The 1,153,433-nt window shown below is 38.2% G+C and overlaps 7 protein-coding genes, 3 long non-coding RNA genes, 1 other non-coding gene and 6 pseudogenes across 60 annotated transcripts in view, besides 52 other annotated features; 11 read left to right on the forward strand and 6 right to left on the reverse strand.

Annotated features, from left to right (window-relative positions):
- Positions 1–36,214: 36,214 nt before the first annotated feature.
- Positions 36,215–38,036, reverse strand: RCC2P7 (regulator of chromosome condensation 2 pseudogene 7; annotated as a pseudogene).
- On the reverse strand, positions 62,481–559,315 carry DST (dystonin). 11 transcript variants are annotated; one of them, NM_001374736.1, is made up of 104 exons: positions 558,892–559,315; positions 558,270–558,304; positions 504,906–505,106; positions 455,882–456,089; positions 339,713–339,774; positions 308,765–308,854; positions 308,133–308,231; positions 306,373–306,450; positions 304,138–304,230; positions 275,126–275,292; positions 255,617–255,729; positions 255,411–255,517; positions 253,055–253,174; positions 250,572–250,667; positions 250,351–250,478; positions 246,895–246,988; positions 246,432–246,586; positions 244,628–245,090; positions 244,414–244,542; positions 244,181–244,258; positions 243,935–244,096; positions 243,744–243,848; positions 241,042–241,137; positions 240,074–240,199; positions 239,286–239,438; positions 238,947–239,101; positions 238,617–238,743; positions 237,339–237,522; positions 236,368–236,525; positions 235,696–235,874; positions 234,730–234,868; positions 233,735–233,928; positions 232,484–232,646; positions 231,689–231,772; positions 229,642–229,749; positions 229,015–229,113; positions 218,841–218,969; positions 215,993–216,081; positions 214,912–215,047; positions 208,322–213,829; positions 208,049–208,198; positions 207,690–207,905; positions 207,367–207,516; positions 205,928–206,161; positions 204,554–204,706; positions 202,961–203,194; positions 202,225–202,491; positions 198,148–198,678; positions 196,667–196,843; positions 183,299–183,422; positions 178,164–178,372; positions 177,232–177,549; positions 176,585–176,751; positions 174,341–174,497; positions 172,954–173,080; positions 166,623–166,685; positions 165,793–166,034; positions 164,779–164,908; positions 161,804–162,003; positions 159,830–160,325; positions 156,669–158,140; positions 141,264–141,425; positions 139,607–139,777; positions 136,829–136,995; positions 134,459–134,618; positions 133,933–134,259; positions 133,326–133,410; positions 131,978–132,219; positions 130,846–131,052; positions 121,986–122,105; positions 121,683–121,790; positions 119,935–120,153; positions 115,682–115,885; positions 114,127–114,358; positions 113,014–113,240; positions 111,152–111,274; positions 110,928–111,029; positions 108,482–108,583; positions 106,005–106,178; positions 105,565–105,720; positions 102,341–102,538; positions 101,864–101,992; positions 98,495–98,665; positions 97,419–97,574; positions 96,712–96,918; positions 93,975–94,094; positions 91,589–91,758; positions 89,797–89,956; positions 87,168–87,362; positions 86,535–86,663; positions 81,830–81,973; positions 80,634–80,822; positions 78,358–78,487; positions 76,544–76,707; positions 75,591–75,753; positions 74,613–74,767; positions 74,368–74,442; positions 73,467–73,484; positions 70,563–70,680; positions 69,170–69,241; positions 68,050–68,249; positions 67,531–67,641; positions 64,616–64,739; positions 62,481–63,752 (listed from the first exon to the last, which is right to left on the reverse strand). In NM_001374736.1, the coding sequence occupies exons 1-104, from the start codon at positions 559,070–559,072 to the stop codon at positions 63,490–63,492; spliced, it is 23,457 nt and encodes a 7,818-aa protein (NP_001361665.1). In that variant the 5' UTR covers positions 559,073–559,315; the 3' UTR covers positions 62,481–63,489. The 11 variants fall into 11 exon arrangements, with proteins under 11 accessions (NP_001361665.1, NP_001361651.1, NP_001361663.1 ...); NM_001374722.1 differs by lacking the exon at positions 69,170–69,241; NM_001374734.1 differs by lacking the exon at positions 69,170–69,241 and having other exon boundaries at positions 558,243–558,304.
- Positions 139,214–139,715: an enhancer, noted in NCBI's record as "H3K4me1 hESC enhancer chr6:56399527-56400028 (GRCh37/hg19 assembly coordinates)". NCBI's record gives its function as "activates a minimal SCP1, AML or CMV promoter by ChIP-STARR-seq in naive H9 embryonic stem cells {active_cell/tissue: H9 hESC(naive)}" and the evidence as "EXISTENCE:reporter gene assay evidence [ECO:0000049][PMID:30033119]".
- Positions 139,716–140,215: an enhancer, noted in NCBI's record as "H3K4me1 hESC enhancer chr6:56400029-56400528 (GRCh37/hg19 assembly coordinates)". NCBI's record gives its function as "activates a minimal SCP1, AML or CMV promoter by ChIP-STARR-seq in naive H9 embryonic stem cells {active_cell/tissue: H9 hESC(naive)}" and the evidence as "EXISTENCE:reporter gene assay evidence [ECO:0000049][PMID:30033119]".
- Positions 146,676–147,441: an enhancer, noted in NCBI's record as "OCT4-NANOG-H3K27ac-H3K4me1 hESC enhancer chr6:56406989-56407754 (GRCh37/hg19 assembly coordinates)". NCBI's record gives its function as "activates a minimal SCP1, AML or CMV promoter by ChIP-STARR-seq in naive H9 embryonic stem cells {active_cell/tissue: H9 hESC(naive)}" and the evidence as "EXISTENCE:reporter gene assay evidence [ECO:0000049][PMID:30033119]".
- Positions 146,676–147,565: a biological region, named in NCBI's record as "OCT4-NANOG-H3K27ac-H3K4me1 hESC enhancer GRCh37_chr6:56406989-56407754".
- Positions 147,146–147,565: an enhancer, noted in NCBI's record as "active region_24701". NCBI's record gives its function as "activates an Ori minimal core promoter by ATAC-STARR-seq in GM12878 lymphoblastoid cells {active_cell/tissue: GM12878}" and the evidence as "EXISTENCE:reporter gene assay evidence [ECO:0000049][PMID:35858748]".
- Positions 165,803–166,003: a silencer, noted in NCBI's record as "peak5860 fragment used in MPRA reporter construct". NCBI's record gives its function as "represses an SCP1 promoter by STARR-seq MPRAs in K562 erythroleukemia cells {active_cell/tissue: K562}" and the evidence as "EXISTENCE:reporter gene assay evidence [ECO:0000049][PMID:32103011]".
- Positions 198,376–198,635: an enhancer, noted in NCBI's record as "active region_24702". NCBI's record gives its function as "activates an Ori minimal core promoter by ATAC-STARR-seq in GM12878 lymphoblastoid cells {active_cell/tissue: GM12878}" and the evidence as "EXISTENCE:reporter gene assay evidence [ECO:0000049][PMID:35858748]".
- Positions 318,906–318,955: an enhancer, noted in NCBI's record as "active region_24703". NCBI's record gives its function as "activates an Ori minimal core promoter by ATAC-STARR-seq in GM12878 lymphoblastoid cells {active_cell/tissue: GM12878}" and the evidence as "EXISTENCE:reporter gene assay evidence [ECO:0000049][PMID:35858748]".
- Positions 319,121–319,681: an enhancer, noted in NCBI's record as "NANOG-H3K27ac hESC enhancer chr6:56579434-56579994 (GRCh37/hg19 assembly coordinates)". NCBI's record gives its function as "activates a minimal SCP1, AML or CMV promoter by ChIP-STARR-seq in primed H9 embryonic stem cells {active_cell/tissue: H9 hESC(primed)}" and the evidence as "EXISTENCE:reporter gene assay evidence [ECO:0000049][PMID:30033119]".
- Positions 319,682–320,243: an enhancer, noted in NCBI's record as "NANOG-H3K27ac hESC enhancer chr6:56579995-56580556 (GRCh37/hg19 assembly coordinates)". NCBI's record gives its function as "activates a minimal SCP1, AML or CMV promoter by ChIP-STARR-seq in naive and primed H9 embryonic stem cells {active_cell/tissue: H9 hESC(naive and primed)}" and the evidence as "EXISTENCE:reporter gene assay evidence [ECO:0000049][PMID:30033119]".
- Positions 321,446–321,986: an enhancer, noted in NCBI's record as "H3K4me1 hESC enhancer chr6:56581759-56582299 (GRCh37/hg19 assembly coordinates)". NCBI's record gives its function as "activates a minimal SCP1, AML or CMV promoter by ChIP-STARR-seq in naive H9 embryonic stem cells {active_cell/tissue: H9 hESC(naive)}" and the evidence as "EXISTENCE:reporter gene assay evidence [ECO:0000049][PMID:30033119]".
- Positions 356,371–356,954: an enhancer, noted in NCBI's record as "NANOG hESC enhancer chr6:56616684-56617267 (GRCh37/hg19 assembly coordinates)". NCBI's record gives its function as "activates a minimal SCP1, AML or CMV promoter by ChIP-STARR-seq in naive H9 embryonic stem cells {active_cell/tissue: H9 hESC(naive)}" and the evidence as "EXISTENCE:reporter gene assay evidence [ECO:0000049][PMID:30033119]".
- Positions 362,232–362,281: a silencer, noted in NCBI's record as "silent region_17296". NCBI's record gives its function as "represses an Ori minimal core promoter by ATAC-STARR-seq in GM12878 lymphoblastoid cells {active_cell/tissue: GM12878}" and the evidence as "EXISTENCE:reporter gene assay evidence [ECO:0000049][PMID:35858748]".
- Positions 363,963–364,519: an enhancer, noted in NCBI's record as "NANOG hESC enhancer chr6:56624276-56624832 (GRCh37/hg19 assembly coordinates)". NCBI's record gives its function as "activates a minimal SCP1, AML or CMV promoter by ChIP-STARR-seq in naive H9 embryonic stem cells {active_cell/tissue: H9 hESC(naive)}" and the evidence as "EXISTENCE:reporter gene assay evidence [ECO:0000049][PMID:30033119]".
- Positions 371,521–371,640: an enhancer, noted in NCBI's record as "active region_24704". NCBI's record gives its function as "activates an Ori minimal core promoter by ATAC-STARR-seq in GM12878 lymphoblastoid cells {active_cell/tissue: GM12878}" and the evidence as "EXISTENCE:reporter gene assay evidence [ECO:0000049][PMID:35858748]".
- Positions 379,887–380,732: an enhancer, noted in NCBI's record as "OCT4-NANOG hESC enhancer chr6:56640200-56641045 (GRCh37/hg19 assembly coordinates)". NCBI's record gives its function as "activates a minimal SCP1, AML or CMV promoter by ChIP-STARR-seq in primed H9 embryonic stem cells {active_cell/tissue: H9 hESC(primed)}" and the evidence as "EXISTENCE:reporter gene assay evidence [ECO:0000049][PMID:30033119]".
- Positions 425,482–425,682: a silencer, noted in NCBI's record as "peak5861 fragment used in MPRA reporter construct". NCBI's record gives its function as "represses an SCP1 promoter by STARR-seq MPRAs in K562 erythroleukemia cells {active_cell/tissue: K562}" and the evidence as "EXISTENCE:reporter gene assay evidence [ECO:0000049][PMID:32103011]".
- Positions 447,044–447,912: an enhancer, noted in NCBI's record as "H3K27ac hESC enhancer chr6:56707357-56708225 (GRCh37/hg19 assembly coordinates)". NCBI's record gives its function as "activates a minimal SCP1, AML or CMV promoter by ChIP-STARR-seq in primed H9 embryonic stem cells {active_cell/tissue: H9 hESC(primed)}" and the evidence as "EXISTENCE:reporter gene assay evidence [ECO:0000049][PMID:30033119]".
- Positions 447,864–448,123: a silencer, noted in NCBI's record as "silent region_17297". NCBI's record gives its function as "represses an Ori minimal core promoter by ATAC-STARR-seq in GM12878 lymphoblastoid cells {active_cell/tissue: GM12878}" and the evidence as "EXISTENCE:reporter gene assay evidence [ECO:0000049][PMID:35858748]".
- Positions 447,864–448,893: a biological region, named in NCBI's record as "NANOG-H3K27ac hESC enhancer GRCh37_chr6:56708226-56709093".
- Positions 447,913–448,780: an enhancer, noted in NCBI's record as "NANOG-H3K27ac hESC enhancer chr6:56708226-56709093 (GRCh37/hg19 assembly coordinates)". NCBI's record gives its function as "activates a minimal SCP1, AML or CMV promoter by ChIP-STARR-seq in primed H9 embryonic stem cells {active_cell/tissue: H9 hESC(primed)}" and the evidence as "EXISTENCE:reporter gene assay evidence [ECO:0000049][PMID:30033119]".
- Positions 448,214–448,413: a silencer, noted in NCBI's record as "silent region_17298". NCBI's record gives its function as "represses an Ori minimal core promoter by ATAC-STARR-seq in GM12878 lymphoblastoid cells {active_cell/tissue: GM12878}" and the evidence as "EXISTENCE:reporter gene assay evidence [ECO:0000049][PMID:35858748]".
- Positions 448,471–468,823, forward strand: DST-AS1 (DST antisense RNA 1). Its single transcript, NR_125866.1, has 4 exons — positions 448,471–448,551; positions 466,313–466,400; positions 467,556–467,729; positions 468,340–468,823. It is a non-coding gene; the product is annotated as a DST antisense RNA 1 (long non-coding RNA).
- Positions 448,754–448,893: a silencer, noted in NCBI's record as "silent region_17299". NCBI's record gives its function as "represses an Ori minimal core promoter by ATAC-STARR-seq in GM12878 lymphoblastoid cells {active_cell/tissue: GM12878}" and the evidence as "EXISTENCE:reporter gene assay evidence [ECO:0000049][PMID:35858748]".
- Positions 456,276–456,570: a silencer, noted in NCBI's record as "tiled region #11401; K562 Repressive non-DNase unmatched - State 12:CtcfO". NCBI's record gives its function as "represses a minimal TATA promoter and a strong SV40 promoter by Sharpr-MPRA in K562 cells {active_cell/tissue: K562}" and the evidence as "EXISTENCE:reporter gene assay evidence [ECO:0000049][PMID:27701403]".
- Positions 467,085–467,134: an enhancer, noted in NCBI's record as "active region_24705". NCBI's record gives its function as "activates an Ori minimal core promoter by ATAC-STARR-seq in GM12878 lymphoblastoid cells {active_cell/tissue: GM12878}" and the evidence as "EXISTENCE:reporter gene assay evidence [ECO:0000049][PMID:35858748]".
- On the forward strand, positions 475,656–476,268 carry RPL17P26 (ribosomal protein L17 pseudogene 26; annotated as a pseudogene).
- Positions 492,033–492,202: an enhancer, noted in NCBI's record as "experimental_92361 CRE fragment used in MPRA reporter constructs". NCBI's record gives its function as "activates a minimal promoter by MPRAs in K562 erythroleukemia cells, with activity observed for the introgressed 6:56752431 or rs34714091 variant allele {active_cell/tissue: K562}" and the evidence as "EXISTENCE:reporter gene assay evidence [ECO:0000049][PMID:34662402]".
- Position 492,118: a transcriptional cis regulatory region, noted in NCBI's record as "Neanderthal adaptively introgressed variant 6:56752431 (GRCh37/hg19 assembly coordinates) or rs34714091 in the experimental_92361 CRE". NCBI's record gives its function as "modulates activity of the experimental_92361 enhancer by MPRAs in K562 erythroleukemia cells {active_cell/tissue: K562}" and the evidence as "EXISTENCE:reporter gene assay evidence [ECO:0000049][PMID:34662402]".
- Positions 495,185–495,244: an enhancer, noted in NCBI's record as "active region_24706". NCBI's record gives its function as "activates an Ori minimal core promoter by ATAC-STARR-seq in GM12878 lymphoblastoid cells {active_cell/tissue: GM12878}" and the evidence as "EXISTENCE:reporter gene assay evidence [ECO:0000049][PMID:35858748]".
- Positions 516,587–516,756: an enhancer, noted in NCBI's record as "experimental_92363 CRE fragment used in MPRA reporter constructs". NCBI's record gives its function as "activates a minimal promoter by MPRAs in K562 erythroleukemia cells, with activity observed for the introgressed 6:56776985 variant allele {active_cell/tissue: K562}" and the evidence as "EXISTENCE:reporter gene assay evidence [ECO:0000049][PMID:34662402]".
- Positions 519,874–520,043: an enhancer, noted in NCBI's record as "experimental_92364 CRE fragment used in MPRA reporter constructs". NCBI's record gives its function as "activates a minimal promoter by MPRAs in K562 erythroleukemia cells, with activity observed for both the introgressed and non-introgressed 6:56780272 variant alleles {active_cell/tissue: K562}" and the evidence as "EXISTENCE:reporter gene assay evidence [ECO:0000049][PMID:34662402]".
- Positions 532,701–532,750: an enhancer, noted in NCBI's record as "active region_24707". NCBI's record gives its function as "activates an Ori minimal core promoter by ATAC-STARR-seq in GM12878 lymphoblastoid cells {active_cell/tissue: GM12878}" and the evidence as "EXISTENCE:reporter gene assay evidence [ECO:0000049][PMID:35858748]".
- Positions 542,884–544,083: an enhancer, noted in NCBI's record as "P300/CBP strongly-dependent group 1 enhancer chr6:56803197-56804396 (GRCh37/hg19 assembly coordinates)". NCBI's record gives its function as "activates an origin of replication core promoter dependent on BRD2, BRD4, P300/CBP, MED14 and CDK7 cofactors, with strong dependence on P300/CBP, by STARR-seq in HCT116 cells {active_cell/tissue: HCT116}" and the evidence as "EXISTENCE:reporter gene assay evidence [ECO:0000049][PMID:35650434]".
- Positions 550,215–550,327, forward strand: RNU6-626P (RNA, U6 small nuclear 626, pseudogene; annotated as a pseudogene).
- Positions 558,298–558,929: an enhancer, noted in NCBI's record as "H3K27ac hESC enhancer chr6:56818611-56819242 (GRCh37/hg19 assembly coordinates)". NCBI's record gives its function as "activates a minimal SCP1, AML or CMV promoter by ChIP-STARR-seq in naive H9 embryonic stem cells {active_cell/tissue: H9 hESC(naive)}" and the evidence as "EXISTENCE:reporter gene assay evidence [ECO:0000049][PMID:30033119]".
- Positions 559,091–559,780: a silencer, noted in NCBI's record as "silent region_17300". NCBI's record gives its function as "represses an Ori minimal core promoter by ATAC-STARR-seq in GM12878 lymphoblastoid cells {active_cell/tissue: GM12878}" and the evidence as "EXISTENCE:reporter gene assay evidence [ECO:0000049][PMID:35858748]".
- Positions 559,592–631,831, forward strand: BEND6 (BEN domain containing 6). Of its 10 annotated transcripts, NM_152731.3 has the most exons (7): positions 559,592–559,945; positions 586,196–586,415; positions 596,863–597,040; positions 619,618–619,838; positions 621,692–621,884; positions 622,906–623,042; positions 630,567–631,831. In NM_152731.3, exons 2-6 carry the CDS (start codon positions 586,296–586,298, stop codon positions 623,031–623,033), a joined length of 840 nt encoding a protein of 279 aa, NP_689944.2. In that variant the 5' UTR covers positions 559,592–559,945; positions 586,196–586,295; the 3' UTR covers positions 623,034–623,042; positions 630,567–631,831. The 10 variants fall into 10 exon arrangements, with proteins under 10 accessions (NP_689944.2, NP_001305468.1, XP_016865895.1 ...); XM_017010406.2 differs by lacking the exons at positions 559,592–559,945; positions 630,567–631,831 and adding an exon at positions 568,604–568,641 and having other exon boundaries at positions 622,906–623,039; XM_017010407.3 differs by lacking the exons at positions 559,592–559,945; positions 630,567–631,831 and adding an exon at positions 585,557–585,576 and having other exon boundaries at positions 622,906–623,039.
- Positions 579,892–580,604, reverse strand: OSTCP6 (oligosaccharyltransferase complex subunit pseudogene 6; annotated as a pseudogene).
- Positions 608,833–609,287, forward strand: FTH1P15 (ferritin heavy chain 1 pseudogene 15; annotated as a pseudogene).
- MRPL30P1 (mitochondrial ribosomal protein L30 pseudogene 1) lies at positions 633,922–634,551 on the forward strand (annotated as a pseudogene).
- Positions 634,752–635,252: an enhancer, noted in NCBI's record as "H3K4me1 hESC enhancer chr6:56895065-56895565 (GRCh37/hg19 assembly coordinates)". NCBI's record gives its function as "activates a minimal SCP1, AML or CMV promoter by ChIP-STARR-seq in primed H9 embryonic stem cells {active_cell/tissue: H9 hESC(primed)}" and the evidence as "EXISTENCE:reporter gene assay evidence [ECO:0000049][PMID:30033119]".
- Positions 649,936–650,230: a silencer, noted in NCBI's record as "tiled region #7771; HepG2 Repressive non-DNase unmatched - State 21:Repr". NCBI's record gives its function as "represses a minimal TATA promoter and a strong SV40 promoter by Sharpr-MPRA in HepG2 cells {active_cell/tissue: HepG2}" and the evidence as "EXISTENCE:reporter gene assay evidence [ECO:0000049][PMID:27701403]".
- Positions 650,860–650,949: an enhancer, noted in NCBI's record as "active region_24708". NCBI's record gives its function as "activates an Ori minimal core promoter by ATAC-STARR-seq in GM12878 lymphoblastoid cells {active_cell/tissue: GM12878}" and the evidence as "EXISTENCE:reporter gene assay evidence [ECO:0000049][PMID:35858748]".
- Positions 651,178–671,383, forward strand: KIAA1586. Of its 7 annotated transcripts, XR_007059283.1 has the most exons (7): positions 651,178–651,261; positions 651,798–651,881; positions 655,259–655,339; positions 657,171–657,453; positions 660,170–660,282; positions 663,783–663,862; positions 671,131–671,383. XR_007059283.1 is itself a non-coding variant. In XM_011514767.3 (5 exons), exons 1-5 carry the CDS (start codon positions 651,241–651,243, stop codon positions 660,178–660,180), a joined length of 480 nt encoding a protein of 159 aa, XP_011513069.1. In that variant the 5' UTR covers positions 651,178–651,240; the 3' UTR covers positions 660,181–663,529. The 7 variants fall into 7 exon arrangements, 5 of the variants coding, with proteins under 5 accessions (XP_011513069.1, NP_001273205.1, NP_065982.1 ...); XR_007059284.1 differs by lacking the exon at positions 663,783–663,862; XM_011514767.3 differs by lacking the exons at positions 663,783–663,862; positions 671,131–671,383 and having other exon boundaries at positions 660,170–663,529.
- Positions 651,766–652,643: an enhancer, noted in NCBI's record as "H3K27ac hESC enhancer chr6:56912079-56912956 (GRCh37/hg19 assembly coordinates)". NCBI's record gives its function as "activates a minimal SCP1, AML or CMV promoter by ChIP-STARR-seq in naive H9 embryonic stem cells {active_cell/tissue: H9 hESC(naive)}" and the evidence as "EXISTENCE:reporter gene assay evidence [ECO:0000049][PMID:30033119]".
- Positions 694,342–694,491: an enhancer, noted in NCBI's record as "active region_24709". NCBI's record gives its function as "activates an Ori minimal core promoter by ATAC-STARR-seq in GM12878 lymphoblastoid cells {active_cell/tissue: GM12878}" and the evidence as "EXISTENCE:reporter gene assay evidence [ECO:0000049][PMID:35858748]".
- Positions 694,342–695,241: a biological region, named in NCBI's record as "H3K27ac hESC enhancer GRCh37_chr6:56954672-56955554".
- Positions 694,359–695,241: an enhancer, noted in NCBI's record as "H3K27ac hESC enhancer chr6:56954672-56955554 (GRCh37/hg19 assembly coordinates)". NCBI's record gives its function as "activates a minimal SCP1, AML or CMV promoter by ChIP-STARR-seq in naive H9 embryonic stem cells {active_cell/tissue: H9 hESC(naive)}" and the evidence as "EXISTENCE:reporter gene assay evidence [ECO:0000049][PMID:30033119]".
- Positions 694,662–694,731: a silencer, noted in NCBI's record as "silent region_17301". NCBI's record gives its function as "represses an Ori minimal core promoter by ATAC-STARR-seq in GM12878 lymphoblastoid cells {active_cell/tissue: GM12878}" and the evidence as "EXISTENCE:reporter gene assay evidence [ECO:0000049][PMID:35858748]".
- Positions 694,673–774,790, forward strand: ZNF451 (zinc finger protein 451). 9 transcript variants are annotated; one of them, XR_007059234.1, is made up of 15 exons: positions 694,673–694,759; positions 695,296–695,379; positions 703,546–703,626; positions 729,219–729,344; positions 733,214–733,325; positions 737,527–737,677; positions 739,229–739,355; positions 745,787–745,940; positions 746,433–746,580; positions 751,575–753,178; positions 755,204–755,347; positions 756,706–756,836; positions 758,346–758,532; positions 763,005–763,159; positions 765,569–765,596. XR_007059234.1 is itself a non-coding variant. In NM_001031623.3 (15 exons), exons 1-15 carry the CDS (start codon positions 694,739–694,741, stop codon positions 772,952–772,954), a joined length of 3,186 nt encoding a protein of 1,061 aa, NP_001026794.1. In that variant the 5' UTR covers positions 694,673–694,738; the 3' UTR covers positions 772,955–774,790. The 9 variants fall into 9 exon arrangements, 8 of the variants coding, with proteins under 8 accessions (NP_001026794.1, NP_056370.2, XP_011512762.1 ...); NM_001031623.3 differs by lacking the exon at positions 763,005–763,159 and adding an exon at positions 772,908–774,790 and having other exon boundaries at positions 765,569–765,637; NM_015555.3 differs by lacking the exons at positions 755,204–755,347; positions 763,005–763,159 and adding an exon at positions 772,908–774,790 and having other exon boundaries at positions 765,569–765,637.
- Positions 719,396–776,698, reverse strand: ZNF451-AS1 (ZNF451 regulatory antisense RNA 1). Its single transcript, NR_110742.1, has 4 exons — positions 776,559–776,698; positions 775,490–775,583; positions 719,941–720,048; positions 719,396–719,743 (listed from the first exon to the last, which is right to left on the reverse strand). It is a non-coding gene; the product is annotated as a ZNF451 regulatory antisense RNA 1 (long non-coding RNA).
- Positions 776,811–794,318, forward strand: BAG2 (BAG cochaperone 2). 3 transcript variants are annotated; one of them, XM_005249490.5, is made up of 4 exons: positions 777,355–777,946; positions 778,688–778,880; positions 786,517–786,626; positions 788,263–794,318. In XM_005249490.5, exons 2-4 carry the CDS (start codon positions 778,867–778,869, stop codon positions 788,673–788,675), a joined length of 537 nt encoding a protein of 178 aa, XP_005249547.1. In that variant the 5' UTR covers positions 777,355–777,946; positions 778,688–778,866; the 3' UTR covers positions 788,676–794,318. The 3 variants fall into 3 exon arrangements, with proteins under 3 accessions (NP_004273.1, XP_005249547.1, XP_011513301.1); XM_011514999.4 differs by having other exon boundaries at positions 778,776–778,880; NM_004282.4 differs by lacking the exons at positions 777,355–777,946; positions 778,688–778,880 and adding an exon at positions 776,811–777,295.
- Positions 776,824–776,903: a silencer, noted in NCBI's record as "silent region_17302". NCBI's record gives its function as "represses an Ori minimal core promoter by ATAC-STARR-seq in GM12878 lymphoblastoid cells {active_cell/tissue: GM12878}" and the evidence as "EXISTENCE:reporter gene assay evidence [ECO:0000049][PMID:35858748]".
- Positions 776,954–777,223: a silencer, noted in NCBI's record as "silent region_17303". NCBI's record gives its function as "represses an Ori minimal core promoter by ATAC-STARR-seq in GM12878 lymphoblastoid cells {active_cell/tissue: GM12878}" and the evidence as "EXISTENCE:reporter gene assay evidence [ECO:0000049][PMID:35858748]".
- Positions 776,954–777,715: a biological region, named in NCBI's record as "H3K27ac hESC enhancer GRCh37_chr6:57037271-57038028".
- Positions 776,958–777,715: an enhancer, noted in NCBI's record as "H3K27ac hESC enhancer chr6:57037271-57038028 (GRCh37/hg19 assembly coordinates)". NCBI's record gives its function as "activates a minimal SCP1, AML or CMV promoter by ChIP-STARR-seq in primed H9 embryonic stem cells {active_cell/tissue: H9 hESC(primed)}" and the evidence as "EXISTENCE:reporter gene assay evidence [ECO:0000049][PMID:30033119]".
- On the reverse strand, positions 791,477–826,792 carry RAB23 (RAB23, member RAS oncogene family). 6 transcript variants are annotated; one of them, NM_001278666.2, is made up of 7 exons: positions 826,680–826,792; positions 814,711–814,930; positions 812,113–812,198; positions 800,935–801,091; positions 799,255–799,337; positions 798,327–798,419; positions 791,477–795,085 (listed from the first exon to the last, which is right to left on the reverse strand). In NM_001278666.2, the coding sequence occupies exons 2-7, from the start codon at positions 814,863–814,865 to the stop codon at positions 794,946–794,948; spliced, it is 714 nt and encodes a 237-aa protein (NP_001265595.1). In that variant the 5' UTR covers positions 814,866–814,930; positions 826,680–826,792; the 3' UTR covers positions 791,477–794,945. The 6 variants fall into 6 exon arrangements, 5 of the variants coding, with proteins under 5 accessions (NP_001265595.1, NP_001265596.1, NP_057361.3 ...); NM_001278667.2 differs by having other exon boundaries at positions 826,508–826,792; NM_016277.5 differs by having other exon boundaries at positions 826,211–826,792.
- PRIM2 (DNA primase subunit 2) overlaps positions 826,025–1,153,433 on the forward strand; it is a 425,311-nt gene continuing 97,902 nt past the window's right edge. For 3 of the 10 annotated variants that reach the window (NM_000947.5, XM_047418988.1, XM_047418990.1), the window contains exons 1-10: positions 922,115–922,186; positions 922,922–923,084; positions 924,942–925,045; positions 928,686–928,765; positions 930,410–930,530; positions 984,386–984,481; positions 986,516–986,653; positions 1,111,872–1,111,939; positions 1,136,896–1,136,968; positions 1,141,925–1,142,110. In NM_000947.5, the coding sequence (NP_000938.2) occupies positions 922,931–923,084; positions 924,942–925,045; positions 928,686–928,765; positions 930,410–930,530; positions 984,386–984,481; positions 986,516–986,653; positions 1,111,872–1,111,939; positions 1,136,896–1,136,968; positions 1,141,925–1,142,110 (1,020 nt within the window). In that variant the 5' untranslated portion in view covers positions 922,115–922,186; positions 922,922–922,930. Of the gene's footprint in view, positions 826,203–919,289; positions 919,406–922,114; positions 922,187–922,921; positions 923,085–924,941; positions 925,046–928,685; positions 928,766–930,409; positions 930,853–984,385; positions 984,482–986,515; positions 986,654–1,002,489; positions 1,012,747–1,092,034; positions 1,093,264–1,111,871; positions 1,111,940–1,136,895; positions 1,136,969–1,141,924; positions 1,142,111–1,148,514 lie in introns of those variants that run through there. The other 7 variants (XM_047418989.1, XM_047418987.1, XM_047418992.1 and 4 more) reach the window with 7 other exon arrangements.
- Positions 826,146–826,495: a silencer, noted in NCBI's record as "silent region_17304". NCBI's record gives its function as "represses an Ori minimal core promoter by ATAC-STARR-seq in GM12878 lymphoblastoid cells {active_cell/tissue: GM12878}" and the evidence as "EXISTENCE:reporter gene assay evidence [ECO:0000049][PMID:35858748]".
- LINC03001 (long intergenic non-protein coding RNA 3001) lies at positions 865,009–867,831 on the reverse strand. The gene is made up of 3 exons (NR_109774.1): positions 867,788–867,831; positions 866,931–867,152; positions 865,009–866,202 (listed from the first exon to the last, which is right to left on the reverse strand). It is a non-coding gene; the product is annotated as a long intergenic non-protein coding RNA 3001 (long non-coding RNA).
- Positions 921,200–921,249: a silencer, noted in NCBI's record as "silent region_17305". NCBI's record gives its function as "represses an Ori minimal core promoter by ATAC-STARR-seq in GM12878 lymphoblastoid cells {active_cell/tissue: GM12878}" and the evidence as "EXISTENCE:reporter gene assay evidence [ECO:0000049][PMID:35858748]".
- Positions 951,440–951,940: an enhancer, noted in NCBI's record as "H3K4me1 hESC enhancer chr6:57211753-57212253 (GRCh37/hg19 assembly coordinates)". NCBI's record gives its function as "activates a minimal SCP1, AML or CMV promoter by ChIP-STARR-seq in naive H9 embryonic stem cells {active_cell/tissue: H9 hESC(naive)}" and the evidence as "EXISTENCE:reporter gene assay evidence [ECO:0000049][PMID:30033119]".
- MIR548U (microRNA 548u) lies at positions 994,617–994,697 on the forward strand. Its single transcript, NR_036097.1, has one exon. It is a non-coding gene; the product is annotated as a microRNA 548u (primary transcript).
- Positions 1,027,763–1,028,297: an enhancer, noted in NCBI's record as "OCT4-NANOG-H3K27ac hESC enhancer chr6:57288076-57288610 (GRCh37/hg19 assembly coordinates)". NCBI's record gives its function as "activates a minimal SCP1, AML or CMV promoter by ChIP-STARR-seq in naive and primed H9 embryonic stem cells {active_cell/tissue: H9 hESC(naive and primed)}" and the evidence as "EXISTENCE:reporter gene assay evidence [ECO:0000049][PMID:30033119]".
- Positions 1,028,298–1,028,831: an enhancer, noted in NCBI's record as "OCT4-NANOG-H3K27ac hESC enhancer chr6:57288611-57289144 (GRCh37/hg19 assembly coordinates)". NCBI's record gives its function as "activates a minimal SCP1, AML or CMV promoter by ChIP-STARR-seq in naive and primed H9 embryonic stem cells {active_cell/tissue: H9 hESC(naive and primed)}" and the evidence as "EXISTENCE:reporter gene assay evidence [ECO:0000049][PMID:30033119]".
- Positions 1,038,460–1,038,634: a silencer, noted in NCBI's record as "fragment chr6:57298773-57298947 (GRCh37/hg19 assembly coordinates)". NCBI's record gives its function as "represses an EF-1alpha promoter that drives an FKBP-Casp9 reporter gene in an ReSE screen in HepG2 liver carcinoma cells {active_cell/tissue: HepG2}" and the evidence as "EXISTENCE:reporter gene assay evidence [ECO:0000049][PMID:32094911]".

Here is a 1,153,433-nt window from a genome sequence, read left to right on the forward strand (position 1 = left end):
ACAAGTGCCTGTCTGATTGGACTAGCTGGAACACTGGATTAGGAGTGAGTCTCAGAGCTGGATCACTTCCCTGCTGGCCCAGTAGGGGAGCTGAAGTGGCTCCCACCCTTCCCCCTGATGAGACCTCAGTATGTTTTACTGAGCCCCCAGCCACCTCTGTCAAGGCTGGGACCTCTGCCCACCACTGGGCATTGCATTTATCTATCTGCTTTAGCCACAACAAGTTTCTATCCAGGGGCACCTTATGTACTGGCCTGAAACCTGAATTATTCAACTTAGTAAATAAAATACTGGGGAAAAATTAAAGAGATAAATCTCACAGAGAATAAGATAAACTTCAGGAAACCTCTACCATTCCAACTCCATAGGAGACAGTGCACTTGCTCACACACCAAGCACGTTGCTACTAAAATCAACATCTGACAAAGCCATAATACAAAGATTCATACAAAAAACCAAGGAACTCATACAAATTCTTCACCTCTGAAAGCACCAAAGGCCAAATTAGGTTACAAAGAACTATAAACATTAAAGTAATATCCTAAAGGGAAAAAGGAAATTTAAAAAATAAACACAGTTAAATCACATATAAACCAAGAACAAACAGAAGAAGTAGCCTACCCAAATGAGAAGGAACCAGAAAAATAATTCTGACAATATGACAAAACAAGGTTCTATAACACACCCAAAAGATCACATTATTCCCCAGCACTGGATCCAAACCGAGATGAAATCTTTGAAATAACAGATAATAAATTCAAAAGACTGATGATGAAGCTACTCAAGGAGATACAAGTGAAAGGTGAAAACCAACATAAACCAACATAAAAAAGTGTTCAAGAAATATGGATTATGTAAAACGACCAAACCTAAGAATAGTTGGTGATCCTGAGGGAGAAAAGAAAGCAAAAAGTTTGGAAAACTAGAAAACTTCCTTGGCCTTGCTAGAGAATTAGATATCCAAATAGAAGAAGCTCAAAGAACATCTGGGAGCTTCATTGCAAAAAGGACATCGCCAAGGTATATAGCCATGAGGCTATCTAAAGTTAATGTAGAAAAGAATTCCAAGAGCAGTGAGACTAAAGCATCCACTAACCCATAAGATTAACAGCAGACTTCTCAGCAGAAACTTTACATGCCAAAAGGGATTGAGGTCGTATTTTCAACCTCCTTAAACAGAACAACTGTTGGCTAAGAATTATTTTACAAAACTAAGTTTCATAAATCAAGGGGAAATAAAGTCTTTTTCAGACAAACAAATGCTGAGAGAATTGTCACTACCAGACAAGTCCTACAAGAAATGCTAAAAAGAGTTATAAATCCTGAAATAAAAGGTCCATATGTACCAGAATAGAACCTCTTGAAGCCATAAAACCCACAGGGCCTATATAACAAAAACACAGTGAAGAAAAGAAAGTATCTAGGTAACAATCCACATGATGACTGGAGTAGTACCTCACATCTCAATATTAATATTGCATAAATGGCCTACTTAAAAGATACAGATTGGCAGAATGGATAAAAATCATAAACCAAATATCTATTGTTTTTAAGAGACTCACCTAACATGTAATGATTCATATAAACTCAAGGTAAAGGGATGGAGAAAGATATCCCATGCAAATAGAAGCCAAAAGCAAGCAGTAGTAGCTATTCTTATGTCAGATAAAACAGACTTTAAAAAAAAACAGTAAAAAAAATAGACAAAGTCATTGTATATAATAGAAGGATCAATCCAAAAAGAAGATATTACAACCTTAAATATATGCACACCTAACTCTAAAGCTGCCAGATTCATAAAACAATTACTACTAGACTTAAGAAATGAGATAAAAAGCAACACAATAATACTAGGGGACTTCAACACTCCACTGACAACTCTAGACAGATCATCAAGTCAAAAAGCCAACAAAGAAATAATAGACTTAAACTATATTCTAGAACAAATGAACCTAACAGATATTTACAATTCTACCCAAGACCTGCAGAATATACATTTTTCTCATCAGCATGTGTAACATTTCTCAAGATAGACCATATGATAGGCCACAAAACAAGTTTAATAATTTTTTAAAACTCAAAATCACATCAGGTATCTTCTCAGGCCACAGTGAATAAAACCATAAATCATCTTTAAAAGGAACCTTTAAAACTATACAAATATATGGACATCAAACAATCTGCTTCCAAATGATTTGGGGCTTAACAATAAAATGAAGATGAAAATTTAAAAATTATTTGAAATAAGTGATAATAGCAACACAAATTATCAATAACCCTGGGATACAGCAAAAGCAGTGCTAAGAGGAAAGTTTATAGTGCTAAATGCCTACATCAAAAAGCCTGAAAAATCACAAATTGACAACCTAACATCACACCTTAAGGAACTAGAGAAACAAGAACAAACAAAACCCAAAGCTAGCAGAAGAAAAGAAACAACAAAGATCAGAGAAGAACTGAATGAAGTTAAAACAAAAAAATTCAAAAGATCAATGAAACAAAAAATTGATTCTTTGAAAAGATAAACAAAATTGATAGAGCATTAGCTAGATTAACCAAGAAAAAAAGAGAGAGGATTTAAATAAGCTCAATTAGAAATAAAAATGGAGACATTATAACCAAAACCATAGAAATACAAGAGATCATTCATGACTAGTATGAACACCTCTATAAACACAAACTAGAAAATCTAGAGGAAATGGATAAATTCCTGAAAAAATAAAACTCTTCTAGATTAAATCAGGAAGAAACAGAAATCTTGAACAGACTAATAACAATCAGTGAGATTGAATCAATAAAAAAAAATTGCCAACAAAAATAAAGCCCAGGGCCACATGGATTCACAGTAGAAATCACGCCCCTGCACCCCAACCTGGGTGACAGGGTAAGACCCCATCTCACAAAAAAAAAAAAAAAAAAAAAAAAAAAAAAGAATGAATCTAATTCAGAGAATGAAGTAAATGATATGATCCCAATAAGCACCTACTTTTTAAAATTAAAAGTGATAATTTTATTATGTGTGTTGATCCTAAATAAATGCAATTTGACAGTGCTATGTTGACGTGATTATAAAACTACTTTGTTTTTTGAAAGATTGAGGAATCCTTTGGTTTTATTATCATTGTCATTAAAATAGCAAAATAATTGAAACATTTTGCCTTTCATAGCTAAAACACCTTTCATTTTCTTGAGGGCTTTTTTCCCCTTCATTCATAACTGTTCATCATTTCTTTTTCTTAGCTTAATCTTCTTTGAGGCACACATTCCATTTAACCATTAAGTGGAATTACCATCCTACCAAATAATTTCTGTCCTCTCAATCTTGTTCTTAACAAGATATAAAATGTACATTTTTCTAGAACCCAACCTGATCATGAGATTATTGTTACTGAGGGCTCACAGGAAGGTCATAGTAAAGGCCAATTAAATGTTGATCTGTGAGGTTTGTGGGGAAAGGGATTCCAAGTTATGTCTTCTTCCCCCTGACTTTGTTTCTCCTAGCTCATATTCCTAGGACATTTTTTACTCTAATGGGCCTCGTCCTGTTGATGTCTTCCCCAGTTCCTAAACCCAATCATAAAGGAGCAAGCAAACATTGTAGCTTCAGATTCTCCCCTTCTTTCCACTCACCAATTCCTCTTTCCAGGATATTAGGGAATTGTAAAATGTTCCTCTCTGTCTCTAGCAACATTTTTTGCTTAAAGTCTATTTCATTTCATCTTTGTATAGATACTTGAGCTCTCTTATGATACTTGAGCTCTCTTATGATACTTCAGCTTTTATGTTTGCATGGTGTGTGTGTGTGTGTGTGTGTGTATTTATCTGTAGTATAATAAAAAATAAATACTTGATCTTTGATCCTCTACTCTTGGCACAAATCTCCTAAAACCTTTGGAATTTACTGGCTTTGCATCTGGATAAGATGACTCATGGTAGTGGGCAGCAGTGGGCTGCGTAGATATTCAGGTTAGGGGCTGGTCACCAGATAAACCAATCATGTAATTAGAGGGTTGCAACTTGCAGCCCCACCCCCTGACCTCCAGTGCTGGGATTCACTCAGGATGCTGGCAGAAATATTAAAGGGAAATATTAGGGAAAGTTATAGGGAATAGTCACAAACCTTTTTGGAAGGCCGAAAGGTTACATAGCTTGTAATAACTGAACAGGCTGAAGGCAGCTGGTTCTTACCTTAGAGCATTATGTCATAGGGTAAATACTAGAGATAACAGAGTCTTCCCCAGTTAATTTTGTTTACTCTACCTCCATTAACTAACCTTTGAGCCAGATAGCCCTCTCGGGGTGGGGGGTGGGGGAGGTCGACCAGGGATATTGCCCCCTAATGGTATTTACTTTAGACTGCGGTACCTGAACTTTAATCATTCATAAAACTACTCTCTTAACCATGTTAATTATTCACAAGAGTGTTGACTCAGAGCTTCTGTTGTTAATTCTATACTAAATAAATGCCTGGAGTGCAAGCTGCTCAGGGCCGGCCGCAGTGACAAACCTCTCTTGGTGTGCAGGCGGTCGGACACTCAGCAGGACTGGCAAAACAGAATATCTGTGTGTCAGTGTACGTTTTATTCATCTGTCGTTGGGTCAGGGTCTGAAGGCAGACCCCCGCAGCTAATGCCCTTTTGTGGGGAGCAATGTCTCACTCCAGGGAAGACAGAGGGACTAGAGACTGAATTCAATCACCAATGGCCAATGATTTCATCAATCATGACTATGAATGAAACCTCCAAAAAAGAAAAAAAAAACAAAACCCCTAGATGATGAAGTTCAGAGAGCTTCCAAGTTTGAATACATCTGCATGCTAGAAGGGTGATGCACCCTGACTCCATGAGGGCAGTGGCTCCTGTGCAGGGATATCATCCTGAAGTACCTGGGCAGCCCACTCCTGCCCACTACCATGAGTCATCTTATTCGGACACAAAGCCAGTAATAGTAAGTAGAGTGCTTTTCTGAGTCCTGAAGGCTGTTCTAGCAAATAATTGAACCTGAGAGACGGTGGGAAGCCCCAAACTTGTCAACTGGGAAGGAGTTTCAGTGACCTGAGAATCCCACTCGCAGCTGGCATCTAAACTGAAAGTGATCTTCCGGGACTAAGTCCTTTAACTTGTGGGATCTGACACTAACTCCAGGTAGATAGTATCAGAATAGGATCGAATTTTGGGGCACCCAGTTGGCGTCAGAGAGTTGGAGAATTGATGTGGGGAAATGATACATATGCAGTGCTGGGGAAAAAAAACAAACTATACACCATCCTTTAATTTTCAACCTATTTTTAGATTGGAATCTAAAGTGTTTCTTACAGACAGCAAAGAGTTGGATCTTGTTTTTTTGTCATTATGACAATCTCTACCTTTTGATTGGATTGTTTCATTCCTTCACATTTAATATTATTATTGATATAGTTGGATTTGCATCCCATTTTACTTTTTAGTTTGTCTCATGTCTTTTTTGTTTCTCTATTTTTTATTTACTGTGTTCTTTTTGTATTAAGTGGGTAATTTTTCTGGTGTATTATTTTAATTTCTTTAATGACTTTTAGATTATATTTTTGAGTTATTTTATTAGCATTCACTAGAGGAATTACAATATATACCTTAATTTATTAGATTCTACTTTAGATTATTACTGTCCTCTTCTTTTCTTTCTCTGGATTTGAGTTACCATAATGCCATTTTCTTACTCCAGTATAGTTTCTTTCTCTCCTTGTGTCAAATATATTGTCAAATATATTATGCCTCTATATGTTATAGGACCAACAATATAATTTCATAGATCTTATGAAATTATATTGCAACTTTTAAATCAGTTAGAGAAAAAAAGAAGAAATATGTAATTATACTTTTTTATAGCTACCTATATAATTACATTTACCAGTCCTTGAGTTTTTCATGTGAATTCAAATTACTCTCCAATTTAATCTTCTTTCAGCCTCAAAAACTTCCTTGTAGGTCTTGGAAGTATTTCTGCTATAAATAAATTTTCTCTGTTTCTGTTAATCTGGGGATTTGTTTCATTTTTAAAAGATAGTTTTGGTTTTTTTTTTGCTTCAGCAGATTGAATATGTTACCCCCTTCTCTTCTGAAATTCACTGTTTCTGACAAAAAGTCAGCTGTTAATCTTATCACTTGTATGTGATAAGTCATTTTTCTTTTGCTACTTTTAATATTATCTCTTTCTCTTTGTTTCACTATGATGTGTCAGAATGTGAATCTCTTTGTGTTTATCCTTCTTGGGGTTCATTGAGCTTCTTAAAGGGTAGTTTAATGTTTTTTCATTAGATTTGGAAAGTTTCCAGCCATTACTTCTTTGAATACAGATGCTCCTAAACTTACACTTTGAATACAGATGCTCCTAAACTTACAATTGGGTTTCATCCTGATAAACCCATTGTAAGTTGAAAATCTAGGTTGAAAATGCACTTAATACACCTAACCTACTGAACATCATAGCTTAGCGTCATCTACCTTAAACATGCTTGGAACATTTACATTAGCCTACAGTTGGGCAAAATCATCTAACACAAAGCTTATATTATAATGAAGTTATTATGAAGAATTTTAAAATTCAAAGTACAATTTCTACTGAATGTGTATTGCTTTCTCTACATTGTAAAATCAAAAAGTTGTTAAGTTAAACCATAGTATACTGGGGACTGCCTGCATTTTTTTTGCCTCCTCTCTCTTCTCCTTCCGGCACTCCCATTACACACATTTTGGTGCACTTAAGGCTGCTCCACATTTCTCTGAGGCCCTTCATTTTTCTTCATTATTTTCTATTCTTCAAATTGTGTGATCTCTATTGAACTATCTTTAAGTCTGCTGATTCTTTCTTCTGCCAGAAAAAGTACCCATTTGAATCCTTCTAGTGGATTCCCATAGAAGTACCTCTTGGCATTTCTTCTGGGTAATTCCTTTTTCTAAACCCACCAATTCCATTCTGCCTTCCAGAGATGATGCAAGCCTTACCCCCAATTACTCCCTCTTGGGGAATTTCTAGACCTTGTCTCTGCCAACTTTCATGGCAGATTGGTCATTATTATCAGATAGCAGATTCTTGCTACAATCCTCTATTCTCTGCAAGGCAACTATCATCACTCCTGTTTTAAATAAATGAGTGTTGGTGTTTGGTGTCCCTGTAAGAGGAGCGCTGCTGCAAATGAGAAACTTTTTTTTTTTTTAAGAGACGGAGTCTTCCTCTGTCGCCCAGGCTGGAGTGCAGTGGCGCGATCTCGGCTCACTGCAACCTCCGCCTCCCGGGTTCAATCAATTCTCCTGCCTCAGCCTCCCAAATAGCTGGGACTACAGACGCATGCCGCCGCACCCAGCTAATTTTTTGTGTTTTAGTAGAGACAGAGTTTCACCATGTGAAAATGTAAACCCAGAATTGAGTAGTAATTTGTCCAGAAATTGAAGGACTAGAACACGGGTCTCTGGAATTTTAACCAGAGTAGTTATTGCATATAAGAATCACCTGAGATTTATTTAAAAGATGTGATGATTATCCAAACCTATAGTGAACATGCAACAAAGAGTTATTTAACTTATTAATGAGGAAATCAGCTGGATAGCAATGGCAATTCAAGGTAGTATGGGAGAGACCGACACCCATAGTAAATGAAAGAAAGTGCTGGAATAAGAATGCCAAATTATTTACAAAGGTGCCAAATATCCTGTAGAGTAATAAAACTTAACATGTGTAATTACCTTTTCTATAACAATTATTTGGATGTCTATCACCCAAAAATTATTTTAAATACATTAATCTCCTACAAGTTACCATCTAATGTCATACAATCTGGGTCTGAATCAATAGTAAATAGAAAGTCAAAAACACAGTCCTGGAAAATTAGATAAACCTTGGATGGACCTGCTAGACAATGCTTCATCATGAAAAGACATGCAGTCATCATTTCATGTTATTTCCAAGTTTTGGATTTTTAAAAAATACACATAAAGTGTTTAGCCCAGATCCTGCCACATAATAAATGCTTGACATATTATAGCATCTTTGTTATTTCTATCTTTGTAATCCTGGCTCAGTCACAACTAGTTGGGTGATGTTGGTCAGTGTACTCTCTTTGTTTTCCTTTTCTCATCTGTAAAGTGGTGATAATGATGGTTTCTATCTTACTATTATGAAGATTAAGGATTTAATATACACAAGGCACTTAGTATCTGGCACAGAATAATCACAAAATAAGTAAAAGTGAATGCTGTCATTCCTCACAGCATTTGGTGTCTCACTACAGTTGACATTTTTACAATATAAGGAAATGAAGCAGTGGGAGGGAACCATTGCTGCCATGGCAAGATGGTGTGTACAGCTAGTCAATGGATGCCTGAAGAACTTTTGCAGCTTGTACTCAAACTGAAGAGCAAGCTATTTATATCTGGGCTGGGAAACTAGCTCAGCGTTGCCTCAAATATTATTAAAATGGACATATTCCAGGGTTCTGAAAGCAAAGATAAATTTTATACTCTTGTTTGTCTGCTTTTTGCCTTCATCCTGACACAGTAATAACATGCAACACACTTTCACAGATTACTGCAAGAACTGCCTGAGGTTTTTCAACCAAATCCAGGCCTATCGTGTCCATGACATATTTCCCTGGGGATGAAAATTTTAACTATTTTCTACTAAGAGCAGCTTCCTCAACATGTTTGACTGCCTTATTTGATGTGGAAATAGAAAGCAAACGTCATTACCAACCAACCTCTCCATATAATCGCAGCACAAATAGCCTACAAGATATTGCTATTTTCATAATCCCATTTTCTCCTACATACAAGGAACATCTGAAATGTGTATAGAGAAAACTAATAACTATCTTTCCAGCAACGCTCTCTTGGCATTGGTATATTGGGAAACACATTTTAGATCAATGGTCAGCTTATGCTGGCATTAATAAGACATCCTTTTGAGCTTTGTAGAAATCTCTTTTCAATGACTCATTATATGAAGGACACGGAAGATAATTATAAAGACTCAAAACTCAGAGACAGCCTGGTAATTTTGTTTCAAAACACAATTAGTATTGGTGAAAATAGGTTTGATGACAATTCCGGTAGAGACGAGTTACTGGGCAGCCATCTGGGGTCATGACTCTTTCTTCTCAGGCTGTGTCTCCTAAGTTGAGAATGCAGCTTCTATGAAAGCAGAGAACTTAGCACACTGTCACAGAAGGTGTGCGTTTTCTTTAATAGGTATATTTCAAGAATGAGATGGGCTATAATGTGTCACTTGTATAAACAGGTGATTAGTGTTGAAAGGCTTTCATGACCTTTCTCAGAAGTGATTCATCCTTCCCTATTTATTTATTCAGCTATTCATTTATTTATTTCTCCTTTAATGATAGAAGTAATAAATGTATTACCAATTGCAGATAATGCATATGTCATTTAAAAAAAGCACAAAGGAATAGACAAAAATTCTCCATAATTTGTAGGTAGCAGTAATCCTACCTACACATTTTGTTTTGTGTAATTCTAGTGTCTTTTCATGATTTACACATAGAGGGAGTAGGGGGAGAGAGAGATCATACATATGGTTTGTAACTTGCCTGGCAGATAAGGGCTTGTTTGAGTTACTTAAGTGTGCATAAGAAAGTACCTCAAAATTTAGTGGCCTTAAAAACAACATTGATTTTGCTCACAAATCTGCAATCTGAGCAGGGCTTGATGGGGGCAGCTTATGTTTGTTGCACTTCATGTCCAGTGAGGTGGCTCAAGAGCTGGGGCTGGTGTTATCTGAGGGCTCTCTCACTTGCCTGCCTGATGCCCAGGCTGGGAGACCCAAACAGCTGGGGCTGGAACAACTGTGCTTCCTCAGGCATCCTTTGCTCTCTGTGTAGCCTCTTCTCATGGTGTATCCCGTGTGGAAGCTTCAGAAGATCCAGACTTCTTATACGTGAACTTAAGGTTCCCAAGGCTTGTGGCTGGCAAAGAGCAGGGATGGGGAGGGAGAGAGGAAACTGTATCACCTTTCATGACAGCCTTAGAAGTACACAGAGTCACTAGCCAGTCCATTTTTACAGGGGGTGGCGGAGGACTAGAATCCATTCACCTTGTTGGAGGGAGTGTGAGTCAAAGAGGTTCTGAATATTTTTTAAAACTACCAGGGGACCTAACAAACTAAACAGTTAGCAACTGAATAGTTGAATAAATAAATAGGGAAGGGCAAATCACTCTTAGAAAGGTCATAAAAATCTATTAATACTAATCGCTTGTTTCCACAGTGTCACATTACAGACCTATCTCATTCTTGAAATATGCCTAGTAAAGAAAATGCATACGTTCTTTGTGTTCAGTAAATGTTTATTGGCTGAATGAGTTTAGCAAGTCATGAATATTTTCCTACATCCATGAATATTTTATAGCATATATTTAAAGGATTGCATTGGGGTTATATAATTATTTATTTAACCAATCTCTAGTTACTCATTATTAGATATTTAGATTATTAATTTTGCTGTGTAGATAATTCTAAGATTAACATCCTAGAACAGAAATCTCTATTTTCTTTCAATCAATTTGGACATAAAATTTCTGGATGAAAGGGCTATATATTTTTAAGGTTTTTGGATAGCTACTGCAAAAATGCCCTACATTTTTTATGTCCTTGTTGCCTACTGCAAAAACATCTGTCAATTAGCCTGGTAAGCCAAGATATAAATACAGGGTGGAATATCAATATAAGTCTGGAAGCAAATACATAATAAATTGTTATTGATGTTGTATTACATGATAGAATAATATTACTGATGTTTTCAGATTTTATAGGCATCCTGTTCATTTAGAGGAAAAAATGGAAGTAGAAATAGAATTCATTCAAGAAAAGAAAGCCATGAAATCCTATTTGCTTATTAGTGTTGGGCTACCAAGTTGACTCAATATTTCCAGGCAGGGTGACAACTGAAAGAGAAAATAACAAGTAATAACAGAATTGAAATGTATTTAAGGTAAAAGCAAACTGGTTGCTCACCAGAAGCATGGTTATTTTTGCTCCTAATTCTAGTGAGAAACTTCTTTGAGAAAGGACACTGTAAAAGTAATGCAGGGAATCCTTACTGGCTCTTACTTAGCCACTGTGTCTTATCTGTAAAACTGGGGTGATAGCAAGACTGTGATAAAAACTACATGCATTAGTACATGTAAGGTGATTGGAACAATTCATGGCACATAAATACTCTCTATATGCTAGCTGTTGCATCAAGAACTGACAGTAGAGCAGCAGTTAAGAGACCAGGTCTGTAGTTAGACCACCTGGGTTCAAATCCTAGATCCACCACGTACTAGCTGGTCATTGGTGTTCATGAAATATTAGCTATGGCGATTATTAAAAGTCCTATAGTAAGCCTATTAGCAGGTTACCCCAGGGCCACCTTGTAACAGATTCCTGATGTAAACAGACACCACACCAAGTTTCAATTCAGTAAAATCAATTATGCAGAAGATACAACTGTGTGGCTCAGTTACAGAGCTCTCTGTAGCTTTAAGAATAAAGGGGTTAAAAGTTGTAAGAATTGCCCATACATTATTTTTTCAATCCAGCATTAAACTGAAACCCATACCTAATTTGCTTATGACCATAATACTATCATTTTTAGCTGCTAAAAGTACAAATTTAACCACTGAAGGACTTCTATCATAGAACCCAAAACAAGGCTACCGTGTTTCAAAAAAGAGATTCTGGTTCTGTTTCTCAACATGCTGTTGGGTGAGATTTAAATTTTTAATTATTGTTTTCTGAAACACCAATTCACAGTAGTGAATTCACCATGTCACTTTTTCTCAAGTAATGTTAATTTTAATAGCTTCACCATACTTCTTAATATAAAAAAAGAAAGATAAAAAAGCACTATGAATCTTGTATATATCTGAAAATATTAAACATATAATATATAAATATAATATAAATAATATGTAGAATTCTGCAGCATTTTGAATAGACATAATTAAATATCTAGAATATATTAAAAGATAGACTCTACAACAATGAAGTCCCTGCCTTCATATGTCCAATAGGAGCAATTCAGTCTACACAGTTTCAGCTCTTCATCTAGGAGGTCAAAAATATGTTCCTATTCACTTGTTTTCTTGAATAATGATTCAAAGCTGATATCCAATGCAAAGGCTACTGAAAATGTGGCTGAAAAATAACTTAGAAACACAGAACTGTGTAAAACAAAATGATATTTGTTTGGATAGTGTTTCATATCAGTTGTGTGTCTCGATCTAGCATTATTTAATTCCTTTCCCTATTAACTGCTTTGCTATGGCCATTTTTTAAAATTTGCATAATAATTTCTCTTAAATTGAATGATTAACAAATATATAGGACTTCATTGTCTCTTAATCTGTTTCTGTTCTTTGAAATGAATTCCTTTCTATTGATCTATTTCTGAATTTCTTTAAAATTATGGCCTATGCTTAATATGCTGTGTAAATGTTTTTCATGTTGGAACTGGAAATTGTGCTACCCAATCCCAGCTTTCCTCTAGCTCTGCTTTTAATTAAAGTTCAATTTTACCCTGTTGTTGGTCATATTATGAGAAGCATTATATAAAATCCAATTTGCATATACTGAAACATTAGAAGCATACCAGAGGCACTTTTTAGTTATTTAAATTCTAAAATTATTCCCTTATCCCACATCTGGTGAAATCATGTAATGTTCACTTTTCCTATCCTTTGAAACTCCCCTGTGAGCTGTTAGCATCAGATGAAATCATCCTCAAAGGCTCTGAAAAGAACTTAACTAAACATTTGTACCTCTCACATCATGCGTTCTTGTTTTATTCACATATAAAAACTACAAATTCACCTTAACAATTTAGTTTTACTTATTTCTAAAAGCACAATGGCATTATATTCATACTTAGGAAAATAAGCAAAATTGATTATTTCTTTGGAATTCTTTCTCCCACACACACATACACACACCTCTAAACACACATTCTAGACCTTGTATATACTCTACTTTGGTTATGACCCCTGTGATTTTATATAGCAGAAACCCAACACAACTAATTTAAACAAGAAAAAATTATTTAAAAATTCACATTACCCAAAAGTGCAAGTGTACATTTTTCAGACTTTGATATACCCAGGAGCTTTAGCAGCAAGCAACATCATCAGGTCTCAATCTCAATCTCTCTCTCTCTCTCTTCCCCCTCCCTCTCCTACATCCCCCCCCCCCGCCCCGGCCCCTTCACGGCCTCCCCTGCTTTTCTTTATTCTTACATAGGCATTTACCTACATGCACATAGAGCATTTACCAGTAGCTTTGGCTTACAGCCTGCCATCTCAGTGACCACAGTGAAAAATATCATTTCTTCTTGCAGAGTTCCAACGACAGTCTCAGACTGTGCTGCCTTGAATTGAACTGATATGTATCAGGTGCTCATGCCTGAACCAAACACTGTGGCCAGAGGGTGAAAGCTACTCATTGAACAGGCCAGGTCCTGTGTATCCCCCAAATCCAGGAGTAGAGTCAGGCCCACCCAAAACACTTGCACAGAGAGTGGAGATAGAGAGTAGTTCCCAGTAAAACAAATAAAACCTATTGCCAGAAAATGGTGGACTATTCTGGGAAGGTACATAAAATAAGTGTTCAATACCCTTCATGGATAGTTTGAGAAATCCAGTATCCCTCCAACCTGGATGTGACACTTGGCCTTCTCACTCAACTACTGTGCTTAAACAAACCAAACAGTCTGTAAATCAGGTCACTGAAAAATATCTGAAAACAGGTATTGTGTTGAAATATAGACTTCAAGTATTTCTCTTCTCAAACAGTTGAGTTATCCCCCTATACACATAGCCCCTGACAACCAATGCAGTAGCTTGTTATAGTCAACAGAAACTCACCACCAGTAAAAAATAAGAAACTCAACACCAGTAAAAAAGAGGGGTAAATAATTCAAGTTAAAATAACATTTATATCACCTATACTCCAAAAACTCGTTCAAATTATAGTAAAAATAATTCTTCACGTAATCCCATGGCACAAAGTATCATAGAAGAGATGACAGTAAAAATATTTTGGAAGCTGAAAACAGATGGAAAAGAACTGTGAAAGCTGAAAACCAAGCCAGTATGGAATCTGAGTCCCAGAAGCAAGCCAGATGAAAGCAGAAGGGCCTAAGAGTTAGGGCATCAAGTAGAGTTCAGGTGAGTCTGAAAACAGAAGAATTAGAAGGAGAGTAGATAGATATCCAGACCTGCTTCCTGATCCAGAGAAGCCTGGGACTGGCATCACAGCATTCAGGTATAGTTTCTGGGGAGGTTGGATGAGGGAGACTCTGTGCATGGCATACCATGCATGCTTGAGTGTAAAGACACAATTCTGAAAACACAGTTCTGAAAAGTGAGTCCCAAGCCCTCTTTCCCTCTCAGGAGTCTGAGAATTCTAAATTTGAGTATGGCTTTCCAAGTGATTAAAAAGGTGTAGTCCTCCTGGTAGAAGGATAGAATATATGTAAAAGTTGTGACTTATCATTTTTGTGTTTCATCATTTTTGTGTTTTTGTTTATCATTCTTGGCTGTCTGCAAGAACACCAACTTTGTAAGAGATTCCACATGCTGTCATTGGCATCACCTTCCACAGTCTCCAGAAGGTAGGACTGAAGGGGGTCCCATGGAGCTGTGTGCTCATGGCAGGACCTCTCAGCCTTGCACCTTAGTGGCTAGAGAAGATCAAGACCAGAATCTCAGCCGGATGGTTCAATATACCCTTAAATGGCCCAATCATATTCTGTTCCCTAGCCCTAAATCACCACTGTGACCTCTGGAATATAGGGTCAGACACAAACTCAAGCACTGACAAAACCCCTACATCCTCGTCTTCTTTTCCAGAAATTCCCTTCACTTATGGTCCTCAAAGAGACATGGCTTCTCCTGAAGCTACAGTTTTCTGTGTTCCCTATTCAAGTAGTGTCTGTTTATCTCCCAATCCCACACACCAGAAGGCCTGGAAGAAAGGAAGGCCAACCCTCTGCTCCTCATTGCCATTTCCATTTCCATTTCCATCTATCCCTCCTCCCTCACCCCGCTCAGTTCTTCTGAAGCTCAGGTATTCACAGTCTATTATCCACCTCTGTTTATTAGATTCTTCTCCATCTCTGGGTCACTTCTCATATCATGAAGATTTTAGCTCCTAGCTTATGTGACCACTTTCTCCAACTCTACCCCAGTCATAACACTTCGTTATTTCAATTTGTACCTAATCTATCCCATCCTCTGGCTGCTCAGCTCCTTGAGCTCCTCCCCTCCAGTGATCCTTTCTTCAGCTCACCTACCCTCAGAATCCTTCTTTATTCCCTTGCATCCATGCTCAGCTCTCTCACTTTGTCATACTCTCTTAGCCAAACACCAGCTCTGCCTGCTCCCTCCTCACCGCCCCCCCCCCCCACCCCACACACACATATGCAGCTGAATGTGGCTGGAAAAACATCAGGCCACCATGCTGACTGGCCTTACTCTAAGTTTGTGCTCAATAACTTCACCTTGGCCTTTAGGACTGATCTCTAGCATCATAACACTTCCTTGTTTTGTTTTCAGTCCCATTTTTCTAGATTAACATTTCATATCTTCTCCTTTCTCCTCAAACCTCCAACATTTCCATGCCCATTCCCATCCTTCTCCTCAAATGATGCCCTTCCTTCTTATTTCATCAAGTCAATAGACACAATTAGAAGAGAGGATCTATGCGCTACTACCAACAAATTTCCTAACCTACCTGCATCTGTATCCTCGTACTCTGCCTTTATTACCATTAAAAATGGATGTGTGGGCTGGGCATGGTGGCTCATGCCTGTAATCCCAGCACTTTGGGAGGCCGAGGTGGGCTGATCACTTGAGGTCAGGAGTTTGAGACCCAGCCTAGCCAACACGGCGAAAACCCTGTCTCTACTAAAAATACAAAAATTAGCCAGGCATGGTGATGCACATCTGTAATCCCAGCCACTTGGGAGGCTGAGGCAGGAGAATCACCTGAACCCGGAAGGCAGAAGCTGCAGTGAGATGAGACTGGGCCACTGCACTCCAGCCTGAGTGACAGAGACTGACTCTGCCTCAAAAAGAAAAAAAAAAAAAGATGAGTGGTCCCAGCTCCAATCTAAGGCCAACTCCTTCAACACTTACTGGATTCCACACGTCCCCCACCCAAACCTACTCAAGAACAAGGGGTCCAGCAAATGTCTTGTCCCTATACTGAATTATCCATTTTCTCCTCTCAACTAGATTATCACTATTGGCACTTCCTAAAAGGAGGAGAAGGGCCGGGCATTGTGGCTCACGCCTGTAATCCCAGCATTTTGGGAGGCCAAGGCGGGCAGTTCCCTTAAGACCAGAAGTTTGAGACCAGCCTGGCCAACATGGTGAAACCCTGTCTCTACTAAAAATACAAAAATTAGCCAGGTATGGCAGTGCATGCCTGTAGTCCCAGCTACTCGGGAGGCTGAGGCACAAGAATCACTTGAACTCCAGAGGCAGAGGTTGCAGTGAGCCGAGATCGCACCACTGCACTCCAGCATGGGCAACAGAGCGAGACTCTGTCTCAAAATGAAAAAAGGTGGGGGGGAGGGGAGAAGGAGGAAGAAACAAGGAGGAAGAGAAGGAAAAGGAGACACCGTTAAATTCATATCCATCCAGCTCTCACTGCATCATTCTGCCACCCTTTCAGCAAAAGCCTCAAAAGATTATCTAACTGTTTGTATCAAATTTTTCGCCTTCATTCCTTCTTGAATCCACAGCAGTTAGACTTTGGCCCTTGTCAATCAGAACAGATTTTTCTCTTGTCAGTGCAATGATTAATCCTCAGTCCTCATTTTATTCAATCTGGCGGCCAAATTTGATAGTTATTCAGTCCCTTTCTCCTAAAACACTCCCTCCTCTTGGTTTCTAAGATATCACTCTCAGTTTTCCTTCTACCTTGCTGAGTATTCCTCATCTGCCTTCTTGGCTGGTTTCTCCTCACCTTCCCAGTCTCTGACTTGGGACTGACATTAGGACATTCCTTAGCATGCAGTCCTTCTGCAAGTCTTCTGCTTCCTTGTTCTTGCTGTGTATGTTGAATATAACCCTTGAAAAAGATTTGTGGATACCACTCAATACTGAAAATTATACATTTATCTGCTTACCAAATAAAATAGTGGAAAACAATTTAATGAGGTACATGGTCATACTTAAAAGGCTTTAATAAAACCAGAGACTGGTAGGAGGTCATTTTAAGAAGTCCTCTGGATTCTGATACTAGGTAATTTTAAAACCATAATTACAGCAAACTCATTAAATGCCATTTTTATTTTATAATCTTTTTCTAAAATGTTTATTTCTAGAAAGTTAATATTGGTTACACTGTGCTACAGAAAAAAACTCAAAATAGCCTGTTTGCTCCAATTTTTGGATTTCGAATAAGATTTTTACCCACAAAATGAGAGTCACTAAGACTATATTTTATTAATTAAATTTGAAAATAATGTTCTCTCTTTTTAAAGACAATTTTAAAAGCCTTAATAGACTGTCCAAAAACCATTTTAAGGATCAGCCTCAGTAATACATGTCAGGTTCATTTGGGGATGGAGTCTTTGAGATGCCAGACCTGGGTTCCCCTGTGGCTTTACCCAAATGGGAGCCCTAGAACCTCCCTGAACTTTCTGACTCTAACCATCTCTTTATTGGATAGTTTTCTGTCTGATGGAATGTCATTACTAATCACAGCTGTGTTGTGTTTAGATTTCATCCACTGTCATCCTTTGTGATTACCTTCATTTTGAGTAATACAAACTTTTCAGCAATTTGTACAAGAATAAAATGTATTTTAAATCAATGCCAGATGAAACTAATGATAAATCTGTGCCAAAGGTCAAAGCTATTCATTGTCACCCATTGTGTGCAAAATTTGGCCTTTATACTCACTTTTTCTTTTTCAATGTCTTTTACTTTAATACATTAATACGAAATTGATGTTCCAACTGTTTGCTTTTACTGACACTTTGAAGTTTAGACTCCAAATATTAATCTATTAAAGAGAACTGATGGGAGTAAAGACAGCAGAAAGTGTTGGTTTATTTGTGTTTTGATTTTCCTCAGTGGAAGGTATAGAAGTTGAAAAGAAGATTAAGGAGGAGGTGGGGTTTCTATTTGGCCAAAACCAAAAAATAATAAAATAACAAATTAAAAATATTACTTATAAAGATGTAATACTTCAAAAAATACTTTAAGCTTCTCACTAATACTGCACCTTACCATAGAATAACTACTAATGGTCACATGTTATATGGTTTGCTTTTAAAGTACTTTTTAAATTATTTACCTTTAATAACTCTATTAATATGTTACAGTTGAGTTATTATGCACATTTTTATCAAGAGAAAGTGTTCTATATTTCAGTGCATTATATAGAAGTTCTGTTATTTTAATTGTGAATTATACCAGAGAAAACTGTTTTTAAAAGTCTATTTGTGGCCAGGCGCGGTGGCTCATGCCTGTAATCCAAGCACTTTGGGAAGTTGAGGTGGACAGATCACGAGGTCAAGAGATCAAGACCATGCTGGCCAACATGGTTAAACCCTGTCTCTACTAAAAATACAAAAATTAGCTGGGCATGGTGGCACGCACCTGTAGTCCCAGCTACTTGGGAGGCTGAGGCAGGAGAATCGCTTGAACCCAGAAGGCAGAGGTTGAAGTGAGCCGAGATCACGCCACTGCACTCCAGCCTGGCGACAGAGCAAGACTCCGTCTAAGAAAATAAAAATAAATTAAAAAAAAACCTACTTGTAAATTACCACTACAAACTAATCCCTGTGGTGTTTGAGTAAAATTATCACTTGGCAGAAGTTAACATTTAATAATATTTATGTGATATGCTTTTTATGTCAGTTTTTGTTTTGCTGCCCAGATTTGACAGTATGCTTTTGCTAATAATATTTTATTTTATTTTGCCAAGAGATAATTAATCTCTACTTTTAAAAATGTATTTTGAAAACACTTATTTTACACAACAATTTTATAAGCACCAAACTTTTTATCAATAAAATGCTATTGTTTGGATATTTTCAAAACTTCTGAGAGAAAATAATTTTCAATCCACAATTCTATAAGAAGCCAAACTCTCAAACAATTGTGAGGGTAGGACTAAGACATTTTCAAACATGCAGACTTTCAAAACATCTGTTACCCATGCAGCCTTCCTTTGGACGTTTTCAGAGAATATATTCTAATAAAATGAATGTGCAAACCAATACAGAGGAAGGCATGAGTCCATCAAGCAGGGGATCCAATCACAGGAAGGAAGGAGTCCAGGGGTGATGATAAAAGCAAATCCAGGGACAACAGGCACAGGCAACAGCCACAAGGACAGAAGTCTCCAGAAGCTGTTCTCCAAGAAATAATGCTGGTGATGGACAGCCTGGTAGAGCAGAACATTATATATATATCTGGAGGAGAGTTGGGGGATAAATTAAAAAAAAACACCAAAAATTATTTCGGGTTGTCATTTTAGGACACCAAAAAATATATATTAGATTATTAGATCCTAAAGAAACAAAGTTATATAAAATAAATCTATTCATAGCATAAACTATGTGATCTAACTACAAATAAAGTTTACACAGGAATAATAATGTAAGCAGTGAAGGTTGAGCTAGCCAAATATTATTATTTAAATATGTTAGAAAAATGGAGGAAGGAAAATTGTGTGAGTGTGTGTACATGCTTGCATAAGTATCTGCAATATCTTAGGCCTTTATGGGAGGAAACGAAGAGAGCTCTACCCTCACTTTCCTTAAATGGTACATCAGTGGATAACAGCTAACACTGCAAAAGCCAACAATAGCAAAATAATCATATTATTTAGAAATAATGGCAGTAAACTCCAAAAGAAATAGTTATAAAAGTTGAAACTGGTCACTTATATGAAGCAGAAATGAGATGTGGGAGTGCTATACTTTTACAGTAAACAAAATGAAACTGTTTAACTATGAAAATATGTACAACTTTAATTTAAAAAATAAAACTTTCTTAAAGGAGAGAAATATAAGAAAAAATACATTCAGAACTCACTTACTCATCCTCACTATTTAGTATTCAGCTCTACACAGGAGAGAGAAATCTTACAAAAGGGGTTCAAAATATCTTGAATATATAAGTCTTTAGGAAGTGGTAATGAAGTTTTGTGGATGATCATCAATGACTCTTCAGAATCAGATGTAGATTAAGGTGTCTTTCCAAGAAAAATGGATTCAGAACTCCACAGTGTTCCACAGACTTCCCAAAACCCATTCACAGATGCTTTGGACATCCACATATCATAATTTAAAAACCCTTGTTTTGGAGAAGATAAGAAATATGCAGATATAATGTGAAAGCCTTGAAGTGGCCCACCTGAAAAGGGTTTCTTTACTCATCTGAGTGAGGTTCATAAAGCTGGCTGTGATCATGCAGCAAGGGGATGAGCCATGACATCTTTTCCTACAAGTCTACTGTTCCCAGTAGATCTCAGATAAAGCCAGATTCTGAGCCTCTGAAATTATTTCCTGCTCTCAGTGGTATTAAGACCAGAGGACAGTGTTTCCCTCAAGTATTAAATAGAGCTCTGTGCCAAGAGTTAAAGAAGGCAAACATTGGAAACTTGATGGTACAGGGTCTCCACACATTTTCTCTCCATTGGCAATACTTTGTTTAGTTAGAAAATGTAGGTCCACAGTTTCATCTTCTGGACCCGATTTGGCCATAAAAGATTAAAGAAACCAAAACCAGATTCTTTTCACATTACAAATGATGAAGGCCCCATGGAATTTGGTGTACGAATGTTTGCAGTTAACATAGAAAGTCTTCAAAACACTACTGAGGCAAACCAGAATTGGCCAGGAAAACATATTTTCCAGATTTTGAGTCATTTGTGGGGGTCCATTTTGAGGTTTTTCAGACATATTATAAAAGACATGCAAAGAAAAGAACTATATTAAGAAGCATTAGGTAAAGTGCTGGTATGGAGTGGCTTTGAACCAGTGAGCTTTCACAGTTGTACAATGACTATCTGTTGAGTAAGACTTTATACCAATCACTCCCTTCAGTAATCTGTAATTCATACACAGCCTGCTGCCAGATTAAAGCATGCCAAATAACATTAGTTACAAGAAGCAGAAGAAAATTTGTCTATCTTTTTGTTATACTGGCAGCCCTCCCTATCTAAAAGAAAAAAAATTAAGATTTTGCCAGACACATAAAAGAAAAGAAACTTCATTTATTTTTCAGTCTTTTAAGAACTGGTCAATTACAAAGCTGTCCTTCCTCCAAATGACTTTTTTAAATATAAAAAGCTACAAAAGTACCAATTTTCCATATTTGGGCCTGTATTCAATTGAATTTCACTACAACCCCCCTTAGTTCCTTGGCGGTTTCCAAAAAAGGCCCTTGTGAACAGGAATATTTAATGAAATTATTTTTCACTACCAGTTTAGAGGCTTCCCACACTAAACAAAACAAAAAAAGAATCCCAACGGAATTTAGTAAGAAGAATTAAGAATAAACTCTGACAAATTATATATTGATTAATCACATGTAATGAAATTGTAGGGATATAATAAAAAAAACAAGCCAAATTCTTTACCACTTAAGAGGCACCTCCTCTAATAGCAGTGCAGAGGAGAAGGCTTTCAACCAGTCTCCATAACTGTACTCACTATGCCCTTCAGAATTATGGCATAGTACCCAGTCATTCCATCTTTCTGGCCCACCTCTCCAGCCCACCTCTCCAGCCCACTTCCCTGTAATCAGAGGCCAAACTGCTTTGGATATCCATTTTAAATTCTATCAGCTACATTTTAACTAATCTACCTCAGTACCCATAATGGGAAAATTTGCAAGTGGGTGTTTAACAGTACTTTTAAATAGTGGGGAATGGTGACAGGAACAATAAATGAACTCTTTGTAACTCAGAAGCTCTGTTTTCACTGAGGTCATTAGTGTCCCCTAACCACCAAAGCTTTTCCCCCGCTTTCTTATTTACTGCTTGCTAACTGTAAGGTGGATAAGGACTGTCAAATCTTTTAGAGTTAGAACTCTCTCTGGCATGGCATGATCAAGAATACAAATTTATTTTAGCTCTGTAACCCTAATGCTTTAGTGTCTTGCCTAATTCCTCTTTACTTCAAGTATTTGAAAGATTGCCTTGTGCTTCTGGACCCATCTACAGACACTTGGAACAAGTCAAAAACCCAGTCTACATTTCTTGTTTTTCCAAAGTCTCCCCTTGATCATCCTCCAAGAGTACAGCTGAAGCTCTTGGTTGCCTACACTAAAGCCATTGCTCTTGCTGCCCCTGATTTCATCTAGATAACCTGCTCCCTCAAAAAGCAGCAAATGTCACCAACGTATCACGCCAATCCCATCCAGCTTGCTATTGACTGGTTTAGGAATAGTCCTGGCTGCAACTTTGCCACTCACTCATCAAGAAAGGTCTGGTAGGAGTTCATAGGAAAGACATGCCCTTAAAAACAAAGGATTGGAAAGCCACCTACTGGGTATTATGTGCACTATTTGTGTGACAGGTTCACTAGAAGCCCAAATCTCAGCATCATGCAAAATATCCATGTAATGAACCTGGACATGTACCCCCTGAATCTAAAATTTTAAACAAAGACACACACTGTCTCTGGGGACACTCTCATGTCTGGGGATAATGCCTGGGATTGTTGCAGCCTCTCATTACCAGCCCAAGGATAAAGCCAATACTCAGAGGATGACTGGGCCAAGGAATCACAGAGAAGGACAAACAGAGTCTGACACATTGTGCCTGGAACCTGCTCTGCTTCAAGATGTCTGACAATGTGAAATAATGAATCCCCTTATTGTCCAAGATAGTTTGGGCTGAGTTTTCTAAGCCTTTTTGCAGACAGAGGGTAAATTCCTAGGACCTTCTCTTTGGTCTCTGCTCCGTTTGTTGTTAGCATTCTCACAATCCCCATCCCAGAGTGCCAATAAGCAGTGAAATAAACCAAAGGGGAAAGACCCATAGGCCAGAATATTCATGACATTTCCCATAATGTCATCTGAAAGAGGCCAGATTTCTTGAAACATCTCAAGATGTATCTTCAGATAATTCTTGGAAACTAAGTTATAGTAATTCATAATGAAACAGAGTAGCACCCCTACAGAGTGAGTATAGAGTGAACTTGTGGGCAATAACCAGTCGATCAATTATTGTCATTTGTGTTGGAGGGTTTAAAGAAAAAAAGTGACAATTTATAAAACAAACAAACAAAAAGAACTCTTCCTAAATCATAGAGATAAGGATAAAGTAGGGGGCTATAAATTGAAAAAGAAAAGAAAAGGAATTATAACACAAAGATAATTCTCCCCAATCAAGGGACCTTATGTAGTTTTCTTGAGAGATTTCACTTCTAAGTCAATCATATGTTAAAATCACCAACACATAAGGGTAATAAACAGCTTTCTTACCAGCAGTATATTCTCAGCATTAAAGTCTACAATTCATATGCCTGTAAGTGGACTACTGCACATTGTAGGGGTGTCTACAGAGGGCTAGGTTTCCTCAATTTACATTAAAACAAGGTTTCTAACATGAACTAAATACACAGTATGGGCCCAGCAGTCAGAGGCAGTATTGGGTTGCTGTGGGCTTTAGCTCTTTGCTAGAATAACCCTCAACACAAGTTAGGAGCAGAGGACAGTGATCCCACCAGCTCCCTACACTTTGCCTGGAACATCTGAGAGGATGTTATTCTGCTTCCTCCTTTCTTTCCAACAGACAAAATTGACTCTTCAGATGGAATTGATAGAAAGTGAACCACCGAGTCTAATGTGGTAAGGAGCTGTAAAAAGATTAGTAATGGCTTTTGGTGGAAAAACAATTATGCTGAATTACAAACACATCTGCCACACACTCAGCAAACTATCAGAGAAGCCAGATTTTCCTCACATTTTACTTCTTGGACCATTTTCAATTTTCAAATAGAAGATAGTGCTCTAGTTATTGCTAACATGCATTTTCTTTAAATAAATTCAGAATAAAAGTTAGAAAGCCTGATACTATTTCCCATAGAACTTGTTTTTTTCCCCTCCACTTACCCAACAGGAAATAAAAATAACAACCTCTATTTCTATAGTACTTTACAATTTCAAAATTCTTTTATAGGTGTTCATTTGATAAAGAACATTCATTAATCCATTTGCATTAATTCATCTGATAAAGAACAATAAACTTACCCTCTTTGTAGCTCTGCTTAGAGTAATTCCATAAAGATATGAGTGTGCACTCATGCCTGCTGCCTCATTCATTCAATAAATACTTATGGCCTAATCTGAGGCAGGCACAGTTCTAAAGTCTGAGAATACAGCAGTGGGAAAAAGAAACAGACAAAATCCTGTCCTCATGGTGTTTACGTCCTCAGGAACACAATAGAATTGTCTGACATATATCAATTTAGTTGTGAGTCCATGAATACCAAATAGCTTAGTTTTTCTGTACTGTGTTAAGTAGAGAAGGAGGTTTAAATAATTATTATAAGCAGGAAGACCCAAAAACTAATAAATTGAGGTAGGTTACTGCCTAATAGTATGGGGAAAGTTTATTAATTCACCATAAGAAAAAACACACTCCTTTGAAGTATTTCTCAAGTAAGAAAATGGATCTTTCCATTTACCATAAATCCAGCACAGAATAATGAACAGCATGGTACTTCTCACATCCATTCATCACTCACAGATTCATTATCAGTGGAGCATATTACATTTGTTTTCACTTGAATGCTTGCATCAACTTTCAGGAGATAGTAAAATTATCCAAATTTTCCAGATTAAAACACACACACACACACACACAGACACACAAACTCAGAGAGGTAAGGTAATGTGCCCAGAGTCACAAATTTTTGGCCTCTATAGTCTCAGACCCAGATTTTTCCACTTGATCTTTCTATTTCTGAGGACCCATGACTCATACGAACTTAAACTTCTCATTTTGAAGAGATTCCAGGACGAATGCCTTTTCCATTGAACTTCTAAAACATGTTTTCTGTGTACCTCCTGTGACATTTATCATCCCAATCGTCTATTAGGTTTATTGCATTCTTGTCCTACACCTTCCTTTGGACTAGAAGGACCTTATGGTCATGCAGTCTGGTTGGTTAAATGAATATGTGACTGTGTTTGCTTGTTTGTTTATTAAATAGAACAGTGGATTCTACTATGCAGCTCCTCTCATCAAAGGGGAGCTGAAATTGCCCAAGCAATAGATTATCAGAGCAGAACCTTCAGTAGGGCAGTTCTTTCAGGAAGACAGATCAACAATATTATTATTGAGTACCCACTGCACATCAGGCACAGTTTTGGGTGTTTTTCATGTATTACATGGCAGAAAGTCAGCATTGAGGATTGGTATGTGTAGCAGTCAAGCACATGAGTTCCAGAACCAGATCACCTTTGTTTGATGACCAGCTCTGCCACCTGCTAGCTGAGTGGCTTTTGGCAAGTATGTAACCTTTCTGTGCCTCAGTTACATTTTCTCATTAAGTGTATTGTGAGGCTTCAATAAATTAGTTAATATGACATGCTTAAAACAGTGCCTGGTTTCATTCTTCTTTCTACCTGTGGCTTGCACATGGTGCTGGTGGTTTCCCAGCACCATTTATTGAATAGGGCATCCTTTTCCCAATTTATGTTTTTATATGTTTTGTCAAAACTCAATTGGCTGTAAGTATTTGGCTTTATTTTTGGGTTCTCTATTCTGTTCCATTAGTCTACATGCCTATTTTTATACCAGTACCATGCTGTTTTGGTAACTGCAGACTTGTAGTATAATTTGAAGTTGGTTAATGTGATGCCTCCAGATTTGTTCTTTTTGCTCAGGACTTTGGCTCTTGCTTATTGCTTATGGCTTGGTGCTTATTGCTTTGGTTATGTGGGCTCTTTTTTGGTACAATATGAATTTTAGGATTTTTTTTTCTAGTTCTGTGAAGAATGATGATGATAGTTTGATGGGAATTGCATTGAATCTGCGGATTGCTTTGAATAGCACGGTCATTTTCACAATATTGATTCTTCCCACTCATGAGCATGGGCTGTGTCTCCAGTTGTTTGTGACATCTATGATTTCTTTAGGCAGTGTTTCATAGTTTTCCTTTTAGCAGTCTTTCACATCCTTGGTTATCTCTCACTATACAAAAATCAACTCAAGATATAGCAAAGACTTAAATCTAAGACCTAAAACCATAAAAATCCTAGAAGGTAACATCAGAAAAAGTCTTCTGGACATTGGGTTTGGCAAAGAATTCATGACTAAGACCCCAAAAGCAAATGCAACAGGAACAAAAGTAAATAAATAAATGGGACCTAACTAAACTAAAAAGCTTCTGCACAGCAAAAGCAATAATCAACAAAGTAAATAGACAACCCATAGAGTGGGAGAAAATATTCGCAAACTATGCACCTGACAAAGGACTAAGATCCAGAATCTACAAGGAACTCAAACTAATCAACAAGAAAAAAAAAATAATCCCATTAAAAAGTGGGCAAAGGACATGAATAGATATTTCCCAAAAGAAGATATAATGAATAGCCAACAAACATATGAAAAAATGCTCAACATATGTAATCATCAGAAAAATACAAATTAAAGCCACAATGAGATACCACCTTACTCCTATAAAAATGGCCATTATTAAAAAGTCGAAAAACAATAGGTGTTGGCATGCATGTGGTGAAAAAGGAACACTTTTACACTGCTGGTGGGAATGTAAATTAGTACAACCACTATGGAATACAGTGTAGAGATTTCTTAAAGGACTAAAACTAGATCTACCATTCAATTCAGCAATCCCACTACTGGGTATCTACTCACAGGAAAAGAAGTCATTATATGAAAAACACATGCACACACACTTATAGCAGTACAATTCACAATTGCAAAGATACGGAACCAACCTAAGTGCCCACCAACCAACCAGTGGATAAAAAAAATGTGGTATATATACACCATGGAACACTACTCAGCCATAAAAAGGAATGAGATAATGTCCTTTGCAGCAACTTGGATGGACCAGGAGTCCATTATTCTAAGTGAAGTAAATTCAGGAATGGAAAACAAAAAAACCATATGTTTTCACTTATAACTGGGAGCTAAGCTATGGAAACGCAAAGGTATGGAGAGTGGTATAATGGACTTTGAGGACTCGGGGGTGGGAAACGTTGGGAGGGAGGTGAGGGATAAAAGACTACATATTGGGTACGGTGTACCCTGCTCAGGTGACAGATGCACTAAAATCTCAGAAATCACGACTATAGATCTCAACCATGTAACCAAAAACCACCTGTACCCCAAAACCTACTGAAATTAAAAAATTTTTAAAAAGCCTGGAAAATAAGCATTCAATAAATGCTATGTGTTACTATTATTTCACCAAATTTAAAGATGAGAAAACAGAAGCTGGTAGAGGTAACTTGTGCAAGATTACCAAGCTGGTGAGTAACTATCCTCAGAGGGACTGAAGAGGGGCCTGGGCCTGATCTTCCCCCTCTAGAAGTCTATCATATCCAGCCTATCCTGCATATGGTGGAATTAGCCACTGCTAGAGTACTGTCTACATAATATGTTAAAGTACACTTAACTTGGGTAAGAAAAATGAGTAGGCGGCCGAGCACCCACTAGTTATAAGCCTATCTACTTGCTACTTTAGAAATGGGTAAAAAGGGTTTTAAAAATATTAGACACAGAATGTTTCTCTTATGAGGAAGGGACAAGGTATCAGTGACAGACAGGCCTGGGTAGGGTGAAATTCCACCCACGCCCCATCAGGACTAGGTTTAGGGCACCAGGGGTTAGGAAACACCAAAGATAAATAGGTCAATTTTGTCATTTTCCTGGGTTTTTGCTCTTCATCCCTTACCAGACATACTTCTGGGGCAATAGAGACAAGGACAAGGACAGGGAAAACCTTGGAGCTGCGTAACTCCTGATGGTTCTGTCCCCTTCCTTGGGCACAGTTCATTGAAACCTACTTGTGGAGAGGTCTATGGTGATGGGACACAGTTGAGGCAGAGAGAGTAAAGAAGCAAAATAAGAGTCCTCCCTTTGAGAGGAAAAATTGTCCCTATCCAAGTCAGTTCAAATTAGTAATCTAAAAGAAAAAGAAAACTAATTGAGTTTAACACCCTCATCACTCCTCATATGCCTTTACAGGGCAAAACTGTCTTGTCAAAATTTTTGTATGGTTTTCATTCTCTGAGGTTTGCTTTAATTACTAAAACATTTACCCAATGTAATAGCGTCCTGAGTAGCTGGCATTAAGGTCTTTACTTCTTTAGACTGGACCTGTTAGATAACATAAGGAAGCTTTCTTGGATGATTTGAGTCTAAAGGCATCTCTATCAAGACTCAGTGCTAGGGTTTTCCTGGGATACTCAGGAACAGAGCATGTTCACCTTTGCAGAAGCCCTCTGTGCTACACCATCCCCTCCAAAAGTCCTGGCAGAAGAGTGCTCTCCTGTTCTGTTTGTAGCTGGCTGGGGTTACAGATGGAAATGAGCAGAAACTGAGCAGTGCCTTGCTACCTCCTGGGGGGCTGCCAGAACCCGTTCACACTAGAGGGGCTGTTGGAGCCATCCTCCTCAGAGCACTAAAGGCTCAGGCCCTTTCCTACTTTTGGGACCTGTAGACTGTTTTCCATTTCCCCATGAAAGCTGGAATGCTAGATAAGTGCTGGCTTTAGTTACAAAACCTAAGGGATCCTAGAAAGCCAAGTATGTGTGCCAAGCAGCTCTGACCTGCAGTATCCATCAAGGACCTGGTTGCAACTGCAGTTCTTACAGTTTTAGAAGGGAATCCTGCTCAGAGGCCAGAAAGAATCATTTGGTGTCACACAGGATCAATTTATTGGTTTAAAAAAAGGCCAATGATAACCGAAGAATTGTGAAATTTTCTTAGTTGTTATTTAAAAAATCCAAGTATTTGGCATCCTTCAAATGATAAAAGCATGTAGCAAAGTTTAAAAGACTATTGTCCTTTGTAAGCCTATCCACAAGGCCAAGAAGGCCTTTGAACTCTTGAGAGGACTGTACTTGGCTGATAATTCTTTGGAGATATGAGCTGATGGATGTGCTGAAACCTCCTCAAGAACCATTTCCCTCCACCAGCCAGGAGTCAGGGAATAGTAGAGCTGAGCAAGGCAACCTTGGCAAAGACAGGAAAGTCACCCTGGATGCTCAGTTCAAGAGGAGGTCAAGAGCTGTGCAGCGAACACCACTCCATTATAATCTATTTGTGGAAAGCATAATGTGTATTTTTGTTAAAGGACAATCATACACTGAGGAGAATTAAGTTGGCAGTCTGGTGTTTAAAGGATCAGTATGATAGACAAATAGAGTAAGTGTGAGGGGAAATTTTCAGCAACAAAAAAAAATGACTTGGGAGAAGATGTGCTGAGATGACAGTTACTATATGAACCATTTACTTAGGTCAAAGCGCCCGAGATGACAGAAAAGTCACTTAGCTTTCTTAAACAGACAAGCCCTGAAAAACGGCATCCTGCTCAAGCAGTTCATTTACTACCCAGTCAACCACAGACTTACCCAGGAGGGCATGAAATTGTGTCTGGAGCAAACTGTGGCCAAGCCCATGAAGACAAATCATTACTTTCTGGAGTGGCTTTTAAAAATTAAAAATAGGAAAGATATTCCATGAGAAACTATATTCTTTATTGGATAAGTCTAACTGGACCAAGAAAATAGCACGTTTAACTCTCTATTTAAAGGGCAAGAATCAAAATGAGGATAGTTTTAAAGGACCTCCAAAAATAAATGAGTTAAGACTATCTTTTACCTTATGTTTTCAGATTGTGGCAGCAAGGGGTTAGCTTGGTAAGTGGGTGAAGCATTGTGAGGCTATGTTTCTGTGCTTCCTAAAGAAGAATTATTAATATCACCAATCATAGAATTACCTCTGCTTCCTCACAGCATCTAATCCAGAATAAAATCCTACTTCCTTGAACTCTTACCAAAATCACCCAAATCCTATAATAAGTCTTTTCTAACACCCCCTTTTCAAGACACCCCACAATTTCCCACGGAGTGAGATTATCTTCACTGCAACAAATGGATAAACCCAAACTTTCTTACATTTACAGGCAGATTCATGATTGTCTTTGACCAGAGAGCACTGACAATGTAATAATGGACAGAAGTGTTGGTAAAATTCCGCAGTTCAAACTGAGACAGCTCCCTTAGGCTGTGTCCACATGCATTAAAAAACTTGTCATTCAGTGAATTCAGTCAGACTCTTGCAAGAACCACTTCTATTCATTCATTAAAACAGGGTCCAAAATCATTAGTCAATGCGTATTTGTAGCCTCTTTCCCTGTTTCTGCCTTTAATAAGACTCCTAGACCGTTCTTCCTCACTCCTTACCCCATATTCCTAAGAAGGAAAGATCCTGACTGGCTTAGTCAACCCTGGGCCATTGATTGTACAAAATCTAGGGACTGGGAGAACCAGTAGTAACTGAGAGACAGGAAAGGTGAACTCAATCCGTGCAATAAAGAATTGAGCTAGGGTGGGTGGGGAGAAAAAAGAAAGACTGAAGCATCGGGTTTAGAGGAGCCAAATTGGTGAGGATGTGGGAATCTGGGAAGAGAGACACTAAAGCACCTGCAGGAGCTGAGACAGTGGATGTGAAATACAATGAGGAAAAAGAATTTTAAAGAAGTTTCCCTGTGCTTTATGAAAGCGCCGTATACCCCCCAGCCCTCTCTCATGTTCACAGCCTTCTTTACATAAAAGCAAAAACAAAATAACTTGGTATTTTGGAGATTGATTTAAGGCTTAAATGCAAAGCCTGAAACCTTAAAAATTCTTGAAGAAAACCTAGGAAAAACTTTTCTGAACATTGGCCTAGGAAAAGAATTCATGATTCAGGCCTCAAAAGTAAATGCAACAAAAACAAAAATAGGCAAATGGGATTTAATTAAACTAAAAAGCTTCTGCACAGCAAAAGAAATAATCAACAGAATGAAAGACAATCTACAGAATGGGAGAAAATATTGGCAAACTCTGCATCCAACAAAGGACTAATACCTAGAATCTACAGGGAACTCAAACAATTCAACAAGAGAAAAACCAAATAACCCCATTACACAGTAGGCAAAAGACAAGAACACACACTGTTCAAAAGAAGACATACAAATGGCCAATAAGTATAAGAAAAAAATGTTCAATGCCACTGATCATCAGAGAAGTGCAAATTAAAACCACAATGAGATACTATATTATATCAGTCAGAATGGCTATTATTAAAAAGTCAAAAAATAATAGATGTTGGTGAGGATGCAGAGAAAAGAGAATGCTTATACACTGTTGGTGGAAATGTAAATTCATACAATCTTTATGGAAAACAGTGTGGAGCTTTCTCAAAGCACTACAAATAGAACCACCCTGTAATCCAGAAATCCCAATACTGAGTATCTACCCAAAGGAAAAAAATTATTGTATCAAAAAGATAACCTGCACTCACATGTTTAGCACAACGCTATTTACAATAGCAAAATCATGAAATTAACCTGTGTCCATAAATGAATAATTAAAGCAAATGTGATATATATGTACATATATATATGCATACATATATACACACACACACACACACACATATATATATACACACACACACATACATACACCATGGAATACTACTTAGTCATGAAAAAGAATGAAATCATGTGTTTTTTTGCAGCAACATGGATGGAATTGGAGGCCATGATCTTAAGCGAAATAACTCAGAAAGTCAAATATTCCATGTTCTCACTTATAAATATAGACTAGATCCTACTTGTTTTATCCTCAGTATGCAACACAGTGCCTGGCATGGGGCAGTTACTTGACATACTTTGTTTCATCAAATAAGTGTTATCTGGCTTCTTGTTCTAGTCATCACCACCATGCTTTGTCACTGGCAAAGCATTGTAAGGTACCTGTCTCTGTTCAACCAGCATAGGCAAATATCCTAGTACTTCTGCTTTTTCCCTCCTTTTCTTTCCCAATTCAGGCTGTCTTTCAGGATAATAATAATGATAAATCCTGTGTATGGGCATTGTACTAAACTCTTCCTTTTCATTATTTCTACTAATCCTCACAACAATTCTGGAGGTAAACATTGCCCACTTTAAGGTTAGAAATCTGAGGCTTGGAGAGGTTTCATAACATGTCTAGGACATAGCTACTAAGTAAGGAAACAGCAATGCAAAGCCCAGCCCCACTAAATTTCAGACTTTACAAAACCCTTCAGTCAATCCCTAACTTGTGTCGTCAGACCTATTTCTCATCATCTTCCTAAATTCCAGCTCAATAGGACCACCAGAAATTCTCCTCATGTATCCTCACAACTTTGCTTCTATTGTTGCCTCCTCCAGATGCCCCCCTCACATGCCCTGCGCAAAGCCCAACTCAAACATTTCCTCTGTCATGAGGCTATCTCTGCTTTCTCTACCCCTCCATTGGCTACAATCTTGCTTCTTTGTCATATTTAGCTTGAACTTCTCTTACAACAGGTATTATATTCTGCCCCGAATTAGAGCTATTCTGATGCACATCTTTTACTTTATCCTTCTTTACCTTCTCAACTAGGTATAATAACAGCAAACACATATACTGCTTACTAGGTGTCTGAGAACAGTCTAAGCACTTAACATATACTAAGTTACTGAATTCTTATAATAACTCTCTAAGGCATGTACAATGCATATGCATCCTCTCTGTTTTGCCGATGAGGAAACTAAGGCACAAAAAGTTCAGTAAACTTGCCTGGGGTCATAAAACCAATGAGTAGCAATAACAGAGCTTGCACCCAGGTAATACAGCACCAGCACCCATGCCATGAACCATTAGGCCAGGTTGCTCACGTGTAGCAAGATCTGCTGAGCCAAAGAATAAATGAATATACAAATGAATGAATGTAAGCCAGCAAATTCAGTGTAAAATTAAACAAGCCAGTCACATTATTTGGTTTATATGACATCAAGTTACCCTAAATTTGTGGCATTAAAAATAATTTTTATGTGTTAATCATTCACTTTAAAAAATTCCTTCAATAAATATTTTCTGAAGACATTATGCCTGGCCCAGGGCTAGAAGCTGGCTAAGTTTGTGCTGTAAGATCTCACAATCATCCAGGGTGGAGCTTGCAGGTGTCTGCCATTTGCACTGGAGTTGGTTGTGTAGATATTTAATAACTGAGACTTTATGACTGTACTTAATTTTCTTCCTATTATGAACCATGAACTAAAGCAGTGGTTCTTCCCTCCTCATTTGACATTGTCTGAAGACATTTTTGGCGTCACAACTGAAGGTGCAGATGTTACTGGTATCAGGTGGTTAAAATCCAAGAATGCCACCAAGCATTCCAAAATGCACAGGACAGCCGCCATGACAAAGATATATATGGCCCAAAATGTCAATAGTGCCCAGACCGAGAAACCCTACAGCAAAAATATAAAGAAAAATTCCTATGCCAAAAACCAAAGATGAACAAGAAGCTCTCACTGAGAGGGAACCTCTCAGACTCCTTGGAGGAAAGGCCAGTGTAAAATTGAGAAAAATTAATTAAACCATGGCAGTAATAAAGAAATAAACAAAGCATACCCAGCAAAATAAAATCAAGTCTAAAATACTCCTTGAATCTGCAGTAGCATTTAGTAAATTAATCTAATTACTGGGATTTTTGCAAATGCTGCCAGTGGTACGGTTGTTCTGCAAGGAGGAAGATTCAATTGCCAGCCTCCCCAGAAATTCACTTAGGAAAATTTATTATTTAGTTATCCTTGTGTGCTACAGGGTTGAGGTTCTAGAATGAGCAATTGCTTCATCTAAGACAAAACATCTAAACTCAGTGTGTGCAGACGCCTGGCTCAGGAATACCCCCTCTATTTTAGAGGTTAAATATGGACCCAGAGACCACATCCTGCAGATCAGCCCTCAGAGCGGAAGGTAAGATGGCTTCTCCTTTACTGACTACATAGGAAAATTTGGGCTTCCTTGAAGCTCCAAAGAGGGGTCCCTAAGGGATCCTGAGGGGAAAATCACCCCATTCTCCTTTTCCCAAATTATTTTTTTTAGTAGACAATGATGTCGTTTATTTAAAATGTTTACTCCAAGAAATATATATGTATTTATGTATGTATATGACAATTACAGCACTAAACCAGGCACCTTCGACCAAATCACAACCTCCTCTTTGATTCCCCTTCACTCTAAGCCTCTTTCAAATTCTTTCTCCTGAGCTGGGAGACCAGTGAGTTGCCTGCGGAGTCAGCGCCAAACACGTTCACAGCAGGGCAACTGTGTACCTCTCTCTAGGAGTGCACGACGCCCTTCTCCCCAACTCCTTGTTTTAAAGGATTTAACCCATTAGGAAGTTCATTTTGCAATCTAAGCCAAAAGGAGGTATGGGACAAGGCAGTCTTCACTTCGAAGGCCCCTTTCCTGCTCCAGACCCTGGCTAGGGTTCTAGAAGGGGCTGGCCACCGGAAGATCTAAGTCTAGCTCCTGCAAAGGCTGGGACCTCGAGTGTTGCTTCCTCAACTCTCTCGGTGACCACGACTCAAAGGGAGACCTCAAGGGTGCCAGAAGCACAGGTGCCTGGGCTGCGTTCCAGGAAAGAGAACTGTCCAGGGAAACAGATTAGGTTATCGCATGGAAGCCTGAGTCAGAAATGGTGGTTTTGGGGTGATTTGGACAAATTAGGTTAGTTTAGCAAAGCTCTGAAGTGGCAGAAGCTTCTCCCCTGGACTACTGATTGAACACAGAACAAGAGATGCGCGGGGCCTCAGACTAAGTCTTAGAGAGATGCAGGCCAGTCTCCTCCCACAGGGCCTTGGGACTGGCGCGACAGACACTGCTATGTGGCCTCCAAGGGCAGGAGTCACGGTAAGGAGAGACTGGGGTGGAGCAACAACACCTAGATCATTTTTGGCATTTTAACATGGAGACAGTGACAAGCGGTAACAATAGCAAAGCAAAAAAAAAAAACACATTTGAAGAGACCAAAATTTAACTTTCCCATCCACCCAAGTCTCACACTCACTTAAGTTCTATTCCCATCTCCCTCATAAGCACCACTGAACTAAATATCTATTTTAAAGCGCCCAAACCAGTCCAGACCCTCTGGAAACCAAGAGCCCCAGCCAGAGCTGTCCCCCGTTTTGCGTCCAGGCGAGAAGAGCGTTCCGGGAAAGGCACCTCATAACTCACTCAGCACAGCGCACACGCAGAGAGCTCGGGCACTTGATGGGGACACGGGTGGCAGCCACAGCATCAGTGCTGATGCGCAAGGAAGGGAACTCTTCAGTAATCCCAACTATTTAGTACCAGAGCCAACCAAACGTGACTAAAGGGAGCTGAGCCAGCAGAACGGTACCCCGAGTCTCAGCAACAGGATGGCCAGTGCGAGGCAGGATGCAGGTAGGGTAGAAAAGGAGACCAAAGCACAAGGTGATCAAGGCTGGTATGGAAAGGGCTGATCCTTCTTGCAAGGACTAGATCTCTAATTGGCGAGTGCGTGTAACAAGGCTCAGCCAGGGCTCCACAGGAAGCCACTAAGCCGACTCAGCTGATACAAATGTTTCCACCTCTGCCCCACCCCCAAGTCCCCATGGTTCTACCACCAACTGATTTTCATTTGGACTTCTTTAACAGCTGAGGTAGATATAAATGGCTAAACACAGACCCCCCTCCCCCACCAGGGGAGCCAGGGCAGATTCTCTATGTTGCAGCCAGAAGGCTGTGGGCGTACAGGCCGCCAAGGGGAGAAACAGAACCGACGCCGGCCTAGGCGGATCTGCAAAAAAAAGCGGGAAAGGAGTGACCCGTATGCTTCCGAAGCACGCGACCGTGATTTTGGATGGAGGCGGGCGGGCAGGGACTGACTTTGCCTAGCTGCTGCCGGTTCCTGTAAAGGACTATTTTTTCTGAGTAAATGGTGATTCCTCTTCCATGTAGCATCTGCTTGGATCACGGATGCTAATTATAACTGGAAAGGGGGTGTTTTGGGGAGTGTATTCAGGAAAGGAAAAAAGAAAAAACTTAAAAAAAAAAAAACTCTAGATTGCTCAAAGTTTCTACCTCTTCTGTAGGAATGGTAAGTCAACTATGAGCAAGTATTTTAATTCGACATTAAGGGGAAAAACGTACTTTGGAAAGCATAGAAAAAAAGGTGGTTAACGTTGGATCACTTGTAAAACGGAACCTCAAGGAGTCTAAACAAAAATGCACCTTTGGTCGACTTTCACTTTTTTAAATTCCTCATTTCACTTCACGAAGTCCCAGTGCACATGGAAATGACAGCTGCCGCCAGAGGTATGGAGTCGGAGGAGTCTCCGGAAGCATGGGAGGGTTCGGGGTTGTATTCTGGCAGTTTCTTGATCTCTTTCTCGGTCTCACTTTCGTCTCTTGCTATCACCAAGGAGTGTGAGTAGCCCATGGCGACCTTCTCTGAGAAAATGAAGACTGTGGATGCAGAGTCTTCACCTCCTGGGCTGCAGTGGAAGACTTGGGCTTGTGGTCCCCCTAGCCCAGTTCCCCGAAGGTCGGTGATAGGCCCCAGCTGATGGCGCTCTCGTCGGCGGCCACAATGATACTGCTCTTCCCACAAGCCAGGCTCTGGATTCTCCAGCCACAGAGGTCCTGCACTGCTTTCGGGTACATGGCAGATTCACGGGAGGTAGTGGTGGCCCTCCGGAAAAACAGACCACCCACTTCACTGACGGCCAAGGAGCAGGTGTAACCAGCATAGATCTGGGACGCACCACGCCAAGGGAAGTCAAACAGCTTCACCAGGCGGCGGACCATCTCGTCCTTCTGCTCTGCGTGGCCGAGCCGGCCATAGCCACCGAAGCCCCAGGAGAAGACTCGCTTCTGGGAGTCCAGGACCACGTGTGGTTAGCACCACAGGCCACGTCTCACACAACCACGTTTGGTACAGGCAGAATCTGTCCGTCTTTCGTCTTCTCAATGAATATGGCCAGTCGCGGGGGAACCAGTTCGCAGTCGTACTCTATCCGCCGTGCCCCAAAGATGAACTTCCCATCCGAGTTGTGTCCCAGCTGGCCATATTCAGGGCACCCAAAGGAATAGAGGTTTCCTTTTCAGTCCATTATCATACTGAATTCAGCCCCACAGGCCATTTTGGTAATTGGCTGGCCGTTATACATTATCCGCGCGGGGCTGCACAGCGTCTGTCTGGTTGGCAAGGCCCAGCTGCCCCATCTTGTTCTCCCCAAACGCAAACACAGAGCCCGTTTTCGTCAAGGCCAAGGTGTGGTTCCACCCACATGCTGCAGACATGGTCACTTCATGGCAGAGACCCTCGATGAATCTGGGGGCCTCTACTCTCTTGGTGTCGCCATGTCCCAGCTGCCCCTTCTCATTTCGACCCCAACTCCACAGCTTCCCTTCCATGGTGATGAGGAGGCTGTGTGCAGCACAGGAACCTGAGATCACTGTCCGTATCCGGACCCCCGCCAGACAGCCATACCTGTGGGGACCCCACAAATTCTGACCGAGATCGCGGTAAGCAGTTTGCTGTTTAGGCACTTCTTTTCGACCAATCATGTCCCAGTTAGTTGCCCCCAAAATCAAAAGCTGCCCATTGCACTTTGACCCTTTAAGTTTGACGCGCTCCTTGGCGCCCCGCGCGCTTGTCCCCGCACGGGTCCCAGTCGAGCTCCACGCGGTCCTAGTCACCACTGCAGCCGCAGCCGCGGCTGCTGCTGCAGCGTTCGGGCCGCTCGCCCTTCCTGCCCGCCGGACCTCCGAGCTTCCTGGGCCCGGCGCGGGCAGTGCCGTTGTCCGAGCTCGGCTCCTCCCAGGCCGCCTCCGCCGCCGCCTTCTTCCTGGGCTAGTTGGAGTGATGAGAAATAGGAGAGAAAAAAACGAAGAGAAGCAATTAAAAGACGGATCGGAGGGCTTTTTTTTTTCCCCGGCCCAGAGAGGGATCCAGCCCACTCACCAGGTACACTTCCCAAAGTACTTCTATCCAACCCTAAATCCTAGTAAGAAAAGAAGTGCACGCTCTCAAAGAGGGCTAAAGGAAATAAAAACATGGGATAGCGCCAGAACCCTGGGTTCAAATCCCAGCTGTAGCACTTACTAGCTGGGATGACCTTTGATAAAGTGATAGGCTTCTCAGTGCCTCGGTTTTGTCGTCTGTAAAATGGGAGATAATAACTCACCTCACGGGGTTCTTGGGGGAATTAATACAAATAAAGCATTTGAAATAGTTCCTCGCACACAAAAAGTGCTGTGTAAACCTTGGTTATTATTATTATTAAAGTATGAGTTCATTGAAGGAAAATGCTGTACCTCATTTTTATGGATTTCCCTAGGCTTAACGTAGTGCCTATGTTACTCCCAGAATATATTATCATAATTCAATTTTCAGGTGACTATATTTTGGTTTCATATCAATACTTTAGTCAAAGTGCCCTCTCATCATCTAAGGCTGATATAATTTTGGGGTTTTGCCAGGTCTGATTGAAAAAGAATATATGCTGCAGTTTTGGGATACTGCCTTTTTGTCTTCTTATTTTATCAGCTACAGAGAGGTATTTTTAAATCTACATGTATGATTGTGAATTTTTCTAGTTTAAACAATTTTTGTTTTATATATTTTAAAGATACATTATTAGATGCATATACATTTAGAATTGTGTTTTCCTGCTGAATTGACCCTTTTTATCATGAAATGTCACTCTATATATCTAGTATTATTCTTTGTCTTAAAGTATACTTTGTTTGTAACATAGCTGTGCCAGCTTTCCTTTGGTTAGTGTTTGCATGGTATACATTTACCATCCTTTGACTTTCACCCTATCTGCGTCCTTATATTTAATGTGTATCCTACAAACAGGAATTATTTGGGATAATTAAAAATTATTCTTTCAACCCAGAGAACTTACTTCAGTAATTCTTGTATTGCAGGTCTGCTAATGACAGCTTTGTTCAACTTCTAATTGACTGAAAATGTCTGGTTTGCTATAATTTTTGAAAATTCTTTTAGAATACAGAATTCTAGACTAGCAGGTTTGTTTTCGTTAGCACTTAAAAATATCATTCCATTAACTTCTGCTTTCATAATTCTTGTTGAAAAGTTTGCTATTTATCTTAGGGTTGCTCTTTGAAGAAGATTAGTCTGAAGCACATGTTTCTTATATGTCTATATTTTACAACTTCCTCCATCATGTTATGTAAGCTACTTAGTGGCAGGGATCATGTGCGACTTGTTCATCAGCAGCATCTGGAATTGTGCCTGGCACATCTATATTCAAGGCATATTTTTTAAAGCATTTATAAATAAATGAATGAATTGTACATCATGAGCACAAGGCAATGAGCACAAAGTAGCCACTCACCAAAGAGTGAATAAATTAAGTCATTGTTCCTGGACAAGATCTCTACTGTTATTTCTAAGTTCACAATACCATTCAGACTGTCGCATAGACCTGTAGCTTAAATTAAATTTGACCACTGCATAAACATTTTCTTGACCACTTATAGTAGTTTTGAAAAATTCTACTTACTTGTATATTAAATATCTTGATAACATCTGAAAATATGACGTTAGTGATTCTTTTTAGGTTATTTATTACATTGAAGATGAGCCAAGCCAAAATGTGTTCTTTTGGAATTAGCTTTCAAACAAATGTACTTCATAATGTAATCTCCAAAGAATGAAACTCTTTTAGACACAGATATTAAAAGAAGTTTCAGGTGATTTTAATGAAATAAATTTGGTGGTCATCCCCGCATCAGTTTTAACAACCATAAGAGCCAGACTTACAGATAGCTGACATTTCTTCTCCTTGTCAAAGGGAAGGAAGACCCTGTATTTTAAAACAGATCTGTCTTGCAGTTTACTCTCAGCTACTTTTTGCAGCCTCAGGACATTTCATCATCTTGTTGGTTTATAAATGTTACAGAATAACCTTAAGTTGCACCTAAGTGGTTACTTTACAATGCAAGAAGCGAGCCATTGAAGTTCAAATGTTTATTCAACCTCTAGTTCTTTGATGACATGATGAAAAAGAGATATGCTATGCATTAGTTGGAGAGGACTACTGATGTGCCATATCTGATAAAGGGTGTAGAAAATTATGGAGAAATGAAAAACCTGACCATTTCTTTCTGAGTCATAATTTAAAATGTAGCTTCATCTTTTGAATTCCTAAAACAGCAACCATTTTCAAACATAAGCATGAAGGGTGCTATAGAGTTCACCACGTAGTCTTTGGATAATCCACATCCTGGAACTTATCTAACACTGAAAAGACCTGACACTTGGCTATCTTAGTATTTTGAAGCATTCGTCTGAAACCAAGTTGTCTTAAAAGCAGGAACAGAAATGAATACCTTATTTGTTTATTCAGCAAATATTTGTTGGTCACCTATTATGCGCTTAGGTTCTTGGGATGGAGTGGTGAATAAAATAGTCAAAATCAAAATGGTCAAGCAACTCACATTCAGTGGGAAAGCCTGAGAAGAGGGACAGAGCGTAGGCAGTGTGCCATGATCAGGAAAGTGCCCTGAACAGGAAAGGGCAGGTTACAAAGCTGGCAAGAATGGAATGTACAGGAGTCAGCCAGATGATGGTAGGGCAGAGACTGTGGGGTAGGGATGGAGAAGGTGGGGTGGAGATGAGGAACATTCACAATGAGGCAAGTGATTTTATAGGAACTAGGAGCATGGAGATAGCAAAACTTTTTAACTATGAACACATTCCCCACTGTAATGGATGCCATCTGAGGCAGACAAGAACCCATAAAGAGAACAGTTCTAGCTCTGTGGAAATTCCTGTCTGTGGAAATTCCCATGGACCTGTTGTTACTGATACTTATTTCTTATAAGTGTCTATTAATATGGTAATACCAGCAACTATTTGTTGCATGATTGCTGTATCAAAGACATTACCCTGAGGGTTGTGGAGACCAACTCATCTCATCCTCTACTAACCTAATGAGGTGAGCACTTTCTTTCCATATAATAGATATGGCCAAAAAGCCTTAGGCAGGGTAATTTGCTCAAGTTCACAGAACTAATAAATTGTGGAGCCAAGGTATTAACCTGGTTCTGCCAGATAGCAGAACTATTGTATTTGGTAGAGGTCAAAATATGTGACTAAGTATACAGAATTATTCAACAATTATTTATCCAGTATCTACCATGGCCAGGAACTACACTAAAATCATAGATCCAAGGAAACGTTAAACAATTTCTGGCCCCATCCTCTCATTTTAGGTGTGAGAAAACTGAGGCTCACAGGAGCTCACAGGAGCTGAAGACTTAATAATATGCCATACTATCTGTGTCAACCATGAATGGGAGAGAAAACATAAAAAGAACAGAAGAAATAATGGAACTGTGGATTTTAATTTTAAAACATTTAAAAGATTGAGGGTGTAAATATTCCCTCAAAGTTGCCCCTCTTTTCTTCAGTTAGTCACCCAGAATGAAAATGCATTAGAGGAAAGTTTAAATCAAAATCAGTTAAATGACATCAACTTTTCTCTCCAAAAATGCTTTTAAGGTGAAGATCGTAGCTTGTATGTCTTTGTGTTTTTGCATTTTTACAATATGCTCTTAGGTACCCTTCCTGGAGTAATCCTTCGATGTGTTTATAATGACTTCTATAGACTGGCTGGAGATTGGTCTACTTAAAAATGGCAACCGAAAGAAGCAAGACCTTCCCAACAAACGACTCTTGGCTTTTCACTGGAGTCAGGAAGACTTTAAACATTCCCCACACTGGTCCACCAAACACTGGAATTTGCCATTACCATGGCATCACATGAGATGCATTCACTAAATTAACATCTGGGTATGATTATCAGTTTCTTTTCATCTGGAGTATTCATTTTTAAAGTTTGACCCATACTTCCCATTTACTTTCCAGAAGGTAAATAAGATTCCAAATGTTTTAAGCAACCTGTGGCACAGGCACCAACCTGGCTCCATTCTTGGAAACCACGCACGAGAGGAAAACCTCTATAAGCTAAGTTACACCCAAGTAATTTGGGCAAATTGCAGTGGGGAAGGAGATCAGGGCATATTAATTACTTGGCAAGGGTGTTCTTTATATAAACCACAAAGGTAAACCTTAATCCAGTTCCAGGAATGTCTGACTAATAGGCCATGATTTATGGGAAGTTCTTGGCCATGATAATTCTTGTCTTTGGCCAGTAAGAAATCAATGATCCAGAGCAACTATTTTCAAAGTATGTTCCCTAGAAAGTTGACAGAAAATTAATGTGGAAAAAAAAAATAACCTTAAACAAATGTGTTGCAAGCAAATAGGTTTGGTGAAATCTAAGGCCAAGGAGTTTTTCTACTGACAATAGTTTAGAATGGTCAACGATCTATGGTGTATTGAGCCTCTCCAAACTTATTTAAAGACAGCCTTTCTTTTGCAGGGTAATCTCACCTTTATCTTTCCCTTGCTGTAGGTCCTCATGTCCTAGGCCCAGTCCCTAACCACTCTAACATTTACCTCTCTCCTTTAAAAAATAGAATAACACTTCATATCATGGGGTTAATATGAGGATTAAGTGTACTTTATATACATCTGTAGTTGCCCTGTAAATGATAAAGTATTAGAAAAATGTCTGTGTTTTTAGGCAGGGCCATAACCCTGGTGGTGAATTAAAATATATGTCTCTTCACACTTTTTAGCTCTATTTAGACATGTATATAGTCCTTTATGGCTTAAAAATGTGTCTTTCTTGAGCAACTTCATCCCTGCTTAAGCTACTTTGGCCTCTGTTTCTTAAAATTCTGCCCATGGCCTCATTGTTGCATTTGCCCTGCCTGTTGCAGTACACACATGTACACAGCATTTTTCCAAGGTGTAAAATTTTGAGGAAAAATGGGATTAAACAATGTTCAACAAATGTCACATGTGTTGGTTCAGCCGGACGTCTCAGAGCCTTCATTACACATAGCATTATGAGACTCTAACAGGGAAATATAACTTGCAGCATATACTTGCATAACATGCAGGGAAATATAACTTGTAGCATCTTTTCCAAATTTATTTTACAATGGAATTCCTTTTGTCCTGTGATATCTATGAGTACCAGTGGTTTGCAGAACACACCTTTGGAAAAGCTGCTGTATAGGCTTGGTAGAAATCAAATGGCTTCGCTGAGAAGGAACATCTCAGAGACTATATCTCCAGTAATCTCACATTATTCCTTGATATTGATCTATAGTTTAAGTATGACACTTAAACCTAAGTATGAAATTATGGAAGTAAAATGTACAAATTGCAACCAGTTTAGTTACATATCATAAAAAGGTTTTGACAATGTCATAGCTAAACAACTTCACAGATAACATCTTGGGTAACTTAAGTTTGCAGAGTATAAAGTAACTGAATAAGTTGAGTTTTCTGATTAACTTAGATAAAATATTGGGCTAGACATGTCTGTAAAATTCTATAAGTATACTTTTTAGGCTTTGTCAACTCAGTAAATAAACATATTTGAAGCATATTTTGATGATTCAGGATCTTTATCTGTGCAGGATGTTCATTTTATTCAGTGACTATTAGGTAGTCCTACAGAAGTAGAGGGTTCTGGGAGTTTGCCTAGAATATGTACTGATCCACAACATATGTTAGAAGCTTTTTAAAAAAAAATTAACAAAAGCTTATTTTCTATGTATTTGTATAATATAACACCTCATGGGTTTAGGCAAGCCAGTAATTATTATCTCTTCTATATCCCACTATCAGTGAACCTACGACACTGATAGTCTTTGGCTGGTGCAGCTCTCTGTACCACATGACTTGCCTCCTCCCTACTCAACCCCAAAACCCCAGTTATTTTCAGTTATAGATGATTAGACCAGGCTAGATACTTGACCTGAGCTTGAGCAATCAGATTCCTTCTCATCAGAATTTGGAAATGAAGACTAAATGTTTGGGTCAGTTGGACAATGATGAGTGTTTGTGATATTGATTTGGGGACAAGAGAGGGCAAAGCTACCCAAGCCCCTGAGAGTAAATGATTCATCTGTTAGCACACAGATTCAACCACTGTATTAAAGACAAAATAAAATGCCTCAAAAAAGGTAGGAGATATTGTTTTTCTCGAACCCAGACTTGAGATAGCAATTTCCCATTGCTGGGGACCTAGACTTCTGGCCTACTCATTGTTAGGGTGGCTCAGTCCAAAATAGCTTACTACTATACTTATGTCGCAGTCAAAAGGATGCAGAAAGGAGGCTGTCCTCTCCTATGACGACAAAGTTACATATGCCACGTGTACATGAATCCAGAACTTGATTGAGTGGCCACACCTAGCTGCAAGGGAGTCCAGAAAATATAACGTTTACCAAGGAGGCCATGTGTCCAACTAAACAAAAGGGCTCTATTGTTAAAGGAAGAAAAAAAGAATGGATATTGAAGAACAACTAGCAGTCTACCACAGGATGTGAATAAGCTGAGAAAAAAGGTACTCAGAGAATCAGTAGAGAGAAGTCAACAGGCAGCAAGAAGCAGAAATGACAGAGAGACAGAGTCAGAATCAGAGAGTCAGGGAGTGGTTGTCTGTGACTTCCCATTTCCTGGACATCCATCTGTCCTTACTACATAGAAACTGGCTTCTGTGAAATTTATCATCTGTAGCCTTTCAACAAGCCCCACTGTTTCTTGAACTAAACTGAGTATGTTTATCTTTTTTGCAACTGAAATAATGCAGATAACATGTATTGTATTTATTGAGCACTTAAAATATGTTAGGCATTGTGGTAAGTGCTTTCCATGGACTGTTTTGTTTAAACCTCATAGCAATTCCATGAGGTAATTTCTGTTCATTCTCAATTTTTGTGCCTGAGAAAAATGAGGCTTGGAAAAGCCTCACTGTTAGCAGGTAGCAGAGCATAATTTGAACCTGAACTCTAAAGTCTTGCTCCACATTGATGATCTTTACCACCACTGAAGTCAGGCATGAGCTTGCAGACCTATGGTAGGATGAGGCCAGGCAAGGCTGGGGCCTGAGACCAGGCTGACTCATTAAAATGAGGTAGGTACTGAGGAACAACACACAGTGATATGTCCTGGCAAGAAGCCCAGTTGGAGGCAGGAACTCGATGTCTGGGGCCACACAGGTAGGCTGTTGAGCGTATCTAACCTGCAGAGTTGGGGTTGTCCATTAGGCATAGTGATGATCAATTCATGAGTAGACAGGAAGGCTGGCAGGTGGACATCAGTGGATAAGCTTATCAACGGGATTCTTGGAAAACGACTCAATATGTTGTTGAAAGTCATCCAATTATTCTACTATCAAGAGTTAAACAGTAAACTGATAAGGTTAGGTAACTAAGAGGTTAGGGCACTAAGAAAAGCCTCACAAAGGCATGGCAGGGTCTGTGAACTAGGCAGGTTATGATAATCCTTTGCTCCTTCCAGGAAGTTGAAGGGCTCCAGTTATAGCAGGTTAATTGCACTTGAATAATTTTAGTTTATACCAAATCATGTTGACTTCTGACTCCTTGGTAAGGTCTAGCCCTATGACTTCTTGCTTAGAGGCTTGTCTGTTACCACACCTCCTGTCTTTGTATGACCCAAACAACATGAAGCAGTCCCACTGTTGGAACTTAAGACAATTTTCACCAAGCAGCTCATAGGACTACAGATTGAAGTCATTGGAGAAAAGGTCTTTCTCCTAAGCAGATCTACACAAACCCTAACTGGTATCAAGGGAAAATGTTTACTATGTTTACCTCTTCATAGTAGAATAATTGGATGACTTTCAATAATTGGATGAGTTTAAGGAATGAGAATTCCAACAGTCACAGATTCTAGAAGTGGTACATAGTGAGAGTGATTCCATAAGTTGACCTAAGAGCAAAGGGTTCTGAAGTTTCCAAAGAGAGATAAATTGACTTAGTTTCTACGCATTTTAAATTGCTAATCTTCCCCACTATTGTTTCTACTCATTTTGCTGCTAGTCTCATAATTATCTTGCCTCTCCAGCTGCATATGTATCTTTAACATAGCATTCACCAGCTGGCATATCTTCAGATAATTTTTAGTAGAATTCTAGAACTACAGAAATCAGCCTCCAAAGGTTTTCCAACAAGCCTTGAACCAAATATTTGCCAATATGTGTTCCTGCTTGTAGAAGGCGTTTGAGGGTGAAGTAGGAAAGATATTTTCTTCTACCCTGTTCCTGACAGGCTAGAGAAATATGAAGGGTAAAAAGAGAGACACATTGCTTTCACAGCTGTAAGAAGGAAAGGGGATTTGTGATTGGATCAGAGAGCCTGAAGTGCAAATAATAATTAACAGAGGATAAAACCTTAGAGAACTAACTGTGGTGATTACCCCAGAGATAGCCCAATCTAGGATACTATTGAGACAAGCCTTTTAAGTTATAATAGAGAGTGAATAAGATGTATTAATAACATTCATTAATAAGATTAATTTTTCCAAAAATTTAGGTCAGTAGTTCTCAACACTGGCTGCACATTAGAATCCCCATGCTCTGGCTACAGTTAAATCAATTAAGTAAAAGCCTCTGGGGGTGAGGCCTAGACATCAGTCTTTTAAAAAATCTACCCAGCCAATGCCAATCTACAGCCAAAGTTGAGAACCACTGATTTAGGGATATTGGGAAAGGAAGATAGAAAAGGTGAGCACAAATTAACTGGAGCCTGATTAGGTAGTTTCAGAATTCAAGAGTTGGCAAAAGTGGAAGTATTGATCATCTACAAGGGAATATCCAATAAACATCCTCCAGTGGAAGATGCAGGTGAAGCCTGGCAGAGGAGAAGCAGAAGGATAACAAAAGATCTAGGCCTGATTAGCGAACCTTTCATTGACAGGGTTTGTTTAAACAATGGATGTCTTTAGGAGACCCAGAACTTTCTGACTTGTCTCTCCCTCTCTAGGGTACCCACATAAGGCAGAATCTGGAGGACTGTGTCAGACAGAAAGTAAAGAGAGTTAAGGTAGTAAAGACACCATGATTCAGCAGTGTCTTTACAGCTTGTAGAAATGGCAAGAACTAACCTCAGAAGCAGATGACGATTTTACACATTCAGCAGAAAGAAGTAGGGAAATGAAATATTACTGATATATTCCCCTATTACAAATAGACATGTGGCCTAAAGAAGGGGGGCCAAATGTTTCTGTTACTGCCGAAGCTGGCAAGGTATTCAAGGTCTGTAATAGGCAAAGGCTAAGGACAAAATGGTCAACAAGCACATGAAAAGATTCTTAATATCAGCCATTTCTAGAGAAAGGCAAATCAAACCCACAATGAAACCTCACACCCGTTAGGATGGCTACTATCAAAAATGAAACAAATCAAACAAAAAATCCAGAAAATAACTAGTGCTATTTTTGGAAACTTGTGCACCATTGGCGGGAATATAAAATGATACAGCCACCACTATGGAAAACAGTGTGGAGGTTCTTTAAAACATTTAAAAAAGATTTATCATATAAGCTAACAATTCTACTTCTGAGTAGATATCCAAAAGAACTCAAAGAAAGGTTTCAGAAATATCTGTGTACCCATGTTTATATCAGCATTATTCATAATAGCCAAGAGGTGGAAGCAACCCAAATATCTATTGATAGATGAATAGATAAAGAAAGTGTGGCCTTATACATACAACAGAATATTCAACCTTAAAAAGAAAGAAAATTCTGACAGGTGCTGTAACATGGATGAGTCTCAAGTACTTTATGCTAAGCCAATAGCAAAAAGACAGATACTGTATGATCCTACTTATATATGTACTTACAGGAGTCAAACTGATAGAGATAGAAAGTAAATGGTGGTTGCCAGGGCTTGTGAGGAGGAGAACATGTGGAGTTATTGTTTAATGGGTACAGAGTTTCAGTTTTGCAAGATGGAAGAGTTACGAAGATAAATGGTGATGATGGTTGCACAACCACGTGGATGGATTTAATACCACTGAGCTGTACCTTTAAAAATGATTAATTTGGTACATTTTATGTTCTGTGTATTTACCACAATTAAAATTTTAAAAATATATATGACCAGATATTTTTAAGTGCAAAAAACCAAGGTGGAGTATAGTTTATATCATAGTCAAACACTTTGGGGGTAAGAAAGGGGGATAAAATTTAGCATAATCTGTGTTATGACTTACTTTATTTGTATGTATACACACACTACACACACATTCATATCAAGAACCATTAGAAGAACAGAAAATGAATAAAATGAGAGAGGCGGAACTAAGACTTCTCAGGTACACATTACTTACAGTATTGACTTTTGAATCATGTAAATGAATTGCTTATTAACAATAATATTAAGACATTTTTAAAAAGTTGAGAAGAGGCAACGTTCGAGGAGAAGCTGGTGAAGCAAGAGCCTCCCTGGGCCTCTTGGGGGCCTTAGGATTTAATGGACATATGAGCAGTGGCTTCATTCCAGGTGTTTGCAGCTCCCATTTGTATCTGGCTGAGACGAATGTGAACTAAAAAGAAAAACACTCCTGGGCAAGACGGTGCAAGGGCCTAAGAATTCCCGAGCGGGAGGGGGTGGAGCAGCTACCTTGGTATAGGACTAACAGGGCCCAGCATCTTGCTGAGGATGGAAGAGTACAGAGGACTGGAGGGGTGGGAGTGTGCTTGGAGAACTGCCTGCCATATATGAAGGAAGCCATGGTCCCAAGAGGGAGTGAAGGCCACATCATCCTGGAGGAGCAGGGAACATGGGGCTCAAAGGGGAAAGAGCAAAACATAAAGGAAGAATCCTAGAGTGTCACAAATGCCACTCTTTCCAAGAGGATTCAGTGTGATAGGGATCCCCTCCCTCTATATGGAAATACAGTGTCCCCTGTAATCCCAGCACTTTGGGAGGCCGAAGCGGGCGGATCACGAGGTCAGGAGATCGAGACCATCCTGGCTAACATGGTGAAACCCTGTCTCTACTAAAAATACAAAAAATTAGCCGGGCATGGTGGCGGGCACCTGTAGTCCCAGCTACCCGGGAGGCTGAGGCAGGAGAATGGCGTGAACCCAGGAGGCGGAGCTTGCAGTGAGCCGAGATTACGCCACTGCACTCCAGTCTGGGCAACAGAGCGAGACTCCATCTCAAAAAAAAAAAAAAAAAAAAAAAAGGAAAAGGAAAAAGGAAATACAGTGTCCCAAGTAACTTCTAGACCAGCTCTCTGTATGGAATTAAGTTCACAAACTGCATACTTGCTCTAGACTCCAGCTCAGGTTGACCAGCAACCTGGCCGGCTTGAAACCAAGGACATCGTCCTTGTGCTCTGCATTTCCTTCTATTTCTTCCCCAAGGCAATGTTATTTTACCACTTGGGGCTTTGGTTGGCAAAGCAACGTGGGTCTGATGAGGAGAATATATTTTTCCAGGAAAATTGTTCTAGGTTAGCGCACATTCTTGTTGGGTACATTTCCAGAAGCAGTATTGCCAGGTCAAAAGGTATGTGCACTTAAAGCTCTGATAAACATTGTCAAATTGTCTCCTAAAAAGGCCACTTCAACTTGCACTTCTGGCAACAGCATAGGAGGCCTGCACCCACTTGTTCTCACCAATGTGATGTGTACAGCCAAACTTTTCTACATTTGCCAAACTACTAGGGGAGAAATGTGGTCTTATAACTCTTAAATTTCAGTAGCAAGAGCCATTTATACTACTTAATATAAATTGTATTTTTGTGTCAATTAGGAAAATTTTTCCCTTTGCTATTATAATGCAACTATTTCCCCCAGTTTGTCTTTTGACTTTGTGGCATTTTTGGTGGGCAGACATTTATCCATCTTTCCTTCATGGTTCCTGGATTTTGCATCTTGCTTAGAAAAGCTTTCCCTGCTGGCCAGATATGGTGGCTCAGGCCTGTAATCCCAACACTTTGGGAGGCTGAGGCAGGTGGATTGCCTGAGCTCAGGAGTTCAAACCAGCTTGGGCAACATGGCAAAACCATGTCTCTACTAAAAATACAAAAAATTAGCTGAGCATGGTGGTGCATGCCTGTAGTTCCAGCTACTTGGGAGGCTGAGGCAGGAGAATCACTTGAGCCTGGGAGGCAGAGGTTGCAGTGAGCTGACATTGTGCCACTGCACTCCAGCCTGGGTGACAGGGTAAGACCCTGTCTAAAAAAAAAAAAAAAGAAAAGCTTTCTCCACTGTAAGACTGTATTTTTAAAAATTCTCTCTTGTATTGTCAGACTCTTACAGTCTTATTTTGAGGGAAGGCAGGTTTCCACCAGTTAAAATAACGAAAGCATTTCATAAAATCGGGTATTTTACTTACATATTGGTTTTGCAAAAATATCATAGTTTTGGTCTCCGCTTCTACTGGAACGTTTTCAAGCATTTCTCACAATTGTAACCTAGAAATATGTCTACAGACACATAATTACATGAAACACATGCGGGACTGATTCTTCAGGCCCTGGGCAGCCTGTGTTCCGTTCCGGCACCCAGACGGGAATTGTATTTACAGTCTTCACAACAGTCTCCAGTAAACAGATCACACTGTGTGGGAGAACCACATTTGAAAGGGGCCTCAGCTGAACTTTCATTATTTGTCAATTTTCAGCATGAAGCCACTTCTTAATGAATTTCATGGGACAGGTCGTTAATACCATGTGCTATAAGATATCCACTAAAGAAGAATTTTCCTAAAGTGTTTTATTCAGAAACTTTAAGAAATATTTCCAGAGCGATGGTTTTATCAACTTCAAAATAGGGCCAACTTTTAACTTGTCTTGTGTGAGTTGGAGGATATTGCAGAAGCTGTCATAAATCCCATCTCTAAGAAAAACACTCCCATTGCCTTATTCTTTTGGGACAAAACACAAAATATATTTAACATGCTGCATCTTGGGGGTTAAAAATTCTAGAATTCTTGACAGAAACACAATCCTTTATAGAGATGTGTTTCCAAGGATCCCCACCAACATAGTTCAAGAAACCTTCATAAGGAGTAATTTGTTGTTCTCTTTTGTACCCTCCACTGTCCCATGTACCTACCAGAAGCTGGTGAGCAGTGAGGTGATCCTGCCAAAGGAATAAAAAACAAGGAATGGAAAGAAAACTTTAAAGAGCTGCTGTTCCTTAAAGCCAAGAACTGTAGAGTCATTCATTTTCCCCCTACACCTAGCCCAGCTCTGGACTCAAAGGAGACAGCCATGAAGATGATGAAATCACAACCCCTCTCAGATCCTCAATACCACATCTCCATGGGAGCACTGATATTTTCGATTACCAGCACCTGGAAATACAATCGTTCTCAAGGAGGATTGATTGACAGATTTAGCAAATAAAAATACAAATTGACTGGGTATGGTGGTTCACGCCTGTAATCCCAGCACTTTGGGAGGCCGAGGCAGGTGGATCATTTGAGGTCAAGGGTTTGATGCCATTCTGGCCAACATGGTATTTTAGTCTCTACTAAAAATACAAAAATTAGCTGGACGTGAGAGCATGTGCCTGTAATCCCAGCTACTCGAGAAGCTGAGGCAGGAGAATCGTTTGAATCCGGGAGGTGGAGGTTGCAGTGAGCCGAGCCGAGATCGGCCACTGCACTCCAGTCTGGGTGTAAGGGCAAGACACTGTCTCCAAAAAAAAAAAAAAAAAAAAAAAGTAGAATGCCTAATCTTAAATTTCATATAAGCAATAAATAATATTTAGCATAGGAATTCCCTATGCAGTATGTGGGACATATACTTTAAAAGTTTTTTTAGTGTTTATCTGAAATTCAAATTTACCTGGGTGTCCTGTACATTATCTGGCAAGGCAGATACTTTCAAGGCAGCCATCTTAAGAACAGATGTAATGAATAAAAAATTCTTCCTTATGATGAAATAAAACCTTGTCTTCTACCCATTGGTGGTCCTTCAAATATTCAGAAAGCTACAGAGTCATTAAAGTCAGAGAGACTTGGGTTTGGTTCTGTTACTATGTGACCTTGGGCAGTTTATTTAACCTCTCTTTTTTCTGGTCTCTAAAATGGGCTATAATACCTGCATTACAGGAAAACCATGATTATTATAAGCTCAAATGATCTTATTCAGCCCAGGTAAAATAATTGTAATCAGTCACAATTGTGAATGTTAATCGAAATCTAGAAAAGACTGTTCTCTTAAGGGTGAACCGCTGAGCCGACCATTATCCCTTTCTTGGGGGATGGGGAGAAATATGAGAGAAATAGAGAATGGCTACCCTCTGATTACCACGGAATTTAAGTTAACTGTGTACATATTCTCTATCTGGTTATTGTCAGGTTCCTAAATCTGTTGCCTAAAAAGTACAAAGAGTGTTCCTACAATACATGGAGGTTTTAATATTTTCCAAGTGTACTAACAATAATTTTGAGACTATGTTTATTTGTTATAAAAAATGAATATTAGTTGTAAAGTAATTCTTGTTAACTCACTTAAAGGTTAAATAAATTTATTCACCAAAGTTGTGATAATTAACATGTTAACCGGATTTCCCTGATCTGTTATAATTAACATGCGCAGTATATAAACTTTGTAGATTCCTTTGCAAAACAGATTTCCTTGCAATAATTAAATTGCAGTTGTTTATACTAAAAATTACATAAAATATTATTTTTCCACATTATGTCCATTTCCAATATGGTTTTGAGTTGCTTCCTGGTCCCTTGCCTGTAGAAGCTGGCCAGTTGCCCATATCTTATAATGAGGTACCACAGTGGAACAGAACTTCCTTCCCCACACCCCCTGCTGAGCACTATATTTCCATTAATGCAGCTCAAAATCATTTGATAGCCACATCACCAACTCACTTCACTTGAGCTGTCAACTATAACTCCTTTTCTTTTCTTACCTATGCTGTGGATAAATTTATCTTATATCCTGCATTTCATTTTCCTATTCCCAAATATATACGACTTAGTAAATTTTACTTTTTATTTGTAGGTTAACAATCTAGCATGTCCAGATCATTTTTGCATGTTTCTAAATCTTCATCTGTCATCTGATTATTTTAAAAACACTTCTTAATATAGAAACTCAAGCTTTGAGACAGGATGACTGAGGAATCTTAGGTTTAAAAACTAAAAGAGAGCACTGTGTAGAGTTGCATTGGGATAAGGTGGTTTTTCTTACCAGCAATTGTTTGGTAACCATCATTCGGGTCCATCAATAAACAACAGGAGTGACCAGTGAGTCAATCGCTGTAGTGCATCTGCTTCCCAGGGAGGCCATAGAGGGAAGGCAATTGACAAAGATGATAGGAGGTTTCTGCAGTATTATGAGCCCAGCAGAAAAATAGATAAGATTTATTTTACATTGTCAAACATATGTTCAAGAATGTGAACTACAATCAGATGATCATTCTTCCCTACTATTTTTTCACCAGCCTGTTGGTAAGTGCACATCATATACTGTTATAGCTCTGGCACTTGTAGTCATAAATATGGTTTTGGAACAGCTTTCTAACTGGCAGCCGGGAAGAAAAAGGCACTTTCCTCCAAAGGCCATCCTTGGTCTTAAGAGACTCAAGTACCACATATCAAAGAGATAAGAGGCAACTATCAGCCAACATCACCAACTCTTGGCACAGAGGATGGACTCCTCCATCCTGTTGAAAACATAATTCAGCCTAATCCTAAACAGTGTTTTCATATTATCCTCTAAAGCCAAAAATTTTCCTGCAAAGCTGAGCATAAATCAATTGTGCATTTTGAATTTACATCAGGTCAAAGACCCACATTTCTTGTTGCTTCCCAGTAGCTATTTTAAATCCTTCTACCTTTCTCTTTTTCTTTGCAAAAGAATTTTTTCTGCTTTTCTCTTTCTAATCTTTCCCCACATTTAGCTGTCAGGGAGGTACTCTTTGCATAAACTAGGTGAATTCCATGTTTAAAAAATATGTGCTTGGCCGGGCGCGGTGGCTCACGCCTGTAATCCCAGCACTTTGGGAGGCCGAGGTGGGCGGATCGCAAGGTCAGGAGATCGAGACCATCCTGGCTAACACGGTGAAACCCCGTCTCTACTAAAAATACAAAAAATTAGCCGGGCACGGTGGCGGGCGCCTGTAGTCCCAGCTACTCGGGGAGGCTGAGGCAGGAGAATGGCGTGAACCTGGGCGGCGGAGCTTGCAGTGAGCCAAGATTGAGCCACTGCACTCCAGCCTGGGTGGCAGAGCGAGACTCTGTCTCAAAAAAAATAAAAAATAAAAAATATGTGCTTTGTTGCTTTCCTTTTTTTGTTGTTGTTGGTGGTGGTGGGGAAGCAGGATAAGGAAGAATATATTTTTAGTGTCTGTTAAATTGCTAAAGCACTCACATTAGGAACAAACAGGCAAGAAACTAATCAATAAGATACGGGCCAGGACAGAAAATAAATCTAAAAAATAGCCACTCAGAAAGTAGCATGGTACAGTAGAAAGACTGAGGGCTTTCAGTTCAGCCAGAAACATGGAGTCCTCTACTTCTTGTGTAGCCTTCGGCATGTAATTCTCAAAGCCTTTTTACTTACCAGCAATCTGGGGTAACTCTTAACTCAAAATGTCGATTGAGAATTAAGAAAACATAGGTCCTACCACAGAAAGACCTGCAAAATCCTAATTCCTTTCAGTACCTACCAATAGTATGTGTAGGTGAGGGGAAGCAGGGAAGGTAGAGAGGAAGGAGTCAATCTGTCCAAAACGACTTCTGGATTCTTTTGGCTTTTCTCCAGAAGCAATAAAAACTGGAAATTAGCTCTGTCCCCTAAAAGCTGGTGTATGTACATGGTATGAAAAGCACTATCTCCATTGTTCATAGATTAACAATAATTCATAGGCAAGTTGGCTGATGACTCCTGCAAAATCTCTAAGCAGTGTGGCTTCATTATACATAAAATCTCGTGGATAAACTTCATTTTGAGGGCCCTGCTCATGAGGTGTTTTGTGCAGTACAGTTTTTTTAAGAGAACATTGTGAAGCAGTCCCTTTGAATATAAAAGGAATCTCACTGGCACAAACCAAATGTCCAACCATGACTGAAACATGCAGACAGGAAGGAGAGGCCACAGGGGCATGTTTTATCTGCTGCCATGCTTATTTCCTTTGCTTCACGAAGGAGTATGGATCTTTTAAGATGCATGTGCTGCAAATGTGGGATTCCTTGGAGGAAAATTTGAATTAGATATTAACGCTGACCAGCTAGTTAATTCCTGGGAGCTCCTAGGCCAGCAGAGAAGTACTTAGGTGCCAATGACAGCAAGCATATATTCCCGACTGTGGGAATTACGTATTCCCTGTGGAGAGAATCTACTATCTCCAAGTGACAGCAACCTAGAGCCTCCAGGGTAACAAAACAAGGGTGTTAAGAGAAGGGGAATGAGGTAAAACAACATTTCACCAAGGATGAGGTAGCATCCAGTGAGTTCCAACCTAAACAGTATTTATCCCATCAATCCTCACAACCATATTTGAAGAATGTTCAGTAACTTCCCAGTGCCTCTCTCCCCACTGACCCTGTTAGGGAGTCACTGATGCCCATTTGGACTCTAACCTTGTTTGTTGTTCTGAATGACAGACAAACTCCTGTGGCTTGGGATAGACAATCTTTGCTTGGATGTTTGTGCTACTCATTTCCAAACATTTTAAGTAAACTTCTGTGGTAAAGTGAAGTATTTAAGAAAGACTGCTCTTCTAATCTAGATTGTGTTAAACCAGAAATTGAATTTTGATGTGTCATGCTTTAAACCATATAATGATGGAAAGAACTATAGAAATTTTTCAAAAGCGATTTTTAAACCAGTCTCTTCATTACATAAAGAATTCAAGGGATTAGAGTCCAGCTTTTCTGATTTAGCACTGTGGCAGACAGTTTTCAAAGACAGCCCTCAGTGATCCCTGCCTCCTGGTAATCAGGCCCTTCTGTAATCCCCTACCCTTGAATGTGGACAGACCTAGTGATTTGCTTCTAATAGAACATGGCAAAAGTGATAGGAGGTCACTTCTATACTTAGGTTATGAAAAACTTCATCCTGCCTTCTTGGTTTGCACACTTTGATGAAACAAGCTTCCCTGTTGAAGGGCCCCATATTGGCAAAGAACTGAGGATGGCCTCCAGCCAACAGCCAGCAAGAACTGAGCCCTTACTCCAACAGCCTATGAGAAACAAAATCTTGGCACCAACCAACCAACGAGCTCAAAAATGGATCTGGCTCCAGAAAAGCCTGAGATAAGCCTGCTCAGATTCCACACCACAGAAAACTGTGAGATAACTGGTTCGAAGTCAGTTTTATGACAATTTGTTGTCCAGCAATAGATCACAAGTATCACCTTATTTCCAACTTTAAATAGTAATTACCAATACCTTATAGTGTCTTTGGTCTATTTTAGTTTAAAAACATAATTGGGAATACCAAAATGAAAGTACATTATGACATCAAAAACTTAAAATAACAATCACCCCACAAATTTATCTGTGACTCATCCTGAGTATTGGGGTGATCCATGTTTTTATTTTCTTCTTAGTACTTTTATGTATTTTCTAAATTGTCTACAATTAACAGGCATAGTTTTAGAATCAAAAACTGACAATAAATGTATCACTGAACGTATAAAATATCCCACTCTCAAAATGCAGTCAATAAAAATCAAATAAATGCACTAAATACAAATTCTTCACAGAATTAACTACCTTTCAAACATCGTTTCACAAAAGCAAATGATCCTTCTAATACTGATACATTAAACTGATACTTAAAAGATACATTTCTAGAGTAAGAGTGAGAAAAAGAACACATGCTTGAAAGTACTAACATAATCTGAAATATATTTGAGTGACAGAATCAGGATAAACGGCCAGGACCACCTTATCTTAAAGCACTGTACTCAAGCTGACTAAAAATGAAGTAAGAAAATCTGAGTGTATATCACTCTTTATATCTTTTAATTAGAACCTTTTTTTGTTAGGTTACATTGTATATGTCTCCACACTTCAAATATATTTTTGGGGAATAACTTGATTTAAAAATGACACACCAAGCTGGGCACAGCGGCTCACGCCTGTAATCCCAGCAATTTGGGAGGCCAAGGTGGGTGGATCACAAGGTCAGGAGTTCGGGACCAGCCTGGCCAATATGGTGAAACCCTGTCTCCACTAAAAATACAAAAATTAGCCAGGTGTGGTGGTGGGCGCCTGTAGTCCCAGCTACTCAGGAGGCTGAGGCTGGAGAATCATTGGAACCAGGGAGGCGGAGGTTGCAGTGAGCCGAGATCGCACCACTGCACTCCAGCCTGGGTGACAGAGCGAGACTCTGTCTCCAAAAAAAAAAAAGAAAAAAAAAAGACACACCAAAATATAGTCAAAATATAGTCAATGAAGAGTTCCAACACTTATTTATATACATTGTCAATGAACTTAAGCAGAAGGTAGAATATTCAAAATCTGACTCAAGTAAGTCATTTGGGATGCCTATTTGGCAAAGGGAGGAATCGGGACTCTGGTCGCTAAATGATGAAACAACTTTGCAGGGGAACTCAACATGCATTTTGTTATTGTTGAAGTAGAAAAGGATATTAGATATTTAGCTACCTCAAATCAGATCTGAGTTAGCAAATCGGTTTTACTGACTTGTTTGGAATGAGATCAGGTTGAGACATGAAACAATCGAAAATCTGTCTAGTTATGGAACATAAGACATATCCAATGCTCCAAAGAAGAGCTTACAACTATCTTAATATGAATTTTGCTACTCTGGAAAATCCAGATGTGGTATAGCTTCCTGAAAGAGGCCATGAACATGTCTTCCTTATGAAGTTACCATCTTTTTAGAAAAGAATGCATAAGCCCTGGTATAAGGGTGAGGGGCAGTGGAATGATCATTGGTCTCAGCCTGAAAAGATCTATCTACTCAGTCATTTTCTAGCTGTGTGATCCTGGACAAATAAAAACCTCTCTAGCTTCATTAAAATTATTTATACAATTCAAGTGATATTTATTTACTATTTCATTGGCTGGTTGAAAACCTTGTATGAGAATTAGAGCTTTATAAACCAAAATTGACACATAAATGTAGGGCTTCAAAAAATCACTATGAGCATAATGAAGTGGCTAAGACACAAAAGGTTGCCCAAGAGAAACAACTCAAAATTAATCCATGATCAGATATGGCACTGTAAAGTCTAAGAAAACATTGCTCCAAGCCTATTATATTCCTCTGAATTCACTGGTCCATTCTCAAGCAAGTATGCTGTGACGAGACTACTGACCGGGACATATGTCCATTGGCTGGTTATTTTTGAAACAAATTTTCCTACACTGGATAATTAAAAACACAGCTATGTACATTTGTCTTCCTGGTTGGCCCTCCTTTCAGAAATGGTCTTTATGTTAATTCATTTTTAACTCATGCCCAGAGACATTTCTGAAAGTATATACCAAAACACTATATTTCTGCCTCCTTGAAAAGCCAGAGCTACACACACACATACCGCTAAGCCTACTTGGGGCTTTGAAGCACAACCAACTGCAGCTGAAAGGCAGGCTCTTGTACTCTCTCCCTCACTCTAGGGACTATTATTGCTTTCTCCATGCAGATTCTGCTATAAGCACAATAAAAATCAATGAAGACTTGGAACAGCTAAGACTAATATTTAAAAAAACGCTGAGGCTCCCGAAGTTCACATTCTTGCAAATTTTAGATAATGCCCCAAATATAAGTCACTCTTGATCATATACACACTCCTGTGTGTGCAAGCATAGTGTTCTAGCTTTCTACCACTCTGACCCAAATACTCACCCACGGTGTGCCTTCCTCCCAAATCCTTTCCTCTGGGTACCCTAAAACCTGCTTCTGAGGTAAAAGCCCATCCTAGAGCCCCCGCTTCCTTCCATTGCTCTGTTGAGCCTGACTGAAGAAACCAACTGTAGATCAATGAACTTTCTGTCACCTCTCTTCCTAAACCAGGCCATACACTGGAGGCCAGGATAACTATCAGTCCAGGGCCTTGGCTACTTCTAACCTTCTCTGGTCAAGTCAAAAATCTGTCTTCCAATTTACTGAGATAAATAAAGAGTGCAGGGTAACTCCCTCAATGTCTCTTCTCCCATTTCAATCTCCCTTTCCTCCAGTCCTTCATATCAAAAGGCACGTCCTTCCCCATAAGACCAGTTCCTCCAAGCTGATGTCTAGAGGAGAAGACATTGAAAATGAGGAAATCAACAGATGGTCGTTGTAGTAATACAAGTGAGAGGTAACAAGGGCTGGAACTAGAACTGAGGCTTCAAGAATGTTAGTATGTCCCCTCAGCCTCCCTCAACTGGAATTTTCAGAGAACCGGCAATCAGTGATATAACCACTAGCACAGGTGTGCATGCCCTTGCAAAACTAGTATCAGAGGAGAAAGGAAGAAACTTTACAGCATACTTCCATTCTCTGGAAAAAGATGGTTGAGAAGAGGCAGAAAGAAGAAAATAGTATAGAACAATGATCCCTAAAATTAGATTATGTAAAGTAACTTCATAGAATGTTGGAAGAAAATGTCTATTTATATTTACATTTCATCTTAAAAGAGGAGGAAATTACCTTTACTAACATTTACTACAGACTGACACTGCTACCATCTCTCCAGTGACATCGACATCGTTTGCATCTTCTCACGATCTGTAGCTTAGGTGACCCAAGGGCAGAGTGGAAGTCCCAACAGTTCCCACACTCTTTGGGTTGCTTTTAGCATGCAGCAAACCGAAGTTTATTTATGTCAAGTTGGGTGAATGTACAGATTTTTATTAACTCTTCTGAATTAAATAATCTTTACAAAAAAAAAAAAGGCTTAAACAGATCCCTGCAACAGAACCGTGGATTTAAGATGTTTATAATGCAAGAAACAAACAAGCAATAAGAAAAATGGCAGAGACAACGCTTCTCCTAGAACAAAGGAGTTAAATATCAGGCGTTAAACCAGAGAGAATCTCATCTGATTTGGCAAAACTCAGCCACACCAGGAGTTAAACCAGAAAGAGTCTCATCTGATTTGGCAAAAACTTGGCCAAAATAATTATGAAGACTATTTGAACTAAGGATGTACACCAATGTTGTTAGGATAAATTTTAAGATTAGAGTGAGCCCTGAGAAATTAGCTAATGATAAAATATGTGCAAATAATATCTTGGGATAAATTAATATATATATATATGGGGGTGTTTGCACAGAAAAACTTTTACTGATAAGAAGATGCCAACCAAGAAGTCTAGAGGCCATTGGCATAGAAGTTGGAGTCTAAGGCTGTGGGAACTACATTTCCTAGTCTTTGCGCTGGGGCAAAAATAACTGTACTTTAAGATTAGTAACATTCTAAAAGAATGTTTTATTTTTATTTGGGGGAAATTGTTGAAAACTTCTTAACCTCTATTTTATTTTCTTCTCTGTTAAAGTCTTTTAATTTGCAATAATGAAGTATGATAAAAATGTGGGTAAACTAATATTATTCCCTTAACACACTTTGCTTTACATATATTCTTAACTTAGCACATGAGAAGTAGTAGCAAGAAAAAAAAGAAACCTATTTTTGTTATACTTCACCCTAGCTAGACACTCAACATCTACATAGACGTTAAGAGTTACATAAAATCAACCAAAGTTGCAGAGTTTGGTAGGTTAAGTCAGATATTTCAAATAGTCATACAAACTATTTCCTGCCCAAACACCTTGTCCTTTACTCTACTGACTTCCAAGCAGATTTTGGTAACTGACAAGTCCATCCTCAACATGCCTGAAAGGACCTTAGTTACTAAAGTATTATACTAAAAGACAAAGCTCAAGTGTCTTTGCCTTCTTTGTGGGACCCCAGTGGCAGTGGCATCAGACATACACAGACAAGCAGGCATGGCAAATGTACTGTTTGGTGGTATCAGATCACCATTTAACAATAAAAACACACATTTCAAAGCACCTTGTCAAAAAGGAATAGATAACTGTATCTCATTACAATTTCCCTTACTACAAATACGGAAAGCAACTTTTAAAATGATCCAAAAAAGGAAACAAGATCCTTTCTTCTCCTCCGCCTCCTTTTCATTTTACAGGTCAATCCCGGACAGCCATGGGGGCACTTCCCAAACTCTCCCACCTATATCCGAGACTTGGCCAGGCCCATCTACTTCTGCACGGATGTCAAAGAGGACAGTCCACTATTTCCAAAGAAGGTAGCAGTACATGCGAATTAGGAGCTTTGATTTTTAAAACAAAAAAAGTCCACGATTCAACTTCCCTAATGCTTAAGATTCAATTTTTCCAATTAAGATTTTTAGAGTTGAGATTCACTGTAGTGTTCTTTTTTTTAAAGAAAAAAAAAAAAAAAAAAACGAAAAAAAGAAAGAGAAAAAGAAAAGAGAAGGAATGTGTGTAGGGTGGGGAAGAGGTTTCTGTTACATTAACTGAAACTTACAGGACACTAGAGAAGTCAGCCTGAGGCTCTAGGACTATTAGCACAAGAGGAAAGAAATGAGTAGGCATCATGTCAAAGTTTGAAAAGCTCACCTGGGGCAAATACTGACAACTGGGAGCAGTTCCTTAAGACTTCTCTTATTTTAAACCACTTATCTTTTCCAAAAAGCTTATTTTACTACTTAAAAAGAAAAACCCCTAGCTCTTTCGGAGGGGTAGCATAGAAACAGACTGAGATAAAAATCATTGCCTTAAATTTGTCTTTGAAGTGGAAATGTGATCATATGCAAAGCACTAAAGGAATAAAAACAATTTCAATTGCCTTCTAAGATGACATGTTAATAATCAAATGCATGAACTAAATAGCATGTGATCTCATAGGTTAGAATTCCCCTTCTCATCAAGGGCTCCCACCTGAGACCCATGCCTGGACAAAGAAGGGATTACTATTGCTTAAAAATAGCACCTAATTTATGCCAATAGAAACTCCAGGCTCTTCAGTGTTGGCCTCCACTGAAAAGGCCAAGAAAGAAAAATGTAATAATGTTCCCTTGAATCTGAACACCATCAGTGACATTTGCTACAGCAAATCCACAAAGTTATGCAGAATGTTGGGACCCTCATACCTAAAGTTACAACCTGCCATCCTTCTGAGGATATCTGATACTATTTTCATATTCAGGAAAATTTTACAATTTGACTTTTAAATGTACAGAGGCCAGAAGAATACTACTATATTACCTTAATTAAATCTGTAATCCTGCCACACATCCCTTGCTTTTTAGTGACTTATTAACTGATTCCCTCTTGAAGAGGGGAGGGCAGGAACCTTATAGTTTCATGTCACTTACAATGGCTGGTGCATGGCTAATACTTATTAGAAATATTTGTTGAAAGAGTGGTTAACATTATTATAACTCCCTGTTTTTGATGTCCCCCAAATTTACCCTATTTGTTTCTTAGTAAACATATATCATACATATAACCTTTATTTAAAACAAATAATAGAAGAAGTTCACTTTAAATAATCAGGTATTCCATATATTCAAGTGAATATGTTTTATTAAATGCATACTAATATCTTTCTATAGTATGTGAGTACACATAATAAATTAAAATGTATATATTTATTAAATATAGATAGATATAATACCAGAACATGATTATTTCAGATGAGAAATCAAAATAAACCCATTTTTAAGTATCTTTTGGTCACTCCAAATTGATATTGCTCATAAAAAAATACACTAGTTTTCCCTGGGGAAAAAAAATTAATTCCATAGCAATGCAGTTAAGGGACGTGTTTTATTTCATAGCTTTCTGCAAGCAAAATTGCTCTGATACAAAATGAGTTCAATGATACAGGTGCTACTGTCCACTCAAGCAAAAGAAAACCTCACATGTATATGAACGCACTTTATACTTATATTCTTACAGTATAATAGGTCTAATATCCAGGATGCCTCTGGCCTCATTGAAAGCAATGGCAGAGAAATGCTGCAAGGTACTTGAATATCATAGTACTGGCAAGTGCTTGAAGTAACTTCCTGTGAGTTCTCTGTCAGATACTGCAAAGACTGCGTGTGGGTGTGTTTGTCTTTTTGTCTTCCATCTTTTGGTTTACATTTAAATCATCTCAAAAAATATCCCCTGCATGTATCATTCAGCTTCTCAGAGTTTCCATAAAAACAGGAAAATGTCATGAGGTATCCCTAACGTCAGGGATTGATGTAGTGCTGTGGCTGTCAGAGAGGATGTAGACTTACCTGTAGGTACAGTAACTGAGTTTAGTGTGTGCCCGGCACGTTACAGTGCAGAAATGTTAGTTCATGTTAAACTTTTCCTCCTCACATATGATGTGACTTTAACCCCAGAATATCTGACAAAAAAAATTATACAGATAAAATAAAAAGACAAATACACAAATAAGGCCATCTGCAGAATTTTAAACTCGCCTCTTGCAATATTTCACAAGAATTTCTACACCATATTTTACATCGTTCAAACTTAAATAATAAATGCTCAAGGAAGGGCCTTGGTAGAACCAATTGCACTATCTCTTTGAGGACTTGTCCAATTTGCTGGCAGGTGATTTCCTCTGGGGCGTGGGGATTTTTGAAGGCTTCGCTGTGGATGGCCGAGAACCTGCTCGGGGTGTAGGTCTGTGTGTCTGGGGGACAGTTTCCACATCTGAGCACACGGACTGGATTTCTGAAATGTCAAAGTCTGATGCATCACTGCCTCGGCGGCTGCTGGCCCTGCTGCCAGCTTTGCTTCCAGCTCGACTTCCTGGTCGGCTGGGAGTCTTCTTGGAATCTGAGGAAAGAAGGTAGAGACAGCTCACCCTTATTATTGGGTCCATCTGCAACTAATTTTTGAAACCCGATGCCACCTTTAATCTTAACTTTTTTTCCTGGTGTGTAGTAGGCACTCAGAAAACAGTTGTGGATTCACAGCCTTTCTCTATTACACAAGGGTATGCAGGCTTACTCTAAGTAGACATAATATAGAAAAGGCTAGATTTCCAACTACAAGGTAAGTTTCGGCTTCCCCTACTTAAAACAGGATTCCATTTATTGCAAACAGACATAAGGAATATACCTATCCTTTAAGATTGTGCTTTCTAAAGTTTAAATTATGCCTCCAGGGATGCGTGTGATGCAAACATAGAACAAACAAGACAGGTTTAAGTCTTGCCCAAGAATAGGTAACTCCAAGAATGTAGGAATTCAACAGATGAGATTGGAAACTTTAAAGAGGCTTCTTGCTTGCTGAGCTCAGAACCCAGAGATTAGTAGGTTCATTATTTTGCGAAGCAATGTGAGCTACACTGGTGTGAGGCTCAGTGTGGCTGGGTTCTTCCAACCACCCCAAAACAGGGCCCTGTGCAATCGCTGAGCTGGCAGAAGAGCCAAAATCTTTCAGCTTGAAGGGGTAGAATACCACTGTATATTTTCCTCTGTTGTACAGTAATTCTTTCATCTTTCTTGGACACTTTTAGACACTTGCACCCATGACTCACTTTATCCCCAACTTTTGGAGGACTGGGGCTACATATCATTTTAAGACTACCTCAGGGTCAATTTGTAATTTCTTCCCCAATGAGGAGGAAAAGGGACTTTAATCCTCAGATGACCATGCTGCAAAAGCCATTGAAAAAAGAAAGGCACCACACTCACCAGCAAACTGTGTTCGGACTCTGGCAGCTGCAGTTGTTATCAAGCCACTGTCCTCCCCAGAGTGGAAGCCTTTCCCTGATAAATATCCTGGAAGTCGAAGCTTGCTTCCTTGTATTGGCGTTCCCTGTATTTAACCAGCAACAAGACATTTCAAAATATTGCTCCTGTACCATGATATTCCACTGACACCACTTCTTTACATATGGGTGGAAACTCTCTACTATTCCTCTTTAGGAGGTGAAGGGGGAGAAACTCTTCAATTAAATAAGGCATGGGGTTCTCACTTGATTTTCTCTTCTAATTTCTCATTCTCTCTCAGAATTCAAAGAAACTTTCTAAACAATATGAATTCATGGTTGAAGAGAAAACAAAATGGAGACCCCCAAAACTGAGCATAAAAGTGATGGCAAGGAGAAATAAATGGTGAGTATGTTAGTATCTTTCAGACTGTCAGTGAATATTCCAGAGTTAATGGTGTATTGCTAAAAAGATGGTGACTGCATGCATAGAGGGGGCATGGAGCAGAGAAAAACTGTGTCTGGATATTCTGCTGCCTCCATTGCTTTTATGGAGCCAGGCAGAGACAGACACAGAATGATAAGTAAATAAATAATGGATACAGACATCATTTAAATAAACTTAACTGCAAAAAGAAAAAAAGTGATTTTTAAATAACTTGCTACCACATCACTTCACTTCCTGGCTCTATCACTTCTACAGTCTTTACAGACAAAATACATAGGCAACATTTGGAGAAGTTTTTTTTTTACAATCTTTATATGAGTTTGTAGAGAATGTCTAAAACAATCATAAGTATGAGATTTTATTATACAATCATTGCACTTTTTCCAGATCACAACATTTAAAAAATTCTCCCAAAGTTAAAAAAAATAAACAAGTATCTTGAGGAACATAGGGAATGTAATATAATATTCCTCAATGAAAACACAGCCAGAGAACTATTTGGAGGAAATGCATTGAAACAAATTACATGTATATTTTTAAACAACTGATTTTCCCTTTATTAGCTTAAAATGTTATAATCATCTGATACATGAGTTACTCTTATTAATATTAATAGTCATTTATCTACATATGTGTATACTATACATACACTTAAGTGTAGTATCTATATGTGATTTGTATACATAGAATGTTCAAGTTTTCAAAATACTTTTACACACATAACCACAATTAATCCTCACACTCACCTAATCATAACCTTGAAAATGTGAAAAATCAAGAGCCTGAGGAGGCACATGATTTGCCCAAGATCTGACAATGCTGATCTAGCTAAATTCCTAACTTAAACAGAATCTCAACAACACGAGGGAGTGAGAAGCCACAAATTATGAAACATACCACTCAAGGTGGCAGAATTCATAACCGTGAAAGACCAAAATCATTCTTCTCAGAATGCCTTGATTGTTTTGATTTTATTTCACAGTCCCTCCCATAGAAACATGTTGTTTTTTGGTTTTTTGTTTCATCACGTTATTTGAAATGAAACACAGTTTTGCACTAGTCAAAATAACTACTTAGACTTTGAGAGAGTTTCCACTTAAAAAAAATTTTGAACACAGCATCATAGCCTTCAATATTTAAAGCAAATGTTAATATGTCCCTTGAGGTTGTTTGAACCTTTCTCTGTTTTTGCTATAATAGATCCATAATAATTGACAGACATCTCTAGAGGTAATATATAATACTAACATCACCCAGTTGGTGGGAAGGGGTGGAAATGAGGGGCTTGGGAAAATGAGGAGGAAGAAATGAGGAAACGCTAAAGAATGGGTTGTTTTTGTTCCAATTCTCCCACTTCTCAGCAATGAGATTGCCATGGAGTCATGAAGGTAACACATTTTTTCTCTGCCTGTCACTTATTATTAATGTGAGGATTAAGTAACAGACAAGAAAGTGTTTTGAAAAGCATAAGAGGGCTTTTAAAAGTTATTATATTACTTTTATTTGAGGATCCTGGCCTTTAAGTTACGTCCTTTATCATTAAGGTGAAATACCTTCTTCAATTTCAAGAAAAGGTATTTAGGGATTTTTCCCCACTAATTATTGGGATTCTAATAAAATATCTGATTATTTTGTACCTATGTCTGTTGTTTCACAGTGAAATTTCTTAAAAAGATATACAGCTGATTTTCAATTGAATGTAAATGACCTGATACATGAGTTCATCTTGGCAAATTTTATATCACCTAAATATCTTCTCCCCATATATCATGCCGTATTAAAAAGTTAGAGCATGCTTAAATTAGTTATTAAAATCTTTAAAAAAAACCCATACATTTATTACCTGTTGAAAATGACAAATAACTTTCTGCATACCTAAGCCTACCCCTCTGACCCCCCTGCACTGATACTGAGAGCTTATGTCACACCTGCCCAAAGTTTTGGGGCAGGTATAAATGTAACAGACATCCAGAAGGACCATGCCCACAGTGAACATTCAGTAAACATTCTTTTCAGTGATGCTCTTGCAAATCATACTGCCTTTTACTCCCATTTGAAGGGAATGTGTTGCACTTCTTGCCCATATTATATCTAGTATATTTAGTAGCTTTAAAAGAAATTTTACTTAAGTCTGGCTATAACCTACTCTATGTTACTCTCCCAAGAGATAACAGTGGAACTAAGTACGAATGAGAACAAAAAGGAGGTAGTCTGCAGGAGTGACTGGGTCAAATTGACACTGTTTAAAGAGCTGCAGACTATCTTTTCTGTTAACCCCTTACTCTCACATCTTCCAAGAACTGCTCGGTTGATACTTATCTTATAGAAGTGTATAAAAAGACATAGGGTTAGCAAAGTACATATATTTAGGGAGTGGTGCAACGATGTTAGTGAGTGATAGCTTCAGTTAAAGGAGAATGTTAAGACTGGACTCTGGGGCCTTACAATACCTCTGCAGATGGCACGGGAAAGTCTGAGCACTCTGCTGCTTTACAAGGAGTTGACATTTTGCTGTTTGTCAACCATGGTTTACCATAATTGCGTGTTAAAGGATGGAGAATCTGTATGGAACAATGGCAAATCAAATGAAAAGGATAGCAGATAAAAAAAACAAAGCCACAGAAAGAGATATTCATAGCAAAGAGTCACATTTCACAGTAAGAATAATAATTTAAAATAAGTGAAAAGATCCAATGGCAAATCATACACACCAAAAAAATGAATGAAGCTTTAAAAAGAAAAATCAATCTGGAAGATCACAAAGGCTTCCTAAATAGATCATCTCTATGTGGGCCACTAGGCAAAAGCATACATTCAAAAAAAAATTCCTGTATTTCCCACAGTATGAGAAGGTGCACAAATGGAGATAGCTGGTCCTACAAATTCTAGGGCCCTAAATAGAACATTCAAAAGTCTACTTGGGACATTGATTGCAAAGGTGGAGGAAAAGTCTTCATCCTGAGTCTTACCTTGGGTGTGGTGGTGGCAGGGACCTGTGGGGAGGCCGCCTGCGCAGCCTGACTGGACACAGAAGTGGATCTGTTGGGTGAAGCGCCTCGTGATGATGGCCGGGATCTTCGGCCTCGGGGTCGGAAAGCAGCCATACCCTGGCTGGCACCATCTGCTAAAATGAACTTCTCACGCAGTTCCATGTTTGTCCTTCCTTTGGCTGGGTTATACACACACAACAATGCACACAAAGAAAAGACGGAAAAGAAGAGGCGCTCAATCGTTAATGGGAAGAACGGCCACCTGGCACCAGAGATCACGTTGAGAATTTCAAGAACATCTTTTTGCCATGCCAACTCCAACTCAGCATAACAAAAAGTTAAATGCATTCCTTTACAATGCATTCCTTTTGGATACAGGTGAGTTCGGGGAGGAAAAAATAAAGTGTGCTTATTCTAACACTAGACACCAGCAAGAATAACCACTATTAAAGAAAGTGTCAGCATGAAAATGGAAAGCTCATGCTAAAATATCATTAATCCACCAGCTACAGATGCCCACATGGTTTCATTACCCTCTCATCACACTGAGAAGACAGACCAGTAAGGCAGGGACTGTGTCTTTTGCATGTACTATTGAGGTAAAGAGAATGCCAGTATTTCAACATGGGGATAAATTAAAGAATATAATTACACACAATGATTGATGGCTTGTTAGTCATGATGACAACATATAAACTTCTGGATTTTTCACTTAAATGAGGCAGCTAGTATTTTTATTTTATGCCTTGAAAAACTGTTTTACCAACATGCAATAACAAACACCAGACCCAAGGATCTGTGAGGTAGTCAGTGATGCAGCACTCATACAAACACATACGCACACGGAGAACACTCCACAAGAACCCGGTGAGCAACGTGTTAGCATGTGTTTGATCACTTATAACACCTGCATGTGTAACACAACCAAAGTCATCAAATTTTCAGAATTTAAATTTGGAAGCACCAGCTCAGCTGGATATGAGTTAAGCCATACGCGATGGATGAAGCATGTTATTTTAAAACAAATGACTGAAGCAAGAATGGAAAAGTAGGAAAGAGAAAAGGAAAGAGGGGAGAGGCAAAGAGAGAGGTTGCCAACCTATAGTAGGCTGAGTAGTAGTAATTGAAGAGTTTGATTCCGAACGTAACATTTTACTCCCATGATGATGAACTAGAAAAAATGACACAGGATACCAATCACATTAAAGAATACTGTTAGCAGAAGAAGAAACAAAGTACAGTAGTTGAATATGCAAAGGGTGCTCACATCTGGCCTTTAGCACACATTTTAGAAGAAAAGTTGCATCAGGAAAAGAAGCACTCAAGGGATTGGCTCAATAAGAAAAATGTATTTGGAAGACTGTGCCACAGCCATGCTAACCTTCCTAAGCAACCCAACAGAACACTATGTATTCTGATTTCTTCATAAATGGAGTTGCATTTTACCTTAGGCTACATTATTTTCAAAATATAAAACAAACAGGAGCTTTTGTTCTTGTTTTACTTCTCTCGCAGGTGTGTCTTTGGCCAGGAGAGAGCAGGGCTACTGTATAACATGTATAACAATCCATGGTGGCCTTGGTGGAGAAGCCTGATGACTGATATGTCTATGTGTACCAGATGGTGACACCATCACCAAAACCAAGAGGCCCTACAGGAGGAAACCTGGGATCCCACTTGGTAGCTGAAGGAGACAGCACTGACGTGAACATTTGTTGTTTGCTAAAAAGGATTACAGTGAGCTCACAGGTAAAAGAAAATTATAACAATTTTATTGTTTTTTTCTTGGGGGGGAAGAAAAATGGGCCTACTGAGTAATTGGTACCTAATTAGAAATTGCAATCAAATGACCACGTGTAACGTAAATTGGTTGAGAACTTAAAAATTGACAGAAGGATCTCAAAACAGAAAAATTAAAAGCTAACTTAGGACTTGGGCTGGAAGATATGTAGAGAGCTATAGTATTATATGTTTATATTTTTAATGTTCTAATCTGCAACTTCAAAGAGTCAAGTTAGCATTGGATTATTATTTAAAAATTTTTTAATTATGGCTTTCCTCACCTGCTCTTCATTTCATAAAAACTTTGACCTTTAAACTTTTATTATCCAGTATTTTCGGTCTTCATCACCTCAATTTTCTTTTCTCTTACTTTGCTATGTCATAACAGACAAAATCCTTTCCTTGGTTGGTATAATTGTTTGGAAAATCGTAGATGTAAAAGTCTCCTAAAGAAAATGGATTCTAGTATTTCCCGCCCACCATATTTATCCAGAAAAAGTAAAAAAAAAAAAAAAAAAGAAAGAAAAAAATGAGAAGAATATGGTTTACATGACTGCCACAGGTTCTTTGGGAACTTTAGGCTGACAGACCAATGTGAAACATTCACTATTGGAATAAATGACCAAAATTATGCCCAGTATGTTTTGGTGCTGGATATAATATAAAATTGAAATACTTTCATGATGTTATCATGATAAGCATCTCCTTACCCCTGCAAGGATCATTTTTCACTAAGAACTCATCAAGTGCCATCCATCCACCTCCAACACGAACCATCACAGTACTCCGCAGGATCCGGACCAGTCGCAGTTGCTGGGAGTCTCCAAACTGTTCAGTGAAGAAAGAAAGAACCTCTAGTTGTCAATAATAATTCTAAACTACAGGATGATGTGCAATTTGCAGTAGCTAAAGCAACCGACTTTAATTTCTTGCTTAGTTCATAGCGATTAGTAAAATCTCAGAAAAGGGGGTTTGTAATGATTTGTGTTAGACGGCTGCATGCTGATTTAGCCCAAAGGAAACAGTTTGAAAAAAAAAAGATTACAAAGGTTATCAAGTATACTACCAAAGCTTTGGTCTAAAAATTATTTTTCTTTCTTATGACAGAAACAATATTAGTAAGGCAGTAATTTTAAAATGTTTCTAGGAATTAAACATAGCCATGAAAGTAAGCACTGGCCCACTTGCCCAGGGCTTATCCAAAATAAAATGATTCTAAGAAAAATTTAATAAGCTTTGATTCTTCTTCATTAAACTCTCTCTTACAGTAAAACCGTTTTCCACTGAACTCTGTGAGAAATCTTTATAAACTCATTTTCTTTTCTGTAAGGGCAGTTTTCACTTAAAAAGAATAAAGTAAATGAGTATGACTCATATAAATTTCACAGTCAACTAAAATTTCTGCATCCCTAATGATCTGGTAAACCAATTTGTTAAAGGCTGGATTAATATGCCATTTTAGATTACTGTAATATTAGAATAGCCAATGACACATTATTAATGATACAGCTGCCAAATCTAAAAGGTTTCTCTCATAGTTGTCTGTACCATAACTGTTGATACTAACAGGCAATCATCTTTTTCTTGCCCTTTCAATAGATCTCCAATAATGTAGATATGCTACAAATTCTGCAAGTCCTGAATAAATTTCTAGATTCCAGGTTTCTGATCACAGGTTTATGTTTTGAAAGCCTGTGAGAAATGATTTTATACTTTAAATCATTTCTAATAGGTTCATGTCCAACTCATAAAAACTACCAGACTGAATTTCACGGTTGTCATCCCAGCAGACAAGAAAGCAAAATGAACAGTCAATTAAACATAAATGGCTTCTTTGTAAAGCAGGTAACATACAATTGTGACTTTATTTGGGCTCATGATGGATAAACAGAAAACTCTAGGTAGAAAAAAATCTGCTACTTTTCAGTGTTTTAATACTGAGTTTCAAGAAGAAAACCCAAAAACAATACCAACCAAATCCCTCAGGATCCTAAAACTCAGAAGGACCTAGAAAGCATGTAAAATGCACCAGCAGGAACTCATGTGTTTTTCCATCAAACTTTTAAAAACCACTATTTCTAAATCTTTTTTCCTTAAACATTGAGACTTAAACTTTCCTATAATTCTTCCTGAAATGTTAATTAAAATTTAAAAATAAAAGTGTAAATTTATTTTGTTAGAAAAAAATTGGTGCCGCTAATAAGCAAAGGGAAAGGAGGGGATTTAAAGAAAATTACCCTTAAGGAACCAGATAATGGGACTAGATGATTTTGGTTCAAGATTATACTCAAAACAAAAGTTATAAGGAAATAACTAAAAGTTCCTTATAGAGATGATATTTCAAGTGTAATGAATACAAATAATTTTCTGTTTTAATTAGGCATTCTCCAGACAACTAACATCATCTTCAGAATTTCTCTAAATATTCCCAGTAACCAAATCACAAGACAAGAGAAAATAGACTAATGTTGCTGACTGTGCTTTCAGTGAGTAAAACCTTTTGAGGTATTTCTCTCATTCTCTCTGCAAATAAAAGATGCTCTCCCATTTGCTGACTCCGAAAATAGCAAGAATGGAAAAGTAACATTTCAGTATTATAGTATAACTAATGGAAGTTTTAAAAATCTATTCCAAGTAACTATTTCTATTTTAAATAAATTATTTGCTTGCAATAAATAAAGGTAATAGATAATTTGAAGCTTGAGATGTAATATGGCTTTAAAATGGAGTGGCAGAGTCATATCTAATGTAATATGGTCAGATACTATAGATAGCATGGTTCTTTCCAAAGTAAAATAAAATAAAATAAAATAAAAGCTTCATGAACATGTTTAAATCAAAACAGAGTATCTCCTTAGTTTCAAAATTCTGATCATGATGTAGTGCCACTACACAGGTTATACTGACTTAAATGTCAACATAAACATTTTATATTGACTTAAGTGCCAATAATATAAATATTCGATCAAGATGGCATAAAATGTGACTTTAAGATTCTGCATATATTATAGCGATAACTTTCCTCAAAAGGAATATTACTTAAAGCCTACTGAGTTAACATTTCTACTCAGAGATGCCAAGCCCCAAAATTGGTGATTTTGAACAAATGGCAAATAGCTTCTTTGGAGAGAACTTGTTACTTGTGGCTGAGTGCCAAGGAGACCTCTTGGCTCTCTGTCTTCCTGTGTCACTGCCTGAGGCTGATCCTTCTCAGCTACTGTAGACCGTATGTCCTAAACAGTTAAACACCAATGAGCCTAACACAGAGATGTGTGGAGAATCAAATTTGTGTTCCAATGAGTACTAGCATAAAATATATGCTCATATTATAAAAAATGGGAATTAAAAATTGCATTCGTAACATTGTAGCAAGCCAAGCTACAATTCATTATCTGGTTTGCTTAAAAGTAATCTCCTCATCTGAGAGACACAAGGCAAAAAGGAATCCTGGATCAAGGACCCTTATAGCGTTTACAGAAACACCACGCCAACCAACAATGTAGTAGCTAGGGAGACAGCATGGGAAAGATTGGCCATGGCAAGCTTTAATGACTATGAATTAAAGTTAAAAAAAAATCATCAGGAACTTGAGAATACATTCCACTGGTTTATACCTGATTTCCCAGGAAGAACTGATAAAAATGAAAAATGGAAGAAAGACACAATTAGTTCAACAGGAAACTTTCTGTATGACTCTAGAACATACACACATACTCACACTCTGTGCTTCTGGATGTAGTATCTAGTTTAGAGATGTGCAGGCACCCAGTTGTCCCAATTTCAAACCAAATAATCAGACTATTTTCTGTACACATATTTTTGAAAATCTTAGGATTTCAAATTTAAGTTAAAATTTTGAATACATTGATGATTATTTTTTTAAGTATAAAAATAAAAATAATATTTCATTTAGAAGTAGCACACTGTATTGGGGAAACTCAGCACATTTCTTATCTAGCTACTACATATAAGAGATGTTCCAAAAGAGAAAAAAAAAAATAGAGAAAGAGTAATGAAGTCACACTGTTCTTCTGTTTTGAAGAGAGTGAACCGAGTTAATTGAGATTTTGAATAAAAGCAAAAATTACTGCACAAGTGGAGAAGACATTATCCTCTCTTTTCATATTTATTAAAATGAGTCCATATTTTTAACTTTGTGGTTCTGGATTAGAGTAGCTTTCTTGTTTGAAATCTGAAAACTTACCTCTAATCATAACAAAATATAAAATAATATGAAGCAACCTAAATATATGAGATTTGAGTATTTTCTTGTGAATTTTTCTTTAAAGGTAATGTGCATGATGTAGATGTCAAAGATATTTCCTAATATGCAAAATGCAGGCTGCCGTTATACAAATTAAAATGTTAAATGTAAGAGTTTCATATACCATTAAATTTTGACATGAGGTAAAAAAGTAAATAAATAAGACTCCTGGAAAACAATGGAGATCAAATTGTATACAGATTTCAATTTATGTCCTTTAAAGGAACTACAACATTACTTTGAAAACTTACCCTGTATTTATTATCACCAATCTGCTCAACTTGAAATCGCTTTGCACATTTACACTTAGCTACCTGCCTTGTCACCTGCCAAAAACAATGATGAAATATTTACTTTAATGTCAATATTACATAGTACAATCCTTAAAACTTTGACACAACAATTAGAGTGAAAATAAAATGGTTGTATGAATTGTGCATGATATCGTGGCAGAACATACTATCAGTGTTGTACGCAATGGGAAGATAATGAGTACCTCATCTTCGATTTTGTCGGCATCTGTGATAGGTTTATATGCATCTTTATTTGGGTGAAGGGCTGCTACAAATTCATAGTAGTCAATATATCCATCGCCATCTCTGTCAAAGATGTCTGCAACTGCGCTCATCTCCAAGCGACTGGTTGGAAACTCTAAAATTTTGAAAACAATGGTAAGTAGTGACTTGTTAGTTCTTTCTCAAGACATTCTCAATTGCACATTTCAATCTCAGTGTAGCTGGTTAAATCATCAGTGATCAAATATATTAAAATCCTTTTTTAAAAAACTGATTTACATCACAGCAAATGAAGAGTTATATATAATCTTAATTTATCTTTAATTACTATTTAGGTGAATCATATAAAATGCTGTTTTTTTAGGTTGAAAATGTTTAACACTGGCAATTTTATATGGGTCAATTGCTAGTCAAAGAATAAATTATATGAAATTTACCTTAAGAATGACATCTAGTAACATCTGTCAGGGAAATCACATACAAATGATTGGGCCATCAAACAAAAAGGTGATAAGTATCTTAAGAAGTTTTATAGAGTTCTAATTTCCTACTAATGACAAAGTTAGATCAGAATGTGAATTAGAATGAAAAAGGGACTTGAATTTATTGACTTCCTATTACACATATGCCAGGCAACACACACACACACACACACACACACACACACACACACACACAGAAAACACCTTAAGAATCATATATTATTAACTTTATTATTCTAACAAGTTCTCAGCCTCAGTGGAGGGAACAACATATCTGTGATTACACAGTTAGTGAGTGTTCCTGACTCCAGAGCCACAAATTTTACCAAAAAAACATTTTTTTAAGGGTCGTGACTTCCTAGGCAACTTATAAGACAATGCTTTATTGTAACACAAGTTTACCAGACCCACACTTTTAAAATGTGCTTATTTCCTTTAAAAATTGTATCAGTCATAGTCATCTGTCTTGGAACTTACTTGAGGAAAGAATTCCATCAATAAATTCCTGCCGCGTTATTTTCCCATCCTGGTCTTTATCAATTCTCCTGAAGAAGTCCATCACTCGAGATTTCTTGTGATTCATCCATCGCATGTATTTTTTGCGCCAGATATCAAAATCAAAGTTAGCAAATTCCCTCAGCTAAAAGGACAAAAAGTATTTTGATTGAGTTAATGCTGTACTAAAATTGTAGACTATACTATATGAATAACTTTTGAAATGATTCTCTAGGTAGTACACATATCCTTCCCATTTCAAAAAGAGGTATGATCTTGCAAAGGGGACTTAGAAACATTTTGCCTTTAAAATGTATTCCATTGCTGTCACTGATTTTTCTTTACAAATAAAATTCCTAAAAACTTAAGCTGTAAATTTCTGATTAATGCCAAAGTCATAAAGGTGGTCCGGCTCTAAGTACCACCACTAGTCATGCTCACTGGGATAGCAGGTCCAGATCAACAGCACTTACCTAACCCTTCAATCTCTCTCCCTCTGCACTATTAGCCACTCTCTTAACTCCCCAGGGCTTCTAAAAATTTCCCAATTGCAGAATCTAAAACTTGAAATCTTAGGTAATCAAATACACACAATCAAAAGATCTGAAATATAAAAGATTATATTTTCCAGGCAGCATCACCAGCAAACATTATGTCAAGTTAGATTTTATTCTTAAGGAATCAGCTTCTGATTGTTAAAACATAATCATTTTTTTTACTTCATTGATTCCCTAAATCCAAATCCCATATATCAATATTTCACAAAATCACACATACTTGTGGTATTTATTTTGGAAATTTAAAAATGTACTCAAATAGCAAGAGTTTGCTTATTATCAGAAAAGTTAAAAAATACCAAGATTTTGGCAATGGCAATGTGTTATGAGGAATGAGGGCAAATGACAATGTGGTGTTGAGGGTATGAATTTCCAAACCTCCTCTAGTCTGTCCAAGGCATCATTGAGTTTCCTCCTTCTTTCCAACGCCAGGAGCCAGACTTGCTGCCATTTGCTCACCAGTAAGTTTACCCTAGGATTTTTGGTTTCAATTTGTGTCTGTGACCCAGAGGGATACAAGCTTGATGCTGGAAAGCGTTTTCCTGTGAAGGTATAACTTCGGTTAGGATGGCAGTTTCCAGGGTGCTGAAATGTGTTAAGGCTTGACCTTTTTTGCTTCTAGCTAAGACTGCATCAACTTAATTACGTGTTTACGCAAGTAAAAGTATCCTAATTTAGATGATGTATAATGTCAAGGCCCAAATCTGTTTTCCTTATTAAGGATCACACACTGTTCATGCAATTTAAAGAAATATCTCTGGACAGGGGCATTTAAATACTGGAAACCTCTCTCAATGAATTATGCTTAAAACATCTTCCAGCTTAAAATTCATGCCATTTCAATGACAACGAAGCATGCTGTGATCCTCCACTTTGTTAAAGGAAATCTCCCAGGCCAGTGAGACTACCTTACAATGACTTACATCAAACCCAGCTGTCCTTCCTAGAGAATAAGGCAGAAAGGGAGAGCAGATGAGGGCAGCAGGCACTGGGCAGTCACAAGAGTCAAAGCAAGACACTTCACAAATGCCAATAAAATATGGCAGCATGTGTATGGGACCCCAGCCTTCGCCCACATCCATTTTCCACTGAGATTGCATGTTTCCTGTGCATAGTCTCAAACCCAAGTTTACTGCCTTACTAAACTTTCCTCCTGCTTTCTGGCTGTTTTCCACAAGTCTCAACAACTTCACAAAACAATGACCTTAACAAATTTTTCTCATCTTACTAAATGGCTAAATACGGCCTAGAAACATTACTAGCCTAGGGTCATATAGAATGTTAAGTGTCCCAGCTAGGATTTATAGTACAACAAATACTTGAGCATTTAACTATATGCCTGGAAGTAGGTTAAGCATTTTGTATGTACTAGCTCATTTAATTCTCACTGCAGTCCAATGAAGTTATAATTATACCCTTCTACAGATGAGGAAACTGAGGTTCAGAATGAGTTTAAGTAACTTGTCCAGGGTTATGTTTCTCAGTTTGGTAAGTGTTGGAGACAGCCAAGGAGTCTGGCTATAGGGCTCTTAATAGTTTACCTTGTCTCCTTGTGTAGTAAGTAATTACAATAGCTCCGACATCATTTCTTTTTAATTAAAAAATTAAGTAATACGCAAAATGCATTTCTATTCAGAAACGCATAAAACATATAACACAAATTGTGTTTCTTTTTAAATCTTCTCCAAGCTAACTATGATTGTTTTCAATGTCATGTCATGTTGTTAAAGTAGCTCAAGAAGTATATAGAGCCTGAAGTCACATGAACATGGGCAAAAGCTATGAGATTGCTGGTCACCAATGAACAACTAAGTCATGAAGATTATCCACGTCATGGTCATTTTTGTTATGTTCAGCTTTAATGTTATATATATAATGGAAGACAAATGAGACAATGCAAAGGGTGTGATGATTTCCATTCTTACTGTAAATTTTTTCAATTTTCTTCTAGCTAATATGAAAGATACACTTCAAGACAATAAAGTTACGTATAGAAACCTGGGTATATTTTTTCTTTATTTTTAAATAAGTTTCTACAATACTTGAGCACACGTATTCCTTCTAGAAAGTATTTCATGATATCAAGTGCTCATGTAAAATCACCAATTGCCCCCAAATTTCAAATAATTCAAAATAAAAGAAAATTAGCTCCCTTATTTATTGACATTTTAAAGAAATTGATCACTGCTTACTTCCTGCTCGTCCCTTATCCAAGACTGGAATATGGGATTGTAATGAGGAAGGATCAGCAGCTCTCCTCTTATAGGTCTTCGTTACTTTATCAACATCAGGCTGTTTTCTGGTCATTTCCTCCATGAAGGTCTGAAATGAAAGAAATGATGTCAATCAAATAAGAGTTACTACAGAAAACCGTCTTTAGAAATGAACTAAAAGCAGAAGGATAAAAGAACCATGTTATTATTTCTGAAGAAGAATAAATCATATGCTTTATCTTTAGGGTAAAAAAAATCTAAACCATCATACTGCAGGCATTTACTAATTTCTAAAGAATATAAAATGTGGCCAGGTGCAGTGGCTCATGCCTGTAATCCCAGCACTTTGGGAGGCCAAGGCAGGTGGATCACCTGAGGTCAGGAGTTTGAGACCAGCCTGACCAATATGGTGAAACCCCATTTCTACTAAAATTACAAAAATTAACCAGGCATGGTGGTGCACGCCTGTAGTCCCAGCTACTTGGGAGGCTGAGGCAGGAGAATCGCTTGAACCTGGGAGGCAGAGGTTGCAGTGAGCCGAGATTGTGCCACTGCACTCCAGCCTAGGCAACAGAGTGAGACTCTGCTCCGTCTCAAAAATAAATAAATAAATAAATAAAATGTTAATGCTTGTAAAGAGAGTAAATTGAAAATAAAAATAATTTGTTTTAGTGGAATAACCTGCATGGACACATGGGAGAAGTCATGTGAATAAAATAACCTGTCTGTGCATCAACCAAACTCAAGTTTCCAAGCTCCTCAGAAGAATCTTTAGTAAGCATCTGTCTACAAACAAACTAGGTAGCTGGGATGTTTCCAAGAACTTTTCTGTGGCACATTTCACCTACATATTTGAAATATTTAAGATGGCTTTGATTAGGCAACATAGTGAAACCCTGTCTCTACAAAAAATTCAAAAATTAGGCCAGGTGGCATGTGCCTGTAGTCCCAGCTACACAGGAGGCTGAGGTGGGAGGATCACTTGAGCCTAGGAGCTTGAGGCTGCAGTGAGCCACGACTGTGCCATTGCATTCCAGCCTGGGCAACAGAGTGAGACCCTGCCTCTCAAAAAAAAAAAAAAAAAAAAAAAAAAGATGGCTCTTTGATATATTATGACATAATACATCCACATTTAATGTGGACATATCAAAATATTCATAAATAGGCTATTCCAAGGGTGGTAAAAACTATTTGGGTTAAAGTATACTACCATTGTATTTAAAAGGTTTAACTATCTTGCCACTGCTTATCTCATCTCCTTGGGCTTATTATTATTATTTACTAGGTATCCCTCTATTTGGAATATGCAGCAAAGGCTGTGGAAAGGCAGAGACTGTGAAAAGTGATGGGGAAAAGGAGACCCAGACAAAAGGGAAAAGTGAAGTAACACCTTTCTGGAATATTTGTCACACTGAAGAACTCTAATACCTCTGATCACAGGAAACATGACCTGGTACACTTAGAGCCATTATAGACATTGATGTCTTATTAGGCTTTTAAAACACACACACACACACACACACACACACACACACACACACAAAATAATGGCAACATTAATTGCTTAACCAACTGAGCTAACACTTAATATTTCTCTTTGTAAATGCATATTAAACAAACTGTGAGCAATCAAGTAAATCAAAGTGAGTGTGACACCCATCATTTGAGTTTAAAACAAGAAGGATATATAGGAAGGCTGCTTTTCCTAAGAAAGACAACACGTTCCCTTTTTCATATGATGTATTTCAAGTGATGACAGTCATCTTCACAGACATAAAAATGCAGAGCAATCAAACCTTGTTTGATTAATGCAATGTGAACATAATGCATCCACATTTAATGTGGATACCTTAATGTGGGTACCTTGTACCCACTGAAGCCAGGGAGGTGGAGGTGGGTGAGATCACCAAAAGAGGGAACAGAGTGAGAGAAATAGAGAGCTGAGGATAACACCTAAGGAGTAAGGAGAGCTGACATTTAGAAGGCAAAAGGGAGGGCAGGAGTGAACGTGAGACAATACCACGAGTGTAACCCCACAGAGGACAAAGAAGGAAAGTTTTGCAAAGGTCACAGAGGGTTCCTGTAAAGAGAGGTTTTAGGGCAGTTGCAGAGTTGGAAACACAGTTGTAAGGAGCTGAGGAGTCTGAAGAAGTGAAAATAACGAGAACAAAGCAATGTTTTGAGAAGTACAGCAGTGAAAGAAAGAAAATATCTGAGATAATGGTTAACAGGAGTTAGGATTATATTTATTTTACCTGGTGTTCTGCAATGAGTGCTTTCACCTCTTCGATCTCCTGGGGGATGACTTCTTTATCCTTATCAGTAAGTGTAGTTTCAGCCCATTGCAACCAAGCCAGCAAAGCTTCCAACAATTCCTGTTTGGCAATAAGCCCAGCCAGAGCACTTGCTAATCTCTGCTGATGTTGCTTTGCCCAGGCCAGCACCTGTCAGAGAAACAGAAATTTCTCTGAATTTCCTCCAACTTAGTAAAATAATTGCAGTGATGTAAAATAAATAAATTTTAAATGAAAATTAGGATCATCCTGAGCTAGACCCATAATGCTTCTGGTCTTTTTAGATTCCATTAGTGGCATCAAGATCTGGCTTGAGGAGGACATGAGAGCCCACGATGATGTTCATCATCTTCAGAATTTAAAGATGCATGTCAATCACTCAGGCTTCCTTTTGCTTTCTAATTTGAGTTCAAATATGCATTCTCTGAAGGATCAGGTAAGCTTACTCCATGTGGCACAGAGTAGAAATGTAAAAAGCTAAGATACTGGCAGGGCGTGGTGGCTCACGCCTGTAATCCCAGCACTTTGGGAGGCCGAGGTGGGCGGATCACGAGGTCAGTTCAAGATCAGCCTGACCAACCTGGTGAAACCATCTCTACTAAAAATACAAAAAAATTAGCTGGGCATGGTGGCACGCGCCTGTAATCCCAGCTACTCGGGAGGCTGAGGCAGAGGAACTGCTTGAACCTAGGAGGCAGAGGTTGCAGTGAGCCGAGATCCAGCTACTGCACTCCAGCCTGGGCAATAAATCGAGACTCCGTCAAAAGAAAGAAAAAAAAAAGCTAAGATATTAAATACAGAATTAATTCACTTTATGTATACCAATTCACTCCACCAGTATATACTGCTCCGAAACACCATCCAACTGCTGGATTATTCAACAGAAACAATGTGGAAGGAGGCCAAAATGTTATACAGTGTACTAAATATTTGCCTTCTAATTTTCCAGGGACATAGCTGCAAAATTTCTTTGAGCTTTTAAAGAAAAGTGAATTGCAGAGATTGTAATGCATACAAGAAGCGTATTTAAAAGAACGTTTTCTATGTAGAGGTCTCATTTTCCCATGGCCATAAGTGCATCTTAATTCCTGAAATTTCCCACACCCCTCAACTCTCAAAGCTATTGCTACTCTGAAGATTATCTGAGACACACTGACCTCCTCAAACCTCGCCCGGATGATTGTTATCCAGTGCTTAATGGTAGTGATGGAGTCGGGGTGGCAGATAGCCAAAACGGTGTCGCCCATAGTGGTGGCTTTATTTAGTTCAGCTCTCTTTTCTTCCAGTTTCTTCATGAATTCCTACAGCAGAAACAAAGACTTCAATTAACTGTTGGCATTGGCTGAAAACAAAACTCTGGTGGCATTTGTTTGACTGCCAGAATTAAACAAATAAACAAAAACTTCAATTGGTTTATTCACAGTGAAAATCATCTACTAATTGGGGAGGAAAAGGGGACAAAATAGAAAACAAAGTACTTTCTAACATGTACTTCAAAATACAAGTACAGTCATCCCTTGGAATCCAAGGGGAGTTGGTTCCAGGATACCGTGCATAATAAAATCCAATGATGCTCAAGTCCCTGATATAAAATGATGTAGTATTTGCATATGACCTAAGTACATCCTCCCCATATGCTTCATATCATCTCTAGATTACTAATAATACCTAATACAATGTAAATTGTTGTAAATAGTTGTTATACTGTATTGTTTAGGTAATAATGACAAGGAAAAAAGTATGTATATCTTCAGTACAGATGCAACCATCCATTTTATTTTTGAATATTTTTAACCATTTTATTTTTGAATATCTGGATACAGAGGGCCAACTTTATAGGATATTTCATGCTTCAAAAACTGTATTATACAAAAAAATAACTCTCCCAAATTTAGATATAATTATGTTATTAATGGAGAATAGCATTGGGAGAGACAGTATTGCTAGAGATAGAAACAATACTGATTGACCAAAAATAAGTTCTAACAAATAAGGTAAGGAGGTTAATATTTAAAATAGCATTAACTATGCCAGGAAATATGGCAGCATGAATAAAAAAGTACAAAGTAGAGAGAAGCCTGGGTAAGGAAAGATAAATGTTTGGGGGTATGGGAGAGAGGGCCCAAAGTGTCTATGCAGTAAAAAGTGAAGGGGAGGTTGGAAGAGTGAGCCTGACAGCAGGTCAGCCCATGTGAGAACTGTCCCTTTAAAATGCCAGTAAGAGCCACTCTCCTCTGTTCTGGCAGTTCTAGCCAGTCTCTGCCAGCAAGCGGAATGAACAAAGCCTTGACATCCTCAAGGATGATCTTTCAAATAAATGTTTTACAAATGTCTCACATACTTAATTGTACTTTCTACCATCAGAACTATATCCATAGATAAGACAGATCATAGAACTCTGAAAATGTGATTACAAAATGAGAATCTTTGCCCTTAAAAATGTGACACGCTTCCAAAATCTCATATAGAATGTTAGAGATCTGCAAACACCCCAGTCTCTCTGGACCCCTGCACCAAGAGCGATTACTTGATTACACAATGAGTGCCAGAGGCCGCAGAGATCGATGATGCCCATGCTACTCACACTATGTGAACAGGGGTGTTCACTTTGAAATATAGGTGTTTTACTATACAAGAAAACCTAAAAAAACTCTTCTGGACATCGGCCTAGGCAAAGAATTTATGACAAAGATCCCAAAAGCAAATGTGACAAAAACAAATATAGACAAATGGGACTTAATTAAATAAAAAAGCTTCTGCACAACAAAAGATAGAATCAACAGAGTAAACAGTTAACCTACAGAATGGGAGAAAATATTTGCAAATCATGCCTCTGAAAAAAGACTAATATCCAGAATCTGCAAGGAACTCAAACAACTCAACAAGAAAACAACAAACAACTCCATTGAAAACTGGGAAAAACACATGAACAGACATTTCTCAAAAGAAGAAATACAAGCATACAAGCAGCCAACAAACACATGAAAAATGCTCAACATCACTAATTATCAGAGATACACAAATTAAAGCCACCCTGAGATATCATATTACACAAGTCAGGATGACTATTACTAAAAAGTGAAAAAACAACAAATGATGTGGATGCTGAGAAAAGGGCGTGCTTATACACTGTTGGTGGGAATATAAATTAGTTCGATGCCTATGAAAAACAGTATGAAAATATTTCAAAAAACTAAAATTAGAACTACCATTTGACCCAGCAATTCCACTACTCGGTATCTACCCAAAGGAAAAGAAATCATTATATCAAAAAGACAACAGCACTCATATGTTCATTCCAGCACTATTCACAATACCAAAGTCATAGAACCAATATAAGTGTCCATCAACAGTTGATTGGATTAAAAAAAAATGTGGTACATATATACCATGGAATACTATGCAGCCATAAAAAAGAATGAAATCATGTACTTTGCAGCAACATGCATAGAGCTGGAAGGCATTACCCTAAGTGAAGTAACTCAAACAGAAAATCAAATATCACACGTTCTCATGTATAAATGGGAGCCAAACAATGGGCGCACATGGACATAAAGATGGAAATAATAGACACTGAAGACTCCAAAAAGCACGGAGGATCACAGGGGCCTGAGAGTTGAAACATTACCTATTGGGTACCGTGTTTAACATTTGGATGACTGGTATAAAACAAGTCCAGTCCCTACTATTACTCAATATACTCATATAGCAAACGTGTACATGTACTCTCTGAATTTAAATTTATATGATATGTTTATATGTTTTATTCTAATTTAAGTGGCCTTTTGTCTTTAACCTCTGTGAAGCAGCTCTGTGACATACCTCCTACTCTGGCATTTTGCTATGTTAGACTGTTCGGTCCACAAGATTAAAAGACTGTGTTTTATTCATTTTTGTGTTCCCGGTAGTTGGTTCAAAAGAGTTGTGATTTACTGAATAAATGCTTTTTAGACCTTTTATTTACAAGTTTACTATAATGGAGTCAACGTTCAATTGACAGCACACTCTGATAACACCTACTTTTTAAATATCATAACTTAAATTATCATTTTCCCAATACAGGATCCTCCTAAATGAAAAAAATTTAAAACTCCAACATTATAAGGAAGAGAAAAAAATAGGTTAATCTAACATCTGTGTTTCCCCTGGAGAACAGCTGATACAAATAATGTACTTTCAATCACTTCTACACCTAGAGGAGCCAAGGTTATACCTAGAATTTGGTGGACTGGACTGTCAACATTCCACTGAATTCTATGCCCTTCCAACCTAGTCTGAACCTTACCTTACTGGTTTGTTCTCATGTGGGAAAGCTTGCCATTTTTAGAAACTGGATATGCTAAGAAGTCTCCAGTTCTGGTGTTAAGAAATTAAATATTCTGTTTTTCTTTGAATGGTGAATGGTGAATGTATGAAGGGAAGCAGAGGAGATGGAAAAGAATGAATAGTGTTACTGCAAAATATTATTAAGAAATGTTTTATAAAATTACAGGTAATTTTATGCTATTTAAAAATAATTTGTTGTAAAAACCACTACCCCTGCTCTGGATACGTGCCTTCTGGAGGTTTCCTGGTCCTGGTGTGAGAGTGGTGATACCACAAATAGGCTCCTTTCTGTAGGGTGTTAGATATGCACAATGGGCTTTAAGTGGTGTCCAGCAAATATTTATTGCTACTCTGAGACCCAAACCTAAGTATGTTAATGGAACTCAATGCTGGCTGATGGTAAGCCCACAGTAATATAATATAAACTACATTTTCAAAATATTGAACTGACTCAAAAATTTATAATACATTTGATGTAACTGTCTTCTTCTTATATTCTAGCTTCAAATTTAAACGGTGTATATAATATATAGCATTTCATTCTTCCAGAAAATGCTATGCAAGCTTGTACCACTTTTTAAATGACATGGCAATATTTCATCGCTATAGATTCAGCAACCCATCTTTGATAGAGGGTGTTAATTAACATAACAAGTCTCCACACATGATGTAATCCATGCTACACTAGAATTAATGATGTATTTCCAGCCTGACTTCAAAAGACAAAATTATTTACTGGTGTTTAAAAGATCCTTTAAAGTTAATAGGAAATGCTGACATCAACACTACATTGAGCGTTACCATTTCAAATTCTTGACTTTTTGAGTCAAAGGTTAAAAAACATTTGTTAAGAGATATTTGGATTACTCTCTGAAGGGTTTTGGCAAGTTTCATGCATTGCCGCAGGAAAGATCTTGATTTGAAAACTCAATAGCCAGATTTAGACTTGGTTAGTTATTCAATAGAATATTGGCTTATGAAATTCATTTTTAAAGTTTTTAATGTATACTATAGGTTTCTTCTAAAAAGGATTTAAAAGGCTCTTGATTAAAAACAGAAGCAGCAGAGGCTTAAAAATAGATTCAAAGATGAGTTATTAAATTACCTGTGTGTCTTGTTTACAAAGGGCAAAATTACTAATTTACAATCCTACGGGTATAATTTTATAAATGCCAAACTGCTCGTTAAAGAGGTTTTATTTTTGAAATCCACATGATAACTGCAACAATCTTGACCAATTTTGGTCAAAAGCCAAAAAGCCTAGATAAATCAATATGCTTCCTTGAGATAGGAAACAGAGTAACTACCTTCCCTGAAAAGGAAACATCAAAAGACAGGTACACATACATGTGTGTGGGTGCATGGGGACATACATATGTAAGCAATGTGGACAGAAGTACACTCTCAAATGTATCAGGTGTTTAAGTATTTCTCAGGAAGGAAAATATTCATGCAGTTGATATTTGTAATCCCGAGTCTATTTTCCCTGCTTTGATTTTCTAATTTAGCTTTACATAGCATTTATATATTACTCACTTTATGCTGATCAATGAGAGTCCGGAGAGCATCCTCATCATCTGGGAGGACACCATGGAAACGCAGGGTTTGCTCCGCCTCAGCCAGCCACTCCAAGAGGGCATGTACCACCGAGTGGAATTCCTCTGCCTAAGAGTTCACACACACACACACCCCAAACAAAATTCCCAAATATGCCTGTTAGCACAATTTACAAAACTGTATAGTGGATTCATCCCTTCAATGAAAAAAAAAAAGTTTTAAATTTAATTGCTTCATTACTCCCATTAAGAAGATAGAGATACACATATTTTACAAGAAAACACTTAATATATTAAAAAAAAAGCCTATATGAAGAAAAATTTACCACTTTAACAACTTGATTTTAGATGAATGGCAGTCCATCATACTTCCAAGCTGAGACATTACTCACGCAGCACTTGTATGTGAAGATTAGAATGCCTCCCTCTAGCAGTAATTTAAATTCATGAGGGAGGGTGGGAGAAGGATCAAGGCAATGTTGCTATTAGAATTTCCTTCTTCAGACTGTCCTGATTGAGACACGAGGGCCTCACAATTTTTTACTAGAATAGTTCTTGTTGAGGTTTCAATACTTTTCCCATTACACCCAGCTCTCATTTACATGGTTTTTACCTGACGCAGGGCTGCTTCTAACCGTGTTTGCTTTGATATAGAAAGTGCACACACGGTCTCCCAGCGTGTGCTTAATTCCTGCATCTGGACCTTGACCCAGGAGGAGTCATCCCGACTGCCTTCTATGAGTTCTCGGGCTGAGCGCTTCAGGGCCTGCACACTGCTGGTCCTCTTCCCCAACTCTTTTTGGAAGGCCTAAGAAGACCATATTTTGAAAAATTAATTTTAATTACAAAACCAAAACAGCAACACATACTGTTTGAGATATATATGTGCACATAACATCATGTAAAGATATCTAAGACCTACAGTTTAATAACCATATTTCTGGCAGCATCTTCAGAAGATAAATGACACACTGCTCCTATTTGAGCACCATCAAGAAGAGTCTTGTATAAATTTGTTCAGTCCTGTCACATTCTCATGAGAAAACAAGATAAGATTATCTTATTTTAAAATGACATATTGGATTTAAATAATGGCAGCCAGCCTTCATTATTTCAATTTCATAAAACAATGCAACAAATTCCTTTTCTTAATGATTCTTTAATATGGTGTCCCAATTTCTCTCAAATCACTAGTGTGAATGTCAAGTGGATGCTGGCTTTGGCACTACTCTAAGAGATGTATCTAAGAACCTAACAGAGGACTAAGCAATCTTGATGTGTGTACCACGGATGTCTTAGAGATAATGGCAGGGAATTCCATAGGAAGTTGGCAGATGGTCTTTTATTCCTATAACACTCCTTGGTCTTTCATAATATCTTAGGTACTAACTCATAATGTCAAATTTTAGAGGCTTAAATCCTTGTCTTTCACCTTAGAGGAAAAGCTTCTGGGTTTGCTTTTTTTTTTTTTTTTTTTTTTTTTTTTTTCCTGCCTAATTTTGACAAACTGATGTGCCAGGAATTAAATTCATTTATTTTGGCCACAGACTGATCTAAGAAGTGAGCCCAGAGCTCTTTATTTTTGATCCAAGAGTCTGTGTATGCAACTAGATCTTTCAAACATTAATAACCAACATTCTGTCACAATAAAATTAATGTGTTTTTAAAAAAATCATCATAAATGAATATTACCATTTGGCCATATCTATAGGTTTCTATTCTGATACTCAGATCATTCACAAAAGTGAGCCTATCACAAAAGTGATTATTTGACTGATTCAACTCTAACAGTTAAAATGAGATGTGCCTGCAGAAAGACACAAACACACACGTATACACCAATACACACATTCACACACACACAAGCACACATGCAAATGGTACAGTATCTAAATATCCCATTTATGATAGGACTAGTCCAATAGTTTTCAGAAGACTTTCCAAAGCATTTTTACATACTTGAACTTCTTGAGCCTTCCAGTTGTATTACTAATGCTAAATGATTAATTCATTCTTGATGACCTTTAATATATAAAAGATCTGGCAATTACCTAGAGTAGTAAATATTTAGACAGTGAGTTTACAGAAATGGCATTTATGTAAAAAGTAACATTACGCTATTCATTACTCATTGAATAAATGCCAGGAAATAGAGAAGTTTGTATTAACCATACACAAAACATTTATTTCAATATAAGCAAAGCCATGTGATTTTTAAATTTTTAACTTTTGTAGACTTGACCAATGTTCTTTATTTATTCTTTTATTTTATTTTAATTTAGTTTGTTTCACTTTTCAGGTGTAACAAACTCTCTTATGGGTATAATGATAGAATAGAAAGAAAAAAGGAAAAATAAATATGTAATAAGACTTTTAAAAAGAATGGTAAGATCAAAATAGCATAACCAATATAAAGAGAACATTATAAATGGAATAAGTTTTCTGAACTCAGATACTAGAGAGAAGAAATACAAGATGAATTTAAGTAGAGTGATGTAAGACATTTTTATATAAAGTCAACTCCAATACAACTATTCTACATTAGTACTATGCTTCATATTGTTTCCAAGGCTAAGTTGCTTTATATCATTTGGTCATTATTTTGGACCTTACACTTAGTTGGACACCTTGAATATTACCTTTGATTTACATGACATGACAGTTTTACATGCATATCAGGAGATTTCAAGGAAGCCAGTTTTCTCGAAGTAAATAATAATCAAATCCCTTATAGCATAAGCTGCTGACTCATAAACTGCTATAATTCAAGGGGCAAGGTTAAAACAGTTTTGGTTCGGTATTTTTAAAAGCAGTTGGTCATGACCACCATGGGTCATGTCACAAATCTACATACTTATGCAATGACTTAGTGTCAGGTCACTGAATGAATGATTTTAAATTTTATTACATAATTGTTTAAGTGCATAACTAAAGATAGTAAAACATTCTTGAAATCTGTTTTAAAGCACCAGAGAATGAAATCACTTTCCAAGTTCTAAAAAGGTTTTAGATCTGGTAATTAAAAGCAAAAGTATTTCACTGACACTAAATAATACTTCCCCATCACTTTTAAAGTTTGCTTCCAGGTTCTGCTCAAACGGACACATATTTCAACAATAAAGACTGTTATGTAGTATGATCTATAGTCTTCTGATTTTAAAAGGCTAATTTAAATGGTTTACATTTCCTGTACACTCAGAATAATCAAACAAGATAAAATAAAATGTCCCAGATAACAATACCTTGTGATTATCGATCAGATTCATCACCAAATCAATGTCTCCATGAACAGGCTGGTCTTCTGCCAGCTGGGGTTCAACTCTATATAACCAATCAATGAGAGCCTGTAGGGCATCTGTGAATTGTCCAGAAAATAACAGGGCTTCCTCCAATTTGTTTTGTCTAGGGAAAAAGGTAGAAAAATTGATCCTTGCAACAAAAAACGTCACTCATATATCTGAACATCTAAAATTAATTGATGAAGGTTGAGTGGTACTCAAGGGGAAGAGCAGTATGTTGGTATTCATTGTTGTTTCTTTGCTCTTCTTAGGAAAAAGACAAAACTTTTCTAAACTTTCTTTCTTATTCCTTAAATACATGGCATCTGTTCCAGGAAAATTCCCACCTTTGGAAACCATGGACCCTTCATGTTTCTTCATAAAAATAAGCCTTTTAAACTGTTTAAATATTTTTAAAATTTTGTTTTAGATTATCAGGCAGTAAACTTGACATTTTTTGGTATACACTTCTATACATTTTAACACATGTATAGATTCACGTAATCATCACCACAATCAAGATCCAGAACAGTTCAACCATCCCAAAAATCTTCCTCGTGCTGTCTCTTTATAGACACGCCCTGCCCCCGCCTTCAAACCCCTAGCATTCATTGATCCGTTTGTCAGGACTTTATTTTTTTGTCTTTTCAAAAATCTTGTAAATAAAACCATGCATACAACACTGGAAAAGGTATGTAACATGCTGTGGCTGAGGAATTTAAGATTTTTTCAAGGGCCAGGCGCAGTGGCTCACGCCTGTAATCCCAGCACTTTGGGAGGCCGAGGCGGGCGGATCACGAGGTCAGGAGATCGAGACCATCCCGGCTAAAACGGTGAAACCCCGTCTCTACTAAAAATACAAAAAATTAGCCGGGCGTAGTGGCGGACGCCTGTGGTCCCAGCTGCTTGGGAGGCTGAGGCAGGAGAATGGCGTGAACCCGGGAGGCAGAGCTCGCAGTGAGCCGAGATCCCGCCACTGCACTCCAGCCTGGGTGACAGAGCGAGACTCCGTCTCAAAAAAAAAAAAAAAAAAAAAAAAAGGATTTTTTCAAAACTAACATGACAAAAACTTACTGTGAGTTCCCCAGAACTGAATATAATCTATTTAATCTTGATACTGACAAAAATCATTAAGATTAAGGATCAGCGGGAAAATTTGGAAACATGTACAATATATTTGAACTCTACTACTATTGTACTCAATTAAATACTTAAAATTTTTGAAATATGTCTTGGGTTTTCATGGAAATGTAATGAGAAAGAGGGAGATCAGAAAGGGGTAGATGGAGTTGGAAAGAAATGCTGGGGCCAGATCAGTGGTACCTTGCACGTCACATTAAGAAGCCTGTGTTTCAATGCATGCCCAGTAGTAAGTCACCAAAGGGTGTGAAGGAGGGGAATGACAAGATTCCATTTACATTTTTAAAAGACTATCCAGTAGTTATGTAGAAATTAAGTCAAAGAAGTGATAAAAGTGGACATGGGAAGACGAGTCAGAAGCAGTGGGTGTAGTCAAGTCTGAGATGGCAGAAGCTTGGACAATGATATCACTTTTTATTGTAATGAGTAGTTAAAAATTAATGAACAGCAAAGACTTCTCAATGCAAGTGCTATGTGTGTGGGATACTTAGGACAAGCAGAAGTTCCTCAGGCAAAGGAAATATTTAAGGTTCCCGAAATGTCCCCGCAAAGCACCATTACTGTGTATTTGAAAGAGGTCTACAGAGTAACCAAACTGTCTTAAAGAACATTTTACCTTTCCACAGATTTTCCACATATGGTATCCCATTTGTCTCTGAGTTCACTCAGCATGTCATCCAGTTTCAGGTTGTCATCAGCCAGGGAGGTTTTCTCCTTCAGAGAACGTCCAGTCCTGTTGGTGGTGTCGTAGACAGAATGCTTGGCTCCGAGTGATTTCTGAAACTCCTAAATATTTAACAAGAAAAAAATGCGAATTTCTTCTTGGGACTAATAAACAGGTAAGAGGCATTAACAGAGGCATCCCTAATAAATGGAGATGAATTATAGATGCTTTCTGACTTATAATGACTTGACTTAGGATTTTTTGACTTTACCATGGTACGAAAGCCATAGGGATTCAGTAGAAACCATACTTCAGTCACCTATTCAATAAAGTACCTAAGATATTCAACACTTTATTATAGAAACAGGTTTTGGGTTAGATGATCTTGTCCTATTGTAAGCTAATGTTAGGTGTATTAAATGCATTTTTTATTTACCGTATTTTCAACTTACAGAGGGTTTATGGGGATAAAAACCCATCGTAAGTTGAGGAGCATCTGTATAGTCTTTCTACACAACTCAATCATAAGCTTTTATAGAGCAGGGACATTGTCTTTGTAGGCCTCTCATTATCATCTTACACCTAGTAGATGTTTATAAATATTCAATAGGAAGAGTAGAAAGAATGAGATAACTGTTACTGAATATACAATAGCAGGAATGAGAACAAAGAAAGGTCAACTTAATGGGAAGCTTACAAACTCACAAAATATAATGGAAACATTAATACAGTGATTCTCAATCCTTGTAGCAAATTAAAATTACCCTAGATAGTAAAATGCTATGCAAATGTACACTTTTCTAAAATAATCTCAAGGTTATAATTACCTAAGAAGTTTTTACGGCCTTTAAAAGCTACATACTTTAAAGTGTTTTAATATGACTAAATTATTTAATTTGTCATGGGTAATAGGCAACTACATCTGGAAATTTCTAAGTAATAGACAACACAATTACAATCACATTATTTCTACAGTTATCCATAAATTTTTTTTCATATTATGCTAAACAGAATGCCAGTGTTATAGAATCATGGTATTGACAGAGATTTTCTTCACAAAGCAGATATACAAAAAATGTTATGGTTGAATACAGGTCACTGTTGCCAAATAGAGACTTTAAAAAGGTAGATATTCTTATTTATAGGACTCTCTAACTTTAATATGTAATATACTTTCATAAGACTACACGATACAACATCCACATTCAAGTTCAAATAAAGCATTCTGTTTTGAGAAGGAAGCTCTCATTTCGCCATCAGAGGGGAAGGAAGGAAGGTGCTGTTCACTGTCACTGTGCTCCCAATATTGAATGTGGCAGCTCACAGGCAAAGGGTGCCAGCAGAGCAAGCCATTCATTAGCCCTCATCTGGCCAGGGAACAGATGCTCAATATGTTTCCTCCCATCCCTCTAATCATGACCTCCTAAGGTTAGACCCACTGATGGAAGCAGCCAACCTATGTGAAGATGATGGCCAGGATTTCCTCCTGATGATGACAAATTTTATATCACCCCAATTTTTCCAGCCTTTAAAAATTATGTTTCAAGCGATAATTTATATGTACGTGCCTAAAATTGTAAAACCCTTTGCAAGAATCACTCTCCTTTTACCCACATCCTCATCCTGATGGCTGGTGGGGTCAACTTTATAAATAGAATTACATAAAAATCCAAATTCAAAAGAGCTGGGGAGGGTGGGAGGGAATGCTCTTTGAATGTCATGTGGAAGATATAAAATATGATAGGCATAGAAAAGGTAGAAAATATTTAAAAAACAATGTTTCTACATGCTTTTCTAGTCTATATAAACATGTCTTTGGGTACCTTTGAGGTTGGGTGGAATTTTATACGTGCACAAACACAATAAAATATTAATTTACAATTTAGGTACAAGCATCCAATTTTTCTCACTCTATTGTTTAAAAGAATCCATACCGCAAAATATCTATTACTTTTTACTACAGAATTACCTTCAAGGTGCTATTTTGTCTGTCAAAGAAAGTACAGGAAAAGACAGCTATCATGAAAAACTGAAATGCCAATGTTTAAAACCACTACAAATCCTTTATATGTTTTAGATTGTAGAGGATTTCCATTTTTATTTTGTATGTTTTTCTTTTTAACAATTAACCTGGGAATCATTAGTGAAATGGTCACTGAAGAGTGAAGATATTGCAACATAAGCAACATGAAGAGCAATAGCTTTTAAATTTAATACAGGTTCACACTGGACCTACATTTTTTCTTTAGTGATGAATAAACACGTGATGAAGTAAGGATTTTAAAGTGATCTTGAACTATATAATGAGACAATATGCTCTTCTTAATTATGGACCCACCTTATGTTGTGCAAGTTGTGTTTTTATTTTGTCTGGATCATTTGCGATTTCCAGTTCAGAATCCAAAGACTTTTCTGACTCTTCTAGCCACTCCATAAGTTTACTCCAAGCTTCATGGAACTAGAAAGAAATTCACACCTTTGTCTGAAAATTTTTCAAGCATATTATACTTGAGATCTAGCACAGTTTTAAGACAGAGATTAATAGTGATGAAAATCCTGAAAATTATTATTTCAAAATTTCCACTGAAGAAGAAAAAAGTAATGCTTTCATCAGCAAATTACAAAAAAAGTCTTGATAATGCTTAGCATTTGTGGCTGTGCCCCACTGTCACTTTGTTTTAATTCATTCAACATATCAGCTCTAAAAGAGCCTAGAAAAAAGTTAGGAAGCTACAGAAAGAACTTCTTCCTTATACTTTCTTCTTGTTCAATAATTAACATAAACTCTCAGAAAATGTTTTGTATTTTTGTTGTTGCTGTTGTTTACTGCTGTCTGTTGACAGATCTGGGTTTACTTCTAGGGAATTTAATCCCTATGTTAAGAAAGAGGAACAAAAATGGGGAGGGGTAAGTATAAAGCTTGTAAATTGATTTTTTAAAGTAGCAAAAACAAAAAAGAGGCCATTGCATTCCTATTTAATGCAAAGATAGTTCAACATCTTTATTGCTGCTATCAATATCCTCAAATCAATGCCTGTGCCTCACATATTGGTTTTATATGACTGAGCAGCCACAATATTTGGGTTCTAACACAATGTTATTCTCTTTGGCATCTATAACCTTGCAAACATTCTGGTACTATATATATTTGATTTTGAGCACAGTTTCTTTTCGGTTTGTCATCAAGAACCAGCAGGTACTATTTTCTGATACAATTGTGAAATTGGTTATAAATTATTTGTCACAATAAGCTTAAGTGAACAGATACCTAACAAAAAATTTAGTAATCAAAATTAAATCTATTGTATACCAAAGCACATGAATAATGAAATAACAACAAGATATTTAACAATAAGAGCAGAGTAAGGACACAGACTCACAAAACTGTAAGGGCTCTCTGGAGATCATCTCATTACAAACCTTCATATCCCTCTCACAACTTTAATCAATTAAAACATGGAAAAATGGAAACTAGAATAGACACATGAATTGTGAAAGTCAGAGAAGTATGATCAATATCTGAGCCAAAAACTGAGATATTAGAAGAAGAAGAAATAAATAGTAGAAACAGCTAGTCAAGGTGTTAGGTAGTTTGACTCCAAATAATACAGGCTATAACAGTTGGATGGTAAGGTCAATGATACAAACGCACAAGTTCTGAGGCTGGTTCTGCTTTCAAAACTATTTTTAAGCCATATAAATAGAGGAAATGCTATACATTTGCACTAAAAACAGTAGCAAATATTTATAAAGTTAATTAGACAAAATGAGAAAATAAAATTGATTAAATCGAGAAAGGAGGAAAAAGATGAGCAACTGGCTACTGATATCCAAGAAACATTTATAAACTGATGTTCATAACTCAAGAAATGCCGGCACTACACATGTTATTGCACCACATAATGTGGAGAGAAAACTGTCAGGCTGAGAATTAATACTGTCTTAAAGAAACATTAGAGATGGAGTATATCCCAGTGACTCATTTGTAACACTGAACATTTCACACCTCCCATTCAAAATGGGGTCTATGGTGTGTAATGCTATAACAATGCAATTTGTCATTTCTCAAGCCTTCAAACATTTGTACTGTTAGCATTAAACATTGAAACACCTGACTCCCGTGACATCTTTTTGCATCACCCAACTGAGCTTAACTCCTCAAAACAATGGGGTACAACACTAAGGCTAGAAAATTGCAGCTGACTGAGGCAAAAAGTAATTGTAAAATCCTCCTACAATATTACACTAAATTTCTAGTAAAAATCAAATGTTTAAAAATATATATATTTGTCAAGCGAGGTAGGTACACCTCTCTCTTCCATGGAGTACAAAGACACACAGAGATGCATAACTTTACCTCTTTGTGTTTAGTCTAGAATGGAATGTTAACAACAGGTAAAGGGAGTAAGGAGAGGAGAGTTCTCTGTGAAATTTGTGAAAATCTCTAGATTAAAATTTTAAAGTGGCCCCAAAAGATTCAAAAAAATTAATTTCAAAGTGAGATGGAGCTCTATTATCTGCTCAAAATATTAGAGAAGAAATGAAGGTCTGTCAACAAGTGTTCAAAGAGGTGGGGAGTGCCGACCAACTCAGACAGAGAATATGCCCCTTCAGAAAGCTGTCGGGAGGGCTACATGTCTGGCTCTCAGCACTGATAGCTTGTGAAGAAAGTCTGGCTTAGGAACTAAACAAAAGGTAGCAATACAATGAAGTATGATGTCTCACTCTGATTATGAGAACAGAGGTCAAAAGGACAAAGAAAAAGAAAACAAACCCAATAAAAAAAAATTCTGAGCTTCTTTCTGGGCCTCAATGATAATAGCCTGTCTATGAAGTCAAGCTATAATCAGTCTTCTTAAGATTAGTCCCCAGGGGCTGAAATTGCTGCCAGGTCAAAAAGTGATGTCAGCATCCAAACTGAGGCCACAGCCCTTTTAGGAAAGAACCACCATGGCACCATGCCATGATTGTTATGCCTAATACAGCCTGTGATAAAAGTACATCCATAACATATATTTCAACAGCAAGAAGTGGTTTATTGACAAGTTCAGAGAATTTTTCTAAAGGGTTATTACCTGCTTGGCTCTCTTCCTTGCATCATCCAAAGATCTTCCTCTCTCTACCAACCGTTGAACCACTTTTTCCCATCGACTTTGTACACTGATAAGTAGATTCTTGATTAGAACAACATCTTGTTTCTGACTAAAATATTTTAGGTGGGTTCCAGTTTTGTCCAGCTCTATTATCTGCTCACGATGAGAATTTACTTCATTGGCAAAAACCTTTCCCAGAAAAAAAGGAAATAAGTAGAAACAAATGAAAATCAGATCAATCTTAAAAATGCTTCTGGTGTCATAAACCTGAAATTATTTTAAAGGACAAACGAAAGCTTTCGAAATACCAAATGCATGCTTTTGACTTTAAAAAGGCCTGCTGTCAGCCGGGTGCAGTGGCTCACGCCTGTGATCAGCACTTTTGGAGGCTGAGGTGGGTGGATCACTTGAGGTCAGGAGTTCAAGACTAGCCTGGCAAACATGCTGAAACCCCATCTCTACTAAAAATACAAAAATTAGCCAGGCATGCTGGTGGGCACCTATAATCCTAGCTACCTGTGGGGAGGCTGAGGCACAAGAATCGCTTGAACCGGGAGGCAGAGGTTGAAGTAAGCCAAGATCACACCACCACAGTCCTGGACGACAGAGGAGTGAGACTCAGTCTCAAAAAAAAAAAAAAAAGCCTGGTGTCTGAAAAGAGAATCCTATCTATTTGACTCACTACATACCTTGTGTTCGTCAATTTGAAATAAGACTGTGTCCAAGATGAGACTTGGCCGAGAAGCTACATTTAGGGTCTGTTCAGCCTGAGTAAGCCAGTTGATGAAGTCTTGGAGAGAATTGTGGAACTCCATTGCCAAGTTGAGAGCCTCTTCCAGTTTAGTCTGCAAGGACAGATTGTTTAGTATGTGATGTTTAAGGGCCTTGGTTATTTTGTTTGTTTCAGTTTAAATATTCTCTGGCAGATTCCTTTCCTATCCCCACTTTATTTATGCATATCTATTAATATATTAACTAAATATCTTATAAATGTAATGGGCCTCACTAAAATACTGGCAAACCAAAACCCTTTAAGCCTAGTAAGCAGCATCTCACTGTAACTAAAAAAAAATTAATATACGCTAAAGCATGTTTTTTGGAAATTAACCAAAGAACACAATTACTAAATATAATCTGTAAAAAGAAAAGTTGACATTCATACAATTAATTTGGGGACTCAAAATATTATGAAATACATACTTTATGCTCCATCAGTGATGGCATATAATCTTGTATTTCTTGCCTATTGTTTTTTTCATGCAATATTGAGATTTCTTAGATTGTCAGTTTTGCGGTTTTAAAAAAGTAACAAAGACATATTCATAATTTAATATACATTTTAATCCATTCTCATGAATTTTTAAATGTAAGTACTTAAAAGAATATACACAATCATCTCACTCTCTTGCTTTCCCTCTCTCCCTCACCCATATATATAGTCTTTTGTTTAATTAGATTAAAATAGAATTAATTATTTAATGACCCAGAATTTGAGTAGTTCTTAACATTTAAAAATATAACTAAGTAACATTTGATCTATATATTTATCTATTTTTGAATATATCCCACCCCTTTAAATATGTTCTCATGTTAAAACAGAATATTATTTTCAACTACCCCATGAAATCTCCAAATATATACAAAAAATGTTTAAACATAAATCATTGAAAGTTCTACTCCTGATAGCTCTACTCAGAAATAAGGCCAAGTCCAAGACATGAAACAACTAAAACACTGATTCTATTATATTAATCAAAGCACATACTTTCCTTTCATTGAGTTTGGTTTCCACCGATTCCCATTTTTCTTTCAAGTTATTTATGTCTTGGTCAATATTTGTCTCTGCAGATTTTGGGCATCTTGCAAGCATCTGCTGGCCTTTCTGCATCAGACTCTTATATGTTTCTTCTTTAGCTTCAAAGGCAGCACAGACTTCCTAAATTGAGATACCCTCAAGTTATATCACTTTAAGAAAGTAAAATTTAAGAGTTCTATTTTTCTAGGTCATCAGTCCCAAGCTCCTCATCATATATTCATCTCTGTTTGCTCTCTCAGGGCAACCTTGACGCATTTATACTTTTCACTACATTGAAACAACAATTAAACCTACAGTCATACCCTGTCTACTGGGAAATCTAAAAAATGGTGTTATCATTATCAGCCCATTCTGGCATGCTAAGATTTGAAGCAACAGTTTAAATGCTGTCAAGAAAGCTTTCACTGTACAGTAACTAATTAGTTCTGTGAGTTTGGGCAAGTAATTTCATCTCTCTGAGCCTCAATTCCTTCCTCTGTAAAATGAGAGGCTCTCGTAGATCCCTCCTTGTACTATGATACAATGAATGTAGTATTTCATTGGTACGATTTAATTCTGCACTCAGAAAACATGCAATGGATAGAAAGTAAATAACCAGCACAGTAATATATTTAAGTTGATTATTCAGAATTATAAGAATCAAACTTGTGGTACTATGAATATTATTCTCATTTAGAACATTTCTAAAGCTTCTAACTAGAATGTTGTATGTATCTTCTATACAGGACATAAAATATTGCTTAAACAAATTCAAAGTTTAAGACCAACAAAACAACAGTTACTTCTCATTTAAAAAATTAAGACTAGTTCTATTTTATTTATTCAACTATAATGTGGGTTAAATCATAGTTCTCACTGAAAGATTATATATTTTATGTCTCACATTTTCAACTTTATACGTTTTAAAACTTGCAATATAACTCATATAATATAAAATACACTATTATAAGTATACAATTCAGTGTTTTTAAAATTATATTCACAAGGTTTTGTAATCACCACTAACTCCAGAACATTTTCATCACCTCAAAAATTTATTTCTTAAGCTTTAAAAAAAGCCCTATATAAATATATTTACAATATCATCTACTAAAAGCTTTAAATCCTAAAGCAAAACTTTCAGATATAGCTAAAAACTCAGGAAACTAATATTGTAAGTTTTGTACTTTTCTTCATTTCTAGCACAACAAAATCAAAAGAACTTTATTGAAATGATATTACAAATATCAACAACTCTTTAGAATGCTTTAAATCACAAATTTAAACTTATTTAAACAGATTTCTATGATTTATTATATAGGGTTACAAAAGATTCATTTTAAATACCCCGCCCAAACTCAGTTCGCTGAAATGGAATATTTTCTAAAAGTAAAGTATTCTTAAAGGTAGGTTCTTTGCTTTCAAGTTCTTATATTCTTCTAAGTTAACATTTTAAAAATATTTATATTATTAGAAAATAATCCCAAGCATCTATCTGTTCATGAGTTCATTAAACTTATAATTAATGGACACTGTCAAAGCTGTGCAAGTACTTTCCAGGAAAGTAAGGAGCTATCTGGAAGTTTCTCAGGTTTTTTTTCAAAAAGGAAGATAAGCACTTACAAGTTTAGTCTATTACTTTTCCAGTGAAACAAATAGGTCTCCTGTGGCACTAAAAACCAATAACGACAACAACAAAAACCACATACATAACTTTCTAAAACAATAAGTATACCATAAAGATTTCTAGAAAATTCTACACCGAATTAGTAGGACTTACTTAAACTACTGATGGTGATTGTGAAATAAATATGATGCTACCTACTGTCATAATCTGTTTTATTTCTTTACAACATCTACATGATGGTTACGCCCTCCTCAAATCACTAAATTCAAAATTATTTCCAAATAAGAGCAGTTTTATTAAGATCTTACAACAACATTATATCTCTATTAAAGAGTGTAGATATTGATGTACACTGATCTATTTCTTTTGCCAAATTTCTAAGTACTTCTACTTTTATCTCCCAAGATAATAATCATCAGTATTTGAATATTTTAAAAAATTTCTGATGTAAATTCACAAAAGTAAAAAATTAGGGGACTCTTTCAAAATCTGAAACACTGTTTCCTCTCAGAACTTCTAGTGCTGAATTACAATGGAATATGAATTTAAAATGTCAATAAATCCAAAGTAGCCTAAATTTAATTTCACAGTCCCCATTTCTATGAAAGAAAGCCCACATTTCAAGTCTCATCATTTTTTCCTCATCTTTCTTAGGAGCCAACTGTGTCACATGATCTAGGTAGGAACAGCGCACAGGTACAACACTCCAGACTGGACAGTTAAACAGAAGCCTCCTCTTTGTGTCTGTATTTGGTGTAAGTATGAAGTTGAAGATAAAGCTCTATCACCATTAAAACAAACAAGGAAGTTTTTTTTTTTTAACGGAACAAGAGTATATTTTCTAACCTTCCATGAAACCAAATGAGACAATCATGCTTATAACAATAATTTTAAGTCATTCTGATTATTTTGGAGGTTTTTCTTTACACTTCAAGGCACAATAATTTAATAATTTACACTGTGTTATATTACCACCACCCATACAGGCTTATTTTGTGGGGGAAGGTTTGTGTCTAAAAAGTGTCTAGAATTCTAAAACATACTGACACACTAACCTTTGTGGCACTGTTCACAATAGCAAAGACTTGGAACCAACCCAAATGTCCAACAATGATAGACTGGATTAAGAAAATGTGGCACATATACACCATGGAATACTATGCAGCCATAAAAAATGATGAGTTCATGTCCTTTGTAGGGACATGGATGAAATTGGAAATCATCATTCTCAGTAAACTATCGCAAGAACAAAAACCCAAACACTGCATATTCTCACTCATAGGTGGGAACTGAACAATGAGAACACATGGACACAGGAAGGGGAACATCACACTCTGGGGACTGTTGTGGGGTCAGGGGAGGGGGGACAGATAGCATTAGGAGATACACCTAATGCTAAATGACGAGTTAATGGGTGCAGGACACCAGCATGGCACATGTATACATATGTAACTAACCTGCACATTGTGCACATGTACCCTAAAACTTAAAGTATAATAATAATAAAATTAAAAAAAGAAAGAAATAAAGAATGGGTTCTGACTTTAAAATTTTAATCAATAAATGGTGTGTTTCTAACATGTATACACAGTGATTTCTGCCATAAACTATATCTTTAAAGCCTTCTCCCACGATTTATGTATCGCCAGGGCCCATATAACATGGTCAGTTTGTTATTCTGAGGCTAAAGCTGTAGGAAATACTTTGCTTACCATATGGACATTAAGCTGCTCCTTGGCTGTTTCCGGTAAACCTCCCAGCGGTTTAGATGCCAACAGATGACGCTCCGTGTCAGTCAGCCACTGCTGCAAATCCTCAATTTCGCCATGGAACCCTTTGGCCTGAAGTAATAGGCAGTTTTAAGTTGGGGCCATAAACACTGTCAGTTTCAAGCAGGAAATAAGCTTCAAACAATCCCAGCCTGCTAAGCCTCTCTATGCATTCTTAAGAACAGCCAGGTACCATTAGATTTGCCTTTCTTCATCAGGAGAGCTCTAGTAGATAAGAGTATTATGCTAAGAACTAGAAAGCTGTGTTCTCTTCTGCTGTTCTGTTCTTTATTTCACTTATTTTTACTCCTCTCCTTAAGGTATAAAAATTAAACAGGAGTCTGTGAACTAATAAAAGAATTCCATGCTATTTTGGTCTTGAATGCTATAAAAACTTTCAGAATTTATTCTCTTACTCACCTGGCGCAAGGCACCATCCAGCTGCTGCTTCCTTTGTTCTGTTTTTTCCAAAACATTTTGCCAGCGTTGATTTAAAACCTCTAGCTTGTTCTGAAGGTTGCTTGCTTCTTCTCCTGCACTTGATTCAATTAGATCATTTCCTGCTTTATTAACGGCTTCCACTGTGGACTGATGGGCTAATACATCATTTTGGAGCACCTGAAAATATAAAGATAACACCATGTTTGCTAGTTTGTAACATGTTAATATCATCTTTAATGCAATTGTTTTCCTTTCTGGTTATGAAACATCCTCAAACAAAAACGTTATATGTGTAGAATTTTAATTTTTTTTAAAGAGATGGGGTCTTACTCTGTGGCCCAGGCTGCAGTGTAGTGGTTCTATTAGAGCTCACTGCAACCTCAACACCTGGGCTCAAGCAATCGTCCCATTTCAGCCTCTCAAATAGCTGGGACTACAGGCACACACTGCCATGGTTGGCTAATTTTGTTTTATTTTTTATACAGATGTAGTCTCACTATGTTGCCCAGGCTGGCTAATATTAAGTTTTTAAATGATGAACTTCTTTTCCCCTAAATTTGCAACCTTCCTGGATGTACCTTTACTCTATCAATGTCCCCTGAAATGACTGTGTGAGAACAGTTTGCTAGTTATTCCCACTGGAATGACCTTGCAATTGATGACACTAAATATCTAGAGATTATAATTAAAAGGTTCTAAAATTTCTCACTTGGTTCAAGCCAATTTTAGTTTAATTCTCATGTCAAGTAACCAAAATATATATTTTACTCCTATATATTCATTTTCAAATATAAAATTATCATGTCTAAGGCATACAGTACCATATTTTACAATCAGCATTCTGAAAGAGAAAAAAAATTCCAGAATATTCCTTTATCTTCTCTCATACGAGGGGTCCTGGAATTGACTGCTAAGTTGAAATATTGGAAGGCCCTAAAACTAACACTCTATGTCAGAGATACTTAAACCCAGTATTCCAAAATTCAGTTGTTCTTCAAGTAGAAAACATATATAATAAAAAGCTTACTACAGAACCCAGCAAATAATGCCTTCCTTTTATACAGTGGAAATATATGAATAGGTTAATAACGCTTAAATGCACTAAAATGGGGTAAGTGCAGAAAGCAACCCTAAGGTTTAAAAATATCAATTTCTTTTACTGAATGAGTATAGCCTTAGTAATATTAATAGTTTCCTTTCAAGGAGGCTATGCTTACATTTTTGGAAAGCAGAAGAAACCTCCCTCTAATGTTGGTAAAAGTTGATCCTACTCTTTACTCATTGACTCAGTGTTGGCAATAGTAAAGAAAAAGAACATTATCTCCCATCCTATGTAACACATCACACATCTGGAAAGAAATTCAGACCAGGGTGGATTTTCAGTGAAGATCAGTAACCCTCTGACATCACTGTTTCTCTGACTGTTTTCACTCATATTCTGAGGCATCTGGTTAGGGAGTGTTTTTAAAAGCCAACAAAACCAACTGAGTAAGAAGTTATCTTTATAGAAAGCACTCACTTTGGTATGTTAAGAGTAGGATCACTCTCAGAATCAAAAAGTTAAATGTTTTCATGGCCAAAATATAAAAGAGAGTTCTATAAAATTCATTCTTCTGAATGGTCTGAGTCCTGCTACAAAGTCAGAGCTTAGGAGTAGGAGAAGAAAGCAGGAAAGGAACGGAAACATTCGCCCCTTCCTCCAGCAATTCTGCTGGGAATTTTATGTCCTCTAATTTTGATCTTTGAGGAATGGAAAGAAAAGAGAGAAGAGAAAAGGGGCCATTTCAAAGTACTTAAAATTAGACAAACAGAAGTAAGAGGTCTTTACCTATCCCCCACCAAAATAACTGGATCAGGGTGCCTCATTTTTCCACCTCTACCATATTATACAAAGTTCCTATCCTGATGTATGTTACCTTTAAGACAGTTGATAGGTTTATAAAAATGTAAATGCAGCTATAAACTCACACCATGAGAATAAACATATTTTGTTGCTAGGCAGTTGGTCTCACCAGTCATTAGGGCTTTAAGCAAATGTATAATGTAGACATTAAATAATGAAACAAGCTTCTATGTCAACATTAAGTGTGCAAAATAAATCCAAATTGTTTAATCAAATGTGGCTGGGCAATGACTATCAATGTAGATAGACAAGGTAATAGAAAAATAAAATTTTAAACTAGGAAACAATTACTGTGGGGAACTATGAAAGAAGAAGAACAAAAGCAAGAATAGTCAAAAACTGTACAGCATACAGTGCTAAAAACCTACCTTTTTAAAAAATGTGAATCAATATGTAAAATAATCAAACATTTCCTATTTGATAGTTAAGGAAAATTTATTTTAGTTTAGGATTTAGGACTCTGAAGATATCACTATTAATGTGAATGTCAAAGTCTATGAAAGATTGTTGAATGCCAGGATAAACTCTACTGTGCATAATCTTTTATCCATTAAGTCTAGTGACTGAAGGGATAGGGAATGATCTATTAAGAAGTGTCACAAAGGTGACAACAATATAAGATTGCTTTGCATATATCTCTTAAGACAAAATTTTTTCAACTTACTAGCTTTAAATCAAGTGCAGGACATATAACAACTTTTTAAAACGTAATAAATACTTTAAAAAATCCAGAAAGGAGTAAGACACAAAAATCCAGTCAAAGACAAGAGTGACATGGAGACAAAGGGATAAGCCCCAACATAAGAAGAGATGTACAGACAGATAAAAATATGTCAGAAATGACAAACAAGCTGCAAATGAAAGAGACATGGAAATATGGATGACCAGAGTGAAAATATACATAAAACCTGCAGTAGGACATTTTCAGCCTATGATTTTTTAGGCTATCCCTAACAACTTTAAAAAATAGGTGACATTATCACAATGACAGGTATAATTAAGGATTTAAATCTTTAGTGTTTGCCATGCAGCTCTAATAAACTTTAGTACAAATTGCTCATCCTTGTTTTGTTTGATAAAAATTGCCTTGAATGAGAAAAATATTTTGACCATAATCTTTTAAGAAAAACATTTTGACTATAATGTTTTAAGTAGTTAACCTTTAGTTATAAATGTCAAATATGAACTTGTGTCAAAATCATAAACTTGAAACACGCATAAAGAAGAAATATATCCAAGAAATCTGATGACACTAGAAATGGACAGAGAAGAAACATAACATGCATTAACAGCTACGTACATGATGCTTGGCAAGTTCAATTTCAATGGCTTTAGGGTCTCCTCCAACAGGTTTCTGCTCACTTAGCAAGCCCTCGGTGTGTGTCAGCCATGCCAGGAGCTCATCCAGGGCATGTTGGAACTGACCCAAGGCTAATAGAGCACCCTCCAGTTTATGCTACAGAAAAAGTGGAAAGAAAATCCATTTATAAATTTGATATTATGAATGACATGTCTATAAAACAAGGACAAAAATAATTGTTTCATGTTGTATAAGTCCATAAACGTATCCAGTGAAGCCTAATCATCATATCCTTCTATGTTTTAAGTTTGACGCTCCTCATGGTTAAAATAGAATATATGAGAAGCAGAAATAATTCTAATTTTATCTTTAATAATTATTTTACATTAATATCTGAAATTGAAAATTTATAATTTCTTAAGAAAAGTCTTGGTATTTACCTGTCTGTTGATGATTCTCTCCTCCAGGCTATCCCATATCAATTTCAGTTCCATTAATGGGTCTTGAACAGTGTGTTTGTCACTCTCTTCTGTTACTTTCTTTAGCAAAAGCTCTGCTTGATGATTCAGTCTTTCCATTTCTATCTGCTGTTGATAGGCCTCAGACTTAAATTGCTATTTTAAAAGAGATATACAAAGAAAATATTGTTAAAAATCACTAACTCCAAACAAAGAAATCTATTGGTTATATCATTATTCTAATTCACACTACTTACTGAGGGGAGGTGACGCAAAGTAAAAATCTCACATGAGGCTTACCAATGGAAGAATTATAGGCAAAAAAAATAAGGAAAATATTTTCTCTTTATTCAATATTTTTGGATGGATAGATGTTTCTATTTATAATTTTGACATTTCATTTCATTTTGTTCTCTACAATAAAAAAATAAATTTCAAGGCTGAACTTATTCCAATATATGCATTTGAAAAATGAGTTTTAAAATTATACAAAAGAAAATGAAACATATGTTGACACATATGAAAGCCAAAAAAGTCTTAAGAAACTCAAATTAGTATTTCCTGCTCTGAAACACACACACATCTTGTATCCCCTGATAATTTTATGTTTTCTGTAGCTGTGCTGTGTTCATTAATATTCCTATGCCTCACCCACTGCTGACACAGAATGCTATTCTCTCTCCTTCTACTTTCTAAGTCACTGACATAGTTAATCATCTTGGCTTTGCCAACCAACAGGTTAGCAAACAGTTGCTTGTAATAGGTAACTGTCCTTTCATAAAATATTTATTTTAATATGTAACAGTACAAAATTCATGGCTAGAAGTCCCTTAACTTTGTTCAAAAATACATGAATAATAATTTGAAAATAATAACAAAGGTATAGTAAGCACTTGGTATGTTCAAGTTACTTTCAACCCACTTATTGGGGAAATAATTTTATCCTTAATGTAAGCTAAAGACATAGGAGTAAAACCAGTTAGTAAGACCAGTAAGACCACTGAGGCCATATGCCCTAAGTGGGTGAACCTGGACCTAAACTCAGATAACCTGATTTCAGAGTGAGCACTTCTAACCAGGCTGCTATATAAAAATCACTGACCTATACGAAAATAACCAAAATAAATTATCCACACCCATAATTGTACATAAAGTATATCATATGTTTGCCACATGAACAAATTAAAGTTAAACAAAATTTCAATTTAGTGGTAAGGATAAAATTCTCAAAAAGAAAATTTGTTTCTAAATGAAATATTCTATGTCACACTTAGATATGAAAATGCTACAATTTTAAAGCCAGATAATATTTTCACATAAAATCTAGCAAAGTTCATTGCAAACAGTGTGATGTCTCTGCATATGGAGAGTTAAAATTGGGAAGGAAATAGCTGATCCCATTTTGATAAATGATTATTGGTATAGAGGAATTCAAAGAGGAAACAGTTCAGCCACTTTCACATCTGCAGATCAAGAATTACAAAAGCAAAAACTACAGAGAACAGCAATGGAAAACAACAAACATTTACAAAACAAACCTTTTGGGAAACATTCTTATATCATGGATGTGTTTTTAACCTGTTGAGACTAAATTAATTACTCAGAACATTCTAAAGAAAATAAAAATGTTGGGTTAATGGGTATAAAAAAATAGAAAGAATGAATAAGACCCTGTATTTGCTAGCACACCAAGGTCACTATAGTCAAAAATAATTTTTGTACAATTAAAAATAACTAAAAGAGTATAATTGGATTATTTGCAACACAAAGGATAAATGCTTGAGGTGATGGGTACCTCCATTTTCCCTGATGTAGTTATTATATATTTCATGCCTGTATCAAAATATGTCATGTAACCCATAGATATATACCCCTACAATGTACCCACGAAAATTAAAAATTAAAATTAAAAATATCAGGAAAAGAAAAATGATGCTGTAGTGTATTGACAACATACTAGTGTAGTGACAACAATATACTACTGAATAAACAAGTTAAACAAGTTATAAAAATCCTTACACTATTATCTAAATACATCTCTCTCTCTACCTATACATACACACACACACACACACACACACACACACACACCCCATGTCCCTAACATGAAGATATCAGAAAGGCTATAAATCAAATCTAAGAAAGGTGATCTCTAGGTATATAACATTTTGGGTGACTTGAAATAATTTGTTTTTCTCCTTTTTATTTGCATTTTCTGATTTTTCTATACGAACAGTTATTAATTGACTATAAAAAGAAAACTATTAATAGTATTTCTTTCCTTTATTTAAAGAACACTTATATATTGCTTAGCATGTGAAAGCACTATGTACATTAAACTAGCTTTATAATTAAGCTGTCATACTTACATTAGGTAAAATAAATTTATGTACAAAATTATGTGAATCAAGGACTTAAAACTGCAAGGGAGTCTTCGATAAATTAGCCCCCACACATACCTTTAGCTCTTCAATCTGCTGCTTGACAGTTTCGAGATCTGTTCCAATTGGAGACATTGAAGCTAATTTACCACCTGCAATATCTACCCAGTCAAATACCGCCTGAAAGACACATTCGCCCACGTGTTGTTACAACAGTACATTTGAAATTGCTACAGTATTTCAAGTACTACAGAAAAATACAATCATAAATCTAAAAGATATTATAGAATTAGACTATTTTATAAAAAATTAACATGGTTCACCTAAATTAGTAAAAGCAGTAATATACCAAAATGGTTGTCCCAAATATGAAATAGATACATACAAGTTTGCAAAAGAAATTGTTTATTCAATAGATTCTTGATATATTATGAACTTCTAAAAAAATCATTTGAAAACATTTATAGAATCCAATCACATGGAATTCTTCATTACATGTGCTTAAAAGGCAGCTTGTATAAATATACTGAAAGGAAAAGATTCAAATCTATTTGTTCATTCAAATAAGCAAGAAATTACTGTTTAGAACTTAGGCAAAATATTTGACTCAAACCCTTACATATTATTTAGATTAGCATTAAGATCCTGCACATATAAATTATTAGCATTAAGACCATTATTCTGAATTATAACAGGTTTCAGACTCTCCTGCATTTCTTATTTATTTAGGTAATAAAAATAGTCTAAAAAGGCTCAAGTCACATTTTTTTTAGGTACTGAATACAAAATAAAATCATTTTGCCATTACTCTGTCACCCAAGCTGGAGTGCAGTGGCACAATCAAATAGCTCACTGTAACCTCAAACTCCTGGGCTCAAGCAATCCTCCTACCTCAGCCTTCCAAGTAGCTCAGACTATAGGCACATGCCACCATGGCTGGCTAATAAAAAAAGAAAAAAAAATTGTAGATGGGGTACTTCAGCTCTTGTTTTGACAGGATCTTGCTATGTTTCCCAGGCTGATCTTGAACTCCTGGCCTCAAGTGATCCTCCCACCTCAGCCTCCCAAAGCACTGGGATATTTTGCACTTTAATGAAGTTTACAAACCATATAGTAGGGCGATAAATCTTGGATTTTTAAGTTATCATTAGCCAACCCTGACTAAGTACTTAAGCAGCAACCTGGGAAATAAAACGTATTTTACTTTACAATCAAATCTTGAAAATTAGCATCCAGAGCTTTGACATCTAGCTACAGCTAGCTGTACTGTAGCTACTTAATAAATCAATCTGCCCTTTGCTAGCACAGGTGATGCTACTAATACATGATCAACAGGACTTATGACAGGCCTTACTTTTCTGGTAGTGATAAAGAGACTATACAAGCCATGGTGGCTTGCGTGTGACCTCCTAAATGGCTGCATGTGGTGGCATTGCCACCTCTAGCCATGGAAGAGATTACAACTCAATGATTTAACAATGACCTAGCCTCACAGACTGGAGCCCGAATTAGTTACTTGTCATTGATACCTAATAGAGTAAATTATCACTTAGGTTACAAAAGAAAAAAAAAAAAAGAAGAGGGAGGGAGAATATAATAAAGTGTTATTTGTAGTAAAATCTTTCATATATTTCCAAAGTTCAAAAAACTTCTCAGCTGGCATAAAGCCTAGCTGTGACATTTATTTTTACAAATATAGAAATGGAATGGCATAATAAAAAAGGAAAAGATGTTCTCATCTGGGCTTTAAAAATAATATTCACTTAGTGTTATGGAAATACTTAAGCTTTTTCCATATGGTAAGAAGGATGAAAGATTAAACTCCTGCCAGTCTGTTAGGAAACGGAGCAAGGTTAAGGGAGGTAGGGAGAGAAATATACCCGAGTTGGCCTCAACTGACAAGATAATTTTTAATATTAAAAAAAAACCTTATAAATGGTTAATGAACTGAATGAAAACCCTTAAGTGAAAAACAACTATTAAAAGAAATTATATACATGGAAAAGAAGAAAACACTTTTTACACACCAGATTATGACCTAATAGAAATCTATTTTTGTACATGGAGAACACTGGCTTCAAATCAAATTTCTTTACTTCTGACTTTAGTTAAACTTGGTGATATTTTTAGATAGTGTTTACTCCTTTCATCTTATTCCACTCAGAACAGAATTCACATTTAGTTCCATTTCACTGTCTGGTGCTGAGCCATTTATAAAAAACACTGTGTGAGAACATTTACTTTCACTTAAAAAAAATCAAAATATTTCTTTTCAAAGTAAATTTCACTGAATGTGTATACAGAAATGTGTTTAGATGTGTATATAAATCTACACATATCTGAAAGGTCAGAAATATCTTCTAAAAGACAAAACATGAAATGAGATACACAGGCAACTGCAGGAATAATTTGCCCACAATTGCATATGCACTGGCAGATCTTGAGGTGGTGCCAATATGTAGACATCAATTAGTACGATTCCTCCTTCCAGCTAAGACCAGCACATACACTGTAATCCCCTTACCTGCAGTCCATCCTGGTACTGAACGGCAGCCTGCATTGCCTCCTCAAGTTTGTCAATCCGGTCTTTCCAAGCTTTATTTAGAGAATCCCATGCTGAATTTAACTACAAGATGTATGTTAGAATTCTTTTAGTGCCATATTTTAAACTTTCAACTACTGTTAACAAAATATTTTAGTTAACTAAAAACTTTTTAAAAGCCATTCTGATAAGTAAGCCAGTTGTACCTCATCTATACTCTTCTTGACAATGGGTTTATCAGGCTCCCCACATGCCGCAATGAGTTCAGAACCTAGGTTAATAACTATATCCAGCTCCTCCTGTAGTCCATCTATTTCTTCCCTTATGGTCTAGAATAAGAAAATGACAGCCTTAGAATTTTAAGCAAAACCACATCAAAACTTTAAAAAGTACACAACAATATCAATGGTAGTTATTTCTAGAAGGTGGCATTCTAATCATTTTTCTGTTTTCTAAGTTTCTGCAATAAATTTTTTCAACAAGAAATATTTTAAAAGAAAAACAGCACCCTTTTAGTAACAAATGTCAAATGTTTATTATAAAGATATTTAAGAAATGATAAATAAGAAATACCTTAACAAATACCAAAACAAATTTTTAAAAATATCAACAATACTGTAAGGCTTAGAAAGACATTTTGGTTTCCAAACCAATATACATTTAACATAGACAAGTAAAATATAAATCCAAAAACAATACAAATTAATATATTTGTTAGTAGATTTAGAATAATCTAGCTTTGGATTTACATTTTATGTCATTACCCTAGGCAGGACCAGGTAGGACCTGTAAGGTACAAAGATACCACAACAGAAAGGCAGTATCCTACTTTTGCTTTCATCTTCTTGGTTAAATACATTCATTCATTCAACAAACACTGAATAACCATAAACCAAGCCCTAAACCAGGCACTGGGGATACAAAGAAAAATAGATATGGCTATTCCCCTCAAGGGGCCCACACTACAGCAGGAAAGACAGAGGCATAAGCAACAGTAAACCATACTATGTGCAGAGTCCTTTGCATGAATAAAGTATTACGGGAACACAGATGCACTAACTCTGCTAAGTATACAAGAAAAGGTTTTACATGGGGGTAATGATCCAACTGAACCCTGAGTGGACTTTGCCAGTAGAGTGGCAGGAAGGACATTCTAGAGTGAGGAAATAAGATGCGCAAAGGCACTGACGCTAGAAAGAGCAAAACAGTTTGTTTTGGGAAACGCCCTTTCTAATCAGTAGCAGGGAGGGAGTTTGGTAAAGGAGCAAGAGAAAAACATAACTTTGGAAACATAGGCATGAGCTAGGCTGGCATGCAAAAAGCTGCATGCCCTGCTCTAGGGAGTTTGGGCTTGATCCAGATGGCAGGGGATGCCTCTGACGGGGTTTAGGCAGCAACACAGTAAGAGCAGATCTAGAGAGAAGACTGGCAGCAAGGTCAGAGGCCTAGCAAGGAAAAGACAGTCTGCACTTTGGATTACTTTGGAAGCCAAAAAGAAAGAGAGAGATAATAAGGCCCTGAAATAAGGCAAAAACAGTGAGGATAAAGAGAAATTTTTTGTTGTTGTTGTTTTGTGTTTTTGTTTGTCTTCTGAGACAGGGGCTCACTCTGTCGCCCAGGTTAGAGTATAGTGGCACGATCTTGGCTGACTGTAACCTCCACCTCCCAGGTTCAAGTGATTCTCATGCTTCACCCTCGAACTAGCTGGTACTACAGGTGTGTACCACCACGCTTAACTAATTTTTGTACTTTTAGTAGAGACAGGGTTTCGTCATGTTGGCCAAGCTGGTCTCAAACTCCTGGCCTCAAGTGATCCGCCCACCTCGGCCTCCCAAAGTTCTGGGAATACAGGCATGAGCCACCACGCAGGCCTGAGAAATTGTTTTAAACATACAATCTCAAAGTGAAATTTGTGGGTATACTCTATCTCCTACTGTATCACTGCACATTCCATTTTCAGAACCAAATATAAATGTTAACAGAGTAACTCCTAACATTTACCCAAGGAATCTGGATTTCATTATGCCACAACTTATTTTTCTAACTTTAAATGAGATTTTCTGCTTACCTCTGCTGCTTCTTGCTGTTGTTTTACTACTGAAGGATCAATTCCAGGATCTTCCAGGTCCCGGATGAAATCTTGAGTATCTTTAATGGTAACTATCAATGACATGTGATCACACCAGAACTTTTCTGCTAGCTCCATCACATCCAGTAGTTTGGCTTCCCTCTCTTCCACCAGTGTGTGTATGTTCTCCCAAATGAAAACCATTTGGTCAAGCTTATCCTGAACAGCTATGAAGCAAAACAATATCCACAAGGCGACTGGTTAGCCCCACGTAACCAACAAAGCAGAATGTTATAGTTCACACAGAAAGTAGTGATCCAATTTGCTAAGTATCTAAAACTGGACCAAGTTTTGAATGACCCCAGTCCAGTGGATATCAGTGGGTCCAAGAGTCTATGCCAAATAACATAATATCTCTGGGTCTGCTATTCTTGCCAAACCAAGGTTCTTCCTGACAAAAGTGAGCTCAGAGTAGAACCAAGTTTATCAAGTTTCAAGTTCATTAAGGCTATCCTTAATCCCAAAGGGAGTGAAATAATCACCTAGGTACACTTTTATGCTCCCCAAATCAAGAGTAAAATTGTCCGTTCAGTCCCAGGAATGTAACAATGTATGGTATGTACTTTGGGCTTGCTTCTAGAGTACTCTCATTGTGAATTTCCACTACGCACATGCTCTCCCTTTTGACCCTCAGCTCGTATCTCAAAGATGGCTGGCTGTGGTAGTGGTTCCCATTTTTGTGGCTATGTGATGCAGGATCCATGCTATGTAAGGTAGCAGAGTCAGTAATGAGGAAAAAACCCCAGATATGGCCTTATTAGCAATATGCTTCAACCTACTGATTTAAAAGGCCTGAATACACATGGTCTTTGAACATATGGTCTTTATACATGGTCTATGTATAATGGCACGCTTTGTATTCAACCAAATAATTTCACAAACACAGGAAGACATTAACAAGGGATTTGCATACACAGCCCTTCAACCCTAAACACATCACATTTGTAGTATCTTTTTTAAGATGCGGCATTTTGTTATCCAATTGGACGGTGAGTAAACCGCATAAACATTTAGAATGCTTTAAAATTTGTTTCCCTATTCCAAAAGTATTACCTTTGGCAGATATGTCTTTATCAGTCCCCCCAGATCTAGCAATCATTTCCTCTCCCCTCTGTTTAAGAGTTTCATACAACGGCTGTAGCTTTTCCATGTCTACTGACACATTCTTATTTTCACTGATCTGTTCCTTGATCTTCTCAACCTCTGCAGAGATAGAGGGTGGCTGCCTCAGACGTTCCACGATGCGTTCCAGGCTCTCAAGGATCTGATCTATCTTGTCATGGAACTAGGGGCAAAACAAAGAGATCTTTTATGGAAAAAAGATCTGTAATACCAAGTGTGAAATTTAAATGAAAAAACATTTTTTACAATTTAATGTCAGAATTAAGAATAAATCTTAGCCTCTTTATCAACAGACCCATTCAAAAGTTACATCCACCTGGTGTGTGAAGACATGCCTAAAATCATGAAGTATATGCACCTCTGTCACACTACCTATGTACAATAGACTTAGTTTCTTATGAATATTTGAGTGTATCCATTAAGAAATGGTATATATTAATATGTAATTGGACCAGGACGACATGGCAGCAATGTCTCTTTACCTGCTGCTTCATCCTGTTATCATAATTCAAATTAATTTTAAAAATCAAGTTCAATAAGCTGAGTATTTGTCTATTACAATGGATTGTTTACTTCATTTTTAATGAACTATTATGGCATCCTGAAAAGTTATATTATTTAATGTGAAATTCATGGGAAGTTTTGATTAGATTCCAGGGAATCCTTAAGTTATGCATTTCCTGAATTGAAAAATGTTAAAAAAAATTTTAACAAAAAACCTCCCCAATGTTGTAACTTCTGATATAACAGAAGTTACAAGTGTCAGAAGTTTTTATTTACTTCATGGTTAAACACATAATCAGACACATGAGAGAATGTAAAATTTTTATTTGTAAAGGTTCCATAGACAATTAAGCAAAGCTATAAAAACTTGTTCATTCACATCTATGAATGAACTTTGTTCTATACTATCTCAAAGTTAAAGGAATAATCACACAGGATTGTGACACTGGCCCACTCTAATGTGCCATATCTAATAATGAAAACCAAATCTTGAAAATGGAAAATCTTTGGGTATTTCAAAATTCAACTTCTTGAAAAAAGATATTTTCAGAAAAGAAAAAACCATCAATATCCAACTTTATATTCTTTTTCTTTTCATTTAGCCTATCATTCTTTCTTCTCATTGCCTTCTTGAGAGTACTTTATTAATAATTATAACACTTTCCTTTATCTCCCCCAATGGCAAATATTACATTCTACTCAGGATGGACACTGAATTAAATATTCAGACAATGATGACAACTGCACGTTTCTTAAGTCATTGAAAATTATTTGTATTATATCTATAAGCAGGCAGAGAAAGATAAGGAGATAAAGGCTGGATGCAAGCAAACATCACCTCTGAGGGACACAGACATCAATACTCAAGAGTGAATGTGGTGAAATAATTTTAGTTAAAATTTAATCAGGAAATCCAGGAAAATGTCTTTCTGTGCTCTGTTGTCTGCAAGAACCCAATTCTATATCTAGTGTAAACAATTACCTGAGTTGATTGAGAAATGGCTTCATCCAGTGCCACAGCACGCTTTTTGACATCTTCTTTAATTTGACTGTAAAGGGTGTCGGCTGCCACATACTTCTCTTGGATAGAAAAGCCTTCCCCAGGGCTCAATTCCAGTAACTGTGGCCCAGTTTTGTTCATCTTATCTATATGAGGCTTGTGTTCAGCTATCAACTCACGCAGTTGCTATAACAAACCAAACAGCTTTTCAGTATCTCAGGGTCACACCTCCATATTACAGCTGTCTACACCTGCAATGCATCCAGCTGGCAAGAAACTCCAAACAAACCCCTCCCCATCACAAGGCATTTAACACATGATGGCTCATACAGCTCTTTGCCAGGAAGAGAAGGTCCTGACACAAAGATTAAACAACAGTCTGGTCACACCAAAGACCCTTTAGGGTACAAAGATGCTGGTTCAGTGAAATAATGAATCCCAGTTTATTATGCATCTCATACCAAGAGTAGCACATTTTGACAAGAGCATTAGCCTAGGGTCATATTATATAAAAGTATTCTGAACTCGCTATGTCCCCAACCTACAGACACCAAGTCATATCTGATGGTGTTCCTTTCTGCACACTCATGATATATACAAAAATAGAAGAAAGAAAAAGAGAGAGAGAGAGAGACAAGACGGGGGGAAGGAGGGAGAAGGGAAGGAAGAAAAAAGAATAGAAAGAAGCTCAATATAAGTTAGATGCAATGCTGAGACAAAACCTCAAGATAAGGAATGTTAGGGTGATGTAAGCCCACAAGGCATTGCATTTATATATGCGGACTGATATAAAATGAATGAACATGTATTACATTTTATATTTATGTATGAATCTATTCTATATATATATGATATATAGACACACATATGAATGAATCTATATTCATTATTTTAAAATATTAAAGGCTGCAAGGGCAATCTATCAATACACAGCTATATACTGAGCATTGTTTGTAAGGTATATTTAAGGAAAAACACATGTCATATGAATGTGCATAATTTTGCTAGCTAATCAAGAAATACAATGATATTTATACTAGTGCGTGGGTGTAGAATTCAAGTGGATCCCCATTCCCTTTAATAGAGAAGATGTGTTGGAAGCCTGAATAAAGCTAGAATACATACACCTCATGGATCCCATGGATTTCAATGAGCAGTTTTTCATGGGTCAAAACCAAAGCCACCCCCAGGGGGAAGATCTGCCTTTGCTTGCAGGTTTTTCTGAGGCTGGCCTCTGTGCAGCATTGAGGGGTCTTTCATTTGCACCACATTATTGATTAGGTTCCCTCATCAGCAGCTCTTTGTCCTCACCAGAATGTGTATCTCCAAACTCCAGCCCCTCACAAAAGCTTCTCTGGGGAATCTTACTTTCAGGAAAGATGGTCTAGAGATAAGCTACCAATCTTTTCCTGCAAACTCTAATTTCTATCAGTCACCAGGATGGCCACATACCTAGATTTTTATTGAAAGTGTCTACTAAAATCAATTATGAGCATTATTTTGAGAACCTGTTGAGGAATTACATCATTAACTATCACCAATGTAATAAAATGTTTTTGAAGGTTTTCAAAAGACTGCCTCAAAATAGTTTTAGAAAGGGCTAAATAAAGATGAATTCAATTTTAAAAGAAGGAAGAGTCTAATATAGCATGCTGCACATAAGAATGTGGGAGGGCCATGTTTGCAATCTAGCTCCTGGGCGTCCCAGGCCAAGTTTTTATTTTTATTTGGCATAATTAGGTATCTTCATGCTGCTTTACCGAATGGAGGTGGTGATGGTATATCAGCTATAGATAATCTCATGGAAAAGGAAAACTGAAGATGTTACATACGTTCTCCTGTCAATGTTCTTTCAGGAATGCTTGGAAAACAAGCTTTCACTCAAGAGTTATCAAGAGACTCTCAAATAAAATGCTACATCTCTGCTGATATTTCTGGAGTTCCTTTGGGTCTAGGTAGATCTCACCTGTATAGCATCACTATAAGGCAACTTGGCTTGGCAAGTAGTGAGAGGAGCCTTTTTTTTTTTTTTTAAGACAGAGTTTTGCTCTTGTTGCCCAGGCTGGAGTGCCGTGGCACGATCTTGGCTCACCACAACCTCCGCCTCCCAGGTTCAAGTGATTCTCCTGCCTCAGCATGCCAAGTAGCTGGGATTATAGGTATGCACCACCATGCCCAACTGATTTTGTATTTTTAGTAGAGATGGGGTTTCTCCATGTTGGTCAGGCTGGTCTCGAATTCCTGACCTCAGGTGGTCCACCTGCCTCGGCCTCCCAAACTGCTGGGATTACAGGCGTGAGTCACCACATCTGACTAATTTTGTATTTTTAGTAGAGGCAGGGTTTCTCCATGTTGGTCAGGCTGGTCTCAAACTCCCGACCTCAGGTGATCCACCTGCCTCGGCCTCCCAAAGTGCTGGGATTACAGGCATGAGCCACTGTGCCTGGCCGAGGAGCCTTTTTTAAACCCTTCTTAAACCATTCCATGACAGGCAAGAGAACACCTACCAGCCATCTACTCAGGTATGTGTGTGTATCAGAAAAGGGCCCAAAAGGAGATGCCTTTTGCCTTATATGTGACAAAATGATTCTTGGCACATGCTGTCATAGGAGTCCAGTCATGCTGGAGCTATCTGGTGTGACTTGATATCTATCATGTGGTAACATGGCCCTTGGAGCCATTTTTCATTCCTGGCTAGAATGAACTAGATTTTCCCCCAAAATACATGGAGAAGATGCTGTAGAGCTGGAAAAGAAATGCCATCCTAGGAGGCTACAAATATTCTGCAACAGCAAAGCTTTTAGTTTAAACAATTTGAAGATGTGGCTACAAAGTTTTGTACCTCCCTTTATACAGACAATCACAAATTTGTTTTGAGAGCTTAAAGATTATGCAAAAAGGCAAAAAAACTCAATTTTTAAAATTTCAGCTCAATAATGAGCCTTTCCATACTATTTGATGCTATGCTAAAAATGTGGCTATTCAAATCACCTCAGCATAGAAATCCATGAAACATTTTTCATTTAAAATAATTCAGTAAGTAGATATCAGATTTCTGCCACAAATAAATCTTTATACAAAAATTGAATTCTACATACTTGTCTTTCTCCTGCTGAATCATTTAGATAGAACTCCATAAGATTCCTGTTCTATATTAAATAAAGTTAAAGTGTGGTCTCTAAAACTCTCTTTTAAATAAATACTTCAGTATAGTCTTCAATGCCAATTCATTAAAAAGGTAAACAAACAAGATTAACAAGATGTCACATATTCCAAACAATGATGTAATAAACCCTGAATTGAACTTTTCCCTCCCTTTCTCTCTCTCCCTCTCTCCCTCCTTCTCTCTTGGGCACAGGCGTATACACACACACACACACACACACACACACACACACCCCCTCATGCGCATACACACACACATGCACACCATGATTAGTCTCAGAGTACATTCTGTACAGATCTGGAAGAGCAACTAGGTTCACAAGTCCATAAATAGCAAGAAATCTAGTTTTTTTCTGACAGTCTGGAATGCTCTCTCACATAAACCCTTACAAAATTTTAAGCCATATTAACAATTAAGTGACTGCTGAAAAGAGGGCTTTATGTGCCATTTCATACATGTTTAAAATGTGATGTAACTGTAGTTGTAAATGTGCTCCTCCTACTTTACCCATTTACACTTACAGGAACAAGAACTTCAAAGGAGTTCCATGTACCTAAGGTGAACAAAATAATCTGTCTTTATACTTCATCATTTTTCCTTTTCATAGCTTTCATAATATTGCTATTTTGACACATTCATTATATTACACATTTTCTCCAAACTCAATGGCCTTGTCTGTATAATGGTTCTCCCATATATTTCCACTCTGCATTTACATTCTAAATGTATAAATTTAAAACAATTCAATGTGTGTAAATTGAAAGCACTTCAAAAGCTTAATCCTATAACATTTTTAAATGGGAATTTTTTCTATCTAGATGATTTATACTGCATATTTTATAAAAGTTGTGATGTAATTAATGACATATACAACAAGTATATCCACATGAGTCTTCTCACTATAACCCTGTATAAGAAGCAATTATGAGGTAAGCAAATTACACAGACCAGAACACGGTATTCTAAAATGCCTTAATCATGTAAGTGTTTAACTGTACTAAAAACCACCATAAAAATCATGATTCTCTTTTAATGGGGAATACAATATTCTCTTTCACACCAGGCTTACCCGATGTTCTTCCTGCTGCTGCCTTAGAGTTTCATATTCAAGGGCTGGGGCGGGAAGCTGAGAGATGATTGATTGTGTTTCTGTCAGCCATGGCCAAAGTTCTTCATATGTTTCCCAGAATTGGTTAACCAGGGACTGTGCCCGTTCCAGCTGCAGATACCTTTCTGAATTAATCTGGCAGATGGTATCATAGTTCTTCAGTACCTTGTCCAGTTTTTTCTAGAAAATAAAAGGATGAAATGTTTAACTGGTCAGGCCAACGAGCACACACACTCCAGAGTGCTCTGTCCAGCACAGTACACCTGGACAGAGTGGGCGTTTGACAAATATATGTTAAATGAATACATCAGTAAAAGCTATTCAGATTTTAATGGTTTATACGTACAAAAGTTCACTTTAAATTAAAGTGCCTCAAGTTTTTATGAATAAGACACTGAGATCTCCAAAAACAATACACACAATTCTCCAGTCATTCTTACAATGGCTTCAAGATTAGAAAACAAGTCCCATATGATTCTGGCAACATATATTTTGCAGAAAAAAAATAAAGACCACTTTTTGCAAATGAAATTGTCAAAATTTTTAGTTAACAAAATTTAATTATATATATACACACACACATATATATGTGTATATGTGTATATATATGTGTGTGTGTATATATATATAGAAAGAGAGAGAGGGAGAGAGAGAGAGAGAAAGAGAAAGAGAGAAAGAGAAAGAGAAAGAAAGAGAAAGAGAAAGAGAAGGAGAAAGAGAAAGAGGAATCAAAGCAGAACATTTGCCATTGTGCTATACACGGATTTAATGGGGTAGTCACAGTGATCTAGATTATGGTATAAACTCATAGCAAAAACTAATAGCAGAAGAAGATAAAGCACAATCATAACTCAATAAACCACAGAATAACAAAGAAATTATTTCATAACAATCTGTATTTTTCACATCAGAGTCTTTATAAAAATAATATTCAATTATAAACAAGCAAATTGCCATTGTAGAGTATAAATAAATAAAAGAGTGCATATCATTACATTGTGCATCCTATTATTTTATCTGTGGTCTACCTTAAAAGCAATGCATACTCTTTAAAATATGATTTTAGGCATAGAGATTCCTATTTTTTTTGCCATGCATGGGATATCTTTCCTACCAGAAGCATGAATATGCATCAATTTCTTCAGGCTGCTTAGATGTCTGAATATGAATTGAACATTTTTATTTGTGGCTGGTTTTCTGCCAAATTAAAGGATAATTAAAACTACACAAGCTGAATGCTTCCTTAATTACTCAGATCATATTTTCCCTATATAGCTTACTGTAACTTTATACAAAATGGATTTCAGCATTAGAGAGAGCCACATATTTTGGTTTTTATTAAGAGGCCCAAATGTCTCTGAAGCACATAAACAATAGTTGATACATATAAAAAACAATAATTTATACTGATAATAATGGTAATAATACAGCTAACATTAACTGAATGCTTAATGCGTGCCAGTTAACCAAGGTCTCAAACCTTAATAGCCTTTGTGCCTATTCAAAAAGATTGTCCTCATAGTGATTCTCTTAAGAAATATTCCTTTCACTGTTATTCTATAAACTTGAAAAATGCCTTATTTAAACTAATTATTTTTGCTGCTTAAATGGCAGCTGTGGATAACGGAGAAGTGTTTTTCTAGGACTGAAAGCTCAACACCTGCTGTTTTTTCAAGAGTCCCACTACCAGTCCACAGACAAGATTATACCTTCATTGATTGCTTTTCCTCTTCACTGCATGCGGTCATGATTTTATGCCCAGATTTAACAAGGTCATCAATAATATCCTTGTGTCTCAAAATCTCCATGGTGAATGTCTGTGATTTACCAAAATAAAGACAAAAAATAAAACAAGAAATTGTATGACTAAAATGAAAACAATTAGGCTAAGTAGTTAAAAATATCACGTTACACTAGAGGGGTCTTAAAAAGTAAATCATACAAGCACATTTTATAGAGTTGGAGCACACCAGCAAATAATTCATATGGCAATTGGAAATGTATTTCTTCACCTTTTGAACTTGAAGCTGAGCAGAAGTCTGGTCTTGCTCAAGCCTGATGTCACCCAGAGACATCAATTTTTTTTCTGTTTCAGTAATCCAGGATAACTCAGCATCAGCTGCTTGGTCAAACTAAACAAAAGATAAATAATTAGGTCAGCACGTTCCCGTTCCTGATGCCAGAAAATACCTATCTACAGTTCTTTGAAATATCCTTATTACACAAGTGGAAAATCCGAGCTTGTCTCCTCATGGCATCCTAAAATAATTCGTGATAATGACTAAATTTTAAAGAAAGGAGAACTTTCCACAGAGTAATTAAACACAAGCTCTTAAAACATGCTGGATTTATAGCACTGCATTAATGATTTTAGGACAGCTAGCACTATTGCCTTCTTTTCAGGCAGTCTTAATAATTTGCACCTTAGGAGTACTGTCCAAATCTAACAGTTATGAAAGCCAACAGCCAGGTACCATCTTTTAATCATTTCACCCATCACTTCAACTCCTATGATATGCAACTAACATTCTGCTATCAAAGTACATAGTTCCAAGCAAAAAGAATAGAATATCCCCATTTATTTATTATACTATTATGTTTATAAATGCATGTGTAAATATACATCTCTATATATGCAGAGTATACCCCTAAATGATTCATGTATAATTTTTAAGCATCTCATTTAATAATGGCAGAAAACATTTTTAAGAGCATTCTTAAATATTTTAATAAATGTTATTTTCCTGATCATAACAGTAATTAAAACAGTAATTTATAAGCACAGTACAAATTCATAAAGCAGAGAAAAACATACAGAAGAAAATTAAAACCTAGATTTAACACTGCTGGTATTGTAGTGAATTTTCTTCCACAAATCAAGAGAGAAAGATTTGTAAAAAAAATGTCTGGGATGACACTGTATAAACAGCTTCATATCCTGCTTTTTCATTTAGTATGAACATTTCCCATGTCATACTCCTTTAAATGTGATTTTCAAATAATACCATTATATTCTAGCATACCTGGATTTTCGTTTAAGCTTTCTGCATTTTTGTTATTATACAAACAACCCTATAATGAATATATTTGTATATAAATTTCTGTTGGCATCTCTAGTTAGTTCCTTAGTGTAGATTCCTAGAAGTGACTATCAAGTCAAAGAGCACGAACATTTTCAATGTCTTCCATCGGATAAACCCCAGTGCCTCCCATGAATAAAATGGGCCTGTGACACCACAGTACCAACCATAAATGATCACTGAAATGACCTCAGTTGGAAGAATTAATGAGGAATGAACATTTTGGCTATTCAAGTCCAGTACTGCCAGATCTTCTAACTTTTCAAAGGAATCTGGAAATCCAGATGAGGTGGGAGAACAGGTAGGTGGGGAGAAAGATGGGTGGAGATAAGAAACTAGATTTTTAAAAATTCATACTTTAAAAACTCTGCAACACTATGCCAACTCATGGGAAGATGGAGTACATTAGCTTTTCTCTGTTCTTCGTGGTAAGTACACCTACAAATCCCAGGCATTATATATAAAACATACATAAGAAGATTCCACAAAGGGGAGAGAAGAGGACAGAACTACCATGGACCTTGGGCCACAAGGAAGAACACAGTGGTGAGTTCTCTGGGATTTTCTTTTTGCCTCACGTATCTAAGACTAAATACTGGAAAAACTAGCAACCACACAACACTAAACGGGTACAAAGTCCCAAAACAAGCCTGCTCTCTCTAGCCAAAGAACCAGGAAAGGAGTAGTTTAGCAAAACAGACAACTTTTAAACAATAACCACTCTATTCCAACCAAACACTACAGAAAAAATGGTTGCTCCACTCACACTCATGCCAAGAAAGGACAAATGGGGGGCCTACACTTCTATCCTTGCAATGCCATGACAAGGTCCCCAACACTCTTGCCGGGAGATGTTAGAGAATGCCAAGTAGGGAGCCAGAATTTTCATCCCCAGATCATCCTGTCAGTTGAGACCATGTGGGGAGGCTGGGCTTCCACCCCCACTAAGCAATAACGAACTGCCCCTCCCTCCACTCCTCTGGGGTGATATCAGAGAAGGCCTAGTGGAGAGTCAGGATCTTCATCATCACTCAGTGTGTCACCATCACAGCCACCTGCACTGTGGTACCAGTAGAGACCACATAGGGAGCTGGAACTCCCACTCCCACTCAGCAGAAATGACGAGCCATCTCCTAGGTGTCAACAGAGGTGGAATTGGGAACCTGGACTTCTATCTTCACCTGGTAGCACCCCCACCTTCTGCCAGAGTGGTAAGAGGAAGGCAGCTAAAACAGAAAGCTTAAGCTCTAACACTCATAAGATCATATAAGAGCCAGGAAAATCTCAAACTGAATTAAAGAAGATAATCAAATAGATGCCAATACCCAGATGGCAGACATGTTAGAATTACCTGACAATGATTTTAAAGCAGCCATGATAAAAATGCTTCAATGAGTACTTCTGAATGTTCACAGTTGAAACAAATGAGAAATTAGAAGGCTTCATCAACAACACAGAACATCTCAGCAAAGAAAAAGAATATACAGTATAAAGAAGAACCAAATGAAAATGTAGAACTGAAAAATGTAACTGAAATAAAAATCTCAGTGGATGAGCTCAATGAAGGGGACAGAAGAAAGAATCAGTGAAGGAAAAGAAATTACCACTTAGAAATAGAAATGGAAATTACCCAAACTGAATAATAGAAAATAACTTAAAAAATAATCAGAACTGCAGGTACCTGTGGAACTACAACAAAAGTCCTAATATTCATGTTATCAGAGTCCCAGAAGGAGAAGAGAAAGAGATTGTGACTGAAAAAATACTTGAACATTCTTGAAATAACATTATAGAAATGGAGAATAGCTTTGTGGTTGACAAAAGTTACGGAGGGTAGGGTGGGATGGAATGGGTATGGCTCACAGAGCAGCATGAAGAATTCTTGTGGTGAGGGGAATATTCTGTATCTTGACTGTATCAATGTCAATATGCTGCTTGTGATATTTTACTATAAAGATGTTACCACTGGGGAAAACTGAGTAGAGGATACAATGGGATCTCTCTGTATTGTTTCTACAGCTGCAGGTGAACTTAGAATTATCTTAAAACAAGTTTAATTTTAATAAGACATTGTATACGTGTATCAAAATAACTTATGTACCTCATAAATATACACATCTACTATGTGTCCATAAAAATTAAAAATTAAAAGAAAATATATTAAATAAAAAAAATTTTAAAAGAAAGAAAACCAACTCTGTGGGTAACGTCTCACCTATCAGTTCCTATTTGTGTTTTCTCTCTTCGATATAATACTGCCCAATTGCCCTTCAGGTAGAATGTGCTAATGTACACTCCCACAAGCAGTGTTTTGCTATAACTTCATAAACGTGGGGTATAATTTATTTTTTGATATTGAAAATTTAATATCGTCAAGTTTATAGGTAGACTTTCTGTAATTATAAGGAAACCAAGAAACCACTTAAAATAATCTATCTTAAGCTGGTTCAATAATTTCTGTGATATTATTTAATTTCAAATGAAGTTATTCATGAGCAATTATTGATCAATATGAAAACAAAAGAAAAACATTTCATCAACTAATTCAGCAGCTTCAGGTGTGGAGAAAGAATCCCCATGAAAAAGAAGTGAAAGTTAGTCTTCTGTGGATTCTTACTTTTCAAGGCATGTAAAGCTACAGGTAAAAATTGATTATGTGATTCATTTAAAGAATATAAGACTGAGAAAAACAGTTCAGGCCTTTCTACCTGAGTGTAAATACTGCAAGATATCTGAATAAAATTTAACAGTTATAAATTTTTTTCTTCCACTGGTTCCTGAAAAAAAAAATAAAGTAATACCCCAACCCTCTTGTTTGTGTTCAGCCTGACAGTATTTAAATGAGTGTCCTCATAAAGACAGTCAGGCTGTGAAATATTAATATTAGTTTAACACTATGTCTTCCCTATTTAAAAAAAAAAAAAAACTTTCCAGCAATAAACAGTATGGTGATACCATCTAAGTTGCCAAAAAAGGAAAGCTGAAATCCAAACAATGTTTCTTTGATCAAGTCAAACATTTGCTCTGCTAAGGAAAAAAAAAAAAAAAAAAAAAAAAGACTTCAAACAGATATTTCCCGCCTGTCATCTGAGAAACTTTTAAAATTAAATTATCAAATATTGTTAAGCAACAAAGGGAGTAGCTACAGGATCTACATTAAGTAATTTATAGTAAGGCGAGGCATTTTAGGTCTATGACTCACTCAAATGACTGGTTAACATTTCTAATGGAACATAAACATGGTCCATAAACATATTTCTAATGGACCATAAACATGGCTCACTTTATATGTAAGCAACATGGAGAGAAATACACTAGGTCAAATTTTAGTAAATTTGTTTACTACTCATACAAGTAAGTAAAATTTGACTTAACATAAAATGTTGATAATCTTGGCATCCATAATTGTATTTGGGGAAATACTTTAATAGCATCAGAGGAGCCGAACCACCAACTCTAGCTACTGTAACTTCTGTTTATAGTTGAATTAGCCTTTCAGGAATTTTCTAAAAGTTAGTGCAAGACATTTTAAGTAGCTACATCTAAATATGCCTGAAAAACACTCTCTAAAACAGTAACAGCCAGCATCCTACTGAGCACATTGTTCTAAGTGCTTAACATGCAATACCTCCTTTAATCCTGACAGCTGTATCATGTATTACCATTAACTCCATTTCCAGCTTAGAAAAATGAGGTAAAGGGAAGTTAACTAACTTACCAAAGACTACTCAGGTAGTAAATGCTGAGCCTGAGATTCTAACGAAGGTGGTCTGACTTCTAGACTGCCAAATATCACAACAGTCAATACACAATAGGTTTTAATAGAGGTTTAAGGCAAAGTGATAAGCAAACCTTAACCTCAAGGACATCCTTTTCACTCCCTTCCCCTTACTGGGGATCTTATCACTTTCTTTTGATTAGCATTTCCTTCCACTTTGCTTGTCTTTATTTATAACACAAGACATATTTTCCCATCCACAACACCTGGAGGGTCTGAACAAATCTCATTTCCGTAGGAGATGTTTCCTTCTGGTCCTTTAAAAGAAATAAACAGGTGATATTTTTCTCCAGGCTGATTCCTAATGACCCAATGAGTTGTTTGCATTAACTGCACCCAAACCACCAATCCAAGGGCCTTTCTAACAGGGTTATTATGGGGCCCACTTACATAAGCCAAGCAATTAGAACTGCTGAAGAAAGCTTGGGATTCCCAGACCCAGTAAGATATACATATTTTAGCAACTACTGACAGTTGTACATTATAAGAAGCAAAGGATGATGAATTGCTCTGAGGCTTAAAGAATCAAGGTAGTCTGAATTCAGAACCCAAGTCTGTACATTTTTCAAGTAAAAGTGCCTTTCTCCATTTCCACAAAGCTTGTAGAAAGAAAGCAACAAAGATATGCTACTCTGCGTAGGTTTAAAATGCAAAAATATGTACAGTTTATAACTCAGATAATGGCATGTATTGTAAAAGGGAGGCAGTTCAGCTCAACATCATTATTTACTAAGCTGCCTTGTCCCATTCAGATTCTTCCTAAAAGTAATGAATGGGCCCAACTACTTTAAAAAATAATACCCTTTTTAGAATATCAATGCCCGCAAATCTAGAGTCAGATTTGGGGGACTGGTGGGTGGTATCAGTGAATGTACAAGTTCTTACTCATTCACCCATTACTGAGGTTTTTCAATTATTTCTCAAATAATAACAAATACGGCCTTCACACCTATGTTATGAAAGTTCAATAGCGTATCTTTTCAAAACTGTTATTGTGATATAGGATTAACAAGAAAATCTAACCCTGTCAAATCAAAACTTTTTAAAAACCTAAATTTATACAAAGTGGTTACAAAGTATGTGCTAATGAGAAGGTATCTGTATGTTCCCTTCTGTTCTCCCTTCAAACTTTTAAGTCTTTTCCATGTTTTTCTTGACATCTTCCATGCTGATGATTAGAAGTCAATACATTCTGCGATTGTGGCTTGACAGTTCACAAAGTGCTTATGCTTTTGTTAAATTTCAAAAAGCAGGTTGACATTATAAAAGAGGTATATCTGTATATATGCAACCTTAAAACTGGGAAAAAATATGAAGTATCTTAAGAGATATTTCTGCTCAGAAAACAGAACACCTAGTCATTGAAAATCTAATTTAACTCTCCCTGATTTAACTGGGACAAATCATTAAATCTATAAATTTTAAAATTGTTAAGTATTATTCAAGACACATGTCCTTACCCCATCATGTGTGGCTGTTGGTAGGCTGGGGGCAGGGGTCTGGGGAAAGAGTCACTGTTAATAAAACAAATTGCATATGACTAAAGGTGTGTCTAAAAAGATGAGCTCAGGTCATATCGTGTCCCTATTTCATACAGAGAAGAGACTCAGAATGGTAATTTGTTTAAACAATGCAAAACAGATAGTCCAAAATACGTGGCTAATGTCCAGGTCTAAAGATATGCTTTTTTTAATCACTCCTTTTTATATTTCATGGATGTAGTTATTGGGTAAAACAGAAAACAAACATTTTTATCAAACTGTACTCTGGTCCTAATTCCAAACATCTATAAGTAGGCAACCTTATAAAATATTTCAGGGATATATTAGCTTCTTTATAAACTTGAAAATTATGAGTTTGGAAACTTATCTTTTAAGTGCAAAATCTCTGCCACACCAGGAAGACAGGTACCTACTACTCTATTCTTACGTTTCCCTACACGGTAATGTTTTATGATCCTTTTAGTGTTGTATCCTCATCCTCCACAGTCTTTACAGCTGGAAATATTTTCATTAGATACCTCCACTTTGTTGTAATAATGGAACCTTCGGATTATTGAAGAATTTTAGAAAAAAAATGGTTTACCACCCTCAAGGGTTTTTCTCTATATATAATTTATGAGGAGGCACAGCAGTGAGGGAGAATGAGATAGGGATTAAATTTTAGTTGCTACTCTGCCACTTACTGCTTGTGAGACCACATGCAAGTCACTTTATCCCATGCATGCTGGGCATGTTCCTCCCAGCTCTAAACATCTGTGTGTCTATGTAGCCTTATTGGAGGTATTTTCATTGGACAGACTTGCAGGTATTTCAAAGAAATGAAGATAAAAATACACACATGAACAACCAGAAGATATCAGTGGCATTAAGATGTGTAATCTGTTGGTAGTAAGACTTTTACTATATACATTGTCTTTCACTTTCAAAAGGATTTTACTATATAAATTCTCCTCCTCTTTCAAGACGAAGACTGGAAGGATACAGACCAAATTGCTTACATATGCTTTCTTTCATGAATTTTTCTATATTCTTTGAGAAAATCTTGAAATTTTAAATAAGGACTAATTCTATCAGAAAAAAAAAATCATTATTTTCCTAAAGGATTCCGGAAGACTTACACTGACTTACTTTCCCCCATGCCTTTGGAAAACATACGCAAAACCTTGAAGAACCTGGCCACAGTTAATGACCTTGGCATATATCAGAGATTACTAACCAACGAAAACTCAATCTGTGACTGTGCCCTTATTACTTCCTCACTTTACTGAACCAGCCAACCACAGTCAACTTCTCAAGAAATTCTTACTCCCAAGAGTACAGAATAATTTTCTTGCTGTTTAGAGAAGCCTTCAGTGCCAGTTGGGAAACGTTCAAATACATTTCAGTGAAAAAAATATATTTTTCAATAGTTAAATAAACTTCACAAATAAACACCCTCATTTTCCTATAAAAATGAGGCATACAAACTCCTCTGTTTAAACAGAGTCACACAAATACATTCCTCAAGCATGAATGCCCTCCTTCACAAAAATTTCTTAGCCAGGGCTTTTGCTATCACTGCATTTCATCAGCTGTTGTGATCCCAGAGCACAGCACTAAAATGAGGAGCAGAACATTATGCTTTAGAACTAACTATAAATTCCATTTCTATGGCAACATTAGAAAATTAATTCTGGATGCTCCCACAGAATCAGCTTGATTTATGCCTCTTGCTTTTGGCTCATACTAGTAAAAGCTTAGTCACACACCATCACAAGCTCTGCTCTAAAGTACAGTGCAATATCATACTACCCCCACACATAAACTTTGTAGTAACTGTGATGACTTAATATAAATATTCACAGAAATTTCAACTAAAGTTAATCAACACATGTATTATATTACGAACTTCTATCTCCAGGACCCCACTCATTGCCCACAGTCTTCCCAGGGAGCTGTGGCTAAGGGCTGAATGCCTATAAAACTCTTGGAGTATACATTCTGCAGGAGTTATAGACAAATTGGAACCTATCATCTTTTCCCCCCTTCTGTCATCTTCAGAAAAAAACTTCACATTACCAACAAAACTGCTTCCTTTTTAAAAAGAAAACATTCTCTTTGCCCCAGCTTTCTGTAAATGAACAGTTAATACTGACTTACATAACAATTCACAGTATTTACTCACATACAGATTAGACTTAGTCAATACATAAAAATTAATATCAGCAATATGCATATGTGTAGACAAAAGCATTTTGTTTGGAAAGCTGGGCTGATCTTCGCAGTGTCTGACTTGGTAAGGATAAATCTGTGAAACAATGAGGCAGATGGCTGTGAACAATGTGCAGATTAGCCTTGCCCTGGTGCTCAGACGTCGAAGAAGCCCAGTCAACTTCTTTTCAAATCCACTCTTTCATTTTGGAAGCACAGCAAATGAATGGAAACAGTATTAACAGTCATCTTTGTTCAGGTAAAAGCTCCAAGAACAGCTGGAGAAAATTTATTGCCTAAACAACAAACCATTTTTCCCTACCTGCTGTGATCGCAGAATGGCTGCATCGATCTCCTCCACCTTCTGAGTGATGGTGTCGCTCACTAATCGGTAGCGCTCATTGTCCTCAGCTACCATTTTCTCAAGTCCTTCTCTTGCCCTCCATGGTACCAGTTCCAGCAAAGCACTGCTCACTTCATTAAGGGAGTCCAGTAAGGCTTTGTTGTTCTTAGCTTCCTTTTTCAGTTCCTGAAAACATACAAATAAGTTAGTAACACTTAAGAGCTTCAACAGACTTTTCCTTTAACTGTTCTTGGAGCTCAAGTCCTTTGCAGGCGAATAATGTGATGCTTTGCCCCACTCCCCCCCTCCCTTAGTTTCAGTCGAGTTAAATAAACCTTTTTTATCTAAAGCTATTTTGCAAAAAGAAAAATGTTTCCTGAGAAGTTCAAAGAACAATTCATTTGTCGACACGGCAAGATTTTATCTTTGAAATTTAATATAAATATTTAAAATTTCAGAAGCAAAAACAAGCAAGTTAACTTGTATTATTCTTTGCTTTCTGGGAACCTCTAAGTAATCAGGTAACAGAAAAGTAAAATGAAGAGGATATTCCAAGCCAGAATTAAGTGACCCTCAAAATGATGACAAACTGGCTTTATATCATGACAGTAGAATCATTACAGGCTCAGTGAGCCTGACCTCACCAACTCCCTTTCACCCACATGTGATCATACTTCAAGGATGATAAAAACAGAGGCTGATATCTTGGAAAAGAGGAATGATTACCATGCAGTGTATTACGTTTGTGATATAATTAGAAAACCCACCCCATGTTATCTTATAGAAATATTGGTATTCCAACCAAATTATGTGTGTCTCTGAAACAATGATCATTTTCCTTTTTTTTTTCTGTTTTCATCATTCTGTCCCTTGGGTAATAAACTATACTCCCAAATATAAGACTCTTGCAACAATTATAACATACTGTTTTCATCTCTGGGCTCCTAAAACTTTAAACAGTTGATCTGCTGCCAATTTCTATTGGGTCTCCACCCACCAAGGCATCCTTCAGCATATGTAATGACATAAGACAAATATAATTTTATTTTTGTGTGAATAAGACTGCCTAAAAGATAAAAGACTAATCCAAAATGCAGAAATCAGAGCTTACCTTTGGTCTCATTTGTGCTTGACTTGCTTCTTCTCCTTTCAGAACCTGAGTTTCATATGAAAGTAATTCCACCTCCACTTTGTCCAGCCAGGTACACAGCTCTTCGTGTGTGGAGTGCAGCCGCCTTGCAAGCTGCAGCGCCTGTTCCAGAGTCTTGGCCACATCAGTGCTCAGTTTAGTAATGTCTTTGTACCTTGCTTTAATGGCTTCCAATTTATCTTGAATTATTAAAACTTCATCACCTAAAATTTCAAAGTCACGTTATTTCTTATGAAGGAAAAAAAAGGCAGGGAGAGGGTTTCTTCAGATATTATGGAACACTGATGAAATTTCCACAGAACAAAAGGAGACATTTTTCTAAAGATAATCTTACTCAAGAGAAGCCCTTTTCTAAATTTTAATCTTTCCCAAGATTTCCAGCAAATCTAAATCACTCTGAAAATACAAATGTAGGAACTGGAAAAGGCTAAATGTCTTTAGCTATGTGGAAAGCAGTACTTTTGTATCTATCTGTATGAGACTTTGTTTTCAAAGAAGAGAGGTTAAAAACTGCTTGAGTTCAAATACTGACTTCATGCATGGCTTAAAAGCTGGGTTACTTTGGGCAAGATACTTAGCCTCTCTGCTCTTAGTTATTCATCATTACTCATCTGCACTATTCCAACAGATCTTTATTTGCCTCTACCTCATTTTTTGACACACAGAAAAACTGTGTCCTGGGCTTCAGACTTCTAACTAAAGGCTCTTGATTCTACATTTAATTTCTTCAATGCATAATGAATGGTACTTGCCCCCAACATACACATATTGCTGAACTGAATATAGGTATAGTGAAATTCCTATGGCCAAAGGAATCACTAAAACTAGTTTCCCTGAGTTGTCCTAAAAATCTCATCTAGATACTAAACTATGTATCAGTTTTCTTGGTGATTCAGACATGAAGAAATGAAGCCCATGTATAGCTATGCACGTAGCCATACTGTGTGTCACTGCAATGCGATCTATCTTAAAAAGAAATTGTCTACAACCTACGTGTTCATCTGCCTTCCACAAGTGGAAAAGTAATGTGACTCTGTCCTGGGCTTCTCTGATGAGCTCCTGTGCCAAAGTGCTTTATGTTATGAGTAATACACACAACTTCCATCAAGAACTCAAGTGAGATCATGAGAAAAAAGTGAGATCATATCCTAACCACCCCCTTGATTGGTCTTCAAAGCATTCTCCAGAATAAAAGTCTTGGAATGGACCAAAAATTATAAAGTGTTTTGGTTTTTTCCCATCCCTAAAATATTTTGAAAACAATATAAAATGCTGACCACATGATGATTTGATTTGAAAGATATCTCACCTGTGGTTTGTTTAAGTAGTTCTAAACCATTTAGTAAAGCCTGATCTACATTTTGTTTCCTGAGTAAGATGTCCTCTTGCAGAACCTGAAAACACAGGTACCATTTTTATGTGGGGGGAAAAACATTTAAGTTAGCATTAACATTAGTTAATCTCAGAGAACTTTAATTAGATTTCACAGAGACATATTTGAGTAAATATCTCACATTTTCAAATGTTCTTATTGTTCCCATGTTTAGACCTCTTCTTTTCACCTCTGTGGCCCATGTCCCATGTTCATCTACCATAATTCACAGCATATTCCTTTTCAGAAAATACTTAGGGCCCTATGAAAATGGGCTTTGTGGACATACTGAAGTACTGGTTAATACAGGTCTTTGTATACAACAATAAAATAACAAAATGAAAAGTGAAATATCCAGCTAATTGGATAGAGTCACTCTTTTCTTTAAAATGACTTCATTAAAAGTAATCTGTATAAACAGTCTTTTTTTAAGTACAGCAATTCATCGAAATCATCATAAACATAAAATTGTACAGAAATAAGGACTAAGAAATAATGACAATTGAAATGAAAAAATAAGATAAAATAAAATAAATCAAAATACCCGAAGTTCAGACTGCTGCTTCCATAGCCCCTCAGTGCTGTAATCCTGGACTGAGAGCTTGCTCAGTTTGTCATGCACTTCATTCAGCCAGTTCATCAGTTCAACTTCATCTTCCCCAAAAATCTTAGCATTACATAAGGCCTGCTGGAGGAGCTCAGACCTGCTGTGACTTTTCTCTTGAATCTCAATGTACCATACTTGAGAGAAGTCTAATTTACTCTGCACCATATCTTTATCCTCCCTGGAGCTCAAAACCTTTAAGGACTGGCCAATGCTAACAGCCTGGTGTAAATGTTTATTGTGATTGATGATGTCATCTTCTAAGGCCTAAGCAAAGTTTAAAAAAATAAAGAAGAAAAACAAAAAGAATGGACAAATAAAAATGAAAACATAAATAAAACTAAAGCATGACATGTTAAATGGATTTAGTTTGCAATTAAACAAAACAATAGTACATAACTCAAATTTATGTCACAAAACCACACAATAAAAACTGAACCTCGCTAATGTGTGATTTATATCTTACTTTGTGCTGTGCAATTTGTTCCTCAAGTTTAGATGCTTGGGTTCCTATGGGTTCACAATTCACCAGCCTCTTTTCTATGGTTGTAAGCCACTCGTTCAGTGGTTCTAAGGTTTCATGAAATTGCTGTGCTACCACCGAGATACCTTCCAACTGACGATTCCTACAAATGTGCCAAAAGGTCATTTAGGGATGAAGAATGTGTGAAATATTCAACAAAAATCTTCAGTCATGCTCTTGCAATCTATTCTAAACATTTTCTGTAGAAACTATCTAAGGTTACAATTTAAATCTCTTAACATTTAAAGAACATATTAAAACAATTCTTCTGTTAAAAAAAATTAAAGTTGAACAACAGATCATCCTCAAGTTCCTGAATCTCATGAAAGTCTGAAGTAATCTTCTGTAACAATACTTCCAATAGTTACAGTTATAATAATGACAGCAATGTTATAATAATAACAGCAGTAATAGTAACGACAACAGGTAAAATTTATTGAACACATATTCTGTGCCAGGCCCCATTTTAAGTGCTTTATATATTAATTTCAATTGGAGCAACAGTTACTGAGATTGCTCTTAATCAAATGGTCAAAACTGGTTTCAAATTTTGAAGAGCATACATAGCTTCTTCCTCCTCTCCTTAGTGGAATTAATAGTGATTCCTATTTTATAAAAGCGCAGGGTTAGGTTTACTTCCCAAAAGCAATATTAATATTTTATGGATTAAAATATCATGAACAGGGGAGAAGTATTCATTGGACTTTTACTGGTACTTTAAAATATCTTTGGAAATACGTTTCCTCAGTTGCAGAGGACTAAAGCTAAAACCTGTTTCCGCTGTCCTCAGTATTTATCTAGAGCAAGCTATTGTTCTGGTCTGCATACGGAGTACCTGATTCAGTATCAAATCCTGTATACATAATTTCTGCTGGGATCAAGAGATATTGCTGCCTTAACTTCTTATCATGTTTAATTTTCAGGGAATTACATGTTTTGAAAAATTAGCTTTCTATGAAGAAGAAGGGAATTACAGAAAATTGGCATAAGCTATTAAACATAATTTCTATAACATATCACAATGCACACACATTTTTAAAAACTTTCAGTTGATATATTTGATCCTAAAAATGAATAAAATTACTATATTCGTAATTACCTCTGGATTATCACTATCTGTGACCTTTTCTTCTAAATTCAAATATCCAATCATCTAAAATCAGTGGAAATAACTATTCTGTGATGGGATTTCACTTACTATGATTTAAACTGTCCACAATAAATCTGGGCATGAATCATAACCATTACCAATATCCCTCAATTTAATATCTCTGTGAAGAAAGTTTTAGGAAAAGAAGACTAGTTATGGTAGTAAAGCAGAGATCTAGACATTCACTCATTTATTATTTTAAAATTACTGAGAGTATCTCCCATGGCAGCCAGGGCACAGCTCCCAGGGCATTACACAGAACGGTTAATCTGTTGACACATATCAGAGGACAACATGAGATTTTTCACCTCTTTGGGAGCACTTTATTCTATGGCCCTAAAGCTATAATTAATTATACTCTGTATTTGAAGTTTAGACAAATCCTTCTCTTCACTATTCTGGTTCCAAAGAAGGTGGGAATTTATATAACATACTCACTCAGGTCAGTGATTCTTCTATTTTCATCTATTTCAACCCAACCAGCCTAGGTGACTACTCTTCAATGTAGCTACTACTATGGCTAGTCAATGGCGGCATCAATGCAGATACTGAAATATGGGTTGGGGTTTTGTAATAAAATTGTTGAGAACAAACACCCAGTGGAGCCAGGCTCTAGGCTTCCTAGCCTTCATGAAGTTAGAGCACCCTTCCACCTTCTTTGTTTCCTAGCTCCCATTCCCCTCTAAAACTTAGCTTAACTGTCATTTCCCTGCCCCTAGGCTAGGTTCTTCCTGTGATATGCTCCCACAGCAACCTGTATTTCAACTTTGAGACATCACATTTATCATTACTTCTCAATGGCTATAAACCCTCTTAGACTGTACCCTATCTGATGACAGAGATGATCTGCCCAGCTCACCCCTATAACACAAGACCTAACTCTGTGCCTGATGCATGGTAAGCAGGCAGTAACTATGTAATAAACAAATGAAGTAATCACTCCCAAGGGAAATGCTTGTCTTAAAAAGTTGGGATATAGCGGTGACAAGCCATTACCATTAGAGGAATGAGGAAAGAGGCACTACAATCTTTGCTATCTCTGTTCACATACATGATAAACATAGGAAAATCATGATTTGAAGTATTAACAAAATACAAAATGTCAGTTTTGTAGACAGAGGCCACTGCTACTCTTTCAAAAGAACTGGAAGTATATAAGTTACCTTGTTTCAGCTTTATTAAGCAATGCCTCCCATCTGCTATCCAAGAGACTGAGCTGTTTCAAAATCTTCACTTTATCTGCGGGCTCTGCTGTTGTAGCAATTTTTTCTCCTTCTCGTTTGATTACCTCCACCGTAGATTTTCGGTCATCCAACAATCTCTGGAGAAGCTTGAGACAAAACATTAAATATAAAAAAGCAAGGGAATAATTGTATGAATATAAAGTACAATGTATTCTAAGTACATTTGAAGTATGACAAAAATGTATTTTGTATGTATGCACATATGAAAGGATCTGAAAAGCGAGATTTTAAAGGTAACTCATTTGTTTAATGATTTATTACTATTGGGTCAGACACTGTGGCAGGGGCTTTTCACAGTAGACAAAACTAATATTGGTAAGGCCACTAAACTCATTACTAATTTTTTAATATAGAATAATACGGTAGAAGGTGCCACTTAGGATAACTCCAATGAATCATGAAAAAAGTGCAAAATCTCCATTATCGGAATGAAATAAGACTGCCTTAAACATTCAACAACTATCTGTCCTGTCAAGATACAAAAGGTTCCTATAAATCATTACTGTTTTCAAAACCCTTTCCCACGTTAAACAATCCATTATAGACAAGGAAGTTAAGACTCAGCCCAAGTTCACAAGTTAACAAGGCTAAAACGAGAGGCTCTTGGCTCCTTTTACTAGGTGGAACTGGCTCCTAAAATCTGTGTGAGGCTGCAAACTAAAACAGCTTTTACACATCATTGGCAACAGGAAGAGAGGGTAGAAGATGTCAGAAATCTCCAAAGCTGGCTAAATAAGACTAATATTTCAGGATTTAGCACCAGAAACAAAATTCAATTTGATTCTAATTAAACATTTCAAAGCACCTGAAATGAAATGTTTGCTATAATTAGCCTTTTACCTTGCTCTAATCTAATCAAACAAATGGCTCATGAGCAACTGCTGTGCACAGGCACTGTGCTACCAGCAATGAGGAAGGCGTAAGTGTATGAAACACTATGCTTCACTGCTTCCTTAATGATCCTGACTGCTAATTAAGGAGTAAAGATTTGACAGTTACCCAGAAGTAAAAAGCTAAAAGAGTATTTTGAGATCAGGACCACCAAGGCAGAAGGTAAGAGGAACTTGTTTAAAGAGAAGGGTAAGACATACAAACTGTGTTGGCACAGGTTTTTATATACTAAAGTCATGATATAATCAAAGTACAACAGGTGCTTTGGCAGCAAGGAGAACTAATTACTTTGATACATTTTAATAATAAAGCTTCTAGCAATTAAAAAAGCAAAATCAATTAATAGGTTTTGTTGGCTAAGCATCATGACTCTGGGAGTTAACTTTAAATTGTGAATGGTAGACACTGTATTATGCAAAAATCGCACAAATGCAATGTGTTTCCAGTTATGTGTCCTTAATCCTTACCTCTAAATCTATTTCTAATTGGTATAATTTCCCAATATGCTGAAGTTTTCAAAAACTTCTAGGGAGATAGTATTAAATGTAGAAATTAAAGTAAGCAGTAAGTCTTAAATACAAAAAAAAAATTGAGGGTAAATGTGGAATTTTTTGTTTTTTTCCATTTTTAATTGATGAATAATAATTGAATTTATGGGGTGCAATTCAATGCTTTGATGTATGTATACATTGTGGAATGATTAAATCAATCTGATTGACATATCCATCACCTCACCTACTCATCATTTTTTTGTGGTGAGGACCTTTAAAATCTATTCTTTTAGCAACTTTGAAATATACAGTACATTATTAGCAGCCATGCTAAGTGAAATAAGCCAGGTACAGAAAGAGAAATTTAAAATGTTGTCTTTTTTATAAATTAAAAAAAATTAATGTAAAATTTTAAAAAATTTCTTTGAGTTTTAAAATAACGTAATTAACATAATCCATCCTCTTCTTTTTAAAGTTCCAGAGGGGAGAAACCTTAACAGTACGCCATGCTCTAGGATCCTTCCCACATGTCATCTCAAGTCATGGCTGGCTGATTACTACTCAAAGTGGTATTAAATACTTCATACCCGACCATTGCTATCAGGGGCACAAAAACTATCATGTGGTCAGTCTCAGGTACATATCAACCCTCTGAAGACACTATTTTCCCAAATTGGCCCCACTTTAGTAGTGTCAAAAGACACAATGGCACATTCCTCAGCATATATGAATCAAATATTTGTCTCTTTAGTAATAGGTGGAACCAAAAGAAGCTGTCAATATTTAATATATAAAAAGACAATTTCATAGGGATCAACCTAATATATAAGGGAACAATGTTATTTCCATACAAATGCCATCTTGTCAGTGACCTCCCTTCATGACCCTATTTAAAATTACACACACCCCCTCCCTCCCTCCATTCCAGCACTTTAGGTCCCTCATCTTTGCTCTATTGCTTCCTGATGCCTCTCCCCGATCCCTGCTTTATTCATCACTTGCTAACTTATCACCATTCATTTATTTACTTTACTTATTGTCTTTCAATCCTGGCACACCCTTCCCACTTGGCTTTGAACTCAATGAGAAATGTTCATCTTTTTTATTCAAGGATATATTCCCAGCAACTGGAACAAGGCCTGGCCCATGGTAGATGTTCAATAAATATTTGTCGAATGACTAACAAAATAATGTCTACAGCAGCAACAACCGGTTAACTAGGTTATCCTATTAATTAAAAGAGTCACAATTTGCATTTTTTCTCTTGTTATTAAGATTTAATATGAAACGCAATACAAAAGCATGACTAACTTACCTTTTGTTCTTGTATCTGGGCCTTTACCACTTTGAACTCAGCCGACGGGGGCTTCTGATTGGCCACAAGCTCCTCAGTGTCCACCATCCAGCTGAGCAGGGACTCCAGGGCATCCTGGAACCTCCCACAGTGCAGCAAGGCCTCCTGCAGCTGGGCTGCTCGCTGAGCCACCTGCAAAGTGCCAATTGTTTCCACTTATTTATTTGTTTCACAAAATAATGCAATCTGAGCACAAATCACTATTTTACATGCTTATTTTCCCGTGTGGTCACAAATTTTCTTTTACTTTTCACTTAAAATTTACCCAAAGTATCGATAGTAGGCAGGATAGCAGTGAAAAGGAGACAAACTTTAAGCAAGTAGGCATGAAAATAAGGTTACCATCACAGTCAACATAGAGCACTCAATCTTGGAGGTTTTTGGATTGTCTAATACGTTTTATGATTAGCAATGAATGATTCAAATATTTTAGAGTTATCGTAAAAAACAGCACATTAGTCATTTTTATCAATATTGCATTTTATTTCCTTCTAATAAATATCAGAGATAATGATTTTTAAAAGATTAAGAATAAACAGAACTATTATAGCAGAGAGAATCAGAATTATATTTTGCTAGGCAAGAATAACAAAAGTATCCAATTAAGTTCTGCTAGCTCCAAGCTCTGGAGTCTTTTTTCAACAAACCAGGCCCTTTGTCTACCAGTAAATGGAGTCTCTGTGTCCTACATAGAGATATCTTATTGCTTGTCTCAACAGATATTTTCCTTTTGGACTGAATAAAGTAGCTGGCAAGATATTGTAAGTGCTATGGATTATATTTACACCTGATACAGCATTCCAACTGTGTTTAAGGTGCACTACACATATGTATCAGACTTTAAAGAATGAATAATATAGTTTCAAGACCTGGTACCTGCTGAAGATGTCAATCGAAAGAAAACAACAAGAGTAACCACCACTGCCACAACCAGATATGCACTGCCATCCCATAATAATTTTCTGATAATTTATGTCTCGTAAGAGCTGCCTGCCATCGTATGTCAGCATTATCTCCCTAAGACATCAGAGCATTATTTCTAGTGTTTTCTCTCATGGGAATTTAGAAAAAGGTTGGACCTACATCTTACAAGTAATTGAGGGCTGATGGTCTACAGTGAGGGTAGCAGGACTTAGTCCAGGAATGACATAAAGACATAACTTTGTTTGTATGGTGTGAACTTAGTTGCTAATATTTGAAAATAGGAAGGTTTCACATAGAAAGTGAGATTTCCAGGTTATTTTGAAAGTAAACAGAATATCTGGCAACAGTGGGCCTACATGCCTACATGTCAATGATCTTCTGGAACTAAGTAGTGACCTGTACCTTTACAGATGCATGTGCCCATCATACCTGCACTGTTGTATCTGTGACCCTGTCTTGATTAAAGGCGAGATAACAGCAGGAAGAGGCTCTGTCTTACCCAGTTTGCTTCCTTTCATTTAGATTCCCTACCTAGCTCCAGTAGGCATCTGAGTTTGAGCCATCCAGTTTACAGTAATATAAAACAGTAGACATATTTAGAAAAGTTTGGCTACCACAAATATGATTCATGGTCACCACAAATGCTCATGAATAATAATCAGCAAAATAGCAATGAAGGGGGTGAGAAAATTACCTTCTTATTGAGAGTCTTCCACCGTGCATTGACATCATCCAGGTCATGCTCCAAGCCCTGAGTGCTAGTGCTTTTGGCAGCACTCTGAATAAGGCCTTGACCTAACCAGTTTACATCTTGCTGTTTACCTTGCAAGGGTTCAATCTCTTCTTTCTGGAATACCTGCAGTTAAAAGAGTAATAATTATATGAGTTATATTACCTATCAACCGCCAAATATATAATAAGCATTTCTTTAGGCATCAGGTTGTGGAAACCATCAATTATTACAGAGGTAAAGATAATTTTTATTGTCTAGCCATAGGTCATAGCTACCTTCTGAAGAACAGAAAGAAACTAAATATAAATTAGTAGCACATCAAAAACATTTGAGAATACTAAAGAATGATATTCTGAGTACACTTAAGTTACTTATAAAACCAAGAAGACAGTACATGTCTCCTCTCTTTATTGCTTCATTATCATAGGATGAAAATGTTTCTGTTGTCCCAGTTTAACTGTAGCAAAAGATTTACAGAAAATGCTAAAGAGCAAAAATATAAAATAAGTACAAAATGAGCCTTCATGGGCAAGGCAATCCTAATAGGCTCTCCTAAGAATGGCTGCTGCTAGCTGGCAACTGAAGCTTGAGACTCACATTGGAAATGGAAAATCAGGGACAGGATGAGGTGAGCCAAGTGGCCAAAACATGGCTTGGCAGGAGGGCCAAAATACAGAGATAGGAAAATGAAAAATACATAGGCATGTGCTGCAATAGTATGGATCCCTACACAAATAGCCTCCTCAATGTCTACAGAGATGCCAATGGACTCTCAAGAAATACAATGACCTCACCCCATGGATCTGATCACATACCTTACCAGCACAGCAACTCTGGTTACTCTGTAGTCATTGTCACCCATACCTGCACTGACAGTGGATTCCTAGCAATCTCTCCCTTACTGTCTATCCCATCCAATTTACAGTTCCCCAGTTGCCTGTGACTGGCAAAGGATTTAATGTGCTAGATTAAAATACAAGTGCCATGAAAGCAGAAATTTGTTTTCCTTACAGTAGTTCTATGACCTGGGCCTACCATGGTACCTAGCATGTAATATTTGCCAATATTTATTTGCCAAATTAATATCAGTATAGAAATTTATATTTCTATCTTAGGTGGATGACTTCAACCCCTTAACAGATAATACTGGGAGTAGATACATCAATATTATGATTATTTTTTTGAGACATGGCCTCACTCTGTCACCCATGCTGGAGGGCAGTAGTGCAGTCACAGCTCACTGCAACCTCTGTCTCCCAGGCTCAAGCCATCCTCCCACCTTAGCCTCCCCAGTAGCTGGGACCACAGCTGCATGTCACCACGCCCAGCTAATTAAAAGAAAATTTTTTTTTGGTAGAGACTGGGTCCCACTATGTTGTCCAGGCTGGTCTCAAACTCCTGGGCTCAAGCAACCTTCTTACCTCAGCCTTGCAAAGTGCTGGGATTACAGGTATGAGCCAACTCTTTCATAGATAATATGTTTTTAATATAGGGCTTGGAGGATGCCATGAGGAAAATAAATTATTGGAACTAAGGAAGGAAAGTTTTACATCGATATTAAGGTAAAACATAGTTTGAGATTCTGAGTCATTATCCTGAAGGGCACTATATAAATATACCAATGATTGGACAGTTAATCATAATACATAGAAACATAATAAAGGCACATATTAAAATAGCACTTCAGGAAAAAAATTGCAGACACAGTATGAAAAATAACTTTGAAAGATGTAGAGGCTGCAGGAGACAAATCCTCCAGACTCTGGTCTAAGGCCTAGCATACAGGATACTCCTGTGTTACTGTATACATGAGTAAATTAGAGAACAGCAAACAAATTAATGATCATTTTCTCTAAAATCTCCTCCTAGCTAAAAACTCAAACTACCTTTTCCACAGAAAATGTATATAGACAATTTCCATACTGGCAGTTTATATATAACAATAATAAATATTTAAAAATCAATTACACATAATCAAATAAATTATGAGATTCACCCAAATCATTGAGGAAAAACTTAGGAAGTCTCCGTAATTTTGCAAAAAGGTAAAATTTATCAAATATGTAAACAGAAACTTGGCAACAAAATGTTAAAGATAGAATTTGGCATTATAATTCAATTTCATTTCTATACCACTTTCTAAGTTATAACTTCCAGGACTAATAGCTTTGGATATGTTTTACTACTTATCAAAAAGTGGGGGCGGAGGGTGGGGGTGTACAAAAACTGCTACCTTTTAAATTCCAGGAACTTGTAAATAAACATTCAAGGAAACGTTTTATTTTCCCTCTTATATAGTTTTCAGGACAAAAGGATAACAATAATGTTCTATTAAATTGCCTTAACCTCTGGTCTTGGTTTTAAATTAATTTCAGGGGTTTATATTGGAGTAGATCTAGGTAAATCTGATAGTTTTCTAAAGTGCCCCCAAAAATATACTAAGGATTTAAAAAGATAACTACTAAAGAGTATATACTCCCCTAAGATTTAATTGTTTTCTACAAATAAACTGAAATATCCTTTACAGAAAAAAATTAATTTGCTAAGCTTTTAAATTAGCATGCCATTTACTGCATGTCTAAGAAAAAGGCATAACTAACAAGAACAATTATTTCACAGACTGAGAAGAGGAACGGTTCTGATATTGTCTAAGTTCCTTATCTCTCAATGTTAACAAAATACCTATGAAGAGAGCCTTTCCCCCTAATCTAACCCACAGCACACAAGCATGAAGAGAAGTTTAAAATAAAATAAAACTACCTTTGAGGCCAAGTTTACCAGAAGAGTTTAGTAAAAGTACCAAAACAGCTGAACTTCAATCTGAGTGGGAAGAAAAAAATTACAGGCTTGACAAGCAATCTCTACTTATTACAAGGCTGCACCCTTTACTTTCTTACCTCATTCACCACTCACAAAAAGTTGGGAGCTATAATGCCTGCAAAGTACAGCATAATAACTCTACTCTCACATGCAGAGCTCCTGAGAGAAATTTTTCAACCTATTAAAAAAAGTCCTTAATGTGGATAGAGTACTTTGCAGGCCATAACAATATAATACTGTTTGTACCTTCATGACTAAGCCTGTTCAAGCTTAATAAATCCAATATAATGGCTCTTAAATGGCAGTGTCTTTACCACAATTTGTGTAAAAGCCTAACATTAACATATATTCACAGTGGAGGCCTTCTAAATGAAGGGGAATGGCCACCATCTGCACAATCAATAACAGGACCCTGAACAGCTGGGAATATCAATTCTTCTCCAAAACAGTCCCTATTAATTTGTTATAATTATCCATTTATCAATATGTGGCATCTTGCAGGGTGCTAGTCAAACCTCCAAAACAAAAGTGTGGATTTCATTATTATTAGAAACACTAGTGACCACTCTGAAACAGAACCACAAACTTTTAGCAGAACCGCAAACTTTTGACACTGCAGAGTTTCATATTTCCATGAATTACCTGAACCAACTGAAAGCCATTGCAGACTGTGTCCAATATTCCTGCCTGGGCCCCTGTTTTTCTGGGTGCTGCTTTCTTTCTTGCTGATACGAATTTCAGGGAGAACTTCTTATAGAGCATTTCGCTCTCCTGGGCAGAAAGAGGAGCCTCCACTTCCTCTTTAGATGCAATGTTGCATTCTCCTGAATCATATTGTGTCAAAAGTGTCACATTTTCTACTAAGCTGGTGCTACCACAATCTACATCACTCTCCCCTAGATCTGTGTGAGAGAGATCTAAATCTTGAGGGGAATCCTTCAAGAGTTCCCTACTTTGTGCTGTGATTTGGGATTCTCCAGGTCCGTATGTTTCGTCCTCTTCTCCAAGGTTAAAAATATGCTCATTTTCTCTATTTCTTGGCATAATTAATGGGTCACACTTCACAGGGCTCTCTTTCAAATTATTCTGCAGGCAACAATTTTCATCGTGGATTTCCCTTTGACCATTTACATGTTTTGCTTCCTCTAGTGGAGAAACATCATGTAAAATCATTTTGAAATTTTCATCAGGGTGGGCACTTTGACATGAAAGCAGTGGGATTTTCTGTTCGCTAATGGAATTAACAGAAAAAAATGGTCTGTATTGGTCTGTTACAAGAATATCTTCAGTAGAAGACAAACTTTTAATTCGTGACTGGTCTCCAGTTAAAATGCCCTGTTTTTCTTCCCTCTCTGCTGGAGGGCTACATAAACCAGAGTCATCCTCCTCCGAAGTGAGAGAATTAGTACCCCATCTGCACTTGCTGGCCTTGGTAACAGCATCTGACATATCAGCAGGTTCAACAAAAGAGCTTTCACTTTTGTTTGCATAATCCATAAAATTGGCCGGGACAAACATTCGCCATGACCGTCTATGCTCTTTCTTTTCCGCATGAGATTTGGCTTTAGGTAATCCTGTGGTTCGAATGATATCACTATTTAGTTTGAGTGCATCAAAGATCATCTTTTCATCTAGTTTGTTAGCTTCCCGACCTCTCAGCTCAAATACACTGGAAGAAGTAAGGGCACCATTAGAGCATAAAGAACTAACATCCAGTGTTCTGTGACTGTAGGGTAAAGTTCGATCTGTAAAATGCCTGGAAGATAGACTACCTTTTGAACCAGAGTCTATCTGTTCATTTAGTCTAACAGTATCATAGATTGACCGCTGTGGGACGTAACAGTCTTCGATATTTAGGTCCTCCTCTTCTTCACCCTTCCCTACACATGGGGGATTCTGACGTAAACAGTCTGGTCTGCTGAGTGGCTTCCCCATTTTGCAGATAGTTAAAACAAATATTGCAGCTCTTGACACAGATAAGAAATAAGATAAAGCATCTTCCAAAAAAGTATACTTCTGAACAGAGCTATGGAGTGTCTTTAGCATAAAGACACATGCTCAAATAATATATTTCATAATACATGAGGTGTTTAAGGTCATCAGCAGTGCATCAGTATAAATGCAACTATCCTTTTACCTGGTTGATTTTAGGATGATTCTAAACAATAAAGTGCATCAATAACAGAGAACAAAAATCTCCTTTGTCCACCTTTCCCAGCTCCCAAAGTCCCCGTTCACACACTCCAAAACACAGAAAATAAACAAACACACACTTAACAGTGGCTCAAACACTCAGAACATTCCATTGTCAGTCCATTTCCCTTTTTAGTCTGATATTTCCAGATTAAAATTTCCAAATGAGCAAGCATTTTAACAGCCTGAATGTTAATTTCGGCAGAGCTCTGGTTAACTGTAATCCACTTAAAGATGGCTTGCAGAACTCCACCATTCTGGTAAATAAACCATGCTCCAGAAATTTAAAAGACAAACACAGGGACCTGGTATTGTTCACATCAAGGCACAGAACAAATCTTCAGAGAAAAATAAGTTAAGTCTAACGTTATGAGAAAGTTACATTTTTCTTTTACTTTTTTTTTTTGGAGGGGGGAGTAGCTATAAATAAACTTGATTGAAAAGGCAGGTTTTCTTCCTGTTTTAAGCTTCTTCAATGCTATTCAGAACTACTCAAAGGAAGAAAGAAAAAAACACCAGACTTTTAGACACCCAGGGCAGTACAATCCAGCAACCGTTTAAAGTAAACAGAAAGCATGGTGTACTACTAAGCTTCTTTAAAAAAAAAAAAAAAAAAAAAAAAAAAGCCATTTCCAAAGATTCTTATCTGGTCCTCCTTAGGAAGGCTTATTCCACCTGAGGCAATTGCAGCAACGAAGAGCTCCGCGGCTTCCTCTAAGGCACAGGCAGCGTAATTCACATTGAGCAGAAAACCCAGGGACTACATTAGCCTTTGAAACTGAACCAAGTTCTGTGGCCGCGGTATGGCCTTCATTTCAGCTGGGGCTAGAGAGAGACGGTGGCGGTGGAGGCAGCAGAAAGAACTCCGGAAGGGAGCTCCGGGGCTGTCCGCGGCTCCTCAGGGCAGCACGGTGCCGGGCAGGCATGCTCTCCAGCCAGGGCGCTTGCAGCAACGCCCTCTCTCTTCAGGCACCATCTGCTGCGTCTCTGGGCCTGCCGGGCGTTCCGGAGCCGCAGCTCTCTACCACTTCGGTGCTACGCCCTCCCGTGACTTAACTTCGCAGTCATCTTTCGCTTCTTCCCGGGAGTCGGCGAGCGGTTTCAGTGGGAGGTACCTCGAAGCCGAGAGGCTGCAATGTAACAGCTTGTGGTGACATCAGCGCAAAGCAGGCCGAGTCCGGCCACTGGGGAGAGGGACAGCTCAGGTTCAAACACCGCGGAAACCCCGCCGACTACTTCAAAATGGGAGGGGATCCGTAGGGCTTGCGGAGGCAGAACCTGGCACCGGGAGATCCGCGAAGAAATTATTTTGTGAAGGTCCAGAGACCGCACTCATTTGAATACTAAATGGGAAAAGGGGGGCTACATAGGTCCCTATCCTTCAGTTGAAACCGCACTTTTACACTGAAGAATCTGATGCTTCAGCAGTATCTGCGATGCAAAGTGCAGATCACTTTGAAGTCGAGAGTGTTTTGCCGTTCCCTTTTGAAGCCCAAGTTCAAATCTAACTGTTCTCCAGAGTAAAGTATTCCTACCAGTGAGGGGCTCTCAGCACTGCTGACATGAATATTAGTAGTTACTAATAACCATACAGTACTCTTGAGGTTAACACAAGGCCCAAGAGTGGTACTCACTGACTCCAGATATTTAATAAACAAAATCACCTCCACAGATTTTTATCTACTGAACACCCTTCTAAAAATACTGTTTGAAAATAAATTCAGCAAGCCAACTCTTAGTCTTTGTAGGAAATTTAATAGTTTTATTTAAATAAAATCTAAACATTCTCTATTTTACAAAATAAGAAACATCGTCAGAGTGTCAGTTACAAATGAAGCGGTCTTTCTTCAATCTCATAAAATAATCATTTGAACATGAACAAAACTGTGCTAACTCCAAATGAAGAAGGCAGTTCTAGTAAAAACAACTTTATACTTTCTTTGTTAATTTTACAGAAAAGATGTGGGAGGAAACTTTTGTGCCTTTAATGAGAAAACGTTATCTCAATATTCATTCGATAAATCTAAGAGTTGAATCTTTTTTAAAAAAATCTTTTCATAATGAAAACTCTATCGGTAACTCATCCATTCAACAATTATTAGATTATTAGATGCAACTCAGTATGTGGCCATCATTAAGTTGACTAGATATATGACTATCTATAAAGAAAAAGAGATTTAAAAATATCCATCCACATCACAATATCAATGCCAATTTTTCATGTTCAAGACGTGAAATATTTCAACAAGCACCTGATTCTGTGGTGTTCAAGCACACAGGCTGTAATAAGGCACTGATAAGAGAAAGAAAAATGGTCTCATACTTACCACGCTTGAACAGTGGATTGGGCACTAGACTGGGAAATAGTAGAGGCCAAGAGTCTTACTCCCAGCTGCCGCTCTCTTGATATGTAAGCTTAGAAAACTACTTATTCATGGCAATATGAATAATAAAGTTTCCTTGAGATCTCTGAGTGCCTTTCTCTAAACACTCTAAGATCCTTACAGAACTTTTCATAATAAAGAATGGCTCTAATTCAGTTCACCTTAGACTCTAACTCTGAATCATTAGCACAATATTATTCTAGGCTTATGAAAAGCTAAGAGGAGCAACATATAACCTCACATTTGAGGTGGGTAGTACATTTTTAAAACTGCACAAATAATTCATTCATAAATTAAATGATTCAAAAAAATAGCACTCACTGTCTGCCAAACAACATGTAAGCACTGGAAAAATGATGTTGTAAAGACATAGCCACCACTGTCCTTACACCACTTACACTAGAATGGGAATGTGAATGAGAAAATGGCCATGACACAGTTCGGAAGTAAACAGTGCTATGGGAAAATATTCCCTAGTTAATTGAGTTCAAGTATACACCACTTATTTAATAACTAAATTCCTTTTTTATTGAACTGATTTTTATATTGATTCACATTAAGATTTGTGCTATTAAAATTTGTCACAATAATTTACATATATCTTTGTTACTTGAAATCACATTCCAAAGTCTTACCTGGATGACATGTAAGAGCTCATATATAGAGCAGAACCGGACTGGTTTATTTTTCCCCAAAAATTTGGTTTAGACAGCTACTATAAATGTTATAGCCTCTAATGTTAATAAAATCAAGATATATTAAACCATGTTAAATATTAATCATGATATCTAGATCCATCACATTTTCTTTTTTTCTGAGACAGGGTCTTGCTCTGTCACCCAGGCTGAAATGCAGTGGCATGATCACAGCTCACTGCAGCCTTGACCTCTCGGGCTCATGTGATCCTCCTGTCTCAGCCTCCCAAGTACAGATGCGCACCACTACACCTGGCTAATTTTAAAAATTTTTTGTGGAGATGGGGTCTCACTCTGTTGCCCAGGATGGTTTTGAACACCTGGGCTCAAGCAGTCCTCCTGCCTCAGTCTCCCAAAGTGCTGGGATTACAGGCATGACCCACTGTGCCCAGCCCCCTCACATTTTCACAATGAGAGAAATACATAATAAGGTACGTAAAGTTTTCCTGAAAAATAGCCAACACTATTATTTCATAATACAGAAATCATAATGCTGTTTTCAAAATGTAGCTTTACTTACTTTTTGTAGCCTACTAGATATAATCCAGCTAAACTATCTACTAAAGCAGATGATTTCAGAAAAGTACACAACTACTAATTGAATTATAAGCAAAACAGTAATATTTTCTCATTTTATATTCCTAAAGTTTAATTAAATCTTTTAAAAGGAAAGTCCCTGAAAAGTCTTCCCACTAAGTGCAACAATGTACATCATAGAAAAGTTTTATCATTCACATTTATGATTATTATTTACACATTATTTACTCATAGAAAAGAGCAATTTTATCAGCTGAAACATGGAGGTTTTAGGGTTGAAGGATTGGAGGTATTAAGTTCAATGTGCAGTAAGTGAAAAATGTCTATGTAAGTAAACGCACTATTATCAATGAATAACTCTTGGCCTGATAGCTCTTGAAATCAGGATGAGAAGTCAAACAAGGGATATGCGTTTTGTGCTGCAAGTACATAAACAGGCATTAAGAGCAAAAATTGTTCTTTCTAAAACAAATAAGCCATTAGCTAATGAAAACTGAAGGCATGCTATATTTTTAGTTTTCAAACTATTAAATTTATTCACATAAATGGCTAAACGTTTCCAAAGATATGAATATGCATCATATGAATATGCAATAACTATTTATTTCATGGGAATACAGTTTATATTTAGAAGAAAGTAGAATATTCTCATCCTAAAGCCCTAAACCGATTTAGAAACAAGAGATTCACCAACTGATCTTGACAGGAGTTTATCTTGATGTGAACCTTAGTTAATATCTTTAATGAGCACTTGCTCTTCTTCCTGTAAGTTACTACAATACTAAGACTATGCCTTTCCCACATCTTCAATGAGGTTTTCTGGTGACAGTGAAAAAAAATTCTATGTAACAGAAGATGATTCTATATATAAATCTTATTAATTGAAATATATACATATTTCATATATATATATATATATATATATATATATATATATATATATAAATGTCAAAAAGTTCATTTAAAGAAAAGCTATCCAGCAAGCAGAAGCAACTCACATGTTAATGGCCCTATTCAATTTTCTTCAGAGAAAAAAAAAAACAAACAAAATCTGGAAATACTTTTCATATTAAAATACTGACAAAAGAAATAAAGCTTGAAATGAAGACAACTGGAGATATGTGAGAATAGGATCTGTGAGCACAGACATTTTCTTGTTGTATCCAGTTCTTGAGCAGCTCCAGACACTTTTCACTTAAAATCGTAGCATTTCCTTATCCTACATTGTTATTAATGAATGATTAGAGACCTAGATAAACATTTACCACTCAAATGTTCTTTTCAAGAAACCAATGTCTAATTTCATAACAAGGCAAATTCTTCTCTGTCTCTCTCTCACACACAACTTTAAGCAACTTTCCATATTAATAAAATACATTATGAAGGTTTCCTTTGATCAAAGGTGGGCCTATAATAATGACAGTAGATACCGCAGTTTGGCTGTTTTATTGGATCACTCTAAAATGGTGATATAGGTTTATCAAGGTAAAAGCAAAACAAAATAACAACTACCAAAAAATCCTACATTATAAAATCTCTGGCTGGAACTGCCTTCAGAACAACCAACTTTAATTCCTCAATCTCAAATGAAGGAATAAAAGTTAAGAGGAGCTCTGTGACATAAAGGGCCGTAGCATTAGTTAGCAGCAAAACTGAAAAGAGAACATGTTGCAAAGTTCCCTTTTGACAGCCCTTTCCGAGAAGTATGGTATATTCCTTGTATCATGTGAAAAAGAGGGTATCCACCTGTTATGCCTAGTTTGTGTGGATAAGAATATGAGGTGTTAATAATACCACACAGCAGATCAGCTCCACCTCTTCATAGCTAGGTGTGGTCTCTGCTTCAGTAGGGCTTCTCTCTTGACCAGCATATGGAGTATTCTTTCTTCCTAAAGTTGTTAAATGCCACTTTGCTCTGGGTTTATTAAATAATGTGATCTTCCTATAAAAGCCATGCATCTAGTTACAGTGTCTATAGTGGAAATATTTTCACCATTAAAAATACCAGAGGAAGGGAACATGCAACCCCTTTGCTAAGGTAGCTTCATTAACAAAAATCCAATCTATTAAGGAATTTTCCCTAACAAAAACCTCTTCTGCAACAGTTTTATCTAATTTCCCCATTCTTAATAAAATGGAAAATAATTTGTCATTGACCTCTATATAACAATATGAACACTTTAAAAGTACTATTAAAGCAGTTTTTGGACAGTTTGATTTTCAATATGGTGACATCAGAGGTTGTTTCTGGATCATTTGATAAACACCATAATAAGAATTTGTGCTCAAACTGCCTGTCTTCCTTAGCCTCATGCTACTTGGCATTTTGGTTTACCGAATATTAAAATAATGATGCCTGGGTTAAACAATGCCTTCACCTGGACCAGAGAAAATTTATTACAGTATAATTAGGCATATGTTCTGCTCTTTGTCTCTGGTTTCAACTTGGCTTAAAAATCCTCTGCTCAATGTAATTCTATGTCCATTTGAAAATAAAAAGAAATCCTCAGAGAGAATGTACTGGAGATGTACTCATTTGTGGGGACAAAATGAATTACAATTGGGGCAGCAACAGAGTGGCCAGAAATAAACTGTAAGCAGGTTCTGAGGTAAGGCATTTTTTCACAATGGTCTAGATCAGGGGTGTCCAATCTTTTGGCTTCCCTGGGCCACACTGGAAGAAGAAGAGTTGTCTTAGGCCACCCATAAAATACACTAACAGCAATGACAGCTGATGAGCTTAAAAAAATGGCAAAAAAAATCTTGTCATGTTATTTAAGAAAGTTTATGAATTTGTGTTGGGCCACATTCAAAGCCATCCTGGGCCACAGGTGGGCCGTGGGCCATGGGTGGGACAAGCTTGGCCTAGATAGAGGTGGGGAAGGTACAGATTTAGCTAGGACTCATTAAAGCATCAAGTCTCTTTGATTTTCATTGAAATTAAATCATGCAATATGGTGATAATGGTTACTTCATAATGATCAGAAGACCTGATTGGCTGTTAATCACATAATAGGAATTACTGGGAGGCATTCCTTGTATACAGTCAGTTACATATGTCTTTGATAAATAATAATGTGTTAATATTAATGTTACTTAATAATGTGGTTTAGATTTGAAGATAATCTTGAGCTAGGAGTCTTCAGATAGGAGTAGGGATAGAGGGAACACCAAAGGAGTTTCTTTCTTCCTGCCTAGAGACAAACAGAATCGCCCTGCTATTCATTCCACCAATTTATAACAGTGTGCATAGAATTTAACCGTAATCATAAATAAGTGTAAGTGGAAAATGGTACTCTAACTTACCAACAGTATAGAAAACACTTCACCCTTCAGACATGTTAGTCCAATGACTAGTATTCAGAAGTAGAAAAACTTATGTACAACAGAACTTATATATAATCAAAATAGTTTTAAAACGTCAAGCTAACTAACACAAAAGATAACACCAATCTACTTTCAAAATCTCAGGATAGTTTTCACTGAGTGAGTTAGGACATTTGGTTTAGAATAGCATTTGCTTTAAGTATTATGTTTGAATTGGTATCTTAAACATGAACGAATGAATTTTGTCCTTGTCTTTACAAGAAAACCTCAAGTAACTATTAACAGCTATTTCTTGAACTATAGAAAGAAAAACAGAATCGGGGAAGTCTATCAAACCTGCTTTAAATCCTCTATTACGGGTCCAGTGAATAGAAGGCACCCCCTGCTGAGTAACTGGGTAATAGCTATTATTCTCAGTTCTGCTCAGAAGGCAGTTTATTTTGTATTAAGAAAAACTATTATAGGATTTTATCTGTGACATTAGGTTAAACTAAAGCTACCAGATAGATTAATGTCAAACTAGATTATATTTCAAAGTCAATAAGGAAGACAGACTCAGTCCTTCACTACTTTTCTGTTTCACTTTTAGGAATTATAACTAGCTTTTCACTCAATACAAATCATTCCATTTAAAAAATTTAAAAAACTTTCCAAAAATTATGTTAAAACTAATGTTTAACAAAAGTCTAAGGCCCAACAGAAACTAAATTAAATACTGAACTGTAAACAAGTCAATTTACTACTTTAACCAAGAAAGATATAATCACTAAAACAATGAAATGTTTGGCTCCATCTCAGTAGCAGCAGTAGTGGTGATCACTGGAATCTCCACCATCAACATCATCATTATCATCATCACCCTTATCATATCACGGCACCTACATAACATCAGTTTCTAAGACTGTTTTACATGTTCATCTCATATTTCTCATAGCTGCTAGTTTTATAGAACATGTTCCTTAAGTGGGTGTTCTTGGTATTTTGGATTAAAATGAACAATGGCTGGGTATTCGGGCTGTCTAAATTAGGCTACAGCAAAGATGATTAGAAAATCCCCCAGAGAAAATACCAGATGTGAAACATGGATGACAAATAAAGTTTACACGAAGCAGTGCATCATTTTCATCAAAAGAATCAGGTTCTGACACTATCCGTGTGACCTTGGACAAGTCACTTAACCTCCTTGAGCCTAGGCTTCTTTATAATAAGATGCAGAATAGTAATAGCATCTACCTCTCATGACTGTTAACAGGATTAAAGATAAATTAAAATAGTGCTTGACACATAGTAAGCCCATAATAAATTGATTTGTTGATTATTGTAATTACTATTTTTAAGGAATACACACACACACATACACAGATAAATGGAATTAGTGGTTGTGTGAGCTACCATAATCATATTCTTGTCCTTTTTTTACCTATGGCACTGGAATATACTAAATGCAGAGTATTTGTCTACTTGAAAACTTTTTTTTCAAGTCACTGGGTTTCAAGATACTGAAAGTATGCCATGATGTTCTTTATTGCTGAATTTCAATAAAATCAATCAACTCTTTCCAAATAATCTGAAAGCAAACAAACACAGCATGCTAAATGGTTTATTTTAGGAGAAATTATCACTCTATATTTCTTCACAATCAAATAAAACAATCTCTGTAGCTATTAATGGTAATGTTACTTATTTGGGACTTTGCAGTTTGCAAAACACTTTCAGTGCAATGGTGAGAAAGCTCCTCCTATCTCTTGCTTTTTCTTACTTTCAGTTCTCCACATGAACAGCCACATTTTTCACTGTACTTGGGAACACCAAAGGGGAGACACCCGCAAATAGCAGCACCAGTATTATTACTTTGTCCATTGTCTTACAAGTAGTTAGAAACAGCAAAGAGAAATGAAGGTCTTTTTTCTAAACAAATGCACAGGAAACCGAAAGAAATCATAATGTTTCACAATTTAACCATTTAATGTGGTTAAATTTCATTAGTATAAACAGTGCTTGGTTACTGTCATTTAATCTTTAAGGTGCTGACAGGGTTCTAGAGAGAATTCCAAACTTTACTGACGAAGGAAGAGTTGCTCCCAAGATCTCTCCCAGTCTTTGATGCAGCAATTGCCACAGAACTATGTTTTTCTAATAGAGGATTCTCTCACGTGAAATCTTTATTTTGCAAATCAGAAATACAAAAATTTGACAGAGCAATGAAGGAGGTCAAGTCAACAATAAGGACGTTTCCTTCACCTTCAAGAATCAAGAACTAAATACAGAATCACAGCTTTGTGAGCCTTGAAGGAACTGGGCTTCAAAGGCGTTTAATAAACTGCAAATAATCATAACTAATAACAATACAAAGAAAAAGAAGGTATTTTTCAAGATTCAGTCACCTAAATAATGTTATTAAAGACAAGCAAATGAAAGAGTTTATCAACTATAACTGCACAGAATTTGGAAGTCCATTTGATTCATATTCATCTCTCAAAGAAAATAATTTGTGGTTTTATAAACTGTTTTTATTTGGTCTTAGTTTATTCTTTATGCACTAATGGTGCAATATATCTTTGCCAGTAAAACACACCTCATAAATATAACAGGAGCTGTGAAACCCTAAAGGTTTATATCAGCCCCATATAGAAAATTGCTTGCTATTTAGGACCCTTTGTTTCCAGGGATAAACCTATCTTTGTCCCCTATACAGATGTGACTTCTGTTCTCACTATCATAAATAAGGCCAAATCCAATGACACGGAAACTGGCCCACCATTTTTATCAAATGTTTCATTCATTAAGTGTCATTGATCACTGTTGAGTGGCAGTCATTTCTTGGCACTGAGGAGCTTATGTCATGCAATAAAAAAAAAATTCACCTCTAATCCTCTGGGGCATGAGCCTAAGACCTTTGTTTAATGAAACAGATTACAACATGGAACTCCATATTGCCTTTAAAAATATGAGCTTTTAGAAGAAAAATGTCTGTGGAAGAAATTAAGAAGGATGAGAAGATAATTATAAAAAGAAAGGGCAGAAAAGACGGTAATTCACCATTGAAGAAATTGCTGGAAGATAAACATCTGCAATAGAGTTCAAAACACAGCCACGGTCACCACAGATGGCAATTGTGAATAATTCCAGAAATGGACCCTATGATGTCAGTTTCTGGCTTGCCTGGAACTTTGCCAAGCACCCTTTGGTCTGATTTTATCTCAGACCTTATCCCACAAAGGCCCAAATCCCCAGTGGCCTTGTAACTGCCCCACCTGCCTGGGTGTTACCCCCATATATGCTCATTCTGGCTCAAATATTGTATGACAATCATTATTAAAAAGTTCTACAAAATAGGCAATCTCCTTTCTAAGCAAATTAGAAACTTCATTGACAATAAAAACACTGGGTAAAAATGAAGAGTTCCCTACCTTGAACATGTTAAGCTGCTGATTAATTGTCTCCGTTTCCATACCAACAGGACCTTGTGACTCTTCATGTTCTTCGGCTTTCTGGAGCAGAATAGAAAATTCTTTCAATTTGCTGTAAAATTCTTCAAGGCGCTTAATTGTCCCTTCAACCTGCTCTTCTCTGGCTTGGGCTCGGTCCAGTAACTTGTTGCATTGTTTGCTTAAGGCCTCCAAGTCCCTTTTGATTCCAACAAGGTCAGGAGAGGTTTCTTCTGTGGCTAACATCATCTTGCAGGTTTTATTGGCATTGTCATTGCTTGCCATGAGGGCTTCTAGTTTCTTTAGAAAGGCTTTTATAGTTTCCTTTTGCTTTTGCAATGTTTCTGCATCTCTCCCCACTGGAGCCATGCTATCCAGTTCATCATCAAACTCTGCGAACTGAGAAAACATTTCTCGAATGGTATTCTGGAAATGCCCAATGCCCTGAAGCTTGGTTTCTAAGAAAGAACACTTTTCATCAACCTGCTGACTTAGTGTACTATGCTCTTGAGCTATGGTTTCCACTTGTAATAAAACATCAGAGGTTCCCTTTGAGTCTGAGGCCTCTACCACAAGGTCCTGTGCAAGTCTTTTAGCCAAATCTACCTGATGCTTCAAGGCCTGAAGTGATTTCTGCTGAGTTTGCAACATGGTCAGGTATTTGTTACTGTAAGCCTGGGATCCCAGCGAATCATGGATATCTAGCTGCTCCTTTGCACACTGAAGCTGCCTTTTAGATTCTTTGGAAACTTCTTGAAATTCTTTAAACTTCTGAGTCATGTTCTCCAGACAGAATTTCTTACTGTGAAGTTGTTCAGTGACCATGTCCACCTTCTGGATCAGTGACTTATTCTCATCTGTAACAACTTCTTTATCTATCTCACAGACACTGAGCAAGCTATTGGCTGTGTTGTTCAGTAATTCTACCATACCAAAGTGTTGGTCCATTTCCTTCTGCAGAGACTTTAACTTGGCAATAGAATTCTCTCCTTCAGCAGGATCCAAGCAAAATTTTATTTCCTCCAGGTTGTTTTGGCATTTGTCTATCCATGGCCAGAGAGTCTCTACTTGCTCTTTATACTTAAGGGCTTTTTCCAATGACTCTTTTAACTTGTTTTCTCTTTCTTTCACCTGCTTATTAAATGTATCCCAATTGGTTTTAATTGTATTAAGCTGTAACTGTAAGGCTGCCTTCTCAGACCCTTGTGTTTTTAATAACAGATTTTCACCTTCTGCAATGGTTTTTTCATACATATGAGACTGAGCGGTCAAAGTTTTACTAAAGTCTTTATGATCTTTAATTAATGACTCCAAGACATCGAGTTTGGCAGATATTGGATGAGATTTGTTTTGCTCTTCTTTCTTTGTATCCAGCCAAGCCTGAAAATCTCTAGACATTTGCTGAAATTGATGAGAGCTTGCACAGGCCGACTGAAGGTGCTGGACATGATTCTCTAGAAATAAAATTACAAGATATGTTTATTTTACATCAAAATGTTAATTTAATCTATGAAAAGCCAAAATAAAAATCTCTGAATGAATATATAGAATTGTTGAAAAGCAAGGGCTTTTAGCATTGACTATAAGAACTACAAGTGAACTTAAGTTATTGACAAAGGGGAAAAGAAGCAAGAAGTAGGCAGAAGAAAATACACAATCAAGAAAAGATGCAGGATACAGATGAGAGGGGAAAACAAAGAATAAGGAAATAAGTAAAAATGCATCAAGGTGCAGGGAGTGGCCATGCCACACATCGCCTGCTGTGCTGGTGTCTTCTCTATTCCAGTATGGAGAAGTGATGATGGCAAAGTTCTTAATTATGTTGATAAATAATCCATCTCTTATTAAATATGACTTTTTCGCGTCTATGACTTTTTTTTTTTTTTTTTTTTTTTTTTTTTGAGGCAGAGTCTCGCTCTGTCACCCAGACTGGAGTGTTGAGGCGCTATCTCAGCTCACTGCAAGCTCCTCCTCCTGGGTTCACACCATTCTCCTGCCTCAGCCTCCTGAGTAGCTGGGACTACAGGCACCCGCCACCACGCCCGGCTAATTTTTTGTATTTTTAGTAGAGACAGGGTTTCACCGTGTTAGCCAGGATGGTCTCGATCTCCTGACCTCGTGATCCGCCGGCCTCGGCCTCCCAAAGTGCTGGGATTACAGGTGTGAGCCACCGCTCCTGGCCACGTCTATGACTTTTACATATTATGGAGGCAACATAATGTAGCACATAAAAACTACATGAGTTTGTATCTTGGTTTAACCTCTTCAGAGTTGGAAGACCCCAGGCAAATGATTAAACCTTTAAGCCTAATTTCTCCCACTGTAAATTGACAATATTAATAGTAGGTATACAGATTAAATTACAGTACATGTAAAGCTTTTAGTTTAATACCTATCACATAACTGTTCATACCATTAAGAATAATAATGATAATAGCTGATATTTACTATTGTTAATGTCATGTCAAATAAAGGAATAAGTCTGAAACAGTTGCTGTGATCAGTAAATCCAATCAATTAAAAAGCATAACTTGAGTATCTACTAGGTGCAAGAAACTAGAAACTTTTCAAACAGAACAAACTTAACAACAAAATGTGTCTTTCTTCATCAGGGCTTTCTGATGAAGTGAATTCTAATAATTCACTGCTACCTCTGACAAATATCATCACATATGCCACAGAATTATAGCCACAGTGAGAGAGGAAAATAGTGACAAATGCCTCTCTTTCGCACATTTCTCTAGAAAAGTTTTCTATGACAGAATAGATAAAGTAACAGCAGATGAGAAGATGATGCAAAGCCTTTTACTAACTATTCATGTTTTTTTCTGGCTAAATAAGACTTTCATACAGCAAAAAACATTTACATTTTTTAAAAACCAGTTTGGGGTACCTGAGATTTTAATAGGCCTTCAGGAAGCCAATTTTGCCAACAGATTATGTGTGTAGAATGACCCTAACATTCCATGTGCCTATGAACACAAAACTGCTCTCTGAGCTCCTGTATTCATCCTCCTCTTCACTGATGTTAACAGTGGGGCAGAGTCTCTTTGGGGTCCTGGATTATTGGCAACATCTTGGAAATAGGCAATATATGACATTTATTTCTGACCAGGAAATATATGTATTAAAAGTAGACAAACCTGCTTTCTGTTCAACATCCTTAAATGATTTTAAGATGCCTTCTAGTTGCCTACTAAGTTCTGCTTTCAAGTACTCTTCTTTAACCAGTGCTGACAAATCCTCACAGAGTGCCTGGGCCACTTTTATCTGCTTCTTTTCCTGCTGTATCTCCTGCTTCATTTTTTGGGCTGTTTCCAACTGTTGGTTCATAGCATCAGGGTGCGTGCTCACAGCCAGACTGCTGCTGAGTTTATTATCCAAGTCACTCAGTTTATCAGAAAGGCTTCTCAGCAGGCTTTGATACTGTGTGCTTTTAACAATGGCTTGGTCAATCCAGTCACATCTGTCACTCAATTGCCCTGTTAGGCTATCCCATTTTTGGGTCACAGCTGCCAGTTGCTCTTTCACAATCCCACGTAAAGAAGGGTCTTCTCCAGGCCTGCTCAGAATGCCCTGACCAGCTGCTGTCAGCTGTTCATATTGAGGTTTCCGAGTGGCGAATTCTTGCAGCAAAATCTAAGGTAACAAGGGTAAACAAACGCAAATTATTATATAATTGATTGTAGAAAACACAGATTTGGTGTCCAAACAGACAGAAATGGTAATTATTTCTCCAGTTTTTGTTTTTTAGTTATCACTTTCCTACTTTTTACTTAAAGGGCAGTACAATTCTCTTAAATCCGAAGAGCCACAGTGCTTCACAGAGATATCCTGTCTAAACTAATCCCATCCCCCTAAAGGAAAAATATGGACAAAATGAACAAAAATTCATGTGTAAATTTTCATATAAAAAGAGAAACACTGCTGTTAAACAAGTTCACACTGCACTTACACCAAATTTGTTTTTACCCACTCATGTTTTTGTCTTCGTAGGATTTTTGGAATACCCTATAGAATTTTATATTAAAGAAAATGCACAGTGATAAAGGTGTTAGAATATATTAACTCATGATGCATTGAGTTGCAAAGGTTTTTGTAACATAAAATTTATTGATGTTTACAGTCTTTATTATAAAGGTTTTAGTCAACAAATCATGCTGCTCAGAATGTATAGGCTCAACTTGACTCATAAAATTAATGATCCAAAAATCTCATTCTTTTAGTATCATATTTTATCTATCTTTTATACTTTTATCTATATTTTATTTATCTATCTATCTCTGGGAGACTACCAAGACTAGAGGCAATTATTTCTCCCCAGATATTTACTTTTATCTTTTGTTTTCATTGTCTTTGGATTATGAACAGATATGAATTCAAACATCTGACTTTTACAAAAACTTATTTGAATTTTCAGCTTATAAAACAGCCTCCCTGCTCTAAAGCCAGTACTCAGACATTAAAAAACTAACTGAAATCACCACAGAGCTTCTGCTATTATGCCTGACTGTAAAACATTAAACATTAAAAATAAAACTCATTTTTTTGGATTTTTTTCCCTTGTGGATTTATCTGCTTTGTAACTAGACTAGTCTAACTAACACCCTGGGTTTCAGGGTTCCCTCTCTGCTTCCCTTATTCTTTGTCCTCTTCTCATTCTCTCTCTCCTCCATCAGGACTCAAATGCATGAGTTTTACAAGTTTCATTATCTACTACCACAATCAAAATAAATAAAACCTCAAAGGAGTAATTTCTAAACAGTAAAAAGTATAGACTAGCCTCTCATAAAGATATTACTTAATTGCATTAATACTTCAAAGAAGGCCCTTTTAACCAGATCTGTACCACCCACAATATGACTGAAATAATCAGGAGACTTGGCCCATTCATGGGATTCAAAGGAGGCCTCTAAGATGCCTTATAGCTTTAGTTCTTTGGGGATTCCCACTAATATCAGGACAGTATCTTATGGGCATCTGAAACATTACATATATACTTCAAAGCAGTTAAATAAAACACCTACTGACCAAAGTTAATATATTTATAATGAAAACATTGGTCTCAGTAAGTCAAATTGCTATGCACGAGAGACAGGTTATTAGGTAATACTCACCTGCACCTGCTGCCTTTGTGTGTTTAGCATATTTGGGTCAATTGACAAGGGCCCAAGAACACTGACCATAAGTTCTTTTTCCACAAGCCACTGTTTCAATTGGGCCTCTACAGTCTGGAACTGGGTTAGATTATTGGAGGATTCTTCCAGTTTTTGTTGTCTATCAATTGTTAATTGATTGAGTTCTTGCCACTTAGAATCTAAAAGAAAAAAAATGAAACTGGTGTTTGACATTTTTTGCATTTAACATGACTATGTCTATGAGGACTGTATGGTATGATTTAAAATGATATATAATGGCTATAATCCCATTTTTATGACTCTTGTTACATAGTTACTTAAAGGACTAACCTACGATTTTATAGGTCTGATGGTTGTATGTCAACTAAAGTATAGGGAAAAAATTTTGAATCTGACTTTAGAAGATATCGTAGAATATCGAATATTCATTAAAGCAGACAGCATTCTGGGATCTCTCATTCCTTCTATAAGTCCTATAGAGTGTGTTATTAAACTATGACTTACTAGAACAATGAACAATAATCCTTTTAATATCAAATCTTCACTTATCCGTTCTAGGCAAATTGCTCCCAAATTTGTATATCTATCCCCAATTATTCTTTCCCATTCAAATTACACATTAACAACCAGCTGCTGGAAAGTTCCCGTAGGAAGTCTCACCAATTAAACTCAACATTAAAAAATAAAACTCATTATATTCCTCTCAAAACTGGTGGACTTTTAAGACTTTTAGATTTCTTTCAAAGGTTATCTTTTCTCCCATGTCATAAAGATGCAATAATTCAGAAAATTCTTTTATGAGCTTCCTAACTCTATTATACCCTCGATCATAAAACCTTAAAGCCCTCCTTTACATTCTCAATGCCATAACTCCATTTTGGCCTTCATCATGTGTTTTTTAAAATTATTTGTATTTTTTACATTGATATATAGTAGATATGTATTTTTAGAGTGCATGTGATAATTTAACACAATCCATCCAGGTGATGAGCTAACATCATCATGTTTTACCTTGACCAGTAGTTCTCACACTTCAGCTGCATTAAGAATCACCTGGAGGCATCTTTAACAGAGATTTCTGGGCTCTACCCTGAGTTTTTGATTCAGTAGGTCTGGAGTAGTATCTGAAATTCTGCATTTCTAAATAATTCCCAGATGATGCTGTTGCTGCTGATCCCAGGAGCACACTTGGAGAACTAATGACCTAGTCTAGCAGTCTTCTAACTAGTATCCCTGCTATTAATGTTTCTCAGCTGCAAGCCACTTGTTTCTAATACAATTTCCCTAAAAAAAATGTCACTTTTAAAACTGTCACTTCACTGCTCAAATCCTTCAATAACTAACTCCTCGTTACCTAGACGATAAAATCTGAAGACCATTGCCTGACATTCAAGGCCTCCCACAATCTTTGAAGGTTTGTACTCTGAGACGATCCTCTAATCTATCCCTGCTGATTTCATCCTTATAATCCAAACAGGCTTTTGCTCACACAGGTCCTGTGCCTGAGATGCTATACCTCCTCTCTATATATCCCAACCCTATCCTTCCTTTACATTCCATTGGATTTACCCTCTGCTAGGAAGCCTTTTCTGTTTTCTCCATCCTCAAGACAGTATGCTCCCTGCAGTCAAGGGTTACTGATCAGAGCACTTCTTTCAGCACTTCAACACAGTCACTCGATAAATATTCATTGATGGTGTGATCACTTGACTTGAGAGAGTTTTCATTTAGCATAACACACTAAAGGGATGACTTTAATAGAACACAATCACTGAAACCTTACCTAATAACATCATTCTACATGACATTTTCCAGTCAAACACAATCTGGCAACAAAATAATGCCATTAAAGCAATAAATCAGGAAGGAAAAATAGAAAAACTCATCCAGAAGGTTTTTTGAACTACATATTCCTCATTCCCACTCCTATTCTAAAATGTCTTGCTAATACTCTCCCCAAGTAATTCTGAGATCCTAGAAGAGAGTCACTGAATGAGTGTCAAATTAATTACAACTTGACAGGAATCTCTATAGTTGGATTAAATATATCTTTGAACATGAAGATCCCTTAGGGTAACCTTTTTCAAACTAAAATATACTTAGAGATTTCTACATTTATCATAGCATACCTGACTCTAAAGGAAGGACAATATTTAGTAATGGAACCATTGAAAGTAAAATAATTATTATAATCATAGTATATACTTATATAGCACTTGATATGTGCCAGGTACTATTTGTTTGAGCCATATACACATTAACTTATTGGGTTCTCCAAATGAAACTATGAAGTGGGGAAAATTATTACCGTTCTCTTACACTCATTTTCTTTTTTTCTACCCCCTTTACACTCATTTTCTACATCATTATAGTAATAAAAATTGGTAAGACAATAGGGCTTGTAAAGAAAATTCTGTACCTCCGAGGAGCAGTGTATACTCCTCTGTTTACACAGGGACAGGATGTGGGTAGGAGGATAACTTTGGATGAAAAAATTGATTGGGGAAGAGCATAAGAGCATAAAGTATGGAGCAGGAGGGGTCCCAGAAGTAACTCCATGAAGGAGAAGGGAGCACAGCTTTTCCAGATGAATGAAAGAAATATTTACAATATAATACAGCTTAAAAATATATAAAGCATAATAAAGCACCAAAAGCTAGGAAAAAGAAACATTAATGAAAACAGGTACTCCATGCACAGCACTTCATTAACTAGTATCTACCTTCTTCATAAAAATAGATTTAATTACTGTGTTTACCATAAAAAACATAAGATATGCCAATTTTCTGCACAATATAATTTGAAATGACACTTTATGCAAAAAATAGATTCTGAAACATTAAAGCAAATCCAAAAATAAGTGACTGTTGAATGTTTTCTGATAAAGATCATGATAAACATGAAAAATGATTGCACTTTTCTTCATAGGCATTCATCTAAGTAACGCAACATACCTATTTCTGTCAACATCTGTTTCCATCTGGGGGCCTCAGGAGTATCTGGGTTCTCCTCCAACAGCTCTGTCAATTTGTCTTTCAACTCCTGTACTTTGTTTACATTCTGCTTCAGTTCTGCCTCAAACGACTAACAAGGGAAAAATAATAATAAATCATGTGTACAGCAAAAGACAAAAATACAATAATGATAGAGCATTATTTTTCTCTAGAATAATGAAAAGAGGAAAAAATCTACTGTTAAATGTTGTGGTGGGTGAGGGCCTGGATTTTGCAATTATTTTCCTTTCCTCTTCTTAGCTAGTGTTCAATTGTGTGATACAGGAATCCCCACAGAGGAACACTATGACTATGAAGATAATGACTCTTGTCCCCATTAGTGAGAAAGAATTTCATATATTCAAACAAGCCACTCTGGAATAAAGCAAGATGATATCAGTAAAATTATAATAAATAAGAAAATCAGTCTTAATAAAGGCTGCCAGAAGTGGAGAATCTACATGTGAATAAACACTTTTTTTGGGCAACACATTATAGAATTCAAATGTAGGTTGGTAATTTGTAGAAATCTTGCCATCACTGCTACCATATAAAGCCATTTTCCCAACCTTGGCAGCTGTAGAAAGAAATACCCTCTATTAAAGAAAAGGAAGGTATTAGCTACCCTATTTTTATACTACAGAGAACAGATCCTTCATACATTTAGCCCTTAAATAAATCTTTTCCAGTAGTTGACTGGTTAACATCCTAGACTTAAACTGATTTAAAGGTGGCAAAGTGGCTTACACCCAACAGTTTGCTAACCTATGACATGGCTGTGCCAAAAATTTAAAAAAAAGTAACTATTATTATCAATCTTTATAGAAAGGCACATTAAACAAAACTGTCAATTATGTGCTAAAGGTTACAGAGCTAGAAAAGAAAACAGAGCAGAGCTTCTGACTACCAGAGCTCCGTTCCAACTGCTAATCCATTCTCTTTCATGTCTTCCATAGGTGCACCCACAGAATATACCTTATTCTGCTCAACTTGAGTCTTCACAGCTTCAGTATCTGTAGGTGCAGGTGTCTGCTGCCATTTTGTTGCAGTTTTGTTCATTTTCTGTAACCACTGCATCATTGCACTTGATTCTTCCTGAGCCTTTTGCAATTTGGAGAGTTTAGTGTTCAGTTCCGCTATTTTGTCCTTGAGTAAGAGGCCAAGATCTTCATAACCATGACTTATGTCAGTCATGTCCTTTTTAATGGATGTTAAACCTAGGAGTAAGAAAAACAACTATACTGACACATTTTCAGGACATTTGGAGCAGAGGTCTAGAAATAAAAGTTTGTTTTACATGGTATTTTGTCACTTCTAGCTTGTCATTATTAAGCCTAGTAGATAAAGTCATAAGCTTTTCAGAAATAAAAGTTTGGATCATCTTATAATGCTATTTAGTCACAAATAATTCAAGAAAATTGCATAACAAGTGAAATAAAAAAGACATTTTAAATGTAACAAAAAACAAACCACAAAATGTTACTTAGCAATATCTCAAGCACCAAACTCAATAAATTAGGTCAAATAACGTTATCCCAAGTGACAAAATATCTCAAATTAACCAAAAAGAAAGCAACAAAACCAAGTGTCAAACTGAACAACTTGATTTTACTTATTTCAGATACACAAAACTGCAAAAAATGTTATATAAATATAATTTTTATGGAGATTGTGACTATTAGATTAAATACCATTGTAATTCAGGCTTGAAATTTCAATATAACTACTGTTTGCCTCTAAGATTTTCTCTTATTAAAAAAACATCAAATTACATTAATCAGTAACAAATTAAAATTAATACTCACCTTTATTTGCCCAAAATTCCTCAGTATTTGTGGCTGTTCCTTCACCATTTAATACTGCTCCACCTGCAAAAATAGTAACACTAAAATAATCACAGTTTCATAGTATTTCTATACATTAACAGTAGATGGCATTAAATCAAACCCCATCAACAGTAATCACACATAAAACACTGACTCAACTTCAAAATCAAATGAAGGTCCAAAATGTAAATATCAAACAATATCCTCTCTTCTATGTAAAATTTATTCTTAAAGTATTGTCTTAAACACTACCATTTCAGTATGTTTATATTATATAAATTAATCATTAAATATTAATTCATAAAAATTTTTGTGAAGTTGCTTTGTGTTTTATCCAATAAATTCCTTTATTCTAGGAAGAATCATATTTATTAAATTGTATTTTAGAGCAGTAAGTGGAGCTTTAGTTTTTTTTTAATTTGTATTTATTTTTATTTATTTATTTTATTATATTTTAAGTTCTGGGATACATGTGCAGAATGTACAGGTTTGTTACATAGGTATACACATGCCATGGAGGTTTGCTGCACCCGTCAACCCATTATCTACATTATTTCTCCTAATGCTATCCACCCCCCAGGCCCCCCACCCCCTGACAGGCCCCGGTGTGTAATGTTCCCATCCCCGTATCCATGTGTTCTCATTGTTTAACTCCCACTTATGAGTGAGAACATGCGGTGTTTGGTTTTCTGTTCCTGTGTTAGTTTGCTGAGAATGATAGTTTCCAGCTTCATCCATATCCCAGGAAAGGACATGAACATATCCTTTTTTATGGCTGCATAGTATTCCATGGTATATATGTACCACATTTTCTTTATCCAGTCTATCATTGATGGGCATTTGGGTGGGTTCCAAGTCTTTGCTATTGTGAATAGTGCTGCGATAAACATAGGTGTGTGTGTGTCTTTATTAGAATGATTTATAGTCCTTTGGATATATACCCAGTAATAGGATTGCTGGGTCAAATGGTATTTCTGGTTCTAGATCCTTGAGGAATTGCCACACTGTCTTCCACAATGGTTGAACTAATTTACACTCCCATCAACAGTGTAAAAGTGTTCCTATTTCTCCACATCCTCTCCGGCATCTGTTGTTTCCTGACTTTTTAATGATTGCCATTCTAACTAGTGTGAGATGGTACCTCATTGTGGTTTTGATCTGCGTTTCTCTAATGACCAGTGATGATGAGCATTTTTTCATGTGTCTGTTGGCTGCATAAATGTCTTCTTTTGAGAAGTGTCTGTTCATATCCTTCGCCCACTTTTTGATGGGGTTGTTTTTTTTCTTGTAAATTTGTATAAGTTCCTTGTAGATTCTGGTATCAGCCATTTGTCAGGTGGATAGGTTGCAAAATTTGTCTCCCATTCTGTAGGTTGCCTGTTCACTCTGATGATAGTTTCTTATGCTGTGCAGAAGCTCTTTAATTAGATCCCATTTGTCAATTTTGGCTTTTGTTGCCATTGCTTTTGGTGTTTTAGTCATGAAGTCTTTGCCCATGCCTATGTCCTGAATGGTATTTGCCTAGGTTTTCTTCTAGGATTTTTATGGTTTTAGGCCTTACGTTTACGTCTTTAATCCATTTTCAGTTAGTTTTTGTATAAGGTGTAAGGAAGGGGTCCAGTTTCAGTTTTCTGCATATGGCTAGCTAGTTTTCCCAACATCATTTATTAAATAGGGAATCCTTCCCCCATTGCTTTTGTCAGATTTGTCAAAGATCAGATAGTTGCGGATGTGTGGTGTTATTTCTGAGGCCTCTGTTCTGTTCTGTTGGTCTATATGTCTGTTTTGGTACCAGTACCATGCTGTTTTGGTTACTGTAGCCTTGTAGTATAGTTTGAAGTCAGGTAGCATGATGCCTCCAGCTTTGTTCTTTTTGCTTAGGATTGTCTCGGCTATACGGGCTCTTTTTTGGTTCCATATGAAATTTAAAGTAGTTTTTTCTAATTCTGTGAAGAAAGTCAATGGTAGCTTGATGGCGATAGCACTGAATCTACAAATTACTTTGGGTAGTGTGACCATTTTCACGATATTGATTCTTCCTACCCATGAGCATGGAATGTTTTTCTATTTGTTTGTATCCTCTCTTATTTCCTTGAGCAGTGGTTTGTAGTTCTCCTTGAAGAGGTCCTTCGCATCCCTTGTAAGTTCTATTCCTAGGTATTTTATTCTCTTTGTAGCGATTGTGAATGGGAGTTCACTCATGGTTTGGCTGTTTGTCTATTATTTGTGTACAGGAATGCTTGTGATTTTTGCACATTGGTTTTGTATCCTGAGACTTTGCTGAAGTTGCTTAACAGCTTAAGGAGATTTTGGGCTGAGATGATGGGGTTTTCTAAATATATAATTATGTCATCCTCAAATAGAGACAATTTGACTTCCTCTCTTCCTGTCTGAATATCCTTTATTACTTTCTCTTACCTGATTGCCTGGTCAGAACTTCCAATACTATGCTGAATAGGACTGGTGAGAGAGGGCATCCTTGTCTTGTGCCAGTTTTCAAAGGGAACGCTTCCAGCTTTTGCCCATTCACTATGATATTGGCTGTGGGTTTGTCACAAATAACTCTTATTGTTTTGAGATACATTCCATCGATACCTAGTTTATTAAGAGTTTTTAGCATGGAGGGTTGAATGTTATCGAAGGCCTTTTCTGCATCTATTGAGATAATAATGTGGGTTTTGTTGTTGGTTCTGTTTATGTGATGGATTACGTTTATTGATTGGGTATGAACCAGCCTTGCTTCCCAGGGATAAAGCCGATTTTATCGTGGTGGATAAGCTTTTTGATGTGCTGCTGGATTCAGTTTGCCAGTATTTTACTGAGGATTTTTGCATCGATGTTCATCAGGGATCTTGGCCTGAAATTTTCTGTTTTTGTGTCTCTGCCAGGTTTTGGTATCAGAATGATGCTGGCCTCATAAAATGAGTTAGGGAGGAGTCCCTCTTTCTCTTTTCTTTTTTTTTTTTCTTTTTTTTTTTTTGTGACGGAGTATTGCTCTGTCACCCAGGCTGGAGTGCAGTGGCACAATCTCGGCTCACCGCAAGCTCCATCTCCTGGGTTCACGCCATTCTCCCACATCAACCTCCTGAGTAGCTGGGACTACAGGCACCCACCACCAAGCCCAGTTAATTTTTGTATTTTTAGTAGAGATGGGGTTTCACCGTGTTAACCACGATGGTCTCAATCTCCTGATCTTGTGATCCGCTCGCCTTGGCCTCCAAAAGTGCTGGGATTACAGGCATCAGCCACCACGCCCGGCTAAGAGTCCCTCTTTTTCTATTGTTTGGAATAGTTTCGGAAGGAATGATACCAGCTCCTCTTTGTACCTCTGCTAGAATTCAGCTGTGAATCTGTCTGGTCCTGGGCTTTTTTTGGTTGATAGGCTATTAATTACTACCTCAATTTCAGAACTTATTGGTTTACTCAGGCATCTGCTAGATGCCAGCTGGAGCTCTCCTGTATGAGATGTCTGTCGACCCCTGCTGGGAGGTGTCTTCCAGTCAGGAGGCACAGGCGTCAGGAACCCACTTGAGATGGCAGTCTGTTCCTTAGCAGAGCTTGAGCACTGTGCTGGGAGATCCGCTGCTCTCTTCAGAGCCAGCAGGCAGGGATGTTTAAGTCTGCTGAAGCTGCTCCCACAGCCACCCCTTCCCCCAGGTGCTCTGTCCCAGGGAGATGGGGGTTTTATCTATAAGACCCTGACTGGTGCTGCTGCCTTTTCAGAGATGTCCTGCCCAAAGAGGAGGAATCTAGAGAGGCAGTCTGGCTACAGCAGCTTTACTGAGCTGCGGTGGGCTCTGCCCAGTTCGAACTTCCCTGGCAGTTTGTTTACACTGTGAGGGGAAAACCACCTACTCAAGCCTCAGTAATGGTGGACACCCCTCCCCTCACCAAGCTCAAGCATCCCAGGTCGACTGCAGACTGCTGTGCTGGCAGTGAGAATTTCAAGCCAGTGGATCCTAGCTTGCTGGGCTCCGTAGGGGTTGGATCTGCTGAGCTAGACCACTTAGCTCCATGGCTTCAGCCCCCTTTCCAGGGGAGTGAATGGTTCTGTCTCACTGGTGTTCCAGGTGCCACTGCAGTATAGAAAAAAAAACTCCTGCAGCTAGCTTGGTGTCCGCCCAAATGGCCACCCAGTTTTGTGCTTGAAACCCAGAGCCCTGGTGGTGCAGGCACCCGAGGGAATCTCCTGGTCTGTGAGTTGCGAAGACCATAGGAAAAGTGTAGTATCTGGGCCAGAATGCACCATTCCTCATGGCACAGTCCCTCACAGCTTCCCTTGGCTAGGCAGGGAAGTTTTCCGACCCCTTGTGCTTCCGAGGTGAGGCAACACCCCACCCTGCTTCTGCTCGCCCTCCGTGGGCTGCACCCACTGTCTAACCAGTCCCAATGAGATGAGCTGGGTACCTCAGTTGGAAATGCAGAAATCACCCGCCTTCTGCATTGATTTCACTGGGAGCTGCAGACTGGAGCTGTTCCTATTCAGCCATCTTGCCAGCCACCTCTCACTTTACTGTTAAAATTATCTTAATGATAAAGGTCCTGAAGCTCAGAAGGTGCTCAGTATATAAGTGTGTTGAACAATGCATACATGACTGACAAAAGAGCATCTGCCTTACTTAAAGATTGAAAATTGTCTGGTGCAGTTACATGGTGTTATCATGGGCTTAATGGAGGCAGAATAATTTTTTTAAATACATAAAAAAGAAGTTGAAAGTGAAAAAGAAAATAAATCGATTATTAAACTCATATTACGTCAACACTAAGAGAGAGCATGGTGGTTAGGAGTACCTAGGTCTTGCTGTATAACTTACCTAAATTTAAGCCCCAGCCTCACTAATTACTAGCCAGGTGACTGGACAAATCAATCAGCCAAACTGATGGGAATAATAATACCTAACTGTGGGAACCAAACACCACTGTGGGAACCAAAGGTCCATTGCTTAGCAAGTAGAAACTAGTCAGTAAGCAGTAAACTAACAGTTCACTTTTATTACATAACAATCTAGCATTGGTACTTTTTCATAATCAGAATATTAAAATATCAGTTAGACTTTCTCATACTAGTATCTATCGGCTATGTATCCAAAACACAAAGACATTTCTCAGATCAAAAACATAATAACAAGTCTAAACAGAAACATTAAAATATCTGAATCTTAACTTTGTCCCTTTAAAAAAAATTAAACATGATGGGATTTCAGATGGAAGTGAAAATATCCTGTAGATGCTCACTACTAATTCCTACCATGCTTGGTAGTTACCAAGAGTAAAAAAAAAAAAAAAAAAATCCCAAAGCAACAGCAACAACAACAAAAAAAACACTTGATATTTATGGCAAATATAAAGGGGACATGAAGAGCTAAAATAAATAAAGCACAGTAGAATTCCTCTTCTTAAAAAAAAAACAACAAAACTTCACACTTCAGGAAATCTGATTAGAAGAAAAAGGAGAAATCATCACACCATTATAATATGGGTAGTCCCTGAAATAGGATTAATAGAGTGGAATAAATGGTTGGCTGAGAAGGGCCCAGCTGGAACATCAGTATCACAATAGGGACAGCTGGGGGCTGGTCAGACTAGATACCCCACAGAGGATACTCAGAACTCTCAGAAAAAAGATATCAGAGCTGCCTTCTGCCCATTATTTTTTTAAAAAAACTTGTTACTGTATGTTTCAAACTAAAAACTATACCCATAACTTGCTTAAATTAATTTTAGAATCAATATTTACACATGAATCTCCCATTTTATTGAGAAAGGTGGCTCAACCATGACTTAGATTGCGATACAGATATGCCGGCTCACATACTGCATAATTGTTTTCTTTGGGAATGATGTACAGAATAAAATACGCAGGAATAAAATAACAGAGTGCCCACGCTATAGAAAAGGGCCTATTTCCTTCCCTCACTTCTTTCCCAGCTGCCCAGACTCATTTCTTTATCAAATATTATAATTAAATATTTTAAATAGAATTTCAATATCTCCATTTAATTAAGGTAAAAAGCAAACAAATTTGAATATGATCTGTTCCCTTCCCCAATATAACATTCCTTATTCTTACATATTAATTTAGCTACATTTTAAATACAGTCTAATAAAATAAAACATAAGAAGGATTTGAAATTTGATTAGTACAGATACATTCCCAGCACAGTGTGCTTACAGATGCCATGTTTCTTGTCACTTTCACTTTGTATTTCTGAGGTTATTTTATGCATTAATTTAAAAAATAACATACACAAAATTGACATGAGTAAACCTGATTCTTAGTTTTTGCCATAAATGTAAATAAAGCTCATACCTGATTTAACTGCTGCTATTGCCTTTGCAGGGGTGGTCACAGCACTTATTAAGTTACATAGTGAGATCCCACTGTTGTTTACTTTCTGAATCTCTGGTGTTTTTAAACTCCACTTTTCTTGTAATTTCTTGAGATATAAAAACACATTATTTTTCCATCTTAATATTTTCAGAGTTGCACATTATAATTCAGTTTCTTAAACATATCTTAAAGTAGTAATAATTGTAGACCCTGATTTGTGAGGGAGTCGATGAAAGAAAAAGGCACCTATTTGTTCCCACAGCCCAGGTGACTGTTATCTCAGTTAACGGTTGGGTATGTATGGCCCATTCTGCCTTCAAAGGTTTCAGAAGTGGCAAGTAAAATCCTAGCCAAAGTGGGAGTCAGGCTATTCCTGGCTGCTATGGGTTCCAAAATAACTGTCAACTGTAAGTCTGTAAAACTGTACTAGGTAAGAGACCAGTCACAAATAAAAGGTACTAGGAACAATAAAAATAAATAGGAATTCAGAACTTCATTTTACAGCATATTTTAATCCTAAAAATTTCAATTACTTTTAAAAACACACACACGGTCGGGCGAGGTGGCTCACACCTGTAATCCTAGCACTTTGGAAGGCCAAGGCAGGTGGATCATGAGGTCAGGAGATCGAGACCATCCTGGCTAACATGATGAAACCCTGTCTCTACTAAAAAAAATACAAAAAATTAGCTGGGCGTGGTGGCAGCCACCTGTAGTCCCAGCTACTAGGGAGGCTGAGGCAGGAGAATGGCGTGAACCCAGGAGGCAGAGCTTGCAGTGAGCCAAGATCACACCACTGCACTCCAGCCTGGGCAAAAGAGCAAGACTCTGTCTCGAAAAAAAAAAAAAACAAAAACACACACACACATCCACAAATTTGGAATGGGGGAAAAAAAATGCCATATTGGTCAAGGCATAAGCCTTGAGTCAGAAGACAAAAGACTTGTGCACTATTTATGCAGGAGATTCAAATAACTTCTCTTTCCAAATACTCTTTATAGTAATATATACAAGCTAGAGTAAAATGCTGAGTGAAGAGGATGTTTTGCTTAATATTATGAGAAGTGGTATAAAAAATTACTGAAACTAAGTAGAGATTTGGTAGGAAAGGAAACTTGATTACTAGAATAGTCAGCAACTCATTAATTCACCTTTTTTTAAAAAAGCAAATCCACTGAAAATTTATGTCCTTTTCCAAAAGAATTAGTTAAGCCCCATGCCATGATTTCCAAAGGTCAACAAAATATACAGTACATATATGAGGATAAAACTTAGATGATATTAGATCAAAGAAAACTACCATTAGTCTTTTAATCTTTCATTATTGACACAAATGGAAATTTAGTATTAGATAACAATGATTCACCTTAGTGTCTTCCAAAGATTTTCCTAAATCCTCTGCACCAAAAGAAGGCTGTACAATGGGAACTTTTTTTGTTGTTTCTTTTATCCATGACTTCAATGATTTAACAAGAACTTGGAAAGCATCCAACTGTTCTTGACAAGAAGTTACAGCTTCTTTTCTACATAACAAAAATCATACAAGAATTTAAGTCACAGAAAGAAGAATAAATAAATTATTATTCTCATGTCACACAATGTTAAGAAACCATCTTCCATGTACTCTAACCCTTTGATACAGGAGGAAAGGTTTCATAGGTGACAACTGAAATCAGCTAAATCAGTAGTCCCCAGCCTTTCAGGTACCAGGGACCAGTTTCGTAGAAGATAATTTTTTCCACAGGCCAGGGAGGGGGGATGGTTTTGGGATGATTAAATGCATTACATTTATTGTGTGCTTTATTTCTATTATATTTACATTGTAATATATATTAAAATAATTATGCAACTCGCCATAATGTAGAATCAATGGGAGCCTGAGCTTGTTTTCCTGAAACTAGGCAGTCCCATCTGGGGGTGATGGGAGATGGTGGCAGATCATCAGGCATTAGATTCTCATAAGGAGCATGCACCCTAGATCCCTTGCATGCAGTTCACAATAGGGTTCCTGGTCCTATGAGAATCTAATGCCTCTGACGATCTGACAGGAGGCAGAGCTCAGGCAGCAATGTGAGAGATGGAGAGCAGCTGTAAATACAGATGAAGCTTTGCTGCCACCACTCACCTCCTACTGTGCAGCCCAGTTCATAATAGGCCATAGACCAGTAGATACCTCAGGGGTTAGGGGACCCCTGAGCTAAATAACTGTTGGTCTATTTTTCAGGCAAGGTTCATTGATAAAGATAGGAGTATTCAAGAAATCTGTAGCCCATATGTAATGGCACTCTCTATAATGCTACATAAACTCTAAGAATACACAAACAGTTTGAACATTATTTACATTCAATGAGCTTTGATCTGTCCCCTTTATGTGATGCTGAATGCCGGCAGGCACAGAACCAGAAGGGAAAGGTTGACAATCACTGACATGAGGAAAACATAATGCCACCTACTGGTTTCTACACTATACTACAGTCACGTTTATGGATGGATAAACTGCTGCAGGTAGTCCAGATTCAAGTCTCCCAAAATGAGTTGAAACCTAGTGACTAGAGAATTTTCATGTGTGCCTCCCCTACAGAGACTCAGGAAACTCCCTGGTGAACTGTATGGGTCGTTCTGTATGCTCTGCACCACGGAGGCAGTGCACATGCCCAGCACATGAACAACTGTGAGGACAGTTACATCTGGCATGTGGATGACACGTACATATATGCAAGCGTGCAGAATACTGGCAGATAAGAATGCACTGCAGCTGGACTAATACTGATAACTACATTATTTTAAAGTTGGACCCATTTGAAAGAAGAAACAACCTAGAGATCACCTAAGAAAACCAAGAACATTTCTTCTACGCAATGTGAATTAAATACCATATGACAGGATGGAACATATAGCTCTGTGAGAAGTAAAGGCAGCACTCAAACATTTTAGGTAGAGAATTCTGAAGAAATAAAGAACAGTAGTTGGAAGAGAAATGACTTTTCTATGTTCTGAGGCTTTTCTACATAAACTTTAGCAAAATCCGATGTATATTCTAAACTAACGTGAGATCAGAAACACAAAAGCTCAATCACAAGGCCCTGTACAGCTTTTTAGCTCAACTTAGGTTCATTCACTTGTTTCTAATAGTGTTTTTTCACAGGTTCATATCTCATCTACTGCTCTTTAAAAAGTAAACTATTATATTAAAAAGGCCATATTGAAATTGCACATCGTTTCTGAGTTGAGCTCAGAAAGCAAAGAACCACGAGCTGTTGTTCAAGGTTATTTCTGCCTTTGCAAATAAAAATGTGATATTTGCCCTAGGCTTCAGAGACTACAGCAAGTTTAGATCATTTTCAGTAATATACCACCGCCATCGTTTTTCTTATGCAACATTTTCCACTTTTATGTAAGAAGTATTGAATTTTCCTTCTAAATGTTAAACCAAATAATGCAGTTAACTTTAATAGCAAAAAATGATCAAAATATAAAAACATCTATAAAGTAGCCCTATGCTTATTCTCAAGTTTTCAAAATTGTTTCAGTTATCTATATAAGTAAATACAAGTATCTCACTCTAATTAATATAAATAGAATAAAATATAATTTTTAAAGTGGTACTTACTTTTCTTTGATGGTATCCTCCATTTCCTTGAATTTCTTTGACAAATTATTTGTTTTTTCAAGGACCAAAGCCTTATCACTTGGTAAGCCATGGCTGGATATCTCCTTCAAGAGACTATGCAAAACTTCAAGATGTTTCTTGTGTTCTAAAAATTCAGAAGTTGATTCCTACAAAGCATTAAGATATTCAGTCAATATAAATGTTGCTAGATCTTCAAATGGCATTCCATCCAGAGGTCTGTGCGGGATCAGAATGGCTCTATTCATAATTTCACATAAGAATGAGTCTGCCTATGGCCAGTATTCTAAATATAATAAACATGCATATAGGCTATTTGAAAGGGAACACAGTAAACCTTATTTAATTTAAAATGCATTCTATATTTTGTCTCTTTGTGGCTTCTGGTACGTAAGATGATACTTATACTACCTATGATACATGTGATAAATGATATTTATTTCCAATCAATCAGCAAAGGCTTCAAGGAAAAGATAAGGTTTGAAATTCTTAAAGGAGTAAAACATAGATCTTTACTAATCTATAAGCAATTAAAATGATTGCCAATTATAATTCTGGCACTAAGTATATGAGTTTGCCCTAACTATTAATCTATCTGATTAGCCTCCTGAGTAGTAAGGGAGGCATACCTGCATATACTGAGACAATTCAGTAACATCTTTTCCTGGCACATCTACTTCAGTAAGAGCCTGAGTTTTTGTTTCTAAAAATGTCTGGAGCTTTTCTGAGAGGTTCTCAAACAGTTCTACTTTGGTTTTTAGCTCCTCCATTTTGGCAAGAGTTTCTTTGTGTTTATGACTTGCTTCTGAAAACCGAGCAGACAAGTCTTTCATTTTGGCTTGCAGTGAGGATGCAGTGGATGGATCTGTTGTTTCCATAAATTTCTTCACTTTTTCATTCATGGCATTTATACTGCTCTGACGACCTGCAATATCCTGTTCCAACATCTAAAATAAACCAAATATTGCATATCTTTTATTATGATGCTTATAAATAATGTGACAGAATTTTTTTAAATGACTATTCCTAACAACATAAGCTTGCACAACCTGTGCCTAGGAAGGTTAACAGTTGAAACTGAATGACAAGTTTGGTCTGTCCCTTGAGGAATGCCATCTTAAATCTCTCTGAGAGAGTGAAGAACAGCTGGCTAGTTGGTCGAAAGAGGCAGGAGGCTGCTGCTACTCAGCAACCCCTAGAATCTAATGGAGCCTGGGGATTAGCCATGGTCCTAATTCTTAAAAGACTAGACAAGACTGATCTGATTAACCTCATGTGCAGCTGGCTGAAACAATGATAAACAAGATAAGACTCAATGTATGCATAAGCCCTCTATAATGAATAATATTCAAGAAAAAGTACACAAAGTCCTTCCTACACTTCTTCACAGATAAACCATTTTACACACTTGATTTTGTGCAAGCATTACTTTCCACACTCATATTCAGTAAATGTCTCTTTTTTGTGTCCTTAAGTTTATCTTAAATCTAACTACACTTTGAGCTTATAAAACTGTTTTTTTAAAAAACTGAAAATGGGACTTTTTTTTAAAGTCACTTACAATGTTTTTACTGATAATATCCTGAAGAGCAGTAGAGTTTAAAGGCACTTGACCTTGTTCTTTCAGAGAACTTTCCACATTTCCCATCCAGTCCAGCATTTCATCCAAGCCATCCTGCACACTCAGTGAACGGGTCAAGGTTATCTGGAGTTTTTCATTTCGTTCATTAACAGACTTGGACAGATCCTCATATCTCCCAACAATGTCATCTACTCCAAACAGATCAGGAATATTAACCACAAAGTTCTCTTTGCCCTATCCCTTTTCAAAAACACATGAAGGTGAATCATACAATTTCCACACAAAAAATTTAAAAAATAAAAAGTTCAATGATAAATTCCTAATGCATAATCAGAACACCACCTAAAATGTTAAAATATAAAGAAAGAAAAGAGCCCAATGGATACTGAAAATTGAAATCTTTTTTTAAAAGTTAATATATATCCCATCTGCATTTGAAAAGAGATTTTTTTGGATGCATAAACATTTGAATTGTCACAGAGAGACAAAAGAGTAGTCCGAACAGCAAATCTTTGAAATAAATACTGGTTCTCAATCTGACATTTCACATTAGCCATACTTATTGAAAATTACTTTCGGAGGAAAAAAAGGTGAGTCACACACAGCCATTCTCAAGACAATACACAGTTACAAAGATTTCTGAAGAATTAACTTTTACATATAAAAATTATCACCCTATCTCCCTCCTTCATACACACGCATGCTAAGCTTTTGTCATACTTCACAACTTAAGCAAATCACTCAAATGCACAGAAACTGGCAGATGCAAGTAATTAAGAAAACAGGCAACAATGAAAATCCATTTAAAGTTAAGATTATGCTTCTAAAATATACACTAATTGAATTTATTTAAAAGTTTAACAGCAGACAAAAGAGAAAAATAAACAGGCTAACCTATCTCATATGAGGATAAACTTTATCTTCAATTCTAAAGATTCAAGATGCTAAAAAAAAAAACCCTTTCTCGTCCAGTTTTCACTTGACTAAAGCCCTACATGTTAACATCCTACATTCTATATTGTAGACCAATGAAAAGTTTGAACAATGGTTTTTAATGTATTCATCTCTTTCTCTCTGGAAAATGATGTTTTAAATTTATTTATCACTTATTGTCCGAGAATTTGAAAAATATTTTAATTATTTCTGAATGCTTTAGTCTTATACATTGTAGAACGCTTCAGTAGGGACAAGCTGTGTCCTGAAACATCTCTAACATCTTACTGACTTGTATTTGGCCCATGAAACATAATCTATACAACAAAATAATATAATTGTTCTAATGCTACAACATGAGAAAACATCTTGAAAATTTTCACTGGAGTGAGAGGTTAAGTTTGGATGATTTAAAGAGAAAATCATGCTCCTCTTACTAAAACTCAATGAAGCCCATCAGCATACTGAGTGGGGAGGGAGACAGCATTTAATATGCACGAAAATGCCATCGGCAGAGGAAACAAGCAGTGGGTTCAAAAATAAGCTCTCAACAATAGATGCTGGAAACTACTAGTTGGGGGAGAGGGGTGGGAAGGTAAGGGCTGAAAAACTACCTGTTGGAGACTATGCTCATTACTTGGGTGATGGGTTCGATCATATGCCAAACCTCAGCATCATACAATATACCTTTCTAACAAACCTGCATATGTACCCTCTGATTCTAAAATAAAAGTTGAAGAAAAAAAATGAGCTCTAATTTGGAAACTCACAAGAGCACATGCTCTGAATGGCAGCTTGAAGTTGGCAGGTTAGCGACTTCTTAATTGGGCAACTGCATCAACAGGGTAAGTAAAATGAGTGACCTGTTCAGCCATAATAAGTGACTTTCGAAGGAAAGCCAGCTATTTTCATATAATTAACAGATTTGAGTGTTAGTTTGCTATAGACTAAATGTGTCCCCCAAAATTCATATATTGGGGCCAAAGTCCCAATGTGATAGTGTTGGGTGCTGGGGCCTTTGGAAGATGTGATATTATCATATAATAAGAAATATTTGGTCTCTGGCCATAGCTCTTGACATAGAGTTCCTAAAACCCTTCTGATTTCCTCAGTAATACAGACACTAAGAGAATCTTTTGTTCTGATATTTGGTCGTTGACCTCAGTTCCTGACATAGAGCTCCTAAGACCTTTGTGATTTCCTAAGTGACAGGAGTGTATGGCAGAGCTCCTAAGTCCCTTGGAATTCCTTCATGAGGGGCATCTTTTGTTTGAATGAGGTGACGCCTGGTGGCCTCCTGGATAGTCTTAGGGTAGGGGGAGCAGGGGACAGTGGCAGATGTTGCCAGGGAATCAACCATGTGATTAGACAGTTGGAACTGTCACCCTGTCAACCTCTGAGGAGGGAAGAGGGGCTGAAGATTGAGCTGCTACCAATGGCCAATGATGTAATCAATCATGCTTATGTAATGAAGCTGCCATAAAAACCCAATAGGATTCGTCTGGGGAGCTTCTGAATAGCTGAACACATGGAGTCCTGAGCATGGCATGCCCATAGAGGGCACAGAAATTCTGCTCCCCTTCTCCCATACCTCACCCTGTGTATCTCTTCCATCTGGCTGTTCATCTGTATCCTTTGTAATATTCTTTATAGTAAGTGGGTAAATGTAAGTAAAGTCTTTCTCTGAGTTCTGTGAGTCACTCTAGCAATTAATTGAACGTGAGAAGGGTCATGGGAATCCTAATTTATAGCTGATCAGTCTGAAATACGGATCACAATTTGGGACTTGTGATTGGTATCTGAAGTGGGGGGCAGCATTATGAGACTGACCCCTTAACCTGTGGGGTCTGAAGCTAATTCCAGGTAGACAGTGTCAGAATTGAATTGAACTGAATTGAATTATAGGACATCCAGCTGGTATCTGTTGGAGAATTGTTTGGTGTATGGGGAGAAATACACACACATCTGGTCACAGAAGTGTTCTGTGTCATGTTCAATGGTGTATGAGAGTGAGTAGCAAAAAGAATCAGGTTTCCTCTCTCTCTGAGGAGGTAATTAGGTCATGAGGGTAGAGCCCGTGTGAATGGGATTAGCGCCCTTAGAAGAAGAAACAGGAGAGAAATGATGTCTCTCCACCACTCTCTACCAGCAAGATAGTGGCCATCTGTAAGCCAGGAAAAGGGCCCTCACCAGAACCCGACCATACTGGCAGCCTGTTCTCTGATTTCCAGCCTCCAGAACTATTGGAAATAAATGTATGTTGTTTAAGCTACCCAGCCGATGCTATTTTTGTCATAGTGGGCTAAACGAAGACACTGTTTAGTTTGCACTTCTTAGTGATAAAATATTGTCACTGAAGTAAATTCTTCATTTTAGTAAACTAAAAAATATTTTAGAAAAAGGTACAAAAATCTACTGTAAGAATGTTATTTTTTTAAATCATTGGTTTTCTTAGAAGTCAGAAAGATCTTAGAGAAACTCCTCTATACCTTAAATAGTTTCACATATTTCCTAGAAAATTATGCCAGAAGTTTTAGTTTTAAAATAATGTAACAAATGAATTTTAAGCAACTAAAAGTGAAACTATGTACACTTAACAATAAGAAAAAAATGTCAAAATGCCTCTTCGAGTAACATAAATACAAATAAGATAGTCTTTCTTTCTCCTTCATATCCTTATACCCAAGTCCTCACAGCAATGGTATCTAATGTGGATATATGAGATGCTGCATTGGGACAGAGGAACAAAATGTTAGAACTTCCATTCATATTTTCATTTTATACTTTAAAACTCTATATTTTTGTGTTTTATAATTATAACACATAGAATAATACAGTAATATGTTCACATGACTTATACATACATCTGCATATATGGGGATGCAGGCTGAAGATCATTTTTGACAGGGGTACATAATAAAAAACATCTGGATACATGTAAGAATGAAAGACAGGATTTCCCTTTTACACAGTGATCTTAAAAGAGCTAAGTTCCATTCTTCTCTTCAAATAAAATTTTGACTCAGATTTTAATTCATGCTCTATTTAGGGTAAAACATATGTCTAATCATCTGTTGTGGAATATTTTTACTTCACATATTCACACACAGAAATACACAATAACATTAAATATTGTGAAAAGCAGGGCAGTGAAAACAAAAAATACATATGTAAGATAGTAAAAAATATGTATTGATAATCCACTGCACATTTGGTATAAACTAAATACTGTGGTTAGATAGAAAGATAATATACAATAGCTCTTTTCTCAAGAAACACATTAATCACAAACTCTTGGGCTTAAATGATCCTCCCCAAATGTTGGGATTACAGGTGTCAGCTTTTGCACCCGGCCTGAGAGATGTGCTTTGAGAAGTCTTCCCACTTCTCTGTGTTCTAGAAGTTTTTTAGTGGCCTCACTCAAATTGAGAGCTCAGTTACACCAATTCTTTAGTGATACTAGAAACTTGATTACAGCTGTAGTGCTACTTTTGTGCACAAAACATTTGGGGAGGATCATTTAAGCCCAAGAGTTTGAGACTAGCCTGGACAATACAGTGAGACCCCATCTCTACAAAAAAAATTTAAAAAATTAGCTGCACATGACAGAGCATTCCTGTAGTCCTTACTTCTCAGGAGGCTGAGATGAGGAAGACTGCTTGAGCCCAGGAAGTCAAGGCTGCAGTGAGACATGATTGTGCCACTGCACTCAGCCTGGGCAATAAAGTAACCCCTGTCTCTAAAAATAAATTCAATTCAATTCAATTAAGCACATTTCTCAACCTCTTAAACCCACGTTCCCACTATTGATAAAGACCCTCAGAGATTCTACTTTGGCCTTAAGTTGAAGGCCTAACTCTGCCCAATCCCATCAACCAAGAGAATTTTGTGAAGTTCTACTTCCTGTGGTGGACATTACATAGCGAGTTCCTGTTATGTTTTCTAAATATCAAATTTAAATTTAAATATACTCTTTTCAAGACACATAGCCCCCGCCTCTAAGATTCTAATATACCTGCCAAAGAAGGCATGCCTTTTCCCAGATGCAGGAACACCATTTCACAGAGAAAGAGCACATAGAACACAATCTATAACTAGTGAACATTTTTCTCCATATCTATTAGGACACCTTTCTTTAGAATTTACCTGTGAGACAGGAAGCAAGGACATGAATATCTTACCAAGTGTTTTCTGGATATCATTCTTGGCTGGAAGTAAAGATCCCCTGGCATCTAAAAGCACTTCAGCCGTTTTCTTCAGTTTCTCTACAGCAACCTGCTGACTTGATATCTGTCCTTGCAAAGCCTGTAGGATTAAACGCTTTTCAATTATACTCAGCAGGACTAAATAATAGATTTCTAATGTGGAAAAAATGATTTCTAATAAGATAAAGTAAAATTGGACAGAATAAACTTTTCATCATACCAACTTTCATCATCAACTTACTCCAGAGTTCTTCGAATAAGGCCAGTTATAAAGCAGCATTAGCAAAAGCATCAGCCAGTCTGGATAACACAAATTAAGTTTTGAAATAAACCTTTGAGCATATGTTCATAATAATTTCCCTGGTTCCTGATCATACAACCCTCTAACTTTATACCCTTAACCCCTACTTCTAGGCTTTGTACAATACCCCAACTACTACTAAAACAAACAACAACCAAAATTTGAGACCACTTCTGACTCCAGGAAAGGAGATAAATAAGCTCGCCCAAATCAGTAGATCCTGACTCAATACTGAGTCATGTTTATTTCTGTTAATTCAATAAAAGTTACTGAACATCTAACAAATTCAAAAAGCCTTGCTACATTTTGTGAATATACAAAAATAAAAACAGACACAAAGCTTACTTTCAGGGATTTTATGGTTCGAGGCAGGAAGTGGTAAGTGCCACAGGTGAGTCTGAAAAAATGCTGCTGGAAGTTAACAGGAAAAAAATGGGAGGGAAATGAGGGCCACCTCAATGGTAATGACACTGAGATGGCTCCTTAAGAAAGTGTGGATTTGGGAGAACCACTCCCTGCAGAACAAACAGAAGACACAAAGATGAGGACAGAAGAATCACAGGAGAAGGGGAGAGTCCCATCCAGTTTGACAATGCTTATGGGTGAGTAAATAGAAATAGGCCTGGAAAGGCTTCAAACATCAGGCTAAGGAGTTTACATTTTATCCCATAGCAATGGGGAGTTATGCAGGGCTTTTGGGTAAGGGGTTGAGATGCTCAGGGCTGTCCTATAGGAAGGCTAAATTTGTAGCACTGCATGGGAAAAGTCCAATGGAAACGAAATAAAGGAGAGATACCAGCTGGGGACAACTTCAGCAGTAACAAAGCAGTGAGGACTACTGAAGGCCAAGGGCTGAAGACAATTCCACCGTTCGGTCTGTTTGGACTGAGAAGGTGGAATTAGTTAGAGTTGGGAAGAGTCCAAAGGACTTGGTAACACTATGCAAAGCTGTGCTGCCACTATGGTAGCTACCAACTACAGGTAGCTTTTAAAATTTAAATTAATTGAAATTTTAAACAATTAAAAATTCCATTCCTTGGTTACAGTAGCCACATTTCAAGTGCTAAGTAGTCACTGTGGCTAGTGGCTACCAATTGAACAGAGCAAAATATAAGTAAAGTATTTCCAGCTGGTGCGGTGGCTCACTTGTAATCCCAACGCTTTTTGGGAGGCCAACTTGGGAGGATCACTTGAGGCCAGGAGTTCAAGACCAGCCTGGGTAATAAAGTGAGACCTTGTCTTTACAAAAAAAAATTAAAAAATTAGCCGGGCACGGTAGTCTGTGCCTGTAGTCTCAATTACTCAGGAGCTGAGTCAGGAAGACCGCATGAGCCCAGGAATTTGAGGCTGCAGTGGGCTATGATCATGCTACTGTTAATTCCAGCCTGGGTGACAGAGTGATATTCCTACTTTCTTAAAATAAATAAATAAATAAATAAATAAAAATTTAAAAAAATAAATTTCATAATTACAGAATGTTCTAGTAGACAGCACTGCTGGAGAGGGCAGGAACAAAGGACAAGAGGAGACAAGAGTAGAAGTGTCCAAAGATTTTGAGCCTAGGTAATTAGCGGAATTTACTTTTTCTTTTTTTTTTTTTTTTTTGGTTGGGGGGGCAGCGTCTCACTCTGTTGCCCAGGCTGGAGTGCACTGGTACAGTCTTGGCTCACTGAAGCCTTGACCTCACAAGCTCAGGTGATCCTCCCACCTGAGCCTCCCAATTAGCTAGAACCACAGGTGCATGCCACCATGCCCAGCTAATTTTTTTGTATTTTTTGTAGAGCCAGGGTTTTGCCACATTGCACAGGCTGGTCTCAAACTCCTGGGCTCAAGCAATCCTCCCACCTCGGCCGTCCAAAGTGCTGGGATTACAGGAATGAGCCAAGGCTCCCAGCCAATTAGTGGCATTTATTAAAAAAAAAAAAAAAAAAAAAAAAAGTGAGAGCAAGCTAAGAGTAAAGGAATGCCTGTTTTGGAATTCATGATTTCAAAGTGCTTTTGGGACCCTCCTCCAGAAGGAAACAGCAAAAACTGGAAATGGAAGAGAGTTGGAACCCAAACTGGAAACAGACATAGAGAATTGGAAGTCAAGATACACAATGTGACTCCTAAACAAGAAAGCACAGGAATGCCAGAGAAGGAGATTCTAAAGAATCATGGAGAATATTTATATATAAGTGATGGGGAGAGAAGAAAAAAAAGAACACATGTAATTGATGGGGTGGAAATGGGCCCAGAATAACTCTGTCCCCAAAGATTAAAGGAAGAGAGAAGTGGAAAAGGTTAACAGTGTCAACTGCTTCGGAAAGGATAATGTAAACTGAAAGACTAATGAGTCCTTGAATTTAATGAGTAGCAGTCCCCGCGTATCTCTGAGTGAACAGATGTGGCTCAACAATGGGAAGGAGGAAAAAAAGGTGGAAGCAGGAGCCATAGATACGTCTTCCAGAAGTTTGACCCTGCATTTCTAACAGCTCTTACAGATTTCTGCAAAAGTGGGCTGCCTGGCCACACAGGCCTATTCCCAGCTTTAATTTATCTTAAGCAACTCATGCTCCTCTTCTACTCCTGCATTTGGATTTCAAAGCCCCCAATGTCCAGTTGTAGATGTGAACTCATCCTTGGCCATGGGCCTAGCTTTCCAACTGCCTCTTGAGTATTTCCATCTGGATGTATGCAGTCACCTCCAACTCAAAAAAGCTGAATCTGAACTCATCATCTCATTCTCTGTACCTATACTTTCTCCTGGGGTATATCTAACTACCCAAATAGTCAACCTGAAGTTCCTCCTAGATTCCATCCTAAGGCTTATTTTCCACATGCAAATCAACCATTTAAAGCTTTTTTTTTCCACACGTGCAAATCAATCAACAATTTTACCTGCTTAATATTTTTTAAAAGTCAACTTTTGCTCCATATTTCTGGATCATTCCAGGATAATCTCTCTCTTGGATTGTTGAAAAAAGAATCCTAACTGTGTTAGATCCTGCCTCCAATCACTTCTCTAATATAGCTCCTAATGTGTTCTACCTAAAATATACATCTGACCACATATCACCCCTGATATAGTTTGGATATTTGTCCCCGCCCAAATCTCACATTGAAATGCAATCCTCAATGTTCAAGGGAGAACCTGGTGGGAGATGATTTCTCATGAATGGTTTACCATCATCATCTTGGTGCTGTCCTCGACAGTGAGTGAATTCTAGCAAGATCTGGTCATTTAAAAGTATGTAGCACTTCCCCACCTCCCCACCTCTCTCCCTCTCTCTCTCTCTCACTTGCTTCTGCTTTTGCCATGTCACATGCCTGCTCCTGCTTTGCCTTGCACCATGAGTAAAAGTTCCCTGAGGCTTCCCCAGAAGCTGAGTGATGTCAGTGCCATGCTTGTAGACCCTGTAGAATCGTGAGCCAACTAAACTTCTTTTCTTTATAAATTACCCAGTCTCAAGTATTTCTTTTCTTTTTTTTTTTTATTAAAGTTTTAGGGTACGTGTGCACAATGTGCAGGTTAGTTACATATGTATACATGTGCCATGCTGGTGTGCTGCACCCATTAACTCGTCATTTAGCATTAGGTATATCTCCTAATGCTATCTCTCCCCCCTACCCCCACCCCACAACAGGCCCCAGAGTGTGATGATCCCCGTCCTGTGTCCATGTGTTCTCATTGTTCAATTCCCACCTATGAGTGAGAACATGCGGTGTTTGGTTTTTTGGCCTTGTGATAGTTTACTGAGAATGATGATTTCCAATTTCATCCATGTCCCTACAAAGGACATGAACTCATCATTTTTTATGGCTGCATAGTATTCCATGGTGTATATGTGCCACATTTTCTTAATCCAGTCTATCATTGTTGGACATTTGGGTTGGTTCCAAGTCTTTGCTATTGTGAATAGTGCTGCAATAAACATATGGGTGCATGTGTCTTTATAGCAGCATGATTTACAGACCTTTGGGTATATACCCAGTAATGGGATGGCTGGGTCAAATAGTATTTCTAGTTCTAGATCCCTGAGGAATTGCCACACTGACTTCCACAATGGTTGAACTAGTTTACAGTCCCACCAACAGTGTAAAAGTGTTCCTATTTCTCCACAGCCTCTCCAGCACCTGTTGTTTCCTGACTTTTTAATGATCGCCATTCTCACTGGTGTGAGATGGTATCTCATTGTGGTTTTGATTTGCATTTCTCTGATGGCCAGTGATGATGAGCGTTTTTTCATGTGTCTTTTGGCTGCATAAATGTCTTCTTTTGAGAAGTGTCTGTTCATATCCTTTGCCCACTTTTTGATGGGGTTGTTTGTTTTTTTCCCGTAAATTTGTTGGAGTTCATTGTAGATTCTGGATATTAGCCCCTTGTCAGATGAGTAGGTTACGAAAATTTTCTCCCATTTTGTAGGTTGCCTGTTCACTCTGATGGTAGTTTCTTTTGCTGTGCAGAAGCTCTTTAGTTTAATTAGATCCCATTTGTCAATTTTGGCTTTTGTTGCCATTGCTTTTGGTGCTTTAGACATGAAGTCCTTGCCCATGCCTATGTCCTGAATGGTAATGCCTAGGTTTTCTTCTAGGGTTTTTATGGTTTTAGGTCTAACATTTAAGTATTTAATCCATCTTGAATTAATTTTTGTATAAGGTGTAAGGAAGGGATCCAGTTTCAGCTTTCTACATATGGCTAGCTGGTTTTCCCAGCACCATTTATTAAATAGGGAATCCTTTCCCCATTGCTTTTGTCAGGTTTATCAAAGATCGGATAGTTGTAGATACGCGGTGTTATTTCTGAGGGCTCTGTTCTGTTCCATTGATCTATATCTCTGTTTTGGTACCAGTACCATGCTGTTTTGGTTACTGTAGCCTTGTAGTATAGTTTGAAGTCAGGTAGCTTGATGCCTCCAGCTTTGTTCTTTTGGCTTAGGATTGACTTGGCGATGCGGGCTCTTTTTTGGTTCCATATGAACTTTAAAGTAGTTTTTTCCAATTCTGTGAAGAAAGTCATTGGTAGCTTGATGGGGATGGCACTGAATCTATAAATTATCTTGGGCAGTATGGCCATTTTCACGATATTGATTCTTCTTACCCATGAGCATGGAATGTTCTTCCATTTGTTTGTATCCTCTTTTATTTCATTGAGCAGTGGTTTGTATTTCTCCTTGAAGAGGTCCTTCACGTCCCTTGTAAGTTGGATTCCTAAGTATTTTATTCTCTTGGAAGCAACTGTGAATGGGAGTTCACTCATGATTTGGCTCTCTGTTTGTCTGTTATGGGTGTATAGGAATGCTTGTGATTTTTGTACATTGATTTTGTATCCTGAGACTTTGCTGAAGTTGCCTATCAGCTTAAGGAGATTTGGGGCTGAGGCCATGGGGTTTTCTAGATATACAATCATGTTGCCTGCAAACAGGGACAATTTGACTTCCTCTTTTCCTAATTGAATACCCTTTATTTCCTTCTCCTGCCTAATTGCCCTGGCCAGAACTTCCAACACTATGTTGAATAGGAGTGGTGAGAGAGGGCATCCCTGTCTTGTGCCAGTTTTCAAAGGGAATGCTTCCCGTTTTTGCCCATTCAGTATGATATTGGCTGTGGGTCTGTCATAGATAGCTCTTATTATTTTGAGATACGTCCCATCAATACCTAATTTATTGACAGTTTTTAGCATGAAGGGTTGTTGAATTTTGTCAAAGGCCTTTTCTGCATCTATTGAGATAATCATGTGGTTTTTGTCTTTGGTTCTGTTTATATGCTGCATTACATTTATTGATTTGTGTATATTGAACCAGCCTTGCATCCCAGGGATGAAGCCCACTTGATCATGGTGGATAAGCTTTTTGATGTGCTGCTGGATTCGGTTTGCCAGTATTTTATTGAGGATTTTTGCATCAATGTTCATCAAGGATATTGGTCTAAAATTCTCTTTTTTGGTTGTGTCTCTGCCCGGCTTTGGGATCAGGATGATGCTGGCCTCATAAAATGAGTTAGGGAGGATTCCCTCTTTTTCTATTGATTGGACTAGTTTCAGAAGGAATGGTACCAGTTCCTCCTTGTACCTCTGGTAGAATTTGGCTGTGAATCCATCTGGTCCTGGACTCTTTTTCGTTGGTAAGCTATTGATTATTGCCACAATTTCAGAGCCTGTTATTGGTCTATTCAGAGATTCAACTTCTTCCTGGTTTAGTCTTGGGAGAGTGTATGTGTCGAGGAATTTATCCATTTCTTCTAGATTTTCTAGTGTATTTGCGTAGAGGTGTTTGTAGTATTCTCTGATGGTAGTTTGTATTTCTGTGGGATTGGTGGTGATATCCCCTTTATCATTTTTTATTGCGTCTATTTGATTCTTCTCTCTTTTTTTCTTTATTAGTCTTGCTAGCAGTCTATCAATTTTGTTGATCCTTTCAAAAAACCAGCTCCTGGATTCATTGATCTTTTGAAGGGTTCTTTGTGTCTCTATTTCCTTCAGTTCTGCTCTGACTTTCGTTATTTCTTGCCTTCTGCTAGCTTTTGAATGTGTTTGCTCTTGCTTTTCTAGTTCTTTTAATTGTGATGTTAGGGTGTCAATTTTGGATCTTTCCTCCTTTCTCTTGTGGGCATTTAGTGCTATAAATTTCCCTCTACACACTGCTTTGAATGTGTCCCAGAGATTCTGGTATGTTGTGTCTTTGTTCTCGTTGGTTTCAAAGAACATCTTTATTTCTGCCTTCATTTCGTTAGGTACCCAGTAGTCATTCAGGAGCAGGTTGTTCAGTTTCCATGCAGTTGAGAGGTTTTGAGTGAGTTTCTTAATCCTGAGCTCTAGTTTGATTGCACTGTGGTCTGAGAGACAGTTTGTTATAATTTCTGTTCTTTTACATTTGCTGAGGAGAGCTTTACTTCCAACTATGTGGTCAGTTTTGGAATAGGTGTGGTGTGGTGCTGAAAAAAAATGTATATTCTGTTGATTTGGGGTGGAGAGTTCTGCAGATGTCTATTAGGTCTGCTTGGTGTAGAGCTGAGTTCAATTCCTGGGTATCCTTGTTAACTTTCTGTCTCGTTGATCTGTCTAATGTTGACAGTGGGGTGTTAAAGTCTCCCATTATTATTGTGTGGGAGTCTAAGTCTCTTTGTAGGTCACTCAGGACTTGCTTTATGAATCTGGGTGCTCCTGTATTGGGTGCATATATATTTAGGATAGTTAGCTCTTCTGGTTGAATTGATCCCTTTACCATTATGTAATGGCCTTCTTTGTCTCTTTTGATCTTTGTTGGTTTAAAGTCTGTTTTATCAGAGACTAGGATTGCAACCCCTGCCTTTTTTTGTTTTCCATTTGCTTGGTAGATCTTCCTCCATCCTTTTATTTTGAGCCTATGTGTGTCTCTGCATGTGAGATGGGTTTCCTGAATACAGCACACTGATGGGTCTTGACTCTTGATCCAATTTGCCAGTCTGTGTCTTTTAATTGGAGCATTTAGAGAACGGGCAGATTGCCTCCTCAAGTGGGTCCCTGACCCCTGACCCCCGAGCAGCCTAACTGGGAGGCACCCCCCAGTAGGGGCAGACTGACACCTCACACGGCCAGGTACTCCTCTGAGACAAAACTTCCAGAGGAATGATCAGACAGCAGCATTCGCGGTTCACGAAAATCCGCTCTTCTGCAGACACCGCTGCTGATACCCAGGCAAACAGGGTCTGGAGTGGACCTCTAGCAAACTCCAACAGACCTGCAGCTGAGAGTCCTGTCCGTTACAAGGAAAACTAACAAACAGAAAGGACATCCACACCAAAAACCCATCTGTACATCACCATCATCAAAGACCAAAAGTAGATAAAACCACAAAGATGGGGAAAAAACAGAGCAGAAAAACTGGAAACTCTAAAAAGTGGAGTGCCTCTCCTCCTCCAAAGGAACACAGTTCCTCACCAGCAACGGAACAAAGCTGGACGGAGAATGACTTTGACGAGTTGAGAGAAGAAGGCTTCAGACGATCAAACTACTCCGAGCTACAGGAGGAAATTCAAACCAAAGGCAAAGAAGTTGAAAACTTTGAAAAAAATTTAGACGAATGTATAACTAGAATAACCAATACAGAGAAGTGCTTAAAGGAGCTGATGGAGCTGAAAGCCAAGGCTCGAGAACTACGTGAAGAATGCAGAAGCCTCAGGAGCCGATGCGATCAACTGGAAGAAAGGGTATCAGCGATGGAAGATGAAACGAATGAAATGAAGCAAGAAGGGAAGTTCAGAGAAAAAAGAATAAAAAGAAACGAACAAAGCCTCCAAGAAATATGGGACTATGTGAAAAGACCAAATCTGCATCTGATCAGTGTACCTGAAAGTGATGGGGAGAATGGAACCAAGTTGGAAAACACTCTGCAGGATATTATCCAGGAGAACTTCCCCAATCTAGCAAGGCAGGCCAACATTCAGATTCAGGAAATACAGAGAATGCCACAAAGATACTCCTCGAGAGGAGCAACTCCAAGACACATAATTGTCAGATTCACCAAAGTTGAAATGAAGGAAAAAATGTAAAGGGCAGCCAGAGAGAAAGGTCGAGTTACCCACAAAGGGAAGCCCATCAGACTAACAGCAGATCTCTCGGCAGAAACTCTACAAGCCAGAAGAGAGTGGGGGCCAATATTCAACATTCTTAAAGAAAAGAATTTTCAACCCAGAATTTCATATCCAGCCAAACTAAGCTTCATAAGTGAAGGAGAAATAAAATACTTTACAGACAAGCCAATGCTGAGAGATTTTGTCACCACCACGCCTGCCCTAAAAGAGCGCCTGAAGGAAGCACTAAACATGGAAAGGAACAACCGGTACCAGCCACTGCAAAATCACGCCAAAATGTAAAGACCATCGAGACTAGGAAGCAACTGCATCAACTAACGAGCAAAATAACCAGCTAACATCATAATGACAGGATCAAATTCACACATAACAATATTAACTTTAAATGTAAATGGACTAAATGCTCCAATCAAGTATTTCTTTATAGCAACACAAGAACAGCCAAATAACCCTGTTAAAATCTCTTAGTAGTCTCCCTTGACAAAAAGGCCAAGACTTGAGCATGCTATAGTCTAAAAGGTCCAATGAAATCTATTCCCTAATTCTACCTTCAATCTCAACTTTCTGTTCCAGAAATGTCTAACACAGCTATTTCTTAGCTATTTATTCATGCTGGACCCAATGTCTTAGAAACTCTACATACCAACTTTTTCATGCAACCTACCCCCGCCATCCTGAACTTGGCTCTTCTTCACCTTTTAATACTCAGCTGGAAAACCTTCCCTAAGTCTCTCCTCACTCCTAGCTTTAGTAAGTACTCCTTACAGGAAATCCCATAAATACCCTGTGACTATTATTGGATTTTTCTGTGTCTTCTATCAAACTATAGCCTTCTTGAGAACTAGGAAGTCATCCCTTTTGGCTTTCTATTACTAGTGCCTAGATCAGTGCTTGACACATAGCAGGCTCCAAAAATTTTTTTCAGGAATAAATCAGCAACTAAGTAAATAAATGAACATATCAGATGTAAGACCTAAAAAGGTTTTCTTCTATTTCAGCATTATTTATTATCATTACTTAAATGCCTAAAGCTAATGGCAAAAATTTCCTCAACTAATCTTCATATCCAAGAAACTGAGATGACATACAGGCAGTCTGTGCATATGTCAAAAGGCCCACCAAACCACGACCAACATAGGATCTAGAATACCACAACCTACAGTTGTTTCAAGATGCCAAAGAATCCTCATCAGAGTGGATCTGTTTGAAAAATTCTCCTAGCAGTTTAATTACGGGAAGTGTAAAAAAAAATCCCTCAAGACATGAACTTTTTACCTGTGACCACACTGAATCTAGACCACAGGGACAGTTTATTCATATAACATGGTTATTTAGGAGATGAAGTAAGTGAAGGGTACCCTCCGAAAATTTTTTTTAGATTGTGAGTTCACCAAGGGCAGAGACAGGGTTTTAACATCTTTGTGCCTTCATGAAACTCAGCATACAAACATTTACTGAATGAATAAATACATCTAAAAGTGATCATGGTTCTATTAGAATATCCAATACCAAAGATGGCCCTGACTACCAGCTTAAAACTTAGAAGTGCATTATAAAAGAAGCATGTCTTCTTCACCTCTTCTTCTCAAAACATCACATGCCTTTACTCTTGACAATTATATTCAGGAGAGTTAATCATTTTTAATTCCTAGCAAGTATCAAGGTCCTAATTTAACAATAATAGTTGTTTATAGTGCTATTTTGGAAAAAAAACTGTTAATTACAGTATTCAAATGGGTACCTTATATTGTTTTGAATGGATTTCAAGGAAATTAAGACATGAAAGAAGGATCTGTGACAAGAGAATACCTGTTGGGACCAGAAGACAGCGAAGTCTATACACTTCTGGGCATTTGTACAATTCATAAAAGTTTCCTGACTTAACACCACCCCAAAGATTAGCGCAAGTCTGGAAGGCTGACATTGTCAGTCAATGCAATCCCCATTGCTGGTTCCACACCCAGGCCTTGAGACTGGTCCCAAAATCCTGTTTTCTGCACCTCTTATGGGGCTAAAATCTTGTTTTATCCACTAATTTCCCTGGAAGGGGATCTTGAGGAGTGTTATTATGGCCTAGTAGTATCAGATTGTTGACAACACAGTTCACAGTTCTTTGAATAATAATGCTAATAACAACATGCTATTGGCCAAAAGCATTTCAAATGAAATGAACAAATTGGATGCCCCAAAAATTACATTTATGATTCATCAGAATATAAGTAGAAGATAGTATGCTACATGTAGAAAGATCGATTTTTTGTAGTAGTCTCATGGGTTTATATTATTGTTAAAAGTAATTGTAAAATGTTAATAAACATCAAAGAAATGGAGGCCACCTAATCCTCATAAAAATTTATCCTTGATACATTCTGAAATCTTCTGAGAGAAAAATATGTGCATTATCAGCAACAACTTTAATTGTACATTTAATTTTTCAAATTACGCTATGACTTAATTAGAATTCATTCTCCTTTGAGATCTCTTTCTTTTTCATATTTCTTTAACTGTCTTAGGACTGTAAGAGTCTTCTGCAGCAATTACTAAATAGGTTTTTCCGTTTTAAAATTTATCCACATATCTGTTTAATTAAAAAACCATCACATTCTTTGGGTTTTATTCTTTTTCTGCTCTAGTTATATAAAAATTACTTTTATATGCAGTATAATCTGTTTACTAATATAGATCTAACTTAAAATGTGTTATTTCTATTTTATGCATTTTCTATACTTAAAATAACTTCCTAATTAAATGTAATATATGCAATCAATAATTATTTTAAATGATACGTATTTCCTACTAAAATAATGACCTTAATGTCACAGTATCTCCTCTACCCCCACCACATATCTTGTCCTTGAATATACAATACATGGGGATATAAAAACTTAATTAAGATAGATTTGTTCTTGTACCTGTGGAAAGGAGAAAGAAAAAAAAACAGGACTGAAAATGCACATTGGAAAAAAGGAAGCAACCCTGAGGAGGCTGCATGGATCTGGGGATGCTGACCTGGCCCACATCATCTCCCTAGTGTCCAGTGAAGGGCTGGATAAACTCTTCAGCCTGGGAAAGAAGCAGTGCCCTCCACCCTCTTGACCTCCCAGCTTGACCTCCTTCCCTGCTCTCATCCTATGCTTCCCACCCCTTCACGGGCCTTCTCTCTGCCTGATATTAACCTGCCACATTTCACCCGGGTATGACTTAGCTTTCCAGAGTTGTCAATCTCAGGCAATACCTAACTTTAAGCTTGCCCAGCAGGGTACCTGTTTCCCGTGCTAACAGCACAATTTTTCGACTCTGTAAATAATATGCAATTAACTTCTGAAAGACAGCTGTCTAACTGGCAATCCTGTGTTTATTTTCTAGCTGTAGCAGTAATAACCTACTATTATTAACCTGTGAAATGGAATCATATAATAGATTGATGGAATGAAACTTTTAAACTCAAAATTATTGGTCACATTAGTTCTCATCCTTTACTTTAGAATTTTAAAATAAGTTTTACATTATAAAAATAGATTTAAGAACTCTCCACCACTGTATGACTGAGAATCGCACTGTTATGCAGTTTTGACACCAAGCCTGTATTTCTGAAAGAGCAGGTGGACTTTTTGAGAACTGTATTGAGTAATTATTCAAGTTTGTATCTCTATGAATCATGAAGATATTCAGTAAGAACCCTAATCCTGGTCCTTAGAACCGCTGAATATGATGGTAGCATCCCTTCTTCCCTTCCAACTGTCCATTCCTTAACAAATATTTATTGAGTACCAACTTTGGGCCAGGTAATATTCTAGGTGCTGTGAATACAGCAATGAATAAAGCAGACAAAGACACGTGTTCTTGTGGAGCTTAATTCTAATGGAGGAAAAAACAGTGAACAAGATAAGTAAGTATAAAGATAAATAAGTGGCCAGGAAAATACTGAGTTTTGTTTGGGGATGGAGGGGCACGTCACAAGCCATAACAGCAATGTCAAACCTGTTAAGAAAACATCAGGAAGGCTGGGCGCGGTGGTTCACACCTGTAATCCCAGCACTTTGGGAGGCTGAGGCAGGTGGATTACCTGAGGTCAGGAGTTCAAGACCAGCCCAGCCAACATGGCGAAACCCCGTCTCTACTAAAAATACAAAAATTAGCGCCTGTAGTCCCAGCTGGTGGCGGGCGCCTGTAGTCCCAGCTACTTGGGAGGCTGAGGCAGGAGAATCACTTGAACCCAGGAGGCGGCAGTTGCCGTGAGCTGAGATCACACTACTGCACTCCAGCCTACACGATGGAGTGAGACTCCATCTCAAAAAAAAAAAAAAAAAAAAAATTCGGAAAAAAAAAGAATGTACTGTGGAGAAATAGAGTCAAAACTACCTCTGGAGGCAGAAGTATACTTTTCACATCATTTGTTCCCCTCTCTTAGCTGAAACTATCACAAAAGTGTGAGAAATTGGAAGCCTTTCAGTAAGACTACTGGAAATGTGGATCTTTCTCTCGCTTTTTACCTTGGTCTCTTCTAATTGCCTTTGAAGATTTTTGGGGTCCACCGCAATAGGTTCAGATAAGTGTTTGCTCGCTGTGGCCTCACAGGCCTGGAGTCCAGCAAGAAGTCCACATGAAGCATCTTCATAGTGTTGATATTTATCCACCAGATCTTTAAGATTATTTCCAAGAACATTGCACTAACAATCAAAAGAGAAAAGGGGTAGGAGATTAAAACCCACTATTTTCATATGCATCAAATAATCTTAGGACCTATAAAATATGTAACTTGGAAAAAAAACCAGACTTCCACCAAAGTTAATAAAAACTCTGTTGGGCTAAGATTTCCTCCTTTATATGAAGAGGTACCCTATAAGAAGCCAAAAAGTAACCATAAAATAAAGAGATAGTTCTGGATTTATACCAATTCAAAAACATATTTACAAGAGCTGAGTCTTAACATAGAATAAAAGATAAAGACATCAATCATCAGAGGAAGGAGATTTTGATACACCATGTGTATAGATATCGATTTGATGGAAGGGTTTTAAAGGTGCTTAATAAATTTCTATATGTTGCACAAGTTAATTAACAAAAGGAAGACAAAGAGTCTATATTAGAATGGAGCAAAGTCCAAGAGCCAGTGATGGTCTTTAAATCATTTATGCAACTTGGCAAGTCTGTTCAGATTATATTACAAACCAGTAAATATTTTCTTAGATTTTTTTTTTTCAAAAAAAACCTTTTACTTGACCACAGAAGTAAAACAAGCAAAACAGTCTTTTATTCATTAAGTATTAAAATAACATACTGATCAAATATACAAGACAAACACCTGCAGTGTTTGTGAAGAGGATAATCTGAGATGAAACCAGTTCCCAAGCTTGAGAGGCTGCAAGCATCTGTTTTTGCTTAGAGTCAATGCACAACCGCCATCTTGTGGTCACACTGGATATTAGAGCATTTGAGAGCTGGGACTTCTGGAAATCATGCTCTCAAAAACTAAAGTAACTTTAAGTTTCTCATATTTAAATACATTGTTCAGAAGTAAAGCAGGTGAATAAGATAGAGAGAAGGCTGGGCACTGTGGCTCATGCCTGCAATCCCAGCACTTTGGGAAGCCGAGGTGAGCGGATCACGAGGTCAGGAGATCGAGACCATCCTGGCTAATACAGTGAAACCCCATCTCTACTAAAAACAGAAAAAAAATTAGACGGGCGTGGGGGTACATGCCTGTAGTCCCAGCTAGTCGGGAGGCTGAGGCAGGAGAATTGCTTGAACCTGGGAGGCAGAGGTTGCAGTGAGCCGAGATCACGCCACTGCACTCCAGCCTGGGCGACAGAGTGAGACTCCTTCTCAAAAAAAAAAAAAAAAATAGAAGTAGGCTAAAGCTACCTTTTCCTCCTGTTTTGGATTTTAGGTTTCTTGCCTCTTGTTCCAAAACTATAATTGAAAACTATAATTGCAGATTGACTTTTCCCTTAAAAAATCAAAATAACATTACCTTAGAGTAGAGAGACCTGAACCGATCAGTAGCATGATCCAACTTGCGCTGCACTTCTCTGTGGGTTGCAGAAGTATCAACCTTGCCACCGTCTCTCTTGCTGCAAGATTTGGCAGCTTCCAACACTCTGTTTCCAGAAATTGTGATGTATCTCAAGTCACCTTTGTGAGAAATAACGTCTTCTGAGAAACTCTTCTGCCTCTTCAATTTGGTCATTAAACCATTGATGTCATCTGCACCTGCCTCCAGGTTTTCAAGTTCTTGTTCTGACTGCTGTAGCCAGTGCTCAAACTCGGTATAGTCAGCATCAAACTTTTCTAATTCTTCCTGCAGAGAGTGAGTTAACTTCATTTTCTTCTCTGACTCAGCCAGTGCAGTTTCATAATGCACTTTCAGTTCCTTCATGTTCTTTTGCAGTTTCTCTTTTTCTTCAGGAGAGAGATACTGACCCTGTTTCTCAAGCAACACTTGTGCAGACTGAGTGGCTATGATCACTGCTTGGTGCTGAGAGATGATCTTCTCGTGTTGGGCCTATGTGAAAACAAATTGATCATAATCTTCAAGCAGTAACGGGGTAACACCTGCAGGGAGCTCCTTGCCGCCTCAAGACTGACAGGTTTCAATGATCTACAGGGCTACAACTTGCTTCTCATTCCCCTTTTCAAGCTATACCGTACTCCCTTTTATTGGTGGATTTCAGAATAACAAGGCATTTTGAGCATGCTAATCTTATTTTAAAGAAAATTTCCAATCTTCTCTATGTACTTAATCAGATAGGACAGACACCATTTTTCAGAAGTTTAGAAAAACCAATTTCTATTCCAATTTTAAAATAAGTGTCTATAATCTGATCTCATTTTATTCCCTGCTTTCTCACAACTACCCAAAAAAGAATGTCTTTACCTAATTTTTGGACAAACAAGTATAATATTTTTTATTACGAAATGATCCTGGAAAAACTTTTAAATAGGGAAAAAGAATCTGTAACTTTAAGCTTTAAAAAGGTTTCAAAAATAACTAAGCAAGAACACTGTACATTCAGAGAAGCCCAATGGACATTAGAGAAGCAGATATAATAAAAGAGAATCCTGGAGCTACTCAGCTTCACTGGGCCTCAGTTTCCTGCATGTGAAAATGGAGACAATAACTCCTACACATCACAGGTTGCTGTTAAGGAGTACATGAGATCACATATGTAGAGCACTTCCTGCAGAGCTGGGCATGTGCCAGAAATTCAAATCCACTCTGAAGGCAGGAAGGCAGGGCTCCCAGGCAGGTGTGCTGCAGGCAAGTCACAGGTGTGCAGAGCTACTGATCCCCTCAGTCTTCAGGGAAGCAGGGAGGCATCAGGTAGGTGAAGTCCCTTTCCCTCCAGCCATAAGCATCTTCTTCCATTCACCCCAATTTGCCATACAAGTGTGGCAAAAAGGATACTAATCCTTCTGGGCAATTTCCCACATTTCTTATAATGGCTTACATGGAGCCAAATGACCCGCTCCCATTACCCCAGAGCCCCTTTTATTACCTCCAGATTCTTTGCTGCTCCCACCCTTACCTCCATCCCCACCCTGGTAAACACTTTAGGAGCTTTTTCTCCTGTTGTTGTCTAGTTACAGCTCTTTCATCAGATATCTGCTTGGCTAATTGCACCCATCTCCATTGAGTCCCGTTTAAATGCTGAAAACTGGTCCCCCACCCCACACTCAACCACCCTTACCTAACTCCTTTTCTCCCTTAGTACTCACTGCCTTCTAACCTACCATATAACTTAGTTATTGTCTACTGTAACATTCTCACTAACTAGTGTGCAAGGGGGGCACAGGGAATTTATTTTGCTCACTGTGTAATCCCAAGTACTTAGAACAGTGCTGGCACACAGGAGCTGAGTAAGAATAACTCTATGCTGTGAAAAGGACTTCCTTAGAAGCACTGCTATGGGGCAGCCGTTCACTTGTAAGTCTGATCCCAATTAGTCAGCTCAGAACTGGCTCATTAACACTGGTATCCTCACTGTCTATAACAGTGCCCGCCACCTAGTGGGCACATAGTAAATATTTTTAACTAACTTCTTTCCCACAGACTTGTGTTTTTGGTATTTGAAATACATTCATATGCTACCCCCACCCCACCCCGAGAAGGGCTTTGCACAAAATAGCATGGACAGACATATGCAACACCATATAAATGATCAGATCCATCCCCTTCCTCCTACAGATGAGGACTCTTAGGCTGAAGGAAGAGAATGGCTTGGCCCAGGACATATGGGACAACTACTGAAAGCTAGACGTTCCTGGCTCAGGTGCTTTGGCCCTCTCTCCATGCTGCCAGATTAGGACTTTCTTTCTTTTATTTATTTATTTACTTATTTATTTATTTATTTATTTTGAGATGGAGTCTCGCTCTGTCGCCAGGCCAGAGGGCAGTGGCACAATCTTGGCTCATTGCAACCTCTGTTTTCTGGGTTCCAGCGATTCTCCTGCCTCAGTCTCCCAAGTAGCTGGGATTACAGGCACGCACCACCACACCCAGCTAATTTTTGTATTTTTAGTAGAGACAGGGCTTCACCATGTTGGCCAGGATGGTCTCAATCTCCTGACCTTGTGATCCACCCGCCTCAGCCTCCCAAAGTGCTGGGATTACAGGCATGAGCCACCACGCCTGGCCCAGATTAGGATTTTCTAAAGCACAGATTCCCATATTCTTTGAGGTAAAATGATCAGATGGGAAATGCCACACTGTGCCTAAAACCAAGGGCTTTCCTGTGTGATATCTTTATGTTTAAGTCTACCCACCAGTATTTCTCACTACTTTGGTCAACTTACTAACTTTTCCTGACTTCTTTGTAACTGACTCACAATGTTCCTTTAGGAATTCACTAGATTTTTCATTTTAAGAGACTTTATTTTTCATAATAAGGTCCTATAATAGCCCGTTAAAATTGTGAGCAGTAAATACTCCCATTCTTCTTCTGGTTTAATTTGTATTTTCTATAAGAACCTCACAGGGAGTACCCTATTCCAAAGATTCCAAATATGAAGGGTAGGAACAAAATAAATAGACCTGCAAAAGTTTCTGAGGTCCAGAAACCGTCTGTCAAAAGCCAAATATTGAAATAAAATGAGTGACACTTTAAAAGTAGTTCTACAGAAGTCGCCTTTGCTCTTATAGTAGCATTAATGTTAGCTTTAATTTATGTCATGGAGTAAATTGGTAGAAGGGCTTTTATATCTCTTCTCAACAATAGCCTTAACTGAATAGGTGAGCTGAGCTCAGAAAGAACTTAAGTGAGCTCAACTTAGCCTGGACACAGTGGCTCATGCCTGTAATCTCACCACTTTGGGAGGATGTGGGCGGAATGCTTGAGCCCAGGACTTCGAGAGCAGCCTGGGCAACATAGAGAGACCTCATCACTACAAAAAATACAAAAATTAGCCAGGCATGGCAGCACAGACCTGTAGTCCCAGCTACTCAGGAGGCTGAGGTGGGAGGATCAATTGGGCCAGGGAGTTTGAGGCTGCAGTGAGCCATGCTTGTTTCACTGCACTCTAACCTGGGCGACAGGGTGAGACCTTGTCTCAAAAAAAAAAAAAAGATTGTTCTCTTAGAACACAGATTCAGACTTAGCAGAGTGAACATATGGCCTAGTTTTAAATCCAAATTCCAGCCCTTTCTAGATATGTAACTTGAGAAAGCTACTTTAATACTGTCAGTTACAGTTTCCTCATCTGTAAGATGAAAATAAAAACCCCAAGGAGTAACTGGGAAGACAAAATGAGTTAAAATGGAAAGAACTTAGAAGAGTGCCCACTTTAACTGTCCTATAAATGTTAACTATTATTATTAAATCTTTATAATAATTCTACTTCACTTACATGGAGAATGCCAACTCTACAATTTATTTCTCATTATTTTTTGACTTGCTTAGAACTCTCATAATAATTTATATCTGACATGATGAACACAGAAAAAAACCTCTTTTGTCAGTAAGGTTTGAAAAGAACTCATGTGCTAGGTTATTTCTCTCTTTACCAACCTGGAAATAGAATTGAACGATATCATATGTTTATAACAACACACCTTAACTTTCTGATATTGCTGATTCAGATTCTCCTGAGTGGTTCCAACTTGCCCATCAACATCAGTCTCCAACAGGTTACCATTAACTTCATCCTCTTCTCCAATTGCTGACTTGCCATCACCTTCTTGAAAATGGGTCCCGTTCTGTTCGATTACCTGTTTGTGTTTTGTCCCTGCCCTTTCTGAGTCTTTGTCAACATTTGACAACCAGTCCAAAAGGTTTTCTATTTTGGTTTTGCTCTCTTCCAGCTGCTTCACTGCTGCTACCTGGGAAGGGAAAGTTCACAGGAGGAATTCAGAACGTGGGCCAAGGCATAGTTTTAAGACATTCCAAAAGTAAATACTTAGAACATTTTAAATTAGAATGAGGGTACTAAAAACTGACACAATTGAAAACTTAACAACTGAAATTAAACCTCAGAGCAACAGGCAGTTACTTTGAAGTTTCCCCTGTTCTTAAAAATACATTCCAAAATTTTAACTATAATTGATGAGTGATCACACATTTCACAAGAAGAAAGTTTCACAACCTCACTTAAATATTAAGAAAAAGTTAAGCAAAGCCAACTCTTCAAACCTTTTGTAGTACTTGGTCAATTATGTACCTGGAAACCCAGAATCCCATAATAATCCTTAGTGATAATCCTTATTTACTACCACTGGATATTAATAATAAATCAAGTAGCTGTTAAGCTTTTTGACATAGCAATAGTGCACCACATATTTGAATAAGGACCTTTTCAGTTTCTTCCTTGATTGCTGTTGTCACAACTTTATCCAGCTCCTTTTTAGACTGTTCTGCTTTTAAATTAAGCTGTTCACACTTTATCTTAGCTTCATTAAGTTTCTGTTCAATCAAAGCCTTATCTTCCTGTGACAGCTTTTCACCATTCTCTTTTAAGAAGTTCTCTGTGTTTTTCACTACTTCAGCCAATGCCTGTGCACTTCCTTGCATATCTTTCTGTAATTCCTTATAACACAAAAGGAAAAAATATATTTTATTAAATTATTACCTATTTAGTTCTTCCAGAGTTGTAATTCTAAAAGACAGAGTGAGTACAGAGAGAGTCTAGTATATGTAGCTTGAATAAACATATTGAGTATGTTAATTTGAGTTTCAATCACAATACTTAATATAATTTGAAACTCAAACAATATTAAAGAAAAGCATGAATTTTCATGTTTAACGAAAGAATGCAGTCAGTGAAACACTGAAAACACATAAGTATTCAGTATATGATCTATATAAATTTGCACACACCAGATTTTTTAATATTATATGAGCACATGTACAAAGGCTTGTAAATATATGCTAATATTTATTGTTTCTAAACTTTTATTTTTTAATGTGTTTATCACTCAGGATAAAAATGAACTAATTTTCCCAGTGAACTAAGATACTTTCCTTTTCTAAACACCAGAATCTGTAATATGTAATGTTTGCTTCTTTGCCTAGCTGCTAGGTACCTCAAGATTAAGATCTCTCCTTAGTAGTTATAGCTTTCCTATGTCTAGATTTTTCCATGTAGTTTTTCCTCTTCTTTTCCTCCTTTATCATGCATTTTCATTCTCTATATGATACTGAGTTTTAATATTATTTTTTCCATACTTTATTTTAATCTTCTTCAAATTTGTCTTAGAAGTATTTGAATTGAAAGAAATCCTATTAATTGAGCCATGACTATGTGACCTTAACTGTGCTAGTGACTTACACAATATTTACTTAACTTTTATAATAATGTAACAAAGTGTGACCTATGAAGAAACTGAGGCTGTGACAGACTGTTATAAAGCTAACAATGTATAGAGTCTGGAATCTGAACCAGGAGCTATCTACTTACAATGAAAATGTTCTCTGTCCTGACACCAAAATAAAGATATCTTTATCTGTTGTTACTGTTATTTTTGCCCTTTCCTTCAATAAAAAGGAACAAATCACAAGAAAGAAGGAGTAAGAAGGAGCTAAGAAAGAGAAAGAACCCAAAGTGATGGCTATTTCCTCTGATTTGCAAGTAGTAAGTAGGTTGGCCTTAAATGAATCCAAATTCTAATTCATCACACAAGGTATTTTCATTATCAAATCCCCTTTAATATTTCCTCCACTCAATATCTCTTACCAAAAAAAGTCAAAAAAATTACCTAGCTTGCTTGAAGTTGGAAATCTAACTTTTAGTATAAAGTTTAAAGCTCAAGCCCAGGGCGTCTTGGGTATGCCTTGCTTCTAAAAAGCTAAAATTACTGGTATTTTCAATAATCTTCACTGACTTCCAAATGATAGTAATCGAACATAACATCAACATAGATCTGCTGATAGAAAACCAAATTCTACCTCTTGCTTGGACTGATATTTCTTTAACTCAACTGTGCCATCTCCAATCATGAAGGCTTCTTGGTGACCAATTAGGCGGTTTTCAGTTTGGGTAAGAAGATCACATATCCCTTGGAGTTTCTCTTTATACTCCTGCTGACGCTCTGCTACAATCTAAAGTGAAGAAAACCCAAAACATCTTAAATGTATGGTGGTCACAAAATCGCTATTGTGATAGCTTCTTATTAGAACACATTTTCCAAGTTTTGTCTAATAAGCTTTTATAAGTATGCTGTAAACATGATAGCAGTAGGGTACAAACTGAGCAAGGTGAGACAGAAAATATGAGCATATCCCATATACAAAGAAAGTGATCATGTTTAGATGAAACTGCTCAAGAGAATACTGGCCATGCATATTTGTAAGAGATGGAACTTCTGACCAACAGGAAGAAACATCCCATTTTCTTAAGCTGTTGAAACCTGCGACACATAGAATTAATTCTGCAAAAGGACATCAAAAGAGAAGTTAGTTGTGATTTGTAGGTTAACATATTTGATATGTGTATATAGGTTATCATGCTAGAGACAATGTCTGGTGCTTCAAGAAATAATAAAAGGAACATTGCATGCAATATTTTTACTTAATCACTATGTCTAAGTGCATTCTCACCTCTTTGCTCGTTATTGCTATTAGATATAGCACTCATATAATTCATTAAATCTTCTAAAAGATTAAGAAGTCAACACTAATTACTTGCACCTTTCATTTTCCTACTATGTATACACTAATTATTCATCTTATAGCCATAGATCACGTTTACTAAGAGCCTAACACATGCTAGGCAAGGTACTAAATGTTTTACATACATTCTTTTTATCAATGCTCACAACACTAGCAGGTAAGCGCTATTGTTATTTCCAATCTACCAATGATTAAACTGAGGTTAAGTAACTTGCCCTAGTTCACAGAATGAATGAGTAGTGCAGCTGGGATGTGAAATCAGGCAATCTAGCTCCAGAGCCCATGATCTGAATTGCTGTGCTGTATTGGTTCCCAGAGGAAAACGAAACTCTTAACCTTCTTTAGTCATATGTTCCTCAATGTGTTAAATTTCTAAGTGCATTCAAATTTCCTAGTCTTGGGGTGGGAGGCAATCAAGACTCTCACTTGAAGTTAAGTATTTTTGGGAGTCACAAAAATTCAAATCAACTAAATTATAGCATCATTAGTGAAAACAATATTGTTATACACTGTAGGATTTGTATGTACACTGTATCTTATCCATTAATGCCTTTCCAGAAAATCTTTCCTGTCACACTATACTCCTTGGGTATCTACATTATGGTTTCACACTAAAAACAATGAATGCCAACTCCACGAAGAAAGGCAAACCTTCTGATCATCAAGATCTTGTTCTAGATGTAACTGAGTCTCTAAACGTTCCACCTGGGTAGTTACTGACTCCTGTACATCAAGAAAACACTTCTGAGTTGTATTTAAGAGCCTCAGCAGTTGTTTGCTTTGGTTGGGAGACAGATCCTGTGCATATTCAGAAATGAAGAACTGCACATCAAAGGCAGTAGTCTCCAGCTGCATTTTGGTATGTCCAAGGTCTTTTAATACATTCTGTTAAAAAAGTAGTACAAGCTATCAGTAGAAAGTTAAGCCATGATAAAATTTATATTAACAATAATATTTATGTTTTGTAAATACATTTCTCACATCAGGGAATGGAAGTTTTATGAATTTTTTTGCTATTCATCAAAAATCTATTTATCATCTAGTAATAAATGATAAATTAATTATTTAAATACCATGGTAGTTAGTATTATATAAAAAGACAAATAATCCCTCTAAAAATGTTTTATCTTTACCTGTCACATTGCACTTAAAATATAACTCTGACAAAAGGCAAAGACCTAACTTAGGTATATTTAGCACACTGAAGAGAAACATCTACCTTAAAATATGACTTGCTAACATTTACAACATCCATGTAATTGTGGTAAGATATAAATAATACTTTGAGGGATTTGAAATATGAATGAAATATGCCAGAATTTCAGTTTTCTGACTCTCAGGCCAGAAGCCTAATCATTGTTCATGAGGAATGCTGTTGAAATTAAGAACTTAGAAAAAAAAAAAAAAAGTATGCCAAAAGTGACAACATATAAACACAGTCATGAGCCACATACGACAGGTCACATATAAAATGTTGGTCCCATAAGATTACAATGCCTTATTTTTCCTGTCGTTTTCTATGTTTAGATACACAAAAACCACTGTGTCACAATTGCCTACAGTAGTCAGTACAGTAACATGCTGTAGAGGTTTGTAGCCTAGGAGCAACAGGTATATCATATAGCCTAGGTGTGCAGTAAAGGATGCCATCTAGGTCTGTGTAAGTACACTCCTTGTTGTTTGCAAAACACAAAATCACCTAACAATGCATTTCTCAGAATGTAACTCCATCATTAAGTGATGCATGACTGTACTACAAATATTATTATGTATTTACATGATGATTTTTATATGGCTAATTCATACTATTATATATTTATGTGACTAACACATAAATAAATATATAAATAAAAATCTCAACATGTCAGTGGTGTAAGAGTATGATAAGGCTTTTGGGATAGCATCAGAATGATACCCTTAAAGTTGTGATTATTTTATAGTTGTGTCAACTATGAATAAAGACATCTCTAGAGACAAAGAAAGGAAATAATCCTTTGTAGCCTTAGCAAAGTCATATTTTCTAAACACTTGTTATATATTAAAGTCATAGTTTTTGAAATATATTTTGTCATCTTTGTTTTGATACTTGCCTTGAGAAACTCCAAACGTTTCTTTACATACTCAGAATCTTGAACATTCACAATCTCAATATCCTTCACAGATTTGCTCTTCTCTGATACCCAATCTGAGAATGACTTAAGTTTATGCAGAAATTCTTCATGGGAAACTGCTAGTTTAGACTAGAAAAAAAAATTGTGCATTCAGTTATCTTTCCCCAAAATGTCAAATTCTTACAAATAATGACTGTGGTTTAAGAGTTAGCACTCTAAAACTAAAATACTCCAGCTTATGACTAAATCCTCAAATAATAAAATTTTCTTCATAAATCAAAATTTTGACATTTTATGCCTACCATTTCAGAGTCGATCGCAAGCATGATCTGTTTCGTTCTTTCTGAAGACACGTTGCTGAGGGAAGAGAAGGCGGTCTTCAAACTCTGGTGGCTAATACTCAATTCTTCAACATGGCCTCTGGGAAAGTCACTGGGAAGAGACTTTAAAAACTCTTCTGCCAACTTCATATCTTTTCTTAAAATAACAGCAATTGGAGCTAATCCCAATTCAAATGTCTGCAAAGAAATATATCCCGGACCTATTTACTATTTAGTGAAAAACCCAAATATAAACATGAAACATAGAAGTGTTCTGCTTCTTTTTCCCAGTCATACATCAGCTGACTACCATCCATAAAGAGGCAGTAGACAATTCTTACCTCCAACTGTCTAAGTTGATTCTTCAAAGCTTCCAAGTTGTTATCCAGAGATTCCTGGTTGTCTAAGGGGGGTTTCATATCTTGAAGCAATGTCAAATACTCATGCATTTTTTCAGTGTGCTGTAAACACTGCTGTAATTCACTGGAAAACTAAAAACAAAGTTGGACATTTTAATTCAATAACCTTTATGCAGATGTTTAAAGCAAATGTATGGGATTATTCTCACATGGTTCATGCAGCTTTTTCTGTATAAAATGTATAGGTCAACTTACTTGTTCGGTTGAGCTATCTCCAGAAGCCATCTCTTTAGACCCTGAAGTACATTCCAAATGGCTTGGGAAATCATTACACAGATCCTTGAGCTTCTCATCTCTTGGCAATGTTGATGCCCACACAGTAGAGCTTTCTAGTCCAATTTCTTTTACAGTTTCTAAATTAGGAGAATAGTAGTTTCCTTCTTTGCTTTTAATATCACCAAGAATATGTGGCTTTTCTTCCATCATCTCAGATGTAGAACATGCTTTTTGATTAAAGTCTCCAACATGTTCTATTTTCTCTGAATATCCATCAGCAAGCAGTTTGTAGAAAATATTTTCAAGCTGCAGTGGAAGTACTTTAGACGTAATGCCTCTTTTCTCTAGGTCATACTCCATATGAGTTAATTCTCTCATCAATTCAAATACTCCTGTAATTTTTTGGCTATGTTGATCTTGCTTCAATATATTAAGGAGAAGCTCAGACTTAAGATTTCCAATACAGAAAGGATCATCTCTACTTTCTGGCTTTAGTTCTGATGAGTTAGTCATGGGGGAAACTCCAGAAGAGTCACTCATTTGAGAGTCGCTGGGCACAGTAGATGCCTCATTTACCAACTGTGATGTGGTAATCCTTTTAATTAAATTTTGAATTAAAATTTTAGTGTCTGCACAGGCTGAAGGTTCTTCAACCTCTTGAGGGTTCATATGACCTTCTTTCAACCTGCTTTTTAAGATATCCTTTACATCCTCCACAAATACCTGAGACAATTCAGGAATCTGAACCTCCTTTTCTTGGGATCTTGGAGACAAGGCTTGTTCTTTTGGTAGCTGTTGCTCAATTCTTTCTTTCTTATTATTAATTTCTAAGAATGAATAGTCAGTATTTAAAGTGTTACTGGAGTTATCATTTCCTAATCCATTTGCACACCGCTCCGACTGCAGAAAATCATTTTTCCCAACATCTTCTACATGTTTACGAGATAATATTGAAAGTGTGGCTTCAATACTTTCTGGTGTGAACTGAGAAATTTCTGTTCCTCCTCCTGAGATGCTTTCTTTACTACAAAGATCATTGCTTTGGATCATGTCATTAAGAGGTGAGTCTTTTTGGGTACTAGTGGACTTCTCTTTTGTATTATTAACTCCTAATTGTAAATGTTCTTTCATGGGAGGGGCAGTTATTAAAACATGGCTTGGGACATCTTCATTTGGTTTGGCTACATCTTTTGCTTTTATATTTTTAGCACAATGTTTTAAGTAAGTAAACAGATCAAGCTCTTTCTCAGGTCCATCAGTGAATGACTCCTCAAAATGTGTATTCCCTTCCCACGATGTAATGTCTGAAGTAATGTCATCACTAATCTCTTTGGAAACTGATGTGTCAAAAATTTCTTCAAGATTCTCAAACTGAACAGGACTTTTACTAACTATTATTTGTAGATTATTTGGTTCATCTTTAAGAGTTACAGTTGCTTTTTTAAGGCTTCCTTTCTGATTAAGTTCTTCATTGTTTGTGATTTGTGGAAATGGAAACTGACTATTAATTAACTTGAAACTATCCCTTGTATTTTTACCAGGCAAAAGTTTGAGATGCCTATTTTCTTCTTCTACTAGACCTTCTACAAGCACTTCTCCTTCACCCAAGTACATTTTCTGAATTGATGTTTCATCTTCTATTAGAATATCACTTTTGCCATCTCTCCCTTTAATGAGATCGCTTCCATTTCCTTGAGGATCTTTGTCAGTTACAGAGGCTATCAATGACAAATGGCTTTCCTCAGCAGGTTTTCCTATTAAATCAGGCTCAGTACAAATGATGTGATCAAGAGATGAGTCAACTTTTGGTGTCATATTCTTAAAATATTCATCTTTACCTTTCACAGAATCAGTCAATTCTGGCAATTCTGACCCTTGAATCAACTTAACCTTTGTGTTTGCTAGATCAGTACCTAATTCAGAAGTTGAACTGATATTATTATTATCATGTGAAATACTTGCAGGGCCAAAAGTTTTTTCAGATTCAGTGTCTTTAATGATAGGCGGCAATACATCCTTAAGTACCATCTCATGGTTCAACAGATTTTCTTTGCTTTTTCCAGCAATCTCAGTTGTATATTCTGGAAGGTTGCTTTTTTCAGTAACTAAGTTATTTTCACTAGGTGATGCTAGCTGTACAACATTTACCCTTTGCTGTTTTTCTAAAGAGCTACAACTGTGCATTTTATCCAGAAGAATCATTGTATTAATATTTTCATTTTCATCACTGTTTTCATTTAAAATAGAGGCACACAACTGGATATCCATATCTTCAGCCACATTTTGGCACCTGGGCTTTCCATTCTCATCTCTTATACCTCCTCCTTCTTCATCAATGCCATCATCATCATCGTCATCCTGATCATTACTGTCATATATATAATCCCCATAACTTTCTTCACTTTGCATAGAATCTAAATGATCAGTATCGGAGTGAAATTCCTGTCCAGTTACATACTCTTCCTTTCTTCCTCTCCAACTGCCACTGTCATCAAATTTTAATGATGCAGTGAAGCTCTCTTTTCCTCCTACAATATCATAATCAGTCAATGAGTCAGATTCATCACCTTCAAGGATATTTGTGCATTCCCTTTCTGATCCAGTTTCCAGTGACTGTCCATTCACCTTATCTGAGCCAACAGGATTTAAATGTATTTTTTCACCAGAATCTAATTCATCTTTCTCAACATCCATAAGGAAATCCTGAAGACAATGTGCTTTGTTCTTCACACTTAAGCTACCAACTGGTGCCCCCTGGGGAACCATGGAATTTTCATTCTCTTTTGAGACATCATAAAAAACATCAGCAGGAGAAGCCGTCTCATCATTTTCCTCTTGCAGTGTGTCGTAGTCCTCAGGGTGCAGGCAATCACGATCATCACCATCAAGAAGCAAAGAATCATGGTCATCATCTTCAAACAAGGGAGTATCATAAAAATCATCATCACTATCAGTGTCTGTTCCTGTGTTATTCTGCTGATCATTCAGCAGTGACGTTTCATAGTCACTAGCACTGATGGTTTCATCAAGCAATGGTGTAGCACAAGTAAGAGACACAATGGCATTATCAGTATCACCCCCTGGAGTCACAGCACAGGAATACTCTTCTATTTCAGACTCATCTTCCTTGTCTTCAGGCATCTGCTGAAAACCTGGATGTGTTTTTTCATCCTCACCAGAAGTATTTGAAATGTATTTATCATTGTGATATTGTACTTGAGGATTACTAGAAATCATATTTAAAGATTTCTGTCCATACTGCTCTCCTGGTAAACTGATGTTAATAGCTGCAATTCCCAGAAACTGGTCTTGAAATTTTTCTCCTATTCTTTGACCTGACAACATGGTTTTGTCACTGAATGATAAGGCTGGGGCTTCACACTTATTTCCATTGCTCTCTGGGGTGTGTGTATCATTAAAACTTCCCTGACTGTGCATCAATTTATCATGACTTAACAAGGCACTTAGCCTGGGGGAATAGTCAAAGATAGGTGAATCCCTGTTTGTATTATCTTCATTCTCTGTTTCATTCACACCACAGAATTTACTCATTTTTGATTTCATAATAGGATTTTCTATTAAATCACTTGGAAAGTTTTGAATGTTTTTAGAATGACTACATTCATTTGCACGTTCATTTGTTTCCACTCGGCTTTGATTTTCATAGTTTGTAAGTATGTTTTCAGAGTCACTTCTAAGCATGCTAATGTCTGCAAGTTCAGTCTGTGTTAAATATGATATGAGACTGGGAACACACACACTGGGTGAACTGTTAACTTTAGGATCAATTGATATTGTACTTGCCAGTTTTCCTGACTGAGAAAATTCACTATTGATAACAGTATTTCTCATTTCATTAAATTCTTCATCTATAGCACACTTTCTATTTTCAGGAGTCTCTTCATGTTCAGGTTCTCCACAGTGACATTTATTGAAACTACTTGGTGTAGCTGTACATTCATCCTTTTCTCTACCTGAAGCATTATTAAGAAATACACCAGATGAGCTTAAGACATCGAGACATTCTTTTATGGCTGTGTTTCCATCAAATTCTGCATGACAGCCTTCCAGTAGCATGCCAACAGCCTCATCCAAGTCTCCATCGTACAGCAAAAGCCTTTGCCCTGTGTTTGCATCCATATAGCTATTTATCATTAAATAAGATAGAAATAATTTTTTAGTTTCTTCTGAGGTCTGAGTAGTGACAGGTTCTTCTCCATCAAAAACATCCTCTTCTTGTCTGTAATCATGAACTGTGGAGGGTTGAAATTTACAAAAAGAGAGCCATCTTCTGGCATTTTTACAAGCTTCTAAATCTCCTAAATCTGGCATTTTATCAGGCAGTGTTATATTTTTTAAAATTGATGCTGTGTTGTTGTCTATAATTCCTAGCTGTTTAGCAGCATCCAAACCAATGACTTGAGAACTTTCTGGAATATAAAGAGCAGCTATTTTTTGTCTGCCATTCAGGATTTTGTAGGCCAATTCATTTGTAATCAATTCTTGCTGCAAGGAAGATGATGTGGGAAATATTTCACCAGAATGGGGCCAAATGAGTCCAACATAGCCTCGCTGAGCTTCCAGGACCAGAAGAGCACTGCTGGAAGTTATTAAATCACACTGTACTGCTTCGTCTACAGTTAAACGCTTGGCAGGGTTTGACTGGATGATTCCACCAGTTTGAACCTGATATGTGAGGATACTGCTAGCAGTGTCCCTGTCAATCACCCCTTCTCTGACAGCTTCTTCAACAGTCATTCTTTGGCCAGAGTTGGAATTGATCAGACCTCCAGAAAGAAGCTGTGCACTTAACAACCTAAACATGGTTTCACGGTCTATGAGACCTTCATGAGCTGCTCTTAAAATGCTTATGTTTCTTCCACATTTTAATGTTATTCTACCTCCTTCTTGTGGTCTCACAGGTAGAAGCCACATCCCTGTGTTTTCCTGTAAAGTACTTCTTTGTACCATATCTATTAAAGAAACCTTCTCAGAGGTGCAGGGGTCAATAAGATCTTTGCACATATTTTGCCTTTCCAGAACTTTAGAAAATAATGCTGAGGAAACCAAGTTCTGTTGGAAAGCCTTCTGTAGGGTCAACTGTTCTCCTGTGGCTGGAATAACCAGAGAGCCTGTAGAAAGCAGTATCTCAAGAACTTTGATGGCCATGGATTCTGTTATCATGCTTTGAGCTAGAGCATCCAGTACTGGAATTGTGGTAGGTGACGCAGCAGAAATAATCTCCTTAGCTTTACTTAGTTCTTTGAGTTGGCACAGAATTTGTTCATCAATAAGGCCATGACTTTTGGCATCTTTAAGGTCAAAGCACTTTCTTAATTCTGGTGAAATTAGACCAGAAATCATTAGCTGTGTCTCAAGCAACCTAATTCCTGTGTCATAGTCAATGAGGCCTCTTAAAACTGCTTGAAAGACTGAAAGGACTTCTCCAGTTGTCTGATCAATGGTGCCTGCAATCACTTTATCCAGCTGAAAGGAAAATGCAAAAATCTCAGGTCACTCTGTTACACAAGGGTGGGCGGAGTTTCATGCAACTTAGGTTTTTTAAAAAATAAATAATACATTTCAACATAAAAATCCTCTACTTACCAAGGCGCAGCAATGCTGTGAATGTTAGGCAGTTCAAATGCACAAGTGATCTATGTCAGTGATCTATTCAACAGCACAGGATGTGATAAAAGCTTTGAAAACAACATGCATCTGTGAATTGAAAACTTGATATCGTGTATATTGACAAGGTTAGTGAGGACACAACAGAGTAGATGATGATAGTGAGAAAACAGAACACATATCTAGAAGGCAAACCATGCTTTCTGCATTTAGGTGAGATTAGAGTCTAGTGGCAGGAAAGAGAGTATCAAACCCCATGCTATTGATGTTTACAGCATACAGACTTCTTCAAAGATAGTCAAAAACTAAGAAACTGGAAAAATTGTTACATACCCCCAAAATGTGACAAATTATGTGGAAAGTATTCCCAGGAGTAAGGAATTAAATATAAAGATAACTTTTTGAATATTGAATATTATGTTAGGCCTGTTGATATACACTGTCAAGTTTTAAAAGTTTAAGTACCAGCCAAATTTTAAATGATTTATACTTTAAGAAGATGCTAGGGCATCCTCACTATAATGTATGGCCTTGTATTACTCAAATAAGTCTCATGGATATCTCTGAAAGTCAAACAATCTCTAACACATCAATGCCACCTTTAGAGATGACCCACAGGCTCTTTTATAGCCTATAATATAATAAAATACCTACTATACTAGAAGAATGGCTTTTAAAGAGAAGAGTTAGAAGAATGAATGATACTTTTCTTTTACCATGCAAGGCAGAGATTAAGATGTCACAGAAACTGATGGTCAGCATGTGTAAGATTGCATTTAATAAACAACACTGGAATCTCCAAACATTTAAATAAACTCAATCCCTATTTTAACTACGTACAAAATTCAAGGTCATTTCTTTATTATTGACATAGATTTCCAGAGCCATGCAATCAAACTAAGCTTCTTGAAACAGCCTCATGTTTAAATAAATAATATTACCTTCTCCTCTACCTTTACATCTCCTGAGGTTTGTGATTCTTGTAGCTGTTTCAGAGATTCACTGAATAATAAATTATAACTTTCCTGAAGAGTTTTCACTTGTTTTTCCAATTCATTTCTTTCTTCATCTGTCATTCTAAATAACCAGAAATGATAAAAAGACTAATGCAAGTCGTCCTCAAGAGATAAAGATGTATTAGGTTCAATAATTTTGTCATATGATGGTAAAATAAAATATAGCCTCACATACATATTGCTCAGGTCTCAGTATGACTGTATATGAAAATTAAGAATGGCCTTAAAATATCTAAGGATCTTTCCCTTGCCTGAGAAAAGGACTGAAGGAAAGGGTGTAAACTAATGTATTGACCCTTATTTAACATACAAAATTCCAAAATAACAATTGCTGCTATCTGACAGAGGGTAAGGTCTCATTGTTAATCCCAACATGGAAAAGGGACAATAAGGTACCATTTCTCAAGATGAAACTTGTTTAGACTAAAGCACAAACAAAGAGGAAATTTATAAGGGGATTAACCTAATTTGCTAAGGTATACTATAAAGTCATTATGAAATAATCCTAGGAGGACATCCAAAAAGAATTTAAGAAAAAGGTGGATTCCTTCCCTGAGTGAAACACTGACTGAAATATATAAAGTGCTTTGCTGCAAAAAGTAGGGACAAAATATGAGAAACGAGGCTGCCATAGGTCTCAGCTAAGAAAATGAAGACCATATTTATACATATTTTCCAAAGAATAAGTCTCACAGAGTACTACTTAGATTTAAGACTTGACTCGGAGTCTGCACTCTACCTCTCACTTGCTATTAATTCTTACCTCTCTGAGCCTGTTTCCTTATCGGTAATACATGGGGATAATAAGAATATTTCAAAGTTGTAATAAAGACTAAAATTGACAATTAAATTACTAAGTTGATACTCTTTACATTACTATATTAATTGTGATTAGTTTGAGTCCCATATTTAACATTGCAATTAAAATTTACCACCTCTGTTTTGCTGAAAGCTTTTAAGAATACTTCCCCACTTAAAATAAAAGAGCTAACTACAACCAACATACTTGTCTCCATGTTTTGCCAAAAAAAGCTGTATAGTTTGAAGTGCTTCCGATAATTGTTCCTTCTTGGTTGATATTTCCTCACTGGAAATCTGTAAGGTAAAGAAGGCACATTCAAACTCTTCCTCCAAAAGGAGTAAACAGTATTTTTTTTAAAAAAAAGAAATTAATCAAGCTTTAGTCAAGACCCAAGTCTATTTTCTGGGTGACCCAAGTGAATAACCTATCAGTTATTAGCAGTCTATAGAGCTAGATAAGAGTATTTTATTTAGAATCCGTAAGGAAAGCTCCTCTCTCTATCCTTAATGCCGTCATTTTCAAGAGAAAATAATACATTATACGTTTCCTGCATCTGTCCTAGTCCAGCCGTGGATAAAGGTGGCCTCCACCCGCAGGTGGGCACTCAGCACTGGCCCAGTGTCATCCTTGCGCACTGCAGTCCTCAAAAAGACACATGACTGTGGGACACTACTTCCAAAGGGCATCTTCCTTCTGCCAAGCTCCTAGACACAATGTTCCTTTTGAAAAAATTATGGTGAAAGTAATAATCTGTAGGTATGCAGACCCAGAATAAAGAATTTCTAGCTGAGAGCAGTGGCTCATGCCTGTAATCCCAGCACTTTGGGAGGCCAAAGCAGGCAGATTGTTTTGAGCTCAGGCGTTTGAGACCAGCCTGAGCAACATGGTGAAATATTGTCTCTATGAAAAATACAAAAAGTATCCAAGTATTGGTGGCTCATGCCTGTAGTCCAAGCTACTCGGGAGGCTGAGACAGAATTGCTTGAGTGTGGGAAAGGGAGGTTACAGTGAGCTGAGGTCGTGCCACTGCACTCCCACATGGGCGACAGAGTAAGATCCTATCTAAAAGAAACTTTTTAACTATTGAAAAAAAGAACAAATAATTTCTAATGCTAAGACCCACTTTGTAAAAGTCATCTGTGACTGTCATCTGTCAGAGAAATAAAATTGATCTGTTTGGGGAAAAGCAAGAGGTCACACACTTTCTCCTAATTCCTCAGTGTATCATTTCCAAATCCCTTATTTCAGAAATTAATTGCCATTCTTTTAAATTAGCAGAAATAAGAGGAAATAATGGGCCAATGAAAAGATATATTTTCCCCCATGAAGTCTATTTAGAGTCAATTTAAAGTTTATTTTTCATGACTATAATCATGAGGCTGCATTGATTTTTGAAGGACATACTTATATTAACTAAAATTTCCTTTAACAGAACGACCATCAGCTGTTCTTAGACAGTTATAATTAACGCCATTATCTGCATTAAGAATGTATCTAGGGTACTAGGTCTAAATCTGACTTAGTAATGTTTTAGAGAATTTAAAACTAAAGAATGTCTACAAAAAAATTTTTTTTAATTAGCCAGGTGTGGTGGCATGTGTCTGCAGTCCAGCTACTCAGGAGGCTGAGGCAGGAGGATCACTTGAGCTTGGGAGGTTGCGGCTCCAGTGAGCTGTGATCATGCCACTGCACTCCAACCTGGGTGACAGAGCAAGACCCTGTCTCAAAAATATATATATATACACATGAAACTACAGAATATAAAAATACCAAGGGTTTATAATCAAAATTTCTCAAAAGAAACTAACTCTCCCAAGGAATCTTTGTTAAGCTTTATGTCCCCATTTTAGTTGTCTTCCTATTTAATGAGGGGGGAGAAGGATATTTTACATGAAATATATATATTAAAATTACTTGAAGCTTTTTGGTATAAAGCACCAAATGCAAGTGCTTTCCCACATCTCCCACATCCCACATATATAGTATGTAAGACTATGACTGAATACTTCACTTCAACTGAACAACTTTTCAAGTATATACTCTGGTCTGTAAACTTCTCCAAGAAAGAACCTCAAATAAGGAACACTTGCCTCATATCACAGCCAAGTAAGACAAGGCACTGGTGTTCTCCCCTATTTAGTCATGTCAACAATGTCTATTTTAATAGATGACAAGTGAGTACTGATGCAGAGCTAGAAGTGGGAGCTAAACATTAAGATTGGATGATAGCCTTGAAATTTCTAAACGTCAGACAAGAGCAGGAGGGCAGTGTAGGAAAGTATTCCTTGAGAAAAACGCTTCTTATCTTAGCGGAAATTTATTTTTTTAATACAGCAGCAATCCCACTGCTATCACCAGCGGCAGCAATACTAAAATGTACACCCCAACTACCAACATCCTAAGAGCTTTAAGTGGTGCAGTCCAAGGACATCTCCCAAGCTGCGGCCATCCAACTAATCCTAAGCAGTTGGGATACAGAAGATAGCCCGTTAAGACTAAAGAATTCACTAGGATAAGGGATAGTATCTAGAATTTCCAGTGATTGACTGTAGACACTTCCTTATGAGATAGAAAAGACCCAGAAAAGCACAACTAAAGTCAATAATCAAGAATGTTAATATCCTGGTTTGTATCTTCATTGTTCTTGAAACTTTTTATGTTTACATCTGTAAGAATAAGACGGCATATCTTTATGACATGGAGTGCATGGATCTACTCTAGACATAAAACAGAATGACTCTGCTCTTCAGCTATTCTTATTGTAATAATCAGGAAGCAGACCTAATTATTAGGAAAAGCAGCATACTGTATTCGTTTACTAAAAATAAGAACAATATATAACGTTCAGGCTTTGGAATTAAACAGCTTCTTCTGCCACACACTAACTTTGATTCTTTGGGCAAGTTATTTAATCTTTCTGATTTGCATTATATTGGGCTATAACAATGGGAAAATTAAGGTAAAAATTAAACATTGTGCTAGGTAAACTGTGTCAACTCAGTTAACGTCCCTGCTATTATTATTATTATTAAACCAGGACTTCTGTGAATACCTTTTGCTTAGAGAAGGGAGGTTTTCCAGCCTTCTCTGCATCTTTCAATGTCTTGCTGATATTTGATACCCATTTTTGCAATTCTTTGGCTTTTTCAACATGTTCTTTCTTTTCTTCTTCCAGTGACTTCTGACAGTTGTGAGCGGTAAGAAAAATATACACTGCATTAAATGACTTAGCTATTAAACTGACCTCTCCATAGCAAACAAGAATGTAAAAATTTTTTTTCATCACACACAGGTTACTAAAACATTTTATTCATTCACTTAACCATATTTACCATGTCACATAGCAGATGCACCTCCAAAATGTTTATGGTAGCAAAGAAAGCTATGGCATACATTCCTTAATGATTGGTCTAACCTCCCAGCTGTTCCATCAATGTTACAAATTTTAAATCTCAACTTTATTCATGAGGCACTAGAAGATCTTTGAATTGCTGCCTTTGCATTAGCATTACAATCCTAATTGTCCTGACAAAAAGGTACCATAGAAGGCTGATAGAATAGAGAACGTCTACTGTACATGTAAGGAAAATACACAGAATGAAGAAAATCCTTCCCCTCCTCCAACACATAATATTCATAATGTTAGCTTTCAAGTGCGAAGACTTAACTAGAAATGGGACATTGTGGTAAACATTTTAATATGCAAAGAAGGTCACTATATACAGAAAAAGGCAAAACTTTTTCATTTTTTGAAGCAATCTAAAACACTGCAGCTTGAAGGCTGTGGGAACGAATTTATATCTTTCTCTTTGATTCCATGGTGCTTCATGACGTGCTCTTTCAGCGAGTGCAATTTATCATTTAATAAATGATCACTATTCAATGAAGGGGAGTTCTGAAGAAATGACACTGTGAACTTGGAGTTCATCAAGTTTATCCCACATTCTACGTAAAAAAAAAAACATTTTAGTGTGGCCAAGTTTCAAAAAACCATTCTCAAGGCTAAATGAAACCATTTGAAGGGCATTAAATCTTATGTAATTTTCAATTTAAAACTTACTCTATTTTGAGCACTTAGCAATTTGCAGCCCTCAAGAAATAGAGTATGTTACATAATTCACAGACTGCATATGTAGCCGATATCATCATACTCTGAAAAAGTGGCATGAACCAGCCTGCATCACCCCTTGCACAGTTATTTAAACATGTCCCATTAGGAAGAATAGTAGAGGCTAGAAATTCCTGTCATCAGGGGCTCAGATACTTCTAACAGTTTAAGTCCTGTGTGGAAATCAAAATCAGCTTTTTCTAAGGCTTCTTTATATGTCAACTTTCTTTTTGTCTGAGGGCATATTATATTTCTGACATATGACTTTTGATCTTTGAGTTTTGTGGCAATGAGGACATCTATAATACCTACTTGGAGAGCCTCTTCTATTGATAACCGAGAGTGAACCTGTGGCTCTATCAACCCTCCTGTCAAGTACTGAAATTCCAAACATCGGATTCCCATTTCCTTATTTATAATATTTGCATTCACAGCTTCCACCACTGACATCATTTTGTTAGTGATGGGATGGCCAATCCCTGTGATTACTAATTCACACTGTCGCAGCTGCTGGGCAAACCCCTCATCAACCAGGCCTCTATGCAAAGCTTCGGCCACCCGGTACTTTTTGCCAGTAAGAGGATCAATTATGCCCCCTGTACTGACTTGGGCTTCAAGGCATCGGAGGGCAGTAATCCGATCAACCAAATTTCTACGGGAGGCTTTTAGTACAGAGATCCTTTCCCCACTAGCAGTCAGCCAATACCCTGCAACAGGACTGTGCAAATCTTTCTTGGGGACTAACCGGCTCAGCAAAGAATCAGCAAGTTCTGTAAGTGTGATGAGGCCTTCCTGATACTTTTTGACCAAGGCTTTGTCAATTGTTCCCTGCTCTATAGCCTCATTAATATTGAAGTGTAATCCTGTTTTAGTATCAGTCAGCATATGAGAAGAATGCCCATAGGATTCAAAAAACATAGCTTCCTTCCACTGATATTGCTGCCCTGAAAGTTCAAGATATATACTTTTCTCAATCAGGTTTCTCTGGAAAGCCTCATACACGGTCAATTCTGATCCTGTTTTAGTATCTACTACAGAAATTCTATGTGTTTTCTTGACATTGAGATTGGAAATGTTCCTCTCCCCAAATGGAAACAGAAAGCATTGGGACTCTACATCAAATACACACATTCGCAGTAATTCTGAGTAATACAGAGCTTGCTTGTTATTGGGATTAGGGAAAACTCTTGTGTTGCTGGATGGCTCATGTAAAAACTGTAAGATGGCATTATTCAACAACCCCTGCTGCAGAGCAATTTCTGGAGGAACACGAATGCCTCTCACAGGGTCAATGACACCCCCACTGGCAATCTGGGCTTCCAAGATATGTTTACCTTTTTGTCTGTCAAGCATTCTATTTTCCATAGCTTGAAACACTGACAATGTCTTAGAAGAATAAGAATATCCCACAGCTGCCTTCTCTGCCTCAAGAAGCCTAATTCTGAATTCGGGGTCAACAACTCCTTTAAGAACTGCATCTTCAACAGAATATGTCTGACCTGAAATGGGATCAATTATAAAACCTGTTGCAGCCTGAGCTTCTAAAAATGCCAAAGCCACCATTTTGTCTATTATGATTCTCTCGGCCGCTGAGGCAAATGAAATCTTTTCTTTTGTAGATTCTAGGTAAAGCCCTGCAATTGAGGTGGCTTTCGTCAGAAACTTGTTAAGAGTTTTCTGAACTTCTTCAACAGTCTTAAGACCGAGTCGCAGCTGCTCAATTGTTCTCATGTCCAGAAGCTTAGCTTCCACCAACTGCCTGGCAGTCACAGTGTGCCTAAGCCCTTGGAATTTAAATTCATCATCCCTGACTGAACATGCATGATCACCATCAAAGTTCTGGAAGGTCTCTGGTTCTAAGCCCTTCTTAAGGAAATCCCCTTTCTTGAGTCCACCAGATGCTCTGCACCCTTCAAGCATCCATTCTTCAGCACTGGGAACTGGGTTCTTTTCTTGTTTTAATGTTGTGACTTCTGTATGCATATCATACTGCTTGTTCTTAGCTATCTGTAACAGGAATTTATAAAATGTTAAAAGTCACCTCAAGAACATTATGTCACTTTATCCATTCTCAATCCAAACATAATTCTTTGAATTACAAAGACAAGATTAGTGAAAAGAAGAAAAATTTCAAACCAAGGAGGGTTCAGGAATAAGTATTATATTATTTTCAGAGTCTGAATTTTATCTTAGATGACAATTAAAGGTATTAAAATTATATCTTTAAAAAAGACTAAGACAAAGTCTAGCCACAGAATATGTTAGAAGTTAAAGCTAACTGCTTGGTTCTTCTAGCTTTTTTGATACTCACATTTTTCAGAATGTATCTCCACAGATATAACAGTATATCTATTACATCTGTATGTTTAATCTCAAACATTCAAAAATTAAAGTTAATTTATGATAAAGATTCAAGTAAGTTACCAGAAAGAGTATAGCATTATTTTCCTGTCAGAACTACAATGAGCCAATCACATTCAAAATTGTTTTAAAAATTTAGTCTAGGAGAGAAAGGAAACAAATGAGGAAACTTGACATTAGGTAGCTGATAAGGTCTCAGAACACAGAGTATACCTCTAAGGGTGTCAAAACCTTCACCAGTTCCATTTCACATGCGTTATCTTGATACCTAACAGGTGGTCTAGAATTGTTCAGGGCTTGGTCTCTTATCTTCTCAATTTCAGACAGTCTTGTAATGGGGTTTGTCTCATCAAAAGTTATCTGTAACTCGGTGCTTGTCTGAGAAAAGTACTCAGAGTAACACTGCTGGCTTTTCTCTTTCTCGAGTGGAGCCCCTGGTGGCTGGAATTGGACTTCTTTGGGTATCTGTTCAACAACCCGATGCTGCCACTTCTCTTCCAATGGCTGTGGTTCTTGAGTCCATCTCAACAGAGGGGATCTGGGTGTTGGGTGAAGGTGTCCAGTGTTTCTAGAGGACAGCTCTCCAGAGTGCTGGCACTCCTTCACTGTCATCTCAAAATCTGGTTTGAAGGTACAGTCTTTGGCTGTGCTCTTTTTTTGAATTTCACACTGGAGCAAAACTAATTGATGTTCATGCTCTTTGATCTGTTGGTCCATTTTTTGCTTCAGGTTTTCAACCTCACGCTTCTGGGCTATCAGCTCATCCTCAAGTTTCTGACATTTTTGGTAATGATTTGCTTCCATGTGCTGCCCTTGCTGCATTTGTTCACGATACTGTTGAAGCTGTCTTTCAAGTTCTTTAATGTTTGTTTCACAAAGCTTAGCATTTTCTTGGGCTCTAGAGTTTTCTTGTTGAAGAGACACAAAGTCAAGCCTAATGCCTGAAATATCATTTTCAGTGATGACTTTGGACTCCATTAATTTTTCCATCTTCTTCCGAAACTCCTCTGCTGATTGTTTGAATTTACCAGATTCTTCCTGAAACAGAACCATCTTTCTGTGGGTCATCTGCTCCTCTATGGTCTTTAAGTGTAATTCGTCTTGTACTTTTTTCAACCTGTTATTTAACTCTTGCACCTGAGCTTGTTGTAGCTGAACTTTCTGCTCCCCGCGTCGCTTCTCTTCTTTGGAAGCATTCAGTTCCGCATTCAGATTTCTAACTTCTTTCTTGGTATTCTGGATGATAATGTTCTGTTGGTCACACTTTTGCTTAAATTCACTTACCAAATTTTGACTTTTCGCCAGGTCTTCTTCTAGGCATTTAATTTTTCTTTGAAAATCCTGCTCTGTTTTTGTCTGTTTATGCAAGTGTTCATTTGTGCTGCGTAGCTGATCTTTAAAACCATCTGCCTGAATTTTCAGTGCTTCACATCTTTGCTGGATAGTTTGTTTCTCTAAAACTATATTCTCTGATTCTGCCTGAATTCTCTGCATCATTAATTTGGTTTCATTATTCTGCCTAGTAAGCTCCTCTACTTTTTGTTTTAGCATCTCTGCACACTCATTACTTTTCTCCAATTCTTCATTGAGCCTTTGGATTTTATCATTATTTTCTTTTTCAGCTTTGATATTTTGAAGCAACTGCTCATGGCTTTTCTCAAATTGTTCTTTTAGATGATCTGATTTTCTCTGGCAGATTTGTAGTCTTTCTAATTCTTTCTCATCTCGAAAAGAATGAATTTGTGAATTTAAATGCTGAATATTCTTCTCAGCTACAGCATGTGCCCTTGTGATTCTGTCTACTTCTCTTTGTAGTTTCCCTTTTTCATGATTAAGAGATTCTAATTCTAACTGATAATTGCGCTTTATTTTCTTGAGATCACTAGCTTCTTGCATGGCTTCTTCAGCTTTACCTGTGGTTTGATTCAATTGCCTACCAAGCTCTCTGAGTTGTTGAGAATACCCTTTCTCCGCCTGATCCTTCCTTTCCAGCTCCAACTTAAGGCATCTGAGTGTATTATTTGTTTCATCTAGTTTATCTTTTAGCAAACGAGCCTTTTCCTCAGATGACGTTTTTTCAAGCTGGAGGGCATTAAGTTCATATGTCAGCTCTCTCATGTCTTGTTCAGCCTTTCTATTGGCAGCTGTTAGTTCATCTACCTGCTGTTTGAGTTCTTCTGCTTTCTGCTTGTCATGTTCTTGCTGGAGACCCGTTACTGCCCTGCATGATGTAGCCTGTGTGATCGGACACACTGGCAATGCATTTTCTCTACATGTATACTGAATTTCAGTTATTTTTCTTCTTGCTTCCAATTCAATTTTCTGCTTTTCTTTCAACTGTTTCTCTGCTACCTGTTTCTGAAATGCAAGGTCTTTTTCCATCTGCTTTATCAGCTTCAAGAGTTCTTCCTCATTGTCTCTCTTTCTTCTTAATTCTTCCATTAATTTATTTTTTTGTTGCTCCAAATCATTGAGACTTAAATCTTTTCTTTTAAGATGATCTTCCAGTGTTCGTCTGGTAAAGGTGTTTTCCTCCAACTGATTGCGAAAATTCAGGAGGTTCTCTTCCACGGCAGCTCTTTTAGCCTCGGCCTCTATGGTGAGCTGCCTCACCCGCTCCAGTTCTCTTTCAGCGGCTTCCTTCTCTCTCACAATGGTTTCAAGTTCCCTGCGGTACTGCTTGGCTTCACTTTCAGCCCTTATCTTCTGCAGAGAGATATCTTCTACATTTCTCTGCTGCTTTCTCAATTCATTTTCTGCAGCCTCCCTGACCTTCGGAAGTTCTTCCTCTACTCGGGACTTTTGTTTCTTTAGTTCAGCTACCATTCTTTCCAACTCACTTATCTTTCCTGTAAGTTTGCTATTCTCAAGCACTGTTGCCTTCTGACGCTGAAGCAGATCTGAATATGCCCCATGTTCAGAAGTCTCCTTACACCTTTTAATCTACAAAAGACATTTTGAAAGTGTCAAGCCTGTTCTGTTCAAAATATCTTACAACGTATGAATCAATGTTCATAAAAGTACTTACAAAACCAAGTGAACTCAAATGCAGAACAAGCGCTATCACCACCACCAGCAGCATCACCTTCTTCAGAGAGGAAGCCTCAGAAAGTCAGCAGAAGAGGACAAAAAACCCTTCACGACAGGTTTTCTGAAGAATATCTTTTTGCCCCTCAGGAATAATTTTATTTTAAAAATTAGCTAGCTTAGAATTTTATAGCAAGAAGGGAATTTACAACAGATGAGGAAAGGGAGAAACGAGGAGGACAGATATTTTTGCAAACTCACATTGGGTGAGTGACAAAGTGGGAAATAAAACTCTCACGACGGTGCCCTTTCTTCTCTTGCATGCAACATAATCCTAAGAGGTAGGAAGAACACCCAACACATAGGAACCAAATGATGCTAAAGAATTTAGTTTTCTAACCTAATAGAAATTAAAAATGATACTTATATTCCCATGTCTTATGGTTAAAAAAACAAAGCACAGAACTTTAGAACAGAGAGCCAAATTAGGAAATAACATGGGGAAGAAGGAAAATTATACAAAAACTTGAAATTTCTAAAGTCAGATCCCTTATTTGTTTATACTTGCCATATTATGACAATTATAATAATCAGAATTGCTAATGCAAAGGCAGCTACAGTCCTGATGGCTCTGGAAAAGATGCGCTTCATATACTCACAGATTTTGTTGCTGTTGTTAATAACATGCCTCATATGAATCACTTTGACAAGCACCTTTAAATACTCCATAAATATAAAGATATTTGTTAAGTATAATAGCTTTTAAATATATACTTAGGGATTCAGCTCCAATGTATAGAAAAAATTATAAGAAAAAATTTTTACTCTACTAGGGACAGAATCAATGTCAGCTGGGAGGAGTATGCTTTACATTGATTATAGAACTACATGATCAGGATTAGTTTATAATTACAATTTAATTTCTCTTTATTAATATTCTAGTGTGTTAGTTTTGTATCATCAACTCAAGATCACCATAAAATAATTTAAACAGGAATACAGAAATTATTTTAGACAGATTTGTTTTCATTGAGAAGCTTTGGTGAATTTCAAGAATTTAATTTCTATTACAGACCATACATCTTATTTTGCTTCCTCTAATTTCTTGATCTCCAATAATTTTGATGAGAATTTCAGTTGTTTTCTTTGCTAACCTAAATAAGGTTTCTAATAATAATTCATACAGAAACAAATCTCATAATCTGTTATCTTCAGCACTCTATTTTCTTTATTTTAGTATCAGGGTCAATCCTGTGACACATGAGCATTTTATCTATTTAAATACTAAGTTTTCAGTATTTCTTGAGGAGGTTATTTCTAAGACAGTCTCAGTTGCTTATCAAACCTCCTTTAAAACTTAGCTATTGCTAAGAAATTCTGAGCTATTTCTCATGCTCAGATTTAGAAAAACTAAAAATTCCCTCAGAAAAAAATATCTGTTGTTGAACCCTCAATGCCTTAGGCAATGCAGTGATTTGTTAAGAATCTCGGCTGGGCACGGTGGCTCATGCCTGTAATCCCAGCACTTTGGGAACCCAAGGCGGGTGGATCATGAGGTCAGGAGTTCAAGACCAGCTTGGCCAACATGGTGAAACCCCGTCTCTACTAAAAATAGAAAAATTAGCCCGGCGTGGTGGCAGGCGGCAGGCGCCTGTAATCCCAGCTACTCGGAAGGCTGAGGCAGTGAATTACTTGAACCCAGGAGGCAGAGGTTGCAGTGAGCCGAGATCACGCCACTGCACTCCAGCCTGGGCAACAGAGATCCGTCTCAAAAAAAAAAAAAAAAAAAAAAAAAAATCATGTTGTCTCTTGACTTTTTTAGCAAATGTGAGAAAAATTACTAGAAATAATTTAGTCCAATTGCTGACTTGCTTTCTTGTGGATCTCAAACTTATTTGCATAAAAATAACTTCCTTAACTTTTCTCTAAATCTTCCTCAATCTTGCCCTTTAATCACGGTGATTAATACTTAGCATATTTTGTTCTCAGCACAGACTAAAGCATCTCTCTCTAATATCTAATATCTATTACAGATATTTTAGTAACATTTCTTTTAACTAAATCAGTATTACTTCTGAAATTAACTTGCATCCATCTTTGATTTTATGTTTATTATGGAAAATTCTGCTTTAGACCAAGGTTTTTCATGTGGGTCTTCAAACCTCAGTTGCAGAAACACCAATCTTTTGAGTCTAAAAATTAAGCTATGTATCTTTTACACGACATTCCATTAACGTAATGTTAAGTGGTAGTTTTTTTTAACCTATTTTAAATTATAGCCTTCGCTTGTTCTTCCATAACTGTATTTGCTGGTTTCAATTAACTACAAATCTTTGACATTTTTAAGGACAATAATAACTTGCATTCAATTAAGGCCTTCTAAAATATTTTTTGTTTCTATCAATTGTTAGCATTCTGCCTCATCAGATAAATCGAGTAAGTGGCCCATATATGTATAATCAGATACATACTATGAGAAAAGAACTTAAGTTATTTTATTTTATATTTAACTACTGCATATTCAATTTAAAAGATCTGTATACCATTTAAAATGGAATAAGATCTCTCAAAAACTAAAAATATAAGAAAATTATGGATGTTCTTTCATAGATGAGAGATGCATGCATTTAAGATGGTCACAAATATCCTGGTTCTCCTAAGCACAAAGGAAGAGGGTTATAAAGTCTTGCAATTAGCTATGTTAGTGATTTAGCTGCAGAAAACTGTTAACTCTGAACAGACTAAAACAGTTTATAAAAGTGGTCACATTTTTAGGAAACTGAGAAAGTAACATCCAATAGATGTTTACTGCTGTTTCAGCTCTCATATGGAGTTACATTAAGCATAATCACCTTTAGAATTTCAACAACAGTCCAATTTAAAATAGCTAATGGCCCACAATTTATTTATTTCAACATTCATTCTACTATTTTTGTCTGTTCTGGGGAATAGAAAGTACATCAAGATAACAAAGCATAGCATACTCCCTTTTAGATTACATACAAGAGCCTTTGGTGACCACTGATCTTTATAAATAAGTCCTTACTCTTCCTATATGATTTTTAAATATATGATTTATAAATGCAGAAATATGATTTTTAAATGCAGAATCAAAGCTGCAGAAGTTCTCCAAATCAGAGTGGCATTTAAATAGCCTTTTTAAATGCCATGTGCTATATCTTTTTGCAAAAAAAAAACAACAAAAAACTCCAAAATTCTTAAAAAGTATCATTTTGTAAAAACGTCTACTACTTCTAAGTTAGCATCTTTACATTATGTATAATAATTTTAACTTCTTGAGATACAAATTAATTTAAAATGCATAAGACAAATGTGTTCGTGTGGTATTCCTGTAGACATCATACCAGCAGTAACTATACTTCAAAGAAGTATACCTCTCAGCTGTGAGAAAGCCGAAAAATATTCTGCCAAACTGCCAAAATTTCGTAATTTATTTAAGACATTAACCCCACCATATTAGAGTCCTGAAGTGAAAATGTAAAGTCATGAAGTGAAATGACTTTCTATTTGAATGAATCTTAAAGACAAACAAAAATCTTAGGCCTTCAGTCATTTTCATTGTAATTTTATAATTCAATATTTATTTGTACATCTGCTACCGGCCACATAAATTTATCATGAAACATGTTTTGCTTTCCCAAACTACACTGTAGTTACTGCTCATCTCTAGCTCCTTTATATTTACAGGGTGCTCACTGTTAATGATTACCTCCTCCTCTTCCAGCCTCTTCAATGAATCACCAGCAAATTTAATATATTGTGTCATGAGAGTGACCAGGGCAGTATATCGAGTCCTTAGGTCCATGAACTGCAAGTAAGGAAAAAAATAATAAAAGCATTACCTCCAGTTACTCTTACTAAGTTGAATGAATTTTGAATAATAATTACATTAACTAGGCCTTCAGACAGCAAAGCACACAACTCCCCCCATAATAAATGATAAGAATGAGCTTATTATTACTATTATGCAAATCATGGCAAATGATAATTCTCTTCTAAATTTCACCATGAAGTACATAAGTACATTTATTTATCTCCATAGTTAATAATTAATCTTGAATAAACATTTTTAAAGGGTTTTTAAAAACCCTTAATAGAATGTATTGTTCTGGGTGTAGACTTTCTCTTTGGGATGACGAAAAGGTTCTGGAAATAAACAGTGGTACCAGTTGCACAATATTGTGATATACTGCAATGTCATTAAACTGTACATTTAAAATTGTTAAAATAGTAAGTTTTATACTATGTATATTTTACCACAACAAAAAATAAAATTTAAAAAGTAAGTGTTCTTTCTTTTATGCCCCTTCCCCTCTTTCTCTCATACTTTTATTACCTCTTGAATAATGAGATCTGCTGAACTCTGCATTCTTCGGCGTTTCACTGGAGATTTTTGTTGTGAATCTACCATGGCCCGGTAGGTCATTGTTTGTAATTCATAGTCCTGTATAAAGGAGTCAATAAGATAAAATGAATTGAAGCAAAGTACTAGAGTTTCATTCTACAATAATTTAACACAGATAATTAGAACCTAGATTCACTAAAATAACTTTAGTGATTTGACACAGATCATTAGAACCTAGATTCATTAAATTAAGTTTAAATAAAGAAAATATAGTCGTGTTTCACATGAAACATTTCAGTCAAAGACAGACCGTATACATGATGGTAGCCCCATAAAATTATAATGGAGCTGAAAAATACCTATCGCCTAGTGATGTCGTGGCACAATGCATTACTCACGTTTGTGGTGATGCTGGTGTAAACAAACTTACTGTGCTGCCCGTCACACAAAAGTATAGCACACACAATTATGTTCAGTATGTAATACTTGGTAATAAATGACTATGTTACTGGTCTATATATTTACCACACTATACTTTTAGTTGTTGTTTTAGAGTGTACTCCTACTTATTTAAAAAAAAAAAAAAAGTTAACTGTAAAACAGACTCAGATAGGTCCTTCAGAAAGTATTCCAGAAAAAGGCATTGTTATCATAGGAGAAGACAGCTCCATACATGTGATTGCCCCTGAAGACCTTCCCATGGGATTTGGAGGTGTAAGACAATGATATTGATGATCTTGACTCTATATAGGCCTAAGTTAATGTGTATGTTTGTCTCTTAGGCTTTAACAAAGAAGTTTAAAAAGTAAAAAAAAAAAAAAAAAACCAAAAATTAAAAATAGAAAAAAGCTTACAGAATAAAGTATAAAGAAAGAAGATGCTTTTGTATGGCTGTACAATGTGTTCGTTGTTTTAAGCTAAGTGCTATGAGAAAAGAGTCAAAAGGTTAAAAAAATTACAAGTTTATAATGTAAAAAAGTTACAGTAAGTTAATGTCAATTTATTATTGAAGAAATTTTTTTATAAGCTAGTGTAGTCTAAGTGTACAGTGTTTATAAATTCTACAGAGGTGTACAGTAATGTCCTAGGCCTCTACCTTCACTCAGAGCTCACTCACTAACTCACCAAAGCAACTTCTAGTCCTGCAAGCTCCATTCATGGTAGGTGCTCTATACAAGTGTACCATGTTTTGTATTTTATTCCCTATTTTTATTATACCTTTAATATGTTTAGATACACAAATAGATACCATTATGTTACAGTTGCCTACACTATTCAGTACAGTAACATGCTGTACAGGTTTATAGTCTAGGAGCAAGAGGCTGTACCATATGCCTAAGTGTGTAGAAAGCTGTAACATGTAGGTTTATGTGAGTACACTCTACAATGTTCGCACAATGAAAAAATCACCTAACAACGCATTTCTCGGAATATATCCCCTTTGCTAAACAACACATGACTGTAGAGCAAAATTACATTTTTAGGAATCTATCCAATCCTGGAGATGCTTCCAAGATGGGGACAAAATCAGAAACATGTAGGGTGGTCGGGTAATTTCCAAGTCTGTTTAGAAGCTCATGAAAATATATGTAACAATAGTGTAGCCCTATGCAGCCCCCCTTTCCTCCAGCTAAGCAATGGAACTATGGATCTGGAGGGCTAAAACTGAAAAGTTGTCAATGACAACTTGAAAAGCATGAAAAGTGTCCCCCTAAGTGAGAAAGTTAGAAGCTCTCCCATGAAATACCCTAACAATGTTAAAGAAAAAAGAAAGAAAAGTGATAAGAAACCAACTACAGAGCTATGTATTCTGGTGGCTGGGAGTGGCAGGGGTGTACATATGTGAGAGAGAAGAAGACGAATGAACTGGGGGGCTGTCATGTGACTAATTTCACAAAGAATTATTAGATAAGTGTCAAAAAAGTTCAAATGAAGATTCTTTTAAACACTGAGTGAAATGACTTGCATGGCTTTAACAGTACATGTAGAATCACAAACCTGAATATTAAATTTTACTAAAGTTAATGAATCTTCCTACCTTCACTGTAGCTGAGTACTGTTCTGCATATTTTTGACACTCGTCCATTTTGCTCTGTTTCATTTCTATTTCGGACACCAGCATCTATAAATATACACAGTTTAGAACAAAAATGACAAGGAATTCAGCTATTCTACTACATAAGATGCTCAGTAACTAAGACATATCTACATCACTTCACAGTACAGCTCCTTAGCCCTTTGCACTTAATACACAACTTGCCTTATGGGAAAATTACAAACTTTCAGATTAAGCCACAGAAGTGACCCACCCCATGTGGTTTTCAAAGCAGAAATTACTAAACTCCTTAGGAATTATCCAAAAGCAGACTTGATGCCCTTGGCCACCACCTATTTCTGAAGAAAATAGAGCTAGAGATGATTGGCCCCTAAGATAGAACAAAAATCTCAAAGCATTCAACTTTCTGTCAAATGTGGTATTTAATTTTCCATTGCTAACCATTTTTACTTATTTAGGAACCTAGAAAACTATTGAGGCCAGCAAAGTGTCAAAGAGATTTCTATACCTATGATTAAATAAATTATCATTAGGAATTTGAAAAGTATCCCAACACTCTCCACTTTCTGATTACCCATGCTTTCAAAAATTACTTCCAAGAAATAAAAATAAGTCATGTATGTAGGTTTGGGTTGCAAGATTTTAATATTTTTTATATACTCTCCACCTTCCTCTAAAGAGTTGGTGACTTTTTCATTTAACATAGGAAAGGAAGATGAGGAGCATGACTGACCAAATGCAGACATAACCTCAGTAGAGGGAATTATTTTTACATACCTTCTGTTGATTCAACTGTGTGGCTAGGGTTTTACTATTTTCAGGCTGATTTTCCTGAATCTTTCTCTGAGTAGTTTCAACCTGCTGGATCCAATCATCTAAAGGATGGTAAGTGTCTCTGTAGTACTTCAGTGATTTGCCAATGCCCTCTAAGTCCCGTAACCTAAGAGAATAGTAACCGAATAGTCACGGTGTCCAGCGATATCCATCAGGAGGGTGGAAGATGTAGAGATGGGAGAGACAAAATAATTGGACTGCAATGAACTAAGCACAAGACGGGTATGTATAAAGAACTCAAGGCTGCAGCACCCTGAGGCACACCCCCAAGGGCATTCCTTATTGGGTTGAATATAAACATTCTGCTCCCTGAGTTGTGCAATTTAGTGACAGTGATTATTCTAGGGACAAGCCCAAGAAGCTAAACTTAAAAAGCAAGAAAAGTGGAAGCTTAACCTTAATTATTATCAATTACAGTGTCTTGAATAGTAAGGCTTGCATCAAATGGCAGTTCAGTTTTGAAATAACGATAAGGTAGTCCAATGAATGGTTCAACATGGTCTCAGAGAGTATTTTCCAGGAGCTGTGATTACATACCTGTCTCTATGATTTAAAAAACCACCACATTAAACCTATGTATCATATTTGTTACAGAGATAACACATATTTGAACATAATTTTACTTTTGGAGAATGGCACTGTATCATAAAAGCATTTTATTTGCATTAATATAAGCACGAAAGTGAATGAGAAAGGACACGAATTCATTTATTTTAAGATGAACCCTAAAACCTTTTTTAATTCAGTAACTGAGAATTTTGACTTTCTTGTATCTTCAATTAAAATGAACATCAGGGCATTTCCATTTATTTACATTTCTTAAGTCCAGTATAGAAGCTACACACAGCCCTATCACATGCATGCTTCATGCTCTTACTAAGTCATGGTTATTTGAATATTATAAGTTGGTAATAATTAGAGAACTACATTGTTTTTTCCTTCAGAAAAGGCAAGCAGATTAACTATATAAATGCTAGAATACATGAATAGTAACAGAGTTGAAAAAATGCTTATTTTAAGTTAAATGTCTTACTAAAGTCCTCCAAGTAAGAAAGAAATATGGCTAAGTAGAGGTATTGTAATTAACAAATTAACTATGGAAGTAAAAAAATAGCCTCATATGTGTAGATTTTACTCATTTACCATAGATAGACATTAAATCTGTGCTAAAACTGAACAAAAAAGGATACTAACCTGTTGTCAATCTGCACATGAACATTTTGCCACCTTTCAACTAATTGATCTGCTTTTTCTTTGTGCCAGTCAAAATCAAGGTCCCGTTCTTTATACGTTTTAAACATTTCATCACTGATGGCTTTAGCTTTCTGCAACTCATCCTCTAAGGCATGGAATACCTGTCTCTTTTCATCTACTTCAGATCTCCATTGCTAAAATACATTAATTGGTAAAAGTTATAAAAATGTTAACCACTCACTGGGTAAATATATTATTTACCTAATTTTACAATTTATTTACAAATGACAGGTAGAAAATAAGATAAAGGAAAGAATATCTTTCATATGCACAATATTATATTAGTTCAAACCTTATGAAATTTTCAATATTTGTACTCTGATTTTTTAATGACAATTTTATAACGTTCAGCCTAATAAAATTTGCATATCAACAAAATAAAATATATTCCATAAGCAAGTTTGCTACCTCCATTAATAAAATATGTCTTTTTCATTGTCTGCTTTTAAGTGCCTACTAATCCCACTGTTAAAAAGAAATACATGCATTAAAAATCACTGAGATAACTTTTAAAAATTGCTTTGCAATAGTTTCACCACTTGCTAAAGAAATACACATAGATGAGTTGAACTACAAGTCTTTTTCCTTTCTCAGATTAACTTCTCTATTTACCTCCTTGATATCTTAAATTAACTTCTTTTTCAGCAAGTTAATCTATTACAAATAATTTAATTTTTAGCTTCGACTCCTCCTGCTGCCAACATGAATTGACTATCAAAAGCTACTGTCAAAAGGGTTCAAACTTCAAATGAGAACTCTCCTCAAACTAAAATGACTGAACATACTTAGAGTAAACTGTGAGATCACAGAGACACAAATGGAATAAATCCATTCAAAAATCCAAGATATTTAACACTTGATGTTTGAAGATCTAAGTGCTAGAGAAATACTTGTAGAATACGATATTTAAAAATATCCAAAAGTGAGTCTCATACCTTTAAAGTACTTATTAGATTCTCAATATTATTCTTGTCAGCTATAACTGCTTCTTCTTCACACAGTTTAGTTTCATAGAGTTTTACGAGGGCTTCTGCAGCTTGAGTGTTTTTTAACACCAAGTTAACAGTTTTCAACCTTAAAAAGGAAATTAAACAATAGCCACCTATGGTTAAATGTTTATTTTTGCATAATGTAGTCCTGAAGCACCATTATGACACATGACATAACATGTTCTTCACCTTGGAACACTGATACATTTACTATGAAACTGACATTTTTCTGGCTTTCTTCTTAATAGAGAGTATGTGCTCCAACCCATCCCCTGCCCCACAAGTGGTATTCAGCAAGAGACTGCAACATAAGATGGTTTCTTTCTAACTTTGTTTAAGTATGAGATGAAAATTCATTGGCTACAACTGCTGAGCTACCCAAATTACATGCAAAATGTGGGAGGACCATACATTACACACTCATCTCTGAAGCACATCCACTATCAACATAGAGAAGTGTCATCAATCCATAAAAATAATGTATTTCTTTTTTTTTTTTTTTGAAATGGAGTCTTCCTCTGTCACCCAGGCTGGAGTGCAGTGGCGCGATATCGGCTCACTGCAACCTCCACCTCCCGGGTTCAAGTGATTCTCCTGCCTCAGCTTCCCGAGTAGCTGGGACTACAGACGCTTACCACCATGCCTGGCTAACTTTGGTATTTTTTATAGAGATGGGGTTCCACCATGTTGGCCAAGCTGGTACCGAACTCCTGACCTCAGGTGATTCACCTGCCTTGGCCTCCCAAAGTGCTGGGATTACCGGCATGAGCCACCACGCCCAGCCAATAATGTATTTCTTAAGACAAAATAAAAGTTAATATTTATATTAATAAAAATAAAATTTTAAATTAATAGTAAATAAAAATGAGAGTTGTATGAAGCAATTTATATATTGAGATAGCAGTTACATACTTATCTATGTAAGTGGAAGACATAGAATAGACTTGGTTCATGTTCTGAAGGACCACATTAAGCTCTGATCGTAGGGTAGGGACTGATGAAGAGGCTGCTGCTTGACTGAAAAACTCCTCACACTTATTTGTGATTGTTCCCAAATCATCTTTAAGTCGTTCCAGCTCTTTCTTTAGTTTCTATAAAACAGAGAACAAACAAAGGTATCAGGCCATCACCTGTGATGAGGTGTTTTTCTTAAACTAGTTGAAAAACACACATTTCACATTAAGAACCAATGACTTAGAAATCTACATATTCTTTGTTTGTTATCAAAGAAACTACATCATAGCATTCAAGTTTTACAATCAATAATTCCCTTACTGTTCATCTCCTTAGCCTCAACATCTAACTTAGTACTTTTGCACACAGCAGGTGTATAATGACTTTTATTACAAGTCCTTATATCCTTCATCACAATGAAGGTGAGCGTGTACATATTCTCATGTTTACCTGAGTCAGAGGTAGACTGAATCCTAGTTTATAATCAGCAATAATTACACAATCAGACCTCACCTCACACTAGACTGGCTAGTGTGAGTGTGCAAAACTGAACATTAAGAAGTCACAAGAGTTGATACATAAGGTCATTAAGAGAGTTAGTTTTTTTCCCAACATATTTATAGCTCTCACCTCCTGTTCTGTGATTCTGAACACACTTTCATGCAAATCATCTCTTTCCAGGGGAGTTCGAATCTGTCTAATCAGCCGATCTTCACAGTTCTCTAACCGAAGTCTAATGTTTCGAACTTCAGAGATGTAGAGATTATAAACTGATTCCTCTTGCTCCTCTGTGAAAATAAATATGTTTAGAAAATACCTTGTTTTCTATCTCTTAGAAGCTTCTGTTTATGTTTTAATATGAGAATTTTATATTACTGGGACACAGCTAGTCAAGCAAATGATTCCTGTTTTCATCACAAACCCATTCTAAGGATATAAATCTTAAAACATAAATCTTAAAATTTAAGAAGAATTAATAAAATTTCCCAAATGCCATTTGAAGTACCAATTTCCGATTAAATGCTGTCCAAAGTAATACGTTGCTATTTTATGTTCACAAAAATGTGAATTATATTAGCTGCAAAAATTAATTACAAAAATCAAATAAAAATCCTTAAAAGTAAATATTAGGTAAATAATATTTAATGTTTAAGATTTTTAAAAAATAGAATATTACTAATAAAATTGTCTCTAATTAAAATTTTTAAAGTTCAGAATAAAATCTGTATTTAACAAAAGTTAACTAGGCAAAAACCTTTTGCTTTAATCCTTGTATAAAATCCAAGTTTGGTAAATGGGAAAATAATTGAATCTTTTCTGAAACTGAAGGATTGCAAAATAGTGAAAACGTTGAAAAGTAAGAATTCGTTGTTTGTCCAACCAGTTGGTTGGCACCTTTCATTAATTTATCATTTGGAAACAAATTAATCCCTTCTTGAGTCTTCCTACCTCAAACATGCTTTTACCGTTCCACCAATTGTGTCTACATATCATAGGCTGGGTGATACAATATACCTAAGATTGAGATTCCCATTGAGAGCAAAAAATAGCCAGAACTAAACACCTATGGGGAAAAAAAGACAGGGATCCCCATGCTTTACCTCTTTCTGCAGATTTAAGAAGTTCTTGATAATACTGCTTACATACATTAACCTCCTTTTCCAGTTGTGTTATATCTGAGCCTGAAAAGACTTGGGATTCCTGGCTATCTTCCAGAAAATCTTCAAAACGAGATTGTAGATTACTTAGAACTTGCTGATGTTCACCAGGTAGCATTGTCTTTATCTAAAGAAGACCAAAGACCCATGTAATTCATTCTATTACTCATAGATTTGAATGGGAGACACTTCAAACTGGTCGTGTGGTATATGCCAATCTAAACGAATAATCATAAATAGGAACATTTGAAATTAACTGTCTTTTTCATTAACAATTTTAGGTGGTTTTTTTTTGTTTTTTGTTTTGAGACGGAGTTTCACTCTTTTTTTTTTTGAGACGGAGTCTCGCTCTGTCGCCCAGGCTGGAGTGCAGTGGCGGGATCTCGGCTCACTGCAAGCTCCGCCTCCCGGGTTCACGCCATTCTCCTGCCTCAGCCTCCCAAGTAGCTGGGACTACAGGCGCCTGCCACTACGCCCGGCTAATTTTTTGTATTTTTAGTAGAGACGGGGTTTCACCGTTTTAGCCGGGATGGTCTCGATCTCCTGACCTCGTGATCCGCCCGCCTCGGCCTCCCAAAGTGCTGGGATTACAGGTGTGAGCCACCGCGCCCGGCCGAGACGGAGTTTCACTCTTATTGCCCAGGCTGGAGCGCGATCTCAGCTCACTGCAACCTCTGCCCCCCAGGTCCAAGCAATTCTCCTGCCTCAGCCTCCCGAGTAGCTAAGATTACAGGCATGCACCACCACACCTGGCTAGTTTTGTATTTTTAGTAGAGACAGGGTTTCTCCACGTTGGTCAGGCTGGTCTCGAACTCCAGACCTCTTAGGTGATCCACCTGCCTCGGCCTCCCAAAGTCCTGGGATTACAGGCGTGAGCCACCGCGCCCAGCCAACAATTTTAGGTTTTAACGACAAAGAAAAACAAGTCTACGAAACTCAAATGAAATCAACTGTACCCATCATCGTATATCCAACAACTACATTCTGCCTCCCTATCTCACAGTAAGTTCTGAATGAAATTTGTGATCTCCAGATTTCCTCAGTTCTTAAAAAGTGCCTTATATGCTATGGGCATATAACAAATATTCATTGAATAAATGAATATTAGCATGGATTTGCCGGACTCCATCCTATTCTAAAGCAAATACAAACTCTACGACACATATGAAAAGGCATGCACATTTTTGGACATATCGAGTTGACATACAGATTCATACTTACTGAAGCCACATTGCTAGCTCGAATTCTATCAATTTCATTGATGAGATAATGCCAGGATACTACACTCTTCATGTTTATGTGAGACTCATGCCAAAGAGTCAGGACATTCTGATACTGTTGCTCAATTCTGAAATACATGAAAGAGAACTCAGATTAATGTTTTTACTCCCTCTGAAAACACACTGCAATTTTTCTTTTTGTGTGAAATATTCCACGGATGAGTTCTAGAGACTTTTGATCCTGTGGGGCCTTGACAAAGTATTGATTGTTCCTTCAACCTTCAGAGGGCCCCCAAAACTAGCTCAACATTTTTAGCTAATATATACAAACCTGTTGGCAAGGTCCACCGCTTCTTTGTTTGGTGGAGGAACGGTGAAGCACACAGATGGGACCATAGCCTCATTCCCAGTAGGACTAATGACCTTCCATTTAGCACGATGAGAGTTATTCGCCAAAACACATTCATCGTCTTTGTAAATGGTTATCTGGTTTAAAATAAAGAGCAGAATAACTCAATGAGGTCACTGTTAACTGTTTTCCATACTCAATCCTGGGATTTTTTTTGTTTTATGAGGCGGGAAATCTTGATCACTAGTTAGCAATATGATCTCATTTACAAAATATATGAATAATGACAGAAACTGGTCTGTTTCTAGGAGTTACAAGTACCTCAATTTGTCTGTAGTCACAGATAGCTTTGATCGGAATAGAAGTTTTGAGTGGACAGTCAGAATTCCTTGGCTTCAGTTGAATTATTGTTTTTGCTTTTCCCATTAGGTTTGCTATAGTGCTTTTGTACTGCAGAAGTTCTTCTTTCTCTTCCTAAGTAATAAATACAGTGAATTTTAAGAAGTAAAAGACTTGTACTCTCCATGCCTTCAGCACTTTACACAAATTAAACTTCATCAGAAAAGTCTTCTCTCTGACTACCTAGTCTAAATTTTCAATCTTTCCTCCTCCACCCCATCTTGTATCCCTCTTCCTTTCTTTGGTTTGTTTGGTTTTCTTTTTCCTCTTTGGCATTTACACTACCTAACATACTATACAAATTTTACTTATTTATTCTGTTTATTGTCTAACTCCCTCTCTAGCATGTAAGCACCACAAAGGTAGAGATTCTTGTCTGCTTTGTTCACTGCTGTAGCTCTAGAACCTAAAACAGTGCCCAGGATATATTAAGAACTTAAAAAGTATTTGCAAAATGAATAACTAAACACACACGTGCACACACACACACACGACACTAAAAACCATCTTAAAATATCAAAGCTATCACATTAAAAAAACACTTCTGTTGTATTTGTTGCCAAAAGAATACTAAAACTGAATGTGCAAATGTGTAATTGAATTAGTGGGAAATATCAAGAGTGCCAATAAAATACAAAGTTCTGCTCATATAAAACACTAATCTAATCACTTATGCATACTTATAAAATGCATAGGTTTTGTATTAGTACCATTGATTCCTGAACAAGGTCTTCTAGCTTGTGAATGCTGCTTGATCTATCACAGCTGTACTTCCGCTGAATGGCATCTTTTAGATTCCTTAAGTAATCAGTAGCTTCTTTGGCATCATTGAAAAACTAAGGAAAGATGAAACCTGGAAGTTAAAGTATGTTAAATACCAGCAAAGCACACAGTTGTCACACTCCAATACCAAGGTCCTATGTGTACCCCTCATAAGTGAGAAGAGAATAAAAGCACAAGATAGCTTAATAGTCACATCTTTCCTTGGACCAAAGAATAACCCTTGAAGTTGAATAGTTATGAATGAACATACTAAGTGTCCAAAGCTTATATGATGTTTTGGCTCTCTATTATTTTGGCTGAAGGTCCATTTTAAATTAGGATTTAAACAATTTTTAAGTAGGAGTGAAATTCCAAGAATACTTAAAAACTTCTATGGTTTTAGAAGTTAAATGGTTATAGATGGTTGATTCTCTATATGAAAACAGTTCCTAAATAAGAGACACATTTGTAGAATAGAATAAAGATTTTATGATATCTTAAGAATTTTTAAAGGATTCCTGCATTAACAGAATACTTCAATCTATCTCATAGGACATAAAACCAACTCTTTCGGCCTACAAAGAAAACAATTCACATATATATATATATATATATACACACACACACAAACACACACACACACACACATATACATATATACATATATAACAGTGTGTGTATATATGTGTATATATGTATATGTATGTGTATATATATGTGTGTGTATATATATACACACATATATGTGTATACGTATGTGTGTATATATATACACACATATATGTGTATATATATATGTGTGTATATATATACACAGAAACACATTGTTATCCTAACAATAAATTATGAAAAAGATTCCTGCAAGTTAGCCAAAATCACAATACCATCTATTGAAGTTATGATTCTACTCACATACCTCGAAATACGCTGTGTTCTCCTTTATGTGCTGCTCCACACACTGGCAGAGCTGTAAGATCCAGCTCCACTGCGTCTGCATTGCCGCTCTGTAGGCCTTAAAGATAAAACAGAGCCATCATAACTGACTGGGGAGAAATAAGGCACACATACCTTTTGATATCGATGCTTCTAAATGCTAACTCTACTATCTAAATAGATGACCAATTGTTTTGGCAGAATAAGACTTGGAAATTAGGGCAGTGGCTGGGCATGGTGGCTCACGCCTGTAGTCCCAACACTTTGGGAGGCCAAGGCAGGCAGATCACCTGAGGTCAGGAGTTCAAGACCAGCCTGGCCAACATGGTGAAACCCCATCTCCACTAAAAAATACAAAAATTAGCCAGGTATGGTGGCACGCGCCTGTGATCCCAGCTACTCAGGAGGCCAAGGCAGGAGAATTGCTTGAACCCAGGAGGCGGAGGTTACAGTGAGCCAAAATTGCGCCATCGCACTCCAGCCTGGGGAACAAGAGTGAAACTCCACCTCAAAAAACAAAAACAAACAAACAAACAAAAAAAAAACAAGAAAATCAGGGCAGTAAAATTTTCCTCTTATCTAAGACTTCTCACTTGTACAAAGTCAGTCCTAAAGTTTAAATATAAATTCTTAAACCACTCCAGTTGATTTCTTTTCAATTTTAAACTTCTTGAAATTTCTTATTAAAATATAAGAAAAAAATTATCTCTGGCTACGGGAAAAAATATTTAAAAACTAAAATAAATGCAAGCTATCCCTCCTGTTTACAAAACCAACACTTGACTCCTTTGCCACCAACTCTTACATCTGCTTTGTGGAATCCTCCGATATGTTTTCTTTCGTGGCACATTCATCTCTCCTTTCTCTGAATTTTTACGGTGCTAGATCATAAAATATACCTTCTAACACAGAAATATATGGTTATGTCGGTTTCTCTTTGTTTTTGCTGGGATGAGGTTTGGGGAGGGTGGAAAAGAAAATGTGTGTACTCCCAAATTGGTGTAATTCTGGAATTATAATGATGATAATACTAGGAATTTTTATTTTAAAAATGTGTTTCTTGAACTTCTAATTTAATAGAGAGTGTATCTTTCATGAGGGTAAACAATATTGTACAAAGGATACCTCCTTCCTCAAGGAAACATGAAATACTCTTTTCTATTTAAGGTGCAATTCATTGATTTCCAGAAGAGGGCACTCGAGATGCTTTAATGACTATTTTAAGTAAGCCTGTCATTTTCCCTCCTTTTGGAAAAGTTCATTCCTGCTGAGCTATACTTAGGCAGGACTTCCGAATGGAATGTATGATGCAGCATTGAATATCTGGCAACATATCATGATCATATTCTACCTCAAATTAAGCTACTTTCAGTAAATTGGCTATAAAAGATGTATCATATTTTTTTCATATAAAATATGAAACAGTATTGATAATTAACTAAATATTATCCATGTACCCAAACAAGACACAGGACAGGCCGATGGGATCATAAAGATGACTAAGGTTTCATTTTACTTCTTAAGAAATTTTTTATTAATTAAATTATAATTTTTACATAAAAGTGATCAGAGTGACATTCACATGTTCCATTCCCATCAAAATTCTTGGCCCATAATAGTATTTCCTAACAGTTTTCATCTCTCCACCCTAAGAAATACTCTTTTTAGTGTATTAGTGTACAAAACCACATCCCAGGCCCTCCATTACTCTCCTTTCCCTAAAGATTCCCTACTCTTCTACGTTTTTAACATTCATATGTGACATTTCATGTAGACACAAAACCGTATTTTATATAAAAGATCATACATAACATCCCTAAAACTTCCTGATGAGCCTAGAATTGTACTAATCTTTTGAGTTATTATGATTTCAGTGAATCTATCAGATTCCTTTCCTCAATTGTGAGTTTGAAGCATGACAACTTTCAGGACCAGCATCATTTTTTTTCCTCTGGCAAAATATCACATCTGACTGCCCATGTGTGACAATCCCTACTTTCTTACATAATCCCCCTATTCTCCATTCAGAAAGTCACTAACTCTGTCTAATATACAATTTAAAACATTGTCCCAACTGCATAGGCAACCTGATAAATCCCATCTCAATTTTCCACTTCTGAATTTGAAATGTTCACTGCACATTATAAAGCCTTGTCAGGATGCTGTCCCAATACACCTCACAAAACCAGAGCATAAATAAAAGTATTAAATTGAATCATAACAGCTGGTATTTTTTTGAGAACAAATAATGTACCAAAAACTATACTAAGCAGTAAGAGTAAATTATTTCCTTCTTATTCTCATCACAACTCTATGGATTAGAGGTAATCTCTCCCATTCTTGGTAGGAAAATGAGGCTTGGCAATACTATGTCACTTGTGCAATGTTACACAATCAGAAATAAATAATATGGCAATGCTTACACAGAGAAGGTACTTCATATTTACAGCAATACATCTTCTCAGCCACAGAGGCTGACAAGGGTACTTTTATTCTAAGTGATGGGTGACATACTTAGAGCCAGAGAACTGAAGGCAATCAGTACAATTTGTCAGAAACATTTCTGAGCCAGGTTTTAATAAAAGTTAGATGGCTTGTAATTTTCAACTTCTCAGCAATAAAAGAATCTGAAGGGAAATAATCATATCAATATTCAACCAACACCATTACACTTTCCAGCTTTACCTCAATAGTTAACCGGGCTGGATGATTTTCTAGAAGTAGCTGCTCTGCTATCTCCTGAACTGATTTAATATTTTCTTCCTTTTGATCAAGTTCTCTCATTAATTCCTTCAAGAAATAATTAAGAAGTGTGTTAGAAAAATATATAAACCTAAAATGCAACCCTAGTATGCAAGTACAAAGGGTGTACTTACAGCATGATAATCTTTTTTCCTAGCTATGTTGGTGTTTCTCTCACTCCAGTCATAAGCAACTTCCTCCTCTTCTTTTTCATTCAACCAAATAAGTTCATTAGTCGCACGACTTACAAAATTATGGAGTGTATCAAGGTGCCGTTCTTGATTCCTGGATGTATTCTTTAGTAAGGAAAATCATCATAAGAATCATGTTTTTGCCAAATATAGATAAGGGAAACAGAAGGTTTAAAAAAAAAAACTTACCAAGAGTTTTGCATACTGACTCTCTAATCTGTGCAACTTTTCTGCATAAGTCAGTTTAAGAGGTGCTGTCATTTGAATCTATAACATGAGATTAAAAAGACACTCCAGTCAGGAATCTGAAGGAATTCTGACTCACACTTAATGTATCTATTATTGATTTACAGGGTCTTCATGTAAAAAGCAAAACAAGAGTAAACTAAAATGAAATATATACAAATTTTAAATTCACATACCTCACTGATTTTAGCTTCTTTGAGACTAGATTCAAATTCTTCAATAGCTCTATGAACATTTTTATGATTTTCTAAATGGCTTTCAACACTTGGCAAATCTGAGCCCCACTCAGTGCGGTCCAGTTGTACCTTCAGACAGTAAAATACTAAGTTTAAAAAAGAAATTGATAACAATAAAGACTGAAACACTCAGGTAAAGTAAACATTTTTTTACCTGCATCTCATCAACCCAATTCAAAAGATCCTGAACAAATTTCATATTGATTTCTTCTTCTGTTAAATTTTGATCCAGCAAAGAAGACTTTAGAAGGGGTTTTCGGATCTGCATCAACTTCAAAGTTTGCAATGAATTTGGCTCTACTCCTGAACTGAAATTTGGAACTAATCCTGATGGGAAACCAGGTGTATAAGCTGGAGTGACAGATGGAGTCAGGCGGGAAGTCATCCCTGATGACAGGCCAGAAGTCATACTAGAAGAGGTTAGGGAAGGTGTTAAACTCTGGGTCAGCCCTGAGGTCAGACTAGGGTGTAAGGTCTGTGCAAATCCTGAGTTTAAACTTTGAGTGATTCCTGATATCATGAGCTTTGTCTGTTCTGTTGTCAGTATGCGTCCTTTGCTGTACACAGAAGAACATTCGTTCCTTAAGGCCATAATTTCGTCACGCAGTTTTGCAACCCTGAAAAGAAAATCCAAAGGGATAAGGTGAAATATAAAGGCACTTGTAACAAAGAGTGAACTCTAATGTTAATTATAGGTTTTAGTTAATAATGATGTATCAATGTTGGCTTATCAGTTTTAGCAAATGTGCCACACTAATGCAAGATGTAAATAACAGGGGAAGAGGGAGGTATAAGGGAGCATATGGGAACTCTGTATTTTTCACTCAATTTTTCAGTATGCCTAAACGGCTCAAAAATACAAACAAGCAAAATGAGGAGGCAATTGAAATCACATTGCTAAAATTTTGCATCATGATTTTTTTCAATGAGCATTGTACTATGAGGACTTTCAATCTTATTTGTCTTTATAACTATGATTTATAATGAATACAATTACTATAGCATAATATGATCATTTTTACATTTATGTATATATTTTTCATATTTAGAATTACTATAGATTCCTAAAGGTGAAATTACTGAGTCAAAGGATCATTTAAAATTTTTGCATTTACATATTTATGCACAGAGAGAGAGAGAGAGAGAGAGAGAGAGAGAGAGGTTATAGCCTGAAATATTCCATACTTACCCCCATACACACACTTCTCAGTGATAAAGGTTTTTATACACGTATTTTCTTTCAAGATTTTGTTATGAACATTTTCATAATAGGATAAACAGAAAACTAAAAAGCTGAATTAAAAATGACACTTTTTGGCCAGGCATGGTGGCTCATGCCTATAATCACAGCATTTTGGGAGGCTGAGGCAGGTGGATCACTTAAGGTCAGGAGTACAAGACCAGCCTGGCAAACATGGCAAAACCCTGCCTCCACTAAAAATACAAAAAATTAGCCAGGTGTGGTGGCGGGTGCCTGTAATCCCAGCTACTAGGGAGGCTGAGACATGAGAATCGCCTGAACCCAGGAGGCAGAGGCTGCAGTGAGCCGAGATCACACCACTGCACTCCAGCCTGGGTGAGAGAGCAAAACTGCATCTCAAAGAACAAAAAACAGACACTTTTCTTAGATTTTTTTCTCTTTCAAACATCCCATGAATACTTTAAATGTATGTAAATGTATGCATGTAACTTACATCTATATCTAGGGTATTCATTTTAACGAGTTAGTTACTGCAGCAGTATTATACGCACCATAAAATATTTTTTCTATTGCTAATCTTTAAAAGACAAGTACCTACTTAAACACCAAAATATATAAAAATGTGACACACATTTTCAACTAAAAAACAGCAAAGAAATATATTTCATAAAATTTTCATACTCTACATTCCTATTTCAAATGCCCATGAAACAGTTACACAAAAAAAGGACAGAGAAAGAATAAGTAGCACTCTTACCTCTGTACCAATTGATCTGCCTGGTAGTATTTTCCATCAATAAGAATCTGTACATCAATTACATGCTGGCGTAAAAGGTTCTCACATTCAAGTATATACCCAGCAATTTCTGCTTCATTCTGAAACTGCACTCCTGATTCTAATCTTTTAGAATCCTGTATTTTAAAAGAACTCAGTATTAATTCTGTGAAACAAGTTTCAAAACAACCTGAAATATAAAACATCAAATATTGGAACAGAAGCCTACTTGGGCTTTCTTTAGTTTTCCTTGTTGGTTCAAAAATATGTTTTCCCTCTTCTTGTCTCTCAAGAGAGCAAACACCAATCATAATCTTTAACAAACTTTAAGTTTCAGTGGAGAGTATTACGAAGAATCAACCAAACATTATGTAAAAGTTTTAGTTCATCCAAACGCACAGTGACTCCTCTACCACAACCCCAATGGCTCCTAAAATTAACTTACAGACTGAAGAGCATTTCCAGCAAGAATCAGTTTGTCTTCACAGATGACACTGTCCCTCTGAACTCTGTTGGCAATCTGTTGCAACATTTCTAACCTAAAAGATGAGACAAAATAAAATAAAGCTTCTCCCTTTGAAGTCAAAGAGCTCACCATTCCTGAAAAGTGCTGCCCATCAAAAAGTAAAACACAATCCCACACCAATGATTCAATACCTGTGTCCATCAAAGGATTCACTGCCGAAGCTAATGCAAGAGTTGATCAGTGTTGGACCACAATGAACCAAGAGAAGATTTTCATTTGAATCAAGACTGGTTCGAGTGCTGGTAGTGTTACTAAACACAGAATCACTGCTACGGTAACTATAACTACTACTGTGCATTTTTATTCCTGAAACGATGTTCTTTCTTTCACCTTTCAAAGTAGACTAAAAGGTAGGAGGTCTGGAAAAAGCTCTACTTCTAACGGTGAAAAGTGGCAGCTGAATATTACAGCTTTTAGTGGCTCCTTAAATATGCTTCAACATGCATATGCAACACACAGCAAATAATATGCTGATAACTATTCAAAAGAATCTAGCCTAAAGCCATTCGTTTGCTAGCTGAGGTTTGCCTTTTGTAGCTTGTATTAAAACCCTACAAGTATGAACAAAGCAGGCAGATTGGGCGTCACTGGAAAGGATATGCCAAATATTTGCACTAAGAGTCATCCAATTGCAACCACCTAAAAAACAACTCAGATGCCTCACAGATGTCCAGGACAACTAGTAAAGATTATTCTGGCAATACCAATCATTAGCTAAAAGAACACAAATATCCAATCATAGTCTGACTTCTGCAAAAGACCAGGTCTGTGCTGAATAATGTAAGGAAGGCAAACAGCTAGAAATTATGAAGTACCTATAAACAAATGAATTTGATGAGAAGCAAAGTACGCTTCCATTTTAACCACCATGTCATTTGTTTATTAGGTTAAATTAATGGAAAAAGTATCCATTTACCTTTCTTTATATGACACGCTCCCAGTAATGTTACTTCTAAACCTACTATAAAGTGCCAAGTAGAATACTGATGCAATGCTTACAAATTTAATTTGTCTGTGCTTGTTTTTCCATTCTATAGGATATTACATGGCATAAGAACACTGGCTCTTTCCCATTTGTTTTTCATACACTTCCATGCCACATAGCTATTACTCGCAATACATAGACAATGCCAAAAAATTCGCATGAAGAAACATGAAGGCATTTATCCAACCAGCCTCCTAAATATTTTCCTACCTCCAATAATACTGTTACTTCTCCACTCTAAGAATAGATATTTTTCTTTTCAGGGGTCAAGAAAGGGGAAATTTGAGAGTGCCACACCAATTGCTTCTTGGCCTTTTGGCTAAGATCAAGTGTGAGAGTGCCACATCAAATATAGTGAGTGAACAGAATAGCTCAAAACAATAACAGTGGCACCTGGCATTTATTAAGTAATTATTATGTGCAAGAAATTAATCATTTTAGATACATAACTCATCTCATACTCATAACCACCCAATGTAGTAGGCACTATTACATCCTGTTTACAAATGAAGAAACTGAGGCTTAGACGGTTAAAGAACTTGTCTAACATCATACAACTTTGCAGGCTGAGCTAATAATCTAATTTAAAATTGAGTGGCTTCTAGGCCCTGAACTCTCAACCACTCTCTGCTTTCTTTTATGAACATATCTTAAAATTCAGCTACTGTTCTGATGACTAAAAATCTACTCTGTATCCTCTGGAATACTTTTCCATTATTTCAAATGATTAACATAGTATCTCATTTCAATCACTCAAATTACCTTTTCCGTAAAAGCTGCATCCTGTATATTTATGGCTTGTTTTGGTTTTAATAATCCAGTTATGTACACATATTATTATACTTTAACATAAATGTAATCAGTAATTTAATAAAGGACTGACAGGTTAGACATGCTCTCATATATTTATTTTATGCATTATTTCACAACGTTGAATCCTGAAGTCAATGTGTAAGGCACAGAGAACATGACAATACTGAGCACCTCTAATGTTGTGTCAGGCGCTGTGTAAAGCACTGGCAACGCAAGGGACAGAAAAAAAACAAGGGTTTCTCTCCACATTCTTGGAGCTCATATCTGTGGAATAGGCAAGACTTAAGCAATCACCGAAATAAATATAAAAATACAACCAAGATAAGCACTATGAAGGAACAATACATGGAAACATGAGAGTTCTAAGCAAGATATCTGAACTAGCCTAGGGAACCATGGAAAGTTTCTCGAGAAAATAATGTTGGAGCTGAGATCTGAGAATGTTTAGGTGTAAGGCAGCCAGTGTGGCTACTGTGCAGAGAGCAAGGGGGCTGGAGAGGTGTGTCTGGCCACACAGGCCTTACCCTGTAATATGGTTTGCCTGTGTCCCCACCCAAATCTCATCTTGAATTGTAATAATCCTCATGTGTCAAGTGTGGGGCCAGGTGGAGATAACTGAATCACGGGGGCGATTTCCCCCATACTGTTCTCATGGTAATGAATAAGTCTCAAGAGATCTGACGGTTTTGTAAATGGGAGTTCCCCTGCACAAGCTCTTGCCTGCTGACATGTAAGATGTGACTTTGCTCCTCATTCGCCTTCCACCATGATTGTGAGGCCTCTCCAGTCATATGTAACTGTGAGTCAATTAAACCTCTTTCCTTTATAAATTACCCAGTCTCAGATATGTCTTTATTAGCAGCGTGAGAATGGACTAATACACCCTGCAAGGTCTAGGTCCTATAGACTTCATGGCTAATGAGGAACACAGATCACAATTCCCAGGTACCAGGTTAAGACTGTAAGGGAGACAAATTCATCCAACAAGCATTTCCTGAAGACTAAATGGTACCTTCCTGGGCAACTGGATGTAGTGAGAGACAAAATGACAGAGAACTAGTGATGATTTCATGGAGTAAATCCACTTGTAGAAGCGTGGCAGAAAGGGAACCTGAACTAACATTTACTGAGTGTGTTCTAGACGCCATCCAACACCCTTTAAATGAAGGCAAGCTAGATTTTGGTTTCCAATGCCCCTTGGAAAGAGAACTATAGCAAAAAAATGTAATAAGAAATAAAATCAGCTGTTGTCCTATAAGCTTTTAGATCCAGGCCCTGGTGACTTAAGGTCAATATGAGAAATTACAAGTAATTTTGACTGGTTTTAAAACTGTAAAGCCTTATTAGATGAGACTTCACATACCAATCCAGCCTAGCCGGTCATTTATATACATTACTTCACTGATTGCCTCCTTAAAATCTCTTAGAAGAGTTTCTAGGTAAGAAAATGGAGGATCAAAAGGATTAAGAGACTTATCCAAGGCCAAGTAAACAGAGGTTTAACTTAAGTTCTTTCACAAGAACACAAAGGCCCCCTCCCCACTTGATATTCATGGCAGAAAACACCTCTGGCCTACCTTTCTACTTCTGGACGAAGGGCCTTCTCTCTCTCTAGCATGGCAATAATGAGTTTCCCCCACTCTTTTTCTATGTCATTTGGATGATAACCTTGAAGGAGCTTGATGCGTCCAAATTCTATCCAAATCTTGAGAAAACAAAAAACTTTAATGTGAAGCAAAAATGAAAACAAAACAAAACAAAGACTATGCTTGACAATACAAAGCAAATTTGAGCTTACCTCTAATAATTTATATAGACGTTTAATTTTTGATTTTTCTGTCTCCTTTGGTGGAATTTCTGTTTCTTTAAACTGTAAATACTGATTATAAAGTGCCTAAAATAAAAAGGACAAGAAATTAAGGACCAAACTTAAAAGATCTGTTTTCATGATCTCACTAAGCCACCACTTCAAGTGTTATGTACTGTATCATATGCAGTCAGTGGAATTCCTTTGTTAAACCGACACTCAAAGACAATACCAATTTCCAGCCAGCTGGTGACGTGGGTTATCTAAAATTTGATGAGGGTGTAATTATTGATGTGAGCCATGATTTAGTGCCACAGGGGGATCTGGATAATAATAAACCATTCAGTGTTTACTAGTGCTCTACTAAAAATCTCTCATCCTCCAAACAAGAAAACATACCCTTTAAAAGATGCACTTCCCAAATGCTGCACTTTAGCTTTCAGTCTTTGGAAAAATAATTTGAAGCAATTCCCATAAAGAAAGCAATAAAAAAACTCTCTTCTATTGCATGGTTCTATCCTTCAAAAAAAAAAAACTTCTTAGCAGAAAGGGCTAAAATTTAGTTTCAATGTCCCACTGGCAAATTTAAACAGATTTTTTGAACAAATGAAGGTAGATGCTATTAGTTGATGGGGCTATTATTACAGAAGTTTCAACCGTGTAATTAAGTTACTATCTAGTTTGTATACATTAATTTGGGAACCTCTTAAATACAGTGTATTTATTAAAAGGGACCTTCATAAAAATTATGTAGATAATGTATCTCCATATTTAATAGGTATGTACTAATTACTTCATTGTAATTCATGCAGCTACAAAACAAGACCCTGTAAATCTTTAGGATGACACATTTCTGAAGGATTCCATTCAAAGTTCTGCTAATGCAATTATCTGGCATTTCCCCATGATGTATTTTCTTTCCTAATCTATGTCTTGTTCTAGTCATCAGCAAGTACTCTGATCACTTCTTCTATAACTAAGAATCTACACTAACCAGAAGCCAGTACAATTCATCCAAGGGTCTGGACAATGGAAATCCATTTGGAAATAAGTGTATTTGAACATGAAATCTGAAAATGGTTTTGAAATCAGAATGCAATGTTTCAGGACGTCTGTTGGTCATTAAGCACCGAATACTCCTGTGTGCTAAACACTGTTCATGGCACCACATGGTCGTTGTAGGGAAAAGTTTTCCTGCCCTGGAAAATTACATGTCCATGTAGGGAAACATCACACAAACAGCTTGAGAACACTTAAAAAGTATCATATCATCAGATGCCAAGTAATTTCGTGCCAAGGACAAACTCCCCGTGGCAATGAGAATGAAAGCTGTTCTACAGATATTCTGTACGGATGCAGGAGCACAATGAATAACTCTAATGGAGCTCACCCTAGGTTATTACAGTTTTTTCTATCCCAGTTTGATCATGAAAATAAAGCTTACAAACCAAAGAATTAAGGCTTTGTCGGCAATATTCGCATTATCAGCTTCTAGAAATAAAGTAGACCACTTTGCTATTATAAAACCAAATATACAAATGAGACAACTTACTCTTTAATAAGTTTACATATTTGTAATGGCTTTTTGTAATGTTTTTTTTTTTTTTTGAGACGGAGTCTTGCTCTCTCGCCCAGGATGGAGTGCAGTGATGCGATCTCGGCTTACTGCAACCTCCACCTCCCAGGTTCAAGCGATTCTCCTGCCTCAGCCTCCTGAGTAACTGGGATTACAAGTGTGTGCCACCACGCCAGGCTGATTTTTGTATTTTTAATAGAGATGGGGTTTCACCATGTTAGCCAGGCTGGTCTCAAACTCCTGACCTCAGGTGATCCACCCATCTTGGCCTCCCAAAGTGCTGGGATTACGGGTGTGACCCACCGCACCCGGCCTATAATGGCTTTTATATCTGCAATGTCTTTGCCTCAAAAGCTTGCCCTAAGTTTTTCAGTATTAGCAAATGTTTTACTAAACCATGAATTCACTTATACTGGAAGTCAGACATGTATTTTCAAATTCATGGTGAAATACTGTGTACCTCTTCCTGCACAAAAGATGCTTCCTGCACAAAAGAAGCAGTTTTTAACAGGGCTCAACCACAGGCACACCCCCAATCCAGTGCCACACTTGTATGTACTTCCCAGGGTCCCTTCTACCTCAAGCCATCTCGGGGGCTGCAAGCATTTCCCATGTACTAAAATCAATCTGACAATGTCAGTTTCAGAGACTCTCTCAAATTAAACCTTTAACCTCTCAACCAAAGCTGAGTGACTACAGCTAATCTGTTTTAATTGTTAATGTTTTACCTCCATTTTCTCTGTATAATAAGAGAAATGAGTAATACAAATTTTGCCTACTTATTAATGGCTTTCCAAGGGCAACTTTTGTTGAACTTCTAAAATTACAGAATTATTATAGCATTACTTAAGGGTTTACAATTGAATCAATCCTATGTAATTTCTACAGTGACACTAACCTTCAGTTCTACAGGATTATTAGGAAATGTTCTCTCAGACATTGTGGTCACATGGTGTCTAATCCATTGGATGAGGTAGTTCACCATATTCTGGTATTCAATCCATTTGACTTCAACATCCTAGAACAATCAAATGATAGAAAAGGTTCACATCTGTAGATAATAACATTCATATCTAAGACAATTTAGTCAGAAGTCATTCTGTAAATGTATGTATTTGAAGCCTGACAGACAGAACCAGCTAAATGTTTTCTTACTTTCACCCAGCCCCAATCCCTGTCACATAAACACCTGTAAAATTTGCTATCAACATTTGGCCACTAACACTAGCCTTATGAGTGCCAATTCTGATCCAAAGAAAGTGGCTGCCTGGGGTATTGTATTTAGAAGGCTTTTGGGGCTCAATCTAAGCACAGCAGAAAAAAATCCAAAGTCAATTTGGGGTGTTTACCAGGGCTCAAGATTGGGCAGTAACAACTTGCATAAGCCAAGTTAGTTGCCATCTTTGCCAACTATTTTAGATCTAAATCTACTATGTATCTCAAACTCAAAAGACTTACCCAATATATAGGAAACCAGATATGTACACAAACTACAGGAAATGTATATGGTGGGATTATCCAAGTACTCAGTAGGCAAACTCTTTAAAAATGGAGGAAACTTGGAAGGCTGCCAACTGCTCTGTTTAAGTATTTGATGAGTGCTTATTATTATGTTCAAAGGTTGTGTTGAGTGTTATAATAAAAAAATACTTTAAGATATAATACCTATTGTCAAGGAGTTACTGTCTAAATGCAGAGGCAAGAGAGATACATAATATAAACAGGCAAAATGAAGAGCAGTATTTAATTAAGTGTTGAAATGTTGAAATAACTAAAACGGGTAGTACATGCTAGTTGAGATAAGAATCAGGCAAGCATATCTGTGCCTTAAAATAGTTTCTAAAGGCTTCTTGGGAAAGGCAGTATCTGAGATGTTCTGCAATGACCAGTAAGTAATTATTGATGGGGGGAGGTGAGTGGGGGTGCTGAAAGAGTGGATAAAAGGGGAGTCCCAAGTGAGTCAGGACATTGACATGGAAATGTCCTGGCTACCAGTAAACAGTTCATATTGGGAAATCATAGCTAAAACATGTAGGTAAACAGAATAAATATTTGCAGTTTTAAATGTCAGAATATCTAGATTGCATTTAACTTTGCAAGGAATATGTAGACACTGAAAATTTTCAAGCCAAAGACATCAGGTTTTAGACAGATTAATTTGGCAACAGTGTGCCGAGGCAGTGGGAAGAAGAACAAAATGGAGACAGAAAGCTGTAGGAAAGCTATCGGCCTAGTTCTGCAGTAATAGGCAGCAGGATCAGCATGAAGGTTGGGAGAAGCAGCAGCAAGAGATGGCCAAAGAAACATTCTGAAGCAACGCTCAACATTGAATCATCAGGGGTGAGCATGGGAACAGGCTACTCAGGGATCAAAGAGCATGAAGCCTTTGAAAAGAAGAACCTGAGGAAGAATATGGAAACAGGTCTAGAAACAGCACAGAGAACTGACAGAAGCAATCAGAAAAGGGAGCTCCTAATCCAGGGGAGCTAATCAAAGATGAGCTCCTAAATCTTCAAAGTAATGTAGGGGAAAAAAGGTGTCTGCAAAGAGGAAGGCAGAAATCCAAGTGAAGGGGATCATCCCCAAATATGTGACACATACTGGGCTTCCTGTTCTCTTCAGAAATGCATAAGCACTTGTTAGCATAACCACCCAAAAAAAAAAAAAAAAAAAAAAAGCATCACTGAAGTGAGTTACACAAACCTTTAAGAAATAGTAGACTAATAAACAGCCCAAAGCTATGTGTCAGAGACCTTTCCCTGCTTACTAAGTGGCTCTGCTAATTTGGCCAAATCCAATAATTTTCCTCTGGAGTCCTCCTTTAAATCACAAAAATGTTATCAAGCCAACTTATTTCATAGAATCGTATGAAGTAACAAATTTGAAATTGTTTTCAAAACTGAGATATTCTATACATACAAAAGAATAGCAAATACAGCAATGTAAAACGGCAGCCAGCTAAAAATGGAAAACTCTAAATTTCAGAAAGTTAAACCTTTTATTTATAAGATGATCGGTAACTATAAATAGCCTCTTTTATTTATGACACAAAAGTTTTAATGAGTTATACTTTAAATTTAATGGTAGAATAATGTCATGAAATACATAGAATATCAATTCATCAAACAGCATATTAACTCAAATTCTTTAAAATATATTCAACATTCAAAAACTGCAAAAATCATTATCAATAAATGCAGTCAATTGGTCATTACTGAATCAACAGCTTCCGGTGTGGAAAAATCAATACTCACATTTGCACCAATGCCTTCCCCACCTTCAGGGACTTTAGGAAATGCATCATAGAGAGATGACACGTAAGTTATTACTGATTTTTCATCAGGTGAGGAGACATCGACATCTAAAAACAGCAACATAAATTAATTATTTCACAATGTTGATAAATTACTTTTGATCAGACTTTCATGCCAGTCCACATATAATCAAGAAAATAACTCACCTTCAGGGTCCAGAAGTCTTATAACACCAATTTTTTCTGCTACGTAAAAAGCATGCTCTAAATTTGCAAGGTTGCTTTGAACAGCAACAGTATTCATATCTATCAGGTCCGGCCTAGGAAAAAATTCACTGTGTTAATTAGGTTTTCTCATGTGCCAATTCAACATTATATAATTATATAGGTTTCCATTTACATAACAACATCTGCTAATATTAACACCAAGCCTGCGTTAAAATGCAGAGACTTTCATCAAACATTTAACATTGCTCACTTATCTCAGAAACTTCTGTATCGAAAGCAAATATAACAATGAAAATATAACAATTTGAACATATATAAATTTCAACAAAGTCTACAAATATATCATAGTCAGAATATATATGAGTATTTGTCCTATTCAACTGATTTAAGCTACGCTACTCCAACAGCATCTTTCCAATCCAACCAGCATCCTGTCAATGTTTTTCCTCTAAGACAAAAAGCTTGTAGCTTAATTCAGTGCTGTGTCCATGGCCTCCCCATTGCACCATACCCTTTCACATCATCTTTGTCTTCTATAATCCTAGTCATTCTTCCAAGGAGAGATCAAGCTCCACCTCCTCTATGGAGCCTGGCTGATCTTCCTAGCCCTTATTTCTGTCTCTGTTTCCTGAACTCATACTTCCAGCCTGCACCCCACGATATGGCACTTAGGATAATCTTAGACTCCTTGCCCTATTAATTCACTGGTTCGTGTACATGTATATGTTGTTTCTCCCAAACCGTCAACTCCAAGATAGCAAGTACTATGTATTAAGAAAATTTTGTATTTTATCCTTCTGCTGTAATAAAGAATGATATATAGTACACCCTCAACAAATATCTACTGATAAGTTGGTAAGTAGGTTGGTTCCTTAGTAATCTGAATCATAAATGAATGTCTATAATAAGCAATAGTTTATGTTTTCATGAGCACACATGTGTGCATGTGCCCCCCTACACACACACACAGTCACACATCCCAGACTTCATATCTTTATAATTTGTGAGATTTACGTAACACCCTAAACCATGCAGAAACTTTGAAGCTAGCTCTATCTACATGAGAGAGGAAAAGATTCTTCAAATGCTTCTTGTAGAGAAAGTGGCAAAATATGGACATTGGAGACTTCACTCAAGGCTAGAAGCCAGTCAGGAAACTTGGATCTCAAAAACAAAGCATTGAAAGACTACCGGAACAATGTGGAAACAGGAAAGCCTTCAAAGAGTGGTACTCACCACCCAAAAAAATCACTGAGTAAGAACCTGTTGATAGCTTACAAAGAAAGGCTCTCTACAAGCTCCACAAGCATTCCTGTTTGCTCAAAATAATCATTTGGGAAACCACAGAAAGAGTGGGAGGGCTCAAAGGTAGTGTGGGAGAAATGAAATGCAGATTATTTTGTATACTACTTGGCAGGCTGCTTATATGAAAAGCTGTTTGAAAATATATCATTAATATTAGAAAGCTAAGTGGCAATTTGTACTCTTTTATGGTGAGAAAACAGACCTTTCAAGAAAATCTTATACTTTTATATCACTTTGCACTGTTCATAACCTGGGAATGTGGTTACCATCACCTACATGCTCATATTCCAGGAAATTATTAGGAAATCCTTTAATGTTTTCAACCTGCCACCAATATGACCACTCTTTTAAAAGTGACCCTACAATTATTATAGGAACAATAAATCCATTGACAACTATGGAAGTAAATAACAGACCTCCAAAAGTAACATTTTTTATTCACATAGAAACATCTGAAGAATCTGCCAACCTCAAGATTAGTAAACAGGTATGTATAGCAGTCTAGACAAAAACAAATATCTGAAGTTCTTTCAATAAAAAATCGTTTTGTTTCCGTAAAATTTGCACCTTTTAGGGAAATAAAAAACAGACTTTGTAAGTCTGCCAAATCTCAGAACAAGACATGGCATGTTATTATGAGAACCCTGCCATTAGCAAAGAAAGTAAACACTGAGTAATCCTAGAGGGAATGAATAAAGTCATTGAAGAATCAAGTTTTTCAGCTAAGAGAATAAAACATAAAACTTCCTTCAGAATGACATAGTCATTTCAACACAAAAGCAGCTGTAGAATACAATGAGTCTGAGTAAGTCATCTCTTTTATCATGATGTTTAACACTTTAATGGAACAAAAACTGAAATGGTTTTCCTCCACTAAAAGACAGCAGATAAAGAAAATTAGTTAAACAAAAAATGGGAAAAGGGAAAACTTTAAAAACCACTACAAAGCTGGGTGCGGTGGCTCATACCTATAATCCCAGCATTTGGGAGGCTGAAGAGGGCAGATCACCTGAGGTCTGGAGTTTGACACCAGCCTGACCAACATGGCGAAACCCTGTCTCTACTAAAAATGCAAAAATTAGCCAGGCGTGATGGCAGGCGCCTGTAATCCCAGCTACTCGGGAGGCTGAGGCAGGAGGATCACTTGAACCCAGGAGGCAGAGGTTGCAGTGAGCCGAGATCATGCCACTGCACTCCAGCCTGGACAACAAGAGCGAAACTCCATCTCAAAAAAACACAAAAAACCACTATGAAAAAGTAATAGCCTATAAAATTTAAAATGCTATTCCTCCCTTAGCTCATATCCTAACAGAGTGGTGGTCCCTTTGTCTTTCAAATCTGTCTTTCCTCTACCTGCCTGAAGCATCCAGAAGACGCCTGTGCTGTGTGTGTCCTGTCCACCACCTTCTTTCTTCATAGTCTCACTGGGATAACACAACCTTTAAAAACTTCATTTATTTTTCACACATAGAAGATACTTACTTTCATTCTAAAGGTTTCATTTCTTCGTAACATCTTTTTGTGGAATGTTAACAGGAAATGTCATTTCCATCTTAGGTTTGACTAACCAAAGAGCATTAGACTATATTATAGTGACCATGTTCTCATGTTATATTTTAGATAGTTGAACATTAACTATTGTAACTTGCCTGTTTTATGGAAACCTTTCAAAATCATATAATGTGATCCTTTGCCACTTAAAGTAATAAATGCTAGTCTTTTTATGGAAAAAAAGGCCATTCTCTTATTTTTTTTATTATTCTATGATAATGTTAATGTTTCAAAATGACCCAATTATCATACATTATAATCTTTAAACATGTTTATATCCCAGCTTTATCCCAGCTTTTCTTTCATAAGCAATTAAAAGTAGCTTACAAAGAAAATACAAGATAGCATAAACTTTAAATTAGAAGTATAAAACCAAGAAAAGGCCTTAAAATGAAATTGGAAGTGAGACTAAAAATTGCAAATCACTTATATGCAAGCTTGGTGCCCTGAATTTGTTTAAAAATATAGGGCAGAGAGGTATAGAAAAATGCTATTGTCATAATACAAAATAATTTTGGATAAAAGTAATGTTTATCTTTCATACAACACCCATCTTAAAAGAGCAATCTCCCCTAGGCTATATATATATATATATATCTCCACACGTATATATACATATACAGGTATGTTGGCATTTATGTATAGATAGATAGATATATGGATATAGTATAAGGATATCACCACCTACATTAACAGGTAGCCAAAGCTAGCTGAACATAAAAATTGCATGAGAGATTTTTTTGGCATAGATACCTCCAAGGTAACATTTCAGTACTCCAAAACTTTATTAATACATTAGCTCACATGAGAATTAGATAGGATTCTGCAGGAACATATGACTTCTACAGTGATATAAATGGCTAAAGATCAGGCTGGGCGCAGTGGCTCATGCCTGTAATCCCAGCACTTTTGGAGGCCGAGATGGGAGGATCACCTGAGGTCAGGAATTCCAGACCAGCCTGGCCAATATGGTGAAACCCTGTCTCCACTAAAAATACAAAACTTAGCCAGGCATGGTGTCGGGTGCCTGTAACCCCAGCTACTCGGGAGGGTGAGGCAGGAGAATCACTGGAACCCAGGAGGCGGAGGTTGCAGTGAGCCGAGATCGCGCCATTGCATCCCAGCCTGGGTGACAGAGCGAGACTTTGCCTCAAAAAAAAAAAAAAAAAAAAAAAGATTAGCACAACAGACCACTGAAGGCTTCCACAATATATCATGGCAAACACCAATACACTCAACTGCAAGGAGCATGAAACAACATCAAAGTACTTGGAAAGGAAGTACTTAGAAACATGGCAGAGAGGACACTAATTAAAGTTAACTAAGAGAAAGAAAAATGCCAGCTAAGAGAAGAGTGCTTTAGTGCAGACACAACATTACCAAATCCTGAACCAAAAATGTGACAATAGCTGAAAAGACACATATGGGAAATATCAATGGCCACAGTCCAAATCGGGATTTTTTTAAGGATGAAAAAATAAAGTGACTTAAATTCAGAGTCTGCTGGTTGTGCTGGCTTTCAGCTGGCACTCAATAATTATTTATGTGGATACAAACAGTAAGGTTCTGGCTACCCTGCATCTGCTTTCCTATATTTGAGAAATTTCCCTTTCATAAGTCTTGGGGGTAAGGAGAAGAGCAAAGCCCATTTCCCAGTACAAAAACAGAAATATGTCAGGTTTTTCCTGACTCTTTTATTTGCTCAAGAAATGTCCACTGCATACCTCACCCCCGTACATGACATTACCTGGCCAACTCGAATTCTTTCAGCAGACTCGGTTCCACCACCATTTCCTCCAGGAAGTACTTTCCTCTGTTCCCAAATGCCGTCTGTTATCTTCATTTCTGTATTTACCACATTTTTCATAACTATATATCTGCCTATCTCTCATATTGAACCATGGGCTTCCTGAAGGCAGAGCCTGTGTTTTGTCCATGTTTATATCCTCAATATCTAGCATAATGCTTAAAACATTAACTTTTGAGGATTAAATAAATAATAAAGAAAAACATGAGCTATGGGGACTGGGACATATCAGTGTTTCAAATTCCTGGAGATATGTTCCATCCTAGGCTTGTTCCTTTTCTTTTCACTAATTTCTACTGACAAAACCACCATCTATGGCTTCCAGCCAAGTTTTAGAATCCTTATCGAAATCCACATGGACCAGGGTACAATGTCATAGCTTCCCCATAATCCTAAACAAGCACACACCCTTTCGAGGTTTCCTAAAGGCTTTGTCTCTCCTAAAAAACAATTTGGAAAGCAGGCACGAAGTGAGGACAACAAACAGCGGTGAAGTATAAAAGTTTCAAAAAGCACATGTTGCTGCTTCTAGGTTCTCCTCCCTTCTTATGCTCTCATGTGCCCTCAGCTTCAGCTTCTGATAATGTTGCCAATTGGGATACCTTATAAAGTAATAACAATCACAAAACAACAACAGGGACTAATAAATACTGATACCTACTATGTGGCAGGCAATGCATTAAAGGACTTAAAGCATTATCTCACTTAATCATCTCAATTGACCCTAAGCAGTAGGTTGTGTTATTATCCTGAATTTACAGATGGAAAAACACCAAAGCATAAGGAAGTTATATAACTTGACCAAGAACACAAATCTGGTAAGTGGCAGTCAGGGTTTCAACCCAGGTCTGTCTGACTACAGAGCCTGATTTCTTCTCTGCAATATCCTGGTATCATAAACTGAGAACTAACTAAACAGTAACACCCCATATGAAGCTGAGAATACATAATAAAGAAAATACAGAACAAATTATACTTCTACTACTGGGCAAAATGATAATGATATTGGTAACCCCCATAAAGAAACACAATAATGTATATGTATATGTATGTGTGTGTATTGACATACTCAGAAAAAATAAATCATAAGAAACATGCTGAAGTTCCAGATTATTACCAAAACAGAACTCATCAATGTGTCCTATACCAATGTTTCCCACACTTGGGTCCTAATACAGATTAAGAATAGAAAGAAAGGCCTGGTTATCTGCATTTTAACAAGTTTCTCCCCCCTCCCTCAGGTGATTCGTATCAGGCAAGTTTGATAACTAAACCATGTTAAAAACCCTTCTTTCTAATAATTATTTAATTTCTTTTCAAGATTATAAGCATTTTGTATTGGGGAAAAAACATCCACAATGTCATCAGGCAATTATATAACGACACAAACAAAAGCACCCACAAGCAGAAACATGCTACTGCCTTATGCCCTCAGCAGGAGACAGTGAACCTTTTAACTCTTTTTCAGTGTTTATTTTTATTAAATATACAAGAAAAGAACACATTTAAATGTTAGCAAGGAGGGAGGGTGGGCATGTCATTTTATGTTTGCCCAACTCTGGAGTACACTGTAAAATAATGAAGCCTGGAAAAGATAGCATTTGGTCACATATATTTTTTTTAATCAGAATAAAAAACCCACCTAAACTTTGTGACTTGAGATATCTGATCACTTGAAAAAACACTGGACCACAGTTTCCTTCCTCAATTTAAAAAGGAAAGACAAGACAGAAAGAAGAATGGTGGTTGTCAACGGGTGGGGGGAGAGAGAAATGGGGAATTAGAGTTTCACGGGTACACAGCTTCAGTTACACTGGATGAAAAGAGCTCTGGAGATGGATGGCGGTGATGGTTGTACAACAAAGTAAATGTACTTAATGCCACTTAACTATCAACTTAAAACTGATTAAGATGGTAAATTTTATGCACCTTATCACAATCTAATTTTTTTATTATTTATTTTTTTTGAGACAAGAGTCTCACTCTGTCATCCACCCTGGAGTGCAGTGGTGCAATCTCAGCTCACTGCAACCTCAGCCTCCCAGGTTCTAGCAATTCTCCTGCCTCAGCCTCCCAAGTAGTTGGGATTACAGGCACCTACCACCATGCCCAGCTAATTTTTGTATTTTTAGTAAAGACGGGGTTTCGCCATGTTGGCCAGGCTGGTCTCGAACCCCTGACCTCAAGTGATCCACTCGCCTCGGCCCCCCCAACTGCTGGTATTATAGGCATGAGACACTGCGCCTGGCCGTAATTCTTTTTTTTTGACATGGAGTCTCACTCTGTCGCCAGGCTGGAGTGCAGTGGCGCAATCTCGGCTCACTGCAACCCCCGCCTCCTGGGTTCAAGCGATCCTCCTGCCTCAGCCCAGCCTCCCGAGTAGCTAGGAATTCTTTAAATTTTTAAAAAACAGTTTTTACATATTTGAGAGAAAAGCCTAAATTGAGGTGGAACACACACACAAAGCACAGAGCTGTGAGTCAGGTGTCCTGTGATTTAGTCCTAATTTGCTCTCTGACTTTGGACACACATCCTGCAACCTGTGTCTCAGTTCTTTCTGCAGAAAATGAGTATCAAGAATTACAGAAGTTAGAACAAAAATCACGTACAGAGCATCTGGAAATGTGTATGAGTATGGGAGGGGGGACATTATGGGCTGGTTATAGCATAAGGTTCAAAGAACTCAACTGATTTACCCAAGATCTCAAGAGATTTACGTGAAAGTAGTTGTGAAACTTAGTATAAAGGGCAATGTGCGCAGGTTACCAAAACGTATCTATCAGCATAAAAACAACACCATAAAAGGGTAATCGGAGAAGACAACCTGATGCTTTGGTATGCTACATAGAAATAATTCTTCCCAGTCAAAAAACTAGCAAGTTCATTCATTTATTCATTCACTCAATATTTAATATGCATTTACCATGTTCCAGGAAGTAAGGCACTGAGAACAGCCACTGTGCATATGGAGAGCTCAGAGCTCCAAAGGGAGCTCAGGAGTAAACCAGGAGAAAACCTGGTGGAAGAGCACTCAGGTGATGAAAAAAGGCATGCATAGGTCTGTGGTTGAAGGGCACAGGACTACAAGGAGACCAGTGCATGAGTGGGGAGCCAGCAGCCAGGGGAACATGGTAAGACATGGCTCTGGATGTGTGGCAAAGGGCCAAGACAATGCAGACTCTCATGAACGTCTTAAAGGATTGTAAACTTTTTCCCCAATAGCTATGAAAAGCCATCAAAATGCATTAAGGAGGATTAGAAGAGATTAAATGATCAGATCTGGGGGTGGACAGAGAAAAAAATTTAAATGGTCAAAGAACTCCCACAGAATCCAGTTAAGTGGCTATGGTGGCTTGCAGAAGAATGTGGCAGCAGTGGATAAAAAGTGGCCAAGTCAGGAGATATTGAGAAAGTCAAATCTACAGAACCCAGTTATATGACAATGGTTATAGTAATTAGGGCTGTAAGCATGGATGAGAGACAACACAGAGAGAAAAGAAAAAGTCCAACAGGCAATCTTGAAAAACTCGAGTGTTTACTGGCCTTGTGAAAGAGGCCAAGTTTACAGAGGGAACTAAGCAGGAGCAGACAAGAAGTGGGAGAAAAACCAGGAGTACAGTGTCATAAAAGCTAAAGGAGAGAGTATTTCAAGAAGAAAAGAATGGCCAATAGGGTGAAATACTAAAATGTAAGGAAGAGGAGGCCTGAAAAATATCCACTGGATTTAGCTATACAGAAGTCACCCATGACCCAAGAATAAGTGTTTTAATGAATTATGGGGTAAGAGACTAGATTAGTATGTGTTGAAGAATGAGTATGAAGTGAAGAAATGATGGAGGATATTGCCACCTCTTCTGAGGACTTTGGCCTTGAAGGAAAGGAATGATATAAGGTAGTAGCTGGAATAAAGCATGCAGTTAAGGGAGAGTGTTTTTGTTGATTGTTGTTTTATTAACAGAAGAGGCTGCAACATGCTTAAAATCCAATAAGAAAGATCTATTGAAGGAAAAAGATGAATATATACAAGAAAGGTTTCTAAGGCAATGACAGAGATAAGATCCAGGGCACAGCAGGAGGGGACAGGCTTTGGGTAGGTGGAGAGAGGACTCCTGTGTTGAACAGCAGCAGCGGGGGTGAGGATGGATGCAGAAGAAGATAGGTTTGTGTCTTTGGTAGCAAAAAAGACTTTCTACTTGTTGGCTTCAATTTTCTCTGAGAGTAGGAGTCTAGATCACCTGTTAACACTGAGAAAAGGTGGTGGGAGGAGGTGCTGTGAGGAAGAGAAGGGTTAATCATACAGATAGAAAAAGACTGCTGGCCAGAACCATTTGAGGCTGGTGATAATGAAGTTCTAATGAAATCAATCTACCCTGAAGTATCGCTTTCTCTGGTGTGCTTCCTGTGTGGGGACATGCACAGACAAAGCACATGGCTGGGTTCATACAGGCTCAGCCTTTGCTGGCAAAATAGTACATACTCAGCAGTTTGCAAGGAATTGAAAAGGGATTGTGTGGAAGTGTAAAACAAAACAAAAACAAAAACAAGCCTCACTCCATTCCTAAAGATCATTTTTAGAACACCCTCTATACTACAGAACAACCCACACAGAGGTGACTGAAGACACATATGCCACTTAACATCTGCTTTTCAAAAGATCATATGCCTCACTTATCCTATGATAGCAGAGAAGTTACCGTAACAAATTCCTGAAGATGACTGTTTCGATTAAATCATGCTCAGACTTAGCATGTCCTTACTGTTCTTATTGGTGCAAAAAGCACCTCACCTTGCAATCACCAAAAAAAAAAAAAGAAAAAAAAAAAAAGGCCTGCGTAACTCAGTGTAGACATCCCTTCATGCTCATATTTGGGCACAGATTAGCAACAAGCTATGAAGGTAATTTTCCCTTGTTCTCAAAACTAGGTGCCTGAGTTTTTTCAAACATTCTTTTTTTTTTTTCTACAAAGTGACTCTCCATTAACAACAAGGTAGACAGCAAAGATGAGAAACAGTATATTTTTTTCTACAAAGTGACTCTCCATTAACAACAAGGTAGACAGCAAAGATGAGAAACAGTATATTTATAGCAAGCTTAGTTAGTACTTCAAGGTTAGAGTCTAACAAATTCAATAATTAAAACATATCTAATGAATTATGACTTTCTCACTTCACAAAGAACAATCAATCCCATTAACAGCCTAAATTTTAATGAATACAGAGAATGGTATTGATGTTGATAGAGAAGTAACTCCTCCAGTACCTATATTTTAGTGAATAAAAGGAAAATTTAAGTAAACTTTAGTGACTAATAAGGATAAATACACCCTCCCCAAAAAGGGGGTAGTGGGAATCAATTTATTTTTATTATGGTAGAAAACTAAATCTCAAACTACTTCATATCACAGGCTAAGATGATAATGTGAATAATCAAGTCAAAATACAAGAAGTGTTAAAACAAATAGATGAACCTATCAAAGAAAAACAGATAGAGTTACATATACCGGCTGCTCCTGTAATGTAAAAGAAATCTTCATGTGAGAGAAAGGTAAGAGAATGCTAAAGGGAAACATGACAAAGGCAGGACTTGTCAAGTTTCTAAGTAAGGAGAGTTTTGATCAAAACCCATCTTCCCTCAAGCTTTACAGCCCTATTGTTAGTGGATCAGTGGCAGCATGCGGGGGGAGGGGAAACTCATGTTGATTACATACTTCCTAAATCTCTAGGAGAGTGATAGGCACTCTCATAAGCTAACTCAAGACAGCCCCACTCTAACAGTTTTTTTTTTTTTGAGGCTGAGTTTCACTCTTGTTGCCCAGGCTGGAGTGCAATGGTGCCATCTCAGCTCACTGCAACCTCCGCCTCCCAGGTTCAAGCGATTCCCCTGCCTCAGCCTCCTGAGTAGCTGGGATTACAGGCACCTGCCACCAGGCCTGGCTAACTTTTTGTATTTTTAGTAGAGCCGCCGTTTCTCCATGTTGGCCAGGATGGTCTTGAACTCCTGACCTCGGGTGATCCGCCCGCCTTGGCCTCCCAAAGTGCTGGGATTACAGGTGTGAGTCACCGCGCCCGGCCGACCCTCTAACTTTTTAAATGATCACATCACTGAAATTTGTCAACTTACTTCGTCACTTTTCCCCCTAAACTCGTAATACATGCATGCTTAGACTAACAGCTTGCACATCAAACTGAGTGAAACATAGGCCTTCAATTTCATCACGGGCACATCTTTAAAAGCTGAAAAGAAATAATTTTATGAATGAAAGGGCAAAGTAAAAGAAAGAATAGAAAAAAAAGAGTGGGGCTTAGACCTGCTAAAAGGTAATTAACAAGTTAAGAAGTGTTTCTTTCTCAAAGGCATCATGGAGGGGAAACAGTGCAGAAGAGGTATGCATCAGTACAACTCTTTTGGCAGACAATTCAGAAGTACGTCTCAAAATTTTAAATGTAATACCCTTTGTCCCAGCAATTCCACTTCCAGGACCTTATCCTATGGATATATTCACATGCCTCACAAAGACACATACAAAGTTCAGTACAACAGTTTTAAAAGCAAAAAACAACATAATATCCATCAATAAGGCACTCTAAACAAAATGTTATACACATACAATAGAATACCATATGGTATTTTTTAAAAATCACAGATACAAGAAAAAGTAGGACTGTGGTAACAAGTGCCTGCTGTAGAAATTGCAACTAGGTTTGCCAGTCTCCCATGAAGAGGACAACCAGATGAGCTATCTTCCTACCGTGGCTGTGTCACTTTTTCAGTTTTCTGCTTCAAAAATGGAAGTAGGAGAATGTGGGCTATACCTTACATCACATCTATAAAGATCTTTTTTGGCCGGGCGAGGTGGCTGATGCCTGTAATCCCAGCACTTTGGGAGGCCAAGGCAGGTGGATCATTTGAGGTCAGGAGTTTGAGAACAGCCCAACCAAAATGGTGAAACCCTGTCTCTACTAAAAATACAACAAAATTAGTTGGGCATGGGGGCGGGGGGGTCATGCCTGTAGTCCCAACTACTCAGGAGGCTGAGGCAGGAGAATTGCTTGAACCCGGGAGGTGGAGGTTGCAGTGAGCCAAGATCGCACCACTGCACTCCAGCCTGGGTGACAGAGCAAGACTCCATCTCAAAACAAAACAAAACAGAACAAAACAAAACAAAGAAACAAAACAAAACACACAGTAATGGGAGGCTTCATATTACAGAGAATTTCTGTAAATTAATCTAGGCAAGAAGGCCAGGAACATAAAAAGAAAGTAATATATTCAGATATTTCCTCCAAATATTACATGCCAAATTACATCTCCCAAACTGTAGGTAAAACCATATAGATACAATAAAAATGGTCACCAGATGTAGACACTAACTCTTACACCTCACTTGGATGCAGACGCACTACATTATAAGCAGTGTACATTAACTCTAAGAATTTTAAAATGTGATAATGGTTAGAAGTCATCCATTTCTGTTCTCAAAGTTCAATCATTTTGAGTTCACTTGGCAAGGTAAATAAGCAATTTGATTTTTTCTACACAAGCTGAAATACTGTTAACTACTTTTTAATTGATAACTTTCAGGCTCTGTGTGTGTCTGGCTTGTGGCCAAACTACAGCCCATGGCCATGTGTATGCACACACATACATACACCCTCATACCTCTGGATTCTGCAGCCTGAAGGCTAAGTCAACACTAAGCCAACTTCCTATGGGAACATTTCAAACCCTAAAGGGCCTCCTCCCGGTATTAAACCAGTCCAATCCAGTTTAGCTTCTAAGGTGTGACTGAATTCACGCATGTGACTGAATCACCGGCCTCCAGGTCATGCTATTAAACAAGATGACTCTGACCACAGCTTTACAATCTAACCTTCACAATTACAGCATCTTTAAACTTTAATATAATGAAATATGATGGCCCTATTATATTCTCATTCAAAATGCAAACAATGGACAAAATAATTGCTATCCAACTACATACTCAGACAAGTGAAAAGTTCCTGGCTGCTTAATTAGAAAACATTTGACTGCTTTGCTCCTGCATACAACCTATTCCCAAAATTTTGAGTCTTAATTGGCTAACATATTTAAAACAAACCTATGAAAAGACTGCCAGGGACATTAAAAGGAAAATTATTTATTTATTTATGTTTAGCTTTTTTATTTTTATTTTTTAAAGGCAATTTAAATAAATGAATGAGATAAATTAAAAACAAGCATAAGACAGGCAGAAACTAGTAAGCAGAAATAATCTCTTCAAACACACACACCTCTAGTTTTAGTCTTGACATACTTAGTGTCTTTCCATAGAGCCACCTCAGATTTGCAAAGCCCTCCTGCACATTCTGCACTGTTCTCTCTGGCCTTCAGGTACATATTCATGTTCATGCCTGCTCAGGCAGACTTGTTTGCACACAGAGCAATGTTAGGCACTGCTGTTTTGGAATTTGGCTTTCATTAATGTTCTAAGGCAGATATCTACTTGGAGAGAATGAGAGAAGCCAGACAAGTCAGAGGCTAAATTTCAAGCTGGAAGTCAGAGCTTTACCTCTCTCAAAAAGAAGTCAATTTTACTGTGATGCCTCGGCAAACCCTTAAATAAGAGGAGAGCTGAACCCTCTGTTTGTAACACCTACCTCTGAGGAACAAGCACTACTGTCTGGGATTTCATTCCTCTATATCAACCCTAACTCTTGGTGACTTATTAATCCACTAGTGTTTAAAGGATACTCCTAGGATCCCTTGCCTATTGGCTCTTGGTTAATTCTACTTTATCCTCTCTTGCTTTTAATCTCCTTACACACCAGATGTTTTTGTGACAACCTTTTGATCTAAGTTCATCAAATCCAGTATTCTTTGTTAGTCTTTTGATTGAAAATTAAGGTAAGGTTAGGGGCAATAGTAAGGCTTATTTACCCAAGATATCTTACCAGTTGTGGTTTTTAGCAATAAGGTTGTATTATATTCTAAAAAAAGTTAAAGTATACAAACAGAACAAGCAGAAACTAGTATAGGTATGTAGTATTTTTATTATTTGAAACTTTTCCACTGAAAACTGAACATAACACACAGAAATTCCTAGAAGGAATTATGAACAGAATTTCCTAATACAGATTTAACAGAAAGACATAATGTATTTATCAGTGACCTATTTAAATAGAAGCTATAGAACTATCCCTTGCAATCTCTTCCACTAAATCATATAACTTTGTCATTCTTACTACCCCATTACATAATCCAGGCTCTTCATCCTCTTTAGGATAATGTGACATACTAAAACTGCTTAATTTCGCTGTGATTTTGCTCTTACTCGTTCTAAAAATCTTAAGTTCTTTCATTATCCATAATTTTCCTTAAGTTGTTATGAGTTGTTGCTGATGCTATTTTCATAGGTAGCTAATTCCAAGTTAAACTCTAAGGCTAACTCTAAGTTAAACAACTTCATTAAACCCTCATTAATTAAGGTTAAATAATTTTGGTAACTAATTAGTTAAACAACTAAATTAAACCCTCATTAATTTCTTACAAGGGGCAAAGACTTTAGTTGTCAGTTGTATATGGCACTATTCATTTAGTCATTTCTTAAGTTCATCGATAATTTTCATATATCTTTGCTGAAAATATCATTGAGCTTCAAGAATGCGCTATCACAGTTGTTCTGATCAACAGTTCCATTTCTTTAAATCTAGTTTGCCTAAAGGAAATTATGTAAGTAGTTACATGGAAGTATATGAAGATGAGAATTCAGAGCAACCACCTCCGTTATGTAAAAGGTATGTGATGTCAAAAATATGAGTTACTCTTTGAGCCTCAGTTTCTTTATTGATAAAAATGAAGTCATGCCATAAAGACGGCAACAACCAGACACTGGGGACTACTATGGGGTGGGGGCAAGGGCTGAAAACTACTTATTAGGTGTGATGCTCACTACGTGGGTGACAGGACCAGTTGTACCCTAAACCTCAGCATCATGCAATATACCCAAGTAACAAACCTGCACATATACCCCTAGAATCTAAAATAAAAGTTGAAATTGTTTTAAAAATGGAGTCACAATCTATTTCACAGGATTGTGGTAATTTTAAAAGCTAACACATTAAAAAACAGCTAGGACAGAAACTGCCACATGGCCAACATGATACATGTATTTCTTAGGTAACTACTTTGTGACTGTTACTTACTTTTTAACTTCATGGATCATTTTTATTCTGTAACATCTATAAATTACACTTATTATAAAAATTTCTCTTCACTGTTATTTCACATATTAATTCTCTCAAGAAACATGACAATTAGAAAATTATATTTTCTACGGAAAATTTTAGGATACTGAATTGTTAGTAAAACAAATACTCTTTATGGGGCTAACAAACATTCTTTTTATTTTCAAGAGTCATATTCTATATGGAAACACTAATAAAAATGTGCTGGACAATCCAAATTAATATATTTGATTAATAACTTATAACAGTATAATTTATATTAATAAAAAATGTGAAGGATGCTATTGCTCTGTTCCTATTTCAGATCAATATTTCTAAATCTTTAGAAGATATGCACCAAAAATCTTACTAAGTCACCTATCACATATAATACTGGTTTGCTTTTAAGTAAAAAATATATTTTCCTTCTAATCTCTGGAGAAAAATTTCCTATTCTATCTTGAGTATGCAAATTTGCTACATAGGGATAACCACATCCCTCTTTTCATCCACTACAGCAACCAACAGAAACCAAACCCACTGTGCCACCTCAGATAATTTTTATTGACAAAGCCAAGTAAAATCCATATAAATGTTTGATCTAGATACAAAAAATAAAGCCCAATAAAATGGACATTTTCCACAACAAATCCAAATACAGCACAAAACTTATGGGAATAATTATCAAGTAAAAACAATTATTAAGTAAAAAACTACTCTTTTTTTTTTTTTTTTGAGACAGGGTCTTGCTCTGTCACCTACCCTGGGGTGCAGTGACACAGTCACAACTCACTGCAGCCTCGACCTCCTGGACTCAAGCTATCCACCCACCTCAGACTCCCAAGAAGAAAATGAGGTGGAGGCAGAAGCAGGTAACGTTTAGGACCCTTTTTAGTCTAAAGCTGTACTAACAGACTACAAATACAACACAGAAGTCAGAGGTCACAATAGGCAGAGTCAAGCAACTGAAAGTAGAGAATTAAAAAAAAAAACTCCAAAGAAAATTCTAAATTCTAATTCTAAAATCTCTACAGGTGTATGCCACCATGCCTGGCTAATTTTTAAATTTTTTGTAGAGATGGGGTCTTGGTGTGCTGCCCAGGCTGGTCTCCAACTCCTGAGCTCCAGCAATCCTCCTGCCTCAGCTTCCCAAAGTGCTGGGATTATAGGCGTGAGCCAGGGCACCCAGCCAAGACATTACTCTCTAAATGTGATTATTATTGTCCAATACCAAAAAATTTGCTCATGGTGATATTTTGATTGTTTATAATTTTGTCTCTTTTTTCTTTTAGAATAAATCAAGGCATTCAACAGTGAGAAATACACACAATTCAACTCTCTTCATTTAATTTTTTCATATGCTGGAAGAAAAGTACTTAATTTTCTTTTCAAGTAAAGAAAGGCTCAATGACTTCAACTAAAAACGAAGTTCTACAGATGAAAAGTTTCTTCTAGTGAAAGAAACCACAATAATATTTTATAAGCCACAGGACAACGACAGAATTTCAGCAACAAAGAAATCTTGTAAGCATTTAAACCTGATATATGGTATTTTAACCACGAACCTTAACAAAGGAAAATAAAGCAAACTAGGAAAACCAAAGTCCTAAGTTAAAGCTAAACATTGTTCTAAAAAGGTATTTCTGCCAAAATAAAAGTTCAAAACAAATAATTCAAAGACTCAAATTCTCACCTAAAGCAGTAAGAGCTCTATGACATCAAGCTTTTGTAGGAAATTTTAGGATCTCTGACACACAAAATGAAATATTTAAGTACTTAGGAGAAAAATGCATTATATATATATATATATACACACACACACACACATACACCAATTTGTACTTATAATTATTCATGAGTACCACAGAGACAATGTCCAGAGGCCATTGTTTTTAAAAGTAGGGGTTTTTCTAATCTATTTTATTTTTTTAGAGATGGGGTCTTGCTATATTGTCTAGGTTGGTCTCAAATTCCTGGCCTCAAGCAATCCTCCGGCCTCATCCTCCCTGCCAAAAGTAGGTTATTTTAGAAGAATAGCTGGATCCCATATTTTGCTTCTGCCTAAAAAACTTCAAAGGAGAGAGCAGAACACACCCTCAAAGATGCACTGTTACAAATACTTTAGGTATCACAATTGAAATATTTTAATTAAAGGCCACAAAGATTCTATCATTCCAAGTATAGAATGTGTCCAGCTGCACAGCCTTCTCATGGCCTCTCATTCTAAGTCACCTGGAAAGTGTAATATGATGATGGCTGTGTCTACAGCCACTAAACCTTCACTCAAGAAGATCTGGTGCTTTAAACAAGTGTAGGCAAGTTGATCCTGGTTTTTCTTTTCGATTCAGCAACCTACACCCACCTCTATTTAAATGTTGTTCCACAAAGGAAGGATACAATTATAGTATTTTAAAATAGGGGCCAGGCATGGTGGCTCACGCAGCCAAGCACGGTGGCTCATGCCTGTAATCCTAGCACACTGGGAGGCTGAGGTAGGCGGATCACCTGAGGTAAGGAGTTCAAGACCAGCCTGGCTGACATGGTGAAATCCTGTCTCTACTAAAAATAAATAAAAAAAAATTTTAAAAAATTTAAAAAAATTAGCCGGGAGTGGTGGCAGGCACCTGTAATCCCAGCTACTTGAGAGGCTGAGGCAGGAGAATCACTTGAACCTGGGAGGCAGAGGTTGCAGTGAGCTGAGATCATGCCATTGCACTCTAGCCGGGGCAACAAGAACAAAATTCCGTCTCAAAAAATTAATTAATTAATTAAATAAAATAAAAATAGGGGCTCCTGAGTGTGTGTATGTGGAGGATTCATTACAGTTTTTAGACATTGAAATTTCCAAAATAAAAAGGGAGAAAGAAAAGGGGAGAGAAAAGAGAAGTGAAAGGAAGGAAGAAAGAGGAAAGAGAGGAAGAGAACGGGATGTCAAATCAAACAGAGCTGGTTTTGAGTCTTAATTCTCTAACTTATTAGCAGTATAAACTTGGTAAACCTAAGGTTCCTTATCTGTAAAAGCTGGATAATAACAATTCCTGCTTTATGAGATTGTCAGGAGATTTGAATGAGAGAACACGAGTATAGCATTTAAGAGAACGAGAAAGTAATCAAACCATTAACTATCCTATATAATTATTTTTATTGTAATCAAATAAATTGGTTAGTTTAATGACTTTATAGTTTATATATAGTTTATAATTTAATGATGTCATAGCTTTAGAAATATAGCAAGTTATTCAACAACCTGACATAATATTTGTAAAACCAAAAAAAAAAAAAAAAAAACTGAGGTAAAGAAATATATAGTTTTCAGCCTGTAATCCTAGCACTTTGGGAGGCCAAGGTGAGGGGATCACCTGAGGTCAGGAGTTCAAGACCAGCCTGGCCAAAATGGTGAAACCCCATCTCTACTAAAAATACAAAAATTAGCCGGGTGTGGTGGCATATGCCTGTAGTCCCAGCTTCTCAGGAGGCTGAGGCAGGAGAATCGCTTGAACCTGGGAGGTGGAGGCTGCAGTGAGCTGAGATCATGCCACTGCACTCTAGCCTGGGTGATAGTGCAAGACTTCATCTCAAAAAAAAAAAAAAAGAAAAAGTAGTATATAATTTTCAATAAATACTTTCCGGGGATTTAGCTTCTTATAAGGCAATAAGAACATGAACTCAAGAGCCAGATTGCCTAGGTTTGAGTTCCAAGTCTGCCACTCGCTGGCTGTATGACTGCAAGCCAAGTATTTACTGGGTCTCAGTTTCTGTCTGTTTACTGGGATGACAATAGGGATGTTGTGAGGAGAAAATGAATTAATATATGTAAACTGCTTAGAACAGTGTCTGGCACTTAGTAAGTGCTATGTAAGTATTAGCGTGGATTTAGCTGTTAATAATGCTCACCAGGAAACTATTTACCACCCCAAAACTGGCAATTGTTAAGCCCACTCACTAGAGTAATTAGACTAGGAGATATGAACTGGAAACTTGTGGGCTACAAGTCCAAACTAAACTCTAACCTTCAAACTCAGCAGTTCTTTAGAGGCAAAATCAAAGTCTGCTATCTGCGAAGTTACTGACAACATCCGAAGACATATTACAGCTGTGTGTGCGAGCGCCCGTGCGTGTGTGTGTGTGTGTGTGTGTGTGTGTGTGTGTGTGTGTATAAGCTACAATTCAGAATCATGGCCTCTAAGTAGTGGAAATGTGATTTTTAAATTTTTTTTTTTATTTTCTTAAGCCAGAGTCTCACCCTGTGACTCAGGCTGCAGTGCAGTCACATGATCACAGCTCACCGCAGCCTTGGCCTCCGGAGTAGCTGGAAATACAGGTGCTTGCCACCATGCCAAGCTAATTTTTTGTATTTTTTTGTAGAGAGAGGGTTTTACCCTTTTGCCAAGGCTGTTCTCGAACTCCCAGGCTCAAGCAATCTACCCACTTTGGCTTCCCTAAGTCCTGGGATTACAGGCATGGGCCACTGCACCTGGCCAATTTTTTATTTTAATTTTTCTGTATTTTCTAATTTTTTGCCATGCTTTTGCTTCTATAATAATAAAAGATAATTTTAAAATTCAGAGATGAAAGAAATGTGTCTTACAGTTGTATAAGGAAAAAATACACAAATTCCATACCTGTATTTATGAATGATGGCATTAAATAATTTTCCATCTCTCCAGCAGGTAGTGAAATTTTCACACCGAATTCCAGCATAACCCTCTGTTGCCTGCTGCGTCCAGAGTAGCAATCTCTCTTTTGCAGACATATCCTCTGACTCTCCAGTAACATGGATATCAGATATCTAGATATAACAGAAAGTGTTAAACCTTTAGGAAGGAAGGAAGCTAACTCAGATTAAGAACCTACTATGTGCCAAGCACTTTCCAAAATCTAAGATTAGGATAATAACAATTCCCGCTTCATGAGATTGTTAAGAGATTTGAATGAGATAACATGTGTACAGCACTTAAGAGAATGTGCCACATGTAGAAAGTTATCAAACCATTAGCTATTCTATATAATTATTTTTATTTAGCCCTCATACCTCTCCCTTATAAATTTTCCCCATTTTACATATAGGAAATAAATAAATTTTATCCATTTTACATATAGGAAATCTGAGTTTCAAAGAGGTTAACAACAGATTGAAAAAGTCAGATTTAACTCATTTGTGTCCAATTTAAAAGCATTTATTCTCTTTTTACTAAACCAAAACTCTACAGTATTGAAAATTCTACGTTCTTCTTTCCTAATCAGATTTGTTAATACAACTTAAGGAGGTGTTTTCCAAGTTCAAGTAGATCAGAGGTAAAACCTATAAATTACTCTATACTACCACCTGCAGAGCAGAATTTGATCCAACAGGTATTCTGTGTAAAGAACAATGAAAGAAATAGTATTCTCTCCTATATAACAATTTGGCCAGAAGTTCTAATTTTCTCATGAGTCCTTGCTTGGCTTGCTCAACCTGAAACCTTTATCAACTGATTTTTTTCTCCTGTATTTTGTTTTCATGAAGTTTTCTAAAAGTCTCTTCCACTGAATAATGATAAAACAAGTCACAAGTTTCCATGATTTACATTCTCCCAAAAGCATCTCTTTGATAAGGGTCCTACTTAATCTGCTGATAATTATATTAAGGCACAAAGTGACTTTACCAGGGGTCACACAGTAATTCCAAAGCTGAGATTAACACCACCAACAACTGTTCCCTCAATCAGTGCAAGACGCAAAGCCAAGGGATCAACAAGACAGGCTGCACGCCAGAATCAGAATGAGCAAGTCAGAGATGGGAAGCAAGGCATATGAAGAACAAATCATTCTGTCACAGGGAAAATATCACTTGACCAGAGTCATGAGACAGGCTTCTAGACCTGGTTCCTAGTCTCATAGGTTTGAATAATTCATTTCATGTTTGTAAGTCAACTTCCTTATCTATAAAATGAGGAGGAGGCAGAAGCAGATAACGTTTAGGACCCTTTTCAGTCTAAAGTTTTACTAACAGACTATAAACACAACACAGAAGGTCACAATAGGCAGAGTCAAGCAACTGAAAGTAGAGAATTAAAAAAAAACTCCAAAGAAAACCTGTTACATGTGGTAGTGCCAGGCTCAGACAGGAAGCCCTTTATTCCTCCCAGCTGCCACAGAGCCAGAGGCACAGCCAATCCAGGGACCCGGGGCAGGAAGGCTGTGGCAGTGAAAGCCCTTGCCAGGCCTCGCAGCCCCTGACTTCACTTGTTGGAAATGATGGGGGGCCTCACACACTCCTTCTCCAGTGTTCAGCAGAGGCTGCCATGCCCCATGGAGCTTCACTCTCAGCCATAGTCTGAGACACTCTGCTTGACAAATGGTCAGGATTTAAAAGCGGAACAAACTGTCTCAATTTTAATAATCTTTGCCAGGAATCTGTGCCAAACTCCAGAGCATGGAAAAGAACTCTGCACATGAACACATCATATAGTACACATAGAAGAAATTTCTTTTTTTTTTATGTGACAAAAAACAGCATAAAATTTACCAATATTCTTTGGCCCAAGTTCCAATGATATTCTGGTCCAAAATTATGCTACAGTACCTTTCTGGCACATCCCAAGAGTTTAAGTCCCATGTCCACCATTTACATGCTCAAGTTACTTAACTGCTTTAAGCCCATTCCCTTACTTGTAAAATGATGATGATAATTATACCATGTTGTGAGAATTCAACAACATTAGCACAGTGTAATGCCTGGCCCATAGTCCGCAAATGCATAATACAGATGAGCTATGTTATTGTTGTAGTTATTGTTATTCTTTCTGAAAAAGGGAGAAGTAAAACCTTGACTTTATTATTTTCTTAACTCTCTTCCCCATAGAGAGGAATAAAAGAATAAGTTTTTTAAATTTGCTGCCTTAAACTAATGAAAATCTACGATCGCAACGGTTCAGAGAAGCTAATCTAGGAAACTGTGAATGAAAAAGTTGAGGCCAGGCACGGTGGCTCACGCTTGTAATCCCAGCACATTGGGAGGCCAAAATGAGAGGATCACTTGAGCCTAGGTGTTCAAGACCAGGCTGGGCAACATAGTGAGACCCTGTCTCTATTAAAAAAAAAATTAGCCTGGCATAATAGCATGTGCCCATATAGTCCCAGCTACTAGCCGAGGCAGATCGCCTGAGTCTAGGAGGTTGAGGCTGTAGTGAGCCATGATCACGCCACTGCGCTCCAGCCTGGACAACAGAGTGAGGCCCTTAAAATCAAAAACAAAACAAAACAAAACAAAACAAAAAAAGAAATAAAAGAAAAGAAAAAGTTGAGCCTCTTGGTCTCTATAACCCTTTAAAAATTATAAAATCAACTGTTTTGGGGAACCCTTACAATTCAAGAGCCACCTAGATAGTATGTATAATGACAGATAGAAATGGTAGATAGCTGGGGTTGTGTGGGACTGTTTTCTGCTAATTCCATGCCAGTCAGTTACAAAAGCATTACCTGTTAACTAGGGAAGTCAGTAAAGTTCAACTACAAGATACCAGCTTAACAGGTTCAAGTGCTACACAGTTTTACCAGAGGAAGGATGTTAAAGGAGTTTAGAGGTCTGAAAATAGCCTAAATGTCAAGAGAAAATAATGTATTCTTGTTAAATAAGTTTCCAATAGATGAATTTCAGATTGTTACAAATACAATTTCAGACTGTTATACATACACACACTATTAAAAAGCGATAATTTTAAAATGCATATTCCAAGGTATATTCATATAATTTTACAATGCATATGCAAATGTTATGAACCAAGCTTTAAAATATCAAAGATTAAGCCAAGTTCCAGACTCCACTAGGCCCACAAGCAGGGCAGGTGAATTCTAACTCCTCCATTTTCAGCTTTTCCTGCTACTTCCAATAAACTGAACATCATCCTCTTATAGCAATTTAAGGTATTTTTTAAAATACTGTTACCATTAGCCACTAGTATATCAGACTTTTCATGATACTATGCAACCAAAATTAAAATAAAAAATAAGTTAAATGCTAAAAATTGTTTAAGTCTTCAGTTGTCATTCATAATCCCTGATCTGAAATCTGTGTGTTCAGCAGAACAGCCTGAATCTTCCACCAATGACAGGTTAATGGTTTCACATTCAGGTCAGATTCTAGAAAGTAATCAAGCTACCTCCCTTCAAAACCCGGAGGCAATGTAGTGATAATCAGAGAGGGTTTCAATTCATGCTGCCTCAGTTTAAATCTTAATTCCAACAGTTAATGAAATGAATGACCCAGACTACTCACATAATCTCCTAAAATCCATTTTCTTTCTTTTTTTTTTTTTAAGACGGAGTCTCACTCTGTCGCTCAGCATGGAGTGCAGTGGCACCATCTCGGCTCACTGCAACCTCCACCTCCCGGGTTCAAGTGATTCTCCTGCCTCAGCCTCCCAAGTAGCTGGGACTACAGGCATGTGCTAACATATCTGGCAATTTCTGTATTTTTAGTGGAGACAGGGTTTCACCATGTTGGCCAGGCTGGTCTTGAACTCCTGACCTCGGGTGATTCACCCGCTTCGGCCTCCCAAACTGCTGGGATTACAGGCGTGAGCCACCGCACCTGGCCTCACTTTCTTCATCTTTAAAACTTACATAATAACAACAACCTATCCAAAACAGAAATCAAGAAAGCAATCCCATTAACAATAGCTTAAAAAAAAGACTTAGTAATAAATTTAACCAAGGAGATAAAAGACCTTTATACTGAAAACACTGATGAAAGAAATTAGTCATGAATAAATGGATAGATATCCCATGTTCATTCATGAATTTGAAGAATTAACACTGTTAAAATGTCCATACTAGCCAAAGCAATCTACAGATTCAATGCAATCCCTATCAAAATTCTCATGACACTTCGCACAGAAATAGAAGAAACAATCCTTCAATTTGAATGGAACCACAAAAGACCCCAAATAGTCAAAGCAATCTTGAGCAAAATGAACAAACCTGGAAGCGTCACACTCCACCTGACTTCAAAATATACTACAAATCTATAGTAATAAAAACAGCATGGTACTGACACGAAAACAGACAGACCAGTGGAACAACAGAGAGCCCAGAAATAAACCATGCATTTATGGTCAATTGATATTTGACAAAGATGCCAATAACACACAATGGAGAAAGAACAGTCTCTTCAATAAATGATGTCTGAAAAACTGGATATCCACATAAAGAAGAATGATATTAGACCCTTATCTCACACCATATACAAAAATCAACTCAAACTGGATTAAAGACTTACACGTAAGACCTAATATTATAAAGCTACTAAAGAAAATGTAAGGAAAAGTTTCTTGACTTTGGACTGGGCAATGATTTTTTGGATATGACTCCAAAAGCACAAGTAAGAAAAGCAAAGACAGAAAAATGAGATTACAGCAAATGAAAAAGCTTCTGCACAGCCAAAGAAACAATAAACAAAGAAACACATTACAGAATGGGAGAAAATATGTGCAAACCATTCATCTTATAACGAGTTAATATCCAAAATATATAAGGAACTAAAACAACTCGGTAATAAGAAAACAAAAAACTTGGCCGGATGTGGTGGCTCACGCCTGTAATCCTAGCACTTTGGTAGGCCAAGGCAGGCAGATCATGAGGTCAGGAGATCGAGACCATTCTGGCCAACATGGTGAAACCCCATCTCTACTAAAATACAAAACATTAGCTGGGCATGGTGGCACGTGCCTGTAATCCCAGCTACTCGGGAGGCTGAGGTAGGGGAACCACTTGAACCCAGGAGGCGGAGGTTGCAGTGAGCTGAGATTGCACCACTGCACTCCAGCCTGGTGAGAGAGCAATGCTCCATCTCAATAAATAAATAAATAAACAAATAATTCAATTTAAAATAAAGAAAGGATATCATAATAGACATTTCTCAAAACAAGGCATACAAATGGCCAACAGGTATATGAAAAAATGATCAATATCACTAAGCAGCGAAGAAATGCAAATTAAAACCACAATGAGGTATCACCTCACACCTGTTAGAATGGCTAGTCTCAAAAAAAAGGAAAGATAACAAGTGGTTTTTGTTTGTTTGTTTGAGATGGAGTCTCGCTCTGTCGCCCAGGCTGGAGTGCAGTGGGGCAATCTCAGCTCACTGCAATCTCCACCTCCTGGGTTCAAGCAATTCTCCTGCCTTAGCCTCCCGAGTAACTGGCACTACAGGTGCCCACCACCACACCTGGGTAATTTTTTGTATTTTTAGTAAAGACGGGGTTTTGCCATATTGGCCAGGCTGGTCTTGAACTCCTGACCTCAGGTGATCTACCTGCCTCAGCTGCCCAAAGTGCTGGGATTACAGGCGTGAGCCACTGCACCCAGCTGATAGCAAGTTTTGTTAAGAATGTGGAGAATAGGGAACTTTTGCACTGTTGGTGGGAATGTAAGTTAGTAAAACCATTATGGAAAACAGTATAGAGGTGCCCAAAAAATTAAAAATAGAACTACCATATAATCCAGCAATCCCATTACTGGGATTATTACTTGGATATATATCCAAGGGAAATCTGTATGTCAAAGATATACACTCCCATGTATAATGCAGCATTATTCACAATGGCCAAGGTAAGGAATCAATCTAGGTGTCCATCAACTGAAGAATGAATTTTAAAAATGTGATATATACAAACAATACAGTACTGATCAGCCTTAAAAAAAAAAAAAAGGAGGAAATGTAGTTATTAACAACAACATGGATGAAACTGGAGGGAATGTTAAGCAAAATAAATCAGGCACATAAAGACAAATATTGAATGATCTCACTTATATGTAGAATCTAAAAAAGTTGAACTCATAGAAGTGGGGAGAGTAGAACGGTGGTTACCAGAGGCTGCGGGGTGGTTGGGGTGGAAGTGATTGGGGCGATATCGGTCAAAGGATGCAAAATTTCAGTTAAGAGGAATAAATTTCTCTTACACAACATAGTGACTATAGTTAGTAACGATGTACTGCATTCTTTAAAATTTCTAAAAGAGTAGATTTTAAGTGTTTTCACCTGAAAAATGTAAGTACTGAAGTAATGTATATGTTAATTACTTGAATTTCATAAGATGTTGTACATGATAAATATATGTAATTTTTATTTGTCAATTTAAAAAAACTTAAATATAATAACATCCTCCTTTGGTGGTTCTAAAGATTAAATAAAAACAGTCATATCAAGTGCTTATCACAGCGCCGCCACATAGAAAATTCTACAAATGTTAGCTTCTCCCACCACTACTTATCTATCTATCCATTTTCTCCCACCACTACTTATGTACCATCCATCCATCTATCTATCCATCTATCTGAGATGGGGTCTCACTCTGTTGCTAGGCTGAAGTGCAGTGGCAAGATCATAGCTCACTGCAGCCTCAAACTCCTGGGCTCAACTGATCCTCCCACCTCAGCCTCCCAAACAGCTAGGACCACCACCATGTGCCACTATGTCTGGCTAATTCTTTTAAATTTTCTGTGAGACAGGGGTCTCTTTTTGTTGTCCACGAACTGCTGGCTTCAAGTGATCCTCCCACATTGGCCTCCCAAAGTGCTGGGATTATAGGCATGAACCACAGCACCTAGCCCCACCATAATTTTATTATCTGCAGTAGTATTGCTTCCTAAAGCTTTTCACCAATCTGTCAGGTAGCACCAAAACAAACAAAATACTTTATACCAGAGTTCCTTTCAGAAACTTGAAGCCTTCATGCCTCACATCCTGGTCATTGCTGGCTACTGCCCAAATTCAAGTTCTTCCTGTCACTGAGCCTCTCCTGCCCATATTTGATCTGGGCTTTATCTCTCCTGACCCAGCTTGCTACCATTCCCAAACTTCCAAAAATATCTACCCCATGGTAAACAAAGTCTCATGTCTTCAATACCTTAAACTGCTTTTATCTTTTTACTGAACCCCAAGTATCCCCCATGGCAATAACTAAAATTCAGCCAAGTCCCAGACTCCACTAGGCCCACAGGCGGGGCAGGTGAATTCTAACTCCTCCAGTGATGCAAAACCAGTGGTTTTCAAATCATTACCTGTAAGTACAAAAAAAATCATTTTTACATTGTAGGCCAGTCTTGCTCTCTGGCTCTCCTCCTTCCTCTCCTTAAACACGATGCTCGCATCCCTCAAAGATGTGGCACCTGGCCGTGTGCCTGGACACCCAAATGCCATCTCCACGTAGCACCCACCATCAGTGCTTTGTTTCTTCATTTCAGCCAGTCATACACCTACATCCTGGATCTCATCATCTTGAACCAGAACTAGTCTACCTCAGGTATTTAACTTCTAAAAGTAGTTTCCTATTCTTCCAGCACTTTCCTTTGCTAATTCTAGCTAAACCAATTATCTGGCTTCATCAACATCTCACATTCCTTGACATGCCCAATTTTCTTCCTATCTATGAACGGTAGAGGAAGAAACATAATTTTTTCTTCAACTCTCATAAATTCTTAATTGGAACAGATCCCTGTAACAAAAGATAGATTAACTAGAGAAAAACGAAGAGTAGTTTATTATTATAATATGTATATTTCATATATACTTGGGGGACAGGGTGGGCTGTGGGAGACCAGAAGATGCCATGTCAAAATAAAAGCTTGTTGAGCTAAAGGCAATTAAGTAGCAGCAGATGCAGGAAAGCTCTCTACTCTCCATTTGCCTAAAAGCAGGACACAGATTTACAAAGACAAAAGGTATCCTGTCCCCCTCTACCAGAGAGAAAAACATTAACCAATAAAGATAACTTTAGACTGTTATGGGCCTGGAGATGGGACCAAAATTATCTACATGAACAAGCTTTACTAACGGGCCTTTGTCTGCCATTTCTTTCCCTTCCCACAAATTGCTGCCGCCAGAGACTCAAAGTTTTTTTCTTTTCTCTTGTCATTTCTCTAAAAATGTACTGCCCTTTGTTGAAGACACTATATAAAATGGAATTCAAAGCTGCCTCTGAGAACTGCTCATTCCCTGGGCTCTCCCATGTATGTATGAAACATACATGTTAATAAACTGTCTTTCTCTTATCAATCTGTCTTTTGTTGTAGGCATCCATTCCAGCTAACTTACGAGGGTTGAAGAAAATTATTTTTCTTCCTCTACAGATGCCCCTTCTATCTTTACATCCTTCTCTGTTTGTCTTGTACTATATTATTTATCATTTCCACCACTTCCTTGCTAATATCCGTAAGTCCTTCACATCTTTGTCCTTACTCTGCAACCACTCCACCACCAAACCTTAATCCTGATCAATCCAGCTGCACGTCTTCTCTGCTTTCACCCTAAGCTATAAATGTCTACCAGAGAAAAGCATACCACCATGTGGACTCCTGCCACCACAAATTCCAGGTCTGCAACCTCAGCTAGGTACTCAAAGAAATGTGGCAATTCTTCTTGGTGTCCTAACTGGCCAGCTCTTTCACCCCTCACAATATTGCTTTTAGTTATTTACTATTTGGCTGGGTGTGGTGGCTCACACCTGTAATCCCAACACTTTGGGAGGCCAAGGCAAGAGGATCACTTGAGCCCAGGAGTTCAAGACCAGCCTGGGCAACATAGGAAGACTATGTCTCATTAAAAAAAAAAAAAAAAAAAAAATTAGCTGGGTACAGTGCCACGTGCCTGCGGTCCAAGCTTCCTCGGGCCCCTGAGGTGGGAGGATCACCTGGGCCCAGGAGGTCAAGGTTGCAGTGAGCCATGACTATGCCACTACACTCCAGCCTGGTGAAAGTAAAACTCCATCTCCAAAAATAAAAATTCTTCACTACTTGTCTAAAACTACCTACCCTACCACATCTACTTTTATGTTTTTATGTTTAGCAAACAAATTTCCTCTCCTCCTTTATTGAGAAAATAGCTACATAAGTAAGAACCCCCTTCTGTCCTGCTACCCACAAACTTTGCTCCCATATGACCTCCTTTTCTCTTGGAGTTTAAATCCTTTCACCTCCAACTTCCTAGCGATCTCATTCTACCAATAATTCCCTCTCACGTGGGTCTCTCAGTATTTAAAATATCCAAATCTCTTCCATCCTAAAATAAATAAAAATAATCTTCATGAACTCAATTCCCTCTTTACTTAACACCATCTCTCTCCCATTCTCTTCTTAGGAAAGCTACCTAAAAAAGTATTCTGTATTTTCTTGTCTCTATTATCTTCACACCTCTACCTGTTTTGATTTGGCCTCTTTCTTACCATTCCACTAAAACTAAGTAAAGGTGACCAGACAAAGTGAGGGAATTCTTGTTCATAACTCTATTTTTCCAATAAAGAAGAAAATTAGATTGTTAACATAATAGAAGTGATGGGTAGGGGGATGCTGATGAGTTGAAAGATATTGTGAGAGATCATCTATCACCTCTTCCTTCACAGTCTCACTCATTCAGCAAACACTCATAAATGTCCACTTGTACCATTAACAGGCATTGGTTATACAACCATCCTCATGGAGCTTACAGTCTAATGACAGAAACACCATGGAGAAGAGCTCAAGGGTTGTTTTCCCATCCTTCCATTTTCTAATCCTGATCTCACTGAGGCATCTGTCACTGGCAATCTTTCTTCTTTGGCTTCCACAACGTCACCCCTTCCAGGCTTTCCTCCGGCCTCTCTAGCCATTCCTTCTCAGTCTTCATTAGAGGCTCCTCTGTTACCCAACCTTTAACATTATTCCCCAGGGCATAGGCCTCAGGCCTCTTTCCTCCACTCTCCTCACTCTCCCTGGATCATCTCTACCACAATGGCTTTAACTGCCACCTTGACAGGGTTGACTCCCACATCCCTATATCCCATCCCAAACCTTATCCCTAAACCCATCTCCCTATCATACACTTCTATTGCAATAGTAAAACTAACCATGTATTGACCACTTAAATGAGCCAGACACTGTGCTTAAGCTCTTCATAAAAATTACCTTATAATCTTTACAATATACAATATCATTTTACAAATGACAAAGAGACATAAAGTAATAATATGACCTGCTCAAGTTCACCCAAATTACTAATAGGTAGAAGTCAAATTTGAACTTGAATCTGTCTGGCTACAAAGCTGATACTCTTAACCACTGCGCTATATCTCACAGCCCCTTCAAACTCAATGTATTGAGAACTTAATTTCTCATTTTCCTTCCTGTATTTCCTCCTGCATTCCTAGCTCAGAGAATGGCCCCACCATTTACCCAGTTGCCCCCAAATAAAAGAAGCTGCTGGAGTCATCCTTGATGCGTTTTCAACCTCTGTGCCCACATCCAATTGGTAACACAGTCCTCTGCAGCCTCATCTCTCCTCCCTGCCCTCTGACACCCACCCCAAACACTCCTTGTGCTCCAGCCACAGTGAACTACTTCTACTTCCTCAATAAGAATGCATTTCCACAAGATACTATGCATTTATATGTACCACTCTCTACCCAGAGAAAGCCCTCACCAATTCCCATCCCGTGCTACTCCTCCACTCATCCTTCTCCTTGAGGAAGCCCCAGCTGATTCTGCCTCAGGGGTCTGTGTAAGGGACCTGACCATCTTCTGTGCTTTTGAAAGTACTCCACTCATACTGGTATAATAGCAGTACCTCTTGTGTGTCATTATTGTCTCTTGTTAGATCTTCTAGCCCTCTAATATGTGAGCAGTATATCCTGAAAGATAATGTCTTATTTGCCTTAGTGTTATAATGCCTAGCTAGGGCAGTGCTTGGCACATTACAGATACTCAGTAAATATCCAATGGACAAATGACTTTATGATTGAGTTGGACACCTTGAAAATCTGCATTAATTCATTAAGGAGACCAGGATTCTCTTGGTCACTTCTGCTTTATCATATATTTCAAGGTCCCACTGGGGAGAAGAGGCTTTATTACCTACAGTGGACATGCAGCCCCCAACCAATCCACCTATGAAAATGTCACTAAGCCAAATGGGTTTTGTTTGCTTATTATTTACAAAATACAAAACACATGTCTGACAACATTTTTCAAAAAACCTATTTTGGCACTATGTAAAAATAACCAAAACCTAGTGTTTGTCCTACAAGTTCAAAGAGAGTGTAACGGGGAGGTCAACATGCCTACATAAAACATCTTATGTCATAAATCCAAGTGAACTCATTCTGGACCTTGGCAATCAGAAAGTCGTCACTTTTATTTTACTTCTTCGTATGTTTGTTTTTGAGACAGAGTCTTGCTGTGCCACCCAGACTGGAGTGCAATGGCACCATCATGGCTCACTGCAGTGTTGATCCCCCAGGCTCAAGCAATCCTCCCACCTCGGCCTCCCAGAATGCTGGGATTACAGGCATGAGGCACCGTACCTGGCTTATTTTACCTTTTCACTTCACATAAGTAAGCTCAAAAACTGACATAAAAATATTGAAAACTAAGCTCAGCCTAAAAAACATCACTACCAACAACCAAAAAACCCTCACACTCTTTCTTACATCTGCTTTTCTTTTTCCGTCATTACCTCTACTCTTACACACAACACTGATACTTTACCCCATGTTTTCCCTTCTCCCTCTGGAGAGAGCTGAGACAACAGTCAATGACTGAAACACCAATAACTGGAACTAAAAGAAGGTGCAGAGGATTGCGGTTGAGAATCTGCAAGGAGGGAATTTGGACAGGCAAAGTTCAAACCAAAGAAGAAGGCTTGACCCCATTTCACATAGTTCCAACAGTGCTGTCACCAGACATATGCCTGCTCATGGTCAGTCAGAGATGTAAAACAACGTAAGTTTTGTTTCACTGTGCAAGTCTGACCAAGTGCCTCATGGAGCATGGTCAGGCAATGTGAGCCACAGTCTCAAAAAACAGCTGAAAAGGACATAATAAATATGAGAGACCAAGCAGAATATGTTGCTCTGCAGTCTGGGAACCAAAGCAACCAGTGCTGGAACTCTCAAATGATAAAAGGATGAGTTAACCCAACTCTTCTGAATCTGCCTTATGTTTGTTGGCTCATTCTACAAAACACTCAACTGTTAGTTTCTCATGCCCCTAAGGAAGATATTAAGTTAGTACAAAAGTATTTGCAGTTCTTGCCATTACTTTTAATGGCAATTTATTCACACACCTAATAATATGGATATATTAACTGTTCTAAGATTGATTTCTGTAGGAAGAAGGGGGTCTTATATCCCCATTTTCTCTCTTCCCACTATCAACTTGAGTCAAGGCAACTATTATCTCTAGTCTAGATTGTTACCACTAGTCTGGAATGTCAATACCAACAACATGTTTTGAAACACATTCGTGATACACCTCGAATAATATTGGGCTTCTACCTTCTTCTGGAACTAAGCCTCCGTGTCTGGATTAGTAACAGCCTCCTAACTAGTCTTGCTGTACCAAATATTATTGTACTCTCATTCCCAAAATGGTGTGTTCTTTACTGTGCCAGTGCGGTAATCCAGATTCAAGCAATTCTCCTCTTCTCTCCTATGATCAAATCACATTAATATCAAGTTATATGAACCATATGTTTCCTCTCTCCTACGGTAGTTTGTTCAAGCTACTTCTACCCTTGGAACATTCTCCCCATGCTCAACGTGACATGGCACGTATCAGGTGCTCAATAACTCTCTACTGAATAAATGGAGAGCAGGAGACTCAAGAGAGCAGCAACAAAGGAAGTATTAAAGACAGAAAAAGTATGAAAGATCAGAAACACACGTCTCCTGCTTTCATTTTGTATGAATGAGTTTTAACCCTGCCATGTAAACTTTGTCATTTCAGAAAATCAAAAGGTTTCCAATTAACCTCACTTTCCGATAATAACAGAACGCCCTTACCAATGCACAAAAGTGTCCAATGGGGAACACAAGCCTCGAGACCACTCAATGAGAACCTAGTGTCAAGCAAGAAAGCTAAGCTTCATCTGAATCACTTATCTAAAAAAATTTCATGAACTTTACATCGTATATAGCTTCAAAATGTCTTTTCAATAAAAGAAAACAAGCCAACCTATCTCATCTTATAGCACACTGATTTCATTCACAGCTTATTACTAAATGACCCACTTACTGCTAAATGAATTGCAACAGCCTCACCCATGTTAGTCAGCTGAATCTGTAAACATGAAAGTCCTATGAGCAAAGTCAATGCCACCAGACAACTGGGCAACAGAAGCACCCTATTTTTACAGATGCTGTCATGGTTATGGCATGCACTGAGTACACAGGAACTGCCAACTCCAAAGTTGACTTAGATATTCCCTGAAAGCTTATTCACTTTTTTAAAAAGTATGTATTTTATTATTCCATACAAAGAAAATAATGCAATTTTTATTTTTAAACATTTTTAAATAACTGTATAATTTAAAGTGTTATCAAATAATCTAAATAATTTATGTCAATAGTAGAAAAAGCAACATCTCTGAAGTTAAGAAAACAGAGATATTTAACTTAAAGAAAGTTATATAATGAAGATTAAGAAATCATGGGGATTCAAACTGAAGGAAAGCAGAGATATTTGGCGGATGCCCTCCTCTCACTACTGAACAAGCTTAGACTAAAAGAGGTGACGTCATTTGCGTAGGGTCTCACAGCATGCTAGCAGGAGACCTAGGGTATGGGCCCAGGTCTCCTACATTCTGGTACAGAATTTACAAGAGAATGGCATTTCTCCTTCATGTTTAGAAAAGAAATCTATCCTTACAAGTCAGACTAATTTTTCTTCTGTTTCAGCAGCCACAGTAATCCAGCTTCCTCTCAGTGCACCTACTGCCAGGAAAATGGCTGCACATAGATAGGTCATGAAAGGGAATCCCTTGGCTTTGCCTCACTCCTAAAGGCAGACCCTTTTCACTGGAGCTTCTCGGCTTCTATACTGGCAAAGGAGCTGATGCACAGAACACTACACATTTTCAGAGGAAGATACCGTCCTGGATCTCTCACATGAACTGGATGTCAGGGTCCATAAAAATTTTCCTCACGAGACCAGTTGTACCTCCTTAACCAACAGCCCCCACCCACCCCCCCACCCCACACAGAAGAGCAGATTTGCCTCTGGCATTATGTTCTCTTCCTCTCTCATATCAGAGTTACTCTCAATAACGCTTTTGAAATGTATCTGTACTAGTGAAGTGTAAATAACCAAAATGAGCTTCAAAAATTGGTTCCAGACCTAAGTAAACTAAAGAGCTTCTGCACAGCCAAAGAAACTATCAACAGAGTAAACAGACAACCTACTTTTAACCTGGAATAAATATTTGCAGACTATGCATCTGAAAAAGAACTAATACCCAGAATCTATAAGGACCTTAAACAAATCAACAAGGAAAAAACACATGACACTTCTGTTCATGTCCATTGCCTGCTTTTTAATGATGTTGATACTTCGCAAAAGAAGTCATACAAGCGGCCAACAAACATATGAAAAAATGCTCAATATCACCGATCATTAAAGAGATGTAAATCAGAACCACAATGAGATACCATCTCACACCAGTCAGAATGGTCATTATTAAAAAGTCAAGGCTGGGTGGCTTATGCCTGTAATCCCAGCACTTAGGGAGGGCAAGGCAGGTGGATCACCTGAGGTCAGGGGCTGGAGAACAGCCTGGCCAACACGGTGAAACCTCGTCTCTACTAAAAACACAAAAATTAGCCAGGCGTGGTGGTGGATGTCTGTAATCCCAGCTACTCGTGAGGCTGAGGCAGGAGAATCACTTGAAGAGCAGAGATCACGCCACTGAATTCTAGCCTGGGCAACAGAGTGAGACTCTGTCTCAAAAAAAATAAAAATCAAAATTAAAAAAAATTCAAAAAAGTAACACAGGTTGGTGCGGTTGCAGAGAAAAAGGGATGCTTATACACTGTTAGTGGAAATGCAAATAGTTCAGCCCCTGTGGAATGCAGTTTGGAGATTTCTCAAAGGACTAAAAGCAGAACTATCATTCAACCCAGTAGTCCCATTACTGGGTATATAACCAAATGAAAATAAATCATTCTTCTAAAAAGACATCTGCACTCGTATGTTTATCACAGCACTAGTCACAATAGCAAAGACATGGGAATCAACCTAGGTGTCTGTCAACAATGGACTGGATAAAGAAAATGTGCTACATACAGCCATACCTTAGAATACTACACAGCCATAAAATGAAAAAGCAAAATCATGTCCTTTGCAAAAACACGGATGCAGCTGGAAGCCATTACACTAAGTGAATTAACACAGGAACAGAATACCAAAAACCACATTTTCTGACTTATCAGTGACAGCTAAACATTGAGTACACACAGATACAGAGACGGAACAATAAACACTGGGTATTCCAAAAGTGGGGATCATAAGAGTGGGAGAAGGGTTGAAAAACTACCTATCAAGTATTACATGACAGGATCATTGGAAGCTCTAACCTCAGGATCATGCAATATACCCATGTAGCAAACCTGCACATGTACCCACTGAATCTTAAATATTTTTTTAAATGGTTCCTTCCAAGGTATTTCTATTCCAACAAATTGACAGGGTTTTCATTGTTGTTGTTTTGTTTTTTATTTTTGTTTTAGTTTCATGCTACCTTATCTAAGAAGGCTAACAAAGTTTTAAGCTAACTATGGAATTTGAAGAATACAGTCAGCACACTGTATGACACATAATAGATACTTAGTAAATATTTGCTAAAGAAATGAGAGGATGAATGAAGGTGGGATCACAGCGGGAGGGAAGGTGGCAGCCTGCTCTGGTTATACAGAATGCTCTGTGTCTAAAGGAGAGAAAGAAGTGTCCCGTTAAAAGTTTTGAAAACTTACAGAATTCTTTCTACTTAAAGGATGATCACAAAGTATTTCCTCTTTTCTCCAGAAACAGAAGACAAAAGGATATAAGTTATAAAGCACTTTACAGTCTCCTAAGTCTTTTTCACATACGTGACCTCGTTTAATCCTCAAAACAAGAAACCACCCCAATTTTAAGGATGGGAATAATAAGACCTGCATTGAATGTAAGCCTTCTGACTCAACATCTTGTAAGTTCTCCTCCCCTACTCTGCCAAGCTAAGTGACTCCCCGTAACACTGCTGAGGGAGCTATACCTATCCATGGACCACCTCCTTCTACAGAAGCAGAAACTGACTTGTGGGACACACAGTGGATGTAGAAATGATAGTCAAATGTTCTTCTGTGCAGAACACAAATCCCTATTGATTCAGAGGTTTACATACAAAAACGTTAACAAATGAAAATTCAATCCCTTTATATGTTTCTATTAAGATAAAAATAAGGATTATATTCTATTCGAGACAGTGTAGGTATTAGTAAGAATGAAAGCAGCAAGTCAAAAAGGTCATGCTCAGGATTCTTCTCCTACCTGATGAGTTTCATTATTGCAAGAGTAAAACCTTAACATCGGTAGGAAGATTGGTGCAAAGCTGTGGATGGCAGCAACTGGAATTCAGTTCCTGTTCCCACTATTTTCTAGCCCTGTGACTTCTCTGGGCCTCAGTTTCTTCTTTTGTAAAATGAGTATAATAATAGAACCTTCTTAGTGTGAGAGACTAAGAGGTACACACACATGGCTGAGAACGGTGCCTGCCCCACAGTGAATGGAGGCGTGTAAGAGGGTATTATATTTCTAAAACTCTTTTATTCACATCACTTGACACTACAGTCAAGCAAAAGCAAATTCCATATTGAATTTGTCAACACAGGCAAATATTTCCAAGCCAAGATGTTTGTTTCCAAGGACAATTTCTTTAAAAATGTTTAAACTATTTTGGCAGAAACAAATGTAATCAACACATTTTTAGCTCTGCTTCCAAGTTAAAAAAAAAAAAAAGTGTGAAAATGCTTCACAAAATATTTTTAACTGTAAAGACAGCACAAACATTTTTAAAATTTTAACTGGTACAAACTGCCTATATAAGGGAAGGGTGAAATGGAGAACAAAAGTAATTAAAAAGCTGATAAAGTCCAAGTGCTAATGCTCTAAATTGATAACTACTTTGAACAAATTATCATTTACTTATACAAACAGAGGGGAAAGGCTACCTTTTTTTGTAAAGCCAAGGATTTAAACTGTGCATGTCCTTCATTTAACTTAAAAGGCAGAGAAAGGCATCATGATGATAGGGACCCAAATTCTATACAATTATTCTAAAACTATATTTTCACAAACTGGTTATGAAATCTAAATGACTAGAAATAGTCAAGAGAAATCAATATGAATGTTCATTTTTAAAGAAAGAGATAAAATGGTTCAGCAAGAAATGAGTTAGTCAATTATAGAATGAATGACCTTCGTCTTCAAGATCTGTGGAGCAAGGCTAAACACATTCAGATTTTATCCTGGTCCTTGAATTCCAATCATAAATTTTATAGTCTAAGCTTCATAAAAGAGTTGGTGAGAGAAAAAAATAATGAATAAATATATTTCAGGTAGGTTGAATGTAATTCCTCTCACATTCTGAGATAGCTCTTAATTTTTTTTCAAAGTTTTTTAAATACAAAAGCCAAGGTAATAAAAATATTCAATTCTTCATTATTCAGAGACTGACAATATATTGTGTACAACAGCCACACTCATTTCTTAACCTTCTCTCTTCGGCTTCTTTACTTTAGGCCACTGCACTATTCATTAGCAATTCACCAAAGGATGGAAAGGAACAGAAATGCAGTTCAATTTTCATTACTTAATAGAGTCACCACATGGTTTGCTGAGAAGTTAAACTTATTCCTGATCATCACCCCAGGTGACTAATTCTCAGGTGACTAACTTTACAGCCATGGTCCCTGTCATTTGTTATGAACAAACAATGAGATATAATGCACAAGGAAAAGAGCTACGTTTTACTTATCTCTGAGTGCCTAGTTTGGGTTCAATACATAATAAATGTTTCATAAAGAAATAAAGGAAGAGAGGGAAAGAGAGAGGAGTAATAACACTGGACAAACAAAAAGGCATACACTTATGCACATGAATTCACAGAAATTTAAAACTGGAAAAGAGGTATGTAGGAAAAGGAGGGTAAATTGCCTCAGGTAACAGTTCAGCCTGGCAGACAATTTTGGGTTAGATCAAAGCTGTACCACTCATTGTTAAGTGAGTTGAGTAAGCTACTTAACTTTCCTGAGACTCAGTTTCCTCATCTATAAAGATGGAGCTCATAACAGAACACTTCAGAGACTTGCTCTGAAGATAAATGTAGTTGGGGAGTGCTTGGAATATAGCAGGACTCAACAAATAGCATTATTATTAGCAGTAGAATCATGATCTAGTACAGTATCCTCCTTTTATAGAAAATGAAACTGAGACCTAGAGAAATAAAGAAGACTGCCTAAGTCATGCAGCTGTCTGGTGGCAAAGCCTGACTAGAAGAACTTCGATCTTCTGCCTGCCAGGCCCGTAGTCCACATTGCTTATCAGAAAACCTACATTAAGAAGAAAATGAAATGGCAAATACTAAGCTAAGGTGATGCTGATTCTCTAAATCTGGTGTGTTTTTAAAAACACACGAGCAGGTGCCTAAAACATATACAATACTGTCTCATGACAGAAGATATTCTGATTAAATTAAATCTCAAGCAAGGTGTTTTTCAATAAGCAATCTAGAGGATTCTCCTGCAGGGACCCTGGGGCCAGGCTTTGAGAAGTACTGCTGCAGAATAAGAATAGTAAAAAGCTCCCTATCCAACGTCCTGACCCTTAGAATCACCTACAGAGCACCCACCCTTATCTATTACATTAGAATAACTGTAGGTGACATCCAGGCATCTATCTGTTTTGAAATATCTTCAGATGACTCTTACATGTATATGGCCAGGTTAGAGAACCCACAGTCTACAGATGATGAAAACAACTATCTTTGCCAATATCAACTTAACAAAACTGGGAAGAGGTGGGATTTGTGAAACTAAAGAAAAAAGAATGTTTTCTGGAAAGAGCTCAAGGACAAAGGTAGGAAACCTTGTCACAAGGTACAAGGTGAGTCTTCGACAAACAGAAGATCCTTGAAAAAGGTACAAACACTAAGTTCATTACTCCTTGTCTCCCAAAAGGATCTACCTTCTGCCACCTGTTTATAACATATCCTTCACAGATGACACTATTAACATCAATTCCTGCTCTAACTTTTTAGCAATCTCCCTTAAATTTCATTGACAAGTAAAACAAGTGGGATGTCGTGCCATAATTTAACTCAGGTAATCTTATTTACCATGTTGCCTTAAGGATTTATTTAACCTGAGTTTCCATTTTTTCATTCTGTATATGAGGCATAGTCTATTTTGCCTATTTCATAGAGTTGTTTGGATGATCAAATGACGCGATGTGTCTGAAACCATTATTCCAATTCCAAAGCAGTATACAAATCTAATATACTCCTTTTTTACCTACTTATCCTAATAAAAATATAACATGTTGATAACATTTATATGCAGCAGGAAGGGCTGGATGAATGGCCTCCACAGAGCCCCCTGAACCAGGAAGACCACTCTAGGTCAGCATGTCATTGCAACGACTCAAAAGGGAAGTAGGCTGAGAATGATGAATGTCACAGGACTAGGGGAGATCAAGTCAGGTTAAGATAAGCTCAAAAAATTGTACACTATTCTACTTAGAAGTTAACTCAAAAGTTAAGTCCAACCCTACATGCAACTCAGAGCAAAAACTGATCACATAGGGAAGCTATGAAAAAGAACAAACAAAAGGAATGTTGGTTAATCAGTCATTTCCGGGATGAAATGCCAATGAAGCGGCTGGAAGCTCTCATTTGCAACTAATTCTCCAATGAAAAATGTAGAATCCAATGCAAGATAAAGAGTTCTGTGGAAGTTTCCAACCAAAGATAATTAAGAAACAGAGTCAAACACCTCCAAGGTAACAGGAAGAATGTCCTAAGAGGAATAGCTAAACTCTTGATTTGGACTCTTTGTGTGCCACAGAATAAATAAATAGTCTTTATCTGAACTACAGGGACATGAGATGTCAAACCCTTCAGATAATATAATGACTACCCATTCAGCTTTAACCTAGAAGACGTCAGGCTTTATATACATTGCATTACAGTTATTTCGCAAATCTGACTGGTCAGTTTATGACTTATTTCCACATATATTTTCCATTGAAGGAAAGGCTAATGTACCACTAAGGAAACAGATTATAAAAATTTCCATTAATGCAAAAATGTACAGCTTACTTGAAGCCAAATTATGCTGGAAAACATATGTGAAATTAAACCAAGTGCTTATATTCATAAACATATAGTAGTCAAGTAGTTTTCTTTTGCACTAGGCTTTATGACAGAGCTACATAGATAATGACACAGACTGAATGCTTTCTTTTTAAAATATAACCACTGTAAAATATAAACAGAACTGATGGCATAATATTGGCAAGGTGTAGCGGTGTATATAAACAGGACACCTTCAGGAGAACTCAGAAACCAAGGTCAGTGATGATGGCGCACACTAACCCTCATAAAACCTCATTCTATCATTATGCAAATGATCTCTGCTCATTGATACAATGACCTTGCCAAGAATGTTTAACATCACAAATATTCTTTATGTTCAGATTTTTTATTAAAAGATAAAGTTAGGAATAGCTTAAAGAAAAAGCCATCAACTCCTGAGTAGTAACATGTAGAGGTTATGTGGATAATACATTTTTTGAGCAATTAAATAAATACCTATCTAATTATATTTTAAAGACAAGTAAAAACCCCAGATAAGTAACTTGTCTAAAGCTAAATATCAGTGTTAGGAATAAAGATCTCAACTTCCTAGTAGTCTGTGTCATTTTCAAATTCCTATGGCATGCTACCCTAACAATTTCTGATTTTAGACTGGGGCTGGGGAATAACATAAAGGAAAAGATGTACCCTAGCCCTCAAAACATATGCACAGAATTGACAGCAATTATGTGAATGTTTCTGCACATGAAAATCAACAGAGAACCAGAATCTGGCTTTTCAAACTCATGAATCAGCAAGTCGGTATTGACTGATAATTTTACAGTATCCTATTATTTGTTACAAAGCTATTGTCTTCTCATGACTATTTCTAATTGAACTTTTACCTACAGTCCAACTAAGCTTCCACAGGCTATTCCACAGGCAAAGTCAAGAATCATGAACCAGAAAAATTCAAAAGATATGCACTCTCTTACTGTAGTGCTTTTTAAAGTCTTCCACCAATAATGAAAATGTACAGGATTTTTAGATTAAAGTGTGGTCAAAGAATGTGCACAGCACAAAAATAAAATCATAACAATCAAACCTGAGGCTACTAACAAAACGCAACAGAAACTCTATGGCTTTTACATACACTAATATGAAAATAACTTTATAAAAGACAAATTAGATGTCAGTCTGATGTGAGCACCTGGAACACTTATTTACTTGAACTCAGACTCCACATTTCACTTACCTCATTTCCATCTGTGTCCTTAGAAACAGAGGACATACTAGTATAAAGGGAATGGCATCTCTTTTTTTTAAACTGAAAATGCTGTGTTGCATGAGGGCAAAATCTCTCAGTGTTTTGCTTTTCTTGAATACTGCTATAACTTTTTGGTGGGTCTTCAGGAAACCCACTTTTTTCGAGTGATCTTTCTATACCCGAGGGAATAGAGCTTAAGCTGGCTGCCTTTCGGAAAGAAAAAACATCAGTTTTTTCCTGGAATGTTATTTCGCTTGTGTTGACATCATCTAAATGTTTCTTCCTCTTTGCGCAATATGGAGTGCTGTCTTTTTCTGAAATCCTTTCATCCAGTTCACTAACTTTTACTTCTGTTTCACTGTCTTTAGCAGGAGAAGTGTTCACACAGTCAGACCAACTGCTTACAGCACTCGGCAGAAGTTTCTGTTTAACGCTGTCAGCTACAACTTCTGTCTTCTTTTGCTGAATACCATCTCCCAGTGCAGAGTTTAGGGTAACAGATTCCTGCTGTACCAGTCCCCTGGATAAAGGAGCTGGCTGTTCTTTTGAAGGCTGACTGCTGCTCTTCTTCTTGCCTTCATTTTCATTGTTTGCCCCAACTGACTCTTTGTCACCTCCAGTTTTTTTGATCGGTTTTCTTCTGAAATATTTTCTTCCAGGAGAGTATTTTTCAGGGTTCAAAGGAGTTTTGGCAGGATCTACATATTGTTCTTCTTTCTCAGCTCTTACACATCCACAGACATTCCCCATTTGATTTGTAGGAGATCACAGCTCCATAGATTCACTCATTTCAAAATCCAGAGCTTACTTAGATCCTCTCCATTAAGTCTGAAAATTCCACTCTGACATCTGTTCCACACAGACTTTATGACCATCCTCTTCAGTCTGAGGCCATTTTGCTTATGAGAAAGGCACACACAAGAAATGCCGTGGCATCCTGCCCAGCCGGTCCGTGTCTCATTAGACACTGTGGCTTATTTCTGGCCACCAATCCTCTTAGACAAACATTACTGCTCACTGTCAAATTACAACACTGATGAGCTCTCAAGGCAAACCCTTAGCTTCACTGTATGAGAAGATTATGACTGTTTTTAACCTTCGGTTTTCTGAAATGCAGATACACTAATGAAGTTTGCACTTAACCTTTGAAACTATTTGGTGGTTCAACGAATGAGAGCAAAAAGAAAGCAAACACCAGTCAGGAGAGATTTAGGAAAGTGCCCTTCAAATTTGGATTCAAAGTGCCTTTCAAATTGAATTTCAGAGACTCTCTACCCTCTACCATATATTTTTTTTTCTTAAGAAATACCAACTAATTTTGGTACTTGCACACAAACACATCAAAAGCTCAAAGATCTCTGTAAATTTTATTAAGACTCTTATTCAAAACAAGTCATAAAAAATAATAAGCTGATTCAATAGCTAGCAGGAGAGATAAGTGCTAAATGCTTATAATTCTCTAATAAAATTGTTTCTAAAAAAAATCAATCTTTTAAAATAGTTTATAATACTTTTCAAATAATATAAATTTCCAAGCCATGACCTTATCTAATTATTAGGACTTTAATGTGATACCAAATAGATAAATTATATAATTTAAAGCATGAAAGATTTAGCAAAAGGAAATATATGTGCATTCATATATATATATATACATATATATATATGTAGTTAAACTTTATATGTAACTTTTATAATCATACCCTAGTTAAATATTATACAGTTTTTATGAGGGCCTTGCTGGAAAAATAATGAATCAGTATGAGACTTGATTATCTAAGGTGTGCATATTTCTAACACTGAGTCATAGATATGGTAAAAAAAAAAAAAAATTAGAATAGCATGAAATGGATTTACACATAAGTACAAATCATTTCACTACTAAAAAAATTAATAATTGCCTTTCACTAGGTAGTCTTTAGACTGATCAAAAGATGGAACTCATTATATTTTACTAAGTAAGAATACTCAGTTAGTCAAGTTAGCAATGATACTGTAGATGTTTGTCAATAACAGATCCTGCATTGTAAAATTTTCCTTAATCATTTAAAAACATTCTCCGGTAGCAAAAACTGAACATCCCAGAAGAGAAGCTGGTAAAAATAAGGTCCCAGATTTTTTTTTGTTTTTAACTTGATTTTCAGTGTATTCAAAGGTAATGAGTGGTACATTATTCAAGAGACTATAAATGTATAATGGCTGATATTTGTACTAACATGATGGAGGGGCAACCAGTGATCTGCACTCCCCCAATCCTTCCCTCCATCTCTGCTGATGAAGTTTAGATATTTGTCCCCTCCAAATTCCATGTTGAAAATGTGACTCCCAATGTTGGAGATGGGCCTAGTGGGGGGTGTCTGGGTCACAGGGGCGGCTCCCTCATGAACGGCTTTCGGCCATCCCCACAGTAATGAGTTCTTACCCACTTAAGAGTTAGTTGTTTGAGGCCAGCAACGGCAGTTCATGCCTGTAATCCCAGCACTTTGGGAGGCCGAGGCAGGTGGATCACCTGAGGTCAGAAGTTCAAGACCAGCCTGGCCAACATGGTAAAACCCTGCCTCTAATAAAAATAGAAAAATTAGCCAGATGTGGTGATGCGTGCCCATAATCCCAGCTACTTGGGAGGCTGAGACAGGAGAGTCACTTGAACCCAGGAGGTGGAGGTTGCAGTGAGCCAAGATTGCACCGCTGCACTCCAGTCTGGGCGACAGAGCGAGACTCCCTCTCAAAAAAAAAAAAAAAAAAAAAGAGTTAGTTGTTTGAAACAGCCTGGTACCTCCTACCCCTCCTCCTCCTTCTCTCTCTCTCTTACCATGTGACAATCCTGCTTCCCCTTTGCCTTCCACCATGACTGAAAAATTTTCTGAGACCTTACCAGAAGCAGATGCCAGGACTATGTCTCTTATACAGCCTGCAGAACCATGATGATCCAAATAAACCTCTTTTCTGTTCTTTATAAACTACTCAGCCTCAGGTATGCCTTTACAGCAACACAAAATGAACTAATACACCTGCCAAACTAAGCAGCTGTCCATTTCTAGGCCATATACACTGCTACCTCTCCCAGAAATGGCCCAACTTAGTCTGCCTGGTTACTGGCATTCATCTTTCAAAGCCTATCTCTAGTATCTGTGAAAATTTCCTACATTCTCTAAAGCCATTCAGATCCCACTACAATGCTCCTTTCCCATACATTTCTATTTTCATTTATATCACCAATAATATTCATCACCCTATGTTATAGTTAATTTCATGGACACTCTCCCAATAAACAGAACAATATACTTCATTACCTTAGTATCTCTGGATCTAGCATGTGGTGGCTAATGATATAGGATTACTGTAATGATAATGCTTACCTTCAGAAAGCCTGACTGAAAAACAGATTCCATTTATGATGCTATAACAAATATTGTTAAAATAAAACAATTGGTCTTTTGAAATTGCTTCCATTATTTATGTAAAGTATAGAGAAAAAGGCTGAGTCACTCTGAGTGAGGATGATTACCACTGCTATAAATCTTTATATCTTGGCATAACCAAAAAACAATTCTTATCTCAAGTTATTGTCATACTAAAAAAAGTTATTTCATTTAAATAAGAGAGAACATTTCCATTTAACCAAAACATAGATGTGTTCCATTCCAAATAGATTTTGGTCTAATTTATGAATATTGGTGATAATTTGTTACATCATCTTATAATTAAAGCCCTAAAATACAATGGATTCTAGAACACTATGCCACAGTATATTAGAAGCAAAACTTTTTTTATTTTTTTGAGACAGAGTTTCACTCCTGTTGCCCAGACTGGAGTGCAATGGCGTGATCTCAGCTCACCACAACCTCTGCCTCCTGGGTTCAAGTGATTCTCCTGCCTCAGCCTCCCAAGTGGTTGGAATTACAGGCATGTGCCACAACGCCCGGCGAATTTTGTATTTTCAGTAGAGACCAGGTTTCTCCATGTTGGTCAGGCTGGTCTTGAACTCCCAACCTCAGGTGATCCACCTGCCTCGGCCTCCCAAAGTGCTGGGATTACAGGTGTGAGCCACCGTGCACGGCCCGCAAAACTTCTTTTGATACTTCTGTGACTAGTCTTCCTCTCTCCTCCAAAGGCAGCTGAACCCCAAAGGGCTCTCTTAGTATATAACTCCTTTTTGAAGACTTTTGCTTTAAATTTTCTCAAACTCAGCCTCTAAATACACTGCTTCTACCTCCCAACCCTTTTGGCTTGTTATTTTCTAGTCTCTGCTCCCAGGAGCTTGGGTCTCCAATGTCTTCTTTCTAGAACAAACTATTGACCTCTACTCCATCTTAATTTTCTTGTGGTCTCTAGTGGCATTTCATACTGCTCACCATTATTTCTACTTGAAATTCTCTTCCCTTGGTTTCATCAGTACATTTTCCTATTACTTCATCCATCTCTCCAAATGCTCCTTTTTTCTCTTTCCTCAGCAGAATCTTTTCCCGCAGGCCTTCTCCAAATTTTTATCCTTAGTGCTCCATCTCTTCTCCATCTGTGCTCTTCTCTTGGGTCCCCTGAAGATCCCTTCTTTCCGATAAAATCAGTGATCACTTGTGTAGTGATAACTTCTCCAAGTTTATATCTGTACCTCTGGCTTCTCAGCTCCACTCATGTCTCCAACTGCTCAGCAGACAGAGGCACAGGATATCCCACCATCCCATCAAGCCCACCCAGAAAGTAAGTGCTTTTCCCCCTAGCATCACCCCTGTGTCTCTCAGTAGTCTACTGTTTCGTAATCTCTCAGGCTAAAAAGTTTTGTTATCTTTAACAAATCCCTTTCCTACACCCTCTATGCCCTGTGTCCAAGTCCCTTTCTTTCTTCCTGGAAAGTGTGACCTCTTCTATTCAATTTTGCATCCCCAACTGAGTCCTGACCTTTATCACTACCTCAGCTTCACAGCTTATCTCTCTCACTATGGACTCTGCTCATTTCTATCTATTTTAATGGATGTTGTTTCCTAAAACACATTTTTTAAAATTTAGCAAAATTTAATTGAGCAAAAAACGATTTGAGAATCAGGCAGCCCCCAAACCAGAATGGATTCAGAGAGACTCCAGCACAGGTCCTGTCACCGAAAAAGATTTATGGACAGAAAATGGAAAGTGATGGACGGAAAAAGGAAAGTGATGAACAGAAACACATTTTTTTTTAAGCTCAAAGTAGTAACATGACTGGCATCACAACAGTAAGTAAAAGAGCCAAGAACGAAACTTAATTCTACCTCCCTCCGAAGCCTGAATGCTTTCCATTGCCCCAGTGATCCTTCGTCTAACATTCAAAATTCAGACACAGCCTACCTCACCAGCTGGTGATGAAGTGATTGATTCTCTCCAATAGACCTCTGACTTTCCCGTCTGGGGTTCTTGCAGTTTCAACTCTGCTAAAAGCTCTAGGATCTGATCCACTTAGGACTACTTAAATGATCCCTGACAAAGCCACTGAGGAACTCCATATGAAATCAACTTTTTGGCCAGTTCTACCTAGACTTTACCCAATTCTGATAACAAGGTCTGGTTCTGCGCTTCATGCCAAATTATTGCCTTCACTTAGGTTCAATATCTTTGATTCCAGTAATGCCCTCAGTCCTTTGGGGTCCTGGCTTCCAGTTCTGGTTACTGGCTCTCCCTGACATTAACAGCTCAGCTAAGTGGATATTCACCTGTATTAGCTGCCCTGTAGTCTGGCTGACTAACACCTTTTCCTTTGATTACCTGGATCTCCATGAATGTCCTTCTGCTGAAACTATTCAGCTGCCTCTGTTCAGGTCCTAGACCTACCTAGACTCTGATTCCTGTAGCTCTCCATACCTGTCAAATCTATCCTGTTCCCAACAAGCCCCCCAGGTACATTATTCTCCACCATTTGTCTACGTAACCTGTATTTCAGCCAACTTAAAAAAAAAAAATTTTTTTTTTTTTTGAGACAGAGTCTCGCTCTGTTGCCCAGGCTGGAGTGCAGTGGCGCAATCTCAGCTCACTGCAACCTCTGCCTCCCAGGTTCAAGCGATTCTCCCACCTCAGCCTCCCGAGTAGCTGGGACTACAGGTGCATGCCACCACACCTGGCTAATTTTTTGTATTTCTTAGTAGAGACGGGGTTTCACCCGTTAGCTAGGATGGTCTTGATCTCCTGACCTCATGATCCACTCGCCTCAGCCTCCCAAAGTGTTGGGATTACAGGCGTGAGCCACCGCGCCCAGCCTTTAAAAAAGTCTTATTCCTCACCAGATTTGTTTCAAAACCCCAGGTCCTTTTTGAAGCTGGCAAAGGATCACTTCCTCCTTCAAGATCCAACTGTACAGTAATCTATTGGTAAGATGTACTGAGTGCCTACTGTGGGTCAGGCTCTGTGCTGCACACAGAACATTTCTGGGTCTTTTTTATAATTTAAACTTTTATTTTAGATTCAGGGGGTACAAGTGCGGATTTGTTACATGGGTATATTGCGTGATGTTGAGGTTTGGGGTACAGATGATCCCATCACCCAGATAGTGAGCACAGTACCCAATAGGTAGTTTTTCAGCCCATGCCCTTTTCCCCCTCCTTCCCACCTCTAGTAGCAGAACATTTCTTAAGCAGACCAGCAGTTAGTAAACTAAAGCAAGTTCTAAAGTTAGGAATCTCCTTAAATCAAATGAAGATTCTTTTTAATGTATCACTTCCCCAAAACTAAATCAAAATCGGTCCTCAATTGGCTCAGGTTTATTAGATAATAATTCAGTCAATAAATTTGCATTTTCCTCAAATCTAAAGAGAGAAAGCACAGCTCTGCATAAAACATGAATACTTTTCTTCTTCACATCTCTTTATAATTATGCTGCCATCTAGTGTCTATCAAAGGAGGAAATAGTTGACAGTGCTAAGAACCTGTATTACTAAAAAACATTCTAAATAAGGACTAATCATAAAACATTTAAGTATCTAAAACAGGTAATACTTTCTAATGAGCAAAAAAAGTGTGTCTCCAGTCAATAAAAAGAAATATGTCTTCCAACTCTGAGATAACAGACATTGTCTTTAAAACTACATTTAAGTTTATCAAGAACAGGAAACTAGTTGCCAGATTCACAAGCAGCATGTTGCTTAAAAGAACAATTCAAATATATTACTTAAAGAAAGAAGCTTGAAATTTATTTTTCTTCCATAGAACATGAATGCATCATTCACCCTTCATAGGAACCACCTGAAAACTAGCAATTAGATGCTGAAATTAAGAAAATTTGGGCTTACCTGAAAGTGCAAAATTATTGTCCAGATTAATCCCAAAGTCAATTTGGGATTTCCATCTGTTATGTCATCATTTCTAATATTCACTAATTTCACCTGTTTTGAATGTGAAGAAGAGATAAAACCAACTGTTTATCAAACCTGAACCAGTTATCTTTACCTACATAAAAGCAATTCTAAAATTATACAAAGAAAAAATGGAATAATTTAAACACCAGTAGTCAACTAAATATTGTTTTACCCTTATTCTCAATCATTTTATATTACAAATCATATGGTAACAACAAAGAAAGAGCAAGTATTATTGCATTCTTGTCTTCCACAGCAGGGATCCCCAACCTAACCCCCAAACCTATACCATAGGGACTGGGCTGCATGGCAGCAGGTTAGCAGCGGCCCAGGAAGCATTACCACCTGAGCTCCACCTCCTGTCAGATCAGCCACTGCATTAGATTCCTATAGGGGTGTGAACCCTATTTGTGAACTGTGCATTTGAGGGATCTAGGTTGCGCACGCACTCCTTATAAAAATCTAATGCCTGATGATCCGAGGTGAAACAGTTTCATGCTGAAACAACCCCCACTCCTCCCACCAGCCAGTTCATGGAAAAATAGTCTTCCATGAAACCAGTCCCTGTTGCCAGAAAGGTTGGGGACTGCTGTTCTAGAGCAAGTACTAAAAGCATTCACTTGTCAATACAAAAATACAACTCCTCAAGTGAGAAGTCCTAAATATTTGAGATCTTAAAATTAGAAAAAATTTTGTCTTTTAAAAATAAATTTTATTTTACTTTTACCATTAAGTATGAAACTATCCTAACAATTCTAACAATTTTCTCAAATTTCCATTACAAGGTTTTAAAATAACTAGCATTATTTTGCTATCAATGTGCCATAAATATATAAGTCACTGGGCATTTGGAAGGCTGTTCAAATATTTTAAAATAATATAATACTCAGACTTAAAGCTTATCAACTGTCAAACTGTACATTCAGGTAAATAAATCAAATGATGATCCCTAACATTTACTTCCTGGACAAAATCATTTAATATCATGAATTTAAATACTGAGAATTATATACTATGATATTTAACATTTTACTTCTTGGACAAAATGCTGCCAGAAAACATTTCAGAAGTATCCATCTGGAAACTTTCACTAGAATGATGAATAATAAGCAAACAACAATAACATTTAAAATATTTAAGCACTGAGGATTTACTAGTATTTAATAGGGAAAAGCATTTTAATGTTCATAATATTTAAGAATAATAATGAAGAAATAATAAAAGCTAGTGTTTACCTCTCCCTCTCCCCCTTTTTCTCTTGCCTTTTTTTTTTTTTTTTGAGACAGGGTCTCATTCTGTTACCCCGGCTGGAGTGCAATATTGCAATCATGGCTCAACACATCCTCAATTTCCTGGGCTCAAGTGACCCTCCCGCCTCAGCCTCCCAAAGTGCTGAGATTACTGGCATGAGCCACCACACCCAGCCTCTTCCTTTTTTTCAAACTATTTAAAAAAAAAATTGCTGCCCCCTCTGACTCTCACTGTCTTCAATAATTTTGAACTCTCCTGCATTTTTTTGTACTAATTGAAAAATTACTAATATTTTGGCCTATGACGTAATGCCACCAAGTCAAGATCATATCCAATATATTAATTCTTTTCCATGATTTCTCCTGATACCTCAAGCAAGTTGGGGGCTATTGTCAGAAATGTTGTTATATCTTTACTCATAAATTTTCCAATATTATCTACTTATAAAAACAAAAGATTTCCTTATCCCTACTATGAAAAATGCTTATACTAAATTAAAAGTATTATATAAAGTATTTTTATAAAAATTAACTATTTTTATATACTAAGTGTAAAAAATGAAGTATTGCTTCCCCACAATTAAGAACTGTTCATAGGCATTCTTAACATTCTATTGCTACTAAAATGTCATTAACTTCCTAGGCAAATGCAATCCAATTCAAACAGAAAGAAAATCACAAGTTCTTACATAGATGGAAATGTAGTCACTTATAATTCCTCTGGGCTTATCCCTACTATTAACTTCTTTTCTTGGGAGCAAATGTTTAAAAACATTTTTAAATATTTGCTTCACCAAAGCACAAGCTTACTGGTTACAATTCACAGGCAAATTTAACCTTGTCATTCCTTGACATGTTTCTACGTGGATGTATTAGTAACATATATTTATATGATTACAGTATTTTCAAAACATCATACCTGGCGTCTTTTCAAATAGTCAAGTGCAATTTGTACATTCTGTAGTCTGTGAAAACGCATCCGACCTTTTTCTCTGGGCTAAGAACAGAAAAATGCAGGTATGAAAAAGAGTTTCTGTTATCACAGACCATGCTAATTTAAATATAATTTCTGTTCATCTTAATATATCAAAACAGTATTTACCGTTTAGGTAAGGCCATAAGATTTTCTAAGAAGGTTTCAATTTCTTTATATTGTCTGAGATTGAATGTAAACTACTAGGGATTTTTTTCCAAGTATGTTTTATTTAAACATATACTTTATGACAAATTTTTTGTTTAAACAAAAGGAAAAGAGAAGATGTTACAGAATATACAGACACTTAATATTTGGTAATAAAACAACGCTAGCCTACAATTATTTAGCTATGGAGGCACAAAAATAATTAAATATCATTCATCATTTTACCTTCTTATTGAACACTATTAGCAAGAGGGTTTTTATAACTGTATATACACACACACACACACACACACATATATATATACATATGGCATATTAATGAAAATGAGATAAAGTAGCATGCAGTTAGTATAAAAATCACCAAGAAGGAGAAAGACAGAGAAGGTTTACTTAGCCATGATAGAGAAAGAGAGAAAACCAATTAAAACCATATATTTCCTCTTTATTTTAGCTTTTTCACAAAAGTGGACACTACGATAATTAGAAAGGACTCTATACTCGTTTTATACTACTTGGGGATGGAAACAATTATTTTCTCAGTCTCAGGAAAAGTGACAGATGAGAATTATTTTCCTTAATGCCATTTCCCTTAAGAAATGTTACAAGTTAGCATGAAGGAAACAGAGGAAACAGAGCTGAGAAATGCTTAGCAAAAATACAAAAAATGGAGCTGAAATTTATCACATAAAATCTTCCAAAGGTAAAAAAGAAAAAAGACAATTGACAGCTTGGCTTCTTCAATATGTATAGGTTGCTGAAGCCAAAGGTGCCATAAGAAAACAGACAGCACACCACAGAAGGAAAAGTAAGCTCTGCATAACAAGTAGAAACGATGTTGATAAATTTACCCACTGGATCCAACAAAAGCACAATTTCCAGTAAAATCAAGGGGCACTAGGTATGTAGAAGACAAAAGAAGAAGCACGTCTGTCTTGCAAAGGTAGGCTGCAGTCAACTAAGAGTCACGGAGATTAAACAGCTCTGTGAGTTCTGTTGGAATACTGGATTTTTAAATCTCCCTTTTAAATACATGTGATATATTAGAGAGGTAAAACATGTCCATCAAATACCTATTGCCAAGAGGTGTGGTTTAAAGCAGAAACTTAAATACTAAAAAAAATTTCCCTAAGTTCTTTCATAAAAAGCAATAAATAGTTGCTATGTTTGAAATATCACTTCCAGAAACTGAATGAATTTGCACAAAAATTAGCAGACTTGTAAAATTTCCATGTTTATATACAATGTATATAAAATTGTTTAACTAAAATGCCATCATGTACTTTAAGTCTGTTTAATTACCATGCAGTGCACAGTAATGTATAAATAATTCAATCATTTTAGCTCTCTGAAGATAATTTAAAGAGAAAATATTTCCTTTATCCAATTTTTTGGTACACACACATCTACCTCAATGTGGGTTTTGGCCCTTTCTATGCTTTTCTAAAAAGGAGCCTGAACCCAGGAGTTACTTCTCTATCAGGTTAGCGCTCACCGCATGGGAACGGCTAGGTTAGTCAAGTTATGGGGGCGACACCTACCCCCTTATCCTCATCCTCCACATCCTCATGCTGTTCATATTCGCATGCTTCTGTTGCACTCACCAATCGTAAGGTCTTCAAAAAATCTCGCTCCCTTGGCTAATGAATATAACAGACAGAAGATAGGACAGCAAAGACACAAGACAGACCAGAAATGAAAAGAAGAGCATGAACAGAACATAATGAAGGAGAACAGGTAACAAGAAGGGGAAGTAATGTTCACCAAAAAAAAAAAAAAAATGACACCTGCGGAATGGGTTAGATCATTTTTCAGAAAGCAATGTTTATTTTCTTGCTATTTGTAAGTCTTTTAATATGTGGTTATATTATGCATCCAACTTCTGCTAAGCAAAAAAACCCAAAGGTAAAAAAGAAGCAAGAACAAAAATAGTATTTTAATTATAGAACTGATTATATAAGTGAAGTAATCAAAGTGCTTCAATCTCTCAAATTCACATCATTTGAAGTTTGAAAATGCTTAGGAATCTAACCAAAACTTCTTTTTCAGGCAGAATTCATAGCTCAAAAGATGAATGTTGCAAAAATCTGAATAGTCTGTACTGAAAACATACTGGTCCTATGCAGAAAAGATTACACGTTCTTCAAAATAAAATAAGAAAGTTAAAACTTACCAAGGTATCTCCTGAAAGAACCTCTAAAAGAGAAATCAAATTGTGTCCATCCCTTAAGTCTTCATAGAGATCATTCACATGTTTTCGAACCTATAAAGAGAAAAGCAAAATTTGGGGTCCTAGAACTCAGAATTATCCTTAACATTCTTAAACATAAAAAGGAGACAAGTAGAAAACATTCCTCACATGGTATTCATTCATGCACCTATTTTTAAATTTTTAAAATGCTTATTACTTAAAAACTAAATTTAATTTAAAAACTTAAAAAAGTGAATTTCAGATTAATAATTCAAGAAGACAATTCAAATTATTACATTTTTAAGACACCAGAACAAACATAAGCCTGGACTACTACATGGGGTTACAATTCTTCAAATACGGACAATGCCCTGACTTTATTCATGATTCCCGATACAGTGACCAGTGCCACCTTAACAAGAGGGTGGAGTTTTCACCCCCGCAGTTGATCTTCTACTTCTAGCCTAAAACAGGTTCAAGGATGCCGAGGAACATTTTTAGAAATCCATAGACGTGAGCTGGGTGAAGAGTATGAGACTCTACATATTATTTTATCAATATCTTATGAGCCTATAATTATTTCAAAAAAATTTTTTGAAATCCGTATGTGTCAGGTTAGAAGTCCTCTGTCCAAACCCTTCCTCTGCACAATGTAAGTCTTCTTATAACGGAAGATTTTCAAAACTAAATAACACTAGCACAAAATCAACACTCAACCTACAATAGCTTTCCCCGTTCCACAGGCCTGATTTAGAAGTCTGTGATTTTAGAACCCAAACCATCAAAGATTTCCCAAAAGCTTTGTTTAGCCTGCCAAGTAGGGATAGCTCTAGTAACCACATGGCCCACTGCAAGGTTTGTGTTGGACAGACAAATGTCAAAGCAGGTATTAAGATGGCTGTTCCACAGTGGACTGGCACATTTCCATTTTCTCGCCTTTCAGTGATTCTGGGCTACTCCCATGAAAGGAGCCAAAGAAGTGGGCAGGAAAGAGGCAGGAACCAGAATCCCACCTACTTCACCCATGGCACAAGCCCTGTATACAAATGAATCCAACTCCTTTGCACTTCCAAAATGTCAAGTGAGTATATAGCACAAAATAATGAAAAGATCTAAACTTATAATCAAAACTATATAACTACACAAACACAAAGAAGAGGCCTAATGTAAACTGGAAGCAAACTTTTATGGTAAGTCTCTCAGTCCCCAAAAATAGTTTAAATCCCATAAAACTTTATTATCTTAGTTGACTCTCTCTATATATATGTTTTACAATATCTTTTGTTAGTGTCAGAAAATGTTTTTGATTGATGAAGAAGAAGTTCCCTTAGGAATTTCTTATCAAATTTACCAGCTTTTACATCCAGTGTTCTGGCACTGTTTACATAAGTCACAGAACCTTTTAATATTCAATTACCCATCTAGGCATAATTAACTACAAATAATATAAATACTAAGCTTAGGCTCAATAGCTCTACCACAAAGTAACTGTTCATGTCAATAGTACCTTTGAAATACAGCAAAACTGAAGGTGAATCAAATTACTTTTAACCAAGTCTCCATCTTTACAAATTGACATTTTATTTTGATTTCCTAATTCCCAAGGAATATCAGTTGAATCTCTGATGTCATAATACCAAAGTAAGACAAAGTTTAAAAATACTTTATTTAGCCCCAAAAAATGTTATAACACATTTTGAGCAATCCTTGTTTAGAAAAACCTGTAAATACGCCATGCTCAGTGGCTCACACCTGTACTTCCAGCACTTTGGGAGGCCAAGGCAAGTGGATCAATCACCTGAGGTCAGGAGTTCGAGACCAGCCTGGCCAACGTGGTGAAACCCCATCTCAACTAAAAATACAAAAATTAGCCGTGCATGGTGGCAGGTGCCTGTAATCCCAGCTACTTGGGAGGCTGAGACAGGAGAATCACTTGAACTCAGGAGGCGGAGGTTGCAGTGGGCCGAGATCAAGCCATTGCACTCCAGCCTGGGTGACAGAGCGAGACTCCGTCTCAAAAAAAAAAAAGAAAGAAAGAAAGAAAGAAAAACCTGTAAATAACCAAATAAGTTACAAAGGAGTTATCCATTCAATTAGAATATTTACCTTGAGATACCATGAAATGACAACTCTCTCAACTTCTCAACTGTATTTCAGAGATGAATCAATTTTCAAGGGCCTCTTCAGGAACATATCTATTACATGCATGATATGTACGCGAACAGATAAGCACTTAGGGAAATGAGTACTAATACTGCAATTTCCTACTCATGGACTGGTTTCATGGGAGACAGTTTTTCCACAGATGCAGGGGAGGGTGGTTTTGGGATGAAACTGTTCCACCTCAGATCATCAGGCATTGGATTCTCATAAAGAGAGCACAACCTAGATCCCTCACATGCACAGTTCACAATAGGGTTCACAGCCATGTGGTGGCTCATACCTGTAATCCCCAGCACTTTGGAGGCCAAGGTGGGCGGATCACTTGAGGTCAGGAGTTCGAGACCAGCCTGGCCAACATGGCAAAACCCATCTCTACTAAAAATAACAAAAAAAAATTAGCCGGGCAATGTGGCGTATGCCTGTAATCCCAGCTACTTGGGACGCTGAGGCAGGAGAATCACTCGAACCCAAGAGGCGGAGGTTGCAGTGAGCCGAGATCATGCCACTGCACTCTAGCCTGGGCAACAGAGTGAGATTCTGTCTCAAAAAACAAACAAACAAAACAATAGGTTTCATGCTCCTATGAGAATCTAACGCCATCACTGATCTGACAGGAGGCAGAGCTCAGGTGGTAAGGCTGGCTGGCCCAATGCTCGCCTCCTACTGTGCAGGCCACTTCCTAACAGGCCATGGACCGGACCAGTACCTGTCTGTGGCCTGGGGGTTGGGGACTCTTGTATTAGAGCACTGTAAGAATTCACCCAGTCCCGTTCTAAGGCACAAGCTTGAATTTATAAGGCTAAGGCCTACTTAAAAACAAGGCAGAAAAGCTAAGCTTGTGAATGTCATGTACATTCTAAATCTATGTACTTCTCTGCGTATCTTCAATATAACCAGAAAGCAGCCAAACTCTAAAAGAGCCTGAATGGGAACACTAAAAGATTATATTTATATAAACAATATTATACAGCTCCTGATCCTCAGCCAGCTGCTTTGTCTCTCAAAATAAATGGCTTTATTGTGCAGGTCTGATATCCTCAGTACACAGAAGGACAGTAGAATCCAAGCACATGATTACTTTGGGGACTTCCAGGATTGTAATAGTGCTGAGAATTCTGTGCTCTCTGGTCCACTATGCCTACACCCTACCAGACTTACATTTCACTCTATATTCCACTTCTTGTGTCTTTCTCACTCCAGGACAGTTAAAGATGGGGTATGATTCTGAACACTTATCTCATAGTAAGGCAATTTCACAACTTGACTTGCCAGACTGAACAAAACCCTCTACATAAGGGAAACTTTCCAAAACCAGGTGTCATTTGCTACTATCGTATTTATGTGACAACAAAGGAAAATTAAAACAGACATGTTTAGAGAAGGAAAATAATAATATTAAGCCATGCAAATCTAAACTAGGAAAAGATGGCCGGGTGTGGTGGCTCACGCCTGTAATCCTAGCACTTTGGGAGGCCGAGGTGGGTGGATCATGAGGTCAGGAGTTTAAGACCAACCTGGCTAAGATGGTAAAACCCCATCTCTACTAAAAATACAAAAAGTTAGCTGGGCATGGTGGCAGTGAGCTGTGATCATGCCACTGCACTCCAGCCTGGGCAAAAGAGTGAGACTCCCTCTAAATTAGGAAAAGAGAAAACCTGTGATAAGGGAAAAGACATTTTAGTCCTGCTTCTGCCCTTGGCCTTATGAATTTGTACCAACAGCCTAAACTCTCTAGGCTTCAGGGTTTTTTTTATCTTTAAAATAAAGGTTGGAAAACAGAAAACTCCTAGTTCAACCTAGAGAACAAAAAGTCTGTAATCTTTAAATCAAATTATTATCATTTTAAAAAATCAATGACCTGTCAACTTAGAAAATGTATAAAATAAAAGCTACTCTTAAGACTTATGGCTTAATTTTTTAAGAATTTTAGAAGAAAATGCAGAAATAAACTAATTTAACTTCTATAATGCTTGAAAAAAATCCAAAGACACTGGCTATCCCCAATACTGCCTGCTTTTCCTGTCTCAGCTGACTATTCTGAGGGTCCACAGAAATACTGTATATGGAAAACATCCTACAAAATATAAGATATCATTTTCCGAAAAGCAAATGTCACTAACAATAATAAACAAAAACACACACACCATGAGTTACTACTAGATGCCTAACCTTGTGCTAAGTACTTTATAATACTGAGTCAGTTTCCTCAGCACAAATGAGTGGAATAAAAGAGGATGCTATTAAAAATTAAAAATCAACATTATGGGTAAAGGGTGGTCGGGAATGAACTGAGGGGAAAGAATTGGGGTTCCAATCTGATCGAGCAAGAAATTTAAGGGAAAGAAAAGAAGGGAAAGTAGACAGCTAAGCCTACATAGAAAAGCTTTTATTTTACCCTAGGAGTGAGTCATAGGCATTGGGCCTGGTAACTTTCCTTCACAGATGACTATACTAACCGCCAATATCCCTAACATTCCATTTTCAGTTTTTAATAAAGCATTCCTTTTTCTCTTTTTGGATATGTTCTCCCTATGGGACAAAAAACTGTCTGGATCAATAGTGCTAGAGGAAGTGACGAGCAAAGTAAAAGCACTATGAAATACTCTGGGATTAACTTACATAACTTGAATTACATAACAAGGCTGATACAGCATTTTCTGTATTTCACACAATTCTCGTAGAATTTTGCAGTACTTCAAAAAAATATGTATATAGCATTGCACCTAGAGTTTACCTCTAGGGGGCACTAATCTTTTACTTAAAAGAATATCCCAAGAAAGTAAAATAGACTAGAAAACACTCTATGGGCAACAAAAATTCTAAACAAGATGCTGGCGATGACATGGACAATATTTCAAATTTATTTTGGAGTGAGAACACATTAGCTCATGCCAGGTCTGTATTACCTAAATGGCTTAACTTATCAAAAATACTACACTGAAAATTTCCTTTTGTTAACCTATAACTGTTTGGTTTTATATAGGCTAAATCAAATTCAACTTTGAAGAAAAGAGAATCATTATATAACTGCTTGCTGAATGTTTAAACTTCCTTTTTTAAAAGTCTGACATTATAGTGGTTGATGTTAATCTAGACAAATTTCACAAAAATTTGACTTCCCATTATTTAAACTTATTACTATTGTTTAGCTGCAATTCAATTCAGGTCACAAACTATTTATTGAGCATTCATCCGTCATATGCCAGGGTATCCTTTAAGTTCTATGGGTACAAAGATGAATAATAAGAGTGCCACCTCTTGAAGCCTGTAATCTGAAATGAAAGAAATTTAGGCAAGAAATTGCAGTATAAAATAAATGCATTCAGAGAACACTCAGGAAGCTATGAGGAGCTTAACCCAGTCTGAGGTCTTCCCAGCAAAGAAGATGGGAATGTTGCAGGTGGAGGGAGGAGCAAGAACAAAGGAAAAAGGCAAGGACACACAAAACTACATATGAGTTGCAAGGAAGGAAAGCAGTGGTGAAGTCAATGAAGCATGAGGTGGAAGATGAGGCTGGAACGATGCGCCGGTGGACATAGAGGCTTTATATCCCAGGTTAAGAAGCTTGAACTTTTCCTACACAAAGAAAACTACGAATTTTAAACAGAATGAGGCCATAATATCTCTGACCAATATAAAAGCTTCCCTGTAAACTATTATCTTAAGCAAAAACAAATCAATCACAGGTAAAATCAAGAGCCCAATCTGTACACAATAATAGAGGAAAGGTCCCTCAGGAAAAAAAGGAAACTGGAAGAGTCATTCCATTAATGAACCTTGGGTAAAATGCAGGCATCCTAGTGAGCTCTGCAGTAGGGAGCAAAACATCAGCCACATAAAGGGTTCACAGTCCGCTCTTAAAGAAGTTCTATATCTAAAGGATACAGTATTCTGGAAAACAATCAGCTATCTTTAGAAAGAAACATAAATAATAAAAGAAGGCTTGTCCCAAATGAGATCGCCTCACTGGCTTATACTAACTGGGTGACGAGAAGAAGGATAGTTTGCTTTAGTGAAAATTATAAATTAAAATATTTTTCAATGCAATTTTTTTACATCAAACAAGTACGTTCATAAAAAATTAGCTGTCAGGTTCTCCTGGGAGAGTTCCTTAGACAGCCTACTTGAAAAAATAGAGGTAACATAAATATCAATATATTAACATATTAATTATTGATAAGAAAATTAATGCTTTTAAAATACACACAAAAAATGCTCAAAAACATTGTATTATCTTAGGTAGCTGCCTTATCTAAAGTTGTTTTTTCATTACAAATTTATTTCAGTACTACTTCTTCAGGAGTTGTGAAAGAATAAAACTACAATTCATATTCTACCTAAATTATTATAAATTCGAAATTGGTGCAGTTAAGTCAAACAGGGAAATATCCTTATTTGGCATGATAAAAAGGCGGTTATGGTTTTTTAAGGTACTACGTTAAGTCAACATTAAGGCCACATAGAATTCATCTCCTTTAGGTTATTTTTAAACTATGAAATAAAGGTATTAGTTACACATCTTAAGGTATTAATGGATAAAATAATAGAGAGTTTTTTTTTTAATCCACATTGGTACTAGGTGGTACAAATAATGTGTCTACTTCTTTGGACCTGATTCACTCCTTCACAAAGAAGGCTTCTCTTTTTAGCTTTTGGGTAGACAATCTATAATCAATTAAAATGCAAAAACTGAATGGCCTTTCCTAGTCTTTCACCACAAGGTGGAACTAGGTAGTTAAATAAAATAAAAACATTTATTAATATATTACAGATAAACACTTTAAGATTTGGGGTATTTTAGTCACTGTTTCACCTAGGTATTTTTTATTCTCTTCTATACAGTTTCGCCATGGTTGCAGTAACCTTTTTAAAAGGCTATTTCAATTTTTAAATATTTTTAAATAGGTAACTTTTCTGTAACAGTCTGAGGTTAGGGTTGGTTGGTTCTGGTTTGGTTTGAGTTTAGGTCTCTATCTTTCCTATCTTCCCTTTTATTATCAAGAAAACAGATAAAAAATCTATTTTTGCTCACATTTTCCCCTGAACCTGTAGATTTTTCATCTCTTGCATAGCTGTACAGATCTTGGTGTGGGGTAATTATAATGTAATGTAACTGAAAGGGAGAAATAAATTCAGAAATCAATATACTCTGCATAGTATATCTTTTTTGGTATCTGTCCAGTTCCTTGGACAGATTATTAAAGATGTATTCTTGACAAACTCCACACTACAATGTCTAACAAACGAGCGTCGGCTTGTAAAGGCATCAGCATTACCCATTCCACATATGAGAGAGAGAAGAACAGCTAATAAATATTATTGTGCAATCTTTTAAAAATAGGAGGAGGTGGCCGGGCGCGGTGGCTCACGCCTGTAATCCCAGCACTTTGGGAGGCCGAGGCGGGCGGATCACGAGGTCAGGAGATCGAGACCATCCCGGCTAAAACGGTGAAACCCCGTCTCTACTAAAAATACAAAAAATTAGCCGGGCGTAGTGGCGGGCGCCTGTAGTCCCAGCTACTCGGGAGGCTGAGGCAGGAGAATGGCGTGAACCCGGGAGGCGGAGCTTGCAGTGAGCCGAGATCCCGCCACTGCACTCCAGCCTGGGCGACAGAGCGAGACTCCGTCTCAAAAAAAAAAAAAAAATAGGAGGAGGTATTTTAGATAAGACTAAGGATGCTTCTTTCCAGTATTCTGTCTGTTTGGCAGGAGAATATGGGCATTACCTTTTACAGGTTTTTCAAATATCCTCCTAGCTCATTACTTATATAAATCTTTCTTTAAACTCTTTTTCACCTTAAAAAAATCATGGTAAGTACTACTATGTCAAGAGCAATTTTTAACACCAGCATAAGGAAAAGAGGAGAAACCAATCCATATCCTTACTATGCTCACCTTTTTCCTACTCCTCCTACTTTCTCATAATTTGGGCAAAAGAAAGAAAAAGCTGGGAAAGCAAGGGTCATTATCACTTAACGTGTCTAAGGAGAAAACCTAATCAAGGAAACAAAATTTTGATGGAAATAAGTGAAAATGTGTGGTTGTAATATAAAGACAAATAATGACAACGAAGTAGAATGCTATTATAATACTAATAGCTAATTAGACATAGTTCATCTGTGTGCCATGACTTAAAAAATATAACTAGGTGTAACAAAGTCTGCTTGACACAGGTAGTCTATAATGACACCATTACAGTCTTATTCTTTACCACCACTGTTTTAAAGAGATTCCACTATATTTTTAAATTCCAGCTTTTACTGAAAAGCTTTTAAAACAGAATTGTAAATACTTTAAAATAAAAATCATGCAAAGGTTATTTTAAATAATTTTAAATTAGTTTTATTTAAATTTATATCATGATCAAAATTCACACTAGTTCAAAAAATGTGTATTTCCTCATCAAATCCTCCCAGCTAATGACTCTCTTGTAACGTTATACCAAATTCATAAATCAGATTCAAATTGATCATTATAAATTTAGAGATGTATTCAAGTAAAAGCATTCTGTCTTTGAAACAACAACAAAAAAAGAGAGCTCCTGGGACAGATACAGCAACCTCTCAAGTCATGTGCTTCTAACACAAGGTCACTTTACCAGACTGACTTTCTCTTTATACCTACCTATCATTGGTTTTAAAGAAATCTTAATCATGGTTGGTGATAAGATGGAATAACATGTAGGGGAGTAGCACTGCAGTGCAGGGCATGGTATGATTCCAGGTAAAAGGCAGTCTGAAGACCCTGGGCAGCTGGTGAGTGGGAAGAGAAGCATCAGAAAAGGAATATAAGGATGTGACAAATAAAAATTTCAACTACTTTGCAATTCTGATTAAAGTGCTGGTTGTGGCAACTACCCTGAATACTTCTGAGCTGAATCATCTCTTTTGGGGCTTTTGTCAAATGAGCTATAGGTTGTCAATGCCTGACCTATAATCTCAACACACACACACACACAATCAAAGAACTACCTGAACCTCAAAAATTAACTTCATCTACTTCCTGGATAATGTCTTACATGGCTCTATCCTTAACCGAACAGTGAGCCACTTGCTGGAATGGTTACAATATGAGTCAGGCTGCAGACTCGAGAGGAAGCAAGGTCCTCATAGAGCGGGGTTAGTGCTGGGCAAGTAACAGAATCCACTGGTAGATACAGCTCCAGGAAAGGTGCAGCCAGCCAGGAGTGCAGACACCTTCTGGTCATGCCATCATGGGCACTTCCCGGTGTCCCTTTCAGAGCATTATTTCCTAAGGTGAGAGATTAGGATAGGCATGACACAAGTGGTTGCTTCATCTCTTTTTTTCAAGTCTCAAGGACTGGAAAATCTAGGGGTCTCTTCATAGCATATTTTATAGTTTTAAGGCTTTGACGATACTCTGATACTTTCAGATACTTTATATGCAAACTAATTCACTCCTCTTTAAACATAAGCTCATTTCCTTGGGTCCTTGAAAATAAACAACTGAGAGCAACTGGTTGCATCCTCTTCATTAAACCTTTGAAATAACCCAGGATTATGATCAAGACAACTGACAAAAGGAGAGGAACACTAAAACTATTTTTAAAGACACCCCCAGATGATGAGATACCACTGCCACTGCTACAATCCGTTCTGATGCTTAACACCTCTTCCCTGTCAAAGAATGTTTCCTTAAATCCAGATGACACTCCATGTCCCCAGTACCACGATTCATATTTTTCTAAAATAAAACCACCCAAAATCATATCTGGGGAACTGATATGTTTGGAATGGAATTATAAATACAGGTTTATTCTTTTAATTACTTAATTAAAAATTTGACAGATGCTATATACACTCCTGTTAAATTAATCTCTGCAACAGAAATATACTTTCTGTAGGAGGATTAAAAGTTTCAAAGTGATCACTTCCTAAATGACATCATAAGTCTGCCAAACTTTCAGATTCTAGTCTACTCAACAGAGATCTCCGGACCACAGATGCTTAAAAACTAGTTTTCCCAGTTGTAAAAGCCCAGTGTCACAGAAGAGGTACTGCACTGATGTCTCTTACTAAAGCTGAAATCTAAGTGGAAGTTATTTTCTCTCCAGCCCCTGTCTGAGCACACTCCCTTTTAAAGTGACAAGTTTCACCAAGAGCAGGCTAGAGCCAGGTAACACCTAGCAAATCAGGGGCCACACTTCTGAAAGTGAACCACATAACAGCTATGGGTTTACTGGAAGATGCTCAGGTCCCAGTGCCCTAACTAGAGCTTCATGTCCATTCCTGATGGCTAAGAGAGATTTTGAAACAAAATGTCTCCTGAATATTTGAGGTCACATTCTAAAACCTCTGCTGTGATATTTCTCTATTGATAACTCCTCCTCTAGTTACTGAAATCTTACTTTTCCTACTAGGTCAAATTCTAACGTCATCCAGGCAGTGATGGTTTCCTTCTTCTGCACTCCCATATTCTTTGGATTATACCAGTACACCAATCATCATTTTACTTATAGTTTTATGTAGACAATATACATAAATGTATTAATAATTTCCTTAAGAAGAAAGGGCCCTGTCTTTGGTCCTCACTGCAAATGCTTAATGTCTGACACAGTGCCTTTCATATAGTAGATATTCAAAGAACTTTTGTTGAATAAACAAAAGATTAGTCACCTACACTTTGCATTTGACCTTAGCCATGCACTCAGCTGTGGGCTCTTGAATGCCTGCCGGATCACAGGGAAAAAAACAGAAACTCAGGAAATGGATTCACAAATCCCATCAAATGACTTCCTAGCAGGGGATTTGTGTTTGCCCCAAGGCCCATCATGGCATCTATCGGAGTTAGTGCCTGGCATCATGTTCTGCCACACAGTTGGAGTTAAGTAAATTGCTTCTGAATGACTAACACATTGAAGAGAAATGTCCACTTCTGCATGCCAAGCCTCCTAAGTATTTCCCCTATTAAGGAGCACAGAATGACACCTCCAAAGTATGGTGCTTTGGCATGCTGAGCACTTTGAAGAGAAGAAATTGGAAGTCTTTAGAAGTTGCCTAACTTTCTAACCTTCTCTTGTTTCTCTCCCACTCCTCACCAAGCGCAAAGAGGGAGGATCTCTAGAATTTCCTTAGCTGACTAGGGAAATTTCTGTCCAAAAGAAATGCAATTGCCTTAAGACCTCTCTCTAGCAGTTACATCAAATAGCCAGGAAAGATTAACCACAGAAAAGAGAAGAGATTAAAAGTCATCACCATGCCCAGACAGACTTTTCATCTATTCTTCTCAGGGCAGCTCAGAGAGATTACCTAAAAGACTTTATCTGAATAATAAGACAAATGAAGTTCTGCCCCTCACCTTCCCAGCAGCTTCCCCAGAGCTCAGAGGAACTTTGTACCCAGGCCATTGTTCTTTAAGCTCATTCATTTCCCCTGAAAATCATTTATTGCCCCTCTAAAATTTCCTATACGCCCCCCTTCCCTCTCCCCTGTGAAGAGGGTACATAAGCCCTAACCATCTGGCCCTTCTTTGAGTCTCATATTTGAAGGACTTCCAAGTCTACGCATTCGTAAATAAATCTGTATGCCTTTTTCTCCTATGAATCTGTCTGTTGTCAGCATTTCAGCAAATCTTCAAAGAGGGCAAAAAGGAAGCTTGCCCTCCACCCCTAAAACTCTTATCCATCTAAATTAGTCTGGTAAATGACTGGCTGGAAAGTGTCTAGATAAATCAAATTTCAAGACTGAATAATGAATCGTAAAACAAAACACTTTCAATAAAAATAGATATATAGATCAATGGAACAGAACAGAGAGTCCAGAAATAGACCTGTACATTTATGGACAACTGGTGTTTGACAAAAGAACAAAGGCAATTCAGTGGAGAAAGGATAGCCTTTTCAACAAATGATGCTGGGAAACTGAATATCCTTACGCAAAATCATTTGCTTGAACCTTTTCCACAAAATGAATCATAGACTTAGATGTAACAGCTAAAGCTACACAATTGTTAGATAAAATCATGGCAGTAAATCTTTATGACCTTGGGTCAGGCAAAGATTTCTTATGTATGATACCAAAAGCATACATTATTTTTTAAAAACTTAACAATACGAGCATTTAAACCCAATCTAAAAATAGGCAAAGAGAACCGGGGGGATGGCTCACAACTGTAATCCCAGCTACTCATGAAACTGCCTTTGTGAAAATTACTTGAGTAAGAAAATTATGGTAGTGAAAGAGATCAGATCTAACCAACCCCACCAAACTGGGCAGTCCAGCCTTCAAACTGCCCTTAATTATTGGGAGACATTTAGTTTATAATTTAAATCAGTGGCCCACTACATTTTTGGCACCAGGGACTGGTTTCATGGGAGACAATTTTTCCACAGACCAGGGTCAGGGTGGTGGGGATGGTTTCAGGATGAAACTTTCACCTCAGATCATCAGGTGTTCGATTCTTATAACAAGCATGCAACCGACCGGGTGCGGTGGCTCACGCCTGTAATCCCAGCACCTTGGGAGGCCAAGGCGGGCGGATCACGAGGTCAGGAGATCCAGACCATCCTGGCTAACACGGTGAAACCCCATCTCTACTAAAAAAATACAAAAAATTAGCTGGGCGTGGTAGCAGGCGCCTGTAGTCCCAGCTACTCAGGAGGCTGAGGCAGAAGAATGGCGTGAACCCGGTAGGCAGAGCTTGCAGTGAGCCGAGATCGTGCCACTGCACTCCAGCCTGTGCAACAGAGCGAGACTCCGTCTCAAATAAATAAATAAATAAATAAATAAATAAATAAATAAATAAGCATGCAACCTACATCCCTGGCAAGCACAGTTCACAATAGGGTTCACACTCTTATGAGAATCTAATGGCACTGCTGATCTGACAGGAGGTGGAGCTCAGGTGATAATGCTTGTTCACTGGCCACTCACCTCCTGCTGTAACAGGCCACAGACAGAAACTGGTCTGTGGCCCAGGGGTTGGAAACCCCTGGTTTAAATGATAATAGCCATTCCCCCAAATTCAACTAACTGCCTTTGTAAAGCTAATGAGAGACCACCAGACTAAGGGATGAGAGGAGTCTAAATTCTGCTAAGGTACAGACATAAATGGTTACCCATCATTATTCCAGAGGTCGTAAGATATGCAGCTTCCCCAATTACTCCTGCAGATAGCATCACTATTGCAGAAGCTAATATGGCCTTTTGAGATGTCTTTTCAGGTTTTTTGCATATCTGACAACTGCTGGCTCCACCTGAACCCACCAATTACTATTTTGGCTCCACCCAGAAATGACACAGGTTCATAAGGACCATTTCCAACAGCCCTATGATAGCACTCTCAACCAATCTGCAGAAAGCACCCATTGTCTAGCCAACTGCCTCTCTTCCCCCAAGCTATCCTTGAAAACCCCAAGCCTCTGAATTCTGGAGAAGACTGATTTGAGTAATAATAAAACACCAGTCTCCTGTTTTGCTGGCTCTACATGTATAAAACTCTTCTATTGCAATTCCCCTGCCTTGATAAATTGGCTCTATCTAGGCAGCAGGCAAGAAGAGTCCACTGGGCAGTTGGTTACACTCAGGAGGCTTAGGTGGGAAAATTGTTTGAGACGAGTTTGAGACCAGCCTGGGCAACACAGTGAAACCTTGTCTTAAATAAATAAATAAATAAATAAATAGGTGTGATGGTATGTACCGGTAGTTCCAGCTACTTGGGAGGCTATGGTGGAAGTTTGAGGCTGCAATGAGCTATGATCATGCCACTGTACCCTATCCTAGGTGACAGAGCAAGACCTCATCTCAAAAAATAAAAAACAAAAATAGGCAAAGATCTGAACAGGCAACTCACCAAAGAATGTACACAAATGGCCAATAAGCACATGAAAAGATGCTCAACATTATTAGTCATTAGCAAAATTAAAATTAAAATTAAAATGAGCTAACACTTCACACCTTCTAGGATTGCTAAAATCAAAGACAATGACAAGTGTTAACAAGAATGCAGAAAAACTGGAATCCTTAAACATTGCTAGTGGAAAGGTGAAATGATGCAACCATTTTGGAAAATAGTTTGGAGGTTTCTTGAAATGTTAAACAAGATCTACCATATGACCCAACAATTCCATTTCTAGGGAAATGTGCAAAAGAAATAAAAACATGTGTCTACACAAAGTCTTGCACATTTATGTTTATAGCAGCATTGTTCACAAGAGTCAAAAAGTGGCAAAAAACCCAGATGTCCATCAACTCTTAGGTGGACATATAAAATGTGATCTATCTATAGAATGGAATACTAATTGACAATAAAAGGGACTGAAGGAAGATACATACCACAACATGGATGAACCTCAAAAATATTATGCTAACTAAAAGAAACCAGACAGAAAACAACATATATGATTCTGTTTATGTGAAATATCCAGAAAAGACAAATCCATTGATACGGAAACTTTATCAGGGGTGGTCTACGGCTGGAGGCAGGGGAGAAACAGGACAAATGGGTACAAGGTTTCTTTTTGGGGTGAGGAAAATATTCTAAAATTAGGCTATGGTAATAGTTGCATAATTCTATAAATTTACTAAAAATTGTTCAATTAAGCACTTAAATGAATTTTATAATATGTAAATTATCTCAATAAAGCTGAGATTTAAAAAAATATTTTAGTCACACTCCTTTTGAAAAAATGGAGTGACAGCAGTGTTCACACATGAAAAATATCTGTATCTGTCAAAATTCAATAAAAATTAATAATGGTTCCCAGAATGTAAGACAGAATGTTAGACTATTCTAATATGGGTCAGTACATACAACTGAAATACTCTTAAAGGGATGTGTAATTTGTATTTATTGAAAAATAGCTCCAAGATTATCAATAAATAAGTTAAAGGACTGATCATAATACTAATAAATAAGGAAAATCTGTCAGTGTCAACCACTATAAAACCCTTAATCTAGACCAAAGCCGGGGTTATACATTAAGAGGGCAAAAAGCAAATGGAAAGTCATGTGCAAAAGGTTACCAAGTGGTCTAGTTAGGAAACAGATTAATCTGAGTGATAAAGGAAACATTTCCTCAGTTCTACATTAGCATAGGCTTTAACCTTGACACACACGTAACTGAACTGTTATTTGAAAGTCACATTTGCAATGAGATCATCACTCATGACCACATCTTTCCTCAAAGAGAATTATCAGGAGAAATTCAGCCAGATATTGGGCAAAATTCACCCCCGACATTTCACGTAGGTTCTTTTCTATTTTCCCTAAGCGTCAGCCGGTTTGAGAAATAAAGGGACAGAGTACAAAAGAGAGAAATTTTAAAGCTGGGCGTCTGGGGGAGACATCACATGTCGGTAGGTTCCATGATGCCCCACAAGCCACAAAACCAGCAAGTTTTATTAGGGACTTTCAAAAGGGGAAGGAGTGTACGATAGGGTGTGGGTCCCAAAGATCACGTACTTCACAAGGTAATAGAATATCACAAGGCAAATGGAGGCAGGGCGAGATCACAGGACCACAGGACTGGGGCAAAATTAGAATTGCTAATGAAGTTTCAGACACCACTGTCACTGATAACATCTTATCAGGAGACAGGGTTTGAGAGCAACCGGTCTGACCAAAATTTATTAGGCGGGAATTTCCTCTTCCTAATAAGCCTGGGAGCACTATGGGAGACTGGAGTTTATTTCATCCCTACAGTTTCGACCATAGAAGACGGCCACACCCAAGGGAGCCATTTTAGAGACCCACCCTCAGGGTCGCCTTCTCTTTCTCAGGGATGTTCCTTGCTGAGAAAAAGAATTCAGCGATATTTCTCCCATTTGCTTTTGAAAGAAGAGAAATAGGCTCTGTTCCACCTGGCTCAACAGCAGTCAGAGTTTAAGGTTATCTCTCTTATTCCCTGAACAATTGCTGTTATCCTGTTCTTTTTTTTTTTTTTTTTAGTATTTATTGATCATTCTTGGGTGTTTCTCGGAGAGAGGGATTTGGCAGGGTCATAGGACAATAGTGGAGAGAACGTCAGCAGATAAACATGTGAACAAAGGTCTCTGGTTTTCCTAGGCAGAGGTCCCTGCGGCCTTCTGCAGTGTTTGTGTCCCTGGGTACTTGAGATTAGGGAGTGGTGATGACTCTTAACCAGCATGCTGCCTTCAAGCATCTGTTTAACAAAGCACATCTTGCACCGCCCTTAATCCATTTAACCCTGAGTGGACACAGCACATGTTTCAGAGAGCACGGGGTTGGGGGTAAGGTCACAGATCAACAGCATCCCAAGGCAGAAGAATTTTTCTTAGTACAGAACAAAATGGAGGCTCCTATGTCTACTACTTTCCACACAGACACAGTAACAATGTGATCTCTCTTTCTTTTCCCCACATTTCCCCCTTTTCTATTGGACAAAACCGCCATCGTCATCATGGCCCGTTCTCAATGAGCTGTTTGGTACACCTCCCAGACAGGGTGGCGGCCGGGCAGAGGGGCTCCTCACTTCCCAGATGGGGCGGCCAGGCAGAGGGGCCCCCCACCCCCCAGACGGGGCAGCCGGGCAGAGGCGCCCCCCGCCACCTTCCAGACGGGGCGGCTGCCGGGCGGGGGCAGCCCCCTCCGCCTCCCAGACAGGGCAGCTGCCGGGCAGGGGCGCCCCCCCCACCTCCCAGACGGGGCGGCTGCCGGGCGGGGGCGCCCCCCCACCTCCCAGACAGGGCAGCTGCTGGGCAGGGGCGGCCCCCCCCACCTCCCAGATGGGGCGGCTGCCGGGCGGGGGTGCGCCCCCCACCTCCCAGATGGGGCAGCTGCCAGGCGGGGGCACTATCCTGTTCTTTTTTCAACATGCCCAGATTTCATATTGTTCAAACACACATGCTCTACAATTTGTGCAGTTAACGCAATTATCACAGGGTCCTGAGGCAACATACATCCTCCTCAGCTGACAGGATTAAGAGATTAAAGTAAAGACAGGCCTAGCAAATCACAAGGGTATTGACTGGGGAAGTGATAAGTGTCCATGAAATCTTCACAATTTGTGTTTAGAGATTGCAGTAAAGACAGGCATAGGAAATTATAAAAGTATTAATTTGGGGAACTAATAAATGTCCATGAAATCTTCACAATCCATGTTCTTCTGCCATGGCTTCAGCCGGTCCCTCCGTTTGGGGTCCCTGACTTCCGGCAACAGAGAATTATCACAGAAATAAAATTCTGTCTAAGTAGTAAAGCAATATACTGAACTGGCCTATTCAAATACCATTTTGTTAAATAAATCAAAGAGGAAAGCTCATTCACAAAAGCAGTTATGGTAGAAAATCACATTCATAGAACCACAGCTGGATTTACATACAGGAAAGGAAAGCCACCTTCATAAACCGATTTAGGGAAAATACAGAAGACCATCCTGTCTTCACCATTCAAGTGAATATACACAAAACTTTCCCTTAAATATATACAAAACCTCACCCTAAGGCAGAGGTCAGCAAACTTTTTCAATACAGGGCCAGAAAGTATTTTTGGCTTTGAGGGCCATATAGTATATAACCACACATAAATGAATGGGTGTGGCTGGGTTCAATACAATTTTATTTATGAACAATGAATTTTAGATTTCATATAATTTTCATATGGTACAAAATATTCTTCTTCTTTTGTTCTCAATTATTTAAAAATGTAAAACATATTCTTAGCTCAGGGACATTAACAAAAAAAAAAAGGTCATGACTGGATTTGGCCCACAGGCCATAGTCTGTAGACCCCTGTCCAAAGGCTCCTTGGTTAGAATGCAAATACACTTAGGAGGAATTAGCACATTAGTCATTATCAGCCCTTAACTCCTTTAAAGGAGATGAATTATCCAATTGCCTTGCCCTGGCAAATTAAGAGTGGGAATGACTAAGTTTTTACAAAGTAACATTACCTTGTTCTTTTTTGACAATAAAAGTAGTACATGTTTGTTTATTTATTTATTTATTTATTTATTTATTTTTGAGACGAAGTCTCACTCTTTCACCCAGGCTGGAGTGCAGTGGTGCAATCTCGGCTCACTGCAACCTCTGCCTCCCAGTTTCAAGTGATTCTCCTGCCTCAGCCTCCTGAGTAGCTGGGATTACAGGTGCATGCCACCACACCTGGCTAATTTTTGTATTTTTAGTAGAGACAGGGTTTCACCATGTTGGTCAGGCTGGTCTCAAACTCCTGACCTCGTGATCCACCTACTTTGGCCTCCCAAAGTGCTGGGATTACAGGCATGAGCCACCGCGCCCAGCCTAAAAGTAGTACATGTTCTTTTTAGAAAAACTTTAAAGTAGTTAAGACTACAGGAATTATCCTACATTGTAGAAATAAAAAGCGGCTATAAAGGTAAGTAAATAGCTGAACATGTACAAAGGCAGGGAGGTGAAAGGTAGAAGATAATATAAACATAGTTGAGATCATAACATAGGTAACTTCTGTGCATGCTCTGGCATTGTATAGCTCTGATTACATGGCAGACTTTCCTTCAACTCATTTTCTGTCTTCAACTCAGTAGCCTTAAAAATTTCAAATATAAAAACTGAAAGAGAATATGTTAGAAATGTATGATAGAAAATCTTATCACATGAGAATAAAATAAAGGAAATGGAACTATCTGGTTGACAAGTTAAAAGAAAAACGTGGTGAAGGAGGACAAAATAGTTTCTTCAGGTATTCAAGAGCTGCCATATACATTTTATATCATTCTGGGGGGCTGGCCCAAGATAAGTAGGTGGAAGTTAGGGTATGAGAATTTTAGACAATTAAAGAAATAGCTCAGTTATAATTCAAGAGAACCAAAAGGGTAAGTCATCCATAAATTAGAAAATAATTGACCTATAAGAAGGGCTGTGAGGGCTGGGCGTGGTGGCTTACGCCTGTAATCCCAGCACTTTGGGAGGCTGAGGCAGGCAGACCACCTGAGGTCAGTGGTTCGAGACCAGCCTGAACAACATGGTGAAACCCTGTCTCTACTAAAAATACAAAATTAGCCGGGCGTGTTGGTGCATGCTTGTAATCCCAGCTACTCGGGAGGCTGAGGCAGGAGAATCGCTTAACCCCGGGAGGCAGAGGTTATGATGAGCCAAGATCACACCACTGCACTCCAACCTGGGCAAAAAGAGCCAAACTCTGTTTCAAAAAAAATTTAAAAAAGAAGGGCTGTGAGAAAACATTTCTGCAATGACCACCAAATTAACTAGGCCCCATCCAGATCTGTAACTCAAATTAATACAATATTAATTAAATTTGCTTGAAAGCACTCACTTTAAAACTCTACTGCAGGATTTCCCAAAGGGAGATTAATAGATACTCTTTGACAAAAGATTCCAAGACCAAATGAATTAGGAAACATTGGATTAAACAGGGTTCTCTCCCACAGAATTTTTCTCTTTTTAGTATGCTAATGTGTACCATAAATCTCTTCAACCAGAAAATGCTACTTTCCAATCTCTTTGGCAAATGAAACCTTCCTCCGCTGCTCCCCCAACCCAGGGTATCCCACAACACCGGTGTTCCTGGGAACCTGATTTGAAAACTGCTGTTTCCCTTCCAAAAAACATGTTTTTATTTAATCTTCTCAACACTGGAAAATTAATTTTAAAATTCAGCAAGAAAGTATTAATCAGAAATTAAATTTGAATTCTATTTAGCAACCTGGAAGACATGTTAAAACTGCTCTATTATATATACTGCTCAGTAAAATCAAAGTGTCCTTAAGTGTGTTTCTTAAGTTTTTTAAGTTAACATAAAATTAAAGTTAGATGTTTAAGACATTTGGGAACAATAACAAACTATGAGGTAAAAGAAAGGATAATATTAAAACCCATTAACTAGGACAATAGCTCTATAGGAATCATTTCTACTTTTAGAATATGCATGGATACTGATGCTGTGTCCTTCTGGTGTAACTGTACTTAAATCTAAGATAAGAAATGTTTACACTATTCTCCAAGAATTCAGTAAGTAGTATTGGTGTTTGGAGATTCCAAGTGTTGAGTTTGTTGGTTTAAAAAATAATAACAATAACACGGGAAGGCTGCTAATGCTCTTGTAGAAAACCTAAGTGCTAGAATCTGCTCAGGCAGGAGGTTGAAATGCTATGTTGTGGCTATGACTCTACTGGGCTACTGCTCTGCAAATTATCTAATCTCGGCTAAACTCAACTAGTGATATGATGGCTCACAAATAATCCAAACAGTCTCTGCCATGCACTCACAGCATCTCACCTCACACTGTCATATCCATGTGAAGGGGGAAAAACTAGTGTTAGAGTGGTTCTTGGCCAGACCACAGAAAACACATTCCTTATTTAGAGCTCACTGTTTAACTGGCATTCATCACTGTAATACTATTATAAAACCACTACAGTTGCATATTGCAGGCATTCTTCCCTTTTCAATATATAGGCAATATTATGACTCAAATACATAAAAAAGCAATCAGGACCACAAGCCACTGTTAGAGAAGACAGGCGGACAAATCTGAAGCTTTTTGACAATCTTAAGGGTCTATAGATATAAAGATATATAACAGGCTGTTTTACACACACACACACACTGTGTAACAGGCACTGTGTTCAAAATTCTATGTAAATTATTTCATGGAATATAACCCAAATAAGAGGGCACTATTCTTATCTGTTTTACAAATGAGAAAACTAAGGCCTAGAAAGGTTCAAAGTCATACTACTAGAAAATAGTTGAGGAGAGACGTGAGTCTAAGCAGCTCAGTCCAGAGTCTGTGCTTTTCCCCACCACACTGTGCCACCTACCCTGGGTCACAAAGTACAATGAAAGAATGTGTTGCAAAAAGTAGGAATATCTTAGAATAACTTACCACTGAGGCAGACTCCAGGTATGACTAGCTTACTACCCTGTTGACCTTCCTATGCACAGCTGACTTTTCTTCCTGAATCTATTTGACATTCCACTGGAGATTTATTTCCCAGCGGGATGGCTAATGTGCTCTATCATTCACAGACTACAGTGAATGAGGTTCCCATCAGTCTTTCTTCATGACCCTAGCTGAAACCAGCTGCTCTGGGAGTCCAAGATGAAACATGAACACTCTGGAAAAGAGAGTGCCTCGGGAGGACACACACATGCACTGGGCCCCTGGGTAGAAGAGGGTGATTCTAAGGAATGGACAAAGAAAAGGAGTTAGGTAGTTTGAAATTTAAATCTATTTGGGAATGAGAGGAGGAAACCACTCTTTCTCCTCTAGTATATGGCTTCTTGAGCACTTAACATCTGTACGATAGTATATGCATTAAATAAGATCTAGAGGGCTAGCCTGAGAACAAGACCAGTTCTTGTTCTACATTGTAACAAGTTTCACCCATTTAAGGAAATGCAATTTCAGGCCTCTAAGAATGACTTATGAAAGCTCCCATTCCATATGTTAAGAACTCTATACATATGCAGCAGCAAAAACTGACATATTAATGAATGCCATGGGTTCCTTAAATTTTAAACCTAGTGGATTTTCCAGGAGAGTTTTTTTTTTAATCACAAACAAGATTACTTGAAATTTTTTGATAAAAATATATTTAAGCAAACAACAGCATCAGAATATATTAACACTGTACATCAACAGCATTGTGCCATCCAGTCAGGTATGAATTTCAACACTTTTGGAAATACGCAATAGCCTTCCCAGCTTCAACAGCTTCCCTTTGAAGTCAGCCCTCTTTTAAATGTTCACAACACAGTAATTTCTTCTATATTATATTAGGTTCAAATGACTCAGTTTCCAAACTCCTCAGCAAGTCCAATTCCTTCCCTGGAAGGAGTGGCCTTCTACCTCTCTGATTACAGGTTTCATTTCCTTTGCTATTTGTCTTTCTCTGTCAGTCCCTCTGTCAGACTAAAACTAGTCTCTGAATTCTCCCTCAGGTTTGCAATATGGTAAACCCTCACTAGAGCCTGGAAATGGGGTTTTCTATTTGATTCTATGGAAAAGAATATCTTAGACCTTCAAAGAAACCTGGCTACATCTACAATAAGACAACAGTGGTTAAGAACAGCAAAGCTAATTAGTAACTTAGGGCAAATTAATTAATCTCACCTATGAATATGAGTAAACTTCCTACTACCTAGCTATAAATGGAGAAACTGGTTTATCCAGTGGACAGAACATAGCAGTCAGAAGAATGAATCCTAACTTGGACCCCACTGGTCAACCTGTTGGACTTGGGGCCTCAGTTTCTATACCTATAATTAAATAGACCTTTTTAGCTTTATAAGAAGAAAGTCACCATAAGTTTATTTCTCTTTTCCTGCAGACTAACGTTTATCTCACTCCTACCAAAGCAAGCCTTTCACTTCTCCATCATAGAAGTAATATAGTATACTAGTGGGAAAAAAAGCTTTATTTAGTTTCATATTCATTCATTACACATCAAATTCCTTAGTACGGTCTGAGGAAAACAGCAGTGTATCAGACAATATGCTAGAGGCCGCAGATGCATTGTTTCTTATAACAGATATAACCTGTCCTTATGCAGCTTTGAGTCTAGTTTTGAATAACAAACCAAGTCTAGTGCTTTAATCCTCCTACTACAGAACTGTAAAAGGAAAATAAATCTTGGGGCCCCAAAATCACTAAGCTAAAGGGAAAAGTCAAGCTGGGAACTGCTTAGGGCAAACCTGCCTCCCATTCTATTCAAAGTCACCCTCTGCTCACTGAGATAAATGCATATCTCATTGCCTCCTTTGGAAAGGCTAATCAGAACTCAAAAGAATGCAATCATTTGTCTCTTATCTACCTGTGACCTGGAAGCCACCTCCCCACTTTGAGTTGTCCCACCTTTCTGGACTGAACCAATGTACATCTTACACATATTGATCTATGTCTCATGTCTCCCTAAAATGCATAAAACCTAGCTGTGCCCGGACCACGTTGGGCACATTTCGTCAGGACCTCCTGAGGCTATGTCATGGGCACACATCCTCAACCTTGGAAAAACAAACATTCTAAATTAACTGAGACCTGTCACAGAACACACACACTTCCAATGTGAAGATCTGTACAACATGATTTAGAATATGTTAGCACCACTGAACAAAGTGTAATTTTTTTTCTTCTTTGAAAACGCTTTAGAAATTACCCTTTTCCAGCTAAAACAATGACCCTCAGGAATGCTGCTTGGCTTCTTTGCATACTTTTATCTGTATCTCTAAACTCTTGCCTAGTGTGTTGATTGAAGAAGAATGCAAATAGAAATTTATGGCTACATAACAAGGCCAGGGCATACCAGCCAAGATAGAGTATATGAGGGAATGCTGAAAGAAATTAGAACACAGCAAAGAGGCCATGTGCCCTAGCATATTGCTTTCTTTCTACTTCTCTGTCTCCATTTCTTCTTCATGATTCAAGATTCTGTGTCTTTATATTTTGGCATAATGCAATGGCATGATGTAGTTCTGTGGAGCCAGGAAGGACGAAGGACTAAATCTCAGCTCTGCCAACATTTTAGCTACTTCATGTTGGGCAGATAACTTATCCTCCCTGAGCCTCAGTTTTCTCACTGATAAAATAAGGATTAAATCAGATAATGTATGTAATGTATCTAGTGCAGGGTCAAGCACATAATAAGCACTCAATAAATGGCATTGACAGTGGTGGTAGTAATAATGATAATCAGGAATAAGAAAGTCAAGAAGAAGAAAAACTATAAGTTGACCACAAGATAGAACTAAAGTTATTTGAGGGAATTACTGAATAAAATTTTGGTGTTCTTAATTTGAAAAGATAGTTCACAATTTTATCAACAAACACTAAAATGACTTATAATTGCTTAAATGGCCCTCATAAGAAAAAACAAAAAGTTTGTCTTCTTGTCATGAAATAATTTTAGGTTCAAAAGATATTTTGCTATTAATCCATTTTTCCATTCTATATAAATAAATTCTTGTTCTGTATTCTTCAAAAATGTCAATTTCATACAAGTCTCCAAAAAGGCTATAGAAACTGTTTCCAATTAAAGCAGGTTGGCAGGACATGGTGGCTCACACCTATAATCCCAACACCTAGGGAGACAAAGGCAGCAGTCTGGCCAACATATTGAAACCTCGTCTCTATTAAAAAATACTAAAAATTAGCTGGGCATGGTGGCTCATGCCTGTAATCCCAGCTGCTCAGGAGGCTGAGGCACAAGAATCACCTGAATCCAGGAGGGAGAGGTTGCAGTGAGCTGAGATCACGCCACTGCACTCCAGCACGGGTGACAGAGCCAGACTCTGTCTCAAAAAAAATAATTAATTAAATAAACAAATAAAGCAGGTTAAAGAGACATGACACCTAAATGCAATACCTGACCCTGAACTGGTCCTTGCCCTCGGGGAAGAGAGGATGATGTAAAAGATCAACAAACAAGACTGAAATACAGACATTAAAATATTATACCAATATAAATTTATGAAGTTGCTAACTGTGTGGTCCAAAACAGAATAACCCTATTCTTAGGAAATACATACTGAAGTATTTAGAGGTAAAGGATTATGGTATATATAACTTACCCTCAAGTGGTTCAGATAAAAAAAGTACACACACACACACACACACACACACACACACACACACACGACTGGGGAAGGGAGAATAATAAAGCAAACTAGGTAAAACATTAACAAGAGCTCAATCTGGGTAAACAGTCTATCAGTGTTCCTTGTACTACTTTATTTTTGCAACTTTTTAAAGTTTAAAATATTTCCAAGTGAGTTCGATAAGGCTAAAGTTTAGGAACTACTAACATAAATCTAAGGTCTGGGGAAAAAAGTCTTATTTGTAGGTTTTAAGAACCCAAAGCAATACACTCTACCAAGCAGTATTTTTCATTAGCCCTTTATAAAGTTGATGCTTCAAAAATTCCCCTATTTTGGCTGGGGGCAGTGGCTCACGCCTGTAATCCCAGCAGTTTGGGAGGCTGAGGCGGGCAGACCACCTCAGGTTAGGAGTTCGAGACCAGCCTGACCAACATGAAGAAACCCCGTCTCTACTAAAAATACAAAATTAGCTGGGCGTGGTGGCACATGCCTGTAATCCCAGCTACCTGGGAGGCTGAGGCAGGAGAATCACTTGAACCCAGGAGGCGGAGATTGCGGGGAGGCAGAGGTTGCGGTGAGCCGAGATCGCACCATTGCACTCCAGCCTGGGCGACAAGAGCAAAACTCCATCTCAAAAAAAAAAAAAAAAAAATTCCCCTATTTAATCTGAGCCCACAGATGTGAAATTATTCTCGATCACTTTGCAATGGTCAAAACCACAGAGGAAATAGAGCTTTTTTTTCTGTTCTCTAAAAGATACCACTGTGTTCTCAGCTTGAGGATTTATATTATCTTCCCGCCACCAAATCAGAAAATAAAGAACAGTGTGATTGATTTGGTGGAGTCATGAAGTCACTGACTTCACTATGTGGGCAAAGAATATCTGCGCCATGAGTAAATTAAGCTTTCCAAAGTCGTGATGGAACAGTGATAAAATCTGTGATAGTCAGTTGGGTGTCTCCCATGCAGTAACCAAGTAGATGACTAACAAACAGAGTGTGTCCAACAATGGCATCCAGGGCCTCTTCCTCTCCAAATGCATTTATGTGTCAATAAATTAAAGTTTACAAAAAGAAAAAATATTTAGACCAAATATCCTCTTTCAAATGTGAAGGAATAAATTTAAAATATAGCTGATCAGTATTGAAGAATATATTTCCACCATAAATTGCCAATTAGATGGATCCTATGCAAGGAAACCACATTATATAGACTTCTCTGGACTCCAATCTTCCCCTAAAAATCATTTATCCCCTTAAACTACTCCTCCTAAACACAGTCTCTCATGGCTCAAGTTCTAATTCCAGGCCCAAGTAAGTGATTAAAGGGAGTCTTCTAATGATAGCTGTTAACATACTTCAGAAAATAAAGTCCTTCCTTCTTTCTCTGTCCCCCACCCCATTCCCCGAGAAAAGCAAAAGCTAAATCAGTACTTAACTCATAGGTGCCATTTCTCATATTGTTGTCCTATGAATTTCTAGACAGCAAATTGCACATGATGAGTAACAACAAGTAGTTATATAAAACCCTCTAATATAAAGAGGGAGTACCTAGTGTCATAGGTAGAAGAGGCAGAAATAAATGTTGTAAATGACAAAAGAATGTCATCAATTTTATATTTTGGAACAATTCTCCAGGTAAAATTTAGCTAACTGAAGACACAGGTATTTCCAATAACAACCAGCTCTTACTCTAGTTCTGCAGTTTAAATTATGCTAAAGAATAATATATAAATGTTCCTGACACCAGTAATTTACCTAGAAACCATGATTTGCAAGGTAAATAATCTGTGTGTTAACTGCACTTTATTCTTAAAAGTATTCTGAAGAATGATGAATCAAAAGGAAAACATTCTTAATAGAACAATCAGTTTCAAGGGCAGGCTTAGTCATACAACTGAACTACCGGAACACTAAAATTTAAATACATCTGGAAAAAAGCCACGGATGTCTGCTCACCAACAAATACAAGTTTTAATTAATTAGCCGATTTGCTTTAAACAAATGTAATTTTAGCCTGAAAAATACAAAATAAGGCCATATTAACTTTTTTCTGGAGAAAAGGTTACATTTTAAAAGTCCTCAGGGCCCATCCTCAAGCAGCCTTGGCCCAGGGCTGGGGTGTGCAGGGCACCAGGATGCCAGTGGGAAAGCGAGATGGAGCAGCAGTGGTTGAAGGCCAGGCTGAGGGCTAGGTGTCATCCACTGAGACTAAACAGAGTTTAGTGTTATCTGCTGGACTGTTGAGTGAAAAATATTCTCTGACCTGATCCTGAATTTTCCTTGATAATCAAAAGATTAAGAAACAGGGTCACACCACGTTACCCAGACTGGACTCAAGAGACTCTCCCACTTCAGTCTTCCAAGTAACTGGGACTACAGGTGTGCACCACTGTGCCTGGCCCAGAATTGTTTTCTTCATTTCATTTTTGGATTGTTCTTTGCAAGTGTATAGAAACACAATAGTTTGTTAAATACTGATATTGTATGCTTCAACCTTACTGAACTCATTTATTCATTCTGGTAGTTATTATGCTAGGTTCCTTGAGATTTTCTTTAAACAAGATGCTATCATCTGCAAATAGAGATGGTTTTACCTCTTCCTACTCAGTGAAACCATCAATAAGAGATTGATGTGTTTCATCTCATTTTCTGGCCTAATGCTCCTGATTCTTTTTAATGTTGTATTTCGCTGTTTGGATGTATCATAATTATTTTTACCAATCTCTTATTGATGAACATGTAGGTCATTTCCAACCTCTTGCAGTTATAACAGTGCTGCAATAAATAACCTATTACATACAGTCATAGAGTAATATTTCTCAAACTTTTTGGTCTCAGGATTACTTTACCTTTTTATACATAAGTTGCAAGTTTGGGCTTAGAAAGAATTTAATAATCATGAAAATTTTGTTTTCTTATAAAGTTGCTTTAATATTTGACATTGTTACCCTATCTAGATATTTTAAATGATATAATAAAACAAATGATGTCACAAATCAAATATTTAACTTTTTAAACAATAATATTTTTAGAGATTGCTTTTTTCTGGATAAACAAGGACTTTTAAAACAAAGAACTAAAAATCTTGAAATTTTTAATCAGGTTTCATGTTCCTAATTTTAATGGGTTCTAGTTCACAAGTGCTAGTTAATTCTTCACTAATCAGCCAGATGAAAGTGGAGATCGAAAAGGACCCTCTTCTAAGGAAGCAGCATATGCAAAGCTTAAAGATAAATGAGACCATGGTTTGAAAATATAGAGTGGCATACACTTGGTTAAAAGCAATTTGATCATCACAACAATTTGGCCTAAACAGCCATTTGGTTGAAAAGGAATATCCCCCAGTTATGGCTTTTTTTCAAGTATCGCTAATTTTGGTACATCATGGGTTGTTTTTCAAGCTTCTGTGCCAGAGTTTTCAGGAAAACTTTTTCTAATAATTGCTTTTGTGTTTCTAACTGATTTTCCAGAAACATTTATAATTTTGACTTTTTTCCTTTTAATGAGCATGCTTTTGAAATAAGCAAAAAACAACAAAAGAAACTGTATCGAAGAGCAAAAAAATCCTCACCAAATATTTTAAGAAGAAAATATTTATGCACATAAATGTAACAGTAACTTATACAATCATTTAAAAGCTCCACAATGTTTACTTTTGCCAGTTATATAAACTTTTAAAAATTGACCACGCCAGTATCAACCCTGAGCACTGTGTATATGCTTTTTTATAGCTACATAAATCACAACTTCCTAAGTCACAAAAATTAGCAAATAGTTGAAACAATAAGTTAAGAAAAGTAAACACAACCCCACATCCAAGGGGAACCTGCTGGGATCTGCAACCTATTGCAGTGCTCAAAGAAGTCAAACACTGGACACAGCGTCTCATTTGAATTCATATTCTCATTTCACGACTTCAAGTGCAGCTCTACCAGTAGCAGCTGTGGCAAGTTTCCCCTACTTTTAAACGAGGGAACAGAACCAGAAGATTTTGAAGATGCCCTCCAAGTGTGACTCTAAGTAAAACTAACTTTGAGGTCCAAAAGCTGCCAACCTTTCAGAAGTAAGATGAGTGTTCACTGACTCCCTTTCTGTGAGAAGAATGTGTGGGAGAAGAAGAAAAGGAGATTTAAAAAGGACTCCAGGCCCCCAAATCAACCTTTAAAAATCTGTGGAGGGGTAGGCAGGGGGCAAGGAGAGCACAGCTACAGGATTACCACAGGTAAGCCATTCTTCAGTGTCCCAGCAGAACTCTAAGGTAAAGAGGCAACACACCTATCAATCTCCTCAAAAAGAGTCTGAACCCCAAACTGTAGCTTTTTCTAAAATGAATAAACTAAAAGGAAAAGTACTTGATGTAATAAAAAGAGACACAGATAAGGGAAGCAGATGGGCACCAAAAGCAACTTACACTTAACTTCACAATTTTGTCTGACACCTTCCAAGTCAATCCACCCTTCTACACCATACGCTCTCATTTATAGAGTGCCTAACAATATGCCAAGTACTATGCTTTATGCTTATTTAGACTATCTCATTTAAATCCTCACACCAAGCTGGCATTACCACCATTTTACAGATGAGGGCATAAAGAGATTAAGTTCACACAAATAATGAATTGCAAAGCCTGGACACACCACCATTTACCTGACCTCAAAGGTGAGGCTTCTTCTGCTCCTCTGTTTGGTGTACATGTCACAGACTGATAACCTTGCAAAAGATGTTTTCCTTTCAAAGCTAATTTGTTCAAAATTAACATAATATACCTTTTACAAAAATGAAAAAAAAAAGAATCCAGTAAAGAAAGGCCTGTCTGGAGACTAACCTCTCAAGCACCTCACTGTCCAAAGGAATAGGACAAACAAGAATAGTTCTTGGAGTCACAACAAGGGTGAAAAAAACAGGGGGAAATAAGTGAATAATATTAAATTTAAGTTAACAAGATAAAAATTTAGAAAAGGCAAAACTTTTAAGAATTATTTAAAAGACAGGGAACACGTCCCTAGCCTGAGTCAGCACTCCAGGCAACTTATTACAGTATCCACACCCCAAACTTTACAGAGTGTCCTAGCCTGTAAGGAAGAGATCCTCTCCCATAAAGTATGTGCAGAATGAAAGAAAAGCTTGAGAGAGGACAGATGAACTGCCGCATGCTGCGTCAGAATTCACAATATATTTCCTCACAAAGCAGAGGGTTTCAACCTTTTATCGCTTGTGATTCTCAACCAGAGAGTGCGTGATGTGCCCTCCCTGAGGGATATTATCAGAATTTGAGAAAAAGGTTCTGTCAAGTGGTGAGAGAGACAAGACTGACACACCTCTAAGGTAATTCTGATACATCCATGAAATAAAAATCACTTTTATAGAAGATGACTAAACGCAATTTACATTATTGGTACCACTCTTAAGCTACATGATAGTTTAAATAAGATTTGTTGGCTAGCTTAAGAATACATAACCACATTTAAAATAACATTTCTATGTGAGAAAACTCCAAATAGAAACATGACCTATTTCAACTTTAGGGCTCTCCTTAAAAGGTGGGAGAAAGGGGAAGTGACCAATAGTTTATTGTGAAATCCTAAGGGTTCCTTACACAAGATTTACAGAAGGGCTTCAATAGGGTCCAATAACTCCACGAAATTACATGCAAATTTTGTGTTTATCTATTTTCTGGATAGTTTATATTCTCAAAATTACCCATGGTACACAAGTAAATATTAATTTAAGAACCATAACCATTAACTGCTTCATAGAGAAAGTTAGACATAAGCACCAATCACTGGATTAAATTAAGTATAAGAATATAATAAGTCTAGACTTCTGTCCCTACAATATCTTTATTCTCATCTAACCTTCTGCCATCCACATAAACCTGAGGCCAGAACTTGGTTTGAATCTTGAGAGAGAAAAAAAATCTTACTAAGAAATGTAGCTTTTCCATGCACTAACATATAAATATTTACAGATTTCTGAAACTTCTGAGATTTTATAGATTCCAATAGTAACAGGTTTTACTAACGTCACAGAATGCACTGAAATCACTGGGTACTTACCTATCCACCTCCATCATTACCCACCGTCCACACACCAAATAATTATAGATGCCTAAAATGCATGCAAAATTCTCTAGAATTTAAACTTTCAAGATGATTTTCAAAAGTTGTGCTTCAGAGCTATATAATCAATTACTGCAAAATAAACTGAAATATTCCAAACAATTCCAGGAAGTGAACGAAATAAAAACTGACCTTCATGAGATGCTGATTTATCCATTTTGTAAATGTTTTCTTCTGAACTTTGTCCCGTTCATCTGGAAGGAAAAAATATATATAAAGATAAGGTTGGTAAAATCTATGAATAGATGACTTTGTGATCATGAATATAAACAAAAATGAGATATTTAAAAGATATGCTTCAGTGTATTCAAAGTTTCTTGTTAAATTTTGGCAACTTCAGGCTATCTGTAAGAAAGTGTTTAAAGAGCTGCTTGTCAGGTTGGTCTCTTCCCAGTACTGCATTTACCAATATTCCTCCATTAAACAAATGCCCTCTGCCCCTCTGTCCCATAACCCCTCATCACCACCACCACCACCATGAAGTTGTCTAACGTAAGCCTTGTCCTTGCACTGAATTTCCCAAAGCCCTTTACCATATGTACATCCCATTTGCTCTTCACAGCCATAAGAGGAAGGGTTACTCCCATTTTGTAGAATAAGAAACCAAGACTTAACGAGGATAAAAGACTTGTTCATGATTACCCAGCAAATAGTTTAAAGTCTTGACAAAAGGCAAGGCCTAAATTGAGACTTTTTGGCTTGAAGTAGACTCTGGCTGAACATTAATTATTCTGCTTAATTAATATTAAGTAGTAATTTATTATTATTATTATTTGATATGGAATCTCACTCTGTCACCCAGGCTGGAGTGCAGTGGCATGATCTCCACTCACTGCAACCTCCGCCTCTGCCTCCTGGGCTCAAGCAATTCTCCTGCGTCAGCCCCCAGAGTAGCTGGGACTACAGGTATGCGCCACCATACCCAGCTAATTTTTTTGTTTGTTTTTTTTGTTTGCTTGTTTGTTTGTTTTGTATTTTTAGTAAGGGTTTCACCATGTTGGCCAGGCTGGTCTCGAACCCCTGACTTCAAGTGATCCACCCACCTTGGCTTTCCAAAGTGCTGGGATTACAGACGTGAGCCACCATGCCTGGCCTATGCTATTTCTTTCCTAGATTCCTGTGTTGAACTGTACAACAAAGAAATGCCCCAACTAGATCTTTACTGTGGACAGTGATCCTGCCCTGGTTCCTATAGACAGCACAAAGAAGAGTGAGAAAAGTTTTCTTCTGATTTAAGGAGAAAGAGCAATTGGAATGCTGTGGTTCATCAAGTTATTATTTCAAAGGAGAATGATAATCATCCAACACCTAAAGCTAGCATTCAAAACTGTATTACACTATCTTCTTCCTCCCTACTTCTAGACAGCAATTCCTTACTTTCTTATTTCCTTCTTCTCTCCTTTCTGCCTCCAGGGCTACCTCTTTCTCCTTCCTTGGTGGTCTTCTTTCCTCTTCTACCACAATTCAGATGTTCTCCATCCTTTCCCTGGGGGTAAGATATGTCTCGGTCTCTTTCTTCATCTCTTTTTCTCCTCATTCTTCATTCCTAACCCCCTTTAAACTACTGTAATATAACTAAAGTTTCTTTGAAAATGTTTGTCCTATTTATTAAAAGTATTTATGTTCTCTAGAATAACTTGAATGTAAACAAAAGTATATCAACTAGGGAAAATATACGCAATATGAGACAAATGTTACTATTATGAAAAAACAGCAAGAAGAAAAAGATTAACATTTTAATACATAAGCAGGCAAAAACAGACAGTTAATCAATTTTTTAAAAAGTAATGCCCAAGGGTCAGGTGTGGTGGCTTATGCCTGTAATCCCAGCCCTTCGGGAGGCCAATGCAGGCAAATTGTTTGAGCCCAGGATTTGGAGACTAGCCTGGGCAACATGATGAAATCCGGGGCAACATGATGAAATCCGTGTTTACAAAAAAATACAAAAATTAGCCAGACATGGTGGCATGCACCTGTAGTCTCAGCTACTTGGGAGGCTGAGGTGGGCAAGTCATTTGAGCCCAGGAGCTCAAGGCTGCAGTGAGCCATGATGGCGCCACTGTACTCCAGCCTGGGTGACACAGCAAGACCTTGTCTCCAAAAAATAATAAAATAACAATAAAAATGTAATGCACACAGGTACTCAATCTCACTAACAAAAAATAATAATATAAAGTAACACAGATAAAGCTTTCTAACTTACCAAATTGCCAAGATTTTATTTTTTAAAAAATTTCATGTTGAAAAGGACACAAGAAACAGACACACATATTGCTGATGAAAATGTAATTTAATTTAAACTTTCTAGACCTGCGTTGTTCAGTACTGTAGCCACTAGTCACATACACCTATTTAAGTTTAAACCAAAGTTAATTAAAGCAAAATACAATTAACAATTCAGTTTCTTTGTTGCACTAGTCACAATTTAAGTGCTTGACAGTCACATGTAGCTAATGGCTAACATATTGAAAAGCAGAGAAATAGAACATTCTAATCATCACGGAAATTCCTATCAGACAGCACTGCTCTAGAACAAAGCTCTACTGGACAGCGCTACTTTAGAATAATTTGATATAGAATAATCCCATCATCACAGAAGTTTCTGTCAGACAGCACTGCTCTAAAACAAAGCTCTACTGGACAACACTGCTGTACAACAATTTGTTAATATACATAAAAAGCCCTAAAAATACCTACGACCTTTCCCAGCAAATCTACTTCTAAAATCTATTCTGAAGTTATAATCATATTATGTACAAAATGTAACTATGAGAATATAAATCAGAGTGCTTACAATAGGAAAATAAAAATTCTGAAAAAACACAAATGTTCGAGAAAAGGAAATAAGGAAATTTTAGTAAAGTGATACAATGGTCTGTTCAAATTCAACTTGTTGTAAGACTACTCAGTGATAGTATTATCATTTAGAGTTCTCCTACTTTAATGCCAATAAGAATGGGGGGGAGGAACATATAACGTACTTTTTATTTCATAAGCATTTCTTCTCCAAAGTACCTCATTGAAACACCTTCCATTTCCTATCACTGTCAGGGAGAAAAAAAAGGTACTTATATACAGCCCATCTTTTGATTCTGCCTATAATACCTTTTCAGTGCCCCCAACTTCTAATCTACTTCTTATTTAAAAATTAGATAAAGGGGTGCAGAAAGCATTCCCAGACAGTAGAAGTAGTTTGCTAATTCTGAATATAAATGCTCAGAATTTATACTAAAATTTTTTTTTGAGACAAAATCTTGCTCTGCTGTCCAGGCTGGAGTGCAACGGCATGATCTCAGCTCACTACAACCTCCGCCTCCCAGGTGCAAGCGATTCTCCTGCCTCAGCCTCCCGAGTAGCTGGGACTACAGGCATGTGCCACCACGCTTGGCTAATTTTTTGTATTTTTAGTACAGATGGGGTTTCACCGTGTTAGCCAGGATGGTCTCAATCTCCTGACCTCGTGATCGGCCCGCCTCAGCCTCCCAAAGTGCTGGGATTACAGGCGTGAGACACCGAGTCTGGCCTGGTTTTATCTTTGTTTTGTTTGAGACAGTCTCGCTCTGTTGCCCAGGCTGGACTACAGTGGCACAATCTTGGCTTACTGCAACCTCCACGTCCCTGGACTCAAATGATCCTCTCACCTCAGCCTCCCAAGGAGTTGGGACTACAGGTGCATGTCACCACGCTTGGTGAATTTTTGCATTTTTTGCAGAGATGGGGTTTCGTCATGTTGCCCAGGCTGGTCTTGAACACCTAAGCTCACGCCATCCACCTGCTTCAGCCTCCCAGAGTGCTGGGATTATAGGCGTGAACCACTGTGTCTGACCCTAAAATTATTTTATTTGCCTCATTCCAAGTGTAAAACCCCCAGGCACTTTGCTTAAAACTGCTATCAAAAGCAATGATATTAATAATTATGAACCAATAATATTATCCACAAAATATTTATTAATTCCTCTATTGGCCCCTTAGGGGCATCATCTATACCTCATTCATCTTTGTCTACCACATACTAGATGCCACAAAGCCTCTATGCTGCAATGCCTCTATGCGCTCAACAGATAGATGCCCATTGTGTGAAATAATTTTATTTCAGGAAGGACAATCCAACTGAGGAAAACAATGTAGAATTACTTGTATACATATATACAGTAGTATATACAACTATATCTCTTAAAGCAATAATGGTGTCCTAAATGTCTTTCGGCCTTGCTATTCCTAGACAGTTCAAAATGAACCTAAATTACCAATTTGTTGGTAAAGCAAGAACAAGGAAACAGAAACAATTTACTAGTTCTCTTCACTGATAAGTGCAGATTCTGTACTTCCCTCATTTACTCACTCTTCATCCTAGCATCTATCTGGTCATTTAATGAGTCCAGTGCTATGGTGGTGCTGGTGTCAGAGGGGTGTGAACTAGAGCAACTCCATCTTGAATAGGAGCTAGGTAAAAGGAAGCTGAGACCTACTGGGCTGCATTCCCAGATGGTTAAGGCATTCTAAGTCACAGGTTGAGATAGGAGGTCAGCACAAGATACAGGTCATAAAGACCTTGCTAATAAAACAGATTGCAGTAAAGATGCTGACTAAAACCCACCAAAACCAAAATGGCAACGAGAGTGACCTCTGGTCGTCCTCACTATGACATTCCCACCAGCGCCATGACAGTTTACAAATCCCATGGCAATGTCAGGAAGCTACCCTATATGGTCTACAAGGAGGAGGCATGAATAATCCACCCCTTGTTTAGCATATCATCAAGAAATAACCACAAAAATGAGCAACCAGCAGCCCTCAGGGCTGCTATGTCTATGGAGTAGCCATTCTTTATTCTCAGCTCGCTACAACCTCCGCCTCCCAGGTTCAAGGGATTCTCTTGTCTCAGCCTCCTGAGTAGCTGGGATCACAGGCATGCGCCAACACACCTGGCTAATGTTTGTATTTTAGACAGGGTTTCGCCATGTTAGCCAGGTTGGTTCCAAACTCCTGACCTCAGGTGATCCTCCCGCCTCGGCCTCCCAAAGTGTTGGGATTACAAAGTGTAGGCCAGGCGTGAGCCACCGCACCTGGCCTACTTTCTTAATAAACTTGCTTTCACTTTATTCTGTGGACTCACCCTGAATTCTCTCTGGCAAGAGATCCAAGAACCCTCTCTTGGGGTTTGAATCTGGACCCCTGTCCTGTAACACTGAGACCACCAGGCTGCAGAGAAAGCACTAGTCTTGGTTTCTGAAGCTCATGACCTGGAGAGGACACCTGACAGAAAGGCAGTGTGGTAAGCACACCAGTTGAGAGAAGTACATGGCACTCACCATGTATGCAAGCACAAAAGAGAGAAGGACCAACCTCATCCAGGGCAGTCAGGTGGGGCTTAAAGGACAGGAAGTAGGGTAGCAAAACAGAAGCCAGCCATGTGTCAATTTCTCCACTAAAAAGAATCTCTGACTTAATCATTTAACATTGAAAGAGCCTTGGTTAGGACCCAACTCTTATGTTTCCCTACAAGGTTGCTTCCACTATCCCCAAGATACTGTCATTTTTCAAATGGAAGTGCTGACCACATCTCAGTCACAGACAGGGAGCTGGGGAATCTGGCTCTGTGATGTGATGTGAACTTTGGACAACTGATTGCAAACAATGGAAGTTCTGTGCCAAAGTCTAGCACTCATATCACATTTTCAGCAGTGATGTTCTAAGCATCCAGCAAAAAGAAAACAGAGTAAATGAAAAAAATTACTTCCTAGGTAATATCCATATTATTCCCATTAAATAACAACCAAGGCCCCTGATGCTAAATCCTCAAGAAAAAAAAATTAATAATATATTAAAAATCTTTATAATTCAAGAATAGAGTTTCCATATAAGTCACAAAATAAATTTAATCTATTATGTGTATTATATAAACTATTTTCTTCTTGGGTAAAAAAGGGTTAACAAAATAGATTTCTTCTTTTCTAAGTGAATAAAAACTGGTCCTATAGTTCAAGGAACATGAGGTAAAACAGATTCTATAGATAAATTGGCTAATTACTTACCAAAGCAGTATATTAAGAAAGCTGATTTAATCAAATAATTTACCTCTAAGTACAGAGGTACTTACTATACAAAGGTTCTTTTGATCAATGAGGTTTTGTTGTTGTTGTTGTGCTAGATGCTCAAAAGCACTGCTAATAACATGATATTTCGTAGGTACTACTGAGGTAATATCTAGGAATTATGATCCGTAACTAAAGTACATAAGATACAAAGACTAAATAACACACATAATTCATAAATTCTGATACTGTTTTCTAACAGGAACAACCTAAACCTCTTCTTTTAAACCATGATCAACTTAAATGAGTCCCATTCAAATACCAAAATATGCTCTTTAACATGAGAAGGCTTCCACAATGCTACAGGAATGAGAAAAGAGTTAATGTGAATTCTAAAGGCTTCAACTTTCTTCAAGAGAGCAACCTAGAGTCAGAGAATAATTTAAGTCTGGGAAGACTTTGTAAATCACACCACTTTCCATACACATTATTTCAAAAGGGAGTTATTTCAAAAGGGAGTATTCCAGATTACACCATCTAATTTTCCAATTACAAGTCTCATAATGGTTCTTTATTTCATTTCAGTTAGAGATGTCTAACACTGAGATTTATATTTAGAGCAATGTTGCTACAGCAACAAAAAGGGAAACTCATTCCTGTGATTTTAAACAATTGAACTTTTATAACATTCCTCTATTTGAAAATTATTTCATTTATAGATTAAGTTTTCAATAAAAATATATATTTATATCCCCCTTATAAAGTGTAACAGCTGAAAATATGTAACGACAATGAAGACAAAGAATAACAGAATTGGGGGGGAACAAATAAATGCAAAAAGAGTACTGATTATTACAATCTATATTGACTGGTTTTCAGTGAAATCCAAACAAAGCTAAACTCACTCAGTACCACACACGCAGTAAGTATTGAGATTATATAAATACATATTCTGTGGACAACAATAGGCAGGGGAGTTCTCTCCAGGGAGCCTCAGAAGTTGTCCTGATTTCAGTACAGGTTTTCGAAAGATGCCCGACAATCAGCTGAACTATCGCCATGCAAACCAAAGCAGGTAGTGCAACTTTCCCTTCCCAGTTCTGAAAACATGAAAGTGATAGTATATGTGATACTACTAACCCATACAGCACATCAGTCCCACCAGCTTTGCGTTCCAATCTTGATCATTTTTCATGAGCTGCCCCATCATTCTGCAGGAAATCTGTGCAGCAGTTCCCTAAACTCTCTCCGTACAAACTCTGATGTGTCAGAGTCCTGTTAACTTTCTATGTAGAAAAGAAAACACTGACTAGACACTCCTACTTGCAAGCTGAAAACTAGTCAACACCTCCTTTTAAACAAATATTAACAAAGCCAGACTCCTCTACTATTTTTGTAGGGGATATATACAACTGTTACTAAAAAGAAACCAAATTGTCTATTTCTTCTTTTCATTTTAAAGTTGTTCTTAAGAAGTCCTTTAAAAAAAGTTTTAATTCCCTTTTTTTGTTTTGCAATGAGGCGAACCAATAGGATGTTAGATTTCACAGCTGAACTAACTCATCACATTCTCTCTTCTAACACCCCAGGCAGAATTTCCCTGCAATAAAAATAAAAAAAATCCAGCCTAACTTGTTTAACTTATCCCTGATATGTGTGCTAGTAACATGATTTGGAAGGATCACCTTTATAGGCTAGACATACATCCTTCTGGGAGAAAACCACTTTTGGGTATTTCTTTATGTATGCCTTATGGATACATTTTCATTTGGATTTCACAATAATTCTGAGTTGGGTAGTACTGTCCTCAGTTTAAAGCTGTGAAAATTAAAGTTGTAGAGATTAACAATCTAGCCTAAAATTCCACAGCCAAAGTGGGATCTTAAGAAGTCTGATTCTAAACGTTTATGTCATCAAACAATAGAACCCCTAATCTAATAATGCAGGAAAAGCAAGGTGCCTCAAATTTAGGAGCACTTCACTTCTAAGTATGAATAAATGAATAATGAAAAGTCAAGACATAAGAACCCTTGTTCTAAACAAGCAAAAGACAAACTATCTTTGGCATTCTTATGCTTGTCTGAAACGTTAGACCAATAGACCTTCCTGAATAGAAACTGTATACATAGTTAATTCCAAAAAACAAACAAACAAAAATGATCACTACTTACTTCAGCAATAGAAAACCACCATTCAATCACACCACAATACTGCTGGATTAACAGTTGCCAAAATGCTTTAAAACATCTTTATATGATTTTCTAACCCTATTCTAAATATACTGTAAATGAATAAATTGTACCAGATCCTGCTGAGAAGTTCAAAGTATCTGCTTAGTAAATAGCCCTTCTCTTCCTATCTCTCCTTTTCCAATTATCTTTAGAGCCCTTGCCTCCGCTACACGAAAGCCTAAGCCTGTCTATTTCACTGAAACCAGGATAATAATAATAGCAAACACTTAGAGAGCACTTATTATTTGCCAGATGTTGTTCTCAATTACACACACACATATATAACACACACACACACTGCACATTATACTCATAACAATCAGTGAGATAACTTTCATTTACAGATGAAGAAACTGAGGCACTTAGAGGTTAAACAACTTGCCCAGGATCACAAAGCTACCAAGAGCAGAGAGTGCAGTTTGTAAAAGCCTACTCAACTTTATAATTTCATACTTAGGAAATAAAATTCTAACTTTTAAAAAATGAGTTAAAAATAAAAAGTAAAGCTTGGGCTGTGCATGATGGCTCACGCCTGTAATCCCAGTACTTTGGGAGGCTGAGGCAGGTGGATCACCTGAGGTCAGGAGTTCGAGACCACCTGCATGGTGAAACCCCATCTCTACTAAAAATACAAAAAATTAGCAGGGCATGGTGACAGGCACCTGTAATCCCAGCTACTCAGGAGACTGAGGCAAGAGAATTGCTTGAGCCCAGAAGGCGGAGTTTGCAGCGAGCCGAGATCACAGCACTGCACTCCAGCCTGGGCGACAAGAGTGAAACTCTGTCTCAAAAAAAAAAAAAAAAAAGTAAAGCTTGGCCCGATTGTTAATGGTGGGAATCCACAGAAGATGGAATTTACCTTCTGAGCTTAATGACTCTAAAGAGTGGAGGGAGGGGAGCTGCAATGCTTCACTAAGAAGTTACATCAGAATTTAAGGCAGGGATGAGATTTCTGAGTTTAAGGATCAGATGTGAATTTTAAAAGATGGAGAAAAACTTTGAAAAAGGCTGTATCTCAAAAAAAAAAAAGGTAAACATTAAGTGTTAGAGTTGTGTAGAAATAATATGGAGGGAGAAGAAAGGACGCTAGTCAGTTTCCCCATTACTGCCTGGAAATAGCTCTGTGGTACAACACAGTAAAAATATTGCAAGTAAACAGCTGTAAGATTGTTGGTATTATAGACGAAAGAAGGAAGGAATAGTTGGGATCGTTGAAAAGATCAGTTCCTGAAAAAGATGGACAATGGATGGTTGGTGAACAGGGAGCTGGGTGAAAACAAATCAAAGAGGCTGCACATCACCACCCTGCAGAATCCCATCTCAAACCACCTGTGAGCTATCAGCTCACACCCAATCATCAGCTGACAGCACTGCCTCACTCTAGTAACACCTCACTTGCCTACCTGATTTGACCTTCAACCACAGAAATCTCAGCCAACATTACTTGGTGACTGGAGGTTGTAGCTGCCACGTAGTTGAAATGGGTAATAGGAAAAAGTCCCCACTCTCATTTTAATTGAAAAATCTTTTCAAATGTTCATTCCCACAGGAACATCATTATGGTTTATTTCTATTAGTATAGACGTACAACTGATGTTCATGTTCTAGTCAATCCAACTTTCATCCACTCATCTGTGACTTATCTCTGTGGAAGGACAGACTTAGAGGAAGCTACTTAATAACTCTGAGCCTTAGCCACAGTCCACTCCCCAGCCACTCGCCCCTCCACCCTACTTTTGTTAAAAGGAAGGTCCTTACCAGGAAAGTTATCAGATAAAATTATTCATCATTAAGAAAAAGTTTCCAAAATACTTTAGGACTCCATAGGTGAAAGTATACAAATGCTGTTATTTCCACGTAATTTCTTAGCTTAGTCACTACTGCAAAGTCCCACATACATAAAGCCTACAGTTGGTCTCACAGTAATAAATATTGTCTGCCTCTGTTGTGGCAACAAAAGACTCTCATGTTGCTGCATGTACAAAGAAATATTGTAAGGTGTTAAGAAAAGCTTTCTTCTTGCACATTTCAAGAGAAGTGTGGAAATAACAAGTCCAACACACAGCTACAGTAAAATCTTTGGATTTATACTACCTGGTAGTACACGAAGAAATTATACAATATTAGAAATAAGACAATTCTTAAAACAAATGGAACCATTTAAAAATATAGAAAATAATGGTTTTAAAATAGTTGGGTGGGAAGAATATTTCAAAACAAGTCATGAACCAAAAAAAACTAAACAAAACTATCAAATTTGACAAACCACTGATATAACAGCAGACACTGTAGACAAAGTTTAAAAACTCACTAGAAGAAAACATCTGCTATATATGTAAAATATACATCAATAATATCCAAATAGAGTAATAACTCCTATTAATTAGTAAGAAGGACAGCTCTTCCTAAATTACAAATGATGTGAGCATACAATTCATAGAAGAAATGCAAATGGCCAACAAAAATATGGGGTAATACTAAAGCATCTTTCTAATCAGGAAATGCAGATAAAATTATTTCATATTGGCACAAATTTGTAAGAATGATAATGCTGAATGCAGAGAAATAGGTAGTCCCAAGCTACCGTAATGTGGGTGTGTAAAATGGCAGAGACTTTTTTATTTTTTATTTTTTTTAACAGACAGGGTTTCACTCCATCATTCAGGCTAGAGTACAGTGGCATGATCATAGCTCACTGCAAACTCAACCTCCTGGGCTCAAGCAATCCACTCAACTCAGCCTCCTGAGTAGCTGGGTCTATATAGGCACACCCCACCACCCCCAGCTAATTTTTAAAATTTTTTGTAGAGATAGGATCTCCCTTTTTTTGTCCAGACCGGTCTCCAACTCCTGGCCTCAAGCAATCTTTTAGCCTTGGCTTCCCAAAGTGCTGGAATTAGAGGTATGAGCCACCTCACTCGGCCACAAAGACTCTTTTGAGAGCAATTTAGTAGTGTCCACTGTAACTTAAAATCCATATACTTTCTGAACCAATAACTCTACCTGTAAGAAACAAATACTTGCTTATATATGATTAGCATACTAAGATGTTTACCATAGCAAAATATTTGAAACAATTTAAATATCAGTCACCAGGAGACTAAATGAATGAATTATAGTTCACCTTTCACCTATCCTATAAAATTTTAATAAAGGAAAATCTGCACATAGTAACACAAAAGAGGTTTACAAGATCAGTGAAAAAAAATGGAAAATAATATATATAAAAGGTGTATATCATGAGGAAGAGCAGTTTCATCAGTAGAAGAGAGTGGAAGCTATAAGGAGAGAGGTTGGTAGATGGTGTCTTTCCTATCTCATTCTACATATTTCCAGATTGAGTGCCTGATTATTTTACAAAGAGGGTGTATTTGTTTATTACTATTAATAATAACTGTGAGGGAAAAATGTGTTTCAGGTATTTTATTCATTTATGTATTACATATTCCGGTGGACTCTATGGAAGATATAGAAAAAAATACTGAGACACATGCCAGAGTACCCCATTCTGGTCTGAAGGCAGAGTTAAGCACTCCAGGCGTGACTGGACTTGCTCTTAGGCTGATGGCTGCAGGAGGGAAGGCAAAGGGGAGAAGACAGGGGAGGGGTGAGAGTTGGCGAGCAGAGGTGAAGGTGCAACTGGTGATACCTTTTTCAGAGAATGGCTGCCCAGTCTGAGATACAAAACAGTGAAGGCACAGGAGGTCTCTGAAAGGAGAATCAGTTACTGAGAATATAGTCAGAAATTATACTGCGTGAAGAGTCTCCTTGTTCAAAGTTTAATTGCCACAGAACAAAACAAATGGTTTTGTCAGCATTTGTCATGAATCCAGACACAGGACAAGAGTAGAATGGTAGAATGTGCTAGGTAAGCTGAGATGTAAACTACAAATGCCATAAATCTCTCCATACAAATGCTTTTTTGTGTATCTCCTCCTCTACCACTATCTGCTCTCCCAGTCATCAGATCTCCTGCCTTCCTGTAAGTGCAGTTGCTGAGCAGCTGAGGTTCAATCTTATTGTTGGCTGGGATCTAGGGGATCAGGTTCTGCTCTGACAAGGAATTTACTGGTATCTGTTCTCACAATTGGCTAAGAATTGAATATAAAACTCCTAGAATCTACCTTCTCCTACCTGAGCATCCTAAAAACATATAAAGAGATTCCTAATTATAGTTATACTGCTATAACATTTAAGTATTATATATAATCTAACTTCTGCTGATCTGAGTCACTGTTTAAGGACAGAAAGCTTCTGCAACTCTTAATCTGTAACATGCTAACCTTAAGAAATTAGACTTTTTTAAAAGGTTTTCACTATCAGCCTTTCTTTCTAGATTCAGAGCTCTAGATAAGAATATACCCCAAAGCACAGAGATATGTAACTCGATGAAAATAAATTCAATAAGCATCATTTCTACATTATTTATATGTAAGGTAAATCCATTATATTATGAAGACCTTAAGTAATTTGGTGTTTTAAAGTATTCAGTTTTGAAAACTTTTATAATCACTACATATATGTAAGGACATAAACAGAACAGTTTTCACTTTAAAAATCAAATTCATACAAGATACCTTCAAAATTTATTAAAGCAGGACCTCCAGTAACTCAGATAAAAATAAAATCAACAAATTATAAGGAATAAATACAGTTTTTCAAGTTTCTTTGAAATTTTATGACTTGTTGGTTTCTGAAAGAATCCTATTTCTTCTTACCTTTATGCTATTTTCTGTCCCAGCCAATAGCCTACCTGGACAACATATACCAACATAAGTTCATTAAATAAGTAGGTGCCTTTAGACTTCAAAATATAAAAGAATATATATTCCTATATATGGTTTCATATATGGTTATGGTTGTATATGGTTGTATACCCTGTATATGGCTTCACTAGATTGTATTTGGTAGGCTTTGGTAGGCAGCTATGGTAAGGACAAAAAACAAGATTTAGGAATCAGTAGGAGGCAAGGAATCTACATAAACCTAGGTTCAAATATTAGCATCAAAACTGGCTAGCAATTTCAGCTTGGGAAAATGATTTAACTTCTGTGCAACTCAAGTTTTCTCATCTATAAAACAGAATCATAGGTATTACTAGACACCTATTCACACAGTATTCTTATAAGCACTAAATACGATAATAGAGTATAATTAAGATTATGTAGTAGGCTCTCAAGAAATACACTGGCTTCCTAGACACTTCAATTAAATCAGCAAATTCTTATCCAGAACATGCAATAAACGTCAAAATCACAACACTATACACTACAGAATTTCACATCATCTCACAACAATCTTACTACTGTCTTTATGGATCATCATCCTCTTCTTATTGATTTTTTAAAAATAAATTTCAAAGAACATAACCTAGCCCAAGATTTCTGTAAGCAAGGAAACAGCAGAGCTGGAATTTGGCCCGGATATTCTAATACCTTTTCCACTGTACAAAATTAAGAGGTAAGGGTGAATCAAACCCATACAGTCTCCAACATCAAGGAACTAGGACAGGACATAAGATAAACAGATGTGATTTCTTACTATATCAATTCCAGAAAAAGAAAAACCAAAATAAAATGTCCTTGGCTGTTTAGGATCAAGCCGTTCACTAAATAAACTGCATAAAAGTCCCCTATATTGTAAATTAGAAAAAGGTACAGAGAAATTTTCATTCTTCTCAAGGTGATGGTATAAATCAATACAAGGTCAAAAATAAGAGCTTGGGCCGGGCGCAGTGGCTCAGGCCTGTAATCCCAGCATTTTGGGCGGGCAGATCACCTCAGGTCAGGAGTTTAAGGCTGGCCAACATGGTGAAACCTCGTCTCTACTAAAAATACAAAAAATTGGCCAGGCGTGGTGGTGTGCACCTGCAGTCCCAGGTACTCAGGAGGCTGAGGCAGGAGAATCGCTTTAACCCGGGAGGCAGAGGTTGCAGTGAGACGAGATTGGGCCACTGCACTCCAGCCTGGGTGACAGAGTATGACTGTGTCTCAAAAAAATAAAAAATAAGAGCTTGGGAGCTCTTGCCTTTCTCTGATACTGTAGGTTACTACACAGTGGAATGCTCTAATTCCGTTTACCCTGAACATAATCAGTTTTTCTTGATAAGTATGGACTGGTACCATGAATACGGCCTAAGGAATAAAATCAGATATACCTTAATACACGGCCTAATATTCATATAAGAAGTTCCATTTTTCATGAAAAAAAGTGATCTAGAATTCTTAGTAACTACTTTCATATCACTGTGGTCTCTTTAATTTGACCAGGGAGTTTAAGAGTATTTTTTCAGGTTGTGAGGCCACATTTTTTAAGGCAATGGAAATTACAGGTATGATTCACATGTGTAATGCTTTTCATTCCTATAATAGAACAGGGCCAGTCACAGAGTGAGTCATCAGCAGGAATAAATGGGTGGAGAACACCAAAGACAACTGCTCTGAACCACTGGAAAAAATTTTCATTCTGGGTTTGTTCATAATCACATGGCCTCCCACTTAAAGTTGCTTATTTAACTGTAGTTTACAGCTGGTATGGACAACTGCTTTAGTTACAGGATCACCATGCATGCCCCAGTGGGCTTTAGGAACCACACTCAACACAACCACACTAACCCAACACCATCCCAGAAGGGCTCTGCCGCTACCACCACCATCGCTGCACCCCTCTCCCTGCAGCCACACCCAGGAGTACAGATGAGCAAAAGGAAAGGCACACATTAAATGTTAAGTGTGTGGGGTGCCCGCAGACTTCTCTCTGAGGCTTAATTCCTCTTGGTAAAAAGATCTTCAAACCTGTTTTAGCTAAGGACTCATTCTCCCAGTCAATACCCAAAACACAACATGTAAAACAGACAGAGATAAAGTAGCTCTGACTGGAGTCAGAGGAGAAGAGTTTACCCACTAGAGAATATCACCTTGGGTTGATCATCTCCATACCTCAACTTTCTGTATCGTTCCAATTTTAGTATATGTGCTGCCAAAGCAAGCACCATACCTTAACTTTATAGTGAACTCTTGCCTTGTCCACTTGCTTGTCCTGAAAACCAAAGGCAAACTTTGAAGAACTGGACACCTTTCTGAGATCTCCTTACAGACATTTTAAAAATAATATACGCTTCTTTATTGCCTACTATGAGAAGAGTGGTCTCAAACTTTCAAATTCCACAGTCCCTCCTATCTATCTTCATGAGAAAGTAACATAGTCACCTTCTAGTCCCTAAGACAAAAAAAAGAAAATATGCAAAAGAAAAGAAGAGGAAATGCATTTTTCTTTGTTTCCACACTTTTATTAAGAAGTAGATAAATTATCTAACAAAAATCAGGGCTAGTAAAGAAGAAAGAATGAATGATGTGCCAATAGCAACAGACACATACTGAGGAAGTTTTCCTAATAGCTAATTCTGTGTGGTAAAAACAATCACCCTGAGATAGCACTGATGGGAGACTCCACTGGTATAACCTTTCCAGAATTTGGCAATACTGAGCAAAAGCTTTAAAAGTGTTCATAATGTTTTGTGTTCTATAAGCCAATGTCTCATATTTATATAGCACTGACTATATGCCAGGCCCTGTCCCAAGCATTTACATTTTTCACAACAGCAGATGGTTATTGTTCCTCTGTTACAGATTTTAAAAAGAGGCATTCAGAAGTTAAGTAATTTGTTCAAGGCCCCAGAATCCATGCTCTTAACCCCCAATGCTTCAGGTTCTGGAATCTAAAAAAAAATCCAAACTTCAGATGAAGATCAAAACAAGAAAATATTTATTTTAACATTAAATGCAAGTCATGCCTGTTAATAGTCAATATTTTTTAGCTATTATTATTAGCTACTAGTAGAAAAACATCCTAAACATCCAAGAATAGAAAAATTATCAAGTCAGTTATCATAGAGCCACAAAAAAAGATTACGCATTGATTAAATAGACGTCACCAATAGGGAAAAAATGCTTGGAAGTGCCTAAGAAAAAAGATTATAAGGGGATATGCCAATATAACATTAGTAATTAAATGTAGGTGGTAAGATAATCAGTAATTTTTATTTTCATCTTTTTTCTTCCAATTTTTCTTCAAAGAATATCTATTTTTTAACAATTATTTTTTTACAGCAGGCATTCTTGTGATATTTTGGTTTTGAGAATCTCTCAATTTGTACAATACTTTTTAAAATGTGTGACACTACTGCTGGTGTCAGCTTGAACATACAGGGTTAAAGCTGCAATCCCAGGTTCAGGCAGCCATTTAAAATGCTATGGAATTTTTCCCAAGAGATAATAAGCCACTGGGTTCCCTCAGAGAATAGAGAACCACCATGTGGCCCATTACCTACAGACCAAGTGAGCATTTAGCAGCTTCTGTATAACTACGAAATTAAACTTAGAAACTAAAATTTTTTTCCATAATGAAGTAATTTCAAGACTCCTAAAGCCACAGGTATGACTCAGGGATCTGCTCCAGGCCAAAATCATTCCAAAATAAAAGAGAAGAGAGGAGGGTAGAATAGGGATATTATAGAATTTTAAACTTCAGGCATCACCTGACACCTGACTAGAAAAGCTCAAAGCAAATTACTAAAAATGTAGAAACTCAGTCTACACTTTTTGCATACAAATCTCTATAAGTTAATAATGGCTTGAATCACAACTCTTATGAAGCTTAGATTTCCATGCTTCTAAAGCTTGTATCAAGCACACAAGTGGGTCTCCAGTATTTCCAAACTATTCTTTTTTTTTTTTAATGGGCCAGGCTTTTTAACAAGGTAGCATTCCATTCAGTCAACAAGCATCTCTTGAAAACCCACTAAGCACCAGGCAAGTGCTAAGCACTGGCAATACAAAAAGGCATCATGAGTCATCCTGTCTTAGTCCAATGGGAGACAGACTAGGAAGCCAGAATTTGCAAAACTGCATGGTAAGTGCTATGACAGAACTATGCAAAAAGAGCTTGGCTTGATTTTATGCTTTTTTTTTTTAAATCAAGGTACAACTAACATAAAATAAGTAAATTTTAAGTGTTCTGTTCAAAAAGTTTTGAGAATTGTTTGCATCCTGTAACCCGCACCCAAAACAAGATAAAGAACATTTTCATCCCCCAACAAAGTTATCTTGTGCCTCTTTGCCATTAATACCCACCCCCACTCCCACAGGCAACCTGATTTCTGACACTGTAGATTGATTAGCTCTGGTTGTTCTATGTTTCACATAAATATATGCATGCAGTCATTTGAATCTAGCTTCTTTCACTCAGCATAATACATTTGGGACTCATCCACACTATTACATGTACCAGTGATTTGTTCCTTGTGATTATGGAGAGGCATTTGACTGTATGGACTTACCAGTTTGTTTATTCAATCACCTACTAAGGCTGTTTGGACACTTTCCAATACAATAGCAGTTTGTATTACTATAAACAAGATTGAGTTTTTTTGTTTTTTTTGTTTTTTTTGAGACGGAGTTTTGCTCTTGTTGCCCAGGCTGAAGGGCAATGGCACGATCTCAGCTCACCGCAACCTCTGCCTCCCGGGTTCAAGCAATTCTCCTGCCTCAGCCTCCTGAGTAGCTGGGATTACAGACATGCACCACCACACCTGGCTAATTTTGTATTTTTAGTAGAGACGGGGTTTCTCCATGTTGGTCAGGCTGGTCTCGAACTCCTGACCTCAGGTGGTCCACCCGCCTCGGCCTCCCAAAGTGCTGGGATTACAGGTGTGAGCCACCACAAGACTGAGTTTATCTATCTGTTTCATCTCTTTGATTTGTATTTGTGTGGTTTTACGTAGGAGGCAGTGATATGGCGAGTATAAGGTAGAAGAAGGCATAACTGTGAGAGTGGATATGGTATGCAATGCATACAGAAGAGTCATGAATGGCTACACTAGAATAAAACACCTACAAAGATATGCCATGCTAAAAAGCTGGGAGTCTATCAGGAAGGCAACAGAAAACAGTGAACAGAACATTCAAATGGCTGCATATAAGCATTTTCCTCTCAGTTTAGAGAGCACCAACTTCAAAGGCAGAAATACCAGACCTCAAATCCCCACTCTGCTACTAACTCTATTGGCTAAAGCAACAGTCTTATTAAAGACTCCCTAAGATTTATTTGCATCATCTGTAAAATAGGGATAAATAGCACCCATTTCAAACACTTGCATAGAAGCTAAAAAGAAATAATGAATGTTATGCACCTAAGAGAATGCTTAACATAAAACTGTAGTTCTTCTTAGTGCTATTTGATAGACTTAAATGCATTGATCTCAAATATTTCCTGCAATCTAGTAATGGCAACATCAGAGGCATCCTTCTGGCTTCTGCTAATCTCTATCTACTTTAGTAACCACAGAATTATCAAATGGGACTCCAAGAAACCTATTGTTTTAAATTAAGTTAACCAAAGTTCTCTGGAGAAAATGTTTAGGAAAAAAATGAAATGAGTAAGCACAAGTTAACAAAATGAGGTTTGGAAGTGGCAACAGGACATGTATCATGGAGGCATATTCATTAACTAGACACTTGTTCATAGTTATGTCTACCCTTAAAACACAACTGATTGTCCAGTTAGAGTAACAGCATAACAGCATAGCCAGTGAAATGTCCATGGTTCCAAAATGCAGCCTAGAACAAAGAACACAGTAATGCTTCTTAAAATGGAGCTTTTTGTTTACATGAGCCATTTTGGAAATTCACTTCATACCACTGATAATGAAATTTTCAATTACAAAAGAAATGACTTTCGGTTTCTTTTAGCAATAGGAATAAGAAAGAAACTGAAGAATATATAGTGATAGATGCCATTCCAAGTGATCTCTGGTAAGAGTAAAGTAACTTATTTATAAAGTACAACTTCTAAAAGGAAATCAATTAATTCAACAAAAGAAATACGTAACTTATTTGTAGATGCTAACCTTTTAAAAAGTGTAAACAAAATAAGTAACATTCATAATAAAGGCAGATTTCTGTCTGAATTTATACAATTTTTCTATGAAATTTTATTTCTGCGATGGGGTCTGTGTGACTGATTCTTTCTAAGTTCTATGTTCTTAATTGAGAGATCCAGACTTCATTTAATCTACTTTAGCATGTCATCTATCACAGGTCCTTGAGAGTAAATGTGCTCAATTGCTTCTAAATACAGACCATTCTCATTATCACTAGTTTCTCCCACATGGCAACCTCATAAATATTTATTAGCAAAATATAGACAAAATCTGCTGAATTACAGAAACTGAAGATATAGCCCCTGAAAAGATCCAAGAGCTATGTAAACACAGCCACTAAAATAAAAATGTTACATATATTAGAGCTGGATTCAAACAAATCAACTCTTAAAAAAAATTAAAAAATTAAATCTTTGACCCATGAATATTTTAGTGTGGTAAAATAAATGACTTCATGGTTCCAAGATAAATTTGTAAAACCTAAAAATATTTTCTAACAGTCAAAACTAGATATGGATAAAGTATTTAAATTAAACATATGTTCTTTAGTTCATAAGTCCTGAATAATTTCAGTTAGTATAAGTTATTCAGAAGTTAGGTACTCTTCAGAATCAGAAAGGAATGAGATAAACAACAGGATTATAAAGAAAATATAATTGGATTATCCCTTCTATTTCACTAGCTTATAGTAATACCAAGTAATGTCTATTTTTTTCAGCTCCGAAGTACATTCCAGGACTATAAAAAATACCAGAAAATGTATGAAATGTATAAAACATATATAAAGTATATATTCCTTGCCATCAAGTCATTTCAAATCTAATGAAGAAAATAAAAAAAAAAAAAACAAGACATTAGACACTAAATAGGAAACCGGTTGACTACATGCAGAATAGGGACTGAGAGAAGAGTTACCAGTGTAACCCTGAGTACTTGTAACAGACCTGTGGGCACGCAGGAGGAGTTGTACAGGAGTTGCACAGTTGTGGGTAGCTAGAAGCTCAGAGACTGACTTTGATTATGTAAAATTTAAGAAGACAATTGTAGGTAGCAGTAGCAGAAATACACAAATGGAAATGAGCATAATGTGAGACAAGGAAACTAGTATTAATAAAATCACACTGCATTGGCAGAATACTTTCATGTAATTACCCCACTTTACATTCACATATACTCTGTAAGTAAGGCAGATACTTACATTTAAAGATGAAGAAACTGAGGTACTACTCAATGAGAGCAGCTTATCCTTATCACTGATCTCGTAATCAAGGCTTGATCACAGGTCTTCAGATTACCAAATCCCCTATTCTTGCTAAACACTACTAGCTCAGAGACTGACTTTGATGATGTAAAGTTTAAGAAGACAAAAATTTTGGTAGACTTTAAGGCAAGTATTATAAAATAATATTTTGAAATTTATTCCCATTTTCTCTTTTGCCTTTTGGCATGAAGTGTTTATCAGCCTAAAAAAGAGATTATAGAAATTCTATAAAAAGACAGGAATAACCATTTCTGGTTTATAAAATAGGATTATTCAGCAAGACACATAGCCTTGCTAGCCATACTATTGCCTGGAAAGATGTTTCCAAATTGCTTTTATTTCTGTCTCCCTTCCCTGCCTCCTTTTAATCAGGGGCCTGATCTAGCTCTTCTCCAGGGTAGAAAAGACACGCCACTTCCAGCGATGACAGCAGAGCCATAGGGCTAGCTAAAAGGAGGATATGATATAGTATATGTAGGAGAAAGACGACGGAGTCAAGAGGGGAGTCAAGACTAATTTTTCCTGTTCAGGCTTTGGCCCTGAGAGGAGGAGGTGCATTCAGTGAATAAGGAGTGATGTGGAAGGCACAGGGGGCTCTTGACCCACTCCCTATCTGGTACCGTGTAAAGGAGGCTACCCTTGGTTCTGCTTGGTACAGACCAGACACAGAAGTGTCTGTGTGTCTGGCTGGGACACCTCCCAGAGGGGTCATCCTAGCAGGGAGAGGGGGCTCTCTAGCAAGGGATACAGAGAAGATCACATGGGCCAGGAACAATCAAGCATCCCAGAAAGACTGCAGATGGGTGTGGAGCACTAGTGGAAAGCCAAGGGGAAGTCACATCAATGTGGGACACGGCCTGAGTCACAAGAATGGGCCAGAGTTCACTGGTAGCTGACTTAAGAATCAGTGGCCCACAAGGTGCCAGGCATCCAAGACAGAAAAGGGGTACAAATCACCCAGGAAGCAGGGGTCCTAAAAGCCAGGATAAAGACGCTGGCAGGAATGAGCACAGTGTTTTCCCCAGAAATGCAAGGTTGCAAAAGCCACATCTCTCCCTCAAGACACGCAGAGAAAAAGAGAGGGAGAGGAAGCTGCCTTCAACAACCAAGCATTTTTATCTAAGACAGAACAAAGATCAGAGGAGACTGTTCGATTTGCCACATCAGACTATGCTTTAAAACAGATTCAATTTTAGTACATTTTCTCACTAATCAGAAGGTGAAACTCATAAAGATGACTAGATCAGCCATAAAAGACAATATTTTCTCTGCATTTCCAAGTTCAATCATGAATTAAATCTTTCAAGCCTAGTACACAGGGCAGAAAAGTTGGTTTTATACAGAGAACAACAAAGAGTCATGGTCTTTTTTCAAGAGAAGTATTAATAAGACAAAAGCTCTCAGCAACTGTATGTGATACTGGATGAATCAATGCCTTGCAGCAAGCTCAGTCTCATTCCAGAAAGGGCTAAAATACTCATTCAGACTATTTTCATTTTAAAGCAAAGGAACAGAGATGGTTCCAGGAAGAAAAAAAAATACACTTTTAGAAAAGCAGGACTTCAAACAATGCAACTTTAAACAACTGAGAAACAGTGACAGATGGCCCTATTATGTATACACTAGAAATGGGATTTATTTTTTTCAGGAAAGGCTTTGAGAGTTGAGGCTAAAACACTGACAGTCTGTACATGGCATGTCATCTGCCAGTAAACATCAGATGTCCCTACAAACCCAAGTGTTTATAATAATGGGGAAAGAATGGCTGAAGTTTTATGTGAACACAAACGTAAATCACAACATTCTGAAATGCACAGTTTCTAACCATTCTGTTTATGGTGCAATATACAGTGTGGCCCAAGTTCTGGCAAACCACATAGCTCTTTTCAAATTGACAGTATAAGGAATATGATGTGAGCTGTGGACTCACAGCTGTGAGCTGTGCTACATTTCCTAGTAAAAGAAACCCTGATTCTGATGGGGACACATGGTAGCCTGGAATAAAACTACACCTCCCCAGCCTTACTTTCAATAACAAAGTTCCAGTAAATGAAATAAAAGCTAATGTGTTATATGGCAGCTTCTAGAAATTTTCTTTGTAAGACATCTGGCATGAGCCCCTTGCCCCTTCTTCCTTCCCTCCTCCTTTCTACTGGCTGGGGACACAGACCCGATGAATATGGCTCAAGCAGCCATCTAGGACCACAAAGCAGCAGCCTAAGTCTGCAGGAACAAGAAGTAAGGAGCCTCTGTGGATGGTGGCTATAACCATGCCAGTCCTGGACTGCCTCCTGCTGGACTTCTCTCAAGTAAGAGAAAAGTAAACTTCCTTCTCTTAAAGTTACTATTGTTTCATTTTCATGTGCAAAATAGAACCAATATTAGCCAACCTAATCCTACCCACAAATACAATGCTTTCCAACAAACCTACTACTAAGAGCTCTTTGAAATGGAAAATTTCCCAGGAAAGAAACAACTACCATTAATACAGCACAAAGTAAAGAACTTGGTATAATCAAGCGCGTACAACTGTAGCAGAAACTTTTCCCCATATCCTTGTATCCTTCTTTCTCAAAGAAACAAATTCTCTAATTATTAGCTAGGTGCAAATACACAAGGAATAAATACACATTTCCCAGCCTTCCTTGAGCTAGATGTGGCTATGTTCCAGTTCAGCTGTGGCCATTGAGATGAGAACAGAAGTGACTGTGCTACTTCTGAGGAGGGCCCTTGAAGGGGAATACAGTGCCTTTTTTTGTACTTCTTCAATCCAGATGGCTGGAATGCAGATGTGGTGGTGAAACATCTAAAAAAACATGTAAGAGTAACAACCTAGATGGCAAAGCAATGTGACAAAAGGAACCTGGGTCCCTGTTCCAGTTACTATGTGACAAACTACACTGGAATTCAACTATGAAAACCAACCATTTTTTTATGTTCAAGAATTCTGTAGGTCAGAAATTCAAACCAGGTACAAGGGGGGCAGGTTGCTGCTGTTCCATGATGTCTGGGCCTCAGCTAGTAACACTCAACAGCTGGGTGGCTTGACCACTGGGGACTGGAATCATCTGGAGGCATCCTCACTCACATGGCTGGTGGCTGATGTTAACTATTGGCTGGAACCTCATTTGAAGCAGTCAGCGAGAACAGCCACAGGTGTCATCTACATGTGGCCTGACTTTCTCACTGAATGGCAGCTTCAAGGTAGTCAAACTACTTTGTGGTAATTCAAGGTTCTAAAAGCAACGGACCCAGCAGCAAGGCAGAGGCTGCATCACCTTTCCTGACATAACCATGAAAGTCATGTGGTATTCTACTGGTTACAAGAGAGCCAGGTGCCCAACCAGATTCAACCAGAGTGCACAATGGGAAAAGCAGCAAAGAAGTTGCACACATGTTTTAAAACCCATACAGCGCCTGACCCTGAGCATCATACCAGCCCTGGCTGACCTCATGAAGCTGAGCTGCATTATCATCCTGCACTCCCCACCTCTCGACTGCTACATAAGTGGAAATACAAATGATCATTTAAAGCCACTATTATTGTGGGTCACTGCAGCAAATTTATAAAGAATACTTATGTACCCCAATATTTAAAAATAAATCAGCCCAGGCGCAGTGGCTCACGCCTGTAATCCCAGCACTCTGGGAGGCCGAAGTGGGCGGATCACTTGAGGTCAGGAGTTGGAGAGCCTGGCCAACATGGTGAAACCCTGTCTCTATTAAAAAGACAAAAAAAATTAGCCAGGCATGGTGGCACATGCCTGTAGTCCCAGCTACTCAGGAGGCTGAGGAAGGAGAATTGCTTTAATCGGGGAGGCAGAGGTTGCAGTGAGCCATGATTGCACCACTGCACTCCAGCCTGGGTGACAGAGTGAGAGACTCCATCCCAATAAATAAATAAATAAATCAAAAACCACAAGTAGCAAAAACGTCTATCTCAAGAAACTAATTTTACAGCTACAGGAATGACTTTGTAGTTTTAATTTATTTGATATTATTAACTGCTGGCATATTTTTTTCCATTCAAAATTTTTAATGACTATCAGAGACCTCTAATATATTACAATCCCTTTGTCAGTCATTTGCATGCTGCCAGTTTCCCTTCCTGGTTTGGTGCACTAAGGGGTTTCTGAGCTCAGACAATAAAGATGCTGACACAGCCAAGGAACTGCAGCCTGAAAACAAAGAGTTCCAGAGGCGCGTGTGAATCTGACTGGATGTGTCCTAAAGCCTCTCATTAAACAGCTACTCCCCATCAAAGACACTACACTCTAGGCAAGGCAAAGAGCACTCCTTCCACCTGCCATTCTTGTCCTCTAAGCAAAGTGAGTCCTTGAAGAATCTAATAGTTTCACAGAATCATTTTGTGGTCCAACCATAGAGTATGCACTGCATATGTCAAAATCCTTTTATTTTTTAAATTAACAAATAATAGGATTTCTATCTCCTTATACCCACTCAAAAAATAAAAGCATATAAAGGATATTTTGGTTCTTCCATGTCCCCCAAAAGCAAAAAAGAAAATAACTTTGAGAGAACACAAATTTAAAAGAAAATTGCACAAGTCTGAACATTTCTAAATATATTCAAAGACACATATCTAACTTTGAAATATGTACCTAGAGGCAAATAATTTAATAGCAAATCCATAGAATGAACTGCTAAGAAATGCCACATGATTAAGCCATGTTTTGGGGTAATATGGGTAAGGACATTAAACAACTTTGAGAATGAATTATTAAAATACACCTTTTAATGTATCTTATTTAAAACTTATTTAAAATTAGTTTCCAGCATCTCTTAATACTACTTTATTTTTTGTATGTCTCTCCATGTGTATCAGCCACTAAACCCCAGTAAGACCCACTGTGTAATGATGCTTAATCTTCTTCCTTTTTAAACTCTAATGTGTATCAGCTTTCAGATATTTATGAGCTCAGATCTTTTGGCCAGAATTTGGTTAAGTAAAAAGCAAGCTGATCAGGCCATAGATAAAGGCATTTGGTGCCAGGGTAATTATAAATACAAGCAAGTATTATATTTGCCCCCAGCTCTTGCCCATAAGGTGGCTGAAAATGCATCCTTGATTTTCCCTTATTCTGTCAATATAGGAATTACTACCTTGAATACTACTAAACATATCTTTAAGTAATAAAAGGTAGCATTTGCTGAGCACTTATTATATGCCAGGAATTGTTTTGAGTACTTTTCATGTATTAAAGTCATCAGATCCTTCAATAACAACATAAAGTGGATAGTATAATTAAATCTCCCTTTTATGGATGAGACTGAGATTAAACAAAAAAAAGTGTAGTGAAACTGCACAGACAACTCATGTGGTGGTTTTAAAACATGTCCATACATGGAAACTTCTCCCTTCAAGAGCTAATTCCAATCACTGTGCATGTAGGGACACTAATTAATGGAATATAACTAAAGTAACTGTGTTAGAGTTCTGAGACTAGGTCATAAAAAGCAATGTGGTTTCTTTCTTGATTTCTACATCACTTACCCTGGGGGAAGCCAGTTGCCATGTCTTGAAGACACTTAAACAGCACTGTGGAGAGGCCCACGTGGCAAGGGAGGCCCTCCTGCCCTCTGCCAGTGAGTGAGCCATCTTGGAAGCAGATCTTCCAGCCCCAGTCAAGCCTTCAGAGGACAGCAGCCCTGGGCAACATCTGAACTTTAACCTTACTCTCACTTAAGCCACTCCCAAATTCGTGGCCCACAGAGTTATTAAACGCTTACTGATTTAGCTGCCAAGTGGGGGGCAAATTGTTATACGGCTAGAAATAACTAACCCAGCTAACAAGTGACTGAGCCAGGATCAAACCCAAGCAGTCCAGTACTGAAAGCTGCTACTGGTCAGATAAATGCACACCATGTTATGTTGGTGCAAAAGTAATTGTGGTTTTTATCATTGATAATAGGAATTTAACCAAGCTATAATTTTACTAAACACCACAAATGTTTTCAAATTCCAACTACACAAGTTAAACAGCATAGTAGAGTGGTTCTCAGCCCTTCTCAACATTAAAATCATTTGTACAACTTTTTACAGATGCCCGGGTTTCATCCTCAAAGAGTGAACAGGCCTAGGGTTGGGTCCTAGCATCTTAACCCCAGGTTAGGAACCTATTAAAAAAAAAAAATAAGCTTGACTTCTCACAACTGTGCTCAAATTTCCTTCTGACAACTAAGATAAAGATTATTCGGTTCTACTCACTTGATACTTCAAGTCAAAAAAGAAGAACTTACATCACAATCACTTTTTACCAAATAATTATATATAGAAACTTGATTTATGAATCTGAATACAGCTTTTGCTTTCACTACACATTAGTGGTTATTTAGTGCACCTTATAGCTGAGTATCCAAAACCCCAAAAGCAATTTCTATTAGTTAACCAATCTTCTGCCTCATCATGGCACAGATGTCAACTTTAAACAAGACTCCAGAAATGTTTTTTTTTTGAGACAGAGTTTTGCTCTTGTTGTCTAGACTGGAGTGCAATGGTGAAATCTCAACTTAATGCAACCTCCACCTCCCGGGCTCAAGCAATTCTCCTGTTTCAGCCTCCTGAGTAGCTGGGATTACAGGTATGCGCCACCACGCCCGGCTAATTTTTTGTATTTTTAGTAGAAACAGGGTTTCTCCATGTTGGTCAGGCTGGTCTCGAACTCCGGACCTCAGGTGATCCACCCGCCTTGGCCTCCCAAAGTGCTGGCGTGCCCGACAAGACTCTAGAAATTTTAAAACAGTTTCACATAACTTGAAAGTGAGAAGGGGCTTTAGAAATCATCTCAGAATGGCCTACTTGCCTTCGCCCAGGCCCAACAAAAATTTACAAAGCAGAAGTGGGCTTCAAAAGCAGCTCCTCCAGAGTCCAGCCCCAGTGTTGCTATCTGGAAATTGGGAATGGCTGCCCGCACTCACAATTCGTACTGCATCCCTTGATATTATCTGTGCACTTCTGCCTCCCTTTCTTAACTATATACTTCTTTAAAGACAAGAATGCTATCATAACTCTTTTGTAGTCCCCTTCTTTCACTATCACAGTTTCACTTAAGAGTCACCCAATAACTGTTTGCTTAACAGAACAATGTAAAATACCTGCGCAACTACTTTCCCTTCATCTCTTTACCTCTACACATATTTTTGGATTTTGAAATGTGAGATATTTTTGCTTGATTAGTTTATTGCTCTCATTCAATAAGAACTTATTTTAACAATCACTTTGTACTATACCATAGGTAAAACAAATTTACGAGAACACCACCTTTTTTTTTTTTTTTTTTTTTTTGAGACAGAGTTTCACTCTTGTTGCCCAGGCTGGAGTGCAACGGCGTGATCTCAGCTCACTGCAACATGTGCCTCCCCGGTTCAAGCGATTCTCCTACCTCAGCTTCCCGAGTAGCTGGGATTAAAGCCATGTGCCACCACACCCAGCTAATTTTGTATTTTTACTAGAGATGGGGTTTCGACATGTTGGCCAGGCTGGTCTCGAACTCCTGACCTCAGGTGATCTGCCCATCTCGGCCTCCCAAAGTGCTGGGATTACAGGCGTGAGCCACAGCACCCAGCCGAGAACATTACCTTTATAGAAAGCATTTTCTCCTTGTTTACCTCAGGGATTTGCCATACATGACCATGTGTTCTAGTTTTCTCCTTACATATTTCAGGCAGGTCCACATAAGCATTAATTCATGCCTTCTCTTCCTGATCACTTACCTAATAAGTCAAAGCGCTGCTTCTTTATGCCTGGATCAAGTCCAACATGTCCTAGCTTTTCACTATGATTAATTAATTTAAAAATATAGGGATGGGCCAGGCATGGTGGCTCACGCCTGTAATGCCAGTCCTTTGGGATGCTGAGGCAGAAGGATCACCTGAGGTCAGGAGTTCGAAACCAGCCTGGCCAACATGGTGAAACCACGTCTCTACTAAACGTACAAAAATTAGCCAGGCATGGTGGCACGCACCTGTAGTCCCAGCTACTCAGGAGGCTGAGGAACAAGAATCACTTGAACCTGGGAGGTGGAGGTTGCAGTGAGCTGAGATCACACCACTGCGCTCCAGCCGACAGAACGAGACTCCTCTTAAAAAAAAAAAATACCTATACACACACACACACACACACACACACACACACACACACACATATAGGGATGGGTGGGGGTGGGGGGGAGAAAACCAAAGGATGTGCCTAGCAAATTACCATTTGTCTTGAGGAATGCTGGTCCAATCCCACAAGGAACTCTAGTCCTACATCACTTCCAGTTTTCACTTTGAAAATGTACTTAGACTAAGTACACAATGACCTAAGGTTTGAAAATATTTCTGTTCTCCAGTTTGGAGAGCTCCCTCTAATGAAACTACATACTATAAATATACAGATTAATATGCAATAGTCTAACCTATCAGTAGTGATAGTCCAATAATTAAGTATAGTATTAAGTCTGCAGTCAAAATTCATCTACCTGTTCCTGAGCACCCTTCCTCACAGTCAAAACCTTTTCCCAAAGTGCACATGCACACACACACACACACACACACACACACACACAGCCTCAGATGCCTCTGGAAGAGACATCAACCCTGGTCTGACCACTTCTGCCTAGACAAGGGCCTCTGTGAACCTCTCTTCCCAGTTTTTCTATGCTCCCCAGTGGCTGAACTGAAAAATGCAAGTCACCAACAAGCAAAGCAACAAGCACAATCTCCAAAACGTTTTCTCTTCAAACCACTGTAAGGGCAAATACCATATACTATTCTGCTTGGCTTGTAGCCTTTTCTTTCACTTTCTTTGGTCACTTTCAATATTCTGCAATTTCTGGAGCCCCACGACATGCTGCTTGATTTTCTACACTCCCTTTGCACTAGTAGCCTGGGATCCCCTGGCTGCAGGTGCGGTATGTTTACTCATCTAGCTCCCTAACTTTACTCATCTAGCTTTGCCTAATGGCAAAACTTGAGAGCAATGACCTTGTTTCATGTCTGTTTGTAGTAAACACACTGCCTAGCTGACAGAAGACATTCAAATATTTATGGGAAGAAAGAAGAAAATTTAAAAAAGAAGGAGTGGGAAGAACACTAAAAAGAAGGATGTTAGGCTGGGCACGGTGGCTCATGCCTGTAATCCCAGCATTTTGGGAGGCCGAGGTGGGTGGATCACCTGAGGTCAGGAGGTCAAGACCAGGCTGGCCAACATGGTGAAACACCATCTCTACAAAAATACAAAAATTAGCCGTGCATGATGGCAGATGCCTGTAATCCCAGCTACTCGGGAGGCTGAGGCAGGAGAATTGCTTGAACACGGGAGGCAGAGGTTGCAGTGAGCCAAGATCATGCCATTGCACTGCAGCCTGGGTGACAGAGTGAGACTCCATCAAGGAAGGAAGGAAGAAAGGGAGGGAGGGAGGGAGGGAGGGAGGAAGGGAGGGAGGGTAAGAAGCAATAGGCACTAACTTCAGGCTCAGGAAATCTGTGTATGATTGCCTGCTACTTGCTAGCCGTAAGAGTAGGAATAACTTATTCAGTGGTTCCAGTTTCTTATCTGTAAGACTACTGGACAATAGTCTATAATCTCTGAGACCCCATAACCTGTAGATTCTAACATCCTATTGTTTTATACAAAGTCCACCATGTTTGTGAAAGTCACCATGACAAACACCCATTTTCAATGATATTTTCAAAAGCAAAGCCTTGACCTTCTTTACTAGTTTCTGCAGATATCATTTGCCCCCAATTTTATGTTTTGAGATATTTTGAATTTCATAACAAATACTGAAATGCAGTAACAGAACTTGCAAGTGTTATCAAATTACTATTCTAGAATCATAAGAAGTCACTCAAGGAAGAAGTCAGGTAGAAACTAGAACTGCCAATGAAGAGAATGAATTCCAATCAACCATAGTAGAAATAATGCACGAAACATATGCATGCCAGGATATCATAAAGGAGAAGACTGTAAAATAAACGTACAGTGCAGAGGTGAGATATGCAAGAGATTTCTGGTCTGTCTTGAGGCAGAGGTGATGAGAGGCAGCAAAAAGCAATCTGTGCTTAGAGAACAGAGATGTTAAGATGAATGGTGAAGTATGAGTTATGAGATATAACAGAGATCTTGAGGTACTGCCAGACAGACTCAAGTTAAAGCAATTACTAGCATCTGGAAGAAGTCTCCAAAGATTTTACTCAGACTTCAGTTATTGGTCCCTGACAACTATCAGGAATGGAGCTATGACAGCCTTTTATTCAACTTTCCTAAGCAGGAAAACAAAGGCATCTCTACCACCCAAAAACTCAAAAATTTTAAACATTCTAAAAACACCTAAGTAACATTTCCTCTAAGGACTTAGCAAATTTGGTTTTGGGTTCATTGTGTTTACTTGAACTATATGTGGGCAAAGAGAATCTGAGCAAAAGGATTTGTCCTACTTAGCTAGTCACACGCACAAGTTAGTATTCTTACACTACAGCCTCATGGGACCAAAACCCAATCCATCCACTCTAACTGTGAAAGTTGAGCCTTATCTCTCAAAGATTGATTAATTGAAGCATGGATTCACATTTTGTAGAAAGCTTACATGCCTGAGACTTCAAGTCAAAGTCAATTTGCTTAATACAATTTCTATGATACAGTATAAAAAGCATGTTCTTATAAAACAAGAACACATGAGAACACATGAGTATAATGTCTCCCATGTCCATGACATTTCCACATCATGAATGTGACCACTGTTCACTGACAATGCATTCTTTCAACAAGTAGTTTCTGAGCACCTACTGCATGCCAAGTACTAACCAGGCTAGATGCCGAGATACAAAGATGGGTAAAAGAAATCTGGCTTTGACATGCTGGCTATCATGTTGTTTGGGAAGATAGCACTGCTGTCTTTCTAAAGCTTGCAGTTTCTCATCAGACATATAAGGCCTTTCTCTGCAATTGCTGCGGTATCTTTTTTTTTTTTTTTTCCTTTTTGAGACTCAGTCTCGCTCTGCCACCCACGCTGGTATGCAGTGGCGTGATTTCGACTCACTGCAACCTCCGCCTCCCAGGTTCAAGCAATTCTCCCGCTTCAGCTTCCCAAGTAGCTGGGATTACAGGCACGCGCCACCATGCCCAGCTAATTTTTGCACTTTTAGTAGAGTCGGGGTTTCACCGTGTTGGTCAGGCTGGTCTCGAACTCCTGACCTCAGGTGATCCACCCGCCTCAATCTCCCAAAGTGCTGGGATTACAGGCATGAGCCACCGCACACAGCCTTGCAGTACCTTTAATAGTTCTGATTATATGGGAAACCCCAATTCTCTTAACCTAGAAACACAAGTGGACAACCCATGCTTTAAAAATCTAATGAGTCAGTGCTTTTTTTCTGTTTTGACTTGGCTCATGCCCTTAAGCTACTCTTAAATAACACAGTAAGGAAACCTATTTATACCACCACAAGCAGCTGCAGCTTGTCAAAAAAAATCAATGAATTTTCTAAAAACATTTCTTTGGCTTGGTTTCAGTTTTCAGTTCATCTTAGAAGGTCATCAGCTAAAGATCAGGTAAGATCTAATGAATCAGCATTCTTGCACACAGCTAATGCTCTATCAGTCTCAACTTACACATTCATACATTTTTTAAAACTAATATTTATTGAAAACCTACTATGCTTTATGAGTTGAAGATACACTGGTAAACAAAACAAAGAGCCCTGACAATGTGGAATTAAATTCTAACAAAAAGAGAAACAGCAATCAATAATAATAAAAATAACAAGTGGCAGGGAGTGATGGCTTACATCTGTAATCCCAACACTTTGGGAGGCCAAAGTGGGCAGATCACTTGAGGTCAGGCATTCAAGACCAGCCTGACCAACATGGCGAAATCCCATCTCTACTAAAAATACAAAAATTAGCGTGGCATGGTGTTGCACATCTGTAATCCTAGCTACTCGGGAAGCTGAGATACGAGAATTGCTTGAACCCAAGAGGCGGAAGTTGCAGTGAGCTGGTATCGCACGACTGTACTTGCCTGGGTGACAGAGCAAGACCCTGTCTCAAATAAATAAATAAATAAATAAATAAATAAATAAATAAATAAAACAAATAAGTATTAGAGGATGTTCATAGTGATGGCTGTGAAATAAAACAGAGCAGGTTAAGAGAAATTGAGGGTGTGGAGGTTGAGGGACAAGTGAGAGGCAAGATGGAATTTTAAATAAAATGATCAGAGAGTCCCCATTGAGAAGGGGGGCATCTGAATAAGACTTAAAAGAGATGAAGGAGTTAGCCATACAGATATCTGGAAGAAAGACATTCAGATAAAGCCAACAGCCACTGCTACAGACCTAAGACAGGATATGCCTGGTGTACTCAAACAAGAGCAAGGAGGCCATTAGGTATGAAATAAAGAGACCAAGACAAAAAGTATTAAAAGATGAAGCTAAAGAGGTAACAGAAGAGCCAGGTACCACAGGACCATATAAGCCATTTCGAAGACCTTCAATTTGATTCTCACTAAAATAGGAAGCCACTGGAGGGAGCTGAGGCAAAAGAATAACAGATCTGACTTGTGTTTAAAAAGGTAACCATTGTGTACCGAGAAAAAGTTTCTCAACACAGAATATTTACCAAGTGCTTATTTCTAAGGTATAAAAAATTATTCCAACCTAGAATAGACAACACAATCCCAGAAAATAACAAGTTGAATGACTAATACTACCCAATTTCAATACCTATTATAAAGCTACAGTTGTCGAAACAGTGTGGTTTTGGCAAAAGAAAAGTCAAGTCGACCAAAGGAACATAACAGAGGGCCCAGAAATAGACCCACACAAATTTAGTAAAGTGATCTTTGACAAAAAAGAAAAAGCAATTCAACAGAGAATGGATAATCTTTTCAACAAATGGTACTGGAACAACTGGACATCTATATGCAAAAAATATACAAATTTAGGCACAGACCTTATACCTTTCACAAAATTTAACTCAAAATGAATCACAGACTAAATGTAAAATTCAAAACTATAAAACTTTAGGAAGATAACATAAAAGAAAATCTAGATGACCCTGGATTTGATGATGAATTTTTAAATACAATACCAACATCATGATCCATAAAAGAAAAAACATAGGTTGGATTCATTAAAATTAAAAACCTCCACTCTGCAAAAGACACTGTTAAGAAAATGAAAAGATAAGCCACAGACTAAGAGAAAATATTTGCAAATCATGGCTGGGCACGGTGGCTCACACCTGTAATCCCAGCACTCTGGGAGGTCAAGGCAGGCGGATCAAGAGGTCAGGAGATCAAGACCATCCTGGCCAACATGGTGAAACCCCATCTCTACTAAAAATACAAAACTTAGCAGGGCATAGTGGAACCAGAGAGTCAGAGGTTGCAGTGAGCCAAGATCACACCACTGCACTCCAGCCTGGTGACAGAGTGAGACTCCATCGCAATATACACATATATTTGCAAATCACATATATGATAAAGAACTAGTATCCAAAATATACAAAGAAATCTTAAAAAATCAATCATAAGAAAGCAAACAACTCAGTTTAAAAGTGGGCAAAATATCTGAACAGACAGTTTACTAAAGGAAATATACAGTTGGCAAATAAGCATATAAAAAGATGCTCAACACCATATTAGAGAATTGCAAATTAAAACAACGTGAGACACCACTATACACATCTATTGGAATGGCTAAAATCTAAAAAGATTACAACACCAGACGCTGGCAAGGAGGTGGAGCAACAGAAACTCTCTTTAACTGATGGTGGAAATGCAAAACAATACAGCTACTTTGAGTTGTTTCTTACAAAGCTAAACATAGTCTTACCATATAATTCAGCAATTACACTTCAAGGCATTAACCCAAATGATGTGAGAAGAGGAAGGATGCGGGAACTCTGTACTTTCTGCCTAATTTTTCTGTAAACTTAAACTGCTCTAAAAGTCTATTAAAAAAAAATTGGTCAGGCACGGTGGCTCATGTCTGTAATCCTCACACTTTGAGAGGCCAAAGCGGGTGGATTGAGTCCAGGAATTCAGGACCAGCCTGGGCAACATGGCAAAACCCCATCTCTACAAAAAAACACAAAAACTAGCCACGTGTAGTGGCAGGGACCTGTAGTCCCAGCTACTCAGGAGGCTGAGGCAGGAGAATCACCTGAGCCCGGGAGGTCAAGGCTGCAGTGAGCCAAGATCACGCCACTGCACTCCAGCCTGGGCAAGTGGCGTTGCAAGTTGAGACCCCGTTTCACAAAGAAGGAAAGAAAAAATGTATTCCTGTCCTCAAAAAGCTTATTCTCTTATTACTTTATTATCCATACTCTGCCCACTTCCAACATGGAGTTAACACATACGAAAAGGATACTAAAAGTAGAAATAAAATATCAAAACTCATGTGTAAGGAAATCAATACAGTTACATCAAAATTTTGGCTAAAGAGTTATTTATTGATGTTCCTTTGCTGACTTCCTTCAGTCAAGCCTCACTATATGTTCTCATTGCATATGAATCTGCCCTTCAGAGCATCCATTCTGGTGTTATAACTTAATCAGTGTCTAAACAGCAGATAAGACTCCTAAACAGCAGATAAGAGAGTTTAATGATGCAATAGTAACCAGGAAACCATTAATTTGGTAAAGAAACTGGGGTACAGAGAAGTTAGACAAATCATGAAAAGTCCCACTTAAAAATGGTACAGCCAGGTTTTCAACATTTGGTCTGTTTGACTCCCAGGCCTCATGGTATTGGTGTTACGCCATAAAGTATGATATAATTTTTGGACCTAATGTTATCTTCAAGTTGTAAAAGGCAGTGACTCAATAAAAATAATTTAGTTAAGCTGAAAATCAGCTGAATTTAATTTATAAAGATCATAATTTCTCCTAATTTCAAACCCTGCTAATACAATAAAACGCAGAGTGTGGGATGCCCTATTTCATTCCATGCATCCACATAGAGTTGGGGGCTCAGGTTCACTACTGGATAAACTAAAAGTTGGCATCCTCAGTCAATTTACCTGAGTGCTGCAACATAATAAGGGTTTGAAATGATGAACCAGGATTTTTCCCAGGCTAGTTTTTGCTACACCTGTAAAATGGGACTCTTACAGTAAAACCTGCTGCCTTTAAAAATGAAAACAAAGGGGCTGGGCACAGTGGCTCATGCCTGTAATCCCAACACTTTGGGAGGCCGAGGTGGGTGGATCGCCCGAGGTCAGGAGTTTGAGACCAGCCTGACCAACATGGAGAAACCCCGTCTCTACTAAAAATCCAAAATTACCTGTGCATGGTGGTGCATGCCTGTAATCCCAGCTACTTGGGAGGCTGAGGCAGGAGAATAGCTTGAACCCGGGAGGCAGAGGTTGCGTGAGCCAAGATCACACCATTGCACTCCAGCCTGGGCAACAAGAGCGAAACTCCATCTCAAAAAAAAAAAAAAAGAAAAATCCAGCAAGGAGCCTAAATTATCAAGGAGTAAGGTAGGAATTTGAGAAAAGAAAAGCTCTATTTATAAACATATCTCTTCTGGTCAATATAAACACAGCCTTAGAGCTACCACATCCCAAAATAATTTATCTTAAAAAAAAAAAACTCTGATTATACAATTACTAGGAGGAATCTTAACTATATTCCCTTTATATAAGAGTCTCTTTAAAAGGGAATGGAATCATAAATATTACCTTAGAAATCTGAGTATTACTTTAGAAGTTCATAAATTCTTTAACACAGGGCCCCCAATTTAGGCTAATGATAATCCTCACACTAGTATGTGACTAAAATTGTCTGCAAAGAGCAGTTGTCCAACTGACATTCTGGATCTGTCTGTGATATAATAGGTAAAGAATGTGGTGTCATTTAAGGAGACACTATAATTTCCTGTACTGAATGCAGAGTATTAAAATGTTGCTGTAATTTTATTTTTTTCTAACATTTCTAAATGTATAAATCATCATCAAATAAACACAAAAGCCTTGCATCAAAATATTTAGGTATATATTTTATTATTGACTATTTATGGACAAGATGTTGAGGCTCCATTTTCCTATCTAAAAAACTGGAAATACCTGGACATTGCTTGCCATGAATACAAAATGCACACATGTAAGAGCAAAATCAATCACAACTACAGGGAAAAAACTGCATCAAACACTAGAAATCATTAACAGTTTTTGGCTCATAGCTCTCTGCAAGAATCTGATGAACCCTGTGGACTTTTCTTCTAAATGCACATATACATGTATACAAAACTATACCTTACAAACTTAGAAAGTAACCGACCTTTTACCTCAGCCCAAAAACTTCTAACCAGGAGAAAAATCCCATTATAACATTGCATTGAAGAGTCACTAGACATGTACTTTGGCCTCTAAGACACAGGCAGAATGACTTATATATAAAGTATTAATACTCCAGTGAGAAAATAAAAGAATACCAGTATTAGTTATAAAAGGTTCTCCAAAAGGGAAACTGAAATAAAAGTAGGGAAGAGTAACACCCTAGCATGTGGGGTCCAGGTTATTTTAGACATGAGGATTGAGTAATGCCAAGAAAGCTGACATGTCAAAATCTCAACTTTTAAAATAGGTATATTTTTAGGCTTCTTTAGCAGGCTTCGGTTATGTAAATGCTTAATCATTTGGTAAAGCCGAATGTCAAATTTACATATAAAAACACATAAATTTGCAATATAACATCTAAATTATTTCATGTGATGGAAAATAAGAACTAAAAATACATGTTACTTATTAGCTGAATCATAGGTAGAAGTTTCTTAAAGTGATGTTTTTATGTGATGATACTGCCCATACTAGAAGAGCGTGGGGCAGGAGACTGCATGGCAGAGCAGAAACGGCACATACTGCAAGCTAACTCTCTTCGATCTGCTCCTAGAACTGCAACTGATTAGCCATGTGATTCCGATCAAGTCATTATCTTTCGGGATCCCAATTTTTAAAACCTATGAAGTTAAAGGAATGCCCCATATGACCTTTAAAACTGCTAATTATTTTATTCTAAAGTTATCTAAGAGTATATCAAAAGTAAACAAGAATCAGGGTCAATTAGTGGAGCAGAACAATTAAAATCACAAGTAGTTTTCATTAGAGGATGCCCCAAAACAACATTTCATACATGAGCGAAAATTCCTCAGGAATGTTGCTGCCACAAATATTTTGGTCCTTCAGAGTCATTGTGATAGCCAGCCTCCAGGAGGAATCCCAGTAATCCCCACCTCTGTTATGCACATCCTTACACAGTCTCCTCTCACAGTGCACTAGGGTTGTCATTGTGACCAACTGTATACAGCAAAAATGGTACGTTACTTCCAAGATTGCATTATAAAAGACAAAATCTTCAGCTTGGGTGCCTACTCTCCCTCACTCTTGGTTTCTTGTTCTAGGGAAAGCATGCTGTCATGTGGTGAGCATGCTGTGGCTTCTGGCCAACAGCAAGCAAGGAACTGAGGTGGACCAACAAGCATGTGAGTAAGCCTGGAAACAGATCCACTAACTCAGCTGAGCCTTGAGATGACTACAACACCTTGACTGCCACCTGATGGGAGACCCTGAGCCTAAAACACACAGCTGAGCAATTCCTAGATTCCTGTCCCTCAGAAACTGTGATACAGTAAATATTTCTTGTTTTAATCTAGTAGGTTTTGGGGTAATTTGTTATATAGCAATAGGTAACAGATACAGTCATCTTTTATTCTTTTTTTTAGCCTCTTGGACCTTATAAGTTATTGGTCCAGATTTATTTAGTTATTCTTTCACCCTGTCTCTTATATAACCACTGCTTATATATATACTTTTTTCATTTCCTTTGCAACCACCCAGATTTGGGTCCCCTGAATCTCACTATTAAAAATACCACAAAAGTCTATACACTATATCTCTAAGTCAAGAATCCCAAATTCAAATATATATGAGATATTCAGGCAATGTCAAGTGGACTAAGCATAAGGTAATGGGGAGGTTGGGGACAGTGGTGAACATCAGGATGAATGTGCCTTCTTAGGGTGCTGTCTTCTGCTCAACCCCAACCAACTGCTGCCATGTGAGTATGTGGGCCCAGTGTTGCCAGATCACCTGCTTTTATACGAAGACCCTAAACTCTCTATTTTTATGATATTTCTCAATTTTTGAATATTGGCTTAAAATTGTTACAGTATATAGAACAAAATATATCTACCATCTGGACTCAGCCTGTGAGCCACCAATTTCCAGCCTCTACTCTAGATCAGTCTTCCTAGAATTTCTCTCAGGCTGGGCGCGGTGGCTCACGCCTGTAATCCCAGCACTTTGGGAGGCCGAGGCGGGTGGATCATTTGAGGTCAGGAGTTCAAGACCAGTTTGGCCAACATGGTGAGAACCTGTCTCTACTAAAAATACAAAAAACAGGCACGGTGGTATGCCCCTATAATCCCAGCTACCTGGGAGGCTGAGGCAGGAGAATCGCTTGAACCCAGGAGGTGGAGGTTGCAGTGAGCTGAGATGGCACCACTGCACTCCAGCCTGGGCAACAGAGTGAGATTCTGTCTCAAAAAAAAAAAAAAAAAAAGAATTTATCTCAGATCTTGATTCCCCTGCTCAAAACATTTAAGAGTTATCCATGACTATCCATGGTTCTCTAACTGAGAAAGCTGACATTCACATACCTCTTCAATCTACCTGACCCAAACTTACCTCTCCAGCCTTATAGTCTCTATTGAAATGTTCTGTTACGGCAGACAGGCCTATCCAACACTCTCTAAAAAAGTCATTTCCCACCCACAATATTCCAGCCAACTTGCCCCATCCATGCCCTACCCATAGCTTAAAACCAAACCAAATATCACTTCCTCAGGTAAGACTTCCCTGACAGCCCATCATCCTCTAAAGTCCTGCAACAAACAACAGTCAAGATATTCATTTAGCCATTCAACACATATCAGTTCAATGGCTCTTTTACTGCCATCTTGAACTTTTCTTTGAACCTGGTATGTTTATCTTTTCAGACATTTATATTGTTCACTAACTATGATGAAATATGCTATCTACAAAACTGAATTCAGTTCACTTCAAACCATAATTACAGAATACCCTGAAGTCATCACCTACTAAATTCTGTGCTAAAGATTATACAAAGAAGAAATACAAGGCCGGGCATGATGGCTCACGCCTCTAATCCCAGCACTTTGGGAGGCCGAGATGGGCTGATCACCTGAGGTCGGGAGTTCAAGACCAGCCTGACCAACATGGAGAAACCCCATCTCTACTAAAAATACAAAATTAGCCAGGCGTGGTAGTGCATGCCTGTAATCCCAGCTACTTGGGAGGCTGAGGCAGGAGAATCGCTGGAACCCGGGAGGCAGAGGTTGTGGTGAGCCAAGATGGCGCCATTGCACTCCAGCCTGGGCAACAAGAGCGAAACTCCATCTCAAAAAAAAAAAAAAAAAAAGGAAAAGAAATACAAATCCCTAACATCCGGGAGTCTACAGATTCTTGCAAAAGCAAGATGCAAACAGCTTCAATAGTAGAGTGTAATAAGTTTTGAGGGGAATTTTAGTTACAAGAGTAACTAAATTCTCCCAGGAAGAACAGAAAGAACAAGGAAGAGATTACAGTTGATCTGGGAGAGGAAGAACAGTTTACTAAAATAAGCCTCTCCTCATCCTCTTCAGCCAACAGGCATCCTCTAAACAACCCTAACAGTCTCCGTTAAACCCAAGCACACCTGCATCCATAGCCAACGTCATTACTATCCACAAACTTTTAGGCTGCTTTGTTTATTTAACCTTGAATATCTCCTTTTTATCTCTAAATGGAACTGTGGCCATCCTAATTACATAGACAATGGGTACCAAAAAGTATTTCACTTACTAACTAAAATAGGTCTAAAGTTTTATAAGCTATGATTTCAAAATAGCAGTATTACTCTTAAAGATAGATGGCAAAACATTTCAAAGGCCCAGCGCTTAGATATTGGTTTCTAATATCAGCTTCCAATAAAAGGAACCAGGGCTCCTTAGAGAAATGGTTGATTTCAGGGCTAGGGCAGGAAATACACAAGATGAGCCTCAAGCACCTTGGAATGTCAGAAAAGGAAGGAAGTGCTCAAAAAACAAAGCAAAGGAGCATAGCGAAAGCACACAGGAGCAAACCTGAAAGAGCTCCCAATGGCCAAAGCTGGAATAATTTGAGCAACAAAACAAGTAGCATAACATTGGATTATAATCCAAAGTATAAATATCTACAAGTCCATATTGACATACATCAAGTGACTGAATGAATTAAAAAATTAGAGAAGAAAGAAGTTTCCTTCACACAAAAATCCAAACAATTTATGTAGATATTCTCCTCTCAAGGATGTGAAGCTTAATTCCCCATCCCCCGTTGTGGGCTGCACTTACAGTGCTTTGCTTCCAAATAATGATGTAAGTAAGGATGGGGGAGGAAAGAAACCTGGCAAACTTTACCGCAGTCAGGTAATCAAGGATAATAACATCATAGTGACAAGTCATGTGGGTAGCACCTACCCTTGATAAGACATGTGAATTGATATGTTAATAATGGCACTTCACCTCTGTGGTCTTCCTTGCAAAGACCCATAACCTCAATCTAACCATAGGAAAAACATCAGATAAACCCAAATTGAAGGACATTCTACAAAATACCTGACCACTACTCCTCAAAACTGTCAAAATCATCACAAACAAGGAAAGTCTAAGAAAATGTCACAGACCAGAGAAGACTACAGAGACATGACAATGAAATGTAATGTGGTATCCCGGATAGGATGCCAGAAGGCAAAAAAACAAAAAGGACGTTAGGGAAGAACTAATGATACTCATATCAAGTATGGAATTTAATTAAAGATTATGTACCAGTGTTGGTCCATTAGTTATGATACATGTACATACTAATTTAAGATGCTAACAACAGGGGAAGTTGGACACAGGGTGTTCAGGACCTACCTGTAATATTTTTGCAACTTTTCTGTTGCCAAGATCTAAAATCTATCCTAAATCTAAATCCATTACTATTTAATACTATTGTAAAATCTAAAGTATTCTAAAATTAAAAGTTTATTAAAATTTTTTTTAATTTCAAAAGGGTCACATATTTTGAAACCTTTCAAGAGTGAAAAAGAGGACTGCAGACTTAAGATTCACAATAAAAAATATTGTTAAAAAGGCAAACTCTACACCTAAATTATTTATTTTTATTTTCAAAATATTTTTTAAAAACTTACTGGCACTAAATGACCTTTATCACATCCAGAGATTTTATTTTGAATAGCATTACCGAAGCAAATTGTTTAAACATCACAATCAAATCAAGACTTGAATCTCATCAACATACCAGGGAAAAGTCAGTTTTGAGGAGACAGGCATTGTGACAGCTTAATTTGAAATTTTAACAATTATAGTAATGGAATCACACACAAATACTGTTTGGTCATCCTAACATGGTCCATTATGTTTTATAAATTGGCTAGAAATTAAGAATGAATACTGCTCATCTTCATGCAGAGACAAAAATGCTTCTCTTATTGCTGATTATTCTTTACTTGGCAGTGGCTCCTAACACTTGACTTGAATTAACCCTGATTTATCTAAGGAAGTACAAGACATTTATGTTTAAGGCAATCCAACAAATAGGAAACCCTGTTTCTGAATAAACTCTGAATCAACTGAGAAGTGAGATAAAATAGATAAGAAGTAAGAGAAATAAGTTAGATAGAAGGATAAGAGAAATACGAAGGCAAAAGGAGCAAAATATTACCTTTACTAACAATATAACCTAGCTTAAAGAATATTACTTACTACAGGCAAGTAGATGGTTTCCAAACACTAAGTCCCATAATTGAAGACTTACCCTCCCAGTCACAGGCAATGCAGTGTCATGCAAGTGGGACAGCCTGACCCTGTAAAACTTACAGCATGATGGAACAGGCTAAATCACAGATAGCTTGCTCATAAAAGAAAGAGGAAAAAGTGAGTGGTCCAAATAAACCCACTTTCTAATTTGAAACTCACCAATCACATTCAGTCACTTCCAAAAGGCACAAGAAGGCATAAATATTACACTAATGGGGTCTCTGTCATATGAAGTGAATCATTAGAAATAGGAAAGAAGCATTTCCCACATAGGATTTTTTTTTTTTTAAGATAGGGTCTTGATTTGTTGCCCAGGCTGGAGTACAATGGCATGATTGCAGCACACTGCAGCCTTCTGGGCCCAAGCCATCCTCCCACCTCACTTCCCAAGTACCTGGACTACAGGCATATGCCACCACACCTGGATAATTTGGGGGCGTTTCTGTTTTTGTAGAGATGGGGTTTCACCATGTTGCCCAGGCTGGTCTCAAATGCCTGAGCTCAAGCAATTCCCCCACCTCAGCCTCCCAAAGTGCTAGGATTACAGGCATGAGCCACTGCCCCCGGCCTGTAAGGAGTATTTTTAAATGCAAAAGAAGGTCTAAGAAAACTTAAATGTAAATATTCCTTGGTTCAGTTATTCCAGTTACAAATTTATTATATCACGTATAAGCACAAAAATTGAGTAAATCCAAGGAGTGCTTCTACTAGCATAGTTCTTTAAGTCAGTAGTATAAATGAAATCAAGGAATTGGGAGCCTTTCATTCATCTCTGTCTCCCTAAGCAACACCATGAATTAGGATAAAAACAAATCAAAATTGTCCAGGTTATCATGGTACAGAACTGAGGCAGAAATATTGCAAGAGGATTACAGGTCTGAGGGCCTACTGGTGCCCAGAGTCTTCCTTATTCTTTTCTCTTTTTTTTTTTTTTTTCAAATCTGTTAGTTATTTTTTTTTTAATTATACTTTAAGTTTTAGGGTACATGTGCACAACGTGCAGGTTAGTTACATATGTATACATATGCCATGTTGGTATGCTGCACCCAGTAACTCATCATTTAACATTAGGTATATCTCCAAATGGTATCCCTCCCCCCTCCCCCCACCCCACAACAGGCCCCGGTGTGTGATGTTCCCCTTCCTGTGTCCATGTGTTCTCATTGTTCAATTCCCATCTATGAGTGAGAACATGTGGTGTTTGGTTTTTTGTCCTTGAGATAGTTTACTGAGAATGATGGTTTCCAGCTTGATCCATGTCCCTACAAAGTACATTAACTCATCATTTTTTATGGCTGTATAGTATTCCATGGTGTATATGTGCCACATTTTCTTAATCCAGTCTATTATTGTTGGACATTTGGCTTGGTTCCAAGTCTTTGCTGTTGTGAGTAGAGCTGCAATAAACATACGTGTGCATGTGTCTTTACAGCAGCATGATTTATAATCCTTTGGGTATATACCCAGTAATGGGATGACTGGGTCAAATGGTATTTCTAGTTCTAGATCCCTGAGGAATCACCACACTGACTTCCACAATGGTTGAATGAGTTTACAGTCCCACCAATAGCGTAAAAGTGTTCCTATTTCTCCACATCCTCTCCAGCACCTGTTGTCTCCTGACTTTTTAATGATCACCATTCTAACTGGTGTGAGATGGTATCTCATTGTGGTTTTGATTTGCATTTCTCTGATGGCCAGTGATGATGAGCATTTTTTCATGTGTCTTTTGGCTGCATAAACGTCTTCTTTTGAGAAGTGTCTGTTCAAATCCTTCACCCACTTTTTGATGGGGTTGTTTGTTTTTTTCCTGTAAATTTGCTGGAGTTCATTGTAGATTCTGGATATTAGCCCTTTGTCAGATGAGTAGATTGCAAAAAATTTCTCCCATTCTGTAGGTTGCCTGTTCACTTTGATGGTAGTTTCTTTTGCTGTGCAGAAGCTCTTTAGTTTAAATAGATCCCATTTGTCAATTTTGGCTTTTGTTGCCATTGCTTTTGGTGTTTTAGACATGAAGTCCTTGCCCATGCCTATGTCCTGAATGGTATTGTCTAGGTTTTCTTCAAGGGTTTTTATGGTTTTAAGTCTAACATTTAAGTCTTTAATCCATCTTGAATTAATTTTTGTATAAGGTGTAAGGAAGGGATCCAGTTTCAGCTTTCTACATATAGCTAGCCAGTTTTCCCAGCACCATTTATTAAATAGGGAATCATTTCCCCATTTCTTGTTTTTGTCAGGTTTGTCAAAGATCAGATGGTTGTAGATATGTGGCATTAGTCTTCCTTATTCTTTTTTTTTTTTAATATTATACTTTAAGTTTTAGGGTACATGTGCACAATATGCAGGTTAGTTACATATGTATACATGTGCCATGCTGGTGTGCTGCACCCATTAACTCGTCATTTAGCATTAGGTATATCTCCTAATGCTATCCCTCCCCCCTCCCCCCACCCCATAACATTCCCCAGAGTGTGATGTTCCCCTTCCTGTGTCCATGTGTTCTCATTGTTCAATTCCCATCTATGAGTGAGAACATGGGGTGTTTGGTTTTTTGTCCTTGAGATAGTTTACTGAGAATGATGATTTCCAATTTCATCCATGTCCCTACAAAGGACATGAACTCATCATTTTTTATGGCTGCATAGTATTCCATGGTGCATATGTGCCACATATTCTGAATCCAGTCTATCATTGTTGGACATTTGGGTTGGTTCCAAGTCTTTGCTATTGTGAATAGTGCCACAATAAACATACATGTACATGTGTCTTTATAGCAGCATGATTTATAGTCCTTTGGGTATATACCCAGAAATGGGATGGCTGGGTCAAATGGTATTTCTAGTTCTAGATCCCTGAGGAATCGCCACACTGTCTTCCACAACGGTTGAACTAGTTTACAGTCCCACCAAGAGTGTAAAAGTGTTCCTATTTCTCCACATCCTCTCCAGCACCTGTTGTTTCCTGACTTTTTAATGATTGCCATTCTAACTGGTGTGAGATGGTATCTCATTGTGGTTTTGATTTGCATTTCTCTGATGGCCAGTGATGATGAGCATTTTTTCATGTGTCTTTTGGCTGCATAAATGTCTTCTTTTGAGAAGTGTCTGTTCATATCCTTTGCCCACTTTTTGATGGGGTTGTCTGTTTTTTTCCTGTAAATTTGTTGGAGTTCATTGTAGATTCTGGATATTAGCCCTTTGTCAGATGAGTAGGTTGCAAAAATTTTCTCCCATTTTGTAGGTTGCCTGTTCACTCTGATGGTAGTTTCTTTTGCTGTGCAGAAGCTCTTTAGTTTAATTAGATCCCATTTGTCAATTTTGGCTTTTGTTGCCATTGCTTTTGGTGTTTTAGACATGAAGTCCTTGCCCATGCCTATGTCCTGAATGGTAATGCCTAGGTTTTCTTCTAGGGTTTTTATGGTTTTAGATCTAACGTTTAAGTCTTTAATCCATCTTGAATTAATTTTTGTATAAGGTATAAGGAAGGGATCCAGTTTCAGCTTTCTACATATGGTTGCCAGTTTTCCCAGCACCATTTATTAAATAGGGAATCCTTTCCCCATTGCTTGTTTTTCTCAGGTTTGTCAAAGATCAGATAGTTGTAGATATGTGGTGTTATTTCTGAGGGCTCTGTTCTGTCCATTGATCTATATCTCTGTTTTGGTACCAGTACCATGCTGTTTTGGTTACTGTAGCCTTGTAGTATTGTTTGAAGTCAGGTAGCGTGATGCCTCCAGCTTTGTTCTTTCGGCTTAGGATTGACTTGGTGATGCGGGCTTTTTGATTCCATATGAACTTTAAAGTAGTTTTTTCCAATTCTGTGAAGAAAGTCATTGGTAGCTTGATGGGGATGGCATTGAATCTATAAACTACCTTGGGCAGTATGGCCATTTTCAAGATATTGATTCTTCCTACCCATGAGCATGGAATGTTCTTCCATTCGTTTGTATCCTCTTTTATTTCATTGAGCAGTGGTTTGTAGTTCTCCTTGAAGAGGTCCTTCACGTCCCTTGTAAGTTGGATTCCTAAGTATTTTATTCTCTTGGAAGCAACTGTGAATGGGAGTTCACTCATGATTTGGCTCTCTGTTTGTCTGTTATTGGTGTACAAGAATGCTTGTGATTTTTGTACATTGATTTTGTATCCTGAGACTTTGCTGAAGTTGCTTATCAGCTTAAGGAGATTTTAGGCTGAGACAATGGGGTTTTCTAGATATACAATCATGTCGTCTGCAAACAGGGACAATTTGACTTCCTCCTTTCCTAATTGAATACCCTTTATTTCCTTTTCCTGCCTAATTGCCCTGGCCAGAACTTTCAACACTATGTTGAATAGGAGTGGTGAGAGAGGGCATCCCTGTCTTGTGCCAGTTTTCAAAGGGAATGCTTCCAGTTTTTGCCCATTCAGTATGATATTGGCTGTGGGTCTGTCATAGATAGCTCTTATTATTTTGAGATACATCCCATCAATACCTAATTTATTGACAGTTTTTAGCATGAAGAGTTGTTGAATTTTGTCAAAGGCCTTTTCTGCATCTATTGAGATAATCATGTGGTTTTTGTCTTTGGTTCTGTTTATATGCTGCATTACATTTATTGATTTGCGTATATTGAACCAGCCTTGCATCCCAGGGATGAAACCCACTTGATCATGGTGGATAAGCTTTTCGATGTGCTGCTGGATTCGGTTTGCCAGTATTTTATTGAGGATTTTTGCATCAATGTTCATCAAGGATATTGGTCTAAAATTCTCTTTTTTGGTTGTGTCTCTGCCCGGCTTTGGGATCAGGATGATGCTGGCCTCACAAAATGAGTGAGGGAGGATTCCCTCTTTTTCTATTGATTGGACTAGTTTCAGAAGGAATGGTACCAGCTCCTCCTTGTACCTCTGGTAGAATTCGGCTGTGAATCCATCTGGTCCTGGACTCTTTTTGGTTGGTAAGCTATTGATTATTGCCACAATTTCAGAGCCTGTTATTGGTCTATTCAGAGATTCAACTTCTTCCTGGTTTAGTCTTGGGAGAGTGCATGTGTTGAGGAATTTATCCATTTCTTCTAGATTTTCTAGTTTATTTGCATAGAGGTGTTTGTAGTATTCTCTGATGGTAGTTTGTATTTCTGTGGGATTGGTGGTGATATCCCCTTTATCATTTTTTATTGCATCTATTTGATTCTTCTGTCTTTTTTTCTTTATTAGTCTTGCTAGCGGTCTATCAATTTTGTTGATCCTTTCAAAAAACCAGCTCCTGGATTCATTAATTTTTTGAAGGGTTTTTTGTGTCTCTATTTCCTTCAGTTCTGCTCTGATTTTCGTTATTTCTTGCCTTCTGTTAGCTTTTGAATGTGTTTGCTCTTGCTTCTCTAGTTCTTTTAATTGTGATGTTAGGGTATCAATTTTGGATCTTTCCTGCTTTCTCTTGTGGGCATTTAGTGCTATAAATTTCCCTCTACACACTGCTTTGAATGTGTCCCAGAGATTCTGGTATGTTGTGACTTTGTTCTCGTTGGTTTCAAAGAACATCTTTATTACTGCCTTCATTTCGTTAGGTACCCAGTAGTCATTCAGGAGCAGGTTGTTCAGTTTCCATGCAGTTGAGCGGTTTTGAGTGAGTTTCTTAATCCTGAGTTCTAGTTTGATTGCACTGTGGTCTGAGAGACAGTTTGTTATAATTTCTGTTCTTTTACATTTGCTGAGGAGAGCTTTACTTCCAACTATGTGGTCAGTTTTGGAATAGGTGTGGTGTGGTGCTGAAAAAAATGTATATTCTGTTGATTTGGGGTGGAGAGTTCTGTAGATGTCTATTACGTCTGCTTGGTGCAGAGCTGAGTCCAATTCCTGGGTATCCTTGTTAACTTTCTGTCTCATTGATCTGTCTAATGTTGACAGTGGGGTGTTAAAGTCTCCCATTATTATTGTGTGGGAGTCTAAGTCTCCTTGTAGGTCACTCAGGACTTGCTTTATGAATCTGGGTGCTCCTGTATTGGGTGCATATATATTTAGGATAGTTAGCTCTTCTTGTTGAATTGATCCCTTTACCATTACGTAATGGCCTTCTTTGTCTCTTTTGATCTTTGTTGGTTTAAAGTCTGTTTTACCAGAGACTAGGATTGCAGCCCCTGCCTTTTTTTGTTTTCCATTTGCTTGGTAGATCTTCCTCCATCCTTTTATTTTGAGCCTATGTGTGTCTCTGCACGTGAGATGGGTTTCCTGAATACAGCACACTGATGGGTCTTGACTCTTGATCCAATTTGCCAGTCTGTGTCTTTTAATTGGAGCATTTAGTCCATTTACATTTAAAGTTAATATTGTTATGTGTGAACCTGATCCTGTCATTATGATGTTAGCTGGTTATTTTGCTCGTTAGTTGATGCAGTTTCTTCCTAGTCTCAATGGTCTTTACATTTTGGCTTGATTTTGCAGCGGCTGGTACCTGTTGTGCCTTTCCATGTTTAGTGCTTCCTTCAGGCGCTCTTTTAGGGCAGGCCTGGTGGTGACAAAATCTCTCAGCATTTGCTTGTCTGTAAAGGATTTTATTTCTCCTTCACTTATGAAGCTTAGTTTGGCTGGATATGAAATTCTGGGTTGAAAATTCTTTTCTTTAAGAATGTTGAATATTGGCCCCCACTCTCTTCTGGCTTGTAGAGTTTCTGCCGAGAGATCTGCTGTTAGTCTGATGAGCTTCCCTTTGTGGGTAACTTGACCTTTCTCTCTGGTTCTCCTTAACATTTTTTCCTTCATTTCAACTTTGGTGAATGTGACAATTACGTGTCTTGGAGTTACTCCTCTCAAGGAGTATCTTTGTGGCGTTCTCTGTATTTCCTGAATCTGAATGTTGGCCTGCCTTGCTAGATTGGGGAAGTTCTCCTGGATAATATCCTGCAGAGTGTTTTCCAACTTGGTTCCATTCTCCCCGTCACTTTCAGGTACACTGATCAGACGCAGATTTGGTCTTTTCACATAGTCCCATATTTCTTGGAGGCTTTGTTCATTTCTTTTTATTCTTTTTTCTCTAAACTTCCCTTCTTGCTTCATTTCATTCATTTAATCTTCCATCGCTGATACCCTTTCTTCCAGTTGATCGCATCAGCTCCTGAGGCTTCTGCATTCTTCACGTAGTTCTCGAGCCTTGGCTTTCAGCTCCATCAGCTCCTTTAAGCACTTCTCTGTATTGGTTATTGTAGTTATATATTCGTCTAAAGTTTTTTCAGAGTTTTCAACTTCTTTGCCTTTGGTTTGAATTTCCTCCTGTAGCTCGGAGTAGTTTGATCGTCTGAAGCCTTCTTCTCTCAACTCGTCAAAGTCATTCTCCATCCAGCTTTGTTCCGTTGCTGGTGAGGAACTGCGTTCCTTTGGAGGAGGAGAGGCGCTCTGCTTTTTAGAGTTTCCAGTTTTTCTGCTCTGTTTTTTTCCCCATCTTTATGGTTTTATCCGCTTTTGGTCTTTGATGATGGTGATGTACAGATGGGTTTTTGGTGTGGATGTCCTTTCTGTTTGTTAGTTTTCCTTCTAACAGACAGGACCCTCAGCTGCAGGTCTGTTGGAATTTGCTAGAGGTCCACTCCAGACCCTGTTTGCCTGGGTATCAGCGGCAGTGTCTGCAGAACCGCGGATTTTCGTGATCCGCGAATGCTGCTGTCTGATCGTTCCTCTGGAAGTTTTGTCTCAGAGGAGTACCCGGCCGTGCGAGGTGTCAGTCTGCCCCTACTGGGGGGTGCCTCCCAGTTAGGCTGCTCGGGGACCCACCTGAGGAGGCAGTCTGCCCATTATCAGATCTCCAGCTGAGTGCTGGGAGAACCACTGCTCTCCTCAAAGCTGTCAGACAGGGACATTTAAGTCTGCAGAGGTTACTGCTGTCTTTTTGTCTGTGCCCTGCCCCCAGAGGTGGAGCCTACAGAGGCAGGCAGGCCTCCTTGAGCTGTGGTGGGCTCCACCCAGTTCGATCTTCCAGGCTGCTTTGTTTACCTAAGCAAGCCTGGGCAATGGCAGGCGCCCCTCCGCCAGCCTCGCTGCCGCCTTGCAGTTTGATCTCAGACTGCTGTGCTAGCAATCAGTGAGACTCGGTGGGCGTAGGACCCTCCAAGCCAGGTGTGGGATATCATCTCCTGGTGCACCGTTTCCTAAGCCCATTGGAAAAGCGCAGTATTCGGGTGGGAGTGGCCCGATTTTCCAGGTGCCGTCTGTCACCCCTTTCCTTGACCAGGAAAGGGAACTAACTCCCCGACCCCTTGTGCTTCCCGAGTGAGGCAATGCCTCACCCTGCTTCGGCTGGCGCACGGTGCGCTGCACCCACTCTCCTGCGCCCACTGTCTGACACTCCCTAGTGAGATGAACCCGGTACCTCAAATGGAAATGCAGAAATCACCCGTCTTCTGCGTCGCTCACGCTGGGAGATGCAGACCGGAGCTGTTCCTATTCGGCCATCTTGGCTCCTCCCCCTCTTCCTTATTCTTGATCTTGTTTGTAACTGTTTCCTTACACTTGAGGGAAGCTGAGCAGCTTTAGGCTCTATCTATATTCACTTATCAACATTATCACATCTATATTCACACATCAGTATTATCATTCTATTAAACTTTCATTGTATTATAGTTAACTCTCTGAGGGCTCATTTTCATGTCCCCAGCACCTAACTCAGAAGCTGTCATTAATGAATAAAACTGTGTGTGTTTGTGTGTGCATGCACATATGTGCACGTGTGCATATATGAGTGTGTGTCTTTCATTTGGGGGGGAGGGGTTGAAGAAAAACAATTAAAGAGTCTACTACTAGCAATGATTCATTCCCCCATCTCCAAGTCTTGAATTGTTACAAAATGTAGTCTTTATTGCTTTCAGGTTCACCCATTTCTTAGATAGACATCCTTGTATTTGACAGATGTGTGTTTGTTCTATTAGCAGATAGTAAGCCTGCATTCTTCAGAATTTAACACTAATCTTGTCTGGCCATTTACAATATCTGACTTCCTGATCACCTAATAATGAGAATACCCTAAGACCTACTTGCTGTTTCCTATGTGTTTATCACCAAGCTCCATAGTTGCTGATTACTTCCTTTGATATCATGCCCCTAACATCCCAGTCCCAGTACCTTTTGGTTTTGTTTTGTTTTGTTTGTTTTTGAGACAGAGTCTCGCTCTGTCACCCAGGCTACAGTGCAGTGGCACAATCTGGGCTAACTGCAACCTCTGCCTCCTGGGTTCAAGTGATTCTCTTGCCTCAGCCTCCCAAGTAGCTGGGATTATAGGCACCCGCCACCACACCCAGCTAATTTTTGTCTTTTTAGAAGAAACAAGGTTTCACATGTTGGTCTCGAACTCCTGACCTCAGGTGATCTGCCTGCCTCAGCCTCCCAAAGTGCTGGGATTACGTGGGAATCACCACTCCCAACCCCAATACCTTTTTAACCCAAGAAGAACCTAGGAAGTGCCAAGTAAAGGATACTGAGAGTCCATCAATGAGGGGATAAAAAAATCATCCATCACCTGAATGTGGGCAATGTGGTTCCTTTTTAAAATTAATGCATTACATACTCTGAACCAAGGTAACAGCAATAACTAATATTCACAGGATTATTAGTCACCATGTGCCAGGCACCGTTTCAACAAATTTACACACAACAAATAATTTCATTTCACAATAACCCTATGAAGTAGGTACAATCAATGTTCTCATTTTATACATGAGGAACTGGAGACACAAAAAATGGTCAAACTATCAGAGGATGAGAGAACTGAGAACCACTGAGGGAATGGGAATTCTTAAGCTCTCTCAGGAGCATGAGTTGGTAGGATAGACTCTGCATGCTGAGCACATATAGTGAAATGCACTATAATGGAATGAATAATATTCTATTCACAAAAAATAAGGCTGTGTCTATTTATTATCATGTCTTATTTCAGATGAGTATAGTGAAGCTCAAAGAGATGAAGTAATTTAGCCAGGGCCGCTCAAACAGCAACTTGACTTCACTTGGAAGTACAGGATTGAGTCCAACAAACTAGACTAAATAGTCTACATTCCTAGACACTATACAAAATGATACAAAATAGCTTGAAGTATTTTATGGGCTGAAGTACTTCAACAGCTAAGACAGGCTGCAATTCTCACCAGGATTGGCATGGACAAATATGAAATTGTAACACAAACCACAAAAAATAATATGTAGACTTCTATCCTTTAGAATTAATATCAAAACTTACAGAGAAACACAGTAATTAACCATAGTGATTAATTATGTTTGAGTGATTAATAACCAAATAAATGCCAAACTTTGTTTTAAAACAATCATGGTTATTAGATTCTAACATGAAAGTGTTTAATAACTTCTTCTATGAAAGTACTATAATGTTAACTTGATTAAATGAATATTAGGTAAGAAAAATGCAACTTTATGAAGCATATATTCTCTTCAAAATCAGACTTTGAGGCTGGGTGTGGTGGCTCACACCTGTAATCCCAGCACTTTGGGAGGCCAAGGCGGGTGGATCACCTGAGGTCACGAGTTCAAGACCAGCCTGGCCTCTACTAAAAATACAAAAATTAGCCAGGCATGGTGGCGGGCACCTGTAATCCCAGCAATCCTAGCTACTCGTGAGGCTGAGGCAGGAAAATCACTTGAACCTGGGAGGGGGAGGTTGCAGTGAGCCGAGATCACGCCATTGCATTCCAGCCTGAGTGACAGAGCAAGACTCCGTCTCAAAAAAAAAAAAAAAAAAAAAAAAAAATCAGACTCTGAAAACATTTAATTATAGCAAGTATCGAAAGTATTAAGTTCTTCTTTTTTTTTTTTGAGACGGAGTCTTGCTCTGTCACTCAGGCTAGAGTGCAGCGGCACGATCTCTGCTCACTGCAGCCTCCGCCTCCCAGTTCAAGCAATTATCCTGCCTTAGCCTCCCAAGTAGTTGGGACTATAGGTGTGCACCACCAGCTACTTTTTGTATTTGTTTGACCATGTTGGTCAGGTTGGTCTTGAACTCCTGAACTCAAGTGATCTGCCCACCTTGGCCTCCCAAAGTGCTTGGATTACAGATGTGAGCCATCGCTCCCAGCCTAAGTATTATGTTCTTTATCATCAGGTACTCTGAACATCAAAAGCTTATAAATACCAAATTATGTAAGTAACAAAATTGTGTAAGTAATAAAAATAGCACAAGAGAAATATTTTGTTACAGTGGCTACAGCACAATATGTAAAATTAAGAAATGAGTTCTGTTATTTATACATGCAAACTACTTTTTTCCCAAGTATTAACAGTCTAGATATTTTTCAATGTCAAGATACATTTCTGCAATACTCCATCCCAATGAGTTGATAAATGTACCATAACCTACTTAATGAATTCTCCAGTACTGAGCAATTATGATTGCTTCCAACTTTTTGCTATTACTACAAATAGTACTGTGAATCATGTTAAACTTTTGTAAGCATACTTATATTAAACTTGTTAAACTTTTGTACACATGCTTCCTTATAATTCCTGAAAGTGGAATTTCAGAGTCAACATGAATCTGTACCTTGTCCTGCAGAAAGGTTGTATGATTTTTAGTCTTAGTAGAAACATTGTTTTAAATGGTACAATATGAAATACATATGATTAATTGTTAAATATTTGTATTTTATAACCATTAATATATAGTGGTACAGTGGTTCACACCTATAATCCCAGCACTTTGGAAGGCCAAGAATGGAGGATCCCTTGAGACTAGCCTCAGCAACATAGTGAGACCCTGTTTCTATAAAAAAAATTTTTTTTAATTAGCCAGGCATTGTCATGCACACTTGTATCCTCACTACGTAGGAGACTGAGGCAGGAGGATCATTTGAGCCCAGGAGTTCAAGGTGACAGTAAGCTATAATTGCACTACTGCACTCCAACCTGGGCAACACAGTGAAACCCTGCACCTAAAAAATTAAATAAAATTGAAAAAATATATATAGTTATATATGCATATGTACACACCTCTATTATACAAATGATACCTTTTAAAATGCTGTGCTTACTTTTTTTAATTGCAGTAAAGTAACTATAACATAAAATTTACCATCTTAACCATTTCTAAGTATAGTTTATTAGCATTAAGTATATTTACAATAGTCACATTATTGTGCAATCAATCTCTAGAAGTTTTACATCTTGTAAAACTAAAATGCTATACTCGTTAAACAACTCTCAATTTCCTTCTCCCCCAGCCCCTGGGAACTACCACTTTAACTTTCTGCTTCTGTGACTATGACTACTCTAGATGCTTCATGTAAGTGGAATCATACAATATTTGTCTTTCTGTGACTGGCTTATTTCACTTAGCATTATGTCCTCAAGGTTCATCCACACTTTAGCATGTGTCCGAATTTCCTTCCTTTTTAAGGCTGAAGATATTCCATTGTATGTACATACGACATTTTGTTTATCCATTTACCCATCAATGGACACTTAGCTTCCACCTATTGGCCACTGTAAATAACGCTGCTATGTACAATATCTGTGCTTATTTACAAATATTCATACACAGCAGGAACTCTTCCTAGCTTGACCTCATGATATTTCAGACTCCAGTCTCTACCAGGGATGCTCTCTTCTTTTATTTCAGATGAGTAAAGTGAAGCTCAAAGAGGTGAGCTCATTTCTCTTCATGCCTAGACTGCTCCCAGGTTTTCAGGTCATACTTCTCCTTCTGTTACCCTTCCTGGACATGTTTTCCTTTGCTGACACTGGGGACTTTCCCATTATTTCTCCAGAGCCGGAATTTTTCTTGCCAGAAAGCAAAAAAAAAAATTTTTAACTGTCCAATCATCTGTGATTTCTCATTTATATAGTTACTATCTACTATGATAGATAGTAAGTTTTATCATGCCCGTTTTACAAAAGAGGAGATTGAGGCTCAGAGTACATTGGTAATTTGCCCAGTGTCACAGAGTTTGAATGAGCCAAGCCAAATGTGGACCTTAAGTCTGTCATATTTGAAAGCCTGTGTTCTTTTCACTATGCATGCTACATTTTAAAAACTGTCTTATTAATTCTCAGTCACTAACACCTACCCCAGATAAAGCCTATTATTAATCTCAGAATATCAGATTTATGTACTTTGGATACTTACTTTATCTTCTCATTCACAGCCCAGGGAGAAAACACACCTTCTTCCTCCTTTCAGGCTTCCTCTTAGAATAGGTCATTAATCACTAAATATGTCTGTGTACTGAGTTTCATTTGTTCAGAAATAGACTACAGTTTTCTGGCTGGCAGCTGGAAATTAAATATATTTTACTACCTTATTTTCAAAATTACTCATGAACTTTAAACACTCCAGGGTAAAGGAAATCTATCACTATACTAAGAAAAATGAAAACCAGTTTGTACTGGACCATAAAACCTAAAAGTGCCCAGTGATTATACTGACCAAATACAAGAAAGCTTTCCGTTGTTTTGAACAAAAGAAGTCCCCATTGCCCACACTTTGGCCAACAAGACCAAGATACCTGGATCACAAGCTGTCCAACAGAAATGCTACTTAGAGGGTAAATAATCAACCTAACAAATTCCTTCCCACTTAGAAAGGTTGAAGGTGAGAGACAAGATGCAGAGACACATGGAATGAGAAAGAGAGGCCAACAAAGAAGGCCAAGAGAGTGGGTGAATGAGAGTAGCTGATGCCAGAAGCTACCTTTTAGATCCATGCTACTATGTATCCTTACACGAATCCTTTATCCTTTATCATTTTCCAGTAGCCTGAATTAATCTCTGTACTTTGAATCCAAATAAGACTGGTAAGGCAGTGAGCCGAGATGGCACCACTGCACTCCAGCCTGGGTGACAGAGCGAGATTCCGTCTCAAAAAACAAACAAATAAACAAACAAATAAGACTGGTAAAGGTATAGGTATAGTAACTGAGACACTGTATTGTGTATATTGTAGGTGAGAGCAATTAGATAAATACAGTAATGTTGTGAACCAGAGTTCTCACTGCTGGGAACCAGGGATATAAAAGTGGGAGAAGGTTTAAAAAAAAGAAACCTACAGTATCAAATTTGAATAGCGAATATCAGTAATAAATGTATGATTTAAAAATTAGCTACCCAGCCAGGTGCAGTGGTTCATACCTGTAATCCCCACACTTTGGGAGGCCGAGGTGGGAGGATCACTGAGCCCAGAAGTTCGAGACCAGCCTACGCAACATAGGAAGATCCCGTCTCTACAAATAATTTAAAATTAGCCAAGTGTGGTGGCACATGTCTGTGGTCCCAGCTACTCAGGAGGCTGAGGTAGGAGGATCACCTGAGCCCAGGATGTCGAGGGTGCAGCAGTGAGCCATGATCACACCACTACACTGCAGTTTGGGCAACAGAGTGAGACCCTGTCTCAAAAAAAAAAAAAAAAGAAAGAAAGAAAAGAAAGCTATCTATTTCCTAGATATTCCTATTGAAAGGGTATGGATATAATCATAATCAGCAGCAATAAACATATCTAGTGCCCAAATCTTGATTTATAAATATGAAGAACCACTGAAACAAACTGAATTCTTAGAGAAATCATCTATTCCAACTCTGGGGCAGGGAAAGCACAAAGTGAGCCTGAAACATCTCGTTGTGCCAAAAAGCAAAGGAAATGCTTAAAGATTACTGAGAATATGGTAAAAGGACACAGAAGCCAACTTCAAAAGGCTGCCACTAGCCAAACTTGGGACAATTTAATCATCAAAAATAATCACAATGATAATGAATTCTAACACACTGAGGTTTTTTTGTTTTTTTTTTCTAAAGAGACAACAATGACATTAAAGAAGAGAAAAGGAGGAGATGAGGGAAAGCTCTTCTTTGTGGAAGAAAGCCAGCTAATAAACAAGAAATGATCACCATTTTTACAATTAAATATTAATAACTCATTCAGGTAAGGATCAAGGAATACTATTAGGTAAAAGGTTTTGGGGGAACATGACATGTACAAATTTCCCAATTTATCCATTAATTACAGGAGAGAAAAAGTAGTAAAACAGGTTCTTTTACAATGAAGAGATCTAGCAGATACCATCTCAACTAAATGATCGATTTTTTTTTTTAAGAGATAGGGTCTCACTATGTTGCCCAGGCTGGCCTGTAACTCCTGGGCTCAAGCAATCCTCCCATCTCAATATCCCTAGTAGCTGGGAACACAGGGGTACACCACCACACCTGACTAAGTGATCAAATTCAACACCACCATTAATGGAATACACTGATATGTGCTTCCTGATATGCTGCAATAAGAAGTAAACACTATCACTGCTGTAATAATTTTGCCACAAATGTTCTAACCTGAATCCAATCATAAGGAAATAATAAGACAAACCCAGATTGTGGGACATTATATAAGACAAATGGTTGGCTGGGCATGGTAGCTCACGCCTCTAGCCCCATCACTTTGGGAGGCCAAAGCAGGTGGATTGCTTGAGCTCAGGAGTTTGAGACCAGCCTAGACAACATGGTGAAACTCCATCTCTACAAAAAATACAAAAATGTAGCTAGGCATGGTGGCATGTACCTGTAGTCCCAGCTACTCAGAGGCTGAGAAGGGAGACTCGCTTGAGCCCCTGAGGTCAAGGCTGCAGTGAGCCCATGATCGCACCACTGCACTCCAGCCTGGACAACAGAGTGAGACCCTGTCTCAAAAAAAAAAAAAAAAAAAAAAAAAAAAAAAGCAAAAGGTTAGGAGAGGGCACTGTTCTAGCAATCCTTATTTGCATCTTGGAGTCCTGGAGGGTGGGGAAGAGCTAGAAGTTAAAGGTTAGGGAAAATCCAGGAGGGATGCATATTGTATGTTAGATGGTATCATAGAATTGTTTCTTAGAGTTGAAAATGGTATTATGATTATGTAAAGAGGATGTCCTTATTCTGACAACACAAATACTTAATTATTTAGAGACAAAAATGTCATGATGTCTAAACTTAAATTTTAATGGTTCAGTAAAAAAAACTGAGAAAGCACAAATTCAGCAAAATGTTAACACTCAGTGAACTAAGGTGACAGGTATACATAGGGTTTGTATAACTATTCTTTCAACTTTTCTGTAGACTTTAAGTTTTTCAAAATAAAATGTTGTTCTCTTAAACTACCCACAGAGAATTCTAACAAAAGAGGTCCTAAGACAGACAAGAACACTATGCTTTTGAAAAGAAAAACAAGATTTTTTTAAAGGTTGCTTTTGGTAGTATAAAAAGTTTTAATCTGGCTTTTTCTTAGTGCAGCAAATTTCAGACTGGGTTTCTAAATTTGCATGAACATGCAGTGAAGAATGTACATATTGTCTCGGATAATAATACAATCAATTTACCAAAAAACAGTATTTTTATTAAAAGTTCCTTAAAGTGCTATGTTATCAATTCCCTTAAAGAAGAAAAAGATCTTAAAGTGAAACATTACATTATAGAGTTTATATTTTAAATGCACAATAAAAGAATGAAAATGAGTTATAATTTCTCAATTTTCTATGTGACATCGCTGAGGTATAAATGGTACCAAGAAAATGGTATTTTAAATGTTAATACAGTCATGACTGATTTAAGGAGAAAAGTCAAGCTTTTTTGGTTGAAACCAACACAGTGTTTATAGGGTTTCTAAACCAAACATTTTATTTTAATACAGGCTGTCAACCTGCATTGCAACAGAAGAGTTTAAATAACTTTTCCAAATTTAACTTTCAGTCCAACTGATTGCAGCATGATCTGCCACCAACCAAAGAACACCAAGTATGAGTTACTGCTACGCTTCTGCAGACATTATACACACCAAGTATTTCGACTGAACCTCAGAGCTGACATGCAAAATAGAATCATTATGACAATCTGAAGCCTTTTACCATCTCTTTATTTTTCATTTACCACAATCATATTATTCAGTTCTGATTATACAGAGTAGATGACCTTTAGCTTACCTCCACTCTCTCCTGAAAACACATTACGTTGACAGTAATGGAATCTGTGTTTAGGGTACATACTTACCAACAAGGAGAAAGGAAAAGGAGTTGAGAAGAACAAGGGCATTTGGTAGCTGGAAAACCCAAGAACAAGTTGTACCTGACTCAACAGAGAGGTGACCACTAAGCCAGCAGCCAGGAAAGCTGAGAGAAGCAATCTGATTCATACCTTGAAACCCCACAAAAACCTCACCAGAAAAGGATAGCAGCAGGTAGCCATGAAAGCTGGGGTGGGGTGGGCCTTGACACAGAAAGGACAAGTCTAAGACAGAGATTCCTCTCCCTTGCCCAACCCCCAGGAGGCTGGAGGTTTATTCTCTGGAGAGAGTCAAAGAGACAGGGGCTCTAATCAGCATGACAAGAGACATAAATGAGAAAGGCAAATTAAGCATGCCTTCACATCCTAAAAGTCATCCTCCAGCCATCTTCTGCCAAATCAGCTTCCAAAAGTGGAGTTGAAAAGAGTACTCTCTAAGGAATATGACCAGCCCAAGAGAAAAGATCCCAAGATTCTGATCCCAGGAGTTCCCCCACTGCAATGACCCAGCCAGATCCTATGGTAAAGGCTAAGGTTGAGAAGTCCACCACACAGATAGCGAGTCCATAATTAGCTTTTAAACATAAATAGGTACATAGCCAAGGAAGGCTTCTGAGCAAAGCCCCTTATAGGAAAAACCAGGAGGCCAAAACAAGTAACAGATTTTCAAAAAGTAATTTAGAGGAAACAGAGCAAGGAAGGGAGATAAAAAGTTAACAAAAAATTATTAATATCCTTAGAAAGGAGGGAAGATACTGCATCCTTAAATACAAACAGGAGTCCATAAAAGCAGAATAATTAGAGTACAAAAAAATGAATTCTCAGAAAAATTAAAATAGGATTACAGAAAAGGAAAACTCAGTGAAAGGGATGGAAGATCAAACTGAGGAAATCACTCTGTAAACAAAAGGAAAAAGTTACAGAAAATCAGAGAGACAAGCAGAGGAACTACAAATAACAAGATTTTTAAAATAATAGATCAGAAGAACGGGAGAAAATAAAATTTTTAATTACCAAAATTAACATAAACTTCCAGATTAATGGAACAATCAAGTACCTAACACAACGGATGGAAAGGGACCTACATCATAGCATATCATCAAGAAATTTCAGCAATGAGAGACAAAGAAAAGACACTAAAACAGTAGTTCTCAACTCTGGCTACATCTTAGAATTACCTAGGGAGCTTTTCAGAAATATCTATGTTTGGGCTCCACTCCAGACCAATTACTTCAAAATCTCTCATACCAGGATTTGGTCAAAGTCCCCAGATAATTCTAAAGTGAAGCCAGGGTTAAGAATCACAATCCTATAATGTCAAGAAAGAGTGGGGGAGGGAGAGAGAAGGGAGGATGATCTTGAGATTTTGTAATAGCAATAATGAAAGCCCAGAAGACAACAGATCAATCAGCGCTTTCAAAATTCTAAAGGAAAAATTATTTCCAATCTAGATAGTACCAATTAAGTGCAAGAGCACCAATAAAAAATTTTTCCAGGACACACAAAATTTCTCTTCCATGCATCTTTCCTCATGGTACTACTAGAGAAGACAGTTTGTCAAAACAAGGTTGTAATCAAGTCTTGAGACCACAGGATCCAGCAGAAAGGGATCTCACACAGAAAGAGGCAAACAGCAACCCCGGAGTGATGGTTATCTGTGCCCCAGGGATACGGGGCAACCATACAGAACGAAACAGAACAGCTCACAAGGTTCTGTGCAAGTAAGACCCAAAAAGATGCAATACCTAATGTGTCTGAATGTTTGGAGAAAATAACGTTAACAACTGGGGGTGAATTTATGATAAATACATAGAAAACTAAGCAAAGAAGCAAGACAATTATTAACTACAGAGCACAAACAAGGAAAGTCATGCAAGAAAGAAACAGTCATAATTTACTCATGACTCAGCTGTGAATAGCATTTACTAAATCACAATAATGTGACAAAGAATAGTGATCTAGACTAATGAATGTGGTAACTACATTGGGAAGACAGAGAATGGAGAGTATGACCTGTCTAGTGGTAGAAACGGTGAGAGTGAGCTAAATGTTCTTCTTCCAGAGAGGAAATCCAATACACAGGGCACAAAACAGAAAATCAAGAAGTAGATCCAAAAATTTGTTATCTAGTGATATGATTTAAATATCAAAAGAAACAGCCTGCAGTGTGAAATGCTTGTCTCTAGGATGCAGGCAATGGTTGGGAGTGGTGGGGGTGAGTGGCTACAGAAGCAACTGCAGATTTTCATAATAAGATTTATAGAATTATTTCAGTTTTAAACTATCTACATAAACAATCTGATTAAAAAACTAAATTTTAAAAAATAAATATTGTTATATACTGTAGTAACGTAACAAGGAAGGAGGGAGAGAAGGAAGGAGGAAGGAAGGAAGGAGAGAGAAAGGAAGGGAGGGGACTATAAGCAGAGTAAATCCTCATCTATTTTAACAGGAATTAAGAGCAAATGTCTGCAGTTTGCATATTTTTCTAAAAATCACAGCATAAGCATTTTATTTAGAATACAGAAGTACAGGCATATCCATTTTACTGCACTTGGCTTTATTGTGCTGTGCAGATATTGCATTTTACATACTGTGGCAACCCTGTGTCAAGCAAGTTTAATGGCATTATTTTTCCAACAGCATGGGCTCACTTCCTGTCTCTGTGTTATATTTTGGTAATTCTCACAATATTCAAACTTTTTCATTATCATTATATCTGTTATGATGATGTGTGATCACTGATCTTTAAGGTTACTCTTTAAATTCTTTTGGGGCACCACAAGCCACAACCATATAAGACAGTAAACTTAATCAAGAAATGTGTGTTCTGACTGTTCCAACAACCAGCCACCATACCCCTGGCCTCTCTCCCTTTCCTCAGGCCCCCTTATTCCCTGAAACACAACAGTATTAAGATTAGGCCAATTAGTAACCCTACAAGGGCCTCTATGTGTTCAAGTGAAAGGAAGAGTCACATATCTCTCACTTTACTCAAAAGCTAGAAATTATTAAGCTTAGTGAGGAAGGCATGTTGAAAGCCAAAACGGGCCAAAAGCAAGGCCTCTTGCTCCAAATAACTAGCCAAGTTGTAAATTCAAAGGCGAAGTTCTTGAAGGAAATCAAAAGTGCTACTCCAGGCTGGGCATGGTGGCCCACACCTATAATTCCAGCACTTTGGGAAGCTGAGGCAGGCGAATCACCTGAGGTCAGGAGGCCAACATGGCAAAACCCTATCTCTACTAAAAATACAAAAATTAGCTGGGCGTGGTGGCAGGTGCCTGTAATCCCAGCTACACAGGAGGCTGAGGCAGGAGAATCACTTGAACCCGGGAGCGGAGGTTGCAGTGAACCGAGATTGCGCCATTGCACTCCAGCCTGGGTGACAAGAGCGAAACTCCGTCTCAAAAAAAAAAAAAAAAAAAGCTACTCCAGTGAATACATGAATGATAAGAAACAGCCTTACTGCTGACGTGGAGAAAGTTTCAGTGATCTAGACAGAAATTCCCTTAACCAAAGCCTAATCCAGAGCAAGGTCGTAACTCTCTTCAATTCTATGAAGGCTGAGAGAGGTGAGAAAGCTGCAGAAGAAAGATTTGAAGCTAGCAGTAGGTTCGTAAGATTTAAGGAAAGAAACCATCTCCATAACATAGTTCAAGGCAAAGCAACAATTGCTGATACAGAAACTGCACCAAGTTATCCATAAAATCTGGCTAAAATCATTGATGAAGGTGAATCTAAGCAACAGTTTATCAATGTGGACAAAACAGTCTTCCAATGGAAGACTATACCATAGATATCTCTTTATTGGAGATGCCACATAGGACTTTCATAGTTGGAGAGAAGGCAAAGCCTGGCTTTAAAGCTTCAAAAATCAGGATGACTCACTTATTAGGGACTAATACAGCTGAAGTTGAAGTTGATGCTCATTTGCCATTCTGAAAATTTTATGGCCCTTAAGAATTACGCAAAACTACTCTGCTCATGCTCTATAAATAGAAAAACATGCCTGGATGACAGCGTATCTGTTTACAGAAGGGTTTAATAACTATTTTAAGCTCACTATTGAGATTGCTCAGAAAAAAAAAGATTTATTTCAAAATATTACTGCTATTGGCAATGTACCTAGTCCAAGAGCTCTGATGGAGAGGTACAAGCAAATCAATGTTTTTTTCATTCCTAATAGCATAACATCCGTTCTGTAGCCCATGGAACAAGGTGTAACTTCAACTTTCAAGTATTATTATTTAAGAAATACATTTTGTAAGGCTACAGCTACCATCAATAGTGATTCCTCTGATGGATATGGGTAAATTCAATTGAAAATATTCTGGAAAAAATTCACCAAAAAATTCACCATTCTAGATACCATTAAGAACATTCATGATTCATGGGAGGAGGTCAAAATATCAATATTAACAGGAGTTTGGAAGAAGGTGATTCCAAACCCTCATGGATGACTTTGAAGGGTTGAGGACTTCAGTCCAGGAAGTAACTGCAGATGTGGTGGAAATAGCAAGAGAATTAGAAGTGAAGCCTGAAGATGGGACTCAATTGCTGCAATCTCATGAGCAAACTTGAATGAATGAGGAGTTGCTTCTTATGGATCAGCAAAGAAAGTGGTTTCTTGAGGCAGAATCTACTCCTGGTGAAGACACTGTGAACACTATTGAAATGCCAACAAAGATTTAGAATATACATAGGACTTAGTTGATAAAGCAGCAGCGGGGCTTGAGAAGATTAACTCCAATTTTGAAAGAAGTTCTACTGTGGGTAAAATGCTAACAGCATCACAGGCTGGCTCCAGTGGCTTGCACCTATAATCCTAGCTACTCAAGAGGCTGGGGCAGAAGGACTGCTTGAGTCCAGGAGTTCTGGGTGGTAGTGAACTATGATTGTGCCACTGTGCTCCAGCCCAGGCAACAGAGCAAGAAACTATCTCTCTTTTTTTTTTTTTTAAATCACATACTATAGCTAAATCTTTCAAGAAAAGAAATGAATTGATATGGCAAACTTCACTGTTGTTTTATTTTAAGAAATTGCCACAGCTACTCAAATCTTCAGGAACCACCACCCTGATCAGTCAACAGCCATCAACATCAAGGCAAGACCCTCTACCAGCATAAAGATTATGACTCGCTGAAGGCTCAGATGACCTTCAGCATTTTTTTTTTTTAGCAATAAGGACATTTTTGTGTTTTTTGTTTGTTTGGTTTTGTTTTTTTTTTGAGACAGAGTCTTGCCCTGTTGCCCAACTGGAGTGTAGTGGCACAATCCCAGCTCACTGCAACCTCCACCTCTTGGGCTCAAGCAATTCTCCTGCCTCGGCCTTCCAAGTAGCGGGGATAACAGGCACGCACCACCATGCCCAGCTAATTTTTGTATTTTTTTAGTAGAGATGGGGTTTCACCATCTTGGCCAAGCTGGTCTCGAACTTCTGACTTCAAGTGATCCACCCCACCTCGGCCTCCCAACATGCTGGGATTACAGGCATGAGCCACCACGTCCAGCCAATACAATCTTTTTTAATTAAGGTGTATACATTATTCTTTTAGACATAATGCTATTGCACACTTAATAGACTACAATATAATACAAGCATAACTTTTATATGCACCAAGAAGCCAAAACATTTCTCTGACTTGACTTATTGCAATACCTGCTTTATCGTGGAGGTTTGGAACTGAACCCACAGTATCTCCAAGATATGCCTGTAACCACCAGACACATTTAAACATAATTCCAAATAGACTGTGGGAACCGAGTAGACAAAGGGAAGAAGGGGAACTGAAACACTTCATTTTCGTTATAAATCCTTCTGTACTGTTTGATTTTGTAATCATGTGCATATAGTATAGTGTTTTGAAAGTTATTCAAAGGTTTGTTTTTAACTGGCAACCTGCTTTATTTACTAACAATTTCTTTAGAGTCAACTCTATTGATATAATTCTAGTTCATTTTCTTAACTGTACATAGTAATAATTGCCCAACTATACAATCACTAACTTATCCATTATAATACTGATAAGCATTTAGTTTGTTTCTGAAGTTTCTCTATGAAAAGCAATAGCACAATGAAAAACTCCTATCCCCAATCTCCATGGTGCCTCTGATATCCTAGGATGAGAACATCCCCAGCGAAAAAGAATCTGCCTCTCTCTAGAACAGAAAATTAGGTTTTGTCTGGTGGAAGATTCAAGAAACTCAACAAGTTTCAAAAAGTTGTAGAGAAGCATTTTCAGAGGTGTTAATAGTTACAATGCCATGTATATAGCAACAACCTGATAAAAAATAAAAACAAAAAAAATAAAAACTCCTATCTAAGGTTGGGCATAGTGGCTCACGCCTGTAATCCCAGCACTTTGGGAGGCTGAGGTGGGAGGACTGCTTGAGCCCAGGAGTTCGAGACCAGCCTGGGCAACATGGTGAAACCCCATCTCTCCAAAAAATACAAAAAATTAGCCAGGCATGGTGGCACACACCTGTAGCCCCAGGTACTCAGGAGGCTGAAATGGGAGGATCACCTGAGCCCAGGAACTCAAGGCTACAGTAAGCCATGATCACACCAATGCACTCCAGCCGGGGCAACAGAACAAAACATTGTCTCAGGGAGAAAAAAAAAAAAAAAAAAAAACCTCCTATCTACTCACACATGTGCAAAATTTTAATCTGTTCGGTTGTCTTCAAACTTTTTACATTATGTTGCCCCAAAGAATTTTTAACCTTTGCCACATTTTTTAAAACATAAACTCCAGATTTTATATGGATTTCATCAGTTTTTCATTAATATCCTCTTTTTGTTTTAGGATCTCATCCAGGACGACAATGCATTTAATTGTCGTATCTCCCCAGTCTCAAAGGCTGTTTTTCACTTACACTCAGGAGATACTTGTTTAAGCACGGTCATTTGTATAAATTTAACCAAAACATTTAACTTCTCTGATTCTCAGGTCTGTTTGCTGTAGAATGAGGAAATACCGCTATCTGAGAATATCTAATAAGATAATAATATGAAAAGGCCCTATAAACTGTTTTCATACTGGGAGTGTATATTTGCTTAATACATATTATTCACAAGCTAGTCAAGGATCTAAAATGTCTTCTCTTATAAAATGTCCAGAGAGAATTAAAATTCTCTTCCCCACCCCAACCCGCCAAATATGTAACTTCATCTTTATAACTACATGGAGAACCCAAAGACTCGACATGTTCATAAAGGACTTACATATAATGTTTGAGAAGCCCCAAGGAAAAAAATCACAATGTAAGTCTAAAGAAGTGATAATATAAAATGTATTTAATGTTCTAATCTTACTAATACAAGTCACACAATAATTTTTTTTTTTTTTTTTTTTGAGATGGAGTCTTGCTCTGTCACCCAGGCCGGAGCGCGATGGTATGATCTCAGCTCACTGCAACCTCCACCTCCCGGGTTCAAGCGATTCTCCTGACTCAGCCTCCCGAGGAGCTGGGATTACAGGCATGTGCCACCACACCTGGCTAATTTTTGTATTTTTAGTACAGGAGGGGTTTGGACATGTTGGCCAGGCTGGTCTTGAATGCCTGACCTCAGGTGATTGGCCCACCTCAGCCTCCCAAAGTGCTGGGATTACAGGCGTGAGCCACCACACCCAGCCGTCCACATAATAATTATTAAGAGAGAAACTAAAGCCAATTTCTAATTCCTTAATATCTACTACCATTTCTATTTTTTGTTTTTTCATTCATCTATTTAATTTTTATATTTAAGGAATAATCTGAGCATTATTAGCAGAATGATGACATGGAATTAACAATATGAGTACCCTATTAAAATTTTTATAATTCTATAAACAATCAAAATTATATTTTCTGATATCCATGGACAATGAGCAACAATTTTCTTAGCTCTATGAATTTAAGTACCACTTTTCTTAAAACTCTTAGGGAAAAAATGTAAGTCAACCTTTTAAATTTGGTAACGGGAAACTCAGCCAATAACACTTTAACAAAGTGTAGCATGTAAGATTTTAATAAATATTTTTGTTTGGGCTTTAATACTACTAGTTTTATACATGTATATATATATACATATATACACAAACTATGAACATCCTAGTAGGATTCAACCACTGAGAATTATATCAAATATTGACTCCTAACTGCCAGCTAGACTCTAACAGGACATTAAGACAAAGACATCTTTTAGGACAAAGCATGAGCTCATGGGAACGTACTAATTTATCTGATATAGCACAGTGCCCTACTTTTTAGTAGCAAGACCTTTCCCTTGCTTTACACACATTACACCCATTGATATCCATGGGAGCCTGATGCAGGAAAGGAGCACCATGTGGCCTCTTGGAAGGGAAAAATTTATGTCTGCTTTTGAATGTTGTTTGCCACCTGGAAGCCAGCCAAACCAATATAAACATCCCCATTCATAAAGCACTGGATAATTCTTTGTCTTCAGTAAATTCCAGACTTTTGAAAAGGTCAAATTCAATTCGAGAAAAGGGAAATCATTATACTTTAAGAAGGCCCAGAACACAGAAAGAATATCATACATTAAAAGATAGTACAGTACTGACAAATAATCCAAAATACTGTAGCTGAGATGAAAATCTGCAATAATAGCTGCCATTTGGGGGCTGTTTTTAATGTGTTAAGCATTGAGCTAAATGCTTTACATAAATCATCCCATTTGATTCTCACAAAAATCAGGGAAGTGGATGTTATCCATATTTTGCAGGTGAGGAAAGTCAATCTTAGGTTAACTGGCAGAACCAAAACTGTAAAACCCTGTGCTCCTAAAATACTACAGCGTACCTACCATTAACTGTAGAACAAGGGCAATAATATTAGCCAAGTGTCTGGATATAGCCTATTCCTTGGGAAATCACTTTTAAAATTTATGCTGCAATCTTACTTGGTAACTTTGCTTAGTTTTCCATCGGCGTTGTTTTTTTCTTTCTTAATATCTATCATAGTGACACTATTGATTAAATACACCTTCAGTTTCTTAAATGTTAAGGAGACTGCAAAATATGAAAAAAAACAATAGAATAGCCTTTAATGGGACCATGTGAGTACAAGCATCTTCCATTTAACCTAACTACCACCATTTTCTTTTGATATAATTATCAAACTTTTCACGCAATCATTTTCTGCACTGCCAGAGGCAGAGCTCCCTTTCAATAAAAAAGATATGAGGAGATGCTTTTCCAACTCGTACAACCCCTGATATGAATCTTACAGGCAGACCAGGCTGGCCAACAAAGTCAACTCCCATCCTGACAGACCAAGAGTTCAAATACTTTAATACTGTGGTAACCCCGACCTTTTACATTATTCTAAGATGCCTTCTGTTAAAGCTTAGAACAACTCCCTAGGGAGCAGTGCCACAGGAATTTCTGTAGTTCATGGAAAAATCTGAAAAGCACAGATACAATTTCTTTGTAACCCAATCTCCAAAAATGGGAGATTTGAAGTGAAGGGAAGATTTGTGTTAGAAATGAAGGCAGCTTTCCCATCACATAAATGAAAGCAAAGAACAAAGGTCAAGGGTCACCACCCCATTTCACTGAATCTAAAGTCCTCAATACCAAACATATGACCAAATTCAGTCTTCCAAATTGTTACAATTTAGCTGGCTATCTTTACTGCGTAAATTTGAATATACTGTTTAAATCATAGATTTCATTTACAAAATCAAACTACCAAGACACAGGATACACTAAGGTGTATATATTGCATAATTAAGTAGTAAAACATCCCAAGGGCTCCAACCACAATTAGATTTTTACCGTAAGGATTGAATGCATGGTAATCAGAGAGATCATCTGTGACTCTGCAATGAGAAGGATTTACACAATTTCCAAATTCTGAAAACCAGGTTATTGCAATGCCTCTGAAATACAGTTCTAGGAAAAGCTGTCGTTAAGTAAGATTAAAAATAAATGTTAAAAAAAAATTTAAGGTAATTATGACCCTAGTTTCACAGAGATAACTGTTTTGGTATTACTAAAATTTACTATTGATACTATATACTGATTTAAAGAGAAAGAAATAACAAGAAATATTATATTGCTTGCTCCAAAGAAATCTTAATATATCTTAGCCTCTTTTGACAATTAAAATCTGCTGAGGCTCAATACAGGTTTACCTAAAATTCCACTGCAATAGTACATTTTTTAAGGCCACATCATAGAAGAGACAATGCTCTAACGACCACGCTAAAGAAGTTCCATTAAATACATATGCACAGAGGAAATGAACATAACTGTATTAAGCCAAACTATAATCCTCCCCAGATCTTGTTAGAGTAAGCCTTTATTCTGTTGATAATAATTATCAGTAATCCCTTACATACAAGAACACTTCTCGCCCATTACTGATTCATAAAAAGTAGAATCAGCAAGTTTTGCTACTATAGTGTCATTTCAAGCTGTCATTTCAAGCTGAGGTTGCTTAACTAATTTTGAACTCACTTTACAAGATGTAAAAATTATATCCCTTTTAATTCTAAATTTTTCATTAAATTTCATTTAGGGTACAAAATTGTGAGTGTTCTGATTATATAAAGATCATTTCCATATTTTTAATTTTATATTTAATTTTAAACATTTAAATAAATATATATTCTACAAATCATCATTTATTCATTAAAATTACTCAGATTACTTTTGTCTGTAAAACAAGGTCTAAACAACTGACAGAGTTCTCAAGCTAAGTTGATAAATAATTCATAAATCATGTGCATCATGCAGTTTCTAAAGAAACTGAATCATCTGGGACTGGGGAAACAAACGAGGCAGCCAAGAGTTTTGATTTCCTATGTGGGTGTCAGCAAATCAAATACCTTCCTTATGACTGAGTTAGTTTATATAGAAACAAGGTAAAATACAAGGTCTTTGGAAAATCACATTCACTATTGGAAGACAAAATTTCCATGTTATCTTAAAAAATAAAACTGAACTTACTATTAACTGAAATTTGAAGTTAATATCACCATGGAGTCAAAATACTATCCCTGAACTACTACAGTAGTTATACCAGCTCTTAAGTAAAAACGAACAGATTCACATTAAAAACAAACAAAAAAAAACACCTTCAGTATTTCCTAGTTAAGCAGAATGATTAAAGAGCAAAACAACTGGTTAAACTATCAATTTGGTTAAATGATTTTTATTGAATAAGACAAGCATGGGATGTCACTTTTCAAAGAACTACAATAAGCTGCTAACATTTATTATCTACCATGTGCCTACTGGCACCATTCTAAGAGTGTAACTTAAATTAATCCTCAAAACAGGCAGGTACTAGTATCATTCCCATTTCAGAGAAAAGGAAACTGATACACAGATGGGATACACACTTTGCCCAGATTTAAACAGTTGGGAAGTGGCATATTTTGTTCTAAAACCAATACTGAATACAATGTAATGATTATTTGATGATTCAGAAAGGAATAGAATATTTAGTCCCAAATACAGACTCTTTCTGAAGTTAAATCATGACTGTACAAAAATGTAGACATCACATAGACACAGATATCCCAAATCTCCCCGTAAGAAATTGCTTTGCATTTCCCTGAAGGACCCTGACAGTGCTGACATGCAAACCTCATTAGGATGGGGGTAAGTGACAAGGTTCTGATTTCAAAACAGTGGACTTTCTGAATTCATAAGACTGAGAATAACAGTGTAACAACCAGTTGATTTAGTCACTATCAAATTATTTTCACATCTCATCTTCTAAAAAGTTTTAAATAAAAAATATCATTTTCTCCCCCACTTTCCCATAAATGAGGCAAAATTTAAAAATATATATTCTGTGCAAACACTTAAAGTATGTTATTCTAGTTAAGTTATTGCCCAATCTACAAAATACTCCAGTGGAAAATGGGGTGATAGTGAGCTAGCCCCAAACTCTGAAAATTAAACCCATAAACACATAGTAGGAGAGATTAAGACAGTGACATACAAAAAGAGCAAAATCTTCCAAGCAAAAGCAGAAAGCAATATTGGAAAATCAAAGGAAGACTGGACTAAATGCAAGGAAAGCTGTGGCCTAATCAATGGTATTAACATAATCCAAAGGAAGAATGTGTAAACAGCTACAGCTGGAGAATGAATGGTAGTGTGGAGTAGAGAAAAGAGAGGCCCTAAAAGCAAGCGTGTGGCAGTGTTCATCAGCCATGCTGACCATAAAGGGAGCCCTGAGCAGCTGCTACTAACCATCTGGTTGCTGGGCAAGAATAACTATTTGGCAGAGGTGGATCCAACAGGCCATCATTACTTGATGGTAAAGATGACAATGATGATAATAATGACAACAACTTGTATTGTGCAGTAAACTTTTTGCCAGGCATAACATTAGGCCTTTAACATACATCAATTCACTTAACCCTTAGACAAAACCAATGACATATTATCCCTATTTTATAGACAAGGAAGATGACGCTCACAGAAGCTAAGAAACTTGACCAAGGTCACTCCATAAGTGACAGAGCCATGATTTGAACCCAGATATGAGTCTATATAATATACCTATAGCTCTATATACCTATAAAGATGGCTGAGAGAAATTAAAGGAGATCTAAATATATACTACGTTCATAGATCAAATGACTCAATATTGATACTTGTGAATTTCTCCCCACTGACCTTTTTTTTGAGACAGGGTCTCGCTCTGTCCCCCAGGCTGGAGTGCAGTGGCACAATCTCAGCTCACTGCAACCTCCGCTTCCCAGGCTCAAGCAGTCCCCCCATGTCAGCCTCCCAAGTAGCCTGGACTAGAGGTGTGTGTTTTTTGTAGAGACAGGGTTTTGCCATGTTGTCCAGATTGGTCTTGAACTCCTGGGCTCAAGCGATCCACCCACCTTGGCTTCCCAAAGTGTTGTGATTACAGGTGTGAGCCACTGCATCCAGCCTCCCAACTGATCTTTAGACTCAACACAATTACAATCAAAATCATGGCAAACATTTTTATAGAAACTGATAAACTGATTTAAAAATTTACATGGAAATATAAAGGAACAGACTAGCCAAAACAATTACGTAAAAGGACAAACTGGGACTCACATTACCTGATTGCAACATTTAAAGCTATCATCATCAAGATGGTGTGGTAATGGCATAAAATTAAACACACGGGTCAATGGAACTGAACAGGGTCCAGACAGACCTAGCAATATAGGGTCAACAGATTCTTCCCAGAGGTGCCAAGTTAATTCAACGGAAGAAAGGACAGTTTTTTCAACAAATAGTGCTGGAAAAACTAGACATTCATACGTAACTAGCATATTACCTAGCATCATACACAAAAGTTAATTCAAAACAGACCACAGTCCTAAATGTAAGGGACAAAACTATAAAACTTCTAGAAAAAAATGTAGCTGCATATCTTTATAATCTTGAGTTAGGCAACAACTTCTTAGACATGTCATCAAAAGCATGAACCACAAAAGAAAAAAATTGGTAGGCTGGACTTCATCCCAATAAAAATTTTTTGCTGGTCAAAACATAATTCCTATTACTTCCAATTCCAGGCATACTATGGCTTCTCATACAGATTTTCTGATAGAAAAAAATGTACTAGTCTTCTATCCAACATGAATGTCCAAACCACTTGGCTGTTGAATTCTTTTCACTATACGTTAATAAACAAGTTCTGGTTTAAACATCAGGCACCTTGGAGTTTGTTTACCTAGAAAGGGTGAGTCTCCCTGGGCTAAGAACCAGACCCTGAGCTATGACGTCATCCAAGTAACACCCCATGACTTCTGGCCCACCTACCCAAGCCCTAACAAAGTCCACAACTGTTTGTTATAGTTTCTTTTGAAAAACAGTACTTTGTTTAAAAAAAAAAAACCAACTGAGATTGTCCGTGCTGCTACTTTTTTCTCAAAAATACAAAAGTCTATAGGAATCGTTTATATTTGCTATTAAATACTCCAGCAATAAAGTTTGAGGACAAAAAGCGTTGAGAGACATGAAACATGAAAAGTTTGAAATAAAAACAAACCACAGTAATAATAAAACTTAATGCAGTGGGAAAAAAATGTAAAATTCATGTTTTCCATTCTTATTTTTTAAATCATGGAGAAGAAAGGGTAAAAAATGATTTACCATTTATCTAATATGTTGTAATTGTTTCCTAAATGAAAATAATAAAATTATCCACAATTGAGCTAACCCAACATTCCTTTAATAAAGAAGACTACGGATGTGGCTACTTAGATTCAGCATAAAATATCATTCTATTTACTTTTTGCTATTCAAATTAAATTTGATTTCCCACAACTAGTAAGATGTATTCTACAATTTGTTTTCCTGCAGTAAGATTCAATTGAGAGGTTAAAATAAATGAACCAGTGAAACTTTTATAATCAGCAGATGGAGCACAAGCTAATAATAGAAACTAGACAACATTTCCTCCCACCTGCTGGTATTCTGTGTTTATCAGTCAGTGATAACTTCAGTAATTTGTGAATAATGGCTAGTGGGCAAATTTGTTGCATGAGTCTGGTGTAAGTCTGGTTTATATTGGACTGCCTAATGTGAATCCCACAGTGCGGTGCAGCCTTCCTCATCACCCACACTGCCCTCCATGGTCATCTGTAATGTCAAATCACTCAGCATCTGATGGCAAAGGGAACAGCTGGGAGGCAGGATTGTGTGAGGACTCTACACTATTGACTCACTCCTCTCAAACCTCCCCACCTTCTCTTGAAAGGCACTCATCCCTCTTCTGCCCTGTGATCTGCTTCTTGGTGCTCTCCCTTAAGCCTCCAAGATACTACCGCACCCCAAATTCTTTCTCTGTCTCCCACTCCAAAGTCAATCTCATCAGTCACAAAGTATTCAAGGAATGGGTCTGGTATCAGGGAACAAATCTCAACTGCCCCTCCCCGAGTGAGGCATAACTTCTGAATGCTCCAATCATCTTTTTCTGTCAGGGCATCAGTCAGGGTGCTAGCTAGAGTCTCAGGGGTATACAAATCTTTCAAACACTATTAAACAATCTTATTTCACAACCTAACCATTTGAGTGGTAGCATAAATTAAATTTAATAATGAATATTGCCATCTTATGATGATTATATTCTTATATAGTCAAACATTAGAAACCAAAGAAATTAGAGCCTGCAATATACTATCTCTCATAGTTCTACCTGAAAGAAAAAATGTAAAGCATTAAAATATTTAATAAATTTTTGGCTGATGCCTGCACACATTTAATTTAATCTCCCACCTTCCACATAGATCATTGATAAAATCATAGTAAACGTAACCATTCATGATTCATTCTGTGGCAAGATACTCAATAAAGCTTAATTATGTTTACCACCTTGAACTAGAACAAGAAAAGAAACTGATATATTTTAGACAGATTTTCAATCACAAGGGTATAACTTTTAAATAAACTTCTTTCTGCTTCATTTTCCCCTAAGAAATTATATGAACAACTTAAATTTTGATATGCAAATTTTTAGGAATTTTAAATATAGCATTTTTACCTATCAGTATTACTTTATTATTTTTGTCTCCTAGTAGCACTAAACGTGTTGGCCTATAGAAAATAAAAGGATGACAACCCGTACTTTCAGTAAACAGTTAAAGAGCAAATTTTAGTTATAATATATTTATGGGCCAGGTAAAGTGGCTCACACCTGTAATCCCAGCACTTTGGGAGGCCAAGGCAGAAGGACTGCTTGAAGCCAGAAGTTCGAGACCAGCTTGGACAACATAGCAAGACCCCACCTCTATAAAAAATTAGCCAGGCATGGTGGCACGTTCCAGCTACTTGGAAGGCTGAGATGAAAAGATCGCTTGAGCCCAGGAGTTCAAAGCTGCAGTGAGCTATGACTGTGCCACTGCATTCCAGCTTGGGTGATAGAGCAAGACTCCCATCTCTTAAAAATATATGTATTATATCTACACACAACATGATACCACCCCTTCCAGAAATGGCAGCATTTTATAGTAATACACTGAGACTATGTCAGTTATTCATAACATACCCAAGTATAAACATCTGAATTCTAAGGAGTTTCTTGTTCAACCATGTGTAAAAGTTCATAAATTCTATGTTAAAAATCTTATGTTCCTACCTTTTAAGAACCTAATAATTTGCAAATCCCCTTCTGAAATATGTGATCATATTTGCAAATCCTCTTCTGAAATATGTGGTATGTAATGTTAAAGCAGTGAGGGACATCAGATGTAACATAATGCAAACTACACACCACATACACTAAACACCCACCACCCCTACCAAAATTAAAAGGCAAATGATTTGCTCAGGGTCTCACAGGGAAAAAAAAAAAAGGCAGTATCAGGGTAACTCCAGGTATCCTGACTCCAAATGTGTTTTATTCCTCCTGCTACATCATGTCATCTTCATTAAGAAGAACAAGATACAGCCTCCTTTCAGGCTGGAACACCTCAGGTTTTCAAGGAGTTCTGACCAGCAAAAAACCTGGGAGAAAAAAGTAGAATGGGAAGCTGGGTATGGTGACTCTTGCTTGAAATCCCAGCACTTTGGGAGGCAGAGGCAGGAGGATCGTTTGAGCCCAGGAGTTCAAGACCAGCCTGGGCAACATAGTGAGACCCCCCATCTCTACAAAAACTACAAAATTTAGCCAGGCATGGTGGCATGCACCTGTAGTCCCAGCTACTTGGGAGGCTGAGGTGGGAGGATCACTTGAGCCTGGAAGGTAGAGGCTGCAGTGACCTGTGATTGTGCCACTGCACTCCAGCCTAGGCGACAGAGCAAGACCCTGTCTCAAAAAAAAAAAAAAAAAAAAAAAAAAAAGGTAGGATGGGGAGCATGTTCCCAGCCCCAACCTGAGAGACGAAGCAGGAAGTACTGGGTCCCTGACAGTAGAGAAAGGAGTAAGCCAGGAAAGTCTCTCAGCTGACACCAGGGAGGGATCCAGAGAAAAGCCAGGTCCTCTCCCCCTGCTACCAGAAGGAAATGGGCCATGGACCCAGCTCTGGATTTTCTGAATGGAATGAAGTAAAACGTCAGGATGCTATAGCATCATCAATATTATGCCTTGGTTTCCTAACAGAACATGTTAAGGAAATGTGCTATTATGAGATCCATTTAAGCCCATTTAAAAAGAAACTGTGAAGCAAATCCATTTGTAAATTGGATACTATCTTTCATTTAAAATGGAGAAGAAAAAAACAAAGCTTAAAGTTAACTACCAGCTGATGATGAAACTGTGTCAGCCTTATTTTCCCATTTGCCTGGTAAACACAAGGTGACCTGCCAAAGGTCTTTCTCATTTTCACCAACCACAATCTGATATATCAATGTCAAGACCACTTTGAAAACAAGAGAAAGCACTCACTTCTTTATTAATAGATAAAGTGATTAGAAATATAAGTTCCTTGATAAGACAAAAGCAGGCCAGGCACAGTGGTTCACACCTGTAATCCCAGCACTTTGGGAGGCCAAGGCAGGTAGATCACTTGAGGCCAGGAGTTTGAGACCAGCCTGGCCAATATGGTGAAACCCCATCTCTACTAAAAATACGAAAAAAAAAAATTAGCCAGGCGTAGTGGAGCACACCTGTAGTCCCAGCTACTCAGGAGGCTGAGGCATGAGAACTGCTTGAACCCAGAAGGTGGAGATTGCAGTGAACTGAGATCACACCACTGCACTCCAGCCTGGGCAACAGAAAGAGACTCTGACTCAAAAAAAAAAAAGAAAAGAAAAGAAAAGAAAAGAAAAGAAAAGAAAAGAAAAAAGAAAATATTCTATGGCAACTGATATAAATCTGACAAAAATTCTTCACAGTTCTGTAACATGGATAGCATGTTTTTTAAACAGCTTACTTAATTTTATATCAGGCTTTTCTTGTTGTTTGTTTGAAACTGAAATCACTCCCTTAAAAATAAACTCAAATGTTTTTCTACTGGCTAAAAAAAGACAGAAGTGAAAGAAATGTCTTAATCAGGTCATAACTCATTCTAATTAAGATGAAAATTTACTAATAAATCTAAAATAAAATTTTTCAGAAAAACATCTAAAAAGAGTAAACCTGAAACATAAACTGTATTCTATAGGAGGAGAAAACATTCTGAGGTAAATCTTATAAGGGATGAAATATTTCAAATGAGAGATCTAAACTAAGATTTACTTGCCAATAAAACAGCTTTTAATATTCTGAAACATGTGTGCTAAATAAAGTAGACAAATGTCTTAAATGTGGGACATTATTGAAAATCTCAAATTCTGCCATAAAACACTGGAATAAAACAGTCTTGAATATCAAACCTCACAATATACTACCATATTACAACCCTAGATGCAAATATTCTCATTTAATTTAAAATGTCCACTTAACGAGAAATAGGAACACTTTTACACTGTTAGTGGGACTGTAAACTTGTTCAACCATTGTGGAAGTCAGTGTGGTGATTCCGCAGGGATCTAGAACTAGAAATACCATTTGACCCAGCCATCCCATTACTGGGTATATACCCAAAGGACTATAAATCATGCTGCTATAAAGACACATGCACACGTATGTTTATTGCGGCACTATTCACAATAGCAAAGACTTGGAACCAACCCAAATGTCCAACAATGATAGACTGGATTAAGAAAATGTGGCACACATACACCATGGAATACTATGCAGCCATAAAAAAGGATGAGTTCATGTCCTTTGTAGGGACGTGGATGAAATTGGAAATCATCATTCTCAGTAAACTATCTCAAGAACAAAAAACCAAACACCACATGTTCTCACTCATAGGTGGGAATTGAACAATGAGAACACATGGACACAGGAAGGGGAACATCACACTCTGGGGACTGTTGTGGGGTGGGGGGAGGGGGGAGGGATAGCATTAGGAGATATACCTAATGCTAAATGACGAGTTAATGGGTGCAGCACACCAGCATGGCACATGTACACATATGTAACTAACCTGCACATTGTGCACATGTACCCTAAAACTTAAAGTATAATAATAATAAAAAAAAAAATAAAATAAAATGTCCACTTACGAAGCAAATACTTTTTAAAATTCGATGTTAATATACTTAATTCTTATGCTATTTCTTAAGAAATACAAATTTGCCTAAAGAAACTACAAAGAAATATTTAAAATATTCCAGTTCTTTTACCTACCAACAGTTATTCCTTTACAATACAAATAAAACACGTATAAATAATAAAACTAGTTTCCTACTATTTAACAAGCAATTGAAATATAAATTTGAGATACGCTTTTCAGAAAAACATTCTTTTAAGCCAGCCGAATTTCAGAAAAACAGTTCTTAATGGATAATTGCTATAGCAAAGGAGGGGAAATGAAAATTCAAAAATGAGATGGTGTTTTTGTGGTTGCTCCTTAATATTTTGCTATTTGTTTTTACAGGTCTATTCCTTCTGTGGAAATTTTTCTAATCCATTATACTAGAGTTTCATTATGATGCTGTTCTTTGGAATCCAAGATTACATGCCCCAAGAGATTAAAACTTTAATCATTAAGAACCTTGTAGGTATTAAAACAGATCTATCTTATTTTAAGCATGAGGAAAAAAAAGTTACCATGTAGTCAAATAAAATAAAAATCTGTATCTTTCATTACTCATGTAAAGAAATTACTAAGTCTATACATGCTTTTTGTATTACTAACTCAAAAATACATTGATTCTCAAAGAGAAAATAAAAACAAGAAAGCAGTAATTGTGATGGTCTCAATATATAGACAAAACTACACATTATTATTTATTATATAAACAAATATAGGTTCGCATAATGAAGGCATATTTCTAAATTACTTCATTTTTAAAATACAAAATTCATGTATGTGGAAAATGAGCAAAGAAAACAAACTATTTCACTTTGTTAAGTTTTACTTTTACCATTACACAAGGTATTTTTGTATGAAATATGATGCTATTGCTCACTAAATAAATAAAAAGCAAAAACACTCTTTGATCAAAATCCTTCCACAAATGGAAGGACTGAGAGAATGACAGAATGCTTCTATTTGGGGATGTCGCTGCATTAAAAATTAGCAGAGACCGTCCTGGTGACAGAAATAGCACCTGCCACTAACAGTCCTGCAGAGCAGGATTTAACCTCCTAATAAGTCTATGACAGACCAAAGAAAACACTTAATTTGAGGCATCTCTTTTTCCACTCTGTTCACAATGCAGCAGTTTCCTTCAACAGCATTTGTCACAGCAAGTTACAGCTGTGCTTTCAGAAAAGAAAAGCCTAATTGCACCACGCCACAGAACTATTAAAAGCAAACCCTGAAAAATGAAAATGAACTCTCTACTCTTAAGATGTTTGGCAGAAGACTCCAAAGGTAACTCTAGAGGTATACTTCGTCAAAAATAACTAATGATATATTTAAAGTTTAATTGCTGAATCAAAATATTATTGAACAAAAAGAGAGGCAAAATATACACTGAAAGCTTTTATCTGTTTGTTCAGTGGTACTCCCACCATGTTCCAAAAATGATTTGAAGTCACTTACAAAATTACAGCAAGATAAATGAGAGGCAGGACGGTGGCAGAGACAGCACAGTGTAGGTGAGACATGAGGGGGCAAAGGCTGCAGAGCCACACAGCCGAGGTTAGAATCACCGCTCTGCCACTCGCTATAATCCCGGTGTGGCCGTGGGCAAGTCGCTTATCCTCTCTGTGCACCCATTTCCTCATCCATAAAATAAAAATTATAATGTTTACTGCACTATGCAGATTAATTTAACATATATAAAGCATTTAGAACAGTATCTGGCAAGCAGAAAGTTTTACAGAAACATTAGCCTGAAAGGGAAAAGTAGGGAGGAGAATAGGGTATGAATAGAAAATGGAGCTATAAATAAGGCCAATGCACACAGCTTCCTATAATGTGCAGTATATATAAGACTTGTTTTTCTTTTATTCATAGTTGCCTGTCACACCAAGGTATACGTATAAACACAAATTTTAAATTTGAGGCATTTATAACCACTTTATTTTTATAGGGCAGGACAGCTTTAGTATATCATATCTACACTGAGCAAATTAATTAAGCACTGTATTTATCTAGCTTGAGTTTGTCATCTTTTTCCAAAAAGGATTATGACCAATTCAAGCAATTTTTAAATCACAGAAATACTCTGCTTTTAGAACTGGGTGAAAGGTCTGTGCACATGCCCTTTAAAGATGATCCTCACAAAGAGATATGGAAGATGCCTCTGAAGCCCAAGTCCCAGCACCTCTGCCTCCCCTAAGTTCAGAGCTTGAGCCATTTCAGAGGACACCAGGAGTGCAACTAAAGTTAAACAAGCACAGCTGACCCTGAAAGTAGATTATAAAATATTGTAAACATCTGGTTTCCCACTCTAATTTAAATATTTTAGCCAATAATTACCCAAACAATATCAATTATATTAAATGAAAAAAAACACTGCAAGACTATTAAATAAAATGTGTTTTAATCTACTATTAGCAAATATTTGCTAGCATCTAAATAGACATAAGGCATTCAGGACACAAAGATGATTTCATACAATTTGGGTATCTGATAACAAAATGATGAAAGATCATGGTCTCATTCCCTGACTCTGAAAAAAAGTAAGATTGAGTAATTTATCTACTTTTCTTTCTTCCTCCACTCTCCGTGAGATTTTAGGGTTCTAGCCATAAATGTCCGTACAAAGCATCTCTGATCAAAGGGGCAACTTTAGGGTAGAAAAATAAACACCCTGAAAGGAGTACTCCCTCAATCTCATTAATATCACAATCTCTCCCCTAAAACTTCCTGCTGACTTAATTCCAATTTTATATCCCCCTTTACTGAAGTCGGTTCAATAACATGAGGTAAACCCAAAGTCACAGGGTTTAATCAGCTGATGAAAATTTAAGAACCTTGACAAACTGCTTACCTGATATTTTTTTCGCTTCCTGTAGCGCCAAACTAATGCAAAAAGTACTTCGATACTCTGAGGAGAATAGTGAGACCTGTTTCTACAGCCCCTTTAATATGCCCTCTTCTGCACACAGAAGAGGCTTCATCCACTTCATGCAGATTCAGCCAATAAAGAGATTTAGAAGAGCACCCAAAAGCTGTGGCATGTGTAAGCACACTTATCTTTGTCCCTAATGTATTATTATAGGCCTATGGTTCAACTGCATAGCAACAGCACTCTTTTGTGATTGTTCTCGTTGCTCATTATAAGCATCCTGGCAGTTTATTAACAAGCCTTATCTATGAAATAAACAATACCATAGGAATCCCCTATCGCGTGCAGGACTGAGGTGGCAGTAGTTAGCAGGAGACACTCAACAAGCCTCAAAGTTCGCAGTCGGGTTGGTCTATGTTTCCCTTAATTTCAAATTTCCTATGTTCGTAAATATATTCTAAGTAGAAGGAGAAAGCTATTTTAAATAGGCTGATTTTTTTTTTTTTGCTTTTTCTATGCTCTTCAGAATATTCCTACCATATATAAAGTACAGCTTGTTAGCAATAATGTTCATATTTATGTTTAAAATTCTCTCCTGAAGATCTTTATAGTCTCTGCTAGATTATAATTTCACAATGTTCCAAAAACCAACTACAAATGCAGCCTCTGTGAAACCCTGGTCAAAGAACTCACCTACCAAGGAATGCCCAGACTCTTGACCCATGGAAATAGTGAGATAAATGGGTGTAGCTTTAAGCCACTTAAACACACACACACACACACACAAAGTAAATTAAATTTTTTTTTTAATGAGGAGGGAAAAAGAGAGGACTAAAAATACTTATAAAAAAACTAACAAGGACTACTACTTTTCACTCTGGCATCTCCCTTTCTAGTGTCTCTTCAGGTAACCTTACTGATCTAATATTATAATTTTCTTAAATGAACAAGAATAGAAATAGTTCTATTAATAAAAGCAACTTCACGACTTAAATCAACTAAGAAAATAACATAGGCTTTCTAAAAGAATCTAAGGGCCATATGACTTTATCTTACTTTTCAGATGAAGAAGACAAAAGATGGTCATTAGATATGCAGGTTGGATGTTTGGAAAGCAATTTATGAAAATAAAACTTTTGATGGGATACTGTGGGGAAAAAAAGTTTTCTTTTGTTTGTTTTGTTTCAATAGCCTTAGCATTTTATTACAAAACTCTATGGCAAAATATCAAGTCATATTTCCTTTGAGTATTTCTCCCCTTTGTATTCAAAACAGTACATAATTAGCCAAGTTTGTCATACTTCATTTTTTATGAAATCATATTTTTATGTGTTAAAGGAAATCATGATGATTTCTCTAAAGGTTGCAGACACCATCCCTGGTCTCCATTATGATAAACCAATACAGGAATGGTTGTGCTACCTGGTATTTTACCTTAAAGTTCTAAAAATTTCTGTGGCAAGCAGAATAATAGTTCCCCAAAGATGTGCACATCCTAATCTCAGAACCCATGAATATGTTACCCTAAGTGGCAAATGGGACTTTGCAAATACGATTAAGTTAAGGATCTTGTGATGGGGAGACTAGCCTGGATTATCCAGGTGGACTCAATGTAATCAAAAGGGTTATCAAAAGAGGGAGGTGGGGAATCAGAGTGACAGAAGATGGGAAGATGAAGCAGTGGTGGAAGTGACATAGCCATGAGCCAAGGAATGAAGCCCGTCTCTAGAAACCTGAAAATGCAAGGAAATGAATGTTCCCCAACAATGTCCAGAAGGAACACAATTTTGCTGATACCTGTAAGGTCCATTTTGAACTAATGACCTCCAGAAGTGTAAGGTAATAAATTTGTGTTGTTTCAGCTACTAAGTTTGTGATTATTTGTTATAGCAACAATAGGAAACTAATACAATTTCCTTCTAGGGAAAAATGCCAATTTTTTTAAAAAAACAAGGACCACTGTTATCATGAAGGGAAGGAGGGAAAGCAGGGGGGGAACTAAGGTTCAGAAGGAAAGGTTTCTGCCTCCTGGAGGCTCAGCAAAGGAAACATGGGTGTATATATAACATGGGTAATGCATACTGTTTGTATCTTTTATTATAATACATTGATCTGTGATGGCATGAGAAGTCATATGACAGACCAAATGGAGCAACAATCATTAACCTTTTCCATAGTAAACACCCCTTTTACTCCACCTCATGCTCCATCCTTCATAGCTCCAATGATTTGAAGAGTGTGTCATCTCCCAAATGAACTAAACATAATAAATAATAATTGATTTTCCTTTTTAGTAAGTATAAGACACACTGCATTGTCAGTCAGATATATGCTGATCAACATAAAATTCAGAGTAATATAACTTCAGCCAAAAACTTAATATTCTGGCCAACTTTATTTGGGATGTTTCTGGAACACAGAAAAGGGTTCTGATCCCAAAGGTTTCAAAGTACTCTGATATGTAAACAATGTCACAGAGCAATACTATTACCTTTTAGTGAACTGCATACTTTCCATAGGAACTGGTTTCCTACCACCCCCGCCAACTGCTTTTTCCGAATTGCTGAATAAGAAAGCTTTTACTTTGATGAATAACGCATGTATACACTTAGCACTGGGTCTGACCCTGGATCATCATTCAATCAATGTTTGTCCATTTTTCCCACCTTTACCCTTACTGACTTTTCCATCTTCAGAAAAAAAATACTACAGCAAGGGCTTATCTATACCAAGGATGACAAGTCTAGTAATGCAACTAAAACACTTCCTTTAAGCCATTTCAGAAATTTCAAATTCCTAAACTCCAAAAAGGAGCTGTCAGCACCAGAAATATTGTTCTGATACATTTTATTATTTCTCAAAATAATTCACAACATCCATCAGAAGTATATTTGAGCTCTGACACGGCTAAAACATCTACCAGAGAGGAGAAAGAGATGGCAAACTGGGAAAAGCCGCAAAGGAAAAACATCAGTCTCTGAACTTCCAGGGTACACTGTTCCTCAACAAGGTTTGTAGATAAAATAGCTCAATGCATTAAAATATCACTACTTGTAACTTAAAGCTTCTAGAAATTACACAGAGATTTCTCATAATTTCAGTAGGTCTCTTAAGTTTAAGAACCTCCATTTTACTTAGTGAAATTATATACAACGGCATACATTGATTAGTTATAATTAGGAAAAAAGTAATTTATTAGGCCTCTTCATCCTTGTTTGAACTTAGGGAGTTTTAATAACAAAATGTCTCTAACTATATAATCAGAAACACTTTCTTTAAAAATTCAATTATTTAAAGGCAACATTAGAAAATAGCTTAGTATAAGCAAAAGGACAGGAAATATTTATGTACTTTATTAAAATGTATAAAAAATTAACAGGTACTACAATAACATTTATAGAGGCACTCTGCAAGGGTTGGGTTAATGTTGCAATGAACAAAATGGACACTGTCCTTGCCTTCAATGTTTACTGGCCATTGTTAGTTCTTTTCTTATGAACTGCCTATTGAAGTCTGTGGTCTGTTTTCCTACTGAAGAGAGAATAGCTTTTCTTGTTGATTTATATAAGCATTCATATATTAAGGATAGTAACATTTCGTCATAAATAAAACTCAAATAAAATCCAAACAATTATTGAAACAAGTCATAAAATAATTCTGAACCATGAGTAATTTACTTAAAATTTATCATAGCTACTACTGCCTCACATTCAAGAATATCTGTAACCTCAACAGGCAGTATGGCAAGCTGGTTAAGAGCATAGGCTCTAGAAACAGATGGCCTGGTTTAGAATCCCAGCTCTGCCGTTTTCAAACCGTAACTTCAGGTAAGTTATTTAACCACTATGTGATTCAACTATAGCAACTGCAAAATAAGGATACTTTAAGTACCTAGTTCAAGTCATTGCTTTGAGGATGACATAATTCACAGAAAACACTTATACTATGCTTGGAAGGCAGTGTACATGTTCTGTAAGTGTTACCTGTTTTCAGTAGTATGCTAGAGCCAACTCATAACAACTTGAGAGTGGACTGTTGAATTTTCACAATTGTGTTAGCCAATTGTTAAGCAAAGCCTTCATTAAAAATTAAATTACATCAGCCTTCAATTAAATAAATTACACCAACAACAAAGATAATAAATATTCAAAACTCATCACTTAACTAATTTCTTTACATTTGCTATTATCTTTACACGAGTTTGTTTACATCTAGTCCATCTGTATAGTGGAAATATTGTATGATATAGATATGCTACTGCATATCTCTTCCCAACTCTGCACGCAGTGACATCAACTTGGTCACCCGAAATCAGCCATAGTAAAAGTATTCACACCAGAAAATGAAAAACTGCTATAAAATCAAGAGTTTTTCCCCAAATAGCTGGTTGCCAAATACTTACCAGTACATTACTGCCTATTATTATAGTGATTATTACAAGTTATCTCTAATTTCTTTTACTTTTAGTTTCTTTTTCACAGAAAAAAAAAAGGATGACAAATCTAAATGTTAGTTATCTTTACTTCTTCTCCCTATACGTTGCTGTGTATACAAACTTGACTGCCAAGCTGAGGTTCCCTTTCAAAAATGTGTCCCTAAAGGACCACATACCTTTGCCTACAATTACACCAGACAGAGGCCTTGCCTTTCCAAACTGCCAAGGCCCAACAGATTCAGTATTCTTTTAAAATAACACGGCTAATCTGCCATGCTTCAATATGGAGGCCACCTTAAGGAGATAAAAGCTAAGTGCCAAACTGTCATCAGATACAGTCCACACATCTCTTAAAATTGTTTTGACCTTCTGACATTACTTAGCAACTCAAGTCAATATCAAACAGGCCCACAGTCACTCTAGCTGAAACACAAATATTAACTTTCAAAATAATGGTCAGGTACTCCAATTACTCACTGCATGTCTTCTGTTGGGATCTAGTGCAATACATGGCATAAATAATGTGTTCAAAGGGATCAGCTAAGTACTTCGATTCATGTCAAATTCGTGGCAATGTTTACACAGCACAGAATGAAGCTTGCAAGGAAGCAAGCTGGCTGGGCCCTCAAGACTCACCCTATGTGTTCAGGACCAGGAGGTAGAAGTATACTGCATATGTCTGGGGGCTTAAAGAGTACAAGGACTTTCTCTGGGCAGCATGATTAAGTGGAAAAAGCATTAAACCAGAAATGAGAATAACTGGGCTCCAGCTCCAACTCTAGTACTAACTAGTTCTATGAGCTGAATATCTCTGAACCTAATTCTTCTCAGAAATAAAATGCAGGAGCTAAATTATACAATCTTGGCATTATGATTCTGCCCTATTATCATTCAGAATAAATGTACTGTCACTACAAAAAGAATCTTTCCTCTCTGACTGCCCTATGAAAACAGTTTTACTAAACTGATCCAAATTTAAATATCACATAGGAACATTCACATTAGTAGGAAAATATAGAAATCTGACCTATCATGTCTTAATTATCCAGCTATGACCCAACTTTAATATTTTTAGGGTTAGCTTAACACAAAGGCAAATACATGAACTCAGACTAGACTTTTTTCCCTGCTATACCATCACCAAGCTCAGTCCAGAGCTTCCATCCAAGTCTTCCATCAAAGACTTTCATCAAAGTCTTTAATATGCACTTTATCCACGTTTATTAAGAGAGATGTGGATAGAGAGTATATTAAAGACTTTGCGGATTATAAGCCCACAACATTTCTATAGTCTATCTAATTCTAAAGAAAATTCATGCAAATTTTATGTACATGTGAATTTTATTTAAAGAGAAAAGGAGGACATTCTACCTCTGAGCATGATACTGACAGAGACGGGATTTATTCTCCACTGTAAATAACTAAATATACAGACACAAATTTATGAAATCACAGTTTTGGGGCAATAAACAACACGCAGCACAGGGGAGTGTCATCTCTGAGAAAAGAGAAATAGACAAGGTGAGTCCTACTATTACCCTCAGCTTACTGCCTGGAGAGTTTCCAGGATATGGTACAGGAAGAAGAAACCAGGGAGGGGATGGGACGCAGGGGGAGGCAGCAGTTCTCCCTCAGGTGAAGAGACAGTTCATCTGAGGAGGTCAAGACAACTAGAATTTGCAGAGCAGAGAACCAAAAGAGACTGCACAAAAGCAAATCCCAGAGATCTGCAAGGGGTTGCATTCTTACCTGAGTACCATGTATATGTGTGTAAAGAAACTGTATGAAGCCAGGTGAAGAACCATCAGAAAGGAGTAGGCAGAATCAAGAGTATTGCCTCTGAAGTAAAAAGTAAAAGTTCACAGCAACAAAAATTTCCCAGATCCTCAAATAAATCATTAAAATGATAGAATAGGTAACATTAAATTTCCTGTTACCTGAAGTTGCTATATATGTGCTGACCCTAGCAGTATACCTCTAGACCTTTTATATTTAGAGGTTCTAGAACTATATACAGCCACTTTAAAAAAAAAGCTACACTATTATTTATTTATTTTTATTTTATTTTATTTATTTATTTTTTTTTTGAGAAGGAGTCTCGTTCTGTCACCCAGGCTGGAGTGCAGTGGCGCAATCTTGGCTCACTGCAACCTCCGAATCCCGTGTTCAAGGAGAATCCTCCTGCCTCAGCCTCCCGAGTAGCTGGGACTACAGGTGCCCGCTACCAAGCCTGGCTAATTTTTTTTGTATTTTTAGTAGAGACATGATTTCACCACGTTGGCCAGGCTGGTGTCCAACTCCTGGCCTCAAGTGATCCACCTGCCTCGACCTCCCAAAGTGCTGGGATTACAGGTGGTGAGCCTACACTATCTCTAAAGTAAACAAAGAACACCCTGGGACAACACTATTCTCTGAGTTCCCAACAAATTTCTAAGTAAGTCTGTCCGTGAATTTTGCCATTGTTGTCTAAAGGCACACTCCTATTCTGAGCCTCCCCTCAGTATTTTTGTTCCACATGTTCCAGCACTATGTTACTTTTATCTAAATTGCATCTTTTCTCTCTAGAATTTTGTCCTTCACTATGGCAACAGTTCATTTTGCCTATCTTCCACGTAAAGAAATTATGTAGCATGAAATAAGGAAATGTGTATAATTTTTTTTTGTTTTTTTTGAGACAGAGTCTCGCTCTATTGGCAGGCTGGAGTGCAGTGCCGCAATCTCAGCTCACTGCAATCTCCGCCTCCCGGATTCAAGCAATTCTCCTGCCTCAGCCTCCCTAGTAGCTGGGACTACAGGTGCACGCCACCACACCCAGCTCATTTTTGTATTTTTATTAGAGACGGGGTTTCAACATGTTGGCCAGGATGGTCTCGATCTCTTGACCTTGTGATCCGCCCACCTCGGCCTTCCAAAGTGCTGGGATTACAGGGGTGAGCCACCACACCTGGCCTGTATAATTCTTGAAAATTACAAAACTTACTTCAAACTTCATCTGCTTGGCAGTTTTTAAATTGCTGGGAGAAAATTAGTGAAGGTAGTGTACTTGACTGGAACTATTATCTAGAGTTAGCTTGGTTAAGAAACTGAATTCAGAAAATCTTAAAAGCCCAAAACCTGCAGTAGAAATTCATTCAACCTTTTTAGAAAAAATAATTATTGAGTATTTACAATATGCCAAGCACCATGATAAGCAGCAGAAGTATTAAAAAGACTTACATAAAAAATATCCTCTGCCTCTGCCTCTGCCTCTCCCCACGGTCTCCCTCTCCCTCTCTTTCCACGGTCTCCCTCTGATGCCGAGTCGAAGCTGGACTGTACTGCTGCCATCTCGGCTCACTGCAACCTCCCTGCCTGATTCTCCTGCCTCAGCCTGCCGAGTGCCTGCGATTGCAGGCGCGCGCCGCCACGCCTGACTGGTTTTCGTATTTTTTTGGTGGAGACAGGGTTTCGCTTTGTTGGCCGGGCTGGTCTCCAGCTCCTAACCGCGAGTGATCCGCCAGCCTCGGCCTCTCGAGGTGCCGGGATTGCAGACGGAGTCTCGTTCACTCAGTGCTCAATGGTACCCAGGCTGGAATGCAGTGGCGTGATCTCGGCTCGCTACAACCACCTCCCAGCCGCCTGCCTTGGCCTCCCAAAGAGCCGAGATTGCAGCCTCTGCCCGGCTGCCACCCCGTCTGGGAAGTGAGGAGCGTCTCTGCCTGGCTGCCCATCGTCTGGGATGTGAGGAGACCCTCTCCCTGGCTGCCCAGTCTGGAAAGTGAGGAGCGTCTCTGCCCGGCCACCATCCCATCTAGGAAATGAGGAGCGTCTCTGCCCGGCCGCCCATCGTCTGAGATGTGGGAAGCGCCTCTGCCCCGCTGCCCCGTCTGGGATGTGAGGAGCGCCTCTGACCGGCCGCGACCCCGTCTGGGAGGTGAGGAGCGTCTGTGCCCAGCCGCCCCATCTGAGAAGTGAGGAGACCCTCTGCCTGGCAACCACCCCGTCTGAGAAGTGAGGAGTCCCTCCGCCCGGCAGCTGCCCCGTCTGAGAAGTGAGGAGCCCCTCCGTCCGGCAGCCGCCCCGTCTGAGAAGTGAGGAGCGTCTCCGCCCCGCAGCCACCCCGTCCGGGAGGGAGGTGGGGGGGTCAGCCCCCCGCCCGGCCAGCCGCCCCGTCCGGGAGGTGAGGGGTGCCTCTGCCCGGCCGCCCCTACTGGGAAGTGAGGAGCCCCTCTGCCCGGCCACCACCTGGTCTGGGAGGTGTACCCAACAGCTCATTGAGAACGGGCCATGATGACAATGGCGGTTTTGTGGAATAGAAAGGGCGGAAAGGTGGGGAAAAGATTGAGAAATCGGATGGTTGCCGTGTCTGTGTAGAAAGAAGTAGACATGGGAGACTTTTCATTTTGTTCTGTACTAAGAAAAATTCTTCTGCCTTGGGATCCTGTTGATCTGTGACCTTACCCCCAACCCTGTGCTCTCTGAAACATGTGCTGTGTCCACTCAGGGTTAAATGGATTAAGGGCGGTGCAAGATGTGCTTTGTTAAACAGATGCTTGAAGGCAGCATGCTCGTTAAGAGTCATCACCACTCCCTAATCTCAAGTACCCAGGGACACAAACACTGCAGAAGGCCGCAGGGTCCTCTGCCTAGGAAAACCAGAGACCTTTGTTCACTTGTTTATCTGCTGACCTTCCCTCCACTATTGTCCTATGACCCTGCCAAATCCCCCTCTCTGGGAAACACCCAAGAATGATCAATAAATACTAAAAAAAAAAAAAAAAAAAAAAAATTTCTGTAGTTTTCTAACTTGCTTTTGCAAATATCAAAAGTATTCTATCTTCTGTTTTTATAAACAAATATGCAACTTGCTTTTCTCTAATCTCCCTACTATTTCCATATCATCTCTTAGTATCAGGTATTTCCTGACAACTGTGGGGTTAATTTCTATTACAATTCGCAGAAAAAGAAGTTGTACTATATAGGACTAAAACTTCTTGATCCCTACTGTCAGATAATTAAAACTGTGAAACAAGATAATGGGTACAGAACACACTGGGCTCACCAGGTAAAGGGTTTAAGAAAGTGGCTCTTAGAGTACTTCATTTGTACTGCATATACAGCACCTTAATTGTCCTGTGACAAACCATGCTGGTTTTCCCCAACAGACTGAGATCTCCTAAAGGAAAGCAACATCATCTTTTTTCATCTTTGTATATGTCATGGCACTCAATAACACTATATATAATTTATTAAATAAATGAATGAAAAAAGTAAAGTTAGATAAGAAACAAAACAAACGGATCCTTTGGCTTAGGATGGCCCTTCTTAGGGACCAATATTACACATGTCTGAATTATGCAAGGCAGTGTCTTCTCATCCCACTGTACTTTGCCTAGAAAGACAGCCTGCAAGTGTATGATCAAATCAGACACTGAAAATAATAGCTAGGGCCATAATGGCCCACCTCAGCCATAAATGACCACACAAACAATAAGTCTATAAATTGTTTATGAAAGTACCAGATGGTCTATTAAGTCAATGTCACTTAATACCCACAATGTTGCTTATAAATTATACCTGTCAGAATCACATGGAAGAAGCTTTTCTCAAAAACTGGCAATATTTTATATGCATGAAAATATTTAATAATTTTATTATTTTAAACTTTCTACTTTATTTGTGGTGGTATTTATATTTATTATAGAAGTAATAAATATGTTTTAAAATGTCAAATTCAGAGATGAAAAGAAAACTTGTTCTTGAGAGCTAACCACTCTTAAGTTTGGTTTCTCTATTTTCATAGCTCTCTCTGTTTGCATATAGAATTTTTTTCTTTTTTTACAAGAAAGCCAAACACATAATCATGTGCCTTTTAATTTTCCTTTAAACTACATGGCAGAGATATTAGAAGTCAATATTTAGAGATTTAATTCATATTACTTATTAGTTGCTTAACATTTGAATATCAAAATTTATTCAACTATTCCCTATTCCTGGTCATTCAGGATGTTTCCAGTATTCTGCTATTACAAACAATGTCACGATAAATATCTTTGCACTTAAATTCTACCCACAGGAAAGATTCTGAAATACTGCTGGGTCAAGGAGTAGATGTGTCTTCAGCAGCATCCTTTCTCCAAAGACAGTAACAAGTCACATTCTCAAAAGCAGTGCACGAGAGCACTGTTTCCCCATGTTCTTGCCAGTGCTGGATGTTATAATAAGTGCTTTTAGAAGACTGTAACAAGAAAAGTAGTTTCTAACTTTAAAAAAACTACTCCTAGTTTTTTAAAAAATCCTTTAAATCTCTCTTAGGCTTGCCCACTGTCAAAAATGTATCTCCGATTAACTAATGGCCTGTGCTATAGAAATTCACTTGTCAGTTCCAAACGACCAACTTATAACACATTTTCTCTTAAAAATGCTGTTTAAGTAAAGGTTAGGTCATCCAGGCTAATGTACAACTACATTTTTAATTTAAAAAATGGTAAAACAGGGCCGGGCGCGGTGGCTCTCGCCTGTAATCCCAGCACTTTGGGAGGCCGAGGCGGGTGGATCACCAGGTCAAGAGTTTGAGACCAGCCTGACCAACATGGTGAAACCCCGTCTCTACTAAAAATACAAAAATAAGCCAGGCGTGGTGGTGTGTGCCTGCAATCCCAGCTACTCAGGAAGCTGAGAATCACTTGAACCCAGAAGGCGGAGGTTGCAGTCACCTGAGATCGTGCCACTGCACTCCAGCCTGGGCAACAGAGTGAGACTCCGTCTCAAAAAAAAAAAAAAAAAAAAAGGTAAAACAATAGCAACAATATTATCAATGTAAAACATATATTGACATTTTGTAGTCAATCTAGAATAAAAATTGAATATAGAACGGTGGAGCTATAAAAAGTATATTTAATAAACTGTAGGCATGTTTATATTAGAATCACACTTTCCAAATCACATCCTTCCCAACCATGCATTTACCTGCTGTTAGCATAGAGGGAACTGAGGACACCAGGACAGCCAGAAGAAATAGAACTAAGCAGGGGCGGAAGAGTTGGGGGGAATGTAAAATATATGTGTGGAGACCCAAATGATAAGAAACGGAGTTGGGCTACCATTCATCTAAAAGCTTCTGTCTCCCAAACTCTCAGAAACAGCAGGAGATACATTCCCTTTCCCTTTTTCACTGTACTTTTCCTTCTTTGTACCCCACCCCCACACACATACACAGAGACCCACCATATGCCCATTTGAGGTGAGATCAAATCAAACCTTTCATGCCTTCCACTGATGCTCCTACTCTCTAGCTGTGTTAGAACTGATGCATGTAGCATCACATTCTCCTTTATTCACTCCTGATCCAGAGCACATGGGAAGGATCCAGATCCAGCATACTCTCAAAATGCAGGCCATGGGGAGGGGTGATGGCTGAGGTGGTCAGTGGCCTAGATCTGCCTCCCCGGAGCCTGGATCTTATAGTTAACTAGGAAACAGCCAGAGAGCAACACACTAATCCAAGAGCAGCAGCCAAATTTTCATCCAACTCTTCAAGGTGGGAAATATTTTAGTTCCATGTTATAATGCCGATTTATATTAGTCTGAATATATTTCTTAAAGCCCCAGAACACTGATAGCCTGCTGCATGCAATGTACTATCACCAACATAATGCAAGGCCCTAAAATACAGAAACATCAATGGTAACACTGAAACCTCAGCATTCCTCTTATTGCATGTAAAGAATAACACTGATATCACTACTTCTGTCTTTGCTATTGCTTCACTTTTTCCACTCATTTCTTCTAGATTCTTGCCCTTACTTTTCATTAACTTGGATATAGCCAGTGAAAGCAGCTTCTATACACCAGTAAGAAACAAAGGAGACTGAGCAATGTGAAGAACTAATAATCAGGAGACCTTAGTTTAGAGCTTGCTTTTTCCTTTACTGACCCTCCTTTTCTGGACTTTAGTTTTCTTGAGGATAAAATGAAATAAGTGAAAATCAGCATACTCAATGTTTACATCTTTTCCCTACAGGCAATGGTAATTCTCAAAGGCTGGGCAGGTGGGAGAGCAGAATCAGGGTTACAAACAGAACTACCCAAGAGTAGTTCTATAGTTCTGTACCCTATATTATCCTATAGTTCTGTTAATGGGGAGGAGGGGAAGGGTAGAATAAGAGAAGGGAAAAACAAATCTAGAAAGCTTCACTAATCCCCCAGAATGAAGCCACTTCAAAGCTGAAGACCACAGTCCCTAGTCTTGAAGCTGTAGTTCCCCCAAGACTCAGAACACTGGTTTAAAAATCTTGGAGAAAGAAATGGCCAACCAGAAATAGCTTGTTCAAGTTCACTGCTAAAGTGGAATTAAAAGTACTATGAAAAAAATCTTCCATTAACTGGAAATGGAAAAAGGAGCCTTGGAGGGGACAACATTTAGGCCTTTCCTGAAAACTGCATGTATATGGTGATCACTTAGCCAAACACAAAAGAAATACTGACCTAGACATGCAAGAACAACACATAGTGACAAAATAGGTAACTTTAAAACTTCTCAAAAGAGGCCATTTGCACACACTTAAAGTTTACATATCATTAATACATGTAATGAGAGTAAAAACACTTTTAAAAGTGTGAGTTTCTTCCAAAGTTTGACTTGGCAATGTTACAGATAAATCTAATGCCCCAAAGTACTCCTTGATTGAATACCATTAATAAATAATACAGTCTTGAAGCCTAGCACAAGTAATGAAATACAAATGCAATAAATGATTGCAAACTATATCAAAAGGCTGGAAGGCATTTTAAAAGGGTTTTCAAATGGAATCAATAGTAGTTTCTACAAAAAATTAAAACCATGAATGTGGTGATCATTTCCAAAATAATAAATGAGATGTATGCCATAAACAATGGAAAGTATGTCAGAAAATGATGTCAAAAGTAACCAGATCATATCAGTATGAAGTGATACATTCAAAACTCTTTTTAAAAATATAAAAGACCATTAATTTTTTTATGTCTAGCACCCCAAGAATCTAAAATAGTTGCTGGCACACAAGAAACACTCAAGAAATAAATAAATAATGAAGTAATTAATTAAGGCAGGTATAACAGGATGATAAAGAACCTTGGCAATCATTCATTTTCATGTATAAGCCATCCAAAACTAGCTACTTAGCATGAGTTAGGAATGAAAATCAGGTCTCCTCAGTACTAGTAGTTGCTTCCTTTATTGTTGAATTTCTAAAATTCATAGTGATTAGAATTTCTTAATTGGATATATAACTCAAGAATCTACTTAATCATGAACTAGGCACTATCTTATAAATATTTAATTGCTAATTGGTTTATGTCACCCATATGACTTCTTTCTTATCTTGAAAAACTGTGTTTCTGAAGCTTGTAATTACATGGAAAAATACCAATGTAATAATATTAACCAAAAACTGTCAGGATACAAAACTGCTTAAATGTTTCATCAGACTGTTTACCACACATTGTGCATTGTCATGAAAATGGTTTGAAATGATATTTCATGGCATTAAAAAATGCTGTGATATATTAAGTGCATCTGCAGGATATGGAACTGTACACGCAGTAGTCCCAATTTTTAAATGTTATATATTATGGAGAAAAAAGAAATGGAAAAGGACATATGTCATAAAATTAACGTATATAGGTAATTGAATTACAGATTTTTACTCATTTTGTCTACTTTTGTCCACTTCTTTATTTTCCAAAAATGTTACCAAGTATATGTCATAAGTTTTCTTTCCATATTTTCCCCAAGTACTTACATGGTTCCTCCTTTGTCACTGAGTACTACAGAAATTACATCTTTAGTCAACAGGATAGTTTTTCTGTCTAAATGTACAACCCTCTAATTTTAAGAGCCACTTCAATTAACAACGAAAGCAAGAGATAATAATGGAGTTTTTCCCTCAAGTAACTAAATCCTCTACAGTCAGCAACAGAACTTTTCACCAAAGTTTATGGACGTGGTAGCCCAAAACCACATTAAACAAAAGGTAAGCCATACTTCTTCCTAACTATGGACTGTAATTCCAGAACAACAGCAATATTCAACTGCTGTTTACTTAAACAGAGACTATTACTTCTCACCACATATATTACCTATAGTCCACATTATTAATGATAACTTTGACTGCATATAAGGATGAGCCACAATTACCTACAGTATGGTGTTCTCTAGACTGGCTATCAGAAGACCAGAATTCTAGCCCCAGTCCACCACCTAGTCAATGCAATCATGGAAGCCTGATTTCCTTGCCTATAAAATAAGGGCACTGGCACTTATGTTACCCATCTCAGAGAATTGTTATAAGAATCAAATTGTATCATATATGTAAAAAAAAGTATAAAGTGCTAAAATTATTATGATCATCAATCTAATTGAGAGTTTCCTACACCATATTAAGAGTGTCACATCCAATCTTTACATTTGCTGAGCCATGGCTAAAACTTATTTCTCAGTACTAAACCCTCAGGTTTCATAACATATGTATGATAAAGCAGAGTTCTTAAAAATGGAGGATAAAATCTTCAACTCAACACCGGTTATGTATAAGCAAAATCTATCTTGTTTATATTAAAGTAGTAATTCAATTTTGTGATAATACTTTTCCTAGAATGCAAAAGGTGAAATGCAAGGTCAGATTGTCCAAATGACATGGTAAAACCAAGAAAAATCTCTGTCTGCACCATCCACCCACACATAACACAAAGCCTCTCCCTTCCCCAGCTCCCACTGAAATTCTGCCTTCCTTCAAATGCCAGCCCTGCTTGTGAAACCCCTGGATGCTCGTATCACTCCTCTTGTGTAGCACTCACATATAATGAGTGTAGCTGGTCCACTTTCGTCACCAAACTCTGCTCTTTGAGAGGCTACAAACCTGTGTTCCTCTTCCTTCTGTAGGCCCTGATTCCTTAGCATATTTTAATGTATAGGATCAATAAGTATTTGGAATTAAACCACATGTTCCAAACTGGTGAAGATCTGCTTCTCCCGGTTCTAAATCCTTCATCTCTTCCCAGTTTTTCCAGGGAAAGACTGAGTACAAAATACGATGGGTATGAGGGAATAGAGAATATACTAGATGGTAATGTGTTCACTTGAAGCATATGATCAATTAATTTCTGACTAGAAATATGAGAAAGGTTGGGAACAATGCTGCTTGAATGCTTTCAAAAAATGCTAATTATAAAAGTATTTCATTCCATTTACAGTATTTTACTTCTACTGAAGCACAAATTTAAATTTCTATATAGTTTTCTAAATGGAAAGGGATATATAAGTACAGGTCTTTTTCCACAAGAAAACTAAAGCATCCTTGCATCTTGCTTTCTGTAATTTAGAATCCTTCAGTCCTGCTTTAGACCTTCCAAAAAGGTTCAAAGAAAAAGTATAAAGACTACACATTATCTATAGTAGTTAAATTGTTAGAGCTTCTGAGATTGTTTAAAGGACACTGACATATTTTGGCCAAATCCCATCCTGAATTTCCAGGTGTTGTGGGAGGGACCCAGTGGGAGGTAATCGAATCATGGGGGCAAGTCTTTTCCATGTTGTTCTTGTGAGTACTAGTAACTAGAACTTACTAGTTCTAGTAAGTCTCACGAGATTCTGATGGTTTTAAAAACAGGAGTTCCCCTGCACAAGTTCTTTCTCTTTGTCTGCTGCCATCCATGTAAGACGTGACTTGCCCCTCCTTGCCCTTCCTTGCCTTCCACCATGATTGTGAGGCTTCCCCAGCCATGTGGAACTGTAGGAACTGTAAGTCCAACCTCTTTATTTTGTAAATTGCCCAGTCTCTGGTATGTCTTTATCAGCAGTATGAAAACAGACTAATGCAGAGATAGTCAAATAACACTGCAAAAAAAAAAAAATGCCTCTATAGCACAAACTATTGCTTCAAGAGGTATAAAATTCATATTATATGCAAAATCAAACTCTTAATTTGAATCACTCCGCTTTTTATCTACTAAGTATTTTCAATATTCTTTTTTTGTTTTTGAGACAGAGTTTTGCTCTTATCGCCCAGGCTGGAGTGCAATGGCATGATCTCAGCTCACTGCAACCTCGGCCTCCCAGGTTCAAGTGATTCTCCTGCCGCAGCCTCCTGAGTAGCTGGGATTACAGGTGTCCACCACCACATCCAGCTAATTTTTGTATTTTTAGTAAAGATGGGGTTTCACATGTTGGCCAGGCTGGTCTCGAACTACTGACCTCAGGAGATCCACCTGCCTTGGCCTTCCAAAGTGCTGAGATTACAGGCATGAGCTACCATGCCCTGACTTATTTTCAACATTATCTAGTTTCTGTTACACAAATAAGGTTATCACAAGATCGCAAGACGAACAACCAAGTACTCCTTTAATCACTCTCTTTTTTCTAGCAAAGGCAGTCAATAGTGTTCCAGAATTCTAAACATTTAGGAACTACGACTCTTCTAAAATATGTTAACAGAAAAAAAGCAAATAATCTTGCTGTAACTCAACTCATGTTTTTAAAATCACATGTAATCATTTACGTGAAAGCACTGTCTTAACTCTAAGAGGCAACAGTGTGAAACTGTGTTTGTGGATACTGTATACATATAGCACTACATCCAGGCCATAATCAAATTACCATAACAAAACTTTCTCACTAACTACTTTCTTACTTACAAACTTTCCAACTCTACTTCTGATTACATTTTAAAAGAAGTAATTCAATATCCTAAGAGTTTTTAACTTTCACATGTTTTACAGGACATGGACTACTAATTTCAGTGTATGCTTAAAATAGAACAGTTCGACTAATTTTAGACTCAAGTGTTATAAAGCATCATAGCTGCCAACCAACTGGATACCTGAATTGCAGCTACAACAGCATATTAGATACACCAAAGCAAACTGTCAGATTGCTGAACTCAGAGTCACCACATACAACTCTATGAAGCAGATACAATAAATAACACACATAGCTAAAACAAAATAGTACTTAAGAATGCTATGACCATATAAAAGGAAATAATCAGGTCCTTATTTATTTAAATAATAGCTATAATATGCAGTGGCTCAAAGGTGTCAAAAGGAGGTAATGGTATAAAAAGGTTACTGATCATTTGCAAAACATATCTGATAAAGGACTGGTATCCAAAATATACAAAAAACTCCAAAACTCAACAATAAAAAAAAAAAAATTTAAAGTGGGCAAAAGGGCCAGACATGATGGCTCATACCTGTAAATCCCAGCACTTTAGAAAGCCAAGGCAGGAGGATCACTAGAGCCCAGGAATTCAAGACCAGCCTGGGCAACATAGCAAGACCCTGTCTCTATATAACATAAAAATATTAGCCCAACATGGTGGCACATGCCTGTAGTCCCAGATACTTGGGAGGCTGAGGCAGGAGGAGCTGCTGAGACACAAGTTCATGGTTACAGTGAGTTATGATTTTATCACTGCATCCAGTCTGGGTGACAGAGTGAGACCATGTCTCAAAATAAAAAATGCTTAAAAAGCGGGCAAAAGATCTGAACAGACACCTCACGAAAGGAAATACACAGATGACAAGCATATAAAAAGATACCAGCCAGGTGCGGTGGCTCATGCCTGTAATCCCAGCACTTTGGGAGGCCAAGGCGGGCAGATCACAAGGTCAGGAGTTTGAAACCAGCCTAACCAATATGGTGAAACTCCATCTCTACTAAAAATACAAAAATTAGCCAGGCGTGGTGGCGGATGCCTGTAATCCCAGCTACTCAGGAGGCTGAGGCAGGGGAATCACTTAAACCCAGGAGGCAGAGGTTGCAGTGAGCCAAGATCGTGCCTCTGCACTCCAGCCTGAGTGACAGTGCGAGACTCCAACTCCAAAAAAAAAAAGATATTTACATGATATGTCATTTAGGGAACTGCAAATTAAAACAATGAAATACCACCACGCACCTATCTGAAAGGCTAAAATACAAAACAGTGACAATACCAAATGCTGATAGGATGTGTAGCAACAGGAACTCTCATTCATTGCTGGTGGAAATGAAAAACAGTACACCCACTTTGGAAGTCAAGTTAGACAAGTTTCTCACAAAGCTAAACGTACCATACAATCTAGCAATCATACTCCTTTACACAAATGACTTGAAAACATGTCCACACAAAAATCTGCACTCAACTGTTTAGAGCAGTTGTATTCATAACTGTCAACCCTTAGGAGCAACCAAGATGTCCTTCAGTCGGTGAATGGATAAGTAAACTTGGTACTTCCAGACAATGAACTTAGCAATAAAAAGAGATGAGCTATCAAGCTATGAAAAGACATGGAGGAACTTTAAATGCATATTGCTAAGTAAAAGAAGCTAGTCAGAAAAGTCTATATACTGCAGGATTCCAACTATATGACATTCTGTAAAAACATAAAATATAGAGAGAGCAAAACGATCAGTGGTTGTCAGGGGTTCTGGAGCTGGAGAGGAACAAATAGGTCAAACACAGAGGATTTGGGAGCAGTGAAACTCTTCTGTATGATATTACAATAATAGACACATGATATTATGCATTTGTCAAAACCTATATAGAACTGTACAACAAAGGAAACCCTAATGTAAACTATTAATCTTGTAATCAACTACGTAATTGATGAATCAATTTATCAATATTGGTTCATCAATTCCAACAAATGTACCACACCAGTACCGATATAAATATGAGAAACTATGGGGGAGGAAGAGGGAGTATATGGGAACTATGTAGTTTCTGCTCAATTTTGCTATAAACCTAAAACTGCTCTAAAAAATAATGTGTGCATTTTTTAAAAGACTACTGGTGTAGGAAGAGCCACAGTACTTGAGTTCTTAGATCTACCTAATTCATTGACTACCTACATAATCTCTACTGCTCAGAATATTCCATATGCCCTATTTTATCCCGCCTTTATTAACCCAGTGTCTATCTACCTCACTAGACAAGTAGTAGTATTTCACACCAAAATCAAGAAAATACATCATTACACTGGCATGCCCAGCATGGAAAACCATAGCACTGAATACAGGGGCACTAGAACAATAGTATGTTTGTATAATATCTTTAATACCAGGGTTCACTGGGAAATATTTTCACCCACTAGAGTAAAATCAAGACTTTGTCAACGCTCTTTGACAATTCTTTCCAGGAAACATTTCAGGCATGTATCAAAGCAGTCACATTCATTGGTAACATTTACAAAAACAGTTCTTTTCAAAATCTTCTCGACCCAAATACACACTGGAAATGCTCATGTTAAAATTTTATTGTCTTTTTATAACTAATCATTAGAATTGATAATACAACTAAGACACAACAGTTTGACTTCCAAAATCTAATATTTGAATAAAAGTAATATCTATAAATGTATAAACTATTAACTTTAATTTCATGCATTTAACATATCTGAGAAAGTTGTAGTATTAATCAAAATCAGAATCTTAATAAATATATTTTCATAACTATTTCTGCAGTATCTCCCAGTCAATATAATGACACTAAAAATATATAGTTTAGGCCAAATATACATTTGATGTTCAAATGCCATTTCTACCACTATAGCTATGCGACTCTTTAAACTTACATATATACATAACATATATGTATTTCATATGCAATACCCAGCATCATGCCAGGCATATGAGTAGGTTGACATATAAATGGTAGTTACTGTTTTGCAATTTTAAATTAAAATTTAAGGCTTAATGCTCAAATTGTAGGGTAGCCGAGAACTTAAATGAACATAAAACCACTTAACTTTTTATACACCAAACCAAACTAACTCTACATATTTGCTGAAGTTTATGTAGAAAATAAACAAAGGGGCCGGGCGCGGTGGCTCACGCTTGTAATCCCAGCACTTTGGGAGGCCGAGGCGGGCGGATCACGAGGTCAGGAGATCGAGACCATCCTGGCTAACACGGTGAAACCCCGTCTCTACTAAAAATACAAAAAAATTAGCCGGGCGTGATGGCGGGCGCCTGTAGTCCCAGCTACTCGGGAGGCTGAGGCAGGAGAATGGCGTGAACCCGGGAGGCGGAGCTTGCAGTGAGCCAAGATTGCGCCACTGCACTCCCGCCTGGGCCACAGAGAGAGACTCCATCTCAAAAAAAAAAAAAGAAAGAAAAAAAGAAAATAAACAAAGAAAAAATTAAGATTTTTGAAATAAAAACAAATATTAAAAATTATTGAAATATATTGAAAGTTTTTTCACCATATATATTTACCTTTTAAAAGGATATGAATTCAATTATTTTATTTGCTTATGGAAAATAGATCCACTGCTCTAAGATGCTACTAATCATGCTCAGAGGATTCACAACAAACAGACTGATAAGGTATTACTTAAAGCGCTCTACATTAAATAGAGCATTCCAGTTTTCTAGGGCACACTACTTGCTGTATTTCCAAGGTCAAGCAAAATAGCTTTCGTTCCATTTAACTACCAAGAAAGGTCTAACTGTGATTAATAATAAAAATGTTTTAAAAACACCTTTTCTAATAAATACATACTACAAGTTTTTTAAAAACTTAAAAAGGAAACATTTCAAACTTTTTTGGACATAACTTCAACAACAAAAGTTGCTGCACCCGCCTCCTGTCCCCACATGCAGAACCAACTAATCGGCCATCCTGACAATTTCTGAAATTTCTCTTGAATCAGCCTTCCATTCCAACCACTATAATTTTACAGTACCCACCTAACCTGTTTCCCTGCCTGAGTCTTCCCTTCCACTCAGTCCTCCGCGCTGCTGCCAGAGTGCTCTTTCTAATATCTATCTAACTTCCTGCTGGGGATCATAAAGGGTCACCCTCACTGCCTAAAGAATAGGCACTCAAGATTGCTTTCAATCTGGTACAGCATAACCCTCCATCATTCATCCATATCCATCTTCCTACAAATTCTAACCAATCCTTTCCCTGAAACCTGCGGTGCACTTCAGCCAACGATCAAAATGATTTTGGCAATTATGTCAATGAAATGGAACAGTCATGCTAGTTTCTCCTCTTGGAGTTTTCCTCCCTGGTACTTTTCACCTTCTCACAGGGTGAAATCCCATTTGACCCCAAATACAAAGCTTTTCCCCAGCCTAAGCAGAATTATTTGCTTCTTCTTTTGGGAGAGATGAAGCAAGTCAGAAAACAAAAGCAAACAAAATTGCATTAAAGGACAAGCAGAAAAAAAAAATGAATAAGAAGGGGTCTCATTTGATCACTTACTGAAACAATGACATACTTCAGCAAATAATTACCTGAAATTCCTCCTTGGACATAGGTAGAATGTAATCCCTGAAATATTAAGAGCTAAGAAATGGACACAGAAGTCTTTCCTGTTTTTTATTCAAAGCCATTATAGAGAGACTTCCATGAAACAGAAGCATCTGTGTTTAGTTAATATGAAATAACAAACATTCGAAACTACAAATCATCTTTTCTTCCCAATTAGTCCACCAGGTCACATGATTTGGGTGTGTTCTTGTGCACTTTTATACTCAGTTGTGGAACTAAAACAGAAATGAACATGACAGCCTAGATATTCCATCTTGTTATCACCTCTATAGCTTCAGATATTTTCATAATCTCCAATTGCATGAAGATGCTTTGGTCAAATATTCCAGCTCCCCACAGAGCCAGGATCCTGAGGCACATATGACCCAACGGCAGAAATACAAGCACTTCTTTGTCAGACTACAAGATAGCAGTAAGACAATAAATTGTTTTCACCACCTGTCCTTACACTGATTACCTAAAAAGTTATTGAGCCAGAAAACAAGCATCTCCAAATTGTTCAAATACAAAACAAACAAACAACAACAAAAAAAAAACCTAGAAGTTTTAAAAAGCATAAGCCTTCTTTTTAAAGTCTCTGGGCTAAATAAATGTTGAGATAACTCTCTAAGAACAAAAGAAACTGAAAAGAGCATCAGTAGAAGTTTAAAATTAAATTCACTAACAATACCTAATAATTTCCCACATTTCTGAACTCATATACACTCCTTATTGTGTGAGGCAATAAACACAATTTAATCGTAATTATTTGGTGAGAATGACTTTTCAAACCCATGTTGTAACATAAAACATTCAAATGCGTCATTTTGAAAATACTAAGAAACCTCATGGTGCTCTCAGATCTTCTTCAAACTTTAGTGAAGTCAAATATATTGTGTGATGATTGTTAATATGTATCCAAATTTTAAGTTCCCAATTTTAGCACACTTTGCCCTCCATGTGCCAGACACTGCTGATTGCAAAACCAGTTGCCATTCTTTCCTTATTCTTTACAAACAAAACTTCAATTTTGTTCAGGGCACTAAATGAAGCCGGCTTAAAAATCTACATTTCCTAGTCTACCTGCAGATAGAGATGGCCCCTGGAACAGCTGTCCCCTGGAATGGAGATATAAGGGCTGGAAGAGGAGCAGCCATCTTGTGATCACAAAACAACCACAAGATACACTATAAATAGCCACACAGAAATAGAGGAGTCTGAGTCCCTACTGGCAAATGGGGGTACCCTACAACCCAGTTTTGCCTATTTAGGACTTCTCAGTACCTAAGAAAAAGAAAACACCTATTTGGCTAAGCAGTATCATTTGTTTTCTGTTACAAACAGTCAAACATAATCTTAACTAACACTCAGCAAATTCAACCTGTTTCACTTTTAAAAGAAAACAAAAATCCCAGACTTATACTATTATGACTAGCTATAATATTATCATGATGCAGCACAGTTAAAGTTCATTTATTATATAACTATTAACCTATGAACAGAGCATGAGCAGAAGAAATTTGAAATCAAGTTTTTTCAGAATCCTGGAAGCCAAATGAAAACCACTGAGCTAGATCATTACATGCTGCAGAGAAATTCCCTGAAACCTGTATACTCCAATTTTCAATTCAAGGGAGTGTCAGAGCCGATTTACAGAGTAAAATGACAGAATTTTTACTAATCACCTATCAATAAAGGCAATAAACCCGAACTGAAAATGAAAATTATGGTAATCTTCGTTCCTTTTGTCACCATGCACATAAGCAGATTTTATAGCCCTAATGAGAGAAGAAACTAAAGCAATTATACAAGGTATTTGTAAAAAACAGAGAAAACTTTGCCTATTGCCTAAACAGCAGTTTGCAGGGGGTGAGGGGGTGGAGTGGGGTTAGTGATATTACAGGTAAGTAACCAAAACGACCATTCCATGCAGCTTTCATAGAGAATGATAAATGCAACACTTTCATTACGGTTGTCTAGGTACAACGGATTTACTTCCAGATCAATAGAAAAATAACCCTTTTGGTGGAACAAAATAATGTAACATTTTAAAATTACATCTATAAGGTATAGAATGAAATGTATTGAATTCACATTATCTCATTTTCTCACTTAACATCATACTACAAAGTAACAATGTGTTGGGAAAACAAATATTCCAATGATAAACTCAAAAAGCAGAATTTCATAAGATGAGAACTAATTAATCATTTATAATAACAGCATATGGGTTAGTTTCCTTACACTTAAGAAAAAAAATAAGATACTACTGTATCTTTTAAGCTAAGCTACTAAGAATGTTTTGTATTACACGGTATATACACTGGATAATTTACTATAGATATAAAAGAAAGCCATTCTGATGTAGACAATTTCTAGCCTAAACAATAATAAAGAATTATGTTTTACTCAAAAATAAATGCCTTTATTCAGCCGAAGTTTGGTATCAGCTGAAGAAATATGTTTTTTTAATCAGATGTCCCTGAATATTCCATGAATATATTTTACAAGTAACAGGACTCGAATATGAATCAGAACACTGCACCCTTCTTTGTAGCAAATAGCTCTTTCTGTGTTATTCTAATTCAGCAAACAGTTGCCTATTTTTGCTCAGAAGTAATGGACCAAAACAAGATACAAGAATAGACTGACTACACCATAAATAATTAGCGCTCACTCTCCACTTTTCTTGTTTTTCTACAGAGTCTGATTTGAACTCCTCTCAAGGCTGTCTGAAGACTAGACCTAACAAAACTCTCGACTTCTAAATCTAATGCTCATAATTCCTAACATTATAGATTATTACAATTCTACATTTCTGACAACAGGCAGATTTTGAATTGGTTCCAGCTGACTCCACCACTTACACTACTCAACAGCTGAGGCATATGATAACTTGGCAACCTGATAATATTCTAGATGAATGCAAACTCATTCTGTAACCAAGGAACTCTGTCAGAAATAAAATCAAAATGACTTCCCTTTAAGTTTAAATGAGAACATAAAATGTTTTGAACAATGCATGATTTCAGAAAGTGAGCAACCGTACTCTGAACGTTTAGTGAACTGACACTCCCTATTCAAAGCCTACAATTCTTTTCTGATTAGATCAGTCCCCACAGCAAGTCACCAGGATAATAAGCAGTGTAGTGAAGTCATCATACTGGATACTGATGGGAAATCATAACTGGCTTCAAAACACATCGGGAAACAATGAGTTTTCCAGGTCTCCAGCTTTTCATGGAATACACTGCCCAATACTCTTACTTTCCTTTCCATGACTAAATGAAACATAGCACAGCTATAAAGCCCAAGTACAAATTGATGAACTAAGCATTTTAAAAACCTTAAGTAAAAATGAGGAAAACTCCCATCATTTTTTCAGTGACGTCTGAACAATATGTTTGAAAATGTATCTGTTTAAGGGCAATACTGATTGTTGTACACTGGCCTTCAGATCTTTAATTTCCTTTTATTTCCAAAGGCAAAGACAAGCTTTTAAACAATGCCTACTTCTTTTAGACAAAGTCAAATAAGCACTCGTTTTCAGTCACCTGAAATCACCCACGTGTCACTTAAGTAAAACTTCATGTGACAAAAATTCATTCAGCTATAATTTTTTTCAAAAGTATAAAATGTATCTACTTTAGAACTTTCAGATTTTTTTATTTCTGACTGTATAGAGCACAGATGTATTTCTTCAATAAGGTTTGTTGGTCTATATTGCAATATTTCTCCTTTTCAAAGCTCTGGAAACAACTAATTACAAACCTTACTTTAAAATGGAGTGATGCAGGTAAACATGAGTATATTACCCACCCACCCACATACACACACACACACACACAAATGTCACAAATGTGCTTTAGCCTAAAATATCACTGCACTTGCTCAGTGGCAGTATTATACACAATAAGAGTCTTGGCACAAAGGAATTCTCATTGTACTGTTTACAAAATTCTACAAGGATTGCAAGAATTTCGGTTATAAAACATATCCTACAAAGAGAGAAAACAATTGTGAGTGTATTTGGGCTTTTTGGGGCTTTGGAATTTTATTGTTTAGTTCAATTTTTTTTTATTTCTACTTTCTACTAATAGAAAAACTACATGCATCATTAACCATATAATACCACTGAAATTACTGACATTGAGTTACCAAACCCAAAGCAAATATTCAAAAGATATAAAACCATCTGAATCCTACCTATGAAATGGGTCACTATTCACTATAAATACTTTAAACCTCTGTGAGCTGCTCTTGAGTTCGGAGTGTTTTGGGAGCCACAATAAAAAGATGGTATACACACACTTAAAAATACATTTCCAGACACAAAAACACTTAAAAAATGGACAGCTGCAATTTGTATTTCATCATTATATTCAACTATGAAGTCCAAGTAAACATTATACTAAAACATAAATATCAGATTGGCATAGAATTTCCTGAACATAAAGGATGGGCAGAAAAAAATCTCAAAATACATTCTTTACATTTAAATTTACAACAAACTCACTAAAGTCTTTTATCCATCACGCTATAAAATAATTTTTACAATATATCAGAGTAAGTATATAGTCACAAACTTTATCAAATAAGAAAGATCATTTTAAGGAAAATGATCTAGTGATGCTGAACCTTTTCTACAGGGCTAACCAATACCCTAGCCAAGCAGCAGCAGCAATGCCTTAGTAATCCCATAGAGAATAATCGGTATCCACCCTCCCAGGAAGAATTATGATTACGCGTAGTGCTTAAGAGCTTTTACAAGGGAGAGAAAACGCAATGTGCTTCTTGGAAACAACCCCCTTCCCCCCTCTCTACCGCTCATCTAAGGGCGTCTCCGGACTGTCGCCCACCCCACCATCCTCCCTGCGCTGGGGGTACTAAATCCCGTGCAAAAAGACCTGGTCCATTCCCAAGACTGGTCCAGACACCTGTTTACTCGTGCCCAAGGAGTGGTGGCTCTGATTAAGGAAAGGCAGCGGTTGCCTCTCTGATCAGTGCCAAGCTCCGCAGCCCCAGGGCAGGGACCACATACCTTTGTACCTCTCCAGGACATCCTCGTAGGCCTGGAGATACTCCTGCTCCTCCACGTACAGGTAAGCAGCAGGGGAGAGGTAACCCGCCATGCCGAAGTTTATCTAAGCGATGACTGACAAATTCCCCTCTCCCCCTCGTAACCCCCGGACAGTATCGCAGTCAGCAAGACACAGCCTTGGGAACTGGAAAAGAGGAAGGAGCAGCACGCTGGGGAGAAGCACGGAAGCCGAAGACGCAGAGCGGGGGCGCAGGGGGCTGCCGGCGCCAGGGCCGGCAAAGGAAACGCCCAGGCCTCCGGGCAGGCCGATGGTGGGCCGCCCGGCTCCGGGAGCCCGAGTCCCTCTCGGGTTTCAGCAGCGGCAAATCTCAGCGAGCCCAGGGGCGGCGACGAGCAGCGCCACGCCAAGCGGAGGAGCGGGGCGTGCGGCGAGGGCGGGCGGGGGCCGGCGGGCGCCCGGACCCTCTGCGGCCGCGCTGACCGCTCTGCTGGCCCTGCACGAGGCGCGTGCTTCGGGCCGGGCCGAGGCCGCGGCAGCGGTGCGGGAGGACCGGCGCGCTGCCTTCACCGGGGATGCTGCGCGGCGCATCTGCGGCATTTCCTGGCCGCCGCGCCGCAGACACTCGCCCGCGCCGGGGAGAGAGGGAGGGAGGAGGGTGGAGGGTGGAGGGTGGAGAGTGGAGGGTGGAGGGTGGAGGGTGGAGGGCGGAGGGCGGAAGGGAGGGGGCGAGCGCGGCGGTCAGCGCCCCGGCTGGCTCAGCTCCGGCCCCGGCGCCTCTCGGCCCCTCCCTCCCAGGCAGAGCCACGCGCCCCAGGCCCCCTCCCCAGGCCCGCCCACCCTGGTGGACCGTGCGGCCAAGCACGCCCACCCCCGGACACTGGCTGCCCGGTCCCGGATCCCCAAGGGCGACGTTTCTATTTGGGATCCACAACAGGTGCCTGAGAAACAAAGCCGCAGATCGCTCCACCGCTGTGCGCAGCCCCCTGCTGAGGGGCCAGCGGCTCTCCCTGGGTAAGGGATGATCGGGGGGAGGGTTGGAAATACTTTCTTCCACCCATCTTTTTGGCGTGGGAGGATTCAGGTCACTCTGTGACAGCACAGGGCAAGGAGGGCACGGGGGTCCGCGTCTAGGGGACATCCCGGGGACAGGGTGAGGAGGCCTCTGCAGGTGGCCCCGCGCATCAGCGCCTGACAGCCGGGCCGCGCCTGCGCCTGAGCTCCCGGCCGCCGCGAGGCTGCCGAGTACCAGCCTGCGGTCCCTCCCTTCTGCCCCCCAGAGCCCACAGGCGCATCTGCTGCTGGGCTCCGCGGCGGGCCTATAGGTTCACAACTGCCCCATATTTATCACCTCCCTCCTGCTCTCTCCTTATTATTCATTCTACATAGTACTAGTATCCATTAAACTGAGTAAAATGGATACAGTTCCCTTAAATTAGATATATGTGTATCATATACTAAAGTGGGTGAGTTTAAGCGTCCATTGGAGGAACCAACTGATACCCAGGCATGTAAATGGATGTGTTTAAGAGTAATGACTGGCCGGGCGCGGTGTCTCACGCCTGTAATCCCAGCACTTTGGGAGGCCGAGGCGGGTGGATCACGAGGTCAGGAGTTCAAGACCAGCCTGGCCAAAATGGTGAAATCCCGTCTCTACTAAAAATACAAAATTTAGCCGGGCGTGGTGGCGGGTACCTATAATCCCAGCTACTCGGGAGGTTGAGGCAGAGAACTGCTTGAACCCGGGAGGTGGAGGTTGCAGTGAGCCGAGATCACGCCACCGTATTCCAGCCTGGGCGACAGAGCAAGACTCCGTCTCAAAAAAAAAAAAAACAGTGAAGTCAGGCTGCTGTACATAGAATCTTCACTCCTTACTGTGTCACATGGGCAAGTTACTTATCCTCTCTGAGACTCTCTTCATCAGTAAAACAGCGATAGTAGTGCCTAACTCATAAAGTTGTATAGTAAATGAAGTTTAGAATAATGTCTGGTGTTATATAAGGATTAGCTGCTGCACCTACTACTTTATTTAGGAGGTGGGGTCTCACTCTGTCATCCAGGCTGGAGTACAGTGACAGGATGATACCTCATTGCTACTGCTATTATTAGATAAATCAGCTGATTGTTGACAGTCTGACCTATGTCAACTTCACGTCTTGTCTAAATCTTCCTTCCCTATTTCCTCCTTTCACATATACTGACCTTTTGCCCTCCATGATTTTTTATTTCTTTGTTAGCGTTGGGTGTTGTGAACTATGGACCATTTTCCATTAATGCTTAGATAGGGATGAGTTCCTCTTGAAAGAAAAAATTGTGTACTCGTGGGAAAAAAAAACTGACTTGAGATAGAACTGGAGCACTCCTCAGCAATTGGCCTACTTCTGTTACTCCAAACAAAGCAAGACCACATCTCTTTTTTCTATCCTGACCACTGGTTTATAATCTGAGTTTGAACCACTGTCCCAGTAAGTCTTTAAGGTTACTAGAGTTTTCTTACAGCTCGATATGCATTTGTATGCACATTAGTTCATAAAGTAACAACCAGGCATCATATGGGACACCTTCTTGAAATAAAAGGGTTAGCAATTAAGTCCCTGAAAGTCATTCATTTACAGACCACACATGTATAGACATAGGTCTCTCAAAAATGTCTCCTTTACAATGAGTAAGGTCATTGAAGGCACGTCTGAGCCTTCATCAGAGACTGACACCCAGTAGCACCCAGTTTTATGAATATAGTCAGCACACAGTAATTTTAATCATCCATTTAAGGAACCAGTCAAAATGAGCAGAAGCAACATTTGGGATTGTTTTTAAAAACAGCCTTTACCCCATGCATTCTTGGAAGGGTAACATTGGGTCAATATGCTAATAATAATAGTGTATTCCATAGAGAAGAGGCAAAAGCGTAGCAGTAAATAGCTTGGACTTTGGAGTAAAGACTGCCTGAATTCAGATCCTAGCTCTACTACTTCTTGACACTACAACCTTGGCAAAGTTTTTCTTCCTTTCTCAGCAGATTCTGAACTGAAAATGGAGAAAATCATAGTACCTACTTCATGGGGTTCTTGGGAGGTCTAAATAGGATACCATATTAAGTGCTTAGAAGAACATCTGGCCATGGGTAAGCTATCATTTATAAAGCATTTGATGTGCCAAGGAGGTAGCAGAATTGTTTGCATTCACTATTATATTTAATCACCACAACCATGACCCTTTGATAAGGAAACTGAGGCTAAGATAAGTTTGGTAAATTGTCCAAGTAAACACAACTAGTCATGGACAGAGAAGGAATTAAAACCAAGTCTGCCTGAGTTCAAAGTCTGATTCTCCTTTGATCCTTCAATTCCAACTTCGAAGAATTTGGATAGGACAAAAATCCTTTTCTTAAAATAGCATTATCACTGACAAACCATGTAACTTTACAGGTAGTTTATGACTGAAAAACCCAACTTACAATATCCTGTAGCTAACAACAGCAGATCTGTATTGCTCATATGTAAAAAGCATTTATACAATGGGTGTTTAAAAGCCCCTTTCCTTATATTTCATTGTTTTATTCTCACATTGACCCTAGGAGATAAGAAGTAAACATACTATAGTCTCAGATTTTAATATGATGAAACCACAACAGATACAAAAGCACTAAAGACTAAAAATGTGAAGTTGGGCCAGGCACAGTGGCTCACGCCTGTAATACTAGTACTTTGGGAGGCCAAGGTGGGCAGATTGCTTGAGCCCAGGAGTTCGAAACTAGCCTGCACAACATGGTGGAAGCCTGTCTCTACAAAAATACAAAAATTAGCCAGGCATGATGGCACACACCTTTAGTCCCAGCTACCTGGGAGGCTATGGTGGGAGGATCGCTTGAGCCCGGGAGGTAGAGGTTGCAGTGAGCTGAGATCACACCACTGCAATCCAGCTTGAGAAAGAGAGGAAGACCCTGTCTCAAAAAAAAAAAAAAAAAAAAAAAAGTGAAGTTGGCCAGGCCCTGTGGCTCACTCCTATAATCCCAACACTTTGGGAGGCCCAGGCAGAAAAGATCACTTGAGCCCAGGAGTTCGAGTCCAGCCTGGGCAACACAATGAGAACCCATCTCTATAAAAAAAAATTTTTAATAAGCCAAGCATGGTGGTACACACCTGTAGTCCTAGCTACTCAGGAGGCTGAAGTGGGAGGATCCCTTGAGTCCAGGACTTAGAGGTGGCAGTGAGCTGTGATCATGCTAGTGCACTCCACCCTGGGCAACAGAGCAAACCCTCAACTCATAAATAAATTTTTAAATAAACAAATAAATAATAAGAAGTGTTAAGACATGTGACGCCTTCACTAATATGACTTTCCAAACCGTAAACCTGATTATGCCATTCCATTGCTTAAAAATCTTTCAATGGTTCCCTAGCACTTACAACATAAATAGTCCAGTTGCCTCAGGATTGTACACAAACATCTTTACAGTTTCTGTCTTTCCCTTCCAAATCCCACACTTAGCAACACACTTTACTTGCAGTTCCCATTTACACCCATCTCCCTACCTTTGTTCTTGTAGTTCCATCCCTCTAAAGTGGGCTTCCCTTTCACCCTAATTCCATCAAGCTCTTTAAATCTCAATTCAAGTGGCACTTCCTCTCAGAAACCTTTCAGGAACCTCCCATGCCTCCCTTCTCCCCTCAGGTTAATTACACTGTCCTCTGGGTTCTTTTAATTTTAGGTGCTTATAGCCATCTCAACTAATCCCTGTAACAACTAATAATTACCGCGTTGTAACTGTTTAACAACACATCCATTTATCATATTAGACTATGACCTTTATTTTCCAGCTTATTCTTTTTTATTTTACTGATACATGATATTTTATATATTAATGAGGGCACCATACTGCAAGTATTTTTTACATGCATAGAATGTGTAACGATCAAGTCAGAGTATCTGAGGTATCCACCACCTTAAGCATTTATCATTTCTATGTATTGGTAATATTTCAAGTCCTTCCTTCTAGCTATTTTGAAATATACAATATATTATTGCTAACTATAGATATCCTACTCTGCTATGGAATATTAGGACTCATTTCTTTTAACTGTAAGTTTGTGTCCATTCACCAATCTCTTTTGAAACTATGACTTTTTAAAGGCAGAACTGTATGCTAATCTTCATTTTATTGCAGGGGCTCAATAAGTAGTTGCTAAATGTGGGTGAATTAAGGTATCCCACAGACCACATAGTCTTTTTGACTCAATAGACACTTTCACAATCAATTCTATTTTTAGGACCTTAAAAACAAATGAAAATACTAAACTCTCAGCTCTTTTATTACTAAGTAATGACCACTATAGACATCCTCACACCATTTCTGAACTTCACCTCATTTCCTAAAAAGGGTGAATTTCAGGGAGGGGGTAAGTTTCAGGAAGAGTATGAAAATATATAACAAAATTAGAAGTTGAATTTTCAATTGTATGTTTTCATAGTATCTACAGCACCAAATTCCATTAGATAACCTGTACCCTCATCCTCACACTGGGTGATGAGTGGCCAGTTTAACACATAATATATCTAAATTTCATAATTTAGCCACATTATAAGTTAAACAGATATTTATGGACTGGCCCCCCAAGTCTATCCTCCATGTATGATTATTGTTTATGATTTGCCTAGCAAAAAGCTAATTTACCAATATTTATTTAAAATACAATCATAGGCCAGGTGTGGTGGCTCACGCCTGTAATCCTAGCACTTTGGGAGGCTGAGGTGGGTGGATCACTTGAGGTACGGAGTTCGAGACCAGCCTGGCCAACATGGTGAAACCCCATCTCTACTAAAAATACAAAAAAAAAATTAGCTGGGCATGGTGGTGCATGCCTGTGGTCCCAGCTACTTGGGAGGCTGAGGCAGGAGAAAACTTGAACCCAAGAGGCGGAGGTTGCAGTGAGCCAAGATTATGCCACTGCACTCCAGTCTGGGTGACAGAGAGAGAATCTGTCTCAAAATAAATAAATTAATTAAATTAAATTAAATCATATGCTTCCCTACTGTTTGTTGTTTCATTTTATTTTTTTCTGCTTTTGAAGAATTCATGCAATTTTTTTTTTTTTTTTTTTTTGAGACAGAGTCTTGCTCTGTTGCCAGGCTGGAGTGCAGTGGCAAGATCTCAGCTCACTGCAACATCTGCCTCCTGGGTTCAAGCAATTCTCCTGCCTCAGCCTCTAGAGTAACTGGGACTACAGGCACACGCCACCACGCCCAGCTAATTTTTGTATTTTTAGTAGAGACGGGGTTTCACCACATTGACCAGGATGGTCTCGATCTCTTGACCTCATGATCCGCCCACGGGGGCCTCCCAAAGTGCTGGGATTACAGGCATGAGCCACGACACCTGGCCTGTAAATTCTAAAGAATGGAATTTTGAGATCCCCAGTGCATCACCTGCCACCAACTTCACAGCTATCCCTACAAACTCAGTGAACATTTTACAATTAACAAGCGATGGCCCCTGCATCAATGACTCCACAGTCTACTAATAGCATCAGCACCTTCATGTACACTGCATCCCATTAGAACATAGAGTTCTTCAATATCTTCCCCACCTGCAGTGTACAATGATGGTTAGTACTACCAATTTCTCATGACTTCCTGCCCAGTAGAGTTTTTCCCAATTTATCTAATTTCATTCCCCCTAACAAACACCTGCCCTGTCTTTCTGTCATAACTCCCTCCTTCATTACTGAAAGCAAAATATCCATCTCTGCCACTACTATCAAAACTCTCAGCCCAGAAGCACCTTCTACCTTCCAAAAAATACATAGAACAGGTATCCCATTTTGATGCCCTAAGTGGGCCATCAGCCCCCAGTAACTTCTCACTCACACCCTCCTTTCATCTATCTTCCCTTTCTGCTGAGTCAAACATCTGGTATGGGCAGTGTCATCTGTATAGGCATTCATTTCGCTGGAGCCTCAGACCTGCGGGAAAGTTCTCAACAGGGCAAGGAGGCAGGCCTCAGTGACTAAACATTTTCTGGTCTGCCTTGACTCTCCAAGTCTACCCCTGCTCACTCTCAGTCTCCATCCTCCCTCCACCTCCCCTTTCTCACTCCACCCCTTGCTCTTCAAAGGCCTGGGTGAGACCAGCCAGCATCTCACAGCGGAAGCCAGAAGAAGCTCAAGGCTGTTGCCCCAGAAACCCTGACTAGAGAATGGCTGGCTAGGCACTGTTTGTTTTTCCCGTAATCAGAAAATCCCACTGGGGGGACAAAAAGGGGGTTCTCAGCTGCCTTGATGGCCGGAATCTGGGCTGGTCCCCTCCAGCCCCCTTGGAGGAAGAGAAAGTACCAACTTTGCAATACAGTATAGGAGGCAAAAAAAAAAAAAAAAAACAACTGTGGAAAGGGACCCCCAGAGTTAAGAGTGGAAGAGAGGGAAGGAAAGGAAGCCTGAACCACTGGATGCAGAAACAAACTTAAAGAACACCTGGCCTTCTGCCTTTGCAAGAAAGTCCCCAAGGACACATTCCATCCTGCCCTGTTACCATTTCCAAGAAAGAAAGAAAAAAAAAATATTGAGGGAAGAAAGGAACAACACCCCTGGAAGCACCTCTCATGCACAGGACACATACACACAAACCACGCAGGGGTTGGAAGGTTGATTTCCACAGTGTTCTCAGCTTTCAGCTGGGTAAAACAAGCCATCACTTCTGGTTCAGCTTTTAGGGCCAATGCAAGGGAACACCGGGTAACACAGAACAGAAACATTGGCACATCTCATGTATTAATTAATCAGGAAGGCGTGATGGCCAAACCCTCAAAAGCACTAAGGACAGAAAGCTGCTATGGATACAATGATGCAGACAGAGATGCTACATTTAAAGAAAAACAACATCCAAGTTGCTGGAATATGCTTTGCAATCCTGGGTACCAAAAACCATGGATCTTCTCAATCTGCGTAGCTCAGTGCCCCTGGGCAAAAATGAAAATAAAGGCTGCTCACTTCCAGCTTCCCGCAAATATACTAGCAATCACTGGAGCTAATACTTTCAGAATGTTATGGTAACTAATGCAGTAATTAGGAAAGTTTAGTGCAAATGTCTGTAAATATTTCCTTGCATTTCAAAGGAATCGATTCGTCCAACCAGAAGGCAGGGCCAAACAGCTTAGTCACCAGCAGGCAGGGCAAATGGCTCTATCGGTAAAACAAGGCATAAAGTAAACATGGTCATCATCCTCCCCCACCTTGAGCACAGATTCCTGCCCAGTGCATCAGCTCCCGCTATGGCCCCCCAGGAGGTAGATGGGCGAATTTCCGCAACTCTCTTCCCCCACTCCATCCCCTTCCCCAGATGCTCTTACCTGCTATCCGAAGCACTGCCCTCTCGGCAGGGTCCAGCACTGAGCCCCCTTGAATCTTTCTTTTCGATCTCTCATGTTTAGGCAAATTCCAGGGTAAGGTGTCTCCCGGAGCTGGGGATGCGGAGCCAGATTTCTGGCTGAAATCATCCTCATCGGAAAAATCCGCAGAGGAAGACATAGAGCAGCGATAGGACGCGTTCCCGGAACTCTACAGAGAATGACACAGAAAAAGCATTAACAGCAAAATACTCACATATGCTCAATGATTTAAACATCTCCCCCACCAACCACCGCCGCCCTCCCTGCCCCCAAACTGGGTCTGGCATATCCTGCACCATCCTCGGAGCTGAGGGAATATGCAGAAACCAAAAAAATAAAACCCGGAGCTCACCATCTTTTCTTGGCCAAGTCTCCAATCGTAAAAACAATACACAGGCAGTTTCAATACATGAAGATTTGCACGGAAGAAGTGTGTGGCCTGTGGTCCGGCCACCAGCTCACAAATGACTGGCCCAACAATGAAGCCAGAATCAACAGCCTTCCTGTTACAAACCTATAGTATTTGGCTCCCCCACCAGGACAGTAGAAATATTTTCCATTACTAGCCTGCTGCTTAATTCATCAATGCAACTAACTCGAAGTTTCGAAAACAAAGCACAAATGCAGGATGTTGAGTCCCAACTCCTTTCCGCTTCAAGTCACCTCACCACTGGAGACTCCGTTCTGACCAGTTTTAAGCCCCTGTCCTCTTTATTTAATTTTCTTCATGAGACTGAAGCAGGTTCCCAGAAAAGAGCAAGGAGGGAGGAAGGGCTGATTCTGAGAAGAGCCTTTTCTTAAGACTGGGAGAACACAAAAGACTGTTTTCAGAAGCCTATGGCAGCACCAATAAACAAACATCTGAACTCGGTTTAGAGTTCTCAAGATAATTTAAACTTCCAGCAAAGTAACAGCTGCCAATAATGTAAATGAGAATGATGCTGCGCAGTGACAGGAAACAGAGCTCTTCTCAGCTCCTGGTCATTACACAGTGAAATGAGAAACAGGATGCTTTTGCCAAAGCACTTTGCCTGAAGGTTAGTCCTCCCTTCATCTAGCTGGAGCAAATCTGTAGGGTCATGTCTTGCATAAAAGTGTTAATATCTTCCATAGAGGGAAAAGGCACAAGATGTTATTCCTTCCTTCTTTGTTGGGTTGTGTTTGTGATTATTTACAGAGCCACTGGCTTACTAAGGAAACAAGGATGTTGACTATCTCTGCTGCAAAATTATAAACATAACGACATATCAAAAGGAAGTCTTGACTTTCCTACTGAGAATTCTACTTCGCTGAGACTCATGGTAAAGATGCAAAACTGGTATAACTCGAATTCCTGAAATGTAACTTGCAGCCATGGATTCCTAAGAAGCAAGTTACAGGCAGAAATCAGTGAGGCATGCTCCAATTTGAGCAAAAACACTGGGCTTCCCACAAAAGCAGTGGCAACTGCAGCACAAACAGGCTGTGTGAGCCACATCCCAAAACACTCACCCTAGGTACGTGAAATAAACTCTAATTGCATCAGGACTACCAACCTTACCTCAATCTGTTTAGGCCTGTGGCTATGCATGGTCAACACCATTATTTTATTTTATTTATTTTTCTTTTTTGTGGGCACATAGTAGGTGTAAACCCCATTATTTTAGAAGTTCACGTAATATTTCCCACAAAGTGAGGTATGTAAGACGTAGCTCTCTATTCTTTCCCCCCAAAAAAGCTGTCTTCCATTTTATTTTACATAAAATTTCATCATCTTGGCTAATTTATTTATTTACAGTCTGTATATTTTTCTAATGACAATAAGGCATTAGGCAAACTTGAGGCAAAAAGTAAATAAAATTGATTTTCTGTATTGTAGCTACAATCCATAGGGAGTTGTGAGTGGCATTAGGTCAGTCACAGCATGCTATTATCAACCCAGTTTATTTTCCATGCTTTTCTGAAAATCCATCTTGAGCTTTCTGAGATTTTGTTTTTGGCTGGCTCTGCATAAAAGGGTGACATTCTTAAAGACTTTTAAGAGGGTATTGGGTTTCTTTGGCTGCTTTCTATCTTCCTAAAAATGGCTTCCTATCTGTCCTTATTTAAGGTCATCCTTTATCTGTGAGATTATATTTCTTGTTACCTGTACTATTTTAGTGAGGATAGTAATTTGATTATTTATCTTTACAGACAGACTTGGAGAATAACTGTTAAAGAACTGCTCCTTTCCAAAAACCACTGGTTATTGATTTTTGTAGAGTAAATTTTTTTAATGGCCTGAGTCTCAGCTGATTGAACAACGAAATGTGATTTATGCCACGACATAAACACCATTAATCACTCATAGCCAGATGGGAACAGTTACCACCCATGGACCCATGGGTGTTGACTGGTGCAGCCTCTAATCTGGTAGTGTCATTGGTAAACAGATAAGAGAGAAAAAGAGGAAAAGACAATCAACAACACTTCTTTCAACAATATATCATAGGAAAATATGGACCCCACACACACACACAAACTGAGGGAAATCATACATATTTATATGTGGCAAAGTCTCTCCCAGGCTACATGATCCAAGTGTTTTAACAATTAAAGTATCGGATTTTTTCCCACAAAAATTTTCATGAATACTTTTTAAAAATATAAGGTAAACTATATAAAAGTAGGCCCATTTGAACCCTGAAAATTGGAAACAGATTTAAATGGAGCTGCTTTAAAGTGGATTGATCCTAAAGAAAACCTATTATATTCTTTATTGATTTGAAATGACTTGCCAAATCATGTTACTATCTTGGGGGCTAGAAAAGAGTGCGGAACTACAGTTCCCTTTTGTTTTAAGAAAAGCAAATATGTTCTCTCACCCAAAGGCCAGAGCCTAACCTTTGATGTGGGGCTTAGAAAGGTAGGACAAAGGAAGAGGGCTCCTGTAATCAACAAAAGCCCCAGGTTCCTATCTAGTATTCTACTATTGTTGCCTAAGGTTTGATTCCTATTAAAATACAAATTCGGTAGCTAGGTCCATCAATAGGAGACTGTTTAAATATAGTTATATGGATACCATAGTCTACTCTATAGCAATTAAACAAAAATGTTACTGATCTACACTTAGTAAAGAAGAAATAATTCATAAAGAATGATTTCTTAAAATATGTGCGTGTGCATGTACATGTAATAGTTACCCATATGTAAGTAGCGATTATCTTTGGGTGATGACTAAGATTCTGAATGAATTTAATTTTATTCCTTATAATATTTTAATCCAATACAAGCACATAAAAAGATTACCAAAAGTAAAAAGATTTTATGTCAAGGGTCAGAGAAAATATGGACAACTCTGTGAAGAAGTAACTAAGTCAGTGTTTTTAACATTTCTGGGCTCATAGGCACCCCTGAAAAGTTAATGAAACCTCTTTCCAGAATAAAGTACAAGAGTCAATACATGCAAACTTTGCATATCATTTTATGGGATTAACTGACCCACTGACCCCAGGTTAAGACCCCAATTCACACCATCATTTGTCATCCCCATTTGGCATGTATGCTGAAAACAAGAGATACATGAAAGAGCTGTGGAGTAACCATACCAACAAGGGGGCAGAGTAATTAGGGTAGTGAAGATAAAGCTGGCCTACGTCATAATACTTTTTAACAGTTGGCCTTTTTCATAAATGACCATGAGCCACTTCTGGACTGATACTGAATCTCTGCAAACAAAAAAGCACTAGATAGTTACAAGCCAAAAACCCAGTACAGTAAATCCTCACTTAAAATCATCAATAGGTTCTTGGAAACTGCTGCTTTAAGTCAAAGGACATATAATAAAACCAATTTTACATAGACTAATTAATATAAATGAGAGTTAAGTTCCTACAACAAATAATATTTCTGGGCATAAAAATATCACCAAACTTCTAAATAAAGACCAAAACACTTCTAATATTAAACACTGCAATCAACGTGAGCTATACATACATTTACGGAAGATTAATAAAAACAAATAAGATAATTATTTACCCAATTTTTGGTGAATCAGTAAATGACAGCAGTCATCGGGGTGGGGGGTTAAATCAAGGAATAAATGTTTGCAAAGTGAAAAATATAAGGAGTACCTCCTACTGCCATGCAGTTCAAAGCCAATCACAAATATGGCAGACCCACTGAGTACCTTCATACCACATTGTTTATTGTCATGCATTTGTAGGATTATTGTAGACCTTACAAATTTTTATTTTATAATAATTTGCATTTATTCATGCATTCCTTTTCCAACCTGCTTATTACAGTTCAGGATCAAGGGTGAACCCATCCCAGCAGCTCAAGGCACAAGGCAGGAACCACACCTGGACAGGACACCATCCCATGGCAGGGTACACTCATAATCTATGCCCACAGTCACTCAGAATGGGACCAATTAACCTAATGTGCACTTCCTTGGAATGTGGGAGCAAACTGCAGCATCCACAGAAAACCCACACTGGCATGGGGAGAAAGTGTGAACTCCACTGACAGTGGCCCCAGCCAGGAATTCATTTTTTTTTCTCATCAACATTATTAACAAAAACACATTGAACAAAACAACATTATTCAAGGACCTACTATATTGTGTCTTCTACAACCTAGTTATTAAAGCAGTTTTAACAATTGAATTAGATCACCAAAAGCTTTAAAATGACTTTCCTGATAGCCCATTCATTCGCATGGTATAAAGACAACCCAAATCTCCTAAAGCCAGGATAATTACATAATGCAACATTTTTAGAAGGGGAACTGAACAATAACTTCTTTAACTGAAACCCCGGTGGGGGATCTGAGATAAGTACAATGGAACTGCCTAAATTGGATGCCGCCCAGCCTTAGCACCCTGATCTGTAGGAAAGTGCCAAGAAATTGTCTTGGCAATAGGCATTCTCTACAGGCAACGGAGAAAAGTGCAGAGACAAGGGTTTGCAAAGTAGCCAAAAGTTTAAAATCCCAGAGGCTGAAAAGTAAACTTTCATAAACCCACATACCCACATATTTATAACTTAAGCACATTTCTGTATGTGTATTTCAAAATATTCACCAAAAAAAACCCAAAAATAGAAAGCACACAAGGAAACAGACAAATCCTGATTGTGAAGCATTCTACAAGACAATTGTCCTAGATCCTTCAAAAAGGTCAATGACATGAAACATACACACTCAAAAAGGAGGAATTGTTCTAGATTTAAAAGGACAAAAGAGACACAACCAATTCATGAACCTTGGTTGGATTCTGGGTTGATTCTTTTTCAAAAGCTAAAAAGACATTTTGGGGCAACTGGGGAAATCTGAACATGGAACTGGGTTGTTTATTAGACAATATTAGGAAATTATTGTTAGTTTTCTAAGGTGCAATAATAGTATTGTGGTTATGCAGGAAAGTGTCCTTATCCATAGAAGATGCAGGCTGAGGAAACCCAAGATGTCTGCACTTATTTTTATTGTTTCAATAAAAACAAGGAAAAGTATTAAATGTGATAATAGGCTAACAATAAGTATTCATTGGTCTACTCTTTCAACTTTTCTATAAATCTGAATATTTTCAAAATGAAGAATTGAGGGGAAATAGCAAGGTCTTTTTTTTTTTTTACGAGACAAGGTCTTGCTCCATTGCCCAGGCTGGAGTGCAGAGACATGATCATAGCTCACTGCAGCCTCGAACTCCTGGGCTCAAGAGATCCTCCCACCTCAACCTCTCGAGTAGCTGGGTCTACAGGCACATGCTACCACACCGGGCTAATTTTATTTTTTAATATTTTTATAGAGATGGGGTCTCACTATGTTGACCAGGCTGCTCGCAAACTCCTGGCCTCAAGCAATCTTTCTGCCTTGGCATCTCAAAGTACTGGGATAACAAGCATGAGCCATTGCGCACAGCCCATAGCAAGGTCTTTTGTGGTGTGTTTAAGTGTTGCTTAGTTTATTCCTGTGCTCACAAAATCAACAGGTGCAGGTTGCAAGGACAAAGTGATAGTTTTGATCTAAGAAATTTCTCGTACCATTTCTTCACAAACACTTAGAGAAGCACTAGAAGCAGTGGCCTGTGTAAAGAAGTCACCAAAGAAAGATGACCTGCTTGCCTTAGTCCTAAGCATAATTTTAGACAGAAAAATATAAAAGAAATTCCTCTGCTATTCATTTATTAATAATGTACAATACAGTGAACACAACATAGGTTCAGCATCACATAATTTTGATATTTTATATAAACAAAAACAGAAAATTTTTTCTCCAAAATTAGGAAAATCAAAGATACAATTTTCTTTAAAATTCCCTTAGGTAGGTAGGTACAAATATTAACTTCCTCGATGTTGTATCAAAATATATGGTATGGCCCAAGACTATCCTTATATGACTAGTTTTTTATTTAGAAATAAGTTTAAAAGCAAGAGCACATTATCTGATTTTAGAGATCCCAAGGAAAACAAGCTCTACCACAAATAAATAGATGTAGAAGAAAACAATTAAGGAAAATGTGCTTAACTCCTTGAAGAAAAAATGAGATATGGTAAATTTGGGGCACCTTGTGCTTGCTTTAGTTAATAATTTTCAAAACTTGTTGAACAATTAAGGTATGAAATCTTTTATCAAATAAACAGCTCTCAGTTAAGTCTTACCTGGAAACCACCTTTAGGTAGTAAGTGTGGAAGAGGGGGTCTAGTGGTGAGGCCATTAGCTGGCTCTCACTCTCTTCTGTTAGGGGAGATATGCAGGAACCCTTAACTCCAAGAGGCAGAAGAGCCTGGGTGGAGGTGAGAGGAAGGGGGATCAGAGGGAGAGGAAGCAGGAAGGTTACTGCTAAGTTCTGACTCAAGGGAAGCAGTTTCAGGCAGAGTTAAGGAAGTCAAAGGTTTCTTTCTAGGTAGAGAAGCCCAGTTCATCAGCCTATGAAAGAACACTGGAATTTAGAACACAAACTCTAGGGTGTAATGATTGTACACTGGTTAGTGTTACTTAGTACTGTATTTCTAAGGAAACCAAGCTTGCTGATGGGACAGAAGAGGGAGACAATTTTCAATGTCATTTTCCTCTAACTGTATGGTCTCTCTCACAGGTATACAAGGTAAGTATCAAAGATTTGTTTCCTTCTGTTTTTAAGACTGTATAGTATTCCATTGTGTATATATGCCACATTCATTCATTCAACTGCTAATGAACACTAAGGTTGATTTCATATCTTGACTATCATGAATAATGCTGCAATGACTATGGGAGTGCAGATACCTCTTCAACATGTTAATTTCAGTTCCCAATAGGGATATCACTTTGAATCCTAGACAATCAAGGCTCAGCACTAAGACATTCTGCAAAACTTCTTCCTTTCTTTCAGTTTAGTATATTCTATCCAGATGCCTAATTTATTGGGTGATTATAATTTAAGCATTTTCACTGACTATCTTATTTAATACTCACTGAAATCCAATAAGAAAAAGGATGTTTAGGGATATTAAGTAACTTGTCCACAGTCATTCTGTCAGTACAAGGTGCAGCCAGGATTTCCATATAGGTCCTTTTGACATGAAAGCCTGTGCTCTTGACCACATGGTACTAAGTGCCCTAAAATGTGGTCCTTGGCACTAGGGGAACATATACTCACAGCCCTAAAGATTACCATATATTTGGGGATCCCAAAAAGACTAGACTTGTACTGGGTTCAGTACTAGGCCCAAAGCATGGAAATGACAGGTATCAGTTCACAACAAAGAAAAACCATTCAAAATGTACAACTACAGTACTCCCAGACTGCTTTGTGTATAGTGAGCACTCTCCTATTCCAAGGGACCAAGCCTTCACTTACTCTGTGGTCTCTTTCCACTCAAAGATTCTTGGGTCCTATGTGCTCCCACACCTCCATAAATCTCCCCAAACAGATTACAAATAAAATAAGAACTATGCAAAGTATCGAAATACAAAATTTTTCTAAAAAATGTAAAAAAAATTTTCAAAAAATTTCAGACATCTTTTTTTTGCAAGTCCACCTAAACCCAATCATATGAAAATTATAGAAATAGAGACATCAGAACTAGTTTACATTTGAGTATCTACAAATAGTCTTTCCAACCAAAGGAAGAACATTTTAAATAACTTGCCTAAAGGAAAAGCAAACAGATCTCTAAAAATAGCCCCACAAAACAAATGCATTAGGAAGACAAACTCAAATACTGAAAACATATATTTAACTAGAAAATACTTAATCTTATATTTTAAATGGATTTTTGTTTATGTCAGTTAATTAAAAATATGTCTTAAGTACCTATAGGCTTCTTTCTTAGAAGGGCCTGAAATCTAACTGGGAGAGCAGAAGTGACAAAATCGCCAATTTATAATTAAATATCAATCATCTTATCATCACTTATTAGGCTTAAAAATATGTCTTTTAGTGGAATAGTATAAATACATACATAAAAATATGGCTCATAGTAGAAAGTTGATAAGGAGAGAGAGGCTAAATCAAGTCGAGCCTCCGCAGTCCCTTCAGAAGCCAGATTGGAGATGCAGTTCCCCAGCTCCCTCACTTCACTCTTCCAAGAGTATCCTATCCAAAACTATTCACTGCTGATAGCACCATCATTGTAGATGCACTGTGGCTGGCCTACTCATTTTTAAAAACAAATTAACAGCAAACATGTAAATACTGGAAAATTTTCACATAAAAATTCAGATGTGGAATACTGGCCCTAGTGGTTTCCCCTTTAAAGAAAGGACACGTAAAGGACCTGTGCTTTCCAGTCTGACACAGTCCTTGCATGTATGATACCTGGCCCCTGGTGACATATGACTTTGGAGCCCCTGGCATGAAGTAAGTGATGGATGACATTGCTGTATTCAGAGAGTAAAGGAAAAGGTAGAGGAGGAGAGGTAGGGATCGTGGTAATTGATAGACTGGGGATGAAATTTTTAAAAATAAGAAAACTGGAGAAGAGGGGATAAAACAAAACAGAAAGCTTTCAAAATATTTCAATTAAATGGACAACAAACAAAAATAGATAGTTCCATGTTTCTACTGACATCCAAGTGTTCACTTCATTCTGCTGTATCCCCAAATACCCTGGTTAACATTTCCAATGCCCAGGAAATGGAAGAAAGCTGTATGACTCATGTAAATGCTGGCTCAGGCTCCCGACGAATCTAGCTGGACCCACCCACCCATCACTACTGCTAATGACTCCCTGCTGGTTTTTGCTCCCGTACCTACCCTTGGTCAACAGGTAGGAAGCATTAGTAAATTTTAGCTATTAGGTGATGTTGTCTATTCACACTTGTTTGATCCAGGGGTAGATGACTAAGCCAATATAATTGTCACTTCAGGAAATATGAAACAACAGAGACACAGAAACTAGAAGTTATTGCAACTGTGTCACCTTAATAACAGCTCTCAGGATACAAAGTCCATGAGTTCCGTATCTATCCTTCCCAAGCTTGGTTGTTAAACCTCCTTTGAGATGTCCCTGTATCTTTCCAATACATATCTTTCTGTAATTCAGAAGGTTTTTTTCTTTTAAATTCATTGTCTCCATTACTGGAGACAACAAAAACTTAGACAAACATGTTAGTGTTAAAAAAAAAAGCAATTATAGATATTCAGTTCTTCTCTATTGACACATAAGCAAAGTTATGTCTTTATATCTTCTTTATGCTTCCATTTTCATTACCTGTCTTCATTAATGAGACTTCAGAAAATTGCTTTTGATAATAGCTTTTACACACTTACTCTTTCACTACAAACAGTAGACACTTAAGTGAAATAATTACTTTTTCATTAAAAACAAAAACTTTTATTACTGCACAGAAGCAAAGTCTATGAAACTTTAAGTGCCTGGCACTCCCACTGCCCTCTTCTGAGGAAAGCAGGGCTGTTCCATGTACATTCAGTGAAAACAATTCTGCTGCTACCTTAAGCTGCACCCAATCGGAACCAGGGATCAGTGCCTGATCCCTCTGAGCTGGCTTGGTGGAAAACTCTGCTCAGGTGGGATGCTTCATATTGCATGGTAGCAAACCAATCCAACCACAGCCTCCTCTCAAGAATAAATGCTAAGTTCATTCCAAATGTCCTTAACAATATTTGGGTTTTCCCTGACATTTGTTGCACATCCTCCTCTTAGAACACCTGAGATCCATCTGGAACAACTGTGTGGCTCAAAGCCCCCGTATCTGCACTAAAGGCCCCAGTAGATTTCATTTTATCTCTCTTTCCTGAGGTGATCTGGACCTGTCCCTTCCTTGCTTTACCCCTAGAGGAAGCTATATGGCAGGACGGGAAGCAGAAACAGCCTGCAAGAATACCTGACTTTTATTTTCCACAAGCCTGAATCTTTTGAGGTGGGCATAACCTGGAGGCACAAATGTTCCCTCCCATTCCCTGACACCGTGGTATGCATCTTACAGGACCCCAGAACCTTAACACAATTCTGAGGTGGAAGAAATGGGGAACACCAGGCCTGGCCTCATGGAGACCGGGGAGTCAGAACCTGAGGTGAGTTGAAAAAAAGACAAGGGAACACCTCTTACCCCAGAGTGTACAGACTGAGATTCAAACTCACCGTGTGGGTAGCAGCTGTTTCTTATGTACTTCAGAATCCCAGGTCTTAGGAGGGGGCCCCTGATGAATAATGTCTGTTGGGTGAATTTATTGGCTTGGCAGCTTGGCTTCAGCAGCTTGGTCAAATGTGAGTAGAAATTCAGAAAGAAAGCTCTGCCACAACCAAGGCTAAAAATGCCCCAAGTGTCTATCTGTCTGTCTCTCTCTCGCACACACACATACACAGAGCCCACCAACGGGATCAGCACAGCAGCTACTTCCTTCCTCCAGCATCCTTTCTCATTTTAAGGCTGCTTTGAATTATTCTAGATCCAGGGAAGAAGGGAATGTATTTCCTTTCTTGCTTGTTGCCACCTTATTCCAAATCAGGTAAGAAAAGATAGTGTTTGAGGGGGGAAGATGTTAGGACCTTTGAGTTATCCAACCAGTCTCCCAGAATGAGAAGTGAGAAAAGCACAAGGTGCCTTGAGAGCATCAAGTGGAAGTGGCAGCAGAGGCGTCTGGAAAGCAGGTGGTGGATGAAGATCACAGCAGGGCTTGCATGTGACACTGGGGCCCAGACTTCATCTTCATCTTCATCTTCATCTTCATCCAGTAGGAGCTGGATTGTTGCTGAAGGGTTATAAGTAGTTTGCCCGTATAGCTGTGTGACTCATGGACTGAAGAGGGATCACACTCAGACAAGATTAGTGAGCAGTTACTGTAATGGTCCAGCAATAAATGATGAGAGCCTGAACTAAATCATTGAAATTGGGGGGGAATGGAGAGGATGAATTTGAGAAACATTTAGAGACTGGAAAAAAGAAGGCTGGAGGAAGGTAGGGCTGAGGCTGCTAGGGTAAGAAGTGAAACTAGCTTACTATGCAGGAATGAGAAGAAGGTCAGAAGTCAAGCAAAACTGTAATAGTGGGGAGACAGAGAATAGCAGTAGGAAAATGAGTGGGTCCCAGTCAAGTCATACAAGGAGAGCTCAAGATGATGAGGTTCTTTTTGATAAGCCTCCTAATTTGTGGTGACTCAAACTGGTTTAAGATACAAGGCTGGCTAGACACCAACTTCCAAGAGACCTGCATTTTCTTCCAACTATAGCTCTGGCTCCTGGAGCTGCTGCGAGTGAGTGGTGGAAACCTGCCCCCTTAGAGAAGCTGCAGCTGATCAGCATCATGCAAGGGACTGCTGAGATGGTAGCATGCTGGTAATGAAGTGTTATGGAGCCACTCCATCCTTTATTCATCCTTTTCCTCATACACACAGAGAGCAAAGGTGTATAAACCATCTTGTTCATTGTCCCCTTTCACACAGGAGTTGTTTTGGGGAACATAATAGTCACGCCATTTACACATATTTCTTATAACATTTTATGAGCCATGATATTCTACTTAAAAGCACAAAAATAACAATATCCCTATTTCTTCTGACTTCCAATTGTCTGTAAGTAATAATTGTTCCCACTGCATTTATGAAGTAAATTCACTCATTCTTTCACAGTGCCCATCACAGGGCAGTTAGAATCCTGTGCTACAGCTGTGCAGCCCACACCCCTCTCCTCCTTAGTCATCATGTACACTTAGGATCTGTGTGAATTCCAATCCCCTGACCTTCCTCCCCTTCACAGCTGCCCTCCTGACCCTGAAATATTGCTTGGGTGTTTTTTCTCCTCCCTTTCTCAACCGGGGATTTCCAAGCCAGCCTAATAGCTTCCTCCAACAATAATAAAGCAAAGAAGAATTTTTAAAAATGTGTATCTGTGTCCATAAAACAATATGATGAATTCTATCACAAAAAACAAGCACACCATAGAACATATGACTATATGTTCCTTTGTGCCATCCTTCACTCTCTTCCTCAACTGGCCTTGTGTTTTTGTCCACAGCACAGGAACCAGCTACAGAATTTGCAAGTGGAGAATCCAGGTACCTTTAAAAGTCTATTTAGTGAAAATCTCTGGCTATTGATGTGACGGTTAATTTTATGTGCCAACTTGGCTAGGCCATGGTACCCAGTTTTTCATAAAAGATCAGTCTAGATGTTGTGAAGGTATATTTTTAAATGTGATTAACATTTTATTCAGTGGACTTCAAGTAAAGCAGATTATCCTCCATATAGTGGGTGGGCCTTCTCCAATCAGGCCTTAAGAGCAAAGACCATGGTTTCTCAAAGAAAGAATTTTCCTCAAGACTGCAACATAGAGACCTTGCCTGAGTTTCCAGCCTGATACCCTGAAGAATTTGGACTCAAGACTGCAATATCAGCTCTTTCCTGAATTTCTAGCCTGCTGGCCTGCCCTACAGATTTTAGATCTCCCAGCCCAATTGCATGAGCTAATTCCTTAAAATAAATAAATCTCTGTGTGTGTATGTGTGCTGTAACTAATATATCCTATTGGTCTGTTTCTCTGGAGAACCCTAACTAACACAATTGTCTACCATATTACTGCATAAAAGACTTATGACTCACCTTTACTACATTTCAGGGAAGTAGAAACACCTGCCATAATTCACATTTTACAGTTTTATGGAAAGTAGGCAGGACTTTCACCAAGCTGAGTTAGGAAGCCAGAGTGCTTCACCCAGCCCCATAATTAACTACCCATACTACTACACAAGAAAATTACTTAACATCTTTAACTTGCTCGTATTCTAAACGTGAATAATCATACCTACTTCACTAGATATTAGTATTAAAATGAAATAATGTATGTAAATCCTGTAATATGATGCCTGCTCAGCACATACTACTCAATACATTTCCATAGCATTTTATTATAAAATAAAAAGATAAAACAAAAACTAGATATCGAGTACTTAGAATTGCAGTGATTATAGCTATATGACCAAAAATATATCATTTTGAGGACTTGAAAAAAATATCTACCTCCCTTCACATCACCTGCATGCTGTTGCCTAAATTTCCAGTAACAGATACATTCTTTTGGTTTAAAGCTTTTTATTTCTAATCAAACTACCCATGGATGAAAAATATTAAGTGGCACAGTATCAGTCATTTATGCTTCAGTATGAATAAGGCCACCAGACTATGTCCTGCAGAAGTGTTTTGATAAAACGAAAAGGGAACACTGAGGCTCCTAGAAGTAGATAAGCTGCCTAGATCACAATTTTTCCTGGAGCCATTTCTGACAATCACAGAGACAGAGATTCAAGGAGTCAAATGAGTCTGTCCTAACAGAAACAGCCTAGCCCAATTCAGAACACCATTCAAAAGAAATATGGCCTGGAACACTTTAATTGTGACAATCTACCTCCCTGCTTCCCTAGTTTTCTGTGTGTGTGTGTGTGTGTGTGTGTGTGTGTGTGTCTGTATGTGTGTGTGTGTAAGAGAGACAGAGAGAGAGAGAGCATCTTGCTCTGTCATCTAGGCTGAAGTGTGGTGGTAAAATCACAGCTCACTGTGTGGTGGTGAGATCCCAGCTCATGGCAACCTTGACCTTCCAGGCTCAAGCACTCCTCCCACCTCAGCCTCCCAAGTAGCTAGACTACATGTGTGCCACCACACCTGGCTAATTTTTTTGTTTTTTGAAGAGATGGGGGAAGAGTGGCCAGGGAATTGTCTCACTGTGTTGCTCAGGCTGGTCTGGAACTCCTGGGCTCAAGCAATCCTCCTGCCTCAGCCTTCCAAAGTGCTGGGATTACAGGCATGAGCCACCATGCTCAGCCTTGCTTCCCTAGTTGAAAGTAAAAGCTCATTACTGCTCTGTTGAGTCATAGGGACAGATGGCGTTACCTTCTCACCTGCCTTCCTGATTCTCTAGGTAGAATATAATCTTTGATGGGATCTGATGGAGTCTGAAAATCTGCTACCAAAAACTGCTGCCACAATGTCTGAAATGTTCCCATTAGAGCATTTCTAAGGCACAGGGAGATTTTGAGTTTTATCATCTTCTAAAACACAAAGATAGCTAAATTCAACTGGATTACTAAAATGATATACATAAAGTACATATAGGCATTCAATAAATTAGAGCTATGTTTTTTTTTTGTTTTTGTTTTTTTGTTTGTTTGTTTTGAGATGGAGTCTCACTCTGTTGCCCAGGCTGGAGTGCAGAGTGTAGTGGCGCAATCTCGGCTCACTGCAACCTCTGCCTCCTGGGTTCAAGCAATTCTCCTGCCTCAGCCTCCCGAGTAGCTGGGGCTACAGGTGCATGCCACCACACCCGGCTAATTTTTTTGTATTTTTAGTAGAGATGGGCCAACTCACTATGTTGGCCAGGCTAGTCTCGAACACCTGACTGCAGATGATCCACCCACTGGGGCCTCCCAAAGTGCTGGGATTACAGGCATGAGCCACCATGCCCAGCCAGAGCTATGTTGTTCTTATTCCAAGTCACATTCACCTCTTGCCTGAACAATTATTGGAAAATATCTTCCAACTGATCTTGCTTGCCTCCTTGTCCTCAACGATCTATTCTCCATACAGAAGCTAGATCCAGTCTTCAAAGACCTAAGTCAGAGTACATCATGCCTGTGCTCAAAACCCTCCTGTGGCTTTCCACTTCACTCAGGATAAAATCCAAAGCCTGCACCATGACTTACAAGGCCTCCTGATGTGCTGTTAGGTCTCTGCTCAAATGTCAACCTTTTAAAGAAAGTTCTTCCCCTAAAAGCCTTATGTAACTTTACCCTCCTCACCAATTACTCTATGCCCCTTATCCTGCTTCACTTTCCCCCACAGCACTTATTACCATCTGAAACATTATGTATTTACTTGTTAATCTGCTTGTTGTCTGTCTCCTCCACCAGAAAGTAAGCCCTTTGTTTCATTCATGCTGTGTCCCCAGTTCCTAGCATGGTGGCAAACCCATAGCAGGTGCTCAGAAAATATTTGTGAAATGGGAAAATGAACAGTAAAAGAATTTTGCAAAAGCACCCATACTAACTAGCACACAGTTTGTATGTACTCAACGAGTTCCAATTTCCTGCAATAAATATTAGTTTTTTCTTATTTATCTTTATTTCTTATTTATCTTATTTATCATCGCCTGCAATACTTGCCCTGAAGCTTGTTACAGAACAACAGATTTAAAGCACAACATAGTCTCACAACCCACAGTTAAACCCTCCTAACCATAAATCAGAAATGGGATTGCTCTCAGCAAGCTAACTGGGGGGATAACAGAGAACCGAGGCTAGACCTGGCCCTGCAGTCTGGCAGAGCTCTGTGCCTCCTGACCCAGCTTCACTACTTATTAGCTATAGGACTTTGGACAAACTACTTAAACTTTCTAAGCTTTGGCTTTCTTATTTATAAAGAATATCTACCTCTTAGGGTTGCTATATTAAATGACCTAATGCCCATTGCCAAGCACAGAGCCTGACTCATAGGAAGTGCTTAAGAAATGCCCACTACTGTTAATATTGTTGGTCAGCATCAATAAAAATGCTGTTGATATGAAATGTCTGTCTTTATAACTTCATTTCTTTTACAGTCTCATTTATGGTTATCTCTGGAGTTATAGGGAGCTGATAAAGTTCCAAAAGAGTTTTTAAAAGATTTAAAAACAGGAAATAATGATAGTCATTTATTTATAAAAAGCAGGGCTTGGCTGGATGCGGAGGCTCATGCCTGTAATCCCAGCACTTTGGGAGGCCAAGGTGGGCGGATCACGAGGTCAGGAGATCAAGACCATCCTGGCCAACATGGTGAAACCCCGTCTCTACTAAAAATACAAAAATCAGTGTATTTTGAGGTATGGTGGTGCACAGCCGTAGTGCCAGCTATTCGGGAGGCTGAGGCTGAGGCAGGAGAATCACTTGAACCCGGGTGGCAGAGGATGCAGTGAGCCGAGACCGCGCCACTGCACTCCAGTCTGGCGACAGAGCGAGACTCCGTCTCAAAAAAAAAAAAAATAGTAGGGCTCTCATTTCAGAAAAAACTATTTTTCACTTCCCTAGTATCCTGAAACGTCTGCATCTCAGACTTCTTGATTCTTCTGCTTTAATAAACAGACGGGTGTGCCTGGAGTCATGGTGATTACCCGTGTTCTAGAAATAAACTTCAGAAAGCTGTGTTGCCTCTTTAATACTCCCATAAATTCCAAATATTATTATGTAGTTTTTTTAAAAAACATTAAATGTCTGGGTTTTCTAAATCAATTTTAAACATGGGGGGTGTCAGTTCATTTTACAAAACATGCAAGTAGAAATAATTATTTTTAATTTGTAAGTATAAACAATTTTAAATGCTTAGCTAAACATGGCATATAAACAGGAAAACAATGCAGCGTTGAAGAGAGTGTTCTCAACTATGAGGTCTTGTTTCCAATCGTGGTTCTGATAGTTCAGCATCTCAGGTCACTGTTCTGGGCCTTATTTCCTTAAAACAACAACTCAGGCTGGATGACTTTTGATGTTCCTAAATTGTCCACAAATCCATCATCTCTAAAGCTTTTTTGATATACAAATTCCATACCTTTAATGTTTCATTTTCAAACTTCTAAAGAGCCTCTTTATATAGTTACCCTGAACTAAGTTTAAATGCTAATGAGTCAGAGATATTGTGTATTGAGTAGCACATGTAAGAAAACAGAAAATACCCTCTCCCAATGCCACAACTCACCGTCCTCTCAAAAAAAAGAAGTGTATTTTGGACTACAACATTTTTTTAGAATGTTGTTAACTACCAAAAACAAAAATAAAAACCAATGATAAAATAAATCAACAATAAAATAAAATAATTTGACAATCACAACTGCTATTTAACAATTTTTATCTGATTTTATCACAAAAATATTCCATGAACATTTTCTCTATTGGAGTTTTAGGTTCAACTCCAAATTATAACAAAACATGGTGCAATTAGGAAGTTGATTTGGCCTAACAGAAATGACAAATATGTACTGAAATTTGAGAGTTGAAATAAGTGAGTCACTACAGCACTTCTCAATACCCTATGTAAACATGAATTCTACCCTCTGTGGGAAATGAAGGTCCTTTGTCATCTGCTTTAAGACCAAGAGATAAGAAACAATTGGCTAAATGTACTGCACAGCCCTACATAGAAATGAAATTATACTAAAAATAAGGACTAAAAGCTATGCCTTGGCAGACGATGGCTACTGTACTTTGATAATGATGTACAGATTTTTTAAAAAACTTTTGGTGGCTCTAGGTATGGATGCTAGAACTTTGGGGTACATATGGCTCTGATCTGAGGGGACCTATTTTGGGGAGTCTAGTCATACAAAAACAAGGCAAGGGTTTCTCAGATATATTGCAGACTTGACTTCCTAACAAACCTTCCTGCTGTACAGTAGCTAAAAATGCTGGATAAAATATTTTTAAATGAATCAGCAAAGGGGCAGGAAAATAAGAAAAATTCTTAGAGGCTAGAGCAATAGAAAAGCAAAAGCACAAATACAGAAATGTTAGGCTGATTCCCTCTCATCTAAAGTTTCACTTGACAAACAGGAGACAGAAGAGTAGGACGACCTGCTCAGGGGACAGAAGACAAAGCCAAAGGAGTCTCAGTGAAAAACACAAAAATAGAAACAAACAAATAAAGCCAGGGAAGCATGAACTAGGAAAACCAAAGAAAAATACCCTGAGATTGCAAGGACACTTGCCCATGTCAAGCTTGTGGCTGGACAGAGAAGAAAAAAAAAAAAAACTTCATAACCACAAGCTGATTCTCATGTGTATTTTATGGCCCAAGTTCACACAATCTATGCAGTATGAAAAACTCTGAAACTGAGATTTTATTTTTATTTATTTTTTTGAGACAGGGAATCGCTCTGTCACCAAGGCTGAAGTGCAGTGGTACAATCTCAGCCTCAACCTCCCAGGCTGAAACGAGCCTCCCACCTCAGCCTCCCGAGTAGCCGAGACTACAGGCAGGCGCCATCATGCCCAGTTAATTTTTTTGATTTTTAGTAGAGACGATGTCTTGTTATGTTGCCCAGGCTAGTCTTGAACTCCTGAGCTCAAGCAATCCACCTGCCTCGGCCTCCTAAAGTGCTGGGATTACAGGCATGAGCCACCCGCACCCAGCTGAGATTTTTTTTTTTAGATTTCCCTGGCAAAACTAACAGAATATCCACTCTAGAGAAATGTACTTTCAAGCCTAGCCTCTAAAATTACCACAGATAAAGTTCAGTCAAAAATGAGCTCGTGGTGAGACAGGACTAGCTGGATTTCCTAGGCCAACTAAGAATCCCTAAGCCTAGCTGGGAAGGTGACCACATCCACCTTTAAACACGGGGCTTGCAACTTAGCTCATACCCAACCAATCAGGTAGTAAAGAGAGCTCACTAAAATGCTAATTAGGCAAAAACAGGAGGTAAGGAAATAGCCAATCATCTATCGCCTGAGAGCACAAGGGGAGGGACAATGATCGGGATATAAACCCAGGCACTCGAGCCAGCAAAGGCAACCCCCTTTGGGTTCCCTCCCATTTTATGGGAGCCCTATTTTCACTCTATTAAATCTTGCAACTGCAAAAAAAAAAAAAAAAAAAAAAAGAGCTCATGGTAAAAAGTCACAAAGCAGCCAGGCACAGTGGCTCACGCCTGTAATCCCAGCATTTTGGGAGACCGAGGTGGGCAGATCACCTGAGGTCAGGCGTTCAAGATCAGCCTGGTCAATATGGTGAAACCCTGTCTCTACTAAAAATACAAAAATTAGCCGGGCATGGTGGCAGGCACCTGTAATCCCAGCTACTCGGGAGGCTGAGGCAGGAGAATCACTTGAACCCGGGAGGTAGAGGTTGCAGTGAGCCGAGATCATGCCATTACACTCCATCCTGGGCAACAAGAAAGTCACAAAGCATACAATGAAACAAGGCCCCACTGGTGAAACTATAGAAACAACAGACACAAATCCATAGGCAAAAACTTCAGGTATGTTAATTATCAGATATTACATATAAAATAAACATATTTTATATATTTAAATAAAGGGAAAAGAGTATCAAAAGTAGGAGTTAGGAATAAGAGACTGTCAAAAATACCAAGCAATGAAAATATAATAATATAAATTAAAATTCAGTGAACAAAGAATATGTATATATAAAGAACCCACTCAAATCAGTAAAAAACATACAAACAACCAAAGAAGAAAAATAGCAAATGAAATGGACAGACATTTTGCAGAAGAGAAAACATATATGGCTAATAAACATACAAAAAGATATAAACATATGAAAAAATGTGTGGGGCTCTTCCTCTTCCCCTAAGTGGCCTGAGGTAGTCTGTGAAAATGGTTCACTATTTACTTGACCCAGAGAACCACACAAAGTCATGCAAATCAAGAGGTTCAAATCTTCGTGTTCACTTTAAGAACACTCGTGAAACTGCCCAGGACACCAAGGGTATGCATATACGAAAAGCCACGAAGTATCTGAAAGATGTCACTTTACAGAAACAGTGTGTACCATTCCAACGTTACAATGCTGGAGTTGGCAGGTGTGCCCAGGCCAAGCAGTGAGGCCGGACACAAGGTCGGTGGCCCAAAAAGAGTGCTGAATTTTTGCTGCACATGCTTAAAAATGCAGAGAGTGATGCTGAACTTAAGGGCTTAGAGGTAGATTCTCTGGTCATTGAGCATATCCAAATAAACAAAGCACCTAAGACACACTGCTGGACCTACAGAGCTCATGGTTGGATTAACCCATACATGAGCTCTCTCTGCCACATCGAGATGATCCTTACTGAAAAGGAACAAATTGTTCCTAAACCAGAAGAGGGGGTTGCCTAGAAGAAAAAGATATCCCAGAAGAAACTGAAGAAACAAAAACTTACAGCACAGGAGTAAATTCAGCGTTAAAATAAATACAATTAAAAGTAAAAAAAAAAAAAAAAAAAGAAAAAGAAAAGAGGTGTGGCATCATTAACAATCAGGGTAAAGCAAATCAAGCCCACAATGGGGTTAACAGATTGCATGTATTCAACTGGAAAAAAAAATTAAGTCTAATATTACTATGTGTTGAAAAGAACGTGGCTCCTCATGCTCGCTTAGACGTGGCTGAGGAAAGTATAAATGGGTGCAGGTATTTTGAAAAAGAGTTTGGCATTATCTCCTGAAGTTGAACTTTCATGTATGTCCAGCGATTCTACTAAGAATTGATCCAGTAATTCCACTAAGCATATACACAAGAAAAACTGCACATGAACAGTAAGAGGCATGTACAAGAAAATGCACAGTGGCACTCATACAGTAAAGGCCTGAAAACAAATGTCCCACTTACAGGAGAGCAAATGAGCAAACTGTGGTATAGTCATACAAAAGTTGAAACAAATAAACTATAGTGAACAATATTATTAGCAATACTATTAGCAATAGCATATTAAGTGAAAAAAGGTAGTTTCAAATAATTACATAAAGTATGATAACATTTTTTATTAAGTTAAAAGTAACTAAAATTTTAAAATTAAAATTTTTTAAGCTAGGCGCAGTGGCTCATACCTGTAGTCACAGCTACTCAAGAGGATGAGGTGGAGGAATCACTTGAGCCCAGGAGTTTGAGGCTGCAGTGAGCTATGATGGCACCACTGCACTCTAGCCTGGGCAACAGAGTAAGACTCCACCTCTAAGAAAACAAATAAATAAAATAAAAAATTTAAACTTTTTAGGAATAAATAGACTAGCAATAAAACTCTGTGAACAGGGAAACAAGAGAATGATGAAATGTGTTTCAGAATGATGGTTATCTTGAGTAAGAACACTCAGGCCAATGGAAAAAGAGACCATATCATTAGACATAGGTTACTACCAAGATCTTAGCTTTTGTTTTGAGTGGGGGTGTATAGGTATTTATCAGATAGATAGAAAGATAGAGTAATTTAAAAATAAATAGGTATGGAAGTGCAGAATCTCTTCAATACACTGATTCCCCCCCCCCTTTTTTTTTTTTTCGGATATATACCCAGCAGTGGGAACTACTATATGCTAGATCATATAGTAGTTCTATTTTTAGTTTTTTGAGGAACCTCCATATTTTGTTTTCCACAATGGCTGTACTAAACTTACATTCCTACCAATGAGCATTCTCCTTTCCCTGAATACCTGCTAGCATCTGTTATTTTCTTTTTGATAACAGACATTTTAACCAGGGTGCGATGATATCCCATTGTAGTTTTAATTTGCATTTCCTTGACAATTAGTGATGTTGAGCATCTTTTCATATACCTGTTCGTCATTTGTATGTCTTCTTTAGGGAAATATCTATTTAGATCTTTTGCCCATTTTTTAATCAGATTATTTGTCTTTTTGCTCTTGAGTTGTTTGAGTTCCTCACATAATCTGGTTATTAATCACTTGTCAGATGAATAGCTGGCAAATATTTTTTTCCCATTCTGTGGGCTGTCTCTTCTCTTTGTTGATTGTTTCCTCTGAAGCTTTTTAGCTTGATGTGATCCCACTTGTCAATTTGCTTTGGTTTCCTGTGCTTTTGAGGTCTTACTGAAGAAATCTTTGCCTAGACCAATGTACTGAGGCATTTCAATAGCAAGATATGAAATCAACCTAAGTGTCCATCAATGGATGAAATTATAAGGAAATTGTGAGATATATATATATACACAAAGGAATATTATTCAGTCATAAAGAAGAATGAAATTCTGTCATTTACAGCAACATAGACGGAACTGGAAGGCATTATGTTAAGTGCAGTAAGCCAAGCACAAAGAGAAAAATATTGCCTGTTCTCACTCATGTTGGAGTTAAAATAGTGGATCTCATGAAGATAGAGAATTGAAAGGTGTTTACCAGAAGCTGGGAAGGTTGGGCGGAGAGGGGAGATGAAGAGAGGTTGGTTAATGAGCACAAAAATACACTCAGAAGGAACAAGATCTAGTGTTTGACAGCAATATAGGATAGCTGTGGTTAATACTTTATTGTATAGCTCTAAATAACTAGAAGAGGTTTGGAATGTCTCCCAGCACAAAAGAATGATAAATGTTTGAGGTGATGAATATCCCAATTGTGATCTGACCATTACACACTATGCTTGTATCAAAGCACCACATGTAAGCCAGCTTCAGTGGTGCATAACTATAGTCCTACTACTTGGGAGACTGAGGTGGGAGGATCACTAGAACCTAGGAATACAAGGCTGTAGTATACTTTACACCTGTGAATAACCACTGCACTCCAGCCTGGGCAACACAGAGAGACCCTGTCTCTTAAAAAACACAAAACAAAAAAACCATGTACCCCATAAATATGTACAACTATTAGTATCCATAAAAATTAAAAACAAAGTTGCCTCTGGTGGGTCACACCTGTAATCCCAACACTTTGGGAGGCCAGGGTGAGAGGATCACTTGAGCCCCGGAGTTCAAGGCTGCAGAGAGCTATGAGTGCACCACTTCTCTCCTGCCTGGGCATCACAGCGAGATCCCATCTCTTAAAAAAAATCAATAGATAAAACTTAAATTTATATAAATTAAATAAACAACTGAAAGTGGCACATGAGCCAATGGGTGTCATGAATTCACCATCTTACTTTCTTTTCATCCCTCTTATCACCACCTAAAACCACTGTCAATCATAACTACATTTGTAGTTCATTTAATAGCTCACAAAACTTGTCAAAAATATTATCTCATTTAATCCCTGCAACAATCTTATGAAACGTGCATTGCTATCATTCTCATTCTACATAAGGGAAAACTATGGCTAAAAGAGATAAGTGACTGTTCCAGTTTAAATCCAGTTCTTAAACTCCAAATTCTGCATTCTTTCCCACATGAGCCTGAAAAATATCTATCCGTTCTAATCGCTCCACATGCATCTCAAATCATGTGATATTTAAGAGATCTCGAAGAAATAATAAAATTAGCACCAAATCACCAAAAGTAGATGCCAAAACTAACACCCTTGAAAGGTGAGATTCCTCAGACTACTGGATCCCTTTCTCAGCCACCTAAACAAGGTCATATTAAAGGCCTGGTTATCTTTACTAATACCATCTTCAATCGCACACAAACACATAACCTTCTAACAACTCCTGACTGAGCTTCTATTTGGAACCTAAGCCACAGATGTTTTTTGTTTTTTTGTTTGTTTTGAGATGGAGTCTCGCTCTGTCGCCCAGGCTGAAGTGCAGTGGCGCGATCTCCGCTCACTGCAAGCTCCGCCTCCCAGGTTCACCCCATTCTCCTGCCTCAGCCTCCCGAGTAGCTGGGACTACAGGCGCCCGCCACCACGCCCGGCTAATTTTTTTGTATTTTTAATAGAGACGGGGTTTCACCATGTTAGCCAGGATGGTCTCGATCTCCTGGCCTCGTGATCCGCCCGCCTCAGCCTCCCAAAGTGCTGGGATTACAGGCATGAGCCACCATGCCCCGCCTGCCAGAGATGTTTTAAGATGCTCACAGGGCCCTGAGCCACTCTTTTACAGGTCTCATCACATTAGACATATACTCAGACACATTCAATACATTTTCCATTAAATGCTTGAAAGGGCTTTTATTATTTGAAAAATATATTTTGTTAAAAGTTATTTTTGTGTAATTTTAAATTTCACTTATGCACAATTATACAAAAGTTGAATTGCAACTGGGCAGTTGAAATAATGACTAGTCATTTAATTAAAGATTGTTTTTAAAGTTAAGTTCCAAGCTTCTTATTTTGGAATCAATAACATGTATTTAGGTCCCAGTGATCTCAAAAAGCCTTTGAAGAGCTCATGGACCCTAAGGACAGACCAGAGTGTCTAATGGACACACCATCAGGCCAGGAGCAAAGGCTACAGATTATTGGTGTCAATGGTAGAGGGCTGTCTGTGGCTACCCCTGGCTCCATCCCTAGAGCTGCTGGAATCTTAGCACAGGTGAACTTATCCACCACACCACTTCTCCCTACCATACTTGTATACTACCCCCAAATTCAAGCCCCATGGGCAACTCTTTTCTCAAAAACTATCATCCTTTTGCTACTCTGTAGCTGCTCCACTGCTGCCCGCCTAGTCAACTCTTTTCTAGGTGCCCTTTGAAACCTTCATTTAATTGTCAGGAAGCTCTAACTCCTCACGAAAGTGCCATCTCCACTGCTTGCCTTACCTTAATCATTCCACGTTGTATTTGTTAAGTGCCTGCTCTCTATACCTCTGCACCTCTCCAGCAGAGGCTTCTGCTTCTCCTGCATGTCTCATCGAAATCCCGGAGGGAAACATCATCCAATGCCGCTCTCTTCCTTTCCCTGAATTGTCACTGTCTGACCTCTGGTCACACTCCCTCATTTGCTGAGGACTTTGGAACCTGACTCATTGCTTCTTCTTCACTTTGAGTGTAGTCATCTGGGAAGATTTCCACATTCAATGTGGATGGGCCAGCCAACACCTCAGCCACAAAAGTTCCTAGCCTCCTGAGTTCAAATAATCTTTATCTTCTCTCTTCTTCTCCCAGCATGCCATGGCCCCATTCTGGATGATCACATCACCTGGTACTGAACCAACTCTGAGACCTCTCACTGTAATCCAAAAATGTGACCTCCAATTTTTGGCTCTCCAGCTCTCTCACTCCTCTTCAAGCTAATCCAGACCTCTAATGCTCTGTTCCTGGACTGCCGTTAAGATTTCCTGTTCTTCTTCATCAAGCCTCATGATGCATCATTTCAAGCATTCTCTTGACATCAATATCCCAGCTGCCTCCTTTAGAGCTATCAAGTCCACCCTCTATCTTGGATCAGTTGAAACATTCACCTTAACTCCCAATTCTAAATGGCTGAAATGTGCTTTGAAAACACTACTCAATGAAGCAGCTTAATCCCTCGACAAATGTCCAACCATCTAACATCAACTGGGTTCTCAGCACTGTTTTTCTTTAACAACTTCTAACTATCCCCAAATGTATCCATTTCTACTCTTACCCTCACCTGCACTCTGTCCAGGCCCAGGAAAGGCCCCCTTTCATCTCCCTAAAATATCTCAAATGTCTCCCATCTTATGAAAGACCTTTCTGAATCCTATATCCTCCCCAGCTTACTGCCTAAATTCCTGTCTCTTCTTAGGCAAACTCCTTTAAAGGGTAATTTATAAAGGTTATTTCCATGTCTGTATCTCCTAGTCATTTTTTCCCCATTCATTTTTAAATTGACTTGTATTTGTATCAAAGTAAAATGTGCCTATAAGAAGCAAATAATGCTAAAAAAACATTTGGCCTAAAAGGCTCTTACCTAGATACCTGGCTCTGATCAAATGTCACCTTATCAAAGAATGTTCCCTGACTGTGCAATGTAAACCCATCATCCCACCCCAACACTATCTTCCCCCTTACCTGAAGCATTTTTCTTCATACCATTTACCACCTCCTAGCATAATATAAATTTAGTTATTTGGCCGGGCTCAGTGGCTCACGCCTGTAATCCCAGCACTTTGTGGGGGCCGAGGTGGGCAGATTACTTGAGGTCAGGAGTTCAAGACAAGCCTGACCAACATGGTGAAACCCTGTCTCTACTAAAAAATACAAAAAATTAGCCGGGCATGGTGGCAGGCACCTGTAATCCCAGCTACCTGGGAGGCAGAGGCAGGAGAATCACTTGAACCCAGGAGGCGGAGGTTGCAGTGAGCAAAGATTGTGCCGCTGTACTCCAGCCTGGGTGACAGAGTGAGACTCCATCTGAAAATAAATATATAAATAAATTTAGTTATTTGTTTTTATTTTTATGGGATCTGTGGCACAGAGCAAACAATAAATATGTGTGGAATTAATGAAAATCTATTCTAACAGGATATCAAATTGGAACATTTTTAATTAGTTTCAACTGATATCCCATAGGCTGGGAACAACACAATAAATGCCACTATCCCCCAGTCCTAAAGGAAAGTGTTGGAACAGTGCAACTCAAAATATGCCCATGGACAAATACCAGTCTGAGAACTGTTTTTATTGGTTTGCTATAAGATAAATACAGAAATTGGAAGTATTTAGAGACTTTTAGAATAATTTGACATTGCTTTGGAAGTACAACTGGTCAACAGACTTGTCTTGTTGAACAGACTGTTTCAGGTGCTGTTGAACTCACATAATACATCACCAGTGTGATGTGAACTGAAGACCAGTCATGCAATAAAGGGCCAGGTATAGACCTGTAATGAATTGGAAGTTAAAAAAAAAAATCTTTCCCACAAATGTACGCAATGCCCTGTGCTAAACCATCTGTGACAACCACGTTAGGACAGTGTGACACAGATTAGAGCAACATGAGCCCATCACCACTCTAAGAGGGTAGACAAAGCCAGAAACCAAGAGGAGAGATTGTTTTGTAGAAAGCTATTTATGTCTTGAGCATTTCCTCCTAGAAGAGAGGTTGGTGTGCATATCCTATGCCTTAAACCAAGGGAGAGGGCTTCAAGGAGACACCTTGAAGGGTAAAACATGTCTCCCCTGGAGTTTAAGGAACATGTGACTAGAATATGACTCTCACCAAAAGACTCTAAAGGTGAAGACTGTGGCTGGAATAAAAGGCATGCTTGGCACTGAGCTGCCCCTCCGTGGCACATGCTTTTGGGAGATCTGTCATGGACCCAGGGACAGAGGGAGCTAGTTTAAGCTCCTATTCAAAGGGATCCTATCCAAGAGGAATTTGTGGATGGAAGGAGGGACCAAACAGATGGGGTGAAGCATCAGAAGCTCAGAGGACCAAGGCAGGAATACACAAGCAAAGAAAAATCTTTTCCCAGATGAAAGGAAATACAACACATTCAGAGGACACAAACTGCCAGGTCATAACTATAAGGGCTGTGCAAAACTAGGCCCTTGTCCCCTAATCCCCTCTCTCCTTGGCCAATCCTAGAGCAGTCAAAAACAACAACAGGAGAAAATGAGGAGAGAAGAGAGGGAAAAAACCAACCACGTCTTTTGCCACTGCAGCCTGAATCTCTGTCAAGCTGAGAGAAGGCAAAAAATATTAACGTTGAATATGAAGTTGTAATAATTCATGAGGCTAGACTGGAGTTATATTATTATTAGACGAAGCAAAAATCTTTAATGCTTGACAGTGACCCAAGGGCTTTCCATTATCTAAGAATCACCAGTAAAGTTGTGGCACCTGCCTTGAGTTTTTCCTTAGGAGTAGAGAGTGAGTTAAATGGTAATTAGTGAGAAAGAACAAATTTGATTTCTCTTTGCACTCGAATCAATAAATAGATTATACACAAAAAAATGTGGTCCCCTGGCTCTTCTTCCCACCTTCTCAGACACAACCACTTTCAACTTTCTACGTATCTTACTGCATTTATCTTAATAGTTCCGGCCAGGCGCGGTGGCTCATGCCTGTAATCCCAGCACTTTGGGAGGCCAAGGCAGGTGGATCACAAGGTCAGGAGATCGAGACCATCCTGGCTAACACGGTGAAACCCCCGTCTCTACTAAAAAATACAAAAAAATTAGCCAGGAGCGGTGGCAGGCGCCTGTAGTCCCAGCTACTCAGGAGGCTGAGGCAGGAGAATGGCAGGAACCCGGGAGGTGGAGTTTGCAGTGAGCAGAGATCACGCCACTGCACTCCACCCTGGGAGACAGAGCGAGACTTCGTCTCGGAAAAAAAAAAAAATAGTTCCAAGTAACATGCATATAGTGGTATGTCTAGGTTTATTAATTATAGTTATTATCTATTCAGTCCCTATTAAGATAGATAAAGAATTATACCTTTCTTACAGAATTTTTGCATACATCCATATTCAGTGATATTATGGTTAATTCCATCTTATATCATTCACTCCTTAATTAAGTAGTATACCATGATTAAATTTTCTTGCTTCCTCAAATCTATAAATAGATTAATCCACACAATAACACTCACTATAAAGTTATGACCCCCATTCTAAACTGGAGGAACCTGAGCCACAGAGAAATTAAGTAACTCACTTGCCCAAAGGCACTGAGCTGGTAAGTGCTGAAACCAGAATTTAAACTCACATTAGGCTGTATAGTTCCAGAATGCACACTCTTAGCCCCTCCATGATAGTGCTTATGTTTGCTAAAAGGTTTAAGTCATAGCTCAAGCAAAATTAAACTGGGCCTAGCCCATTACTAAAGTAGGTGCTATTGTAGCATATGATAAAGACATTTTTAAAATTTCTATTCCCACAATGAATAGGTACCTTTCAAAAGAGTATCCAGAAAGGTACTTTGGATATGTAACATACAACCCAACTTGTTAATTCATCACAATAACTGAATGTATGATTTTCCTTTTATCCATTCTTCACCCTGACTTCTCACCTTACAATTTTCTCTTAGCTAAAGTTAAGCGATAACTCTTCAGAAAAATAGTCTAGAGATTCATTATTAAAAATATATTGAAATCTTACAATTCTCTGGTGCTAAGGTTTAGAACACAAAATACAGTCTCTTTCCTCTAAAATGATGTAATTCTTCTCATTACTAAAGTCAGAATAAGAGATAGAACTACAATGAAGAAATTACTTCGGAGAAACCATTTTAGTACGTTTCTTAGAAAGCAGTATATTAGGCCAGGCGCAGTGGCCCATGCCTGTAATCCCAGCACTTTGGGAAGCCAAGGTGGGCAGATCGCTTGAGGTCAGGAGTTCGAGACCAGACTGGCCAACATGGTAAAACCCTGTCTCTACTAAAAATACAAAAATTAGCCGGGCGTGGTACACACACCTGTTATCCCAGCTACTTGGGAGCCTGAGGCAGGAGAATTGCATGAACCCAGGAGGTGGAGGTTGCAGTGAGCCAAGATCACACCACTGCACTCCAGCCTGGATGACAGAGTGAGACTCCGTCTCAAAAAAAAGAAAAAAGAAAAAAAAAAAAAAGAAAGCAGTGCTGTTCTGTTTTTCAACTTATCTGGTTCCATAATTAGTGAAAGAGATATTTTAAAACATTGATTAATGAAATACTTAATATAGTCCCTAGTAATATAAAATACTGTCTTTCTTTTTTTTTTTTTTTTTTTTTTTTTTTTGAGACAGAGTCTTTGCTCTGTTGCCAGGCTAGAGTGCAGCGGCACAATCTCGGCTCACTGAAAGCTCCGCCTCCTGGGTTCATGCCATTCTCCTGGCTTAGCCTCCCGAGTAGCTGGGACTACAGTCGCCCACCACCACGCCCGGCTAATTTTTTGTATTTTTTTAGTAGAGACGGGGTTTCACCGTGTTAGCCAGGATGGTCTCGATCTCCTGACCTCATGATCCACCCGCCTCGGTCTCCCGAAGTGCTGGGATTACAGGCATGAGCCACCACGCCCAGCATAAAATACCATCTTTCTCAAAGTTATATATACCTAAAGAAATAAGGCCAGGCACGGTGGCTCACATCTGTAATCCCAGCACTTTGGGAGGCCGATGGGGGCAGATCACGAGGTCAGGATTTCAAGACCAACCTGGCCAACATAGTGAAACCGCATCTCTACTAAAAATACAAAAATTAGCCGGGCTTGGTGAGACATGCCTGTAGTCCCAGCTACTCAAGAGGCTGAGGCAAGAGAATCACTTGAACCCGGGAGACAGAGGTTGCAGTGAGCCAAGACCATGCCATTACACTCCGGCCTGGGTGACAGAGTGAGACTCATCTCAAAAAACAACAACAACAAAGAAATAAAAGAACAAGTGAAAATTAGAATATAAAACAAGTAACTGATAAAAGAATCAGACAATGCCTGACATCCAACTGACTGATCTTCCCACCCCATTTCCCATCTTCAAACTCAAAAGTTTATTTTTATGTTTTTAAAAAACCCAAATTTTTAAGAGCAAGCCATAGGCCACAGAATTCTAAAATTCTCCAACCATATTCAGCCTTTTACTCCTAAAAACAGGAAATAGTACAACTCAAAAGATCAACAATCTGAAAATTTAATCCAAGTGATATCTCTTTATTGGTAAAAAAAAAAATCACAATTTCTATAATTTGCCATCAGTGGAAGAATTCAAGCCTGACTAACTCATTCACATTTTATTAAATGGGTGGCTAATATTCAATTTCATAGAGACCAAAAAAAGCACCAAACAAAGGGAGAGGGCAGCGCGTGCACAAGAAACTTGGCTAATGATTTTTCAGACACCTCTCAGTTAAAACTCCAAAAGCTGAATGAACACAGAAATCCACTTTAAAGTATATGTTCAGGTCGAATGTATAATTTTTGCCCTTCTGAACTCCTGGGACAAACGTTTATGCTCAATAATGTTTAACCTTCTTGAAATGCAGAAGGAGAAAAGGCTCAAAGCAATATGTCAGAACTGATTATCATAGTTCAAGAGAAATGGTTGTCCTGATGGCCAAGAAAAATAGGCTCATTTTCAACATGAATGCTGGCCACTTAAAAATAATTATTTTCCTGTGGCTGCAAATTATGAAAATTAGTAGCATGAAAGCACATGTCCTGTAAGGACCCCATTGCTTCTGAAAGATATCCACATCCAGCTATCCAGTTTTGGAGAAAGTAAATGGGTTATTTTTATTGTGTTTGGCAAAGTAGCTAAAAATTATACTCCATTCTCAATTAACAATGCCTATTTATAATAGGGCTAATATATAAATAAAATTCACAGATAATTCTAAAGCATCCTAACTAATGATAGTTTCAAACTTTCTTAATTAAGCTATGAACAGAGTTAGAAATGTATAAATCACTGGCTTGCCTCCCTATTTAGCAACAGAAAATTAAAAGTATAAGCAGCAAAATGAAAGCAAATAATCTACCACTGAAAAGCTATCTCCTGAGCAGAGAGTCACATAATGGCATGTAATGCCAATATTAAAGATTAACTCAAATCAATTAAGCAACTCAATATCTTGCATTTTAGCCATCATCAAAATTTCATGAGCTCTGTGAAAAGATATATGTGTAATTTGCTGGAATAAAATCATACTAAAATGGAAGAATTCTATTTACTAAGAAAAAATTGTTAGACCAGCTATCGTTTAAATTTCAGCAAGACAAAAGTCAAGCAATGTGATAGCATGTTGCTTTTTTCTTTTCCCCCCCAAGACAGAGTCTCGCTCTGTCACCCAGGCTGGAATGAGGTGGCATGATCTCAGCTCACTGCAACCTCTGCCTGCCAGGTTCAAGCTGATCCTCCTGCCTCAACCTCCCAAGTAGCTGGAATTACAGGTGCGTGCCACCACACCCAGCTGGTTTTTATATTTTTAGTAGAGATGGGGTTTCACCATGTTGGCCAGGCTGGTCTCAAACTCCTGACCTCAGGTGATCCACCCACCTTGGCCTCCCAAAGTGCTGGGATTACAGGTGTGAGCCACCACGCCAGGCCCATGTTGCCTTTAAGGTCAGTTTTGTTTCAATGATGATTCTAGTCTCAGATCAATAAATCAGCAAAGAACAAAAACAGTAGTCTTGCGGGAAAAAAATCTGCTCTAGATTTTAAAACAGAAGAATATGCCTATATAATTCCTTGTCTATTTTATATTATTTGTTTAAGTTTTAAATAATAAGCACATTTTATACACCATTCACTAATATGGTCTGTCAAATGTTCTAAGTAAAAAGACAACAAATAAGCAAATAGTTCTTTGTTAAAAGAAAACAAGAAGTAAAAAGAAATCAGGAGATGGCCATAAGAACAATTTCCCACCTTCTGCCTTTCTAAAAACCTTTTAATAATAAATATCTAAAATCTCAAAATGTTATTAACAAAAATTTAGGCTTACTCTACGGAAAACAAAAGTGTTGATGATGCAAACTTCAAGTAAAGGTTTGTTTCTTTCTCTAATGTCTTAAACCTTTCATTATGGAAAATTTTATGCTTATACAACAAAGTAAAACTATAGAGAACTGCCATTTACATGCCCAGCTTGAACAATCACCATCTCCTGGTCAGTGCTATTTCAACTATACCCCTATCCACATTTTCTCCCCTACCCCACCAGATGATTTTAAAGCCAATATGAGGGATTTTATTTCATTATTAAATATTTTAGTATGCATCTCTAAAAGATAATAATTATTTTTAATAAAATAAAAATACCATTATCAATCTAAAATATTTTTATAAGTTTCTTAATATCATTAAATATCCAAGCCTGGGCAACAAAGCAAGACCATGTTTCTTCAAAAAAATTAAAAAATTAGCCAGGCTTGGTGGCACACACCTGTAGTCTCACCTTCTCAGGAGACAGAGGCAGGAGGATTACCTGAGTTCAGGAGGTTGACGATGCAGTGAGCTGTGATTGTGCCACTGCACTCGAGCCTGGGTGGCAGAGTGAGAACTTATCTCAAAAAAAAAAAAATTCATTGTTCAAATTTCCCCCACTTTCTCTTTTTTTTATATTCGGTTTATTCACCCAAATAAGGCATACATGTTACATTTGGTTGGTAGGTCTTTTAAGTCTCTTTTCTTGTATAGACTATCACTCCCACATTTTTTCTTATAATTTGTCAAAGAAATTAGGGGTATTTGTTCTAGAGTTTCCCACACCTCAACTTAGCTAAATCCTAAATGTATCTTCACTATCTTCACCTTATCATTTAACATATTCCTCTGTCACCTGTATTTTATGTAAATCTATAATTAGAACTAGCAGTTTGATCTGATTTAGGTTCAATTTTTAGCAAGAATACTTTATAAGTATTTTTGTATACTTTCATCAGGAGACGCATATGTGTGGTTGTCTCTCATGTATTAGCAGTCATTGATGATCAGTGTCTAGGTTCGTTATTTTATTAGGGCTTGCAAGGTGGTAAAATTGTAATTTCATCATTCCTTCTTCCTTCAACAGCAGTAGGAGCCTCTCCAAGTTTACTCCTGGTGCTGACATGATCCCAGTAGTCTTTGATGCTTCCTTGCTTTCGAGTTTGACAAGATGTGCCAAGCTCATTTTTTTTTTCTTTTTGAGATGGAGTCTCACTCTGTTGCCCAGGCTGGAGTGCAATGGCGCGATCTCGGCTCAATGCAAGCTCCGCCTCCCAGGTTCACACCATTCTCCTGCCTCAGCCTCCCAGGTAGCTGAGACTACAGGCACGTGCCACCACGCCAGGCTAATTTTTTTTGTATATTTAGTAGAGACGGGGTTTCACCATGTTAGCCAGGATGGTCTCGATCTCCTGACCTCATGATCCGCCCACCTCGGCCTCCCAAAGTGCTGGGATTACAGGCGTGAGCTGTGAAGCTCATTCTATATTTTCTGTTTCAGGTCTGGAATCAGCCATTTATCCAACAAGTTTGTGATTGATGGTTTCTATGAGTGTCCTGGCTGCATCCCTTCCACCTGGCCAATGGACTCACATACAGGCTACTGTGAGGGTTGGCTGCTAATGGCTCATAGCCGCCCTCCCCTTCAGGGACTCCCCTAACCTAAAGCTTCCTCACACCCCCAGCCCTAGCAGCCCATAACCAATGACTGACTGAGGTGAAGGACAAAAGGCTTGGCTTCAAGTTGAGACTAACTCTGCGTACAATTCATGTGCCAGGGTTCAATATTCAGAAGTGGAATAGTTGGCTCATATGATAATGCTATTTTTTAATTTTTGAAGACCTACCATACTGTTTTCTATAGCAGTTGAACCATTTTACATTCCCACCAAGAGTGCACAAGGGTATATAAACTTAATTTTAACAACATATTTGCTTAGGTATCTGCTTTGGTTTGAATGTTGTATCCCACCCAAAATTCATGTGTTGAAATTTAATCCCCAATATGACAGTATTAAGAGGAGGGGCTTTTTGGAAGTGATTATGTCATGGGGGCTCACCATCATGAATGGGTTAATGCCACTACAAAAAAGGCTTCAAAGAGCTCCCTTGCTCTCTCTTGCTGTCTTTGCCTTCTGCCTTCCACCAGGTGAGGATGCAGAAACAAGGTGTCATCGCTGAGGAACAACACCTCACCCAATACCAAACCTGCTGATGCCTTGGTCTTGAACTTTCTAGGTTCCAGAAGAGTGAGAAAATAAATTTCTATTATTTATAAATTACCCAGTCTCAGGTATTCTCTTATAGCAACACAGATGGACTAAGACAGTGTCTGATCCCCATCGATCTTAGTAATACTGAGCTGCATGTAGCAAGGGTCAATGTAGATTAGCCAGTGGTATTACCCAGTATCAGAGTTGATTATCTAATTTACCAATTCATAATTGAATAGGGTGTGTGGAGGAGCAGCATGGGCTTGATAGTATTAGACCAAAGTGGACTTGCCAATACACAGGTAGCCTAGGGTGGCCAACACAGATAATGCAGGCTGTGAGCAGACTCTCAAAGATGTAAAGCTACTCCCTGGGAATGAGTCACATTGGGATACTGAATAATTCCTCCAGTCAAATGGAATCTATATTCTTCTCCCTGGAAGTTCTCACCCAATTCTCTAAGCATTGTCAGAGATAAAGACTAAATAAACATAGGATAAACACAGGAGACAACAGACTGCAAGGATGAGAGAGGTCTGCTTCTAACTGACCTTATGAACTTAAGCCAATCACCTACTCACTGAGGTTTAGTTTTGTCAAACTGGATCAATAATATATGCCATACCCAACACACAGGGTGTTTGTTCAGGAGATAATGAATATGAGCAGTCTTTGAAAGTATGAAGTGCTACTTAACTACGAAGTACTACTCCAAAGCTATAATTTTCCTGAAACAGCCAGGCATGGTGGCTCACGCCTGTAATCCCAGCATTTTGGGAGGCCGAGGCGGGCAGATCACCTGAGGTTAGGAGTTCGAGACCACCCTGACCAACATGGAGAAACCCCGTCTCTACTAAAAATACAAAATTAGCTGGGTGTGGTGGCACATGCCTGTAATCCCAGCTGCTCGGGAGGCTGAGGCAGGAGAATTGCTTGAACCCAGGAGGTGGAGTTTGCGGTGAGCCGGAGATCGTGCCATTGCACTCCAGCCTAGGCAATGAGAGTGAAACTCAGTCTCAAAAAAAAAAAAAAAAAAAAAATTCCTGAAACATTACTGTCATTTCTAGAACTGAATTCTCATCTCCCAAAGCACAAACTAAATTTTGTTCAATTTCCATAGATTGATTTTTTTGAAACACAATCATCATCTCAGAACTAAAATAAATAAATAAAGAGAGAGAGACAGAAAATATTGAGAGAAATCAGACCCTTATCACTCACTTGGAGGTGGTTTAGAAGAGTAAAACAAAAATGATGTTTGGAAAAATTAAGAATTAGACTTAGGAGAAAAGTTCAGAGAGATAGAACCATGAGCCTAGAAAAGAAACAATTTATTGATTTTCAAGTACAATTAACTTGCTGCTAATTAGCACTATTTAATGGTAGGAGATTGTATCACTAAAAGTACTGAAGCAGAGAGGAATCTAGCATTACAAAAACTGTTAAGTCAGATGAGCTCTAAGATCCCCTCAAGCTTTAACATTCTTTGATTCACAAAGACTGAGAGTGACACGGTAGCAGGTGGCTATGCTTCATCCTCTCCACAGAGGATACCACAATAAGAAATGGTCTTAAATTGTAAGGCATGGGATTTAGGGCAAAGATCAAGGAGTTGTTTCAGGCAGAGATGGCTGTTAAATTCCAAACAGAATTCTGAGGTAAGCTATGGCTGTGTCCTTTAAAATAAAGGAAGCTATACCCATCTTACCAGAGCAATTTAAGGATTTCTTTGGTTAGAGGTGAAATAATAAACTAGACCATCTTTGAAGGGGCTTTCTTTTCAGTCCTTTGATCCATAGTTGTCCATGAAAATTTTCAAAGTGTAAGTGACTATCTAAATGTTTTCTTTAAGTTTCCTTGGTTTGGAGATTAAAGAATTTAAGGTTTTTTTTATTTAAGACAACAGGTTGTCATCACATACAAGAAAGACATAGAAAGAATGGCAAGAGGTCTTGCTTCAGTCAAAATACTGACCTCAAAAAAGAATCATGAGTTATGAACACATGCTTATTTTTCTCCAAGCAGAACACATGAATCCCTTTACCAAGTTAATCTTGGTTTCATGAGTTGTTTATAGAGACTAAACTGTTCATTCAATACAGTCTACCTACCTTGCACATTCTTGTGCCCCTGTGCATTAATTATTCCAATACCTTACTGTAATTTATTATAGCAAGCCTATAATAAATGAAATCTTTTTTTTTTTTTTTTGAGATGGAGTCTCGCTCTGTTACCAGGCTGGAGTGCAGCAGTGCGATCTCGGCTCACTGCAACCTCTGCCTCCCGGGTTCAAGCGATTCTCCTGCCTCAGCCTCCCAAGTAGCTGAGACTACAGGCACGTGCCACCATGCCCAGCTAAGTTTTGTATTTTTAGTAGAGACGGGTTTCACCATGTTGGCTGGGATGGTCTCAATCTCTTGACCTCGTGATCCGCCCGCCTCAGCCTCCCAGTGTGCTGGGATTACAGACGTGAACCACCACACCTGGCCATAAATGAAATCTTTTATAAAATTCTATTAATTATGAACCTAAAAAGGGAGGTACAGCAATATGTAGCAAAGACTCAGTACATTGAATGGGTGTCATTCAAAAAAATTCTTTTCAGATAATTAGCAAAAGAAATTTGACTTTATTAATCAATTCATTCTCCAGAATTCCAAAGGGGAAAAGGAAACAAATGTTTCCTCTAAGAGCTTTGGATTTGCTAGTTAATTAGCCAAAGTAAGGTATGAGTTGTACAGTTATGCCTTCCACAAAAGGGGAAATATCCTAAGGTTATGCACATAGAGCTGCCTGGTCCTACATATTTGAAAAGGAAAGGGAAAAGGAAGACCATTTTAATAATCTAAGCAGGAAAGGAACACAGAAACACCCTGCTATATTTTCAAGAGATCAAGGATATATGCTTAAGTCTTTCCTACACTCCAAAAAGTTCCCAACTACAAATATGACAAAATCTGGTTAATTTAATTATTACAAATTAAAGCTATATAATGTTCCAAAATATACTGCAGCCTTACAAAAACCTAAGCTGTAATCAGAAAAACAGAAAATTTCCCCAAGACTGAAAAACAGAAACCCACAACAGAAGGAAAAGAAGGGTGAGGTCAAGGAAGTGGTGGTTTAGTTGGGGAGAGTTCAGGGAAGGGAAAATCTAATGAGTACATCTGGGACTTCATTTCCTGCTATTTTCTCTAGTCTCTACCTGAGTGGCCTTTTCTTGGCCTAAAATGAATAGCCTTAAATCAAAGTCAAGAGCTACCTAGACCCATGTCTGCTTAAGGCATTTATATTTCTGAGTGAAGAGTTGGAAGTTATAAGCGATCCTCAGTCCTCTTCCCAAACTCTCATCACTGGCAGACTCCAAGGCTCAGACCTCAAGTGTCTTCTCTTCTCTATCAAATTCATTTTCGGAGTCATCCCACCCAGTCTTATAGATTTAATAACATCTATGTACAAATAATTCTCACATCTTCCATGAAATCCAGACACAAGAATATCTAATAGTTATTTCAAACTTCACATATCCAAATCAGAAAATTTTCTTTCCAATCCTCAATCCAAACCTGCTTCTTCCTTTGTGCTTACCATTTCAGAAAAGAGGATCACCCAATCACCTGTGTTAGGCCCATATGTCCTCCAACTCCTCAGTCAAAACTGTCAGGTTCAAAAATCCCATTGCTTGATGGTGGTGGGAGCCCAAAAGTAAGAAAACAGGTGCTCAGAGGCTAAGATTTTGCCAGCAGGGAGAACAAGCTGCAGCTTTGGCAATAACCTGGGAACACTAGCAATTTTTAATTATACTTTTTCAGCTCAGTGAGAAAGTCTCAAAGATTCTAAGTCACCAGGAAATGCAGGCAATGCTGTTGCAGTGTGCAAAAAACTGGAATCAGTGAAATGTAACAGGAGTAGAGTCAGTATGTTTGATTATTTCCTGATGCTCTAAAACTGTTATTTCCCCATACCCACCCCCAATCTCAAACACATAAATACTTTTTGGGTCTGAAAGTTGTACATTAACAGGTTCATGTGAGCAGGCAGTAGGGCAAAATTACTCTTGCTTACTTCTTGCTACCTCCTAGGTGCCCTGCCACAGAAAGAGGGGGCCAATTTTGCCAATAAAATGATGGCAAAAATGATGTTTGAGGTTTACCTATGGTTTTCAATACCATTTTAAAGATAGGTTTTAATTGATGTAATAGTTTAAAAACACAAAGATTTCATCCATATCTACCATCTATGCAGTTAGAAAAATGAGACTCAAAGTAATTAAAATACTTCAGGAAGGCTGATGAGGATAAATGTCTAGCACTAGAATTGTAATCATGGGGAGTTCTCCATTCCTTACTCAAAAACGGCTCAAGCCAAGAGTGCCTAGGTTTAAATGTTAACTCCATGATCTACCAGCTGTATGACCTTGACACATTTCCTCCCTGGAAAGTGAGCACCGACTCCAGAGAATCGCTGAGAAGATAAAATGAGAGAAAAACAGAGAAGAGTGCAGAGAACAATGCCCATGTATTGTCAATGAGGTAAACATGCAGTAATGCAAGAGTTCTTATGATGATGATGATGATGTTTAAAAATCCTGGGATTCAGAAACAAAACAAAATGCTTTGTAATGTGAAAATACTAAGGAATAAATGGAGATCTGGATCTAATTATCTTTTCTGTTTCAAGATGGTAAAAAAAATTCCTAAGCATCCTAGTGACATATCTTAATATACAGTATAAATCCAAATACATATGTACTGAGAGGAAATCAGGATAAATTTTTAGTTTATCCACTTTTAGAAACATCTAAAACAAGGAGTAAAATAAAAAATCTAGATATTATTAAGTTTTTATTAGTGATCCCCATTACAAATTCTTATAGGTATATTTGCATATAGCTTACAAATCCAGAATAAGTAAATAGGTTAAAACAGCTAAGGATGCTAAAGTATTTGCATTTCACATAACACTTCAAGAGGATGGTCTGACTGAAAGTAGCTAAAACTGCACAGTCACGCTTTCTGACTCATCTCCTTTGCAGTTACTTCTGTTTTCAGTCTTTCTCACTCATGGGCCTATTTCTTATTTAGATTGCCACTAGAAATGCCTTGAGTGCTTCATATAAAGTCATTCAAGTAATCCTGAATCACCATAACTGATTTATTTTTACTCCATCTCCAAGCTATAATCAGAGTTGCTTTCATGGCAACACGTCATAACACTGATTTTCTCCAAATGTGTACGTTTAGAAAAGACACAGGCTTTAGACGCATGTTGAATAGGGTGGCTCTAGCAGGCACTACTGGCTGCACCTAACCAAATCCAGAAGAGGACACAAAGCCTCAGTTCAAGCTCATATATGGCATTAAAAGCAGGGAAATGTCGGCAGAGGCCAAAAGGTTCTAGAAGCCTGCACAGGAATTGTGTGAGACAAGGAGCCAACAGCCTTCTCACTACCAACTCTGACAACGTCCAGTCTCTCAGACAACTGACAGGAGATGCAGTAAGACACCCTGAAGACCTCTCCCAGCTGGATGTGGTGGCTCATGCCTATAATCCCAGCACTTTGGGAGGCCGAGGTGTTCTCTTGAGCCCAGGAGTTCAAGACCAACCAGGACAACACAGACAGACTCCACCTCTACAAAAAAAAAGTTAAAATTAGCCAGGCATGAGGCGTGGTAGCGGGCACCTGTAGTCCCAGCTACCCAGAAGGCTGAGGCAGGAGAATGGCGTGAACCGGGAGGTGGAGCTTGCAGTGAGCCGAGATTGAGCCACTGCACTCCAGCCTGGGCGACAGAGTGAGACTCCGTCTCAAAAAAAAAAAAAAAAAAAAAAATTAGCCAGGCATGCTGGCACCTGCCTATAGTCTAAGCTACTCAGGAGGCTGAGATGGGAAGGTTGAGCCCAAGAGGTTGAGGCTGCAGTGAGCCGTGATTGCGCGACTGCACTCCAGCCTGGGTGACAGAGCAAAACCCTGTCTCAAAAAAAAGAAAACTCCTCGGTGGAGCTTGCAGTGAGCTGAGATCGCACCACTGCACTCCAGCCTGGGCAAGAGAGCAAGACTCCGTCTCAAAAAAAAACACTCCTCAGAATGGTTTTTTGCCCATGCAACTGAGTAATCTCCACTGCTATTTGCTGCCCTCTAATCTCCCTCTCTTCCAACAGATCCTTCAGGAGAGAGGGTGAGGCCATCCTCAGATTCCCCACCAGCAGTCATCAGCAGATGTCAGCAGAACACCATGGGTTAGGCCCAAATTCAGGCCCTAATCACCTCACTGCTAGGCTGCCACAGCTACCTAACTGTCCTGCTCTCCTGATGTACCCTGCACATGTTTAATCCTCCTAAAATCATGCTATGATCACACTACTCACCTATTACAGTGTCTTCAGAAGCACAGAAAAGAAAGCTTAAACCAGTGGTTGTCTGAAATGTATGTTGGCCCCTAACTATTTTTTCCAGCTTTATCTTGTATTTCTCTCATATAAATCCCCACATCCAGTCAGTTCTCAGCACTTTTGCTTACTCCACTTCCCGGACCCAGCATCTGCTACCCAGCCAATTCCTATCCCTTTTTTTTTTTTTTTTTTTCAGACAGTGTCTTGCTCTGTCACTCAGGCTGGAGTACAGCAGCATGATCATGGCTTACTGCAGCCTGGAACTCCGGGCTCAAGTGATTCTCCCACCTCAGCCTCTCAAGTAGCTGGGACTACAGGCGTGCACCACCATGACTGGCTAATTTGTTTTTAATTTTTAGTAGAGATAGGGTCTCCCTATGTTGCCCAGGCTGGTTTCAAACTCTTGAGCTCAAGTGATCCTCCCACCTCAGCCTCCCAAAGTACTGGGATTCCAGGTGTGAGCCGCCACGCCCAGCACTACCCATATTTTAAAGCCCAACTCAATCCCAACTTTTCCATAAAGTAATTATGCCTTAACCAACCTATTTAGGGGTGGGGGTCCCCTCTTTGTTCTCTGAATTCCTATAATGCTTACTAATTGTACCAGTCATCATTAGCTATCTTTCATATATCATTCACTCAGTCAATAGTATTCACTCAGATGCCAAATGCCAAACGCCAGATGCCAGGAGATATTCTAGAACCCTTGATATGGGCCTCAAAGAATTCATGGTCTAGGGGAGGAGGAATAAAAGGAAGAAACTACTATTTATTGTTTATTCTATGCAGGTCTTTCCATATGTCAGCTCAGTTCATCCTCATGACTCTATATGGTAGCTATTGTTATCACTTTATTTATTTTTTATTTTTCCAGAAGTTATTGAGGTACAGGTGGTATTTGGTTACATGAGTAAGTTCTTTAGTGGTGATTTGTGAGATTTTGGTGCACCCATCACCCAAGCAGTATACATTGTACCATACTGTTGGCTTTTATCCCTCGCCCTCCTCATACTCTTCCTCCCAAGTCCCCACAGTCCATTTTATCATTCTTACGACTTTGAGTCCTCATAGCTTAGCTCCCACATGTCAGTGAGAACATATGATGTTTGGTTTTCCATTCCTGAGTTACTTCACTTAGAATAATAGTCTCCAATCTCATCCAGGTCACTGCAAATTCTGTTAATTCATTCCTTTTTATGGCTGAGTAGTATTCCATCGTATAGATACACCACAGTTTCTTTATCCACTCGTTGATTGATGGGCATTTGGGTTGGTCCCACAATTTTGGAATTGTGAATTGTACTGCTATAAACACACGTGTACAAGTATATTTTTCATATAATGACTTCTTTTCCTCTGGGTAGATACCCAGTAGTGGGATTGCTGGATCAAATGGTAGTCCTACTTTTAGTTCTTTTTTTTTTTTTTTTTTTTTTTTTATTTTTTTTTATTTTTTATTTTTTATTTTTATTGATCATTCTTGGGTGTTTCTCGCAGAGGGGGATTTGGCAGGGTCATAGGACAATAGTGGAGGGAAGGTCAGCAGATAAACAAGTGAACAAAGGTCTCTGGTTTTCCTAGGCAGAGGACCCTGCGGCCTTCCGCAGCGTTTGTGTCCCTGGGTACTTAAGATTAGGGAGTGGTGATGACTCTCAACGAGCATGCTGCCCTCAAGCATCTGTTCAACAAAGCACATCTTGCACCGCCCTTAATCCATCTAACCCTGAGTGGACACAGCACATGTCTCAGAGAGCACAGGGTTGGGGATAAGGTCACAGATCAACAGGATCCCAAGGCAGAAGAATTTTTCTTAGTACAGAACAAAATGAAAAGTCTCCCATGTCTACTTCTATCCACACAGACCCAGCAACCATCCGATTTCTCAATTTTTTCCCCACCCTTCCCGCCTTTCTATTCCACAAAACCGCCATTGTCATCATGGCCCATCCCCAATGAGCCGCTGGGCACACCTCCCAGACGGGGTCGTGGCCGGGCAGAGGGGCTCCTCACTTCCCAGTAGGGGCGGCCCGGCAGAAGTGCCCCTCACCTCCCAGATGGGGCGGCTGGCCGGGCGGGGGGCTGACCCCCCCACCGCCCTCCCGGACGGGGCGGCTGGCCAGGCAGAGGGGCTCCTCACTTCCCAGTAGGGGCGGCCGGGCAGAGGCGCCCCTCACCTCCTGGATAGGGCGGCTGGCCGGGCAGGGGGGCTGTTCCCCCCACCTCCCTCCCGGACGGGGCGGCTGGCCGGGCAGAGGGGTCCTCACTTCCCAGTAGGGGCGGCCGGGCAGAGGCGCCCCTCACCTCCCGGACGGGGCGGCTGGCCAGGCAGGGGGCTGATCCCCCCACCTCCCTCCCGGACGGGGCGGCTGGCCGGGCGGGGGGCTGACCCCCCCCACCTCCCTCCTGGACGGGGCGGCTGGCCGGGCAGAGGGGTCCTCACTTCCCAGTAGGGGCGGCCGGGCAGAGGCGCCCCTCACCTCCCGGACGGGGCGGCTGGCCAGGCATGGGGCTGATCCCCCCACCTCCCTCCCGGACGGGGCGGCTGGCCGGGCGGGGGGCTGACCCCCCCCACCTCCCTCCCGGACGGGGCGGCTGGCCGGGCAGGGGGCTGACCCCCCCTCCCCCCTCCCGGACGAGGCGGCTGGCCGGGCGGGGGGCTGACCCCCCCACCTCCCTCCCGGATGGGGCGGCTGGCCAGGCGGGGGGCTGACCCCCCCACCTCCCTCCTGGGCGGGGCGGCTGGCCGGGCAGAGGGGCTCCTCACTTCCCAGTAGGGGCGGCCGGGCAGAGGCGCCCCTCACCTCCCGGACGGGGCGGCTGGCCAGGCGGGGGGCTGACCCCCCTACCTCCCTCCCGGACTGGGCGGCTGGCCGGGCGGGGGGTTGACCCCCCACCTCCCTCCTGGACGGGGCGACTGGCCGGGCAGAGGGGCTCCTCACTTCCCAGTAGGGGCGGCCGGGCAGAGGAGCCCCTCACCTCCCGGACGGGGAGGCTGGCCGGGCGGGGGGCTGACCCCCCCCACCTCCCTCCCGGACGGGGTGGCTGCCGGGCGGAGACGCTCCTCACTTCCCAGACGGGGTGGTTGCCAGACGGAGGGGCTCCTCACTTCTCAGACGGGGCGGTTGCCAGGCAGAGGGTTTCCTCACTTCTCAGACGGAGCGGCCGGGCAGAGACACTCCTCACCTCCCAGACAGGGTTGCGGCCCAGCAGAGGCGCTCCTCACATCCCAGACAGGGCGGTGGGGCAGAGGTGCTCCCCACATCTCAGACGATGGGCGGCCGGGCAGAGACGCTCCTCACTTCCTAGATGGGATGGCGGCGGGGAAGAGGCGCTTCTCGCTTCCTAGATGGGATGGCGGCCGGGCAGAGACGCTCCTCACTTTCCACACTGGGCAGCCAGGCAGAGGGGCTCCTCACATCCCAGACGATGGGTGGCCAAGCAGAGACGCTCCTCACTTCCCAGACGGGGTGGCGGCCGGGCAGAGGCTGCAATCTCGGCTCTTTGGGAGGCCAAGGCAGGCGGCTGGGAGGTGGTTGTAGCGAGCCGAGATCACGCCACTGCACTCCAGCCTGGGCACCATTGAGCACTGAGTGAACGAGACTCCATCTGCAATCCCGGCACCTCGGGAGGCCGAGGCTGGCGGATCACTCGCGGTTAGGAGCTGGAGACCAGCCCGGCCAACACAGCGAAACCCCATCTCCACCAAAAAAAAACGAAAACCAGTCAGGCGTGGCGGCGCGCGCCTGCAATCGCAGGCACTCGGCAGGCTGAGGCAGGAGAATCAGGCAGGGAGGTTGCAGTGAGCCGAGATGGCAGCAGTACCGTCCAGCTTTGGCTCGGCATGAGAGGGAGAGGGAGACGGGAGAGGGAGAGGGAGACGGGAGAGGGAGAGGGAGACGGGAGAGGGAGAGGGAGACGGGAGAGGGAGAGGGAGACGGGAGAGGGAGAGGGAGACGGGAGAGGGAGAGGGAGACGGGAGAGGGAGAGGGAGACGGGAGAGCCTACTTTTAGTTCTTTAAGGAATCTCCACACTGTTTTCCATAGTGGCTGATATGGTTTGGCTGTGTCCCCACCCAAATCTCAACTTGAATTGTATCTCCCAGAATTCCCACGTGTTGTGGGATGGACCCAGTGGGAGGTAATTCAATCATGGGGGTCGGTCTTCCCCATGCTATTCTCATGATAGTGAATAAGTCTCATGAGATCTGATGGGTTTATCAGGGGTTTCTGCTTTTGCTTCTTCCTTATTTTCTCTTGCCACCACCATGTTAAGAAGTGCCTTTCACCTCCCACGATTCTGAGGCCTCCCCAGCCATGTGGAACTGTAAGTCCAATTAAACCTCTTTTTCTTCCCAGTCTCAGGTATGTCTTTATCAGCAGCATGAAAACAAACTAATACAGTGGCTGTACTAGTTTACATTCCCACCAGCAGTGTAGAAGTGTTCCCTGATCACCACATCCACGCCAACATCAACCATTTTTTAATATTTTGATTATGGCCATTCTTGCAGGAGTGAGGTGGTATCACCTTGCGGTTTTGATTTGCATTTGCCTGATCATTAGTGAAGTTGAGCATTTTCTCCTATGTCTGTTGGCCATTTGTATATCATTGTCTTTTGAGAACTGTCTATTCATGTCCTTAGCCCACTTTCTGATGGGACTGTTTGTTTTTTTCTTGCTGATTTGTTTGAGTTCATTGTAGATTCTGGATATTAGTCCTTTGTCAGATGTATAGATTGTGCAGATTCTCTCCCACTTTGTGGGCTGTCTCTTTACTCTGATGACTGTTCCTTTTGTCATGCAAAAGCTCTTTAGTTTAATTAAGCCCCAACTATTTATCTTTGTTTTTACTGCATTTGCTTTTGGGTTCTCAGTCATGAAATCTTTGCCTAAGCCAATGTCTAGAAGGGTTTTTCCAATGTTATTTCTATAATTTTTATAGTATCAGGTCTTAGGTTTAAGTCCTTAATCTATCTTGAGTTGATTTTTGTATAAGGTGAGAGATGAGGATCGGTTTCATTCTCCTACATGTGGCTAGCCCAAACTTTTCTATTTGTTGAGAAGGGTGTCCTTTCCCTTATTATCACTTTATAATAAGGAAACTGATTCTCAGAGAATTGAAATATCTTGGCAAAGAATACTAAGTGGTTTTTTTTTGGGGGGGGGGTTGTTTTTATTTATTTATTTATTTATTTATTTTTGAGACGTAGTCTCACTCTATTGCCAAGGCTGGAGTGCAATGGCACGATCTTGGCTCCCTGCAACCTCCACCTCCTGGTTCAAGCGATTATCCTGCTTCCACCTCCCGAGTAGCTGGGATTACAGGCGTGTGCCACCACACCTGGCTAATTTTTGTACTTTTAGTAGAGAAGGGGTTTTGCCATGTTGGCTAGGCTGGTCTCAAACTCCTGGCCTCAAGTGTTTTGCCCACCTTGGTATCCCAAGGTGCTGGGATTACAGGAGTGAGCCACCATGCTCGGCCACCAGGTAGGTATGTTTTTATTCTCTGCTGTCACTGTAACCCTCTCAGATTGTCTGTCCATCTCTTCCTTGCTCAGTCCCTGGGAGACTGATGGCTGTGATCTGCATCACCCAAGTTCCTTTGCCCTCCAGCTTCTAGGTAGGTTGGGTCAACAGGAGATACCACTGAGAGCACGAGCTAAGAGAGCAGTATATTTATTCGCCCTGCTCCCTCCTGACTCACTAGGTTCTGGCAGTAGCTGCAACCCTCAGGCACCATCCTTGTGGAAGGGCTCTTCCATGGCTCCAGCTCTTCCTACCAGGATCAATTAAGACCAATGCCCTCTGCTGCCCCTTAGACCAGGAGTTGAAGGTAAGTAGGCTCCACCTATAGGCTGATGAAGCACCTTAGCCCTGCCCACATTTCTGTAAATAGTGCCTTCATTAAACTCTCTTCAGTTAAATCCTCTTAGTGTGCTGTTTCCTGCAGATACACAGAGCAGGATTTGAACCCACGTGAGTCTTACTGCAGAGACCTCCTTTTTTGCTGGGGTAGCTGCTATGTTGGAGGTTTGTACCTAGTGCTGAGAATCAAAACTAAGGGCACCTCACTCTGATAGGAAGGATCAGAAAAGACTTCACCTGACCTATCCGAGCATGAGTCAGTCTCAAAAGATGAACTGAAGTTTACCAGGCAAACAAAGAATAAGGAAAAACATTCAAGGGCAAAGTAGACAGCAGGTTCAAAGTCACAGAGGCATAAAGACTATGTCTTATTAACCAAGGCAGTTATGTAGAGGGCTTGTGAGAGAATAATGATGGTTGAGAGTTTCTAAACTTTAATGATAGTCACTTACTTCTCAATCCTGATCCACATGGGGAGATTAGAAGAAGCAAAGAATTAGCTAGACTCCTGGCAAGAGAAACAATTCACCTATTCCCTACCTTCAACTGATGCCTATTACACAAAATAAGTTCAAATATTTAGCATAATGTACAAGCCCTTTCTAATCTGGCCTCTACCCAACCCACCAGTCTGATGTGCCAGCACCACCTCAAGCTGTTCACTGAGAATGCCATACCCTCCCACATCTCTGTGCTTTTATATATGTTTTTCTCATGCAGAAGATACCTACTTCTACTTTGTACTTGGTAAATTCCTCCTTATCTCTCAGGACTCATCTCAGGTGTCTGCTTATCTGTAAATATTTCTGGAGATCCAAGATGATTCCATAATGCCTTGTGTATAACTCTAGAACAGTACTTTCAAAGCACAGAACATGCATTATAATTGCTTGTTTTCATGTCTGTTGATTGACTCGACTGTGATTTCCTAGTGACCAGGTACTACAGGAAAGTAACAGATGGTAGAGGTACATGCTTGGGTTCTGGAGGCAGGCCACCTAGATCCAAATCCTAAACTCTACCCCAAACAACTAGATAACCTGAGGCAAGTTATGTATCCTCTCTGGGGCTCAGTTTCATTATCCATAAAATGGGAATCATAACATCTACCTCATAGAATTGTTAAATAAGTGACATAAAATAATGCCTGTTACACATTTAGCCCTCAGTAACTGTTAGTTAACACATATCTGTATGTCCCTTATTTTCTACATAAAATGCATGTTTGTTGAATGAGTAAATTTTCCTACCATTTCATATTTCTCTGCATAGATACCAAATTCTACTTAGCCTTTGTTTTATTGAATCATGAAAAATAAACCCTCATTTCTAAATATGTACTTTTTTTTCAATTGGTTATGATAAACAGATCCTTTTCTGTAAAGGAATTTAACTTCTTTCCATTGTTGTTGGCCTGGTTACTGAGTCAGACATTCTCTTGGCCTTCGCACAGTCTCCACATGTGCCTGCCACACAGTTACCCCCACAGAAGGGCAGTTCTGTTTCAATAATTTACAAAGACATTTTCAAGCCAAATCTTGATGGCTCCCCTATGTTGGCACAAGAAACAACAACAGGCTCCCCACAGCATAGAGATGAGCCATACAGACACTTTTTTCTAATGCCAAAGCAAATAAAATTATTGCAGTCATAAAATTACTTTACAAGTTTTAAAATGGCATTTTCTAAGCCCCAGCCTTGGTAAAAAGCCCATGAGCCAGAACCAAGGAAAGAAAAATCAGAGCACACAGAACAACGTGCTCAGGATGTGAGAAGGGGATGAAGACCAGCTCCTAGTTGAGCCCTGAGTTTCTGAAGAAAGGTGGCATTGTGGCCAACAGGGCACCAGGTTAGAAAAAGACAATGGTGCTGCCTTATAACAATATAAAGGCCACACCTGAGAAGGCCAGGACACTTAGAGTTACCCTAGGCTGGGTGTGGAGGGACGCACAGGCCTCACTGGCTCAAGAGCCTCCAGGAGGAGTTCAGCCACTGCTACTGCCCAAGACTCCAGCCCCACCTTCCTTCACTGCTTCTCCTATCCTGACACTGGTTTTGTTGTCATCCTCTTCATCAGTTCTCTCATTACCACACCTAGATTTGTTGACTCTATGTCCCCATCCTCATTCTAGAACTCCAGCTTCAGCAGGGCTGGGAGTTCACCAGCTTTCATATCAGCTGCCTGACAGTGACTAACTCTTGCTTTTTTGTCAACTATCTATCCATCCTAGAACATTCTATGAAACCCTATTCCTTGCTGAAACTCATATGAGTACGCTGCCACTTGTTGGGAATAACAACAACCTAATTATTCAAAGTTAATCTGATAATGTTTTTAAACTAAAAGAACAACCACATGATTTGACAGTGAATTTAATATTTTTATAAAAGACAGTTCTCTACTTACAGGCCTCCTGATTGAAGCACCTTGAACAGAGTGATAAAATTCTGGCTGGACTCGGCTGCTCTTCTTGATTCTTCGTTTCCTCACTGAAGTTTCTTGCTCACTCTGATGGTGAACTTCCACCACGGGCTTCACTTCTTCCAGACGGGCAGCTGCGGCCGCTGCAACTCGTCTTCTAAGATGCCGAGGGCTTGCTCTGAATCCCTGTGGCAGAAAACACAACCAAGCAAATCCAGATTTGTATTGAGTTAGTCTGGAAGTTCTCCATGGCTAGTTATACAAAGAGCTCCAAAAGTCACTATATTCAGTGAGATCACGTGCACTCCCAAAGTGAGCATGGAGGAGGCTTAACGTGCAAGTTAAGTTTTCCCCACAAGTGTTCTTTAAAGCACCCCAGTATTTCAGGGCCCAGAGTTATTCTACATTAAGAAGTGTTCTTAATTGAGTAAAGCCAGTCCAAAAAAAAAAAAAAAAGGAGGGAAAAAAAGCAGGTGGGCACACTGCTTGACTGAAGCATCAGGGAGACTGTGAAGAAGGGCGTTTCCATTTTGGCCTGAAGTAGAGTGTAGGGAGCGGGACAGGATATCATTCCAGGGTAAAGTGCCACTTTACATTCCTGAGAGAGACTCTTTCTGAGGAAGGAAAGAGCAGGAATGCCAATCATCACTGCAAAACACCACAAAGTGAGGGTTCCAAACTCAAATGGAAGCAACGAGGTGGCACAAAGGGTATGGGTTTGGGCGTCAGATGGGCCCGGGTCCAAATGCTGACTTCTTAATTACAGCTACACAATGTATTAAATATTTCTGAGTCCAACTGTTCTAACCTACAAAATGTATAACATTCCACTCACAGGGCTTTTAAGTTTTAAATAACATAAATATAAGTAAAATTCCAGCTGGGCACAATGGCTCACGCCTGTAATCCCAGCACTTTGGGAGGCCAAGGCGGGTGGATCACCTGAGGTCAGGAGTTGGAGACCAGCCTGGCCAACATGGCGAAACCCTGTCTCTACTAAAAATCAAAAATTAGCTGGTCATGCTGGTGGACGCCAGTAATCCCAGCTACTTGGGAGGCTGAGGCAGGAGAACTGCTTGAACCTGGGAGGCAGAGGTTGCAGTGAGCCAAGATCATGCCACTGCACTCCAGCCCAGGTGACAGAGTGAGACTCCATCTAAAAAATAAAATAAAATAAGATAAAAAATATATATATGTGTGTGTGTGTATCTGTGTGTGTGTGTTTCTGTGTGTGTATATATATATACATGTAAAATTCTAAGCATGGTATCTGACACATAGGAAGTGCTTAATAAAATTGTCATTTTCCTCTTCTTTAGAGCAAGATGAGTATAAGGACAACTCAGACAACGGAAACATGTCAGCTAAGTCATATTATGCAACTGAGAACATGCAATTTTGGAAAATATCAATAATTACATAAAATAGTCTTGGTCCTCATGGCTTACAATTTACTGGAGAGCAGAAGGAGAAATCTAACATAGAGTTCATAAACACATGGGAATGTGTAATGAAGGGTTAAAGTGGTTAAAGTAGTAGACTCTCAGCGCTAGCAGATCTCAGAGAAGGAAATCAATGAATGAAGCTGAGTATAGTTACATTTGGCTTAGTTGAGTGGGTGGCATTTGAAGAATGAATTGAATTTATATTGAAGACAAAGGAAACAACATAAGAAATGAATGAATAATACATAGATGATAGACAGATGGGTGGAGTATTTACAACAATAAGAAACGTTATTTGATAATGTGCTGGTATGAGGGTACAAGCTAAATATGGTGGGAAACTAGTGAGAGATAAACACTAAATGATCCAAGAAGGGCTTCTTTCAGTTTGTGTGTCTTCTGAATTTTTGAAGATGTATAAAAGGCTTAAAGTCTGCAGTAAATGCATAAAAAATGAGGAGTAAGAATTTCAGAGAGATGAACAGTATGAGAAAAGGCATAATAATGATTCTGTGGGATTCTGAAAGATAAATGTGTACAGTGGGATTCTCACTGAGGGAGCCGGAAGATGGGCTACTGTCCAATTATGGAGAGCCTGTACACCAGGCTGAAGGATATGAAGAAAGAGATAATTTTTAAAAAAGGAGGGGGTTAACCCCAGAGTCAAAAGTAGCAATGAGGTCAACAGAAATCGGTAAGGAGAAAATGCAAATGGATTTGGCAAAACCGAGGTCATTGTTTGGGCTCTCCTAATCCATCCGCAAATACTTTAGTCTTGTTCCCATCCCGCCCCTGCGTGCAAGCTCAGCTGGTCCTCTTCAACCGAAAATAGTCCCAGAACATCCCCACCACTCCCACGTAACTCAGGAGGTACTACAGCAGCTGCTGGAGAAGAGGATTAAGGAGAAGAGGGAACTGGGCCAAATGCTGAACCAAATTCTAGGGCAGTTTAGACCACACACATCAAAACCAACAACCATACAGGCTGCTTTTTATGCAGCTTCCTGGACATTCCCCATCCACCCACCCGCCCCCTCCACCCTCTACACACACACATTCATTCTCTCTCTCTCTCTCTCTGTCTTTCCTTCTCAATCTCATTTTTTAACAAGCTTCTCTGATAATTTTTCTACACTTTGAAGACTAAGAATCTCTAGGAACCAGAGTTTAGTTTGACCACTAGATGGCATTATCTCCCATAGCCCTGCATTCTAATTCAGAAATTTGGTGTTCTGGTAGAATGAACAAAATATTTGATGATATAGTAGCTTCTGTAATAGTGGAGTAAGTTCAGTACATTTCTTTGGTAAGAATGTAGATTCTCTTATGAGTAATAAGCAACCAGATTTTGCTTAACTGGTATTATTACCAATAGTCCTCAGTGGACTACAAATTCTAGAAACACTTAGGGAGAAAAACTGCATAAAACTTCGCTAAAGTAACCAAATGACAGAGATTAAAACATGCTGTCACAGCCATTCTGCAAAACAATAACTCAGTGAATTCACATCCCTGTATCTACCCTAGAGAAATTCTACCAAGAGTGCCCAGTAAGATATTCAATGCAGAATTATTTATGATATAAAAAAATTTTTTTGAGACAGAATCTTGCTCTGTCACCCAGGCTGGAGTGCAGTGGTGTGATCTCAGCTCACTGCAACCTCTGCCTGCTGGGTTCAAGCGATTCTCCTGCCTCAGCCTCCTGAGTAGCTGGGATTACAGGTGTGCACCACCATGCCCGGCTAATTTTTGTATTTTTAGTACAGATGGGGTTTCACCATGTTGGCCAGGCTGGTCTCAAACTCCTGACCTCATGATCTGCCCAGCTCAGCTTCCCAAAGTGCTGGGATTACAGGTGTAAGCCATCGCATGCGGCCAAAAATTCTAAACCACTTAAATCAGTCTTTCCTAAACTTCAGGCATCTTCATTCCACCTTAACATTTTTTCTCCAGATCTGAGCACTGCCTCAGTTATTTCTTTTATACCCAAATTTACTTGTACTATTTTAAAATAACTATTTATAAGCACTGTGGTATACTACACAGACTCTGCAGCCACTATCTGGGTTCTAATACTGCCTTTGTCACTTCCTAGTTGTATGATCTTGAATAGTTACTTAATTATTTCCTCACCTATAAAATAAGGATTAAAATAGTAATTCATAGGGTTGCTGAAAAGAATAAAGTAATGGAGGTAAAGTACTTCAAAGAGTACCTAGCACGTAGTAGTACAGAAACATTCACTATAATTACTATGGATATTACTTGTGTGAATAAAATATAGTCTTGAACACAATAGTGTATTATTCATACTATCTAAAAAAGAAATCAGGTGGAAATAGGAAAATGAGTCACATTGCTGGTGTGCCTTGAAGACAGACACATGTGAGGTACCGATCATTAGGAGAGAGTTCTTTGTTACTCTCCAGTGAGTCAAACTACCTGGGTTCAAATATAATACCAGCTCTATTACTTACTAGGTGTGTGGTCTTGGCTAAATTACTTCTCTGTGCCTTGCTTCTTCTTTAATTTGTCAAATGCATATAACAATACGTCTCTCTTGTAGAGTAATGGGGTGTTTAAATGAGATAATCCACATTACGTACTCAGAACAGTACACAGCATAGAAAAAATACTTAATACATTATTATCATTATTATTACTGCTTCACTTCCTGGATCTGGCAGCAGCAATTTACACATCAGCAGCTCACAGCTATGATTACAAACACTATAAACAACGATGACCGTTCACCTTTATTTCCCTAAATAACTGTAAGGAATTACAGCTCCTTGATTTATGACACTTTCTTCTCCTAAGTAATATTAAAAAAAAGCCATGTCTTTTAACAGAGGAAATTTTAGCTTGAAACAGTAGGTGGTGCTATAAGTTCTTCCAGGTGTTAATAAGAGTTACTCTTTTTCTTTTGAGACCGAGTCTAGCTCTGTCGCTAGGCTGGAGTGCAGTGGCGCAATATCGGCTCACTGCAACCGCCGCCTCCCGGGTTCAAGTGATTCTCCTGCCTCAGCCTCCTGAGTAGCTGGGATTACAAGCATGTGCCACCATGCCCAGCTAATTTTTGTATTTTTAGTAGAGATGGGGTTTCACCACATTGGCCAGTATGGTCTTGATCTCCTGACCTCATGATCTGCCCACCTCGGCCTCCCAAAGTCCTGGGATTACAGGCGTGAGCCACCATGCCCGGCCAATAAGAGTTACTCTTCAACCATTAGGTGATGGACACTTGGAAGCCTGTCAGTAGTGGACTTCTATCATTTTTAGGACACCCCAAATTATCAGCCCCTTTTGGATAATCATTTCCCAAGATGTGCACTCGTGTGTGTGTGTGTGTGTTTGTGTGGTGTGTATGTGCATGTGTGAGGAACATTTATCATGAGATCTGCTCTCTTCAACCTTTAAGTGCACAATACAGTATTGTTAACTCTGGGTACAATGTTGTATAGCAGATCTTTAGAACTCATTCAGCTGGCGTAACGGAAACTTTATACCCATTGAATAGCAACTTCCTATCTCTCCTTCCCTCCAGCCCCTGGCAACTACCATTCTACTCTTTGATTTTATTAATTCAACTAATTTAGATACTTTATATAAATGGAATCATTCAGTATTTGTCTTTCTGTGACTGAGTTATTGCACCTAACATAATGTTCTCCAGGTTCATTCATACTGTTGCATATGCCAGGATTTCCTTCATTTTTTAAGGCTGAGTACTATTCCATTGTATGCATATATTGCGTTTTCTTTTTCTCTACTTTTTTTTTTTTTTAGACAGAGTCTTGCTTTGTCACCCAGGCTGAAGTGCAATGGCACAATCTCGGCTCACTGCAACCTCCACCTCCCGGGCTCAAGCAATTCTCCTGCCTCAGCCTCCCAAGTAGATGGGATTACAGGCACAGGCCACCGCACCCAGCTAATTTTTATATTTTTAGTAGAGATGGGGTTTCACCTTGTTGCCCAGGCTGGTCTTGAACTCCTGACCTCAGGTGATCCACCCATCTCGGCCTTCCAAAGTGCTGGGATTACAGGTGTAAGCCACCACACCCAGCCTATATTGCACTTTCTTTATCCACTCATCTCTCCACGGACATTTAGATTGTTTCCATATCTTGGCTACTGTGAAAAATGCTGCAATGAACATAGGAGCATATATAACTCTTCAAGATCCTGATTCCAACCCCTTTGTACATATAGCCAGAAGTGTGATTGTTGGATCATATGGTAATTCTAGTTTTAACTTTTTGAGAAACCACCATACTGTTTTGCATAGCGGCTACACCAGTTTACATTCCCACCTACAGTGTACAAGGGTTCCAATTTCTCCATAGCCTTCTGATACCAGAGTTAAGAAGAAATTACTAGGCAGATACTCAGGGTACAAAAGTCCTCAGTCAGATTTTCCCTTTAACGAAAAGCAGCCCCAAATCATTTTCTAACAAAGAACAGCCTGTAAAGTCAAGCTGCAGACATAGACAAGCAAGCTGAGAGCTTTCACAGGTGGATGCCTGCAGGAAAGAACTACCTGGGACTAGACGTGTTCAAAATGATGGCTCCATCTTCCCTTCTCTGCCAGCCACGTGTACAGTAAGAAGAAGACAAAATGGTGCTGGCCAAGGGAAGAGTCATTAGCATAATAATATTAGGGTGGGGTAATCAGCCCTCCAGGCCCGCTATGTAGACGTCACACCTGATCAAATCAATCTGTGAGCCCTACAAAAATCAGATACCACCTCCTCAAGCTGGACTATAAAATTCGGGGCATCCACTGCCTGCCAGCCTTTTCCTCTCAGAAGTCCCCTCTCTCTCACTAGAGAGAGAGATGTTTTTCTTTCTCTTTCTTTTGCCTATTAAACCTCTGCCCCTAAACTCCTCAAGTGTGTCCCTGTCCTAAATTTTCTTGGTGCAAGACAACGAACCCCGGGTATTTACCCCAGATAATGTAGCCGCTTCATTTCCTCATCAACAAACACTTATCTTGTGGCTTATTGATGACAACCATCCTAACAGATGTGAGGTGATAGCTCACTGTAGCTTTTATTTGCATTTCCCAATGATGAGTAATGTCTTCATACATAGTTACACCAAGATGCTCCAGAGCCCACTCTAGATCTTCCCTCTTAATAATAACCCAGTACATCTCATGGGTAAGCCCATAACCAAGACTCAGTGAATTCAAATTTCTCTGCTTGGACTGTGAATATTACATGGAGGCAAGTAAAGACTGAAAAAAATCAGGAGTTCATTAGTTCCAATGGCTACACCAAAGACCTTCTGAAGCTGCCTGGTTTTGTTTGTTCTAACCAGACATCCAGTCTTGATTGTGAGTTCCACAATCTAGTTGTATTAAATTCTCTATTGGCTTAAGTCAGACAGTCAGGTCCTGTTACCTACAAACAAAAATCTGTAACGCACACAATTTTTGTTAAAGCTTGCAAGTGGTTAGCTATTTTCCTTGGAGGTTGAATTCTCAGACAACCAGGCTGTTTGGTTGTGTATGTGTAGATGGGCATAAAAAGGGAGGAAATATTAATAGCAATAATTTACTTAGCGCCATTTAGGCACTTAGCCTATATACACCCTGCAGAAACAAGCAAACAGGCTTTTCAGGGTTAAGTAATCTGCTTAAAGGCAAAAAGTTGCAATTAGAAAAGCCCAGATTAGAACCCAGGTTTATCTAACTCCAACCAGTGCCCTTCAACATTCTGCTCTTATGTAAAGAGATTATAAGGCAGTAATGCATTCAGAATTAATCTTCTACATGTATCCACAGGACTGGAAGTGCTCAGGAATATATGTTGACTGATTAAAACAAGAAAAGATCTATTAACAATTTAGATGAATGAGGCAGAAATTGGAAAAAAAAATAACATTTTTAGGTAAGCATTATTGTTTTATAAGGTCAAACTACTGTCAAGTTTACTGATTACGCATCTGGAAAGAGGAAAAATTAACACGTTGACCCACTGAGCATTGCTATAGAATTACTTTTCAGCCTGGGCAACATGGTCAAACTCCGTCTCCACCAGCCGGGCGTGGTGGCACACGCCTATAATCCCAGCTATTTGGAAGGCTGAGGCACAAGAATTGCTTGAGCCCAGGGGCGGAGGTTGCAGTGAGCCAAGATTGCACCACTGCACTCCAGCCTGGGAGGCGGAGTGAGACTTCGTCAAAACAAAAAAAGAAAATACATATATATATATACACACACACACACACACATATATACACACATATATGTATATATAATGTTACTTTTGTGTTATACAAGATATAAATTTACCATATGTAAATATTATAAAGCTCAATAAGCTGCTACTTATAAAGTCTATAATGCTCCATTAAAAAATCAAAAGATTCCCTTCATCCTAGGCTAGAAATAAAGTGTATCGTAGAAGCTCTTTGATCCATGGATAAAATTTGAGAGAGATGAAGAGGGCAGTCAACGAACTTGGATGCAGAAAAAATATGCCTTGATTTTCAATAACTTATAATTGAAATTTAAAATATGGTTCAATTATGAATGTAGGCCATAAACCTGGTATCATCAACAGTACCTGTGACTTTTGCCACCAAAAGTCATCATAGATTTAAATATTAAGTTGTAGTGCCTGCAGATCTCTTGAAATACTATTTATACTTGTTACTTCAAAATCACAGTAGTTAGTAAATGTGCCACTGTCAGAGGCGTTTGAACCAGAGCAACTCCACCTTAAACAGGAGCTAGGTAAAATGAGGCTGAGACCTACTGGGCTGCATTCCCAGACGGTTAAAGCATTCTAAGTCACAGGATGAGATAGGAGGTTGGCACAAGATACGGGTCGTAAAGACCTTCCTGATAAAACAGGTTGCAGCAAAGAAGCTGGCTAAAACCCACCAAAACCAATATGGCAATGAGAGTGACCTACAGTCGTCCTCACTGCTACACTCCGCCCACCGCCATGACAGTTTACAGATCCCATGGCAAGGTCAGGTAGTTACCCTATATGGTCTAAAAGGGGGATGCATGAATAATCCACCCCTTGTTTAGCATATAATCAAGAAATAAGCATAAAAATGTGTAACCAGTAGCCCTCTGGGCTGCCCTGTCTATGGAATAGCCATTCTTCTATTCCTTTACTTTCTTAATAAACTTACTTTCATTTTACTCTATGGACTCACCCTGAATTCTTTCTTGTGGGAGATCCAAGAACCCTCTCTGGGGGTCTCAATCAGGACTCCTTTCCTGTAACACCACTAGATCTTGTTATTCAACGCATTAATTAAAAAGTACCTATGCTGCTGTCAAAAATATTTCTAATAACTTATATTTCAATGTAATTGGTTTCTTTCATAGTTCTGTCTTTTATCCATGTTTGCCTTTTTTTGTTGGTCACAAGCTAGGCTACGTTTCCCAGCCTCCCCTGCAGTTAGATAAGGCCATGTGACTGAGCTCTAGCCAATGAAATGTGTATATATGTAAGCCATTTCTGGACCTAGCATATAAACACTTCCCACAGCCACTTCTCCATGCTCTTCTCCTCTTTTGGCCAGCATGACCTTTGAAGCAACCATGCTTCCAGCAGCCCAAGTCCCTGAATAACTACATGAAAGAGGCCACTCTACCAACCTGTTTACCCACACCTGTACCTTTAAATAAACAACAAACAGATTTGTATTTTGTTTGAGCCAATGAGTATATATTTGCTATAGGAGTTTGCACTACCCTGACTCACTGGTTCTCAAACTTTATCAAGCATCAGAACCACCTTGAAGGCTCATTAAAATACAGACTTCTGGGCCACACCCTCGGAGTTTCTGATTCATTAAGTCTGGGATAGGGCTAAGAATCTGCATTCCTAACAAATCCTCCAGTGATGCTGATGCCACCATCATGTGAGTACAGTCTGAGAAACCAAAGGTCCTGCCCCTTACTGTGTGGTGAATGAGTAGTTTTGGTCTTAATAATACTGTATCCCATCGTGCTATATGCAGGGGGACCCTCAGGATTAGAGCAATTTAACTGTTTGTTGTTTTAATAACCCTATATTAAAAGATTGGTCCTGGAAGTCACTTTGTCAGCCGGGAAAAAAAATAATGTATCTAGAAGATACCGTTCTGTTTTCAGAGAGAATGTATTCCCTGGCAAGTAAAGGAAAGTGGGGCAAAATATTACCTTTTTAAAATCTTTTCTAATAACTAGTCATTGTTTGGTATAGAACATTGGTCCCTGGAGTTATGATGACAACAAAGAGTCTGTTTTGGAAAAGTCTAGGGAACTGCACATTTCTTTTTATTTATTATTTTATAGAGATGAGGTCTCGCTCAGTTGCCCAGGCTAGAGAACAGTGGTGTGATCATAGCTCACTGTAGCCTAGAACTCCTGGGCTCAAGTGATCCCCCTTCTTCAGCCTCCTGAGCAGCTGGGAATACCTGTATGCACCACTACATCCACTTAATATTTTAAAGAGACAAGGTCTCACATGTTGCCCAGGCTGGTCTCAAACTCCTGGCCTCAAGAATCCTCCCACCTGAGCCTCCCAAAGTGCTGGGATTATAGGCATGAGCCACTGTGCCTAGCTGAATTGTACATTTATTTTATTTTATTTTATTTTATTTATTCATTTTGAGATGGAGTCTCACTCCAGCACCCAGGCTGGAGTACAGTGGCATGCTGTCAGCTCACTGCAACCTCCACCACCTGGGTTCAAGCAATTCTTCTGCCTCAGCCTCCCAAGTAGCTGGGATTACAGGCATATACCACCACACCTGGCTAATTTTTGTATTTTTAGTAGAGACAGGGTTTCACCATGTTGGCCAGGCTAGTCTCGAACTCCTGACCTCAAATGATCCACCCACCTCGGCCTCCCAAAGTGCTGGGATTACAAGCATGAGCCCCCGTGCTCGGCCTGTACATTTATTTTAGATAAACTTTCACAGGTTAGTAATACAGTGTTTATTTCATATTGACTGATATTATATCAACTGCTTATTAGTTCCTGCTGGTAAGAAGCACTGATTTAAACAATCAGAGAGCCTTAATGTTTTCTAAATTGCAAATGAACTACAACTTAGGTGCAGTTTTGTAAATGAAAATATTTTAAAATCTCTTAATAATGTCAAACATTCCCTTCTTAAACAAAAGGCTCCACCCACAGTCCCTGCTGCCTGAGGAAGCATGTTTTGTACTGTAGCCTCACACCCCTCCAGTTATGGTTGCTGGTTCTTGACACTTAGGCTGTGTCTATCAGAGTTTTTGCTTTGAGAGTCTGAGAAAAACTGAGAGCCTGGGCTGCTTAGCATAGAGGCTGCAAGGGAGGAAGGGAAGGAGGAAGGGAGGGAATTAATTCTATAGATCAGTGCTTCTCAAACTTTAATATGTACATGGATCACCTGGAAATCCTATTAAAATGCAGATTCTAATGCAGTGGGTCTGAGTGGGGCCTGAGAGTCTGCTTTTCTAACAGGCTTCCAGGGTATTCTGATGCTGCTGGTCTGCAGACCAAACTTTGAGTAACAAGGATGTAGAAGGATTCATGGAAACTGTGTGCCTCTGGTATAGGCTGAGGCTATCAGGGGCCAGAAATCATAAGTGAAAAGGGCAAAAGGAAAAGAAGCAGCTAGTGGAGTGGAATGGAGTCATTCCTACGGCATCTCGCTACTGCAGGGAGTGAGGCCTTTAATCTGTAACCAACTTCCAGTTCTATCCATGTAAAGCCAGACCCTCGTATGGATCTTTTTCTTTGATTTCCATTAAATTATACATACAACATGCCTTAAAATATAGTATGTCTCTGATTCTGCATCCAAATGAGCCTAAGACACTAAACACAGTCTTGGATGCGGGTGGGGAAAAGACTAAACAAAGACTACGAGGTTGAAGCTACTTGAGATACAGCATCTTCTCCTTTAAAGAGCTTAAAGTGCTTTTTAATTATAAATGTTAGATTAGCCCAAGCAGGGATCATAGTGTACACTCAGAAAAAAACTACATTTTCTTTCCTGGTCGACCTCTGAAATCCACAATGAGGGGTTCCTTTTCTCTCAATACTACATAAGATTTTGTGTAGATCTATAATTTTTCTGGTCATTCTCAGATAATTAAAAAGTCTCCCAACCACTTCTAGTCACAAAAGCATACCATTCCAATGAGGTCACATCACTCCTTTTGGTTTCCTCCTAGATGGGGTTTAAAGTGACTCCAGGCTCTTTCTCCCAAGACAGCTGTAAGAAATATTCATGTATCCTTTGCCCCAACAAATTCTGGGAGAGCAGGCTGTTTCCAGTGCAGCCCTTTCTGCTCATTCCATCATTAGAACAGTGGTCCAGCCACAGTCTCTGGCCCTTTGGAATTATTATGGAGTCTTGGGGTCGGGCGCAGCACACTGCTAAGACATTCCCCAGTCTCTAATCCTGACCTGTCTAACAGAGTAGCTACCAGCCACATATTTTTATTTAAATTTTAATTAATTAAAATTAAATTAAAATTTCAACTTCTCAAGCATGCTAGCCATATTCTAAGTACTCAATATCATATGTGGCTAGTAGAGACCCTATTGGATAATACAGATAAAACATTTGTGTTCTCACAGAAAGTTCTACTGAACAGCACTTCTTTAACCTCTCACAGATGAAACCTTAGCCTTTATCCATATACCTAAAATCGGTGATGGCTGACTATAACTATCAGCATAGACTAACGGCTACAGCAAGCAACACCAAAACCTCAGGAGCTTAACACAATAAAAGTTTATGCCTCGCTCATGTCACGCATAGATCAGCAAGTGGGGGTGGTGCTCTGCTCCACAGAGTCATTTAGAACACCAGGCACCTTCCATCTATGGCTTTTTAGGTTCTCAATATCCTCTCCACTCTGCTGGATTATGGAAACTAGGGCCAGGATTGTGTGCATGGTTTCAGTACATCAGACCTGTAAATGGCACACATCATTTCTTACGTTTCATTAACTAGAACCCAGTTACAAGGTCATCACCAAGTTGCAAGGGAAGCTAAAAAATTAGTTATGTGCCAAGAATAAGAGAACACAGACATTGGTGAGCAAAACACAGTCTACCACAGAGCTGGTGGCAAAATCAAATTTATAGCTACCTCCTACATAGGGCTCTACTCCTCTCTCTGGCAATGTGAGCCTTTCTGACTACAACTATTGGGGCCTCAAACAAAACTAAGACAAAAAGAGCTCCATTGACACATCTTATTACATAGCCAAACAGAATCTGAGTCCCATTTATCTAACACTTTTCCAGCATTGTTCAGCTCCTAACTACATTCAACTCTCTTTAATTCTTTACAGCTCCATAAACAACAATTATTTCTACTTATCAAGCATTTCCTATGTGCCAAATACTATGCATGCATTATCTCACTATTTCTTGTAATATTCCTAGTAGGTAAATACTTTTTCAATGCCCATTTTACAGATAAGGAAATGGACACTTAGAAGTTTGCCTAATACTTTGTAAGTATCTGCTCGAGGACTGAAACTCAGCAACCTGATATGTGCTCTCCACCAAAGGTCAGCAAACTATCACTCTTCGGACAAACTGACCCACCATCTGTTTTTGCAAAGTTTCATTGGAACACAGCCATGTCCATTCATTTACATATTGTCTATGGCTACTTCTCTGCCACAAACACAGAGTTAAGTAGCTGCAACAGAGATCATATGACCTGCAAAGTCAAAAATACTGTACTTATTATCTGGCCCTTTACAGAAAAATGTGGCCAACCCCTGCTCTATAGCACCCTGTAGGGCCTTGAGCACTCTGTTTCTAACACAGACTGAAAAATAATTTTGACTTGATGTTTTGGTCTGCTAATCTGTACTCTCAGTCAACAACCTAGTCTATGAAATATAAGGTCAGCCTAATTTCCCTCTGGCAGCCGTGTCTACTCCATCTGTTTGTAGTTTCTAGGCAGATCAAACAGCATCTGTTATGTTATTTCATCAAACACATAGATGATGCAGTTGGATTATTTTCCTAATCTGATGATTTTTTTTATATTTAGACTGCAACTACCAGGCAAAAGTCTGCACAAATTTTATCAACCCTACTGCAATCCTTTATCCTTCCCATCTCCAGCTTTGGTTTTTAGGGATAAAGTCATTAGCCACTGAATGACAGCAGACTTTTATGAACAGTGGCTGTTCAGTAAGCCAGGGTTTATTCTGTTGAAATTGCCCTACACTCTTATTTTTTCTTAGACTGAATTCATCAACTTCATGTTTTGTACCAAAATGAACCATAAAAAGAAAATAAATATGCTTGGCTTTCAGGCATATTTATGGAACCAACAATGCATCCATATTAAGTATGGAACCAACAATGCACCCATATTAAGTAAGGAACCAACATTGCATCCATATTAAAATTAAAAGAGGGTAGAAATTACACTATATTCAAAACTACAACTAGTCTGGATAATGTGGGGCATACCCCACATTTTCCCCCATTCCTTGGGCCAGTTGCTGAGAGGGTGGCAGCATGGCTTTTAGCTGGGAATTGCCCTCCAGCCTAAGAGCTAGCTGTCACATCCCGTCCCCCAGGCCAAATGCTGGTCAACAGGGAAGGGCTAGTGATTGCTTCAACTAGGGACAACTCTGAAACTTCCTGTGGGATCTTGGGGCCATTGGCATATGCAACATAATTCCTCCGTGGCCCAATCCTGCTTCCCTCACTATTTTAGGGTGTTTTTCCCGAGGGCACTCCCCAATAAATCTCCTGCATAGAGTCTCCATCTCAAAGTCTATTTTTCTGGGAAGCTGACCTGAAACAAACAGTCTGATTTCCTGAACAGTGCCATCAATAACTTACGAACCATATTTAACATTCAATGACAAGAAAGATCCAGCAACAAAGAGCTTCTAGAGGACAGAAAACTCATCAATACAAAAAATGAGAGTAATGGCAAAACACTGGGCAATATACACATCAAAAACAGGTAACAGTAACCATATGAAAAAGCAAAGTGGGAATAGACAAGAGTTCTAGAGAGAAACAAGCTCCATTCAAAGCTAAGGAAGGCAAATGAGGAAGGCTGACTGAGAAACAGGAGCAGCAGTCAGTGCAATCTGCTCTTGCGGCAGCCAGAGCTCAGCTTCTCTCAGCAACGGGCCCACAGCCCCGGGCACAGACAGTCATGCGCAATGACAGACTCTATAAATAGCTGTGCCACCAGCAAATCATAACCCAGCCTTCATAATTATAGACCAAGGGATTTTATAGATGATTCTTTAAATGTGAGCACAATCTGTTTGCATGCAGCCTTTTCTGAGATACTACTCACAGACATTATCACTAGTGACCATGTCTACAAATAAAAAGAGTCACGGTTTAAAAATATGTATATCTAAGATAACGTCCTTCTCAAGACAAGAACTTAGGAAATATAAAATAAAAAAGCATGTTTTATGGGGCATTTACAACTTCCCAACTGCAAATTCTGAGAAGCCAAATAGCACCCAAACAGCAAGATTTCTGAAGTGGTAAATGTTCACACTAAGCAAAGGCCAGGAACACTAATCATAAGAAGACAGCCTAGAGAGGTGTGGTGAGAAAAGAAAATGGGCCACAAAAAGAGCACAGGAAGGAAAGTCAACTGAGATAGATGAGGTTGTGCAGCCCACTGAGTGTGCAGCACAAAATACGGGGGTGGAGAGTGAAGACAGGGACAGAAAAAAAGGTAAGAAACAAGATGAAAAAAAGAAAGGAAAAAAACGTGCTAATTTGCAATAAGTCACAGCAAAGTCCTAACTGAGTCTATTTCAAGGGCATCCTTAAGTGACTTTTAATACCACTACAAAATCAGTCTTTGGAGACAAAAGTCAATGTATCAGGCAGTACATCAGAAATCACTCAAGACACAAGAGAGGACAAGAAGACAGAATAAAGACCTAAATGTATATGCAAACTGAACTGTTAATACTTTACGCAAGGGAAGAATGAGTGGTTAAACTAATCTTACAACGATAGCCATATCAATAGCAACCCCAACAAACTATTCTCCAGTAATATCTTTGTCTTCAGATACAATGTAATCCTAACACCTTCTTTGAGAATTTCCTGCATTGAAGCCAACCCTATCATGACTGAGGCAGGCTAAGCCATAAGGCAGATGGGAAGATGGCAGATAGTTTAGACGGTTCAGATAGTTCATATAGTTCAGACTAGCTCAGATGGCAGATAGGTGATAGGGAGGAAGTAACAAGACAAGTCGGCTAAGCGTCATGAATATGTACAGGCAAGAGCTCATACATCAGCACAGCCATGAGAGGATCCATGAATCAAATCCTCAAAGCCAGGCAGAGAAGAGCCATAGGACACTAGGTGATTAGTTCAAGCACAGCAGGACCTGGACAGCCATAAGAGGTAGAAGCCCTAAGACCCCTGAGTGTCCTGTTGTTGCACACACCCTCCCCAGAGTTCCTGAACCTCCCCCAGGATCTAGAAACTACAAAGTATTGGACCTTCAGTTGGCAACTCTTCTGACTGCTCAGTGCCCACTTTCTACTGGTTGTTAAATATTTTGAGCATCACTCCTGCCAGTGCCCGAACTTAACAAAAGCTATTCAAGACCTGGGTGCAGTGGTTCATGCCTGTAATCCCAGCACTTTGGGAGGCCAAGGCGAGCAGATCGCTTGAGCCCAGGAGTTCGAGACTAGCCTGGGCAACATAGTGAGACCCTGTCTCTACCAAAAATACAAAAAATTAGCTGGGTATGGTGGCGCACACCTGTAGCCCCAGCTATCTGGGAGGCTGAGGTGGGGGGATCTCCTGAGCCTGGGGGGTCGAGCTGTAGTAAGCCATGATGGGGCCACTGTACTCCAGCCCTGAGACAAGATCTTCTCTCTCTCTCTATCTCTCTCTCTCTCTCTCTCTCTCTCACACACACACACACACACACACACACACACACACACACACACACAGAGAGACAGAGAGAGAAAAGCTATTCAGGCTTTTGGGCTGGAGTTCCAGGCAGGATTTCAAGTCCCAAAGGTGAGCTACATTACTAAGGTAGGGAAGCAGCATTCACTGGGCCCCCATGAAATGGATGCTTGCCAAGACTCGCCATCAAGCCCCAGGCATGCTAAAAAAAAAAAAAAAAAAAAAAAAAAAAAAGACAGGCAGAGGCTCCTAACACACACTGCTCGGACCAGGTATTTCTCAGAAACAGCAATAGCCCACTGAGGATACACACAGCAGAAAGGACTGACCACTCCTGCCCACTGTCTGGGGGCTGAACCTTTGCCCTTGCATAGATCAAATGTGTATTTGGTCTGTGTTCAAGTCTTAAATGCTTTTTCTGGCAGCACATTCTCTCTCAAAAATCTGCTTACTCTGAAGACACACTTAGCAAGAAAGGAGAAAAAATATTTTCATGACCTAAAATCTTCTGATAATTTATGCTGAGTAAAGACAGAGAAAAAGCAGAAGGGAAAGCCAACAGGAGCAGGTTTTAAACAAAGATGGTTAATCAAAGGTTTGTGAGAAATGCTTGTGGCTAGTCCATTTTGTGGTGGCTACAGCATTTTTTACTGTTCATTTCTGCTCTGTCTTTGACAATGCATTACATGGATATCTGCATAAACTGTGCATAAGAAGTCACCTTGTATTGACTCCTTTTCCTAAGATGATGTTACTGAATCCAGATCAGTAGCTAAAAGCTTTGAAGAGATTTTTGTTACCTTCTCTTGCCCCTCTTGCAGTTATTTAGGCAAGAGCTATGAACTTTTTAACCTGAATCATATTATTCCTGTTGACTTTTCCCAGTAGACTGATTTAAAAGAAGTTTATTTCAATGTGGCTTTTTAAATAGCACTTACCACAGTTTGACTTATCATGGATATGAAGGGGAGGGACAGCTTCTTTTTCATCTTTGTGTCCTTCATTGCTCCTACTTATGTTTGGGCACAAAATAGACTCTCAATATGCTTTGGGTTTGATTTTTCCTTTTTAAAGATCTACTTGTGTGAAAATTTCAGAAAAAAACAAATTAGAAACTAAATCCACCTAAAATTGCAACCCTTTTTTGAACCCTATAAATAAGTGTGAATGTCCCTGTTTTGAATCTTCAAATACATCCCTCTAGAGTAATCACTGTGATGTTAGTTCCTATCATCTTGACTTCTCCTATAAAAATAATTCAACAAAAATGGGATCTTGTTTTATATATATGTTTTCTACATTGCTCTTTTTATGACATTTCAGGTTCAGGTGTACATTCTTTTTTTTTTCTTTTTTTTTTTGAGACAGAGTCTTGCTTTGTCACCCAAGCTGGAATGTGGTGGCATGATCTTGGCTCACTGCAACCTCCACCTCCCGGGTTCAAGTGATTCTCCTGCCTCAACCTCCTGAGTAGTTAGGATAACAGGCACGTGCCACCACTTCCAGCTAATTTTTGTATTTTTAGTAGAGACAGGGTTTCGCCATGTTGGTCAGGCTAGTCCCAAACTCCCGACCTCAAGAGATCCACCCACCTCAGCCTCCCAAAATGCTGGGATTACAGGCATGAGCCACCACACCCTCTTTTTTACAACTGAATAATTTTCTAGTTTATGCACGTACCATACTTAACTATTTTCCTACTGACTAGAATTCGGACATTTTAATTTTTTTCCAGTATAAACAGTGGAATAAACAAAATATCTTCAACTAAATCTTCTTTACTTAGAAGTGGTATTTCCAGTCCGTAGGAAAAAGTTTGAGAGATACTACAGGTACCAACTTTGTCTCTAAAAATGTACCAAATTACATTTCTAGCAACACTATGAAAGTGCCTTTTTAATTCTATTATCTCCATCAACACTGGATAATATAAATCTTTATATCTGTTGCCTATGTGATGGACAAAAGGCATTTTGGCATGCACCTGTAATCCCAGCTACTTGGGAGACTGAGGCAGGAGAATTGCTTAACCCGGGCGACAGAGGTTGCAGTGAGCTGAGATCGCACACTCCTGCACTCCAGCCTGGGTGACGGAGTGAGTTTGAATTTGCGTTATTTATTAGTAAAGTTAAAAATCTTTGTATATTTTTATAAGCCATTTTTTTCTCTGAATTGTCTGAATTTTTAAATTATTTTTTATATTTTTATAAGCCATTTTTTTCTCCGAATTATTTTCTTCTCTGAATTGTCTGTTCACATGCTTTGCTCATTTTTGTACAACTTATATGTATTTCTTATTGATTTGAGAAGTTTTTTATATAATATGAATAAAATAATTTACTATATATGCAGCAAGTATTTTTGCCTAGGTTGCAATCTGTCTTTTCATTTTGTTGTACATAAGTTTAGAATTCTTTTATTCAAAACTGCCAATCTTTTCCTTTATGACTTTTAAATGTTTGTCCTAGAAAGCTTTTCCCAACTGCAAAATTATAAAACATTCTCCTATACCTTCTATTTTTTTAAATCCTGTAAATGTACACTTATAATCCATCTGGAATTAATCATATGTACATTTTAATCCATCTGAAATTAATTTTTAAGTATAGTGTGAGAGACACAACTAATTTTATTTCCTGCCAAGTGGGTAACATCATCTACTTAACTATCCTTTCTCCAATGAATTTATTGTATTCATTTTTTAATTTCCTAAATATGTTAACTTTTTATTACAGAAAATTCCAAAATATAAAAAGATTTTAAAAAGAACCCTAAGTACCTATCACCCAACTTTAACAACCATTAGTGCCTCTCTATTGATTCCAAATGCCCATCTTTATTATTTACTAAACTCCTACATAAATTTGGATATATATATTTGGGCCAGGCAAGGTGGCTTACACCTGTAATCCCAGCACTTTGGGAGGCCAAGGCAGGCATATCACTTGAGCCCAGGAGTTTGAGGGCAGCCTGGCCAATATGGTGAAACCCCATCTCTACTAAAAATACAATAATTAGCCAGGCATTTTGGCATGCACCTGTAATCCCAGCTACTTGGGAGACTGAGGCAGAAGAATTGCTTAACCCGGAGACAGAGGTTGCAGTGAGTTGAGAGCCCACCATTGCACTCCTGCACTCCAGCCTGGGTGACGCAGTGAGACTCTGTCTCCGGGAAAAAAGAAGGATATATATATCTAAACACTCTGCTCTGCACCACTTCAATCAATGTGGTTATTTTTACAGCAATTATATAAACACATAAAAATTTTGATAAAAACAACAAATATATAGACTGTTTACACTGCATTGCAATGAGATAAAAAGTGTAGTAAGATACAGGCTAGCTACTGTAACAAAGAGATCCAAAAGTACAGCTATTAAAATAAGATCCAGTAACCAAGGGATCTAAGAACCCAAGATCCTACTCTATCACTGCTCAGCCTTCCCCTCCAATATTACTTGCCCACAGGGTTGAAGCTAGTTTACCACCACAATTCCTTCCCAGGCATGAGAAGAAAGGGGCTATAGGAGGCAAGCTGATTCTTTTAAGGGCTTGACCTGGAATGTGTATATATCACCTCTACTTATATCCAATCGGCCATAACTTAGCCATAGAGTCACACACATCTGCATGAAAGGCTGGGAAATGAAGTCTCTAGCTCGCTCACCATGCGCCCAGCTACAACCAGGACATTTCTATTACAAAAAGAAAAGAATAATTCTTGGTAGAAATTCATAGTCTCTACTACAGTGAGCAACCGTTAAAAATTTTTTGGATCACGGAGTTTCATTGGTTGTCTATAAAAAGTACTTCAAAGCACTGCCAAATTTAAAAGCAAATTATGCAGCTTTATTTTATAGAAAGACAAGAGTTCCAAAATTACTAACTTTCAGTAATAGCAAGATGCCATCAACAGCGGTTTTTCTTTTTCTTTCTTTCTTCCTTTTTTTTTTTTTTTTTTTGAGACAAGGTCTTGCTCTGTCACCCAGGCTGGAGTGCAGTAGCACTATCACCACTCACTGCAGCCTCGACCTCCTGGGATCAAGTGATTCTCCTGCCTCAGCCTCCGGAGTAGCTGTGACCACAGGAACACACAACCACGCCCAGCTAATTTTTTTTTTTTTTTTTTTTTTTTTTTTCACAGAGACAGGGTTTCCCTACGTTGCCCAGGTTGATCTGGAACTCCTAGGCTCAAGAGATCTTCCCACCTTGACCTCCCAAAGTGCTGGGATTACAGGCATGAGCCACCACGCCCAATAGAGCAGCAGACATTTTTAAACAAATAAATCAAACAAATAAAGGTGATATTTGAACAATGAATGAGAAAGGAACTGCTCTTTTAAATTTCTGGAACAGAAAGAGCGTTTCAAAAATATGAATTTGAATATATTTCTACTAACATGTGATTCTGTTCCTCCCAAAGAATATAGGTTTATTATCTAGAAAAGCTCTAATTTTGCAGATTTTAAAATCTGAAAATAGAGTTTTCTAATATGTTTTAAAGCCAACTAAATGCAGATCTTCAGTGAGTTCTGTAATCATTTGTTAAAAGTAGAAATATCAACACCTTCAGATTATAAGAAAATCAGTTGACATCAAGAAAGATGAAAATTTGCTAGTAAATTTTATTTTTAAATAACTTTGCATAATCTATGGATGAACTTGAAAAACAAATATCGTGATTAGTAAGAGCAGTTATCAATGCATTTCTTCCATTTGAATCTTTTTTTGAGATAGCAATGACTAAAATCAAATATCAAAATAAACTGACTTTAAAACCAGACATTGAATTACTAATTCACATAGTGTTAAAGATTTTTTAAAATAATGAAGCACATTTAACTGCATTTTTCTCATGTTGAAATCTGTTTTACATAATATATTAGAATAGGTGTATATGTATATGTATATAATTGATACGTAAATACATATACATATTGAGTGTGCATGCTCAAATTTATTTCACTGGTGGGGGTGCAATCAAAACTGTGAAGACTACCGGCAGAAAAGGATCTTTTTGTTATTTCGTATATTTATCTCCAACATATAAAAAAGGAAGAAAAATCTAAATGGACTATAACCATAGAAGATACAAAAGAGGATAGGAGAAAGATCTAACATGAAAAAAGGTTCTAGGCACAAAGACTTTGCACACATAGCCCCCATTAAATGCTAAACACACAGCACTGAATTATTATTATATTGCTGTTTACGAAATTATTTCCTTAAATACATACATATATACGTATGTATCCTTTCTCCATATATATATATCATTAAAATATATAAGTTCCTATTCCCATTGACTATTAAAATCTCTGTTTTCCCATGCACTGATTCAGTTAGCACTCCCATTTCCAGAAGCATACTGCTTATGTTAAAAAGGGCTATGTGTGTACAGTCAAGTTCTATCTAACCTACAACAGGTCATTCCTATATTTTTCAAATTATTCTAAGAAATAGAAAAAGATAAAAATTTTCTCATCAGGCCAGCCCATGGAGCTGCAGCCGCCCTTCGTTCCCTCCTCACCTTCCCTACCAACATCATGGTCCAGGTCCTGCTTTGATTTACTTTGGGCAATGTGGTTGGAATGTAACTGGCTCAGAACTATGGCATACTATACAAAACCTGGCTAAAAAACTTGAAATTAAAAAGGACTTGGATGCCAAGAAGGTTGGAGCCTAGTTCATGAGGCACTGTCTTATAGATACACTGATTCTACTCTCTTGAGGGTCTCCTTTACCATCTGAACCAAAAGCTTTTGTTTGCATCTCTAGCCTCAGTGACCTTCTTCTTTGCTAAACCCTCTGTTTTTTTTGCCTTAGAGCAAGCAAAATGGGGCCCCAATTTGAGAACTACCCTTACATTTCTGGTATTCTCACCTCTTCCATATCCTCCTTCCAGCTGCATGAATGGTTCTAAGACTGGAATTATGGTGCTAGATTAGCAAATATGACTTTTAATGAGTAGTTTCTTCTTTATTGTTTGGAATTTCTACTACCTTTTGTCAAAAGAAAAATGGATGAGCTTTGTACAGCTGGTCAGATACAAATAATGCTGATTTCACAGTTTAGCAATTATAATGGGTGCTTGTTAAACATTACTAAATTTTATTGTTTCAAAGTAATTAAAATTAATATTAAGAAGCTAAAAATAACTCTAGATTCATGTAAAGATCCTAGCACAATCTAAAAACAAAACTTGATAAACTCAAGGAAATAAAGTATACATCAATCTAACATATAAGTTTTAAAGTCCTAAATAAAATCTTGCCAGAACTATCAAAGTGAGTTAAAATAATAATATTCCAAGACTAAATAAAGTTGATTCCAAGAAATCATGGCTGATTCAATAGGGAACTCATTACTGTAATTCACTACAGTTATAAATTAAAGGAGAAATAATTATATCAATAGGTACCTCAAAAATTCCCTTAAATTTTTAAAATTCAATTAAGTTCAGGAGAAATTATTGATTTTAAAATTGAGTAAAATAAGAATAGAAGGAAACTGCCTGAATATTAAAAAGATTACCTACCAGGAAGTTTTATTTGGGACTTGTTGATTTTTTTCCTTAGCTTAGACAGAGACAGTGATCAGAAAGTACTTATTTGGGAATTTTGATTTTTTTCCCTGGATTAGATGGAGAGAGTGGATGCTGGTAAACCGGCTCACTGGCAAAAAAAAAAAAAAAAAAAAAAAAATCCTGATGTAGGGTGTATTAGTCTGAGTTCCCCAGAGAAACAAAACAGATAAGGAACTGGCTCAGGCAATTTGGAGGCTGGTTAATTCAAATCTACAGGATGGGCCAGTGGTTCAGGAGATGCAAGTAAAGCCAATGTTTTAGTCCAAAAGCCATTGAGCAGGAAGATCCAATGTTCCAGTTGAAATCTGAAGGCACTCAAGTGTAAAATTCTCTCTTACTCAGGGGAAGGTCAGTCTTTTTGTTTTATTAAGGCCTTCATCTGATTGGATGAGGCCCACCCACATTATGGAAGGCAGTCTACTCAAATCCACCAGTTTAAATGTTAATCTCATCCAAAAACACCTTCCCTATGGCCAGGCATGGTGGCTCATGCCTGTAATCCCAACACTTTGGGAGGCTGAGGCGGGAGGATCACTTTAGGTCAGGAGTTTGAGACCAGCCAGGCCTACATGGCAAAATCCTATCTCTACTAAAGATACAAAAATTCACAGGGTATGGTGGTACATGCCTGTAGTCACAGCTACTTAGGAGGCTGAGGCAATTGAATCGCTTGAGCCTGGGAGGCGGAGGTTGCAGTGAGCCGAGATCACGCCACTGCTCTCCAGCCCGGGCGATAGAGCAAGCCACCATCTCAAAAAAAAACCCTCCCAGAAACACCTAGAATAAATGTCTGACCAAGTACCTGGGTACCCCATGGCCCAGCCAAGTTGACACATAAAATTAACCATCACATAGTGCTTGCCAAAATTCATGGTATAAACACTCCCATCATGGCCATGATATCACTGAACGCAGAGTTGGAACGATAAACATAAAACTGGCTCTCCCTAGCTGATATAGCTCCCTATCAGATAGCTCTCCCTGGAGAGCCAGTTATATGCATATTGATCCCCAGCTCCAGCTCACCAATGGATGGAGACTGATGTTATATATTTTTTAATATTTATATTTGTGTTTATCTGTATGTATATACATACACACACAGTTCAGCTTTTCTGTGTTCAAAGATAGCCTGAGGACAGGTTTAATATGCTTAAACAAGAAAATCTGAGAGCATGGTGTCTTGCCGATACAAGCAATTATATTGGTTTCTTCTCAGCTTTGGTCATCTTCGATTTCTACTAATATTCTCTTATGGTGAAGGAAATTTTACCAAGGCAATAAATTAAACACAGAAAGAGAGCTAGTTTTTTTTTGGTACTGGAAACATACAAAGCCATCATTTCTAATTTTCAAACATATATGTCACTTATTTTAACTTAATCACAAGAAGCCCATACTTCTTATGATTAAGTTAAAATAAGTGACATATGTGTTTGAATAAGTGACTCTCCATCCACAGTGCAGGAGAGATCTCTCATTTCACCCTATGTTGTGTCCCCTAAAATGTTCCTAAGTAACTTCTCATTCACAGTAAAAATTCAAAATAGGCTTAATTAGAGGCCACTTTCCTGTGCTATGGAAATTTACTTAATCCAGCTTATTCCTTTTATAATTAGAACACCTGTAACAAAGGACTGAAAAGTACATTACCAACAGCATAGTAGGAAAGAGATGGGGAGGAGGGGGACACTGAGTTCTATATGTGGTCATTTGAGTTTAAAGAAAAATCCATATCACAAATGCTTGCTTTAATAAAAGTATTTCTTTAATTTAATAAGATAGGAGGAAGAGGATCAGGACATTCCATCTCATGCCAAACTTTGATGGAACTGGCTAACATCACACTAGTGTTGTTTTTTTTCATAGGGATTAAAAATCATCTATTTGAGCATCTCCATGGTCAGTCCATTTAAAAAGCTTTCTTAGCATAATAATGCTAGGCCAATCAATTATTTTTAAAAAACATACAGTCGAAATAACATTAATAGGGAGCATATGACTTTTCTCACCTAGACCCTATGGAGATTGGCAAAGCCAGCAGTCAGGAGTTAAAGCACACTCTGCCCCTGGCAGAGATGGCAGAAACAGGGAAAAGAGATAGGCACCCACATTGACTTACAGGTAAAAACTGGCCTTCTTATATATCTACATTTTGAGTGGGAAAAGGGATCACAATGTTTATACAGTTCAGAATAATTTTGGTGGCTAAAGCAGTTCCAAAGAATTCTAAATTCCTCTCTTTGTCTTCCGAACACAGCTTGCCGATTAGAATTTTTCCAGCAGCTCAAGATGGGAAAACATTCAAGCTAAACATAATCCCAAGTTCTCTTTATATTTATCCTTTCCAAGTGGAAGCATCATGGAAATAGGTTTTATTTCCCTCAACCCCCTCAATTTAATCCTCTGCTTTCAGGTCATCTTATCTCCCAATGAATCTATTTTTAGCATCCCTTATTAATCCCTTTGATTCCCTTATCTCTACTATCATCATTTCCTGAAGCAGAACATAATTTCCTGATGCAGGAAAAATAAACCAAAATTTCCCGATCCAAAAGCTAAATTACTATAAAGCTACCAGAGGATTTTAGACTTTCATAGTCTTGAAACTGTCTTTCTGACTTATTCTGATATATGCCTTCGAGTAAGCAGATGTAGAAAGTGTGTTGCCAGAAAAGCATCCACAATGTGAACATAAATCAAATATAAATTAAGTTCACTCTGAATGAAACACTATGTTTACTTTTCATATAGTACAGGTGGATTTAAAAAAAAAACCTTTTTAGCATCTGGAACATGTCTGGAGCATGGTACTAAAAGTTCCTACAGAGTCCATTTACCCATTTGCCACTCATCTTTCTTTCTCTCCACTTTTTGTTGGGTCTCATTTATTCAGTAATTCAACGAATATATTTTGAAACCTACTATATATACAGCAGTGAGCTAAGCATTGGAAACAAAAGAGAATAAACATGGAATGCACCCTCAGCAGCAACCAGCCTGGTGAAGGAGACAGACTTATAAGTAAACAATGCAATAATGGTAACATGATAGAAGTAAGCTCAGGAGACCGTAAGGGGAAATTGAGGAGGGGGTCAGTTCCTGAGGGGAAGGAGGAACCACTGTGTGAGGGAAGCCAAGGCCATCGCTTCAAAAACCAGTGAGGATTCAACAGGGACAAAGTCAAGGAAAGACCTGCTGGTCAGAGAGAGGAGGATGCATGAAGGCACTGAAAAGAAATGATGAGCCAGGCAGCTAGCGATGAGTTCACAATAACAGGTGTTATTCCACCTTTTCCTTTACTCACACTAAAGGTAGTTAAGTGGCGACCCTCTTTTTATTAAGAGGAAGACTGAAGGCTCTCTAAGGTTCCTGAGTGTAGAGCTTATTAAATCGTGTAACTAAGTCAATGGGAGGATATGCTCTCCTCAAACTGGTACGCTTATGCTTCACCTCAGGAATACATGTACTTGAAGAACTTAGAAGGAAGAAGGGACACAAAACATACAGCACCAGGACCCAAGATTCTGCCAAGAGCATATTCATAATTCTATGAAAATGCAAATATTTATATGCAGAGTCATACCTCCAAAAACAGTATCAGTAGGTAACTTCAGCAGAGACTGGCAACAGCATAGGAGGGAAAAGAGCAGGTAAGAGGGAGAATTAATTAGATGCATATGTACAATAATTAAAGGATAAAAAGGGCACCAGAGACATGCTGCCTGTTTCACAGTTTGATCTAAACTAATGCTGGTAGCCAAAAAAGCTTTTTTTTTAACTAGCTCAGCTAATGCAGAACACACAAACATCATTTTATCTATTAGTCATTTCTGGATTCATTTAATGAAATAAGTTTCCCATTATATGATACCAAACTAGTACCCAACCCAGAGTCTCATAAGGCAATGCTACCAAATCTTAAAAAATAAAAACAAGACAAAACAACAACAAAAGCCTGGAAATGTTAATGTTAAATGCTATCTGAATTTTTCCAGAGATTAGCAAAAATGTGGGAGATCCAAAGGTTTTATAAAGCAAATATAACATTGAAATAAAAGCCTGACATGGATTTCCCTGAAAGAGAAAAATTAAGACCAATCTCAGATATAAATATTAATACAAAAATCCTAATTACAATATCAGCAAGTAGAATCAGTAGTGCATTAAAAGAATACAATATGATGAAGGGAGATTTGTTACAGAAATTCTAGAAGTGTCTAGAAGTGTCTAGGGTTAGAAAAGTTCCTATTATATTTCACAGGTCTAAAAAGAAAAACCATACAATCACCCCCTTTGACGAAGAGAAAAAAATTAGAAAAAAATGAGCAACTGATCTTGACAAAAATGTTCAATAAAATAGGAATGCATGAGTCATTCAGGATTGGGTCCTTTCAGGAAAACAGAAAGCACATTAGATATTTCAACAGGAGGGATTTAAAAAAGAGAATTGTTTAAACAGGTACTAGAGGACTAGAACAGCAAAACTAGGACACTGAGCAACCTGCAGACCATAAATGCAAGGAAGCAGCTACCACCTCCAGTTTGAGGGGTTCCAAAGGATGAGATTAAGTTACAAGATCATGGGAGCTCAAAGGAAGGGCCCCACAAAGCTGGGGCTCAGACCTGTGAGAAGGGGGCACTGCTCAGCTGCTCAGCTGCTGTTAGTTCTTTAGGAGCTCAGAGGAGGGAAGTGCATCTGAGTTGGGGCTTATACCTCTGAGGTGGGAGCACTGCCTAGCTGCTGCTGGTACCTACAAGGCGGAGTGATGAGGCTGGCTCTGGCAATCTAGAAAAATAAATACATAAAGCTGAGGTGAGATACCCCTACTGGGGCACCTCTGACAGGAAGAGCAAGAGAGACAGGGAGTGCTTCTCCCCACTTCCCCTTTCCAAGCTCCCTTTAGTACCTCGTATTGGCAGAGCCCACCAGAAAGTGCTATCATTTTCCAAACCCCCTCCAGTGCCCCCTATTGACGCAGCCCACTGTGCTATCAAAGGAGTCCCAGCCCCAACACCAGAGAGTATAGAATAGAAAGGTGAGGTGAAGCTGGAAGACCAAGAGTAAATGACCAGCAAAGATTTATCTCAACCCAAAAGCCCACTTATGCTAATTAAGGAAACATCAGAGACTTTCCCAATAAAGTCAGAAACAAGAAAAAGGTACTCACTCTTATTTCTATTATTTAACATTTTGCTGGATGTCCTAGCCGATACAATTATACAAGAGAAATAAATAAAATGCAAAAGTTGGAAAAGAGGATATACAATAATCACTATTTGCGGATGATATGTTATTACACTTGGAAAACCCAAGAGATTCTACTATAATAAAATCCACTACAAACAGTAAGATAAGTTAGCAGATTATAAGATTAAGATAATGAAACCAATAGCTTCACTTACAGAAACTACAAACGGAAGACATAATGTAAAAAAGACCTGTTTTTAATCACAACCAAAATAAAATACTAGATATACTTTTACAAGAAATATGGAAGAAATACATGAAAAAAACTCTGCCAAAAAAGAAGAGTTGAACTAACAGAAAAGTATACCTACTGATAGGAAAACTAAAAATCATAAATATTCCATTTATCCTTTAATAAAATTCACATTTAACATGTTCAACAAAAATACTGATTTTTTTTCCTTTGGAATTAGACAACCCAATTCTAATATTCACATAGGAATAAAAAGAATACAACTAAAAGAGTATACCAATAAGGGAGGACTAGAACATATTATGAAGCTTTGATAATTAAAATAAACCATTGTAAATGGCCATGTGATCATATTTACCAAAATCAAAATATGTAAATATTTGATTCCATAATTCTCCTTCTGGGAATTTATCCCACAGATAACATTTGCACACATGTAAAAGGCTAAGGTTTTACATTTCAGCATTGATTGTAATAATGAAAGATTAGAAAAATCCCAAATACATTAATAGGCGGATGATTAGCTAAATTATGTTCATGCGTTCAATAGAATACTATGCACCTACAAAAAGAAGTATTTCTCTATGGAAAGCTCTTCAAGATACATTGAGTGAATAAAACAAGATGCAAAACAGTGTATACAATATACTACTATCCATATAAAAAGGGTAAAATAAAATATATTTTTATTTCCTTGTGTATGGAAAAATAATGAAAGGATTTAAGAGAAACTAAGAATAGTCATTACTTAGATTTCCTCTTCCAGAAATAAAAAACAAGAATGAGATAAAGAATTCTCACTGATATACTTTTATATGCTTTGATTTTTGAATCACGTAAATGTTTTACCTTCTCAAAAATCAAACAAATAAAAACAATAACAGCAAAGGCTGCCACACTAAATTTTTAATCCCCCAATTTACCCTTTAATTCTATACAAAACATATATAAAATGTTAATAAACCCAATTTACCTTTAATTCTATATAAAACGTATAGAAAACTTTCAGATAAATGCAGGCATAGCCAAAGAAGAGAAGAAAAGAAGCATCAAGAGAAGAAAAGAGCATCAACACTAAATTCAATGAATGATTCATTTCTTATCTGATCACCCATCACTGTAAGATAAAGGAAATGAAAAGAGAACTCCTCAAAGGTAGAGACAAGTCTTATTCAACTTGATTGTATTCCATTTAAGTTTCTGACAGAAGCTCCTCTCAGTTGGGTTAATAAGACCAAGCCCTTCAGAACTAATGGCACAAAGTGAGCTAGCCTCCAGGATCTGGTAATTGTGTATGGGTAAGGACACCAAAAGGTAAGGAAGGTGATGATGGTTTGCAGACCTCTGGCCTCATCTTGTAGCACTCAGTGCCTAGCCAACAGGCCTATGCCGTATCTTGGTTTTTCAGGGCCCTAACTTTGGGATCTACTAAAGTAGTTGCAGCAAAGCTATTACCTAGATTCCAGTTGTTGAAAAGATCTAAGGCAAGAATTAATGACTTCGAAGAAGGGACAGCTTGAAGGAAACCCAGGCATTTTTCCTAACCTTTTATCAGCAGCCTGTCTTGTGTGTAAAATGTTTTCTTGAAAACACACAAAAAAATGAAATGTGTAGGAATCTCATGAGAAACTGGATTTCAGGGCCCAAAAACTAAAATATAGGATTAAAAATCTTTAGTTATATCTTCCTTTTTGTATACAATATTCAATGATAGATTTCCAGAATTCCATACAGTTCCTTGCTTTTGCTTCTTTTCCTACCAATAAAACAGATTCTAGACGGGCTTTAATTCAGAGAGTATCCACTTGAAGCTAAGAATTTCTTCTTTCTGGCTCACCTGATTTTTTATATCTTTATCTGAAGTGAATTGCTATATAAGACCTAATTTCCCATCACCAGCATTATCAGTAATTTTTCTAGTGTTCATTCATTTATATAAGAAAGATATGAAAAAGCAATAAAATATTCAAATAATTGCACAAATGCTGCTGAACAAAGACAGCAATGTTGCTGAAACTGGTTACAGGCAGGCAGCTCTCAGAATATTCCTTTGTCACGATTGCATGACAAAATCCAAAACCCTTGCATGAAAACATGTTTAGGATGTCATTAATATACAATGTGAAAGAGAAGGTTATATACACAGTCAGAAATTTGAACACGAAATCAATCACTTATATTGTGGAATTCAAAATCAAAACACTTCCTGCTGCCTCACTGTCAGTCATTTATAGCCTGGCATAAATTAGGTTGATGTGATAATCTCCTAATTATATCTAGCTGCATTCCTCAGTAAAGAAATGGCATTTTGATTGGAGTTGAGGGTAGAAGTTTGGGAAAGAAAGGCAAAGGGTATTTTGGAAGCTCAGGGGCTGATATGGTTTGGCTCTGTGTCCCCAAAGAGTGCTGTGGCTTCAGAGGGTTCAAGTCCCAAGACTTGGCAGCTTCCATGTGGTATTGAGCCTGCGAGTGCACAGAAGTCAAGAATTTGGGTTTGTGAATCTCCGCCTAGATTTCAGAAGATGTATGGAAATGCCTGGATGCCCAGACAGAAGTTTGCTGCAGGGGCAGGGCACTCATGGAGAACCTCTGCTAGGGCAGTGCAGAAGAGAAATGTGAGGTCAGAGCCCCCACATAGAGTCCCTACTGGGGCACTGCCTAGTGGAGCTGTGACAAGAGGGCCACCGACCTCCAGACCCCAGAATGGTAGATCCACCAACCGCTTACACTGTTGGCCTGGAAAAGCTGCAGACACTCAACACTAGCCTGTGAAAGCAGCCAGGAGGGAGGCTGTACCCTTCAAAGCCACAGGGGTGGAGCTGCCCAAGAACATGGGAACCCACCTCTTGCATCAGTGTGACCTGGATGTGAGACCTGGAGTCACAGAAGATCATTTCGGAGCTTTAAAATTTGACTGCCCTGCTGGATTTTGGACTTGCATGGGCCTTTGTAACCACTTTGTTTTGGCCAATTCCTCCCATTTGGAACTGCTGTATTTACCCAATACCTGTAACCCCATTGTATCTAAGAAGTAACTAGCTTGCTTTTGATTCTACAGGCTCATAGGCAGAAGAGATTTGCCTTGTCTCAGATGAGACTTTGGACTTTCGGGTTAATGCTGAAATGAGTTAAGACTTTGGGGGACTGCTGGGAAGGCATGATTGGTTTTGAAATGTGAGGACAGGATTGGTTTTGAAACGTGAGGACATGAGATTAGGAGGGGCCAGGGGCTGAATGATATGGTTTGGCTCTGTGTCCCCACCCGAATCTCATCTTGAATTGTACTCCCATAATTCCCATGTGTTGTGGGAAGGATCCAGTGGGAGATAATTTGAATCATGGGGGTGGTTTCCCCCAGACTGTTCTCGTGGTAGTAAATAAGCTTCAGGAGATCTGATGGTTTTATGGGGGGTTTCTGCTTTTGCTTCTCTCTCATTTTCTCTTGCCACCAACATGTAAGAAGTGCCTTTTGCTTCCCGCCATGATTCTGAGGCCTCCCCAGCCATGTGAACTTTAAATCCAATTAAACCTCTTTTTCTTCCAGAAAAAGTCTTCCAAACCTAGTCTCAAGTTTGTCTTTATCAGCAGAATGGAAGTGGACTAATAGAGGGGCATTTAAGGGAAGAGCAATTCCTTGACCAGGGTATTCTGGAAAGCCACAGAACAGGCATAGGAGGAACAGGCAGCCGGGAGGCAAGAGAAGGGTGGGAGAGAAGGAGGAGGGAAAACAGCTGAACTGAAGTTCAACTACTCTGTATTTTCTCAAATATGCCTGGTAACTCTAGTTTACTCACTTAATTCCATTCCTATATACATCAAATATTTAGCCAACATCAAATATTCAACAAATAGTAAGTGCCTATTCCATGCCAGATGCCACACAAGGCTATGGATACAAGATAAAAATTACATACCACCTGCCTTGGTGTGTAAATCCCCATATCTGGTGCCCTCATCCAGTCCCAGAGTGAGATGGAGCAGGGACACTTCTTAGGGGTCTGTGGGTCCCAAGCATAGAAATAATAGAAAATCCTGAGTTCCTTCAAGGGAATTTCCAGGTACCTAGGTCTCCCTGAGAAATAAATGAGCAACTAGATAAGCAAGAAGGTAATAGTAGCTTAAAACAATCTCCCAGGAAGTTAAAATAATACAATGTTTGGTTCTCTATAGAAAGTAAAGATAAAATCTTAACATATGTTCCTGAGTTGTTTTTCAGAAACCCAGACCCCCACCGAACAGCATGTAGACCTCAGATAGGAGGAACTGAGGACTGATCTCTGACCACTTCTCTTTGCTGTAAATTTCTTCCTGATGGTCCTGAAAGAAGTCACACCAGAAACCAGAGCTAACAATCTTTTCTGCTGACCCAGATCTTAAACAAAGCTTCCCTTCCTTAACCAATTGCAAAACAGAAAATCTTTTAATCTACCTATGACCTGCCCCCACTTCAAGATATCCCACCCTTTGTAGGCCAAACCAATGTGTAACCTCTGCATATTGATTTATGATTTTGTCTGTAACTTCTGCTTTCCTAAAACTTAACCATGCCTTTAAGAACTCGACTTGCAAGCCATTGAGGAGATCAGGTCTTTCAGCATAAGCTGCACTATTCTCCTTGCTTGGCACCCTGCAAATAAATGCCCTCCTTTCTTCCACTGCAAACCTCAGTGTGGATGTTTGGCCTTACCGTGCCAGGTGAGCAGGCCCCAGTTAGTTCAGTTCAATAACAAGAGGGGAGAATGTCCAGGAAGACTAAGGGAAGAATGTGAGATAAAGAAAGGAAGAAAATGATGTTTAATCCTCATTTTTAAGTAGAAATGGGAGTTTGCAACAACAACAAAAAAGTAGAATAGAGGGGTTCCAGCATGAGCAATGGCATGAAAACAGAATGGGGTAGGGAACCAAGCAGCTGGGTCTTGTTTGAGTTTAAGGTGTGCATTAGAGGTATGTGGGAGCTGATACCAAGAAAGGGTGTACTTATCCTGTAAGCAACGGGAAGCCATTAAGCAAAGAAAAGCCATTAAGCAAAAGGAGTGGAAGATCAGATCTTATTTCAGATAGCTTACTCTGCCAACAGTATCATAAAAAGTGAACTGAAACCCAAAGCCAAGGAAACCAGATAACAGGCTTTTGTAAGAGCCAATTCCTACATTGTCTCTGGCTTAAGGGCTTTTACATTTGTCACTATTACATTTTGTTTTATTTTATATACATATATATATTTTTTATTTTTTAGAGATGGGGATCTCACCATGCTGCTCAGGCTGGTCACAAACTCCTGGCTTCTAAAAATCTTCCCATCTCAGCCTCCTAAGTAGAACATTTTATTTAATTAGATGCTACTCATCTTTCTAGCGATTGCCTTCACCAGGTGACTGCAATTTATCCTCAAACAGGGACACTTTTTAAGATGGGATGCTAAAACAACAGACTTAAACTCAAATTCTCCCCCTCCTCAGCCCCTACCAAAGGGCTAATAGAATCTGCCCATCACTGGGGGTTGTTAGCATAACACATACTTGACCCTCAAAAAATGGCAACTGTTGCTTTTCTACTTAGTTTTTATTTTTTTAATTTGGAAAGCTAACAATAATAAATCACTTTTGTTATGGTCTGGGCTTATAAATTCCAGCACACTGCCTGGAAATGCGTTAGCTCAAGAGGGGGACAGTTTACTAATTTGTCAATCATCAGCCCACTAGTGCACTTTTATATACATATAAAATATACATATTATATATTATATTATATATATATATATATATATATATATATCGTGAGAGAGAGAGAAGGAGGGGAGAGAGAGAGAGAGAATATGACATGGAGAGAGAGAATTAAGGCACACTAATGTCTCCATCACCAAAATGGAGAGATCATTGGTTTTGTGAACTATCTCAGATTGGCTGCCCTCTGACATTAAGGATGCCTCTAGGCTGACCCTTCCAATAACTTCCAACTCTCAGTTTAACATATACTCAGAAAACACAAAATAATTTTAATATTATTCTTAAAAAAAATTAGGAAGCTATATATTCTTTAAAAAATATTGTAACATATTCCAAAGCCAAATATTGATGTCCACTAAAAGAGTTTACTAGTGTTTCTTTGAGCAACTTAGGTAAAAAAGAGTTAACTAAATATATCTAAAAAGAAATTTCTTGTTAGCTTCATGGATGATTCCCATACTGTCACCCTATCAATTGGCAGTATCTCCGTTTTCCTAAGCTACACACACTACTTCAGCTTTAATTAAAAGGCCCGTTGCCATAGTTTCTCGGCGAACAGCTCAAGGCATGCTTGAGTCCATTATTAACTGAAGTTTCTAGAGAAATTGTAATATAGCAGTAGCCAGCCAAAATTTCCCAATTTTATCTCCCACCCAGAACAGCTGATGATTCAGACATACAGCTAGGTAATCCAAATATTTCAAGAGAGTCTAAACAATTAAGAATGTATTTGGGATTCACTTTGGGATGCCCCACAACCGTTTTTAAAACAAGAGGCAGTCACACTCTAGATCAGTCTGAAATGCTCGCAACTGCCTGCTGCCTGCTGCGTGCAGCTCACTGCAGAGTGGGCAGTAGCAGGAATATACTATTTAATGTTCTTTTAATGATTCTTCAAAGTTGGTCAGTTAGTTATTTAAAACTTGTTAATGGTCTACTGCTTAATTACTTCTTAATGTGAAATTTCTACTCTTTGTAAACTCATCAGTAAATATGAAGTGATACATATTGTTTTCTTTAAAATCTGCAAGTAGTTCTTTAACCTCAATCTATTTTATGTACAGAAGTTGGAGACAAATGCAGAAAATATAAAGAATAATGAGATTGCCGGGCACGGTAGCTCACACCTGTAATCCCAGCACTTTGGGAGGCCAAAGTGGGCGGATCACGAGGTCAAGAGATCGAGACCATCCTGGCCAACATGGTGAAAACCCGTCTCTACTAAAATACAAAAATTAGCTGGGCATGGTGGTGCGTGCCTGTAGTCCCAGCTACTCAGGAGGCTGAGGCAGGAGAATTGCTTGAACCCGGGAGGCAGAGGTTGCAGTGAGCCGAGATCACACCACTGCACTCCAGCCTGGTGACAGAACGAGACTCTGTCTCAAAAAGAGAAAAAAGAAAAACAAAAAGAATAATGAGATTGGACCAAAAAAATAAGAAAAGAAACTTTTCCAAAATGAATAATCTATTGATGTTTGATTCCTAAAAAATTTGTATAATGGTAAAATAAATGGAATCTTCAGTATTTCATGAGTTATATGTAGCAATACACATCTCTACCAGCATCATCTTACCAACTGTCAAAATCCTACAAGATTTTCTAAAGGGTAAATAAATAAAAAGAGAAAAGTAACAAGCTTGAAGTGGATGGAGGACAGACTAGTTAAAGTCAGTTCGTGTTCCCATTTACAATAAAGTAGAATAAGCATGTCTCTCATTGAACGCAGCTGTAAAACTGAATAGAATGCATTGAGCAGCTACTTGAGGATTCTGAAACGTAAACAGCAGCAGGCCAATTGAAGTAAAAAGGCCAAAATTCAAAGTATATGAAAACCAGTGGTGAGTTTGCCATTTTTGACCTCCATTATTCTCCAGACCGAATGCAATGCAGCAGTGCAGCCTGAAACCCAGAAATGGGTACTGATGTTCAGATACAGAGCTCCAGAAAAAGTGCCCTAATTCTGGGTAGCGAGGTGAGAAGGACAATTCTTAAGACTCAGAGAAAGTACAGAAATCACTCATTTTTTTTTCTTTTCTCACAGCCCCTAAACAATACCACAGGCAGGGCAAACTCCTATTCCTTTACGTTTGGTTTTTATCTTCCTTCCTGGATGCAAGTGCGGTCACAGAAGTGTGCAACAGGACAGGATAACAAAAGCCCCAACTTTTTGGCTAGACAAACAAAAAGGGAATCCGAAAGTACTATCAACCATACAGAATTAAAAAGAGCAGAAGAGAATACCAGAAACAACTTTAGGCCAACAAACTAGATAACTTAGATGAAATGAACCATTTAGAAAGGCAAAAATTACCAAAGTGACTCAAGAAGAAAAGTAATCTGAATAGGCACATAAAAGTAAAGAAGTGGAATTAACAACTTAAAATTATCTTCCCACAGAGAAAACACCAGCTCCAAATGGGTTCACTGGTGAAATATTCCAAATATTTTTAAAAAACTAATACCAGCAATTTACAAACTCAAAAAACACAGAAAAACTAAAACTATATGTAAGAACCAAAACTAAATTGCCTTGAAAAAAAAGCAGCAGGAAACTTATTTTATTATCTTGGATGAGGCAAACAATTCCTAGAAATGACACCAAAGTATAATCCATAAAGAAAAATAATTGATAAATTGGACTTATTAAAATTTTTTAACTTTGCACTTAAAAAGACACCATTAAGTAAATGAAAAGAGAAACCACAGACCATAAAAATAGGCAAACTATGTATCTATTAAAGAATTTGTATCCAGAATGTATAAAGAACTCTTAAAATTCAATAAGAAAAAAAAATCAATTTTACAATGGACAAAAGATTTGAACACTTCACCAGAGAAGATATATGAATAGCTAAAAAGCATGTGAAAAGATGCTCAACATCATTAGTCTTTAGGGAAATGCAAATCAAACCTCGGAGCTATCACTACATATCCAATAGAATAGCTATAGTAAAAAAGACAGTAACAAGTATTGCCAAGGATGTCAAGATACTGGACCCCACATACACTGCTGATGAGAATATTAAATTGTACAGCCATTTAAAAAAACAACTGGAGAATTTCTTTAAAAATTAAACTTACCATACAACCTAGCAATTTTACTCCTAGGTATCTGCCCAAGAGAAATGAAAATATATGTCCACACAATGGTTTTAAGCACATATTCACAGCGGTGCTATTTGTAATAGCTAATCATTAGGGAGAAGCGCCAATGTCCATCAATGGTAAATGGATAAATCAAGTATGGTATATTCACAGAATGAAATACTATTCAGCAATAAAAATGAACAAACTACTGATACATACTACAACATGGACAAATCTCAAAAACCTTAAGCTACATGAAAGAAGCCAGATGTGAAAGACTACATATTATATGATTCTACTTATATGCAATGTCCAGGAGAGGCACTATCTATAGATACTGAAAGCAGCATGGGGTTAGGGATTGGAACAGAGATTGACTGCAAACAGGCATGAGAAATCTTTTGGGGATGACGAAAAATATTCTAAAACTAGAAATTACACCTCTCTCTCTCTTTCTCTCTCTCTCTCTCTCTCTCTCTCTATATATATATATATATATATATGTTTAAAAAAAAATTTTTTTGAGATAGATTCTTGCTCTGTTGCCTATGCTGGAATGCAGTGGCATGATCATAGCTCACTGCAGCCTCAAACTCCTGGGCTCAAGTGATCCTCCTTATCTCAGCTTCCTGAGTAACTGGGACAACAGGTGCATACCATCATGCCCAGCTAATTTTTTTATTTTTTGTTTCACTATGTTGCCCAGACTGGTCTTGAACTCCTGTCCTCAAGCAACCCTCCCGTCTCAGCCTCCCAAAGCACTGGGATTACAAGTATGAGCCACAGCACCCAGTCTGAAATTTTTGAAAAACTAAGTTGGGCCTAAAAACGTCTGGTAGAAGTAATTTCCATACATATGAAAGCCAAGAAATTGGAAAAGACTGTCCAGGGAAAAAAACAGAAAAAGCTTACCATGAGTACTTTAGGGATAGCAGACAGTAGCAAACCAAAAATAAATCAAAAGATTACCTACGGTAGATTGCAAAAATGGCCACAATACTATGTAACTCCTCCTATCAGGACTCTTCTCTACCCACTGTGACTTGCTTTGGCCAAAACAATGTGTCAGCAGAGGCACTGTACAAGCCCAGATTCCAGACTTCAAGAGGCCTCATGCACTTCCACTCTTGCTGCTTTTGGAACCCAAACCTAACCACATGTGAACCAGCCTGAGTTGGCTTACTGGAAGAGGAGAGACCATGCAGAGGAAAACCATGAGTCAGCCAGAGCTCATCAAAGATACCTGGGTGACTTCCAGCTGTGATGAGCCAAGCCTGACTCAGACCAGACCAAGTGCCCAACTGGGCACAGCCCAGATCACCAACCCACGGAATTGTGAGATAAATGATTAATGTCTAAGTTACTAAGTTTTAAATGGTTACAAAGAAGCAGCTAATTGATACACTACAAAGGGGCAGTGATGACTGCTAGACAGCATAATGAATCAAATGGTTGAGTTTTGTGAAGTTGTCCAATAAGGATATGCCTCCCAGGCACAAGAACAGAAAAGCAGTCACCAAGTCTGAGAGTTGGCAAAGTCACTGTGGCAGAAGGACTAATTAATTGCATGAGTGAAGTGAGAATAACAAAGTTTCTCAAAACTGTTGGTCCAAGGGTCTATAGTGAGCAGACTGCCAAGTGACATTAAATAAGAAGGTAATGACAGACTGACCCCCAAAGAAGATTTTGGTCCTGACGAAGGTAAGAAGGAAACTCATTAAGAGCTCACAATAAGGTCCAGAGACAGAAGCAGGTATGATCAGAGAAGGACATGGCAGAATTCAAGATCTTGGTATGAGAGTAGTTCTAAGGCATGATACAATATGCACAAGGAGGAAGGATGGTTGGATGAATGGATGGATACGTGAATGAACAGATGGGGGGATAGATAAATAAAGAGCTACAGATAAACATAAATCGATAAGAAAAATTACTTACATAAAGATTAGAAAGTTCCCCTTATATCTAGGCTTTCCTTCTAAATTTTCTGCTGTCCTTTTAAGTTGGTCAAACCATTTTCACTGTTTTTGCATTTTTTTATTTCTTTTTTATATTTATTTTATTTTTATAGATGTCTATAGATTACTCTTCCAATAAAAATTATATAAATAAGCAGCCGGGCGTGGTGGCTCACGCCTGTAATCCCAGCACTTTGGGAGGCCGAGGCGGCTGGATCACTTGAGGTCAGGAGTTCAAGACCAGCCTGGCCAACATGATGAAACCCTGTCTCTACTAAAACTACAAAAAATTAGCCAGGTGTGGTGGCGGGCACCTGTAATCCCACCTACTCAGGAGGCTCAGGCAGGAGAATCGCTTGAACCAGGGAGGTGGAGGTTGCAGTGAGCCGAGATCGTGCCACTGCACTCCAGCCTGCGTGACAGAGCAAGACTCCGTCTCAAAAAAAAAAATTTTATATAAATAAGTCTAGCAGAAGTGGAATAAAAAAAAGTTTCAATCATACTATCAAAAATGTCATAGTCTTAAATATACTGTCAGGTAATGTTTTATACACTCAAAATGACAGAAACTTCTTAAAGTAAAATAAATTCCACATTACCCCCATACACACACACACACACACACACACACACACACACACACACACACATATATACATATATACACACACACATTTTTATGCAATATATTTTTATGGATATATATAAAAATATGTACATATATATTTCTTAACCAACTTCACTGAGATACAAGGTACATAAAATAAATTGCACCCATCTAAAGCAGCAATTCTCAAAATGTGGTCCATAAACCTCTGGACCACAAGACTCTTTTAGGAATCCACAAAGTAATTTCATAATAATAAGCCATCTTAGTTTTACATTTTTGTAGCAATGTTAATATTATATTTTTCAAAAAAAATCCATTTAATCTAATTTGTCACTTCTGTGGGCATCAAGTTGTACAGTATATTCTCTTATCCTTTTTTTTTTCTTTTTATTTACTTTATTTTGAGACAGGGTCTTGCTGTCACCCAGGGCGGAGTGCAGTGGCGCAATCACAGCTCACTACAACCTTGACCTCCTGGGCTCAAGAGATCCTCCCACCTCAGCCTCTGGAGTAGCTGGGACTGCAGGCGCAAGCCACCGTGCCTGGCTTTTTTTTTTCTTTTTTTTCTCTTTTTGGAGAGTTGGGATCTCATTGTGTTGCCAAGACTGGTCTTGAACTCCTGGGCTCAAGTGATCCTCCCCCGTCAGCCTCCCAAAATGCTGAGATTAGAGGCATGAGCCACTGCAACCAGTTTTCTTACCCTTCTAATGTCTGTGGGTTCCATAGTTATACCCTCTCTTTCATTTGTCATACCAGTGATTTGATCAGTCTAGCTACAAGTTTATAAACTTTGTTCATCTAAGAGTCTAATTTGGTTTTCTCTTCTCAATTATATCCATGTTTGCTCTTACCTTTATTATGTCCTTCTTTCTACTTATTTTGTGTTTAGTTTGCTTTTCCCCCCAACACCCTCTCCAACTTCTCAAGGTTGAAGCTTTGTTAATTGATTTTAGACTTTCCTTCTTTTCTAAGATAAGCAGTTAAAGCTATATGTTTCCCTCTGAGCACTGCTTTGGCTGCACCCCACAATTTTGAGATACTGTGTTTTCATTATCATTTAGTTTAAAATATTTTTAAATTTCCTTTATGGTTTCCTTATTGATACATGAATTATTTAGAAGAATGTTATTTAATTTATAAATATTTGAGATTTTCTTGGAGATATTACTGATTCCTATATAATCTGTATTATTTCAATCCTTTAAATTAATTGTGACTTGTATTCTGACCCAGAATATAGTCTGTCTTCGTGAATGAGTCATGTAAGTATGGTGTTTCTTTACAAATATTTATTTATTCATTTTAAGACAGGGTCTCACTCTGTCACCCAGGCTGCAGTGCAATGGTGCTATCATGGTTCACCACAACTTCACCCACTTAGACTTAATCAATCATCCCACCTTAGCCTCCCAAGTAGTTGGGACTACAGTGCATGCCACTAAGCTTGGCTAATTTTTGTATTTTTGGAGAGACAGGGATTTGTCATGTTGCCCAGGCTGGTCTCAAACTCCTGGGCTCAAATGATCCTACTACCTCGGCCTCCCAAAGTGTTATCATTATAGGCATGAGCCACCGTGCCTGGCCAATGAGTGTGGTGTTTCTAGAAGTATCAGTTAGGTCAAGATAGTTGGTAGAGTTGTTTAGCTCTTTACCTACGTTTTTACTGATTTTCTGTGTGGATGTTCTATCAATTGCTGAAAGAGGTATGCTTATAAACTCTGTTGATCACCAACTATGATTACAGCATTGTCTAATTCCGCCTTTACTTTTGAAATGTTTATGTCATACCTTTTGAGGTTAGGTTTATATTAGTTAGATACACATTTATGATAATGTCTTCCAGAATGATTGGTCCTTTCATCATTGCGGAACATCCCTCTTTGTCTCTGTTAATACCATTTGCCTTGATTATCTACTTTACCTAATATTAATATAGCCACTCTAATCTTCTTATGATTATTGTTTGCATCATTTATATTTTCTCCATCCATTCACTTTCAGTCTATGTCTTTATACTTAAAGTGAATTTCTTGTAAATAGCATATAGTTAGGCCCTGCTATTTATTGATTCTGTTCATCTATGTCTCATAATTGGAGTGTTTGGCCCATTAATATTTAATGTAATTATTGATATTATTAGATTTAGGTCTATTATTTTATTATTTATTTTCAATCTGTCTCTCCTGGTTTTTCGTTCCTGTGTTCCCTTTTTCTTGCCTTCTTCAGGTCATTTGGATATGTTTTAGAAGTTCTAGTTGGGTTTATCTCTTGGGTTTCCTTTTTTTAATTAGTTGCTCTGAGAGTTAAAATATGCATCCTTAACTTTTCATTCTACCTAAGTTAATATGCCACTTCACATAAAATGTAGAAACTTTGCAAATGTATAGGAATTCCATTACTCCCCTGCCATTCTTTACACTAAAGGTGTCAAACATCTATATATTTTATACACCCCACAGGACAATGTTATAATTTGTGCTTTATATTTACTCTAATATTTGCCATTTCTCTTTTTTTTTTTTTTTTTTTTTTTTTAAGAGATAGGGCCTTGCTCTGCTGCCCAGGCTAGAGTGCAGTGGTATGATCACGGCTCACTGTAGCTTCGAACTCCTGGGCTTAAAAGCAGTCAGCCGCCTCAGCCTCCCAAGTAGTTAGGACTATAGGAGCACATCACCATGCCCGACAAAATTTTTAAATTATTTTTTGTATAGACAAGGTTTTGCTATATTGCCCAGGCCGGTCTCGAATTCCTGAGCTCAAGCAATTCTCCCGCATCTGCCTCCCAAAGTGCTGGGATTACAGGCATGAGCTACCATATCCGGTCCAATATTTGCCATTTCTGACGCTCTTTATTCAAATATACCACCACATTTCTCAAAATCAGTTAAACAGATTACCAAAGCACAGCATTTGGCTCTCATTTGGCATTAATGCATAAATTATACATAAAAATTGCCTCAAATCTTTCCTTTTAAGCTTATGACAGTTAAAGCAATACCACTTGGCACTAATGTGACTGTAAGTAAAACACAAATTCAGGAACTGGAATTGGATGACAGTACTGGTTATAAGGTAAAATGGTTACGAAATAATTCAGAATTATTTTTAGATTACAAATTGAAATACAAACATTAAATATCAAACTTTGATTTAAAACTCTCAAAGGATGAAAGTCCTTTAAATTAAAAAAAAAAAAGTCAGGGATATTTTCAACTCATTTTCTTTTTCTTTTTCTTTTTTTTTTTTTTGAGATAGATTTTCACTCTTGTTGCCCAGGCTGGAGTGCAATGGCACGATCTCAGCTCAGCTCACCGTAACCTCCACCTCCCAGGCTCAAGTGACTCTCCCACCTCAGCCTCCCAAGTAGCTGGGATTACAGGGGGCCCGCCACCACACCTGGCTGATTTTGTATTTTTAGTAGAGAAGGGGTTTCTCTATGTTGGTCAGGCTGATCTCAAACTCCCAACCTCAGGTGATTTGCCCTCCTCGGCCTCCCAAAGTGCTGGGATTACAGGCATGAGCCACCGCGCCCAGCCAATTTCAACTCATTTTCTAAAGTGTCTGATCTGTGTATCCATGAAGTAAACACAGGGTAAGACATAAGTAAGGTATAACTATATGTCTAAAATAAAATACGGGGCCAGGCAGAGTGGCTCACGCATGTAATCCCAGCACTTTGGGAGACCAAAGTGGGTGGATCACTTGAAGTCAGGAGTTTGAGACCAACCTGGCCAACATGGTGAAATCTTGTCTCTACTAAAAATATAAAAATTAGCTGGGCGTGGTGGTGAGTGCCTGTAATCCCAGCTACTCGGGCAGCTGAGGCAGGAGAATCACTTGAACCCAGGAGGCAGAGGTTGCAGTGAGCTGAGATCACGCCACTGTACTCCAGCCTGGGCAACAGAGAGAGACCCTGTCTCAAATAAATAAATAAAAATAAGATACAATATGAAAAGTATCTGTCTCTTTCCCCTTAAGGAAAAGAGGGATACAGGATATTTGGGGAAGTTAGCAAATTCATGAGAATTGAGAATGAAACTGACTTGTAGAAAACTTCAAATATTCATTCATTCATCCAACATTTACTGAGCTTCACTATGTGTCAGATTCTAAACTAAGAACTGGGGTTTTAGACTGCCTTTAAGAGTCTCACAATAACAAAAAAAAAACACTAAATTGTTACTACGAGGCGGGAGTCATGAAAGTTTCCCTAAGGAGATAACTTATGAACTGGACTTTCAAGAAAGAGCAAGAGTTACCCTTTTTTTTTGTTTTGAGTATTTTTGTTTTTGTTGGAGGTGTATGAGAAAAGAGAGGAAAGAAATAGAAAGAGGCTTTCTTAGTTGGAAATAACATGGACAAAAACAATAATCCTAAAAGATCATGGTCTGTTTGAAGAATTATAAGAAGTGTGGACAAATGGTAGACTCGACCTATCACAGGACATCAGTACAAGGAACCCTTTGACATTATACTAAGAATGAACTTTATGATCTTGAAAGAAGTGGGAAGCTACTGAAGGATTTTAAGTAGGGGAGAAATATGCATTCCCCAACTCTTTCTCCCTTGCCTACCTCTACTACAGACACTAGAAAAGATAAAACCTCACATCCCAAGCCTCCTTTATAGTGACAGATGGCCTGTGACAGTTCTGGCCAGTGAAGGGTAAGCAGAAATCTAACTGAAAAGTCTTCTGGCAAATATTCAGATTTTCTGATAAATAACCATGGCTGGCTCTGCCCCTTCCCTTCCTTCCTTCCTTGAATTTAGACACCATATCTGTAACTGTGCCAACCATTCTCCAACCACAAGAGAATGACAAGATTATCCCAAATATACTGAAAATGACATGGTAGAACTGCTCAAGCAAAGCCTGTGGCCATCTCTAGCCTTCTTGTTATGAGAGAATAGAAATCCCTGTTTATTAATAACCCATTTTAAGTTGGGTTTTCTATTACTTAAATCTGAATGTCTCCATAACTTATAGAAGTTTTAATAATTAATTTGTATTTTCAAATGATCTTTATTAAATTGGTGTGGATGAGTTGGGGAAGGGGATGCAGAGAGACTTGTCCAGAGGCTTATTATAGGGCTTGAACCAAAGAAACAGCAATGGGAATACAACGAAAGGCAGAGTCCAGAGATATTTAAAAGAGAAGACAGATGGGACAGGATGGATGAGGGAGCCATCTATTCTATCTTCTATATTCCTAGTTTGAAAAACTGCAGGGGTTTGGGGACTGGATGTGAGAATATTGCCATTCTCCAAAATAGATGCATAAGATGTGGTAAAAGACTGATGATTCAGTTTTGCACATGTTCAGTTTGAGATGCCAATGGGACATCTATGGGAAAATGAGGAAAAAGCAGGTGACTCTGAACCTAGAGATCAAAAGTGAGGTCTAAATTTGATAGGCAGATTTCAGAGTAACCATGATATGGGGATAAACTAAAACAGTGAGTATGGTGAGATCCCACAAGTAAAATCTAAATAAGCAAAAATGAGGCCCAGCAAACCTATTGCCAGAAAGTAGTGCTTGGTTGGGCAGCACATATATGAAAATTGGAAAGATACAGAGAAGATTAGCATGGCCCCTGCACAAGGATGAAACACTGAAATATAAATTTGTGAAGCATTCCATATTTAAAAAAAAAAAAGAATGAAGATTAGTGGCTGCCTATAGGTAAAGGATGAAGGAAGGAGGGGAATAGGGAATAATTGCTAATGGGTATAGGTTTATTTTGGGGGTGATGAAAATGTTCTAAAATTAAATTGTGATGATGGTTGCACAACCTTGTGAATATACCAAAAACCACTTAATTATACACTTAAATGGGTGAACTGTATGGTACGTAAATTATATCTCAATAAAGCTGTTTTCTTCTTTTAAGTAGGCCCAAGACAGGGAATATCAAGTTATAAGTAGGAAGAGGATTCAGTGCAGAAACAGAGAGAGCCAGGGCCAGAAAGGGGCAGGGGATTAAGAGGGTGTTGTCTAGAAACCAGGAAGGAAATATCAAGAAGGAATCAGTGGCCAATAGTATCAAATACTGGATAGATCAACTAAATTAAAGACTGAAACAATCAATATATCAATTTGGAAATCATTGGTGACCTAAGTGTGAGTGGTTCTAAATAGTAGCAGCAGAAGCCAGATTAAATTGAGGAATAAGTGAGAGGTGAGGAATAGAAGGTAACAAAGAAGCTTTTTCAGGAAACTTTTCTTGTCAAGAGAAGAGTTGGTGACATAGGGAGGTTTTGTGCTGTTGCTGTTATTTCCAATAGGAAGCACATATGATGTTTATAGGTAAGGGAAAGGAGCCAGCAGAGAAGGAGCAATTGAGGATAAAGAAGGAGGGGATGACTAATAGAATATCCCCCAAGATGGGAAGAAAAGAATTCACAACATAAGCATAAAATATCAGTGTGGACGACAGATGAATTTTTCATTGGACTGGGAAGGAAGGCTAAGATGCCAGTTAGTTCGTAGGTGCAATAAGTTTAAGGAGCTATTACTTGATACATTAATTGTGAGTCAGGAGATAAAAAGTCACTGGCTGAAGGTAAGGGAGTAGGCCTGAGGATTTCATAGGAGGGTAAACATTTAGGAATAATTATTATAGGAGAGAAATTTTAAAGGAAGAAGTTGAAAAGTTGCTACATACATTTCAAATACTTTCAAAAACTTTAATGTATTTCAGTCAATAAAAAGGTCTTTTACATAATGAATTACCTGCAAATTTATTATACTTCATATTAAAATTTGTAATGACCACACTAAACACATGAGCAAGTTCCCATAAATCCCTGGAGAGATGGTGTCTGCAGTCAGAATATAACCCAATGATGCTGATCCTTGGACCTCAAAAATATGGTACCCATCAAAAACTCAGCCTCGGGGTCACCAGAAAGGCCCCCAACTGGCCATTTTCCAAGGCCCTCTGCAGCAGAGGCCATAACTCTTTGTTCTCCCTGGGTGAAAGAAGAGTGATTGGACGGTTTTGTTATAGTTGCTGGAAAAGAAATCAAATGGTGATTTTTTGCTACTCTCTCTTTTTTTTTTTTTTTTTCTGAGACAGAATCTTGCTCTTTCACCAGGCTGGAGTGCAGTGGCACGATCTTGGCTCACTGCAACCTCCACCTCCCAGGTTCAAACGATTCTTCTGCCTCAGCCTCCCGAGTAGCTAGGACTACAGGCGTGCGCCACCACACCCAGCTAATTTTTGTATTTTAGTAAAGACGGGGTTTCACCATGTTGACCAGGATGTTCTCCATCTCCTGATCTTGTGATTCACCCACCTCAGCCTCCCAAAGTTCTGGAATTACAGGCGTGAGCCACCACGCCCAGCCTGCTTCTCTTAAGAGGACTCACAGCAGATGCCCTCCTAAAGTGTTCAAATAAAATAATGTTATGTCAAAGCCTTTTGTCAACTGTCATGTAGTATACACGAATCATTTTTATTATAGCTGACACTTATGTCTACTTCCAGCACTATATTCCTTTATGCAATCTCAAGAGTCCCTTTCTCTAACCATACTGGTGTACACCAAGCTCTGAAAACAGGCATGTGCTTTCCTAAATCTTGTCTATCCTCATGCCCTTATACCAACCTGGGATTTTGCTCTCATTTCTCTGAATCTACTCAGGTACAGTGGACCCCACTTATCCACCACAGATCCATTCCAAGACCCCAGTGGATGCCTTAAACCATGAATAGTACTAAACCCTATACATACTATGTTTTTTTCCTATACAAACACACCTATGATAAAGTGTAATTTAATTAAGTAAATCTGATGCAACACATTGCCATCAATCAGAATATGTTTTCTATTCATGTCTTCCACCCACATATTTAATGTCTTTTCCATCCTAACTAAGCACTCATCATGCCCTGTGGCCATAACTTTTACAGTTTAAAGTGTGACAGCAAAACTATCAGGAATTTCTTTTTCCTTCTTCACAATTTCACAGATAGAAGATTCATTCTTGTGGTATATCTCAGAAGCTTCAGCATACGATTTTTTTTTCCTTTCCTTACTAAGTCAAGAAGTTTTACCTTTTCACTTTAAGGAAGCATTTTGTGGCTTCTCTTTGGCATATCTGAATTGCCAGCATCACTACTCTTGCACTATGGGGCCATTATTAAGTAAAATAAGGGTGACTTGAACACAAGTGTGGCAATACAGTTGACGGTAAACCTGATAACTGAGATGGCCAGAGTATAAAGTATGTATTTGCTAGACTAAGGGATGATTCACATGTTGGGCAGGACAAAGTGGGATTGGAGCAGGGCAGCTCAGGGTTCCATCGGGCTACTCAGAGTGGCACGCAATTTCAAACTTATGAATCCTTTATTTCTGTAATTTTCCACTCAATATTTTCACACCACAGTTGGCCACGGGTAACTGAAGCCATGAAAAGCAAAACCACACAGAAGAGGGGACTACTGTACTTACCATACAACCTTCAGGCTTCAGCATAAATATCACTCCTCTTGGAAGGCTTCTCTAACCACTTGAGCTAGAAGCAACCATTTCACCAGAACTATTCCAACCATTCCTTTTCTATACATAATTTGTTACTTGGTATTTACGCTAATGATGCTTTTTTCTTTACCTGCCTTAAGCACCTAGAAGACAGGAATCATGTTTTCATGGTGCCTCTACAGCATGACACTTTGTATGTAGTAGATACTTGGCCTATTACTTCTGGAAGGGGATCAGAGATCATTCTCACATTACCAGTCATAATACAAAATCTAAGTATCAGTGACAAAAGAGACTTGACCAAGGTGACACAGTTAGTTTGTGGCAGAGCTAGAACCCAAAACCAGAATTTTGAACTCATATTCTTATAATCCTTACATTATGCCAATAATTATTGTTATTACCCTAGTTCCATTTTGCCATCCAGATCTCAAAGAGAGTCATTCTTGAGCCTTAAGATTACATAAAGATGCAAACTTCTCTGGAAAATATTTTGTTTCAATTCTAATCTAGATGAATTTAATTGGCTTGGATGCATGAAAAAAAGTGAGAGTTTTTGTTTGTTTGTTTTTGTTGTTTTGTTTTTGTGTTTTGTCACCATGTAGCTAAAGTCAGCGTTAATTATATGGTAGTGTTGACTCTGGTATGATAAACTCTGTGAATAGGATTAATTTGTCTTTTTTACATATGTATTGGCTGTACACTTTTACACAGCAGCCTCCGATGCTCTCATTGCATTTGTGATTCATAGTTGGAAACGGCACAGCAGTTCAGTTAGCATAACAGAAAAAACCAGTAACTATAAAATTTCAGCACTGACATTGGGAGTGACCTAGAAGGAACTGTCAAGGGCAGGGGCTCCATCTCTAACCCTTTGTTAGCCCTATTGTCTAACACAGTACTTTGGACAGAAAGAGAAAATAAATGTGTTTATTTGAAAAATAATTGGGTGACACTCAGTGAATACTACATCATGTGCACACTTACAACTTATGGCTGATTTAATTAGTGTAAATTAATTTAGACCTAAAACGTAACTCTAGACAAATTATTTATTTATAAAGATAACCTAATTATAAAGGATTTCTCAATAATAAACTATCACTTTCCCTAATCCACTAAATTAGGTAATTCTTAATGAAAGATGAAAATTTAATGAGATGCTGTGAAATGTGGTTATTTTGCTGGCCATTCTCCAATGATTTGGTACAGGGACACTTGAGGAACATAATGAGGACAACAGGGCTTAGGTGGACCATTGTTTCATTTAGGATAACTTACATAATCACTGGAAAAAAACTAAAGGATTTGCCAGTTCAGTATTATAAGAAATGTCAACTAAAAACTCAATTTCTTTCAGTGAAAATTTTGGGCATATTATTCTCTGGGCTGTGAGTGACACAATTCAACACCAGAGGACAGACAATACGTAGCCAGATAATTCTTGTGTTACTCAGTCCTTATCTTGTTATGTGAGTCTTTGGGAACTGCTTAACTCTTTTGGTTCCTTTGCCTGAAACAGGAAATAGAGATATTTACTCAAAAATTGGTAGATATAGAACACACTCTTCTCCTTCCTTATGTCAGACAAGGCTTCCCTTATTCCACTGAGCTCATGAATAGGGATTATTTACCACTATTCACTCTGGATATTCTCAAAGGGCATTATAATAGTCTCCATTCTACTGAAGTACTCCCAAGACCCTTTCTTATAATCTAATGGTACCTCAATTACCCATATCACTTTCTGAAATTTCCTTAAAATCAGGATTGTCACAGCCTGACTTTCACCACAGGAATCTAGGGTAACAGTTTACCATTATTTAAAGTCACAGCATAAAGCATTATAAATCCTCAGGAAAAGTACACTTCTTAGATAACAGGATTCTAGAAACCAGAATGAACGCTTGGTTTCTAGACTGTCTTGCTACATCAATGTGAAATCACTTCTCTTCATTAGCTGTTTAGCATAACAAGAACAAAAACACTGTGTAAGTGTTTAATATGCATACATAAAACACATATTTCTGTCTATTACTGAAATGAAGTTACACTGTTCAGGCCTTGCTAGCTGCATTAATTATTTCACATTCTCATATGCTATTTATGAACATTTAGAAGACTACTAAAAAGCTAGTAAAGTTTGCAAGTATGTGAAAATAAAAAGGGTTGGCAGTTATGGTTCCAAAACTTATTATAAACATCTATATTACTTATTTCTAGCTTCATGAGGAAGAAACTGAAAAAATGTGTTTATTATATACTTAGTGAGGAGAAAATAGCTGGAGCTCCTCAGATGAGGAAGGTGGCTTTTTTCCCTACTGCAGAACTTTCCCAAAGCAAACTGAGTCCTGGTGCGATGATTTTTTCTCTAGGAGTATTTCTCTGACTACCTGAAAAGGAACCGGCTAAAACTTCCTGTGCAATTGGACTCCTTCCTGGGCGTGTGGGTACCAGAAGCAATACATTCTGCCAAGTAGAGCATCAAAGTACTCACTGAACTTCTTCATCTGTACAAGGGCTAGCCCAAAGCTTTTTCATGGTTCAAAGTGAGTCAGCAGATCCTAAACTCATTTTCCTCCTTTGACCATGGTAGAAATGCTGAAAGTGAGTTAATCTACTTACTGAGAATGGAAGGAGAAACAGAAAGTACTAAATTCTTAGTTCAATATGACTATGATTTGTCAGAAATCAAAATATTTTCTTGAATAATTATTTTGCAGCAGCTACTACTAAAAAGCAACAAGAATATTCATTATGCTACACAAATTCTATTTTTTAAAATATGTTTAAAACCAAGTAAATTCAGAGGTATTTCTCAAAGAGAAAATCTTGCAGAAAATGGCATCTTGATAGAAAAGAGAAAAGAAAAATATTCCCTATGTTTTCCTTAAGGGAAAATATTTCATTTATGTAAGCAAAGTAGTGATGAAACATGACATTCTTTTGCAACACAGTCCCATAATTTTCACTTATAAATGGCATTCTTTGAGTGGTTTATCAAAACAGCTTGCTGATGGGTAGCCCATCAACAAATTAAACTAATATTGCATTTAAATTTTTCAGAAAAAAATTCAAACCGAATCCATTTTGTTTCAATTTGTGACTTACATTTTTAGCACAAACTCCAGGGCAATTTTTAAAAGCCTGCAAAGATCCAGTAAGAGTTGAGATTTAGCAAATGTTGAATTCTGAGCGATGTCCTGAGAATGTGCATTTTTCTTTTCTGCCCAACTCTGAGTTCTATTTGCCCAGTTTCAGGAACTAGCACCCACTAGGAGATTTTTTTTTTCATTCATTCATTCAATAAATATTTATTAATAACCCACTGTATACAAGGCACTGAGCCAAATAGTGGGGATACAGCCCTAAACAAGAAAGATATGGTCCTGCCCTCAAGGAGCTCACAGTCTAGTAGACAAGGCAAATACCACACAAAGATGTCAAACTGTACCAGGAATCTTATGAAGTGAGTTAAGGCATTAAACAACTACCCCCAGCTTTCCTAACCAAATGCAAGCTCAGAACAAAAATATTCAACTGAGAGATAATTAAACAAGACATAGTTGTATCTCATTTTTTGTTTGTGCTTTAGCTGAAATATCTGATGGCTAGTATAATAATCCAAAACAGGATTATTATTCTTGTTCTATCATTTATGTGTGTGGAACTGGGTATCTCTTTTTAAAATCAAAATCTTATATTTTGGTGTTTGCACTCTGTCAATTATTTACTTCTCATCACATCTGAATGGGCTGTTCTATTGAATTAATCTCATATTCAAAAATTGTTGCTTTACGATAGTCCCGGTTTTTGATGTTTTCCATAAACTTTAATTAAGTAATTTAATAAAGACTTGGAAATTTGCAAACATTATCGTTTATTTTTATACATTTTAAAATTCAATTTTACAAAATATAATGATAGCTACCAAATACTGAATACTTATTATGAACTAAGTGGGATTTTTCTTTACACAATTTCTTGTAATTTCCTCCACCCTCCCATAACCCTGCAAGGTACTAATGGCCCTATCTTACAGATGGGTAAATCGAGGCACCGAGATGTATCACACAGCTAGTTAATGTAAAGCCAGGAATGGAACCTCTGATTACCTCACTTATCCTCTCAAGAATCCTAAACTGAATAGAGTTCTCACCTTCCAGGGCTATATACAGTAGAATTACTCTTTGTGCAACATTTTAATGATATTGCAATAATACAGTTAAAGTTTTTAAGCAACTAGAACCCAATAAAACATCTAGGGTGGCATAAAATATCTGATTAACTAATGAAATGAAAGGCAAGATAACTTCAGGTAAATGGAGGGCGTTTAACTATGAAGTCTTTGCCAACATGAGTAAACTGCACCAAGCAGCAACCTCCAAGCCTGGCGGCGTGCAACTTTCCTAAAAAGAGGGGAAATTATCTTAGGATAAGTGGAGGTTGGCCTGAAAACTCCTAAAGAAATCCTAGGTCAAGGAGCGCTTGTGTTTCTTCAGTGGAGCTGGTTCCTGGGTGCAGTGATTAGGAGTTACTTGCCCTAGAGGGATGGTCCACGTTTTGAGAGTGGAGACTAGCACAAGCATTTAAGCACACACTACCATCATCGCTTTGCAAAAATCATCAGATGGTCCCCAATAAAACATGGAGAGCTTTAGGAGAAAACAGAAATGTAAACTTGAAAATCGAAAATGAAATGCATATGGATCAAATTGTTCTGCACTAACCTCTTCGTTTATCCAAGTGAACAACCAGAGTCAACTGACAGCACCCAGAAAACACTTCCACCAGCAAAATATAAACTGTAAACTCAAGTGACATCCACCCTGTGGCTAAGTTTTTTAAGGTCTGCAGCACTTTTAGGGTTTGCCTTTTCCCCTCTTGTACAACAGCTCCACTACACAAGAAATTTGCTAAAACCGTTCGCTGGGCACTAATATGAAATCACTTAAAAGGAAACATGCCACTTTCGGCTAGGGGACAGCATGTTCGTCATTCAGTGTCCTACTGGTTTCTTAACACGCATATAATTAATATTGGTACTCAGGAAAGAGAACTTCTTCTGACCTTGAGCGTGCGCGCTAAATAAATTACCTCAGAACGAAAGTGGTGCGATCTCAAAACAGCATCTGGGGAGAAAAGAGATAAATGAGACTTCATTTAACTCCTTGTTCTTCACCTACCGAGTGACTCATGACTTACCTGGGAGACCAGGGTTGGGAAAGCACATCGCAGACTCCTGGAATTCGGTGGGACATCCTGGGGGAGGGAGGAGGAGTCCTGGGGCCATCGGTCTCTACGTGATTTCTCCGCGAGAAGTTTGCATGAAAGTTCTGGGGGAGTTGGGGAGCCCCGAAGTTTCCATGCCTTACTTTCTTACCCCTACGCTCCAGCGAAGGATGCGTGAAGGCGAGGCTGGCGCAGCCCCGGACTACGCTCAAATTACCCTTAAGGCTTTAGCAAACTGACTAAAAATTTGAGTTCTTTCCTCCCCTCCCTGCCCTCGGCATCGCCGTGGTTATTCAAACCTGGGAGACTGGAGGGCGGAGGTGACGGCAAAAAGGGCAAGGGGCGTTAAAGAAACGCACTCAGCCTGGGGAGTGGGCAATGATGGGGCTAGGGGCAGCCGAGGAGAAGGGAGCGAGCCGCGCTTCACTCTCCAAATCGGCTTAATTGTTCCTGGTAGCCCGCAGAAACCCGTCGCGGCGTGTCTTACCTCGGCTTCTTGAACGACCCGAGAAGACCGATTTCATCGGATGCCTCCCTTTCTGGAGCTTGCGGTGCCAGCAGCAGAAGAAGACGATGGTGGCGATGGTGCCCAGCAGAAGCAACAAGAGGAAGAGGGCACATTGGATGCTGTAGGGTCTCAGCAAGACGAGGAAAGCCGCGGCGATCATGGTGCGGGCGAGGCGAGGGCGACTCGACGGCGGGGCTGGAGGGCGGCGGCACAGGCACCCGCGCTGGGCGCACGCCGGGACGGCGGGCACGGGTGAGCGCGGCTCAGCGCGTCATGCCTGGCGCTCGCGGCCCCGCGCCCAGCCCAATGGCTGCGCACCCCGCGCCAGCCGCGCTACGCGAGTGATCCAGGGCTGCGGGGAGCGCTTGCCATGACTCAGCAGACAGCGACGAGGCTGCGACTCGGCGGCTGGGATCCTCTCCCCTCCCTCCCCAGGCGCCCCCGCCCCCGTCCGTGCGCAGCCCCCGGGCGCAGCCCCGCCGGGGACGCGGCGAGTGGGGAGGAGCAGCGCCGCCGCCGCGGCCGCCCGGGCCCCGCGCATCGTCCTGCGGCCGCCGCCGACCTCAGCATCCCAGAAGCCGGGCGCACGTGGGTCGGGGCGGGGACGCGGCGCTCAGGCTGCAGCCGCGGCAGCCTGCGGGGGGCGGGAATGGGGCGCCGCGGCGGGGGCTCGGCTGATGACATCACGGCCAGGCTGCGGCAGCGCGGGCGCGCGGACATGGCTGCGGCGGTTTCGGCGGCGTCCGCGGGCTGCACCCGGGCCTGAGAGCCCAGCGCCCTCCCGCGGGGCCGCCCGCCAGTCCGCGCCGTCCGCGGGTGCATTGGCCGGGTGCCTCTAGCTTCCCGGACACCCGGAGCTTCCGCCTATCCAGCCTCCCTCGGCCAAATTGCTGCGGAGCCCGTCGTCAGGGGGCGCCAAGGAGCCAGGGGGAAAACCGAGAGGCGCTGACAGGAGCCTCCCGGCGGTGCTACCCTCCACCTCCCACCTCCCTGCGCCCCGCCCCGAGGTTGGGGCTTTGAAGAATGCAGCCGGGTGAGCTATTGCTTGTGGGGGTTTCCTCGCACTCTGAAGCGCGAGCGCCGGGAAGGGCCTTCCCTGGGAATTGGGATACTCCAGGAACGGGAGGCCCACTCCTCTCCAAGCCTCTCTAAACTAGGAGCGCTCCGGGGTAGTACGCTCTGGTCGGCAGAGGTGAACTCTTCCACCCCAAACTTGGTGCTTATCTCGCAGCTAAGAATTGGGCACTTTCGATCTTCTTGTATCCCTGGGTTTGCCCTAAAACCCTGACTCATTTAGTGCATTTGAAGGGCAAGGCGATTTCAGATTTAGGGACCTGGCAGATGAAGTAAGTTGGTACTTGGCTTATAAACATTTGGGGGAGAAATTTTTTAGGGAGTGTGAGGCAATAGTGATCTCTCACACTTGCAGGCACACTCTGTCTCCCCTTTGTCCCCTCCCCACGTTTCTTCATAACCAGCAAAAAGTATATGGCAGTTGGTGGCCAGGGGATTTAACACTGATGCAATGCCAGCACGGAAGGTATAGCGAGAGCGCTGCAGTGTGCCTTTCTGCGGACGGCCACGGCCACCTGGCCAGGAAGCGGCTGCTGCAGCAGTCATTCTGCGGCATCTTGCGGCCTTGGCGGGCGGTGCTGTGCCGCGTTCTGCTGCCCCCAAGGCAATGCTGGCTTTCCCTGTGTGGGGCTGGATTGTTTGTTTCATTTACTCGCATAAGAAAACTTTAATTATAGTGACAAGGTAACACTTGACTGCATTTGCGGAGTTTCTTATAACAACTGTATTAGCCTCTTTTTTGGAATATTTAATAGACTGAAGAAATTGTGTCATAAAAATTTATAAAAATTTGAAAAGCAGGTAAATAATTGGGAGGAATAAAAGTTTTATTTGCTTGTAGTGATCTCAAAATCAGTGTTGTTTTCCAACTATACAAAACCGTACAGCTCTGCATGAAAGCTTAATCATTGATGTCCTTAAAGCCAGTAACATATTACCGTGTGTAAGTATTAAACCTAAAAAGGCATTGGTTAATGCAGTCTCTTAGTGCCAGATTCATAAGCATGGAAAACAACAGATACGTTTTGTTTACAGCTGGTTTCCTTAAACAAAATAAACATTCGAATTGTTGACATGTTGCATCTCATTCATTCAGTTGTTTTGGATTGAACTCAGAAGGGCCCTTGCTTGGAGACACTGCATAAGGTGGGAATTTTGAATGGCAGCATGTAGGCTGCACTGAATTCCAGGATAGGCTTCATGGGTCTCTAGCACTCAGAGTGGGTGACAGGTAGCACTACATCATGTGCATATGGCTAAAGGTTTCTTGATACCGCAGCCCACTGCAGTGAGAAACTATTCAACAATTATGCAGAGGTTATTGAAGAAAATCCTGAGAGTTTGCAATGTGTGGCACATCAGGAAAGGAAGAATTCTCCACCGCATTGACTCAACAATGGCATGGTGGAGTAATTTTAAACAACAAAACTGAACTAACCGTGTGCAGACATTGGGGGAAATAACTAACAGAATTTTGGAAGGTCATCTTTATGCTTCTCATTGACTGAAATTTGTAAGTGAGCTGAAATAGCCTACGTATCCTTGAACAGAAACATGTCAAAGACACACAGAATAGTATTCAAATTGCCCCAAACGCTATATTTTTTTAACAACAAAAAGCAACTAAATAGCTATTATGGTTTTCTGAGCTATGACTTTAGCACAACTGTTATCATCCTGCGTCTTGCTGCAGCCATTTATAAGTTTCAAGTGCACACAAGAACATCATTTATCTCTCTTGGCAGGCAAATGCTTAACTGCCATGCAATAGGATTATAGATATTTCTTTTTAGATGCATTCATTTCTGTTCTTTCCATCAGTTGTCTTAAAGATACTAATAATAAACAAACCAAATCCTTGAAAGAATTTAGTATTTAGTTCCATTGTTATTTTCTGATTTGTTTGTTGCTAATTTATCATTTTTTCCAAATAACAGCATACATAGTATTAATTGCTTCTGTCTGTGTGTTTATGTGGTGCCTAATGCATTGCGGAATTCAATAAATACTAAATCAGCCAAGCAGTGCTTTTTGGAAGTTAATTTAGTAGAAATTATACCTTGCCTTCCTGGTAGGTTTTTGCTTTAAAAAAAGAATAATTGACATTGTATAAAAGTCACACACAAAAAAAATTGTTAAGTTTGAGGATAGGGATGGAGGGGGAGAGCCATGGCCCAAATCTTTCATACAAAAAAATGAAAATTCATAATGGAAAAGTATGTATAATTTGTTGACTTTTTTTATGAGAGTAAGTTATCATTGTCACCCAAAAGAAGACAAAATAGTTGGGAAAGATAGCTAAGAGAGTTTGATACCACGTATGTAGAAGATGGTCCATTATATAGCCCTTCTTCCCTTTAGATTCTCAACCAAATTGGGAATAGACACAAGGAACCATAAGGAAATTAAAATATTGTGTTAACTCTATTCAAGATAAAGTCAGATTGAAGAACACAGCTTAGCCTCAAAGCCAAAATGGGGCATCTTATTCCTTTTTTCTTACTTGGCATGCTCACCCAGTCCACAGCTGAAAAATGACAGGCCTCCCCAGCATTAGGGCAGGAAGGAACCCAACCTGTTCAAATTCCGGCATAAACACCAAAGGCAAAGGGAAGCCTGACACTTTATAATCCATAAGGCGTTCAGCATGTGTGAGCAAGAGACAGGCCCATGTGTGAGAAGGGAATTTTATACATCACTCCTGCCCACTAATGGGTAGTAGGCCCTCCTGAGTTTTTCCATCACTAAGTCTTTTCATTCCCAAAAGATAGCAGTGAGTAAGGTGCTTTAAAAAGGCGGCAGAAACATCTTCCTCAGTACTTTCTTAGAGGCAGAAAGTTGTGGCACAAGTTCCTAATGTATGGATCAAGAAGAAACATCAGAAAGAAGAAAAGTTTCCACCCTAAGCTGTGTAACAACCAGTTGAGAAAAAGGGAGGAACTGAAGATAACTCAGGTTTTGAGCTAGGGTAGAGGAATAATTTGGAAGGAGAAGATAACAAACTGCATTTTAGACCCACTGAGATGGAAGCCTCAGAAGGACATCATTGTGAAAATATCCAGCAAGCCCATGGAAATGTGGAGAGGTCAGAACCAAAAACAGATAGGGAGTCATCAACATTGTAGTTGGAGTAATGGAAATAGAGGAAATGACTAAGGAATAGATGCTAAAGAGCATCCCAGAATCAGAACTTTGGAGACGGCTTCCATTTCTGGCCTGGAGGATAGCAAAGTGGTCGAAGCCAAGTAGGGAGTGTTCCAATTTAGTGGCTTTCTGGAACAGATGCACAAATGGGAGTCTAAGGAGGGCAAGGACTGAGGACTGGTGACTAGGAGACCTCCGGAAACCTTTCAGAGAACTGATTCATCATGGCAGGAGAGGCTAAAACCAGACATTAATGAGTTGAGGGGGGAATGAAGATGAGAAAGAGGAGAGGGTTGTTGTCTACAATCTTTGCAGAAATTTAACTCTAAAGGGGATGAGTAGAAAAGCAATTAAATCCTGAATAAAGGCCAATGGTGATTATTTTGTCAGGCTAGGGATATTTGAACAAGTTTCTAGGGAATTTGGGAGATGGAGCCAGAAGAGGGAGAGAAATAATTAAAGAGAAGGGAGAAGAGGACATTCTCCTGGGGATTTGTGATTTAGCAATTTTGAGTCCCCCCAACAGACTAGCTCTTTCTGGTCTCAGGTTGCTTTAGACTCTGCAGAGTGAAAATTGAGCCTGACTAGTTAGGATGGCTCCATGCCCATGGTTTCTTCCCCATCTAATCTGGCTACTAGTACTCAGACTTGAAAAATGACTTTTAGGGAAAGATAAGGAATGTCTTGGAATGTAGCCTAGGTTGTCTGTGATTATTACCAATTTATCTGGAAGTGAGTAAATTACCCAGTTGGTAATCACACAAGGACATTACATTGAAATATTACCCCTTGAAAACAAGAAGCTTAGGTAAGAATGGCTCTAGCAATAAATTATTAGAAATAAAGCATATTGATTTTGGCCTGGTAACTTCCTTGCTTCTAGGTGAAGTGTTTTACATGTGCTTGTATTAAAAGGTAAAGGAGCTATATCATCTGGAAGAACCTACTTCATCTAAAATAAATTTGGAGGTGATTTCCAGCCACCAGAACCAGGGAAACCATCATGTGGATAGATTACTATTTTCTTTTTAATATTTGAGTTTTTGAAAGGAAAATAATTGTAACTTGCAGTAATATCAAATATTATTTTCAGCAAATATTCCCTGGTAAAGGGCTTTATTTTACCGTAATAAAAACTTTTAAAATAACTTAAAACTACTGAGAAAATATTGCAAATGGAATTATTTCAGATTGTTGTTTTAACATTTTAGCTATTGTAGAGCCTAATTAGGTTTTGTTGTTCTATGGGTTACCACACTGCCGAAGCCATGATAATTCCAGGAGTATGTGAGGGGAGTTCTTTTTGGGTGTGTGAGCATTACAGACTTTTCAAAAAAGTCAGCTGAGTTTGGGAGCTTAAAAACATCAATATAATTGAATTCGTCTACTATATAATGCTTTGCAGACAGTTTTTGGAAAGTAATCATTTATTATCCACAAGCAAATAGAATTTATTTATATAGTTTCCACATTGAGTGTGGGATTAGTCATGCCACAAAATACTGAGTCATTTGGCCAGAAAATTTACTCATAGTTGTATGAACTGCCAATGGAAAATTTGAGAACTGTTCATAAATCAAATTATAAAGCTCTTAGAGTTATAAATCGCTGAGCAATATCGTTCATTATTATTCCGATGGTATAAAATATTTCCACCATTTCTAAGAATGGGCAATTTACAAAGCAAGTTTGAAAGCTGAAGATATTGCCTTCTAGATCCAAGATGAAATTTGCCATATAAGTTATAAACATTCTACATCTGAAACTTCTACACTTCTTAAGTAAAAAGATAAAAAAGTAAGGTAGGAGCTTTATTATTGCATAGCAAATGTTACAAGATGAATAAAATTTTGGTTATTATCTACAAATTAAGTTCTAGGTTGTGATGATAATAAAACTACAGCAACATTGAATAGCTAGAGTTCCCCTATTTCTTACAATAATTCTTTGTCATTTAGGACTTTTGCATTAAATATTTTGTGCTAATAGAGTTGTATGCTAATGCATCAATGCACTCATAGCCTGAAAAAATATTGTCACTAGGAGAGCAGAAGTACTAAATGTACCAAGGAGAGCAGAAAATTGTGATGAGCAACTGATGATTAGTAAAAGATGTATTAATAATATATAGTTCCAGAGATTATTGATACCTCAATGTAAGGACATCCCATGAATCTAGGAAGAGAAAGAAAAGTACATCTTTAAAATGTTTTTGTAGCCACAAATACTTTATGGAGTAAAACAGGGCAACAAACAGCAAACACACAAATTGGAATATAGTAGAGTTTATATTTCAAAGAAGAAAGCCATTAACCTAAAGCCTGTTCTTGCCAGTCCTATCTCTACTGTAGAAGTTCAAACTGGAATTCATGAGTAGGTTTCTAGAGACCTGAAATTACATGTAAAAACTTGTGTCTCATTTTGAGGACATGATCCATACCTTTCATTAGATTCTTAATGAGCTCTCCCCCAACTCCCACAATGAGAATCATCAGAATCATGCAAATCCACATAGGTACTGAGGCTTCTGAACTCGTATAAGTCATTTGATCCATCAACAATGGCAGCACCTGGGTACCCCTGAGACTGTAAGAAGTGTCTTGGGGACTATCCGTCCATGGTTAGCAAAGGAAACTTTCTGTTCTAAACTATAAAAGTTTAGATAAGTCTCCCAAGTGCAGGTGAGTGCTGCCACCCAAAGACTAAATGGAGATGATGTGCTGGGAGTTAATTTGTCCTCTAGCATCTTTAAACATATTGGGAGGGAGACAAATGAGTCACCTAAGGTAACTCCCACTGGGATGTCAGTTGTAACCCTAAGAGGAGAAAAGACTGTGTTAACAATCTAGGACCACTTCCATAGACTTCTGTTATGGAAAGAAGGGATAAATTGATTCCTAAGCTGCCTTCATGCCAATTAACTACCCAATTTATAGCTAGATGTTTGAATGGATAAGCCCATTCCAAGCCAATAGGACTAGTCCTAAAAGGTAGTCTTGGGTTCACAGTCTGCAAAAATTGCTATAGTCTTAAGGCCTAAAAGAGGGACAAAAGGAATTAGTATTAGGTTCCCAGAAACAACTCACAGACATTCTGGTAAATAAAGCCACCACTCTTCCTAAATCCTTCCCCAAGCCCACATTCAACAGTCTACTGTGGAGTCTGCAGACCTGGTAATTGGTGCCCTCAATCCCACCAGGGTGATTCTGCACTCTGGTGGGAAGACTGCCCATCCAGCTGTTCAGCTTCACCTACTCGTTGTTTCTAGCGTCCCACCAGGAGTGGAATGCTATGGTTTAAATTTTTACTTCTGCAAAAACTCATGTAGAAATTAGATTATTGTTGTGACAGTATTGGCAGGTGGGACCTTTGAGAGGTGATTAGACCATGAGGGCTCTGCCCTCATGAATGGATTAATGCTGTTACTTTAGGAGTGGATTTGTTATAAAAGAGCTAGTTCAGCCTCCTCTCTCTCTTTCTCTCTCTCATCTTCATCTTCCACCATGTGATGACACAGCAAGACAGCAAGACACTCACCAGATGCCAGCACCTTGATATTACTGCAAGCCAGTAAATTTCTGTTCATTATGAATTACTAAGCCTGTGGTATTCTGTTTTAACAGCACAAAACAGACCAAGACACCACTCTTGCCATATTTGTGGACCTCAACTCCCTCTCCACCACCATATTTCCAGGATACTAGGTCTCAATGTCACATCATCATGATCACATATTGTTACAGTATGAAGCTGGTTATTTCATTATGTGACTGTTTCACTCCAGTGGGCAAGTCCAGTTTCCTGACGTATCCCGATCTCTCAGTGTGGCTAGTTCTTTTTGCTCCAAGTTCTGTTCTGATCCTCTAGGGTTTGGTGACATAACATTCATGCATTCCACACAGAAACAGACCTTGGATCAATATGATTTCCTGGGTGCCTCAGACCCCCCTCTGGGCCTAGTGGGCACTGTTCTTTGCACACTTTCAGTCTGTGGTCATTTGTAATGAGGCAGGAATCTACTTAGAGAAGATATTGCAGGATTGTAGTTAATGTATCAGACTTCCTGGTGGTTTGCCATCTGGTGAGCTGTTAAAAGTCTAGGTCTTAGTGCCTAGATTAAGGGGCACCAACAGCACCCTGGGAGTTGATTGGTATGATCATTATTCACCTGTGCCACTTCCCCAGAAGGCATGGAATAACATGCACTGGTCATCCTCATTACTGAATGGCTACCTTGATGTGGACCACCTAGTTATCTGTAGCAACAGCTAGCACTTATTGAGTATCTACTCTCTGCTAAATGCTTTACGTGCATTTACTCATTCAATCCTCACAGCAGCCCTGAGTAGGTACTACTCTTATTCCTATTTTATGGATGGGAATTCCAGGGCTTAGAGATGTAAGGAATTGCCTAAAGACCACACACCTAACAAGCGGCATCAAAATTCTTCAGCACTTCACAAACCACACAAACCATTCCTGTTGCATGTTTTCCATTTGCACTGCCTCCCTGCTTCATTTGCACTGCAGCTCTTCCCCTAAAGGAAATCCTCTCAGTTGGAGCTTGCTGAGCAGCTACTCTTCCTCTCTTCTGACTCTCCTTAGGCTACCCCTACCCAGATTAATGAAGGCCAACCCGACACTCCAGCAGAACGTCAGATGTTTCCTTGTACACAAGAGATGCAGTCCTCTCCTTTAGCCTGTGAGGAATTTACCTAGGCCACACCTACTAATCCAGCAATTTCACAAGACTCTTTGTATTAAAAAATTATAGTTTCACCCTTACCATTTCATTGCCATGTCTCCATCATTATCGCTTGGGTAAATTTGACCCAGCATCTCCAGAAAACTGAAGAAGCTTAGCGGGGCCAAGCTGACTCCTACTTTGGTAAAACGGCTCCATGGGAGACCACCTGGCTGTCCTTTATAAAAGAGAAAGCTATAATAATTTTTTCTTTATATTTTTACAAAAGATTGAGGTTTGTCTAATATAGACTCATAGGCATCAAGGTTAATTAGCTATGTTTATTGAAGCCCTCCCCTGTCCTCAATGCTATAAACTCCCCTCCTACTCTCACATGTTTGACCTAAACTTGTATGGGGGTAATCTGGTTCAGTTTGCTTCAATTAATAATAAAATATTACTATTAATAAATTAATATAATTTATTACTATTAATAAATTAATATAATATAACTAATACAATACTAGTAGTGGTATAATAAAATACTACTATTAAATTAATGTTATAATTACAATATTAATAATATACTTCGTTATAAAATAAAATATTTTTGTAATAATATTGATATAATTATATTGTTAATTAATAATATAAATAATTATTGTTATAAAATAAGATAGTAGTAATTATATTATTACAATTAATATTATAATTAATATTAATTAATTTATATTATTATATACCTGACATATCAACTCATAATGGGGTATTTTATTATTCCCATTTCACAGATGGAGAGACAGAAGCACAGAAAGATTACATGGGTAGTAAGTATTGGAGCTAGGATTATGAATCAGACAGTTTGGCTTTAAAGCCTATGATTGTAAGTACTTATGTGACCTGCTTTGTAAGGGTTTCAGACTGGAAGACTATCTTGAAATAACTACATAGCAAAACTGTACCTCTACCAATAAAAAAGAGTATCTCACTAAGCTTTCTATCTTTTCATAGAAGGACAAGTTTAGTCTTTCCCTCTTTCTGTGAACAGGATGTACATTTGCCCAAGGTTCTGTGTCCTGCTGACTGTTCTAACAACTTCTCTACCATAAAATCAAAGACTGACAACACTGTCCCCAAATGCCATCCCTGCTAAGTCCCCTGTTCCTCTGTCTTTTTGTCTTTTTTTTTTTGAGATGGGGGCTTGCCCTGTTGCCCACGCTGGAGTGCAGTGGCCTGATCATAGCTTACTATAGCCTCCATCTCCCAGGCTCAAGCAATCCTCCTGGCATAACCTCCCAAGTAGCTGAGACTACAAGCAGGCACCACCATACCTGGCTAATTTATTTTATTTTTAGTAGACGAAGTCTCATTATGTTACTCAGGCTGGTAATTCTTGGCTTCAAGCAATCCTCCCACCTCTGTCTCCCAAGTATTGGGATTACAGGTGTGAGCCTCCTCACCTGGCCTCTTCTCAGTCTTTGACACTTCTGAACCTCGACGTTAGGTTGCATACTTTGATCTCACTCTACCCATCTATCCATCCTTGCTTTAATATAGCTTCCTGGGCCTCAGCTGGCTTAAAGAGATTCATCCCATTTCCTTGAGCTTTCTTCTTTGATCAACACTTGCATTCTCCATCCTTAACTGGTTTCTTAGTTCTGACTTGCCCTATGGCTAACCACACCCAAATATGCCAATACACTGAGAGAAGATGGCCTTTTACATTCCTTTTCATTTTGATTACGAGTTTATTGATAGCACTTTCACTCATAAATATATAATAAATGTATTTTTCTAAATGACCTTCATAGGGATAGGGAAATAACTTGATAAAATGTGTAATGTAGCTGATCATTTGTTTTTTTTAAATTTTAATGTTGCTTCAAGGTGGTAAGAAAAAATATCAGAGTAAGGAGAGAAATGATTGGTAACAGGTAAGACGGGAACTCCACTTAAGATGATTTATTAAGTAAATTATCTAAAATATGTGACTCAGCACATTAATTATATTTAGACCTTAACTTTTGATAGTATAAAATTACAAAGTTAATGGAGATAATGGTGAATGGTAACCAGTTATTTCATTAATATATGATATTAGGCCAGGCATGGTGGCTCATACCTGTAACACCAGGACTTGTGTCAAAAAACTGTTTAGAAATATTATTTAGCAAATAGATATGTTGATGTTGTTAGGAGCTAGGATTTTCAGTGAGAGAGAAAAATGCATTATAAAATCAGAGGATCTCTTGAGCCTAGAAGTTCAAGGCTGCAGTAAGCCTTGATAGCGCCGCTGCACTCCAGTCTCTGTGACAAAGCGAGATCCTGTCACACACACAAAAAAATTTATATATATATATATATATATATATATGCGATATTAACATAGTGTATAATGGGATAGATATTTCAAAAAGAAATGATCTCATCTTTTCATATTATAATTGATTAGATTAATATTTGAGAGTTGAATCACTCCTGATTTTTATGCATAAGCATTGATTCTTGGATCAGAATTACATATTACATTTTGTGAATTTGCAAAATTGGTCCAAAAGTTATTAATGTTGTAGAATACATTTACTTAAAGCAAAAAGCATAATAATCTCATTTTGCTCTCAACTTTCAAGATGAATAGAAAGTTCCACATTAATTAAAAAATGTGAAATAGAAAACACTTCACATGACTTATAGTCCTCCTAAAATAGAACTTGTAATTGATTTTACTCCTCTCTAGGCTTAACTCTGAACCTGTGGTTTGTTTTTTGTTTGTTTGTTTGTTTGTTTTTTGAGACCGAGTCTTGCTCTGTCACCCAGGCTGGAGTGCAATGGCATGATCTCGGCTCACTGCAACCTCCATCTTCCGGGTTCAGGCAATTCTCCTGCCTCAGCCTCCAGAGTAGCTGGGGTTACAGGCACTTGCCACCACGCCTGGCTAGTTTTTGTATATTTAGTAGAGATGAAGTTTCACCATGTTGTCCAGGCTGGTCTCGAACTCCTGACCTAAGATGATCCGCCTGCCTCGGCCTCCCAAAGTGCTAGGATTACAGGCGTGAGCCACTGCGCCTGGCCTGTTTTTTTATAAATATGAGGGAAGGCACATAATTATTGGGGGGACAAGTAGTAACACAATAATAGCCAAGAAGAAAATGTTCAGAGGCCCTAGAACCACAGGAAAATTTTAGAGTCCCTCTGAATTTTGCATTTACTTTCTTGTGCAAATTTTCAGATAGTTCTGCCTGTGCCTGCAGGCTTTTTATTGACAATTGATTGGGATAAGTGACACTGTGGAGCAGGTGAAGATTGCCTTCCACTTTTCCCAGCCTCTTATTTCTGTGCTATTACCTCTGTGCTATAGTCTTCTTCGTGAACACATCAACATGAAAGTAAGCCAGCCACACTGTTTAATTTCCGAAAAGACAAAGGCTGGGTCATTTAGCACTTGGTTGTTTTGCCAGGTGAGGAGCAACAGAGGGACTCTGGTACAGATGATGAAGCTAACATGTGGAGCCAGTGATACCAGCAATACTAGGGGTATTGATCCAGTAATACAGATAAGAGCATGCATGAAGAAAAGAGCAAAAAAAATAAACCCCTTTGCCACTGGAAATAGAGCTTGATCAGTGGTAGGATGGATCATGTCAGAACATGGAAATTAGAAATACAAGCCATATCCTATAGAACAGTAATAACCCAGCAAACAAATAGTGTAGATCAGGTACATTGTCAGTATCAGATGTCCATAGGGAGATAGCAGGTGGAAGTATTGGCAACGGAAGGAATCTATCGGCTGGCAACAAATAGACACACAGGCAATCAGGAGGTATGAGGAGCCCTGCCATGTTGTATCAGTCAGAGTTCTGGCAAGAAATAGATGGCCCACTAAAATTAGGATGATTTGAAAAGGCTTTAACTAAGGGACTATTTAAGAAAGTGTGGGCTGAGTATAGGGAAACCATGAGAGATCATGCTGTACCTCAGGGCTAGTCATAGTGGAAATGTTACCAGCCCTGGACCAAAGGGAGAGGAAAGGCATGGTTATTGCAACCTGAAAGGAGAGGGGCACATGAAATCTGAAGTGACCCCACAGGAAGGGAGCCGGGAGGATAAATTCTCCTGACTCGCTGTCCTCCCTCCCTCTGATCTCATGCCTGGACACTCATTGGCTGAAATCAGCTGAACTCAGCTGAAAAGAGAGTTCGGGAGCCCAAACAGGTCAAACTCCAGACTCAGAGAGTGAAATAGAGACAGCTAGGGAAAGGATCTGGAGGGCCAAAGAAAGGGTCTCCTTCTCTAGCATCTAACCAGGACTATAGTCCTAATAAACACTGATGAACAAGCCAAGACTCCAGTCTCTGTGGGAATGGTACTACAGGGCAAACTTAGGCAAGGAGGGCCCTGTAAGGGACTACTTGAAGTGAAAAAAGCAAAAATCTCATTATTGGAATTGACAACCTGCTACAAAGCTGACTTGATGATTAGCTGCTAAGTTCTGGCTTGAGCGTGCTTATGGATTACCAACTAGGAGTGGTTGCCAGGTTCCACCGTGGACCTCAGCTCCCTCATCTGTAAAGTGTGGATAATACTTGTTCCTACCACAAAGGGTGTCTGTGAGGATTAAATGAGTTAGTAGAGGTTAAATGCATAGAATAGCACCTTATATATACTAAATATTCAGTAAATGTTAGCTATGTTTTTATTTTTATTAAGTGAAGGAGGCAGAATTGGAGAGATCCAAGGATGTCATATAGGTCAGTATAGGGAACTAAATTAATTTCTTTTCTAGATAATGGTTACACATATGAAAACACATGATATCACTGCTTATTCATTCAATTAGCTTCAGTGAAAGTACATCCACAAACTCCAGAAAGATAAGAATGTTTTTCTTTCCTTTCCCTTCATGGAAAATATAAAATGATTCAGGTCTATAGCCCCCTCAAGCATAATGCTTCTTTTCTTTTTCTTTCTTTCTTTCTTTTCTTTTTTTTTTTTTTTTTTTTTTTTTTGAGACAGGGTCTCACTCTGTCACCCAGGCTGGAGTGCAGCAACAGGAACACAGCTCACTGCAGCCTCAAACTCCTGGGCTCTCGTGATCCTCCCACCTCAGCCTCCCCAGTAGCTGGGACTGTAGGTGTGCCCCACCATGCCTGGCTAATTTTTTTTTTATTTTTTGTAGAAATGGATTCTCACCATGTTGCTCAGGCTGGTCTTAAATTCCTGGGCTCAAGCAATCCTCCCACCTCAGCCTCCCAAAGCCACAGTGGTGTGAGCCACTGCACTTGGCCCAAACATAACGTTTCTTAGGCTCCTACATAATCTCTAATCCAGTCCAAGTTATGCCATAACAGTTTGGCAGCATTGTCGAACCATCCCGAAGCACACTGACCATTTTTTTAATCATGATATTGCCAGAACAACTTGGAAACTGAAAATATTTATGTCATTTGAAAATGAAGGAAGTGGCCAGGTGCGGTGGCTCACACCTGTAATCCCAGCACTTTAGGAGGCTGAAGTGGGCGGATCACGAGGTCAGGAGCTCAAGACCATCCTGGCTAACACGGTGAAACCCCGTCTCTAATAAAAATAAAAAAAATTAGCCAGCCGTGGTGGCAGGCGCCAGTAATCCTAGCTACTCGGGAGGCTGAGGCAGGAGAATCACTTGAACCCAGGAGGCGGAGGTTGTGTGAGCAGAGATGGCGCCACTGCACTCCAGCCTGGGAGACAGAGTCAGACTCTGTCTCAAAAAAAAAAAGAAAAGAAAATGAAGGAAGTAAAAACAGACAGTAAGTTGAAATGCTGCCTAATGGACCTTAGTAAAACCCAGTAGTTTTCCCTCTAGAAGTCAGAACACTTTGGTGAGAAAGCCATGCATTTGTTTTGCTCAGCAGAGTGCTGTCTGAGGGTTGGAGTGCTCAGAATGCACCCAATCATTTACAGCCATTTCAATCTTGATTTGTCTTCCTCGAGAACATATATAACTAAAAATAAATAATATAGGCATCTCCTTCCTCCGTGCCCTATCTTGCTATGCAGCTGGACTAAAACTAGTAGTCCGTTTTATAGAAATCATTAAGCCAGCCACTGGCTATTTAGAATTATATTGGCACTAGTTTCCCGCCACTTTTGAATTTATTTAGAGGGGAGTCTTCAGTTCATATTCTGACCTGAGTACTATAAGGGGTCTTTTATGTCTATACATTTCAAAACTGATATATGTATAAAGCAATCCAAAACTTTTGAAACCTATGAAAGAGTACTTAGGTTTTGTTGTAGTGCTGTACTTGCCTTTCAAAATTTTAATAGAATTCATAATAGAGAACTTATATTTAAATACAAAGGCAGATGAGACACCTGTATTACATTTTGATATTAATCTAGTTTCCTTAGGTTTGGTGACTTTGTTTTTTTTTTTTAGAATTTCAGAGGTGGCTTTTGAATTCCTGCATTAGGTGTGTCATTGATTTGTTAAAATTAAACATAAATGCATTGAGAATTTATGTTTTGATTTGCTTCCATTAATTACAAAACTCCCCTTTTTCTACGTCTTAATTCCGAGACACTGTGTTTTTCATAATTTGGATGTTGCTTAGGACATTATTTTTCAAACTATGGATTATAATCCATTAATGGGTTGTGAAATCAGTTTAATGTGCTATGACCAGCACTTTTTTTAAATGAAATAAAATAGAGCAGACAGAATAGAAACTGAGACAGTGCATTGCATGTAGTAAGGGTAAATATGTTTCTTAAAATTTTGTTTTAGTTGCATGTGTGTGTGTATTTTCTAGATCAAAATGTATTTTTTACTGTAACAGTCAAAAAAAATTTAAAGCTCTTGGCTTATATTATTCCTCCAACCACATTTTTTTTTTCTTTTTTTGAGACAGAGTCTCACTCTGTCACCCAGGCTGGAGTGCAGTGGCATGATCTCGGCTCTCTACAACCTCCGCCTCCCAGGTTCAAGCCATTCTTATGCCTCAGCCTCCCCAGTAGCTGGGATTACAGGCACGTGCCACCATGCCTGTCTAATTTTTGTTTCACCATGTTGGCCAGGCTTGTCACAAACTCCTGAACTCAGGTGATCTGCCAACCTTGGCCTCCCAAAGTGCTAGGATTACAGGCGTGAACCACCACACACTGCCCCAACCACATATTGTAAGTGTTATCATGGCTGTGTTCATGTTTCATCTCATCTCCTGCAACTATTAGAGAATTAATAAGATGCGTTCTTTTAGTAAGTAAATAAATAAATAAATTGGGGGCAGATAGCCACATAGTGAATTTTTTTACTACCTATCAGAAACTGGTAGTATTTAATATATAGCCATATTCATAATGTTCCTTCTGAATTTGCTAATTGGCAGCTAATATAAACATTGAATCACCTGTTTATGGAATTTATAACATAATATTGACCTGAAATCTACTGGAAAGTAGATATTCTAAATAAGGTCTGATATGTCTATATCTGGTTGGTCTTGAGTGAATTGTGTGTTTGTGAAGAAACTTGAGGATTTGCTCTTTAACCAAATCATATCTGCAGGGGAAAGTTTAATATTAATACAACTAGGGATAATACAAAAACTGTGTTTTTGTAAACTAATTTGTTTTTCTCCAAGTTTTTTGTTGTGGTAAAACACACATAACATAAAATTTACCATTTTAATCATTTTTAACTGTTTGGTTCAGTAACATTAAATACCTTAGTATTATTGTGCAACCATCACTACCATCCATCTCCAGGATACTTTTCATCTTACAAAACTGAACCTCTGTGCTCATTAAACAATAGTTCCTATTCCCTCACTTCCCCTAGCCCCTGGCAATCACCATTCTACTTTCCGTCTCTATGAATTTGACTATTCTGGTACCTCATGTAAATGGAATCATATAATATTGGTATTTTTGGAACTGGCATATTTCACTTAGCATAATGTTCTCAAGGTAAATCCATGTTATAGAACATCAGAATTTCCTTCCTTTTAAAGGTTGAATACTATTACATTATATGTATCTGCCCATTTTGCTTATTTATTCATCTTTCGATGGACATGGGTTGCTTCCTCCTTTTAGCTATTGTGAATAATGCTGCTATGAACATGGTATGCAAGTATCTCTTCAAGACTATGCTTTAATTCTTTTTAGTATATACCCAGGAGTAGAATTGCTGGATCATATGGTAATTTTATTTTTAATTTTTCTAGAAGGTTCCGTGCTGTTTTCCATCAGTGGCTGCACCATCTTACATTACCACCAACAGTGCACAGGGTTCCAGTTCCTCTATATCCTTACCAATACTTATGATTTTGTTTTTTTGTTTGTAGTCATCCTAATGGCTATGAAGTAGTTTCTCCTTGTAGTTTTGATTTGCATTTCCTAATGATTAGTGATGCTGAGCACCTTTTCATGTGATATTGGCCGGCCATTTGTATATCTTCTATGGAAAAAGTCTATTCAAGTCCTTTACTCATTTTTGAATCATTTTTTTGTTAAGTTTTAAGAATTCTGTGCGTTCTGGATATTAATCTCATTAAATTCATGATTTGAAAATATTTTCTCACATTCTATGGGTTGCCTTTTTAACTCTGTTAATAGTGACTTTTGATGCACAAAACTTTAATTTGCATGAAGTCCAATATTCCTGTTTTTTGTTTTATTGCCTATGCCCTTTGGTATCATACCCAAGAAATCTTTGAAAAATCCAGTTGCATAAAGCTTTTGCCATATGTTTTCTTTTTACTTTACTTTACTTTCTTTTTTTTTTTTTTTTTTTTTTTTTTGAGACAGAGTCTTACTCTATCACCCAGGCTGGAATGCAGTGACATGATCTCAGCTCACCGCAACCTCCCCTTCCTGGGTTCAAGCAATTCTCCTGCCTCAGCTTGCTGAATAGCTGCGACTAAAGTCATGCGCCACCAGGCCTGACTAATTTTTGTATTTTTAGTAGAAATGGAGTTTCCCCACTTTGGCCAGGCTGGTCTCGAACCTCTGAGCTCAAGTGGTCTACCCATCTCGGCCTCCCAAAGTGCTGGGATTACAGATGTGAGCCACCGGGCCCAGCCACCGCATGTTTCCTTATAAGAATTTTATAACTAATTTGTTTTTAATGATTTTGCAAGCCTAAATTAATTTTAGCAGGAATTAATAAAGTTTAAAGTAACAAAGTGTAACTCTTGAAAACTAATTATGTACTTTAAAAGGAAAAAGGATTGAAAGGAAGACTTTTACAGTTTTATTTCATACACTGTCTATGTGTGATCTTTCACTTTTATAATGAGCATTACTGCCTTTCAGATAAAAAGAAGATGTATTTCTCAATTATGTCACTTTCTACAGCACTCTAAGCACTTAAGTTCTCAGTAGAAAACTGACACCCCATTTTCCAATAGAAATGTATTAGTAAGCTCAGGCCGCCATAACAAATACCATAGACTGGGTGGCTTAAACAACAAAAATTTGTTTCTCACAATTCTGTAAGTTAGAAAGTACAAGAACAGGCCCAGCAAGGTTCAGTTTCTGGTGAAGGCTCTATTTCTGGCTTACAGGTGGCAGCCTTCTTGCTGTGTCCTCACATGACAAAGAAAGAGAGAGATGTGATAGGATTAGTGGCCCTATAAGATAGACATTTCTCTCTCTCTCTTCTGTGGAGCATTGATCTACGTACAAAGAAATGAAAAATAAAGAACAATCAGAAGTTCTCTACTTTATTGCCCTGGATTTACTGAAAGTGTGGTGATGACGCATTTGACAAAACATAAAACCATAAAGGAGACAGTGGGATATATGTTGAGAGAACCCTTCCTGGAGTAGACAATCTTTTCTTTTGACTGTGGAGAAAAGAGCTCTCCACACATTCTGAATTATCAGCAACCCCAGTGAAGTAAGATTCTGACATCTGTTACCATCACTAAATAGTACTTAATAGGTCCGTGTCAGTTAAACCTGGTGAAACTTAGTTTTATCAAATAATAAATCTGCTGTAGGACCTTAGAGGGTGCATACTGTGTCTCTCAAGTACAAGTAGTGCTCCCTTATCCACGGAAGATGCATTCTAAGACCCCAGTGGATGCCTGAAACAGTGGGTTGTACCGAACTCTATATATACTACATTTTTTCTATACATACCTATGATAATGTTTAATTTATTAATTAGGCACAGTAAAACATTAATAACAATAACTAATAGTAATATAAAACAATTATAATGATATACTGTAATAAAAGTAAGGTGAATGTGGTCTTCCTCTCTCTCAAAATATCTTACTGTACTAAGTATGGTAATGATGTGAGATGATAACTGAGAAGGCTACTCTAGTGTATACAGTGTGGATACGCTGGACAAAGGGACAGCTCACATGCTGGGTAAGTGGTATGGCACAAGCTCTCATCATGCTACTTGGGATGGCATTCTTTTTAAACTTACAATTTTTTTCTTTTTTTGAGACAGGGTCTCATTCTGCCACCCAGGCTGGAGTGCAGTGGCACAATTAGGGCTCTCCACAGCCTCAGCTTCCCAGCTCAGGTGATCCTCCCACCTCAGCCTCCTGAGTAGCTGGGACTACAGGTGCACCACCATGCCCAGCTAGCTTTTTGTATTTTCTGTAGAGATGTGCTTTTGCCATGTTGTCCAGACTGATCTTGCACTTCTGGCCTCAAGTGATCTGCCCACCTCAGCCTCCCAAAGTGCTGGGATTACAGGCATAAGCCATTGCACCCGGCCTAAACTTACAGATTATTTATTTCTGGAATTTCCCATTTAATGTTTTCAGACTGTAGTTCACTGCAGGTAACTGAAACTGAGGAAAGCAAAAGTGTTGGTAAGGGGAGAGTAGAGTACTGTTTTTAATTTGTCGGTAATATGTGCGGTAATGTAAGTCAATGGAGAAAAAGGAATTAAAGCAGATGGCCTGCCCCCCAGAAAAAGAAATGAAGGTGAAATAAAAGAAAGCAGGTGATACCATCTAAACTCCATTTAAATATGATAAATATATGGATCTTTAGGTCAGATTTTCACAAATTATGGTTCATCTGCCTGCCATCTATTATTGTACAGCCTTAAGGTAAGAATGTTTTTTACAGATTTAAGAAGTTTTTAAAAGTCAACATAACATTTTATTATATATAAAACTATATAAACTTGAAGTATCAGTGTTCATAAACAAAGTCTAATTGGAACATCACCACACTTAATGTGTTTATGTATTGCCTATGCTTGTTTTCATACTATGAGAGCAGAGTTAAGTGGTAGTGACAGAGACCATATGGGACAACTTCATTGCTTTAAAGTACTGCTAAGTGGACCACAAATGACAGTGATGCAGCTTTAATAATTGACAGCATTTTGAGTGGCATGCATATTGTCATGCCATGGCATTTTATTTTATTTTATTTTTAATTAGAAAAATTATTTATTTCTGCTCCTTTCATATATCTTATTGTTCAGGAAACAGTTTACATACATATCTCAAGTAATCTACCATCACATACTCTATTTAAAGGCAAAGCAGCCTGGGAACAGTGGCTCACATCTATAATCCCAGCAGTTTGGGAGGCCAAGGCAGGTGGATCACCTGAGGTCAGGAGTTCAAGACCAGCCTGGCCAACCTGGTGAAACCCCATCCCTACAAAAATACAAAATTAGTCGGGCATGATGGCGGGTGCCTGTAATCCAAGCTACTTGGGAGGCTGAGGTGGAGAATCACTTGAACCTGGGAGGTGGAGGCTGCAGGAGCTGAGACCGAGCCATTGCATTCCAGCCTGGGCAACAAAAGCGAAACTGTCTCAAAAAATAATAATAAAACAAAATAAAAAAAATAAAGGCAAAGCACCTTAGGTAAAGCTGATCAGCTGTCCAGAGTTCTCAGCCTATGGAATCTTGCTTCCTGATTTTATGTTAATTTCTGAAAATCAGAAGTGTCATCTCCAAAAAATGTTAAGGGGGTTGTAAAAAATAATCATTCAATATTATAGTTGTAGATATGGAGTATATTTTCTTTAAAAAAATGAAAAACTAAGAAGAAAATGCCTCTCAACATCGTTAGTATATCAATAGGTCAGCAGGGAAAAAAAATACTGTGATAAACTTGTCTCTTTGATATTAAGAAGAAATTCTAGTCCACACTCCAATATACTTCCTGTTTTTTCACTAGGTATTTCTTTTACAGCTGCTCTTCATTCTTTTCCACATTTCATATTAGAGGATTGGTACAGCCTTTAAAACTTCATTGACAGGAGCAAATCCAGTATCCACTTATTTCTTCTCGAAAGCACTCTAGCCCATCAGATAGCCCAGCAGTTTCATTCTCATGAAAACTCTAGCCGTGAAAAAACTCAGTAGGACACACATGAATTTAATGAATAGAAGAAGAAATCTATTGAGTTTTGGGATATTTTGTGCATTCAATTGGTCCAGGATTATGAAACGTAAACCTCCCATTTTAAACAGGAAGCTGGATGCAAGTCCTTCCATAATATATTGTCCATTTACTCTGTAGGCCAAGAAAGCTACTGACCTCTAATGCCTATGTTCATCAGTCATAGAGCCAACACTTGCAGGTTCAACAATAACATCATAAATTATTCCTCCAGTGGTGAGGAAGTAAGACACCAGCACCAGAGCATACACAGTCATGGTCGACGCCATGTGCAGTCATGGTGGCTTCTTCAGCTTCAGGTTGGGACATTCAGGGACATTCAAGCACTAAGAACAGGACACGATACAAAGTCTCCATGTTGGTGACAGCAAGGGCCATTCTCAGCCTCAAGCCCCACATACCACCTGGAAACAATTATTTAATTTATTTTTTATTATCAGTGCATGCCAATCATGCCAAACAAGAAAAGAAGATAAAATTAGTGTTAGTGCTTTTTTTTTTTTTTTTGAGATACAGTCTCGCTCTGTCACCCAGGCTGGAGTGCAGTGGCGCGATCTCGACTCACTGCAAGCTCTGCCTCCCGGGTTCACGCCATTCTCCTTCCTCAGCCTCCCGAGTAGCTGGGACTACAGGCGCCCGCCACCATGCCCGGCTAATTTTTTGTATTTTTAGTGGAGACAATGTTTCACCGTGTTAGCCAGGATGGTCTCGATCTCCTGACCTCAAGATCTGCCCATCTCAGCCTCCCAAAGTGCTGGGATTACAGGCGTGAGTCACCATGCCCAGCCGCGTTAGTGCTTCTAAGGCAGAGTGGAGTGTAGATTATTTTATTACAAAATTAGGTGGCAAAGGACTGTGGGGTTTGTTTGTTTGTTTGAGCCAGAGTCTTGCTCTGTCACTCAGGCTGGAGTGCAGTGGCTCAATCTTGGCTCATTGCAACCTCTGCCTCCTGGGTTCAAGCGATTCCCCTGCCTCAGCCTCCTGAGTAGCTGGGATTACAGGTGCACGTCACCACACCTGGCTAATTTTTGTATTTTTAATACAGATGGGGTTTCACCATGTTGGCCAAGCTGGCCTTGAATTACTGGCCTTAAGTGATCCGCCTGCCTCAGCTTCCCAAAGTGCTGGGATTACAGGCATGAGCACTGCAACTGGTAGATTGTGTTTATTATACAATGACATTACAGTTGTGCTGAAAGAATATCATATATATCAACATTAGCCAACTAAGCACTCATCACAATATTTCCAACTCACAGGAAAATAGCAGTCAGAAAAATTAGGAAATTTAAAATGGACTATCTCATTTTTCATCACAGCAGAATTTCTTCACACAAATTAAAAAATGAAAATTAGTGCAACCAAAATAAATTTCATATGGCTCATTTGTTAGCCAAGAAGGAAAACCATTTACAGATAGTGAAATTATAATAATTGAATTATACTTGACTGCAGTAGTTTACAACTATTAGCCTTTCAGCAAAGATAGTTGCTCAAAGGGTTGGGGACATTGAGAGTGGCACAATAATCAATTAAATAACAAGCAAGTGACTGTCAGTTTTTATTGTTTCTTAATGAGTCAACAGGTTACTGCTCAGTTGTTTTTTATTTGAGAAACAAATGCTGAGTTTAGAGTGACTAACAAATTAGTTTCTATAAATAGCCTTTGTGAAAAAAAACTGTGGGCAAAAATAGTTTCAAAGAAACTGAGAAAATACTAATTGAGTACAACCTGAAGTGGAATCTACTAAGATGTGTTACAAATATATATAGAGCAGAAAAATAATTAGACAAATTTACGGGACTTATGAAAATGTAAAGTGTTTAAAGCCTATGGTTATTCATTTTATTAGTCATCAGCAGGTGCTTTGCAGAAAATAGTTGAACCATTATGTGTATTTTTAAAAAATAGCTTTATTGAAACAGCATTCACAAACCAAGCAATTGACCCATTTAAAGTATATGATTCAGCCAGACACAATGGATCATGCCTGTAATCCCAGCATTTGGAAGGCCAAGGCAGGAAGGTCACTTGAAGCCGGGAGTTTGAAATCAACCTAGACAATACAGTGAGACCCCATCTCTACGAAAAATAAAAAAATTAGCTGGGCATAGTGGCACACGCCTGTAGTCCCAGCTATTAGGGAAGCCAAGACGGGAGGATCACTTGAGTCCAGGAGGTCAAGGCTGAAGTGAGCCAAGATTGCACCACTACACTCCAGCCTGAGTGACAGAGCAAGACCCTATCTCAAAAGAAAGAAAAGGGTGTACAATTCAACCAAGTATGGTGGCTCATACCTGTAATCCTAATGCTTTGGGAGGCCAAAGCAGAAGGATCACTTGAGGCCAGGAGTTCAAGACCAGCCTGGGCAACATACTGAGACCCTGTCTCTACAAAAACAAAAAACAAAAAAAAAAAACTAAAAATTAGACAGGTGTCATGGTGCATGCCTGTAGCCCCAGCTACTCTGGAGACTGAGGCAAGAGGATCCCTTGAGCCCAGGACTTCAAGGCTGCAGTGACTTAGGATCATGCCACTGCACTCCAGCCTGGGTGAGAGAGCAAGACCCTGTCTAAAATAAAATAAAATAAAATAAAATATACAATTAAATGTGGAGGGTTTTTTTTGTATACTCACAGTATTTTGCAACCATCACCACAATTCAATTTTTAAAACATTTTTCCCCTCTAAAAGAAACCCTATGCCAATTTCCTCTCCCCAACCTACTCCTCACCCATAAGAAATCACTTATCTACTTTCTGCCTCTATAAATTTGACTACCCTTCTTCTTCAAGATTGTTTTGGCCATTCTAAGTCTCTTACATTTCCATACAAATTTTAAGATCACCTTGGCAATTTCTGAAAATATCATTTATTATTGAACCAATAATGTCAACAGTGAACATTCATTCTTGTGGACTTGACTATCATCAGTTCCAGGAATCTTTTCATGGAACTTCAAATAGAAGTTGAATATTCTGACTTGCCCTACTACCCAACATTTTGATAGCTTAGCAGTGGCAAAGTTTTACTGCAAATATTTGCACTGGAGCGAAGATTGAAATTTTTGTGAATGAGACTGTTGTTCCATATGCCTATGGAGCACTGAATGGCTTTTGAAATAAGCTTTTGCTGTAGACTTAATAATGTTTCTTAACTGAATTGATTAAGAAATCATAAGACAAAATTATATACAAGACAAGCACTTACAGCAAAACTTACACTGAAGTAAAGTCATTTTAACAACAACTAATTGATGATGCATAAGTAATGTCAAACTGCTTTATTTACTTCCCCTATTGTCAAAAGTTAAAACAAAATGTGAGACTTCATCCCCACTCAGATTTGCAATGGATATATTTTTAAGTTCAAATTACAGTTCCAGCACTGCCTTTCAGATCTCAATGCAAATACAAGACAAATTTCCATATTTCAAAATCCATTTTATTGTGCAATTTGAGGCGCTTCCACCTAACCTTTAATTGGGAGTAATTAGTCTTCAAAGTATGACATGCTAAAAGGCAAATATCAAGAGAAGAATCTAATAAAATTATATGAAAGTCTTCTAAGAAATTAATATGCTCAACTAAAATTATAAGCTCATTTTGGGATGTATGGAGTTTCTTGGTGATGGTTATGCAATAAACATCCTAAAAATCATTGAATTGTACACTTTAAATGGATGTACACACTTTTAAATGGTTAAAACGGTGAATTTATATGTTGTGTAAACTTTATCTCAATTAAGAAAATTGTAACTTCATGGATTAACATCAATATATGCCAGTACCTATCAATGTAAAAGACATTTTCAAAGAGGAAATACGTAAAATCTCATTACAGGTCAGATGAACATTTGCAATTGATTTTGATGATAGGAAACACTAACTCTGAACCCCAATTAAGCAAGATGGTTTTTGTTAATTCCATTCTTTTCATTAGTAAATTTGGCTTACAAAAAGTTGTACTATTATTAGATTTTGAAGTTTTGAAAATTTGAAAATTTGTCTTCTCTCTTGCTATGTAAATACCTATATAATATCCTACATTTGGCCTATTGGCTTGCAGTATCTAAAATATTTACTATCCATCCCTTTGCAGAAAAAGTTTGTCAACCCTGTTCTCACAAATAGACTTTTGTATTTACTAGGAGGACAGTTTGTATCTATGGAATGCTGTTAACAGTATATCCTTGGTTAGGGATTGCTTATTGCAAGCATACCTAGAATCTGGATTTATAACTTCCTAGAGAATGTCATGCGAGCTACACAGCTCTGAAATATAAAATGGAGATGCATCACAACTTAAACATTCTCCACTGTGTGAGGTAACCCTCTAAATTAATTTAGAGGCCTCACCTATTATTGTGGACCACAGAGTGCATGATGTGAGAAGGAAGGAGCTAGGAAGCCAGCAGGGATTCCCTGGATCTCTTCCTACTTTGCCTATGCCTCTTGATTGCTTTTTCTTTTGCTTTTGTGGATTTTTTTCTTTTTTGGAGACAGAGGCTCCCTCTTGTTGCCTGGGCTGGAGTGCAGTGGCATGATCTCAGTTCACTACAACTTCCACCTCCCAGGTTCAAGCAATTCTCATGCCTCAGCCTCCAGAGTAGTTGGAACTACAAGCGTGAGCCACCATGCCTGGCTAATTTTTGGTATTTTAGTAGAGATGGGGTTTCACCATGTTGCCTAGGCTGGTCTTGAATTTCTCAGCTCAGGCAATCTGCCCGCCTGGGACTCCCAAAGTGCTAGGGTTACAGGTGTGAGCCACTGCATGTGGCTTGATTGTGCTTCTATCTTTGAAATTATTAGTAAAGATTGATATTAGGCAAGCTGTCTGGTATTTGTGAGTCAGATTTGACAGTATAGTCCTGTGTTAGCTCAAGCACTATTCATGTATTTGAAAGGCTAAAGTAAGTTTTCAAAGAAGAGTCGCAACAAGCATTTTTGACAGGACCATCCAAATATTATTTTATGCTTAGAGTAGATCATAATGGCTTTCACTTAAAATAGGCAAAGAATTATATTTTCTAAAATAGTGACAATGTAATTTGGTAAGGAGCATATGTTACTTTCTGTTCAACAGTCCACATATTTCTTGAAGACATCTAAGTCCTTTCTATAAAGTTTTATTATTTATAATTAAATATTTTTTCATGAAAACAAACCAATATATGCAAGTAGTAAGGATGCTAAGACTTAACATGCTACATCATTTGTAAATAGCAAAAGTTAAATTTCATCATTTAACATCACTCACCACACCCAGCAACTTTTTTGTATTTTTTGTAGCAATGAGGTTTTACCATATTTCCCAGGCTGGTCTTGAACTCCTGGGATCAAGCAATCCTCCCACCTCGGCCTGCCAAAGTGCTGGGATTACAGGTGTGAGCCGTCATGCCCAGCCTGCTTTATCAGATTTTGATAAATGATTATTCCTTAAAATCTTTATGAAAATACTATTGCCCTTGAGATTTTTCCCCCATTTCTTATGGCACAATTCTTCAGTTTGCACCAAGGAAAATCTTGCATTTCAAGACTTAAGAACTTTTAGGGGAAAAAAAACCTTTTAAGAAATTCTTACTGATTTCCCTGGAATATTTTAGTCTTCGGTTCTTATGAAATCTATTATTAACGTCTTTTTCCTAAAGATATATAAGGTCAGTCCTCTGTGATACTGTTTTTATAAATTTGTAATGTTTCTAGTTTCGTAGACTCCTCATAATATAACTGTTTGACAAGAAAAAAACTTATGAAAAAGTGTTACAATATTTGATTTTGTAAATTACAACTCACTGCATATCACATCATGAAAATATGAAATTATTTATGATGCTGATGAAATTAGAAGACTTTTGCATCAAATGAAAATGTGTACTAAATTAATCAGTGGAAGAAAGAATAGGAAACATTAATAAAACTGGTTTATCTGAGTGGCTAGTACCATTATGAAACATACAGTTGTGAATATGTTATGTGTCATGTTTTTGTTTTTGTTTTTAAGGGAAAGCATTAACTTTTGAGCTACGTCCAGAATAGCATCATCTTCATGGGTATTCCCTACTCCTAGGATTTCAGAAAACCTTTGATAACTAATTGAGAAAATGCAGAAGATCGTGCAGACAGATGAAATTACCAATACACAAGCTTTTAGAAAAGGAAAGAGGAAAAGAACAGAGACAATGGACTCAGAAAATGCAAATAGTGACATGGATAAAGGACAGGTTGGTTTTTTGTTACCTTGACTCAACTTTGTTATCTAGCTCAATCATAATTTCATGGTTTCTTTCATAATTTATTAGTGCTTCTCCCTCTTCTATTATTTAATTCTTTTCATTTCTTTATTCAATGGAGAAAATATAATCTTATGTTCTTTTTCTTTTTAAAAATGTTTTGTAGAGACAGGGTCTCCCTGTGTTGCCCAGGCTGGTCTCAAATTCCTAGGCTTAAGTGATCCTCCCACGTCAGCCTCTCAAAGTGCTGGGATTACAGGTATAAGCCACTGCACCATCTTATGTTCTCTTTTTAATGTTGAACAGTTGAGTTAGAAACATACTCAACAATTGACCTGCTTCTATTGTTCAAACTTTCCTTAATAGTCTGAGAAATTAAAGATCAGCAAACTGTCAGAAAATATTTTTTCCTCTCCCCAAATACTGAAGAAATTGGAATGCCTCATCTGTAAGACATACTGTTTGTTTTTCTTTTTAGACCCCAGTTTGTGGCCCATCCTTATCACTGGTTTGGTCAGGGTGCCTTTCCTATTTTTATTTATTCATTTGTTCCTTTTAAATCTGAATTCCCCACTCCCATTCCCCTCCTATACTTTGGACAACCAATCAATATGTTTATTTCTGTATCTTTTTATTTGTGTGTTTTTGTAATACATATAATTGCATATGTCTCTGTAATGTAGTGTTTTATTTCATATATTCTTAATTATTTAAATAAATATTACATTCTTAAGGTTTAAAATATTTTTTAAAGGTAAACGGTGAAAAGTTTCCCTCACATCCCTGTCTCCCACCTACCCTGTTCCTGCCACCAGCCCCCCAATATAAGTAATTACATTTATTGCTTTCTTGTTTATTGTTCCAGTGTTTCTTCATTCAAATAAATCAAATATGAATATACATTCTTATCCCTGTCTTTGGCACAAAACTAACCATATATATTGCTTTATACTTTTCTTTTTTACTTAATATATTTTGAAGGTATTTCCATTATTATACAGAGAGCTTTGTATTTTTTACAGCTCCATGTTATTGCACTGTGTGTATTCACCATCCTTTATTTAACTGGTTTCCTATGATAAATATCAGTTGTTTCTAATCCTTTTCTTACTATTTAATACAAACCACACAACACTGTACCACCTTATGTGTACATCATTTGATAGTACAGTGGTATTAAAATATAGACCTTAATCTGTTTCTGATTTTCAATCAGCACTGTTTTTTTAAAATAAATTTTATTGTGTATATTTCAGGTATATAACATCACGTTATAGGAAACATATAGATAGTAAGAAGGTTACTATAGTGAAGCAAATTAACATATCCATCACTCACAGTTACCCATTTTTAAAATTTTTGTTGCAAGAGCAGATAAAATCTACACATGTTGCATGAATCCCAAACACAAAACAATTTTATTACCTATGGTCCTCGTGTGCTACGTTAGATCTCTAAACCTCTTTGTTCTGTGTATCTGCTACTTCATATCCTCTGACTTACATCTCCTCATTTTCTCTCCTCTAAGCCCCATCTGCCCTAGTAACCACTGTTTTGTTCTGTATCTCTGAATATTTGAAAGTTTTTTTTAGATTCCAGATGTAAGTGAGATCATGCAATAATTTTCTTTCTGCGTCTGGTTTACTTCACCTAACATAACATCCTCCAGCCTCATCTACATTGTGGCAAATAGCAAGATCTTGTTCTTTTTTAGGGCTCAATGATATTCCATTTATAAATATATTAATTCTACTGTTTTTTAATCCATCCATTCATTTATGGACACTTTGCTTGTTTCCACACAATTAGCACTGTTTTTAATACCTATCTATATTGCTATATATACATCTGATCCATTGCTTCTAGCTGCTGCATAGCACCGTGTTTTATTTATCCTTTCCTCAGTGATGAATACCTAGATTGCCTCCAGCATCTTGCTACCACAAACAATGACAAAGTAAATATCCTTATACATGTCCTTTTAAGAAACTTTGTGAGGCCAGATGCAGTGGCTTACACCTATAATCCCAGCACTTTGGAAGGCTGAGGCAGGAGGATCACTTGAGCCCAGGAGTTTGTGACCAGCCTGGGCAACACAGGGAGACCCTCTCTCTACCAAAAAAAATTTAAAATTAATCGGGTGCAACTGCTTACACCTGTAGTCCTAGCTACTTGGGAGGTTGAGGTGGGAGGATCGCTTCAGTCTAGGAGTTTCAGGCTGCAGTGAGCTGTGTTCCCATCACTGCACTTCAGACTGGGTGACAGAGCCAGACCTTGTCTCAACAACAAAAAAAAAAGCAAAGAAAAAAGAAAAAAAAACTGTGTGACAATTTATCTGGGAAAAATACATAGGAGGGTGATTTATACCTTGTAAGTTATATGTTTATTTCTAGTTCATTTGACTAGATATTATAAAATTACTTTTCGAGAGTGTTCACATCAGTGTACGTGCCCAGCATCAGTGTTTAAGAGGTTCCCATATTTGTACTTCCCTACAACCGTTAGCATTAATATCCAAATTTCTAGTTTTTGCAAATTGATGGGAGAAAATGATATCTCATTGTTTTAATCTGCTGATGCAGGTTTAGGGAAACTCAAGGATTGCTTAAGAGGTAAAAACAGTCACATGCTCTTGTAGGCCGGTATTGTGGCTTCTTTAGCAAGAACTTAATAGCTTTCTAAACCACAATTTCTTTTTTGTTCCATTGAAATTCACTATAGCCAGAGATTTTATTTGATCATGGATTGTAAGCATGAAAACTGTTCTCTTCAATTACGGCATCTGTGTTCAGCCTCTTTTCTCTCCAATTTATGACAGTTATCTAAACAATATACAAAACAAAAAGCTTGAAGGAAACACCCTGCATCTGAAGCTTACCACTGGGCTGGATCCCATTATCTGTCAAGAACACTTAAAGAAAAGCTCTCGAGAAAGCCTTGAGGATACAGTCTTACCTTCTGCTATTTAGATATAAAAGTAATTGGCTTTTTCAAAACTTGAAGATTGAATATTACTGGACTCTCAGTTAATTTAAATTGCATGCTGCACTCAGAGAGCCTTCCATGTCTGCTTGCACACTGACCAGCACTGACAAGGAGTAGCTGATACATACCAGCATTGTTTTTCCAAGCTCAATAAGTTTGTGGTCTGCCTTCAAAGGTATTCCAGGTGACTGTTGTACCAAATATGCCCCAAGGTCTAACAAGAATCAATGGCTATCCAGCATGCCATGCCTGTGCGCTACCACCTGACCTCTCAGTAATTCAATTATATTTCAGGTTTTAGGTATTCGTACTTCTGGGTACTCAATTTTGGACTAGTTATGATATAAGTTGCAAAGGCTGTAAAATAGACTCAAGTAACACAATAATGGCTTATACAGGATGAAGTTTATTTCCCTCTTACCTAATAGTAAGAGCAGTTTAGGGGTGCTATGGCAGCTCCACATGTTGAGTGTCCCTCTTACCTTGTTGATCTACCTTCCTCAACACACAGCCTCTATCTCTAGGTCTAAGATGACTGCCCTCCCCTCACTCTCCCATCATGCCTTCCCATCTGCTAATAGAAGAAGGAGAATACAGGCAGAAGAAGGCATGCTTGTTCTTTTAAGGTTATCAACAAGTCAGTGGTCCAAAATACTCCTGCTCATATCCTATTGGAGGGAACTTAGTCATATAGTCACACTGAGCCACGTGGGAGTCAGGGAAATGAAGCCTTTAGCTGACAACTATGAGCCCAGCTAAAACCTTTATTGTACTATACAAGAATGGTAGAATAGACACCTGGAGATAGCTAGCAGTCTCTGCACTGTCCATTTTTCTATTAGGTTTTTGTTTTCTGTTCGTTTTCTTGGTTATTCTGATGGATTTCCTGTTCTGTCAATTCTTATTGATTTGCACTAATACCTTATCTATTGTAGAAATTAGTCTCTTATGGTTTGAGATATTACAAATATATTCTCCCAATCTAATATGTGTCTGTTAACTTCATTTCCTTCCACTGATGCTTACAAATGGATTTCTTTTGCCTGATGTCCTTTCCCTCTTGTAGCAACTTGCTAAAACTTGCTAACAAGAACTAGACCATAGATACTAATTACTACTAACAGAATTATGGTATCAATAGGCTATCTTCAGTTTTTAAAAATTTCTTATTTCTATTTAATCAATACATAATTTTTTCTTTAAGATTTATACATTTAACGTGGGTATAGCTATCTGCCTACTTCTGATATTAGTAATTTTCATCACTAGAAGATGTATTACATATGTATATATATACAAACACATATATAACAATGAAATATACAAACATATACATATATCTGTACATTTATAAAATAAAGGTGAGGGCCAGGTATGGTGACTCGCACCTATAAACCCAGCTACTCGGGAGGCTAAGGCGGGAGGACTGCTTGAGCCCAGGAGTTCGAGGCTGCAGTGAGCTAAAATTGTGTCACTGCACTCCAGCCCGGGCAAAAGAGCAAGACCTGTTTCCAGAAAATAATAATAATAATAAATAAATAAACAAAATAAAATAAAGGTTGAATGTAAATGCTGCAAATCATATAAAAATGTAGTTGTGTTTTCTATAACTGATCTCATCTGGCTTTCAAGTCTCTATGCTTGATTGATAAGACAATAAAAAGCTTAAACTTGTTTATTCATTTTCTAGTGTAAAACAGTCTTTTTGAGTTATTATTATTTAAGTCACTTCAGGATTTAAGCCTCAATGAATTCTAAATTCTTCCCCTCCTCCACCTTCTTTTCTTGGGAAGTGAACCAAGTTTTTCGAAGTCTTGCACTCAGCCTCTGGGGAAAGATATCTGATCTTTTACTGAGGTTTTAACTTCCCTGCCTTGTTTCAGGGTGTCCCTTGGTGTTACTGTTGAGCCAATCCTTACAGGTCCATTGGGGATTCTATTGGTAGCTGCTGCTGAAATTTGCCATCCTGGCACACACTGCCATCTTCTATAATGTTCTGGCACCTTGTGGCCTCTCTGTCTAGATATTAAGCTGTTTGTGTTTCTTTTCTTTTTTTTTTTTTTTTTTTTGAGACAGACTCTTGCTGTATCACCCAGGCTGGAGTGCAGTGGCACAATCTCTGCTCACTTCAACCTCCACCTCCTGGGTTTTCAAACAATTCTCGTGCCTCAGCCTCCCAAGTAGCTGGGATTACAGGCATGAGCCACCACGCCTGGCTAATTTTTTTGTATTTTTAGTAGAGACGAGGTTTCACCATATTGGCCAGGCTGGTCTTGAACTCCTGACCTCAACTGATCTGCCCACCTCCGCCTCCCAAAGTACTGGGATTACAGTCGTGAGCCACTGTGCCCAGCCAGCTGTTTATATTTCATTAGTTCCTCCAGAACTTACCTATTCCCTAACTAGGATACAAGCACATTTGGATTCTCCAGCTGTTTTGCATGAGCTCTGGGAAATCTGGATGTTGTCTCTGACCCATTTATCTGGACACCAATTTGGCCATTTCCAATCTGTGGCCCGGAGAGACACCATGTTGCCCTGATGCTGAACATGAGGACTCTTTAGGGAAGAATGCACTAAGCAAGGAGCCAGCCTGCTGTTCTGGGATTGCCCCCATTTATCTGTATGTCTCTATCATATACCCCCACCTGGAGATTCATCCCCTTTCCCCCTAAAGGGCAGGGGCAAGAAGAGCAAAGACATTTAAATCAGATTTCATGCTAATCAAGTTCTTATTGCCCAGGCTCCTCCTCCATGCACCAGAATGTCTTTTCTTTTACTGGGCAGTAGAGGCTTTCTTTATGTTATACCTTTGCTTCTTCTACTCTCAGGTTAATTCTTTAAAATTTTAAACAACAAACTTCTAGGTTTGTATCCTTATAAATTCCACTCTGTACTCCAATTTTCCAGATTTGGATATATATATACATATATATATGCCAGTTTGGTAGTTTCAGAAAATCCTTTTGTCTCAACACAGCTTGAATGTTACAACTTATAAGCATATGTTTTCAAATAATTGTCTTGCTATTGCCCTTTAAAACTATTTTTTAAACTAAAAGGTAAATGTGAATGCTTTTTTCCTTTTTTCTTTCTTTTTTTTTTTTTTTGAGACAGAGTCTTGCTCTGTTGCCCAGACTGGAGTGCAGTGGCATGATCTCGGCTCATTACAACCTCCGCCTCCTGGGTTCAACGGATTCTTCTGCCTCAGCCTCCCAGGTAGCTGGGACTACAGGTGCATGCCATCAGGCCCGGCTAATTTTTTGTATTTTTAGTTGAGACGGGGTTTCACCATGTTGGCCAGGATGGTCTCGATTTCCTGACCTCGTGATCCGCCAGCCACGGCCTCCCAAAGTGCTGAGATTACAGGCGTGAGCCACCACGCCCAGCCGTGAGTGCTTTTTTTCAACTGAATCTGCTCTCTACCTTCTCTGATGCAATAAGCCCCAAAATTGACCTAATAGCATAGTCTCAGTCAGAAGGTTGTGAATAGGAAATACGAAGAGAAATGAAGAAAGGAGAAGAATTACAAAGAAGGAAACCATGATGTATACTAACATGATAAAAATGATTATTGAATGTTTACTATGTGCAATGCAATATGAAAGATATTCTCTATATATTGCCTCATGTCAACTTTTATTTTTTACTTAAAAAATACAATGATCTCCAATAAAGCTGCTGCCCATCCCAAGACCTAAAACATTACTAAAACTCATAACTTCCTATAGACTCCTCACCTACCCCATTCCCTGCCTGCCTCATTCTAGAGGTAATCGTATTCAATTTTGTTTAATTTACTTGTGTTTTAATAGTTTTATAGGCTGGGCGTGGTGGCTCATGCCTGTAATCCCAGCACTTTGGGAGTCCGAGGTGGGCAGATGACTTGAGGTCAGGAGTTTGAAACCAGCCTGGGCAATATGGCAGAACCTTTTCTCTACTAAATGTACAAAAAAATTAGCTGGGCATGCTGGCGCGTGCCTGAAATCCCAGCTACTCAAGAGGCTGAGGCAGGAGGATCACTTGAACCAGGGAGGTGGAGGTTGCAGTGAGCCGAGATCGTGCCACTGCACTCCATCCTGGGAGACAGAGTGAGATTCCATCTCAAAAAGTAAATAAATAAATAAATAATAACAATAATAGTTTTATAAAAATATATACACAACTATAATGTAGTCTCATTATACATTTCTATATAAATATATTATATATTATGGATTATATATCATATGTGATATATAATCTATATTTATCTAGATAATGTATCATTAGTTTTATCTGTTCTTAAACTTTACATAAAGTATACCATATTGTTTACTTCTGGAACTTGCATTTCTTACTCAACATTTTACTGAAATTAATTCATTTTGGCTATAATTTATTCACTATCAATGCTGTATAATATCCCAACTTGTAACTAACACAACTCATTTACCCATTGTCCTATCAATGGGAATTTGGGCTGTTTTCAGGTTTTCACCATTATGAACAACAGTGTTATGGAAAGTCTTAGACTACAAATACTGAAAGTTTCTCTTATGTATAGACCTAGAAATCAATTGCAAGATCAGAGGGTAGGTAAATGGTAAACTTTACAAGATAATGTCAAATGCTTTCCAGAGTAGTTCTGCCAATTTACATTCCCACCAGAAATATGAGGAAATTCCATTGATCTACATCTACTCTATGCTTTTGTCAAGCCCATTCATATTTTTGCCCCAAATGATGTCTTTTTATCATGTTGATCTTCTTTTCCCTAGTTGTTAATGAGGTTGAGCATCCTTTCATATATTTATAAGCCCTATGGGTTTTCTGTTCTGTAAAATGTTTGTTCATGTCTTCTGCCTATTTTCTATTGAATTGCTGGCTTCTTTTTCCTTACTGATTTGTCACTTAACAGTATTGCAAATATCCACCAGTTGTGATGTGTTTTTTCACTTTCTTTAATGTGCCTTAATGAAGAAAATTTCTTAATTTTAATTTAGCTGAATTTGTTAGTCTTTCCTATTATGATCAATGATTTTATGCCTAAGAAATTCTTTCCTGCCCCAAGTTCAAAATACCTGCACTTACATTTTCTTGCAAAACTTAAACTTTTGTTTTTGATGTTTAAATTCTTAATCCATCTGAAGTTGTGTATGTGCATGTGTGTATGTGTGTATGTAATAAGAGATCCATTTCCTTTCATTTTTTTTTCCAAATGGTTAACCAGTTTTTTCAAGCTTTATTTGTTGAACAGATCCCATTTCTGCAGTAAGCTGCCATGCCTTCTCTACCATGTCAAAGTTCTTCATCTGCATGCATCTATTTTGGGCCACTCGCTTCTTTTTTTTTTTTTTTTTTTTGGACAGGGTCTCGCTCTGTCTTCCAGGCTGTGTGTGATGTGATCATGGCTCACCACAGCCTCAACCTACCAAGCTCAAGCAATCCTCCCATCTCAGCCCCCCGAGTAACCAGGACTACAGGTGTGCACCACCACGACTGGATAATTTTTGTATTTTTTGTAGAAACAAGGTTTTGCCACATTCCCCAGGCTGGTCTTGAACTTCTGCGCTGAAGAGATCTGCCTGCCTCAGCCTCCCAAAGTGCTGGGATTACAGGCATGAGCCACCATACCCGACCTCAGGCCACTCTCTTCTATTTCTTGGTCATATTGTCTAACCCTGAACCAGCACCCTACGGTTTTCTAGATTTTTAATAAGCCTTTGTATTTGTGAGGAAACACCCTGCTGCTTATACTTCTTTAGCATTGCTTTGGATATTCTTGGCCTTCTGTTCTTCCATATAAATTTTAAAACCAATTTATTAGGTTACCAAAATGTCTTCTGAGATTTTTATTGAATTTATATTAATTCCATGGCTCAATTTTGGCATAATCAATTTTTTAAAAAAATTAAGGATCCTACAGGAGTCAGACAATCTTGAGATCTCTTCCAAGCTCCAGCGTTTACTGGATGCATGACCTTTAACAAATGACAGTATCTCTGAATCTATTCTCTTCATTTATAAAGTGGGCATTTCATATGAACGTACAGGTAAAGTACCTACAACACCACTAAATACCTGGTGGACACTCAACAAATAATTTTTATCATTTTCACCAATAATATTGCAATCTAATGAAAACAATATTACTTGTAAATAATGAACCATGATTATGGTTACACAATAAATTGATAATTGAAAAAATTGCAAACATTTAAAAATAAATTAATTAAGCCTTCTTATCTCTGAACATGATGTCTCTCTACATTAATTTAGATTATCTTTGGTAGCTTTCAGTCAAGTTTGTTTTTTACTTCTTTCATAAAGCTCTTGCAAATCTTTTGTTGTGTGTCAATGACATCTGTTCTCAGGATTTAAACATAAATACAGAATATTTAGGCTCTAGGGATTGAAAACTGTCAAGAGAATCTATACAAATTTACTTTCTGGAGGTTTTTTTTTTTTAATTTTTACGTTGTTTTTGAGACAGGGTATCCCTCTGTCACCCAGGGTGGAGCGCAGTGGTACCATCTCGGCTTACTGCAGCCTCTACCTCCCTTTAATCAGGTGATCATCCAGAATAGCTGGACAACAGGCATGTGCCACCACGCCTGGCTAATTTTTATATTTTTTGTAGAGACAGGGTTTCACCACATTGCCCAGGCTGTCTTGACCCCCTGGGCTCAGGTGATCCACCCTCCTTGGTCTCCCAAAGTGCTGGGATTACAGGTGTGAGCCACCGCAGCCAGCCACTTTCTGGAGATTTTTAAGAAACATTTTAGGGAAGTGTAATATATATACAGAAGAATACACATATAAAAAATGTATAGCTTGATTATCACACAATGAACACACCCATATAAAAAATAAAACCTCACCAGCACCCCAAAGATTCCCTCACGTCCCCTGTCAGCTACTACCCCACACTCCCCTCCACAGGTACTTCTTGTCCTTCTAATAAATAGTAACCTTTTGAACACTATGTTATGAATTGTTTGTAGCTGGCACATAGAAGCACTAACTCTGGTATACCCTGCCATCTTGTTAAGCTTTTCTATTTATTAAATCATTTGTCTGTGTGTATTCACAGGCGAAAGAAATAAGGTTCATATGGTGAGGCATTCTGCTCAAATCCGGGCTGTATATCAGAGAAGACCAGATTTGAATGGTGGTCTTGTTGATTTTATTCTGTTTTGCTAATTTTCTACTTTGTATTTTTCACTGAAGTTAGGCAGAAATTCAGAATCCTGGTTTCTGTTTCTCAAGAGGCATATGTGCATGAAACTTTGTCCTGCCCTTATTTTGAGTTCCTCTGCCTGCTGGAGGACAAAGCTGGGGCTAGATCAGCAGCAGGAAGTGCCTGTGAGAACAAGAAATTTGTAGTCCCAACAACATGCAATGGTTAACCAGAGATAAACCATTAAAGATGCTATGAGGCTTCTTTTATTGTGCCTGCCTTCTATTTTAGAGAGACCCATATTCGGGAAATGCCTTTCTGCCTGGTGAAAGCTCCAGTGAGGATGAAGAGCCTTTAGCAGAATTGTCAAAGGAAGAATTGTGCGCCAAAATAAAAAGCCTGAAAGAAAAACTAACAAACACCCGGAAAGAAAACAGCCGACTTCGACAGTCTTTGGTCATGCTTCAAGGTAAACTTTGAGAAAATTGACATTTTAGATAAAAGGGAAAGTATATGATCAGTGGAAAGTATTGCAAATTAGCTGTCAAGAATGAAGAAGAAAATCCACACCTCTGGGAGCTCAAAAAATCACAGTTTTAGAAAAAATCACTGATTATATAATTTAAATACAAAAGCACTCTATTGAAGGATCTAGCTTATGGCTTGAAAATTTTTAGATTCTCCTACAAAATACTAAATATTATATTCATTTAATAGTTTTTAAGAGATTATTTATTGAGCATTTAATATACACGACTCACAGTGCTAAGCCCTAGAGACAAAAGATTATTAAGACAGAGCAAATATGATAAGTTACTCATGATGTACTTAGGTCACCCCTGTCTGCTAGGGAAATCTCTAGAAAATGGAGCTTATTGTGATTCTTCATGAAATCACTGGAATTAGAGTCCATATAGTACATTTTCATTTTTTTCTGTTGGGAAGAGTGTCTTGGGAAAATAATAAAAATAATAGCATTCCACTGGAAACATATAAAGAAGAAAGATCATCACAAAATACTCCAGTGGCTGGAAAAAAAATGAAAAAAGGAGAAAGACAGCATAAGCAAATTAAAAACTACTTGGCTTAATGCCTTTTTGTAGGATCCTATGTGATGTTCATGTGTTTATTTTTTCAAAAATTATGCTTTCCATTTGTAGTTAAGCACTATATATTTTTTATACAGCTGAATATTTTATAATAAGGATACTATGTTGGCAGCACTCAGTTGTAAAACAGTAAATACACAGAACATTTTGAAAATAAGTCCTTCCAGTTGCTGTGTACAGAATGAGTACAAGTGGTACAAGAAAGTGAGGCAGAACCACCAGAAAGGCCATACAATTGTCCAGTCTCACATGGTAGCAACCTACCCTAGAACAATGGCTTATGAAAATAGAGGGGTTCACAATGCATTTGGAGACAGAATAGTAATAAGAGACAGATAGAACACAGTGATGAATGAGGTTGAGAGTAATGATTCACATCCTTTCCTAAGAATATTTGTTAAATTAAAGGCTTCATACTTTTAAGTAGAAATAGCCACATGTAAGTAGAAAGATGTTATTCAATTGACAAGGCATTACCTCTTTATTTCTTCACTTCATTTTTTTATTTGTTTGTTTTGTAGAAACAGGGTCTTGCTCTGTTGCCCAGGATGGAGTGCAGTGGTGAGATCATAGCTTACTGCAACCTCAAACTCCTAAGCCTAAGCAACCCTCCTGCCTCAGCCTCCTGAGTAGCTAGGACTTTTGGCATGCACCACCACACCCGACTAATTTTTTAAATTTTTCATAGAGATGGGGGTCACACTGTGTTACCCAGGCTGGTTTTGAACTCCTGGCCTCAAGCCATCCTCCTGCTTTGGCCTCCCAAAGTGCTGGGATTACAGGTGTGAGCCACCGTACCTGGCCTTATTTCTTCATTTTACATATTATGTTTTTAAAACTGATGTTTTCTTTTGACTAGTTTTTTGTGATTTCCAAAGAATACATAATACCCATTTTTATATAATCTCTTCCAGAACTTAGCATAGGATGAAAAGCTAGTTTATAAAATTAGCATGAATTGCTAGTTAAAAGCATTAATCTTGGCCGGGCGCAGTGGCTCACGCCTGTAATTCCAGCACTTTGGGAGGCCGAGGTGGGTGGATCAAGAGGTCAGGAGATCAAGACCATCCTGGCTAACACTGTGAAACCCCGTCTCTACTAAAAATAGAAAAAATTAGCCAGGCGTGGTGGCGGGCACCTGTAGTCCCAGCTACTGGAAGGCTGAGGCAGGAGAATGGCATGAACCTGGGAGGCGGAGCTTGCAGTGAGCCGAGATCGTGCCCCTGCACTCCAGCCTGGGCGACAGAGCGAGACTCCATCTCAAAAAAAAAAAAAAAAAAAAAAAAAAAGGCATTAATCTTGGAGCTGTAGACCTTGGTGTGAAGCCCGACTTTGCTGTAAAACTTTGGCCATATTATTTCACTGTGCCCTTATCCCCCACTAAGGTTTCCTCATCCAAAAAGCAGAGGAAGGCAATATATGATTTCCTTGTTGCTATGAGAATTCAATGAGCTAATTAGTAGAAATGCTTTACCTAGTACCTGGCACAAAAGAAGAACTCAGTAATGGTAGTTATTATTGTTATTATACATTTTTATTGACACCTGACACATAATCCATCCCCCAAAAAACTGTAGGCTAAATTTCATTATAAATATAGAAGAGAAAATTTTAAATAAAGAGTGCCAATCAGCTTCAATAGCATATAAAAATAATCACTTACTATGACCAGTTTCTTCTCTCTCCCACGCTCCAAATTGCCATTTCATTTTCTTCTCTTTCTGCCAATTCCAAGTCTTCTTAATTCTCAGTTGATGGCTTTACTTCTTACTTCTCTGAGAGGTGGAAGGATAGGAAGCCACTGCCATCTCCCTGCACCTGTGCTTCTGTGCCCCCTTTACTTCCTATTATTTATGAATAACCTATCCTTGTGAGTCTCAATCTCCTTCAGTGCACCAGATCCCATCCCCTTTTTTGTAATCAGTATATTGCTCCAGAGATTCTGCCCTGTCTCCTGCAAGATCAAGTTTTCCTTCTCTAATGAATCATTCCCATTAGTATCAAACATACTATTATTTCTCCCATTTAAAAAAAAAAAAACAAAAACCTCACTTTCAGACCATTTGCTTCTCTACCTTCTATTTTTCTCCTTCCTCTTATGGAAAAACTCCTCAAAACTCTTGACTATACACACTCTATTCAGTTTCCTCCCTGTTATTCTTTCTGGATCCCACTCCAATTAGATCCTTTAATTTCATTGTAATTTCTCATCTCATGATCATCAGTCATCTCCATGTATTAGCTAGCTAGGGCTGCAGTGACAAAGTACCACAAACTAGGTGGCTTAAACCACAGAAATTTATTCTGTCACCTGTCTGGAGTTTGGAATTACAAAATCAAGGTGTCAGCAGGGCCATACTCCCCCTGCAGGTGCTAGGAATAATCTGTTCAGGTTTCTCTCCTAGCTTCTGATTGTTCCTTGGATAAGTCAGCATAACCCCAATCTTCACAGGATGTTCTTGTGTGCTTCTCTCTCTGTGTCTAAACCTCTCCCTTTTTATAAGAACACCAGTCGCATTATATTAGGGCCCACCCTAATGACCTCATTTCAACTCGATTACATCTGTAAAAACCCTATGTCCAAATAAGGTCACATTCTGAGGTAATAGGGGTTAGTCTTCCGACACATCTTTTTGGGGGACACAGTTCAATCATGATATTCTGCATTGCTAACCACAATAGTCATTTATCACTTGTCATCTTAAGTGCCCTGTTACCAGCATTTTGACACATTTGGACAACTCTCCATCCTTGAAAAAGGTCCTTTGCTGCTTTCCAGGATACCAAAATCACCAGCCTTCCTCCTATATTGCTGGTCTTTCCATCTTATTCCATTTAGCTGATTCATTGTCTCATCCTCTAAATATTTTATGAGTCCCCTGGCTCAGTACTAGGACTTTTTTCTTTTCTATCTGCATTCATTCTCTAGATGACCGTCTCCAATAATATGGTGTAAATATCCATCAATGAGGCTGGGCACAGTGGCTCACACCTGTAATCCAGCTCTTTGGGAGGCCAAAGCGGGTGGATCACTTGAGACCAGGAGTTTGAGACCAACCTGGGCAACGTGACAAAACTCCATCTCTACTCAAAATACAAAAATTAGCCAGGCATGGTGTTGCGTGCCTATGGTCCCAGCTACCCGGGAGGCTGAGGCACGAGAATTGCTTGAACCCAGGAGGTTGAGGTGGCAGTGAGCTGAGATTACACCACTGCACTCCAGCCTGAGTGACATAGCGAGACTCTGTCAAAAACAAACAAACAAAAACAAAAACAAAAAAAAACACACAAAAATCAATGAGCTATGATTGTCAGAGTTCTATTTCCTGCCTGGGCCTCTCTAACTCATTGTCTAACTGCATGCTTAACATGACTGATAGGCTAACATGTTTCAAACCACATTCCTCACCTCCTTCAACCTGTTTCTTTCTTCCTCATCTTAGCTAATGTTAACTTCATTGTTCAAGTTCCTTAAACCAGAAACTATGATGTTATCTTCATGTTATCTTCTATTTCTGTATTTATTTTACACCCCACACTCAGTCCATTAGCAAATCCCACTAGCTTTGCCTTCAAAATATTTCTGAAACTCAATCCCTTTTACCACTCCTACTGCTGCTACTCTGGTCCTAGCCACCATTACCTCTCATCTATATAATTAAGGTGGCATTGTAACTTGCATCCCTACTTCTGTTCTTGTTCCTATGAGGTCTATTCTCAACCCAGCAGTGAGAATGATTCTGTTAAATGTTAATCAGTTCCTGTCCTCCTGTGCTTAAAACTCTCCAGTGGATTTGTACCTCACTCAGTATAAAAACTAAAGTCTTTTTATGATCTTTGGCTCCTTACATGATCTGGCCACCTCCCCTCCACTTACTTCTCTTGCCTTCTTTTCTACTCTTCATCCTCTCCTTCTCTGTGATCCAGACACACTGGACCACTTACTTTCCCTCCGAAGACATCAGGCATGATCTTGTCTTTAGTGTCTTTGTGCTTTCCATCACCTCTGCCTAGAATGTTCTTCTTCCAGTTATCCATATGCCTTGAACCCCCATTTCTTTCAGATCTTCACTGCTAATTCATCTTTTCCGTGACCTTCCTCCCATCTAAAATTTCAACCTTTCTTCTCCCAGTTTTTATTCTCCTCCCCTGTTTTGTTTCCTTTTTGGCACTTGCAACTCTGTGTAATCTATTATGTATTTAATATTGTCCATCTCCCCATCTCCCCACCACATACACACACACTAGAATTTAACCCTAGAAACGAAGTAGTAAAGTTGGCAATTGACTAGACTTCTGGCAACAGAAGTCAGGAACTGCCTACTGCCACTGCAGTGTTCATTTCTGCATTTATTCATTTTATTTATTTATTTTTTGAGACGGAATCTCACTCTGTCGCCCAGACTGCAGTGCAGTGGCGCAATCTCGGCTCACTGCAAGCTCCGCCTCCCAGGTTCACGCCATTCTCCTGCCTCAGCCTCCTGAGTAGCTGGGACTACAGGTGCCTGCCACCACGCCTGGCTAATTTTTTGTATTTTTAGTAGAGACGAGGTTTCACGCATTAGCCAGGATGGTCTTGATCTCCTGACCTCGTGATCCACCCACCTCGGCCTCCAAAAGTGCTGGGATTACAGGCATGAGCTACCGCGCCTGGCCCATTTATTCATTTAGTAAATATTTATAAAGTCCCTACTATGTGAAAGGGACTATTCTAAATACCGAGAAAACTCAATGAACAAAACAAAGATTCCTGCTTTCACGGAGCGTGTGTGTGGGGGTGGGGGGCGGCAAGAGGCATCTGGATAGTTAAAAAACATACAAAAGATAATTCACTAAATTATATAATATGTTGAATGGTGAAAGGTGCTATGGAAAAAATAGAGGCTGCAAAAAAAGATTACGTTTTGAGGGAGAGGGAGTGGTTTACAATGTTAACGGCATGTTTATAGCAGGCCTTCTTGTAAAGCTGCAGTTGGGAACTAGGAAGATAACAGAAAGTTGAAATCTCTTGTATAATACTATTAAGAAAGGGGTCTAAGGGAAGACTATATGCTGATTATTTACTTTGTTTGCAATAATGTTCCTAACTCTTTAAGAATCAGGGCTGTTTCTGTGTTTGTAAAGCCTGCTAACTAAGAAAAATGGCAGAATGAATATGCTATTCTAGAAATTCAGGATGGCAAACGTGTGTGTGCTATGTGTGTGTGTGTTAAGTATTTAATACATATCTTGTGCACTACAACTGACCAGCACAATAGGATGTGAAAGAAAATAAGTGATATATCTGTTGTATAGAAAGGTATTAAATTGTCAGTATTTATCATGTGTACACCTAGGAAAAACAAAGCATCAGCCAAAAACTTGACTCTTGTAAGTAATGAGATTTTAGTAAAGAATGAAAAATCAATGTTTTTAGACTCCAAAAAAATCAACTGAAAATGGATTAAGACCAGAAACTATGGAACTTCTAGAAGAAAACATTGGGAAATGCTTCATGACATTGGTCTGGGAAAGGATTTTTTTTTAATAAGACCCCAAGAGCATAGGCAACAAAAGCAAAAAAAAAAAAGAAGGAAAGAAAGAAAAAGGCAAATAGAATCACATCAAACCAAAAAGCTTCTACACAACAAAGGAAACAATCAACAGAGTGAAGAGACAACCTCTGAAATGGAGAAAATGTTTGCAAACTCTGCATCTGACATGGGGTTAATATCCAGAAAATATAGGGAACTCAAACAACCCAATAGCAAAAAATCAAATAATTCTGTTTAAAAATGGGCGAGAAAATTGCTGGGTTCATCAGCCCACTCTGCTGAAGCCATGGTGCAGCAGTTTCCTCTCTGCTTCACTCACAGGACCCAGGCAGGTGTCCAGGCATTAGGAGCACCCACTCACCTGGTTCAGCAGCCTGAGTTGCTCCCCACCCTTCTTGGGCATAAATCTTGGTGCAGTGGGACTCTCTCCACTCCATGCCCAGGCAGATCTCCAGGTATTCAGAGCACTTGCTCATGTGGATCAGGAGCTTGATTCACCCCACCCTTTCTGTACAGAGATTCATGGAGATTCTGTACAGTGATGGCATGGAGGCCATCTCTGCTTCATGCCCAGGCAGATCTCCAGGCATTTGGAGCACTTGCTCAGCTGGTTCAGCAGCCTGAGCTGCCCCACCCTTCTTGTGCAGAGAACCAGGTGCAGGGGGATCCTCACTGCTCCACATTCAAGCAGATCTCCAAGCATCTATTGCACTCACTTTCCTGGATTAGTTTAGGCCACGTTCCTCATGCCTGTGCAAAGAGCTTGGGGCCAAGGAGATTTCCCAGCTCCACAACTAGGCACACCTCTGGGCGCTTGGTGGCCACCCACTGGATTCCCCATCAGTGCTGATGCTTGTGCCTGCTATCAGGAGACCTGAAGGTGGACCTGTCCATCCAGCCCTGCCCATTTTGGTCCCTCCTTCCCCTGCAGCTAAGCAGAGAGCACAGACCACTGTGTACTCCACCAATCAGCCCATTGACTGAGACCACAGAGAACTTCTCTCAGTAAAACAAGGATCAAGTCTATACCCAGCCACTTTGGTTGCAGCCAGCTCTTACCTATAAGTGCCATGTACTAGTCTGTAGGTCAAACTGCATGGCCCGATATAAAACCTGCCAACAGAAGTGCATAGACCTGGCCGCCCATTGTCTGGGATGTGAGGAGCGCCTCTGCCCAGCCGCCCCGTCTAGGAAGCGAGCCCCTCTGCCTGGCTGCCCCGTCTGGGAGGTGAGGAGCGCCTCTGCCTGGCCACCCATCGTCTGGGATGTGAGGAGCGCCTCTGCCCTGCTGCCCCATCTGGGAAGTGAGGAGTGCCTCTGCCCGGCCGCCCCGTCTGGGAGGTGTACCCAACAGCTCCAAAGAGACAGCGACCATCGAGAACGGGCCATGATGATGATGGCGGTTTTGTCGAAAAGAAAAGGGGGAAATGTGGGGAAAACAAAGAGAGATCAGATTGTTACTGTGTCTGTGTAGAAAGAAGTAGACATAAGAGACTCCATTTTGTTCTGTACTAAGAAAAATTCTGCCTTGGGATGCTGTTAATCTATAACCTTACCCCCAACCCCGTGCTCTCTGAAACATGTGCTGTGTTAACTCAGGGTTAAATGGGTTAAGGGTGGTGCAAGATGTGCTTTGTTAAACAGATGCTTGAAGGCAGCATGCTCATTAAGAGTCATCACCACTCCCTAATCTCAAGTACCCAGGGACACAAACACTGCGGAAGGCCTAGGAAAACCAGAGACCTTTGTTCTCGTGTTTATCTGCTGACCTTCTCTCCACTATTATCCTATGACCCTGCCACATCCCCCTCTCCGAGAAACACCCAAGAATGATCAATAAATACTAAAAAAACAAACAAAAAAAAAAAACCATAAATAACAAGAATCCAAAATATGAGATAATGAAAAAAAAAAAAAAAGTAGGAGTTGACCCTTTCCAAAATCTGGAGTTGGGATGGGCATTAGTGGTTTGGAGAGGAAAGAGCAGGTGTGTTGTGGCTGGGAGGCGATTCCTTTCAGCACCTTGGGTGATGTCTGAGGCCATACCCACTTTCTGTGCTAGTTTTGGGATTATGATGATTAACCCACACTCCCTTTGTTCCTCCCATGTAAGCTGGATTCTTGGGCATTCAACCAATATTAAACACTTCCTCTGAAAAAAAAAAAAAAAAAAGAAGTGCATAGACCTATAGAAATGAAGCCAAAAGACCCTACCCAGTATTCACTATAGCCACACTCCCTAGGGAGGGAGAAAAAGGAAAGAAAAAGAAAAAACATTTTAGGGAAAGGAAAAAAAAAGAAAAAAATCATACCCACATGAAAAAGAAAAAGAAATCCAGAGAACACCTGCTACATCCTATACAAAATGAACATCACCAAGACATAGAGTCACCAGACCCTCCAGGGTCAATGCTAAAGAAAAAGTCTTTTTTTTTTTTTTTTTGGAGACAGGGTCTCAGGGTCTTGCTCTGTTGCCCAGGTTGGAGTGTAGTGATGCCATCACTGCTCACTGCAACCCCTACCTCCCAAGCTTAGGTGATCCTTCCACCTCACTCTCCCAAGTAACCGAGACTACAAGCATGCACCACAATGCCTGGCCAATTTTTCTATTTTTTGAAAAGATGGGGTTTTGCCATGTTGTCCAGGCTGATCTTGAACTCCTGGGCTCAAGTGATCCACTACCTTGGGTTCTCAAAGTGCTGGGATTACAGGCATGAGCCACTGAACCTGGCAAGAAAAAAAATCTTAAAAGCCACTAGAGAAAAATGTCAGATCACATTCACAGGGAACCCCATCAGGTGAATGGTGGACTTCTCAACAGAAAACTTGCAAGGCAGGAGAGGTTAGGGGCCTATTTTCAGCATTCTTAAAACAAGAAGTTCCAACCAAGAGGTACATATCCTGAGAAACTAAGCTTCATCGGTGAAGGAGAAACAAAATATTTTCCAGATAAGCAAGTGCTAAGAGAATGAGTTAATACTAGACCAGCCTTACAAGAGATTCTTAAGGGAGTTCTAAACATGTAAACAAAATAATGAAACCTACTACCACAAAAACACACTTAAGTACGTTGCCCACAGATACTGTAAAATAACCACATGATAGAAACTACAAAGCAGGCAGTTAACAACTTTACAATAGGATCAAAACTTCATATATCAGTATTAACTTTGAATGTTAATGGTCTAAATGCCCCACTTAAAAGGCACAGAGTGGCATGTTGGATTTAAAAAAGCAAGTAGACCTCATATGTAATGACACCCATAGGCTCAAAGTAAAGGGCTAGAGAAGTATCACAAATCAAAAATAAAGAAGAGCAGGGGTCGTGATTCTTATATCAGATAAAACAGACTTTAAGCCAACAATAGAAAAAGAAAGGGCAAAGTGGAGCATTACATAATGATAAAAGGTTCAATTAAATAAGAAGACTTAACTATCCTAAATATATATGCACCCAGCATTGGAGCACACAGATAAATAAAACAAGTACTTCTAGACCTATAAGAAGACTTAGACAGCCATACAATAATAGTGGGGGACTTGAGAACACCCCACTGACAACATTAGGCAGATCATCCATGCAGAAAACTAACACAGGAATTCTGGAATTAAATTGGACATTTGACAAAATGGACCTAAGAGACATCTACAGAATATTCCACCCATCAACCACAGAATATACATTCTTCTCATCTGCTCATGGAAAATATTGCAAGATTGAACACATGCCTGGCCACAGAGCAAATCTCAATAAATTCAAAAAAATTGAAATTATATGAACCATACTCTCAGACCACAGTGAAATAAAACTAGTAATCAATATCAAGAAGATCTCTCAAAACCACACAATTACATGAAAATTAAACAACTTGCTCCTGAATGACTGAGTAAACAATGAGATTAAGGCAGAAGTTTTAAAACTTCTTTGAAATTAATGAATATAGAAATATAACATACCAAAATTTCTGGGATACAGCAAAACTAGTGTTAAGAGAAAAGTTTATAGTACTAAACATTTACCTCAAAAAGTTAGAAATACCTCAATGATCTAACATTACACCTAGAGAAACTAGAAAATCAAGAAAAACAAACCCCAAAGCTAGCAGAAGAAAAGAAATCACTAAAATCAAAGAACTAAACAAAATTGAGACCCAAGAATCCATACAAAGAATCAATGAAACTAAAAGTTTGTTCTTTGAAAGGATAAACAAGATTGACAGACTGCTAGCAAAATTAACAAAGAAAAAAACAGAGAAAATCCAAACAAGCACAATCAGAAACAACAAATGTTACATTACAACTGACGCCACAGAAATACAAAAGATCCTCAGAGACTATTATGAACACCTCTACACATACAAACTAGAAAATCTAGAGGAAATGCATGCATTCTTAGAAACACACACTCTCCTAAGGTTGAACCAGAAAGAAATTGAAACCCTAAACAGACTAATATCGAGTTCTAAAATTGGACCAATAATAAAAAATCTGCTGGGCACAGTGGCTCATGCCTGTAATCTCACCACTTTGAAAGGCCAAGGCAGGAGGATTGCTTGATCTCAGAGTTCGAGATCAGCTGGGGCAACAACACAAGACCTTATCTCTATTAAAAATAAAAAGAATTAGCCAAGTGTTGTGACACATGCCAGTGGTCCCAGCTACTCAGGAGTCTGAAGCAGGAGGATTGCTTGAGCCCGAGAGATGGAGGCTGCAATGTGCTGTGATTGCACCACTGCACTATAGCCTGGGTGACAGAGTGAGACCCTGTCTCAAAAACAAACAGCAACAACAACAACAACAACAACAACAACAAAAACTACCAATCAAAAAAAACCCAGACCAGATGGATTCATAGACAAATTCTACCAGACATGCAAAGAGCTGCTACCAATTCTACTGAAACTATTCCAAAAAATTGAGGAGGGAAGGACTCCTCTCCAGCTCATTCCACAAAGCCAGCATCACTCTGATACCAAAACTTTGCAAAGACACAATGAAAAAAGAAAACTACAGGCCAATATCCCTGATGAACATAGATGCAAAAATCCTCAACAAAATACTAGCAATTCAAATCAAACAGCACATCAAAAAGTTAATTCACCACTATCAAGTAGGCATCATTCCTGAATATAAGGTTGGTTCAACATACACAAATCAATAAATGTGATTTACCACATAAACAAAATTAAAGACAAAAACTTCATGATCATCTCAATAGATGTGGAAAAAGCTTTAAATAAAATCCAACATCCTTTCTTGATAAAAACCCTCAAGAAAATAGGCATCAAAGGAACACACCTAAAAATAATGAGCCACCTATGACAAACCCACAGCCAACATAATACTGAGCAGGTAAAACCAGAAGCATTGCTCTCGAGAACTGGGACAAGACAAGGATGACCACTGTCATCACTCCTATTCAACCTAGTACTAGAATTGGTAGCCAGAACAATGAAGCAAGAGAAAGAAATAAAAGGCATCCAAATAGGAAAAGAAGTCAAGCTATCTCTCTTTGCTGACAATATGAGTCTATACTAGAAAACCTTGAAGATTCTGCCAAACATCTCCTCGAAACGATAACGACTCTAGTGAAGTTTCAGGATACAAAATAAATGTAGGCCAGACTTTCTTCACCGTGGGTCCCCAAGGTTTCCTGCTTCAACAGTGCTTGGACAGAACCCAGCCCTCATCCCCCCACCCCAGCTGGCTGCCCATAGCCAGCCCTCCGCTGCCTCCTCACCGCGCCCTGGGACCGTCCCAAGGCCTCTGCCGCTCCAGCTCCGTGTAGCCACCGCCACCGCCATGACTACCACATGCCCCTCACAGGTGCGCCAGAACTACCACCAGGACTCAGAGGCCAACATCAACCTCCAGATCAACCTGGAGCTCTACCCCTCCTACGTGGGCTGAATGCAATGGAGTGGGCATTACATTTGGAAAAAAAAAATGTGAATCAGTCACTACTGGAACTGCACAAACTGGCCACTGACAAAAATGACCCCCATTTGTGTGACTTCACTGAGACACATCACCTGAATGAGCAGGTGAAATCCATCAAAGAATTGGGTGACCAATTAGGATTGCCTGAGCTCAGGACTTGAGACCAGCCTGGGCAACAAGGAAATACAAAGAAATTAGCCAGACATGGTGGCATGTGCCAGTAGTCCCAGCTACTCAGGAGGATGAGGCAAGAGAGCTACATTGTCAGATTATATAGTTGAAAGTCAATAATTATCTGAATATGAAAAGAATTAAGAAGTAATTGTATATTGCACATTATTGCTTAAAACAGTAAGATAAATACCAGAAGAAACAGGTAAGTGAATTGGAAGTGGAGGCCTGTAGGATAGGTAATCAGGGGTGGCAAGAACTAGGACAGAGGACTGCTGTTTTTCATTATAAGCCTTATTTTTTTTCATAAAATAATAAATCACTGGCTCATAATAGGTGTCCAATATCTAGTAGCTACCAGTTTTAAAAAGTCAGTAATTTCTTTATGCATCAGAAATCACTGCTATATTCCTGAAAGAAAAAAATTCATTCACATTAATTACAATTATAAAATATCTACTAATTCCCCTAACAAAAAATGTGTACTCTCTGTGAAGAAAATATAAAACTCAACTGAGAAATTTACAAACCTAAATGAATAGAAAGACTTGTGGGCCACGCGCAGTGGTCCATGGCTGTAATCCCAGCACTTTGGGAGGCCAAGGCGGGTGGACCACCTGAGGTCAAGAGTTGGAGACCAGGCTGGCCAACATGGTGAAACTCCATCTCTACTAAAAATACAAAAAAAAATTAGCCAGACATGGTGGCAGGTGTCTGTAATCCCAGCTGCTTGGGAGGCTGAGGCGGGAGAATCGCTTGAACCCGGGAGACGGAGGTTGCAGTGAGCCGAGATCGCCCCACTGCACTCCACCCTGGGCGACAGAGCGAGACTCCATTAAAAAAAAAAAAAAACAAAGACTTGTTACAAATGGGAAGAGAAGAGGCCAATTCATCCCCAAAATAATCAATAATTTGAATGTAATCCCAATTAAAATACCAATGGTCCTTTTGTTTTTGCTTTTTTAATAAGTTGACGAAAAATATTCTAAAATTAACCTGAAAGAATAAACCGGCAAGATAATTAAGAACATTCTGAAAAAGAAGAATATGAGTGCCAAACCTGTCAATATTTAGTCATATCAAGTTCCAATAATTTAAAGTGCCTGGCTAATGCAAGAATCAACAGATCAGTGGAACAGAATGCATATCCTCCAAACAGAACCTAATGTATGATTAAGAAACTATCCTAAAAGCAGTGTGGCGTAGGAGCGAAGAGGTAAAAATATGAAGAAGCAAACCACCTGAGTTCAAGCCCTGCTCTGCCACCTAGTATCTGTGTAACCTTGTGCAAGTTGTTTAACCACTCTGTGAGTCCATTTTTTCATCTCTAAAATGGAAATAATAAATGTACTCACCTGAGTGACAGGTAAAGCATTCAGAACAGAGCCTGGCACATAGCAAGTATTTGCTGTTACAAATGTTTGCTATCACAAGTCAACATGGCCAGCTTCGTAGATGTGTGACGTGCAGTTACACAAGACCCTGCTCTTAGAAGGGCCCACATACTGATTAAAGGCTCTGCTGTCACCATCTTAAAATTCTTTAGATGTTTTGAACAATGAGCCCTGAATTTTTAGTTTGTATTGGACCCTGCAAACTATGTAGTCATGTAGTGAGTCCTGCAAGTCAATCAGGAAAAGGATGAATTACTCAACAACGTGTTGGGAAAATTGATATTCCAAGCTACCTTCTCACTTCACACTAGGTGGCTCACTAAGAACATAACTATACAGTCTAAATTAAAACTCCATGTTCTGATTTTGAATGGGAAGTACTGGTTTGAACACATAATAAATTTTGTCTTTAAAAAGTTATAGTTTACCCAAAGCAATGTACAGATTGAATGCAATTCCTATCAAAATACCAATGACATTTTTCACAGAAATAGAAAAAACATTTTTTATAATTTGTATGGATTCATGAAAGACCCTGAATAGCCAAAGCAATTCTGAGCAAAAAGAACAATGCTGGATGTATCACTCAAATATACTACCAAGCTGTAATAGCCAAAGCTGCATGGTATTGGCTTAAAAACAGACACATTAGACCAATAGGACAGAATAGAGAACTCAGAAACTAATCCACATACCGATAATCAATTGATTTTTGACAAAACACCAAGAACATTCACTGGGGAAATAATAGTCTCTTTAATAAATGGTGCTGGAGCCAGGCACGGTGACTTACACCTGTAATCCTAACACTTTGGGGGGCCGAGGTGGGAAAATCACTTGAGCCTAGGAGTTCGAGACCACCCTGGGCAACACAGGGAGACCCATCTCTACAAAAACTGTTAAAATGAGCCTGGTGTGGTGGCACGCACCTGTGGTCTCAACTACTCAGGAGGCTGGGTGGGAGGATTCCTTGAGTCCAGGAAGTTGAGGCTCCAGTGAACTGTGATCACACCACTGCACTCCAGCCTAGAAGATGGAGTGAGACCATGTCTCAAATTAAAAAAAAAAAAAATCATGCTGGGAAAATTGGATAATTATTTGCAGAATGAAACTAGACCCCCACCTCTCGTCCTATGCAAAAATCAATTTGAAATGAATCAAAGACCTAAATTTAAGACCCCAAACAATGAAACTACTAGAAGAAAACATAGGGGAAACACTCCAGGACATTGGTCTGGAAAAGATTTTGTGAATAGGACCTTAAAAGCACAGGCAACAAAAGCAAAAATAAACAAACAATCTGATTTAAAAATGGCCAAGACTAGAGGATCACTTGAGGCAAGGAGTATGAGACCAGCATGGGCAACATAGCAAGACCCTATCTCTACAAAAAACAAATTTTTTTTTTTAATGAGCTGGGTATGGTGTCTTATGCCTGTAATCCCAGCTACTCGGGAGGCTGAGGCGGGAAGATAGCTTGGGTCCAGGAGTTTGGGAAGTTTACAGTGCGCTGTGATCATGCCACTTTGTTCCCGGAACCAAGCTGGGTCCAGGAGTTTGGGAAGTTTACAGTGTGCTGTGATCATGCCACTTTGTTCCCGGAACCAAGCTGGGTCCAGCTGTGTTTTCTGGAGGCCCAATAACAGGAAGCAGACAAACTAGGAAAGAAGGGAATTTATTGCTATAACCAGATACAAGGAGAAGGCCAGAGATAATTCCACCAGACCAACTCAAAGTGTTGCAATTTTCTTAGTGCTTATATAGGTTGGGGTTATGTGCCTTCATGCAGTATAGCATTGGCCTAAGTCTACTGGTAACTAATTTTGTTTCAACTAGAAGGTCAGAGACAAAAATGCTTGCTAAGTCTGATTAAAAGGGCCCCAGTACCTTCAAGGCCTGTCTACTGTGGTACCGGAGTGATTATTTCTATCTTATCTCCTTTACAGCTTGGTCCAGAGAGCTGCCTTAGACTCTCCAATGAATGTGTTCAAACAGCTGCCTCTGTTACCTTGACTCATCTCAGATACGGGTCCTGGTGCTAGGAATCAAAGACTGTCTCTATTATTTTGGCTTGCTCCAGGTTGGGCAGAAGCCCATGCAAGGCTACTACTGATCATGTTTCATTTCTAGCTTTGATGTCTGGGCACTGATTTCCCTAGGTTTAACTATTTGCTCAATGTCAAGGCAGTGCTGTGGAAATCTGTCTGTGTAACTGGAGTGCTATGCAGACCTGTCTGTGTGACTGTCATGCAGGCCTGTCTGTGTGATTGTCAGGGAGAATTGGCCTGCCACAACTTCACTGCAGCCTGGGTGACAGACACAGACACCATCTCTTAAAAAAAGAAAAAAGAAAAAAAAATAGGCAAATGATCTGAACAGATATTTCTCAGTAAGACATACAAATGGCCAACAGGTATATGAAAAAAATGCTCAACATCACTGATCACCAGGGAAATGCGTATCAAAACCACAGTGAGGTAACATCTCACCCCAGGAAGTATGGCTATTATCAAAAAGACAAAAACAAAACAAATTCTAGTGAAGATGTGGAGAAAAGCGAACTCTAATACACTGTGGGTATGAATGTAAACCAGTGCAGCCACTATGGAGACAGCATCGTTCACAATAGATAACATAGGGAATCAACTTAAGTGTCCAACAACAGATGAATAGATAAAGAAAATGTGGCATATATACACAATGGAATATTATTCATCCATAAAACAGAATGAAATCCTGTCATTTTTGGCAACAGGGATGATCATTATGTTAAGTGAAATAAGCGAGGAATAGAAAGTTAAACACTGCATGTTCTCATTTGTATACGGAAGCTAAAAAGAAAAAGGTTAATCTCATAGAAGTAAAAAGTAGAACAGAGGATACAAGAGGCTGGAAAGGGCAGGGGGAAGGGAAAGGTAGGGAGAGATTTATTAAAGGATACAAAATTACAGCTAGATGGGAAGAATAAGTTCTAATGTTCAATACCCCTGTGGGATTACTATAGTTAACAATAGTATATATTTTCAAGTAGCTAGAAGGAGGATTTTGAATGTTCCCAACATAAAAAAATGATAAATGTTTGCAGTAATAGATATGCTAATTACCCTGATCTGACCTTTATACATTATATGTATCAAAACATCATTATTTGCCCTATGAAAATGTATAATTAAAATATTAAATAAAATCAAATTTTAAAAAAGGATTTTCTAATATGGTTCCCTGAGTAGTCCTAGAAACAGGAACTCAATAGCCAAGAGCACTCCTAGCAATTAGATGTGCCCTTGTAATATCATTAACCATTAAAGGGAACGATGACTCCTTGGATAAATGGCTGATTCCATGTCTTGCATACAAAATATACAAAATGAGACTTGTGAAGAAGCTTGAGCAGGAAATATACAGGAACATCTTGTCATATCAGAAAGCAAGGAAGTTAGACCATGCAGATGTGTCAACTAGAAGAGCTTCCCACAAGCCAAAGATGGGACAGTTTGAGCATGAATAAGAATGACAACCACAATAGATAGACACATATTGTATTGATATATGTTTAATGCATGAGTTCACAGTGGTATTCAAAAAAGAAGAAAACGTTATGGTCATCTGAAAACAACCAACTCATAATTTTGAAAATTGGCAGATACAAACCAAAATCAAGCGTGTATCCTGCCATTACTATATGAAATGAACTTCTGGGTAACCAAACAGTTGATAAGAGGAACTTTCCCTTTGTAGAACTCCAGCTAATAAATGAAGAAAATAATTAGAATATCACTATTTTGCAAGCCATTGTGACATAATGAATCTATGCAGTGACCATCTGTAGCTGGTAAGATCACAAAAAAGCTAACCAGGCATTAAATACCACCTGATGGAAGTTAAAACAGTACCTGAATCCGATCAACCCTTCAGATCTAACTACCAATCTACATCAAATACAGGGAACAGGAGAATATGTCAAATACCACCTAAAGGTGCAATCACAGCAAAATCCGACTGTAGGAAATTCTCCAGGACAAATGACCCAGTTTCTACAATTAATAAATTGCAAGGGAAAAAACTAGGAAGGGAGAGGAAACCTATAGTTTATATGGAAGAGACAGCAACCAGTTGTAATGTATAGTCCTTACTGGATCTTGATTCGAACAAACTTAAAAAATAAGACCATCAGAGAAATTTGAACATTGACTAAGGTTTTTTTAAACGATATTAAAAAACTATTGTTAACTATTTCTGGCTGCAGTAGTGGTGTTAACAGTTATAATTTTAAATACACCTTTTAGAGATGCCTACAGAAATATTTACAGATAAAAATGAGATGATGCCTGTGCTTTGCATCAAATAATTTGGGGGATAAAGGGGATCAGGGTATAAGTGGATTGAGACTTGCCATGAATTGAAATGGGAGAATTTGCTATTTTTGTTTCTGTTTAAAATTTTCCATTAAAAGTTTAAAAAATATATCCAGGAAAACAGCCTACTTATGAAAAGATATTTAAATTCTACAAAATTGTTGGTGAATATTTAACTGATCTGAGTGATGAATGAGTAAGTATAAAATAAATGGATAATATACTAAGAAAAGACTGCTACTTTCAACTAAAATGAAAATTTAAATTATGTGTGTTTAAAATGTTATAAAATTAAAAGATAAACACTTTGAGAAAAATATTTGCAACTCAAGAAAAATAAAAGATTAAAATGCTTAATATATAAGGGAGTTAATAATAAAGCTAATACATTCTGCTTATAATGTGCTAGGCACTCTTGTAACCACTTTACAAAAACCATTTAAGTTCTTATAAAATAGAAAAAGTACCAATATCCCATGCTCCAATAGATAATTGATAGAAGAAATTCTAATAATCAATAAACAAATTATATTTAACTTCACAGTACTTAAATAATTGTAATTTAAAATGTACTAAGATTATAACCTATCAAAAAAAATGGAGATTGTTGTTACTGATTAACACCAGTTGTTGGTGGCACAGTGAAATGGCCAGTTTCTTGTATTGCTAGTGGGAGTGTAAATTGGAAAAATCTTTCTAGAGAGCAATTCAGCAATATGAATTGAATCTCAAAAGCATTTATACCTCTTAATGCTATTATGCTCTCAGGAATTTATAGCATTGACATGATCAGAGGTGCATATGAAAATGTAGATGCAAGAAGGTTTATCAAAGCTTTGTTTGTAATAAAGAAAAATTGGGCCTAGCAAAGTGGCTCCCCACTGTAATCCCAGCGCTTTGGGAGGATCACTTGAGCCCAGGAGTTCAAGACCAGCCTGGGCAACATAGGGAGACTCCATTTCTACAAAAAATAAAAATATTAGCCGGGCACAGTGGTGCACACCCGTAGACCCAGCTACTTGGGAGACTGCGGTGGGAGGATTGTTTGAGCCCGGGAAGTCAAGGCTGTAGTAAGCTGTGATCATGCCACTCTACTCCAGCCTGGGTAACAGCAGGGCCCTGTCTCAAAAAAAAAAAAAAAAAAAAGAAAAAAAAAGAAAAGAAAAGAAAAAGAAAGAAAGAAAGAAAAGAAAAAGAAACATTGGAAGCAACCTAATTTCCAAGTGAGAAAAGGAGCATTTAAAGAAGTTACAGGACCGGGCATGGTGGCTCACGCCTGTAATCCCAGCAATTTGGGAGGCCGAGGTGGGCAGATCACGTGAGGTGAGGAGTTCAAGACCAGCCTGGCCAACATGGTGAAAGCCCATTTCTACTAAAAATACAAAAATTAGCTGGCATGGTAGTGCACACCTGTAGTCCCAGCTACTTGGGAGGCTGAGGCCAAAGGATCGCTTGAACCTGGGAGGCGGAGGTTGCAGTGAACCGAGATCATGCCACTGCACTCCAGCCTGGGTGGCAGAATGAGACTCTGTCTCAAAATAAGTAAATAAATAAATAAGTTACAGAGCATGAATATATTGGATATTAGGGAAAATAGCCCATCGACAGGTGAATGGATACATTAATTATAAAGTAATGAAATGTTAGCAATAAAAAGGAATGAATTATGGTACACACAACATGAATGTCTTAAAATATTATGCAGAGAAAAAGAGACAAAAAAAGGAGAATATACTGTTTGAGTTAATTTATATGGAATTCTAGAACAAGTAAAATTTATCTACAGCTAAAGAAGTCAGATTAGTGGTTGCCTCTGTGGTAAGTCCAAGGATTGATTTAGACAGGATGTAAAGGAACATTCTGGGAGGATGGAAATGTTCTATATCTTGATTAGGTGTGTTTTAAATGGGCGCACCCATTTGTCAAACGCATCCCCTTTACCTATGTAATTTCTGCTCAGACTTCATGTAAGGTTTTGCCTTTAATTGTATGTAAATTAGGCCTTACAAACTCATATTTTCCAAGAAGATTTAATAAAACAGGCAAAATATTCACCTTACCATTTTAATTGGGAAAAAAAGAGCCTTGATACAATGCAATGTATACAGCATGGTTCTAATTATGTAAAAGAAAATACATTAATAAAAATAGAGATACACAGGCAGAAATGACAAGAATGATGTATGCCAATGAACATGTACAAACATAATTTGAAAAAAATAGTAAATATTCTTGTAGTCCCACTTCATACCAAATTCCCTTTTTCTTCTTACATTCTAGATTTGGCCTTCATTCAGTTCCTCATATGAAGAAGGTGCTATTCCTGTGCCTCTAACGACCCCCTCATTCTCTACGGCAATTTAATCCCTGCTCAGCCTTAAGTTGTCAGATGAATCTTGACTTCCTCAGAGAAGCCCTGCTTGCCCCACCCAAGTCAAGCCCTCCCATTCCCCATCCTGGGTCAAGCACCTGATGCTTCTTCTTTGTGGCGTTTAAGAATTGTGATTTTTTATTTTTTGCATATACCTCAAGTAAACCAAACTGCAAAGTTAAGGGCAGTGTCCTCCCCACTGCCAAGAGTGCCTAATACTTCTGACACCAACTACACGTTCAGGAGTTTCCCAAAACCACCCTCATATTCAATAATTTGCTATAATAGAAAAACTCACAGAACATTTGTTACAAGGAAAGGATACAAATTAGAATCAGCCTAAGAAAGAGGGCAGAGTCTGGGAGGTTTCCACATACGTGAGGCTTTGGTTGTCTCAGGATGCCTTATGCCCATAGCATCTATATGTGACAATACACATAAAGTATTGTCTATCCAGGAAGCTCACCAGAGCTCTACTGTCCAAACTTTTTATTGGAGCTTCATAATGTAGGCATGATTGATCGGTTGATTGACTGCACATGTGGTTGAACTCAGTCTCTAAATCATATGGTTGGTCTTTCTGGATTTCAAGCTGTGGCCAGCTGCCACCCTAAGGCTATTGCATGACTTGGCCCCACCGTGAGTCAGCTCATTAGCATAAACTATCAGGCATGGTCCCAGGAGCTCATGATGAGTGGCGAAGATACTCCTGTCAGTCAAGAAATTCCAAGGAACAGTTACTTCCCAGGAACTGGGACAAAGGCCAGATCATTCTTTGAGCAGGGCAAAATTCTTGCTACACAGCCTGGTTTGTAAATAAGTCTCCCCTTCACCCCTCAGACTGTAAGCTCCAAAACGACATGGATCACATCTGGTTTTGCTCCCAGTTTTATCCCTCACACCTAGCGTAGTGGTTGGCAAATACTGAGAATCTGTGTAACATGGACTTGGGAGGCAGCCAGTCTGAATTTGAATCTTGGCTCTTCTCTTCACTAACTATGTTTGACTCTGGACAAATTACTTTACTTCTTCTTGCCTAATTGACTTCATCTGGAAATGGCAGGTAAAGATAATACCTATCTCAGAGAGTTGCAATGAGTATTGGATGAAAGAACATCAGTTAAGATCTCAGAATAGTGCCTAGCACAGAGAAAAAATAAACTAGATAAATGTTTAATATTATTAAATGCTCAATAAGTAATTACTGATGGAATAAGTGTCTGGTACATGAGAGGTGCTTAATAAATGTTTTTGAAAGAACAGAAAATAAGATTTTCTTCTTTAGTAGATTTTCCTTTAATATAGTACCAGATATACCGATTTGCACATCATTAATTATTCTAAAATTGTAGCTCAATAATATGCTTAAGAAAAGTACAAAAAAAGTTTCAGAGTTTTTTCACCTCTCCAGCAGGCTGTGCCCTCAACCATATAGTGAGGAACTGAATTAGACAAGGTTCAAGATCTCTTCCAACTCCAACAACATGTTATTTGTCCTTAGGAAACAAACTAGATATAACAACAGAGAAGACCATTTTACATGGAGGCATGAAAACTTTGAATGTGTAAGTTTCCATTTGAAAAAAGGAACAAAGAAAATATTCCATTGATTACCAAAATTCATCTTTAATATATCACAACACAGGTTTGAATTGTGGCAGTGCATTTTTAATAATTTGATGAAATTTGACTCCCTTGTAAACCATACACGAAGGTCATAGAAAATTTATTTTCATCTTTGAGAAATGGCTAGTTTTATCTTGGCACATAAACAGGCCTAATGTGAGCTTCTAGAAGGTGATTGATAATAGAATCAGTAATAGCTCCAAACAAGAGATTCAACTCAACACCTTCAAATAAAACCCCTAGCAACTAGAAAAAAAAGAATCAACTTTTAAAACATTCTTTTTAGTTACAAAGTAATGCATATACATTTAACTGCAATGACCAAATGTTTTTAATTGCTTTATTATTATTAAGCAATTACTAAATTATTTAATAATAAAAGTAAATATGTTCCAAACACCTTTCCTGCCATGTTTATTTTCCAAAGATAGCAAATGTTAAGTTTGTTCTGCATATTTCTATGCACATACACTCAACAAAAAAATATGTACATATGCACCTATTATCAATGGTATTTGTAAAGTGTACTTTTTCTTGCCATTTTAGTGTTACCACAAGCAGTCACCCAGTTTGAAGAATTGGTTGGTATGGCCGAGGCTCTGCTTAAGGGTGGGGGAACCATGTCTACATCTGCATCCACCCTCTGGAGAGCAACAAACAACTCCTCGCCAGATTCATTTGCCTCAACATGCAGTAATTCTAATTCTAACTCCAGTTCACCAGTTTCCTTAAAGCCTGAGGAAGAGCATCAGACTGATGAGAAACAGGTCAGTTGTAATACCCGCCTTATTGTTCTTTGGAATATGCTTAAATAAAAAATTTAAATAAGGGTGGAAAATGATCATTGTTTTATCAGATAACTATTGGATAAAATAGTTTTATTCAATAGGAATATTACAATTCTTAAGTACCACAAAGAAGAGGCATAAGGTGGCCAGGTGTGGTGGCTCACCCCTGTAATCCCAGCACTTTGGGAGGCTGAGGCGGGCAGATCATGAGGTCAGATCGAGACCATCCTGGCTAACACAGTGAAATCCCCTCTCTACTAAAAATACAAAAAAAAAAAAAATTAACCGGACGTGATGACGGGCACCTGTAGTCCCAGCTACTTGGGAGGCTGAGGCAGGAGAATGGCATGAACCCAGGAGGTGGAGCTTGCAGTGAGCCGAGATCGAGATAGTGCCACTGCACTCCAGCCTGGGCGACAGAGCGAGACTCCGTCTGAAAAAAAAAAAAAAAAAGAAGAGGCATAAGGCGCTTGACCTAGCCTGAGGAAAGGGAAGGCAGGGCTTGACTTAGGAGGGAGAAGAAGGTCTTCTCTGAGGAAGTCAAGATCAATCTGAGAACCAAAGGCATAAAACTGTTGTCCTTTTATAATAAAAACTAATATTTGTAAAACAAATACCCAGTTTAGAAAATTAAAGCAAATTGGGTACAAAGATAAAGTTATTAAACTTTAAAATTCTCATACCAGTGACAGAAGGATACCTATGCATTCAGGGTTATACAATTTTATATCATTGAGAGGTAAATTTCAGCCTCAGCATGCTGGCTGAACACAATTCTTTTTCTGTTTTTGTACTTAATCAAGACACAGATGCTAAAAAGACAGGAGTTTTGTTAGAATCAGGTAGCCTCAGTAAGTATACCATCAAAAATGATAAATATTAACTAACAATCTGACATTCAAAATATTTGAATCTTAGTGTATCAGTTACCTATTGCTATATAACACATTATCACAAATTTAGTGATTTCAAATGACCCAAATTTATTATCTTAGAGTTCTATAGATCAGAAGTCTGGTACAGGTCTCACTAGACTGAAGTCAAGGTGTTAGCAGGTGCATTTCTTTCTGAAAGCTCTAGGGCAGAATCTGTTTCCTGCTCATCCAGGCTGTGGTAGAATTCATTTTCTTGTGGTTGTAAAACTGAATTCCCCATTTTCTTGCTGGTTGTAAACTGAAGGCCATTCCTACTTCTAGAAGCAATCACATTCCTTGGTTCACAGCCCACTTCGGCCATCTTCAAAGCCAGCAACAGCAAGTGAAGTCCCTCTCACACTTCAGATCTTCCCTCCCTCTTCTGTCTCTTTTTCCTGATCTGCCCTTCTGCTTCCTTCTTCTGCTTTTAAGAACTCATGTGATTAAATTGGGCCCACCTAGGTAATCCAGGATAATCTCCCATCTCAAGGTACTTAACTTTAATCACATCTACAGAATTGTTTTTGCCCTGTGAGGCAACGTGTTATAGGTTTCAGGGATTAGGATGTGACCTTTCAGAGGGCCATTATTCTGCCTACTACATTTACGATGAAGCACTGAGTATGGGACTAAGCCTGAAAGGACCAAATCCAGTTTACATGACAAGAATTTGTATACACCCTATAACAAATACCTCATAAATATTGAAGAGTATCACAAAGATAACATTTAAATCTAATCCCTGACATGTAAAATATATATTAAATTAAAATGTAAAATATATATTAAAATATATATATAATATCTTACCTTAAAAAATGTTGACATTGTTTTCTTTTATGCCTTAACTCAATTAGTAACATATTTCTCCATACAGCACTTTCTTTTTCCAACTTCAACTCTTTCTTATCTTTTTAGTTCCAGATTGAAAAATGGCAGATTGCCCGTTGTAACAAGAGCAAGCCTCAGAAGTTTATTAATGATTTAATGCAAGTACTTTACACAAATGAATACATGGCCACTCACAGCCTGACAGGGGCAAAATCCTCTACTTCAAGGGACAAAGCTGTAAAACCAGCTATGAATCAGAATGAAGTCCAAGAAATCATAGGTGATAATATGATTGCGTTATATTGTCGTATGAATTTTAAATCATGTTACCACTCAAGGTCAAGATAGTCTTTCATGGTCCTTTTATTTTTTAAAGTTTATTTTTCTGGGAAAGAAAAATCTTAGGATAGTCTAAAGCTCTCATTAAATATGGGAAATTTTATAGAAAAACTTTACATTAACAATGGTTATTAAAATGAAACTAAGTTTTATATCACCAAAAGGTTTCAATTCATACAATTTATAGCTTTGGAAATGTAAATTTTCACAATCTTTTAAAGTAAAATTTCAATAACAATTTCTTCCTTGCTTTTGTTATATGTCTTATCTTTCATTCCAGAAAGATAAAGGCTAATTTGACCATCCTATTTATGGTTTTTAAATTAATGAATCTCCTTAAATATAATCTAGATTATCCAATTAATTTTTTGGCAACATCTGACAAATGTAAGGATTCTCTGAATCCTAGCTCTATATATGTCATTTCTTAACATACAACAATGTCTGTCTTCCTGAAACAAAAAACTGCTACTTCTAACAACTGCAATGAAATTCTTTCCCTTGGCTCACACATGCTGTTAGACTGACTTTAAAAGTTAGAGAACATGGCTGGGCGTGGTGGCTCATGCCTGTAATCCCAATGGTTTGGGAGGCTGAGGCAGACAGATACAGAAAAAGATCAGTCAGAGTTTAGTTGTTTCAATTAATGTTGGAAATGGATAAAAATACATTCCTAACATTTTAGAGCAAGAGGACTTAGAGTTTAAAGCAAGTAGGAGGATTAAAGTTAATCACTACCATAGGATCTCAGTTGATAATATAGACCTTCTGATATCTCTTGCTTTACTTAGAAAAACCTGCCTATATATTCATCTGTTTAAATAGCTCATGGGTGTTTGGGCTACTTTTGTAAAATGGAAAAAAAATTATAATGTAGAATACTTGATGTTTTACCTCAGTTCATACCCTAAGATGCAAAGCACTCATGAAGTTTCTCATGTGTCGCTATTGGTTTTTTACAGGAGTAACAAAACAATTATTTCCCAATACGGATGATGTTTCAATTAGGAGAATGATAGGGCAAAAGCTAAACAACTGTACCAAGAAGCCAAATTTAAGCAAAAATCTTAACTCTCAGGATATTAAATAGATCCTTTTGGTAAGTCTTTTAAATCTTCAGTCCTTTCAATGTGGCAAGAAAATGTCATAATACTTTTATTTTATTGGAATAGCATTTTCCAATCACTCTACTAGAAAATACTAGTGACCCATGAAAAGCTAATAGGTATTCCTGGTGGCAAAAGGGGAGAACTGGGAGTGGGGTTTGAATTGGAAAATGCTGGGTTCAGTTTTTCTTCCTCAGAACCTCTCAGATATTTTGATGCCCTTTTAACATGCTCATGTGCACCAGAAATCTCTAAGAAAGGGATATAGTATGTAGTGTTTTCCAAATGTGTTTTACTGAGGAAATTTTTTCACAGAATCCTGTTAACTTGGTGGGGATAGAAAGGAGCCAAAGGAAGGACACATGACAATTTAAGAAGTATTTCTCTCTAGGACAGAGGAGATTTAGACCCTTGGGAAATCTGAAGTACATCGATGAGACTGAACTTACAGCTAGCTCTAACAGTGGTCTGACAGTTGTGCAAACTATTGGCTGAAGTGTGCAGCGTTCTTCTCCACCATCCTACATGTTGCTTCGCATGGTCTTTAAATTTTTAAATTAGTTGTTATTGTTTAATAAGGATTTTTACCAAGATGCATGTCCTATACTAAGAAAAAGAATAATTTTTTAGTGAGAGTTCTAAAGTAAATAGACTTTCTAGTCAAGCCTTGACCCAGGCAAAACTGTGAAGTGGAATTTTGCCACCCACTATCCTGGCTAGCTCACTTTTACTTACCCCTCCTCTCTCTCAACTATTTTGATGGAAAATACGTGAAACCATGTGTATGACGTGTTAAAATTTTCATTGATTAATAGAGGCATGTGGGTAACACATGAGGGTAAGGCCCACCACAGATATTCCTTTTTTCTTTCCATTTTCCTTCCACTTCTATCTTTGACTTGTACTTTGCCTGTCTTCTGCCTAATACCAGCCACTTTCGAGACCATTTTACTTGACTTCATTTCTTCTGACCATGTTTTAAATGAGATGTGGAGCTGAATGTAATGCAGTAATCCCCTGCCCCAAACGCCCTACATGTTACTGACTACCACTCCCATCCTCCCCCAAGAGTCCCTTATCTATTTTGCTACACAACTAAGACCAGCTCTGCCGAGAGTCAACAATGTCTGTCTTCCTGAAACAAAAACATAAACAAATCAAAAAACTATTACTTGTAACAACTGCAGTGAAATTCTTTCCCTTGGCTCACACATACTGTTAGACTGACTTTAAAAGTTAGAGAACATGGCTGGGCATGGTGGCTCACGCCTGTAGTCCCAATGGTTTGGGAGGCTGAGACAGACAGATACTTGAGCCCAGGAGTTCGAGACCAGCCTGGCCAACATGGCAAGACCCCATCTTTATAAAATACGGAAGAAAAAAAATTAGCCCAGCGTGGTAGTGCACACCTGTAGTCCCAGTAACCCAGGAGCCTGAGGTGGGAGGATAGCGAGGTGGAGGCTACAGTGAGCTGTGATGTTGCCAGTGCACTCCAGCCTGGGGGACAGAGTGAGACCTTGTTTCCAAAAAAAGAAGTTATAAAAGATAAGGTTACCTGTATCTTTTTTCTCCAAGTGATTATAAATTTCAGTAGATTGTGACCTCACAACTTTTCAATTATTAGATAATTGCTTAAATATGCCCTTAGTACTTCCTATTTTGACATGAGGTTACCCACCCAGTTACCTTGATGTATAATGACCAAGTTCTCTATTTTTTTTTTTTTTTTTGAAACAGTGTTCTCACTTTGTTGCCCAGGCTGGTTTTGAACTCATGAGCTCAAGCAATCCTTCCACCTTGAACTCCTCAAATGTCAGAAAGCACTCCACCCAGTAACTAAGTTCCTTGTCTTTTCTTTTTTATTTTTCATTTTTGAAACGGAGTCTTGCTTTGTAGCCCAGGCTGTAGTTCAGTGGCGCGATCTCTGCTCACTACAACCTCCACCTCCTGGGTTCAAGCAATCCTCCCGCCTCAGCCTCCCGAGCAGCTGGGACTACAGGCCCGCGCCACCACACACAGCTAATTTGTGTATTTTTAGTAGAGACGGGGGTTTCACCATGTTGGCCAGGCTGGTCTCGAACTCCTGACTTCAAGTGATCTGCCCACCTCGGCCTCCCAAAGTGCTGGGATTACAGGCGTGAGCCACCGTGACCGGCAATTTCCTTTTCTAAATGGTATGTTACCAGACCTCCAAGTCAAGTGGCTATCTTTTGGGGCACACTGTTATATTTCAGAGGTCTGTAAAGCATTTTGATATCCTAAACTCTTGTTTTTTTTTTTTTTTTTTTTTAATATTTCTGACTTCCAAGGATAGGCACAAAACTCATCTCTGACTATATCAGCCAGCAGAATGTTAAAGAAGTGAAAGTTAAGAGATTTTTATATCAGTTTTGCTTGTACTTAACAATAGAAGTGTTATTAAATCTGCTAGCTATGGCATTAATTAAAATTGAAACAAGGAACAGACATTTTGCTATGAACTTTGTGCCTTTTGAACCTGAGCCTGACTTAATAGTGCCAAGTTGTTTAGACTGGAAATGCATGTATTTTGAATCAGTAATGGAGATTAGCTAGAATGGAATTTTTTAAATTTGCAAATATCTTTCATTTTAAGTATGGTTGAATTCAAATTATTGCAAAAAGGACTGAGGAAAATATGCTGGAAAAGACAGGGTCAGGTAAGACCTAATTTGGACATGCTTGATAAATTAATCAGATATAGCACCATCTAGTGGAATACTGTTATATTTTTCTGTTCTCAGTCATTTAACTCACAGGAGCCTATGGCCCTGCCCTGCCACCAAAAATATTCTTTGAAAAACTTACTTTTCTAGCATGGTCCCTGTGGTAGACCGTGCCCTCCACTCAGTCCTGAGCTCAGGTTGTCACTGGTGGCTTAGATTTAAAAGGGTAACAATTTCCCAGCTATGGCTCAGGTCTGTGAGGGTAAGGCCTAAATTCCTCCCTTTTTTTAATATATTCTTTCTTATTCCTGTGGCTGCCCTAAAGTTGCCTGTAGCTCTCACATGCAAGAGCTTGATTTTTTTCCAGCCTGTCTCCATTTTTTACTTCTTTCTTGCAGGCATTGAAGAAAAATGTATTTATAAGATTTACAGAATATTAGGCTATCACCTCTATAACATCCAACTAAGTGACCAAACTGCCTTCTCCTGAAATTTCCAAAGCGGCCTCAGGGTATATAATCTCTGGCGTAATGTTACATAACATATATTATAACTTATAGGTGATCTAATACAGTGGTGCTAAAATGGTGGGGGGCGGCGGAGAGGGAGGTGTGATTTAGCCACCTTCCTCCAACGCAGGGTATTTAGGAATGCCTGGAGATATTTTTGATTGTCAAAACTGGTGGTACTTCTGGCATCCGGTGGTCAGAGGCCAGGGATGCTGCTAAACATCGTTGTTGAATTTGGTTTGCTAGTATTTTGTTGAAGATTTTTGTATCTGGCTCATCAGTGATGCTGGCCTGTAGTTTTGTTTTTTTGTTGTGCCCTTCTCTGGTTTTGGTGTCATGGAAATACTACTTTGTAGAATGAGTTTGGAAGTATTCCCTCCTCTTCAATTTTTCTTTTTTTCTTTTTCTTTTTTTTTTTTTTTTTTGAAGAATTAGAGCAGAACTGGTATTACTGTCTCTTCAAATGTTTGTAGATTCAGGGGTAAAGCCATCAGGTACTGGGCTTTTCTTTGATGGAAGACTTTTTATTATAATTTTGATCTTGTTACTCCCTATTGATTTGTTGAAGTTTTCTATTTCTTCATGGTTCAATCTTGCTAGGTTGTATGTGTCCAGGAATTTAACCATTTCTTCTAGGTTTTCCAATTTGTTGGCAAAGAGTTTTTCATAATACTCTCTAATGAGTCTTTGTATTTGTGTGGTCTCGGTTATTATGTATCCTTTTCCATGTCTCATTTTATTTATTTGGCCTTCTCTTTGTTATTTCTTAGTCTGGCTAATGGTTTGCTGATTTTCTTTGTCTTCTAAAAACACCAGTTTTTTCTTTCATTGATCTGGTTTTTTAAATCTCCTTTTTTGTTTGTTTGTTTTTTGTTTTTTGGCTCTGATCTTTATTATCTCTTTCCTTCTACTAGGTTTAGGCTCCGTTTGTTCCTGCTTTTCTAGTTCTTTGAGGTACACCATTAGGTTGTTTATTTGAAGTCTTTCTACTTTTTTGATATAGGTGTTTATTGCTACAAACTTCCATCTCAGTACTGCTTCTGCTGTATAGTATAGATTTGGGAATGTTGTATCTCCATTTACATTTGTTTCAAGAAATTTTATACTTTTTTTCTTAATTACTTCATTGGTCATTCACGAGCTTGTTATTTAATTTCCATGTGTTTGTGCATTTTCTGAGACCCTCAGGTTATCAGTTTCTAGTGTCATTCCATGGTGGTCATAAAAAATACTTGATATGATTTCTACTGTTTTGAATTTATTGAGACTTGTTTTGTGGCCTAGATATAGCCTATTCTGGAGAACGTGCCATGTGTTAATGAAAACAATGTGTATTTTATAACAGTTGGGTGAAATATTCTGTGAATATCAGTTTGGCCTATGTGATCTATGGTGTACTTTAACTCCAGTGTTTCCTTGTCAATTTTCTGTCTGGAGGATCTGTCCATTATTGAGAGTGAGGTGTTGAAGTTCCTCAGTATTATTATATTGCAATCTGTCTCTCCCTTTAGATCTATTAATGTTTGCTTTATATACTTGGGAGCTCTTGTGTTGTGTGCATAGACATTTTAAACTATTATAGCCTCTTGCTGAAATGACTTCCTTATTATTATAAGTGACCTCCTGTGTCTCTTTTTACAGTCTTTGACTTGTACCTGTTTTACCTGATATAACTACTTCTGCTCTTTTTTGGTTCCCAGTTGCATCACGTATCTATTTCTACACCTTCACTTTCAATCGATGTGTGTCTTTATAGGTGAAGTGGCTTTCTCATAGGCAACATGGTAGTTGGGTCTTGTTTCTTTGCATTCAGCCATCCTATACCTTTTAATTGGAAAACTGAGTCCATTTACATTCAATGTTACTATTTTTCTTTGAGGCAAGGTCTTACTCTTGTCCAGGCAGTGGTGTGATCATGACTCACTGCAGCCTCAACTTCTTGGGCTCCAGCGATCTTCCTACCACAGCCTTCTGAGTAGCTAGGACTATAGGCACATGCCACCACACCTAGCTAGTAAGCTAGGATCTCACTATGTTGCCTAGGCTCAGTGTTATTATTGATCAGGACTTACTACTGCTATTTTGTAGCTTGTATATTTTCTAACTCCTCTCTTCCTTTCTTCCTTTTGTACTGTCTTCCTTTGTGGTTAAATGATTTTCTCTGGTAATATGTTGTAATTTGTTGCTTTTTATTTTTAGTGAATCTATTAAAGGTTTTTGCATTGTGGTTACTATGAAGCTTATAAAAATATACACATAAGAAGTTGTTTTTAAAAGATGACGATTTTTATTACAAAGAAGTTTTAAAAAAACTTTATAAAGGGGTTTCTTAGGTCTACGGTTTAATTGCATTCACCCCACATTTTGACTTTATGTTGTCTCATTGACATGTTTTTATATTGCCTATCTCTTAATAGGTTGCTGTAGATGTTATTGTTTTGATACATTTGTCTTTTGAGCTTTGTAGTGGTGTTATGAGTGGATTGTAAATGACAATTACAGTTTTAGATAATTTTAGGTTTGTTTGTATACTTAATTTTACCAGTGGGTTTTATACCTTCAGATGTTTTGTTCTTGCACATTAGCATTTTTGTCTTTCAGACTAAAGAGCTCTCTTTAGATTTCTTATGAGACTGTTGGTGATGAATTCTCTCAGCTTTTGTTTCTCTGGGAAAGATTTTACATATCCTTCGCATTTGAAAGATAACTCTGCTGGATACAGTATTTTTGGATGACAGTTTTTTTTTTTCCTTTGAGCCCTTTGAAAATGTTGTTTCACTCCTTTCTGGCCTGCGTGGTTTCTGTTGAGAAGTCTATTGCCAGGTGAATTTGAATTCCTTTATATGTTAGTTGCTTCTTCTCTCTGGCTCCTCTTAGAATCCTGCTTTGTCCCTGATGTTTGAGAATTTGTTACATGCTTTTGGGTAGTCTTATTTGAGTTGAATGTGTTTGGTGTTCTCTGACCTTCCTGTACCTGGATATTTAGCTCTTCCTCAAGTTTTGGGAAGTTTTCTGTTACTATTTTTTAAAAAGCACTTTCCACTCCTTGCTCTTGTGTGATTCCCTCTTGAATAATAATAAGTCTTCGATTTGGTCTTTTGAGTTAATTGTCTGTATCTTGGAGGTGACCTTCATTCCTCTCATTCTTGTTTCTTTTTGCTCCTCTGACTGTATATTTTCAAAAAGCCTGTCTTTGATTTCACAGGTTATTTTCTCCACTTAATCCATTCTGCTGTTGAGAGCCTCTAATGAATTTTTCAGTTCAGCAAATGTATTTCTCAATTCCAAGATTTCTGTTTGATTTTTTAAATTATTCCTATCTCTTTGTTAAATATCTCTGATAAATTTATGAATTGTTTTTCTGTTTTCTGGGAGGTCACATAGTTTCCCTAAAACTGCTATTTTGAATTCTTGGTCAGAGAGTTCACATATCACCGTCTCACTAAGGTCAGTCACTGATTTCTTGCTTTGTCTGTATGAAGAGGTCATTGTTTCCTGTTTGCTATTATTTCTTGTGGATCTACATCTATGACTTTGCATTGAAAGACTAGTTATTTATTTCTGTCTTTTTGGTCTGACTTGTTTTGGTTTTTATTGGATATGTTTGCTTATTTGTAATATACCAGTTGATTTTCTCTTTTTTCCCAACTAGGTCACTGCCTCCTTTTTGGCACTAACTGGTGCCTTAAGCCCAAGTTTGCCTCAGTTCTAGCCAGCAATCAGAGTGCTGCCTGACCTGAATGGGGGATGTCCCAAAGAGGATATCCTGGTTATGTGAAAAGGCTGGCTAGGGATCCATGCTCAGGGGACCTGTGGAACACACCTCTTACAGTGTAGTCCTGCTGAACAGGCACTCTGATTTGGTGCCTCAAGATGATGAGGAAGCTCACTGTCCACCTTGATCTCACTTTTTGCAGTGTAGAAACTGAGTCAGGAAGAAATTTTCCTTGTGTTTGATGCTGGGGATATTAGGGGAGAGGATTATTGTGGATAAGGAAGCCTGAATCTCTTACCACCTGCTTGGAGCTTTTCGTTTTTATTTTTTAACTTCTCTGTGGCCTGGGAAACTGTTTCATCCTCTTACTTGAGTTCTGGGATATTGCTGGTGAAAATCTTGGCACTGTATGTTTGTTTTTGGTTTTCTGTGATAGGGAGTGAAGCCAGCTTGCTTCTACACTGCTATTTTGGAACCAGAGTCCCTCAACAATTTGTATTTTTAATACAAATTTGTAGTAGATACAAAAACAAATAACTCATATAACTGTTAAAATACTACGAGAATGTTAACATAAATTTGTATTTCTTTGAAATTTGCTTTTTGTAGGTATTACAGGTATCTGAAACAAAGCACCTTCAATTCTAAATCTAGCACTGGATTTTGTTGGAGAATCTGCAGCCTTCCTGGCAGTGAGAAAGACAGACATGTGCAGTGACAGGCTGTAAGACATATGTAACATTGCTGAGCTCTCCTAAGGGACCAACAAGCTTGCTGAAGAAGCTGCATGTAGATTCCACCCTCAGTACTAGTGATGCATCAAACCAGAGAATTTCTGCCAGTCAAATAAGCATGCAATATGGTTTCTTTGGAAATAAGCATTTCCCAATCCCCAAATACCCCTCTGTACAGTTAATCTAACAGGATAGTCAGAGCTCTTATCATAGCAGCCAAAACTTCAGCCCATAGGTTAGTCATTGTCCTAACCAATCATTGTACATTGATTATTACCAGTGACTTCCCATTATAGTTTTTGGATCTTTAGCATAAGCACATGCTTGCAAAAGTAAACAGTGAAATAATTAATGTTGGCAAATATGAGAACAACAAAGTCAGCCCAAAATCTGATAATCATGTCTAACCAAGTAATAATGTTTTAGCAATAAAATTACAGGATTATTCTGTTATCTAAAAATGTATAAAATGGGAATATGAAAAAAATGACAACAGCAAGATGTTTTATTTTAATGTTAAGCAATTCCACCACACTTCTGAAGAATAAACCTAAGTTTTTGTGATTGTTAAAACAATGCATCAATTTTCAGGGAAATCTTTTTGTTTGTTTATTTACCAGACATGTTCTAACTTTGTATTGCCCAAAGTATATTAAATACAGATGTGTAATATAAAGCATCAATATCACCTAACACATCGTATATAAGATATAACATGATAGATAGTTGGTCGATTACATTGCTATACTGCTTAGTTTTAACTGGTTTATTTTTATTGTAGCAGAAATGAACTGAAAAAAAATATGGGTTTGATAATCACACACATGAAAGTACCATTTTGTAACTCAACAAAAGATAAAACATTCTTCATCAAAAGGCTTCTCGCTTGGTGTCAGGTTGTCACATGTGACCACTGTGCAATGCGAAGCCATACTTCTTCAGTGCACAAAGTCATGTTTAAACTTGGAAAAGAGGATGCTACAGTAGTTTCAAAGTTCAGTGTTGTGGACCCAGGAAATTTTCCATAAGTCTTGCTTGATAACAATGTGATTGTACAAAATAAATGTTCTTAAGGAAACAACTTATGTAACATTTGCTACCTTTATGTAAACATAAATAAATCCCATTTAAAAGATAAAACTTATTTTCTTGTTTCTTTATTAATGCATAAAAATTAGGGAAATATTTTTTTCTAGGCTGATAGCTTTTTCACTCATCCATTAAGGCATTACCATTACGATTTGACTATGTAGCTCTGACTCATTTTTCTTGTAAAGAGCCATGCTATGTAGGATATATAGACAACGTCCAGGAAAGTAAATACATTTAATATTTTTATTGAGAAAGGATAATCTTACTAAGATGTATGCTATTTGCTTTATTAAAAATGCTACTTGATAATGTAAGTTTTGCCTACTAAAGGTAAATAAAATTACTTTTGCAAAACATAACCGTATTATTCAACTGGAACTTGTATGGTCTTTTCTTATGTATTTTGAAATATGTTGATATCTTTATAGATAATAGAATAAATGTATTTTTTATTCATCTTTGTAAATTGGTTCTAAATGAGTTACAGAATAAGAAAACTAATAAAACTGAAGAGAGTGCCCAGCAAGCAATTCATATACATGTATGTGTCTATATATATATATATTATGTATTCACATGTATAATACTTAAGAATATGGTTAAAGCAGAATCTTTAATAAGTAGGGAAAGGAAGGTTTATTCAATGATACTGAGACAACTAATAAATGGAAAACATTGTTATATTCCTACTTCAAATCATATTACATAGAAACTTTCAGATGAATGAAAAGCAAAAAATGGACTCAGATGAAAAAACTTTTAAATGCAAGAATATTTTTATGTTCTCTGAATAAGAAATACATTTTCAATACAAAGGTAGTTCAGCCAAAATGCCGAAGAAAACACTTACTAACATGAGTTCCTACATGTGTGTTCTGTGATTTTCCTACACAGAGGTGATCATTTCACTAAAAACTTTACCCTGTGGTGGATATATGACATGGTCAGCATTCTCGCTAGTTCTGTGAAATCATCCTTCTTGCGAATGTTTTCATGCATTTATCCATTTTTCCAGCTTTATTGAATTGTTTCTTATAAAATCTTTGTATTGATGCTGCACTATAGTCTTTCTTGAACACTTATTGTTTAATGACATAGTTTTTCCTGGACCAGCAATTTACAGGCAGTTTCATGGATGGTAGGAGACGCCAGGGTTTTCTTTTGGGCTTTAAACCTTGCAAAGGCCCTTTCTTTGCTGTCACAGAGACCAGTGATCCTGACAGGTATGGCTTTTCTGGGAAATTTTTTTGTGCATCCTTGCTTCCTCTAGTTCTCTGATCTAAGCTGAATTTGAAAGGGTTTCTGTCACCAGCCCTGCACTTCCCAGGCCCTTCAGGACCTGTAAACAAAGAGCAAAGCCCTTGGCCGGGCATGCAACATCACAAAACCGTCTTTACTAAAAAAAAAAAAGAAAGAAAGAAAGAAAGAAAAATTAGCTGGGCATTGTGGCCTGTGCCTGTAGTCCCAGCTACTTGGGAAGCTGAGGTGGGAGGATCACTTGAGCCCAGGAGGTCAAGGCTGCAGTGAGTTATTGTGGATGTCATGGGCTCTTGACCCCCATAAAGATTTGCTAAAAATCACTGAAACTGCCTTTGCAAAAATCATAACTGAGGAAATTATGACAGTGAAAGAGATCAGACCTAACTGACCCCATCTTCCTTCTAACCTCTAAACTGTCTGTTCATTCCTGGGCATAGGCCGAACTAACCTTGGGAAATAATTTATAGTTTAAACTCTGAAACAAAATTGATAATAGCCCTTTCCCAAAAAACCTCTTCTTGCCTGGCCACCAGTCTGCTTTTGTAGGACTAACAAATTAGCTACAAGATTAGAAATTATGGTTTAGGGGCCATGCAGCCTCTGGCTGCAAGAGTCTGAACCTCCCCCAAATTCCTCCTGGGAATAACATCACTGTTGCAAAACCTAAGATCAGTACTTGAGATATTTTGCAGACCCTGCATTGCGATGCAGCAGATGACACCACCCAGACCAACAATCTGGCTCAACCAGTTCTGCAATCCCACTCAGGAACAGAAGTCAGCAAGAACTCACTTTGACCCCCTATGATTTCATCTGCAATCTGACCAATCAGCACTCCCCACTTTCTGAGCCCATACCCGCCAAATTATCCTTAAAAACTCTGATCCCGCCCTTCGGTGGAAAAGTTCAGTCTGAACGTTTAGCGAGTGCTGCCTCTAAAGAGAGCAATCACTACACTTACGGCTGAGACTTTGCGCTTAGTAGTTCAGAGGCCCCCAGGCAGACTACAGACCGTGACAAAAGGTGTAGAGTCTCATTTGTACAGATTGGATTCGTCACAAATTCACCAGATCAAAAATTCCAGATAAAGTGTTTCACGCCTCACCTGAAGATCATGAAAAATATGGTGGGGATCCACAGAACCCTCATAAACTGCATATTGTTACCAGAATAAAAAGTACAAAATACGTCCATATTGGGAAAAAGATATAATAAAGAAGCTTGGATTGGAAAAATCACATATCCCTCAAGTTCACCAGAATTCCCTTCAGTGAATGCAAAATTGAAAGTGGTTAAGCATTTGATAAGAATTGAAGTTGCCACAAGGACTTCCAACAGAGGAGAACATGTCTAACACATGCCTCAAAAGCACTGGGGAGTTAGTAGTGCAGTGGCATCTGAAACCTGTGGAGTAGAAAGCACATGAGTCCTAGTGCCCTAGCAGCTTCCGATTGGAAAATGCAAATTGTTTTTATTTAAAGATGGTGAGAAAGTGTTTTCATTAAAATATGTTTTAAAAACCATTTTCAGGCTGGGTGCGATGGCTCACCTGTGGTCCCAGCACTTTGGGAGGCCAAGGCGGGCGGGATCACCTGAGGTCAGAAGTTCGAGACCAGCCTGACCAACATGGAGAAACCCCTGTCTCTACTGAAAATACAAAATTGGCCGGGCATGGTGGCACATGCCTGTGGTCCCGGCTGCTCGGGAGGCTGAGGCAGGAGGATCGCTTGAGCCCGGGAGGCGGAGGTTGCCTTGAGCTGAGATGGTGCCACTGCACTCCAGCCTGGGCAACAGGACGAGACTCCGTCTCAGGGGAAAAAAAAATTTTCACTGACTAAACCTGCTGCAGTTCTTTTTTACTACAGACTTGGAGATTTTAGTTTAATTTGGTTTAATTCTCTGTCCTTTCCCTTTCACTGTTTCACTCCAAAACGGGTAAGAATGGCATTGTTTGAACATCTACGTTTGGGTCTACTGCCACCTTAGCAAGCCTCATTAACTGTTTTATAAAAATTGCGTTATTGTTGTTGTTGTTTTTGAGATGGGGTCTTGCTCTGTTGCCCAAGCTGGAGTGCAGTGGCATGATTTCAGTTCACTGCAGCCTCAACCTCCTGGGCTCAAGTGATCCTCTTGCCTCGGCCTCCAGAGTAGCTGGGAGTGCAGGCAGTGTGCCACCACACCCAGCTAATTTTTGAAAGTTTTTTCATAAAGACGGGGACTCACTATGTTGTCCAAGCTGGTCTCTAACTCCTGGGTTCAGGCCGTCCTCCCGCCTCGGCCTCCCAAAATGCCGGGATTACAGGCACGAGCCACTCTACCCAGCCAAAATTGTTTTCTTTTTTGAGTGAATTCAACAATTTCTGTGAGTGGCTCTTTGCATGAACACTGCAATGTGTTGAAGAAATCCAAAGCTGACCAAAATATGATCCCCACCTTTTGGAGCTTACAGTCTGTTCTGGGGAACAGAGATTCAGCCAAAGTCAAGAAACACTGGATGCTAGCTAGATTATCTGTTCTGTGCTTTAGTGTCTATAAGTACATATGTGGGTATGGGTTCATTTTATCCCTAAATTTAGTACCAAACCAGCATTTGTTTCCTAATTATAAATCTAATTTGGCCTAAACTTTATTATTGCACACTGCCTGAACAAAACATATTCGTCACTATGTAAATTTTTTCCTCATGGAACAAGGGTGTGAAATGAAAATATTTTAAGATTTATTTAAAAACAGACTATTCTGTTTTCAGCTTCAAAATTTTTCTTTGAATCCTAAGGAAACTCTGTCAACAGTTGAAGTTGCTATTGAAAAGAAAAAAGAAGGAGGCAGAAGTCTCTCAGGGATAATTATTTCCTTCTTTTTCTATTTCAGATACCTGGTGGGGTGGGGAGAAGTAAGAATTGTAAGGGAGGTTCAATAGTGGGAAATTCTGTGACAGCTGATTGAAGATGATGATGAAGAACCTCTGCATTCTAGTTACCCTTTGCTTTCCTTTGCCTCTTGTAAAATTTGGCTTGGCAACAATGACATTGCCATGCTTACTGTCCCAATATCCATCCTGTCATAGATCTTAATGTTTTTGATCATTGCATTAAAGTGGAAGTGCCACCCACAGTGAAACCAGATCCCATAAATAAATAAGCTTAAAGGCAAAAAAAAAAAAAAACCAAAAAAAACTCTGATCCCGAATGCTCGGGGAGACTGATTTGAACAATAATTAAACTCTGGTCTCCCACACAGCAGGATCTCCTTGAACTACTCTTTGGCCATTGCAGTTCCCCTGTCTTGATAAATCAGCTCTGTCTAAGCAGCAGGCAAGGTGAACTCTTTGGGCAGTTACATCACTAACATGAGGCAGATTGATCAATAGTAGAAAAAAGCATCCAAATTTATTTAACAGGTATACACAGGAGTCTTCAGAGTTGCTACCGGCGAATCCACAGGGGTCCGCAGCAACCTCAATTTTTGCCTCCTCAGGAGAAAGAATTCAACTGAAGGGCATAAAGTAGAAGGAGAGACCGAGGCAAGTTTCAGAGCAGGAGTGCAAGTTTATTAAAAAGCTTTATTTAGAACAGGAAGGAAAGGAAAGAAAAGAAGGAAAGTACAACTTGGAAGAGGGCCAAGTGGGCGACTCGAGAAACCAAGTTCACCTCTTCCCATCTTTAATATTGCGACAATGTATCTGAACCTATCTTTTGGCACTTACCTCTTTTTCACTAGTATTAAGTAGTATTATGTGTATATCAATTCCTCTGATACAGTTTGACTGACTGTCTTCATGTCTGCATGAGTGTGTATTTATACTTGTTTATTTATATACCATTGATTTCCAAAAGAAGAAATATTGGCAGCAGTTTGCAAAGGAACTACTATACTGGTTAACATAGATGTTGTGACTGAGTTAAATTTGAGTTTCTGAGGTAAAAGTTATAAGTTACATAGTTGTTTTTATTTTTATTTTTTGAGACGGAGTCTCACTCTGTCACACAGGCTGGAGTGCAGTGGTGTGATCTCAGCTCACTGCAACCTCTGCCTTTCGGGTTCAAGCAATTCTCCTGCCTCAGCCTCCCCAGTAGCTGGGATTACAGATGCCTGCCACCACGCCCAGCTAACTTGGGTATTTTTAGTAGAGACAGGGTTTCACCATGTTGGACAGGCTGTTCTCAAACTCCTGACCTCAAGCAATCCACCCGCCTTGGTCTCCCAAAGTGCTGGGATTACAGGCGTGAGCCACCGCACCCAGGCAAATTACATATTTTATTAAAGAAACAAAGATGCAAGCAGTTGCTCAGTGAAATAAAGGTTTTATTGCATTAAATTCTGGAGGAAATTTTAATAAGGAATATCATGTAAAATTTTACAATGGACAATCATATTTGTTTTGCAGCAAATGTAGAAGATGTTGACTATTGTTCTAGACTAAAAATAGCATAGACTTGGGTTTTACTTCTGTTTCTGACATGTCCAAACACCATACCTTTGGACAAAATACCATTTTACTTGTCTCAGTTTAGTTAATTATAAAATAGGGATGATACCACTTACTCACAAAGTTTAGATTTGAATGAGGCAACTTCTATCAGGTATCTGTCAAATGGTGGGTTTAAGCATATCTTAATTTACATATATCTCTTCTTACAATGATTTTCAATAAAAACTCAAGGGCATACCGCTAGGTTTACCCGCAATGCAGGTAATTTTACAAGGGGCAAGCAAATATCTGCAAGGTTAATACCCTTCTGGGAGTTTGGTATAAACCAAAAGAACACTTAAGTAGCTGGCAGGGTAGATGGAAGACATGTGTCTTGAAATATTTTTCTTGAACTTTGGTCTGGAATGAGCAAGGGCAGCTTGGAGGTTAGAAGCAAAATGGAGTTGGTTAGGTCAGATCCCCTCCACTGTCAAAATTTTCTCACTGTTATAACTTTTGCAAAGGTGGTTTCATTTTCAGGAAGTATACTTTTATTGATGCTGTCTGAGATCTACCATTCATGAAGTACCTTGACATTCTCTTTGCATTTTTGCCCAATTTAACTTCCAACAGCAACTTTTAAAAGTCTTTGGATTCGGTAGAGATTTTCGGTCACTTACATCGCTAAAGATACCAGACCTGGTATTTTGTTTTTACTGTTGTTGTCCTGTTTTTATTTCTCTGTGTTGTTTTTTTCTTATTTCTTAGAGGAGCAAAAAGGTAAGAAAGTCCACTTTCATAATCATACGGGAGAGTTAGATCCAGTGCTGCTACTGCAGGATTGCTGGTAAAGATGACTGCTCAGTTAAATTTGAATCAGATGAAAAATGAATATTTCTCACTATAAGTATATCTCATGTAAAATTGGCATAACCTTACACTAAATAGTTACTCAATCATATGAAATTCAAATTTAACTGCGTGTCCTGTATTTTTATTTACTAAATCTGGAAACCCTATGTTACAATGAAGACTACCATCATTCTAATTCTCATTATTTTATTCAGAAAATGTTTCTCCATTCTCTCCGAGGCTCCTTTAATTTTTCTCTTTCCCCAATATAGTAGAATTTGATGGAAATTTGCTTTGTTGCATATCCTTTTTTATTAATTGCACTGGGCACATGATGGACCCTTTCAAACTGGATACTTACGTCCTTTAATTCTGGGGACATACAGAGACATAGACATAGATAGATATTTCCAGTATTCCAATTAATTTGTCAATTTGATAATAATATATTGATTCTGTTGACTTCTTATCTTTATAATTTTTTAATCTCCTTGCTTCTTTCTTTTTCCTGCTTTCTGGGAGATTTTATTACATATTTTAAACCAATCTATTAAATTATTTATTTTTCCATCAAAATTCTAATTTCCAAGAGTTTTTTCTTGTTCAGAGATTATTCCTTTTTCATAAAATTATAGGCTTATATGTGCATGCTGTAATGCTATAGACTGGATGTTTGTGTTCCTCTCCCCATCCCTCTGCAAATTTATATTTTAAAATCTAATCCCTAAATTGAGGGTATTTGGAGGTGGGATCTTTGGGAGGCTCTGCCCTCATGAATGGAATTAGTGCTCTTACAAAAGAGGACCCAGAGAGGTCCCTCACCTTTTCTGCCGTGGAGAACACAGCAAAAAAACAGCAGTCTATGAACCAGGAAGCACGCCCTCACCAGACACTGAATCTGCTGGCACCTTGACCTTGGACTTCTTAGCCTCCAGGACAATGAAAGATAAATTTCTGTTGTTTATACGCCATCCAGTCTATGATATTGTGTTATAGTAGCTCAAGCAGACCAAGAAAACTACCTGTATCTCTCTGACAATTTTTATTACTGCTGTCCTTCTTTTTGAAATATTTTTCCATACAAAATCTCTGTTTCACCCAAAATTTCTTCTTCTTATTATCATTTTGGTGTCTTTTTCCTTATGACATTCTTACTATAATATCTATAATTTTTGCTTTTTTCTTTTGTCTGATGGGTCATTAGATAGGAACCCAGCTGTTTTGTTGAGATATTCATACATATAAGCTTATACTGACAATTATTTATTGGGACTGAATATTTCTCCAAAATGATTCCATGGGTTTTCTGCTTGCTCATATTTTTCATACAGGACCAAGAAAGGGGGCTAGAAGTGACAATATTCCAAAACCAGACTTAAGTGTCTGCAGCTCCCCCATTTCCAGAAACATACCTGGAGTCATGGGCCTTGGGCATCTCCTATGACATTCATATAGGGAATGTCCTGTGAGTAGATGCCTTCCATTACGTCTTCTCCCTTTCCACCTGAACTTGTGTTGGTGACAATAAAGGTATAATCTCCACTTAAATCTAGGGAGAGTAGATTTTGAACCAGGCCAAATGCAGATTTGAGAGTCATATTTAAAGAATTTCTAAACCTTCAGGAGAATGAGATACATTTAAGAAGGAATTTTGAATAGTCCTCAGTACTAAAAGTCTCAGTTTCCCTGATTTAAGCCAATTCGTGCATTTATTAGTATGTCCCTCAGAAACAAGCACTTGATTATAAAAAATGAACTAGAGAAGGCCAGAAAATGATGTAAGTTCTCTAGAGAAAGATACATCTGAAGAACACAGGCATACCTTAGAGATATTGCAGGTTTGGTTCCAGACCTCTGCAATACGGTAAATACCACAACAAGCAAGTCACATGAATGTTTTGGCTTCCCAGTGCAAATAAAATTTATGTTTACACTGTACTGTAGTGCAATGAATTATGTCTTTTAAAAGTACATATCTTAACTTAAAAATACTTTACTGCAGCTGGGTGCAGTGGCTTATATCTATAATCTCAACACTTTGGGAGGCCAAGGTAGTAGGATCACTTGAAGCCAGGAGTTCGAGACCAACCTGGACAACAAAGCAAGACCCCGACCTTGTTTCTACAAAAAAACAAAGCAAAGAAACAAAAAAGTTTATTGCTTAAAAGTGATAACAATTATCAGAGCTTTCAATGAGTTGTAATCTTCTTGCTGGTGGGTGGTCTTGTCTCCATGTCGATGGCTGCTGACTGATCAAAATGTTGGTTAGTGAAGGTTAAGGTATCTGTGGCAATTTTTCAAAATAAGACAGCAATGAAGTTTGCTCTATTGATCATTTCGTGAAAGATTTCCCTATGGCATGTGATGTTGTTTGATAGTATTTTAACCACAGTGGGACTTATTTTGAAATCAGTCAATCCTCTTCAACTCTGACATGGCTTTATTAGCTAAGTTTATGTAATATTCTAAATCCTTTGTTGTCATTTCAACAATGTGCACAGCATCTTCACCAGGAGTAGATGCCATCTCAAAAACTACTTTCTTTGCTTATCCATAAGAAGCAACTCCTCATCTGTTCAAGTTTTATCATGAGATTGTAGCAATTCAGTCCCATCTTCAGGCTCCATATCTAATTCTAACTAAGATTCAAATTAGAATTAGAATTAACTCTAGAATTAATCTAACTCTTGCTATTTCCTCCACATCTTCAATGACTTCCTTCGCTGAAGTCCCAAACCCTAAAACTCACCCATGAGGGTTGGAGTCAACTTTTTCCAAACTCTTGTTGATGTTGATATTTTGACCTCCTCCTATAAATCACACATATTAATGGTATCTAGAACAGTTAATCCTTTCCAGAAGGTTTTCAATTTACTTTGCCCAGATCCATCAGAGGAATCACTCTCGATGGCAGCTATAGTCTTATGAAATGTATTTTTTTTCTTTCTGAGACTGAGTTTTGCTCTTGTTGCCCAGGCTAGAATGCAGTGGCACAATCTCGACTCACTGAAACCTCCACCTGCCGGGTTCAAGTGATTATCCTGCCTCAGCCTCCTCAGCAGCTGGGATTACAGGCCCCCACCGCCTTGCCCAGCTAATTATTGTATTTTTAGTAGAGATGGGGTTTCACCATGTTTGCCAGGCTGATCTTGAACTCCTGACCTCAGGTGATCCACCTGCCTAGGCCTCCCAAAGTGCTGGGATTACAGGCATGAGCCACTGCGCCCAGCCTGAAATGTGTTTCTTAAATAATAAGACTCGAAAGTCAAAACTACTTGATCCATGAGCTAAAGAATGGATGCTGTTTTAGCAGGCATGAAAACAACATTAATCTCTTTGTATATCTTTATAAGAGCTCTTAGATTACCAGCTACATTGTCAATGAGCAGTAATATTTTGTAAGAAATCTTTGTATCTGAGCAATATGTCTCAATAGTGGACTTAAAATATTTAGTAAATGCTTCTGTAAACAAATGTACTGTCATCCAGGCTGTGTTGTTTTTCCTTTCCTTTTTTTTTTTTTTCCTGAGACTGAGTATTTTGCTATTGTCGCCCAGACTGGAGTGCAGTGGCGTGATCTTGGCTCACTGCAACCTCCATCTCTGGGGTTCAAGTGATTCTCTTGCCTCAGCCTCCTGAGTAGCTGGGACTACAGGCGTGTGCCACCACGCCCAGCTAATTTTTGTATTTTTAGTAGAGACAGGGTTTCACCATGTTGGCCAGGATGATCTCAATCTCTTGACCTCGTGATCTGCCTCCCAAAGTGCTGGGATTACAGGCTTGAGCCACCACACCCAGCCTGTTTTTCCTTTTCTTGGAGGCAGTGACAGTGCTGAGAAAGCATCTCTTATGGAGCAGATGGGGTGGAGCGGGAGAGTGGTGGAGAAGGTTGGGGGAAGGAGAGAACAGAAGCTGCTGTAGAAAAGGAAAGAAGACCTCCAATGGATCCCTCTTCCCTGTATCTCTATGAAACACATCTTCAGCTGCTGGAAAAAGGGCATGGAACTCAGTCACCCTTCAGAGCCCTGGTGAAGCCCCATTGCAAGAAAGAGAAAGAAAAAGAAAAAACAATTACCCTGTAGGGAAATAGAACATTTATTGGGCTCATACCAACAGCTGGGAGAAAACTGGATCACTGGAAAGTCCCCACCCTGAGACTCAGGGGCACATTGCCTGAGATAGCGTTAATTAGAATAGAGAATGCCACCTGTCAGCCATGTGTGGTGGCTCATGCCTGTAGTCCCAGCACTTTGGGAGGTGGGCAGATCCTTGAGCTCAAGAGTTCAAGACCAGTCTGGGCAATGTGGTAAAACCCTGTCTCTATAGAAAAAAAATACCAAAATTAGCCAGGCATGATGACATGTGTCTGTGGTCCCAGCTACTCGAAAGGCTGAGGTGGGGGAATTAATTGAGCATGGGTGGTTGTGGCTGCAGTTAGCCGTGATGCCACTGCACTCCATCCTAGGTGACAGAGCAAAACCCTGTCTCAATGGCAACAAAAAAAAGCATCAAATAACAGGTAAGGGCAATCTACCCCTGGTCTGCTGGGAGAGGGCCAAGAGCTTGGGGGTGCGGCCTTTTCTAAGGAACACCAAAAAGAGAAGACCTAAAGTTTGAGGTTGGAGTAGACACTGAAATAAATCCTCTAGTAAGCCAGCCCCCAGCCTAAGCACAGAGCAATCTGAAGCCTGATGTGCAGTGAGAGAAGCATGACAACAATAAATTCCACACCTCACCCACCTCCTAATTAGACTGGTTCAACTCCACACACTAAAGGACTACCAGAAGGAAAGAAGTATTCATTTCGAAGCAGAAAACAATTAAACTGAGAGTTTTGATTTGGATCAAAATGGAAGTATTGAGGACTGGATTTACTCTCCCAACTAAAACACTATATAAAATATATGAAACAGCAGCCCTCAACATATTGCATGTCAAACATTGAAGGACAGTGATCCTCAGAAGACAGAAAACCTTAAAATTGGCCCAGCTTTTTCTTGTAGGAAGTTTCTAGGCCAAGAAGCAAGGAAGAGAAACCCAGGAATAGCCTGTTGGTCTCCCTAAGTTGAGGAGATGGACGTGAGAGTCCAGGGAAGTCAAGGTAGCTAGAGCACACAGAGAAGACCACCCGAGAGGAGACATTCAAAGAACTCCAGAGATCTGCAGAGGGTCTGCCTTGCAACTGAGTCTCATCAGCACATGTATGTGAGGAAAATATCCAATCAAGAGCAAACACTGCGCAGATTTCAGAGGATACTGCCTGCCAGATTTATGATTCCTGCTGAAAGCTTCAGGTGGGGAAGGACACATGGCTTGGAGTCCTTCCCTACCTCTCCCATCTGTTCCCATTTTTCACTGACTGAAAATCATCAGACTTTCAATCACCCCTTGAAGATACATTATTGCTATTGAATTTTTGTGTTTGGCTTTCTAGACTATTTGCAGTCTGACAATTTGTACCTTTAATGGCAGAAGTTACTCAACAATGAGCTGATCACATGACTCTATTAATCTTATTTTTTCCTGTTATATACTCCTCAGTAGTTTGATTGTTGTCCCCACAATGTGATTATAATGGGGTGTCCTCATAATGGGATTATCTTTATTAGGCTGCTACTGAATATGATTGGAACAAAAGGTGTGGGAAGTTATACAAATCTATTTTGAAAATTTTGAACATTCAGAGTTTTGCTTTGACTTGGCTTCTTGCATTGTTCTTCTTCCATTATTCTTTTTCCTACAGCCTGGCTTAAGGGAGCCTAGCAGATATCAGACTTAATCCTGGTTAAGTTGTATAAAAATGCTTTTCTATGAAAGTATTTTTCTCCCTCTTACACCCAAATCCTCTTGACAAAAGCTCTGAGTGAAAGTAGGAAATAATTGGGAAAAAAACATGAGATTATAGTTAGTGAGATGAGACACACAGAGTGTGTAATAATCAAGGAAGAGCAAAAACTTTGGTACCCAAAGAAGCAAATTTTAGACTCCAGAAAAAGTGTGGGGGTGGGGGTTGAGGGGGGAAGAAATAATGATTTGTTTTTATTTTTAAGAACTGCCTGTGGAAGCCTTCTCCTCCTGAAAAAACAAAAATACTATCTGTGAGCAGGTGGAGCAAGATGGCAAGTAGAAGCCTCCACCGATCTTCCTTCCTGCAGGAATACCAAATTTTACAACTATCTACACAAAAAAACACTTCATAAGAACCAAAAATCAGGTGGATGATCACAGTAACTGGTTTTACCTTCACAACACTGAAAGAGGCACTGAAGTGGATAGAAAAGACAGTCCCGAATTGCTGACACCACCCCTTCCCCATCTACCAGCAGTGGCCACATGGCATAGAGAATCGTGCACTTAGGGGAGGGAAAGCACAGCAACTGGAGGACTTTACACTGGAACTCAGCGCTGCCAACATGTGGCAGAACTCAGCCTGTGCCCACAGAGGGAACATTATAAAGAGCCACAGCAAGAGGGTATTCACCCATCCCAGCAGTTGGAACTGAGTCTTGGTTAGCCTCGCAATCGCAGGCTAAAGTGCTCTGTGATCCTAAATAAACTTGATAGGCTGTCTAGGCCACAAAGAGTGCACCTTCTAGGTAAATTGTGGAGATATGCTGGGATTGGAGCCAGTGGGTTTAGGGGACACATGACCAAGTCAGAGAGCAGTTGGTGCAGCTAAGGGAGTGCTTGCATCACCCCTGCCCCAACCCCAGGTAGCACAGCTTGCTGGTCCAAAAGAGACCCCTTCCTTCTGTTTGAGGAAAGAAGAGGGAAAAGTAAAGAGGACCTTGCCTTGCAACTTGGATACCAGCTCAGCCACAGCAGGACTGGGTACTGGGTATCAGTCATGAGGCCCCCTTTCCAGGCCCTAGCTCCTGGAAAACATTTCTAGACACACCCTGGTCCAGAAGGGAACCCACTGCCTTGAAAGGAAGGAGTCAGTCCTGGCAAGATTCATCATCTGCTGACTAAAGAGCTCTTGGGGCCTGAATAATCAGTAGTGGTAACCAACTAGTACATGCTGTGGGCCTTGGGTGAGACTCTGAGAGGGGCTGGCTTCAGGTGTGACCCAGCCTATTCACAGCTGTGATGGCTACAGCGAGAAACTTCTTCTGCCTGAGAAAAGGAGAGGGAAGTATACAGGGTACTTTGTCTTGCAGCTTAGGTACCAGCTTGACTACAGTGAGGAAGAGCACCAAGTGGGCTTGTGGGGTATCAATTTCCAGGCCTCGGCTTGTGGATGGTATATCTAGCCCAGGATGGACCTGCCCTGGGCTAGAGGGAGTCCAGTGCCCTAAAGGGTGAGTCCCAGGACTGGTAGCATTCACCATAAGCTGACTAAAGAGCCCTTGTGCATTAAGGGAACATTGGCCGTACTCTGGCAGTACTCCCTGTGGGCACGTGGTGGTAGTGGACACGGGGAGGCTCCTCTGCCTGGGTAAAAGGGAGGGAAGAGTGGAAAAGACTTAATCTTGTGGTTTCAGTGCCAGTGTAGCTGCAGTAGAATAGAGCCACCAGGTATATTTCTAAGGCTTCTGAATCTAGTCCCTGGGTCCTGGACATCATCTCTAGACCCACTGGAGCTCAGGGGAACTTGCCACCCTGAAGGGAAGGAAACAAGACTGGCTGGCTTCACTACTTGTTGATTGCAGAGCCCTGGAGACTTCAGCAAATATAGGTGGCAGCCAGATAGTGGTTACAGCAGGCCGTAGGTAAGACTCAGTACTATGCTCACTTCAGGTTTGACCCAGCCCAGTCCCAGTATTGGTGGCCACAGCGGTGCTTATGTCACCCCTCATCTAGCTTCAGGAAGCTCAGCACAGAGGGAGAGACTGTGTTTGTTTGGGAGAAAATAAGGGAAGAGAGCAAGAGTCTTTGTCTGGTAATCCAGATAATTTTTCCGGATCTTATTCAAGACCACCAAGGTGGTACCTCTACGAGTCTGCAAGAACTACAGTGTTAGTGGGCTTGGGGTGCCCTTAATGTAGATATGGCTGCAGCGACCAAAAACTTAGATTATATCACCCAAGTCCCTTCAAATACCTGGAAAGCCTTTTCAAGGTGGAGGTGTACAAACAAGCCCAAACTGTGAAGACAACAATAAATACCCAACTCTTTGATGCCAAGACAGTGATGAACGTACATAAGAATCAAGATCACTTTGGAAAATACAACCTCACTAAATAAACTAAATAGCAGGTGCCAATCCCAGAGAGACAGAGATATGTGACCTTTCAGACAGAGAATTCAAAATAGCTATTTTGAGAAAACTCAAAGAAATTCAAGCTAACACAGAGAAGGGATTCAGAATCCTATCAGGTAAATTTAACAAAGAAATTGAAATAATTAAATAGAATCCAGCAGAAATTCGGGAGTTGAAAAATGCAATTGACATACTGAAGAATTCATCAGAGTCTCTCAGTAGTAGAGTTGACCAAGCAGAAGAAGGAATAAGTGAACTTGGAGACGGTTACATGAAAATATACAGTCAGAGAGGACAAAAGAGAATAAAAAAGAATGAAGCACACCTACAAGACCCAGAAAATAGCCTCAAAAGTGCACACCTAAGAGGTATTGGCCTTAAAGAAAAGCTAGAGAGAGAGACAGGGGTAGAAAGTTTATCCAAAGGGTCCGGGCATGGTGGCTCAAGCCTGTATTCCCAGCACTTTGGGAGGCTGAGGCGGGTGGATCAGGTCAGGAGTTCAAGACCAGCCTGGCAAACATGGCAAAACCCTGTCTCAACTAAAAATACAAAAATTAGCCAGGCGTGGTGGCGGGTGCCTGTAGTCCCAGTTACTCAGGAGGCTGAGGCAGGAGAATCACTTGAACCTGGGAGGTGGAGGTTGCAGTGAGCCGAGATTGCACCATTGCACTCCAGCCTGGGTGACAGAGCGAGACTTTGTCTCAAAAAAAAAAAAAAAAAAAAAGAGAGAAAGTTTATCCAAAGGGATAATAACAGAGAACTTTCCAAAACTAGGGAAACATACTATTATCCAAGTACAAGAAGATTATATAACATCAAGCAGATTTAACCCAAAGAAGATTACCTCAAGGCACTTAAAATCAACTCTATGTTTAAGAGACATAGCTTAAAGTAATAAAAGCCATCTATGACAAACTCATAGCCAACATTATACTGAACAGGGAAAAGTTGAAAGCATTCCCCCCGAGAACTGGAATGAAACAAGGATGCCCACTTTCACCACTTCTGTTCAACATAGTACTGGAAGTCCTAGTCAGAGCAATCAGACAAGAGAAAGAAATAAAGGGCATCCAAACTGGTAAAGAGGAAGTCAAACTGTTGCTTTTGCTGATGATATGATCATATACCTAGAAAACCCTAAAGACCCATCCAAAAAGCTCCTGGAACTGGTAAATGAATTCAGTAAAGTTTCAGGATACAAAATTAATGTCCACAAATCAGTAGCTCTGCTATACACCAACAGCGACCAAGCTGAGAATCAAATCAAGAAATCAACCTCTTTTACAATACCTATAAAAATTAAATAAATAAATAAAATAAGGTACTTAAGAATACACCTAACCAAGGAGGTGAAGGACCTCTACAAGGAAAACTACGAAACACTGCTGAAAGAAATTATAGATGACACAAACAAATGGAAACACATCCCATGCTCATGGATAGAATCAATATTGTGAAAATGATCATACTGCCAAAAGCAATCTACAAACTCAATGCAATTCCCATCAAAATACTACCATCGTTTTTCACAGAACTAGGAAAAACAATCCTAAAATTCATAGGGAACCAAAGAAGAGCCCATATAGCCAAAGCAAGACTAAGCACAAACAAGAAATCTAGAGGCATCACATTACCCAACTTCAAACTATATACAAAGCCATAGTCATCAAAACAGCGTAGTGCTGGTATAAAAATAGGCACATAGACCAACAGAACAGAATAGAAACCCAGAAATAAAGCCAAATACTTGTAGCCAACTGATCTTCAGCAAAGCAAACAAAAACATAAAGTGGGGAAAGGACACCCTTTTCAACAAATGATGCTGGGATAATTGGTGACCCACATGTAGAAGAATTAAACTGGATCCTCATCTCTCACCTTATACAAAAATCAACTCAAGATGCATCGAAGACTTAAATCTAAGACCTGAAACCATAAAAATTGTACAAGATAACACCGGAAAAAACCTAGACATTGGCTTAGGCAAAGATTTCATGACCAAGAACCCAAAAGCAAATGCAACAGAAACAAAGATAGACAGGACTTAATTAAACTAAAAAGCTTCTGCACAGCAAAAGAAAAAATCAGCAGAGTTAACAGACAACCCACAGACTGGGAGAAAATCTTCACAATCTATACATCTGACAAAGGACTAATATCCAGAATCTACAAAGAACTCAAACAAATCAGCAAGAAAAAAAAAAACAACCCCATCAAAAAGTGGGCTTAGGACATGAATAGACAACTCTCAAAAGAAGATATGCAAATGGCCAACAAACATATGGAAAAAATGCTCAACACAGCTAATTATCAGGAAAATGTAAATCAAAACTACACTGCAAATCTACCTTACTCCTGCAAGAATGGCCATAATCAAAACATCAAAAAATAATAGACGTTGGCATGGATGTGGTGAAAAGAGAACACTTTTACACTGTTAGTGGAAATGTAAACTAGTACAACCATTATGGAAAACAGTGTGGATATTCCTTAAAGAACTAAAAGTAGATCTACCATTTGATCCAGCAATCTGACTACTAGGAAGAGGAATAACCACAGAAAAATAAGTCATTATACAAAAAAGATCCTTGCACATGCATATTTATAGGAGCATAATTCGTAATTGCAAAAATATAGAACCAGCCTAAATGCCCATCAATCAACAAGAGGATAAAGAAAATGGTGTATATACACATACATACACACACACACACACACACACACACAATGGAATAGTACTCAGCCATAAAAAGGAGCAAATACTGGTATTCACAGCAATCTGGATGGAACTGGAGACTATTATTCTAAGTGATGTAACTCAGGAATGGAAAACCAAATGTTGTATGTTCTCACTGATAAGTGGAAGCTAAGCTATGAGGACACAAAGGCATAAGAATGACACATAGGACTTCAGGGACTCGGGAAAGGGTGGGAGGGGGTGAGGGATTAAAGACATCGGGTACAGGATACACTGCTTGGGTTATGGGTGCACCAAAATCTCAGAAACCACCACTAAAGAACTTATGCATGTAACCAAACACCACCTGCTTCCTAAAAACCTATTGAAATAAAAAATACATTTTTATTTTTAAAAAATGTCCATACTACCCATACTACCCAAAACAATCTACAGATTGAATCCAATCCCCATCAAAATACCAATGACATTCTTCACAGAAGCAGAATAAACAATTCTAAAATTTATGTGGAACCACAAAAGACCGAGAATAATAGCAAAAGCTAACCTGAGCAAAAAGAACAAAACTGGAGGAATCACATTACATGACTTCAAATTCTACTACAGAGCTATAGTAACCAAAACAGCATGGTACTGGTATAAAAACAGACACACAGACAAATGGAACAGAATACAGTACCCAGAAATAAATCCACACACTTAGGGCATGGCTACACGGAGGAAGGGGTTTCTGAGCACAATACTCTGTGTGTGTTAACTTTGTAGTTTTGAAGTTAACAAGACCCTGGGCTCGCTATGCAGTCCGTATGTGATGTTGAACCCTTTACACACAGCACTAGACGGTTTTGAACCTATCAAAACACTGCTTCACTTAAATTTCACCAACTCCTTAAAATCCTAGTAAGTCTATGTTTTCCTTTGTTCCTATGTTCTCCTTTTCTCCCACTTTGTGGGTTGTCTGTTTACTCTGCTGATTATTTTTTTTGCTGTGCAGAAGCTTTTTAGTTTAATTAAGTTCAGTCTATTTATCTTTGTTTCTGTTGCATTTGCTTTTGGGTTCTTCATCGCGAAGTCTTTGCCTAAGCCAATGTCTAGAAGGTATTTTTCCGGTGTTATCTTGAGCAATTTTTATGACTTCGGGTCTTAGATTTAAGTCTTTGATGCATCTTGAGTTGATTTTTGTATAAGGTGAGAGATGAGGATCCAGTTTAATTCTTCTACATGTGGGTCACCAATTATCCCAGCACCATTTGTTGAAAAGGGTGTCCTTTCCCCACTTTATGTTTTTGTTTGCTTTGCTGAAGATCAGTTGGCTAATCAGATACCTCATAGCTCCTTTGTTGTATAATTTTGTGCATTGTAGATCAGGGTCAAAATGATAAAGGTGATTTTCTGGGACTACAGACTTGTCAATAACAGGTGGTCCTAGGCTGATAGAGGTAAACAAATAAAAGCTTTAAAAGAATATTCTCTGTTAAAATTTGCTTTCATAAATTTCATGTTTAAAATCATTTGTGAATAAATGTTAAAATAAAAAGGTGAGCCACGATTTTGGTAAGGCAATTTCTGAGCAAATCACACACAATTTTTTTTCATTCCCATTGATCTATTACATAGACGAATATTTGGTTGTGAAAAAGTGAGAGAAAGAACTCGGCTATTTTATTATAGTAGAGCAACACCGAAGGGAGACGACTTCGCTGTAGCTCAGAGTCTTTTTCCATTCTTCACCCACGCGCGGGGCAGTCGCGCGGCGCGGTCGCGCGGCGGGTAGGAACTACCATCCCAGCATCCTCTGCGGCGCGGGGAAGGAAGCCCGGGAATGAGAGAAAGAGGCTCCGGGGAGATAGCGGACCAGTGAGGGCTGCCCCTCTTTTGAAGCGGTTTTCGTCTCTTTCCGCCAGTGGCCTCCCAGCTCACGCAGGGGCGGGTCCCGGTAGCGCGAGGCGGTGCAGGGCGGGAAGGGGAGTGGTGGCGGCTGCGGCAGTAGGGACAGCAGGAGCAGTGGTGCTGTCAGCGCGGCCGTCGGAGACATGGGAGACCCGGGGTCGGAAGTGAGTAGTCGAGTGAGGGTCCTGGCGTTCTCAGAGGCGAACCGCGAAGGGTTTGTGTTTTCTGCGGTCTGAGGCCTGGTGCTCCGTCGCAGCCTCGGGGCGATACCTCTTCAGTGTCTTGGGCCGAGCCCAGCTCTGGGGCCTGGTGCGTGTCTGAGCGAGGAACCCGCAGCAACAATGGCCGCCCGGCCCCCCGCACGGGCCCTGGCGTTCGTTGTGGCCGCGGCTGGGCCAGTGGGAGCGACGTTTTAAGGCAGGATTGCCCTTCGGTGTTGAGCTTGCGTTCCTCCTGGAGTAGATAAGGGGAATTGTGAGAGGCTGGTAACTAACGCGTTTTCAGCGTTGGGTCCCTGCAGCTCCGCACACTCTGTGGCAAGAGCCAGAGCTCGAGTTCCGTTCCTAGTCGGGTTTCCGTGAAATTGTGCTCAGTTCGTTTTCCTCAAGAGCTCTCTGTCTTTAATTGTTCCTTTCGGAAACGCTCTCTTCCTACACGAATGTGGCTGAACAGATAAGCATGTTTTGGCTTGTTTTTATAGATAATAGAATCTGTCCCTCCAGCTGGCCCTGAGGCATCTGAGTCAACAACGGATGAAAATGAAGACGACATTCAGTTTGTCAGTGTAAGTAGCAATGATGATTGGGGTTTTCCCAGAGTAAAAGACTATGGTGGGCCATTATGTAATGTTACCTCACCTGGTCATTTAATGTTCATGAGTGTCTAATACATACTAGACACTGGAGCATGGCGCAGGATTGGGAAATTTACCAAAAGAGCTATCTGAGCCACCCCCGTAGCCATCACAAAGAGCACGTCCTAAAGAACGTGCTGTACACTTAATCTCGCCCCCTGCCTTTCATTTAAACTTAAGATAAAAACGCTGGTGTCTAAAACGCTGTTTTGAAATGGAGCAAGAGTAACTTCTAAAGGCGACACGGAGGAAGGAGCTGCTAATGATGAGCAAGGACGTAGAAAACAGGAAGGGTTGTGAGAGCCCAGAATCTTAGCGTTATGGTGCTTCTAACATGAAGGCAAATAGCTTGAAGATTTCTCTAACCTCTGAGATCATCATGTTACGGCATAGTACAGTTGATGCTCATAATGAAGAATCCTACATCACTGGGAACATGCTCTATTTTTCTGAGTTTGTTCCCTTTGAGACAGTAGTTTTCAAGCCTTAGTAAGTATAAACAGGCAGATTCCTGGGCCCCACTGCAGACCTACCGAATCAGAATTTCCAGGCGGGGGCCTAGGAATCTTCATTTTCAGACAAGTGCAGGGACATAAGGATTTCTGAGCACACTTTGGACAGAATGGGTTTCTAAAGCAGAAGGGAGTGTTTTATGATATATTTTGGGGTGATTTTCATCCATAATTGTTGGAGTTTTAGAAAGGCTTTGCGTAAAGTGGTATCTCAGCTCGCCAGGCAGAAAACAGTTCTGTCCCCAACTCGTCTTTTGGAATGCCGTAGTTAGTTGCAGTTTGGTATTCAGGCTGTAGAATTTTTCTTTAATGGAGTGTCTGTCTAATGTTTCTGTGTTTTTTAGTTTTTGTAGGTTTAGGGCGACTTTGTAAGTCACTTGTTTTTTAAATTAAAATTTCCTCCCTAAACATTGTTTTGTTAACATCGTTGTTTGTTTTTCGTGTTTTGTGTATAAGTTCTTTACCCTGTCACTTTCTGGACATATTTCCCAATTAATAGTGTGTGTATATTTTGTTCCTGACATTTGGAACCTTTCTAAATATTGATGATACCAAGGGAGATTGTATGCTGACTCTGCCTTCACTGTTGTTATGGAGTAAGCAACGTAACTTGAAATCAAAGAGCAATGGTTTCTGTTTTTGTAACGAGAAACATTTGGGAAGAGGAGTTCATGGGTCTTTAGGAAAAATAATTTTGGTTTCCTCTTAACTGGTATAAAAACAGGAATGATTGGGACAGATGATCTTGATGAGTTTTTTGTGCATCTGTATGTAGAAGTGACACACGTCTGATTGATGATCCATGTGCCATTGAGAAAGTATGTAGAAGTGACATACGTCTGATTCATGATCCATGTGCCGTTGAGAAACACAGATGGGATGTACAAAATTAAGTTTGGAAAAGTAAATAGGTATAGATTTGTGTAATATCCTGAGGAATAAATCATTATATTTTAAATTGTGAGTTAATATATAGGCTGTGTTTAGCTGAGGTTTAAAACTCTTACTTTAAATTTTATTTTAAATATAAAGATCCTTCTACATCTTTTCATACAATATTTTGTATATCCAGCGTGATAGAACCCTTTATATTTAACCCTGTTCAAAATAGAAGATCAAAGGTTTGACAGCTCTTATATGGAGAAGTGAATTACATGCTGTCAGTGTAATTGCAGTACCAGAAAGAATGTAGTAAAACATCCCTGTTGCATTTCAGTGGTGCCACATAAAAGACAATGATAACTTAATTCCACTTTGAAATACACTCAGAGACAACTTTCCTTTGTAACCCCATCCTATACTGGGCTCTACCAGGATATGCTTATTTCTCTGTGTTTTTTATAGTACCATCCAGTAAAGATGCAATGCTGCTGGGTATAGTTCTCTGCTTGTGGGTTCTTCAGATTAAAAGAAAAAAAAGTTTGTTACTTCTTGATATATTCTGGTTTGGATTCCTTAGTCTTTTCATATAAATGTTGATTATCTAGCCTTCATTCTGCGTTGTGGCACAGAATCCTCTTTGTGTTCTGTCATGTACCTAGCCTCCAAAATAAACAATATGCTGAAAGAAAGGAATGATAAAAGATTTGGGGATACAAAAAGAGTCCTTATCTTAATGTAAATTTTATTGAAATATAGTACCTATACAGGGAAGGTTACTTCCTCCTTGCCATCACTATTTTTGTACCACATTACCATTTGTCTAGATTGATTATCTTGTTTGTATTCTTCCCACATGCTCTCTTATGTGGTTAACCTTCTTGAAACAGCTCTAATAATGTTCCCATCTTGATGTTATTTATTGATTCCTTTGCCTACAGAATAAAATCTAGGATTTTGACTAGGGCATTTATGGCCTGGTCTATGATGAGGGTAGTGTATATGTAAAGAAAGGATCAAGAAGACTCAGAGTTTGATGTTTGGCTGTACAGTGATGTGGAGGATAAAGCAGGGTTATCAAAGAACTTCGAGATTACTGATAATCATTTCAGTTAAAAAAAATTGTACTATGAAATCTGTTATCTTTTTTTTTTAATGAGGTAGGGCCAGGGGGTGGGTTTTTCACTATGTTGCCCAGGCTGGACTTGAATTCCTGGGCTCAAGTGATCCTCCTGCCTCAGCCTCCTGAGCAGCTGAGACTGGCACTGTGCCTAACTGAAATCTGTATCTTTTTAAATCAATATCTGTGCTATTTCCCATTTTGAAAGGAATCTACATGGCTTTATTCCTCTATATAGATTTAGGCTCTTTGGGTTTTGTCATTATTATGTTTTTTTTTTTTTCCTTTTTACTAGCAGGAACAGTATTACGTATTCATGTACTCTGACTCTTTTCCCATGCCTCTTTTTTTTTTTTAGACAGTGTCTTGCTCTAAATTTTATCTAGGCTAGAGTGTAATGGCATAATTATAGCTCACTGTAGCCCCAACTTCCTGGGCTCCAGTGATCCTCTCACCTCAGCCTCCCAAGTAGCTGGGATTACAGGTGTGAGCCACCGTACCCATCTGATTTTTTTTTTTTGTAGAGTTGGTGTCTCACTATGTTGCCCAGGCTGATCTTGAACTTCTGGGCTCAAGTGATCCTCCTGTCTTGGCCTCCCAGTGTGCTAGGATTACAGGTGTGAGCCACTGCTCCCAGCCCCTTTGCCCGTTTTGTTTCTAATTATTCTGTGCCACTTGCAAGATTTTCTCGAGAATCTTTCCCAATTCCAACTAAAAAAATCTCCCACTGATTGTTAAATTTAAGTTTAATTGGAATGATTGTTCATGACTTGTAAATTTGCCCACTTCCTTTTTAGGAAGGACCATCGAGACCTGTTCTTGAATACATCGATCTGGTCTGTGGTGATGATGAAAACCCTAGCGCCTATTATAGTGATGTAAGCACATTATATTTGTGTTTGTTCAGTTTTCTTATTAAGTGCAATAGTGTGTTGGTGGTAGCTTGAACTGGATCATAAGAACTAATTGTTGGCCAGGCACGGTGGCTCTCGCTTGTAATCCCAGCACTTTGGGAGGCCGAGGCGGTTGGATCACTTGAGGCCAGGAGTTCGAGACCAGCCTGGCCAGCAAGGTGAAACCCCCATCTCTACTAAAAATACAAAAAATTAGCCGGGCTTGGTGGCACATGCCTGTAATCCCAGCTACTTGGGAGGCTGAGGCAGGAGAATCACTTGAACCTGGGAGGTGAAGGTTGCAGTGAGCCGAGATCATGCCATTGTGCTCTACCCTGGGCAACAGAGCAAGACTCCTTCTCAAAAAAAAAAAAAAAAATCTAATCGTTAAACTTTCAGGAATTTTGTGAGCTGATTGTAAACATAACAGTTATTACAAATTAAAGTATATAAATGCACAAGTACATAAATGATCATATTTAATACATCATTTCCTACTTAATACATCATTTCCTACTATCTGTGCACTTGAGGTTATTTGCATCTATTGGTAGAAATACTATTAATACATAATAGTGTCCTGCTGCAGTATTGATAGAACATTACCCCATTGTAATCAGTAAAATACAAACTAGAATTTGATTTATTATTTGTTGATTAAACTTAAGAAAGTGAAGGATAGAATGTTAATGCAGATTAAATTTCAAAGTGTGATGTGTCTCTGCTAGACTAAATGCAATACAAAAAAATTGAGGAAGTTGCTTTGCAATATTCCAAAACTCGGCCAGGCATGGTGGCTCACACCTGTAATCCCAGCACTTTGGGAGGCCAAGGCTGGCAGATCACTTGAGGTCAGGAGTTCGAGACCAGCCTGCCCAGTATAGTGAAACCTCATCTCTACCAAAGATACAAAAACTAGCCGGGCGTGGTGGTGCATGCCTATAGTCCCAACTAATTAGCCAGGTGTCGTGGCACGTGCCTGTAATTTCAGCTACTTGGGAGGCGGAGACATGAGAATTGCTTGAACCCGGGAGGTGGAGTTTACGGTGAGCTGAGATCGCGCCACTGCACTCCAGCTTGGGTGACAGAGCGAGACTCCGTCTCAAAAAAAAAATTTTTTTTTAAACTCTTCATTAGTTCGGAAAGATGTTGATGTCATTGATGAATGAGCGAAACTCTAATATATGTCTTTATTGTTTCACTTTCATCTTATTCATTAATGTAATTGAAAATATTATCCACCCTTCATGTTGCTACTACAGTCAGCCCTTCATATACTGTGGGTTCCACATCCGTGGATTCACCCAACTGTAGATGGAAAATATTTTTTTAAATAATAAAAATACAATAATAAACACATTAAAAAGTAATACATTATAAAAACTTTTATGGCATTGATATTATATTAGGTATTAAAAATAATCTAGAAATGACCTCAAGTATAGAGGAGGATATGCAAAGGTTGAGTGCAAATACTTCATTTTATACAAGGGACTTGAGCATGGGAGGATTTTGGTATGGGGAGGTGCAAATAGCATACTCATTTGCGAAACATATGACCAACCATTTTGCTAATTGGATGATAATTCATAGTCAAATTTTGTGAAACTGTTGTTGGTTGTAGAATTTTAAAAACTAATAGTGGGTTTTTCAAGAAATAGCAAGTCATATTGATATTATAGATATAAACTGAAAATCAGGTTAAATATTTAAGTTTAAAATGTATTTCCAAAATTAGATAATCACTAAGAGAACTTTTTACATTGACCCTTAAAGTGTTATGAATTTTACTTACATATGTAAAATTATTTTTCAGATTCTGTTTCCTAAAATGCCAAAACGACAGGGTGATTTTTTGCATTTTTTAAATGTGAAGAAGGTGAAAACAGACACAGAAAATAATGAAGTGAGCAAAAATCACTGCAGATTGTCTAAGGCAAAGGAACCACATTTCGAGTATATTGAACAACCAATCATTGAAGAAAAGCCATCACTTTCATCAAAGAAAGAAATAGATAATCTTGTGCTTCCAGATTGTTGGAATGAAAAACAAGCATTTATGTTTACAGAACAATACAAATGGCTTGAAATAAAAGAAGGTAAATTAGGATGTAAGGATTGTTCAGCAGTTCGGCATTTGGGATCGAAAGCAGAAAAGCATGTCCATGTGTCCAAGGAATGGATTGCATATTTAGTAACCCCTAATGGCAGTAATAAAACTACTAGGCAAGCTTCTCTACGAAAAAAAATTAGGGAACATGATGTTTCTAAAGCCCATGGTAAAATTCAGGATTTGTTAAAGGAATCAACTAATGATTCAATTTGTAATTTAGTGCATAAACAAAATAATAAAAATATTGATGCTACTGTAAAAGTTTTCAATACTGTTTACAGTTTAGTAAAACATAACAGACCTTTATCTGATATTGAGGGGGCAAGAGAATTACAGGAAAAAAATGGAGAGGTAAATTGTTTAAATACACGTTACAGTGCAACAAGAATAGCAGAACATATTGCAAAAGAAATGAAGATGAAGATATTTAAGAATATTATAGAAGAGAATGCCAAAATCTGTATCATAATTGATGAGGCATCTACAGTTTCAAAGAAAACCACCCTAGTGATTTATCTCCAGTGCACAATTCAGTCAGCTCCTGCACCTGTTATGTTATTTGTGGCTTTAAAAGAATTGGTGTCAACTATAGCAGAGTGTATTGTCAATACATTATTGACTACTTTAAATGATTGTGGTTTTACAAATGAATATTTGAAAGCAAATTTAATTGCATTTTGTTCTGATGGTGCTAATACAATCCTGGGAAGAAAGTCTGGAGTAGCTACAAAATTGTTAGAAAATTTTCCTGAAATCATCATTTGGAACTGTTTAAATCATCGATTACAATTGTCACTTGATGATTCTATATCCGAAATAAAACAAATTAATCATTTAAAAATATTTATTGATAAAATTTATTCTATTTATCATCAACCTAATAAAAATCAAACCAAGCTTCTAGGAACTGTAGCTAAAGAACTTGAAACTGAAATTATTAAAATTGGTCGAGTAATGGGACCAAGATGGGCGGCATGTAGTTTACAAGCTGCTACTGCTGTATGGCATGCATATCCTATATTATATATGCATTTTTCTCATTCTTACTCTGGTTTGGCGAAGAGATTAGCTAACATTAATTTCTTACAAGACCTTGCTTTAATGATTGACATTCTTGAAGAATTTTCAGTACTTTCAACTGCATTACAGTCAAGATCAACTAATATTAAGAAAGCACAAAAATTGATCAAACGTACCATAAGAGCTTTGGAAAATTTAAAAATTGGTACTGGAAAGTATGAATCTCAAATTGAAGATTTGATCAAGTCAGATAAGTTTAAAGATATTCCATTTAATAAAAACAATAAATTTAATGCTCTTCCTAGGAGTATATTACTAGACAATATAATTCAGCACATGAACCTACGCCTTTTATCTGACAGAAACCATGAAGATATTTTTAATTACTTTGATTTGCTGGAACCTTCCACATGGCCTTATGAAGAAATAACTTCACCATGGATAGCTGGTGAAAAAACATTATTTCATTTGTGTAAAATTTTAAAATATGAAGTTGATTTGAATGATTTTCGGGAATTTGTAAATAATAATATAAAATCAAACAATGTTTCAATTCCTACAACTATATACAAAGCTAAAAAGATAGTTAGCACCATTGCAATCAATAGTGCTGAAGCTGAAAGGGGTTTCAATTTAATGAACATAATTTGTACAAGGGTGAGAAATAGTTTAACAATAGATCATGTATCAGATTTAATGACAATAAATTTACTGGGGAAAGAATTAGCAGATTGGGATGCAACACCGTTTGTAAAATCTTGGTCAAATTGCAACCACAGGTTGGCTACAGATACAAGAGTTCGGCAAAAGTCAACAAAAGTCTTCCATGAGAATCAATTGGCTATATGGAACTTAAAATAGAATATTGTATACGTTTTTTGTCATCTGTAAATTATGTACTACACATCCTTTATATACATAAAGGTCTTTTTTTTTTTTGGAAAGCCAGTTAAACTTTTATCAGCATGTTGCTGTTTAAAAGGCGTTCTTTAAGAAGATAATCTTGAAGATTGGTTTTAGAAGCTATAGTTTTTTAGAGATTGGCCCATGTTTGCTAGAGTGGGTCATAATACATATTCCATGAAGTTCTGTACAGAACAAACACCGTTTATAATTTTGTACTGTTTTACTTTAAGTAAGGATGCAAAAAATAGCAGGACTCAGCTAAGTTCTAAGCCCTGGAGGTTATATTAAATAAAAGAGAAATGGAATAAAAACTGTAAGCCTTTTGGCTCTTGTCTTTCTCATTTCCATATCTGTGCTATCTAGTATGGTAGCCACTAGCTACATGTGGCTGATCAGCTTAGGGCTAAAAGTAAAATTTTTATTTATTTACTTTTACTTAAATATGAAAACTGAAACAATGTGAAATATTTTTCTGCTTAGCTTTACTGTTTTTCAGTAATACATTTTACTCTGTTACCTTGCATAAGATATGGTTGTTGTAGTGTGCCTGTCAAACTTGTGTGTCATTTCCAATATTGAATATAAACATATTGCTGATAGATATGATACTGCTGTCAGCAGATGGATTCAATGCAAGTTATTTTTTCTACAAATTGATGTAACATCATGTTTATCTGAATATTTTATGCAGACAACAGGAATTACAGTGATTCCTGTGTAAATTATAACTGGTAATTGAAATACTTATTTTAATCATGATTAAATTATTTTTCTAGTTTACACATGAATATGAGCAAATTTTTAAATTTAAAATGAAGGCATACTGAAAAAGAATCAAGTGGCGATGCAGAACCTAGTACAACTGGAACAGTAAACAGACTCAAAGAAGGTATGTTGCAGATTTGACAATGAATGGCAATTGCAGTTTGCTGTGGCAGAGCAAAACAAGCTGCTATTTAAGAAACAAAGTAGGAAAATTGAGACTTCAGCAGATGCAAAATGAATTGGGTAAATTATATTTCATATGCCAAAAAGAATCAATGAAATTTAGTCACCTAAAATCAGAATTAACAAGAGTTTTTAAAAACAATTTTAGAAGGAACTAAGGTTGTAAGTTTGGCCAGATGTGAAATAGCTGAGATTCTTTTTTTTTTTCCCGAGACAGAGTCTTGTGGTGTCACCCAGGCTGGAGTGCAATGGCGCAATCTTGGCTCACTGCAACCTCCACTTCCTGGGTTCAAGTGATTCTCCTGCCTCAGCCTCCCGAGTAGCTAGGATTACAGGAGTGTGCCACGACGCCTGCCTAATTTTTTTTTTTTGAGACAGAGTCTTGTGTCACCCAGGCTGGAGTACAGTGGTGCAATCTCGGCTCACTGCAACTTCCACCTTCTGGGTTCAAGCAGTTCTCCTGCCTCAGCCTCCCAAGTAGCTGGGATTACAGGTGTCTGCCACCATGCCCAGCTAATTTTTTTGTATTTTTTATAGAGACGGGGTTCCACCTTGTTGGCCAGGCTGGTCTCAAACTCCTGACCTCAGGTGATGCGCCTGCCTCAGCCTCCCAAAGTACTAGGATTACAGGAGTGAGCCACCATGCTCAGCAAAATAGCTGAGATTCTTGCATGAAAGAATTAGGGTTTTTTTTTTTTTTGGATGGGAGAGGGGAGGGTCCTGCTATGTCACCCAAGCTGGACTGCAGTGGCTCACTGCAGCCTCTTCCTCCTGGGCCCAAGCAGTCCTCCCACCTCAGCCCCCTAAGTAGCTGGGAATACAGGTACATGCCACCACACCCAGCTAGTTTTTATATCTTTTTGTAGAGATGGGGTTTTGCCATGTTGCCCAGGTTGGTATTGGACTCCTGGGCTCAAACAGCCTTCCTGCCTTGGCCTCCCAAAGTGCTGGGATTATAGGCATGAACCACCATGCCTGGCTGAGAACTAGTTTTAAATGGATAAATGTGAAATTATTTCAGTTGAAGAAATTGTTAGAAAATTATGAATAAAAGCCTAAATAAGATGTTTTATTAAAAATTACAAGGCCTTGCTGGGTGCTGTGGCTCATGCCTGTAATCCCAGCACTTTGGGAGGCCGAGGCAGGTGGATCATGAGGTTAGGAGATCGAAACCATCCTAGCTAATATGGTGAAACCCCATCTCTACTAAAAATACAAAAAATTAGCTGGGCCTGGTGGCATGCACCTGTAGTCCCAGCTACTCGGGAGGCTAGGGCAGGAGAATCGCTTGAACACAGGAGGCGGAGGTTGCAGTGAGCAGAGATCACACCACTGAACTCCAGCCTGGGCGACAGAGCGAGACTTTGTCTCAGAAAAAAAAAAAAAGTACAAGGCCTTTAGTTAAGCACCAAACAATTGCTATTAGAATATAGGACCTAGCAATATTAAAGATTAATTGATTCTAAATCTGAAAAATCATAAGTACATTTCTGTAGTTTTAGAACAGTTTCATAATTTGAGAAACTACCCAAGTAACACACTACATTGAGTCTCATAGGACTTAAAAATTATGAAGAAATAATTTCAATTGATGGCCCCAAAAGTCAAATTTATGGCCAGGTGCAGTGGTTCACACGTGTAATCCCAGCACTTTATGGGAGGCCGAGGCAGGTGGATCACCTGAGGTCAGGAGTTCGAGACCAGCCTGACCAACAAGGTGAAACCCCACCTCTACTAAAAATACAAAATTATCCAGGCATGGTGGCAGGTGCCTGTAGTCCCAGCTACTCAGGAGGCTGAGACAGGAGAATTGCTTGAACCTGGGAGGCAGAGGTTTCTGAGCTAAAATCGCACCACTGCACTCCTGCCTGAGCGACGGAGCAAGACTCCAAGTCAAAAAAAAACAAAAAACAAATTTATGCAGCTGTTTTTTTAATAATTAAATGTTAATTATTATTATTTTTTGAGACAGGGTCTTGCTTTGTCGCCCAGGCAGTGGCATGATCATGGCTTACTGCAACCTCTGTTTCTAGGCTCAAGCAATCCTCCCACCTCAGCTTCCCAAGTAGTAGGGATTACAGGCACATGCCACCACAATCGGCTAGTTTTTGTATTTTTGGTAGAGACAGGGTTTCCCCATGATGCCCAGGCTGGCCTCGAACTCCCTGGTTCAAGTGATCCACCCGCCTTAGCCTCCCAGAATGCCGATATTACAGGTGTGAGCCACCGCGCCCATCTCATGCAGCTTTTAAAATCTCTGCGTGTGTTATAACAGTTTCAGCTAGATGAGAAAAAAAAAACATTTTCTGTCACAATAAATGGCACTCCAGCTAAGTTAGGTTAAAAAAAATTAGATTTCATTAGAATTTTAAAACAAACTTGATGTTTCTGTTATTTCTTCATTCCACTAAATGATATGGTTTGAAAATATTTATGCTCAGATTTTTAAATGGTCTCTACAACAAATTGTCACTTGTTGGGTTCAATTAAGTGCTCATTGTATAAGTGCACATGGTACAAATCAACACCAGCTTATAGGATTGTGGAAAGAATTAAGAGATGAATTTAGTGATCTTATATACCCTGTCAGTTGGTCATATTGTGGAAGAGCTCTACAAAACTTACTGTACTGTTAACTCCAAGATTTTCTTCCAATAACAGGGATGCTAGCCAGATATTTAATAATCAAAGACCAAAAATGGCAGTTTAATTTTTCTACCCAATATCCTATGGCATATGAATGATCCAAATTTGAAGCTCCAAGGATAGGAAAAAGCTTACTTGTGCCTGTCCTAGACAAGTACTAGAGTTTATATTGAAATCAAAACTTCTAAAAATAAAAATCAGTAAGATTAATTTTACTCATTTTTCTAACACGAGTCAGTATGCTTGAAGTTTTCATTGTATTTGATGTCATGTAAATTTACTGTAAAAAATAAGAAAAAATTTTAAAATGCTTTATTGATTAAATTTAGGGTTGCTTTTCAGTATACTCAGTAACTCCGAAGTCAGTGTTAACAGTACTGAGCTTACATAAGATTTATTGAATTTACCTAACTTAGGCAAATGTTTTCAAACTTATATGCTTTTGGTCCAAAGTCAAATCAATTATTTTGAAAAAGATGAATGGGATTTTTTTCAGTGTGGATATGAAAAATAAAATAAAATGATAGCTATGTTTGGAACAATTGGGTTTGTGAGTCTACTTTGTCATCTGTGAATTTTATGAAATGTATATACAAATCAAGTATGATGAAAACAGGAATTGAGATGTGCCTTAGGTGTGAAATACACATTAGATTTTAAAGACTTAACATGCAAATTATCACACTTAATAACTATATTGATAATATGTTATAAATTGATAATATGTTATAAATTGATAAATATTATTTTGGATATATTGGGTTAAATAAAATAATCATTGTATTTCTATTTCAGAATTACATATGTGGGCCAGGCGCACTGGCTCATGCCTGTAATCCCAGCACTTTGGGAGGCCGAGGTGGGCGGATCACAAGGTCAGGAGATTGAGACCATCCTGGCTAACACGGTGAAACCCCGTCTCTACTAAAAATACGAAAAATTAGCTGGTGTGGTGGTGGGTGCCTGTAGTCCCAGCTACTCGGGAGGCTGAGGCAGGAGAATGGCGTGAACCCGGGAGGCAGAGCTTACAGTGAGCCGAGATCGTGCCACTGCACTCCAGCCTGGGCGAGAGCGAGACTCTGTCTGAAAAAAAAAAAAAAATAGAATTACATATGTGGCTTGCAGTATAGTTGTATTAGACGGCACTACCCTATATGATAGTTACTCTCAAAACCAAGTTTCATCAATCTAGACCTTACTGTTGACTTCAGGATCCATAGTCAACTGTCTTTTTCATCAGTTTCACATTGTTGTTCCGTAGGCATTTTAAACTGAATAGGTCCAAAGCTGAATTTATTCATCTCTCATCATATCTGTTTTGAAAAATGGCCCAACCATTTCCCTTGATGCTCAAACTAGAAAGGTAGAAGATATTTGAAACCTTTTCTTCATCCACCTTGCCCTGTCTCTTTCACCTCTCCTACTGTAGTTATTTTGGTTCAAGTCATTATTTTTCTTGCTTAGAGTAATATAATAACTTTCTAACAAGTCTCTCTGCCTTCATTCTTGCCCCTTGTTAATACTAATATATCCTTCATACTAAGGATTGACTATTCTAAAGTTTACATTTATTTTTAGATAACTTTTATTAGGAAGACATTCAGACAACAAGAAAGTCAAATCACTTAAACAGATTTATAATCTTGTATAGCAAATCTAGAGATGGCTACAGTCTTTGCTTGAGTAGCTCAATAGTGTCATTGTTGTGTTATCTGGGGTGGTTTTGGTCTTTCCCTCATAATTGCCGGATGCCTGGCACAGTTTTAGGGATGCTCGATTTAAGACAACATGGCAAGACCTGGATCAAGCCCTGTGTATTCGTCAGAAAGTCAAAAGCTTTGCCAGAAGCTTTTCCAAGCAGACTTATATTTCACTGGCCAGAACTGTGTCAGCATGGCCATACTCACTGCAAGGGAATGTTGGGATGTGAGCTTTTACCTTTCATAGCTTCTGTATTAGAAGTAGGCAAGGGAGAAAGAATTGGGAATGGGTGGTTGGTTAGCTGGTCTATGAAGTCTAACATATTTCTTCTCTACTGAAAAGCTTTTACTGGCTCCCCACTTTGTTCAGGATAGTTTAAGGTTATAATGAGTCTGTGCCCTCCGTCTGTTGCTGAGGTCAAGGTAGCTGCCACTGGCCTGGTTATGAAAGGGCAATTTAAAGATGATCTAATAGGGTCTCTTTGTTTTGTAGGTAATAAAACTGACATTTCAAGAGGTTTAGTCAATTGCCAGGGTCACAATTAACCAAAATTATGAACAGATAACCAAAATTGTTATTGAATGGGAACTGAAAATGTGATTTATTTATTTATTTATTTATTTTTATTATAGAAACTGGCTCTTGCCACGTTGCCCAGGCTGGTCTTGAACCCCTGGCCTCAAGTGATCCTCCTGCTTTGGCCTCCCAAAGTGCTGGGATTACAGGCATGAACCACTGCATCTGGCCTGAAATATGTGATTTTAAATTATGTTCCGCCTTTTTTTTTTTTTTGAAACAGAGTCTTCGCTCTGTCACCAGGCTGTAGTACAATGGCGCGATCTTGGCTCACTGCAACCTCCAACTTCCTGGTTCAAGCGATTCTCCTGCCTCAGCCTCCTGAGTAGCTGGGATTACAGGCACGTGCCACCATGCCCAGCTAATTTTTTTATTTTTAGTAGAGATGGAGTTTCACCATGTTGGCCAGGCTGGTCTCAATCTCCTGACCTCGTGATCTGCCCACCTCGGCCTCCCAAAGTGCTGGGATTACAGGCATGAGCCACCGCGCCCGGCCATGTTCCACCTTTTAATATCAAGATGGCCTGGGAGAGTTGATTGATATCTCTGAGTATTAATTTACCTATCTTTCAACAAGGATAATAATTGCATCTTGAACGGTTCTAGTTATTTATTTATTTATTTATCTATTGAGACAGGGTCTTACTCTGTTGCCCAGGTGGGAGTGCAGTGGCACAGTCATGGCTCACTGCAGCATTGAACTTCCAGACTTGGGCAGTCCTCCTGCCTCAGTCTCCCAAGTAGCTGGGACTACAGGCACATGCCATCATGCTCAGCTAATTTTTAAATTATTTGTAGAGACGGGGTCTTCTGTTGCCCAGGCTGCTCTCAAACTCCTAGGCTCAAGTGCTCATCCTGCCTCAGCCTCCCAAAATGCCGGGATTACAGGTGTGAGCCCCCACATTCAGCCTAGTTTCAGGTTTTATGGGGCCTGTTGATTATTGAATTTGGCACACTAAGAAAAATAATCCCATAAAATTGTGAATATACCATTAGAAATTATTTGAAATATTTATTTAGATTAAGAAAATAAATAATTACAATCTTCGCAATATTTAAAAGTTAACAATATCACAAAACATAGAGGTGAAAAAGACATGATCTTTTTATTAATTATAGCTCTATAATTATTTTTAATTATTTTTTCCTAGGTTTTCTTTTTTTTTTTTTTAGACAGGGTCTCACTCCGTTGCCCAGGCTAAAGTGCAATGGTGCGATCTTGGCTTACTGCAACCTCCACCACCTGGGCTCAAGAGATCCTTCCACCTCAGTCTCCTGAGTAGCTAGAACCATAGGCACGTGCCACCACGTTGGGCTAATTTTTGTGTTTTTATAGAGACAGGTTTTCACCATGTTGCCCAGGCTGGTCTCAAACTCCTGAGCTCAAGCAATACACTGACCTTGGCCTCCAAAAGTTCCAGGATAACAGGCATGAGCCAGATTACTGCCTGGTCCCTAGTTTTCTTTTGGTTTTATATGCATTGATTGTCTCCATTTGACAATTCTGTAATATCCTTTTCTGTAGAGGTATAGAAGGGTAATTGACAGTATCCTCTAGCATAGTTGATGGAAATTTGCTTTTTTATTTTTGACAGTTTACATAGGTTTCTTTCCAATTCTCAACTGTGACTAATCAATATAATTTTTAGGATTATTATCACGTGGGGAAACTCCTATTAAGAGTCACATCTGAACTACAAGATTTCAGAGCATTTCAATTTTCTGTGGAGTGACTGCTCTTAAATATTGTTTGAATTGACCATTCAAAGTATTCCTAGAAGACTTCCCAACTGAGATGGCCAGCAATAGTTTAACTATACATGGAAGAAATTTCAAAGTACACAAATATATCCCAGTCACTCCTTAACAAGAGCTCAGAAATGTCTACTGCCACTATATGGTTACAACAGGAAGGGAAAGTACACAGAAGGTGCAGCTGAAATGGAAACAGATGGTAGTCTTAACTGACTATGGTAAAAATATTTTTGTGGCCGAGCATGGTGGCTCACACCTGTAATCTTAGCACTTTGGGAGGCCGAGGTGGGCGGATTGCCTGAGCTCAGGAGTTTGAGACCAGCCTGGGCAACATGGTGAAATCCCATCTCTACTAAAATACAAAAAATTAGCCGGGCGTGGCGGCATGTGCCTGTAGTCCCATCCATCTACTTAGGAGGCTGAAGCAGGAGAATCACTTGAACCTGGGAGGTGGAAGTTGCAGTGAGCCGAGATTGCGCCACTGCCCTCCAGCCTGGGCGACAGAGCAAGACTCTGTCTCCAAAAAAAAAAAATTGGAAATTTAACAAAAATATATAAATGTGAAGAGATATTTCTGTGGTTCCTTTTTTGGAAGGTACCCCTTCAATTAAGTTTCATAGTTATTCTGCCTCTGACCTAGCTTTCTTGATTTTTTGGATTCTTGAATGAGGTAAAGCAGACTTGGGAAGTTGTTAGACACTTAATAAGTAATCAACAAATATTACCAGAAAAATGATAGAATCGTGGATAATTTTTTAAGCTGGTTGTTGAGTATTTGTGTGTGGAAGGGAGGGGTTTGTTTTACTTTGTATTTAAAATTTTCCCAGTAAAAGTATTTTTAAAATCACATGAGATAAATGTAAAATAATTTAACTTTTTTCTATGCTGGAATCCTCTTAATAGATTATGTTATTTCTTTTTTTTTTTTTTTTTTTTTGAGACGGCATCTTGCTCTGTTCCCCAGGCTGGAGTGCAGTGGCACAATCTCGGCTCAATGCAACCTCCTCCTCCCATGCTCAAGCAACTCTCCTGTCTCAGCCTCCTGAGTAACTTGGATTACAGGTGCACGCCACCACAGTTGTCTAATTTTTGTATTTTTAGTTGAGACGGGGTTTCACCATGTTGGCCAGGCTGGTCTCAAACTTCCGACCTCAAGCGATCTGCCCGCCTCAGCCTCCCAAAGTGCTGGGATTACAGGCGTGAGCCACTGTGCCTGGCAGATTATGTTATTTCTAAATAAAAATAGTTATTATTAACAATTTTTATTTTTAAGCGAAAACACCTAGTAGATACAAAAACAACTTACAAATATTTCGAGTACTATAAAACAATACTATGAATTGGCCCTTTTTTTAAAAAAAATTGCTTTTTAAGATATTATATGTACCTGAAACAAAGCACCTTAGGTTCTAAATACAGCATTGGATTTTGTTGGAGAATCTGCAGCCTCCCTGGTGGTGAGCACACAGAGACATGTGCCGTGTAAGACATCAGTAACACTGCTGGGCTCCCCTAAGGGAGCAACAGGCTTGCTGAAGAAGCTGATGCAGATTCCACCCTGTGTAACAGTGCTGCATCAAACCCGAGAATTTCTACCAGTCAAATAAGCATGCATAATGGTTTCTTTGAAGATACATATTTCCCCATTCCAAAATATATAGTTGGTGTATGAGAAAAATTTAAGTTGTATTCCTACCTCAAACAAAATTCTAGAAAAAATTAAAGATGGAATAAAGAATAAAAGTTGAAGTCATAAAATAAAAATAAACTCATGAATATTTTTGTGTTTTCTGAATAGGAAGGATATTTTCAGTCCAAAGGTAGTGCAGCCAGAGTGCTGCAACAAACCTTAACTAATGCATGAGTTCTGCCTGTGTGTTCTCCTATATAGAGGTGAACATTTCATTAAGAATTTTACTCTGTGGTAGATGTATGGTCAGCATTTTCATCTCTTCAATGACAACATTTTTCTTGTGAATGTTTTTCATGCATTCATCCAGTTTTGCAGCTTTCTCACATTTTTTCTTACAAAATCTTTGTATTGATGCTGTGCCACAGAATTTCTTGAACACATATTTTAGTGACTTGGAGTTTCCTGGACCAGCAGTTTGCAGGTGGATTCGTGGATGGTGGGAGGCCCGGGGGTTTTCTTCCAGGCTTTAAATGTTCCAAAAGCCTTCTATTTATTGTCATAGAGACCACTGATTCTGGCAGATGTGGCTTTTCTGGGAAATTTTTGTGTGTATATCCCTGTTCTCTCTGGTTCTCTGATCCAAGATGAATCTGGAAGAGCTTCTGTCACCAGCCCTGCACTCCCCAGGCCCTTCAGCACCTGCATCTTCATGTGAGCCTTTCACCTCAGTATGTTTTTGCTGGACCTTTCTGAGATGTGCTGCTAAGAGCCCTGTAGATATTCTCTGTGCTTTTTCTCTCTGCATTCCATCCTCATGACTTCTGCTGAAGCTCAGCTTCCACAGCTCTGTGCTCACTCAGTTGTTAGATTTTTGGGTTGAAGATTTTGCATTTCCTGGTGAGTTCCTCCTTTTCAGGAAGTATCGTTTTGCTGATACTCTCAGATTTGCTGTTCATAAGGGACTTTGATATTCTCTTTGCATTTTCTTAATTTTAATTGCTTTTCCTTTTGACTCTGCAGCAGATTTATGTGACCTACTTGTTGAAAAAAAATGGGGCAATTTTTTTTAATCTTCTATATTTTGTTCCTAATTTTTCCTTGTTGCATTGTTTGCTGTCTCAGAGGAGGAGGAGAAAGAGGGTAAGGCTACCTACCAATGTGCTCATACCAAAGAGGTATATCCGGTGTTGCTAATCAGAAGCCTAATGCAACTCTGATTCTCATTTTATTCAGAAGCTGTCATGCCATACTCCTCGAGGCTGTTTTAATGTTTTAATCTGATAGACTAGAATTTGATGAAAATGGCTGTTGTGTTGCCTTTTTTGTTTTTTTTTTTTTTGAGTCAGTCTTGTTCTGTCACCCATGCTGGAGTGCAGTGGTGTGATCACACCTCACTGCAGCCTCGACCTTCTGGGCTCAAGCAATCCTCCCACCTCTACCTCCCAAGTAGCTGGGACTATAGGCTCACACCACCACACCTGGCTAACATTTTATTTTTTGCTAGAGACGGAGTCTCACTACATTGCCCAGGCTGGTTGTGCATCTTTTTCATTCATTGTGCTAAGTACACAATGGACCCTTTCGAACTGAATACCTGTATTCTTCAATTCAGAGAAATTTTATTTTTATGTAGTTTCTATATGATTTTCTCCTCTGTAGTTTTTATCTTTGAATTTCAGTTATTCTGGGAATTCAGTTGTGGACTGAATACATGGCCTATCTTTTCACTACAATTAAAATCCATGCATATTTCTTTTTTCAGTGTCTGGGAAATTTCCTTAAATGTATAACTTCCAGCCTTTTAAAATTGCAGCTATTCTAATTTCTGGTTGGGTGTGGTGGCTCATGCCTGTAATCTCAGCACTTTGGGAGGCTGAGGTGGGTGCATCACTTGAGGTCAGGAGTTCAATACCAGCCTGGCCAACATGGTGAAAACCTGTCTCTACTGAAAAAAAAAAAAAAATAGCCAGGCATGGTGGTGCATACCTGTAATCCCAGCCACTCAGGAGGCTGAAGTGGGAGAATTGCTTGAACCCAGGAGATGGAAGTTGCAGTGAGCCAAGATCTCAACTCTGCACTCCAGTCTGGGCAACAGTGAGACTCCATCTAAAAAAAAAGGAAAAAAATTCAAATTTCCAAGAGCTGTTTCTTGTTTTCTGATTGTTTCCTTTTTCATTTAATACTATGCTTATCTCTGGATGCCTTTGATTTATCCTCTGAAAATAATAGTTTTATTAAAAACTACTTTTTATTTAACCTGTTCCCTGGGAAGCTTCACTGGGAGTCATTGGGTAGAAGGGCATTTGTTTTGTTGGGATAGCTACATAACAGTCTGATACTGAGTCTTATGGTTTATGCTAAGTGGTTCTTCACAAGTTTCCTTGGTTTTCCTGGCTGATAATGTTTGCATAGAGGACAGACAAAAGGGGGCTGGAACTGACTTGTTAAAAATAGACGTAAAATGAATTCTGTTTTCAGCTGTCACTGATGCTCGCAACTGCATGTGATGTCCTGGGCCATGGGTGAATCCTTTGAACTTAATGCAGAGAATGTCTTGTGAGTAGATATGTGGAGATGTGCGTATGGAGTCTTTCAGCCTTTCTGTTAAGTGGCACCTTACCTCCATCATTCATTGTATGCGGTGTCATAGTTCTGAGTCCTTCCTAGGTTCCCTGGGGCAGACTGGTTAGCTGCCTTTGCCCTCTGAAATAAATTACTACTTCTCCACCTACTTTTGTCTTCCAAAGCTTTCTCAGATGTCTAGTGGATATAATACTAGATAATATCTTACAAAGCTGTTATGTAGAGTAAACGAACTTATATATGTAATATGCATGGCACAGCACCTGGCATGGAGTAATCATTCCATAAATGGTAGTTATTAGTATTATACAACTTCTCACTATCCCAGACAGTCCTGGTCATATTAATTACCTGGATAGTGACCCAAGAAAAATCTCTACTGCTGCCTTTGGGACTTACTAATTTATTTTTATTCATTTTAGCAAAATAAAAAATTGAGAGAAATGAAATAAATTATCGCTTTAATCCTACCATTACACTGCTTAATTACCAGAAATATGTGATAAATTATAACATCTGATAGTTAATCATTATTCAATATTCTTTTTGAAGAATATTTTGACTGTTTTCATACCTTAGTCCAGAAAAGTTTTACAGTCATTTTGACTGGTCTCCCCTAATTTCCTTCACCCTTAAAATACTCTTTAAGATTGGCCGGGTGCAGTGGCTCACGCCTGTAATCCCAACACTTTGGGAGGCCGAAGCGGGTGGATCACCTGAGGTCAGGAGTTCGAGATCAGCCTGGGCAACACAGTGAAACCCCGTCTCTACTAAAAGTACAAAATTAGCCGGGCATGGTGGTACATGCCCGTAATCCCAGCTACTTGGGAGGCTGAGGCAGGAGAATTGCTTGAACCTGGGAGGCGGAGGATGCGATGAGCCGTGATCACGCCATTGCACTGCAGACTGGGCAACAAGAGTAAATCTCTGTCTCACAAAAACAAAACAAAACAAAAAAAAAACAAACTGAAGATTTTGATTGGAATTATACTTAAGTAATTTTCAAATCTGGGGAGAAGTTATATCTTTACAAAACTTATTTTTTCAATCCAATAACAAGGTCAGCTTAACATATACTTTTTCTTTCTCCTTAGTAAATATTTGCATTTTTCAGGTAGGCCCTACACACTTACTAATTTAATTTCTGTGTATTTTATATGTTCTTATTTTACATGTTGCTATTATAAATGGGACATTATTTTATTTTTATAGTTGACTATTGCTATATAGAAAACATATATTTATGTATTCCTTTTTAAGTGTCCAAATTACTTTTTTTGATTCAAGTGGGTTTTCTGGGTAGAGGAAAAAGTTTCTCTTTCAAATAATGATCATTTTACCTCCTCTAACATTTATGACTAGTATTCTTTTTCTTATCTGATAGCATTGCTTATGACTTCAGAAATAATAGTAGTGGTTACAAATATGTTTATTTTATCCTTCACTTGAATAGGAATGTCTTTAGGATTGTTATGACTGATATTTGTTGGCTGCACATAGACATTCTTTAAACAAGTGTCCCACTGACTTGTGTTTTGCTTTTGCTGCTTTAAGCTAGAATGTCCCAGGTAGTACACACACAATCTCTCTCACACACACGCAACTCTCATAATACACTCATGAAAAGAAAAGAGTTCTTTGAGATTCTAATATCTGGGACCTTTGTGGTAGATAATCAGGCTCTATCCTCAGAGGAAAAAAAATTGAACATTTTGATTTGAAAGTGGCAGGATCCAGAGGCAAAAAGAAGAGGAAAGGAAAAGAAAGAGATTCTGGATCTTTGGAATTATGTGACACACATTCCTGGTACCACTTCCAGGTTCATTTGCTTTCTACATGATTCCATTTTATGATCACAGTGAAGACTGTAAGCCATGATTTAAAAAAAATCTACTTGGCATTATTTTATTCTATTAGTACGAATCAAGCTGAACTCGTGAACAGTGATTGCTGTATCATAAGTTCAAAAGTTACTGAATAGGTGGGACTGTTTTCTCCTATACCAAACAGTCCTGACTGTATTACTTCTTAGGTTCTTTAATCTATGTTTTAAATAATGTTTTCTCCCCTTCCTCTACATTCTGGTAACACCAAATGCCGGCAAGGATGTGGAGAGATTTGATCATTCATACATTGCTGGCAGGAATGTAAAATGGTGCAGCAACTTTGGAAAACAGTTTGGCAGTTTCTTTAAAAAGTAAACATGTTAAACCCTATGACCCAGGAATTGCAGTCTTGGGTATTTCTCCCAGAGAAATGAAATCTTATGCTCACAGAAAAACCTGTACATGAAAGTTCATAGCAGCTTTGTAATAGTTAAAATCGGGAAACAACCTAGATGTCCTTCAACATGTAAATAGTTAAACTGTGGTACATCCATACCATGGAATGATGCTCAGCAATTAAAAAAAAAAAAACTATTGTTACATGAAATAACCTGGAAGAATCTCCAGAAAATTATTCTGAGTGAAAAAAGCCATCCCCAAAAGGTTACATACTGTATTATTTCAGTTATCTAATGTGAGAAACAGGCTCACCCATCCAAACCCAAAGAATGGACTCAGAGGCACAGAGAACAGTGAAAGTGAGACTTTTAAAAGTGGTCTTGCAAGATTGGATGTCTGGTAGGCAGGCATACTCGGGGCAGCTTCAGCATGTAATTTATCTCCTAGCCTGCAAGTCCCTCCCCTAGTTCCTCATTGATCAAGTACTATGGGGTTACAATCTGCCCAGTCACCTAAGTTTCATTATCCACCTTATAAGTTTATACCCTTGTCCCCTTCCCTGCTTAAGTTTCGATTTCACGGTAACGAAACTTTCTTCCCTTTGATGGGCTGACCCTTCCTCTACATTCTGTTCACTTATCATGACTTTCTAGGAGCATGAGCCGTGCAGTTTGTTACATCCTCAGGCTGGCTGCCAGTGCGTAGATTTATCATGCCTTGAAAATGGACCATTTAAGATGTTTTCTCACGTATAACATTATTGAAATGACAAAAATAATAGTAATGGAAAACTCATTAGTGCTAGGTAATAAGGAGGAAGCAGGGCTGGGAGAGAAGTTATGGCTATAAAAGGACAACAGAAGAGATCCTTCTGGTGATAGAAACATTCTGTATCTTTGTAGGAGATCGGTCAGGGTGGTGGGAAAAGTTACAAAAATTATAGGAAAAATGCAAAACTTCTTGGAAGGCCAGGAGTTTTTGCAAAAGCTTCGAAAGAAAATTTGGCTGAAGGCAGCTGAATTCTCTCAGGGTAGACAACAAGAAAGTGTAAGAGAGTTTATCTAGATAAGTTAGTTTACTTAGGCCTGGAACCTGGCGTTTAATCATCGGCATGCAGGACTGCTCTCTCCATGGGGGGGGAGGGGCGGGGTGACCATGTTAATTACCCCAAGTTGTGTTGACTCAAAGCCTTTGTCATTAAATCTGTACTAAATGCCCACAGCGCAGGCTTGTTGGGGCTGCTGTGACTGTTTATGGCACCCTCCTTGGTGTCTATGAGCAGCCTAGTCCGCTAGCTGCGGGCCCAGGCAAAAAACCTGTGTCTGCGTACATTTTTTCATCTGTAGTTCGGCCAGGGTCAGACCCAGCAGGTGGTGCCCCTTGTGAGGAACACTGCCACAGATTGCAATGGAACCCTCGAAAATGAAGGTGAAGAGACAGCGCGGTCAGAAAGTCACAAAGTCATTGATGCCCTCTCAGGATTTCGAAGTTTGAGGGAATTGTTCAGGCCAGGGTTTCATCAGGGGACAATAGTCATCAGTTCAACAGCAACACTATATCAAAGTATTGAAACAGCTGCTTAAAGCTAGTGGAGCCTCAGTTTTGCAGGCTCAATTAAGGGACCTAATGCAAACTGTTGTTTCCCATAACCCATGGTTCCCGGAAGAAGTTACGCTAGATGTAGAGCTCTGGGAATGAGAGGGGAGAAATCTTAAACATCATGCACAAGGGCAGTGGGTCCCAGTAACATCTCTAACATTATGGGCTTTAGTTATGGCTACTTTGGTCCCACTCTACACAGAAGAGCCTAAAAAGGGAAGGAAGGAGGAACCATCACCTACCTTACCGCCTCCTTCTCCCTCAGCCCCGCCATTAATGGGCAGAAATACCAAAGAGGAGACAGTTTTTTCCTGAGCCCCCTCCTCCAATAAATAGGAAAAAAAGACAAGGGATACGCTACAGCTATGGGACCCTGTCTTAGGCAAGCGGCATTAGAAGGGGAGCTCTTAGCCTACCCGGTAATGCAAGATCAACAAGGCAATCAGGTGTATGAACCCATTACTTTTGACGCTTATAAAGAGATAAGAAAAAGCATTAGAAAAAACGGAGCCACTAGCCCATTTACGAAAGGGTTAATTGAGGTCACTCTGCAGACCTCTTTCTAATAATGGCCACTGTTATTCCTCCCCTACCCCTAATGTGGCTCTCTCAAAATCCTATTTGGGTAGAACAGTAGCCTTTAAAGGGAGAGAAATTACAAAGAGCTCATTAATTAGTTGAGGAGCAATTAAAAGCCGGCCATATAGAACCATCAAATAGCCCTTGGAAATCGCCCATTTTCATCATTCCCAAAAGGTCTGGTAAATGGAGACTTTTTGCATGACTTACAGGCTATCATGCTAATTTGCAACCTATGGAGCCCCTTCAACAGGGCCTCCCTTCCCCTGCAGCGATTCCTCAAGATTAGCCTATAGTCGTTATTGACTTAAAAGACTGCTTTTATACTATTACCCTTGCAGAACAGGACAGAGACAAATTTGCATTTACAATACCAGCTATCAATAATGAAAGGCCAGCTTGCCAATTTCATTGGAAAGTACTTCCTCAAAGAATGCTGAACAGTTCTACCATGTGTCAGTATCATGTGAATCAGGCTTTGCTCCCCATTAGAAAAGAATTTCCTAGTTGCAAGAGTATTCTTTTATGGATGATATTTTACTAGCAGCCCCAACGGAACAGGTACTTTTAACTTTATATGCCTCTGTCGTAAAGAATACACAGCTAAGAGGTTTAGTCATAGCACCTGAAAAAGTACAAATGTCCTCTCCTTGGAAATATCTTAGATACATACTAACTTCCCAGTCAGTAAGACCTGAAAAGGTTAAATTAAATACTAGCAACTTACACACCTTAAATGATTATCAAAAATTACTAGGTGATATTAATTGGCTTCACCCCACCTTGGGCATAACTACTGATAAGTTACAAAACCTGTTTTCTATCCTAAAGGACAACATAGCCCTAGGATCTGTCAGGTATTTAACTCCTGCAGCAAAAAGGGAAATTAAGGAAATAGAGCAAGCTATTTCTCAGAGGCACATAGATCACATAGACCCAAAATATTCAGTTCAATTGTTTGTTTTTCCTACTAAACATTCCCTAACAGTATTAATAGGACAGATGGCCCCAGGGCTGTGCTTCCTAGAATGGGTTTTTTGCTCACATACCGGAACTAAAACTCTATCTCCCTATATCCAGCTAGTTAGTAAAGTCATCTATTCTGGCCACAGATGATGCAGTCAGTTGCTAGGTTATGACCGTGATGTCATCAGAATTCCTTTGAGTAAAAAACAATTCAAAGCAGTATTGCCCCTATCTCTAGATCTTCAAATAGCACTCTCTGATTACACAGGCCATATAGAGCATGCCCTTCCTGCTGACAAACTAATTCAGTTCTTATCTCATACTACGGTAGTTGTGCCTACAAAAGTAGTTCACTCCCCCATACCCAATGCTTTTAACACTTTTTACTGGCAGCTCTGGTAAAAATGGAAAAGCGGCAATTTGGTGGAAACCACATAATTCCCTCACTTGTTCTGGATTTACTAGCACTCAGCTAAGGTTGGAGCCTTAATATTGGCCCTGGAAACTTTTTCCACTCAGCCCATCAATACTGTTAGTGACTCTGCTTACTCTGTTTATTTACTGTAGAACCTTGAAACAGCTCTCATTAAGTCCACTCTTGAGCCCACCCTGTGTGCACTTTTTCTTCAACTTTAACAATCGCTAGGTCAAGTACACATCCTATTTTTATCATACGTATTCGAGCCCACAGCTCACTGCCTGGACCATTGGCTCATGGCAGTGAACAAGCAGACCTGCAAGTTATGATGTCACTGCTTGACCAAGACACCCAATCGCATCAATTTTTCCACCAAAATTGGAGAAACTTAACTAAACAATTTAAACTTACCCAAAGACTAGCTAAACAAATTATCCTGCAATGCCCAGATTGCCAATTCACAGGCATGTCCCCTCCTTCAACAGGTGTTAACCCTAGAGGACTAGAACCTAATCAGTTATGGCAAACAGATGTTACTCACATCCCTGAATTTGGAAAACTAAGATAGGTACATGTATCCGTGGATACCATTTCTCAGTTAGCATGCATGTTTTTCCTGGAGAGTCCACCCAATGTTATTAAACATCTTCTCTTAACTTTTGCATTTATGGGGCAGCCCCCAAAAATTAAAACTGGTAATGGTCCGGTTTATGCCAGCTCACAATGGTCCGGTTTATGCCAGCTCACAATTTCAACAATTTTATCACATGTGGACTATCCAACCTTCCACAGGCATCCGTATAACCCCCAAGGACAGGCCATAGTAGAATACGTCCACTCCACCCTTAAAAATATGCTCAGAAAACAAAAAAGAGGGAATATGAGTAAGGACCCTGCAACACTACTAGCACAAGCCTTATTTACCCTTAATTTCTTAAATTTAAATGATAAATTTCAATCAACTATAGAAAAGCACTTTTCTAAAACCTCTCAAGACATAAAACCTGCAGTTTTATGGAAAGATGTAAATAGTAATGTATGGTGTGGTCCAAATGAATTGCTAACGTGGAAGAGGATATGCTTGTGTTCACACCCCCTCAGGTTCTCTTTGGTTTCCAGCAAGATGCATCAAACCTTACCATAGCATGGCTAGGACCCAACCCGGTACCAGAAATAAAGAAAATGGCCCTGCAGGACCCACAGCCCTGGACAATGTGGCTTCCTCAGATGACACAGGCCGACACAGGCCCCAGACGTAATGCTGAAGAAGACAAGTCAGAAGACTGAGCGAATCCTGCCCCGGACACAGACACCATTCACTCCAGATAATTTGTTCCTTGCTATGCTTTATTAACCTTTTTTAATTCTCTCACTCTGCCTGCAACCAGTACCTGCTACACTCTATTGGGTCCATCTTCTAAATCTGCCTTTCTTCCACCCTGTTACCTGGGCAGACACCCACTTCCCAGCCTCTAGTAATGTAACTGCTTGGCTGGAAGGGGTTAACATACCCCCAGTGGGGTTCCTTAGTAACGACACACATTGAACTGAGGTGCCAAGTAACACTACATGTTACTCCTTCATTGGAAAAGAATGTTGCTGATTATACTCATGTATGTCTTGTTTACTAATTCTAGGATGCAAAGCCAGAAGACAAGCAGTGACCACTATGCCTAATAAGCCTGTTGCTGCACACATCTGTACTCTTCATTCAACAAAACATGATGCAAAAAACAGGAAAAGGGGCAGACGTAGGAGATTGGTCAGGGTGGTGGGAAAAGTTATAAAAATTACAGGAGAACCACAAACTTTCTTGGAAGGCTGGGAGGTTTTGCAAAAGCTTCTAAAGAAAATTTGGCTGAAGGCAGCTTAATTCTCTCAGGGTAGATAACAAGAAAGTATAAGAGAATTGATCTAGATAATTAGTTTACTTAGGTCTTGGAACCTGGCCTTTAATCATCTGCAGGCAGGACTGCTCTCTCAGTGGGGAGGGGGTGACCATGTTAATTACCCACAAGTTGTGTTGACTCAAAGCCTTTGTTATTAAATCTGTACTAAATAAATGCCCGCAGCGCAGGCTTGTTGGGACTACGACTATATACAGCACCTTCCTCGGTGTCTATGAGCAGCCCGGTCCCCTAGCCGCAGGCCCAATCAAAAAACCTGTGTCTACGTACATTTTTTTCATTTGTCACTTGGCCAGGGTCTGTGGGTCAAACCCGGCATATCTTGACTGTAGCACTATCAATGTCCTGGCTAGGATGTGGTACTATAGTTTTGTAAGGTGTCACCACTGGGAAAGTGATACATGGAATCTCTAATTCTTGTTTTGAAACATTTATTGTATAATATAATTCACACACCATGTAATTCACTCATTTAAAGTGTACACTGCCATGATTTTTAGTATGTTCACAGATATGTACAATTATCACCACAATCAATTTTGGAATTTTTTTATCACCACAAAATGAAACCTTGTACACTTTAGCTATCATCCTCCTATCCTCATGTAACCCTCCACAACTGTAAGCAACCACTAATCTCTTTTCTGTCTATGTAGATTTCCCTCTTCTGGATGCTTAATATGAATGGAATCATATAATATGTGGTATTTGTGACTGGTTTATTTCACTTACCATGTTTTGATGGTTCATCCATGTTGTAGTATGCATCAAGCATTTTATTCCTTTTTATGGCTGAATAATACTCTATTATGTATGAACATACCACATTTTATTTACCTATTCATCAGTTAATGAACATTTGAGTTGTTTCCACCTACTGGCTATTATGAATAATGCTGTGATAAACATTCACAGACAAATTTTTGAGTGAACATGTTTGCACTTCTCTTGAGTATGTATCTAGGAGTGGAATTGCTGGGTCATATGGTAACTCTATGTTTAATCATTTGAGGAACTGCCAAATGGCATTCCACAATGGCTGCATCCTTTTATATTACCACCATCAGTGTTTTAGGTTTAGTATTTCTCCACATTCTTGTGAACTCCAGTTATTACCTGATTTTTAAATTCTAGCTATCCTTGTGCTTGTGAAGTGGTATTTCATCATGGTTTTGATTTGCATTTACCTGATGATGAATGATATTTAACATATTTCCATGTGCTTATTGGCTGTTTATATATCTTTCGTGCAGAAATATCTATTCAGATCATTTGCCCATTTTTAAATTGGGTTGTCTTTTTATTATTGAGTTGTAAGGGTTCTTTATATTCTGGATACAAGTCTTTTACCACATATATAATTTGTAAATATTTTCTCCATTGTCTTCTCTTTATCAATGGTATCCTTTGAAGCAAAGAAGTTTTTTTTTCTTTATTTTTTGTTTTGTTTTGTTTTTGAGACAGGGTCTCACTCTGTCACCCAGGCTGGAGTGCGGTGGCATGATCATAGCTCACTCCAGCTTTGACCTCCCCAGGCTCAGGTGATCCTCCCACCTCAGCTTCCTGAGTAGGTGGGACTACAGGTGTGCACCACCATGCCTGGCTAATTTTTGTATTTTTTGTAGAGACAGGATTTCACCATGTTGCCCAGGCTGGTCTCAAATCCTGGGCTCAAGCAATCTGCCTGTGTTGGCCTCCCAAAGTTGTGGGATTACAGGCATGAGCCACTGTGCCTGGTTAGCACAGAAGTTTTACATCTTGATGAAGTGCAATTTATTTTTTATTTTGTTGCTTGTGCTTTTGGTGTCCTATCTAAAAATTATTTCCCAAATTCAGTGTCATGAAGATATACCTCTATGTTTTCTCCAAAGAGTTTTATAGTTTTCACCTCTTACATTTAGGTCCTTGAGCCATTTTGAGATAATTTTTTTTTTTTTTTTTTTTTTTTTGCGATGGCATCTTGCTCTGTTGCCAGGCTGGAGGGCAGTGGCGCGATCTCGGCTCACTGCAACCTCCGACTCCTTGGTTCAAGTGATTCTCCTGCCTCAGCCTCCCAAGTAGCTGGGATTACAGGCATGCACCACCATGCCCAGCTAATTTTTGTATTTTTAGTAGAGATGGGGTTTCACTATGTTGGCCAGGATGGTCTCGATCTCCTGACCTTGTGATCCATCTGCCTTGGCCTCCCAAAGTGCTGGGATGAGACAGTTTTGTATATGGTGTGAGCTAAGTTCCAGCTTCATTCATTTGTATGTGGCTGTCCAGTTTTCCCAGCACCATTTGTTGAAAAGACTATTCTTTCCCATTGGACAGTCTTGGCACCCTTGCTAAAAATGAGTTGACCGTGGATGTATGGATTTATATCTGGACTCTCAGTTGTATTACATTGATGTGTATGTCTGTCCTTGTGCCAGTACGACACTGTTTTGATTGCCATTGCTTTGTAGTAAGTTTTAAAACTGGTGAGTCCTCCTACTTGATCTTTTACAAGATTGTCTTGGCTATTCTGGGTCCCCTTCAGTTCCATATGAATTTTAGAACCCGTTTGTCAATATCTACAAAGAAGTTATTCTGATAGGGATTTGGATAGGGATGACATTGAATTTGTAGATCAAGGTGGAGAATTTTGTCATATAATGATGTTAAATCCTCTGACACATGAACATGGGATATTTTTCCAGTTATTTAGATCTTTAATTTCTTTCAACAATATTTTGTAGTTTTTCAGAGTATAAATTTAGTAATTCTTTTCTTAAATTTATTTTGATGCTATTATAAATGGAATTCTTAATTTCATTTCTGGATTATTCATTGTGACTGTATAGAAATACATTTGATTTTCATATATTAGTTTTTTTGTTTGTTTGACACATTGTCTCACACTGTCGCCCAGGCTGGAGTGCAGTGGCATGATCTTGGTTCACTGCAACCTCTGCCTCCAGGGTTCAAGCAATTCTCTTGCCTCAGCCACCCGAGTAGCTGGGGTTACAGGCACGTGCCACCAGGCCTGGCTAATTTTTGTATTTTTAGTAGAGATGGGGTTTCGCCATGTTGGCCAGGCTGGTCTTGAACTCTTGATCTCAAGTGATCTGCCTGCCTTGGCCTCCCAAAGTGCTGGTATTACAGGCATGAGCCACTACGCCAGGCCAATTTTCATATATTAGTCTTGCATCCTGCAGCCTTGTGAAGCTTGTTTTTGGGTCTTAGTTTTTTTTTTTTTTTTTTTTTTTTAGTTAATTCCCTGGGATTTTCTATATACAATATTATGTCATGTATGAATAGTTTTACTTTTTCCTTTTCAATATGGATGCCTTTTGTATCTTTTTGTTTGTTTGTTTGTTTTTGAGATGGAGTCTCACTCTTGTTGCCAGGCTGGAGTGCAATGGCATGATCTCAGCTCACTGCAACCTCCGCGTCTCCCAGGTTCAAGCGATTCTCCTGCCTTAGCCTCCCAAGTAGCTGGGATTACAGGCGCCCACCACCATGTCCGGCTAATTTTTTTGTATTTTTAGTAGAGACGGGGTTTTACCATGTTGGTCAGGCTGCTCTCAAATTCCTGACCTCAGATGATCTGTCCACCTTGACCTCCCAAAATGCTGGGATTACAGGCATGAGCCACCACGCCTGGCTGCCTTTCATATCTTTTTATTGCCTAATTGCCCTGGCTAGAACCTCCAATTCATTGTTGAATAGAAGCCTCAAAGAGGACATCCTTGCCTTGTTCCTGATCCTAGGGGGAAAGCATTTAGTCTTTAAATATGATGGTAGCTTTGGGTTTTTCATAGATGTCCTTTATCAGGTTGAGGAAGTTTCCTTCTCTTCTTAGTTTATTGACTGTTTTTATCACAAAATGGTGTTGGAGTTTGTCAAATACTTTATCTGCATCTATTAAGATGATCATGCAATTTTAATTTGTTATTGATAGAATAGAATGTATTACATTAATAGATTTTTGTATGCTAAACCAGCCTTGCATTCCTGGGAGAAGTTTCACTTGGTCATGGTGTATAATGCTTTGTATATATTGCTGAATTTGGTTTTGTAGTATTTTGCTGAGGATTTTCATGTCTATATTTAGAAGAGATATTGGTCTGTAATTTTCTTTTTTTGTGGTATCCTTCTCTAGTTTTGTCATTAGTGTAATACTGACTTTATTTTATACATAAATTCATAAATTGCATATATTTATGGTGTACAGTATGATGTTTTGAAATATATTGACTTCATTAAAATGAGGTCAATATTACTAATCCCAAAACTAGAAAAGGATATCACAAGAAAAGAAAATTGGGAAATATTCCTGTTCTTCTGCTTTTTGGAAGAGCTTGTGAAGAATTTGTATTAATTTTTTGTTACATGTCTGGTAGAATTCATTGGTGAAGAATTCATTGCACTTGGGCCTCAGCTTTCCTTCATGGGAAAGTTTTTGATTACTGATGGAATCTCTACTTGTGATAGCTCTATGAAAGTTTCTGTTTCTTCTTGAGTCAGTTTTGGTAGCTTGTGTCTTTCTAGGAATTTGTCCATCTTGTCTAAGTTATCTAATATATTGGTGTACAGTTGTTCATTGTGTATTTTGTAATCTTTTTTTATTTCTGCAAGGTCGGTAGAAATGAACCCTCTTTCATGTTTTATCTAGTAATTTCAGTCTTCTATTCTTCTTGGCTAGTCTAAGATAAAGGTTTGTCTATTTGTTGATCTTTTTAAAGAACCAGCTTTTGGTATCATTGATTTTCTCTATTACTTTCCTATTCTTTATTTTATTAATTTTTACTCTGTTCTCTACTATTTCCTTCCTTCTGTTTGCTTTAGATTTTGTTTGCTATTCCCCCCAGGGGTTAAGGGTGGAATGTTAGGTTATCAATTGAAGATCTTCTGTCTTTTGTTTAGATATTTATTTATTTATTGAGACAGGGTCTCACTCTGTCGCCCAGGCTGGAATGCAGTGGCGCAGTCTTGGCTCAATACAACCTCAACCTCTTGCACTCATGTGATCCTCCCACCCCAGCCTCCTGAGTAGCTGGGACTACAGGCGTGCACCATCATGCCTGGCTAATTTTTGTATTTTTTTGGTAGAGACAGGGCTTCACCATGTTGCCCAAACTGGTTTCGAACTCCTGAGCTCAAGCATCCACCTACCTTGACCTCCCAAAGTGCTGGGATTACAGGTTGGTGTAAGCCACCGCACCCAGTGTCGGGATGTTTTTTTTTTTTTTTTTGAGACAGAGTTTCACTCTTGTTGCCCAGGCCGGAGTGTGATGGCGCGATCTTGGCTCACCGCAACCTCCGCCTCCCGGGTTCAAGCAATTCTCCTGCCTCAGCCTCCTGAGTAGCTGGGATTACAGGCATGTGCCACCACACCTGGCTAATTTTTTATTTTTAGTAGAGACAGGGTTTCTCCATGTTGGTTGTTGGTCAGGCTAGTCTCAAACTCTGGACCTCAGGTGACCCGCCCGCCTCGGCCTCCCAAAGTGCTGGGATGACTGCCTGGCCATGAGATCTTTTGTCTTTTAAAAAAATGATTTATTGTTTAAATTGACAAAGATTGCATATATTTATGGTGTACAATATTACATTTGAAATATATGTATGTTGTAGAATGGCTAAATGAAGCTAATTAATATGGGTATTACTTCACATACATTTGTCATTCTTAATATAGGCATTTATAGTTATAAATTTTCCTCTAAGTGCTGCTTTAGCTGCATCCCATCAGTTTTGGTATGTTGTGTCTTTATTTTCATTCATCTCAGAATATTTTTTATTCTTTTGCTTTCTTCTTTGAATCATTTGTTATTTAGAAGTATGTTACTTAATTTCCACATATTTGTGAGTTTCCCAAACTCTTTCCTGTTATTGATTTTTAAGTTCATTCCATTTTGGTCAAATAATCTATTCCGTATGGATTTTATTTTTTAAAATGTATTATTTTATGGCCTAGCATATGATCTATCCTAGAGAATGTTCCATGTGCATTTGAGGACAATGTATATTGTGTTGTTGGGTGGAGTGTTCCATAGATGTCTCTTGATTCTAGTTAGTTTATTGTGTTGTTTTCTATTTCCTAGTTGATCTGCTATCTATGTTGAGAGTGAGTTATTAAAGTCTTCAACTATGATTGTTGAATTATCTATTTCTCCCTTAATTTCTGTCAGTCTTTGTGTCATGTATTTTAGTGCTCTGTTATTAAGTGCAAATTGGTGTATCTTCCTAATGAGTTAATTGTTTTATTATTACAAAATGACTCTCAACTAGGTGTGGTGGCTCACACTTGTAATTCCTACATTTTGGGAGGCTAAGGTGGGCAGATTGCTTGAGCTCAGGAATTTGAAACTAACCTGGGCAACATGGCAAAACCCCATAACTACCAAAAAATATTCAATTATTAGCTGGGCATGGTGGCATTTGCCTGTAGTCCTAGTGACTCCAGAGACTGAGGTGGGAGGATTGCTTGAGCCCAGGAGGCAGCGATTGCAGTGAGCCAACATTGTGCCACTGCACTGCAGCAGAGTGAGAGACCGTGTTTCAAAATAAAATAAAATAGGGAGGGATAGCATTAGGAGATATACCTAATGCTAAATGACGAGTTAATGGGTGCGGCACACCAGCATGGCACATGTATACATATGTAACTAACCTGCACATTGTGCACATGTACCCTAAAACTTAAAGTATAATAATAAAAAAATAAAATAAAATAAAAATTCTCATTTCTAGTAACTTTTTTGTTTTAAAGTCTGTTTTATCTCACATTAGTATAGTCACTCCAGCTTTCTTGTTGTTACTGTTCTCATGATATTATCTTTTTCCATTCTTTTACTTTCAATCTATTTATATCTTTGAATCTAAGTGAGTTTCCTCTAGACAGCCTATACTTTGGATCATTTTATTTGTGAAAGAAGCTTTGTTGGATATAGGATTATTGTTGGATATAGGAGTCTTGACTCACAGTTGTTGGTTTTTTTTTCTTTGAGCACTTTGAATACATTATCCCACTGTTTTCTTACCTCTATGGTTTCTGAGAAGCCAACTATTAATCTTATTGGGGTTCCCTTATAAAATAATGTCATTTTTATGTTGCTGCTTTCATGATTTTGTCCTTGTCTTCAACTTTTAGCATTTTTTCTCTGATGTATCTGTTGTGGCTCTTTTCATATTTAACCTACTTGGAATTCATTGAGCTTCATATATATGTAGATTTTTGCTTTTCAATAAACTTGAGAAGTTTTCAGCCATTATTTCTTTGAATATTTTCTCTGCTCCTTTTTCTCCTTTGGTACTCCCATTATGTCTGCATCAGTGTAAATGATGGTGTCCCACATTTCTCTGGGCTTTCCATTTTTCTTCTTTTTTCTCTTTGTTCTTTGGCTTACATAGTCTCTATGAATCTACAAGTTTGCTTATTCTTTCTTCTGACAATTCAAATCTACCATTAAGCCTCTGAGTTTTTAAAAATTATATTTATTATAACTTCTAAGTCCAAAATTTCCATTTGATTCTTTTCTATAATTTCTTTTTCTTTATTGATATTCTCTAGTTGATGCAACATTGTCGTACCTTTCTTTACTTCTCAATCATGTTTTCCTTTAGTTCTGTGAATCTGTGGATAATGGCTAATTTGAAGTCTCTTTTTTTTTTGTTATAAATCTGTTCTCACAGGCAGTTTCTGTTGTCTGCTTTTTTTCCTAGTGTATGGGTCATGCTGTTTCTTTGCATGCCTTGTAATTTTTTGTTGCAATCTGGACATAATAGGTAATATATTGTAGCAACTTTGTGTATAGGTACTCCCCTCCCTCCAGGACTTATTGTTATCTGCTCATTTATTTGTTTAGTGACTGGCTGGGTTATTTTAATGAAATGTATTCCTGCATCCTCCCTCCAGCGTAAAGCCTCTGTGTTGCTCCTCGGGGAGATGCAGCATCCTATAGTCACCATGGGGTAACACTGGTTTTGGTAAGGTTCTCTTCCTCTTCTTCCTTGACCACTCCCAGGAATTAAACTTCACTAATTCTTGCTGATTGCTCTATTGTTTTCAACAGTTATCTGGTTTATAAATAGCTCTACACTGTAATTCAATCAAATTCTGGCTCTTTTGAAGGAATAGTTTCTGACGTTAGTGTTTGATATTTGTTCTAATCCCCAGAGGGCTCCTCTAAGCTGTTTTATTCCATGGTTTTCCTGGAAACTAGGCAGCCTTCAGTTTGTCCTGCATTCCAAATCCCAGTTGGACTGTCCTCCCAGTTGACTTCTGTCACAATCTCCAATGTTCTTGAGAGCACCCTTAAGGTTGAATGTCTCCACTATCTGTTGGAGATGAAGTCAGCTCCTTTGTGAAAGGATTAAGAGTTTCCTGTTTTACAGCTTGCTTCTCACATCAGGCAAAATCTCTAAGCCAAAGCTCTGGAGTTGCAAGTGGGAAAAATGGCAAACTTCTCTTTTAGTGAGCTGTAGAAGCTAAGTGCTTGATAGAGGATTGAGAGCAGCAGACTGAGGTCCTCTTGTCTTGCCTCTCCTGGTAAGGCATGGAACCATCACCTTTCCAGATTGAGCAAGGGTGCTAAGGGGCCCAGTATTCTCAATGTGATGAGTTCAAGGTAGAGCCTCTGTCCCAATGGAAGAGGAGAGCCCCTGCCTCTCAACTGCACTAGCCCAGTGCTTAGCTTCAACAATAGGTAGCTGAGGACAGGATGAGAAACAGTGATGTCTTGCTCTTTACAGGAAGGGGGCCCTCCAAGTGGAAGTTGAGGAAGGGGGATAAGTTGGAGAGGGAGCCTGTGTTCTTGATTATAGCAGTCTGGAGTGAAGTCTGTCTTGCTGAGCTGGGAAGGGGGTGGGAGCAAGTGGTCTTGGTTTATATACCACAGATGCTTTCCTTTCTTACAGAATTTTCAGATTTCCTTTGATATATGTTTCTTCATTTGCTGTTGGCCCTTAGGACTGTCTCCATAGGCTTTAAGTGATTTTTAAAAATATTTTTTATCAGTTTCATATGAGAGCAGGCCAGTGGAGCTCCTCATACTGTCAAGCCAGAAGTACTATTCTTTCTTTTTGGAGACACAGTCATGCTCTGTTGCCCAGGCTGGAGTGCAGTGGCACGATCTCGGCTCACTGCAACCTCCACCTCCCGGGTTCAAGCATTTCTCCTGTCTCAGCCTCCCGAGTAGCTGGGATTACAGGCGTGAGCCACCATGCCCAGCCAGAAGTACTATTATTTCTTATAACTACATATGAATCTAAAATTATCACAAAAGGAAACTTCTTTTAAGAAAAAGAAAAGAATCAGAACATAAATATACAGCATGGCAAAACTACATCTAAAACAAGTATTATAGGTCTCATGGTGGAAAAATTGGACCCACAAGAAAAGTTGTTAATTATCTCTGATATTCTGAACCATTGATATCTGCAAAATGATTACTAGGTATGTGCAATGAAGGCTATTGATGTTACCCTGTATATCTGCACACTGTGTACAAATGCTGTTAAATGATGTAATAAAAAATTAAAAAGGAAATTAATGAATTCATATTTAATAAATTTTAAAAATGGAGAAGGTAAGACTTTCTTACAGAAAAATGCCAGTTGAAATCATTGAGAAAACTAGTATCGGACAATTACCACTTGCAGCCATCATAGTAAAAACTGATAACAGGCAAAAATCATCACATGATATATTGAAGGGAAAAGTTTCATGAGGAACATGATGTTTGCATGGCCTGAAAGTATATCCTCACAGATTGCTTACTAGTTGTAAGGGGAAAAATAGCAACTACATAGTGGTCATACTAGATGACACCTTGACCAGTTGGCTATAATTAATATCCTCAATGAGGGGCAGAGAGCCATCATGTGTCTCTACATGTAATAATCAAAAACACTTATAATGTCACTGATAGTATTTTGTCTGGTCTAACCTGCGTCTAATCATGAAGAAACATCTGACAAACCAAAATTAAGGAACATATTATAAAATAAGTGGCCTCGGTTCTTCAAAAACATCAATATCATAAAGACAATGGCTGAAAAACAATTCTAAATTAAAGAATAAAGGGACATAACATCTGAATGCATTATGTGATCCTAGACTGGATATTGAATTTGGACAATTGACAAAATGTGATAAGGACTGTAGATTTTTAAAAAAGTATTTTATCGTGGCCGGGCGCGGTGGCTCACGCCTGTAATCCCAGCACTTTGGGAGTCCGAGGCGGGCGGATCATGAGGTCAGGAGTTTGAGACCAGCCTGGCCAAAATAGTGAAACCCCATCTCTGCTAAAAATACAAAAAATTAGGTGGGCGTGGTGGCGGACGCCGGTAATCCCAGCTACTCGGGGCTGAGGCAGGAGAACCGCTTGAACCTGGGAGGCAGAGGTTGCAGTGAGCCAAGATCATGCCATTGCACTCTAGCCTGGGCAACAGTGCGAGACTCCGTCTCAAAAAAAAAAAAAAGTATTTTATCAACATTAACTTCCAGATTTTGATAATGGTACTATTAATGTCAAAGAAAATTCTGGTTCTTAGGAAATATATACTGAAATATTAAGGGATAAGGAGGCATGATACATGCAACCTACTTGCCAATGATTCAGAAAAAATAATATGTAAACATATGTCTCAGACAGAGAATATGGTAAAACAAATATTATTCTTTCAATTTTTCTATAGGTGTGAAATCATACCGAGATGTCTTGCTTCTGCTTAGGATTTTTCACTCTCCTTTAGCTTGTAGGAAGTAACAAATGTTAGTTATACCTGTCTTAAATTCCTCCTCAGTTGCTCTTAAATAAATCAATTTTGACAATGATTTTAACATGTAGATTATTGTAAAAGAGGTTAGACGATATAACCTTCTAATAAGATTGTTACAATTATACCTACCTACCGCACTACAGACCAATTCCTTTAATGAATACAATCTGGTTCTAATATTTTTGGTTGTCTGTGGTGTTTTCAAACCCCTTTTTAATCACCACAAGTGATTGAACCATCAGTAGTTTTGTTCAGTGGCCTGACATGGAATAATACTATTAATATGATCCAAATACACTGAACTGAACGGTGATTCTCCAAATCTTTCTAGAAAGAAAATAGGATGTGTAGGAAATTACTCACAATGTTTAGTAATAACACCAAAAACTACTGTCATCAGTGTACTCATAAGGCAAATGCATTTTGCTTGAAAGGGAGAATGTCCATATTCTAAATAAATTATGATAGCTTCCTCTAAATGAGTCAAGCAGCTTGTGCTTATGAGCCAGTGACAGAAATGAGCCACCGTCTTTTGTCCTGTGCTGCAACAGGCTGCTTTTTCTTATGGGCTAGTCCTTTATACTTTTTCAGAATCAAATGCTCTTTATTTTGCTCCCATAACTCCAGGCAATGACTATGACACCAGGTTGCTAAGAGCCATTTTCTTCCCTGAAGAATATTCTATTTTAAAATGCCTACAAATCTATTTCCTACTTCATCAGAAATTGTTAATGAGAATATTCCAGTTCCACATCTTTTTTTTTTGAGAGGGAGTCTCGCTCTGTCGCTCAGGCTGGAGTGCAGCGGCACGATCTCGGCTCACTGCAAGCTTCGCCTCCCAGGTTCATGCCATTCTCCCGCCTCAGCCTCTCTCTACAGGCCTCAGCCTCACTACAGGCCTCAGCCTCTCAGTACAGGCACCTGCCATCACGCCCGGCTAATTCCTTGTTTTTGTATTTTTAGTAGAGACGGGGTTTCACCGTGTTAGCCAGGATGGTCTCAATCTCCTGACCTTGTGATCTGCCCACGGTGGCCTCCCTAAGTGCTGGGATTACAGGCATGAACCACTGCACCCGGCCCAGTTCCACATCTTAAAACCAGAGCATTTAATCCAAACTAAATATAGTTCTTAATAATAGAATTGCATTGGAAGTATCTGTGCTTTACTAAACCTTAATAAAATTTTGTGCTGTGTATACATGAACTCTTCTGTCCATGTTGAATGTTCCTTAAATAAATTAGAGGCTCACGGTAGTCAGGATGAAAATATCAACACTGATACTTTCCCTTTTTTGAAATTTATGAGTATCAGATAATGTTTCTAAACAGGGCTTCCAAACTGATGCATTTAATTTGCCTCTTGGTGGCACACCCTTGGCCAAGAACACAGTCTCTAGAGTCTTAAATGCTGTTAGCAGCCAATGTTCAGATAGATGGTTCTATAAATTACCATTCAATACAAGCAGTAAGACAGTCGATGGAGATCTGATGAAAAATTTTAGTTTTGAAAACAAAACTAGACTTCTTTGATACATAATGATAATGAGTTGAAGGAAGAATATCAACATAATGTCACTGATACAGATCTAGAAATCTATTATGATGTCATTTGGGAAAAAGTCTAAAAGTATTAAATTTAGGGGGGTTGTCAACGCAATGATGGGCCCTCTTCAAGATCTTAACTTATAAGGCAAAATAATGGATTCACAGCTCAGGTAAAACAACAGCAAAAAAATTCCTCAATCACACAAAGAACATTTCCCCATAGTTTAAATTCTCCATTTTGAACCTTGAACCAGTCAGTAAACAATGCTGCTTCTTCCAATTCTAACCAGTTCCTCACTTCCCAAGATTGGCTGAAAATCACCCAACCCAATTCCTTCTTAACTTTCTAAGACTGGGAGATTCCTAAATTTTGCCTATGGCTTTTCTTCTCTTTGGCTACACCAAGCTAAATAAACCTGTCTTTTGGGGACTACAAGCATGTCTCAAATCTCTTGGTGGGCTTCAAAGGATTTTCTTTTTTTCTTTTTTTTTGAGACAGAGTCTCGCTCTGTTGCCTAGGTTGGAGTGCAGTGGCGCAGTCTCAGCTCACTTCAACTGCCTCCCAGGTTCATGCCATTCTCCTGCCTCAGCCTCCCAAGTAGCTGGGACTACAGGCACCCGCCACCACGCCCGGCTAATTCTTTGTATTTTTAGTAGAGACGGGGTTTCACCGTGTTAGCCAGGATGGTCTCAGTCTCCTGACATGGTGATCCGCCCACCTTGGCCTCCCAGAGTGCTGCAATTACAGGCATGAGCCACCACGCCCGGCCCAGGATTTTCTTTTTATTTTCTTTTTTTGAGACAGGGTCTTGCTTTGTTACCCAGGTTGTAGTGCGGTGGTGAGATTAGGTTCACTGAAGCCTTGACCTCTTGGGCTCAAGTGATCCTCCCACTCCAGCCTCCTGAGCAGTTGGGACCACACACATGTACCACCACACCTGGCTAATTTTAAATTTTTTTGCAGAGACAGGGTCTCACTATGTTACCTAGGCTGGTCTTGAACCCCTGGGCTCAAGCATTCCTCCTGCCTCCCAAAGTGCTGGGATTATAAGTGTGAACCACCACCCCCAGCCTGGATTTTCTTGTAAACACATAGTCCAGCTGCCCAGAAAAAAAATAAATTACTATTCCTGTTTAAGTAGGTTTTCTCTTTCAGGGATGCTTTTCTTGATGGCTTGACATGTGATATGGTTTGGATTTGTGTCCTCACCCAAATTCCATGTGGAATTGTAATCCCCAATATTGGGGGAGGGGCCTGGTGGGAGGTGATTGGATCATGGGGGCGGATTTCCCCCTTGCTGTTCTCTAATAATGAGTGAGTTCTCACGAGATCTAGTTGTTAAAAAGTGTGTAGCACCTCCCTGCTTTGCTTTCTTCCTCCTCTGCCCATGTAAAGAGGTTCCTCCTTCCTCTTCACCTTCTGCCACAATTTTAAGTTTCCCAAGGCCTCCCCAGCCATGCTTCCTGTACAGCCTGTGGAACTGTGAGCCAATTAAACCTCTTTCTTTTATAAATTACGCAGTTTCAGGTAGTTCTTTATAGCAGTGCAAGAACGAATACAACATGGTTCTAATTATCCTATATATTTCTTGAATTTTTGAAAAATATGCTTTGAGAAATGTTAGGTAAACATTTTCAGTGGAGATAAAACACTGTAATGTTATCTTTATAGCATACATACCAAAATTTAAACATTACATTCCCCAATTATTAGACATTTAGATATTTTCCAGTTTTTGCTGTTATAAAAAAACCTGTGATGTATCTTCAGGAAAATCCCTGCAACTACAGTTACTGAGTTGTATGGTGTGAGAAGTTTTTGGGTCTAGCCACATACTGCTTGTTTTCCAAGAATTTTACCCATTAACTCCTGCCTCAACTGATTAAATATTAGAGGACACTTTCACCAGCCCACTAGGAAGAGCTTTTAAATACAAGTTTTGCCTACACATTAACGTTTTAAAAATATTTAATTTACACACAGCTTTTGAAGAACTCCCCATGCACGTCTGTCATTCTCAATTGGCTTCCACAAGTCTCAAACTTACTAGGTAGAAAGTAACTAAAGTCATAAAGCACTTGGTGGAAATGCAGGAAATGTCAAATATTAAACAATAATTACTACAGGCTTAGGCAATCAGATGGTAGTTTTGCATACAAACAAAAACAGGAATCTGAGATGTTAAATAATTTGTGTTTTTTTTTTTTTTTTTTTGAGACAGTGTCTTGCTCTGTCACCCAGGCTGCAGTGCAGTGGCATGAATTTGGCTCCCTGCAGCCTGGATCTCAATCTCTCGGCCTCAAGCGATTCTCCTACCTAAACCTCCTGAGTAGCTGGGACTACAGGCAAGGACCACTACGCCTAGCTAATTTTTGTATTTTTTGTAGAGACGAGGTTCCCTCTTATTGCTCAGGCTGGTCTCGAATTCCTGGGTTTAAGTGAACCGCCCGCCTCGGCCTCCCAGAGTGTGAGGACCCGCCTGGCCTAAAATAATGTTATCACTTAATTCTTTTCATAAACTTTATTGACAACGATTGGTGTGTTTTTTTAAAAAACCTTTTTAAATTTTTGGTAAGGTATTACCTGAGAACAGATTAAATGCATAGTTGAATATAAAAGATCTATTTTATAGACTGGTTTATGAGTGTGAACACACAAAAGGTTAAAAGGTCAACCTTACAGCAGTCTATAAATAGATCTCTCATATTCTCTCAGTATATCTGAGAATATTGAAAAAGTGCATTTCAAAATCACTGGCTAGGGTTTAGTGATAGTTAGGTAGACCTCGGTTCCCTTTCCTATTGGGCCCTGGATTTCCCATCCCTATTTTCTTCCTCAGGTGTATTAATACTGGCAGGGCCTGGGAGACTGACGCTAGGGAAGAGGTGTGTAATGTAAGGATACTTCAGATTCTTTCCTGATCCTAGGATTCAGCTAAACCTCCACATAGCCCCTGTCCTCAAAAATGAGTAAATACATAAATTTAAAAATGAAAGGAAAAAAAGAGAAATCCGTTCCCACCACCCACCTTCAGGGCTAAAACAGAAAAATCAATGAGCTGCGCTTCACAACCATACCAAAACCAAACAAATACCAACTCAAACCCTCCTTCACATCCTCCCACATCTTCCCAGTGCTTCGCTATCTCACAGGACCCAGCTGGCCCCTGGCTTCGCCCCACCCACTGCAGCTGGCGTCTTTTAGGCGCATGGTTCTTTTCCTCTCCGGCGAGGGGCGGTCTCGGGGCGGACCCGAACTACAATTCCCAGCATCCTGCGCGGCGCGGGGAAGGAAGCCCGGGAGTGAGAGAAAGCGGCTCCGGGGGCATAGCGGGCCAGTAAGGGCCGCTCCTCCTTTGAAGAGGTTTTGCGTCTCTTTCCGCCGGTGGCGTCGGCGCTCACGCAGGGGCGGGTCCCGGTAGCGCCAGGCGGTGCAGGGCGGGAAGGGGATTCGTGGCGACGGCGGCGGCAGGGACAGCAGGAGCAGTGGTGCTGTCAGCGCGGCCGTCGGAGACATGGGAGACCCGGGGTCGGAGGTGAGTAGTCGAGTGAGGGTCCTGGCGTTCTCAGAGGCGAACCGCGAAGGGTTTGTGTTTTCTGCGGTCTGAGGCCTGGTGCTCCGTCGCAGCCTCGGGGCGATACCTCTTCAGTGTCTTGGGCCGAGCCCAGCTCTGGGGCCTGGTGCGTGTCTGAGCGAGGAACCCGCAGCAACAATGGCCGCCCGGCCCCCCGCACGGGCCCTGGCGTTCGTTGTGGCCGCGGCTGGGCCAGTGGGAGCGACGTTTTAAGGCAGGATTGCCCTTCGGTGTTGAGCTTGCGTTCCTCCTGGAGTAGATAAGGGGAATTGTGAGAGGCTGGTAACTAACGCGTTTTCAGCGTTGGGTCCCTGCAGCTCCGCACACTCTGTGGCAAGAGCCAGAGCTCGAGTTCCGTTCCTAGTCGGGTTTCCGTGAAATTGTGCTCAGTTCGTTTTCCTCAAGAGCTCTCTGTCTTTAATTGTTCCTTTCGGAAACGCTCTCTTCCTACACGAATGTGGCTGAACAGATAAGCATGTTTTGGCTTGTTTTTATAGATAATAGAATCTGTCCCTCCAGCTGGCCCTGAGGCATCTGAGTCAACAACGGATGAAAATGAAGACGACATTCAGTTTGTCAGTGTAAGTAGCAATGATGATTGGGGTTTTCCCAGAGTAAAAGACTATGGTGGGCCATTATGTAATGTTACCTCACCTGGTCATTTAATGTTCATGAGTGTCTAATACATACTAGACACTGGAGCATGGCGCAGGATTGGGAAATTTACCAAAAGAGCTATCTGAGCCACCCCCGTAGCCATCACAAAGAGCACGTCCTAAAGAACGTGCTGTACACTTAATCTCGCCCCCTGCCTTTCATTTAAACTTAAGATAAAAACGCTGGTGTCTAAAACGCTGTTTTGAAATGGAGCAAGAGTAACTTCTAAAGGCGACACGGAGGAAGGAGCTGCTAATGATGAGCAAGGACGTAGAAAACAGGAAGGGTTGTGAGAGCCCAGAATCTTAGCGTTATGGTGCTTCTAACATGAAGGCAAATAGCTTGAAGATTTCTCTAACCTCTGAGATCATCATGTTACGGCATAGTACAGTTGATGCTCATAATGAAGAATCCTACATCACTGGGAACATGCTCTATTTTTCTGAGTTTGTTCCCTTTGAGACAGTAGTTTTCAAGCCTTAGTAAGTATAAACAGGCAGATTCCTGGGCCCCACTGCAGACCTACCGAATCAGAATTTCCAGGCGGGGGCCTAGGAATCTTCATTTTCAGACAAGTGCAGGGACATAAGGATTTCTGAGCACACTTTGTACAGCATGGGTTTCCAAAGCAGAAGAGAGTGTTTTATGATGTATTTTGGGGTGATTTTCTTCCATAATTATTGGAGTTTTAGAAAGGCTTTGCGTAAAGTGGTATCTCAGCTCGCCAGGCAGAAAACGGTTCTGTCCCCAACTCGTCTTTTGGAATGCCGTAGTTAGTTGCAGTTTGGTATTCAAGCTGTAGAATTTTTCGTTGAGTGTCAGATGTGCATTTATGGTGGATGCTGGGAAACCTTGTAAAATTGGTTATTAAACAGTTTCTTTCCCAGCATTAGGGCCATTTTGGTAATTCATTTTTGTATGGTATTTTAATAGATTTGTTTAGGAGTCCTTCACAAGATTGTTTTATTGAATTTCTTTCCCTTTACCAGTGTATGTTGTACTCTCTCCTTTTCATTTTGATCTTCTACGGATTTGGAGTAGAGGATGGGGGTGAATTGTATCCTGTCCTTTCCTTCACCATGCGCTGAAGTATGTTTAATAACAGGTTTCCATGGCTCTTGAGGACAGATATTTCAGGTTCTTCCTGAATCTTGGTATATTTGTGAAGAGAATTTTTTTCTTATGGTGTTTAGTAGAAATAATACTAGGAATGACATACTTCTTTATGAACTATGGCCCTTTTTGAGAAACACGAGTAGCATCTCTTAATATTTGAAAAATGTTTTGTGTAATGAATTACAGTGTAGCTTGTGACTAGTTAATGTAGGCTTGAGTTCACCTTTGGTTTAAAGGAGTCTTTAAATTTTATGTTGAATGTAGAGGATCACTTCCGTCTTTGCATCAAGAGTAAAGAATGTACAATCATTGAATATCTGACATGATACAACTTCTTACTCTTGTTCCCAAATAAAGGTTCAGAGGTTTGACAGTTCCACATGGAGAAGTGAATTATATGTTGTAAGTGTAATTACAATACTAGAAGAAGCCTATTAAAAATTTTCCCTTTACATTTAAGTGGCACCACTTACATGACAATAATAGCTTAATTATATTTCAAAATATATTCAGAGACAGAATCTTTACTTTTCTCTGGAATCCAATCCTATATGTGGCTCCTCCAGTCAGTAATGCTTATTCAGTAAAGATGAAAAAGTTTGATTTTTTCAGATAAAAAATGAGTATTGTGATGTTACTTCTTCGTTTTTACGGTTTGGATTTCATAGCTCTTACTAACCTAATTTTCCCACTTTTAGTCCACTTGGTGGCCCAGGAGTTATTCTGTGATTTGTAGAATACAGAATCTGAAACTAAACACAGCATGCTGAAGGAAAGGAGTGATATAGATATGGAGGGGGGTGCAAAAATGGGCCCTCTCATTTAAATTTTATTGAAATATACATAAAAGTGCACAATTCATAAGTATACTTGTTGGATAAAGTTTTGCAAAGCCTCATACATCTATGTAAACAGCGCCTAAATCAAGAAACAGAATGCTGCCATAACAAAAACTTCTTATTTAGGTCTGTTGTTCTTATTTCTGTTTAGTAATATGATCCTTTATTCAACTACTGTTTTTATATCTTTCTTTGAAATTGCAGATTTTTTATGTGATTTACTTCTAAAAAACTAATAGCTGATGATGTGATAGTTCACAGTGCTGTTCTAGATATGAAGGTATACAAACTGCTGAGGGAACCTATCGTAATTTTGCTAACAAAACAATACAAGAGATTCAGGTTTCAGCCAAGATTATTGATATAGTGTAGCATCATTGGAAGTCAGTGAAATCAGGATATAATTTCCTAAATAGCTTCAGTACCACATAGATCAAGTATTAATACTTTAGCTGCAGAAGGGAGTCAGGCAGAAAATAGTATTATTTGGCTGGGTGTCTTGGGGCTGTGATTGGTTTAATAAATAAAAAGTGTTGAAGCTCATAATATGCAAAGCCGTGAGTTAAGTTCCTTAGAGCTACAAGGATTAATTTGAAATACATCCTACCCTTAAGGGTCAGTATTTTAGTGTGAATGATGAGATAGGAGGTGAGAAGTATGTAAATAGTCCTTAGAGGTAGTAGAAAGTTCTCTTACAGAAAGTACATAGTGCTGTTAAAAAAGGACATAAGACTTGCAGTTTATCATAGTAGTAGTTAGTAGTAGTAATAAGTAGTAGTTAGGATTTATATGTGTTTAAAAGGGCATTTTGAGTAGAAGAAACAAGGAAAGGCATCAGAATGGGAAAGCAGAGAGGATTATGTGTAGTCGTGAAAGATTTTTTGTTGTTTTTTAAGGTGGGAGGAGGCGGCATGGGCCAGGTAGTATAGATCTTGAATGTTGGATTAAATTTGAACTATAAAACAGGCACAATTGGAAACTATTTGAAATGTTGCCTGTCAGGACTGCACAAGTAACCTGTGTCCCTGACTTCTCTATATGGGGGGAAAAATGAATTATTTAGGGTTTCAGATTTATGCTCAAATCCATATTCTTTGTTTTAGAGAAAACTTTGGTTGTAGTAAACTACCTTTTTAGTAGACCATATTTTGGTGTATTGATATCTCTTTCCAATTAGTAGGAAATTGGTGTTTTGGCTTAGAGAATCAGTTTTCTCATAACAGGAATGAAAGCTTTTTATTTCATGAAACATATTTTAAAACTTAGAATATTGGTTTAACTGTTTTCCTAAACTGTTTTGCCATGCTTCTACATGTGCTTCTGCCCCTAAATTGTGTGGTATTGGGAATAGAATTCTTTAATTTTTAAATTTTATTTTTATTTAATTTTTTATTTCTATTTCAGAGACAGGGTCTCACTCTTGCCCAGGCTGGAGTGCAGTGGTATGATCATAGCTTACTGCAGTTTTAAACTTGTGGGTTCAAGCAACCCTCCCTCCCCAGCCTTCCGAGTAGCTGGGACTACAGGTGCACTCCACCATGCCCTGCTTAGAATCCTTTATTTTTTGTTAGTGGTGCAATAGGGCATGAGAATGATGGTTTACTAGTTGATGGATAGAACAAATGCAAATAAAAATACCTTGTAATTACAGGACCATACGCAGTTATAGTTGTTAAAGATATAAGTAGTAATTATAAATATTATACCAAATTATTTTTTCTTGATATTTTTATTATAAACATAACTTCTTTTGAGAAATTGGTAATTTATTTTTGGTCAGTGTTACAAAGTATTCACAGATGGGGTAATAGAGGTAGTCCATTTTCTCTTAAGGAAGAAAAAATGTGTTATTTCAGGAACTCAGGTAATAAACATTGATTTAAAAATAGTATTTATGTTTTGAACTACCTCACAATTATAGTGCCTGTACAGCCAGTTGTGTTTAGAGAACCAAGTATACCCCACTCAGTTTTCCCATCTGTTAAATGGGATAATACTGATAATTCAATATCTCACCTTGTAAAGTAATTTGGGGGATTAAGTGAAATGTACATTAAAAGCTTTGCACAAGGCATGGTACAGGGCTCAATAAATGTTATTGATTCTTAGTCAAATAAATGGAGTACTAAATGTTTTACTTCCGTAAGCTCATTATCATGGAAGTTTTTCCATATTCACTGAAAATTAGCTAGTGTACACTATTTGTGTATAAGTAATCTTTTCCTTTGGGGTACATGTCTGTCCTTATTTTTCCACTCAATCTCTTTGCCATTTTAGTGATTTTCAACATGATTCCCCTTCTCATTCTACTCTGTCACTTAAAGCTCAGTAATTATTTGTTGAATGTATAAATATTCTAAATGACTTCTGTTTTTTCTCAATTTTGGATTTTCTGTGATACTTTTTTTTTTTTTTTTTTTTTTTAAAGAGATAGGGTCTCAGTCTTGCTTAGGCTGGAGTGCAGTGGCGTAATCATAGCTCACTGCAGCCTTGAACTCCTAGGCTCAAGCAATTCTGCTGCCTCAGCCTCCCAAATAGCTGGGACTACAGGCACGCACTACTGTACCCAGCTAATTTATTTTATTTTTGTAGAGATGAGGTCTCACTGTTCTGTCCAGGATGGTGTCAAACTCCTGGACTCAAGTGATCCTCCGTCATCGGCCTCCCAAAGTGCTGGGATTATAGGCGTGATCTACCACGCTCGTCTGGATTTTCTATCCATATTTTCCTTTTTTTCTTTTCTCTTAGTGTGAATCATATAAAATTATTGTTCTTCAGTAGTTGAAAAATGTTTGCATATTGGTTTAATGGTTCACTGCAAGAATAAATTTCTGATAACCTTATTTGTCCTTACTCCTTCCCTTTAAATATTACTGCAGCTTTTTTTTTTTGTTGTTGTTGTTGTTGTTGTTGTTGAGACAAGAGTCCCTCTCTGTTGCCCAGGCTGGAGTGCACTGGCGTGATCTCAGCTCTCTGCAACTTCTGCCTCCTGGGCTAAAGCGATTCTTGTTCTTCGGCCTCCTGAGTAGCTGGGATTACAGATGTACACCACCACGCCCAGCTAATTTTTGTATTTTTAATAGAGACAGAGTTTTGCCATGTTGGCCCAGATGGTCTCGAACTCATGGCCTCATGTGGTCCACCTGCCTTGGCCTCCCAAAGTGCTGAGATTACAGGCATGAGCCATCCTGCCTGCAGCTATTTTTAAATTATGTTTTTGATCATTTTCTTTCTTCCTTTCTTTCTTTCTGTTTTTTTTTTTTTTTTTTTTTTTTTGAGATGGAGTTTCGCTCTTGTCACCCAGGCTGGAGTGCAGTGGGACAGTCTTGGCTCACTGCAACCTCTGCCTCCCGGGTTCAAGCAATTCTCCTGCCTCAGTCTCCTGAGTAGCTGGAATTAGAGGCGCCCACCACCATGCCTGGCTAATTTTTTGTATTTTTAGTGGAGACAGGGTTTTACCATGTTGGCCAGGCTGGTCTCAAATTCCTGACCTCAGGCAATTCGCCCACCTTGGTCTCCCAAAGTGCTGGGATTACAGGCATGAGCCACCGTGCCCAGCCTGTTTATCTTATTTTTTTCCAGCCCATTTTACTTTTTACCTTGCATCCTGTCATCTTTCATCTTCTTCTTTACTTTCTGTGCATGGGAACTCTGCCTCTGTGTATTTCTGGTTACCGGGGCGGGGGGGTAGGGGGGCGCTTTTGTGTTCTGCTATTTCTGTGGACCTATAATGAAGGTTCCTAATGCATATTTCTTGTAGAGAGCAAAGTAAGATGATTATATCAATGGGAAAAGCTATCATTTTAATTTTTCTTCTTGGATCGAACATACAATTTTCAGTCTTTTTTTTTTTTTTTTTTTTTTTTTTGTGACAGAGTCTTGCTCTGTTGCCCAGGCTGGAGTGCAGTGGCACCATCTCAGCTCACTGCAGCCTCTGCCTCCTGGGTTCAAGCAATTCATCTGCCTCAGCCTCCTGGGTAGCTGGGACTACAGGTGCCCGCCACTACACCCTATTCCTATTTTTAGTGGAGACAGGGTTTCACCATGTTGGCCAGGCTGGTCTTGAACTCCTGACCTCAAGTCATCTACCCACCTCTGCCTCCCAAGGTGCTGGAATTACAGGTGTGAGCCACCGTGCATGGCCTACATTCTTCATACCAGATGTAGATTTTAAAGTAGGTGATTCAGCTCTGTTTACCATATATTGGAGAGTATTGCTTCCTCTGTTTCTTTAATTTTTACTTCCGTGTTTATAGTTTGAGCAAAAATCTCAATTCCTTTGCTACAGATCCCTGCCCAGTTTTGCCCTCTTGTTTTATCTTGGTATCTGAATTAGTACCCAAAAGATGGCAGTTTCTTGGTTGAGCAGAAGTCATAGCCTAGGGGAGAAAGAAGCTATCTTTGAGACTGGATGCCTATTCTAGGGAAGATCATTACCTAGATCTCAGCTTCTGTCTCCAGCAGTCAACTTTCTACATCCTACAAAATCCTTTCCTCAGCTATTATTTCTTCTGTGTTCCTTTCTTTTGTTTCCAACATACTGGATTTCTCAAAAGAATATGGCCTTTTCTACTGCATTCTCTAGTGTTTTAGAGCCTGGCTTCTGTGCTCACTACTTTCTTGAAAGTTGCTCTCTCAAAGACATTTAAAAATGTCTGGTTGCCACATTCAGTGGCATTTTATTGTTGCCGTGTTTCTGGCCACATTTAACACTGACAGCTTTTTATTGAGGCAATATGATAGTTCAGTTTAGTTCTAGAGTTTAATAGTCTTCTAGGGGAGCAACTCTCAAGTCTTTATTTCCAGGTATGTTCATACTTCCCAGATTACAGGCCTGCATTTCCAGCTGTCTGCTAGATACACCCTGTGTACCACTGTTACTTCAGCCCATAGGAATGTCAGCTTTCTGTTTCTGCTTTCCAAAGTTATACTATTGGCATTACTATTCTTATAGTCACCTGAGGTTAAAAACTTAGAGATCACTGACTCCTTGTTTTGTTTTTTAAATAATCTTTTAAATTTATTTTTATTTATATATTTATTATTATTATTATTATTATTATTGGGATAGTCTTGCTCTGTTGCCCGGGCTGGAGTGCAGTGGCGTGATCTTGGCTCACTGCAACTGCTGCCTCCCAGGTTCAAGCAATTCTCCAGCCTCAGCCTCCTGAGTAGCTGGGACTACAGGCACGCACCACCATGCCTGGCTAATTTGTACATTTTTAGTAGAGATGGAGTTTTACCATGTTGGTCAGGCTGGTCTCGAACTCCAGCCTGGCCAACATGGTAAAACCCCATCTGTACTAAAAGTACACAAATTAGCCAGGCATGGTTCTAACCTCAGGTGATCCCCCACCTTGGCCTCCCAAAGTGGTGGGATTACAGACATGAGCCACCACACCTGGCCTAATAATCAATCTCTTTTAGTTTTCCATTTTACTTGTATTCTCTTGTATATCCACTACCATACTCTTCTTGCCATCACCACCATTAGTTCTGCATTGTCATGTGCCTATACTGATTATCTTGCTTTCCCTGCTCTCCATACTCCTCTATGTGATTGATCTTGAAGCACAGTTCTCATGTTATTGTCTTATTATTATTTTTTATTTTCTTTTGCCTATTGAATAAAATCTAGGCTTTTAAGCCTGACATTCAAGGCCTGGTTGATGAAGAAATTGGCATGGATGGAAAGAAAGAATGGAAAAGAATTCAGGTTTGATGCTTGACTCTGCAGTGGTGGATGATGAAGCTGAGCTATAAGTCAATTCATTTTTGAACTTGGATATATTAACAGACTTTTGATACCAATTCTAGGTGTAAAGCACTGGATTATAATATTTGTGTCTTTGTAGCACTGTTCTTATATTAATTTTCCTTTCCCAAGTAATTGACATGGCCCTAATATTCTACAGGGGTGTAGGTGCTTCCTTTTAGGTCTTGTCATCATTTTACATTTATATATTTTGAATATTTTCCTCTGCTGCTTTTGTTCTGGTTATTTTCTGCTACCCACAAAGCTCCCTCTTCAGAGTAATTCTTGCCAGTCCCAACCAAAAAAAACACTGTAGGTTTAAATGCTAATTTGGTTTGAATAACTGTTAATGACTTCTAAATTTGCTTGATTGTTTATAGGAAGGACCATTACGACCTGTTCTTGAATACATTGATCTGGTCAGCAGTGATGATGAAGAGCCTAGCACCTCTTATACTGATGTAAGTACATTATATTTGATTTGTGTTTCTTCACTTGTGTCTTTTAAGAGGTATTCTCTAAAGAGAGTTACCAAATCAGGGAAGGCTGTGTTTAGAAATAGCCAGTTCTATTAGAATGGGCTAAAATAGGTAGTCCAAGGAGTCCTTTGCCCAGATCTCCTACTTCCAGTTTTTTTCCTCTACTTTGAATGAGATTATGAAAAAAATGATAATATGACTCTGGGAAATTCAGAGCCTTAGAGGTGATATCTGATAAAATGGAAATGGAATAAAAACTGCAAGCTTATTGATTCCTCTTTCCCTTCTCTTTTCCTTTACTCTCCTCAGGTGCCCTATACAACAGGATTCTTTTGTTCCAGAACCACATGACCACAGAAAATTTGTTTTCTCTTAGAAAAAAGGATATGTAGAGATCCTTTTAGGAATGGAAAGTGGGGGAAGGGTTTATAGGGGATATATTACTTCAGTCATCATCCCTTTAACCTTGTCTGTGCCCCACATATTTGGAGTTATTTATCTTACCTGTGATGTACTGGTTGTAGGTTTGACCCTTGGACCAATACTTCCCTTGCTCTGAGAATTGAACTAGTTGAGCCCTTTGTAACAGTCTTGCCTTTCATTTGTCCTTGCTTTAGCCCAAACTTCTGTTAATGAGCTGTTTTCATCTTGGATTAGAAAACTCTTAGTTATTGTTCAGAGTGGCCACAAACTTCTTGCTCTGTGATATAGGGGATTGAGACTTGGACTTGGAATCAGAATACCTGGGTTTGAGTCCCAGCTTTACTCTTTACAAATTCTGTGACTTTGGATAAATTAAGTAACCTTTTAGCCTCCGTTTTTTAATCAAATAATACCTACCTCACAGGGTTGTTGTGAGGATGAAATGAGGTAACAAATTATAACTTCTTATAACTACAAACCATAAAGTAGGACTATACAACTGGGAAGTTTTGTTATTCGTGGACAGTGAATGACAGAATTTTCAGAGGTGCCTAAAATGACTCTAATGGGGGAGTTTTAGATTTTTTTTCTTCTCAGTGGAACTTTCCTTAAGTTCTCTTTGCCATCATTAGCTTCTTGCATATCTTGAGTAGAACTTAACATATCTTGAATGGGATATTTTTTTCTTTTATTCTTATGAGTGGTCTCACACAGGACCAAACAGCAGGCCAGCATAGCACCACGTGATCTGAGCTTGTTTTTACTCTCTCCTTTTTCATAAACAGAGTCCCAGATTAATGCCAGTAGTTGATTTTGGGTCTTTGGGGTAGTGAAGCTTGTGGATTTGACTTCTCTGATTCCTTTTGCTGACCTTGAGTGGATTGTATCTTTCACTGTTAATTATAATAATTTAAAAATTGAGTTCTACTTACTGGACATGAATCTCTGCACTTGAAAGTTAACATATTAAAAGCATATTTTTTTTCTTCCTTGGTTTTCTTGTTCATGTGGATAACCCAGAGAATGCCTGAATCTAAGGTGCCATCCTCTGAGAATCATCGCCCAGAAATGTGCTCTAGCTGCAATGTTCCTCTTCCCATTGGAGATAGCAGCTCCTTCTCTGGGAGTTGTTCCAGCAGTCCAGAAAGGATAGTTTCTCAAACTTCCTCTGTTGAGAACCCATTGGAGAACCAGAAAAATGATCAAAATAATTCAGATACTAAGATCTCTGAGACAGAGACCCTTAAATCATCACAGAATTTTCAGACTCTGCCTTCATCTCCACTTCTGGTCCCCCAAGAATCTTTGGCCTCTTCTGAGGTCAAAGAGAATTTACGTATAGATTCTTCTTCAGCTTCACAGCATGGACGGGATGCCATCCTCTATCTCCAGACACAAGTAGCTGAAATGTCCCGAGTGATACGTGATCTGCAGTCCAGGAGCTGTTTTAGATTTCATCATTCTAGGCCAAGTGAGAACTCCTCAGTTCCTTGGGACATCTCCACCTCTAAAGAGGAAAATTTATCCACAGTTGAAGAAGAAACTGATTACAAATCACCATCAGCTGATGACAAAGGGCAGCCATCTGACCCCAGCCAATCTAGTTTCACAGGTCTTTTGAAGAGAATGGAACAAAGAGGTGTTATAAAAAGGGTGACATTACAATCTGAAGCGGAGTCATGTGAAGGGAAACCTGATTGTGTGACTTCTAAAAAACGTTTGGTTCCTCCATTGCATCCTCTTCTGAGAATTGCCACCACTGAGGTTTTTAAAGACCCTGCTGATTGCCATCCTTCTTCCTTCATGGGACACAGGGTATATCCTGTGGCCAAGGACACCTCTCCTTTCCAACCAAACCCACCAGCTGAAGGCCCCATTGTAGAAGCATTAGAACACAGCAAAAGAGGAAACACAACATCCCCTCTAGATTCTACCTCAAAAGAAATGGAGGTCATGGGTTGTAGGTTTTACCACGCTGCCTCCATTGCAGCCCGAGCTGCTAGCTACATGGCCTATATGACTCAATATCAGCGTAAACTCTGGGAAGACATGGAAGATCTGGTTCATGACCCAGAATTTGATCGTGGAAAAGCAAGATGCATAATATCTGATGGTATGGATGCAGGCCTTTGGCAACTTTGTACTACTAGGGACATAATGGACTCTGTAGTCAGAGTTATGGCCATGGCCATAGACTATAGACGGCAGGCCTGGCTTCGACTTACATCTCTCACTAAGAAAACCCAGGAGAAGATCTCCCACTTGCCCTTTGATGGTACTTCCCTTTTTGGACAAGATGTGAAAGCTGTTGTTGCAGAAGACAACAATATAAAAGAAAATGACTATAAAGATCACAAATACTATAATCAGCATCGATACTTTTATAGTCATGATCAGAAAGCACATTATCACAATAGAGGATACTCCAAAGGGGATTGGTACAAACCTCGAAACCACCCCTATAGATATAGAAAGAAGGGAGACTCTCCAGAACGCCATGGGTACAAGAATTAATAACCTGTTTAATGTTCAGCAGAGTAGTCATTCAAGATCCTAACTATTTTACTTGTTCCTCCTTGTACAAATAGGATCTACAGGTAGGAGATCATCTCAAAAACTGGATGCATGTCTGGAATGATCACAGCTGACATTTGAATTCTAGACTTTTGAAATGAAGTATATAATAAAGAAACTCATGACTTATTGGCCAAGTGAGCAGTGGAGACTTTCTTGAAAGGGTTGGACAAATGTTTATCCTTTATTTCTGGTCCAAAAATAAGTGTGGAGGAGGACCACTCAGGAATCTGAATCCTCTTGTGATTAAAGAAAAATATAAAGATGTGTTCCTCAGGAAAATCTTATTTGTAAACTGAGGACTAGCAGATTTTGAATCTAGAAATAATACTAGATGTCTGTTTACTAAGACCAGAGGTAAATCCTTAACTTTTAGGTTATCAGTGCTTCCTTGTTCAGGCTTCAGTTTGACAGATCTTCACAAAATGACACATCTGTTAAAATGTCTTTATGTCAAGATGGTCAACTCACCAAGAGTCCGTACTACTATCAAGCTCTGTGAGACTTCAGAATCAGCCATGAAGCTTTGTGTCAACTGGAATTCAAATCAAATTTTGCCAAATCCAGTTTGCTTCCCCTTGGAATGGCTAGATGTCGCAGGTCTATTATGGACACCAACTGGAAAAAGACTTCTACCTGTAACATCTCTGTAGAAATTGCACAGTAACTATCTTCATCAAGACTTTGATGGCCACCATACCATCACTACTCATAAAGCTACATGTGAGAGAATTGTTTGTTGTTATCAATCCTAATAGTCTTTGACCTATCAAGCTCTCGTATCAAGCTGTAAGACTGAGTCATGGTAGTCTCTCACTGTAAGCTGGGCCTTTCACCAAGATGGCCTTCTTAAACAACCTACCTTCTAAACATTTAATTCTTTTGAGCTTGATAGTGCATCACACTCTAAATACAAAAAAGATACGCACATCAGTGCCCTGGAAATAAAGGATGTTACACGATCCAGGCATGCAAATCTGAACTCCTAAGACCAAGAATTCCAAACATGCCTGACAATCTTGTCCCCTTATTGTAATAAAGAGGGATACCATCAGTCTAGATTTTATTGAGAATCCTTAAGATTTAAAGCATAGCTGTGGATGTGGTGAAGAGAACAAGCCACACAGCTCTGTTTCTGGATATCTAAGTGATGATATCCATTAATGATTTGAAAGGCTGAAATCAAGATTTAAGTGATACGCTCTTGGTTAATTGGTTACTTAATTTAGTCAGATTCTTAGTGTAAGAGACAGCTTATCTTTTTGCTCCCAATTGGTCCCATTAATAGTTTTTCACCATACTGGAACTGGCAGCAGATACCTCAATTATATGTCCCACAGTATCTTCTCTTTAGACTCAAGGTAGTGGATGTATGGTATATCAGCCCTTAGATCCATGTCTTCACAGCATGACATCAGGAATGGAGAATATGTCAAATTTGAGGGGTCTGAATACATCACCTAGTATTATTTGCTTGGCAGCCAAAAACAGTTGTTTTTATTGACAGACTTAATTCTGTAACTTCTGCGTTTTTTCATCTGCTTGATCAAGGCATTTTGGATGTACTGCTAATGGAATATGGCACTGTTTTACGGTTTATGTGGCTTCTGTTCTTGCCACAGTTGTTGCACAGTGGTAATTGATGTTTTCTCTGGTGCCACACTTTTTAATAATCTATTGGAAGCTCATTCCTCCTCCCCCATCATAACCATATTCAGCACCCATTTTTAAATCTACTTTTCTTCCTTATTTGTGCTACAGAGGTTGATGGCGTAAATTTTCCTACTTGGAAGAAATTACTTTATCAGTTAATTTCAGGGTACTGTATTGATCTTGTTTGTCCTATTTGTAGATTAAACTTGAACTAGTCTTAATAAAGGGGATATTGTTTTGCAAATTTAGCCCAGTCATATCAAGAGTTAATATTTATCTTATTTTTCTGTATTTTACTCAAAATTTTATTTCCACTTCTGTAGAAATAGGTCCATGCCAGTGTTCTCTACAAAGTGTCTTTCAAACTAAACTCTAGAAGAATATCGATTACCTGAACAGAAACAAAGGCCTAAGAAATCATACATTTTTGTAGCTTATGTGTATTGCACCAATCAAGCAATCCCATGTGCTCTTGATATTGGCACTGTAGTTTTATCTTAGAGGACTTGCCACTGGAGAACTCAGTGGTGAGAGACCTTGGAAATGTTTTATGTGGCTGCACATAAGTGTTTCTGACTAGCTAAGGCTACTTCAGACTTTTCACTTTCCATTTGTCCCCTTTTCCTTCCCTGAATTAGATGCTATGTCATAAACTTGGTGGTTTTTGAAATACTCTTATTTCAAACCTTAAACTAAACCGAAATAAGTTATGCCTGAGAATGCGTTTGTCTGAAACGATTTTGGCACTTCCCTTTAATATGCTTCCCCTTCCCTTTGCCTTTTAAATTGTGGTTAAAAAAAAAGAAAAAAAAAGGCACATAAAGCTGAGCACCTTAACCATTTTTTAAGCGTATGGTAGTGTTGACTATATTTGCATTGTTGCGCAGCTCCTCCATTCTTAAATATTTGTAAGATGATGTTGCTGTTCTCTTTTCCTCCTGTGATATTTATGTTGCCCAGTAATAAGTAAAAGTATCCTTTCTTAGTTACTCTAACTGATATGCCCAAGTGTCTCCAGATACTCTGTTTTCCTGGAAGTGTAAAGGTATTGGGAAATTATCAAATTGGTGACCAAGTAGTTCTGAAAGGATTTGACCGTTTAATAGGGATGGGGACAGAATGCAGATCAGGAAGAGTTTTTAGTAATAGATTAGTTTCTTGATTGCAAAAGAAATATCTTTAATGTGTTAATTTTTTATTATTTTAAAATCTCTGGCATACTTGAATGATAATGTTATAAAACTTAAAGTGAGGATTTGGTCTAGGGAGATTACCCCAATAGAATCAGAAACTCTTAGTCAGATAATAAATCCTCATATTATGCCTGCCATGTTCAGAACCTGCAACAAAATTCCCTACTAGGCCAACCTCTAACGTTTAAATACCTCTAGGTTTTCTAGGAGGCCTTGGAATAGTTGCAAGTTTAATGATCTGGTATTCTCAAAAAGGATGTATCTAATGATCTTGATTCTTCAAAATGTTATTTCTTGATTAGATATACAATGTATATAGAGACAATATGGTTTCTTGTAGTTACTGTGTATAGAGAAGTACTGTTTCCATTTTTATATGAAGTGCCTTTTTAATTCTACACTTTTCTTTAAAACTTAAACTTTGATGTCTTGCATATATTGCTGGTGGTATTTATGTGAATTTTGTACAGTGATTTAATCTTGTAGTTTATCATTTGTACAATTGCACTATCTAAATGTACTCCCTTCTGAATGTTAATTTGTTTTCTTTATAGCACTGTTGATTCATTTCAGAAGGTTGTAGAGTATACCTCCCTCCCCCTTATTTAACTAACTAGACAGTAGTTCCTTTTTGTTATTAGTGAGTGGCTAATTTTGGGGGGCCTTAAGGCAGCTTTGTTTTCTATAGATATGCTCTAGGTTTTCTGATTGTCTCGTATCTAACCTTGTTCTTAGCCATGATAACACAACTTATATTTGATAAGTGGATGTGTTTACTTGGTTAGAATAAGCAAGGACATTTTTAAAAAGCAGTAAATTTGCTGACACTTTTATCTTTTTTTAAAAGAATGAATGACAGCTTCCTTATCAGTATAATTACATTTAAACTTTTTTTTTTAAACCGTGTGGCAGCTTCTTTATCAATCAGTATAATTCCATTTATTTACTTAGCCCTCAAAATGACATTTTGAAGGGAGCATAAACTCTTTCAGGCTACTTGGACAGTATTTAGTATTCTATATTAGTACTACACTAATAATTTACTGAGTGCTACCTAAGTGACCTGATTGATAATGTCCTTAAGGACCTGATACATCCAGGATAACCTCTCAGGTACTGTAAACAAGGAGGTTGAAAAAGACACATTCCGGAATCCCTTTGTCTGGTAAAATTGGATACTGATGTGGATGGACATGACATTCATTATTCTTGAAGATATAACTAGTTGACTGGGATTCTGATGAAGGTTTGAAATTATGGATTAGATCTTTGTAGAAGTAGTTTAAAGATTGCAATAAGTGAAATCTTTTTTTTTTTTTTTTTTTTGAGACAGTTTCGCTCTTGTTGCCCAGGCTGGAGTGCAATGGCACGATCTTGGCTGACTGCAACCGCCACCTCCCGGGTTCAAGCAATTCTGTCTCAGCCTCCCGAGTAGCTGGGATTACAGGCATGTGTCACCATGACCTGCTAATTTTGTATTTTTAGTAGAGACGGGGTCTCTCCATGTTGGTCAGGCTGGTCTCAAACTCCTGACCTCAAGTGATCCGCCCGCCTTGGCCTCCCAAAGTGCTGGGATTATAGGCGTGAGCCACCGCGCCTGGCTGTGAAATTTTTTTTTTTTTTTTTTTTATGTGAGGCATATTTTGCCACAGTCTCGCACTGTTTAGGTTCTCTTGTCTTTTGGAATCTATCATTCTGTATTTAATGTTAGTGGCTAGTCCAATAATTGATTGTCTCATCTGTATGCATCTTATGCATGTGATTCAATAGACTAGATCGATTCTGTGTGGTTTATCATAGTAGATACACAAACCAGTCTTTATTTTTTACTTAAGAAAATATATAAGTGGAAGTTATCAGTAAACTGGTGATTATTGTATTGAATGCAAATCTTTTTATTATTTTTCCAGATATATTGAGTTTTATAAACCATTAAAATATTATTTTATGAAATTTCCCTTCCTGGATGAACAGAATATTGTTTTATTAAATCTTCTCTTATTAGTGGAATATTTTTTACTTCTTTGTCTTTTCATTTACTTGTTTTTTGTTATAATGAAAACTTTACTAGTGTTTGGTACCATTGAGATAACTTATTACTGGAAATTTTGTTTGCTTCCTGTGGGATATATCTGGAAGTGGTCATAGTCCAACCATGTCCTTTTGATGTTGTTAGCATATCAGTTATTCTATGTATTGATCTTTTCTTCTCCTGTATTCAACACCTCTTTCTGAAAGGATGTCTGATCTTCCCATAATCGCTTTGATGTAGATGATATTTTTATTCTATCAGTGTATACTAGACAGGATTTTGATGTGGCTTTGTATTTGTATATTTAAATACCATGTCTTTAAAGCATTATTAGAAGAGATATTCTAGTTTCTTCTAATGTCCCTTTTAAAAAAAATATAGCCAGTCCAATATCTCAAACTACTTTGATTTTTGAACTTAAATCAACTTTTAGTGCTACCTTGTTTAATGGTAGTAGTATTTTCTCATTTCTACATGTTCACACAAGTTTATTATATATAGTTTATGGTCATATGTATCTTATAAAAATTTTGAAGCCCATCCCCATGGATTTATTATAATACAGCTCTGATATATCTTAAAGTTAACCCGTTTTCCGTAGATGTTAAGGGCTTTACTGGTTGAGGTAACCTATTTCAAATGGTCTGTTGGGTTTTGTGGTACCTTGTCAAGAATTCAATAAGAATTCTCAGGCTGTCTGTATTTTCTTTTAGGACTTTGGAGATCTCTCAAGTTGTACTGTTTTCTAGTATTCCTGAGTATATTCCTTTGGTAACGTGAAAGTAAATAGTTTATATTTGATGATTTTTTTTTTTTTTTTTTGAGACGGAGTCTTGCTCTGTCACCCAGGCTGGAGTACAGTGGTGAGATCACGGCTCACTGCAAGCTCTGCCTCCCGGGTTCACGCCATTCTCCTGCCTAAGCCTCCTGAGTAGCTGGGACTACAGGCGCCCGCCACCACACCCGGCGAATTTTTTGTATTTTTAGTAGAGATGGGGTTTCACCGTGTTAGTCCAGGTGGTCTCAATCTCCTGAACCTTGTGATCCACCTACCTTGGCCTCCCAAAGTGCTGGGATTACAGGCGTGAGCCACAGTGCCCGGCCTGTATTTGGTGATATTTTAAAAAATTCTACTTTGACCTTAAGTGCTTCAAGAATTGTGTTCAGTTAGTAGTCCTTTTGTAAGACTAACTTTCATATGCTATCTTTGCTCCATGAGCTATCATAGTACTGTTTTCTTTCATTACCCGTAAGAGTGGCTCTATCACAGCATTTACTGTTAAGGGCTACAGTTAGACCTCTTGTTAACTCTACTTTTATTTGTGATGGCTGTGTTTCACACTACCTTGATTTATAAATGTAGTAATGTGTTAAATAACTATATGTTGTGGTCCCTTAATACCTCTTTTGATTGGTGAGGTAACAGTGATGTGGATGATGAAATAAAAACGTTTCCCCAAGTCACTAAACACAGTTTTCAATTCATTTTTTTTTACATATTTAATTTACATCTAACTACTGTTAGGTATGCAGCCCGTTCCTTTTTGCCTTCAGTAGAATATAGTTATATAAGTAGTCTCATTTAGATTCTTGGGACAGAACGGCCTGTGTATTGATCTTTCTTTAATGGCTTGGAACAGCTTCTATATATTCTGACAGGTCTTGGAAGCATGTTAATATCCGTGTGTTTAATTGTCATCTTCCTGCCTGGGAAGGCAGTAGAAGAAAGAATCTACATTTGTATAGTCTGTAGTACAGGCTCTGTGCTGATTGCAAGGCACTCTTGAGAGAAATTCATTCTTATTTTGCAGAAGAAGAACTGAAACTTCATTAAGTCATTAAGCAACTTGCTCAGGTGGTGGAACTGAGCTTTAAATATGGACTTTTTCCAGTCTCAATTCAGCATTATACTAGGCTGCCTCCATGTGTTTTTCAAAGCCCCATTCAAGTTTTACTTCTATGGTAAACTAATTTTACATACACAAATCTTTTCATTTTCTGAACTTCCTTTATGGCTTTACTGTCACCCCACTAGTATTTGATGTCTTAGCTATTAACTAATTCCTGATTATTTCACTTGTCACATCAGGAACCCTATCCTCTTAGTTCTCCCATTGAGATTTCACTGCTGGACTAAGATTATTCTTGATTCGTAGTCATTGGTTTCTGTTTCCATTCATTTTCAGCACTGATTATGTTAATCGTATTGCTTGAGTTTTTTCTTTGTTCAATGTTGTTTATTACATTCATTTTGTTTCATATACACACATTTTTTTTTTTTAACTGGCATTTTGAGGATATTGGTTTAATGGAAGGAAAAAGGAATGGTGCAAAGCACATGGTATTTGAATTCCAAAGACCTTGACCCTCAGCATTAGCAAGTCACTTGTTTTCTGAGCCTCAGTTTTCTTACTCTCAAATGAGGTAATATCCGAAAGTACTTTGACAACACACTAAAGCCTGATGCAGATTTCCTTTTTGAAGTAATTGTGCTGTTTCTATTCATATTGGATATGGTATTCTATGGTATTGGCTATAGATACATACATTTTAAAATGTTATTTAACAGCATGTAAATGTTCATTTCATGCCATGTGATCATGTTCCCCTTTATGATTTTTTAAGGCTGTCTTACAAGCCTAACAGTGTACTAAGTCATTAAAAGATATATTTAAAGTAAAATAGTCTCTTTTCTCAAGTACAAGCTAAGAAATGCTCATAATAATAAAATAAGAGAATGTAGAATGAGGAGTTAGAGTGTATATGTATGTGTATACAATTTTTGATAGATGGTATTTTGTTATTTCATATCTGTGTTGAAAACAGTCTTTTAGTTTGTCAGACATCTTTTTCAGTACCTGCTATGTGCAGGCAGGTATTGAGAAAGGTCTGAGAATACTGAGGGTTAATAAGAGATGGTATATTCTCCAGAGAAATAAATACCACTAAAGTATAAGAGCAGATGTCCTTTTTGGAAGAATGCCTGTGGTGATGGAATAAGAAAAGCCATATAGAGGGGTGAGGAAAAGCTTTTCTTACCAAGTGTGTGAGCTGAGTTTTGGAGGATGATTAGGCAAGAGTTAGTTGGCCTGGTGGAGAAACAGGAGCCAGACATTCAGCTGGAGGAACAGGAGTGTGGAACAGTGTGGGTAACACAATGGGGTGTGTCTGGTTTCAGAATTATAAGAAATAGTCTTTAGGGGGAACAGAAATGAAGGAGACTAAATAGATGATGATAAATTATCTGTGAATATGTACTGGTTCCTACATATTCAAAGTGTGCTAAGTTTGTACAGCCATTACTTGTAAGGTTCTAGGAGTTGTCTCTCTAGGGGTTGGTTTGTACCATAGTCCATTATGTACATCTAGAACAATTCTTTCTTTCCCGGAACTGAGCCCAAGGTGGGCTTTCTACAGTGCACCTCTGGCTCTGGGGCAGCTCAAGCAATCAGAAAGAACTGAGGCACTGGTAGAAAACAACTCTGAGGATGAACAGGATAATGTTCCTGAAGTGGAATGTGGTATCCCTTCATGGTTAAATGGTTGCATACTTCAGGGTCACCTATGGAAAGGTGTCCTCAGGGTAGCTAAAAGTGGTTAATTTCCTTGTGTTTTGACTTACAGATCATTTCTAGGTGGACTTGGGGAAAATAAAGTTACTTATAAAAATATTGCTTCATTGGCATTTGGAGGTGTTGTATTGAAGGAGGAAGTGGGTTCCTATCACCAGAACCCTCTCTAGGTGTTTCAGATAGGAAACTGGGTTGTAGACCTTGTCCCAGTAATATCTCCAGCAGCTCCAACACATTTTGTCAACTTCGTATTCGTTTTTTAAGTTTTTTTCCTTGCTGTTGGCCACCTTTACCTTCTTTTTTTTTTTTTTCCTTCTTTTTCCCTTATTTTTTGAGACAGTCTCACTCTGGCGCCCAAGCTGGAGTACAGTGGGGTCATATCGGCTAACTGCAACCTCCACCTCCCAGGTTCAAGCGATTCTCCTGCCTCAGCCTCCCAAGTAGCTAGGATTACAGGCGCATGCCACCATTCCTGGCTAATTTTTTGTATTTTTAGTAGAGATGGGGTTTTGCCATGTTGGCCAGGCTGGTCTCGAACTCCTGACCTCAAGTGATCTGCCCACTTTGGCCTCCCGAAGTGCTGGGATTGCAGGCGTGAGCCACCGTACCAGGCCCCATTCCCACTTTTACTTTTATTTTCTCTACAGTTCATCCTTTTTTTTTTTTTTCCTTCTGTGCCAGAGGTGGAACAGTGGCACTCAGGGTTAAAAAACTCCCTTTTGCTTTGTCACACTTCATATTCAGAGTTACTGTGGGGTTTTTTTGTTTTTTTTTTTTTGTTTTTTGTTTCTTGAGACGGAGTCTCACTCTGTCGCTGAGGCTAGAGTGCAGTGGTGCGATCTTGGCTCACTGCAACCTCTGCCTCCCGGGTTCAAGCGATTCTCTTGCCTCAGCCTCCCGAGTAGCTGGAATCGCAGGCACCTGCCACCATGCTCAACTAATTTTTGTATTTTTAGTAGATACAAGATTTCACCATGTTGGCTAGGTTGGTCTTGAACTCCTGACCTCAGGTGATCCACCTGCCTCGGCCTCCCAAAGTGCTGGGATTGTGGTTGTGAGCCACCACGCCTGGCCGTATATTTTAAAAATCTCTTAAGGTCCAGTTACTGTTATATTTTGGTCCTGTACTGAAGGAGGATGTAAGTCATTTTCCTAAAATGATTTTTATAGAGATAGATGTTGGCAGTTTACTCAAAAGAGAATATAGGAAAATCTTTTTTAACAGGTTTGGTGGGACTAGCCTTATTCACTGAATAAAGTACTTTACAGAATGGAGTATATCTATATGTGTGTTTTAAGATTTGTTCATACAAAGCAGATGTTCTGTGTACTTTGTATTTGTAAACAACTAATTGGGGGTGGGAAGGAGATTGCTTTGTAAAAAGAGGGTTTCCTTGTTCTAAAGCTTTGCTGCTGGAGATGGTAAGATGGTAAATAAATATTGTACTGTTATGCTGCGTTTATCTCTTCTGCTTTATCTGTATTTGCATATAAAATTCTTGAGAAAAACCATTGCTTTTCAAAGTGTTATTTGGGATACGGGTTTGAGTTATATAAGTTGAGTAGAAGGGGCTTCTGGTAAACAGAACTTTGGGGGGTGGTGCAAACTTCAGACCAAACTATGAATTGAAGCTTTAGGATGGGCAATAATAAGCGGACTTTGAAATTGGGTTTTTATGAAGTAATCCATTTGTTGCAGGAATTCTGTTCAAACCAAATGCGCTAGTCAGATACCGTGATGATGTGCAAAGTTAATTCTTTTGCAGTTGGTTGTTCCTTTGAGCTTTCTTTGAACTTGGAGTCCCTTACATATAAGATAGAGGTGATGAAAGAAATAGTCTCCAGTTGGTACTCCTCTGGATCATCAGTGCCAGCTGATGTTCAGGGAGATATTATGACTGTAAATAAACCTGCCTTGGATTGTTTTGTGTATATCCCCTCACCTTATTCTTTACCTTCTTCCCTCCTACAAATTGCATCTTTTTCTATTACTGGCTTTTTCAGTAGGCAGAAAGTGCCTATGATGAGTGAGATAGGAAACTGGGTTGTTGTGATCACTTCTCTGGGTAGTAACTGTTCTTGCAGAGTGCTTTCTTCCTAGGTTATATCACCGTGTGTGGTATATGGAGCAAAATTGTTCCATTTCACAGAGAGGTCTAGTGACTTCATGTTCATAATATATTCATATTTCTATTAAAGTAATTTTGTAGAAAATATAAAATGGAAGCTTTTTGGTTCATCAAGAACTAAAGTGCTTTCTGAAATTAGTAATAATGATTTACAAATATAAGTCATTTCTTTATCATTAAAAAGCCACAAAGTAGTACAATGCTATGAGCTATTATAAAATAATTTCTTCTATGAAGCCCAGCTTTTTGTTCCTTTTTCTTTTTTTAAAGCCTTTATTTTAGGTTCAGGGGTACATTTACAGGTTTGTTTTATAGGTAAACTTGTATCACGGGGGTTTGGGGTACAGATTATTTTGTCACCCAGGTACTAAGCGTGGTAACCGATTGTTATTTTTCTGGTGCTCTCCCTCCTCCCTCATTCAGGCCCAATGTCTGCTGTTCCCCTATTTGTGCCCATTGGTTCTCATTATTTAGCTCCCACTTATAAGTGAGAACATGCAGTATTTGGTTTTCTGTTCCTGTGTTAGTTCACTAAGCCCTCCAGCTCCATCCATGTTCCTGCAGAGGACATGATGTCATTCTTTTTTTTTTTTTGGCCGTATAGTAGTCCGTCGTGTATATGTACTACATTTTCTTTACCTAGTCCTGCTTTTTAATATTGTTTTCTAGAAATTGCTTTGCAAAAGTAAAATCACTCCATTAATTCCGCATTCCCTTTGAGTTAATATTTGCAAACATTTAAAGTAACTGATTTAGCTAGTTATCACAATAAGTTACTCAGAGGTTCAACTTTTCGATGAGTGATGTATGAAGAATAAAGTGAAAGATCTGCCTGAATTTAATATTTGTAAAAAATATACTCATGGGTCTTCTGAGAAAAAAAAATTTTTTTTTTTTTTTTTTTGAGATGGAGTCTCGCTCTGTCACCCAGGCTGGAGTGCAGTGGTGCAATCTCGGCTCACTGCAAGCTCCACCTCCCGGGTTCACGCCATTCTCCTGCCACAGCCTCCCGAGTAGCTGGGACTACAGGCACCCATCACCACACCCGGCTGATTTTTTGTATTTTTAGTAGAGATGGGGTTTCACCATGTTAGCCAGGATGCTCTCGATCTCCTGACCTCGTGATCTGCCCACCTCGGCCTCCCAAAGTGCTGGGATTACAGGCGTGATCACGCCACCGCGCCCAGCCGAAAAATTTTTTATAAAACAGTTTAGAGCCAGTTCTGTCTGGCATTTAGCTTCCTAAACCATACTACATTTTCAGGATCGAGAGTGAATTGTTCAAGAAATAGGCATTTGTAGATGAATTTTAACAGAAAGTTCATGTATGAAGTCATATACATTCATCTGAAGTTACTTAAGTAGAAATTTAGCTTCTACTAAAAATTTATTTTGGTTTTTAATTAGCTTCCTTTTGAGCACATTTGTTAAACTTACCTAAGAGAACTTATCTTTGTGATTGGAAAAACTAAGAATCCTGCTTTCTATATTTACATTCCAAAGAAGAATAGAGAAAGGTCAGGTCTAAGTGAGCTGAATAAGCATATATTTTTAAGTTTCAACTTTTAATTTGACTAAGTGTACTTTCATCAGTATTTTAAATACACTTTAAAATACAAAATCAGACATGCTTTTAGGAAAACCATATATGTAAAAAAATATATACAAATTTGTGTTTTAGCTAAATGTTTTTTGCTTTAAGTGATAACGGTGTTTGGCTTGAAATTTGTGTAAAAATATTTTCCCAATAGCCATTAAGCTTGTTGACCTGAAAGTGACTTTCCTTAATTCTTGATTAATATGTTTCTGTTGAGTTTGGAAAATAATGTAACCCAATCATTATACATATAGGGACAAAAATCTGAGAAAAGTTACATACAATTTACTAATAGATTATGTTCCTTCTAGATGCAGCATTTCTGTCTATATTTTTGTAGGATATATATTAAACATATTTTTATAAGGCAAAATTAGTGATTTAAACCAAGTCCATTATGTTCCCAAACAAAAGACTGAGATCCTTAACATTTTTGTCTTTGTATAGTCTTCTTCATTAATAATTAAAATTAGTTAACAATTTTATTACATATGCTGATTGTAGAAAAATTAGAAAATAAATGTAAAAAAGAAAAAACCCTCCAGACAGAAATAACCACTATTTAACATTTTGATTTATATAGCTTTCTAGATTTTATTCATATATATATTTACAGGATCATTTTCACTTAAAAACTGCAAGTGTTGCTTGGCACAGTGGCTCATGCCTGTAATCCTAGCACTTTGGGAGGCCTAGATGGGAGGATTGCTTGAGGCCAGGAGTTCAAGTCCAGCTTGGGCAATACTGCAAGACTCTGTCTTCACAAAAATAAGAAAAACTTGCTGGGAGTGTTGGTACATGCCTGTAGGCCCAGCTACTCAGGAGGCCGAAGTGAGAGGATTGCTTAAAAGTGAGCTCAGGAGGTTGAGGCTTCAGTGAGCTGTGGTCACACCATTGCACTCTAGCCTGGGTAACAAAGTGAGATCCTGTCAGAAAAAAAAAGTATCTAATTGATTGATCTATTAGTACTAATAGGGAAGAGATGTTGAAATGTAAGTTTAACATTATCATTTCGTTGATTATGGGATTTTGTGTCAGGTTGTCATTTCTAGACTTGGACTTTTTGCTGTAACTCTACCAGGATACATTAAAAGATAAACGTTGTTTAGAAGTGTTGCTTTACCTGTGTATGCTTAACTTTCATGGAGATGTTTCGTCAGGTGTAACCAGTATCCTCAATATGGCTATCATTTCTAGGATACAACCGAAATTTGCTCTGTGCATGTTTTACCTAAAATTTTAGATAAAAATGTAAAGAAGTATATTTGAGAATGTAAGAATTTCATAGTGACTGAACCAGAATCTGCCTTTAGGCTTCTTCTGGCTTTACATCCTCCTTAATTCTATGCAATTCTGGGTATGGAAGAAAACTAATGCAGAAATTGATCTGAAGTATTGGCAAACAGAAGACCTCCAATTTTCCCAATATTTTTCCTAAGGCTTTCCTGTGCTTCTCCCCAACACTGATTGGCTAGCATTGATAGCTTATTCACTGTCGGTATGGACCCTTTAATATTATGTGTTTTATTTAAAGACATTAGTCCAGGGTGACCATAGGAAATACTTCAAGGAGGATAACCCTGAAGATCCTATAGCTGCTAATACTCAAAATGAAACTTAAAAAAAATAATGATTTTTGCCATGGATCAGAGCCAATTCAATTCTAGCTTGAGAAGTGAATTCAGGTCATATCTGAAAGCCTTACCTTTGTTAGAAATTAGGTCCAAAGACCTAAGTGATAATTCAAGTTATGGGCTTTGTGGGAGATGGCAAATCCAGCCTAAGGAAAGGAGTTCTGGAATTTTACAATTTCACATTAAATTACACGTCAGTATGTGGCATTAGGGGAATGGTAGAAATTCTCAGTGCTAAGAATTGAGTGGCCCCTTTAACCAGCTACCTTGACCCCCAAAGCCAAGATTTGTAATGGAAAAATATTGTATGGGCAGGGTGCTGTGGCTTACGCCACAGCACTTTGGAAGGCTGAGGCTGGCGGATCACTCGAGGTCAGGAGTTTGAGACCAGCCTGGCCAACATGGCGAAACCCCATCTCTACTAAAAATACAAAAATTAGCCGGGATGGTGACACACACTTGTAGCCCCAGCTACTCGGGAGACTGAGGCAGGAGAATCGCTTGAATCCAGGAGGCAAAGGTTGCAGTGAGCCGAGATCACACCACTGTACTCCAGCCTGGGTGACAGAGCAAGACTCTGTCTAGAAAAAAAGAAAAAGAAAAATATCATATGACTAATAGTCTGCCTCATATACCTAATCTTTTCCCAGTTTAAAACATCTTTCTTTAATATACCCGTTTTCTCAGTTTTAAAGTTTCTCAGTTCAAAATTGGCAAAGATTTCAGAGTTGAAGCCCTTGCTTTCTCTACTACCATTCCTTTTCCTCTACTCCTAGCAGATTTCTCCCAAATCTGTTTTCAGTATTGGTAGCCAGAGTTCCTTTTTTTCTTCCTTTTTAAGAAGAAAATAGAACCAGGCATGGTTGCATGTACCTATAGGCCCAGCTACTCTGTAGGATGAGGTGGGAGGATTGCTTGAGCCCCGGAGTTTGAGTCCAGCCAGAGGACCTTATCTCTAAAGGAAAACAAAACAAAAAAAAAAAAAATGAAGAAACTTTCTCCTCACAGGGAAGAAGTAAGCCCAAAGTCAATTCTAAGATGCCTTTTGTTTTCAGCATTAGGGCTTGTGGGTCTTTTCAGCCCTTCAGTGTTGTGAAAGAGAATAAACAGATCAGCAGAATTAGTAGAGAATAACAGAGGCAATTTATTGAGACATAACCATATACAAGTTGAGTGTCCTTTATCTGAAATGCTTGGAATCAGAAGTGTTTGGGTTTTAGATATTTTTGGATTTTGGAATATTTGTGTTACAGCTGTTGGTTGAGCATCCCTGATGTGAAAATCTGAAATCTGAAATGCTCCAAGGAATGTTTCCTTTGAGCTTCATACGGGCACTCAAAAAGTTTTGGATTTTAGAGCATTTTTTTTTTTTCCAGATTTTTGGATTAGGGAAGCTCAACTTGTAGTTAAATAAAATATGTAGGCTACTAATAGCTAAATATAAGAAAAACAATTGTAGTAAATAATGACAATCCCAACAGGTTTTAAGGCCTCCAAGATGGTAGGCTAGTGATTAATTTTAGAGTGAAGTTGAAGAGATCTAAATTAATGTTTAAATGGCTAAACAACTTATCTTCCTAGTGTCGTGAGTATGTTTTGATAGCACGTGAGTATAATTTGAAGGGAGTGAAGTTTTAAGAATATACTTATGTGACTAGTGAATTACTGAAATTTTTTCCTACTGAATATATAATTGCTGTGTTTCTGAATTTAATTTTCATTGACCTTTGCATCAAGAGTATATGCAAAGGTCAGTGAAAAGTATTGCATCAGATTCATTTAGTATGCTTTAAAGTAAACATTAAGAAGAATAAATATTATGTAAAGCTTTCCTGAATGACTATAACTTCAAAAGTAACTTAAAATGGTTTTATTATGGCCTAGAACAAAGTAAAATGATAGTGGAAACATCAATTCAAGGATAGTTCTTCCCGAGTTAGGATTACCTAAATTTATCCAAAACATGGCCTTCTTCCTGTCCCTAGAATATTCACATTGTTGTTGTGACACAGGAATTTCGGAGAGATGAAAAAAATCCCTTGATTTCCTATCCTTACACCCACATGGCTGCATAAGTGACTTAATGTTTGATTAGGAAATATTTTGTTTGGTGTAAGGGTAGCAACTTGAAATATCTTGATAAATTTTCTGCAGCTTCTAGTCTCCAGACAAATTTAGGCATAAGATATACTTTCTGTTTAGGAATGTCAGTCCTTCTCTCAACCTTTAGGAGAATTGTCATTACTGTCTTTTTTTTTTTGGTAGGTAAACAGTAATTTATACCTTGTCCACTTTGCCTGTATGTTAATGTGACCTTGGTTTACCAGGACTTTCAAGCATGACTTTTGTTAAAGTTTAAAACCTAGAAAGTATTATCTCTGTTGAGAAAGTTAACACACTCTATACCTGTGTTTAAATTTTACCAGCATCTTTAAATTAAAGTTTATATTTGTGATCTATGCTAAATTTCCTTCTCGAGGTAGTATCTACATTTTGTAGTTTTTGCAAGGAATAAATTTAATTTGACCTTTCTCCCCCTTTTTTTAGAAGAGAGTCTTGCTTTGTTGTCCCCCAGGCTGGATCATAGCTCTTTGGAGCCTCGATCTCCTGGGCTCAAGCAATCCTCCTGCCTCAGCCTCCTGAGTAGCTAAGACTATAGGCACATGCCACCACACCCAGCTAAATTTTTAATTTTTTTGTAGAGACGAGGCCTTGCACTGTTAGCTGGGCTGGTCTCCAACTCCTGGGCTCAAGTGAACCTCCTGCCTCAGCTCCCAAAGTGCTGGGATTACAAGTGTAAGCTACTACGCTCGACCACTAATTTGCTTTTAAGGCAGATTTGCCTGTACTAAGGGATCAAAGTTTAGAAAAATAACTTCCTGTGACTGCCATTTCTGAGGACCTGCATTGCCCTGTAACTTGTAAAAGGATATTTTGAAGTTAGTAGAATGTCACCTACTACCTGGGTGCAAGGCTGTATGCTGTCCAAGTAGTCAGAAAGTGAGCTGGGGTTACTTCTATCTAAAGTGGTCCTATAAACAGTCCCTACTGCAAAGGTGTAGCCTCATACTGAAAATACCAATTTGGCCTTTTTATATATGCTTACTTCAGTATAACTTCTTTCTACCTCTAGAAAGAAGTCATACCTGCTGTTTGACTTGGCCAGTGCACCACTATCCCACTTTAGATAAAAATTGGGTTGTACATATGTGACTGATTTGCCCAAAGAGTGATATTTTATTTGTAACCAATCATTCTGGTAGAAAAAGCCAGGGAAGGCCGGGGCGTGGTGGTGCACGCCTGTAATCCCAGCACTTTGGGAGGCCAAGGCGGGCAGATCACCTTAGGTCAGGAGTTCGAGACCAGCCTGGCCAACATGGAGAAACCCCATCTTTACTAAAAATACAAAAATTAGGTGGGTGGTGGCACGCGCCTGCAATCTCAGCTACTCGGGGGCTGAGGCAGGAGAATCATTTGAACCTGGGAGGCAGAGGTTGCAGTGAGCCGAGATCGCGCCACTGCACTCCAGCCTGGGTGACAGAGCAAGACTCCGTCTCAAAAGAAAAAAGAAGCCAGGGAAGATCTATTATTTTTCTTTTCTTAAAATAGACTTTTTAAAAAGAGCAGTTTTAGGTACACCATAAAATTGAGCAGAAAGTACAGTCAGACAGTGTCCACTTACCTCCTCCCCTCCCACCCCTCCATGCAAAACCTCCACTATCCTCATTGGAAACTACAGGGTACATTTGTTTCAATCTGTGAACCTCCATTAACATATTTTGTGCTTCTAGTCTCTAGAAAAATGTAGGCATAAGATATACTTTCTATTTCTTTCTATTTAGGAATGTCAGCCCTTCTTTCAACCTTGTAGCAGGAGAATTGTCATTACTTTTTTTTTTTTTGGTAGGTAAACAGTGATTTATAAGTTGTCCACTTTGCCTGTATGTTAATGTGAGCTTGGTTTACATTAGGGTTCATAGTTTACATTAGGGTTCACACTTGGTGTTATACATTCTCTAGGCTTTGACAAATGTGTAATGACATGTATCTGTCATTGTAGTATTACTGAAAATAGTTTGACTGCCCTAAAAATCTTGTGTGCCCTGCCAGTTTATCCCTCCTCCTTGACTATCCTGTCAGTCACTGATCTTACTACAGTTACCGTAGTTTTGCCTTTTCCAGAATGTGATATGTGGCCATACAGTATGCAGCCTTTTCAGATTGGCTTCTTTCACTTAGTAATCAGGTGCTTTTAAGGTTCCTCCATGTCTTTTCACAGCTTGATAGCTCAATTCTTTTTAGCATTGAATAATGTTCTATTGTCTGAATATACCAAAGTTTATCCATTCACCGATTGAAGGACATCTTGGTTGCTTCCAAGTTTTGGCACTTATGATACAGTTGCTGTAAACAGCTGTGTGCAGGTTCTTGTGTGGACATAAGTTTTCAATTCATTTGAGTAACAACCAAGAAGTCCAATATGTTTAGTTTTGTAAGAAACTGCCAAACTGTTTTTCAAAGTGGCTATACCATTTTGCATTCCAACCAGCAATGAAATGAGAGTTGGCTCTTGCTGCACATCCTTGCTAACATTTGATGTTGTCAGTGTTTTAGATGTGGCCGTTCTAATAGATGTATATTGGTATCTCGTTGTTTTAACATATACTTCCCTAATGGCATATGCTGATCTTTTCATATGCTTAATTTGTAATCTGTATATCTTCTTTGGTGAGGTGTCTGTTTAGCTATTTCCCCATTTTTAAGGCAGGCTGTTCATTTTCTTATTGTTCAGTGTTGAGTTCTTTGTACATATTGGATTACAGTCCTTTATCAGATGTGTCTTTTGCACATATTCTCCCAGTCTGTGGCTTGTGTTCTTATTTGTTTGACATTGTCTTTTGCAGAGAAGTTTTAAGTTTAATGAAGTGCAGCTTATAAATTATTTTTTTCAAGGACCGTGCTTTGCTCCTGTATCTAAAAAGTCATTGTCATGCACAAGGTCATTTAGATTTTCTCCTATGTTATCTTTTAGGAGTTTTATAGTTTTGTATCTTGTATTTTGTTCTGTGATTCATTTTATGTTAATTTTTGTGAAGGGTGTAAGGTCAGGGTCTAGATTCATTGTTTTTTGCGTGTGGATGTCTACTTGTTCAAACACCATTTGTTGGAAAGACTGTCTTTTCTCCATTGTATTGTTTTTGCTCCTCTGTCATAGATCAGTTGACTTTATTTATGTGGGTCTATTTCTGGACTCTGTTGTTTCATTGATCTGTTTGTCCCTTCTTTTGACAGTACCACACAGTCTTGATTACTGTAGTTTTATAGTAAGTTTTGAAGTCAGTTAGTGTCAGTCCTATGACTTTGTTCTCCTTCAGTACTGAGTTGGCTAATAGTTTTTTTGCCTCTCCATATACACTTCAAATTGAGGTTGTTGTTATACAAAAAATAATGTTAGGATTTTGATTGTGATTGCATTGAATATATAGATCAAGTTAGGAGAACTGACATCTTGACAATAGTGAGTCTTCTATCTGTGAACATGAAATACCTCTCCACTTCTTGAGAGGTTCTTTGATACAAAATTAACTACAAAAGTCAGTATCATCTCTATATACCAATAACAGTTAAGCTGAAAACCAAATGTAGAATACAACCCCATTTACAATAGCCACACAAAAAAATTGAATACCTAGGAATACACCTAACCAAGGTGTGAAAGATCTCTACGAGGAAAACTATAAAACACTGCTGAAAGAAATCATAAATGACAAGCAAATGGAAAAACATTCCATGCTCATGGATGGGAAGACTCAATATCATTAAAATGGCCATTCTGCCCAAAGCATTCTATAGATTTAACACTGTTCTTATCAAACTACCAATGTCATTTTTCACAGAAGTAGAAAAAACTATTCTAAAATGTATATGTAACCAAAAAGCCTGAATAGTCAAGGCATTCTTAAGCAAAAAGAACAAAGCCAGAGACATCACATTACCTAATGTCGAATTATACTACAAGGCTACAGTAACCAAACCAGTATGGTACTGTTATAAAAATAGACACGCAGACCAATGGAATAAGTTAGGGAACCCAGGAATAAAGCAGCACAGGCACAACCAACTCACCAACTCATGTTCAACAAAGTCGACAAAAATAAACAATCGAGAAAGGATACTCTATTCAATAAATGATGCTGGGAAAACTGGCTGACCATATTCAGAAGTGTAAAATTAGACCTCTCACCATATATAAAAATTAACTCAATGGATTAAAGACTTAAATGTAAGACCTGAAACTATAAAAATTCTAGAGGCAAACCTAGGAAATACTCTTCTAGACATTGACTTAGGCAAAGAATTTATGATGAAGACCCTAAAAGCAAATAGAACAAAATCAAAAATAGAAAAATGGGACTTAATTAAACGAAAGAGCTTCTGCACAGCAAAATAAACTATCAACAGAGCTAACAGACAACCCACAGAATGGGAGAAAATATTTGCAAAGTATGCACCTGACAAAGGACTAATATCCAGAATTTATAAGGACTTAAATGAATCAACAAGGAAAAAAACCAATTCCATTGAAAAGTGGGCAAAGGCCATGAACAGACACTTCTCAAAAGACAACATACAAGCAGCCAATAAACATGAAAAAATGCTCAACATCACTAATCGTCAGAGAGATGCAAATCAAAATCACAATCAGATACCATCTCACAGCAGTCAAAATGGTTATTTCTAAAAAGTCAAAAAGTAACAGATATTGGCAAGGTTCTAGAGAAAAGGGAACATTTATACACTGTTGGTGGAAATGCAAATTAGTTCATCTCCTGTGGAAAGCAGTTCAGAGATTTCTCAAAAAACTAAAAATAGAACCGTGATTCTACCCAGCAATCCCATTACTGGGTATATTATCCAAAGGAAAATGCTGGACATAGTGGCTCACACCTGTAATCCCAGCATTTTGGGAGGCTGAGGCGGGAGGATCACTTGATCCTAGGAGTTTGAGACCAGCTTGAGCAACACAGCAAGCCTCCATCTCTACAAGTAAGTTACCCAGGTGTGGTGGTGTGCACCTGTAGTCCCAGCTACTCAGGAGGCTGAGACAGGAGGATTGCTTGAGCCTGGCAGGTCAGGGCTGCGGTGAGTCATGATTGTGTCACAGCACTCCAGGCTGAGTGGTGAAATGAGACCCTGTTTCAAAAATAAATAATAAATCATTTCACCAAAAAGACACATGTATGTTCATAGCAGCACTATTCAGAACAGCAAAGACATGGAATCTACCTATGTGCCCATCATCAGTGGATTGGATAAAGAAAATGTGGTATATGTACACTGTGGAATACTACACAGCCATAATAAAGAATGAAATCATTATGCAAAGGTGCAGCAACATGGATGCAGCTGGAAGCTGCTACCCTAAGCAAACTAATGCAGAAACAGAAAAACGAGTACCATATGTTCTCATTTATAAGTGGGAGCTAAATCTTGGGTTCACATGGAGAATAAGTTGGGAACAATAAACACTGGGGACTCCAAAAGGAGAGAGAGAGAGGGTAGGGGGACAAGGGCTGAAAAACTTCCTATTGGATACTATGTTCACTCTCTGGGTGATGGGATCAGTAGAAGGCCAAACTTCGGCACCATGCAGTATACCCTTGTAACAAACCCTCACATGTACCCTTGAATGTGAAATAAAAATGAAAAAAAAAAAGTTTTATGTGTTATTTCATTATAGTTTTGTAGTTTTCTTCATAAAGATGTACACATTTTGTTATATTTATACCTAAGTATTTCATCTGGAGGGAGTACTAATGTACATAGTGATTTTTTAACTTCAAATTCCACTTGTTCATTGCTGATATATATGAAATCAGTTGACTTGTGTATTAACCTTGTATCCTGCAACCTTGCTATAATTGCTTATTAGTTCCAGGAATGATTTTGTTAATTATTTTGGATTTTCTATGTGGATGCAAACAAAGAGTTTTATTTCTTCCTTCGCAATCTGTGTATCTTTTATTTCTTTTTCTCATCTTACTTCATTAGCTAGGACTTCTAGTACAATGTTGTGAGTGGCAAGAGGGGATATCCTTGCCTTGTTCCTTATCTTAGTGTGAAGACTTTCTGTTTCTCATCATTAAATGTGTTGTTAGCTGTAGGTTTTTTGTAGATGATCTTTATAAAGTGAAGAAAGTTCCCTTCTATTCTTACTTTGCTGAGAGTTTTTATCATGAGTGGGTGCTGGATTTTGTTAAATGCTTTTTCTGCATCTATTAATATAGGATCATGTGTGAGGGCCCCTCTATGGCTGGCTCCCCCTGGAGTTTTTAACTCTCAGGCTCGTCCACGCTAAGCATCCATTAGAGTTTAGTTTCCTATGGAGGTTCCTGCTAGAAGGTTTCTGCTTTAGTAAGTCGATGTTCTTTATTTACCTCTCTCTCTCTCTCCAATTTTAGGGGTCGGCGCTTTGCCTGATGACCCTACCTCTCTGACAGATCTGAGAAGAGTTTACTCTTCAGCTTTTAAGTGAATAAAGATGATAAATGTCCTAGCAGCTCATTTGTCTAACTTCTTGAAAACCAAAGATGCTGGTGGATAATTGACAGACCTACAAAATACCACATAAAACCTACAATACACAAAATAGGTTCTTATAACTCAAGTAAATGGTTCTTTAGTATAGTAGCTGTTTTATGAATGGATGTATATTATCCAAATGCTAATTTTGTTAAAAGGAATGAAAATTTTTTTCATGTTATAGGAGAATATTAAACGTAAAGACCATATTGATTATCAGAAGGATAAAGTTGCTTTAACTCTGGCTCGTCTAGCCCGCCATGTTGAAGTGGAGAAACAGCAGAAAGAAGAGAAGAATAGAGCATTCAGAGTATGTGCTATTTTAATTGGTATTTTATATAATTAAAAAATTATTTATAATAAAGTTGGTAAAAAGCCTTTAATCAAAAAAAGATATGATTTAATCAAAGCTCAGTATGTACCCTAGATAGCTCATGAATTTAGTAGTAATTCATAATAGCTTTTTACATCTATTTTTAGTTTGTTGGATTCTTATCTGTATATAGGAAAAGAAAAAATAAAATTAACTGAGTGGACTTCATTTTTGAGAATTAAAAATCATGGATTTCTCAAAACAGATGAGCAATTAACAAGTTTCTGGTTATTTTATCATACGAGTGAAAAGAGTTTATCAGGGCTTTTATAGATATAAGCTGTTGAAAGATTATTTTCTACTGGATAGAACCAGATTGCTTTCTCAAATTTTAGCTTATCCTTCCAAATTAAATCCATTACTAAAAGGAAGAAATTTGAAGCAGGTTTGTAGATGAGCTGCTGTGTGGAAATGAAGCCCATTTTTAGAATCTTGCATGATATAATTTTTTTCCTTGACTTGCTTTAGAAGGCCCCAAATGAAATTACTTAAAGAATTCCCTCAATAGTGACAAATGTCCTTTAGGAGCAGAATGTTGATATATTGGGTAAAAAACTCCATACTAAAGTACAAAAATGGAAATTTAAATCATGCCTCTGGCCAGCAGCTGTTTAGATTTCAGTAGATCACTAGTTTTATAGACTTTGGGTTTCATTCTGTGAATGGACAATTTAGAGATTCTCCCAGGTCAGAATAAGCTCCATGATTTTGTAATTTTAACGTGCATGTTTTTGACTCCTTATTCCATTGGTTATTATAAAGTAATTTGTGTATTTCTGTAGCATCCTAATCTGTTATAAAATGGTCTTTAAATTTAGAAATAAGCTAGTTTGGGGGCTTTTACTTTATGATGTAATATCAATTAAATTAGACTATGGTATTCTAATTGTATGTTTTAAATGCTTATTGCATATATACACACACACATACACATATGCAAACACAGACAATATTATTTTTATCCTGGCAGAAACACTATTCAATTTTAAGGAAGTTCCCCACCCCCCTAGAACTATAAGTATGTTGTTTGATTTTTTTATGTGTCAAATCTCTTTGACAGAGGGATCATTTGCAAACTGTCTTACTTTCCCTCAGATTTCCTAAGTGATGCTAGCTTCTTTTCCCAGGCAGTCTTAATGGCTACATAGATAATAAAGTTTTTGTGATGAGCCCAGAATCTTGTATAGTTACTGTGACAACTAAGTTTTTTCTCAAGGGTAGTTTCAGCCTCCACCCATGTAAATGGTCATTCATTTTATTAAATACTTTACATTGAAGATTTTTTTTGAAATTTTGAAATTTTTAATTTTTTGTTTAACCAGTTGGAAAGAATAAATTTGTCTAGATTTCATTCTTCTTTAAGGAAGAAAATGACTCACATAGCAAGCTCATTGCTTGCTATCCAGCCATAATTTTGTTTTTCTTACTTTGATTCCCTTTATGGATTACTTATTTTTTAAAAGTAGATGACAAAACAACAACAACAACAAAAAACCACCCAGAAAGGAAGATATTGAAACTGAAATAGAAATAATTTTTGAAGAATTCTAGTGAATGATAATTCTGGTTAAAAATAGACACTATAGAAAATGTCTTTCAACTATTGTAGGCCTTTGTGAATTGTTGGTGTCTTCACTATTAAAGTAAGTTATCTTACTTTTGTGCTGGAGAGGTTTCAAAGAAAAAAAAAGGAATATTCATTAAAATCTTCACTGGAGCCAGACCTGGTGGCTCATGCCTGTAATCCCAGCACTTTGGGAGGACAAGGTGGACAGATCACCTGAGGTCAGTGGTTTGAGACAAGCTTGGCCAACATGGTGAAACCCCGTCTGTACTAAAAAGTTTTTGAAAGTTGCTTTGTGATAGAGAAAAAGGGTGGCTAATTTTAGGATGATTTCAATAAGTGTTTTTTGAGCATTGACTATGCATGTTCATAGAGTTCAAATTCTATTATAAGAAATGCCAGAGAACTTGAAAAAAAGATGTTTAATTTTAATTATTGGAAATTGTTAAAATAAGTATGCTAGTAGTTGGTATGTAGTAATATTTAATCTCAATTATATTACTTTAATTGAAGGGTTTTTATTGTAATTGATTCTTGCAAGGAACTTTGATAAATGGTCTAATTTAATATATAAGATGTCTTAGGATATATCTATCAAGGGCTATTGCTTTCTTTGGATAGGCTAACTTTGATTTTACTATTGTTTGTTTCTTATTGCATGTTATTCAGTATAGTGATCCTGTAGGATACACTTTGAAAAAGTATTTGGTGATTTATGAAGTTGGGATACTGCATACTCTATGTATGAAAAATAGGGGTGCACATTAGCACTTTAGGGCTTTAGTAGTCCTACATGAAAGTAACGTTTTAAATTTTGTGTTAAAACCAGTGTTTCTATACTTAATTTGATTACAGAGAATTTTAAAAAATGTATATAATGCATATTAACATTCATGAGAAGTAGTATTCTATGGCTGTAATTTGAACAATGTTATGTAGATTTTCTTCAGATTAAAATCTTGATCCACTTTTTCGCCTCATTTATCCTTCCTGATAGAAAACCCTGTTACATTGATAACTAGGCCATACATTATTATGGTTTATATCTTACAAATCCAGTGTTTCTGACTCTGATCCCTTTTGAAGTACATGTAAATCTTTTTGAGAGGCAGTATGATTATACTCGTTAGGGCATGAATTCTAGAATCAGATTGCCAGAGTTTGAATTCTGACATTATTATATATCCTTGGGCAATTTATTTGACCTCTGTGTACCTCAGGTTTTTCATCATAAAAGGGGAACAATAATACCTAAAATCTAAAGTCTTTTTAAAACTGCCTCACACATGGTTAGTGGCCAAAAAGTATTAATTTTAATACACATGATTGGAAAATACACAAATAGTTTTATGGATAATATAACTAGAAAGATTTAGGCTTTTAGCAATACAGAGCATCTAGTTCAGCATTGTCATTGGCCTGCTGCCTGCTATAAACAAAGATTTATTGGAACACTGCTACACTCACTTGTTTACATATTGTCTGTGGCTGCTCTCCTGCTACAATGGCACAGTTGAGTAGTGGCAGTAAAGAGTCTATGGCCTGCAAAGCCATAATGAAATATTAACTAGCCTTTGTGGAAAAGTTTGTTACCCCTTGGTCTAGATGGCAACAAATGCTTTACACTGGCACATATTAAGTGCTAATGAGTTATGTTATTAATATTACTCAGTGAACAAATACTTACTAGGCTCCTTCTGTATGTTTCAGATTAAATATGGAAAATTTGAAACAATACATAAAACTTTAAAAATGAAAATAATCCTTTACATAGAAATTCCTAGAGGTAGCCTTAATAACTTTTAATACATCTATTTTCAGGCTTTTTTTTCCTCTGCAGATACAGTTGCACATGGATTTGAAATTATTCTTTGTTTATATTTTGCCTCATTTGTTTAATACAGTTTGGCGACCTACTTGATATCCAAAGTATATTTCCACACCTTTGAAAAATTTGGTTAATGTTTTTAATGACGTCCATCAAATGTACATACCATAATTTACTTAAACCATACCCTGTTGTTAGGGGTGTAGGTTGTAGTAAATTTTGTGCAATAACACTGGTATACACATCTTAGAGCGTGCATTTTTATTTTGATGTATTTCTTTGTCATACATTTCTAGATGTGGAGTTCTGGGGATAAAAAGTAATCAGTATTTTCTGATCACTAATGTGTCAAAATCCTTTTCTCAAGGAAAACAGGGTAGTAATCTTAATTGAGTTTTTTCTTAATGTCTTCAGGAAAAAATTGATTTTCAGCATGCTCATGGGTTACAAGAATTGGAATTTATTCGAGGACATTCTGATACAGAAGCAGCAAGACTGTGTGTGGACCAGTGGCTAAAAATGCCAGGTATTCTTTAGAAATTACACTAAGGTTACCTAGCTTCCCCAAAGCCTTAAGGCAGAAAGTACGTCTGTTTTATGCTATTGCTAATAAGCATATAAGATATTAAATTTTGTTTCAGTGATACTAATATCACCTCATAATGGCCTACTTTATAATGGCCTGCTTTGCCCATTGTCTTTCTTCTTTGGCACAAGTATATTTGAGTATAAGCAATATAGGTCGTACCTGAGCTCATTAGATATTACTCATTTATTCATTTATATATTTAATAGTTATTGCATGAAGTAGCACATATGTCCATGGGAGGTGTGTAACAGATTATTTGAGGTCAGAAAAAGCTTCTCTAAGGAAATGGAATTTAAACTGAGATCTAGAGGATTCATGTTTATTTATTTATTCATCAGTGCAGCCTATGTAGATATTTAATAAGGAAGCATCCTCATAGACTTGTCAAAACATTGGGTAGCTTCTTCGTTACTAACTCTTTGCAGATCTGAGATTCCTTGAAGAGTTGCTGTGGAACATGTCTTACTCCACCGGATAATTTGGTGGAATTTTTAAGAGCCAGTAGGAGAGTCCCACCATGACAACTTTCCTGTCTTGTCTTGAAGAATATCTACTGAGCCTTTAAAGAGTTAGGATATCCACAGAAACTGTAGCTGTGGATTTAATCCAACAAAGTTTAATTACAAAAGTTCATGGAAATATCTATGCATGCAATGCTTAACTTTGTTGAACCTAGGTATCTTGGATTCTAAAGTTAGTTTTCAAGGGCTTTGCTTTGAATGGAATCAAATTGCCACTTATAAAAGAATTCTAATAATTTACATGTATTGGTATTTAGCAGTTCATTCCATTTGATACCTGACATAATCGATGTTTTAGACACTTGGCACCCCCTGAAACTATATTTTCTCCTTATCAACCTGCCTGTGCCTCGCAAACTCCCCTCCTGCCCCCAAAAACCTTTTTTCTTTGTTTTCTTCTTACTTGCCTGTGGGGTTTATACGTGGCCAACAAATAATACAGTATTAGGGATTGCTGAGTGAATATGGTTATTGTATATCATGTCCAATTATGTGAGAAGCTTATCTAGATTTATTCTATATAAGTTTGGTTGCTCAGCCATCTGTGATCTCAATACTTTATTCATTTCACTAATACAGTATTTATTATGTTCGATTGATCCGTTTATATGTCTGTCTCTTCCACCCAGCTATGTGCTTCTTGGGCACAAAGACCAAATCTTACTAATACTTTTTAGCGTCAGTTCCTTAAAAGAATGCTCAACATAGAGATACTCAATAAATGTTGGTTGAATTTTTATAGAGGTAGGCTATAAATATTTGCATAATGAACACAGAAAGGAAGCCTAGAACTTGGGCTCCAAATCTGACTGTTATTAAACAAAAAAATTATATGGCACTCCAGATCTACTTTGGCAAAAGACACATAGAAAATATGGTAAATGGTTTTGCCTCTTGGGGTGTTTTTTGAAAGCTTTTAGTTTTAAAAATCCCTCTTCATGTACATTCTTCTCAGTGGAAGAAGTTAATGACTAGCTCAGTGGTGTCATCTTTGCTGCGTCAGAATATTCTGGGACCTTTTAAACAGATGCCTACACCTTATTATCTCCAGAGATTCTTCTAGGGCATCTGTACTTTTGGGAAAGATCCCTAGGTGGATAGGAAAATGGACTAGAACTAGAAGACTTTATCATCTCTAGATCTCTTCTAAAAATTATCTCATGAGTCTGACACTTTCAAGTCCTATACAGAATGGTAGTCGGGCCAGTAATATGCCCTTCAAGCTTAATATCTGGCCTCCAGGTTGTCAGAATATTATAATGCATTGTAAAATGAATCTTGAGCATCTGTTTATGTATTTCCCTGAGCAGGTCAAGTGGGATCAAATGAGTTATTTAGCTGTGTCTTTATGGTACTTTCAAGATTAGTGTTTTCTCTGCCTTTCAGTACTGGCTTTTTGATGGCTGATAAGCTTAAGCCTGGAGTTAAGGTCTGTAGTTATGATCTTTTTTGTGTGATGGGCTCAGCTTTTTGCTTGGTCTCTGAGGCAATGTAAAAATAAAGTTTGGAATCTATTGCTTGAACAGCTGTGTAGTATTGGGCTATATTTGGTATGGTGCTATTCCATAAATGGGCTTTAGAGAGTGCTGAGATCCTTTAAGAGCATATAGCTGGGGAATAGAGAGGAATCACAGTTCTCTTTAATTATAGAGAGTGAGATTCTACTTCTCAGTAGCATTAAAGGACTCATTCAATCTATTTCAAAATACAGTACTCAGCTGTTATAATTCAGTTCTTTCATTAGAAGTATTTTAAGTACCTTATTTATAATTATTCTAATGTTGGACAATCCATTCTTTATGGGTTTTTAGAGTTGGCCAGTTTGCATAAATTTGAATACTTAGTATTATAATTTTTAAAAATGCTGTCTGTATTATTTAAGACAAAAGCTGTTTAAATCTCTGTATTTTGCCTTTCCATGGGGAAGCCTCCCCACCCCTCCACCCAGAAATTGGCTTCTCCAACTTTATTTTTATCCAGAGCCACTATTTATAGCTAAATAAAGGTCCTAATAGGAAACATCTGGAATGTGGGTGGACAATTATAACAGTTTTCATAATTCTTACTACATTAAGAATGTTAAAGTATATTGCCATTTTAATGCCTTGTTAAGACTAAAATATGATTAATTCCATGCTGTCCATTATTTGTTGTCAGAACATATTTATAAACATTTTGACAGTTTGATAGAGGTATTCCCCCAATAAAGACTAAAAGAGAGGAAAAGCAATTAAAACCTTAATCATATATAACCATTTTGGGATTTAAAAATCATATTGTCTTAAGGGAATAATTCTATTTAAATGCTTAGGGGCTTTGTAGAAAATTCAATAAAGATAAATATTTAGCTTTTTGTTGTATGAAATATTCAAAGCATTTGAGTGAAATTAGTCCACAAGAGATAGTAATAAAACAGAGAGTAATCAAACTGTCTGTGAATCAGAATACTTGTGGTTGTTTTGCAATTGTTTTTTATACAACTTAACTGTTTAAATTTTTCTTCATATATCATGCGTTGGGAGTTGCCCCGAGGACATTTGGCTGGGGGATTCATCTACAAGTTGTGTGACCTTAAGATCAAAATTATAAAGAAAGAAAGGGATGAAGAATGGACCAGGATAAAGGAGGATTAATTAAGAGAAAAAAATTGTGGACAAACTGTTTCCTAATTGGCTTTTTAAAGGGAAAAAGAGAAGGGACAAAATAGGATAAGTAGAAAGGGGAGAGGTATCAACAATAAGTAAATCTCTGCTTTGTGTTCTATAAATGTGTTATCCCTTACACTTGTATTACTTGATGTGTCTAGACTGGAACTGATTGATCAGTGGCTTGATTCCTCAGAAAATAACACACTTATCCTCCTTGCTTCCCTGCTTTCTTCATTCCATCCTCTCTACCCCAGTTACATTGTGTAATATAATTTTCATAGAGCTCAGACCCTCTATAATATAGCTAAATTTATAACACAGTTGAAATAGTTAAAAGAGAAAATAAGAATTAGAGGAAAAGATCTGGCTGGGCACAGTGTCTCATGCCTGTAATCCCAGCACTTTGGGAGGCCAAGGTGGGAGGATCACTTCAGGCCAGGAGTTTGAGACCAGCCTGGGCAACATTGAGAGACCCTGTCTCTACAAAAAATAAAAATATTAGCTGGGCATGGTGGCATGTGCCTATAGGCCCACCTGCTCAAAATGAAGGGAGTAGGGGCGTAACCTTCTAATGCATTTGGTCTTTAACATTTTTTAGCTGTTGAGCTTAAAGAAAAGGATTTTTTTTCCCTAAAGGGAAAAAAGCTACTTGGAGCTGGGCATGGTGGCGTGCTCCTGTAGTTTGAGCGACAGCAGGAGAATTGATTGAGCCTGGGAAATACAGCAAGATGCCCATCTCAAAAAAAAAAGAGAATGCTACTTGGTGATATTAAGGGCTTTTTTTTGGTCATAACTTATTTACTTTTAGGTTATTATATCTTTTATAAGAGAGGTTTTAAACAATTATAATTAGCATCATCCAGTTGATGCTATGTCATAATTTTCATTGTTTTGTCCTAATTTTGATCACTAGCCCAAAGGATAAGTATCTGAAATAATAACCTAAGAATTCATATTCTGATGATGCAGGACTCAAAACAGGCACAATTAATTGTGGAACAAAAAGTTCATTCCGAAGAGGAGGCCACACGTGGGTGTCTGGGAAACCAATTTTATGTCCTATAATGCACTGTAACAAGGAGTTTGACAATGGGCACCTTCTCTTAGGACATTTGAAAAGGTAAGTAGGATATTCATAATAGTGAATGCTGAAGATCTAGTGAGCTACCAAGTGATTTCATAAAATGAAAGCGTAATGCTCCTTTGCCATTATGATTATATAGCTTTATATTCCAAACTCAAATTATTTTGTGCCATTATGATATAATTTTTTCATAATTGATGAAGTCAGATTTTTCTAGTGGGTGTAGCTTTCAGCTTTATGGGTATAGCTTTTAAATATTTATTTTTCCCTGATACAGCTTATAAAGTTCTAAACAGACTTTCTCCATCAAAATCCAGATAGGTTAGTTTTAGAGAAATCCAGCCCATAAATGTAAATTTCAAGAGACAAGGAGCGTGTACAGACATTTGGTCTAGCCTGAAGAAAGGTAATAGGCATTACAAAATAAATGTTAAAAGCAAACTGATGTAAGCAAAATTAATAATAAAAATTCTATTTATTGAAACCCATTTTATCAATTTACTGAGTTTGGTGGTTTTTGTTTGTTTGTTTGTTTGTTTGTTTTTTTGAGACAGGATCTCACTCTGTCGCCCAGGATGGAGTGCAGTGCAGCTTCCACCTCCTGGGCTCAAGGGATCCTCCCATCCTCCCATCTCAGCCTCCTGAGTGTCTGGGACTACAGGTTGTGCGCCACCACACCCAGCTAATTTTTGTATTTTTTGCAGAGACGTGGCTCTGCCATGTTGCCCAAGCTGGTCTTGAACTCCTGAGCTCAAGCATTCTGCCCACCTCAGCCTACCAAAGTGCTGGGATTACAGGCGTGAGCCACCGCGCTCGGCCAGTTTACTGAATTTTTGAATAGTGGAGCTTGAGAAAGGTATCAAGGGAAGGTTGTATTAAACATTCGACTCCCCATAGCCTCCCTTTCTAATAGCTGAAGAATGGGAAATTGAGAGTTTGGGGCTCTAAGCCATTGTCTTTTCCATATGTCTCACCCTACTTATGCCTTACCTTATCAAGAGAAGCTTCTAGAGGGAGTTGTAGCATTCTATAAAAAACCAGGTAAAGTCAAAGCTGGACCTGGGGTCGGGGAGGGAACAAAATTTGATAGCATACTATACCTTAGCTAAAGTGCTCCAGGCAGTTTAAAATAATGCAGATTTATTAAATGGTAAAAATGAACATTAAAAGCCATTATGGGAAACAAGTGTACTAGAAATCTTAGCATGAGATTATTATTGCAGTGATGTATTTAAAGTTAGTTGTGAGTCTTATGGTAACCAAGGCAAGAAGTAAAAGATGCTGGACTTACAATTTTCAAACGAGAAGTTTACCAGTTTGGTAAGAAATGTCTAAATCTATTTTACCGGATATTTAGTACATATGAAATCTTGCACTAACTGTTGGTCACTATCTGAGGGAATTGCTGAGCATATGGGAACCACTTGATATTTACTGTATATGAAGAACATTACTTAATATTTCAGTAGAAAAGTGCAAAGTTCTGAATGTGTGTGTATGTGTTTAGCTTCACAAATGAAGCGACATAGTTGTTTCCCTAGAATGTAGATTTATCTAATATTACCTCTTACCTCTTTTGCTGAGTAGGTTCGATCACTCTCCATGTGATCCAACAATTACACTACATGGACCTTTCTTCAGCTCCTTTGCTTGTGTAGTATGTTATAAAAAATTTGTTACTCAACAACAATATAGAGATCACCTTTTTGATAAGGTAAGAGCATGTCCTAAATTAAAAGTATTATTTTTCTAGATAGCCATGGAGTTAAGTGGAGGTTTTTTCCTGCTGTTCTTAAGCTTGCAATTACCAGTGATACACATAAGTATCAAAACTGTAATTGTCAATTGAAAATAAAATGATTTGGGCCATTTAGTTATTATAGGCAGGTAAACTTGATACCTTACAGTCAGCAGTCCTAGAGATTATCATCAAAATCCTTTCATGGAGTTGCTCTATGAAATTAAATTACCTTGTTCAAGATGCTCTGAGTGAGTCACTTGATGAGAACCAGAACCCTGTTCTTAAGTCCACTGTCTTACACTGCTTGTTGAAATGTTGGCGCCATATAGTAAATGACAAGTTATTAATGCTAGTTTTTGAGGAATATAACTAGTATTTAAAAAGCTATGTCATATAATTCTAAGTAAGTGTTAAATCTTAAGAGACATGAGTTGATTCATGGATATGCACATCCATGTAATACAGAACTCTAATGGGTTTTTACCATATTTGATAGTAGATAACTTTAATGACTTACTAACATTGCAGAAGTAATGTATGTTCATTATGAAAAATTTTTAAAATATTAACAAAAAGACAAGAAGTCATCCTTAATCTCACAGAGATAAGGACTGGGATTAAGATTTTGATATATGTGTTTTTAGTATTACTCCATATATAGATAAATGTTTTTACATAAGATAAGATATCTAAATTGTTCTGTGATTTAAAGCAGTGTGTTGCAAACATAAAAGCTTAAATATTCATCGAATCAATGCATACATTTCTACATTTTAAATCATTGAATTGTTTTCTTCTGTATGAATATAGTATTAATTTAATAAATTTCCCATTGGATGTATTGTTTGTTTTCTATTATTAAAAACTATGCCATATTAAATATTCTGTTAACTAAAAACCTTTGAGAATATCCATATTTGGATATTTGAGTAAATATCAAATTGGATTTACCGAATAAATATTAGATTTTGAAATAGTAAAACATTTATTTAGTTAATGTTTTCAGAATTTGCTTCTATCTAGAGCTATACCTGGAAAGTAACATGGAGAATAGCTTGGATTCTGTGTAGGTTCACAGCAGAGAATTAAAGCTTGCATTCTAAGTATATCTAATTGAATTCTGCAGTCCTCCCCATCTCTGTCCTGGCACTAGAGAACATTCCCAGAACAGATGTGCATCTTGAAGCAGATTTTATTTTACACTGACTCATTAGTTTTTGGAGAGCCTGCGTCTTGTTCAACATTGACTAGGCACTGTAGTAGGGTAGTCTTGGGGATTCCTAACAAAAATAAATAGTAACATGATCATAAAGACACAGGATTTTAAGCTTGATATTGGCAAGAAGAAACTATTATAGAACAGTGACATGATGAAAATAACACATTATTCTTTTAAAGTTAGAAGGACTTCTAATTCTATAGCCCAATTCCTTCCTTTTTTTTAGAGACCCTGAAGAGACTGAGTGGCATTAGAATGGCAGTATTGTTCAGAATGGATTCAAAGATGTGGACAAAGAGACCAGTTTAGATGACTTTTACAGTAATTTAGCTCTGAGATGAGAGAATTGTTTGACTTAGGTAATGGCATTCAGAATGAAGACCTTAAAGTGAAACCAAAAGACATATTGAAGAAAGAAATGATAGGGTTATCCATTTCCATGACAAATGGAAGATTTGGGGAAGGAAGGGAAAAAGGGTGAAAGAGAACTGCATTCCGTACTTTAGGGTTTGCAGTAGGTTACTGATGTTCTGCATTTTCCAGAATTAGAGTTCTTTCAGGACATGTTTCCCTATTCATATACTGAGTGTTTTCTCTACTATAATGAGTATATATGTCTGTTTTCTTTAGTAAATTTGAGTAGGTAGTTTAAAATGAATTTTTTCACTTATTTTTTTCCCCAAATTTCATTAATTTGTTTTTTCTTTTTTCTCGGAATCACACATTCCATGCTGTTTTGCACTCCTTTTTGCCGTCTCTCTAGGAAGTAGATTTATGACCTTCAGCGTTCTGAAAAGCAGTATGGTAACATAGAAAGGGCAAAGGCTTTGGTATCAGACAGACCTGGGTTCCACTGTTACTATTATTTGCTTCATATTCTTAACAGGTTACTGAATCTGTGAGTTTAGTTTCTTCATCCCTAAAATGGTATCGTTATGCTTATGTACGAGATTGTTAAGAGAAAATGTAATACTCTATTTCAGGCCTGACCTGTAACCTTCAATGATTGCTTATTCCTTGACATTTGTGTCACCACAAGGACTCTAAAGAAAACTAGTATGCATGGGGGGTTGTAATTGCCTCTTTTAAATCAACAAGAAGAGGTCACTAGAAGATTGTATAAGCCTCGCTGTTTTTTATAGGTATGAATTCTGTTTTGTAAAGAGGCAGTCCCCAATGGAAAAAAGTCAAATTATTCACAATTTGCATTGTTTTCCTTGCTCCCCTCCCCCATTTTCTTTCATCTTCAATTTCTTCACTCTAGACTAGGCCTTCTCAAACTTAAATGTACACACATATCACTTGGAAATTTTGTTAAAATGCAGATTCTGACTCAAGATGTCTCAGGTGGAGCCTTAGATTCATATTTCTAACAAGCTTTTAGGTGATGCCATTGCTGTCGTTCCTTGAGTCATACTTTGAGTAGCAAGTTTCTAGTGGCTTTTGACACCTAAACCCATCCAATGGCTATTACATCACCAGATAGCACCCTGCTTTTCTCCCTGTTGTGTGATAGTGGTGGTCGATATACTGTGAGCTCCTTTGTACCTCAGTGTCATTTGTGAGTCTGTTGAAGCTACCACTGGTTATTCTGTTTCTAGGGCTACTGTATCATCTAAGGTGACTTTTCTCCTTGCCTAACCCATCTTCCTCATCCCTAGGCAACCACTAAGCTACTTTGTGTCTCCATGGATTTATCTATTGTGGATATTTTATATAAAAGGAATCACACAATATACAGCCTTTGTGACTAGATTGTTTCACTTCCCATAATGTGTTTCAAGGCTTATTCATATGGTAGCATGTATCAGTACTTCATTTCTTTTCATTGCCAAATAATATTTCATTGTAAGGACATATGCCGCATTGTATTTAACAGTTCATCAGTTGATGGACATTTGGGTTGTTTCTACTTTTTGGCTGTTACGAACAATGCTTCTATAAACCAACATCTAAGTTTTGTGTAAAAATACGTTTTAATTCCTCTAACGAGTTAAATTGCTAGGTCATATGGTACCTTTTTAATTTTTTTGAAGAAGTGCCAAACTGCTGTCTAGTGCACTGCACCATTTTACTTTCCCGCCAGCAATGTTTGTGGGTTTCAGTTTTTAGCCAGTCTAGTGGGTGTGAAATGGTATTTTGGTTCTGCCTTTTTTTTTTTTTTAAGACGGAGCCTCGCTGTCTTGTGCAGGCTGGAGTGCAGTGGTGCAGTTTCGGCTCACTGCAACCTCTGCCTCCCGGGTTCAAACGATTCTTCTGCCTCAGCCTCCTGGGTAGCTGGGATTACAGGCGCCTGCCACCACACCCGGCTAATTTTTTGTATTTTTAGTAGAGACGGCGTTTCACCACGTTGGCCAGGCTGGTCTCGAGCTCCTGACCTTGTGATCTGTCCGCTTCAGCCTCCCAAAGTGCTGGGATTACAGGCATGAGCCATCATGCCCAGCCCTACTTTTTTTATTGTACAAATTTGTATGGTGTCTTTTAATGTAACCAGAAATATGGTAAAAAGGAATTGAGCACTTTAACTTATCAGATATCTTATTTCCCATTCCTTTTCCCAGTTTGTAGAATGTATTTGCAGCTATGCCATATATATATATATATATATATATATATATATATATATGTGTGTGTGTGTGTGTGTGTGTGTGTGTGTGTGTATATATATATATAAAATTTTTTTTTTTTTTTTGAGAGAGAGGTGGTCTCAAATTCCTGGGCAAAGCAGTCCTCCCACCTCAGCCTCCTTAAGTGCTGGGATTACAGGTGTGAGCCACTGCTCCTGGCCAAGTATGCCATATTTTTGTAATAAGTATATTCTAATAAAATTTTATGTAGAATCACATTTTGGTTCTGTTGAGCAAATCATTTAAACAACTTTATGTGAGTTCATTTATAACTCACAATTAAACTAAAAATGATTTAATGAGTTTAGGGTTCTTCAAGTAGGAGAAATATGTATAAATTGGTGGTTACTAAATGCCTTTATTGCTCTTATCATTTAGAATCTTCAAATTGGAATGAAAATGTCCTCCTCGGTGTTATTTCTTCTGTGTGGCACTCATCAAATTAAAACAGGAGGGGAGTGTGGTGGGGAGGGAGTAGTGAAAGCAGCATATAATTCATAACCAAGATTGGAAAGCTGGGTTTAAATGGAAGTTTGTCTTTTCTATGGAGGGGTACAACTTGGGAGGAGGGGTAAGTTGGTTGACTTATCAGAACTTCAATTTTCTCATTTCTAAACAATGAAAATGGTACCTCATGGGATTATTATGAGGATTAAGTAGGTAAACATATTTAGAACCTCAGTGTGGTTCCTGACATGTGCTCGGTATAAATAAAAATTTTTTATCTCTCTTCTGGTTGCATCTCATAAGCACTACACAAACTATACTGATGGTTCTAGTGTTAATGATAGTAAATATGAGGCACAATACAATGTTTGAGGCTATTACTCTAAAGACCATTAACAAGAAGTTAAATTATATTTATAACAAGCACACACAAATATACATACACTTATAAATACACACTTTTTAAAATTTCCTATTTTAAGGTAGAGGAGGCTCTTAACAAGGTTTAGAAACTTAGATGCTAGAAAAGACATACTTATTTGACTGTGTCAAATTTAAAAAGTGACCATAGGCCGAGCACAGTGGCTTATGCCTGTAATCTCAGCACTTTGGGAGGCCAAGGCAAGAGAATTGCTAGAGTCCAGGAGTTAGAGACGAGCTTGGGCAACATGGAAAGACCTTGCCTTTACAAAAAATAAAAAAATTAGCCGGGTGTATTGGTGTATGCCTGTGGTCCCAGCTACTTGGGAGGCTGGGATAGGAGGATTGCTTGAGCCCAGGATGTCAAGGGTACTAGTGGGCCAGCCTGGGTGACAGAGTGAGCTCGTGTCTCAAAAATAAATAAAGAAGACTATAAACAAAATAGATATTTGAAAAAATATTGCAAAATGGAAAATGAGGCAGAGAATTAATTTCAGTAACAAAGGACTGATACAAACTGACCAGAAGGAGAAAAAACAAAACAATTGAGAAATAAAGCTAAATAATATGAATAAAAAATTCACATAAGAACACATCTGGGTAGCCAAAAAATGTATGAATAAATGCTCAAACTCACTTATAGATAGGAAATGCAAATTAAAGTAGCAATGAAGGCCAGGCACGGTGGCTCATGCCTGTAATCCTAGCACTTTGGAAGGCCAAGGCGGGTGGATCACTTGAACCCAGAAGTTCGAGACCAGCCTGGGCAACGTGGGGAAACCCTGTCTCTACCAAAAATACAAAAATTTGCCTGACAAAAATGAAAAAAATCTGTAATATATATTACTGCCAGGCTCATTCAGTACTAGGGGATATGTGAATTGGTAGAGCCTTTTTGAAAACCAGTCATACAGTGTCTTTTAATATTCAAATATATATACCCATTAGCCCTGTAGGGCCACTCTTGAGAATAAGAAAAAAGCACCTACCAGTAAGGATATATATTCAAGGATGTTTACAAGATCATTATTTCTAGTGGGAAAAAAAAACCCAAAACTTAAAAAAAGAAAAAAACTGAAAATAAATGTTGACTGAGTTGAATAGATTGACACCATGGCGTAGTTTGCAACCATTAAGAAGCATTAATTAGAGATATACCAGCTGATTTTTAGGGATTTCCTTTAGGTACTATGGAATGAGAAAACTAATAGGCAGAAGAGCCTATAAAATAATATTTGATAAAACAATGACATTCCCCCTTATTTCTATGTGTCTTTGTAACTGAGTAAGCATGGATAAATTTGTGGAAGAATAATAATGCAGGGTAGAGTGAATAAAGCAAAACATTAGGAAAAGTGTATGTGGTGTGATCACATTTATGCATTTATATATTACATGTGAATGTGTATGTAAAAATGAAAACTATATAGAAAGCAAATGTTCTTCTATATTTGTTACTACAACAGATGGCCATAATTTGGTTTTGAGGAAAAAAAACTAAAAATTTGACATTTGGGACCTCGGTTATGATAAAAGTTCCATAATTCACACTCAGGGAAGAACATCTTTCATGTTAAAAATTGATACAGGATATTGCGAATAAACAACAAATAGGAAATTTTGAAAGTTTTTTTCAAGAACTTGAGTGTTTATTTTAGTTTTCCATAATACAGCTTTGTCTTATATTTTAGGAAGCCACAGATGATGGACATAACAACAACCTTCTTCCTCAGATTATTCAGTGTTTTGCATGTCCAAATTGCTTCCTTCTTTTTAGCAGAAAGGAGGAGTGTTCAAAGCATATGTCTGGAAAGAATCATTTCCATCAGAGTTTCAAACTGGGTGGTATGTTAATACTCTCTTCTGCTGAAAATTAAACTACTTGAATCTTTGCTGATTTATCATACTTCTCAGATCATTCTTGAGATTACATATCCTCATCTTAGTTTTAGAACTATGAAAGTAAAAGATTATCTCAATTCCTACTTAAAAACAAAGATTCTTAATATTTATTTGTACGTATGAGTAAGGCTTACTAACTTTGAAGACTGAAGAAATCCTGGGAAGCAAATATTTATTCAGGATAATGTTATGTTATATCATGATATCTTGGAAGTTTTCTGTTTCTCGGCATTTAAGACTCAAATTTTAATTTGAGTATAAGTAAGGCATTCTTTGTATTTAAGGCTAGAAAGTGGCTTCCCTTAGATTTTTATTGCCAAAATAACTGTCTTCTTTTACTTACTCCAACTAATGTTGAGAAGGGCTGAGGGGAGGAAGGTTGGGTTACTCTGTACTCAAATAACTTTGCAAATTATAGTTTATTTTGTCTTTCAGATAACAAAGGAATTGCACATCCAATATCTTTCCCATCTTTTGCAAAGAAACTTTTGATCTCTCTGTGCAAAGATGTTCCCTTTCAAGTTAAGTGTGTGGCCTGCCACAAGACACTGCGTTCCCACATGGAGCTCACTGCCCATTTCAGGTTTGTATTGGTCTGGAGCTGTAAAGGAATACGGATGAGTGTTTGCCAGTGAGAAGATTCAACAAATACATTTTCTTTCCATGTTTCTCTCCTTTTAAAATGAGAATATACAGTTGCCTGGAAATTAGCCAAATTTAACATAGTGAGAGAAGTTAGAGTTGTGGAAAACGTGGATATATTGATATTCTGCAAGTGTAAAGCAAGCTAACAGTTCTAAGTTTTGTGTATGTTCTTCTGTGTGTGTTCTGTAAGTATGAGTAGGAGAGGAAAGGGTTAAAGTAGAACCTTGGCTTTAAGTCAACCAGAATGGAAAGTATCATATACATTTGAAAGATTAAATCTCAATGAAAGGCCAAATTTATCAAGTAACCAAGAAAGAGTCCAGTATGATTTGTGATTGCCATAGTATCTGTGAGATTTATCTATATTGTTTAGTACATTGTTCCTTCTTATTGGTAAGTAGTATTGTGTGAATATAGCACAATTTGTTGATCCATTCCCTTGTTGATAGATAGTTGGGTTGTTTACAATTTATAGCTTTTATGAATAAAGCTGCTTTGAATACTTTGCACAGGTCTTTTCATGGTCATATGTTTTCATTTCTCTTGGATGGACATTGAAAAGTGGAATTGTTGGTTCAGAAGTAGGTTTATATTTAACTTTATGAGAACCTACTAAATATCCAAAGTTGGTCGTATTAGTTTCATTCCTACAGGTAAGGTATGAAAGTTCTAGTTACTCTTCACCCTTGCTAACATTTGATATTGCCACTCTTTTTCATTTTAGCTATTCTTGTGTCTCATTTTAGTTTATTATGTGCATTTTCTTGATAAACAATGATGTTGGGCACTTTCTTGTGTTTATGGGCTATTTGTTTATCTTTGTGAAATCTCTGTTCAAGTCTTTTGCCAGTCTTCAAAATTGGATTGTTTGCCTTCTTAATAGTGAGTTGGGGTTCTTTATATATTCTAGATACAAATCTTTTGTCAGATTCGTATCTAGAATACAGGAATTTCTAGAATATACAAATATTTATGAGTATATTTTCCTGTGATTTTGCATATTCATATTTTTAATTATACCTTTTGATGAACAGAAGCTTTTCTTTGCATTAGGTGTATAATTTGTTGATTATTTTCTTCTTTTATGGTTATGCTTTCTGTGTCCTGAGAAACCCTTGCCTCTTCTTGCTTAAAGAATGTATTTTATTTCCCTAAATTCAGCTTTGATATTTTTAAATATTTATGTTTATTTCTATAATCTATTTCAAATTTTTGTTGATTTTTACAACAACCATTGTCTGGTTTCCCTGGCAATTCTCTGTTGTTTGCCCATTTTCTAGTTCATTGATTTCTGCTCTTTAAACTTTGAGTTTAATTTGCTTATCTTTGTCTAGCTCTTAAAGGTAGAAGTTTAGATTGACTTTGGATCTTTGTTTTCAATATAAACATTTAAAAATATAAATTTCCCACTAAGCACTGCTTTACCTGCATGCCACAGATGTTGATAAGTTGTGTTTTCATTTTTATTCAGTTAAAAATACGTATCTCTTTTTTCCTCATTTAACCATAGAGTTACCATATGATCCAGCAATTTCTGCTTGTTGACAGCCAAGAGCAAAGTGAACTTGCTCTTGTTCACAAATACTTGTATGTTTGTTTATAGCAGCATTATTCATAATAGTAAAAAAATGGGAACATCCCAAATGTCTATCAGCTGACAAATGGATTTTTTTAACTGGACATATCCATACAAGGGAATATTATTTGGCCATGAAAAGGATTGAAATCCTGATTACATGTTACAACCTCAATGAACTTTGAAAACATTATGCTAAATGAAATAAGCTAGTCACAAAAAGTCCATTTATATGATTCCATTCACATGAAATTCCAGAATAGGGAAATCTGTAGACACAGAAAGTAGTTGCTTAGGGTTCAGTGGTTGCTTGGAGTTGGGGAGCATGGCGAAAAGGGAGGTGGGGAGGTGATAGCTAAAGGGCATGGGTTTTCTTTTTGACATAACACAATGTTCTAAAATTAACTATTGATGGTTGCACATATCTTTATGTGAAAAATAGTTGAAATTATATACCCTAAATGGATGAATTATATGGTATATGAATTATGAATTATATCCTTTTTTTTTTTTTTTTTTTTTTTAAAGATAGGGTCTCTGTCTGTCACCTAGGCTGGAGTGCAATGGTGCAATCTCGGCTCACTGCAACCTCCACCTCCCAAGTTCAAGTGATTCTCGTGCCTCAGCCTCCCAAGTACCTGGGACTATAGGTGTGTGCCACCATACCTGGCTGAGTTTTGTATTTTTTGTAGAGACGGGGTTTCACCATGTTGGCCAGGATGGTCTTGAACTCCTGACCTCAAGTGATCTGTCCGCCTCAGCCTCCCAAAGTGCTGGGATTACAGGCATGTGCCACCGCGCCTAGCCGTGAATTATATCTCAATAAAGCTGTTTAAAAATGTTTTGGAAAAATGTTATCTTTGCCCTTTTGATTTATTGTTTGACCTATAGGTTTATTAGAAATGTGTTGCTTGGCTGGGCGTGGTGGCTCACACCTGTAATCCTAACACTTTGGGAGGCTTAGGCAGGTGGATTGCCTGAGCTCAGGAGTTCGAGACCAGCCTGGCTAACATGGCGAAACCCCATCTCTACTAAAAATACAAAAAATTAACCGGGTGTGGTGGTGAGCGCCTGTAATCCCAGCTACTTGGTGGCTGAGGCAAGAGAATCGCTTGAACCTGGGAGGCAGAGGTTGCAGTGATCCAAGATTGTGCCACTGCACTCCAGCCTGGGTGACAGAAGGATTTTCTGTCTCCAAACACACAAAAAAGATATGTGTGGCTTAACTTCTAAAGGTTTATAGATGTTACATTTAGGTATTTAATTTATAAACATTTAGGGATTTGTATTATTTTTTGTTTCCAATTTAATTCCACAATAATTAGAGAACATATTTTGTACAGTTTTTTTCTTTTGAAATATATTAAATGTATAAAATGGTAGCAGGTCTGTTCTCTCTGGAGTTTAGTAGTGAAGACACAGTTGTTCTATTTTTTTATTTTCCTAGGGAAGTTGATTTATTTTGAGTTAATTTGTGGAATAGTATGTGGTTTTATTGAGCCTAGTTCTTCAGTGCAAAAGCAACTAGGGGCATGACATTTGTCTGACATAAAATTAATCAGTTCTTTATTTTTATTTCTTATAGATTCAGGGGGTACGAGTGCAGTTTTGTTACATGGGTATATTGTGAAGCTCAGATATCTGGGCTTTTAATGTCACTATCATCCAAATAGTGAACATTGTACCCAATAGGTTATTTTCCAACCCTCACCCATTTCCCAACCTCCCACCTTTTGGAGTTTTCAATATCTGTTTATTATTCCACTCTATATGTCCACGTGTACCCATTGTTTAACTCCCACTTAGAAATGAAAATTTGCAGTATTTGACATTCTGAGTTATTTCACTTAGGATAATGGCCTCCAGTTCCATACATGTTGCTTCAAAAGGCATGATTTCATTCTTTTTTATGACTCAGTAGTATTCCATGGTATATATACCATATTTTCTTTATTCAATAATCCATTGATGGACACTTAGGTTGATTCCATTCATTATCGCTATTGTCAATAGTGCTGCGGTAAATGTACAAGTGTAGGTGTCTTTTTGATATAATGCTTACTTTTTCTTAAGGTAGATACCAGTAGTGGGACTGCTGGATCAAAGGGCGGTTCTATTTTTAGTTTTTTAAGAAAGCTCCATATTGTTTTCCATAGAGGTTGTACTAATTTACATTTCCATCAACAGTGTATAAGTGTTCCCTTTTCTCTGTATCCTTGCCAACATCAGTTGTTTTTTGACTTTTTAATAACAGCCATTTTGACTGGTGTAAGATGGTATCGCATTGTTTTAATTTGAAGTTCTCTGATGATTAGTAATGTTGAGTATTTATGGGCCAGTTGTATGTCTTCTTTTGAAAAATGTCTGTTCATGTCCTTTGCCCACTTCTTAATGGGATTATTTGTGGATTTTTTTCTTGTTAAGTTCCTAGTAGATTCTGAATATTAGTCCTTTGTCAGATGCATAGTTTGCAGATATTTTCTCCCATTCTGTAAGTTGTCTGTTTATTCTCTTGATTATTTCTTTTGCTATGCTTAAGCTTTTAAGTCCCATTTGTCTATTTTAGGGCTTTGTTGCATTTGCTTTTGAGGACTTAGTCATAAATTTTTTGCCTAGGCCATTGTCCGGAAGGGGTTTTCCTAGGTTTTCTTCTAGAATTTTTATAGTTTCAGGTCTTAGCCTTTAATCCATCTTGAGTTATTTTTTGTATATGATGAAAGATATGGGTTCAGTTTTATTCTTCTGCATATGGCTGTCAAGTTTTATCAGCACCATTTATTAAATAGGGTGTCCTTTCCCCAGTGTCTATTTTTGTCAATTTCATCAAAGATCAGTAGTTTGTAGGTATGTGGCTTTATTGCTGGGTTCTCTATTCTGTTCCATTGATCTGTGTGTCTGTTTTTATACCAGTACATGTTGTTTTGGTTACCATAGCCTTATAGTATCAACATTAATCAGTTATTAAAGAATAGGAACTGGGTTGTCTAGAATCTTAACCATAGTGTTCTTACATACAGTTTAATTACCATGGAGAGTCTAATAATTTGCCTGTTCAATAAGGTCCTCTGTCAGTGCTTTTGATACAGATTTTAGTTTTCTAAAATTTGCCTGAATTTAAAAAATTTTGAATCTAGTTTTAGCCTTTTGTATTTTAACTAGAAATAGATAAAGTGCAGATAATACTCAAGTATTTTGAGATGATAGAACATCATTATGTCATTTGCATCTTTATTGAAAAGTATCTTTTAGTGCTTATTTATACGTTGGTTATTTTATAATTCCTGCAATAAAATGCAGCAATGGTATATTTAGAAAATACTTCTGAAAGACTTTCTATTTCTTTTTATCTAATTTAGAGTTCATTGTCGAAATGCTGGACCTGTAGCTGTAGCTGAGAAGAGCATTACCCAGGTTGCAGAGAAATTCATATTAAGAGGTTATTGTCCAGATTGCAATCAAGTCTTTGTGGATGAAACCAGCACCCAAAATCATAAGCAGAATTCAGGACACAAAGTCCGAGTCATTAACTCAGTGGAAGAATCAGTCTTACTCTATTGCCACAGCAGCGAAGGGAACAAGGATCCTTCTTCTGACTTGCATTTATTGTTGGATCAATCAAAATTTTCATCACTTAAAAGAACCATGTCTATTAAAGAATCTAGCTCACTGGAGTGCATTGCCATTCCAAAAAAGAAGATGAATTTAAAAGATAAAAGCCATGAAGGTGTTGCTTGTGTCCAGAAAGAAAAATCAGTAGTTAAAACCTGGTTCTGTGAATGCAATCAGCGATTCCCAAGTGAAGATGCAGTAGAAAAGCATGTTTTCTCAGCAAACACAATGGGTTATAAATGTGTGGTCTGTGGAAAGGTATGTGATGATTCAGGGGTCATTCGTTTACACATGAGCCGGATTCACGGAGGGGCACATTTAAATAACTTTCTTTTCTGGTGTCGGACATGCAAAAAGGAGTTAACAAGGAAAGATACTATCATGGCACATGTGACTGAATTTCATAATGGACACAGATATTTTTATGAGATGGATGAGGTAGAAGGTGAAACTTTGCCATCATCCTCTACAACATTGGATAATTTGACTGCTAACAAGCCTTCATCAGCTATTACTGTTATTGATCATTCCCCGGCAAATAGTTCTCCGAGGGGTAAATGGCAATGCCGGATTTGTGAAGATATGTTTGATTCCCAGGAATATGTAAAACAGCACTGCATGTCTTTGGCAAGCCACAAGTTTCATAGATACAGCTGTGCTCACTGCAGAAAGCCTTTTCATAAGATAGAAACATTGTACCGACATTGCCAAGATGAGCATGACAATGAGATAAAGATTAAATACTTCTGTGGGCTTTGTGATCTTATCTTTAATGTGGAAGAAGCATTTCTGAGTCATTATGAGGAGCACCACAGCATAGATTATGTATTTGTGTCAGAAAAAACTGAAACTTCAATTAAAACCGAAGATGATTTTCCAGTAATAGAGACCAGTAACCAGTTAACTTGTGGTTGCCGTGAGAGTTACATCTGTAAAGTCAACAGAAAAGAAGATTATAGCAGATGTCTCCAAATCATGCTGGATAAAGGAAAACTGTGGTTTCGCTGCAGTTTATGTTCGGCAACAGCACAGAATTTAACCGACATGAACACTCATATCCATCAAGTGCACAAAGAAAAGAGTGATGAGGAGGAGCAGCAGTATGTAATCAAGTGTGGCACCTGCACCAAAGCATTTCATGATCCTGAGAGTGCACAGCAGCATTTCCATAGAAAACATTGCTTCTTACAGAAACCCAGTGTGGCTCATTTTGGATCTGAAAAATCAAACCTGTACAAGTTTACTGCTAGTGCCTCACATACAGAGAGAAAACTGAAACAGGCAATAAACTATTCAAAAAGTTTAGACATGGAGAAAGGAGTTGAGAATGACCTAAGCTATCAGAATATAGGTATGGCTTTATAGCTCTATGCAAATTTCATATACTGATATTGAAACTTACAATGTACCCACCTCGATTCAATTTTGAAGCAAGAAACAGGGTAACTTCTTGATGGTATGTTAATTATTATGGTATATACATTTTAGGGGTTTGTATTCCTACTACTACATTTATCCACTTTCTAAACTTACGAGGACAGAGTATATGTTGGCTTTAAATAATATATATTTTAGATATCATTTTATTTTACAAAAGGTGTGGAGATTTTGAAGATGAAGGAAGTTGATAGTTTTTCTGAAAGTTAGATTTCAAAGTTATCCTAGTATTAATATCATTTAGATTTTTCTTGTAATATTTGGGTTAACTAAAAAGATAAATCACGTGAATTCTTTTTGTTTCTATTTGGCCATATTCTTTAGTGTGAGACATTTTAAAGGTCATTTCAGCATTTGTATATTTTTGTTATGATTAACTTGGAAGAAAAGCTTTAACATACAATTAAAATAGCAATTAGAAGTAGAGTTAAAGTGGTAGCAGGAAACCAGGGGGAAAATTGAAATATGAATTCCTTGTTTGTACTTACTCCAGACTTTCTTTCTTCCATATGATAGGATTAAGTAAGTCTAGGCAGGTGTTATGTTTTTATTTTGTTTAGAAGTATAATTTGTTTTGTTTAGAAGTATAATTTGTTTTTGTTTAGAGTATAATTTTAAGTGTATCTTCTTTTATTTGTAAAATTTTTTTGAGATGGGATTTTACTATGTTGCCCAGGCTGGTTTTGAACTCCTGGCCTTAAGCAATCCTCCTGTTTTAGCCTCCCCAAGTGTTGGGATTACAGGTGTGAGCCACCACACCTGACTTAAGTCTATATTCTTTTAAATAAATACTAATTCTTGGTGAGTTATACAATGTAGCATATTTGGGTACAGTGAGAATATGTGAAAATTTTGGCCAGTAATGTATTTTTATGAACTATTGAATTTTTAGAGTCTTGCTCTATACCATATGTAGATTTCAACATCACCTTTAGTCATGGCATGTTTTCAGTGGTAAAGAATTAAATCATGAGCTACCTAGTCAACTCTAAACAGTGAAACACTGGTTACACCATTTTATGTTAGGCCTTTCTTTTGCGCTTCTGTTTACTTTTTTTTTGGAATTTGTGTTAGTCTGTGTTTGATAGAAAATGCAATACCTAAATCTAGAATTACCGAGAAGTTAGAGAAAAGACGTAAGGTGGCTTGGAAATGGAAGGGAATGGCAGTAGTATATTTGAAGGAACTATTAGAATAGAAACTATTCATTTTTTAAATAATATAACATTTTAAAGTTTGCATTGTTACCACAGGAAACTTTAAGGCCTTGTCAAAGTGGAAAAGTATGAAACAAGATAAAGGGGAGGGAGAATGAGAGTTGGGGCATGGGGGAAGGTGAAAGAAGAATCTGAGAGAACCAAGAAGATGTGTTTATAGGGGGAGGTGTCTCTGTACCACTGGCACATATTTCTAGCACTGCTTTATGGCAGCAGGATTCTAGGTTATCTTATTTCTGCTCTCTAGGGTGTTTAATCCTAGAACTAGAGGGCTACTAATAAATCAGTCCAGACTGGGAAAAGAACCAAATTCTGGTGGTGAAAATGTTCTTAATAGGTAACCTTGGAATTTTATATGGGTGGTATTAGTTTTTGCTTATTTAACCTTAAAACTTGGTTTTCTAGTTCTTCTAGTACATTAATTTTTTAAAAAAATTCCTTGTATAAGTGACTTTTTAACAAGCTTTAGAGTTGTTGGAAGAAAATGTTTGCAAGAAGGATATATAACCAAAATTGGTGAAATGTTCAGATTATTTTTATCTGATTTAAGTGTAAATGGTGTCATGTACAGATTTGGATTTCACAAAAAGGTTTAGATAGAAATGAGTAACATTCAAGGTTAGTATTTTTGCATATTAGGCTTCTAATACTTTTTGGACTTGAAATCAGAATGATTTTAGCAAATTCTTACTGAACTCATGTTGATATTTCTCTCTTCTCAGAGGAAGAAATTGTTGAGCTTCCAGATTTGGATTACCTGCGAACCATGACTCATATAGTCTTTGTAGATTTTGATAACTGGTCAAACTTTTTTGGTCATCTACCAGGGCATCTAAACCAAGGAACATTTATTTGGGGCTTTCAAGGTACGGTTAATAAGAAAAACAAAAGAAAACTTTTTCCCACCTCTTAGAATATAGTTCAGTTTAAAAGGCTCCTCTTAAACCTTCCTGGATAGAACATAGGAACATAATTGGAATATTGTTCTTTTGTATTATAGTTACTCTGCTAGAATCGTTTTCTTTACATGCCTCTGTGGTAAATGTTAGCTCTATCTGGTGACTCAAAGTTTATGGATCTTTTGGCCGGGCGCGGTGGCTCACGTCTGTAATCCCAGAACTTTGGAAGGCTGAGGCGGACGGATCACGAGGTCAGAAGATCGAGACCATCCTGGCTAACATGGTGAAACCCCGTCTCTACTAAAAAGAAAAAAAAAATACAAAAAATTAGCTGGGCGTGGTGGCGGGCCCCTGTAGTCCCAGCTCCTTGGGAGGCTGAGGCAGGAGAATGGTGTGAACCCAGGAGGCGAAGCTTGCAGTGAGCTGAGATCGCACCACTGCTCTCCAGCCTGGGCAACAGAGTGAGACTCTGTCTTAAAAAAAAAAAAAAAAAAAAAAAAAAGTTTATGGATCTTTTGATACAGATTGAAAAAGCCTTTATTCAACACCTAAAATGTGTCAGGTGCTTTGGCTTTGTACTAACATGGTTACTGATTATTATGGTTTTATCCCTTTTAAAATACAAAGAAGCAGATGTTTTGTTTTTGTTTTTGTTTTTTTTCCCTCAAAGTTTTAAAACTAATAAATAGCAGAATTATTTGGCCTCTCAGCTATAGGACTAATGTTATTTTCAACATGCCATAACTGCCTCTTCGGTTCATCCTTGCTGTTCTTAAGTGTTCAGCTTCATCTAAACCTCTTTACAAATTGTTGACCAAACTTGGGGGAGAGGCTTCTTTGGTTTACAGAGAATCTGCTATTGTTTGTGTTTGATAGGAAATAGCATGTAAAGAGAAAGATTGGGATTAAAGATAGAAACATACTGACCTGGATAAGTTAGCCAGTATAATTGCTTTAGTAAGTTGAGCTTTGGTGATTGCCCATCATTTCTGCATTGAACGGTGGTGACATCTGTAAAAACCACTTATGCTTACACTTATAGAATAATGCCATTCAAAGAATTTTTACACACATTGCTTTTGATTTTGCCTAATATCCATGTGAGTTTTAAGATGAGTTGACAGATTCAGGGAAGTTGGTCCACTTTCTCAAGACTTTAAAGCAACAAGATGTTGATGCTTATGCTAGGATGGAGTTCTTCCACATTCTGATCTAGTACTTTGCCTCTAGAAAAATTTTTTTCTAGTATGTGTTTTTTCTTGATAAAATTTTTGGCCTTTCCTCTCCTGTTTGATTATCATTTTTGCCTTTTCTAAAATTAATAGGAGGAAACACCAATTGGAAGCCTCCGCTCAACTGTAAGATTTATAACTACCTGAACAGGATTGGATGCTTCTTCCTTCATCCTCGCTGTAGTAAAAGAAAAGATGCTGCTGATTTTGCCATATGTATGCATGTGAGTCATTGTTTTATTCAAAATCTAATGTGAATCTCAGACCCACTTGCATTTTTTTCCCCACTTGAATTGTAATGAGACTTATAGATCATTCTTCAGTACTTCAGGTTCTACCTATGACTATTATGAAGGCAGGACCCCATAGCATATTTTTATTGCTTTATCCTCAACTTCTAGCAAACCTTCAGCTATCCATAGTAGACCCTCAACTATTTGTGGGATAAATGATCAAGAGCTGATACTGTTTTTTGGGTTTGTTTTTGAGACAGTCTCGCTCTGTCACCCAGGCTGGAGTGCAGTGGCGCAGTCTCGGCTCACTGCAACCTCAGCCCCCTGGGCTGAAATGGTTCTTGTGCCTCAGCCTCCCAAGTAGCTGGGACTACAGGAGCATACCACCATGCCCAGCTAATACTTGTATTTTTAGTAGAGACGGGGTTTCTCCATGTTAGCCAGGCTGGTCTCAAACTCCTGGCCTCAAGTGATCTGCCCGCCTAGGCCTCCCAAAGTGCTGGGATTACAGGTGTGAGCCACTGCGCCCTGCTGATGATACTGTATTTGATATATATTAAGACACTTTCATATTTTAATATCTCTAAAATTAAGAGGTACCTTAACAATCACTGTTGGCCTAGACAGAATTTGCATTTGCTTCTGTCTCTGCTGGGTACCTAGAGAAACTGCCAAACTGAGACCCACTTTAAATTTTCTGCTTGGGGACTTACATGTCACACTGATAATGTGAATTTACTCTGCAAACTTGTTGACTGCAGCTTATGGTTTAAACAACAAAAGATTTCTTTTTCAGTCTATCTAATGCCAAGATTGAATCATGCAAATTGCCTTGCTTACCTTTTCTCTATGGCAGATTTATTTCTTATTTACCCTTATATTGAGCGTATAGCCCTTTGGCATTTCAACCTTATGTGAGGTCTGTTGGACTTCCATTTTGGCTTTTTCTTTTCATGGCACATTAAATAGCTTATATAATTTAATGGCATCTTATATTTGATTAAATGTGGGGTATTTCATTTATGAACGAGTTCTTTCTTTCTCTCTTTTTTTTTTTTTCCTTTTTGAGACGGAGTGTCACTCTGTCGCCCAGGCTGGAGTGCAGTGGCGCGATCTTGGCTGCAACTTCTGCCTCCCGAGTTCAAGTGATTCTCCAGCCTCAGCCTGGAGAATCCCGAGTAGTTGGGATTACAAGCGCATGCCACCACACCCAGCTAATTTTTGCATTTTTTAATAGAGACCGCGTTTCACCATGTTGGCCGGGCTGGTCTCGAACTCCTGACCTCAAGCGATCCACCTGCTTTAGCCTCCCAAAGTGTTGGGATTACAGGCGTGAGCCACTGCACCCAGCTGAAGGAGATCTTTATGTCATACTTTGGTAGGGACTAGGGAACAAGCTTAATATACCTTCCTAGGCATGTGTTCATTCTGAAATAGATGTAACTTGTTTTGAAACTCATGCTGATTTTTTATCAACCTGTGCCATTTGTTCTAACTTAGGCTGGCCGTCTAGATGAACAACTACCCAAGCAAATTCCTTTCACCATCCTCTCAGGAGATCAAGGTTTTCTGGAGCTAGAGAATCAATTTAAGAAGACTCAGAGGCCAGCTCATATACTAAACCCTCACCACTTAGAGGGAGATATGATGTGTGCCTTGTTAAATAGCATATCTGATACCACCAAAGGTACGCAGCTGCAGTCACAGTGCAAACCACCCAAGAGGAGGAGACTTCACTGCTGAGAGAAACCAATAAACTGCTGTCCGCTAGTGAACTGTTGCCTGCTTGCTAAACCATCATGTTCTCTTACTTCTATCTTACTTATCTTTTTTAAAAAAATCTCACTTTCATTCTTTAGTGTTTTAGAAGGAGGATGAATTCATAATAATTTTCTGGAGCTTTTTTTGATCTAGTAGATAAAATCTATATTGATGTATATAAAACATATATTCATGTGTTACAGTATGTTACTACAATTTTAAAAGCTCAGAATTCAGATCTTCACTTTGTTTCTGAAATTCCAAGTTGACCTTCAGTTTTTTAGAAAGCAGTGCGCTTAGAGGTGAAAACCAGAAAGCAATAACAAAGGTGATCATTTAAGAGGTTGACAGTGACAAAATAAAACGCTGATAGGCTTTTAGGTCCTTAGAGAAGTGGGTACATCCTATCTTATTGCTGGGACTTGCACTTTCTTCTGTACCTTTGTGAGATTGTTCAATGAAAGGAGTGCTGATACCCAATTTCACTTCCTAGTATATAAGAAAAGATGTAATTCTAAGGATTCAGAAGTTTTGTTTTTCGTTTTTCATAATTTCTGCAGTCAAATGCTCTACCACTGAGTTATAACCCCCTTTTTCATAATCTCTGAAGTAAAGAAATATGGATAGAATAATTAATGTTTAAATATCCTAATAATTTAAATTCATGAATAAGGTTTGAAGATATTAATGAATTACCTTAATGAAAAATAGTGGCTTTTTGGCATTTTTATTGTGTGCCTTTAAAGCTTTCAAGTCTGCTTGCCTCCTAGATTTTTTTTTTCTTTCAATATATTTGGAAGCACATTTTGATTGAAAACTCATTCTGGAGAATTTTGCTGTAATCACTGATTACAGTGGATCAATTCACTTCTGCAAAGTTAGGAATCAGTAATCTGTGCTCTTTATACTCTTTAAAGTGGAGTAATGATGGAAGATTATAAAAGAAAATGAACTCTTGTGTCTTTATGTCATGCCTTAGTTCTGAGTATTATCTTCCTATTCTGTAATTTTTGTTTTCACTTGTTTTTCTATCTGTGGCTTTCTTTTTTCTTAAAACAAAAAACAAAAAAACAAAAAAAACAGGCTGGGTGCAGTGGCTCACACCTGTAATCCCAGCACTTTGGGAGGCTGAGGTGGGTGGATCACCTGAGGTCAGAAGTTCAAGACCAGCCTGGTCAACATGGTGAAAACCCATCTCTACTAAATATACAAAAATTAGCTGGGCATGGTGGCGGTTGCCTGTAATCCCAGCTACTCGGGAGGCTGAGGCAGGAGAATCGCTTGAACCCAGGAGGCGGAGGTTGCAGTGAGCTGAGATTGCACCATTGCGCTCCAGCCTGGGCAATAAGACCAAAAACTTCGTCTCAAACAAAAAGCAAAACACCTCTTCTACTCTTTTGCCATCGCTTTCCCAGTTCTCAACATCTACTTAATATCCTATAAGATAAAGTTTTACCTTTGCCGCACAAGGCCAACCTCCCTTTCCTTCTCTTATGCTTCTGCTTTTGGGAACATTTCTTTTATAACTCCAAATGTGAAACCTGTTATGGTTTTGCAGAGGCAAAACCATATTCTGTTTGGAATGAGAGGTGAATACGAGTAGACTTGCATGGGTATATTACAGTTGGAGGTAAGATACAGGTTATTAATATCTGCTGATTATGCCCTTCCAAATGACTCTTATGTTCTAGGTATTCTTTTTTTTTTTTTTTTTTTTTAATCACTCATACTCAGTACTCATTTGAACTAACTACTCTCTGGAGGCACATGTGTACTTTATTCTTAGTTTTTGTGACATACAGAGATTGTGCACTGCATGAAGAAGGATATGGGCTTTGGTTCAAATGCTAACTTTGCTGTTTCCTAGCAGCGCGATTTCAGGCATGTTACTTAACTTTTTTGGAGCCTCATTTTTTTGTATTTATATGGTTGTAATAGTTAGTGATGTATGTAAAGTGTCTAGCACAGTATATAAAGCACTTTAGCTATTTAACAAATAATAGCTATTTTTTATTATTACTACCATAAAAAGAAAATGTGATTCCTAGCCACTACATTTTTAATGTTACACTGAATCATAGTATGTTCAGGCTTAGTTATCTGATTTAAGACCAAATTTTTTCTTCATGGAAGACTTAAAACCATCAAATTTCCTGTAGTGAACTTTATAAGGAATCAAAGAAAAATCATTTTCTTGGATAACTTTTATTCCATTTCCTTTCCTAACAAATAGCTTTGTGAATAGTTGAGTAATAGTTTCTATTAAGGAATGGTATTTAATGTATAATGGGACTCAATAAATCTCTCAATGTCCATTAATAATATAATTTTTGTTACTAAAGAATGCCAGATAACTCCTTGCACATAGCTAAACATGGTGTTCCTTCTTGTTTTCAGATTTGACAGCCAGTCAGTTTCTTAAGGCAATGTGGTTTTTGGGGTGAAGGGGTCACTGGACCTTTTTGAGAATCTGATGAAAACTTTCTATACCCTCCATCCCCCAAAATAAACATGTATGTACTACATTGCATACAATTTCAAGGGATTTGTGGTCTCAACGCTTCTAGATGCCAATCAACAAACAAAATTGTCCTTTGGGATGTAACCTAAGTTTATACTATAAGTCAACAGTCCCCAACCATTTTGGCACCAGGGACTGGTTTCATGGAAGACAATTTTTCCATGGATTGGGGGCAGGAGGTGGGGCATTAGATTCTCATAAGGAGCGTACAACCTAGATCCCTTGTACGTGCAGTTCACAATAGGGTTTGTGCTCCTATGAGAATCTAATGCCGCTGCTGATCTGACAGGAGGAGGAGCTTAGGTGGTAATGCTGGCTCACCTGCTGCTCACCTCCTGCTGTGCGGCCCAGTTCTTAACAGGCCACAGACTGGTACTGGTCCATGGCCCTGGGGTTGGGGACTCCTGCTATAAGTAACATACAGTGATAAGTTCTTTCATATTTGTTATTATATAGCCAGGCTAGTGATTTTTCAGATTTTTGAATTTTTCACCAGAGCATAGAGAAGTTGATACAAGTTTGAGTCTCTTATTCTTTATAAGTTTTCAGAAATTTACCATCAGCAGGACTAAAAAGTGGTTTTTATTAGACTAAAGATTGCTGTATAAATAGGAAGGATCTTTTGAATATTGTTATCAGAATCGATCATATGGTATCATACTAGGAGAAATTAGTCTTTGCTAATTTCTCTGTTAATTGAAAGTCTTTCCAGAGGTACTTATTTCAGTAAAAATACAGATATTTGGAGTTCCTGGTTCTGTATATCGGTGTCCAGTCATTTGTTCCTAAGGCATTGTTTTAGCATGGTGGGGAGGGGAAAGGTTAAGTAGCTTTATTACTGGTACATTTTTAGGTCTCTGACTTGGTTAGTTAGGGTAAAAGTTCTTTTCTCTACTTGTAAGCATCAGGGTTTCAACATGAGCATTTTAATTACGCTATGATATATGTATAAATTCTTGTAGAGACATTTAAAAAGTCTATTAACTTTAATTTCTGCCCCCACCTTGGTCTTCTTATCCTTCATCATTTCTATTTTATATTGTACTTATCCTCACTTTCTTAACACTTAAGATACATGGATCCTTTCTGGTAATCCCAATCAGAGAAGCCAGGTAGACTTTCTTAGACCATTTATATTTTATTCCCAAATACTTCATTATTCTAACTCAAGCCTCATGTTTCAGAGATGCAGATATAACTTGTCACTTAAATGTTGAAAGAAAAAAAAGGTGAACTTTTTAATTGAAAAAAGTTTATTGAAGTTTATTGTAGTTTATTGAAGACTACTATGTGCCAGCCACCATGTTAACTGCTTTTTATGTTTGTAGTGTTTACAGATGTTTAAATATGTTGAAAGAACTTCTTCCATATGCTTTTTAATCCCCTTTGCAAGCTACGAAGTAGGTGTTGGATTACCCCATTTTATAAGTGTGGAAGGAAGCACAGGTTCAGAAAGGTTAAATAATCTACCTGCAGTCACAGAGCAAGTGCTTTGCTTTTCATTAGTATCAACGACTGTGGTTGAGACTTTCACTGACACAAATACCTGATTCCATGATGTAGAGCTAGCCACCCAGTGTGAATTACTGGCTTTAACCATGTCCTTGAAGAATGAAGATAATGGGAAATATTCTGCCACAGTATAGGGACATTGCAGAGTTTATATAAAGATATCAAACAAGTTTTTTATTTTTAAATAACATTCAGGAAGAATGCGCTTTTTTTTTTTTGTCAGAAGAAATGATTTGGTTGTGAGTTCTGGTGCTTTAAAAAGTAAAGTGATTATATGCTGAATATAGCCAAGGAAAGCAATTAGCATTCTAATTTCTTTAGGATCTTTTGTCTCATAATTAAATGAATAAACACCATCTTTACAGGCTCCTCGAGATGTTGGCACTAGAACTACAAGCACTGCAGTGAGCTTATTGGAGTACTGCAACATGTGGTTTCAAAGAAATTCACTAGAAACCTGCCTCCCATTGCTTCCTCTACCTTTCACTTAATCGATATAAATGTTCCAGGGCACACAGAAGTTAGTATTTTCAGTGTTTTCTTATTTGGGCCAGTATCTGCTCCCTTGAGAATTACATGTAATGAAAAAGATGTTACTACAAGATAATTTTTGTTGAATCTGTATGCTCCTTAGATGGTCTTGTTTATAAGCCTGAGACTGTCATATCCATTTAGTTGTGGCTTCATTGTGGATGAGTGGGTTAGAAGCAGTAAGTAGGGTTGGCATCTATGAGTCATACCAATTACACAGATTTTTAAATCCATCTTACATATAGAGCATAAACATTCACCTAGGTGCTATGGAAGTGTAGATGATTGAAGCAGCATCATGGCCTGTGGACTAGGCATTACCTAAAATAATTGTTGAACTTATTTCTTAAAGTCTGTCTGCCTGTTGTTTCCTCAGCCTGTTAATGAAAACTATAGGTTGTTTCTTTGGGCACCATTATAAAAATATGTTGATAAAATTAATTCCATGCAAAGGTACTGAAAATAAGAAAGAATATTTACGATTTTCTCTGTTCTTCTGATGGGGTTGATGGAGGCAAAAGAAACCTTTTATGATATTAATATTTGCAACCCCATGTCAAGTTAATCCTTGACAAATCAAGGATTTGTCATTATTCAAACCTGTAGTGTAGCCTTAGGCCTTGCATGCAATGATGAATTGTTTGGATGAGTTATAACATGCTGCTTTTGACTGATCTTGACTTTAAATTGTAATAACAGAAAGCTGTGGGTATTTTCCTTTTGTTCTTAATGTTTAGAGCAAGCTTGTCTAACCTGTGGCCCACGGGCCACATGTGGCCCAGTTCAGCTTTGAATGTAGCCCAACACAAATTTGTAAACTTTCTTAAAACATTATAAGAGTTTTTTTTTTTTTTTTTTTGCGTTTTCTTATTTTGCTCATGGGCTATCATTAGCGTTAGTGTATTTTATGTGTGGCCCAAGACAGTCTTCTTCCAATGTGGCCCAGGCGAGCCAAAGATTGGACACCCCTGGTTTAGAGGTTTAATTTTGTTCTTTAATTTGTAAATGTAATGTTTTATTTACCTAAAACACTGCTTGAAATATTTGAAGTATTTTGCTGGAATTAATAGCAAAGATGACTTGTAAAAACAAATTTCTGCAGCAAAAGAATATAGTGAAATATAGTGATTTAATTTTTATTTATAGACCCCTAAAGGGCTTTTTAATGTATATTTTAAGTTTTTAAGTTTGCACAGAAACAAATATGTCTATATGATTTGTATTTAGTTAGGTGCTGATTCAAGTCACTGACATATATATCATATATAGATGCATATCTGTTTATATTTGTATAATTATGTCTTGATATAAATATATATTGATTTAAATGTAGTTAAAGTGATAAGCACAATATTAGGTCATTGATAGTACAATGTTTCAAATTTTTTAAAGGTGAACTTTATTTTTCAGTATGGTTTTAGATTTACAAAAAAGTTGTGAAGATAGTACAGAGTGTTTCCATGTACCCATACTTAGTTTCCCTTATTAGTAACATCTTATGTTAGAGTGATACATTTGTCATAATTCACGGAACAATATTAGGACATTATTACTAATTCCAGCCTTTAGTTTTCCCCAATGTCCTTTTTCTTTTGTTTTCTCCCCTCCCCTCCCCTCCCCTGTCTTTTCTTTTCTTTTCTCGTCTCGTCTCGTCTCATTTCATTTGAGACAGGGTCCCACTCTTGTCACTCAGGTTGGAATGCAGTGGCGTGATCTCAGCTCACTGCAACCTCCACCTCCCAGGTTCAAGCGATCTTCCTACCTCAGCCTCCCAAGTAGCTGGGACTATAGGTGCGCACCACCATACCTGGCTAATTTTTTGTATTTTTGGTAGAGACAGGGTTTTGCTGTGTTGCCCAGGCTGGTCTCGAACTCCTGAGCTCAGGTGATCCACCCACTTCGGCCTCCCAAAGTGCTGGAATTACAGGTGTGAACAACCACGCCTGGCCTCAATATCCTTTTTCTACCCCAGGACCTCTTGGGATCCCACATGACATTTAGACATTAATCTCCTTAGGCTCCATGGTTCAAATTTTAAGTGAGTTTTGCAGTGCCTTTTCAGTCATACCGTATTATAAAGCCTTCGGTCTCTTATTATGAAAGCACGTAAGACATCAGGTAAGTAAGTTTGTGCTATGCAAGAGGCATTGTTAATGAAAACCTATGGTGTTATCTCCATAGAGATGAATGCATATGATTTTCAAAACAGGAGAATTTAATGTCACCATTTTTAATATTATTTGGCAAGCACTGGAAAAAACCTAGTGTGGGAAAGTAGTGTAACACTAATGAACTGTATTATAATGAGTAAGCTTGGGTATGAGCAGTTATTGAAAATAATATTGAGAATACATAAATTTATGGCACAATAACTGCATGTATTGATTCTTCTTTACAGAATGTGACAGTGATGATAACATGGGTGCCAAAAATACTTCAATAGGAGAAGAATTTATATCCACAGAAGGTAACCTAATAGAGTTAATCTCTTTTCTACTTGACTGTATCTGTATTTTTTTTTTAAATTTCTCTGTCTCTCACCCATTCACCCCTCTTATTCCCTTCTACCCCCAAGTTAAAACATTTTCTCAGTTTGGATAGCTTTGCATTTTTCATGTAAGATGACTTAGGGGTAATACTAATTTAGAAAGCTAGAATGGGTCAGCCAATTATGGCCCTTGGGTCAAATCCAGTCCACTATCTTTAGGAACACAGCCATACATTTAAGTATTGTCTATGCTATTGCTTTTGTACCACAACTGCAAGGTTGAATAGGTATGGCACAGACAGTAGAGCCCCTCCACCCCCGCCCCCCTCAAATAATTATTTTCTAACCCTTTAAAAAGTTTGCTAACCCCTGGGCTAGGAGATGATTTTGATTTCCTAATTGTTACTTATCTTGAGTAGTATTAAGAGTATTAAAAGACAGGCAGTAGAACTCTAAAAGCAAGCACTTATATCTAAATATAAATGGGCTTTTAAAAATAAATTTTAAAAGGGTTTTTTTTGTTTGTTTTTTGTTTTTTTGAGACGGAGTCTTACTCTGTCACCCAGACTGGAATGCAGTGGTACAATCTCAGCTCACTGCAACCTCTGCCTCCTGGGTTCAAGTGATTCTTGTGCCCCAGCCTCCACAGTAGCTGGTATTACAGGCGTGTGCCACTAACACGCCCAGCTAAAAATTAAAATTCTCTTTTACTCTTCTTAAAGGAAAAGCTATTTCCTTCCATAGGTTAAAGAGAACTTTTTATGTCACTTGGCATCAAATCATTTGCTGGCTGTACCATTATTTGGTTGTGTCTTGTAACCATTCTTTACTTTGGTTTTTCTATAACAGACTGCACTTTTTAATAACCTGGGGGAAATGAGATAATGAATCTTAGAAAATACTTTGAGCTTCACTGGAGAAGTTGAAAGTGTTATATCGGCATCTTTGACATTAAAGAAAAACAGTAGGAGTCTTCATGTACATTCCAGTATAATGTTTATTGTTGGAGATTATAGGGTAGGAATGTGGAGGCTGGAAAGTAGGGATGGAAATGTGACTAAACACACACAAACAGAATGGCCCAACTGGTATGTTTTCTTTGCATTTCCTTGATCTCAGATAATACAACTAGTTTGACTAAGAGCATACTAGAACTTTATGCTATTAGGAGTTTGGGAAATGGAGTCTGGCAGTGGAATCGATTCATCCATTAGATTAAGTAGATAGCTGTAATCTTTCTGCCTTATAGCCAAATTTCATTGGTTAAACAAAACTGGCCATAAATCTATACCTAATTGGAAGGAAGCAAGTGTTTTGACCAACTTGTTTTCCCAGCATGGTCTTTCAAGGTCTAGCTCAACGCTTAGCAGCCACATAATGATGAATTAAACAAATGAAAGAACTTTTGTGCGTTTTGAACAAAAACTGCCAATTAAGTTGTTTATCAAGGCCACTAAAAGATAAACAGTACTGAACATCTAAAGAGTTCAGATTTTGCAACTTGTATTTGACACCTCGTGACTCATCCCATGGAAAATGCCAGGCAAAATTATAACTTTTAAATAATTATAAGCTATCACAGTTTTGTGGGCTCCTAGCTAACCTAGGAAATCTGAGATTTGTGTAACTGGATATGTACCACATATTATCTATGTAATGCATTTTATGGTTTGGAGGTGGAGATGTTACATTTTTGTGATTATTTGGTTTGGAAAAATAATTATTTTTATAGGATTCAAGAGAAGACACTTTAAACCTATAACTAGTTGTCATAGTTAAAATAGAGGTGGGGATAAAATCCTTTAATTCCAAGAAAAACCAAAGGAATGTGTTTGTGTTTTGTATCCTGATGCTTTATATAAAATAAATGTGAGAAGCATATGGTGGTTCACTTAAGTTAAGGAATATGGGCTCCTTTGCACTTTTCTCTAACACCCTTCTTCTTTTCCCCTCCTCATCACCCCAAAAGAGCTAACTCGAATTTTATCTCTTAGGTTGAACCATATAGAATTGCCATTTTTGTAGGCACTGTTGTATGGTCAGTGCCTTTCCTAGATTGTCCATCTTTAGACACAGCCAACCACTCTCTATTCTGGGCTCCCTCTGTACCAGGCCAAGTGGATTTAAAATACTTCTGTCTATAACTTTCATCTCTGCTGACTGTAAGCTCCTTAGGGAGTAGGATCATGTTTTATTTATCTTTACTTCAGCAGCACCTAGCACAGTGTTTGGCACAAAATGGTTGCTTGTTAAATGAATAAACTTTTTTTTTTTTTTTTTTTTTTTTTTTTTTTTGAGACGGAGTCTCGCTCTGTCGCCCAGGCTGGAGTGCAGTGGCGCGATCTCAGCTCACTGCAAGCTCCGCCTCCCGGGTTCACGCCATTCTCCTGCCTCAGCCTCCCGAGTAGCTGGGACTACAGGCGCCCGCCACCACGCCCGGCTAATTTTTTGTATTTTTAGTAGAGACGGGGTTTCACCGTGTTAGCCAGGATGGTCTCGATCTCCTGACCTCGTGATCCGCCTGCCTCGGCCTCCCAAAGTGCTGGGATTACAGGCGTGAGCCACCGCGCCCGGCCTAAATGAATAAACTTTTAACAAACTTAAAACATGTTAGAGCCACCAGGACCCATTTCCCTATAACTGGATAAGGGAAATTAAGATAGAGGCTATTTTGTTATAGAATATTGGGTTATTTTGTTGACCCTGAACCACAGAAGCAAAATAATGTTCTAGTCTAGACCTGATAACAAAACTCAAAAAAAATTTTAAGCAACCTCTTAAGTGTCTTTTTATTCCTTCCTTTCCCAGTACAACTCTGTAAATGCCTGAGAAATAGTGGCAGAAGACAGGATAAATCTGCTTATGGCTTTTTGCCTTAGGGTAATTCCCTCCTTCCATGATTTGTGTTATTCTTTGTTGTTCCTCATAGACCAATATCAAACTCTGACCACGCAGGCCAGTCATAACAATCCCATATAATCTAGTTCCTTGTACTTGACAGAGGAAACAGATGCCGCATAATGTGGTGGTGAAAAGTACAGTCTTTGGATTCATACTGCCTAAGTTAAAACTCTGCTGCTTACAAGTTGTGTAATATTGGACAAGTCACTTAACTTCACTGTGCTTCAGCTTCCTCCTCTTAAATATGGGAATATTAGTATACCTACCTTACTAGAATAACATGACATATGATAAATAGTATATATTGGTTGCTGCTAATGTTACTGGGATTATGATGATCATTATGCCATTATTTACTTATATGTTCATCTAAGGTCTACTCTAGAGGTATGTCTGTTAACTAGAGGTATTCTGACTCAAATTGCTGGAAGAGACAGAGGACAGCATTATATAGATAATTTTCTTTGCAAAACCATCTTTCTGTAAATGTTAGCAATATGCCTTATTCTGAGAATTCCTTCAATTAATAGCAGTCAAAACTGCTCTTAATCTTAACAACTTGTGAGAGTCAGACTATTCTCTTCATTTTATATGAAAACTGAGGCTTCTAAACATTAAGTAATTTGGCCTTACATCCACAGTTTTAAAATGATTGGGAACCATTTCTATATGTCTTCTACCTCCTACTACTGGTTGTTTTTGTTGTTTGTTTGCCATAATTACTGCTCTCAAAGTAAATGAAATTAAGGCAGAAAGAATGGTAAGGGGAACACAGAGCTAGCCACAGAATAGAAAAACAAAGACAGATTTTTCACAATTGCTCTTTATTTTTTCATATGGCTTCAAGTTACTGTCTGATGTCCTTTAATTTCAATCTGAGAGATTCTCTTTAGCATTTCTTGTAGGGCAGGTCTACTAGTAAATTCTGTAGCTTTTGTTTATCTGAGAATTTCTTTAGGAATAGTTTTGTCAGATATAGAATTCTTGATCGACATTCTTATTTTCTGGTCTCCATGGTTTTTTATAAGAAATCAGCTAGTAATTTTATTAAGGCTCTCTTGTATGTGATGAGTTGTTTCTCTCTTGTTGTTTTCATTGTCTTTGGCTTTTGACAGTTTGACTATAACACGTCTCAGTGTGGGTCTCTTTAGAGTTCATTGAGCTTCTTGGATATGTAGATTCACCTCTTTCATCAAATTTGGGAGTTTTTCAACCATTATTTCTTCAAACATTCTTTCTGATCCTATTGCACTTCCCCTCTTGAGACTCCTGTAATGCATATGTTAGTTCACTTGATGATGTCCCACAGGTCCCTTGGACTCTGTTTACTTTTCTTCATTTTTCTTTCTGTTCCTCATACTGGATGATTGATTGATTGATTGATTGATTTAGACTGAACTCAAACCAAGACACACACTGGATAATTTAAATTATACTATCTTTAAATTTGCTGACTCTTCTTTGTACTCAAATTCATTAAGCCCCTCTAAAGATTTTTCATTTTAGTTATTGTACTTTTCAGTTCCTGAGTTTCTATTTGATGGGCTTTTAATAATTCTGCCTCATTATTGGTACTCTTAATTTTGTTCATACATTTTTTTCCTGGTTTCCTTTAGTTCTTTGAACATACATAAGACAGTTGGCTTAAAGTCTTTGTCACCCATGCTATATCATGTAGCCTGTTGCTCCTAGTCTACAAACCTGTATAGCATGTTATTGTGCTGAATACTGTAGACATTGTAACATAATGGTAAATATTTTTGTATCTAAACATAGAGACATAAAAATACATAAAAAATGGTATACCTGTATAAGGTACTTACCCTGAATGGAGCTTGCAGGATGGGGAAGTTGCTCTGGGTGAGTCAGTGAGTGAGTGGTGAGTGAATGTGAAGGTCTAGGATGTTACTGTACTCTACTGTAGATTTTATAAACACTGTACGATTAGGCTATACTACTTTTTTTTTTTTTGAGACGGAGTCTTCCTCTGTTGCCCAGGCTGGAGTGCAGTTGTGTGATCTTGGCTCACTGCAACCTCCGCCTCCCAGGTTTAAGCGATTCTCCCACCTCAGCCTCCCAAGTAGCTGGGATTATAGGCATGTGCCACCACGCCCGCCTAATTTTTGTATTTTTGGTAGAGATGGGGTTTCTCCATGTTGGCCAGGCTGGTCTCGAACTACTGACCTCAGGTGATCCGCCCACCTTGGCCTTCCAAAGTACTCGGATTAAGACATGAGCCACTGTGCCTGGCCTATACTACATTTAAAAAAATTTTTTTTTCTTCAGTAATCAGTTCACCTTAGCTTACTGTAACTTGTATAAACTTTAAAATTTTTAACTTTTTGTCTCTATTGTAATAACACTTAAAACACAAACACTTTGTACAGCTATAGAGAAATATTTTCTTTATATCCTTATTCTATAAGCTTTTCCCTACTTTTAAATTGTTTTATTACTTTTAAAACTTTTTTGTTAAAAACTAAGACACAAACACATATATATTAGCTTAGACCTGCACAGAGTCAGGATCATCAATATCACTTTTATAAGTAGCAGTACCCTCTAAAATAATAATAAAAAGTATAGTAAATACATAAACCAGTACCAGAGTTTATTATAATTTTCAAGTGTTATGTACTGTACATAATTGTATGTGCTGTACTTTTATACAACTGGCAACATAGTGTATTTGTTTACAGCAGCATCACCACAAACACATGAGTAATATGTTGCACTGCAACATGAAGATGGCTATGACATAATTAGGCAATAGGAATTTTTCAGGTCTATTATAATCTTATGGGACCACTGTTGTATATGTGATCCACTGTTTACCAAAAGTTGATACGCAGCACATGACCATACTTGCTTTTTGTTTTTTATAGTCTTTCAGCTGGCAAGTTTAATCCCTATAAGCTCACTGGAGGTATGATATCTTTGTATAGATGTTGCTGTACTTAATGATGGTTTGATTTATGATTTTTTTACTTTATAAGGATGTGAAAGCAATATGCATTTAGTATAAACCATACTTCAAATTTTGAATTTTAGTTCAAAGATTTTTATAACTTTAATTGTAAAACAGACGTTGTGATTTCGTATATATATACACACACACACACACACACACATATATACATATAACCTACTATCATTTGTTAAAAAGACCTTTCCCTGTCATTCTGCAGTGCTACCTTTGTTATAAATCCAGTGTCCATATATGCATGGGTCTGTTTCTGAGCTGTCTATGCTGTTCCTTTGGTCTATTTATTCTTGCACTAGTAGCACATTATTAGTTACTGTAACTTTATAATAAGTGTTCATATCTTAGACAAGTCTTGTCCCCTTGTTTTTCTTTGGTAAGAGTGTCTTGGCTTTTCTTTGCATTTCCTCATCCCTTTTAATTCATCTTAAGGGCAACTAACTGATCCTAGAGTGTAGCTTTAACTTGATACACAGTTCATGCTAGTTTATTGTACTTTAAATTAGACAACATAACACTAGTGCCCCCAATCAGAGGAACATGCGGTTGCATCTTAGGGAGATCACTGGTGCCTGTAGCCAAGTAGCCTCTGAGAGACTGTGGACCAGATGGGATGAGATAAATCTGGTGTGAGAAGCTAGTGAAGGCCAAGAAATTGACACCAAATTTCACCCTCCTGGATTTTAGCATCATTCCCAAGGAGGAGATGGAACTCAACTATTGTGAACCCAATAACGTCTGTCTTGTTCACTATTACATTGCTGTTCCTGGTATATAATGGGCATTCAATAAATATTTGTCAAATGAGTTTACATACATCTGCATACAGCATATATTATATGCTTCTCAGATGACATTTATGTGGCTATGAGTTTCACTACCTTAGATGCTAGGATGCTTTAAGCTAATTTTTCCCCAGCTTTATTGAGGTATAATTAAAAATTAAACTAAATTTTTAATGGCCTGTGACATTTTGTCATTTCATGGAGTTGCCTTTCTGTTTAAAGTCTTATATGTATCACCTCAAGTCTTTTAGCAAATAAGTGATACAGATTTTTTTTTAAATGTTGAAACAAATGATTACCTGTCAGTGATTTTAAAAGTTTGTTGACTTTCTACATTCCTAAGTGGAATTAACTTGCAAGTTCTAAGTTCATATATAAAATTCAATTCAAGATCATGTCTAGATTTTCATATTTCAAAATACTCAATTTTTTAGTAGAGAAACTGCCAAGTTATCCTGTGTTTTTCCATTTTGATTTTACTTTCCTTCTTGAAAAGAATACAGTCGATGAAACTTAAATAAATACAGCACATGTTGAGTTTTCTGCCCTAAGTGTTAAAATTCTATGTTTTTTAATGCAGATGTGGAATTAGAAGAAGCTATTAGAAGAAGTCTTGAGGAAATGTAATTAAAGATATTACCACACAACATCAAGTGGCCTTGAAGAGACTGAGATAACGAATTCTTGAGTTTGTTTTCTAAAGGAGACCAGAAATCCACTATTACAAATGTATTTGAAAACATGTTTTTGCTTTCATATGTTCAAAATCTGATCTTTGTTTTGTATTTTTGTGCTAATGTGCAAACATGTACAGAAGAAATAGAATACATGTTCATGCAAATATAAATTATGTATTCTAATATAGGTGTAACAGTTTCCCAGTTAACTTTGAATTTATATATTTAGATTTAAAGGATTAAAAAAAAGGAAAGCTCTTGACAGTTGTTTCCCAAATAGCATTAGTTCTTTAATTTTATTTGTACTGTACAAATGATGCTAGTTTATTTTTTTAGCAGTGAAAATGAATATAAAAAAGGTGACATAGGTCAAGTTTTCCATAAATTCTACTTCTCATGTGGCACTATTATATAATACCTTTGAGATCTTTGTTTATGTTTATTAGAAGAGGGTAATGGAAACTGATCATGGAAACATTTAAAATTTTATCAGCAATGTTCTTTGTGGGTGCCATGCATATGTAAATTATTGCTTTAATTAGAGCAGCACATTGCTAAAATAAAAAATACACCTTAATTTTTAAGAAATAATTTAAATGAAACAATTTCCATTCCTTTTACCTGCTTAGACTTTTATGTGACTTGTATGGTCTCCTGGTTAAAGGGAATGGTGTCAGAATATTTGCATAAAATTATTTTTCATAACAGTCCTTTTTTATATATTGGTGTAAACATAATATTCTTCAAGAAATAATGTTGAAAGCCTACTCAGGAATAATCTTCCTTAACTCTTTAAATTTTTATTTCATGTGAAGTGTTTTCAGTTTAGTTATTCACTGAATTGTCAGTTTCCTTCATTTGGTATTACATATTTAATTCTTAAATATTGAGGCCCCATTGTGAGTAATAAAAAATACGACATAAGTAGAAGACTAAGAAGGGCTTGTCATATTATCTTTGTGTATATGCTTCATGTTATTTAACCAGAAATGTCTTATCTCTAAAAATTTTTAGTAGTAATTATTTACCAAACTTAAAAACATTTCTATAAATATAAAGCTTTTCTTTATATTTAAGACAAAATATAAAGGCTAGAATTTGGTTCCTTCTCTGTAACACTAAATATTTTAGTGTGAAATTGAATTTTTTTATTACTATAGTCTTTTCAATCTATAATTTGTGTTTTTAATTTCTTGATATGTCACTTCTGTTCCTCCCTGCTTGCATTTTTTAAAAACTAGACATTGTGGCTTGAGAATTTATCAATCATCTTTCCGAAATGACCACATTGTGCTTTTAGTTTGTATGTTTAAGTGGTCAAGCAAGGCTCTAGGAGGTAGTCACTGAGCTGGACCTTAAACACATCTGCAGGAGCTCACAAAATGGGAGCAAAAGAGGCATTCCAGAAAGAAGAGTAGTTAAGCAGATGTGGGGGCAGGGCAAGAGGAGACAGCACCTTGTTGCCAGAGATTCTACACAAAGGTGTGATGGACACTGATGCTCTATTAAGAAGCTTTTGTGGTGTGTGTGGTAGAGAATAATTAAGGCTTCTGATAAGACAGGAAAGGGATATTTCATCATGACTGTTAAGAAAAGGTAACTGGGTTGTTTAATGTTTTAATTGATAATTGTCACTGATCGTATTTCTACTTGTTAAATAATTAAAAATCATCTTAAAATTCATACTTTGACTTTAATTTAGACACAAGGAGATGTAATCGCTGTGTAACATCAGAGAAAGCTATATGGATTATCGTCAGAAGTAAATGTTTCTAACATTGACAAAGATGCTTATCTTTTCATTACATCATTCACTCATTAATTCATTCAATCACAAAATATTGAGTACCCACCATGTGCCAGCAACTGTTCTAAGCACTTGGAATATACCAGTAAGCAAAACAAAGCCCTTACCCCTCTGTGGAGCACATATTGGTGGAGAGGAGGGGATTGTACAATGTTAGTAAGCAAGGCAATAAAACTGCATATCTGATGGTGATACGTGTAACGACGGAAAATAAAGAAGGGAAGGGAATAAATAGTGCAGGGACAGGGAGTTGGGGGGAGGCTTGCTATTTTTAATAGGGTTGTCAGAAAAGATCTCACTGATAGGTAAACTTGAGCAAAGACCTGAAGAAGGTGAGGGAATGAGGATGAAAATACATATCGGGAAGAGAGTTCCAGGTGGAGGAGGTTAAGGTCCAGACAGGAGCTTAGTATATTCAAGGAAAAGCAAGAAGACTAGTATGGCTGACAGGATGAGCTAGGAGAGTAATAGGAAATGAACTTACTGAGGTTTTTCTAATGACCTGGGCTTTTACTTTGAGGTAAGGAGCCAGTGAAGGTTTCTGAGAATAAATGGTATGATCTGCCTTATTTAGGATTGCTGTAGTTGCTGCACTGAGATAACATGTACATGAGAGGCAAGAGTAGAAGCAGGGAGACCAGAGAGGAAGGTATTGTAGTATTCCAGGTGCAAACTCACCAGGTAGCTTGAACCAGAATGGTGGCGGTAGAATTGGGAAGAATCTGGATATATTCTGAAGGCAAAATTGATGGGGTTTACTAATGGTGTGGATCTAGGATAAGAGAGAAAAAGAGTTCAGGATGATTCTAAAGTCACTTGATAGACTTTCAAACCACTCACAAAATGTGTTTTGTTTTCGTTTGTGTCATGATAAAGTTATTTTTAATAAGGTCAAATAATCCCCTACCCCAAGAGTTAATTAGGATTTAAAATGAGTTCAGAGGGAATTGGGATCCAGCCTTAAGGGCTTCAACTCTGTTCAAGTATTTAAATGGCTTTGATCTCTGATTAAAGGTGGTGGCTCAGCTTTAAACTATTATTATCTATCATTTTCTGTGCCCTGTACATTGTCATCCTTGCAATGAGAGGCATAGAGCTATCAGGAGAGGGGACTAAAGCCTAACTTTTTAAGTAGACTAATCTTTGTATCCTCAGCTCTATTCCGTCTTTTACCGACAGCTGGTGCCTGACCTAGAGGCCTACTGCATCTTTTTTGTTAACAGGATTTTTAAAAGTTGAGGACTTTTTAATGCCAATTATTTCACTCAGAATATTTATTTATTTATTTATTTTTTTGAGACAAGGTCTCGCTCTATCGCCCAGGCTGGAGTGCAGTGGCGAGATCTCGGCTCGCTCAACAGGAATAATTTTAATAGCAAAAATTTAAAACCCCTTCATTAAGCCAGGCGTGGTGGTTCACATCTGTAATCCCAGCACTTTGGGAGGCTGAGGTGGGAGGACCGCTTGAACCCGGGAGGTCGAGGCTGCAGTAAGTCGTGATCGCGCCACTACACTCCAACGTGGGCGACAGTTAGACCCCATCTCAAAAACAAAAGAAAATTAGAATGGTAAAAATGAAGTAAATTCACTTTGCTTCCCACATCTAGCTAGACAGGGAAAGATGGAGTAGCTTTTTCTTTTTTACTTCATAGCTTCAGTGTTGTCCGGGCTTTCATTACTCTCATCTCAGTATAAAGTGGTAACAGGAAGGTCAGGTGAGTGTGGGCTGCCTACGAGCTGTACTTACTGCCTTCTGTTTCACAAAAGGACGTTTTCTCCCCATAATGTCGTTGTTCTTGCTTTGAATTATGGGTGCTGGGAGAAACTAAACGAAGCCGTCACTGAGCAATACACCCACAGCCCGTCGACCGATAGGAACCTTCGCGTGGGGGGAGTTGGTTACTTTTAGGTTGCATGAAGAGGCGGGGCCTCGCGGGGCGGAGCTGGGGGTGGTCTGTGGGTCCGCGCGGGCTTCGGGTAGTTCCTGGGTCCGGGGAGCAGACGATCCGCTAGCCACATTAGGCGCTCGGTCTCTGCGTCCGCCCCTCCCGTGCCTCAGAGACTTGCGCTCCCCAGGCCCGAGCCCCTGTCGGCCCATCCTCGAGCCCGTGTGGCTCGCGAACCTCTAACTCCAGCCGCTGCAGCCCCCTCCCAGGCCCGGCGTCCCCGAGCCCCGCGGGCGCCGCGCCTGCCCTTCTTTGGCTACGCTGCAGCCGCGGTGTCGGCGAGTCCTCCCGGGTTGCCCCCGCGGGCGTCAGAGGGAGGGCGGGCGCCCGCGTGGTGACGGCGACGCCTGCAGCCCAAGGAGCGCTCCACTCGCTGCCGCCGGAGGGGCCGGTGACCTCTTGGCTACCCCGCGTCGGAGGCTTAGATGGCTCAGGCGAAGATCAACGCTAAAGCCAACGAGGGGCGCTTCTGCCGCTCCTCCTCCATGGCTGACCGCTCCAGCCGCCTGCTGGAGAGCCTGGACCAGCTGGAGCTCAGGTGAGCTCCGGGCGGGCGGTCTCGGGCGTTCTGCTCGCCGCGCGGGCGGTTCGCGGGCGGTTAGCGGACGGAGGCCGCGTGTGGCGGGCCGGGGCCTGGGGCACAGTGAGGCTGCGGCAACCGAAGTTGCTTGTTGAGATTTGTTGTGGATGGACGTGGTGTAGTTTTGTTTGTTTCTTGGATTATCTCCCCTAGTCCGAGAGAAAACGCATTCGATTTAAGCTAAACCTGTGAGGGCGTTATCGGTGGCCACACTTTGATTAATTTACCTAGGTGTTAGGGAGCGGAAAAAAATCAGAGGAGATAAAAGTTACAGTGAGATTCCATGCGATTAAGGACTGTGGCAGCTTGGGTCTGCAGAACTTCTAGAACCTTCTGTGTGGCCCCAAACGTTTTAACTTACTCTTCTCGTTATGCATTTTTTAAGGGAGGCAGCAGTTTACAGTGGCCCTCCACGTGAAGTTAAGTTTCCTTGCTTCAGAACAAAAATGAATAAAACAAAACCAACCCAGCAATCCATTGAGAGCAAAGATTAGACAGGAGTGAGGGGTAGGCAGTAAGTTACCGGGTGCTTCGTGCAGCAGAGACGTTGCCGCTTCTGTTTCTCCCCTAACCTCGCGGACGGGATTCAGCGGTTCCGTTCGTCTCTCGGTATTTATTGGGCACCTCCCTACATAGAAGACTAAGTGCTAGTTACTGGCCTGAAAGCATGAAAAGATAGTTTTCCCCTTTTCTTGCTTAAGAATTTATTTGGTAATACAGTAGTAGACTTGTATAGAATTTCTAAACAATTTAATGTTAATAGATTTTTGGAAAGACTTTAACGGTGTATTGAAAAGTTTTATCTACTTCCTGTGAACGTTTGTCTCAAGTTACTGTGTAAATTTTGTGAGCAGGTGTAGTTAAAAGAAAATCTTGTTAGGCACCTGCAATTCCGTGAAACTGTACACAGGAGTTGGTTACATAGTTTTGTCTAGGTTGTGCATGAGCAAAGAAGCATGTGAGCCAAAAAGTTTAGGAAACACTGCATGTGTGTCTTTATCTTCCTACATTAATACACCCAAACATGAAGTATCTGTTTGCTGAGAAAATACTTCAATAACCACGGTATCTCTTAACAAGTGAGGCATTATTATTGTTACTATTGGGAGAAAAGAGCCAGAGAGTGAGAGATTCTCCACTCAAAATAATTTCTTGGATTATTAAGCCCTACACCAGGTTCTGGGGTTCCACTCAGAATGAGGCAAGTGGAAGAGAGAAGTAATGCTTCCTCATGGATTTTCACAATACTGGCAAACCTGACCGTTCCACTCCCAGAAAAAGTAGAGCGAAAGTAGAAATTGGTGGCCTCAGTTACTTGAAGTCCCTCTAACTGGTAATGTTTCTTTTTAGGGAGCCACATAACAAGTAACACACATCTCTCCATGTCTTCAGAACGTTGAGGGCATGTTCTCAACCACTTCATTCTCCTCTCCCTTAGCCAGAAAGAAAAGTTTTCCTAAAGGAATGGGGAGGTTGTTACTCCACTCCGCCTTCCTTCAAGCTGAGTCATTGTCCTCCAACTTGAATTAATGCCTCACATGTGGTAGGTACAAAAGCACTCTGAAGTGCTCCTCTTTAAAAGAAAGCCTCAGGTTTTGAATATTATTATATTCTACTGTTTGATTAATGTAAAATGAATTCTGATTGCACATCAGTGATTAAATTACAACTTGCTTAATTAACATTTGAGCTGAGGAGAAAAGTGATTAATATGTGGCTGTTCATTTCAAGGACTTTTTTTTAGTAATTCTGGACTTTTGTAGGCCTTTTTTCTTCTTTTTAAAAAAGTAATACTAGCTGAAAAGGAAGGATTTCCGAAGGTAAGCAAAAATAGAGAAAAATGCTAATGTAGATCCTATTAAAGTTTTTTTTGAAACCACATGGGCAATGGCACTGAACACTATTAAAAACTAGAATCATGCGTAGAAGATCGATTTTTAAAAGAAAACATGAAACTCATATGTAATTTTGCTCTAATAGTTTGATTTTGTTGACTAATAAAGTAGTGTAACTGTGTAGAATAAAACCTTATAGTTTGTACTTAGAAGTGTGCACTTAATGTTCCCTAACCACACTGATCCTGTCAATTGTGGAAGAAATTTCATACTTTATGACCTGGAGTATGAACTGATCTACATGATGTTTAAAATGTTTGGCAGCAGTTTTACAAACTGTTAAAGGATTTCCATTTATCTCTAATGGAATTTATCAATACAGTAGCCCTTTTTTTTGGACTGCATTTTGTCTTCTGTATTTCTTCCTTCTACAGAGGTGATTCCCTTTTCTCCGTTTTGACGATCAGTTCTAAATGGACTCTGAGTTTTGCATTCTTCAGTGGCTCAAACCATCTTGCTTACTATTGTTACTTTTTAACAATTATTGTAATTTGTAAAAAATACTATGATATTACGATTCTCTCTCTCTGTATATATACAACGTTTTCCTGGCTCATAACTCCCATAACCCTTGTTACAGTCTTATGTTATAGTTCCTGGCTCATAACTCCCATAACCCTTATTACAGTCTTACGTTATAATGTTGGGGTGCTTTAGGCCTCAGGAAAAAGAATCTCTCTCTCTGACCTTCTTTCACCTGCCTTACCTCTAGTCTGATTGTGGGTCAAAAGACTCTCGTTCCAGAGAGGGTCCTGCCCTATGCCCTGGAGGAGGGCATTTAGCACCCAGAGGCCAAGAAGAATCTGAATAGACTGGCCTTGCTGGGTTTCCCCATTCAGTCTGTTAGAGTGAGGGCATACTCTTTTTGTCCAATCACTTTTCTACATGGTTGTCATTCATGCTTATATAAAAGAAGCAAGCCTCCATAAGAACCCAAAAAGGACAGGGTTTGGAGAGCTTCTGGATAGCTGGACATGTGGAGGCTCCTGGAAGGTGGTGTGCCCCTTCCCCCTGTACCTCACCCTACACATCTCTTTATCCATGTCCTTTGTAATACCCTTTATAATAAATCCGTAAATATAAGTAAGTGTTTCCCTGAATTTTGTGAGCTGCTGCAGCAAGTTAAACCCAAAGAGGGGGACATGGGAACCCCAATTTGAAGCCAGTTGGTCAGAAGTTCTGGAGGCCTAGACTTGCAACGGTGGAGGGTGGGGTCTTGGGGACTGAGCTTTCAACTTGTGGGATCTGATACCGTCTCCAGGTGTAGGGAGTGTTGGAACTGAGTTGGGGGATACTTAGCTGCAAATCCCCCACATATTTGGTCACAGCCTTCTGTGTTGTTACAGTGTGAGAGCAGAGGAAAAACACAGTGTGAGAGTTTTTTCTAAAACACAGGCTAATGTTTATTCATTTAATGTACACGGACTATGTGCCAGGCCCCATGTCGTTGTTACTATTATCACCATTCTACAGATAGGGAAATTGAGGCTTAGAAGCTTAAATGACTTGTCCAAAGTCACACAACTAGAGAGTAGTAAACTCCAAATTTGAACCCAGGAAGACTGGCTCTCCAGGCTCTAATACTTTATGCCTGAATTTTCTTAAATATATCACATTTCAAAATATAGAAATGATATATGGATGAATAGATGAGCTTCCTCTAAGAGATAAAAATTCAATCTAAATTGGCCTTTAATTCAGTGGATATTGAACACCCACTATGTGTTAGGTATTGGGTAGCTCCTAGAAAGCTCAAGATGGTAATGAAGATGTTTGGGGGATGGGTTTTGGAGACTGGCAGAGGGGAAAATGATAGGACTGGGAGATTGGCTTTTCATATGTTTCCCAAAACTTATAACACAGTGGCTCCTTCTGCCTTCCTGTCAGCCTTTCACTGTGGCTTAACCTGCACCCAGGTAGTGAAGGGATGGGGTTGGGGGTGATAGGGATCATTCGTCTGGCTTAAAGTTTCATGTTAGGGTGTGCCAGTGTTCTAGGAGTCACAAAACAAGATGGCATCATAGTTAATACTGTGTGACAGCCTGTAATTTAAAAGAACACTTCATATATGTTATTTGAAACTTTAAGAACCCTTCGAGTTAGGTGGAGGGCACATACTCTCTCTCCTAGAAATGAGGGAAGTGAGGTCCAATTAGGATGAAGTGGCTTGCCTGAGGACATGCTACTGAAAAGTGGCTCTTCACACTAAAAACACTAGTCCCTTCTTTTACACCAAAATGTCTTGACAGTAAATGTAATTTAACATTTTGGTGATTAGGAAAACACTTCAGAATTTTACATTGCCTAAAAGTGATCATTATAGCATTCTTTTGATATAGGAGTATGGAATAAGAGACAGAACTATGAGTTTTAAGAACCTGTTTTAGGCCAGGCGTGGTGGCTCACTCCTGTAATCCCAGCACTTTGGGAGGCTGAGGTGGGCAGATCACCTGAGGTCAGGAGTTTGAGACCAGCCTGTCCAACATGGTGAAAACCATCTCTAATAAAAAATTCAAAAGTTAGCCAGACGTGGTGGCGCATGTCTGTAGTCCTAGCCACTCGGGAGGCTGAGGCAGGAGAATCACTTGAACCCTGGAGGTGGAGGTTGCAGTGAGCTGAGATCACACCACTGCACTCCGGCCTGGACGACAGAGTGAGACTCCATCTCAAAAAAAACAAACCTGTTTTAGAAATTATTTCTTTCAAATCATGGTATGAGCATTTGCCATTTTCCCTCCTTTTTATGAAAGCACAAATTTTCATCATTAATAAATAAGCCCACATTCATAATGGTAAGAATATAATAGCTATTAATACTATAAATATATGCCAGTGCCAATTCTAGACACATTATACATATTAACTTGTGTGTGTGTGTAATTTTTTTAGTCAGTGCTATCAGTCACTGTTAAACTCTACCTGCTTTACTTCATTTAGTCACAAGCACTGTTCCCTTATCATCCCTGTTTCATAGGCGACTGACCCATTTGCACAGCTAGTAGTGGCAGTGCTGGCGCAGTTTTCACTGCATACTCTATTAGCTGACATATTAATAGTAGCCACAGTTTGCGCAAAATTGCTGTTGTACTCCTCCTAAGTCTCCCAGCAGTTTGCCGTTTCGATACTGAGACTGCAGAGGTTTGTGAGGTGCCCAAGACCTGGGTACTAGCTGAGGATGCATGCGCTCCGGTTTTGTCTTCCTACTGAGTACTCTGACTAAAATTTCTTTTTGTCAAAGCCTACTTAGTTGTGATTTCATGCAGGGAGTTTTCCAGGAGCACAGCCCAGGCCAGCCTTGATGTGAGGAAAAGTTCTTTCCCAATTTGGACGTGTAGCTGCTTCCGGGATCTGTTAGTAAAAACAGAACTGCCCTTCTCCGCCAGAAGTGTTGCCAGATGAGATATTAAGAAACATGAAGGATAAAGTGAGATGGTCCAACATTTCTCTAACCAGAGTTCCAGACGAAAATAACAGAAGGGGAGACAGGGAATATTCAAAGATACAACAGCCAAGAATTTTCTAGAACTAATGGAAAAATTGTAGACAAAAGACGTGTATATGAGTTTAAGGATAGCAATAGCTGACAAACAGTACAAACGTTACTTAAACTAAGTAGAGATCTAGGTTCAGCTTTTTAAAAGAAAAAATGTAAAATATGAGGTAGACATATTTTAGACTGTAGAGTAAATGGATGTACCAGGGCCAAAAGGAGCATGAATTGCCTTAAGGGAGAGGAAGGGGGAAGCTAAGGAAACAATTCCTGCTGAAGCAATTGGGTTTTGAAAAAGGTGATCCCAGTAGACAAGGGTCAGGGAGAAAGAATGCTACCTGAAGAGGGAATAGGACATGAAAAGCCCATGTTGCCAAATAAACCCTGAGATCTTTACATTTTGAAGAATGACATTTTACCCTTGCATGAAATGAAAAAGGTATACATAAAAATGTATATAAGAAGTTCTATAAATGATGAAATCTGGTTTTCACAGGGATAATGCCCTGGTAATTTCTATTATGTATTAAAAAAAGCCTTGTGGGATGGGGGTGGGGGAGGGTCCCTAAAACACAAACTTTAGCAGTTCCACCTAACTATTTGGTCTCATTTAATGATAAAATATTTTCGTCATATGACAGGCTTATTATATTTTTTCTAGAATGTCTTTTTTATCTATTTTGTTAAGAACATGAACTTACTGCTGTAACTCATAAATGAAACCTTCCTTTTCAGAATAGCATTGTTCTCTCTTATCATCTTACAATTGAATACAAACCGAAAAGGTGTTGAAAAATTAATCTCTTCTTTCAGCATCTTCTCATTTATCAATCACATGATTCACCTGTGTCATTTGTCTAAATATTGGAGTCATGGTTTGTGCTTTTAGCATAAATATTTAGTGCCAACTCCGTCTCTTTCCTATGTTCTGGGCCCTAGTTTATCTTTCTGAGAGATTGCTAATGTAAAATGTTTAAGTAAATACTGAATGGTCCTGGAATAGGGCCTGATACTTGCATTACTATTAGTTAGTAGAATATTTGTATTTTGATTGTGTTCTCTAGCCAAATTTGTCACATGCGATTCTTCCCAGTTCTTTGCTTTTACTGGCTCTTATAAACACACTTTGACATATATTTAATATCTTGAAGAATAAAGATATCCTGTGATTTTACAGCCTGTCAGTACTATTTTGGGGTATAACAGGTGGGTAACCGAAGGGGAAAAGGCATGTGTGTGCTTAGGGCAGGGAGAGGATCCTTTTATGGAATTGAACGTGCTAAAACATTGGTGAAGTTGTTCTTTCTGTGCACACTTAAGACAGCAGTTAGGATTAGATCTTTCATGAACTTGTATTTCTAAGACCATCCAAATACTGGGAATAGGTCTGTCACTTTCATTTTGCAAAAGTTGGCATCTTAGTTACTGTAATTCATAATAACAACGTTCCCTGGAAGTATAGAACATGTTAAATATACAATATATATTTCTTTATTTTGCCCTTATTCCACAGCTTAGTTTTTTAGTGACTGGGTATATTCATGTGTGTGTATAGTGTGAGTGCATGTGTGTGCAATTGAGTGAAGTGGGAAAGTAGTGCTTCTATAGTTTGATCAGGGCTTTACACAAAAAAGCCACAGAGATTTTCCCTTAAATTTGGGAAAAGACAAAGATACCCCCATGATTGCCACTGTTTAATACAGTACTGAAGGACCTTTTCTTAAAAAAAAAAAAGTAATAGGATTGGGAAGGAAGAAATAAAAACTGCAGATGATATGGATATGATTATTAACCTAGAAGAACCAACAGAATCAACAGACTGAACACTAAAATGAATACATGTAAATCAAGGTTGCCAGTGACAAGATAAACCTACAAAAACAGCACTTCTCAAACCAGTAAAAATCAAGTAGAAAATACAAATTCACAATAGCAGCAATATCCACGAAGACTACTATGAAGAATACATGGGAACTCTATAGATCTGAATAAATGAAGAGACATATATCATGCCTTTAAACAGAGAGATGTTATAAAGATGTCTAATTTCTCTTGTTTTTTGAGAAACACAATAAACTTACCCTAGAATTTATATGGAAAAGTTGGAGAAGTAAAAGTCCATAAATAGCTAAGTTATCTTTAAAGAAGATTGAGGGACCTGCTCTATCAAATATTAAAGTGTAGTACAAGGCTAGTGCTATTAAAAAAAAAAACCCAAAACTTGGCACTGGTATAAGAACAGTTAAATACACTAATGCATGGCATAGAGATTTTAGAGATAAATAGCGAATATACATTCGCTAGGGGAAAGATGGATTGCTTGGTAAATAATGTTGGGGAAAATGGCTATTTGGAAGAAAAAAACAAAACATTCTTACCTAACTGCATGCAGGGGTTGATGCTAGGTGGATTAAAGACATAAATATAAGGAAGGTAGAACTATAAAGTTAATAAGAGAAAATATAGGAAAATAGGACCAAAGGGTGGGGGAAGACCTTAGGTCAAAACTTCAAAAGCATACGCCATAAGGCAAAAAAAAAAAAAAAATTGATCGCATCAAAATAAGAGTCTCTCTTTAGTGCAAGACATCCCAGACGTGGTTCATATATGAGAGGATGAGAGATGGTTGCAATGTCTGTAACCAACAAGAATCTCTTGAGTATACAAATCAACAAGGGAACAGTAACTCCTGTTTAAAAATAGAAAAGCAAAATAGGAAAAGTCTATGAATAGGCTAACAAGGATACAAAGAGATGTCTGAAATTATTAGGAAAACACAAGTTAACACTGACATATCAGTGTATTTCTGTCACACTGGCAGCAAATAGAAAGTTGGAAAATGCAGAATGTTGGTAGGGATATGGGGACCCCTGTGCTTTGCTGTGGAGAGTGGATAGGTACAGGTGTTCTGCAGAATAGTCATAATACTAAGTCAAAAGCAGAGTACACATACCCTTTGTCTTAGCAGTTCTGTCCTGGTATATGTCCTAAGGAAATCCTCACCAAGGTCCAAAGGGGAGATGTATTCATAGAAGTGTTATTTGTAGTAATGAGAAGCTGGTAGACAACCTAAGTGTCCATCTCTGGGAGAGTGGAGAGGGAAAATCAGGTAGGTATACACATGGAGTATTATACAGCAATTAGCAGCAACTGATTAGAAGTACACATAGGGGGCTGGGTGTGGTGGCTCACACCTGTAATCCCAGCACTTTGGGAGGCTGCGGTGGGCAGATCACTTGAGGCCAGCAGTTTGAGACCAGCCTGGCCAACATGGTGAAACCCCAGGAGTTTGAGACCAGCCTGGCCAACATGGTGAAACCCCGTCTCTACTAAAACTACAGAAATTAGCCGGGCCTGGAGGCTGAGGCACGAGAATCACTTGAAAGCGGGAGGTGGAGGCTGCGGTGAGATTGTGCCACTGTGCTCCAACCTGGGTGACAAAGCAAGACTGTCTCAAAAACAAAAAACAAACAAAAATCTAGCAACCTGGATGCTAAGTGAAAAAATAAAAACAGAATGAGATATAAATTCAAAATATACAAATAATACAGATCTTGTAAAAAACAAATAGTATTAATTAGATAAACACGAAAGAATGATTGCCTTATGAGCTGGGAGGAAAATGGGAGAAAGGCAAGTGTATAGAAAAATGAAAGAATTTTAAAGCAGAAATGAAGAATTTTTGAAAAGTTTGGTGATCTTTAAACTTGATTTGGGTTGAATGAGAGATAAAGAAAATTAATAGGAAGAACATCCTGCATACAATAACCGTTTTGTTTTCCCAATTTCTATAGGGTTGAAGCTTTGAGAGAAGCAGCAACTGCTGTTGAGCAAGAGAAAGAAATCCTTCTGGAAATGATCCACAGTATCCAAAATAGCCAGGACATGAGGCAGATCAGTGACGGTGAGAGCCATCTCCACAGAAGGGGCTCATCTTTTACACTCCTTTAAAGAGTTTATGATAAGTGTGGGTCAATTTTTGCTTGACTTTTGGTATGCGTACACCAGGCCACAGCATTTAATGTGAGCCACAGAGAGCAGCTGCAGCTGTCAGTTCATTACAGCAGCCACTTACTCAGAGATTTCTTCCAGCATGCTCTCTACCCCAAGCCCCTGGCTAGGAGAGATAGGAAAAAGCCTGCAAGCTCAGAAAAGCTGGCCCCAAGCAGTAAGGCCATGTGTTTTATCCCAGGTTCACAGTCCTAACTTCAGTTCCTCACAAGTTACTGGACTGCAAGAGATTAAAAAAGCAGAGGAAGAGGGTGAGAGAGTGGAAGCAGAGAAGTAGAGACCAAAAAAAAAAAAAAAAAAAAGATGAATTGAGGTACAACATAAAGAGAAGGGACAAAATGCAGAGAAAATGAGGAAACTTGTAGGACCAATAAAAGGCATGAATGTAAAAATGTGCTGTCATTTTCTTTTTTCTTTTTTTGAGATGGAGTTTTACTCGTCACCCAGGCTGGAGTGCAATGGCGCGATCTTGGCTCACTGCAACCTCTGCCTCCTGGGTTGAAGCGATTCTCCTGCCTCAGCCTCCCGAGTAGCTGGGATTACAGGCACGTGCCACCACGCCTGGCTAATTTTTATATTTTTAGTAAAGACAGGGTTTCACCATGTTGGCCAAGCTGGTCTCAAACTCCTGACCTCAGGTGATCCGCCTGCCTCAGCCTCCCAAAGTGCTGGGATTACAGGCATGTGACATCTGCCTAACCTGTGCTGTCATTTTCATGTGAAGAACATGAAATAGGAATAGGTCACTTCTGATTTTCTTTTATTGGCACTGGACTTCCTACTTGGGCTCCTTTGGTGCCACACAGGCCACATGGTACTGGGCCAAGTGGCTGGTGAGGTAAGTAAGCAACCTAAATCCAGATCAAAACTGTTACACATCTATAGGTAGGCCATGATCTAGTCTCTACGCTATCCTGCCCAAAGATCAATGAATTAGGAAGTTACAGAAGCAGGAGCTTGCTGACTTTCTCATATAAATAATGAAATGTTGATAGAGCTCCTCGTGCTGGCCAAGACTTTAGACCACTGTCCTGCTTCTATCTGGAGAAGGATGAAGTCAGTGCCTAGTATTGACGACAGAAGACAGCTTATCTTCTATCGTGGCTACATTTTCTCAACCAAAATTTGGGGCATTGTATTCTGATAAATGCACATGTCGTTCTGGAGAGATCTGGGACATCTGATCTCTGGAGCTCTACCCAGCATAAACCCTATATGTGCTTACTGCTCACAGTGTTAAGACTTGATCTCCATCCCAGTTACAAATGCATACCTACCCAAACTTTTGCAGACATGCCAATTTGAGAAGTCATCTGGTATCCCATATATGCAGATTGTCAGGAAGTGGTATTCTACAACCTCTTTCTGTAATCTAATACATTTCATCAGTTAATCTTACATGCTATAGTTTCAGCTTTTATCTCTAAAAAAATTTCATGGCAGAGGTAAAGAAAATAATAAATTTAGTCACAAACAAATGCCTTAATGTTTTTGACACAGATAAGTTTACATCTCATATTGATTTTTAGGAGAAAGAGAAGAATTAAATCTGACTGCAAACCGTTTGATGGGAAGAACTCTCACCGTTGAAGTGTCAGTAGAAACAATTAGAAACCCCCAGCAGCAAGAATCCCTAAAGCATGCCACAAGGATTATTGATGAGGTGGTCAATAAGTTTCTGGATGATTTGGGAAATGCCAAGAGTCATTTAATGTCGCTCTACAGTGCATGTTCATCTGAGGTGCCACATGGGCCAGTTGATCAGAAGTTTCAATCCATAGTAATTGGCTGTGCTCTTGAAGATCAGAAGAAAATTAAGAGAAGATTAGAGACTCTGCTTAGAAATATTGAAAACTCTGACAAGGCCATCAAGCTATTAGAGCATTCTAAAGGAGCTGGTTCCAAAACTCTGCAACAAAATGCTGAAAGCAGATTCAATTAGTCTTCAAACCTAAGAGCATTTACACAATACACAAGGTGTAAAAATGATAAAATACTATTTTAATTGATAACTAGTTCTTTGTTAGGTATAACCACTTAGTTGACACTGATAGTTGTTTCAGATGAGGAAAATATTCCATCAAGTATCTTCAGTTTTGTGAATAACAAAACTAGCAATATTTTAATTATCTATCTAGAGATTTTTTAGATTGAATTCTTGTCTTGTACTAGGATCTAGCATATTTCACTATTCTGTGGATGAATACATAGTTTGTGGGGAAAACAAACGTTCAGCTAGGGGCAAAAAGCATGACTGCTTTTTCCTGTCTGGCATGGAATCACGCAGTCACCTTGGGCATTTAGTTTACTAGAAATTCTTTACCTTAAGCAGCACACACATTTACTACACACACAGTGTTAACAAAGCACTGTGCTTAGAGGGTAAAAAGGAATCACAAAACAAGAATCTTTCCAAAGTTGTCTCATTCAGCAATGTTAAGGCATCTGTATCAAATTATTTTGGATGTAAAGATTCCTGTGTCTCATAATATGAATGTATTTTTTGATATACAAGAAACTGACATAAAATGTGAGAAAACCACCTATAATTTACCACTGTGAACAATTATATATCTATCTGCTTCATCTTTTCTCAAATGCATCAATTCTCTAAAATTCCTATATTGTAACTTGCCTTTTTTTAAAAAAGTTAGATGCTGATATAAAGTCTGCTTAATTGTCAACTTAATGAGCTCTATTTTGTGTAGTTATATCTTTATCCATTCCTCTTTTATGGACATTTAGGTTGTTTCCAACTTGTTGCTATTACTGCAACATATTTTTGTACACAGGACTTTTTCCTTCTTTCATTTTTGTTTTTCTCTGTATAAAGGCCCAGCAGTGAATTATATTGGGTCAAAGGATATAGACGTTTTCATGGCCTCACACATATTAAACTTTTTTTGTATAAAGGTTACAGCAATTTATACTTTTTTCAGTAATTAAAATATAGCTATTTCACTGAAATATTTCCAGCACTGAGCATTAATACCTAGTTTGCATTTTGTTTACTAAAAAGGTTGACCAGTGTGTTGATTCTTCTTTTATCTGATAAAGTGTGAAGCAACTAGAGAACACTTATTTGTTCAAAGTAACTAGTCCTATTGATATACAAAAACCACAACAACTTCCCTGGATACTATTTTGAAATGAACACATCAATTTTTATTTGAATGTAGGTATTCTTCACACTGAAAAACCAAATCAAGATCCAAACTGACTTTATGTATGTATATATCTCTCAATGCAAGCAATATCAAACTTCATTTTCTCTACAAAAATGCCAAGTTAGTCTCTTTATAAAAAGCAGTTACAATCTGAAGACATTCATGTTACTTCCTTTGCCAGCTCCAACTCTGCCTTATTTAAATCTTTGCATTTCATGGGAAACATTAATTCTATCTATGGCAGAGCCACTTGGTTTGTTAGCAGACTGATTTGCTGTCATCAGACTGTGAGATGATTTTTTGTGTGCATCATTTTTTTCTTGACCAGCTTTTTGAAAATTAAGAAATGGATAGTCATGTTTTCTTCAGGTTCTCAAGTATTGTCAGCATCCGTAAATCCCTTCCACTCTGGGAAATACTACTGCTCCCTGCTTCCCATGGCTTCCACATCAGTCCAGGACTTTTTCTACACAAATTATTCTGGCTCTGCCTCCTTGACCTTGGTATTCTTAGCATTATTTTTCCCATTTTTTTGCAATGGAGTTTTTAATGGAGGTCATTGATTTCTGATCACAGACTTGAAGAGCTATGATCCACATTTCCAAGCTGCTTGGGGTCCCTGGTTTACAGTGTCTCCAGCATTCTGTACCTAGAGCCACATCTAAAGGGCAGGGAATCTCCAGTGTGGTTTTTTGTTTTTTTGTTTTTTGTTTTGGAGTCTTGCTCTGTCACCCAGGCTGTCTGACAAGTAGAAGACATATCCACTGTAGCAAGGAACACTATGGAGTATATGAGTTAGGGAAAAGAGACTGTGAAGGGAAGAGAACAAACATTTTGTAGACGTTTGGTGTTGAATATATGCTATGGAGGCAGTTTCTATAGTTTCATTTACTTCATGAGGTTTCATTTTTTCTTTTCTGAGATGGAGTCTTGCTCTGTTGCCCAGGCTGGAGTGCAGTGGTGTGATCTCAGCTCACTGCAACCTCCACCTCCCGGGTTCAAGCGATTCTCCTGCCTCAGCCTCCCTAGTAGTTGGGACTACAGGCGCCCACCACCACGCCCGGCTAAATTTTTGTATTTTTAGTAGACATGGGGTTTCACCATATTGGCCAGGCTGGTCTCAAACTCCTGACCTTGTGATCTGCCTGCCTTGGCCTCCCAAAGTACAGGGATTACAGGCATGAGCCACCACGCTTGGCCAATGGGTTGGTTCTTAACATGTATTTTTATTTATAAGAATGGGAGTATAATTTATTTTCAAATGATGATGAATCTCCTGAGTCACATTTTTACCCTCATTTAAACTATTGTCTTTTATATAGACTATAAGTGGATATAGAGTATGTTTTGCTGTATCTCAATTCTCTACCATTCCTAGCATATAATACATAATTTTAGGGTAGCCCTCCTGCCATTCCTTGTTAGCACTACTTTCAATAAAATGAGAGTATTAAATATTGGCAGAGTATCTGAAATATGAAATAATTTTAGGTTGCTTTGATCTTTAAAGAAGTTGCATTATATATTTTACTATTTAGATCCACACTGTTGATACAATCATACATATCACACAAAATTTTAGCTTTGAAATGCATTTATTTTCTGATTATTGGAATTCATCCTTCATGAAATTTTTAGAGTAGTGTTTTAAATTAAGCTCCAGAGTGTAACTGCAACCAAATAGCAATACATACAAGTGGTTTTCCATTCAAATTTACAAAAGCATTATTTATTAGTAATAAAAATATAGAAGGAATTCAGTTTTCCTTTTATCCCCAATTTTTTGCTTTTAAAAGACCATTTACTAACATCCTACTGTAGATATTTCGAGAGACAGATGAAAATAATAATAATAAAGATTATTATAGCCAAATCATCCAGTTAGCCAGGAGTTTGATGACTGGATATTTCAGAGTCTACTGCGGGTTTTAAATATTTTGTTAGCAAATGAATTCATCTGTATGATGAGAGACTTACATGTTTTATAGCTGAAAACCTAAGGAGTGACAATAGTACATGTGACATTCTTAACAGTTAAAAACTGAGTAAGTCCTGTTCATTAGGTAGGTGCCATGTGGAACAAGCTTTCACCTCATCAATGCATTTTGTTTTCAGAGAAACAGACTAATGATAGATTAATGGGAACATTTTATCAGGTTAGCAGTAACTATTTCAAAGGTTTTGAAAAGTATGCTAATAATTAACAATATCTTATATTAAAAGGGTCCAACACTAAGTTGGGACATTAGGTCCTAAGGCCAACTCCCTATTCTAAGGTCTTCAGAAAAGGTCCAGTTTCCTAAAACTCACAGGTCCAAGGAGTACATGTTATTTATTGAGAGTTCCTTCTGAGCACTGCACTGCCAACTTCTAAAGCAACCACCTAGAACTTCACTCCATAATGAGGAAAAAGTTTTCATCCTCTTTTTGGTAGTTTTAGCTTTATTTTGAAAAAGTAACGTGTGCTATCAACTTTGGGCAGATACAAAGGAAATCATTTAACCTGGTTTTATTTAACTATATTGCCTTATATGGGTCATTCTATATACTATTTAATTCATAGACAGAGACTGGAAAAGGAAAAGGAAACCTGAGGAACTCTGAAATATGGCAGTTATTCCACAGCGATATGTCTACGCAAAAGATTAGCCGTAATGTTAAAAAAGTAGATTAGAGCACAAATGCACAATCACCTGGAATCTTGGAAAAGTTTTTCTTTAGTATACATGGTTTCATAAAATTAAAGTTATTTAAGAGAATGAAGGGTCTTGGAAAAAAAATGTCAATTTTTGAAGGCTTTAAGAATTGATTAAATTGAGAAATTAACATGGCTGACTTTCAGGCCTACTTAATTATTTTAAATGACTAATTATGGTTAGGTTTAAAATACAGCAGTGCAAATTAAAAATTCAAATATGTAACAAAGCTCTCTCTTCAGTTCTTATTTAAAAAAAGATAAAACTAGGTACATAAAATTATATTACAGGAACTGTAACTATCCTCAGAGATTACTTTTTTTAAATATAGAAAGGTAACACGCTTTTAGCCACACAGCTAACATGAAAAAGAACTAACTAGAACACATATAACAAGTGATTTTTCTGCCAATAAAGACAAAAGACTATTTGTTGCAAAGTATTATTTTGTGCAAAAATTAAAGAGGAGAGTAGAGAGTAGAAAATTGAAGAGAGTAGAAAAGATGACTCATTAGCAGTATCCACTGTTTGTTAGGAACTGAATTTTGCCCCCAAAACCTATGTCACTATCAGCAATGGGAGTGGTGACAACTGGTGACATAAAAATAAGCATTTTACATTACTGTGAAATAGATAATGCCAGATCATTTCAATATAATGAAAAGCAAAAATTTACTTTTTAATTTTTTTTATTTTTCCATCTAAAATGGCAAAGAGAACATTTACTTTTGATCACTTAACAAGGACACACCCAGGAAATTTGATTTTCTCAACATTAGGAGGATGAGGGGAGTACAGATGGAAAAACAAAAGATAAAACACAAAAGGAGTACATAAAACATTGTTTAGTACAAATAATGAAAAATGACTTCATGACATTTTCCAATAAAAGTTATTTTTACAGATTTTGCAATGCTGTAAAAACCAGGTATATTGAAAGGGGTTATTTATAGGTTAAAAATAAAGCCATTGATGAGTGATAATCAGTTTTAACAGAGTTCACGCAATTATCTTAGCTGGAAAGCTACTGTCCCAAGTGACAAAATTTATGTCCTGACACATGATTACATATTAAATCATTTTGTAAAAGAAATGATTCTGTATGTGGGACTGACAGCTCTTGAGAAAGTGCTATACAAACAAGGTTATAGAAATGTTGAAGTGATTGATAATCTTAAAATACCATACAAAAATGTGTAAACAAAAGGATGGTTTAGAGTTGCAGGGCATTATAAAATATGTAATTTTAGTTAAGACTAATAATAATATTTTTGTGCACTTTAAAAATGGTTAGTGTAATCTTGTAAGTTCAAAGCTGGGTTCTCAGTGAGCAGCAAAAGGTGTTAGATGCATCACCACACTTCACAGGACCTCCTGAATGACTGCAGATGTGCTGTGTACCTTCTTAAGGGGCTTTGGCTGACCTTATGAGAGCAGGAGCTCACCATGCTTATGGGTGACTATATCAAAAAGATCTGCAATAAGGCTCACCTGGGAGATGCTCTAGCATTCAAATTCCTATACTCCTCTTTTATCTACGCTGTCAGATGAAAACTGCTTACTGCTTTTAAAAGATATAATAAACAATATAAATTCTGATAGTAAAGCACTATAAAAATTAGGTATGATATTTTTGGCACAAAGCACTTTTTAAACCCAAGCTCATTTTGCAAAATATATGTCTAGAGTTTATCATTTGAAAATAAAAACATATACACAATATGTAAATGGTTTTATAAGTGAATTAATTAGAATGTACATTTTCTTAAATACTGCACATACCTTCAGCTTACTCCAGTACCAGACATCTGCATGCACACCCCACATTCTACATTACACAGATATTGCACAAGTTTCAATGCCAAAATACTAATGCAGTCTGGCAAGATTTAGGGTTTACCTTTCAGTATTATTTTGTGAAAGTATTCAGATTCAATACTATTTCGCAGAAAAGCTACATGACCAATTTCAGGAAAAGAATGCTTGCTATCTTTCCTTGATCCACAGTATTAAAATCTGTAACAATATATTTAGGCATTTCATTTATGTTTTCCAGCATTTAAAATTCCGCAAAACCTGTGTTTGAAATTTCTTATAGCATTCCTTTACAAACAGGAGAAGCTTCGTCTAATGTAAAAAAAATTAAAGGAGTCCACAGGGCAATAATTTTTCCACCAGAGGTCTCACTCTACATTCTGAAAAGCACTGCAGAGCAATATTTAAGTCTGTCACTTTCAGAGAGCCATTAGGAGCAAAGTCTGCTGAAAACCTTGTAACATACCATGACAGCTGGATGGGTTTCTTAATGCATTGCACAATGTAATTCAATTGTTTTCCTCCCAAAACATCTTAGGGTATGCTACAGCTGCTAAAAGGATTTCTGTTTTTCTTGGTCCTTTGTTTGTTGGGTCTAAGATTGATGACATCTCCACCATTGAGGGTACCTGAATTCTGACCGGAGTGACTTCCACCAGATGTATTAAAGACACCTGTATAAATTGAGGGAAAAGAGTGATTGCCACTGACACGCCTGAGTTACCTGTTGCATCCAGCTTGTTAGTAAAATCAGTAATATTTTCAAGTATTTACAGTTTCTCTAAAATTGTAGTAAAATCCAACAAAATTTAGCATCTTAACCATTTTTAGGCATACGGTTCAGTGGTATTAAATACATTTGTAATGTTGTGGAACAATCACCCCCGTCCATCTCCATAACTCTTTTCATCTTTAAAACTGAAACTCATACCCATTAAACAGTAACTAACTCCCCATTCCCCCTCCCTGCAGACCTTAGCAACCACCATTCTATCTTCTGTCTCTTATGATTTTAACTACTCTACCTTATATAAATGGAATAATAGTGTCTTTTTGGGACTGACTTATTTCATTTAGCATAATGTCTTCAAGGTTCATCCAACGTAGAACACTGAAGCATTTCCTTCCTTTTTAAGGGTGAATAATATTCCATTGTATGTATATACCACATTTTGCTTATCCTTTCATACATCAATGGACACAGATTTATGATTTTAAAGCTCTTGTTTTAGTTTTACTTTTAGTAGCTAATACGCATGGTACAAAGTTCCAAGGCTGTAAAAGAGGTCACATTAGGGCTCTTTTTTACCCAGATTTTCACCCCTTGCCAGTTTTCCCACCCCTAAGGTACGCATGTTATTACTTTTCCTACTTATCCTTCCAGATATAGTTTATGCATATATAAGCTAAAATGCATATATATTCTCTTTTCTACCTAAGTTGTGGCATATTCTACACAATGTTCTGCATCTTTTGACTTAACAATTTATCTTTGACGTTTGGAATCAGCAAATACGATAATTTTTATTTATTTATTTTTTGAAGACGGAGTCTCGCTCTGTCGCCAGGCTGGAGTGCAGTTGTGTGATTTTGGCTCACCGCAACTTCCGCCTCTTGGAGTCAATTGATTCTCCTGCCTCAGCCTCCCGAGTAGCTGGGACTACAGCCGCCTGCCGCCACGCCCGGCTAATTTTTCATATTTTAGTAGAGACGGGCTTTCACCGTGTTACCCAGGCTGGTCTCAAAGTCCTAAGCTCAGGCAATCCACCTGCCTGGGATTAGAGGTGTGCTAGGATTACAGGCATGAGCCACCACACCTGGCAACTACGATAATTTTAATAACTTACTAACTTCACATCATATCACTTCCTCAAGAATACCTTTTAGTTAACAACAGTAACAACAGTATTTCTGAGTTGTGTGTGTGTGTGTGTTTTAAGAGATAGGGTCTTGCTCTGTCACCAGGCTGGAGTGCAGTGGTGCAATCATAGCTCATTGCAGCCTTTAACTCCTGGGCTCCAGCAGTCCTGCCTCAGCCTCCTGAGTAACTGGGACTACAGGCACAGGAATGCCATCAGCTAATTTTTCTTTTTTTTTTTAAGAGACAGGATATTGCTATGTTGTCTAAGTTGGTCTCAAACTGTCGGCCTCAAGCAATCCTCCTGCTTCAACCTCCCAAATAGCTGGGATTATAGGCACAAGCAACCACACCCAGCTATTTGTGAGATTCTGTGTTAATACTAGTAAGATACGTTTTTCCTACTTATACTAAACCAGTAAAAAAGTGGCCCACAGATAAAAGTGATGAGTAGCTAAAAGATAAAGAACTTTATAGTTTCCATTTTGAACTGTGCTATTCACAAAATGTAATCTCCAATTTATGATATAGCATCCATGACACACAAAATTCTGGGCCAGAGATACTGTCAGGGATACAAAGGTGACTAAGACCAGTTCTCGCCCACAAGAAGTTTACAATGTAATAAGACAAGACAGTAAACAAGTAATGCCATATGACATTATATGTTAAGTGTCATAAAAGAGACACAAAATCTTACAGAAGTTTCAAAGGAAGGACAGATTGCATCTGATACATAAGAAAGGAAAAACTACATGAAGAAGGTAGAACTGGACACTTGGCAGTGCCCTGGGCTTAGATGTCTATTCTTTTAGAAGATGGAGGCTGGGCAGTGGCTCACACCTATAATCCCAACCCTTTGGGAAGCCGAGACAGGAGGATCACTTGAGCCCAGGAGTTCAAGACCAGCCTGGACAACACAGTGAGACTCTGTTTCTTTAAAAAAGAAAGAAAAAGAGTATGGAGGATGTGTCTTCAGGCAGGCAGATACACAACTGAAAACTTTCTAGAAAGGCCTTGAGGAATGAATTGTTCTTCGACAGAAGATGGGAAAGAGGTCATTCTCAATAGAAGAAAAAAAATGACCAAAAGTGAAGAAGAAAGCAAGCATGGGGCATACTCAGGAAAGATCAAGACCTCTGAGAGAACCAGTAAATGGGTTACATAGATGTAATGGTGTGGCAGGAGGCTACACAGAAGGAAGGGCAAAACCACCTTTAAATGTTGGATTGAAGAGAATCTGCATTTACTTTGTTCCACAATGAGTCTTATTAAAGCTTTAATCAGTAGATATGAAGAAGACAAAAGGGGAGCCAAGGAGATCACACCAGGTAGAGGCTTATTATAAGTGTCTTGTGTTCACAAAGCATTTGAGGTCTCTGATGGCAAGAAATTTTGCAATGAAAATGGCAAAGGCAGAAAAAAAAAAAAGCCAGAATCCAGGAAAAATCTAAGTTAAAACAGGTCCAGAAAATAATGTGTTTGTTTCTACATATGTAGTGAAGGGGGACAGAATACAGATATGAAGTCCTTAAGAGATTATACAAGTATCAAGATTTAGAACCAGCAACTTTGGCTCTCATTTTCCTGGAATCCAGAACAAGAAGAGAGACATCTGGTCAGGCAGTTATTGTGAAAGAGAACACAACACACTTGTTCTTCAGAGAATGCTAAAGTTTTGCTGGCATTTAACATAAGAAAAAGCAAAATCAGTAATGGGTAATAAGCAAGATAGTAAGAAAGGGAAAAGGTAAGAGCCAGTGTAAGTACAGATTCAGAAGAATAACTGTTATAAAGTTCCTTTATATAAAGGACAGATCTTTACAAAAAGTCTTTATCTCTGTTGTGTTTAATCTATCAAATGGATTTATAAAATTCAATGGCAAAAAAACCCCCATTAACACAATATACCTTTTAACAAGAGACCTGATACTTAAATCACTGACTTAATAGTTTAATAATCACTTTTAAATCACATTTCTGAAAGAAATGAGCATATTATATGTGTTTTTTAACTTTACCAAGTAAACATGGGCTAAAATTTCCTATGTACTTACCAATCTTGTTACTACTTGAATGCGTTAGTTCTGGATCCTCAGCTATTTGTTGTTTGAGTTTCTGAAGGTATTTTTCAGCCAAATACTTAAAAACTAGAATAAAAAGAAAACACCCAGAACCAGGTCAATGATTTATGCATGTAAATCTGTTATTTCACATCATTTGTAATATTTATACTTACTAAACAAATTTAAAGTTACAATTAGGAGCATACAATCTAGTTAAAAATTCAACTTTTAAAAATTATTTGGGCAGTATCTGAGTACAATGATAATATTAACAAATGTATAATGGTATTTTATTAGTAAATAAGTGAAATAATACTTGTAATGATTGGCTCTTCTAAGTATCTGAATAGTGATTAATACTAAGCAACACTAAACAGACTCACTCTTGAAAAGATGTCTCCTTTATGTGAAGAAAAGTATCCAAAATAGACATCCAAGAGAATATCTAGTTGCAATCTAAATAAGTGGCAATTCCAGAATGAGAAAAATAACTTACCATCTTTTTCTAATTTCACTTTCTTAAACTAGGAAATACTATTAAATTAAAGTATTAAATTAAATACTATTAAATAAACTAACTACCTAGTGGAATATCTACTATCATGGAGTTCTAAAACAACTGAGTTATTTTTAACAGGTATGCATCAAAACCACATATGCATATACTCTACATATATAGCTTACATTTTTCAAAGATAATAATAAAAATGGAAAACCTTACGAGGATGAAAAGTATTCAAGGGCATTAGTAAATAATTAAGCACTAACAAAAAGAAGTAGAAAGCCTTTAAATTCTACTTAATGTTAGGTGACAAAAAAATCTTGTTCTCGTTATAAATATAATTTCTAAACAACACAATTTTAAAAGCGCAAGAATAAAATTTCTTTTTGCAATCTATATCCTTTAAAGGTAATTTACCTTCATTCACATTTAGATCTTCTTTCACTGATGTTCTGTAGAATCTTAACTTTAACCTTTTTGCCAGTGCCTCAGCTTCCTCACTGCACATCAATTTAAAAAAAAATGCTTTACAAAGGTGCCTTCTGATAGCTTGTTTTTTAAATCACTTTTAATTACATTTACTGAATACAGTTTGGCAGGGAAGGGAGGGAAGGTGGATCAGATCTTTCAGAAAATTTTCATATTTCTTTTTAAAAGAGCTTGATATAATTTCCCAGTTAAGTAAAATCAGTTGAAAGCTATGTTTTCATTTAGTGCCTGTACTGATTTTAGTTTTCACTACTCTTGAGAAATAAACACCAACTGTTATACCGTATGTGTACATAGAAGACTTTTCTATAAAGTCATTAATCTCTAGCCCTAAACTAAGAAAATATCACTTTTCTTTGTATAATATTTTAATTAATTTTATCTCTTCCTGAGAACACCTGTAGTTAATTACACTCTGAAAATCTTACAGTGAATTACTTATTTTATTCTTACTGGCCATGAAACAATTTTGCTGCCTAAAGCCAAAGTCAGTATATTAATGACTACATCTCCAAATTGTACTCCTAATTTTAGTTTTATCAGGATTCCTGGTTGTGGACTCCTGATATTAATGTCATTAGAGACTGTTGTAACCATGCCCCATAGGCTCCCGCTATTTCTCTGGCTTCTGGTCTTCAGCCCCTTGTGTAGTCTCCTCCCACACTGTAATCAAGGTTGGTCTGGGTGTCCACTAATATGCAATACAAGGGACAGTATAAGACTGGGTCATAAGAAACACTGTGGCTTCTGTCTTGCTCTTTCTTGGATCACCCACTCTGGGAGAAATAGCTGCCGTGTTGTGAGAATAGGAGAGGCCCATCTGACAAGGAACTAAGGCTTCCTGCCAAGTGAATAAGCCATCATAGAAATGGATGGTCCAGCACCAGTGTAGCCTTTCCGTGAGAACAGGCCTAGCCAACATCTCAACTGCAGCTTCATGAAAAACCACCAGCTAAGCCATTCTCAAACTCCTGATCTACAGAAACTGTGATATAATAGATGTTTGTTGTTTTAAGACACTAAGTTTTGGGCTAATTTGTTACATAGCAACAGATAACTAACATAAGAAGACTTAAAAAACAGGTAAAAACCAAGCAAATATTTTCAAAACTGGCAAAAATAATAATACAATAAGTAAATATTTATGAACAGAAATTATCTGTTCACAAATTTGAGCATAAGAGTTCTGAATATACAAAACAATATGAATCTGAACCCTTAATTAAAATTCATCAACATAGGATAGTTACTTATTCTGGGTATTACAAAATCTAGGGATGCTTTTCTTAACATTCTTACCATATTAAGGTTTGACTTAACATGAAGAATTAGATTTCTTGTGCAAAGACCTGAGATTAGAATTCTAAAAGAGCCTTCAAATTTTAATCCTTTAATTTTATCTACTTAGGAATCAATGAATTTTTTAACCCAAACCAATCACATAGAATAGCTCACAGAAATTTTAGGTAAATTAAAATATTTAAGTCATTAAAGCCTTCAAAATGAAAGTATAGAATTTTTCCTAGAACCTGTAAAACTATGCAAAAATTAAGATGTCTTAACTTTATAGAATTACTGTCCCTCCTTCCCCAAAAGTAGCCATCTTACTTCTTTATACAAGAATCATCCAGAAGATCAATCTTGTTTTGCACAAGTACAGTTGGTATATCTCCCACTTCGGCTACTACTTTCTCTCTCCAACTGGAAACTGCTTCAAAAGATTCCCTATCTGTGGTAGAGAACACGAGCACACAAGCCTGGGCTCCTGTAAGTTCACAATCAATCAATCAATCAATCAAGGTATTTACATTAACATATTACATTTACATTAAGAAAACAATCTCATGAAGAATGGGGGCAACTTTTATCCATTCAAAACAACTTTTATGTAAATAAATGTTGAACTCATCTTTGTACTACTCTTCTTTACTTTTCAACATATAAACTCTATTTATGTTGAATTCATCTTTGCACTACTCTTCTTTACTTTTCAACATATAAATTCTATTTTCATTTTTACCAAAAACAGTGGTTCTCAAATGTGTTCAACTGTCAAAGTACCTCAAAAGCATACACATTCTTTTTGGAATACCATAAAATACTGATTTAATTCCATTATAAAAGCTAGAGAGAATGGTAAACTAAAATTACAGGCTGTTGCCAAATTCTTCTTGTTAATTTGCTTCTTAATTTCTTTCAGCGTAGATTTAAGAAAAATGTCATTTGCTTAATTTCTTTCAGCGCAGATTTAAGAAAAATTTATGAGAAAAAAATCATAATTTGTTCATTCTATTCACTTTTTAAATAAATTGTATTATTTTATTTCAGTAGAATACCAGTGATCCTAAGGAACATAATTTGAAAGCCAATGCCAAGAGTATATATATATATAATAGAGGGGTTGGGGGAAACTTAGTTTTACCCTGTTTAACTGCATAATTTTACCCACCCATATTGTATCCATTGACAATATTTTAACCATCAACTGTCATTTTAGGCTGATAATATCAAAGACTAAAATAAGCAGAAACCTCTTAGAAGAAGCAGTTTTATAAATTATTAGCTATTGATTCAGGTAGCATGGTGATAAAAGCAGGCATGTAAGCAACAAGAGAAAATCATCCTGGGGGTCAAGAGGATTTCCTGAAATCAAGGCATGTTTTCTTACCATTACTCCTTCCTTACACATCCCTCTGGTATAAGAGTTTTCTACTAAGACTCAAGATATGTCTGGGCTATCTAAGACACTCTAGAGCCAAAACTAGTCTGTATATCTATATATCACTGGGGGAATACTGTAGAAAGCAAAAGACCACAGAAAGAAAACAGCAGTTTGCTATTACTGTAAAAACAGAAGGTTCATTTGGAAAATCTTCCCTACCCTAAAAACAGGTTTTTTGTTTTCTGGTTTTCTTGAGACAAGGTCTCACTCTGTTGCCCAAACTGGAGTGCAGTGGCATGATCATGGCTCGCTGCAGCCTCGACCTCCTGGACTCAATCAATCCTCCCACCTCAGCCTCCTGAGTAACTGGGACTTACAGGAGGAGCCTGCCATCATGCACAGCTAATTCTTTGTTTTTTTGTTTTGTTTTGTTTTGTTTTTGTTTGTTTGTTTTGTAGAGATGGGTCTCCCAATGTTGCCCAGGCTGGTCTCAAACTCCTGGGCTCCAGCAATCTGCCTGCCTCAGCCTCCCAAAGTGCTGGGATTACAGGTGTGAGTGACTGTGCCTGGCCTAAAAACAGGTTTTAATCCAAATAATAAATGAATAATGCAAAATACAGAAAGAGAGAGACAAAGACACCCTGAGACCTTCTCAGAATTTAAGGGAAAATAAAACTGAAGAGATCACATTAGTATACCGATAAATAAACTTATATTTACTTGAGCTGTAATATTTACCTCAACTACAAATAAAAAAAATTATGTAATCATATTTTAAGAAACTGTGGATCATGAGGTCAGGAGATCGAGACCATCCTGGCTAACACGGTGAAACCCCGTCTCTACTAAAAATACAAAAAATTAGCTGGGTGTGGTGGCGGGTGCCTGTAGTCCCAGCTACTTGGGAGGCTGAGGCAGGAGAATGGCATGAACCCGGGAGGTGGAGCTTGCAGTGAGCCGAGATCGCGCCACTGCAAGACCAGCCTGGGCAACATGGCAAAACCCCATCTCTACAAAAAATACAAAAATCAGCCAGGCGTGGTGGCACACACCTGTAGTCCCAGCTACTCAGGTGACTGAGGTGGGAGGATTGCTTGAGCCTGGAAGGTTGAGGCTGCAGTGAGCTGTGATTGTGCCACCGCACTCCAGCATGGGCAAAAGGGTGAGACTCTGTCTAAAAAAAAAAAAAAAATTTGTTCTTTATCATAAAACTCAATGAATTACCTTTAAGCCTACAGCTTTATGTCCAGCTGTCATTTAAATTTGAGGGCACAATAGGGTATTTCCAAGTGTTCAAGGTCTCAGACACTTAACCAAAAAAACCTCTTAGAGGAAGCATATATGATGGAAAAAAAACCCCAAACAGATAATGCCAGAGATACGGGCAGTAAGAATGATTAAGAAAAGCTCAACATTATTTAAAAAATCAAAGACCAAAAGAAAGTATGTCCATAACAACCCCAAGATTATTTAGCAGGGGACAGAATGGGTACAGACCAGAGAAATGTGGGAATGTGCCAAAGTGCTTGTGTGAAGAAAGGGAAGATGTTTACATAATCAGGGAGGTAAATAAACAAACCCTGCAGCAGAGGCCTGTGGCTGCATGCATGTCCCCTCAACCGGGCTTCAGCGCAGCTGTGGAGAACAGTTCCTGTGCCAGTTGCTCCTGCCTATGCTGCAGGGGGCTCTGCTGTTCTGCTGGGGGCTGTTCTGATGCATCCCCCAAGGGGGAAGTGATGCCTCTGGGTGGCGGGGGGGTGGAATGAACACCTCAGCCTCCCTTTGGTGGGCTCCTGAGGCCTCTCTTCATGGTTCCTCAGGGAGACTGAGCCCCAGTGGCCCACAGTGATACTTAGAACGCTTTACTGGTTTTTCTCCCTTCCTTGCCTCATTCTCCCTAGTCTTTCACTCTACTTCCTGGGATCATGTCCCAAATAAACGAGCCCCACCCATGTGGCGCAGTGGGAAGGCACACAGAGGCTTAAACTAAGACAGTAAATGCCTTAAGTTAAAGGCAATCACCTTAAGAATAAGAGAATGTATGACTATTAAACCACAGGAGAAAAATGGATTTCTGCAGTATAAAGAACAAAATGAAAAAACAAGAACTGCAGGAAATAAAAAATCTGAAATAAGATCGCAAAAATAAGTCCTAAGAAGATAAATTACAATCTATAGAAAGAATGGTACACAAATCTCCAAAGCAGGACGGTTCACCTGATACCAAGCCTTTATATCAAATGCTGCACCACCTTGTCTGATTTAACCTAAAAATATTACTAAAATGGAAAAAAAATCAACTGGATTACTTTTTATGGATTACTTTTATGGTTATAATAATTCTGACAAATGTTGGACAACCACTTGTTTCCATTTCCCCTAACTGAATATCATCTTCCATCTAGACAGATAAAATACTTTGTCAAACTGTGATTCATCATGGTTCTTTTATGTTTGGAAAAATCCTAATGACCGGAAAGCCCTTTCTAATATTTAGTTTAAAAAGCTCAAAAGATGACCCCTTACCCTCCACCCTTTTTTAAAAAAAAACTTTGACTGAGGTACCAATAAAGCATGTAACAAATACAAGATTCCAAGATTTATGAGACAGATCATTATTTGCAGAATTTAGAAAGCAAATGGCTGATCCTGCTGCACAACTCTGAACTCCCTCAAGCACTTCAAGAATTTTTTTTTTTTTTTTTAATATGAGATGGGGGTTGGAAAGGAAAAGGATCTGTAAAGAATGTCTTGGCCGGGTGCGGTGGCTCATGCCTGTAATCCCAGCACTTTGGGAGGCTGAGGTGGGCGGATCACGAGGTCAGGAGTTCAAAACAAGCCTGGCCAACATAGTGAAACCTTGTCTCTACTAAAAATACAAAAATTAGCTGGGTGTGGTGGTGGGCACCTGTAGTCCCAGCTACTTGGGAGGCTGAGGCAGGAGAATCACTTGAACCCTGGAGGAGGAGGTTGCAATGAGCTGAGACCATGCCATCGCACTCCAGCTTGGGTGACAGAGTGAGACTCTGTCTCAAAAAAAAAAAAAAAAAAAAAAGAATTTTTTTAGAGGAAGTACTGTACTCCAAACCCTTTCTCCTGCAAAAAGGTGCAGTAGGATGGATGAGGGTGCTATCACCACCTGCTTCATCTCAAACCTTAAAGAATGGATGCTGACAAGACCAATTTAGGAAGCTGTTACGTATTTCCAGCAACTGGCGGACATTAGGGACTAGTGATGCCTTGATTCAAGCCTGAGAAAAATGCAATGGGTGAGAGTGAGAGTGAAAAATCAAAACCAGCAGACAAAAAGCAGAGAGCTATATTGGGAAGGAACTGTGCCTCTCCCAATGGCAGGGCAAAGAATGCACATGAATTTCATAGGGGCAGAGATGAACCACATCTAAGAGATACCAGTAATGGGGCTCTGGACATGCTAAACTAAAATATGGCACCTTGACGTACTGAATATTTTAAGCTGAAGGAATCTGAGAAAACAGCAGAAGCAGGAGAGTCACTTTGATCTCCCCTAGCCCCTTCTCCTCTGAAGCAGATCCTAAAATTCAGGAAGGATTTTCTCTCTCTCTTTTTTTTTTTTTTTGAGATGGAGTCTTGCTCTGTCGCCCAGGCTGGAGTGCAGTGGCATGATCTTGGCTCACGGCAGCCTCTGCCTCCCGGATTCAAGCAATTCTCCTGCCTCAGCCTGAGTAGCTGAGATTACAGGCGCCCACCACCATGCCCAACTAATTTTTCTATACTTTTAGCAGAGATGGGGTTTTGCCATGTTGGCCAGGCTGGTCTTGAACTCCTGACCTCAGGTGATCCGCCCATCTTGGCCTCCCAAAGGAAGGATTTTCTGACCCTCACCTGAAGGAGGTCATAAGCCCCTCAGGTGAGAGGTGACCTCCATATACCCAGAGGAAAGGAGAATCCTCATTTCTGAAGAGAGAAGGATACCAAAAGGAATCTGAATGAACCTCTGCTGATGAATCTTGCTAAGTTTCCTCCAGTTTACTGCTCTTAGCTCATATTTGTCCTATCACATTCTTCAACAACTTTGCACTCTTCCTCAAACCTGGTATAAAAACGTTCAGGTTTAACTGTTTATTTGGGTTTTCATTTCCTTATGAAGGTTTCTTTGTCACATAAAACTTATATTAAATAAATTCATAAGTTTTTCTCTTGTTAATCTGTCTTTTGTTAGAGACCCAATCAAGGACCAAAAAGAGTAGAAGGAAAAAGATATTTTTCCTCTCCTACAAACCAAAGTCACAGTAAAAAACTGTAACAAAAATCTATTTCATGTCGTCTGTATCTTTCTGTACTAACTAAAATCACTGGTTCCTACTGCCTGGAGTCAACTTTCTAAAAAGCTTTAGAGAAATCACTTGGGATCCCAGAGGCTTCCTAATCTGTGCTCTGTTGTAACCTATTTACAAGAAGGTCTTGTTTCAACATCTCTCACTATACAATTAAGCCAGCATTCCAAGTCCATAATAATACCTTTGAGCAATGGCTTTGATATAATGGGTCTTTTAAATGAATTATAATAAAATTGTTCTTTTTAAAATTTTAATTTGTTGATTTTTATGCATCATTAATAACACATTTCTAGGATTTAAATCAGCAAGTCATAACTATATATGGCATAGTGTTTCTACCACTACATTTGTATCTTAATTCATTCTTTCTAGCCCTTACCTTCTCTTCTTACTTTTATTTCTATTTAATTTCATCACTATCTAAATCTGTACTAGCAGCAGATATTGTCTGATTGCCTAGGTGGCATCTCTCCCTAAAAACACCTTTCCCCCACTGTATAGTAGCCATATGGTTTAGGTAGACTAAACCTATTCTCTGCTGGAGGTGGGAGTTGTGGTGGTGGCAAGGAGCACAATGTGATCCAAGTCAATTAATCACATTCCTCTCATTATTGCAATCAGGTCAAGGGTGGTCTAATCAGAGAAAAGCTCAGGACATCTGAACCACTGCTGTGGGAAGTAACCCTCTCTCCCCAAGGATGTAAACAAAGCATGTGGCTGTCATTGCTCCTGGTGATAATCTTGCAACCCAAAAGGAAATCAACATGAGGAGGTACCGGTACCACACAGGGAAGAGACAAAGCCAGGAGAATCAGTAAGGTTATAGGCTGAACAAACAACTAAAAGGGATGCTATTTCCAGACTTTTCTATCAAATCAGTAAGTCTCTGTAGTTTTAAGACAGTACGAAATTCCTTTTATTTGGCAGCAACCAAAAGCATTCTAATGGAACCCCAAAGAGGTTTCCCAAAGGGAAAACATAAAATAATGTTCAATATACTGTTTTTCAATTTTATGTATAATTGCTGTTTTTTCTTTAATTCATATTGTATTGTGATAAATGTTTACTTTTACCATTTAGAAAAAGAAGACGCTGAAACTGAGGACCTATCTCAGTATCTCACCCTCTTTGCCATTTTAATACAGTCAGCTAAAAAGTTAAATTACTAAGATAGGCTGTTTTTTTTTTTTTTTTTTTTTTTTGAGACAGAGTCTTGCTCTGTCACCCAGGCTGGAGTACAGTGGCATGATCTCGGCTCACTGCAGCCTCTGCCTCCTGGGTTCAAGCTATTCTCATGCCTCAGCCTCCCCAGTACTGAGATTACAGGTGTGCGCCACCACACCTGGCTAATTTTTGTATTTTTAGTAGAGACGTGGTTTCACCATATTGGCCAGGCTGGTCTCGAACTCCTGACCTCAGGTGACCTGCCGGCCGCAGCCTCCCAAAGTGCTGGGATTACAGGCGTGAGCCACTGTGCCCAACCAGTTTTGCCTTTTTAAATTATAGAAACATAATGTCAAATATATTCTCTAAAAATAACCCTATTGGTTAAAAAGTAATAACTGCCACATCAAACTGTCAAAAGCTTAGAAAGGATTAGGCCAGCCTATCTGTTTCCTCAAAAAAAAGAACAGACATTTCATGCAGAGAATTTAGAAGACCAAGTTCACTAGATAAAAATAAAATAATGAAAATCTCAAGTAATCCTACTTCTTTCTGGTGTTTCCACATAGGTTTTATGTTTATTTTTTTCCTGAGTGTGTGGGGAAGGTAGTGGTAATAACCCCATTAAAAAATACAAATAACTTTTACTCAAGAATAAAACTGTACATTTAGGACCTGTTAATCAATACTGTCAAGGCTGATGAAATTCATAATTTGATACAAATATCATCTACTTGAATGACAGAGGGGTAGAAAAAAAATACCATCTACTCCAAGAACGGCTTGGGGTAGTAAAAACATAATTCTCAACCTTAGACCATGATACAGGTGCTCAGGATCCAAACTGGTAGCCACAGAGAATAACCAAAGCTACTGTGGACGGGAAGCCTTAAAGTACACAGTAAATAGAGTGGTAAGTAGTGGTGGCAAGAAACCAAAATATGTTTTAGAGCAGGCAGTGGAAGTCAAGTTTCCTTGGTACCAATTTAGAAAGGCAACTTCTTTGGTCATTTGTATGTTAGTACAATCATGAAACCTTAGTTGTCATTATTACAATAAATCCTACATTTTCAAAAGCGAAAAAAATAAGCTATATATTCAAAAGTTACATGAATTCACCCAATTTCTCAAGTATATCGATTTTATATAACTGGTGTAAGTTTGTAAATAAGCAAGCTACTTCAATAAAATCAGTGGTAAATCCTGTCTAAAAGAAGAAATTATGTGTTTATATGATACTGTACCTAAAAGTTCATTAACACTGTCACTTGGAACTTTCATATATATAGATTTCTTCAAGAGACACATACTGGTATACTGCTATTCAATATATCTATTCTATTTTCAAGTACTGCTTCTCTGATAATCCAGGACACACAAACATAGGTTCCCTTTCAAATTGGGTAAAGTGACACATTAAAGAAGACTTCCATGAAGAAGTCAGAAGAATTTCCATTGTATACATAACTATTATTTCAGTTTCATTAAACCTGTATCTTTCAATACAGGATGTTTAAAGAGACTTTGAAAAAATAATTCATAACTGCTTCCATATCATCTGTTGTTTGGGACTGTTTAGTATTCAACTACTAGCATTCTACATACTAAGATAGAATATATTTTAATTTTTATGATACCAAAGAGTAGATTTAAAAGCAGAAAACAAAAGATTTAAGAAGTAAAAAAGATAATTAGCTTAAAGGAAACTTTTCAGATATATTTCTAAGCAATGTTATTACATGAATATAAATACAAGTTAAGACAAAGAAGCCAGGGCAAGGTTTACTATGCCTATTATATCCCTAGAACAACAGAGACACTTAATACACATTTTCTGAATAAAACTTCAAATCTAGAGAAACAGTCATGGGGGCAACTATAAACAAGGTAGATCCTACTTTCCTGGGGCTTCTAGTTCAGAGAGCAAATACCTTTAAGTGAAATCATTTATATTTATAAATATAGATATATGTGTATATACACATACACATACATATGTGTACATATGTACAGACATGTTTACATAGATACATACATATATGTATATGTGTATATATACATCTGTTTATAAATATGTGTATATATACATATACATATATTTGCATTTATAAATATATATACACTGTGTGTATATATACACATCTATACATATATACTTTATATACACACATATATACACACTATATTAATTACATATATACATATTACATACATACACATATATTAAGTGTGTGTATATATGTGTGTGTGTATGTATGTGTGTGTGTATATATATATAAAAATAAAATTTCATCCATTACTTAAGGTCAGAGTATAAAGTTATAGCATCTGATAAGTAAAATGAGACTGTGTGATGAACGAGCAGAATTTCACTTTATAAAAAAATTAACCAAAATGATACTGTCTCCTAAGGTCAACTGAATTCACTTGAGCCAACAGGTGCTACGCAATGGGGCTGGGGAGACAAAGACAAAAAACCCTGCCACTCCATAAGCCAGAAGCTAAAGTAACTCATAATCTCTTAGGGAAAATAAATATGCAAATGCTACATAGAGTGATAAATGCAATAAACATACTGAATTAGCTAAAAAAAATTATTAACTGTTCAGGGATGAGGGCCACAGAAAGTTTCACAGAGACTTCTGAGATGTTAAACCTGAAGGCAAAAGGTCAAGAGAGACAAGAAAGCATTCCAGGCATAGTGTAAAAAGAAAAGAAAAAAATGGGGGATTTCTCAAGGGTGAAGTACAAGTGAGGAATCAGCAGATGATGCTGGACAGACGAGGGGAAACACAGTTGTAAAGTCCTGTGTATATGATGCTGAAGAGTTTTAACCACGAAAGTGATTTGGTAGTGGGAAGGATAAAATGGTTTTCACTGACTATTTTCTCAAAGAAGAGTGAAGCAAAGAAATCAGCAGAGTGGAGAGGAGGAAGGGATTCCCAAAGTTAAGGCAAGAGAAAACACAAAAGAGCTCTTTTGGAAAATGACAGAGACTTGAGTAAAAAACACTGAGAGTGCCTGGCAGCACTATGTACTCATTAAGGTTATGTGATGTTAGCTTCAAAGTTCAGTCTGAATGGTTGTCTGATATTCTCTATATGGTTCAGGTGCTCGGATGCAGATTGGTAGATAGTCGGGTTTAACTGGGTTGGGCATTTTGCTGAGCAAGTATTATGCAGAGAGCGCAGGTCTGGGAGTTAAAGGTCCTTGCAAGCAAATGCTTACAGGACTAGAAAAACTAAGCTGAAGAAGGAAAGAAGTAAAGCCATGTGGAAGGTCATATTTAAAAAGTGGTAGGGTCAATGAACAGAGAAGCTCTCGATGGTTTCAAGACAGCGTCTGGATATTAAAGTTAGCAAGCCACAAGCCACCAGTAGTGGTCAGGGAGTAGGAGACTATAGAGGTTTAGATTTTGGGGTAATGAAACAATTGTTGGCCTTGAAAACAACAAGGAAATGAGCAACAGGCTGAATTTTCAAAAAGTAATCCAAACAATTATGGAGAAGAAACTGAGTCAGATGCCACTGTTATCAGAAAGGAGGCATAAAGGAAGTTGATGGACCAGAGCAAGCAGGGGGATTAGTGGTGGGTAAAAGTCTCATGACCTGGACTTTCAAGGTGCCGAGGTTTTGGAAGGAGAAAAGAGGAGGAATGGTGTGGAAGCAGCAGTGAGAAACAAGACAACCTCTGCCGAACAGCCTTTAAGTCTTGAGGAATGTGAGTATGCAGGGATATGGGTAAAAAGCCTCCCTTAGAGAAGGCAGCAGAGGAAGTTGTGTCTTTAGAAAACAAGTTTTAATTACAACACGGTGAAAAGTTCAGAAAAGAGGGACATCATAGAAGGGATAATCAGTATATCAGTTGTGCCTTTTTATTTCCCACAGCATCTGCGAAATGCAGAGTATTAAATACCTGTCAATATGAATGATCAATTAATATTTACTTGGCATCAACAGGCTATAATGCCACATGGTATTCCACCAAGCTTTTGTTACTGTGTTCTCTCACTTTAATCACTATTGGCAGTTGAGTTACAGGAACACTGAAAATGGTGTTTTAAATTCCAAAAGAAAAGGGCAAAATTTTATAAGAAAATGTTAAAGGAAACTTTTAAGTTCCATTTGGAAGTTTAATTTAGCCTTTTAAGAAATTTTAGCCCACATTTTAGAGCTTTAAATTCTTTAGTCATGGTTCCTTCCTTTCACAGGTATCTCATACTTCTCTGAACTCCTACAGCAGTGAAAAGGCTTTACCATGTGACTTCATGTGTCGTAACAAATGCCATCTTATTTGCCAGGGCTTTACTTTTTCGTATGTTAGCTTCCACTCTCTGACTATACAGTCATTTTCTTGGGGTCAAAGTAGGCACTTAAGAGTTTCTTAATGATTTGGTCTGGGAATGCCTACATGAGTCATATAATTCTAAGGCAGAGACAAACTGTCTACAGTACCAGGTATTATTTGCTACTATACAAGATCTTTAGAAGAATAATGAACTGGGGTTTTAAAAAATACTTTGAAATTATTTTAACTATTCTTCAAGAGAAGCCCTTATACGGGAAACAAAGAAAGCAAAATTATTTATTTAGCCAAAATAATATGCCCAAACAAAATAAATAAATAAATCCTGTGTTTTACCTCGATAGTAGGCCTTTGTAATTGCATCAAATTCCTCCTGACCTGCAGTGTCCCATAACATTAGTCTGACATCTTCATCATTAACTCTAAAACAAGAGATGAATTTATTTCATATGTAAAGGAAAATGTTTTTGGTAATATAGCTTTGTGTATATTTTTCATTTTCAAATCCAAAGATATTAAAACTACAAATGCTCCTTGACTTATGATGGGTTGTCCCAATAAACCTACTGGGGGTTACATCCTGGTAAGCCCATTGTAAGCTGAAAATTAGGAGTCAAAAATGCATTTAACACCCCATTAAACCACTGTAAATTCAAAAAACTCATAAGCTGAACTATTATAAATCCTTATGCTCCTCAACTTACGATGGGGCTATGTCTCAAAAAACCCATGCTAAAGTTGAAAAACTGTAAGTCAAACCTTCCTGAGTCAGAGACCACATGTACACTGTCAGTTTCACCCTGAAAAACTGAGTACTTTCGGATGTTGATATCATTATCAACAGTGAAAGAGTGAAAAACATTCCCCTAAAGCTACAGCTTCCCACATGATTTGGATTTATCTGCCATGTTTTTTTCTTTGACACAGTCACAGCGTAGTGGTGGTCTAAGATTAACGTTTTGGGAAGGGGAATTTCCTTAGGTCAGTGCCTGTTCTCCTTTCCCGACATCTTTCTAATGGGTTCTGGTGCTTTTGTGATAAAATGAGGATAAGAATGCAAAAAAGCAATTTACCGCCAGTCACGGTGGCTCACGCCTGTAATCCCAGCAATCTGTGAGGCCAAAGTGGGCGGATCACTTGAGGCCAGGAGTTCAGTACCAGCCTGGCCAACATGGCGAAACCCTGTCTCTACCAAAAATAGAAAAATTAGCTGTGTGTGGTGGTGCATGCCTGTAGTCCCAGCTACCCAGGAGGCTGAGATGGGAGAATCGCTTGAGCCTGGGAGGTGGAGCACCACTGCAGTCCAGCCTGGGAGACAGAGTGAGACTCTGTCTCAAAAAAAAAAAAAAAAAAAAAAAGCGATTTACCTCCCTGGCTCACTGGTTGCCCTTAAACTTAAAATTTACTCTATTTTGTCATATAGTCAATTCTCATTATTCACAGTAGTTACGTTCTATAATGTCAATGTGAACACTGAATTAGCAAATACTGAACCACTGCTCCTAAGGGAAACATAGGGTTAGGTTTTTGAGAACCCCTGGTTACATTTTCATCAACTGATCAGTACATAACCTTGTTTTATGTGTTTCTGTTTAAAGACACCTTACTGATTGATATATATTGTTAATTCATTAACACTGAATTCACGACCAACAGCACTATAACTCGTGCCTGAACAAAGCTTATCTAACATATTTATTTTTTCTGTAAGGCACATCATAGCCTTCCTATACTTAGGAATGCTAGACAGCACTGCAGCACTACACTTAGGAGCCTTCTTAAACAGCAAAATCACCAAGAAAAAGCACAAAATGTAAAAAATGTGGCATTAAACAGAACACAAAAAGGACATGTGTTTACTGTATGAGGTACTGAAACAAGAAAGCAGACTTGTTTGATGACCTCAGCTGGGAAGTGCATGATGGGCAACTTAAATTTTTTGCTGCTCTATATATGTCCACAAATGACCACAAATGTACTACAAATACTGATTCTGGGGTTACAAATAAATATTACCAAGTGGGTGAATTTGCATATGCAGAACCTATAAACAATAAGGATTGACTGCATACTGAAATATTTATTTGGTTTCAGGTAATAAGTATAAAAAGCAAACATCATCAAGACTTAACATGCTTGCTCTTAAAATATGTTCTAAGAGAGGAAGCAAATATGGAAATACTTTTAAAAAGAAAGTAATAGAATACAGACTAGAAATTAATCTTTAAAATGATAAAATTATCTTTGATGTTAAAGTTGGGCCAGTAACCAGGTTTGTAATATTTTAAATTACAATTTGAAATACAAACTAAAATGTATTTGGGTAACACATTTTAGTTTGTCTGCTACAATTTAAAATATACTTAGAAGTTCTCAGGACTAATGACAAAAAATATTACTCTGATGTGCTTTAGAATCCAAATGAATTTCCTAAAGCAGGATTTCCTTTTCATAGGCAAATTTTGTCCTCCCAAATCTGTTTTATCTTATTTCTTTAGAGTAAAGCAAACTATTAATTCTCTAACTTCCATACAGTCTTGCCTAGTTTCAAAAAGAGAACAGACATTCTAATAAAAACGAGCCCATAATATAACTTTCATTCCAAAGAAAATAGCAGTTGGAAATCTCACTGGAGTCAGCATCAGTTTGTGTTTAAGACGTGCCCAAGGTGTCACCAATAAATATAAAACAGCTATGAGACAGAAAAAAACGTGGAGAGTAGAAAAAGAAAAAAAAATGAAAGAAGGGAAGAGATGAAAGAAAAAAAAAAGGATAAAGTTACATATGTCATGAAAACCACCATCACTGTCGCATGAGCATTGCCACTAGTTGCCACACCTCGAAATCCACTGCAATCAGTTAACTATTACTCCAATGAGTCTTGGATATAGTTCACAAATCAAAGCCAAAGGAATAAAATGGCCAAGTACTTACTGAATTTGTCGCTCCAAAAAATCAACTCCAATGGTTTTCTTGTAGTCTTTTGTAAAAATGCCTTTGCAATATCGCTGAATCATACTTGATTTTCCAACTGCTCCATTCCCTACAACCACCATCTTTATGGCGACTTCCATATCTTCCTCCAACATTTTTGGAGCTGAAATGGTTTCTGTACCAACTCTAATTCTAGGAGATCAGATCTTCCCTCTCAAATCTGTGGTTTAAAATGAAATTATTTTTTCATAACACAAAAATGTACAAAATAAACTAATTGTTTTATCAAGAAATTATCACATTGCATTGCAAGGATGTGTTTTCATAACTGAGGTCCCTCCCACTCTCTTTAGATAATGTAAACTCTTTGAAAGGTACAGCAATAACAATTCATTTTTGAATGAATCCTCATCAATAGCGCAATGCATGACATTCATATATCAATAAATACCTAGATCTACTTTCATAGAGATGATGACTAGGATCATTAGATTTGATGCCTGATTATTTAAAGGTGCCACTTACTAGTTCTGTGCTCTTAGTGAACACGTTGCTTAACTTCTTCAGGCTTCTGTTTCCTGGCAATAATATCCATCTCATACGGTTATTGATCAATGATACACATAAAGCACTTAGCATAGTGAAAGTTATGCATTCAGAATTTAGTTAAGCATTCCTGATCCAAAAATCTGAAGTCTGAAATGTGGCAAAATCTGAAATGTTTTAAGCACTGACATGATGCCATAAGGGAAAAATTCCATACCTGACATGTGATAGGTCACAGTCAAAGCAGTCAAAACTTTGTTTCATGCACAAAAATACTAAAAGTACTGTATAAAATTACTTTGAGGCTATGTGTATAAGGCATGTATGAGACATAAATGAATTTCCTGTTTAGACTCGGGTCCTGTCCCCAAGACATCTCATTATGTACATGCAAATAGGGCAGGTGTGGTGGCTCATGCCTATAATCCCAGCATTTTGGGAGGCTGAGGCAAGAGGATCGCTTGAAGCCAGGAGTTTGAGACTAGCCTGGGCAACATATAGAGACCCAGTTGCCACTAAAAAAAATAAAATAAAATAAATTAGCCGAGTGTAGTGGTGCATGCCTGTCGTCCCAGCTACACAAGAGGCTGAGGTGGGAGGATCCCTTGAGCCCAAGGGTCTGAAGCTGCAGTGAGCTATGGTCACGCCACTGTACTCCAGCCTAGGTGATAGAACAAGATGCTGTCTCTAAAAAAAATTAAAATAAAATAAAAAAAAATTGTAAATCCTCCATAGTGTATCACCAAATAGGCAACAAATTCAAAATCTGTAGAAATTGCTTTTCAACCTCACAGGTAATAATGTCCCTAAAAAAGCACCCCAAAGAAGGTTTTGTATAATAGTGTACGACCATGTGTCAGCATTGGACTCTTAGTTATAATGATTTAGTGTTTGGTTTACAATGAATCCTGTACAAATAAATATCTTACACCACACATTCTTGCTTTAGTTTTAAACCTTTATAGTTACACATACAGTGAAAGCAATAGAATGGGCACTTTGCATTTTAAGAATGAAAAGAACAGAAAGTCAATTTCTTCATGTTTCTTCTTAAAATTACTAGTTAGGCTACTGCTCCTTTAGCTATTATATTTCAACTACTTTAACTGAAAATCCATCTATACAACCACTACACCAAGGGAGTCCAAAATGTGAACATTCCTTTCTTTGTCCCTAATAGTCTCAGCAATTGTCTCTGGTACTTTACAAACCTGAGTGATCATAAGAATCACCTAAAAGTACTTGTTAAAGTACAGTTCTGGGTCTCTGCCTCAGGCATAATTTATCAGAAATTTCACAGGAAGCCTTGGAATCTGGTTTATAAAACAAGCATAAAAGGTGCTGTTTAGCTCTCCCTTCATGAGCTGCTACCTGGCAGTCTCTGCTACCTCACCTTCAGGATCCACTGCACTGTCCACTCCTGTTGAGGCCGCATTCTCCCCGGGTAAAGACTAAACAGGCAGTGCCACTTGAGTTGGGACAATTATGCACAACATGGATCCTCTTTGGTCTGGGGCTCCCCATCAGACTAGCTGAGATTTTTTCAGAAATGCACTGCAGTCTGGAGCTCTTTCCACCCCATCTTTCTTTATCCTTTCACAAGTATAAAAAACTAGCATTGCAGCCTCTTTATCCTTCTCAGGCATTTTCCCCAATAAATCTCTTGCACTTTTAGTTCCATCTTGATACTTACTTCCTGGAGAACTCAAATGGATATACATCCCAAGTGATTTTACAATCAGGTAAGTGTCAAAGCCAATATCCTATGCTAGTGATTCTCAATTTTGGCTATACACTGGGATCATCTAGATAACTTTAAAAAATACTTGGCTGGGGGCAGTGGCTCACACCTATAATCCCAGTGCTTTGGGAGGCTGAGGCAGGAGGATTGCTTGAGGCCAGGGGTTCAAGACCAGCCTGGGCACCATGTGAGTCCCTGTCTCTACCAAAAAAAAAAAAAAAAAAATTGGCCAGGCATGGTGGCGTGAGCCTGTAGTCCCAGCTACTCGGGAAGCTAAGGCAGGATTGTTTGAGCCCAGGAGTTCAAGGCCGCAGTGAGCCATGACTGTACCAGTGCACTTCAGCTTGGGTGACAGAGCGAGGCCCTGTCTAAAAAACAAACAAACAAACAAAAAACCTGATGCCTGATGCCTGCATCTTGCCCTCTGAGTATACGATCAGATGGTCTAGGGCAGTGGTTCCCAACCATTTTGGCACCAGGGACTTGCTTTGGTGGAAGACAACATCCACAGATGGGAGGTTGGTGGGGGGCAGTGGAGGGACGGTTTGGGGATAAAACTGTTCTACCTCAAATCATCAGGCATTAGTTAGATTCTCATAAGGATATAAGGAGTGCTGCAACCTAGATCCCTCACATGTGCAGTTCTCAATAGAGTTTGGGCTCCTATGAGAATCTAATGCTGCTGCTGATTTGACAGGAGGCGGAGCTCAGGCGGTAATGCTCGCAGCCACTCACCTCCTGCTGTGTGGCCCAGTTCCTAACAGGCCACAGAACGGTACCAGTCCACGGCCTGGGAGTTGGGGACCCCTGGTCTAGGGTACAATCTGGACATCAAGTATCATCATCCTATTACCCTACACAAGATGTAGTCTTTAGGACACACGGTCAAATATAAAATTCTGACCAGGATCTGACCCTTGTTCATCCAGCTGTATCTCACACTGGTTCAGTTCCTAGAAAGCAACTTCCTTTCTCTACCTAAACAATTCTTCACCCAAGAAGACTGTTATGTTCAAAAAAAGGCAACAACAAAAATCTTATCACATTTTATCCTTTTAAAGATATATACTTCAGACACTTTTGCTTCTGAAATGATACACATTTTTCCCTATTCCTTCCTCTAAGTATAACTAAAAATTTTGGATACTATATATAAACAAACATTAGACATTGAAAAGTGCAAAGGTACCACAGGACACAAAGCACAACATGGTAATGAGTTTTCCTTGAGTTCTTTTTACCTCATATATCCCAGACTGGATTATAGAGAAGCTAGTAACCAGGAAATATCACCACCAACAACAAAAAAACATAAAAGCCTACTCTCTTGAGTCAAAGGACCAGGAAAGGGGCAGCCTAGCAAGCAGAAAGATAGAAAACACCTATACCCTTGTGAGGGCTATATTGATGCACCCCAACTCCCTCTATGGGGTGGTGTCAGAAAAGACCAACTGGGGAGGACTGGGGAGGACTTGCATCCTCACTGGGGAGAAATGAAGGCACCCCCCACCCCTGCCCAACCACCACCAAGGCATCCCTAGAGACCATGTGGGAGCCTGAACTCCCACCCCATCCACCAATTCAGTCATCCCTACCCCTTTTCACCTCTACTTTTTTGCTGGGGTGGTGTCAGATGAAGCCTACTAGAAAGTCAGGACTTACACTATCTCTCACAGGTAATAAGGCCATCTACTGACTCTTTGCAGTGTCAGTGGGTCAGCCTCTTCCCAGCCAGGGTGGTATCAGTGGCCCCCAGTAGAGAGTCATCATGACCAGTAGTAAGAGGAGCTCTTCCCATTCTCAGTTTCTTTCTTTTTTTTTAGACAGTGTCTCATTCTACATTCCAGGCTGGAGTGCAGTGGGGTGAACACAGCTCACTGCAGCCTCAACTTCCTGGGCTCAAGCAATCATCCCACCTCAGCTGGGACTACAGGCGCACACCACCACGCCTGGCTAGTTTTTGCATTTTTTTGTAGAGACAGGGTTTTGCCATTTTGGCCAGGCTGGTCTCAAACTCCTGGGCTCAAGTGATCCACCTGCCTTGGCCTCCCAAAGTGCTGAGATTACAGGCACGAGCCACTGCGCCCAGCCCACTCTGTTTCAATGGAAGACAAGCAGGAAACCTGGAGTTTTTATCCTCACCTGGTAGTAAAGAGGTAGTGCCCCACCCTTCCTGTTTTTGGAGCACATCAAAGGAAGAGAATCAAGCTAAAAGAGAATGTAATGAGACCAGAGAATCACAACATAACACTCCCAGTGTCCTGATTTCATCGAAAATCACTCAGCACACCAAGAACCAGGAAAATCTTAAATGCAAAAGACAATCAATAGACACTAGCAATGAGATGACAGACATTAGATTCATGTAATAAGGATTTCAAAAATAAAAAGTTAACTGGCAGTCAATGAGCAATTATGGATATACTTAAACGAATGTAAAAAATAAAGAGTCTCAAAAATAAACAGAAGATATAAAGAAGTACCAAATGGAAAGTAGAACTGAAAATTATAATAACCATAATTTAAAAAACTAAATGATATGTTCAACGGCAGAATAGAGAGGACGGAGGAAAGAATTAGTGAACTTGAACATACAATCTGAGCCACGCAAACAGGCTGAAATAAAGGACAGAGCCTTCAAGACCTGTGGAACTAAACCACAAAAAAATCAGATATTTCTGTCATTGGAGTTCCAGGAGGAGAGGAGAAAGAAGATAGAGCTAAAAAAGGACTTGAAGAAATAATGACTGAAAATTTCCCAAATATGGAAAAAGACAAAGCTACAGATTCAAGAAGCTGAGTAAATCCCAAACAGGATAAACCAGTCAAAATCTAGACCTAAACAAATCAAAGTCAAACTTCTGAAAACTAAAGACAAAACATTTTGAAAGCAGCCAGAGAAAAAGGATGGGGAAAAGTAATTTGAACGACAGTGAATTTCTCCTCAGAAACCATGGAGGCCAGAAGGAAGTGGCACATCATTTTTTGAGTGTTGAAAGAAAAGAACTGTCAACTCAAAATTATATATCCAACAAAAATATCCTCTAGGAATGAAAAGGAAATCAAGGTAATCTCTGATGAGGGAAAACTAAGAGCATTTGTTGACAGCAGACCAATGCAAAAGAACAGCTAATGGAAGTTCTCAGTGGAAAAGAAATAATTTTTTAAAAGAAGAACTTGGAGTGTCAGAACAAAAGAAAGAACATGGTAAGAGCAAAAATATTGTTAAATACAACAGACTTCCCTTCTCTTGAGTGTTCTAAACTATGTTTGATAGTTGAAAAAAAAATTATAAAACTGTCCAATGTGGTGTTCAATATATGTAGGAAAAATATTTAAGACAATTATAAATGGGGAAGGATAAAGGACTATAAAGGGAGGTACGGGTTCCACACTTCACTTGAATTTGTAAAATATTGACTGCAGTGATAAATTATGGGGATAAATCACATATACAGTCATGCACCACATAACAACATTTCGGTCAATGATGGATTGCATATATAACAGTGGTCCTTTAAAATTACAATGCCATATGTTTACTATGCCTTTTCTGTGTTTAAATATGTTTAGATACACAAATATTTACCAATGTGTTACAAGTACCTACAGTATTCAATACAGTAACAGCGTACAGGTTTGTGGCTTAGGAGCAATAAGCTCTAATAGCATACAGCCTAGATGTGTAGTAGGCTATACCATCTAGGTCTGTGTAAGTACATTTTAGTATGTTCACACAATGACAAAACCATAATGTGCATCCCCATCATTAAGCAATGCATGACTATATATATAATGTAATACCAAGAACAACCACTAAAACAATAATACAAGCAGGTACTCTCAAAAACACACAGATAAATCAAAATGGAATTCTAAAAACACAATAAAATCAGAATTTAATTGATATTTATAGAACTGTCTATACAACAGCACAATATACCTCCTTTCAAGTACCCAGATAGAACATATTCTGGGCCATAAAACAAACATCAACATGTCACAGGGCAAACCCCAAAACTGGAGTTCAGCCCAGGAGGCCACGTGGGTTTTTGGCTTTGTGCAGAAGGAATTCAAGGGTGAGCCGACAGAGTGACATGAAAGCAAGTTTATTAAGAAAGTAAAGGAATAAAAGAGTGGCTGCTCCATAGACAGAGCGGCCCTGAGGGCTGGTGGTTGGTTATTTTTATGGTTTTTTTTTTATTATATGCTATACAAGGGGTGGATTATTCTTGACTTTTCTGGGAAAGGGATGGGGGAATTCCCAGAACTGAGGGTTCCTCCCTGTTTCAGATGATATAAGGTAACTTCCAGACGTTGCCGCGGCATTTATAAATTGTCACGGTGCTGATGGCAGTAACCTTTAGTATGCTAATGTATTATAATTAGCATATAATGAGCAGTGAGGACAACCAGAGGTCACTTGCATGACCATCTTGGTTTTGGCCAGCTTCTTTACTGCATCCTGTTTTGTCAGTGGGGATCTTTTAAGACCTGTATCTTGTGGAACCAGATCTACTGACCTCCTGTCTCAAACACACTTAAAATAATGGAAATCATACAGAATATGTTCACTGATCACAATGGAATCAAACTAGAAATCAATAACAGAAAGATAAAACAGGGAAATCTCCAGACAGAAACTAAAAGCACACACTTTTCAAATAATCCAGGATTCAAAGTAGTAGTTACAAGGAAAGCAAAAAAAAAAAAAAACAAAATTAACTGAAAGTGAAAATACATGTGAAACTTTGTGGGGCACAGCTAAATTAGTGCTGAAATGGGAAAATATATTTTATTTTATTGTTATTATTTTTGAGACAAAGTCTCACTCAGTAGTCCAGGCTGGAGTGCAGTGGCCTGATCTCGGCTCACCGCAACCTCCCCCTCCCATGTTCAAACAATCCTGCCTCAGCCTCCCGAGTAGGTGGGACTACACGCATGCATCACCATGCTGGGCTAATTTTTGTATTTTTAGTAGAGACAGGACTTCACCATGTTGGCCAGGCAGTTCTCTAACTCCTGGCTCAAGTGATCCGCCCGCCGTGGCCTCCCAAAGTGCTGGGACTACAGGCGTGAGCCACCGTGCCCAGCCTAAGATACGAAAATTTAGAGCGCTAAATGCTTACTTTGAAAAGGAAAAAAGTTTCAACTCAATAATCTAAGCACTCACCTCAAGAACTAGAAGAAGAGCAAAATAAACCCAAAGCAAGCAAAAAAAAAGGAAGATACTAAAAAAGAAGAACAGAAATCAATGAAATTGCAAACAGAAAAACTGATGAAACAAAAAGCTGGCTTTTTGAGAAGATCAATAAATTTAATAAAACTTTAGTGAGACTAACACAAAAAAGAGAGAGGATACAAATACCTAATACCGGGAATAAAATAGGGGATAGCAACATAGACTCTGCAGACTCAAAAGGATAACGTAACAACCCTACACACATAAATGTGACAACCCAGACAAAATGAACCAAATTTTTGAAAAGTATAAACGACCATAATTCACCCAATATAATATAGGTCCATTTGAATACCCCTATAACTATGAAGGAAATTGAATTTGTAATGTAAAAACTCAGAAAGAAATCTACAGGATCAGGCAGTTTCACTGAAGAATCCTACTAAACATTTAAAAAATTAACACCAATGTACACAATCTCCTCCAGAATAGAGACGAGGAAACACTTCCCAACTCTTTTTATGAAGCCAGCATTATCTTGATACCACAAAAAGACACTACAAAAAAGAAAATTAGACAAACTCTTCTGAACAAAGATGTAAAAATCTTCAACAAAGTATTAATAAATTGAATTCAGCAATATTTAAAACACAATACACTGCAACCAAGTGGACTTTATTCTGGGAATGCAAGGCTAGTTAAATACTCAAAAAACAATCAATGTAATCCACCATATTAATAAACTCAAGGAAAAAAACACAACATAGTATCAATTGATGCAGAAGAAATATTGACAAAATTCAACATTTGTGAGAAAACTCTGAGCAAACTAGAAATAGAATGGGACTTCTTCAACCTGGTAAAAGGCATCTATAGGCCGAGCACAGTGGCACACATCTGTAATCCTAGCACTTTGGGAGGCCAAGTCAGGCTGATCACTGAGGTCAGGAGTTCGAGACCAGCCTGGACAACATGGTGAAACTGTGTCTCTACCAAAAATACAAAAAATTAACTGGGTGTGGGGTTGCTCGCCTGTAATCCCAGCTACTCAGGAGACAGAGGCACAAGAATTGCTTGAACCCGGGAGGCAGAGGTTGCAGTGAGCTGAGATCGTGTGCCACTGCACTCCAGCCTGGGTGACAGAGTGAGATTCTGTCTCCAAAAAAAAAAAAAAGGAAAAAAAAGCATCTATAACATAAAACAATTCTGGAAGACAGACTGCTTTCCCCTCACATTGGGAACAAGGTAAGGATATATATTCTCACTACTCCTATTCATCATACATGAAGTTCTAGTCATTGTAATAGGAAACAAAAATAAAACACAGATTAGGAAAAAATTAAAACTTTCTCTATTCACAAATGACATGATTATCTCTGTAGAAAAACCCATGGAATCCACCAAAAATTCAAAAACCAAACCCTGAACTAATGAGTTTAGCAAAGTCAGAGGACATATGTACAACACACAAAATTCAATTGTATTTCTGTGTACAAACAATGTACAATTTGAAACCAGTATTTTTTAGAATGAGATTTACAATAGCTCCAAAAACATTAAATACTTAGGTATAAATGTAACAAAACATGTACACAATCTGTATGCTGAAAACTACAAAACACTAAACAAATCAAAGACCTAAATAAATGGAAAGACATATCATGTTCATAGATTGGGAGACTCAACAAAGTAAACAGCAATTCTCCCTAAATTGATCTACGGGTGTAATACAATTTCAATCAAAGCACCAGCCAAATTTTTCTGTATCCACAAGCTGATTCTAAACTTTATACACAAAGGTAAAAGAATCAGAATAGCTAAAACAATTTTGAAAAAGAATAAAACTGGAGGAAATTATACTACCTGGTTTTAAGACATTATAATGCTAAATTAACAAAGTGTAATACTGGCAAAGGGAAAGCTAAGTAAATCAGTGGAACAAAACAGGCCCAAAATAGACCCTCACAAATAAAGACAATTGATTTTTAACAAAGGTGCAAAAGCAATTCAATGGAGAGAAGACAGTCTTTTCAACAAATAGTGACGGAACAACTGGACATCCATATGCAAAAAAGTAAACCTTCACACCTTATACAATTAACTCAAATGGATCACAGATCTAAATGGAACACTTTTATAAAACAATTTTTAGAAGGAGAAAATCTTGACCTGTTAGGCAGAGTTTTTAGACATGACACCAGATGACCCATAAAAGGAAAAACTGATACTGGACTTCACCAAAATTAAAAACATTGCTGTCTGAAAGACACTGTTAGAATGAAGAGAAAGACAGACTGGAAGAAAATACCTGAAAAACACGTATCTAACATATAATTTGTATCCAAAACATATAAAGAGCCTTCAAAACTCAACATAAGAAAACAGCCCAATTTAAAAATGGGCAAGAGACTTTGCCAGATACCTCACCAACGACTCCATGTGGCAAATGAACACATGAAAACATGTACATCTTTAGCCATTAGTTAAAGGCACATTAAAACCACAAGGAGATACCACTACACACCTATTAGAATGGCTAAATTTAAAAAAACTGACACTATCAAATGCTGGGAGTATGTGGAGCAACTAGAACTCTCACATGTTGCTTGTGGGAATGCAAAATGACACAGATACTCCAGAAAACAGTTTAACAGTTTTTTAAAAGTTAAACATACATTTACCATATGACCCTGCAATCCACTCCTAGCAATACCCTAGAGAAATGAAAACATGTCCATGCAAAAACCTGTACATGGTATTTATAGCAGATTGATTCATAATCACAGAAAACTGAAAACAACCTCAATGTCCTTCCATGGGCAGATGTTGAAACAGACTGTGGCATATCCACATAATAAAATAGTACTCAGCAATAAAAAAAGAAATTATCCATACATGAAACAACTTGGAGAAATCTTAAAGGCATTATGCTGAGTGAAAAAAAGCTAACATCGAAAGATTACTAACTGTTATGATTTCATTTCTAGAAAAGATTAGTAATTGCCAGGGGTAAGGAGTATGATATAATGGGATCACATTAGGTTTTTTTTCTGTGGCGGGGGAGCGATAGATTTGTTCTACATCCTTACTGTAGTGGTGGTTACATGAGTCTAAAATTCGCAGAACTGTACATCGAAAAAAAATCAATTTTACCATACACTTTTTAAAATAATAAATTAATTTCCTTAAAATAAATTTAAAGAAAAAAGCCAAATTAAATTTTAACAGGCAGTCGGACTCTTGCTTTTCAGAAACTATAGACTTAAAGCACTAGATCAAAACAATTACGTTCCTAGAAATAAGCATACTTCTGAGTACAATTAAAAACCTCGACAATAATACTTTATATAAATACCCTTTCCCCAAAACTTTTAACATTTTGCTAATGCGGTCTAATAAATTAGAGAAGCAAAGGGTGAGTTAACTCACTAATCAAAAGGTTGTTTTCTCATAACAGCCTTTATTTAAGTAGAAGTACAGGTTATATTTGTAAAAATACTGAAAAACTTCTTAGGGTCAATGAAATTACCTAGATGTTAGGAGATACATAAAAACCTAGAGAAGTTAACAGCCCTTTTCAGACCCTACTGCCACTTCACTAGCTCCTGATAATGAAGTTCTTACTCTCACACGCTCTCAGGTTCTTACTCCTGGGAACTGCCGATGGCTCCTCGGATCTCCGAGTAAAGTTAATTCTGTAGCAACCAGTGTCAATGGAACAGCACAATTTGGCTCATTCATATTCCAGCACTCTATGAACAAGAAACTAGGGAAGGGTGGGGTCGCGGGTAAAGAGTGGTCGCACTGCAGGGAGGAGTCTAAATGCCAGGGTGGAGCTGAGGACTCTCTTCGCCATCAAACCTAACCTGAGCACTTCACGCCCTTACTGGTGTCTGGCCCAGCCCGGGTCGCCCCTTCCCCAGTCGGGACTTGGGGCAGGCAAAAAGCCGAACGTTCGGCCAGACTGGGGACGCAGCGCCGCCCTCGCTCCACCCCTCTTTCCCGCCCACCAGGCAATTCCAGGTACCCACCGCTGGGAGCTGGGAGGGGGCGCCGGGCTGGCGCTGCCGCCCACCTTCTCTAGCTGGAACTTGGGATCGGTGCTCAGGGAGGGGAGAGCCGGCGCTCGGCGGTCCGAACCGGGGGATGGGGGAGCCGGGCCGGGAGGCCCCTGCCCTCGATACCCCTGCCCACTCCGGAGAGTAAGGCACAACCCGGGACCCCGGGGAGAAGCTGAGTCTTCCCCAGTGGAGCCGGACGAACCCCCAGCCCCTGGAGAGGGCGAGTGAGTGCAGCGCCGCTGCACCGCAGCGCGAGCCGCTACTCACCGTCCCCCACCGGCCGCGGACCCGCCGCCCGGCGCCACCGGCTCCTCCTGGTCGCGGCGCAACCGCTGCCGCCGCTGTCTCCTCCCGACGCGCCAGCTCTCCCTGCGGGGCCGAGCGGCTAGTTCGCACCCTCTTTCGCTCTCTTAAGAATGATTATGATTTTTAAACGAACTTTATTAGTAGCCAGGGCTCAGATTGAGTGGCTCAGCAGCAGCTCCGCCGGGGGTGGTGGGGCGCGGGAGTCTCGACTCCCCTCATCTGTGGACCCGCCGCGCTGCGGAGCATGCGCCGTGCTTCGTCTGCGCATGCTCTGTGCGGACCCGCGGCCCTGCCCCGCCCCTGTTCTGGCGGGTGGCTGGCGGCGGCTCAGCTTTCCAGGCGCCTCCAAGGGAGCCCGGGAGGGCAGTGGGGAGATCAGAGACGAGCAGGATCTCCTAGATCGTGAACTCTAGAAAAGAGAAATCGGCCAATGACGGTCCGCATGAGTTTCGCCTACAGAGTTATCACACTTCCAGTGTCCTCAAAGGGCTTGCCCCGCTTCGGACACCTACCTTATTTTCTTGACCAGATGACATCTTAAGTGGCCAAGTGAGCAAAAAAATGTCGAGCAAAGTCGAAAACGCACTCACACAGCCTGCAGGACAAAATAGAAGCCTGAGATGGTTAATTATTCAGAGAAGCGAACCAAAAACGAAAAGGTTCCGCAAAAGCAATCTCAACTTTGCTTCAGTTGTTTTTATATTTCAAAATAAAATAGAATAGAAAAAAAAGATGGAAAATACCAAGTGTTGGCCAGGATGTAGAGTAACTGCATTCTTCTACTTTGCTGCTGGAATGTAAACTGGAACAACTCCTTTGAAAAACAGTTTGGGACTGTCTGCAAAAGGTGCATACCCTATGGCCCCGCAGTTCCACGCCTGCATATAGAGCAAAGAGAAACGAATACTTAGGGTGCACGGACAGGCAGGTATCAGAATGTTCGTAGCTGCATTTATTGTAATAATTCCTTAATGAGAATAACCCAAAAGACCATCAACAATAGAATAAATTAATGAAATTACACAGAGTTCATATAATGAAACACTATACAGCAACGCAAAAAAGCATCTGCAATTACAGGCAATAACGTGAATCAACTGGGGAAACCTAATGCCCAGCATAAAAAGACAACAAAAGTACACATGGCATAAGTCCATTTCTATAAACTACAAAAACAGAAGAACTAAGAGGCTCAAAGTTAGCATAATGGTTACCTTGGTGGGCAGGGGATAGTGACTGGAAGGAGTTAGCGACTAGAAGAGGGGCTTCCAGTTAGCAACTGGAAGAGGGGCTTCCTTCTAGTGAGGTTCTCTCCGTTGATTTTGGCGCTAGTTATAAATGCGTGTCCATTTGTGAAAATTCAAGCTGTACTCTTATGCACATTTTTCTGTATGTGAATTATAATTCACACTTAATAATTTTAAAAATTAGTGGAGATTATTTTACCTATAATAGCAATAGTATTTGTAAGAAATTTAATATCAAGTAGCTAACAGATTTATCTCTAGGATTTGGTTGGCAGTATCTCTTAAACTTGAGTAACGTACTGATGCCCTTTCTGAGAAAAGAAAAAAAACAATTAAAAAGTTGGCAAATGACTTGAATAGACATTTCTCCAAAGAAGGTATACAAATGGCCGATGAGCACATGAAAAGAGACTCAAGGTCACTAATCATGAGGGAAATGCAACTCAAAACCATGAGATACAACTTCACACTCATTAAAATGATGATTATAAACAAAGCAGAACAGAAAATAAATATGAGTGTTGGCAAGGATGTGGAAAAATTATAACCTTTGTGTGCTGCTGGTGGGAATGTAAAATGGTACGGCCACTATGGAAAATTGTATGGTTCATCAGAACATTAAAAATAGAATTATCGTATGATTAAATAATTCCACTTCTGAGTATATATTCAAAAGAATTGAAAACAGGGACTCAAAAAAAAATTTGTACAACCATGTTTATAGCAGCATTATTCACAATAGCCAAAGGGTGGAAGCAACCCAAATGTCCATCAATGGATGAATGGATGAACAAAATGTAGTATATACATGCAATAAAATATTATTCAGCCTTAAAAAAGGAGGGACCCAGGTGTGGCGAGGTATCCCTGTAATCCCAGCTACTTAGGAGGCTGAGATGGGAGGATCACTTGAATCCAGGAGTTCAAGACCAGCCTGGGCAAATCCTGTCTCAAAAATAAAAGAGAGAGAGGGAAATTCTGACACATGTTATAGCATGGATGAAGCTTGAAGACATTATGCCTAGTCGCAAAAGGACAAATGCTGTATGATTCAACTTATATAAGGTACATAGAGTAGTCAAATTCATAGAGACAGTTGGGGGGTGGGAAGTGGTTGTGGGAAAGGAAGGGCAGGTGGGAATGGGGAGTTACTGTTTTATGTCTACAGTTCTAGCTTTGCAAGATGAAGAAAGTCTGGAGATAGATGGTGGTGATGGTTGCACAACGATGTGAATAAACTTGATGCTCTTGAACTTTATACTTAAAAATGGCTAAAAATGGTAAATTTTATGTTTTATGTATATCTTGCCAAATTTCTTTTTAATGGGAAAAAAAAAAAAGAAAATCTTAGAGGGTCTCAGGGAGTACTTCTGGGATCCAAATTTGAGAAAAACTTCCTGAAAGGGGGTTCCCCCAAAATCATTTCTTTCCTCCCCACTTTTCCATTTCCTTGGGATTGTTGGACATTGAAGGAGATCCAGAATATGCCACCCCAAAACATGCCACTTTGACACAAGCATTATTTGGAGTTGAAGGCAATTAAGAAACAGCAGAACAGAAGAAACACTCTGCTTTTCCTATTTCTGCCTAAAAGCAGGACATAAATTTCCCTTTGTGAAGTTGTTCCTCCTCCCCATCCCACACTAGGAGGAGGAGATTCCTATCACCAGAGCACCAACTTGAGTCATATGGCAAACCTTGCAAAATAACCCTTGTCTTCCAATAGTTTCCCTCATATAGTTTACTCGGCCACAATTTACCACCTTCACAAGTCCCACCCCTTTTTCCTTTGTCTTATCACTTCTCCACAATTTATCACCTTTTAAAAAAATGGTATATAAGCTCTTAGGCCTAACTGCTTTTTGGGGTTTTCACTTCCTTTCTGTGAGGCCCCCCATGTGCATATGAAATAAACCTTTTCTCCTGTTTATCTGTCATTTGTCAATTTAATTTGCAGGCTTCTGCTACTGAACTTACAAGAGTAGAGAAAAAGTGTTTATCCTCCCTGCAGACATGCTCAGTGCAATTAAAGTCTACTTTTTATTTGACTTGAGGCTGCTCTCAAGGACACAGCAGAGATTCTCATGCTCTCACTGAAGGCAGTGAAATAATGAAAGCCTGCATGGAAACCTGGCCTTTTAAATCATGTAGTTGTGCTATAGTAGAAATAGCAACAGAATTAACCTAAAAGGTTTTGAAAGAAATTTTACCTGCAGTGACTAGAAATGAGTTTCACAAAATTATTTTAAGGAAAACATTCTGAAAAGTTAGTTATTAAGTCATTAAATGATTGTTTGAATCTAGTACCTCCACTGATCCAGCAAAAAATGTCCATTTGTTCCCTTGCTCGTTCTTTCATTGTGTCTGACTCTAATGAACTGAACAGTGTCCAAGGATCATGAATTGTAGCTGAGTAGAAAGAAAAACAGAAAAATCAGAAAATATTTTCTTCCAAGAAAGAAAGCTTTGAAAATTTTACCACTTAGAATATAAGTCTGCATATACATATGAATGCATATGTGGCCATCTGGAAAAAACTAGTAGAAATCACAGTATTTGGCTAGACAATAATAATCTACTGTTCTTCAGATTCAAACAGATCATGCTGGAAAAAAAATTTTTTCTAGTACTTTCTAGGCAGACATTAGAGTACTGATTCAGTTTTTCTGTTGCTTAATAACCTTGGATCTTAGTATCCTCATCTATAGTAAGGAGTTACCCACCTTACAAGGTCATTTATCCATTAAAAAAAATACATATTGTGCCAAGGACTGTGCTGAACATTGGGTATTCAGTAATAGACAAAAGGCAGATGGTTTGTGTCCTCTGGGAGCTTATAATGTGTTAAGGGAGACCAAAAAAGAAAGTATACAAATACACACATATGCACACATATACACAAATAAGTGATTACATACCCTTAGACATTATGTGAAAGTAAATAACTGGTATGATGGAAGCATGTAAGAGGGAGCCCTAATTTATGTTGGAGAACCAAGGGAAGGCCTTTCTGATACAGTGATTTTTAAGCTGTTATCTGAAAGATAAATGAGTTTGGTGAAGAATAGACAGAAAAAGCCTTTAAGCAGAGACAGCAGGAAGTACGATGGCCTGAGGCAGCAAACAATTCACTGGGTTTGAATAATTGAAAGGGAGCCAGTGTGCAGGAGTGAGGTGGAAAGCGGTATGTAAAAAATAAAGAACAGTGGTGAGGGAAGCAGGGGCCAGATCATGAAGACCTTGCAGGTCATATTAGGTAATTTGGATTATATCTCAAGTATATTGGGAAGCCATTGGAGGATTTTTTAGTGCACAGACTAGGAGATCCACTGGACAGTTTTAAAAAATTCCTCTGACTGCTATCTAGGGAAAACATAGAGTAGTGGAAAATGGGAGAGCAATGGAAGGCCGGTTCAGGCAAGAGATGATGGAGGGTTAGACTGAGATGGTTACAGGGGTGATACAGAAAAGTGCATTTGTTTTTAATCTTGGAAGTAGAACCTATAGGATTTGGCTATGGTGTAGGAAAAAGACGGAATGTAAAGAGTGACTTGCAGGTTTCTTGAATGACTGCCTTGCTGAGATTGGTCACTAAGGGACTAGTTATAACCCCTCACAGTGTGAGTCGGGGAATAATCTGTTCATTCTAAATTCCTTTTTGTTTTGTCCTTGATTGTTCTTGTATTATGGTCTAGTGTGTTCCAGCATATACACTTCTAGATTTAGGGCCCTTACTAACAAAGAATAATTAGAAAATAAAAATCTTTTTTTTTTCTTTACTGCCCAAGTCTTTCTCATATATATATTTACTTTTGTTGAAATACTCTTAGTATACTGAGAGACCTCCTCTCTAATGGAAAGGGCTGGACTAGACAACTCTCTGACTTTTGAGAACTTCGCTCATGGTAAATAAGGAAACGTCTGTGTGATATTCTTCCTCACACTTCTGTTGGAACATTTGTTCACCTCGCTTCAGTGATCTGATGCATTTTCAAGAGCTTATTCACAATCAAGTTTTTGTCATCCATTCCATAATTTAAATTCTTCTCAGTAGGCTGGGCACAGTGGCTCACGCCTGTAATCCCAGCACTTTGGGAGGCCAAGGCAGGAGGATCACCTGAGGTCAGGAGTTCAAGACCAGCCTGGCCAACATGGTGAAACCCCATCTCTACTAAAAATACAAAAATTAGCTGGGCGTTGTGGCGCACGCCTGTAATCTCAGCTACTCAGGAGGCTGAGACATGAGAATTGCTTGAACCCGGGAGATGGAGGTTGCAGTGAGCCAAGATCATGCCACTGAACTCCAGCCTCAGCCACAGGGTGAGACCATCTCAAAAAAAAAAAAAAAAAAAAAGAATAAATAAATTCTTTTCTCAGTGCTCTCATAAAATAAGTAGAAGGACTATTTGATTAACCTTATTTGTACATATAAATAAAGTAGGTAAAGGTCACATACCCTACAGGTAGTTTTGATACAAGAATCCAATTCTCTTAATGGGCAGTTATGAATTCAAACTCATCCACTTGCCCATTCCCTGGATTTACAATTATTAAGTCACAAAAAAGTGGTGAGGAAATGTTCTACTTGTGCTAATACTTGTGCATCAAATACTTGATGCTCATGACAGAATATTTTTACCTCTTAAATATAATCTTTTCAACATTAATCAGTAATTGAGGTTTTGTGCTTAAAGTTATTTTGCAACCAGGACTAATTCTTAATTTTTTAACCACTTCTACTCAACAAATATATAAAACACTTTAAATATTGATGCATCTCCTGGTTTTTGGTTTTTATTTCTTGATATCTTATAGAAGATCTACAAAACTAGAGTTAGAAGCCAGAAAGAAGCCTCAGATGGTGATAAATAAAAATGTTCTGTCTTAATGCTGATTTTTTCAGTAATGAAGTGGTATAAACTCATTACTTTCATGAAGCTTCCTAGGTCATGAAAATAACATTGTTGTAGAGCTTCCATGTGCATCAGGTATGACTGAATAGTTTGATGCACTTGCAAATCACAAAGTGCCTTCCTTTGAAATGTGTAAGGCAGGTTGAGATGCAGCTTCTCAGATGGATTTAGTCCCTCCTAGGACTAGATGTCTCCTTGTTGCAGCTGAATTCTCATTTCATTTACCCATAACTAGAAACACCTCATGAACACCTATTTTAAACATTGAGTTGCCATCAACCTGAGGGACCAAAGAAATGGATTGAGGGCAGGGAGTAGTTGGAAAGAGCAGGGAATTGATTTAAAGATGAGACATGTGCGATAATGAGGTACAGGCACTTTGTGGGGTATGGGAGGGCCCCAGGTAGACAGGAGCTGGCATATGGCTTACAGTCATCCAGCCAACGTTATTGGGCTCTTACAACTCAGGCTTCGGAGCCAGAATCCCTATATTTGAATTCCAGCTGTACCACTTACTAGCCGTGTTACCTTGGACAAGTTACTTAAATCTCTCAGCGCCTCAGTTTCCTCACTTGTAAAATGGAGATAATAGTAGTACTTCCTGGAGTTATTAGAGGAATTTAATGAGTTACCATACGTAAAAGCACTTAGAAGAGTGTAAGCCCTCAAAAGAGTTAGTAGAAGTACTAGTAGTATTTGAAAGTTACTAGTTATATGGGAATGGAAGGGACAGAAATGTCTCCAAACGGACTCATCTCTAAGTGGTGAAATGCCAATGGCATTGCCAATGATATATCTTTTTCTCCTCCTTGCTAGAGTTTTTCTTCAGCTTTACTGCTCTGCAGTGTCCAAGTATGGATTGTTTTTATTATATCTACAGTATTTAGTGTGCTACTTCAATAATGTCTTTCTTCAGTTCTGCAAAATTCTCAGCCTTATATCTTCAAATATTGCCTCTAACCCATTCTATTTTCTTTTTCTGGAACTCCTATTAAGAGAGGCTGATCCTAAACCCCTCTTATAATTTTCATATCATTATCTTTCTGGCTTTATTATGTGAAATGGCCGATCTTCCAGTTTACCAATTTCTTCTCCATCTATTTCTATTCTACAGTTTAAATTTACCTGAGTTTATAATCTCAATGAACTACATTTAAAATTTTCCACATGTTCTCTGTTTTGTTAAAATTTCTTTTCTCCTGTAGTCAAATTATTGTATTCATTAGGCTTTTTAATCTTTTTTTGCATTACTTTAATTCTTTTTTTATTTATTTTTTTTTTTTTGAGACTGAATCTCGCTCTGTTGCCCAGGCTGGAGTGCAGTGGTGCGATCTTGGCTCACTACAGCCTCTGCCTCCCAGGTTCAAGCAATTCTCTTGCCTTAGCCTCCCGGGTAGCTGGGATTACAGGCACATGCCACCACCCATGCCCAGCTAATTTTTGTATTTTTAGTAGAGACAGGGTTTCACCATGTTGGCCAGGCTGATCTCGAATACCTGACCTCGTGATCCGTGCACCTTGGCCTCCCAAAGTGCTGGGATTACAGGTGTGAGCCACTGTGCCTGGCCTGCATTGCTTTAATTCTTTTGAACATAATTATTTTAGTCCCTTTGCTATTGTTCCATTATTTCCAATTCTTTTTTGTTGCACTCGATGACTCTCCCTCATGCCTCCTTTGGTGGTTTTTAATTTAGGAATGTGAAGTCATCTTCATGAGGGCTGCCTTTTCTATGGGACTTCTATATGCTTAGCCCCTGTACAATGGCTTGATATCTGCTTTTGATATTTGCTTTTGTCAAAGCCAGGGCTTCAGAATGTTCAAAGATGTGGGAACAGCATTTAAATTCTCAGCTTGGAATGCCCACATCACATAGGTAGCATAAATTCAGAAAACATGTCCATCCATGGTGTAGGTTTTGGGCCTTGATTCCTCCCAGAAACATTTCCCCATTCAGGATCCTGGGGGATGGTAATCTTCCTTGTCGCTTCCCTGTTCTCCTTGACAAAATTTTTCTAGCTCCCTTTTCACTGAATTGGTGCGTATTCTAGTGCCTTGTTTTTATGTCTGTGTCTCACTTCCAGCCTTCTCTTTCATCTAGACCAGGACATCTCTTCAATCACTTGGGAGCATTCAACCTTCTGTTTTGGTCCTCAGGTGGGGCACTTTCTTGGCCTGTCAGGACCACTGGGGATTCCCCTTTCTTTGTTTTGACATAGGCTATTGTATTTTTTGTTGTTGTTACAGTTTATCTTAGTGTATATGTTTATCTACGCTTATCAAGGCTGTGCATATCTAGTGGGAGGGTTGATATCAGTTCAGTTAGCATCGTTACAGGAACAGGGAGTCTTGCTTTATTTTTTATTGCAAATTAATTCTGATCTGAGACATCACTTGCCAGGGGTCGTAAGATACCCAATGTCAGTCTTTAAATTAAAGATTTCCTTCTCTTTTCCATAGTTGCACAAGACTTGTCAGAGGCTTGCACAGTTTGGAAAACTTAGGCAAAGACCCTGGTACTCAATTGTGATCATCACTGTGATGTGAATTGCCCATGTACATTGAGTCTATTTGAATAAATCTACATCCTTTGTGCCCAGTTTGGTTATAAGTATCTTTTACCTCAACTCCCAGGGTTATGGAGGTTGGTGTTCATGTCTCCACCACTGAGAAGCTGAAGCACCTTCAGAGGCTGTACTGTATCTCCTGGTAAAGCCAGGCACAGATACCTGTAGTTTTTGGAACCTGCTACCTCCATCAGTCTCTAGGAAACTAATTACATTTTTTCAATCCTAAGGATCCACCTCTTGAGCAGAATGGTGAGGACATTTGAAATGTGTAGGTACATTTTTTGGTTATCTTAATGACTAGGGTATACTATTGTTATTTAGTGCCTAGAAACCAGGGATATCCAGTGAAGCTTTCCAGAAAGTCCACTGGAGACTTTTCTTTGAGAAACATTGTCTTTTCCATCCATATGTGAGATGGTCCAACTTAATCCTCTTGGAAAGACCATACTTAAAAAAGTTTTTACTTTTCCCCTAGGGAAGGTGTAATGAGCTCAGACCTTTTTAAAAATACAATGTTAGGTTTCTCTTCCTGTGGTAGGGAGGGGAAAGGGATTACTTTATTCTACTTGGTAAATACTTATCTCAAAAACTCACCTTGAATTACAAATAATGATGCAAAAACAAATTACAAACTGAGAAAAAAATACTCTCAATATATGACAGATAAAGGGCTAAATTTCTTTAATATACAAAGATCTCTTACAAGTCAATAAGCAACAAATAGGCAAAAACCACTCACATCCAGATACTGAAATGAAAGATAATAGCCTATTGACATGAGTATATTTAATATCTTCACAATTCAGAAAATGCAAATTAAACAATAAGGATATAATTTTCCTTGTGTCTGATTGACAAATTGAACAGGTTAACATTTAATATGGGGAAGGATGTGGGAAAACAAATATTTTGTTGGAACGTAAATGGAATTAACCCTTTTAGAGAGCAATTTGGCAAAATATATCAAAATTATAAATGTGTATTTCCATGTGTAACAATTTTATTTACACCATTTTCTATGAGTGCTTGAAAATATTAGTATATTCCAGGTAGAATCCCTAAGGGAAAAAAAAAAAACCACTAGTACAATGAACTTAATTATCCCAAACGCTAGGGAAAATGGATATGGAATTTATGGTCTGAGCAAAGCATTCAATGCTTTTCTTCTTTTCATCCTAAGTTATAGTTGGTTACTTCCAAATATAAAGGCTAAAGCTTTGGCATTACCATGTTTTCAGAGATTCAGAAATTCTTCTATTAAAGAAGATAATCTGTCTTGAATTTCTTCCAAAGATTTCTTTTTTTCAAGAGACATTATTTAAGGAAGATAGAATGAATGCAAGACAAAACAAGTTCCGCAAAACAAAACAAGCGTTCCGTTGTTGTATTAATGATGGTTATAGACATCGAGTTTCAGAGCCACGTTGATGAGTCCAGATTCTGGTCCTCAAATTTGTAAGTTTAAAAATTAAAATTTTAGGGACTGGGCGTGGTGGCTCACGCCTGTAATCCCAGCACTTTGGGAGGCCGAAGCAGGCGGATCATGAGGTCAGGAGTTCGAGACCAGCCTGACCAATGTGGTGAAACCCCATCTCTACTACAAATACAAAAAATTAGCCAGGTGTGGTGGCGCGTGCCTGTAATCCCAGCTGCTCAGGAGGCTGAGGCAGGAGAATCACTTGAACTGAGGCGGAGGTTGCAGTGAGCTGAGATCGCGCCACTGCACTCCAGCCTGGGTGACAGAGTAAGACTCTGTCAAAAAAAATAAAAATAAAATTAAAATTTTACCAAGGGATGGTTAGGTACCAGGAAACCAACCATCTTTCAAGAGCCTTATATACATAAATCAGAATGCTAATTTATTAACCTGTAATAGGATATATAGCAAGCATGATAACCAGATTTAAACTTGTCACAAAACACCTTCCCTTTCTTACAAATAGCAGACTCCTCCTTCTTGCTCTCTCCCTGTTCTTCTTCCCTGAATGTTTTCTTTTTGTTGTGCACATACAGTTAGGACACCAAATTGTAAGTCAGAAAGTTGTTGGGTGAGCACACAGTTAAAACAAATGGAATTGGATGCTTTTGGGATGGATTTCCAGCAAACTGAGAAGTACTAAGGAATTGTCCTTCCACATATTAGAGGTATTTCTTCCTAAAAAGCTGGCCACAGATCAAGAATCAGAATACTCTTTCTCTGGCTAGTACAGGAGAAATACTAGCAAAGATATATTTTCTAATTCTTCTTTCTCTAGTTTCCATGCAAACCATCATATTCCTCTGTATGAAATCATGTACCCACAGACATGTTGGAGTTTGGTCATAGCCTAGTTTGCATTTATGTTTTAAATTGATATCTCCAGCAAGAATTTCAGATATATTCTTGCCTTACTGAACTTTTGTCTCAGGGAAGTTTTCTGGGATGAGTTTCCATAAATGGGGTAATGTCAAGTATTTTATGTTGCTTCTTTCCCATTCCTGAAAGTAAGAATTATATTTTCATTTATTCATCCATCATACATTGAGTGCTGTAATTTGTCAAGCATTATGAGTGATACAAAGATACATAAAACATTGTTCCTGAATATATTTAATCTTTGGGTTTTATCTAGACTATGTACTATTTTAAAAATTAAACTAGCTTTTATAATTCTAAAAGTTACAACTTGCACTGGTAAAACTTCAACCTCTACACAAAATGCGTAAAATGATCACTAAATGTCTACCCTCTCCGTATGCACTTACCTGATGCCTGTTCCACTCCTAGGGGTAACATCTTGTTAACAATGTCTTTCCTCCTTCCCTCCTCCCCCTCCCTCCCTCCCTCCCTCCTTCCCTTTCCTCCCTCCCTCCCTTCCTTCCTCCCTCCCTCCCTCCCTTGACAGGGGCTCACTCCGTTGCCCAAGCTAGAGTGCAGTTGTGCCATCATAGCTCACTGTAACCTTAAACACATGGGCTCAAGTGATTCGATCCTTCTGCTTCAGCCTCCCTAGTAGCTAGGACCACAGGTGCACAGTACTACAGCACAACTAATTTTTAAAATTATTATTTTTTATACAGACAGGATCTCACAATGTTGCCCAGGCTGGACTCAATCTCCTGGGCTCAAGTGATCCTCCCGCCTTGGCCTCCCAAAGTATTGGAATTACACATGTAAGCCGCCATCTCTGGCCCTCTGTTAACAATTTCTTATTTATTCTTCCAGAATTTTAGTGTGTACGAATAAATAGATGTATGATTTTCTGCCAAATGCTACATACATCTATATGTGATAAGTAATTCTCAATTTGAAGGATAGACTAAATTTCTTTCAAACACAGACTTAGCTCTTTAGATGAAAAGTCATTAGGCAGGAATGGAGGTAAGGGCTGGTCTAAGGTCTCTTGGGTGTCTGGATTCACTGAATTTCAATGATGATACAGTAAAAAAAATTGTAAAAGAGCAAAAACAATTAAAAATAGATGTGTAGTTATATTTTTCTTCTTACATAGACCTAACTTATGAAACACAAAAGGGTATCTACTCCAAGTTGTGTTATTTTCAAATTTTCAATACTAGCTCATTTAGTATTGTCATTGCACTAGCATCACTGTTGGTATTCTCCAGCGTGTGAGATATTAATTAAACTCCTGTTTAGAAAAGTTGAAGATAACAGCTACTAACTGAGGATTATTAATTTTATGGCTTTAATAATAATTTTAGTAACTTGTGTCTGCTGTGTTTTATTTTTATTTTATTTTATTTTATTTTTTGAGATGGAGTCTCGCTTTGTTTCCCAGGCTGGAGTGCAGTGGCGCAATCTTGGCTCACTGCAACCTCCGCCTCCCAGGTTCAAGCGATTCTCTTGCCTCAGCCTCCCAAGTAGCTGGGACTACAGGTGCATACCACCATGCCCAGCTAATTTTTTGTATTTTTAGTAGAGATGGGGTTTCACTGTGTTAGCCAGGATGGTCTTGAACTCCTCACTTTGTGACCCACCCGCCTTGGCCTCCCAAAGTGCTGGGATTACAGGTGTGAGCCACCATGCCCAGCCCTGATGTGTTTTATTAATTTTTTGGAAATGACTGAAGTTTATCTGTAACAAATCGGTATTGATTCGAAGGCCAGTCACAGTGGTTTATGCCTGTCATCTCAACGCTTTGAAAGGCTGAGGCCAGAGGATCGTCGGAGCCAAGGAGTTTGAGACCAGCCTGGGCAACATAGCCACCCCATCTCTAAAAACAAAATAACCGAGTGTGATGACACATGCTACTTGGGAGGCTGAGGTGGGAGGGTCACTTAAGCCCTGGAGGTCAAGGCTGCAGTGAAGAATGATAGTGCCATTGTACTCCAGCCTGGGTGACAGAATGAGACCCTTCTCAAAAACAAAACAAAACAAAAACAAAGTGAAATACCAGGCACGGTGGCTCATGGCTGTAATCCCCGCACTTTCGGAGGCCAAGGCAAGCAGATCACGTGAGATCAGGAGCTCAAGACCAGCCTGGCCAACATGGTGAAGCCCCATCTCTACTAAAAATGCAAAAAATTAGCCAGGTTTGCTGGCACATGCCTGTAATTCCAGCTACTCAGGAGGCTGAGGCAGGAGAATCACTTGAACCCAGGAGGGGGAGATTGCAGTGAGCTGAGATCGCGCCACTGCGCTCCAGCCTGGGCAACAAGAGCAAAACTCCATTTCAAAAAAAAAAAAATGAAAAAAATGCTTAAATGTAGGACTGGATTAATGAAATTCAAAGACACTTGTGCTTCATGCAAACATAGTGTCACTTTAGCATCTGTGATAGGCAAGATAATGCCCCAATCTCTTCTACCACCCCAAAGTTGTCCACATCTTATCCTTGAAACCTGTGATTATGTATGTACCTTGCATGGCAAAAAGGACTTTGCAGATGTGGTTAAGAATTGTGAGATGGGGAGATTGTGCTGGATTATCCAAGTGGGCCCAGTGCAAGCATAAGGAGTCTTTATAAGAGGGAAGCAAGAGGGTCAGAGCCAAAAAAGTAGATGTGACACAGAAGCAGAGGTCAGAAAGAGGGGTGGAGAAGAGAGAGAGATTTGAAGATGTTGTGCTGCTGGCTTTCAAGATGGAGAAGGGGGCTACAAGTCAAGGAATGCAAGTGGCCTCCAGAAGTTGGAAGAGCCAAGCACAAGGATTCTCCTCTAGAGCCTCCAGAAAGAACCAACCCTACTTCCACTTTGATTTTAGCCCAGAGAGACTGATTTTGGACTTCTGACCTCTAGAATGAAAAAGTAATTAATTTGTGTTGTCTTAGAGCACTACGTTTGTAGTAATAGTTATAGCAACAATAGGAGACTATATCGTAAGCTGAATTTAGTATGTCTCCTACTATAAAATCTACCTTTTTCCTTGCTTCACTGACTTGGTGAGTCCACCTAATTCTGATGCCTAAAGTCAGATACCTGGGAGTCATTCTTGACACTACTGTCACCATTCATGTCCAAATCTGACCTGTCATTCTTCCTTCCCTGTAGCTCACTGGTCCATGTTCTCTTCACTCACCTAGACAAGTGTGTAATAGCTTCCCAATTCATTATTATTATTATTATTTGCCTCTAGCCTCCACCTTTTATTCATTCTACACTTTGTTCCCAGAATGATCTTTTTTTTTCTTTTTATTATTATTATACTTTAAGTTCTAGGGTACATGTGCACAACGTGCAGGTTTGTTACATATGTATACATGTGCCATGTTAGTGTGCTGCACCCATTAACTCGTCATTTACATTAGGTATATCTCCTAATGCTATCCCTCCCCTCTCCCCCCACCCCACAACAGGCCCTGGTGTGTGATGTTCCCCTTCCTGTGTCCAGGTGTTCTCATTGTTCAATTCCCACCTATGAGTGAGAACATGCGGTGTTTGGTTTTTTGTCCTTGTGATAGTTTGCTGAGAATGATGGTTTCCAGCTTCATCCATGTCTCTACAAAGGACATGAACTCATCCTTTTTTATGGCTGCATAGTTTTCCATGTTGTATATGTGCCACATTTTCTTAATCCAGTCTATCATTGATGGACATTTGGGTTGGTTCCAAGTCTTTGCTATTGTGAATAGTGCCGCAATGAACATACTTGTGCATGTGTCCTTATAACAGCATGATTTATAATCCTTTGGGTAAATACCAGTAATGGGATGGCTGGGTCAAAAGGTATTTCTAGTTCTAGATCCTTGAGGAATCGCCACACTATCTTCCACAATGGTTGAACTAGTTTACAGTCCCACCAAGAGTGTAAAAGTGTTCCTATTTCTCCACATCCTCTCCAGCACCTGTTGTTTCCTGACTTTTTAATGATCGCCATTCTAACTGGTGTGAGATAGTATCTCATTGTGGTTTTGATTTGCATTTCTCTGATGGCCAGTGATGATGAGCATTTTCTCATGTGTCTGTTGGCTGCATAAATGTCTTCTTTTGAGAAGTGTCTGTTCATATCCTTTGCCCACTTCTTGATGTGGTTCTTTGTTTTTTTCTTGTAAATTTGTTTGAGTTCATTGTAGATTCTGGATATTAGCCCTTTGTCAGATGGGTAGATTGCAAAAATTTTCTCCCATTCTGTGGGTTGCCTGTTCACTCTGATGGTAGTTTCTTTTGCTGTGCAGAAGCTCTTTAGTTTAATTAGATCCCATTTTTCAATTTTGGCTTTTGTTGCCATTGCTTTTGGTGTTTTAGACGTGAAGTCCTTGACCATGCCTATGTCCTGAATGGTATTGCCTAGGTTTTCTTCTAGGGTTTTTATGGTTTTAGGTCTAACATGTAAGTCTTTAATCCACTTTGAATTAATTTTTGTATAAGGTGTAAGGAAGGGATCCAGTTTCAGCTTTCTACATATGGCTAGCCAGTTTTCCCAGCACCATTTATTAAATAGGGAATCCTTTCCCCATTTCTTGTTTTTCTCAGGTTTGTCAAAGATCAGATAGTTGCAGATGTGTGGTATTATTTCTGAGGGCTCTGTTCTGTTCCATTGGTCTATATCTCTGTTTTTGTACCAGTACCATGCTGTTTTGGTTACTATAGCCTTGTGGTATAGTTTGAAATCAGGTAGCGTGATGCCTCCAGCTTTGTTCTTTTGGCTTAGGATTGACTTGGCGATGCAGGCTCTTTTTTCTTTCCATATGAACTTTGGACAGACTTTAAACCAATGACGATCAAAAGAGACAAAGAAGGCCATTACATAATGGTAAAGGGATCAATTCAACAAGAAGAGCTGACTATCCTAAATATACATGCACCCAATACAGCAGCACCCAGATTCATAAAGCAAGTCCTTAGAGACCTACAAAGAGACTTAGACTCCCACACAATAATCATGGGAGACTTTAACACCCCACTGTCAACATTAGACAGATCAACGAGACAGAAAGTTAACAAGGATATCCAGGAATGGAACTCAGCTCTGCACCAAGCAGACCTAATAGACATCTACAGAACTCTCCACCCCAAATCAACAGAATATACATTCTTCTCAGCACCACATCACACTTATTCCAAAATTGACCACATAGTTGGAAGTAAAGCACTCCTCAGCAAATGTAAAAGAACAGAAATTATAACAAACTGTCTCTCAGACCACAGTGCAATCAAACTAGAACTCAGGATTAAGAAACTCACTCAAAACCTCTCAACTACATGGAAACTGAACAACCTGCTCCTGAATGACTACTGGGTATATAATGAAATGAAGGCAGAAATAAAGATATTCTTTGAAACCAAAGAGAACAAAGACACAACATACTAGAATTTCTGGGACACATTTAAAGCAGTGTGTACAGGGAAATTTATAGCACTAAATGCCCACAAGAGAAAGCAGGAAAGATCTAAAATGGACAACCTAACATCACAGTTAGAAGAACTGGAGAAGCAAGAGCAAATACATTCAAAAGCTAGCAGAAGGCAAGAAATAACTAAGATCAGAGCAGAACTGAAAGAGATAGAGACACAAAAAACCCTTCAAAAAATCAATGAATCCAGGAGCTGGTTTTTTGAAAAGATCAACAAAATTGAGAGACCGCTAGCAAGACTAATAAAGCAGAATGATATTTCTAAATTTTCTGCTTAACAGCCTTGAATAACTCTTCTTTGACATATTATTGTCAAGCTCCTTAGTATGACCTTGCCTTTGTCGTGCTGTCTAGTCACACGTCTCTCTATATCCCACAATGTATTCCCTGTTTTTCTTTTTTCTTTTTTTATTTTTTTTTTATTTTGAGACAAGGTCTCACTCTGTCGTCCAGGCTGGAGTACAGTGGCATGATCTCAGCCCACTGCAACTTCTGCCTCCTGAGTTCAAGCGATTCTCCTGCCTCCACATTCTGAGTAGCTGGGACTACAGGCGTGCACCACCATACCCGGCTAATTTTTGTATTTTTAGTAGAGATGGGGTTTCACCATGTTGGCCAGACTGGTCTCGAACTCCTGACCTCAGGTGATCAGCCTGACTTGGCCTCCCAAAGTGCTAGGATTACAGGTGTGAGCCACCATGGCTGGCATGTTCCTCTTATTCTGCTACATTGAATTTGTTATAGTTCCCAATACGTATCATGCTATTTAATGTCTCTGTACCTTTGAAAATGCTGTTTTCTTTCCTGGCATTTTTTTCTCCTCTCCTTCTAGTTTTACCACTTCTTTTATATTTTGTAAGAATTTGTTTAGGCCATGTGTAGTGACGCATGCCTATAATTTCAGCACTTTGGGAGGCAAAGGGGGATGGATCACTTGAGTTCAGGAATTGGAGACCAGCCTGGGCAACATGGCGAGACCCCAAATCCCATCTCTACAAAAAATACAAAAATTAGCAGGGTGTGGTGGCGCATGCCTGTATTCTCAGCTACTCGGGAGGCTCAGGTTGGGGGAGGATCACCTGAGCCTGGGGAGGTCGAGGCTGCATTGAGCCAAGATTGCGCCACTTCACTCCAGCCTGAGCGACAGAGCAAAACCTTGTCTCCAAAAAAATTTGTTTAAATGCCACCATCCACAAGGAGCCCTCCCTTAAGTGCCTTCCCCTGTTTTCTTCTAGTGCCATGATTATATTTATATCATACTGCTTCTTAATCTGCAATGTGAATTTTGGGCTGCTTCAAATAACTAATATTTTTGAGCACCTACAATGTTATGCACCATGCTAACTCTAACTCATAAAATAGTAATCAAAAAAGACATAGTTCTTGCCCTCATACAGCTCAGAGACTGTAGGGAGGACAGATATTAAGAACATAATTATAAGTACTCCAAAGAAGAGATATAAATTATATATAGGTATTAGCAGGAGGATCTAGGGGATCAATAATCTGTTTTTTTTTTTTTTTTTTTTTTTTTGAGACGGAGTTTTGCTCTTGTTGCCCAGGCTGGAGTGCAATGGCGCGATCTCGGCTCACACTGCAACCTCTGCCTCCCGGGTTCAAGCGATTCTCCTGCCTCAGCCTCTCAAGTAGCTGGGATTACAGGCATGCGCCAACCGCGCCCAGCTAAATTTGTATTTTTAGTAGAGATGGGCTTCTCTATGTTGGTTAGGCTGGTCTCAAACTCCTGACCTCAGGTGATCCTCCTGCCTCGGCCTCCCAAAGTGCTGGGACTACAGGTGTGAGCCACCACGCCTGGCCAGGGTCAAGAATCTTTAGGCTCAGACATTTCTGTCTCCCCAGTAGACCACGAGCAGCTTGCATTCAGGGAGGAGACTATGTTGGTCCTAATGGGAAGCTACGGGGGAAGATAAAATGAAAGAGTACACAAAGAAAGAGGAATACTCAGGACCCAGGAAACAGGAGACCAGCACAGGTGAGAGGTAGAGAGAAGTCCCAGGACAGCAGCTGTGTGTGACAGAGAAAGCCACAAGTCCTGATTGGTAGAAGAGGTAGAAGACTCCTGAATGGCTGTCTCCAAGGAGAGATAATTGATAGAATACATAACATGTTTGAAAAACATGTTGAGTAAAGACTTACATTTCTAGAATACAGTATACGGTAAATTAATATAAGATAGAAAACTAAGCAAATAACAAAAATATTAAGCTGCGCACAGTGGCTCACACCTGTAATCTCAACACTTTGGGAGGTTGAGGCAGGAGGATCACTTCAACCCAGAAGTTCAAGACCAGCTTGGGCAACACAGCAAGACCTCATCTCTACTAAAAATAGAAAAATAAGGCGGGGCTCAGTGACTCAAGCCTGTAATCCCAGCACTCTGGGAGGCTGAGGTGGGCAGATCACGAGGTCAGGAGATCGAGACCATCCTGGCTAACACGGGTGAAACTCTGTCTCTACTAAAAATACAAAAAATTAGCTGGCATGGTGGTGGGCACCTGTAGTCCCAGCTACTCGGGAGGCTGAGGCAGGAGAATGGCGTGAACCCAGGAGGCGGAGCTTGCAGTGAGCCGAGATTGCGCCAGTGCACTCCATCCTGGGCGACAGAGCGAGACTCTGTCTCAAAAAAAAAAAAAAAGAAAAAAAGAAAAAAGAAAAATTAGCTGAATGTGGTTGCACGCACTTGTTGTCTCAGCTACTCAGGAGGCTGAGACTGGAGGATCACTTGAGCCTAGGAGTTTGAGATTACAGTGAGCTATGATCACATCACTGCACTCCAGCCTGGATGACAGAGTGAGACCCTGTTTTAAAAAATAAAAAATAAAAAAAGCAGATTCTCCTCTTCATGATAGGAAGTTGATAGATGTGTAAAACTGAAAACTTTTTCAGGAAACTGCTGAAGGAATGGCAAGCAGAAAAAAAAAAAACTTTAAAAAATAGCAGTATTAGCAAGGATAGAAATGGCTGTAAATACCAAAAGAAACCGAAAAAAGTGTTGAAAGTCTTTGGAAACAAGAATTGGGGGGATGGGGAGGAGTATGGAATTACTAGATTACTGTTTTAATACTAAACTATGCAGAACTATGTATTTTTTTTTTTTTTTTTGAGATGGAGTCTTGCTGAGTGCAGTGGCACGATCTCGGCTCACTGCAAGCTCTGCCTCCCGGGTTCACGCCATTCTCCTGCCTCAACCTCCCAAGTAGCTGGGACTACAGGCGCCCGCCACCACGCCTGGCTAATTTTTTGTATTTTTAGTAGAGATGGGGTTTCACCATGTTAGCCAGGATGGTCTCGATCTCCTGACCTCGTGATCTGCCCTCCTTGGCCTCCCAAAGTGCTGAGATTACAGGCGTCAGCCACTGTGCCCGGCCAGAACCATTTAATTTTTTAAACTATGAATATGTAAATAGATAAAGACATTACATTAAAATTTTCTGTGTCAACTGTAAAGTGACTGATAAAGGCTCACTATTATTAATAATATTAACAATAATAAGTTGTTTCTTCAGTTAGTTTCGTACAATGTTCTGGTACAAGGTAATGAGATCACACATCAATATCTGGAACACAGCTTGGCATACAGTAAATGCTCAGTAAATAATTCTTTCTTTCTTCCAGTATCTTTAAATAAAAATACCTAAAAACTTCCTTCATGTTAAAACACATTAAAAGCAATAAAGCATTAAAAATTTCCTGCCAATAAAATGTAGATTTACATTTATTTTGTGTTTGAAAATTGCTTTTAAATAAATAAAACAGAAAACAGTGAGCCATTTTGATTTTTTTAATCTACTAACAATGTTTTGTGAGGGAATTATTGTAATTTAAATTAGGTTATTTTTAAGAACAATAATTTAATACTAAAAAATTATGTTTTGTGGCTAAAAAATGGAAATAAAATAACTTACAATTGACTTAAATTGCGTCATGTTTTTCCAAACCAATATGATGGTTACCAAATCAGAAGGAAAAACATGTTAATCATAGTGTAAGCTTTTTTCCTAATATGGTATAAACAATTTTAAAGTTCTTACTGTATGACGTCTCAGGGTGTGTATTTACTTAACTCTCAGAGGAAGATTAGTAACATATCATGTGCCTCTTTTTCTCTTTTTTTAAACCAGTGTTGCTATCTGGGCTTTATTTGGAGCCTTGAAAAGTCCAGGCTCCTTACATTATAATTAGGCAATGATGTAATCTGATCTGGATTTGTATCTGAGGTAATCACAGGCAGTTTCACAGTGATGTTTGCCTTGAGTTTTGTGCTTCAGGAGTAAATTTTCATGGAAAAGAAGAATTTTCTAGAAATTCTGTTTTAAATATCTTTTGTGAATTTCACAGATGTTCTCAAACAATGTAGTATTACTTGTTCCATAAACCCATGTTCTCCAATTCGATATCAACTATCAATATCATCTACCAAGGTCAGCCACCTATGAAGGATAAGTGGTTCTTAGAAGGTTCCTAATGTTCAATCTGCTCTCATTTGCAATCTATAATTCTTCATTCACATCTTCACACATTCTGAATGTTAATATTGCATAGCCTCTTAGAATGCAAATGGCAAAAACATACAAATGATGATGGTCATTCACTACCTAACCCTTTCCCCTCAATAACTGCCTGGTATCAGGAAAAGGGAGCTTTAATGGGGAAAGAAGAAGGATAAGGAGTGTTTGTGTGCTACTGATGGTTGGTGGCTATTGAAAGCCTGAGTTCAGAATGGGAGGCTGTGTACATATGAGAAAGGGGGAAGAAAGATGAGGAAAGGAATGATGTTGGTCCCTAAGATAAAGATTAAGAGGGTATGTTAATTGGAATATTGGGACAGATGAGAAGGTTAAATCCTGTTTTATTTATTTACTTGTTTGCTTATTTATTTATTTGAGATGGAGCCTCGGTATGTTGCCCAGGCTGGAGTGCAGTGGTGCGATCTCAGCTCACTGCAACCTCCGCCTGCCGGGTTCAAATGATTCTCCTGCCTCAGCCTCCCAAGTAGCCGAGACTACAGGTGCACACCACTACGCCCCGACTCTTTTTTTTATTTTTATTTTTAGTAGAGATGGGGCTTCACCGTGTTGGCCAGGCTGGTCTCGAATTCTGACTTCAGGTGATCATCCCGCCTCGGCCTCCCGAAGTGCTGGGATTACAGGTGTGGGCCACAGCGCCTGGCCAGGATTTAGTTTTTCATACAAATCTGTTTCAAAGATTCTTCCAACATTTCCTGTAAGTTGCCGAGGTTGTGGGAGAACCTGAAAGTAGCTTCTGACTTCTATGTAATTCAAAGGGCCTAATTATGCATTCTATGCTGTAGCTTTAATTATACCTGTTAAAGTATACCCCTGGCTGACAGATAGAATGGACTCCTCATGGCTGAGGTGCTCAAAAACAGAACTATGCAGCCATAGCTGGACGAGGAAGCAGTCACATATTCTGTTCTCAGAAAGATGTAGAAGTATCACTGGATCTCCCTTTCTGCAATCAAGCCTGTGACGTCTGAGTTTGGGCTTGGAAAACGACCAATCAGAGCTCACCTACCGCAGCCAATCAGAAACCAGCCATATTGACCGATCAGAACTTAGCTGCACCAACCAATCAGAACTAAGCAAGTTTGAATCCTTTATTTGCCGGAAGCTGGGCAGGAACTTGAACCCTCTCTTTGTTTAACGAAATGCACCTTCATTTTGCACCAAAGGCTGTATCTCCCAGTTTGCAAACTGTTCACTGGAATAAAGTCTCTTTCTTCCAAATTCCTTTTCAGAGAACTTTTGTTCACATAAGAAAAAATTAATTTTAAAATTGTCTTCCTCATTAAAAATTGGTTCAGCTAAGGCTTTATATGAAAATAGTGTTCTTTTCCATTGAATACAATTTTGTTGGCTGGGCGCGGTGGCTTACACCTGTAATCCTAGCACTTTGGGAGGCCAGGGCAGGTGGATCACCTGAAGTCGGGAGTTCGAGACCAGTCTGAACAACATGGATTAAACCCCGTGTCCACTAAAAATACAAAATTAGCTGGGCGTGGTGGCGCATGCCTGTAATCCCAGCTACTCCGGAGGCTGAGGCAGGAGAATCGCTTGAACCCGAGTGGCAGGGGTTGAGGTGAGCCCAGCCTGGGTGATAAGAGCGAAACTCCATCTCAAAAAAAAAAAAAATTGCTTAATTTCTGTTTTCATGCCTGTGGGTATTTGCCCTGCAACACTGCAGCAGTTTTCAAAACCAAAGTTTCTGAACTCCTTGAGGAATTCTAAAAACTCCCTGAAACGTTTTATTGCCATGTCTCTATGCTTTTATTTCGTATTAATTATGGAACACGTTTGCTAAGTCACTTCCTGAGCATAGGCAGCTCCTCTCACTCTGCTCAGGTCAGTGAGTTAGTTGATATGTGTGCAGATGCCTCAGGTACAGGCTGCAGGGATGGCTCCCGGCAGGGAAGAACTGCCCTTCCTCCACGAGTCCCAGCACTGCCCTACATTGAGGCCTTCCTCTCTCCACTGTTTCTGCTGCTGCATTTGCCCCCACCAGTCTAGGCTTAGGTGCAGGCCTACCCACCTTGGAGCCCTATGGTGCCCAGGATGGTCCCAAGGCATGTTACCAGGCCAGGTCACCAGGATGCCGGGTTGCTTGATGACTTCCATGCTGCTGTTGAGCATGCTCCATCGTCCTATCATATTAAGCTAAAAACACAAGATCAAAGATAAAATTGTTAATTATTCCAAGATAGTGTAGGTCTTTCTGAGTGCAAGGCTGTGCATGAAGCTCATACACCCATGATGCATCACCTGCCTACCTCTTACATGCTTTATGGGTTAGTTATATTTGCCATCACTGGAGGTGCCAGTAAACTCGCAAGGTAGCCTTTGTGTGAGGTTTGGTAACCAAATTGCCAAGTTAGCTCAGGGAACTGCAACTCATGTCCACCTTTCATCCACTTAGGCCTTGCTGTCTTCCCTCTTTCAGGTTTCAGTTTTGTAGATTTTGAGCCTAGATTCTCTTTCTCCATCTCTTAGAGCACAACCTAAGATAGCATTTTGATAGTCTAAGCTCCTGGTCTGGTGTAACTGCTTCCACTCAGAAATACTTCCTCTTCTCTGGAAAGGAAGGGATCAAACAATAGCTCAGTAAGAACATAATTATCAGATCAGGAGTGCCTGCAGATGTAAAGGTTCTGATGCCAGAATATGGAGGTGGAGGGAGTGGTCTTGGGATAGTGCAGGGGATGGGGTTTGGGGCATGAGAGTGCACTTGGATTACCTGATTATAAATGGCAGCACAATGAATTTTTAATATAAAGTTACAGCTTTAAAATTATTGAGAAAGATTAGTTGATTGGTGTCACTCTAGTCATAGAAAACATACAAATCTAATTCTGATTTTGTGCCAACAGACTATTATTTTTGTGCTTGCACACTTATTGTATCACATGCATCTCTATCCATCCATTTATCCACATATCTACAAATCATATATCTCAACACTGTAAAAAACTCCAGTTCCTTATAAATTACTATTTTATTTTCTCTTATTCTAAGCTTCCTTCCTGTAACTTATTTAATTGTTAACAAAATGTGTTATAGAAACCTGTGTTACTTGTTCTGCAGCCCATTTACGGGGGAGAAGATATTATGTTTCCTTGGTCTATGTTTCAAAGGTATCAACTCTCTTTGTTCCTGTATAACTACTTACATTTGAAGTGAAAAACTCCCAGAGGCCAACAGAAAATGGCTATGAAACTAGAAAGAATACTATTCTACCTACGCTAGTATATAAGTTTCCTAAGATGTTAGTGAAATACAGCTGGAGAAGTGCTTCAGTTTGGCTCAGTTTTGTTTTGGCCCAACTCTTACCAATAGCTCCTCTCCAATCTCCAGGAGATACGCCGTCCTATCGGTGATGGGGGAGGAGCAGGAGTGAAAGACAGGATGGTGTTGCAACAATTCAAAACCCCAGAGCGCACAGTTACCCCCAATGCACTAATCAGGGTGTAGGTACTATAACTTACTAAGCCTGTTTAATAAATCCATGCCTGTACTCAGGTGAATGGGGAATGGTGAGAGAAGAGAGAACACTGTGATAACCAACCAGCTCGAACAGGGAGGGGCAGCCAGCCCACCGTTGCAAGGAGAGCTGGGCAGATGTCTATCAAGATAACCATTTCTGCTGCCTGCTGATTCTCTCACCTGCCAGTTTCTGCATCTGCCCATAGAGTACTCATGTGCTCCTTCCTGTACCAGATGATCTCCCTGGACTTAATTTCTTTTTTTTTTTTTTTGAGACGGAGTCTCACTCTGTCGCCCAGGCTAGAGTGCGGTGGCGCGATCTCAGCTCACTGCAAGCTCCGCCTCCTGGGTTCACGCTATTCTCCTGCCTCAGCCTCCCGAGTAGCTGGGACTACAGGTACCCACCACCATGCCCGGCTAATTTTTTGTATTTTTAGTAGAGACGGGGTTTCACCGTGTTAGCCAGGATGGTCTTGATCTCCTGACCTCGTGATCCGCCCGCCTTGGCCTTCCAAAGTGCTAGGATTACAGGCGTGAGCCACACCGCGCCCGGCCTGGACTTGATTTCTTGATTGCCTGCACCTAGAGTATCCATCGTCTTTCCTACGTGGCTGGGCAACTAGGTTTATCCCTTTCAGGCTAGCCCTCCTTCATTGCCATAACATCTAGGGGTGACATTGACTGAGTTGTATATGATTATTCATCATTTCTCGGGCCTAGATAGATTGTGATGAGTTTTAGGGCTTGTCAAATTTCAAGGCTCTGTTTTTATACCACACATAATTTTGGGAATTTGTAAAGTGCTTAATAATTATCCATCAATGAGTAAGCTTTGAAGGAAGATTAAAAAGTATTATGAAATAAATTACAGAGTTATAGTTGAGGCTTATTCAGAGCAAAATTATTTTTGGTGTATTTTGAGCACTAGGTAAATGTCAAAGGCACCCATGAGAAATAGCAAAAACTGCTGTAATAGTATAAATTCTCATTTATAGCTGCTGCAGAAGAGATGCAAATGTTCTCTATGTGGTTGCTCTGTGTGAGGAGGTGTTTCATGGGACTATCAAAATCCTATCTTAGGTTGTCATTTTGGACACTAAAAATTTTCAAGTAATAATTTAAAGAATCTTGAGGTTTCCTTTTGATATGGCCTAGAAACCTTTGGCAACTAATTTCTGTATGACTCAAAGGATTTCCCCTAGAAGGGAATCCTACTATTTGGGCTTTTAAAAATAAACTGTCATTCTGGATACATTTGTAGCCCTGACTAGTGGGTGAGCATGAGTTTCATTCTGAAATCCAGAAAGAATAATGAGACTAAAAAAAATCAAGACACTGAGTACAGTATATTAGTTAATATAGCATATAATTCAATGTTTGCTTTAGAATTTTGAATTTAGCCAAAAAATAATTGGATCAGGTACTAATGATCAAAATGAGATCACGTGAGGAATTAAGGAGTGTACATAAGATCTTGGATTACATGTTACATAGTCATGTGGCGTAACCAAATGTATCCAAGTGTATTTACATGTGACTTTGAATTATAATGGCAGAGAGTTGGTCAAGGAAGAAGAGTACCCAGGCACCCAGCAAGTTAACACTGGAAACAGATGGTAGGAGCGGTTTCAAATTGAGCCAACTTATTTAAATTACAAAGAGATCTTCAAGTTCATTTTGCTATCCATAGAAAGCAATAAATCACACCTATTAACTTACCTAATTGTCTTTAGCTAGCAATATTAGATTCAGTCTCATACTCCTTTAACTTTCATTTAATAGTGTTATTGGTTGAGGGTGGGTTGTTGTCCAGGTTCTTGGTGTTTCGAACAAATAATTGAACAAAATGCACAAACAAAGCAAGGCAGCAAAAGCAGAGATTCATTTTAAACCAAAGTACACTCTAAAGGGTGGGAGTGGGATTGAGCAACTGGCTTAAGAGCATAGGTAACAGAATTTTCTGGGGTTTAAATACCCTCTAGAGGTTTCCCATTGGTTTATTCTATGCAAATGAAGTAGTGGCCCACTACCAGTCTGATTGGTTGTTGGAGGGGACCAATCAGAATGAAGAGTAGGCCTGCAACCAGTCTGATCCATTGCAGGAGGGGACCAGTCAGAGGTAGTTTCATTTTTCAACTTCCCCTCGGAAAAAGGAGGGGCTGAAAAGGGAGTAGCCTCTGATATCCAGTCAGCATGAATGAGCCTTAGGCTCCCTGCCTCCAGACCCTATTCTCCTGCCTCAATAGCAGTTTGAGATAAAATGCAATGTTTGAAAGCTACCTTACAGTGAGTTAGTGATTTCCGTTTAATATCCTTAATGTATTACTTCAAAATAACAGAATTTATTGAACAACACACAAGTCAATTTGCTTATTAGCACATTGTTCTCTGCAGAACTGCTGGCGACCTCATTGCTCCACTTTGGAAACCACGTTAATATACTGGGGAAACAGATTTAGTTAGCTTTGAACCATGATCACAGGACAATTATGAAAACATGCAAATTTGAAAGGCTAGACTCTGACACCACAAATTTTTAAAATAATTCTCCAAAAACATTTGCATCTAGGATGTGACATGCTTAAGGAGTGAAAATCTAAACTAGCTTTTCCTTTCCTTCCCTGCTTCTGCAAAAAGCATATTTTCCCCTTCACATTTGCTGAGCAATTTTTCTTTATTATGCATATTAGGTCAGTTGTGGAAGAAAGAAGTCTTTTTCTAGTAGGATTACTTGTTTCAAAGCTTAGACTAGCTTAGATTGAGGGTAAGAATAGCATAGAACTGTCCAGTCTGAGTAGGGCCAAGTTTGCCAAGAGGGGTTATAGGTTATCTAATGTGACATAAAGAATACCCAGGTTAGGTTGGGCGTGGTGGCTCATGCCTGTAATCCCAGCACTTTGGGAGGCTGAGGCAGGTGGATCGCTTGAAGTCAGGAGTTCAAGGCCAGCCTGACCAACATGGTGAAACCCCTTCTCTACTAAAAATACAAAAATTAGCCTGGCGTGGTGGTGCGTGCCTGTAATCCCAGCTACTCAGGAGGCTGAGGCAGGAGAATCGCTTGAACCCAAGAGGAGGAGGTTGCAGTGAGCTGAGACCATGCCATTGCACTCCAGCCTGGGTAACAAGAGTGAAACTGCGTCTCACAAACAAACAAACAAAAAAAGAATACCTATGCTAACGTGCTGGTCAAAGGCTTGGAGCTACAAATAGGATGGAGACTGGAGATGGCACACTGAGTTTAAGGACCTAGACCTGAGGGAAGAATTTAAATGGAATATTGTGACTGCAAGGTGGGGTGTTGGCTCTGTCATGAGCCTGACACCCATGGCATTACTACACCCTGCCTGAACTAGTTCTTGGCCTTCCTGCTGTTGGGAGGACCAGTATCTAAATGTGTATCTTCCTGTGTTAGTGCAAGTTCCACTGTGGCTTAGATTGTTCATCTGGTGGTTTGGAGCACACATCCTGAGAGATGAACGAATGGAACAATTGTTAGTTTATTGACCTAGTCCTGTGTGCCTGGACACTGCACCAGACAATTGATATACCTTGACTGGTTTTTCATTCCCTAAGTCTTTAATTATTTGGTTTTACAAATATTGCTATTTCTTCAATATGTGAACACTGATTCAGACAATATGTGTCATTTTTCTAGTGCTTCAGATTTGAAATCTGGGAGTTTATTCATTCACTTACTCAGCAAATATGTATTAGGTATTTACTAGTGTCAGGTACTGTGCTGGGCATTGGGTATAAAAAGTAAAATAAAAGAAACATGACCACTATCCTCATGATACTTATAATCCAAGGGAAAAAATTGACTTCAAATAAACAAATGCCTACATAGATATAGATATATAAGATTACAAATTAAGCAGTAATTTATAATAAATACTGTGAAAGAAAAATCGGGGGGTATGAAAAACATGATGACGTAATTTAGATTGAGGAGTCAAGGAAGACAACTTTCTGAAAGTGACATTTGTGCAGAGACCTCAGAATAGGCAACAGTTAGTTAGCCGTATGAAAACAAGGAGTAAAATAATTGCAGACAGAAGGAAGGGCATGAGTAAATATCCTGAGGTGGGAGATGGCTCAGTGGGTTCAAGATACTGAAAGCAACTGGAACTTGGTGGGCGAGCAAAAAGTGGTAAAAGATGAAGTAGTATTTGACTCTTTCCCGTTTTCACTCATCACATCAAATTACAGGTTGAGCATCCCAAATCTTAAAACCCCAAATCCTAAATGCTCCAAAATTAAAAACTTTTTGAGCACTGATATGACATCCAAAGGAAATGCTCACTGCAGCATGTCAAATTTTGGGTTTTTAGATTTGTGATTCTCAACTGATACAACGCAAATATTCCAAAATCTGAAAAAAATCATAAATCTGAAACACTTCTTGTCCCAAGCATTTCAAATGAAGGATACTCAACCTGTAGTTGTTTTTATTTCTCTCTTATAATCTTCCTCCCAGCCATGTCTTCTTTTCTGTTTCTTTCCTACCCCCAAACTCAGGCTCCTATTACATTGAAGCTAAATTTCTGTGTCAGATTTGTAACTGAGTTATCTGCCTCCATTTCGTTTCTCTCCTTGATCCATTTACAGATCATATAGACAAGATTTTTAAAAAAATCATACTTTTATCAATAAATCTAAAGTTCAAAGAGATATTTAGGGGAGACATATAGTCTAACTTACTGTATTAGTTGAGGTAGGTGAACCGCAGTTACAAACAACTCCCAAATCTCAGTGGCCTACCACAATAAAGGTTCATTTCTTGCTGTGTCCGTCTAATGCAGGTTGGCAGGGATGTTCTCTGCCTGTGCAGTCATTTGGTGGCTCATGTCTCTTCCATTTAGTGGGTCAGTCATCCCCTAGGTTTTTGACTCTTCTGTTGAATCAGTCTCAAATTTCTAGAAGACAAAATCTGACTACCTAGCTTGGATCAGATGATTTCCTTTGGTTCTATTAACTGACATGGGGGAAGGGTAAGTTATGTACATCAAACATGGGTGCAGTAGTCATTCTTGTGGGTTGGGGCCATTTATACAGAAGGGGAAATGAGCTGGGCAGATCCCATCAAAAGATGTGTTATTCAGGCAGACATTTTTACTTCATATATTAGATCTTTATATATTTGAAGAAAATCATCCAGTCTTCTTATTTCCCACAAGCTTTATTATTTTCTCATGAGAATGCATATTTCCGCTTTCTTAGGGGCAACATCCAGGTTATTACAGTAGCTTATCAACTTTCCTAAAATTCAGCTGTAAACTTCCTTCCAATTTCACCTGTTGGGTGAATTAACTACACTCTTAATTAATTATTCTCAAGTTCTGAATTCCTGCATGGCTTGATTCAATCAATCAAGCAACCTTTAACCTTGCTTGTACAGTTGCCTAGCATTAATTTTCAGCTTTTCAAACTCCATATCTTGCCCCATTGAAGATGAAGACCATGTCTTATTTGCCCTTTGAATTAATCACAATATAATGCTGACTGTATTCCTTCCTTAATTGTATTCAAAAACTTAATAATCTCTCCTTCCTCAGGAATACTTTCATGTTTACAGAAGGAAATCTTCATTTATCTCTTGATTCTGTGATAAGCATTGTCCTTAATTGGTCTACAGAATGTGTCATTTACTCTCAAGAAATGCAGACTCCAAGTTACCATGTATTGAGGCTCGCTATGTACTGGGAACTCTGTTATGCAATTTTATACGCATTATTTAATCCCACAACAAGCCTATGAGATAGTTACTATTATTATTTCCAAGATCACACAGCTAATCTAATTCTGGAACTTTAGTCTCTTGAGTTTCCAAGCTCTTGCCTTCTTTTTCTTTTTTTTTTGAGACGCAGTCTCGCTTTGTCGCCGAGGCTGGAGTGCAGTGGCGCAATCTTGGCTCACCGCAACCTCTGCCTCCCGGGTTCAAGGGATTCTCCTGCCTCAGCCTCCAAAGTAGTTGGGATTACAGGCACACGCCACCATGTCTGGCTATTTTTTGTGTTTTTAGTGGAGACGGGGTTTTGCCATGTTGGCCAGGCTGATCTCGAACTCCTGACCTCAGGTGGGCTGCCTGCCTCGGCCTCCCAAAGTGCTGGGATTACAGGCATGAGCCACTGTGCCCGGCCTTGCTCTTGCCTTCTTAATTGCAACTCTGTACTGACATGCATGTTAATAAATTGGCCAAACTGGCATTCTCACTGCAGCTCTGTTCTTTTCCAATCCTTGAACCTCTCATTATGGATGCCTCATCTCATCCTGTTGCCTTTTCCACTGTGGGTTGTATTGATCAGAAAGCAGATCTGTTTATGGAAGGAAAGAAAGGTATTGGGTTTAGTAGTTATTAGAAATAGAAATATTAGAATAAAGACAACATTGAAAGAAACAGACAAGAGAAAGAGGATGAGGTTCCCCATGTTTACATTCCTGTGACTCAAGAGTGCAGAGAGCCAAGAACAAAGCTGAAGTTTAGCCAGGGAAAGGAGAGTGTTCAACTAAAATTAACTCTGTAGGCAGCATTCCCAGTTGTTTGAGTTTCAGGATCCCCTCCTCAATTTCCTAAGAAAAACAACATGCAAGTTAAAAAAAAAAATAAACAGTAGTTAGGGGCAAAGAAACCGGTGTAATTAGGGCTAAAGTGATCTGTGGTATCTCTAAATGGTAGCTCCATTTAGAGAATGATCTCAGAGGCAGTTTTGGAAGGGTTTGGATCAGAGCAAGGAGGAGATCATGAGTGCAAGACTATAAACTATGGTCTATAAATCAGAAAGTTTATACTAAATTCAGAAACTTTAATGCTTCTTGGGGACTGTGGGCTTGTTAATATGCTACTGGCCTGATTTTGGTTAAGTCTAAGGATAAACTGGAAAATCATTAGTCCATGTGGCTATATCTGTTCTACCTGGTACTGTAGTTGTGCAGAGGGCTGCTCCCACCCTTCAGCACTGAGATCATGGAGCTCGTTCTCTTGGTGGTTTTCATGATTGAACCTGGATTAATAGTTACTAATTATATATATGTATAACTATCAATAGTGTAATCATGGTTATTATGAAATATTGATATAATTATTAATGCAACTAACTACTCTCCCTATATTCTCTGGTCTCTAGTTTCTATCAAGGAAGACTGAGCCCACACAAAGGCTTAGGATAGGAGGAGAATCAACATTCAGGGCTGCCTCTGAAACCCTTGTGCTATTGTAAACAGATTCCTCTATTCCTCCAGAGAAAGTTGGAAAGTGGAAAAGTTGCCTTTTGCTTCTTAGCCTTAATGCTCCTTCTAGTTTTTGGCTTTAATTGAAATCCCAGTCTCACAGGTTACCAAAGACATTGTTGTCATGATGTTGTGGTGATGATGATGGGTAGGTGGTGAGCTGTTGCTCAGCTGTCTGCACTACAACTTCTAAACCAAGAATTGTCCAACTTTAGTGAACATCATCATTTGGAGGGCTTCTGAAAACACAGATTTCTGAGCTCCATCCTCATTTCTGATTCAGTGGGTTTGGGGTAGAGCCTAGAATTTCATTTCTAACAAGTTCCTAGGTGACATTCATGCTGCTGGCCTGGCAACTACACTTTGAGAATCATTGTTCTACCTCATTACTGATTAAAATGCTCAACTTCCTTTGCAACCCTTGGCAATAACCTATACCATGCACTCTCCAACTAACAGCCCAGTCGCCACATATATACACTTTTGGAAGATATTATGGCAACAAGTCCACTGTTTCCTTTGCTACTCCAACTTCTCTATAACCCTAACTTCCACTATTTCCAATTCTCACACTTCCTCACCACAACTTCACCTACTCTTTGAGCACAAGGACAGTTTTGTGGCAGGCCGGGTCTCACTAACACAGGCCTCTGTAACAACTGTTTCAGCACTGACGGAGTGGCCAAGTTAAATATTAAAAGCTGATCGAGCTAGTGCCCTTATACAAAGGCTGGAATGTAACAAAAGCCCACCAGGAGTTTTGCTCAGGCCTTTCCTGGGCCTTGAAGTGTGACAAGATAACAAATGAATTCTTAACAGAGGCCTGTTTAGGATTAAACAAGTTTTATTGGAGGTCTGAAGAAACTCCCCAGACCTCCACAAACAAGTTTATTGGGGGTCTGAAGAAACTCCCCAAACCTCCATGATTTAGCAGGAGACAAGATAAGGGTAATCACCCAGCACCTGGACCCATTAGGATTAAGTAAATTTACCGAGGCTCCAGAGGAAGGTCTTCAGGATTCAGATCTTAGTTATAGATTAGAAGAAGTTAATCACTTATGTCTTCAGATGAATGCACACTAACACACAGACATATAGCTTAGAAGGTATATAAGCTCTGGAAAACTTTGTAACTTTGAGTTGGCCTGGCGATATTTTCCAGGCCTTTTCCCTGTACCCAGTTACAGAAATAAACTGTCTTCTTTCCCAGTTCGTCTGCCTCTCATTATTGGGCTGCGAGAATAGGCAGCCTGACCCTCAGCTTGGTCCGGAAACAGTTTGGTCACCTCAATTCCTTTATTTAATTCACCTTTTGATCTCTTCTTGGCTTCTAGGCCTTCTCCATACTGCCGAGGATCCATAGTTGATTATTAGAATTACTCTCCATTGGGCCGGGTGTGGTGGTGCACACCTGTAATCCCAGCACTCTGGGAGGCCGAGGCGGGCGGATCACGAGGTCAGGAGATCAAGACCATCCTGGCTAACACAGTGAAACCCTGTCTCTACTAAAAATACAAAAAATTAGCCAGGCATGGTGGCGGGCACCTGTAGTCCCAGCTACTCGGGAGGCTGATGCAGGAGAATGGCGTGAACCCGGGAGGCAGAGCTTGCAGTGAGCTGAGATCCCGCCACTGCACTCCAGCCTGGGCAACAGAGCAGGACTCTATCTCAAAAAAAAAAAAAAAAAGAATTACTCTCAATTTACTTGCATCCCTATATTTCCATCCTATTTCCAATGATCAATGTTAGGTCATTGCCACAACCTGCCTTCTCCATTTTTACACTGGTTGGGGAGGGAGTGATAAAGTTGATAAGAATGTAAACACAAATAACCACAATATACAGCAATGTCCCATTTAAATCATAAGCATAATACAGAAATTCGTGAACTTGTAAAGGCAGGAAAGAGAACATCTAGTTAGAATGATCATAAAAAAACTTCAAGGCTATTATGGCAGATACAAATATGAATAAGACACTACTAGACTTTTTTAAGCCCTTAAGTATAGGAATGGCATAATTTATATTCATTTCACTGATAGCACCAAGCGCTTTTCAAAAGAGAATTAATGAATTATGTCTCCTCTAGTGTGATTCTTTATCTATTACACAGTGCAGTGTGAAATGCCCTAAGGGGGCTTAAATGCTGAGTAAACAAATTTTTAAAAGCAATTTAGACACGCACACACACACACATACACACACACACACACACACACACATTAGATGTACAAGCATAGAAAAGTCTTGGAAGGATAAATACTGTCTTGCTTTATCCATCAGCATACTGATTACAGTTGTGATGAGGTAAGTACCCACACCTTTTGTAATGTAAAATTGTGCAGCAAAACAGCAAAAATAAAATATTACTTGGGGGAAAAAGACAATTAACTTGTTTTTGGCCAAAGGTGATAGAAACAATAATACTTGCATTTCCTGAGGCCCTACCATATGTCAGGCATATGCCACCTTATTTACCCCTCACCATCACCCTACAGGGCTATATTATGTATTATCTTCATTTTGCAATTGGGAATAGTTATTGTATTTCTTCCATTATAAGATCAAATTTAAAAATACTTTAAATCATTGGAATGTGTATGCATGTTATCATTTATGGTGTCTTAGACTTGATAAAATAACGTAAGTCACATTATTATAAATCATTAGATATAATATTCTAACTTATGGTTTAATTGGCTCTAAATTCTGTGCTTTTCCTCCATTGGATTGCGTTATCTTTTCTAACAAAAGTAGACTTTTGCTCCTTCTCCAAGTTTTCTTTCTCTCTTTCTCTTTCTCTTACACACACACACACACACACACACACACACACATGCCATGCAGGCACACACACACAGTTTTTCCTTTCTCTTTCTCTCACTTTCACACACACACACACACACACACACACACATACACTCTTACATCTTAGTCCAAAGTAAAAATATCCTGCTTATCAGATGCTCTGCCTTATTTTCAAGGCTTATGCTTATTTTGAGTGTAGCCATGGTGAACTTCATCTATCTAACTGATGTGCTAGTCTAGTCTCCTACCTACTGCTAAATTACTCAATTAACCTATTTTGTTCAATTCCATTTTAGCCACAACCCTTTAGTTTCAGTTGCCTTGACATTGGGGAAAAAAACCCTAATCTTTCTTATCTATTTGGTTAATTGGCCAAATTAATTCTGACAGATATCACATAGGTATTTTTGTTTTTCTTGGGGCAGCTAGCCACCCTGGGCCAGTGCTTCTCAATCTGGGCACACAAGAAACAACTGGTGTATCTTCTTGAAGCAAGAGTTCTCCTTGAAGATTTACTTGAAGAGAAAGTTGAAGCAGGACACTGAAAAATGTAGATGAAAATCTTTGAAAGAAGTATTTTTTATCTTAAAAGAAAAAAGAAAATATTATGAAACAGAATAAAATATCTGTAGGCATTTTTTTTTTTTTTTTGTGAGATGGAGTCTTGCTCTTGTTGCCCAGGCTGGAGTGCAATGGCGCAATCTCGGCTCACCGCAACCTCCACCTGCTGGATTCAAGCGATTCTCCTGCCTCAGGCTCCTGAATAGCTGGGATTACAGGCACCCACCACCAAGCCCGGCTAATTTTGTATTTTTAGTAGAGACAGGATTTCTCCATGTTGGTCAGGCTGGTCTTGAACTCCCGACCTCAGGTGATCTGCCCGCCTCGGCCTCCCAAAGTGCTGGGATTACAGGCGTGAGCCATCGCGCCCAGACTGTAGGCATTTTTAAGGCACAACTTTAATGGAATTTTGAACTGGTGGTAAACTACTCATGGTAACCTGTGGTTGAAACCATAGGCTTTGGGGCAAGACTGAAACCTAGCTCCTCCCTTTTCTAACTGTACCCTGGGGCAAGTTGCTTAGCCTTTTTGTGTCTCCATTTCTCATTTGTAAAATGGGAATAATATCATCTGCCTCATAGAGTTATCATGAGAATTAAGTGACCAGTATATGTTAAATGTTGGAACAGTGGGTCGTTCATAGTGAATTCTCCCTAATGTTAGCTATTTTCATTTTCATTTATATTTCTAGATATCCCAAGGGTTATTATTTTGTCCTCCTCTTTTGTTAAGTTGTCTCAGAGCAAAAGTTTGAGCAGCCCTGCCTTAGTCCTTCCCCAGGATTCTCTCCAGTATGCTGCACTTGGTTCTCATCGGCTGGTCTTTTGTAATGTTTCAGGAATGCACTGTTTTCCTTTTTCTCTTCTCTGTCTCTTTTTTTTCCAGCACCATTAAAAACAAAGAGTAGCTGTTTTAGGAATTTGGGAAGTGAAGAAACAAGACATTCGACTGTGAGTTTCACCCATGTTTAAAACGAAATAACCTAACAATCGGGAGTGGCGTGCTACCGTTAAGATTTTGGAGGTAGAGACGTGAAGATTTTCAGTCGCAACTCCCTTTAGAACCATGGCTTGAACCCGTAAAGTATGAGGGCTGCCCATAAAACTTTCTCTTCTAAGATGTGGGATATGTGTAGTCTCATCTAGTTATGGCTCATCTGGGAATGGATTTTCTGACGCAAATGAGGTTTAAAAAAAAAAGGCATAGTGTCTCTTTATTTGGTTAACACTATTTCTGCACTTTGTTTTTCCTTGTCAGCTTTAAAAGGAAGAGAACAAAAGCCAACCACCCTGCCAAAACTTGGCAGTAGAATTTCAGTGAGTGAAAATTCTCCACCTACAGTAATGTTTGAAGTGGTTGCACAGTGAGGGCCCCCCAGCCCCCACCCCAACCCACCCACCCCTCCACTGCAGGCCATTCTTGACCTGTTAGGACACCATCTTATGCAAAGTTAAGAAAGCCCAAGAGCCTAGAACCCACAGAAAAAGGCCAGTGTAAGACTAAGGGCATCTATCCCCTGTTCTTTTTTCCCTGTTCCATCTGATATTATCTTTGGCTCAATAGTCCTAGAACTCAGAAGGCTGATACTCCAATGTACCCTAGAATTGCTAGACTCAACTCTACCATCTCCTCCGCTCCCAGAACCTGGACTCTTGGAGGGCAGACAGCAGGATAGGAGCAGCCTCAAGGACGGGAAAGCAATGGAGACTGACCTATCCTTTGCTATTTCCCTTTGCCACCAATATCTTCTAGTTATAGGATTTTTGCACCTAGAAATAAAATATACAAATATTGACCATAACTTACAGTAATTCAGTGCTTCTAAGTTCCCATGTACCATGGCAAACACATGGATATATTATAGCAACATCATAAAACAGACATGATTATTTCTATACCAAGGATAAATCTCAGGTTTAGAAGAAAGGTTGGAAAAATTCTTGAAGGTCACAAGCCAGAAGTACATGGCACTGAAACAGATCTGACTCTTGAGTCCAAGCCTATTGTATTGACTTGCTATCAATGCATAACAAACCGCATCACACAAAACCAGTAGTATCTTTGAGTCATCTTGGGGGTTGGCTGATTTAAGCTGGGCTAGGCTAGGTGGCTGGGGTAGCTCTGCTCTATATGCCTCTCATCTTCCTCCTGGGACCAGTAGGTTGCCCTGGACATGTGTAAGAAGAAAATTGGAAATATGCAAGGTCTCTTAAGGCCTAGGCTTGGAACTGGCACACTAATTTCTGCCTCATCCTGTTCGTCAAGGCAAGTTACAAGGCTGAGACTAATGTCAAAGAGCAAAGAGACATACCTCATTTTTTTTTAAGAGATAAGGGTATGCCTGTTGATTAGGTTGTACTCAAATGCCTGGGCTCAAGGGATCATCCTGCATTGCTGGGACTACAAATGTGCACCACTGTGCCCAACTGAGATATACTTCACCTTTGTGGGGTGTAGTGGATGCTGAGGTGCACTTCCTGGTCCCTTTCCAGAACCAAGGCACTTACTTTCTCAGCTGCTAGGAATATTGCTTGCTGATGATGGCTCACCAAGTCCACTGACTCCCATCCTTTCACCTCCACCCTCGCCCTGGAGTCCCCATCCCACTGCCCACCAGGAATTGTCCTCAGCTGAAGGGCACTGCTTTGCCCAAGGGTGCCCCTATGGTCAACCCACATTCAAAGACTAGTCAGATGTGAGTATGAAGTCTGACCTCTTGCCTCAATTCAAGACATCTCTGAAGAGCTATCCTAGCATCAGAGCTTCCCATAGGATTGGGTGAGGCCTGGGTTGCAATTAAATTAGTCCCATTTTTTTCTGTGTCAATCTTGCTTCCCCTATTCCCTTAAAATGGCTGTTTCCAAGAGCATTCCTCAATAATTACTCTATGAAATCTAACCTTCAACATGAGAGGGACTCCAAAGCCAATGGTGAAGGGCAAAGATATAGTATAGGAAAGAATCAAAACCAATAACGCAATCTACCACATCTTTGCATTTAAGAAGTAGATTAAACTGCATCCCAGGTCCAAAAACAAAAGCATATAGTGGAGCAGACAGAATCTCTGTCTGACATGTCTTAATGTATATCTAAACCATTGATATTGGACCTTGAAATATATTTGACTTGGAAAAGGCATGTGGTCCTGAAGAGTTGTGGGCAAATGGAAACTTTGTAAATTGAATTAAATTCCAAATGCATGGTGGGGGTTTGGTATTCTAAAGTGAAAAATGTGGTGAATTATTTTATGAATAACCATTTTAATAACATTGATTTTTCTATGATGAGTTTTACATATCAGCAATTTATTTCATTTTTATGAACCCATTCTATTTTTAAAATAATTCTGTGTGTGTGAAATTATAGCATGATGTCATACGTTTGTTTTTTGGTCTCCAATCCTTGGTGGATTTCCTTTGCATAAATTTTAAGTTTACATGAACCTGAAAAGATTCCAGGGACTCTGGGCAAAGCCATGGGTGCATGGTTGTTGGAAATGGGTACAATGGATATAAGTAGCCGGGCAGACAAACATCCCAGGAGAAGAAATTTTGGCCAGGTCATGTTCCTTTGTCCAGTAAAAAAAGCAGGAGGAGAGAAAATAGATAATTTACTGTACTCAGGGATAGGGATTGATAAAATAGCTACAGCAGAAGGAAAAGTCAGCAGGAAAATCAAGAATTCTAACAGAATATTGCGGATATGACTGTTCATGATCTCCAGGGGTATGAAGGGCAAGCCAGGCTAAAAAGTGGACCAGAACACTGGTGGTTGAGGGATTGGAGGCCCCAGTGAGAGGAGGGAATAGGCACACAGCAGTGACAGATTCAATGGAAGTTTTTCCATATTTATGATATGCAAGCCATGTGTATTTTCATTTCCCTCATGCTTTTCTGTGAAGGTTGAGGCTCTCCCATGTGATAGTTTCCTCTATCAGTCAGGATTCTAAATATTCTTGATATTTTAAAGAAGAGATTTAATACCAGGAGATGACAAAGGTAAGAAGCCTAAAGTGGGAGAGTAAGGCATCCTTGAGATTATCAAGAGCAGGAAGCTGCTACCACTGCCTAAAGCTTAAGGGACAAAAGGAGCCAGGCCACCAGGGAGAAGTTGGAACCACAGAAGCTCTTGGAGCAAGAGCTGGGTCCATAGAAGAGATGGCCGCTGCCAGAGACAATACTTGAAGCTGAGAGAAGTGGGGAAAAATACCCAGCTTCTCCCTTTCTGCTCTCTCTTCAGGGCCATCCAATGGCTGAACTGACCCAGAAACCAGAGGGCAAAGGAACAAGGAAAAAGTAATTCTCTGTGATACGGAACAGGGTAGAGCGGGGACAGGGGATAAATCTAAGAGCAAAACAGGACAAGACTAGCACATGGCCTCAACTTCTCTGCTCTCCATGGCAATGTCTTCCTCCTCTTCTGTTTCCAGGAGTCTCTAATTCCTGCCACTTATTGCCCCAGGCTCCCTTGATAGCTGGTTTCCAGGTGGGGGCACAGCCAATGGGTGGCAGCAGCAGGAGACTGGGAGATAAAAGGAAAGGTTGGGTTATTTTTCCCCATTCCCTCCCTGCTTTGGAGCCACCTCTCTGGAAGGCTCCCTCCACCATTATAGATCCTGCTGGTGGTCTGTCTTCCGTGGCTCCAGGTCTCACCAGCTCTCACCAGGTCTCTCTCTAGGAGTGGTTTCCTTCTATTGCTGGTCTCTGGGTGTCTCAACATCCCTTGCTAATTCCCTTAATTCTGCCCACAGCTATGTCAGCAGTATCTTTGTTAAAGTCCCTTCATTTGAACAATTTGGCTTGAGTTCTGTTTTCTGCCAGAACCCTGGCTAGTATCCTGACCTACTGTGTTCTTTTCCAAGCTCCTTTCAAGTGTCATATTTTCCCCACTGTTGCCCAGATCAGCAGTGTGGTATAGTAGAAAGAATACTGGACTTACTGGCAGACAGACATGGTTTTATTTCTGATTCAGTCACTTACAGAGTTACTGGCTGGGAAAGTTATTTAACCTCCTGAGCTTCCGTTTTCTTGCTGGTAAAGTGGAAAGGGGATAATGATGAATTTCAGTTGGATATATTAGAAATCCGTGCCTGACCCATGTGTTCCAGGCCTCATCTGCCAGTTGTCTTTTTTTTTACATACCGATTATTTATGGCGTAAATCCCCTTCCTACTCGACTGAAAGAAATGAACCCCCTTCAAAGTATTTCCAGTTATTTCTAGAAGTTTCCAAAGAAGTTCCCTTGCTCACCAGTCGTTCTTTCACAGTTGCCATCGTCTTCTGCCCTGTTATTTTGCTTCTGCCCCAGCTCCCACATGTCCAGCTTCTGCTTGCAGGGCCACTTGCTGAGGCTTTGCCGAGGCTGAAACTTTTCCAGGGTCACTGTCCATCATGAGAACACAGCACATGCCAAGGGTGTTGCCTCTTAGTGTTCCCAAAGAGTCTGGTCCTTGGGAAGCCTCCATTTGGCCTCTGTGGTGCAGAGAGGAGAATGTCCTTCCCTGGCTCAGCCCCAAATAGCTGGGCTTGTGCCTAGAGCCTCTGAGAGTCTCTTTGACTATTTCCTCAGCTAATTTCACATGTAAACAAAACAACTCACAGAGGTTCTGCAACCTGCTTCCACCGTCTTTCTAGAAGGAGGTCAGAAAGGGAACAGATGCTTTGCCCTTTTCCCCTCTCCCCTCCACAGCTCTCCCAACCCCCAAACCCATCTTCCTCTTCTATTTGCTAAACTAAACATTTTATACTTATCAACCACTGTGGGATGGAAGTGGGATGGTCAAGGAGGGAGGTGAGGTCTAGATGACTTCTGTATATGAGCCAGAGTCCAATCCATTTATATATGAATGACTCCTAGTACAATATCTGACACAAAGTGGATTCTCAATGGTTGATGAATACTATTATCACGTAAATAGGAAACCACATTTCCTACCATTTAGATAGTATAAGTTCTTCAAAGTTCAATTTATGTGTCATTTCTTACCAGAAACCTGGCCCTAATCCCAGTAGGATGAGGTTACTCTTTGCCTCTGTATTTGCTTCTTAGGGCTATGGTTATAATATACCAAGAATTGGCTTAAAACAACAAAAATTTATTCTCTCACAGTTCTGGAGGCTGGAAGTTTGAAATCAAGACATTGATAGAGCCATCCTCTCTCTGAAGGCTGTAGGGAGAGTCCTTCCTTGCCCCTTCCCAGCTTCTGGTGGCTCTTGGCAATCCTTGGTGTTCCCTGGCTTAGAGCCGCTTCACTCAAATCTCTGCTTCTGATGTTGCACAGTCATCTTCTCCCTGTGTGTCTTTGTTTCCACGTGGCATTCTCTTCCCTTATAAGGCCATCAGTCACAGTGGATTGAGGCCCACTCTAGTAACCTCATTTAACTTGATTATATCTGCAAAGGCCCTGTTTCCAAATGAAGTCACATTCTGGGATCCTGAGAGTTGGGATTTCAAAATACCTTCTTGGGGGGTGCAATTCCACCCACAACACCCTGCAATAAGATTTTAAAATTGAATAGCAGCAATCTTATTTCTCTTTTGACATCTATCACATCTAGCTTATTTTATAGTAATCTATCTTTTATCTCCCCCTACAACACTGAACAGCCCAAGGACAAAACCTGTTTCTGATTCACTTTTGTGTCCCTGACAATACCTACATGTCCCATAATAGGTTTGATAGGTACTAAGTGACCGGGCTGAGGCTTGCACCCTCCCCTCCTGACTCATGATCAATCCTTCAGACTAGAGCGTGCTGCCACCAGCCTGGTACATGTATTTGTGAGTTCCTTGGGTTTCAACTCCTTGGTTGATTTATTTTTTGAAAACACTATATATCAGGAAGATGGGTTTGGCTAGCTGAAATAGCTGGTTATAGCTTGCCTTGGGTGGTTAAATATTTATGTCTTCTGAGAGTGAACAATGGGCTTTACTCTACCAGGGAAATAATCTTGTTTGTCCCCATTTATTGGCTCTTTTTTCCTCTTTTACATTTTCAGCATCCTAATGATGTCCTTAGTGATAGTTGCTATGGAAGTATTTTAGTGTTTTCTGCAGTGTTGGGTGGTGCAGTACCTGAAGCCCTCTTTAGTGTGTATTTATAATGACACCAAGCCATGAATTTCATTTTAGTGGTAGCTTTCTTGCTTAATAACTGGTTGTCGTCGGGGGAGTGGTCTGCATTTATTTTGGCCTCCTGATTTATCGCACTGATTTTTCTTCTCCTTTTCATTGTTCCTGGAGTGCTCGTCATCACTTCAAATACTCAACCCATTATTTCACAGAATATAATGACAGAGCCAGCCCCATCATTTTATCATTGAATACACTGGTAAACAGTTGCAACCCCTCTAATACCAATGTGATGAGGGGTGATTTAAACTTGTAAAAGTCAAACGCTTTTTTTTTTTTTTTTTTTTTGCGATGGAGCCTCACTCTGTTGCCAGGCTGGAGTGCAGTGGCACAGTCTTGGCTCACGGCAACCTCCCCCTCCTGAGTTCAAGCGATTCTCCTGCCTCAGCCTCCTGAGTAGCTGGGACTACAGGTGCGCCCCACCAAGCCCAGTTAATTTTTGCATTTTTTAGTAGATATACGGTTTCACCATCTTGGCCAAGATGGTTCCAATCTCTTGACCTTGTGATCTGCCCACTGGCAGATCTTGTTTGTCCCCATTTATTGGCTGGGATTAAAGGCGTCAAAAACTTTTAAGAATGTATAGTTTGGAGACTGAGACTCAGTAATGGGTGGAGGAGAGAAAACTGGGATATCTAGAGAATTGGATTGTGATGTCTTCCGTAAAATAGTAATAGTAGTACATGTTCTACCTACTTGATAGGATTGTTATGAGGGTCATGTGATTAATGTATGTGAAAGCAATTTGTAAGCTGTACAGTGCTATAAAATGTTTATATATGTTATCATTAATAACAACTAGATTGTTAATAGTCCTGATTGCTTTTGACCTGGATGTCTATGGAGAAGCAGCTTAATCTCTGGTGAAGACATGACTTGACCTTTTTACTGAACCATGTGGGCAAATGATCAGGCCATTATGCAGTATTTTCAAGGCCATCAGGTTGTCTGTGTTAGCCTCTTTCATTCGACTCTTACCTTTTATTTGGGGAGGAGAAGGGACAGTATGACTTTAATTATTAAGCTGAAGAAGTGGAGAAATCTTGATTTCTTGAATAGCTTTTTCAAGTCAGCTCTTTAATATAAAGTCTCTCTGGTGCATCTGTTGCTAGCTTGCCACGTTGGTATGTGCCATTTTAATTTTGTTCCTCCAAAGGTTTGGGTTATTTTTCCATACACTTTGGTTTACGGTAGACGCTCAACCACTTACTAGAATAGAACACACTTAGGCATGTAGACTTTGACAATTCTAGGGAAAAGTTGTGAATGCATTTAGTGATTTGATTTGTGTGTTTTAGTTTAAGTAATCTATCAATTTATCCTATAGATAGCCCAGAAATTGATGTCACTGCAATTAAACAGAATTTTTTTATAAAGAATTCTGTGCCTGACAACTCTAGACATATTTATTATGCAGCTTCTCTTAAAGGATTTTCAATTTGCTCATTTGGAGCAAATTTTGTGTGTTAAATGCAGTTGGTTCCTAGACACTGACTCATTTTCCAAATCTGAGTACACTTTTTCCTCAATTGACTTTCCCCTGCCAGTATGTCATCCAACTATTCTTTAATGTACTGTCAAAATATGGTCACCTCATCATTAACAGGAAATGGGCTTCTTGCCCAGTCTTATGAAAGTAGAATAAAATCAGACAGTTTGATTTTTAAACTATAAGAAAAGGAGAATGAAAAAACAGCAAAACTTAACTAATTTCCAAGCTCAGGGCTATTTATAAAGAGCTTGAACAAATAAGACACCCAGAAACGAAAGGAAAACTGCAATTTGCTTGGCTTTGTGTAGAATACAGAAGAATTTCCATTTTACTCTAAATATAAAGTAGCTGCAATGTGAGTCAACATAAATAAAACAAAGAAACCAAGTCTTTATGGAAGATGACAGCAGTTTCATGTGGGCAGCTTCATGTGTTTAAGCATCTCAATGTGAAAACTTGGCCATTTGCTCAAGATTGTTTCTCTGTATTTAGATTTTTGGTGCAAATATCATCTCTGTCTCTAGGAAACAAACCCAGACGGCCTACAGAGTCAAGAATGAAGAATTCATTTTACTGAAATGTTAATGTCAACTCTAAAAATATCAGAGTTTTCAATTTTACCTAATCAAATAATCAGCTCGACAATTTTTTTGCAACCACAGTTGCTTATAGGGCTGACCAAAGTGACGATTTGTTTAAGACCAAGTTCAAGGTTAGTTAAACATATAACATATAGCGCAGATTTCATTTAACCATGTGGATAATTCAGCCAAATATGTTTTTCATGAATTGCTGTGAAAAAGAGTAATTTGCCGCATTTGAATTATCTGATTACCTGTCCTGATCTTCTACTTCACTTTGAGTGTATATGTAGACTTTATTAGAATAACATTTTGTAGTGTAAAAATAGTCTATGTCGCCACAGCTTCTCTCTACTTGCTAGTTCAAAGCTTTCTCTTTAATTTTTGATCAGTGCCAATTTGGAACCGATCTCTTTTAGCTCAGTTTCCTCATTTGTGGAGTGGGTATCTTAACGTCCAAAATAATAAATGATTAAAAATAGTTAAAAAAAGTTAAAAATAAATGATTAGTGGAATGATGAAAAGTACTTCACACAGAATCCAGCATATAGTGAATGCTCAATGAATTTTAACTATTTTGACTTTTACTGTTAAAGATGTGACGTGGGAAGTCATTAAACCTTTTGTAGCTTAGTTCTTTAGGTATGAAAGACAAATGTCTTGATATAAGTCTAAAAATGTTCTTAAAATGCATGCAGTGCCTCCACATGCAAAGTGAAGCACAGAATTTAAGTAATTACCTTCATTAATTAATCAATGCATTGCTTTACCTAATAGGTTGATACATGTTTTAGAGCAAAGCTTGATGCACAAAGGTCCACTTTGCTTGGATATTAGTTTTATTGTCATTTTGCCATTTTTTTGGTATTCATTATCTACTGTGATGGGACAAGAATTTGGGTGAAAGTAGTTTACTTGGGAGGTGATCCCAGGAGGCATGATCAGGGAGTGGGCAAGTAAGACTGGCAAAAGAGGAACACCATTAAAGGATACATTGAGAAGCGGGTTACTGTCTTGGGCAAGTGAGCTCAATCCCAGTGGCATCTCTTTGAGAGGCTGCATAAAACCTTTGAGCAACCTCATCCATTTAGTCCAGCACTGTACTAATATTATCACTTTCTACGAGCAATACCACATGAAAAAATTTGGGGAGCATTGCTATAAAGAATGGTTGAGAGTGCTGAAGAGAAGCCAGGAAAATAAAAAGCAGAATAAATAAGAATGGTTGACATGCACGGTGGCTCACACTTGTAATTCCAGCACTTTGGGAGGCGGAGGCGGGAGGATCACTTGAGGCCAGGAGTTAAAGACCAGCCTGGGCAACATTGCGACACCCCATCTCTACAAAAAAATTTTAAAATTAGCTAGGCATGGTGGCACATGCTGGTCTCGAAAACCTGGCCTCAAATGACCCTCCCGCCTTGGCCTCCCAAAGTGCTGGGATTACAAGGGTGAGCCACCGTCCTGGCCTGGTTACATTTAACTATGTTGCAGAGAAGATCGTGGATTCATTCAAAATGAAATCATTGTTGCTGGGTTCTTGTAAAAGTAAGGTTGTTGAGCTATGGGCATTGAGCATATGAGAACAGAAACATAATCCTTTTAATCTACTCAGCATTTTGCAGGCTTCAGAGGAATAATGGCTGTTGTTTCTGGCTTTGCAGTTCAAGTGAGATGGATTTAGAAGAGCTCCAAGCACATTCCTAAAGTATTAGGTGGTTGGAAGGTTCTATGAGTTACGTAGTTGTTACTTCAGTCTCCAGCGGAAGGGAGGAGACATGTCTTCCTAGTCATATTCCTCCTTGGTCTCAAAAAACCACATTTTGTTCCCTTCAAGTCAGGAATGTAGCCAGAATGCCCACCAGGTGGTGCTCCAATTACTTTACTGTATAACATTTTGTGACCTCCTGTAGGATATAAGAATATTAAATGTTAGAGTTAAAGGCAGAAAATATTCTGTAACTTGAGCCTCAAGATGTAAAGACTTCATATATTGAGAAGACTAATATGGCTTTTAAAATATCACATGACATCAAAATGTCTATGCATAAAAGGTGAAAAAAAATGCTATCTCAGAGCCAAGGTTAACATTCTTGGTAGAAAAATAGATTACAATCAATATTTTTTAATTGAGTTTTAAAAAGAATTCTGATGCACTAGGTTCTGAGGCATTACAAGGATATATATGTATATATATATGGCAATTTCCCCCCACATTTACTTATTTATTTTTAATTTTATTATTATTATACTTTAAGTTTTAGGGTACATGTGCACAACGTGCAGGTTTGTTACATATGTATACATGTGTCATGTTGGTGTGCTGCACCCATTAACTCGTCATTTAGCATTAGGTATATCTCCTAATGCTATCCCTCCCCCCTCCCCCCACCCCACAACAGTCCCCAGAGTGTGATGTTCCCCTTGCTGTGTCCATGTGTTCTCATTGTTCAATTCCCACCTATGAGTGAGAACATGCGGTGTTTGGTTTTTTGTCCTTGCGATAGTTTACTGAGAATGATAATTTCCAATTTCATCCATGTCCCTACAAAGGACATGAACTCATCATTTTTTATGGCTGCATAGTATTCCATGGTGTATATGTGCCACATTTTCTTAATCCAGTCTATCATTGTTGGACATTTGGGTTGGTTCCAAGTCTTCGCTATTGTGAATAGTGCTGCAATAAACAAATGTGTGCATGTGTCTTTATAGCAGCATGATTTACAGTCCTTTGGGTATATACCCAGTAATGGGATGGCTGGGTCAAATGGTATTTCTAGTTCTAGATCCCTGAGGAATCGCCACACTGACTTCCACAATGGTTGAACTAGTTTACAGTCCCACCAACAGTGTAAAAGTGTTCCTATTTCTCCACATCCTCTCCAGCACCTGTTGTCTCCTGACTTTTTAATGATCGCCATTCTAACTGGTGTGAGATGGTATCTCATTGTGGTTTTGATTTGCATTTCTCTGATGGCCAGTGATGATGAGCATTTTTTCATGTGTTTTTTGGCTGCATAAATGTCTTCTTTTGAGAAGTGTCTGTTCATGTCCTTTGCCCACTTTTTGATGGGATTGTTTTTTTCTTGTAAATTTGTTTGAGTTCATTGTAGATTCTGGATATTAGCCCTTGGTCAGATGAGTAGATTGCAAAAATTTTCTCCCATTCTGTAGGTTGCCTGTTCACTCTGATGGTAGTTTCTTTTGCTGTGCAGAAGCTCTTTAGTTTAATTAGATCCCATTTGTCAATTTTGGCTTTTGTTGCCATTGCTTTTGGTGTTTTAGACATGAGGTCCTTGCCCATGCCTCTGTCCTGAATGGTATTGCCTAGGTTTTCTTCTAGGGTTTTTACGGTTTTAGGTCTAACATGTAAGTCTTTAATCCATCTTGAATTAATTTTTGTATAAGATGTAAGGAAGGGATCCAGTTTCAACTTTCTACATATGGCTAGCCAGTTTTCCCACCACCATTTATTAAACAGGGAATCCTTTCCCCATTGCTTGTTTTTGTGAGGTTTGTCAAAGATCAGATGGTTGTAGATATGCGGCATTATTTCTGAGGGCTCTGTTCTGTTCCATTGGTCTATATATCTGTTTTGGTACCAGTACCATGCTGTTTTGGTTACTGTAGCCTTGTAGTATAGTTTGAAGTCAGGTAGCATGATGCCTCCAGCTTTGTTCTTTTGGCTTAGGATTGACTTGGCGATGCGGGCTCTTTTTTGGTTCCATATGAACTTTAAAGTAGTTTTTTCCAATTCTGTGAAGAAAGTCATTGGTAGCTTGATGGGGATGGCATTGAATCTATAAATTATCTTGGGCAGTATGGCCATTTTCATGATATTGATTCTTCCTACCCATGAGCATGGAATGTTCTTCCATTTCTTTGTATCCTCTTTTATTTCATTGAGCAGTGGTTTGTAGTTCTCCTTGAAGAGGTCCTTCATGTCCCTTGTAAGTTGGATTCCTAGGTAATTTATTCTCTTTGAAGCAATTGTGAATGGGAGTTCACTGATGATTTGGCTGTTTGTCTGTTATTGGTGTATAAGAATGCTTGTGATTTTTGTACATTGATTTTGTATCCTGAGACTTTGCTGAAGTTGCTTATCAGCTTAAGGAGATTTTGGGCTGAGACGATGGGGTTTTCTAGATATACAATCATGTCATCTGCAAACAGGAACGATTTGACTTCCTCCTTTCCTAATTGAATGCCCTTTATTTCCTTCTCCTGCCTGATTGCCCCGGCCAGAACTTCCAACACTATGTTGAATAGGAGTGGTGAGAGAGGGCATCCCTGTCTTGTGCCTGTTTTCAAAGGGAATGCTTCCAGTTTTTCTCCATTCAGTATGATATTGGCTGTGGGTTTGTCATAGATAGCTCTTATTATTTTGAGATATGTCCCATCAATACCTAATTTATTGAGAGTTTTTAGCATGAAGCGTTGTTGAATTTTATCAAAGGCCTTTTCTGCATCTATTGAGATAATCATGTGGTTTTTGTCTTTGGTTCTGTTTATATGCTGGATTACACTTACTGATTTGTGTATGTTGAACCAGCCTTGCATCCCAGGGATGAAGCCCACTTGATCATGGTGGATAAGCTTTTTGATGTGCCGCTGGATTTGGTTTGCCAGTATTTTATTGAGGATTTTTGCATCGATGTTCATCAGGGATATCGGTCTAAAATTCTCTTTTTTTGTTTTGTCTCTGACAGGCTTTGGTATCAGGATGATGCTGGCCTCATAAAATGAGTTAGGGAGGATTCCCTCTTTCTCTATTCATTGGACTAGTTTCAGAAGGAATGGTACCAGCTCCTCTTTGTACCTCAGGTAGAATTCGGCTGTGAATCCATCTGGTCCTGGACTTTTTTTGGTTGGTAAGCGATTGATTATTGCCTCAATTTCAGAGCCTGTTATTGGTCTATTCAGAGATTCAACTTCTTCCTGGTTTAGTCGTGGGAGGGTGTATGTGTCAAGGAATGTATCCATTTCTTCTAGATTTTCTAGTTTATTTGCGTAGAGGTGTTTATAGTATTCTCTGATGGTAGTTTGTATTTCTGTGGGATTGGTGGTGATATCCCCTTTACCATTTTGTATTCCGTCTATTTGATTCTTCCTCTTTTCTTCTTTATTAGTCTTGCTCGTGGTCTATCAATTTTGTTGATCTTTTCAAAAAACCAGCTCCTGGATTCATTGATTTTTTGAAGGGTTTTTTGTGTCTCTATTTCCTTCAGTTCTGCCCTGATCTTAGTTATTTCTTGCCTTCTGCTGGCTTTTGAATGTGTTTGCTCTTGCTTCTCTAGTTCTTTTAATTGTGATGTTAGGGTGTCCATTTTAGATCTTTCCTGCTTTCTCTTGTGGGCATTTAGTGCTATAAATTTCCTTCTACACACTGCTTTGAATGTGTCCCAGAGATTCTGGTATGTTGTGTCTTTGTTCTCATTGGTTTCAAAGAACATCTTTATTTCTGCCTTCATTTTGTTATTTACCCAGTAGTCATTCAGGAGCAGGTTGTTCAGTTTCCACGTAGTTGAGCAGATTTGAGTGAGTTTCTTAATCCTGAGTTCTAGTTTGATTGCACTGTGGTCTGAGAGACAGTTTGTTATAATTTCTGTTCTTTTACATTTGCTGAGGAGTGCTTTACTTCCAACTATGTGGTCGATTTTGGAATAGGTGTGGTGTGGTGCTGAAAGGAACGTATATTCTATTGATTTGGGGTGGAGAGTTCTGTAGATGTCTATTAGGTCAGCTTGGTGCAGAGTTGAGTTCAATTCCTGGGTATCCTTGTTAACTTTCTGTCTCGTTGATCTTTCTAATGTTGACAGTGGGGTGTTAAAGTCTCCCATTATTATTGTGTGGTAGTGTAAGTCTTTGTAGGTCACTAAGGACTTGCTTTATGAATCTGGGTGCTCCTGTATTGGGTGCATATATATTTAGGATAGTTAGCTCTTCTTATTGAATTGATCCCTTTACCATTATGTAATGGCCTTCTTTGTCTCTTTTGATCTTTGATGGTTTAAAGTCTGTTTTATCAGAGACTAGGATTGCAACCCCTGCCTTTTTTTGTTTTCCATTTGCTTGGTAGATATTCCTCCATCCCTTTATTTTGAGCCTATGTGTGTCTCTACACATGAGATGGGTTTCCTGAATACAGCACACTGATGGTTCTTGACTCTTTATCCAATTTGCCAGTCTGTGTCTTTTAATTGAGGCATTTAGTCCATTTACATTCAAAGTTAATATTGTTATGTGTGAATTTGATCCTGTCATTATGATGTTAGCTGGCTATTTTGCTCGTTAGTTGATGCAGTTTCTTCCTAGCCTTGGGGGCCTTTACAATTTGGCATGTTTTTGCAGTGGCTGGTACCGGTTGTTCCTTTCCATGTTTAGTGCTTCCTTCAGGAGCTCTTTTAGGGCAGGCCTGATGGTGACAAAATCTCTCAGCATTTGCTTGTCTGTGAAGTATTTTATTTCTGCTTCACTTATGAAGCTTAGTTTGGCTGGATATGAAATTCTGGGTTGAAAATTCTTTTCTTGAAGAATGTTAAATATTGGCCCCTACTCTCTTCTGGCTTGTGGGGTTTCTGCTGAGAGATCAGCTGTTTGTCTGATGGGCTTCCCTTTGTGGGTAACCCGACCTTTCTCTCTGGCTGCCCTTAACATTGTTTCCTTCATTTCAACTTTGGTGAATCTGACAATTATGTGTCTTGGAGTTGCTCTTCTCGAGGAGTATCTTTGTGGCGTTCTCTGTATTTCCTGAATCTGAATGTTGGCCTGCCTTGCTAGATTGGGGAAGTTCTCCTGGATAATATCCTGCAGAATATTTTCCAACTTGGTTCCATTCTCCCCGTCACTTTCAGGTGCACTGATCAGACGCAGATTTGGTCTTTTCACATAGTCCCATATTTCTTGGAGGCTTTGTTCATTTCTTTTTATTCTGTTTTCTCTAAACTTCTCTTCTCACTTCATTTCATTCATTTCATCTTCCATGACTGATAGCCTATCTTCCAGTTGATCACATCGGCTACTGAGGCTTCTGCATTCATCACATAGTTCTTGTGCCTTGGTTTTCAGCTCCATCACATCCTTTAAGGACTTCTCTGCATTGGTTATTCTAGTTATGCATTCGTATAATTTTTTTTCAAAGTTTTGATCTTCTTTGCCATTGGTTCAAACTTCCTCCTGTAGCTTGGAGTAGTTTGATCATCTGAAGCCTTCTTCTCTCAGCTCGTCAAAGTCATTCTCCATCCAGCTTTGTTTCGTTGCTGGTGAGGAGCTGCATTCCTTTGGAGGAGGAGAGGCACTCTGGTTTTTAGAGTTTCCAGTTTTTCTGCTCTGTTTTTTCCCCATCTTTTTGGTTTTATCTACCTTTGGTCTTTGATCATGGTGACATACAGATGGGTTTTTGGTGTGGATGTCCTTCCCGTTTGTTAGTTTTCCTTCTAACAGACAGGTACCTCAGCTGCAGGTCTGTTGGCGTTTGCTAGAGGTCCACTCCAGACCCTGTTTGCCTGGGTATCAGCAGCGGTGGCTGCAGAACAGCGGATATTGGTGAACCACAAATGCTGCTGCCTGATCATTCCTTTGGAAATTTTGTCTCCGAGGAGTACCCGGCCGTGTAAGGTGTCAGTCCGCCCCTACTGGGGGGTGCCTCCCAGTTAGGCTACTCAGGGGTCAGGGACCCACTTGAGGAGGCAGTCTGCCCGTTCTCAGATCTCCAGCTGCATGCTGGGAGAACCACTACTCTCTTCAAAGCTGTCAGACAGGGACATTTATGTCTGCAGAGGTTACTGCTGTCTTTTTGTTTGTCTGTGCCCTGCCCCCAGAGGTGGAGCCTACAGAGGCAGGCAGGCCTCCTTGAGCTGTGGTGGGCTCCACCCAGTTCGAGCTTCCCTGCCGCTTTGTTTACCTAATCAAGTCTCGGCAATGGCGGGTGCCCCTCCCCCAGCCTCCCTGCGGCCTTGCAGTTTGATCTCAGACTGCTGTGCTAGCAATGAGCAAGACTCCGTGGGCATAGGACCCTCTGAGCCAGGTGTGGGACATAATCTCCTGGTGTACCGTTTTTTAAACCCATTGGGAAAGCACAGTATTTGGGTGGGAGTGACCCGATTTTCCAGGTGCTGTCTGTCACCCCTTTCTTTGACTAGGAAAGGGAATTCCCTGACCCTTTGCGCTTCCCGGGTGATGCGAAGCCTCGCCCTGCTTTGGCTCGTGCACGGTGCGCTGCACCCACTGTCCTGCACCCACTCACTGTCTGGCACACCCCAGTGAGATGAACCTGATACTTCAGTTGGAAATGCAGAAATCACCTATCTTCTGCATCACTCACGCTGGGAGCTGTAGACTGGAGCTTTTCCTATTCAGCCGTCTTGGCTCCTCCCTCTGTTTATTTATTTTGAGACAGAGTCTTCCTCTATTGCCCAGGCTGGAGTGCAGTGGTGTGATCTCGGGTCACTGCAACCTCTGTCTCCCAGGTTCAAGTGATTCCCCTGCCTCAGCCTCCTGAGTAGCTGGGACTACAGGCACGTGCCTCAACACCTGGCTAATTTTTTTTTTTTTTTGTATTTCTAGGAGAGACGGGGTTTCACCACGCTAGCCAGGATGGTCTCAATCTCCTGATCTCGTGATCCACCTGCCTTGGATTATAGGCGTGAGCCACTGCGCCCAGCCCCTCCTCCCACATTTATACATGTGATGTCTTTCAATATCATCTCAGAATGGATAAGATGTAGATCAAAAATTCTGTCAAAAACAGTGCAAAAAAATGCAAGCAGACGAAATACCAATTTTCAAGGTAAGCAAGCAAGACTAGAGTTAAAAGTAGACTATGTGGTTGGGTGCATTGGCTCAGGCCTGTAATCCCAGCACCTTGGGAGGCCAAGGTGGGTGAATCAAATGAGGCCAGGAGTGAAACCCTGTCTCTACTAAAAATACAAAACAAATTAGCGAGGCGTGGTGGAGCACACCTGTAATCCCAGCTACTCAGGAAGCTGAGGCATGAGAATCACTTGAACCCAGGAGGCAGAGGTTGCAGTGAGCCAAGATCGTGCCATTGCACTCCAGCCTGGGCAACAGAGTGAGACTCTGTTTCAAAAAAACAAACAAATAAAAGTAGATTATGTTATTACTGGACAGTTACTACTGAATGAATCCAAATATTTGCTTTCTTCAGCCTTACACTTGGACTGCCAGGCTGCTAGAGAAACATAACAGGACAATTTCGTGTCATCTTTAAGTCAAGACTTTAAACAGAATTTCTGGAAGGAAGCAACTTAAATGCATTTCCTCCACTTTCATTGCCAGCCTAACACAGCTGTCGTCTCCTGAGCCATTGAGTTCTTGGGCCTACAGTGGCTGGAGAGTGCTGGCTCTGTTGGAGTCCTCATGAAAAAGTAGAATTGGACTTTCTCCCAGTGGGCCAACTGGAACTCCTTCAATCCCACCAAACGGGTAACAGAAACGTCCATAGCAGTGGTGTTCATAATAGCAAAAATGCAAAACTATCTATACATCAATTAGTAGCAAAATGAATTAATCAGTTGTCATATTTTATACAGTGAAATATTGTATAGCAGTGACGAGGAAGGAACTGGAGCTCCATGTTTCCACATGGATAAATCTCCAAAATATAGAACTGAACAAAGAAAGAAAATAAGCAAGTAGCAGTAGCATGCTAGAATATTATATAACTAATAAAAAGTTAAAAACTGGGCCAGGCGCAGTGGCTCACACCTGTAATCCCAGCACTTTGGGAGGCCAAGGTGGGTGGATCAGCTGAGGTTGGGAGTTCAAGACCAGCCTGGCCAACATAGTGAAACCCAGTCTCTACTAAAAACACAAAAATTAGCTGGGTGTGGTGGCTCACGTCTGTAATCCCAGCTACTTGGGAGGCGGAGGCATGAGAATTGTGTGAACCCGGGATGCAGAGGGTTGCAGTGAGCTGAGATCATGCCACTGTACTCCAGCCTGGGCAACAGAGTGAGACTGTCTCAAATAAAATAAAATAAACCAAAAACAAAAGTTAAAAATTATAAAACAATACCATTTACATATATATATATATATACATGCATACATATGTATGTATGTAAATACATATATAATAGTAAAAAAGAAAAGGTAGTGGTTACTTTTAGTAAGGGAAAAGCATGGGTGGAAAGACATATATAGGAGCTTCAATTTTAATGGTACCATCTTAATTTGTAAGCTGAATGGTAGATGAAGAAATGATCATTAAGATGTAATGATATATTTGGGAGGCCAAAACAGGCAGATTGCTTGTGCTCAGAAGTTTGAGACCAGCCTGAGCAACATGGTGAAACCCATCTCTAAAAAAAGAAAATAGAAAAAAATTAGCTGGGCGTGGTGGTGCATGCATGTATTTGGGGGGCTCAGGTGGGAGAATGGCTTGAGCCCAGGAGGTCGAGGCTGCCATGAACCAGGGTTGCGCCACTGCACTCCAGCCTGGGTGACCAACTGAGACCCTGCCTCAAAAAAAAAAAGATATAATGATATATGAAATGTAAGATTTTTTTTTTGCGTGTCTCAAATAAGTCAAAGAAGCATGGGGGAGAATAAGAAAAAGGAGAGGAGGAAGAGGAAGAGGAGAAGAGGAAGAAGGAGAAGACCACCTTGGAAGGACAAAGAATAGGAACCAGCAGGCCTGTGAGTTCCAGTGGGTGTGTTGTTTTGGGCAAGAAGTTACCATCAGAGAGACTCAGTACAAGAAGAGGGAATGCTGAGAGGCATTCCTGAGGTCAGAGAGTGTGTTTGCTGGGAAAATCAGATGACATGGGATGGGAAGGTATCCTTTCAAAAGGGGCAGGTCCATCCATTCCTTCAATGTATATTTATGTGCTCTGCACTGTTCTAGGACACAGCAGTGAACAAATCAGCCCAAAATCTGCCCTCATGAGCTTAGGTGTCTGGCAGGCAAATTCTGTATCTAGCCTGTTTGTGTGAACTTCCTAGCTAGGCATTCAGGGAAGGACAGAGATTTATTTACTCTACAAATATATATTGAACACTTCATATATGTCAAATAATGCTGGATGCTGGGGAGATGGAATGAGTCCCTGTCTTCAAGGAACTTACAATGCAGTGGGAAAAGCCTTATATGCAGTTACCCATTTAAAGTTAAATGTGTTGGAGGCAAGCAGAGTACCTTGGGAACACAGCAGAAGCCGGGGGGTGGTAGGGAGTGTTGGAGCCTGCTTCTGCTTGGAAAATGAGTTGATTTCAGAGAACCACGATGTGAATTCAGAATCAGTGTCAGTTCATTAGCATAGATTAAAGATTCTGGCCAGGCGCGGTGGCTTCATGCCTGTAATCCCAGCAATTTGGGAGGCCAAGGCGGGTGGATCACAAGGTCAGGAGATCGAGACCATCCTGGCTAACATGGTGAAACCCCATCTCTACTAAAAAAATACAACAAAAATTAGCCAGGTGTGGTGGCGGGCACCTGTAGTCCCAGCTACTCAGGAGGCTGAGGCAGGAGGATGGCGTGAACCCGGGAGGTGGAGCTTGCAGTGAGCCGAGATCGTGCCACTGCGCTCCAGCCTGGGTGACAGAGCGAGATTCTATCTCAGAAAAACAAACAAACAAACAACAACAAAACAAAACAAAACAAAAAAAGATTCTGTGTTTGAGCTGGGCACGGTAGCTCATGCCTATAATCCCAGCAATTTGGGAGCCTGAGATGGGCAGATCACTTCAAGTTGAGAGTTTGAGACCATCCTGGCCAACATGGTGAAACCCTGTCTCTACCAAAAATACAAAAATTAGCCGGGTGTGGTAGTGGGTGCCTGTAATCCCAGCTACTCGGGAGGCTGAGGCAGGAGAATCACTTGAACATGGGAGGTGGAGATTGCAGTGAGCCGAGATTGCACCTCTGCACTACAGCCTGGGTGATAGAGCGAGACTGTTTAAAAAAAAAAATTCTACCTTTGGAGCATATACCTAAAGGTAGCCTTATGCTCTAGGGCACTAGGAAGTCTGTTATCCAAAACCATCTCTCTTCCCTTCCATGTGTCCTCCTACCACCAGTCTGTTGCTATTAGAAATTCATTCCATTGCCTCCATTTTATTATTTTAAATAACACACTATTCTGTTGAAAATTATTTTATAAATACAATTCTTATAATCGAATTTACAACTTTAATGTTTTGACAGGAGCTATGTCCCGAAATGTCTTATTGACAAAAACACCAAAATATCTGTGACATTCTGAGAGACACAATATAATACACAATCAGGACACAATGTGTTTTTTTTTTCTTCTTCATGTTTTCCAAGGCATGAAGAGTACAGTAGAGAAAAAAGGAGTTATGGATGAGGGAGTGGCTTCAGCCAGGAAGGGATCCATGAAAGAGGAGGGAAAGCGTGTCCAGCAGTTGGGGAGGTAAAAGAGAGTATAGTTTTTATGAACAAAGCTACAGACTAGGGAGAAAAAAAGATATAGACTAGGAGATCTTCCCCATCAACATTACTCTGGAAATCTGTGGAACAGTTTTTTCCTATGTGAGAATTATACTGAAACAATGAAGCAAATAAGAAAAAAAGACTATTTGTTCATTCAAATATTCTGTTATGCTTATTTTATGACACTGTGATAGATACTAGGAGTACAGTCTCTGAAGCACCCATTGAAGGCAGTAGATTGTGACTGCTTATAGTGTTCATTCTCCTACCCAAAGGGGTGAAATTACGGTCTGTGAAACCCTAAACCCAATTCATTGAGGGAGTAGTACTAGAAGTTTGGCTTCTAAAATCATGTTTCCGAGTCCTGTCTTAAGGAAGGACTTGAGCTTATGAAAGTTTTATATGAGGGAAACCACACATTAGAGCTGGAAAATCTTACAGCTTACTTTACTGCTTTTTTCTTTTTTTAACTTATGGAAACTGCATTCCCTAAGTCTGAGAGGAAAAGGAAATTTCTGCTTCACACCCTTTTCAATTCTCATATGGAGTAGTTTGCTTTTACATTGTAGGGTACCAGCTTCAGGAACTACTAGAGAAGCTTCTGTCAGCTTTTTTCAGAGAAACCTTGTGTGGATCCGTCAATGCAGTGTCCCTGGGAGAATTTCCAGGAACTCATGACTGCTGGAACCACCTACCCCAGGCAGGCTCCAGTCACCCTCTGTTTTGGAGAACTATATGACTAGATTGTGGCAAGTTTCTCTTTGCATCTAGGGATGTTAGGGGAAGGTGGTGATGGCGGCGCTACAGGAGAAACAATGATTATAGTGAATGAAATTAGTCTCATTAAAAAGTGGTGGAGGTTCTACTATGTGCTAGCACTGTGCCAGGCTCCAAAGCCTGGATAATAACACAGAGACCCTGTGCTCAAGGGAATCACAGACAAGTGGGTGAGACAGATTAATGTGTGATAAATGCAAAAAGCAGCCAAAGTATGGTACTATGGTAGCATGGGGTAGAGAGGAGGCAGGGAAGTCCTGTTGAGTGAGGCTGTGGCTGAGTCCTAAGGGATAGTCCTTAACAAGGGGAAGATTTGGGGGAGGAATTTCCAGACTGAAGACACCCTATACCATGAAGTAAGTTTGGGGCCTGTAAGTAGCTCATAATAATGAGAAGGGAAGAGGACAAGAGATGAGGCTGAAGAGAGAGACAGACCAGATAACATGAGGCCCCTTGTTTGCCATGCTAAGAAATCTGGACACCCTCAACAGTCCTTAGGGATACTGAGGGAGCCTGAGGAAGGCAGTGAGCACTTTCAAATAGTTTTTGTTTTCGTTTTTATTTTTTCTCCTGTAAAATTAAAAAATTCTCATTGAAGAAAATTTGGAGGTGACAGAAAGGCATAAAGAGAAAATATGTCACCTTTAATTTCTCCACACAGAAATAACCACTGCCAATTTTGGTATATTTGGTATATATCTTTTTATATGTTTGTGGTCACTTTGTTTATACAACTTTACATTTGCTTTTTCATTAACGTTCTTTCCTGGGCATTTCCATACTTTGTATTCTTTTTTTTTTAAATAAACTTTTAATTTTGAAATAATTTTAGACTAACAGAAGAGTTAGAAAGACAATGCAGACAGTTCCTGTAGGTCCTTCCCCCAGCTTCCCAGGATGTTAACCAAGTACTTTCTTTCTTGTTTTTTTTTGAGATGGAGTCTCACTCTGTCACCCAGGCTGGAGTGCAACGGCATGGTCTTGGCTCACTGCAACCTCCGCCTCCCAGGTTCAAGCGATTCTCCGGCCTCAGCCTCCTGAGTAGCTGGGATTACAGGCGTGTGCTACCACGCCTGGCTAATCTTTGTAGTTTTAGTAGAAACGGGGTTTCACCATATTGGTCGGCTGGTCTCGAACTCCTGACCTCATGATCTGCCTGCCTCGGCCTCCCAAAGTGCTGGGATTACAGGCGTGAGCCACCATACCCAGCATGTACTATCTTTTTTTTTAAAAAAAATTTTCATTGAGGTAAAATATCCATATATAATTTACCACCTTTACCATTTTTAGGTGTATATTTCAGTGTTATTAAATACATTTATATTCTTTTTTCCCTTTATCTCTCTCTTCCCCCATCCCTCCTGGCCTCTGCTAACCACAGTCTACTCTCTATCTTGATGAGATCCACTTTTTTAGCTCCTGCATATGAGTGAGAACATGAAATATTTGTCTTTTGTCTTTCTGTGCTTGTGTTATTTCACTTAACATCATGGCCTCCAGTTCCAAATACAAATGTTGCAGTTGCTGCAAATGACAAGATTTCATTCCTTTCTGTGACTGAATAGCATTCAATATGTACCAGTTTTCTTTTATCTATTCATCCATTGATGAGTACTTTGGTTGATTCCATTCCCCGGCTATTGTGAATAGTGATGCAATAAACATAGGAGTGCAGATATCTCTTCCATATATTCATTTCCTTTCTTTTGTATATATACCCAGCAGTGGAATTGCTGGATCACGTTCTGTTTTCAGGTTTTAGTTTTTTGAGGAAACTCCATACTGTTCTCCATAGTGGGTACTAGTTTACATTCCCACCAACAGTGTATGAGGGTTCCCGTTTCTCCACATCCTCAGCCGCATCTAACAACAAACTTTCTATCTTTCCCATCACAGTATCAAAATATATTTACCTCTATCATATTTTCACTGATACTCTAAAATGACCACTAACTAAACTGAAAAACTGACCCCATAGTACTATGAGTTCATAGACATGCCCAACCTGAAACCCAACTGTACTTGAATAAGAGCCTCCTGGAGTCACAGTGCATTACCCTGGAGGAGTGGGAATTCTGGACAAAAGTAGCATGCTACACAGAGAGGTGCTCCTGGGCAGATGGGACTTTCAGGACCCCACAGCTTAGCCTGCATGTGGGAGCAGCTGGTGTGTACTAATTCCAGATGAATTCTCACTCACTAAGATATTGATAAGTGATCTGCAGGCATTTCTCCTTATGTTTATTAAAAAAAGCCATACAACTGAGTTTTTTGTGATCTTGACCAGTTTTAACCCTAAGTCTGATCCAGCATTTACTGACATTGCTTAAAGCCAGTACTAAATGATTTATGCTCAATTCTAAAGTCCTGGGTTGAATCACTTGGTCCTTCCAGATTGACCAAGGAAAATACCATGTGCTGGCAAAGGTCACCGTTAATGAGGGAAACAAATTATCCCTGAGGCTCAGTCCTAGCCCCTCTGTGTGTTCCTTTTCAACATCCAATGTGACCTCGTCTTTCTCTAAGTACTCTTAGCACTTATCTGTCCTCTTTTGGGGCCATTTTCATCCTCTGTCATTTGCATAGTTGTGTCTGTGTATATTTCTTATTATTTTGTATATTTCTTGAGAATATCTTCTCCCTTCTTATGTATTTCACAGTACTGATCATAGCACCTTACTATCCGATGCTAAACAAATATTTGTTCCTTTGAATTTATTAATTCTCTATGCTTTTTCTTTTAGAGGTGTCATGGAGTCTCACAGCTTCAGCTAAGATCTTTTAGTACGTAAATTCTGTTGGGTATCTCCAACTGCTTCCTAAATGGTTCTACCCAGTAACCTACTTTCATTGCTAATTCCAAAAAGCTAATACTGAAACAGTCCCTCCCTTAGTCTCTCCCTGTTATGAGCTGAATTGTGTCTCCCTGCTCCCTCCACCAAATTCATATGTTGAATTCCTAACTCCCAGTACCTCAGAATGTGACCGTATTTGAAGATAGGGTCTTTAAAGATGTAATTAAGGTAAACGTAAAATGAGGTCTTATGGCTGATTGTCTTTATGCAAAGAGGATATTAGGACTCAGACACACACAGTTGGAAGACCATGTGAAGACACAAGAGAGAAGACAGCCATCTGTAAGCTAACGAGAGAGGGTGCAAAAGAAACCAAACCTACAAACACTTTGACTTTGAACTTCTGGCCTCCAGAACCATAAGAAAATAAATTTCTGTGGTTTAAACTACCTAGTCTGTGGTATTTTGTTATGGCAGTCCTACTAAACGAATGTACTTCCTTTACCTGAATTATAAGCTGACTTTCCCAATACACCTCCACATTTCTGTCATGTACCAGCATTCTCTCAGGCATAACTATCTGGGAGTCTTTTTTTCTAGTACTCTCACTCTTCTCATCATTAATTGTTTTGCTTTTTTTAAAAAAATTACCCCTTATTGGCACAGCTATTACTCTAGTCCTCCTCAGTTTTGATTCTTATTTCATAGCCTCAACACATTTTCCTCAAATACAGTTTTATATAGATCTCAGTATCTGATTTCTCTGTTATAATATACTCCCACATGCTTTCTGAGTGCCACTCATATGAAATGATCAACAATTCAACCATATCTTTGCCCATATTATTGCCTTTGTTGGGAGTGGCCTTTCTTCTCTTCCCCAGGGCTTAGTGGTTTGTGGATCTGGACATGTAACTACATGCCTTCTTGTTGACCTCTTATATCCCCTGTACTTCTGAACTTGGCATATGTTCTTGACTTCCCTAGTCTCAACCTCCAAATCTACCTCTCTGCTCTGTTCCTACTCCAGTTACAGTTTAAAATATTAGATTAACATTGAATACTCCCTGATTTCAAAGAGGCACTTCTCCATATAGTTATACCACATATATAGGTGGCAGATACTGAAGATTAATATAGCGTTAAGTTAGAGTTTTTGGTTTCGTGTCAGATTTTTTATTAACTCGGTGGCTTTGGGAAAGTGCTAACACTTTTTTTCAGCCTCAACTCTAAAGTAAAGATAAAAATATGTGATTTCACTTGAGCATTATGAAGAAAAATAGATTAAGTATGTGAAAGATTTGTAAGGCATCTACAAAACAATATTTGGTATTATTTGTTGAGTTTGGCCTTCTTGATGCTTCCCATATTGTCTTTTATTGCCATGAATCCTGTCTTCCCAAGTGCCTGACAAACTCGTTTGGGGCCTAAATTATAGGTAATATATTCTTTCTGACTCTTAAAGTACCTAGTCATCATTTAATACTGATTTTTTTTTAAAAGCTAACTCCTAAAATCACAGTAGTTGAAAAGCCTTTTAAGTAGGGTGATTATTTAATTAACTTTGCATGACATGGTTCTAGCTCACCCTTGTAATCTCGGCATCATTATTATAGTATATTTCTTACTCTCAAAAGTGTGCTTATTTGGACAACAGATTATATGGTCACTCTCCCCATAAGTATCCTGGCTTAAACAGAACCACAGAAGTTTGTTTCATGAAGATAAAAAGAACATAGAGCAAACTTTTTTCTGTGGGAAAGAAGAACATGAAAGAGAGAGAGTTGAGTCTCTACTTGGGAGAATATTTCATCTAGCAGAGATTGTAAAGTCTGTGGGTAAAATTTATTGTACTTAAATGTTTGCATGTCAGATAAGACAAACCAGCTGCACTTCACTACAATTGCCAAGTTTGGTCTTTGCATTTAACTTTTGGCAGATGTGCTTGTACGCTATTCAGGTCAAAAAGCTATTAATCAAACTGTTAAAATGTGTTGTTAAAAGTTGAAGATGTAGTCTATGTTCTGATCTTAAACAGTTTTTATTTGTTTTTATTACTCAAGTAATACATAGTTACTCAATACATACTCAACATACATACTTTTATTGTCTAGTTAAAATTATATCAAAATATATAGACTGAAAAATGTCTCTCTCCATCATCACTCACCCCTCATTTACCTAATCTCACTTTTCCATATGTAAACCAATTTTAACCAGAAACAACGCAAAATAAATATTGAGTATGAATGAATTGTAAATATCAAGACGTTCCATAAAAGTAACAAATTACTAACTTTTAATAAATAGTCCAACTTTTCTGGAAGAAAATTTGTCAAAATACATCAGTGTTAAACATGCAGTTTTAGACTCAGCAATTTCAATTCAAAGAAATAATTGGACAAGCATACAAGGATATACATGTAAAGATATTCATTGCAACCCAGGAGCTGAATTTTGCAAAGATTAACAAAAAATATAGACCACTAGCCAGACTAATAAAGAAGAGAGAAGAATCAAATAGATACAATAAAAAATGATAAAGGGGATATCACCACTGACCCCACAGAAATACAAACTACCATCAGAGAATACTATAAACACCTCTATGCAAATAAACTAGAAAATCTAGAAGAAATCGATAATTTCCTGGACACATACACCCTCCCAAGACTAAATCAGGAAGAAGTCGAATCCCTGAATAGACCAATAACAAATTCTGAAATTGAGGCAGCAACTAATAGCCTACCAATGAAGAAAAAAGTCCAGGACTGGACGGATTCACAGCTGAATTCTACCAGAGATATAAAGACAGCTGGTACCATTCCTTCTGAAACTATTCCAAACAACAAAAAAAGAGGGACTCCTCCCTAACTCATTTTATGAGGCCAGCATCATCCTGGTTCCAAAACCTGGCAGACACAACAAAAAAAGAGAATTTCAGGCCAGTATTCCAGATGAACACTGATGCGAAAATCCTCAATAAAATACTGGCAAACCAAACCCAGCAGCACATCAAAAAGCTTATCCACCACTATCAAGTTGGCTTCATCCCTGTGATGCAAGGCTGGTTCAACATATGCAAATCAATAAACGTAATCCATCACAGAAACAGAACGAATGACAAAAACCACATCATTATCTCGATAGATGCAGAAGAGGCCTTCGATAAAATTCAACAACGCTTTTTCCTAAAAACTCGCAATAAACTAGGTATTGATGGAGCATATCTCAAAATAATAAGAGCTATATATGACAAAACCATAGACAATATCAGACTGTAAGGGCAAAAGCTTTGAAAACTGTCACAAGAACAGGATGCCCTCTCTCACCACTCATATTCAACATAGTATTGGAATTTCTGGCCAGAGCAATCAGGCAAGAGAAAGAAATAAAGGTATTCAAATAGGAAGAGGAAGTCAAATTGTCTCTGTTTGCAGATGACATGATTGTATATTTAGAAAACCCCATCGTCTCAGCCCAAAAACTCCTTAAGCTGATAAAGAGCTTTGGCAAAGTCTTGGGATACAAAATCAATGTGCAAAAATCACAAGCATTCCTATACACAAATAATAGACAAACAAAGAGCCAAATCATGAGTGAACTCCCATTCACAATTGCTATAAAGAAAATAAAATACCTAGGAATACAAGTTACCAGGGACATGAAGGACGTCTTCAAGGAAAACTAGAAACCACTGCTCAAGGAAATAAGACAGGACACGAACAAAAGGAAAAACATTCCATGCTCATGGATAGGAAGAATCAATATTGTGAAAATGGCCATACTTCCCAAAGTAATTTATAGATTCAATGCTATCCCCATCAAGCTACCAATGACTTTCTTCGCAGAACTAGAAAAAACTACTTTACATTTCATATAAAACCAAAAAAGAGCCCGTATAGCCAAGACAATGCTAAGCAAAAAGAACAAAGCTGGAGGCATCATGCTACCTGACTTCAAACTATACTACAAGGCTACAGTAACCAAAACAGCATAGTACTGGTACCAAAACAGATATATAGACAAATGGAACAGAACAGAGGCCCCAGAAGTAACACCACACATCTACAACCGTCTCATCTTCAACAATCCTGACAAAAATAAACAATGGGGAAAAGATTCCCTATTTAATAAATGGTGCTGGGAAAATTGGCTAGCCATATACGGAAAACAGAAACTGGATCCATGCCTTACACCTTATACAAAAATTAACTCAAGGTGGATTAAAGACTTAAACATAAAACCTAAAAGTATAAAAACCCTAGAAGAAAACCTAGGCAATACCATTCAGGACATAGGCATGGGTAAAGACTTCATGACTAAAACACCCAAAGCAATGGCAACAAAAGCCGAAATTGAAAAATGGGATCTAAATAAACTAATAAGCTTCTGCTCAGCAAAAGAAACTATCATCAGAGTGAACAGGCAACCTACAGAATGGGAGAAAAGTTTTGCAATCTATGCATTTGACAAAGATCTAATATCCAGAGTCTACAAGGTACTTAAACAAATTTACAAGAGAAAAACAACCCCATCAAAAAGTGGGCAAAGGATGATGTGAACAGACACTTCTCAAAAGAAGACATTTATGTGGCCAACAAACATATGGAAAAAAGCTCATCATCACTGGCCATTAGAGAAATGCAAATGAAAACCACAATGAGATGCCATCTCCTGCCTGTTAGAATGGTAATCGTTAAAATGTCTGGAAACAACAGATGCTGGTGAGGATGTGGAGAAATAGGAATGCTTTTACGGTGTTGGTAGGAGTGTAAATTAGTTCAGCCATTGTGGAAGACAGTGTGGCGATTCCTGAAGGATCTAGAACTAGAAATACCATTTGACCCAGCAATCCCATTACTGGGTACATACCCAAAGGATTGTAAATCATTCTACCATAAAGACACATGCACACGTATGTTTATTGTAGCACTATTTACAATAAGCAAAGACTTGTAACCAACCCAAATGCCCATCAATGACAGAGTGGATAAAGAAAATGTGGCACATATACACTATGGAATACTATGCAGCCCTAGAAAAGAATGAGTTCATGTCCTTTGCAGGGACATGGATGAAGCTGGAAACAATCACCCTCAAAAAACTAACACAGGAACAGAAAACCAAACACTGCATGTTCTCAATCATAAGTGGGAGTTGAACCATGAGAACACATGGACACAGGGAGGGGACCATCACACACTGGAGCCTGTCAGGGGGTGGGGGCAAGAGGAGGGAGAGCATTAAGACAAATACCTGATGCATGTGGAGCTTAAAACTTATGTGACGGGTTGATAGGTGCAGGAAAACACCATGGCACCTGTATACCTGTGTAACAAAGCTGCATGTTCAGCACATGTATCCCAGAACTTAAAGTAAAATGAAAAAAAAAAAAAGATATTCCAAGATTCTTCCAAGATGGCTAAATAGGAACAGATCTGGTCTGCAGCTCCCAGCAAGATTGACACAGAAGACGGGTGATTTCTGCATTTCCAACTGAAGTACGTGGTTCATCTCATTGGGACTGGTTGGATGGTGGGTGCAGCCCACGGAGGGTGAGCTGAAGCAGGGCAGGGTGTCGCCTCACCCAGGAAGCACAAGAGGCCAGGGATTTCCCGTTCCTAGTCAAGGGAAGCTGTGACAGTCTATACCTGGAGAATTGGTACACTCCTGCTCAAATACTGTGCTTTTCCCATGGTCTTCACAACTGGCAGACCAGGAAATTCCCTTCCATGCCTGGCTCGCCAGGTCCCACTCCCACGGAGCCTTGTTCACTGTTAGCGCAGCAGTCTGTGATCAACCTGCGACACTGCAGCTTGGCGTGGGGAGGGGGTGTCTGCCATTGCTGAGGCTTGAATAGGCGGTTTGGTGCTCACAGCGTAAACAAAGAGCCTGGGAAGCTTGAACTGGGTGGAGCCCACTGCAGCTCAGCAAGGCCTACTGCCTCTCTAGATTCCACCTCTGTGGGCAGGGCATATCAGAACAAAAGGCAGCAGACAGCTTCCGAAGACCTAAACATTCCGGTCTGACAGCTCTGAAGAGAGCAGTAGTTCTCCCGGCACAGCGTTCAAGCTTTGAGAATGGACAGACTGCCTCCTCAAGTGGGTCCCTGACCCCCGTGTAGCCTGACTGGGAGATACCTCCCAATAGGGGCAACAGACACCTCATAGAGACAGGGGGCCCCTCTGGGACAAAGCTTCCAGAGGAAGGATCAGGCAGCAATATTTACTGTTCTGCAGCCTCTGCTAGTGACACCCAGGCAAATAAGGTCTGGAGTGGACCTCCAGAAAACTCCAACAGACCTGCAGCTGAGGGGCCTGACTGTTAGAATGAAAACTAACAAACAGAAAGAAATAGCATCAACATCAACAAAAAGCACATCCACACCAAAACCCCATCTGTAGGTTACCAACGTCAAAGACCAAAGGTAGATAAAACAACAAAGATGGGGAGAAACCAGAGCAGAAAAGCTGAAAATTCCAAAAAACAGCACACCTCTTCTCCTCCAAAGGATCACAGCTCCTCGCCAGCAAGGGAACAAAACTGGATGGAGAACGAGTTTGATGAGTTGACAGAAGTAGGCTTCAGAAGGTCGGTAATAACAAACTTCTCTGAGCTAAAGGAGCATGTTCTAACCCATCTCAAGGAAGCTAAAAACCTCGAAAAAAGGTTAGATGAGTGGCTAACTAGAATAAACAGTTTAGAGAAGGCCTTAAATGACTTGATGGAGCTGAAAACCACAGCACGAGAACTTTGTGACGCATGCACAAGCTTCAATAGCTGATTTGACCAAGTGGAAGAAAGGATATCAGTGATCGAAGATCAAATTAATGAAATAAAGCAAGAAGAGAAGATTAGAGAAAAAAGAGTGAAGAGAAAAGAACAAAGCCTCCAAGAAATATGGGGCTATGTGAAAAGAACAAATCTACATCTGATTGGTGTTCCTGAAAGTGACGGGGAGAATGGATCCAAGTAAGAAAACATTCTTCAGGATATCATGCAGGAGAACTTCCCCAACCTAGCAAGGCAGGCCAACATTCAAATTCAGGAAATACAGGGAACACCACAAAGATACTCCTCGAGAAGAGCAACCCCAAGACACATAATTGTCAGATTCACCAAGGTTGAAATGAAGGAAAAAATGTTAAGGGCAGCCAGAGAGAAAGGTCGGGTTACCCACAAAGGGAAGCCCATCAGACAAACAGCTGATCTCTCGGCAGAAACCCCACAAGCCAGAAGAGAGTAGGGGCCAACATTCAACATTCTTAAATAAAATAATTTTCAACCCAGAATTTCATATCCAGCCAAACTAAGCTTCATAAGTGAAGGAGAAATAAAATCCTTTACAGACCAGCAAATGCTGAGAGATTTTGTCACCACCAGGCCTGCCTTATAAGAGCTCCTGAAGGAAGCACTGAACATGGAAAGGAACAAATGGTACCACCCACTACAAAAACATGCCAAATTGTAAAGACCATCAATGCTATGAAGAAACTGCATCAATTAACGGGCAAAATAACCTGCTAACATCTTAATGACAGGACCAAATTCACACATAACAATATTAACCTTAAATGTAAATGGGCTAAATGTCCCAGTTAAAAGACACAGACTGGCAAACTAAATTGTCAAGACCCATCGGTGTGCTGTATTCAGGAGACCCGTCTCACATGCAAACACACACATAGGCTCCAAATAAAGGGATGGAGGAAGATCTACCAAGCAAATAGAAAGAAAAAAAAAAAAAAAGCAGGGGTTGCAATCTTAGTCTCTGATAAAACAGACTTCTATTAAATCCACTGCAGTCTCTGATAAAACAGACTTAGTCTCTGATAAAACCAACAAAGATCAAAAGAGACAAAGAAGGCCATTACATAATGGTAAAGGGATCAATTCAACAAGAAGAGCTAACTATCCTAAATATATATGCACCCAATACAGGGACACCCAGATTCATCAAGCAAGTCCTTAGAGACCTACAAAGAGACTTAGACTCGCACACAATAATCATGGTAGACTTTAACACCCCACTGTCAATATTAGACAGATCAATGAGACAGAAGGTTAGCAAGGATATCCAGGACTTGAACTCACCTCTGGACCAAGTGGACCTAATAGACATCTGTAGAACTCTCCAACCCAAATCAACAGAATATACATTCTTCTCAGCACCACGTCGCACTTATTCTAAAATTGACCACGTAATTGGAAGTAAAGCACTCCTCAGCAAATGTAAAAGAACAGAAATCACAACAGTCTCTCAGACCACAGTGCAATCAAATTACAACTCAGGATTAAGAAACTCATCCAAAACCACACAACTACATGGAAACTGAACAACCAGCTCCTGAATGACTGCTGGGTAAATAACAAAACGAAGGCAGAAATAAAGATGTTCTTTGAAACCAATGCGAACAAAGACACAACATACCAGAATCTCTGGGACACATTTAAAGCAGTGTGTAGAGGAAATTTATAACACTAAATGCCCACAAGAGAAAGCAGGAAAGATCTAAAATGGACACCCTAACATCATAATTAAAAGAACTAGAGAAGCAAGAGCAGACAAATTTAAAAGGTAGCAGAAGGCAAGAAATAACTAAGATCAGAGCAGAACTGAAGGAGATAGAGACACAAAAAAACCCTTCAAAAAATCAATGAATCCAGGAGCTGGTTTTTGAAAAGATCAACAAATAGATAGACCACTACCAAGACTAATAAAGGAGATAAGAGAGAAGAATCAAGTAGACACAATAAAAAATGATAAAGGGGTTATCACCACCAATCCCACAGAAATATAAACTACCATCAGAGAATACTATAAACACCTCCATGTAAATAAACTAGAAAATCTAGAAGAAATGGATGAATTCCTGGACCCATACACCCTCCCAAGACTAAACCAGGAAGAAGTTGAATCTTTGAATAGACCAACAGCTTCTGAAATTGAAGCAATAATTAATAGCCTACCAACCAAAAAAAGTCTAAGACCAGATGGATTCACAGCCGAATTCTACCAGAGGTACAAAGAGGAGCTGCTACCATTCCTTCTGAAACTATTCCAAACAATAGAAAAAGAGGGAATCCTCCCTAACTCATTTCATGAGGCCAGCATCATCCTGATACCAAAGCCTCACAGAGACACACAAAAAAAGAGAATTTCAGGCCAATATCCCTGATGAACATCGATGCGAAAATCCTCAATAAAATAGTGGCAAACCGAATCCAGCAGCACATCAAAAAGCTTATTCACCACGATCAAGTTGGCTTCATCCCTGGGATGCAAGGCTGGTTCAACATATGCAAATCAATAAACATAATCCATCACATAAACAGAACCAACGACAAAAACCACACGATTATCTCAATAGATGCAGAAAAGGCCTTCGATAAAATTCAACAGCCCTTCATCCTAAAAACTCGCAATAAACTAGGTATTGATGGGACGTATCTCAAAATAATAAGAGCTATTTATGACAAAACCATAGCCAATATCATACTGAATAGGCAAAAACTGGAAGCATTCCCTTTGAAAACCAGCACAAGACAAGGATGCCCTCTCTTACCACTTGTATTCTGCATAGGGTTGGAAGTTCTGGCCAGGGCAATAGGCAAGAGAAAGAAATAAAGGGTATTCAAATAGGAAAAGAGGAAGTCAAATTGTCCCTGTTTGCAGATGACATGATTGTATATTTAGAAAACCCCATCGTCTCGGCCCCAAATCTCCTTAAGCTGATAAGCAACTTTAGCAAAGTCTCAGGATACAAAATCAATGTGCAAAAATCACAAGCATTCCTATACACCAATAACAGACAAACGGACAGCTAAATCATGAGTGAACTCCCATTCACAACTACTACAAAGAGAATAAAATATCTTGGAATACAACTTACAAGGGATGTGAAGGACCTCTTCAAGGACAACTACAAACCACTGCTCAATGAAATAAAAGAGGACACAAACAAATGGAAGAACATTCCATGCTCATGGATAGGAAGAATCAATATCATGAAAATGGCCATACTGCCCAAGGTAATTTATAGATTCAATGCCATCCCCATCAAGCTACCAATGACTTTCTTCACAGAATTGGAAAATATTACTTTAAAGTTCATTTGGAATCAAAAAAGAGCCCACATAGCCAAGACAATCCCAAGCCAAAAGAACAAAGTTGGAGGCATCATGCTACCTGACTTCGAACTAAACTAGAAGGCTACAGTAACCAAAACAGCATGGTACTGGTACAAAAACAGATATATAGAACAGAATAGAGGCCTCCGAAATAACACCACACATCTACAGCCATCTGATCTTTAACAAACCTGACAAAAACAAGCAATGGGGAAAGGGTTCCCTATTTAATAAATGGTGCTGGGAAAACTGGCTAGTTATATGTAGAAAGCTGAAACTGGATCCCTTCCTTACACCTTATAGAAAAATTAACTCACAGTGGATTAAAGACTTAAATGTTAGACCTAAAACCGTAAAAACCCTAGAAGAAAACCTAGGCAATACCATTCAGGACATAGGCATGGGTAAAGACTTCATGATGAAAACACCAAAAGCAATGGCAACAAAAGCCAAAATTGACAAATGGGATCTAATTAAACTAAAGAGCTTCTGCACAGCAAAAGAAACTATCATCAGAGTGAACAGGCAACCTACAGAATGGGAGAAAATTTTTGCAATCTACCCATCCGACAAAGGGCTAATATCCAGAATCTACAAAGAACTTAAACAAATTTACAAGAAAAAAACAACCCCATCAAAACGTGGGCAAAGGATATGAACAGACACTTCTCAAAAGAAGATATTTATGCAGGCAACAGACATATGAAGAAATACTCATCGTCACTGCTCATTAGAGAAATGCAAATCAAAACCACAGTGAGATACCATCTCACGCCTGTTAGAATGGCAATCATGAAAAAGTCAGGAAACAATAGATGCTGTAGAGGATGTGGAGAAATAGGAATGCTTTTACACTGTTGGTGGGAGTGTAAATTAGTTCAACCATTGTGGAAGACAGTGTGGCAATTCCTCAAGGATCTAGAACTAGAAATACGATTTGACCCAGCCATCCCATTACTGGGTATATACCCAAAGGATTATAAATCATTCTAATATAAAGACACATTCACATGTATATTTATTGTGGCACTATTCACAATAGCAAAGACTTGGAACTAACCCACATGTCCATCAATGATAGACTGGATTAAGAAAATGTGGCACATATACACCATGGAATACTATGCAGCCATAAAAAGGGATGAGTTCATGTCCTTTGCAGCGACATGGGTGAAGCTGGAAACCATCATTCTCAGCAAACTATCAAAAGGACAGAAAACCTAACACTGCATGTTCCCAGTCATAGGTGGGAATTGGACAATGAGAACAAATGGACACAGGGTGGGGAATGTCACACACTGGGGCCTGTTGGGGGGTGGGGGTCTGGGGGAGGGATATGTAAATGACAAGCTGATGGGTGCAGCAAACCAACATGGCACATGTATACCTATTTAACAAACCTGCATGTTGTGCACATGCACCCTACAACTTAAAAGTATAATTTAAAAAAAAGAAAAAAGGTATTCCTTGCAATGTAGTTTGTGATAATGAAAATCTAGACATAGTTTAATGTCTTATAATTAGAAATTAGTTAAATATATTATGGTATAGTCATGCAATGGAATACTATGGAACTATAAAAAATGATGATGTAGTGCTGTATTTATTGATATTGCAGGAGGTCCACAATATGTCATGAAATGAACAAAAGTAGATTCCAAACACTTTATATAGGCCAGGCGTGGTGGCTCATGCCTGTATTCTCAGCACTTTGGGAGGCGTAGGTGGGTGGATCACATGAGGCCAGGAGTTTGAGACCAGCCTGGCCAACATGGTGAAACCCCATCTCTACTAAAAATACAAAAAATTAGCCGGGTGTGATGGTACACACCTGTAATCCCAGCTACTCAGAAGGTTAAGGCAGGAGAATCGCTTGAACCCAGGAGGTGGAGGTTGCAGTGAGCCGAGATCGTGCTACTGCACTCCAGCCTGGGCAACAGAGCGAGACTCCGTCTGCAAAAAAATAAGAAAACCCAAAACCAAACCAAAACAGAACAAAAGCAGTATATATAGTATGATTACAAGTGCATGTATATATTTATACATAAATTTATGTATAAGTATGTGTATATATGTATTTAAATAAGTATATGTATAAATATATACATATATAACATATGTGTATGTATATTTATTTAAGCACATATATAAATGTATACATACACATATAAATATACTTTAAGCATTTATGTATATTGATTGAAAAAAGTACATGGAGAAAAATACAAAAGTGTTCATGGTAGTTATTTTTAAGTGATATAATATTGCCATTTTTTACTCATTTTATGACTTTTTTTTTTTTTGAGACACAGTCTCACTCTGTCACCCAGTCTGGAGTGCAGTGGCACGATCTCAGCTCATTGCAACCTCCACCTCCCGGATTTCAAGCAGTTCTCCTGCCTCAGCCTCCCCAGTAGCTGGGACTACAGGCGTGCTGCCATGCCTAACTAATTTTTGTATTTTTAGCAGAGAAGGGGTTTCATCATGTTGGCCAGGCTTGTCTCCAACTTCTGACTTCAGCATCCCAAAATGCTGGAATTACAGGCGTTAGCCACCACGCCCAGCTGTACTTTGTAACATTTTTGATACCAACTTTATTTTTCATAATAAGGATATGTTACTTCTAGAATCAGAAGAAGAAACCTCTTTGTTTTAAAAAACTTCACCCAAAAAGTCATCCATTCAAGAGTTGTTTTTCTCCACCCCAGCTGACGTGACAAAATGCTGCCAACAATTTTGATGCCAATAATGACTTCTACATATTAAATACTTCTACATACTGACAAAAAATTATCTCTTAACAGCATGAATTGAATTTTATAAAAAAAAAAATTTGATTGGGAATATCTGCTCCAGTACTTAGAGGTTTAACTAGTAGCAAACCACTGGTTTATTTTGGAGTGAATCAATCTACATTGATTCTATGGAAAGAGTCCTAAATCTCTCTCCTGTCAAAGGAAATATTTGGCATGAAAAAAGGCAGCTTGTATATTTGCTTGACAGCATGTTGTGGTTTAATGAATTAGAACCATAATTTTTAGCTTTGTTCTTAAAAACAGACTGATTTTAGAGAAATAGAAATAAAATGTATGGAGGTGATAGAAAATACAAATTTCCCAGGTACTAAAGGAGGGCCTGTTTTACTCCTTGTTTTAAATCCCTCCTGAGTGCCAAATCTTAACTACCAATTGCCTGATGCTTATCTCCACATGAACAGCTACACAGGCACCTTAACTCATTTACAAAATTGAATGTGTCATCTTCTTCCTACAAATCTTCCATTTCTTCCTCAGTTCTACAACATATATCTAAGAGCAAAAACCATCCTTCCCAACACCCGGATTAAAATAACCTCTAAGTCTGGATGAAAAGAATGGAGGGATGGGAATAGGATAGAAGGGATGAGGGGGGAATGGCATTTTTGTGACTTTTATAACCATAGTCACAACCATTTTGTGACATTTATAACCATATCAATGTTTCATACATTCAATAAATAAAACCAACAGGATGGGTGGGGAGAGGGGACCTGAAATGGAATACTAACTATAACAAATGAACCTAACCATATTACGAATGAATAACAACCGCACTGAAGGGTGTGGAGAAGAAAAAGAACAAATCTCAATAACTCTGGAAAATAATATTTTCACTACATGCTGTATGGCTAAAAGACAAAAAGCTGTGCACAAATAGAAATGCACATGACTAAAACTGTATACAAAGAATTATATACAAATATTGTACTTTAGCTAGTAAGTTTATTTTTCACAGGGGTATGAAATGGCAATTCTGCATCTACTTTATATATATATATTATAGGATTGAGCAAACTAATTTAGATTTTAAAAGACAAAGAAGGTCTGTAAATAATTCCCGAGAGCCAGGGATCTCACTGTTGGAGAAAAAAAGTCAAAAATGAATAAATAAAAGGAAAGGGAGAAGGGTAGAATGAATCTTGTGATATATAAGCTATTAATTTGAACTACAAATTAAACTGTAAATTGTATGTATATATAGAGAGGGTGGTAGGGTGGTGTGATGATGGTGGTGGTAGCGGGGTTTGGTGGTGGTGGTAGTGGGTGGTGGTGGTGGTAGGGTGGTGGTAGGGGAGCAGTAGTGGTGGTGGTGTGTGCGTGTCTGTGCATACTTAGGATATGTTTCCTAAATCTGTATGCAGAGAGGGCCTGGAATCAACACTACTGTACCAACGAGCATGCCTAGCAACCAGGTCTAATTTCTAAATATCATTCTCTCATTAAAAAGAACCAGGGCTCTTTGGAAAGTGCTTGATACCAGGGCAGGGGAAAGAAATGTAAAAGATGGGTCTGTAACATTGTGTGGTGTTGAGAAGTAAGAAGGTGCTCAAAAACAGATGGGGACATGTTGACAGGATACAGGAGCCACCTGAGGGAACTCCCAGTAGTAAAATTGGGCATAATTTAAACAAAATAATACATAAGGAGAGTAATGGACCATACTCTATAGAATAAAATAAGTTTCCATGAGTTCACTGATACAAACAATTGAATAAATAATAAATAAATAAGTGGTGGAAGAGGGGAACATGCTCTCTTTTTTTTAACAGTAGAATTCTAATTCACAAATAGAGAAGAAGTGACGGAAATAGAAAAATATCGAGTGCAGTGGCTCACGCCTGTAATCCCAGCACTTTGGGAGGTTGAGGCGGGTGGATCACTTGAGGTCAGGAGTTTGAGACCAGCCTGGCTAACATGGCGAAACCCTGCCTCCACTAAAAATACAAAAATTAGCCGGGCATGGTGGCGGGTGCCTGTAATCCCAGCTACTCGGGAGGCTGAGGCAGGAGAATCGCTTGAACCTGGGAGGTGAAGGTTGCAGTGAGCCGAGATCAAGATTGTGTTACTGCACTTCAGCCTGGGTGACAGAGCAAGACTCTGTCTAAAAAAAAGGAAATAGAAAAATATCATTTGGCAAACATCACATTAATAATTGTTTCAATCAAGAATCACTAATGGCTACTAACATCATGCTAACACATGATGAGAAACAGGATATTTACATAGCCTTGAATATGTCCCCTCAAGATAGTCACAGATTATAAACGGAAAAATAGAAACTTTTCAGTGGAGAAACCTAGCAGATAGCATCTTAACCAAATGACAGAAGTTATCATTACCAGTAGTGAGATGTTCCAGCACCATATGTCTCCTAATACATGTACTGAGAAAGGCACAACATCTTCTCTTGGGAGGACATAATTCTGCCAAAAATGCACAGTCTGAATTTAATCATGAGGAAACATAGGCAGTCTACAGAATGACTGACTAGTAATCTTCAAAAATAGCAGGGACATGAAAGACAAAGCAAGGCTCAAGAACTATCCCAGACAAAGGAGACTGAGAAACCATGACGACTAAATGCAACGCGGGATCATGGATCAGAAAAAAAGACATCAGTGGGACAATGTCTTTGGGGATAGCTGAAGGTCGATAGGTAATTTTTGATGTTACTTCTCACTTTTTATACACCTGAAATTATTCTGAAGTGAAGAGTAATAAAAACTTTAGACATTTGGTCTGGTGCCGTGGCTCATGCCTGTAGTCCCAGCACTTTGGGAAGCCGAGGTGGGCAGATCAAGAGGTCAGGAGTTCGAGACCAGCAGGGCCAATGTGGCGAAACCCCGTCTCTACTAAAGATACAAAAAATTAACCGGGCATGGTGGCGGGCACCTGTAGTCCCAGCTACTCGGGAGGCTCAGGCAGGAGAATTGCTTGAACCCGGGAGGTGGAGGTTGCAGTGAGCCAAGATTGCGCCATTGCACTCCATCCTGGACCACAGGGTGAGACTCTGTCTCAAAACAAAACAAAACAACAACAAAAAATAAACTTTAGAAATTAGTTTTTTAAAAAAAACATCAATTCACAGACTGGTACACTGTGCTGAGGGAATGACGAGAACAAAGAGATGAGGAGTGGAAGCTTGGGAAGGCTGGGCACAGGTGGGGCCTTCGGGGGATGGCCCTGGGAAGCAGGGCTCGGGGCAGAAATGAAGGGGGTTGCATGTCACAATGGAGAGCAAAATTTTAACAGCTACAAAATTGGACCCTCATATAAAGTGGTGGATTCCCCTTCATTCCCCTCTCCCTCCATATTATGAGGAGGATTTTCTTCCTTTAAATAATAAAAATTATTATCTTACTAATTTATTTTCATTTGTGTAATATGACAAACCCAAAAGAATGTGCTGCTACATAATTTAAAATAACATAAAGAAAATGCATTTTAGAATGAAGCAGTTATAGGAGAAAACCAAACCTAAAACAAACACAATCTGAATCATTTTGATTCTGCATTCTCCTCTCTGCCGGCCTTGCTTTTCCTGCCTCCCCCACCCTATTCTCCCTTATTCCATCTGTCACCAAGCCCTGCCAATTATAACTTCACACTATTTCTTACACTAGGATTCAAATCTAAAGGCCTCAGGTTTCATCTTTCCTCTGTACTTACTAGCCCTACTACTGTGGACGATTCTCTCTGTGCCTGAATTTCTCTCTCTCTTTCTCTCTGTCTCTCTCTCTCTTTTTCTGTGTGTGTGTGTGTGTTTGAGGGGAAGGTAGGAGTCCAGTAAGATAATGCACATGCCCTTTATAAACAATAATCTATTATGAAATGCTAAGGTTTATTTGGGGCTTTAATGTGTATTATCTCGATGAGTGGTTTCCAAATTTTATGATTTTATGAAACTAAAAAGTTTGATTAACTGATAGAATTTTCAACTTGATAAAATAAAAAAAATCTCCTTACTATACCATTTCATATGAATAAAAGAAAGGACATTTTAACAAAAAAAGGACATATTCTCAGAAAAAAGGTCTTTCCCAACCTTGCATTGTGTTACATTTCTATACCCATGGTTCTTTCTTTTTCTCCTTTTAAGCAGACTGACCCTATGCCATCAATGGTTCTAGGGTCAGCATTTAGGAATTGTCCTGGACTAAAATGTCCGAAGTGATAACTTCCTGAGCTCCTTGTATCCAATCTTGCCTTCTTTTCCAGTCCACCCTATGCTCGGCATCCAACAATTTTTTGTTAAATGAATCAATGGACAGATACTCATTTTGAAACCAATGAAGAATTGAGCCTGATTATTTTGGAGTTAATTAAAGTGAGGAGATATAGGAGACAGATGAGCCAGCATATTCATACTTGGATATAGAGAGGAGAGCTGAGAATCTATTTACCACTTCTTTTCTCTTACATTTTCTGATTTACTGTTCAGTGATTTTACCTAAGTTGAGGGTGTGTCTTTAAAGTAGCAGAACCTTGCTGGAATAATAAATACATAAATGGAAGTGCTCCTCAGGGGCAGAGGGGTTTAATTTATTCTGCAGGCAGTGGAGGTGGTGGTTTAGCATATGAGTCTCTTTCTTTTGCCAAGCACCACTTGGCAAATCCACAGAAGGATTGACGTTCTTTGTCTGCTAAAACCTGGGGAGAGAGAAATGGAGCAGACACCCTCCCATGGGACCCCCCAACTTTTCATCGCTGTGTTTACTCTATACATCTATATGAAATTATTTACTGAAGGCTAAGGGTAATTTCAAAAATAACTTACAATATGGGAGGGACAAGTGTTGAAGTTTAAGCCCTCTTGGACTTTCCCTGCATCAGAAGCCAAGGCCTGCAGATGCATTGTCCATTTTGGACTTGGCTTTTCAGCCCTTATAGTTGCATCTGCACCTTATACTCCCTCTGTCCTCACAAGCACCTGGGGCTTCAAGTATCTTAGTCCAGGAACTTTAGCCCCTCTTGAGAACCTTCAGCTCCTCTGCATGAGAGCAGATCTAGAATAGAATAAACACCCTGGGCTTCAGCTCTGAGTGGGCAAGGATACTTGCTGTTCATTGCTGTCCTGTCTCGTGTGCCTGTATGAGCTCGTGTGTGTGTATGTGCGTGTGTGTGTGCACGCATGTGTACATGTTGAGGGATCTGAAAATCGGGTAGTGGATGGGCTCCAGACCCTTGAGTATGGTTTACTGTGTGCCTTCTAGTTTGAACTCAATCTTCCCATAGGTAAGAATGATGAGGCTGTTGGCTTCTTTATTAGTTGACTCAAATGACCACATTTTTCAAAGTTAGACATTAATTTTTCTTTAATAAATCATAGTTTAAACTTGGGTTGCTATTTTCTCTACTAGCGTAGTTCTGGTTTGGCCTTTAGAAACAACAGTCCCCGGCCGGGTGCAGTGGCTCACACCTGTAATCCCAGCACTTTGGGAGGCCGAGGCAGGCGGATCAAGAAGTACCTTTATTTCTTTATTAAAGCATCTTGATTCAAAAGGTTTCCCTCTTACCAAAAAGGGATAGGGAAAGTTGCCAGTTAAATTTTCCATCCTAATAGTAATGTTGCTGTGAGAGAAGGAGATTTTGGAGAAATAGGTAACTGATTTCAAACACATGATGCTTTAGGGCTATTTATTTATTTTTGCTTAAAGGTCTTTGTTGTAAAAACAGAAGTAAGATCTGACGGTCCTAAGAACAGGATGCCACTGCTTCCATACCTAGTGTGGATAGGACCTTTTTTCTTCTTTTATTATCCTTCCTACCTGTTGAAAGACTGTTGTCAGTCAGAGCTGAAACCCAGGTTGGCCCTGAGCTCAAATCATAGTCAAGTATGGTAGTCTTAAGAATGGGAGAGTCAGCTGGGTGTGGTGGGTTATGCCTGTTATCCCAGGACTTTGGGAGGTCACGGCGGGTAGATCACCTGAGGTCGGGAGTTTGAGACCAGCGTGACCAACATGGAGAAACCCCATCTCTATTAAAAATACAAAATTAGCTGGGCGTGGTGGCCCATGCCTGTAATCCCAGCTACTCGGTAGGCTGCGGCAGGAGAATTGCTTGAACCCAGGAGGCGGAGGTTGCGGTGAGCCAAGATCACACCATTGCACTCCAGCCTGGGCAGCAAGAGCAAAATTCCATCTCAAAAACAAACAAACAAACAAAAGAATAGGAGAGTCTGGGTGCAGTGGCTCACGCCTGTAATCTCAGCACTTTGGGAGGCCAAGGCAGGCGGATCACTTGAGGTCAGGAGTTTGAGACCAGCCTGGCCAACATGGTGAAACCCCATCTCTACCAAAAATACACACGCACACAAAAAACGAATTAGCAAGGCATGGTGGTGCATGCCTGTAATGCTAGCTACTTGGTGGCTGGTGGCTGAGCGTGAGAATCACTTGAAGCTGGGAGGTTGAGGTTGCAGTAAGCCAAGATTGTTCTACTGCACTCTAGCCTGGGCGACAGGGCAAGACTCTGTCTCAATAACAACAACAGAAAAAGAATGGGAGAAATATACCTAACAATAAACCTGCAGATTATTAATTCTATGAGTGTTGAAGTCAAGAATGAGTTCAGACTGAATGTGATGTAACTCTGGTTCTGCTTTTCTTTGCTTTCTCCATGGCACTTATTCAGGATAGGCACTTCAGAAGACATTCCTATTTACTGGCTGGGAGGCCAAAAGCTAAGACAGAACTTTCAGTCTCACTCTTAGGGGTCACAAAATTATTGCTTTCCAATTTAAACTGTTTCACTTCCAAATTTGAGCCCCCAAATATGAAATACTGCCTCACCTGTGCCTTTTATGCTGAAAATATAAAATATTTTAGGAAAAGAAACACATTTTAAATATTAATATCTGCTAAGTAATTTTGTTATTAATTTAGTTTTTGAGCAGAGTTACATTTGAAAAAATATATAAAAGTTTGAATATGGATAGAGAGATAGATAGAGTCATTCCAGGTTATTTAACTGTTGACTCTTTAAGTGCTGCATTTAAGTACATACTTGAATCATTGGAAGGCATTTTTGACTTTTCAGTGTTTTCCCCAGCACTTTTCCATGGGTTTAACTGAGTGCTGGGTTGTTGAGTCTTAAATTGTACATTAAAAATTAGGTGTCCAACAAATATAAGAAAATTATGTGGTTATCCACTTATGGTTAAGAAATAAATATATAAAATGTCATCACTAAGACATTTTATGTATTTAGCCTCTAGCCTCTCAAAGGCATAACTACTAAAGCATATTTTTCTGCCTTAATATTTTGTAACTCCATTAGGGTTAATGGATGTTCTAAACAACCTTAAGCTATTTGGAAGAGTGCCTTATATAACAATGTTGTTTATCTTCCACAGAATAAACACTCGAAAGGCCTAGTACTTCTCTCCCTAAGCCAGTGCATTCTGGAAAGAACTCAGTCATAAGAGTCCATTATTCAAATAAAATGACTGTTGAAGCAGAAAGTAATAACTGATTTTTTAAAGAAGATCGTTTTCTAAGATTTCTAAAATTGTCAAAAACCATTTTAAGTTACTGCAGGTGCATTTATTCTATGAGTTGTGTTATAAATCAAAAGATTTCCTATTAACCTATTTTAGGAATAGACTTGTAATTCTCAAACTTGAGTAATGTAATGTAAAAAAGCCCTTAAAAGGAAGAAAATATTTAGATTATTAGAATACCCAGAGTTGATGTATATGATTTTTATGTCATTGTTATTGCTATGTCTTTCTATGTTTATAGCTAATATGTCCACGTAAAAGCTAAGTTTGTATATATTTATAGCTAAGATATCCACATAAAAGCCAAATACATTTACATATTAAATACAAGCCAAATGATAAAAACTAATATAATTAAAATTGACAACATTAATTTGCTAGATGATGCTTTGCTGAAATTGAAGAGCATATGTTGAGGTTAATGATAGGAAGATTTAGTCACTTACTTTTTTACATGATTTTTTTTTTAGTGCAATAGATTATCATGTGAATCACTGTCATCATATTTATTTATATTTTAAAAATGATTTTGTTTTTATCCACTACAATTTATTGGTGGGCCAATTTAATTGTTCACTCCAAAATGCAAGAGAGAAAATCTGACTGGAAAATCCTTCATTGTATATTTATTTTAATAGATACTACTTGCATACTGTTGTAATTTGGCACATACAGAGACAGAATCAGAACAATACTTCCACTTGTGATACCAGTAAAGCACTGGCTGGATAACCAGGGCAGCCTCACTTATGTCTTTTTCAATTAATTAATTAATTAATTACTTTTTTTGAGATGAATTCTCCCTCTGTTGCCCAGGCTGGAGTGCAGTGGCACCATCTCGGCTCACTGCAAACTCTGCCTCCCTGGTTCAAATGATTCTCCTGCCTCAGCCTCCCAAGTAGCTGTGATTACAGGCACCCGCCACCATGCCCAGCTAGTTTTGTTTGTTTGTTTCTGTTTTTGTATTTTTAGTAAAGATGGGGTTTCACCATGGTGGCCAGGCTGGTCTCGAACTCGTGACCTCAAGTGGTCTGCCTGCCTAGGCCTCCCAAAGTGCTGGGATTACAAGCCTGAGCCTTTGCACCCCGCCCACTTCTGTCTTTATAATTGTTGGGGGAAAAACATCCAAATTGAAAGCAATAATGATGCAGGATGATGGTTGATATTTTTACTTTATAACCCACAATCTTTGATCAGCTAGCTATCTATGCTTACCAGTACATTTTAAGGCAAGCTGTGTCATTTCAGATGCTCATATGTGTCACCAATCCCATTGGGGTCACATGAGAGGCTGGCATATGGTACAATTTGAAAATAACACAGTCATCCAGACAACCCAGGATATGCTTTTTATGAAACTTATAAAAATGGATGGAAAAAAATGGAAAAAATAAAAAGGAAATTATAATAAAATGAAGGGACCCCAGAGAATCAATTGGTTGCAGAAATCCTGGGTTAAATCATACAAATGAAATTGCTTTGAAAACTGTAGCATGCTTTACAAGTGCCAATACTGTATTATTATGAAACAAATATAATTGGAAAGATCTGGACTTACTAGACAATAAAAAAGATTGGATTAACTCTACATGCAGACAGAAAATTCCCACAGTGAAGGTCATTAATCAGAGTTTGTAGAAAAACAGCTGCTCCTGCCATTCCACTGGAGAAAGCACAAAACAACATAATTGCTTCATAACTGTACTCTGGGGAAGACTGACCTTGGTTCTAAGAGTTGCTTGTGTGGCCTGGTTCTGTGTGTGGGTTAGGTGAGGAGGAGGAGGTGTTGAGTGGGGAGGGGAAAGGACCCCTTCCCTCTGAAAGAAACTGAAGCATTTGATCTGGGGCTGTTCCCTGGGGCATTGTGGGGCAGAGACCCCTGGAAAGAAAGCAGTAGGTGAGATGCCTAGGTGAGAAGTAGAAGTAGATGAGAAGTCTAGGGTGGAGTCCCAAGTACATACTCGACTACTCCTAGGGCACTGACCCTAAAATAATTAACCTCGTAGGAAAAAATCATGTTCCCTATAGAAACATAAAGTTTTTACTACTTGGCCCCTAAGTGATAGATTATATGTTGTTGCTCAAAGAGAAGAAAATGCAGATGAAGTAATTCCACATGCATCAGGAAAGTCCCTTTCCTCTCTGTACTCAAGATAGCTCTCAACATTGATCTTCAAGTATTGATTAGTCAGAGAAAGGAAGATTTATTATTATTCTCTAATTTCCACTTTCTGAAATGTTAATATTGTTTTCTTACTGAGAATGTGAACTTTTGGATGTGATTATCAGCTAATCCAGTTGGAATTCAATCTTGGCATTATAACAGGATCATATTTACAACCTACTTCAGTTTCCAAAAATCAGCCAACTGAGAGAAAATATTGTGATCAGGAATTTCAATGGGAAAGCCAAAATCTAGAGTGAAAACACATCTTCTGTGAAGGATTACATCATAAAGTGTATGCGAGCCTATCTGGAATTAGGGATAAGTACAGAGAAGTTCAGTTCAGTTCAGCCGACAGCTTTGGAGTGTCTGGTCTATGTCAGGGACTATGGTAGAGGCAGGGGTGCAGAAATGGGCAAGATAGTCTGCTTGGTCTCAAGGAGCTCATGATCAAATAATCAGTCTCATGTTAAAAACTGAAATATTCAGAATCGTTTCAGCTCAAACAGAGAGCAACTGATGTTGCCAGGATCGAGATGGATTCATGTGAAATAACTACGTCATTTTAGAACAGAACATTGAAAAGTGCCATCAATTATAGAGCATAAAGTGAAATTGTAATTGAAAGTAGTTTCTTTGTTACTTAGATTCTTTTATTAGGCTCCTTTGTTCAAATCAATTCTTTCTTTTAAACACAAATAAGATGATTCTGGGTAGATGGATCTTCAAGTAGATTTTAGTCCAGCTTAAATTTAAATAGGGAAAGAACAATCAGGGATATTCTACTAAATTGTTAGGCACCGAATTGTGTTATGTTCTTACTAAAAATAGGTATTTCTTATAATCTTCAGATGCTCTAAGCTGGCATGAATAACTAGTACTGTAATAAAATAAGTTCTGCCAAAAAGTTAATCTGACACACAGCAATGAAATGCCTAAAGCTGTGTGTCATAGAGTCATTATCCATAAATGATAAATGATGCTCATAAATACCAGTATTGAAAATTATTTCCCCATGGCTAAACCAAGGTCAGATTTTTTTCTTGCACTCTTTTTTAGTCCTCTATATCCATAGATAGCACCCAAGAGTGAACAGTTTTGCTGAATACTATGTTCAGGGTGAGATTCATTTCACTTCGTACCCCCACTAACCTCACTTACCATATGGATAAACTTGAAGCAAAGATATTGGATTAAACCCCATATGGTTCCTATCCTGTGTGTCTCTTCCTTCCATCCCAGGGCCAGACTCAGCTCCAAACTATGGTACCCAAGTGAGAGGGCCAGACTAGTGCATCCAAATGCTTCCCACTACCATCTCTCAGATGCATCTAGGATGTTGTGAAGCTCCAGGTAGGATGAATTCTGTCTGGGAGGTTCAGGTGACTCCCGACCATGTCATTATAGCAAGAGACGAAATTCACTGTCAAGTTATGGTAAGAACTTAGGTGAGGGTGCTGACTCAGTAAAAAGGACCTTTGCATCCTGGCACCAGAGAGATTCAGAGACAAGGGAGACAGATAAGGAAGAGGAACTGTATTGTCAGGGTTCGCTCCCTTCCCAGATCTATGCACAGGAGTGTCAGGGGACCTAACAAGTATATTTGCTGTGGAGGAAACTTCCCCACTGAGCCATCAGCAGTCCGCGTCCTGAAACCTCAGCCTCTATTACAATATTAGATCTGTCTTGGGTCTAATAGGGAGAGAAAAGAGAGGGCCAAAGGTCCCCACCTGTGCATCTTCTTTCTTCTCCCCAGAGTTAACCACTATCTTGAATTTGATCATTTCCCACTGACAGTATGTACTCCAGTATGTATTATTCCACTTTCAAAAAAACTTTTATAAAAATGCTGAATAGTACCAGTCATGGTTCAACAAGGAACAGATGGCATACTCAAAATAGGCTAATTTGGCCAGGCGTAGTGGCTCATGCCTGTAATCCCAGCACTTTGGGAGACCAAGGCAGGTGGATCACGAGGTCAGGAGTTCGAGACCAGCCTAGCCAACATGGTGAAACCCTCTCTCTACTAAAAATACAAAAATTAGCTTGGCGTGGTGGCATGTGCCTGTAGTCCCAGCTACTCGGGAAGCTGAGGCAGGAGAATCACTTGAACTCAGGAGGCACAGGTTGCAGTGAGCCGAGATCAAGATTGTGTTACTGCATTCCAATCTTTCCAGTCTGGGTGACAGAACAAGATTCTGTCTCAAAAAATAAAAAAAAAATAAAAAAATAAATGCTAATTCAAGGATGGTTTTTTTTTTTGGAGACGGAGTCTTGCTCTGTTGCCCAGGCTGGAGTGCAGTGGCACAATCTCGGCTCACTGCAAGCTCTGCTTCCTGGGTTCACGCCATTCTCCTGCCTCAGCCTCCTGAGTAGCTGGGACTATAGGCACCCGCCACCACACCTGGCTAATTTTTTGTATTTTTAGTAGAGATGGGGTTTCACCGTGGTCTCGATCTGACCTCATGATCCGCCCACCTCGGCCTCCCAAAGTGCTGGGATTACAGGCGTGAGCCACTGCGCCTGGCCAAGGATGGTTTTTTTTGCAGAGATTATTTACAAAGGTGTGGGAGTAGGGAACCACAATGGATAGATAGGGCAATTAATCAGGGCTTACTCGAAGTCAATATGTTACTGTCTCTAGGTCTGAAAGGTAGAGGAAAAGGAGCTGTTACCAGACCCAAAGTGAGAGGGTCCTTTAGAGTCTGTTGCCACCTTGAGAGAAGCAATGACAGGTTGAGGGACACAGGTGGCCTTGCAGGGAGGGGATAAATACATTGATCTCACTTTCTTCTCTTCTTCCTATTTCCTTTTGGGGCTTTTAATTGACCTAACCTAACTGGAAGCAGAAAGCACAGAAATCTGTTTATATGGTCCATTCATTTAAGAACACAGAGCAGGGGAGGGGGCTAGAGTGGTTTTAGGTGATGGGGTGGGAAAAGGAAAATATCCAGCATATACAGTATTGTCCTATGACTTGCTTTTTTAGTTAACATTATATTTATGTGATTCATCCATGTCGATATGCTTACTGTAATTGTAGTAGTTCATTCATTTTTCACTTAAAAAATTCCATTGTATGAATACACCAGAATTTATTTATCTATTTCTTTTTCTTTTTTTCTCTCTTTTTTTTTTTGAGACAAGGTCTTGCTGTGTCTCCCAGCAGGAGTGCAGTGGCAGGATCATGGCTCATGGCAGCCTCCCAGCCTCAGGTGATCCTCCCACCTCAGCCCCCAGAGTAGCTGGGACTACAGGCTCGTGCCACCATATCTGGCTAATTTTTGTATTTTTTGTAGAGGCAGGGTTTCACCGTGTTGCTCAGGCTGGTCTCAAACTCCTGGGCTCCAGTGTTCCACCCTCCTCAGCCTCCCATAGTGTTGGGATTACAGGTGTGAGCCACTGTGCCTGGCCCAGTTTATCCATTTCTGATGATGGATGGTTTCCAGTGTTTGAGTATTTTGATATTGCCACGAATGTTCTTGTTCATGTTTTTTGATGTCTACGCTCAAAACTTTCTCTAGAGAATATACCTAGACTAGAATCACATAGTGGGATAAAGAGTCATATGTTTTCAAATTTACCAGGTAATGCCACATTTTTCAAAGTAGTTGTATCAATTAACAGTTTTACTTATAGTACACGAGTTCCTAGTCAACACGCAATATTTTCAAACTTTGAAACTTTTGTCCATCTGGCACCTGTAGAATATTATCTCATTGTGGTTTTAATTTGCATTTCTTCAATTACTAATGTAATTAAACATATTTACATATGTTTATTTATCATTTACATTTCCTTCATTGTGAAATACTTGTTCAGGTTCCCTTTCTCTTTTCTACTGTTTATTTTATTTTATTTTTCTTTTTTTTAATTTTACTTTAAGTTCTGAGATACATGTGCAGAATGTGCAGTTTTTTTGTTTGTTTATTTTTTTTTTTAGTATTTATTGATCATTCTTGGGTGTTTCTCAGAGAGGGGGATGTGGCAGGGTCATAGGATAATAGTGGAGAGAAGGTCAGCAGATAAACACGAGAACAAAGGTCTCTGGTTTTCCTAGGCAGAGGTCCCTGCGGCCTTCGGCCCTGTTTGTGTCCCTGGGTACTTGAGATTAGGGAGTGGTGATGACTCTTTTTTTTTTTTTATTATACTTTAAGTTTTAGGGTACATGTACACATTGTGCAGGTTAGTTACATATGTATACATGTGCCATGCTGGTGCACTGCACCCACTAACTCGTCATCTAGCATTAGGTATATCTCCCAATGCTATCCCTCCCCCCTCCCCCCACCCCACCACAGTCCCCAGAGTGTGATATTCCCCTTCCTGTGTCCATGTGATCTCATTGTTCAATTCCCACCTATGAGTGAGAATATGCGGTGTTTGGTTTTTTGTTCTTGCAATAGTTTACTGAGAATGATGATTTCCAATTTCATCCATATCCCTACAAAGGACATGAACTCATCATTTTTTATGGCTGCATAGTATTCCATGGTGTATATGTGCCACATTTTCTTAATCCAGTCTATCACACATTTTCTTAATCCAGTCTATCATTGTTGGACATTTGGGTTGGTTCCAAGTCTTTGCTATTGTGAATAATGCTGCAATAAACATACGTGTGCATGTGTCTTTACAGCAGCATGATTTATAGTCCTTTGGGTATATACCCAGTAATGGGATGGCTGGGTCAAATGGTATTTCTAGTTCTAGATCCCTGAGGAATCGCCACACTGACTTCCACAATGGTTGAACTAGTTTACAGTCCCACTAACAGTGTAAAAGTGTTCCTATTTCTCCACATCCTCTCTAGCACCTGTTGTTTCCTGACTTTTTAATGATTGCCATTCTAACTGGTGTGAGATGGTATCTCATTATGGACTTCACGTCCAAAACACCAAAAGCAATGGCAACAAAAGACAAAATTGACAAATGGGATCTAATTAAACTAAAGAGCTTCTGCATAGCAAAAGAAACTACCATCAGAGTGAACAGGCAACCTACAAAATGGGAGAAAATTTTCGCAACCTACTCATCTGACAAAGGGCTAATATCCAGAATCTACAATGAACTCAAACAAATTTACAAGAAAAAAACAAACAACCCCATCAAAAAGTGGGCAAAGGACATGAACAGACACTTCTCAAAAGAAGACATTTATGCAGCCAAAAAACACATGAAAAAATGCTCATCATCACTGGTCATCAGAGAAATGCAAATCAAAACCACAATGTGGTGATGACTCTTAACAAGCATGCTGCCTTCAAGCATCTGTTTAACAAAGCACATCTTGCACCGCCCTTAATCCATTTAACCCTGAGTTGACACAGCACATGTTTCAGAGAGCAGGGGGTTGAGGGTAAGGTTATAGATTAACAGCATCCCAAGGCAGAAGAATTTTTCTTAGTACAGAACAAAATGGAGTCTCCTATGTCTACTTCTTTCTACACAGACACGGTAACAATCTGATCTCTCTTTCTTTTCCCCGCATTTCTCCCTTTTCTTTTCGACAAAACCACCATCGTCATCATGGCCCGTTCTGGATGATTGCTGTCTCTTTGGAGCTGTTGGGTACACTTCCCAGATGGGGCGGCCGGGCAGAGGCGTTCCTCACATCCCAGACGGGGTGGCGGCCGGGCAGAGGCGCTCCTCACCTCCCAGACGGGGCGGCCAGGCAGAGACACCCCTCACCTCCCAGATGGGGTGGCCGGGCAGAGGCGCCCACTTCCCAGACGGGGTGGCCAGGCAGAGGCGCTCCCCACCTCCCAGACAAAGAGCGGCCAGGCAGAGGCGCCCCTCACTTTCCAGGCAGGGCAGCCGGGCAGAGACTCCCCTCACCTCCCAGACAGGGCAGCAGCTGGGCAGAGGCGCTCCTCACTTCCCAGACGGGGTGGCGGCCGGGCAGAGACACCCCTCGCCTCCCAAACGGGGAGGGGCCGGGCAGAGGCGCTCCCCACCTCCCAGACGAAGGGCGGCCGGGCAGAGACGCCCCTCACTTCCTAGTCTAGGCGGCCGGGCAGAGACACCCGTCACCTCCCAGACAGGGTGGCGGCCGGGCAGAGGTGCCCCTCACTTCCCAGACGGGGTGGTGGCCGGGCAGAGATGCCCCTCACCTCCCAGACGGGGCGGCCGTGCAGAGGCGCCCCTCACCTCCCGGACGGGGCGGCCGGGCAGAGGCGCCCCTCACCTCCCAGACGGGGCGGCCGGGCAGAGGCGCTCCTCACCTCCCGGACGGGGCATCCGGGCAGAGGCGCTCCTCACTTCCCAGACGGGGCGGCCGGGCAGAGGCGCTCCTCACTTTCCATTCAGGGCAACCAGGCAGAGGCGCTCCTCACTTCCTCCCAGACGGGGCGGCGGGGCAGAGGCACTCCTCACTTCCCAGAGGGGGCGGCCAGGCAGAGGTGCTCTTCACTTCCCATTCGGGGCAGCCGGGCAGAGGTGCTCCTCACTTCCTCCCAGACTGGGCGGCCGGGCAGAGGCGCTTCTCACGTCCCAGACAATGGGCGGCCAGGCAGAGACGTTCCTCACTTCCTAGAGGGGGCGGCGGGGCAGAGGGGCTCCTTACATCCCAGACGATGGGTGGCCAGGCAGAGACGCTGCTCACTTCCTAGACGGGGTGACCGGCGGGCAGAGGCTGTAATCTTAGCATTTTGGGAGGCCAAGGCAGGCCGCTGGGAGGTGGAAGTTGTAGCGAGCCGAGATCAAGCCACTGCACTCCAGCCTGGGCAACATTGAGCATTGAGTGAGCGAGACTCCGTCTGCAATCCCAGCACCTCGGGAGGCGGAGGCGGGCAGATCATCCGAGGCCAGGAGCTGGAGACCAGCCCGGTCAACACGGCGAAACCCCGTCTCCACCAAAAATACAAAAACCAGTCAGGAGTGGCGGCGCGTGCCTGGCAGGCCGAGGCGGGAGAATCACCGGAGCCCGAGGCAGGGAGGTTGCAGCGAGCCGAGATCATGGCGGTACAGTCCAGGCTCCGCAAGAAAGGGAGACCGTAGAAAGGGGAGAGGGGAGAGGGGAGACGGGAGAGGGGAGAGGGGAGAGGGGAGAGGGGAGAGGGGGGAGAGGGCTTTTCTACTGTTTTTTATTTTTTTCTTATTATCTTGATACTAACAATGACCCTGTGTTAATTTTATCATCTCGCAATTTGTGGATATCTAAAAAACTGTGTATTTATGTACTTTAAAAAGTTTTATGTACTTTTAAAAAGGTCAAGTGTGGTGGCTTATGCCTGTAATCTTAGCACTTTGGGAGGCCGAGGCAGGAGGATTGCTTGAGTCCAGAAGTTCAAGACCAGCCTGAGCAACATAGTGCAGCCCCATCTCTACAAAAAAATTTAAAAATCAGCCAGTCTTGGTGGCATGTGCCTGCAGTCCTAGCTATTTGGGAGGCTCAGCTGGGAGGATCGCTTGAGTCCAGGAGGTGGAGGCTGCAGTGGGCAGTGATAGCATCACTGCACTCCAGCCTGGGCAACAGGAAACCCTGTCTTGAAAAAACAAATGAACAGAAACTCCCTCCCCATGCAAAATCCCTTAAGTTCTTAATTTAATGTAGTTAAAATGATCAATCTTTCTCTTTTTAGCTTGTTTTTTTAAAAAAAGTTTAAAATATACATAACACAAAATTTACCATTTTAACCATTTGTAAGTGTACAGTTCAGTGGCATTAACTACGTTCACATTATTGTGCAACTATCACCATTATCCATCTCCAGAACTGCTTATGCTTTTTCTTAATGTCTTGTTAAATAAATTCTTTGGACCATCAAGACCATAAAGACCGTCTATATATTTGTTTTAAATTCTTAAAATTTTGCCTTTCATATACAAGTTCTTAAATCATCTGGAATTGATTTTTTATATAGTAGGAGGTAGGGAATACATTTTTCCTCCCTATAGACAGCCAATTGTCCCAGCACCATTTAGAATTGTCTATTTTTTTCTTCCATTGATTTGTACGGTGGATCTGTCATATACTAAGTTTCCTCATAGGTGTGGGACCATGTTTGGGTTTTCTATTCTGTTCCATTGATTGATGACTTTATTCTTGTACCAATATTGTAATGTCTTAAATACTAATGAATTAAGATTAGCCTTCCATCTGCCTGAAATGCTATTCTCCTAAAGATAGACATGACTAAATCCCAAGTTTTCTTCTGGTCTCTGTTTCATGGCCACATTCTTAGCCAGCCTTTCCTGGCTATCTTTTCTAAAATTTCATTATCTCCTTGAAAAACTTTACATTCTTCTTTTCTGATTAATTTCTTTCTGTTTAGTAGTTGTTATCTAACATAATTATTTATGTCTTTAACTTGTTTATTGTCTCTCTTCCCCATTAGAAGATTTATAAGAGCAGGATTTTTTGGCTCTCTCATCATTCTCATATCCCCAGCATAGAAAATGTTGCCTGGCACTTAGTAAGTGTTTAATTACTATTTCTGGAACACACCAAATAATGCTGATATATGGAAGGGTAGTGTTTCTTCACCGTGCTACCATTAAGAATGTGCTTTCTGTCAGTTCTCCTGCTCCTTGATTTTGACTAATAAAGCAATCTAAAGCAAATGGAGAGAGAATGAAGTGCTTTCTTTAGGTTGTTTCCCAGCCAACTCCGAGAGGTAGGCAGTGAAATGGGGAGGGTGGAGGGCCAGAGGTTGGCTAACTCTGCATTAGCTTTTATGGGTCAGCTATCTTGCTGGAAATACCTCATGTTCTCTGCTTTTCATGGCAAACACAGCTGGTAGGACCTAGAATTTACAGCATGCTTACTCAGTAAAGAAGCTTACCACGCCTTTGGTTTTCAGGGCGACACACCCCGCTCAGAAGAGGAATGAACACTCACTTAGATTTACCAAGCATGGCAACTAAATTCTCAGCTGTAAGTGTGACACTTTTTGGGATAGAAGTTCTGGAGCTGTGGAGGAGTTATCTCAGGGTGAATGCCACGTGGGGCAGTCTGTCTGTAGCTGGGTAATGCCCAAGGCAGGCACTGAATTGAGCAGTGATGATTCATGGAAATTCTGCCAGAGAAGGTACTCTGTGCTTTATTACAGGCTAAACTAGGAAGCCAACTCATTCTGGAAGGAATGTGTATAATGTTTTCAGATGAGGACTTGAAGTTTTATAGGTTGGAGTCACATTTGATTCAAACCATCTGTTTAATGGGAAGCTGAACCCAGCATTTTTTTTCATATGTCTCTCACAGTATTCAACAATTCAGTATGGGCTGGGCGCAGTGGCTCACGCCTATAATCCCAGCACTTAGGGAGGCCGAGGCAGGTGGATCACCTGAGGTCAGGAGTCTGAGACCAGCCTGGCCAACGTGGTGAAACCCCGTCTCTACTAAAAAAGCAAAAAAATAGCTGGGCATGGTGGCAGGCGCCTGTAATCCCAGCTACTCGGGAGGCTGAGGTAGGAGAATTGCCTGAACCCAGGAGTTGGAGGTTGCAATGAGCCGAGATCATGCTACTGCACTCCAGCCTGGGCAACAGAGCGAGACTTCGTCTCAAAAAACAAAACAAAACCAAAGAAAAAACAAAAACAATTCAGTTTCATAAGTATTTATTGAGGGCCCATGGAGTGCCAGGCACTGGGGTCACAGAAATGAATGAAACAGTCATCCCTGTTTTTGAGATGCTATGGTTCAGTGGAAGTAAAACTTACATGTTTATGTATGTTTTCCTTCCCATGATTGTGAGGTCAATGTCTGTATTTACAAGAATCTTGGTTGCCAGGGCTGAGCATTGTGTCAATCAATTTTTTGTAGATGAAGTGAATACATGAAAGAGCTCACAGTGATTTACTGAACATGGCTGCTGAAATGTATAACATTATTGTGCATTATTGCTACCGTGATATGCGGATTTATATTGCAATTGCCTCTGGATTCAGAAAAACACCCTTCACAGTGAGGTAGTGACCAAAACTGTGGCATTAGGAAACAATAAAAATGCTGGAATAGCTGACCAACACAGGGTATTTTGTTCCCCGGGGCTTAAAATCAGTTTTTAATATGATGAAAAGGCAGCTATTATGTGACATAGTAAGATATTGGTATGTTAAGCATGAACATATATTTCCAGTTTTCTCTGAGCTGGTCATGAAATGACACTGGCTACTTCGTCTTTTAATTGGGCAGATATTGTAGGAAGTACTTTGGGGATCACAGAGATGAACAAAAGGGCTCATCCAAAGAAAGCTTAAAACCTAGTAGTGCTGGAATTCTTAACTAGCCACATATGGTGATCTTGAACCTCTTGAAATAGTATAGATGTGTGTGTAGGTGCATTTTTCTGAAGAGAGCTTTCATCACATTGTCCAGTGGTTCATAGACCTAATTAACATCCCTCTACTACAGAAGTTCTTAATCTTGATCTTCCAAAAGATAAAGAACTTCTGTAGTAGAGGGCTATAATTATTTAAAGAACTACACCATATGGGAGTCATGAAGAGCCTCAGGGGTTTAAATGAGGAGCAAAACAGGTGGCAACACTGAGTAGTTTCATTATAAAATCCTTGACAATTTTGCAGGAGAAAATTTCTTTGCCTCTAGTGATAAAAACATTTTTCATATTTAACAGTAGTTATTTTTTCTATGAGTTACCTCTTCTTCTTCTTGTCCTATTTTTCTGTTTGTGTCTTAGGATTTTTTTCCTAATGAGTTAACTTCTTTGTATCCTGATGGCATTAACCTTTTCGATGTTATACTTTTGGTAGACCTTTCTCTAGTTTGATGAGTGCAAAATACTTCTGTGAATTTTTTACATGCATAATTTTATACTTTTTATGGTCAAGTCTTTATATCTTTTTTCTTTGTAATTTATAATATTTAAATTTGTTTGCTATCCAGAGATAAGATATTCATGTAAATATTCTTATGGTCTGTGATGCAGGTTTTTTCAGGCAGTTTATATGCTTTCAGGTGTCTTCTTTGGACCACGTGATGTATTTGTATTACGTATTTGTATTATGTATTTAATACAGAGAGGAAGAAATGAGGTGAAGCTCTGCTGTCATATTACTGGAATTGGTGTAGTGAGATCGTTAGCACAGTGGGGCCTGGAGAGTTTCTCTGGGTTTGAACATGGCTCTGACATTTTGTGTCCTTTTGACTTCATTTAACTTCTCTGTTCTTCAGTTTCCGTATCTAGAAAATACGTTTAATATAATAACCTTTGGGAGGCCGAGGTGGGCGGATCACGAGGTCAGGAGTTCGAGACCAGCTTGCCAACATGGTGAAACCCCATCTTTACTAAAAATACAAAAATTAGCCAGGCGCCTGTAATCCCAGCTATTTGGGAGGCTGAGGCAGGAGAATCGCTTGAATCCCGGAGGCGGAGGTTGCAGTGAGCCAAGATCGCTCCACTGCACTCCAGCCTGGGCGACAGAACAAGACTCTGTCTCGGGTATTGGTGGTGGGTCGGGGGGAATAACCTATCTTATGTGGTTATGATAATAAAATGAGTTGATATGTAAACCACTTAGAACAGGTCCTGATATAAAGTCAGTGCCAGCCACAGTTTAGTCCAGGCTGGGTAGATGCTTTGAAGCTTGATATTGTTTCAATGTACTTTGCATTTCTAAAAACGTGAACATTTCAAAGCATTCATTTGATCTCCTAAGGACTACCTATACCGGAGCCTCATTCCAGCACATTTGTAAGCGAGGCACGCCTCCTAGAGGCCACGAGTGAAGTTAATTTCCAGTTCTCGAAAATCTTACAGACAGCGGAGAACTGGTGTGGTGGCTCTGACGCCCCGCTTGTGAGTCTGCAGTCGGACATCTGGAAAGTAAGCGGCACGTCCGCGTGATTTCCAGTGCTTCATCTTCTTCCACCCTACCTTCCCTCCGAGGCTGGGTTCTTCTAATTCCTGTAGATTGCAGAGCGATTCCTGCGAATGTGCCTTCTTTCATTCATTCTAGTTCATTCCACAGATAATTCAGCTGCGCGCTTCCTCTGTGCGAGGCATTGCCGGAGAGCGGGGAGCGAATTGAACGTGGAACCTGCCAGTAGGGGCTTGCCGCCCAATACGAAATTCAAAATATGTATTGTATGTAGACGGGCAAACTAACGAGGATCTTGTAACTTGTTTTCTCATCTGCCAAATGGGGGTAATACGATCTTATAGGACCTTATAGGTCGCTGAAAGATTAAACGAGCGGAAAAAAAAGAGCCCCTAATAGTGAGCTAGGTGCAAAAAAGATCCTAATGCCTTTTTTCCTCATTCCTCCCCAGATTGAAAGTGATGAGTGCCAGCCCTGAGGGTTAAAGCGCCATATTTTCCTCAATATAGGGAATATTTGTTAGTGTCCCCAGACGAAGTTACATTGGTTCAATTTTCGGCGTGTGGGAGTTTTCGCCACTAGCATTCAGCACCCCAGTTTCAACCGTTAAAGCTACCGACTCCACATACAGGAAATGCATCTTAAAATTTGGAAAAAAAATCCCCAAAACACTGACATCCAAACACTTTAAAGCTGCCAAGGTGGACGGAACACCTTGAATTCCCAGACGCGCTCCACTGAGCATGCCCAGAGCCTCAGGCCAAACCCCCTCCTACCCGCCAAGGGGAGGTGGGGCAGGGCTGGCCTTCTGTGCTAGTCACTTCCTCTTCCGGTTTCATATGAACTCTCCCGCCACCCGGGAACAGTGGCTGCCACCGTTTGTGTTTTCCCGAGTTTGAATTCTTGCAGGTAGGGGAAACTTCCGCGAATTTAGGACAGAGAGCAATCCTGTTATTAAGGCTTGCAAGTCGAGAGAAAGGAGAGATGGATCACTTTGCAGGCAGCAGTAGCAGAAGGACAGACTTGGCGGGTTGGTTGTTTGGGGCAGACACCCAGGTACCAGGGAGGAGTTGGGGAGAGATAGGTTTGCCAGTGGAGTGAGGAGGGGTGTTGGGGATGGAACTTTTGTAAGGCACTTGTGGATGCTCCCGAAAAGGAGTTCCGAAAGACAGTTGCTCTGTTTCCCAGAGTCATAACAGAGGAAGTGAGTAACTGGACCCAGTCCATCAAGTAAGACCCTCATTTAGCCAGAACCTACAGCACTTTCCTCTAAGTTCAGGATTGCAGACCACGTAAAACCTTATGTTAACTCTTGGGATCGTAAAGATCCAAGAACAGTGACACACAGGCCTATAATGAGCAGGCAACATCACCTGACTTTCATGTTGCTGAAAATTAGGATCACCACCTGCATCTGCTCTAGCGCCTCTCCCACCCCCATTACAAAATTATTATAGGTGTATTGTAGAAAATCTGGAAACGAGAGAAGGACATCACCCAGGAATTGCCACTGCTAACATTTTGTGCATGCCCTCAAATCCATTTTTTTTCTGTGTTTGTGGAATTATTTTTTCGTGTTTTTTCTTTTTTTTCCCCCAACTTTGTTTTCCATCATTTTACGCTTTTTGTGTACTTCCTTCTAAGGTGACCAAGATGGAGTTTTCTGGAAGAAAGTGGAGGAAGCTGAGGTTGGCAGGTGACCAGAGGAATGCTTCCTACCCTCATTGCCTTCAGTTTTACTTGCAGCCACCTTCTGAAAACATATCTTTAATAGAATTTGAAAACTTGGCTATTGATAGAGTTAAATGTAAGTACTATTTAAATTAGAATGTATATATTCTTGAGAAGCTCACTTACCCTTTGTGAGAATGAATGAAGGTAATTCATTTCCTTCATTCAGCAATCCATTCAACAAGTATTTATTGAGGTAATTCATATCCTTCATTCAGCAATCCATTCAACAAATATTTGTTGAGGGTTTGGTACTCATTCATTTATTTATTGTACAATGCATATTATTGAGTGCCATTATGTTCTAGGTGGCAGGGATTTTGAGATGAATAATGTTATTTTTTGTTGAAGTTTTATTCTAGTACATGGAGACAGACATCCAAAATAATAGTCATAATTCAGTATTTTAACTGCTCTAGTAGAAGTAAATGGTAGTGCTGTTGAAACAAAGAAGTGGGAGTGACTGACTTAGTCTTATTAAATGAGCTTCTTAGAGAAGTTGAAATGTGATCTGGACATACTGAAGAATGAGTAGAAATTTTCCAGCAGAGAAGAAGTGAAGAGTTTTTCCAAGCTGAGATAATGGCCTATGCAAAGGCTTGGAGCATGAAAGAGAATTTCATATTTGAGCTAACAGTAACAAGTTCAGGAATTCAGGGTGGATGGAGAAGTATGGAGGGCATTTTGTGCCATGCTAATGATATGATATTGGGGTGTAAGAAGGATGTGGCCACCGTCCTGGGGGCCTACTTAATCCTCAGTGTGTTGCTAGAGAAAAGAATGGGCTAGACATGAATTGAAACAGAAACACTAGCGTTGTCTTCAGAGTTTATGTTCCAGGATATCCCTGTGGGGAAATCAGAAGGAAAGGTGAGATACTGTTAATCATTCTTAGAGGAGCAGGGTAAGCACTGCTAATACAGAGAGGAGGCACTCAGTGCCTGTGTGTTGAATGAAAGAATGAAGACAAGGGAGAAAAGGGTTTTAGAAAGCTTAGCAGTGTCAATACTTCATAGGGATTAAGATGGTGATTGAAAAGTGTCCCTTGGGTTTGGCACTTGAGGTGAAATGATAAGGGCCTGAACTATGATAATGACAATGGCAGTGGTAGGAAGGGAGAGAGTTAAGGGATACTGAGGAGTTAGCATTGATAGGATTTGGTGACTGGATATGAGGAGTGAGGGAGCAGGTGTGGAGTGGCTGCAGTTCCTGCTTGGATGATCTGATGCATGGAAACTCTGCTGCTGGAGATGGGCATGGCAGGACGAAGAGTAGGAATGAGGGGAGGATAATTAATTTGGATACCCATACCTGTGGGACATGGGGTTTATGTTCAGGAGACAATTAGAAGTTCTTCATTCTTGACTTCAAAAATGCCTCCAGAGAATAATTCATCTGAGGAAAGATTGATATGGTGCTTTAGGAACCTTTGAACAGTATGTAGCATCTGTTCAGGATGGTTCATTTGGCTGTTTGGATGGCCTTTCTTCTTCACTGTTGTGCTCTGTCCTCGGCTTCATCAGGAAAGGAAGGGATGCTTTTTTTCTGTTGAATCTATGCCAAGTAAATGATGCCTACTGCCTAACAGGCAGCTCCCATACGAAGGATGCAAACAAGGAGTGCCTAGTTTTTTTTTCCATACTGACATACTTTTCTGTTCCTCAGGAATGATTATTCACCATCCATCCCTCTTCCCTGATTGAGAATCCCTGGTATTAAATTATGCTGTGGGACATGGATATTTTCTGCACATAGATGGACATTATCCTCTTATAAGCATATGTAGTTTATATGATGTCGTTACAGGAAATAAACTGGCAATTACCTGTCATGTTCTGTAAACAAGTAATTATGGAATTGCCCTCCATAGATTTTGTCTTGGATTTAGTTTTAAAACATTATCTTGCATTTATACCTTTTTTCTTTTTTTTAGTGTTAAAATCAGTTGAAAATCTTGGAGTGAGCTATGTGAAAGGAACTGAACAATACCAGAGTAAGTTGGAGAGTGAGCTTCGGAAGCTCAAGTTTTCCTACAGAGTAAGTAAAAAAGGAAAAAAAAGTTCCTTCAGTTTCTATGCATTTATGTATTGAGTGTCACTTGTGGGAAAGATATTATATTAGGCACTGGGCTTTTATAAAGACTAATGTATCATTAGCCTGAAGGTTCTTCAGTGTATTAGGGGTGATTGACATGAAGTCAGATGATTATAATATGGCAGGGTTTCTCAACCTCAGGACTAACATCATTTTGGGTCTGATAATTCCTTGTTGCAGGGATTGTTCTGTGCACTGTAGGATGCTCAGTAGCATCTCTGGCTTCTACCCCTACATATTTCCAGACATGCCAAATGTATCCCGTGCAATACAGGATGATGACTGTGTTTATAGATGCATGCTCCAGGAACTCCAAAAACATACATAATTATGCAGCTCAGATTGGGGAGGTTTGGGAAGGCTTTCCAGAAGAGGTAGTAGTGGAGCTGCATGTTGACAGATGTGATTAGATTTTCATTTTGGGAAGATGACTGCCAGCAGCAGATTGACAGGGTCATGTCTGTTAGGAGGGAAACCAGTTAGAAGCCCGGAAATGATGAGAGTCTGAATTAAATGAGAGAAGGGGACCGGTTGAAGAGACATTAAGAAGGTAGAATCAAAAGGTTTTAGTGACTGATTGTAGGGGGAATGGAGAGAGAAGAGTTATAAATGACACCCAGGTTTCTAGTTAGGAAAATTAGTGGATGGTGGTAATATTTTGAGATGTGATATGCAGGAGGAGAAGCAAGTCTTGGAAGACGTAGAGTTTAGTTCTTAACATGAATTTGAGGTGCCTGTGGAGATGTCTAGTGGACAATTGGATATACAGGTCTGAATATACAGGAAGACATGTGGTGGGAGTAGATTTAGCAGAAGGTTGGAATCATCAGGAGTAGGTAAGAGCACCCTAGAAAAATATTTGAGTGAGAAGAGATGACAGTGGAAGTTAAGACATGAGGAATACCAATATTGAAGGTAAAGTGGAATTGGAGGAATTTGGGAAGGAGAATGGAAAGGAGCTTTCTCAGAAGTAGGAGATGAACCAGGATAGTAGTGTCATAGAAGCCAAGGAGGGCTAGAGTTTCAATAATAATGATCATGATATTAATAATGATAATAGGGAATAACAGCAGATATTTATATTAATAGTATGTTTGCTATGTACCAGATTTTGTTCTAAGTGCATTACATATATTAACCCATGTATGTAATTCATACAGCAGTCTTATGAGGTGGGTATTATTATCATCCCTATTTTACAGATACAGCCTATTTATTCACAGACTGAATAACTTGCCCAAGCTCATAAGATGGTAAATGGTGGAGCCAAGATTTGAATCTGGGTATTTTGTTTCTGTAGTGGTGCTTTTAACCACAATAGTTTCAGAAGCTTAAGATAGATTATGTAAGATGAATTGTACAGTGTCCATTGGATTTAGCAGCTGGATGGGCCCTTATAGATAGGGGCAGAGACCAGAACAATGACAGTGGTTGGAGAAGGAAGGTGGAGCGGTGGATATAGAAGATGTACTTTTTTAAAATGTGTAGCTGAAAAGAGAAGAGAAATAGGGCAGAATATAGGGGTTGTTTTAGGGAAAAGAGAAGATATACAAGCACACACTTGTACATATATGACAGGAGATACTTAAACATGTTTATAAGCTGAGCAGAAGATCTAGAATAGAATGGGGAAGAGGGGAGCTTGAAGTTGAAACTTTGAGAGAGCATTTGATAAGTCAGGGTCTTTAAGAGGCACAAGCAAATGGGTTGCGGGGTTTAGGTGCAGGAATTAGCTTTTCATATGGTTTGGCTGTGTCCCCACCCAAATCTCATCTTGAATTGTAGTTCCCATAATCCCCATGTGTCATGGGAGGGACCCGGTGGGAGGTAATTGAATCATGGGGGTGGTTACCCCCATGCTGCTATTCTAGATAGTGAGTTCTCACAAGATCTGATGGTTTTATAAGGGGCTTTTCCCTATTTTGCTCAGCACTTCTCCTTACTGCCACCATGTGAAGAAGGACGTGTTTGTTTCCCCTTCTGCCATGATTGTAAGTTTCCTGAGGTCTCCCCAGCCCTGGGGAACTGTGAGTCAGTTAAACCTCTTTCCTTTTATGGGTTTACTCAGTCTTGGGTATGTCTTTATTAGCAGCATGAGAATGGACTAATGTAGCTTTACATGCCAGGAAGAGGAGATGCTTTGTAGAGATGTATGGAAGGCAACACAACATGTGTATGCGGAAGCTTGGGACTGAAGGATTCTGCCTGGTAGCCTTTATTTTCTGTAAAGTAGGTGAAGTCATCTGTTCAGAGAGAAGGGAAAGGTGCTATAGTAGGGGTCTTGGGACAACTGGTGAAGACTGACGATTTTCTGAGAAGTGAGGAAGGAGATGATTTTGTGTCGAATCTCAACACTGCTGCTTACTCTGGACAAGCTTTGTGACCCTGAACAAGTTACATAACTTCTCTGTGCCTCAGTTTCCTTATCTGTAAAATAAGATTATAGTAGTGCCTCCCTCATAGGGTTTTTTTTTTTTTAAAGGATTAAATGGGTTCATGCCTTAAAAATTCTTAGGGCACCGCCTGGTACCTAGTGAGTGCTCAAGACATGTTTGTTCTTATTATTTTGGATCCAACTGTTGGTAAGGATCTAGTTGAGATTATAGGCCACGAAATTATATTTTCCAAATTCCCATAGTTGTGTTTTTTCTCCAGAGGTTCTTAGCATTTTGAGAATAGGACTGCAGAGTGTAGTTGTAGATTAAGAATCTAGGTTTTGCCAAATGGTTGAAATTAAAGAAGCTGAGGTTGGTGTAAGAAGTGGTTGAGGTGGTGAGCACCTTGGATATAGGCTGGATAAGAAGAAAATTAAAAGAGAGGGGTTGGTGGGAAGAAAATAGTGCGGTCCAAACTCAAGGGGTTTTGTCAAGATTAGTTTACTTCTCGGTTTCATCTGATTGATAGCTTAAGGTAAATGATAATTATCCTGAAAAGCATATTAAGAAATGTTTTGGCAATGAGAACACATGGACACAGGGAGGGGAACACCCCACACCAGGGCCTGTCAGGGGGTTGGGGTCAAGGGGAGAGACAGCATTAGGACAAATACCTAATGCATGTGGGGCTTAAAACCTAGATGACGGGCAGCAAACCACCATGGCACACGTATACCTATGTAACAAACCTGCACATTCTGCACATGTATCCCAGAACTTAAAGTAAAAAGGAAAAAAAAAAAAGAAATGTTTTGGGACTGGGTGTGGTGGCTCATGCCTGTAATTCTAGTGCTTTGAGGGACTAGAGTAGGAGTCTTGAAACCAGGAGTTCATAACCAGCCTAGGCAACATATTGAGACTCCATCATACAGAAGATAAAAAATTAGCGGGGCATGGTGGGTGTCGCTTGTAGTCCCAGCTGCTTGGGAGGTTGAGGCTGGAGGATCACTTGAGCCCAGGAGTTTGAAGTTACAGTGAGCTGTGATTGACCACTACTCTCCAGTCTGGGTGGTAGAGCAAGACCCCATCTCTAAAAAAAGAAATGTTTTTGAAACTTACTTTACCATTGGCTTAGGCTGGCTCAGTATTTCCTTACACCTCTTACCATTCTAATGCATTTATTTTATTCATGTGTCATTATTTTTAAGGAAAACTTAGAAGATGAATATGAACCACGAAGAAGAGATCATATTTCTCATTTTATTTTGCGGCTTGCTTATTGCCAGTCGTAAGTATATGTTTATATTCTCACAGTCAAATCTGGTGTCATGGGTTATAAATTGGTGTGTGGTAAGTTGATGTGTTGTGCTAAACATAGGAAAACCCAGAATAACATCAGGAGCCGGTTGATCATGGGGTTGAACACTGACAGTAAATTGTTTGGAAGAAATTGTTTACTTAAAAATATTGAAAAAAATTCTATCGCAGAATTTTGCCTGATGAAACACTTCTTAAGTTTGTGAGATAGACTCTTCATTTGGGATTTTAAATTGGAAAGGATTTTATTGGGAAGAAGGACTTTTGATATTTTTCCTGCAAAAAAATGGTAATATTTATAAGAAACAATTAATGAAACCCACACTTGAATTTGATACAGGTTTTTGGAATTTGAGCTCTATGGGCCAGTTAAATCGAAGATATTTTTGTTTGGTAGTTGGTTTCTTTTAAGTTAATAGTGCCACCCAGAGGTAGTAAAGTTAGTTGCTTTTTTAAAAATTGTTTTTCCCTCACATGTTAATTTTGGTCACATAATTTAGTTATGGCTGTCTTTTTTTAAAATTAATAAGCTTATCAAGTGAGACTCTGGAATTGCTTACTATCCCAAGATAATAATTGAGAAATTACTTACCAGTTTTGGTTCTAGAGTTTTTCTTCTGTAAAAAAGCATATGTAGTTTGTGAAATTTATATAATAAATATGTTGCTGACAATCTGTGAAAATCTCCTAAAAATGTGAAATCATATTTTGCATCCAGTAGGGTAATTATTTTATTATATAACGATAATGCCCATTAGTATCTGCCTTATAAATGAACGTTATTGCTTTTAAATATTGTGGTATATATGTGCATATTAAATTTTGTGAAATTATCAATTATAAAGCCATAAGCAAAGTTTCCTTTGCAAAGTTAATCTGATCAAAGTTGCCTTAAAAAATTTGGTGTCTTTTATTTGGCATTTATAAAGACACCTCAAGCCAAAGGAGTGCCCCATTTCCCCATTTTCTTTTTTTTTTCTCTTTTCTCTCTCTCTCTTTTTTTTTTTTGAGCTAGGGTCTCATGCCATTACCTAGGCTGGAGTACAGTGGTGTGATCTCGGCTCACTGCAGCCTCAACATCCGTGGGCTCAGGTGATCCTCCCACCTCAGCCTCCTGAGGAGCTGGGACTATAGGCACATGCTACCATGCCTGGCTAATTTTTTTGTAGATATGGGGTTTTACCAACTTGCCCAGGCTGGTCTCAAACTTCTGGGCTCGAGCAATCTGCCTGCCTTGACCTCCCAAGGTGCTGGGATTACGGGCATGAACCACGACGCCCAGCCCCTATTTTCTAACATAAAATGAATATTTTGCAGTTACATTAAATGCATGAAGTATTTTATGTTATTTAAAAATAATGCAGCTAGTCTCGAAGCATTCTTGTATTTAATCTTTTTAATTTTTAACACCCCCTATACCTTGTACCCAACCCATCCTTAGAAGATTGTGATATGTGGTATTGATATTCTCCTTACCGTGATAGAGGACTTGCATGTTTTTAACTGCTGTCCATTGGCATCTTGCTGATGTTTGAATATTGTTTTATAAACATTTCTTAGATTTAATAATTACTGGATTTTTAGTTTGTACTCATAATTTCTGTCTTCATTTCAGTGAAGAACTTAGACGCTGGTTCATTCAACAAGAAATGGATCTCCTTCGATTTAGATTTAGTATTTTACCCAAGGATAAAATTCAGGATTTCTTAAAGGATAGCCAATTGCAGTTTGAGGCTGTAAGTATATTTTTGTAGTTATTTCTAATTGTTCTCACCATTCATTTTTCCCTTCTGTCTTAAGTGCTGGTACTAATGTGTAGTGTGTTCTCTTTACATTCTCCAAGTACCTGCCTGAAACAGTAGCTAATAGCTTTGGATAACAATATATCTTTCCTTCTCTATGACTAGAAGAAAAGGACTCCTTAATAACAAAGTCTCACACTTACTTGCTCTGTTAAATGTGTGCTTTATTAAAGCACAAGAAGGTTTAGTTTATAAAGGTTCATCTTTAACCAAAATTTTGTCGGCCAAAATAAAGCTAATAATGTGTTAAACTAGACAAGTGGTAGTTTCTTATTTATAGTCGTGAAATTTAGAGGAGGTAATACTTTATTTAAAAGTCAGTTGTCAGGCGGGGCGTGGTGCCTCACACCTGTAATCCCAGCACTTTGGGAGTCTGTGGTGGGCAGATCACTTGAGGTCAAAAGTGCGAGACCATCTTGACCAACATAGTGAAACCCCCACTCTACAAAAAATACAAAAATTAGCCAGGCATGGTGCTGCGCGTCCATAATTCCAGCTAGTCAGGAGGCTAAGGCATGAAAATTGCTTGAACCCGGGAGGTGGAGGTTGCAATGAGCTGAGATCATGCCGCTGCACTCTAGTCTGGGCGAAAGAGCAAGACTCCGTCTCAAAAAAAAAATAAAAACCATAAATCAAAAATGTCAGTAAGATCTGTATGAATAGTTTTAAAAAATAATTTTGCAGACATATCTGAATGATTTACATATTGTAATTATATAAAAAAAGAAGAGATCTTTGGGACTCATTTAATGGGGATGAGTATTGGAAATAGAATTTGTATCTTTTTTTTTTTTTTTTTTTTTTTTTTGAGATGGAGCCTCACTCTGTCATCCAGGCTGGAATATGCAGTGGCCTGATCTCGGCTCACTGCAACCTCCACCTTCTGGGTTCAAGCGATTCTCCTGCCTCAGCCTCCTGAGTAGCTGTGACTACAGGTGTGTGCCACCATGCCTGGCTAATTTTTGTATTTTTAGAGACGTAGTTTTGCCATGTTGGCCAGGGTGGTCTTGAACCCCCTGACCTCAGGTGATACACCCGCCTCGGCCTCCCAAAGTGCTGGGATTACAGGTGTGAGCCACCGTGCCGGGCCTAGAATTTATGTCTTTTAGGTAGATATATGCCACAATGGGAATGTAGAAACATTATGTTTTGGAAGTTTTAGAGCAGTCAGATGGTAGTAGGACTGGCAGAGACTCTATTTTGTTGTTGGAATGCGTGGCTTAAAGCCAAATAAAATAAAAAAGTAGAAGTTGCAATAGGTGAAAGACATTGTCCTGTCTGACAAGTAGAAGACATATCCACTGTAGCAAGGAACACTATGGAGTATATGAGTTAGGGAAAAGAGACTGTGAAGGGAAGTGAACAAACATTTTGTAGACGTTTAGTGTCAAATATATGCTAGGTAGGCAGTTTCTATAGTTTCTTTCATTTACTTCATGAGGTTTCTAAGTCACATCTACCTTTGCATAGACAGATGTCATGCATGGTACCATCTGAACCAAACCCACTGCATCTTCCACTTTGCTTTTAACTTTGATCCTTGGTGAAGTCCATTATTGCAATTATCAATTACAGTTAATTTATCCATTCCTATTAGAAATAGTTTATTTTTTGCTTTTGTTGAAATTACTGATTTTTAGTAGGTCATAGAGAGAGGTGTCCTTGAGAAGGTCTATTATTTATTCTAGGGCAGCCATCTCCAACCTTTTTGGCACCAGGGACTGGTTTCATGGAAGACAATTTTTCCACGGACTGAGGTCGGGGGATGGGGAGGGGTGTGGATGGTTTTGGGATGAACAGATCCACCTCAGATCATCAGTCATTAGATTATCATAAGGAGTGCACATCTTAGATCTCTCACATGTGCAGTTCATAATAGGGTTCGCACTCCTATAAGAATCTAATGCCTCCACTAATCTGACAGGAAGTGGAGTTCAGGTGGTAATGCTCGCTCACTGCTCACCTCCTGTGCAGCCTGGTTCCTAATGGGCCATGTGCTGGTGCTGGTATTGTGGCCTGAGAGTTGGAGACCCCAGTTGTAGAGTGTCTCAGCGTCACATATACTTTTTTAAATAATAGATTTATTGAGCTAGAATTCACAAATCTTGACATGCACCCTTTTACAATGTATAATTCATTGGTTTTTAGTGTAATTACAGATTGTGCAATCAACACTACTATGTAATTTTAGAACATTTTCACCTAAAAATGAAACCTCTTACCCATTTATGGTCATTCCCTATTCTTCCTCTCCCAACCCTTGGCAACCACTAACCTGCTTTCTGTCTCTGGATTTGTCTATTCTGAACATTTCATATAAATGGAGTCATACAATATGTGGTCCCTTGTGGTTGACTTCTTTTACTTAGCATAATATTTTCAAGTTTCATCTGTGCTGTAGAATGTATCAGTATTAATTTTTTAATTGCCAAATAATATTTTACCTGTTCAGCATTCGAGGGACATTTGGATGGTTTCCATATTTTGGCTATTATGAATAACGCTACAGTGAATATTTGTGTCCAGGTTTTTGTGTGAATATGTTTTCCTTTCTCTCAGGTGTATACCTAGGAGTAGAATTGCTAGGTCATAGGGTGATTCTGTGTTTAAACTTTTGAGGAGCTATCAAAATGTTTTCCAAAGTGGCTGTATCATTATATATCTTACCAGCAGTGGATGAGGGTTCCACTTTCTCCATATCCTCACCAAAAATTGTTACCTTTTAAAAAAATATAGCCATCATAGTGAGTATGAAGTGGTATGTAATTGTGGTTTTGATTTGCATTTCTAATGAAGCTGAATATCTTTTCATATGCTTATTGGTCATTTGTATATCATCTGTGAAGAGATGTCTGTTCAAATCCTTTGCCTGTTTTGTAGTTGAATTGTTTGGCTTTTTATTGTTGAGTGTTCTTTACATATTCTGGATACAAGTCCATTATCAGATATATGATTTACAAATATTTTCCCCCACTCTGAAGGTTGTCTTTTCTTGATGGTATTGTTTGCAACAAAAAGGTTTTTTTTTTTCAGATGAAGTCTAATTTATCTTTTTTTCTTGTCACTTGTGCTTTTGGTATTGAGTCTAAGAAGTCTTTGTCTAATGTGAGGTCATAAAGATTTACTCCTACAGTTTTTTCTGTAAGAGTTTTGTAGTTTTAGCTCTTACGTTTATATCTGTGGTTCATTTTGTGTTAATTTCTATACACGGTGTGAAGTAAGGGTCCAACTTCATTCTTTTGCATGTAGATATCTAGTTGTCCCAGCATCATTTGTTGAAATAACCATTCTTTCCTCATTGAATTGTCTTGGCACACTTGTCAAGTCAGTTGACTGTTGATATGGTTTGATTGTGTCCCCACCCAAATCTCATCTTGAATTGTAGTTCCCATAATCCCCACGTGTCATGGAAAGGACTTGGTGGGAGGTAACTGAATCATGGGGGCAATCTCCCCCATGGTAGTCTCATGATAATAAGTTCTCACTAGATCTGATGGTTTTATAAGGGGCCTCCCCCTTTGCTTGGTTCTCATTCCCTCCCCTGCCGCCCTGTGAAGAGGTGCCATCTGCCATGATTGTAAGTTTCCTGAGGCCTCCCCAGACACGCAGAGGGCTCAGGATTAAACCTCTTTCCTTTATAAATTACCCAGTCTCAGGCAGTTCTTTACAGCAGCGTGAGAACAGACTAATACAACTGTAAATGTAAACATTTATTTCAGTACTCTTAATTTTATTCCATTGATCTGTCTGCTTATCCTTATGTCAGTAGTATGTGGTCTTGATTATTGGTTACTGTGGCTTTATTGTTAAGATTTAAAATTGAGAAGTATGAGTTCTCCAGCTTTGTTCTTTTTTAAGATTGTTTTGGCTGCTCTGGGTTCCTTGCATTTTTTAATGAATTTTGGGATCAACTTGTTAATTTCTACCAAGAAGCTAGCTAGGATTTACACTGGGATTACATTGAATCTGTAGATCAGTTTGGGAGGTATTCTTTTGTAATGATATTAAGTCTTCCAATCCATGAACATGGGATGTCTTTCTATTTATTTAGATCTTCTTTAATTTTTTTCAACAATGTCTTGTAATTTTTTGTTACATTTATACCTAAATATTCTTCAATGTTATTGTAAGTGGAGTTGTTTTCTTCATTTCATTTTTGGAATGTTCATTGCTAGTATATAAAAATCCAGGTGATTTTTGTATATTGATCTTGTATCCTGCAACCTTGCTGAACTTGTTTTTTTTTTTTGTTTTTGTTTTTTTGTTTTTTTGTTTTTTTTTTTTTGAGATGGAGTCTTGCACTGTAGCCGAGGCTGGAGTGCAAGCTCCACCTCCTGGATTCATGCCATTCTCCTGCCTCAGCCTCCCGCCGGCCACCACACCCTGCTAATTTTTTGTATTGAACTTGTTTTTTAATTCTAACAGTTTTATAGTGGATTCATTATGAGATTATGTTTACTACAGAGATATTCTGACTCCTTTCTAATCAGGATGCTTTTTGTTTCTTTATTTTTGCCCAATTGTCCAGCTAGAATCTCCAGTACAGTGTTGAATAGAAGTGGCAATAGCAGTGATCATGATCTCAGGGGAAAGCATTTAGTCTTTCACTATGTTGCATGGTTTTAGCTGTGAGTTTTTTTTATAGATGCCCTTTATCAGATTGAGGAGATTTTCTTCTAATTCTAGTTGAATATTTTCATTAAGAAAGGATGTTGTATTTTGTCAGTGCTTTTCCTGCACCAATTGAGATGATCATGTGGTTTCTGTCCTTTATTAATATGGTGTGTTGGGCCGGGCGCGGTGGCTCACACCTGTAATCCCAGCACTTTGGGAGGCCGAGGTGGGCGGATCACAAGGTCAGGAGTTTGAGACCGGCCTGACCAACATAGTGAAACCCCGTCTCTACTAAAAAAAAAATACCAAAAAATTAGCCAGACGTGGTGGTGCGTGCCTGTAGTCCCAGCTACTCAGGAGGCTGAGGCAGTAGAATTGTTTGAACCCGGGAGGTGGATGTTGCAGTGAGCCGAGATCGTACCACTGCACTCCAGCTTGGGCAAAAGAGTGAGACTTTGTCTCAGAAAAAAAAAAAAAAAAGTTCTGTTACATTAATTGATTTTTGGATGTTACACCAACCTTGCAATCCTGGAATAAATCCCCCTTGGTCATGTTATATAATCTTTTAATATGCTGCTTGGTTTGGTTTGCTAGTATTTTGTTGAGGATTTTTGCATCTATATTGATAAGGGATACTGGTCTGTAGGTTTTTTGTGATGTCTATATCTGGTTTTGGTATTAGGATCATATTGGCCTCATAGAATGAGTTGGGAAATGTTTCCTCCTCTTCCGTTTTTTGGAGGAGGTTGTGAAGGATTGGTTTAAATGTTTGGTAGAATTTACCAGTGAATTAATCTGGGCCTGGGCTTCTCTTTGTGGGTCATTAAAATTACCAATTCATTCTCTTTACTTATTATGAATCTATTTAAGTTTTATATTACTTTTTGAGTCAGTTTTAGTAATTTGTGTCTTTTTTGGAATTTATTCACTTTATCTAAGTTATCTAATTGATTCATGCAGTTATTCATAGTTTTCTCTTATCCTTTTGATTTCTTTAAGAAAATAAAAGGATTGGTGATGATGTCTTCTCTTTCCTTCCTGATTTTAACAATTAGAGTCTTCTCTTTTTTTTTGTCATCTAGGTAGAGGTTTGTCAGTGTTACTGGATTTGTTCAAAGAACCAACTTTTGGTTTCATTGATTTTTCTGTGTTATTCTCTAGACTCTATTTCACTAGTTTTTACTACAGTCTTTAGTATTTCCTTCCTTCTGCTTGCTTTGGTTTGGTTTGCTCTTTTCTTCTAGTTTCTTAAGGTAGGAGTTTAGGGTATTTATCTGAGATATTTTTTCTTTTTATATGTAGACATTTACAGCTATAAATTTTCCTGTAAGCACTACTTCAGATGCAAACCATGAGTTTTTGTATGCTGTGTTTTCTTTTTCATTTATTTCAAAGTATTCTTTTTTACTTTGACACATTGATTAGAAGTGTTTAATTTCCACGTTTTTGAATTTCCTGAACTTCTGTTACTGGTTTTAATTTAATTCCATTTTAGTTTGAGAATATATTTTATATGACTGCAATCTTTTAAAATTTATTGAATTTTATTTTATGACCTAGCATATGGTCTGTTCTGGAGGATGTTCCATGTGTGCTTGTGAAGAATGTGTATCTGCTATTCTTGGTTGGAGTGTTCTGTAGATACAGTCTGTAAGATCTGGTTGGTCTATAGTGCTTTTCAAAGCTTCGGTTTCCTTGTTCATCTTCTGCCTATTTGTTCTATCCATTATTGAAAGTGGGGTACTAAAGTCTTCAACTGTTATTGTTTATTTATTATCTTTAATTCTGTCAATTTTTGCTTCATTTATTTTGGGGCTCTCTTGTTAGTTGCATATATGTTTATAATTGTTAAATCTTCTTGATGGGTTGACCCTTTTATCATTATGAAATGTTCCTCTCTAGTAACATTTTTTTGTTGTTGTTTTAAGTTATGTTTGTTTGACATTAGCATAGCCATTCCAGATCTTTTATGGTTGTTGTTTACGTGATATGTCTTTTTCTATTCTTTTTATTTTCATCCTTTATGTGTGTTTGAATCTAAAGTGTGTTTGTTGTAAATATCATATAGTTGGATCATCTTCTTTTCTTTTTTATTCATTTTGGAAGTCTCTGACTTTTGCATGGATTGTTTTATCCATTTATGTTTAATTACTGATAACTTAGTATTTCCGTGTGCCATCTATGTGTTTCCTATGTCTTAAGGTTTTTTTGTTTCTGTATTTCTCCATTACTGCCTTCTTTGTATTAAAATGGTATTTTCTAGTGTACCATTTTAATTCCTTTGCTGTTTATTTTACTGTATTTTTTGAGTTATTTTCTTCGTGGTTTCCCTTAGAATTACAATTATATTTTATTTTAAAACAATCTAGTTGGGATTAGCATTAAGTTAATTTCAATAGTGTACAAACTTTTGTTCCCATATGCTCTGTTCCCTACTCCCTGCCATTGTCCTAGTATGGTCATACAAATTATTTCTTAATATATCAACAGAGGTAAACTTTTTGTGTTCTAGATTGTATGAAAAATGTATTTATAATACTGTCAAACTTGAGTGTAGTTTGCCTTGGTATACAGGCAAATACCTGTATGTTGGGAATATTTTTTATTGGCATTTTGGAGATATTGCTTGCTGAACCTTTTAGCTTCTAGAGTTGCTCTTGAGAAGCCTGATTTCATTTTGACTTCTTATTCTTTGCATGTAACTTTGTGTCCTTTGCCAGTCCCACTCTCTTGTGTAGTGAACTTTCATGGCGATGTCTGCACCTTTTTTCACTTTTTTGGGTTGGGAACTTGGTGGACTCTTTTAATCTGAAGATTTGATTCTTCAGTTAGAAAATTTCTTTTTATTATTGCTTTAATAATTTCTTCTATGTTCTCTTTTTATAACCTCTTGTTAGGTGGAATTTATATTTTCTGGATTGGTACTCTTATTTTCTTTTCGGTCCTGACATTCAATCTTTGTGTTTTTATTTTATTTTCTGAAAACTTTCATCAACTGTTTTCTCAATTTTCTATTTATTTATTTTTCCCTCCTGTGTTTAATTTTTTTCTTTTAAATTTACTTAAAAATTGAATATAAAATTGTATGTATTCACTGTAAAATATAATGTTTTGAAGGGTACATTGTGGAATGATTACATCTAGCTAATTAACAAATGTATTACATCAACAGTTATTTTTGTGGTGAAAATACTTAATATCCACTCACTTAGCATTTTTCATCAATACAGTTTGTTGTCATTAACTGTAGACATCATGTTGTACAATGGGTCTCTTGAACTTAATACTCTTAACTGTGATTATGCATCCTTTAACAGACATCTCCCTAACCTCTTTTCCTCCCTAACCACCCCAGCTACTGGTAATCACTATTTTACCCTCTATTTCTATGAGATCAACTTTTTTAGATTCCACATATGAGTGAGATCATGACATATTTGTCTTTCTGTGCCTGGCTTTATTTACTTAACGTAATATCCCTGTTTCATTCATGGTGTTGCAAGTGGCAGGATTTTCATTTTTTTTTATGACTCAATATTATTCCGTTATGTATATATATTGCATTTAAAAAAATCCATGTATCTATCGGTGGACACTTAGGTTGATTCCGTATCTTGGCTATTGTGAATAGTGCTGCAGTAAATATGGGTGTGCAGATGTCTTCAGCATACTGATTTCATTTCCTTCAGATACATACCCAGTAATAGATTTTGCTGGAACATATGGTGGTTCTATTTTTAATTTTTTGAGGAACTTTCATATTGTTTTTCATTTCTACAAAAAATAAAAAATAGCTGGGTGTAGTGGTGCACACCTGTAATCCAGCTACTTGGGAGGCTGAGGTGGGATGATTACTTGAGCCCAGGTGTTGGAGGCTACAGTGGACTATGATCTGTAGCCCACCCTGGGCTACAGAACAAGACCCTGTCTCTCAAAGAAATAAGAGGATAATAACGATTTTCACCTCACAGATTAGTGAGGTTTAAATGAGGTAGTGCGTATAGAGTGCTTAGTACTGTGCATGGAATATATGCTGGGTAGTAATATTACGGAGGATACAGAAGCAGCATATGCCTGTATTGTGAAGAAGTTCGGAGTCAATTAGATTGATATGTTTTTACTGCAATTAAAAAAATGGTTTTGGAATAGGAACAGCTCCGGTCTACAGCTCCCAGCGTGAGCGACACAGAAGATGGGTGATTTCTGCATTTCCATCTGAGGTACCGGGTTCATCTCACTAGGGAGTGCCAGACAGTGGGCGCAGGTCAGTGGGTGCGCGCACCGTGCACGAGCCGAAGCAGGGCGAGGCATTGCCTCACTCGGGAAGTGCAAGGGGTCAGGGAGTTCCCTTTCCTAGTCAAAGAAAGGGGTGACAGATGGCACCTGGAAAATCGGGTCACTCCCACCCGAATACTGTGCTTTTCCGACAGGCTTAAAAAACGGCGCACCAGGAGATTATATCCCGCACCTGGCTCGGAGGGTCCTACGCCCACGGAGTCTCGCTGATTGCTAGCACAGCAGTCTGAGATCAAACTGCAAGGCAGCAGCGAGGCTGGGGGAGGGGCGCCCGCCATTGCCCAGGCTTGCTTAGGTAAACAAAGCAGCCAGGAAGCTGGAACTGGGTGGAGCCCACCACAGCTCAAGGAGGCCTGCCTGCCTCTGTAGGCTCCACCTCTGGGGGCAGGGCACAGACAAACAGAAAGACAGCAGTAACCTCTGCAGACTTAAACGTCCCTGTCTGACAGCTTTGAAGAGAGCAGTGGTTCTCCCAGCACCCAGCTGGAGATCTGAGAATGGGCAGACTGCCTCCTCAAGTGGGTCCCTGACCCCTGACCCCCGAGCAGCCTAACTGGGAGGCACCCCCCAGCAGGGGCAGACTGACACCTCACATGGCCAGGTACTCCAACAGACCTGCAGCTGAGGGTCCTGTCTGTTAGAAGGAAAACTAACAAACAGAAAGGACAAACACACCAAAAACCCATCTGTACACCATCATCAAAGACCAAAAGTAGATAAAACCACAAAGATGGGGAAAAAACAGAACAGAAAAACTGGAAACTCTGAAAAGCAGAGCGCCTCTCCTCCTCCAAAGGAACGCAGTTCCTCACCAGCAACGGAACAAAGCTGGACGGAGAATGACTTTGACGAGCTGAGAGAAGAAGGCTTCAGATGATCAAATTACTCCGAGCTACGGGAGGACATTCAAACCAAAGGCAAAGAAGTGGAAAACTTTGAAAAAAATTTAGAAGAATGTATAACTAGAATAACCAATACAGAGAAGTGCTTAAAGGAGCTGATGGAGCTGAAAACCAAGGCTCGAGAACTACGTGAAGAATGCAGAAGCCTCAGGAGCCGATGCGATCAACTGGAAGAAAAGATATCAGCAATGGAAGATGAAATGAATGAAATGAAGCGAGAAGGGAAGTTTAGAGAAAAAAGAATAAAAAGAAATGAGCAAAGCCTCCAAGAAATATGGGACTATGTGAAAAGACCAAATCTGCGTCTGATTGGTGTACCTGAAAGTGACGGGGAGAATGGAACCAAGTTGGAAAACACTCTGCAGGATATTATCCAGGAGAACTTCCCCAATCTAGCAAGGCAGGCCAACATTCAGATTCAGGAAATACAGAGAACGCCACAAAGATACTCCTCGAGAAGAGCAACTGCAAGACACATAGTTGTCAGATTCACCAAAGTTGAAATGAAGGAAACAATGTTAAGGGCAGCCAGAGAGAAAGGTTGGGTTACCCTCAAAGGGAAGCCCATCAGACTAACAGTGGATCTCTCGGCACAAACTCTCCAAGCCAGAAGAGAGTGGGGGCCAATATTCAACATTCTTAAAGAAAAGAATTTTCAACCCAGAATTTCATATCCAGCCAAACTAAGCTTCATAAGTGAAGGAGAAATAAAATCCTTTACAGACAAGCAAATGCTGAGAGATTTTGTCAACACCAGGCCTGCCCTAAAAGAGCTCCTGAAGGAAGTGCTAAACATGGAAAGGAACAACTGGTACCAGCCACTGCAAAATCATGCCAAAACGTAAAGACCATTGAAATTAGGAAGAAACTGCATCAACTAACGAGCAAAATAACCAGCTAACATCACAATGACAGGATAAAATTCACACATAACAATATTAACTTTAAATGTAAATGGACTAAATGCTCCAATTAAAAGACACAGACTGGCAAATTGGATAAAGAGTCAAGACCCATCAGTGTGCTGTATTCAGGAAACCCATCTCACGTGCAGAGACACACATAGCCTCAAAATAAAAGGATGGAGGAAGATCTACCAAGCAAATGGAAAACAAAAAAAGGCAGGGGTTGCAATCCTAGTCTCTGATAAAACAGACTTTAAACCAACAAAGATCAAAAGAGACAAAGCACGCCATTACATAATGGTAAAGGGATCAATTCAATAAGAAGAGCTAACTATCCTAAATATATATGCACCCAATACAGGAGCACCCAGATTCATAAAGCAAGTCCTGAGTGACCTACAAAGAGACTTAGACTCCCACACATTAATAATGGGAGATTTTAACACCCCACTGTCAACATTAGACAGATCAACAAGACAGAAAGTCAACAATGATACCCAGGAATTGAACTCAGCTCTGCACCAAGCAGACCTAATAGACATCTACAGAACTCTCCACCCCAAATCAACAGAATATACATTTTTTTCAGCACCACACCACACCTATTCCAAAATTGACCACATACTTGGAAGTAAAGCTCTCCTCAGCAAATGTAAAAGAACAGAAATTATAACAAACTATCTCTCAGACCACAGTGCAATCAAACTAGAACTCAGGATTAAGAATCTCACTCAAAACCACTCAACTACATGGAAACTGAACAACCTGCTCCTGAATGACTACTGGGTATATAATGAAATGAAGGCAGAAATAAAGATGTTCTTTGAAACCAACGAGAACAAAGACACAACATACCAGAATCTCTGGGACGCATTCAAAGCAGTGTGTAGAGGGAAATATATAGTGCTAAATGCCCACAAGAGAAAGCAGGAAAGATCCAAAGTTGACACCCTAACATCACAATTAGGATTAGAAAAGCAAGAACAGACAAATTTAAAAGGTAGCAGAAGGCAAGAAATAACTAACATCAGAGCAGAACTGAAGGAAATAGAGACACAAAAATCCCTTCAAAAAATTAATGAATCCAGGAGCTGGTTTTTTGAAAGGATCAACAAAATTGATAGACCGCTAGCAAGACTAATAAAGAAAAAAAGAGAGAGGAATCAAATAGACGCAATAAAAAATGATAAAGGGGATATCACCACTGATCCCACAGAAATACAAACTACCATCAGAGAATACTACAAACACCTCTATGCAAATAAACTAGAAAATCTAGAAGAAATGGGTAAATTCCTCGACACATACACTCTCCCAAGACTAAACCAGGAAGAAGTTGAATCTCTGAATAGACCAATAACAGGATCTGAAATTGTGGTAATAATCAATAGCTTACCAACCAAAAAGAGTCCAGGACCAGATGGATTCACAGCTGAATTCTACCAGAGGTACAAGGAGGAACTGGTACCATTCCTTCTGAAACTAGTCCAATGAATAGAAAAAGAGGGAATCCTCCCTAACTCATTTTATGAGGCCAGCATCATCCTGATACCAAAGCCGGGCAGAGACACAACCAAAAAAGAGAATTTGAGACCAATATCCTTGATGAACATTGATGCAAAAATCCTCAATAAAATACTGGCAAACCGAATCCAGCAGCACATCAAAAAGCTTATCCACCATGATCAAGTGGGCTTCATCCCTGGGATGCAAGGCTCGTTCAATATACGCAAATCAATAAATGTAATCCAGCATATAAACAGAAAGACAAAAACCACATGATTATCTCAATAGATGCAGAAAAGGCCTTTGACAAAATTCAACAACGCTTCATGCTAAAAACTCTCAATAAATTAGGTATTGATGGGACGTATTTCAAAATAATAAGAGCTATCTATGACAAACCCACAGCCAATATCATACTGAATGGGCAAAAACGGGAAGCATTCCCTTTGAAAACTGGCACAAGACAGGGATGCCCTCTCTCACCACTCCTATTCAACATAGTGTTGGAAGTTCTGGCCAGGGCAATTAGGCAGGAGAAGGAAATAAAGGGTATTCAATTAGGAAAAGAGGAAGTCAAATCGTCCCTGTTTGCAGATGACATGATTGTATATCTAGAAAACAACATTGTCTCAGCCCAAAATCTTCTTAAGCTGATAAGCAACTTCAGCAAAGTCTCAGGATACAAAATCAATGTACAAAAATCACAAGCATTCTTATACACCAACAACAGACAAACAGAGAGCCAAATCACGAGTGAACTCCCATTCACAATTGCTTCAAAGAGAATAAAATACCTAGGAATCCAACTTACAAGGGATGTGAAGGACCTCTTCAAGGAGAACTACAAACCACTGCTCAAGGAAATGAAAGAGGATACAAAGAAATGGAAGAACATTCCATGCTCATGGGTAGGAAGAATCAATATCGTGAAAACGGCCATACTGCCCAAGGTAATTTACAGATTCAATGCCATCCCCATCAAGCTGCCAATGACTTTCTTCACAGAATTGGAAAAAACTACTTTAAAGTTCATATGGAACCAAAAAAGAGCCCGCATCGCCAAGTCAATCCTAAGCCAAAAGAACAAAGCTGGAGGCAGCACACTACCTGACTTCAAACTATACTACAAGGCTACAGTAACCAAAACAGCATGGTACTGGTACCAAAACAGAGATATAGATCAATGGAACAGAACAGAGCCCTCAGAAATAACGCTGCATATCTACAACTATCTGATCTTTGAAAAACCTGAGAAAAACAAGCAATGGGGAAAGGATTCCCTATTTAATAAATGGTGCTGGGAAAACTGGCTAGCCATATGCAGAAAGCTGAAACTGGATCCCTTCCTTACACCTTATACAAAAATCAATTCAAGATAGATTAAAGACTTAAACGTTAGACCTAAAACCATAAAAACCCTAGAAGAAAACCTAGGCTTTACCACTCAGGACATAGGCATGGGCAAGGACTTTATGTCTAAAACACCAAAAGCAATGGCAACAAAAGCCAAAATTGACAAATGGGATCTAATTAAACTAAAGAGCTTCTGCACAGCAAAAGAAACTACCATCAGAGTGAACAGGCAACCTACAAAATGGGAGAAAATTTTCGCAACCTACTCATCTGACAAAGGGCTAATATCCAGAATCTACAATGAACTCAAACAAATTTATGAGGAAAAAAAAACAACCCCATCAAAAAGTGGGCAAAGGACATGAACAGACACTTCTCAAAAGAAGACATTTATGCAGCCAAAAAACACATGAAAAAATGCTCATGATCACTGGCCATCAGAGAAATGCAAATCAAAACCACAATGAGATACCATCTCACACCAGTTAGAATGGCAGTCATTAAAAAATCAGGAAACAACAGGTGCTGGAGAGGATGTGGAGAAATAGGAACACTTTTACACAGTTGGTGGGACTGTAAACTAGTTCAACCATTGTGGAAGTCAGTGTGGCGATTCCTCAGGGATCTAGAACTAGAAGTACCATTTGACCCAGCCATCCCATTACTGGGTATATACCCAAAGGACTATAAATCATGCTGCTATAAAGACACATGCACACATATGTTTATTGCGGCACTATTCACAATAGCAAAGACTTGGAACCAACCCAAATGTCCAACAATGATAGACTGGATTAAGTAAATGTGGCACATATACACCATGGAATACTATGCAGCCATAAAAAATGATGAGTTCATGTCCTTTGTAGGGACATGGATGAAATTGGAAATCATCATTCTCAGTAAACTATCACAAGAACAAAAAACCAAACACCACATATTCTCACTCATAGGTGGGAATTGAACAATGAGAACACATGGACACAGCAAGGGGAACATCACACTCTGGGGACTGTTGTGGGGTGGGGGTAGGGGTGAGGGATAGCATTAGGAGATATACCTAATGCTAAATGACGAGTTAGTGGGTGCAGCACACCAGCATGGCACATGTATACATATGTAACAAACCTGCACATTGTGCACATGTACCCTAAAACTTAAAGTATAATAATAATTTAAAAAAATGGTGTTGAGTCTTTTTGTTTTAGGAAACAGGAATTTATGGGAAATGTATGCAGTTTTAACAAGAGTGTTGGTGTTTAAAATTACTCTAGTTGCTTCTAGTCTGTTTGCCATATTTTATTTATTTATAAATTTATATCCTGTTTCACTTTGCTAATCATTTGAGGTGCATTATAATGAACCTGTGCATTAAAGTAAGATGCATAAATTTGGATAAACTTGAAAGATTGGCTGAAGTGATGATTAATATCCGTATGTATACATCCCAGTGTGGTGTTATACAGCTTCTAAAGGGAGCAGTAACTTTGCCTTCTTGTGTGACTATTTTGATTTTTCTAGTTCAGTGATTCTCAGTGGGGGGATAGGATGGAGAGGTAGTCCTCCTAGGGTGTTTATTAGAACGTCGGTGGAGGTTAGTATAGAGTATAGAAAACATTATGCCTTATGTTTTTGAAATATAAACCATAGAATGTAAAGCTTGATCAAGTATTTGTGGCTGATGGGGATTCATGGAAGATAGAGTAACAAAGTATTGCAGAGGGCTTGACAGAATAACCATTCCCGTGATAGTCTGCAATCACTTTCCAGGCAGAGACCTTTTCCCATCTTTTTCATGGACTCTCCCATGGCATCTGATACTGGTAATTAAGGCACTTGAATTCAGGTGCTGTTGATTAGCTTGTCCCCAGGTCTCTGTAAGCTCTTTCCATTTCATTGTAGGCTTTCCCAATTTTTATCATTTCATTAATAGGAACATGCACACTTTCATCACTTTGGTTAGAATATTTAGTTTGCATTTGAAAACTGCTATAGCTAGTCAGGTATCAGTGATGCTTTTAGACTCATGACAAAGCAAGGTTTGGGGAAAAGTTACTAGCATTTGTTTCATGAGGTGGTGTCTGATGTGTGACCTGCTGCCTAAGTCAGGTGCTGCTGCATAAGTTGAGGTGGAAGGAAACAGCAGGGAGTGGGCAGCCACGGGGCCATCTTGTTTGTCACAGAAGCTGGATTGTTGGCACACATGTCTTTGAGTCAACCTGGACTTAAAGTGCTTGTGTGCTGTGTTTGTGTGCATTTCTCTGTCTTTTCGGTTTCCTCAATGCTGCAGTTGCTTTTATGTTGATCTACTTCTGTAAAATAAATATATTTTTACCTTAGGAGGAGATGCAGTGTTATACCTGAGTTGTATTGTGTCCTTCGATGGAGAAATATGTACATAAAAAGGGATCATTAATTTCTGGTGTTCTATTACTGACTTGGGCAGTGCATTGATACTTTTTTAGTCTATACTGGGTTTCTGGTGGATAGTAGATTCTGAATCCTTATCATGTAGTATAGGAAGCCTTAATATGAAGTGTTCAAAAAGGAAACTGATATTTTTCATTCTTTGACCTATATGTAAATAAATTGGATTTTAAATCTGAAATTTCTAAGGCGTTTCAATGAGTAAATATTGCTGTCCATGGTGACTATTTTGCATCTCCCACTGCTGAGTTGATTGACTTAACCTTGGTCACATTAAAGGTGAATGGGTAAGGTTAAACAGATTCTATTAATGTTTCTTCAGTTGGCCAGTTAGGGAAAGGTCAGCTTTGGCAGCTGTCAGCCTTACAGACAAAGGGTTTCTGTGCTCTCGCAGTCTAGAGTCTGACAGCAGCTTCTAATTTACTTGGATGCTTTTTAAAACCTCCTTAAGACAGTCAAGAAATATTTCTTATTGGCTTTGCAATACCAGTGGGTCTAATGGTAGGATGCTTTTCATTAGAGTACTACAGAATGGCAGGGACAGTGAAAATGAGCATTCTTAAAGATGTGGAAGAATATTCTGTGTGTCACAAATGATGACTCTACCTCATATTAAAAAGACCTAGTGTTCAGTTGCTATTTATGTTCAGGGAAGTGAGGGCTTTTGGGTGAAGGCAAGTGAAGTTGGTAACCTCGTTGCCTCACTAAAAACAAGTACACGTAAAACTTTGAATTACTTCTGTTTATTTAAAAGTAGTTTTTCTTATCCTGAGCCTGACATCTAAAATTTGTTTCTCATCCCTTTTAGTTTAAAGCCTTAATTTCTTTTATCTTAGAAATTATTTCATGTCATTCTTGGTTGGTAATTACTTTTCAGTGAGGATGAATTCAAGTTTAATTTGTCATTTGTTATTGAAAATGTCAATTATGAATTTATTAGGAGCCTTTGGAGGCTTTTCTCCAGTTAACATTGGAACATTGAGTTTACGTTGATTTAATAGTTTTAGGTGTATTGAATTTTAAAATACTTTTGGTATTCTGTCTTGATTTCTGAGATACTGCAAGTTGGCCTTAAATAGTCATAGTTTTTTGATCATTTTGGCCCTTACTGTGTTGTTTTTATTGTTTATTGGTATAGTTTGGGTTGTCATAGTTCGTTTCGAATGTGTATTCATTATCATGACCTACTCCATTTCTATTATGTAAAATATGAACATCCCATGCATTGATATACATGACTCTCTTTATACCTACCCTCTTGGGTCTCAAGTTATTATAAGCCTATTAACAAGTTGCAAAGCAATTTTTGTGTGATGCCTGCAAAATAGAGAGCTGTGTGTACCTTTTTATATCTTTTGACACAGAATGAACTTTGATACAGCCAATAAGGAGTCTGGTGGAACAGCTGAGACAGGACACACAGATGTAACAGTAGAACAGGCTAGAGAACACATGTGTTTGATAAGCCTGGAAGCTTTTCACAGGGCTTCTGGCAAGCCGTTGACTATGACAGGAGTGAAAATGGAGCCTGAAGAAGAGTGAAGTGGGATGGTAAAACACACACTCTCAAACACTCTTAGTGGAAATTACGTAAAAGGAATTAGGAGGAACGGGATTAATAATCAGATGAAGAGTGTTAAAGAAAAAAAATTATTCATGTCATTTGTTAAGGATAGTAAGGAAGACTTTATTCAAAGGGGCTACTATAATAGGTTTTTGTAGTAGGGGAGAGAGAGAAGCTGAAGTTGGAATATGATAGGATAGGTGGGGATTTGGAGCAGGGGTCAGGGTGGATGGAAAATTATTAAGAGGTAGTAAAGTGACCTAGGGAATTTTGCTGAAGGCAGACCAGGATCATAAGATATTAAAGATGGTCAGACGAAGGGTGGGGGATTTTCCCTAAACTTACTTAGCAGGATTCTCACTGAAACTGAATTAGCAGGCCTTATCAAGAAGAGGTTTCAGGAGCTTGACAAGAGTTAGGTCAAGGAGAGAGTCTTTGTCAAGTGTCAAACATAACTTCTGAATAGAGAAATAAATTGTTTTATGTTCCAAGGCTGTGAAGTAGGCAAGATTGACAGTCCCAGGCAGGGTACTCTCTGAGTGTTGAGTGAATGTTTAATGTCTAGAGAAAATACTAACTGAATTCAAAAGATTTATCTCAATTCTGTTTCATAAACACTAGACATCTTTAAGATGAGTATAGCAAAATTGAGTAATTATTTTTTTTCAAGGTTAAATATTAGATAATAGGTATATGTTATATATGAAATGAGCTTTTCTATTGAGCTAGATTTGAGGGATTATGCTGCCTTGCAAACTTTTATTTGTTCTGTTTCTAGGGAAGTTTATGATTTAGAAAGAGCACTGTGTATTTCTGTTACAATTGAATACCTTTCAAAATGATTTAAATGAAGGCATTAACACAGGGCTTCCTTTTTAAAAGTAAACACTACAAGTATAATACTTTTGTTCTCATAGTGGTTTTTGGCATCAAATTATTATGGAAGCCAACCTGGTATTATTTTATGTATATTTATTGGGCAGTTACAGTAAAATATTGATACATTTTATATTTGGAGAATGGAGAAAAGTTTATTAAGTTTTCTAGTTAGTTGAGGCCTAACCATTTATGCATATAGTTGTAAAAATACACCATGGCAGATGGTCTTAGTGACAATATTTTAGAGTTCACAGAATTTGGGTTTTTCTAATCAACCTACAAAATTAGATTCTGCTCATGATAATATGGTTTAAGCCTAGAGATGCTATGGCTAAATGTGAAACTTCAAGCTGAATTACCCTTAAAGGCTAAAATTATCATATGCAGAAATTTCCAAAATGACTTGTGAAAGTCATTTCTCTTTTTTAAAGTTTTCATATAGCTTTTGAATATAGGACTCTTTGTATTCTTATTGTTGATGGCTTTCCATGCCTATAACTTTTGCCCTTGAAAAAAAAAGTATGTCTTTAAATGAGCTGAAGTTTCCCCCACACAGAGCTATGTCCTATTTGTTTTATAATGATATATATCTATTTCAATTTTATTAATTTTTTTTTTTGAGACAGGGTTTCACTCCATTGCCTAGCTTGAGTGCAGTGACGTGATCTTGGCTCACTGCAACCTTTGCCTCCTGAGTTCAAGGGTTTCTCTTGCCTCAGCCTCCCTAATAGCTGGAATTGCAGGCATGCGCCACCAGGCCCAGCTGATTTGTGTATTTTTTGTGTTTTTAGTAGAGACGGGGTTTTGTCATGTTGGCCAGGCTGGTCTCAAACTCCTGGCTTCAAGTGATTCATCCACCTCAGCCTCCCAAAGTTCTGGGTCTACAGGCGTGAGCCACCATGCCTGATATATATATATGTGTGTGTGTGTGTGTGTGTGTGTGTGTGTGTACATACATATATATTTATATCCTCAAAGAATGAAATTAATTACACTAAATATAATTTTCAGTGTTAAATATTCTCTGTAGTTTACCATTTACATTATGGAATGTAGTTTCCAGAAAGGGGTTCTGATCCAGACACCAAGAGAGGGTTCTTGGATCTTGTGCAAGAAAGAATTTGGGATGAGTCCGTAGAGTAAAGTGAAAGCAAGTTTATTAAGAAAGTAAAGAAACAAAAGAATGGCTACTGCATAGGCAGAGTAGCCCTACGGGCTGCTGGTTGGCTATTTTTAAGGTTATTTCTTGATCATATGCTAAACAAGAGGTGGATTATTCTTGAGTTTTCTAGGGAAGAGATGGACAATTCCCGGAACTCTGGGTTTCTCCCCTTTTTAGACTATATAGGGTAATTTTTGGATGTTGCCATGGCATTTGTAAACTGTACTGGTGCTGGTGGGAGTATCTTTTAGCATGCTAATGGATTATAATTAGCATATAGTGAGCAGTAAGGATGACCAGAGGTCACTTTTGTGGCCATCTTGGTTTTGGTGGGTTTTGGCTGGCTTCTTTAATGCATCCTGTTTTATCAGCAGGGTCTTTAGGACCTTTTGTCTTGTCATAGCCAGTCTTGCTGACCCTTTGTCTCATCCTGTGCCTGAGAATGCCTAACCTCTTGGGAATGCAGCCCATCAAGTGCGAGCCTCATTTGATCCAGCCTTTGTTCAAGATGGAGTTGCTCTCGCTCTACTAGAGTCTTTTGGCAGTGTTACTCATGGTTTCTGAAGGTGTTCTGAAAAAAGATACTGAGCTTTTAAATGTATACTTTTTTTTTTTGAGACGGAGTCTCACTCTGTCGCCCAGGCTGGAGTCCAATGGCATGATCTCAGCTCACTGCAACCTCCTCCGCCTCCTGGGTTCAAATGATTCTCCTGCCCCAGCCTCCCGAGTAGCTGGGATTACAGTCGCCCACCACCATGCCTGGCTAATTTTTGTATTTTTGGTAGAGACGGGGTTTCACTATATTGGTCAGGCTGGTCTTGAACTCCTGACCTTGTGACCCGCCTACCTCGGCCTCCCAAAGTGTTGGGATTACAGGCGTGAGTCACCACGCCCAGCCATGTATACATTTTTAAAAATTCCATAATCTTTATAATCTTTCCCTCTTTCCTCCAAGTTCCCTGAAAAGTTAATTCTTTTTGGCTGAAGTCTTGTGTCATGGTCTAGTTCAGAGTCTAGGTCAGATTGCCTTATCCTAGGTCTTTTGGATGAGAATAAGAACCAGGGATGTGGAGGGCAAATGGAGTTGTAAAGGTAATCATTTTGTGTTCTCAGTCTTTGAGTGGCTTAATCTGAGTTACAAAGGGAGGAGGAAGTAGTTGCGTAACAAATCCATTTGGTCCAGGCCCTGTGAATATATCCATTCTGCTACTCCCCACCCCTCTGAAGGCATACAAAGGACAACAGCACAGTTAATACCCCTATTCTGGACTTGTCTCCATTTATTCTCTGCTTGCTTCTGTTTGTTTATCTCCATGACTTTCAAATACCTTGTGCTGTACTTCGGCTATTGATACCTGCCTCCTGTCTGGCTTTGTTTCCTGTTCATCTCTGGTCAAAGTGTGCTCTCCCCATTCCAGGAGAATCCTTCTGTTATCTTGGAGCTTAATAGCCAAATATATTCCAATTCCCTTTAGTTGGTCCAAGGAATAAGGCTTCTGTATGAATATTGGAAAACCCAGAGGACTGTTTCCAGACTTGGATGGGGTCCTTGTTTTCTAAAGGAGGAATATTTATTGATGACTGTATAAGTAGTGGACTTATTAAGGTTTAGATTTATCTGGTGATATAAGGAGACTGAGGAGAGATTATCACTAATAGCTAACATTTGTAATGTGTTTGTTAAGTGCCAGGCACTTTGGTAAATACTTCACATGGGTAAAAAAATTTAACTTCTTCTTCTGTGGTAGAGACAGTTTTGCTCTGTCGCCTAGGCTGGAGTGCAGTGGTGTGATCACAGCTCACTGCAGCCTTGAACTCTTGGGCTGAAGTGATCCTCCCACCTCAGCCTCCCAAGTAGCTGGGAATACAGGCGCATGCCACCCTGCCTGGCTAATTTTTTCTTTTATAGAAATAAGTTCTTACTGTGTTGCCTAGGCTGGTCTTGAACTTCAGGCCTTAAGTGATCCTTGCAACTTGGCCTCCCATAGTGCTGGAATTACAGGTGTGAGTCACTGTGACCAGCCAGGTTTATGTAATTTAATCCTCACAACAGCTCCATGAGGAAACTGAAGCTCAGACAGGTTAAGTAACTTTCCTTAAAATTAGTCTTCTAAATATTTAGAGATGTATAAGTCACAAAGCATGTTACTAAATATATGAGTAGATTTCTTCACAGCTTAACTATTGAAATGAAGTGGAATAGATGCTGACATTTAAGGTGACAGGGCCCATCAAAAGTGCTATACAAACACAGGTGTGAGTTTAGAGATTTACATTAGTTTCGGAAATTAAAGCATTAACTATAATTTTACTGAGATGTTTCATTTTAGCTGACAGTTGTTGGCAGGAATGGAAACCAAATATATTAAATATACCATTGGTAGCTTTCTCGGTATAATATTGCCATCTCTAGGGAAAACATTATATTCATCCAACTTAGTCGTTGAGGGGTTTGTTTTCTAGCCCGTAGTTTTTCTATGCCCTTTTTGTTTTTCTTCTCTGCTACCTTTTGTTTATCTTTTTAAAAACATTTTTCAGATCACATTGTATATTTTAGTTCATGTTCAACAATTAACTCATGTATAATATTCAAAGATCAGTGTAAATCAAAATCCAGGCAGTAGGTAAAAAATATATTTTTAAAATTTTAAATTAAGTTTTATCAGGCAGTAGATTTTGTACTTGAAGTGGGAGTCATTATTTTAATAGGCCAGGAAAAGAAAAGTTATGGACTTGAGTTGGTTTTTTTTACTATCTCACAAGAGAGATGCCATAGAGGAAAGCCTACTGTTTCAAACTGAGCCTTTCACAAGGATGGCTTGTTGGTTCAGTCCAGTAGTTCTGGACTATAGGGGTTATAGTCACCCCTGCTGGATATTTTGGCCATCTTTATGGTATTTTTGGTGTTTGTAAAAATGATTGGCAAGTCCAACAGGTGTTTAGTAGACAGGAGATGGGGATGCTGGTGCATTTACAGTGCACTGAGTAGTTCTGTACAACCACAGATTTTCCCACATCCTTCCTGCCCTTTTTTTTTTTTTTTTTTTTTGAGACAGAGTCTCTCTGTTGCCAAGCTGAAGTGCAGTGGCGCGATCTCGGCTCACTGCAACCTCTGCCTCCCGGGTTCAAGCTATTATCTGCCTCAGTCTCCCAAGTAGCTGGGACTATAGGTGTGTGCCACCCCGACCAGCTAATTTTTGTATTTTTAGTAGAGACGGGTTTTCACCATTTTCGTCAGGATGGTCTTGATCTCTTGACCTGGTGATCTGCCTGCTTCGGCCTTCCAAAGTGCTGGGATTACAGACGTGAGACACCATGCCTGGCCTCCTTTTTGACTTTTTATATTCATGTGAACAACAACAGAAACCCAGAAACCAAAAAACTAAACTGTTTCTAATTATCTGAATCTACAACTAAACACTGTTCTATAAATCAACACAAAATATTTTTCCCCCATATTTTTGGTATACCCTCATTGTTCCTGGACTCCAACTAGCCTATGAGTTGAGGAAGATAATACTTTGTTTCGTTCTGAGTGTTTCTGAGTTCGCTTTTTTGACAAAGAACATCACTGATGTGGTATTTGAAACACCAATGCACACACCGTGTCAGTTTGCATTGGTAGGTGGGTTATTCCCGATGTTTTTGCTGATGGGTATGGTATCTAACTACTTGATCATGTAGTCTAGGGCACTGTGTCTGATCAATTATGTATGCCACTATTTTTTTGTTTTAAATTTTTAAATATTTTATATATATTTAGTTATGGAATTCTATTGATATTAAAAAATTGTGAATTTTATTTTTGGATAGTAATACAAGTATTGCAACATATTTTAAGTATTAAAATATTTAAAGAAGCATTGGGTCTGATCAGGTTGTTAACCACTAGTTCCACCCAAGGTGTGTTTCTTTGCTTTGCAGATTCTCAGGTATGATTCTGTTACATTCTTGCGTGTAGTATTATTAGCCCTGACTGTAGCATATTTCTTATTTTTTTTGTCTTTTTGGAAGATTTAAAGTAGTTTTGGCTTACAGTTCTACTTTTCTTTTTTAACACTTTTCTCTTTTTAAAAAAAGATATTGTTTGCCTTGCTAATACTAAAGTAGCTTTCACTGCAGTCACATTGTTTTCATAACTCAAGTTATATCTGGATATTTTCCTATTTTTTGTAAAAACAAAAAAAATCTTCTTAAACCTTCAATATGACTTACTTTCAGTACCCTTAAGAACTTATTAGCAAAGCAGATGAAGGAAAGAGCCCAAAGCAAAAATAATAATAATAACTTCTTCTTGGACCCCTTCATATACAGAGTTCAAAGCTCTTCATTTCTTGTGAATGCAGAGCTTCCCAGAATCCCTGTGGAACAGGGCAAGCTAACCTCTCAGATAGGAAGGATTAAGACTGATTGTCTGTTTACAGATTTTTTGGTGGGGATATTCAGTTCTTTCTATTTCCCTTGGAGAGTTCTTCATAGAACATGTAGTGAAGGTGCCTTTTTTTCTGAGCTTGTACTGTTGATATAGTGAGGTTTCTGGTCTTTGGATCACTTTTGTATAGAATCCTAGAAATCATCCATTTATGACTATGATTTAAAATAGCCAGTCTTGAGGAATTCTAATCATAAAAATAATTCTAATTTTCAAAATTAATTTTATTTATTTACATTTTGATGATGTTAGTGTAAAGAAAACCATAGAGAAATCTCACATATCATAAATCACTGAGAGAACTTTGCCTTTGGATTAAAGGACCGCTGAAATTTAACTTGTCAATCTGCAAGCCTCAAAGATAAATAAACCTCAGGGGAGGCGTAGGAGGGGTGGTTTGGGATGAGATGAGTAGGTCGGGGTGATCTCTTTCCCTTGCTTCTTTGAGAAGGCTAAGTGCTGCTAGAGCTCTGTTCTGAGGACCAGCTGGTGATAGATGAGCTTCAGTTCCTTCTTTTTTCCAGCAACAGCAGCCTTAGTGTAATAGTACTTCAGTGCCGCGTGGTTCTTTCTTCCCTTTCCAGCTTGAACACAGACATAGGCCCATCATCTCATTTTTTCTAACCACAGTATAACCTTTACTTTTGTGGACGTTTCCTAGATGTCATATATTCTGTTTACTTAACATTATTTTAATGATACCATCTCCTTTTTTTATTTCAAGGAAATGTGCTCATGTATTTTCCACATTAATCTTGATTCTGGTTTTACATTTTTACTAAAAAGCAGTTTGTCATGGGAAAGAGTGGAAGATGAGACTAGCAAGATAGGAGGGCAGGAAGGAATTGTGGAAGGTTTTTGAGGATCAGGGTGACATGTTATAATCTAGTATGATGAAGAGAACTGCAACAGCTGAGTAAATAAAGGATTGGGGAATTGAGACCCAAGTTGAGACATAAGGTCACCAAGTAATTAATTATAGGCTGAGTATCCCTTATCTGAAATGCTTGGGATCAGATGTGTTTTGGATTTCTATTTTTTTTCAGATTTTGGAAAGTTTATCTTATACACTTACTGGTTGAGCATCTGAAAATCTGAAATGCTCCAGTGAGCATTTAACCTGAGTGTCATGTTGATGCTCAAAAAGTTTTAGATTTTGGAGCACTTTGGATTCTGTATTTTCAGGTTTGGATGTTCAACCTGTTGAATGTTGAGACTTATGGTAGAGACCTCTTAGAAGGATATTGCCAGTGTTCAGGTTAATGATAAAGATAATTATTTGTTGAGCAAATAGTGAGTGACCAAATGAAGGACTGAATGAGGATGTGAACTATATTAGTAGCTGTGAGAATGGAAAGAAGTGGGCAGATGTGGTAGACATTATGGAAATAGCCTAAAGACTTGATGGCTAATGGAATGTGCAGTGAAGATGACTCCAAGCCATCTGGTATAGAGGACAAGAGTAGTGTAATGTTAGTAATGATAGTGAACATAAAAAAAAAGGAGTATGTTTTTGGGTTAGGATAGTATATTTGATGTGAAGATATTGCTTGTGAGTGCTATGGGCCAGTAGAGATAGACAGTGGGCAGTTCAAAATGTTAGGTTGAGTTCAGGAGATCGTTGTTGAAAGTATATAATCACAATATCACAGAAAATAGTATTTGCAACTGTGAAAACAAAGCTTGCTAAGGGAGAGAGGATGAATAAGATCTGGGAAAATTAATCTTATAGTAGATTTTTCATGACCCCGTGTAAGTTACTGACCCTTTCAATGCCTCATTTTCTTCTACTATAAAATGAGGAAAATTATAGTATCTCCTTAATAGAATTGTTGTGAAATTGAATGGAATCATCTATGTAAATTGCATAGAGCTTGGCAGGCATATAGTAAATACTCATTAAAGGTTAGCTATCTTATTGTTTATTGAAGGTTTAAAATTAAACAAGTGATCTTATTAGCAGTGATATTTTTATTTCTCAAGTTAAAACTGTTTGGTTTTTGTAGGTGTGGTTAGTTGTAATCTTGGAACTAATTTTTTGTGATAAATATGTAATTCACGTTTGAGTATTTTTATTTAAAAGTGTTCACTTTTCTTTTCTTTTTTTGAGCCAGAGTCTCGCTCTGTTGCCCAGGCTGGAGTGCAATGGCGTGATCTCGGCTCACGGCATCCTCCGCCTCCCAGGTTTAAGCAATTCTCCTCCCTCAGCCTCTTAAGTAGCTGGGATTACAGGTGTTCCCCACCATGCCTGGCTAGCTTTTGTATTTTTAGTAGAGATGGGGTTTCACCATGTTGGCCAGGCTGGTCTCAAACTCCTGAGCTCGTGATCCATCTGCTTCGGCCTCCCAAAGAGCTGGGATTACAGGTGTGAGCCACCACGCCCGGCCTATTAAAGTGCCCACTTTTCTTGACATCCTCTAAGATGTAGACTTTACCCTTGGTTGAATATATGTTTTTCTTTGATTAGAGTGGGGTAAATGAAGGGTGATGATACTCACACTGAATCTTGAATTTGACACATTTCTTCCAATGAAAATGGGCTGCAAGGAACCCAGTTGTATCTGGCACCGTTTTTTAGTTTTTTTTTCTCTGACACAGGATTACTGTGCTGTAGAAGTGTCATTTGGGGGAGCCAAAGCACTGTACTATAATATATATACCAGTCCATTCAGTGTAGAAGGGGAAAAAAAATAGTGTCATGAATTGAAGTTCATGCTTTTCAGGTGTTTGTATGTTTCTTCCTTCTGCTTTAATAGTAAATGGTTAGAGGGATTTGTTAAATAGTAAATGAATAAAACTAAATGCAGAGCACAAATATAGCTAGAATTTTAATTTTTTTTTACATTTGTATTTTAGTTCTATTGATATTTTAAAGGTAATGAGAAATTAGCATCTTCAGTTGGATATGTGTCATATCCCTTCAAAGCTGTAATTGCTTTAAATTAGACTGTCAATTCCTTGTCTAATTGAGACCCATGGTGAAATCCCAAAAAAAAAAAAAAAAAAAAAGCAGTCTTTGGATTTTTCCGGTCAGTGAACTGGCTAATATTTTCTGAGTTCCTGTAGATACAAAGCACTGTAAATTATATTTACAATATCACCACTTGAGTAAGTACTTAAAGAGACAATTTTGGAACTGTTTGGTTGATTAGTGTACATCAGAGCTATTGTTTGGTTTCTCTGGGTAGAGGTTGTTCAGGGATGTAATAGGATCTGCATACAAATAGATTGCAATTTGTGTTTAGAAAGGATAACTTACTTTTAAAATTCTGTCTCTCCTGATTTTCATTTAGTTTGCTGTATACCACTTAAAATGGATTAGAATTCATTTTCTTATTCCTGTTTAAAATAACCTTGGCCTGATTATTTTTCTTTTTATTTACCACTCCTCTTGAGACAGGTGTGTGCACATGCACACATACATAAAGAAGATCTACGGTTTTGGTGGTATTTATAGCAGGGAAAAGAGATGATTTATTTGAACTTTTTAGTAGATTACTATCGGTAGTCTTAGGAAAAGTCTATTTTGGAATTTCACTGCCTCTTTTTTATTTTTTTATTTTTTGGTGAGAGGTTGCTAGAGCAGAGGGGCTGTCTCCAAGACCATGTCTTCATCAGAAACTGGGGTTTAATAGACGTTAGAAATGGTATATATTTCTTCCACCATCTCTTAAGCTCTTCTGTTTATTACCTGACTTTTGTTTATCAAATTCCAGAGTTGCTTACTTTTGTTTTGTTAGCTAATAGGGGTGCTTCGGGTGGGTTAAGAGAAGAAATACTTTTTTCAAAAGTCACCATCATTCTGTGTGAGAGAGAATGTAATTCCTATAGAGAAAAGTAATTAGTTAGCTTGGTGTGTTGTAATGGCAGCTTTGCTATTTTTTTGTACTCTTTCTCTTTCTTCGTTTCACAAAGAAGGTTGACAAGCTACTTACCTTTCTATGAATGCTTTTCTTTAAAACTATATAATTGAATGCCTAGAGAAATGAACCTTGGCTTTAGCAGTACTGAATGGCAAAAGTGGAAAGAAACTCATTTTTCCCTTCCTTCCTTCCCTACTTCTCTTTCTCCTTCCATGCTTTCCTTCCTTCTTTCCCTGTTTCTTAAAAAATGCGATTTGAATCTAGTTTGGGTAAAGTTGACCTGTGGGGAGTTGAATGAGAAAACTGAAATTAAGTATTTTTCTTCTGAGTATTGTGTTAATTTGCTCCAAATGACAGAATTAGCCTAAATGTTGAGAAGTGCTAAGTTTCAGCAAATGAAATTGAGCTTAATTTGTATTTCTTTATGTTTACTGTGTATGTGGTAAAATTAGATAATTAATAAAGGTTTAAAGGGATTCTAACTGATAAACTCACCGTTTCACCTTCTTAAACCTAAGAAGCATAATTTGCCTAAATTATGCAAAATGCTAATTAAAGGGTTTAATTTGCTAATCATATCCATTTGATTAGAGGCAGATGCTGATTATCTGCACAATTCTAAATGGACCTTTCAAAGATGGCTTTCATTATTTAAAATCAACTTGTCAAATTAAGGCATAAACTTAAGGAATAACAAATACCAGTAGTTAACTATGTACTTCCAGTGTAACGCAGGGCAAGATGATTCACAAATGCTGTGCATCAAAGACTTGGTGTATTCAATGTCATTATGAATTTCAGTAGTCCCAAAGTTTAAGAGTTGAACTTTGTTTGGCTTTTTTATTGAGCTTATTAGATTCTGTAGTCATACCTTTGTTGGTCCTTTGGGTCTTTGACTATTTTCCTGGCTCTTTTTTCTTCCTGCTGTGAGTCAGACAGCACAAAGAGCAGAGGCAGTCTTGTCCATGTGCATTCACACCATGCATAGAAATGGTCAGAACATATCGGGCTGGGCGCGGTGGCTCACACGTGTAATCCCAGCACTTCGGGAGGCTGAGGTGGGCAGTTCACTTGAGGTCAGGAGTTTGAGACCAGCCTTAACAGCATGGTGAAATCCCGTCTCTACTAAAAATACAAAAATTAGCTAGATGTGGTGGCGGGCGCCTGCAATCCCAGCTACTCGGGAGGCTGAGGCAAGAGAATCACTTGAACTCGAGAGGCGGAGGTTGCAGTAAGCTGAGATTGCGCCACTGCACTCCAGCCTGGGTAACAGCGAGACTCTGTCTCAAAAAAAAAAAAAAAAATAAGTAAATAAAAAAGAGGAAAAAAAAGAATATTTAACAGACAGGTATGCCACGCTCCCTTTATAGGTTACCAAATCTTCCTCTTACATATCTAAGAGATGTGGCAGGAAACAGACAACAGGTATGGGTCAGTGTTACTGCTGGGAAGCAGGGGGAACATCTCAGTTCAATAACTGAACAAGAATTTGGATCCAGGCACCCAGCCTTTGTATTCTCCCTGGCTTGTCTTTTTCTTAGAGTGAAGACAGAAAACTATTTATAGACTGGTCAAGTGTGTCTGTGGCTGATTTAGGGCAAAGACTAGGGAAACCAAGGCAGAAACTGCATTACTTTTTTCTTTTTTTTTGAGATGGGGTCTCATTCTATTGCCCAGGCTGGAGTGCAGTGGTGCGATCATGGCTTCACCTCCCCAGGCTCAGGTGATCCTTCCACCTCAGCCTCTTGAGTAGCTGGGACTACAGGCATGTGTCACCACGTGTGGCTAATTTTTGTACTTTTTTTTTCTGTAGAGATGGGTTTTGCCATGTTGCCTGGGCTGGTCTCAAACTCCTGGGTTCAAGTGATCTGCCTGCCTCGGCCTCCCAAAATGTTAGGATTGCAGGTATGAGCCACTGTGCCTGGCCAAAACTGCATTACTTCTAATCCAAGTTAGAAACAAATGGCCCAGTAACAGAAAATGTTTGGGGTTTTGCATTCGAGACCTAGGGTGTTAGGATAGGGCATCTGAGGTATAGACATATGAATCCTGCTTTGACCTGCATCAAGATCAAGGGTAGTAGGATGAGAGCGTGCTGTCTAAGCGGGGATACACCAGAGAGGTCATATAGCTTGTGAGTGAAGAGCATAGGCTCTGGTGCTGTAACACCTGTAGTTGAATACTGGTGCTGCTATTTACTAGTTGTTTTTCTTCTCTGACTTAGTTTTGTCATCTGTAAAATAGAGTATATAATAGTATTACCTCATAACTTTGGGAGGCTTTAATAAGTTAGTACTTTTTCTAAAGTACTTATTAACAGTGCCTAGCATATAGTAAGTACACAACAAATATTAACTATTATTTATTATTATTTGTTACCATTCTAGCTTTTGTATGAGATTTGCAAATGATAATGTATAGGGAGAACACTGGATTTCATCCCCCAATACCCACTTGAGTTCTTTAACTGTGCTACAAATATATGTAGAGTAATAAGTTATAAGAACTTCAGTAGTATAAAGCTAATAGAACTTGAAATACTAGAGTCTTATTAAAATGAATAAGCACAGATTTGAGTCCAAATCTTCTTTTCATGCAGTCTGAGGAGGTTAGGGATATGTGTAAATTGTTGCTAAACTGACAGCTATTGGAAGAACCTGATCATGAGCACTTTTTACATTTGAATTCAAAGGGTAAAAGGGGAGGTTCCTTTAAATTTAGTTATTTTTTGGCTTTTAGAGGATTAGATTTGTGATAGGATAAGGAATAATAGAGTGCTGTTGATTTTATCCTGGCTAAGATTAATAGTCTGTTTGCCACTTCTATGCCTAAATGTCTCTAGAATCTGTCCATCTCCTTTCAGTTTCATTGTCATTATTCTAGCTTGGGCTACCATGATTTCTTATCCAATCCATTCTTTTTTTTTTTTTTTTTTTTGACACGGAGTCTTGCTCTGTTGCCCAGGCTGGAGTGTAGTGGTGCAATCTCAGCTCACTGCAACCTCGGCCTCCTGGGTTCAAGTGATTCTCCTGCCTCAGCCTCCCAAGTAGCTGGGACTACAGGCGCACACCACCATGCCCAGCTCATTTTTGTAGCTTTAGTAGAGACAGGGTTTCACCATGATGGCCAAGCTGGTCTTGAACTCCTGACTTTGTGATCCCCCCACATTGGCCTCCCAAAGTGCTGGGATTACAGGAGTGAGCCACCGTGCCGGCCTATCCAATCCATTCTTTACCCTGAAGCAAGAGTGCAGATATTTACAGATGTCTATGCTACAGCCCCTCCCCAACTCTTCAGCAATTTCCTATTAATATAATGTTAATCTTCAAAATTTGTAATAAGTTACCTCAAGCTCTCATCCCTGTTTACCTCCCTAGCCTCATCTCTTACCACTAATCTGTAAACTCTATGGACCAGCCATGTGAACTTCCTTTAGTTGTGAAAACATGTTTTTTCCCCTTGACTTTGGATACTCTTCCCTACATTTCGTCTAATTCTGACTCATCTGTCATGTATCAGCTTAAACAGTTTTCTTTCTGGGACATTTCCTTAAGTTTAGCGTAGAAACCCATCCTCTGTGGCTTTTTTTTTTTTTTTTGAGACAGTTTCGCTCTTGTTGCCCAGGCTGGAGTGCAGTGGTGCGATCTCGGCTCACTGAAACCTCTGCCTTCTGTATGTTCAAGAGATTCTCCTCCCTCAGCCTCCTGAGTAGCTAGGATTACAGGTGCCTGCCACCACTCCTGGCTAATGTTTGTATTTTTAGTAGAGATGGGGTTTCACCATGTTGGTGAAGCTGGTATCGGATTCCTGACCTCGTGATCCACCCGCCTTGGCCTCCCAAAGTGCTGGGGTTACAGGCATGAGCCACCGCACCCGGCTTCCTCTGTCAGAGCACTTGTACTTGAGGGTTATCACCCGCCTGTCTTGAAATGGGCTCTAAGTCTCCTGAAAGCAAAGGACCCTGAATATGGTGTTTATTACCTAACACAATGTCTAGCCTATAGGAGGTACTTAATGTATGTTGGTTGAACAAAGGAGTAAATAAATGAAGTAGCTACCTACAGTTGTTCCCCAGAAGATACATTACTTAAGCACCCTAGAAACTGTTTGGCCTTTTGAATGTTTATTGTAAAGTTTAAATTCTCAGTTGTTTGTTCTTAGTTTGTGCTAACAGCTTCATAAAATGGGTAGATCAAGCAATAGTGTGCAGTTAGCAAACTGGGTCCACAAACTCAAGATTCAAATCACTTTTGGCTAATTGTGTACTTATGGACATCAGATTGCTCTTGTATTAAAATTTATTAGGCAGACTTTGAGTGGGAAAATAAAAATCTTGATTTGGTAGATGCTGGAGAACAGTAAAAAATAGAAAAATTTGCAGGTTGGTGAGATTTCCCAGATTCAGTGTGTGGTGTATCTCTAAAGTTCAAAATCCTTCAAGAAGGTTGCTGGTGTATGCTGGGTGTCAGAACAGGAGAGATGTTTTTAACACCTAGCACAGCTGCAAACTAGGTGGTCTGGAATTTGCAAGTACATCTTTCAGTTTTATTTCATCTTGAAGCTTTCATGTGGGTTTAACAGTTATTCAATGTAATTGAAGTTAATGTAGCTAAAATTGCATATTATTTTTGAAGTGTTAAGAATGAAAATAATTTATGGTCTTTAAGAATGAATATGCCAATATTTCATATTCTGTATTGGCAGTACAGTAAAAATTAATTATTTTCACTATAAGTATTATATAAATAATAAAGATATTTAGGAGGGAGTATATATGCTAATAGGAAATAAATGTTTTGCCTCCCAGGAGATCATCTTAGCTGGTACAGTGGATTAAAAATGGCCTCAAATTATTTGATATTTTCTCATTGAGAAGTGGGATCTATGTCACCACCCCTTGAATCTCAGTAGCTTTAAAAAATTATGGTTAAATATACATAATCTTTACATTTTAAACTATTTTTAAGTGTACAGTTCTTTGTCATTAAGTGTATTCACATTGTTGTGCAACCATCCCCATTCATCTCCAGAACTTTTTCATCTTCTCCAGCTGAAACTCATTACCCTTTAAATACTAACTCCTCATTCTTCCCCTGCCCACCTCTTGATGTGAGTGGGTTTTGGCAAATAGAGTATGGATGGCAGCAGTGACAGAGTACCAGTGTCTGGGTACAGGCTTTAAGAAACTGGGGGCTTCCACTTTCTGTCTCTGGTACACAGTCTTCAGGAGCTCTGGGATGCCATTAAGAATTCTAAGTAGACTTGATGGAGAATCTGTTCTGAAACCTGGCAGTAACTAGTAATTGCCATGCTGGAGAGGCATGTTGACATTCCCACCTGAGCCCAGCCTTTTAAGCATCCCTGTCACGGTGCCATACATGAGAGCAGAGCCATCTAAGAACCTCCAGATTAATCTGTTCACCAGCTCAGTACCTCTGGTGACTTCATTTGGTGCCACATGGAGTAGAGACATTGCCAGCAGCACCCTTTCTGAATACCTGACCATCAGAATTGAGAGCTGTAATACAATGGCTGTTATTTTAAACTGTTAAGTTTTGGGATAGTTTGTTATACAGTGATAGATAATTAGAACTGGTAGCTAGAGCTTCTGGCTTCTTGAGTTTGAGCTGAAAATAGCAATCAGTGTATCCTAAATACCTCAAAACAACTGTACTATGATTTGGAAAGACTATATAAAATGTAATGAAAGATACTATTAACAATTAAATAATATGGAAAATGAAATTCCAATAATTAGTTGAGTGGAGAAGACAACTCTGAGGAGCCCAGATTACTTAGAAGGGACAGAAATGGGAAAATTGTTGATAAATGCTTTTCACCTTTCAGAAATTTGATTGGTGAATCTGCTTAAAAGTTAGCTGAGAAGTTTGTGGCTTTTTCATTTTGAAGAAGAGATTTGCCAGGAGTCTGAGAATCCTTTAAATTCTTCCAAAGACAGCTTTATTATGTTTAGGACAGTGGAAAGTAATGTAATAAGGTATAAGGTATGAGATAATGAGGTTGATGTTTTTATGTGGTGCTCTTAGCCCCTTAGAGTTTGCCAAAATTTAAAGCAGACCAAGTTTAATGAGTGTACTTCATAGTATAGATTGTGGACAGTCCTTTTTGCTTGCTAAATTCAATTTAGCTCAGATGGTGAATACCAATATGTTCAGAGTACTGTGTAGGTGCTATGGGGGATTTAAAAACACCTTCTTAAGTAGAAAGAGGTATAAATAAATGAATGAAACAATCATAAGTTACTATAGACACCACATTATACAGGCTTCTTAATTTTTGTATGCCATTTCTAAATGGTTGCAGATTTTTCTCCTTTTATTTTCAGCATTTAATGCTTTATATTGGCTCTTGATATATGGAGTTTGGATTATGGAAGGTAAGGGGGAGATTTTAATTCATATGGAAATCTATGGAAATTATTTCTTACTGAAAAACTGAAAATAGATAAAATAAAAAAATACAATTTCGTAAGTCCAGGAAAGCAGGACAGTTGAGGCCTAATAATACCCTTTTGTGTTGGCAGACAGATTTGCTGCTATTATGACACTTTGCTTAAGGAATGGGAGTATCGTGGATGAATACAAACCTATACACAGCTGTTTGTGTTTGCTGCACAGCTTTCTGGATACCTTAAGCTGTATCACTTTTGGATTGTAATGATTTTACTGGAGGCAAGAAACAAAGTGAACAAGATACAGCATCAAAATTCTCTTTTAAGTTTCCCAAGGCTGCTCTTATTTCTCTCTACAAAATAGAAATAATAATTTTGCCCTTTTTTTGATAACACTAGCAGTAGCAAGCAAAGTATAGATAAGAACAAGTGACATATTTTGAGTAAGTGATCAATGTCAGGATCTTTACAGAGAACAATAAGATGGATCTAAAATGAATGAACTGAGTGTTTTCTCTTTTTTTGCAGTTTTGGGGGGCATCGAATGAAAATGGCCACATTTAGGTAGGGTAGGAGAACAGGCTTTGGAAGGAGCGGGTATTTTATTACAGTGTGAATAAAATAAATATTTAGAACATTATAAGAATGATGGCTGACACTGAGAGATTCATGTTAATGTTATAGGTTTCTCAAGGCTGATAGGAGCTCTTATATTGTATTTCTAATGTAGAGGAATAGAAGGAAAGCTATGGATGGGGTGCAGAAGAATGGCCCTTTGGCAGTGTAGGTAGTGCTGCTTCCTGTCACACTCTAGTGTTACAGCACTTATAAACTGGATGTGCCTTCTGAGGATACTATCCTTTCTGAGTGCATCGTGGCCTCTTCCTATATTTGAATCCATGTTTTAAGTGCAGATGAAGCGCTTGGACACTGTGGCACTGTAAGTAGGATTAGAACCGTGACTTAGGATAGGGTATAACCAAGGGGAGGAAGCTTGGTGGACCTTGAAGTAAGATAAATGTGTGAGTAGCCTCTTTCTCCTTCTTGATGCAGGGCACATGGATGAGATGGTTGGGAAACACTTTTTAAGTCCCTGTGAATGTCAAGAAGTGGCTTGAAGGGGCTTTAATCTCTCAATCCCTTCCCCACCAAGGTACCCCAGATTAATGAACAATTGATAAAAAGTGTGCTTTCTATGCAAATGTGTCTTTTAAGATAAGTTCCCTAGCAAAATCCCACTCCTAAGCACATCCTATGTAGAAATTCTGGAGCCACTGTTGTCCTTTATATTATTTTATAGCTAATATTTAATAAATGCTTTATGTGTGTCCAGCATTGTGTTGTATGTTATGGAAGATTTGCATTAACATGTTTATAGTTGAAGAGAGCAGGAAAAGACTGATTTCAGGAAACAGAACAAGGTAAAATAATCTGGTGTCAGAATATTTAATATGGTCTACAAGGGTTATAGGGGGAAAAAAAAGTGGGCATTGCCATGGGCTGGATTAATGTAGGAAGGCGTCATTGAGCTGACAGCTGTGAACAGCATCTTAAAAGATAAGGCAGAAAGGAGGTAGCAGAGATACTCCAATGGATGGAATATCATGTGCCAACTGCAACTTTAAATGTCTGAATAATTTTCTGAGGAACTAAAAATATTGAATTGGGTCAACAAATAGGATACCTTTGTCAAAGCCATAGAGCTGACTTCTAATATTTTCAGTTACAAATATATATATTTGAGCATCTTTTAGAATAAACACCTCCCTTCCCTTCACACCAGGTAAAAAAATAGCTGGTATTCTACCATCCATATGAATTTGAAATATACGATAGAAATATAAATTTAGTAACACCTGACTTATTAAAAATTGCCAAAGATTTGATTTCCTATGGTCTATAAGAGAAAATTGCTACAAATCAATTTATTTTTTGGAATTTATTTTTCCTTACTCTTATTGCTTGAATAAACGTGGCTGCATCAGTGGTTCATGTTGACTCAAAGCAAGTTTCTCCCTTTCCTCTCCAGCTAAGGAAAGCCATATTTTTTTTTGTACTATGCTACTGTTAGCTGCTTGGCTTGGAAGACTTCGGTTATCATTATATCTTTCATGACTCAGAATCTGGCTGCCTCTCTTTCAATGATCTTGAAAATGTCCAAGATGCTGCATGATTTAGAAATGTAGAACCAAGTTAAGTTGAACAGTTTTCTACTGGGCTACATTGTAAAAATGGGAAAGGGAAATTACTTCCTTTTTTTTTTTGGAAAACACTTGCCAGTTGGAGCCTCAAAGAAGATTGAGTTTGAGAGGCCTTTAATTGTGCACCAAAAGGTTATTGCAGAAGATAACATAAAGGAGATGTCATAAAGAAGAAAATTTGAAGCTCAGTAAGAGAAAGCTGTGTGAAAAAATAGGCATTCTGCCAATTAACTGGGTGCTTGAAATAAATAGTTTGTAATTAAAGAAACGGTTGCAAATTTCAAAGACTTGATCAGTTTAACTTAGCTCATAGGGAAACCGGGGTGGTGGTGGGTACAAATTTCAGTTGTGAAAGCATGCTTACTCTCATTAAAGTTTTGCTTATCATTCATTAAATATTTACTGTTTGTAAGGTTTAGTAATATAAGATCAGAAAGTTTGTTAATCTAATATTTAATGTTAAATTATTGAAATAAAATTTCAACTACATTTGGGTAAAAGTGAATTATGATCTTAGGAGTTCAGTCATGAACTATTGACCATCTCAGTAGTTAGTATTTCCCAAACTGGGCAAAGTATGGGTGAGAGTGTGTAGAGGGGAGACCCAAGAAAACATAGAAATGGTCCATCACCCTTGGGTCTACTCATCTACTGAAGAACCATGACACAATTATATATGTAAGCAATTAGTAATAAAATATCATATGTTTATAAGTATAAAGGAGACATACAAGAAAACATTAAATGTTCATCTTTCCATACATGTCTGTCTTCATGTTGCATTAGTTTCAAGTGAAATGTGTTTTTTTATGTTTTATTACTATATACTATACCTTTTCATCCAAAGAAGAAATAAGAGATTGTCTCCTTTATTGGAAGACATTTTTGCTGGATGTAGAATTCTAGGTTGGCATGTACTTTCTTTTAGCACATTAAGATATATCACTCTGCTGCCTTCTGGCTTCTCCTCTTGCTGTGGGGAAATCAGCTGTTAGTCTAACTGTAGCTCATTTGAAGGTAAGACAGCCACCCTGCTCTTAGTCTCCTTTTAAGATATTCTATTTAATTTACTTTTGTTTGATTTAAATATTCTGTTTGTCTAGGAGTAGAATTCTTTTTATTTATCCTGCTTGAGTTTCACCAGCGTTCTTGAATTTGTAGATTGGTGTCTTATATTAATTCTGGAAAATTCTCAGCCATTATTGCTTTTAAACTTCCCTCTACCTGTTCTTTCTCCTCTCTGTCTGGTGTGTTAGTCAACTGTATTTTAGGTCTTCTTAGTCATTCACTTTTCATCCTCAGGTTGTGTCTTCCTTCTTTTTGTTCTTTCTCTGCTGAGTTACAGATTATTTTTTCTGAACTATTTCCCAGTTTGTTATTTCTATATTCTGTTTTGTCTGTTCTACTCCCATTGAATTTTAAATTTTGGCTACTGTAATTTATTTGTTTTTTTTTTTTCACATCTGCTATGTTGCTTTTTATGGATTCCTATTCCTTGCAGATATTTTAATATTTGCTTTTCTTTTTCAAATTTGTTGTAGGTTGCTTTTTAATCTGTCTGATAATTCTAAGAGTTAAAATCTGTGTGGTCTGTTCCTGCTATGGTTTGTGATTGTCTTTCACCCATGTTGCCTTATTTCCTTGCGTGGTTGGTTATCTTTAACTGGTTATTGCCCTCCCACAGCCTTTTTTCAGGACATTTTCAGGGTGAATGTGCTCTCCTCTGAGAGGTACTGTGTTTGCTTTTGCCAGGTTTCTGAGAGTATTACTTTAGGGGTATTATGTCAGGTATTAAGTCAAGGACACTTTTTAAACCGTATTTAGGATTGTGTCTCTGGCCCATCCACACCATATATACTTTGGGTGGCCACAGCTTCTCAAAAACTTCATTTTCCTACCTTTTTCTTTTCCTGCTTTGCTCAGTGACAAGTCAGCTTGCCCTTCGTTCTTCTGTGGTTAGGAGAGAGATGGTGGGTCAATTCTAGTTCACTCTTTCTCTGAAGATGTTCTTCGTTTGGGTCTCCAGTTTAATATAGGGAGGGCCTCTTGCAAGAGTCTTCCGCTTGGCAGGCCCTAATCCTTGTGTTTTGCTACCTTGCCCCTTGAGACTGAAGATCTGAAGTATGAGGAGATGGCATTTACTAATGTCCTCAGAGCAAAAATGGCATTAGTTCTCCTGGGTTTGCCTCAAAATTTGGCCAACAAGTTCCCTTTTAAACTAAATATTAGTTTAACAGTATTTTTAAAATGCTGTTAAGCTAATATTTTTAAGTGTTTTGTCCATCATTTTTGTTGTTTTCAGTGAGATGTAGATCTGAATAACTTAAGAAATCAGAAACTGCTAATAGCACGGAGCCCATCTGCTGCTGTGCTGTTGGTGATGTTGCAAATTGTTCCCCTCTCCCCTTAACATATTCTGAGCCTCAAGTCAAGACAGCTTACTGGGCTGGAGAGGTGATGGTCTAAAGAATTATAAAGATTTTTTAAAAATTTAAGTTAAAATAGCTTCTTAAATTATTATATCAAATTAATAGAGAAGTATTATTTCTTTAATTTGTTTAACTGCCCTTGTGCTCATCTGGAGAAACTGTCAGGAAAGATGATTTTTATTAAAGGCACTGCTGTTACATTCACTCAGGCATGATTCTGTCATAACTTCTTGGTATTTCCTTTCTATCTTTCTTAATTGCATGTTTTCCCTCCATCTCTGTCACAGTGCCAATTCTAGGACTGCCTTATTACTGCTTGTTGGTCTAGCAACTTCTTAACTGTTCTTTAATTATTAGCGGAATTGAACATTATTTTGTGTGTATGAATTTTTGTGCCTTTTCGTGAATTAATCTGTTTTTTATCTTTTGATGAATTTATTTTATTACATCCTATCATTAATAATTTTTAGTCTTTTGGGGTTTCATCACACAGAATATTTATTTTTCTCTTATTCTAAGCTTTTCTGTATTTCTTCAGTTTGAATATTGTCACTTTCCATAGTTTGTGTATTTCAGTCAGTAAACATTTCATCAGGTATTGTGGTAAGAACTGGGAATATAGGCTGTGTGCGGTAGCTCGCGCCTGTGATCCCAGCACTTTGGGAGGCCAAGGCAGGAGGATTGTTTGAGCTAAGGGGTTTGAGACCAGCCTGGGTAACATAATGAGACCCGGTCTCTACAGAAAATTAAAAATCAGCTGGGCATGGTGGCGCGTTAGCACGCCTGTAATCCCAGGCTATTTGGGAGGCTGAGGCAGGAGAATTGCTTGAGCTTGGGAGATCAAGGCTGTAGTGAGCTGTTCCAGCCTGAGCAGCAGAGTGAGACCATATCTCAAAAAAAAAAAAAAAAAAAAAAAAAGAACTGGGAATATAATCGTTATGACACATTTACCTGTGCTTAGGTTCATATGTTAGTGAGGGAGATATAAATGCTTATAGTATTGTACATAAATAATATAAAAAAAAACTGTATCTTCAAGCAGACAGGTATGTACCAGCATGGAGGTGGGAGTAACTATGCCTAAGGAAATCTGGTGCAACTTTGCAGAGGTAACCTGTTAGTTGCATAGAAATTTGCCAGTAGAAACACAGGGTATAGAAAGACATTTCAGATGTGGGAAATATGTGTAAAGTCATAGAAGTGAAAGAAAGACATGGTGCGCTATAGGAAGTGCAGATAGGTTGGTATAATTGGAGGGCAAAGTATTTTAGGGGAAGAAAATTGAAACTAGAAAGAGTTTAAAGGCCTGGGATAAAAAGGAACTTTGATGGACACAAAGAGCCTGTGTAGTGGGGATAATGGAGTAAGTGAGCAGGAAGGACATGGAGATGTGGTTGGGGAAAATGTGTGAGGGTAGGGGTGATGCGTTGCTTGTGAATTGTGCTGTGATCGTGGGAGTGGGCTGCAGAAGTGGAGGGTGAGTGGGTCAGAGGATGCTGACGACTGTGAAACTAGTGTTGACTGGATCATCCATATGGGTGTAGCAGTCCATTTGGACAGTGGCAAGAAAGTGGATGTTGTGATGTCGACAAGATTTGGATTTGGACCGTGCCTGTTCCAGTTTTAGTACTGGAAGTCCCACATCCTTAGAAACCTCTCATTCCTGGACAAACTGGGATGGTTGGTCACCATAATGAGGTGCCAGAAGGATATGATGAACTTGAGGCATTGAAACGTGGAGAGCAATAATCTGTAAGTGGGGAGCAGCTGGCTAGGGTGGAGGAAAAAGGAGGGAATAAAGTTATGTTAATTTATGCTAGCACGGTGTTCTCATGAGATAGCAAGGAGGTAGAGGTCTTGATTAAATTACCTATTTTTTTTCAAAAATATTTGTTTTCTTGTAGAAGAGATGAAATATGCTTTAGTATAAGTAAATAATCTTTCCTTTTTAGTGTTAATTTTACTATATTCCAAATGTGCCTATGCTATTAAAAAAACAGTAATAAAGTAACCAGACAATTGATTTTTATATTGATTAGCTTGACAGTATTACTGAGACATCAACATACTAATTAGAATGTCAGGATATTAAATTATTCATTTTCTAACTTTTAATGTTTTGGATGATTATAAATGACAAAAAAATTTGTGAGTGAAGTACCATACTATCCTATCAATTTTAGTTAATTAATTCAGCCACAGAGTGGTAATTATTTCCTTTTTTATTTTCTATTTTTGTCTCTTTGTTAAAGATTTTCCAATTAAAATTTTTTCCTATTATATGGCTCTCCTTTATACATTTAAATGAAGAAAGTACTTTGTAAGAACTGGATTACAGATAGAAAAAAATGTTTAAAACTAACTTATTTTAGGTTGATAAATATTTGGGTTATTTATCACTGTGTCAGAAATACCTCCAAACCTAAAACAACAATTCCAAAACCTAACATTAAAACTTAAAATCAAAACTTAATTCTAAAACTTAAAACAGTACCCATCTTATTATATCTCACACTTTCGAGGGTTAGGGATTCAGAATGGGCTTACAGGGCAATTGTTCTGTTCCACATAGTATTATATATGGGCTTTCTTAGTTGACAACTAGTCTGGTCTAGGATGTCTAAGACAGCTTTACTCACATGCTTGTGCATATGTGAGGACTTCTAAAAGGCTGGACTCTGCTGGACGCCTTTCCATGTGATCCCTCAAACGAGGTGGTTGGACTTCTTACTTCATGATCTAGGACTCCAAGTGAACAAGGCAGAATCTGCCAGTCCTCTCAAAAAATAGGCCTGGGCCTGGCAGGGCATCACTCGTTCCTGTCAAAGTAGTCACAGGCCAGGCCAGATTCAAGGGGAGGGCAAATAGATCTTAGCTCTCAACGGAGGATGTGTCAAAGACTTTGCAGCCATCTTTAATCCCCATGTACTCCAGATTGATGATTACATCACAGTGCATTTGGGAAACAAATTGCCCTTTATAATCACAGTATTTGCTACCAATATAGAACCTATATTTATTTGAAATGATAATAACAGTATTAAAAATTATGATATTTGCTTTCAGCATTTGATCTATTCACAGTTTTAATTTCTTTATAAATGAAATGATTCCTAATTGTTTTATATATATCATATATATATCATACATTTATTTTAGAAAAGCGGATTCTTTTCCTGGGATATGCTGTTTAGACCAGTGATGTATGTCGAACCACTAATGGACCTTAAAAAAAAACATACAGCTCAGGGCTTCAGTCTGTAGGTCTGGGTGGCACCAGGAATCTGTAATTTTAAAAAGCTTCACTGGCAAGTAATGTACATACTTACTTAATGACCAGGGTCTAAGAAAGCTCTGTAGATTCAAATAGAAACTATCCAAACTATTTATAAATGTGATTGAGTATTGTTGATTGGAAGCTTATAGAAGCTTAAATCTCTGGGAAGCCTTATTTATATCTTTACTTTTGATGCCAGTGTACTAGACTAGTGGTTCCAACATGGCATCCCCAAGATGATCATTTGGGAATGTGGGAAAGAAATAAATAATACAACATATATTTTTAGTCTCATCCGTTCCACATTTTGGGGATGGGTATGGCATGTTTTAAGTGCAGAATGTACAGTAATACATACATATAATTTATAAATAAATATACATATATTGGAAGTATGTGCTGAAAAAACTTCATTGATGACAATGTGTGATGCAAAGATGAAGGTCACTGTTCCAGTCAGTTTAGTTTATGCATTGGTAACGACCCCCAAACCTCAGTGACTTATAGAAAGGTTTGTTCCTTGTTCATATTCTGTGTCTTCATGGGCCAGCTACAACCCTGCTGTGTGTCATTTTGTCCCTGGACTCAGGCAGATCGAGTAGGCTCTGTATACCGGAACTTCACCAGTTGCTGCGGCAAAAGGAGGAGAGAACTGGGTAAAATACATGCTCAGAAAGCTTTTGCTTAGGAATAACACACGTCACTTCCACTCACATTTCACTGGCCAAAGCAAGTCACTTGGCTACACTTTAGTTCAGCAGGTAGGGGGTGTATAATTCTCCCTCAGTGAGGGACTCAGTACAGGGTGAATAGCGATACAGTCTACACAGACATCCACTACCCTTCTATTTACTGTGTAGAGTATTTGCCTCTCTAGAGCTGCTCCTTAATCTGCTTTCAGGATTTCAACAGAGTGAAATTGCCTCTCTCAGTTCCTGGTTTGATGAAGAATATAAAAAAGAAAAAGACACACAGCCAAAATCCTTAATTCTGTTAGCAAGGCAGCATATAAAACAACATAATTTTGGAATATGGAAATATAACTTTGCCAAAACAGTTAAAACCCAGTGTAATTTTTACTTGATAAAAAACTATACCGTTATACCATGTGCTACCATTTGAAACATTCAGGTACTGACTGTTGAGTGGGTGGATATGAATAATAGGGATTGAGATGTGGGGAATTATGAGTAGTAGTGGCAAGAGCAGAACTTCAAAGCTAGAATGTTCAGAGTCTCTGTTGATTGGACATTAATCAGAGTGAAGGTTGAGCATCTCTAAAATAGTAATGTAAGTCACTCAAAAAATGTGTGTTTCATGTTGAGCCATTTGTTTATACACCTCTTTTTAGGAGGATGTTTACTTTGTGAAGCATACTACACCTTGATTATAAGATGTTGCAGTGATAACCTAGCTGGCTTTTATCAGTTATTTTGAATTCCCCTATACACCAAGACCTGTGTTAGTTTAATGAAATGACAAGTTTATAGAAACTGCATTAGTTGCAGTAAACATTTCACTTTATTACTTGAGGAAAAAGCCTGAAATACAGAAACTAATCAAAATGTAAATTACAGGTAGTAACAACAAGTGTTTACCATGTACTAAGGGTGTGCTGTATGTTAGGCCTATTGTACACACTTTACATACTTTATTTAATCCCAAGAAAAGCTACATGAGATAGGTATGATTTTCTTCATTTTATCCCTGAAGAAACTAAGGTGTAAAGAGGTTAACTAACCTGTTTAAGATTCAAAGACAGGTTTCTATGATTTTGAAAACTATTCTCTCTACTACTTTACTCTGCTTTTATAATTGTTCCACTCTATCTGTTTTTACTTGTATTCTTTGTTAGTAGAAGTAGGAAGCCATTTAATCTTGTCTTGCTCTTTCAGAGAATGAGTATTTTTTTTAGGTATGCAGCAGGTAATCTCATTTAGGAGAACCTAAATAAATGAAATATCCTTATATTTTGTCCAATAGTTTTTAAGGAGAAAGCAAGAGTAAAGAGAATATTCAGGATTATTTTAGGATTTCAAAATAATGAAGTTAATAGCAGTTTATACTAATTATTTAATAGTAAAGTTTCTGACAGTCATCCTACATTTTTCAATGAGAATTGTCTTGTATTTTCCATTTCCATTTTGGTTATAACTAAATAGATAAATGAAGATTTAGAATTTGTTTGACAAATGGATGTATTTTTTAATTCATCAAAGAAAACCAGAATATTTACTCATAGGCCATGAAACAGGAAGTGACATGAAATTTAGATCGAAGTGCATGATTTAGAGTGTGTTTGCTTACTTTGGGTGAAAAGTTTAGAAACACATTGAATTCCTTAGAATTCTATCTATAGCTTTTTTTTTTTTTTTTTTTGAGATGGAGTCTCACCCTGCCACCTGCGCTGGAGTGCAGTGGTGCGATCTCAGCTCACTGCAACCTTTGCCTGCCTCCTAGGTTCAAGCTATTTTCCTGCCTCAGCCTCCTGAGTAGCTGGGATTACAGCGTGGGCCACCATGCCCGGCTAATTTTTGTATTTTTAGTAAAGATGGGGTTTCACCATGTTGGCCAGGCTGGGCTCAAACTCCTGACCTCAGGTGATCTGCCCACCTCAGCCTCCCAAAGTGCTGGGATTTCAGGCATGAGTGACTGCACCCAGCCCAGAATTTTATCTATAACTTCTAATCTGAGCAAGACTAGATAGCTTTTATTCTTCTTTGGGTGGGGGTAGATTTCAATGAGAAGAAATATTGCATTAAACTCTAATTTTTATTTAAGTTCTTGAGGTTTGTTTTTTTTTTTTTTTCAAAATTATATCTTGTATATTTCCAAGGCAGAAGACTATTTGGAGAAGTAAAGTCTGTTGTAGCTAAAGTATTCTGTTGTGTGGCAGTTGAACTGATGTGTGCTTCCCTGACATTTACTTGGTAAGTAGTTAATTGCTTACCAAGTTAGAAATAACTGTGGTATCAGTAATACAAATACTTGAATTTAGGGAAAGGTGAGATACTATATTATGCTAGGTGAAGTATTAGTGGTACTTAGTTATTAATGTGGGATTTGTTTAGTTAGAACCTAAAACAATATTAGGACAAACATCTGTATGTTCAAAGATACTAGTTTCTTTATTGCTGGGTAAAAGGTGATTATAAAAGGATCATGACAGGTTAACACATTTGGCTTCAATTTCAGTTTTGCCAGATCTAGGCAAGATTTATTTGGGCAACAAACAATACATGTAATCAATTATAATTATTCTTATTAATGGTGGGGAACACAGAGATGTATATTAAAATTTTATTTAATTTCAGATAAATGTTTACTGGGAAAATTTGAAATATATTTTTATATTTAGGTTGGATGCTTACTTAAAAAGCAATGAAAGAGCATCGTGAAGACATGAAGATTTCTTCTCCTTTCACCCTATCTCCCCAATCAGTTTCTTCCTTCATTAATTGCTGTTTGAGAATTATAACTTGGCTCTAAAACTTAAAATAGCTACTTCCTCTCAGATATTTTCTGCATTGTGTGTCTGGTTGCCTATTTGAGTTTCAGAGAATTTCCCTTATGGAATGCAAAGTGAAAGGTAAATAGTCAATTAAGTAGAAAAGTTACTGTCAACAGAGATATATGTAAACATAGCAAATACGAAAGCAAAATAATCTGGCTTTAGCTCTTAGGGAAATATTTGCTATTGCTAAACCTCAATTTACATACTCTACAATGAGTGTTGATTATCTGTAATTTGTGCTCTGACCCTTTAAAATTTTTACTTATAAAACTTCTCATGGCATCTAGTTGTATTACATTTTTAGTTTCTGTATCTTTATCTTGTCCATCACCAAAGAGGAATTGAGGTGAAAGTTTCCAGTTGATGAATTTGTCTTCCATTGCTTTTAATGTTACATGTTTGTTTAGCTTTCCTGCAAAGTAGTATCTGTTTATTTGTTTGGAGACCACATGGCCTAGTGGACCTTAGCATTGGATAGACTTTGGTTGGAAATCCAGTTTGGTTTCTACTCATATTAATTAGCTATAAAACTAGGATAATATCCAGCTTATAGGGTTATTAGTAGGATTAAGTGAGATAGTATAAGTAAAATAGCATAGTAACTAGTAGATAGTACACATGGATTTCAGTCATCATCAACTTTTGAATAATCTACTAGATTGACACAACTAAACTTCATCCTCTGCTGTATTTCAACTTTCATATAATAAATGGTGAGTGAGGTATTAAGCCCAGCATCTGATGCGCTCCCTCCTCTCACCTCCCACCCTCCAAAAGGCCCAGTGTGTGTTTTTCTCCACCAAGTGTCCATATGTTTTTATCATTCAGCTCCCACTTATAAATGAGAACATGTGGTATTTGGTTTTCTGTTGCTGTGTTAGTTTGTTAAGGATAATGGCCTCTAGCTCCATCCATGTCCCTGCAAAGGACATGAGCTCATTCCTTCTTAAGGCTGCATAGTATTCCGTGGTGTATATGTACCACATTTTCTTTATCCAGTGTATCATTAATCGGCATTTGGGTTGATTCCATGTCTTTGCTATTGTGAATAGTGCTGCAGTGAACATATGTGTGCATGTATCTTTATAATAAAAAAATAAAATGATTTATATTCCTTTGGGTATATACCCGGTAATGGGATTGCTGGCTTCAATGATATTTCTGCCTCTAGGTCTTTGAGGAATCCCCACACTGTCTTCCACAATGGTTGAACTAATTTACTCTTCCACCAGCAGTGTAAAAGCATTCCTTTTTCTCCACAACCTTGCCAGCATCTGTTGTTTTTTGACTTTTTAGTAGTAGCCATTCTGACTGGTGTGAGATGGTACCTCATTGTGGTTTTGATTTGCATTTGTCTAATGATCACTGACATTGTTTTTTTTTTCATGTGTTTGTTGGCCGCATGTATGTCTTCTTTTGAGAAGGGTCTGTTCGTGTCCTTTGTCCACTTTTTAATGTTTTTTTTTTTCTTGTAAATTTGAGTTCCTTATAGATACTGGATATTAGACCTTTGTCAGATGTATAGATTGCAAAAATTTTCTCCCATTCTTTAGATTGTCTGTTTACTCTGTTGATAGATTCTTTTGCTGTGCAGAAGCTCTTTAGTTTAATTGGATCCCATGTGTCAATTTTTGCTTTTGTTTCAATTGTTTTTGGTGTTTTCATCATGAAATCTTTGCCTGTGCTTATGTCCTGATTGGTAATGCCAATTCTGGGGTTTTCATAGTTTTAGGTTTTACATTTAAGTATTTAATCCATCTTGAGTTGATTTTTGTATATGGTATAAGGACAGGGTCCAGTTTCGATTTTCTATGTATGGCTAGCCAGTTCTCACAGCACCATTTATTATACAGGGAAATCTTTCCCTGTTGCTTGTTTTTGTTAGGTTTGTTGATGATCAAGTGTTGTAGGCATGCAGTCTTACTTCTGGTTTCTCTAATCTGTTCCATTGGTCTATGTGCCTGTTTTTATACCAGTGCCATGCTCTTTTGGTTACTGTAGCCCTGTAGTATAGTTTGAAATAGGGTAGTGTGATGCCACCAGCTTTGTTCTTTTTGCTTAGGGTTGTCTTGGTTATTTGGGCTCCTTTTTGGTTCCATATGAATTTTAAAATAGTTTTAAAAAAATTCTGTGAAGAACGTCAGTGGTAGTTTGATGGGATTAGCACTGAATCTATAAATTGCATCAGACAGTATGGACATTTTCATGATACTGATTCTTTCTATCCATGAGCATGGAATATTTTTCCATTTGTTTGTGTCATCTCTGATTTCTTTGAACAGTGGTTTGTAGATCTCCTTGAAGAGGTCCTTTACTTCCTTTGTTAGCTGTATTCCTAGGAATTTTATTCTTTTTGTGGCAATTGTAAATGGGATTGCCTTCTTGATTTGGCTGTTGGCTTGGCTATTGTTGGTGTATAGGAATGCTATTTATTTATTTATTTATTTATTTATTTATTTTTTTTGAGACGGAGTTTCGCTCTGTCGCCCAGGCTGGAGTGCAGTGGCGCGATCTCGACTCACTGCAAGCTCCGCCTCCCGGGTTCACGCCATTCTCCTGCCTCAGCCTCCCGTGTAGCTGGGACTACAGGCGCGCGCCACCATGCCCGGCTAATTTTTGTATTTTTAGTAGAGACGGGGTTTCACCATGTTAGCCAGGATGGTCTCGATCTCCTGACCTCGTGATCCGCCCGTCTCGGCCTCCCAAAGTGCTGGGATTACAGGCGTGAGCCACCGCGCCCGGCCTTATTTATTTATTTTTTGAGACAGAGTCTTGCTCTGTCGCCCAGGCTGGACTGCAGTGGCGCGATCTCAGCTCACTACAACCTCCACCTCCCAGGTTCAAGTGATCTTCCTGCCTCAGCCCACTGAGTAGCTGGGATTACAGGTGTGTGCCACCATGTCCGGCTAATTTTTGTATTTTTAGCAGAGACGGGGTTTCGCCGTGTTGGGCAGTCATGAACTCCTGACCTGAGGTGGTTCACCTGCCTCAGCCTCCCAAATTGCTGGTATTACAGGTATGAGCCACCTCACTCAGCTGGAATGCTAGTGATTTTTGCATGTTAGTTTAGTATCTTGAGACTTTGCTGAAGTTGCTTATTAGCTTAAGAAGCTTTTGGGCTGAGACAATGGGGTTTTCTAGATATAGGATGATGTCATCTGTAAACAAAGATAGTTTGACTTTCTCTCCTCCTATTTGAATACTCTTTATTTTTTTCTCTTGCCTGATTGCCTTAGCAGGAACTTTCAAGACTATGTTGAATAGGGGTGGTGAGAAAGGGCAAGCTTGTCTTGTGCGGGTTTTCAGGGGGAATGTTTCCAGCTTTTGCCCATTCAGTATGATATTGGCTGTGGGTTTGTCATATATGGCTCTTATTATTTTGAGGTATGTTCCTTCAATACCCAGTTTATTGAGAGTTTTTAACATGAAGGGATGTTGAATTTTATTGAAGGCTTTTTCTGCATCTATTGAGATAATCATGTGGTTTTTATCTTTAGTTCTGTTTATGTGATGAATCACATTTATTGATTTGTGTATGTTGAACCAACCTTGCATCCTGGATATGAAGCCAAGTTGATCGTGGTGGATAAGCTTTTTGATGTGCTGCTGGATTCGGTTTACAAGTATTTTGTTGAGGATTTTTGCATCAGTGTTCATCAAGGATATTGGCCTGATGTTTTCCTTTTTTTTGTTGTATCTCCGCCAGATTTTGGTATAAGGATGATGCTGACCCTTCCTCTGTTGCCCAGTCTAGAGGGTAGTGGTGTGATCATAGTTCACTGTAGCCTTAAACTCCTGGGCTCAAGAGATCTTCCCGCCTCAGCCTTTTTTTTTTTTTTTTTAAAGTAGCTGTGTGTAATGGTGTGTGTCTGTAGTCCTATCTCAGCTGGGACTACTAGGTACTCACCATCACACCCAGCTAATTAAAAAAAATTTTTTTTAGTTTGGGTATAATGGTTTATGCCTGTAATCTTAGCCTATTGGGAGGCCAAGGTGGGAGAATCACTTGATTCTAGGGATTTGAGACTAGGCTGGGTAACATAGTAAGACCGTGTCTCTATAAAAAATTTAAAAAATGGCCAGGCATGGTGGCTCACATCTGTAATTCTAACACTTTGAGAGGGCAAGGGAGTAGGATCCCTTGAGCCCAGGAGTTCAAGACCAGCCTGAGCAACATAGGGAGATCCCATCTCTATAAGAAAAAATATAATATTAAAACAATTTAAGAATAATTAGCTGGGCATGGTGGTTTGTGCCTGTAGTCCCAATTACTCAGAAAGTTCAATTACTCAGTGATCCGTGATCATACCATTGCATTCCAGCCTGGGTGAACAAACAAGACCCTGTTAGAGATGGGGGTCTCACTTAGTCGCCCAGGCTAGTCTCAAACTCCTGGCCTCAAGCGATCCAACCACCTCAGCCTCCCAAGTAGCTGGGATTACAGATGCCAACTCCCATGCCTGGCCATTTGTATATTTTAACCATTCTAATTGTCATGTAGTGGTATGTCATTGAGGTTTCCATTATGGTTTCAAACCCTGATGACTAAGGAGGTTGAGCATCTTTTAATACATTTTTTGGCTCTTTGAGTTTTCTCATTTGTAAAGTGCCTGTTAATGTCTTTTGCTAATTTTTCTATTGGATTGACTCTTTTTTTTGTTATTTCTGTTCTGGCTGTTCTTGGCCCTTTGCATGTTCATGTACATTTTAGAACCAGAACGTCCACACACAGAGGCATACACAAAAGCTATTACGATTTTATTTGGGATTGTATTGAATCTATAGGTTAATTTGAAGAGATTTGAAACATTTACAATATTAAGTTTTCTGGTTGATGTTTAGGGTATCTCTGTTAATTAATTTTTCTCCAGTTTCTCTAAGATTTTATATTTTTGTTGGTGAAGGCCTTGCACATATTTTGTTAGATTTATTCCTAGATCCTTGATAGTTTTAATTCTGTTGTAAATTGTAGCTTAAAAAATTCCCTTACTGAATTTTGTTGCTGGCATATAGAAATACAATTAGTTTTTCTATATTTTTTATTTTTTGAGACCGAGTCTCGCCTTGTCGCCCAGGCTGGAGTGCAGTGGCACAATCTGGCTCACCGCAACCTCCACCTTCCAGGTTCAAGCAATTCTTCTTCCCCACCCTCCTGAGTAGCTGGGATTACAGGCGTGCACCACCATGCCCAGCTAATTTTTTTTTTTTTTTTTGGTATCTTTAGTAGAGATGGGGTTTCACCATGTTGGCCAGGCTGGTCTCAAACTCCTGACCTCATGATCCACCCGCCTCAGCCTCCTGAAGTGCTGGGATTACAGGTGTGAGTCACCGCACCCTGCCGGTTTTTCTATATTTGAATCCAGAAACCTGACTCAATTAGGCCAATAGTTTTAATAATTTGTCGTGGATACTTCTGGATTTTCTAAGTATACTAAATCATATAATCTGCAAATAGAGTTTTAGTTCTTCTTTTTCAATCTTGATACTTTTTTGTTCTTACCTATATTGTTTTTATTCATGGAGTCTCATTTCCTGGTGTGCTTTGTTACTGTTGTATGCTGGAGATTGTGTTTCGAAAGTTATGTGTGGACTATATTGAAGCTTAGGAGGATTATATCTTTCTGGAAGGGTTTTCATTTGTTTTTTTTTTTTCATTGGCCTGGGGTCATTGCTGGTCCAGGCTAATTTTAATTTAAATCTGGGATCTGAGATCTCAGAATCACTAGATAAGTTGAAAATGGGTTGTAGATCCATGTGAAGGCTGATAAGGTTCTGGTTCATCCTCAAGTAATTGTTCACAGCTACAGGAATTTCAGGGGTTTCTTCCTGACTCCATTGAGTTTTAAATTTCTGTGCCTAAATTTTTTTTGTCTATTTCTAGAAATTTTTTTTTCTTTTTCCTCTTTTTCCTTATATAGGCCTAATCATCTCTGAAATGTCATTTCTTACATTCATCTAAATGTGTGTTTGGAACCTGTTTAATAAAACACAGGTTTCATTTAGTGATATAAAACAACACATCACAAAGGTTTTGTGCACATTGCTTGATTTTAGGTCTTAGGGCTGGATGTTTGTATGTTCCTGTAAGGGCTCAACGGGCTCAGAAATGTCATTTCTTAGATTCTACAAACTGTGTGTTTGGAACCTTTTTAATGAAAACCCAGGTTCCATTCAGTGATGTAAAACAGCACATCAGAAAGCTTTTTCTTCTTCTTCTTCTTTTTTTTTTTTTTGATAATGGTTTGCTGTGTCACCCAGACTGGAGTGCAGTAATGTGATCATGGCTTACTGCAGCCTCTAACTCCTGGGCTCAAGCAATCCTCCCACCTTAGCCTCCCAAGTAGCTGAGATAACAAGTGTATACCACCATACCTGGCTAATGTTTTAATTTTTTTTTTTGTAGAGATGGGGTCTCACCGTGTTGCCCAGGCTGGTCTCAAACTCCTGGATTCAAGTGATCCTCCCGCCTTGGCCTCCAAAAGTGCTGGGATTATAGACGTGAGCCACCGTGCCCAGCCTTTTGCTTTTAAAAAAAAAATCACTTTTTATAGTTTCCACTTCATACAGATTGTGCTTGTCTTTTATTTCTGTACACATGGTAGCATAGTTATTATCTGTAAACTTTGTGAATTCTTCCCTGTTGTTTTTGTTCGTGAAGTATAGTTTTTTTCTATACCTTGTTATAAAATACAACGTGCTTGACATTGTATTTGGAAATTTATTTGTAGGAATACTTTGAGGTGTAATGTGAAGGTTCCTCCAGAGAGGATTTGAGTTTGCTTTTGCGAGGTGCCTGGGCATTTGAATCAGGTACCGCCTTAAAACAAGTTCAAGGCTTGGGATTCCCTGATATCCTACATCATTTGAGCAGGAAGGTCTCTCGTCAGATATCCCACTTTGTGTGGGCCTGACTTTGTATATTAACTTTCTGTGCTGTAAAGATGTTTTAAAAATTTTATCAGTGTTTTGTTTTGTTTTGTTTTCTCTAGGAGGTTGACCCAAATAATATAGCCTGTTTTACTGAAACAGCAAGTTCTACTGCAGTTTGTTTAACTAGATACATGTTGGACATTTAGTTTTTTTCTTTATTATTATAAATAACACTGTAATAAAGAAACGTTTTTATTTGTGTGCTTGTCCTGTTATTTACTTGTGATTAATCTGAAAATAAAATAGTTACAATCTGCATTTTTAAAGGCTATTTGATATGTATTATCAAAGTATGGTACACAAAGATTGTCCTAACACTGTGTATTCTAAATCTTTTTAACTTTTACCATTTTGATAGATGGAAAATAGTACACATTATTATTTTAATTTAGCATTTATTATTTTTACTTATATAACTATTGGCTGTTCATGTTTTACTACTTTTGGGTTATGAAAGCTTACATACTGCCAACTAGGGGCTTACTGAGGCTAACTCACACATCAGATGATGTAAATATTTCCCTCAGTTTGTCACTTATATTTCATCTTCATTTACAAAAATATATATATGTTTTGGTATAGAAGTTTAACGCTTGTACTAATCAGATCTATCAATTTTTTATAAAGCCATAATCAGTCTGAGATAATAAATTTATAGTTGTTCCTAGAAAAACTAGTGTTTTAAGTTTGGAATTGTCTTATGTGGCTAGAAAATTGAGAAATAGTCAAACCACTCTAACCTCAATTAGGATATTTTAATATATTAACATAACTCAAATTAGGATAATGCTCATTTTTAGTCTATATTAACCTGAGTTTTTATGATAAGTTTTTTCCTTTTTCTCATTAAAATATTTTCTCTTTGTCTGCTACTGTTCTTTTGATGTATACCTTCAGAAATTGGCAGGGTTGAAATTTGAAAGAATATTCAATTTAGGTTTTTTTCTGTATTTTGCCTTCACTAATGATAGTGATTCAGATATCATGTTAGAAATGATTTGAGATATCAAGGTTTTAAAATTTTTAATAAAAGTAAACAGTATTCATTAAAACAGGAAATCATTTTATTGAAACTGAATGAGGACTTCAAATTTTTGTAACAGCTTAAAATATGTTTTTTTAGATAAGTGATGAAGAGAAGACTCTTCGAGAACAGGAGATTGTTGCCTCATCACCAAGTTTAAGTGGACTTAAGTTGGGGTTCGAGTCCATTTATAAGGTATGTAAACATGTAAAATACTTCCTAGGTTTTGTTAAATATGTCGCATTGAGCTTTATATACATATTTAATTAATCCATTTTTATAGCCTCTCATCATCACAGCTACTCTGTCTCCTGCACAGATACTGTCCTCATTGCACTAATGGTGTGCCAATGTTCTCTCCTGGGCTGTCTCCTTCCACGGACGCATTCCCAACCCTGCTTGGGCTCTGACCTCCCATTACAGGCTGTTTTCCTAATGGAATACCCTCCTTGCATTGTTTGGGTTCTTACACCCTGCACTGGGCTATCCCCTGCCAGGAAACCCTCATCACCCATTTGGCCCAACACTCTGTTTGGATTGCTGCCTTGCGTGGAAGCCCCCTTTCGCTTCTCTTGACCTCTGACATCGTGGTGTCTTGCCTCATGGTCTCTCTGTGATTCCACTGGGCTCTGACATTGTAAGCCTACGTTTTTTCCTATGGGAATGCCCTCCTTAACCTACTCAGATTCCATCATCCTGTGCTTGGCCACCTCAGTTTCCCCTCCCCACTCAGTTCAGATAACTACGTCACATGAACCCTTCCAGAAGGGGAAGAGGGAAGAGTTTAAATTCATTTTACAATTTGATAACTGCAACCCCACAATTTCCTTTGAAAAGAATGTGCTAATTATTATGAGTGAGTGCCAGTAGTTTAAAGTCCTGCCCCATTCCAGCTTCTTCGTTTCGACTGTTGGGCCATCATTCAGTCAGCCTTTCAAGCCTAGAGTGTGGTGATCAATATTTATTTCTCTTACACCACACATTTCCAGTTACTCTGCCTTCACATCATCTTTTGCTTCTACTTGGGCATTTTTGTTTCCACTGTGACCACCTTAATAAGCTAGAATCATGAAATACTATGGCTAAAGAATCCCTAAGGGTCAGTTAGCCTGTGTCTTCCTCCCCTCTCTCAGCTTTACAGATCTGGCTGCTGAGATTTAGAGGCATTCATTAAATTCACCAAATAAGTCTAGTCAGTATCAGAGCTTGGACTAGAACTCATGTTTCTTCCCTATATTATTGCAGTAAACCCTCTTACCTGCTCATCTGATATGTCCTATGTAAGCTACCTATTTGGTGCAGTATCACACAATTTACCCTGTAGGTCTGTTTGACTTTCCGTGTGTGCCCATGAGGGCAGGGACTGTGTTGCAGTTGTAGAAATAGGTAAATTAATTGAAAGTTGTTAAAAAGCACATGATCTGTTTATAGTGTGAGATGTCGTTGGATATACAGAAAATTGTATGCATTTATATTTAATTCTTCCTTAAAACTTGAATGAATAGGCAATTTGGGAATCATTTTTCACCTAATTTTTTAACCTCGTTTTTTAAAAAAGAAAAATTCTATTGGAGAGTAAGAATGATTTTTACAGTTTACTAATATCATACTTCGCTCATCTCTTAGAATTTTAAGATTGTTCATAGGGTTTAAAAATCTAAGATTTTTAAAAATAAATTCTTGGGGCAAATACTTCTTTTAATAGCAAAACTGAATGCTTATTATTTCCATTTCTTAGTACTGAGATTAGCTTTTTCAGTATATTTCTCTGGAGTGAGAATGGAAACATACATGAAGAAATTGGAATTTACTTACAAGTAATTTTCAGCTCTGAATATGTTGTTTACAAATTAGGATTCTCTCTGATGCAGAATACAAAGTGGGATATGTGAGGTGAATGCAACATGTGTAGAAGTCTTGAGTTAAGAGTTTGAAATCCTGGGGATTATGTTTTGTAAATTCAGAGGTTAAGGAATAAAAGTAAGCATTCCAACTTGGCCTTTTAGTGTTACTATTTTTCAAAACATCAACTCTGAAACGAACATATTTTTGTACTGCCACTGTTTGCTAATGCTGTTGAGTTTTAAGGAGGATAAATTAATCATTTTGATATTCTTTTGGCTCTGCTAGGACTAATGAATTTCTTTGTTTATACTTTATACATATGAAGACTTAGGATTTCTTAATGACAGGTGCTGACTTATTTTGCCTGTTTTACTCTTAATTCAGATCCCTTTTGCTGATGCTCTGGATTTGTTTCGAGGAAGGAAAGTCTATTTGGAAGATGGCTTTGCTTACGTACCACTTAAGGACATTGTGGCAATCATCCTGAATGAATTTAGAGCCAAACTGTCCAAGGCTTTGGCAGTGAGTATTTTACTTGATTTCTGTATCTGACATGTTCACACTTTCAGTTATATACCCCTGGTAGTTTTATTCTGTGTTTCTCTAGGAAATAAGTTAATTCAGTTTTCATAATGATATTCAGATTACATATGATGTTGTACTGTTAATCCCAAAATTCCTAGGTTTTTATTTGTTACTATCCATAGTTGGTTTTTAAGTTTTTTTTCTTGATCCTACTAATACCAATGCTGAGTGATTAATTTTGTGAGTAACCTCTGTGGGTTTCTTCATGGTCATGTCTTTTTTCCTTAGAAATAGACTTCGTATATGGCTCTTAACAATTAGTGTGGCCTGTGGTAGATATAACTCCTAGATTTCTGTTCTGAATTAGTATTTGGTATCAGTAGAAGACAATATAGAAGAAAATCTTAAGTACTAACACTGTGATATGCTAGTGCTGCAATGAGTAGCTCCATACTGGGTGAATTTGGAGGTAGCTGTGTTGAACAAATGACATGATCAGTGATTTTTAAGTAGTTTGTTGGAAGTGTGACTCTTAAGTGGTGATATCTTAAAACTATACACATTTTTATATGTAAAACACATATTTTACAGTTGTTGTCTCTTAATCTGAGTCAGTTTTTAATACTTTTTTTGTACCTAATGCAGAAGAAGACTTCAAAGGTTTGTGACATGGCTGTTTTAAACTGTACTGATTATAGTGTAAGCATATGCCAAGCTTTCCTTCTCAGTTAAAAATTGTAGTATTTTCTGATATAAATAAATTTTTATTGACTCTCTGGGGTTACCTAAATATGTATAATTTAGCTATGTCAGCACTTGGGAAGACTAAAATACTAACTCTGTGTTTATTAAATGAAGGAATTTATGAGAACACCTAGCATAACAGGTATTTAGTAACTGTTAATATTCTTTCTCCATTCCTAATCCTGTTATTTCTTTATCCTCATGAAAGTTGATGCTTTTAAATTTTTTCTTTACTTGTCTGTCACTACCCTAGATTATATTCTAGTTACAGCTAAGAATAGTGTCTTTCACCACTGTGGAAGACACTGATACTTGTCTACTGTTTGGCCATTGCTCTTTTATTATTCTTAGTTTTATTCACCCATATTCTCTCTGTTGACATTTTAGACCACACTTCTTTGTGTGAAATAGACAAATATTTTCCAGCATATTGGATAGTTTTAGCTGTCATCTATTAAATGCTGGTGGTGGACCCCAGTCTCCATGACAACCAAAAATATCACCGTGCATTTCAGAAAACTTCTGGCATGTTAATGCTACTATTAATCTGATCATAGTCATTTCCTTCTTACCAAATTTTTAATTTATGCCTGTGACAATGTCATTGTGGCTAAAAAGTATGAGTTCTTTGGGGGCTCCTGAAAAAAGTTTTTCTTGCTAAAAAAAAAAAAAAAAAAAGGCATGTGGGATGAAGTAGTCTTTTTTTCCCCCCTCTGGATATTGTTGTAACTGAATGTGATGCCTGGAAGAGCTACAGCCATCTAGAGATGAGGCAGGTAACTTCGGGACAACCCAATTTGCTGCATAGACATGTAGAAAGATGGAAAGAATCTGAGTCCTTGTTGCTGTCGTTGAGTTGCTGAATTAACCTATTCTGGAACCACCAAACTTTTTATTACATGGGATAATGAAGTTTTAATTTTTAAAGGCACTAACTTAGGTACTCATATTTGAGTGGAATTCTCTTTCTCTAGTAGCAGAAAGCATCCTGGTACCTAGATCAGTGTCTGCGTTAGTTAGTATTTTCTTTTCTAGTTGCAGGTAACAGCCTATGCTACATTAACCAATAAATAGAATCTGTTAGCTCATAAAAGTGAGAAGTCTAGATTATAGTATGGACTTCAGACATAGCTTGCCCAATGTTTCACCCCTTTCTCTGAATATGTCTTTACCCTTATGTGTATGCCTTATCCTCAGTCTGGCTTTCTGATGGTTGCAAAAATAGTTACCATGGGATCAGGCTTTATTTCTATATAGCATACTATCTGAAAGAGTTTCTTTGTCCCTGGGCAGAAGTTTGAAATCAAGGTGTCGGCATGGCCATGCTTCCTCTGAAGGTGCTGGGGAAAGATCTATTCCACATCTGTCTTCTGGCTTCTGGTAGTTCTTTGACTTGTGGCAACATAACTCAAGTCTTCACATGGCATTCACCCTGCATGTCCCAAATTCTGCTTTTTCTAAGGATATCAGTCATATTGGGGTATCATTTTTCTAAGGATATCAGTCACCTCTCAACTCCAGTGTGACCTCATTGTAACTAAGTACATCTGCAACAATCCTATTTCTAAATAAGGTCACATTCTGAGGTACTGGGGGTTAGTACCTCAACATATGATTTTCTTGGGACAGAGTTTAACCCATATCACATGTCTATCACTAAAGCAGCTATTGTGGTTTAAGGGATAGCCTAGCCTAAGATCATGTGTCTGCCCCTTTAGATGGGGTATCATGGGAGCTGAGAGTCAGTGTGTTCCTGAAACCACAATATCCCAAACAAAAATGGATGATTGTTAGGAATGGGGAGAGGGGAGAATGAAGATGGGGAGGCAGACAACAATTGTCTACTACCTAGAAAAGACACTGAATATGAATTAAATGTACAAAGTTTTTCACTTTGTAATTTCTTTCAAGCCAAGCTGCCCAGTGCCCAAAAACCTAACTATGAAAATGCATCTGAAATTCTTTTACTTTTGGGTTTAAAGCTACTTCTGATTTTGTGTATTGCAAAGTTTAAATAAATTTTTAATAAGTTTTGACTGTTTTATAAATTTGCCTTGAAAGCAACTTTAAAAATGTAAAAAAAATTTTACATTTGCCACACATTTTTATTTTAGATAAGTCAAGATATTCTATGTATATTTGTGATTTATCATCCCAATATTCCAGTGTAGAAAGAAGGATATGTGGCAGATTTTTGCAAAATTTTACAATTTTTTTCTACTTTCTGGGTAGAAGTGGGGGATCTATACTGAGAGAAAAGACAGAACTTGGGTTCCTAAGTTTGTAATAAATTCATTTCAGCCAACTGCACCTAAGCTTTCTACCTTGTTGTTAAGAAATAAGAGTATTTATGAACTTTGAATTCCATTCTTCTTCACTTCTTTCTACTCATTCTTCCCCTTCCAAACATACTTTTTAAAAAATTAATACTTTAAAAAAATTTGAAATATCACAGACTTACAGAAAATTAAGTAGAAAATAGCAACTTTTTCTTTAAACCATTTGAGAATAAGTTCCCAGCCTGATGTCTTGGCACCCCCAATACTTGTTAGTGTTTATTTCCTTCAAACAGAACATTTTCCTGCATAACCACAATTCAACATCCAAATAAGAAAATTAATGTTTATAAGTTACTACCATCTAACCTCCAGACCCCATTCAAGTTTCACCAGTTTTCTCAATCACATTCCACAGGCAATTTTAATTCACATGTATTATTTAGTTGTCACGTCTCTTTAATCTCCTTCAGTCTGCAATAGATTCTTAGTTTCTCTTAGATTTTCATGGACTTTGTTACTTTTGAAGATTATCAGCAGTTATTTTGTATCTCTCAGTTTGGGTTTATCTGATGTTTCTGCCTAGATTCAAGTTAGACATTTCAAGTAGTACTGTAACAGAAGTTATGCTATGTTCTTTTCATTGCATTCTATCAGATTACATGATTTTGATTCAGCCCAATTCTGATTGACTTTATCAAAATTTATCCATTCTATTGTTGATAGGCATTTGGCTTTTGTTTTCTTTTTTTTTTTTTGGTTATCACAAATACTGCTGCTCTGAACATTGTAGCACATATTTTGGAAAACATATTTCTGTTGGTTATGTGTTTAGGAATGGAATTGTAGGGTATTGAGTATATCTGTGTACAGCTTTAATGGATTTAGATTTACTTTAAATGGATTTATTCTGGCTGAGTGGGGTGGCTCACACCTGTAACCCTCGTCCTTTGGGAGGAGGAGGTGGGAGGATTGCTTGAGCTCAGGAGTTTGAGACCAGCCTGGGCAACATAGTGAGAATCAGTCTCTACTAAAAACAACAACAACAACAACAGCAACAACAACAACAACAACAAAATAGCCAGTCGTGGTGGCATGTGCCCGTAGTCCCAGCTACTTGGGAGGCTGGGGTGGGGGGATCACTTGAGCCTGGGAGATCAAGGCTGCAATGAGCTATAATCATGCCATTGCACCCCAGCTTGGGCGACAGAGTGATACCCTGTCTCAAAAAAAAAAAAAAAAAAAAAAGAACGAAAGAAAGAAAGAAAGAAAAGGATTTGTCCTGATTACAGGTGGGTTGTGGAGAGTTCTGGCCTTGGTGTCTTGGATTTAATAGAAGACAGACAGTGACTTGCTTTCTCCTGGGTGGTTCAGGGCCGAGCCTGGTTGAGAGGAGGTCCAGAGAACACTTTTTCTTATGTAGGAGAGTGGTGGGAGTTGTTGCCTGGGAGCCTGTCCTGACAGCTGTGGAAAGGAGCAGGAGGGAAGCGAAGGAGTTCATTTAGGGCTGTGGCGAAGTAGAAATCTAAACCTATTGCTATGGTCTCTTTATTACTGTCCTTTCCATTGAGGAAGGTTTTGACCTTGGAGTATGTAATTGAAAACTTTCAGCTTTATAAATGGAAATATTCTTGTAGGATAAGAAAAAGTACCCTAAAGTAGATTTTTTGAAAGGTATTTTGATGAGTGGTAGAGGATGAAATAAATGGTTCTGGGGGAAGTTGTAAATTGATGAGAGTTTTACCCCAGGTGACAACTGAAAGCTTATTCTTAACCTGTGACCATATGACTTTTATAATATGACTATCTAGCTTTTGAACATGGTTTAGGACTGATAAAAAATTGACATTACTTTTTCCTTTGATAGGAACTCTGTGGCCCAGAACCTTCCCTTTAAGTCCCAAGATTGTGCTAAGTATATCTCCTTTGTGTTCCCACAGCATTCTGCACACGACCAAATTACGGTGAAATTATTCTCATTATGTGTTTTCCTCCTCAATTAAAATGTAAGTTCTTTGAGAGTGAGGAATTTCTCTTAATTCAAATTTTTATCTGGTATAGCATGTGGCACATAGGGTTAGTGGTCAGTAAAATTTTATTGAACTGACAGATACCAAATAATGATATAAACTTGCTTTTGTTCACAGTTTACTGTTTATACATACTGTTAATCCCACTATAAGTCACTGAGAGAGAAAGGGGTTATAATGTGCATTATATGGATGAGGAAAATGCAGCACAGAGAGGCCAAAGTAATTTGTCTAAGATTATGTTGGCTAATAATTGCTGGAGCCCTGACTTGATCTCAGGTTTTCTGATTGTAATTCTTAGGGTCTTTTGATGGTAACTGTGCCTTTGTCAGGAGTTGTATAACCAGGTGATTTAGGTCTTCAAACTCTGATAAAATATTCAAAGGTAAGTATATTAAGGTCCAGTCACAGAGCAGGCCCAAGGGGTGAATTTGGAGCTACGGTAGAATAGATTGATAACCAGTTAGGGAAAAGAATGAGGGAAAGATAGATTTTTTTTGCTTCATATGGCAATTTTAGAAGCTATAGCCAGTTCTTTTATTTAATGGTTTATTTTTAAATAACTTTTTATTTGTTCATCCATGCATAGGTTTGGGTACTAGAGATACTACTTAACAAATTAGATGAGATTTCTTCTCTTACAAAGCTTATATTCTAGTGGGAGACAGACAATTACTGAAGAAATAAACAATAACAATATTGTAAATGACATGAAGGAGCCAGCTGAACAAATATAGAGGAAACTGCATTCCAGGCAGGAAAAGTCACTAATGCAAAGGCCCCCAAAGGGAGGAATCTTGGCCTTTTTTTTTAGAATCAAAAAGGCCAGTGTAGCTAGAGCATAGTGAGCTACGGTAGAGTGCTACCATGTGAGGCTGCAATGGCTAGGTGTAGACTCTGTGAGACTTTGAGGTAGAGTCCCAGGGTAAAGAGTTTGATTTTTTTTTAGCCTAATGTAGTTGAAAGACATTGGATGATTTTGAATAAGTGAGTGATATGATCTGATTTATGTTTTAAATAGATGACTGTGGCTGCTGCTTGAAAGCCATTTTGGAGGATAAAAAAGGAATGGAAGCGGGAGGACTAGTCTGGAAGTTTTCACATTAATCTAGATAGTGGCTTGAAATGGATTGGTTGTGGTGATATGACTGACAGAAGTCAGTGGATTTCAGTTAGTTTTTAAAGTAATATTGACATGGTGGATTGGTTGTGAGAGAAAGAGAAGAATCAGCATAATGATGATGATGATGAGAGCTTAAGCATAGTGAAAATTTAATATTTGCCAAGTGCTATTCTAAATGCTTTATATGAATTAATGCATTTAGTCTTTATGGTAACCCTATAAGGCAGGTACCATTATCACTCTCTGAGGCTTGTAGTATCTTTATACAGGTAGTGAGGAGCAGAAGCAGGATTTGAATCCATACAGTCTGGCATCAAGGTCTATGTTCTTGACCATTATATTACACTGCCTAGAATTTTGGCTTGAATAATTTATTAGGGGGTGATGCCTTTGCCAAGATGTAGAAGACTCCGAGAAAAATATGTAAAATAAAATAAAGAGTTCTATTCTGACCACGTTAAGTAGAAGGTGCTTATTGGTTACACAAATGGAGATGGCAAGTTTGAAGTTGGATTTGAGTGTCTAAATTTTTGGGGAGGAGAATGTGCAGCCATGAGACTCCAGGAAGAGTGTGGGATGTCAGTGGAGAAGAGAGGGGGCCCACAGCTGAGCTTGGTTTCCATACACTTCCACTTGATTTCATTAAGCAGAGAACATACTTCATTTGTTGTTAGAAAATGGGGCAGATCCTTAAATTGGAGCTGGATTTCTTTAAGGCAAAAATCTCTTTCTCCTCACACAGTGTGACTATTTATTTTTATTTTTATTTTTTATTTTTAGACAGGGTCTCTACTCTGTCACCCAGGCTGGAGTGCAGTGGTGCAATTACAACTCACCATGGCCTTGACCTCCCAGGCTCAAGCAGTCCGCCTGCCTTAGCCTCCTAAGTAGCTGGAGCCACAGGCCTGTGCCAACAGTGCCTGGCTAAGTTTTTATTAATAAAAGTTTATGTAGAGTTGGGGATATCCCTATGTTGCCTGGGTTGGTCTAGAACTCCTGTGTTCAAGTGATCCTTCTACCTGAGCCTCCTAAAGTTCTGGAATTACAGGCATGAGTCACCATGCCTGGCCTTAATTTCACTTTCTATTTGTGAGACTCATCTTTAGAAGGTACTGGTAAAACGTTAAAGAAACCAGACTTCCAAAAAATGTATTTATACACATCTTATTTAGATACAGAAAAAAGGACTGAGAAGTTCCCAGGAAGATAATTGAAAGGCAGGTAAGTGGCTCTTACTTGGAGTCACAGAGAAAAGCAAGGATTTTCTTTTTTGAAAAGGATTTCCTTTTTCACATTTAGAAAGTACCAGTTGGGTCTGTGGCTCACTAATTATTTGTTCGTTTGGAAAAATATGCTTTGTAGGCACTTGATCAGGTAATTTTTATTTCTAAAGAGTTTGGAATCCTCTTAAATCTTGTATCCTCTTTTTAAAAGTAGTGTTCAATTTTCTTCCTTAAACTGTGATTAAATATAATTAATTTTCTTGAATGGTTACTTAGTTGGGAATCATATAGGAGTTTTCTTACTATTTGTGTACAACTAGCTGATTTCTTGGGTTCTGGTTAACATGTCTTTTTAAATATACTGATCATTTAATGCCATTTTAAAGTGGGTCACTGTGAACTTGTCAGTGCTGCAGCAAATCCATCAATATGCAAGTAGCATATCACGATATGCAAGCATAACATGCTTTCACTTCCACCATTACTGTCAGGCACCAGTTCATTTGGTCTCCCTTGCTGCTGATCTGTGGGAAACAAAACGTTGCAGTTGAAAGCCATGAGACTATTAGGATGGTGCAAAAGTAATGTGGTTTTTTTCTTTACTTTTAATGGCAAAGACTGCAATTACTTTTGCGCCAACCTAATAACAGAAAAAAAATCATTTTTCGGGGGAAAATAAGCATATGCTCTTTCTAGTTTGACAGGTTTGTTGACTGAGGATGCTCAGCTGAACTTGATTGTTGTTCTATTTGTGAGATACTGGTTTGTTAACCTTTTTCTAAGATGCAGTTTACAATCTGTTGTCTATTCAACACATATTTCTTTTTTTTTAACTTTTAGGTTTGGGGGTACATGCGAAGGTTTGTTACATAGGTAAACTCATGTCATGGGGGCTTGTTGTACAGATTATTTCATCACCCAGGTATTAAACTCAGTACCCAATAGTTACCTTTTCTGCTCCTCTCCTTCCTCCCAACCTCCACCCTCAGGTAGACCCCAGTGTCTGTTGTTCTTTTCTGTGTGTGCAAGAGTTCTCATCATTTAGCTCTCACTAAGTGAGAACATGTGGTATTAGGTTTTCTATTCTTGGGTTAGTTTGCTAGTTAGTAGCCTCAGGCTCCATCCATGTTCCCACAAAAGACATGATCTCATTCTTTTTTATGGCTACATAGTATTCCATAATGTATGTGTACCACACTTTCTTTATCTAGTCTGTCACTGAAGGACATTTAGGTTGATTCCATGTCTTTGCTATTGTAAATGGTGCTGCAATGAACATTGGTGTACATATGTCTTGATGGTAGAATGATTTATATTCCTCTGGGTATATACCCAGTAACGGGATTGCAAGGTTGAATGATAGTTCTGCTTTTAGCTCTTTGAGGAATCAGTATACTGCTTTCCACATTGGTTGAACTAATTTACACTCCCTCCAACAGTGTATAAGTGTTCCCTCCTCTTCGCAACTTCATCAGCATCTGTTATTTTTTGACTTCTTAGTAATAGCCATTCTGACTGGTATGAGATGGTATCTCATTGTGGTTTTGATTTGCATTTCTCTAATGATCAATTGATACTGAACTTTTGTTCATATGCTTCTTGGCCACATGTATGTCCTCTTTAGAGAAGTGTCTGTTCATGTCCTTTGCCCACTTTTTAATGGGGTTGTTTATCTCTTGTATATTTAAATTCCTTATAGATGTTGAATATTAGACCTTTGTCAGATGCATAGTTTGCAAGTATTTTCTTCCATTCTGTAGGTTGTCTGTGTACTCTGTTGATAATTTCTTTTGCTGTGCAGAAGCTGTTAAGTTTAGTTAGATCCCATTTGCCAATTTTTGCTTTTGGTGTCTTTGTCATGAAATTTTTGCCCATTCCTATGTCCAGATGGTATTGCCTAAGTTGTCTTCCAGGGTTTTCATTGCTTTGGATTTTACATTTAAGTCTTTAATCCATTTTGAGTTGATTTTTATATATGGTATAAGGAAAAGTCCAGCTTCAATCTTCTGCATATGGCTAGCCAGTTATCCAGCACCATTTATTGAATAGGGGTTCTTTTCCCCATTGCTTGTTTTTGTCAGCTTTGTTGAAGATCATATGGTTGTAGGTGTGTGGGCTTATTGCTGGGCTCTCTGTTCTGTTCCATTGGTCTATGTGCTTGTTTTTGTACCTGTACCATGCTGTTTTGGTTACTGTATCCTGTGCTGTAGTTTGAAATTGGTAGTGTGATGCCTCAAGCGTTGTTCTTTCTGCTTAGGATTGCCTTGGCTATTCGGACTCTTTTTTAGTTTCATATGAACTTTAAAATAGTTTTTATTTATTTATTTTTTAGTTCTGTGAAGAATGTCATTGATAGTTTGATAGGAATAGGACTGAATTATATAAATTGCTTTGGGCAGTATGACCATTTTAATGATATTGACTTTTCCTGTCCATGAGCATGGGATGTTTTTCCATTTATTTGTGTATCTCTGATTTCTTTGAGCAGTATTTTGTAATTCTTATTGTTGCGATCTTTCACCTCCCTGGTTAGCTGTATTCCTAGGTATTTTATTCTTTTTGTGGCAATTGTGAATGGGATTGCCTTGTTGATTTGGCTCTCAGCTTGGCTTTTGTTGGTGTATAGGAATGCTAGCGATTTCGTTCATTGATTTTGTATCCTGGAACTGCTGAAGGTCTTTATCAGCTGAAGGAGCTTTTGGACTGAGACTGTGGAATTTTCTAGATATAAAATTACATCATCTGCAAACAGGGATAGTTTGATTTCCTGTCTTCCTATTTGGATGCCTGCCCTTCATTTCTTTTTTTTGAATTAATAATAGCTGAATAGTGACTTTATTCTCCCTTATTCTTAGCATTTACATTATATTTATAGTTTATTAATCCATCTGATTCTAAAAAGTTTTGCAATAGCCAAAAATTTATCAAATATCAAAATTCTTTCCTAAATCCAAAGCTAGTGAAAAATTAGGTCTCAAATAAAAAGGAACATAGAACTGATAAAGACAGTCATAGTTTTCATGGAATAGAAGGGCCACTAATAGCCTAGAGAGGGAGAAGGAAAATATTCGTTTTTTTTTTGTGGATATCCAAATTTTTATTTATTTTTATTATTTTTAATTTTTCCATAAGTTATTGGGGTACGGGTGGTATTTGGTTACATGAGTAAGTTCTTTAGTGTTGATTTGTGAGATTTTTGGTGTACCCATCACCCGAGCAGTATACGCTACACCATTATTTGTAGTCTTATTTTTTGTCCATTGTATCATTCTTATGCCTTACATCCTCATAGCATAGCTCCCACATATCAGTGAGAACTTACGACGTTTGGTTTTCCATTCCTGAGTTACTTCACGTAGAATAGTAGTGTCTCATTCAGGTCACTGCAAATGCTGTTAATTATTCCTTTTTATGGTTGCATAGTATTCCTTATTATATATATATATACATAGACACACACACACCACAGTTTCTTTACCCACTCATAGATTGATGGGCATTTGGATTGGTTCCACGATTTTGCAATTGTCAGTTGTGCTGCTATAAACATGCATGTGCAAATACCTTTTTCGAATAATGACTTCTTTTCCTCTGGTAGATACCCAGTAGTGTTGCTGGATCAAGTGGCAGTTCTTGATTCTTTTAGTTCTTTAAGGAATCTCCACACTGTTTTCCATTGTGGCTGTACTAGTTTACACTCCCATCAGCAGTGTAGAAATGTTCCCTGTTCATCACATCCATGCCAACATCTCCTGTTTTTTGATTTTGATTATGGCCATTCTTGCAGGAGTAAGGTGGTATTGCAATGTAGTTTTAATTTGCATTTCCCTGATCATTAGTGATGTTGAGCATTTTTTCATATGTTTGCCGGCCATTTGTATATCTTCTTTTGAGAATTGTCTATTCATATCCTTAGCCCACTTTTTGATGGAATTGTTTGTTTGTTTTTTTCCTTACTGATTTGTTTGAGTTTGTTGTAGATTCTGGATACTAGTCCTTTGTCAGATGTATAGATTGTGAAGATTTTCTCCCACTCTGTGGGTTGTCTGTTTACTCTACTGGCTGTTCCTTTTGCCATGTGAAAGCTCTTTAGTTTAAGTAGGTCCCAGCTATTTATCTTTGTTGTTATTGCATTTGCTTTTCGGTTCTTGGTCATGAAATCCTTGCCTAAGCCAGTGTCTAAAAGGGTTTTCCCAATGTTATCTTCTAGAATTTTTATAGTTTCAGGTCTTAGGTTTAAGTCCTTAATCCATCATCAGTTGATTTTTGCATAAGGCGAGAGATGAGGGTCCAGTTTCATTCTCTTACATGTGGCTAGCCAATTATCCCTGCACCATTTGTTGAAAAGGGTGTCTTTTCCCCACTTTATGTTTTTGTTTGCTTTGTTGAAGATCAGCTGGCTGTAAGCATTTGGGTTTATTTCTGGATTCTCTATTCTGTTCCATTGGTCTGTGTGCCTGTTTTTATACCAGTACCATGCTGTTTGGGTGACTATGGCCTATAGTATAGTTTGAAATCAGGTAATGTGATGCCTCCAGATTTGTTCTTTTTGCTTAGCCTTGCTTTGGCTATGCGGGCTCTTTTTTGGTTCCATATGAATTTTAGAATTGTTTTTTTCTAATTCTGTGAAGAATGATGGTGGTATTTTGATGGGATTGCATTGAATTTGTAGATTGCTTTTGGCAGTATGGTCATTTTCACAATATTGATTTTTCTCCTGCATGAGCATGGGATGTGTTTCCATTTGTTTGTGTTATCTATGATTTCTTTCAACAGTGTTTTGCGGTTTTCCTTGTAGAGGTCTTTTGACTCCTTGGTTAGGTATATTCTTAAGTATTTTATTTTATTTTTTTGCAGGTATTGTAAAAGGGATTGAGTTCTTGATTTGAATCTCTGCTTGGTTGCTGTTGGTGTATAGCAGAGCTACTGATTTGTGTACATTAATCTTGTATCTGGAAACTTTGCTCAATTCTTTTATCAGTTCTAGGAGCTTTCTGGAGGAGTCCTTAGGGTTTCCAAGGTAAACGATCATAACGCCAGCAAACAGCGACAGTTTGACTTCCTCTTTACCTATTTGGATGCCCTTTCTTTCTCTTGTCTGATTGCTCCGGCTAGGACTTCCAGTACTATATTAAAGAGGAGTGGTGAGAGTGGGCATCCTTGTCTTGTTCCCGTTCTCAGAGGGAATGCTTTCAACTTTACCCCATTCAGTATTATGTTGGCTGTGGGTTTGTCATAGATGGCTTTTATAACATTAAGGTATGTCCCTTGTATGCTGATTTTGTGGAGAGTTTTAATCATAAAGAGATGCTGAATTTTGTGGAATGCCTTTTCTGCATCTATTGAGATGATCATGTGATTTTTTGTTTTTAATTCTGTGTATGTGGTGTATCACATTTATTGACTTGCATATGTTAAACCATCCCTGCATCTGTGGTGTGAAACCCACTTGATCATGGTGATTATCTTTTTGATATGTTGTTGTATTCGGTTAGCTAGTATTTTGTTAAGGATTTTAGCAGCTATGTTCATCAAGGATATCAGTCTGTAGTTTTCTTTTTTGGTTATGTTGTTTCCTGGTTTTGGTATTAGGGCGATGCTGGTTTCATATAATGAATTAGGGAGGGTTCCTTCTTTCTCTATCCCGTAGAATAGTTTTAAAAGGATTGGTACCAATTCTTCTTTGAATGTCTGTAGAATTCTGCTGTGAATCCATCTGGTCCTGGACTTTTTGTTGTTGGTAATTTTTAAATTACCATTTCAATCTTGCTCCTTGTTATTGGTCTGTTCAGGGTATCTAATTCTTCCTGATTTAAGCTAGGAGGTTTGTATTTTTCCAGGAATTTATCCATCTCTTCTAGGTTTTCTAGTTTATGTGCATAAAGGTGTTCATAGTAGCCTAGAATGATCTTTTGTATTTCAGTGGTGTCAGTTGTAGTATCTCCTGTTTTGTTTCTTAGTTATGTTATTTGGATTTTCTCCCTTCTTTTCTTGGTTAATCTTGCTAATGGTCTATTAATTGTATTTATCTTTTGAAAGGACCAGCTTTTTGTTTCATTTATCTTTTGTATTGTTTTTCTTGTTTCAGTTTCATTTAATTCTGCTCTGATCTTGGTTATTTCCTTTCTTCTGCTGGGTTTGGGTTTGGTTTGTTTTTGTTTCTCTAGTCCTTGAGGTGTGACCTTAGAATGTCAATTTGTGCTCTTACAGTCTTTTTGATGTAGGCATTTAGGGCTATGAACTTTCCTCTTAGCACTGCCTTTGCTGTATCCCAGAGGTTTTGATAGGTTGTGTCATTATTGTTATTCAGTTCAAATAATTTCTATCTTGATTTTGTTTTTGACCCAATGCTCATTCAGGAGCAGGTTATTTAATTTCTATGTATTTGCATGATTTTGAAGGTTCCTTTTGGAGTTGATTTCCAGTTATATTCCATTGTGGTCTGAGAAAGTGCTTGATATGATTTCAATTTTCTTAAATTTATTGAGGCTCGTTTCATGGCCTGTCATATAGTCTATCTTGGAGAAGGTTCTATGTGCTATTGAATAGAATGTGTATTCTGAGGTTGTTGGATGAAATGTTCTGTAAATATCTGTTAAGTCCAATTGTTCCAAGGTATAGTTTAAATCCATTGTTTCTTTGTTGACTTTCTGTCTTGATGACCTGTCTAGTGCTATCAGTGGGGTATTGAAGTCTCCCACTGTTTTGTCTTGCTATCTCATTTCTTATGTCTATTAGTAATTGTTTTATAAATTTGGGAGCTTGAGTATTAGGTGGATATATGTTTAGGATTGTGATATTTTCCTGTTGGACAAGGCCTTTTACCATTCTATAATGTCCCTGTTTCTGTCTTTTAACTGCTGTTGCTTTAAAGTTTGATTTGTTTGATACAAGAATAGCTACCCCTGCTCACTTTTGGTGTCCATTTGCATGAAATGCCTTATTCCACCCCTCACTTTAAGTTTATGTGAGTCCTTATGTGTTAGGTGAGTCTCTTGAAGGCAGCAGATAATTGGTTGGTGAATTCTTATCCATTCTGCAATTCTGTATCTTCTGAGTGGAGCATTTAGGTCATTTACATTCAATGTTAGTATTGAGATGTGAGGTACCGTTCCATTCATTGTGCTATTTGTTGCTTGTATATCTTGGTTTTTTGTTTTTGTTTTTTAAATTGTATTTTTGTTTTGTAGGTCTTGTGAGATTTATGCTTTAAAATGGTTCTGTTTTGATGTGTTTCCAGGATTTATTTCAAGATTTAGAGCTCCTTTTAGCAGTTCTTGTAGTGGTGGCTTGGTAATGGTGAATTCTCTCAGCATTTGTTTGTCTGAAAAAGATTATATCTTTCCTACATATATGATGCTTAGTTTTTCTGGATATAAAATTCTTGGCTGATAATGATTTTGTTTGAGGAGGTGGAAGACAGGGTCCCAATCCCTTCTAGCCTGTATGGTTTCTGTTGAGAAATCTGCTGTTAATCTGTTAGGTTTTCTTTTATAGGTTACCTGGTGCTTCTGTCTCACAGCTCTTAGGATTCTTTCCTTCATCCTAACTTTGGATAACCTGATGAAAATGTGCCTAGGTGAAGATCTTTTTGTGATGGATTTCCTGGGTATTCTTTGTGCTTCTTATATTTGGATGTCTAGGTCTCTAGCATTACCGGGAAAGTTTTCATTTATTATTTCCCCAAATATGTTTCCCAAGCTTTTAGAATTGTCTTCTTTCTCAGGAACACTGATTATTCTTAGGTTTGCTTGTTTAACATAATCCCAGACTTCTTGGAGGCTTTGTTCATATTTTCATATTCTTTTTGCTTTGTCTTTGTTGGATTGGGTTAATTTGAAGACCTTGTCTTCAAGCTCTGGTTTTCTTTCTTCTACTTGTTCAGTTCTATTTGCTGAGACTTTCCAGAGCATTTCACATTTCTAAAAGTGTGTCCAAAGTTTCCTGAATTTTTGATTTTTTTTCTTTAAGCTATCTATTTCCTTGAATATTTCCCCCTTCACTTCTTGTATCATTTTTTGGATTTCCTTGCATTGGGCTTCCCCTTTCTTGGCCCCTCCCTGATTAGCTTAATAACTAACCTGAATTCTTTTTCAGGTGAATCAGGGATTTCTTCTTGTTTTGGATCCATTGCTGGTGAACTAGTTTGCAAAAAAAATCAACTCCTGGGTTTGTTGGTCTTTTGAATGGTTTTTCATGTCTTGAATTCCTTCAATTCAGCTCTGATTTTGGTGATTTCTTGTCTTTTGCTTGCTTAGAGGCTGATTTGTTTAGGCTTCTCTAATTCTTTCAGTTGTGATATTAAGTTGCTAATTTGAGATCTTTCTAATTTTTTTTTTTTTTTTTTGAGACGGAGTCTTGCTCTGTTGCCAGGCTGTGAGATCTTTCTTTCTTTCTTTCTTTTTTTTTTTGAGACGGAGTCTTGCTCTTGTTCCAGGCTGGAGTGCAGTGGCGTGATCTCGGCTCACTGCAGCCTCTGCCTCCCGGGTTCAAGCGATTCTCCTACCTCAGCCTTCTGAGTTGCTGGGACTACAGATGCACACCACCACACCCAGGTAATTTTTGTATTTTTAGTAGAGGTGGGGTTTCACCGTGTTGGCCAGGATGGTCTCGATCTCTTGACCTCATGATCTGCTTGCCTCGGCCTCCCAGAATGGTGGGATTACAGACATGAGCCACCACGCCTGGCCAATCTTTCTAACTTTTTATGTGGCTATTTAGTGCTATGAATTTCCCTCTTAACACTGCCTTAGCTGTATCCCAGAAATTCTAATATGTTGTATCTTTGCCCTCATTAGTTTAAAAGAACTTCTTAATTTCTGCCTTAATTTCATTTTTTACCCAAAAGTCATTCAGAAGCATGTTAATTTTCATGTAATCACATGGTTTTGGGTGATTTTCTTAGTCTTGACTTCTATTATTATTGCATGGTGGTCCGTGAGTGTGTTTGTTATGATTTATGTTATTTTGCATTTGCTGAGGATATTTTATGTCCAATTATGTGGTCGCTTTTAGAGCATTTGCTGTGTGGTGATGAGAAGAATGTATATTTTATTGGTTTTGGATGGAGAGTTCTGTAGAGGTCCATCAGATCCATTTGGTCCAGTGTTGAGTTCAGGTCCTAAATATCTTCGTTAATTTTCTGCCTCAATGATTTGTCTAATACTGTTGGTGGAATGTTGAAGTTTCACAGTATTATTTTGTGGGAATCTATGTCTCTTTGTAGGTCTCTAAGAACTTGCTGTATGAATCTGGGTGCTCCTGTGTTGAGTGCATATATATTTAGGATGGTTAGGTCTTTTATTCAATTGAAGTCTTTACCGTTATGAAATGCCCTTTTTTGTCTTTTTTTTATCTTTTGTTTTGTTTGAATTCTGTTTTGTCTGAAATTGGGATTGCAACCCCTGTTTTTTTCTGATTTCCATTTGCTTGGTAGATATTCCTGTATCCCTTTATTTATTTAATTATTTTTTATTTATCTATTTTATTATACTTTAGGTTCTAGGGTACATGTGTACAACATGCAGGTTTGTTACATATGTATACATGTGTCATGTTGGTGTGCTGCACCCATTAACTCATCATTTACATTAGGTATATCTCCTAGTGCTATCCCTCCTCCATCCCCTGACCCCACGACAGGCCCTGGTGTGTGATATTCCCCACCCTGTGTCCAAGTGTTCTCACTGTTCAGTTCCCACCTATGAGTGAGAACATGCAGTGTTTTGTTTTCTGGCCTTGCGATAGTTTGCTCAGAATGATGGTTTCTAGCTTCATCCATGTCCCTACGAAGGACATGAACTCTTCCTTTTTTATGGCTGCAAAGTATTCCATGGTGTACATGTGCCACATTTTCTTAATCCAGTCTATCATTGATGGACATTTGGGTTGGTTCCAAGTCTTTGCTATTGTGAATAGTGCCGCAGTAAACACACGTGTGCATATGTCTTTATAGCAGCATGATTTATAATCCTTTGGATATATACCCAGTAATGGGATTGCTGGGTCAAATGGTATTTCTAGTTCTAGATCCTTGAGGAGTCACCACACTGTCTTTCACAATGGTTGAACTAGTTTACAGTCCCACCAACAGTGTAAAATTGTTCTTATTTCTCCACATCCTCTCCAGCACCTGTTGTTTCCTGACTTTTTAATGATCGCCATTCTAACTGGTGTGAGATGGTATCTCATTGTGGTTTTGATTTGTATTTCTCTGATGGCCAGTGATGATGAGCATTTTTTCATGTGTCTTTTGGCTGCATAAATGTCTTCTTTTGAGAAGTGTCTGTTCATATCCTTTGCCCACTTTTTGATGGGGTTGTTTGATTTTTTTTCTTGTAAATTTGTTTGAGTTCATTGTAGATTCTGGATATTAGCCCTTTGTCAGATGTGTGTTCCTTTATTTTGAGCCTATGGTTGTCATTACGAGACCCATTAAGAAATGGGTCTCTTGAAGACAGCATACCATTGGGTCTTGCTTTTTTATCCAGCTTGCCACCTGTGCCTTTGAAGTGGGACATGTAGTCCATTTACATTAAATGTTTGTATTGATATGTGTACATTTGATCCTGTCATTGTGTTGTTAGCTGGTTATTCTGCTGGCTTGTTTGTGTGGTTGCTTTATATTGTCACTGATCCGTGTATTTAAGTGTCTTTTTGTATTAGCTGGTAGCAGTCTTTCCTTTCTATATATAATGCTCCTTTCAAGATCTCTTGTAAGGCAGGCTGGTGGTAATTAACTTCCTCAACATTTTCTTATCTGAAAAGGATCATATTTCTCCTTCACTTAGGAAGCTTAGTTTGGCTGGATGTGAAATTCTTGATTGAAGGTTTCTTTAATAAATATTGAATATAGGCCCCTAATCTTTTCTGGATTGTAAAGTTTCAGCTGAGTGATCTGCTGTTAGCCTGATGGGGTTCCCTTTGTAGGTGACATGTCCTTTCTCTCTAGCTGCCTTTAACATACTTTCTTCCATTTTGACCTTTGAAAATCTGTTGATTATGTGTCTTGGGGATGATCTTCTTACGTAGAATCTTGCAAGAGTTCTCTGTATTTCCTGAATTTAACTGTTGGCCTCTCTCACAAGATTAGGAAAGTTTTCATGGATGATATTCTGAAATATGTTTTCCAAGTTGTTTGCTTTTTCCCCTTCGCTTTCAGGGATAAAAGTGAATAATCCCATACTTCTTGGAGGTTTTGTTCATTGCATTGTAGGAATGGACAAAAAAGTAGGTCTACTTTTATTCTTTTTGCTTTATTTTTGTCTGACTGTCTTATTTCAGAGAGCCAGTCTTTAAGTTCTGAGATTCTTTCTTCAGCTTGGTTTATTCTGCTGTTAATACTTGTGATTGGATTGTGAAATTCTTGTATTGTGTTATTCAGCCCTGTCAGATGCGTTACGTTCTTTTTTATACTGGCTATTTCCTCCTTCAGCTCCTTTATCATTTGGTTGTGATTCTTAGTTTTCTTGGATTGGGTTTGAGTCTTGATGATCTTTATTCCTGTCCATATTTTGAACTTTATTTCCGTCATTTCAGCCAGCTCAGCCTGGTTGACAACTCTTGTTGGAGGGCTGATGTGGTTGTTTGGAGAACATGCGTCACTCTGGTCATTTGAGTTATTGGAGTTCTTGCTTTGGTTCTTTCTCATCTCTGCATATGGCTGTTACTTTAACCTCAGTGTAGATCGAGTAGTCAGTAGTCTATTGAGAAGTCAATAGACTTCTTTTCTTGTGTTTTCACAGGGCCAAGCCTTTGTGCAGGGTCTTGATGTGAAGCTGACTTCTTGTCTTTAGTTTAAGAGGAGGGTATATTAGCAAGCTATTTCTGGTGTTGAAGCTTTGGGGTGTGATGCGGTAGGTGACATTTAGGCATATTAATCAGCTGGTAGACTCTTGCTTGGTTTTGTGGCTCCCTTATATTTCCTTACAGGTGGAGCCATGTTCCCTCTTAATGTGTGGGGTCCTCTCCCCTTTGAGTGCTGGCTGTAGATTGCAGCTTGGCACTCCTGGGCCTGCCCAGTGCAGTTCTGGATGTGCTCAGTGTTTATGTTCCTTCCCCATCTTGGAGACAGCAGAGAAAGGGACCTTAGTAGTGTTTGTGCCAAGGGTCTTTTGCTTGTCTCATGGGGGCTCCACTCCAGAGACGTGCAGGTCTGCAATCACCCAGTGCAATCAGCCCAGGATGGAGGGCCTGTGCTGTGGCCCCAGCCAGGGGTTCTCTGTCTGGTGATGAGCACTGGGGGTGGGTAGGTGGAACCCATGGGAGATGGACTGGTCTCCTCCCCTTGGCTCAACTGCAGCTTGTTGGAGGTATGGATAAGGCATTGAGGGTCTTTGCTCCTTCATTAGTCTGAGGGTAGCAAGGGCAGTTCTGCTGCAGAGGCAGTGGCAGGGAGGCTTTCAGTTGCCCCTGGTTGCTCTGTCCAGGGAGTTGCAGAGCTGCTACTGGTTTGATATATCTGGCAGGGGGTGGCTGGAGGCCCAGGCCTGGCGGACCTGCCCAGTGAGGAGATAATATGGGAACATGCACCTACATAACAGGCTGGCCACTTTTCCATAGGGCTGCTGTGGTATCCTGGGGGCCCACTCCAGTCCCTAGTCACCTTGGATTTTCCAGTACCTGGAGGTATCAACAGTGAAGACTGTGAAACAGCAAAGATGGTAGTCTGCTCCTTCCTCTGGGAGCTCTGTGCCAGCAAGGTATGGACCTGTTGCTTGCCCAAACACACCTGTAGTTGGTGGCTGGAGACCCCACATTTCTCTAATATATGTCAAGTTTACTGCATGGTGCCTAGGTCTGGGAAATGGGAAGTTGATGAGACATAACCCTGGTCCTCAAGAACTCTCTTTGTAGTGGGGGGAGCTAAGATGTCCATAAAGGACTCAATGACAAGGTGAAAGAGAGGAGTAGCCTGAGAGCTGTATTACCTAAGTTCAGAGAAGTTTGAGAAAAGATAGAGTTGATACTGGCTTTAAATGATTTGGGTAAATGGAGATGTGCAGCTTACAGAGAGTAGTAGATGTAAATGGTTAGGTGCTGGAAAGTATAACTATGTTTGGGGAATGGTGTTAGTGGTATGATTGGTATGGTTTAATGTCTATGAATAAGAATAGCAGAAGATCAAATTGTCAAAGTAAGTATTACCAAGCTTATGAGTTTGAATTTTAGTGTGTGTGCTGGTGGTTTCTAAACTTTTGATTGTGTCCCCTCAGTTAAAATATTACCCCTGCCCACAGATGTAGGCAATATAAAATGGGGGTTTTAAAAAGGAGAAAAATAGAAATACATATTAGTAATTTCTTTCCCCACCTCAGTAGTTCCTCTTGCACATATCCAGTTTAGAATCATTGTCAGCTACTGGTGTTATTGTTGGAGATGTGTTTTAGCAATAGGGATATGAAACATCTTCATGTTTTTCTCCATATGTATATGTATGTACAGAAAAATTACACATTATATATACACACATAATTTTATTTTAGAAAAACAAAGCTATTGGCAATATTCATGGAATAGTATTGGATAAAAGTTATTTTCTTGTTTTAGTGAAATATTTTAGGTTTTTGATAGAACTGGTTTCATTCATTACAGAAGTCAGTATTGTATATGAAAGTTTTTTGAAAATTCCAAAGTGCTGTGTATATTAGGTGTTTCTTTGAAGGGATAGTTCAGGTGAAGAATTTTTTTTTTTTTTTTTTTTTTTTGGAGATCCAGTCTCGCTCTGTTGCCCAGGCTGGAGTGCAGTGGCGCGAACTCGGCTCACTGCAAGCTCTGCCTCCCGGGTTCACACCATTCTCCTGCCTCAGCCTCCCTAGTAGCTGGGACTACAGGCGCCTGCCATCACACCCGGCTAATTTTTTTTTTTGTATTTTTTAGTAGAGACGGGGTTTCACCATGTTAGCCAGGATGGTCTCAATCTCCTGACCTCATGGTGCATCTGCCATGGCCTCCCAAAATGCTGAGATTAAAGATGTAAGCCACCGCGCCTGGCCCATGTGAAGAATATTTTAAGAAGTTTTGGATTTTCCTTTTATTTCTCTCTATAGTGCTTTGCACAGTTCTGTGTTTCATAATTATGGAAAATATTGGCAAGAATTTTAATGATTCTCTCATTTCAAGTTTTCTTTGTTTTCTAGTTGCCAGTAAATTTTATCATATAGAAATAATTTTTAGAGGAGGAAAGCATTTTAGAGTTTGTGTAGTAATTATTTGTGTGCTATCTTGCCCTCTTCCTTGGCAAGTAGACTATAAAAAACTGTAGGCTTATAGATATTGTCTTAGTTTGGGCTGCTGTAACAAATTATCACAGACTGGGCAACATCAACAACAGACTTTTGTCATCATTTTGGAGGCTGGTGGGGGCCTGCTTCCTGGTTTGCAGATGGCTGTCTTCTCATTGTATCTTCAAATGGTTGAGAGCAGAGAAAGAAGCAGCAAACTCTCATGACCTTATTACCTCTCAAAGGCCAATGGATATATTTGCTTGTTCTATTATTCATGGTAGTACTTAGCAAAGTGTTTTCTAAGAGGCTGTCTATAAAACTTACCAAGCAGGCCTCTTCATTTTGCCCATGAACGTCTAGCCTCAGAAAGGTTGAGCGGCCTGCAAGAACTCACATTGCTCATTAGTGAAAGACCTGGGTCTTTTGCTATATGTCTCTCGAAACTCAAGTTCATTGCCTGTTCTACTATAGTTTGTTGCCTCTCCTGCTTTCTCTGATTTACCCTCAAGCAGGTGTTTCCATTGCATATTTTAAATACTTCAGCAGCTCCAGGGTACAGATTGTGTTATATTCAACTTAGTGATCTCTGATACCCAGCACAATGCCTTATGGAGTAGATGCTCAGGATCTGATGAATTACCTTGTGAGAGCTGCATGTTTGCATACTCTTGATTTGTTGAGAAAACTAAAGTAACTTGGGGTTGCACCTCAGTGTACTGTTTATAAAAGCAAAGATTAAACTGTATACCTGATAATATGTGTGAAGTGCTGTACATGCAGAATATTTCTGAAATCCCAATTGCAAATGTTTATGAACTCGGAAAACTCCTGAAGAACTGTTGCAGTTGGCTGCAGTAGTTCAAGCTGTTATTCACTGGACAGTTTTTCTCTGCAGTATGTAAGATGTGAATTTTATATTTTGCTTCAAAATTTATGATGCAGCATAAACCAGGTTTAAAGTCTAGCTACCTTGCAAGGAGCAGCTTCCTTCTTCATGGTTGAACTCTCCAGAGTAATCCTTGGGTTGCTATTTTTGTGGTCACCTTTGTGGATTTTTTTCTCTTTCCTCATTCATGGAAAAGATCAGACCCCCTATACTTTTTATAATAAACTCTAATTTTCCAGATCATTTATCATACTTAAGAATTATAATTACCCATTTTAAAAGCTTCAGCCTAGATTGGCTAGAAAATACTTAATATTTTTATACATTATTTATCCTTTTTTTTTTCACTGAGCTGTGTTGCTTTCATTGACACCTGAATGCACTGAAACACAGATTTTATCCCTATGCCTACTTGTGATGAGAAAGTATCAGCAGATTCAGTTGCTAGGAAACAGCTGAATACTGAAATAGTTTTTTTTTTTGGTGGGGAGGGGTACTTGTAAATTCAGTTCTTTGACACGTCTACTCTCATACAGCAAAAATTTCTTCGGTCACTACAAAGAAAGATGCATCACCTGTTAGTTTTCCAATTTAGAAATTTTGCACAGGGGAGCTGGGCATATGTAAATGTTACAGGGTTGATAAAGTGCTGAGAGTGTAATTTTTAACAGTGACTGGACATTGTAAAGTAATGATTATGTATATGCCTTTGAGTTTCAGTTTTCTCAAAATTTTCTGATTCATCATTAATGAGAGAAAGAGCAAGAACAAGAGAGAAACATATGCAAACACATACACATGACACATAGGAATTTAAACCAAAGTAAAATACTGTATTAATTAAACTAACTTTCTCATAGTAATAGGATTGGCCACATCCTATATTAAATTACCCAGCTCTGGATTTTTACCTGTGATGCTTAATAATTATGTGCCAGAGCAAGAATAAATGTTAAAAAGAAGTGTGTGGTTTAACTTTCTTTTATAACTGATTGCCATTTATTTTTGTCATAGTAGTATAACCTTTAAGTAACTTTTCCTGAGTAGCCACTATGTGCCAGGCAAAAACATGGGAGACATAGGTATGTTTAAGCTTTCAGGGTGCCTAGTATGTGTGAGAGGTGGCAGCCAACAGATTAAATTGAGAACATATATGAGAAATTTAATTGTGTCTGGTACACAGTATATGCTTATTAAAAAATTAGAAACCTGCCTTCATCATCAGTACCACCATCATCATCATCACCCAGCAAGCCAATTCTTCAACTAAAATCAGTTCAGAGTAAGCAGGGAGACATATAAACAGTCATCATATGTGTGGTCAATAAAAAGAGAAGTCTGTACCAGGTAAAGAGGCAGCACAGAAAATAGAGTGATGGACTTGTCTGGGGATTGCAGAGAGAGCTTCAGAGACGTCAGGTCTGAGCTGGATTTTGCAAGGCTCTCTCTTAGATGTAAGCATTCCCTTGACCTTGTCTTTTTTAGGGAGTAGGGAGTGGGGAGTAAGACCACTGCTTTTTTTTTCCTTCTTAAATTTTTTAAGTTCTCTCATTTCTTCCTTGTCCATACCCTTGCTGATAATGAGGCTTGACATCTATCTTCCTGCCTGCTCCATTCAGACAGATGAGTACCGTCCATGGTTTCTAATTCTGTACCTTCAATTTTCACTGCTTGTCTGTTTAATTGCACATATACGTTTAGGAATTTGTCAAGGAGTACAGAATCCATCTTCTGATTTACATGCATTGAGAGTCTTGTGTCTCAGAAATGAAAATCTTAATAAGGCTTTTCCATCTTTATCCGAGTGACAGAGAGAACCCTGTGAACTTAAGTAGGCAGTATATATACTAAAATTGGAGTGGTGCAGAAAATGTTACCCAACAAGTTCTAGGAGAGTAATGTGTAAGTTCAAATAAAAAATAAAAACAAAAAATGAAAATCGTCTGAGACTAGTTGATTGGAAATAACCAAGGAATGAGAGAATTGAGAATAACAAGCTTGGTTTCCCTTAAAATTTTAAAGGGGTACTAAGAGTAGAAGGAAATGTTTTATGAGACTCTTGCTGTTTTGTATAAAATCTTATTTTTAATAATTTTATATTTTTCATGCCTACATTTTAAAAGAGAGACCTAACATACAGTTATGAGACTTCAGAAATATCATGGAAAGTACTTATGCTCTGGTTGCGGTTGTCCCTTGTGGCACTATGATTTTGTTCATGTATAAGATTGTATTTGTTGAGTTGCAAAACAGCCAGGTGAACAGTGTCATTGAGTTTACTAAATTGAGGTGTGAATAAGGTAATGATCTAGAAAACAGATAACTGAACCTGGAAAAAGATATAGAAGACAGATTACTTGCTTATAAATTTGAAACAAAAGAATGGTAAACAAGATTGGTAACCCGAATGTTATCTTCTTTAACTGTGTCATCAAAAACTCCACAGTTATAACATTGACTATTAAAGGCTAAAATAATGGAAAGGAAATGAAATAATGTTCAATCTTTGAGGAAAAAATGAATATACCTTTTTGGATTTTGGCGGGGCAACTATAATCTCAAAGAAAGAGAATAACAATTTGCATTTATAATCTTTTCTTCTAAGTAGCTTAAAGTTTTGTAAGTATATTTTCATTAATCCTTTGGACTATATTTGAATTTTGTTCAAAATATTAAGAAGGAAATAATCTGTACTTCTTGTAGATGGCTGAAAAAATGACATACTGAAAGTCACAGATTTTTTTTTTCACTTAAATGGCTTCATTGTTTTATGTTTCCAGTGTGGGTTTTTTTTTTGTGTGTGTGTGAAAGCAAGTTTATTAGGAAAGTAAAGGAATAAAGAATGGCTACTTTATAGGCTGAGCAGCCTCCACTGTTATTTTTTAGCACTTTGCCTAAGGAATTTATTTATCCTTCAAATACGTATCATTTGCATATTGCGGGTTAGGCCTGAGGCGGTACACAGTGGCACACCCACATGGGGTGAAGAGCAGGGAGAAAAAGAGAATTTGAAACTGTGTATTTTCTCCTTCAATTTCATGTGGCATTAAATCATTCTTTTGAGGTCAAGAGCCTCTGAACTGATTAGTTAAAGAATTGGCTTGCTGGATGATGATGGTGGTGGTAGTGGTGGTGAAGGCAGGTTTCTAATTTTTTAATAAGCACATACTGTGTACCAGACACAATTAGATGTATTATATGTGTTCTCAATTTAACCCTGTTGGCAACGTTATGAGATGGTTATTTGCATGAATTTTGCAGAGAGGGAAACTTGGGAAGGTTGGGTAACTTATCCAAGGTCACAGAATTCTAAGCCAATGTACCTGTATCTGTAATTTTTATGCTCGTGATCTTTAATGATGTTACTCTCCCCCTTTGTGGGAAGCAGGCACAAATATTCCTTTTTTTTCCCCACTTTGGATACGTGTTGGTGAGCATAAATGTGCCAATCATTGTGATATGGCTTCGATGAGTGGAAGAACACCAGGGCTCTTGTCTCATGCCCAATTAGATAAGATGACATGGGTGCATGTGGAGTGGTTTTAAGGAGCGGAGAGTTTAATAGGCAAGACAGAAGGGAGAAGAAAGAAGCAAGAAGCGCCCCTTTACAGAGCCAGAGGGAGAGGGGGCTCCAAAGCTGAGAGAAGAGACCCCCAGTGTGGTGGAAACCTGCCAGGTATATGAAGAGGCTGGAGGAGACGGTGTCTGATTTGCATATGGCTCAGGTGATTGGTTTGACCAGGCATGTCATTCACATAGCCACCCACATAATAAATGCATAATAAATGCCATGAGAAAGTAGATTTGTTGGGGGAGTAAATTGACAAATCAGAAGATTTTATTGTGCTTTTGTACAATAAATAGCCTTTAGCATTTAATTTCCTCCCTCCACCCCTGGCCCTGGGCAAACACTCATCTGTTTCTGTCATGATAATTTTGTTTGTTTTAGAATTCCGTGTAAATTGAATCATACACTATGTATTCTTCTGCATTTGGCTTTTGTTGATCTGCATTGTGCTTTCGACATTCATCTATGTTGTTGTTGTTTTTAGAGGTAGGGTCTTACTCTGTCACCCAAACTGGAATGCTGTGGTGAAATCATAGCTCATTGCAACCTTGATCTCCTGGCTCATGGGACCTTCCTGCCTCAACCTCCCAAGTAGCTAGGATTATAGGTGCATACCAGTACACCTGGCTAATTTGTAAAATTTTTTGTAGAGACAGGGTCTCGCTGTGTTTCCCAGACTGGTCTCAAACTCCTCCCATCTCAGCCTCATCTATGTTGTTTCATGTATTGGTAATTCATTCTTCTATTCTTTTATTTTTTTAATTTAAAACATTTTTTCCATTCTTTTTAATTGTTAGGTAGTATTCCATTGTATGAATATACCACAATTTGTTTATCTAGTCCCCAATTCAAATGTCCACTTGATGGACATTTAGATTGTTTCCAGTTCTTGGCTATTATGAATAAAACTGCTGTGAATATTTGGATAAATACTTTTTTTTTTTTTCGAGATGGAGTCTCGCTCTGTCGCCCAGGCTGGAGTACACTAGCACGATCTTGGCTCACTGCAAGCTCTGCCTCTCGGGTTCACGCCATTCTTCTGCCTCGGCCTCCCAAGTAGCTGGGACTACAGGTGCCCACCACCGCACCGGCTAATTTTTTTGTATTTTTAGTAGAGGCAGGGTTTCACCGTGTTAGCCAGGATGGTCTCAATCTCCTGACCTCGTGATCGCCCTCCTTGGCCTCCCAAAGTGCTGGGATTACAGGTGTGAGCCACTGCTCCTGGCCTGGATAAATACTTTTAAGGAGGATTGCTGGGCTGACCAATAAATATGTTTAAAGTATGTTTAACTTTATGAGAAATTGCCAAACTATTTCCAAAGTGGATAGATATGTTCATCTCCAGTAGTGTATGTGTTCCAGTTATTCTACCACCTTGCCAAAAGTTGATATTGTCAGTTTTAAATTTTAATCATTCTAATGGATGTATGATGATATCTCATTGTGCTTTTAATTTCCATATCTTGAATATGTGTGTGTGTTGCAAATATTTTGTCCCAGTCTGTGGTTTGCCTTTTGTTTTAACAATGTCTTTTGAAGAGCAACAAAGTTTTACAATTTGATTCAGTCTATTTTATCAGTTTCTTTCTTTTATGGTTTACTTTTATTAAGAAGTATTCAACTGACCCAAGAGCATGAAGAATTTTTCCTGTATTATCTTTTTGAAATTTTATAGTTTTAGCTCTTGTATTTAACTCTATGACCCATGTTTTGGTTAGGTTTTAGACATGTTGATTTTTTTTTCCTTGTTGGTTTCCTTGTTGGTTTTGGCACTATTAGTAGAAAAGACTGGGCCGGGCCAGTGGCTCACGCCTGTAATCCCAGCACTTTGGGAGCCCCAGGTGGGTGGATCACATGAGGTCAGGAGTTTGAGACCAGCCTGGTCAACATGGTGAAACCCTGTCTAAAATACTAAAAAATACAAAAAATTAACCGGCTGTGGTGGCGGGTACCTGTAATCCCAGCTACTCAGGAGGCTGAGGCAGGAGAATTGCTTGAATCTGGGAGGCAGAGGTTGCAGTGAGCTGAGATTGCACCACTGCACTTCAGCACTCCAGCCTGGGTGACAGAGTGAAACGCCATCTCAAAAAAAAAAAAAAAAAAGAAAGAAAGAAAGAAAAGAAAAGACTTTTCTTTTTCATTGGATTCCCCATTTTTCACCTTGTAAAGAATAATTTGATCATGGGTATGTTTCTGTACTTTTTTCTGTTCCATTGATATAAATGTCTGTCCTTGTAACAGTATCACTCTGTCTTGATTATTGTAGCTTTATAATAAGTTTTGAAATTAGGTAGAGTCAGTGTTTCAATTTTGATCTTTTTCCAAAAATTGTTTTGGCTCTTCTAGGTCTTGTAACTATGCTAAACTTATTAATTTTAGTAGCCTCTTGGTAGATTATTTGGTATATTCTACATAGATGTCTATGTTGTCTGTGAATATAGTTTTATTTTTTTTCTTTCCAACTGTATGCCTTTTATTTATTTTTCTTGCCAATTACCCTGGCTAGGACCTCTGCTACGATGTTTAATAGAAGTGATGAGAGTGTGCATTCTTGTCTTGTTCCTGAACTTAAGGATAGATACATTTAGTCTGTCACTATTAAGTGTGATATTACCTATTGGTTTTTCATAGATGGCCTTTTATCAGGTTAAGGAAGCTTCTTTCTGTTTCTCGTTTGCTTTTTTTTTTTGGTTATCAATGTGATATAGCTTGGATATTTGTCCCTGTCCAAATCTCATGTTGAAATATAATCCCCAAAGCTGGAGATGGGGCCTGGTGGGAGGTGTTTGGATCATGCGGGCAGATCTCTCATGGTTGGTGATGTCTTCATGGTAATGAGTTCTCCTGAGATCTGGTCATTTAAAAGTGTGTGGCACCTATCCCCCCAACTCTCTCTCTCTTGCTCCTGCTCTCACCATGTGAAGTACCTGCTCCTGCTTGACCTTCCTCCATCAGTAAAAGCTCCCTGAGGCCTCCCCAGATGCAGATGTCGCTATGCTTCTTGTATAGCCTGCAGAACTGTGATCCAATTAAACCTCTTTTCTTATAAATTACCCAGTCTTGCCTAGGCCTAGTAGCTTACGCCTATAATCCTCGCACTTTGGGAGGCTGAGGTAGGTGGATTGCTTGAGCCCAGGAGTTTGAGACTAGTCTGGGCAACATGGTGAAACCTTGTCTCTATAAAAAGTATGATTAATGAATGTGGTGGTGCAGGCCAGTAGGCACAGCTACTTGGGAGGATCACCTGAGCCTGGAGACGTCGAGGTTGCAGTGAGCTGTGATTGCACCACTGCACTGCAGCCTGGGCCACAGAGTGAGGCCTTGACCATTTATTCATCTACTGGGTTGACAATATTGTTTAAATTTTTTAAAATCTGTGAATGTGTACTTGATTACATTGATTAAAACAATATTAAGTCAATTTTGCATTCCTGGGATAAACCTACTATGTCAAGGTATATTACCTTTTTTTATATATTACTGAATTTTTGCTTTACTGCCAATGAGGGATGTTGATCTAGACTTTTCCTTTCATGTAAGGGCTATCTGATTTTGGTATCAGGTAATGCTGACCTTGTTAATGAGTTGGGAAGTATATTCCTTCTTAAGTATGCAATTTATATAGCAGCATAGTATAAATAATACAATTTAATAATGTAATATATAGAGTTGTTTAAATTGCCAACATTTTTCTCTATTTTAAAGTTTTGTCTAAAATAGATCTTAACTAGGTTTGTCTTATAAGCTGGTTTAATATTTTATAATTAAAATATTTTTAATATTAAGATTTTTTGAGAACATAGGGAAAAAGCTCTGTGGTTTTAACAAATATATAAGTATGCTAATTTTAAAACACTAAGCCTTTTTGTAGAAAATTTGGAGAGTACAAGACTGCATGAAGACAAAATCATTATGTAGATTTTATTGTTGAGATAATATGGAATTTAACATTTGGAACTCATTTTCTTAACATGCACAAGCATTTTCTCAATATTTTAATTTTTATTAACAGCATGCTTATGACTGTGTAATCTATCACATGGATTTAGAATATTTGTCTATAATATAAGTATATTTGTTTTATTTATCTAATTATTGATATTAGACTTTTACCCTGTTAGCAATTTTCTACAATCACATATAATGCTGTGATGAGCACTTCCTATGTAAGCCTCTGTTTTTATTTACGATTTGTTTCTTTAGGTAGATTTATAAATTAAATTATTGGGTCAGAGGGTCGAAATGTCTTGAAGCTCTTGATACATTTATGGAACGGCTTTTATCTATACTACTTCAGTTTGTACTTCTCCACATGATATACGAGAAGAGCTGGTTCAACTCTTCAATTATTCAGGATTTTACAGTTAAATATCTTGGCTAACATGATGGGTAAAAGTAGTAACTTATTGCATTAATTTTCATTTCTTTAGTTACTTGGGAAATAATTTTTTAATTTTCTTGAAAAGTTTTAGACAAGTCACCCAGAAGAGTTATGCAACAGAAATATTAAGAGGAAATAAATATATGGGAAAACAAGTTCCTGTAATAAAAGAAACAGAAATGGAAAAACAAAGGCATAAGGCTATATAAAATCTGTATGCCATGAAGAAAGAGAAAGTAGTTTTAGTTTGTATTAAATAATTTCATTACGTTACTGGGAAATGGATAGAGTGATATAGAGTATAAGAACCATAGTCTTATCTTCTCCTTTCTTCGAAATGTACTAACACTTCATAAGCTTAATAAAAGAACCTCAATGCTTGTAAGTTAGTTTTTTGTGGCTTCTATCATTGTTGAAAGTTTCTGGGGAGTAGCTACCTGTTAACTAAAAATAGGTATCTGGAGCATGGCAAAAGAGACCACTTCAGCCTTGCAACTATGATATTGATCCACTCAAAAGCAGTAATTTGAAAGAAGTGAAAGAAAATAGCGGTGAAGCTCAAACTATGTGAAGGTAGAAAATTTGGTCTTTACAGTAAATTTGATAGTTGTCTAACAGAAACTTAGGGGAGAAGGAAAAAATGGAGGGGAATAAATTTGAATTGAAGTGTATTTTGATGGATAAAAGAAAATGTGAATTTTTAAATATAAACTTGGTATATAACTTTTCCATAGTAGGTAAGTTTATTTATAACCTATTTGTTTCCCTAAAACATCAAGGCAGCTTATAATAAAATCCATTGACCGAAATATGTATTCCAATATCAAATGGCAAATTCCAACAATACAAAAACTGCAATTATGTTTGCACCAACCTGATAGTAAAAGAAATAGAAAATTAGAACTAATGGACAACTCATAACTCTTGAATATCAGCATGGATGCTGTGCTTGGGCTTCACATTTGGTCATAAACATCCAGGGAGTAAAGATGAAAAGGAAGCTACTCATTTACATAGAAAGGAGGGGCTGTAGCAAATTCTGAAATATGAGACTTAAGAACGTAAGTAACTTGCTGTATTAGTTAAAATTTTACTGGAGGATATATGAATTAACATTAAAAAATCATCAAAGTGTCAAATATTCCAATATATTAATACTGTTGTAAAACATTATAGTAGACATGTGATTTGACTGTGTATCTTGGGATTTATGTATTTATCTCATCTATGCAGTATTCAGTGAGAAGCTACTATACACTTAGCATTCTTACCAGGGCTTTGAAGAGTACAGATGCTTTAACTAGTCCCACATTAAAATTTAAGTGTTAGACAAGAAGGCAAATAAACAGCAGGAAATGCTTAAAGGTAAAGTTAGGGGTACTTGCTATGACTACATTGATGTGGACTAGGCAGAATACTTCATTTAGTTAAGGGGGAAACAAGCGTTTGGTTAAGTGGGGAATAAGTCATGGTATAGGAAGAAGTTCTGTTGAGATCTGCTGTGGGAAGGATTGAGGTGCACCTGAGCTTTTTCTTTTGAATTCAGTTCAGAGCCCAAATAATATCATAATATAGAATGTTAAGAGATCCCTTTTGATATCTTCTTCAAAGGATGCACAAATGATACTTATTTGAAGAACATGAATATTTCTATGACAGTTGAGAAACATAGATCCATCTTGGTATCCCTAATGCTTACCATACTGCTTTGCATATTATACTGGTTCTATAAGTGTTTATTGAATGAACTACTTAAAAGAGAAAATGGGAGAGAGGTGTTCTCAATTTGTAAGGATAAATATTAAGTATAAAATAGAAACCTTTAAACCTGTAAAGAAAGGATTTAGTGATGAGAGTTGTTTATTTTTCTAATGTAATTATGGTGACAACTTGTTAATATTGTTTTCACTGGAATCTTATTAATCTTAGGAATTTTTATGTACTTACAAAATAATTCCATATATGAATCTTTTGTTACTAACCTGGTAAAGAAACACAGATTTTGAATAGCTAGATGGTAGTAGCGGATGAAACATTGCTTCTTAATTATCAGAGTTCTTTGATTGCCTTGTTTATTGCCTATCAGCCTGCTGGACTGTTATGTATTGGATATTTCTGACACAGCTAAAATTACTTTGCCTTTCTTTATGATATATATAAATTTTATAGCCTTTATGCCTTTGTTCTTTTATTTCTGTTTCTTTTACCTCAGGAACTTATTTTCCCATATATTTATTTCCCCTTAATACTTGTGTTGCATAACTTCTCTAAAAGTCTTGAAGAGACTGAAGAAGTATTTTTCAAGTAATTAAAGAAATGGAAATTAAAAGCAACTTGTTATTTGTAGAATATGTAAACAAATGTTTCTGAAGTGCTTTCTACATATGAGGTATAGACTAGAAGTGGTTTAAGGCAGGATTTTTGATGTAAGTGACTTATATACTCTTCTACTTGACATGAACAAATAAACAGATAATTTGTATAGCATTAAAAAAATCACTGAATATCCAAGAGCTATGTCAGTTCAGAGAAGGATGGACTAGCTATAATTTGTTAAACACTAAAAGCAACACTAATTAATCTTTAAAACAAAGATAGATGTTTTATTTACTTATTCAGTCACCTTTTACTTGTTAAAGTAAGAAAAGGAATTACAGGCCTACATCAAAGATATTGCAGGTTCTGTTCGAGACTAATAGAGTGAATATTGCAATAAGGCATGCCATATAAATTTTTGTTTCCCAGTGCATGTAAAACTTATGTTTACAATATACTGTAGTCTATTAAGAATGCAATACCATCTTTTAAAAAACAATGTACATACCTTAATTTAAAAGTGCTTTATTGCTAAAAAATGCTAATGATCATCTATCTGAGTCTTCAGTGAGTTGTAATCTTTTTGCTGGTGGAGGGTCTTGCCTCAATGTTGATGTCCGCTGACTAATCAGAGTGGTGATTGCTGAAGGTTGGAGTGTCTGTGGCAATATCTTAAAATAAGACAACCATTCAGTGTGCTGCATTATTTCAAAAGAATGAGAGTCTGTCCTCTCAAAGCATTCTACTACTTGATAAACTAAGTTTATATAATAATCTAACTTCTTTGTTGTCATTTCAACAATGTTCATAGCATCTTCACCAGGAGTAGAGTCTATCTCAAGAAACTACTTTCTTTGCTCATCCATGGGAAACAACTCCACATCCTTTAAAGTTTCATCACCAGATTGCAGCTGTTTAGTCCCATCTTCAGGCTCCACTTCTAATTCGAGTTCTCTTGTGATTTCCACCACATTTGCAGTGAACTTCCTCCATTGAAGACTTGAACCCCTCAAAGTCAACCATGAGAGTTGGAATCAACTTCTGTATCCCTGTTAATGTTGATATTTCCTCTCCCGTGAATCACAAATGTTCTTAATGGCATCTAGATTGGTGAATCGTTTCAGAAGGTTTTCCACTTACTTTGCTCAGATCCATCAGAGGAATCGCTATCTATAGTAGCTCTAGTCTTACAAAATGTATTTCTTAAATAATAAGATGTGAAAGTTAAAATATTCCTGATCCATGGGCAGCAGAATGGATATTGTGTTAGCAGATATGAAGACACTAATCTCCTTGTACATCTCTATCAGAGCTCTTCAGTGACCAGGTGCATTGCCAACAAGCAGTAATATTTTGAAAGGAAACTTGTTCTGAGCAGTGGGTCTCAACAGTGGGCTTAAAATATTCAGTAAACTATGCTGTAAACGCATGTGCTATTATTTAGACATTATTGTTCCATTTCTAGAGCACAAGCAGAGTGGATTTGGCCTAATTCTTAAGGGCCCTAGGATTTTCAGAATGGTAAATGAGCTTTGGCTTCCACTTAAAGTCACCAGCTGCATTAGCCCCTAACAAGGGAATGAGCCTGTCCTTTGAAGCTTTGAAGCCAGGCTTTGACTTCTCTCTAGCTATGAAAGTCCTATATGGCATCTTCTTCCAGTATTAGGCAGTTTCATCTACATTAAAAAGCTGTTGTTTAGTGTAGCCACCTAAACAACAGCTTTTTCATGATCTTAGCTAGATATTCTGGATAACTTGCTGCAGCTTCTGAAGCTCTTGCTGCTTCACCTTGTACTTTTATGTTATAGAGATGGCTGCTCTCCTTAAACCTCATGGACCCATCTCTGCTAGCCTCCAACTTTTCTTCTGCAGCTTCCCCACCTTTCTCAGCCTTTATAGAATTGAAGAGAGTTAGGGGCTTGGTCTGGATTAGGCTTAAGTTTAATGGAATGTTGTGGTCCATCCAGACCATTAAAACTTTCTTTATATTGGTAATATGGCTGCTTCACTTCACTTTCTTCTTTTTTTCTTTTTTTTTTTTGAGACAGAGTCTTGCTCTGTCACTCAGGCTGGAGTGCAATGGCGCATTTTCAGCTCATTGCAGTCTCCGCCTCCTGGGTTCAAGCAATTCTCCTGCCTCAGCCTCCCGAGTAGCTGGGATTACAGGCATGCACCACCATACCCGGCTAATTTTTGTATTTTTAGCAGAGACGGGGTTTCACCATGTTGGTCAGGCTAGCCTCGAACTCCTGACCTCAGGTGATCCACCTGCCTCAGCCTCCCAAAGTGCTGGGATTACAGGCGTGAGCCAGCATGCCTGGCCTTCACTTTCATATCATTTATGTGTTAACTGGATTAGCACTTTGAATTTCCTTCAGGAACTTTTCCTTTGCATTTACGACTTTGCTCACTGTATGGCACATGAGGCCTAGCTTTCAACCTATCTCCATTTTTGATATACCTTTCTCACTAAGCTTAGTCACTTCTAGCATTTGATTTAAAGTGAGAGAGGTGAGAATCTTCCTTTCACGTCAATACTTAAAGGCCATTGTGAGTTACTAATTTCAATATTATTGTTTCTCAGAGAATAGGGAAGCTCTAAGGAGAGGAGAGAGACAAAGGAATGGCTGGTTGGGGAAATAGCCACAAGACACACAATATTTCCTGATGAAGCTCATCTTATAGGGGCATAGTTGATGGTGCCCCAAAACAATTACATTAGTAACATCAGAGATCACTGATCATAGATCACCATAACAGATAAAATAATAATGAAAAAGTTTGAGTTATTGCAAGAATTACCAAAATGTGACGCAGAAACACGAAGTGAGCACATGCTATTGGAAAAATGCAGCCCATTGTCTATCTCAATGCAGGGTTGCCACAGACCTTCAAATTGTGTTCAGTTTTAACACAATTTGAAGTGCAGTAAAGTGAAGTATGGTGAAATGAGGTATGCTTGCATGCATTTCTCTTCTTTTGGCAAGTATATGTGCAGCCATCTAGATCCTCGCTAATCAATTAGAGCACAAAGATTATAAATCATTATTTTAACAGGAATATATCCTAATTGCAAATATGTGAATACTTATAGCCAGAAGGTTGCTTTAACGCAGCTCTGAGGAAAATTGTATTGTAAAATAAATGCTTTAAAAAATGCCTCAACAAACAAGGGAGAATAGGAGGTACTTATAAAGAAGAAGGCTTAAAAATGGCCATGTAAAAATGCTATGATAGTAAGAGTAAATGGAGAAAATAGGCAGAGGACCACAAAATGTAGGGGAGATTTTAGGGAGGAAACGCAAATAGAACAAAGTTTATTTTGGTCAAAAGGAAGTTTTAAAAAAAGAATCCTAGAGCCGAATTAAAAAGATATAGGATGAATAAAGATTAAGCTTAGAAGTAGTAATGGGATAAGGTAATGTTTCCTATGTGTGTGGTTTTTTTTTTTTTTTTTTTTTTTTTTTTTTTTTTAACAGATTCTCACTCTGTTGCCAGGCTGGAGTGCAGTGGCATAATCTCGGCTCACTACAACCTCTGCCTCCCGGGTTCAAGCGATTCTCCTGCCTCAGCCTTCCGAGTAGCTGGGACTACAGGCGCGTGCCACCACGCCCAGCTAATTTTTTTTTGATATTTTTAGTATAGATGGGGTTTCACCATGTTGGCCAGGATGGTCTTGATCTCTTGACCTCGTGATCCACCCGCCTCGGCCTCCCAAAGTGCTGGGATTACAAGCATGAACCACTGTGCCCGGCCTGTTTCCTATATTTTTATATTCTTATTAATTCATTAAATATTTCACGATTGCCTCCTCAGTCCACAGTCTCTATAGAGGGACTTAGGAAATAGCTTTCATGTTTTACTTTTGTCATGCCAGTTAGAAACTAGATTAATTATCTGCTTGCCAAACCTGATTATCTTTTGTATTGCTACTCACATTTCATTGTGTAAAAGGGGTGAGGCTGATGGACAAATTGTAGGTCTCCTTTTTTCTAGGAATGTACTTTAGAATACTGAGATTTAATTATTTTGGGGTACATTTTCCATAGTGCTTTCTGTATTTACTTTTACTTTATTGAGTTGTTCAGAGAATTAAATATTTGATGTGAATTTTATATGCATGTGTGATTGTAGTGGTGATGGTACAAGGGGAACTTTGGTGTAGAAGAATTTGTTAGGATGCTCTTGCAATATTCATGTAAGAAGTTATGAAGACCCAGACTGGAATGGTGACAGTGAGGATAGGAGGGAGGGACGAGTGTGAGAGATGTGCCCTAGGATCTTGGTGGCCATTGATGGGGAATGACTGGTTCTGGAGAATGGGGTGGTTAGACTACGGGGAGTTGCCATCCATATCCTAGAATTCAAAGGGTATGTTGAACTTAGGGTTATTCTAGGTTGGTTTTGGTGTCCAATAGGGTTCACTTTGGTGTATGTGATACAGTGACAAAAGTTTCTTGTTATTTCCAATTTATAAAGCCTGTAATGGCATTGAGGAGGTTTTTGGTGGTCTGTACTGTGTGGAGGAGGAACCAGCTATGACAAAGGGAGGGAGTATTTACTGGTCTTAGGAACAAGGTGTGGTTTCCTAGGGCATAGTGGCTGGCATCATGCAGGCAGGGAATTTGGGCTCCAGCCAAATACTCTGAGCTAGAGACTGGGTCCAGTTCCAGCAATTCTGTTAATATATATTTACCAGACTCTGGTATGATTTTGTATGAATTTATTATAGGATTGGAGATGAGGGCAGGAGGGAGGGGTAGTATGTAGTAGTGGTTGCATTCATATTTAACCCTCGGTTTTTGAATAAAGTCTTACATTTGGGAATTTTTTTTTAATAAATAAAATGTCTTGCTAATGTAAGTGTTACTCCCACCAATATAGAAGACAGCACTCAAATTCTCATTCTCTTTTGTAACCAGATCATAAGCATATGACTTATACTTCGTTGATTAGACTCACCTCTCACAGGACTTTGATTTGGAACTGAGGAAACAGAACAGGACTTTGATTTGGAACTGAGGAAACAGAATCTTCATCGAGCTTTTGTGTTTGGTGGTGGCAGTGGTGGATGTGAGCAGAGACTTTCTGCCTTTGGTGGCAGCAGTGTCTTTTTGGTGGTTGCTAGATTGATTTCCCACAGTGGGAGTGGTTTTCTTTAGTACTCTGTGGGATGCTAAACAGCAGTGATGGCCATTTTCTATTAATAATTAGTCCTGTTTTAGAACTAATTAGTTCCTCTTTTGAGCCTGGAAGCTTAACTTTAAGAATAGTTTTTTGGCCAGGCACAGTGGCTCGTGCCTGTAATCTCAGCACTTTGGGAGGCCAAGGCGGGTAGATCACGAGGTCAGGGGTTCAAGACCAATGTGACCAACGTGGTGAAACCCTGTCTCTACTAAAAATACAAAAATTAGCTGGGTGTGGTGGCGTGCACCTGTAATCCCAGCTACTCAGGAGGCTGAGGCAGGAGAATCCCTTGAACCCAGAAGGCGGAGGTTGCGGTGAGCTGAGATTGCACCATTGCACTCCAGCCTGGGTGACAGAGGGAGACTCCATCTCAAAAAAAAAGAATAATATTTCATCTTCCCAACAATTCTGTGAGCTTCCTAGTAGCCTTTTAATAAACTCATTTTCTGCTAGTCAGCTTCTTCCATGTTCAGCTAACAATCTTAGCTGGTCCTGGGTTGATTAGAAGATAAGGCAGCAAAATGAAGACAGAGGCTTTTTGATATCTGCCAGGATGGCTAAGAATTGATCCAAAATCCATGGGGACTTGGTATCAGATTGTATTTTGGGGTGAATTGGAGGAGGAAGGAAAATAACTATGTTGATAGTAGGTCTGTTTGGATGTTGGAGGGTATGGAACAATGATTTTAGTTTTGGACATGTTTACTTTGAGATGCCATAGAAATATTCACTTGTGGAGATATCTGGCATGTAATTGGAAATGTAATTCTAGCATTCAGAAAAGAGATCAGGGATAGTAGTGACAGTTATTCAAGGTTGCATTGAAATTGGATTAGAGTACTAAGGGTAGCAGCATGAAATGGGGAGAAAGGAGAGGCTTTTCACAATTACAGGGCAGATGGTGGAAGGAGACAGTGAAGAAATCTGAAAACGAATCTTCTAGAAGGATGGAAGAGCACTCAGAGAAGCTCAAAGATGGTAGACCAAGGAGCAGATAGTCAGGAGTATGAAGACTGAGAAGAGGCCATTGTATTTAGTGATTTTCAAGAAAGTCATAGAAAATAGAACAAAACCTTACAGTGGTGAATAAAGGACTAAAGTAATATCTGGAACAAAAGAGATTAAATAAAATTTGAGTCAAAAATTTTATTAGACATATTTAGAGCCCAAATCACAAAATAAAGTTTGAAACCAGAGACACAACCCCTATCTTTTTCCTTAACAGATTTTTATCAGGCTAGTTGTTAAGTTTGTCTATTTGAGTAATGGCACTGATATATCAAATTCTTTTGTTTTAATGAAGCAACAGCTCTCTAGTATGCAAAACTTGGGAAAATATTTTGCTTTACAATTTTAGTGTTCATTAAGCCTTATTATGTAAGCTGTAAGCAAATGTTAGAGAATTTTAAATGTTTGTGACATCTGTGTTTTTATTGTGAATGTGAGTTTTCTTTTGTAAGTATTACAATGATCATTGTTAACAGTTTGACCTTGCTTTACATTTTTGCCAGACTATTCAGTGATAGCTATTTGCATGCTGTCTTTCCTTTTATTTCAGCTTTCCATCCCACTTCCTCTTATGTTGCCAAATGAGAAGCTTGACTATTGGTGGTTAGAGTCTCTGCCACTCAAGATTTTCATTTTTCTGTATTTTGAAGTACTGTCTTTGTATGCTTTTCTTTTCTCCATTCAAAGAGCAGTCTCTTTACATTTGATATTCTGATAGAATTTATCTGCTGAAAATCAAAGTCTGTGCTCCTTGAATTCTGGCTTCAAAATAATCATCTAGAATAGATGTAAGATACTAGAACCAGATGAAAGATTCAAAAGATGTCAGTCTTAATTTATAAGTTTATTATCTACAAGACTGGATCTTGACTGTACCAGTCTTAAAAATATATCTTGCATTATAATTTGAGCTATGACATTTCATCAAACGTACAGTTTAAATTTATAGAACTCTTTTTTTTGCATTAATTTATGTAGTCAAATAGAAGACATTAAATTCAAAAGTATTTCTTTTCTTTCTTTTTTTTTTTTTTGAGATGGAGTCTCTCTCAGTCGCCCAGGCTGGAATGCAATGGTGTGATCTCGGCTCACTGCAACCTCTGCCTCCTGGATCAAGTAATTCTCCCACCTCAGCCTCCCAAGTAGCTGGGATTACAGGCACCCACTTTTTGTATTTTTGTAGAGACAAAGTTTCACCATGTTGGCCGGGCTGGTCTTGAACTCCTGACCTCAGGTGATCCTCCCGCCTTGGCCTCCCAAAGTGCTGGGATTACAGGTGTGAGCCATCATGCTCAGCTGAAAATATTTCTTAAAGATTTATATTTTCTGTCATTATTTTATGCAGTGCTTTAAAATTAATTGCTATTAACTTTTAATTAATGGAATATGATGACCTGAGTATTATTACATATCACAGAACTTTAATGTAAAGATACATCAATGAAATTTAGAATTTTACTTAGATACCAAGTTAATATACCAAAAATCCATTTAGACTAATTTTATTAAAACAAATGTATCAGAATTTCAGTGGCAATAATACTGTTTACATTTTTTTGATGGAATTCTTTTTTTTTTACATGGTATGGCTAGTATACAAATGATAGGGTTTTATGCTAAACAGGTTTTTTTTCCCCACATGCAGCAGAACTCTGCTTACATTATGACCTTTCAGAATAAATTGGCAAGCAGGTCAGATACCAAGAGCTAAGAAAGGATGGAAACAAATGTAGTATTTTGCAGGTGAATTTTTGAGATGCCCCATTTACTTGAAATTTTAAATAATGGAGGTAAAAGACTTTAGTTGAAGTTTGAATGTCTCAGAATGATGAATAAGGAGTTTGTCAGGTATTATATTTTCAGTGTTAGTGCAGAGTAATTCCTTGTAACACAAATGGCTGATTTTTGTAATATGTACACACAAGCTTAGTATGGTATGATAATAAGACAACAAAAACCTAGTAGCCTTTGCTTTTTTTCACTTTGCAGTTGACTTGGTAGCCTATCGGAAAGTCTGTTTTCATTTCTTCATTAGTATTATACCTTGGTGTTTTTCTAATAATTTATGGTAGTTTTTTTCTTTAATCAGAGAAGTTCCAGATGTAGGAACATGTTTTCATAGACGTTTGCATGCTTTCACATAGTTCCTTTAATTTTCCATTATTCTTCAAAGAAGCATATATATAATTTTCATTTGGGGCCAGTGTACTGTGGTTGACAACATATAAAATTAATCAGAGTCAAGCAGTTGAAGGTTAACATGAAAGAAATCTAGAAGAACCCAGTGCAAAATATAAGACAACACAAACTTTACATTAGACCCTATTGCTCTGAATGGATTGGAGGGATGGCGACCTTGCCAGTTGGAGTGACATGAGTGCAGTGGATGAGCTGTGGCAAAGTCAGGAAGCTTGGGAGCAGCAGAATTAGCGAAATGTTAGTAGTTGCTAGGTAATAGGGTTTATGTTAAAGATCGGAGACTAAGACGTGGTCATTGTTAAATCCCCTTGAGGAATTTATGGTGAAGTAGCCAATTAAACTTGGTATGTGCAAAGCCAAGGGAAGCTTCATGTTGCCTTAGTAAACATCTCTAATTGAATACTAAAGGATCCCGTGCTGCCTGGTGGGTATATCCCCTAGAGTAGTACTCACTGTGATTAAGGGTACATTGTTTCAGTAACTGATCCCTTGAGGCAGTGAATTGCCCAGTCAGTGCAGGAGTTTTAAGGGTCCAGGTCTAAAGGTGGAATTGCATCTTTTGGCTCTGTTTGAAGCTCCTTCTTGTGTGCCTGCACAGGAGTGCAGTGGGTACATACCTGTGAGCACATGTACCCTATTTCTTGGAATGACATTCTTGCTTTTAATTTTGGGCTGACTAGAAATTTTTGTCTGTGATGCCAGTGGTGGGTAGATAGGTAAGGATGGGCACAGTTTAGCCAGCGTGGATTGTGAAAAAGTACATTTATTTCAGGAAATTGTAAGAAAAACAAAACTGGGACCTAATTTAAACATCAGGCACTCCGAGAAAGTAGAGATTCTTTTTCTGTTTTTTCAGTGTTAGCTGTCTGGAGCTTAACTGAGAGATCAAGATAAGTTCAGTTCTTCTTTGTCACATCCACATCTTACAGTACTTGAAGCAATGTACTTTATTAACAAAAAGATAGTACATTTCTAGCCAAAGTAGAGGATTTAGGGAAAAGTTCTTTTAAATTTTATCCAGGGAGAGATTAAACAACATTGAGAGCCTGGGCAAAGAAAAGCAACTAGATTTTACATATTTAGTTAATTATATAAGAACAGATGGAAAAGATATGAGCAAATGCCTGACTCCACAAGATAACATGAGTAAGTGCTAAAATAAAGGTATTTAAACTTGTCTAGTAGTTGGTAAACAGCGTATCAAGAATGGAGATCTTTGCAACAGCTTCATAAAAAGACTTTATCAAATTTGGGAAACTCTTATATTAAGGAGATTACCATTAAATCAAAGCAATGCCTTAAAAACACAATACTGGTCTGTAATTTAAGGAGGATCATATTTATATAAGAAGAATACATTAAAAAGACATTGAGTTGGATAATTTAAATGGAAGAAATTAGAATGTGCATTTTTGACATCAGTTATTCCACCTGAAGCTAGAAATATTTTTTGATCAGCAAAGTCATTGCAAATAAGTTATATTAGTCTTAATGTAATTTGCATAATTTGAGACAACTAAAATATATTATTAAATGAACTAATAACTGTCACTTTAGAGCTTTTATATATATGCAAATAAATACTGTTCAACTAAAGTAACTCAAGAAAAACCTTGCTAGTGTTCCCTTAAGTGTAGGATAGAGGAATACCAAATGAATGAATAAATGAATAAATAAACATGTATACACATATATTTTATCTTGGTTAAATAGATAACTGTGAAATATTATACTTAGGAATAGCTTTGACTTTTCAAGTTTTTCTCACTTAAAATATGTTCTGTGTCTATCTAGTTTTTATTATGCAGCGTGTATTTAAATTATATTTTCATTTCTTTTCCTTTTTGAACAAATAATTAGGATTTATTTGATTTAGATTCTAAACACATTTTTTAATGGAATTATTATTATTATTTTTGAGAGGGAGTCTCGCTCTGTCGCCCAGGCTGGAGTGCAGTGGCGCGATCTTGGCTCACTGCAACCTCCACCTCCTGGGTTCAGCCTCCCAAGTAACTGGGACTACAGGCGCACATCACACCCAGCTAATTTTTGTATTTTTAGTAGAGATGGGGTTTCACCATGTTGGCCAGGATGGTCTCGATCTCTTGACCTTGTGATCTGCCCACCTTGGCCTCCTAAAGTGCTGGGATTACAGGCGTGAGCCACCACACCCTGCCAATGGAATTATTTTAAATTATTCATAGTATGGTCTAATTTATAACAACATTAGATATTTGAAATATTACTCAAAGATTAGAAATCTCCACCAAGCATAGGAAACATTTGGTCAACATAATTTTAATGGCCTTTTTAGAGACTGTAGTAATAATCCTCAGAAGCCAGAAATTATTAATAGTCTGAGTAATGATGAGAGTCATTCTAGGAATAGAATTAGAAGGTACTTACAGGAGGCCAGAGATCTGAGGGACAGAGGGTGGTGGAGACAACGGTAATCACACCTCTCAGATATAGTGTACCTTTTTATTAATTCATTTTTTTCTTAGTGGTCAGTTAAAGTATGGTAAAAATAGGTGGAAACTCAGAATTTCAGGGTCTTTTACTCAAATATAGGCCTGTTTATGCCCAGAAGAGACCCTGAACGTAGACTTCAGAAGCATTATCAATTTCTATTTTAAAAGTTAAGTATATGTGGACAGCTAATAACTCAATATTTCTTTTCACATAAAGATATATTTTAATTCAAATATGATAATTGAAGATGGAAAGTAACTCATGTCGTGTCTACTCATATATACTTTACATATAATAATCTGCATAGATTTTAAATACACAGGTCTCTAATATTTGGCAAAAGTATACACTCATCATATAAGTATTATGCCAAATGAGATAAGGAACATTCCCACCTTCCCAAATATAACCTTGTGCTTTTTGTAATCATTCATCTCAAACTCTCCGTCCCAAGCAACCACTGAGTGATTTTGAATATTATAGATTAGTTTTGCCTATTTTAGAGTTTTATGTAAGTAGACTCACATAGTATGTACTTTTTTGTGTCTGGTTTCTTTTGCTCAGCCAGGTTTCTGTGTGTGTCATTATTTGTTCTGTTTTATTTCTTTTTATTTAGGATCAGTATTCAAGTGTTCAAGAATCCCAAAGTGAGGAAAAGATTTGAACAGACATTTTACAAAGGCAGATATACTAATGCCCTTAAGTGTGTGAAAAAGGATGCTCAGTATTGCTAGTCATCGAGGAAATGCAAATTAAAGCCACAGTGAGATACAGCAGTACACCCACTTGAATGGCTAAAATTTAAAAACTGGTAAAACCAGGTGTTGGGGACCAAGTTGTATTTGCATTGCCGTTGAGGGGTGTACATAAGACTTGTTCATGATTATTCATAGCAGCTTTATTCATAATAGCCACAAATTAGAATCAAATGAAATGTTTCTCAACAGGTGATTAGATAAATACATTTTGATATAGTTTTGATTTTGTTCTTCTACCTGAGGTTTCTCCTTGGCTAAAGTAGAAATGTGTACAATTTTCCGAAATTTTGATAGGGAAAGATTATTGAAATAAATAGCCAGGTCTTTGTTAAGCCAAAGCTATGATAGAATCCTATTTCATATAATTAATACATTAAAAAGCAGGAAATTTCTGCGTTGTGTTTGTGATCTAGAGTAAGCTAGTAGAATGTGATTGAAAATGTTGTCCAGCTATATTTTCGGCTTGTGTGAAAATGGCTGCCAACTGAAATTTCTCTTCTTTTTTAGAACTGAATTATCTAGAAAATGGAATGAACTTCTTTATCACCCTGGCAGAAATTGGCAAAAACTGTAAAGCAGTTTGTTTTAATTCATCCTGTATTTTTTCAGTCTTAGTTTTCGTGTTACAGGTTTTCTTATTTTCCAGATTTCATAAGTATTTAATGAGATTTTGGGAATGGCTTTGTTAAAAACTATTAGCTAAATTGTAATTTAAACCAAAAAACTTCTTTGGAATTGTATTTTAACTGGGTTATTCAATTCTTTTTTCTTTGAGACTTGTCGCTCTGTTGCTCAGGCTGGAGTGCAGTGGCCCGATCTCAGCTCACTTCAACCTCCGTCTCCTGGGTTCAAGCTATTCTTTTGCCTCAGCCTCCCTAGTAGCTGGGATTCCAGGCATGCGCCACCAAGCCCAGCAAATTTTTGTATTTTAGTGAGGACGGAGTTTCACCATGTTGGCCAGGCTGGTCTCGAACTCCTGACCTCAAGCAATCCACCTACCTCGGCCTCCCAAAGTGCTGGGATTACAGGTGTGAGCCACCATGCCCAGCCTGGTTATTCAATTATTAACAGCATCACATAGCAAATTTTTATCAATGTCATTTGTATTATAGTGATAATTTTTTTGGGGGGAGATTGTTGTTTATTTATAAATGAGATTAAACTCTATGAATATGTTAAGGATGATGAATTAAGGGACCTGTCAGGAATACTTTCTGAGATGGCAGAAAATTGGTGAGATCAGAAGTCAGAATTCTTGAATCCTTTATGTATAGTTTGTATATTGTAATGCTGCTTTTCCTTGAAATAAGAATACTATAAATTTGAACCTTATTCTTATAAATGCAACTTGGAGGATTAACTGCAAGTTTCAAGCTGTTTCAAATTAATTTAAATTTGCATGGAAAACTCACATGGTGATTGTTTCCTAAGGGGACTCTAGGAATCCTGTGGCTACATTTAGACAGGAGAGAAGCTAGGTTAAAAACTGACTTAAAAAAAAAATTGCAGTAGAATTATGGCAGGCTTAATTTTAAACATTTAGAATTGACATTTTTTAATTTAAATACCCAAGGTTTATTTTTACCTTGGAAAGTGTTTTTTTGTTTTTTAAATTTATACATACAAGAAATGTGTTAAACCTGTCATTGTCTTATTGCTGAAGTGTAATCATTTTTGAGGCAACTCTGCAGTAAATTGATTATGAATCAATATCAAGTTGTAAAGTTGTTTGCTTTTCCCCTGACCATCTTACTTCCTTGTTTCCAAAAGTAAATCAAGGGAGATTAAAACTAACAAACAGACATTAGTGTGAAATTGCTGTTAAGATCCAAGACTATATATTCAAGGTAGATTATTCAAATCCTCATGTAAATATACTTGAAGAAAGAAGTAATAAAACTATTGATAATCTTTGCCTAAAACCCCGTTTCACAAATATTTTTCAGTAGGGCTCCCTATTCAAGTTTTCTCAAACCATTGACAGCATGCCTACAAGTACTGTGGTGTGGGACATGAGTGTTTGGGTTAGGGGACAACCTGATAATATAATTGTTCTTTTGATGGGGAGTTATGAAGGGAGGGCATTGTGCTTGTTGCATAACCTCTAAATATGGTTCTCTAGGCTTCCCTAGAGATTCTATGAGCTATAAAGAGATATTTAAAAACTTTTTATTTGGAAATGATTTTAGACTCACATTTACAAAAATAGTAGAGAGTTTCAATTGTACCTCCCATTCAGCTTTCCTTAATAATATCTTATATAACCATAGTGTTAGTGTTAACTAAACTACAGACCTTATTCATATTTCGCCAGTTTTAACATGCATTATTTGTATGTATATATGTATTCTATGAACCTTTACCACATGTGTTGATACTTGTAATCACCACCGCAATCAGGGTATAGAACTTTCTCATCATCCAAGAGAAACTTTTTCATGCTATTCCTTTATACCATCTCTGCAGCCTTGGCAACCATAATCTGTTCTTCATCACTATAATTTTGCCATATTGAGAATGTTATATAAATGGAATCATACTGTTGTTAAAGAAAAAACTTATTTAAACTCTTGTGCAAGACAGTAAGACCAGACTTAATTCACTACTCCATTGAGGTTTTGCCCTATGGGAGGGAGATTGGGCTCAACTCAGAATATAACAAGGACAAGTGGATATTTATAGCCAAGGAGCAGGGTGGGAGTCAGTGGATGGAAAATTACTAAGAGAAAACATCAAGGCTGGAGGGACTCTTGCTAGACCAACTCAACAGGATTCTTGCTGAAGACAGGCCAGGGTGGTAAATTATTGAGAATGGGGGATTTTCAGTAAACGGACTTATTAGCAGGATTCTTGCTGACATTGGACTAAGTGGACCAAGGACAGAACCCAAGGTCAAGGCCCAGTCAGAAAGAGGACCCAGAGGAGCCTGACTCAAGGTTTGATAAAAGAGTCTTTATCAGTCTTAAGGTGCTGAATTGTGGCCCCCCAACATTTATATGTTGAAGCCCTAACTTCCTGTACTTCAGAATGTGACCGCATTTGGAGATAGGGCCTTTAAAGAGACAATTAAGTTAAAATGAGGCTTTTAGGGTGGGCCCTAATACAATCTGATTGGCCCTAATACAGTCTGATTGTTGTCCCATAAAGGAAATTGGGAGACAGAGACAGGAGGGCTGTGAGAACAGAGGAAAGACCCTGTGAGGTTGTAGTGAGAAGGCAGCTGTCTTATTCTGGTTGGGCTGCTATAACAAAAATTCCATAAACTTGAGTGGCTTAATCCTGGCCATTTTAATAGGCATATCTAATAATGTTGGTATCTCATCACGGCTTCAATTTGCAATTCCCCAATGGCTAGTGCTGTTGAACATCTTTTCATTTGCTTATTTTCCAACCCCTATATTCTCACTAGTTGAGTAATTGTTTCTTATTTTAGTTCAGATGTAGAACATTGCCAGCCTAGAGTCAAGGCTAGGAAGTTGAAATTGGGGATGGGGGATAAAGGGCATTTGGTATTAGCAGAGAGGTGGGATACTTTAGGGACTGTGAATTGTTAGTTCAGTCACAATCAAATAGCCCTTTGAATTTAGTTCTGAAATTGGGGTCTGTCCTTGGGGTTATGCTTTTTGTGTCATGTTAAGAAAAATCAGTGCTTGAGTGAGATATGTATTTTGCTAGAGACTGTTAAAATATATGAATGTTATTCTGAAGGGAATAGGTGAACTAATTGCTACCCCTTTACATACTTGCTCATAGCATTAAGTAGCTAGTAAAAAACCAGAATCCAGAAGACATTGGATTAAAGGTTGTCTATAAATAAGATATGGAAAACGAAAGTAATTTTGTATGTAATGTTAGCTTTGTATAGGAGTTTCTTTCTTTGTTTTTTTTTTTTTTTTTTTTTTTTGAGATGGAGTCTCACTCTGTTGCCCAGGCTGGAGTGCAGTGGCGCAATCTCAGCTCACTGCAACCTCTACCTCCCAGGTACTAGTGATTCTCCTGCCTCAGCCTCCCGAGTAGCTGGGACTACAGGTGCCCACCACCATGCCCAGCTATTTTTATATTTTTGTGTTTTTAATAGAGATGAGGTTTCACTATGTTGGCCAGGCTGGTCTCGAACTCCTGACCTCAGGTAATCTGCCCACCTTGGCCTCCCGAAGTGCTGGGATTACAGGTGTCAGTCACTGTGCCCGGGCAGGAGTTTCTTAAATCTTGAAAAGCTACTGTTGTTAGAAGCAAATGAGGCTAAAAGACAAAGAAAATAAATCTCTTAATGTAGGTTTTGTAGATTCTTTGGATAATTTTTAAGTGTATCCTCTGTTGACTTCAGGCATTTACTTCAAATAATCTTATCTTAGTTTTAATGGGACTGATTGTAGAACATCAAAACAGAAAAGCTTTTGCATGTTTTTGAAGATCTATTATCCTTTCATATCAGATTGCTTTTTCATATAGCATTCATAACTGGATTTTAGGTTATATAATTTTAGGGAGAGTTTAAGAGTGAACATGTGTACACACACAGACACACACACAATCTTCGTCGTGTCCCTTTTCTTTTTTCTTTGGGTTTGACATTTCTTCTCATCTGTTTTATTGCCTCTTTTTTTTAATGTGTCCAAATAGAGATTTGTACTATTCTTAGGTTTCTGTTATATGTAGCACAATGGAAAGCACACTCAGAGAAGCATTGCCATTTCTCTGGTGGTCGCATAACCTAACTATCTGTCCCCAATTTAGATAACAACTGTGAACTACCTCAGTTCTGATTTCAGTGTCCTGACATGCTTTTAAAGAAAATTTGGAGTCTGGGCACAGTGGCTCACACCTGTAATCCCAACACTTCGGGAGGCCAAGGTGGGAGGATCACTTGATCCCAGGAGTTTCAGACCAGCCTGGGCAATAAAGTGAGACCTCCATCTCTCCTACAAAAAAATTAAACAATTAGCCAGGCCTGGAGGTGCACCCAGCTACTTGGGGGGCTCAGGTAAGAGGATTGCCTTAGCCCAGGATTTGAGGCTACAGTGAGCAATGATAGTGTCACTGCATGCCAGCCTGTTCGACAGAGAAAGACCCTGCCTTTAAAAAAAAAAATGTGATTTGTTTTGTTTGAGCAGTTCATTTTTGAGAGATAAACCTAGGGATTGTAAGTCATCATGCACCTAATGATACTTTCATAGAAAAGCTGCTAAATGTGTGCTGATATTGTGGCCTAGGTCTAGTTTTGATAACTTCACTGTGTTTACCTTATCTCTCTTCCTTCACTAATGAAGATAACATTGTTTCATTCTTATGAGATTCCTGTGTATGTGTGTGTATGTTTTATTTCTGTATATATTTTGGACTTAGTAAAATTGCATGGGTAGTTGTGGCTGAAAGGGAGTGAAACTGAAGCAGTCTTCTTAGATCACTGCAACATTTGGGTCTAATGTAGGTATTTTAGGATATTAAAAACATTAATTTTCTTCCTTAATATGAATGTATTCTAAGCCAAGTAATATGTTATCACCAATTTAGCCTTTTTACATATGAGATGAATGAAATACTGGCATTTGAGGTTTCTTTTTGTTTGTGACAGAGGAGGAAGTAAGATTATAAATTTGCCAACAATTGGACTAAATGAAGTTGGAAGTAAAGTGAGAAAACTTTCCATTTTTGGGGGGGGTTGGGTAAGTTATATAATTACTTTCATGAAAGGAATTTGTTTAGATTCTACTGAAAATGGCAAAGGAGGAAATTTCAAAACAGGATATGTATGTGGAAATACTAAGAATTGTATTCATATTTTTCTTCGAAGTCAGAAGACTGAAGGGCATTGAATGAGAAATCTGGGAGGCAGGAGTTCAGTTCTACTTGTTCTGTGACGGGCACTATTAAACCTAAAAAGAGTGGACACTTAATAGCTTCTCAGAAAATGTACAAAAAGAAAATCTGTTTGCCTTGATTATAGCCAATTAGCAAGTGAAGTGTTTGCACTTTAAAAAAAGTCCTTAGTGTTATTATGGCATTAAAATAAAATTTTTATATTTTCCATTTTAATGTTAAGAATATGACAGTTAAAAATAGTTTTGAGAAGAATTTCTGTAATTCACAGGTTAACATGATCATATGTTCAGATTTTTCTTTTTAAGACCTTATATACCTCACAGGATGTTAAGCTTTTAAAAAAATTCCTGTAGAACATTGAAGAACTGAGTAGTCCTTTGTCATCTACATAGCAGGCAGTCAAATATTTGTTTCTTTGATCTGAAAACTAAATTTTGCTGTAGTTAAGCTGTATTAGCAGAATGCCCAAAGGCTAGTCTAACTCCATATCATAATCTAAACAGGAACATTTACTAGAAGCAGTTAGGACTTTTAGTTCACAATACAAGTAATACAGCTTTTTCTAAATTCTACCATTAGTACTTGCAGGTACCTGCTAAATCAGGAGTTGACACACTAAAGCCATTCAAGCCAAATATAGCCAGCTGCTTATTTTGTAAATAAAATTTTATTGGAACACAGTCATGCCTATTCGTTATGTATTGTGTATGGTTTCAGTGGCAGTGTTAAATAGTTGTGACAGAGATCCTGTGGCCTTCACAGCTAAAACATTTACTATCACATTGCCAACCCCAGTGCTAAATGATGGCATGAAAAAAATGTATATAAACCTTTGTTCTATTTTATTTTATTTTAATTATTATTATACTTTAAGTTTTAGGGTACATGTGCACAATGTGCAGGTTAGTTACATATGTATACATGTGCCATGCTGGTGTGCTGCACCCATTAACGCGTCATTTAGTATTAGGTATATCTCCTAATGCTATCCCTCCCCCCTCCCCCCATCCCACAACAGTCCCCAGAGTGTGATGTTCCCCTTCCTGTGTTCTATTTTAAATAGTGTTGAAAGACTAGAACACTTTTAAAAAAATCAAACTATTGCTCTTACTGAAAGGAAGCAGAGCACATATTTTGTCCACTTTCGGAATCCTTAGGGGAGCAATTTGTTCCCTTGAGTATGAAGCAGAAGTTACTAAACAAACTTGACTTTAACTGCAGTTACATTATAACCTTAAAGAGCTGGCCAGAAGTTTCAATGGTTGAATAAAGGTGAAAAACTAGTGTCTTTACAGAAGTTAGTGGTTAAATTATTCAAGACACTCAAAACAGACATTTAAAACCATTTCTCTACATATTTTATTTGGTTTACAGTGTGTAGCAACTTATTTCACTTGTTTTATGGTATAAAAGTCATTCAAATTTCCTAAAGCTTGAATGAGGCCATTATGTGGCATATCTAGAAAGACTTGGGTTTGAATCCTGCTTTCTCCACTTAATAGTTATGTGGGACAAGCAACTTCTCTGTTCCCTGTTTTTTTTTTTTTTTTTGAGACAGAGTTTCGCTCTTGTTGCCCAGGCTGGAGTGCAGTGGCGCAATCTCAGCTCACGGCAACCTCTGCCTTCCAGGTTCAAGCGATTCTCCTGCCTCAGCCTCCCTGGCAGCTGGGATTACAAGCGTGCGCCACCATGCCCAACTAATTTTGTATTTTTAGTAGAGACGGGGTTTCTCCATGTTGGTCAGGCTGGGTCTTGAACTCCTGACCTCAGGTGATCTACCCGCCTCGGCCTCCTAAAGTGTTGGGATTACAAGTGTGAGCCACCATGCGCAGACTTCCTGAGTTTTTAAATATGTAAAATGTACAAGGTCTACTTCATAGGGTGGTTGGGTTAACACATGTAAAGCACTTAGAACAGTACCTTGCATGGTTATACTGATAACCATGTTATCAGTATGGTTTGCTTTTATAATGCTTTATTGAAACTCCTCCAGTCACAAGGTGGCAGCTTTTGTTGAAAGCCATGTAATTGATTAAAGCCTTAAAAAAAAAATCTCAAGAATTTGCCCTGAAAAGCCCCAGTTTTTTTTCTGTAACACCAATAATTGACAAGTGATGCCATTCATGAGGTATCAGAATTGAAAACCAATCAAGGAAGTTACGTTTCTGAAGTAACATGGAAGTTACCCATATAGTAAAATCAATTTTAATTATTGAGTAAAAGTTAATTGAAGCACATTTCTTTTAATCTCTTGATTTATTTTTTTTCTTTCGCTTGACTGCCTTCTGCCATTTAACTATCTTCCTCCACCAGCTTGGGTTTCTGAAAGTGTAGTGTATTTTTTAATATATCAGAATCCTGGGTCTCTGCTCTCTCTCTCTTTTTTACTTTTCTTTTCTTTTTTTTCTTGCGACAGGGCCTTGCTCTGTCCCCCAGGCTGGATGGCACAATCTTGGCTCACTACAACCTCTGCCTCCTGGGCTCAAGTGATCCTCCCACCCCAGCCTCCGAGTAGCTGGGACTACAGGCACATGCCACCATACTCAGCTGATTTTTGTATTTTTTTTTTTGTTTTTGTAGATATGGAGTCTTGCCATGTTGCCCAGGCTGGTCTTGAACTCCTAGCCTCAAGTGATCCACCCACCTCAGCCTCCGAAAGTGCTGGGATTATAGGCACTAGGCGGCATGCCTGGGCCCTCTACTCTGTTCTGAATAAAAAGTCTCTGGGGATGGACCCTAGGTGATTCATAGGCACACTGAAATCTGAGAACCAGGTACAGGAAATAAAATTATTTGAAATGCAAACCATTGAATTTTATGACTTTTTCATTGCTTTTGGTAAGAGGCTGGACTGTGGAGGAGATGAAAACTTGACCAAAAATGGATTTCTGTGAGCACCACAGAATTTGGTGAGGTTTAGTAGGACTCCGGAGGAATAACATTCGGGAAGGACAGGATGTCTGAACTGTATGACCAGTCCTGTCCTTTTTGCTGTTCTCTCCCTGAGACTCTTTTTTCACCTGGATGATTCCTTCCCCTTTTAACCCCCAGCCAAAACTGTGCTTACAGTGATCAGGCAACAGCCTGATCATTCCAAAGGAAATTTTGAAACTGAGGAGAAACAAATACTTAAAAGAAGAAACATCATAAAAGTATGGACTTCTGAAATATGGGCTTCTGCTCCTAAGATCCTGTTGAAGGGACTGAAGAATTTATTGAGCCTCAGTTCTCTTTCTGCTAGTACCTGATGAGCTGGTGTAACCTGCCTGGCTGAACTTTGCCCCCAGTCTTCATCTCATGGGTACCTTCTTATTTATTGCCACATTGAGGCCATCTATTGTCAAAGATAAACATAACCAGACATTTGTTAAAGTGGTACAAACAGATTTTATTCAGTAAGTACTGATAGTACGGGAAAGAGCTGAGCTCATTCCAATGTGCACAGGTGGTTTGGGCATTTTAAAGGGTGTTTATTCTTTTAATGCACCAATGGGGTATATTATGTTTTTTGAGTGTAGTCACTGATCATTTTTAAATTTGGAATCCTCTACAGCTGATGCTTGATTTGCCTTGTCAGCATTTGCCAAATTACATTCAGAGGCTAGGAAAATTATGCCATCCCCTTTTCGTTGATAAAATTAGTTCTACATTCAGCTTGCAAGTTTTAAATAATTTCTTCTCCCATCTCCTCTTTTTGTTCTGTTACCGTCTTCTCTTTTCCTGTTTATCTCTTCCTTGGATTCATTCCCTCCTCTTGTGTTTTAGGATGAGGAGGCTAATATTAGATTTTAGGGATTTTGCTTAGTTTGCCAACAGTGGTATTGACTGGGTTGTAATTTTTAAAAACCACTGGGACAGCTTGGTTTTAGATGAAGAGGATTTCAGTGAGTAAAGGTATGAATAAACCACACCATATCTTATAAATCCTCATAAAGTCGCTAAGTCTCTTTCAGAACATAATGTGATTTGTCAGTTGTCACACTTTGTGAACTGCAGATGCCATCAATCATGAGAGAGAGAAATTCCTATTTAAATGTTTGATTATTTGTCTTCAGAAAATGTGATTTTCAACTATTTTAGTCACAAACCTTATAAGCAATAATGAATTGGACTCCCATTGGTAGTCCTGAACACTGGGGAGTGTTCATGAGTGAAATACAGACTGATTTAACTTAGTTGGATGCTGCTTACCTAGCTCTTAAGGCTTTAAAAGTTGTGCATTAGGCTGGAATGTTGATATGCGAAGGATTTGTAAAGAAATATATTTCTAGTTAGTGCATTTCATGTAAAGATTTAACCCTTTTTTGTTGTTGTGATAAACAGATTTATTTTCCCGAAAATGGACATTTTCTCTATAGATTATTTTCTTTTATTTAATTAAATTGCATATGCCCCAGGAGTCTCATGGGTATGTACACACTTAATAAATATTATTTTGTAGTTTGGTTTTGAAATTGGAACAAAGTGCTTACTACTTAAGATTCTCTCTTTCTTGTCACTGCAGTGTTAATAGAACATAATTACATACCTTATATAAAAACTTGGTGTATTAGTCCATTCTTGCATTGCTATAAGGAAATACTCGAGACTGGGTAATTTATAAAGAAAAGAGGTTTAATTGGCTCATGGTTCCACAGGCTGTACAGGAAGCGTGGCAACATCTGCTTCTGGGGAGGCATCAGGGAGCTTTTACTCATGGCAGAAGGCAAAACAGGAGTAGGTGTCTTACATGGCAGGAGCAGGAGCAAGGAGAGGGGCAGGCACTGGACACTTAAACAACTAGATCTCAAGAAAACTCAGTCACTGTTACAAGAGCAGCGCCAAGGGCATTGTGGTAAACCATTCATGAGAAATCCACTTGCATGACCCAGTGACCTCTCACCAGGTTCCACCTCCAACAATGGGGACTACAGTTTGGCATGAGAGTTGATAGGGACACAGATCCAAATCATATCCCTAGGTATTCTATTTTGCTTAGAGACTATCATTATTTCTCCCTACCTTTATTCACTCATTCTTTGTCATCTTCCATTACTCTGTTTTCACCTGGTGGGCTCTCTATGTGCTCCTGCTCAAACTTTCTCTCCTACTCTTTACTTAGCACAGAGCTGAGGTGACAGAGGTAAAATCATAGAGTGACACAGGAACAAAAAGTTTTTTTGAGGAGGGAGTAAGACCTAGATCTCATTTTCAGTATAGAATTTTATGAGATAAAGTGATTGAGAGATTATCTGTACATTAACAACTAACAAAGATCCTTGGGAAGGATTCCTTTTTTTTTTTTTTTTTTTTTAAGACAGGGTCTTACTCTGTCATTCAGGCTGGAGTGCAAAGGTGCGATCTTGGCTCACTGCAGCCTCGAACTCCTGGGCTCAAGCGTTCCTCCTACCTAGCCTCTCGAGTAGCTAGGACGAAAGGCAGGTAGCACCACGCCTGGCTAATTTTTGTATATCTGGTAGGGATGGGGTTTCACCATGTTGCCCAGGCTGGTTTTGAACTCAAGTGATCTGCCTGCCTTAGCTTCCCCAAATGCTGGAATTACAGGCATGAGCCACCCTGCCTGGACAGGAAAGATTTTAAAGTACATTCTTTCCCTGAATCCTACTCCATAGTTACATGGTTATTGGTCACTGAAAGAGGAAGTTAGATTTTTCCCAACAACATTTTAAAATTATGGTTTAAAAAAATCAGTTTTCAACTTTGAAACATTTTCTGTGTCGTCTTTTGTTTAAAAGAATCAACTAAAAATCCATTAGATATTTTTCTCAAATATATAATTTGTTCTTTTAGATTTTTTTAAAACCTCATAAATGTAAAATTCACTTTTTAATATTGTATCTGTGATGAGTTTTCTCTGCAACAATGTTTAGCTTTACAAATTCTGCTACTTTAAAACAAAACATACTTCAAGGAATTGTTACTGTTTGTGGCTGGGTTTACATACTCTTGAATCTGAGGGACTGTTATGAAAGGAAATGAAAAGATGGAAAATTGTTGCTAAAAATAATATATAGGAAGTGCTTTACTGGCTCTTACATCTTCAATAAAGAGCTGATGGCTTCTGAAATGACCAGCTTTGATGAATGTGATTATACTTTAAAATTAAGGTATTTTAGAAATCATCTCAAATCTGAATATTGGTACATAAGAAGTTATATTACCTAAGCATTAAGGGAAATGGAATACATTTAAATACTCTTGGAAAGACTTAGTTTAAAAAGATCAATTTCTGAAACTTGGAGAATTTTATGGAGTCTATTTAAAGACAATGTTCATTTATGTGGGCAGAAAACCATACTATCTCCAGGGGGAGGGTGGTCTCTGTTTCTCTAGGTTTATTCCCCAAGTTCATGAATTGTGCATGTAGTTTTCGGCATTTTTTTTTTCTTTTTTTTTGGGGGAAACGGAGTCTCTCTCTTGTGCCCAGGCTGGAGTGCAGTAGTGTGATCTCGGCTCACTGCAACCTCCGCCTCTGGGGTTCAAGTGATTCTCCTGCCTCAGCCTCCCGAGTAGCGGCCATGTTGGCCAGGCTGGTCTGGAACTCCTACCCTCAAGTGATCTGCTCACCTCGGCCTCCCAAAGTGTTGGGATTACAGAGTGGGCCACCGTGCCTGTTCCTAGTGTTTGAGCTTTTTAAGGAAATGTTGCATCTTAGGATAGAAATCACTTAGTCACTATTGGGTTTTTGAGGAGTTCAGCAGTCATAACTTGGATTTATTACATTGTTTAGATGAAACTCTTTATTATTTAAAAACATTTTTAGTCATGGTCACTTTGGCTTTGGGTTTGTGGTTGAAGACTTTAGATATTTTGTCTTTTTAGTGGAATTGGCAGTATTGTATAGAAAAACTTAAATATGCATTTTACCTTTTTTATTTAATTGAATCTAACCTTGGAAAACCTTTCTGTTTCTGAGCGTTCTCTGTATTCTGGCCAGTAGTTTGAATTATTTTACTACCTTTGCTCTGTGTTGAGAGGGTTGGACTGTCATGAGCTTTGAGTAGAGGTACTCTGTTTTTTTTTTTTTTTTTTTTTTTTTTTTTGAGACAGAGTCTTGCTCTGTCACCCAGGCTGGAGTGTAGTGGCACCATCACGGCTCACTGCAAACTTTGCCTTCTGGGTTCTAGCAATTCTCCTGCCTCAGCCTCCCGAGTAGCTGAGATTACAGGCACCCGCCACCACGCCCAGCTACTTTTTGTATTTTAGTAGAGATGGGGTTTTGCCATGTTGATCAGGCTGGTCTCAAACTCCTGACCTCAAGCAATCCACCCTCCTTGGCCTCCCGAAGTGCCGATATTACAGGCCTGAGCCACCGTGCCTGGCCGAGGTGTTCTTTTTTAATGTTAAACTTAGGTAAAATATGTTATTTCAGATTATGTAAAATATGTTTAAAGCACATGCCCAAATTTTAATTTTCATGCATCAAAAACACTGAAATTGACATCCAGAATTTTTTGAAGCATTTTAATAAGGCTAATAATTAGATTATTAATTCAGAATTCAGGCTTACTTCCTGAATTAATTTAAAGTGGAAGACTTTGGAGTGGTTACTGCTCATTTAAAAATATTATAAATTACATGTATATGCATATAAATAAATATTTGTTCGCGTTTTTCTGTTGACTAGAGTAATATATGTTCTTTTCGGAAATTTCAGAAGATACAGAAAAGTACCAATAAGAAAATTAAAACTATTGAGAATCCCATCATGTAGAAGTAACCACCATTTACATTCTGGCAAATAAGCTGTTCATTACCTTTTCTAGCTCAAATTGTATTATATTTTATTTTTAGGAGGACCTTTTATTTTTTTCTTTTCCTTTTTTCCCCCAGACACCAGTGTTACTTGCCAACAGGAAGACATTTTAAATCCACATTTTCTTTCTGTTTATTTATTTTTATTTTTTATTTCTTTTCAAGACAGAGTCTTGCTCTGTCGCTTAGGCTGCAGTGTTATAGTGTGATCATAGCTCACTGTAACCTTGAGTTCCTGGGCTCAAGCATACATCCACATTTTCAACCAAGAATCCTGTAAACAGTCTTGATTATTTGTTGAGAGCAAGAGAGACATATATTAAAAAGAATTAGAAGTTAATACCTGGTTTAGGATCATATTCCTCTCTAATTTCCTCTTTTGAGAAAGTAATTGTAGTTGTTTGTAGATAGCTGATTAACTTTGAAGCATATACATATATTCCTCTGTGCCCATGACTGAAGAGTTTTCTTTGGGTTTCAAGCTCTGCAGTATTCTCACTAACCCAGTCTTCATGAAATCTTTTGACATTGAGGGAATACCTTTGACTTTTGACTGGCAGCACTGTGAACCATTCCATCAGCTAACAAGGTTTTACAGTAACTGTCTGTTGACCAAATTAAATTGCTTCCCAGGAGTCTTGTTCTCTGTGAAGCTGTCTCTGTCTAAATCTTTTCCCTATAGAATTTCCTACAGACAAATCTTGAAGTAAGACCTTTATGTTTGCCATTTAAACAGCAAAATTCAAACAATGCCCTGGTGCAAAATAAGTATAGCAGAACAGAAATTATGCTGATTTGGCATAAACAGTATCAGATCCTCTCATTGAACCATCATGAATGTCTGCATCTCTGACTTAGCAACTGTGAAAGCTATTGAACTATAGGTTACTATTTATTGCTTGCTGAAGTCAAATGCATTGTTTGTCATTTAATAAGAGTCAGTGACGTTGTGCTGATTGTCACTAGATAGGTCCCATTGCTCATCAATGTGTGAATGTGTATAGGTTGTTCACAACTCTGTGCATTCTTTCATTGTCAAGCATAATTTAAAGAGAAGCCCAATCAAGAAGATAACCCCCTTGCTAGCTGCCAGAGCTGTAGCTCTCTTGTCTATGACTTGTTCATTCTGCCAGACTTAATGGTTCAGACCTTTTTTCCCCGCTAGCTTTTTAGAGCTTACCAGGGAAATTGTAATAAATTCAGTGAGAGGAAATGAGCCAGTACATTAACATTTTTCTTTTTTTTCTTTTTATTTGCTTTTTCATACTGAAAATAATGGTCTTTTTCTAAGGGAGGCAATAGCAAGTGATAGTATGTAAATGGTTTTGGTTTTCATCAACATTTTTTTTGAACTAAGCAGTTAAGGAACAGTGGTCACATAAATACACCTACCATTCTGTACAGACATGGTTTCTGCTTTTACAAGTGTTATATGGTATTTTCAAAAAGGCAAAATCACTTAAGTCGGGAAATTAATGAGGAAATCATTAAGATATTATGACTGCCTCAAAGAACATTTGAAAAGTTAGGCATACACAAGCAGTTTGTCAAATAAATGTTTCTGGATTAGAAGGAAAATTTGTTAATGCCCAAGTCAGCCATCATTCTTTGTAGATATCTATTCCACCAGACAGAAATTATTTGCATCTCAATTAGTTGGAAATCTGCAAGTTAACAGGCAATTCAGTAAGTCTGAGACTTTAATCAAAGGTAAACTGTGTGGTGCATTGAGTACTTTTGCTTGGAGTGCCTTTTGCCTCCCCATATAATATTAAAAAGATGTACCCAGTTGTTTTTTATATTTCTAAAGTTTTGGAAATATTTTCTGATATAAGCAGGAAAAGAAAAAAAAATAGGACATAATGTTTTCCTTTACTAACAAGAAACAAGAAAATGAAGAGGAACATATTAGGAAAAAGGATGGATTTGGCAAGAAAGTTTTACTTTGGTAATGTTTCATGTAAAAAACTAAATACATTTCATATTATTTCTATAATAAACAACTTCTTCCTTTTTCTCCTGGTCTGTAATTAGGTGCTTCTCCACCTAAGTGGAAAAGGTTAACTTGATTGAATTCATGTCTTAGGGCCTCTGTTTGTCCCACAACTGAGTGGGATGAACTCTTAGTAGAACTGTGATCTAGTTAGTTAACATTGTAGCAGATGACTTACTGAGTCATTTTCTATTTTGGTTCATTTGTGAGACACAGCTCATGGCACAGGGAAGGATATACAAAGTATTCAATGAATAATTAATAGGAATATGTGCTATAGGAATTTACAAGAAGAAGGGGACTGAGATGAAGATGCTAAAAATGTAAATAATTATGCAAAACAGCAGATGGGTAAGGGCCCAAAGGACTAGAGAATTATGGTCAGGAAGCATTTTTTTTCTCCAGGGAGGCAAACTTGCTGCAGCACCAATCCTCCTTTTGTCACCTAATTTAATCATGGTGGTATTTTTTTGGTTCTGTCATTGTTGTAGTAATTTTACTTGGTGGTGCCATTAAAAGTTAATTTAAATGGAATTTTTATTGTAAATTGGCAGTTTATAATTATACAAAGTTATGGGTCACAAAGTTATGTTATAATTTATGAATACAATGTGGAATAATGAAATCAAGCTAGTTAATATGTCTGTCACCTCATTGGAATTTACTCTTAGCAAGTTTTGAAATGTGCAATACCCTGTTATTAACTATATTCATCATGCTGTGCAAGAGGACTCAAAGAAAAAAAAAATTTCTCTTAACTGATATTTTGTACCCTTTGATCATCATCTCCTTATAACTCCCACTCCCCCAGCCTCTGTAACTACCTTCTATTCTCTGCTTCTGAGTTCGATTATTTTAGATTCCCCATGTGAGAACAGATGACTTTTTTTCACTTATCATGTTCTCTAATTCCATCCATATTGTTGCAGACAACAGAACACCCTTCTTTTTGTAAGGCTGAATAGTACTCTATTGTGTATACATACCATATTTTCTTTATCCTTTCACCTGTTGATAGATACTTAGGTTGATTCCATAATTTAGCTATTGTGAATAGTGCTTCAGTGGACATGGGAGTGCAGATACCTCCTCAGCCTACTGATTTCAAATCTTTTGGGTAAGTACCCAGAAGTAGGATTGCTGGATTTTGTGGTAATTCTATTTTTAGTTTTTTGAGGAATCCTTGTAACATTTTCCATATTTGCTGTATTAGTTTACATTCCTGCCAACGGTTTACAAGTGTTCCCTTTTACTCCATGCCCTTGCCACCACTTAATCCTTCATCTTTTTGATAAAAGCCATTCTGGCAGGTGTGAGATGGTATCTCATTGTGGTTTTGATTTTTCATTTTCCTAATAATTAGTGAAGTTGAACATTTTTTAAAAAATGTGTCTTTTGGCCATTTGCGTGTCTGCTCTTGACAAATAATGTCTATTCTGGTCCCTTGCCCATTTTTAAACTGGATTTTTTTTGGTTTGTTTTCTTGCTATTGAGTTGTTTGAGCTTCTTATGCATTTTGGATGTTAAACCCTTATCAGGCGTAACACTTGGAAATATTTTCTCCCAATTCATAGGTTGTCTCTGCATATTGTTGTTTCCTTGGCTGTGTAGAAGCTTTTTAGTTTGATGTAATCCCAGTTGTCTGTTTTGCATTTGTTGCCTGTGCTTTTGGGGTCAAATTAAAAAAAAAAGTGATTGCCTAGATCAATGTCATGTAGTTTTTCCCATATGTTGTCTTCTAGTAGTTTTAGAGTTTCTGGTCTTATGTTTAAGTCTTTAATTCATTTTGAGTTGATTTTTATATATGGTGTGAGATAAGGGTCCAAGTTCATTCTTCTGCATGTGGAAATCCAGTTTTCCCAGCACCATTTGTTGAATAGACCGTCCTTTTCCCATTGTATATTTTTGACACCTTTGTTTTAAATCAGTTGGCTGCACTTGTGCAGGTTTATTTCTGGGCTCTGTATTTGGCCAATTTTTATTGGCCAAAATTACTTATATATTTAAAAATTTGGGTGATTCAAACACCTCTCAAAGTATATATGTTGGTGGCTAGACATAATCCTGTGTAGTCTTATGGTAGGCAGCTACTTAAATATGTATTTCCTAAAAGAATCATTTGAGTAGAATAAAAATTATGGTATTATAGGCTGGGCGCGGTAGCTCATGCCTGTAATCCCAGCACTTTGGAAGGCCGAGGCGGGCGGATCACTAGGTCAAGAGTTCGAGACCAGCCTGACGAACATACTGAAACCCCGTCTCTACTAAAAATATAAAAATTAGCTGTGTGTAGTGGCGCACGCCTGTAATCCCAGCTACTTGGGAGGCTGGGGCAGAAGAATCGCTTGAACCTGGGAGGCAGAGGTTGCAGTGAGCCGAGATCGTACCACTGCATTCCAGCCTGGGTGACAGGGCGAGATTCCATCTCAAAAAAAAAAAAAAAAATTATGGTATTATAATGTCTATGTTAAATTTGTTTCGTTACTTGTAGGAATGGCAAAGTTGTGACAAAGCAGAAGAGTTCATAGATACATGTTTGTTTTACAAGGGCATTTTATGTGTTTTAGCAGAAAGGTTAACATTTTGACTGATATATTTACGAAGGTTATAAGAAGGAAAAGCTAAAATTAATATTTCACAATTCTAATTGCTTTTGCTTGGCTCCTCTCTGCATAGTATGTATTCTGGTTTTTAAATATTTAAAATTTCATCTCCTCTGGTGTAAAGTGGAAATGAAATAATTTGGGGTGGCAGATTTTTGTTAATGATAGTCTCCTTGCTCCTTTTTTAAAGCAGAGTAATGCTCATGTTGTATCTTTCTAGCATTAAGAAAAATTATTTGCTGAAATGACAATTTCTTAAGCAGTAACAACGTCTAGAGAGTGAACATTTATAACATGCTACTTTGTGTTGTGTGATAGATATAATTGATAATTCTGCTTTTTCCTGTTGACTAATTTCTAACTGTCATGATATATATCTTTCTGAAGTATTATTTTTGGTAGGTTCAGGCAGATTGCAGAAAGGCAGGTATCTTTGTTTGCCAACATTCTCGTATAATCATGGATTGTTAGAAGTGGAAGGGATTCAGAATGATTCTAGGGTATCTCTTCATTTTCATAGTTGAAGAAACTGAGACCCTATCAGGGGACAGAGTTAGGAGAGGGGTGTGTGTGTGTGTATATGAGTACGTAACAAAATCATGGGTTCCTACTGATATCTTCAGTTCTAACCTTGCATCTTGGAGTTGTTTGTAAATACCTCCTTTGGCAGTAACATAGCACCCATTATCCTCAATATATTTTATTTGCACAATCAAAAATAATTTTCTGTATGTAGACCTCCCAATTACACTGCTATCTTCATTGTTTATCACCTCTAGGCCATCTTTGTTCCTTTGCCACTGCACCTGTTGCCCTGGGCCTGTGCACACCCCCAACCCTTTCTCACTGCCCTGTGTCCTTAGCTACCTCAGCCACTATGCTGATTCCTGAATACTGGAGACAAAAGGGAAGGCAAGATGAAAAGGGAAGGTTATACTTCTTTATTAATTCACATAGATTACCCTTGGCTCTGCCTGCCACATTTTCATGAGAATTTCTTTTATTTTTCAGATTCCTCTCTTTATAGTAGCCTGAGAATCTCTAGGTAGTTACTCATTCTTAGAATTGGTCCTGGTTACTATTTTCACAGAAGAGAAACATGAAAATCTGATTACCAAAGGGGTTGTGCTTCCTGCAGTTCAGTGTAGTCTTTGTCCACTAGAAGGAAGAACATTGTTCTCCCAGCAGCCTGACACACCACAGTAATGTATGTGTATGCTGCCATTGCTGGTTCAGCATTTATTTCTGTTGGTGGAGTGAGGCTCAGCCATGGTCTTTCTAGTTCTGTAGTTACAGCTTCTTCAGAATACACAGACACACAAAGCCATTTCTTGGTAATTCACTCTGAGGAGTAAATACTTCCTCAGAGCCAGGGGATTGGTTGGGAGGAGTTTGCAGTTCTAGACAGCCAGATAGCATTGTTTCTGAAAAGACGTCTTGTAAAACTTTAGCATTCTGGCCCTTGAGCATAGAACAGTCCTTTCTGTTCTCAAATCTATTGTCTTAAGCCTTTTCCTACCTCAGGATCATGAGTAACTGTTTTTTTTGTTTTTTTTTTTTTTAGAAGTAATAGAAAACTTGCCTCAGAATAGCTTCAATAAGAAAGGAAATGAATGTGCTCAGATAACTGGCAGAATTCACTGATAGCATGGGCATAGGCCTGGCACACGCCACTTCTTTTTTTTTTTTTTTGAGACAGTCTTGCTCTGTCACCCAGGCTGGAGTGTAGTGGCACCATCACGGCTCACTGCAACCTGTGCTTTTTGGGTTCAAGCAGTTCTCTTGCCTCAGCCTCCCCAGTAGCTGAGATTACAGGCACCCGCCACCATGCCTGGGGCTGCTTTCCTAGATACACAGAAAACAAGGTGGATAGGTGAGAAGCACTAGAAATATCCATTCAGTTATTAGTGGGGATTAGGTTCAGGGCTGTTGTTTAAGGAGCCCTTAAACTTTAAATTTCAACACAGGAATGGAGGTCCCTGTGTAAGGATTGGGAATGGGACCTAATAACTGCTCCCTCAAGGTGAGTTGCGAGTCAGCTGGCCATCTCCATCTCCCATGCATTACCTTGATGTACCTTCCAGTCCACCATCTGCTTGTGCACCAGGCTGCACCTACTGTTCCATGATGGAAGGGAAGGTAGAAGTTGGGCTGGAAGGAGATGTTGGTCCAGATCTGGGTACATTTACCCTTGTGGTACCTCTTGGGAGCAAGAAAGTCCAGGCCCTGGAGCCTTCCACTGACAACTCTTGAAGGCCCACCTCAACTGAAGCCTCACTGATAGCACTTTCATGAGATGCTGGTCAGGGAAGAGCTTCTGATTTGGCCTAGGCTAGTGGCAGTGCCACCAGGCAATTGCTTAAAATCTTCTTTCTGCCAAATTCTGTGATGTATTAAAGTATGCGATACATGAAAATTGAGAGTGGCTTTGGTTTTGTTGTAGGTCTGGATCTATTTACCTTTATTAAGCTCTGGAGACTGACATATGATATTTTTAGATGTATGAGTGCAGATTTATGGAGATATTGGTTCTGGATTTAGTATGAGATGCTAAACCTGGTCCCCATTGTTCTCAAGGAGATGATTACAGAAGTGACACACATATGAAACAATTGAAGAACAAAGTAACACCTCTGTGGCAATTATTATTAAAGTTATTAGAGATTCAGAGATCAGATCCTTCTGGTGCAAAGCTAAGAGATGGGTATTAAGCTATTCCTGAAGACGAGCCAAATATGGGTAGTTGGAGAGGAAAAGGAAGGCAGGCATTCCTGAGAGAATGAGCATGGGTAGGAAGGTGTGATGAATGAAATAAACAGTGGGAGATAATGATCACATTGATTTAATTGAAGCAGAATCTATTAGGAGCATAGAAATAAACTTGACTAGGGTAAGATACCGTAATAGAAGGCTGTAGAAGTGAGGCAGAGTAAATTTGTATACTGGGAATATGGTATTTGTGGAACTATTAAAATCAAGCTTGTCAGCAATAGTTTCTTTAAGTATAGAAAGAAGTTATCTTTCACATGATTCATTCCAAATTGAAGAAATGTTAGAGAATTAGGAAAATCTTCTACTTTCTCATCAAAATGACCAAAACCACAAAAACATGTATGTATGCTTTGATAATTAATTGAAGGAAAATTCTGTATTTGGGATGCATAACCTTTTGTTTTTGGTATTATCCTAATAGAGAGAAAAATATTCCCAGGCTTCCAAGAGTAAATTTGAGGGTAGTTCATTTTGGAGTGTTTATGAGTATTTGCTTTATTTACTTCTGGAAAATGAAATAACCAAATCAACACTCAGTTTTTGAAAGTAAATTTGAAAGAATATAAAAATATTGCCTTCAAATGTGTAGCATGCACTTTCTCCAGTGCCGATCTTTATTTATTAAGACAATGTTGTATAGAACATTTTCCAGAGAAATGTTATTAAGGCATGTTCCTGACAAGTGATTTTAATCAAAATAGATTAATTTAAAATGCAACCATTTTTATAAGATATTTTAATTTTCAAATCAGCAAGGATTTCACAGTAATGTAATGAAAATGGAATATTCCTTTAAAGTTTGTAGGTTTTTTGAGGCATCAACATAGTTTTTGAGGGTGAGAGTAGGATTGGCAGGGGGAGGCAGTTCAAAGGAATGCATTGTTAATGGAATACCAAACTCTGTAATACATTTTAAAGAGCTTTATTCAGAGCCAATATGAGTGAGCATGGCCCAGGGAAGCACAGTCTCAAGAGGTCCTAAGAAAGTGCACGCAGGGCAGTCAGATTATAGTTTGAGTTTTTACATTTTAGGGAGACAGGAGTTAATAAGCAAATTCATAAATTGATACATGGAGGTTATACATTGGTTTGGCCCAAAAGGTGGGATATCTTGAAGCAGGGACTTACAGGTCATAGGTGGGTTCAGAGATTTTTAAATTTGCAATCAGTTAAAGAGTAAAGCTTTGTCTAAAAATTTGGAGTTGGCAGAAAGGAATGTTTAAGATAAAAAAGTTGTTAACCATTACACTCGGTCAGCATGACTTATAGGGGTGCATAACTTAGCCCTTGTCTGGTGTGACATTAGGTCCTATTTATAATTTGGTATCTTATTGCCACAAAGAGTCTGTATTGTCAGTCTTATGATCTCTGTTTTAACATTAATGCTGGTCAGTTGTGCCTAAACCTCAAAGGAAGGGGATGTAAGGAGGTGTGTCTGACCTCCCTTCTCATCACGGCCAAGAACTCAGTTTTGTAGGTTTCTCTGGGGTCCTCTTGGCCAAGGGGGAGTCTATTCAGACAGATGGGGAGCTTAGGATTTTTAGCTTACAGCACTTTGCCTAACAACATTTGTGAGAATATAAGGTTGGAATTGTATGAAATTTTTTTAAAACAATCTTTAAATCAAATTGAGGTTTATGTTTCATTTTGATCAGGGATTAATTTGGAAAGTAAAAATAAAGGGTTGCTATACATGTAAATTTCTATCTAAGAGATGACTATTTAGCCCTAGGTGCAGAATTTGAATCAAAGAATTATGATCAAATAATTTCTCATTAAATTGGCAAACATTTGCTAGGAAAAGTCTTTAAACAGTTCTCTTGAACAATTAAAATTACTTTATTGTTGTTCTTAGGCCTGACTCTAAACTTGAGAAACTAAATCTTCTCCTTGTAAGGAGAATAAAATGGCAAAATGTGTCAGGATTATTCAATTATTTTATGTAAATACATCCCATTTACTTTGAGGAGACTCATCATACCTTTTAAAATGAGATCAATCAACACCTTTCTTAGAGTTGATTTCATTGAGCTAATGAATAGGTATTTTTATTCTTGAAATATTGCATTTTTATTCTTCTTATTAATGGCCTTCCCTCTGTATGAATAAATAAATCATTTCACCGCTAGTAGCTTTAAGTGCTTTTCAAGCATTTAAGTGCTTGTAATCACTAAGCAAAGGAGTACTATAGATTAAATGTGTTGTAAACTACACATGAAAGCAATGTCTTTTTTATTATCTGTAACTTTAATGGAAAGAAAATGTTAATTTAGGGTAATGAAATAGACCTCCAAGTATGATCAGTGAATAGACCATTAGGTTAATTAAAATGAGGATATGTATCACTGTTGTGGTGGAACTACCATTGTGGAGAAGACAGATTCATTTAGTGCTTGAATAGTAAAATTCAGACTGTGTCACTCTCAACCTAGACTGACTACACAAAGGAACAAGATTAATGACAAAGGTAACTCAGTTTTGTTTCATTTACTTTTGCCTGTCACATTACTTGTTATTCTAGAGAGCCTGTCACTTAAAGGTGAAAATTTATACAATCTTTAAAAAAACCAACTAAATATAAATTTTGTTACTTTATTATCTGTCATCCCAGGTGAATTAAATACCAAAACAAGATTTAAGTGATAGTAAGTTAATAGTAACGTATACAGATTTTATAACATAACACTCATAAAGCTAGCAACTTTATAGATTTGTAAAAATGCAGTTGAAATGACCACTGCAGCTTAATAGTTAATAGTTCTTTTTGGTGTCTAATACTCAGAAACCTGTTGGAAACTAATTTTGTGTAGTTTGATATCCACTGGCCAAATTACCATTTGAATTTACTAAAGAATTCATTGCTTCACTACTGTACCATAGTTTATAAAGGACTTTTTGAGTGCTCTTTGATTCTTGTCTCTGAAGAATCTTAGCATAATGCCAACATAGTGCCAACCATAATAGTTTTCCAGTTAAGTACTTCCTATTTCTATCTAAAAGGCTTGGCATGTGTTTAAACAAATATTAAGTTCAGTATGCTCTTGAGCTTCTCAGTTTCCCCTGTCATATGGCTAATTTAACGTGTTAATATCTATTTGGGTTTTAGATTTAGAATTACTACATTTGGCCCGTTAGCCAAGCTAGCCATCATTGGCAGCTTTTTGTTTGCGATATGAAGCATGAATGCATGCAGTAAGTGATTTATAAAGCATGTGCTTTCCCTAATGATTTATATGATCAATCAGTCAAATATTTATTGAATTCTAGTTCTGAGTCCAGTATTGTAGTAGGTACTTAAGGCTTGCATATACTATACTTTAGTATACTGTACTTTATACTTCATTCAGTTCATTACAGAATCTGCATATGTTTATAAAAGAATTGTTTCTTTCCTTAGCTTTACAAGTAAGAAAACTTTTTAGGAAGGTAAGATTCTCTTCCTCTTTTGTTTTAGCCTCTTGATTCTGGGAAATGTTTTCTTATCCTTGCCTTATTTCTCTATTTTCCTGAAATTTACCTTGATGATATTTAGTAGGAGCTATTTAATGAGTTTATGTATATTTAATGTTTTTGATGATGCATGAATGTTACCTTATAACTAAATGTGATATAGTAAAATTTTGTTTTAATTATTATTATTTTTTTGAGACAAAGTCTCACTCTGTTGCCCAGGCTGGAATGCAGTGGTGTCACCTCGGCTCAATGCAGCTTCCTCCTCCTGGGTTCAAGCAATTCTCCTGCCTCAGCCTCCTGAGTAGCTGGGATTACAGGTGCCCACCACCATGCTTGGCTAATTTTTGTACTTTTAGTAGAGATGAGATTTCACTGTGTTGGCCAGGCTGGTCTCGAAACCCTGACCTCAAGTGATCTACCACCTCAGACTCTCAAAGTGCTGGGATTACAGGTGTGAGCCACCGCATCTAGCCTGATATAGTAACATTGTAGTACTTATGTTAGGAAGTGAATCTTTATTCGATAATTGGATTCACCATAAAATTTTTCTGAAGAATTGACTTAGAACATTTCACAGGTCTCATTTTGTCCCACTTTTTTCATTTAAGGCTCATTCCAGCATTTAAAGAAAAGGAAAGAATTGTAAAGATTCTTAATAGGTCCCGAAAGCTGTAGCAGTGAAGGCAGTGCTAGAGTATGAAAACTCTCATGAATTTATCCATAGGCCACGTGATCTCTTTTGATGTATCTGTTTTGTGTGTGTGTGTGTGTCTGCTTTTTTCTAACTACATACTGGCTTGTTCATTTCCTTTCTTTTTTTTTTTTTTAATTATACTTTAAGTTTTAGGGTACATGTGCACTATGTGCAGGTTAATTACCTATGTATGCATGTGCCATGTTGGTGTGCTGAACCCAGTAACTCGTCATTTAACATTAGGTATATCTCCAAATGCTATCCCTCCCCCCTCCCCTCACCCCACAACAGGCCCTGGTGTGTGATGTTCTTCTTCCTGTGTCCATGTGTTCTCATTGTTCAGTTCCCACCTATGAGTGAGAACATGCGGTGTTTGGGTTTTTGTCCTTGCAATAGTTTGCTGAGAATGATGGTTTCCAGCTTCATCCATGTCCCTACAAAGGACATGAACTCATCATTTTTTTATGGCTGCATAGTATTCCGTGGTATATATGTGCCACATTTTCTTTATCAAGTCTATCATTGATGGACATTTGGGTTGGTTCCAAGTCTTTGCTATTGTGAATAGTGCCGCAATAAACATATGTGTGCATGTGTCTTTATAGCAGCATTATTTATAATCCTTTGGGTATATACCCAGTAATGGGATTGCTGGGTCAAATGGTATTTCTAGTTCTAGATCCCTGAGGAATCACCACACTGACTTCCACAATGGTTGAACTAGTTTACAGTCCCACCAACAGTGTAAAAGTGTTCCTATTTCTCCACATCCTCTCCAGCATCTGTTGTCTCCTGACTTTTTAATGATCGCCATTCTAACTGGTGTGAGATGGTATCTGATTGTGGTTTTGATTTGCATTTCTCTGATGGCCAGTGATGATGAGCGTTTTTTCATGTGTCTTTTGGCTGCATAAATGTCTTCTTTTGAGAAGTGTCTGTTTATATCCTTTGCCCACTTGTTGATGGGGTTGTTTGTTTTTTTCTTGTAAATTTGTTTGAGTTCATCGTAGATTCTGGATATTAGCCCTTTGTCAGATGAATAGATTGCAAAAATTTTCTCCCATTCTGTGGGTTGCCTGTTCACTCTGATGGTAGTTTCTTTTGCTGTGCAGAAGCTCTTTTAGTTTGATTAGATCCCATTTGTCAATTTTGGCTTCTGTTGCCATTGCTTTTGGTGTTTTAGACATGAAGTCCTTGCCCTTACCTATGTCCTGAATGGTATTGCCTAGGTTTTCTTCTAGGGTTTTTATGGTTTTAGGTCTAACATTTAAGTCTTTAATCCATCTTGAATTAATTTTAGTATACAGTGTAAGGAAGGGATCCAGTTTCAGCTTTCTACATATGGCTAGCCAGTTTTCCCAGCACCATTTATTAAATAGGGAATCCTTTCCCCATTTCTTGTTTTTATCAGGTTTGTCAAAGATGAGATGGTTGTAGATATGCGGCATTATTTCTGAGGGCTCTGTTCTGTTCCATTAGTCTATATCTCTGTTTTGATACAAATACCATGCTGTTTTGGTTACTGTAGCCTTGTAGTATAGTTTGAAGTCAGGCAGCATGATGCCTCCAGCTTTGTTCTTTTGGCTTAGGATTCACTTTGCAATGTGGGTTCTCTTTTGGTTCCATATGAACTTTAAGGTAGTTTTTTCCAATTCTGTGAAGAAAGTCATTGGTAGCTTGATGGGGATGGCATTGAATCTATAAATTACCTTGGGCAGTATGGCCATTTTCACAATATTGATTCTTCCTATCCATGAGCATGGAATGTTCTTCCATTTGTTTGTATCCTCTTTTATTTCATTGAGCAGCAGTTTGTAGTTCTCCTTGAAGAGGTCCTTCACATCCCTTGTAAGTTGGATTCCTAGGTATTTTATTCTCTTTGAAGCAATTGTGAATGGGAGTTCACTCATGATTTGGCTCTCTGTTTGTCTGTTGTTGGTGTATAAGAATGCTTGTGATTTTTGCATGTTGATTTTGCATCTTGAGACTTTGCCGAAGTTGCCTATCAGCTTAAGGAGATTTTGGGCTGAGACAATGGGGTTTTCTAAATATACAATCATGTCATCTGCAAACAGGGACGATTTGACTTCCTCTTTTCCTAATTGAATACCCTTTATTTCCTTCTCCTGCCTGATTGCCCTGGCCAGAACTTCCAACACTGTGTTGAATAGGAGTGGTGAGAGAGGGCATCCCTGTCTTGTGCCAGTTTTCAAAGGGAATGCTTCCCGTTTTTGCCCATTCAGTATGATATTGGCTGTGGGTTTGTCATAGATAGCTCTTATTATTTTGAGATACATCCCATCAGTACCTAATTTATTGAGAGTTTTTAGCATGAAGGGTTGTCGAATTTTGTCAAAGGCCTTTTCTGCATCTATTGAAATAATCATGTGGTTTTTGTCTTTGGTTCCGTTTATATGTTGGATTACGTTTATTGATTTTCGTGTGTTGAACCAGCCTTGCATCCCAGGGATGAAGCCCACTTGATCATGGTGGATAAGCTTTTTGATGTGCTGCTGGATTTGGTTTGCCAGTATTTTATTGAGGATTTTTGCATCGATGTTCATCAGGGATATCGGTCTAAAATTCTCTTTTTTTGTTTTGTCTCTGACAGGCTTTGGTATGAGGATGATGCTGGCCTCATAAAATGAGTTAGGGAGGATTCCCTCTTTTTCTATTGATTGGAATAGTTTCAGAAGGAATGGTACCAGTTCCTTCTTGTACCTCTGGTAGAATTCGGCTGTGAATCCATCTGGTCCTGGACTTTTTTTTGCTTGGTAAGGTATTAATTATTGCCTCAATTTCAGAGCCTGTTATTGGTCTATTCAGAGATTCAACTTCTTACTGGTTTAGACTTGGGAGAGTGTATGTGTCCAGGAATTTATCCATTTCTTCTAGATTCTCTAGTTTGAGTAGAGGTGATTATAGTATTCTCTGATGGTAGTTTGTATTTCTGTGGGATTGGTGGTGATATCCCCTTTATCATTTTTTATTGCATCTATTTGATTCTTCTCTCTTTTCTTCTTTATTAGTCTTGCTAGTGGTCTATCAATTTTGTTGATCTTTTCAAAAAACCAGCTCCTGGATTCATTGATTTTTTGAAGGGTTTTTTTGTGTCTCTATTTCCTTCAGTTCTGTTCTGATCTTAATTATTTCTTGCCTTCTGTTAGCTTTTGAATGTGTTTGCTCTTGCTTCTCTAGTTCTTTTAATTGTGATGTTAGGGTGTCAATTTTAGATCTTTCCTGCTTTGTCATGTGGGCATTTAGTGCTATAAATTTCCCTCTACACAGTGCTTTGAATGTGTCCCAGAGATTCTGGTATGTTGTGTCTTTGTTCTCATTGGTTTCAAAGACCATCTTTATTTCTGCCTTCATTTCATTATGTACCCAGTAGTCATTCAGGAGCAGGTTGTTCAGTTTCCATGTAGTTGAGCGGTTTTGAGTGAGTTTCTTAATCCTGAGTTCTAGTTTGATTGCACTGTGGTCTGAGAGACAGTTTGTTATAATTTCTGTTCTTTTACATTTGCTGAGGAGTGCTTTACTTCCAACTATGTGGTCCATTTTGGAATAAGTGAGGTGTGGTGCTGAGAAGAATGTGTATTCTGTTGATTTGGGGTGGAGAGTTCTGTAGTTGTCTATTAGGTCCACTTGGTGCAGAGCTGAGTTCAATTCCTGGATATCCTTGTTAACTTTCTGTCTCGTTGATCTGTCTAATGTTGACAGTGGGGTGTTAAAGTCTCCCATTATTATTGTGTGGTAGTCTAAGTCTCTTTGTAGGTCTCTAAGGACTTGCTTTATGATTCTGGGTGCTCCTGTATTGGGTGCATATATATTTAGGATAGTTAGCTCTTCTTGTTGAATTGATCCCTTTACCATTATGTAATGGCCTGCTTTGTCTCTTTTGATCTTTGTTGGTTTAAAGTCTGTTTTATCAGAGACTAGGACTGCAACCCCTGCCTTTTTTTGTTTTCCATTTGCTTGGTAGATCTTCCTCCATCCCTTTATTTTGAGCCTATATGTGTCTCCGCATGTGAGATGGGTTTCCTGAATACAGCCCATTGATTGGTCTTGACTCTTTATCCAATTTGCCAGTCTGTGTCTTTTAATTGGAGCATTTAGCCCATTTACATTTAAAGTTAATATTGTTATTTGTGAATTTGATCCTGCCATTATGATGTTAGCTGGTTATTTTGCTTGTTAGTTGATTCAGTTTCTTCCTAGCCTGGATGGTCTTTACAATTTGGCATGTTTTTGCAGTGCTGGTACTGGTTGTTCCTTTCCATGTTTAGCGCTTCCTTCAGGAGCTCTTTTAGGGCAGGCCTGGTGGTGACAAAATCTCTCAGCATTTGCTTGTCTGTAAAGGATTTTATTTCTCCTTCACTTATGAAGCTTAGTTTGGCTGGATATGAAATTCTGGGTTGAAAATTCTTTTCTTTAAGAATGTTGAATATTGGCCCCCACTCTCTTTTGGCTTGTAGAGTTTCTGCCGAGAGATCCGCTGTTAGTCTGATGGGCTTCCCTTTGTGGGTAACCCGACCTTTCTCTCTGGCTGCCCTTAACATTGTTTCCTTCATTTCAACTTTGGTGAATCTGACAATTATGTGTCTTGGAGTTGCTCTTCTCGAGGAGTATCTTTGTGGCATTCTCTGTGTTTCCTGAATTTGAATGTTGGCCTTCCTTGCTAGATTGGGGAAGTTCTCCTGGATAATATCCTGCAGAGTGTTTTCCAACTTGGTTCCATTCTCCCCATCACTTTCAGGTACACCAATCACACGTAGATTTGGTCTTTTCACATAGTCCCATATTTCTTGGAGGCTTTGTTCGTTTCTTTTTATTCTTTTTTCTCTAAACTTCTCTTCTTGCTTCATTTGATTCATTTGATTTTCCATCACTAATACCCTTTCTTCCAGTTGATCGAATCGGCTACTGAGGCTTGTGCATTCGTCACGTAGTTCTCGTGCCTTGGTTTTCACCTCCATTAGGTCCTTTAAGGACTTCTCTGCACTGGTTATTCTAGTTAGCCATTCGTCTAGTTTTTTTTTTCAAGGTTTTTAACTTCTTTGCCATGGGTTCGAACTTCCTCCTGCAGCTTGGAGTAGTTTGATCATCTGAAGCCTTCTTTTCTCAACTTGTCAAAGTCATTCTCCATCCAGCTTTGTTCTGTTGCTGGTGAGGAGCTGCGTTCCTTTGGAGGAGGAGAGGCACTCTGATTTTTAGAGTTTCCAGTTTTTCTGCTCTGTTTTTTCCCCATCTTTGTGGTTTTATCTACCTTTGGCCTTTGATGATGGTGACGTACAGATGGGGTTTTGGTGTGGATGTTCTTTCTGTTTGTTAGTTTTCCTTCTAACAGTCAGGACCCTCAGCTGCAGGTCTGTTGGAGTTTGCTGGAGGTCCACTCCAGACCCTGTTTGTCTGGGTATCAGCAGCAGAAGCTGCAGAACAGCAGATATTGGTGAGCAGCAAATGTTCCTGCCTGATCGTTCCTCTGGAAGTTTTGTCTCAGAGGAGTAGCTGGCTGTGTGAGGTGTCAGTCTGCCCCTACTGGGAGGTGCCTCCCAGTGAGGCTACTTGGGGGTCAGGGACCCACTTGAGTAGGCAGTCTTTCTGTTCTCAGATCTCCAGCTGCGTGCTGGGAGAACCACTACTCTCTTCAAAGCTGTCAGACAGGGACATTTAAGTCTGCAGAGGATTCTGCTGCCTTTTGTTTGGCAATGCCCTGCCTCCAGAGGTGGAGTCTGCAGAGGCAGGCAGGCCTCCTTGAGCTGTGGAGGGCTCCACCCAGATGGAGCTTCCTGACCCCTTTGTTTACCTACTCAAGCCTTGGCAATGGCGGGCACCCCTTCCCTAGGCTCGCTGCTCCTTTGCAGTTTGATCTCAGGCTGCTGTGCTAGCAATGAGTGAGGCTCTGTGGGTGTAGGACCCCCGAGCCAGGCGTGGGATATAATCTCTTGGTGTGCCATTTGCTATGACCGTTGTAAAAGTGCAGTATTGGGGTGGGAGTGAACCGATTTTCCAGGTGCCATCTGTCACCCCTTTCTTTGACTAGGAAAGGGAATTCCCTGACCCCTTGCGCTTCCTGGGTGAGGCAATGCCTGGCCCTGCCTCGGCTCACATACGGTGTGCTGCACCCACTGTCCTGCACCCACTTTCCGACACTCACCAGTGAGATGAACCCGGTACCTCGGTTGGAAACGCAGAAATCACCCATCTTCTGCGTTGCTCACGCTGGGAGCTATAGACTGGAGCTGTTCCTATTCGGCCATCTTCCTTGTTCATTTTCTTACTTTGCCTCTGTCTTTTTCTGTCTCATAGCTTCTGCTTAAAGTGTCTTAGATTCATTCAGCCTTGGCATTTATCTTCCTTTGCTCGTTACACAGTTCTTTCGTTTTCTTAGTTCACATTCCTGAGAGAATCTGTTTGACTTGTGTATCGGTCAAAATAAGCTAACTTATGTTGAAATAATAGAAATGACCCACATTATTATTTCTTATTCATGCTACTTGTGCATCGTGGGTTGATTGGGGGCTCTGTTCCATATTGTCTTCATTCAGGATTTAGATTGCAGTCATAATTTGAAGCATTGCAGAAAAAAACATCATGCATGTGTACAGCTTTCAATCAAAAGTTACGTATCACCTTGGCTTATATTTCATTGATCAAAGCAAGTTATCTGGCTACAGAGGACATTAATGAGATAAGGAAGTATAATTCTTCCATATGCCCTGGAAAAGAACTGTGATTATAGAGTGGGTGTTGTGACTCACGCCTGTAATCCCAGCACTTTGGGAGGCCAAGGTGGGCAGATCACCTGAGGTCAGGAGTTCGAGACCAGCCTGGCCAATGTGGTGAAACCCTGTCTCTACTAAAAATACAAAAAATTAGTCAGCCATGGTGGTGGGCACCTGTAATCCCAGCTACTCTGGAGGCTGAGGAAGGCGAATTCCTTGAACTGGGGAGGCAGAAGTTGCAGTGAGCCGAGGTTGCGCCATTGCACTCCAGCCTGGGCAACAAGAGTGAAACTCTGTCTCAAAAAAGACAAACAAACAAACAAACAGAAACAAATCTACGATTATTTGATGAAAACACTAGTGACTCTTACAGTTAGCCCCCCTAGCTACTAGGCATTCACTTCATTTTTGTTTCCTACCCAGAATACACACTTTGTCTTCATAAAAAAATTGTATGGGAGGAATTATGTATTTGTAGTCTTAACCAGGTGACATCTGGTAACTTCCTCCTTTAGCTTGCATCCCAGAATGAGAAGACCTGTGAAGAGGACCTGCAGCGTTGAGCAGAGCTTTACTCAGCCCTTAACTTTTGTTTAGTATGAACAAAAAAATAACTATTTGGTGTGGTAAGTCACTGAGATTTTGGGATTGTTATTATCAGCAAGAGCTGACTTAACACAATGAGTTTTGGAGTAAGACCACCTGGGCTGAGTGTTAAGTATGCTTGTTTTGTGATTTTTGCATCAGTTTAAGTTCTCTGAGGCTGGGTTTCTTTATCTGTAAAATGATGTTAATAATGCCTATCTCACAGTTATGATGTGAGGATTAAAGTGGATGACTTTTGTAAAATGCTCAGGGTAGCACTCAACACATGAGAAGAATTCAATAAATGTCATTTCCCTTTCCTTTACTTTCCACCTTGCTGTCCCTGTTGGTAGAGTTATTCAAGTGCATGATTACTTGTTAAAAACCTCATAGAAAGGAATCAGCTGTGAGATTAGGAATTGAATAAAATGATCTTATTAGGTGGACATTTTTAGCCCAAATTTAAGAATTTCTTCTTGAAGAGAATCTAAGATGCTCTTATAACTGATCTTTTTCACAAATGGCAGGTTCCTGTACAGTGATAAACTAGATTTTTAAACTGAGCTAACTAGACCACACTACAACATACCTGGCTTATGAAATGGGAGGGCTGAAGTCTGTAGGGCTGCCCGGAAACTCAGGTAAGAGTTGAAGTTGTAATCTTGAGTCTGAAATTCATAGGGAAGGCCTCCATGCAGGAAACTTGGGCAGGATTTCTATATTACAATATTGAGGCAGAATTCCTTCTTCAAAAACATGTTTTTGCTTTTAAGGCCTTGAGCTGGTGGGATGAGAGCCAGCCATGTTATCCAGGGTACTTTCCCTTTACTTAAAGTCAGCTGATTGTCAATTGTTAATCATCTCTACAAAACCTTCACAGTGCCACCTCGATTAGTATTTGACCAACTAACTAGGCATCATTATGTAGCCAAGCTGACACATAAAAATTAAGCACCCCTAGGTGAAAAGGTACTGCCTGCAGCAGAAGAGGGTGTGAGGGGCACAGAGCCCCCTCCTGGTCATGAAACATTGAAGTCATGCTTCACCTAGTCATGAAGCATTAAAGGTTGTGGCAGCCTTGTTCTCCATGCTTTTTCAGTACATTTGATGTTGTATGGTGGGGGCAGGAGCATATAAGCCAGTGCAAATGGTTTTTGTTGCGGTCTCCATACAGACCAGGGGTCTATTTTTTTTTTTTTTCAAACTTGAAAGAAAAGTAGAACATTTTACTTATACTTAGAGCTAAAAGTGGCTTGTTAGATATCAGAGAGTGTACTGAATTAGAAAAAATGTTCTAATTTGCCACCAACAGAAAAGTTAGGAACATGTTTAACTTGATGGAGTGCTTAATTTAGTGATAGTTTTTGGTGAGCTTTTGGAAAGCTTTACTAGGATTTTAGGAATATGCCTGAGTCTCAGTAAGCTTCTCCTTAGAGAATTGAAGAGTCTCTGCAATTCCACAGAAGGCAGTACTTCCGAAAACCATCAAAAGGATATTATTCTGTAATGCTCGTAAGTTCTGTCTTTAGCCAGTTAAATATGATATCTACTGGATTTTAAATGACTGCCATTTTAAAGAATGTCTTTTAAGAGTTTACTGATTTAAGTCTTTTGATAGGCCTGTCTTATGGCTGTCATCCTGATTTAAAAAAAAAAAAAAAAGCTTTTCAATTGAACTTTCAGGTTGACCACTAGTTATAACTTCTAAAATCTCTATGGATTTGATTTACTGCAAAAGTAATATCATTAATTTTATAAGACTACTTCTAAGCTGTGTTTTCCTTGCTTTTGGATTTTCCCTATGACAAATGGAGAAGGACTGCTAACCAAGTTTTATTGGGGTAAGATCAATTTTATGAAGCCTGATGACTTCTTATTCTAAATTTTACCTGAGCAATGTTCCAGCTTAACTGAACGGTTCATAATATTGAGTGACTCTCTTGTCAGCTCTTTATTGATTAATGACACAGATAAAAAAGATGTACCTTGTCACAGGAGGATTAGAATCAAGGAAACTAGAAGTCTCTCATCTCATCTCAAGACAGATAAAAGTCTATATTTAAGGATGATACGATCCATGAAAGAGAAGGAAAAGTCAGGGTTTAGTTAAGCAATGTGGAGATGAGAGGAGGGATAAGGAAAGAGAAAGCTCATGCAGAGATACTGTTTTGAAGATAACTCGTGGGGAAGAAATGGGCAGTCGTCTGGGCAGCCAGCAAAACCTATTCCATGAACCCTTGGTAAGTAAGTGGCTTTGATGACATAGTGGAAAGATGAGCACTGTTACTGGCTGTCTTGTTGTTTAGCTGTCAGAAAAGATTGTGCTGCTTCCTACATCTGCTCTCACATGCTCCTTCACCTGCTCTGTCTTACTGAGATGGATAAACCTTGTAGTTCAGGACTGTCAAGGGCACTGCAATTAGTACTAAATCATCCTCGCTCTGACAAGTTCTGGCAACAGAAGTTTCTGGCAGATGTGTAAGTGCATTTTCAGTGTTTCCTGAGTGTCTGAAGGCATAGCAGAGCCCTCCATACACTGTGCAACTTAATTCGATAGTGAATTCAATGCAAGTTTAGAACAGGAGAAATATTAGAAATAAAGATGGGCTGTTGTTTTTTGCAAGTCATGATCAACTTTGTTTAATTTTCAATGTATGTATCTTTAATAAGGTAATAGGAAATCCATGTTTCATCTTGAAACTCCAGAAAGGGTTTTTATATATAAATGTTGCTGTACCTCAGATGCTGGTGTACTTCAAATACTTCTTCCCAGAATCGAATTAGCTAGTTTTGGAAGAGCATATAAATAATAGTGATCAAAGAATATACCTAGTAGCTAGAAAATAAGAAATGATCACTGAGAAATTAAAACATTATGGATTTAAAATGTTGGTCTAACATGAAAGACAGCTCTAGAGCAGTGGTTAAAAGCCCTGGCTCTGGGACCAGACTATGTGGAGTTAGATACCTTTGCCTTTATTATTTAAGCACTCCAAACATTTCTTTTTCTGCAACCCAAGGGTAGTAACATACAGGCAAAAGGATTAAATGAGATATTAGGTTAAAAGATGACTGACACAGGTATCTGTCCAGTGCATGTTGGTTGTCTTTATGATGGTGATGAAGATGAGACTTCCATTTTCCATGCTCAAGTAAGTCAAAATGAGTGCAGAAAGCTGGATAAACATAGATTGTTTGTAACCATTTTGGCAAAAAAATCACAGGAGAGTGTGGTAAAAGATTAAAATAAAACCTAAGGAGGTATAAAATGATGAAGGTATTAGAAATCCTATCTCTACAAAAATCGAGGAAATGGAGAAAAGATAATTTGTGGACTTTCAGAATAATTTGTTAGCATTTTCAGTTTTATGCATTTGAATATGGTTTTGGATTTGCAAAACTATTGTCCTGAAACTTTTGAATTAATGTTGTAATTGTGTACTAGTGTTTTATCCTATTTCACAGAAGTCCCATGGACATTAGATAAATGAGATTAATTAGCCTCTTTGTTACCAGTTGTCAGAACTATAAAGAATCCTTTCATGTGTCTGGCCTAACCATGATATTGGATTTGGTCAGGGGTTATGTAGGTGTTTGTTTTCTTAGTTTGGTTCTTTGTGATCTGGCTGTAACCTTAGTCTTAGGCTGCCATAGTAGAAGAGCTCTGTTGTAGGGAGTATTTCCTTTGTTGCTTAAGAGAACCCCACTTACCTGGAGCTGCTGTCTCGACTGTGTCTTCTTTTTGTGATATGGCTAATGTGCGAGAGTCACCCAGTTGCTGTAGAAGTTTTTATTCCCTCTATTATTTTTAACAAAACTCTGATGTTAGTTCTTCAGTTATTATCTGATTCCTCTTGAAAGTAGAGTCTTTAACAAATACAAAAAAAGGAAGCTTCCAGTTAATCAAGATTTAACTGCTTCGTAGAGAAGCTGAGAGCTGTTAAAACAAATGTAGTCGGACATCCCCTGCTACGTGCTACTCTTTAGTTTCTGGTTCATTATGTCACATGTTAGTATTGTTTATATCAGAGCAGGCTTGTGTTCAACAGTGAGAAGTGAGCTAGCTGTTTCAGGGTGTTAAGACAGTTTTGGCTTTTGGGCAGATTAAATAAATGGGATCTTCTAAGTGGCAGAGGGGTGGTGGGAAAAGCACTGGCTCGGAAATCTAGAACTGAGTTCTAGTTCTGGTTTTGTTGGTGACTACCAGCATGTGATATCCACAACTAGAAAATGAGGCGAGGCTGGGCATGGTGGCTCATGCCTATAATCCTAGTGCTTTGGGAGGCCAAGGCAGGAGGATCGCTTGAGGCGAGGAGTTTGATACCAGTTTGGGCAACATGGTGAGACCCCCGTCTCTACAAAAAATAAAAAATTAGCCAGGTGTGGTGGCCTGCAGCTGTTGTCCTAGCTACTCAGGTGGCTGAGCTGGGAGGATCACTTGAGCTTAGGAGATCAAGGCTGCAGTGAGCTGTGATTATACTACTGCAGCCCAGCCTGGGTGACAGAGCGAGCCCCTATCTCTAAAACAAAACAAAACCAAGAAAATAAAGGAGATTGGCTAGATAATATCTCTGGTTGTTTCTATCTTTAATTATTTATCCTGATTTGGTTCTATGATTCAAAAAACCATTTTTTAGGAGATGGAGGGAAGGAGAAATGCCACCAAATGCCTTTTAAAGCATCTTCAGAGATTTCAAACCTGTCTGACCTTCTTTACATTAGGGCACTGAAACACATGGGAGTACCAGGCATTAACAGCATCTCAAACCCACGCAAGCTATATTCCTCACACAGAGGTTCCCATCTTCAGATGGTGGTGGTGCCATCCCGGGGTGGGTTAGCTGGCTGGTTAAAGAAATGTGGCCTACTCACTGGTCTTGAATCAGCATTCCTTGTGTGGTTTGGAAGTCTTTTTATGATCGAGTCCCTGCCTCTTCCTCTCCAGTTGTGCTGGCCTTCTTTTAGTTGCTGGAATGCTGAGTGCTTCCTCCTGACATAAGATCTTCTTTATCCTTGCTACTCTCTTTGCCAGGAATGCTCTTTGCACCTCCCTCAGTCGAATGCTGTTTGTTGTGGCACCTCTCTCAGTTAGCTAACTCCTACTCACTTTCCGGGTCTTCCCTCAAAAGGGCCATTCCCCTGATCTGCCTGACTTGGTCACTTGTCCTTATTATGCACACTCTCAGTGCCATGTAATAATGTCACGTTTGTTTGTGTGGTTACTTGATTAGTCCGTTCCTTCCCCGATATTCTGTAAGCTCCGAGAATGCAGATCACATGCTTTGCTGTCTTTTGTATTTCTTTTTTTCCTTTTCTTTTCCCCCCGAGATGGAGTCTTGCTCTGTCACCCAGGCTGGAGGGCAATGGCGTGATCTCAGCTCACTTCAACCTCCGTCTCCCAGGTTCAAGTGATTCTCCTTCCTCAGCCTCCCAAGTAGCTGGAATTACAGGCACGTGCCACCACACGTGGCTAATTTTTATGTTTTCAGTAGAGATAGGGTTTCACCATGTTGGCTAGGCTGTCTTGAACTCCTGATCTCATGATCTGCCCACCTCGACCCCCCAGTGTGTTGAGATTACAGGCATGAGCCACCACGCCCGGCCTCCCTTTTGTATTTCTGGTGCCTAACTCAGTGACTGGAACCTAATAGGTACTCAGTGTAGATGGGTTGAATGAATAAATAAGCCAGCTACCAAAGCCTCTTGACTTGGAATAAATTATGATAATAATGATAACAACCACCACAATAACAGCAGATATTTATTATGTACTTCCTGTGTGCCAGGCACTATTCTCCTCCTCTCCATCATCATCATTGTTTCCAAAATCACCATTACCACCACTTTTTGAATAGTTACTGTGCAGAGTACTTCATGTGTTATTACATTTAATCTTAACAGTATACTTTAAGGTAGGTACTATTACCGTCCCTCTTTTTCAGATAAGAAAGTTGAGACTCAGAAATTTAATAAATGGCTTATTAACTCAGGAATTCTAGGTCCCTAGTATTTACATCCTTGGCAACTATGTCTTTATAGTTGGGATTATTATAGGAAAAAGTCAGGAGCTTGCTGTAACATTTGCTACTCTGATCATTGTAACACAATGTAATTTCATGTAGGTCCACCACTACAGTAAGAGTGTAGTGGATATCTTATCACTTATTAGATGCTACCCAGCATCTAATTTCCTGGGAAATTCCTATGTGTGGAAATCCCTTCTCCCTTCCGTGAAGACAGAGCCTCCCTTCTATTAAGCTGAAAATGTCAGACACTTGCTTTCTCAGCTTTTCTTGTAGCTAGGGTATGGGCGTATGATGCATTTGCCCCAGTTTCTGAATCAGAAGCTAGTGACACAAAGAAGTTACCAGGGAGAGAATCCATTCTGCTGAAGTTAGGCAGGAGCAGCAGCTATACTGGGTTTCCAGACAGGACTGTCAGACAATCTAGAGGTAGCATCCAGGGCCCAGAGTTAGTGGTACAGACTCTAGGGTTGTGGTTTCTTCACGGAACCTGTTTTAAGGCATGATTTTGGACTTTGTCGCAGATCTGGATGTCCAAAAGGCAGTATAAAGCATGGACTCTCGTGCTAGACTGACTGGGTTCATATCCCAGCTTTTATCTCAGCTCTGCCACTTACCAGTCTTGTAACCGTGCTTGAGGTGGTTAGTTAACCTCTGTGTGCCTCAGGTCCCTCAAATGTAAGAAGGGGAAATAATAGCATGTACCTCATAGGCTTCTTTTGAGGATTAGGTGACTTATTTAAAGTAAAACTCTTAGGACAGAGTCCGGCATACTTATTGTAATGTACATTAGTGCTTTCTATCATTTTTTTTTCTTGATAATGATTCTTTTTTTTTATAATTATACTTATAAGTTCTGGGATACATGTGCAGAACGTGCAGGTTTGTTACATAGGTATACACATATCATGGTGGTTTGCTGCACCCATCAACCTGTCATCTACATTAGGTTTTTCTTCTAATGCTATCCCTCCCCCAGCTCCCCACCCCCTGACAGGCCCCGGTGTGTGATGTTCCCCTCCCTGTGTCCATGTGTTCTCGTTGTTCAGTTCCCACTTATGAGTGAGAACATGAGGTGTTTGGTTTTCTGTTCCTGTGTTAGTTTGTTGAGGATGATGGTTTCCAGCTTCATCCATCTCCCTGCAAAAGACATGAACTTATCCTTTTCTATGGCTGCATACTATTCCATGGTGTATATGTGCCACATTTTCTTTATCAAGTCTATCATTGATGGACATTTGGGTTGGTTCCAAGTCTTTGCTATTGTGAACAGTGCTGCAATAAACATACATGTGCATGTGTCTTTATAGTAGAATGATTTATAATCCTTTGGGTATATACCCAGTAATGGGATCGCTGGGTCAAATGGTATTTGTGATTCTAGATCCATAAGGAATTGCCACACTGTCTTCCACAATGGTTGAACTAATTTACACTCCCACAAACAGTGTAAAAGCGTTCCTATTTCTCCACATCCTCTCCAGCATCTGTTGTTTCCTGACTTTTTAAGGATTGTCATTCTAACTGGTGTGAGATGGTATCCCATTGTGGTTTTGATTTGCATTTCTCTAATGACCAGTGCTGATGAGCTTTTTTCATATGTATGTTGGCTGCATAAATGCCTTCTTTTGAGAAGTGTCTGTTCATATCCTTCGCCCACTTTTTGAAGGGATTGTTTTTTTCTTGTAAATTTGTTTAAGTTCTTTGTAGATTCTGGATATTAGCTGTTTGTCAGATGGATAGATTGCAAACATTTTCTGTCATTCTGTAGGTTGCCTGTTCACTCTGATGATAGTTTCTTTTGCTGTGCAGAAGCTCTTTAGTGTAATTAGATCCCATTTGTTGGCTGGGCGCAGTGGCTCACGCCTGTAATCCCAGCACTTTGGCAGGCTGAGGCAGGCTGATCACCTCAGGTCGGAAGTTAAGAGACCAGCCTGACCAAATGGAGAAACGCTGTCTCTACCTAAAATACAAAATTAGCCAGGCATGGTGGCACACCCGTATAATCCCAGCTACTAGGAGAATCGCTTGAACCTGGGAAGCGGAGGTTGCAGTGAGCCAAGATTGTGCCATTGCACTCCAGCCTGGGCAACAAGAGTGAAACTCCATCTCAAAAAAAAAAAAAAAGAAAAGAAAAAAAGATCCCATTTGTTAGTTTTGGCTTTTGTTGCCATTGCTTTTGTTTCAGTCATGAAGTCTTTGCCCATCATGCCTATGTCCTGAATGGTATTGCCTAGGTTTTCTTCTAGGGTTTTATGGTTTTAGGTCTTATGTTTAAGTCTTTAATCCATCTTGAGTTAATTTTTGTGAAAGGTGTAAGGAAGGGGTCCAGTTTCAGTTTTCTGCATATGGCTGGCTAGTTTTTTCAACACTATTTTTTAAATAGGGAATCCTTTCCCCATTGCTTGTTTTTGTCAGGTTTGTCAAAGCTGAGATGTTTATAGATGTGTGGTGTTATTTGTGAGGCCTCTGTTTTGTTCCATTGATCTATATATCTCTTTTGGTACCAATACCATGCTGTTTTGGTTACTGTAGCCGTATAGTATAGTTTGAAGTCAGGTAGCATGTTGCCTCCAGCTTTGTTCTTTTTGCTTAGGATTGTCTTGGCTGTACAGGCTCTTTTTTGGTTCCATGTGAAATTTAAAGTAGTTTTTTTCTAATTCTGTGAAGAACGTAAACGGTAGCTTGATGAGGATAGCATTGAATATATAAATTACTTTGGGCAGCATGGCCATTTTCATGATATTGATTCTTCATATTCATGAGCATGGAATGTTTTTCCATTTTTTTTGTGTCCTCCTTGAGTTCCTTGAGCAGTGGTTTGTAGTTCTCCTTCAAGAGGTCCTTCACATTCCCTTGGAAGTTGTATTCCTAGGTATTTAATTCTCTTTGTAGCAGTTGTGAATGGAAGTTCACTCATGGTTTGGCTGTTTGTCTGTTATTGGTATATAGGAATGCTTGTGATTTTTGCACATTGATTTTGTATCCTGAGACTTTGCTGAAGTTGCTCATCAGCTTAAGGAGATTTTGGGCTGAGATGATGATGGGATTTTCTAAATATACAATTACGTCATCTGCAAACAGAGGCAATTTGACTACCTCTCTTCCTATTTGAATACCCTTTATTTCTTTCTCTTGCCTGATTTCCCTAGCCAAAACTTCCAATACTATGTTGAATAGGAATGGTGAGGGAAGGCATCCTTGTCTTGCGCCGATTTTCAAAAGGAATGCTTCCAGTTTTTGCCCATTCCGTATGATATTGGCTGTGGGTTTGTCATAAATAGCTCTTATTATTTTGTGATACGTTCCATCAATACCTAGTTTATTGAGAGTTTTTAGTATGAAGAAGTGTTGAATGTTATCGAAAGCCTTTTCTGCATCTATTGAGATAACTGTGTGGTTTTTGTCTTTGGTTCTGTTTATGTGATGGATTACGTTTATTGATTTTCGTGTGTTGAACCAGCCTTGCATCCCAGGGATGAAGCCAAGTTTATTGTGCTGTATAAGGTTTTTGATGTGCTGCTGGATTCGGTTTGCCAGTATTTTATTGAAAATTTTTGCATCGATGTTCATCAGGGATATTAGCCTGAAATTTTCTTTTTTTGTTGTGTCTCTGCCAGGTTTTGGTATCAGGATGATGTTGGCCTCATAATATGGCCCAGGGGTTTGGGGCCCCCGTTCTAAGTACTTACTATTTTTAGCAAATATTTTGTCTGATTAAATTTATTAGTTGGTGTATGTCACTGACAACTTAGAACCCTGACTAATATATACAGCCCATACTTAGTGGATAACTATGTGTGGGATATAGTATAATCATGGGTTTCCTTTTAGGAGGGGATTTATAGAACCATTTCTTCATGTATGTTCAGGGCCAAGGCTAATGTTATTTTTATTAAATGCCCAAGTCATTTGCTCTCTAGTTTATTTCAGGTTGATTTATTTCATTGAAGACCTTAGGCCTTGACTCCAGGCTTGTTGCAATTTTTGTTTGTAAGCCCTGAAACAGAGATTCTATTCTCCCTGAGGGAGAAATGGTTATGAAGAGAGCTTCTCATGTTAGGATGTAGTGGCTGGTGTCAGGCAGTGATTTCCTTATCATCACCGTTGTGATTATCTTGGTATACATATATTGCTGATAATTGATATTCTGTATGAAAAGCCTGTTTAACTCACTTCTCATCCCAAGTGAAGGGCCATCCTGAGCCTGAGTTTCCCTCTGGAACTCTCTTTATGTTGCTGAGAAGCACAGTGCCTCCTGGCAGATTAGCTTTCAGTCTGTGAAAGCAGATACTTTCAAATGGGAAAATGTCATGCAAGGTGAACTTTGGTATTTTCACAGCAGGCAAATTCTTAGCACCCTCAGTATAAAAACACTAGTGAATCACGTTTATGGTTTTGTAACCATTACAATGAGAACAGACAGTGACATTCAAATCTCGGAAAATTGAACCCTTGATATTGATTGTTAATGTGGAAAACTTGAAGAAGCAGGTAGAACACTGTGATCTTACGATGTGAATTCTCTAATCAGAGCATACAGATCAGTCAAATATATGACTTATTGATTTTTGGAGAAACAAGCTAATTTGTATGCAAGATATGAAAATACTAGAAGTTTTCGCCCTTGATTCAGAATAAGCAATGAGAGTCAAGGTCTTATGCAGTAAATTTGAAGTTATGTTAAGTAGTATATACTTTCAATATTTTAACAGAAGGGATCATCAGTTTTCTCATACATGTAGCTACATATTTAAAACAGTATTATTTGCATTTATATTTTAATTTCTGTTTTATCTCATATTAATTTATTAATACAGATGTAATGCTATTAAGAACCAAGCATACTATTCTAAATATCTAAAAGATCTCCACCACACAGAATTATAAACTTCTGCTGCCCACATTTGAACATACTTCTTTTCTGCAGTCTCATCTCTGTAAACTTTGCTCACTTAAAAAACTACTCATTTAGAGCTTTATCTCCAATTTCTAGTACTTTGGAGGCTAAAAATGCAGTTGGCTGAGTTACCCTGACCTGTTAAAGCAGTCTTTCCATTTTAACTTAAGTTCACCTTAAGAAACATAGATTATCGTTGGACAAATGGTGTTGGATGAATTCTGCTTCCTAAAACAATAATGTAAGTAGATTAGTATTTGAGCGTTGTGGCATTTTATCAGAACAATTTAAATTTCCCCCCAATCTCTTCAATCACATCTTACAAATATTTGAAAACAATTATTTCCTCACTCTGGATAACCCTGTTGTACTTGCAGCCTCTCCTCCTTGCGACCTTCTTTTCTCCTTGGTGCTGTGTTCTGCAGCTGGCTCTTCATTTAAATTCCACCACAAATTAGTTGGCTTGGGTTTTTAGTGTTCTGCTTTAAGTAAGAGGGGCCTCTCCCCCTCTCCCCTCTCCCCCTCTCCCCTCTCCCCCTCTCCCCTCTCCCCCTCTCCCCTCTCCCCGTCTCCCTCTCTTTTTTTGGCAAAGAGTAATCTTTAGGCAGTCGTAGCTTCTCCCAAAGCTTAAGACTAGAGCATTGCTGCTTAGGTAGAATAATGTGTAGAGAGAACTGTCATGTTTCAGAATGACTTTGAGAAACCCCAAATCCCAAAATTGTTTTAATCTTTAAATGACGTTGAGATTTTTATATCAAAAGTATTAAATAATTGTATGTAGCCTTTTGTTGGTAGATATTCTAATTTGGTAGGATTAAAACACATTGTCCTTTAAAAGCTTACTAGTTATAGCTAGTTTTAGTTACAGCCTACATCTTGTATTTTCATTTTTATGGTTCAAATAGTGCCTGAATTCTAGATTTGCATGAAAACCATGCTTTCTTCTCAGCGTTTGGCACTTTAGTTGTCCCTCCCTGCCAACTACCCTCTCTACGTACGTATACACTTCAGAGGTTAAATAAGAGGAAGCTAGAATGAGTCCGAATAGTAGATTATAAGGCACAATTACAGTATTAAAATCTCATTCATCTCTGCTCCATTTTTGAAAGAGCATTGGTGGGAAATTATAATTATAGCAATAGCTGAGTTGGCTCCTTGTGACACAGATTTATAATGTTAGATATTAGGGATACTTATTTTTTTTTTTCCATCCAAAGTCTAATTTTCCGAGTCCCTTGGAATTTTAGATCTTGCCTTTCTCCAGGGACCATCTGGTTTGGAAAAGGTACAAAGACTGTGAGCTGTGGTATGGGCATGTGGAAGAGATACTAGCACAAGGCACTAAACAAATAGAGGAGAGAGATGGCTAAGGCAGAAAGAGCAGGAGAGCCAAGGGGAGGGAGTTAATAAGGCAAGAACAATAAAAAAGGGTGGTTGGTGAAGAAGGTGTTGTGGTGAAAAGGAAGAGGAGATTGAGGAGAGAGAATGTAGAGAAAAATAAATGGTGATAAAAGGATGGAGGGAGAATGGATTCAAAGGCAGAAAAATTAGTAATAAAAGAGCAGTTAAAGGAGAGGAGGAAGTAGAGAGTAGAGGAGGGTGAGGAAAGGAAGGTTAGAAAGGTGGTGAGGAAGGAAGAAAGAAATGGATTGACTCCATATCCAGTGTTCTGCTAACATTGGTGGTAGTCACTGCTGTTAGCTACATGGTCTGTTTATATTGAAGGTGAAATCACAGCAGTATAGGGCAGATCAAGTGGCGTTTAATGCTTCACAGTTCCTGGAGGTGAATGGATGAACAATGAATGATTTGCATCTTTTTACTTTTGTAAAGAGTCATGAAGTTAAACAGAATTAAGTGAATCATCAAATCACCTTGTTTTCCTCTGAAAAAAAATGAAGTATATGCTTTGGAAAGAGAATTTATTTGTGTAGCAATAACAGTTTATTAAATACATGAAAAGTTGAATTTTACATATTTCATTCAAGATAGGAGAAAAAAGAAAACTTAAGCTAAACTTTTAAAAGATGAAAGGTATTATAAAGCAGCTTTTGGTGACATTTATTGTGGAGCCCTTGTTTTGAGATACGCGGTTTTTTTTTGAGAACTGTTGTTGCTGACCAGGGAATATTTTAAAACTAGAAACAGGACCTTCATTAACTTGGAGTTATTCAGAAGTCAGCTGCTATTTAGATGATTTTTGATGTAGGGTAGAGGGAGAGACCTCAAGGATATACCTGAAACTGTGCACTTTGGCTGGGCGCGGTGGCTCACGTTTGTAATCCCAGCACTTTGGGAGGCCAAGGTGGGCGGATCACCTGAGGTCAGGAGTTCAAGATCAGCCTGGCCAACACAGTGAAACCCCGTCTCTACTAAAAATACAAAAATTACCTGGGCGTGGTGGTGGGCTCCTGTAATACCAGCTACTCGGGAGGCTGAGGCAGGAGAATCGCTTGAACCCGGTAGGCGGAAGTTGCAGTGAACTGAGATTGCGTGTGTCAAAAAAAAAAAAAAGAAGAGAAAAGAAACTATGCAGTTTGTCAAAACGGGCAAACTGAGTCTCCTAAAGAGGGCCTTTCTGTGTAAAGTGAAGTTCTGCCTAGGATTGGTCCTTCCTGTGTAAGTGAAGGTCTGGTGTGGAGCACTTCAGTTATCACTTGATGGATTCCTAGCTGGCTACACTTGATACTTGTATCTTTAAATTTTTCTTGATTTGTATTTTTGTGTGGGGCAATTTTACCTAATATATTATTCCATTCAGAGAATAGAGGAATTTAATCAGCATGAAATCTTGGAATGTTCATATCTCAGAATAACTAATTAAATATATAATAGGCCATTGTGAAAGTTGGCCTTACTGGTCTATTAGATTGAATATAAAAAGGGACAGCTGAAGAAAAATTATTTTGCTTAAAATAAAAACATTCTTTTAAAAGTTTGCTTTGGAGAGCAGGAAGCAATTGTATTGTAAGTATGTGTAATTATCTGCATTCCTTTCCAACCTCTTGGGGATCAAATTGGTTTTCTCCAGGAAAGGCAATTATATGCAGGAGGCCACTTTTCGTTGAATTAGTGTGTGTTGCATGTGGTGCATCCCACAAACCTGAAATCAGAGATGTACTGCTATGATTTATAATACCCATTAATTACAGCTTTGTATTAAAGGCTCTTAGTTTTCTGCTTCAGTAAACCTAAATTCTCCCTTTGAAGAAGAATTGCTTACATTAGGTCTTATGCTAACTAGTGAATCCTGTCTTTTGGAATCTCATCAAGGGTACTTCATGCAGCAAGAACTTCTCAGTTGGCTTTAAATGGGCTTTGCTGAAGCTGTTTAACATTGTAGGGTGATGAGATAACTGGAAGAGATTCTGGTCTTGTGATGGGGAGGCGGCACACAACATGATTCAAAGCATTAATCAAAAAGTATTTATGCACCAGATGTTTATCGTCCTTATAGCACCATGCCAGACTTTGTACTGTATCTGATGTACACACTTTCCAGCTAGCTCAGTGGTTCTTAACCCCAGCTGTTCTTTAGATTAACCTGGAAAACTTTTTTTAAAAAGTGCTCTGTTTTCACCCCAGAAGAATTAAATACTAGGCATGGATGTTTGTAAAGGGCCCCTTGTTGAATCTAATATGCAGTCAAGACTGAAAACACAAGTCTATTCAGTCCTTCATAGTGGCTTTTTACTTGAAAAGTTAGATTTCCCCTTCCCTTTGTTTTCAGCTTCTTATTCCTTCCAGAAGTAAATGATGTGACCAAGCAAAACAAACGAACAAAACCGGGTTGCATTATTTTTTCCTGAGCTTCTGTGATAGTTTCATTCTATATTTGGGGGACAAATATTTCCCTGGCAACCCTCTTAAGTTTTGTAACTTTACCTTCCACCACCCCTGCGCCCTATCTGAGGAATATCTAGTCTAAGTCTAAGGTCTCTTTGCTAAACTTGAATAACTTTGCCAGAGACCTGCTTTTCAGTGGGGCTCTACTGTTTGTTTGTTTTTTTTTCTCTGTGAATATTTAAAATCACATTTCGACTTAGAAAAGTTTTGAAATTAGGATGATAGTGTTTTTCATTACATCTTTTCTTGTGCAAATTACTCATTAAACTTCATTTTGTTTAGATTTCACATGCTTGAGGAATTTGTAGATATTATCCACCCATTTTTTAAGGAAAGGAAGCATGATTAAGTATAGACTAATCTTCCAAAGCATCAGTTTGTCCATTTGAAAAATGTTTGTGTTTGCTATCTACTTTTTCTGCAATTCTGCTATCTTTTTTTTTTTTTTTTTTTTTTTTTTTTTTGAGCTCTGTCACCCAGGCTGGAGTGCAGTGGCGCCATCTTGGCTCACTGCAAGCTCCGCCTCCCGGGGTTCATGCCATTCTCCTGCCTCAGCCTCTGAGTAGCTGAGACTACAGGCACCTGCCACCATGCCCGGCTAATTTTTTGTTTTTTTAGTAGAGACAGGGTTTCACCTTGTTAGCCAGGATGGTCTCTATCTCCTGACCTCGTGATCTGCCCGCCTCAGCCTCCCAAAGTGCTGGGATTACAGGCGTGAGCCACCGCGCCCAGCTTACTCTGCTATCTTTAAAAACATTTAAAATTTTTTTCATTTTTATGTGTACATAGTAGGTGTATACCTGCCATTTTAAATTTGAATATATTTGGAAATAATACTCTACTTGTGGCGGGTATTCCTAAATGATGTTGCAAGAAGTTAAGCAGGGAGAATACTACTACTGCTGCTGCTGCTGTTTGAATGTGGCCTCTCCCAAATCCAGGTGTTGCCAGTGTGAGACTATTAAGAGGTGGGGGCCTTTAAGAGGTGATTAAAGAGGTGTACTCAGTTTATGATCCCTATTTAATAGGTGAGAAGAAAGTGGAGGCTAGTGTGTGAGAGAGCCCAGGTTTGCCAGACACCAGAGCCAAGCTTTTAACCTATGCTGTTCAGTCTTTTCTCCTACCTCTGTGCACTTCAATGCTGACACTGGCATAGAACTCCTGGTAGCATACTCTTTTTTTCCAGGGGAGCATATTGACTTGATTTGCTTTAGATTCTTTGTTTCTTTCCTCCCAATATTGAGCATTAGGCAATCGGCTGCTCTGGGCATCGTTTATTTGCGTGCAGTGGAATAGGCACTGAGGAATGCAGGCATGCTTTGAGGCTCCGTCATGAAGGGAGAGCCAGAAGGGCCTATGGAGAACAATTAATATGTTTCCTCTCACAGATATAAATACAGTTTGATTGGTGACTGTATTTTCTTTTAGCCTCCTCCCTTCCTCCTCCTACAACTTTTTTGTAATCAGTTTCGAAGTATAACTCACATATCATACAATTACTCATTTAAAGTATATAATTCAATGGTTTTTAAGTGTTCACAGAGTTGTGCAACCATCACTTCAATTTCAAAACATTTTCATCATCCCCAAAAGAAACCCTGTAACTATTAGCTTTCATCCCCAATCTACCCATCCTCCCAGACCTAGACAAACACTAATCTACTTTCCCACTCCATAGATTTGCGTATTTTGGACATTTCATATAAATGGAATCATATGTGGTCTGTTGTGACTGGTTTCTTTCAGGTAGCACGTTTTTAAGGTTCATCCATTTTGTAGCATATGTCAGTACTCCATTCTTTTTTACTGCTGAATGATATTTCATCGTGTGCATATACCAGAATAATGACTGTTTTCTAGCTTGTGCATTTCACTTCTCAAACTCCCAGCATTGTTTTGACTGCCACAGCCAACGTCCTGCCCCTCACTAATACAGGACATAATAGGCCCAGAGCATGTCAAGGATTTTCCAAAGTTGCATAGCTAGACTATGGGTAAAATGGAACTATTCATTCTTTTGCACATTTATCACATTTTTATTGAGTGCCTAACATGCAAAACACTATGTTAGGTTTTATGATATATACAAACGTAAGAGACATGGCACGTTTCCTTAAAGAACTTAGGATCCTCTAGGGATGTTGAAATATGAAGCAATCTGTGTCTGTGCCCTAAGTGTGTCATGGGCAAAGTCAGGTTCAGAAGAAGGAGAGAATTGTTTCTGTTTGTGATTTGTGGCTACCAGTTTTCCTGACTCCTAGGTCAGTGTTGTTGTTGTTGTTGTGGTTTTGTTTGTGTTTTTTTAAAAAAATCATTACCTTACCTCTCTGATGTCGCTTTGGGTGTCCTAGATACACTCTATATTCTACAGGTTTATTCCCATCTCCCTACCCCCTCATGAACTTAAATATTAAACATGAGTCATTATTGGAATTATTGTAGTTTAAAACTAATAAATAGTAAAATTATTGGAATCTTGAAGGTCATGGGTCATAATGGACTTAAAAATTTTAGTGTCAGTACCCAGTTGTCCAGAATTTAGAATTGGTAAAATACGTTCAGCTACCAAAATTGCGCAGTGATATCATCCTGTTTAATTCAGCTGGAATTTAAGTTAATGGCAGATTTAATGGATGGGACACTTTGTAGCTTTTGCAGACCCTGATAAGCTTTACATAAATACCAAGTTGCAGCTACTTGAGTGAACTACAGTTCCACAAGAGAAATTCACTTTAGGATATTTTGAAATACCATTCATCTGCTTCAGTTAGATATTTTAGGTACCATGCCATTCTTTCCTATTTATTAATGTTATATAATATTATACCATGTAAAAAGTATTAGAACGTAACCATCATTGTATTTGCATTATAGCATAATCAGCTGTGAAAGATGAATTTTCAGATGTATACTTATAGTACTCTTTGCTAAAAATTCTGTAGGCCACCCTGACTCATTGGTTATAATATTGTGTAGTATAAGTAATTGCATGATGTGATTATTTTTATATTTATTTATTTATTTTTGAGATGGGGTTCACTCTTGTTGCCCAGGCTGGAGTGCAATGGTGCGATCTCGGCTCACTGCAACCTCCGCCTTCTGGGTTCAAGTGATTCTCCTGCCTCAGCCTCCCAAGTAGGTGGGATTACAGGCATGAGCCACCATGCCCAGCCTCATTATGTGATTTAAAACTTTATAATAAACTGTAAGAAACCAAAAACAGATTTTACTCATGAATTTTATGAATGAGTTGGATTTTAAGAGATTTATTTATTGGGCCTCACTCTGTCACCAAGGCTGGATTGCAGTAGCGTGACCACAGCTCACTCCAGCTTCAACCTCCTGGGCTTCATCGATCCTCCCACTGCAGCCTCCTGAATAGCTGGGACCCCAGGTGCTTGCCACCATGCCCAGCTGATTTTTAATTTTTGTTTTATAGAAACAGAGTCTCCTATGTTGCCCAGGCTGGTCTTGAACTCCTGGGCTCAAGCAGTCCTCCCACCTCAGCCCCCTAAAGTTCTGGGATTATAGGCATGAGCTACTACTGTGCCTGGCCTAGTTTTATGAAATTGAATTCCTAGTTTTTGAAAATGATAAGTTATATATTGCTTACAAATACTACTTAATAGTTACAGTTTGGGGCGTATGTATTCATTTAAAAGTAGTATAAAGGTATTTTTAGAATTAATAACGTCAAATATCGTACAATATTATTCAGCAAAATTAAAATCCATAGAAGATAGCCTTTCTACTACTTTTCACAAGAAACCAGAATGCTTTCCATTTCTATAACATTTGTTGCTTAAAATATTTAAGTGAGCATTTATTTTTATGCCTTGTTGACACATAATTTTTTCATATTCACATATGTCTTAGCTAAATACTACTATTGTTAACAACACTACTCGTAATAGATATTTTAGTTAAATTGATATTTTAGTTGAAGACTATAGATTCTTTATTTAAGGGTAGACTGGTAGACAGGAGGTTATAGTAGTGAGAGTATTGGAGAGGCTGGTAAGGAAAGACTTATTTGTTTAAAACCAGATGATAACCTCTGTGAAGGATAAAGCAAAGTTTGTCTTTGTGATTATAAGCAATATTTTTAAAAAGTATTATAACCCCTATTTGTGTTGTAAGCTGTTTGCATCTTTTATAGCATAGTATTCCCTGTTCATAACGGATCATCTATGTCAGTGATATTGCACAATCATGCACTGCACTAAAATATAAATAAAAATAAATGAAATAACAATAGTAATAGCTAATGTTGATTGTTTTCTGTAAGTCTGATAACGTGTATGTTTAATACCCGTAATACTATGAGGTGTAGAGATTTCTCACTTTACAAATGAAGAAACTAAGGCACAGAAAGGTAAAGCAGTTTGTTAATGATCACTTAAACTTGATTAATCCCCTTATCTGTGTTCTTGACCTGCTATACTGCCTTTTAAAAAAATTACTCTATATTCCTTTTCTCAAACATGAAATACTGTATATTTTTTGTAACAAGTTGAACAAGTAAGAAAGAGGTACGTTGCCACTTAGACTATACATTTCATTTTATTAGTTGTTGTTGTGGTTGTGTTTTTTTTTTGTTTTTTTTTTTTTGAGAGAGATTCTTGTTCTCTCATCCAGACTGGGGTGCTGGGGCATGGTGGCATGATCATAGCTCACTGCAGCCTCGAACTCCTGTGCTCAAGTCTTCCTCCTGCCTCTGCCTCCTGGGTAGCTGGGACTGCAGGCAAGAGTCAGAGTGCCTGGCTGCATGTACATTTTTTGATACATACAAAAACACATATGAGTTTTTTAGAAATTAACATACTCTACTAAAATTATTTAATCTTGACTTTGTATGAAAGTACCTTCTTCTTAGTTGGAAATTTGCAAGTGATTTTAGGTTGGCCTGTGCACTAGAATTTATATTGACTTTGAATTAGACAGACATGGGTTTGAGTCTTGACCTGCCAGCGTACTGTGTTCCCTTAGACAAGCTCTTTAACATCTCTGAGCCTAAGTTTCCTCATCTGTAAAGTAGTTATCATTTTTTCCAGGGTTCTGTTCTTGTCTTAAAGATGAAAGATAATCGATTAAACGATACTCTGGTTAAAGATTTATTACATTCGGCTGGGCGCGGTGGCTCACGCCTGTAATCCCAGCACTTTAGGAGGCCAAGGTGGGCGAATCACCTGAGGTCGGGAGTTCGAGATCAGCCTGACCAACATGGAGAAACCCCATCTCTATTAAAAATACAAAATTAGCCGGGTGTGGTGGCACATGCCTGTAATCCCAGCTACTTGGGAGGCTGAGGCAGGAGAGTTGCTTGAACCTGGGAGATGGAGTTTGCTGTGAGGCGAGATCGTGCCATTGCACTCCAGCCTAGGCATCAAGAACAAAACTCCACCTAAAAAAAGAAAAAAGGATTTATTACAGTCATTCCGTATAATTTTGAGTCACTAAAAACGGAAAGAAACCCCATAAATTAAGAATAGATAATCAGAACTGATTTGTGTGTTGGTTGATAATTCTGAGCATTAACTGACTTTCTTATATAGTAATCCATTTGAAATTGGTTGATTGGCCATAATTACTTGGTTAATGTGTTGTAGACTACTAAAAAAAAAGCATCAAACTTTAAAACAATTCTTTCAAGAATAACAGGAATAGGAAAAGTTACAGGTACACTGCTTTTATTCATAGCCCTTTTATGATTCATCTTGTTTTTCAGGTCTTAACTGAGAGAGAACTAATTATTTTTTTCTGTCTGAGTAGGTGATAGTTTCCAGCTGTTCTTTGCAGATTTTTAAAAGCTACGTTTTTAAGTGCAATTTAATGTTCTTATTACTGTATTACAGAGGGAAAAGGTTTGCTCTCTCTTTCACAGCTGTATATATTATCCCATACACGTGTGGCCTTTAAAGAACATTCAAATGCGCCACTGTCCTCATTATGGAGCTCAGATGGCTGAGGATATAGTGGATAAAGACCTGGCAACATTTTTAAGAGTGTGTATGTGTTGTGGTTTTTTGGTTGTTGTTGTTTGCTTATCTGTAAACTACTTTGCCTTTTGTAAATCCAGCTAATATATATTGCAAGGTCACCAGCCGCGTGGTAGGCAAGATGAAGTCTGAAGGGAAGCTAAAGCAACTAACTATGGTATCAGGCAGAATACGATAATTTACATTACAGAGTAAGTAGTGTTCAGAGGAAAGGAGAGAGAATGTCTGGATGAAGAAACCAAAGAAGGCAATTTGAAAGGGACCTGAGAAATGAGGAAGATTTATCAAGAGATGGGGATGGAGTATAAAGAGGTAGTTAGGCAGATGCTGTAGGTAGAGAGAATCTTGTGGGCTGAGAGTTGGTGTCATAAATGCATGACATGTGTTTAGAGTATGGCAAAGATTCACTTGGAAGTAAGGAGAGGTGAAGAGTGTGGAACAGTGTGAGGAGGTTGAAGTCTGAGTACATTTCTATTTAATTTAGTAAGCAGTGGAAAACTATGACTTTTTAAATTTAGTTTTTCTTCTTCCTTTTTATTATTTGTAAGCTTTTTATCTTGAAACAGTTTTACATACACAGGAAGTTGAAAAAGAAATGTATAGAGGAGTCCAGTGTATCCTTCACCCAGTTCCCCCCAGTGAAAACATCTTGCATAACTTTAGGTATAATAAAAAAAACTAGGAAATTAATGTTAGTACACAGAGCTATTTAGTCTTCATCAGTTTCACATGCACTTGTGTGTGCTTGTGTATGTGAGTATGGAATTTTATCATATTTATGGATTCATGTAACCATCACTACAAGACTTCCCTTTATCTATACTCACTTTCTCCAACTCCCCACCTCCTATGCTTGTCAGACACTAACTTATTCTCCATTTCTCTGATTTTCTTTTCTTCTTCCTTTTTGAGATGGAGTCTCACTCTGTCGCCAGGCTGGAGTGCAATGGTGCGATCTCCGCTCACTGCAACCTCCGCCTCCCAGGTTCAAGCAATTCTCCTTTCTCAGCCTCCCGAGTAGCTGGTACTACAGACGCATGTCACCACGCCCAGCTAGTTTTTGTATTTTTAGTATAGACAGGGTTTCACCATGTTGCCAGGACGGTCTCCATTTCCTGACCTTGTGATCTGCCTGGCTCTGCCTCCCGAAGTGCTGAGATGACAGGCGTGAGCCATCGCACCCGGCCCATTTCTTTAATTTTCTTATTTCAAGAATATTATATAAGTGGAATTATATAACTTTTAACTTTTTAAAAAATTTTGAAATAATCATAGGTTCATAGAAAGTTGCAAATGTAGTACAGAGAGGTCCTTCTCACTTCACTCAGTTTGCCCGAGTGGTTACATCTTACATTAACTATATTATAATATCAAAACCAAGAAGTTTACACTGGTACAATATGTGTTCATATAGTTCTATGCTGTCTTATCATGTGAAAATTTGTGTAGCCATCCCTGCAAGAAAGATACAGAACTATTTAATCATTACAAAGATTTTCCTCATTCTACCCTGTTATAGTCATAGCACCCCATCCTTAATCCCTGGCAACCACTGATGTGTTTTCCATAAATTTTGTCACTCCAGAAATGTTATGTATATATAGACTCATACAGTATGTACATTTTAAGATTGGCTGTTTTGTTGTTGTTGTTCAGGATAATGCCCTGGAGATCCATCCAAGTTGTTGCATATATCAATAGTTTGCTTCTTTATAAATCACTGCATAGTATTTGTTTAACCATTTATCTGTTGAAGGGCATTGAATTATTTCTCGTTTTTGGCTATTACAAATAAAGCTGCTATCAACATTTGTGTACAGGTTTTTGTGCGAACATAGGTTTTTGGGTTTTTTTTTTTCATTTCCTTGTGACAAACGCCCAAGAGTATAAATGTTGGGTCATATGTTAATTGCATATTCCATTTTTAAAGAAACTGCCAAATGGTCCAGAGTGACTATACTATTTCACATTCCCACCAGCAATGTAGGAGTGACTCTGGTTTTGTATTCTTACTGGCATTTGGTGTCATCACTGTTTTATTTTTGCTCTTCTGATAGGTGTCTAGTAGTATCTCATTATGGTCTTGATTTGCCTTTTCCTAATGGCTAATGATGTTGAACTTTCTTTTTCTATTACAGACTTTTTGTGTTAGAAACAGACATGATTCGGGATGATTTTTTTCCTGGCTTACATGAGGAGAGAAATAAGAGATAAGGAGGTTAGGTTAGAAGCTGTTGAACTAGTCTAGTTGGGAACTTCAGAAGGCTTCGTGGGTGGCCAGTGTGAGAACAGAGAGAATGATGGGTAAGTCTGCATGGCTGGGATGGGAAGGATTATGGAAAGAAAAAGTAAGATGAAAATTTGGGTATTGATGCCTGGTGACCAAAGGGTCAAGATATTGTTGACAAAAATAATTTGGATTTTTTTTTTTTTTTGTAATTTAGGGGAAAATGATGAGTTTGGTTTGCAGTATGGTCATTTTGAGTGCAGATAGGTTGTTTAAATTGAGTTGTTCAGAAAGAAGTTATAAATCTGAGTCTGTAGCTTAGAAAGGTTATGGCTAGAATTATTTGAAAATCAAATATAGAGGGACGATAATTTATATTTTTCTTGGGGAAGAGCACTAGTAAGCAAAAGAAATATATAAATCAGAGATTCAGAAGAAAACCTGGTTGGGGGGACCAATTTAATAGACATTGGTGGTCAGCACAGTGACATCCTATGGAAGACTGAGGAATATAAGCACAGAAGAAAGGTGCTGAGGGCAGTTTCAGTTCATTGGTATATGCAAAGGCCAAATCTTAAGGTATTAAGGTGTGTATATGTGAACAATACATTCAGGGATTTTTTCTTTTTTTAAACACAGGAGAAACGTTTATATAAAGAGAAAAGAGGAACCAGTAGTACCGTGAAAGATTGAAGATGCGTGTGAGGGCAAATTATCTCAAAGCTACAGAGCAAAGATGCTTGATAAGAGAAGGAAGATGTGAGGGGCACATTAGGGACAGCATCAAGAGACAGGAGAAAGTATCAGCTTTGTCAAGGAGATTAAATACCTATTTTATAGACTCAAGAGGGAAGTAAAAAGTCTACCAAACACAAGGATTTTTTTGAGGCGAGAGGCTGAGGACCAGCATCAGATGGTCTCCTTGATCCTCTTAGGAAAGTAGATTTTTTTTTGTTGTTGTTAAGATGGAATCTTGCTTTGTCGCACAGGCTGGAGTGCAGTGGTGCCATCTCTGCTCACAGCAGCCTCCGCCTCCTGGGTTCAATCTATTCTCGTGCCTCAGCCTCCAGAGTAGCTGGGATTACAGGTGTGACACCACGCCTGGCTAATTTTTGTATTTTTATTAGAGATGGGGATTCATCATGTTGGCCAGGCTGGTCTCAAACTCCTGACCTCAGGTGATCTACCAGCCTCGGCCTCCCAAAGTGCTGGGATTACAGGCATGAGCCACTGCGCCCGGATGATTTTTTTTTATAAGACATTTTGGATGATTCTAGATTATTTATTTCCAAAACTATGGCTTTGATTAAAGCCTCAGGATATGAGCACAATACAATCTTTCATTAAAATGTTCAAACAGCAGCAGCAGCAAGAAAGGAATGCCAACAGCATTAACAATATGTCTTATAGTCCTACCAGTGGTTGTTACAAAAGGGACACACACATATCTACCCATATATCTTGCCAGAAGGAACTTATCTTTAATAATATTATGGTGAACATGAAAACATACTAGTCATATAAGATACATAGTTTATAAAAAACCCCACCGAAACCAAACTTTATGAGTCTTGGATAACCCAGAAGCTAGTATTTTTCAGTAATGAGGAGTAGATGAAACGGTCACTGGGCAAGGCAATTGCTAATAATGACTGTTAATTCAGTGTAGATTATGAAGTTCTGCAGGCCTGGGGAGCAAAAGAAGGAAAAGACACATGCAGCAGGAAGAGAATGGGAACAGTGAATGAAGAGGCCGTTTCTTGTATTGCATATAGGGTTTTTGATTAGGAGAGGGAGTGGTTGTTAGTGTTGATCATCAATCACTAAGACCTGGTATTTCAAATAACAAAAGTACCTTTGTTGTAAAGTGAAATATTTATTTTCTTTGAAATGTAAGGTTACATAACTTGCAATGAAATGTAAGCCAGTATTGGTCTAAACTAAACAAAACCATGAGAAGACAATTTAATTGTGATGTAGAAGCAGTAAAAAAGGTAAATAAAGTGGCCTGAGTTTGGTCCTAAAATGATTACGATATTAAATAGTTCTCATGCCGTTAAAATAGTACTAGGCCTTACTTCCTTTTATTCATTGATTTAATAATACCACATGCTATTTCGTGTACTTATTTCTATGGGATTTTGGTTACTATGTATAGCTAAAATTTATTTACTTTATTCTGCTTATTCACAAATAGTGTTTCGACCTGGCTTGAGCTTTATAGGCCTAAAAGCTTTAGCACATGGAACATTAAAACCATGCTTTTCACTTGGATGATTGCATAAAGCCTTTTTATAACAGATTCTAAAGCCTGATGCAGGACAGTATTCACACAGATGTTGAAAGAGTAAGTAACAGAGATAGGGATTGTTGTAGGGTTTATGCTGCTGTTAGCTGTTGTCGTCGCTTTCTTTTTTCTTCCAGAGTATAGAATAAGAAGGCATAGACCTAAGTTTCAACTGAACTCAGTTTGCTTGGACTGAGAAGAAACTCATGTGGTTTCTTGTCACACTCAGAGTTTAAAAAAATCCCAACTCCTAACTGTGATCCAAAAGCATGCTCTGGTCCCTGTGTGTCTGCCTAATTTCATTTTTTAAAACTAGGATTTCTTTGTTCTTTTTTAGCCATACCATTTTGTTGTTGTTTCAGGGCCTTAAACTTGGTTTTTCCTTCACTATGGACCATTCCTTTCTGGTTTTTCTGTGACTCTCCAAATACAGGTGCTTTAGGCCCTTTACATTTGCTTTTTCTTCATCCTTCAGTATTTTCCCCCTAGTTCTTTGACCTTTATTCAGGTCTGTTTCCTCAAGTGTCTCCTTCTCAGATAAATTTTTCCTGTCTAAAATAGCCTTTTGGTCCCAACCTTCCCTTATTACTCCCCACTCCCTTACCAGATTGTTTTCATTATAGCAGTTAATTATATCTGACAGTCAATTTTGTATTTGTTTCCACCATTAGAAGACAGGGACTTTGCCTTGTTCATGTCTCTGTCCTTAGCATCTAGAATAGTGACTGTCAGGGAGTAATCTAGTCAAAGTACTCAAAAAAGTACTGTTGAATGGATGCAGGCTTGCCTAATTAAGTTGTAAGGACAAGTTACGATGGAGCCATTATTTAGGAGATATTTGAATATGGGTTAGTTAGGTGGGATGATAAGTAGAGGGGTGAATATCCATGGTAGAGATTGAGATTCCATGAACATGTGACAGACTGGGAAATCATACTTTCACATCCTTCTGGCCACCGTGGTTAGTCTAGGGCAGCTTGACCCAAATTGAACTTAACCCAAATTGAGCTAGGCAGAGTACCTAGCTTTATTCTATGAGGCCCTGCCCTTGCCCTGTTTACCTTAACTCTTCCTTAGATCCTGTAAGCTGCTGCAACCTGGAATCCTTTTGATACTGCTGTTTTCCCCTCTTTGGGTAGTTAGAATTTGGTTTCTATTCTTTGTCCATGTAAGAGTTCTGCCTAATATCAAGGGGTAGAGATAGGTCATGTGAATTAGGTTGGAGTTAGATGTATGTTTGTAACTATTAACATTAGACCTGAGCAAGTATTGGTTTATGCAAAGGGCTGATATATGCAGTACTGCATTTTCTTGTCCTTTTAATTTTAGGTCTCTAAGACAGAGTAGAAGCTATGGGAAAAAAATGTATGTCTATATGTTAGGAGTTCTTAGGTTATAGGAAATCTGAGCATCTGTAGTAGTCCACATATCATTATCAATGGCTAGAGAATCTATCCACTTATCTGGTTGGCATTTAACGAGTGTGTACCATGTGTAGGACATTTTCCTTACATACAAAGGTTAATTAATTCATTTTACAGAGACACTTATTGAATGAAAACTCCATGCTGTGTTTTGCAGGGTCACAGTTAAACAAGCCCTGGCTTCCCCCTTAAAGGAGCTTACAGTCCAAGAGAGTGAGCATGACAAGCAAACAGATTTGTGCAAAGCAGCATAGGAGTGTGTGTTGCAGGGATGCCAAGAAGGGAGTCATCAGTTCTAAGGTTAAGATAGGAGAAATTTCTTGGAAGGTTCTTAAGAGATGGAAAAGTTAAATAGGTGTTTGGCAGAGAGAGGTATTGGGTGTTTGTGGAAGGAGAATTGGAATTCCAAAGAGTAAAGGTGTGGAAGTGCTGGACCAGTGGAGGAGATGTCATTCAGAATGTCTGGAGAGTATAGCCTAAAGGGAAGAAGTGTCAGGTGAGGAATGGGACAGAAGAGGAGGCCGAAAGAGGGAGAACAGGCTAAAGAGTTGGGACTGTATATGGAGGGTAGTAAGGAGTCATTTAACCCATTTATGCATAGTGTTCCATTATTGGAACGTTAAGCTTGTGGGGGTTATTTATATCCTGCTCATGGTCATCGCCAAGGTCTGATTTTTCACAAAACAATTTGCAACCTACGGCATGAATGGGTTAAGAGACTTATTCAAGGAAATAGTGGAACATATTTGTATTTTGGCAGGTTCCCTGCCATGACAAAGTAAAGAATGGGCTGGAGGCAGGAAGACCACGGAAAGCAGATAATCTGAAGCCTTATGTTCTTAGTCACAGATCCGTCCTTAGGGAAAGTGAGGCCTTGCCTGAGCAGAGGCTCTAGATGGGCGGATTGAACTTCATGAGGATGCTGAGCACAGTGAACACATTCCTGATGTGTCCAGTATATATGGCATGTTCAACTCCCCCAACAGTTGTATTATCTTTATAGCTCAGCCAGTCATATTTCGCATTAAACGACAAACCTAGGCATCAGAAATGAGACCTTGGAAAACAGCTAGATAACTAGCATTGACATAGGAATTATTGTGTAACAACTTGGCTTGGTGAGATGGATGTCTGGGGAAAATGGATGAAAATTGAGTAGACACTCAATAAATATTTCTGTGGTTGGTTATTTATATAAAAGCCTTAATCTTTTTTCCCCTTACATAGAGTGTACATTTGATTTCTTCTAGTGTGAATCATAAGGATTTGTTTTTCATATTCAGAAAATAAAGCAGTTGAGAAAATTGTGTGATGAATGGCAAAAGCATTTAATGTTTATTTTTGGTGACTTTTATGTAGCCCTTGAAGTTTTATAGTCATTGTTACATCAGGAAAACAATTTAAAAGATCACTAGTCAAGTTCTAACAATTCCCCTAGAAAGTTACAACAAAAATGACTTCTAATAAGCTTGTTTAATATTAAATTTAATTGGAATAAGCACTCGATTTTGAATTAGTGTCTTCAAGTTTACCATCTTCTATGACATATTCATGTTGTTAAAGATGGACAAGAAGATGGAAACTTCCGTGTTGCCCAGGCTGGAGTGCAGTGGTGTGATCTTGGCTCACTGCAACCCGGGCCTCCCAGGTTCAAGCTATTCTCCTGCTCAGGCTCCTGAGTAGCTGGGACTACAGGTGCATGCCGCCATGCCTGGCTAATTTTTGTATTTTTAGTAGAGATGGGGTTTTACCATGTTGCCCAGGCTGGTCTCAAGCTCCTTGCCTCAAGTGATCCTCCCACCTTGGCTTCCCAAAGTGCTGGGATTACAGGCATGCGCCACTGCCCCTGGCCTGATCAATGAAATTTGGATCTCAAAATTATTTTTATGGTACTACAAGCACTACATTTAGAAATAATTAGAAGCAAACACATTTAACTTGTAGAGGAAACATTTTACTAAAAACCATATGGCAATAAATAATTTGATTTTTTTTTAAAGAAGCAAATTGAACACATTGGGGATTGAAATAATTTGAGAATTCTGTAAATGTACTCTTAAAATAATTGTCTCTAGGGTAAGCATGTTAATTCTGAGTGAAGCTCAGTCAATTAATTCGAAATAGGAGAGGTGATAGTAGTGGTGATGGTGGGAGTTTTAGTAGTGTTTGTTACTAGCAGCAGCTACTAGCTTTTAGCACATAGTCCATTGTTTTATATAATGCATATTTGTTGAATTTATAGTTGAAGGCCTGTTTATATGTTCCCTTCATTTATTAATTTTAGTTAATACAGTATAGTTTACAGTAGCTGTGTAAAATTGGGACTAGTACCCTCATTTACAGATGAGGAAATTGAGGCACTAAGGAATGAATTAAAGGTCATATAGCTAGTAAGGGCTAGCATTTGAACTCAGGCGTGTCTGACCTTCAACTCAGGCTTACATCATTTGTTACTATGTTCTTTCCATCTGACTTCTGAATTCCCCTTTCAGTTTTATTTATATTAAAATCCCTAGTATGTAATCTCTGACTACAATCAGAGCATGCATAATATTGATTTTATATTGAAAGAGATTGGAAAAGGAGAACCCCACTAGAATGAATGGCCAATAAGTTTTCTGGTGGTATTGGTTGGAATCCCAGCAAACCACATTTCCCAGGATTATTGCCTTAGCAACAGCCTGCCCGCCTCATCTTTAATCTGCAAAGTAGTCTACTCCAGGAGCAGTGTTCTTGGGAAAACTTTAGTCTATACACCAGGGTTTCAAAGCTGGGCCTTTTTGGCAGTAGAAACTGTAATTAGTTCAAAAGTAGAATGTAGATTAAGTAGTCACTTGGAATTTTACTGAGAAATGATTCTGAGAATGTTTTTGTACTTACCGAGCAAGTGAGACCTGTTACCACCTTCAGGGGAGGAGTCCCACTGTGTGGAGGACAGCAAGGAGCATAACAACACCTACTGTCAGGAGCAGCAGTCCCAGGATGTCAGCCCACCACATGGTTGCAATTGTTGGATTCCTGAAGAGATACACGACTCACACAGGCTGTGGATGGAACAGTCTTTACTCACATAGAGAAGAGGTGGCAAAGTCAGCTTCAGTAGTGAGTTGGTCCCCATGTCCAGCTGGTCTCACCCTGCAGCCAAGGCAGGGAGGTTGTGGGTGTGCCCTCATCCCCTCGTGCTACAGATGAACAACCCTGTTCTCTCCTTGCCAGATATAGCAGTGAGGTTGGCCAGGTACTATATGATGCACATGCTTAAACAGAACAAAGAAATAAACCTCCAGCCCAGAACAGGGAAAGATAGTCCCTAAGAGATATGCGCAGCACAACTTGTGAGAACTCTTTATCTCTTTATAAGGAAATGCAGGCCCAGGCACATCCTTATGTGGCTGTGCAAGGGGCCACAGGCTGCACATGAGTGGGCTTCCCAAGGGTCCTTAAGCTGTAACTGAAACATCTCATGCTTAGGAGTATAACAGAGTTCTCTGTTTTAAGAATTATTCTTAATTATTGGTTATTAGTCTGGCAACTGTATTTGAGATTTGTTTGCATTTTTAAGAGTATGTGTGGTGTTTTAAAAGTGTTAGATTATTTAGGCCGGGTGCAGTGGCTTACGCCTGTAATCCCAGCACTTTGGGAGGCCAGCGCAGGCAGATCATGAGGTCAGGAGATCGAGACCATCCTAGCTAACACGGTGAAACCCCGTCTTTACTAAAAACACAAAAAACTAAGCTGGGCGTGGTGGTGGGCACCTGTAGTCTCAGCTACTCAGGAGGCTGAGGCAGGAGAATGGCGTGAACCCGGGAGGCGGAGCTTGCATTGAGCCGAGATCGTTCCACTGCACTCCAGCCTGGGCGACAGAGTGAGACCCCCGTCTCCAGAAAAAAGAAAAGGGTTAGATTATTTATACTCAGTGTCATGAACTAATCCTTACAGGTAATTCTATTTTCTAATATTTTACCAGTTTCCTACACTGTAGTACAGGGAGCTGTTCCTTTGTTAACTTATTTGGGATTCTGTCAAGTTGGAGAGTTAATATAGGCTGTTGGCTCCTTCTCCCAAAACTAACCATGGAGAAACTACAGAAGTAAGAGGAAAGCAGAGATCTGAGGAAATACCTAAAATAACTATGAAAAATTATAGGGGTGACTGAGGCTGTTGCAAATTGGTATGTCTGTGTATGTGGTTTCGTGTAGGGCGCAGGGTGTCCTGAGGCATCAATCAGGAGAAGCAAAATTGTTTTAAGTGTTTTTTTTTTTTTTTTGTCTTTGAAGTTTGAGGTTTGATGTGACTTTCTCCAATTGCTTTGAGACAATGATTGCCTGCCCCTTGCCACAGAAGTTGGTGTTAGTTGGGTTATTTCAGGGCAGCACTAAAGGCTGATGGGGTGAGGAGCTGATGAAAACAGGTACAAGCCAACCAGCTGCCCCAGGGCACTGACTCCTCCTGGAGCATGCAGATTATACCCTACTGAGATTGCCTTCTTCCAGTGCTGCTGCTTTCTGGGACTTTAAAGGCTAATCCCTTTAAAAGAGTTACCCTTTAAAGGATTTACATTTTAAAGGAGTTTCCTGGTGGTAGGCAGCAAACTGGAGTGATCAAGAGAGATTTTTGTTGCCAGTGGCTCATCCCCTTCATCCTTCTCAAATTCACCAAAAGGGACAGTACTAGGACTTGTGTTTTGGCCATTTTTTTCATGTATGTTTCTAGACCTAGTAGCTCATAGCTTGTGTTGAATATGATCCCAGAAGCCAAAATAAGTATATGGAGAATACAGCCACTATTGAAAATATGAGGAGATAACAAAAGGAATAGTATAGACTTCATGAAGCAGAATTATCGAACCGAGGGATCAATAATTAAAAATAAACATAATAAATGTATTCAGCAATAAAGGACAATAGTAGCAGTGTTAACAAACAAGAAGTCATAAAAAGAACAGAGTAGGAATATTAGATTGACAAATATAGGACCTGAAGTAAAGAGCTTAATCAGATAAATAGGATGGATATAGATAAAAGTGGATTGTTGAACTTGAATATCATGTTGAGGACCTCTGAAGGCAGAAGGAAAAGCAGAGATAGAAAATATATATTTTTTATTTTTGAAGAGACATCTCACTATGTTGCCCAGGTTGGTCTCAAACTCCTGGGCTCAAGCGATCCTTTCACCTCGGCCTGCCAGAGTGTTGGGATTACAGGTGTGAGTCAATGCATCTGGCCCGGCAGAGACAGAAAATATTGAAGAAAGCTAAGAAACATGGAGGGAGAGAGATAATAGTGCTAGCTTTCAAATAATAGAATTCCCAGAAGGGAGAAAAGAATTTGAAGGAGAGAAAAATATTCAAATAAATAATGATGGTAAATTGTTCAGAATTAAGAAAGAACAAAGACTTCACATTCAAAGGGCTAAAAGAGTATCATGAAAGAAAGACAAGAAAAACCCATATCCTGATAAACTGTAGTGTAGTGAAATTTAGGAATATCAAAACCAAAGAAATCTAAAATATTTTAGAATGATAGCATAGATTATCCATATGGAACATGAGTCAGACCAGATTATCTTTTCAGCCCCTATGTTCTCAGTTACTCTGCATATTTGAGGCGAGGGAAATCACCTATATAACGTATAATTCAAAACTTGCAAAAGAAATTTATGAATTCATATTGCATTTGATAAAGTATTTCTCAACATAATAAGGGATATATTTTCTATATAACCTTCCTGATTGAAAAAGATACAGGGTGGCAGGTCATGATACATAACCTTGTAATTTTTTATAACTATTTGGGAGAAGTGACTAGCATTTTTGTTAAAGAGATACATCTCTTTTTACTTTTGGGAGTGTGTACATGCTGTTTTCTTTGATCTCATATTGCAGTATGTATTTTTTAGAAACGTGCTTTTACAGCCATAGATACAATGAAATAGATGATTTTCTAACAATAACATATAACAGAAATGATTTTTAATCACATTGATGCAGGATTTTTGCTCCTTTAGCTCAGCTAGTTTTGGGTTCTTGTCTCACCACCAGGAACATTTAGGCTCACAGGCACCAGAGATTGAGTGGAGTAGAATTTATTAAGCAAAAGGAAAGCTCTCAGCAAAGAGAGGGGTCCTGAATGCAGGTTGCTGGATGCCCCCTCACAGTTGAATACCAGGGCTTTTATTTAAAAGCTGACGAGGCTGGGTTCCTTATTTGTATAAGATGCCAATTCCTGGCAGCTCCACCCAGTCCTTCCAGTGTGCGTGTGGCCCCTTAGTTTGAGCCGCTCCATATGGATTTATTTCCCCTACTGCGCATGTGTTAAGGAATGGAATTTTCTACTGCGGGCATGTTTAGGCAAGCCCCCTGTGTAAGTTCCCTTACCTGCACAAAACATCTGGTGTAAACACTTGTGGGGCGTGTCAGAGGTTGTCCGGGGACCCTTCCCTTACTGTCTGCCTAAAGCAAGATGGCTAACTCCTTTCAACATGTCCTCATGCTCCTAGATTTTAATTCATTTAAATATCATGTTATTATTGCTTGTGTACCGGACAGAAGTCTGTCCAATAGAAATGTGAACCACATATGTAATTTAAAATTTTCTGATCTCACACCTGTAATCCCAGCACTTTGGGAGGCCGAGGCGGGCAGATCACCTGAGGTCAGGAGTTTGAGACCAGCCTGGCCAACATGGTGAAACCCTATCTCTACTAAAAATACAAAAATTAGCAGGGCATGGTGGTGGGTACCTGTAATCCCAGCTACTCAGGAGGCTGAGGCAGGAGAATTGCTTGAACCCAGGAGGCGGAGGCTGCAGTGAGCCCAGATTATGCCACTGCACTCCAGCCTGGGCGACAGAGGGAGAACTCTCTCTAAAAAAAAAAAATAAATAAATAAATAAAAAGATGAAGTTAATTTTAATTTATTTGATTTAACCCAATATATTGCAAATATTGTCATTTTGATATATAATTAGTATACAAAGTTATTGAGATATTTTACATTCTTTTCTCTATGCTAAGTCTTTGAAATTTTGTGTATATTTTATGGCATATCTCAATTTGGACTAGCCACATTTCAAGAACTCAGTAGCCACATGTGGCTAGTAGCTACTGTATTGTCAGCACATCTTTAAAGCAAATAATTGTTCAATATTCTGAGAATTGTTGAGCAACTTAAGAACTGCCTTTAAGACTTCCATTTTATTAAGAATTTGTAGAACTGGATAGTTCTGTAGCAAGTGATACTTGTATCTATTATAGCTTGTAATAAAAAGGAGCATTAATACAGCAATACATTATATGTTTGCTCTAGTTTTAAGGATAGAAATTATGTCAAAGCACATAAATCTACAAAAAGTTCTGAGATTGATTGATTTCTACAGCTTTATTTTCTTAAGTCCAGATAGTTCCGCCTGGATGCTTAACAGGCAGTTCAGACTTAACATGGACAAAACTGAATCTCTCTTAGTTTTTCTTCCAGATTTATTCTTGCTCCTATTAGTGAGTAGCATCTTCATTCTTGCCTTGCATAGGGGCCAAAAAATCATCTGTCTTGATCTGCAGCTAGAATGTTGGTGAAAAGTCACAGCCTACTGTTGTAAATGTCCTGTTTCCTTAAGTCCTTTGTTGCCCGTATGTTTACTATATGTCTTTAACCAAAAATATTTAGTGTACTTTTAGGTAATGTTAATGTAATTTAAAAAATCAGTGGCAACTTATGGCAAATACATGTGTTTTTTGGTAGTTGACTTTAAAATTATGTGAACTCTTTGATAGTTCACATGAGAGCACTGTTGAAGCATCTTAGTAGGATAGATTTTAGTTCATGCTGGCATTAATTTGCATTTGATTAAACTGAGGGAGAAATAAATCAGGCACAAATAGCAGAACAGGAAAATCAAGCTTTACATTTGGTGCTCTGTGCTTTGTCCAGAGGATCTTGTGACCATTCATTCAAAACATTTTACTAAAGAAAACAAAATTTAACTAAGACATGCAAGATGAAAATCTCTCCCTCCTCCTAGTTTTATAACTGTTGGTGGTTCTTTAATTGCAACAAAGTGCATTTTTATTTAAAGATTGTGGCTGCTTCAAAATAATACTATTTGGGGCTTCCTGTGTGTATTGAGACCTCTTGGAACTAACATTGCCTATGGGTTTTTGTTCCTTTTCCCTTTTCCTAGGATGTGTAATGAAACATGAAGACGTCAAGTATAAAGGATGGCAATTGCTCAGACTTGTCCTTTGCTTGTCTGGTTATCCATCAAACACTATCAGTGTGATTGTGCCAGAAAGTATGAAATAATGTTATTGGAAAGTAGTCAGTCAACTGTATGTCCAAGGTCACTTAAAAGTCTCAGCCAGCTGTTCTGATATCAAAGAGCATTTTACAAATATGATATATTAAAATGATTACTCTTAGGAAGTGTATCCCCAAACATGCTTACTTTACCCCAACTCTTGATTTTATGCCTTGGTACTTTGAGTAGGATAGGGCAGGTACAGATAATAGTATGTCACAGTGGTCTAGAATCTACATCCTTCCTGCTTGCAGTATGGTGTTAGCTAGGGTCCATTCCATCACGAAAGTGGCAGCTCATCATTTTGGGCAGTCAGAAGAATAGGCAGTTGTTATAATAGCTACATTGTTTTTTAAAAAACTTATGCAACCAGGTAAGGGTTTTTTCACTTTTAGACCAGCATCTTTTCTTTACCGTAGAATCTAATTATTGTCTCTAATCTAAAAGGAGATAGAAAAATGTAGTAACCTAAAGGAAACAAAGAATAAGAAAAATATCTACTTTTCGTAAGAAAGGAATTTTGCATGTAATTTGATTTACTAGGTGACCTAAGTTAACAGGGAACTGATTTATATTTTTACTGGTATTAATACATTAAATTCAGGGGTTTCTGTGTTGTTAAAGGAATTCTGTGTCATTTGAAACTTCTATGAATTTAGAAATGAGAAGACATCAGTGATCTAGGTGGCTACTTGTGATGATTCCTAGTTTTGTAAGGAAAATAAAAAGGAGATGGAAAAAGGATTTGGAACAACCCTGATGTGTTTGTTACAACATTTCAAAATATGTCTATTTCATTTTCCTTCCAACATCCTCAATAATATTAAATGAGTTTTGTCTCTAAATTTGTGATGAATTAAACATTTGTGAAATGCATCCTATGTAATGTTGGATCAGAAGGCTGAGGTGAAAATTCCAATTGACATAAATGTGCTTATCACAGTGAAGACATTATACTTTTCTATTTTCATTTCATAATCAATGGTTTGTATTGATTTTTCTGTGTTAGCAATGGAAATTATTTACTTTTCTTGTTCTGTTTTGTTTTAAATATAATTAGGAAAGTTTTATAATTAATCACAAGGCTCTAGTTTTAATAGGCAAAACATGTTTATGTGTAATTGAAGTTAGTCACATAGTTTAAGAAGCTCCCTTTAGAAGGGCTTAAAAATAGAAATCCTTTAGTAGAGCAACAAAATTATGTAATAGTCTCATTTATTTTTAAAGAAAAACTGTAGTATTAGTTTATGAATAAAGAAAATAGCTTAAATTTAAACTAAACCGAATGAGTCCAAAAATAGTGCAATATCTGATTATTTCAGTTAGATAAATAAACTGAGTGAGATGTAGAGGCACACTGGGCTGTTCTATATTTTAAAACATTTTCAACATCTACAAAGGCAAGATATCTATCAAGGAAGACATCATTGTGCTCTAAGAGAGCAGAGAAAATTAAGTCACAGAGGCAAGGAAAAGTAGCTGAAGTACTAACCAAATGAATACTTTCTGCAGCATCTGTTAACATAAACATTAGAGGTATGTTGTTAGCCATCTGGGGCTACCATTCTTGAATTATACATTTGGATCAGTGGTTTGAGGTTCAGCTGTTGGGGAAATGGAAATCTTTATGTATTCTTGTTGATTACTTGCCCTTCAGTTCTTCAAGTGCATTTCCAAGGACTATGTTTTGTTACACAACAGATTACTGTTACTGAGGCATTAGTAATAATCTTGTCCACCTCCTACACTCCACTCCCCATAACCTTGATGTTTCGTTTTGTTTTTGTTTTTGAGACAGGGTCTTGCTTTGTCACCTAGGCTGGAGTGTAGTGGTACAGTCATAGCTAACTGCAGCCTTGATCTCCTCAGCTTAAGCAATCCTTCTACCTCAGCCTCTCAAGTAGCTGGGATTACAGGCACGTGCCACCACACTCAGCTGATTTTTTTTTTATTTTTAGTGGAGATGAAGTCTTGCTATATTCCCAGGCTGGTCTCAAACTCCTGAGCTGAAGCAGTCCTCTTGCCTGGGCCTCCCTAAGTGCTGGGATTACAGACTTGAGCCACTGCGCCCAGCCCACTCTGAATTGTTTTATAGCCATTCCCAAATGTTAATGAAAGTCCAAATTGGGGGAAAAAGAGTTCCTGCAGAAAATGATAGTGTATATTTACATATACATGTCTTTTCTGTGTCTCTTCACTTTGGTAATTAATATAATTGTGGATCTTTGACATTGATTTTAGATTACTTAATAAAGAATGTATTTAAGTGTAGTGCAGAATAGATTATCTTTAATGTTTGCAAAAAGTGGTACACTGTTTAGTAATATTTAGGTAAAATGGTAAGATTGCCAGTGTAATGGGCAGGTTATATGTCTGGAAATAGGCTCAGCAGGAAGTTAAAGGAATCATGGCCTATACTGCTGACAGAAGATACACAACATGCACTATGAAACCCACTATTCAGTCTGGGCCCTCTTTTAAACATTTACTAGAAGCCTGTAGATATGGTTGGTAACTCCAGTGTACATAGTAGAATTTATGTGCGTATTTAGGAATTTCTATGAGAAACTTCCACATAAAAAGATTTTGTGCAAGATTCATGCTTACAATAAACAGTAAAGGAACAGTTTTGGTTCTGGAAAACCTAGATAAGCGTTTATTATCTTACATTAAATAAGAAATTGACAAACGTATGTTTAGGTAAATATGGTATAGATGTTTAGGAGACAAAAATGATGAATGAAAATACAATAATAATAAGGAATTTTAGAACTTCAGTTATTGCCTCACAAATTTATTAAGTGAATGAAAAATCTAGGAATTTAAATGGTTTTTAGAGTCTTTGCATAAAATGATTTTTGGCTGAAAAAAATGTCATCTCTGTCTCTCTGAACAGTGGTAGTCACATGAAATGACACAGTGAAAAGATCCAGAATTGTCTCAGCCAACTCCCAGCCTCAGTTGTACCACCAAAGACTTACCTCACGTGGGCTGTAAGGAGTAAAAATGTAGTAATATGTTTTCTAAAGTAATAAAATGGCCAAATGTATGGGGCTAACTATACTAAGGAATAGATAAAACCATAGGATAACAATGGCACTGTGTTACTCAGTGGTAAAATAATTAAACCTATTTATAGTAAAAGCAAGAACATGTTCTAGAGTCAAACGTAAATTTTGTATACGTTTTTAAGATAACTATATGACATTAAAAGAAGTTGATGGTTAGGGCATAAAGGTTACCTGTTGTTCACCCTCCTTGAATGTTCCAGGTACCTTTGGCTGAACAGTTTGAGAGGCCTTGAGGAGCCTCAGAGATAATATCCAAGGGAGAAAAGTCAGTGATCCATGTACATTTATCACTGCATATCTCTTAATATCTTTTTTCCCCTTGCTCAAGCGATTGTTTTACATTTCTAAATGATGTAGAGCATCAGTAGGGTGCTTAGGTTAGCCTTTGAATAACAAGCTTCTTTTCACACCATAGGTTTCATGATCAAAAATCAGCACTGGGATGTCTGCTTGCACTATTCCCAGGTTTGCTTCCTTGGTTCTTCATATCATCCAGACCCCTGAACTGGAAATATCTTGTTAACTCTGCACTGTTTAATATTCTTTGGAAATTAAACTACTTGGGCATGTTTAGAGCTCAAATGGAATCTATGCATTTTGCTTGACAAGGTCGTTGGTTGCTTTTTAGAGCTTACATATTGAAAATCATGTTTGCAGTCAGCTGATAGAGAAATTTCCGTGTATCAAAGCATTGTTGTGATGAAACCACCTCTGTTGTGAAGATCACCTGAAATAATGTGTGTGAGAGCCCTGTGGAAACCAAAAAGTGCTGTGGGCATTTGAACACTAGACTGTTATGATTAGTGATGAACAGCATCTCAGCCTGCCAAGGGAGAACATGAAACTAGAGAACAAATTTGGTTCCAGGAGCAAGGGGAAATGTAATGTGGAATCTCACAGTTTGGGGTTTGTAATTGGGATCTGTTGCTATTATAAGAAAATGTAGTTCAAAAGACACAGGATTTTCTGTTGTTAAAATCAATGAAGTTAAAAGAGCAGCTGCTTGTAAAAGTTAATTTTATTTGACATCTGCCTTGGTCCCAGTAATAAAAGTGATAGTTCTGTTGAACAACCTGTTCTCTTTAAAGCTATATCTTTTTGTTGCTGTGAGGTCTGTTTAAATAAATTGTTGCCTTTTGATTTTTAAAAAAAATTTTCCTGATCTATAAATTGTTTATCTCTTAGAATACATATATAAGCATAACCTATTCATCTTTAATTTACTAGACAAGTGTTGGCATTCTAGATTTTGAGTTGGCACTCTTGGGAGTTATAAAATGCAGTAGGAGCCATCTCAAATCTTGTATGAAATGAGGAGAATGCAAAGACATTTTGAAAAATATTCCCTATTTATTTTCCATTAAAATAAACGTAAATTTGGTTCTTTGTCATTTTACATAATAAATAATATTTATCTCTTTGTCATTTGTAAGTAATAAATGCCACTGCCCTAATACCACTGTAAGAGAATACTATTCTGGTTCTTTGAATAGGCAATATTAAATGAAAAGAAGGGACCTAAATTGTACTGATTACCTGTCTTGGATTTCTTGATATTGTCATTCCTCTTGAGTTTTTGTAAGGAAGCTGAAGTGAGTGGTAGAGGGTAAAAACACCAGAGAACAAAATTGAGCAATATTTTCCAAGTGAGCATTTTTTTCCTGTCATTTTTATGTGTTTTAATTTCGCCAGTGTTGGGTGAACAGTTCAGAGAAGGGATTCATTATTTTAAAATGAAGCCACCCTCTTGTTCTTCATTTTCAACAGATTGGGCCACCTTTGCTTTTAAAATGTCTGTTGACTCTTTAAGAACCATTTACCATATTTGCTTACGTATTTACCTCCTTGTGTATTCTTGTTCCCTCCCTTCATGCTCATCATTTGAAAAAGAAAATCATGAAAAATATGTTCTTCCTACAGGCCCTTTTCAATCCTTTCAAACAATTCTACTTCAAAATAGCAATTGGCTAACAGCAGAATATCCTTTAGGGGGTTTTAAGAGCAACAGTCAGCTTCATAGCTGGAGGCAGAGGAACATTTTTTCACAAAGTGAAATTCATTTATTCTAGGTGTACAACAAGAGTTATAGGAGCTACTGGTTATGCTTTCTAACTAATCTATAATTGCTTAAAATCAATGTTACACAACTTCAAGTCTATCGGCAAAATTTCTTGTTCCAGCTAAGAATGGCACATGCCCGACAGATATCTCTAATCTCCCATTCCTTATCCAGAGCAGACATTTCAATATGTACTGTTTCCTGGATGTGGCTTGTAACTGATGGCATTTAGGACATACTTCTTGGCATTTGAGGGAACAACAGAAACAAGGTCATTCTCACCTTCTCCTGGCTCCTTCTCTTCTGAAGCAGGCCATAAACCCTAGCCGACCTCCTCCTGAGGTAGGTTATAAAACCTTCATTAGAGATGTGCCCTTCCTAAACCTGTCTTATATCTGAAGACACAGGGACAAAGAGAAGATTCTGAACAAACAGGACTTGCTAAGTTCCCCCCAGTTAATTACCATTAGACTATACCCTTTGGTCCTTCAGTCATACTTCTGCACAACTGTCCATAAAAAACACACGTTTCCCTTTTTCTTTCGGTCTTCATTTCTGAAGGCTCCCATATCACATAAAACTTAAATTTGTATGTTTTACTCTTGTTAATCTGTCTTTTGTTATAGGACTCTCAGTCATGAACCTAGTGATGGGAAAGAAAGATAATACTTTTTCTTCTCTACAGAATGAACCCTCAACAGTGCTCTAATGAGCTACTAGTTAATGACAGTTGGACATCCCTGTTTTATGCATATAATATGGGAAGGTTTAGCCAGTTCATGGCTTTATCTGCTACTTATTTGCTGATAACACTTAAATCTAAATGTAAATCTCTCCTGGTCTCTACATCCATATATATTTAGTTACCTCTTAGTTAGTTGAAAGCACCTCAAATTCAGCATGCCTAAAATGAAACTTACAATTTTCCTTCATTTCCCACCTTCCTCTTCTGTAGCCACTGTCTTGCAGCTGATAGAGCTGTCTACCTATCTGCATGTCCTCTCCATCTTCCCCTTCTCTGATAGTCAGTTCTGTGGAGCATACCTTTACATATTTCTTATGTACATGTCTTCCTTTCTGTCCCTACTGCCTCTGCCATAATTTGGCTCTTCATCTTGGATCCCTAGATCACTGCATGTGCCACCCTTTTGACCTCTTTGCCTCTAGTTTAGTTTGCCCTCCTCCAAGCCGTTCCTCACCCTGCTAGAAAATAAGTCAGTTTTCACTCTCTGCCTCTCTTGAACTATTGCAAACACAAATGTATGCAAAATAGTAGAACATTCGTGTATTTACCTCTAGGAATTAACCAGTGTCAACATATTGTCAACCTAAAATAATCAAAAGGGTCAGAGTCTAGTTGAAAGAAGGTTTACTCAAGCAAAAAGTTTGGACTAGCCATACGGGAAACACAGACTGCAAAGAATGGAAGGCAGTGTTCCAAAGTGTAAAAGCATAGGATTGCTTATATAGACAAAACGTAGGGAAGTTTAACACAATTTCAACATCTTTCTATGTTAGGCTTAATGCATACTTACAATGATTTGATTAGTTAAGGCGGTCTTTTTCTTTCTGGAAAGATATTTAACATTCCACATTGAAGATGTAACTGTCATGGAGTCTTGGGTGCCATCTGGTCTGAGTTAGGTAAGGACAATAAAGAATGCCAGTTAATCTGTAACAAAGGTCAGTGATTGGAAGCAGGGAGGTTTGGTCTCTCCTAGTTATTTACAGAACCAATACAATGAAAAGAGAGATAAGCTAAAGTCTAAGAAACAGAATTGCAAACATGTTAAGTGATTCAGTCTCCAGAGCTTTACTTCTTCCTTGGCATAAATTTAGAGGGTTGTATGTGCTTCAGAACTTTCTTGGATTGAATCCAAGGAAAGGATGAGAATATCTCTGATAAAACCAAAGCTTTCACTGTCCCTAGTCTCCTTTCCTCTTGCTTTTCCTAGGTGCAACCAAAATTGCTTCCTACCCCACTTGTTAAAAAGTGTTATTGAATAGAGAATGTAATTCTAACAATTACCTTTTCCATCCTGATCAAGTTTATTTTTAGCTATATTAAGCAAATCTAATTTAAGAGGGAAGTCTAAAAAGAAAAAATATTTTCTGTTTGCTTTACTCTTGAAAAGATATGACATCCAGATTTTTCTATATTTGAGTGGATTTACCTTATAATTACTATTGGATTTCAGTTTTTTTTTCTTTTTTTGGAGACAGAGTTTTGCTCTTGTCAGCCAGGCTGGACTGCAGTGGTGTGATCTCTGCTCACTACAACCTCTGCCTCCTGGGTTCAAGCGATTATCCTGCCTCAGCCTCCTGAGTAGCTGGGATTACAGGCGCCCGCCACCAAGCCGAGCTAGTTTTTGTATTTTTAGTAGAGACGGGATTTCACCATGTTGTCCAGGCTGGTTTCAAACTCCTGACCTCAGGTGATCCACTCGCCTCAGCCTCCCAAAGTTCTGGGAATACAGGCATGAGCCACTGTGCCTGGCTGGATTTCAGTGTTTTTAAAACTTTATGTCCTTTTTATGTGGGGTGTTTTGAGACAGATATTTTGGACTCTCTTTCAAAATAACTAACCTACCAGGAGCTACAAGTTATTTATTTAGCAATAATATCTTGAAAGGTGTTTAAACACACACTTTTATTTTAGCATTGTGATTTAAATAACAAGGCTATTTCTTTACATTGGTCTGAGTCTTATTTGAATACAGTCATATTTACACTGTCTGTTCCTTAGTTACTTTATATAAATTTTTGAAGCAGTCTCAGTCTTGGCTGGTTAGGTTTTTTTGTTCTTTTAAATGGCTGTTCACTGTAAACGACTTTGAACTTTGTGTGTTTGAAATTTTTAATAATGTTGGGAAAATATATATTCAGCCAATATTTCTGCTTTATTTCTAACAATCAATTGGTGACCCAACCCCCTCCACCAAAAACCAGAGAGACATAGATTAGAAGGAAGGAACTATGTCATGGTCACTCTTTTGGTAGTGACTGTTATAGTATATTTTAAGAAATAAAAGTAAAATTTTAAGCCCCCCAGCCAAGGGAACCCTAGAGAAACCTTGGAAGTTGAGTTCCCAGCCATGATGGAATGGGAGGTCAGACATGCCTCATTATGCCCCATCTCTTGCTAACTGCCATTAGGCTAAACAGAAATGAGCCCTCAGGAAAGACTCATTCCATCCCTGATATCAACCAACCACCTGATGCTCACCCTTCCCTTTGCAGTTTCCACACAACAGTTTACCAACATTCCCTCCTGACAAGAGACTACTAACTACAGAGTGGTTCAGGCCAGTCTATGGAGGATGCGCAGTGAGGGTTTTCATGTTCTCTGCTTCACTATCCGATGCCGGAAAGCTCCACCTTTGGATCATGCTAATGCCGCGATTTTTTTACACGTGACTCATGAAGGGACGTGAACCTTAATTGCATGTGTGCATGCTTCTCCTCTCATAAATATTCATGACTCCTCCTATAGCTTATTAAATATGTGTATTTGGCTACCCTGTTCAGCATAAATTCCTATTTCCTTTGCTCCTCCCTCGAAGTGTCTGTTTCTGGCTTCCGGGCAGAGGCTACACTTCCTAGTCTATCAGAATGGCCATCCGGCAGGCTGCAACCCTTTATGAGAAATAAAGCTTCTCCTTCCAGATTTATGAACCTCATCCTTTTTCAGTTGACAATCCATAATTTGAGTTTTGGACTGCTAGTTTTGGGCTACTTGTTTCTTTTGAACCAGGAGGTCACAGTTTCAACTACATTGCAGGGTAGTGCACTTGCCCTCATTTTAACAGAAGGTCTTGGATATTCCATTTAGCTGGAAATGAAAAGAGAAACGCGTATGACTCCTCTCCTTGATAGGACATATTTACTAATGAAAACAATTAGAAATACAAGACCAAAAGGATCAGTGTCTAGGGCAGACTTTTCTAAACCTATGCCTCTGTTGGAAATATTTCAGATGGGTAAACCTTACATTCACTCTACAAAACTTAGTGAGTACATATTGCATGCCATACCATGTGCTGTTCTAAGCAGTCGGGGGAAAGTGATGACAAGATGGAAGAGGTTCCTGCCCTGACAGAGCCTATATTCTTGTGATGAGAGAAAGACACAGTAAGAAAATTAATCAGATAATTTCAGATAGTGATAAATGTTGTGAGGTACCTGAGTAATGGTTAGAATACCCTGCTGCTTTACGAAGAGTTAGGGAATACCTACTGCTTTACCAAACCTTTGTTGGGAAAGTATAGATTTAGTCAATATTTCTGCTTTATTTCTAACAATCATTTAGTGACCCAGCCCCCTCCACCAAAAATCAGAGAGACATAGATTAGAAGGAAGGAACTATGGCTGGGTGCAGTGGCTCACGTGTACGATCCCAGCACTTTGGGAGGCCAAGGCGGGTGGATCACTTGAGGTCAGAAGTTCGAGACCAGCCTGGACAACATGGTGAAACCCCATCTCTATTAAAAATACAGAAATTAGCTGGGCATGGTGGCACACACCTGTAATCCTAGCTACTCAGGAGGCTGAGGCAGGAGAATTGCTTGAATGCGGGAGGCGGAGGTTGGAGGTTGCAGTGGGCCAAGATCACACCACTGCACTCCAGCCTGGGTGACAAAGCAAGGCTCTGTCTTAAAAAAAAAAAGAAGGAACTATGTTGTGGTCAATCTTTTGGTGGTGCGTGTTATAGTATATCTTGAGAAATAAAATTCTAAACCCTTGGTAAAGCATCAGTTACCCTTTACCAAAGGTTAGGGAAGGCCTCTGTGAGGAGGTGATATTTGAGCCAAATCCCAAATGATGTGAAGAAATTTTCCATGAAAAAATTTGGGAATCTTGAAGACTAAAAATCTGTGAGGTAAAGTGAATCTTGAAAAGTGCTGTCCTGTTTTGAGGGGTGAGGGACTCAAAGGAGACAGAAGTGCTCTGAGATTAGGTGAAGGCTTCTGGCCATGCCAGCAACTAGTTGCTTGTGGCCTGAGGAACCTGCTTTCCTCATGCATAAAATGACAAAGTTGGATCAGGCACCTCCAGACTCCCTTTTGTCTCTTGTACTTTGAACGTATTTGACATTTATTGGCATTTTTCTTTATTTTTATAATTTACAAGGGTACAAGTGTAGTTTTGTTACATGGATATATTGTGTAGTGGTGAAGTCTAGAGTAACCACCTGATTTATTGGCATTTAATGGAGGATTATTAGTTGGTAAAATGCATTATTTTTGTAACCAGATAGATGTCAAAGGGCAAAATTTACCCAGTAATACTAATTTTTAAAATGAGATTTATATAAGAGTTAGTTATCTGTTAACACTTGTCTAAAAACAGTGGAAACTGTATTGGTTAATTCAGTGTGCTAATATAGTTTTAATAATGAAAGGACATCTTAACTCACCCCTAACCTTTCAACGATAATGAGAAATAGGCTATAAGTTATGCCAAATTCTATGATGGTTCCCATGAAATAGCCCAAACTTAAACAACTCGTTTAGGCTTTGCAGATGCAAACTGTGATAGATCTTCCTTCTCTTTCATTCTTGGTGATTTATGTGTCCGGTACATTGTTGTGTTTTCTATAAAAAGAAAAAAAATTAAAACATAGTTGGAAGCCAAAGTCGATTTAACCTGGATAGATATAGCTTTCTAGTTGTAGAGGAAATGCTAAAAATCTCATTGTGACAGTGTATTGCTTTCTTGGAAGGCTTGATAATTGTTACTTAGTTTAGTTTTGATTTATACTTAGTTTTGCTCAAAGCAGGAATTTGAAAAGCTTTATGAAACATAGACATATACTTTCATTTTTATCAATTAATGAAATTACATACTTGCTAAACTAAACATCTGTTGTGTTGCAAGTGCTAGGGATGCAGTTACCACTCACAGTCCAGTGGATGTAAGTAGTAACTACGTTAGCTCAGAGAAAAATTTCAGAAGAAATGGAGCCAACAGTTCCTAAAATGAAGTTTGAATTCTGTCAGCAAAAGGTTAGCAGATGGGTTTGCCACTTTAAAGAGCTTTGGAATAGCTTTATTACTTCATATCCTTAACATGAAGAGATGCATGCTCTTTTTGTAAGCGCTAATTGTTTTAAAAGTTGAAAAGAAAACCTTTGGAAAACTCAAAAATCTTCCTTGAAATAATTTTACTCAGAGCATTGGCCTCTCCCTGGTTTAGGAATCATTCTTGCCAGAGATTCAATCTCGAAAGTAAGTTGGAGGTGGGAAGGGGAGGTTGGGAAAACTCAAATCATCAAGCACATGTGTTCCAGAAAACTGGAGCTATGGAAAATTTCTACCTGATGTGCTGTCATTGTGTTTTGTGGAATTGGCAGAAGCTGTATAGCCAATCATTCTGTGCCTATTGTTTCAGTAATGCCACCTAAAAGGAAAATTTTAAGAAAATGTCTGATGAAAGACTGATGTAATAACTTTACCCTGGGAGCCAGAGGGAATTACTAGATGATTTTAATTAGGGGTGTGGTTAACTTTCATTTTGAAAATTTCACTCTGACCTTGGTATAAATTAGGGAAGGGGCAAGAATGGCAGCAGAAACAACAGTGGAGATGTATTAATAGTTTAGGGAAAAGGAAATGAAGACTGAAATTAAGATGAAGGGGTAGATTTGAAAATCTTTCCTATATGGACTTAACAGATGTCTAGAATATTTTGCTGTTACTGAGTTGTTTTTTGTTTGCCTCTATTAGAAAGCATACTATATAGATTGACAGAAGTGACTGAAAAAGCCCACTCTGTCTGCTCTGTTTTCAGAGAACTGACTTTTGAAATGTCTAGATAAATCATTTAAATCGTTTTAGAACACAGCTTTGGTTCTGAGACATGAAATCTCTTGAACAATGAAAATGGCATTTTGTAACAGGATTTGACATTAACAGATAAAGGATGTATTAAAGTATTAAAGTGTTTTGTTTATAGAATTTGATAACCTTGATAACATCTTATATGTTACATATAGGTTACTTAGTATTTTTTTAATACTTAGTACTTAGTATTTTAATACTTAGTATTTTTCAGGGATACTGAAAGTCTTGATTGTGCTAAAATTGTAGCAGATTAATTGTCTCACTTTATTGTATTTTAAATTAGTAACTGTCGACGTGTTGACTCTTGTACAAAATTGGGAAAGCTTCTCCATTATTATCAGAATATGGCACTTTGGTCAACTTTTTTTCAAAAATATAAAAGATATTTTTAGATGATAGTTTTATTTGCATAATATAAAAATTAGATTTGATGAATTAAATGTCTGTTTTCCATTTTTAGGAAATTGTAATTAATGTTTGAAAAAAATTAAAAAGAGAGGATACACTATATAAACCCAAAGGATATCTTTCAGTTTGTTGCTTGTCTTAAGGTTCTTTTTTGTGAATTGTTAAATGATTGATTAGTAAAATATGAGAACCATTTTGATCATAATTGAATCTTGAAGACATTTATCTTTTATTTTTGTTTTGATGTTTTATTAAGTTTACCTCAAGCTATCTGATTACTTTGAATGAATGTCTTTAATTTCCTTGTGTCAAATTCTTATAAAAAGGTATTCTCTTAAGAACAGAGAAGAAAATAGAGATACATAGATATATAATTAATATTATTGTAATAAAATAGATCATAAATTCATATTTTGATGATATGCTGTCAAGTTGGTACACAGTATTGGCTCTGACTTCTTATTTCCTAGCTCAATTTGAGGTCATATTTCAATATTAAATACTTTGAGTTGCTTCTGTATACTTAAAAGATATCCTTGGTTCCTTATAGTCATGTGGCTGACAGAATAAAGTACATACACTTCTGTATGTAACCAGTTTCACAGTGGCTTAGCTATAAATCAGAATTTATCTTCCCAATTTATTCATCATCTTAGGACTCAGTACTACAAGATTGGTTATTATACAATTTTACATTTAGAAGTTTTTCCATTTTTATTTACAAAGATAATAGTCTCATAAGTGAATGCTTTTTCATGAACTCAGGACACTCCCTTTTACTCTCTGTTTTGCTCACCTTTTTCTTTACTTTTAAACTTAGTGACATACCCTATGTCCTTAGAACCATGTAGCCAGCTTTGATCACGTAATGTGTGAGGTTTTTATATAATTTCTTGATTTGAAAAAAGAGAAATAGAACCTTATATTTTTAAGTATTGCCTCCCTATCTGCCCTTCAGCTCGTTTTACATTTAGTATTCAAATATGTTCGGTGTTCGGCCTTTGCTGTTTTTACTAATTTTCTTCCCTGCTTTTAGTTAACAGCCAGGTCCTTGCCTGCTGTGCAGTCTGATGAAAGACTTCAGCCTCTGCTCAATCACCTCAGGTAATATAAGGGCACAGCCTTGTTATGCTTATAAATCCAAGTGCAGTAAAGTGAATAAAGTATATTAAAGTGGTGAAACCCCTTCAATTACTAAAAACTTATTTTTTTTTTCTTGCTTTCATTCCATTATTCAAATTGAAGTTCTTAATACCATGTACTTGTTACCCTTACTTTATTTAGGGCACTGTAGAAAGCTCTTTTAATTCAACAACAGTGTGCTGAACTGCTTGATAAGTTTAAGTTAAATGAGTAGAGATAATTAACTTTACAGAAAGATCTCAAATGAATGAGCTATTTACGTAAATACAAGGTTAAGGCATACTTTTATTGAGGATAGATGAGTTAGATGGAGTTTGTTTCTAAATACAAAAATAATATAGTCTCATTATTTAAAAAATAAAGTTAGAAAATACAGGAAAGGAAAAGGAAAAACCTATCATTACTACTCAGAAATAATGTTTATCCTTTCTATGTTTTTTAATTTTAATTTTTTATTTTTTGAGATGGAATCTTGCTCTGTCGCCCAGGCTAGAGTGCAGTGGTGCGATCTCCGCTCACTGCAACCTCTGCCTCCCAGATTCAAACAATTCTTGTGCCTCAGCTTCCCAAGTAGCTAGGATTACAGGTGTGGGGCACCTCGCCTGTTTCATTTTTGTTTTTTTAGTAGAGACAGGGTTTCGCCATATTGGCCAGACTGGTCTCGAACTCCTGACCTCAGGTGATCCACCTGCCTCAGCCTCCCAAAGTGCTGGGATTACAGGCATAAGCCACCGCACCCTGCCCTTTCTGTGTTTTTGTTGTTGTTGTCGTTGTTGTTTTTTACTTAGTGTTGAAATTATAGTTTATGTGACTATTTTTTCCATTTTTATAAATATTGTAATATTTTTTCCCTTAGTATTAAAATCTGTCTAAAAACATTATTGTTAGTGACTACATTATATTTTCTTGTATATCTGTACTATAGCATATTTATCTCCCTTTGGGAAGCTTTAGACCATTTCCAGTTTTTTATTCCTTCTATAAAATAATGCTATATGTTAACCTTTATTTGTATTTTAGATCATTTTCTTAGGGTAGGTTTTCAGAATTGGAATTACTTTGTCAAAGGGTGTGAACCATTTTAAAGATTTAAGTGTATATGTATATTTCTTTTTCAAAATCTTATTCTACCTATACACTTATATTTGTATAAGACTGCCATGTAACTATACTCTGAACAAGATAGGGCAGTCAAAACAGTTGCTAATAGGTTAGACATAGAGATACTATTGTGATCCTGTGCATTTTGTTGGTAATAATAATTCATTTTCCTTATTTTTGAGGTGGGATTAACTACCTGTATTCTTTGCTCACTTATTGATAGCATCTCCTGATCTTATTTGCTTTTACATACTTTAAAGGATAGTGACTCTTTGTTGTATTTGTTACATACTTTTTTTCTAAAATTCTAAAATTGTATTAGTCAACATACCTACATTTTCAGGTTTTATGTAGTCAAGCACCAATAGTGTTTTCCTTTATGGTTTTGAAAAATTCTTTTTAAACTTCTCTTTCAGAAGTGTGGATAGATTTTTACTTTCACCAGAAAGTTTTAGTTTTAGTTTTCTTTTTCTTTCTTAGTATTTCTTTATTTTTCCTTTCTTTCTTCCTCCCCTCTCCACTTTCCTTGCCTTTTCTTCCTGCTCTCCAGTAACTGTTCCTTCCCAGACAGCTTTTTAACCTTTGTATAATTGTTTTGTTGGGTTACGAAGAAGTCGTAACCTTTGTGTAATTGTTTTGTTGGGTTGATCAAGTCTAATATTTCAGCAGGGACTGAATAGCATACATTTTTATGTATAACAACATTTATACATGATTGTTAAATTTACTAGAGCTCTGTGTTTGCGAGTTAAGAATCTCAGAAATTATTTTTGAGTCTCTTGCTTAATGCCCACCTGCCGCATTCAACTCTGTTGGCAATTTTATCTCTTGAGTATATCTCTTGCTATCATAGCATCTTGTCTGTTTGCTTTGCCCTTTCTAATATATTTCACATCATTGCCATATGTGTTTATATTATTCACTGGCTTAAGACCCATCTCTGCCTCTCCAATTTCATTCTGGAGGAAGTCCGAACTTCTTAGCCTGGCATAAGAGGTCCTTCTGGAAGAGGCCTGGGCTGTCTGTCTCTTTGGACTCCTGTTTTAACACTGAGATCCTAATTTCACCAAATGCTGTGAAGTTCCTTCAACACAACATGCTTTTTGCTCACTCACCCCTACGGCCTTACAAATATTTTTCCTTCTGCCACTTCTATTTATGTAAATTTGTAGATATATAATATATATAATTTTAGAACATTTTAAATGTATTTAACATAATTTTAATATATTTTAAATGTATTTAATATAATTTTAAAACATTTTAAATATATAATGTAAATATATATTTTAGAAATATATAAAGTATATTGTAGATGTATATACATACGCAAATCTATTTATATTCTCCTCATGCTCCACTTTTATAACAACTTTTGCTTGTCTTTTAAAACTCATCTCAAACATTACCTCTTCTGATAAGTTTTCCCTGACCATTAATTAGTTCACCTCCGTAGTCTGAATTGGAAGTCTTTTATAGATATTTTCATAATATCCCATGCCTTCTTCTGTATTACAGAATTTGTGATATTGTTATTGTTTGTTTACTGTTTGATTTCTCCATTATAGTATGCTTGAAAGCTTGTAAAGTGATGTTCATATTTGTATTTTCAATAGCGGAGACAGTATCTGGTGTATGATAGGTATTATATGTTTTGTTGAATGAATGAATACAAGTTATATTAGTGAAATTTTGTTGTTTTTTTCTGCATAAAGTTTTTATAATTTATAAATCATACTGTCAAAATTTTTTTCCTAGAAAACCACTGGTTCAAAAGGTAAAAACCTAAAGGGTAGAATCTAGCTTTTAGTTAATCTCACAGTTGATTCTGAGAGATAATGATGGATTCTCCTTCCTCCATCTGAGTATGGTAATTGCCAGCTAGAATTTAGATTAACTACTGACACATCTCTTTGAGTCCTTGAAAGTTGCACAAACTGTACATTCATTTAAGGGCTTTTATTCTCTGTGGATTTCACTCATGACGGGTTGCTAGGCAACCAGGACTAGATGCTACATGTAATGTGCACCCACTGCTGTTGCTTTATTATTATTATTATTAAACAAAACGGTTTCTCATTTTATTACCATGTCAGAGACATGTATATGTCGGGTGGCAGCTGATGTGCATAGTTTGACACTTCCTGTTCTACAAGGTAACCTTGTTATAACGCCTTTCAAGAATACTGAATTGTTGCTTTTGCTTGTCTAAATGTAATGTTTTTATTTTATCTTCCTTTTGCTTAGTTCTAAATAGGAAATAATATTATTTGGCTTGAGAGATTTTAATAATAATTTTGTTAGAAAAAAATTGATTTGCATGAACTGTGTAATTTAAATGTTACCTAGAGGCGGATGGACATTAGGAGGTTGATACCGAGATCATTATTAGGTCTAATTTTGTTTATTGCCTCTAATGAGGAAAGAGGAATGATGAGTAGCATTTTAATTAAATTTGCCAATAAAACTAATTTGGGAGATAATACAAATACCTGTAAAAATTGAAGTAGCAATACAGAGAAATTCTCAAATCATTTTACAGGATTTAGAGACTCAAAGAGAATTAAGGTAACACTGCCAATCAAATAATCTAGAATATCGCTTAACAATATATATTATTTTGAGACTGCAGAAGTGATGTGTCCAAACTGTTTTAGTTGAATCCAATTCTCAAGTACAGAAAAACATCGTGCTTCAATATCTTATGGCAGTACAACTGTGTTTTTAATTCATTAGTATTGTCCATTCACTCATTAATTACTTAGTGCCCGTTATGTGCTTAGAATTAAAAGAAAACACACAATCTCTGTTTTCAGGGAGTTGGGTTTGATTTCATTTGAGAGATAGGCACTTGAACAAGTTATAAAATTTGTATCATTTTCTATCAGAATTAAATACAATGTACATAATTTTGTTAATTGAACTGTCTCCCTCGTGGAATTATCTCCTTAAGTAATTGGGCCATAACTTAATTGTTTTGGTTTCCGTGCATTCTAGCACAGTGGCTCACAGTGGGAGCTCAGATTGGACTGAAATTTATTCTTTTTTTGTTGTTTTATTCTTAGTCAGCTTTCTCAGGCTGAATGGACTGAACTGTAATCTCACTTGAGGGATAATATTGTCATTAACTAAGAAGGAGAATAAAGAAAGGAAGACAAGGCAATTAGGGAATGAATATGATTGCTTAGATGGTAATTTCAGTAGTTTCAGACATTTTAAGCTTGAGATACCTGTGGGGACCTATGTGGGGGATGTTTAGTGAGCAGTTGAATACAGACCCACAGTTGAAGAGTGAGGTTTACATCAGGGAGACATTTGCTAATCATCACTGTGCAGGTCTTGGTTAAAATAAAGGGAACGGTTGAGATCACTCAGGAAGAGAGTATAGAGAGACAAGAAAAGGGTGAAGGGTACTGAATCGAACCCACAGAATATCAGTGTTTAAATGACTTGTGATGGGCAGTGCGGGAGTTGGGATATGAGAAACCGGTAAAAATACCAGGGAGGAGCCTTGAACAAAAAAGGATAGTGGTATGATGGGTGCTAATGGTATGGATACAAGTCCAAGTCTTATGAGGATTTGAGGAATAAATAAGAAATGAGGCTGTGGAAATATAGGGAGTAGGCTACTCTTGGTAGAGCTTAATTCTGAGGACATGTAAGGAAAAAGGACTGCATCTGTGAGCTTCATGGTTGAAGAAAGTGTTTTATTTTTTCCTTAAGATTGGTAAGATGAGCATATTTACAGGTTAAGGCAGAAATGAGTAGTATGGGAGTAAGAGGGAATAATTGAAGGGGCAATGTTTTAGGAGGGGTAGAAGGGGATAGGCCAGGAAATCAAACTGACTGGAGTTTAAAAAGTACTTTCCAATCTAGCTTTTTGGTGCATACTCAGAACAATCCAGTGTGGATGGTAGATGGTTATTTATCATAATCCCTATTTTACAGGTTGGTGATGGAGCCTCATGATGTTCTCATTAAGAAAACCTAATTTTTCTTTTTCTTTTCTTTTTTTTTGAGACAAAGTCTCACTCTGTCTGTCGCCCAGGCTGGAGTGCAATGGCATGATCTCAGCTTACTGCAACCTCCTCCTACTGGGTTCAAGCGATTCTTCTGCCTCAGCTTCCTAAGTAGCTGGGACTACAGGCATGTGCCACCACACCCAATAAATTTTTTATTTTTAGTAGGGATGGGGTTTCATCATGTTGGCCAGACTGGTCTCTAACTCCAGACCTCAGGTGTTCTGCCTGCCTCGGCCTCCCAAAGTGTTGGGATTACAGGTGTGAGCCACCGTGCTCACCATGCACCAGCCAAGAAAACCTGATTTTTCTAATGAAAAATACTGCCTTTCCCTCTCCTCAAAAGAGATGAATTAATTATTTCATAAGACTATACCATTTTTCAAAATTGATACCAGGAACTTTTCTATTGGAAGAAATAAACTTACTTAGACTTACAATAATATAAAGTTTAGAGAGAATTTGTATAAATCATTATTTCTGCTTTCACCAAATTGCATATGATTAGATATGTAATCTAAGGAGCCTGCATCTCATTGTGGCTTTACTGTCATTATCATGGTTATATATCACTGCATTTTCTAGGGTGAATTATATCGTTCACTGATTTGGTAGTTTGGAGATACATAAAGGTCTTGGAATATGTTCCCATGAATGTAGAAGTTTATTGTAAATAAGTATCTTTGCTATCCTAATGATGGTACCATGGGATAATATTTATAAAAATGGCATTAGGCTAGCAAGTGTGCATGATAAAGGTGTTTATTTTTATTTATTATCTCACTTATAAATATGAAGTATAAATAGGTACAACTAGAGAGGAAAACTTGCAGCCCATATTATACATGTGATAACTTTTAGTTGTATGATTGAGAATTTTTCCCCCTTAAAAATAACGCCTACAGTGTATGTATCTTCCTCCTTTATCCCTTGACTTCAAGATATGAAGTGCATTGGGGGACAGCATATTATAAGTCACTGTAATAGTTGCTATTATTGGCTGGACGCGGTGGCTTACGCCTGTAAACCCAGCACTTTGGGAGGCTGAGGCAGGCAGATCACTTGAGGCCAGGAGTTCAAGACCAGCCTGTCTCTACTAAAAATACAAAAATTAGCCCACTGTGGTGGCGCGCACCTGTAATCCCAGCTGCTCAGGAGGCTGAGGCAGGAGAATCACTTGAACCTAGGAGGCAGAGGTTGTAGTGAGCCAGGATCATGCCACTGCACTCCAGGCTGGGCAACAATTGCTATTATTTAATGTTTTGTCATTAAAGAATAACTCATTTTTAAAATGCGTATTTGTCACACCACAATTTTGCGAGCATATTTCAGCCCAAGAATGAATTAGAAATCAAACAAAGATAAAGCAAGCTAAAACAAGTATTACTTATAGTAAGTACTTGGACTGCATCATATGGATTAACTTTTAGTGCATACTGATTTTGCAAGCAGATGTTTATACAAACCGTTATTTTAAAATCGTTTAAAGTAATAAAGGCATCTTCCTTCAGTTGGTATTATTACTAGTTTTGTAAAATTCCTTTTCCGAAGGCAGTACATTTTGTTAATATGCACACATTTCTACTTATTTTTCTAAAGAATATGCTTTCACAAATTTTTTATCAGACATGTAATCTCTGTAAGAAAGCTTTTCTTACTATCCAAAGTGGTACAGCTATCATTGTTTTCTTTTTGAATTAGTTCTGATTTTGAAATCAGAAAATTGTGTGGGCATTCATGTGTCTATTGTGGTAAATATGAAAATAAACGCCAGAAAATGGTTTAGTAGATAGGGGCTTCATCAGTTGAGGGCTGAAATGAAAGCCTCATTAGCCTGGTCCACATGCTTCAGTTGTTTGTTAGCTCTTTCTCATCACCTGTTTCCAGTCTCTGGCAGTACCTTGAACATTTATTTCCTTTTCTACATGCAGCAGCACAAGCTTTTATAGTTCACTGATTATAGTGAAGGTTTTCCAGGTGCTGTGTAAGATATTAATAAATTAGAATATATTGTTTTCCATTGTCACCTTTGAATTACAATTTTTTCACATCTGTATGGAAAATGTTAATGCCTTCTTAGAGGTATACTTGTGAATAGTCAGCATTTTGTTAGAATCAGCCCGTTGTGTTAAGGGCACTATAATTGGTACTGATTATGTACAAAAGAACTAATAGATGTGGTCCCTTAACTCAAGAAGCTTATATTTTTAAGGGGAAAGAGGACCAAAATTTATAAACAGTACCCCCCTCCCCACCCACACACATACCCAAAGCTGCACCGGAATAGTTGCTGCAAGTTAAGTAGATAGTAAAGAGAGTGATAGGAAGTTTTATGAGAAGCAGTATCTGCATGTGGATTATGTTACAAATTTAATGTCATTTAATGTTTTTGGTAAAATGTATAGTCACAATATATAAAATCATCTCCCTCCCTAATGCAACCAACACTAAGCTTCTTTTGTGAACTTGATGCATACTTTAATTATAAAGTGGTCAACTTTTAAAATTTTCACTTAATATAACTAGGTAATAAAGTAGAAAATTGATTTTCATGACTCCAATTTTAAGTATCTGCATAATAGTCAATCAAGAATAGATATATCTACTTAGCCATTGCCATTTTATCAGATATGTATAGCTTTTGGGATTGAATAAACCTGTGGCAAAAAATTATAGAATGTGAACAGTTTCTGTGTGTTCAGGCAAAGTAACTGAGAAGAAATACTGTAGTAACTTTATGTAGAAGGAATTGCAACATAGATGTTTTCCAGCAGATCAGATGGAGATAAGAACAAAGAACAGCAGCAGCCTAGGTAGTGTATAGCTTTGAAAATACAGGGAAGTTCATTAGTCTAAAAATGCCATCTTGCCCAAGTGAGAAAGTGGCAGATTTCTTAACAAGTGAACGAGTGACTTGAAAAAGGTGGAATTGAGGAAGCCAAATGTTAAAGCTTATTAGCGTGTGTAGATTAGAGCCTTTATACCCATTTTTTCAAACACTCCTTTAGAATATTTAAAAATCACTCGTGTCATATGTCTGTGTGCGTAAGTACATTGTATATACATTCCCTGATATTTAGCGATGACACTAGCATTTTTATATAAAGAAAATAAAAAGTGACCAGTGTATTAGTTTTCTATTCCAATCTTAACAAATGCCACACATTTAGTGGATTAAAACAATCCCCATTTATTATCTCACAGTCTGTAGGTTAGAAATCGGACATGGGTCTTGCCAGGCTAAAATCAAGGTGTCAGCAAGGCTTTTATATTCCTTACCGGAGGCTCTGGGGAAGAATTTACTTCCAAGGTTATTTAAGTTGTTGGAGATCCTGTTTTTATGCTGGCTGTCAGTTGAAGCCTGGTCTTTCCTCCTAGAGGCTGCCCACATTCCTTCTCATGCTTTCCATGATTTCCTAGAGGCCTCTGAAGTCCTTGCCTGTGGGTCCCATCTCAGAGCCTTCCCATGCTTCAGATCTCTCTAACTTATGCTGCTGTGTCACACTGCCTCCAACCTGAGAAAGTTTTCTGCTTTTAAAGGCCCGTGCGATTAGATCAGACTACAGGGATATCCAGGATAATCTTTTCATCTAAGATCCTTAACCTTAATTACATCTGCAGAGCCCCTTTTACCGTGTAACCTAACACATTCAGAGGATCCAGGAATTAGAGCATATGTGGAGGGTCACTGATTTGGCCTCTTATAGTGAAGGTTTTCTTTTGAGGTGGGAGTATGGAGTGAAAACAGCTTTTTGTATCACTTTTCATCAATTTTACATGTAAGTCACCATTCTTAATTTATGTAGAATACTAACGTTTCCTGGAGTTTTGTAGTTAATTTACTTTACTAGTTTAATATATCTTAAAGTTGAAAAAAGGTATAAGAAATGAGTTCTTAACAGAAATATAAAAAGTTACTGATTTTCTTTTTAATATTGAAAGAAGATAGAAAACTCTTTCCTGTCTTATCAACCAGCTACCTAGAACAAGGCAAATAAACACTGCTGTAAATAGTAGACTTTGTAATGAGGTTACATTATAGTGGCTGAGATGTACTGGTTACTTTGTATGAGAGCTGTTCAGTAATACATGCTCACACACCTTTTAGCATTCTAAGAGTTTGTTTTATGTATTGTTTATTGAACACATATTAAAGGAACTCTTACTGGTTGCCTCATGATGTTAGGTTCTAGGGATACATTTATTTCTGCCTTTGTAGGACTGAATAGTTATCAGTAAAAAGAGAAGTTTAACTAAAGTAATTATAATAAATCATGATGACTCTTGGCATAGTGGAGGTATGTGATTATATGTGAGCACGTAGCATCCTGGAAATAATGAAACTTCGCTTGTCACAGTGGTTTTGTAGCTTATCTCCAACCAGAGATTGTAGATTTCCCTTAGTCCTCTGACTCCAAAGTTTCTCAGGAATTTCTGGATTGTGGATACAGGATACTGGGAGCCTTGTATGTATGCAGTAAGTCAGGAACCAAGATACCGCTGGAAAGTAAAATTTATGATTTCTTATGCTTTTTTAATACTTTTAATATCTGCAGTTGTTAAATTTCCTAGTCTTCACTCATTGGGTTTCTTTAAAACATTGATCGCTCTCTGGTTAAGTTACAAAGAAAATTAGTGATTTTACACTGTGTTAGTCATAAAACACTAACAGTGCAAAATAATAATGATGTTATGGGAAATAATATTCTTAAAAGGCCTGAGAAAGCATTGTGGCAGTATTTGTGATATATTAGCAACAAAAAGCAACTTGTTGAATGCTATGTAATAGAACTTTCTGTGATGATGGAAGTGTTCTATACCTGTACTGTTTAATCCAGTAGCCAATAGCCACTTACGGCTATTGAGCATTTGAAACATGGCTAGTACTACTAAAGAACTGAATTTTAAATTTTATTTAATTTTAATTAATTAAAATTTTAATTTCAGCAACCAATTTTAGTTAATGGTATCTGTATTTGATAGTGTAGTTCCATATTGTATTTGAGATTTATTTAAATAATTACATATTTTTAAAAAATCATAGTAGTGGGGCTTAGAGTTTCAAATCTGAGGTAGCCCTGGAAAAGCTATATGTATGGAGCTGTTATAAGCAATTGTGGTCACTGAGGGTCATGAGGCTCCTAAGTCAGGGCAGCTCTCACATCTACTGGTGGGGATTTTGCCTCTGTACCTGAATGAGCTGTCCACCTGTGCAGGACTGTGGTAAGGATTCCATGGAAGAGGAATACTTGAAGCTGCCCAGCTAGCAAGCTGTGATTCCTGTCCTGGATCTTTTTCCAAGTAAACTGATGCCACAAGGGGTCTATGGCATAGTCTTGTGAGTCTAAATGTTTAGTTAACCTAAGAGCACCCCCTGGCATTCCAGAACCAATTAACCTTTATTTACTCAGAGTAAACACAAAACAAAATTAATAAATTGAGCTGAGGAAAGGCAGACTACCAAGACTCACCAAAAGTTTAATGCACTCTCAATTGTTTCTAATTACTATTTGGAAAGTAGTGCTAGAAAGGATAATACAAGATGAATTTTAAATGCCCACTTTTAGTAGCGGTATCTTGGTTCTTGACTTACTGCATACATACAATCTACCAGGAACAGTCATCAAATGTGTACAGTGGTGGAAACAAACAAAAATGTGTATAGCGGTGCATCTTCTCAGGTCTTACTGAGGTGTGTCCTTAATCATCCAATGTAAAGTCACCCTCACAAGTGCTTTATAATATTTTCTCACTATGTTATGTTTTCTTCTCAGCAACATCACTAGTTGGAATGATCGTTTTAATTTGTTTGCTTGTTCAATATTTTTTTGCCTAGGGTATGAGCTCCATTAGATGAAGGAATTTGGCCATCTTGTGTACCACTATCTCCCCATTACTTATAAGAATGGCATAATAGGACCTCAGTAAACACTTGAATGAATGAATAAATGAATGAATGGATGAGTGAATTATAGAAACTGTCAGGTTAAAAAATTTTACCTTTAATTCCGTTTTCCAAGCTGCTAAATATTGAGACTGAATGAGATGGTAATTTGGACAAAAAGCTGATGGATTTTCTGTTATTTCCAAAGGATAACTATGATAAAGAAATGCTTTTTATCTTTGTAGAAATGTACTGCTGTTTTTATCTTTTGTTTTGGGACATAGGACTCTTCTTTATGCAATCAGGAACTAATCATGGAGGACAGAGAGTACTTTCTATTCCTCTGTGTGACCTCAGAAGTGCTCCCTCTTTTTCTTACCAATGACTTATTATCGGGGAACCTGCCCCGATATTCACGTAGGTTCTTTTCTATTTTCCTTAAGCGTCAGCCAGCTTGAGAAATAAAGGGACAGAGTACAAAAGAGAGAAATTTTAAAGCTGGGTGTCCGGGGGAGACATCACATGTCAGTAGGTTCCGTGATGCCCCACAAGCCACAAAAACCAGCAAGTTTTTATTAGGGATTTTCAAAAGGGGAGGGAGTGTGCGAATAGGTGTGGGTCACAGACATTAAGTACTTTACAAGGTAATAGAATATCACGAGGCAAGTGGAGGCAGGGCGAGATCACAGGACCACAGGACCGAGGTGAAATTAAAATTGCTAATGAAGTTTTGGGCACCATTGTTATTGATAGCATCTTATCAGGAGACGGGTTTTTGAGATCAACTGGTCTGACCAAAATTTATTAGGCAGGAATTTCCTCTTCCTAATAAGCCTGGGAGCGCTATGGGAGACTGGGGTCTATTTCACCCCTGCAGTCTCGACCATAAGAGATGGCTACGCCCAGGGGGGCCGTTCATAGGCCTACCCGCAGGCACGCATTCTCTTTCTCAGGGATGTTCCTTGCTGAGAAAAGGAATTCAGCGACATTTCTTCCATTTGCTTTTGAAAGAAGAGAAATATGGCTCTGTTCCGCCCGGCTCACCAGCGGTCAGAGTTTAAGGTTCTCTCTCTTATTCACTGAACAATTGCTGTTATCTTGTTCTTTTTTCAAGGTGCCCAGATTTCATATTGCTCAAACACACATGCTGTACAATTTGTGCAGTTAATGCAATTATTACAGGGTCCTGAGGCGACATCCTCCTCAGCTGACAGGATTAAGAGATTAAAGTAAAGACAGGCATAGGAAATCACAAGGGTATTGATTGGGGAACTGATAAGTGTCCATGAAATCTTAACAATTTATGCTTAGAGATTGCAGTAAAGACAGGCGTAAGAAATTATAAAAGTATTAATTTGGGGAACTAATAAATGTCCATGAAATCTTCACAATCCACGTTCTTCTGCCATGGCTTCAGCCGGTCCCTCTGTTTGGGGTCCCTGACTTCCCGCAACAACTTATTCAAATGTTGACCACTTGTATTCAAAAACAAAACCAGGAACAAAACTGTTACATACCTTGCTCTTTTGATCTATGAAATGAAACCCTTAAACATTATGAGGCATTGTCAATGGCTATGTGAGACTGAAGTGGCGTATAAGGAAAGGATGTAATGTGACTGTTGGACTGTGACTTTTAATAATAATCCTCATTAACTGTTCCAGCACCCCCTACCAAAGCTCCCAAAACACTGTGGCAGTTATTGGGGAACAAATGTGAGGGGATAATCCTAGAATGCCATAAATGTGTAATAGCTCATCTCAGTAGCATTCCACATTGTGTAAATTATTTGTGGGGGAATGGGAAGATGTTGTCCATCATTTTAACGTATTAATTTTGCTGGATGTTGGAACTTTATTCCCTCGACCTCTCACTTTTTCATGACTAACCTATTATGAATCCTTTCTTTACTGTAGTCATTTGACTATCCTGGACCCAACCCAAAACCAAAACCATCTGTATTTGGGTTCATTATATTACTAGAATATATACTAAGAATATAGAGAGTAAAGGAACATAAAATTTTTACTCATGAAAATAGATATGTTTGTTGGGGGTCTTAAAGTTATATGGTGAAAATACCAATGTAAAGCTGTAGTTTGAATATATGTTACAGGGGTGTATGTGTGTATTTTACTTTTAAAATCAATTTTATTGAGGTACAATTTATACACAAAAAATCCACCCGTTTAAAGGGTATAGTTCAATGTCTTTTGACAAACATACAGATATTTTTATAGAAAAATGAGATGCAACTTTCACTTATCTTGGAGTTCATTGGATTTTGGTTATAACTTGGAATAAATAGGAAAATATGGGCCACATGGGGAAGATGAGGGAAACATAAAATAAAGTAGCAGTTGTACCATTTATAGTTCCTACCTGGTATGGAAACCCGTATGGTCCTGATTTTTATGGATATTTTAGCCTCTTGGAATCATACAATTTCTCCCAGTTATAAAGAAAAATAGATCATTATACTGCATGTTGTCTGATGGTAGTTTTCTGCAGAGACTTTTTAAAAAATAAAGTTGAATAAAATTTATGCTTGTGGAAAAATAATCTACATTCAACCAATTTAAAACAGAATTTTATTGATTGTGTTCTCATTTGGAATAACTGCAGGGAAAATCACCTGGGCTAATACAAGTTGGATATCATTTACTAGGGATTTAGCTGGAGAAAAAAACCCAAACTCATTTCAATTTCAGTGGTGACAGCTGTTGACTGAATTTTCCTGTGATATCCTTCACCGCAGGAAATGATATATTGTAGCTTTGGTTCCTTTGATTTCCTACCCACCCAACAAATCCAAAGTGCAGGGACTGTGCTTTCTAAATGTCTGAGTGGCTTAGTTTATGTGGTTAGGGTTTTTTTTTTTTTTTTTTTTTTTTTTAACACCCTAAGTGGGTAAAATTGTGATTGCAAAAAATAGATATATGGGTAATGTACAGAAACATTTACTTCCTCTTCCTGAAATTGTTTTTCCATTTGTGCTATTATTACACCTGGCTTTATGTGAAAAGGCTGTATTGGAACTTGGTATACTTTTATGGAATGATGTAGGAGATTACAGTTCATTTTGAAAGATGTATTAGCTTACTTTTTAATGGTCCAAATAAATATGTTTCTTTGATGCAGAGATCAGTTTTGATTACTTGTGATGCTTTCTTCACTGCTTTTTTATTTTATTCTAGTTTAAAAAATATGATAAACTATAACCTGCCAGATAGAAAGGAGTAAATGGTGTTAACCTCTTTAGGCTTAAGAATACTGGGAAATGCTTGACAAAGAATGGAAATATGTTTTATATGTTATTGTTTTATGAACGTCAGAAACTCTGTCTGCTGGTGGGGAGGGAGGGCAGAGAAATACCCCCTGAGGATGAGGGAGGAATTCTTTACACTCTGGCTTAGGATTTTGCTGTAAGCCACATTTGCATCCTGTGTATTATGGCTTCTTACAAATGAGAGAAGAATGGACAGTTGCAATTAGGTATTGAGGTTGAGGTTGGCCAAGCAGCCCCAAAGCCTCGCAGATAAACATGTCACAGCTTTCTTTGTCCCCAGAGAAACAATTCAGGTTACCGCCAAGCTAATCAGAATTCAAGATTGCTTCCCTAATAGTATAAATGGCAAACTATGACTTAAATATAAAAACTTGATTCCCAAGTAAAATGTTGTAAAAACAAGCACATTTACAGTAAACTTGAAGCACTTCTTTTAGTTGGCCTAATTACAGCCTGTATTTTGTTTATGACTTGGCAGAGATTGATCTTAGTGTAGCAAATAGAAGTCAGGGCAAGTCATCTGGCTATTCTATAGGTATACCTAGTCCTCCAGAGAACTATTTGATTGTTTTATGTCATTGTGTCCTCACTATACAATAATGCTATCCAGTAGAATCATAATGAGGGCAACAAATGTAAGCCACATATATAATTATATATAATTTTAAATTACTCAGTGAAATTAATTTTGATAACATACCTTATTTAACTCTTTTTCAAAATATCTTTTATTTATTTATTTTTTTAAGAGATGGGGTCTTGCTCTTTTGCCCAGGCTCAGCTACTTGAACTCCTAGGCTCAAGTAATCTTTCTTCCTTAGCTTCCTGAGTAGCTGGGACTACAGATATGTGCCACCACACCCAGCTCAAAATATTTTAATATGTAATCACTATGAAAAATTGTGAATGAAATATTTTACATTTTATGGACTAAGTCTTTGAAATCCAGTGTGTACTTTGTACTTGTTGAACATCTCAATTTAGTTTAAGCTACATTTCAAGTGCTCAATGGTCACATTTGGCTAATGGATACTATATAACAGTAAAGCTTTATAAAAATGGATTTCATTTAAATCTCTACTGTTTAAGTTGAATATTTGTACTTTGGACACTTCCTAAAAATGTGAATATAGACTATAATGATAGACTCACAAAATCTTCCAGATATCAGGTTATTCAAGGACATCTAAATTCTCCTATTAATACTTTGAGGTTAAACATTTTATGTGATAGTATGAAGAAGGTTGGAAGGAAATTATTTTTTCTAGTATTCATAGAAAGAAATTGGCGAACGTTAAGAACAGAGAAAAAAAATCCAAAATGTTTAAGAATAATAAATTTAGGCCGAGATGATGATGATGTTTATTACAATTTAAGTGAAAAATACTGTGATAAACACTCAGACATTTCATTTGTCCTCACAACAACTTTTTGAGAGCAGCACTTTTGTGATCTGTTTTATAATCCCTGTTTTACCAGTGATTAAGATGAAAGCAATTAAGAAATCTTTGCAAAATCACACAGGTAGTGACTGTATGCAAACTTTTGCATGACTCTCGAATTCTGAAACTTACCCTCTTAATCACGCTTCTCTATTTATTGCCTGGTTCTTTTATGCCTCCATGATTGCCTTGGGCAAACTGGACTTGGAGAAATTATACAGATGAAGAGAAGTTGCAGCCAATTCCTAAAGTGTTGCAACTATTCCACTACTTCCTGTTTACTCTGTCAAATTTTCATCAGTAGTCTGAAAAGGAGAAAATGACTGGAGTTGTAATCACCCATGAAAAGCTGACTTTTGCCCTCCCATTTTGTCAGTAATGCCCTGTGGCATTTATGTCACAGTAGTGGAGCTGGTGAATACCACTCTTGGAGCTGAGGTGTGATGATCCATCTTCTGCTAACAGTCAGTGCCACAGCATGAAAAGATTATTATTATTTTTCTTAACCAGCTAATCTTGCCATGAGACCCATAAATCCACTTTCATGTAATTTCTGCTTTTTGTTTTCAACTCTGAGTTTCAACACTCAAAAACAATTCCCTGTTGAGTACCTAAGTGCTCATATTGATATTCGTGGTACATTGAACAGGACTTAAATTTCTGTTGTTTCTACAAAGTCCAGGAGTAGGTCTGCCTTTCACTACAATTCACAGATCAGATGTGTGCAGATGTATCTGTTTCAGATTTATCCTTTTATATATCCATGGTATTTTTGCTCTGTACATTAGACGTTTGTGAGACAGTATTTGGGGGAAACTCTAGTTTAGTGTGGATGTGATTAATTATGCCTTGCTGTCTTGGTCATTCCCCAACCCCTGCATTCTCCAAAATTAGATTGATTTAATTGGATTTAAAATGGGATCATTTAAATTTGGTTGTGTAAATATGTGTTTTGTATGTTTTGAAAGTCTTAACCTTTCTCTTTTCAGCCTATAAATTATTGAAATTCTGTTAGCTTTATAATTTTCTGTTTGCTGTGATTTTAAGCTATATTGGAAAACTAGCCATGCTGGCCTCTTATGTTTAATGAGCGAGATAATATGAGACGGAAAAGTTCCTCAGGTGTGACTGTGTTTTAATTAAGTTTTATGTAAGTTTATTGAACAGATGCAACCATTAAAAGATGCTTTTGGCTGGGCACGGTGGCTCACGCCTGTAATCCCAGCACTTTGGGAGGCCGAGGCGGGCTGATCACCTGAGATCAGGAGTTCAAGACCAACCTGACCAACATGGAGAAATCCCGTCTCTACTAAAAATACAAAATTAGCCAGGCATGGTGGCACGTGCATGTAATCCCAGCTACTCGGGAGGCTGAGGCAGGAGAATCACTTGAACCGGGGAGGCAGAGGTTGCGGTGAGCCGAGATCGTACCATTGCACTCCAGCCTGGGCAACAAGAGCAAAACTCCGTCTCAAATTAAAAAAAAAAAGGATGCTTTTATATATTTTGTGTATCATGAATTCTCTTATAGCAGAATATATAATTTAAGACCATCGCCTCAAAATAAAACAAAAACACCAGATTACTTTTGTGTAGGCAGAGTTTGTTATACACAATTGCAAAATTCTGTTTTCTTAGAAGGCACTATTATATGTACACTTAGGTGTTTAGAAACCTGGAGAAAACCTCAAATTTTCATGAAAACAGAAACTTAGCACTATATTATTACAAAGGAAATAGGACTTAAAGGGGTTTTTAAAATTATATTTTAATGGTCTTTGATTAAAGACCTATCTCAGGACCTGCCTAATTTCCTACCGAATTTCTCCCCCACCCCCTGCCCACCTGCCTTTGCTTGTGTTTTTTCTCTAACCTAACCTCTTCATCTATAAACTACTTTTTAGAAATTTTCTTGGCTTTGCTTCTCCTTTCTGCCCCTCCGTCTGTTATGTGATAACCCTTCAGATCCTAAGAAAAAGACTTTATTATTCCAAAATGCTACGCCCTTATCACATTCTTACTTTAAAACCCCTTCAACAACCTTAATAAACTTTAATCACATACTTTTATGAACCTGGTCAAAATGTCAGAATGTTTTAATATATTTAACGTTGTTAAACTACAAATGATAAAAATATTAAAACAACCAGGCCTTTGACTTTTTTTGTGATTATCACATCCTACTTCTAAACCTCCAAGCTTAAACTATTTTCCAACTACATTCTCTAATTCTTCCACTTTACTCCCTAGTTGCTCATTCCTACTGATTGTCATCTTCCTTTGATCCCAGACTTCTATTTCAGTTCCCCAAGATCACCCCTTCCGCCCATGGCTCAGCAGGCTTCTCTATTCAACCTAGACCTGTTGTCCGGCATTTCAACAACATTCTAATAACATTCTAGGATCCTGTAGTCTGTGTTTCTAAAGCATAACTCTCTCTATTCAGTGCCATTGTATTGCTCAAAAATCTTTAATGCTGCACACATTGCCTACCTTCTCCTCTCACCCTTCATTTAGAAGAGACCTCCTCTCTGCGGGCTTGAGGAACAATTGTTTTGAGCATTGTTGTGGCACTCATCACATTATCCTCCCTGGACTATGTCTGGATCCTTCACTGCTTGGACCCTTCCTTGGTCACAAAGGTGCTTAATAAGTGTATGCTGAGAGATAGGGGGGTTGTACAGGGATTCCTGAAGGTGTGTGTGTGGTGTTTTTTTATTTATTTGTTTGTTTTAGTAATTAGAATCTTTTACATCCAGATCAGGACAACAACTGGGATGTGGAAAAAAAGTGTCTTATAGAGAGAGAATCTGACAATCTAGTGATATTAGAAAAGTAGTTTGTCCTGGGTTTTATGCATTTATATGGTTCTGTTTCGGTAGTGAAGGTGTTTATTTTGCTGTTACAGTGCAGTAATTGTTACATTTTAGCAGAAATACACTATATCCTTTTACAATCCAGTGTCTTCAGATAGATTTCTAATGTAATTGAATATTCACTGAACCACATCTTTATTGTTTTCACTACTTTTCTATAACTTGAGAAAACTGATATTTCACCCTTAATGCCTTTCACCTGATACTTTAGCAAATAAATTATGCATAGGGAGTGTAAGTAAATCACTGCAATTCCTTATCCATTACCACACATATTTATGGATGAAAAAAAGTGATGCATAGCTTGCCTTGTCTTTTTCCTTTTAAACTTGTGGAAAATTAGTGGCTAAACTGAGAATTAAGGAAATCAAATTCAGATTTTTCAAGATTCTCTGATTAATCAAACATTGCCCTTTATATTTGGCAAAATAGTCGTTAATGACATAATTTGAATTTTGTGACCCATTAAAATGTTCTTCGGTCTTCTATATTGAAAAAAATGGTATTTGTGTTATATCTCACTTTATTCTTTTATGAAACATTAGGAGTAGGAAAGCTTTTATGCTTACTGAATCCCTTACTTAAAAAACTATGTTGGTGACAGTGAATGTCTCTCAAAATAAAGCTGTGAGTATTTTAAATGGACAGAAAACTGTTTTCTGCTGGGTTTGCATGTGTTTATAGATGTTGAAGCAATTAGAAATGTTTTTTGCATTTAAAAATGACTTTCTGTGTTTTCCCAATATAATTACTAAGACATGTTCCCTCATAAAATCGATCATTTTCAAATCATGAAAATAAGAATATATTTTGACAATTCATTAATATAGCAGCTTCATTTATTTGGCAGCAGTATGATAGAAAGCTGGCGCTGAGCTCTGAATGGAGAAGGGCACGTCTCTTTCCTGGCTACCTGTTAGGATTCTCCTTTAGAACCATCTTTTGGCACTTCCAGGTAAAAGCCAGTTTCATGAGCCAATGTGAATTGCTTTTAAGGGTTTTTTTATTTTATGGCAGCATTATTTGTTTTTCTTCTACCTTGATTTTTGAGCTTCTGTCAATGTTTCATTATTATGAGGAAAAAACCATTCACCTGGAAACATTGTAAAGATGAGTGAAGAAAATTTATTATCAAAACTTGTATTTTCATAATTTCTTTGTAAGTTTATTCCTGAATTACAGTTTTATTGTTTAGGCTAAATAGTTTTTATCTTGTGGAAAGTGAAATCTTGGCTTGGAAGCACTCAGTCACTCAGGCTAGAAACTGATTTGTTATTCTTGACTTTTCTACCTCCTTCATCAAAGCATATCCATTCTTTTCCAGAAAATTTCCTGAACCCATCTATTGCCTTCCTTTCTCCATCGTTACCACTACTTTACTCAGGCTCTCACCTTTCCTCGCCTGGATGTAACATTGCCTACAGTATTCTTCCAGTTTGTTGCCAGTCCCTCCCCTTTCTAATTATTTCCCCACACTGCTTTGTTTCTCAAGTGTAAACTGGATTATGTCAGTTCTTGCCTCACATCTTTTCATGATTTTTCACTGCCTGCAGAGCATGGGATACAGTCTTCTCACCATCTGCCTTTCTTGTGTTGTATCTAACAATCCCCCTGCCCCCCAGCTATCCTTAACTAGTTCAAATAGGTTTAAGTAGCTGTGATGTTTATTATCACCTCCTCTAATGCAGACATAAGTAAGCCTTTCTGATTATAGATGAGTAGAGGAGAGATGTCATTCCTAATTCTGATACTTAACATCCTCATTTCTATCATATTCATCCCCACCCCCATGGGTTCCATACTTGCCCACACTAGGCTGGTGGCCTTCTTTCTATTACGTGTATGTCTTTTTTATAGAGTTTTTATTTTTTATTTTTGAGACAGGGTCTCAATCCCTCATCCAGGCTGGACTGCAGTGATGTGATCATAAATCACTGCAACCTCAAACTCCTAGGCTCAAGCAATCCTCCCACCTCAGCCTCCTGAGTAGCTGAGACTACAGGTGCGTGCCACCACACCCAGCTAATTTTTTTTTTTTTTTTTATAGCGATGATGTCTTGCTATATGTTGCCCAGGCTGATCTCTAACTCCTGGGCTCAAGCGGTCCTCCTGCCTTGGCTTCCCAAACTGCTGGGAATAGAGGCATGAGCCACTAGGACTGGCCAAAAATATTTTTAGAAGTTTGATGTCTACACAGTTTAAGTCTACTTATATTCTCTCTGTAGGCATTTATACCAATAAAGTCTTTGCATTCATCGTTGCTAGCATTCTCTTGCTTTTTTTCTTTTTTTCCTTGAAATTTAGCCCTTTTGTATATTCTAGTGAGGTGTGGAAGAACAAGCATTTTATACTGTCATTTAGGCAAATGTATATGTCCTCTTTATATGTCTTCTCTTTGTACTTAGTATAGTATGCATTAATCTGGGCTGAGAACAACTTCCTTGTGGCATAGTAATCATTTGGCTTCATTTACTCAATAACTATAATTCTGTTTGTACATCATTTTACCATTTATAGAGGCCTTTCATATTTGTTTATTTGATCTGAACAATCCTGTTACATCATTGTAATCACCACCTTCAGCTGATAGACTAAGAAGCTGAGACTTATAAGGGTCAATGGCATGGCCTAGTACTTCCCAGCTGGATGATGGCTCCTCTACAGGATCATGCTGTTGTCTCTCTTACAATCCTGTTATTTCTGTACTTATTGGTCAAGACTGCAATTGCTGTTTGTGCTGGAGTATGCTTTACTGATTTTAATTAGCACTTTGGATACATTATTTCATTTGATTTCCCCAGTATTTCTGTTAATTAGGCAGGGCTGGCATTATTAGTGCCATTTTACAAATAAGGATGATGCAAATCAGAATGGTTAAGTGACTTGTCCCAGTTTGCAGAACTGGTATTTAAAGAACAAAAACCAGCCGGGCGCAGTGGCTCACGCCTGTAATCCCAGCACTTTGGGAGGCCGAGGTGGGTGGATTACGAGGTCAGGAGATCAACACCATCCTAGCTAACACGGTGAAACCCCGTCACTACTCAAAAATACAAAAATTAGCCGGTCGTGGTGGTGGGCGCCTGTATTCCCAGCTACTTGGGAGGCTGAGGCAGGAGAATGGCGTGAACCCGGGAGGCAGAGCTTGCAGTGAGCGGAGATCGCCCCACTGCACTCCAGCCTGGGCGACAGACAGAGCGAGACTCCGTCTCAAAAAAAAAAAACAAAAAACCAAGAACGTGTCTTCATAATCCTAGCCTACTGCCATTCCCAATGCCCCATGCTGCCTCTTTGCTCTACTGTAAGACATGTTGGAAAAAGAAATAACATTTTTATTCCTGAGATTTCACTGAAACAATTATCTGGTTATGCTGTGTACTAAAGTCTAAAACATTAAAGTTAAATGGCAGCTATCAATTTAACTTTGCATGAGTTTTATATGCCATTGTGCTACTGCAATTAATGGAATGCATAGAATCCAATAACACATTGTCAGAAAGGTGTCACTCAAGGGAAAGATAATTCAAGGCAAGGGAAAATAATACAAGAGGAGATGTGTTTTAGGATATGGTCTCATAGGGGAAGAAGAATAATTTTTTCTTCAAGCCCTATAGGTTGGAAAGGACCCATGTAACAAAAGACAGATTAATAGGAGAAAAACAAACAAGTTTATTAACATTTTGTATCAGTTTTCTGTGCTTATAACAGAATATCTGAAATTGGGTAATTTATAAAGGAAACAAATTTATTTCTTACACTTATGGAGGATGGGAAGTCCAAGGTCCAGAGGGTGTACCTGGTGAGAGCTTTCTTGCTGGTGGGGACTCTCTGAAGAGTCTTGAGGTGGTGTAGGGTATCACATGGCGAGGGGGCTGAGTGTGTTAACATGCCAGCTCAAGTCTCTCTTCCTCATTTTGTAAAGCCACAAGTTTCCTTCCCATGGCAACTCATTAATCTATTAATCCTCTATCCATTAATCCCACCTCTCAATACTGCCACATTAGGGATTAAATTTAAACATGAGTTTTGGAAGGGACAGATATGCAAACCATAGCACATGTGTGTGCTATGGAAGACATATGCATGGAAAACATCCAGAAAGTAAGTGGTTCTCAAAAAAAGGTGCTTTCAATTCAAGTTTACATAGCAAATTCAACTAAGAGCAATAAATTTCTAGAGAAGTGACATGGCAAAGGAAAAGGACTTTGAGTCTCTGGTGGCAGCAACTTGTGAGAAGGCAAATAAATGGGAGATAAAGACCAGTTGGTAAAGCTTGTTCATATAGTTTCCTCTGGGATCATCTCCACATAATAAGAATCTGAAGTTATCTTCACTGATCAACCTTTGTTCTCACTGGGAAAAGGTGGGCAGGATGACTTTTGTCTTTGTGAATCTGTGTTTTGCTTTTAGGCAGATAGAGGGAGGGCGGAGAACTTTCCTGAATCTGCTTCTTCTTAAATTGCCTTCACTCAATAATCCTTCATATTTTGGGGGGTGGCATCTTCTGGTTTCCCTCAGTATTAGTCTACTCATCCTGCTCTCAGAGTAATTCTCAGGTCCTTCTTAGCCTGTAGGAGGAGGACTTGCAGGGAGGGGAAATCTGTACCTTTTTTTTTTTCTTTTTTTTGATACAAGGTCTTACTCTGTCACCCAGGGTGGAGCATGATCTCAGCTCACTGCATCCTACACCTCCTGGGCTCAAGCCATCCTACTGCTTCAGCCTCCTGAGTAGCTGGTACTACAGGCACACACCACCATGCCTGGCCAATTTTTGTATTTTTTGTAGAGACAAGGTTTTGTCATGTTGCTTAGGCTAGTCTTGAACTTCTGGGCTCAAGCCATCTGCCTGCCTCAGCCTCCCAAAGTGCTGGGATGACAGGTGTGAGCCAGCTATATTGTGGTTTTGCTTCATAATCCATACCCATTGTTTAATCAGTAAAATTGATTGATTATGGAAACAACAGCCTGTCTACAGAGCATCTTGAGCGTATATGTGGTTCAGCAGGTAGAATCTGTAACTGAGCAGATAGAAAGTAGTATCTGGATTTTTTGTTTGTTTGTTTGTTTTTTTGAGACAGTCTCGCTCTATAGCCTAGGCTCGAATGCTCAGGCATGATCATGGCTCACTACAGCCTTGATCTCCCTGGCTCAAGCAATCCTCTTACCTCAGCCTCCAGAGTAGCTAGGACTACAGGCATGCCACCATGCCCAGGTTTTTGTTTTTGTTTTAATTTTTATTATTTGTAGAGACAGAGTCTTACTCTGTTGCCCAGGTGGAATTCTTTATGATCATAATGACTCTTCACTCCAGGGTTTCCCTTTAGTTGTGGTATTTGTATAATCTTTGGTTTGATTGTGAATTTCTATGTAATCTAGCAGCTGTTTTTTGCTATGTCACACCTGCATGCACCTGAGTCTGTGTTCATGGAGTTGGGCATGAGTAGTGTGTTGTGTGAAGGAGGTCAAACATTACTGAGGTGGGTGGCTTAAGGTAGTATATACCAAGTTATGTTTCCTAATTTGAAGATAATCATGCAGGAAAATTTATTATAGGGAAGAGGATGATATGGTGCGGTGAAAAAATGGGGAATTAGGAATCAAAAGGTTTGAGTTCCCACTGCACTGCTGACTTGCTTTCTGATCCTAACAAGTTTCTAACTCCTCCAAGCCTCCATTCATCAGATGATATACAGAAACGCTCTTTCAGGGGGTTGCAAGGATCTAATTAGAGGCTATTGAAGACTCTTTGTACACTGTAAAATGCTATTCAGATATTATTTATTTTAATAAACAGTGATTGCTTTATGTCAGGCTCTTTAACAAAAATTCTTACAATTCAGACCTCCTATCAACACTGCAAAGCAGGCATTATTATCGCCATTAGTCAATAAGGCACCTGGCATACAGAGAGTAACTAAGTAACTTGCTCACCTACTACTTTTAAGTGATGATTCCCAATTTAAGTTCCAGCTGCTTTTTTGCTATGTTGTCGTGCTGTTAATAAAGGATAAATGGTAGAGGTTTGAACTTTAACAACAACTTGGATTATGCTTCTAAAAAAATGGAAGTGGTGCTCTAGACTAGGAGTCAGGAGGTTCAGACTGTTACTATATTTTTCTATTATTTTGGGGTAAGTTACTTAAATTAATTTCATTAAATACGTTTAAAACACTTGGCTATGTTTCTGCTAAGGTTTACATGTAAAATGCTTTCTTATTTTAATCATTTTCAGAATTTAAAAAATTTCCTTCGAAGGGATCAAAAGTATTTTATGAATCTGTTTTAATATTTTTTTTTCTTTTTTTAAAGTCATTCCTACACTGGCCAAGATTACAGTACCCAGGGAAATGTTGGGAAGATTTCTTTAGATCAGATTGATTTGGTAAGTAGAACATTATTTTAAACTTAGAACTTTATCAATGGAGGGAACATAGATTTTCTTAAATCAAAGACTTTTGGGTGAGGAGATAGAATATTATTTCACTGCTTGCTGATTAATTTTAAAGAAAATCCCATGTCCCACTTAGATGATTTTAAAAAAAATCATAAGAAAATCATTTAATCAGAAAATTATCTGTACTTTTATGAAAACAGAATTTAATCAACTATTCCAAACAGGAATTCTTTTAAATAGCTAAATGGAGTTTGTGTTTACATTTAAATAGTGTATACATTTAATAAAGGGGAAATGGAAAACACTAAGTGTATTAGTTTGTTAGGGTTGTCATGACAACGGAAATTTATTTTCTCACAGTCTAGAGGCTCGAAATCCAAGATCAAAGGGATAGTAGGTTTGATTTCTTCCAGGGCCTTTCTTGTCTCACAGATAGCTGCCTTCTCCTTGTGTTCTCCTGTGGTTTTCCCACTGCTTGCATACATCCCTGGTGTCTCTTCTTTTTGTAAGGACACTGAGTATGTGAGACCAGGGCCCCACCCCCATGGCCTCCTTTAATCTTAATGAGTTCTTTAAAGGCCCCATCTCTAAATATAGTCACATTTGGAGCTACTAGAGGTCAGGACTTGATATATGAATTTCAGGGGGAGAGGACAATTCATCATCCAGTGTAGGCTACGAGATTAATAGATAGCTTATTTTAGCATCATTTGACTTTGTGGTTCCATAGGGTAGCGTACTTTGCCATACTTGTAGAATTTCTCTTTAATACATAACAGCATTTGCACTCCATACACAAAGGGAAAATAAGCCAGCCATAAATAATCTTGGGTTAGACAACTACCAAATTATTCACAATAAATTAAAAATACACAGGGATTTTAATGCTTGGAAACAAGAACTGTAATAAGACTAGTAGAGAAAGAACGTGAGTTTGGATCAGAATGAATAGGTCGTCTTCCATTTGAAAAATTATAAAAAAGTACTTGCAGTTAATATGTCTAGAAATAACAGTAGGGTTGCCTACTTTACACAGTTGATTTGTTGATTTGAAATTTGTTCTCAAAGATGTCCCATCTTTTAATTTTTTTATTAAACACTTATCTCTAACAGTCCACTTTCTCACTTCCACTCATGTGATTTGTGCTTATATAATGTGAATGGTTGGAGGTTAATTCTGTTCTTAGTTCTAGCTAGATGTTTCCCTATTCACAAGCAAATGTGAATTTCATTGGATACTGTTGGAGTTCATAGAAATATTAATTCATTTAATGGATATGTATTGAGCCCATCAGTTATGTAGCAGCCATTGTGCTGTGGATACAGAAGTGAGGAAAACAGAAAATGTCCCTGCCTTCATGGACCTTACATGAGGGAGAGGGACAACATAATAAATAATAAATGAGCAATATAATGTTAAGTGCTATGATGATGATCCTGTCATGGGTCTGTGCCTGAGACCCCGTGGTGAGTAATACAGATGTATCTTTTTCTGGACTGCCTCCTAACTCTGTATCTATATTGTTTGATCTTCACAACAGCATGTCATTTGCATATCCCTTGGTATTTGCAACTCTTCTCCAAATGTTTTCTTTAGTTTTTTCTTCTAACAAATCTGGCTTTCTCAATGCTGTTTCCGCTGTGGGCCTCTTCAAGTAGAGACAACTTTCCCCCCGAGTTCATATATAGGTATGCGGTGAGTGTCTTTCTTGGTCCGCATTTCTCTGCCTTCCATTGTTACAGCTCCAGCTCCTTTAAAGCCCTTGTGATCTTATTATATCATCTGATACCTCCTTTGTTGCTATTCGACCCCCTCCCCCCACACCTGTATTCGTTGATGATTTGAACACCTAGCTAATGGTCTTGTGTACTGGCGCTATTGTTGTTATTGTTCTTGGCCTCTGCAAGATCCAAGTTGATAATTTATCCCCTATCCTGGACTTATGATTCTTTTGTTTGCTTGTTTTCCATGATCATTTTTCTATCTGTATATAGCCAGACACTATCTTTTTAATTTTTATTATTTGGACTACTGCCCACACCTCTTAAGTATCCCTCCTGCTTCCATTCTTACTCTCATATAGTCTTTTCACTACATAACAGCCAGAGTTCTCTTTGTGTATTGAATCACATCAGTCTTCTGGTCAGAACCCTCTAGTGGGTTTTTATCATATGTAGACTTAAATCCAAACTCATGTTGTGGCCTCTGAAGCCATATGTGCTCATCATTTCTATTTTATCTTCTGCTCCATTCCGGCTCATTCACTTGCTCTGGTCACATGGATCTTATTCTCTCTTTTAGCACACCACATTTATTCCTTCTCAGGATCTTCATTTCACTAGAATCCAACTTACTTTGTCTTACTTGAAATGCCATCTCCTCAAAAAGGCTTCCCTGGCCACCCAAATTGAAGTACCTCTCCCCTAATCACACTTGATTTCATTTCTCTATTTCATTTCCAGTGTTTTGGCATCAGATGTTATCTTTTTAATGTCTGTATTCATTGTCCGTCTCCTCCTATTAAAAATAAGCTCTTCGAGGACAGGGTTTTTGACTTCTTTGTTCACTACTGGTTCCCCAGGGCTGTACACATAGTAAGTGTTAAATAAATATTTGTTGATTGAATGAATAAGAAGTAATCAAGGAATGTGCCAAAAGAAATAGAAATTGAGGTGGGTCTTGAATGATGACTTGGCTTTGGCTACATGGCATGTGCATGAGAAGGGTGCACCAGGCAGGGCTAGCAGAGTGAGAAAAATGAGAAGCTACAGAGCATGACTGCGTGGTCATGGGATATTGAATAATCCAGTGGACTGGAGCCGAGGACTCATTTTGGTGTAGTAATAATATACTGGGCTTTCCCAGGCTCCCTGTCACAGTGCTTCTGTGGTGCTCAAGTTTTGCCCTTGTTGGAGCCCTCATTTTATCATTTATTTCATGTGTTTAACTTACATAGTAGTGAATATAATAATTGTGGTGTCTTTTTCCTTAACTGAATTAAAGGGGACAATTAGGTCCTAGCTTATTTTCCAGAACACTTAATAAATAATTGTTCTGTTATGTATAATTGAAAAGTAGTTATTGGCCAGGCGCAGTGGGTCATGCCATCTGCAATCCTAGCACTTTGAGAGGCCAAGGTGGGAGGATCACCTGAGGTCAGGAGTTCGAGACCAGCGTGGCCAACATGGTGAAACTCTGTCTCTACTACAAATACCAAAATCAGCTGGGCATGTTGGCAGGCACCTGTAATCCCTGCTACTCAGGAGGCTGAAGCAGGAGAATCGCATGAACCTGGGAGGCAGAGGTTATAGTGAGCCGAGATGGCACTGCTGCACTCCAGCCTGGGCAACAGAGTGAGATTCCATCTCAAAAAAATAAAAAAAGAAGAAAAAAAAAGAAAGGTAGTTACCAGATATTGAGGAAACCTTGCATGTTCATACTAAGGATGTTGAATATTGATTGTATGGATTAGAACAATGTTTAGAAAAAAATCAGATATTAATATGAAGGAACAAAAATGGTCTCATGAAAAGGAGCTGAAAGGCTTTCTAGTTAGTTCTAGATATAGAACCAAGGGAGGATATAGGTCTGAATGAACTAGACTGGGGATGGAAAAAATCAGAAGTTGTTACTGTAAAAGAATGAAGAGAAACTAGATGGTCACTAGAGGGAGCAGCAAAGTCAAGCAAAGTGAGACCTGCTCTTTCTTATAGATGAAGTGAACTTGCTAAGGCATATGTGAGGGAGTAAGAATTTAAGTCTTGGGAGGATATTTAAGGAAGTCATAGAGAATGCAATTGAAACCGTAAGTGAAAAATTAAAGTAGGCAATGATATTTCATTTTTGGCACTAAGGCACTAACTACACTTTGTTCCTTTTAACTTGGTTTCTTTAACATATTTATTTGAATTTTCCTTATGAGAAGTTTCTCTTATTTTTGTATTCTGCTTTGTATTTGAGTTATCTTAAAAGTTCATCTGCTATTCAGCAATTGTACTTTTATCTCAGGGAAATGAAATCTTATGTTCACATAAAAACCTCTTCAAGAATGCTTATAATACCTTCATTTGAAATAGCCCAAACTGGAAACAACCCAAGTGTTCTTCAATGAGTGAATAAATAAATTATGATACATTCATACCATGGAAAACTATTAGTAATAAAGAAATGAGCTTATATACAACTTAGATGAATCTTGAGGGAATTCTGCTGAGTAAAAAATGACAATCTCAAAACAATACATATTATATGATTCTATTATACTCTTGAAATGACAAAATTATAGAGATGGAGAACCAGATCAGTGGTTGCCAAAGATTAGGGAGCTGAGGGAGGGGAGCAGGGTGCAAAAGATAGATGGGGGTGGTTATAAAATCATGAGAGATCCTTGTGGTGACAGAACTGTTCTGCATGTTGACTGTGGTGGTGGATGTATGAACCTACATGTGACAAAACTGTATAAAATTTAATACGGAAGTAAGTGCATGAGTACAACTGAGGAAACCTGAATAAGACTAGTGGATTGTATCAATGTCAGTATCCTGTTTGTGATAATCTACTGTAGTTGTATATGATTTTATCTTTGGGGGAATTTGGATATATGCTATCTCTTTGTATTATTTCTTGTAACTGTATGGGAGTCTGTAGTTAACTTCAAAGAAAAAGTTTAATTAAATTAAAAAAACAGGTAAAATAAATTTTAATAGTATGTTATTTAATCCAAAGTATCTAAAATATTATATTAACTTGTAACCAGTAAAAAATGTTAATAAGAAACATCTTATACAGATAAGAGTCATCTGTAACCACAGTAATAAAGTGGCACTTTCTTATGGTGTTTTTTTTTTATTCCAATTAAATTGAATTAGGAACCATAACAAATATTACAGGGGACCTGATAAGTCTTCCACTTAACTTAAAACTCTACTATTTTTTTCTTGTAGCTTTCTACCAAATCCTTCCCACCTTGCATGCGTCAGTTACATAAAGCCTTGCGGGAAAATCACCATCTTCGTCATGGAGGCCGAATGCAGTATGGCCTATTTCTGAAGGGCATTGGTTTAACTTTGGAACAGGCATTGCAGTTCTGGAAGCAAGAATTTATCAAAGGAAAGATGGATCCAGACAAGGTAATTTTGAAAAAAAATATCAGAGTGGTACCTGATATTTTAATTTGGTCTGAAAATGAAACGGTCTATTTTTTTTTTTAAATATGCTCCCTGCAATGTAGTTGAAAATTCTAAAAGGATAAATGTGTTGACAATTCAGTTTAGATAAAAAGAAACTTGCATATTAATCTAATACAAAAGATTGGGGAAGGAATGTTTTCATTTGTAGGTATACTGCCAGTAGTAATTATAAGACTGAAATTGCTTTCAGAGTTATATATCTGTAGGAATGTATGTGTGTCTATACATATGCACATAATGTTTTGAGCACTGGGAGATATCATGAACAAATAAAATGGAACAATTTAAAATATTTTCTATTATGTTATGCAGAATCTTTTATAAACTTTTGTTTTTTTTTTTCGAGACAGGGTCTTCTTCTGTTGCCCAGGCTGGGCTGGAGTGCAATGGTGCAATCATGGCTCACTGCAGCCTCGACCTTTGGGCTCAAGTGATCCTCCCACTTCATTCTTCCCAGTAGCTAGGGCCACAGGTGGACACCATTATGCCTGGCTAATTTTTTTCTTTTTTTAATTTTTTGTAGAGATGGAGTCTCACTATGTTGCCCAGGTTGGTCTCAAACTCTTGGGCTCAAGCTGTTCTCCTGCCTTGGCGTGCTGAAGGGTTGTGATTACAGCTGTGAGCCTGAGTCATCATACCTAGCCTATAGAACATTTTTAGATGGACAATAATTACTATAAACCTGAACAACTTTTTAAAAACCCTATCTGCAGTGCTTATATTCCCAATCCTATGCCTTGTTTCTCTTTAATAGTGCCAGCTAATAACATTTTACTTGGAAATATGATTTCTTGCCCCTTCTATGCCATGACACTGTGGTATGAAGAACATTTTTTACTGTTTATTTCTTGATTTGCTGCCTCCTAAAAGTAAATTATGGAAGAAAGAATATTTACCAGGTACATTTTATAGTACTTTATTATGTTTTATGTTAGTTTGCAAGCATTGCCAAAATAAAATACCGCAGACTGGTTGGCTTAAAAAACGGAAGTTTATTTCCTCACACTTCTGGAGGCTGGAAGTCCAAGATCCAAGTATTGGCAGATTTGGTTTCTCCTGAGGCCTGTCTCCTTGGCTTACATGTGGCCTTCTTCTTGCTTTGTGCTCACATGGCCTTTTCTCTGTGCATGTGCATCCCTGGTGTTTCTTCCTTTTCTTATAAATACACTAGTCTTACGGGATTAGGGCCCCACACTCATCTGATCTCATTTAACCTTAATTATCCCTTTAGAGGCCCTATCTCCAATTACAGTTGGATTTGGAGTTAGGGGTTCAACAAATGACTTTTAGGAGATCACAATTCAGCTCGTGTGTGTAGCTATATACTTTATTAAAAAGCATAGATTTTTAAAAATAACATTATAAAAAGCTGTTATAGTTTTTTCAGATTTGTTTTAAAAACTGTCTTCATCGACAATTATCCATAGAATCTTAATGAAGTCACTTAATAGGATTTTCTTTGAGCAGTTTTGGATAATGTTTTTTATATTTCTTTTAAAGGTAATTTATTCTAATTATAGAAAATATGAAAAATACAGAAAAATTCACCTGTTATCCTCCAATTTGAAATAATTACTGTCAACATTGAAGCCTTTTACTCTAGTCTACAGAACTAAACACCACTGCTTTTCACCATTCTAAAAATTGTCATTATATTATGATTATATTTGCATATTTTTGACCAATCATTGAAAATATCTTAATGAGTTACATAATATATCCTTTGAAAGTGATGTAATTTGTTTAATCATTCTCCTATTGTTGGACATTTGGTTGTGTCTAATTTGACTCTGTTATATATGTTACTAATATAAATAACAGAGTCAAATAGCTAATATCCTGTGGACATAGATAATTGATTATAGTTTTGATTATATTCTTTGTGTGTGTGTGTGTGTGTGTCAATTATAGTTTTGATTATATTCTTTGTGTGTGTGTGTGTGTGTGTGTGTGTGTGTGTGTGTGTGTGTGTATATATATATATATATGCATTCACCAGGAAATAAAATTATAAGAAACTACACACAGCTGGGCAGGTTGGCTCATGCCTGTAATCCTAGCATTTTGGGAGACCGAGGCAGGTGGGTCGCCTGAGGTCAGGAGTTCAAGACCAGCCTGGCCAACATGGTGAAATACCGTCTCTACTAAAACTACAAAAATTAACTGGGCGTGGTGGCAGGTGCCTGCAATCCCAGCTACTGGGGTGGCTGAGTCAGGAGAATCACTTGAACCTGGGAGGTGGAGGTTGCAGTGAGCTGAGATCGCACCACTGCACTCCAGCCTGAGTGACAGAGTGAGACTCCATCTCAAGAAAAAAAAAAAAAGGAAACTACACATAATTTTAAAGTTTTAATGCATGCTGTGAAATGACTGTTCAGAAAGGTTTTAAATTAGACCCTCTTCAAGCGATGTGAGAATTTTGCTCTGCCATTGACATCATGTATTATTAACTTAAAACAGTTTTTGATCTTTTTATTAGGAATTTGATGTCTTAAGTAGGTAGATGTATTAGGGTTCTCCACAGAAATGGAACTGTGTGTCTGTCTGTCTTTCTGTCACTTACACACACATGCACACAGACATACACACACTCACACACACACACAGCGAGAGAGAGAGAGAGAGATGGGGGTTATGGAAGTTGACAAGTCTCAAGATCCGCAGTTGGCAAGTTGAAGACCTGGGAGAGCCAATGTTGTAGTTCTAGTCTGAATCCAAAAGCCTGAAAACCAGAAGAATGATAGTGTACAAGTTGATGCTTGAAATACACAGGTGTGAACTGCATGGGTCCACTTATATGTGGATTTTTTTCAATAAGTATATTGGAAAATTTTCTGGTGATATGCAACAATTTGAAAAAACTTGCAGATGAACCACATAGCCTAGAAATATCGAAAAAGGTAAGAAAAAATTAAGTATATATGAATGTATAAAATATATACTAGTCTTATTTACTAACATGAGATATACAGAAATCTATTGCAAAAAGTTAAAATTTATCAAAACACATGCACACAAATGTACAGACCATACATGGTGCTATTCCCAGTAGAGAGAAATGTAAACAAATGTAAAGATGCAGTATTATAACCTACATAAAATTAACTGTAGCACATTCTGTGCTACTATAGTAATTTAATAGCCCCACCCTGTTGCTACTGTGGTGAGCCTATAAGTGTTGCAAGTATCTGCTTAAAACGCTCTGTGATGCTAATCATCTCAGCGTAAGCAGCTTGCACAGTAAATTGTATATTACAGTAAAGTGATCTCTCACAGTTCTCGGGTATTTTTCATCGTGTTCAGTGCAATATCATAAACCTTGAATAACACCATTGGGCTCATAGGAAGTGTCACTAGTAATGCTGGAAATGCTTCCCCAAACCAGAGAAAAGTAATGATATTACAAGAAACAGTTGAATTGCTTGATATGTAATATAGATTGAGGTCTCCAGCTAAGGTTGAGTGCCATGTCAGACAGATGGTTCATCTTGTAAATAGATAATGTAAACTTACGGTATCGATCAATGTAGTACAGTACTGTAAATGTATTTTCTTATGACTTTCTTTCTCTTTTTGTATTTTTAGTTGAGACGGGGTTTCACCATTTTGGCTAGGCTGGTCTTGAACTCCTGACCTCAGGTGATCTTCCTGCCTCAGCCTCCCAAAGTGCTGGGATTACAGGTGTGAGCTACTGTGCCTGGCCTATTATGACTTTCTTAATTTTTTTTTCTCCAATTTACTTTATTGTGAGGTTACAGTGAATATATATAATACAGTGAATATATGTAATATTCAAAATATGTGTTAATCAGCTGTTTATGTTATCAGTAAGGCTTATGGTCAACAGTAGGGTTTTAGTTGTTAAGTGTTTGGGGAATAAAAAGTTATACATGGATTTTAACTGTATGGGGTGAGGGGTGGAGGTTGTTGCCTATAATCTCTGCATTGTTCAAGGGTCAGCTTTAGTTCCAGCTCAAATGCCAACAGCTTTGAGACCCAGGAAGAGGCAATGTTTCAGTTTAAAAAATGAGGCCCCAGTTTAAGGAAGTCAGACAGAAGGAAATTCCCTCTTACTCACAGGAGGTCAGGCTTTTTGTTCTGTTTAGGCTTTCAACTGATTGGTTGAGAATTATTCACATTAGGTAGGGCAATCTGCTTTACTTTAACTACCAATTCAAATGTTAATCATATCCAGAAACACCCCCTCAGACACCCCCACTGTAATGTTTGACCAAATGTCTGGGCATCTCATGGCCCAGTGAAGAGCTGGGTGGTTGTTGTGTTTTGGTTTTTTTTTTTTTTTTTTTTGAGACAGAGTCTCGCTCTGTCACCCAGGCTGGAGTGCAGTGGCGCAGTCTTAGCTCACTGCAACCTCTGCCTCCCAGGGTTCAAGCAATTCTCCTGCCTCAGCCTCCCAAGTAGCTGGGATTACAGGCATGCACCACCATGCTCAGCTAATTTTGTATTTCTAGTAGAGACGGGGTTTCGCCATGTTGCTCAGGCTAGTCTCGAACTCCTGACCTCAGGTGATCCACCCGCCTTGGCCTGCCAAAGTGCTGGGATTACAAGCGTGAGCTACTGCCACCATGCCCGGCTGGTGAGCTGGGTTGTTTTGAAGTGAAAAGAGAGAAGTTGAGCTAGCATTTTAGCTTGGTTTGTGCTGTAAATTGGGAGAAGAAAAAGGAAAGTAGAGAGGGAAAACCAGCTGCACCAGCCTATGTGGACACTTACCCTGAGTACTAAGTCTTTGGCTTGGACACTTGTTCATTGACCTGCCTTCTTTTATGTACATCTGGAATAGCCTGTGTAGCAATATCATCAGTAGTCTTTTTTTTAACTTGTATGTTTAAATTTTTTTATTATGGAATTTTTATTTTGCAATGCAAACTTTTTTTCAAAAATTCTTATAAAAGAAAATAAATAATTTTTTAGTTTTCTAGATAACATATAGTCTATATTTTTATTAGCTTATTAATTACAGCAAATGTTATTTTGACTAAAGGATTATAAGACACATTTCTGACTTTCTATGACTATTTAGTGTTCTGTTGTTACATAGTCCGTATTGTAAATGTTCATGTTTTTCTCAGCTATATCGTTTACATGTTTTTTCAATGACATGTAATAAACTAAGGCATACTAAATTACAATATTCTCTAATTGAACCATTGTATCTATTTGTTAAGTGATACATACAATTAAAAATATTCTTAAGAGGTATAAAAATTGTTGGCTTAAAATACTGCTTATAGGATTTTTTTTTTTTTTTTTTTGAGACGGAGTCTCGCTGTCGCCCAGGCTGGAGTGCAGTGGCGCAATCTCGGCTCACTGCAGGCTCCGCCCCCTGGGCTTCACGCCATTCTCCTGCCTCAGCCTCCCGAGTAGCTGGGACTACAGGCGCCCGCCACCTCGCCCGGCTAAGTTTTTGTATTTTTAGTAGAGACGGGGTTTCACCGTGTTAGCCAGGATGGTCTCGATCTCCTGACCTCGTGATCCGCCCGCCTCGGCCTCCCAAAGTGCTGGGATTACAGGCGTGAGCCACCGCGCCCGGCCAGGATATTTTTTAGGATGATTATAGAAGATGTTAAACATTTTTTATAGTGCTAATTAAAGGACTTGGGTGTTGAACCCAGCTCGAATGATTTGAAATAACAGCTTCTGTTTGGACAGCTTATGTCCTAACAGTGTAAGAAAAATGATGTGGTAACAGTCAATTTCAACTGGAATTTTTCTGTACTATTGTTTCCCAAATGATCATAATGTCTGATTTCTTTCTCTTAATATTTGTGTCCTCATTGTGACTTATTTGAGATGCATTGCTATGTGAGTCTGAGCAAATATTTTGGGTACTTAGCCAGTACTTTTGAGTCAGCAGAGACTGGTATAATATCTCCAGCAATTTTGAGCTCTAACTCTGCAGCTACAACTACCTTTCCTAGATATACTGCCTGGAACAAAATATTTCTTTACCCTAACTTCTAATGCAGCTCTGTTCTTGAATTGACTGCCTGATCGGTATCTGTCTCTTCCTCCCATCTTTACTTACCTGTGCCTGTTGCAGGCATTTTTTTTTTTAACACTTTGCTTTTAAAACTAATGTTATACTTAATGTTGGAGGGGAATGTGTTGTCTGTATTCTAAAATAATTTACACCTGTATTAGTGTTTGTAACTGTCATCCAAAGTATAAATATTAAAGTATTGTGTCTCTAGATACCTTTTATTAAGGTTAAGCAGTTTTTGTGTTATAATGCACATAATTTCTGTTATAAACATTTTTGAGTAGTAATAATGGATTGTGGAAGCAGCTTAAGGTTCTGATGCCCACTGTTATTTTTTTATTAGGAATTTGATGTTGTAAGAGTTAAAGAAGGAGGAAAGAAACACGAAAAGCAGCTCAACAGTCAAAGACAGGTTTATTTTGGAGAATAAACCTGAGTGGGGCTTCTGGCCGAGTTTGGTCAGTAATGCTGTCTCTTACAGACTGAGAGTATTTATTGGTGAGAGAGCTTGGAATGTTTCTGTGTGGGGGAGAAGTTTATGGCGCGGTTGGAATGTCTCTGGTCGGAGAGGAGATTATGTTGGGGCTGACATCTCTCCAGCTGGAGGGGAGGTTATCTCGGGGCTGGCATGTCTCTGGTCAGGGAGGGGTTTGGCGTGTTTCTGGTCACAGATGTTATTTGTGGTTTATGGTCATGCTGACTTTAGCCATCAAGCTGATGCCCTTTGGATTTAGGAAGTTTTTGATCAACATAAATTTTAAAATGATGGTGCTTGTCCAAGATGGCAATGCTCCTGCTCTGTCAGATGTATTAAGTGAGTCCTATATATGTAAAAATTAGCCATCTGTCTATAAAATGCTTATTCAGAGTTACTAGTTTGGATTATTTTTCTTGCCTTTTGAAACTATTTTCCGGCTAGCATATATATTCCAATAAATGATATTGGTTACTTGCTACCAGATTATGTTCTTTTAATTTTGGGTGCTTATGACTACCTTATATTTATTGCTTATTTATTCATTTATTATCTGTATCCTACAATTAGAATGTAAACTATATAAAAGCAGGTATCTTGTCTTTCTTGTTGCCTGCTGCATGTTCAGGCACCTAGAACAGTGCCTGACTCATAGCAGGCACTCAATAAATGTTTATTGAATAAACTAATACATGGAAATTTCCATATTATTTACATAGAAATAAATTTTCATACATGTTCATAGATATTATTTATTTATATTTTGCTGAATACATGGTAAATTCTACCAAATCTTTAAAGTTTAGCTTTCGATATGAGAAAAAATAATCTTTATCTGTTTTGGTTCTTTTTAGATAGAGCTGTTTCTAACAAGTTATAGAATTTAAGTCATTTTAGTTGCTTTTTTATTTCTAAGAGCAGTAGATCTCAGCATCAGCATCATTTGGGAATATGTTAGAAATATAGATTCCCAGAATCAAATTTGTTGTCGTCCATGTATTTTTCTAAATCAAAATATGGATTGGTAGAATATACAAATATACAAATATTTAACATAGTATCATATTACGATTCTTATAAAAAGTACAGAGAAATATATTTCTGTGTATATGTATATACATAGATACATACATATGTACATATTCCATCTACTTGGCATAGTTCAGCCGATTTTTATTGTGTGTTTATCATGAACATATACCATTCTGAAGATACTGAAATAAAAGAAACAGCCCTTATTTATGAAGACTTTCCAAGACCTTATTTTATTTATTATAATTATTTTTGAGATGGAGTTTCGCTCTTGTTGCCCAGGCTGGAGTGCAGTGGCGTGATCTCAGCTCACCACAACCTCCACCTCCTGGGTTCAAGCTATTCTCCTGCCTCAGCCTTCCAAGTAGCTGGGATTACAGGCATGTGCCACCAGGCCCGGCTAATTTTTTTTGTATTTTTAGTAGAGGTGGGGTTTCTTCATGTTGATCAGGCTGGTCTCGAACTCCCGACCTCAGGTGATCTACCCACCTCGGCCTCCTAAAATGCTGGGATTACATGCATGAGCCACCATGCCTGGCCCCTCCAAGACCTTATTCACGAGAGTCTTCCAAGAGATTTATTTGGAAAAACCAGATAAATACAAATGTACAGACAGAGAAAGAAGGGAATTTCATGTTAAAGGGACAACATTTTAAAGGACCTTAAAGTGTAGTCCATCCTGTAGGTGGTAGGAACCTGAACTGTACCAGTGTAATTGTGGCAAGAGGGGAGTCTGGAGACATAGATCTTTTAGCCTAATTACTAAAGATAGATTGAATTAGTAGGCCAGTAGGAACTGGTCTTGTTGGGTAGGTAGGTGCCAACCAGGATCCTGTCAGCCAGGATAGGGTCAATTGGTAACTGGAATTTAGTCAAATATGTGTAGTTTCACAACTTTGAATATTTACTAAAATAATATAATGAATGTTGGATGCTATGCAGGTTTACTGAAAAGCGGAAAATAGTATGAGTAAAGTTTCCACTTGGTTCAAATTAATTTCGCCTAACTTTGGATTTCTGATTATATAGGCCAACATTGATTTTTAAGAAACTATTTTGCTTTAAAGCAAATTTAAAAATTTTAATCTACTTGGTTATAGTTTAATTGAGAACGAAGGAATTGGAAAACAGTTCCAAAACACGATGGTAAAAAGGAAAGTATTATTAAGGTGATGTGGAGTAAGAAAGTTGTTAGAGTGGATCGTGTTAGAGACCAATCTAGAATTAAGATTTGGAGAAAGTGAATGACATGGGTTAGTCGAGAAAGAAATGAGAGCAAGAATACACAGTGAACAAGGAATGAGGGGAAAGTACACAAAACATCGTTAACTCTTCCATTATTTTCTTTATTTTTATAATTATTTTAATAAAATAATTTTACAGTAATAATTCTTCCATTTATTACTCATTCACTTAGGCTTTTTATTACCTGTTTTTGGGATTGTTGTGGTTTTGACTGTTGTGATTTAAAATTCTCCATTTCCAGACTTTTTGTAATTTACCTTCTCAGTATATTTGAATACTGTTTTATTTAGATGCATATTATACTTGAGGATAGAGATTTCAGTATTAAAACATCAACCATTTCCAAGAGAACATTCCATTGTTGTATGATCTTATAGCAAACCAATTGCTTTTCACAGCATACCTTACTCCAAAAAACATTGGTTTCATAATGTAGGGTTTTTATTCTTAAATTGTTGAATTTGAATATTGATATATTTAAAATGTTAAAATAAAGCTCTTTGAGTTAACGCTTGTCAGTGAAGGATGGAGAAATTTGAAAATTGCACTTAGGTTGCTGAATCAGATTTTTTGGATTTGTGAATGATTCACAAGAAGTATTTAAAGTTTTGAACGTCTTATTCCTTAAATAATTTCCTGTATTTCTGAAATAAATGCACCTATGCTTTATACAAATAAAATTTAATTAGTCAGAGTAAAGTTTTTCATGTTTTTCTTAGTTGTAATTATAATTTACAAGCCTGTCTACCTGAAAAAAGCATCACCCTGGGTGCAAGAGATATAAAATCAAACCTTTATTTATTTATTTTTTATTTTTAAAATTTCAACTTTTATTTTAGATATAGGGGGTACATGTGCAGGTTTGTTACCTGAGTATATTTTGTGCTGCGACGTCATCTCCCAGATAGTGAGCATAGTACCCAATAGGTAGTTTTTCAGTCCATCCTCCCTTCCACTTCTAGTAGTCCTCCGTGTCTATTGGTCCTATCTCTATGTCTGTGGGTGCTCGATGTTTAGCTCCCACTTATACGTGACAGCATGCACAAACCTCTATTTAAAGTATGAATACCATGAAAATATTCTTTTACTTGGCACTTGGATATTAAATCACTTCGGCGACTAGCTTTGTTAAGTATTACATTGAACTGGATAATTCTTCTAATAAATTCAAAGCATGTGTCCTGTCAGATTGCTCATAGTGTTGTTATTCTGAATTGCTTTAAGCTGGTTTTATTGGATATTAAGTACAACATTGATAATGCACATTTTCTGTAGCTGTGGTTTCTGTCCTTGATGACAGCATGCTTAAGGTCTATTATATGTTGTTATAATTGGGTCAAGGAACATTTAGCACTGTTTTCTTCCAGAATCTAGCTTGCGTCAAGACTAAGAACAAACTTGTGTTGTTAAAAATTGACTACTGAAGGATTAAATATTTGGCTGGTGGGATGTGAGTATATGAAACATTTATTGTTAGGATTTTTTATTTCAGAGACCAGTAGATCTCAGCATCAGCATCATTTGGGAATTTGTTAGAAATGTGGAATCTCAGAATCAAGTTCTGGGGTCAGGGCCCACAATTGGTGGTTTAACAAATCATCCAGATGAAATTGATGCACACTAAAGATTCAGAACCACTGTTTTAACTACTACCCTGTCATAGTCCATTTTCTAGTGCTTATCACAGAATATCTGAAAGTGGGTAATTTATAAAGAAGAGAAATTTATTTCTTCTAGTTATGACTGAGGAGTCCCAGGTCATGGGGCTGCATCTGTTGAGAGCCTCCTTACTTGTGGGGACTCTCTGAGAAGTGCCAAAGTTAGAGCAGGAGTGCCAAAAGTTAGAGCAGGAACCAGATTTCCTGGTCTTAGCATACAAGAAAATGGAGGCGATGGGAATAGAGTGTGCGTTTCTAAAGTTTAAGAAGTCAGGAAGGAAAGAAATAGAGCATACTAGGTACAGAGGGTGACTGTGCCAAGCAAGGTTTTCAAGTTGGGGTGGGCAGGAGCAGTAAAACTCATGGAAATGGAGGATGTGCTGAGAATACTTGAGGAAACAAGGCCTGAGGAGATGGAAAGAGAATTTAAAACATTTATCTATTATGTGATTATTATAATATGAACCTCTGTTTCCTATGTGATGTTCCCTGAGTGTAGAATTTGTTTCTTTCTTACTGTGATATACCCAGCACTTGAGATGGTACTGACAGATTGTATATGCTTAGTAAAATTTGTTGAATGACTGAAAGAATTGCATTGGGAGTTTAGTTTATCTCACACCTGATGGATATATGAAAAATTATGAATTGGTAAAGGAGTGTTTAAAAGTAGAAAGAAGAGCTGTGGGAGCTCACATCCACTGCTCATCTTTCCAATAAAGTAGGCAGGGGAATTGCTTACCAGAAGGATTTGGCGTATTTAGGGCTTAAAGAAAGTTGAAGAGTCTAGAATAACACCTTCCATAAGTGTGCTAAGGCATTAACTAATAAAAAAAAAAAAGATTGCTAAGC

This window comes from Homo sapiens, chromosome 6, assembly GCF_000001405.40.
Source record: "Homo sapiens chromosome 6, GRCh38.p14 Primary Assembly".
Lineage (NCBI taxonomy): Eukaryota > Metazoa > Chordata > Mammalia > Primates > Hominidae > Homo > Homo sapiens.

Coding starts and splice junctions, on each gene's coding strand:
- DST (NM_001374736.1), bottom strand. CDS start 559,072: ATGATCGCCGCGGCTTTCCTCGTCTTGCTGAGACCCTACAGCATCCAA. Junction 308,855..339,712: donor TAAATCAGCATCTCATGAAG/GTCAGTTTTTAT, acceptor TTCTCTTTATAG/GTTCGAAAACATGTGAATGA. Junction 98,666..101,863: donor AGCAGCTTAATGTCCATATG/GTAAGCAAAGTA, acceptor ATCTCAATTTAG/GAAGTCTGTGCTGCCTTTGA.
- BEND6 (NM_152731.3), top strand. CDS start 586,296: ATGCAGAAGATCGTGCAGACAGATGAAATTACCAATACACAAGCTTTT. Junction 597,041..619,617: donor GTCTTTGGTCATGCTTCAAG/GTAAACTTTGAG, acceptor TTGCCATTTTAG/TGTTACCACAAGCAGTCACC. Junction 619,839..621,691: donor ATCAGACTGATGAGAAACAG/GTCAGTTGTAAT, acceptor TTATCTTTTTAG/TTCCAGATTGAAAAATGGCA.
- KIAA1586 (NM_020931.4), top strand. CDS start 651,241: ATGGGAGACCCGGGGTCGGAA. Junction 651,882..655,258: donor ACGACATTCAGTTTGTCAGT/GTAAGTAGCAAT, acceptor CTTCCTTTTTAG/GAAGGACCATCGAGACCTGT. Junction 655,340..657,170: donor CTAGCGCCTATTATAGTGAT/GTAAGCACATTA, acceptor ATTATTTTTCAG/ATTCTGTTTCCTAAAATGCC.
- ZNF451 (NM_001031623.3), top strand. CDS start 694,739: ATGGGAGACCCGGGGTCGGAG. Junction 703,627..729,218: donor CTAGCACCTCTTATACTGAT/GTAAGTACATTA, acceptor TTCATGTTATAG/GAGAATATTAAACGTAAAGA. Junction 758,533..765,568: donor CATATCTGATACCACCAAAG/GTACGCAGCTGC, acceptor TCTTCTTTACAG/AATGTGACAGTGATGATAAC.
- BAG2 (NM_004282.4), top strand. CDS start 777,183: ATGGCTCAGGCGAAGATCAACGCTAAAGCCAACGAGGGGCGCTTCTGC. Junction 777,296..786,516: donor CTGGACCAGCTGGAGCTCAG/GTGAGCTCCGGG, acceptor CAATTTCTATAG/GGTTGAAGCTTTGAGAGAAG. Junction 786,627..788,262: donor CATGAGGCAGATCAGTGACG/GTGAGAGCCATC, acceptor ATTGATTTTTAG/GAGAAAGAGAAGAATTAAAT.
- RAB23 (NM_001278666.2), bottom strand. CDS start 814,865: ATGTTGGAGGAAGATATGGAAGTCGCCATAAAGATGGTGGTTGTAGGG. Junction 798,420..799,254: donor AGATCTAAATGTGAATGAAG/GTAAATTACCTT, acceptor TTTTTATTCTAG/TTTTTAAGTATTTGGCTGAA. Junction 795,086..798,326: donor TTCAAGTAGTAACAAGATTG/GTAAGTACATAG, acceptor CAATTTATACAG/GTGTCTTTAATACATCTGGT.